Genomic DNA, 1,153,433 nt, shown 5'->3' on the forward strand with positions numbered 1-1,153,433 from the left:
CACAAACGAATGGATTAGTGGAAAGGCTCAACAGAGTTATTGGATTGCATACGGTGGACCATTTCGCATAACAAAGTCATACCTGTTGCTGTAAGAACCACACCTCACTCGTCCACGGGTATGTCCCCTTTTGAATTGCTCAAAGGTAGGAAGGCCTGCTCAGAATTCAGACCAGCATGGATGTCAAAGTGGTTCAAACACAGGGTCACTACTCACAAGCTTAACACTATGGTCAGAAACAAAGTTGAGGACACACAATCCAAACAAAAAACATATTTTGACACTAGAAAAAATGTCTCTACTAGAAATCTTGCTGTAGGTGACTTAGTGATAATAAAGAAAACAAGTTTTGTAAGAAAAGGTGTGTCAAAGTTCAGCGAACCTGTACGCATTGACAAAAGTTGTGGCAGTGCTGTTCGTGGCAATCAATATAACTGGTGGAATATGATCAAAGTTGTTAAGGTCAATGACAAGATACTTTATAAACCTTCACAGAGTGCTGATGACGATACAATGCATTCCACTGGTGCAAGATGTAGTAAATAGGATGTTGATGATAGTCCTCTTGATCTCCCCAGGAGGAGTGGCAGGGATATCCGACTGCCTGCCAGGTTCAGGTACATTTTCACCCCTTCTTGCCCTCTTTCATTCTGTCTCTTTCTTTTCCTCTCCTCCTGCATTTTCTCCCAGGTTCTCTTACTAAGTAAAAGAGATATGTAGTATGCTGTCCACGCGCACTGCCCGTGTGTGGACATTCTATTATGTCATTGCTTGCGCTGCCTCTTGGCTCGCGCTTGCCTCTATGATGTGACCGTTGGTTCTGTCAGGAGAGGTTCGCGCTGCGCTGTCTGTGGGATCACAACTTGTATACTCAATAAAGTCTACTTACTTAAGCAACTGGATCCTGTCTTCACTACAAATACATTCTTGGTAAGGAGTAACTTCAAAAGTGAAATAATGAACGTAGTGGGAACTCAGTGTGGCCTGGGTCTTGCGTTAAGGAGGCTGCAGATGACCTCTATACCATCGTCCTGAGAGTTATTCAGGAAACATTTGTTCATGGATCTCGCAGCCATGCACAGGAGAATAATCTCCTGAGGGAAATCCCACTTTGTAGGTGATTCAAAGAATGAGCTGAGGTACCTTGTAACTTTTGAACCAGTTGACCAATCTGGGTCAAATGTGGCTTCCTCTTATATGTCCTACTAAACTATGATTACTGTAAGCTTTGGGCAGATTTCATGCTTTTTCAGGTTCTATTTTGTAATCATAACTTACTTTGTGTATTTGTATGGTAATGTATGATAGACTTTTCAAACATGCAATAAACTGTTCACAACATAAAAAAAAGAAAACTATTTTTGTTAATGTATATATTTTTTTTAAACGGCATCCACATTCTATATAACCATTCACACTAAGCCTGGCCTTGGGCCATGTCCTACAGGGCTTGACTGAAAGGCTTGGTCAGGCTCTTTGCCCCACCTCCTGTGCACATCCTCCTTTGGTCATGTGCCGCAGGGGCTGACAGCAGACTAGTCTTCAGGCAACTCCCTGTGCAAAACCTCCCTTAGGTGATAAAACGTGTGTCTCCAACCCCTGCAGTGCAGGCCAAGCTCAGCAGGGGTTGGCAGCAGGCTCTGGTATTCAGCATGGCCCTGGAAACAATCTCTAATGCCCCCAAAAGTTCCAAATTGTGGCCAACCTGCTGCACGTCTACCCCTGCTGTGATCAGCCTTTAGACGTGTGCAGCCAGGGTTGGCTGCAGGGTCTGACCTCCTGTGTACCGACCCACTATAACATGGCATTTGGTCATGCATACAGTGGGTTGGCTATAGGACCTGGCTTTCCCGCCACTCTCCTACACACACATCTAAGCGGCCCTGTACCAGCACCCATGCTCCAATCCAGCAGCACACAGCCTTTTGCGGTGCGCAACCGGCTCCGGGTGCAGTGCTAGGACTGAATGCAGGTCCTTCAGTAGCTTTCATGCAACTGAACAAGTTGCACATAGCCTTTGGTTACTCGGAGACTACTGGCACAGTGTTCCAGCCCCTGCTCCATAGTGCTTCTTGAGTATTGTATAGATGTAACAATTTCTTTTGTTTCACTCTTTTTCGGGGTTTTAAAAAAAAAATAGTATGAATGGAGGGTTCATTGTCGACATTGCTAAGTTAGCATGAGCTTCGCTGCCATGAGACTGCTTGTGCGCACGACACTACATGCGTTTATTTTGCAAGACTTTGTTTGTGCCCTTTTCACATGGGAGCTGTCTGCTTTTCGTGTTCTCTGCTGTACTCTGGGGTTTAGTCTGCACACGATGTACAAGGTCGATAAACAATGCATCTTGTTATTCTGGTCAGTCCCTCACACCTAGACATAACATGACACACAGCTGCACTACTGAAAGTTGTATGCTTTAATATTGCAGCGAAGCATGTTGTTCACACACTTGGAGAGAGACCTTTCCAGAGAGAAGTGCTGTGCTTGTCCTGAGATGTAAACCTTTCATCTAGGCCTTAAGGTGGGGTCTGCTGAGAAAGCTTAGAGGTCTTATTTTTTATAATAAACTATATCTTATCACGGGGAGGGTGGTTAGGCACTGCAGCCCTTTTCCACTGTCTTTATAAAATTATATCCCAGTGTGCATTCTATGGAATTGTGAAAATGCTGACGATATTGTGTTTATGCATTTTACTGCTAGTAATGGCACGTGTACTGTACCATAGAGCACGTTAGTTAAAATAAACATTTTAAACTACACCGTGACTCTGAATACTCTAATTGTGGATAAGTATGAGTGAGTGAGCGAAAGAGTTGTCTTGCTCCCGCGATTCCTGAGAGAGTCAGGAGTGTTATGTTCTGGGTTGTCTAATCATTGGTAGCTTCGCTGTTAGTCGGAGAATGAATGAGCCACTATTGCTAGTCAGTTTTGTGGATTTTGGGCACTGAGGTGATAGGTTGGTACACCACTATCCACCGAGGTCCTGGTTTCCTGCGGATAGTTCTGTATATGTGCAGAATCCCTGCAACATGGCGCCGCAAATGTTTGGTCAAGTTCTTATCTGCGAGACGCTTGAGTAGTGCCTGTGCTTGTCCACAATTCCCACTCTTCTGTTTCCGGAGACAGCTGTGACGGAGTACCTCCTATATTGATGTTTTTATAGGTTCTTTCAAGCTTTAAGTTTTAAAATAGGTTTTTATTTTTCTTTATTCTTAACCCGTTATTGCGCTGCCGGGCTCTAGGTTGTTAATCTGTGTTTTCCGTGATGGCAGTTAATATTCTGCCTCACAGTCGCACAGCTCTCATGGCCTATTTGACTCTACATGGAGTCCCTGATGCTGGTGTGGCGCTGATTTTTGTAGTAGAAGGGGATGCAGCTTACCGCTTCGAGGTGTTTTATTCTTTCTGGCGGTGGATGGAGCAGATGACTTGTTTCACGAATATACGCCTCCGGCCCTTCCTAATGCATATCAGCACTATCGGGCTCTGGAGATTCTGCTTACAGCTTGGCAACACCTGATTTGGTTAATGGCACCCTTTCTCACCCAATAACGCCGGTCCGTTTAGGACCTTTATTGATAGATGAGGCTACGTGGCCTGTTTTGGCTGGGTACACGCCTCACCCACGTCAGGTGACAACAGCGACACTTGCAGAACTCCGCGTGTTACATACTTCTTTGATACACTTGCATAGAGCTGTTATACAGTTCATGACGTGCAACTTCCAGGTGGGACCACCTAGCGTTGCTGCGCAACCTGCTGTACCTGGTGGGGTAAATATCAGTCCAGTTATGGTTAATTCAGTAATGGGCAAGCGCCCACAGAATAAGGATGAATTACCCTATTGGCTTGCTGAAAACTTTAGACATCTTGAGGCTGTCTTTCCAAATACCTCTCCTGTGGAGAAGCACAGGATATTGACTATTAGCTTGCCTAAAGACTTACTTCCCGAATTAGCTGATTGTAACACCTGGGGTAAGGTGTTCGCAGAGGTATACTCAAAGTGTTTCGGCACTCCCTACATAACCGTACTCGCCTCCGTGATTAAACGTGTTCAAGATGAACACGGTGCCGAAGTGGTGGTCCGGCTGGGGATAAGACTTGTGGGGGTGTTCGACGTGGTTGCTGATATGATCCTTGCCAATGTCAAGGGCGATGCAGTATGCTTTCAAGTGGCAAACCGCTTGGAGGCTGTCCCTGATGCAGACAAACCACGCAAATTACCAAAGATTATTACAAAGGCTGATAAAACCATATAAGCAATAGTTTGTGAGTCAAGCCTTTTACTCAAACACAAACTCAATCTCAATCACAACAAAAAGCTCAGTCTAATAAAGACGGGCGTCCAGTGTTTCCTAGAATGAACTGGAAAAATAAAAAACAGAGGCAGCAACAACAGAAGCAAGGTTCGCGTGCTGGTTCACTGACACCTGACTCTTCTGAGCGTACTTATGGTTTAAATCTTTTATTGACATTTCAAAAATTATACAAACAGGCTCCAACCCCGCTAGATAATAACACCTTGCTCAGTCTCTGAATGGTGGACTTTCCCCACACTTCTCTTCCGCAGCCAAAATCGCACGTGGACAAATCTGGAGATGCCATCGTGATCCCTGTTAGCAGTTGTGGAGCAAACTTTATAGCGAAGAAACTCCCTCCTCCCATACCCCAACCCTCTACCTCCCTCCCCTTCCACGTCCATCTGTCCCCCTTCCCCCATTGTCTCAGCCACTCTCAAGCCCTACCCCTCCGCCTGCTCCTCAGACAGCCGCAGCAGGCGCAAATAGCGAGGACAAGTGACCTCCCTGAACTCGGAGGACAACAATGCAAGAAAGGGCCTCCACAATTCCCCATATTTGGAATCCTCCCCGGCCAGCGTTAGGGTGAGTTTTTCCATACCTAGGACATGCCACAATCGGTATAGCCAGCCCGTAAACGTTGGGATGTTGGGAGTGCGCCAATTAGTAAGTATATTCTGTGCCGCTGAACCCAACGCTATGGCAATATGTCGTCCCCTACGTGATTTGAGCGGATATGTCAAAGGGTTTGGGAGGCCCAACAGGGTGTACGCCGGGAAGTGCGGGTTCGTAGTGTCAAAATGCTTGTCCACCTCGTCGAGCACCTGAGTCCAGTATGGCTGGACACTCTCACACTCCCAAAGCAGATGAGTCAAGGTTCCTATCTGCCCGCATCCCCTCCAGCAGTGTGCATCTCTCTGCCAATCTATCGCATTTAAGCGCTCCGGGGTGTAATACTAATAGGTCGCAATCTTTGTGAGGGTGTCCGTGAGGCCCATGTGATATGCTGAGTGCCTGGCCCTGTAAGCTATCCCCCCCCACTCCTCTTGGGTCAAAGTCCTACCGAGCTCCCTTTCCCAGCGTGTCCGTCCTGCGTTGTAGGTGTGCGCGAATCGCATTTGGAGCATTCTGTACAGATCAGAGATTAGCTGCTTATCAGACGATCGTGTTATTAGCCATCGCTCGTATTGGGAGAGCCGCCGGTCCGCAAATGGGCAGACCCGCCCATCGAGCGCCCAATGTCGAACCTGGAGATAGCGGATCCGAAATTGCTGGAACGGGTGCACCCCTTCCGCATCATACATATGATATAGGAAGCAGCAGCCTGCTGGCTTCCACCCGCTGAAGGCCGCCGAGTCCATTCCAGGAGTGAATTCCGGATTGTCAAACATGGGCGTGAGCGGGGAGGGAAAGGTGGTGACCTCATGAGGAACGTTAGTACGGTCCCAGATTTCTAAGGGAACGCGAGTGATGTGAGAGGCATAAAGATTGGGGGGCCTGTGTTGCTTTCGCAGGAAGGGGAGCTCTTGTAGGGGCCGGGCCGCTACAGCCTGGTCTTGAAACAGCCAATGTTTCTCCAACTCCCAATGGCTCCACTCCACCAGGTAGCGTAACTGTGCGGCCCAGAAATAGAGCTGAAGATCAGGGATCCCAAGGCCTCCGGCTTAAGGTGCAAGAGTGGACAATGACCTCTTCATGCACGGCTTCCGCCCGTTCCAAATGAACTGGGCCAACTCTGATTGAGTCTGCTGAAGCCACCCCACCGGCGGATATAGAGGAATAGTGCGGAAGAGGTAGAGGATCTGGGGTAGTATGGTCATCTTGACTGCCGCAACCCTGCCCAACCACGAGAGGGGATAATACTTCCATTGCCCTAACTCCCTGCGAATCTTCCGGCGCAATGCGGTATAGTTAAGGACCACCACTTGCGAGAGCGTAGGAGCCAGCTGAATCCCCAAATAGGGGACCGATTCCTCTGCCCATTGAAACGGGAGTGAACTCTGCAAATGTTCCCGAGTGGAAAGAGACAGAGAGAGGCCTAGGGCCACCGACTTGTCCGCGTTCACCTTGAACCCCGCCACTCGTGTAAAGGCCTCCAATTCTGCCATGCACACCGGCAGCGCCTCCCGCCGGTTCGATAGAGACAGTAGTACATCGTCCGCGTACAGGCTGACGGTGTGAACATACCCCCCGAACTTAATTCCGGAAATTCCCGGGTTTTGTCTGATCTTCTGGGCGAGGGGTTCCATATACGCAGCAAAAAGAGCAGCGGCGACAACGGGCACCCCTGCTTCATGCCCCTCGTTATAGGGAAGCTAGTGGACGTGTGGCCATTCACCCGAACCATTGCCGACGGGAATGTGTAGCAGTTAAAAATATGGGTGCGAAATTTCTCTCTCAGCCCCATCCGCAGCAATACCTGCTCCAAGTAGGGCCAATGAACGCGGTCAAACGCCTTTTCAGCGTCGATCGTGAGCAACATATATTCTCCCGCCGTGCGAGAGGCTTTCTCGACCAAGTGCAGGACACGTTTCGTATTGTCAGGGGCCTGACGTTCTGGGATAAACCCCGCCTGATCCGGGTCAATTAGGCATGGCATATAAGATGCCAATCGGCCGGCCAGGATACCCGAGTAAAGCTTAAGATCGACGTTCAGCAGCGAGATGGGGCGGTAGGCCCCGCAGCAAGTCCGATCTTTCCCCGGCTTGGGGATGACCACTATGTCGCCCCCGCGACCTAAAAAGAATTGAAGACCCGGGTGAGGAGGGGCGCCAGCAAGGTGCAAAACTTCTTATAAAAGATGCCGGTGAAGCCATCCGGCCCCGGAGCTTTCGCCGGTTTCAACCGGGAGATAGCAGCAATCACCTCCTCCGGTCGAATGTCCCCATCTAGCTGATCTGCCTGGACCTTGGTCAGGGTTGAGAGCGTGACCGTGTCCAGAAAGGCATCCCCCCCATCGGCGGTCAACCGAGAGCCAGAATACAAGTTAGCGTAGTATGCACGGAATGCTTCAGCTATGTCCCTATCTTCAGTAACTCTCCTACCGTCCTCCGGGCAGATCTCTTGGACCCCCTGGCGTTTCCGGACCTACCGAAGTTTGTGCGCGAGAAGGCGCCCGCACCTATCCCCTCCCGTGTAATAGGCATGTTTTAAGCGAAGGGCCGCGTATTCCGCTCTATCCTGATCAAGAGCAGCCAGCTGCTGTCGAGTGGCCCTCAGCTGCCGCCTCACCCTAGGGCCCCCCGTCCTCTGGTGCATCTGCTCCAACTCCCTAGTTTTTTTGTGTAAGCTCCTCACGCTTGCGTCGCCGCTCTAGATTGTCGGCCGCCGACATAGCAATGAACTCTTCCCTAAGGACCGCCTTCATCGCCGCCCACTGTGTCGCTAAAGTAGTGTCGGTGTTGGTGTTGTGCGCGAGAAAATCTGTGATCGATCTGCGAATCTGCCCCAGCACGTCCTCCTGATGTAACAGGGTGTCCCTAAGGCGCCATATCCTGTCCGGTCGCACCACCGGCGGCAGAGTCAAAATAGTAAACACCGGAGCGTGATCTGAAAGCGAAGCCACTCCTATCTCAACCGTCGATGTCGTTTCTCTGACCGCGGATGAAACCAGAAGGTAATCCAACCGCGCATATGTTTTATGTGCATGAGAGTAATAAGAAAACTCCTGACTCTGCGGGTCTGAGCGTACTTATGACATGTGTGAGCGAGCAAAAATTAAGACTCCTGATAGATTTCAAGTCCCTGATCAGCGTTCTTCTCGTTCTTCACAGGACACGTCTGGCTCTCGGTGGTGGGGATCGCCAGGATAGTGGCAAGAGTCAACCTGCGCCACAGGGACGTGAACAGCCTCAACAATTTGACGTCAAGGGAAAACAAGAGGATTTACCTAGTTTTCGACCCCCGTTTCAGAAGGAAAAAGTTGTCGCTTTAACAGCGATATATGCCTCAGACGGTGAGAACCCGACTGCTGGATAGGACTTGGGCGGTGACTCTGCTCGACAGCGCAGAGGAAGTTACCATAGTGCGGGAGTCACTGAATCCTTGTCGGGAGGCGACAGCAACTGAAAAGTTCATTATTTTAGAGACAGCAGACACCCGAGTTGCACCCCTGATAGACTGTATAACAGTTTTTCAAATTGAAGGTGACATTGAGTGTGTAATCACAGGGATTATTTAGGAAAATCTGACCTTCTTACGGCATTTTGTTGGTGGAGGTGGATTGGCCCCCACCATTTGTTCTGGCCGCATCAAGAGGGAAGGACGTGATACTTCTGACTTTTTCGCGTTACGCCTCCAAGGAGCATGCAGAGGACTTTGCAGCTGAATTGGCTTTGGCCCTTGCACCAGCGGTGTACCGTAATCAAGTGGGCTGGGATAAAGATTCTCCGCCACATGAGATTCCATTGCGGTCTATGCCAAAGCCTCAGCCCCAATATCCCATCTGGCGGGAAGCTAAAGGTCCAGTTTCTGATGATCTAACTGAGTTGGAGTATTAAGGTGTGATTGAGAGGTGTGTGTCACCAATGAATAATCCTCTTTCTACTGTATCCAAACCCGATGGGTCTTATCGCATAGTGTTAATTATCGGCATTTGAACTCTCATTGTCGTACTTTTGCGGTACAGAATACCCATAGCTCTGCACTTGTAGACAGTTTTGTTCGTAAGAAATATAAAACTACACTTGACATTTCCAATGGCTTCTATAGCCATAACTTGTCCCCTGAATGCAGTCAATGGACAGCATTTACGGGCGGTGTAAAACAGAAACATTTCAACGTTTACCTATGGGGTATAAGAATAGCTCCGCGCATGTTGTCTCTTTGTTAGACAGCCAGATGCATACTCATACGTTGACGATATTTATCTGACAGACAAACTATGGCTGCATCTATGCCGTTTCAACCGCTTCATACTTATGTTTGTGGAGTACTGTTACAAATTCAATTTTGCTAAATCACACATCGCTTGTTATGTGGTGCTCTTTTTGGGCTATGAGCTCAATAATGAAGGTAGGGGCTTGGCACCCCACTTTCCGGAGAAATGCACATGTTTGCAGTCCCCTTCTACACTGAAGCCTCTTTATGCCTTGATACAACCTACATTTTCAAAAGCCAGCTGGCTTCTGGAACATTCAGCTATACTGCAATCTTTGCAGTCTGATCTTCTTTGAATCGAAGCACTAGTTGACATGTGATAACCACAAAAACCTGATGATACGAATTGTCCCTGGTGCAGTGGGTTTCACTTATTTGACGTACAATGAAGGCAACACAGTACCTATTGCGTACAAATCGCATTTGTACACTTCAGCCGAAATGCGGTTTTCAACTGTTGACAAAGTTTCTAACAGCTGTGCGCGCACTGGCGCAGGTGAAACACATTTTGCTGGTTACTCCTTTCCCTGCTTTAGAAGCAGTAACTAAGGCGAGTGTGCCAAACTCTAAAGCATTATATCCCCGTTGGATACAATGGGCTACTTCTTTGACATTTCCTGATGTCACGTTTATCTTTGACACCTCTCTTCAGACACAGGAGTTCTTGCAGTATGAACACGTTCATCCCCCTCCTCTGTCTTTGCTTCCTTTAGAGGAGGACAAATGTATTATTTACACAGATGGTTCGGCGCAACCGGCCACCGGCTCTAAAAATGCTATTCAACGTCTTGTGCTATTGTGGCTGGTACAATAGTTAATGGACAATTCAAGTCTAATATAGTGCATACACAGGCGCTAGGAGACTGTACCGCCCAGTTGGCTGAGCTGCGCGCTCTGATTCTTGCTCTCGAGTTTGCAGATCCAAATGTGTCTTGTTTGTGATTCTTATTACTGTGTTCAGTCTTTCAATGACAACTTATTCTTTTGGTCTCAAAATGATTATTGAGATTCTAAAGGCAGCGCAATTAAGCATAAAATGCTTTGGGTTCGAGTGGCAGATCTTAAACAAGGTCTGCCCCTCACACATGTTTTTTTTTTGACAACCAATTTTATTGAGTTTTGTAGGTAAGAACAAACAGCACCATTCAGAGCCACATATGCATCATTAGAATAGGGAGAAAAACACATCTCAGTGACATCAAGGTTACAGAAGGAAATCTCTAAAAGCATATCCACGTGTGCCCGAAGAGAGGACCACACCAAATTTCTCAGGACATCCTCTGGCCACATATAGAGGCCGCTCCTGCGCAGCGCACCAATCCACCTCCCGGCGCCAGCACCCTAGAGTGAGAGGAGCAGTGTCCAACCAATGCGCAACAATGTCCCTCTTGGCGACCACCAGTGCTGTGTTAAGGAAAAGCTTCTCCGCCCTAGAGCCGTCTAATCCGTCAGTGACTCCCAACAGAACATGTATAGGATCGAGAGGCACCTCCCACCCCAGGACCCCCGTCAGGTCTTGGGTTAATAATTCCCAATAACTCTGGATCGCAGAGCACGACCAAACCATATGGTAGAAATCGGCGTGGGGGTGGGCACAACGGGGGCAGTGGGCATCAGGCCGAAGCCCAGCACGGTGAAGACGCAGAGGTGTGAGGTAGGCGGCATGTAGAAAATAAATTTGGACCAGGCGAAGCCTCGCCGATACCGCGATCATCCTAGGGGCCATCAGGGCGTCCCTCCAGTCTTCATCCTCCAGGACCCCAAGCCAGCCCTCCCACCTATCGCGGAGGAGGGAAAGGGAATTAGGAGTGTTGTTGGTAAGTGAACGGATGATCCAAGAGACTCCACCCTTCCCCAAGTCCCCAGTCAGTACCTGTGCCTCGGGCGGGCTATATTCAGGCAGGGGCGTGCCATCTGGAATGTGGGAAGAAAGGGCATGGCGCAGCTGCAAGTACCGAAAGAATTGAGAGGGATGGATCCCACTGCCGGAACCCCGGTAGGGAAGCGACTTCACGAAGTCTCGTGCCACACCACAGGGGAGTATAGTGGGTCAGCCTGCCTGTCCATCGAGTATGACGCAGTGAGGCATGCCAAGCCAGGAATACGCTGCGCGTGATCTCAGGAAGAGCACGGGGGATTGCGGTCACATAAAGCATCCCCTGGATAGAGGAGAAGCCCAAGAGATGAAGTTCCAAGCGATACGCCGGGTCAGACCAGCCGCCATTGAACCAATCATGAATCGTGAGGAGATGAGTCGCTAGGTAGTAGAGGTAGAGGTTCGTCATTCCGAGGCCCCCGTCAAACGGTGGGATTCGGCACTGGGCCAGGGCCAGCCTGGACCTCCGTCCTCCCCAAAGGAATTTGGTGGCCATACCGTCCACATCCCGGAACCAAGATCTGGCGAAGGGGAGGTGGGTGTTTTGGAGCATGTACAAAAAACGGGGCAGGATCATCATTTTGTACAGGGCAATCCTGCCCAGAGGTTTTAGAGGCAGTGTGCGCCATTTAAGAAGATCTGCGCAGACCTGCTTAACCAGCGGGGTGACATTGAGCTCCCATGCAAGGTCAGGGAGGAGGGAAACCCAAATCCCCAAGTATTTGAAAGACAACAGCCGAAGAGGGATCGACGACTGCCAATCAAAGCACTCCCGCGACACGTGTAAGGGGACAAGGACAGACTTGGCCGGATTGAGCCGCAAGCTCGTTCCAAAATAGCCAGTGCCCGAAGGCAATGAGGTCCCGACCGGGAGGGGTCCGCCAGGAACAGCAACACGTCATCCAAGTATAGCGCAATTTTGTCCTCCGCTAGACCGGGCCACCTCCAGCCAGTCAAGGAATGGTCGCTGCGGACATGACAAGCGAACGGCTCCATTGCCAGAGCAGAGAGGATCGGGGAGAGAGGGTATCCCTGCCTCGTGCCCCATCCAATGGGGAAAGGGCGGGATAAAGCGCCATTGACGAGGACCTGTGCCTGGGGATGGTGGTAGAGTAGTCTCACCAGGTTACGGAAGGGAGTACCAAAGCCCATCTGCTCCAACACCGCTTCCAAGTAGCTCCAGTCAACAGAGTCAAAAGCCTTCTCAAAATCAATAAGGAGAAGGGACAAATATGGAGGAAGCATGTGCCGATTCTCAAGGGCGCGATGAAGGCGGCAGAGACAGTGCCTGGTCCCTCGGCGAGGCATAAAACCGCATTGGTCGGAGTGGACAAGCTGGGTTAAATGCGGCCGTATGAGATTGGCCAATACGGAAGCGAAGATCTTACGTTCCATGTCCCTCACACATGTTAAACATATTCCTGGCCATCAGCGTGCGGGAGCACATGCTCTTGGTAATTCTTTGGCTGATGAAGCTGCCAAATCTGCAGTAGCCACTTGTTCCGTAGCAGCCGTTACAAGGTCCATGACTAAGATTGATAATGACATTTTGGCAGCTATAACTGCTACTACGAAGGGCACCAATTACCCACAGGGCTTCTTATCAGTTAAGTCCCGAACAAGGTCCTTTTGCAAGAATACCAGACGTTGGTGATCGGCTGATTCCCAACGCGGACCGCAGATACTCTTTGATCAAAGCCGCACACGAAGGCATAGCTTCGGCCCATGCCGGAGTGTCTGCGATTGTTTCTATTTTGCAGAAACATTACTGGTGGCGTGGTTTATATAAACAGACCCGTAATTATGTACTTTCTTGTGACATCTGTCATCAAATTAAGCCTTCTATGTTAATGTTAATTGTGATTTCTATAGCGCGTTATCACCCACTGGTCTCTAAGCGCTTTGAGAGAAAGCCCAACCTTGGCACCTCTGTGGAGTGTGCGCCCCGACCGGCCTAGATTGTGCCGCAGGCTTCGGTAAAGAGGAGAGTTTTTAATTTTTCCTAAATGAGAGGAGGGCGGGCTCCTTACGGAGCCCTGCCGGCAGCTCATTCCAGAGTTGAGGAGTTATTGTGGAGAAGGCTCTGCCCCCTTTGGAGGAGGATAAGAAACGGGGGCAGGCCAGCAAGCCAGCATCCGAGGACTGGAGGGACCGTCCTGGCGTATAATTTACCTGGCGTTCCTTAATATATGCTGGAGCCTGACCATGAATGGCCTCTATGGTAACACGTCCACCACTTTCATTTTTTTTTGAGCCGCGAATACGACGTTTGCTCGAGAACGGTGACAGAGTTTATAAAAGACAGGGGCCTATCATAGCCTCAACACTCCTACTTTACTTCAATTTGGGATATATCATATTCCCCAAAAACATATCATAATAATCCTCATAGAGGAGTCACCTATAGAATTGTTTTTGTCTTTGATAAATCCCATAGGAATGACTATGGGCTGATCCTAATCTATCGGTATCTAAGCAGACAATTGTGTGTTCTGCACGACTAGGTATATTACAATACCTTCAACAAATCTCTACATCTTTTATTCAAAGCCTTGAGGAAGTCACAGGACGTAACGAAACACGTGTCGGCTGTTTCTGTATCTGATCACTTGAAATTGATGTATATCATCCTGAAGGGAATATATTACCAATCTGTACATACACAGGGACCAATTTTTGAGTGTATCTGATTTGATGTAACAATTGTTATAGTGAAGCAAAATTTGTTTACTTGTTTCAAGAAATATAATAAATTGATGATAATTGTTTTTCAAGGATACTTCATCGTAATCCATCTCGGAGTTCTTACTTGTGATTGAATAGAATCTATCTATATTGATGTAACTGAATAGAAATTGTCCATATTGATGTAACTGAATAGAAATTGTCCATATTGATGCTAAACTTATCAAGGTTACATATTTGTATTTCTAAAAAAAAAAAAAAGGTTTTACGAGTGCCGGGATTCATTCAGTGGCAGTTTGGTACACTGGGACCATTCAGGTTCCAGTGTCTTTTTGCACCTATGGTAGTGGGGTGTTAACAATCCTGAGTGGCACCATAATTTACTTGAGTATCTCCAAACAAAATTTTTTACATCATAATGTGCTAGCCCTGTAAATATTTAAATAATTATTAGATGTGCGACCCGCATATACACCACTACCAATTTTGTTGTACGTCCACCACAAACACAGCTATGCATTTCTAATCAACCTTTTGGTTGATCACTGCGGTCCATTTTCTTCAGATACTGCATATAAATACATTTTGGTTGCAGTTGATTTGTGCACTAGATTCCTGTGGGTTTGGCCACAACGCATTGCTGACGCTCGAAATGTCATCAGGGATTTGCGTGTCTTTGTAGGGATCTTTGCCTGTGGCACCTTTCATTCAGACCAAGGTCCCGCGTTCGCCTCTAAGGCGTACCAGGACGCGATGAAGTCTTTGGGGGTGCTGGTGCAGTTTTCGTCTCCACACAGACCTGAGGGCAATTCAATTGTACAACGGATGAAACGTGACTTAAAGCAACCTTTGACGTAGATAATCATTCTACTATGTTACAGGACCTACAAGAGACCCATGACAGTCTTGCAACTGAACATTTGCCCTCTGCCACTGATACTGCACTGCTGATTATGGTGGCCGGCTGGCTTCCAAAAATTGGAGACCTGATCCGGGAGAAGCTGGAGAAAAAAAATGTGGTCCCTCTTATCGTGCACCGATTCCAGTCCTTGGCTTAAAGGGTACTCGTACAGTCATTTTACCATGCTACCTGGGCGGAAAGACAACAGATACCTCTGTAGACAATGTCAAGTTACAACATCTAGCTGATTCTGAATAGTGTGACGCCTGCTGTTTCGTGCCCCACAATTTCTAGGAATCCTGGGGTTGGTGCATCTTTTAACTCACCACACGACACTGCCATCGAGATGGACCCTATTGTTGACCATTTGCCTGTCCCTCCTGCTTCCTCCTGCAAAGAAGAAGTTGAATATGCATACCCCACAGTAGAGTCTTTGCATGGATTGCCCGAAAGTCCTTTACACCATGGCAGCTTTTCTTATGACTAGTCCTCCACCACCAAATTGACTATTTTTGTCTCCTGGTTTAAACAGACTTACTTAGTCCCTCCATGGACATAGATCTGGTTGGTACTCATCCTGATTCTTGTCTTCATGTCAAATGGTTTTGTAACTGTGTTTTTCCTACTCATCAATGGTCACTACTTACCCGAACGCTCTGCTGTGAACTTGGATGCTGGTATTTTGGCTCCCCACTCATCTTCCCAGGTCATGAAACGTGACCAGACTCTTGTTAACATTTCAGCATTTCCAGTTGCATATAGCATCGTTTAGGATTTTCAGGTCCATGGTCCGATGGAAATCATCAATGTGCCATACGTATTTCGTGTCTCCATGGGTGATGTGGTAACACAGGACATACGTTCAGATGACTGGGATGTGCATGCAATACAATCATTGTTTTGAAGTATTATGCTGCTTTTAATGCTGGAGATTAATATTTAAATAATGCCAATCATGCCGATTTGTTCTGTTATCAACATTATGGGCATCATTTCCTAATTAAGACTAATACGTTACAGCGTGTTTTTAATTACACACAGTGGGAACATTGCCCTACACCGTTAAAAGGAAGTTTGAAGACTCTTAGAATAAATTTACATACTTCACAGATTTTGATAGGTCAACACAAGTCCTAATATTTTAAATTAAATATTTCTTCAACTCCTAAAGTCATGTTGACCCATACAAAATTAATTTATTTAAAATCTTTCAGGTTGACCCATACAAAATTAATTTATTTAAAATCTTTTAGACATGATCTGTCAGTAAGGGGTTATGATCACTGGAAGGCCACCATTGGTTAGAAATCAATCTGGGGTTCTAAGAACTGGCAGGTGTGATGCACTGAAGCCTTACATCGTGCCTGCCTCATCCCAGCACAAATTTTGTTTTTAAATGATACGGTGTACCAAACAACTTGCTTTGGTTTGGCAACTGCAAAGAAGTTGAACTCCCCTGCCATTCCCTCTTTAGCTGAATATAATAATTGGCATACACGAATTATACCAATGAGGTCTTACAAGCTTTATTTCAAAATAACATGTTTAATGTCTCTGAAGCGAATCCTTTAGGTTGGCTGGTATAGCAGACAAATTCGAATGCCTGCCAACTCTGTTTTTATAACATTACTTCGGGTTATATGCAAGATAGATCCGACCCAAGATTTCCAGATACACATTCAGTAGCAACCTATTCGATTGGAAATTTATGTCAACAGTGGTTGCAGCTCTCTACACTATCGTCTGTTAAGCAACACTTATCGCTTCTGTCCAGTAACATCAATTTAGGAGAATTTGTTTTGGGACACAGGGTTCCTAGAACATAGAGATTAATTTACGCAGCTTACAATGAAATATGGAAATTTTCATTGATTGAAGCAGCATCCCGTCTGCAGGAAATTGACCAAGCAAACTTAGAGAAGTTTCTTGCTGTGATTAACAATAGTATTAAAACACTGTCTTCCCACATTTACACATTGGATATTATTAGTTCTTCTGTTATGGATATTGTACAAGAAGATGTGTTTTTGTTATATCATGGTCAAAACCAATTGCGTTCTGTGATGCAATTCGCATGGACTTTACAAACCCTAAAAATGGGAAAAGTACCATGCGATTATTTAAATGCGTCTGCTTTGTTTCTGCCATTTACAAACAGCAGTTTATGTCCCTGAAAGATGCAACCTACACGCTTCTACACATAGAAAAAGTAGACCCTTTGCCCTTCTCTGTGACAGAGACTGACTCTGCAGTTTGGCCAATTCATGGAGTTATATCTTTACCTTTCTCATTGTTTCAATTCAGCTCTTGCATGAAACATTACCTGCTATGCTGCCTTGAACCCCTGGGTAGCGCTTTTCTGCATGAATTGTGGTCTTTGCCTTTCACATACAGATGTTTACGGGAAGAGAAGGAGGTATACCTTACGGGGAGGGCTATGATTCTACAGTAGGTCATTCCCTTGTTTGTAAAAACAAAGTTGCACAGGGCTTGCAATGTGTCAGGTCCGAACCTTGCTTGTGTTTTAAAAGGTAATCCTCTGCTTACTAACGGTAATTATCTTATTTTAAATAACCAAGAATGCTGCGGTTTGCTGGCTGGAATACCGTACTTTGTAACGGTTTCACAGTGCGTGAATTGTTTTAAAAATTAGCTTTTTCTTCCCCAGCATGGGAAGCTTGATAGCTCAATTTGGCCTTCCATACCAACTTTGAAAACAGGTTGAGCAGACTAAAAGCGCTTTTATTCCAACAAGAAGTCCCCCTTACCTCAGCGCGAGAGACCTTCAATTTGCAGGTGGCTAGCACAGCAAGTGAAATTCAGACCCTTCTGAACACTAACCTCCCACTACATTTTGGGCAGCTTACACTCATGGCCTTGCACATTTTTTTAAAGCTGTCGGCTCTGGCCTTGTGACTTCTTTTCAGACAATATTTGGTGTAATACCTGCATTCATTCATTCATTCTATCTTTTCCAGCGCCTTTGGTGGATTCCCTTTATTACTGGCATTACCTGCTGGAATCCTGCCTCTACTGTGCCTGCTGCGAAATGGCTGTTCCTCTTGTAGTGCTGCACAGACTGGGCCGGCTGCAATTGCTCCGTGACCGTATGCAGGGATGCTTTGGTGCACTACCACTAGCAACACTCAGTGTGACTTATGGGTTGTCCTTCTGTTTTGCGTACTTCACTTGCATGCAACCAGTCTTTTCATGTTTATGATGTCCGTTTACATGGGTGTTGGATTTATGCCTCTCCAATACGTCATGTTCAGACCCGGATTTCGACCAGGTAATGGGTCCCTTAATGGCCCATGAGCAGGACTATTCTGGGATTGGCCTTATGGTGCGCGCGGCTGCACTTGGAGTCTCTTCCCTCAATGGGATATCTGTGAGGCTGCACAGAATCTCCTACTTCAAAGTTACATCGAATATCACACGAGTTATCCAGCGCTAATTTTGGAGGCACCCGACTGAGGCGCATACTTGTTCATCCAGCTTGCTAGATTGGATGGCATCCCTTTTTTCTAACAACGACAATGATGTCCTTTTGGAGGGTGTTGCATTCTTCTGCTCATACACTCTGATGGATTAACTTTGCTAATGAACCACAGGTATCTCGCAGGTTCTTAGATTTCGGATGTATTTCTTCGAATTTCTTTTCTCTAAATAGTTTTTTTTCCCCTTTTCTCTCTTCCTTCCGTTTTAACCAATAGAAGCGCTTTTAACTCTGCTCACACTTTTGAACTCTGTTTTCGTCCTATGTCTACATACTATGGACTTACCAGGGGGAGGGTGTAGTATGAATGGTGGGTTCATTGTCGACATTGCTAAGTTAACATGAGCTGCGCTGCCATGAGGCTGCTTTTGCTCACGACACTACATGCATTTATTTTACAAGACTTTGTTTGTACCCTTTTCACATGAGAGCTGTCTGCTTTTCACGTTCTCTGCTGTACTCTGAGGTTTAGTCTGCACATGATGTACAAGGTCGATAAACAATGCCCCTTGTTATTCTGTTCTGGTCAGTCCCTCGCACCTAGACATAACATGACACACAGCTGAACTACTGAAAGTTGTATGCTTTAATATTGCAGCGAAGCATATTGTTCACACACTTGGGGAGAGACCTTTCCAGAGAGAAGAGCTAAGCTTGTCCTGAGATGTAAACCTTTCATCTAGGCCTTGAGGTATGGGGTCGGCTGACAAAGCCTAGAGGTCTTCTTTTTTATAATAAACTAGATCTTATCACGGGAGGGTGGTTAGGCACTGCAGTCCTTTTCCACTGTCTTTATAAAATGATATCCCCGTTTGTATTCTATGGAATTGTGACAATGCTGACGATATTGTGTTTATGCATTTTGCTGCTAGTAATGGCAAGTGTACTGTACCATAGAGCAGGTTAGATAAAATGAACATTTTAAACTACACCTTGACTCTGAATACTCTTATTGTGGACAAGTATGAGTGAGTGAGCGAAAGAGTTGTCTTGCTCCCAAGATTCCTGAGAGAGTCAGGAGTGTTATGTTCTGGGTTGTCTAATCATTGGTAGCTTTGTTGTTAGTCGGAGAACGAATGAGACACTATTGCTAGTCGGTTTGGGGGATTTGGGGCACTGAGGTGATAGGTTGGTACACCACTATCCACCGAGGTCCTGGTTTCCTGCGCATAGTTCTGTATATGTGCAGAATCCATGCAACAACTGGCACAGTGTTCCAGCCCCTGCTCCATAGTGCTTCTTGAGTATTGCATAGTAACAATTTTTTATGTTTTACTCTTTTTCAGGGTTTTCAAAAAAATCTTAAGAATTAATATCTACCTGTGGATTTGTGGCTCCTGATTTGGATTTACAAAGTCAGCAAGAAAATGGTATATGTTTAACTTTTTTAATGTATTATTCTTAGAGTCAAGGGTCAAGATCTGGGAATAATCATAAAAACACTGACTGTTTAAACCTTTGAGGCCACCTATTTGCAATGCAAATAATCTCTCAAACTACTTAATGGATTTTTTAAAAATATGTCACATGAACTATTCTGAGTTAAGTTTATTTTTATGCCAAGTTTGGCGTAACCCCTTTCAGCAGTTGTTGCAGCAATAGTGCACAAGCTTTCTATGAGAGTAAAATTAGAAACACAAATTATGTTAAGCCTCCCTATAACTAACCTGCAGTCACATTTATACAAAACTGTACAAGCCGAAACTTAGCTGAAAACTGAAACATTCCCATAACTACAGATTTGCTATCACTGACTCTGAATTAGTCTTGTGATATTCTGATGGCTATTAAGGCCTCTGCAACTTCTTCATGTTCTCCTGTCGCACCACAGCTGCATCTTAAAGGTCCGTCAGTGGCACAGTCTTCAGCTAGGAGAAAACAATGAGTATGCATGTGAATGGGGCACCGTTTATATTCTTAAAGCTGCCAGATACTATGATGCTCTACAGTAATACAGTGTGCTACTAAGTATTTTGTGCACCAATATTTGGATAATTCAGATTCCCTAACTGGAGCTTGGGTATTTCAATTTGCCAGGAATCAAGGTCTATCAAAAGGTACATCAATAAAAGTTAATATCTTCTTCTTTGCTTCCTAGTTAGGGGTGGTGTGTCTGCGCCCACATAAAAATGAGAAATATGTCTTCCGTTTTGTTTGCGTCAATGTCTTTTTATTAGTATCCTATGTTAATGATAGAAGTTTTAGAAGGTGAAGAAACAAACACACATTGCCCTCACTACATTTTATTGCAAAATTTGCAAATAACCTTTTTTGCTATTCAGAATATTTTGTCCTGCAAAAATACAGACTTAACAATACGGACCATAAGCCCATACAGCTCACCCTGCCTCGTTTTCATGTTTCTGAAGTTTGAAGTGCACATTTGAAATAGTAAGAATAATGGCTAACAGGTTACTTGTTAGTGCTTTCTGTCATGGGGAGGTACAATGTTTCTCTTTTCAATCCTTAATGTGTAAAATAGATCATTTTGGTTTCATTTTCACTTAATATTGTTAAAAAACAATACCAAACTTAAGGTGTATTAAATTCCAATAGAATTTATTGTTTTTCCCAGCAGATGCTGCTACCTTTTCCCGAATTCATTATCTATCGTCCCATAAATACACAATACAGCTTGTATAAAAAAAATCATATTTGGCATGTTACCATACTTGCATTGTGTCATAAAACACTTCTTGAAGAACTGATTCCAGAATATTGTACAATGGCATCAGGCACTATATCTCCCCCACACTATGTTTAATGTGTTGCATACCCCGTAAATGATCACCATTCTTGTTAAAACATTTTATATTCTACCTTCATGATTAAAGTAAACATTAAAGCAACAAAAACACAATTGTAAAATAGTGTTGTTTGAAATTATACAAAACACTTCCCTGTTGTCAACCATGCTAAGTAGGAAGGAGGTGATGTGCTCTGAATAAAAAGTGACAACATACTAATAACCCGTTCCTTTGCTATGCACTGGCTATTTAAACTATTTTACTCTTTTATTCTGACAGAAGAGCAGCCAATTTGTTAACTTATTAAAGCTTCAGATCTTCACTCCCCAATGACTTGAAGCAACTGTCCAGATAGTCTTGTGTTACTTCTTCTATCACTGCAGGCTTCCATTTTGGGTTCTGGTCTTTGTCAATGAGCACTGTCAAAAGAAAGAGCAAATCTGTTTATGAGGCAACCTTTAGGATACATTAAAGTATCAAACCAGACACACACACGAAACTCACATACAAGACAACTTCAGGAGGAAGTTTGAGTGAGCCACTAACAGACCTGCACCTACACTACGCTACTGGATGGGAGCTGTACCTGATGGTATCCAAAGAAACGCTCAGAAGTCACTGTTTATTCTGCAGTGTGGAGCCTGGACAAGACCACCTACAGAATTCTGCTGTTACGCTACGGGAAAATGGAGACCATGTTCAACCAGCTCCTCCGTCAGCCTTATGAGCTTGAATTCACCCCAGTTCCTCTCAGCTCTCTCCTTTCCACTCAATGTCAATGCATTTATTTTAATGAAAGTATTTTATTGGTACAGTTGAAGTCCTTAGTGCATAGATCAATTATTAAAACACACTTAAACTGAATTCATTCTAACTAGTTAGGCAATATTTTATACATTGTACCCGCACTTGCTTCCTTGCACAGAATGCTAGATTTACAGTTTTTGGCAACTTTTTTTCTAGATTGCAATATTCTCAAAACAACAAGTTCTAGGCCATTGTTACGGTCTACTGCACCCCATCTTTGTAATTTGATATTGTTTCTTTTCCCCTTTCTAGCAATGCACAACACACAACAAATATGGCTTTTGTAAAGTAAATATGTTGTATAATTGAGTTCTTTCCCATAATGCCACCTGTCTTCACCATATAGTTCCATAGAGAATCTTAGGAAATGAGGGTACAACACCAGAAAATGTTTGAATCACCACGACACTGAGAACAAATGGCATACAGTGTAATTCTTTTCCATCCATCTTCTGAGAATCAAGTTAAGGATACAATTTTGCCTAGAAACAAGGACACTTTTTCCACTGCATAATTCAAATGTAGATTATTATACTAGCAATCAACAAACTGACCAGAACAACGATGGTCATGAAACCACCAATGTATAAGTGGAATGACGGAGCACTACAGCAATACACAAAAATGCAAAGGCAAATGAGAAAATGAATGTTCATTATCATTGGAATTTCACGCAGAGAATTTGAAAATTCATGGAAATACTACACATTCTAATAAGTAGCAGCGAACTGTGCATACCCCTTAAAAGTGTTTGGGGGAGTACAGGAACATGTGAAAATCAGAGGGCAAATTAGTCTCTGAGGAATACAAAGAAGATAAGTATACAAAATTTAAGAACTTCATCAATGAGTGAAATAGCACATCTTGAAAGGTCATCTGTGCTAACTCTCGATTCAAGACACATAGGTTCTAATGATAAGACTTTACTTACTAAAACCGACAACTGAAATATAGTCATGAGATGTGGCCTTTCCAAGAACAAAAAGGGTATGATGGATCTGGAAATGCAATCAATGTTGTCTTAATGTAAATTATAGTATTAAAACAAAGGAAGAAGGTGAATTTAGGGTGATTAAGAGTCTCTCTGAAAATTGCCAGTGAAAAATAATGAGAATAGCAACAAAATATAATTTGAGACTTTTTATAAAACTAGTTAACTGGTCCAACCATCATATTTTTGGTAACAATCGAAGGTGATTAAATGATGAAAATTAAACAATATTCTTTTTTTAAAGTCATTATAATATTAAATGATGCCTTTGAACACTTAAGATTTCTTTTCATCTGAAGGTAACTCAAAATCTATGCCTTTGCTTTAGAATTTGTAAAACAAATAGAAAACAAATATTTCTCAGAACAGAACCAGTCAGCATATTGACAGAAAACTGTATTTTGTCACGCGGGGTAAACTGGTGGAAACGTTCACCAAATGTTGCCCTGATATCTGCTGATCTGACCCAAATTAGCCAATCCAAATAATTTAGGAAGCAAAACGTGGTAGTATTGTGTTTTCAGGATGATGTCAGTAGTTAAAGTGGGCGATGTACTCTTCGTTAAACTGAAACCGAGAAGCACAAAAAAGTTCCTTATTTTGTGACATGATGAAAGAAGCTGACTTCACGGTTGATTGCCTTGAACAATATTGGAGATTTTAGCTTTTTCATGTATCTTTACTTAAACAACATTAGACAGATGGATGGGCGAACCCAAAGGGCCGCCGTGCACAGCAGGTTTAATTTATTATCTCAGAAGCCCTCCTGAGTGTTATGCAAATAAGGGAGAACGAGCGTCGGCAAAGAGTAATAACGAATATATTATCGTACATTAACACTTGTTTCCCTTTTGTTTCACTTCTGCTAGCACACTCTGGTTTTCCACAATATTAAGATATTGGCAAGAACAACTTTTTAGGAACTAATGATCGAATTAACAATCTTCTTCGGATCATTTGGCAAATGGCCTGGTCCTTCTGCAGGCCTTGTAATTTTCGAGCAGTGATTAATGCGCTGTTAATGACACATTATAATTACAGAAAATTATGTTTTCAGCCAGCAATGGTTTAATGTTTTCCTCTTCCTGATGAACTATGCTACACCATTATTACACTATTAATTATCATACTAAAAAATCAAAACCGTTTCTAATCTGCAGAGCATATTAGTATTTTCTGACCAACTTTACTAATCACAAGACACAGAATGAAACAGTAAAAACACAGAAGAATGATATAACCTAGAAGAGCAGCTCACAGTTGTGGCAATTCAATTTCATACACCTTTAAACCTTCCAAACGTATATTGCCTAGTGCAGGCCTACAATGGCAGCCATAATTCGTTTTAGCTACAGTGATGGAACTCTTCGTAGAGGAATGCTTTCAATAAACTAAAATAATCAATTTGAGTGATGAAGTAGTCATTCCAGAAGCAGACTCCAGACCAAATACCACAAACTTGAAGTTAATACCTACTTTGGAAGAGAAAAATTTGAACATTTCCAAATTCATACCTTGTGTAACCAATGATAGGTAAAATCATCCATCGAGACTCGAATCACATTTACTGAAACTAAAAATAGGATATTATTGCCTGTAGGTGAGGCAGTGAATGACGGTCATACACGAGAAGAATGGTGGTCATTTCCAAGTATCGAGTGCTCAACAGTTGTTTGTAGGCTTAGTTTGTAAAAACTAATAAATAAATAAATGCCAGAGCCCAAAGTTTTCTTAGCAGCTTGAGTGGATGTTGCTTGCTTCCCATCTATGAGGAGGCAACATAGAGAGGACTCCCTGAGAACTGGCGCCTCAAGGCTTCCCTCACCCTCGTTGCAGGTGCTGTTGGGAGTGCTACAGTGTATGAAGAAGACCACTGCTGGCACGAATAAAAAAAGGTAAGATTAGGAAGGCTTTTGGGAAATTGGACACAAGGGTAGATGGCCTGGAGGGCGAACTTAAATTGCAGCAGATGGGGTTCATGGGCCTTCTGAGTCAAGTGAGAGGAGCTAAGGAGGTGGGATGTTGCCATATGAAAGAAAACAGAATGCTGGCAAATGAAGTTAAACGCATTAAGAACCAAATGAACGTCCCAATTGAGGCTCAATGCATTCCTATCCAGAGCTGAGTGTGCAGACCTCTATAACTGGTAGGGGAGTGGGCTAGAAGAGCAGTGTGGCATGATGGAGGGAAGTTCCCATTGGATATAATAGCATATCTCTTTCTCAGGTCAAGGGCGGGATCTGTTCAGAGTTCACATGTTGATGACACTACTAATACAAATGGAAAATGAACTGGTCCAGAATTTCATCTTGCATATTATCAGGGCAAGAAGGAAATTTCTGTTCTGCAATTTGAAGATATTTACTTTCTCAGACGTTAGCAGTGTCACTGAGAAAAGAAAAAAAGAATAGGAGCGAACAAGGAGACCTTTTTGCGGATGTGGATGCTCAGACAGGAAATTTTTTTGTCATCTGCTAGGCTTCACCAGCTGAATTGGTACATCCTGGCATTTTAAGATCCCGCCCGGTGGTATACAATCCGAGAGATGCCTTGATGATTTAGCGAGGTCCAGAGGCGAAGGGTACTGATGAGGCCGAAAGGGACACTTCTTTTGGACACCTTGAACCACAGCTAGTACCTATGAGCCTGCAGGACAGGGATATGAAAATTGGCGTCCTGCAGGTCTAACACCACTATCCAATCTCTTGGATCCAGGAAGGACAGAACCTTGGCCAGTGTAAGCATCTTAAATGTGTCCTTCCGCAGGAAGACATTGAGGGGTTGAAGATCTAAAATAGGGCACAGGTCTCTGCCCATTTTTGGCACTAGGAAATAAGAGGAATAACATGCAGTTCTGGTCCCAAAGGGAGTGACCCTCTGTATGGTTCCCAACTGCAAAAGGGCCATACGTTCCTGCAGCAAAATGGACAAATGGTATGTATGCCAAAAGCCTCTGTGATGTGGATGTAAAAGGCGGTGGGGATGAAAAGGAATGGTAGGATATACCCTGTTTAATCATCTGCAGGAGACACCTGTTGGATGCTATGGCTTGCCACCAATTGAGAAGATGAATGATCCTGTATCCCAAAGGGGTGGTCATGTGTCGCTGAGGATAAGCTAAAGTGGCTTGGAGGCTGCTGCCAGAGAGGCTGGAGACTGGGAAGTTCACAGCCTTTGCTTGCATGGATAATGCCTGCTGGATCCAGACCCCAGAAAGGACTGGGGTGCTTGTTGTTGAAGTGGTGTGCCTTGATGCTGTCTGAAGCCGAACCCCCTGGCGATGGTTAGAAAGGGGCGCAATTGTTGGGGATAGCATATTGCAAGTGTGTAAAGACCAAGGGAATGTGCAGTAGCTCTATTCTCTTTCAATGCTTGATGGCGTAGTCTGTTTACTTGCCAAAGAGGTGAGAACTGTCGAAAGGCATATCCCTGAGAGATGCCTGAAAGTCACCCAAGAAGCCTATGGATCTCATCCATGTATGGCGCTGGAGCGCCACATTAGTACAGGATGCTCACCTAAGAAGTTTGTAGTGCCCAAGCCTAACCGGTGGCCACACTTTGCCAGATACTGGCAATCTTGAATGGTCTGCGCCAAATTAGCGTTAAATTCTTCCAGGAATGCAGGTAACTTCTGCGATTGAGTCACATAATACACGGGAGTACCTGCCTAGCAAACAACTGGAATTGATTGACTTCAGTGAGAAACTAGCAGAAGAAAACATCACCTTCTCAAATGGCTCAATTATTTTCGACTCCCTGTCTGGTGAGGTAGTAGAACAAGAAATGGCATCAACTCAGATTGTGCTACAAGGCTCTTATTAGTAGGGTGATGCGTTAGGAAGGCATGAGCTACCTGTCTGTTTAAAGATGGGCAAGAGCAGGGTTTAATCCAAAGGCTTCCTTGGAAGGTAGTAAGGGTTCTGATGAGGGTTGTCCAGGTTGCTACACCTCTATGACATTGTTTTAACCTCAATGGAAGGCACTTGTAGATATAAGACTTCAGCTGCACATCTAATTTCCATGGTAAATGAAGCAGAATCTTTCATAAAAGAGCTAGGTGGTGGGAACAGCACTGTGTCAGGGAAAGTGGCCAGTCCACTGGCTTGTTGTATGTACATATAAAAATGGTTATCATTTTGTGGGGTGAATTCAGCTCCATTATCACGATCATCACCATGTTATGTAATGTTATATTGATTTCTATAGCGCGCTAATCACCTAAGTGGGTACCCAGGCTCTAGGGCAGGTGTATAGGCCATCACCAAAAGCTGGTTGACTCTGGTCACAGTCTGATCCGTCTAGTTAGAGCACTGGAGGGTGGCTCCTAGGCAAAGACTTATTCCTCTAATGAATACTTCAAATCACAGATTTCTCACCCTGGAATAGATACCAAACAATACCTTCCCAAGGTAAAAGTTCTGTGGAGTGGGCTCAGACCAAACTGTATTGCAGAACCAAGCGGGTGAGGTATCCTTCCCATTGGACTTGGCAGTCAAAACAGTATTGCTCATTAAAGAATGCACTAATGTCCATGTTGTAGCCTTGCAGATATCAAGGAAGTCATCAAATTCTTTATTCGAAATTTAACAAAATATCATAAAAGTACAGAAATACATTTTAAAAAAAAAACATCATTCAATTCTTTTCAAATACAATGGCAACACAGAATTCATTTATCATCAATTCATTCAAAGTTGACCCCTAGTATTCCTAAGTCTTATTGCAACTTTAATGAAATTTATAGTGCAAGCCAGTGTTAGTGGGTTCTCAGACCTTTGTAAGTATAAAAGAGCAACCTTAGCATGTCTAAACTTCTTTTGTTTAAAAATCCTTAGTAAAAATCTGCGTCTGGGTACCGAGTAAAAAGGGCATAATAAAACAAAGTGAAGGGTATCCTGCGGAGACCTATTGTCGCAGCCGCAGGTACCCTTCTGTTCAACTGTAACAGTAAAACCAAGTGGATCAGCCAACAGGTGGCGTAAAAGGATTGAGCCTAAGTCGGGTGATTAAAAACCTATCCTGTGCGTTGTACATGAGGGCGAGATACAGTTCCATGCCTTCTACTGTCTTTACCATACTGTAGGCACGAACTGTGGGCTTGCTTTCTTCAAGAGCCGCTCTACGTGCAGTCTCTTTTGCATAAAAGATTCTTTTAATTCTAAATTTATCCTCGGGGATTATTGTTGTTGGATTATAAAAAAGGTCCCTACAACCCAATCCCTCCAGAGCAGTCCTTACATAATTCAGCCACGGAATGCACATTCCCTTATCTCTGTCCAAGCAGTCTCTAATTATTTGTCTGCTCCAACCTGTCTCTGTATTGGTCCAGATTCTTAGCCAGGCCGTAAGGGGTCTGATCTTAATCAGATCTTCCATGTATACCCTTCCCAGTTCGGCATGGCTAATATGGGCCGATGTACTTTGAGAAGTTTGGAGGATCTTTCTCAGAAATTTATTCTCCTCGATCTGTATTTGCTGGGTACCTACAAAACCCCAGACTTCTGCCCCATACATTACTTTGGGGCAACAGATTGAGCCATATAAGTGCATGACCTGTTCTGGAGACCACCTGCCCAAACTACGCCCATAACTCATTATGGCCCCTGTGGATGCCACTAGTTTTGAGCTCCGTTATTCAGTTAAAAGTTTAAAATTTAAAAGCCCATCAAAAAGTATACCCAGATAAGAAAAGGTCTTAACCTTTTCCATTTTATGTGTGCTTATGTTATATGAGAACGTTTTGCAAGGTTTAGACCCAGCCAGCAATACATAGGACTTAGTTAGGTTGGCAGATAGATCTAGACTGGCCATAAAACTAACAAACCCATCTAACAGACTCTGAAGACCTTTAGGTGTACGAGCTAAAAGTACCGCATCGTCAGCGTACAACAACACGGGAACCGGTCGGGAACCTACTCTAGGGGTGTCAACATTCAGTTTACACAAAGCCTGTACTAGCTCATTTATATACAGTGAGAACAGGAACGGGGCCAGAATGCATCCCTGTCTCACCCCACTTGTTCAAGGGAAGGGTGCCGTAGTATCGCCCTCCAAGTTAAAACGCACTTTAGCAGAGGTGTTCCAGTGGAGTGCTCTTAAAATGTCCACTAGGCCCTGATCTACCCCTAGTCTAGTCATCAGATCCCAGAGCTTTTCCCTATTAACATGGTCAAAAGCGGCTGAGAGATCCATGAACCCCAAATATACAGCCTGATCACTTGCAAGGGTGTATTTGGCCACTAATAAATAAAGGTTCAGGCATTGATCTGTAGTTGATTTTCCGCTCCTGAACACATATTGCAAGTCTGTAATTATTTGGTGTTCTGCGGCCCAATCTGATAGGCGATTTAAAACTACACGCCCCAAAACTTTAGCTGTCACATCAATTAGAGATATGGGTCGGTAACACTGCGGGTCATCCTTTTTCCCTTTTTTAAAAATTGGGACTATTATGGCCTCGGACCAGGATCGTGGCATGCCCGTTGCGATCGCTGTATTTATTACCCTTGTGAGGATTGGGGCCCAAAGATCAACCCTACTTAAATAGAGATCAGGAGGGATTCCGTCCGGGCCTGGGGCTTTATTTTGTGTCAGCCCTTTGATGCCCGCTACCATTTCCTCCAGTGTGAATTCAGTTTTGGACACCCATGGGCAAAGTCTCCCGTCACCCCTAGAGTTCTCAGTAGAATGATTATACAATAGTTCAAAATGTTTAGACCATTGTTCTGGGAGGATGGATGGGCCAATTACTGGGGCAGCAGTATCCTGAAAACAAGGTTTGTTAATTATTTTCCAGAATGCACTTGAATCTCTTCTATCTGCTGCGTCACGTAGGTCTTCCCATGCCTGGGATTGTAATGACAATTTCCTTTGTTTAGTTGCTTTTTTATATGCGATCCTGCACTGTGCAATACGCCTCTTGTCTCTTGGGACTATTTTTAGACATTCTTTTGAGTCTTTATGGGCCCGGGAACAATTTTTGTCAAACCATCTTGGGGAAGATTTCACTTCCGATTTCAAGGATGATTTTAGCAGACCGTCTATAAGATGTGCCACAGACTCAAACGCTTTAACCACAACAGGTCCTTTCAGTGAGGGATCTAAACACACCCCGATCATCTCTTTGCCTTTCTCCATTAGGGATCTGTAAAAGGCATCCCCATCCACTTTTGCCCATCTAAGGCGTCTCCCTTGGTCGGTTACCCTCACTGTACTAGTTGCCTTGACCCTTTTCTTTGCGTTACGGGAAGACCAGTTCTTAATCTTCAATACTAGTGGGTTATGGTCACTGAATATGCTCCATTCAATGCTTGCCTCATTTATCCAATCCCGGAATAGATGAGAGACAGCTATATAATCTATGATGGAGCAGTACCCTCTTCCCTTAAATGTTGGTGTGACCTCACAGCCCTCTTTAAGACCCACCAGGTCTAATGTGTGCCATAACGCGTGATTTTCCAGGACCCTCTCTAACTCCAACCCTTCCGGAGTGTGTTCAAAATGCGGCCATTTTGCCAATGTGCAACCGGACCAAACACCCTCCAACGGTCTTAAATTAGGGCACAAGTGACAGTTTAGGTCTCCTGCCAAGACCACACACGGTGCCATAACTGTCTTCCTTTGATTCAACTCTCGAGTCAGGCTAGTGTCCAGGTCATGTATTATACGCCCCTTCCCACACCCTGCTGTGGCATTGTATACATTAATCAGAATGACATTTAGCCTGCTTGCGTGAAACCCAATTGCTTGTATGTTAGCTGAGTTCCAATTTAAATCAGTCCACACTCCTTCTAGCTGCAGATCCACATAAATGATTAGCCCTCCCATTGCTCTTCCCGGGGCCAATTTATTTGCAGGAACAGAAAAACATTTATACCCTACTAATTGTCCACCACCCAAGTTTCCTGCAGACAAATTATATGAAATCTGGTAATATATTGCCTCCACTCCTGATTATGGAATTTGGAGGACAACCCAGCTATATTCCATGAGACCATTTCAATCCCCTCTTGCAATTGTCTCCCTTTTGGGCCAGAATTATTGGAGGTAGTGTGGTCAGATGCTCCAGTGCTTACATCTATGTTGGTCGCTAATGAGGTCTGGGCAGCTTGTGAGTGCTGTGTTTGTAAGGCCACATGATGTACTTCCTCAATAATCTCGACCTCCTGCGGGCATACTAAACTGCCCAACCTGTTTTCTGCTGTGCATTTGATTACAGTGGTTTTATCTGGGAGCCTCCCCCTAGATGGATAATGCGTGCAGATTTTACTCGTCTTGGGGTGACAGGGGCCCATAAAAGTGGGGATAATTTGGGCAATATTCAGTTCTACTGGGGTTTGCTCAATATAATCCTTCACCCCTCGCAGTCAGTCCAGCTCCTCCAGGGACATAAAAGGGATCAAATCTGTTCCTCAAGACTAATCTGCCTCTCCCCGGGGGGGCGTATGACTTTGTTCCATGGTAATCCTTGCTACCCCACGAGCGCTCATCTGTATCTTGAGGGGCCCAATTTCGAAACATAAAATAACCCCAAAGGTAAAGAACTAATGTTGCTACTTTGAACCGCTGGGCCCCAACTTAGTATATAATCAACTGTTCTATAGTCCCTAAAGTTTACCACCACACAATCACCTACTACATGCTTTTGCCTGTTCCCCAGCCACCTTACCCTTCTTACATGCAAAATTTCTCCCTGTGCGTCCCTCGGCAATGGCCTGTTCTTATTCAGCCAATGCATGACTTTGTTCTTAAGTTCGTCGTGTGATTCTGTATAACAGAGTTTTAACTCTGGGACCCCCGTAAGTATAATGACATATGGGGCCACCTCTGGGGGCAAATGTATACAAGGCCCGTTATTAGCGGGTTTAATAGAAGGTATTTCTGTGAGTTGGGGCAAGCCCGATGAATTATGCGGTGGCACCAAATTTGCAGGGACTATATTCAAGGAAGGGCCTGTGTATGTTCTATCTATATGTGAATGGGTCAGGATTGGCGATAGTGATGGTCTTGTGTTAGCATTAGAAGGCCCTGCAGCGGCATTATCTAATGGGGTGGTGGGCGTATTTTTGTTAGGCTGCTCTTCTTCCCTAATTGTAGTTATTTGTACAGTTAATGGGTTTGTACTCATTGGCTCTGTGACCGCATTATTGGTCAATGGTGGTAAAAGAGTGTTGCCTGTCCCTCCGCCCCTTAACTTCACTAGGGATACGATTTTATCCAACCTACTCAGAATTTGTTTTGTCTGAGCATTAATAAGTTGCCCGAAATGTGACTGTAGGTCACTAATAATATGGGACACCCACCCAGGGGGGGCCTGTTTATCCAAAGCTTGGTCGCTACTGTCTGCTACAGTTACAACATCTGGGTGGTTAGGGACCAAACAATTTCTAGCCTTTCTAAGTCCAGGTTGCCTCTTACTGTTCCCCTTTTTCTTAGGCGCTCGCGTCTTAACCCCTTTACCATTTTCATATATGCCCCTAGTGGGAGTTATCTGTACAGGGGTAGTAATTGTCAGCGGGCCTCCAGAGCCAATCCGTGGGTGGTCAAAGGCATATTAGTGTCAGGTGACGAGAATTGGCTCAGATGGGGCGTTAGTGAGAGCCGTCTTTCCGTGCGCTCAATTTCGTTGGACACTTCGCCAATAGCAACATTCTGTCAATAGCGGCCTGCTGCGCTGGTACTTGGGGGGGGGAGTTCATTTTACATTGTTCGTTTGTCTCAGGTTAGGATGGCCCTTGGTGCTCAGTTTAGCAGATCGGGTTTGGACTTTAGCAGCCATTCTGCTTGTACACTGTCACTGCGTAGCTTAACACTGGGTAAACCCTTACAGCGAACTTCCAGGGGACCCAATTGTCAAATGTTAGCAGCAAAGTGATAGGGTGCCACAATCGTCTCGTTATATAGACAACACAACAGTACCTTGGTGTTCTCTCTGCGACTTCAACTAGATGTTAAGGGGCTGGCCCAGCCCTGCCTCGTCCTGCCTCGGACGGCCACAGACGGCCCGCCCTTTGCCCGGGCTTAGCCCGGCGTTTTCCCGCGCGCGTCCCGTGTTGCGAGAGGCGCGAGGCGCTGAAGTACGGTGCCCGGTGTCAGTGGGCGGAACCTCCAATTCTCGCTCTGCCACTCAGGCTCCTGGGGCGTGTTGTCTAGATTCCCGTTACCCAGGTTTCTGCGCTCCATCAGCAGTAATGAAGCATCTGTCATGACTGTCAGCTCCGGGTGAAGGAAAAGTGGTTAGCCACCACTGCAGAACTGGAGCTATCTCTGATAAGACCTGGATGGTGTCAGAAAAGCAGCCTCAATGCTGGGCCCACTGGAATTTCATGTTCCAATGAAAAGCCCATGTGTGCCACTTGGCGTGGTTAACAAGGAGGGTGCATGAGTATAAGTGTCCAGGAAGCCTCGGAGCCATCCTCACTTGGCTCCCGGATCTAGCCTGAAACTTCAGGATCACTGCCTGTATGTCCGCTACTTGTTGTTGCAGATAAAAAGCCCCGAACTCTAGTGAGTACACCATTGCCCCAAGGAAGGGAAGTCTCTTTGAGGGAATCAAGTGGGACTTTGACTTGCTTATGGTGAAAACAACAATGATAAAAGTTTAGTCTTTAACTGGAGGTGGTCTACAACTGACTGCGGCAAATCTGCTGTCAGTCACCAGGTGTCGAGATATGGGAATAAAGGAACTTGGACCTCCGAAGATGGGCAGCGACCACAGACATCACTTTCATGAACACCTCATAGGCTGCTGTGTTTATATAAAGGAATAAAGCTTGATTTTGGATATCTACGGCTACGTTCATGAAATTGGGACTTTTATTGTGATATTTTTCTTAGAACTTTACCAGAGAATGCGGTATATTTATGGTGATAGTGTCTAATGCATGAAGGATAAAAGTAAAATTCATCAGGTGTCTTTGGTTTGGAATGGTATCTGGACTGCTTTGATAAGTCCGGAAGTTTGATACTTAAGGTGGATAAGTATCTGGGACCGAGGAAGCACCCAAAATCAAGTGGAAGTATATTGATATACGGTTAAAAAAAAAAAACAACCTAGGAAACATGATGTTGTGCAGATCTTTTTTAAGCATATCCACCTTAGCTTGTCCTTTAAGTGAACACCTGAGAGTTGCTGGTGAGGATGAAGGTGAGCACAGTAAAATAAAAATGCTCCTGGCCCACTCTGATAAACAGATAGCACCTGTGGGATTGTCGGACTGGTATATGAAAATACGTGTCCTGCAAGTCCAACAACACATTACAGTCTTATGGGTCCAGAGCAGATAGGATACTAGTCAATGTGAGCATTTTGAATTTGCCTTTCCGCAAGAAAGCGTTGCGGTCCAAGGTCGTCTTGAGGCCTCCATCCCCTTATGGGATTAGGAAATAACAAGCATAACAACCCCTGTCCTACTCGGAATTAACTACTTTCTATATAGAACTCTTGGAGAGTAATGGGTTTTCCTAATGTAGCATGATGGACAGATTCACTCTTAAATCTGTTCTAGTGTGAGAGGAATATTGGGCAGGGAGGAGAGAAATCCTAGGATGCTGCATGTTTGAACAATTTGCAATACCCATATGTCAGACATGATGGATAGCCATCCCGGGGAAAAGGTGCTGCATTCTTCCACCCACTGGTTGGGCATGTGTTGCTGGGGTTAATCTGAAGCAGTTTATTGGCCGTTAGGGCAAGGAAAGAGGTGTTGGAAGACTGTTGACCCTGCTGGACCACACATTGATCGCTGGATCCACTTTATGGCCCAAAAAGACTCCTGCATCACTGGCTTCATCACTCGCTGAGCAGGCAGCCTCTTCCTATAGGTCAGCTTTCTGGAATAACCCTTAAATTTCAGGAACTGGTGCGGGAATTCTTCGGCAGTGTCAACAGCCCTAAAGGACACGCTGTTACTCTGCCATCATTACAGCGTTCCAAAGCGGAGTACATCTTCTAATTTGCTCTCCACAGAGGTGATAAAAGGGCATGTCCATTATTGAGAAAATCTGGTGGACCTCCTCAGGGCATATCTATGAAGAACAAAACTGATACCAATCTACCTGCCAGTGCAATCTGTGGCATCCAAACTGGTATGGATAACACACTTGACTGCCTCCTGTCCGTCATGTATCCTCTGAACTAGAGAAGTCCTAAGAACCTCTTAAAATTGTCTACAAGTTCTTGGTGATCATGTCCCAAAAGGTATGTGTATCAGCCGAAAAAGACAGACTGTTTATAGGGATCACAATGCCAAGCTAGAGGAGGAAAACATATGTTTGCCAAAGGCATCAATCCTTTTGGATTCTCTGTCTGGAGGATTGGTCATAAACAAGGTAGGGTTCAACTTATTGTTAAAGGCCTGTACAATAAGGCTCTCTGGAGTGTAGTGCTTGGTGAGAAAACCCGGATCACCAGGCACTGATCTATGATGTCTGGCCACCTGACTGCTGACAGGCAGGCAAGAACATGGTTTCGACCAGGTAGTCAGAGTACCTGTGAGGGCATCCTAAAATGGGAGCCAGAGCTCAGATGTTGCCAGTCCAAGTGGCAGAATCTCCATCAAAACATTTGTTTTGGTCTCTGAAGAGGGCAGCTGTAATTGTAGTACCATAGCTGCCCTCTGAACCACCACTGCCAAAGAGGCACTTCTTTTTTCCATGTGGTGAGTTCAGCTCCATCTTTGAGCGGTATCAGGGCCACTGACATTTTGTAAATCAAGGTATAAGGCATCATCAGCATAATTAGGGAGGAGCAGGCCATCCTCCTCCCCATCATCATTATCAATATCCTAGGATGTAACCTGCTTTGGCACAGGGTCATAATCAGAGTCAAAAAGAGAATGGAGCTTCCGCTGTGTTGTAGTACAGGGATAGGATTAGAACCAGGGTGCATGACAACAGGTTGTGCTTTTGTAATCTCAAAGCACAACATCAGTCAAGCCTAAGCGCATGTCAATTTGGAGTATGACATGGGCATTGGCACAAGATCATTCACAAACACTGGTGCCGTCGGGATGGCGGAAAACAAAGTGGATCTTGGGTTGGGTGGAAAGCTGTACCAAACTTAGCAAAGGCCCATAAATCGGCGAAGGTCTGTGGAGGGACCATCTGCCAGTAACGTGGCTGCACGTCCCCGCTGTAACCCATAGGTAGTGCAGAGGGAACTGGAAGTGCACTGAAAAGTTGCAGCATGGCCTCTTTGGAGGCCACAAACTGTTGTGGGCTAATGAAAGCATGAGAAATTCAAGGAATGTCAGGACATAATGAGGAATTTGGTTCTGTGGCTGTAAACCTTGAAGGGGTGCGACTGACATCTTGACACCCTCATACCGTCTCTTTGGAGTCAGAGTGTCAGGCTAGGATTGAGTCCTTCAATTTTGTTTGCATGTATTTGGACATGGACTGGGACTTGGACTTACCAGAGAACTTCGAACAGGAAGTGAAGAGGTCATGGGAAGGCCCCCATGAACAAGACTGAGACCGGACTAGCGACTTGGAGCGAGATATACATGAAGGTTTCTTCTTGTGCTCGGTGATGTGCAACTTTTTCTCCTGGTCTCAGATCCCCTTTGGGAGCATTAGGTTGCATTCATTAAACAACTTCGAGTCGTGTCCTGATCCCAGACACCATCGACACATCTTGTGTGGGTCCATGACCAACATCTGCTTCTTGCAGTCATGGCCCTGCTTGAACCCTGCTGTTTTAGGGGGGACAGTGTCCCTAGCATACTGTGAAAGAGTACTGGAGTCACTGTAAAACTGATAAAATTGGGAGAGCTACGGATTTGCATCTGAAGGTGCAGAAAGAAAGGAACTGACAGCATACAGGGGTGGGACTTATATGCAGTTCTGCTCCGTCACTACTGTAATAGGTATTATAAGATTTTTAAAGAATACTCAGTTTATTATTGCTGACCTTTGAATTGTCATCCTGGTCTTTCATCAACTTATTTTAACTAAGATAAACTGTATAGAAGCCCAAAAGCAATACCTAACTGCACACAAAACAAGCAGCGCCACAGGTACTTAAAATGTTTTTCCAAAGACCAAATGAAACCACCTGAAACATGCTGAAAGACACCCAAAAATATCAAGAAAAACTGGCATAAAACCAAGGAAAATATTTTTAGCGAAGCATCAAAATTCAGTTTGTTTCAACAATGAATAAATGTGTACAGTGGCACAAAAAGAGCATGAGAGGCAAGAAACCACATTAAACAAAATATGGTCATAAGGTGCTGAAATGAGCCAATTATACTAAGAAAAACATCTCCTTCGATGGTAGTATGCTCCTTATGGTTGGCAGGAAAATAAAAATCGGGAGAATAGTCAAAGGAAAGTTTTAAGTATCTTACTCTGACGAATATGCCTCCTTTTCACGGATGCTGTGATACCGCATGCAATTACAAAGCAGCTGGTACAACAACCGCGTTGTAACAATGCATGCCATTACCCCGCAAGTCGGAACAATGACTTGCGGAGGGGGACGCTGAATGTTGGAATAGTATAATTTACTATTCCAACCCCAGTCTATGCGGACAGTAGGGAAGGTGTTGGATTTTAAATCCAACACCTTCTCCCCCCTCCGCAAGTCGTTGTTTCGGCTTGCGGGGTAATGGTATGCATTGTTGCAACGCAGTCGTTGTAACGACCACGTTGTAATTGCATGCGGGGTGATGGCTTCGTTGTGAGGGCTGTTTACTTATTCCGACATAGGGCAAAAATGAAATGATGTAACAGTACTCTATCAGCTGCAAAAGTCCAAACTGCTCCTGGGATCTGCCTTACTATAATGAAAAACTTCGTCAAGCTTTGACCATATGGAAGATCCGCTGGTGGTGACTATTCTCTTGTTATCTTTAGGAGTTTGGGGCATTGGACAAGATATTTTTTTAGCTCCCTGTTCGGAAAAACTTAGAATTTTGGTTCTGATAATCCAAACCTGAAAAATGCCAAGCATTATTGAAATATACTTAAACTTCCACACAAAGGAAGCTGAATTATGTCTTGTCCGAAGCCCCAAAATCCTTAAAATGACACTGGTAGAGAGCGACAGAGTAACAGGTAGAGGTAGGCAGAGAGAGGAAGGGTGTTTACTTTACTAGAGGGGGGCTTTGGAAAGTGGGGGCTCTGAGCTATTGCCCATACTGCCCATGCCTTAAAACATCTCTGCTCTGTCTTAGACTTTTGCGGCCTAGCAGAAAAGGCTGATAGAGTCCTCCATCACGAAGGAACCAGACATGCTAGCAGGATGTGTCAACTCTAATGTCGGCCACAGGATTGTAATGAACCTAAAATAATAATCTCATTGAGATGAAAAAATTGCAATGCCAACTTTAATAAAATCCATGATCCAAGAAAAACTGCCATCGTACAAACAAGAAATCTGGAACCACGAATTACGATGCAGCAGTAGACTGAAAATACATCAGCATTAAATTGTGGTGCTAAAAAAGCATATTCAAAAAAGAACCAAAGAAGAAAATACTTTGGTGAAGACCAAAAACATCATGGTCTAGGGGTCAATAGTTTTTGTTCATTCAAAAAGATAATCCTGCTTTGGAATTGTTTTTTTGATAAAACAAAAACAAGTTACAAGTTTGACAGATGGTACCATCAGTTTGACTGTTTCGTCCATCAGTCTTTTACTTTACTGACAGAAATGCTGTGACAGTGGTTCCTGTCAATGACTAGAGGTGTCCACTGGGCAGGCGGATACCTTTAAATACGGGGTATGGGTACTCGATGAGGGCGACAAAGTATTGATGCAGTACAATCCGTACTGTGAGCTAAAAATCAGGCCCTTAAAATCAAAGCATGACAGAAAAAGCTGGTTCGCTGTAATGTCAAATAGAAGATGCATTTTAAACATTTCCTTACCTGCTCTCACTCCTTCATAGAAATCATGGCCCCTCTGGAAAAAAAATATATGCATCAGCTGGCAACATAAAAGCTCTTGAGTTTGCATACAAATATTATGTGTCAAAATGTTTAGTAGTGTTGCAACATATAAGTTTTAAATCTTCAAAATTTAGACTAAATAAAACATGTTTAAATTATGCATCTAAGTCATCAGTTACAAAGATAAATCAGAGAGTAGTGTCCAGTTAAGAAAAACAAGCAAAAACACTGACCTTACCTGTACCAACCACAAAGTGACCCTGTTTAAAGTGTCCGGTTATATATAGAAAAGAGGCAACCATTTTCAAATTGTGACGTTTGACTCTGCATTTCATGAGTAAAACAATATTATAATATTGCATCAAATCATATAAAGACTAAAATAGAGGAACAAGTTACTTACCTCTGGTAACACTCTTTCTGGTAGATACTCTAGTGACCTGCAGATTCCTCACCTTTAGACTAGTCCAAGGTGCCATCCTGGAACTTGATATTTTAAAGCAACAGCTCCTGCACACGCCAGGAGAGACAGTCGCACTCTACGATGACCTTGTACGCCCAAGAAGTGACAGAGTCGGGTCGCATATACGTGCCGACGTCAGTTTTTGTATTTATGTTGTTCTTTTGCACCCTCACATGCAGGTCAAGTCAGAAAAAGTGCAGGTGATAGTGTGCCAAAAGTAACTTGAGACCTTTTTAGAATGGGCAGATGTCCATTACACAGAACTAAGAGGCGGGAAGATGGTGAGGAATCTGCAGTTAGATAAAGTATCCAACAGAAAGAAGGCTACCAAAGGTGAGTAATTTGATCTTCTGGTGGCTGGCTACTGCTAACTGCAAATTCCCCACCTTTAGATCCGATACCTCTATAGCACCTCCCTAAAAGTGGAGGGTCTGAGGACTAGACTCAAACCAAAAGATCCTGCAGAACTGTAGGGGGAAAAAATACCCCTCTCGGTGGACCTGAACATGGCTGTCAAGACAAGTGCTTGGTGAATGTATGTACTGACACCCATTTTACAGCTTAGCAAATTTCCAAGGCCGGAACTCTCCTTACTAATGTCGTCTTGGACACCTTAGCTGGGTTGAATGTCCCTTAAGCAGTTGAAATGCTCCTTCGTTGCTGGAGCAAAGCATATTTTTATACATAGGATGAGCTACCTAAACACCTGCACCTTCAAATAAAATCCATTGTGTGAGAGAAGGGAACTGGGAGGGGCGGGGTTTACGACACGGGAGAGTAAGGGGCAAGATGGCGGCTGCGTGAGTGGTGCGAAGGTCACTCCCCGATCACTCTGGATATCGAGCGGCATAACGAGCTGCTTGTGCCCCGCTGAGCCTCGGGAATTGTGGGGGATTGTAGCGTGAAACCCACCTCCGTTGTGAATGACTAGCCTTTCATGCTTAAGTAATTTTCGGCAACGCGCGGCGGTATTCCGTTTCCGCGTTGCATGCAGCCCAGCGTACCTGGGTGCTTGGCGGGCGTGGTTGGCTGACAAGCTGCTGGGGGAGAACGCGAGCCCGTGCAGGATGGCTCCACGGAGAGCCGCACCAAATGAGGGAGCCGCTGGCGTGAAAGGGGCTGTGGTGCCCAAGAAACTGCCTACTGTAAAGGAGCCTGATGCGGCTGTCACACCACCTCAGAACAACGCGGAGAAGGCTGTGAGCAGGAAAGGGACTCCTGATCTGGATCGACATTTGCCAGAGGGGGTTACACGGAACAAGACCCCCACTGTTCCTGGGATGTTTGCAGGCAAATCGGTAAGCGGGAAACAGAGCAAACAGCCAAATCCACTGTTGGAGAGAATTTCTAGCTCAGGCATTGGCTCCGGGATTGTATCTGTTCCTGCCACTGCTATTAATAAAAACTGCAACATTGTAGCTACTCCAGCGGAGTTGGTTACACAGGACCCCCTCATTGCCAGAGAGGCTGACAGTGTGCATGATATCCCAGTTTTTGCAGATATTCAAACATCGGGTTCAGACGCAGCACTTACAGCTGGGGGGGGGGAGCAGGTCTAATGATAACTCTCAGTGAGGGCGTCCGTGATCCCCAAGAGATAGGAGATATGGCGCCAGGCACTCCAGAGGGGGGATTTTTTTTCTCGCTGGCAGAAGAGTCAGATCTAAATAATACTACTGACCCCGACAACACGGATATAGACGCCTCAGGGGATAATAGCGGTAGCCCCCCCCACGACTACAGACACACCAAGGAGGGCCGCTAATCGCCCTAGAAAGAAAACCCTTGCGGGCTCTTGGCATGGAAGTTCTCACTCAGACTCCAATGACCATCTTCAATGGGACTATTCTACTACCAATCTGGAGGCGGAAGGGGGGCCAGGGTCAGGATTTCAGGAGGAAAACTCCAGTGTTGCAGATAAAAAAATGGAGCCTGTTCCCTCAATCAGTTTAATATACTCAACTTTTCAGGCAATGCAAATTAAGGCTCGGCAGGAGCATAAAAGGGCACAATTGGCGACTAGGAAAATTCAGGGCGCTATCCATAAGACAACTAAAGCTTGCTCCGAGGTGGTAGCAAGAACGACTGCCCTGGAAGAGAGTAGGGTTGGAGGCTGGTTTTGAAAGCACTGAGCAAAAAACATCTGATAACGATGCAAGAATGATGGGGGCGTGGCTAAGCGAGCCACGATGGCGGATCGGCTTTGCTGAGGCTCCGCGTCTGGGCGCCTCTCGGCAGCTATATGGAGTGTCCCACCGGGTGCTGATCGATGCGGGGGGCATCGGAGGGTGGCTGCATTACAGCGGGGAGACAGTGGACGCCTGGGCGCACCCCTAGCCCTCCGGATGGGAATCGGCCCGACTGCTGCAGCCGGCGCCGCATCTTAAGCCTAAGATGGCGGCGGAGCTCTTCCGTATGATGCGGGGGATGCCGTGAGGGGAGACGGGGAAGCTGACAACGCGTCTCGCCCTGATCGCGCCGGCACTCGGGGAGTGTGAGCAGGGAGCGGACTCCCGGATAGCGACGTGGAGAGCATCGGAGAGCGGAGGGGCTTTGCTGGCCCGAGCGCACCCGCCATCTTGAGTCCACTGAGCCCGCTGAGACCCGGAGTCGGACCCTTGGGCGGCCCCCGTGCACCTACGGTACTCCATGTGACTGGTGCTGGAGGGAGCTAAGGGGGTGCTGGGCTTTGTTGCGGACGGCAGGACCTGGAGGCATTCAACCGACCCGACCAGCGATTGCCTGACCCTAAAATGGCCGCCCACGGGACATCGCATCCCTCTCCATGCAGCCGGTGAGGCCTAGCTCCTTGTGCCTACCGAAGTGACGGCCTTCTGGGTGCAACCCGTGGGAGCTGCTGTGCCCTTGCCAGACCTGCTGACCGCCTACCCGCTACGAGTCGCTGAGGGACATTGATGGCCTCACCTCAACAGTAGACCCTGAGAAAGACTGGGGCTTGCACGGGGGCCACGAGGACGGTGCATACGCTCCCCCCCTTGACCTTGAGGCGGCCGCGGAGGATACCCCGTGGCGTCAGTCGCCACGAGGGGTGGATTGGTGCTGGGAGCGCCCTGAATGTGGCGCCTGGTGACTGGTGTGGACGATTCCTGTGCTTGGTCCACAGGGGGACCTTGGTGGGCCGGCTCGGACGGCGGCTTCCCTGGGCGGCTTCACCCGTGAGACAGCGCGGCCGCGCCTTCCGCCCTTCCGTGGATTCCTTGCCTCGCTGGGGCTCCTGCGACCCGGCGGACACTACCGACTCGTCCGGACCGCGTGGACTCACGATGGGGAAGTCAAAACCCGCGCAGCATCAAGTGATCCCGGAGACGGCCCCGGAGAACATGCCCCGGACCTCGACGTGGTCCCCCAACACGGTGGCCTCCACGGACTTATCGATCTCGGACAAGCTGGATAAGGTCCTCGCCGCCATTGAACTATCCCGTCTGTCTATGGAAGAACGCCTTGGTACCCTGGCGACGGATGTCAATCTCCTCCGCGATGACCACCGGAAATTGGCGGACCGGGTGCGTACGGAGGAGCGGACACTTGCGGAAATACAGCCCATACTAAAAGAGCAACAGCAGACGATCCAGGGGGTCCTTACTCGTCTAGCTGCGGTGGAAGAACACGCGCAGGATTTGGAGGGCCGCTCGAGACGCTGCAACATCCGGGTACTGGGGCTGCCGGAAGGAGTCGAAGGTGCCGACCCCATTGCATATATGGACACGTGGCTGAAGTCGTTTACCCCGCCTGCAGACCGCACACCATTCTTCTCCATAGAACGGGCTCACCGAGTGCCGGCCCGAAAGCCCCCGCCCGGCACGTCTCCTCGACCATTTCTCGCCAAGTTCCTGCACTTCCGGGATAGAGATGCAGTGCTTCGGGCGGCGCGACTGGCCGCACCGTTGCGAGTGGACAACAGCCACATCATGATCTTCCCAGACTATGCTTGAGCGGTGCAACAACAGAGATCTTCCTTCCTGGACGTAAAGCGGAGGCTGCGGGACAATAAGTTCCAATACGCGTTGCTCTTCCCGGCCCGCCTCAAGATTATCTATAAAGGATCCTCCCTCTTCTTCGCATCCGCGGAGGCCGCACAAGACTGGGCAGATCAACACTGCTCGCGGGCGTCCGATCCTCGTCCCCAGAGGAGCTCCCCTCTCAAAACTTTCCACGCCCAAAAGCGGCCCAAGAAGCTCCGTAACATCGAGTCCCGACCAACGCAGGGCGCCCACGACTCGCCGGATCTCGAACAGATTATGCGAGAAAGACGGGAGGCTCTACAAGCGGTGATCGACCTGTGCACCACACAACCTTCAGACTCTATAGATCGACCTCCGCACCTGTTCTCCTCCGAAGGCGAAAACGACAGCGACAGCACCGTCTCGGGGGGGGGGGACCAGACGGCACCCCCCCACGCCACTCCGCAGACTGCAGATGGACTATTGGATGGGCCGCCCTCTCCTCCTCTCTCCTGAGGCAACTCAGGCACACGGACTCTTGGTATCCTTAACTGTGATGCGCACCCAGCACCCATGATATGGCGCCCGCAGGGACAGTCACTCTGCTCCAGATCCTACTACATGCCCACTCAGCGTGCGGCCTCGCACTAGCACATCGTCACTCCCTATCATATAAAGCAGTTCTCCCCCCTTTAGTGTTACGGGAGGTAGTTTGGACACATCGTTACCCGCACGATGAGTCCTGAGTATTGGGACAGTTTCCCGCATCCCCACACGTTGTTCGCACCCCGGTTTGCATATGTCCCACTTCGCCATGGAGTTTCACACCACAGCACATCCGTTTTCCAGGCTTCCAGTCCGCCTGCCCCCTACTAACGCAGCACGTCCCTGAGGGCCCACTATTCGATTTCTCTAAGGGGCACCACACCCCGTCCCCACACAGAACCGACCATCTATGGCACAACTGACAACTAGCGCAGACATTAATATACTCACACTCAACACAAGTGGTCTACATACCCCACGTAAGCGCTACGCGATATACGCCTATGAGAAACGACAGAAGGCATCTATCCTCTGCTTACAAGAAACCCACCTTAATGCAACCGAAGTCGGCAAACTACGAGTAAAATGGCGCGGACTCATCTGCGCCACGACCTACTCCTCGTTTGCCAGAGGGGCACTGATATGGATTCGCCCGGGAACCCCTTTTCGGGAACTAAGACGGGTGGTGGACGACGAAGGCAGATACGTCCTACTAGAGGGTCTCTTAGACGGGAGGGCTGTCCTCTTAGGCAGTATATACGCCCCGAATGTCGACCAGGATAAATTCTGGGACCGACTCACAATCTCTTTGGCTCAATTCACACAGGTGCCCTGGCTATTAGGAGGGGCCTACAACTGTATCCTGGACCCGGTGCTGGACCGCTCACACCCTCCACTCCCACACTCTCCCACCTATAGACAAATAGAACGCTTTAAAGCATGGGCTGCACACTGGTCCCTCACGGACGCATGGAGGCTGCACCATCCCCAGACCCGCATTTACTCTTTCCACTCCATTCCTCATAATTTACGAGTTCGGCTTGACCGATTCTTATGCACTGCAGCGCTTCTCCCGCAAATATGTCACTCGGATTATCTGGGTAGAGTCGTTTCCGACCATGATGCGCACCTTCTCGGCCTCCAGTGGCGACCCCCGCGCCCCCCTGTTCCTACGTGGCGGCTGTCACGGGAGTGTCTCACGGACCAGACCTTTATACATGACCACCAACGTAGCATCCAAGACTACTTTACGCATAATGCGGGGACCGCGTCGTCAACCCTGGTCGAGTGGGATGGTTTCAAGGTAGTGGCCAGGGGAGAATGCATTCGGTACAGAACCGGGGTGCGACACACCCTGGAGCAAGCCCTAGAGAAGGCGGAGCAGCAATTGGCTACGGCCACTAAGGCCGCAGATCAATCAGTGGCGACAGTAGCTCAGGTCGCCCACGCCAAATCGGAGTACCAGGTGGCGTGCGTGGACTTGCGTCGTCACAATTTTCGGGCATTCGCAAACCGAATGCATCGGGACCGTGATAAGTCGGGCACACTCCTGGCATGGCTTGCTAAGCAAGATACCGAAATCCGGCCTATTACTGCAATCATAAATCCCCAGGGTACCCTGGTGCAATCTCAGGATGAGATCCTGCAGGCGTTCTATCACCATTACTCGGCAGTCTACACTGCTCCCACGTCTCTCGACCCCAGGGCCATCGACCACTTCCTCGACCCTCTTCCCCTTCCCCGAATTGCCGCTGTAGACCGGAAGGGGTTGGACGCAAAGATAAAAACAACTGAGATTACAAGTGCGGTACGAGAACTGGCCCGCGGCAAGGCCCCTGGCCTTGACGGGCTCCCACTTGAATATTACGCCACTTTTGCCCCACAGTTGACCTCTCGTCTATCAGCAGTATTGGACTCGGCGCTTAGACTCAACGAACTGCCCGGCTCTATGAGAGTGTCGGTGATCGTGACGTTTCCGAAACCCGACCGAGACCCTCAACTCCTCGCCTCCTACCGGCCCATCACGCTGCTCACAGCTGACTGTAAAATCCTGGGAAAAATTTTGGCGGACAGATACTCTCAAATCATATGCCCTTTCACATTGAGGATCAGATTGGGGATCGTTTTCCGCACGCGGCGTGTCTGATCTTGGACATTGAAAAGGCGTTCGACACCCTAACGTGGCAATTCCTCTTTGCAGTCCTGGGGAGGGCGGGTCTCGGCCCCACGCTCATAGCCTATACTCACCTACTCTACACCAATCTTACGTCCCGGATCCGCCTCGGTCGCTATATCTCCCCGGAATTTGCGATACACAGGGGTACGCGACAGGGGTGCCCCCTCTCGCCCCTCTTATTCGCACTCGCGGTAGAACCCTTGGCCATCCGGCTCCGTGGGGATGGGCGGGCCTGGGGTATCCCACTGGCGGACGTCACACACTGTATCTATGTATGCGGACGATCTTCTCATATATATACGGGATGTGATGGCGGATTTCACCACCGTTGAGACCGCCCTGGCGGAGTTTGCGGAGGCCTCGGGGCTGAGGGTGAACTGGGACAAATCGATGGTCTATCCCCTCCACCCGGACGCCCCCTCTCGGGAGGTCTGGATCGGTGACCGGAAACTGCACTGGGCAACGGAGGGTCCCCGATACCTCGGGATCCGATTATATCATTCCCCACTCGACATTTTTGAAGGGAACCATCGGAGAGCACTAGCAGGGATACGATCCTCCATTGGGTTCCGGCGGAGTTTACCGTTGGCCACGATTGGCCGGGTAGCCCTGGCAAAGATGATACTGGTCCCGCGGCTTTTGTACTACTTCACCAATCTCCCAGTGATTCCCCCCCGCTCCTTCTTCAAAGATTTAGATACGCTCCTCAGCTCTCTAATATGGGGGCAGGGACGACACAGAATCGCGCTAAGACTGCCCACGACGCAAGGGGGGCTTGGGGCGCCCTCATTCGAAGCCTACTTCCTGGCGTCGCAGCTCCAATGGCTCTCATATTGGACGGCGGAGCGATACCTGCTTGAGACATGCACTGTCACGGGATGTGTGCCCCTGCCCGAGTTGCGTCGCCTGCTTCTGCCGGGTTCTCGTCCCATGCGAACCTACCCCCTGCAGGTGGACATTGCCCGGAAATGTGTGCAACGTATCCACCGCATGGCACCGCGCTGCACTCCATACACGCCATTACTACCGCTGGTCGGCTGGCCCAGAAATGACGGATTTTTCACACCCGCCATGCTTCGGGAGTGGACGGCGAGGGACATTGTCGAAGCGGAAATGCTATTTGACGAGGGACAGCTCAGGCCATACCGACAGCTCATGGAGGAATACGAACTGCCCCCAGGCCAGTTCCTGCTTCACCGTCAACTCCTCAGCCACTTTCGACCATATTCTGACCTCACGCAAGGGGAGCCTCCCACACACCCAGTCCTTCACACACTCTTACAACTGGGACGGGGTCGACACCTTATTACATGGTTGAATAAATCAATTGGGGACCTAACACCCCCACTGCTGGTGCCTCTCCGAGCCCTATGGGAGGAGGAGACGGGACGACCATTTCACGACAGCGAATGGGACAGAGCGATAGAATTCCCCAAAAAAGTATCCAGGAATGCCCGCTTTAAAAATATACAATTCCACATTCTCCATAGGGCATATTTGACGCCAGCGCGCCTTCAACGTTTTTATCCCGACACTACATTTCTATGCCCTCGTTGTCAGGCGCAGGATGCTGCCTTCTTTCACATGTTCTGGACCTGTCCGGGTATTCAGCACTATTGGACTTCGATCCACTCAACACTCCGGGATCTCACTGGGCTGACCCATTTGACTACCTGGGAGGGATGCGCACTGGGTATCCTGGGGCGGAGAAAGCGACACAAGGTGTCGATGCGCTTCGTCTTCCTGGCCCACCTACTGGCCAAACGCTGTATAGCAATGCACTGGCGGTCCCCTACTGGTCCTCCACCTGCAGCTTGGGTGGGGGCTGTTCTTAAATGGGCTGCTGCGGAGGAAGACGCAATACGAGAGGAGGAGGCCAAAGGTACCCGTAAAACCCCTATCTCTTTAGAATGGGCGCTCCTACTACACCAATTCAGACAATTTCAGACCCCAACTGCACTGGTAGCCGACAGGAATACCCCCGATGCCGCACCGCCTTACGCGGTCCGGGTCTCCACGGCGGGGGATCCCTCCCAATGTCCCCCCGCACCACCTCCGGGCCAGCTGAGTTCCCCCCTCTGCTCACCTGATGCACCCCATGGCTCCTCATCCCGGACTGTGCACACGCCCACCCCCCCTAGATGGGAGGCAGCCGAATGGGCAATGGCAGATTTGGGACATAGCCTAGACCTCGTCACTCAGAACTCCATGGCATCCCCCAGTTTGGTTCTCCTCCCCAGTTTTTTATACAGGCAATGATCTGCTACCATACAAACCACTTCCACACGGAACTAAACATATACGTACTCTCTATATTGATGTTGGTCTATTTGTCCACTCTTGTACCGTACCCATTTTCACGGAAAATGATGTATGTATACTTATATTCTTAAATGCCAATAAAAAGTATTTTTAAAAAAAAACGATGCAAGAATGATGGATATTCTCTGGAAATTTACGGAATCCGAAAATAGGCAGCGAAGGAACAATCTACGCTTGTTGGGCATCGAAGAAACAGCAGAGGCGAGCGACGTGCATGGCTATGTGCTAAAGCTCTTTAAATCGGCTTTTCCAGAATTATCTCATTGGAACTGGGAAGCAGAGATTCAACGTGTACACAGATTCCCCCTAATGGTTAAAAGCAATCCTGGCCTCAACCCAAAGCCCCGAGCAATTTTAATATTCTTTAGTAACTTTTTATTGCGGCAAGCGATATTTGAAAAGGCTAGACCAGACGCCAAAAAATCTGCAGAGGGGCAGACTTTTTTCGTACGGCCTGACTTCTGCCACACTACTGTGGAAAGAAGGTGGCGTCTGCGGCAGCTGATCAGCCCGTTCCAAAAACTCGGATGTGAAGTTTATTTGATGAATCCTGCCCGGTTGAAAGTGATTTATCAGGGGCGGGTTAGGGTATTTACATCTGAGATCCAGGCTGAGAATTACCTAAAGGAGCTAACAAATGGCTGATTGAGTCTGAGACTTTTGGGACTTCCTTCTTTTCCCTTCTTTTTCAAGGGGGGTGCTAGATGTAACTAAGGCTCGGCTGTCGATGGGAAATGTGTAATTAGCGGTGTATGTTTTTTTTTGGGGCTATCGTGAATCTCGAGGTTCCAGGCGGGGCTTAGCTGCTCGTATATCACTGATTGGGGTTTGGACTGGTTTTTGTGTGGTAGGTTGGGGAGTGACATGGGGCGCACATCAATGCAGGAGGCATCACAAGGGTCTGAGGACCTTTTTTGTCCAAGTAAGGGGTGTGGGTGGGGATGGGGGGGGGGGGATGGGCGGAGGTGGATCCTACTAGGGACAGGTGGAACCTCTGGGGGTATAGGTATATATTTGATGGGGTTTGCTAATTTTATTTATGATGCTCAGAGTTATATTGTACTTGGTTCTGTTCACTATAGACAATGGGGTGTGTTAGGATAGCTTCTGTTAATATTTGTGGACTTAATGACCCAGCCAAACGACGTAGGATAAGGGAAGACATTCAAATCTTGAGGGCAGATATCATCTGCCTCCAAGAAACTCACGTAGAAGCCAGCAGGAATAAAATCATGGAGCTGGACGGGTTTCAACTGATTTTGTGGACCAAACAGGAGGTTAAGACAAAAGGCGTGACTATATTTGCACGTCGGGGTATGGCAAATTTTACCCGCTCCATCTCTGATAAATATGGGAGGTGGGCAATCACGCAATGTACTATTGACAGCAGTATGTTTACATTATGCTCTATTTACGGACCGGTACTAGACGACCCTGAAATGTATAATTAGCTGGGTTTTGAACTGGTGGGTTGGCCTTCCCTGATCATACTCTGTGGGGACTTTAATATCAATCTGTGTTGTGCGATATCCATTCATCCAGAAATAGTGTATCAAGGGCGGAAACCGAAAGTTTTTAGATCTCTTAGTCAACTGAAATAGCTGCATGGGTTGGCAGACATGTGGGCACAAGCCGAAGGGAATGATCCAGGGTTTACCTATTTTTCGGCGCCCAGAGGTCACACGCCAAGGTTGGATTCTTTTTTTTATTTCTTACTGTTTGGTGCAGGGCAGCAAAATTACAAAATTTCTCAGGGTAATGTCCAACCATAACCCTCTGGTATTGGAAGTGAACATTAAAAGGCAGAAACAAGCAACTAGTTGGACTTTCAACAGGGCATTATTAAGCGACAATTCCTATATAGAACATATGGATATGTGGATTATTAGGATTCTCAATGAAAACAGGGGAAGTACCGGCATTCAAAATGTTTGGGATACTCTGAAAGCTGGGATTAGGGGCGAGACCACACAGTTTGGATGGGAGTTGTAGAAAAAAGAGAGGAATAGGATCAAGGAACTGTATGATACACTAGCCAAAGCTGAGAATCACTTGGTGGAGGCTCTATCAGAGGGAGGGGATGCCGAATTGGCTCAAACTGGGATCTTAATTGCCAAATCCGCTACAACGGAGATTTCATTTGCCAAATCCGCGAGCAGATATCTGGCTTGGCGGTCTAAGCTCTATGAGAGCAATGAAAGGGTGTGCCATATGCTAGCGTTGCGGATTAGAGAAAAAGAAGCACAAAATCGGATCACATGCATTATAGATTCAGACATAGGTTTAGTAACTGACCCAGGGGAAATTATTTTGGTGTTTCAGAAATGTTATCAGAAGCTGTATTCTGAAGATATAAGTGATAATTAGAGGATACAAGGGGAAATTAAGAGATATCTTGAAGAGGGTCAGAGTAGATCCATTATCTCCTACAGACCGGGATACTCTGGATGCCCCGATCAGTCTGGGAGAAATAACCCAGGCACTAGAATCATTACCATCAGGTATAGCAGTTGGCCCTGATCCTCTTCCAGGCGAATTTTTTAAGATCTTTGGGACACAGTTGGCATCTATAATGCTGGAAATGTTTCGCATGGTTCAGAGTGGAGATACACCCCCAGCGTCATGGCGGAATGCTAGGATAGTCGTATTTTTAAATAAGAGAAAGTGGCATATCGGCCTATCACATTAATAAACAGTGATATTAAGATTTATTTTAAGATTTTTACAAATAGATTGGCCTTAGTCATAAAAAAGATGGTATCTCCACAACAGCACGGTTTTGTCCCTGGTCATGAAACTATAGATCACATACGACGAGTTATAACTTTGTTTGACTACACCAAGGTTACAGGAGACCCTATGGGCTTAATCCTTTTAGATGCTGAAAAGGCATTTGATAGGGTCTCCTGGCCTTTCTTATGGGCTTCCTTGAAGCATTATGGGATTGGGGATGGGTTTTTAAAAGCAATTCAAAGTATGTATAAAGATCCAGTTGCTAAAATTGCTCTGAAGGGGGCCCAGTCTGGTGAGATCAATATAATGTGTGGAACAAGACAAGGATGTCCGTGCTCCCCCTTATTATTTGCCATCTATATTGATTCTCTAATTAGGAAGATTCAGGAGAATCAATTAATACAACCTATCTGTGCTAGAGGGGGAGAGGTAAAAATTTTGGGTTATGCAGACGACCTAGTTATTACAACAGCTGCTCCCCATCAGGCGTTAGAAGAAATAACTATTTTAACATCACAATTTGGCAAGATATCGGGATATCATCTGAATGGTAGCAAGACTCAAATTGTTGTCAATGACAAGGTCACATTAGTTGATCATCGGATAGTCTCAAGTGCCAGATACCTTGGTATAGAAATAAGCTCCAAACCCGAAGATATTGTGGATATTAACCTTAAGCCATTACTCCAGAAAATTAACTCTGATCCCCGTAGAATGAATAATTTACACTTAACATTAGTCGGGAGAAATAACGTTTTAAAAATGATCTTTTCGCCCAAAATGTTATACTGCTTCAGAGCAATCCCGTTAGATATACATAAAATTTGGTTTACAAAGCTAGATCAGCTTGTTTCATGGTTCCTGTGGGCTGGGCAGCGCCATAGAAGGGCTCTTAGATATATGACTCTACCTAGAGACAGAGGCGGTTGGTCTGTCCCTAATTTTCAAATCTATTACTGGGTAACCATGCTGAAACAGATGGGGGAGTTGCTACATGGGGCGAATTTGGGATGCTCCGAGATCTCAATCTATCACCTAATTTATGGGGTAAAAGCAAGAGGACTTCTGTTGCGTCATATAGATTTTGCCTATTACAAGAGGGTTAAATTCAAGGTTCTATTAGGTGCCTATAGGGTCTGGACCACGATCAGGAAAAAGTTCGGGATTGGGCGGGTTCATCTATATTCTCCTTTATTTAATAATACCCTACTCCCGGCAATACTTCAAGATGTCTATTTTAGGAATTGGGTTGAGAAAGGTATTCTGTGCATAGGAGATCTTATACTGAATGCTGAAATGCTTACTTTTGAGGCTATCAAAGAAAAATTTGGGATTGAGAATAATTAAAAAAAATATATATATTTACAGATAAGGGATTTTCTCGCCAAAAGACTCAATCGAGACTGAATCCCTTTAGTTGATCTAATTATTGGCGGCCAATCCATAACATCTACTTTATATAAATTTATTAATGAGAAGCTGGGGGAATATTTGGCCAAGCACTTCGAGAGATGGCAAACTAGCCTACAGGCTGGGCAAGGTGAGTGTGAAGACTCCCTTCTGTTCAGCCAAACTACTTGTATCTCCGCCAATCTGTAGGTATAATGCTTTAAGACCTGGTGTAATTTATATATTACTCCGGCACGTATCCACCGATGGGGGGGACTTCGGGGATGCACTGCCCCCGATGCGGATTATTGGCTGCAGATAGCACTCATATGTTTGCCACCTGTTCCGGTCTTTCTCAATTGGTGGTTAAAATTGAACAGCGTTTGGAATCTATATTGGGCTATGTTGTATTACTGACCCCACAGGTTATTATGTTAGGGATTTCCAATCAAGAAATGGAGGAAGCAGATCGGAAAATGGTGTACATAGCAATGGCAGTTTTTTGCCTCTGTCTGGCCACGGTTTGGCTTGACCCAAACCCTCCCTCGATACATACTTGGTTCAGTAAACTATTATTTATATATAATTGGGAGATATCTGTATTTAGAAGAAGGGGGAGTAGGGCAAGAGCCAAAGGCGAAAAGATCTGGGACTCTTTAACTAAATGGTTGGACAAGGATTAATTGTCAATATGATTGGATGTACCCCTAGTCTGTTATGTCAGTGTTAGTCGCTGTTTTATACGTTTTTATTTTTCTCTTTCTTCTGTAGTGATCCAACGTTGGGTTAAATAACCAGGGGGAAAAATGTTGGCCTCAGATATGGGCTTGTCTGTTGTTTTTTATTGTGACTATATGTTACACTGATTTGTTGCTTTCTGTATCTGATGACCAATAAAAAAAAAAAAAAAAAAAAAAAAAAAAGGGGAGGGGCGGGGTTTGGGAAGGGGGTGGGGCCTTGAGACCATCACCTACCTAGCCTTAAACTTGCTTCGAAAGCCATATGGGAGAGGGTGCTGCTTTATGCAGGAGCCTCCCATGAGCTAAGCTAATCCCCTTACGCAAATAATAAATGAAGACTTCAAAGGCTGCCCTGATGTTCTGAAGAGGTTGTACAACCCTGATGGACATCAACTGTACGTAGCCTTGTACCTACTGTGAGTTGAAAACGCTCTTTGCAGGGGTTTCCAACCCACATTGTTTGCCACAGTGTGAAATCGACTCCTCTCTGGGTGACAGTGTAAAAGGAGCCGATATAATGTGACGCACGATGGCACTGTGTGAGTTGGCAGGTCTGTTTTCTTCTTTGGCACCAGAGAAGGGTCTAAATGTAGAAGCTTTAAGCTCTCTTGGTATCAAGCAGATAAAGTCAAACTGCCTCTTTCAAGGGCTGTAGTGGAGAGACGAATCCGCAACTCGCCGCCTGTCAGGAGCCGTAGAGTCCGCTGCCGGAGGCAGAGCGGTAACGCCAGCCTGCACCGAAGGAGACGCTAGATAGGGCTCCTCGAAGTCACACTGCGCCGGGGACTGGAGCGGGGCCAGAGTCGCAGTGGACAGGGGACGGCGTTGGAATGGCGCCGACTCAACCTCCGCCGAGGCAGCTGCCTGCGTGGAGGGACGAGAAGTACCAGGGGAGTGACATGAAGCCCTCCGCCAGCCTCGGCCCAGTATACCACAGAGGTGGTAAGGCAAGTAATGCGGCGCAACCAGGGCCGACCCAACCTCCGGCTCGTCCTCCGATGAGGCAGCCTCCTGCGTGGAGGGACGAGAAAGTCCCGGAGGAGGGCGAGGGGTTTGCGGCCAGCCTCGACCCAGAGCGGGACGAGGAGAGTCCACCAACCCCTGTGGTGCCGCCCGGTCCAGCAGCAGCCGGCACCGTAGCGGTGTCACCTCGGCCTTCGACACCTTGTCAAGGGACCGAGAGGGGCTCGGGGATGCGACCCGAGCCCCGGTGACCTCACGCGACACCACAGGGACTCCCGCGGGAGTTTGCGGCAAGGCAGAGACGCGTGGTGTGAAGGAGGGACCCCAGAGGAGCCGCACCCCAACAGCACCACATCCTCCAAGCCTGGATCCGACCCAGTCGGCGCCGGGGCGGGAGCCACCGGCGGCGCCACGGAAGACCCCGTGCAAGGCAAGGGAACCGCTGATACCCCAGGAGGGGAAGGAGGAGGAGGAGGAGACGCCAGCAAGGCCTGCAAAGCCGCCGCGTATGTCTCCATCTGGACTCTCGACGCTCCATCACCGGTAAACGGTGGGTAGGAGGACACGCGGGGCCACATCACCCGCGGAGAGTCCATGCCCCTGGCAGGCCGAAACCCGGCCCCCGGGGACAAACTGCGACACTTCCCCACCGGTGAGCGATGCTCTCGCGACATCAGGGAAGGGCGATGACCACGGCCGTATCTGAAGCCGTCTGCCGATGCTGATCGAGGGGAGGAGGTCAACCTGGAGAGACGTGCCATAGAAGTTTCATTCGGCGCTCCTGCCGCTACTTCGGCTTCAACTGTTGGCATGCCTCACAATCCGTGGTGCCGTGATCCTCCCCCAAACACCACATACAAATGCGATGAGGGTCCGTCGCCGACATAAGACGCCCACACGACGTGCAAGCTTTGAAACTCGAAGGCATTTGCACACTGTTCCACCAAGAGAAGGACAATGATGAAGAAAAAAGGGCCCGAAACAGGCCCGTAGCAAGACCGGATCCGCGTTGCACTTGAAAAAGGAAAAAACTGACGTAGGCGCGCCGGGGTGGGGCTTATGTGACCTCGCTGATGTCACATATGCGGACGACGCCTGGCGCGCAGGGATGCTGTGGCAAAAAGTTCACAGATCCAGTCTCACGCCTGGGGATAATTCTATGTGAAGGAATCTGCGGCTAGTAGTCTCTATCAGATATCCAAGATTGGACACAGGCCTTTGTCCTTCTTGGGCACCAGAAAGTAGGGGGAATAGCAACCACGACCTACTTCTGGGACAGGAACGCGCTCAACGGCACCCTTGGCCAGGAGGGCCGAAACTTCCTGTTGGAGAAGGGACAGATGATCCTCCGACATGCATTGGTACTGAGGTGGCATGGATGGAAGGGTATTCTCGAAGGGGAGGGAGTCTCCCCTTCTGACTATTTGCAAAACCCACCTGTCGGTCATGATGGTGCGCCAGTGGGGAGGTGATGGCTATCCTGCTGCCCACTGGCGGTTGGTGGCCCTGAAAGGTCAGACTAGGAGAGTTTGGAGGCTGCTGCAGAGGGGGCTGTGGTGGACTGGCTCGCCCGCTGGCCCCCAGAACCACGGCGCTAGTTCCCACGTCCCCGGCTGCGCAGAGGCTGAATGAACAGCGTGCGCCGTGGCGGGGCACCCCTTCCTTAGCCACGAAAGGGGCGAAAGGCAGACTGCGCAGGGCGGGTGGTGGAGAGGCCCAAGGACCTGGCCGTAGCCCGAGAGTCCTTAAAGCGCTCAAGCACGTTGTCTGCCTGGTCGCCGCAAAGGCGACTGCCAATCAAAAGGGCTGTCCATAAGAGTGGATTGGACATTACCTGAAAAACCAGTCCTCAACCAGGCGTAGCGTCGAAGGGTTACTGACGTGAAAATCGTCCTGCTAGTGATTCGGCGGTTTCCAGCACACAGCGGATGGTAAACTTCGCTGCGTCTCTCCCTTCGGCAACTGCCCGAGAGAGCAAGGCCTGGGCCTCCTCCGGGCACTGAGGCAGCACTTGCGCAGCCGTGTCCCACACGGAGTGGGTGTAATGGTCCAACAGACATGCGGTGTTTACTGACCGCAGTGCCAAGCTGGAGGAAGAAAACATCTTCTTCTCAAGAGGGTACAGCTTTTTGGATTCCCTATCAGGTGGAGCCATAGGGAATGCACCCTTGGAGGTGGAGGCTTGGACCACCAAGCTCTCAGGGATGGGGTGTTGGGAGAGGAAAGTGGGGTCGCCCAGGGCCGGGCGGCGGCGTCGGGCAGTCATCCTGTCCACAGGAGCCCCTGAGTTGGGCCTGGACCACGTGCCCAAAAGGATGTCCATCAGGGCTTCATTAAACGGCAGCAGGGGCTCCGAAGTGCTCGCTGCCGGTTGAAGCACCTCTGTCAGGAGGTTAGTCCTGACTGACACCGTAGGATGCTCGAGGATGAGCGCCTCGGCACCCTATGCAACACCACTGCGTATGATGCTTCCTCCTCCGCAGCCACGGTAGGAGCAGACAACATTCCATGGTCTGGTGAGGAGTCCAGATCACTGGCGTCCCCCAGTTCCTCTCTCCAGTCCGGTTAATATCCTAATGGGTCTGTCAAAGGGTCTCCAGACCCCTCCTAGTCCTCCTCACACTCCTCTGGCTGCCAATCTGGTTTAAAAAAACCAGGGTAGAACAGGGGCACAAAAGTACCCGTCGACGCCGGTCCGGCTCCATGTCGACCTCGAGGTGGAGGCCGGGGTCGACGTCGGCTGGGGACACAGCCGACACCGGCTGTGGACGAGGTGCTGGTGGAATCGGAGCTGGAGGAGGCATACAAAGGTCGAATGGCACTGATCCCCATCCAGCCCCGGTGCCGCAGGGTGCCCTGGGCAGGGGTCGCACCAAGACCCTGAAAGAGGGGGAAACCCGGAGTCAACCCTTCAGGCTCTGCACACATAGGGAGAGGCACCACCCGCATCCCTCGTGGTGTCGGCCGACGGACGGGGTGGGGGAGGAGTCGAAGAGCGACAATGCTTCTTCAACTTTTTCTTGTGCTGCGACATACCTGAACCCGAGTGGGAAGACTTGGACGAAGAATGATGATGGCTCAGCATCCGGTCCCTCAACCTCCTACGCAACCGGGACCTCGAACGGCGTGGAGCCGACTGCTGGGCCTCGAGCAGCTTTCGGGACCGCTTCCGCAAAGACTTTGGGTTCAGGGACCGGCAATCGGAGCACGACTTGGGATCGTGGTCGCCTTCCAGGCAGAAGAGGCACACGCGGTGCGGATCCGTCACCGACATCAATCGGCTACAGGAACCGCACGCCTTGAAGCCGGGCATCACTCATGCACCAGGAGTCGATTGACAATGTTGACAAAAGTCGAGAAAAAGTCAGTCAAAAAGTGACTGGGGATCCCGCTCTCTCCGGATCTGCGCTTGCTGGCGCGGAAAAAGAAAGAACTGACGTCAGCGCGGAAGGGCGGCGTCTAAGTAGCTACTGCGACATCATCCTGGCGACCACGACGCCAACGACAAACGTGGAGTCGACCGACGCCACCTTCTGGCGCGCATGGGTTCTTACACAAAAACCCCTGGACCTCATCGAAATGTTACATTTGAGAGATATTAGACTCAAATCCCCATAAACAGCCTAATGACACAATACTAACCATCTGCAGACTCATTACTTCTAACTAACACAACTGATTAATGTTCTGTTTGGCCCACAGATGGCACAACACAAGTTGCATACATCTCGTACACATATTCTTAGCAACCGTGTGGAAGTTATCACTTCAACTGCCTTTGGTTCTTCAGATTCCCTTCTGCTACTGTTGCCTTATCCGGATACTAATATCGCTACAAAGAATACCGTTAACTTGTGTAATTTGTCACTCTCCGTCAATACAACAATATCCAGTAAGTGCCTAGCTACAACTTTGGCGGTCTTGGAGCGGGCTCACCAGATTACTAAATTTTTAGTCTCTGGTGGGGGCGATCCCATGGCGGTGCCTATGAAAAAAGCACCGAAATGGGAGCATCAAGGGCAGTTTTCATCACGGCATGGACTGGTGCAGTCCATGCCATACAGGAGCTGGGGTGCATGCACACAGGGGGGCACAACCAGTGCCCCCCTGCATGAACCCCATTGCCCTGTAGGGCACCCTTTGTTTCCTCTCTACCACAGTTTTCATGGTAGGCTCACCGCCATGAAAATTGTGGTGGGGAGGAAACTCTTAATATGCTTGGCAGTGCCATGGCGGCAACGCCATGCATATTGAGGCTTCAAGCCTGCTGCAGCACCACCAGGGATGTCTGATCCCTGGTGGTTGCGGCTGTCCCATGGCAGTCCTACCGTCCAACTTGTAATAGAGTGGTTGAACGTCTGGTGAGGCTGTACCTGCACCCCCACCGTGGCTACGGCAGACCATCGGACCGCCATAGTCATAATTAGGCTCCAAGACTGAATGTAATCAACTTTAATATACCTAACATTCTGTCACTTTGTCATCCATTTCACATCTGTTGAATACTTTAATTTGAGCTGACACGTATTTCCTAGATATCACCAACTGGGAATTGTCTTATGATTTTCCTACGTTTTATTAGATTAATTCATCCCCATTTTATTCTATAGTGTTCAGTATAATTGAATAAAGAATTGTTAAATTAGAAAAAAGAACCACCATTAAACAAGGCCGGAGTGACCATTCTGGCAATTACATTGTAGGCTGCAGGCTAAGGTACTGCTTTCAGAGTGTCTGGGCTACTGTGACCCTACTATGCACCACTGCTCTGCCTAGTCTACAGAGGGGCACTACAGTAGGGGTGTTGGGAGCTGGGGTAACATTTTCTGCTAGAGCTGCTTTTGATGAACATTCCAGTCCTGTTATGAAATGCCATGTCTGCATTTCATAAGGGACCATCTGTGAGACGTTAAAACATGGATCACTTGTTTTAACGGTTACCTGCTTAATATCTTTGCTAGTGCCTTACAAACACTAGCACAACTAACTATCGGGTATGTGGCCAGACAACTGACATAAGAGCTCAAAGAAGTGAGCTTTCACGACGGAAGTGTAAGTGTAACATGGAGGTCAGAGATTTGAATCACAGCAGGCCGGAATCAAATTCTCATCCTTCTAAGGTAAATAAAATGAGAACCACCACGTTGGGTAAAGGTAAGCGCTGCTATTTACAGCTCCACAAACACACAGTCTAGCGACCAGCTAGTGGTGTAGCACGACATGCATCTGCTTTCACTTCTGTGTGACTGTACACCACGACTCAGTATAGTTACGGAGTAATAAGCTTCGAGCAAATGGTGAGAGGAGACAGATTAAGGCATGGTTAGCCTTGACAGTTTGTGAACGCTCATAAATCTGTGAATTTGTTGGCATTCACAGACTCCTCTCTGACCCTCTTACACTCCATAAATGGTTTGAGATTTGTTCCAGCAAAGGATCGTAGTAAATTGGCATCCAGGGTGGAAAAGTGAATGGAAGACACCCAAACTTTGTGGCGGCGGGGCGGGCGGATTTCTGCATGGTGGAAAAAAACTCTACTTGCCTTTCTGCAATAGTAGTAAAATAGCTTCTATTTTGGTTAAAAACCATAATAAACATACAACCAACAATCATACTACACAGCGTAATACAATAAATAACGCCTAAATACATTTGTAATTCATCATATATACCTTTAAGACAATATAAAAATAAAACTAGAACTAAAATTGATCATCTATCGATCAAAATTTCAAACCCTTTCCCTTGCATACTAGGTTTACAGCAAAAAGATATCCACTACGACTAAAAACTATACACTGAGACATATCTGTTTTTAAAATTCTTAATGCTTACAGATATTTTCTAGTTCCCAAATTACAACTGATAGGTTTAATGCATTTTTTTCCTCGAGGTTACATAGGTTGGACAGTAAAATAGCACATGAGAAATATTTTCAACAGCATTTGACGGGCAATAAACATCCCCTGCACAAAACCATTAATACGTATTTGATTTAATCTGAAGAATTTCGCAACGGAACTTCATGTACAATGATTTTGCTAATTGTTGTTGCACTTCATCCAAGTATGGTTCAAGGGCAGGAAGCGGTTTGACACATGAGAACTGTGTGTCAGCATTCCTACATTGGGGCTATGATGAACACTATTTAGTATGTACTCCCAATTTGAGTGTTTCAGTATATGCTTTGAGTGGATTGTTAGCAAATTGGGAGCATCCCAGAAAGAGCTTAACCTAGTTTATAAAACCAGGCATACACATGCCAAATCCAAGGAAGTGTTGTATGATGGTCAAGGCTTAGTATTTCAATTAAACCCTTTTATAACATATAAGTTCTTGCGTGACCCATAAACGTACTCAAAATAACAAGGATCTTAATACGGCTTGATGTTCTATTCTCCTAATATCAATGTCTTGGTACATTGGAATTATAGGTGTGCGTGATGGTAGGCAATATCATTAATATATAATGCAAAGAGGGTGGGTGCCAGTACACATCCCTGTCTTACTCCCTATTTTATCGAGATCGCTTCCGCAAATTCACTCATATGCCCCAATCTAAATCTTGCATAATTGTCTTGAAAAAAACTCTACTTGCCTGTCTGCAATAGGAAATTGTACTCTGCACACAACTCCGCAATTAGGGAAATAGTAACTTAGTAAAATGACAATCCTGCTAGAGGGCCGGATATCCAGCAATTGGTGCGGCTCTCTGGGCATGTTACTAGAAATGGATGTTCATATAGGAGAATGCTCAAAGTTCTAATCACTATTTGTACAAAATCTCACAGGACAGGCTCAAACTGTTTGAAATCACTATCAATTCCCCATAACCAAACAACTCAATTTTAAAGAGGCACCCTGTGCCTGAAGAGATTCAAGCACAGGGTGCCTCCTGTAGGACTTTTAATATGGTATGTCCTTGTAAGTCAGGACATCATCTCACAGCACACAATATTACTCATGTAGTGGATGACTGTAATGCAGACAATCCAGGCAGATCACTCTCTCCCTGTCCTCGATCAGACAATCTTTCTTGGAGCTAAAAGATCTACAAACTGGATGGTCCCATTGCTGTATACAGCACAGGATTGGACAGAAGAACAAGTTACTTACCTTCGGTAACGCTTTTTCTGGTGGATACAATATCTGCCTGTGGATTCCTCACCTTGTGAATATTCCCTACGCCAGCAACATTCAGAATTTTTTCGTAGCTCTCCACACCGACGAGGACGACGTCACAGAAGCACGGCTCCGCACGCGGCTCTGCTGACGTCACTGGATCCATAAGAGGACCTCGTCGGCGTGATGACGTCAGTTCCGCCCTTCTTCGAGGCACACGGACAGACCGACAACAACATATATACAGTATACACAGTACATAATATTCAAACCAACACACAGTGTGAAATCAATGCAGGAAAGCAAAAGAAATAACACACTTCCTTTGACAGTAACAGATACATTTGAAACATTATCACTACTGTAGGTATATAAGGGTGGACAACGGGGAGGCGGGTGGGTCAGTGAGGAATCCACAGGAAGATATTGTATCCACCAGAAAAAGCGTTACCAAAGGTAAGTAACTTGTTCTGCTGATGGATACATCTGCCAGTGGACTCCTCACCTTGTGAATAGATTCCCACAGCAGCCCCCACTCCCGGAGGAGGGTGTCCACCCTTCTATTTCAAGAAGTCCTGAAGGACGGAACGAGCAAAGTGCCCGTCCCTCCTCACCTCGGTATCTAAGCAGTAATGCTTCGCAAAAGTGTGGCGGGAGGCCCAAGTTGCCGCTCTACAAATGTCCTCCACAGGAACACCTCTAGATAAGGCAGATGTAGAAGACTCTGACCTGGTAGAATGAGCCCTTATACCCTCTGGAGGTTCCTTACCGGCCAAAGAGTAACAGATCTTGATGCACAAGATAATCCATCTGGAAAGGGTGCGCTTGTGCACTGCTCCTGCCTTTCCTGCAGCCAATGAAGCCCACGAAGAGCTGGTCATCCACTCGAAAGTCTTTAGTTCTATCGAGGTAAAAACTCACCGCCCTTTTAGGGTCCAAGCGGTGAAGCCGCTCCACCTCCTTGGAAGGGTGAGGGGGGAGGATAGAAATTAGGAAGGGTAATGGACTGCCCCAGATGGAAAGGAGTTACCACGTTAGGCAGAAATGCAGCCCTGGTCCTGAGTACCATTCTTTCAGCATGAATGGTCAAGAACGGGGGTTTCGAACTCAGAGCTTGAAGCTCACTTACCCTCCTTGCCGAGGTAATGGCAATGAGAAAAACTGTTTTAAAAGACAATAGCCTTAAGGGACACTTGTGCAAGGGTTCAAAGGGAGAGCCCATCAAGTAAGTTAAGACAAGATTTAAGTCCCATTGAGGTACAATAAATGGAGTGGGTGGAAATTTGTTGGTAATGCCCTTAATGAACCGTAACACAATAGGTGATTTAAAAAAAGGACGGCTGATCCGGCAAGCAAAGGAATGCCGACAAAGCCGATAAATAACCCTTCACAGTAGCTACAGCAAAGCCTTGCTGAGCTAGAGAGAGAGCGAACTCAAGGATGTTTGATAAACGAGCCCTCAAAGGGTCAATAGACTTCTCCCCACACCAAAGGACAAATTTGGACCACCTATAGGAATAGATCGACTTGGTGGTGTAACGCCTGGCAGACAAAATCATATCTACCACGTCAGGTGGGAGAGAAAAAGAATTTAGGTTGCCCCATTCAATCTCCAGGCATGAAGGTGTATGCTCTGGAGGTGGGGGTGTAGAAACTGCCCCTGCAACTGCGAGAGGAGGTCTGCCCTGAGAGGGAGACGGAGCGGAGGGCACGAGGAGAGGTGGAGAAGATCTGTATACCACACCCTTCTCTGCCAATCCGGGGCCATCAATATGACTTGGGCCCGGTCTTGGTGAATCTTCCTCAGAACCTGAGGAATCAAGGGTATGGGAGGAAACGTGTAAAGGAGATGTGAGTCCCATCTCAACTGAAACGCATCCCCCAAAGATCCCTGCATCAGATACTGGAGACTGCAGAATGACGGGCAGTGAGTGTTCTCGTGAGTGGCAAACAGGTCCACCCGAGGAGTTCCCCATGTCCGAAAGACGTGACGAACAATCTCCGGATGGAGCCTCCACTCGTGGTCGGCGGAGAACTGCCGACTGAGACTGTCCGCACGCACGTTCAGAACTCCGGCCAGATGATTTGCAATCAGACAAATCTGATGATCCTGAACCCAGGACCAGAGACGCAGAGCCTCTCTGCAGAGACAATGCGACCCCACCCCTCCCTGCTTGTTGACATACCACATCGCGGTAGTGTTGTCTGTCAGGACTTGAACCGACTGACCGTGATGGGAAGGGAGGAAGGCCTTGCGTGCCAAACGTATCGCCCGCAACTCCAAAAGTTTGATGTGAAGCAACCTTTCCTCTGGAGACCAAAGACCCTTGATCTCCAGATCCCCCAGATGTACACCCCACCCTAAAGTGGATGCATCCGTTATCACTGTGGTCACCGATGGAGGTAGATGGAAGGGCTTTCCCTGAGACAGATTGCCCTCCACGCTCCACCCAGACAGATCCGCTGCAGCTTCTCTGGAGATCCTCACACACTCCCTGAGATCTCCGTTGTGCTGATACCACTGCCTGCGGAGGCACCACTGGAGCACCCTCATGTGCCAGCATGCATGGTTGACCAACAGAATGCAGGAAGCAAACAGACCGAGCAGACGAAGGACCTTCAGGACTGGAACGGCCGCTCCATTGTAAAACAAGGGAATCATTTCCTGTATGTCGAGAATCCTTTGTGGAGGTGGGAATGCTCGACACACATTAGTGTCCAGTACCGCCCCTATGAACAGGTTGCGCTGAAAGGGCACCAGGTAAGATTTGGGCACGTTTATCAAGAAACCCAATTTGTACAACAGTTGAGTTGTAACCTGCAGATTACCTTCTCTGGCGACTCCGCTTTGATCAGCCAGTCATCCAGATAGGGGAAAACAGGAATCCCCGACCTTCTGAGATGGGCTGCCACCACTGCCATCACCTTGGGGAAGACTCTAGGTGCAGTAGTAAGACCAACCCGGAGAACCGCAAACTGATAATGTTGCGATCCTACCGTAAAACGGAGATGCTTCCTGTGCGACTCCAGGATCGGAATATGAAAGTACGCATCCTGCAAGTCTATCGACACCATCCAGTCCTCCTGTTGCAGCGCTTGAAGAACCTGCGCAAGGGTGAGCATCTTGAACTTCTCCTGCTTCAGAAAAAGGTTCAAGATCCTGAGATCCAGGATTGGACGTAGCCTGCCATCCTTCTTGGGTATCAGGAAATACCGGGAGTAGCATCCCTGACCCCTTTCCGCTCTGGAACCCCCTCTATCGCACCTTTTTTCAGTAATGTTAGGACTTCCTCCAGCAGGAGAAGAAAGTGGTCCTCCGAGCAAGCACCTTGGCAAGGAGGGTAATTGGGAGGAAATTCCCGAAAGGGAAGAGCATACCCATTTTCCACAAGATTTAGAACCTAAAGGTCTGTAGTGACCGATTCCCAATCTTGCAGAAAATGGGTAAGCCGACCCCCCACAGGACCAACATGATCCAGAATGGCGGATCGAGGGCTGTTTTGCAGTGGTCGGAAGGAGGGAGGAAGAGGAGGAGGGCTGACGACCTCGTGGACAACCTCTGTTCCTGCCCCTGTAGGTCTTATACAGGGTATTTTGCTGCTGCTGAGGTTGCCTGTAGGTCCGAAAGGACGACCTCACAAAACCTCTGTACTTTCTGAATGAGGAACCTCTAGACTGAGCCTGCAGGCCCAGAGACTTAGCCGTGGCTGTACTGTCCTCGAATCTCTCCAAGGCTGCATCTGCTTTCTTCCCGAACAGCCCACAACCATCAAATGGAAGATCTAGAAGTGTTGCCTGCACATCCGGAGAGAACTCCGACGACTTAAGCCAAGCACTTCTCCTTGTGGCAACCGAAGAGCCCATGATCCTGGCAACAGAGTCTGCAGTGTCCAAACCACTCTGTATAACCTGTTGTGCCGCTGCTCGAGTGTCTGCCTGTCCTCCACTGATAACTTAGGAGCCAACTGTTTTGCAGAATCCATCAGGGCGTGGATGTAACGGCCCAAAAGGCAGGTGGCATTTGTGGACTTCAAGGCCATACTTGCCGAGAACACCTTCTTGGCCAACTGGTCGAGCTTCTTAGAGTCTCTATCGCTAGGAACTTGAGGAAAAGCCCCTGAAGACTTTTTCGAACAGGCAAATTGAACCACCAGACTCTCAGGAGAAGGATGGGATGTTAGAAAGTCTGGAACTCCTGGAGCAGCCCTGTACCGCCTAGCAACAGATTTAGAAACTGCCGGAGCCGAAAAGGGCTTACGCCAAACCTCCATAACTGGCTCAGTGATGGCATCATTAAAAGGAAGCAAAGGTTCTACCACAGTGGAGGGGGAATGAAGAACCTCCGTCAAGATGTTAGACTTACATTCAGCCGTTGGGAGCTGCAAGTCTAAGAGCTCCGCCGCCTTCCTTATGAATGTGTGGTAAGGAACCACATCCTTAGAGGGAGCATCTGATGGAGGAGATAGCTCCCATCTGGGGACATATCACACTTGCCTCCTTTAATTCTTCAAAAAAGTCATCCGACTCCCTAAGTTCACCCTCTTCCATTTCTTCTGCCTGATATCTCTGCTCCTCCAAAATCCTCTGCACCTCCCGCCTGGACGTCATCCTGGGAACTGGCGTCGGCGGCGCCGCACACGACTCCGACGGCGCCGGAGCCGGCGTCGAACACGGATCCGGAGGCACAACCTGAGTCGAACGAGGTCGAGCTGGAGCCGGAGATGAAGGGATCGGCGTCGACATCTTCGGCGCCGGGAAATGCCAGGACGGCGCCGCTGGAAGGAAAGGTATAAAGGAAGCCTGAGCATAGGCCTGAGGAACCCCCAAGGCCATAGGACCCATGGGACCCAAATGTGCTCCAGAGGGGTACATTGCTCGTGAAAAGACTCCATACATGGCATTCAAGTAAAGCGATGGGTCTTGACCCAGACCAGGGAAAGGCGGGTAATGGCTCGATAAAGGCTCAGGCTGAGGCCTTACCGGACTCAGGCCAATCGGCGCCGATGGTGGAGCCAATGGAGTCGAAGACTCATCAGGTAACGGAGCCTCTTCCACCGGAGCATGTGTAGGCTTCGGAGATGGAGCAGGAGAACGTTCCGGAGAAGCTGCAGGCGAGGTCGGACAAACAGGAGAAGCCGGATTAGAGGCCGAAGGAGAAGGTGAAACAGACCTTACGACACCGAGGAACTGGCGAAGTCGATTTCGGAGCCGTCTCCTTATCTGAACGGCGTCAAGAGCCATGCCTCTTCTTATGCTTCTTTGATCTTGAAGCATGACCCGACGTCGACTTCGAACTCGACCTCAGTCTGGACCTGGACCTCGATCGCCTTCGATCTCTCTTCTCCTTCCTCATCTTCGCGATGAACAGCTTGGCCTCTCTCTCCTTTAAAGCCTTAGGGTTCATCTTGCGGCAGCTAGAGCACCCCTCGATGTCGTGATCCGACGATAGGCACCAGACACAATCTTCGTGCGGATCCGTGATAGACATATGTTTACCGCACTCTCTACAGGGCTTGAACCCGGACTTCTTCGACGACATCTTCAGGAAGAAACAAGAGAGGACCAGAAACAATCCAGAAAAACAAAGTAACCAAACAAGCTACGGAGAGTCCCAGAAATCCGTTAGCGTCGATGGCGCGGAAAAAAGGGAACTGACGTTATCACGCCGATGAGGTCCTCTTATGGATCCAGTGACGTCAGCAGAGCCGCGTGCGGAGCCGTGCTTCTGTGACGTCGTCCTCGCCGGCATGGAGAGCTACAAAAAAATTCCGAATGTTGCTGGCGCAGGGGATATTCACAAGGTGAGGAATCCACTGGCAGATGTATCCATCAGAACAACAAGCTTATGTAATCACCAGAAACTTAACATAGGACTTGAAAAATATAACGACACGCCAATCATAGTCTAAGCAAGCCTATTTCTGATGTAAATTAAAACTGACCACAAATTATAACTTAATCTAAGCAAGTGTACCTCTGACTTATCCTTCCTCCATCACTCCACTAGGAGCACCACTCTCGTAACCCATGTATGACACCAAAAGGCTTTCCACGTAGATGCACAGCATGCACAACACCTTTCCGATCAACTACTCTCCCGTGGTGTAGCATGCTACCTGTCAGCACCTTGGAGGGGTAGAAAGTGCTCTATAAATACAACTACAGTACAATACAGTTCAGTGAAACAAAATCAAAGACTGTCACCCTGGGGGACACTAGGGGATAAACAGTAGTCAATCTTATTTTTTTTTAAAAGCACCAAAAATGAGGGAAATTGCGAGGGGGATTACAGGAGAGCCCAGTCTTACAAAAATGGTGATGAGAAAAGGCATCCCAGCGACGTTGTTATTTTGCTAATCAATTTCAAAATCCTGATGATGGACACAGCCAGGATGAGAATGGAGTGAGATATGTTGCGCCTCAGCTACGGAACGCTGTGGACTTTTACGCCACCATAGTGCCTTGGGGCCTACCCAACAGTGTCCCCCTCTTTACAACAGCTACGCGAATTCATATTGTCAACCGGAGCTGTGAGTATTCGTGTGCGGACAGCTGCCTCAAGTCATGGAGAGGCTCCGCCAATTCGCCATCTTTGGCACTCAGCCTAACCACGAGCCCGCCCTAAACCTGATGCCCGGTCCGATACAGCACTGCTTTGAAGGACCCCATTTTTGCCTGGCCCTCCCCCCTGCTGTGACCCCTACCTGGTGGAAAGGGGACCGGAAAAGAAGATGCTCAATGGACCTATCCCCCACACAGTTAGTGACTGAGTTGGCCCCGGGGGGAAAGTGGGGGGCAGCGACAAGTCACAAGGGGGCACTGATGCACTGCAGCAGCTGCCTGTGGTGGACCTCAGCGGAGACCGCACCTGATCTGTGCACCGTCCTGCAGTGGTGAGACCTGGACTTTTGGGGGCCTCTTATCCCCTGCTGGATCTCCTGCCCAGGGGCTCATTTTGTGGTGCCGGTGCGATTGGGGACTGCTCTGCTCTCAGCTGTGATGGGAGCCCACCTGAGCGTGCATTGAATCCATTGTTGTTGGCCACAGCCTGGGAAATTGTGTAACTCTACCTTGGGTGCCCCGGGGCATGCCTCACAGGCCCTGATCTAGTCCTCTTGCACGGGTCCCTCTGCATCGGGGGGGGGTGAGTGAGAGCCTGCATAGACTTTGATGGGGCACCACCACAATGCAAAATGTGAACTGGGTAAGCCCTGAAGAGGGCCTGCCTGCAGCGGTGTAAGATTGAGGCCCTCCCTGGATTTCTTGGAGTACCAACTAGTGACTGCCTATCAGGTGAGCACTCGCTGGATGTCTTGGGATCTGTCAGCCTTACTGCACACTCTTGGCTCTCAGAAGTATGCCCCTGCCATGTTATTCATTGCTTCAGAGGCGTTTTTCTCCTGCCCTATGGTCACTTAGGATATAGGCACCTGCCTCCCACAACCGTGCAGAGTAAATCCCTCGGCCCCCCCCCTACTGAAATCTTAGTGCAATCCATACAGCGGGGAGCGAGGTGACCAATCGCATCACCTCACCACTGAACCATCACACCCATGAGCACACTCGGCTACCCTATGCCACGCCCCAGGCCTGCTAAGTCCACCTCCGGGACTTTGCTCCGGCACAAGGTCTCAGCAGTGGATATGGACACGGAGACGGCCCTATTTGCAACAGCTGGAGGATCGCTGCTGGTGCCCATCACACAAGATTATAAGGATCAATTCCTGAAAGACATTTGCTCCGAAATAGGATGTCTTAAAACTGACTTCCAAGTCCTGTCTCCAGGACTTACGCTGTGATATCTCTTAAATAGGGGGGCGAGTGGATGAACAGGAGCACATGGCAGAGTCCCAGGTGGAAGACCAGGAGATGCTATGGTGCAGGGTGGCAATGCTTGAGGAACGGCAGGTAGAACTGTAGGTGAAGCAGGCTTAGAAAATAGAAGCCGCTGAAACAATACCTGCATCTGGGATCTGGGAGGTATCCAGGGGCACAGAAGGCAACAGCATCATAGCCTTCACCACTGATCTCCTACAGACGATCGGGGTGATATGGAGGCCTCCCCGCTGACCCTGGGCAGAGCCCATTGGATGTCCCCAGCACTAGGATTTCCAAATGCCATCCCAGACATCCACACAAGGGTTCACTTCTTTACTGAAAGGGAAACCATCCTGCGTACATCCAAGTAGACTTGATCCTCCCTGGCCACACCATTCAACTCTTTCAGAATCTCTCCACAGTTACGCTGTGTAAGAGACGTGATTTCAAGCCGATCACAAATACATTAAGGGAACTACACATCCATTACCAATGGGGCCACCTTTTTGCTATTATGTTTCACTGAAGGGGAAGCAGCAATCCTTATGCTCTGTGACTGAAGCAGAGAAGTTGTTGGACATCCTAGATAACACATCTAGCAGAGACGCATACCCAGTTCGCAAGACGACCAGGGAGGGGTGGCGCCCAGTCTGGTGCACACTACGCACTAGGCTCCCAGACAAGCTCAAAAAGGAGAATGTGCTCCAAGAAGCCAAGCAAGTCATTATCGCCCACCTGCAACACATAGGGAAAGACTCATCCCCAGCAACATCTATGATTAGCTGACAACAACACTGCCTAGAATACGCAACCCCTTGGAGAGGGGGGCCCCCCTACTTTAATGATGCATCCTTGACAACCTTTGTGCTTTGAGCCCTGGTTGAGGCCAGACACAAGTATCTGGAGGAACATACTTGTTGGGCTCTCATATCCACCCCATTGCTACTTCCGTTAACTCACTCTCCATTGTTGGGATAACGATCATTCCTTGCAGTCCACCCACCTCGATTCGTAACCCAGGAAGGCGATATCTCCAGCGGGACCACTGGTCTCTGTAGGGCCCGGATGGCGTTGTCGGGTCCTGTTGGCTCTCTGTTGTTGGTATTTTTTATTTGTTTCAGATTTTTGCTGGTCAGTTGTCTTTGTTACTGTTCCGAGTTCCGCACTACCACATATAGGCTTGTACTGCATTGATCGTATGGCTATCCTGCGCCAACCACAGCAAACTTAATGTGAGACCACCGGCTTTCCGACTACTCAACACTCGGGATGTGGGAGCCCTTCATCTGGGCCGCTTTAACTGTGCCCTGCAAAGAACTATCTTGTGCGCACCCGCTTATGCAGCAGCTACTTACACTTATATTCGCCATGGACACTGCACAGCATACTAAATTACTCTCCCACAAGGTTCAGGCCTGAACTCACCTAACTAGCAAAAGCAAATTTGGTGATACCTTCATCAACAGGACCCAGATGCCATCTTCCTCCAGGAGACACCTCCTGAGGGAGGACAGCCACCTCATGTCCCACCTGAAATACCCCCATCGTTTTTGGGCCCACATTCCTGCAAAAATGCTGGGAGTACCCATTCTTTACATGGCAGGCTTCTGCTCCATGGTCCTGATGTCTATCTAGGACAGGGGCAGGATTTTATTTTTTTTATTGATTATCCTACAGGGCACCCACCCATTAACATTGCTGAACGTTTACGCCCTCAAGCAGGCGCAGGACCACTACATTCGAAGAACACTCCAGCAGCAGCTGACAAACAAGGTGGGCGACATTACAGTGGGAGGAGACTTCAACCTGATTTGGGACTCAGATCTAGACCGAAGCACGGCATCCTACCAGGGCATGGGAGCAATGTCTGATCAGCTTAAGCTTAAGACACATATGTGGGATTACTCATTCTACTCTCAGGTCCATGCCTCCTACTCAGCATTGACTATCTCTTCTTCACTTACTCCCTACTCCTCTGTGAACTCCTCCGTAGCCTTGAAACAGAGGCCATTTCAAACACTTCTGTGTCAGATGATGCACATGTGGTGTTGGTATGGGCAGTTAACACGGGCCTGCGCCGGGCTCCGCCGCGTTGGCGATTTCCACCACAACTACTTAGAGAGCGGGTAGACACAGGGCAGATCCAAGAGGGGATTGTGGATTATTTTTACCTCAACGCCCTCACGGACATATGACCTCACACACTTTGGGATGGGTGCAGGCTACGATGGACCTGACCATCGCTATTGCAAGAGCTTAAGAGTCCCAGTTGGTGGAGACAGACCTGGCAGCAGAGATTAAAGCCCTTGAGCGCCAGGACCAGACTGCCCCCACCAGGCTCAACAACAGATAGCTTGTGATTCTGTGGGGACAGTTGAGAGCTCATAGGGCCAATAAGGCTAAACGCTCCCTCCTGGCTTTGAAACATAAATACTATGAGGGGAGGTGGGTAAGGTTGGTACCTTCCTTGCCCATAAACTGTGCCAACACCAAGCAGAGGCCCATATTGCTAAAATGTAGATGGGTGATACAACCTGAACAACCGCCAAAAGGGCAAAACAACAGGCATTTCACAGCTACTACCAACTCCTCCACAAGCAAGAGATAGACCTTTGGCCTTGATAGACGCCTATGTAGTGTTCTTATATTAGCACATGCATTGGTTCTAGGTTGCTAAGGCATTGGATTTGGAACTTGGAATGTCTGGAACTTCAGCTGGGGTAGAATGTAAGCAATGTGCTATTGGCAGTTGCAGGAGTTGGTGTTGGATGGGGTTTATTATCTCTTGAACCTAATAAACCATTCCTGGTTTAAACAACTTGAGAAGATCTACTTTTTACATTTGGCGACGCTTGGAACTTCCCACGCTTCGGAGATCAACCTCAACACATCAATCGAAAGCGAGAAAAGCATCGGATCTTACTTGAGCTGCTTTTCTGTCTCCTGTGTTTAAAACGATGAATTCCTGAAGAGAAGCAGGTTCCTGGGGGTCTCTAGACGTTAAGTGAGTCTTTTGTTACATTTTATAAGTCTCCTGGTGCGAGGAAATTCGAAAGCTTTTCTCGTATAAATCCGAGTCCCTCGCGCTATCTTCTTGAGACTCAGAAGAATTCTGCTCTCGCGCGCTTGTGCTGACTCTGCCTTCCCCTGCAAACGGAGCGTCTACAACGCAACGACGTTACGTAAAGGGGCCATCTTGGATTTTCGAAGCATTGTCTGTAACCTTGGTTACACTCTGCGCTTAGAATTGCTATTCAGCGCGTTACTCATTACGGAGTCCTTGATGCTCTTGCATTCGTGTCTAAAGGTGTGCACACTTCACATTCAGCGCGTTATGGAATCGGTGATGCGCACACCTGCATAAATAAGCCTGTACAAGTTTATTAGAAAACACATCTTCAGCGCATTACTTCGGTGATGCGCACACCGTATTAAAAGCCACGCGTTGCCTTGGCCCATTACTCAACCGGTGATGCGCACACCTCTCTGAACATTTGTGACTGATTTTTTTTGTGCTTTATATCTTTTGGAAGTGCCAATTAAGCCTTTTGTAGTGAAGTTCTCACATTTGTCATAGTTTTTTTTTTTTTCCTACACAACTTTTTACTGGGCTTCTTGTCTGACAATGCAGAACGTACCTGCTCCAACGTTTTTTTTGTCTGCACCTGGTGACCCTGCGATACCCTGGTTGAAGTGGAAAAAAGTTTTTAGTCATTATGCGCGAGTGTGTGGAACCTCACTCAGCGCAGAGAGGAAAATCTCTCTGTTGATGCATTGTTTAGGTCCTGAGGGGCAAGAAGTCTTCGAGCATCTTCCCGATTTGTCAGACGGTGATGCATCAGGAGTCAATGAATTTGAAGTTGCTATAAAGAAACTTGATTTGCATTATTTACCAAAAGTGAGCATGGTTTTAGAAAGATACCACTTTGGAAGAAGAATGCAGAAATCTGAAGAGACGGTTGAACAATATATTACAGAACTACGCAAGTTAGCTTCTACGTGCAGCTTTGGAGCTTCACTTGAAGAACGTCTCAGGGACCAAATGATGCTAGGATGCAGTGTTGATAAAGCTAAAGACAATTTGTGGCAGAAGGATAATCCTTCTTTGCATGACGTCGTCACAATTGGTAAAACATACGAACACTCAAAAGTGTGTCTTGAAGCGATTCAAAAGGATAAGGACTCTTCTAGTAGCAAAGGGCAAAGTGCCGTTTTGAAAGTGGATAGTACTAAAGACAAGAACTTATATGAAACTTCAAAACCTATGGCTAAGTCAAATTTAAATTCATATAAGGCTGATAATCAATCTAATGTTTCAAAATATTCTCAAGTTAAATGTTTTAGATGTGGCAATGTAGGTCATGTTGCAAATTTTAAAGACTGTCCTGGATGGAAGTCTATCTGTAAAATGTTTGGTCGCAAAGGTCATTTTACAAAGTGCTGTAGGTCTACTAGAGACCAAAAGAAAATTAGAGAGGTTTATTTATTTGAGGATGAGGCTGATCAAAATGAGATATGCCAAATTAAAGGGTCTGGTGGACCCATAGATTCTGTTTTAATTAATGATGCACCTGTAAAAATGTTGTTTGATTCAGGGGCAAAGGTGACGTTGATTCCAAAGAATTTTTTTGATCAATTCTTAAAAGGCAAGGTTTCCTTGATGAGACCGGATATAAGACCAAAGGGGTACAGTGGAGAAACTATTGATCTTCTAGGATGGTTTTGGGGGACAATTGATTATAAAGGAAGAATTGTTCCTGCAAAAATTTATGTTTCAATGAAGGGTGACTCACTGTTGAGTTGGTTCCATCAACGTGACCTGTATGTTTTTTTGGATCCTAATCAAAATCCTCTGGTGTGTTTAAAAGACATGCTTACTGTCGGTCAGGTTACGGCGGGATGTAATAAATGGGTAAAAGAGTTTCCAGAAATTTTCGACAAGAGATTAGGGTGCCTTAAAAATTATATGCACCAAATAAAAATAAAAGCTGGCTCTGTACCTAAGGTGGCTAAAGTTCGCAATGTTCCACTAGGGGCAAAAGAGATTATGAAGGTCGAACTTGACAAATTAAAAAAGAATGGAATCATAGAAGAAGTAGAGGCCACTGAGTGGCTTTCTCCTATAGTTTTGGCTCAGAAGGCGAATGGAGAGGCCAGGCTCTGTGTTGACTTGAGAGAACTCAATAAGGCTGTGGTGGTGGATCATTACCCTTTGCCAAATATTAATGAGATGCTGTGTTCACTTGGTAAGGCGAAGCATTTCTCTTCTCTCGATCTTTCCTCTGCTTACCATCAGGTCAGATTACACCCCTCTTCTCAAGATGTAACTGCGTTTGTCACGCCTTTTGGCACATTTAAATTTTTGAGAATGCCTTTTGGCTTAATTTCCGCTGCTTCTGTCTTCCAAAGAGTGATGGAACGTGTCTTGCAGGGCGTTGTGGGCATCAAAATATATCAAGATGATGTTCTTGTATTTGGGGTCAGTTCTGAAGAGCATGATGCAAGAATGAGGATGGTTTTAACAAAGTTATGTGAGGCAGGACTAACCTTAAGAGCGGATAAATGCAAATTTGATGTGGGTGAAATCGAATATTTAAGTCACCTAGTCTCTAGTAATGGAATTAAGCCCAAACCATCTCTAGTTGATGCTATTTACAAGCTAAATTCTCCACAGAATAAAGATGAACTGGTAAAATTTCTAGGAATGGCGGAGTTTTACTATAAATTCGTCCCTAATTTTGCACTGGTCACCAGAAATTTACGCGAACTTTAAAAAAGGGTTGTGAATTTATATGGTCTACTGCGTGTGAAGAAAAGTTTAAGAACCTTAAGAATTGGAGGAGCCTAGCGCGCAACCAAGATGGCCGCGTAGGTGCGAGGCTCCCGAGGACCTCCGTGACCTCCTACATAAATCCTGAAAATATCCTGTCCTAGATGAGGGGACTGTGTTGGTGAGCCCGAGCTGAGGTGTCACCCGTTTTCCGCTTCCAAATTGGACCTCAGACACCGGCGGGAGCACCGATTGAGGTTTGCGGCCTTCTCCACGCCGGCCCCCCGGATTGGAGTTGCGGGGCGATCCGGAGACAAAGTGATCAACAGCGGCGGGCAGGGCTGGGCGACTCGCGTACCCCGCACTTTCACTTTCGCTTTTGCACCCTCCTTGCTGTGTAGGCGAGGTTGGGTTGCGGGGCGGTGTGCGGTGGTGTGGCCTCGTTGGGGTGCCCTGCTGGCCCGCCGGCTGTGATCCGTCCTGCGGACCTGTGGTTGCCCCCCCGCGGAGCCCGTGAACTGGTTTGTCGGCCTTTTCCGAGGTGATTGGCACGATTTGGGGACTGAAACCATGTCCACAAAGCAAGATGGCGACCGGGCAAAGGTGAAATCGACCCGCCGTGGCGCAGCCCATCAGTCCAACAGCATGGACCGCTACACCCTCCAGAAGGGATCTCCCGAGGTGCCGCGTAGGTCCCCTGAGGACCCGACTGATGCTCCTGCGCTGCCCGCGGATCTGACCCTGCGAGATGTCATGGGCGCTATCGCCGAGATGAAGGCCTCGGTGGACCAGCGCTTTGACACACTGGCGCAAAAGATTGACTCGGTCCACGTGGATGTTGGCCTGGTGAGGGCTGATTTATCCAAGACCAATGACCGGGTCGATTCTTTGGCCCACACCACCTCGGGCCTTACAGCGGACGTGGCGGCCCTCCAAAAGGAGGTGCGCCGGCTTGGCCAGGCGAGCGCCCTGATGGATCGTCGACTGGAGGATTCCGAGGGTCGGGCCCGGAGTAACAATGTCCGCATTGTCGGGGTGCCGGAGGGACGTGAGGAGGCGGCGGCGGACCTGTTTGTGGAGGACCTGATTCTCACCCATCTCCAGCCCCGGGGGCTGAGTAAATTCTTTGCGGTGGAACGTGCCCACAGGGTTCCCGGAGGAAGACCTAAGGCCGGAGCCCCTCCGAGGCCTCTCATTGCCCGGATTTTCAACTTTCGGGACAGAGACGCTATCCTTCAGACTTTTAGGCAACAAGGACCGGTCAGACTTGACAATATGGACGTAAACTTCTATCCTGATTTCACCCCAGCGGTCCAGAAGCAGAGACTGAGCTTTCTCGGAGTCAAACGTCGTCTACGGGACTTGATCCTCAAGTATGCGATGCTTTTTCCAGCTAAGTTGCGGGTGGAGGTGGATGGCCGCACGCACTTTTTTGGTCCCGAGGCGGCCGGGGACTGGTTAGACTCCTTGCCCGGGGATCGGGGCCGGGGGGGTGGGGGGGGGCGCGGTTGGAGGGGAGGGCTCGCCGGATCAGGACTGAGGGATTACTAGTAGGCCTCGCTCTGGACAACATTGTCGTCATTTTTGACTGTTCGTTAAGTCTCCCTCCTGTGGAGGTGGTACGGGGTCTCTTGGGGGCTCTCCCTCCTCTGGGGGACTAGTTAGTTTAATCATTCATGGGGCGACAGGCACACTGCACTTTGGGGGGGCTGTTTGGGCTCATGCAGGGGTGCAGGGAGGGGGGAGTTCTGTTGGGATGGGTGGGTTGGGGTGGGGAGTTGTTCGTTTTTACCGCAAGGCAAACCCTTTATTGTATTGGTGTTTTTAAGGTGCTCTCGGGGGGACGAATGATGGCTTCTGTATGTGATGGGGGGTAGGTACCTGACTTTATTGTCCTGGAACGTTAACGGACTGGGGGATAGGATTAAGCGAGGTGTGGTCCTGCAGTATTTGAAACGACTTTCGCCAGATGTGGTCTTTCTGCAGGAGACACACCTTATTGGTAATTCCTTTTGTGCCATGAATCGGCGTGGCTATCGCTTGGTGGCCCACTCGGGCTTCACGTCGGGCTCCCGGGGGGTGGGCATCATGGTGAAGAACTCGCTCCCGTTGGAAATAGACGAGGTGCGCCATGATGAGAGGGGACGCTACACTGTCTTAGTGGGGAGAATGGAGGGTAAAGTAGTTGTCTTTGTATCAGTGTACGTCCCACCGGGGTTACAGTCTACGACTTTTGCAGACTTAGGGCGCCTCCTCCTTGACCTTCCGGGGGGGCTTCTGGTGGTTGGGGGGGACTTCAATGCGGTGGTTTCTGGGACCGTGGATCGTCACCCCCCTAGGGACCTCCCCCGGGCGCAGGCGTGGCTGTCCGGCTTCTTAGATACACTGGGATTGGTGGACTGCTGGCGCTTAAAACATCCCACGCAGCTGCAGTACACTTTCCACTCGGGTGCCCATGGTAGCCTCTCACGGCTTGATTATGTCCTTGTCCCTGCGGCCTATGTTGGGAGGGTAGGAGAGGTGCGCCATTTGGCGCGGGGTATTTCAGATCACTCCCCGCTCCTGTTGCACGTTGATGTCTTCCCGAGGGGGGAGGGCAGGGTAGCTCCAATCAATGCCTGGTACCTGCGCGACCCCACTATTCGCGCTGATTTGATTAAATCCTTGCAGCGGTATTTCGATGAGAATGTGGGGTCCGTCCCTTCGGCTATCTCCCGGTGGGAAGCCTTCAAAACAGTTCTTATAGGGGAGGCCCTCTCCTTTATTTCCCATGCCCGGAGGCGCGAGCAGGAGGAGGTGACCCGGGTGGAGGCCGAAATCGCTGAATTGGAGGGTGATCTAGAGGGTGGGGTGACGGACGCTGCACTACATGTTCTACAACTTAAGCAGGCGGCTTACAGGGCCCTCGTCACGGAGGCGGCCAGGGGTCTCTATAGAGAGCAACAGGGGCGACTGTATGATGTGGGTGATAAGGCTGGTAAACTGCTTGCATGGTTGGATAAAAAGGAGAGAGCGAGTCGTGTGGTCCCGCTGATTGAGAGGATGGATGGTGTGCGTGTCACCGAGCCAGAAGACATTGTCTCTTGTTTCGCGGATTATTTCCGCGAGGTGTATTCCCCGGTTTCTCCTTGCTCGGAGGAGGATTCCCATGCCCTGCTTAGGGATATCGCGCTGCCTTCCCTTTCGGTGGAAGACAGGGTGTCGTTAGATGCCGCTCCTACCTCCGACGAAATTGCCCTCGCCATACGCTCGGTCGCATCCGGCAAGGCCATGGGCCCGAACGGCATCCCTATCGAGTTGTATAAGCTGCGACCGGATGTACTGGCACCCCACCTCCGTGCGATGTTCCTGGCGGCCCACTCGTTGGGCTCCCTCCCGCCGGACCAACGTCTGGCTACAATCGTGGTGATCCACAAGGAAGGGAGACCTCGAGACCGGGTTACATCCTACCGGCCTATCTCGCTCTTGAATGCGGAGCCCAAAATCCTCGCCAAGGTGCTAGCCAACCGGCTGGTCGGCGTGGTGGGCGATTTGGTCCACCAAGACCAGTCCGGCTTTATTCCCCATCGCAACACGGCCCTTAATTTGCGGCGCTTGCACGGGGTGCTCACGCGTGTCCCGTTTGTGCGGGAGCCGGCCATATTGGCGTCCTTAGACGCCACCATGGCGTTTGACACGCTCGAGTGGCCATACATCTGGGCTATGCTGGCGAAGTTTGGATTTGGCCCGGGGTTCATCAGCTGGGTCAAATTGTTGTATTCGGGCCCATTGGCGCAGGTGGTGGTGAATGGAAGAGTATCGGTCCCATTCGAGCTGGGACGGGGCACGCGACAGGGCTGTCCCTTGTCGCCGCTCCTGTTCGCGCTGGCCTTGGAACCCCTGGCGGAGTGGCTGCGGTGGCACCCTTCCATCCGTGGTCTCCGTTGGACCCCCGAGTATGAGGACCGCGTGTCCCTATACGCTGACGATATCCTTTTGTACCTAGCCTCCCCGCGTAAATCACTGATTGTCCTGGTTGATGTTTTGCGCTCATTCGGCCGCAACTCAGGCCTTGTCATCAACTGGGCTAAATCATGTGTGTATGTGCTTTCCGGGGAGGCTCCCGTCCTCCCGCGGGGCTGTCCGATCCAGATTGCCTCACAGGGGTTTCGGTACCTGGGGGTTTACATTACTCTGGACCCGGAGGCCCGCTACGAGCGGAATTTGCTTCCCCCCCTCCAGCGCTTGAAGGAGGACGTCGCGCGCTGGCGGCGCCTGCCGCTTTCGCCGCTCGGCCGGGCGGCATTGTTTAAGATGATGTCGTTGCCACGCTTCCTGTACGCTCTCCAGAATACTATGGATTTAGTCCCGGCGCGCTACTTCCGTGAGGTGGAGAGTCTACAGCGCCGCCTGTTCTGGGACGGGAGGCCGCGTATTGCCCTGGCGAAGTTGACGCTCCCATGGTACGACGGGGGGATTGCCCTCCCGGATATTAAACGGTATTACTGGGCCTCCCAGCTAGCTGCAATTAATCATGGCCTTTACGGGCCCGCCTTAAACCCGGCATTTGAAATGGACAAGATGCTCCTGCCTGGTGGCGACTATAATCGAGCGCTCTACTCTGGCGCGCCCGGACCCCGCCTGACGGGACCTACGCGTGTCATGGTACGAGTATGGCACGCGGCTAACGCAGCTATGGGGTGGAAGGACCGTTTGACCCGGGCATCACCGTTGTACGCGTCTGAGAGGTTGGGCTCCCTGTGGACCTCGAAGGGCTTCGAGAAGTGGGACACGATCGGCATCAGTAAAGTGGGGGACCTCTGGACGAGGGGGGGATTTAAAACATTCGAGACGCTGCAGACGGAGTTTCAGCTGCAGGGCAGTGAATACTTTCGGTACTTGCAGGTCCGTCACGCGCTGGGCTCAGTCTTCCCAGACGTCGCCTCCATCCCGGAGTCTTCCCCCCTGGAGGATAGAGTGCTGGATGGCCACGTTCCGGACAGCACGATCTCCCTTATTTACAAAAAATTGATTAATGATCGCTCGGGCTTGCTGACTGGCCTCCGCGAGGCTTGGGTTGCCGACGGGCTGGAGTTGGACGACGAAGACTGGATTTCCGCGGTGGCCTCTCCGAAGGAGGTGGCCATACCGGCTCGCCTTCGCTTCGTCCAGCTTAAGATACTCCATCGGGTTTACATGACGGGGCCAAGGCTTCTGCGTATGGGCTATGCTGAGGATGGGTTGTGTAAGCGTGGGTGTGGTGCTTTGGCGACTTTTTTGCATATTTTGTGGGAATGCCCGAAGGTGGAGCGATTCTGGCGTGGTGTGCATGAGGTCCTGCGAGTGGTTACGCGTGTCGCGCTGCTGCCTGAAGCGAGGAGATGCCTGCTGAATGTGTGGGAACCAACTGACTACTCGGTTCCGCAGACGCGATGGGTGACTCTGGGATATATGATAGCTAAGCGTGACATTGCTCAACTGTGGGGATCCCAGAGGCCCCCGGCGGTGTCGGCCTGGAAAGAACACATGGATTGGTGCATGTTCCGAGAAAAGGTGGTGTATGTGGCGAGGGGTAAGCCTGGGGCATGGGTGAAAGTATGGGGCCCCTGGAACGCCTACCGCGGGGGTATCTGCGCGCCACCACTGCTGCCTGCGGCCTCACCAGCCCCGTCCCCTTAGTTGACTCCTTTCCATAGCCCCGAGCACGGAGTTCCCCCAGTCCTCGATCTGTTCCCCTTCCCCTCTTTAGACTCCTGTGGATGGCTGGGGTCCCCCATTCGGGGAGCACGTGCTGTTACTTTCGATTGCGGGTTGCCTTGCGGGTGTGGTTTTGGTGTTGTTTGTATAAAATGAAACCGTATTGTGGGGTCAGAGTGATGTGGCCCACGACGCTGATACCTCCTGATTTTGCTTCTTTGCAACGCCAAGTGTTTTTGTACGTATGTCATATGCTCCTGTCATTCTAGCGGCCGGCCGGAAGGTTGTAGGCCCATACTTGTATATTCTTGAGATTGCAATAAACGGTTTCAAAAAAAAAAAAAAAAAAAAAAAAAAGAAAAAGAACCTTAAGAATTGCTTAATTCACGCACAAGACCTTAGTAGTTTTGATCCAAGAAAGGTTTCTTATGTAATGACTGATGCTAGCTCTAAAGGTTTAGGTGTAGTTCTATTTCAAAGGTCAGGGGGGGAAGACAAAGTGGTTTTGTTTATGTCCAGGCCTTTGCGAGGAGCAGAGTTGAACTACTCCGTTGTAGAAAGAGAGGCTCTGGCTATATATTGGTCTATTCGTAAATTACGAAAATTTCTTTGGGGCAACAGGTTTGAAGTCCTAACGGATCACAAACCGTTGAAGGAGGTTTTTACAAAAAAAGGCATTGATTTTGTGTCTCATCGAATACGCAAGTGGGTGGTTGCACTTCAAGAATTTAACTTTAGTGTCTCTTATCTCCCAGGTGTCTCTAATATACTTGCAGACTGTCTGTCAAGACTGGGCACAGTGCGTGAGGAACCACAAGAACATGATCAGTTTGGTGGGGAAGAATTTGAGGAGGAGGTTGATGTATGTCTGCTGAGTGATGGAATTGTATCTGAAGATGATTGGAAAAAGGCCCTAGTTGAGGATGAACTTCTGCAAAAAGTGATTAATATGGTTTCAAAGGGGTGGTGTGACCAGAAAGAGTGTTGTGAAGAACTCACTGGGTTTTGGCAAGTGAAAGATGATTTGTCTGTGGTAGAGGGTATTCTTCTAAGAGGCAGTAGATTGATTCCTCCTCGTCTCTTATGGGAGAAGTTGTTGAAAAGTGCACATGCCAGTCACATGGGAATAGTAAAAACTAAGGAAAGACTAAGAGAAGCTTATTGGTGGCCCGCCATGGATATGTGGATTGAGAGAGAAGTCAGGAATTGTTCAGAGTGTGCTTGCAGTGACAAGGTGTTGAAATGTAGAACGCAACCCATGGTGGTGAGGGAGCAATCAGATGGGCCTTGGATGGACATAGCTATTGATATTTTGGGCCCCATTAGATTAAAATCACGGGATGTATACGTTCTGGTTTGTTTAGATATGTACTCTCGCTGGCCTGAAATTAAGATTGTCAATTCTGTAGAATCTTCGGTGGCGATTGAATTTTTGGATGGATTATTTGAGAGGGAAGGATTTCCCAAGTCCATACTGTCTGATAACGGTGTACAATTCACCTCTGTGGTAGTCGAGGACTTTTTGGTTTCTAGAGGCATTAAACATAAGAAGGCGGCTCTTTATGATCCTGAGAGCAATGGGGTGGTAGAGAGATTTGTGAAGGTGTTAAAGGAGGCGGTACAACATGCGGTGGCAAGTGGAATGGACTGGGAGGTAGCTACGATGAAAAAGGTTAGGGAGTATAGATTTACTCCTCACTCCTCCACAGGAGTTTCACCATTTCGTTTGTTCAAAAGGAGAGTAGCTAACATGGAGGTGTGTCCTTCATGGGTGTCTTCTAAGAGTCTGTTAATTGATGAGAATGCTGGTAGTGTGGCAGGCTGGAAAGAAAGAGTGTGAGATTAAGGAAAAAAGGAAGAAATGGTATGATGAAAGGAGAGCTGTCAAGCACACAGTAGTTTCTGTAGGAGATTGGGTGAAAATAAAATCTCCCCGTTTAGGCAAGTCTAAATCAAAGTTTAGATCCCCATTCAGAGTGATTAAAGTTTTCAAGAATGCAGTGAAAATCAGTAATCATAAAGTTTGGAACTTGAACAGGGTTGCAAAGTGTCAACCCAGAGAGGTTTCAGAAGGTTCCGATGTGGGATCATCTCAAGGAACGGGTACACCTCAGAGATTTGTTAGACCTCGCAGGGTTGTTCGGCATCCTGCTAAGTTCAATGACTTTGTTTGAATGTGTTTTTGTTTTATGGTTTTTTTGTGTATAATTCTCTCTTTTATTGTATTGACATTGGTTATATGTTCTTTGTGTTTTGTTGAGAAGGGAGATGATGTAGTGTTCTTATATTAGCACTTGCATTGGTTCTAGGTTGCTAAGGCATTGGATTTGGAACTTGGAATGTCTGGAACTTCAGCTGGGGTAGAATGTAAGCAACGTGCTATTGGCAGTTGCAGGAGTTGGTGTTGGATGGGGTTTATTATCTCTTGAACCTAATAAACCATTCCTGGTTTAAACAACTTGAGAAGATCTACTTTTTACAGCCTACTTATGCAATTGTAACTGGGTTCCCCTTAACTCTTGGCATGCTAAACTTCTAGGTGTCCCCATCACACCTGCAGAGCTACACCGAGCTTCCAAACGTGAAGACACCAGGCCCGATGGTCTGCCCATCACAATTTACAGGGCATTCCTCCCCAGTCTCCAAGATCACCTACTGACACTGTTTAACTCCTTCACCCAGGATAGAGGTCTCACCCCTACCTTTGAAGCTGCAGAGATCACCCTCAAACCAAACCAGGAAAGGACCACACACTGTGTTAATCTTTTTGCCCTATAGCTCTTCTGAACAGAGACGCCAAGATCTTTATGAAGATCCTACCTAACAGGTTGGAGCAATATCTCCCCAGCCTTATAGACCCCAACCAGGTTTTATTCATTCGCAAGGTGTGATTAATATTTGCCGTACTGCGCACCTGGTAGAAAAATCTAGCTATTGCAATATCCGACACTGCTTTCTCCCGCTTAACGCAGAGAAGGCTTTCAACAGGGTGAGCTGGACCTTTCTCCGTGCGGTCCTCAATAAGATGGGTCTGGGCTCGGGTATGATCACCACGAACATGATATCCTATGTATGCCCGACTGCCTCAATTTGCATTAATGCACAACATACGAGCCCGGTCCATCTTACCAGGGGCACCCATCAGGGGTGTCCATTATCACCTTTGCTCTTTGCCTTGGCAGTCAAGCCCCTAGCCGTTACTATTCGACAGAGACGGCAGGCGTCGAGAGCATCACTTTTAGTGGTCAGTCCCACAAAATAAGTCTATTCATCGACAATCTACTATTTACTCTCACTCAACCGGCTACTAACCCCTGCGGCTGTACAGTGCCTCCCTGCCTTTGAAATGGTTACAGGCTTTAATGTTATTATGAGCAAATAGCATGCCCAGAACCTCACCATACCCAAGCAGGATCTCCCCGCCCTTAAACTACTAGCCCCATTTCAGTGGGCCCCCCACACATTCTGATACTGGGTCTTAACTTAACTTCCACTCTGACCTCTTGGATGCAAGCCAGCTGGCTAGAATATCTAAAATCCATTCAGGAAGGCTCATTGCATGTATAGTGGCTGGGCTGGCTCAGTGTTATCAAAATGAATGTTGGGCCCAGGATTCTCTATGTTTTTCTATCCTTAGCTACCACCATCCCTTCCGATGACATTTTGCACCCACTGCAAGACATACGCTCCTTTAACATGGGTGGTAAAAACCCCAGCCTATCTAATTCTTTGTTAATGCTGCCCAGTGTCAGGGGTGGCATGGCTTGTCCTAACCTCCTACCTCATCAGATACTTACATATCCGAATGGGTCATCCACAAAGGCGATAAACACTGGTTCCAAATGGACTAAGCAGTGGCTAGTTAACCCCATGTGGGACTTAGCCTAGCTCCCCAAACATGCCCGGTGTCGGAGTTCATATATCACTACCCCTACAAAGACGGTCCACGAAATCTGGTACAAACTGGCACTTAGGAGGGGTCACACCACCTTCTATTCCACCGACATGCCAATTACCCGTCACCCAGACTTCACCATGGCCTTTGACCCTCCCCCAACCCATACATTTCCCTGCTGAGAGGCCGTTGAGTGTAGAACCTGGCATGATCTCTTTGCAGGAGGCATTATCAAACCATTTGATCAATGCAAAGTGGACGTCAAAGTCCCAGAATTGACACAACTATACTGACAGTTAATTCACTAGGCGCTCCACCCCTTGAATGCACAGGGAGCCACACAGGCGTACACCTCCTTCGAGAAATTGTTTAGGTGACATGATGGCACAAGGGATGTGATATCTAGAACCTACCAAGTACTTCAACACTCTACGCCTTCCCACAACCACAAGTTCCAAACGCAATGGCAGAATAGCACTAAAGAGGGCATCTCACAAAAGCAATGTGAAACACTTTGGTGCGACATCACCAAAATCTTCACAAGAATACCCCAACGAGAGACAGCGTATAAGATCATGACACAGTGGGACTACACATCGACACACCTGCACACTATCTATCCAACTGCTTCCATTCTATGTTGGGGTTGCGAAACAGAACTGGGGGACATCTGCCACATTTGGTGGTCTTAATCCCTCATTAATACTTTTTAGAAGGAGATCCTGGGTCACATAAAAGACACTGTAGGATTTCCAATCCCGGCCTCCTACACCACGGTCATACTGGGTGTCCGGCTTCTTTAAATAGATGAATGAATGAAGGCTCGTTAGCCATATGTTAGGCATTGCAAAACAGCTTAAAGCTTTAGCCTGGAAGAAGACCACGGCACCATCCATTGCTCAATCGTTCAAGTGTCTTTGGCATGTTATGGTAACGGAACTTCTGTCCCACAAACTGGCCTAGACTAATGCCAAATTCGCCCGTATCTGGTCACCGCTTATAGATTATTTATCTCGCCTTGAGTATACCTGCTTTACACCACCTAAGATTAAAGCACTACAACTCTTTGACTAGCGGCCTCGCCAGACATTGTGGCAGTGGTTGTTGTGTTTGACCCTCGCCCAGCAACCCTCAACCCCCTCCTTCACTCCACTCACACTACCACAGAGGCCCACTAGTCTACCACTGAAGGCGCAGTTTGGGCTTGGCACCTTCTTGGGACGCACCTTTGACCTGCACTACTTATATTGTTTGGTTTCAATGTTTCTAGACGTATGACATATATATCTGCCTGCACGCCCCCTTACTTAGTAATCTGCACCTGTAACACCTTTAGCGCTCTTGTGATATTTGTGTATTACTGCTTCCAACTGTACTATTATATTGCATGTAAATGTGGTGTGGCCTCAGCATTGATTTTTTTTTTGCAAAAACATTTTTTATTGCATTACTCAAACACAATTGACATCCACAATGTTCATCTGGCCGGTGGCCGCCATCCGCTTATAAAATCACATCCAAATACAATCTGGGCCACTTCCACCTACCAATGCGCCGTCCCCAAACCCTCCCCTGAAATAATACAGCCCCCCCCACCCACATGTCAGTGTGCCGGGACGACTACTACCAGGATAACCTCTCTCAGAAGGAGCCGTATTAAGAGCCATGAGCCGCCCCCCCCCCACCACAGACAGGCCCCAGGCAAAGAGGAAAAGGAGAGCCCCCGGCCCCCATGAGCCAATCAGCTAGCCTCCCCCACCCCTAAGTACCTGCCTGTTGCTCCAGTGCCGCAGGGCCTCCCTCCCCCGCTGTTCCCCATCCCTGGAGATCAACCATTAGTGCTTCCCACGCCCGAGCCATGTCCAGAGCCTCGTCATCGTTTCTCCTAAGCGCAAGCTGCAGCCTGAACGTGCCCTCGCTACCCGCCCACTTGGTAAATGTCGCTCTCCACCTCGCGACGCTGGGACCCGTCCTCGACTTCCAGTGGAGCGTAATTTCTCGCTTGGCCACCACCAGCCCCAGGTCGCAAAACTTGCTAGTGATTTTCGTGCGCGGCGTGTGTGGAAACCAAAGCAGCAAACAGACTCCCATCTCCACCCGCAACTCCCGCCCTGTCACTTGGGCCAGGCATCCGACGACCTCCTCCCAGTAGCCACTTAAAACATCGCAGGACCAAAACATGTGTTTAAAGTCAGCCCCCTCCTCTCCACAACGAGGGCACTGCGGCATGGGGCCCCCAAAATACTGAAACAATTTAGCCGGCGTCAGGTATGCCCTATGCAGGGTGAAATACTGCACCAGCTGAAACCGGGCGTTACGCGTGCTCTTCCAGGCCCGTCTCTGAAGTGCAGGCCATGTCAGTTCCGGGATAGGTTTTCCGATATCGGCTTCCCACTTATCCTTCAGCGCAGTCAAAGGAGCTAGATGTTCCGTGGCCATTCTCTGATAGAGGCAAGTAATGGCCTTGAATGTGCCCGCCGCCATGACCACATACTGACAGCCGGCCGCCGTCCGCGGTTCCGAGAGCCCCACTCCCCAGTGCCTCCGCAGCGCCGCCACCAAGGCCGCGTGGAGGAGATAGTCGCCCCTCGGAATCCCGAAGGAGTCCTGCAGCTCCTGGAATGGCCGAAGCTCTCCATTTAGGTACAGGTCTCCCACCATCTGTATCCCTAGATCTTCCCAGCGGGCCAGCCCCGACCAGTCCCCGCCGTGGGGGAGGGCCGTGCACATACCCAAGGGGATCTCCGGAGCGTAAGGGCGAGCAGCGCCGGCCCTCCGCAGGCTCCGGTTCCAACACAGCCGGAGCTTTCGCTCTTCGAGCGTTAGTTGTGACAGCTCGAGTCGCTGTTGGAAAACGATAAAGGAAAGCACGTGTCGCGGGGTCATTCTACCCTGCGGACCCTCGGGGCCTCTAAATTCCCGTGCCACTGCCTGCGTGAGCCATTGTAGCTGGGCAGCCAAATAGTACCACTCGAAATCAGGTACCGCAAGCCCCCCCTCGGCTCTGGGCCGGCGCAGCGTGGTCAGCGCCACCCGCCGTCTGCCCGCCCCCCAGATAAAGCCCGTAACCATGGCCGTAAGTTTGCGGAAGAGTGACACCGGCACCCAGACAGGGAGTGTGCGGAAAAAATACAACAGGCGTGGGAGCGCCACCATCTTCAGCAGCGCCACCCGCCCGGCCACCGAGAGCGGGAGAGTGCTCCAGAATCCCATACTGCCCGCCAGGCCCGCGATCGCCCTCCCCACATTCCCCTCCAACAGGTCGCGCTGGGTGCGATAAATGCGCACTCCCAAATACGGCAGACAACTATCCGCACAGCGGATCGCCCCCAGGGAGGGGGGAATTCGCTCCCACTGAGTAATGGGGTAGACGCAAGTCTTGTCCCAATTGACCCTTAGGCCCGAGCGGCGCCCAAAATCCTCCAGTAGCACCCTAGCGCCTTGAAGGGCCCCCTCCGCGTCAGCCAGGAAAAGCAATAAATCGTCCGCGTAGAGGGAAATATAATGGGTCTCCCCCCGCAGGATCAGCCCAGCATACGCGCGTCCCATTCGGGCATGGGCCGCAAGCGGCTCGATTGCCAGGGCAAACAGCAGCGGCGATAGCGAGCAGCCCTGCCTCGTTCCCCGACGTACAGGATAGGGAGCCGAAATCGTGGTCCCCGTTCGCACCCTAGCCACCGAGTTGGTATTGAGCAACCTCGTCCAACGCACGAACCCATCCCCCAAGCCAAACTCCTGCAAGACCCTAAACAGATACGGCCACTCCACGCTGTCAAAGGCCTTCTCCATATCAACCGACAGGGTCAAGGCGGCTGGGTAATCCACGCTGTCCACCTCCATGACCTGCAACAGTCTCCGGATACACGTCGACGTGTTCCGTCGCGGAATGAACCCAGCTTGGTCCGGGTGAATCAGGGTGGGCATGTGGGCCAATAAGCGCTCGGACAGTATTTTGCTCAGAATCTTATAGTCCACCGTTAGCATGGAGAGCGGACGATAAGCTGTCCTGGCCCCCGGGTCCCCTCCTTTTTTCAGGAGCGGTATAATCAACGCTTCTCTGGCAGTGGCGGGCAATTGTCCCGCTGTCCAGGTCTCCCTATAGACTGACTGCAGCTGTGGGGCAAGCAGGTCCACATAGGCCACGTAAAACTCCACAGGAAGCCCATCTGTCCCCGGAGTCTTCTTATGCGCCATATGTTTGATCGCCGTCCGAATCTCACCAAGTGAGATATCACCCCCCAACGCCTCTCTGATGGCCTCAGCATTGATGACCATGTCTTGTATTGTTCCATGGAAAATCTTTAATAAACAGATTTCAAGTAAAAAATAATAATAATCCTGAAGTTGGTGGCATTGGTGGTTGTACACTGTACTTTAAATATCCAACCACAATTTCTTGCTACTGGTGTATAACTTGGGTGTCGCTTTAAATTCATAATCAATAAGAACTAGCAAGGGCATTGGTCTGCACAATTAGTAAGGCAGTAATGCCGTTTGTAACAAATATGCCATGAGTATTTACATTCCCCAATGATCTGCCTTACCATGCATGCCTGGCTCAGCCGGTATTCCATCCTAAGTACATCTTGCAGAGTCATGGATGCACCCTCTTGCAGCTGTCTCAATGTCATCTTCAGAGATGTTGGAGACATTTTCTGTAGGATCTGTAACACAAATGTTAGTCCTTTCATTACTTTTTCAATATAGTGTGACTTAGATACAATATGTAAACATTCAAAAAGTAATGTTTTGGGATTATTGGGATGGATGTTAGCTGGAGCGGCATCTGCTCCCAGGCAGTAGTGGTGGGTGGGAGGAATGGATGGGACGGTGTTTAAAAAAAATAAAAAATAAAAAATCACTTACCTGTTAGCCAGCTGGCTGGAAGGTTCGCCTCTCCTGTGTCCTCTCTTCCGTCCTCTCGTTCTGTAAAACGGAAGTACACAGGCTCCTAAACTCTCCTAGCCAATCATTACGCTGCTGTCACCAGCATGACAGCAGCGTCCTGATTGGTATGAGGGCCATGGTTCGCCGCTCAGACAGGGATTGGGAGCCTGTGCATGTTCTCCACCCGGGCCGTGCCATACAGCCGGGTGGAGAACATGCTAAGTGTGCATGAGTGTTTGGACGGCCCAAGACGGTGGCCATACCGTCATGCGCACTTAAGTACACTCGCTACTCCCCCCCCTGCTGGCTGTGATGATAGCCAAACCCCACCCCGCCCCAAAACTGGCTTCAGCAGGCAAAAAAATAAAATAATAACATTGTGGTATTATCATTTTCTTTTCTTTTTTTTGCACTGCTGAAAAGCAGTGGGGCGACGCTCTTCCGCCGTAGCGGAGGCGCCGCTCTCAGCTATCAAAGCATACAACGTCCTTCTCTAAATATCGTCATGGTGCACTGTTTTACGAATGCAACATTGAAAACATCAACATTCATCTTAAAATATTGTAAAACAGTCAATGCTCAAGAAACTCAACCTCCTATTATTGATATGAAGTCTTTCTGATTTTCAAGTTTTTTTAATAAGTCAACAGAGGAAATATGGGGTTTGCAAAAGGATGAGCAATTTGCAATGGTAAACGGTCCATTCATTTGGGGCCGTAAAACGACCTGCTTAATATTAGTTTGTTGCAATTCGTGACTCCCCTGTTATTGGCAGTGAATGCAAAGATGGAGCGACGCAAGGGATAGTAGACACCTGTTTCTACATTTACAGTCTCAAACAGGAAACATTTTTTTTAAAGCAAAACGTCTATTAAAGGTAAACATGCAGTTTTAAAAAAAAAAGAAATCCCGTTCGCAAGACATAGCAGGCAATAAGTCTCTCGAACACCCGACACGATTCCTATTTTCGAATCAGTAACAACACAAACTCTGGAGGTTGTAACGGAGCAACGGTTTGCGGCCTCGTTTACACACCTTTGCAACTCATAAATAGGAGGGGATGTCCCTTTAACGCTCTCCATATTTGTAAAAACGTTCGCCAAACACTTTTTGAACCAACGAGGAGCGGAAATAAACAGAAGTAAAGAGTAAGACAGAGAAACAGATAGAGGGAGAGGATGAGCAAGACCCCGATATAGAAAGAGAGACAGGACACAACAGAGAGGAAGAAAGAGACGGACAGGAGAGAGGAAGGCAGAGAAGGACAGAGTGAGAGGAAGAAGGTGTGAAAGAGAGTTAGAGAGGAGACAGTGTGAGGGAGTGAGAGGAGAGAGAGGGTCTGTAAATAAAGGGGCTGAGAAAGGAAGAACGAGGGAGAGAAGGTGCGAGAGGAGAGAAGGAGTGCCAGAGAAACAGAAAAAAAACAGGGAGAAAGAGGGAGCGGGAGCGATAAAGCGGCAGAGAGTGAGTGATGGCACTAAGCCATTGATAGTAATAAAGTGGCAGCTTGTGTTGCCTCTGTTTGCTCAGCTTTCGGATCGCCTGCCAGTTTGTTAAGCTTTGTCTATAATGAACACAAACTGGAAGCTGCCACAGGTTACCCTGGATCATACTCAAAAGCAGATCTGGTGAGAAGCCGCGTTGAGAATAGCAATATCTGCCTCTTGTACTTTACACAGCACACACGACAAACAGTTCTTTTATATAGCACAATATAAAGTGGGTCTCGACAGGGGTGCTGGATTTACATTACTGTTTGAGTAAGTCCTAAAGCAGTGACTTCGGGACATTACATTTTTCATACACAGAAAGAAAAACATTAACAAACCATTTCAAATGTTCTGCTAATTCTCATTTCGAAATTCATCCAAAATGCAAAATCTCTAAATTCAGGCATATCACAGTTGATACCCCGGTTTCTTACCAGTAATCTTCATTACTCCGAGTGTAGTCTTCCTCTCCACAGCAAAAACCTAGTGAGCTCAGGGGCGTCACACAGGCCCCCGCGGTGCGGGGAGCCCCCCAAGCTCCAGGGGGCCCCCTCAGCACAGCACTATGGTTGCAGAGCTCCTGATTGAGCCCGGAGGCCCCCTCAAGTTTCGTTACGCCACTGATTGAGCTTCAGCTCCCTCACATAACCCTCCAAACAAATTAGGGCTCTAGCCTCCCCAATCCCTCCCTAATATGGCTGAACTCCTTCACACCTAACCTATCAAAAGAGGAGGCACGACCCACCCCACTTCCTGTTCCTCTACCAAGCCTCAGTACCAAAAACATGAAGCTGATATCAAAACAGAGAAGGGAGGGATGAGAACCCAGAAACGATAATGCAAGGCACAAACACAGAATAAGCCAAATAGACAACAGAGGAAAATACAGCCTCACAACATGTTAGCGACAATCAATCAACAGTCAGTGCCAGCCTGCAGTACAGCAACAGCAACAGCAGCTGAACCTCCCAACACTACCTGATAATGGACCATGACACGTGAGGACAAGCCCATGTAGCAGCCTTACAAATGTCTTCGACTGAGACCCCCTTGAAAGAAGCCCAGGAGACAGAAATACTATGGGTAGACCACCCCTTCATCCTGGATTATACGTTCGACCTCTGAGAATATACACCAGAAGGATTGGCTGTTTAATTCACCTACTCAAAGTGGAAATAGACGGTTTATGACTGGACCTCACCGGGTCAAAAGTGAAAAACTATCACATGAGCAAAAATCCAGTGTTCTCTCTAGATACACCAATACCGCCCTTTGTACATTGAACAGATGGAGACCTGTGCCCACCCTAGACCAAGACATAGGAGAAAAAGTAGGCAGAACAACCTCCCTAGAACCATTAGACACAAAAGGGATTTTGGGCAAATCCTTCAGATCAGACCGCATGACAATATGGACAGGCAACACTCTCAAGAAAGAAGGAGACCATAAAAAGGACTCCAACTCCCCAAACCTCCCAGCCGACACAATGGCCACCAAAAAAAAATACAACCGTCATGGTTAAGAACTTGATGTCAACCTCATCCAAAGGCTTGAAAGGTGCAGCCTGCAGCGCCTACAACACCAAAGGGAGATCCCAGGCCGGGGCAGGACAAATCACCCATGGACGCTGAAGAAAGAAACTACGCACCAACCAGGAAATTAAAGGATCTAACTCATCCAAAATGGGACTCTGGAAAGCCCATAATGCTGCCTACTGCGCCTGAAGAGTAGAGGGAGTCAGGCCCAACGAAAAACCATCAGCCAAAAAATCCAGGATCCTGAATGGATACATCGAGTCCAGCCTAAGAGAGACACCATCTGAAAAACAACCCTCAAATGACTTGAATAAGACCTTAGAGATGCCGGACGGCTGGAGCTCTGAATCAAGTCATAGAATTTATACAGCGCACTACATACCCAGAGGGTTTCAAGGCGCTTAGGAAGGGGAGGAGGATTACTTGTCAAATATCAACGTTTTAAGTTGCTTTCTGAATGCTAGGTGGTTCTGGGTAAGGCGAAGGTAAGCGGGGAGTGAGTTCCATGTTCTAGCAGCTAGGTAAGAAAAGGATCTGCCTCCCATGGTGGTCTTGTTGATGCGAGGTACAGTGGCGAGGGCTTGGCTGGAGGAACGTAGTTGGCGGGAGGGGGTGTAGAAGGACAGTCGTGAGTTGAGGCATTCTGGTCCGATGTCGTAGAGTGATTTGTGTGCGTGGGTAAGCAGTCGGAAAGTGATCCTCTTATTGACGGGTAGCCAGTGGAGGTCTTTAAGGTGACCAGAGATGTGTTCGTTGCGTGGGATGTCTAATATGAGCCTGGCTGAGGCGTTTTGGATTCGTTGGAGTTTCTTCTGGAGTTTTGCGGTAGCACCTGCGTAGAGGGTGTTTCCGTAGTCCAGTCGGCTCGTGACCAGAGCATGGGTGACTGTTTTCCTTGTTTCGGAGGGGATCCAGCGAAATGTTTTTCTGAGCATGCGAAGAATGTTGAAGCAGGAAGAGGATACGGCGCTGACTTGTCTGTTCATTGAGAGTGAAGAATCCAGGATGACGCCTAGGTTCCGAGCGTGGTCTGTCGGGATGGGTGCTTTTCCGAGGGCTTCCGGCCACCAGGAGTCGTCCCATGCAGAGGGGGATGTACCTAAGATGAGGACTTCTGTTTTGTCTGAGTTCAGTTTCAGACGGCTTTGTTTCATCCATTCGGCAACTTCTTTCATTCCTTCGTGTAGGTTGGTTTTGGCGGTGCTGGGGTCATTGGTGAGAGAAAGGATCAGTTGAGTGTCATCCGCGTAAGAGATGATGTTGAGGTTGTGTTGGCGTGCGATGGCCGCGAGGGGGCTCATGTATACGTTGAAGAGGGTGGGACTGAGTGAGGATCCTTGTGGTACGCCGCAGATGACTTCAGAGGCCTCGGACTTGAATGGTGGAAGGCGGACTCTCTGGGTTCTTCCGGTGAGGAACGAGGTGATCCATTCAAGTGCTTTTCCTTGGATTCCGATGTTATTGAGGCGTTGTAAAAGGGTGCTGTGGCAGACTGTGTCGAATGCTGCAGAGAGGTCAAGGAGGATGAGGGCGACTGTGTCCCCATTGTCCAGTAGAGTTCGAATGTCGTCTGTTGCTGCGATGAGGGCGGTCTCAGTGCTGTGTTTTGCTCGGAAGCCAGATTGTGAGGGGTCGAGGGATTTGTTGGCTTCGAGGAAGGCGGCGAGCTGGTTGTTGACAGCTTTCTCGATGACTTTGGCCGGGAATGGAAGAAGCGAGATGGGGCGGTAATTTTTGAGTTCGGTGGGGTCCGCTGTGGGTTTTTTCAGAAGGGCGGTGAGTTCAGCGTGTTTCCAGTCTTCCGGGAAGGTGGCGGAGTTTAAGGAGCAGTTGATGACGTCTCGGAGGTGCGGTGCTATGACGGAGTCTGCTTTGTTGAAGATGTGGTGAGGACATGGGTCTGTGGGGGATCCTGAGTGGATGGAGTTCATCAGGCGGATGGTGTCCTCAGTGGAGATTGGGTTCCAGTCGTTAAGGGTGTTCACGGGGGGAAGATGATCAGCAAATGGTAGGGTGGGTTGGTTTCCGGGTTGGTTGTCAAAGCTGTTGTGGATGTCAGCAATCTTGTTGTGGAAAAATGAGGCTAGGGAGTCGCAGAGGGTTTGAGAGGGGGTGATGTCGTTGGAGTTGGCCGAGGGATTGGAAAATTCCTTGACGATGTTGAAAAGTTCCTTGCTGTTGTGGGCGTTGTTGTCAAGTCGATCCTTGAATGCTGTTTTCTTGGCTTTTCGGATTAGTTGGTGGTGAGTGCGGGTGGCGTTTTTGAAGGCGTCCAGGCAAACCACCTCTGCTGAGCAGCCCCTACACAACAGAGTCATCCTCTCAATAGCCAGGCTTGAAGATAGAGCTGCTGCAGAACAGCTGCTGGTAGAGGGGAAACCCTCAGAGGATACGGATGGTCTGGAATCCCCCCCCCCCCCCCCCCCAACACTCCACAAGCTCCCTCAGCAGAGGGTACGATGGGCGCTGGACCAAGCCATGTACCACCAACAAAACAAAAGCAGTCGCCAAGCGTATTTTGTACAATACCCTGGGAAGCAATGGAAACGATGGAAATGCAAAAAGCAGGTCCACCGATCAGCTGAATGACATTGCAGCCATCTGCCATGGCTCTGGACAAGGAGTAATCATGCAGAAGCAGGGCAGGAGAGCATTGTCCTTGGCTGTAAAAAAGGCCACTTATGGACACCCGCACCTCTTCTGCAACATTTGGAACACACCAACGACAAAGATAGAAATCATGGGGTAAAGACCCTGCTCAGGGGGTCTGCTGCACAATACTCACTCCCCGGGAGGTACACAGCCTGTAGAAACAACACATTGCATTCCGCCCAGGTCAGAATCTCCTGAGCCAGGAGCCACAAGGACTGAACCGTGCAACCCCTCTGGTGCAATCACCAGGGACGTTGCAGGGTTGTCCTTGTTCAGTCCATCACCGCCTGATTGTCAGTCCGGACCAGAACATGATGCCCCCTGAGGGCAGGCCGAAATTCCTAACGAGCCAGCTAAGCAGCCTTCAGCACCCTGAAGTTGGAAGAACAACCAGCCAGCAGGCATTCCAATTTCCCCTTAACAGACCAGGAATACAAAGTGGCACCCCAGCTTGCTAACAACTCTAGACACCACCCGGGTGGAGGACACCTGAAAGGGAAGATACCTCACAAGATGGACTTCGTCCAGCCAACAACCCAGGGCTAACCGGATCTGAGGGGACACCACCATCAGAAGACTGTAATAGGTTGAACAAGGGGACCAATGAGACAGAAGACAGACCACAAACGGGTACATGTGCAACCGAGCCCATGGTAACACAATGAATGCTGCTGATATCAAGCTCTGCAACCTCAACCACCAAGGTCCTGGGGCTGAATTTAGCTTGAGCAGGCAGCAAAGGTCCTTCATTAAGGATGCTCTTCTGTCTGCCGACAGAAACACCTGCCCCCTGACCATGTCCAGGTGACCCCTAATGAACCCTAGGTCCTGGGTAGGAACCAGATGCGATCTTCTTGTGGTTGATCAGAAAGTCGTGGACCTCCAGAATCTTGCAGACCCTCAGGATGTGAAGAGTCCCCTTGGAAAAAGAAAAGGCAGATATCAACCAGACATCAAGGTACGGTAGCACCTGAATCCCCTCTCTATGGATTAGCCCAACCAAGAGAGCCAACGCGTAAAAAACAGCGGGGTTGAGGACAATCCAAAAGGCAGTACCTGGAACTGAAAATGCTGGGGACCTACACAGAACCAGAGGAACCGCTAGGATGCTGGATGAATTGGCATATGCAGAGAGGCATCGAGCAGATCCAATGATGACACCACTTCTCCCTGAACCAGCAAAGGACAGATTTCCTGCAAAGACAACAATTTAAACAGAACAAGAGGGATAAAAGAGTACACCCACTATAAATCCAAAACACAGAACAGAAACCTCAGGTGCCTTCCTTATCAGGAAGATGATTGAGTAGACACTTTGACCCCTCTGACAAGCAGGAACCAGACGTATGGCACAGTTTGCGAGAAGACCCAAAATACCTGCCAAAAGAGTCTCCCTCTTTGCTGCAGCTGAGGGCAAAGGAGTGTAGACAAGATAACTCGGGGCGAAGAATCAATGCTAACCATATATCCCATCTGGATAATCCTCAATACCCACTGGCCGGAGATTGACCCCTCCAAGTCACCATGAACTTCGACAATCGACACCCCATGGGAAGCTGACTGTTGGGGCCATCTGGATAGTCAGGTCTTAGCCGAGCGTATGGAACCAACATCAGACTGCTGAGGCCGGGATTTGGGAGAGAAAGGGATACCCCGGCCGCATCCCCTCCCACGAAAGGGAAGGTTACCCCTATGAGTAGAAGACTGACTGAGGCTCTCCTGTAGCCAAGAAATCTACCCCTTGAAGATCAAGTGGGAGTCAACAGTTTCCTATCCTCCACGGACAACTTCACAATCTCCTCCAATAATGCACCAACCAGCTTTACCCCGAGAAAGGAATCTTCATCAGAAGGGCAATCTGAGCCACCTCAGCCTTCCAAAGGTACAACCAAACCTGGCGCCTGCCTGAATTGCTGCATCTACGGAAGCAGCTGCGGCCCCTAAGGTATCAAAGGAAATGTACAACAACATCCTGGTCTGTTGCTCCAGGACAACCAGGGTATGCATGATGTCTGCCCCCTGCTCCATAAGTTTAACTAGAAACTGATAGTCCTTCAAGAGGGACTGGATAGTGTAGGAGAGATAAGCTGAGGCCCTAATAGAAAAGTCGGCCGCGGGTTAAGATCTCTTGACTGTCGACTTCACCCTTATGTCATCCGGGTCCAAAGGGGAGGCATCCTCTGAAAGATAGCCTCCTGAAAAAGACAACACAGCCATCATGGAGTCTACCTTCACCGCCACTGGAAAATACCTCGCAAAGTCCTGAATGGCATACCGCTTAGACAAGTACCATGGACTAGAAGGCTTGTTTATGTCCTGCCATTCATTATCCATCACCTTCCAGATGGAGGTGTGAGGGATGCCGAGGGAGGGACTTAGGCTCACGCCTTTAGTATTGCATTAAGAAATACCCAGATTCCTCAGCCACCTGGGGTACAGAGAAGGATAGATTATCCTTGATATGCTGCAGAACCTCTTTAAGTTGCTGCCCCTGCATCTATCGGCCCCTGAGAACATCCTCCTCTCCTTCAGCCTCTGTACTAGTGGAAGGCTTAATACGCTGCTTCTTAGGAGATGAAGGGCCCTCACACTGCTTAAATGCAACAGCCCCTTCAGCCTAGAACATGTGCTGGATTGGCTTGCAAAGAAGGGGTCTCTGCCGGAAGCTGCACACTGGTGCCTGCCCCTAACTGAGGCTCATTTGCATCCTCGCAAAACAGCTACCACAGCCCGAAACACAAAAAAACAGAGCTGTTCACACCCGCCGGCCGGCACGGAAACCAGTATTGACAATGCCCCCCTCCACATGGACTGCCCGTGCCAAAAAGGAAAGCAGCGCGTTGGCCCACGGTAGATGGGGCGATAACACTGAGGCCCAGTGTAACCGTGTCCTGACACGAGAACCTGCTAGAACAGAGCGTACATGAGCCTGCTGAAGCAGGGCTTCGCACACACCATAAGAACTCGCTATCCCCGGGTCTCTCAATATGCAGGGATCCAAACAAATAAAAATAAAAAAATAGATATATATCCCAAAAAGAGCCCCCACAGCAGGACTTCATACCGGGACCATGGGCCTGCTACAACATGACCTCGCCCCACTTACCTGCGACTTGCTTGAACAGTCTGCAAAGCAGAACCAAAAAAAACAGGAAGTGGGGTCGGTCGTGCCTCCTCTTATGGTAGATCAAGGGTGAAGGAGGTCGGCCTTTGTTAGGGAGGGATGGGGGAGGCTAGCACGCTAAATTGCTTGGAGGATTCTGTGGGGGAGCTGAAGCTCACTACTTATTACTGTGGCGAGGAAGACTTAGGAGGAGTTAATGTACAGAATGCAACTTAATGCAGTCATTAAATTCAGCAAACAGGCCTTCGATGGTTTGTATGCAGCCTTCAAAGCACCCTTTAGGGATTCCCAAGTTGGTGGTGTTTTGTTAATTGATACTGCAGTTTGCTGGGCAAGCGCCCCACCTTTTAGCTCGTATATGGGTTTTTGATGTGTATCTCAGTCTCAGCTCGCTTTACTGTACCATTGCGTGCTCATGATAAGGTATTTCCACGCCATCGTTCTCAACTCATTCTTAAAAATGCTTTCTTATTCACAATATCCTTTTTTTCCCAAATGACATTTTTTGCCACCAAAATATCCTAAGCCTTTAAGCATATCAAGTTAAACTGACTGAATCTAATGCTGCCTTTCGAGGAGATTAAACCCTCTGTCACCCACTTCCTCGACCTCTATCTGCTGACTGACTACATTTTGTGCTACTATCTACTTTAAATTTAATATGCAAGGCACTCGAGATCATTCTAGTAGAGATTTCCACCATGCAGCCTTCAATAATTATACTGGCATCTCTGAAAACAGGGATAATGTACATTTCCATAACAGTGCTGAGCTGAAAAGAAGAAACAATCGTGCCTGCTAATACGTATCGGACCGCTATTTGTCTCCACTTTTTTTATTATTATTATCTTTATTATTTTAGTAGAGACATAGCAAAGCATGAGGAATACAATACATAATCGATTTGGTACAACAATTTATAAAAGGAAATCGTTTTTAATGAGGTACCTGAAAACCCACCACCACGGCTGCTGCCGAATAATTCTCTGACACGTTTTAAAAGCTTTCGAATAACCTGCTTCAGATCCGGTTCATGAGGTAGTGTGCGTGTGCAAGCGTTAATGCCATCTGACAGCCCGCCTCTCCTGGGGCCATGCTGGCGCAGTCTGGGTTCTAATTAATGTGGCCGAGTATTGCTGTAGGTTTAACTGTATCCCAGATGCTGTGATTGTCTGTCAATTACAGTAGCATCCCTTCTTCCAAAGAAACTGTGCTCAGAAAGGCCCCCTAATCTCCAAAATACAAGCGGCACGGCCTGAGCTGGGTGTATTAAAAGATTACCTGGATTCTAGAGGGTGCCCTGGTACTAGGCCAGCAGGGGGCACATGGCTATCGGCACCTCAAGAACAACAATAAATCTCTGTGCTGCCTATTACATGGGGCTGGTTGTATTTGCATCAGAGCTTTGATGTAATGGTCTGGCACGCTGCAGAAGCAATAGCAAAATGCACTAATCTTTTTAAAAGAGGGTAAATCCGCTACAGAATACTGCAAGCAGAATTCCCGTTCGCTGCAAACATATTTCTAAATTTATCCCGTCTGTCTGCCCACGCAAACACACGGTGCTTTCGATAGCATTCCTAAAATAGAAATAGAAATTCTCAGTTCATAAAAAGCAGTCAGTCTGTGCCGATTCTAGCACTGTTCACTAGGATACATTTATATTTCGTTATGAGCCTTAAAGAAGTGGACTGGCTTCAAGTATTTCAGTGTGGGGACCCTCCGTCTCGTTGTGGCATGTGTTTGCATTGAAAATACTAATAAACAAAAACATTTATTACAGTTTCTGACCCAGAAATCGTGCTTTCTTTTCATTGCTTCAACTCAAATAACTCCAGTGTTCTGTCATTTTCAAACATAATAAATGAAAGAATTCAATGGCAGAATAGAACCAGTGATAATACATCAAAAAAGCCACTCTTTATGGTGACTGAGCTCGAAAGGAAAGGATAGCGCTGCTGGCTAACCTGGTTACTCCTGTGAATTAGCAACCATGTGCGATGTACGAGTGGTCCAGGACAGAGGGGTTTCCATAAGAAGGCTAGAACAAGGGTGAGAGGTCATCTGTGTCGGTGAAGCTGCTTAGTGCCTTCCCACCCTACCAGAAGAAGGCCTCTTCCATCCTACGTCTACAGCTCAAGTCCTTTAAGGAAGCCCAGTCTCAAAGTCAGCCTGCTTGTATTACAAAGGCAACGGTTGGAAAACCACCATCTTGCTCTTATCTTTCACTGGAAGGGGAAACCGTAATCCTTATGCTTTGTGGCTGAAGCGAAGAAGTTGTTGGACATCCCTGACAACACATCTAGCAGAGACGCATCCCCAGTCCGCACGACGACCGGGCAGGGGTGGCGCCCAGTCTGGTGCAGAGTACGCACTAAGCGCCCAGACAAGGTCAAAAAGGAGAATGCGCTTCAAGAAGCCAAGCAAGACATTATCGCCCACCTGCAAAACATAGGAAAAGACCCATCCCCAGCTACATCCACGATTGGCTGACAGCGACACTGACTAGACTATGCACCACCTTGGAGAGGGGGGCCTTCCTACTTTCATGATGGATCCTTGACAACCTTTGGGCTTTGAGGCAGGATACACGTATCTGGAGGAACATACTTGTTGTGCTCTCATGTCCACCCCATGGCTACTTCCAGTAACTCACTCTCCATTGTTGGGAAATCGATCATTCCCAGCGGCCTGCCCACCTCGATTCGTAGCCCAGGAGGGTGACATCTCAAGCGGAACCTGTGTGCTCTTGCGTCGGTCTCTGCAGGGCCCGTATGGTGTTGTTGGGTCCTGTTGCCTCTCTGTTGTTTGTATTTTTTTATTTGTTTCAGATTTTTCCTGGTAAGGTGACTTGTGGGGGTGATTACTCCTTTCTTACTGGTCGGAGTTCCACACCACCACATATAGGCTTGCACTGCATTGATCGTATGGCTACCCTGCTCCCACCCCGGCAATTAATGCGAGCCCCCCCCCCCCCCCCGCATTATGACTATTCAACACCCGGGACGTGGGTGCCCTTCATCTGGGCCGCGTTAACTGTGCACTGCCAAGGACTTTCTTGGGTGCACCTGCTTATGAAGCAGTTACTTACACTTGTACACTGCACAGCATATTAAATTACTCTCCCTCAACGTCCAGGCCTGAACTTGCCTAACAAGCGCAAGCAAGTTTGGTGATACCTTCATCAGCAGGACCCAGATGCCATCTTCCTGGGCTCACTGTACCACTGGATTCAAGCTATCCTGGCTGATGAGGGGTGAAACCCCGAAACCAGTCCTAGGATGCCTGCTTCCAGTCCACGGAGGACCTGGCTTGGTAGTTCGGGCTGGTCTGTTCCCATGTGGCACAGGGTCGAGACTGATTTGTATATGGCCAGGTCTAAACTGGGGTGGCATAGTAAGCAAATGAATGATGGATTTAACCCAGATCTCTTGACTGGTGCTGAATGTTTTGATTTGTTCTGCATTCTGTCCATCAAATGTGTGTCTTTTGCTTTCTCGCCCTAAGTGCGGCTGGCATGCCCAGACGTGGGTCCCGGGCTTACTGTGCCACTGGATTCAAGCTATCCTGGCTGATGAGGGGTGATACCCCAAAACTAGTCCTAGGATGCTTGTTTCTGGTCCTGGGAGGACCTGGCTTGGCAGTTCGGGCTGGACTGTTCCCATGTGGCACAGGGTAAAGACTGATTTGCATATGGCCAGGTCTAAACTGGGGCGGCATGGTGAGCAAAAGAATGATGGATTTAACCCAGATCTCTTGACTGGGGGTGAATGTTTTGATTTTCTCTGCATTCCGTCCATCAATTGTGTGTCTTTGATCTTCCTCCAGGAGACACACCTCCTAAGGGAGGACAACCATAGCATGTCCCACCTGAAATACACCCATCGTTTTTGGGCCCACATCACTGCAAAAATGCTGGGAGTAGCCAATCTGTATAAGGCAGGCTTCTGCGCCACGATCCTGACGTCTTAAATTGAGCATCTTACTAGGCACACACCCAATAACACTGCTTAATGTTTACGCCCTCAACTAGGCGCAGGACCTCTACATTCGAGGAACACTCCAGGATCAGATGACAAAGAAGGTGCAAACATTATAGTGGGAGGAGACTTCAACCTGATTTGGGACTCAGATCTAGACCGAAGCACGTCCTCCAATCAGGGCACAGGAGCAATATCTGATCAGCTTAAGCTTAAAATACCCAGATATGTGGGATTACTCATTCTACTTTCAGGTCCAGGTTGGTGGAGACCGACCTGGCAGCAGAGATTAAAGCACTTGAGTGCCTGGACCAGACTCAACAAGAGACAGCTTGCAATTCTGTGGGGACAGATGAGAGCCCATAGGGCCAATAAGGCTGAAGGCTCCCTCCTGGCTTTATGGTTTAATTCTTTTTATTAAACAATGCAAAAGGCCAGCTTGCATTAAACGGGCTACACAGAGCCCACAGTAGAGATTAATAAGTGCATTGTTACAAAAATCAACAAAGAACTAGTACAATCCCTCCCACCACCCCAAGAAAAGAGAGAAGAAAAAGGAGGAAAACGCATAGAGAACCACCCCCCACCCTCCCTCGGTACCTTCCTTCTGTGCGACGTCGCACCAAGTGGAGTGTCTTCATGAGGCTAGGCAAGTCTAAGTGGAGGAGTCTGGTGCAGTCAGGCGCAAGAGGCGCAAGTATCTCGGACAAGACAGTTGCCGGAATTTGGGTGTAAGCAGAGCAAGGAACGGCTGCCAGAGATCGCTAAAGGAGGAGCCTTTCCCAGCTAAGGTAAGTGAGATTTTTTCCAAGCCCAATACGTGCCACAATCGCCGGTGCCACCCATTATGTGCAGGAATGCAAGGTGTCCTCCAATGAACCGGTATGTTCTGAATGGCCGTGCCCAGTGCTGTGGCTATCTGTTTCCCTCGCCTAGATTTTAGAGGATAGTTAAGAGGATTAGGGACCCCTAAGAGGACATATGCGGGGAATCTAGGAAGTTCGGTGTCAAGGTATTTGTCGACCAATATTTGCGTCCAGTAAGGTGAACCAGTGTACCCCTCTTCCCGCATCCTCTCCAGCAGTCAGGGCTCAGGTTCGCGTCCGCTTGGTGTAGTCTCTCAGGGGTGCAGTACCAATAATAAACAAGTTTAGTGAATATTTCAGTGAGGCCTACATGTGTTGCTGTGTGGTGTGCTCTATAACATGCACCTTCCCATTCCTCCATTCCTCAGGACTGAGACTAAGTTCAAGATCCCTCTCCAAATGCGCTCGACCTGCATGTTAAGTGTGGGTATATCGGGACAAGAGCATCTTATACAGATCAGAGATCAGCTTCTTGTCTGAAGTTCGTGTAATGAGCCACCGTTCATAGGGAGTGAGAAGCCAAGACGCCTGAGTGCGATTGCCAGGGTGCATAGCCCCATGTCACACTTGTAAATATTGCAAACATTCGAATTGCTGGGAGGCCGTAAGCAGCTCTGAGCTGCGAGAAGGGGATAATGTCACCTTTAGTAAATAAGAGGCCTAAGGCTCGGCATCCGGCCTCTCTCCACAGTGAAAAGGACTGGGGACCTATCCCGGGGCTAAAATCTGGGTTATCAAACAGTGATGTAAGTGGAGAGGAGAAGGTCGGTAGGTCGTGGCGTATGTTGGTCCGATCCCAGACTGTGAGGGTTGTGCGTGTCACCTGTGAAGCGTATAAGTTGGGGGGACGGTGGAGCTTCGGGATGAAGAGAATTTTCATGAGGGATGTGCCCGCGACCGCACGATCTTGAAAGAGCCAGTGCTTCTCGGATTCAGCCCGGCTCCATTCGACCAGGTGTCGAAGCTGTACAGTGTTATAGTAGAGCATGAGGTCAGGGACCCCAAGACCTCCTTCGCGAGGAGGGAGAAAGCTAACATTTTCATTCTTGGTTTGTGCCCTTGCCAAATAAAGTGAGAGAGTTCCGATTGCACCCTCTATAGCAAACGAGCTGGGGGCGGTAAGGGGAGCGTCTGAAAGAGGTACAGGATTTTGGGGGAGAATCGTCATCTTAATAGCTGCGACATGTCCCAGTCATGAAATCTGATAGTGTTTCCATCTCCGCAACTCGGTGCGTATGTGAGAATGGAGGCGAGAATAGTTAGCCATCTTCATGGCCTGTAGGGTCGGGGCCAAATGGACACCCAAGTAAGGGACGACCATTGCTGGGGGCTTGAAGAGTTGCCTGCGCCTGGGGTGACAGAGAAGGTTCAATGCGGTAGATTTCGTCAAGTTCACCTTAAACCCAGAGGCTTTCGTGAAGGTGTCCAGGTACTCCAGAAATGTCCCTAAGGCGACACCGGGGTTTGCTAAGGTGACCAGTACATCATCCGCGTAGAGACTTATAACGTGGGTGTCCCCTCCGAAGCAGATGCCAGTGATCTGAGGATGGTTCCTAACTCGCTGCGCCATGGGCTCCATGTAGAGGGCAAAGAGCAAGGGCTACAAAAGGCACCCTTGCATCATGCCCCAACTGATGGGAAATGGGGTGGATAGGTGCCCATGGATCTGGACGGTAGCTGTGGGAGACCGGTAGCAGTTAAAAATGTGCGTCCGCATCTTCTCCCCCAAGCCAACACGAGCCAGCGCCTGTTCGAGATCGAGCCAGTGGACGAGTCAGACACCTCATAGAGAAAGCCTCCTGCATCCCCGGGGACTATATGCTCCTCACCATAGATGCAGAGAAGGCCTTCGAATGCAGTGGGGGCTAGAAGAAACCAGGGAGGCAAGGGCCGCTGTCCATCATCTGTGTGTCACCACTCCCACAGCTATGCGGGGGGAGATCTAGGTTATGGCAAAACAGGGCCGCCCGGTCACCACCAGGTGTGGCGTTTCACCGGCAAGATGAGTCTCGTCCCCACCCCGGGGGCCGCAGAGGGATGCCGTCTGTGTCAGGTGATCTGCCATGCCACAGGGCCCACCAGCGGGGGGACCGGACCAACAAGGCCCCCCACAGCAAACCCAGCACAGTCCACCCCTGCAGGCCCCAGGAGGACCCACAACCAGAGGCCTAACACCTGGATATGTCCACCACCCGGCTCCGTACGATCCGGGTGTCACCAGCAGGTCCCAGACAGTCAGAGGAACAGAGCGGGGGGACGCAGGCGGCGGTCCGGGCCACCCGCACAGCCCCACAGTTCGCTTCACAAGGTCGAGGGCTGGGGAGTCGTCCGACGGCCCGTGCAGCTCCCCGCTGGTCACAGAGTACTTGGGCGAGCCCGCTGTGGGTACCGCAGCTTGCCAAGAAGGCTGCGCCGCGCCCCAAGATGGCGCCCGGTGATCAGCCGCTGGTCGCCACCCCAGCGCCATCCGCAAGGCAGATGCGGTGGAAAGATGCTCTGGGGACCAGACGTTTATGCAGAAGGAGGTCTCCTGGTGTAGGCGCTAAGCAGAGCCGGTGGCCCAGGGTCCAATGTCCAGGTAGGCCCACCACGTGGCACTAGGTGGTCTGAGCGCGTTCAGCAGGCCCCGGGAGGTCAAGCCGCAGCAGCGCCCAGGGCCGGCAGCGTGACCCACCACTGCCGCTTCAGGGAACCGCTCATGGGACTGGAGGCCGAAGCGCCCCCTGACTGTCCGTTCGGACTCCCGCCGACTCTGGGCGCCTGTGCATGGCCGGCGTGTGCTCCGTTTCACTCCGTGGAGGCCACCCGGCTGCACAAGCCGGTGCCTGGGGTTCCACTGCAGGCTTCTGCCGAATCCACTCACCGATCAGAGGTGGCGGGGAATGCCTCCGAGGGCAGCCGGCGTCCCAAACAGGGCCACGTCTCTCCATCTCCTATGGCTCAGAGCCCCAGCCCCGGGGTTACAGTCGTACAGTCCGTCGCTGCAAACCGCCCCTCTGGCGCCCGGATCTAGCTTGGGCCGGGAGCCACGAACGCGATCTGCAAAACCGGGAAAGTGCCATCAGTGGGTCGCTGACCGTGCTCGGGTGTTATAGGGAACAATTCAGGCGTTTCCCATGCAATTTTGGGCCAAAGGCAAGTGCGATTTGTTGCCGGGTGGAGGAGAGATGGCAGAGCACGTCTTAGCTCTCCACCATCTTGGCCACGCCCCCCTCCCTCCTGGCTGTAAGACATAAATAATATGAAGGGGGTACAAGGTTGGCACCATGCTTGTCCGTAAACTGTGCCAACACCAAGCTAAAGCCCATATTGCTAACATTCAGACAGGTGATACAATTTGGGCAACCACCATAATGGCAACAGGTATTTCACAGCTACTACCAAACCCTCTACAAGCAAGACGATATACCTCCGGCCTTAATGGATGCCTACTTACGCAGCTGTGACTGGGCTCTCCTTAACACTTGGCACGCTGAACTTCTAGGTGCCTCCATCACACCCACAGACCTATACCGTGCCCCGACTGACTCCACATCACCTTTTACAGAGCATTACTCCCCAGTCTCTAAGATCGTCTACTGACACTATTTAACTCCTTCACCCAGGAAACAGGTCTCACCCCTACCATCATACCAAACCATTTAAGGACCACACACTCTGTTCCTCTTATCGCCCTATAGCTCTTCTGAACATGGACACCAAGATCTTTACGAAGATCTTGCCAAACCGGTTGGAGCAATACCTCCGCGGCCTAATAGACCTCGACCAGATTGGATTAATTCGCAAAAGGCATGTTGCGGTTAATATTTATCGGACTGCACACATGGCTTAACTTGGTGATTGTAGCCAGCCTGCGCTACATTGCGGTGGGCCTGAACTTATGACTTCGACCCTGTCCAGAGCGAGCAGATATCCCTAGTTGGCGCTTTGTGTTTCTTGGCGCTATTTTCACTAAAATCTTTATAAATTCAGAACTCTTATTTTTCTAACTTGATGTGTGATCCTTGTGTGGAGGGTTTGACTGTATTACTGTTTGAAGTGTTGCATAAATTCTTTTGCACAAGTTGGGATTGGCTTTTGCCTCACCCTGGCCAGGATTGTGGTTGCTGCTTGACCAGGGCTAACACCTAAGTCAACCAACAACCCAATTTCCCTCAATTGTGGTTCCTTCTTGAGTAGGGTTTCACCCCCCTCAACCAGTAACCCAATTTCTAACAGTTTTTCTAGATGGATGTTTAAGGCTTATATGTGTGCTAAGGATAAACAAGAGGCTCATCTGAAAGACAAGGTAGATATGGTTTCTGTTCAGGGAACTTACTTTATATATCTCAACTCTTCTGCTCACACTCATGTTCAGTGACTTGTATGCTGAGCATTCACACACATACTACTCAGTGGTCTTACAGAAAGGCTGCTTACCAATCTGCTTCTCATGCTCACAGTCCCTTTCGCTGCAGGACTGAGAATCACTGGTCATGACATTTCAGTCCTGCAAGATGGCATTTGCCATTTTTTGAGTTTCTTTGTCATAAGTACACATTCCCATTATGTTTACAGGCCCATTCTGGAACCTAGCTTGTGTAAAGGTATATCTAAGACTATTCTTTTTGACACAGACATTCTAAATTCCATTTGCAATCATCACTTCCATGCTGCTCTAATCCTTTGTGACTCCAATTTTCTCAACTTCAGCAGTTGATATTAATGCATGCTAAGTTTCCTTCAGCTCCAATTCATGCCTTAATCAATGTCATCAGCCTTAAATATAGGTATTTTTCCCGACAAGTTCCTCCTATGCAATTTCAGTCAGCCTCCAATGGGCCTAAAGAGTTTGATATTGAAATTGGTTCGGCCAACATGATTTGTACCCAGATGATGTTTATCCCTTCATTACTTGCTCCTTAAAGGTGCTGTGAAACTTTTAAAATGTTTGCCTGCCTTAAGGTAAACGTAATCTGCCATGTTTTCTTGCTCATGCTAATATTGCTCATGGTGTGTACCGGTCTTAGGCGTTGAGGTGCACTGCGTTGGCACTCAAGTCATTAAGTTGTGAATTAGATTGCTATGGCGAAAATACTTTATATTTTGTGCAACTCCTGATACCCATTTTCCCAGTTCTCATGCACTCAGCTAGGCACCTGCTTGTATTCGTTATTAAAAGTCTGCCATGTGATCAATACTAGAAACCCCTGTGTAGTAGAGTATAAATGAACCTTGCCTGTACTTGGAGAGCTTGCTTCCACCAATGATTTCAAAGGATTCCCTGGTCAAATGAGCATGTGATTCAAAGATCATCCCATCTTCCTTCATCATTAAACCCTTTCAGACTCAGTCAAAGAAAGCTTTGCTTCTTATTTTAGTTGTGATATTTGGAACTACTTTTCCCACGGCCCTACTGGAAACTTGTGTTGCCGTTATGACTGATAGTGTGGCTTACAGAATCGATGACACTCTCTTCATAAAGGTGAATAATTTATAACTGCTACCAAACATTCATAAAAAGGAGAGGAAGGGCACAATTTGATACCTCAGTAAACCAATAGATAGTGAAGAGGGAGGGAGAAAGCAACTATGCCAATTCCAAGCACCTAGTTCTCTCAGAGCCAAAGATCCTGGTACAATATAGTATTCCCTGTCAGAGGGCGAGATGAGTAACCCCTGAACTAGGGACGGGGAAGGAGAAGATGGTAGTCCATCATCAAAGTCAACGAGTCAAGGAAAATACTTGTTATGATGGTGCCAATGATAAGCAGTGCATGACAAACTTCCTGAACAGGATGAGGAATGCAATTCCATATCAATGTCAAGTCAGTCGTAGTTCCGAAAAATGGATTGGGAGAGATTATGCAAACATTTGATTGAATAAAAGTTTTAGTAAAGTAGGAAAATCCAGCAAAAAGAGCTGGTAATTTACAAGCACTACGGAAATAAATAAGAGTTTTTAAGAGGGGAAATAATGACCGCGCTTTCAGTTCCCATTTAAATAATAATAGGAGAGAAAGAAGAGCTGGTAATGTGAATTCTTTGTGAGGTGTTGATGACACTCCCTGGAATTTAGAAAGACGTGGATGAGACACTTGGAATTTCCTGCAGTAATTGGATCAAGGAAAAAATGATGGCTGGAATAGAAAAGAGAATGGGGGGTTGGCAAGTAAGGCTGCAGGTCAGAACACACCATAGTGTGGCAGAAAGTTGTTGGATATTTCCTTTCTCAGTAAGGCTTGGTGGTGTATGTCATTGGAGGCCAGCGGGGGACGCTCTTGGCTTCACTACTTGTCATCGCTTCTTGAGCTCGGGTAGGCAGGCTGGATAGCAGAAGTGGCAGGCAGCATTTCTTTCCAAGACAGCACATAGGTGTCCACCCTCTTATGCCCACCTGAGGTATCTCAAAGGGATGCATACTGATGTTTCTTGATAGAAACAGCATAGGGGATATATATCCTTCCCCCAGGGTGGAGGCTTTATCATTAGCGGTAAAATTCACTAACAGCTTTTGAGCATTTATACAACATTCTCGTTTAGTTACAAATCCCTCTTGGGTATCTAATGTTTCCAGTGTTCTCTAAAGGCCAGCATATCTCTTGCAGCCTCCCCTATGACTTTGCAATAGCCCCTGTTGTGGGATTCATTTTGCCCTCTTGGTGGTTGGTCTGTACTTCCCTAAGTCAGCTACAGACATGATGCCATATTTATCAATTTGATACACTGATCTTGGCACATTGTTGTATTCTCCTACTGATGTTTATTGCTTTCTTAAACAGTTTCCATAAGGCATTGATATTCCACTGTTTTCCTTTCCGGTGCCCCTTCCTATATTTATCCATTTATTTTACGGCTTACATAGAGCAACATAAACAGAGAATCACTTTTAAGGCTGGTGAGGAGATATAGAGGCTTGCTAGGGGCTTCGCTGAGCACATCAAATCCATTGACTTAACATGGTGCGCCTGATCTTAAACTTTGAGCTGGGTGGCATTGTCAGCCTGCACACTGTCTTATGAATGAAACCATTGTAAATGATCTAGGAGTTGGTGGGAGACTATTTCACACAGTTGGGCTGGAGGAAATTGTGTACTGTCATGAAAACCTTTTGAGGTTATAAACCATGTTGCATAAGAATCATTTCATAATAGGGTGGCTGCTTATAAAAATCAACATTTATGTTGTGTTGGATGTAACCAATTTTTCCGTACCATCCTCATTACTCAAGCCCACTTTATGTTGTAATGGGTTCTATAGTCAAAGCACTTTATCTTTTATACCAAAGTTTTTATACCTTGGACATTACTGTACAAATGAAGCTCCCAACCAAATCAAGTAATTACAAAACAAGGCCTCTGTAAAGGATAGTGGCCTTTGACGTGTGAGCTGAAGACTCACAAGATAAACATTTACATAAATCACTAAGTACATTTGGGCTAGATCCTTCCAGCAATATGCGCATTCTTGTCACCGGCTTCAGTTCCACAGGCAGGCCTGAAATGCAAATAATAATTGTTCTAGAGCTAACTTACAATTTGTTGAGCTTAGATGTGTATTACAGTTCTCTTTTCTTTACCATACATCTTGCATGATAATGGCACTGGGTCAGGGTGGCTATTTTTCCCCTGCTTCCCTTGAAAGAAGTTAATCTTTTTAGTCTATCATCTTAGAGAATGGCTTTCTCACTGGCAAATATTGATTAGGGGCTCTTCAGCCATGCCTCTATGGTTGGTCTGTGCCTCACTCGCAAAGTTTTCATCAGTGGAAAAGTTATGTTTACCGGCTTGAACTGGTTCGTTTTATTGATTTCATTTGACAAAATGTATGGGGACAATTACAGCAACTGTTTGTGTAACTGGTGGTTTTCTAATGCTATATCACTCAGTCAAACTCTTGATCAGCTATCGTACCATACATCAACAATACCCCTTTGACAATATCATGTGCTGTGTACTTGACTATTTGTGGGCTTTCATTGTTTCCACTTTGCTAGAAATTGTGTTTCTGGTTGGCAGAGGTATGCACCCTGTCCAAGCAGGAACCACAATCCTAGTCAGGGTAAGTCAGATACACACCCTAAATTAACGTGTGCTCATCCTCTGGTAGGTTGGCACAGAGCAGTTAGGCTTAACTTAAAAGGCAATGTGTAAAGTATTTGTGCAACACTTCAAATAGTAAAACAGTAGAAACATCACACAAAAAGATATACACCTGGTTAGAACAATAGAGCTTAATTTAATAAACAAATCAACACCAAAAAAATTAGAAAAATACAATAAGTCGAACTGGCGTTATGAATTTTTAAAGAATAAACTGAAATGTAGTGCCCAAAAGCATAAAGCGCCAAATGGGGATGTCCGGCCACACTAGACTGGCTCAAATCCAGAAGTCCAAGCTGACAAATGAAATCCGGTTCGGATACAGTCACAGATAAGTTGAGCTGAAGTTTTACCTTCTCAAGAAGTGTACCAAGACTCCCGTTCATGGAAAAGAAGTTCACCGGGAGCAAGGAGAACATCGCTGGCAGTGGTCCGCATGACGTGCAGAGCCTCTGGGTGCTGCAGATGGATGGGCTGGAGCCTCACGAGCGGCGATGCTTGGTGTGTGAAGAGGTGAACTTGCCCCCACTCACACTGATCGTTTGTGCGAGGGGAGTGGTTCCGGAGTGAACAGGCCTATTCGCGAAGAGCCCAAAAGCTTGATTTCAGGAGCCAAAAACACTTCCAAGGTCCCAGCGCGTCAGAGGCGCCTCTTAGGGTTCAGGATCTAGGTGAAGATGGGTCCAGCTATGGGGATCCTGTTATATCCCTGAGGATCAGATCAGGAAGCCAGCAGACTAGTTCTTTGAGTCACTCTGCAGCCCTTTCTGGTGCAAGTATCAGCTCCTCCCTCCCATTCTGCCCAGGATGGCCCATCAGGATGTGGATCACTCATCAGAGACACCTAAGCTCTGTTTGTGTGGCTGTCTGGAGGGAATAGTCAAAGACAGGCAGGAGGCACCAAATGTCTCAAGTAAGAAACTGCCAACTCTAAAAGTGTCATTTTCAGAATTACACTTTAAAATCTAAGTTCACCATAAGTTAGGATTTTAAATTGTAATTTCAGAGTCAACAAACTTGGGCGTCCCATTTCTTCCCAATTGGAAATTGCACTTATAAGATGCTTCAAGGTAATCCCAAGGTTAACCTATGGGAGATGTAGGCCTTGCAGTAGTGAAAAACGAATTCACTACCAGGACATGTAAAACTTAAAAGGACATGTCGAACTTTTTAAATACACTGCACCCTACCCTTGGGCTGTCCAGGGCTTACATTAGTGGTGACTTGTATGAATTAAAAAGGAGCGTTTGGGTCTCGCAAGAGGGTTAACTTACCAGGTTGACATGGCTGTTTAAAATTGCACACACTGGCTTTTCAGTGGCAGGCCGAGGACATGTTTAAAGAGCTACGTAAGTGGGTGGCACAATCAGTTCTGCAGGCCTACTAGAAAATTCTAATTTACAGGCCCTGGACAGGTGTAATGAACTTGACTAGGAACTTGTAAGTAAATTAAATGTGCCAATTGTGGATGAGCCAATATTACCATGTATAAAGTAGAGAGTACATGCACCTTGGCACTGGTTAGTAGTGGTAAGGAGCCCAGAGTCCTAACGCCAGCAAAAACGAAGTCAGCAAAACAGGAAGTGAGAAGGCAAAAAAGTCAGGGGAAACCACACCAAGGATGTCAGGTCTAACACACTTTTTTTTAGATCAGGTCTACTAAAATGGTTTGTCCTCATTTCGCACCTCATTGTATAGTGCTAGGCATACTACATTCTGTTTCTATCACTCTCCCAATGCAGACATACAAAAACATACTTACCTTCCATATTTACTGTATGCCAACCTCACAGTCCTCGCTCTCTCTGCAACAGTACCACTCTATAGGCAACAATGGTTTAAGGTTTTGGGTCACCAATAACACTTGTTCACTTTAGTAATGTGCAACTATGACTCTGCATCACGTGCATAAAGATTGCTATTTTACTTATTTCCTATAGCTCAAGCATGCCTAAGTGATTAAAGAATTGGTAGCACCAGTCAAAGGGACACATACCCTTTTATGGGCTGCACAACAGCCAAGGGCTCTGAGGATTCAGATCCTCCCTAGACCTCATGTGTTTCTTCTCCCTGTGCAAAGAGGAAGAGGAATGCTTACTTTTGGCGCAGCCTATGGAGCTTCTCAGAACAGCTTTTGATCTGTGTTCCCTTGATTTAGTGAGTCCTTGACTGCAGCTTTGTTACTTGCCAGATACGAGCCCCCCCTCCCCCCCCAGCATCATATGGTAGAATCTTCATCTGTCCTTGCCTGTATTACCTACTGCCAGGGCATCCATGCATGGCTCTCTACATGCTTGCTCACTTCTATGCAATCTACTGTGCTTTGTGTGCTCTCTCCTATGCATATACTTGGTGGACCTAATTGAAGTTTTTGGAAGTCTGGCACGGGCACTTCAGATGAAGGCACCTGTCTTGAACATCGCCATTTTTGTGGCATTCATGTTTTTTAAACTGCACAATGAAACTTCCCATTAATCGCTGTTGCAGCTCTCTTAGATATTGCCTGTTTTTCGTGGATCTACCGACCTCAGGTGTTAGCACTCGAGTCTCCTATGCTGCAGCCACATAGGTACCTTCCTGTGCATACGCTGTCTAAAGTATACTGCATAGCTCTGTTCCAGCAGCTTCCCAGACAGTGGTGCTGGAACAATTTTCAGAGTACGGGTGCTGTCTCCAATGGTACGTCAAAGAAGTCAAAGGGATAGTAAAAAAGACATGCCTCACTCAAAAAGTGTAGCAAAAAAAGCCATGATGATTCGCACAGGAGTGGTCAGGGTGTAGAATGTGCCCAGTGGTGCATTTCGGACAACACTGTTCCAAATGTAATACCAAAGCATGGTGTGGTAGCGCATTGTCATTTAAAGACAGCTAATTTTCCATTGAAATGCCCACTAAATGTGCACATACATAAAGTTCTTCTGATATCATTCTAAAGCAAATAACTATCAAGGTGGCGGAGTACAGCATACTATACGATTATAAAGCGCACAAATGATATGCCTGGAAATTGGTTTTCCACAAATATTTATCATTAGCGCATACCATGTGCCTTTATTCGTTTTGATCCTGCTAACATCTGTATTTCCATCACACTTCAGTATTAGAAGTGTGTCTCATTTGTGCTTTCTATGCTCATGATATATTTTGTATTATTTGTTTAGCTCAATTCCAGGTATTTAAATTTTGTTGTGTACTGTTTTTCCTTTCACACTCCCTATGACGCAGCAAGATTGTCGCATAATTCACAAACCCTCTCGCTTTGCAGTCAAAGAAGAGTAAACACTAAACTCCCTTTTAAAAGATTAAGCAGCAATTTGTCAGGAGACTTTGCCTGATATTTGACACATTGCACACAGGAGAAGATAAAAGAACATTCCAAGGCATCCTTGTCCCCCATTCACTTTCTGAACCTCAGCCTGGTTGCTTCGGGGTGCTGCATCACCACCACTTCCAACGCCTATGCCTACAAAGGTAAGAATACAAAATTGCATAGTGAACCCCCAAGACTAACTTACAATGCATTTCATGCGGCTCTCTGTAAGGTAGAGGAGCTCAGGTCATCCACAGGCCCTAACAAGACTGGCGCACACAAAGTGTTCACAGAGAGATAGTGCAGGAAAGAGTGATTCAAGAAGAGTGGGATGCAATCAGCTGCTCGCACAAATAACACCTCAGATGAGAGGGGCTGCATACTTTGGTCAAACCACCACTCTGGTGTGATATTAATTATTGAGATAAAATGCATTTTTCAGCTCCTGGCTCTTAACCACTGGACCAATTACAGGCAAAGGAAATGAGACAAAGAGGCTTTTCATGTTCACTGTAACTGCATGTTCCCTCAACCATGCTGTCTTACCTAGGTAATTGCATTGTGCGAATCAGATGTTTATTGCTTCCTGGGAAACATTCTTTTTTAAAGGAGATTAAAAGGGCAGCGAAACCTAGTTCTAAAACAAATAAATGGAAACCTGTTTTACCTGTTAGGAGCATTACCTAGATAAATACACAAGTGGCGGTTTCTCTTTAAAACACAGATGCAGAAGCCATCAAAGCATCTACAGGAAATCAAGGGGGTCATAAAAAGAGTAGCTCTTGTTTGCTATTAAGTAGATGATGAACAGATTATTTTCAGCGAACTGCAAACAGTCAATGCAAGTTGATTTAAGGGAATCTGCAGCATACTTAAGGCATTAGCAGCAAAAAGGCATCATTAAATAGAATAGAGAACATAAAAATAAAGGGCGTACATGGATAGCAGCCACGCAGGAGGGAGTAAACACATAGGCAGTTGACATAACACAGTCCTTGTTGTATGTTAACATGCTTACTGTTTGCGCACTGAATGCACTGGCGTGCTGGACGGAAGAGTAAGTCTTGAAATCAACCTGCTGATTTCTAGCAAGAGCCGTTCAAATTGTGCATCTAATAGAATATGTGCTCGGTTGTCATGTTTTCTGAGGCTCATGTTATCAGACTAATTGATTAGAGGTGAGTGAGGAAATATGATTGGTGCATATCTAACCTTTTCTCTCATGTGAATATTACTTGCAGGTTTTTTTTTGTTGCAATATTTTTATTAACATTTTTGCAACAAACTCACATCACATCTCGTTACACTTATTTGATCGACAGTAGTAGTGCTGTCCAGTCGTAGGACGTACATCCTGTACTCAGAGGGGGTATCTGTCGTTACAGTCTACATATCTTCCCTATACGGTGACGCCGGGGGCAACTGGGGAGAATAAAACTGGGGATGCATTGTGGGGGGGAGCCAGGGTGTGTGCAACGGGCAGGGCGTCCGGGTCAGTTCAGCTATAGTGTGTAGATGTCAGGGCACTGTTTTTTAGGCAAACATTTGGACAATGGATCCAGTGGCAGTATGCCGTGTAGTGCACTGTGCGGTTTTGTTTGCCTCACGTGTTGTTCGAGGAGGTGGGGGCGGTGTTACGTGTACTTTCGTTCGGGGTACATGCCTCCAAGTCTGTAGTGGTATGTTGAGATGTGCTTGAGTCAGTACGCGTTTGTAAATGCTGGAACTTATGTGATAATAGGGCCCATTCCATAGATATGGGATGCTTTCGCAGTCCTTTAGCCTTCTCCCCCTGAAGTGTTTCTTCTTCTGCTGCCGCCCACTTTTTCACCGCTCCCACCCATGCCTCTACTGGTGGGCCCAATGGGGCCCACCAGTTCATGGCGATCCTTCTTTTAGCTAGTAGCGTTGCTAGTGATGCAAAGCGGACGGGCACTTTGTGTGTTTTTGGTCTTCAGAATATTCCAAGAGCAACTGCCTTCCAGGTGTGAATATCCGTAAGACCTGTGAGTTCTTTAAGTGTCTCAAGGACTATAGACCAGAACTGTCGTAGGGTGTGGCAGCTCCAGAACATGTGGTGAAAGTGCGTGACTGGTGAGTGACATCTGGGGCAGAGAAATCGAGTGTCCGGGTAGAACCGCTGTAGGCGTGCTGGTGTTACATACACTCTATGTAGGACATAAAACTGTATGTTATTAAAACGTGCGTTCCTAGATACTTTTTTGGGAAACTCTAGGGCCTTCTCCCACTCCCTGTCGTGCAGCTGACGTTCAAGTTCGTCCTCCCATGTGGCTCGGATAACAAGCAGTGGTTTATTTGTAAGCTCGCTTATGGATTTATATAGCCATGTAACTAGGTGCCGACCTGTACCCATATGTAGGATGGTGTGAATGACCAGGTGTGTCTTTGGCTCGCCTGTAGAAAGGTCAGAGTGTGGCCGAAAATGTTCTAGGAGCTGTTGGTGGGTTAAAAACTGTCCCGAGGGTAGATCGTAATCCTCCATGAGCTGGTCGTAAGGTCTGAGCTGCCCTTCTGCGAACAGCGCTTCCGCCTCTGTTATATCGCGGTCCGTCCACACACGGAGCATGGCTGTCATAAAGTATGTCTCCTGCTTGGGCCAGCCGACTAGTGGTAGCCGAGGGGAGTAATGTGGGGTCTCCGCCGACATGCGGTGGATTCTTTGCATACATCGACGGGCCACCGACACCTGTAACGGATACGTCCGTCGAGGTTTAGTACCTGGGAGCAGTAGGGGACGGAGTTCCAGGGTAGGGACCGGGCCCTGGGACGTATGAGTTTCTCCTGTATTCCTACCTGCTGTCCAGTACGAGAGCCATTGTAACTGCGCCGCCAGAAAGTACGATTCGAAGGAGGAAGCGCCTAGGCCCCCTTGTGTGGTGAGCAATTGCAGTTTAGTGAGGGCTATCCGATGTCTGTGTGCTCCCCAGATGAGTGAGCAGAGAAGCGAGTCTAGGTCTCGAAAAAAGGCCCTATGTGGGAATACCGGTAGTTTTGTGAAGTGGTACAGCAGACAGGGGACAATGATCATCTTAGCTATGGCCACACGGCCTATCGGGGCCAGAGGGAGGTTCTTCCAAAATCCCACCGCCGATCTAATGCCGGCCAGCACTTTGCGATGGTTGCCCTCATATATGTCAGTGGGTGAGTAGTATAGGCGGACACCGAGATATCGGGGGGCGTGTGTGCTCCAAGATAGGCTCTGCGTACCAATTCATACCTCTGCGGCTAAAGGTTTGGGTGCAACGGGTATAGTGTAGATTTGTCCCAGTTTACTTTAAGACCAGACGCCTCCGCGAACTCCGTAAGGGTTGTCCAGATGGGTGTGAGGACTGTGCTGATATCTCGGATATATAGTAGGAGGTCGTCAGCGTACATGGAGACGCTATGGACAGTGTCCGCTATGGGGATGCCCCATTCGGTTCCCTCCTGGCGTAATCGGACTGCCAGCGGTTCTACTGCTAGGGCGAAGATCAGGGGCGATAGTGGGCACCCTTGTCTTGTCCCCCTCTCCACCTTGAATGATGATGAAATGTATCGGCCCAGTCGAATACGGGATGTGAGCGCATTGTGTAGAGAAGCCGTGTGTACGCGAGGAGGGTTGGGCCTATCCCTGCTCGTTGCAACACAGTGAAAAGGTATGGCCAAGTGAGAGTGTCAAAGGCCTTTTCGAGGTCTAAGATTAAGCAGGCCGCATTAGGGTGTGTGTTTTCCACTTGATCCTGAATATGGAACAAGCAACGTATGTTTTGAGACATATTTCTGCCGGGTACAAACCCGCACTGATCCGGATGGACTAGGGGTCGCAAAATTTGTTCGTACCTATCCGCCAGAATTTCCCCAGTATTTTGCAGTCGGCCGGGAGGAGCGTGATAGGACGATACGAAGACAACTGTTGTGGGTCTCTGTGTGGTTTAAGGAACATTACTATGACCGAGTCTTGGAGGGAGCTGGGCAGTTCTCCCCTCTCCAGTGCGTCCGCAAACATCTCTACGAGGTGAGGGACTAGCAGGGGGGAGAAGGTGCTGTAATACTCGAGAGGTAGACTGTCCAGGCCCGGTGCCTTATTTCACGCTAGCGCACCGATCGCATGGGTGACGTCAGTCGGTGTTATTTTGGCGTCTAGGGTGTTTTTCTACGATTCTGTGATGTGTGGGATAGATAGGGGGTTCAAAAAGTGACCGATTGCCTCCTGTCTGAGCTGTGATGGGGTGCGGTAAATTATAGTGTAATACTGCTGGAATGCAGTTAGGATGTCCCTTTGGGATCGTATTAGGTTACCGGAAGGGTCTATTATCTCGGTGATGGGTTTTGTGTCTGTGTCCTGTTTTGCTAGCCAAGCTAGGAGTGTGCCCGTTTTATCTCTTTCTTTATGCATTCGAGAGGCGTAGGCTCTAAAGTTGTATTTGCACAGGTCTGCTATGGCAGCAGCGTACTGTGGATTGGCTGCCGCTACTTGTGCTGCTGTTGCAGCATTGGCATCTTCATGTCGTGTGAGGGTGGCCAACTTCAGTTCTGTGGTGTTGAGTGTGCGTTCTAGTGTGCACTTCACCCCTATTATTTGTTTAATGCATGCTCCCCGAGCCACTATCTTGAATGCGTCCCATTCAACCAGTTTGGAGGAGGCCGACCCAGAGTTGTTGGTAAAGTAGTCCTGTATGTCTTGTTCGTGATCGTGTTTGAACACTTGGTCCATCCAATAGTCGCGTGGGAGGTGCCACGTGGGCACCTGAGGGTGAGGGGGCCTCCATTGAATACGCAGGATGTGTGCATCGTGATCCGAAATCATGCGGCCTAAGTAATCCGTGTGCTGTACTTTAGGAATCAGTGATGGGGAACATAAAAATCTATCTAATCGGATCCGTAGGTTATGCATAATAGAATGGAATGAGTAGAGACATGACAGAGGGTGGTGTGCTCTCCAAGCGCCTATTAGCGCACAGTGTGCAACCCAACTTTGAAAGAGCTCCGTCTGCTTTGGTGCGGGGGAATGTGGTGGTGGTGGGTGGGATCTGTCTAGTGCAATGTTGAGCGTGCAGTTGTAGTGGCCCTCTAGTATCCATGGGATAGATGCGAATTGAGCTAGAACCCCAATAAGGGATTCCCAGAACTTGTCCTGGTCGATATTCTGGGCATATATGCTACCCAATAGAATGGATTGCCCGTCTAAGAGCCCCTCCAACAGTGCATATCTACCCTCTTTGTCTACCACTCTCCGGAGCTCTTGCAAAGGGGTGCCCAGGCGGATCCAGACTAGCACGCCTCGTGCATATGCAGAGTATGATGTGGCACATATGGTGCCATGCCATCTGGCCCGTAGTTTGTTAATTTCTGGTGCTGTGAAGTGAGTCTCTTGGAGAAATGCGATTTGTGAGCGTTGGTTTTTAATGTAGGAGTATGTTGCGTACAGTTTGCGTGGCGTATGCAGGCCCCTTGTGTTTAAGGTTATTACACTAACGTTTGCACTCTGCATTTGGGTATATGGTGAGCATTACCTGCGCCCTTAGGTGCGATGAAGGATGATTGTGCTATGAGTTCTGGCGGTGTCCTGGCTTTGCGCTCATCAAACATGGAGGCTAGGGGGGCGTGGCCAAGATGGCGGGGTGAGCGGACGCTTCCTCCCGTAGCTCCTCCGGCCCGGCCAAGCTAGAGCCCTTTCCTTATGCTTTTCTCCCCCCGCTGAGGCTCAGCGCGGTAGAGGAGCGTGGCGGAGCATCAGGGGTGCACATTGGTGCTGTTTTGGTTCGGATCGCCTCGGGGGAACCCCCCCAAAAAGTTCGATCGAGACCAAGGAACGACGACGGCGAGCCCCGAGGGGCGGAGCGCATTGGAGAGCTGTCCGGGCGCCTCGGCTGGGCCTGGTGCTGAAAGTTGCGATCTGGAGGGGATCTGGCCCGCCGTTCGACGGTGACTGAAGGAGCCTTGCGGGAAGGGACCCGACGGTGTGGAAGGCTTGGGACGGGTGCCCCGGCACTCAGACTGGTGACGGCGACACCTCGCACTGCGGAGGCCCTAACCCCTAGCCGAGGTACAGCGGACTCCCTGATGGGGTTGGACCATCTGGGCCCCTGTGCGTGACAGACGGGGGCCGGTGGTGGAACTTATTTTACTGTGGGGTGCCTCGGGGGCCCCGGTGGTGTCGTTGGGCCTGGTCGTTTTGGCCTGCTCCGCCCGGCCGCCATTTTGTCCCCGAAGGAGCAGTGGTGGCAGCCTTCGCCGGAGTCCTAGCTGCTGGATGCAAGTGACCCCCGCTGCTGCTGGGCTGATTACCGGAGGGATGTGCTGATGAGACCCCTCTGCTGCGGCCCCCTTGGTTGTCTCACACAAGCTCTTGCGGCGGACGGTGACCGGACTGGGCCGCCATTTTGTCACCTGTGACGCAGCGACTTCACTCGTGGGGGATACCCAGGTCGAGTGCTAGCCGGCGGCTGAGCATCCCTGGAGCGCCTGGATCGGTGCCCGACTGCGGAGCTAGCGATGTCTGGAAGAGGAGGCCCGAAGAAAGGGGACCGTACCCTGCCGGACATGCTTGGCAGGGCCCAGCACTTGCGGGACAGGACGCAGCCCTCGCCGGGGCCCTCCCGGGCTCCGGCGGATGTGACTGGAGGGGAGCCACCCGTCACGAGGGCCTTTATGGAGGAACTGTTCAGCTCCCTCAGGGAGGACTTCCAGACACTGAAGCGGGAGGTGGCCAGCGAGGTCCGAGAAGTGCGCAGGGAGGTGGAGGGCCTTGGCGAGCGTGTGGAAGCGGTGGAGACGGAGGGCCAACAGCGAGCGGAGGAGATAGTCCACCTCCAGCAGGACGTTCTTCGCCTCCGGGAACAGTGTGTGGAGCTCCAGGCCCACTCCGAGGACCTTGAGAACAGATCTCGGAGGAACAACATCCGAGTGCGTGGCGTGCCGACTGCGGACGAGGGGTCCGATCTGGGGAGCTACCTGCGGGCCCTGTTCCGAGAGATCCTGGGGGAAGCTGCGGACTTTCCCATCAGCATTGACAGGGCGCATAGGGTTGGCCGGCAGCGCCAGTCATCGGCACCTCCACCGGACATTCTGGCCTTCCTGCCCGACTTTCCACTAAAGGAACGCATCATGGCTGAAGCCCGCAGGAAACAGCCCCTGACTTTCCGGGATCGGCCGGTGGCGCTTTACCAGGACCTCTCCGCCATCACTCTGCAGAAACGCAGGTCCTTTAGGATTGCCACTGACTTTTTGCGCGAGCATGAGACGCCGTACTCTTGGGGTCCCCCCTTCCGCCTGATTTTTCGGTGGAACGGAGTGTTACACCAGCTACGCTCCTTGCAAGACATTTGTGGTGTCCTGGGGCTCACGGCGGCGGAGGAGGAGGGAGCTACGCCGTCGTGGAGGTCCTCGGAGAGACGGAACCGGCGGAGGTCAACGAGGCGGCGCTCAGCGACCAGTGTGGGGCGCCCGGACTCCCCTACCATCAGAGCGGACATGGCCGACGCCCTGAGGGCGGCGGCCGGGGACTCGACCGGCTCCTCTAGCGTGGCCTTGACGGCCTAACACACACTCCGGGGGGAGATGTCTTTAGCTTCTTTACATGCTTGGTACGGGGCGGGGGGGTTGGGGGGGAGCGGTTGGAGGTGAGTGGCTGGACGTCCACTTCGCTTTTTTCTACGGACTTGCCCGTTTTGGGGCTTGACTGAGACTATGGGGTGTTTGAGTTTGTGGGTGGCTAGTTGCCAGGGTTGTGTTTTGGGTGGGGGAGGGGGTTGTTTTGGGGTTGGGAAGGTCCCGTCCGATGTTGTCTATGCCCCCTTTGTTTTGGCTTGTCCTGCGCTGCGGCCCCGCGCGCCCCACCCGCTGATTCCCTGCCCATTGCATGGCGCTCCCGACCCCCGCGAGGAATGCCGGGCCTAAAGGTAGTGACCCTTAATGTTCAGGGTCTGAACAACCCGGTGAAGCGCAGAGCGATCCTGTCGTTGCTGGAGGGGACGCAGGCGGACATTTGCCTTTTGCAGGAGACACACTTATTGCCCCGAGATTGCCATAGGATGCGCTCTGCTAAGTTCCCTACCCAGTTCTTTTCCTCGGCAGCGAACAAGACGGCGGGGGTAGCCATTCTCCTAGCGAGCTCCTTTCGGGGGGAGGTGTTGCATAAGTGTGCTGAACAGAAGGGGAGGCTCCTTGCGTATCGCATGCGCCTGGGAGGCATAGCATTTACGGTCGGCTCCGTTTATAGCCCAAACGATCACCAAGAGCGCTTCCTCGATTCCGCGCTGGTGGATGTCACTGCTTCCCCCGACCGCCACATTATCTTGGGGGGAGATCTCAACATTGTCTTTGACTCTGTGATGGACAGATCGGCGCAGCGCTTCCCGCAGACGGGGGAACTGTCCCGGGCTGGGAGGGCCCGGATTGCGGAAATGGATCTGCACGACCTCTGGCGCTCCATGCACTCCACGGATAGGGACTACTCTTACTTCTCGCATGCACACCGAACCTACTCACGGCTGGACTACCTCCTGGTGAGTGGACCGATGCGTGCCGCTGCCACGGCGGCGGACATCGGGGTCCTGACCCTGTCTGACCACTCCCCAGTCACCGGCGTTTTCCAGTGGCCGGCGGCCTCCCCCTCTCGGGGGGTGTGGCGCCTCCGGGATACACTTCTACACAAAAAGTCGGTGGTGCAACGCATCGGGGAGGTCATACAGGACTATCTCACCCACAATAGCAACACTGACACCTCGCAGGCGACACAGTGGGCGGCATTGAAGGCCGTCCTCCGGGGGGAATTCATCTATCTCTGCAGCTGAGAATAAGGAGCGGCAATTGAAGAGGGATGAGCTGACAGCTCAAGTCCGGGAGCTTGAGCAGGTCCACCGCCGTACGGGGGCGCCGAGGGTGTGGAGGCAGTTGAAGGCAGCGAGGAAGCTCCTGTCGGCTCTGGATCTTGACAGGGCGGAGTACGCCGCCCTACGCTTGAAACATGCCTACTACACTGGGGGGGACAGATGTGGCAAGCTCCTAGCACACCGGCTCCGGGTCGCGCAACAGCGCAGCGTTGTGAAAGAATTGGTGGGCGCGGACGGGGGGGGTTGTCTCCGGGGACGCGGAGGTAGCGGAGTCTTTCCGCGGCTTCTATGAGGCGCTGTATGCTGAGGAGCCCTCCTCGCCACGGGATGCCGACGGCTATTTGGAGTCGGTGACCCTCCCGGTACTGGATCCGGCTCAGGCTGACCACCTGGAGCGGGACATCCATGTTGAGGAAGTGATTTCAGCTATCGCGCGGCTGAAACATGGCAAGGCCCCGGGCCCGGACGGGTACACGTCGCTATTTTACAAGACTTTTTGCACGGCCGTGGCCCCTGTCCTTACTCGGCTATTTAACTCTTTCTCCGAACCGGGAGCCATCCCTCCGGATCTCCTGAGGGCGACGGTCGCGGTAATCCCGAAACCTGGGAAGGACCGGGCCCTCTGCGGCTCGTACCGACCCATCTCGCTTTTAAATGTCGACCTCAAGTTGTACACGGGGATTCTCGCGTCCAGGCTGAGTCCACACCTCCCCGACCTGGTGGAGGCGGACCAGGCTGGTTTTGTGCCCGGCAGACAGACGGTTGACAACACCAAGAGGGTGACGCATGTTCTGGAGAAGGCCTCAAGGATCTCGGGGGAGCGGATGTTGCGGTCCGTTGATGCGGAGAAGGCCTTCGACAGAGTTCACTGGCCGTATCTTGAGCTGGTCCTCAAGAAACTGGGAATCGGCGATAAGTTCCGCACCATGGTCTTTAACTGCTATAAGCATCCTTCAGCGTCGGTGCGGGTCAACGGGTGTAGCTCCGGTGGCTTTGCCATCGAGCGCGGCACGCGGCAGGGCTGCCCTCTTTCGCCGCTCTTGTTTGCCCTCTACATGGAGCCGTTTGCTCAGAGGATTCGTAATAATTCGGATGCTGCCGGGGTCCGGATGGGCCAGTACGTCCACACCGTCAGTCTCTACGCGGACGATGTCCTGCTGACTTTGGACAACCCTAGGAGGTCGCTGCCTGCTTGCCTCCGAGAGCTGGACGCCTTTGCGGGGGTGGCCGGCTTCAAAATGAATATGGGCAAGTCGATGGCATTAGACGTGTCCCTGGCTGCGGAAACCAGGAGGGATCTTCAGCGGCTCTTCCCCATGCAGTGGTCCTCGTCCACGGTGCCGTATCTGGGGATTCTGCTGGCGCCTACATTACCGGAGATGGTTACGGCCAATTATGCCTCCCTCAGCAGGAAGATCAAGGACGAGCTTGGCCGCTGGAACAAAGGCCTGCTGTCCTGGCTGGGGCGAATCGCGGCGGTCAAGATGACGGTGTTGCCCCAGATACTATATCTTTTCCGGTCCCTTCCGCTCCAACCCCCGGTGGGCTGGATACGACAAATGCAGGCTGACATCTCCCGCTTTGTCTGGCAGGGCCGCAGGCCACGCATGAAGAGGGTCCTCTCCACGCTTGCTCCGGAAGCGGGGGGTCTCGGCATTCCGGACCTCCGTAAGTACTTTCAGGCGGCACAGCTCCGCTATCTGGTGGAGTGGAGCAGGTGGGAGTCCGACAAACATTGGCTCTTCCAAGACCAGGCAGTGGCGGGCCGCACCTTACAAGAGGTTCCATTCCTGCGCCGCGCGCATCGCCCCCCTAATCTTTACGCTTCCTTTGTTACGCGGGTCCCCCTGCGTGTGTGGGACGCGGTCTGTGAGGCCCGGGGCCTTACCACCTTCCCTTCGCCGCTCACGCCCATTGCGGGCAACCCGGACTTCTCCCCAGGGATGGAGCCGGGGGTTTTCTCCCACTGGGTGCAGGCGGGCTGCAGGGCACTCTTCCAGATCTATGGCTCGGAAGGAGTGGTTCCTTTTCAGCAACTCCGCCAGGAGTTCGGCCTGACGGAGCTGGACAGATTGCGCTACATGCAAGTTCGGCATTGGGCCCTCCAGCCCCAGGTGCGTGGCACCGCCGCCCGTCCAATTACACCGTATGAGAGGTGGTTGGCTACTCGGACCTCCGACGCTAAACTGATCACCGATCTGTACAAATACCTACAACCCCCGCCGTTTCACTATTACAACCCGGGGAGGGAGCGTTGGCACAGGGAATTGGGTAGGACACTCAGCCACAAGGAATGGGACAAAATTGCGTATCGGGCGCGGCACTCTGCATATCACACGGGCCTTACGGAGACCTTTACTAAGGTGTCCACATACTGGTACTACACCCCGGAGAGACTGTATGAAATGCATAAACACACTGACAGGGGGTGCTGGCGGAGCTGCGGGCAGGAAGGTACCCTTACACACATTCTTTGGGATTGCCCAGTGCTGACCGCCTACTGGAAGGAAGTCTTGGACGAGGTGGATAAGCACTTTGGGATAGAGCTGCCGCGACTCCCGGCGTATGTCCTGTTGGGCCTCCCCAATGACCTAATGTACCCACTGAAGTCCCGTAGGGGTAGGCAGATCGCAATCGCGCTGGGGTCTGCGGTTCAGAACATTCTAATCCACTGGCGCACAACCACCGTCCCCTCCATCACCGGTTGGTTGCATAGGCTCTGGCATGTGCTGGGGATGGAGAAGCTGTCGCTTACGGTGGCGGGGGAGATAGACCAATTTGAAGAGCTATGGCAACCCTTTCTAGCGCTGCTGTCCACTGAATTCCGGGAGCTCACCTGCCCGAGGTATCTTAGACTTCTCAGGCTGACGCCGCCGGTGACCCCGGCGGACTAGCTTATATGTGAGACGGGGACCCCCCGGGGAGGGGGGGGGGGTGCGGGGCTTCCTGGTTAGGATTACTCTGATGCGGGACCATAGGACGGGGGGGGGGGGGGGAGTGTTGTTGTTTCGTTACTGGGAGGATGGGGGATGGGAGGGGGGGGATTGTGTTCTATTGAGGTGTTGATGGGGGGGGGTTTTATTGCTTAGATTTGGGGTGTCGGATACGCGTGCGGGGATTTCACAGCTTGTATTTCTAGCTTTCATTTACTGTGTTTTTCCCCCTGACCTACCGCGCTACCTATTGCCAACCCTCTGGAGTTGCACCCTTTTTCTTTGACTGTATTCCATGTATCCTGCCCTCCTATCCCCCTCCCCCATGGTTTGTTGTGTCTCAATAAAAACGTTTTAAACTTAAACATGGAGGCTAGTGACAACCACCCAAGTGTGACGGATACCCTGTCGCTGACATTCCCCGGGGGGTAAAGAGTTGGAGTTAACCGGGTCGGTAGAACCAGAAACGAGGGTGGGAAACTTTCCTAATACCCGGGACCTATCTGCGGGCCGATACGTCCAAAATGACTCTCATAGAACTAGAGAGTGAAATGAAATGAAATGGCGATTTGTAAAGCGCGAAACAATGACCCGAGGGTGTCAAGGCGCTTACTCATTTAGGCTAGGAATACAAAGCTCTCAATGATTATACAGCCAGGTCTTTGATGCTTTCCTGAACACCAACAGTTTGTTCTCATGTTTTAAATAAGACGGGAGTGAATTCCACAGCCTAGCAGCACCCACCAGAAAACTTCTCCCTCCCCAAGAGCTCGTGCTGGGATATAGCGTATCAGATTCTGTTTTAGGAAACCTGGTCCTATATCATGGATGGATTTAAAAACAATACAGAGGGCCTTAAACTCTATACGTCTTTTTATTGGCAACCAGTGAAGGTCCTTCAATGCCGAAGAGACTGATTTATACCTCGGGATGCTCAATAGAAGCCTGGCCGCGGCATTTTGAACAACCTGAAGTTTGGCCAAACATTTTATACGAAGATTAATAAAGAGCCCATTGCAATAATCGGCTCTCGAAAGAACAAGTGCTGAGACCACCAACTTACGAAGCTCAGCTGGAATAAAAGGGAGAACTTTTCGCAGGATTTGTAATGTATGAAAAGAAGAAGTAACCTGATTAACATGATACTAAAAGGACAATTTGGTGTCAAAAATGACTCCCAAATTCTTAACCTTGGTCACTGGTTTAGGAAGTGGATCCAACTCTAGGGGCCAGAGATCTGGTGACCAAAAATTAGCATGAGCCCCAAACAGTAGAACCTCCGTCTTACTAGAGTTCAACTTTAGAGAGTTAACTCAGAGGTATTATTGCTATAACCGCTCACCGCACAAATGCCTGACTCAGTGTCGGCAGTCTTAGTTTTAGCTGAGTCCGCTGACAATGTCGTTAGTTCATGCGTTGTTGCTTCAGCAAGGCTATCATAGACGTCCTTAACTTTCTCTTGAAAGTGAATTGCCACTCTATCGCAGAATAGCTGGGTTTTTGGAGACTCAGTGGCCACAACACATTTGGCTAATCTTTTAACTGTTGAGAAAAGCTCTTTAGACACATTTTTAGCTGTCAGTATTGCCGTAGTATAAAAACTCGTTTTTTCTTTACTAATAAGAGCTTTATACTCCAGTAGCGCTGCTTTATAGTCAGCTTTATTTTCCATACTGAAAGATAATCTCCACCTCCTTTCCAAGCGACGACATTTTTGTTTTTGGATCCTGAGCTGCTCAGTGCACCATGGTTCAGAGGGCCTGGACCTATGGCTCGAGATACACTTAGCCGGCAGGCTTTGATCAATTTACTTCCTTAACCCTTCCTCAAATGCAGCTACGGCTTTATTAGGGTCGTCTAGAGGTGGTTGTGTAGTGAAGATCGTTATCTACCTATGTACAATGCTAAGTTAGCATAACCGCGTTAAATGTTAGAAAGCCATCTTGCCGCTTTTGCTGCTTTTGCACATGACACTGTAGTCACATATTATTAAATTGAGAAATGCTTATTCGACTTTGCTTCACATGAGAACTGTCTTTTGTTAACATCCTAAACAGTGAATAGCGACCTTGGTTTGTACACAGTGTAACAGAAACAGTCTGGGTCGCTAGACGGTGCATGTTGTTGAGTTCAGGTTGATCGGCCCACTAGTTTAGCCTTAACACGCACGCAGCTGCAAATACCTGAAAGTCGAATGCTTTTAATATTGCAGTGTTACATGTTTTCATTACATTCGGAAGAAGAGCGTTCCTAGGAGCAGAGCATAGCTGATCCTGTGATGTGAACTCTCTGAGCTGATCTATACGGTATGGGGTTCCCCATTCAAGCCTAGAGACCTTTTACTAGTCTAATAATACTATTAGTGTGTTAGAGAAAGGAAGGTGGCCTAGAGCCACTGTCATTATAGTATGATTACTCCTTTCATTTTCTATGGTATTGTAACTATGCTGATGGTTTTGATTTTAATCGTTTGTCTGCTAATGTTAGCCAAACTGCTGCATCTTAGGACACGAGGTTTATAAAATAAACTCTTTAAACTTTTCCCGTGTCTCTGTTTATTCTGTTGTGGACTGGTATGAGAATAATTACGAAAAGGTGTTTCTGATTCCCACCATTCCTGAGAAATATACTAAGTCGCTTGTTCTGGGTTGTCTATACATTGGGACCGCCGAGCTAAACCTCGGATAACGAATGGGACACTGATGCTGGCCGGATAGGGGGTTCTGGGTTCTGAGGTGAGTTTTTGGTACACCGCAATTCACTGAGGGCCTAGGTTCCTGCGCATAGTTCTGCGCATAAGCAGAATCCCTGCAACATGGCGCACCTAACGTTTGGTCTATTGATTTGAGACGCCTTAGTAGTGCTTGTATTAGTCCACAACACCCTCGCTCTGGTGTCCGGATAACGGGAGTGACGGTTTAACCTACCTGTGTTTCGACTAAATAGGTTCCTTCAAGCTTGATCATTAAAAAGGTTATTTAATCTGAACCCTAGTGCTACTAATATTCTGTAGATTTACTGTTAGTGTCCTAATGCCGGTTGATATTCCGGCTCATAGCCGGGCACCCCTGAAATGTCATCTGGTGCAGTGTGGGGTGCCAGACGATGGTATGGCTGTGATTTTTGTAGTAAGTGCCGATGCGTTGTTTCCGTTTGAGTTGTTCTACTCTTGGGTTACTTTGCCGGAGGTTAGTGATGAGGATGATACGTTCCACACCTATACTGCCACGGCGCTACCAGCCAACTATACGCCATATAGGACTCAAGAAATTCCTATTTCTGCCTGGCAGCATAACATTTGGTTTAATGGCGCCCTTCCCCATGCGGTTATACCGGCGAGAATGGGCCCTTTGTCAATCGCAGGGGCCACATGGCCGGTGTTAGCCGGATATACGCCTCATCCCCGCTACCTACAGGTGACGGTGGCTGAGTTGTGTGTACTGCACACTGCCCTTATTACAGTACATAGGGCTTTGGTGCAGTACGTGTCACGCAACGTGCAGGTGGTCGCTACTGCTGTTGCGGGACAATCGACGGACCACCACGCGGTGGTTATTAGTCCTGTTATGGTCAATTCGGTAGTGGGCAAGCGACCCCAAAATAGGGATAATTTCCCTTATTGGCTTGCTGAGAAATTTGATCAAATAGAAGCGGTTTATCCGCATACATCTCCTGTGGAGAAACACAGGATCTTTACCATCGCTTTGCCTAAAGACTCAGTCCCAGATATGGCAGATTGCGAAAACTGGGGTAAGGTCTTTGCAGCGACATACTCGAAGTGCTTTGGCACTCCGTCTCTGTCGGTACTGCCCTCCGTGATTAAACGTGTTCAAGAGAATCATGGTGCGGAAGCTGCTATTGAATTGGGAATGCGGCTTGTCGGTGTGTTCGATGTGGTTGCTACCATGATCATGGGCAACCTCAAAGGAGATGCTATGCAATTCCAAGTGCTTAATAAATTAGAGACAGTGAACGAAGATGACAAGCCGAGGGAATTCGCGAAAATTATCGCGAACGCCTATAGACAAGTTGGTCATAGCGCCTTAGGTGTTAAACCAACTGTGAAGAATCCTGATTTGATACAGCTGACGAAGGCAAACTCGTCTGGTAAGGACGAACGCCCTAATTGTCCAAAACAAAGTTGGAGGGCGAAAAAACAGGAGAAGCAGCAACAGAAACAGGGGTCGCGTCCTGCCTCTCCAGTTCAGTCAAGTAGTGAGCGCACTTATGATCTGCGTGATCGTGCTACTATTAAGTCACCTGACCGATTTCAGGTTTCTGACCAACGTTCTCCTCGTTCTTCACAGGAAACATCGGCTTCACAGTCCGGTGGCGGAGGCAAAAGTCGGGGTGCACCACAACCACGTGAGCAATCCCGACAGACTGACGGCAAAGGCAAGCAAGAAGACTCTGCACGTCAACGACCCCCGTTTCAAAAGAAGAAAGTTGCTGCACTGACAGCGAGGTACGCCTCAGATGGTACGGACGCAGCTTCAGAACCTGACATGGGCGCTAACGCTGCTAGACAGCGCGGCGGAAGTTACAGTAGTGCGACAAGCACTGCGTCCATATCTGGTGGCGACAGCAACTGATATATTTGTGAATATTGAAACAGCTGACACTCGGGTGTCTCCCCCTGATGGACTGTATAATATAGTCATTCACATTGAAGGTGACATACAACGTACAATTCAAGGTTTTTTTTGGGGATAATCTGACCACTACCTATGATATTCTGTTGGCGGAGGCAGATTGGCCCCCGGCTTTCGTTTTAGCTGCTCCTAGAGGGGAGGAAGTAATCCTCCCGTCCTTTGCGCACACAGTGCCTAAGGTCCTAGCTGATAAGTATGCCAGGGAATGGGCTCAGGTGCAAGCGCCTGCGTTATATCGAACTCAAGTTGGCTGGGATAAATTGTCCCCCGGCCATGAGATTCCGTTGCGGACTACGCCCCAACCACAACCCCAATACCCCATGCGTCGTGAAGCTAGATCTCACGTCGCATCGATCCTTGAACAATTGGAATACCAGGGTGTAATCGAAGCATGTGTGTCACCTATGAATAATCCCTTATTTACTGTGACGAAGCCTGACGGGTCGTACCGCCTAGTTTTGGATTACCGGCACCTTAACTCACACTGCCGGACCTGTGCAGTACAGAATACCCACAGTTCGGCTCTCGTCGATAGTCTCGTGAGAAAAAGGTTTAAAACCACACTTCAAACAAACAAAAGGGACACTGTTCCAAAAGGCTGGCTATCGGACGTCGACCAATAGTCCTAGCCACACATAAGCAAAAGTAAAAAGAAAGGCCTAGGTATAAAGAGGACCCCCTAAAAAAGAGAAAGAACGAGTCTTATCTCCTGTTGCCCTCACACACCCCGGAGGGTGTCATGCTTCATCATCGGGCGTTGGCTCCTCGTCGGGCCCGGCGGTGCAATGCCCAACGGGTCCCCCGAAGGGTCACTTTGGCGGAGCTCTTTTAAAGTCAATGCCGGATGGTGCCTGAGGGTATGTGGGGTGTGGGTCCAGAGAAAGAGGGCTACAAGGTGCGTGCAAATTACAATAAAATTAAAAAGGGGTTGCTAAGGTCAAAAAATGAACAACGGGAATTGTTCCCATAAAAACACATTAGAACCCCAGGGGTAAACAGTTACCCTTACAAGCATCACTATGCATGTAATGGATCGACATGTTTCGCGCCACTGGAGCCACAAGGGTCATAGGCGCTTCTTCAGGATCAAAAGTAAACAACAGTGAAGTGCACGTGAAGTGAATGATAAAAAGCATATACCCTCGTAATCAGTCAGGGTGAGCCAATAACCTGTTTCCCATACAGGGTGGCGTAAAATTGCTTTTCCTCCTGATGGATACCTAGGGTAGAAATAGAAAACATAAGCAGTATGTGTATCAGTACAACTTGATTTCACAAAATGTGCCACAATCGTGTGCGCAACCTGCCACCATGAAAGACACACAAGCCAGAACTTCGGGGCGTCCCAAAAGTTACCCATGTACCATATATCCCCTGCCGGGATTTGACCACTCTAAAGAAAGGCAACCTCTCAAATGTGTGCATGCCCAGCAGTATTCCGTCCTACATTGTAGCCGGTCTGGCGGACACCCTAAATGTCAGATGGAGGACCAGGATGTCAAAAATTATAAACAGTGCCCTTGACCACAATGTGGTTATGCATAGGAACCGTCATATATGGCTACCTGTTTCTGTGTAGCAAGCATTATGTCACAGGACTTGCAAAAAAAGGGGAAGCAATTACAATTAAAAATCCTTACCCAGCGTAGTCAGGAGAGTCCCTTCTAAAGCCAGAAAACGGTGGACCCCCGCACCCGTACGGACTGTAATAGAGAAAAGTATTTAAAAACTAGAGCAATATTGAAAGGGAGCATAAGCACCAAAGCCCAACCATTACAAGGGCTGTGCACGAACCGAGTTCTAATCGCTCGGAATGCCCCTTCCTCAAACGCCCTTTACTTACAATAGTGTCCGGGTGCGGGCTGCAGAGTACCTGCCCCGTCCATACGTCTCCCCCCATGAGTTACCAGGGGGCTATGCTCGGATTAAATAGTCCAGAGAGGGAAGCCCGGGCGGCGTCTACATCCGGGACGTGGGTCCCTCGGCATGACAACGCGCTTGCGCAGGTGCAGGGTACCGCCGCGCATGCGTAACCGGGGAGAGCTACTCACCCGCGCATGCGTGTCGAATTGGGTATGAGAAAAAAAGGTGTAAATGCAGCTGAGCGCAAATCGTACCCATATTTTATAATGAAGTGTTGCCAGCCCAGACAGTCCTGATGAATAGATCTTGATATCTATCCCATCGAGTGAAAGACCTGTGGAGGTTCTGGGGAGTCATACCCCAAACCCGTCAGCATGCCATAATATAGACTAGAAGTGTAGGGTCCCTGCCCTGTCATCACAAAGGGGTCACCAAGAATTATTATTATTAGCCCGGTAAAATAGGGTGGTACGGGCTTGTGTGTGAAACAGAAAATGAAAGGAGAAAAAGAAGGGATAGAAAAGATATGGGTCCCTCGGCTGGAAAGCCGTGCTACTGCTAAATCAAAAAGAGAGGGGGGGACCGAGGAGCGAGTTACGGTCCAGTGTCCATGCTCCTCTTTCGTAGTATTCAAACAAACAAAAGGGACACTGTTCCAAAAGGCTGGCTATCGGACGTCGACCAATAGTCCTAGCCACACATAAGCAAAAGTAAAAAGAAAGGCCTAGGTATAAAGAGGACCCCCTAAAAAAGAGAAAGAACGAGTCTTATCTCCTGTTGCCCTCACACACCCCGGAGGGTGTCATGCTTCATCATCGGGCGTTGGCTCCTCGTCGGGCCCGGCGGTGCAATGCCCAACGGGTCCCCCGAAGGGTCACTTTGGCGGAGCTCTTTTAAAGTCAATGCCGGATGGTGCCTGAGGGTATGTGGGGTGTGGGTCCAGAGAAAGAGGGCTACAAGGTGCGTGCAAATTACAATAAAATTAAAAGGTGTGTGTGAGGGCAACAGGAGATAAGACTCGTTCTTTCTCTTTTTTAGGGGGTCCTCTTTATACCTAGGCCTTTCTTTTTACTTTTGCTTATGTGTGGCTAGGACTATTGGTCGACGTCCGATAGCCAGCCTTTTGGAACAGTGTCCCTTTTGTTTGTTTGAATACTACGAAAGAGGAGCATGGACACTGGACCGTAACTCGCTCCTCGGTCCCCCCCTCTCTTTTTGATTCAGCAGTAGCACGGCTTTCCAGCCGAGGGACCCATATCTTTTCTATCCCTTCTTTTTCTCCTTTCATTTTCTGTTTCACACACAAGCCCGTACCACCCTATTTTACCGGGCTAATAATAATAATTCTTGGTGACCCCTTTGTGATGCCGATGACAGGGCAGGGACCCTACACTTCTAGTCTATATTATGGCATGCTGACGGGTTTGGGGTATGACTCCCCAGAACCTCCACAGGTCTTTCACTCGATGGGATAGATATCAAGATCTATTCATCAGGACTGTCTGGGCTGGCAACACTTCATTATAAAATATGGGTACGATTTGCGCTCAGCTGCATTTACACCTTTTTTTCTCATACCCAATTCGACACGCATGCGCGGGTGAGTAGCTCTCCCCGGTTACGCATGCGCGGCGGTACCCTGCACCTGCGCAAGCGCGTTGTCATGCCGAGGGACCCACGTCCCGGATCTTGACGCCGCCCGGGCTTCCCTCTCTGGACTATTTAATCCGAGCATAGCCCCCTGGTAACTCATGGGGGGAGACGTATGGACGGGGCAGGTACTCTGCAGCCCGCACCCGGACACTATTGTAAGTAAAGGGCGTTTGAGGAAGGGGCATTCCGAGCGATTAGAACTCGGTTCGTGCACAGCCCTTGTAATGGTTGGGCTTTGGTGCTTATGCTCCCTTTCAATATTGCTCTAGTTTTTAAATACTTTTCTCTATTACAGTCCGTACGGGTGCGGGGGTCCACCGTTTTCTGGCTTTAGAAGGGACTCTCCTGACTACGCTGGGTAAGGATTTTTAATTGTAATTGCTTCCCCTTTTTTTGCAAGTCCTGTGACATAATGCTTGCTACACAGAAACAGGTAGCCATATATGACGGTTCCTATGCATAACCACATTGTGGTCAAGGGCACTGTTTATAATTTTTGACATCCTCGTCCTCCATCTGACATTTAGGGTGTCCGCCAGACCGGCTACAATGTAGGACGGAATACTGCTGGGCATGCACACATTTGAGAGGTTGCCTTTCTTTAGAGTGGTCAAATCCCGGCAGGGGATATATGGTACATGGGTAACTTTTGGGACGCCCCGAAGTTCTGGCTTGTGTGTCTTTCATGGTGGCAGGTTGCGCACACGATTGTGGCACATTTTGTGAAATCAAGTTGTACTGATACACATACTGCTTATGTTTTCTATTTCTACCCTAGGTATCCATCAGGAGGAAAAGCAATTTTACGCCACCCTGTATGGGAAACAGGTTATTGGCTCACCCTGACTGATTACGAGGGTATATGCTTTTTATCATTCACTTCACGTGCACTTCACTGTTGTTTACTTTTGATCCTGAAGAAGCGCCTATGACCCTTGTGGCTCCAGTGGCGCGAAACATGTCGATCCATTACATGCATAGTGATGCTTGTAAGGGTAACTGTTTACCCCTGGGGTTCTAATGTGTTTTTATGGGAACAATTCCCGTTGTTCATTTTTTGACCTTAGCAACCCCTTTTTAATTTTATTGTAATTTGCACGCACCTTGTAGCCCTCTTTCTCTGGACCCACACCCCACATACCCTCAGGCACCATCCGGCATTGACTTTAAAAGAGCTCCGCCAAAGTGACCCTTCGGGGGACCCGTTGGGCATTGCACCGCCGGGCCCGACGAGGAGCCAACGCCCGATGATGAAGCATGACACCCTCCGGGGTGTGTGAGGGCAACAGGAGATAAGACTCGTTCTTTCTCTTTTTTAGGGGGTCCTCTTTATACCTAGGCCTTTCTTTTTACTTTTGCTTATGTGTGGCTAGGACTATTGGTCGACGTCCGATAGCCAGCCTTTTGGAACAGTGTCCCTTTTGTTTGTTTGAATACTACGAAAGAGGAGCATGGACACTGGACCGTAACTCGCTCCTCGGTCCCCCCCTCTCTTTTTGATTTAGCAGTAGCACGGCTTTCCAGCCGAGGGACCCATATCTTTTCTATCCCTTCTTTTTCTCCTTTCATTTTCTGTTTCACACACAAGCCCGTACCACCCTATTTTACCGGGCTAATAATAATAATTCTTGGTGACCCCTTTGTGATGCCGATGACAGGGCAGGGACCCTACACTTCTAGTCTATATTATGGCATGCTGACGGGTTTGGGGTATGACTCCCCAGAACCTCCACAGGTCTTTCACTCGATGGGATAGATATCAAGATCTATTCATCAGGACTGTCTGGGCTGGCAACACTTCATTATAAAATATGGGTACGATTTGCGCTCAGCTGCATTTACACTTTTTTTCTCATACCCAATTCGACACGCATGCGCGGGTGAGTAGCTCTCCCCGGTTACGCATGCGCGGCGGTACCCTGCACCTGCGCAAGCGCGTTGTCATGCCGAGGGACCCACGTCCCGGATGTAGACGCCGCCCGGGCTTCCCTCTCTGGACTATTTAATCCGAGCATAGCCCCCTGGTAACTCATGGGGGGAGACGTATGGACGGGGCAGGTACTCTGCAGCCCGCACCCGGACACTATTGTAAGTAAAGGGCGTTTGAGGAAGGGGCATTCCGAGCGATTAGAACTCGGTTCGTGCACAGCCCTTGTAATGGTTGGGCTTTGGTGCTTATGCTCCCTTTCAATATTGCTCTAGTTTTTAAATACTTTTCTCTATTACAGTCCGTACGGGTGCGGGGGTCCACCGTTTTCTGGCTTTAGAAGGGACTCTCCTGACTACGCTGGGTAAGGATTTTTAATTGTAATTGCTTCCCCTTTTTTTGCAAGTCCTGTGACATTATGCTTGCTACACACAAACATGTAGCCATATATGACGGTTCCTATGCATAACCACATTGTGGTCAAGGGCACTGTTTATAATTTTTGACATCCTGGTCCTCCATCTGACATTTAGGGTGTCCGCCAGACCGGCTACAATGTAGGACGGAATACTGCTGGGCATGCACACATTTGAGAGGTTGCCTTTCTTTAGAGTGGTCAAATCCCGGCAGGGGATATATGGTACATGGGTAACTTTTGGGACGCCCCGAAGTTCTGGCTTGTGTGTCTTTCATGGTGGCAGGTTGCGCACACGATTGTGGCACATTTTGTGAAATCAAGTTGTACTGATACACATACTGCTTATGTTTTCTATTTCTACCCTAGGTATCCATCAGGAGGAAAAGCAATTTTACGCCACCCTGTATGGGAAACAGGTTATTGGCTCACCCTGACTGATTACGAGGGTATATGCTTTTTATCATTCACTTCACGTGCACTTCACTGTTGTTTACTTTTGATCCTGAAGAAGCGCCTATGACCCTTGTGGCTCCAGTGGCGCGAAACATGTCGATCCATTACATGCATAGTGATGCTTGTAAGGGTAACTGTTTACCCCTGGGGTTCTAATGTGTTTTTATGGGAACAATTCCCGTTGTTCATTTTTTGACCTTAGCAACCCCTTTTTAATTTTATTGTAATTTGCACGCACCTTGTAGCCCTCTTTCTCTGGACCCACACCCCACATACCCTCAGGCACCATCCGGCATTGACTTTAAAAGAGCTCCGCCAAAGTGACCCTTCGGGGGACCCGTTGGGCATTGCACCGCCGGGCCCGACGAGGAGCCAACGCCCGATGATGAAGCATGACACCCTCCGGGGTGTGTGAGGGCAACAGGAGATAAGACTCGTTCTTTCTCTTTTTTAGGGGGTCCTCTTTATACCTAGGCCTTTCTTTTTACTTTTGCTTATGTGTGGCTAGGACTATTGGTCGACGTCCGATAGCCAGCCTTTTGGAACAGTGTCCCTTTTGTTTGTTTGAATACTACGAAAGAGGAGCATGGACACTGGACCGTAACTCGCTCCTCGGTCCCCCCCTCTCTTTTTGATTTAGCAGTAGCACGGCTTTCCAGCCAAGGGACCCATATCTTTTCTATCCCTTCTTTTTCTCCTTTCATTTTCTGTTTCACACACAAGCCCGTACCACCCTATTTTACCGGGCTAATAATAATAATTCTTGGTGACCCCTTTGTGATGCCGATGACAGGGCAGGGACCCTACACTTCTAGTCTATATTATGGCATGCTGACGGGTTTGGGGTATGACTCCCCAGAACCTCCACAGGTCTTTCACTCGATGGGATAGATATCAAGATCTATTCATCAGGACTGTCTGGGCTGGCAACACTTCATTATAAAATATGGGTACGATTTGCGCTCAGCTGCATTTACACCTTTTTTTCTCATACCCAATTCGACACGCATGCGCGGGTGAGTAGCTCTCCCCGGTTACGCATGCGCGGCGGTACCCTGCACCTGCGCAAGCGCGTTGTCATGCTGAGGGACCCACGTCCCGGATGTAGACGCCGCCCGGGCTTCCCTCTCTGGACTATTTAATCCGAGCATAGCCCCCTGGTAACTCATGGGGGGAGACGTATGGACGGGGCAGGTACTCTGCAGCCCGCACCCGGACACTATTGTAAGTAAAGGGCGTTTGAGGAAGGGGCATTCCGAGCGATTAGAACTCGGTTCGTGCACAGCCCTTGTAATGGTTGGGCTTTGGTGCTTATGCTCCCTTTCAATATTGCTCTAGTTTTTAAATACTTTTCTCTATTACAGTCCGTACGGGTGCGGGGGTCCACCGTTTTCTGGCTTTAGAAGGGACTCTCCTGACTACGCTGGGTAAGGATTTTTAATTGTAATTGCTTCCCCTTTTTTTGCAAGTCCTGTGACATAATGCTTGCTACACAGAAACAGGTAGCCATATATGACGGTTCCTATGCATAACCACATTGTGGTCAAGGGCACTGTTTATAATTTTTGACATCCTGGTCCTCCATCTGACATTTAGGGTGTCCGCCAGACCGGCTACAATGTAGGACGGAATACTGCTGGGCATGCACACATTTGAGAGGTTGCCTTTCTTTAGAGTGGTCAAATCCCGGCAGGGGATATATGGTACATGGGTAACTTTTGGGACGCCCCGAAGTTCTGGCTTGTGTGTCTTTCATGGTGGCAGGTTGCGCACACGATTGTGGCACATTTTGTGAAATCAAGTTGTACTGATACACATACTGCTTATGTTTTCTATTTCTACCCTAGGTATCCATCAGGAGGAAAAGCAATTTTACGCCACCCTGTATGGGAAACAGGTTATTGGCTCACCCTGACTGATTACGAGGGTATATGCTTTTTATCATTCACTTCACGTGCACTTCACTGTTGTTTACTTTTGATCCTGAAGAAGCGCCTATGACCCTTGTGGCTCCAGTGGCGCGAAACATGTCGATCCATTACATGCATAGTGATGCTTGTAAGGGTAACTGTTTACCCCTGGGGTTCTAATGTGTTTTTATGGGAACAATTCCCGTTGTTCATTTTTTGACCTTAGCAACCCCTTTTTAATTTTATTGTAATTTGCACGCACCTTGTAGCCCTCTTTCTCTGGACCCACACCCCACATACCCTCAGGCACCATCCGGCATTGACTTTAAAAGAGCTCCGCCAAAGTGACCCTTCGGGGGACCCGTTGGGCATTGCACCGCCGGGCCCGACGAGGAGCCAACGCCCGATGATGAAGCATGACACCCTCCGGGGTGTGTGAGGGCAACAGGAGATAAGACTCGTTCTTTCTCTTTTTTAGGGGGTCCTCTTTATACCTAGGCCTTTCTTTTTACTTTTGCTTATGTGTGGCTAGGACTATTGGTCGACGTCCGATAGCCAGCCTTTTGGAACAGTGTCCCTTTTGTTTGTTTGAATACTACGAAAGAGGAGCATGGACACTGGACCGTAACTCGCTCCTCGGTCCCCCCCTCTCTTTTTGATTTAGCAGTAGCACGGCTTTCCAGCCGAGGGACCCATATCTTTTCTATCCCTTCTTTTTCTCCTTTCATTTTCTGTTTCACACACAAGCCCGTACCACCCTATTTTACCGGGCTAATAATAATAATTCTTGGTGACCCCTTTGTGATGCCGATGACAGGGCAGGGACCCTACACTTCTAGTCTATATTATGGCATGCTGACGGGTTTGGGGTATGACTCCCCAGAACCTCCACAGGTCTTTCACTCGATGGGATAGATATCAAGATCTATTCATCAGGACTGTCTGGGCTGGCAACACTTCATTATAAAATATGGGTACGATTTGCGCTCAGCTGCATTTACACCTTTTTTTCTCATACCCAATTCGACACGCATGCGCGGGTGAGTAGCTCTCCCCGGTTACGCATGCGCGGCGGTACCCTGCACCTGCGCAAGCGCGTTGTCATGCCGAGGGACCCACGTCCCGGATGTAGACGCCGCCCGGGCTTCCCTCTCTGGACTATTTAATCCGAGCATAGCCCCCTGGTAACTCATGGGGGGAGACGTATGGACGGGGCAGGTACTCTGCAGCCCGCACCCGGACACTATTGTAAGTAAAGGGCGTTTGAGGAAGGGGCATTCCGAGCGATTAGAACTCGGTTCGTGCACAGCCCTTGTAATGGTTGGGCTTTGGTGCTTATGCTCCCTTTCAATATTGCTCTAGTTTTTAAATACTTTTCTCTATTACAGTCCGTACGGGTGCGGGGGTCCACCGTTTTCTGGCTTTAGAAGGGACTCTCCTGACTACGCTGGGTAAGGATTTTTAATTGTAATTGCTTCCCCTTTTTTTGCAAGTCCTGTGACATAATGCTTGCTACACAGAAACAGGTAGCCATATATGACGGTTCCTATGCATAACCACATTGTGGTCAAGGGCACTGTTTATAATTTTTGACATCCTGGTCCTCCATCTGACATTTAGGGTGTCCGCCAGACCGGCTACAATGTAGGACGGAATACTGCTGGGCATGCACACATTTGAGAGGTTGCCTTTCTTTAGAGTGGTCAAATCCCGGCAGGGGATATATGGTACATGGGTAACTTTTGGGACGCCCCGAAGTTCTGGCTTGTGTGTCTTTCATGGTGGCAGGTTGCGCACACGATTGTGGCACATTTTGTGAAATCAAGTTGTACTGATACACATACTGCTTATGTTTTCTATTTCTACCCTAGGTATCCATCAGGAGGAAAAGCAATTTTACGCCACCCTGTATGGGAAACAGGTTATTGGCTCACCCTGACTGATTACGAGGGTATATGCTTTTTATCATTCACTTCACGTGCACTTCACTGTTGTTTACTTTTGATCCTGAAGAAGCGCCTATGACCCTTGTGGCTCCAGTGGCGCGAAACATGTCGATCCATTACATGCATAGTGATGCTTGTAAGGGTAACTGTTTACCCCTGGGGTTCTAATGTGTTTTTATGGGAACAATTCCCGTTGTTCATTTTTTGACCTTAGCAACCCCTTTTTAATTTTATTGTAATTTGCACGCACCTTGTAGCCCTCTTTCTCTGGACCCACACCCCACATACCCTCAGGCACCATCCGGCATTGACTTTAAAAGAGCTCCGCCAAAGTGACCCTTCGGGGGACCCGTTGGGCATTGCACCGCCGGGCCCGACGAGGAGCCAACGCCCGATGATGAAGCATGACACCCTCCGGGGTGTGTGAGGGCAACAGGAGATAAGACTCGTTCTTTCTCTTTTTTAGGGGGTCCTCTTTATACCTAGGCCTTTCTTTTTACTTTTGCTTATGTGTGGCTAGGACTATTGGTCGACGTCCGATAGCCAGCCTTTTGGAACAGTGTCCCTTTTGTTTGTTTGAATACTACGAAAGAGGAGCATGGACACTGGACCGTAACTCGCTCCTCGGTCCCCCCCTCTCTTTTTGATTTAAAACCACACTTGACATTTCCAATGGCTTTTACAGCCATAACCTGTCCTCTCTTAGTAGTGAGTGGACGGCGTTCACCTCTGGTGGCAAACAAAAACAATTCAAAAGATTACCGATGGGCTATAAGAACAGCCCGGGAGTCTTTGCCGCTCGCGTGGTCTCCCTCTTAGAGGGTTTAGACCCAGATGCGTACTCGTACGTGGATGACATTTATCTCACGGATGTCGAGTTAGACCCGCATCTTCGATGCGTTGATCGCATTATTGTTTTGTTTGCAGACTTCGGTTACAAATTCAATTTTGTGAAGTCGCACATAGCAGAATATACAGTGTTGTTCTTGGGGTACGAACTCAACAATGAAAGGTCGAGGATTGGCTCCACACTTTCTAGAGAAGTGCGCATGCCTCCGTGCTCCTACTTCACTGAAGAAATTACAATCCCTGCTGGGTTTTCTGAATTTCGGTCGAACTTACATCCCGGATTATGCCCAGCGTATCAGGCCGCTTTACGCCTTGGTACAACCTACTTTTTCCAAATCTTGTTGGCTGCCTGAGCCTTCAGCTATATTGCAGTTATTGCAAGCTGATCTTCTTGCTTCTAAGTACTTACTGACACGTGATAACCATACTAACCTGGTCATAAGAATAGTGCCCGGCGCAGTTGGTTTCACATACTTAACGTTCAATGAGGGCGACACCGTCCCCATTGCTTACAAATCTCACTTGTACACTTCAGCTGAACTGCGTTTTTCCACTGTCAAGAAGGTTCTGACAGCAGTGCAGATGGGGATTCTGAAAGAACGAGAGCTGTCGCAAGTGAAACGCATGTTGGTGGTAACACCCTATCCTGCCCTAGAGGCAGTAACAAAAGCGAGTGTACCGAATTCTAAAGCTTTACATCCAAGGTGGATACAATGGGCCACTTACTTGACCTCGCCGGATGTCACTTATATCTTTGACGCGGCACTTCAGACTCAGGAGTTTTTGCAGTATGAATTTGTTCGTCCGGCTCCTCTGTCCTTGCGCCCGCTCGAGGATTACCATTGTGTCATATACACTGACGGGTCTGCGCAACCCGCAACTGGATCTAAGCACGCCTATTCAGCGGATTGCGCAATTGTAGTCGGTACTTTCGTAAATGGTGAATTCCAGTCCGATGTCGTGCATACGCAGTCGTTGGGTGATTGTACCGCTCAGTTGGCGGAGCTTCGTGCTCTGGTGCTTGCACTGGAGTTTGCTGATCCCCCGAGTCACTACACTTATAGTGAGTGACTCCTTTTATTGTGTTCAATCTTACAACGACAATCTACTTTTTTGGTCTCAGAATGACTACAGTGATTCCAAAGGTAGCACTATTAAGCATAAACTGCTTTGGGTTCGAGTGGCAGATCTTAAAGACCGCCTGCCTCTCGCGAATGTAATTCACACTCTTGGTCACCAACGCGTTGGTGTCCATGCTGTCGGCAACAGCTTAGCTGACGAGGCAGCAAAAACAGCAGTGGCAACATACTTAGTAGCAGCAGTTACAAGATCCAAAAGTAAGATCGATGATGACATCTTGGCAGCTATTGCTGCTACAGAACAGGGCACGAAGCCTCCGAAAGGTTTCCCTGCTCGTTACCATTATCGCTTAAGTCCTGATAAAGTCCCATTAGTGAGGATTAATGACGTTGATGACAGATTGATTCCCAACGCGGACTGCAGACCTTCTTTGATATTGGCAGCCCACGAGGGCATGGCGTCCGAGCATGCCGGCGTTGCGGCTACTGTATCTTTGCTACAACAACGTTACTGGTGGTGTGGTTTAGATAAACAGGCCAGGGCTTATGTTCTTGGTTGCGACATCTGGCAGCAGATTAAACCTTCAACTGCAGCGTGCCCACCACAAACTCAGTTGTACATATCTAATAAACCATTGGGTTGTGTTTATTTAGATCACTGCGGTCCTTTTACCTCTGATACTGCGTACAAATACATCTTGGTTGCAGTTGATTCGTGCACACGTTTTCTGTGGGTATGGCCACAAAGGAGTGCTGATTCTCGCACTGTCATAAAAGATTTGCGTGTCTTTGTTGGGAGTTTTGCATGTGGTACCTTTCATTCTGATCAGGGCCCGGCGTTCGCCTCTAAGGCGTATAAAGAGGCCATGAGAAATTTGGGGGTCCAAGTCAAATTTTCGTCTCCATACCGGCCTGAGGGCAATAGTGTAGTGGAGCGAATGAACCGTGACTTAAAGCAATCTTTGACAGCCCGAGTTGTGGGTACTGGCCGGAACTGGCTGGCCCACTTATATGACATGCAACGTGCACTTAATAATCTCCCTAGAAGGTCTCTGGGTGGGCAGGCCCCACACATGATGCTCTTTGGTGTTCGAATGTTTGTTCCGGACCTTGATGGTCTAGACATGGCGGCGTCAGCCGCACCCTTTGACGTAGATGAACACTGTGCTGTATTGCAGACTCTACAAGAAGCCAGAAACAGTCTAGCGAAGGAACACGTACCCTCCTCATCTGAAGCTGAAGTTCAGATTCCGGTAGTCGGCTGGCTACCTCGAGTTGGTTGATCTGGTCCGTGAGAAGGTGGAGAACAAGGAGGCGTTCGGCCCCTCTTATCGTGCACCGGTTCCAGTGCTTGGAGTGCAGGGTACAAGGACTGTCATTTTACCTCCACTTCCTGGTCGAAAGGATAACAGGTACATTTCAATTGACAATGTCAAACTACAACGAGTGGCCTATTCTTCTTAGTATGACTCCGGCGGTTTCCTGACCTTCGATGCTGAGAAATTCTGTTGTGGCCCGAGCTTCTGACACAGTACCTGATGTTGCCATCGAGATGCATGCCGTTACTGGTCCCTTGTTGCCACAAACACCTAGTTGTGTGCTTGAAGAAGTTGAGTATGCTTATCCTGCGGATGTTACCTTGCCTGTTTTACAAACCACCACAGTTGCCCTCTCACAAGACTCTTTTGATTCTCGTTCAGTGACTTCCATTGCCCTGTCCAAGGTCTCAATTTTTGACGCTTGGTTCAAAAGACATTTTTTAATACCCCCTTGGACTTACATTTGGCTGGTGCTCATATGTGTTTTTTTGTTTATGTCCATTGGCTTTGTGGTAGTGTTTTTTAGACTTATCAATGGACACTACCTGAATGAACGTTCAACGGTTCGACTAATTGATGGAACTTTGGCCCCCCACTCCTCATCACACATTATGAAGAGGGACCAGACTTTTGTGAACATTACTGCCTGGCCTGTACGTGATGGGGTCGCTTGGGATGCCATTAAAACTCAAATTCATGGCCCCACGGAAGTGATTAATGTGCCAAATGTATTTCGTGTTTCTATGGGTGATGTCGTTAAGCAGAACATTCACTCAGATGATTGGGATGTTCAAGTCATAGAAGCACTGTTTTCAGATTTGAAATATTATGCTGCATTTGAAGCTGAGGATTTGTATTTAGATACTACTAATTATGATGAACAGTTTTGTTATCAACATTATGGCACGCATTTCCTACACAAAGCAAATACGTTTAGAAATTTTGTAAATTTTACACAATGGGAACACTGCCCCGCCCCTAGGATGGGCAGCTCTGCCAAGTTAGTGGAAAAATTCACTTATTTTTCTGATTTTAGTGTAGTCCATCCGGCCTCCTTTTATTTTAAGGTGGCGCATGAGGCTGCCTCTAAAGTTAGACTGACACACATCAAATTGTTGTATTCCAAGTCCTTTATGGACGAGTTGGCAATAGGCGGGTATGATATGTGGAAGGCTACAGTCGACCTTAAATCGGTTTGGGGCTCCAAACGATGGCAAGTACAGGGAACAGAAGCTTTGCATCATGCCTGTCTTATCCCAAATCATATGTTATTTTTAAATTCCTCAATTTTTCAGACAACCTGTTTTGGATTGGCTACGTCTAAAAAACTTAAATTCTCCCTCCATGCCGGGTCTGGGTGCTTATCCCAATTGGGGTAATCATAAGGATCTATCCCTTGATATGTTGCAGACACAGGTTTCCAACACGTCCTTCAATATTTCTGAATTGAATCCGGTGTGGCAAACGAGTTCGGACTCCTGTCAACATAGGTTTCTGGATTTAAAGCAGGGGTATACACAGGTTCGTGTGGACCCCCGTTTTCAATCTTCTCACACTGTAACTACCTACTCAGTGGGAAAGTTATGCCAGTCTTGGCTGCAACATTCCACTTTAGCATCTGTTAAACTCCATTTAGCACGATTAAATGACAAAATAGATTTAAATGATTTTGTTAAGGGTCCTGCTGTAGGCAGGCCCAAACGGTGGGTGTATGCTGTTTATAACGAAGTCTAGAAGGTATCACAAATTGAGGCTGCATCCAGATTACGTGCTATTGATCAAGCCAATATGGAAAAAGTGTTGGCTGTGATAGATAATAGCATTAACACCCTGTCTTCCAGAATTTATACCTTAGATAATATTGTTTCATCTGTGGTAGACATTGTGCAGGATGATTTGTCTGTTTTGTATCATGGTCAAAATCAATTGCGTTCTATTATGCAGTTTGCATGGACGTTGCAAACGTTAAAGGCACGGAAAGTCCCTTGGGATTACATGAATACTTCATCTTTATTCCTTCCCTTTAATTTGACTGCGAAACAGCAATTCATGTCCATGAAGGATGCTACATATTCATTGCTACACATTGAAAAATTAGAACCTTTGCCTTTGTCTGTTGCCGAATTGAATTCTGCCGTGTGGCTAGTACATGGGTTGATCACGTTACCGTTTCCCCTGTTTAAGTTTAGTTCGTGCATGAAACATTATGCTCTGGGCAGATACGAACAATTGGGTACTGCCTTCCTGCATGAAGTCTGGTCGCTCCCTTTCACATACAGATGTGTGAGGGACGGCAAGGAGGTTTACTTGAAAGGTGAAGAGTGCACTTCCACTCCGGATCACACTGTTGTGTGTAGGCACATCCAATTGCATGGTGCATGTAATGTGCACGCCCCTAATTTAGCTTGCGTCCTGAAAGGGATTCCTGTGCCAGTTATTACTCCATCCTTTACGCTGCTTGCTAACGGTAGTTATTTGCTGTTGAATAATGAAGCTTGCTGTGGGATGTTAGTGGGAATTCCCTGCATTGTGACTGTATCACAGAGGGTAGTTTGCTGTAATAACGTCCTTTTCCCACCCCCGCATGGCCGGCTGGATGTATCCATCTGGCCTTCAATTCCAACCTTGAAAGCAGAGTTCAACAAGATGAGCAGAATAAGGGCTCTATTGTCTCAAAAAGAAGTTGCGTTGACTTCGTCCCGGGAAACATTTGTCCTTCACGTAGCAAACACGCGCACTGAGGTGCAAGCTCTTTTAAATACTGATTTGCCGCTTCATTTTGGGACCTTGATACAGACTATCTTTAATGCCTCATCCACAAGTGGCATAGCTCATTTTTTTAAACTTGTGGGCTCCGGCCTCGTGACCTCTTTTCAAACTATTTTTGGAGTGATCCCGGCCTTTTTTCATTCTATTTTTTCCAGTGTCTTCAAAGGTCTCCCTTTACTTCTCGCCCTCGTAGCTGGAATACTGTTGTTGCTCTGTGCCTTGCGCTATGGATGCACATCTTGCGTCGCACGACAACATGTCCCGGCTGCTCCATCTTCGTAACCAGATGCTTGAATTCTATGGCGCTTTACCACTGGCGACTCTGAGCGTAGCCTATGGATTGTCCTTCCGGTTTGCCTACTTTACTTGTGTGCAGCCAGTCTTTCATTGCCTAGATTGTCCGTTCCAATGGGCTCTGGATTTGTGTCTGTCAAACTCGGTGTCTCCTGATCCGGATTATGATTGGCTTATGAGCCCCTTAGTGGCTCACGAGTTGGACTGTTCTGGTGTCGGGATTATGGCCTGTGCTGCAGCGCATGGAGTTCTTGGAAATTGGGACATCGGAACGGCGGCGATTGACTTCTTAGCGAACAGTTATCTTGAGGTACACGCCAGTTGTCCTCGCCAGGTGCTGGAGGCACCAGTGTTTGAGGAGCATGTATGTTCCTTCCCTGTCCTGAACTGGATGGCAGATAATTTTGCGGAACGTTCCAATGATTTCCTCTTGGAAGCTGTTGCAACTTATTGTGCCTATACATTGATGGATTGACTTTTGTACTTTCTTTTCGTCCTATGTCCGTCAATTATGTTTTTTTTGTCCTCTACATGGTTTTTTTACTCCGTTTTAACTTTTTCCTTTGTTTTTTTTTTTTTCTTCGACCTTTTTCACTTCCCTTATATGGACTTATAGTTCATGCCCTTGGTTCCGTTCTATCAAACTTGAACTCTGCGTTCTTGCACGTGCGCCCCTACTGGTTAGTGGTCCAATCATGGGGGGGTGTAGTGAAGATCGTTTTCTACCTATGTACAACGCTAAGTTAGCATAACCGCGTTAAATGTTAGAAAGCCATCTTGCCGCTTTTGCACACGACACTGTAGTCACATGTTATTAAATTGAGAAATGCTTACTCGACTTTGCTTCACATGAGAACCGTCTGTTGTTAACATCCTAAACAGTGAATAGCGACCTTGGTCTGTACACAGTGTAACAGAAACAGTCTGGGTCGCTAGACGGTGCATGTTGTTGAGTTCAGGTTGATCGGCCCACTAGTTTAGGCATAACACGCACGCAGCTGCAAATACCTGAAAGTCGAATGCTTTTAATATTGCAGTGTTACATGTTTTCATTACATTCGGAAGAAGAACGTTCCTAGGAGCAGAGCATAGCTGATCCTGTGATGTGAACTCTCTGAGCTGATCTATACGGTATGGGGTTCCCCATTCAAGCCTAGAGACCTTTTACTAGTCTAATAATACTATTAGTGTGTTAGAGAAAGGAAGGTGGCCTAGAGCCACTGTCATTTTAGTATGATTACTCCTTTCATTTTCTATGGTATTGTAACTATGCTGATGGTTTTGATTTTAATCGTTTGACTGCTAATGTTAGCCAAACTGCTGCATCTTAGGACACGAGGTTTATAAAAAAAACTCTTTAAACTTTTCCCGTGTTTCTGTTTATTCTGTTGTGGACTGGTATGAGAATAATTACGAAAAGGTGTTTCTGATTCCCACTATTCCTGAGAAATATACTAAGTCGCTTGTTCTGGGTTGTCTATACATTGGGACCACCGAGCTAAACCTCGGATAACGAATGGGACACTGATGCTGGCCAGATAGGGGGTTCTGGGTTCTGAGGTGAGTTTTTGGTACACCACAATTCACTGAGTGCCTGGGTTCCTGCGCATAGTTCTGCGCATAAGCAGAATCCCTGCAACAGTTAGATATTTTTAGCTAAAACATTTTGAAACATATCCACATTTAGTTTATTCCAAGGACGGACCAATCTCCGCTGTCTGTTTATTCTATTCTTTGAATAAGACTTTTGAACTGGGAAGGAGAACATGTCAGCTTTATGGTCTGACCAGACAATTGGTAAAGGTGGAAAACACTCCAAAAAATCGTTATTTGAAAAAATACCACCCAGCAGATGCCCTGCCAAATGTGTGTCCCCGGATACCCGCTGGGTGAGCCCCATACTGTTAGCAATGTCTAAGAACTTTACCGCATCGCAGTCTAGGGGGTCCTCCATGACGAACAATCGATACATGGGGGTGGCAGTGCGTGCCTGCGAGGCGGGGTCCCGGTAGGGCCTTTGTAGGATCAATGTTCATCATCCGGTCGGTAAATCATCATTGGCGTCGCGATGCATGTCGTGGGTGTGTACCATCGGGGCGCGGGAGCTTATGTCTGCCGATCTTACCGGATACTTCTGATCGCCAGCTTGCGTGTCATTAGTGCAGATTGTCAGCAGTTTGTGGGGTGACCCGGGACAAGGTGACGGAGTCGGTTTTAGATTGAGTCTCGTCACTATCATCTTCTCCTTCCGATGAGAAAAGGTGGGAGGCACAGTCTATGTCTTCCCCCTGCGAGGTAGTCCCCAGATCTGTCACCGCCTGCAAGGCCTTGCGTCGCTCCTGTATGATTTGCTCCAGGTCCGGGGATTCCAGGACGCGATGTTCTGTTAACTCTCTCCTGCCCTGCAGTCTCTGTGTCTGTGATTATTGCCGGTTGCGCCATCTGGTGCATGGTGCTTTTTTTGTCCACTTCCGAGTGGTTTCTGCTGCGGAGCTCTGTGCGCAGTGGTAGTCTGCCCAGTCACACGCTTCTTCGGCATTGGAGAAGAAGTGGGTGGTGTCAGCATGGATGACTTTTAGGAGGGCCGGGAATAGTAATGAGTATTGTATGTTGTTGGCGCGCAGTCGGCGTTTCACCAAAACATCTGGTTTTGGGAAGGCGCTACGCACAGTCACAGGCCCTCCTGTGAATAATCCGCAGCCATTTAAAAGTACCACCTGACTTATTCTACCAATCTAGGGAGGGGGAATGAATTGCTACAATGTATTTGTCAAAAGACCAGCTGTGGGGCAGTCCTTGCTACGTTTGTCATCTATGATTGTCTAATTATTTGTTGTGTTTAATTCAGGGTAAACACAGAGCCTGCAGACAATCATTAATATGTTTTTTAGCCAGTGACTGATGCCGTCTACCTGTATTTTTCGGGTTCACTGTGCAGCTCCCACATGAGAGGGATATTTCGGAAACAAACTGGGCCTAAGGATTTTCTCTTCCACATAGGATGTCAAAGAAAAAATAGGTACTGAGTGACTACGTGTTGTCTCGGCGCGTGGCAAACACCGAAGCCAGGCAGTTCGATTGTGTACATTGAGGTGAGTGGAGCTACTGCTAAAAGTCCTAGAATAATCTGGGCAAAAGAATAACTAATCGCAGTACAATCCGTAGAAGCAATATGGCTAAGTTAAGAGTACAATGGTTGTTGAGCCTGACCAATATTTAGTCAACATTTGTTCACCTATAACATTTGCGTGCGTGTCCGTGTGTTTTGTCTAGGAAAAGTTCACTCTTTTTATTCTTTGCACACACACACATACATAAAAGCGTCCCTCAAAGCCACACACTCTGTGTGTATCATTCTGGTGCAACGTGCAAAGGCAGCTTGCCTGTGGCACAAAGACTGTTTGAAAAACGCAAAATTGGGGGACTAAAGCAGCTTCCAGGTGCGTTACTACATTAGTCAGAACTGGAAATACGTTTCGAAAACGCATCATAAGTATTTCTGTAACATAAGTCACTTGCTGGACGTAACTTAGCGAAGTAACAATTACTTGCAAAGGGGCATTTGTCAGCTGCAACCTAAAGTTTTTTTTCCTTACACTTTTATATAGCACAAACTCAACTGTTTTACATGAGCACCAGTTAAATTGCACAAAAAACACATTCACTTTTTAGGAAGACTAGGAGATTAGTGATTTACCACAAGAATCACAGGATGTTGAATCAACGCCGAGACTTGAACCCCTTCTCCAGGTCCAAAGTCAGCAGCTCTGGTTGTTACGCCACATCCGCTGTGGTTTGTGTACATAATTGAGCATTAGGCAACGGCATGCATGGAGAGAAAGCGCGATACCTGCTGTCTGCAGTTTGCGTGGGGATTCGGAGGGATTAAGATCAAGGGTGGCAGTGGGGAGACGGGGTGCACTCTGCAACCTGTGGGGCATGTGGGGATGAGAGAAGGGCAGTGGGGGATCTGGCTCGCTGTCGGGTGTAGGGAGAGACATGGTGATGGGAGATTCATTCAGACCGAGGAGTGTGGTGGGGGATAGAGGTGCCCCTGACCCCAGAGTGGTGTGTAGGGATGGGAAGGGGAATCCTGCTCGGTGCGGAGGTGACATGGCAGATGCCGGATGGGAGAACCGTTTTAGTAGGAAAATGGATTGGGTATACAGAGTGATGGTGGTAGCTTTGGGATGTTTGAGGATACTATGGTAATGTGGGTCCACCCGTGCTCTCGGGGTGAGTGCGCCCTTCCTCCTTTTGCCATGCATTCTTTGATTGGCATGGCAGTCTCGTCCCCAAAGCCCTGTCAGTATTATCTGCGTCCAAAGAAAACAGAAATTGTGGGGAAAGCGGGGGCCGGGGGAGCAACGGGGGATGGTGGGTGCGGGGGGAGGAGGTCAAGCCTCAATGAAAAACAAAGAGCGGGGGCGGTGGGCGACACCGAGGGTCTGTGGTGGTAGGGGTGATGACGGTGGGGGAACGACAGACATGCATCGACTATTTCCCTCCCAGATGCTCTCTGCGATGTTATCACTTGCTGTATGTGTGTGTGTGTCGGGGGGAGGGAGACAGCAGAAGCAGCGGCGGGCACACCCTTTGTTTAAAGGAAACGCTGCATTGAGTTAAAGGACAGCAGCAAAGTCTGGAGCAAAGACATTTTTTTAAAAAGTCAGCACAATGAGCTCCGTAGTGCAGCCACCAACCTTAAAGCTCCGCTGCTCGCCTCTCAAGTTTCAGCGGAGCCAGAATTTGTGCTGGAGGATGGTGGGAGGGCGGAAGCAACGACTGGCGCAAGGCAACCATTTAAACGAGAATTAATTGAAATAAAAATGAAACTGGAAGCGTGCATGATGCGCTGAAAATTAAAGGGACACAAACCATGATCAAGGCAGAAAGCATCAATAAAAAAATCACTGAAAGCGGCGCCGTAAACAAACAAGCGCAGCCAAAGCGGACGGCGCTGAAAACGGTGCCGTAAGCGCGGCCAAAGCGGACAATGAAAAGAAAATGTAAATGTAAATGTATATGTACTTATATAGCGCCGAATCACCCCTGGGGGTATCCCAGCGCTGTACTCATACCGCTGAAGGAACCCTTCCTGGCTTTCCGTGTGAAGTGTCCACTCCTGGGCACCCCCATGGTGAAGCCAGGCATCCCAGCGCTGTTGGGGCCGTTGTGGAGATTAAGCAAGCTATTGCCCAGAGTTGCAGCGTGGGACCCATGATTAGAATAGGCACTGAGGCGAGAATATCCGGTCCGAGGAATTTATAGCCCGAGACCCTGCCGCGGCGAACCTTGGTCCCAGACCAGTGCTCTGCATCGAGATCTGCCGCTCTAACCATTGAGCCACACTTCTCCACAGAGTGCTCACATGCTTTTAAAGGAAAGTGTGTAAAGCTGCCAGTAAAAGATCCAGTCCGGGTGGGCAGGGCCGAAAGAGGACAGGGTGGCAACCAGGAGGGACTAAAAAGCCTCCGGTGCAATCATCACACTACGTTCAGCATAATCCATGAAGTCAAATGACGCGCACCAATGAAAATCGCAGGCGGAGCAGAGACACGACTTCTGAATCCGTATTGATTCCAAGAAACCCTCGCAGACCGAGCAATGCATGCGGGCTGCAACGCCAGGCGAGACCTAAAAATGGGTTCACAACGGTTTCCCTAAAATAGGTTTTTTAGGCAGTTCAAGTCAATCAATCAACCAATCACTTGTAAAGCGCGCTACTCACCGGTGAGGGTCTCAAGGCGCTGAGGGCCGGGGGGAGCAGCTACTGATAGAACAGCCAGGTCTTGAGAAGTCTCCTGAAGGTCAGCAGGTCCTGGGTCTGTCGTAGGTGGGTGGGGAGGGTGTACCATGTCTTGGCGGCGAGGTGGGAGAATGATCTGCTGCCGGCGGTTGCTCTGCGGATGCGTGGGACGGTGGCAAGGGCGAGGTCAGCGGAGCGGAGCTGGCGGTTCGGGGTGTAGAAGTCAAGTCGGTCGTTGAGGTATGCTGGTCCAGTGTTGTGGAGTGCCTTGTGGGTGTGGGTGAGGAGCTTGAAGGCGATCCTCTTGTTGACAGGGAGCCAGTGCAGGTCCCTCAAGTGGGCGGTGATGTGGCTGTGGCGGGGGATGTCGAGGATGAGGCGTGCGGAGGCATTCTTTATGCGTTGGAGTCTCTTCTGGAGTTTGGCCGTGGTTCCCGCGTAGAGGGCGTTGCTGTAGTCCATCTTGCTGGTGACGAGGGCCTGGGTGACCGTTCTTCTGGTTCCGGTGGGGATCCATCTGTAGATCTTGCGAAGCATGCGGACTGTGTTAAAGCAGGAGGAAGAGACGGTGTTGACTTGTTGGGTCATTGACAGAGAGGAGTCCAGGATGAACCCAAGGTTGTGTGCGTGGTCGGTGGGTGTCGGCGCTGTTCCCAGCGAGGCCGGCCACCAGGAGTCGCCCCAGGCGGAGGGGGTGGAGCCCAGGATGAGGACCTCTGTTTTGTCCGAGTTCAGTTTCAGGTGGCTGCTTTTCATCCACTCAGCGACGGCCTTCATCCCTTTGTGGAAGTTGGTTTTCGTGATGGCGGGGTCTTTGGTGTGGGAGAGGATCAGCTGAAACTATGTTGAGGTTGTGCTATCGGACGATGTTGGCAAGCGGTGTCATGTAGACGTTGAAGAGGGTCGGGCTGAGGGATGATCCTTGGGGTACGCCGCAGGTGATCTTGGTGGCTTTGGATCGGAATGGAGGGAGGCGGACTCTCTGGGTTCTGTCGGTGAGGAAGGAAGTGATCCAGTCCAGGGCTTTGTCGCGGATCTCTGCGTTGTAGAGGCGTGTGCGAAGGGTGTGGTGGCAGACAGTGTTGAAGGAGGCTGAGAGGTCCAGGAGGATGAGGGCTGCGGTTTCGCCGTTGTCCAGTAGGGCCCTGTCGTCGGTGGCGGTGATGAGGGCAGTTTCGGTGCTGTGGTTGCTGCGGAATCCAGATTGGGATGAGTCCAAGGTGTTGTTTTCTTCGAGGAATTTGGTCAGTTGTCTGTTGACTATCTTCTCGTTTACTTTCGCCGGGAACGGGAGCAGTGAGATGGGTCGGAAGTTCTTTAGGTCCTTTGGGTCTGCCTTGGGTTTCTTGAGCAGTGCATTGATCTCTGCGTGTTTCCAGCTTTCTGGGAAGGTGGCGGTCTCGAATAAGCTGTTGAAGATCTTACGGAGTTGGGGTGCGATGATGGAGCTCACTTTGTTGAAGATGTGGTGGGGGCAGGGGTCTGATGGTGAGCCGGAGTGGATGGTGTTCATGGTCTTGATGGTGTCTTCGTCGTTTCTGTTGTTCCAGGAGGTCAGGCAGCCGATGTGACTGGGGGGCGGTGGGTCTGGGGTGTCGGTGGCTGTTGGAGAGGTCTGGGAGTCGAAGCTGTCGTGGATGTCTGTGATCTAGCGGTGGAAGATGGTTGCCAGAGAGTCGCAGAGGTCTTGTGACGGCGGAATCTCGTTGGAGCTGGAGCTAGGGTTGGCGAGTTCCTTTACGATGTTGAACAGCTCTTTGCTGTTGTGAGCGTTGTTATCGATGCATTCCTTGAAGGAGGTTCTTTTAGAGGTTCGGATGACTTGGTGGTGTCTGCGGCTGGCGTTCTTGAGGGCTGCCTGGTTGTCCGGTGTTTGCTCATGGCGCCATTTCTTCTGTAGTCTTCTGCAGGTCTGCTTGGATATCTGGAGGTTTGGCTGTAAACCAGATGGCTCTTCTGCCGGTGCATCTGTTTGAGGGGTTCTTGATCGGGGCGAGAGTGTTGACGCAATCGTTGATCCATTGCCTCAGGTTGCGGGCGGCTGTGTCGGTGTTGTGTGGTCGGCTGGTGGGTTTCAGGCGAGGGTGGTGGTTAGTTGGTCTCCAGTGACCTTGTTCCAGCTGCAGTGGGGAATTCTTTGCTGGTGGTTGTGTGCAGTGGTTTTCATGAAGGAGAAGTGGACGCAGTGGTGGTCGGTCCAGTGGAGTTCGGTGGTGTGGCTGACGGAGACGTGGCTGCTGGCAGAGAAAATGGGGTCGAGCATGTGTCCGGCGGAGTGGGTGGGTGTTGTGACGAACTGTTTAAGGCCGAGGTTGGCGAGGTTGTCCAGTAGTGTGGTGGAGTTGCTGTCGCTGGTGTTCTCGAGGTGGAAGTTGAGGTCTCCGAGGAGGATGTAATCTGTGGAGGCTAGGGCGTGCGAGCTGACAGCGTCTCTGTGATGGAGTCCATGAACTGTGCCCAGGGTTCGGAGGGTCTGTACACGAGGGTTCCTCTGAGGGTGGTGTTGGGATCGATGTGGATCTGGAAGTGCAGGTGTTCGGCGGTGCCTAAGGTGACCTCCGTGTTGGTTGAGATTCTGAGGGTATTTCTGTGGACGATGGAGATTCCTCCTCCCGGTCTGTTGGTGCGGTCCCTGTGGGTGATCTTGTAACCATCCGGGATGGTTATGTCAATGTCGGGCGCCGATGAGGTGTTCATCCAAGTCTCCGTCAGGAACGCGACGTCCGGGGAGGATGAGTCGAGCAGGTCCCAGAGTTCGATGGCGTGCCTATGGACGGAGCGGGTGTTAAGCAGTATGCATCTGAGGTGGCTGTTGCCTACCTTGGTGGTGGGGGGCAGGATGTGCTGTTGTACGCATGTGAAGCTGCAGTTTCGGCAGGAGAATGGTCCGTCGGTGTGCTTCGAGGTGGCCTGGAAGCAGGCGGTCGATCGGCCGGCGTTTCGCCGTTGAGTGCGAGGTGGTGGTCGGTGTCGTACCGGCATCTGGTGTTGTGGTGCTCGCGGGGGCCAGGGGGTCCAGTCGCCATATAAGTAGGGCAGGGGGGAGGGGCTTGTGGCTGGGAGGCGGAAGCGGGCTGGAAGTGGCGGGAAAAATTTACGCAAGAAGAGCGTTAAGGGCAGCACAGAATGGAATGGAGTGGGAGGGTTAGAAGTAGAAATATAATGTGGGGATGAAGAAATAAATGGAAGGAATAGGCGAGAAAGAGGAAAAAAACAAATAACCATGCCAGGCCAAGAATGGGACCCAGCAGGGAGAAGGCTCGAACCCTGCATTGTCTGGATCAAAGACGAGCGCTGTCAGGCGGAGCTGCGGGAGGAGAGCTGATATCTGACCGAGGGTCAGGGGTCTAGCTCGCGCTCCCAGCAGCGGTCGCCATATAAGTAGGGGAGGGGCTTGCGGCTGGGAGGCGGGAGCGGTGGGAAAAATGAACGCAAGAAGAGCGTTAAGGGCAGCACAGAATGGAATGGAGTGGGAAGGTTAGAAGTAGAAATATAATGTGGGGATGAAGAAATAAATGGAAGGAACAGGCGAGAAAGATGGAAAAAAAAAACAATAACCAAGCCAGGCCAAGAATGGGAACCAGCAGGGAGAAGGCTCGAACACTGCCTTGTCTGGATCAAAGTAGTCTGGGTATAGAATGTGTCATACCCTTCTAAAAACAATTAAAGATGTATATTCAATCTATATTCACTCATTTCCATCTACTTTCACTTTTCGCATCCTGCTCCTTGTAGATTTTCCGTTTTCTATTGTGACTGACGAAAATGAGACAGTAAAACATCTCTTATTGTCAGTTAGTAGATAGCAGGGCGATGCTTATTGTCAGGCTACCTTCTCAGCAGCCTCCCTCTTCGCTCTTCTGATCCTGTGTCAATGCACCCTTCACCTTTCCCTAAATACCACCGAGTCCTCTCAGAGTTCTTTTCCTGGTACACCCTGATTTCTAACTCTCTGTTCATCTTTCTTCTCCTTTGTTTCCTTCTCTATATTTTCTTTTCTTGCTTTTTTCCTCTTCTGTTTTTCACTATATTTCTTTCTTCATTCTTCTTTCCCCTACCCTTTGTTTCATTTTTTTACTTTTACCAATTTCCCCTCCCAATTGTTTTCTTTGTTCTACCTTCCTTACTTTTTTCCTCATTCTTTTTTCTTTGTTTGCATTCTTCCCGCGTTATTTTTTGCCTTTCCTCTGCCATTCCTTTTTTTGTCTTTTTAGTGTCCTTCCTTCCTCCACCCTTTATTTTATCTTCCTCTTTTCTTTCTACTTTCCCATTTCCTCTCTTTCCAGTTTCTTGCTTTCTTTCTCCCTTTTCTTTTTACGAGCGAATTTTGATGTTTTCCCTCCCTCTCTCTAGTTCTTCATACTATTCTTTAATTTCTCCTTTATTGCTTAAGTGCCCCCTTTTACTCTTCCTTTCTTTTCCCCTCTTTCGTCCTTGCTGTTTCTTCTTTTCTTTCTGGCTCCCCCACTTTTCATCATTTCTCTAGTGGCTCCAGTGACAGCTTTCTCGCTCTCACACACTTTACCTTATTGGTTATTAGCTTCCGCAGTAAACAAAAGATGAACGATTCAACGTTTTTTATCACCACCACCAAGTCCTAGTATGTATGAGGTGGAGAATTCCGTCACTGGGTTGATCGAGATGGCAGATAGCCTGGCCCCTAATGCATTAGAGTTGAGTTCATAGCACCCGAAACGGCAGATAATTCATGCCTTCCAGAAATACCACATGCTCAAGGAGTCCGGCCGATGGCGATGCACGAAAAAACACAAATAAAACGCCAAAGAGTTGTCTTACTAGGAATAACTTTGGTTCACAAAGAATTATATCACTCTCGAGGGTATGTGATCATTCAAAAATTAGGGTTACAGTATTAAATCAAAAGTTCAGTCCAGTAGTCCATGTTTAAGGAGACAAAACGATGTACAGAGTTAAACCTCCACACATATGGCCCCATCACGCGACAAGTGAAGTGAGCTGAGGTGCAATAGAGGTTGAGGTTTAGGGAATACACGAACTAGAACCGTAACTGTTTTCTCGGAGTGAATGTCGCCTGCTGGAGTTGGTCGCAGAGCTATCAAACTCTTGACGTGCTTGGATTGACTAGTTGGTCAGCACACCTATTCCTGATTCCCTGGTAGACTGCAAAAGCTCCAGGCAGAAAAGGCTTAGTGGTCACCAGGGAAGGTGTCTGGGGATGAAGAAAGCTTTGTGGTGTCTCCAGTGCAGGTGGTGCTTGCAAAGCTTTTCTTTACACTTTACATTCTGCAGATGTGCTTTATTCAGGATATGTTTAAGGGTATTGACAATGAAGACACCACTACCAGATCGATAACTTGTAGCCCTGGTTGTTCCCTCTGGTATGACACCAACCCACACGGGTGGTAAGTTGATTCACCATAAGGGAGCAGGCGCACATCCGATGCATAGTTGTGCTCACAGGTCGCCATCATTCATGTCCATGTCACATCGCAGTATTGTTTTTTTCTTTTTTTATGCTCTTTCGGGAGATATACGCTCTGGGAGAGGGCGGAAAGTGGAGATTACAGGTGCGTACAGACCATACGGGACCTCTGTTTTACTCTGACCCTGTATTTTGAAGGTCTATAACGAGATGTATATTGATTTCTCTACCGTCTTCTATGTTTTTTCCCGATGAGTAAAAGCAATAAAACAGTGTTGTCAAACAAATGTCACAACGCATCATATTTCTAGTGTCTTCACCTCGTTTTCAATGTCCAGGAGACCGCGAGCGGTAGCACATGCATGCAGAGCCTAATTAGACTTACATTATTTAAACAGAACAGCCTCCCCATAGCCTCTCTTTTTCACATCTTCAGAATTCTGACGTGCAGTGGCGATTGGTGATTTTTCAAAGTGGTTGGGAGGAACTACCGGCTAGGAGTTCACCCCATTTTGTTTTCGAAATTTCGCTCACTCATTCTAACTCCCTCTCACTTGTACTGTCTTCCCCTCATTTACTCTAGCTCACATTCTCTCACCTATTAATACTCTCATCATAACTCCCACTCACTGTTACTCACAAACAAATGCATTCTCACTTACTAACACACTTACATACACTCACTGACTCTGGGCCATGGTGCAACTGCACCAATGATTGCTACATCACTCCCACTCCCACTCCCTCTCCCTCTCCCTCTCAACCTCCAATCAATTACTCGACCTAACGCACTCCTTCTTCACTCACTCCCTCGTACTCACTTTCACTTATTCATACATACTCTCAAACTCAGATTCTCAATCACTTCCGATCTCATTGACACTCTCAAACACACACTTTCACTGAGTCTCAGTCACTCATAAACACTTACACACATTCATAGAGAAATGCAATTGTTTTTACTTCCCTTCTCACTCAGCTGGCAACACGGAGGATCCATGGTAGCAGCGGAGCAGGAATCTGGTGCTGGGCAATGAAACCAGGAGGCCAAGATTCCCAACGGAGCCGCCTGGATTAGCAAGGGCAGGATTGAAAAGAGGACGACCCGCCTCAATCCCTCTCCCAGCTTCTTGAAAGGACCAGAAGCACAACTCTACAGGAAGCTGGGATGGCGCTGGGGATCCTGCCCTGCTGCTCTGTGTGGCTTTTCATTGGCTTCAGTGATGCACTGACATGTGTGTCCTGGCAGACACATTTTAGCACATATACTGTGCAGTCCGAGGCATGGGCGCTATGTCTACTAAATAAAATGGTTTGTGCTTATGTGAGGGGATCGTAGTTGAACTACGCCCCTCAGACATGCTCAGTCCTGACATTCAGCTACTGAGTGATTTATTTTGAAACAACACTCTGCAGCTGGATCATGTCTCGCCACCTCCTCCTCCATCAGGAACCTGGAGACGAGGCAGAGAGGGCTGACCTGCGCATTGGCTGTGTTCATGGATACATGAAACTCGCAGGGCGGGCGGGTAACAGGGGGCTCTTAGGAAGACTGTTAACAGAGGGTTAATGGGGTGGGCAACAGGGTAAATTGGATGGATAAATAAAGTGATATGAAGTGGCATTGCACTTTCTTTTCTTTTTTTTTTACCCTCTGTCAGTTGCGAGGGGGGAGACTAAACAGATGGGAGGATGGGACTGGGAGAAGAAACAGGGACGGGGGCGTGGCGTAACAGGGGCGCAAGAAACAGGATGGTGACGGTAGGATGTTAGAAGAAGTGAGCAGGTGGGGGGAAATGTAACGGGGACAGGGTGAGGAGAAGTTAAACAAGCATTGGCATAGCCAATAGGTCTCGCTTTTGGGACCTTATAAGTGTTTAGCCATGCAACAGTTGAAGTTGTTGCACCAAGGATATTGTGCTGCATAACTAAATACTTATAAGGTTCCAAAACCGAGACCTATTGGCTATGCCAATGCTTATTTGTACTGTTGTTGGGCCACAATCCTGACTACATGGTGTCAATGTGCTAGTGGTTGTTGAGGTGGTTGTTGAGGCGTCAGTTGACTAGTTTCTGTGAGACCTTTGCCGGGTATGGTAGGAGGGAGATGGATCTGTAATTGAGCAGGGGCATGACAGGGGCATGTTTCCAAGTGTCCAGGAGTGTGGGTGAGTCAATGGAGGCATTGAGGATGAGTGTTAATGTTTCACTGATCGCGAGGAGTCCTTTGGAGAAGGTGTGGTGGGGGCAAGGGTGAGATGGAGCCCTGGAGTGGATGGTCTTCATGTTTGCAGTGATCTTAACAGTGGTGACGTCAGACCACAAGTTCATGGTTAATTCTTCAGCCGTGATGGCAAGTTGAGTTGTGACTGTGAAGGGTCTAGTTGAGGGTCAAAAATGCTGTATATGGAGGTAATTTGTTACAGAAGAATTCCAAGAGCTTGTTGAAAATGTCTATTGAGGGAGCGGTGTTGCTAGAGGCAGTAGGAGGCACCATGAAATCTTTGATGATGGTGAAGATTCCTTTACTGCTACTAGTTTTGGAGCAATCTGCAAGATGTGTGTGCTTGGTGTTCAGAATCTGCTAGTGGTAGCATCTTAGGGCTGATTTGAAGATGCCTTTATCTGTGGTGTCTTGTCTTGTTCTCCATTTGCACTTCAGTTGCTTGCAGTGGAGTTTTGTCGGCCTGAGTTCCTCTGTGTACCAACTGGCATGTGGTCGGTATCTTGCCATTAGGTTGCGCTTGAGGGGAACCAGGATGTCAGCGCATGCTGTGATCCAGCTGTTGCGGTTCTTGATGGTTTTCATCAAGTTGCTGGTGTTCTCTGGCTGGTGAGAAGAGAGAGTGGAAGCACACTCCTCTGCTGTGATGTTTTACCAGCTGCGTCTATTGGTTTCAGTAGTGGTAGGGCTGTGGTGGTGTGTGACGGGTATGCTGGAACTGTTGAGTTCATGGTCTGTCCAGGTCATTGATGCTGATTTGTCAACTGTGATGTTGCTGCTTTAAGAGAAAAGTGGGTCCAATAGGTGTCCAGGGTTGTAGGTGGGTTTGTTAACGTGCTAGGAGAGGCTAAGGGTTGTAACATTTTCTAGAAGGGCTGTAGATTTTGGATTGGTTCGATCTTCTAGGTGATAGCTAAGGTCTCTGAGGTGGATGAAGGGGCTGGCGATGATGAGGGGTGCGGTTTGGGCTGTAGATTTTGGATTGGTTCGATCTTCTAGGTGATAGCTAAGGTCTCTGAGGTGGATGAAGGGGCTGGCGATGATGAGGGGTGCGGTGAAAACAATGATGTGACTGGCAAAATTGGCGCAGAGATCTGGTGATCTGTACATAAGGATTTTGCCCATGGTTGAGTTGGCTGTGATGCATGCTTTGAACATGAGGTGTTCCATGTAGCTGGTTCAACTAACGGTATATTTGAATACGATGGCGACTCCACCTCTGGGCTAGTGCTGACGTTCTTGCCTGAAAATCTTGTAACCAGCAAGACTGGTTGTAACTGTAATTGTATTTATAAAGTGCTTAATACTCCTGATGAGGCGAGTATTGTATTAGTATAGGGAGGTATGAGTTAATTTGAGCAGAGGACATATGAGGATAGAAGAGGGATGAAAACCAGAAGTGTTAATTGGGAGTTCATAGTAGTAAGCTGAGGTCTGAGATGAGTAAAGGAGAGATAGAGGAGGGAAGAGCCTGTAGAAAGGGATTAGAGAGGAAGAAAAGCAGAGTAGAAATTATAAGGTTTGGAATGAGACAAAGGAGAGATAACATGAGGGAGAATTTAGTAGGGTTGCTTGGGAGATCATAATAGTAAACTAATGTTTGGGGTGAGCCAGGCGGTGTAGAGGAAGGAGGAGTCTAGAAAGGGTTATGGTGGAGATCATAGTAGTAGAAAGGGTTTGGGATGAGAGAGAGTGAAGAAAGAGGATAAATTGATAGAGGTGTAGGGTGATAGTATGACAGAGTAAAGCTTTTGAGAACATTTATTTTCTTGTACAATAGGACTAAAATGATAAATATATAGATACATTAATACATAGTAAGGGAATATATGTGTAAGGAATATAATATATTGAGATTTGTGTGTTTTTTGTAGTGTGGTGAGAGGAGATATTGATGTAGTGGCTTTCTGTGAAAGCTTTGTATAAGCAGTTCTGCTGGTGAATGGTATTTGAATAGTACAGGTGGTGATGTGTTTGAAGAAGAGTATGTGATGTGTAAGAGGGAATGGACAAGAGTTATGAGTGTTTGTGTTAGATTTGATCACTGAAATAGGTAAAGTGTATGGTGGCGTGGCGTGTAAGGATTGTATGAATGTGTGTAATTGTGTGTAATTGGTAAAAAGAGGAGGCGGTGGTGGTGGGTGGTGTGATGGAAGGCTGAGTATAGGTTTTGTCATGATAAAAGGGGATCTGTTAGGAGCAAATAGAAAATAGAGCAGGTGTTTTGTTTGAACAGGGAGTGTGTTCCCTTGTCCCCGCCTCTGAGTCCAAACAGGCAACTTCTCTTGTCCTCGCTGCCCTTAGCCTCGATGCCCGGGCTGAGACACCCTAAGTCCTATGCTTAAAATGGCCCTATTGACCAATGGAACCCTAGCCCTACCCGAACCAATCAAAACCCTAACCCTAAACCCTAGAGCCAATGGGAGACCTGGCCCTCTAAAGCAATCACAGCTCTAGCCCTAACAGCCAATCAAAGACAAAGCCCTAATTCCTAAGTCCAATAAAAAACCCTAACCCTAGTAGCCAATCAGAACCCTAGCCCAAACAGCCAATGGAGCAACCCTTCTGACAACAAGAACCACAAACAACAGCACTCAGCACTTGTAGACCACACAGCATCAATCTTTTCATTGACAATTACAAAATTACACCACATTCTTGCCATCTGAGCACACTGATAAGCACGAAATACATCAGAACAGAAGTTGAATAGTAGTTAAGTAATTGCACTACTAAGGAATTTGGGAACTGCCCTGCTACTTGCCCAAACGCGTGAAGCAGATTTGTATCTGTAGCGATGTCCAGTGCAGAGGTTGAGTTGAGAGCACAGAGGAGCAAGGCAGGTAGCAGTGGGTAGGAGAAAAACAGAGTTCCTGGCAATGGGCATGGTCCCGGTGCAGATGGGCTTGCCTTCGGTGCACGTTACAGCTGCCATTAGGTAGGTCCTAGTGGGGGGAGGAGTGCAAGGTGCCATGGAAAGGGAAACCAGTGATGTCACTTCCTGTGCAGATGGATAATAGGAGATCCAGTCTCCTCATCCTGTGCTTATGTGTGACTGGAAATAAAGTCTGCTTGCTTGGCTTCTTCTTTTAAAGAACGTTTTGGCAGGAAACCAATATTGTCAGTTCTTGTGTAGATGGATGATAGAACATCCAGTGATGCATTTCCTTTGTTTATTGGTGATGGAAAATGAAGTCCTATTGTTTGGCTTCTTCTTTTAAAGACGGATTTGGCAGGAAAACAGTGATGACACTTCCTGTGCAGAAGGATGATAATGAAAGATTCAGTGATCCAGATGATGGAGATCCAGTGGACACTTCCTGTGCTAATGGGTGATCAGAAATCAATGCCACCACAGACTGGTACACCTCCACCCTCACTCCCCTGCCATACACCCCAACTGCCTGTCCCACACGGGCCCCTTTACTAACACTTTCCACATGCTCAGAATGGGAAACAACCTTTACAACGCAGTCATTACATCGCACTACATATACAACGCAGTCATTACATCGCAACATCCTTTACAACGCATGTCACTACAACGCATGTCATTACAACGCATGTCACTATAACGCAGTCATTACATCGCATACCATTACAACCATAGTACCCCTACACTATCCAACACTTACCCTACTGTTGCACCCACTGGAGTTAGAATAGTAATTTTTACCCTTACACTATCCAACACTTACCTTAAATGCAATGTAATGGTATGTGTTGTAATGGTATGCGTTGTAATGGTATAATGCGATGTAATGGAATGCGTTGTAAATGTAGTTTTAAAAAATGCGTTGTAATGGCATGCAATGTAAAATGATGCATTGTAAACCATGTTGCGATGTAAAAACTGCGTTGTAAAGGCATGCGTTGTAAATGTATGCATTGTAACGTCATACATTCGCTCAGAATAGGCCAAAAATGTCAAAAACTTGGTTTTATCCATGGAATCGAGGAACCCACATGAAATGGACTCAGTATCCCTGCATGCATGTGGTTATTCCCCATTCCAGGGAGAACACTCATAATTATCCTATTTTCGAGCAGGGATACTGAGCGAAATCAGGAATTTCCCCTTCCAGTATCTTCAAGCCAAAATCTGCCATTCCTCATGAGGACCCAGTTAAGAAACAATACTGCAAGTACCACAATGGATTCGATACAACCACAGATTGAGAAGCCTTGCACGCTGTGTCACCATTGTAACAAACAGACCATGTACTACACCTCCTGGTCTACACTAAAATCCTCTCTACTGTTTGATCTTTATGATTTTCATGTGACTGGCATTTGCAGTTTTCACAACTGTGTCACTTGCTCCTTCCCCACAATCTATCTCCTGTCAGTAATATTCAATTTTACACCCTATGTTCTTCCTTCGCTAGGGTATTTCTCTGTACCTCCTCCTTATTCCTCACCTGTTGGAATATACTCACAGACCTTATCTAGCCCTCTATCTTCCTGAAAGTGTTCGTACATCTTATTTCTCACACTGCCTCATTCATCACCACAAACATATGTTCAGATTCCTCTGTGACATCCATTCAACCCCCATTGAATTTGAATGATCACCAAGGTAAGCAATCTGCTATGTTTCTTACCATCAGCAGAAATTCAGCATCAAAGGTATGTTTCTCCATCTGGACTGCCAATCAACAGATTATCTAAGAAACCTGTCTATGTCTCTTTTTCATGTATAGCAATTGTAAAATGTAGGGGCCCAATATATCTGTGAACCATTTCCACCACAGAAACGACCTGAACTTCCATTTAGCCCAGTATGAAACCAACACCCCCTTTCTGTATCAGTGAGAACCCCAATATTGTTGCCTTTGTGTAATAATAAAGGATGTCTCGTAGACAGGTGGCTTAGAACAAGTTGTAGGTTTATTTGACAAGTAACAAAGTCCATATAAAGTTCATAAGTAAGGCCTCAGATCTCCAGTAGAGCCCCACCAGGAGCAGCCTCCCTGCTGCTCAGCCCCATCTCTTCCAACTGCCTCTCCTCCAGTCCCACACACTCAACATTCTAAGTGACATCACTCATTGCTGAGCAGCAAGGGACAGACTAGTAATAAGGAAGATGCACACAACACAACAGGTTATAACACATCTCCCTTCCTTACGAAAACTAAGCATAAAGATACAAATGCATGAAATCAAGAGATCACCAAAATACTAAACAGAAAAATCATTATGCAAGTAAATGTATATCAAATCATCAATAATGAACCCCATCCCCCTCCCTAGGGAAACTAATTAGATGGGAAAACACCACCAACAAATGAACAGCAAAGGGGTAAACACACCACCCCATAGGGGAAAACACCTCCCTTAGAATCCAAAACAGCGTAATAGGGGAATCACACCTCCCTATAGGGGCCTCCCTGCTGCTCAGCCCCATCTCTTCCAACTGCCGCTCCTCCAGTCCCACACACTCAACATTCTAAGTGACATCACTCATGGCTGAGCAGCAAGGGACAGAATAGTAATAAGGAAGATGCACACAACACAACAGGTTATAACACTTTGCTTATCTGGAACCAAATACAAGGGTGAATTTATGCTTCCCTCAGCTGCAGCAAAAGCGCCCCCACGCCATAGTAATTGGCATCAGTTGTGATAAAAATCTGTAGCCTTTTATCAAACTGACTCAGAGAGGTGGTTTATTGCAAACATTATTCTTGACTTCCCTGCCTTTTTTCACCCACTCCTGATCCTATTCATACCATTCCATTGGGTGTAAAACTCTATCATGCTCATATGGAACATGTCATCCAGGCACCTGTGCCAATCTTTGGTATCCTTTCCAAACCTCAGTATGTCCTATTGAAAATATTCTACCTCATTTGTGCCACCAAACATTGGCATTATGCTGAGTAATACCAACTACGGCCAGGTCCTGTGGCCAAATCCAGCTGCGCAACGCTAACTGCTAGACCCTGCACCCCTCCCGCTGCGCACAAAGGCCATGCACAGTGGTAGTTAGGTACCTGTGGCAGATTGTCTGCAGGGCCTGGCCATCAGCCAGCAGCCTGCAGTGGTGAAATACAGAGTCCTGGGGTCTCCAACCAGTAGCTTGTGAGCTACTGTAGCTCTCCAGCTACCTCTGAGTAGCTCACCTGTGTGCAGCCCAGCTTCTTAAATTAGAAAGCTTTTGCTTGGTTGAGTTATTATACATATAAAAAAATTGAAACCGTACTATATGCCAGGCCCCATTGCCAACCCCCCCTTCCCCCCCGTGCACAGCCAAAGGCCGCGCCCTGCGGAGATAGGAATACGTTCAAAGAAGTTGGATGTAGCATATCATCAAAAAATTCATGATAAAAAACACAAAGTTAGATCGAAGTTATAGATAGGAATGGTGAATATACCTTAATGTACGTTTATAGAAATCATTAAATAATACCAGACTTGTTCCACTGAAACTGCTAATTATATGAAATGTTTCAGTTTTAATCCCACTATAACAGTGCATTAGCTGTTTTTTAAAATTAAGAGAGTGTGTGTGAGTGTGTGGAGAGACAGTGTTAGAGAAAGAGTTAGAGAGAGAGAGAGAGAGAGAGAGAGAGAGAGAGAGAGAGAGAGAGAGAGAGAGAGAGAGAGAGAGAGAGAGAGAGAGAGAGAGAGAGAGAGAGAGAGAGAGAGAGAGAGAGAGAGAGAGAGAGAGAGAGAGAGAGAGAGAATGCACTAAGTGAATTTTCAGCTAGTTAATGGCCCCAACATACCTCTGCTTCCAGGCCCCTGAACACAAATTGAGACATGAGATTCGCAAGACTGAAGAGGACACCTCTGAACTCTCAAAGCCTGGTTCCAGTGACAAGCATTTGTGTGAATAGCATGAATTATTTATTGACGGCCATTTATTTCCGCGCTTATATACCTCGCTGTGAAAGGTTACGGCTGTGCGCCAGGTTGGAACTTCCCAGTGGCACCAGCAGCAACTCCTGAAATGAATTACCCATGAGGGGGGAGGGTCAGGAAGCCAGTGACTGCGGCCAGCTCATCAGATTACTATAGACAAGTGTACCTTGGGCTTTTATCACGGAAGATCAAAGTGGTGGTGTTCAAGACACAAAGATATGGCTACCGGACTAAGTGATGCAAAGTACAATCTATTTATTTTATATATCGAGGTAAAATGTGTTTTGCAAAGAAAACCGAAAGAAGAAATAGTCCATTCGGAGCTGTCGCGGAGAAATAAGCTTTGATGGGAGCAGAGCAAGAAAATTGGAGGGAATGGAAGCCGAGATTTCAGTTCTACCTCTTGGCTATGGCAACAGATAACAAGCAAAAGCGCGCGCGCGCGCCTCGCGTGGCAGCAGGGGGAGAGAGGAGGGGGCCTGCGCGAATCCCTTGCGGGAACGAGCGGCAAGGCGCGATAATTGATACCATATGGTGCTGCCGCTCTCTCCCGCAAGGGAATCGCCACACGTGCACGCGTTGCAGTATAAGGCAATGGAACGCATGCACGTTTTTGGGCGAAAAAGGGAACCGATGGCTAAAGGTCTCCTCCCGCACTGCGTAGGCGAGACCTAAAAAGTGCTATGACATGGCCAGCATGGACTACATAATAGCATTTTTTTTTGTGTAAGAAATAGAAACTGACCCAATTCACCAGCAGCAGATAGCTAGCAGAGTGACGCTAATCAAACCTAATTAATCTGTGCTTTGTCCGTGCGTCTAGTAAGAAAAGAAAGTGATGCATGGCAAGTGCTGCCCAATTAGTATGCAGCAAAATAGAGTGACAATGATGGCAAATATTGGCAAGTAATGGGCGGGTTCCAAGCCCACACCTGAACACAAGAGTCTTGCAAGCGAAAGCGCATGTGCTAGCGCATGCTCACACGAGCCCAACCTAAAAATGCACAGAGGCTTCACAGGAGGCATCAGGGTTGCGTCCTATAGCCTCTGATAAGAAGCAGCTGCTGCTAATGTTGATTTTGTATACTATGTTTTGCATATAAGAGGCTTAGATTTATATGACATTAAGAAGCTATTTTTGTATATGTACAATTTGTATAATTCTTACTGCAGAAGTGTGTTAACATATATAAAGTATTTTTCATAAATTTTTTATGTAGGATGTATAAAACATTAGACTGGGTTTTAAAAAATATGAATTGCCTAATTAAAAATAACAATAGTGTTTTTAACTAATTATTCTAGTCTAATGTGGTATATGTAATTTGCCCATGATTATCTTAGGTGTGGCAAGATATATTGTGTGAATTAAGGATAATTAGCATACATAAAGCACTATGAGAAGTGCCAGCATACATTCAGAGTGATGTATGTCAGGACTTTTCTCTTTCCTATGTCGGTCGGAGATAAAAGAATGAAGAGGCTGTTGTGTGAATCAACGCATGTGCACCTTATGCCAATACTCACACTCAGCTGCCTAAAAGCCATACTTGCACCTTTATTTTCACAAACTATGTTGTTCTGATACAAAGGGTGCTTGTAACCCCTTTCCCTCACTACACAGCAAAACGTAATCCAACTACATCCATTATACGCCATCTCAGGAAAGGTCAATAAATAGGACACATGTACAAACCTTGCAGCCACCACTTGTTGTTTATAGTTTACAGTTGTTAGGTCCATGTTGGTTGTTGATAAGGGCCCAACCCCCATATTGTAGAGAAACTTTTAGAAAGTTGACATTTTCCTGCCTTAGACATTTAGTGCCTGTAGCCTTCCACTGGGTCACATGATTGGGTGCAGCTGACAGTTGGGCTTTGTGTATTTCTCCTAGACAACCACACAAAACAGGGAGCTTAGGTGTGCCTAGATTGGCCATCACTAGCAGGATGGGAGGGCAGAGCCCTACTTACACTTGAATAGGCTGTGTCCTGCCTCCACACAAAGGGCAGCATACCCCTGTAGTTAGTCTGGAGCCAGGACAGAGAAGGCAGGATGTCTGGGGACTTCAAAGGGAAACCTCTAGAAGCTTCCCTCACTTCAAAGGTAAAACGGGACAGGACCTGCATCTGTTTAACGCAGGACCCCAAAATGACTTCAAGGGCTAGTTGGCTGGCCTCCTGACTAGAGCCACAGGGACCGAAGGCACCAACAACCTTGAAACCAGCACCTGAAATCTACCATCTGTGAGTCCTACCCAGCCAAATAGTGCCACCTCAGTCCTGTACCCTTGAAAGTGGGCCCAAAGGTGCACTGCTAGCCCATCTGAGGAGCCAGGAGAACTAATGCATTGCCTTTGATGCAAGGGTTCTCCCGATGCAAAGGAAACCACATCTATCTTGTAGCCGGCATCAGAACCACCACCTATGCGGAGCTTTCCCGACACAGACTCTCGCTTTGCAAATCCTTTCGTCGACTGCAGCCTCAACAACAATGCAGGTTCTTGCATCAAAGCCTCACAGCTCTTTGGAATTAATTTATTGCCTTGACTGCACGATGCTGCCTAGACCCTGGAATTTGTATTGCAAGCCCTCATCAATGGAATCCTTGACAATGACGCAGGACCTTACATTGTAGCGCCTCAGAACAGACCAATCGCCTTGGCAATGCAACATATCCTCAGCGCAGGACCTCACAATGCTCCGCAAACAGGATTAAAGTACTCTTGTTCAGTGGAAATACTCTGACCCTCTAGAGGTGCTTAGGGGGTCCCAGAAGGACTCCCTGGGGCCCCCCTTTTTTACAAAAAAGAAAAAAAAGCGGCGAAATGCGCGCACGGTGCGCGCATCCTATTGCGTTGGATGCACGGATCCTCTCGCGGTGGGTTCGCGGATCCAGGGGAAAAAAAATGAAATTGTTGGGAGATAAAGATTAAGCTTAAGTGTTTTGTTCTTGAGTGGCTCTAAAAAGAGCCGTTGTGTTCATTGAGAGTTTTTGGTACTTATAAGTACCTATACAGAGTCTAAAGTTGTTGAGGAAGACTCTGTTTCCTTCATCAGTAAAGTGTACTCCATCTCTCCTATACATCTCTTGCATATGAAAGCGCAGATTGTTATTGTAAATGGACCCCATTCTGTAGTCTCGGAGAAAAGCAGAAACAGATTTATTCACATGTTTCCTAGCTTTCTCAATCTGTGGACAAAAATGATCGGACCAGTTCCATTTCTGCCTTTGGCATATGTTAGAATACACAAAGGCAGTTTTAGGGAAAAGTGAAATCAGTTGTGCAAAGGTGTCCTTCATAAGCATTTCCAGACCTACCCCAGTCAAAGTGCCTAGGTCATTGCCACCACAGTGCACTATTATGAGGTCAGGGTGTTGGATTTGCATGAAGGATTTCACCAATGGCATCAATTGGTGCCACTTTAACCCTCTCTGTCCAACCCATTTAATGTCTACATTTGGCAAACCAAGGTCTTTGTGAATGCCTTTGTTTTCTGCATACCTTTGGCTCCAGAAAATGTAGCTGTGTCCCACAATCCACACTGTAAGCATCTTGTAAGGCGGTCTGGATGCACACAGATGGTCTCTGTAAATGAAATGGCAGTTTGGAAAGTAAGATGTTTCTAAAATGGTGGCTAAGATGCAATTTTGAAAAAAGACAAGAAATCATTGGTTGTTTGACAACCTTCTACACTGAAAGGTAGGGTGCATATTTCTGTTTTTTAGACGCTTGATACTTATTGGTTAACATAAACAGATTGTAAGGAACATTATATATGATAAGCTGATATGTTGAGAAGTCAAGCACACTTGGTGTTTTGATTAGCAACATTGTGTGTGCTGAACTTGTGACCTGTGTGCTCAGTACAGTGTTCCATGACCTGTTTCTATGGTAACGGGCAGAAGGCAGATTGGGGGAAGGGTTGGAGTTTATGTCATTTGGAAAGGGTTGAAATGTTTAACCAATAGAAATGTGTGTTTGCTTTTGAATTTATGTGGGAAGGAATGTGATTTGATGTTTACATGTATATGTGTGGAAAATGAGAGGGAAACTTTGCCATTCTTTGGTTTTGCTGACAGCTGCACAGTGCAGAGATTCTGTATAAGAAAATCTGGTGTGTGAGAGGAGCCAAGATGGCGGACGGACAGGACGTCTGAGCTCCCGGCTCCGCAGCCCGTCTGCTGTTTGCATGATATCCTGATCTTTAATCCTGCCTACGGCGCGAGCAATTGTCACCACGGATGCGCTGATACTTTCCGCATTCCTCCGATGTTCCCGCCGGCTTTTTTGGTCGAGGATTCATAGAGTTTGCCGACTTTGGACTTTGCCCACGTAATCTGGCCCGACCACCGCCACCGGACACCGCTTATCACGTACGGTGAGACGACCTGGGGCTGGACCGGCGACTGGGGAAATGTGACAGGACGTGGAGGGGGCGGCCCGGCGGAGCCTTCTTCGCGACGGAGAGAATTCCGGTACGATTGGGTCCTGGCTGGTGTATTTTCCTTTGTCCTCCCGCCAGCGGTCAGAGCGGTGTCCGTTCGAAGGCGCCCACCACCCGCATTGCAACACAGCCTAGGGCTCTCCCATCGTGGGAGCCCCGTCTAGCGAGCAGTAACCCCTCTTGCCGTAACTACTGTCCCTCCATCCCGTGGTGTCGCCCTCACCCCTCCGAGGTGGGCTAACGGCAAAACTGGTACCGGTGCCGGTCTACCTCGCCGGCTGGGCGGAAGCCGCCATATCCCTGACGCAAGCTTCCCTGCCTACTGTCGAGCTGGAGGGTGTCCCGGTGGCGCCTCTACATACTGTCGGCATGCTGAAGCAGGGGGCAGACCTAACCTATGGTGATATCCTTCTAGCCCTGGGGGACCTGCGGGCGACATGGTGCCAACGCACTCGAGAACTGGAGCGGAAGTTCGATACCGCTATGCCACCCAGGGAGCTACAGCGGTTGTCTGACCCCCCAAGGCCTCTCATTCCCTTCGAGGCGGATACAAATTGGCGACAGGGGGATACTGTGGAACGTCCTCTCCCTGGTAACGGTGTCGAGGGTTCTTTTAAGGACAAAGTTGCAGATACAAAGCTCCCTTCCACTTTCCAAGCCGAGACTCTGCCTCTGCAAGTGTTGCCATGTCTGCCTCAACATCGCCGGAGTGTGAGCCGTTCTGTGGGGAAAACTGTGTTTGTCACTATCGAGGTGGTGATGGTCTCTGACTGGGAACTCTCGCTTCTTCCCCCTCTGCGTCATCGTGGCCGGGAGCGGCCATCTTGCTCCTTTGTTCTGCCTGAGGTACACTCCCAGCGGCGGCCATGTTTGGTGGGGTCTCCGCGTTCAGGCCAAGGTTGAAGTTGCCACCCTTGATGATCCTCCCTGACCGCCTGGCATGACCCGGACTAGAATATCTGTTTATGTATCGGTTGTGCCGCATGTGTGTAATTTGCTACTGTTTCTTGCGGGGGTGGATCTGTGGGGCCGCTTAGGATCGGGCCGGGTCTGGGCGACTCCCTTTAGTTCACTGTACGTATTGGCGGGCGGGGACTAGGACGGGACTGCTAATTGTTTGCTTTACTCGCACATTTGGAATGGAGTCTCCCCACCTGCCGTCTTGCTTGCTATTTCAGTAGTGCTGACGATATACAGGGTGGGGGACGCTTAAGGGGCTGTGGTGACCGGGAGTATGTGAAAATTCCTCCTCCTGCTTTCTCTGGGAGTCGGAGGCTGGGAGGTTCTTTCCCACTCTCCAGACTCTCTTTCCTACTTGGGGTTCATCTGGGGCGACAGGCATGCCTATTGGGGGGGGGTGGGCCGTGGCCTTCCGCTGGTATGCAGGGTGGGGGGACGGGATGTGTTCTATGTCTTCTTCGTCTCTATGGCCCTCTTTCTCTTCTGGTCTCTCTGCCTCTTTGGTTTCTTTCTCTTTCATGTTTCTTTGTTTCTTCGGAGTCGGGGCTCAGTGTTAGTAGGGAGTTTCTTGAGTTCTATCATTCTGTGATATAGTGTATGCTCTTCGTTCCTGGATGGTGGCCACCTGCTTTCTTACCAATGCCTTCCTATATAACGCCTCCTTCTGGGTGCTCCTTGAACAGTGATGTCTCTCCTGGTCAGTGATTAGCTTCGACTCCTTTCGATGTTCACTACATCGTACTTGACTACACCATAAAATTAAACCTTTTCTTATCCTGACATTATTGTTCTATGTTTACGAATGTCATTGCAGCCGGCCCCGAGGGGTTGTAGGCAGACGCTGTGTATTTTGCATCTACCGAAATAAAGGTTTTTAAAAAAAAAAAAAAAAAAAAAAAAAAAAAAAAAAAAAGGAAATCTGGTGTGTGACTGATATCTGGTGTGTGACTGATATACTTCTTAATCTACAAAACATCTTGAAAGGTGAGTTATTTAATTGTGAGGGGATGTATGTAGACTATTTTTATTTTAATCAGACTAATGTATTTTTTCTGCTAAAGTGTAGGGAGTATTTTTGTTTCTCTACAATCTTATTGACAGTGTGTGTGCATGTAGAAACCATTTTGTGATAAGGATTTGTGTTTTTTCATGTGTTTGTAGACAAATAACTATGCAGTTCTTATATTTTGGTAGATTTAGAAACCACTTATTGTTTATGAATTTGTGAAATGAGTTATGTTTCTGCAGTAAAATGTAGTACTCCTTGAAGATGAAGAAATGTGTTTTGGTATAGTGTATGGGATAGTGTTGTTTGTCTAGAATCACACAGAGAGCCTGTGTGCATTTGGGAACCACTGTGGAGAAGCGTTTGGTAACATTGTGCATTTGCTGACAGATAACGGTTTTGAAACCTGTCATGTTGTCAAGTTTTAGTAGCATTAGAAGACAGTTATGGCTTATGCTTTCATTAAATGAGTTAGGTATTGACAGTAAAGTGTAGTCGTGAAATATGTAGATTGTGTGCAGTACCCTTACCACTTCCAGTGTAGTGAATGAGTTTTGGTAAACTCCTAGGAATACCGGTGCTTGTCTAGAATCACACTGAGTCTGTGTACATTTGGGAACCACTGTCAAAGAAGCGTTTGGTAACATCATGTATTTGCTGACAGATAACAGTTTTAAAACCTGTCATGTTGTCAAGTTTTAGGAGCATTAGAATCCAGTCTTTGCTTATGCGTTGATTAAATGAGTCATGCTTTGACACTGATGTGGTGTACTTAAATATGTAGATTGTGTGCAGTACCATTAACTCTTCCAGAGTAGTGAATGAGTTTTGGTAAACTCCTAGGATAGTGTTGCTTGTCTAAAATCACACTGTGAGTCTGTGTGCATTTGGGTAAGGATTGTGAGAGAAGCATTTGGTAACATCGTTTATTTACTGACAGATAACTGTTTTAAAACCTGTCATGTTGTCAAGTTTTAGTAGCATTAGAAGCCAGTCTTTGCTTATGTGTTGATTAAATGAGTCAGGCATTGACTCTAAAGTGTAGTCGTGAAATATGTAGATTGTGTGCAGTTCCTTTACCAGTTCCAGTGTAGTGAATGAGTTTTGGTAAACTCCTAGGGATAGTGGTGCTTGTCTAGAATCACACTGTGAGTCTGTGTGCATTTGGGAACCACTGTCAGAGAAGCGTTTGGTAACATCGTGCTTTTGCTGACAGAAAACTGTTTTGAAATCTGTCATGTTGTGAAGTTTTAGTAGCATTAGAAGCCAGTCTTTGCTTATATGTTGATTAAATGAGTCATGCCTTGACACTGATGTGCTGTACTTAAATATGTAGATTGTGTGCAGTCCCCTTACCCCTTCCACAGTAGTGAATGAGTTTTGGTAAAGTCCTAGGATAGTGTTGATTGTCTAAAATCACACTGTGAGTCTGTTTGCATTTGGGTAAGGATTGTGAGAGAAGCATTTGGTAACATCGTTTATTTACTGACAGATAACTGTTTTAAAACTTGTCATGTTGTCAAGTTTTAGTAGCATTAGAAGCTAGTCTTTGCTTATGTGTTGATTAAATGAGTCAGGCATTGCCACTAAAGTGCAGTCGTGAAATATGTAGATTGTGTGCAGTTCCCTTACCTCTTCCACTGTAGTGAATGAGTTTTGGTAAACTCCTAGGGATAGTGGTGCTGGTCTAGAATCACACTGTGAGTCTGTGTGCATTTGGGAACCACTGTCAGAGAAGCGTTTGGTAACATCATGTATTTGCTGACAGATAACTGTTTTAAAACCGGTCATGTTGTCAAGTTTTAGTAGCATTAGAATCCAGTCTTTGCTTATGCGTTGATTAAATGAGTCATGCTTTGACACTGATGTGGTGTACTTAAATATGTAGATTGTGTGCAGTACCATTAACTTTTCCACAGTAGTGAATGAGTTTTGGTAAACTCCTAGGATAGTGTTGCTTGTCTAAAATCACACTGTGAGTCTGTGTGCATTTGGGTAAGGATTGTGAGAGAAGCATTTGGTAACATCGTTTATTTACTGACAGATAACTGTTTTAAAACCTGTCATGTTGTCAAGTTTTAGTAGCATTAGAAGCCAGTCTTTGCTTATGTGTTGATTAAATGAGTCAGGCATTGACTCTAAAGTGTAGTCGTGAAATATGTAGATTGTGTGCAGTTCCTTTACCAGTTCCAGTGTAGTGAATGAGTTTTGGTAAACTCCTAGGGATAGTGGTGCTTGTCTAGAATCACACTGTGAGTCTGTGTGCATTTGGGAACCACTGTCAGAGAAGCGTTTGGTAACATCGTGCTTTTGCTGACAGAAAACTGTTTTGAAATCTGTCATGTTGTGAAGTTTTAGTAGCATTAGAAGCCAGTCTTTGCTTATATGTTGATTAAATGAGTCATGCTTTGACACTGATGTGGTGTACTTAAATATGTAGATTGTGTGCAGTCCCCTTACCCCTTCCACAGTAGTGAATGAGTTTGGTAAAGTCCTAGGATAGTGTTGATTGCCTAAAATCACACTGAGTCTGTGTGCATTTGGGTAAGGATTGTGAGAGAAGCATTTGGTAACAACATTTATTTACTGACAGATAACGGTTTTAAAACTTGTCATGTTGTCAAGTTTTAGTAGCATTAGAAGCTAGTCTTTGCTTATGTGTTGATTAAATGAGTCAGGCATTGCCACTAAAGTGCAGTCGTGAAATATGTAGATTGTGTGCAGTTCACTTACCTCTTCCACTGTAGTGAATGAGTTTTGGTAAACTCCTAGGGATAGTGGTGCTTGTCTAGAATCACACTGTGAGTCTGTGTGCATTTGGGAACCACTGTCAGAGAAACGTTTGGTAACATCGTGCATTTGCTGATAGATAACTGTTTTGAAACCTGTCATGTTGTCAAGTTTTAGTAGCATTAGAAGCCAGTCTTTGCTTATGTGTTGATTAAATGAGTCAGGCATTGACACTAAAGTACAGTACCATGTAGTATTGTCTTTACACACCAGAACTGAAAATTTAATATTTTTACCCAGGCACTGTCCTAGAAGTAGTCTGATGATTTAGTCAGTTTCTAAGTACTTATGTTGTGAACCATTCATTACCAAATAGACTGCTTCAAATGTCCATGCAGTATGCATGCAGTTCTCTAACCACCTACACAGTGGTTTTTCACACCTTCAATTCTCTAGACAGTTTCCATACACTTCCAGGAAACACCCTATCACTCTCTTCGTAGTCTTCTAGTGACCCATTCAGCACCATGTAGTAATTCATTCACTGTGCTAAAACCCAAACATTTATAAATTCACCAAGACACTCTCTTTCCAGTACTCTAATGATTCAGTTACTGTCTAAGTATTCATGCACTGAGCCAGGCCTTAGCACATGGACTGCTTCAAACCCCTATGCACTATGCATGCAGTCTTTTAACCACCTAGAGATTTGTCTTTTATACTTTCAATTCCCTAGTCAATATCCATATAGTCCAGCAAACATCTTGTCACTCCCTTTGCAGTCTTTTAGTGACCTTTTTAGTACCAAGTAATAATTCATGCCCTGTGCGAAAAGTCTACCAGTTATAAATTCATCCAGGCAGTCTCCTTGCTGTAGTCTAATCATTCAGTCAGTACCCAAGTACTCATGCAGTGAGCCAGGCCTTAGCACATGGACTGCTTTAAATGCCTATCCAGTATGCATTCAGTTCTCTAATGAGCTACACAGTTGTCTTTCGCAGCTTCAATTCCCCAGTTAGTATTCATTCACTTTTAGCAAACACCCTGTTACTCACCCAGTGTGTCTCTTTTTAGTACTGTAATCATTCAGTTAGTTAGCATGAAGTCTTTTAGTGAGGTAGGCTTTAGGGCATGAACTGCTTCAAAGTAGTATGCATTATGTATGTAGTGTTTTAATCATCGTCACACTTGTGGTTCAGGGCTATAGTTCTTTAGTCTGTTTTTCTATAAAATGTGTTTGTACAGTAATGGAATATTGTAAATTTGAAAGTTATTAATATACATTTATTTGTGACTCTTTTTTGCAGATACTGTTTTTCAACGTTAAAATCGAGAAAGTATGCCAGAAAAATAAAGAAAAAGAAAAGAACAGAGACAGGAGGATTATTTGAAGAAACATCAACCACAAGTATTGAATGAAAAAGATAATGTGGCTAAAAGGAAAAAATCTTCTGGTAAGATCACAAAGCAATTTATTAAAAATGTTTGTAGGAGCAAACAGAATGTAGAGAATGCTGCAACTTCAAATAATTTTTTAAGTAAGAAAAAAAATCAAAATAAGAAGAAAAGTAAAAAAGCAAATGTTCAGTCAAAGGAGATAAAGTATGGTAAAAGAAGACAAAATCAGTATAAGGAATTACGCAAAAAATATATTTTACAAGAGAGTAGTGCATAATTTGCTGAAAGATGTAAAGAAATATAAAAAGAGAGCTTTATTTTATAAAAAGAAGAAGCATATTGAAAGCATTGTGGAAAAGGCTTTTGAAGTAAAAAGGAAACTGTTTATTTTAGTGTTAAACAGAATTCGATCACTAGATAAATCAATATATATAATGAAGGCCAAAAGTAGAAGGAAAAGAGTTATTAATAAAAAAAAATGTTGTGATGTTTTTTTGGGAGAATGGAAACACAGTTCTAGTTCAGAGCCTTTTTTTAATGAAGAGAGTTATTCACTAAGTGAAAAATTATTGTATGCAGTTGACACCAGTGGTAGAGGTTATGAGGTTAGTGATGGTTGTCCAATGGAGAAAGAGAAAATGGTTGAAAGAAATGCAGAAGAAGTGATAGCTGATGAAGTTTTAGGGAGACGTGCTAAAAACCCTGTGTACACTTGGGATTGCAGTAGTGTTTGTAGTGTACGACAGGAATCTATTGAAAAATTATGTAGTTTTTTACGAGTCTATACTAAAAAAAAGTTTAAAACAAAAGATTAAGCTGTTGCAAGGACTATACCCTTGCAGAGTGAGAAAACATACTGGTTTGCAAGGTCATTCTCTGGCTTGTCTTTCTAGGAAAGTTTGTGAAAGTGTTTTTCACCATTTCAGAATGCTGGCAGTACATCATACTCAAATGCGGAAGTTAGTGAGAAGGTTGTATTATGCAAAAAGTCCAGCACTAAAGTTAAGTGAGTTGAACAGTGCTCTTTTGCGATGGTCAGTTTCAGATGTGAAGCAGGTCTGTGAGGATATTGAGTTTTGTTACTTTTGGCCTCAGCAAGAGAGTGAAGAAACTGACACATTAGTAGAACAAAATGTTGAAGAAAATGTAGAACCTGTAATTACAGAAAAATTTGAGGATGAAATGACAAAGTTTAAGGTAATTTCAGGTGAAAGACCAAATGTTTCTTGTATTTGTTGTCGGCGAAGTCACTATAAAAATCAGACTAGGGGTGTCAATCTGTATTTAAAAAGTGAAATAGAAGATAATGATAAGTGGATGGAATTTGCAACTTATTTGTTGGTAGAGGATTGTTTTGATTTGGGATGTGAGCAGCGTATTTGCAAATATTGTTATAATAATTTAGATTAGAATAAAATGCCTGCTAGAGCTGTTCATAATAATTTAGAGTTGGTTGGTATTCCTCCAGAGCTGATAGATTTAAATACGTATGAGTCTATTCTGATACAGTGTGTTCACCCATTTCAGGCTATTGTTCGTATGGAGCCCAAAACAAGAAAATTACCTACATCAGAGTTGCAAAGAGGATTGAAAGGAAGAGTTGTGTATTTACCATTAGATTTAAGGAAAAATGTTGAAACTATTGGTGTAGATCATGCAGAAAATGAGCCACTAGTCATTCTAGTTAATGGTGTTCCTACTAAGAATAAGAAAATCTGGCAAGAGTTAGTGGATGTTAGAAAAGTGCAAAAGGCATCATTGTATCTGATAAAAAATAATGAGTACTATAGAATTGTGTTTGTTGGAGAAGAAGAAATAGATTTAGCAGAAGATAGTGAAACATTAAGTGGACAAATTGAAAAAGTGGACATGTCCAGATGTGAAGAGATCTATGAACATTACAGTGTACATCCACTTCATTCCAAAGAGGTGATGGGGAATACAATTGAGTTGTTTCAAATGAAAAAAGCAACAGGAAGTCCCATGAGTGTATGGGAAGAGAGTTTGGAAGCTCGTTGTTTCCCGCAGTTGTTTCCAACAGGAAAAGGTGGACGATATGATGAACGTCCTGTGCAGATTCCTGCATCTGAATATCTGACAACAAGATTATATGCAGAAGATCCAAGATTTCGACAATGTATCCCTTTTATATGTTTCATCTTCTGTTTGAAAGTGACTTGTCTGGACTTTCATATGCAGTAAATCACATTTTAAAAACTGGAATGCATCTGCAAAATGTAACTGCAAAGGATTTTATGGATAAAGTGCATCAGAGAGATGATCATTTAGAATCTCAGTTGATTAATCTGATGGCATGTCAGCGTGGGACTAATGAATATTGGTACCGTCGACATGGAGAACTGAAATGCATGCTACGGAACTTGGGAACTCCTACATGGTTTGTTACACTAAGCTGTGCTGAGTATGCTTGGGATGATTTACTTGGATTTCTTCGAGAGGCAAATTCAAATATAAATAATATTGAATACAAGACACCTGGAGAATTGTGCTCTTTGGATCCTGTCAATGTATGCAGATATTTCAATCATAGATTTGAAGCTATGATGTCTTTCATCTGCAATAAAAAGAATCCTCCTCTTGGAGAAGTTGTGGATTTCTTTTGGAGAAAGGAGTATCAAGCAAGAGGTGCTCCTCACATACATATGTTTTTATGGGTGAAGGATGCCCCCAAATTTGGAACAGATTCAGATGAAAGTGTTTTGTCTTTCATTGAAGATTATGCTACATGTGCTGTACCAAATAGCAGAAAAGACAAAAACTTAAAAGAACAAGTCTTACGATTTCAAAGCCATAGGTGTGGAAAATACTGTCGATGAAAGTACAAGTCAAAGGATAAGTTCTATACCAAATGTCGTTTTGGATTTCCTGTCCTGTATTAGCCAAAGGAAGAGTCAACAGTTTCATGTCAGCTGTACGACATACCATCACAAGAAAGTCTCCGAAAAACACCTACAACTTAAGAAGAAGCGAAGAATCAAAATACATAAATGACTACAACCCAGTTATTTTATCCATGTGGAACGCTAACATGGATATTCAGTATGTTGCGGACAATTCTATTGCTGTTGCTCGATATGTAACGTCTTACATTACTAAATCAGAAAAGACTGAATTGAAAGAAATGTGGGAAGAGATTTCTCATGAGAAGAGTCTAAGTAAGAAATTATACAGTTTCAGTTTGAAAATGTTATCGCATCGTGAAATTGGAGCATATGAATGTTCAGATCGGTTATCATCTGCAAGTCTATATTCCAAAAGTAGAAGAATCATTTGGGTGAGTCTAGGTCTTGCAGGAATGCGAAATCGGGTACTGAAATCTGTTCAAGAAATTGAATATTTAGCAGAAAATGACCCTGAAAGTACAGATATTTTGAAAACCAATATGTTGGACACATACTATCCAAAGAGAAGTCATCATCTTGAGAACATGTGTCTCTATGAAGTGTTGCAAAACTACACTTTTAAACGGAATATTACAGAGAACATCAACGATGGAAAATATGGAGTGATTGGTTCTGAAGGATGTCTGGTTAAACAAAGGAAAGGAAATGTAATTAATCACAGAAAACTGAGTTGCGACACTGCTGACAAAAGGGAATTTTACTATTTAGCCCTTTTACAAATGTTCAAACCATGGCGTTCTGAACTGGAATTACTTGGAGATTTTCCCAGCTATGAAGATTCATTTAATGCTTGTAAAGATAGCATACAATGCAGTGCTTTCGCAAATTATGTGAAAATGTGGAATGATGAAATTGATCAAGAAGCTACAATTGCAGCTGAGATTGCTAGAGACAGTTCTCAAGACAGTCAAAGTTCTGCTGCACTGAGTCAAGATCCACTTGGACAACCAATTGTTGAAAATGAAGCAGTGATTGCCATGAATGAGGTGGAAACAGCAATGTATCAAGCGCAAGAAGATGCAATACAGTTAGGAAACTTGGAAGAGCAACTAAATGTTGAACAGAAACAAATATATCAGCAAGTGAAAGAGCAGATTGACCCTGGATTACTTCATGAAAAGAAAGACTGCTCATGTAAATCATTTCAACCTATCTGAATGTATGTGAGTGGTCAAGCTGGAACAGGAAAGAGTTTCTTAATTAAAGTAATTACAAGTTATCTGCAAAAAACAACTGAGTCGCATTTGTCTTGTGTTGTCACTGCTCCAACTGGGTTGGCAGCAAATAACGTTAAAGGAATTACTTTACATCGTTTACTAATGCTGCCAGTAGAGAATGAGAACAAATTGGAATACCACAAGCTATCTGGAGAAGCTTGTTGTGAAGTTTCAAGAGTGCTGAAGAAAATGAAACTTCTCATTATTGATGAGGTGAGCATGGTTTCAAACTTGATGCTTGCCTTTGTGCATTTAAGAATGCAGCAAATTCTTAAAACAGAGTAGGACGTGTTATTTGGAGGAAAACACGTCATAGTTTTTGGAGATCTACTGCAACTGACACTGGTAAAAGGACAACCGGTATTTAAAACACTTGCCCATGAAGATACTAGAAAGTCTCTTGGCAGTGTTGGTAATGTGAACATTTGGAGTAATTTTGAATACAAAGAACTGACAAAAAATATGCGACAGGCAAATGATGCTGAATATGGAAGTATTCTTCAAGATATAAGAATTGGAATTCTTTCAAAAAAAGGGAACGAAGCTTTGGAGAGTTGATTACTTTGCAATGTCTTTCCAAATGAAAATGCAGTTGCTGCAAAAGTGTACGTGGAAATTGCTAAAAATAAGTCAGTGATTTGCCTAATGCCAACACTGCGTGAGTGTTCAATATTCAACGAAGAATTATTAAAATTGGAAAATGAAGAAATTGTCAAAATGGAAGCTATCGATAAAATACTACATGAAGGAATCACTATTATTTTAATGGGTAAGTTGAGATCAAAACTAGATTGTTTAGAAAAAAAAATATCTAAAACTGCTGGTTTGGAAAAGATACTGTATGTGTGTGTAAACTGTCGGGTAATTTTAAGGCGTAATTTGGATGTAGAGAAAGGTTTAGTTAATGGTGCAATGGGCAAAGTGGTGGATTTTGTGAATTATCAGAAAAAGAAGGAATTGAATTTTTAAAAATTAAATTTGATCAGATTGATGAAGTTAAAGAAATTGGTCGTTGTTCAGTTCGTTTTTTGCTTGTTAAAGATTTATATGTCCGTAGGAAACAATTTCCATTTTCTCTGGCATATGCAGTGACTATTCATAAATCTCAAGGATTAAGTGTAAACAGTGCATTGGTGAACATTGGATCTACTGTATTTAAAGACGGTATGGCATATGTTGCTTTGTCGCGAGTCAGAACATTATCTGGTTTGTTTTTGCTTGATTTTGATGAGACAAAGGTTACTGCAGATGCAAACTGTGTAAAAGAGTATAATAGGTTAAGAAGGGTGTATGCTCCAAATTTAGGTCAATATCCTGTATTTGAAAAGCGTGTGGTTGGTCAAAAAAGAAGGTTAGAGAATATCTGTTCTTAAGGTATCAAGAAAAGAACAAGATAATGTTGTGATTGCAGGTAAAAAGAAATTGGACACTGTTGAAGAGATTGTTGGTTATCAGTTTGAAAATAGTTCTGGTGTCAACTGCTATGCTAATGTAGTGGTCAATGTTGTTTTTTATCTTGAAGATTTGCAAGAGCAAATTAGGGAGAATCGACAAAAAAGATTTTGTTCTCTGTTGCACTCTGTTTATGAAAAATTGACAACAGATAGAAGTAAAATACAATCTGTTTCACATGTTCGTAGTCTTTTGGATGTGTGTTCTGGTTCTACACAATTTACACAAAATATCCAACAAGATGCTCAGGAATTGTTTATGTATATGCTTACCATTTTTGAACATGAAGGTGTAGAAATAGAAAATATTTTTGGCTTTTCTTACAAATGGGAACATCATTGTGAAAATTGCACGTATACATGTAGCACCAATGTAGACACTGAGAGATTTCTGTATTTAACATTACCAGACTGTAAATCAGTGGCTTTCAATAAATTAGTGAAAGGTGCAATTCAAAACATGGAGTGTAGCCAATGTAAATCAGAAATGTTATCCACATTATTGTTAACAAAATATGGAAAATACATAATTTTAATGATGCAACGTTGTACAGCTGATGGAAGAAAATTGGATACTTTAATAAAACAATTTGTAGCAGCACAAGTATCAATATCAGGAAGGACGTTTGTAGCAATTGCAATAATTTTCCATGATGGTCCTTCCACCACATCTAGACATTACACTGCCTATCTAAAATGTGACAAAGGCTGGACACTTTGTAATGATGCCCAGTTGGTTTTCTAACAACGTTTGCCTAGGGAATTACAAAATTCCTACCTAATATTTTTGAAGCCAAAGTTTTAGGAAGCTAATTCACTCTCTGAGGAATTTATTATTATAATTTAATAGAACTACCATTGGACAGTTTACATAAAGAAGAAGTGCAAAAATACCATTTGGCCTCAAGGAAAGGTATATTTTTGAATTATGGACTTTTTGGTGGTCATTTATTCGGTGATTATTTTAATGTGGCAACATTTACAGTTTTTATAAGTTAAAGTTATAAAATGTTGTAATCTGTAAGCATTTCATATATGTATGATTTGTATTTTCTGGTATTTTACTGAGAATAGTATGTTGTTTTTTTTTAACAATCTTTCTGATTGTTTTTTTTTTGCCCGCTGTTAAGTGATGAGTACCATTGAAATCACTATTTCGAGTGAAATTCAATGTATTCTGAGAACAGCAAAAAAGGCAAAAAAATTACTTTGTGGAAATTATGTTGTGTTGTAAAAAATGTATTATTATATGTTATAATTTTTATTTTATTTTCTTTCACAGATCCAAATTTTAAAATGAGCAATTTTTAAGAATTAATATTTTAATGAAAAATAGGCAAAAATGAATAACATTTTTTATTCCTATTACTGTGAAGGTAAGTTTAACTAAGTCTCAATATGCAGAATGAAGAGGCCTGCAAGAATCTACAAAGTTGAAACACGTTTCTTAAAACACTTTGTTTATGTAGTTTTGAAATCTGACCATAATCAGATATCAAGTGACCTGCAAAAATGGAGATTTGATGGGTTCATAATATTTCATCTTTTTAGCTGTTGAAGGACCGCAATCATTTCAATCATTCTTCTTTGAACATCTTTGCAGTCAAAATTCTGTGCTTACCTTCTATCATTCGCAAGGAAATTTAAAAATGGAAATATGTCACTTTTTGTAACATAGTTATTGTGTAAGATACTCTTTCATATTTTCAAAGGGAGGAAAAGGCACTCTGTGCACTTTTTATACTCCATGAAAATATAACCTCATCATGCAGACCACTTTCGGTTGAAAGGGTGTTCTAGAAGTGTTGTTGTGCATGATTGCACTTAATACTCATAGAACAGGACACATGTCTAGATTTATTAGAAATTGTAAATCTCGATATGTGTGTGAATGGTGCACCACTCTACAATTGGTGTAGGAAAGGACAACAAAGAGAGTTGTTTTAATTTCTCCACATTTTTATATCTTCAGTGCATGCTGAAATGTTCAACATACATTGAAGGAGAAAAATGCATTTTCTCATTGTTTTTGTACAGGAAGGTGTGTCTTCCTGTAGAAAAACAAACAGCACATGACACAGATATCCTTGCTCTATTGTGCAAGGGTGCCTGTGTCACCACATGGCTGCAGTTTAAGCAGCCGTGCAGAGAGAAGCATAGATTTGCAACATATTTATGTACATATGTTGCATCCCTGTGCTTCGGAAGTACTACAGCACACTACAATTAAAGGGGTTACTGTGTGATGCTGCAGCACTTCCTTATAGTTCTGCACTTATACATTCACCATACGCTACTAATGCATTCATTCAATTACGTACTACACATAAATTCATCTAAACTTTCACACACTAACAAAGAAATTTAGCTCTTTTTTTAAACCAGGAGAGTTAGTTCTTACAAGAACTTTTTTTTTTCTTATTTCTTCTTTTATGTTTTTTTGGGGGTTTTCTGAACAATTTTGTGATATTTTTGGTTTTCTGAAGAAAAAAACGAGAAAAAAAAACCAGGAGAAACCAAACAATGAACTTCAGGGAACAGTAAAAAAAAACAAAAAAAAAACTAGCAAATATGACTTTCCTGCCGGCGGCAGATGAGGTCGATTGACTGCTCGCCATAGCACAAAGTCTTATTGCACTTAGTGCAGAGCACTTTTAAAAATTGAAATTGAGGACGGATGTCCAAGGTTTGGTCTGAGGGATGCACTCTTGACGTGCTCGGCTGCGATGAGGTGGATGGCGCAGGAGCAGGAGTGTCTCTCATCCGTCGGCACTCTTCACGTGCAAGATTGCTTGGATGAAGGCTCCTCATGTGCTTCATCATACTTGCCGTGCCGCAAGAGTATTTCTTGGTGGGATCCCCTCTCGATAAGACTCTTTTGCAAATCTTACATGTGACCAAGGTGGCATTGGTCTTATTCTGTCCTTCGGGAAAAGTAAAAAATTTCCACACCACTGAAGCAAAACGTTTTTTGTGTGGTTCCTCCGGCAAAAATTCATCCTCAGAGGTTTGAGGTGATGCAGGTGATGCCTGCTGCCCTGAAGCCATTTTTGGTTGCAAAAAGTTAGAACTAAGTGTATACTTAGTCTAAAAAAATCTTCTTCTCTCCAAAGAGATGGTTCTCCAAAGAAGCTCAAAGAAGAATGATTGAAATGGGTGGGGTCTTTCAGTAGTTAGAACAGGAAGTGTAATGAACCAATCAAATCTCTTTTTTTGCAGGTCACATGGGATCCGCGCACCGTGTGCTTACGCAGCACGCACCCAGCGCGCATCCGCGAAATTGAATGAAAAAAAATTATAGGATTAGATGTAAAAATATATTACTTTTAAGACTAGTTTAGAGTTTGTTTTCAATTAATATTCACATGAAATACATAAATATATTTTTTTAAATGTTAAATACTTCGCGGGATCCGCGCACCTACCGCGTCACGGACGCATATGACGCATCGCAGAAGCCTGTAGACGTCGCATTACGTACATCGAACGTATCGCGTATAGGCTGGGAGTCGCGTACCGGTCACATAGCGATCGCGCACTAAACACGAACCCAACGCATACCATGCGCGGATGCTATCGCGTACGGATCGTGAACGGTGCGCTTAGGGTGCGCGGATTCAAAAACATTGAAAAAATATATATCTAAAATAAAGTTTTGCACTTATAGTCAAAAAAATATTTTGAAAAATATAAAAAATATGTTTGAAAAACCCATTAAGTTCAAATAACATTTTTTAATTTTTAAATGAATTAATTGAAAAAATAAGTTTAAAAAATGGTGATAAAAAAGTATTTTAAAAAAAAAATAATTAATGAAATTGACACACAATTTGAAAAATATAGAAATCCAATCAAAATCATTAAACATGATATCTTTAGAGATAAGTTATAGATAGGAATTAGCATTTAAAAAACCTTTGAAATTCACTGAAAACACCATAGGTTTCATGCACGTTATAGTTAGGAATTGGCATTTAAAAAACCTTTGAAATTCACTGAAAAAACCAAAGGTATCAGGGGCGTTATAGTTAGCTGGACATTTCCCTCGTACAAAACCCTAGAAATTCCCCTGTTATAGTTAGTTCAGCTAACTATAACTCGCGCCCCCGCAATGCACTGCTGATGACGTCACATATTACATCACTCCTGACATGGTCAGTGACATCACTGATGACATCTCAAATGACATCACTGATGACATCACTGATGACATCACTGATGACGTCATCTATGTGATAAATTAGTACACCTTTTCACACCCCAATATAACTTTTGATGCACCAACTCAAAATTTCAGAGGGCCATTTTGAAGACCATAGATACTCCAATACCAATAACTACATACCCACTCATTGACTCTTAGATCTACATGCATCTCCACTCACTCACCTGTACAGTCACTCATACTTACAGTCACTCTGTGCATTTATACACCTATATAGACACTCACACACCGCCAATAATCCATTGAGGTACTGACACATCTAGTCAGTCATGCAAATAATTAATCACAGTAAAATGTACTCACCTATACAGTTAAAAACACTCAAGCTCACTTACTCATAAAAATACTAACAAATTCTGTGTCTTCCTGCAGAAAAACAAACAGCACGTGACACAGATATCCTTGCACTATGCGCATACAGCCACTCCCAAAATCACACACTCTCACATATAGATAGTTATATACTCTTACACACATATACACTGCGTTTCACATATGTAGTTGCTGACACATGTACAACTGAGATATACATTCAATCACTAACACACCCATACATACACTCACCCAACCATACAGTCCATCACAGATGCACTCTTAAAACCATGCACCCACTGAATCACCCACACCCTACCCACACAAACACTCAGGCACCCATACAGATACTCAGACAACCAATCAATAACCCATATAGACATTCATATAGCTATTCACAAAACCATGCAGCCACTTATACACCAACACACAGACACATACAGACATTCACACAGTTTAGTCACTACTCTGCAGTTAGATACATTTAATGACTCACTTATAGAGTCAGTTACACACCTAGAAAATCATCCATTCACACACATGTACACCCAATTATTTTTCAACAGGCCTTTCCCTATATATATTAAACATATTAAAACTGTTCAGAAACACATACTCAATGGATGATGTTATCAGTGATGCCATCAGTGATGTCATCAGTGATGTCATCAGTGATGTCACTGACCATGTCATGAGTGATGTAATATGTGACGTCATCAGCAGTGCATTGCGGGGGGCGCGAGTTATAGTTAGCTGAACTAACTATAACAGGGGAATTTCTAGGGTTTTGTACGAGGGAAATGTCCAGCTAACTATAACGCCCCTGAAACCTATGGTTTTTTCAGTGAATAAATATATATATATATATTCACTTAAAAAACCATAGGTTTCACACATGTTATAATTAGCTGGACATTTCACTCGTAAAAAAACAATGAAATTCCCCCGTTATAGTTACTGCAGGCAACTATAACTCACGCGACCGCAATCCTCTGCTGATGACGTCAGATATTACATCACTGATGACATATGTGTCTTTATGAAAAATAAATATTTGTAATATATGTATAGCTAAAGATTAATGGAAGAAGACATGGGTAAATAAGTGTCTAAATACAGTGATGTAATATCCGACGTCATCAGCAGAGGATTGCGGTCGCGTGAGTTATAGTCGCCTGCCCTAACTATAACGGGGGAATTTCATTGTTTTTTTACGAGTGAAATGTCCAGCTAACTATAACATGTGAGAAACCTATGGTTTTTTAAGTGAATTTGCAAGGTTTTTTAAATGCTAATTCGTAACTATAACGTGTGTGATTTTCTGAGGGCTTGTTTGCCCATTAAGGGCATAATTTTTCAAGGAAAAACATGGATTTACATTGGATTTGTTGCGATACATGTCAATGAATTATACCATGGGTAATGGCCCAAAACGAAATATTTGAACCATTTGGGGTGGTCCCATATGGAAAATGTTTGAAGCATGAGGCAATGGCTGATTAATAATGTTATTTTACTGAGCCTGTGTTTTCAAATGTTTATGTAAATTGATTTTTTACACAGCAATTTTGCCAGGTTAAGATGGCCGCCATGAAAATACTCATGAGCGAGCTTTCCTCATGTCCTTTGTTTGTTTTTGTTAATGATTTTAACTGATGAATGAAATAATTTGTTATTTAAAGGTAATCAACAATGTGTCAACTAACACTGATGAAGGCCAGGTGGCCAGAACGCGTGTGTTAGCTTTGTTCTGGCGTGTGTTAGCGTCTTGATTCCTGGAGTGTAAAATTGCCAGCGCACCGGAGCAGGCCTAACCGGCGGGTAGGCTCTGAAAAGGCCCTCCATGAATTCCTTCACCAACCTGCAGAACCATAGGGACGACTGGCTCGAACGTCTCCTATACCTTGAAATTGCGTCCAAATGTACTTTCACCGAAGAATGAGCAAGGCCAGCCTTTGCTAGCGACGAGATAAGGCAAAACCTCCTCCGGAGATAAAAAGAGCAGATGACATGAGTGAATGGTACACCAGAAGCAGAATATTTTCCATTTGGCTGAGTAACACTTGACTGTGGAGGGAGCACGGGCCTTGTTAACAATGGAACAGCACTCCTCAGAAATATCTATGTCCCCAAACTGTGGTGAGGAGCCAGACCGACAAGTGAAGAGATTGAATTTGCGTATGAATCACTTGGCCTTGGTCCATAGAAATGATACGTTCTGAAGGATGAAGACGTACTGGAGAGGCATCTGATAGGATGAAACAGCTCTGTGACCCAGTATTGCCTTGCCCACGCCGGGGCAATGAGAATGATGATAAAGCAAGGCTCTCGTTTAATTTTTTGTAGGACCATGGGTATCAGTGTGAACGCATAGGCAAATGTTTCTTCCCAGGAGAAATGGAAGGCATGGGAATCTGCTGGCATGGAACTCGCATTTTCTGTTGAGTAATATAGCGAACAGATCCAGGGTTGGCGATCCCCAACACTGAAAAATTATTTTGAGTTGAACAGTGTCCAATTCCCATTCGTGACGCTGCTTGGAATCTCTGCTGAGTGAATCGGCCCTTCGTTGAGCACCACTGGAACGTGTTGGACTTGTAATGAGATATTGTGGTGAATCAACCAATTCCAAATTCGTTGCACCAGACTTGAGAGAGCCGGAGATCTCATCCCTCCTTGTTTCTGCAGGTAAAACACTGTGGTAGTGTTGAACGTGCGGACAAGGATTGAATAACCTTTTATTCTTGGAAGGCAGGAACGTAGCCCTAGAAACACTGCTTTCAGATTCAACAGGTTGATGTGGCATACAGATTTCTGGTCCGACCACTTCCCCTGAACCTGATGCGCCTGGAGGTGAGCTCTCTATCCCTCCAATGAGGCATCCATCAAAGCCTCTGGTGGAAGAAAGGACAGGCCTAGTGAAAGATTGGTTTTGACGTTCCATCAAGACATCGCCCTGATCATCGGAGGCATGCCTGATATAATGTCCTCGAAGGAGCCTCGAGCTTGTACCCATTGGGCGTCTAGCTGTTCCTGAAGAGGCCTCAGCCGCAACCCACAGTGAGGAATCAGCAGAATGCAAGATGACATCATCCTCAACATTGATTTGCAAATCCTCACAGAAATGAACTTTTTTTAATAAAGGGACTCAGCCAACTGTAGAAGACGAGAAATTCTTTCCTCTGTGGGAAAAGCCATTTAGAGGTCGGTGTCTAATCTCGCTCCCAGAAACACCAGAGACCAGGGAAGAATTGAAGACTTCTCTTAATTGAGATTGAGACCCAGAGAGCGAAAAAGGAGAAGACAGGCATTTGTGGACTTTCTTGCATCGTGAAAAGTCAGAGCCTTGATCACCAATCGTCCAGGTAGGGAAAAACCTGGTGACCGGAACGCCGGAGAAAGGCTACTACTAGTGCCAATAATTTGGTGAATACACTGGGCGCAGACTTTAGCCCAAAGGGCAGCACCCTGTCACTTGGAAACCTGAGAAAACGACGGTGCTTTGGATGAATAGGAATGTGAAAATATACATCCAGAAGATCCAGGGAGGTCATGTAATCCCCTGAATCCCAGAGAAAGAGAATCTCCCGGAGCGACAGCATCTAAAATGGTTGGCTTTTGATGAACTTGTTCAACAACCTGAGGTCCATGACTTGCCTCCATTTTCCAGTTCAATTCAATTCAATTCAATTCATAAAGCTTTATTCGGAGCTTGACTAAAGTCCATAAAAGCAGATCATACATAAAAAACATCAATAATACACATAGACTGATAGCAAGAATAATTCATAAAAGCTTCATCTATGGGGTTAAAACAGAGTAGTGATAAAAACAGCAGTAACGATATTAAAATATAATGATACTAGGCCTAGCCTTGATAGCTTTTAAAAGGAATGTGGCAGTAAAAAAGCAAACATCGGGAGGGGGGTTAAATATCAGTTTCATAACATCCTTAACTGTTCTAACACCGAGTTTCTTGTACAATGGTTTTAAAAAAGCAATACGGTAATTACCATATAATGGGCAGAACAAAAGAAAGTGCATTGTGCTTTGAGCTGTAGTGCCGTCACAAGGGCAAGGACCAATTGGGTATTTTTTGATATTGGGAAACGCCACCAAATGGTGAACAATTCCAAAGCGCAGTCTAGTTAAAACGAACCTGTGAGAGGGTCTAGTAACAAAGCTCAAATATGGTTGGTAGCCTGACAACTCACAGCAGCTGTCATAGAGCTTACAGGTGGATAAATTGCTACTGGCCTTCAAATGTTGCTCATACTTTAGCGACAACCAAACAGACTTCAGTTCGCTTTTGGACAAACTGTTGGCAGCATAGCGGTCCTCGTATAGATTAAGACCATATATGTCCTTAAAACTGCGCATAACAAAATTTACCCAGGGGATCTTTGAATAATTATCTAGAGACAGACAGTCCTTAATAATAGCTCTGTTCATGGAAGTCTCCTCCTTAGCCCAGATAGCACGCCACAGCATTAGAGGTCTATGGGCAATGGAATCCAAGAGATGGGGTATTCCAAGTTCCCTATGCACCAAATGCGTGGATGCTGAAGTAGGCAAACAAAGTAACCTTTTTAAAAACAGGTTTTCCTCCACTTGAAGACTCCCAGCCGAAACATGCCCCCAGACACCTGCTCCATAAAGGGCAATTGAGAGGCACCTCATCTGGTAAATTTTCAGCATGTCCCCAATCCGTTTATCCCCGATCTTAGAGGCGAACGTAAAAACCCCGTGAGCACATTTCGCCATTCTTGCTCTAACGTGGGTGACTTCGCTGGACCAGCAACCTGTCTTGGAAAAGGTGATACCCAGATAGTTAAAAGTATCGACCGTCTGTACCCTCTGTCCTTCCATAAAGAAGGGATGAGGTTTTTTACGGCCCTTACCGCATTCCATGACAAATGTCTTAGTTTTGTTAATGACCAGCTTCCTTTCCCCAATAAACCAGGAAAACCGGTCCATGAGGCGTTGGAGGCCGACAGGGGTCCTAGAAAGAAGTACTGCGTCGTCCGCATATAGTAGGACTGGGATGTGGGAGTCAAGTATGATTGGGGCATCAGCCCCTACAGACCTTAAAACAGAGTCAACCTCGTTAATAAAAAGTGTGAAAAGCAGGGGAGCTAGCACACACCCCTGCCTGATGCTACGCTTAACATGAAACTTTGGTGTACACTCCCCACCCGGGCCATATCGAACACTAGAACTAAGATTAGCATATAGTCTGGCCAAGAAGTAGACAACACCCTCCGGAGCCCCCATTCCAAGTAGTGTCTCCCAAAGAATCTGATGGTTGACCATATCGAAGGCACTACTGAGGTCGGCGAAACAGAGGAAGAGGGAACCTTTCTTGGCCAGAGTATATTTCCCAATAAGTAGTTCTAGGTTGAGACACTGTTCTACTGTGCCTCTGCCCTTCCTGAATCCATATTGGGAATTAGCCAGGATGTTATTATTTTCTGCCCATTCTTCTAATCTAACAAGGAGCACCCGGCTCATAATTTTCATGGAGGAATCTAGAAGGGAGATAGGCCGATAGTTCTTAGCATCACCCTTCTCCCCCTTCTTATAGATGGGGATAATAATAGATTCCTCCCATGTGGGCGGTGCACCATGTCTTACAGCAGCATTAAATACTTTTGTCAATAGCGGGCCCCAGATCTCCGGTTCTTTTTTATAAATATCCACCGGCACCCCATCTGGTCCCTGAGCCTTCCCACCTTTGCTTGCAATAATACATTTCTTAACCTCGGTAGGTGAGATATCTAGGGGAATGATTGGCCAGACCCCACCTCCAGTGTCCATATGTTTATCTGAATCAAAAATCAAAGAAAAGTGGGAGACCCAGCTTCCCACGCTAACGTTGGCCGACAGAACAGGCGTAACCTCGTCCCTTAAAAATGGGCTGTTGACAGTAGCCCAAAATAGAGAGGAATCAGAGGTTTCGGTGGCCCGGTCTAGCTTATCCCAGGCCTCACGCTTAAGTTCTGCCTTTCTTTCTAATACTGCTGCCTTGTAGATAGCCCTGAGATGCCTGATAAGGTTAGTGTCCCTCTGTTTAACTGCCAAAGCCACTTTGAGGCTCTTAAGGGCAGCAGTGCTGGCATGATCAAACCACCCCCTTTGCCGGTTTGAATCGCCCTCGAAATGTTTGGTGAATACTGCTTCTATAGAGTGATTAATATCGACAAATTTGTTCAAAATTACAGCTGTCGGTTCTTCACTCACTAAGATAGTTTCAATTTCTTTAGAGCAGTTAACAATAATGGAATTAGACAAAAGGTCTGCCTTCTCCCCCTTCCACCTAATTCTAATTCCATTGGATCTATGTGGTTCAATGTTATCCACAGTACTTGGTTTGGGACCTAAATTAGTCTTCCAAAAAACCGTCTCCATGATCAGGCAGTTGTGGTCACTAATTAAATTATCTACTACCAAGGGGGCTGAACACCATGGATTAAGGCTGGAGGAGGTACAAATAAAATCAATAACAGAGTTAGCGTTTCTGCCCTTAAAGGTGGGGAGAATTTCACCAAGAGCACCCCTCGCATTCCCCATGATCTCCATATCATATGTCGTCAAGATTTTATTTAATGAATCCCCGTATGGGTTATGGGGAAAATGGGCGACTCCCTCACCTCGGGAGCTTAAGAAACCACAAACCCTATGGGCAGAAGACATACAAACAGAGGTATTAAAATCCCCCAACCAGATAAAATCAAAAGCAATGTCATTTCCTGTTACAATTTTAACCAAAGCTTCCTCCAAGGCAAAAGCTATCCGTTGCCTAGAATTGTCAAAAACATTGTTATAAAAATTGATTAAAAGGATATTCCTATCCTGCTCCTTACAAAGCCATAGGATCTGGGAATGGGCCCCCACCAGGACATGTTTCTTTACAGTGAGCGGAGCATCAACAGAAATCAGTGTCAGGAGGCCACCCTTGGCTCTTCCTGAGTTCGAAGCCACAGCTGGTATTTGATATGAAACAAACCCGTTATAATTAATGGGGACCAGACTCCAGGTTTCCTGAAAACATAAAATATTAAAGAGATTGATAAAATCGAACCAACCTAAACATTCATCCTTGTGGGAAAGTCCCGCAACGTTCCAACATGCTATAAAACACGAACCAGGGTTAGCTGGGCAGGTGGAAGAATTCAATGTAAACCTATCCCCTCTCGCATTAACCGGACTATCATGGTCACAAGCCACAATAGAGTCTGGTTGGCTTACACCAATATTATTAGTAATGTTTGTTAATATCCTGGGGGCCATACTAAAACTCACTTTACTCAAGTCCAAGTCCTCCGACCTAACATCATCTGTAGCAGGCTCCAGTCAATCATTGTTATCAAGCCCACTTAAAGGTTGGAATCTATTCAACGTAGAGATAGTGGGAGTAGCACACAAATCCTGTACTCTAGGCCTGTACCAGTGGCGCTCATCAGCAGATTGGATAACAGGTTGGGTAGCAAAGTCTCTATAGAAATACCCAAGCGGCCGCAAAGATATACCATGGTCACTCGCAGGGAGAGAAGCGGCTTTAATTAAAACTGTAGAGGTAAGTTTGGGGTTGCGGAAATTGATGACTATACAGTCACCTTCGCAGGTCTTACGGGATTTACCAACCCAATTAGTTCTCCTGGTACTTAATATATCCCTAGATAGGGCTACAGGGAAATCACACTGGAGCCAGTCCACAGTCTTGTTCTTTAATGACGAGTGGGATTCTCCGCTTGCAGGATTGCTATCAAACCTCTTAACAGGGGGGACATTCATCAGGACTGCTACAAAAGGGACGCACGTAGGTGGCAGGTCCGGTTGAGGGTTTCTGGAGCTAAGGGTATTTACATTATGGCCCAACGATTCCCCCGGTGCTAAACCGGAGGATGGTTTAGAGGTGTCTTGCCGCTGGTATGATACATTAGGAACTGCAAGGGACTTTCCAAGGGCACACCCAGGTCTGCAATCAGGACTTCTGTTCTCGGCCGTCGTTGGGGCTGTATTAGATGTAATTAAAGATGTCTCCTCGAGCACCTGGATACCAGCGATAGTGTTTGTGGCTGGTCTAACCTTAAGAAAAGAATCCAAGATGCCTCCCAATCTGACTACTTCGTCAGTAAGAGTGGTAAGTTTGGTCAATAGGGGTTTAACCAATGTGTCAAACTTGGCATCAATAACCTGAATTATAAAATCCAGCTGATCTTTATCAAGGATGACCTTTGCTCCTTCCATTGACACAGATTGAACTGGGAGATTTTTCTGCGAGGGGGGATCGTTTTTGTTAACATGGCGATTCCCTCCTCGCTTAGGCTGAATGGGTTTGCTAGTGTTCCTACAGGTGCGTGTTAATTTTTGGCGTCTGGATACAGACTGGCTGGGGATAGGTACATCAGGTATGATAGCTTGGCCTGGTTCGGGGTCAACTGTGGACTCAGGGGTATCACTTTCCAAGCTTATGGAGTCGGTTACAGCTCCCTCAGTTATACTTTCAGTGGGTAATAAGGAAGTATTAAGATCCTGATCAGGAGAGGGCTCAGAGGCCAAGCAGTTAGGCAGGGGGGACAACGAACTCTGTGACCCTGGACGGCCTAGAGATTTCCTACGTTCTTGATTAATTTTATCGACCATCTTAACCAGGTAATTGTCCATGGTTGTGGTCGGGGCTGCTGTCTTGGCTTTAGGCATAATAGGCAGAACAGGAACCCACACCCCCCTACAATTTCTCCTTGTGAGGACCAAAAAACAATATACCAATATTTCCCAGGGGGATTAACACATACGGCCTCCAATCACCTTGGAACATTAGACGATATACAACAATAGCTAGTCAATCTACCCACAAAGATAAATAAGTATTGGTGAATTGAATAACACGGTTTTCAATAGCCCGGTCTGCTGCTCCCACCTGCCCCCTCCTGTCCCGGACTGTCTCAGACTGTCCGCCCTTTGTCCGGGCTTCGTCCTGGGCGTCCCGCGTCGCGTCCCGCTCTGCAGGAACTGATATAATTTGGCCGGAACAAAAGCCAATAGGAGATTAGGGCGGGCCGCTAAACAGTTAGTGGGCGGGATGGCGGGAGGGCGGGCCGCTACACAGCTGCGGAGCTCACCGGCTCAAGGGCTCCTGGGACCTGCAGTCCCGTCCGGCGGCTCCTCTCCGTGCACAGCAACCCTGCAACCCAGCAAGTCGTCAGCACAACCCCTCCTGAGACACCAAGCTCAAGTGGTAAGAGCCTCCACCAGCGATGCGATGCGGGACCCGCGCCAGCGGGTTCCGCGAGGTTTTTTAAACAGTTAGTGGGCGGGATGGCGGGCCGCTACACAGCTGCGGAGCTCACCGGCTCCTGGGACCTGCAGTCCCGTCCGGCGGCTCCTCTCCGTGCACAGCAACCCTGCAACCCAGCAAGTCGTCAACACAACCCCTCCTGAGACACCAAAGCTCAAGTGGTAAGAGCCTCCACCAGCGATGCGATGCGGGACCCGTTCTTTTATTTATGATAAAAAAGTGGGAGTAGAATCCTAAATTGCGCTGACTGCGTGGCACTATCTCGATCGCCTGCTTGTCGAGAAGGGGAGTTATCCTCGAGGGAGCTAGAATAAACTGAATTAAGCACCAGATGGCGGTGAGTAGTCTTTCTCAGGTCTAACATCCATCTGTCAGAGGAAATGGAGTTCCATTGCAGAAAGAATTTGGAACAGTCTTGACCCGAATGAAGTGTGACTGGGGTGGCGGGTGCCTGATGAGTCTTTTGAGGACGGAAACCTTGCTGGTAATAAGGTTGAAAACGCTGTTGAGGCTGGGTTGGAGCTGTAAATTGACCTCTTCTTGCCCGAAAGGAAGAGAACCTTCTCTGTTGTAATCTAGCGAAGGATTTTGCCATATCCGTGTCCGATTGATAGCCTGAAGTGCTTCATCAACATGCTTGCTGAACAGATTCTCTCAGTCAGACAGCATGTCCAACACCTTTGCTTGGACTTCTGGGCGAAATGTTGTAGCTTTCAGCCAACCCTGCCTGCGCAACACTGCAGCAACCGCCATCTGCCCAAAGGCGGTGGAAGCAATGTCCATAGCCACATCAATGGCTTACGATGAAGCTCTCTCCCCCTCTAAAAGGATCTCCTTTGCCTCCTTTTTCATATCTTCCGGCAGTAATTCCATAAAAGGCGCAAACACATCTGCCTAACTTACCTTCCAAGGATGGCCATTGCATTGGAGGCTCTGATGGCTGTAGCAGCCAGCGCGGAAAATCTCTTCCCAATATTTTCCAACCTACGCCCTTCTTTGTCTGGCGGGTTGTACATGGAGACGCAGGGTTTTTAGATTTTCTATGAGCAGCCTGCATTATTACCAAATCAGGCTTCGGATGGCCTATGAGACATGCTGGAGAGTCTTCTGGTGCCCGGTACTTCTTATCCAGCTTTCGAATGACTGCTGGTACAGACGCTGCATTCTTTATTAACTTGATACCTTCCTGACACAAGAAGTCGATAATAGGGATTGCCCTAACAGGTTGTGGCAGCCTTAAAATCGTACAAGAAGCATTACGCTTGCTTGACTGGCATAGGAAGGTAGAAGCATTTTGATGATCTCTCAAGCAGATCGTGGAAGCCGCCGATATCTTCAGGGGGAAGAGTCAGCCACTGGCAGCATGGGAGAAAGCGGTGTATGCGCTACATAATCCATCCACTTCTCATGGACATCAGTGTTCACTTGTATCTTTCCCTCTTCCAGTTGATGGTCTCCACTGTACGATGCCCTAGTGGAGATCTGCAGAGGAGGTAGGGACTTCTGTTTCAGTGGTGCCAGTGGGGTTTCCTGAACTGGAGTCATGGCAGGCTCCTCCTGCTGAAAAACTGTTTTTGGACCACATTGGCTTTAAGGGAATCACTTATAATTAGGCTGTCCGGTTTTAGGTTTAAACCTATAATAACTGATAAAACCCCATTGAAAGAGAAATAGCCCTCACCAGTGAAAACATATAAACACTGAAAAAACACCTGCACAACCACAAACTGAATGCCAATCAAAGAAAGCAAAAAGAGAGTGAAAGAGTCATTTTTCTTTCTTCCTGAAGGGACCAATACAATGTAACATCATTATACAATCTACCAGTGAGAAAGACTGGGCTAACATTATTCTGCTTGAGTTTTTTTGTTTAGGGATGCCACTAAAATATTGTTTCCTCTGCCTTTTTTCAATTTTGTGGTCTTTGGTCTAAAGATGCATGGTTTATAAGCATGTTTTAGGTCTTGTTTAATTATTTTATAAACTGTAGAAAATCAAGAAATATCAAAATCATATTTGATATTTTGGCTGCATTTGATTCTTTACTGATAGGTAAAATGGCTGGTTTCAGTCAGTATTGATAGTAGGTGAATTTCCAACACCTCAGGCTTTAAACATTCAGTGCAAGGTATAGTGACAAGTATATGTGAAATGAGCGCTATCACCAAGCATCTGGGATAGTGGTGAAAACATGACACCAGACTTTTGGAAAACATGGAACGAAGTGTCACTTGGAATGCTCTACAAAAAAGGTTCTTTCCTAGTTCAACAAAGATTGGAGTTATATTATTTGTATTTGCAGCAATTCAGCTATGTATATGAAAAAGTTGTGTGATAACCTGTCAAAATTGATACCTGCGGTACCTGCGGTACAAAAGGGGGTGGTGATGGATGGAGCATCAGAACCAATCAAACACTCACACCCAGTCAACAGATCTAGGTTTGATCCATCACCGTTCTTTAGCCCACTCTGCCACCCCAGTTCAGACATGGCCATATGCAAATCAGTCTGACCCTGTGTCTCATGGGAACAGTCAAGCCTGGCTGAAGACGGCTGAAATGCCAGAAACCGGTCCTAGGAAGCTTGTTTCCGGTCCAGGAAAGGCATGGCTTGGCAGTTCGGGCTGGACTGTTCCCATGAGGCACAGGGTCAGACTGATTTGCATATGGCCATGTCTGAACTGGGGTGGCAGAGTGGGCTAAAGAACGGTGATGGATCAAACCCAGATCTGTTGACTGGGTGTGAGTGTTTGATTGGTTCTGATGCTCCGTCCATCACCACCCCCTTTTGTACCAAAATTGATACCTGAGCTGAAGTGCTTCCCTCTAAGAGATCCTTGCCACTTGTTAAATGGTTTGCTGAAAGCGTCTTTACAATCTTCAGAGTTAATGAGAAATGGTATTGAATTTCTAGTCCATTCTGGTGCAGTTTTTTTATGCGCAGGAACTAAATGCAAATATTTCTAATTTCGTGCATTGTGTGGCATCAAAGAAAGAGTCATACTAACTATTTCCCTTAGCTGATGGTTCTCACTCCAAGGGGCTATGAATGCTATATTATCCATGTGGCAACCATTTACAGACTTTTTGCTCAGTGATGATGCCAAAGGCAAGAAATGTGAGGTTCTTTGGTCACATATTGATAGTGATGTGAAAAAAGAACACTCTACTGCATTCTTAGATTTTTACAGGAAAACATAACTGCTGTAGTGGACATAAAAAAACTAGAACCTGAAAACACCCTTGCTGGCCAAGTGTTCAGTATAATTGGTGTAGATGTTTAAACATCTCCATGAGAGTAGGCTGCGCGACAGCTTTAGTGACTTTGGCACTGCAAAATGTTCCATGTTAGAGTGCTTGTCACTTGGTAAGCAAAGCAATGTTGAAGAGAAATTCAGGAACTTTTATTTTACAATGTATGAGAAATTGCTTGCAATGATGCATAGAAATGTTCCTTCCCCAACCATGGCATTTGAAGTCAATGAAACTTCACTGTGGTATGTGATGTTTCAGAAACTGCCGTGAGAACCACAATCTTGAAGTGGACCAGTATTGGCATGGAAAGCTATGTCAGTGACCAGAGTTAACACTTTGTGTACTGGCTGTTTTGGCGTTGCCCATCTCAAGTGCCAATGTTGAGAGGGCCTTTTCACAGAAGCTTACATGGGAAGGAAAGAGCGTGCGCACATGATTAAGGACTCACTGAAGAAGTATTGTATGGTGTACTACAATAAGTTTAATTAGCAAAAATCAATTTTGACCTCACACACACTACACGTACACTGTCTATATACCATGCGCTATCAGCGCAGAAAGCACGCAATAATAAAAGCAAAACGTTCCATAAACACCGGAAAACACTGTTTCTGTAGTGTTTAATGGTTCGAAAATGTATAACCACTGATAGCCACTGTTTTTTTAAGGTATTGAAATCACTTGAAAACACTGAAAAAACCCCACCAGAATTGACCAAAAATAGAAACTGAAAACAGGAAAGCCTACTTATAATAGGCATCTAGCATCAAAAGTAAGTCTGTGACCATTGACATTGGCACATTAATGGAGGGTTCTTGACGGTCTTCCTCCTCCTGCTCAGAATATGGGTAGTGCTCCTGGAAGGTATCCAGGCGTTGTGCACCTGAGCGTCTATCCGAAAAGGAACAGTCGCCTTCAAGTAAGCCGAAGGGTTATCTGGTTGATCTTCATCAGATTCCTGGCACTTTACTCTCAGTTGAGAGGGGCTGTTGGCAGGGCCAAACGGACCTTCATCATACAATTTCTGAAATTGAAATGAGAAGGAGGCAGAGGAGATATATGCAATAAAGATTTTGAGACTGGCATGTTCATTTTCCTCGCAAATGGGATCGTCACCTGAGACTGTGCCGACGGTGTGGAACTATCCGTCAACGGGGCGGAGAAGCTTGTCGACGGCGCAGCACACAATTGGACCATCGACGGTGAAACTCTCGTCGATGACAAACTCCTCACCAAAGCCGGCGACATCACTACTCCGTCTTCGTTGACGAGACAGCTGTCGTAGTCTTCACCGTTGATGTCGTCGATGTCGATGAAGGAAACCGTCAATAGAGGCTTCCTTTCGACAGTCGTAGGTGGAGAATGCCTCGTCGACATGACCGACGAGGGGTGGATTTTTTGTGAGGGAGTAAGTGGCGCAGAAGGAGGAGCAGAACCAGTTTTTTTTTAGGTCTGAGAAGAGCCAAGTTGCTCTTTTTTTACCTCTCTTTTCCACTGAAGACTCCTTACTCAGAGATCTTCGTTTTTTTGGATCTCTCTAAACAAGAAGAAGGATCTTCTTCCTTCCTTTTATTTGAGGAGGAATGAGGCGTCTCTTCACTCCGAGTCAGAATCCCTCATAGATATTTTTTTCTGAAGCCATATAAGAAGCCTTCCCTCACGATCTTTGACGGTTTTTGATGAAAAAGTCCAGCAGTGCTTACAGTCTTTAGATTGTGCTGTGGATAAAGGCAATATAAGCACTCCTTATGAGGGTCCTCTGATAAAAGCCTGGACTTTCCACACGTCTTGCAGGGCCTGACCAGCCCTTTTTTTTAGACTCTGACATCCTGTAGAAAATACAGAAATAAGTAGTAAACTCACTTTCTAGCAGCACCTCAGTTGAAGAGAAGATTGAGGAAAGAGAACTGCCAGTTGAAAGTTGAAGAGTTCAAAGAAGAAACACCGCAACTGAGCAGAGCTCAGGGAGACTCCCTAACACACGACGTGTGGTAAGAAATCTAAGGTATGGTGGCTCTGCAGAGGGAACGATACTCAAGGGTTTGCGATGTGATTGGCTGGTGTTTGGATGTTCTTTAATAAGGTTAGCTGGTTACTAAATACTGTTGATTCTCAAGGAAGATTGGCCTTTTAGCTTTATACTGCTATTTTACTGTTACTGTGGGACTCCCACCATGATGATGGGAAAGATTCAAGCGTGTGAATCTATAAAAGATACAATACTGCAGAATTGTCATGTAAATATATTAGTATATGCTGATGATGTGTTGCTGTTGGATATTTATAACTGACAAAAAATCCCTAGTGCTGGCAAATCCTGTAGAAAATGTAGGTGGTAAATAGCAGGAGGGTGTATTAAAAGGATAATTAAAATCTGATTATTTGGAGAATCACCCTTTCCAATGGTATCTTTCCCTAGTGGATTTCTTCTCAGGGATCACAGCAGAAGGATGACACATGGACAGGGATCCACCCACTGGACAACCTGGTATTTTTCTTTTTTACAGAGAGAGTGCCCCCCATGGGACAGGGCATATTTTAGTTTCCCCCACCACCTAGGACCACATTAGGCTTTCTGCCCTGCAGACTGGGTAGACTTGGAGTTTACTCCAATATGCAGGGCATATAGGAAGATTCATCCCCAATCTACCCACCCAGGATGGCAGAAAGCACACTAACCTAAACATTTAAAGAAGGAATGGTGAAGGGGGTCCAGCTTGTCCTGGAATCAGGCCTCACCCTACTACCTCTGGGTCCTTTACATTCTTTCAGTATCCCTCTTCACATGGTTATGTTATTCAGCCTTACCTATTCCATGCACCCACACATGTGGTGTACTGTTTTTATCAGGAGAACTGTGGAAATGCAGTACAGTAAGATATTTCTTATATTATGCTTTGCATTGCTCTAAATGTTTGGCTTCCAACTGAAAGCAAGGTGCACAAAATGCAAAGTTGGGAAAAGCTCCCTCAAAACAACCGGGCCTTATGGGTAAATTAGAATTCAGAGTGGTACTAATAATCCCTATACATTTTGTTTTTATATTTTGTTTTTATTTTTCAATTAAATGTTAAATTGGGAGGGTATTACGTTTGGCAGTACAAAGTAAGCAAACAATGGTTACACATTTGTCACTGTAAGTCAGACAAGGGCAAATAAAACAAGGGTGCCCTGAATCACTAAAGCAAATGGTCTTGGTGCATTATCCTTTACAGATATCTTTGAACATATCAACCATGCAACATCTTGTAAAAGGATGAAAAGTGCATTAATCAACAACAAACTTGAGTGCAACTCAAATAACCCTTTATCCATAAACCCAGATTCTAATGTAACAAGCATTTTCAATGCAATAGGTCTCGCATATACGCGAGTCTGAGCAATTGACATTGCAAATAACAATGCCTTTTATTTTTGTTTTCGTGTTTAAAACATAAATAAAAGGCATTGTCAATTACAATGCCAATAGCTTAAACTCGTGTAAATGTGAGACCTATTGCACTGCAAATGCTTGTTTAAGACTTGTGCCCTGAGCATATTTATAACTACTGTGTGATTCTGCTGCACAAAATAAATATGAGATGAAGTCATGTTGTGTTGCGTGCAGTTATGCGACAAATGGGATGTTGTGGTTAGTATAGTGCTGATATGGCCAGTCCCCCCTTTCGCTTAGCAGTAATTGGTGGCGCTGCACAAAATAATCAGTCCACACAATGTTTGTTGGAAAACAGTTTGCTACAGGTTTATTTCATACAAGAAGTATGCCAACATTCGATCAATCGGTAGAACCGGGTTGTCCTCAAGGGAAGCACCACGTCAGACTTTCAGCGCGACCAATAAATATGTAAATAGCCTTCACTCTGTATCAGTTGTTTAGGGCTGTACCTCATGAATATTCACTGTGGAAATCCTGCACGTGAGACCGCGTTCACCCTCAAGGGCCGTGAGTGAGTGCCGTGCACTCGACCTTGCTAAATGGCCCTCTCCAACCCCCGTCTGCGGGGCAAGGCAAGTATCCTTCCATTTTTCTTTAAAAAAAAATTGCGCTCCCAAAAATGCCCCTAAGAATTTTGCACCCCGGGCAACCACCCGTGTGCCCCCTGCCCACGCTACGCCACTGCGTAGTCGTGATGAATGTCACCATAGGTTTTCACAATATATAATTGATGAATGTTCTATAGGGCATTCTTATGAGATAACTGCCTGCCAACTAATGTATGCCTCCTGAATGAAGGGCATGTACCTCAGAAAACATTTATCTGTATGAGAACACCCTCAGAGGTATCATAAGACTTTCGAAAACTCTTTTTGAGGCTGTAGTTTCGGAACAGTGAATATGAACTCTGTGTCGTTGCCTAATGGAGTTGGTGAGCACTGCCTGAATACAGACGTCATGGTGTGACATCATACTGAACGCCTTGAGGTGAGAACATTGGTGGGATGAGCTTTGCCACTGCAGCCACTCACATTTCCACTAGCTGTTGCAGCATTGTTACCTCCCATATGTCAGAATAATCTAAAGTTCGCTTTTCCTATCAGTTCATGACCCTTTCTCGCTGAGCTTATTGGCAGGCACAACTTTTACATATATACTGGTTTCCGGGTGTTTTTATTCCGACCGAAACACACTCTTACAGTTGTATTAATGGGGCTGCCCAATGCAATCTGCAGCTGCGGGTACCGCATTAAGTATATTGGCACTACCACAAGTGGCCACATGAGGGCAACAGAATGTAACACTTAGCCTAAAAAAAAATCCTGTTGATGAAAGAAAGGCACATCTTAAGGTTAAAATATATTTCTGCTTAGGGTTCCGAAAGATCTCAACAGAACTACTGTGACTGGGCACATTCTATGAGACGAACCAGAGCCTCGAGAATACCGTCATTAGATAGGTTTGTGAAGGACGGGCTGTGGGTCTTGAACGAGTACATGACTCCTCGTGCCTTCACAATGCATGCCTGGGATACGTATGGCTGTGCTTGCCCACTTCTGAGTTCTGTAACAGAGACCTTCTTCCACAAAGAGAAACCTTTAAGCTGTGAGACAATCATGCACGATCCGCAGATAACAAGACAAGCCCGGCGGAGCGTGGCGCGCGCGCTTGGCGGGGGAGCGCATTCCATGCGGGGGAGCGGACCCTTTGAAGTGCTCCTAAAAAGCAGATTGCATGGCGGCACGATGCGCGTGATTGTGCGCGTGCTAGCCATGCAATCCGCTTTTTGGGAGCACTTTTTTACCCCCTTACAATAGTCTCGCTTTGTGATCGCTTACGCGATAGCAAGGCGAGACCTAAAAATGCATATCCTGCATGTCTATATTTTATTCATTAGATTTTTCCATATGAATTGATGCAGGTCGCTACACAATGCAAAAATATTATAAGCTATGGCTAAATTGATGAGTCTGTGGTTCATGGGCTTTTGGACATTCTACACAAACTATATAGCTCTGCAACCAGAACAGCTTGATGGACATTACAGTTTAATACTTTCATAGACTGGCCTGCAGTGCAAAAACGTACAAATTAAAACTCAGTCATCTATTTCTCCTTTTAGATCGAAGCCAGCGCAGCTGTCTGGATGCAAATTCATGCAGAAAGCTTATGCATTCCGCTTAGGAACTGTATTCCGCCCATTGCTTACCACTGGCTTTTGGTTTTGCAGCTCTCATTTGCTTGCTTTCTTTTTGGCTGGCTTATTTGTTTAAGGTTGTCTAGCAAGTCTTTACCCTCCTGCCTCCCCGCCCCCCTGGATCATAGCCTGTTTACCATCTCTCTGACATTCTTCTGGTCTTCTTCCACGAGTGCTTGCTTTCCAGGAACTCTTTTTTTCTTTTTCATGAGTCACTCCATGAGAGTGCATGTGTTTTGAGAGGTCTCCTTTGTATGCTAGTTCAGGAAGCAGTAAACATGCTGCATTATTTTGCTTCCTATCTTTCGGCATGCCCAATTCTACTTATTTCTGGCATAATCAGCTCTTAAATGCCTGTGCCGACCAATGTTCTTTCTATGAGCTTGTTTATTTTGGTCCGTGCTCTTTGGCAATATATTATCTTAAATGATACTCTTCCCCAATATCGAACCTATGCTCTAGTTGCTGGAGGTGAGTGTGAGTTGTTGAAGCACCCCCAAAATAACCATGTTCAGAAGTCGAGTGAGCAATAAAGAAGCCTTCAAATGTAATCTTGTGACATTTGCTTGGTGTTAAAAAAAACAGGTCAAATGTCAGGCTATTTCTTCTGACAAATTTCTGTTTATTCTTTCTAAAGGGAGCTTGGTGTTTACTTTATGTAACAATCTGGCTGGGTACTGAAAGTAGAGGCTGTAGAATGTTATTTTCTTCTAGCACACACCAAAATTTAAATGCGGATAAATGAACTGTACAAATGTTTCAGAATCTATCAACAGTCACGAATGAACAAATAAAGCATGTTTTTATCATTCTGAAGTGTGGCAGAATAGGATCAAAACAAATCAATACAGTTGGTGATGTCGATTGTCACACGTTATCATTTGTGCGCTGTATAATTTTATCAGTAAAACTGTATTTCTCTGCAAATTTAGTGCGAACGTCAATGGAAAATTTGCTGTCTGTAAAAGGCAGCGCGTTACCACACCATGCATTAGTGATCTATTTGGGACATCGTGCTCCAAAAAATTTACTGCCAGCTACATACTACATCCCTACACTGAATACATTTGCTACACTTGTTTTGTTGTGTGGCACATGGATTGTTCACCGTTCCTGTGACTTCAGTAATATGACATTAATTTTCTTTTTCTAAACTCTTTTTATTAAGGTTTTTCCACTTTCTATTCATCAGGACAGAGTCATCATAACATTTACATTGTGTTTGTTAATTTTTAGCACAGACTAGTTATAGGTCAAGCACTCTGTAGAACTTGGGATAGTGTCAGATCGGGGGTAGGAACTGTGGGACACTCCAGCGCATTGGCAGGAGGAGGGTGTGCTAGCTCCGTGTAGGATGCTTTAGGAGAATGCAGCTCCGACTTATTGCCACTAGGTGTACATACCTCTTGAACAGTAAATGAGGGGTGGGGATAAAATTACCCAACAGCACGACCGTGGATGGCCAAGGTTTTGGGGAGTGAGTGGCAGCAGATGAAGGGGTGGCAGGAAGCCATTGGGCTGAAGGGGGTGGCGGTTGGTGTTGGGCAGCATGTGGACAGGGTCCTTGGTATCCACCCAACGGGGAGGTGGGGTTCGTGTCAGTGTGGTGTGTTAAACGTCCGGGCTGTGGCCAAGCATCCCGGGGGGGGGGGGGGGGGGGTAGACGGGGCATTAGCCTCCTGTATCTCTTCGCAGAACTGTGTGAGCATTGTGTCCTACGCTGCTGCAATGGGCCGCTTACGGAGGCGATGTGCCTCTTCGTGATTGGAGATTCGTGCTCTCGGCCTACAGAGGAGAGCTGTTTCTCATCGTATCAGGGACAGTGGTTGCGGAGCCCTCCAATGCAGGGTGAGGATGTGCTTAACAAGCAGTAGGGCCAGACTTGCAAAGCTGGTCTTAACTATGTACTTCTTCTCTCGCTTATAGATCCATAGAGTATTGACTCCCACATATTTAGGTGTAGGAGTCATGTGACAGATGCTAGGGTTTCGTAGACTACTTGCCAGAACGGAGCTAGGGTGGGGCACGTCCACAGCATGCGTTAGAGGTCTGCGGCATCAGAATGACAACTTGGACATGTGGTTGGCCATGGGGAATATACAGTTTAGCTTGGTTGGCGTCGGATAGGCCCGGTGTAACACTGTATATGGGATGCTCTTAAATCGTGCATTTTGAGAGATGACCTGGGGCGATTCGAGCACCAGCACCAATTTTTGTCTCAGGGTTGACAGAGAAACCCCTGTATGTTGTCGGATAGCTTTGTACAACCATGTGATCAGGTGTCGCCCTGTGTCCATGGTGTATATATAGAGTGTGTATGACTGCATGTGTGGGGGGCTTCTCGACCGCCGTGTGCCATAGCCGACGGTGCACTGCCAGCAGTTGGCCATAAAGAAAAATTGGCTGGGAGGATGTTATGGCCTTGACATAATTGGCTGAATGTCATCAGGCGCTGGTCTTGGAATAGGTCTCCTATTATTTTAATTGATCTATCATGCCAAGTGTGCAGGTCTTCCAAGGTGAGGGCACCTGGAAACCAAGGTAGCCCTTGGAGGGGGATCATTCTCGGGGGCATATGACAAGATATGTCCTGTCAGTTGGAATACTTGGGTCAGGCATTTGGGGGCTACCCAGACATGCGATGACCAGGAATGGTGTAGTTTGACAGACCGCAGTCGGAGCTGACGGAGGACAGTAGCCGACAAAGGTCCTTCGTCTATGGTGGTTACATATAAATTTCCTCCTGCCAGCCAGTGTGACACCCATTGGAGGTGTACTGCCAAATATTATGATTCGAAAGATGTGGCACCTAACCAGCCCTGTCCCACCGGTAACTGGAGTTTAGTGAGAGCTACCTGGTGAGGTTTATCGTCCCATAAAACCTCCCCTAGCATGGTGTCGAGCTCACGGAAGAATGACCAAGGCGGGTACACCGGGATGTTTACCAAATAATATAGGAGGCAGGAGAGGTAAACCATTTTAGAACAGCGATTATTTCAGTAAGGGAAGGGACACTTGCTTCCAGAACGGAGTCTGAGGATTTAAGGGATGTGAGCGTCTGTTTCAGGTTCCACTCGAAGGGGTCAGCCTGTGAGTAGTAGAGCTGGACTCCTAGGTATCGGGTTGTTTCCCCCCACCCAGTTTAGAGTGGTACGACCTAACTTTATTTCTAGGTGCGTCTCATCTGGACAGAGAGGAAAGATAAGATATAAGACTTTGTCCAATTGACTTGCGGGCCTGCCGCTCTCCCAAATTCTAGTAGTGTGGTGGGCACCCTTTCAGCGCTAACGTGGATGTTGGGAAGGTATATCAGCACATCATCGGCATATAATGATACCCAACGGGATCCCTCAGTGCTCATCCTCTACCCTGAGAGGGATCGCAAGGGGCTCCATGATGATGGCAAAGAGGACTGCGTAGATGGAACAGCCCTGGTGAGTGCCATGGTCGATTTGGAAGGGAGTGGAAATTAAGCGACTATCTTGCACCCGGGACCCTGGATCAGTGTAAAGCATCTTCATGTATGCTAGCAGTCGCTCGCCAATGCCTATTTTAGTAACAATATGGAAGAGGTAATCTCAAGACAGCATATCGAATGCCTTCTCCAAGTCAAGGGTCAAGGCCACAGCATGTAAAAACCGCAACAACGCCTGATCCATCACATGGAAGAAATGTCTGAGATTATTGGAAATGTTGCGACCAGGGACAAATCGATTTTGATCCGGGTGCACGATGTTGGGCAGTACCTCGATGCATTTATCTGTGAGTATGTTCCCTAAAATCTTATAATCAGCACCCCAAAAATGGCTATTGGGCGGTAGGATGATAGATGTGTGGGATCCTTTCTGGGCTTCAGCAGGGAGGATATGAGGGATTCCCAGAGCAAGGGGGACAATGTTACCGTACCAAGTGACTCATACATGTAGCCACGGTTTGGGGCCAAGTGGGCTGAAAATCGGTACTGGTACTGTAAGGGGATACCATTTATGCCTGCTGACTTGTTGCAAATTGTGTGTCCAGTTCTTCGTTCTTTGAGTGCTGAGATGTTGGGAAAGCTCACTATGAACCAGCTTGTCGCTGTAGGGTGTACTGCTGGTGGTGCCCAGTATAGTTTGGAGTAAAACTTATAGAAAGCTTGATGAAAACTGTGGTGGGTTCGCAGGGGAGGAACGTGGTCTGGAACAATCTTGTGATTGATGGTGAGGTGACCTCCTGATGTGCTAGTCATGCCAGCAGGTGGCCTAGTTTATCACCTGTTGAGTGCACCCAAGCTGGGTATGTCATGAAGTTGTAGAGTGGTGGGTTTTGCCCTCTCTGATGGCCGCCCGCGGTATCACAGCCCAGGTATCTGCATAGTGTGGGGCCCGGTGTTCTAGTTCTGCTACAGCTGCCTCTGTCTGAATCAGGTCTTTCTTGGGTTCCCGGCGAACCCTAAATACATTCTGTCCCATTCCACAACTTGTGTAGTGGCTGTGGTGTGGTTGTTGGTGAAGTAGTGACTTATGTGTGTGAGTTGGAAGTCTCTAAAACCGGGGTCACCAAGTATTTCCCAAGGGAGCCGTCAGGTGGGGTCTGGGATAGGTGGTGTGCTCCAGTCCATGTCTATGAAGTGTGCTGCATGATCGGAGATGATGCAACCTAAAGAGTCTGAGTGTTTAGGCTGCGGGATGACAAAGGCAGAACAGAGGAAAAGGTCAATGCCCACTTATAAATAATGGGGGGCAGAGTAGTGTGAATATTGTTTAGGGGTGGGTTCTCCAGGTGTCTAGCAGTGACCAGTGTCTAGTCCAGCGAGCAAACTGCATGGAGGTGAGTAGGTGCTTGAGGGGGAGGTGGATGGGACCTTTTGAGATAGACATCTAGAACACTATTGTAGTCCCCACCTTGTATCCATGGGATGTTTGCGCTAGGAACATTGGCAGAGAGGCTCAGAAGCTGGACTGGTCTGTGTTAGGCACATAGATGCACCCCAGCAACATGTTGGTACCATTAAGGCCCCTGTCCAAGAAGATGCATTGGCCCTCACAATCTATGACAGTGGTTATGAGCTGAAAGGGTGTGTCAGGTGGTAACCAAATTAGGGCCTCCTGGGCATAGGCAGAGTATGTGGTGCCATAAATGGTGCCTCACCAGTACTTGCCAAGCCGATTAAGTTCTTCGCTATTAAGATGCGTTCCCTGAAGGAAACGCACGTGGGCGTGCGGCCGCTTAAGGTAGAAATATATAGAGTAGTGGTGGCGTGCTGTGTCTGAGGGCTGTGTGCCATAAGGGGATGGTGAGTTGCTATAGGTACGGTTGTCGGTGCCCTCCTGAGAAGACTGCTCCCCATCCTCAGTCTGCTCTGGATAGCTGGTGTATGGTCGTGGTCACTCGCGCTGTGCAGCTCTTCACTGTTTGATTCAGATGGCCTTGTCTACTCTCAGCTCCGGGAACAATGCTGGGTCAGCAAAGAAAGGTGTGTGGCCCCAGCAGTTAAGCAATGTCCAGAAGGGGTTTGGTGGCCCTGCGGCTCACCGTCTCCATTTTGCAATGGAGCCCCCCCACTCACCTGGTGCAGTTTGGGGCTGCTTCAAGTTGATGGTGTCGTTCCAGACCCCTGAGCCAGAGATTTTGGTGCCTGCAATCAATGAGGAGTGAGGGCAGGGGAGGAGCGTCTGGTCCTTTTCTGGGGTCACAAGGCTCAGCTGTCCTTCAGGTCGTCCCCTCCACTGGGGAGGACCTTGCAGGACCGAGACTGCGTGCCCCTCGTAACTGGGCACAGGCGAGAGGCCGGTTGATGGAGTGGGGGCCCCAGAGATCAGGAGAGTCTGCCCACAGAGTCTCCTCAGTGCCAGACTGATGACTGCGTGGGCCCTTTGCGCACTCCTCTGGGACGTGTCAGGTGCCACCACTCCGTGCTCCTCACCGTGCAAAGGGTGGCGGAGGTAGGCGAATGGGGGAAGCATCTGGAGGGAAGCCTTGTGTCTCAGCTGGGGGACCTTGAGGGTATTCATAGTGCTGTCTCCGCTCAAGCCATTCTCTCCGATGTCCCCCATCAGTGCAGGCTACAAAGGCACCTCACCAGGCTTTACAGTGCTGCTCCCTGGACCTGACTTGACCACCCCCGCTCACTGTGGGCCCTAGGCTTCATACCGAGGGAGATGCAGTCAGGCCTCGTGCTTCGGGTATTGCGGAAGGCTGCAGGAGATGACTTTGCTCAGCCCAGTACGCGGAGACGATGTGGGTCTTGGGTGCACCAGTGCGGCTTCACACCACGCCCAAACAACCTATGTAATTCAAGATGTCTTTCTCTGGTCCTACGTGCCCCAGTTCTGGTGGACGATTACTATTCTTTGGTGCTGCTCGACATAGAGCAGGCATTTGATTCTATAGCTTGGGATTTCCTATGGCGTGTGCTCCGGAAGTTGAGATTCGGGGAATCCTTCATCCATTGGTTGGGTTAAGATGTACAATGGCCCACTGGCAGGGGTGAGCATTAGCAGAATGGTGTTGCACCGCTTTCCCCTCTTCAGGGGAACCAGGCAGGGTTGCCCTTTTTCACCACTGCTTTTCGCATTGGCGATAGAGCCATTGGCATGTACATTGTGCTTACTTCTGCAAGGATGGGGCATCACCATAGGGACGGCCACTTATGTGGTCTTCTTGTATGTAGATGATGCACTGATATATCTGCATCAACCGGAATACTCTGCTCCTATTATGTTGGCTGCCCTTTTGGAGCATGGGGAAATCTCTCGGCTCCACATGAACCGGGTCAAGTCTAAGCTGTTTCTCTTGGGAATAATGGGGGAGGGGATTTCCTCTACAGGGCCTCCCTTGGGAGACCTCTAGCATTTGGTATCTAGGGATTAGGATAGCGAGAGAGGGTAGGACATTCGAGACACTGAATATTCGTAGAGTAATGGAGATTCTTAAACCCTCAGTGAGATTCTGGAACACTCTCTGGCTGTCTTATGAGCCAACTAGCAATGGTAAAAATGATTATCTTACCCCGCTGCCTATACATTTTCTAGGGAGCTATGTACGATATACCTAGAGAGTCAAACTGGATTGGTTAATTGTGGAGCTGCCCAAATGAACCTGGTAGCAGGATTTGTTTTGCTTGGAGATTTTTTATTTGGCTGCTCACCTGCAGCATGCAGTGCAGTGGTTTGATGAAGGGGACAATTGGGAGAAGAGGTTGTTGGATGCTACGTTTTGAGGGGTTCCCTTACCAGAGTTCCATATGTTGGGTGCCAGACTCATCATGGTTGCCCCAACCTTTTTACCTCTACCTCCAGTATTTTTGATGCTGTGCTGGATTTCTTTTTTGCTGGTTTAAATGCTTTGGGCAGTTTGCCACTACTGATCAGTGTCAAAGCATAAGTGTTCCCTGTGTAAATGGTCATTACAATTGGTTCTCCCAGATTGGCATATTTGATTTACTGGTAAGGCCCTAGTAAAGTGCACAGAGTGTGCTAGGGCCTGTAAATCAAATGCTACTAGTGGGCATGCAGCACTGATTGTGCCACCACTTGAGTAGCACTGTAAATGTATCTCAGACCTGTAACTGCAGTGTCTGTGCGCAGTTTTGAACTGCCATGTCGACCTGGCAAGTGCACCCACTTGCCAGGCCCTAACCTTTCCTTTTCTCACATGTAAGGCACTCCTCTGGTAGGCCCACGGTACCCCCATGGGCAGGGTGCAGTGTATGTGAATGGTAGAACATGCACTGGTGTGTGTGACACGTCCTGAAAATGAAATACTGCCAATTTTGTTTTTCACTATTGTAAGGCTATCTGTCCCATAGGATAGCATGGGAGATACTTTGTAACATTTTACAAGTTGAACTTCTCATTGGGATAAGATAGAGGAATAAAGTTCAGGCTCTCTGAACTCAGAATCTAATAACCCATCTTTTAGCAAAGATGGTTTTTAAATTGTTTTTTGAAAATGCCTTTTTTATAAAGCAGGCATTTTCTGTTTAACCATTCTGTGTGCCTCTGCCTGGTTGTATATTGACTGTCTGGTTTTGGAGTGACAGGGGCTGGTGATGTGCATTCACTGTAGACAGCCACTGAGGGGAGGGGGGGGGGGGGGGAGTTGAGGTGTGCCTGGCATTGCCTGGATGACTCCGAGCTGAGCTGAATAAACCTTGGCTGCATTTAGAGTAGTGGGAGGAGTTTTCCTTGCACTGGAATAGGGCCTGTATCCCTTGCTCCGAGCTGTCTCCACCCCCTGTGGTAATACAGCACCAGTTAGGGCAGAACTGGTTTGAACTGGGCTCAGAGACCCGTGCACAAAGAAGAAAAAAGACAAAATGGGGTGTAAGTAGTAGACCTTAAACCCCGGAACTTTAGATCACTTCTGGTCTCAAGAGAAACCTTTGCCAAGGAGAAGAGCTGGACAGTTGTGAGGAGGAGTACTGCCCCCTTGATATGTGCTGTGTGGGGTTGGCCTGCAATTGCTGCTTCTGCCAGGAAAGGACAAAGACTGGAACTTTGCTGAGAAACCTGCTTGAAGTAGAAACTCCAAGGGCTTGTGTTTGTGCTGGCCTCCTATTCTGAAGTCTCAGTGACACAAAGACTTCACCCCCAGCTCCCCTGAACTCTACTGCTGAGAGTTCGGACCTGCCAGGAGGTTCCTGTTCCAGTTCTGGGCCTCTGGAGATTGTTCCTGCTGTTGGGAGAAACCTAAGAGAAGCAAGAAAAACCCTCTCCGATGCCATCAGCGATGTCACTGTGACGCCGCTTGTGAAGTGTCCGACGCACCGCCCGGCCTGCACCGCAGCTCCGACGCCCTTTGACGCCTGCCGATGCCTGCAATTATTGCCATTTCCGATGTCAGTGCTTGCACCTCCGTCACCGCCAGCATCTGCATCCTTTTATCGCGGCACACATAACCACTGAGGGTGACTCCACGAACTCGCCGACTTCCCATCGCCTCACCGGAACGGACGCAACCGACTTCCCCTGTTGTGGTTTGGACACATCGCCTCCACGAAGACAAGACGCATCGCCTCCCCCGTGGAAGCCAGAGAGCCGGCTTTGGCCCCGGCAACACACCTCACCTCCACGATGCAGTGCATTATAGATTGCGCTTTCCAAGGTACTGTTTGTTTGGGGGTCCATGTGACTCCGTGCCCGACGCTGCGCACCTTGCGGTCGGCGCTGTACTTTGGATTTATGTCATGACGACGTAATAGCCCCCGGTGGAGCTATCTACAAGCTTTAGTTTTGAAATAACGGTTTTGAAGTGATATTTTATTACATATATGCTGGATTTTTGTCATTTTGGTCCTATTGAGTTTAGATAAAGATACTTTATTTTTCTATATTGGTGTAGCGTCCATTTGTGGAGTTATCATTGTGTTACTGTGTGTTTTAGTACAAATACTTTACACATTGCCTTTGGGATAAGCCTGTCTGCTCGTGCCAAGCTACCAAGGAGGTGGGCAGGGGTTATCTAGAGTGTGTATCCCTCTTACTTGACTAGAAGCAAGGGTCCCTGCTTGGACAAAGGTACCTACTGCTGCCAACTAGAGACCCCCAGTTCTAACATTGGTGGTCATCGGTGAGGATTGAACTTGTATTTGTACTTGTCCCACAGTGATTGGTGTACATCACTAGTTTAGTGCAGACCACTATGCAACCACATACTGTTGAATACCTACAAAATAGATCAGCTCAAACAATTTTGTAAAAACTTTGGATACCCCTTTACAAGCATCTCTAGGAAAGAGGAGCTACAGAAGGCTTTGAGTTACTTGTGGGAGGCCAGAGAAGCTGGGGAGGCAGATGATGCAGATGTAGATGGGGGTGTGCCAGAGGGCAGCTTCAGATCCCAGAATTATTGCTGCCAGCCTCTTTGGGTGGCAGCAATAATTCTTCCAGGAATTTGGCTCCAGAGGAAATGGAGAAATGGCAAAGGGCCAGAGCTCATGAGTTGGAGGTCATGAGGCTCCAGGCAAAGGTAGAGGAAAGCAAGAACGCTCATGCCTTGGAAGTAAAGAAATTGCTTTTGGCACATGAATTGAGAATGAGCGAACTGGACACCACGGCAAAACAGGTGGAGTCCAGTACAAATGGTGGCAGCATACAGCCAGTGCAAGGGGGGGGAAGATATACATTCCCAAATACCTAGTGCAGAATTTCCAAAAGGGGGAGGATATTTATGCTTGATTTGCATCTCATGAGGCAGCACTGAGTATGAATAAGGTCCCTGAAGGTTATTGGGCGGTGGGCCTGTAAAAACACTTTGAGGCCAATGAGAGGTACACCCTGACACCTTTGGAGGAGGCAGGGGCTCTGACCTACCCCAATATGAAGGAGGCTTTATGCCTCAGGTATGGGCTCACATCGGAGCAGTAGCGGGAATAGTTTAGGTCTTTTAAAAAGCTTGGCTCAAGTACATGGGTGGAATGTGGGAATCTTTATTGCGGAGCACTGGATGGTTGGATAAAGAGCAGCAAGGCAACTGATTACCAGGAGTTGTACAACTTTATTGGTTGGGAGCACTTGAGTAGTTTTTGTTTTTCAGAGCTGCACCAGCATCTGATGGACAGTAAGCTGACTGACCCCAGGAAGCTTGCTCAGGAGGCGGACCACTGGACGAGCACCAGGGTCCACAAGGGGTATGTGGGAAACCCAGCCAAAGGTGGCGGGGTCCTCAGCAGAAGACTGGGGGGGGGGGGGGGGGGGGGGACAAAGGTAACCAAAAGGAGTTCTTTAAAGGGCCACACAATAGTTCCCAGGATAAAGATTCCCAACCTTCCAGTGGTAAGAAGCCATGGCCCCCTAGAGGTAGGCCAGACACCCGGAGTCCCCGCAAGTGTTATGCATGTGGACAGGAGAGTCACAGGCAGAATGATCCCAAGTGCCCCAAGGCACCACCAGCACCCACTGGTACACCATCACCGGGGTTAGTGTAGTGTAGTGCTGGGGGAGGAGTTGGTTCCTAGAGAGGGTGGGAAGCCAGCTGTGATGACCCTTATCTTATTAGAAGATAGAGAGATGGTCCAGGAAGCCTGCCTGTCGGATAACACTAAAAAGTACCTGCAGTGGGTGACCATCAATGGGAGGAGGGTAGAAGCTCTGAGAGACACAGGAGCCAGTGTGACGTCTGTGAGGTTTCAGTGGGTGTCTGAGGAGAAGGTCATCCCCAATGTACTTCACCCTGTAGTTGCTGCAGACTAGTGAGTGCCTGTGTAAGGTGGCGCAGGTTCCCTTTGAGCAGGGGGGGTGGGTCTCGGGTCTTATAAAGGTTGTGTGAGTCCATCCATGACGGTTGACTGTCTGCTCGGCAATGACCTGGAGAATTCCTCTTAGAAGAAGGTTAAGAACGCCAAGCTCTTTTGGAGATGCTGGGTCTGCCTGAGTGGGTATGTGTGAACACTCGGTCAATGGCAGCCAGTAGGGGTAATCAAGAGGACCTGGAGCCTGAAACAGTGGCCCAGGTGCCTGCCAGAAAGAGGAGGGGTAGGAGGCATGGGAAACCCACCCCAGAAATTCCCACGGTCCAAGAGGAGGCAGACCTTGAGGGGGATGCCACGGAACCAGCAGAGGAGCAAGTGGCCGAGCTGGGATACCTGCCTGCGCTGACCCATGTGCAACAGGTAGGGGGTCCCACCAGGGAGGAATTCTGCAAGGCGCAGATGGAGTGTCCTACTCTTGAGGGTTTACGGAAGCAGGCTACAAACCAGGCAGACATTGGAATTATTGGGAGAATGCTCTCCTATACAGTGAGCTTAAGGTTGCTGATCCTGGGTCAGCCTGTGCGCTGGTGGTGCCCCTGTGCTTTAGGACCTTCCTACTGGGTCTAGCTCATGATGTGCCTTTGTCAGGACATTTGGGGTGCGACAAGACATTTCGCAGGCTTGTCACCCACTTCTTTTGGCCCCAAATGCAGAAGAGCCCTGACACACATTGTAGGACTTTCCAGACTTGCCAGGCAAGCGGCAAGAGTGGAGGGAAGTGTAAGGATCCTCTTCAAACCTTTCCTGTGGTGAGCACCCCTTTTGAGCAGGTGGACATTGATATTATGGGGCCACTGGAACTCAAGACAACCTTAGGAAACAAGTATATCTTGGTCTTGGTGGACCATGCCACCCGATACCCAGAAGCTGTCCCTCTCAGGACAATCGCAGCACTTGTGGTGAGCTGTGCATTGATGGGGGATCTTTTCCCATGTGGGGTTCCACAGAGAGGTGGTTTCTGACCGTGGTACAAACCTCATATCTAGGTATATGATGTAATTGTGGGAGGAGTGCGTTGTAATGTACAAATTCACCACTCCTTACCATCCCCAAGGAAATGAATTGGCTGAGAGATTCAACCGAACCCTGAAAAGCATGATAACGGGTCTTAAGGAACCCATGAGACATAAATGGGACGTCTTCTTACCATGCCTGTTCTATGCCTACAGGGAGGTACCACAGAAATCCTTAGGGTTCTGTCACTTTGAATTACTGTATGGGCACCCTGTAAGAGGGCCTCTCAGTCTGGTGAAGAAGGGCTGGGAGAAAACTCCTGGTAACACACTCCCAAGATGTGTTCAGCTATATGCTGGCCTTCAGGAACCAGACTCAGCGCTTCAGGAAACTCGCTCAGGCGAACCTGGAAGCCAGCAAGGAGGAGATAAAATGATGGTACAAATAGAATTCCACTCTGGTTGAGGTTCAGCCTGACCAAAAGGTATGGGAGATGTCACCAGTGGAGCCTTGAGCACTCCAAGACAAGTGGACTGGGCCATTTGAGGTGGTAGAGAGCAAGAGTGAAGTAACCTACTTGATGAACTTGCAGTCTCCTAGGAACCCTTTGAGGGTCCTGCACGTGAACCGCCTCAAACCGCACTTTGAGGGGACTGAAGTCACAATGTTCCTGGCTACAGATGATGAAATGGAAGAGGAGAGTGAGCCTCTTCCTCAACTCCTGTCTGCTAAGGAACATGATAGGTCAGTGGATGGTGTGAACCTCTCTCCCACCCTGACCTCAGAGCAGCATAGGGACTGTCGCCAGGTGCTGGGACAGTTTGCCTCCCTGTTCTCCCGGACTCTAGGAATCACCATTTGGTGTTTCCATGATGTGGACACTGGGGACAGTTTACATGTAAAACACAAAATGTACAGAGTAACTGACGGAGTAAGGGCCAGCTTTAAGGAAGATGTTTCCAAGATGTTGGCGTTAGGGGTGATAGAGCCCTCCAGAAGACCCTGGGCTAGGCCAGTGGTCTTGGATCCGAAACCTGCTGCACCCGGTGCCACTCCTGAACTCTGGTTCTGTGTGGACTACTGTAGGCTCAATGCAGTCACCAGGACTGATTCGCATCCCCTCCCCAGAGCTGATGACCTCATTGATCGGTTGGGAGCTGTCCGGTACCTCAGTATGTTTGATCTAATGTCTGGGTACTGGCAAATTGGGGCAAGAGATAGGTCTGCGTTTTCAACTACCAGTTCTGTGTCATGCCCTTTGGGTTTAAGAACGCCTCTGCCACATTCCAGAGACTGGTCAACCAGGTACTGTACGGGCTGGAGGATTTCAGCGCCGCCTACCTGGATGACATTGCTGTGTTCAGCTCCAGCTGGGAGGAACACTTGCAACACCTCTGTGAAATGTTGAAGGCTCTGAAGAAGGCAGGCCTCATTATCAAGGCAAGTAAGTGCCAGATAACGCAGGGATCTGCGGTGTACTCAGGGCACAAAGCGGCCAGGTGGCACCCCTACAGCCTAAGACCAACACCATTCTGCCTTGGGAACCCCCCAAGACCCAGACAGAGGTGAGAGCCTTTTTTGGTCTCACCGGGTACTACAGATGGTTTGTTAAGGGGTATGGCACCACTGTTGCTCCCTTGACAGAGCTGACTTCAAGGAAGCAGCCAAGAAAAGCGATCTGAACTGATGCATGTCAGATTGCTTTTGATGCCCTGAAATCTTCCATGTGCACGGCGCCCATGCTCAAGGCACCCAATTTCTAACAAGAATTTGTTGTGCAGACAGATGCTCCAGAGCATGGTGTGTGAGCAGTACTCTCACAGATGAATGACAATGACTTGGACCAACCCGTAGCTTTCATCAGTAGGAGGCTACTTCCCAGGGAACAGAGGTGGAGTGCAATTGAAAGAGAAGCTTTTGCTGTAGTCTGGGTGCTGAAGAAGCTAAGACCCTACTTGTTTGGGACTCACTTCCGGGTTCAGACAAACCACAGGCCCCTCAGATGGTTGATGCAAATGAGGGGTGAGAACCCAAAACTTTTGAGGTGGTCCATCTCCCTTCAGGGGATGGACTTTGTGGTACAGAACACTACAATACTGATTGTGTGTCCAGATTCCTCCGCCTTAGTGATGAGAACTCCCAGGAGGGTGGGTAATTCTACCCACTGTTCACCTGGAGGGAACACGTGTTAGTCTTGACATCTTTGGTGTGATTTCCCCTAACGTTTTGTCTCTACCTCCTGTATTTTTGATGCTGTGCTGGATTTCATTTTTTCTTTGGGCACTTTTCCACTGCTGATCAGTTTCAAAGTGGAAGTGCTCCCTAAGCAAATTTTCCTTACAATTGGTTCTCCCTGATTGGCACGTTTGATTTACATGCAGCACTGATTGTGCCACCCATATGAGTAGCCCTGTAAATGTACCTCAGACCTGCCACTGCAGTGTCTGTGCACAGTTTTGAACTGCCCTGTCGACTTGGCAAGTGCATCCACTTGCCAGGACATAACCTTCCCTTTTCTTACATGTAAGGCACCCCACTGGTAAGCCCACGGTACCCCCATGGCAGGATGCAGTGTATGTGAAAGGTAGCACATGTACTGGTGTGTGACGTCCTGATAGTAAAATACTGCCAATTTAGTTTTTCACTATTGTAAGGCTATCTGTCCCATAGGTTATCATGGGAGTACTTTGTAACATCTTACAAGTATAACTTCCAATTGGGAAAAGGTAGAGGCATAAAGTTTAGGCTCTCTGAACTCAGAATTTAATAAAACATCTTTTAATACAGATTTTTTTAAATTGTGTGCTTGAAAATGCCACTTTTTGAAAGTAAAATACCAACAAATTAGCCAATACTGAAATTTCTTTTAATAGTCACTCGTACAGGCACAAGAAGTCCACTCAATGTGACCCAACTATATTTTTTTAGCTTTTTATTCCATTTTTTGAAAAATGTTTGCATCTCTCATTAGTTGAAATGCTAATATACTACTTCCACACATTACAAAAAAACACCACAAAAATGCCAAATACATTCAATGAATTGGAATCTGCACAACATATTATTTTTAACAACATAAACCAAGACAAATCCTTCACATGACTCAGACAAGACATATAACATATAACAGACAGAGAATTTGCTCAAAATGGGTTTAACTGGATTTAATCCTTTCTTAAAACTCAAAGTAGAGCAAAAACAAACAGTGTGTATTTTTCAAGATAACAATTTATGCACTGTCAAGGCAAAATAATACGCATGATTTACAAATTTGGTGGAACAGGCAGGAATAAAATTCTTTGCATCACACATGTTTGAGGAAACAGAGGTCGATGTGTTTCGAACCCCACGTTTATTAGTTTGGGGTTCTCTTCAGGACCAAATACTAAAAAAGAAAAAAGAAGAGTGTTTTCACTCTTATTGCCCTGTCTAACTTAATACTGTCAAAACAGCAATACGTGGCCCCTATTGGAAGCCATTTTCAAAGAGGCTATCAGCTTATCTATTTAGCGAGATCAGCCGATTTCGCGTAGTTATCAATCTGATAGTCTCTTCGCAATTCTATTTTGGAAGAAGAGAAAAGAAAAACAGTCTAAAATTTCAGTCTTGTAAATCATCTGGACCCTTGGACCCTACATGGTGGTTCACTTACTTAAGGTCTTGAGGTAGTTATGTCCGTGTTGGGGGTCTGTGATGTTAAAGTTGCCATCTCTGAGGGAGAGGAAAACGTGCGTTTAAAAATTAGCGTGCGTTGATATTTAAAGTTGGTATTCTCTTTTCATGTGTTCTCAGCCCAACTTCATGTACCTTGTGAAATCTTAAGTACCAATAGACGCTATCTTCGTTTTTTTCAAATACAAGGATCTGCATCGAGAAACGATACGTAGTGTAAGCTGTCTGAGTTGCCTGCTGTGTCTCATGAGCTATAAACGGAGTGAACGATTAGATGCAATTATTTTAAGAGTATAGATAGAATGCAGTCTTAACCGTAAATCTATTTTGCAGTGGTATGCCATGAGCCTCATGACCAATAATGAAAACATCTTTGAAATGACTAACAAGTACTAACATGTAAGTTTGCCCGGTCGCTCAGCAGCAATAATGACAGTATGCTAACATTAGGCTGACATTAAAAATTGTGTTTTCTTCTGTTTTTTCTGGTGCGAGTTCCTAGCTTTTAGGAGTTTCTTTCAGGCACCGCAGCGTCCATTATTTCATTCTCCGGAGTCCATCGCGGTCGCAGCAATAGCGGATCTAATCTCTTCCGGTGTTGTGTTTTAACTTCTGGGTGATGGAAAGAAGAATGTCACGTGACATGTCCTAAACTCTGTATTGGCAAAACCAGTCATGAGGTTCGTCATCGGCTCTCTCAACACAAATTGAGAATTAGAAAAATGTACAGTCAGCCCCGTTGTCATCATTGGAAGAATAACAACCATCTAGAAAAGGATCTTATATGGACCGTCATATCAAAGGTGGAGCAAGACCCTCGAGGAGGGGATATCGACTGAAAACTGATCCAAAGAGAAGCTTTGCTTATAGTTAAATTCAACACACTTGAGTTGATGGTCTCAATGAACTTTCGGAAATTTACAACTTGTAAAGATGAACCAAAAAAGCTCTCTTGTAAATGAGCTTTAGTTCTTACCCCTTATTAATATCTCAGTGCTTACTTGAGTATATATGTCTAACAAGTAAAAGATTCACCTTAAAAGTTTGCCTACAAACAACTTCAAACATTGTAGTTTTCTCCAACTTATTCATTCAACTAGCCCAGAGACAAATCATGAAGTTTAATGAATGAAATCACCGAGTCTTGTATTAAAAAGACCACAGCTCCCACAATTCAATCTGGGACACGACCACGTGACATGTTATGTTATGTTATGTTAGAGGATTTCTAGAGCGCATGGCTGCCCATAAGCGTCCCAGCGCTGAACAAAAGTACAGGCGGAATCAAGAGGGGAAGCTTACGGGAACAGCCAGGTCTTCAGAAATTTTCGGAATGTTAGAAGATTAGGTTGTGCACGGAGATCAGGGGGGAGGGAGTTCCACTGTTTGGAGGCGTTGTAAGAGAAGCGACGACCTCCCGATCGTGCTCTCTTGATCTTAGGTGGCAGAGTTAGGTGGGCGTTAGAAGATCGGAGGGATCTGGAGGTGATGTAAGGAGTCACCAGATCTTTGAGGATAGGGGGGGCTTTCCCGTTGAGAATTTTGTGTGTTAGACAGAGCGCCTTAAACTGCACTCTTTCCAAAACGGGCAGCCAGTGTAGCGCTCTAATGGCCGGCTTGGCCGAGCAACGACTCTTGGTGTTAGTAAGAATCCGAGCGGCCGTATTCTGCACTACCTGGAGTATAGTTGTTACTTTCCGCGGTGCGCCAAGGTACAGTGCGTTTCCGTAATCCAACCTTGACAGAATGAGGCCTTGGATCAGGAGTTTCCTCGATTGGAAAGGGAGCAATGGTAGAATCTTCCGGGCGGAGCGCAAAAGACCATCGCAAACTCCGGCAGTTTTCCTTGCTTGGGTATGCATGGTGAGATTTTGGTCCAGCCATAGTCCGAGGCTTTTAATCTCAGATTTGGGGGTTGGAGGCCTGCCCATGCATGGGGGCCAGAGGAAGTCCGGACGAAAGTGGGACTGATTCCCCATCACCAGAATCTCAGTCTTGTCACTATTAAGTTTCAAGTGAGATCTGTCCATCCAGCTGGCTATGTCTCTCAGGCAGGAATAAAGGTCGATGGTAGGATTTTCATGCTGACTAAGAGAGACAACCAGCTGGGTGTCATCCGCATACGTCAGAAGTTTGATACCATATGGTGTGACAATCTTTTCCAGAGGGGACATATAAACGTTGAAGAGCGTGGGGCTCAAGGACGAGCCCTGAGGCACTCCACAACGTATAGGGGTCTCTTTGGAGATGTAACTACCCTCTATCACTTGGAATGAGCGGCAATAAAGAAAGGTTTCAACCAGGACAGGGCGACACCTGTGATCCCAAGATCTCTAAGCCGCTGGGCCAGGATCTGGTGGTTGACCGTGTCGAAGACCGTGCTTAGGTCCAGGAGGATCACTGCCACTGATCCTCCTGCATCCATGATCTTCCTGGCCTCTTCGACCACTGTCACCATCGCTGTTTCAGTACCCTGGCCAGGGCGAAAGCCTGTCTGTGAAGGTTTGAGTAGTTCGTTCGATTCCAGGTAATTAGACAGCTGGGCATTGATGAATTTTTCTGTCATCTTGCTGATACACGGAAGGAGAGAAATAGGCTTAAAATTGGATAGATTGAGGGGGTCTAGATTGGTTTTTTTTAAGTAGGGCCCTAACCTTCACCTTCTTCCAGCTAGGGGGCACTATCCCATCTGCTAGAGAGGCATTAATTAAGTTTACCATTGGCGCCAGAATGGTGGATGCTACCTGCTTTAATATTTTGACTGGGGCAGGGTCAGACGGTGAACCACTTTTAAGTGATTGAAGGATGGGGGATAAGGTGTCCTTACTGATGGGCGTGAATGTGTCAAGTCCCGTCTTCAGGTTCTGGACTTGCATTAGAGGCATAGATGAGGGGTCCGTAGGGGTGAGCGGGGGAAGTTGTTTCAGAATATTTTGAATCTTTTGATCGAAATAAGTGGCCAGCTCATTACAATGGTTGTCTGAGAGGTCAGTCGAGCATATGGGCTCTGGAGTTTTTAAAAGTTGTTTTACAATTCGGAAAGTCTCCCTCGACGAGCAAGCTGCAGCACTAATTCCCTCCTGGAAAAAGGCTATTTGGGTATTTTTCAGGGCTTTTTTGTAATTAAGAATGGCCAGTCTTAATCCCTCTTGCTTTTAGGGTCGAAATCTTTCCGCCACACTCTTTCCGCCCTTTTACAGCGCTTTTTCAGAAGGCGAGTCTCCTGGGTAAACCATGGAGAGGAAATTTTTTTGCGGGATTTAAGGTATGTTTTTTTTAGGAGAATCGTGTTAAGAGTTTTCGATCCAGGAAGAAAACTCCGCATCCGCTATTACGGGGTCAGTTTCATGGTTTGGCTTGGAAAGTTCCAAGACCTGCTTCCATTTTTTCTGTGTCTAGTTTGGCCCAGGGACGAGCCGGTCTGCCGGGAGGTTAGTTAGGAGGAGAGATGGTCGGAATCTCCCACCTAAAGGGGATAAGCAGGTGATCCGACCAGGGCAGAGGGATCGGGACATTTATTTTAAGATCAGCAATGTTACATAAAATAGGATCAAGTAAATGTCCAAAAGTATGCGTAGGTTGGTCGTTCTGTAGGTGGAGGTGCTGAGTAGCCAGGTCTAAAAGCAATTCTGAGGCTGTGTTGTCATTGCTATTATCGAAATGAATATTAAGATCTCCTAAAATTAGAAAATTGGGTAAGGTGCTGGTCATAGCCGTAGAGAATTCCAAGAGGTAGCTACAGAATTGTCCCAGGGCCCCTGGTGGACGGTAGATGAGGACTCCGGAAAGGGAGTTACATGGGGACAATTGAATGCTAAAGTGTACATTTTCACAGTCCAATAGGGGGCTGTCATGAAATCTACATGAAAATTGATCCTTGTGAATAATCGCTATCCCTCCTCCCCTTCCCTTCACTCGGTCCAAGTGTTGCACAAGATAGCCCTGAGGAAGCGCCTGTACAACATCAGAGTCTGAGTCTGGAGCGAGCCATGTTTCAGTAAGAAACAGAATCTCCAATTGCTCCTCTTCTAGTAGCATATGGCTTTCTTGAGCGTGTTTGGGCAGGGATCTGCAATTTAACAAGGCCATATTAATGACTATCAGGGGGGCCTGACTTGTCATTGCTGGATTAAGTTTAAATGGGCAATGAGGACAATGGACACAAGAGCTCTCACCTTTAAAGATATAAGTACAAGAAGGCTGGAGGGGCTGGTTTAGTTGAAACAGGGAGTCTCTGGAGTATGATAGCCTTGATTGAGTAGAAAACTCCAGGGTGTCTGGCCCTAGGCTCGTCCTGGCGCGGACGGGCGCAGACGGGCTTGCCTTAGGCACGCCTTCGGCGCGCTGACGGCGCGCCCGCTGCGCTCGTCCGCTGCGCTTCTGCCAAATACACATATTTTATAGTGGGGGAAGGGGCTAGGGGGCGTGTGGCCTCGAAGGGACGTGGCCTCGGTGCACGCCGGCAATGGCGTCCGCAAATGTTTGTTTTGTCAAAGTCCGCGACAGCGTTAAGATCCGCTGCGCGGGTTGACAAGATATGAGTTACTGCCCCAGGAATTAGCCGAAGTGAGGTAAGTTAAGAACACAATTTACACAAAGTGACACTCAAATTTTTTAAAAAAAAGTAACGCTCCCGGCTTCCGCCTCAGGAGTACAGTTCTGGACAGGCGCTAGTTCTCAGCGCCTTTTAAGCTTGGGCGGGGGGCGTGGCCTCGAAGTTAAAACACAACACCGGAAGAGATTAGATCAGCTATTGCTGCGACCGCGATGGACTCCGGTGAATGAAATAATGGACGCTGCGGTGCCTGGAAGAAACTCCTAAAAGGTAGGAACTCGCACCGGAGAAACAGAAGGAAACACAATTATTAATGTCAGCCTAATGTTAGCATACTGTCATTATTGCTGCTGAGCGACCGGGCAAACTTACATGTTAGTACTTGTTAGTCATTTCAAAGATGTTTTCATTATTGGTCATGAGGCTCATGGTATACCACTGCAAAATAGATTGACGGTTAAGACTGCATTCTATCTATACTCTTAAAATAATTGCATCTAATCGTTAACTCCACTTATAGCTCATGAGACACAGCAGGCAATTCAGACAGCTTACACTACGTATCGTTTCTCAATGCAGATACTTGTATTTGAAAAAAAGAGAAGATAGCGTCCATTGGTACTTAGGATTTCACAAGGTATGTACAGTTGGGCAGAGAACACATGAAAAGAGAATACCAATTTCTACTAATTTTTAAACGCACGTTTTCCTCTCCCTCACAGTGTCATGCCCCACGGTCCGCAACTCCTGACGCGGGGGTATTTAAGGCATCTCGAGGCAAGGAAACGCACTTAGCGTTCTTGTCTCGAGATTCCTTTCCGTCCAGACGCTTAGCTGCCTGACTTCCGGTTTCGTCATTTCCTGTTTCCGGCTTCACTCGGGTGAATGAAGCCGGGTTGTTGTACACGCTGCGTGCTTCTACTTCTCGTGGCGTTTTATCCCTGCTCGCTACTTGACCAACTCGAGCACGTTGGACTTTCCCTGTTTTCCTTTGTGCCCACGTGAGTAGTCTTGTCCATGTAGGTAACGGAAGTGTCCTCGTTGTTCTTGCACGGACCATTGACTATGCTGCTTTGAAAGGACTTTGTCATCCCTTTCTGCCGGGTGGTTCCCGGTGCTTTCCCTTTAGCCAGGGCTGCCCGTCACCGCTTGCGCTAGCATTTATTTCTTTATTCTGCCCCTTCATATTTTTTCCCTTCGTGTTAACCCTACCTATAATAAGCACTCCATTGGCTGATCCCATTCCTTCTACCTGCCAAATATGTGGTTCCTAATCCAAGTACCCTGATTGTATTCCTTCGCGAGCACGTTCCAGTGAGGTGTGTTCAATCCTCTCCTTTTCCAGCAAGTATCCAGTTTCTTCCTGGGGGAATTGCGTGAATCACTGGGTTGTGGAGCTCCTCGTCAGAAACACGGTAAAAGCGCACTGCGCTACATTGTCCATCAATTATTGTTTGCGATACCAGTGGGTATTTCTGTTTGTTTGACATGTACTTTTATCTCTTTCCTTAGAGTACCTTCCCCATTGATCACCAGGCAAATAGAGTCCAGGGAGTCGGTAGTTCCTACACACCATTATAGAGGGTATGAAGACAGCGGATATAGAGTAGACCTGGGGTTGACTCTTACTTCATGCTAACAGTGTGCTCTCCTTCTTATAGTTTCGTGCAGTGAATCCTTGACGCCTTCTCAGTACAAGAGTAGAAGCAAGTCACAGGGGTATGTGAGGTCAAGGGTAAAGTGATACAAAGGGAGTTGGTTGTATGTAGCTTTGTTTACACCATATTTGTTTTCCAGGGTATATGCCAGGAGTCAATCGTCTTGTCTACGGAACCAGAAAGCCAGTGACCCTTTGAAGTGCGAACCCTCCTTCCCTTGTTTTGTTTCCCTGTTTTTCCTGGCTAGTCTTCCGAGTCTCTAGAGTCTGATAGAGTCGGAAGACAGTTGGGGAAGGCTGCGGAATTCTCTTCAGGTCTCTGACGCTCCTGCGGAACAGTTGACAACCATTACACACAGATGACAACTTAAACATCACAGACCCCCAGCATGGACATAATTACCTCTAGACATTAAGTAAGTGAACCACCACGTAGGGTCAAAGTGTTATTATCCAGATGATTTACAAGACTGAAGGTTTAGCCTGTTTTTCTTTTCTCTTCTTCCAAAATAGAATTGCAAAGAGACTATCGTACTGATTCCTACGCGAGATCGGCTGATCTCCCTAAATAGATAACCGGATAGCCTCTTTGAAACTGGCTGCCAACAGTATTAAGTTAAACAGGGCAATAAGAGTAAAAACACTCTTCTTTTTTCTTTTTTTAGTGTTTGGTCTTGAAGAACACCCCAAACTAATAAACGTGGGATCCGAAACGTGTCAACCTCTGTTTCCTCAAACATGTGTGATACAATGAATTTTATTGCTGCCTGTTCCACCAAATTTGTAAATCTAGCATATTATTTTGCATTGACAGTGCAGAAATTGTTATCTTGAAAAATACACACCGTTTGTTAGGTCTCGCCTAGCATTGCAGCGCGAATGCGCTGCCATCGCTTTGCGAGGCATGCAGTATACACTACAGTATGGAAGCTTCGTGGAAGCTCCACCCACTCTCTGGCCCATCTTCTTCATTGGCTTAGGTTATAAATGCTGCCTTCTGATTTGTTTTAAGCTTGTTAGTCCCTCCCCATGACAGCCATGTCAATCATTTGTATTCTTCCATGGCTACGGACCCCTTCACTGCACAGACTACTTTCTCCCCCCCACCCTACCGCAGTCGTGACTCCTTGGAGCCACACCCCCCTTACCCGCACTCCTGGTCATACTCCTGCCTTCTCGCACCGGCCCGCACTCCGAGTCCTATTGCAATTGTCAATGACGTTTCACGAACCATCAGTATTCTAGTACTGAACTGTCTTATACTCGGCGCAGGTGAAGCGCGTCAGCAAAGGAAAGTCGGAACGGTACATGAAGCGTAGGTTTTCAATTTAAAAAAAAAAATATCTGGTGGACAGCAATGGTTATTTCTGGAAAGCGCGCACAGTGGAACGTTTTCAGGAACCACCAGCGTTCTAGTAATAAAGTGTTTTTGACATTGGGCGCAGGGGATGCGTGTCAGCAAAGGAAAGGCGGAACCATGCGTGAATCGCTGGTTTTCGCCCGGAGCTTCTAGTGTGTAACACTGACTCGTGGAGCACATTGGGCGCCAGCTTCCGGTTTGCTTGACGACTCACCGGCTCCTCATTTTACTTATATCTTGCGGCTAGGGCAGCCCTTACACCGACTCTCTTCAGATACACGCTTGTCTTTCTGACCGCAGCTGCCATGGCGATCCTGGAGAAGATCTCGGAGATTGAGAAAGAGATAGCACAGACGCAGAGGAACAAGGGTAAGGGGACATGGACTCGGGAGAAAGGAGTGTGGATGGTGGTTTACACGTAAAAAGGGAGCATAGAGTGTTTAGTGCAAAAGACGAGGTGTAAAGGTTACTCCTGGCCAGCCATCGCAACGTGCAGCTGTAGCTCTTTCAACAGCCAATGAAAATGCTGGTAAACAGAGAGCCGCACTGTGGTTGGACGCACCTCGCACCACTAAATTCTGGAATGCCTAGCATATGACCCCGAAAACATCAACACATTTTAGGAAATATGCCTGATTTTCTCGCAGCGCTGCACTAGCGTTTGTTGTGACTTTGAAGCCTGCCTCTACTGTGTTACATTCCGATGCATTGCTATGAGCATTTAGACAAGCCATGCTGAAACAGTGAGCAGTGCCCGGAGCTCCCTGAGCAGGAGCACCTGAGGCGGTTGAAATTGTTCCTTTTAACCGAATTCCGTGCTATAGGGGGGCGGTCTATACATCTCCATATACTGCTGCAGTGCTTTCCCTGAAAGCACCCATCTTGCCCGCACTTCTGTTAATGACTTTACAAAGCAGAAATGGTCGGGCAGCTGTTTGGAGGAAGGCAAACTTACCAACCGAGAGCTCGTTCACAGACTGGAACGTGTTGCTCACAAAACCATGTCTAACTTCATGCAGCGAGAAGAAAGCAATTCAAAATAAAAGCGAAGATTTCGCTAACAAACCCTGCTGAAAACACCCGTTTATTATGTAAATCTACCCGCCCTCTGCAAACCCTAAGTAAGGTAACGGCTATAAATACCACAGTAACGCCAATAAAATCATTTAATCAAGTTTTGCCTTTGCATAAAATGTTCACACTTAGCAGCGCCAATGTGTTATGTCCTAATATCCGTGTGTTCTTTCACCTTCCTTTCTGACTTAACGAACTTGACACAGCGACAGCTGGAAATGTATCACTTTATTCTCAATGTACACAGAGTTAGAATAGACATCCAGAACCACTAATAAACTATGCAGCTATAGTATTGTTCATGCCGCGGTATGTACTGTAATCCCATCGATTCGAACTGTTGGTAGTGTTGTTTATTAACTTCGAACGAGGCAACTTTTGAACATTATGTTTTCTGTAGTATTTTATATTAACAGTATGGCTTATATGATCCTAGTGACAGAAATATTTCAAACGTATCCAGTTTCCTTCCAGTGTGTGTGCGTTAAGGTAATGAGATGTTGCCAAAACCTTAGCTCGCAAAAGTTGTGTCAAAATAATGATAATGCGTCCGTGCCAGGAAAAGCAGCGGGCACGGTTTTACTTGGGGTGGACGGGCCGCATGGAAATTAGTCAGTGCCATTTATGGGCTATTTGTGTGTATGGCTCACAATTGGAGGCTCCAGACTGTCCTGCATTGTGCAGTTCGTGACACCCTAAATCAGAGATATGTATCACACTCACAAAAGTTGAGGGCTGCAAGCACTATGCCGCTGGCGCCTCCTCTGCACAGGAAAACCTATAGCACTTAAATACTAACAGATGTGAGAGAACCGCATAAACACCTATTAATTTTAGTATTATTATTATAGGAATACATTATTGTTGACATTATTTTTATGATTTCATGGGAGCAGGTCTTCATTTTGAAGTGTAGATCTGCACATGGTATGACGTAGCACTTTTGCGCCTTTGGTGGTCCATGACAGAGTAGCTCGCACTGGTGCTCGTAGGAGTAGCTGATAAGATTGTGGAATATATTGATTAGCGCTCTGAGCTTAGTATGAACCTGCTGCATTTCTGTACTTTGCTGCGAATTGAGAGCGAGTATGTTCAAACACTGCCTGGCCTCAATTGGCAGGACAGATGTCACAGCAATCTTTAACTGGGCAAACAGCAATGAAAGGTTGCCCACATATTTTATTTAAGTCGTGTTGTTTTATGTAGGTTCATCCATGTATCATTCATCAAGAGGTGTTCATTTAGTGAGCCATCTGTTATTGTAAGGCATGTTTTGCACTATTTTTGCCCTTAGCTAAGAACTCACAGAGGCTTCACACAGCAGGTTCAGAGCAGGGGAATGCATGCCCTGCATTGCCTCCCGCATACACGCCAACAGACCCAATTTTTAAAGCAAAAAACTTAGTTTTGGCAGTCTACCGCAGGAAGAAAAAAAACAGGCATAGGGCACGGTGGAAATACTTGTCCCGCTTCAAAGACCAAAATGCTACTCAGAGTCAAGGTGCTGTTCATGATCAGTGGCCTCAACCTAAAGAGGGTGCCACAGGCTGCATCCACCGGATACTTCACTCACACACCAAAGAATATTGTAAAACAAACACACTACGAGTACTAACAATGAGAAGAGCCAGCTGGCGAGGACACTAGTCCGGAAGCTTAACTTTCAGCTTCCAGCAATGGTTGTTAGTTGCATATGATAAATAAGCACCATATATGGCTTTGTTGTATATAACAATGAAAATGCTTTAGTTCTGACATGATGATACTCTGAAAGAACTAAAACAAGTCTCTTTGAAGCTGTATCAAGGGCAGTAAAGGGTGTTATTGCTAGAACGGTAGGTGTTTCAGCACCCAGGCTAATGTGCTGCATAGCTAATTACATATAAGGTCCCAAAGCGAGACAGATTGCATTGCAAATGCTTGTTTTTGATCTACTGTGAGGATTAAGAAATGTTTAAATCAAGTTTAACCCATTTTGAGCAAATTCTCTGACTATTATAGGTCTTGTCTGAGTCATGTGTAGGATTTGTCTTGGTTTATATTGTTTAAAATAATTTGTTGTGCAGATTCCAATTCATTGAATGTATTTGGCATTTTTGTGGTGTTTTTGTAATGTGTGGAAGTAGTATAATTGCATTTTAACTAATAAGAGATGCAAACATTTTTCAAAAAATTTAATAAGAAGCATTTGTAAAATAAATATAGCAGGGTGACACTGAGTGGGCTACTTGTGCCCGTATGAGTGTCTATTAAAAGAGATATCAGTATTGGCAAGTTTGTTGGGATTTTGATTATTAGGCTCAGCCTTACTGATAAGAGCCAAACCCTTCATTGTTAGCTACTTTTTGAAAGAATGGATTTTCTTGTTTAACCATTCTGTGTGCCTCTGCCTGGCTGTGGATTGACTGTCTGGTTTTGGAGTGACAGGGGCTGGCTATGTGCATTCACTGTAGACGGCCACTGCGGTGTGCCTGGCCCTGCTTGGATGACTCAGAGCTGAGCTGAATAGACCTTGGCAGCATTTAGAGTAGAGGGAGGAGTTTTCCTTGCACCTGAATAGGGCTGGTCTCTCTTGCACAATGCTGTCTCCAACCCCGGCGGTCATACTGCACCAGTGAGGACAGAACTAGTTTGGGCTCAGAGACCCTTGCACAAAGAAGAACAAATACAAAATGGGGTATAAGTAGTGGAACTTAAACCCCTGCACTTTAGATCACTTCTGGACTCCTTTGCCAAAGAGAAGAGCTGGAGAGGTCAGAGGAGGAGCACTGCCCTTTTGCTGAATGCTGTGTGGGGTTGGCCTGTAGTTGCTGCTTTTGCCATGGAAAGGACAAAGACAGGAACTTTGCAGAGAATCCTGCTTGAAGAAGAATCTCCAAGGGCATGTGTGTGCTGGCCTCCTGTTCTGAAGTCTCAGGGATACAAAGACTTCACCCCAGCTCCCCTGAACTCTACTGCTTAGAGTTCTGACCTGCTAGGAGGTGCCTGTTCCCGTTTTGGGCCTCTGGAGATTGTTCCTGCTGTTGGGAGCTGGAAGAAATCTACGAGAAGCAAGAAAACCCATCTCTGATGTCGTCAGCGATGCTGCTGTGATGCCACGACCTGCACCGAGGCCAAAGGCACCACTCCTGAAGTGCACGATGCACCATCCAGCCTGCACCACAGCTCTGATGCCCTTTGACGCCTGCCTACGTCTGCAGTCTTCGGCATTCCCGAAGGCAGCACCTGAATTCTGTTATCGTGGTGCCAATGACTGCAGAGGGTGACTCCACAAATTCGCTTACTTCGCATCGTCTCACCGGAACCAACGCCTCACCGCCGACGCAACCGTCTTCTCCGGGCCTGGACTCAACACGCCGCCTCCTCGTGGACACCACGCCTCGCCACCCCCGTGGTAGCAAGGGAGCAGGCCTCAACCTCGGCACTGATGCCTCACCTCCACGATGCTGTGCATCCTCATAGACTTTGTATTCCAAGGTACTGTTTGTTTGGGGGTCCTTATGACTCCATGTTGTACCCTGCGCACCTCGCTGTCGTCGCCATACTTTGGATTTCTTTCTTTCACAACGTTGTAATAGCCCCAGGTGGAGCTATTTGTTTTTTTACAAGCTTTATTTTTGAAATAACTGTTTTAAAGTGCCATTTCACTGCATGTATGCTGTATTTCTGCTGTTTTGTTCTTATTGAGTTCAGATGAATATACTTTATTTTTCTAAACTGGTGTGGTGTCCATTTGTGGTGTTATCACTGTGTTTTAGTGTGTTTTGAGTACAAATACTTTACACATTGCCTTTGGGATAAGCCGGTCTGCTCATGCTACCAAGGGGGTGAGTTGGGGTTATCTACAGTATGTATCCCCCTTATCCTGACTAAAAACAACTTGGACAAAGGTACCTACCTCTGCCAACTAAAGACCCCCAGTTCTAACACTAGGGTTCCGGACTTAGTCCCATTTGTGGTCGGACAGGTGTGTCATATCTCAGAGAGGGTAGTCCGTCGGGTGCTGTGGCGCGCTCCTTATGCAGCGGACCTGTGCCCTAGGACATTGCGCCCTTTTGCACAGATCTCATGGAAGATGTCTGTGGACCTGTGGCATGCTGGGTTTTGTGCCACACTGTCTATTTCAATTATAAATGTATTACCCTGACCGATGCTGTGGATCCTTTCAAATTAGGACTGAGACAATTCTTCCAGTTTGCTAAAATAGTGGCCACGGCAGGAAGAATAAGGCCAACTTTTCCGGATGCCCCCCCCAGGAGTCCGAGACTTTGGTGACCTTGGTTACTAAGGCTGGGGGCCTAAAACTGTTTTCCCATGTTTACAGGGCACTGTAGGGAGACGTCCCATTGTGCACCCTGGCAGTTCAGGGTAGGTGGCAGGAAACACTGAGTGACCCACTTACGGACAATGAATGGTTGGGCATACACCAACGCAAGATTTTAAATTAATACAATATAATGTAGTTCACCCTGTGTACCTCTCTCCAAACACGTTGCATGCTGTTTACCCTGGGAGAGCGTCCTCTCGCCCATGCTGTCATGTAGCAGGGGCTGACTTTCTACGCATGTTATGGGGATGTACCGTTCTAGATACCTAATGCAGGTCGTGGTAGATAGACTGAGTTCTGAGTGGAGCATCAGGATGGACGGTCACAAGAGATGTTAAACAATGCTTGCTTAGTATGGTTCGGGTACAAAAGCAAAAACCCTCAGGAGAAAATGTATCATGCTGGGGCTGTTGCTTGCTAAACAGAGGGTGGTGATTCTTTGAATCTCCACAGGCCCACTGTTGGTGGCAGACTGGATGAGAGACATAGCAGAATGGATGGTGGTGGAAGAAAGTCACAAGAGGAAATCTCGTAGAGATAATAAGTTGGCGGATGATCTACAGTCATGGGCGGCGATGCTCACGGAGTTACTCGAGCCGCCTGAAGCCAGACCGCCCTGAGGACTACTTGGCGCTATGCTAGAAAGGCACAGCCATCACCCATGAAATGACATGTTGGGATGGGAATGCATGGAGAAGGGGGAGAGAATGGAGATCAGGGAGTGTATCCTGGGCAGCAAGTGATAGTGACAGGGACTGCTTGACCCTTCGGTCTCGCTGGCTCCCCTTTTTGTTGTCAGTCTTGGTGGATATCATGTGTATTGTCTCATGCGATTTTTAAGGTAGAGCATATTGGCGGGGCAGGTTCACATACATTGTAGAATTATGTTACTGTGATCCTGAGTATGACAAATGGCAATAAACATTTATACCAAAAAAACAAAAAAAAAGCCTAGTGCTTAACTCTGCGGGTGGAGACAAGTAGCATACAATGTTATCGTAAGTTTACACTCTGAGTTTGTGAATATAGGAAGTACTAAACTTGCTCCAAAGTTTAAACTTACTTAAAAGTGTAAGTTACCTTTGTGAATTAGGCCCTGGGTCTAAATTATGAGGCAAGAAAAGTGACTTTTTGGCACTAGGGGTTGTGTTATATAAAGTGCCTCAGGATGCAACGGGCTTGTGCACCTGCTTTCTGTGCCACTGGGGCACTATGGTATTACAGAAGTGGCTGCAGATGCTTGTGTTTCTCCATTCTGTAATACAGACAGCACTAGTGCACATGTCAAGCCAATGTCATGCTAAAGTGGTGTCTCCTCATCCACATGGGGGCATAGCCCCTTGCAAATGAGAGAAACAATTTGTCTCGGTAACCACGCCATATTATGAACATGGGTGCAGTGGCAAAGAAGCCATCGTGAAGCACACTGACAATGCACCACAAAACAGTGGTGTACAGTCAGTGCACACCCGGGGAGTCCCTGTGGAGGGGCTAAGAGGGCATTCCATGAGCCCCACCACACATTCCCCTCCAGAGGCAAAAAGGCCACGATGAAGCGCACTAACAATGCACCATAAAACAATGGTGCAGTCAGTGCACATCCGAGGGAACCACTCTGGAGGGGGGTAAAAGGGCATTCCATGGACCCCAACATAACATTTCCCTCTATGCGAGTGCACCGCAGATGTCTGATGGAGGAACTCTGCCCCACCCTGGAAGGCGCTGGTCAGATGTCACTTGCATTGCGAAAAGCAGGTTGGCTGCTTCAATCAGTCGATCTATCTTTCACTGATGCCCTGCCCCAGGACAGCTGTGAGTTTGTGGCTGCCCTGTGAGGAGTGCATTATTAATAATAGGGCACACTGCCCGTTTATGCTGGTACACTTCATTAATGCTGCCCCGAGGCACAAACAGGGACAAAGCACTCTTACTGTAATACAGCCTCAAGTGTTCCACAGAATTAGAAATCACTGTAGGAAGCTGGCTTTCTATTTAGTGTACCAAACCGAGGTACACTATGTATAAAGTCCAGGCGAGCCTTATTGGTTTACAGGGGCTTGCTTTAACAATCCCAAAGTGCTCCAATAGGGGTAGTGTGGTCGAGCAGTTTAGGCTTATCAGAGGAAGTGTTGAGCATTTGTTAAACACACAGAGTCAATAAATGAGACACACACAATAAGAAATCCGAGACCAATTTAGAAAAATTACACAAGATTTTATATAATATTTAGACACCAGATCTTAGGGGTCAGGTAAGTACTTTAGTTTGTTATCATTTTTACACAGTAAAACAGTTGAATAGCAAAACTGTCAGATTTGAGGCATAAACCTCGAACACGGTAATGTTATCCTATAGAAGGAAAAGACATGTACCCTTTAGGACTTAAGGTGCTTGGGAGCCTAGGTCCAAAGTACCACCAACTGTTTGGGCTTACCTGCCCAGGAGTGTCTGGGTACAGAGGTGCCGGTCACGATGGTAGCCTCGAGAGCAGTCAGCTGTCAAAGTTTAAAGGTTCTTGTCATAACAACAGAGTCTGCAAAGGGGGACTTGGGGACAAGTCCAGGTGAACCCAAAGGGGGGCTCAGCTCCTGGGGACTTCTAGGCAAAGGGGACACAGACAGAAGCTGTGTACTCAGGCTGTGGGGCAAGGGTGTAGAGGTGCTGGCTGTTAGGCCAATTTAGCATTAGAGGCTCTCCCTGTTCTTGGTATAACTGCAAAAGATGGAAAAAGAAACACAGCAAGGCCACTTTTGATTTGGAGTTTGCCTCACTCGATGTCCCTCAATGTGCAGGAAAGTCTTTGAGGCATTGGTGTCAGAACTGCACACAAACAAGCCTTGGCGGGCACAACTGCCTCGGTAGTCAGGGTACTGGTGCAGGGGGACTCCTCGAGGGTCTAGTGTCTCAAAACTCTCCAGAGAGATGGAGCTGTCCTCGGGGACCTCCTCCGGTCGTGATGCTCCTCCGGTGAAACCGATGGCCAACAGCTCAAGTTGCAGGACAGATGCTTTTGGTGCCTGCAGATGCAGGGGCATGGCTCCCCCACCCCAAAGGAGATGATGCTTGATTGTTAAAGTTTCAGGATGGTCCGCCACAGCTTTGGGTGTTGCGCAGCATTTTGAGGAGGTGGGTCGATGCAACAGTTGAGGTTCCAGCAGCAAGGCAGGGGTTAGCACCAAGTGGTGGTCAAGTCCTCAGTTCTCGCTGTGACTGCGCATCTTTGCCCTTGCTTCGGTTTCCAGTAGTCGAATCTGAGTTCCTGGTGTCGGGAACCCCTAAATACTAAATTTAGGGGCGTTAAGGAGAGTATAGGGTAGTCACCAATTGACTCCTTATCTCTGGGTGACTACACCCCCTATATGGCCACTTTCTGGGGAGAGTGGGCATAAACCTGACCCAGAGTGGCTGGTTTCATCAAATCCAAGATGGTGAAACCCTTCTTTCGTTGTTCGCTTAAGGTAGCCCACCTTAGGGGTGTGACTAGCCTGTGAGTGAACACACCTTCTGACTATCTAATTTTCCTGTTCACTTGCAATGTCGTGGCAATGGAACCAGAATTGACAGGGGCATATCTGCTCAAGCAGGTATGCCCTCACATATAATATAAATGCAGCCTGCCTTAGGGCTCTTAAGGCCTGCTGTAGGGGTGACTTGCATATAGTCCGTGCAGTGTAGCTATTGCACACAGGGAGCGTGAAATGTCGTGTTTTCAGAAGGGATTGGGCCCTTTCATGCCACCTGCTGTGGCAGCCTGCATGTAGTTTTTGTGTGGGTCTCTTAGGGTGGCATAATACATGCTGCAGCCCTTAGGAACCATCTTCAGTGCCCATGCCCTAAGTATCAGGGGTACTATTTACTAGGGACTTACTGGGGTGCTAAAAGTCCTTGCCTATTGGGTTACAATTGAACATATGTTTTGTTTTAGCCAAAGAACACACGCACTAGAGCCTGGTTAGCAGGCTTCAGTGCACGGAGACAATTAACCAGCATGTAGTTCTAATGGTGGCGACAAGTGGGGGAAACCTGCAAAGAAGTCCAACTTCCTACAGTCACGAAGAGTCCAAGTAGGTGGCTTTAGGATTACTATAATATTTAATACAATATTTAATTAGATTTGTGGGGCGCTTGTTTGTTATCTTCCTAAATCTACAAGTTAAGAGAGCTTTGACAAAGAATAGATTAAGCAAGAATCTGCAGGCTAAGAGTTTTCAACAATATACAGATGTATGATGGACATAGATTGTGAAAAGGAACTTTGAATGTAGTGAGAGAAAGGAAAGCGTTTTGATTTGCTGGGAAAAATCTGAGAATGTTCAAGGATCTCTATCTAGGCGGTCACTGTCAAAGGGGGATACAAATAAACATGGTGGCTGACATCCCTATTCCTACAGGCTGGCTATCATGTTCGGTAAACCAAGACATGGGTGGTAGGACCTTAGATACAAATGTTATGGGCACGGGGCACAATAAAGGTCAACTGAGCTAAAGCCCAACATGTGAAAATTGATTGCACGAGACTTCATTTCGGCCCTAAAACAGTGACATTCATCGGTCCACAAAAATAGAGTGGCTACATATAGTGTGAGAGATCTTTGTCATGGGCGCATTGAGCTACATGTAAGTGATAACTTTGCCACGTTCTTACCCCATTAGTAGCTTTTCCTGTAAAAATCTTCCCCAATAGATTAATGATCTTTAAAGAAATCTTCCGGTTCACATTTACTGGTAAATCATCTTGGGAAACTAGGCAGAGTAGAACCTATTTTATGTTGACTGATCTAATAAGACCAGGTAGAAATATGATGTTCCACGTTTTCCATAAGTAAATTATTCCCTTTTCTGCTATGTGTTATGCCTTCCCCTGTATGCTGTGTCCACAGAAGTCAGCATAAATAAATCTGACGATCAGTATAAATCTAGAAATACATAATTATGAAATATAAACATATTTAAAAATCCATATTTTCCCCCCAAATAAAGAGTACTATAATTTCGCAAGTCAAACTTCCTGTTCGCTGTTTATTGCTTCTTAATTATGTATTATTCAAATATTAGTGTTTAACTCATAATGATATCTAATTAAACAGAGCTACAGAAACATAATTTACATTAGGGTATGCTAGTTGCTCGCTGCTGACATCTGTGTTTAATATGCAAGTTGTGGCTTTGACCTCTTTCTGTTAGACAATTACCTCCTTGGCTCCATCTGGAGAACACTAATGTTTATGAGAGAGCCTTGTGAAGAGTGACGTAGGTTCTTTTTGAGGGGCAGACGAGCCGAATATGAAACCAGCAACCATACTTGGCTGATCTTATTATCCGCGAGTACTCTGTCAAAATGTTTGGAAAGAGGCAAGTCAATTATCTGAAGCCGATGTTACATGATCTGTCGGCCACTAATTCCATGTAGCACGAATGAGGTTAAAGGAGCTTTGGCATATCCTACCCAATACACACCTAGAACGTCAACCTTCTTTTTTAATGCCAAAGCTATTGAAAGACATCAGCACATAAGGAACTCACTCAGTCTCCTACCCGCACTGACAGTTCCCCCAATACTACAGCACAAGGGAAGAAGTAAAACAAATCAACAACGGGGCGCTGCTCAGCCTCTATGGCTTTACCAGGCATTATCACATATTTTTAAATGAACCTGATTTGTTTTTAGTTCTGATATGCAATACATTATTGATCACTAGACCTTATATGATTGAGAACGTATATTCTCTTTGCTCTTGAATATAATCTAGCCATTACTGGTGTTCATCTCAATTGTCTGTGCAATTGCAGCTTGTATCCTTGCTTTTCCCTTGTTTTCGGGCTGACTTTTATCAGCTGTATTTATTGTATTACGTGACCGTGAAAAAACAAGATTCCAAATTAGAGCTCATGAGGATAAATAGCTGAATAAAGTTACTGATCTCTAAGATACTAGTCCAGCAGATGCATGTAGTCCATTCCAATGCTGAAGGGTCACCTGGGCTTCTGATGCCATATACTGCTGACATTTCAGTTTGATACAACAAACCTTTGGATCTAATGGTCAACTTCCTTAATCTTGCAATGGTTTACAACATGTACTTTCTAGTTTCAGTCGGTGTGCCTTGTCACTAATGTCAGTCAGCATTTCATTCCATTATTAGTGGGATGTCTCCTGGTGTATAAAACAGTCTTCTCCAAAAGGTATCTTAAAGGATCTCCAACTTTGCTTGCACCCGGATGGTCTTAATTTTCACTCCCACATTATTAGGCATCTCTGTCCAGTACATTCACCTCGCAGGGAAGTCACTTTTTCACTTGTGCTATTGTGCTCTAAAGTAACTATAACTCGTACCCATGCCACACACGGTTTGATTCAACACCCATTACATGTTCTATGACATTACTGATAACATCACTGCAACATCTGAAATTACATTATTGATGACAACACTGTGCATGGTGGGGGCGCAAGTTATAGTGACTATAAAGTACAATTAGAAATCAATAATATTTATAGGATTTGGGTACCCCATTGGCACGTACTAGGATCATCTAGGCATTTTTAAGTCTCTAACTAGTATCAAATCATGTTTATACATTGTTGTTTGGATACACAAAATTTAGACAAAGTAACCTAATATGGAAAGGTCTCGACTAAAGCAAATAGGTAGTATTTCATTTTCCATCTGCTTATTCCTATTTATTATTTTTTTCCCATTCATCCTTCATTTTTTCACGTTTCAACTTCGTGTCCATATTCATCATTCTTTCTTGTCATATAGCATTAACCAATATATATATTCTGTGTGACGTTCTTAGTTTATGTTGTCAACCATTCTGTATGCAGTTTGAAGTAAACGTTTTCATTTGAGTTGTATCTATGTTTAGTAATATTATACTGTTCTGTATGAATTTTGCTTAGCTGTTGTAAATATCTGTCTTCACATTGTACTGTTATGTTGTAAATAATAGACCTTAGTTACCAGGTGTTTTGTGAATGGACTATACTAGATAGACAAAAAAATGTATGAAATTATAATCTTGCATGTTCTTTATTAATATTTACATTTTCCTGTTGTTTTTCGCTCTCTTTGTGAAATCACAATTTTTGTCCTTTAGCACTACATTGCAATAGACGGTGTCCTGATGAAGGCATCTTTGCCGAAATGCGCGTAGTCTCCATCCACCGCTTTGCTTTCATCAATAACTACATTGATTCTAGTATTTTCTTTTGATATGTGTACTATATCATAATTTCAATTATTTGTTATTATTGTCATAATTTTGGAATTAATTATTATTCTTGTACATAGACACTTTATCATTGTTTATATTTTACATTAACAATAAATAAATGATTTTAAATATTCAAATATGTTTTTGCTGTATTCATAATTTAATTTGAAAGCATTCACTTTATGCAGATATATACCTGGTAATTAGTGGCATTTTTTTTTCAAGGTTGCTATTGCCTTTCCTAATTTTGTTAGCCAGAGGAGATAACTTCCAATTGTCCCTTCAGAGAGGAGATGTAAGGCACAAAATTTGACTTCTATGACATGACCAGAAGTGGATTGCCAAAAGTGCTATTGATGAAGGTAGCATTATGAGGCACTGAGAAAGTCACTGGAGCTTCAGAAAAGGAATTGTTAAAGATATAGAGCAAGAGTTTAAAATTTCCACAACACCCTAGGCTCACCACTTCATAAGGCTCACGAACATAAATGAAACAATTTTCTTTCTATATCTCTTTTTCATGTGCTGCAGCATGTGAAATGAACTGCTAAATTTATCTTACTGGCACTGGAATAGAACCTCTGATCTATAGCGTACTTGCAGATTGGTGCAGCAGAGAATTTACTAACTGAGCTAGCTCATTGGATTTCAACATGTATTCAGCTTTTTTAGTAACTTTGATCTGTTTGGGCTGAAAACTTTAGTTTTGTTAAAATCTGCAAATAATGCATCAGAAGCTGTATTATGTGGTAACAGAGACATAGCCATAATTATGCGGGAAAAGCGGTAGCCTTAAAATCACATAATTCAGTAGCTCCGTCTAAAGTTAAGGGTTACATATACTGCTTGGCTGCTTGACCATTCCTAGTCGCCCTTTCTTCTCCCATTACTTCCAGGAATATCAGATAGCACCCCAACACAAATTTACTGAAAGACAAAATGCTAGCAACCGGGACAGTTGACCACCCTGCTAACCCTCAAAAACCTTAGAACAAATTGGCGGAGTTAGACAGTGGCTGTGTGTCTGAAAGCGCAAAGAACTAGAATTACCCACGTTGGGAAACCCCACTTACTTACAAAATCTTTCATTTCTGATTTCTACCCTATACCTGAAGCGTGTGCGAAGTAAGGGTGGACTCCTTTACCTGTTTGGTGGTTATTGCTCAGTGTACCTTAGCATTGTGTGTCAAAACATGTTCATTGCACAAAAAAGAAAAGACAGGCTTTGTTAGTCATTATTTGCAGTAGTAGATTCATGGACGGAAAACAAATATAAGAGTAAGCGTGACTTTGACGGACGCCATTTCCATAACCCAACCACAACGAGCATACGTCTTTGCAGAGCGCACGTGCCACCCATCCTTTCTACAACGACATTGTAATATCACTATGGTAGGGCGCATGTGCAACATCAGAAGCACTGTCCATTAAAAAAAACAGCTTTCAATTCGCGAGCGGCATATTCGCAACTTCGTAAAGGCTGAACAGTGAATTCTTCACTGTGCGAGGAGTAATGGTGCGTTCGGACATGGCGGTGCAAGCTTTCCTATGAAAACAAGACAAAGTGCTAAATAAATCTAAATAACTCCTGATCAAAATACCGTCAGTCAAACTAAAGCTGGTAACATTGACGAGCAGCAGGAAGCAAAGTCGCCTCTGTTGTTCTGCTTGCCTGAGGCATGGGGGGAATGGGGAATTTACAACTTGGACTGAATGAGGATGGGCTAAAGTCTACACGGACAAAGGGTGAATAATAATGAGAAAGGATAGGCAGCCATCAGCTGAGCCTCAGCACTGCTCGAGGACAGCTAAAGAAATAGTCCGTACAAGTGTTATCATTACATGCAGCTTAAGAGCCCATGTAAAAGGGGCAGTCCGTATGGGAGGTTACAAAATTTCAAAAGGAGGCACAAGTAAGCTGTTTCACCAATTTAAAGCCCAAGTACTGTAAGAGTAGCCAATAGAAAAGATGGGAGGGGCTTCAAGCCCATATCATGAACACAGCATGTCTCGAAGAGACAGCGCAAGCGCTGCCTAGGTGAGACCTAAAAATGTGGAGCTAAAAAGAAAAAATCTCAAGTTGTAGAGAGAGAGGTTGAGCAAGAAGTGGATAGCAGCAGGGTGAAAGGGAAGGACTTTGGTGATGTGGGGGCCTGTGCTAGGCTGGGGAGGCTCTGGAGCAGAAGGTCCGGGCTCCCTTCCACTGATAGGAACACCCAGGGTGGCAGGCAGCAACCCAGTGTGGGGGCCATCCACTGCAGTGCTCAACAAGGCATGGGCCTCTTTGTGTAGATAATGCAGCTGAGAAGCATAGCCCAGAGATCCCACTACAAGAAAGAGGTAAGTGAAGATAGAAAGACCATAGTGGGATGGAGGTGGAAGTAACGAACAACAACGATGTCCACAATACTGAGACCACATCATATCAATGCAGACAGTGGGGCAGTAGGAGTAGTGAAATCCCTTCAAGGTTCACTAATGCAAAATATGAATGAATAAACCATGGAAAAGCGGGTAAGAGAATTAAATGAGAAAGCAGTTTTCAGAGTAAAACAATTCTTAGTAGTCTAAAGACAAAGCAGCCATAGGTGGTTTGGAGACACCCATTGAAGAGTCTAGAAGTGAGCTATATAAAACTGCATTCATAACCACAGACCTCTCGCCAAAGTGAGAGACATTTGCATTGCAATGTGAAATCGCTCTAGGCGAATGCAAGAGTCATGGTGGAATATGGCTGCGAAGGGAAAATGTTATTAAAACCATAAGGATCTAGAAGTGATATCACTCGAATGTGGAGGAATCACTACAAGTCCTGGAAAAATAAGAAAGTACAATAGGCCCCATTTCTATCTTTTGTTGCATGCAGACAGAGGCAAGAGAGCTGTGCAAAAGAGCTCAACAGGGATGGTCTTGAAAACTGCGAACCATCTAACTAAAGAGGATTAAATGCCTGCTTGTTGGAAAGGGGATCAGATCTAAAAAACATAATAACTGATGCCCTGACTAGACTGGGTGTACAGGTTGGTAAAGCTATCTCTGAGATTAAAACTGATACACAACACTTGGGCAAGAGACTTGAGAAAGCCTAACCAGAGCTTCGAATAGGAGCAAACATTAGTCCATTGGCCACTACTAATATATGCCATCTTGACACACAAAGATCCTGATTGCAAAATGTGAGGATGTCTAAAACAGGTCTTGGTGAAACAACATAAGGATCGGAAACATGGAAGAAGGAACAGAGATAAACAACTGCATGGTGCAATTGTTTAAGGGTGTTATCAAGGAAGGCCTGAACTTTCAAGTTGGGCTTGAGCATGCATATGAAGTGAGTATGAAAAAGATGACTAACGAGGAGTTCCTGAGAGACACTGTAGTGACCTTGAGATCTCCCGGTTTCAAGACCTCTCAATGGTGAGACTGCAGAGGAGCTGAGACTACAAGGAAGTGACAAAAAGAGCTCAACAAATAACAAATAAGCTATAGATGGCTAAACCAGAAGGACTTCAATTCAACTGGAAGGGCGTAGTGGAAACCATCAGGTCACCAAATAAAGGGGAACAACTTTCTGGGAATCCAGCACCATGGCTCAGGAGGCTCAGAGTTCGATGAATAATACACAGCAGTACAAGATCACAGGAACTCAATGAGAACTTTGTCTATCTCATGCAGCCAAAACGGCAAATCAATGAAGGTGAAGGTCAGAGGGCTTATCAGGTTGAAAAACCTAAGGCAGGACACAGAATAGTTACTAGACATTCACATATTACCTTAGAATTGCAAGGTAAATATTATCAACAGATGACAAAAACTAAGAACAGGACAGACGAGGAGCACACTGAGAGAATTATAGAACATATTAGTTCAATACAGAACGTATGTATTTAGTCAACAGAAGTAGGTGCCAGAAATGTTATTGAGTCTCATGGGGACCTTTCACTAAGTTTACCAAGAACAGAGACTGGTGAACAGAACAATCCAAATTGAATGTTTTTTCGTAGTTCGTATAAGGTAGTTCTAAAATAAGATAAACAGGCTTACTAAATTGTTACACATGGAAGTGGAAAGCAACAAACAAGCACATACGCAGCATACAAAATGTAAACTGATTTCTTTGAATGTACAGGGATTAAACTCTTCCCAACAAAGCTGTGTTCTAGAGGTATATTAGGCAGCAAAATCCTGATCTAATTTTTATGCAGGAGCACTACTTGTTAAAGTGCGACCAATTCAAAAGAATTAATGGGGCTACCCAGTCCAGTTAAGGGCCTTACGGAAAAAAAGGCAGTGTAATTGATCAGACTTTGTAAAGGAAATCTGGACTTCACAACATTGGAAATTCATCATTCTCTAGAGCAGGGGTCTTCAAACATGGGGGTGGGTGCTCCTAGGGGAGCCTCTAGTGATCCCAGGGGGGCGCCAGGCTCTGGCCAAAAGAAGCATTATGCTGATAACAGTGCTTTGTTTTCAGAGTAAAGAAATGAGCGGCAGTAAGCTGCTCTGTAATGGGCCTTCACTAGCATCTTTTGTCATTTATATCCTGACAGGGAGAAGGTGTCAAAAGAGAAGGGACTCAAAATATTCTTCAACCCCCCTCCTTTCTAATAATCACACTGTGGATACTTTTACACATTAGCAAGGCCTGCCTGACCAGATCAGTATGTTTGGCAATCATGTATTTGATTGCATTTTTAAAATGGTAACATAACTTAACTGCAATGTTTGAATAAGTCTAGACATATTTAAACATTGCCAGTTTAATAGAATAATTGTGAAATATATAAGGGGGGGGGGGTTTGTTTTTCATTAGTGGGGGTGGGTGTGGCACTGAAAATTTTGAAGACCTTTGCTCTAGAGGGAAGGTATGTAAGGTTCCTGGTAGGAATTAGAGGTATACACTACTCTTTAATAATACATTAATTTGCCTGAATAAATACCAAGAAATATTTCTGGAGAAGATACTGACGGAATTGAACATGTCACATTGGGGAGAGACCTAAATGTTGTCTCGGATCACGCTCTAGACAGAACTGCCCAATACTCACAATATGCTATGTTCACAAGATTAAAATTTCAATTCAAATTACAGGTTTATACAATGCATGAAGATACCTACACCTGAGGGAAAGAGATTATTCCTTTTCCTCCCAAGTCCACAATTCTTACTTGAGAATTCACCACATTTTTATATCCGCAATCCTGTTACATAAACTCTAAATTGCAAGAGTGATGATGAGCACAATATTTGACTAGGTGTGCTTGGGAGGAAGGGCGATAAGTAAGACAGACAGGAAATACCAGCCATCCATATTAAGAGACCCGGTGAATACAGAACAGATAATACAGGGGATGAGGGATTATTTCTTAGATAATGACCCACAAGGCATCTCTTAGACAACTAGAGGAATGTGTTTAAAGACACGGCCAAAGGCATAGGATATATTTACTCCAATGCAGTGAAAATAAACATTTAAATGTGGCCCAATAACACAGGTGATTTAGAGCTATTGTACTAATAAAGGACACGTTGACACATGTATTATTACAGAGCAAAACAGTGTTGAAATGGGTGAATAAGATGTCAATGAATACCATGATATGTGCAACAGCAATGCCAACAAATGCAAAGTCAACATATGCCATAACTTATGCCAGCATAACAATGTCAAGACCCATAAATACAATGTCAATGTATGACATATCTATGCACGCACAACAGTGTCGATACCGGTAGTAACAATGTCAATTTATGCCATAATTAATGCATGCATAACAATGGCGTTACCAGTAGAAACAATCTCAATGTACGCCATGATCTAGGCACGCATGACTATGTCAATATCAGTAAAGACAATGTTGATGGTAGCTAAGACAACTGTACGCACAATGTTGAGAATGTCTGTAAAACTTATATGAATGACCGCCCCAACCCACGCCTATCAAGTGACGGGTCACAGGTGGGGTCTCACCCAAAGACAAACGCGCACCCAGGAAAAACCCTGATCGATCCCACAAAAAGATAGTTGCACCACAAACTGGTCCGAAGAAATTGGCCCCAATAAATTAAGTTTATACAAGGGTGCTGTATTCCCCAAAAATACCATAAAGCTTGATGCCACACGTAGATGGAAACACTCAAACAATCATGACACAACATGCATACCACACGTAGTGTTCACACACTTCCCACTTCAGACATCTGGACACACACACTGGCCCACACTAGCTCTACCCGAGGTCGAGAGTGATCTTTGTCCTTATCAGATGCTTAAACTTGTTAATTTATTACTAAGATGATTTTTACAAGAATGCAGAATTAGTTTATTGTACCTCACGAGATGTATACATCGCTGTCCGAAACTTTGTACGAGAGACTTTCTTCAGACACACTCTGTCGAGACTCTCCTGCCCGCTATGTTTACATAAACCACCTTGTTCCTGTTTTGCCAAACGCTTCGTGTCTTTTCATTTCTTTAAGGCAAATTCATATCATAGCAACAAGACAAATTACATTTTTTTACCACAGTACATGAAACGTGAAATGAGAAAAACTTTTAAAAGCCTCACAGACTGCAGTTAACAATTAACTTGCACAAGGCCAGCTCTAGCACTTATGGTGCCTGCTACGACAATCTTTTTTGGTGCCCTGCCCTCCCCCCATGACCTCCTTCTTGAATTCCCTAATTTTCACCACAGTAAAATGCCCCTTATCTTTGCATAGCCCCACTCCCCCATACATTTAAATTTTATGGCGCTGGTAAAGGCTGGCTTTACTAATCCACTCTGCTATCCTCATAAAATACAGATCTGTTTCTGCATCAGGCATATTAACCCTCTGCTCCAGGTTTAACGTATAAAACAGTTGTTCTGCGACAGGGATGCCTGCTCTCGCCAGTGCTCTTTGCGTTGGCCTTTTGAACTGCTGGGTGCGAGCGGATCCGATAGTGAGAGGCATCGATGTGGGGGTGGGGGTGGGGGACTGGTGAGTTAGAGCACATCTCCCTTCATGCGGACAATATCCTGTCGTATGCCCACAGACCCAGACAGACCTTCCATAGACTTATCCATATTATACAATCGTTTGGGCAATACTCTGGATGTCGTATAAACTGGGATAAGTCCTTGGTATTCACTTTGGCAGGGGAGCCTCCGGCTCTGACGTTGGCGTGCAAGGAGCTGGTCCATAAAGATCTATTTAAATACTTGGGCATCTGGATTACCAAAACGAAAGGAGTTTATGCAGTTGAACGTACACTCACAGCTAGAACGGTTGAAAGGGGATGTTGTTCATTGGCAGCGGCTGCCGGTCTCCCCTATGGGCCGAGCAGTTTTATTAAAGATGATGGGCCTATTGCGTCTACTGTATGCCATACAAAACACTCCATTCCAGAAGTTTTCTTTCGTGCGGTTGAGTCTGAACAGCGAACACTAATATGGGGGGGAGGCTGCCCTATTATCGCTTTGAAGAAATTGCAGAAGGGGGTCTACGAAGGAGTACTGGACATAAGAAAGTCCTACTGGGCAGCCCAGCTGGTTAATGTTAATGGGTGGGTTTTCTCACCAATTGAGGAACCGGCCTACCGGGTTGACTCGCATGCTATGAACAGGGGTAGCTTTCTTTCGGTCCTATACAGGGGGAGAGGGGTGATTTCGTCCCTCCCGACTCACACACAGACCGTGGTCATGGCCTGGCGGAAGGCGACAAAAATGATTGGATGGGAGGCCCGATTCACTGAGCAAATCCCCCTCTAGGAGGGAGATTTTCTGAGTGAGGTCAGGTGCCTGAAAGAGCTCCCCGGTTGGTGCAGCATTGACATTGACCTCCTGGGAGATAGTTGAAAAAAAGGGAAAATGGTTTCGTTTGATAGTCTCCAAGTAGAATTCCAAATGAAAATGACTGAGCACTTTCGGTACTTACAGTTGAGGCATGCACTTCACTGTCACCTAAAAGAAGGAGTCTCGCTACCGGAGTACACACCACTTGAAGACAGACTCCTCCTTGACCCAATGATTGATAAAGCAATATCCCTGACGTACAAAAAACGTATAAATAATACCACTGACTGTTTGGGACCCCTGCGGGCGGCCTGGGAATCGGATGTGGGTCTCCTGGAGGATGAGGATTGGGGGGGGGGGAGGGGGGGAGTCCCTACAGAGCCCTAGAGAGATAGCGGTGAGAGCGAGATTTAGGCTGATCCAGCTACGTATTCTACATAGATCCTATGCCTCGCGATCGGTACAATACCACATGGGCATTGTATGTCTGCACAGTGTGTACGGGGCTGTGGGAAGACAGGAACGTTCTTTCATTTATTGTGGGACTGTCCCAAGATTCAGACCTTCTGGAGGGAGGTGGCTCGTGTAATGACAGCGGTAGTGGGTGAGCAGGTCCCAGTCGAGGCGAGATGGCATATCCTGGGGGTGACAGGAGAGATAGTATGGTCTAAATGGGCCGCAACCTGGTTTGCCTCGCGGGAGCGGTGGCAAAGCGAAACATCACCCGAGCATGGGGTGCCAGCGTAGCCCCAACATTGCAGTCCTGGGAAAACGATTTAGACTGGTGCCAGAGGGCTGAACAGACAGTATACCAGAGCAGGGGATGCCCACATGAGTGGGAGAAGATATGGGGGCCTGGATGAACTACAGAACTGATCAGTCCCCAATATCATAAGAAACTCTCGACATTTTAAGGTACACGTTGTATGGCTGTACTCCCCGTTTACCTAGTTGGGGGGGTTGGGACACTGGGAGGTCTGGATTGCTCTGTTCTCCCTGTATTTGTGTATGCCGGCCTCCATACTATGTATACTGTACTGACTACTGAAGCAGATTTTTTTTGTGTTTCTTCTTTTTTGGTTAATAAAAATATATATTTTTTTAATTAATGGAAAACATTTGTTCTGGTGTTCATTATGGACTGTGTACCATTATGTATAGGAAATAGTTTTGATCTGCAGAATTACAAAAAAATACTTTTTCATATACGGAAGGTTTATTCATAGTAAACACATTTTTAGAGAGACAGTAAAGAGAGTGAATCATGGTCCAAATGCCATTTCTTCATGTTTACTAGTCTGATTACTATTGTGCTAAATAATAAAGGACATTGAACAAACCAATACAGCAATGATCGTTGATTTTGTTTCTTTTACAGATGACACAGGTTGGTATTGTTGTTTGAAATTTGTTTTAAATTAACATGAATTGTGTGCAATGTACAGCTGATTTTACATCTGTGCATACACACTGAGAATATAAAAATTGACCAAGTAGCGGTTCCTCCTGACATTGTTCGATTTAACACATAATATATGGTTTTAACAAAAAAAACTATAAAACAATAATTATTAAATATGTTTCTTCAAGGAGCGGTGATGGAAAAATTTGAGCCGGTGTCCCTATGGTGATTGGAGATCTGTAGGTTTTAACCATTTCCAAAGGTCATAGCAAACCGCTATGTTACCAGATTCCTTAACACAACACCCAGGTATCTAAATCAGCTCACCTCAAGATGCTGCAATGCAAAAGATGAACCATCCTGCTTCAGGTTGTCAAAAATCTCCTCAATTGTATTGGCTGAAAAAAGGCTGCAGAAAAAAAACAAAGATGTGTATAAAAGAGAAGCTTTACAATCAACTCTGTTTGTGTAAGGACAAATTCATTGAAAATTGAAACATTTTACAAGATGCTATGTTAGTCCAAAGCTGTAAAACGCTACTTTGATATTGAAAATGAAATGAAAATGTCATGCTTAATGGAACTATTCTATTTCATCTCCAGAGAAGAAAACTGTAAACTCAACCACCGGCAAATCATAGGATGAATGTTCAGACACAGCAGCGGGCCCCTTGGAGCATGACTGCGTTGTCTGCGGCCATTGTAGACAGTATTTGGTATTAAGTGCTAGGTGGTCGCCCAGTGTGCCAGCTTAAACTGGGCACCAAATTTGAGAAAAAAAATACAAAGATTTAAAATGAAAGAGAAATCGAGTGCCTCTCACTGCAAGTTGAAGCCTAGGGCGTCAGTTACTGGCAGCTTATCTAGGATCACCCTTGAGCGTCCTATTTCCAAACAAATAATTAAGCCTAAAAGGCAATCATTTAGAAGTAGTGGTACGGTACTTAGCAGAATATGATTCGCACCGACAAAATTACCAGGAGACCAGAGTCTCACAGCCATTCAGAAGACTTTAAGCTGTTCATTGAAGCAACTGAAAGATTCCACTAGTTTAGAGTAATTCAGGCGATTTGAACAATTGGCTGAGTTACTTGCTTTCTGACCAGAGTCAGAACCCGAGTTTTCATCCATGTTTTCGGAGTTGTACTTGTATATCGTATTTATATAGCGCTTACTACCCCTGCAGCTGAGAGTTTATTAGTTAGTAGATTAGTAATAAGTGCTTTTATTCCTTCTTATTCTTTTCTGTTTTCTTCTATATATTCTGCTCTTCTTTTTTTCTTCTTTTTCTCTGCTAAAACTTTGTGTCTCACAACCTCCCTGGAGCTCATATTGTAAATATATGTAGAGTAAAACATAAATCTGCTGACTTGTACTATCCAAATCACGTTTGAATCACATCCTAGTCGCACTAATATAATTTCAATCGACTCATTTTTTGGAACCAGCACCTATTACTAAGCATTGGAGCTAGATTTGTAATAAATTTATAAAAAGTGAAATAAGTAAAATAAAAGTTGCACTGTATGCTATTTCTTCAGCAACAACTCTGAGTGCCAAAGTAAGAGCATTACACAGAATTCTAGGTCAGGATCGGAGGCTCAGATTATGCTTTACTCTTCCTTATGTTATTGCTCAGCAGCCTTAGGAGAACAAGTAACAACAAAAGACTACAAATCCCACGAGTCTTTGTAATGTTCACAAAACAACCACAGAGACAGTCCCATGTAAACAACATCAAAGGACAGCACTTCCTCTTTCTTCGCTGCTCAGCACCCAGATAAGAGCCTTTCTTTGATCTTGTTTATTCCTTTGGGGATCTGTAATACTTAAATTGTGTTTTTTGCTTGTTGTGTATTCCTGCTTTTGCCACACGGCGAGCGCCTTGTCAAATCAAAGTCAAAGATAGCTTTATTCGATTTCAATATATTAATCATAAAAGCACAAAAGAATTAAAAACATACAATAGAAAACAATTTCTAGAAATCGAAATACATTAAGATCTTTGTACATCATAGTCGGACTGTATGATTCAAAACAAAATTAAGAATTAAGCCATAGAAGATCTACAGCTAATTGCAAATTTTAAAAATTTGGATACAGCGTTTATAGTCATTTCATCTTCTAATAAAAGTAGCTTAAAGAAAGCAGGTCTACACTGGCTCAGGCCCCAGATCTTTAAAAGGGGTGTCAAGTGTCTCTTCCTCCCCCATGCAAAAAATTTGCAAAACAATACACAATGTATTGATGATTGAGTTGAGAGATCGTCACAGGGACATTTAATAAAATTTAACGACCAATCATTAATATCTGGGAAGGTTAGCAGCCTAAAAAAATGCGAGGTTCCTTGTGCTAACCGCTGTAGTCCAAGTACCTCTTTTATTAAAAACAATCCCTAAATATGAAAAAGTACTAGTTAATCCTATCTAATAGAAATCTTATTTTGTGATGAGCAGCACATGGTAAAAGTTTTCCCAATATAAATTTTTAGGCCCCTGGATCCCATAAATACTGAGAAACTAGTTATCGCCTTTTGGAGGCCTACTTGGGTTCTTGCCATAATAACTGCATCATCTGCGTACAGTAAAATGGACACCGCCGTGCCGTCAATTTGGGGATAATCTACTTCTAATTTTATTAGGAAATCTGCCACACCATTTATATATAGATTAAAAAGAAAAGGTGCCAGAATACAACCCTGTCGAACACCTTTTTTTATTGGAAATTTGTTTGTACATTCGCCTTTCTTTCCAAAACGAACCTTCGCCCCTGCCCCTCTATATAACTCTTTAATAAAATTAAGAATATTTAGGTCGATACCAAGCCCTATTAAAGTATCCCACAAGACCTCATGACTTAAACAATCAAAAGCCGAACTAAGATCTACAAATGTCATGAATAAATTACCCTTTTTTGCCACCGTATATTTACCGGTTATTATAGCCAGGTTAAGTCCTTGTTCAACAGTACCCAAACCTGACTTAAAACCGTACTGGAACTTAGATAGAACACCAGTGTCCTTAGCCCATGTTTGTAGTCTATTTAAAATAATACGGCCTGCGACTTTCATCAAGGAATCCAGTAACGAAATGGGCCTATAACATTTAGGGTCATTTCGATTTCCCTTTTTAAAAATAGGCACTACTATTGCTTCCTGCCACGTGGATGGAAATCCTTTGTTATTACAACTATTTAACACGTTTGTCAGGAGCGGGGCCCATAAGGAAATATTATCCTTATATATATCTATAGGAATCCCATCGGGTCCTGGGGCTTTATTATTTGAGCTTTCTTGTATGGCTAATTCCACCTCTGAAACGGAGAACAAAATCCCCAAGGGAAACAATACAGAAGGGATAGACGCACTCATAATTGACTGATTATGGCAAATTCTGTCTGAGCTAACCAAATCATCTTTCTTGTATAGCTCGGTAAAATAATTGACCCAAACTGGTTCTTCTATAGCAAGCTCTATCAGGTCAGTTTTCCTTTCAACGAAAAAGGGGGCATTTACTGCTCTCCAAAAGGCAGTGTTATCTCTCAAAGAGCATGCCTTTAATAAAGCAGCCCAACTCTAGTTTCCGTTTGTGTAGAGTGAATTTATAAGCTGCTCTAGCAGATCTAATCTCTTTCTGGTTGTTAGGTAATTTTTTTACGATCAGCTTTAAATTAGTGTGCGCTTTACTACACTCTGAATTAAACCAACCCTCTACCTGATATCTCTCCCCTTCCCGTAGAGTTCCTTTCAATTTATTGCCAATTTGTGTTGTAATCTTCTGAAAAGCACTAATGACCACGATTGGATCAGGGGTTTCCTCTAGGCAAGTCATAAAGTTGCTATATTGGTCCGCTAATAGGCTCTGCAAAAAATTTGTGGAGTCAACCTTACTCCATTTTATAGCGTAACCATTAATTTTCGACAGCGAGATGGCATGGCGATATACATTTTCTGCTACATTAGAGACTATTTTACTACTCACCCCAATATCAAAAGTTGAGCTGATCGGGAAATGATCACTCAATGCGATATCCTCTGTTTTAAATGCCAGAACATTATGATAATGGCTAGTGGTAATCAATGTATAGTCTATAACAGACCGCAGACCACGTCCATTAAAGGTGGGTTGGAAATCGACCTGGGGGCTACATAATTCATTGACATAACCCAAATTCCAGTCATTAATTAAACTGTTAAGCGAATTGCCCAGCGTAGAATGCTCAAAATGAGTACAGGAATCACCCATGAGGTTAACCATTCCACAAATACCCAAGTTACTGTGGGGGCAAATATGGCAATTAAAATCGCTTGTCAGTATAATACACCTATCAATGTCCTCGGGCCCTATCCCATATCGTAAAGAGTTATTTATTTAAATCTTCCAGAACTCTTTTTTGATCTTCCTTTGGTAGGTTGTTATACAAATTTACTAGGGTAATGTGTTGATTACCTCCTAATTTGAGAGACAGTACCTGATAAAATTCATGCCCCCCAGTAGTCTGGTGCTTAATGGTCAAATTGATAGTATTAGAAATATATGTGCAGAGCCCACCAGAGCACCTACCCCTCCTTGTCTGCAATGCAGTAGAAAAATACGTACGATACCCTGCAAGGTGTATTTCAACCTGTTCCCAGCACTCCTGGAAGCAAATAACGTCGTACTTGTCAATAAAAGTACGAAAGATGGGGTCCTTTATCTTGTTCGACAGGCCCGCTATATTCCAAGATAAGAGCGCCAGCTTCCCCCTTTGAGCATCTACTGGAGTCCCGAATCTAAGGAGATGCCAGTACAAATTCCTGTTTCAATTAATATGGGATTTTCTCCATAAACCCCCACTGCAATAGTTTGAGATAGTTATTTTTTTTTTTTTTTTTTTAAACCGTTTATTACAAAGTTCAAAGAATATACAAAGATGGGCCTACAACCTTCAGGCCGGACGCTAGCGAACAAGAGGAGCATATGATACACACAGTAGAACGCAGGCTGCGGCAAAGGGAAACGTACAGGAGTTAGCAGCGTTGATGGCCACACCATCCGGACCCCACATAACGGTTTCTTTTTAACATAAATAACAACAAAAAATCAAACCACAAGGCAACCCACAATCGAAAACAGCAGCACGTGCTCCCCTAGAAGGGGGACCCTACCAATCCATAGAAGTATCAAGGGGGGGAGAAGGTCAGGACAGGGACTGGGTGGACTCAGTGCCCGGTACCGGAGAGCTAAACCGGCTACGGGGACGGGGCAGGCGATGGATCGGGCAATAACGGCGGGGCACAGATTCCCCCGCGGTAGGCGTTCCAGGGGCCCCATACTTTCACCCATGTCCCAGGCTTACCTCTCGCTACATACACCACCTTTTCCCGAAACATGCACCAGTCCATATTTTCCTTCCAGGCCGAAACAGTCGGGGACCTCTGGGAACCCCACAGTTGAGCAATATCGCGCTTGGCCACCATATATCCCAGAGTCACCCACCAAGTCTGTGGCGCCGAGTAGTCGGTTGGTTCCCACACGTTCAACAGGCATCTCCTCGCTTCGGGCAGTAGCGACACACGCGTAACCACCCGCAGGACCTCATGCACACCACGCCAGAATCGCTCCACCTCTGGGCATTCCCACAAAATATGAAGAAAGGTCCCCAAAGAACCACACCCACGCTTACACAACCCGTCCACAGCATAGCCCATACGCAATAGCCTTGGCCCCGTTATGTAGACCCTGTGGAGTATCTTGAGCTGGACGAAGCGAAGGCGAGCCGGTATGGCCACCTCTTTCGGGGAGGCCACCGCAGAGACCCAGTCCTCGTCGTCTAGCTCCAATCCATCGGCAACCCAAGCCTCACGAAGAGTAGTCAGCAATCCCGAGCGGTCATTAATCAGTTTTTTATAGATTAATGAGATCGTGCTTTCCGGTACATGTCCATCCAGCACTCTATCCTCCAGAGGCGAGTACTCCGGGATGGAGGCGACGTCCGGGAAGGCGGAGCATAGTGCATGACGGATCTGCATATACCGAAAGTACTCCCTGTCCTGCAACTGGAATTCCGTCTGCAGCATCTCGAACGTTTTGAATCCCCCCCTCGTCCAGAGATCTCCCACCCTGCTGATGCCTATCATGTCCCACTTCTCGAAGCCCTTCGAGGTCCACAGGGAGCCCAACTGCTCAGATGCGTATAGTGGTGACGCCCGGGTCAAACGATCCTTCCACCCCATCGCTACATTAGCCGTGTGCCACACTCGTACCATGACACGCGTGGGGCCCGTCAGACGTGCGTCGAGCGAGCTGGAGTAGAGCGCTCGATTATAGTCACCACCCGGCAATAGCGTCCTATCCATTTCAAAGGCCGGGTTTAGGGCGGGCCCGTATAGGCCGTGATTAATCGCAGCCAGCTGGGAGGCCCAATAATACCGTTTAATATCCGGGAGGGCAATCCCCCGTCATACCACGGGAGCGTCAGCTTCGCCAGGGCGATACGCGGTCTCCCGTCCCAGAACAGGCGGCGTTGCAAACTCTCCACCTCGCGGAAGTAGCGCGCCGGGACGAGGTCCATTGTATTCTGCAGAGCGTACAGGAAACGCGGCAGCGACATCATCTTAAACAATGCCGCCCGGCCGAGCGGCGAGAGCGGCAAACGCCGCCAACGCGCGACATCCTCCTTCAGGCGCTGGAGGGGGGGAAATTCCGATCATACCGGGCCTCCGCGTCCAGGGTAATGAAGACACCCAGGTACCTAAATCCCTGCGGGGCGATCTGGATAGGACAGCCCCGCGGAAGGATAGGAGCCTCCCCAGAGAGAACATACACGCACGATTTAGCCCAGTTGATGACAAGGCCGGAGTTACGACCAAATGAATGCAATACATCAACCAGTACTATCAGTGATTTACGTGGGGAAGCCAGGTACAGGAGAACATCGTCAGCGTATAGAGATACGCGGTCCTCATACTCGGGGGTCCAGCGGAGACCACGAATAGAAGGTTCCCACCGCAGCCACTCCGCCAGGGGCTCCAAGGCAAGCGCAAAAAGGAGCGGCGATAACGGGCAGCCCTGCCGCGTGCCCCTGCCCAACTCAAAGGGAGCCGACACTCTACCGTTCACAACCACCTGCGCCAGTGGGCCAGAGTACAACAATTTAACCCAGCTGATAAACCCTGGGCCAAACCCAAATTTCGCGAGCGTCGCCCAAATATATGGCCATTCAAGTGTGTCAAACGCCATAGTGGCGCCAAGATGGCCGGCTCCCGTATGAACGGGACACGTGCGAGCACCCCATGTAAACGGCGCAGGTGAAGCGCTGTGTTGCGATGGGGAATAAAGCCGGACTGGTCCTGGTGGACCAAGTCACACACTACGCCGACCAGCCGATTGGCCAACACCTTGGCGAGAATTTTGGGCTCCGCATTCAATAACGAAATGGGTCGATAGGATGTGACCTGGACCCGGTCCCGTGGCCACGATGGTAGCCAGACGCTGGTCTAGCGGGAGGGAACCCACCGAGTGGGCCGCAAGGAACATAGCACGGAGATGCGGCGCCAGCGTACGCGGTCGCAGTTTATACAACTCGACGGGAAGACCATTAGGACCCATGGCCTTGCCGGAAGCCACCGAGCGTATGGCGAGGGCAATTTCTTCGGAGGTTGGAGCGGCGTCCAACGACACTCTGTCCTCCTCCGAAAGGGAAGGCAGCGCGATATCTCTGAGCAGGGCATGGGAATCCTCTTCAGAGCGGGAAGACACCGGGGAATACACCCCACGGAAATAGTCCGCGAAGCAGGAGACAATTTCCTCCGGTTCAGTAACACACACACCATTCGTTTTCTCAATCAACGGGACAACTCGACTCGCTCTCTCTTTTTTGTCCAGCCACGCAAGCAATTTACCAGCCTTATCACCCACATCATACAGTCTCCCCTGTTGCTCTCTACTGAGGCCCCTGGCCGCCTCCGTGACGAGGGCCTTATAGGCCGCTTGCTTGAGTTGGAGAACATGTAATTTGTCATCCGTCACCCCACATTCTAGATCACCCTCCAACTCGGTTATCTCAGCTTCAGCACGGGTCACCTCCTCCCGCTCGCGCCTCCGGGAGTGGGAAATAAGGGACAGGGCCTCTCCTCGGAGTACTGTCTTGAACGCCTCCCACAATGAGACCGCCGATGACACAGACCCCACATTCTCGTCAAAATAGCGCTTAAGGGATTTAATCAGCTCTGCGCGAATGGTAGGGTCACGCAGGTAACAGGGATGGATCGGGACCACCCTACCCTCTCCCCTCGGCAAAATATCAAAGTGCAACAAGAGCAGGGAGTGGTCCGAAATACCCCGTGCCAAATGGCGCACCTCTCCCACCCTCCCCACATAAGCCGCTGGGACCAGGACATAATCTAGCCGTGAGAGACTACCATGAGCCCCTGAATGGAAGGTGTACTGTAGCTGCGTGGGATTTTTTAAATGCCAACAATCCACCAGCCCCAGGGTATCCAAGAGGCCAGATAACCACGCTTGGGCCCGGGGGAGATCCCTAGGGGGGTGACGATCCACAGTTCCGGAAACCACAGCATTAAAATCCCCCCCCACCACTAGAATCCCCTCCGGAAGGCCAAGGAGGAGGCGCCCCAGGTCCGCAAAGGTGGTCGTCTGCAGCCCCGGCGGGACATATACTGACACAAAAACGACCACTCTGCCCTCCATTCTGCCCACCAAAACCGTGTAACGTCCCCTATCGTCATGGCGCACCTCATCTATCTCCAACGGGAGCGAGTTTTTAACCATAATGCCCACACCCCTTGAACCAGACGTGAAGCCCGAATGGGCCACAAGGCGGTAGCCCCGTCGATTCATAGCGCAAAAAGAGTTACCAATGAGGTGCGTCTCCTGCAGAAAAACTATATCGGGCGAAATTCGCTTCAAGAACTGCAGGACCACACCTCGTTTTATCCTGTCCCCCAGTCCATTAACATTCCAGGACAACAAACTCAGTCCCCTACCCCCCATCGTAAACAGAAGTCATCACTCGTCCCCCAGAGAGCACTGTAGAGATAACACAATGATACGTTTGCCTTGTGGTGTAAACGAACAACACCCCACCCCAACCCACCCTCTCCAACAAAACTCCCCCCTCCCTGCACCCCTGCATGAGCCCGGACAGCCCCCCCAACTTGCAGTGTGCCTGTCGCCCCTATAGAATGAAACTAGCTAGACCCCCTAGAGGAGGAAAGAGTGCCCCTTCTAGACCCCACACAACCTCCATGGGAGGGGAATGTACAAAGACAAACGCTTGATCGAAAGTAGCATCGTATTCGTCCAGAGTGAGGCCCAATATTGACCCCTCAGTCCCGATCCAGTGGGCCGTCTCCTCCCGCCGCCCCCCCCCGCCATCTCGATCACGATCCCCAGACAGAGTGTCCAGCCAGTCCCCGGCCGCTTCGGGACGATCAAAAAAGTGCGTGCGACCATCCACCTCCACTCGCAGCTTGGCCGGGAAGAGCATGGCGTATTTTAAGTTCAGGTCCCGAAGTCGGCGTTTGACGCCCAGGAAGCTCAGTCTCTGCTTCTGGATCGCTTGGGTGAAATCAGGGTAAAAGTTCACCTCCATATTTTCCAGCTTAACCGGCCCATGTAGTCTGGAGGCTTGCAGGATCGCGTCTCTGTCCCGAAAGTTAAAAATCCGGGCAATGAGAGGTCGCGGAGGGGCTCCGACCTTCGGCCTTCCCCCGGGAACTCTGTGGGCCCTCTCCACGGCAAAAAATTTACTCAGTCCCCGAGGCTGGAGATGGGTAGCGATCAGGTCCTCCACAAATAGATCCGCCGCCGCTTCCTCCCGTCCCTCGGGTACTCCGATGATGCGGATGTTATTCCTCCGGGCCCGACTCTCGGAATCCTCAAGGCGCCGATCCATAAGTGCACTCGCCTGACTAAGCCGGCGCACCTCCATTTGTAGTGCCGCCACCTCAGTCGTAAGGCCCGATGCGGTTTGGGCCAAAGAATCAACTCGGTCGTTGGTCTTGGAAAGATCGGCCCTCACCAGGCCAACATCCACAAGGACCGCGTCGATCTTCTGTGCCAGGGTGTCGAACCGCTGGCCCACCGAGGCCTTCATCTCGGAAATGGCGCCCATGACGTCGTGGAGAGTCAGATCCGTGGGCAAGTCCGGGGCATCAGAAGGGCCCTCAGGGGGGCTTGTGCGGTCCGCCGGGAGATCCCCTCTGGAGGGTATAGCGGTCCATGCTGTTGGCCTGATGGACGGTGCCACGCCGGGTCGACTTGGTCTTTGACCGATCTCCATCTTGTTTCGTGGCCATCGCCGCTGGTCCCACAATCGCACCAGCAACGCCGTAGAGGGCAGGCAATCAGGGCCACGAGCTCCGGGGGGGCCACCCCAGATCGGCGGGGTGGGTCACAGCCGGCAGGCAGGCAGGGTCCCCCAGCGAGGCCACACCAACACAAAAAGCTCCGCGATCTCACTTGCAGAGACGGTGCGAAAGCGAAAGCGAGTGCGGGGTACGCGACTCGCCAGGCCCGGCCCGCCGTTGTTGTTCACTTTGCCACTGGGTCACCCCCCAACGCAAATCCGGGGTCCGGCGAGAAGAAGGCCGCAAACTTCAATCGGCGCTCACTCCGGCACCCGAGGTCCGATTTGAGAACGGAAAACGGGTACCACCTCAGCTCAGGCTCACAAACACAGTCCCCTCAACCGAGACAGGATGAATTCAGGATAGACGTAGGAGGTTGCGGAGGTCCTCGGGAGCCTCGCACCTACGCGGCCATCTTGGTTGCGCGCTAGGCTCCTCCCTAGTTTGAGATAGTTGGCGAGCTGGTTCACTTTTGTTTTCAACACCAGTATTTATAGACACTGTAGGCTCTTGACTATCTGACCCCTTTGCCGGTATGCACAAAATGGAGGGTATCACTACTACATCATTATCCCGGCCCTCATATATAACCCTTGAGGTGCCGTACGCCAAATCATTCATTCTTCCATATGGCTTACTAGGGGTCCCACGACAATCATACTTAGCCCCACTGATCAGAGGGAGTCAATCGACCATCTCCAAGCAACTATACCTGTTGACAGTCGGTATTCCTCTCCAATTATCCCTAGGTATTACTTCCCTGGTCATTTGCCTTCCCTGTTCTCTCCAATCTACTCCTCTCTCTTGGGGAACTACTCTACCCCTACTCAAGTCATAAACTGGACCAAAAAGGCTCCTGGGAGGATAGAAGAAGGAGAGTCGCTTGGTTTCAATACCTTCATTTGTGCCCAGCGAATCCCATGAACAAATATGGTCGACCGTACACGGGTCCTCAAAATTGACCAGAACGCAGTCCCCCTGAATGGTTTTCCTTCCATACCCCACCCAGGGCACCCTGCGCACCATTAGAATCTTGCTCGTCCTATGGGGAGGTAGTGGTCGATTTATGTTGAGCCAATACTGTACCTTGTTTTTTAGTGACCAGCTAGGCTCCTCGATGCCATTGTTCAACTCTGGAACCCCAGTCAAAACCACCAAGAAAGGGGTTACTTCTGGGGGCAAGTTGATGGCTAATTTCCCCAGTGGAGGTCCCCAATTACGATCCCCAGTGAGGTCCAGGTCAGTATCCTTAAATATATTAACCTCCTGTCTAACGTTCACAATAGGGGTATTAGGATTATCTACTGTCTTTTCCTCTAAAACTATGGGGTCCATTATTTTTACATTATCAGCTGGGACAGGTGATTTTTTTTCTAATAAGCCTACTAATTTATTGTTTTTATAACTTAACTTCTTACTGCCGGCCTTTATAGCCCCTGGATTAATCGAAGTCTTAGAGATGGCAGTCAGCTCAATTAGCTGCTTTTCTATACACTTTAATCTGTTTTCTAGCGGGGAGAGGTATATTTTAAAGAGCTCCCTCATTTTTTCAAAGAGTTTATTGTCAGCCTCAACGTCCTTACTACTTTCAATCATGCTTAGTGAAACCTCTACACTCCCTGAGTCCAAGATCACATCATTCACTTCTAAGCGCCTAGAAGCACGACCATTCTTTGTTTGCTGTACTAATCCCTCCTCGTTACTTATGGATAGCTCACATATACCCTTATCCACAGACACAATGGTTTTCTGAGTTTTCTTTGCTTTCTTTTCTTTTCTTTAATTTTTTTGATGTTTTAGGCATAGCACCCTCTCTCGTTCCCCTCGTCTGCCTAATAGTTGAATCCTCTAACAAGGTATTTGATTCTAAAACCGAGGATCTCTCTAATTGTGAAACTGATATAGAATCTGATGCTGATAAGTCTACCATATTTGGTAAGCTATACGCATCTGCATGAACTAATATAGGGGTTACTACATTATTAGGCTGGTCTGGGGTTTTGGCTGTTGCAAAAAAGCCCAAAGAAGAACGTTTAGCCAATGCTAAATCTTGGGACACTCTCCGTTCCATAATCGCAATCCCTTGGTCGATAACAGAATTTGCCCGTACAATAAAATTATCTAGTGGGCCTATTATACTGGCTGCTTCCATAGTCGTTTTACTCCTGCTGCCTCGTGTGGTCGCCATGAATTAAAATAGCAAAGAAATGGTCAAACGCTAATAAAGTACAACGGAATGAAATATACAATATCCTACAATCGCAAAATTAAGGGGGAAGCGCCCGGCCCGGTCTTACTCGGTCTTTAACGGGCTTAAACGGGCCCGCCCTTGGCCCGGGCTTCGCCCGGCACTCGCCCGCGCGCGTCCCGCGTGGCGTCGAGGGTCTACACAAATATAGGTGGGGCAGGCCACAAAAAGGGGAGTGTCCGGGAAGAGGCCGCAGCTGAAGGTGGATAGCCGCTGCTGGTCCTCGCAGTCCCTCAATCCCAGGTACAAAGACTCACAGCTTCACTGGTAGAGTTCACGGCTACGAGCGGCTCCCGCGTAGCGGGGGCCGCGAGTTGTTTTTAAAGAGGCCGGGCAAAAGGGGAGTGTCCGGGAAGAGGCCGCAGCTGAAGGTGGGATAGCCGCTGCTGGTCCTCGCAGTCCCTCAATTCCCAGGTACAAAGACTCACAGCTTCACTGGTAGAGTTCACAGCTACGAGTGGCTCCCGCGTAGCGGGGGCCGCGAGTCGTTTTTAAAGAGGCAGGCCAAAAGGGGAGTGTCCGGGAAGAGGCCGCAGCTGAAGGTGGGATAGCCGCTGTTGGTCTTCGCAGTCCCTCAATCCCAGGTACAAAGACTCACAGCTTCACTGGTAGAGTTCACGGCTACGAGCGGCTCCCGCGTAGCGGGGGCCGCGAGTCGTTTTTAAAGAGGCCGGGCAAAAGGGGAGTGTCCGGGAAGAGGCCGCAGCTGAAGGTGGGCTAGCCGCTGCTGGTCCTCGCAGTCCCTCAATTCCCAGGTACAAAGACTCACAGCTTCACTGGTAGAGTTCACGGCTACGAGCGGCTCCCGCGTAGCGGGGGCCGCGAGTCATTTTTAAAGAAGCAGGCCAAAAGGGGAGTGTCCGGGAAGAGGCCGCAGCTGAAGGTGGGATAGCCGCTTCTGGTCCTCGCAGTCCCTCAATCCCAGGTACAAAGACTCACAGCTTCACTGGTAGAGTTCACAGCTACGAGCGGCTCCCGCGTAGCGGGGGGCGCGAGTCGTTTTTAAAGAGGCAGGCCAAAAGGGGAGTGTCCGGGAAGAGGCCGCAGCTGAAGGTGGGATAGCCGCTGCTGGTCCTCGCAGTCCCTCAATCCCAGGTACAAAGACTCACAGCTTCACTGGTAGAGTTCACGGCTACGAGCGGCTCCCGCGTAGCGGGGGCCGCAAGTCGTTTTTAAAGAGGCAGGCCAAAAGGGGAGTGTCCGGGAAGAGGCCGCAGCTGAAGGTGGGATAGCCGCTGCTGGTCCTCGCAGTCCCTCAATCCCAGGTACAAAGACTCACAGCTTCACTGGTAGAGTTCACGGCTACGAGCGCCTTGTCAACTGCTGCCGTCTGTCTCTGGAAGACTCCCAATGGCGGCTCGTGATGGCGCTGACGGGCGAGTCGGCCATTTCTTTGCATTGAGGGCTTCGATCATGTTCGGGTTTCTGTACAGATGCTTTGCGTCTCTCTTCTTTAGTGGATCGCTTTGATCGCACTTGGGTGTGACGGCGGCGCCGGTCTTGGGGCAGGGCTTCCCCAGCGGTCATCTCCCTTCTGGACGCGTCTCGGTGCACTGGCGACCTCGATAGAGGGCGCAGGGTGTGTGAGCTAATAGGTGGATGATGGAGGGGGACATTCCAGCCGCATTCTTGGTGTACCTCGGCTCCCTTCCGGATGAGTGTGTGACAGTTTCCTGACTGAGGAGAACTGTCAGATCCTCGCGTGCCTGATGGGAGACGGAGGTTTCCATTTCTCGCCTTGCATCCTTGATTTTAGTGGCTCCAGTACAGCGGTTCTCCTGCGGAGCGATAATTCACCATTTTAATTTTGGTATTCACAGACAATCCTTGGCTCATCCAATTACCTCCATAGAGCTGTATTGTTGATCTGTCTGAGATGCTTTGGGGGCGCGGCACCTGTGCTATCAAGTTGGGTAAGAGTTAATCTTGACCCTCTTTACTATGGTGTGTGAATTTAATTCATGGGAACCCGCGGAGGAGGAGCACTCTCTTCACCCCAATCGCATCCACTCTCTTCTGGTGGATGCGATTGGTGCATCTCTGGAGAGGGCAGTATCCTCGGCCCTAGAACCCTTGAGTCGCCACATTATTGAGCTCACGGTTCAACACAGGGTGGTCCCCTCTACTGAGGGAGACTGAAGGGAACCCATGGCTGGCGTGAAAGGGCCCTACAAGGGCAAAGGCAAGGCCAAGGCTCCGGAAAAGACTCTGAGGGTTGTTGCCTCTCCAGATGCCTTTGAGAGCCTGCGTCAGGCCTTTCTTATGAGACGTCTGGATTCTAACGAGGTGCTGGAGAATTCCCAGCCAGAGAGGACCCCCAATGGCGATTCCTGCCCTCAGAGAGGGGCAGATGACGGTACCGGGGAGGACACGGATGTCCTAGACGGGGACTTAGACAAAGAGCCTGGTACGAGCCGACCCTGGCAACCGGAAGGCGGCGCCAAAAAACCCCGGCTAGATGTACCTCAAACCCAGAGCTTGGCAGATATCTCGGGTATTCTGAACCCAGAGGACATATATCATCCCCGCTCTGCAGACTGGATACCGGTGCCCCTTGTGGCGTCATATGTGGCTAGCCGAATTCAGAAGCCGATGGACCAGGAGTTCCATGGCCGCCTGAGGGCAGAGTATCCCTGGCCATCCCTGACAAATAAAGTGGCTTGCAACCAAGAAATTGATGCCAGAATGGCCACCTTTATCAGCAAGTTTATCAAAGATCCTAAGAAGGGTATCAACCGTTCTTGGCGGTCCTGCCAAGATAAGGTCTTGGACATGCTGGGGCCACTTACTAAGATATTAGACATGGCAGAGGACGCCAAAGAGAAAGGCCATTTGATAAATCCCACGATCCTCTAAGGATGGGCACAGAGGGCCCTATGTTTCCTTGGCAATGCAAATTGTGCATTATCTACTGAACGTAGACGCTTGCTATAGATTAAGATTGAACCCAGACTTGGCGAGATGGCCCCTACAGAGGCCGGGCCCGTGGCAAAGGGAGGTCTCTTTGGAGATCCATTTATTAAAGAATTGTCTCGCTTTGTGAATACCTTCCCCTCCCTGGACAAGGAACAGCAATCAATAAAGAAAGTGTTAAGCCAGCACATTTTTGTGGGGGCCGGAAGAGGTAGGGGGCGCTCCTCCAGCTGTCCTTCCAACGTCAACCCCCACAAGTCCCAGACCAGGAGATCCATGCAGTGGCAGGACCAACAAAAGTTCGGAGGGTTTTACCCATAGAGAGGTCGGGGCAGAGGACGCAGGGGAAGAGGCAACCCCCGAGAAGCCAACAATGCACCTAGTGGACCCACCGGTAAGGACTACCCCTTTTTTCCTACCAGAGGTGGGGGGAGGATTGTAGTGGTTCTGACACAACTGGGCAGCAATGTGTCGGATGTCAGTGGCTCAAGAAATGCAACATAGCCACTAACCTCTGAAGATCGTCAGCGGGAACAATGGTCCGTAGAATGGCCTCTCTATTCCCCTAAGCGTAGTGACGAATAGCGCAATTCTAATGCGGCTCTGCAACACTACACCCTGGGGAAAGGGGGAGTGGAGAAAATAATAAATGCTGCTGCCCCACGATGTCCTACTTCTCCTGTTCACCCTCTAGCGTGTTGTGAGACATGTAGAGATCTGGCAAGCAGGACTGTATGCACACAGGAGAGAGTAATCAAGGGGTTAGGGAGAGACAGTGCAGTAGCATTTCCGATATACAACTGATACCCAAACACCTGTTATTAGACTTACTGAGGATATCAAGGCAGGGTCTGTAATGAGGATCTGAGGGCCAGTGCAACCTAAAAGACTAGTTCGGGTGGTTGCTACTCCTCAGCCTGGAATCAAAAGTACGGTGTTATGGCAGCAGAGATAAACCAACACAAGTACTAGCAGACAAATGACCCACAAGGAAAATCTGTACGTGAGAGCCCTCTTCGTAACAGGAAAGTCAGTGATTCCACCTAAATACCTGAAATGACCAATAGTCCTCAGTTATTGGAAAATCCGGAGCTCAGCTGATTCCACCAGGGAGTATTCCACAGAGCTACAGCAGTCCTGCGGGGAGCACCATCCGCTCTGCCTAACTCCGGAACGCCCTGCTTCCTGGGTCCGCAGTAAATGAAGTTCTCTGGAACTCTTCTCGGGTAAGTGCCCTCACATGGAATAGGAGCGAGAGGTAACTCTGACATGGAAACAGACCCACGCAACCTTGAGGATGAGGCGGGGCAAGGAGAACCAGATCCCAGGTCCCCTACGCGGAGCGCCAAAGGTGAGGGCGGCGTGGGGAAGCAGGAAACGTACCATAGAAGATAATACCGCTACGTTGCAGTCTGTAAGAAACAGCGGTTTCGTAACTGCAGCTTCTTCATTCTTCAAACAAAACGGGAGCAGCATAGAGATTCAAATCGGGCTTGAAGGCGATTGCAAAGCCCCGCGCCGTAACAGAGGCGGGGCTTTGTAGCCTCTGTACACGCCGTGAGGCGTGGATCCGTTTCCGGTTTTCCGGCCGTGGGGCGGCTGGGAGATGTAGTACCCAGCGCCTCGAGGGCATTTAGACGGATTCATGCTGCCTTGTTCACTGTCCCGTGGCTCTTGTATGGTAATCCTAACACGGGAATGCGTACATCACTTTCCGTGCCTTGTGACCTTGCTAGCGATCGCTACAGAACCCCCTCTTAATAGCCGCCTTCTCGGCAGTTGACCAGGTTTCCCGGGATTCTCTTCATGAAACTTGTTCAACAGGAGAGGGCAATGCAGGTTATCTGCCGGTTCCCAGGTTCGATCCTCTACTCCATAACCTTTCCAATCCACGAGGTACTGCAACCTACCCCTAACCACTCGAGAGTCTAGAAGTTTGTTAACCTCGTATTCTTCCTCCCCGTCTATCTCGATAGGACGGGGCTTGGAGGGTAATCTTGTAGATACTGGACAAGGTAGGAGTAGGGACACGTGAAAGACAGGGTGGATATGCCAGAAACTAGGTAGTGATAAACGCATAGCTACAGGATTGATGACTTTCTCAATGGTGTACGGTCCAATGTATTTGGGAGCCAACTTGCCCACCCCTCTAAGAAGTAGGTTTTTTTGTGGACATCCATACCTTATCCCCTACTTGATATGCTGGTTCTGGCGCCCTCTTTGTGTCTGCGTGTCTTTTTTGGTCGGTTTGTGCCAGGGCCAATTGGTGTTTAGCATCGAGGAGCACCGCTCTTAAGTGTGCATGGTGCTCCTGTATACTGGGGTGATTGGACACTACTGGCCAGTCGAAGGGGAGCATGTTTGGATGAGAACCGTACATACAATAAAAAGGGGAACAACCCAAGGTGGAGTGGTCAGCATTGTTGTATGCGAATTCTGCCATCCAAATCAAAGGAAACCAATCGGAAGTGTTGTGGATTGTGAAGCATCTGAGGTATTGTTCTAAAGTTTGGTTAAGACGCTCTGTCTTTCCGTCAGTCTGAGGGTGATAATGGAAGACAAACGGGCTTCTATATTGAGCGTGGAACACATGGCCTTCCAAAAACGTGAAGTGAACTGTGTTCCTCTGTCTGTTATAAGGGCCCTGGGGATTCCGTGAATTCTGATTACATGTTGCAAGAATAGAATGGTGAGTTCTGGCGAAGTGGGGAGATGTTTGAGCGGAATGAAATGTCCCATTTTTGTTAAATGGTCAACTATCACTAAAATGGTGGTCTAACCCTTGCATGGTGGCATTTCAACAATAAAATCCATAGATACCGTGTGCCCCGGAAAAGGAGGGATAGGAATAGGTTGTAGTAAGCCAGCTGGTTTGGTGTGTCTGGCCTTTCCTTGGGCACAAATAGCACAGTTCCTGATATAGTCTTGGGTGTCGTTCCGCAGGGTGGGCCACCAGAAGGATCTCTCCATAGAGGCGATGGTCTTCTTTTCTCCCAAGTGTCCCCCTAGTGGAGAGTCATGGGCCCAGGCCAAGACTTGTAGTTGTAGAGCTGTGACAGGCACGTATAAGGCGTGATCCTGGTACAGTAATTCTCCTGTCGAGCTCCGGTGTTCTGGGTTTATTTGAATCCAAGAGGGAATGTCCATAGTTTTGCAAGCAGTCTTTACGTCCTCGAGGAAGTCTTGTGAGAGGATGGTTGCGAGAGCTTGTGCTTGGAAGGCGGAGACAGGAATTTTGGTAGGTGGTTCCTCATTCCTCCTCTGGGGGATTTACGGACTCATTTCTCCGAGATAAGGCGTCGGCGTTACCATTTTGTGGTCCTGGTCTGTACTTGATGATAAAGTCGTAATCGGAGAAAAATAAAGACCAACGTAACTGACGAGGAGTTAAGGCCCTAGCGGTTTTGAGGAAGAAAAGATTTCTATGATCGGTGTAGATTTCTACAGTGTGATGCGCTCCTAGGAGATAATGACGCCATTCCTCACACGCACGTTTAATAGCCAACAATTCTTTATCTGTGATGGAATAGTTCACCTCACAGGGGGTGAGCTTTTTTGAAAAGAATGCAACTGGGTGCAGTTGGCCCGTGTTGGGGTGTCGTTGGGATAGAACCCCTCCCAGGGCATACTGCGAGGCATCTGTTTCTACCACGAACGGTAAGCACGGGTCTGGGTGGCGTAAGATGGGAGCCTGAGTGAAGAGTTCTTTCAGGGTTTCAAACGCGTGGTCGGCTTCGTTGGACCCTACAAACGGGTATTTTTCCTCAACAAACAGGAAATAGGGTGTATGATCTTTGAAAAGTCCTTGATAAAACGCCTGTAATAGTTGGCGAACCCTATAAAACTCTGTACTGATTTTACGTTAAGCGGAGCTTTCCATTGCGTGATAGCTGTCACCTTGGTCATGTCCATTTGGAAGCCTTCGGCAGTGATGACATAGCCCAAAAAGGCCACTTTTTCAACGTGAAACAGGCATTTCTCCAACTTGGCAAACAAGGAGTGTGTTCGTAACCGGTTCAGCACCGTCTTCACGTGTAGGATGTAATCCTGCAGGTCAGCAGAGTAAATAAGAATATAGTCGATATAGACAATACATATGGTGTCAAGTAGTCCTCTTAATACATCATCCATAAAATATTGGAATGCCGCAGGGGCGTTACATAAACCAAAAGGCATCACCTGGTATTCATATAACCCAAATTTTGTCCGGAACGCCGTTTTCCACTCGTCGCCCTCTTTGGCCCTTACTAGGTGGTAGGCGCCTCGGAGGTCCAACTTAGTAAAGATTCGGGCTCCTTTCAACTGGTCTAACAACACTGGTATTAAAGGCTACGGGTATCGATTTTTGACAGTTACCTTATTTATGGCTCTGTAGTCTATGCATGTTCTGAGCTCTGCACAGTCCTTCTTAGAAATAAAAAAAAAGAGGAGATGAGGCTGGGGAGGTAGAGTGTCGAATGAAACCGGAGGCAAGGTTCTCTTCGAGATAAGTCTTGAGATACTGTGTTTCGGGTTCCGTGAGGGCATACACCCGACTGCAAGGGATGTCGGCTCCTGGGATGAGATCAATTCGGCAATCGTAGGGTCGATGAGGTGGCAACCGGGTGGCCTTTTGTTTGTCGAAGATCTCCTGATAGTCTTTATACTCCTCGGGTAAGGATGTCGAGCAACAGAACTTCTTTTCTTCACATCCTGTGGCCAGTAGCTCAGCTTGGGAGTTGATGACATATTCCTGCACAGGGGGCCTTCTGTAACAATGTTCTTGACAAAAAGGGGAATTCAATGATACGGTGCGATCCGTCCATCGGATGACAGGGTCATGCAAGGTTAACCATGGCATTCCGGGAATTAAGCGGAAATGCGGGGCGTCTATCATGTCAAATTGGATAATTTCGTAATGATCTGCACCCACTCGTATTTCCAACGGCGTGGTGTGAAAACGAACAGGACCAGAAGTCAGCGCCTTGCGGTCCACTGCTTTCACAATTTCAGGGGTATCTTTCCGTTCACAAGTTACTCCTATGTTCTGTGCATATTGTTGATCGATGAAGTTCCCGGTGGCTCCAGAGTCGATTAAAGCAGAGACACAGAGGGACTTGGTGGTGGACACCCATAAGGTCACATTCACATTTATGTGAGCCACAGAGGGCTGAATGGTGTTGGCCAGCAGAGAAGGGATCTGGTGTGATCCATAACCCAAGGTGGAGATCCCGCCCATACTTGGGTGTTTTAGTTTTCCGTCCGCGAAATGGCGGGTGTCTGTGGTTTGGCCGCTGGTCCTCGCTCTGGTCCTCTTGTTCTGGCTCGGCAGTCCCTGATGAAATGTCCGCTTTTGCCGCAATAAAGACAGAGCTTTTGCTGGCGCCGTTTCTCCCTTTCTTCTAAGGTAAGGGGTCCTCTAATTCCACCGATCTGCATAGGCTCTACTCCGTTCGAATTCTTTACAGGTTCGTCCGGGGATGTACGGGACCGGGGGACAACGAAACGGGATTCCCCACGGCATCTATCTCCCTTTCTCTCTTGCATCCGATGGTCAAGTTGTACCGCTAGTTCTATCAATTCTTCACAAGTATTCGGCAGTCGTACCACTTGAGAGAGGACGTCTTTCAACTCACTGCATAGCCCTTGATAAAACAGAGTCGTCCGTTTTTCTTGTGGCCAATCAGTTTCTACAACGAGACGATTGAAGGTAGTAACGTACGTGAGCAGGTCTTGGGACCCTTGCCGAAGGGTAATTAGTTCTTTATCCAACGCCATCATATGCGTCTTCCGGTCAAAGAGCTTGCGCATTTTGATGGAGAAGTCTGAAAAGTGTGTAGAATGGGATCGTTCCGCTCCATTAAAGGAATGGTCCAGCTTGCAGCATTTCCCCCCATGTATGACATCATGAACGACGTCTTTGCTGCGTCGTCTTGAAAAATGACAGGCTTACACAAAAAATGGAGTCTGCTTTGATTGAGGAATATCTCGAACTTCTTTGGGTCCCCATAAAAACGTTCAGGAGGCGCTAAAGGGACGCCAGGGTTCTGTACAATGTGGACAGTGGGGGAGGTGCCTTGGGAAGGTGGTAGGGTTGCGGTGTCGGATAAGAAACTCATACCCTGTGACCCCGACAGATGGGGAAGGAGAGGGAAGAGTCCCTTCTTTGATATACGAGCTTTTTCCAAACGCATAAGATTTCCCTGCTCTGGAGATGCCTGCTACCTCTCGTCGCAGGGAGCCTACCTCACTTTTTTAACTCTTGGGTTTCTGCTCTAGAAGTGTGTAGTTCCTGTTAAAGAGCGGTAAGGCTCTCCAACAGTGAGGCGAGAACCACGTTAGTATCCATTGCTCAGGCTGACAACTTTCGTGGGCTTTGCAATCTGTCGGATGTCAGTGGCTCAAGAAATGCAACATAGCCACTAACCTCTGAAGATCGTCAGCGGGAACAATGGTCCGTAGAATGGCCTCTCTATTCCCCTAAGCGTAGTGACGAATAGCGCAATTCTAATGCGGCTCTGCGACACTACACCCTGGGGAAAGGGGAAGTGGAGAAAATAATAAATGCTGCTGCCCCACGATGTCCTACTTCTCCTGTTCACCCTCTAGCGTGTTGTGAGACGTGTAGAGATCTGGCGAGCAGGACTGTATGCACACAGGAGAGAGTAATCAAGGGGTTAGGGAGAGACAGTGCAGTAGCATTTACGATATACAACTGATACCCATACACCTGTTATCAGACTTACTGAGGATATCAAGGCAGGGTCTGTAATGAGGATCTGAGGGCCAGTGCAACCTAAAAGACTAGTTCGGGCGGTTGCTACTCCTCAGCCTGGAATCAAAAGTACGGTGTTATGGCAGCAGAGATAAACCAACACAAGTACTAGCAGACAAATGACCCACAAGGAAAATCTGTACGTGAGAGCCCTCTTCGTAACAGGAAAGTCAGTGATTCCACCTAAATACCTGAAATGACCAATAGTCCTCAGTTATTGGAAAATCCGGAGCTCAGCTGATTCCACCAGGGAGTATTCCACGGAGCTACAGCAGTCCTGCGGGGAGCACCATCCGCTCTGCCTAACTCCGGAACGCCCTGCTTCCTGGGTCCGCAGTAAATGAAGTTCTCTGGAACTCTTCTCGGGTAAGTGCCCTCACATGGAATAGGAGCGAGAAGTAACTCTGACAAGGAAACAGACCCACGCAACCTTGAGGATGAGGCGGGGCAAGGAGAACCAGATCCCAGGTCCCCTACGCGGAGCGCCAAAGGTGAGGGCGGCGTGGGGAAGCAGGAAACGTACCATAGAAGATAATACCGCTACGTGGCAGTCTGTAAGAAACAGCGGTTTCGTAACTGCAGCTTCTTCAGTCTTCAAACAAAACGGGAGCAGCGTAGAGATTCAAATCGGGCTTGAAGGTGATTGCAAAGCCCCGCGCCGTAACAGAGGCGGGGCTTTGTAGCCTCTGTACACGCCGTGAGGCGTGGATCCGTTTCCGGTTTTCCGGCCGTGGGGCGGCTGGGAGATGTAGTACCCAGCGCCTCGAGGGCATTTAGACGGATTCATGCTGCCTTGTTCACTGTCCCGTGGCTCTTGTATGGTAATCCTAACACAGGAATGCGTATACCGCTTTCCGTCCCTTGTGACCTTGCTAGCGATCGCTACACAATGACAGGGCATGCTTGGGTTTTACAAATGGTGATGGGCTTCCATATAGAGTTCCATGAGACTCCTCACCAACCTTCTCGCCCCAGACCTCTAGTTTTCTCCCACGAGAGTGCGAAGGCGGTAGGCCGAGAGATACAAGACCTCCTGCGAAAAGGGGCCATCGTGAGCACAACCTTACATCCCAAAGTTTCCTGAGCAATATCTTCCTTGTCGAGAAGCAGGACAAGGGGTTCAGGCTAGTGATCAACCTCAGAGACTTCAACCAGTGGGTGGTGTATTGCCACTTCAAAATGGAAGGCATTCATCTTCTCAGACATGTGCTACTGCCAAATGATTGGTTGGTTCAGCTTGACCTGAAAGACGCCTACCTTACGGTCCCAATATTTCTGCCCCACAGACGGTTTCGCCAGTTTCCATGGGACGAGCTCATATACGAGTTCACTTGTCTGCCGCTCGGACTGTCATCGGCTCCTTGGAATGGCTTCGGGCTTGAGGAGTATGCCTCATAGAGTACCTAGATGCACCTTGATTTCTCCACACCGACTGACTCAGAATCGTCTTCAGAATCTGGGTTTCACCCTGAATGACCAGAAATCAGTTTATGTGCCGGCACAACAAATGACCTTCTTGGGCTTCGCGATCGACATGGTACAGAAGTGCCTCGGATTGCCCCAACAGAAGATGCGTTTGATTCGCAGGAAACGGAGGCGTACCCTGGTGAGAGAGAAGTTCTCGCTACGCCACTTAGCTCAGATTGTCGGTCTGTTGTCATCTTTGATACAGGCAATCTATCCAGGGCCGTTGCATTATCGGGCCCTACAGCGTCTAAAGACGCAGCACTTGCATCGTGGCCTCCCGTACACACAGGAGATATCCCGGTTTCAGGAAGTACGTACGGAGCTCCACTGGTCGCTCGAGCATATGTAGTCCTGGAATGGAAGGGCCATTTTTGGGTAAGCCCCAGATCTGGTGATCGAATCAGATGCCAGTCGACTGGGTTGGGGCGCCCCCTGTGGAGATCTTACTACAGGCAGGCATTGGTTCGAGCACGAGCAATCGCTACACACATGCTTAGAGCTTCTGGCCAGATCCTTCGCAATTCAAAGTCTGGCGGCCAACAAGGTCTCCTGCACCATCCTATTGAAGATGGACAATATCTTGGCAGTGAGATATATCAACCGGTTAGAGGGCATGCGGTCCAAACTCCTGGCAGATTTGGCCAAAGACTTCTCGAACTAAAACTTTGTGCCTACCTCCTCCCCTTTTTCTGACCTAATTTTTGTTGGCTTTAGGACTCTGGGTACTTTACCACTGCTAACCAGTGCTAAATTGCATGTGCATTCTCTCCCTAAAACATGATAATATTGGCTTAACCACAATTGGCCAAATTAATTTACTTATAAGTCCCTAGTAAAGTGCACTACATGTGTCCAGTGTCTCTAAATTGAATGCTACTAGTGGGCTTGCAGCACTGATTGAGCCAACCACTTAAATAGCATTTTGAACATGCCTCAGGCCTGCCACTGCAGGACCTGTGTAAGCAGTTTACACTGCCATGTCGACTTGCCATTTAAAATCCCTTGTCAGCCTTAAGCTACCCTTTTATTACACATAAGACATCCCTAAGGTAGGCCCTAGGTAGCCCATAGGGCAGGGTGCTGTGTAAGTAAAAGGCAAGACATATACTTTCAAGTTTTACATGTCCTGGTAGTGAAAAACTCCCTAACTTGTTTTCCACTACTGTGAGGCCTACACCTCCCATAGGTTAACATTGGGGATTCCTTGTTACATCTAATAAGTGTAACTCCTAATTGGAAAGAGGTAGAGCTGTTATGTTAAGTAAATATGGAATGGTAATGATAAATTCTCTTTAATAGTAACATCTAATTTATCATTACAGTTTTAAAAATGCCACTTCCAGAAAGTTGGTATTTTCTGCTCTTAGCCTTGTAAGCTCGCTACCTGTCTCCAATACACGTCTGGGTTGGGTGACACCTGGGCCCTGCGCATTTCCTCTAGACAGCAACACACAAAGGGAGCTTAGGTGAGACTGATGGGCTAGCCACATCCCGATGGGCCATCCTGGGCAGGATGAGAGGGAGGAGCTAGGCACAGCCTCACGCTTACACCTGAATGGGCTGTGTCCTGACCCCATACAAAGGACTGATTAATCCCCTGTAGTGAGCCAGGACAGGAAAGGGAGTACCTCTGTGCACTTCAAAGCCCATCTTCAAAGTCTCTCCCCACTTCAAAGGAACAACTGGGAATAAGTACTGGACCTCTGACACCACCGACTCAGTACAATTCTGGACCTGTGGATACTCTGCCAGGAAGGAGGACTGTTGTGCTGCTGAAGGACAGCAGCTCTGCTGGACTGCTGCTCTGGAAGAACTGCTTTTCTGCTCTGCTGACTTGCCTGCTGCCTTCCTTGCCTGGGTGAGAAGGAATGGACCTACGCTACTAGAACCCAAGGTTGCTCAAAGATTTTGTCTGCCTGCCTCCTGTTGGAAGTCTCAGGGACATCAAAGATGTAGCCTTACGGCTAGAGCGGTTGACCTCAAAGCTAGGGAACCGTGTTCGAGTCTCTGCAACGACGCTCAACATCCTGTGATTCTGGGCAAATCACTTAATCTTCCGTGCTTAACAAAAATGAATGAGTCCTTGCGTAACGAAACTGGTGCTCATGTAAAGCGGTCTGATACCCATTATCTTCGGGTCTAGTTTGCGCTATATAAAACTCTACAAAAAAATAAAAAAGACTTCAATCCACTCATCAACAGCACCTGGGCTCTTCTCTCTGAGTGTCTTGCACCGCTAAGTGGTGTCAATCCAGGCCTGGGCCCTTGGAATTGGGTATAAAGTGCTGCAACTGCTAAAAACCATGCATCACCATTGTTGGGCGACCCTGAACCATCACATCTCCCGTAACGTCGACGCATCAGCGCTGCAGCCAGGATCAAGGACATCACTGGCTGCGTGGCTCAACAACAAAATATAGCCTACATCAGAGGGGTTAGATGACGACGCATTTCAGACTTGCGCAACTCAGAAATTATGCATCTCCGACACCCTAAGGATCAACGCCGCAGCATCGCCCCTGACTGCTCCTCGCATCTCGCCCTTGACACAAACCCGAACCAAGGTACTTTTTTCAGTGGGCCAGGGCTCGTCCCTGTATCCGACTCGCACTCCATCGCGGTCAGCCTTAACTTTTGGATTTGCCCATGTCTAGAGCACGCAGATAGCCCCGGATGGAGCTTTATGCTTTTAAACACTATATTTCAATATATTCTTTAAAAATGCATAACTCCGGTTCTACTTACTAGATTTTTAGCATTTTGGTCTTGTCTTGTTCAATAAATTGGGCTCTATTGTTCTATCCAGGTGTGGTATTTTTTGTGAGGTGTATTCACTGTTATACTGTTTGAAGTGTTGCACAAATACTTTACACATTGCCTCTCAAGTTAAGCCTGACTGCTCTGTACCAAGTTACCAGAGGGTAAGCACAGGTTAATTTAGGGTGAGTATCTGACTTTCCCTGATTAGGATTGTGGTTCCTGCTTGGACAAGGTGCACACCTCTGCCAACTAGAAACCCAATTTCTAACCAGGAGCTAATGAAATCATAATTTAGAGGGTCAGTCAGTACTACTTAACAACCAATTAACTATGTAGGCGAGACTGAGTAGCCAGAAATAAAAATAAAATACGATAACAGATAAAAAATTATAACAATTATCATTTTAAAAAACTGTAAATGCCTCCAGGCATTCCCTCTCTGTTAATAAAATGACAATTCGGAATCTAGGACTAGAGCAGGGTGAGGGAGAGCCACAGAGTGATGTGAAATAAAACTGAATACAGTTATGTATGAAAATCAACAAAATGAAGAAATACATAAAGCAGCACGTACTAACTGCCAAGTAAATGAGACACAAACCTCCAAGACTATGTCACATAATCCTGTCGCCACTCAGACGAAATTGCCAGTATTATGTGGCATAGTTAATGATTGCGATATGTTATGACAGCTCCAACATGTTTGAGCTTGGAGATTGATCGAAAATAGCAATATTTCTGCCTAACGATCCAAAATTCGGAACCATTTATTGGTCAAATGAAATGAGAATGAGCCCATTTTTATTTTTCTCTTTATACCTTTGTGTCACAGGGCTTCCTGCAAGGCTTGCAGCTGAGCAGAATCCACAAAGACGGGGATTCCTTCAGAGGCTCTGAGAGGGTATCATTGAATCGCACATTCACCTCAAAAGGACGATTCCAGCAGCTCTCCAGGAGCTTCGACTTCAGTTCAGAATATATCAAAGGGCTGAGGCAGGCAGTCTAAAAAAAGCCTCTGTCTTGATATGTGGTGATCAGAGGGGGGAAAGTGTTTCAAAAAAGTATCCTCATCAGTGTTGGCTATATAAAAAGAAGCACTGGCAAACTACTGGAATGATTACTTTTCTATCTTTATCGCAAGCATATCCAGAACAAAAAAAAAAAAACACAAGAAAATGTGCTTCTGTTTAAATAGAGCGCTTGCAAGAAAAATGTATAATTAAAATAAAATACCATTGGATACAATTTAACTAAAAGTCTATAGATGGTTCGTAGCAGGTAGGTGTACCAATAAAAGGTATAGAAACCCCTTTTAAGTTTTAATACCCTTCACAGCAAAGTAAGATTCTTATTAATTCAAAGAAAAAGCACCATTAACTTTAAATGATTGTAACTTAAGAATATAAGAATATAGTTTCAACACAGAAGGATGTCTAGAAAATAAAAAGGGTAAAGAATTGAATTAAAAAAACATTGGCAAAGTAAAGTATTGTTCCAACAGACCTTGCACTGAAGTGCACTTCTGTTTAGGTTGATGTGCATGTGATTAGGTGCAATGCTGCATCTGGCAGAGCAAGAGCCCCAGTGGCTGAAGTGGGTTCATGCACTGCCCCACGTTGTATGCTGTGGTGGGCGGAAGCAAAATGTGAATGACCGGTGAACTGACCAATGAATCAAAAATGCAGATTCAAAGCCTCACTACTTACATATGTAGGCACTTTATTAGGTATGGCCTCTGGACGGCTTGGGCTTTCATGCCAGCCCAAGTTTTTAAAGAAAAATACAATTTTGATTTGGTCTTTCACTTTGTTTACAGAGAGTAACTAAATTACTAAACATTCACCTTGTTCTGTGAGGCTCTTGGAGCAGTCTAACCTGTTTTTTTTGCCGAAGAGCAGCATCATGGTGCTTGTAAATTAAATTCATGTTTATGTAGATATAGACACTAACATGTGAAATACATTTCCAAGTTTTTTTAAATAACTTACACTTAAAGGCTGCCCTAATTTTCCACGCTGTCTTCTTTGACGTTAACTGCTTATGCGTGATTGCAGTGGGACATACTGTAATATATAATATATAGGAGAATTAACCCCCTGCCGTACATTATAAGGATTCTACACGTCACTGAGGAGTTCCATGGCCACATAGAGGAACGAGGCCAAAGGCAGAGGGTACTTTATTCCTTATAACACATGGTCACACCATCACCATTCACATAAACCACTTTTACCCTTGGTGTGGTGCTCTTTCTCATGAAAGAGATAGGATGTTTGCAAAGAAGAAGTACACAATTAGAATCACTAGTGAAAACACCAAAAAGCAGTTAGATATATTTTTGGTGAAAAGATATTAAAATAAGTTTAATTCAAGTCAGACATAAACAAACGCTGTAGCTCAGAATGTGCAGAAACATGCTAATAGTCTATCCTATAATTTCCTATAATTAGTAAAGAGTCGACAAAATAAACATGTTGCCATAAATATTTCCTTTCTGCTTATCACTGTTTATCTAGATAAACAGAGCAGAAGAAGAAGAAAACAGCAAGTTTCCTTTTCATTTTTCTGAAGTGCAGCTTTAATTATGTAACATGCCCTGCCTTACCGCTTTCTTGCTGACTCTGGTAGTAGGCATTTTGATGTCTTAATTCAACTGTAATTAGTGATTACAGTTGAGCAGCTACATAATTTCCTTATTCCAGGTAACTAGGGACATCAGAAGCTGCATGTAATGTGGAAATTAGAGACCGGTTTTTATACAGGGATCGGGGGCTCCAATGTATAATGTATGGGACAACATCCACCCTGCCCTACATTTTAGGGACACTTCAAGTTACAGAGGAGTTTCATGACCATTTAAAACAATAAGGCCAAAAGCTAAATTCCTTTACAAGGTCATGAATCTATGAGGTGAATTGCAACAGCCTTATGAGGTATAGGAGAGGGGATTTTATTTCCCAGAATAGATGGTCACACCATTGCCCTCCCCTCAAACCACTGAAATCCTTTGTGTCTTGTGCTTTCAAGTTCATTAGAGAAAAGAAGAATACAAGCAGAATCAGTAGTGCGAAATTAAACACAGCTAAAAGCTGTTGGCAATTTTTGCAAAAACAGTTATTAGAATCATTTAGTGTAAATCCAATTTTAAACAATGCTGCATCCCAGAATGTATGGAAACATGCAGAGATTATATGTTTCATGTACCGACTTAGAGCATGGAAAAAATAAAAACGTTCCTATAAATATCTTTTTTGCTGCTCACTTCATGTTTTTGGAGATCCTGTTTCTCAGGCCAGATGTCTGATCAGAGTCTGCTTTCGATGGTGTTGTGCCCCGGAGGCTTAAGAGCTCTGCGATTAAGTATTCCCAGTGTGTTATTCGGTCAGTTGTGCCTGTTGCTTTTGACTGAAAAATATCAGTTGCTGTTTTTGACAGAGATTCCGCAGTTGTTGCTACACATTTGATCCTCCTTAAATTTAAGGTAAAAGTAGGCACCAAATCTAATTCTTGTTGGATGGCGGATTTTGCGGAGGCTGACAGAATTTCCTGTGGTCGATTGTCGCTGCCCCCCTTGTCCCCCATTCTGAACCCAATAAGGAAGGTAAACAGAGAGACTTGCAAACGTGTTGTCTAATATTGAACATGATGAATTGGTGTAGTGTGAGGGAACCAGGGGAAGAGTCCTCAGGGAATCTCCTGTTGAGAGCTCTGAGGTTTAGATTTTCTAGATCTTCCAAGAGACGGTTTTTCTTGCAGTTCTTGCTTACGATTGCAACATCCCACCACAATGCGCCCCGTCAGAGTGAAGAGAGGATGGCGGTCTCTTCATTCCCCCGATGTGCCAAAGAGATGTTGATTTAGGTCCCCGGTTACAATGAAATATGGGGTGTCCATCTCAGATATGAAGCTGGATACTTTGGCAACTAAGTTTTCTGAGTCTTTGGTTTTCAGTTTTGGGTTGACGTAAGTGTTGACTAGGACCACCTTGTCTTGCCCTCCATAGAGAGAGAAGGCGATCTTCACTGTGGAGGTGGCCGGTGCAGGGGAGCCGACGAGAGCCGCTGAGGTGACTCTTGTTGTGGAGACGTAGGTAGTCAGCCCTCCCGAGTGGTGTCCAAATTTGTTGCTCATTGTGGCAGGTGTGGAAAAACACATATAGCCCTGGATGTGATGCGGTAGTGTGAGCCATCCTGCATCATAATGATGTCGAAAAGCTTGAGGTATTGCAAAATGTCCTGATCCTTGGTTTTTGTCGACAGACCGTTTATGTTCCACAAGCAGAGAGGAAGTAAGTTGGCGTCTGCACCATCTATAAGACTATTTTGTGTTGGTTGTCATTGCCTTCCTGCGGAGATGGTTATTGTCTGAGTGATTGACCTGAAGGCAGGCGATCTGCTCCGCATGGCAGGTGCTGCCCAAGAGCTATTTTGTCTGTCCGTCCTCAAATTGGCCCCCCACTGGGGTGATTGACCTAGCACCCCTCTAAGCACTGAATTTGGGACCCCCTGAGGTTTTATGGATGCTGACCTCCAAATGGGGGCCAGGAAAGGTGGTGGATGCGCTGAAGTTAGATACGGTGCAATGTCTATCCCCCAAGATTTGAGGATGCCCTGTTCAGCTATAACTTTCTGAGTGACTGTTGCTGATTTTCATGTGGCTTTAGTGGCCTCTGGCATTGAGGGGTCTGCGGGGCGCATAAATACTATCGAAAATAGGTCAGTTGAGTTCAGATCAGTCAGAGTTGGAATTGTTTGCAGCAGCCTTAGAATATTCCCCCTGTTCAAAGTGTCCTGATGTTCTCTTGATGTAAACATGGGATAAAGGAGAGTGGCATGGGTTGCGTCGAACAAGTTACTTATCTTCGGTAACGATATATCTGTAAGAAACATTAGTTAGTTAGATTCCTTACCTTAGAATATCCCCAGGCGTCAGGCAGGATCCGGAAATATTTTCGTCAGCAATACTCCTGCGCGTCGCTAGGCGTCGGCTCTGCGTCCATCGTCGGCGTCGTGATCGCCGGGATGACGTCGGAGTTCTTAGACGCCGCCCTCGCGCGCTGACGTCAGGTCTTGTACATAGCTTTCCGCGCCAGGAACGCAGAGCCATGCAAGAAACAGACACTGGTGCCAAGAATCTAGGGCCCTGAAAGGGATGACCTTAACCCTAGATATCAGTTCGCAGAATGGGGAGGATGGGTGGGGCGGTAAGGAATCTAACTAACTAATCGTTACCAAAGGTAAGTAACTTGTTCATCTGAAAGAAACACGTTAGTTAGATTCCTTACCTTAGAATAGATTCCCCAGCAATACCAACCCCGGCGGTGGGTCTGCGAACCAAGATCACACCAGGAAGTCCTGGAGAACGGAATGGCCAAAGAAGCCGTCTCTCTCCGGACTTGGCTGTCCAGGCAATAATGCTTGGCAAACGTGTGCAGCGAGGCCCACGTTGCTGCCTGACAAATGTCCTGCAGAGGGACTCCCCCTCCCAGGGCAGTAGTAGCCACTGTGGCCCGAGTGGAATGGGCCTGCAGCCCCACAGGAGGTTCCTTCTTAGCCAAGGAATAACAGGCCTTGATGCACAAAACTTGTGCACTGCCCACCCCTTCTTAGCGCCCGCGTAGCCAACAAAGAGTTGGTCGTCCACCCGGAACGGTTTTGTGTGGTCCAGATAGAAGGATAGCGCTCGTTTTGGGTCCAGACGGTGGAGCCTCTCTTCCTCTTTCGAGGGATGCGGAGGCGGAAAGAATGTGGGCAATATAAAAGACTGGCCAATGTGAAAGGCAGTAACCACCTTAGGGAGAAAGGAAGGACGAGTCCTGAGAACAACCTTGTCCGGATGGACAGAGAGGAAAGGAGGCTTAGAAGAAAGAGCCTGGAGCTCACTCACCCGTCTGGCAGAGGTGATGGCAACCAGGAAAGCAGTCTTAAGAGTCAGAAGACGAAGAGGACAATTATGAAGTGGCTCAAAAGGAACGCACATCAGATAGGTCAACACCAGGTTCAAGTCCCACTGAGGCATCACGAAAGGGACAGGAGGAAACATATGAGTAATGCCTTTAAAGAATCGAGCAACAACAGGGACTTGAAAAGAGAAGGCTGATCAGGAAGCCGTAAGAAAGCAGAAACAGCTGAAAGATATCCCTTGAGGGTGCCCAGAGCAGGGCTTCTTAAAGAGGGGCGGAAAGGGGATCCACAGCCCTTGCTGTGCACCATGCCACAAATTTATTCCACCTGCAGGCGTATACCGTTTTAGTGGAGGGACGGCTGGCTGCCAGAATGACACCACAGACTTCAGGAGCAAGTCAAATGGCATCAACTGTCGCCGCTCAATCTCCACGCATGGAGGTGGAGGCTGGACAGGTTCGGGTGGAGGACCGTCCCTGCTACGACAGAAGGTCCACCTGAAGAGGCAGTGGAATCGGGGGATCGATGGATAGACCGAGTAGCTCGGTGTACCAGTATCTTCGTGCCCAATCCGGAGCCACAAGGATGACTTGGGCCCGGTCGCGCCTGATCTTCTTCAGCACTCTGGGCAGAAGTGGTATAGGCGGAAAGGCGTACAACAGACCGCAACTCCACTCGTGACGAAAAGTGTCTCCGGGCGAGTGCCGCCTTGAAAATTCCAATGCACAGAACTGATGACATTGCGCATTCTCTTCGGTGGCGAATAGATCTAACTGAGGCTCTCCCCACTGGCGAAACAGGCCTTGTGCCACGTCCGAGTTCAGACGCCATTCGTGATCCATCATGCACCGGCGGATGAGTTCGTCCGCTCTGGTGTTCAGAGAGCCCGCCAGGTGTTGAACCGCCAGGGTGATGCCCTGACGTTCCAGCCATGTCCAGAGGCGCAGAGCCTCCTGACAAAGGGTCCACGACCCCACCCCGCCCTGTTTGTTGCAATACCACATGGCGCTGCACTACACTTCCCCGAACAGAGGGAAGGAATGCCTTTAGTGCAAGCCGGATCGCCCGCAGCTCTAATAGGTTGATATGGAGCCGGGACTCCGCCGGAGACCAGAGGCCTCTGATCTCCGCCTCTCCCATGTGGCCCCCCCATCCCAGGAGGGACGCATCCGTCACCACTACGTGCTCCGGGTGGGGTAGGGAGAGGGATCTGCCACTGACCCAATCGCGGTCCATGTGCCACCACTGCAACTGTCTTGCAGAGCCCTCCGAGATCAGGACGTGGTCAGACAAGTTGCCCCGATGTTGAGCCCACTGGAACTTCAGGTCCCACTGCAGAGCCCGCATCCGCCATCTGGCGTGATGTACCAGCAGGATGCAGGAGGCAATCAGACCCAGCAGCCGCAGCACCAACCTGACCGAAACTCGGGACAAAGGCTGAAAGATCGGAATCGGAGCCTGAATATCCCGAACCCGCTGTTCCGGAGGATACACCCGAAACTGCGCAGAGTCCAGAACAGCTCAGATGAAATGGAGCTTCTGGGAGGGACTCAGATGCGACTTCGGCACGTTGATGGAGAACCCCAGCAAATGCAGGAGGTCGGCCGTAGTCTGGAGGTGGGAGACGACTGCTTGGGGCGAGCCCGCCTTCAACAACCAGTCGTCGAGATAGGGGAAGACTGGAACCCCTAATCTGCGCAGATGAGCTGCGACCACCGCAATCACTTTCGTGAACACCCGAGGGGCACTGGTGAGGCCGAAGGGGAGCAAGGTAAACTGAAAGTGCTCGTGGCCTACCGTGAACCGCAGGTAACGCCCGTGGGCCAGCAGGACGGGGATGTGGAAATATGCGTCCTGCAAGTCCAACGCTACTATCCAGTCTCCAGGGTCTAGGGCAGTCAGAAACTGAGCTAAGGTGAGCATCTTGAACTTCTCCTTCCGGAGGAAGGCGTTGACGCTCCTGAGGTCCAAGATAGGGCATAGGCCCCCTGTGTCCTTCATGGGAACCAGAAAGTAGTGGGAATAACAACCCCAACCTACTTCTGTGCCAGGAACGCACTCGATGGCCCCCTTGGCCAAGAGGGCCATAACTTCCACATGCAGAAGTTGCAAGTGATCCCCCGACATGCGGTGGGACTGCGGTGGCATGGCTGGAGGGGTCGCCTCGAAGGGGAGGGAGTAGCCCCTTCGGACGATTTGCAGCACCCACCTGTCCAATGTGATGGTACGCCAGTGGAGGAGGTGATGGCGAACTCTGCCTCCCACTAGCGTGAAATGGGCCTGAATGCTCGGACTAGGAAGGCTTTGAGGCAGATGCTGCTGGGGCAGATGTGGGCTGACCGGCTCTCTGTCCCCCTGCTCCGCCTCGGCGGAATCCACGTCCGCGACCGTGTTGAGTCTGGTTCTGCGGCCTGTGGCTAGACGGACGTGATGGGGCGCCCCTTCCTTGGCCACGAAAGGGGCGAAAAGCGGAAGTTTGCGGGCGCGGGCCGAGAGGCCCAAGGACTTGGCCGTAACCCTGGAGTCCTTAAAGCACTCCAGCGCACTATCCGCTTTGTCGCCAAAAAGGCGACAGCCATCGAAGGGCATGTCCATGAGGGTGCTCTGGACATCCCCGGAGAAATTCGTGGACCTCAGTCAGGCGTGGCGACGAATCGCCACCGTGGTCGCAATTGCCCTACCTAGCGAATCCGTTGTGTCAAGCCCAAATCGTATCGAGTACCGTGCTGCATCCCGCCCCTCAGCAAGAGCCTGGGCGAGCCATGTCTGGGTCTCCTCCGGACACTGGGGCAGCATGTCTGCCACCGTATTTCACAAGGAGTGGGTGTAACGGTCCAAATGGCCCGCGGTGTTGATAGACCACAACCCCAAACTAAGGGAGGAAAACAGTTTCTTCCCAAACTGTTCCAACCTTTTGGATTCCAGATCCGGAGGAGCAGACGGGAAGGCGGTCTGGGAGGTAGAGGCCTGGATAACCAGGCTCTCAGGGGTGGGGTGCACCAACAGAAAGCTGGGGTCGCCCGGTGCGGGGCGGTGGTGCCGGGCCACGTTCCAGTCCACAGGAGGGACTGTGGAGGGCTTGGACCAGGTGCCCATCAGAACGTCAGTCAGTGCTTCATTGAACTGCAGCAGAGACTTCGAGGAGCTTACTGGCGGTTGAAGCATTTCAGTGAGGAGGTTAGTCCTCATGGCCACTGCAGGGAGCTCCAGATGAAGGGCTTTGGCAGCCCAGCGCAGCGCCACAGAATAGGTAGCACCCTCCTCCATAGCCACGGAGGGAGGAGAGATGAAGCCAGTGTCGAGACCACTGGCATCCCCCAGCTCTTCTGCCCAGTCCTGATCAAACTGCCACTGTTGTGCCAGAGGGTCCTCAGACCCCTCCCAGTCGTCCCAGTCATCCGACTCCTGGTAGACAGGCTGCAAGGTCAGAGCCGGGCGGCGGATGAATTGCTCATCCATCGGCGCCGGACCCGGACCGGGACTGAACCGGAGGACGACGTCGTCCGAAGACGGCGCTGGGGGCAGCACCGAAGGGGTCGGCGCCGGGGGCAGCACCGAAGGGGTCGGCGCCGGCAGAGGGGTCGTTAGGTCAACCGGCGTCGACCGGGATCCAGGCCTGGATCCCACGGGGGCCTGCGGCGTCGGGGCCGAAGTCAACAACGGCGCCGGGACCGGAGCCGCCGGCTTGCTAGGCCTCCCAGTCGGACCTGCGGGGCCCGAAGGCGCGCCAGCAGGCCTCGACGGCGAAGCGAGACTCCTCATGGCCACGAGGAAGTCTCGGATCTCCGCCGGAGTCGCATTAGGCCCAGGGACCGGAGGGTATGGGGCCGGATGTGACTCCTGCGGCTCCGACGGAGCCGCGCGGCTGGTGCCACCCGAACCCTCAGCCGAGTCGCGCGACCGGCGAGGGGAGTCAGAAGAGCGATGTCACCTCTTCGACTTCTTACTGTGTCTCGACTTACCGGAATGCGAGGACTTCGATTCAGACGAGCAGTGATGGCTGCGACTGCCGGATCTCGAGCAGCTTGCGGGACCGCCTAGCCTTCGAGGTCAAGGCCCGGCAGTCAAGGCACGACTCGGCATCATGGTCGGCCCCAAGGCAGTAGAGACACCGACGGTGGTGCTCCGTGACCGACATCAGGCGATGACATGCGTCGGACGGCTTGAAACCGGGAATCCCTACCGGCACCAGGAGTCGAGGTCGACTCGAAAGAGGAACCAAAAAAATTCAAAAAGTTTAGTCAAAAAGTGACTAAAGGGTATGCTCTTACCGGATCTGCGCTTACTGGCGCGGAAAAAAGAACTGACGTCAGCGCTAGAGGGCGGCGTCTAAGTACTCCGACAACGTCATCCCGGCGATCACGACACCGACGACGGACGCGGAGCCGCAGACGACGCCTAGCAACGCGCAAGGGTATTGCTGACGAAAATCTTTCCGGATCCAGCCTGACGCCTGGGGATATTCTAAGGTAAGGTATCTAACTAACGTGTTTCTTTCAGATATGCGTGTCTCCCTGCAGCGATATTAGAGGTCATTGGCAGGCGCTGGGGTGCCACGTTGGCAAATGCCTTTGCCTGGGTTTCCCTGCTCCTGCTCAGCAAACTTGCAGTTATGTTCCTTGGCTGTATCTCAAGTGTTGTTGGCCTGGAGCTTGCCTCTGTAGGGGACTGCTTAGGGAGGTGCAGTGTGTACTGTTCAGAATGAACTGCGTGGTGCTCTCTCTGAACTACATGGTGCCTTCCAGACCTTGGGTCGGTCGGTAAGGACAGGTTTTCCGGGTTGTGCACTGCCGTCCAGGACTCTCCAATATTGCAATTGGGGACTTCAGTGCCGGTCTCCTTACTTGTATCCTTTTGTAACTTAGAACTCTTTGTGGCTGCCACAAGTGACACTGATTTAAACCCCTTCATTGCTGTAGGCTGTCGCGATTGCTCTGAAGTTGAGAAGAGGGGCAGAGGCCCTCCGTTTGGGTCTGATAGTTCAAGCCTCAGCTTGATGCTGCTCTGGAGAGCCTTTTTAAATTGAGGTGAAGCTATATACCCATTTCCATTGTCTCTTTTATTTGACATGTGCTCCTGTTTCGGGTTTTGCGAGAAAAAGGGGCCTCCTTGGTCCGATTGATTATTTGGCAGGGGGTCTCTGGTATGAATATATTGACTGAACCAGGTTTAGACAGGAGTTGTGTGCGTTGGTGGGAGAAAATTGGGTAGAAGATGGTGGGGTTCTCATCGATATTCTGATTACGCCCTTTCCTTCTCCGTTGGCGTTGTTGTTTGGCATTTAGATTCAAGGCATACATTCCTTCTTGGGGCTCTGTCGTCAAGTATTTATGAGTCCCTGGCAGCCCGGCAGATTCCTTGGTAACCACTCCAGTCTGCTGATTTTGGTGATGCAGTGTGCCACTGTTCAGGGTTTCCTGGTGCCCCTCGAGTGGTCCTGGTGCCATGGAGCTGCCGCTTAGCAGCTTGTTTTCGGATCCGATTGTTGCAGGACTCATCTCCCTTAGTAGATTATTTAGCATAGAGGGCAGAGTAGATAGTTTGTCAACTATGTAGCTGCATCAGCAATTGAGTTGGACCTCAGATTGAGCCCTCGTACTTAAGCTGTTAAGGGCCCCCAGTTTCTCATCGATGCCTGCGGTGAACAGAGCCAACGTGTTTAAGAGTGAGAGTTGGATATACATCTTTTCAGACTGATATTGGAGCACCTCAACTGCCAGTTGTATTGTATATAAGAGGAGGCCCAGGTGCCGCTGACTTGCTCTTTAGGGGGCGTCCCCCTCTTGAGTTTGTCTTTGGACTCCTCCCGGCCCTTTGGCTGGGGCTTTGGGAGCGCAGTTGAGGAACCTTGTCTGGGGAGGCGCTCTGTTGCGAGTCAGGTGAGTAAGCAGCGAGCATTTCCTCCCATTCTTGTGTGTTCAAATAGGATAATGCTGCCTTCCCCCCATCTTGACAGATCGGCTCAGCGGACCCCCCTGGTTCTTCAGAAGGTCTAGGCGGGGGGAGTGATATCCAGAGTTGTGAAGGTGGAGGCTGTGGGGTTGATACATTTGTGGCTGCAAGCCGCTGCGATGCTGCAGGCGCGGCATTCCTGCATGTCGATAGTTGACTGAGGCTGCTTTCAAGGCCTTGTTCTGCCTGCTGGACCCTCTCAGAGCGTGTTGGACATATGGCATTGTTCTCCTTTTGCGTCAGGGAAAGACAGACCTCTAAGGCGCATTCTAGAGTACATATTGAAGCGGATTCTGATTGGTTAGACTGCATGGACCTTTTGTGGCAGTGTTCCTCTTGTGTGAGACCCGAATGGCTAGCTGCCTTTGAGAGTGAGAGCTTGTGAAATAGTGGTGCCGGCTCTGTGGCCTGTGGTAAAGCCTGTTCCAGTACTGATTCTGATTTTAATTTTGATTACGGTTCTGAGCAGTTGGTTGCCCGGCGTTTGCTTTGGCCTTGATGTGCTAGTGCTTGTGAGTTAATCGAGCTCCGGGTTCCTTGAAGCTGTGCGAGGCTGGAAGGGAGCTGATTTTTTTCCGCTGTGCTAAGTGTGACCTTTGGGAGCCCTAGCTGGCTATGGCAGGTAGAGCAAGGGGTGCTGTGGTTGCAGCAGATCTCTAGTGCCCTTGGGCCCACTGGCGATGTGAATATTATTGTGGCTGAATTATTACCTAGTGGCGGACTTGATAGCTCCCCAGAGCTAGCGCAAACCTTCTCTTGAGCCTGTAGAGTTGATGGAGTCAGCTTATCTTGTAGGGAAAGCAAAGGGGACTGCAGACCTTTGAGGGTAGCATTGCTCGAGTAGATTGAAGAACATGCGTCAGTGTAGAAGCTGAATTTTGTATAGATTTTCTGTTGGGTTAAGTCAGTTGAAACTCTTAGCAGGGCCTGTCTTTTGATGCAGGGTCTGTTGTGATTAATGCAGAGCCGGCGCTGGGCTGAGCAGGGGGGCATGATTTTAGTTTTTTCCCTTTCTTCGCCGCATGCCTCTGGGAAGTGGTCACTCTGGCTTTCCCCGACCTCATATATACCCGCACATGGGCTGCTGGTCGGGCTGGAGAAAAAGGGGAAGATAGCTGCAGGCTCCGGACTTGGGCTCCGGGCTGAAGAGTTGTTGGTCTGATATTAAAAGTGTAAGTTATGTAGACCGAGGTCCAGGGGTCCGTTTGCCTTCTGTTTCGCAGTCAAGCACCACTACCACTGAGCAAAGGGTCTGGTTCAGGGTTGAAGGAAAGCAGTAGAAGGAAGAGCAAAAGACCAACCCCCGGGGGGGGGGAGGGACGGGAGGCTGGAAGTCTGGAAGTCTGTGCCATCAGCAAGGAAGCTGTCTGCCAGCTCCAGCCAGCCACAGCAGGTGTCAGATATTCATTTGGCTGCCTGAAGAGCTCTTACAGTTCCACAGTGTCCCGTAGTGGCAGCGGATTTAAAATTTCCAGCTGTAGCTGGCGTGTCCAGGTTAGGCTTTTGGGGTTTGCCTGAAGTTTTGATTTTCCCTGACGTTTTGCCAGGAGGGCAGGAGGGGGAAGTGGTTTGCGTTTGCGAGTTAAGGGTTTAGGGAGATGCGAGGGTGATATTGCGGGTTAAGGGTTTAGGAAGATGAGAGGGAGATGGCTGGGCCGTTTCTGCGGGGGACCCGAGCTCACACTCTACGGCAGCGAGTACGCCGCTGCCCTCGCTGCCCTACCTGACCCCCGTTGAGCGCCTTCCTCCTCAACCGCTCCTCCTCCCTGCTCCTCCTCCGCTCTGCTGTCCCGCACCGCTGCTCTGCTCTGCCCTGTTTCCTGCTTCCGCTACCTGAACTGCTTACTGCTTACTTATACTTATTCTTCCACTTCCTGAACTGCTTACTTATACTTATGCTTCCCTTTCCTTCTATCTGTCAGCTCTAGCAGTAGGCACTGTGATATCAGAAGTCAACTGTAAAAACTTATTACAGCTGAGCAGCTAGCTAATTTAATAAATATAGGCAAGTAGATGAGTCACAACTCAATAATAAGGAAATTAAAGGTGGGTTTTTATAAATGAATTTCAGTCTCCATGTATTTATAACACGAATAATATTTTTTTTCCATTTAAAAAAGATTTCTTCTGTGATCTTTGCTTTGTTATGTTCCCTTCAAGCATTTTTCCATTTCTTGTAACCTTACTGTAGTCCATGGTAAGTACCCGGACAACAGTAAACTAGTTTTTTTAATAAAAAGTATTACCTGCCGGATGTGCATTTTATTTTATGCTTAATATGTTTTCTTTATCTAAATGTTAAAGACAGTGTTGTAGGAGATTATCAGCACCACCAGCACTGCTCCATTATCTCTACTAGTCCACTTTTAACGCTACTACATACCCATCACTATAATCAGCATCTAGTCTTCTGCTACTTTCATCACCATAACCACTCCTACTTCTCTACATCATGTCCACCATTACCAGTAATACAAACTTCACTTCTGCATTGACGACCATCACCCCTATATTTGCTAATAACGATGCCATGTTATCAATCAACACTTTCCCCACCACAACTACTCAGACTATCACCACCGCCATTGTTACCACTACTATCAAAATGAACAGAAATGTCATAACCACTACCCCCATCACCACCACTACCATCAATATCATTAATCTATGCCACTGTTAATATACCACATCACAAATATTTAATACTACCATCATATCCACACCACTATCAACAATACAACCATAACTTCTAATACCAGCATCATTATCACTATTATCGTCCCCACTATTACACCTATCACCACCACCGCCACTGCAACATCACCAACACTAATACCCCCATCAATACTACAATCACTACCTCCTCCACTACTACCATCACCACAACTGCTGCTACTATTACTACCAAATCACCACAATTTCTACTGCCATAACTAAAAGCAATAAAATCTCTAGTACCACAATCCCAACAACCAGTATTACTACTAACAGCCACAATTACCACCAACATCAAACTCTTCTTATGTGTCTGCAAGAGTAGTGGGTCTTTGAGGGTGTTGTATAAGAGAAACAATGATGTGGCGTGTTTATGTTTGCGGCAGGCTGGAATCGATTTTAGTTATTGAAAAGGACAATACTTGTTGTCTTTGCCTATGCTTGCTTATGAATATTTTTTGATTACAGGAAATAGATCAAGTTGTGTCTGGGCCAGATCAAATCAGCAAGTCCATCTATGAAAATCTCTGGCTCGTTCGAGTTCACATACGACGTGCGCTCCTAAAACACCTTGGACTAATGTACATGTTTTTACGTTTCAGGTGCTGCAGTAATGTGCTACCAACAACCTGGAGTGGATTAAATCCTTCCTGGCAAACAGAACCTTTCAGATCGCATCAGCACAGGCCGAGTCAGACACCTTACCTGCAGATCATGGAGTGCCGCAGGGGTCCATCTTGAGCCCTCTGTTTTTTAATATCTATCTCAAACCACTGGTAGAACTTGTTGAAAAGCTAGGGCTAACGCTCATGAACTACGCCGATGACACCCAAATCATTTTTTCCCTGTCGAATTCTTGTCCCCACTCCCCGTCGTTACTCAAGGAAGGATTACTAAAAATATTGAACTGGATGACAGCAAACCAGTTAAAACTGAACGGCGACAAGACGGAAATTCTGATCTTGGGAAAAGACAAAGATCTCTGGAACCCCGCGCATTGGCCAGAACAGATGGGCATCCTTCCTACCCCGGTGTCCCATGCTCGAAATCTGGGCTTTGTATTAGACAACGCCTTATCCATGGACAAGCAGGCCAGTAAAGTTACTGGATTGTGTCTCACCATAGCTAGATGGTTGAGGAAAATCTTGTGGATGTTGCCTATGTCAACACAGAAGACCGTAGTCAATGCCCTTATCACATCAAGGCTTGACTACGGCAACATCCTATATTTAGGCGCTAATAAATCTGTCATTGGACGACTACAAGTTGCGCAAAACGCTGCGGTCAGACTCCTGTGTAAGATTCCTAGGAACGCTGGAGTCTCGAACCACCGCCGGGACCTTCATTGGCTCAGGATAGAGAACAGAGTTCGTTTCAAGGCCTTGAACTACATGTTCAAAATAAAAACAGGAGGAGCCCCAAAATACCTCCAATCCCTTGCTTGCCTCTACACGCCAAAGAGAAACCTCCGGTCCCAGACAGCAGCATGCTTCTGTATACCAAGGTTTAAACGTGCAAGATCAGGGGGCAGATCTTTTGCCTACCTTGGACCCTCCCTGTGGAACACGCTTCCACCAGGCATTCGGAAGGAAGATAACTATTATAGTTTTAGAAAGCTTGTAAAGACCTGGCTGTACGAACAATAAACACCTAAAATCTCCCTCTGTTTCTGTCTCTCTTTCTAGCTGTGTCTAGGCGCCGGGAAACCCTTCTTGGGTAGCTGTTGCGCCCTATAAATTGACAAAATAAATAATAAATAAATAAACAACCTGACATACACAATGCTCCTTGCATACATCAGTACCTGCCTATTATTAAGGAGAGGCCATGTTGATCTGCAGTGTCATTTACATTCCTGTATGTTGCACCAAGTCAACAGTTCAAGCAACACCAGCTTTAGCACTGGTGGCCCCGGTGCAACAATCATTTTTGGCACCCTCATACCCCATGACCACCTCCTCGGATTCTCTCACTACCACCGGGCAAAGGTGCCCCTCATCTCTCCAATCATAAGTCATTGATAAACAAAGCTCCCCCCGCCCCCTTGAGGTCAGCGGATTCCCTATAGTTCAGCGCCAAGTGCGGTTGCACCGGTCGCACTAACTTAAAGCCGGCCCTAGCGGCAAGACTGGAACACTGCCCTGGCACTCAGGTATCATTCCGAATGCTTCCTTCACAGGTCACTCTATAAACCTGCACTCCTCCCACCATGCATATAGGACAGGCTTGCTGCAAACTATACATCGACTGTGCAGCGCTTCCAGCCACACCAATGGTAGCAATGCCTCAAAAATGCTAATTCCAATGCAAAGCAATACAAGACCAGTTAATCACGATGCTTCCAAAATATTGTGATCTGCTTATGACATTAAAAGCTGCTCACGCCTGAAAATGAAATACTTTTTATTCTGCAAAAAGTAATCCAGGGGAGCCAGGAACTAAGATAAGATGACTTAGAATTGGTAAACAGAGAACAGCACATTGCAAAAAAAAATAATTGTTAATGAGCAATTCAACAAGCATGTAAAATCTAGAAGACTTATTAATACTCCTTGATTAGAGAAAAGTGCAATGCACATTGGTTGGCTTTAAGTTACATTATGACTGAAGATGGAATCGAGGATCAGAATTATAAATTCAAACAGTGAAAAATACCTGTTAATCTTGTCTAAGTGTTCAGAAAGAATAAACTGCTTTTCTTCACCAGATTTGGACTGTTTAAAAGAGAAAATTAAACTTATCAGTTTCTAACAGAAATCTGTGCTTAAAAGAAGCAATGATTTAGGAACAACATAGTTATGCAGAACATGCTAAATTATACAATTGTATGCATGACTGAGCTCTCAAATGCAAATTATCAACCATATGGTACTTTTAACTGTATTTGTAATATGCACAGACGGTTAAGACCCATACAAGCAATATAGACTCATTCAAATGGCAATGATGCACTGATCATAGGATTCAAAGTTGTAGTATTTATATATTTATTTGTTTGAAAACTCATTTCATACAGTACAGAAGGGTAGCCTTTTTGACCACTTTACAGCACTTATTGGCAACGGTCAATGTAGAATTTGTCTTTTGCTCTGAACATCATTTTCTTACAAACAGAAGAACATTTACAAATATACACACTTTCTCCAGTGAGCTCCAAAAGAAATAAAAACAAAATCAAGAAGTACCACAATGGATTATCTGTTGACTTGACGGGAGGTCTTATTGTTTAACTACACCCCAAAGAGCTGAACATAAGGTGTTACATGGTGGCTGCAAAACCTCAGTTGTGACAAGCGTCTGGCTTTCACATCCTGAATAAAATATGTTAAAAAAACCTGCTGCTGTGAAAAAACAAAGCAAAAACCCATTGCGTTCTACATACAGTGCATCTAGGAGACAAAGCATGTAATGAGTGACGATTCAGAGTACTTTTGAGATATAAACTGATCCTATAAATTTAAACCTACAAAAAATGGACAGTGAACCATACCCAAATTGCAGCACCCGTACCGTCAATCACCCATATAGTGTAAGCAATGGACAAATGTGCCCCCTGTCCAGGAGCACCTCCCCGCCAAAGGGGATACAAAATAAAAACCAATGGATTGGTTCTGCACCACAATCTGTCAATATAAAAGTCTGAAATCGTTCATTTTCAACAATAAAGGAAAAATCACTGCTAATGCAAGATCGCCGTGTTTTATTCTTCTTATTTTTTTCCATATTAATTCAAAAATCATCAGCCGACGCGTTTTGTCCTCTTGACTTAGGACTTCTTCAGGGCTGAAAGTTACAAACATATATATGTACAAAACATTCACTAACAACACTACACAGTCCAAACTATGACCATATTACATATCACAACAACATTATACATAAAAAGAAACATATATATAACATCATACTGAACAGTACAATACAGAAAGGACATAGTTGTGCACCATACCCAAAGGTTAGCACCTGCCAATCCGGTATTCACATAAGACAATAGAGACAAAAGCACAAAGTTTAAAATAACGTACGTGTCCATCTAATGAGCTAAAGAGAGGAAGAAAAAGAACAAAAGTGAAGAGATTCGAGAAAGTAGAGAAAAGAAAAGTAAAGCAGGAATTACACTTAGATGAAACCTCCAAACACTGCAAGGTATACATATAGAAACTATAGAACTTTCGTGTCTTTTGTGCAGAGACCAAAGATGCTAAGATCCTGATCACCTTTGTTCCCCAAGGTCACCCTCAGAAAACAGAAAAGAAAGAAGAAGGGCACCATAAAATCATGTGCAAAACCCAATATAAAATCATGGATGACAACATTCAAAGATGGAAGACCATCCACAGACTAATCGAATCTGTAGTTGTCCAATTGCAACTTATGCTGCTTCATACGGAAGGGAATTACAACCAAGTAGTTTCTGAAGACACAAACACAGGGGAAATAGTTTGAATTAAAATAATCACTCATAATCTCTCACCACTATTGTTAACCTTATGTTTACAACTGGACTCTTTCCCAGTCAATGGAAACTGGCATCGGTCCTGCCACTTCTAAAAAAGCCTAAGCTCCCAGTTACGGATCCCAGTAGCTTTCGGCCAATCTCCAGACTGCCATTACCAGCTAAGGTGGTGGAGAAAATCATGAATAAGCAGCTTAGCCTATTCTTGAATGAGAACCAAGTACTTGACCCGACCCAGTTTGGTTTCAGACCTGGTCATAGTACGGAATCGGCTCTTATAAAGGCTACGGAAGAAATCAGGGTTGCTGTGGATCAGGGAGGGAGGGCGGCACTAATCCTGTTAGACCTGTCCGCAGCATTTGATACGGTTCACCATTCCATACTGTTGAACCGTTTAAACACCTGTGGCATTCAGGGGAAGGCCTGGGAACTCCTAAGGTCATTCCTCGAGGACAGGAAACAGATTGTTGCCCTCGGAGATTTTCAGTCCAACCCCTTTTCATTGCCTTGTGGGGTCCCGCAAGGGTCCTCACTTAGTCCGACTCTTTTTAATATTTATGTTAGTGCACTGGCCCCAATTATAGACACCTTTGGTTTCGGCCTCACATCATATGCCGACGACACTCAAATTGTGGTATCTCTGACACCGGAGTGCGAGGCTGATGTGGAAGGTCGTTTTCAAGAGTGTATGCTAGCAGTAGACAACTGGATGGCAAACAATTGTCTCAAACTAAACTCAGAGAAAACTGAAGTCATATTGTTTGGGAACAACACCAGCTTTTGGACTCCTTCCTGGTGGCCAGACCAAATGGGGAAAGCCCCGGTGCCAACTAGAAAGGTTAAGAACCTGGGGATCATACTAGATGATAAATTGACCTTAGGACCGCAAGTAAATGCACTAGCCTCTAAAATCAGCTATACCATTAAAATGCTGAGAAAAGTCCTGCCCTTATTGCCTAAGGACAGTAGACAAATTGTAGTTGGTGCCACGGTAATGTCTAGATTGGATTACTGTAATGGACTCTACCTGAATATGCAACTAAAAGGATTAAAAAAACTGCAGATACTGCAAAATGCAGCAGTTAGATTACTTATGGACTCTTCTATTCCCTGTTCCGTATCCAAAGAGAGGAAAGCTTTACACTGGCTTCCAGTTAAAAGCCGTGTACAATTTAAAGTACTATGCCTGGCCTTTAAGGCCTTACATGGCATAGGTCCAGAGTTTCTTCAGCAAAGACTGCGCTGGTACGTTCCAGGCAGACACTTGCGCTCTGAAGAGGCCAACCTGGTTTGGGTGCCTCGTATAAAGAAAGCCCGTTGGGGAGGCAAAAGTTTTATCTATGGCACAGCGAAAGCTTGGAATGAATTACCTCGCCATTTGAGATCTTTCACCGAGCTTTTACCCTTTCGTAAGGAATTAAAAACGTGGCTCTTTTCCAAAGAGTAGTCTGCCTCCTTTTATTGTTTCCTGCCAGTCTTAGAGAATCAAGAAGCGCCAGGACACCTCCGGGTATTTGTTGCGCTCTATAAATGACATTAACATTAACATTAACATAAGCACTGAGTAGGCCAAAAAAGATTAAACTTGGGGCTTTCCTTATGTGATTATTCACCTTACCTGTTTACACTGTAAACAAATAATATAGAAGAGAGCCAAACAAAATGATGCACCTGTCCAATATCCAAACAAGTGCATGTTGTGATGTCCGAAGGCAAGTGGCATGCTAACCATAACATTAGGATAGAGCAAAGTAAGTAGATTCCATTAGGAATATATAGCAGAAAAATGAATATCCATATCAACCTGCAAGTAAAACAATGCAACGATTACATTTTGCCTGATTTATCAATGGTCTGCTGTTATGTTATGTTAAAAACATTTATTAAGTGCACGTACACCAAACGGTTTCATGGCACTAGAGAGACGGCGAGGCAGCGGCAGGGAGATAGCTTAGTCATCATATGCCTGGGAGAACAACCAGGTCTTAAGCTGTTTTCTGAACTGTGCAAGAGAGGTCAAAGACCTAATCTCCACCGGGAGGGAGTTCCAGAATTGTGGGGCCAGAACTGCAAACCTTAGGTCACCGTGCTTCTTACGTTTAGTGGGGGTTGCCAATAGGTTCAGGTGGGAGGACTGAAGGTCTCGAGATGGAGTGTAGCATTTAAGTCTAGCTGAAATAAAAGCTGGACTATTGCCATGAAGAGATTTAAAAATGGTGCATCCCAGCTTAAAAGCACAGCGCTTGATCACTGGAGGCCAGTGGAGCCTTTTCATAAGTGTTCTAACGTGATGCCACTTTGGTTGATGAAAAAACACCCTAGTAGCTTGGTTCTGAACCAGTTGAAGGCGTCTCAGTTGGTACGCAGGGATGCCAACATACAATGAGTTGGCATAGTCCAGTCGGGAGATTACCAAGGCTAAAATGACAAGGATCATGGCTTCCCTACTCAAGAATCTACTAATCTTCTTTATTCTCCGCAGTTGGAAGAAACCGGCAGTGACAACTGAGCTGATCTGGGCTTTCATGGACTGATCATTACTGAATATTATACCCAGGTATTTGGTGGAAACAGCTGGCACGGGGGATTGCCCAGTAGGGGGGGCCATGGATTGGCTGATCCACCCGTGAGAATCAGCTCAGTTTTGTCAGGGTTCAACTTCAATTGGTTATTATTCATCCAGTCACTTATAAAAATCATAGTGGTTTGAAACTTAGACACTGATGAAGCTGATGAATTAATGTCAAACACCAGTTGAAGGTCGTCGGCATAGTTAAAAATTCCAACCTTTCTTTCTCTCAGAAAACAGATTAGCGGTTGCTAAGAAAAGAGGAGAGCCACTTTAACGCCAGACCCTGGATTCCGGCATTACTGACACAGTCAATCAAGATGTCATGATCGACCATGTCAAATGCTGCTGACGGATCTAGGAGAACCAGGGCCTGGTTGATGTCCTTATCAGCCCCCCCCGTCTAAGTACGTCCATGATAGTAAGAATAACAGACTCCGTGGAATGTGCGGGTCTAAAACCGGCCTGATGGGAGTCCAAAACCTGGGAGTGTTCAACGAAAGAACTGAGGCAATTTGCTACATGAGCCTCTAAAATTTTACCCAGGTAGGGCAGCAGAGAAATGGGTCGGTAATTGCTAAGGACCGACGGGTCTGCACCCGGTTTCTTCAGGATTGGAATCATTTCTGCCCTTTTAAATGAGTCAGGGACAATACCAAGCCTAAGCGAGTTGTTGAGAAATGATAGGGGAGGGTCTGGGCAAGTAGTGAAGGCTTCTCGGAGTATGTGAGGGGGACAGCAGTCAGTGGGGGAACCAGAGCTAACCTTCTTTAGTAGATCCAGAAAGGTCTCCTCAGGGATCGGAGGGATTTGATCGAGGCAGTGTGGATTCTTACCAATATTCGAATCCTGTATGGGAAAAGCAAATGGAGGGATACTAGCCTTAATGGCGACAATTTTCTCAATGAAATATGAATTGAGAGAATCACAAAGACTGTGATGGAGCAGGTTTCATCATAACTCTATCTGGTTTAGAAAGTTCGTCGACTATAGAGAAGATCTCTTTAGACTTATTTGATGAGTTGATAATTTTTTGAGAGAAGTAGTTAGCCTTAGTTTGAATAATCAAGTTTTTATTTTCAACAAGGTCAGGGACCTTTTTATCTGGGAGATAATGGCGTCGCCATCGGTGTTCTGCTGGTCTTAATGCAAGTTTCTTTGTTTTTAAATCATCAGAGAACCACCGTTGGGCGTCGTGGGGTCTCATAATCTTTGTTTTTTTAAGCGGGGCGACACAGTCGCTGGCCGAATCAAGCCATGTCTTAATACTCTCTGCCTGAGACTGAAATGCTTCCAGTGTGGACGGGGACGTGCTAGTTAAAAGTGAACGGAAATGGTCGATGTCCACACGTCTCCAATTTCTAGTCATTTGATTCTATATTGGTTGGGATTTCAAGAAAGGAGCACATGAGAGAGTGAATCTAATCAGATGGTGATCCGACCAGACACACAGAGCTATCAGGGGAGTGGAAAATCTTCAAGTTTGATGTCCAAAACTGATCTAAAATGTGCCCTTTTATGTGGGTAGCTTCACACACGTGCTGGGCACAGTTCAACCCAGAAAGAAGGTCAACAAATTCCCTCGAACTAGTGCTCTCCCGTTCATCATTAGGCCAGTAGTTGAAATCACCAATTATAAGAATTCTTGTATTATTGATGACAAGGTGGGATATCATCTCACCCAGGGCCTGGGGAAATGTAGGCATATTACAGGGAGGTCTATAGAATGAACGACAACTGAGGATATTCAAATTTTAAGACTAGGTTATCAACTGAGGGCAAACCAGTGACCCCTAGGGAAGTAAACTGATCGCCATGCGATCTGGGTGCGTCTTGTCCTGGTTTTTAACCATGTAACTTAATAGTCATATATAAATATCACATTCTACATGATTGGAAGATATTTGTAAATTATCGACATGCTGTTTGGTTGCTTGCGCTATTTTACATGGGGCGCACGCATAATTTATGGTTATTTGGTCTGCTTTTTGACACACAATGAAAATTAATACTTCTATTATCCAGACCATATTGGGAGCTTTTGTCTCATCAAGCTACTTTATTTTTTGGCCATTTTAAGATGGCGTTTTATTTATATGCATACTTGGGCCGGTCACGGGGTCTCGTTAGGCAAACTCGCCACGTGATCAGGACGTGACCTGACCGGGAGGATATAGGAAGAACCATAACATGGGTTCGACTTCGCTGGATATTTAATGAGACTGTGTTCGTTTTGGATACACGTGAGTAGTATATTTAATATTATTGGGCGCTTATTTATTTATTTTCATGACAACATGGATGAGTCAGAGAATAGGCTATCTTGAATATAAATGACAATGGTGCTTTTGGGAGTAGAGTTTGAACTGGATTTTAACTTTATGTGTTATTTTTACAAACACTTTGTCTCTTTGTGAGTACCCTACGGGGTCTCTGGGGTCGATGTTTAATACGAGTATCTACAAGGCTCGGGCCAGCAAGGGGTCATAAATAATGAGATATAACTATTAAGGATATTGACTAACAGGATGACAATGTTACGGACTATATATGTAGGAGCTTACACAGATTTTCGACAGGCAGAGGTACTTTATAGGCCAGGGAGAAACGTATGGAATGGGATACAAATCCCCACGGGACACACGGATGTGTTGACCCTTTGAGGGTATATTTCTTGGATTGTAAGACGGAGCCCATTAGTTGGGAGGCATTTTCACTGTTTTGGACGGGATTATCTAATGGAGCAGACCATCGATAAATCAGGCAAAATGTAATCGTAACATTGTTTTACTTGCAGGTTGATATGGATATTATCCATTTTTCTGCTATATATTGCTAATGAAATCTACTTGCTTTGCGCGATCCTAATGTTATGGTTAGCGTGCCACTTGCCTTGGGACATCACAACATGCACTTGTTTGGATATTAGACGGCTGCATAATTTAGTTTGGCTCTCTTCTGGATTACTTGTTTACAGTGTAAACAGGTAAGATGAATACTTACATAAGGAACGCTCCAAGTTTAATCTTTTTGGCCTACTCAGTGCTTATGAGGGATTATTTTAATTCAAACTATTTCCCCTGTGTTTGTGTCTTCAGAAACTACTTGGTTGTAATTTCCTTCCGTATGAAGCAGCATTAGTTGCAACTGGACAACTACAGATTCGATTAGTCTGTGGCTGGTCTTCCATCTTTGTATGTTGTCATCCATTATTTTATATTGGGCTTTGCACATGATATTATGGTGACCTCCCTATCTTTCTATTCGGTTTTCTGAAGGTGATGTCGGGAAAAAAGGTGACTAGGATCTTAGCATCTTTGGTCTCTGCACAACACGAAAGTTCTATAGTTTCTATATGTATACCTTGCGGTGTTTGGAGGTTTCATCTAAGTGTAATCCCCGCTTTCCTTTTCTTTCTCGAATCTCTTCACTTTTGTTCTTTTTCTTCCTCTCTTTAGCTCATTAGATGGACACATGTACGTTATTTTAAACTTTGTGCTGTTGTCTCCATTGTCTCATGTGAATAAGGGATTAGCAGGTGCCACCCTTTGGGTATGGTGCACGACTACGTCCTTTCTGTATTGTACTGTTCAGAATGATGTTATATATACGTTTCTTTTTATGTATAATGTTATTGTGATATGTAATATGGTCATAGTCTGGACTGTGCAGTGTTGTTTGTGAATGTTTTGTACATATATATGTTTTTAACTTTCAGCCCTGAAGAAGTCCTAAGTCAAGAGGACGAAACGCGTCGGCTGATGATTTTTGAATAAATATGGAATAAATATGAAGAATAAAACACAACGACCTTGTATTAGCAGTGACTTTCCCTTTATTGTTGATAATGATGAACAATTACGGACTTTTGTATTGACAGATTGTGGTGCAGAACCAATCCAGTGGTTTTTGATCCTATAAATTGTATATGTTTGTGTATCGATGAGAGATATGTTTAAGGACTGTACCATTTGGGTTCTTGTCCTTCGAGGGCGGTAAATACCTTTGCCAAGTGAGACTATGCCTGAGGTTAGTCTTGTAAAGAAGTACTGTTTGACGTGCTGCAAACTTCTATGCAGTGTGGCACTGTTTCTATTGGATTGCAGTTGAAACAATGTGATTGAGTGAATGGATGGAGTGGTTCCATCTGTGCTAGTTCCAGTGGAAGGTATGGTATAACCCGAGGCACTCGGATTATATTTAGTGCTGTTGGAGAGAATTACAATCCTTCTGAATGGTGCTTGATGCAATGTTGGCCGCATTCAAGTACGATTGTTGTTCCTTTATTTGTTTTACAATGTTCAGATGCGTTGGTGAAGTGGGTGTTAAGATGCTGAACTTGTGAATCTGAATGCGTGGTTATGTGCGGAGTGCTGCATTTCTTGTCATTTTTGTTCAGGTGCACAGACAATTATTTGAAACTGTAGGACAACATGGTGCTAGCTGTATGGCAATTGGTGCTGTTAGTTGCATGAGTGTTGGTGATGAAGTGGTCTGCAATGGTGCTAAGATGTGGGACTGGTCAATTCACATACGTTGCAAGAATTTATAGGAGTTAGTCACACGTTTAAATTAATTAAGGTTTAAGATTTTGCCTCCACTTTGAGCATTATTTTTGCCCTGCTGCGTTCTGGCACAGTGTTCTCCACCAAAAGCCTGCTGGGAGTTTTTCAATTTTTTTTTGGGTGATTGCTGTATCTACTAGTGCTCTAGAATCTATTAGACGACTGGTAAACTCAAAATTCACCATCATACCAATCACAGTTGGCCAGTGCTGCTCCACCAAGCAATGAAGAGATAAACCAATCATGACATTGAGTTATCAACGGCGAACAGCCAACTGGTAAAAAAAAAGACCGCTCTCCAACCATAGATCATGCTACTCACTTGGTGCTACCCAAGCCTGCCTCGTCAGAGACTTCGCTGCCCCTATCCAAGTTGTTGAGTAATGTGAGGGCCAGCTACAGGACTCTGTGTTACTGTGACTTTCAAGGTCAGGATCACACCTGCAACCTGCCTCTGGCGTCATGAACCAGAGCTGGAGCCCTGCTGACAAAGTTCTGCTATGTGTGGGCTTTCTTGAGGAAAGAGCTGCACAAGGCAAGAGGCTCATCTGCTCAGCAACCCAGTGGTGACGCAAACGTCAGAACACTAACACACGCAGACCTGCAGAGGAGCCCAAGGATGGCAACGAGTGCTTGGTGAGCCACCTCCCCTGCTGTGTGCACATATACACCCATCTCCTGACCTATCCAGTTTAGCATGCTGAGGACGTATATCAGAGATGAAGGAGTATGGACAGAAAAACACTGATTTTCTCTTGAGTAACACCCTATTCGATTGCACAATGTCTTGAAGGATGATGGGAAACAAGTCCAAATCCACTTGACTTCAATAACAAGAATGGAACATACACCGAGCTGGGGACATGGCAGTTCGGCAAGGCGTGAGCTTCAACTGACACACTGCACAACTAATAACATTTGAATCCCCCTAGAACATTGCAAGAGGAATGTAAATTATGCAACAAATATCTCAAGATACTACAAAGGCGTTTACTTTTCTTAAGCATACAAAAAGTAATTTTAGTTGCACAACCATAAGAAAAACACCACAGCCCTGCACAAACACACTAGATGAAACTAGACACCAAACAAACGTAGAGGAACATTACTTAAAAACTGTTTTTCTTCTTTTCAATAGCTGAAATGGGGCCACTCCGTTTACTGTGTACAGAGATGTAGGATGAAACCAAAGCATTGTCCACCACAATTTCAGTTACTGGCCATAGCCCACTTGCCATACGCAATGAGAACAAGGTTCATACGTTTAACCAATCCATTAGTCTAAGGGTGACGCAAAACTTCAAATATTTTTATCCCACTTTTTTTTCTTAAAGAAAACTCAATATTTCCTCACTAACTAATTGGATATCCTTATCAAACAAGAACTTTGATGTGAAACCCTCTCGTAAAAAAACATTGTTTAAGAGTTGAATTTTATTCTTACTATTAGGTTCAGCAAAAAAATCTCATCTCTGGTCAGTTCGAGTAATAGTCGACTATCATTACAACAATTGCTGATGCAGATCCAGGAAATTGCGAGGTCCAAGTAAATTGATACCTACCACGTTCCACGGTCGGCAACTCAATATGTTATATAGTCGGAATGTGTGTCACAAGTCCTTTTTCACATCTCAAACACACATAACCATTCTTGACTTCTTCCTCACGGTCCATCTCTGGCCACCAAAACTCATCCAAAGTCTGTCTTTAGTGAGCGTGGAATGCAAATGCCCTTAGTGTCTACTACAAATAAAATCTCAACACTTCCAGGGGAGCCAGTCTCTCCCCTCATCAGTATTCCATCTGAACGTATGTACACAAGAGGTTTACAATGGGTAACCATAGTAATCCTTCTTCCCCATAAATATGGTATCAATTCTTTTTCAATAACTCAATACAATTCTTCTAGTTTCCTCAACTCCCTTAACACATAGCCCACGAAAAATTCACTTTTACAGTGTTTTTGAGTCAGCTACACACAGAGTAAGTACTACATTCCTAGCCTGGGTTGTATGGCTTGAAAGCTCTGGCAATAATCAATGCATTTTTAACAAATCAAAACCCTCTTGGCACTCTTGCTTCCAACAGAATACAACGCTTGTCCTAAGCATCTTCTAAGTAATGCATGTGTAAAGTATAGTCAGGAAAAAACTGCAAGTAAATCTCACAAAGTGACAAACAAAATTGAATGATTTTGTCACTGGGAGAGAAAGTCTTTTGAATTGACTCCACCAACAACGCTAGAAAAAACTGCCATCAGTTTTGAAACCCTGTGCCCCAAATATTTAACTTCTTACTTTAAGAATTCATGTTTTTTAACACAAGCTCTCTAGCATGAAAAGCACTCAGAATTGGGCTAGGATCTCACCATATCCCTTACGTGTAGATGCAAACGACAAAACGTCGCAGTGGTTGACTATGCCTTCATCAAAGACCATTGCACATGATCCAGGATTCTCAGGAATATAGAATACGCTAAACGTAGTGCAAACAACACACATTTATACGTACCAAATGGGTAGACAAAAGCAATATAATGTCTAGATGCGTAATAAAGTTTAATGTGGTGGTATGCAGATCTGAGATCCAATTTAGAGAACCATCCTCTTGTAAGAGATAATTAGTCTAATGGGCAAGATGAAGTAGAACCATCTCGCCTTATCCACCCTAACTATGATCTCATCGATTTTGGAATGGGGATGAGAATCCACCCACGACTGCATGTTCACAATGCATAGACTACACATATGCAAAGCTTACCATTCTGTTTGTGCACCCCAAATGAAGGCAAAAGCCATAACGAAGATTAACATATGCTGTCCTAAATGGGAATTTTATTTCTTACTCCCCGAATTATGACACACTCTTCTTTATTTCATTGCCACAATAATCAGAATAACATACATAATCCTTTTGCCTGGACAAGTCAGTCAGCACAGATGAAAACATGCATAAGGCCTCTAAACTCCCAGACACTATCTTTAACATGAAGTGAGGTCCTCTGTGTTAGACTTGACATCCTTGGTGTGGTCTTCCCCCAAACCTTTTGCCTTCACCCTTCCAGTTTTCTGAATTTGACTCTGCGCACTTCAACCCTGCAAATCAGTGGTAAAGTGATTGTTCTCTTTCCCTAATACATGGCAAAATTGGCCCACATCTGATTGGTGCATTTAATTTACTTGTAAGTCCCTACCTAGTATATGGTACAACGTGTACCCAGGGCCTGTAAATTCAATTACTAGTGGACATGCAGTACCCATTGTTCCACCCACTAAAGTAGCATTTTAAAACATGTCTCAGGCCAGCCATTGCCGCCTGTAGTACAATTTTAACAGCCATTTTGACCTAGCAAAATAAACCTTTTGCCAGGTCTAAACCTTCCTTTTTAATACATATAGGTCACCACTAGAGTAGGCCCATAAGGTCCATAGTGAAGGGTACGGAGTATTGAAAAGTAGCATATGTATTTTTAAATATTACATGTCCTAGTAGTGAAAAACTTCAATTAGCTTTTTACTACTGTAAGGCCTATCCCTTCCATTGAATAACATTGGGCTACCTTATCACATTTAATAAGTGCTAACCTTTGACTGGTAACAGTTAAAGGTTGCCAAGTTTGGACTCAAATGGACTGTAATTTAAAATCCATGAAGTTCACTCTGATCATTCTCACTTTAGGAAGAACACGTCGATACATTCTTCCTCGGATATCTTCCACATAAAAATGCAGACGCTCCATAATAATCCAACTTCGAAAATATGCACTAATACTGCATGAATAGGAGGTCTATAAATTCAAATATACAAACTACATTTCTATGCATTCCAAAGCTATGACAGTGACCGTGTGGCTCTCCTACCCAAGCCATAATAGGCCCTGAAGACCCCATCTTCCAGGGCCTTTTTTTTTTATAGAAATAAGGCCGCATAGGAACCCGTCCCAAACCTCTAAAAGGCCTTGAGGACCCCATCTCCCAGGTTCCCAAACTAAGTTAAAGGGGAAGGGGGCTGCGCTGGCATTTTTCCTGCCCAGAGGAAGAAGCACTTTATGCTGCTCCTTCCAGGCAGAAGCAATCTCTTGATCTGTGCGAAGAGAAACAGATTAAGAGTCTGCTCCCAGCTGGCGGGAGCTTTTTTAAAGCTCCTGCCTAATGGGATCCAATTTTGTGTTTGCTACCGTGTTGCGTGAGAGTCAAAAGTGCTCCCAACATGCGGGAGCAAACACAAGTTTCTCTACCCATGCCAATGTAGGCAGGATAGCTGCTGTGTCCCAGGAGTTGGCTCCACGGTACACAGCAAGTGAGTCTGCCCTAGGCAATGGTGCCCTCAGGGCAATTAAAGGCTCAGGCAAGGGGAGGCTCCTGTCTCCCTTTTGGCATATTACAGCCCGAGGGTGGGCTCCTCGGGCCCTATAATAGCCTCAGGAAGGGGGCCCGCGACCCCCCCACCCCATATTTATTAGATCGGACCCTGGTGATGGGGTCCCTGGGGCCGAAAGCAGCCTTGAGAGGGGGGTCTATGTGCCCCACCATAAAAAATACTTTGGGCACTAGGTATGGGGTCCTCAGGGTCTAAAATGGCCTGGGGAGGGGATGGCATCCACTCACTTCACCTTATGTATATGCGGCCTTCGTGGTTGGCCCCCTGGGGCTTATGGCTCAGGGAGGAGGGGCTGCCTCTGCGCTCAAATAAACAATGTTGGCTAGGAGTCCCACGGGATTGTGGCAAAATTTGCTGATTTATTTTGCATTTTGGCCCAAGGGAGGTCCCTTTAAGTCCAACCCACGTGGCCTAGGAGGGCAGGGTATCCCTACCCTGCCCTCTTATATTAATTTGTTTTCAACTTCAGGACAGGGGACCAAGTCTCCATGTCCTGTAATGGCTGCCAGCAACAGTTTTCTGATGTTGCTGGCAGCCAATCAGAGCACTCGCTCCCACGGGAGCAAATTGACCCAAGGGTCAATCAGAATGCTCCATTTTTAAACTGACGCTCCCGCAAGAGTCTCTCAAGCCACTTGGGGACCCAACTGTCCAGATATACAAATTTGTTTGACCCTTAATTTAAAGAAATCCTACTGAACGGATTTACATCAAATCACGAAAAGCATAGCCTGGGGACCAAAACCTAGTTGCTTGTCAAATGTCGTGCAATTCCATTCAGCAATTTTTGCTGTAGCTCTTAAAGAAGTCTCTCGAAAATGCATGGGGATCTGCGCTTGGCCGATGAGGACCATCACCCATAAAGACATGGAAGTGCAGCTCTGTTTTTGTCGAAGGGGTGACCGTGCCGATTGTATGTATATACTAGTAGGGGTTGTACCTCCTGAAATGTATACTGTTGATGTTTTTATGTCCAACCGGAAGCATATGGTGGTAAGACTGAATGGTCAACTTGGTACAAATTACTGTAACTACTGTCATTTTTGGTCAATTGAGCAAACAGTTAATAAAAAGATGTTAAAAAAAAGCAAATCCATGGGGATTTTGCGTTTTGGGACCCCGCCCGTTTTTCATGGCCCTGCTTGAATGATCACCCCGAAACGTTCCATGCATAAACTAGTCAAAAAGTAGCACCTTTTTGGAAAGTTTTGTGGAGGCCAAAGTTATTAATAACACAAAAAAACACTTTCCTATGTAACAGCTGACCTAATTATAACTACCCAGTGGCGACTGCCACTGGGATGCATATATATATACATACACACACATATATATATATATATATATATATATATATATCTATATATACATATACACACGCACACACACACACATTGTGTATATATATATCAAAACCCAAGTTGGATCCTTTTTCGACGTTGGCGCTCGTAATCTAGCCCGGTGCGTATCTCTTCGGCAGGATCCAGCCGATATTTATGTATCAAATTTAGTCTCTCAATTTCTCAAACTAAGAAGGAGCGCACTCACTCGTAGATTGCATTTCATGAAAAACGGCTTTATTTTCCTTGCCAAACCCAACGCGTTTCACCTCTTTTAAAGGCTTGATCACGGGATGAGATCATATGACAAGTACGTTTCTTTTATATTAGGCACGCATTCACTTCCTGGTATATTTTTATCAAGTGCATTGTGGTTAGTGAAGTATTTTAAAGTGATATATGTTTTGTGCCTCATGTCAAGTGAACTTAAAACTTTTTACACGCATGCAGCTCTATGACATTAATATTTCTAGCACTTTGGTGTGCTTTTTCCTTTTTTTGTCATACATTATTAATCGCCTTTTGGTTACATAATCCTTTTTTCGCTTTACAATGTAGTTGCTTCTACTTTTATCCTTTATGAGTTCGGAAATCTTTCATTTTGTTTTGAATGTTTTCTCTCTCTTTTCTGCTCTCTGGTGAGCATTCCATTCCGAACTACATGTGGTGGAAAAAGGGATGATTTTTCTTTGTTTATAAATGAACATAAAGTTCCTCATTCTGATTCAAACCTCTTGGATCCAGGGTTCTAAAGGTGAGAATATGTTTACATTCATTTTGTTGGAGGATTTTCAATCGATCTTCCCCTCTTTCTGATGTTGGTATCTGTTCCAAAGCCCAATATCTTAGGGTTTCCCAATTGCCGTTGTGAAACTTTTCCATATGTTTCGCAACTGCATTTGTTCGATCTTTATGGGTCGTTGCTCGGACATGTTCTAGGATGCGTTTTTTGACTTCAAAGATTGTGCTTCCTATGTATCTGTATCCTGGATCCAAGAGGTTTGAATCAGAATGAGGAACTTTATGTTCATTTATACACAAAGGAAAATCATCCCTTTTTCCACCACATGTAGTTCGGAATGGAATGCTCACCAGAGAGCAGAAAAGAGTGAGAAAACATTGAAAACAAAATGAAAGATTTCCGAACTCATAAAGGATAAAAGTAGAAGCAACTACATTGTAAAACGAAAAAAGGATTATGTAACCTAAAGGCGATTAATAATGTATGACAAAAAAAGGAAAAAGCACACCAAAGTGCTAGAAATATTAATGTCATAGAGCTGCATGAGTGTAAACAGTTTTAAATTCACTTGACATGAGGCACAAAACATTTATCACTTTAAAATACTTCACTAACTACAATGCACTTGATAACAATATACCAGGAAGTGAATACGTGCTAAATATAAAAGAAACGTACTTATCATGTGATCTCATCCCGTGATCAAGCATTTGGAAGAGGTGAAACGCGTTGGGTTTGGCAAGGATTATAAAGCCGTTTTTCATTAAAGGAAATCTACGAGTGAGTGCGCTCCTTCTTAGTTTGAGAGATTGAGAGACTAAATTTGATACATATATATTTATATATCAAATCCACCTTCCGTAGTACCAGCCGGTACCACTAAAGACACGGACACGTATTTGCCGGTGCAAAGTAGTGCTCAGTTTATTTTCAAACCAACATTGTTCGGTTCAGTCCAGACGCGTTTCGACCGTCACAGCGGTCTTGATCACATGATATATATATATATATATATATTCACTGAAAAAACCATAGGTTACACACAAGTTATAGTTAGCTGTACATTTCACTCGTAAAAAACCAATGAAATTCCCCCGTTATAGTTAGTGCAGGCAACTATAACTCACGCGACCGCAATCCTCTGCTGATGCTAATACTGTATTTAGACACTTATTTGCCCATGTCTTCTTCCATTAAATTTTAGCTATACATATATTACAAATATTTTTTTTTCATAAAGACACATATGTCATCAGCAGAGGATTGCGGTCGCGTGAGTTATAGTTGCCTGCACTAACTATAACGGGGGAATTTCATTGGTTTTTTACGAGTGAAATGTACAGCTAACTATAACTTGTGTGTAACCTATGGTTTTTTCAGTGAATTTGCAAGGTTTTTTAAATGCTAATTCCTAACTATAACGTGTGTGAAACCTATGGTTTTTTCAGTGAATTTGTACGGTTTTTTAAATGCTAAGTTACTTTACGCCATTTGTGGCGTGCGCGCCCAGTTAGCGCACCGTGCGCGCACAGTGAGCACGCGGTGCGCTTCGCGCACCGCGCGCCCACTTTACGCAGTTAGTGCCGTGCACGCACGGTGGTCACGCGGTGCGCTGCGCGCACCGCGTGCCCACGTTATGCGGGATGGGCCATGTACGCACGATGCGCTTCGCGCACCGTGCGCACATGGGGGACATATTATGCGCTTCGTTGTGAAAAGGTATTCATTTGTATTTTTCAGTATTTTTATAAGCCATGCACATATGGTGCCCTTAGGGCACCATTTGCACACGGGGTGGGGAGAGTGTGGATAATTTTTTTTTTTTAAATAATTTTAACCGTACGTGTACGGTAAGCGTAATCGGCGATTTTTCGAAAAAAAATAAAATTGTTTTTTTGGCCTTGGGGGTTGTTTGGGGACACCTATATCGATGCTGGGTGGTTAAGAACTGAATATACTGCCCCTTTAGATGGTTTTTGTCTTTGTTTTTGCTGCCCCCCTCAGAGTGCGAGAGAGAAAATGGCGGCCGCCGCTTCCTGGTTTCGACCGATTCGAATGTTTACTTAGATCGAACAGCCAATCAGAATCGCGCTCGCGCACGTCACCGTACGCGTACGGTAAGCGCACCGTAAGCGCACCGTAAGCTGGCTCAGATATATATATTGATTTAAAGGCTATTTTCTCAGAATCTACTGAACAGATTTACACCAAACCTACAAAAGGCACTTCCTTGACCTGTAGACTACCTCTCTTCCAAATTTCAAGGAACTCTGTTCAGCCGTTCGGGCTGTAGCTGTGTCTAAAGGTCCTATGGAAAAATGCATGGGAAAAACGCGTTTTGGGACCCCCCTTTTATCTCAGCCCCCGCTTGACGAATCCCCCCGAGACTTTCAGGGTAGGAGCGGAGCGTAGCGCCCCACCTATTTTGAGAATTTCGCGAGGATTCGTCGACCGGCGCCAAAGTTATTCAAAATAGAATGTTGCGGTTTGCCTATGGAAACTGGGTCCTAACTATAACTACCTACTGGCGACCGCCAGTAGGTAATATATATATATATATATATATATATATATATATATATATATATATATAAACAAATGAGGAAAGCAAAGTAAATAAGTTTTTTTGAATTTCACCATAAATCACTTTTCTCCTACTTTCAAACCTTCTAACTTGCCATGAATCTGGGAGAGAAGCCCGATACCTTTCAGACCCCATCTTGGCACTAAGTAGTAGGCCAAGATGCTGGGCGCTCACTGTTCTGTGGGCACCACAGACAGACCACCCTTGGGGCGTGAGGGTGTAAATCCTGAGACTTGCACACTAGTTTTAGGAAGGCAGGGCATGGACATTTGAAATAGAGAAGGCAAAGCATGCCTATTAGAGTGCATTGATACAATTCTATAAATAATTCACAGTTAAATAAAAGAAATGCTTGCTTGATGACATAAGTACTGTTTAGATTCATCTGTGGCAGCGTATTTGACTCCTGCACGGGCCACGGCTGGTACGCAGTAAAGTCAGGGAGGGCCGCAGCACCGACTTATCAGCCGACAGTGAGGAGAAAGGACTTTGGGAGCTGGTCCTCGAGGGAGAAGAGAGACATGACCGACAAGTGACCTGCCACCGCGCCGCTAGCCGTGTAATGTGGTGCTCCTGCAACGCCAATAACTGAAACTAAAGACATGAGCTGCATTGTTCAGAGTCAGGATGCATGCCCGGATACCACATGCAAATAGAATGAGGGGTGGGGTCGACATCATAGTCAACAGGACCTCGAACATATCCGGAAAAAGCACGCTGTTTCACTGACAACATCGAGATAGGGCAAAATATAGCCAGAGGTACCGTTTGACATATCCACACAGAAAGGAAGAAACTGACATCAGCGCATCAGGGGACGGCTTATAAGGACTCTGCCGAAGTCACATCTGGTGGACGGATGTTGTTACAGAGTCAGTCGACGCCCTCTGTCAACACGCAGAGGTACTGCATTAGAAAAGTTTCTAGATCTAGTCTGGCGCCTGGTGATAATCCTAAAGTAAGGAATCTGTGGCTAGACAGCTCCATAAGATTAGCCTTCTGGTGTCCCTGGTGTGGACCGGCAGATGGAGCATGGTGAAATTAGAGGTGCTCAAGCTGGATGTGGAACTGAGAGGTCTGGGTCTTCCGATATTTAGATTCTATTATTTTGCATGACTACTACATTAGGCGGCGCAGTGTTGTGCAGAGGGTCCAACTGATGAAAAGAACTTGCTGGTGGAGCAGGCAGGCGGTAAGGATCTGCCAGGGTGTCTGATGATGGGTTTGGGGGCTGAATTCCATTTATAGTCCATCAGGTTGCCGAGGTTCGGGGGCAGGCGGTCACTTTCATGCTTGAGCAGGGCTCCATACACTAGGCTGTGGCCCCTGGTTGGTTACCTAGTTTTCGTCAGATACAGGAGGTGATGGATCATAGTGGTGGGCCGGTGGGAGAGCCCTATAGTGGGAAACCTGTATCGGAATTGTTACTTCTCACGCTGCAAGAGGCACAGGATTGTTTTAAATGACCGCCCAGTCAATTTCTGCAGTATGCTAAGATCTCTCGCACGGCCCACGAGATATGGACTGCTTTCCTGGCAGAGCCGGAGGAGTCACAGACAATGTAGCTGCTGCTAGACCCAGGCACCACCAGGGAGATGATCTCACGCATATGCAAACACTTGAAGACTGACCGTAGGGTGGACGTGACGAGGATTTGGGACAAATGGTTAGCGGATCTACCACTGCCCCTGACGCATGGTAAGTGGCGACGGGCGTTTGCGCAGGTCCGCAAGGTTGTTGGCAACCCCCGCTTTAAACGTACGCAATTCCATCATTTATACCGCACCTATCTGACACGTCAATAACTGCATAGATTTAATGCAGCGCACCCCCCTCCCCAGCGTGTCCTCGGTCCGGTCTGCAACTGGCAACATTCCTTCATATGACCTGGGATTGTGCAGGGTTGAAGGGTGTTTGGGCAGGGATATTGCGAGTGCTGCGAGATTGAGCCCACGGTCAAACACTGCCTTCTGGGCACATTGCCGGGCCCCAAATTCTGGTGCACGAGTGCAGCATAAGCTCGCCCTGCTGGGTCTGGTGCTGGCCAAGCACCGCATTACAATGCACTGGACACATCCTCCCTTCCCCCAAACAAGTGAGATGGAGGGTGGAGTTGAGTGAGTAGGGTGTGGCAGAGGAGCAGCAGCTAAAAATTGGTCTGCACTGGTGAGAACGTGGAGAGGGACCTAGGGATCTGGAGTGATATGCTGGAAGAACTGATGGCTGAGGATACGCCGCGGCTACACCTTCTGGGAATTCACAGGCTGTGGGGTCGGCTCCTGAATAATACGCAGAGGAGTCCGAGTGTGTGGAGTGGGGTTTGGACGGAGTGGGGTTTGGACGGATGGGGGGGGGGGGAGAGAGTGAGCGTATTGCTAAGTATGTTTCTAAGCAAAGCCTGCTCAGGATTGGGCTAATCACTGCGTCTGCAGTGGAGGTTGTGTTTCAGTTGGGGTATAGCTGTTTTTTGACGAGTTGGGCTCTGAAGCATCTTGGCCTTCTGGTCCTCCCTCCTGGGGGACCACCCCTTGTGGAGTGTGGCCCGGCACCCATAGGAACCTCACATGGGTCCCTAGTCCTGCACTCCCTCTCGCTTCCCGCTCGACAGACATAGAAGGATGAACTTTCACTGGTTGGCTGCTGCCACTACTGTTAGTATTTGCATGATTGTTGGGGGTCATTATTCTGGCAATGTACTGTATTCTCACTCTATTCTGCACCAGCGCTGTGCTAGCTTTCACTTAATTGCACATGATTGTGATTCCTCGAAACTGCCAGAGGCTGTGCACCGTAGCCATCTACATCGGTCCACTCTAATGTATGTTTATGATCTACGGCTGGCTGTTTAGGGTTAAGAGGTCCCTACCTTTGTGCTGTTCCTGTGCGTACGACTCTGTGATATTCTCTGCAGTGCAAATACTATAAACACAAGATTAAAAGCTCTAAAAAACTATGAACATATATTTTAATAATAACAGGAAATAAAGGGCTCACTCAACATTAGAGCCATGTGGACCTAACTAAGGAAATTAAACCAAGACTAATTGCTCAATGAACATACAATGAAACCGTGAAAGCATCCATCCACTATGATATCTCAGATGTAGAGTCATGTTATTAACACATCGCAGTTAGACGCGCATCGGCTTGGAAACTGGGTCGGCTTTAGAAACGATACTAGACCATTCAAGGTCAACAAGTGAATTCTGGTGATTTCCCATGGGGTGCTATACAGTGAAGAAGCTTTTTAAATTGTCTACTGCATTCTAAATGGATAGTTTGAGCTTCCATTTTAATACACTAAATAAAATAAAAATATAAGAATGTCCACATATTAAAACGGGTAGCTACTATTTGGGGGCTAAATCCTTCAGAACGCTTTTGTGATTTATATAATTTTACTCTCACCATGCATCTCCATGAATATTTGATTTAAATTTGAGTAAAAGTACATTTGGTTATGTGATATGGTTGTGTCCATATGATATGGTTGTGTCCTTCTTCCGCACGTATTCATTCATCTGCTAATGGCAGGGACAATATTCTTCAAAAATGTTGATGTCCCAAAACAAGCTGAAAGAGAGAACCTCTACTTCATTTTGCTAAGGATGCATTTTGAATGGCCCTGACTGATTTTTTGTGCAAGTTAAGAAATGTGTTTCAAGGATATTGCATAGGCAGATATTTGACCCTTAAAACAAACTTAACTAAGTTGACAGCCCAAGATCTAAAATTCAAGAAAGGAGGTTATGAAGTACAGCTGACTTCAGGCCTGAGGTACTAATATATTTTGTGTTTGTGAAGCATGTGGTGAGCAAATCATTCCTTTGTGACCGCAAAATCCAAAACAGCAATGCATCAAAGACAGGGCAAGTTTCAGATGTCTTTATGAATAGCAACGTACACTTTGAAACCGATTATAAATCTTTAGAAAAAGGGGGCGTGGAATGGGCTTGGCCTAACATTGTCCATGAAATGCAACAATGTTTTACGATCACAGCTAACCATTGATTGGACACCAACAATCGAAGAAGGGTGGTACCTATTCCCAGAGTGGTAGCTGTCCGTGAGGGGGAGATTTACGACGAAGGGCTTTGTACATCAGGCCCTTATTCATTTTACTAATTTAGTAACTCATTTTAGGTTCCAAATTCTCATAGAAGAGTGCTTCACTATAAAGAGCTGGTTCCCCCAAAACTACAATCATTGCTCCTTTGTCTCTATCAGTGCCATTGTCAAGCACTTAGTGCTGTCGCCAGTAACTCGGGCTCAAATACTGGATAAAGCCGAAAAGAAGCAATGCTGACTGGCTATGTGGTCGATCATGATAATCGCAGATGAATGAGCCAACACTGATCACACAACCTTTGGCAGGGGAAGTGGGAGCCATGATGAATAATGCTATCTTGACATTTACAGGCTTCTATTTTCCAGCTACAAGTAACAATTTACTTCGCAACTACACCAACAAGGATTCATTTCTTTTGGAAGTCATTTAAAAAATAAATAATAATAGTAACAGCTCAATCATGTATTTCATTATCCTTAATTTAAATAGTATGTGTGTGCTTTTAGAACTATAGGATGCAATTTAATTCACAGTGACAATCATGGATCTTAAGGCCTGTCTGCTGACCGCTGGACAAAGGCTAGCACTCCTTGGGAACATGTTAGCCAGACATTTTAAGGCATGTGAGTAATGTGTAGAAAACAAGCATCAACAAAGCCAAAAGCTGGGCGGAGCTTGGCTCGCGACGAACATGGCCGCCTGAGCCCGGAGCTCCTCCGCACCGGCCTACTATCCTGCATTTATCCGACACCCCCTCAGGCATAAATCATCTTTGGACGGCTGCTGTTGGGTCCGGGGGCCTCGGCGTCCCAGATCTGGTCTTTCAACTCTCGGTGGCCCCCCCGTTCCAGAGCTGTGAGGCGGGGGCTCTGGCGCGCTGCTGGGCCTCGCATCCCCGGGGCCTGGTAGACAGGAGGCGTGGCTGCGTCGCCTTGCGTGCGGCCGGGCTCTGTTGGGACGGGCCGGTCCCCGGAGCGACCTGCGGCAGGATTCGAGGGCCCTCGGCTGACTCGCGCCGGGGCGAAGGCGGGGTGCTGGTCTGGCCGCGGCGGGGTCGGGGCGGCCCCGCGGAACGATCGTGTGAGCTGAGCCACCTGCAGCGCCTCCTGGAGTGGGAGCCCTTGTCCCGTCCATCTCCGTGCCTAGAGGGGCCTGGGCAGCGGCCCGCGCCTCGAGGCGCCCAGCATTGAAGAGGAGCAGAGGTGGACTCGCCGGCTACAGGGAGGTTAGTGGAGATCGGACTTTGATTTGACCTTTGCGGTGCTGGCGGCGCCCTGCCGCTGTGGGTTACGGCCTCCCTGCGGCCTTCTGAGGGAACTGTGAGCACCTGACCCGGGTGGAGCCCCTACGGAGACTGCCGGCCAGCACGTGTAGTCCTGGGATACAGTGCATCGCCCTGGTGCCTGCTTCCTATACTCTGACCCTTGCTGTGGGGACCGTCGCTTTGCCGGTGGCTGGCCGGCACTGAGGCGCCTCGGACATCGGCGGCCGCGCCGTGGGGGCGACCTGGAGATATCTCGGCCCACTGCGGCTCTCGTGGTCTGGCGGCGTCGTCCTCGGGCCTGCCCGGCACGTGGGTCGGACGCTCCTGCGGTAGCCCTGTGCCTGCATCGGCCGGGAGTGGTCGCGGAGACGGCCTGGCACCATGGGAGGGAAGGGCCACCGCAGTGGGGCACAGGCGAAGCTTGAAAAGTACGCGTTCTGTCAGGATCAGAGACGGTCCCCCCCGGATGGGCCTGCGGAGTACACGCTGGCGGACGTCATGGCCACGCTGACACAGATGCAGGCCTCGATCGGCACTATCTCCACAGATGTCGCGCTCCTCCGGGCGGATGTCGCCAAAATTAACTCCAGACTGACTGAGGTCGAGGCCACCACGGAGACCCTCACGCGGGGCACGGCAGACCACCACAAACGCATACAAGCCCTCGAACTGGTGCAAAAGCAGCTGCTGGCCAAGTTGGACGACCAGGAAGGCCGGTCCCGACGCAACAACGTGCGGGTCGTGGGTGTGCCTGAGAGTGAACGCGGCCCGGCCTTAGACCTTTTTGTTGAAAAACTGAACAGCTGCAGCCCCGCGGGCTCTCCAAGTTCTTCTCGGTCGAGAGGGCGCACCGGGTGCCGGGTGGGAGGCCTAGGCCTGGGGCCCCCCCGCGCCCGATCCTGGCCCGCATTTTCAACTTCCGCGACCGTGATGCGATCCTCCAGGCGGCGCGTGCCGCCCCCCCGCTGCGGGTGGACAACGCTAAGGTCACCCTCTATCCGGACTACACCGCTACAGTAGTGCGGCAACGTAAGGACTTCATGGCAGTTAAGGCAGACCTCCGCTCTCGAGAGCTAAAGTATTCAATGTTGTACCCAGCAAAGCTGCGAGTGGAGGCGGAGGGGCGCACATGGTTCTTCACATCGCCGGCGGAGGCCTCGGAATGGCTCGAGGGGTGGCGTCCGGCAAGAGTGAGGGGCAGGGGAGAGCGCGCCCTGGGCGGCCTTCCCGACTCTCACCAAACCCTGAACGTTGAGGACTCAGGCGCAGGTGACGAAGTGCCTTGAGGCGTGGTGCTGTGATGTGACCGGACTATTGGACGCTTGGCGACCTGGGGCCTTGCTGTGGCTGTCGGCCCTTGGGGCCTTGAACCTACAGGGGGCTGACGACCCCGGGCCCTTTTTCCTTTTCTCTCAACTGACAGTCTGCTGCTTGAGGGGACAAGCTCACGGTGTGGGGACTGGCGGCTGTGTGCTGAGCGGCTTTCCCCCGTACGCACGTACCAAGTTTATGGGAACTAAGCACTCTGCTGAGTTGGGGTGGCGGGTAGTTGTGAATCCGCTGGGCAGGGAGGCAGGGAGGGGGGTGGGGGGGATGGGGAATTCGCTTAAATGTTGATTTGTGTTTTGTTTTAGGTTCACCAACCACTCAAGGGTGCATGCGGCTGATTGGGCAGGTACAGGTACACAGGGGTGGCACACGGCAGGACGCGACTCACACACCCTCCCCTGGAGATGGCGTCACATAGCCTGACCCGGGCGACCACTGACTCACTGCCAGGTGCCCCTGCTCAGCAGCGTTCTCCTTCTTTTGCGGTCCTCTCCTGGAACGTTAATGGACTGGGAGACAAGATTAAGAGGGGGCTAGTGCTTCAATATCTCAAGCGCAGGGGGCCCGCGGTGGCGCTCTTGCAAGAAACACACCTAGTGGGTACGTCCACCAAAGCCCTGGATAGGTGGGGGTTTAAGATGGCGACACATTCAGAGTTTACGACAGGGTCCCGAGGGGTGGGCATACTGGTGAACAAGCGTGTCCCCCTGATTCTTCTTGATTCCCGTAGAGACGACTATGGCCGCTTCGCGGCACTCACCTGTCAATGGGAGGGGAGGGTTTATAATCTGGTTACTGTCTACATCCCCCCGACACTACACCAAGCCTCCCTCAGGGCACTGGGCGAATTCCTTTTGGCGCTCCCGCCGGGGGAGCTCATCATGGGCGGGGACTTCAATGCAGCCATGGACCCTGCACTGGACAGGTCTTCACACAGGGCTCTCGGGGCCGAAGCCTCCACGCTCGCAGACTTTGCTACCGCGCTTGGCTTAGTGGACGCGTGGAGGGCATACTGGCCTGATGAGAGACAATACACCTTCCTCTCCGGGGTACACCACACCCTCTCCCGTATCGATTACATCTTCACCTCACCGGCCGGGTACAAAGGGGTGACTGAGGTGTCGAACCTCCCTAGGGGCATCTCGGATCACTCGCCGGTGGTCATCACGTTTGCGTCCGGTGACCCAGGTAGGCGCACAGTGTTCCCGATCCGCCCCGGATATCTTAAACTCCCTAAAATCGCTAAGACCCTCAAAAAGGCGACCAAGAACTATTTCACAGAGAATGCTGAGTCTGTCGGGAGCGCAGCAACCCTCTGGGAGGCCTTTAAAACCGTCCTCCGTGGCCAGGCCATCTCCATCATTACGGACCACACTAAGACCCAGCGGCTCGCTGTACTGGAGCTGGAGCGGGCGATAGTGGAGGCGGAAGCATCCCATACACTGCACGGGGACGGAGAGTCGGCGCATACCCTCCATATGGCGCAGCAAGAATATAGGTCCCATCTTTGGGAGGGGGCCCGAGCTCGGCAAGTAGCCACCCAGCACACCATCTACGAACTCGGTGATAAGGCTGGCAAACTCCTGGCGTGGTTGGAGAAGGGGGACCGAGCGTCGCAGGTGGGTGGCGCGGATTCGCCTGGGCGAAGGGGACTTTACCTCGGAGCCCCAGCGCATAGCCGGGGCCTTCGCGGCCCATTATCAACGCATCTATACCCCTGAGGCCTCTGCTACCGTGGCAGACAATGAGCTCTTCCTTAGGGACATCGCAATGCCTCGGCTGACCGCTTCGGGGGCTGAGGCCTTGGAGGCGGATCTGACGGCGGAGGAGATCACGCTGGCGATTTTGGCCCTCCGCAGTGGTAAGGCAATGGGGCCCAACGGAATCCCAATCGAATACTACAAGCAAAATTCCGCTCTTGTGGTCCCTCACCTATTAGCCATGTATAGGGACGGTCTATCGACGGGGATTCTCCCCCGTGATCAGAGGATGGCTACAATAGTGGTGATCCCGAAACCCAACAAGCCGTCCCACGAGTGCTCCTCTTATCGCCCGATCCCGCTGCTTAATGCCGAGGCGAAGATTCTGGCCAAGGTGCTTGCAACACGGCTGCAGCCTTACCTTTCGACCCTAATACACCCGGACCAGTCGGGATTTATGCCCCACCGGAACACCGCTTTGAATCTGCGGCGTCTCCATGGCATCATTGCTTGCCGCTCCTCGATCGAGGAAGATGCGGCCATACTGTCGTTAGATGCGCGGATGGCGTTTGACAGAGTGGAGTGGCCTTTCCTCTTCGCCGTCCTCCGCCATATGGGGCTTGGCCCCAGGATTTGCGCATGGATCCAGCTGCTTTACACTCAGCCACTTGCACAGGTGGTGGTAAATGGCCGCGTCTCTGACGCCTTTCCGCTGGGTCGAGGGACTAGGCAGGGTTGCCCCCTCTCCCCGCTCCTATTTGCTATGGCTCTTGAGCCATTGGCGGCGTGGGTGCGACAGGATCCGATGATCCGTGGCCTTAGGTGGACGTTGGACTGGGAGGATCGCATATCCCTTTATGCGGACGATGTGCTCCTCTATCTCGCCTCGCCGGCGCGCTCTATCGCCTGTCTCCTCAACATATGTGAATCATACGGCAGTAGGTCCGGATACGAAATAAACTGGGAGAAATCCATTTTATATATGCTCTGAGGCTCCCCACCGCGGCTTCCGCGAGGCTGTAACATTCTAGTAGCTCACGAGGGGTTCAAATATCTTGGCGTGTACGTCACGGCCGATCGAGACAAATTTGTCGCGGAAAATCTAATGAGGCCCCTCCAACGGCTTCGCACCGACGTCAAACACTGGCGCGCATTGCCACTGACATTGCTTGGACGGGCTTCGCTCTTTAAGATGCTCGCCCTCCCGAGATTCCTATATGCGTTGCAAAATACCCCCTTCCCGATTGCACCCTCTTACTTCACGGCAGTCAACGCCGAGATCACTCGTCTTCTTTGGGAGGACAAGTCGCCTCGTATTGCCCTCCACAAGCTTACCAGTGGCTGGTATGATGGAGGTATAGCCCTCCCAGACATTAAGACCTATTACTGGGCGTCGCACCTCATGGTTATTAACCAGTGGCTCCATGTGCCGGGGGATGACCCCGCATACCGTATGGATCGACAACTACTCGGCCCCGGAGGGGTGATGGGAGCCCTTTACAACCCAAAAAGGGGTCGTGTTCCGGCGGGGCCCGCAGCCCATACCCTCCAGATATGGCACACGGCGCAACGGGCTGGGCTGGGAAGATTACCCAGGCAACGCCGCTTTGGGACACTAGGCAGCTCGGAGTACTTCGCACTACCAAGGGGTTCCACCAGTGGGATCTTATTGGTATCTCCAGGGTGGGAGACCTCTGGCGCACGGGAGAGGTGATCACTTTTGCCCAACTGCAGGCGGATTACGACTTGGCGGACACCGAACGCTTCCGATATGTACAAGTTCATCACGCTCTTCAGGCGGCGATTCCACGTGGGACTCGGCTCCCTGAGTCATCGCCCTTGGAGGACCGGCTCCTCATGGAGCATCTGCTCCAGAGAGCGACGTCCCTAACGTACCGGAAGATAATAAATAACCGCCCCGACCCTTTTTCCGCCCTCAAGGGGAAGTGGGAGGCAGAACTTGGAGAATTTGATGAGACGGACTGGAATTCCGCGCTCTCATCCCCCAGGGAGGTGGGCATATCTTCCAAGCTCAGACTGGTCCAACTTAAAATTTTGCACCGCACATACTACACCCGTACCCTCCTATTCAGACTCCACCGGGTAGAGTCCCCGCTGTGTCTCAGGAACTGTGGCCACGAGGGGACCTTCTTGCATACCCTCTGGGAGTGCCCTGTCGTTGCGACTTATTGGAAAGGGGTGTTGCGTATTCTCTCCCAGGTAACCAAAATTCCCACGCTGCCGGAACCTCGGCTGTGTCTCCTTAATGTCTGGGAACAGACGGACCACAAGAGGGTGACCCAGCTTTGGGTGACTTTGGGGCTCATGCTTGCGAAACGTAATATAGCCCAGAAGTGGGGATTGGGGCAGGGGCCTACCCTGACGCATTGGATCCGAGATATGGACCTTGTAATGGTGACCGAAAAAACTGTGTATGTTCATAGAGGGTGCCCCAAGAAATGGTCCCAGGTCTGGGGTGGATGGAATGTTTACAGGGGAAATATCTGTGAGCCCCCACCGGATGCAGCGGACTCGGATCTCAGTGACCAGGACTAATGGCTCCACCGCTGGAGATGGGCCGGGAAGGAAACGATGGGGTGATGTCATTGGGCGGTTTATTCCTCTCTGTGACACCTGTATTGTCATTGCTCCGGTACCTCGTAACCGTTGTATGCCATGCCTTGCACTAAACGAGTGGTGTTTGTTTTATGTGTTGTTGATAAACCCAATAAAAATATTTCAAAAAAAAAAACAAAGCCAAAAGCTCTGGCTTTGATACAAGTCATGCAAACAACACTCGTGATTGTTTAGGTTTGCATGCGTTAACACGTTAAAGCCAACCCTAGTAGGTGTAATTGGATGTAAGCATAGAAAGTATTGGAGACCAAGTATAGTTGTGTCCTTTACCATGGATCAGGCACATCAACACAAGTGGCAGGCTAGGAAACAGACACCTGTGGAGGCCACAAAATGCAAATCTGTGACGGGAAGTAATTCTGCTGTTAGGAGACTAAAGACAGAGGTACAAGTTTGATTGCCACAGGTCAGGATATTTACATAGGAGCTGTTGGGGACTCACATGGCACAAGACATAAAAACTCATTACAGGTGAGCTATTATGGCTTGAGAACAAAGGCAGAGCTGAAGACCAAGTAGAGTTTACCATCACGCAATAAAGATCAGCAACATCTACACAAAGTGTAGCTCTACCCGGCTGCTCACCATTCATGTCCCTATTGGTCTGCTCACTGGAAACAACATCACATTTCTCTAAATGAAATAAATGGATTGTACGGCATATGCTGAAATTATAAATAGATATTTTTATAAGCCATAATGACCCGGGCATTCCACACTTGATTGTAGGCACTCAGTGGGCACATTAATGTTATTGAGCCTATGATCCTACACTTTTAAAGCTTAATTTTTTTCCCCTGAAGAGCCTAATAACCAGTAAAATATTTCTGCTGCCCAGGAGATGAGGTGTGCAGTTCGATAGTTATCTTCACACAGCTGTTGGGGGTCCTATCTGCAGCTGCCAGTACAGCAAGGTTGGCGCCGTCACCCATTCGGTGGCTATCATTGGAGGCTGATGATCATAACTCAATATCAGTCAAGCAAAAGGATTCCATCGGGCTATCCTCCGGTGATTACCTTTGTATTAATATCTCTGATTCTAAGCGCATCGCCAGCAAGCTTCACATATTCTACCACCCCCCAGGCGATAACTTGACTTGTGTCGACGAAATAATGGAGATTATGGAATCCAATGCCAACTCACAAGTCCCTCATATTTTCCTTGGTTACTTTAACCTCCATTGGAACAACAAAAACGATAATATTGTAGGCTGTCTTAAAGAGTTTCTGTCCGAACAGGAGCTATCTCAATTCTGCGACAGTCCAACTCATAACAAGGGAGAGACATTGGACCTCATCATTGCAAAAACAAACATCGTCCTACTAGAATCCATCACCCCATGCGATTGGTCTGATCATTATTGCATCCTCTTCTGCATAAATATCGAAGTCACTCAAAAAAGGGGCCAACCCTCAAAAACAAGACAATGGAAAAGGAACTTACAAAATTTCAACTCCGTCCCCTTTGTAAACCGTTGCAACTCCGCCCTGTACCTCATGACGGACATGACTGATGTACATGACCTCACAACCTTCTACAATTCCACTTTACTTGAAATCCTGGACTCTACAGCGCCGCTCCAAGAAAAAAATGTCTCCTCCAAAATTTCCAAACCCTGGTTCAATGAGGCCCTGAACTCAGAGCGTAGGCATCTAAGAGCTGCAGAGCGCCTATGGAAATCTGCTCCTACCACTGATAACCTTGAGCATCTTAGAAGGTTAATGAATTCATACAATAAGAAGATTCTTAAGGAAAAGGCAGACTTTTTCAGAACCCAGCTGAACCAAGCCAAAGAAACTCTTTGAAATCGTCAAGAAACAATCATGCAATTCGACTAACTCTAGGGAACTAAACGACCTGGCCACACCTACCAGTGATGAGCTGGCCAATTTCTTCCACGAAAAGACTAAGACCATCGAGCTAGACATCCAATCCAAGATGGCGCTCCAGCAATCTATGGTCCAAGATTCTAAATGTGGCGCTCTACTCAAAGTTCACTTAAATAACCCAGGGGAAGCAACTAAAAACAATGCCTCATGGCACACCTTCTTGCCAATCTCTCAACAATTAATTGACAACACTCTTCAAGCAATGAACCCCTCCAATCATTTCTCTGACACCTTGCCTCCTGCCCTGTTCAAAGTCTTAAAAACATCTATCCTACCGCTATGGGCAAAAATTGTAAATGCCTCCCTGAGTCAAGGTGTCATTTCGGACTGCCTTAAAATAGGACAGGTCACACCTCTACTAAAGAAAGCTGATGCCACTCCATCTGATCTCAACAACTATCGTCCTATATCCAACATCCTCACTTTGGCGAAACTATTGGAGAAATGTGTACAAATTCAATTATGCAAACATATTGAGATTTACAACCTCTCAGATTGTCACCAATCCGGCTTCCGCCAAGGTCACAGCACTGAATCTGCACTCACACACATTATGGACGACATACTAAAAATGCTTGACCGCAATGAGTCATGCCTATTGACACTCCTTGACCTGTCCTCCGCCTTCGATACGGTCAAGCACAACAACCTCCTGTCCCTATTGGAACGAAGGATGGGCCTCTCTGGCACAGTGTTGCAATGGTTCTCTTCCTTCTTGAATAACAGATATCAAAGAATCAAGATGAAGAATTCACTCTCGCAACCCTATGTGGTCACCCTGGGTGTCCCTCAGGGATCAGCCCAATCACCCATTCTTTTCAACCTCCTAATGGAGCCTCTGGCAAACACACTGAAATCTGCGAACATTCTATATCACCTGTACACGGATGACACCCAGCTGTATCTAAAAATCTCCACCCCAGAAGACTTCATTGCCCTCAACACTATTCTACTAAACACTCAAAGCTGGCTCACTAACAACTACCTCATGCTGAATACCAAAAAAAAGGAATTCATCCTCATCTCGCCACCGAGCCACACACCGAATTTAGACCTAAGGCTAAAACACCTAACCTCCTTTGAATGTGTTCCCCACATCATTTAATCAGCAAAATCCCTAGGAATCACCATAGACAAACATCTTAATATGCATTCGCACATCTCTAATGCCACCAAGGGAGCTACTCACAAGCTGAGTATATTAAGGAAACTCAAACCCTTCCGCTCTCAGGCTGATCTAAAAACGGCAGTACAAGCCCTAGTGCTGCCAAGATTAGACTACGGAAGCACCACGCTCTGCGGTCTCCCAAAATACAAACTGGCGCCGCTGAGGGCATCACTGAATGCTGCTGCTAGACTGGTATCAGGAACCAAAAGAAACAGTCACATCTCCCCGACCTTGAAAGCCCTGAACTGGTTGCCTTACGAGGCAAGAATTCACCTAAAAGTGGCCTGCATGACACACAAAGCAATTCATAACAATACACCCACTTACTCGGGCGTGGCTTGGACGGCAGTGGAGATGGCCGCCTGATTTAGTCGCTCCGTCGGACCGGAGGAAAACGCTGTCCTTCCCGAGCCCTGTGACCGACTAGGCGAGCACCGGGTGGCGCAGGTATCGCCTTGCAAGGTGTCTGGAGTTTGGGGAGCCCCTTGTATTTGACGGCGGAGGCTGGAAAGTCGACTTTGGTGAGGGATCCGCTTCACGACGCGCTACGAAGGGAACAAAATGGTGCCTACCTGAATGTCTCGTTTGGACGGTCCTGTGCGGCGGACACGACGTCTCACGACAGGTACATGGATATCTGCGGTGCATGGCTGCTCATTCGCGCTGATGTCGCGTTGAGGCCAGGGTGCTTTCAGAGTCTTGGGTAACCTTGGTGAGCTGTCTGTTGGGGTACCGGCATGCCTGACTTCAAGATGGCGGCAAGGCTGCACTAAACGTCTATTAAAACTCAGTCCTTCAACTATCGCTTGCTCTCGAGAAACCAGCGTGAGTCCAGCGCATGCCATGGGTCTGCTTGTGTCTCGATTGATGTCCTCTTACGGCGCCGTTTCAACAGCTGAATACCATTTCATTTAAACATGGCTCGTGCCCTAACAACTGGTAGCAGCCTTGACACTCCTGCTTTTCCTGTCTTTGTGCTCTGATGCTCTAGTGTGTGCTCTTCTGTTGAGAATTGCGGAGGGTGGGAGTTGCACACCAAGCTCTGCCACACCAAGCGCTGTGCTCTATTGGTGCGAATTGTAGAGGAAGGGAGCTGTACACCAAGCTGGAGACAGGATTGCTCCTTTTTCCGGATGCATCTGTGCAGGCCGCTATCTTACCTGACACCACTGGCTACCTACTTGGCACGATATCCTTTATCTGCGACATATTGCGACACTGCTACCTTACCTTCTGCCGGCTATTCCTACCATACCTGGGCAAATTAACGGCAATCAGCATGTGTTATGGCTACCTGGCCCAATGGAGCTTCATAAGTACCCACATTATGACCATGCATCGTCACTGTGAGCCGCTACTATCTTTATAGGGGTCCTTTTTGTGACTTTCTTTTCTTCCAGCAAGGCGCTCTCGAGAGCCCCTAGTCATTTTCATTAACCAAGCAGACAACCACCTAATTATCCAATTATATACCGCAACCCACTATCTTTAAAATGGCTGACGGCGATTTTAAGTTGATGCACAAAAGAAATAAAGGGGAACCTTCACAGTCAGATTCGCCCATCAAAGTGAAACCAGATATCAATAGTACATTGGACCTAATTCTTAAAAAACTGGCTGATGTCCATGAGTTGGCCAAATCAACCAAACAAACAAACTACAGATTCTATACAGTTGGAGATAACGGCCATTAGAGCAGATATGAACACTGTGAATAACAGACTCTCTGTAGCTGAACAGAGGATTAGTGATGTTGAGGACATCGTTGCCAAGTCATGTTCTGAGGCAAAATCCTTGCAGAATGTGTCGTCTATGCTCATGAGACAGACAGCTGAGTTGGAAGACCGTAATCGGAGAGGAAACATTCGAATCCTTGGTGTTCCGGAGGGGTCGGAGGAGGCTCTAGGCTCTTGCTTAGCCTTTCTTGAGGACTGGATCCCGAAATTTACTGGCATATCGTTTGACCACCCCTTTGAATTGGACAGAGCACACAGAATCCCTTCATTCAAATCCTCTTCACGGCAGGGGGTCCGTCCAATCATCTGTAAGCCTCTGCGATTTCGACAGGTTGAAGCAATACTTAGCTATGCCCGGAAAAACCATCAACTCATCTGGAAGGGTCACAAAATTATTTTTACCCAAGATTTTTCGAAACCTACTGTTGATATGCGTTGGGGTTTCCTAAATCTAAGGGACAAGTTGAAGAGCAAAGGTATTCTGTTGTCTTTTGTCGGCCCCACTAGGTTTAAGATCACTGATGGGAGCAGACACCTCGTCACAGGTCTCTGCCAGTAAGAGAAAGTCCTCACCAGGTCCGGCGTAATGCGGGCACTGATTCCATCGTATCTCTTAACATTGTTCCTTCCGGAAGACCCGGGGTATTGCATCTATTCATACGTAATTTGAGATTATGTACACATCCTTTATGGGTTGAGATGGTATTTTGGTGGGATGGTATTTGTTTCTATTTAGGCTTGCATTTTAGCCGAAGGTTGACTGATAGTTAGATATTGGGAAGGTCTGTATATGTTCTGATTATGATGTTTCCTCCGGAGTGCGGGTGGACACTTCTGTCGTCGCACCTCCCACATGCTAAGTATTCCGGTTGGGGTGGGGAGGGAGGAGAAGTGGGGTGACTGGGTTGAGAGCGCCCACGATTTCAATAACGTTTTCACTGATTTTATTGTTGATTCCTCGGCTGCTCTTCATATACTTTTCTTTCTTTTCTTTCTTCTTTTTCTCCTTCTCCTTCACTCTTCTCCTTTCTTGGTTTCTTCTGCTCGTTAGACATGTCTGGTGCCCTGTATCCCATATACAATGTTCAGGATTTGAATGTCTGGCTTTCAAGTTGATTATGCTGTTGCAGATATGTGATTTTGATGGCTGCTATATGAGCCCTGCTATATGGTACTCAAACTATTCGCTTTTGTTCCTATGTCAAGACCCATACTTATTGATTTCACCATTTGCAACCGACCCTGATGGCCACTAACAAACAATGTGCCCTATCGAGTTATTTGAAGATAGTGTCTCTAAATGTTAAAGGTCTTAATCACCCTGTGAAAAGGCGTAAGGTCTTAGAGTATTTGGCCAAGACAAAAAGTGACATTGTGTTGTTACAAGAGACAAAGCTTTCTGAGGATGACATTAACCTCATTAAATGTAACTGGATTTCGCAAATGGCATGCTCTCCAGCTGATAAGAAGAAACGAGGTGTCATTACCTTGATTTTGAGATCTGCTAACATAACGCTAGAATCCTCTGCGCACGACAATGAAGGTCGTCTTTTGATCACTCACTTGAGGAGAGGAGAGGATTTATTACATGTGGTCAATATTTATGGGCCTAACACGGACGACCCCTCCTTTTGGTCCAGCGTTTCAGACAGGTTAGACAGTATACCCCAAGAAGATCTTATAGTATTGGCAGGAGACGTCAATCTGCCCCTGGATCTGATAATTGACAGGCAGTCCAACTGCCAGTATCATCCCACGAGCTCACATGCAATACTCACAACTATTTGCTCTAAACTTAATCTCAAAGATCCCTGGAGACTCCAGCACCGAGACACAAGGGACTACACTTTCTATTCGGCCCCTCACAACTCGTACACTAGGATTGACTATATCCTTGTCTCTGGGGCATACACCTGCCTCATAGAGGATACTGATATAGCCCCAAGGTTGATTTCTGATCATTCTTGCATTTCTCTTAAATTAACGGGTAGTCACAAGGCACAAACCCCAAAAAGATGGAGGTTTAACAATGATGTTTTGTCGGACCCTGCAGACAGGGAGAAGATTGCGGAGGCCATTACAGACTATCTTAGTCATAACAAGGTGACTGATACTAATATAAATATTCACTGGGATGCACTGAAGGCCACTATACGGGGGCTAGTCATTGCAATAAAAACAAAAATAAATAAACGCCTGAATCAAGGACTACTCCTGCTAGAACGAGAAATTAGAGATTTAGAAACTGCCCACATTGCTTCCTTTAATGATGCTACTCTATTGTTGACTTTGACACAGAAGAAATATGAGTACAATAAGATACTAAGTGAACGCGCGGGGGTGTGGATTAATAAATTTAAAGCTCTGAATTTATGTGAAGCCAATAAGGCTGGGAAACTTTTAGCTTCATATCTTAAACATAGACAAAACCAACATGTTATCTCTTCAATCAAAGACGCTAATAACCAAACGCATACGACACATAATGGCATTCTCAGTACTTTTAAACAATTTTATCAAGACCTGTATTCTAATAATCAGACTTTTGACAGTGAGAGATGCACTGCTTTCCTCCGTGATCTCAATCTGCCACAACTCTCAGAAGCGGATTTGGCCATGTTAGGTATGGAAATCAATAGCTCGGAGATAGAAAAGACGGTCAGATCCTTGAAAGAGAATAAAGCGCCAGGACCAGATGGCTTCACGGCGTCCTTCTATAAATCCTTTTTAGCCCAATTAGGCCCTACTATGAAACAGGTTTTTAACCATAGTGCCACCACAGGACACACGCCTGACTCTATGTCCGAAGCTAACATTGTCGTTATCCCCAAGGATGGGAAAGACCCCGTATATCCAAAAAACTATTGACCTATTTCGCTTATAAATGTTGATTGTAAAATATATGCCAAAATTCTTGCGGTTAGGTTAAATTCGGTCCTTCATAAATTGATAAGCAATTCCCAGGTGGGGTTTCTCCGGAATCGTTTATCCAATGATAACACACGTCTGTTATGCCATGTATTGGAAAATGCTGCAACTAAAAGTGAGCCCTCTGTTGCCATCACGTTAGACGGCGAGAAGGCCTTCGATAGAGTCTCTTGGGCGTTCTTGGAACGTTGCTTGCATTTCTCTAATTTAGGTGATGAGTTTATTAAAATGGTTATGTCACTATACCTAAAACCGACTGGCCGTATAGCTGTTAACGGGTCACTTTTGGAGGCCTTCCCTCTTTATCAGGGTACCAGACAGGGATGCCCTTTATCTCCATCACTTTTTCTCTTGGCATTGGAGCCTCTTCTTCAGGCCATCAAACTCAATACAGATATTACAGGAGTCGACATCAACGGCGTACGAGTCAAATTGGCCGCCTATGCGGATGATATTTTGATAGTCACTGAGCGCCCGGATTCCTCAATTACAGCCCTGATGGACACGATTGTATTATATTCTATACACTCCGGGTATAAACTCAATAGAGACAAATCGGAAGCTAAACCATTAAATGTGTTTTGCACTAGCGATATGTTGGGGGACTCTGGGTTAACATGGCAAGCGGGTTACATTAAATATTTGGGGATTGAATTTGGAAACAACATTATGGACACCCTGTATCAAAATGAGAAGGTGCTTCTAGAGAAAATTAAGAAACTTTTGGATGCATGGTCCCCAAAATTCATCACGTGGTGGGGAAGAATTGAGACTGTCAAGATGATGGTTACCCCTTTAGTTAATTACCTCATATGCATGCTTCCACTTATGTTAACTGACTCTTTTCATCATAAATTAGATACCCTTTTAACATCATTCCTTTGGCGCGGGAAAAAAGCCAGAATTAGCATTCGTAAATTGAGGCTCGATAAGACGCTGGGAGGCGTTAACCTGGCTGACTTTCGTCTCTACCAATACGCCTTTCTGGCGAAACAAGGCCTACTTTGGGTTTCTCCTCCTGGTAATTATATACCAGTGTGGTTGGAAGTGGAAAGGGCCCTCCTCAATAACATACACCATCTGTCGATTCTCACTGCCAATCGTCTTGTCGCCTTCCACTCCAAGTCCATCTTTAAGAACACTAAATTAGCTCTCTTGAAAATGGATAGGACCATGGAATTCAGGATGATGGGCTCCAACATGGAATCGCTTTGGCTAAACTCCAAATTCCTCTATAATGGTAAACCACTATTCTTTGACTCCTGGTGCAAAAAAGGTATTTTTTTTCTCCATCAACTGGAAAATACTGCATTCCCATTGACCTTCAGGGAAATTCAAACTAGATACCAATTAGCGGATATTGAATTTTATAATTTCCTGAAGGTAAGGGCTGCCATTGCGAAATCCAGACTGTCCCGTAGTTCCCCATTGTTGCCCGCACTTGTAAACTTAATAGGCTTGGCCACCAGGTCTCCCAGATCTACAAACTGTTGCGCCCAAAATCCTCAAAGATTAATCCTAAGGTAGTCGATTATTGGAACTTGCTCTCGCCTACTCAGTTAACCGAAGATTTGTGGCCCTCATTATGGGGTTCAGTTTCACGCAATAAGATTTCCCCAGTTCTTTCTCAAACTAAATTCTGGTTATTACACAAGGCTTTTTGGACACCGGCTAGGCTGTTTTCCATGGGGATCCGGGAGGATGACATTTGCTGGAATTGTAACCAGGGCAGAGGAGATTTGGCTCACCTTATTATACACTGTGCTGTAGTGAAACCCTTCTGGGATAGGGTCCATTCATTTTTGAATAAATTATTTAATTGTGTACTTCCCAGGAATTTCCCGACCGTGGTAACTGCTTTTTTACAGGAGGATTTGCAATCGGAGGATGACCGAGCTCTTCTTGATCTATTGTTGATTTCTGCAGTCAAAATGATACTCACCAATTGGAAGGATACTAGCAAGACCTCTTACAATGGCTGGATGAACTGGGTCATACACCTCAGGGGGGCAGACAACATTGTCTTGCAACAATCGCCTTGGAAATCCCCAACGAGGAGTATGTGGTCTACCCTGGACGAATACTTTGCTTCTCATAAACCGCCATGAACTCTTTATTTGGAACGATAATTCCTATGTGGGCTTTACATTTATGGAAATTGTGCTTGCTGGATATTTACTGTATTATGCAATGCTAAGTAAGGGGCTTGGGGCACTGGACTGTCTCTTCTCTCTTTTCTCTTCCCTTTCTGGTTCTCCTTTCCTCTTTCCTTTACTCATTCTATCTTTCTTTTCTTGAGCTGTTGACTAAGAGGTCATTTCATTGTCAAGATGAACATCTATTGCCAGTAATTGCTTTATGATCAGCTGAAATACCATGTCAAGTATACTGTTGTACTCGACCTTGTAACCAGCTCTTGTTATGATTCTACAGAAAATTATTAAAGATAATTTGAAATAAAAAAAAAATACACCCACTTACTTGGCTCTAAAGCTGGAAAGATCTGGTGGTTGTAGACTACGAAGTGCAGTACTTTCCTGCTGAAACCTCAATCCTTCCATAAGAAGAGAACTGGCTGCAGAGCTTTCTCAGGGATTGCTCCAAAGATTTGTAACTCCTTACCTCCAGTAGTGTGTGGAATCTCTTCCTTTACCGCATTCAAAAAAGAAGTAAAAATACTACTAATGAACAAATTCTCGTCCTAAGTCTTAATTCTAGGCTGTCACTGAGTCATCTATAAGACTCACTTATCATTGCCTACCTCTAGTGGAATGAAAGAGACTATTGTATGTAAGATTAATACCACAGCCCTTAGTGCTTAATAACTGTACGTAATGTAAAGATTAACTGGTTTTTATCTGTTTGCTAGCACAATCCCCTAATGTTCAATAACTGTATATTGCACAACGTCCTGCAGATTCCCGGTCCTCCATGTTTGTGATCCATATACTTTATATCTCTGCTGTATAAATTGACACATTTGAATGTGTGTATATCTTCTCATCCATCTATGTTCTTGACTGTACACTGTAAAGCGCTCTGATACCCTTGTGGGTCACGTTTGCGCTATATAAAACTCTATAAATAAAATAAATAAATAAATAACATCAGCACTGCTGATTGGTCTCTGCAGGGAGGCGCTGTCACCCATTCGGTGGATCCCGTTGGAGGCTGAGGATCAGCACTGCTGATTGGTCTCTGAAGGGATTCAGTGCGGCACTTACCTGCTCTTGGTAGTCCTGCAGCTGGCTCTATTGCCAGCAGTGGTTAGTGTGTGGGGCTTATAGAGATAATGGGGTTACTCCTCTTTCTAGATGAGGTGAATCTCTTACCACCAGAAATGTTATTTTAAAAACAAATTGAAAATATGGTGCGTTTTACTACATACTTTTCATTATAGAACCGTGTCCACTGTTTGAATAGATGGATGAGAAATGGAGACAAAGCCATAGAGCTCAATGAATAACTAGTTGGATGGTGAGATGTGAGTGGATGAATTAATTGAAGAATGTATGGAAAGACTTATCTTTGTGGAGCGAATGGTCTCAGTGCATTGACCAAAAAGAGGGGGTGCGCTGTATTTCATTTTAGCTTCTACAATAAATCATCAGAGTCCCAAAACACTACCATCACCACCAATCCTTGCAACAAAGGCACATCTGGATGTATTTAACAAGGTGCATTTAGCACCTCAAAGAAATAAACACAACTCACTCAGCTTTGATCGAAGACGGGAGAGGGAAAGAGATGACCAAGTAGCGGCTGAATTGCATTATGAGAAACCCGGAAACCTTACATCAATCCTGACTTCCACCTGACCACATTGTGTGATCCTAGGTATTACTTTTTTTCACAGTGCCTTCTTTACATTCATCATCATCATCACATGGGAGCACCTTGAAATACAACAGACCAGGGTGTGCGCTACTCAAAAGCAAAATACACTCCACACTTTTTTGGAGGAGGGGATAGCGTGGACTTTACTTCTGGTTCACTAATGGCATTGTCACCAGGGCAGTGGTGGGGGGGATTCAATGTTTCTACGTTCATGATTTCGGTCATTTCTAATAACTGTCACTCAAGGCAATGGTATAATTTAATGTACTAAACTGAAATGCGTTGCAACAATCACATTATAAAGAAATACACGGTTTCGAATTTTGAAGTCCTTATTATGCATGTACTGGATTACCTGAGCCAAGCAACAGCAGACTCCTCATCCCTATACCCCCACCACCACCGATGCAGGAGACAGGAACCACCCGAATGAAAACACAAATGGGTTTGAAGCGAGTGTAGCCTGACACGTTTTAAAATTGTTTGTTTGCGTTGATTCATTTGTTAAGCGCCGAAGGTCTGCGGGAACAAACTTGTCCTGTCACCCCAAGAGGAAAGCGCCCGGTAGCGCCAATCTGGGCCTGAATATTATTACTATGAGTGTCTTGTGTAGGATAGCTTTAACTACATTGTGTATAAAAGACTGCACATGTCTCTGATTGTAATGTAGGGCATAAAAGGTTCACAGGTAATAGAGTCTGGCAATACCTGAAGCCTGCCTTTTGAATTGTGTGAGAGTAGCTGCTAATTAAGCAAAAACTAAAGTAGAGCGGTATGTGCCGGTTAAGTAGTACATTATCTTGTTTGACTTGTAACAGCTCCCAATTGTCACTTGAAAGAATACATTACACTAAACCTGGGCAGGTACTCACTACGCCAGAACACACATTACCTTGGTATGATAGGAGTCAAGGACGGTGGCCACATCTTCCTTCGAAGGCGATTTCAACATTATTAAATCTTTTTCTAGGGCAGGCAGCTTTGGGAAACAAAAAAGTGTTACATTACACAGTGCAGGTGGCATTACGTTATTGCAAAAACGTTTCATAGTTAACAATAGCTGCATATTTTGTTCTGGCATCCAGCCAACGTGTCTCCCAGTCGAAGAACACACAGGATTGCTTACTTTTCATTAGAGATGGAAAGAAATCTCAGCAGCCTTGCATACCAGGATGATCCTACGTGAGTAAACTGGCTTCCTTCCTTAGCGAGAACTGCTGTAGAACTACAAGCCAGGCCCCTCAGCCTTTCTTAGCCATGTCCAGAGTAGACTGGTAGGATAGAGAGGGAGGGTCTGGGTGTGATGATAGACTAAAGGTTCCAGTATTTATTGTGCACTCCCAGACCAGACTCGTAAACTCAACTGAGGACAATTAAAACCTGAAGTCAGTCACTGACGTTCCATGCCACATGTACATTCAGGGAAGAAGCAGGTGTACGACAGTAGGCCCTGTCAGAGGGAAAGGACTAAGAGGACAAACACTGAGCAGGTTTGAGTGTAGATGTTGGGTGAAACGGCGCTCCAAGGCCATATGTGATAACTAAACCAGCTCACAGCGCAAAGTTCTAAATGTTTGCAACTAGCTAATAGCCAACCCACTGCCTCTAGGGATGCACAAGTTTCATGGAGCAAAGAGATAGTTAGGAGCATAACTAAATATCTATCCTCTTCAAGAAGAGTATGGCCTACCATCTATAGCTGATGCACTGGCCAGGCTTCCTGGTGCTATGCAACAGAGTCAAGGTTAAGGCTCAGCTTCTAAAGACAAGAGGAAACAGCAAAGCGATGCAGCAGCACTGCGTGAAAAAGAAGCAACAGAAAAGTACCAGGTTTACAAGTGCACGAGCCTGTGGGAAAACAAACTAGTGGGTATTTTCTCCGCCACTGTCCAAGAATCTCAGAAACTACGATAAATATTTTTCATGAAGAGGTGAAGTCAAAAAAATGTCTTATCAGGCTCCATCCCAATCTCAAAACTAGCGCCACAATAACATTATTGTGCATCGATTTGTGTCTAAACTGGAAAGTGAAAATGTAGATGCAGTCTAGTTGTGTCCCCTCCTGTTACTTGTTATGCAAATTAAGGCATGGTCAATTTTATTTTTCATTTCAAACAATATTGCTATGATATATCATAGCGTACTGCCAAGTAAATACAATATTACAATCTCTGGATCAGTGATCATTCCAGTTACGAGCTTATTTTAAAGAAGTCAATGACTGTACAAACTGCAACATGGAATGTATTCTGGTTATTCGCTTCAGCGATGCTTGTCCGACCTACAGAAGCTTTCATAGCGACTTCTCATCACCATTGTTATTTGGCAGATCACACACAATGAGAATTTTTAAGCATGCATTTTATATGAATGGTAATATTGAACAATCGTTGGCAAAGTTAATCCTACTTTGAACTACACTGCGGATGCTTTTAAAATGCACTGGCATTGGTGAAGCCAACAGAGACAAATGTATGTTGTATCTGTAACTTTAAACAAAAAAAAACACAACATACTCAAACGCTGCAAAAGTCTTAGAACTGTGTGGAAGAAAGGAGCTTAAACTATGGGAACATGTTTTTTATACTTTCAAAGTAGCCTTCACGTTGGAAGCATAGATAATAATGTTTTTATACTTTTATGATGCATACTAAGATGCGTCACGCATTGTGACGGTGCAAAGCGGTGGCCATCTTGAAAGTATAGCAACCACTATTTTAAGTGCTTTCAAAATAACCGCCATGCTGCATAACACAACATGGCAATGCTATGTGGCAGTCGTCTTGAAACTATAAAACCATTGTTTTCCATACTTTTAAGATGGCTGTCAGGATCCACTGTCCCGTTACATCATACAACACAACAGCACTTTTGAAAGTACAGAAAATAATATTTTCCATACTTTCGAGCCAAGAGAAGAATGCTTTTAATATGATTAAGGTAGCCAGTGTCCTCTACTGGCTTTGCCAATGCTGGTTCATTATAAAAGTGCCTGGTTTTGGCAAAGTTAATACAGCAACCATGGGGGATGAGATGGGTGGCGTGGGAAGGAGAGAAGATGGAAAAAGATGGCATCGAAGCTCACAGGAAAGTGCTGCGTAACAACAGCCAGGGCATCGGCAAGCATGCAAGCCCAAGCTGGGTGACCAGAGAGGAGTGATGGAAGGGATGATGCATGGTAGGGCACAGGGGCGTGGGGGAGTTGGGGATTCAAGTCAATATCAAGGGCATCACCAAGCATGCCACCCTGAGCCTGGGGCGTTGTGGAGGAGTACTGAGAGGGACTGTGAGAGGGAAGCGCGTACTCTGGGAGATACAGAAAGCTGGGGGAAAGAGCACACACACCGAAACAGAGGAAGGAGCAAGACATTCCCTTTCAAAGAGTGCTAAATAACAAATGAAAAGTCACGGTTAAAAAAGAAATGCACCAAGGATTGGAATAAACACAAGACTGGGGAGGAAAGGGATACAATAAAGAGCATGAAGTGAGACTGACAAGCAAGCCATCCAGTAAATGGCAAGGGGCTGAACCAACACTAATTCCATGAAGTATTGTATACAGTGCTGTCTGTCGTGAGACAGTAAAAAGGCAGGGCACGAGTCGGGGGTACACACGGGTGGAAGGCCTCCACCCACTTTTTAGGTCTTGTGCCTGCGTTGCAGTGCGTAGCACTGCTCGCGCAGCGAGAGACCTTTTGTACGGGGTCTGAAAACGTACCTAGGAATTGCACACGCTCGTGCGTGTGCTTTACCTTTTGGCTTCCGCGATTGGGCTTTGCGTGCGTGTTTTTTTTAAAGAGAGCATGCAATAGGCCATAGGCGGGCGCATTGCTCCGCCCATGGCCTATTGGTGTCTATTACGCGCACCGCAGGCCATGTAGTTTCAATTATCGTGCCCAGGCACGGGCGCGATAATTGAAACCACATGTTTCGCTGTGGCGCGCACCACTCGTTCAGTTATCTGCAACGCGTAAATATCAGCATCGGTCAGAAGATGTGGGTTAACTATGTTGCTTGTAAAATGTACTTTAAAATGTGTTGTCTTTGATTTTCTGTAAAAGATGTAATCTCAAATGTTCAGTTATATATACAAGGCCCTGATATATTTCCCCTAAAAGTGTAACTCTCTATGACAAAGGAGAAGTAAATAAATTAGATGACCATGCGGCACTGAGTACACATTGAATACATCACGCTTGCCGCTCCAGCACATCCGTTGGGCGCAGTGTGTATCTTAAAGAGTGCATATTCCTTGGCCTGATGCAGGTGCATTATGTGAATATAATAAACGTGCCTATCTCAGCTCGCTTTAGCGCTAGAAGCGTGTTTATAAAGTAGGACATGAGAACACTGCGGCTCCTGTCTGCCAAAGTATTGGCTGTTTCACCTGTCCTGCTGTAGCGTCCCCTTACAGGTGCTTCATGTTAGATGTAACTACCATTTGTACAGCGCATTTCCTGGTAGAGCTATTGCCGTGTGCACACACTGGTATTTTATACATTAATCTCCCGTTTGCTGGTTGATATCTGCAATTTGTACGTGCAGGTATCAATGTTAAGAACGTATCTCTATCACTGAGCTACTCATTTATATATTGATAAATATGAATGTGTCTCACTTGGCGGGTGGGTGCGGACTCCCTGCGGGCGCTGCCTTGTGCATTCTGCCCGGGTCCTGTCCTGCTCCTGGCGCATGTCCCTTCCCTCGACCAGGCAGAGGTCAGTCCGTGCTAGCGCAGCTCATCTCCCAGAGCTACCGACCACAATAAATTAGTGCATCATGGGAAAAGCGGCCTATGCCAGTTCTGACCTATCCCCGCCGCGAGCACGTTACGCTCGCCCCGCTGTCCTCATGCACACCTGGCGCTAGCACGGGACGCTCCCTAGGGTACCCCTTGAGATACGGCGGCCAGTCATTATTAAGGTTTTTTGGGGGGGGGGGGGGATAGGTTGATGCCGAAACGGTTGACGTTTCTTCACAGACAATGCCCATGCGCGGCTGTGGGTTGGCATGACAACGAGGTCAGACAGGAGACGCCGTGCCTCAGAACTTACAGTGCCTCCCGCTTCATAGCTCGCAATTCTAGAAGCGCCCGACGGCGCTTTCTGCTGCCCAGCCTCTGGCCCAATCAGTTTTATTTGGGGAATACACCAAACAGCCAAACAAAAAGCCACCTCTCAAATGAAATAGGTATATTTTTGTGTCATTTCCTTCACTGTCCATTTTAAAATCGTTTGTTGACATAGCTTTTCAGTAATAAGAAACTTGGGCCCTGATGTACTATTAGTATTTGCGGTCGAAAAGCCCGAAGTGCGCAATATTGCAGGATTCGTGCTAGCGCTTTTCTTTTTACAAAATCGAGGACCACAAAGTGCTTCTCTTGTTGGATCGGGAGTGGCGTTAACCCCCTTTGTATTTTAGGGCCAGATGTACAACGTTTAGACGTGCCTATTTCCTATTGCGACTCTCTCCGAATTGCAATTCAGTATTCATAATGAAGAAACTCTTGAGTTTTATTAGCGATTTCCAGTGTGCTGCAAATAGACCTACCTAATGTATATTGATGAGGTAGGTTGCAATTTGGGACCCATTAGGAATTGCTGCAATCACAGGGATGGTGGCCTACTGAGGTCAGCAGACCACCATGTCTGTGATTGCTTTTCAATAAAGCAATCTTTGTGTTTTTTAAATTCAGCCCGTTTTCCCTAAAGGAAAACCAATTAATTTAAAAAGAAAAAATGAAACGTTGCAAATTCATTCTTCAGGAGTAGGCAGTGGTCCGTGGGACCACTACCCACTCTTAAAATTTATTTTTTGTAACATTCTTAAAGGGAAAGGGATCCCCATGGGACCAGTCGTGGCTATTGAAATTTCAAAGTAGGGGGGTGTGAAAATTGGTCCTGACATTCAGCAAGCAAAGTTTGGAAGCCTGACAAACATAAGGCTGCTGGGCGGGGATAAAGGGGTAAGCATTTCCCAAATTAAACTGAGTCCTTAAATCCCTCAATGTTTATTACACTGTTTATTTCGCTAATTACTCATATTATGATTAAAAAAAAACAATCCATGAAAGCCCACGCACAAAGCAAACACTAACCTGTTAAAAATGTAATCATTGAAGAAATGTATCACCAGTAAATAAATCTAAACATCAGTCATGAAGCGCTTTATGGAAATTGTGAACCCCGACATCCACATGTAAAATGAAACATTATTTAAGCTTACTTTTTCTGCAGCTTGACACTATGATGAGAGAGTTCACAAATATGAACATGGGCTTTGTCCTAAGAAATCAATACCATAGCAGCAAGAGCGAAGGGAAAGAAAGAGTAAATCAGTGCAAAATACGATGCTTTCCAGTAATTAGTAGGCAGACAACTCACTACTAACTAAATAAACAAGCATTTGCAATGCAATAGGTCTCGCATTTGTGAGAGATTGGGCTATTGGCATTGTAAATGACAATGCCTTTTATTTATGTGTTATGAAAACCTGCAAGCAGTGCATAAACACGTGCTTTGTACTTATAGTCGTTGCTTATGAGAAGCAAGGCTGGCAGTGACTGTCTTTTACTGCCAGCCTTGCTTCTCATAAGCATGGACTAAGTACAAAGCGCATGTTTATGCACAGCTTGCAGGTTTTCAAAACATAAATAAAAGGCATTGTCATTTACAATGCCAACATCTCAAACTCTCACAAATGCGAGACCTATTGCATTGCAAATGTTTGTTTGACAGGGTGGACGCCCTCCACTCTGCCAGGAAGTCGGGCCCCACTGATAAAGATGCTGAATTCGTCCCCATGTAATTTCCAAACACCGGGACACTTTCAGCAGCGCCTGCACGTTGTTATCTGCTTTCGATGGGCAACAACATGCAGGCGGGGGCGGGGCTCTCTTATTTCTAACTCCTGCTGGCTCTTAACAAAGGCCGAGTCTGAGGGGTCATCAGGTCTCCTTTTGTTAAGTCTCCTGGCTGGCAGCAGTCAGGAGCCTCACACCTAGAAGCAAATGCAGCAGAGGGGAAACAAAGGATCACACCTTTTTAAGCACTTCACGCATACTTTAAAGAGGCAGCATTTCACTTTGTTCAGTCCCTGTTTATGATATATGCATGCACTGCAAGAACGTCAGATGTGTTGGTCTTTCCCAGTATTTGCACAAAATAATTAGCATTTATATAGTGCTTACTACCCCTGAGGAGGCGTTGTAATAATTTAAATATCACTATCTTTTCTTTTAAAACACTATGGTTAGAGGAAGCTTTACGCTGACAAAAGGCAACATTGTTTTATGTGTAGGTACAAAAGTGTGAATCTTCTGCCTAAATCAGGAGAGTTTGCAAGTATACTCGAAATGTGCTCAAATGTACTCATGATAGACCTGCTAAACATGCATGTCTGTGAGGGCTTAAGATCTGATGTCACTTTTTGTGATGCCACTTCCTGTGATGTCACGCGTGTCATGCGCCGTAATGTCACGCGCTGCGATACCACTTCCTTACTGATTAACTAGGTTTGTCCCCCCACTTCTTTTTTTAGGACTTGTGCCCTGTAAAAAGGAAATATAATTGTAATATATTTAGATGGGGCACGCCTATGGGGCATAAGGTAAACTGCCGTTCAGCAGCGCCAGCCCATTGTGCCCTTGGCATGTGATATATCCCACTGAACAAGATTACAGAAGTGAATAAGACAGAGACAGACATGCTCTGAATGACAACTTCAGACGTGTGCAGGAATGATAGATAGTCCCGTGTCATTGTAACCCCCCTTTTATATCTTGAACCAGAAGGTGGCAGCTGTAGGCCCCTTGAGCTTAAAAGGAAAATGCTGGGGTTGTGTTTAGACTGCTCTGGGATGCACTGGTGGGAAGTTGGAGAGCCCCCCCTCTTCCATGTGTGGCACTGAAGGTGGTTCGATCAGGGCTTTTCCTGAGGAAAAAAAGCGGGTAACAGTATTTCAGGAGCAGTCCCTGCATGGGCACGAGGCCAAACCACCATCCTGGCCTCTCGGCAAAAAAAGTGTGACTTGTGCCTCACCCTCACAAAGAGGAGTGCGGGGCCCTTGCAAAGACAGATATCCTGTGTTGCGGACACATCTGAGCAAGAAACGGTCCAATATAATTAAATGTAAACCAAAGAAGTCTAAACACAAAGGAACCTTGAACCATGGCGTGGGAAACAAAGTTGCGAGGGGTAAATGTTGTGATCCTGGAACTGGTATGAAAAGAATCTTGTCCTCTACCCATATACGCGTCACGAAGAGCCGGAAGTCTAATAATTATGAGTGGTGATATAAACAGAATTGTACTTCGGATCCAGTCGCGCTTACCTTAAATATGATTCATTAGGGCAGTGTCAACGGCGCTTGAATTCCTGGCCCCGATTGTGTTAATAATGTCACCACTCATAATTATTAGACTAATTTATCCACTACCTCCGCCCCTTTTGTAGTGTCCGCTTCAACATGACCCGTGTGGCCTTCGACAACTCCGGATATACACTTCCAGACGCTTATTAATGTATAACCCAAGTCCTTACCCCCACGGCGGTTTCAACCACGTTGATTCACTGCCCTCTTACTTAGTGAACTTGCGCTTTAATACCTACGCGTTTCCTCACTATTATCCTCACCACGATCCCCGTCGGCTGCGGTGCCAACACTGTTCTGAAGCCTCTGCACCACTACCAATCGGTACGGCCTAATTCCAATTTCAGCGCGGCTGTACAACCCTTATTCAGCACAAGTCACGATGCTGCTGTACTTTCCCAAATCAGCATGGCATATTCGTGCATGGTCTGTTCACTTCGCAGCAATTACTAGGCACTATAAATTCACTGCCCTAAATCGCAATACTTGATTACCCCCAACACGGCAATTGTTCTAGTCCTTATCTACATATATGCTCCTTGTGTGTATTTTCTTGTATTTTGTAATTTTTATTCTGCCATCAGTACGGTTACTGGGAAGCTCTTTTAACAAGTTATGTTATTTTTCCTCCCCCTTTTTTTTCCATCATGTATGTGTTTAACCCCTTCGACGCGCATGGCGGAGCGGTTCCGTCATGCACGTCGGTTGCGCTGTGCGCATGACGGAACCGCTCCGTCATGGCCCCGCCCGCGCACAGAACCTTAAGCGTGGCACGGAAATCCGCGCCGCGCTGAAGGGGTTAATCAGTTGTCTAATTGTTCAGGCAAACAGTATTACTGTCCTGATGATGATCCCAATGATTCTTTAATAGGGATCGAAACGTCGTCGACATTTTAAAACACCGTGCACACAAACAATCCTGTTATTATGTGTAATGGTTGTTGCTACTTATCATGCTTGACTTATCTTTTACATTGGAGTACAAGCAACTCTTTCTGTTTCGCCTGTTTGCTTTGTTTTTTGTAAATTGTTAATTGTCACCTTCTGTGTATCTATGTGATTTTTGGATACAGGACTGTATCCCACGGTTCATTAATTTTGTCCTTTGACAATATTTAATAATTCTTATTAAAATTGTACTATCCGGCTGGATAGCAAATGTATAGAATTGATTTCGTTCTATATTCATTTCTTGTTTCTTGAATTATCTCCAACAAGGACCACTGTCTTTCTTAAAAAAAGGGCTGAGTTTAATGACTGCGTGGTTGCGGTTAACCCCTGCCCCAGTTTCCTGATGCCCAGAGTAGTGGCATGTCGACTGTCTGCTCTTTAAATGGCTGGGGATTTACCAGTCCCCATCAGCTGAGTGTGCCAGAACCCCTGGCCGCTTTAACCCCAGTTGTATTTTAAGGCGGTACTGCTAGCACTGAACTATCCAGGGAAGCCAACTTCATGCGCTCAGTGTGACTGTAATATGTCAGCCAGCTCCTAGAAGTGTACACTCAGGATGTAAATGTGCCTTCATGCAGCATTCTAATGTGAGGTAACCAAGCAAACACAAAGCTTCTGTCACCCTCCGCATAACAATAACACAGTAGAGTGAACTAGTGCCTGTGTATTACTAAATACCAGGTCATTAAGTAAGCACAATTTGGAGTTTGCGGACTTTATGGAGAACCACTCTCCTGACAAAACCTCGGAACACGACGCAACGGTGGCAATTCCACAAAGCTACACATTTCACGGACTAGATAGAGGGGTAAGAAAGGTGGAGTGATTACTCAATTTCATCAAAATGTATTATTATTATAGCCACTTATCTTGTGATTTTATGAAAAAAACATCTGAAACAATATACATATGTTCAGGGGGAAATAAAATATTTTTTTTGCTTTTGTTAATTCTTTCTGTATCCACTACCATTTTGATATTAATATGCCGCACTAGGCATGTACACAATCCCCTAGAGATTACACATAGGATTGAAACCTCCCCTCTTATCATATTTATTGTATTTATTAATGTTGTATTTATTATTAAACTGCGATTGTTTTTCTTATCAATGCTATGTGTAGCTTGGTCGTTATGTTTAGATATATATATACAGATTGCCAATTGGTGTTTTTTACATGTTGATTGTAATATTATACAGGAATTTGGGCAAAGCTTCTTTTACACCAATATCTCTAGACTAGGGTGAAGCTTTAATGTTCTCTTTCAAGTTTGATAATAGAACAGCGTTTAACGGGCTCTTAATTCATAATCCCCCCTGGTCCCAGGAATATTTTTGTGACGAGGTTACAGATCATCCTAAAATCGTGTATGGAATTTCAGAACTTTACAGTACTTGGGAATTTACATTTCAATTTGGAACAGGCTGTTAATAGGGAAACCGAGTTGCTGATTGCTGTAGTAGTTTCGGTCTTAAACAAATTGTCAAGTTACTTACTCACACTGCTAATCACACCTTGGATGGCATTTTTACTGACAACTTAGGGCTCAAATTCGATAAGGTGCTACCGGTGATTTGGACAGACCACAAAGTGGTGATGTTTAACCTAAATAGCACAGTTAAAAGATCCCAACATAGCAGTGTACGTGTTCCACGGACAGTACAACCTTGGCGGAAAATTGAAGCAACTCAGCTAGCTGCCGCCCTTAATAACACAAGTCCAAGTTTGATTGCGGATGTGGATTCAGCCACTTCTAATTTTACCGGTTGGGTTGACTCTGCACTCAAACAACTATTCCCAGTGAAAACTGTTTTAGGAAATGTCCCTCAGCGTTGTGGTATACCCCTGAGTTGAGGAAGCTCAAACAAAAATATAGAGCAGCCGACCGAACTTGGAGGAAAGATTATGACCTTGAAGAGAAAAACAGATATATCATCTTATGCAAAGATTACAGAGAATTTACCACAAAAGTAAAAACCCAATACTTCTCCGATAAAATTAGGGCAGCAAAAAACTATTCTTTGGAGCTGTTCAACACAGTGACCAAACTTTCCAACAGTGATCATGGAAACACTTTTATCCTCGATCAACACATTGGTAACGACCTGGCTGTCTTTTTTCAAGATAAAGTTAACTGTGTTTTAAAAACATTTGCAGCCTCAGTGTGTTCCAGCGTAAGACAGACCCTTCCAATCGCATCCTGGCCAGTATCACCTGAATCAAGGGTTGATAAGACCCTTTTAGATGACTTGAATAGCTTTCCACCCTTACGAGGGGAGAAAGTGACAAGACTAATGGAGGCCACTAAATCAGGTTCGCCTTCAGATCCATGTTTGCCTTTTGTTCCACAGCTTGCTCCTGAAGCAATAGCAATTCATCTGACAAACCTACTAAACACAATTTTAGAGGAAGGTTACTACCCAGCGGCATGGAAGAAGATATCAGTCCTACCTATTCTGAAGAAATCATCATTAGACCCCACGACGACTAAAAACTACCGCCCAATATCTTGCCTACCGTTATCCTGCAAAAATCCTTGAAAAGAACTTGAACGAGGAGCTCACCTTTATCTTGATGGCACTAAACTCCTGATGAACCTATTGCAACATGGATTTAGGCCAAAACATAAATCCAATGCAGAATATGCCCTGGCGATGGCCTCTGGTATGCAAGCTGATGAGGGAGGTAAGGACGGCCTTGATTCTCTTAGACCTCTCAGCCGCGTCTGATACAGTGAACCATGAGGTCCTTATCAACAGGCTTGAGGGGTCACGGCTAGGAGGTTCCACCTTAGCATTGCTGAGATCGTTCTTAGCAGAGAGAGAACAAACTGTTGAACTGGGCGGCTTTAAATCTGTGGCCTTCTCATTGCGCTGTGAGGTGCCTCTGGGTTTTTTTATGCACTACACTCTCCAACATTTATATATCTCCTCCTGGTGCAACTGATACAATCCTTTGGCCTGACTGCCATCTCCTATGGCAATGATACTCAGATCATTGTATAAGTTCGAATGATGGTGCCACTGCAGCCAGCAATTTCAATAATTGTGTGTCTCAGGTCTCAACCTGGATGCAAAACAATTGCCTAAAGCTGAATGCAGAAAAAAAAGGAGGTCATCCTCTTTAGTAAGAACCTACCGTCGTGGGATAATTCTTGGTGGCCAGTAAATCTTGGCCCACTACCTTCCACAACTCAGAAGGCAAAAAATGTAGGTGTCCTCTTTGAAGACCAATTACATTTTTCAAATTAGATTAACTGTATTACGTCCGCCTGCTACTACCTAATTAGGATTTTAAAGAAGATTTTCAGATTTAACCCTAGGGAACTGTAAAAAACAGTGGTGGTAGCACTGATCTTCTCATGGATAGATTATTGTAATGCCCTTTATTTAGCGATAAATAAAGCGCTCGAGCTGAAACTTCAATCTCTGCAGAACGAGAGAGCACGGCTACTTTTCGTAAATTCAGCTCCGTATCTAAAAAGATGCAGGATCTGCACTGGCTGGTGGTGGTGGACAGACTGAAATTCAAGACACACTGCCTGGCCCATAAAGCCTTACATGGCTCGGGCGCTTTATACCTTCAAAATCTGTTTACCTGGTACTCCCCTCGGAGAACCCTAAGATCTACCACAGCTAAACTGGTGACCATTCCAAAAATATAAAAGATTACCTGGGGTGGCAGAAGATTCTCCTACTTAGCGGACAGACTTTGGAATTCTCTGCCTCTGTCTTTAAGATCCCAAGCTATCCATTCTCTCTTCAGAAAATCATTAAAGACTGGGCTTTTTTTGCCACCTCTTCTAATTAATCTTTGTTGGGTAACTGTTTTTCAAGGGCTCCGCTAGCGCCAAGATATCTCAGTGATTATGCGCTTTATAAAATACTTACTTACTCAAGGGCGCTGGAATGTCTGTGTGCTTACTAATAAATATCACCTTGTACGTGTGCCCATCTTAATGGAGTCCTCTGGCTATCTTTTGCCATTTGCATAGGCTAAGTATGTCTTATGAGCCTCTGCAGCTTTCTCTGACAGTTCAGGGTGTACTCCTAATAACCTTTTTACACTTACATGAAAGGTAACGGTGACTAATAATTGCAATCCTCATTATGGACCAGATCCACACGTGGAGGCAGGCAAGTAACAATCAATCCCGTCACCCTTTTACATTACCCCCTTACCCTTCTACACACAATGAACCAACGGATGTAACTTGTAATTGATGTACCTTCTGTAACAAGGTGTAACTTGTAACCTATGTAACTCTCCTCATGTAAAGCGCTCTGATAGCTCCGGGTCTAGCCAGCGCTACATAAAACTCAAGTATATAAATAAATAAATCAGGATTCTTATTAAGTGCGACTACTCACCCATGAGGGTCTCAAGAGTGGGTGGGGGTGTGGAATGTGGTTCAGTCAAAGAACCAGTTCTTGAGGTCTTTCCAAAATTGCAGCGGCGATGGTGATTGTCTGAGGTGCAGAGGCAGGGAGAGCTAATGTAGCAGGCAGAGAGGGTTGAAGCTGGAGGACAAAACAGCTTGGATTTGGTGGATAACTGAGAGTGAGGAGTCCAGAAAGATGCCATGGTTTTGTGCGTGGTCCAAGGGGGTTTCGAGCACTTCAGGCCACCAGGATTGGTGGAGCCCAGTGTGAGGAAGTTGGTCTTGTCTGAGTTGAAGCTTGAGGCAGCTGTCCTTCATCCAGGTGTCGACTGACTTCATCCTGTTGTGGAAGCTGCTCTTTGGCAGCTGTGGGTTCGTCTGTGAAGGAGAGAATTAGCTGGTTGTCGCCGGCTTAGGAGACGATGCTGAGTCTGTAGCTTCTGATAATGGCAGCAAGCGGGGCCATGTAGATGTTGAAGAGGGTGGGGCTCAGGGAGGATCCCTGAGGCACTCCACAGCGGATCTTAGTGGGTTCGGAGTTGAGCGGTGGAAGTCTGATTCTCTGTGTTTGGGTGAAGAGGTCGGAGCATATCTTTTCTAGGGCTTTGTCGCGGGTGCTCGCGTCATGGAGTCTAGTGCAGAAGGTATGTTGGGAGACGGTGTCAAAGGCGGCTGAGAGGTCCAGGAGGATGAGGGCAGCGGATTCGAGCGGTCTCGGTGCTGTGGTTGCTTCTGAAACCCGATTGGGAGAGGTGCAGGATGTGGTTTGTTTCGGTGAACTCGGAGAGTTGGGAGTTGATGGCTTTCCCGATGACTTGTTGGGAAGGGGAGAAGAGAGATGGGTCTTTAGTTCTTGAGGTCCGTCGGGTCGGCAGAGGGTTTCTTCAGCAGGATCTCTGTGTGCTTCCAGTCTTCCAGGAAGGTGGCGGGCTCGATGGAGCAGTTGATGGTGTGGCACAGTTCGGATGCGATTGCGGTGCGGGCTCTTTTGAAGATGTGGTGTGGTCAGGGATCCAAGGGGGCTCCGGAGTGGTTGCTCTTCATGATCCTGAGGGTGTAGTCAGAGGTGAGGCTGGTCCAATTGGGTAAGGTCTGCTGGGGTCTGGAGCCATTAGATGCGGTGGTTGTGGGTGGAGTGGGTGGGTCTCCTTGAGCTTGCAAGGTTATCACAGAGGACTTGAGAGGGGGGAATGTCTGCTTTCTTAGTGCTGGTTTGGGTGAATTCTTTGACCACGGCGCAGAGTTCTTTGCTGTTGTGGGCGTTGGCATTGATGTGTTCCTGGATCGCTGCTTTCTCTGTTGTTCTGATGAGGCGGTGGTGTACGTGGACGGCGGTTTTCAAGGCTAAATGGTCTGCCATGTTCTTGCTGTTGTTTTTCTCAAGCTGTCTGCAAGTGCGCCTGGACTCTTGAAGGGCGGGGGAGAGCCAGCTGGTTTTCTTATAGGGCTGCTTGCCTGAGGGTTATCTGAGGGGAGCCAGTGTGTTGGTGCAGTCAGAGATCCAGCCGTGGAGGTTACATGCTGAGGTGTTGGGGTCAATGGGTGTCAGTGGTGGGGGTTTGCTGAGGGAGGTGGTGAGCTGGTCTTTAGTGACCTTGTTCCAGCATCTGCGAGGATCGCGGTGGGTGTCATGGTGTGTGGTGGGTTTGGTGGAGGAGAAGTGGACGCAGTGGTGGTCGGTCCAGTGTGGCTCGGAAGTGTGGCTGATTGAGATGTCGTTGCTTGCGGAGAAGATGGGGTCTAGCGTGTGTCCTGCTGAGTGGGTTGGTGTTGTGACTAGTTGTTTGAGTCCGATGGTGGCGAGTTTCTCCAGAAGGGATGTGGTGTTGTGGTCGTCGAGGTTGTCCAGGTGGAAATTGATGTTGCCGAGGAGGATGTAGTCGGTTGAGGCAAGAGGGTAGTCAACGAAGAAGTCCGCTATGGCTTTGATGAAGGGAGGGCGAGGTCAAGGAGGTCTGTAGAGGAGGGTGCCATGCAGGGTGGCGTTCAGGTTGGCCTGGATCTGGAAGTGTAGGTGCTCCATGTTGGGCGAGTGGTTTTCGGAGCTGGTTGTAAGGCGGAGGGTGTTTTTGTGTACGATGGCGATGCCTCCTCCCGGTCGTTTGACGCGGACATTGATGATTTTGCAGTCGTCGGGGATGGCGGTTGCTATGTCTGGGGCTGAGGTGGGGTTCATCCAGGTTTCCATAAAGAAGGCGACATCAGAGGATATGGAGTTGAGCTGGTCCCAGATCTCCACTGCGTGTCAGTTGAGGGAGCGAGTAATGAGTAGGATGCATCTGAGGTGGTCGGGTCTGGTTCTTGATGGTCGTGAGATTGGTGGGTCTGGTGTGTAGAGACAGGCAAAAATGCAGTTGCAACAGGCGAACCAGCCTTAGGTGTTCTTCGGCGATGCAAAGTGGCAGGCGATGGAATGTCCCGTGTTAAGGGCGTGAAGGGTGCTAGAGTCATAGCAGTGGATGGTCCGAGGCCCAGTATTCGGGGCGCTGGGCACGGTCCAGGCACAGACAGAGACAGAAGGCGTTGCCTTTGGAGCAGCGTGCCCACAGCAGGACTGCACAGTGACCGCCATTAGGTAGTGTTGGGGAGGGCTGGACAGCTGGGAGGCAGGAAAACAGCACTGGAGGGGGCGGGGCCACAGAGGACGAGCAGAGGCAAGGGCACAGAGGAGGAAAAAAGGTGCAAAAGGAGGATAAATAAGAGACGGGAAGAAAAGCAATAAAAGAATAGAAAAGCAATAAATAGATTAAAAAGGAAAGTGAAAAAGAGCAGAGGAGCAAAAAGGCAGAAATCAGAAAAACAGGGCAGAAGCAGAGCAGAGATGCTCCCTACTGGATCACCAGAGATCAGAACCTCGAACTCTGGACCTGGAAGGGTCCCAGGGCAACAGCTACCAAGTGAAGCTGAGCGGCGAAGGAAGCAATTTACTGAGAAGGTCAGTAAGATCACTTCTTTACTGTGCAGTGGCCACCAATAAGTAGTGTTTTGTAGGGCTGGACAGCTTGGAGGTGAGAAGCCGGAAAATGGCGCTGGAGGTGGCTGTGAGGGACGAGCAGCGGCTAGGGAACGGAAAAGGAAAATAAAAGGCACAAAAAGAGGACAAATAAGAGAAGTGAAAAAGTGCAATATTAGATTAGAAAAGCAATAAATTGATAAAAAAAGGAAGAGAAAAAGAGCAGAGGAGCAAAAAGACAGAAAGCAGAAAAACAAAGGGTATAGAGCAGCAGCAGAGCAGAAATGCTCCCCACTGAACCACCAGGGATCAGGGCCTCGAACTCCGGTTCTGGAAGGGTCCGGGGGCAACAGCTACCAGGCGGAGCTGTGCGGCAAGGGAAGCAATTTACTATAAAGTAACCATTGTTACTATTCATAGGTGTAAGCAATAACGTTTAGTAAGTGCTTTTGATACATAATGGGCAGGTAGGCAGACATCCCTGAAAATGCAAAAAGCTGAAGAATTAAAGCCTTTGGCACAATGTCAGTACAAGTGGAAATTTGAGTAAAAATGTCTGTGGTGTGAGGGCTTTACTACCTAGATTAATGTGAAAGGCATCAATGTACAAAAATACCTTTTCAGATTCCACAAAGTGAGTTGCAACTCCTGCTTTTTGCACATCTCTTCCCTTCAATCGAAAGCCAGTAAGTGCAAGATAACAGCCAATGTGTCCTGAAAGTCTCGGTAAGAAGTATCCACCGCCCACATCAGGAAATAAACCTGTATTTAAATACAATCATGAGATTACAGTTAAGTATTAACTATCAATGAGGGACTAGATTAGTATAGTAAGAGCATAGAGAATGGTATATTCAAGTGAACAATAATATAAAAAATGTTTGACAGACATTAATGTAGGCAAAAGGTTACACACATGAATGAAGAAGCAATCCACTTTTCAGCACTTCTCCAATTTGCAACTGAAATTAAATCTAGTAGGCTGAACGCAAAAAACAATTTTACATCGAACGAGCTACAAAGTCAACCATTCCATTCACAGACACTCTGCCCATCTGGAACACACACTGCAAAAATACTTTAGTCAAGATCATCACCAAATTCATAAACGGTCATTGAAAGACTGGAGTCACTTTTGGGCATTGCTGCATTTAAGGGATGGATAATCTTCTTGGGGGGTCCTTAAAATTATGGCTGTAGGTTACTAATGGTAATGCTTTCACTCATCAGCTAATGAAGCACATTTTATGTCAGAACACAATCGCCATATACTAAATTGCTTCCTAGACGTGCTTTCCTAGTTTACATCACATGCAGTACACTGGAATTCAATACATTGTAGCAGTTACTAGGAAATCATTACATTGCAGGCAAATGTTGCTACATTTATATCGGGGGCATTACATCATACGGGACATAAAAACGTGGCGCCACTGTAACTCTATATCAAAAAACTGTTTCTGATGCACGAATTTCTGGAGGAAAAGATACAAACTGCATTAGGTTCATTTACGACACTCTAGTAGATAATATACCTGTTAACAAATCAAAAGAAACAGAGAGAAAAAGAGGACAAGAGACATTTAGTAAAACATTTAGAAAAACATAGAATACCAAGGACAGAGAGAATAATATGACAATCATTCCATCTTGAGGTGAATGGCAAGTTCCTCATCCTGATTCAGACCCCATGTAATCCTAGTCTCACACGCTTCGTTTACAAAAAGCCCAGAGTGGGCCAAGTCCCAGGGGCACTGCCAATTTATTAGCGGGGGCCCCGGCATACCCGGGGACCGCCACGTCCCCGGGGCTGTGAAAAAAAATGCGTTGGGGGTCCCAATCCCCCCCATGCTGCCCTGAGGACCACCACCTTGATGGCCCTGGGGACCGCCACCCCCCAGAGACGGCTCCTGCAGTGTCCCGGGGTGCCCACCCCGGGACACTGCTGTTTGCTATGGCAGGGCAGGAGCCGTGCGGCTCCCGCCCTGTCATAGCAAACTCAGGTTTGGATTTTGGAAGCAAGAGCAGGTTTCCTGCTCTTGTTTCCAAAATCCAAAGAAGATTGCTTTTCCACAAGGGGAGCTGCATGTCAGCAGCTCCCCATGTGGAATAGCAATGCCGGCTCCCGCAGGAGGCGTGGAGCCAGCGGGAATGTGGAGGCATTGGGGCTCCCCCCCTCTGTCCCCAACGGAGTGGTCAGGCCCCGGGGGATGGGGTCCCCGGGGCCAAAAATGGCCTCGGGAGAGGGGCCACGAGGCCCCCTTCCCGTATATTTAATAACAATTAACAAAATAGGGATCAGGCCCTGGCCCCAAGGCCCAAAAAATAGGAAAAGAAGGGAGGCCACACAGCCCCCCTTCAAACATTTTTTTAAAAACAGCATCACGTCAGATGCCCCGCCCCCTCAGTGCATTACTCTGCAAACGCGTCCTGTGGCGCTTTGTAAGTTGAGGAATTAATTCCCCTCGAATCCTGGGGGTCACTGGGGGCCAACTAGCCCACCAGGTACCTCCAGTATGCGCTACAGGGCTGCGTTGCAGAGAGGTGGCACGAGGCCACGCCCCTTTTTACACCTCTCTGCAACACAGCTCTGTGGCGCTTACTGGAGGTACCTGGTGGGCTAGTTGGACCCCAGGGACCCTCAGGGTTCAAGGGGACTTAATCCCCCAACTTAAAACGCGCCCCGTGGCGAAGGGAGGGGATGGGGCCTGATGTGACATGTGTGCAAACACGTCCTGTGGTGTGTTTTAAGTTGGGGGTTTAAGAGAGGTGTAAAAAGGGGCGTGGACTCAGACCACCTCTCTGCAACGTAGTCCTGTGGCGCTTACTGGAGGTTCCAGGTGGGCTAGTTGGCCCCCAGGGACCCTCAGGACTCACGGGGACTTAATACCCCAACTTAAAACGCGCCAAAGTGCGCGTTTGCACACTTGTAACATCAGGCCCCGCCCCCTCACTGTACCACTGTGCAAACGCGGCCCGTGGCGCATTTTAAGTTGACTAAGTCCCCCTTCAATCCTGAGGGTCCCTGGGGGCCAACTAGCCCAACAGGTACCTCCAGTAAGTGCCACAGGGCTGCGTTGCAGAGAGGTGGTCCGAGGCCATGCACCTTTTTACACCTTTCTGCAACGCAGCTCTGTGGCACTTACTGGAGATACCTGGTGGGCTAGTTGGACCCCAGGGACCCTCAGGATTCAAGAGGACTTAGTCCCCCAACTTAAAACACACCACGGGGCGTGTTTGCACAGTGGTAATGGCAGGGGGCGGGGTCTGATGTGACGTGTACCACAGCGAGCCTGCAGTGCGCTTTTTACCTACTATGGATAATTGATTTAATTTCAGTTTATGTGTGCCTATATATTTACGGACTTTGACTAAAACACCCACTGGGGTTTTACGGGACTGAAAGCATGGCTCAGATAATGTGGACTACAATAACCATGAAGCCACTGTGACGCCCATTGAGGCGGGGATTGTGTATGCAATAAATCAACGTCCCAAAGTATTTTCTGTCTTGTCTGTACACATTTAAATGGAGTATTTTTGCCAGTGATCAAGGGTACTGGGATACCTGAAACACGTTTGGCTTTAACTTGAAAGCGTGGGAGGAACGCTGTGCCTGCTGCCACCTGAGGCATATGTGCTCTCACCCCTTTTTTTAGGTCTCGCCTGAGCCAGCGCTTTAGCGCTGCTCTGGCGAGAGCTTTAGTAAACGGGGGGATTTGGAAGTGCAAACTAGTGCTTTTCAGGCCTCCAAATACAGTGCATATGCGCCGGGCGCGCGCACCATTTGGCAGCCTGCGTGATCATTTCGCGGCCGCTTTGATGTTCTCAGCGAGCCGAGCCGCGCGGCCACTGAGAACATCAAAGCGGCCGCGAAAGCGCACACCATTTGCCAGCCTTCGTGCCTCTCTCCCATTAGAGGGCGCGAGGTGCCCTACCCCCTCCCTTATCCCACTTCCTGCTTGTTTAGCCTGGCTGCCCTCTCGTAATACAGAGATCACACAAGTCTCCGAGGTCTCCACTGCATCCCATTAAAAGGCACTCACTGATCGCGCCTTCACCTGTTAGTGAGGTTTCACTGTATATTTTAGTATGGTTCAGATGTTAAGTTTCTTAATGAGCACTTATATATTTACAGTAAACATACATTTCTAATGTGTTGCTTCTTTAGTAAACATTTAGATTTGAATTAATGCCTCATTTGCATATCTTTACTGACCCGGATCCTTTCTCGGGTGTCAGATGGGACCTGAGTAAAATACCGCAGTGGGTAGATCTCTTGGTTAGATTATGATTTGAACCAGGCGTGCAGCTCAACCTTCTCTTTTGGAGGCCACTAAATCAGTTTCCGTTCACCCCGATAGGGAAATTAACAATGTCTGTTTAAGAGAAGCCAAGAGGCAGTTTTGGTTCTGATCCGTATTCTTCAAGTTTGATGTATTTGCATCTCATTAGCGAGGCTGGCCATAGGTATGCATATTAAGGAGCCGTATTTCTTAGTTTCTTTGCTTGTCGCCATCAGAAAGAAGTACTTGTCAGAAACCACCGTTTAATATGAGTATTTTTGTTTATACATTTTTTTATTTACTTTCAAACAGGACTAGAGTACTTGTACGTAAGTGCAAGAATAGTGCAGAGTGCGCGCACCATCAGTCGTTGCTATATTACAGAAAATCTACCACGGCCTCCGTTGCTGAAACAAGTGATACTTTGTCTGCCTAGCAGAGCGCCCTGCTTCTTGCCTGCCATGTTAAATGCCTCTGTGTTTTAGGGTGCGTCTACTCTCCAGGCCTTAATGACGCTAACGTAGGTGGCTGTAGGTCAAGACTGCACCCACACTTGTGGGATCTCCCAATGACTACCTTAAACGTTACATGCTTGGGATCCCTGGCACGGAGCCAGGCTGCATGAAGGCCTGGCTCTGCTCCAGAGACTCCATACCCTCCCACCAGAGCAGTCTTTACCTTCCAGACCACCTCCTAAGCTTCCTAAAGCCCTCGTGGGGGGTAGTAAAATGGACCCCCAACTCCATGGGTGGTCTACATGCTCCATCCTTCTCAAGGGCTGCGTTGCCCTGTGTGTGTTTCCTAGAAGGGGGACATGAAAACTGATGATTGGATATTAAACAGCGGAATAACAATGGTGAAAGCGAGGACTATGTTTTTCAAAAACAAATTTGACATCTATTCTCCATCCAATAGGAAAAACAAGCATTTGTAATGCAATAGGTCTCGTACTTAGCGGAGTTTTAGCTATTGGCATTGTAAATAACAATGCCTTTTATTTATGTTTTAAAAAAATAAATAAAATAAAAGGCATTATTATTTGAAATGTCAATAGCTCAAACTCGCGTAAATGCGAGACCTATTGCATTGCAAATGCTTGGTTAGATGTTTCTCCCCGCTTGTAAGTTTCTCGTCCCGCTCTCTCTCATTTACTTCATTTGTGTGTTTATTTTTTCTCACCAGAGCTCCCTCTAGTCTACTCTACGCTATAATCTCTCTAGGTTTATTTTATGCTTTTCTTACTGGGGAACGGGGTTTGCGTACCGGCGTCGGTTCCACAGCCTATGATTCTGGCAAAATCACATAATATAATTGCGTGTAAAAAATAAAAATCTGAACTTCTGTACCCTTCTTTCTATTCTACCACTAACTTTAGCCTCCGTTCTCCCTTCTTCCACTTCAGGCTCCATCTACCATCTCTAGGTGTGTTTAGTCAGGTCTTTCTCACTCTTTCTATTCAGAAGGGTCTCCCTCCTTCTGCAGGGAGAGTTAATTGACCCCCGCCCACCTCCTGTGCATCCCACAGCAGTGTTCCCGCCAACCTCCTTCCACGTCGTCGAGGGGGAGTGGGGGTGATAGGGACCTGTAATTACGACCTCATTATAGGGTGCGTGCATGCGGCAGACCAGCAGGGCTTCCCTCTCAGCCCCCCCTTCTTTCTCCCCTCCCCCACCTCATTATTTCCTCTCTTCTGCCTCTCGAGTTACTCCTCCCAGTTCTCTTCTCGCGGTCGATCCTCTGTTCCTACCTACCCCCAGTGGCTCAACAAGGGAGCAGTGGGCCATAATGAAAGCAAGTAAAAAGAACCCCACGCCCCTCTGTTGGTGAATCAAATAGTGGCATATGTCGGTGCAGTGCACCTGGTATCACTGCACCTTCTGCACTATTCATATCTAAGCCGCTGCACCTCTCTATGTCTGCTGGGGACTGCATGAATGTTTGTATGCTTGTGTATGACTGATGTCATTTGAGATGTCATCAGTGATGTCATGAGTGATGTCACTGACCATGTCATGAGTGATGTAATATGTGACGTCATCAGCAGTGCATTGCGGGCACGCGAGTTATAGTTAGCTGAACTAACTATAACGGGGGAATTTCAATGGTTTTGTACGAGTGAAAAGTCCAGTTAACTATAACACCCCTGAAACCTATGGTTTTTTCAGTGAATTTCTGAGGTTTTTTAAATGTTAATTCATAACTATAACGTGCCTGAAACCTATGTTTTTTTCTGTGAATTTCAAAGGTTTTTTAAATGCTAATTTCTAACTATGCCTACAGAGATAGGACATGTGAAGAAAGAAGAAAGAATGCACAGAAAGAAAAAAAGAAGTGCAGAAAGAAGCAACAGAAGTCCTCAAAGACGAAGAAAAGTGCAGGAAGAAGGATAACGTGCAGGAAGAAGGATAACGTGCAGAAAGAACAAAAAAGAGCAGAAAGAAGCCTTGTTGCAAAATCATCCTGTACCCTCAACTTTTTCAGACTGATACTGGTGGTAACTGAGTCTGACTAACCAGTCCTAGAGCCAGTGCTATGTTAAAAGACACTTAGAATACAGTGAAAACACCTACATACACTAGGGAACATTATGCGTTGGGGTCCCCCTGTGATTAGCATGACCTCCTCTGTAAGCCCCTAGTATATAATAAGGCAGGGGGATTAAAACTACCTCTTAAAACAGGCCACAGGGCGTTTTTGCACACGTTAACTCAGGCCCCGTCCCCTCCCTTCACCACTGTGTAAACACGCCCTGTGTCCGTTTTTAGTTGGGAGATTAAGTTCATTTGAATCCTGAGGGTCCCTAGGGTCCAACTAGCCCACTAGGTACCTCCAGTAAGTGCCACAGAGCTGTGTTGCAGAGAGGTGTAAAAAGGGGCTTGGCCTCAGAACACCTGTCTGCAGCGCAGCTCCCTGGCGCATACTGGAGATGCCTGTTGGGCTAGTTGGCCCTCAGGGACCCTCAGTATTGAAGAGGAATTAATCCCCCAACTTACAACTCGCCAGGGGGCGCGTTTGCAGAGTGCTGCAAGGAGGGGGCATGGCCTCCGGCACGATGCCAGTCTTTTATTTATTTTAATTTTTTAAGAAGGGGGGGGCTGTCTGGTTCCCCTTCTTATTCTAATTTATTGGCCCTGATGACCCCATCCCCCAGGGCCTGTCTCCTAATTATATTTTTTTGACCCCAATCCCCAGGGCCGGCCACTGTTTTTTATTATTTTTTAAAAATATATATTTATAGACACACCTAGGACCTGCTGGACAAACCGTACGTACCTATCACCATGACGATTTGCGTGATATTCATTAAAAGGCGACTATGCATACAATGAATCCACATGGAATGTATTTACACCACTAGTGAAGCTCTGACATGTCTGATGCCCTACCGTGCCTAATCCCGGTAGACACCCTTGTCGTTTATTTATACAAACATGGGTAGCTATTGACGGGCACATTTAATACACATGCACAACAAGCCATTCAAAGGGGATTCGACAAAAATTCGACTAGTAACAATAAAGTTCCTAATACCCGCCTTCTCTGAACAGTTAGCTTGCTGCCCCATCCCCCTCCTCCCTATCCTCTGTTGTGTGAATCCATGGACTAGCCTCCTCCCTCCTGCCATGCATGGTCTGATGTGCTGCCACTGCCCTCAATTTAGTATGATGTACCAGTCCACTCCTCCTGCCCTCCATTGCCCAATTCTATGCCCCATCATTGACCTCCTGCTAAAACTCTGTGCTTAGCTTGCTGCCCCTATTCTCCTTCCCCCTGCCCTCCGATGTCTTTGTGCATGCCCCTGCTCCATCCTTTTTGCCCACCATGTTCCATGGACCTGCCACTCCTATCTACTATGAGTGTTCTGTTGAGCTGCCCCTCCCCTCCCACCTGCTTAGCATTGTCAGATGACTGTAACCTGTCCCTGCCACCTCCACCCTGCCTGTCCACATGCCATGCCCCTATCCTCTTCCTCCTGTCCTACATAGTCCATTGTACTGCCACACCCTTCTGCCCTCCCTGGTCTGTTGTGATGCAACTGCTCCTCCTGCCTGCCCCGTGCGGTCTGTTGTGAGGCCCCTTCCCCTGAACTTTCTTGTCTGTGCACAGGTCCTGACCCTCCCTTCTATCCTCCATCGTCCTTTGTGCATGCCCTTGCACCCTCCTTCTTGCCCATCATAGCCATTGTGCTGCCACTAACCCTCCCACTTGCCATGCATGGTCTTCTGTGCTGCCATGGCCCCTCCCACCTTCCCTGTGTGGTCAGTTAGCTGCCCCTGACCCCCTCCCACCTTCCCTCCATAGTCTGTGTGTATGCCATCACAGTCTCACTGTTGCTCTTCATGGTGTGTCTTGCTTCTAGTGCCCATCCTGCCTGACCTCCATGGCTATCTTGCTGCTCCTGCCCCCTTGCCCCCAGCCCTCTGTTTACATGTGCAGACCCCTACTCCCTCCCTCCTGGCTTGTCTGTTCCATTGTAATGCCCCTGATCCGTCCCTCCTGCCCTTTATGGTCTGTTATGCTGCAGCTTTCTCTCCTGTCTGTCCATTATGGTCAGCTAGCTACAATTGCCTCTTGCCCCTCAGTTCTCTGTTGTCCATGTGCATGGTCCTGTCCCCTCCCTCTTGCTTTCTATGGATTGTTGTGCTGCACTCCCGTCCCGCATGCCCTGTGTGGTATATTGTGCTGCTGCAAACCCTGATGCCTGCCCTGCAGGGTCAGTTTGGTGCACCTCTCCATGTCCTTCCTGTCCTCTGTTATCCAAGTCCATGTCCCTACCCCATTTCCTTCCATGATCCAATGTACCATATTTGCGAACAATTTGAACTTGGTAAGAGGGAGATTTTGAAAAAAAACTGGGGTATTGATTTTCCCCTTTGAGTTACATTGAAAAAGAGGAGATTGTAGACAGGAGACAGATCAAATAAAGCCCATTTGAGCTTAAAAACATTGGACGTTTCCTGGCTGAATCGGGTCTGTTGGTATGTATGGTTGTACTACCATTGCCTCTTCCTTCTGCCCACAATGGTCAATTACACTGCCACAGCCTCTCTTGCAAGTCCTGTATTGTTTTATTTGTTGCCCCTGCCCCCCTTTCCACTGCCCTCCATAGTCTGTTGTGCTTCCACCGCCCTTCCTGCCTGCTCAGTGTAGTTAAATTGTTGCCTTTGCACCCTCCTACCTGCCTTCAATTTTCAGAGTCCGTGCCCCTGGCCTCTGCCTCTCAACAGTCTCCTAATGAACAACTAGATTACTAACATTCTATATTTATTACAAAAGTGTGGAACGCCTGACGTCATCTTGATGTAATCAAAACTGTAATACCTAGAGCATTTCCTTTAGAAATTACATATATGAGAGGGTCTTATTGGCATCAAAATTATGGTTAGTGCTCTAAAAGACTAAAATAAGGACATATTTTCTGAGTTTTCAAATAGCGACAAAGCACTTTTAAATTATTTGTTATCTTTATGTTTTTTTATCCAGTTGACCACTTGATTAAATGTTGCACTTAGGGGAGAGGATGTGGTGTTACTTCCAGAACTGCTGACTTTGCAACTGGGGAACCAGGTTGCAGTTTCTGCTTCAGCCGACATTCTGTGATTCTGGTCAAATCACTTGGTATCCCCATGTCTACAACCAAAATGAAGTTGTTCTTGTGTGATGTAACCAATGCTCATGTAAAGCACTCCAATACCTGACAGGTCTGCACTATATAACACTGCAAAAACACAAAATAATAAGTGTTTTGCACACTTCTGTCATTGGTCTATATTTGGGCTACATCTGGGTGATTTTGGGCTACATTTGGGCTCTTTGGTCTCCGGTGGCCATCTTGGGAGATTTATTTGTTATGAAGTTTCCTAATTTCCTCATGTACTGCAGTCTCCTCAGTAGGAAATGCTTTCAGTTTTTTACTTTGACTCCATCATGAAGGTATTCAGATATGTCACACATTTGCCATAAATTCTGAATGTTAGCACTCTAGTTGATCATTAGATCACTGTAGTAAAACTACTGTTCACCATTGAAGTCTGCTCCTGGTATTAAAAGTGCATGTTTCAGTCTGCATGTCAGAATTTTTTAATGAAATAGAAGAGGATTTGAGAAGTCACTCAAAATGTGCCCTCATTTTCTTTCTTCAGCATTAATCATAATTTCTATGGCAAAATGAACCCCCTCATTGTGATCCTTTTTAAATTAAATGTTTTAAGTGTTACCAGTTTATTCCAATCAAGATGGCTTCAGGTGTGCCATACTTTTGTCATAATGAAGACAGTAAGCGCTCTAGTTGTTTTTAAGAACACTCTGGGACATTCTGTCATTGGGCTATACTTGGGCTACATCTGGGTGATATTTGGGCTACATTTGAGCTCTTTTGTCTCTGGTGGCCATCTTGGGAGACTTATTTGTTATGAAATTTCCTCATTTACTGCAGTCTCCTCAGTAGGAAATACTTTCAGTTTTTTACTTTGATTCCATCAAGAAGGCATTCAGATGTGTCACACATTTGCCATAAATTCAGAATGTTAGCACTCTTTTTGCTCATTAGATCACTGTAGTAAAGCTACTGCTCACCAGGGAAAACTGCTGCTGGTATTGAAAGTGCATGTTTCAGTCTGCATGTCAGAATCTTTTAATGAAATAGAAGAGGATTTGAGAAGTCACTCAAAATGTGCCCTAATTTTTCTTTCTGCAGCACTAATCATACTTTTTATGGAAAAATGAACCCCCTCATTTTGTTCCTTTTTAAATTAAATGTTTTAAGAGTTACCACTTTAATCCAAGCAAGATGGCTTCAGGTGTGCCATACGTTTATCATAAGTAGGACTGTTAGCGCTCTAGTAGTTCTTTGGAACACTCTGGGAAGCTGCAGTAGAACACAAAGGAATCAACTGACAGTCTCTGCCCTTGTTGGATGTACATGTTTTACTGAGAATGTCAGACTTCATTCTCACATGACTGAGAAAGATAATGTGAATTTACAGAAAATAAGCTCACAGTTTAGCTTATAGATCACCTTCCAAACCTCTGTGGGAAAAGCATGAGAAAATATTTTTCTCTCAATCATATCCCAGCAGAAGGCTTTTTCACATGGTGAAATCACCTTAGAACATACCACAATTCCTAAAATTAGTATGGTACCATCAACAAATGATTTATAATGTAACTAAAGTCTTAAAACCTTCTATTAACTGCAATGCTTTTTAATGAGGTGCTATCATGTATATTGATCCCGAGATGGCTGCCAACACTTCTTGGATGAAGTGCTGACAGCCAATCAGATCTCGGGATGAGATGTGTGGTTAGGCTCCGCCCACATATATATATGATTTTACTTTTGATTTTCTCAGGAACTACTGAACAGATTGACGCCAGACCTGCAAAAGGCACTTCCCTGACCTGAGGACTACCTCTTTGCCAAATTTCAAGTAATTCTGTTCAGCCGTTCGGGCTGTACCTTGGACTAAAGGTCCCTATGGAAAATTGCATGGGGAAAACGTGTTTTGGGACCCCCCTTTTTTCTCAGCCTCCGCTTGACGAATCCCCCTGAGACTTTCAGGGTAGGAGCGGAGCGGAGCGCCCCACCTATTTTGAAAATTTCGCGAGGATTCGTCAACCGGCGCCAAAGTTATTCCAAATAGAATGTTGCGGATTTCCTATGGAAACACGGTCCTAACTATAACTATCTACTGGCGACCGCCAGTAGATAATATATATATATATATATATATATATATATATATATATATATATATATATATATATAGAGAGAGAGAGAGAGAGCGAGAGAGAGAGACGATATTTCTATTTTAAATAGTTTGCACGCACATATAAAAAATATTTTAAAAACTGAGAACTCTGGGTACTTTCCTGGTTTAGGTGGAGAGCAGCTCCTGTTTAGAGCACCATACAACACCAGCAACACTCTGAATCTACTCAACTCAAATGTCTATTTTTCTAGCAAAGTCTTTAAGCATAGGATTAGCACAATGCATCTATGCCGAGCTGTAAAATAACAAAAGCCTTTTACCACTCCAGGCCCAGTATTACAGCTTTGTACTGGTAAAATACCATCCAAGCCAACCTGGAATAAATAAAGACAGCCCTTGACACAGGCTTCACTATCATTATAGCTCTTCAAAGAGGTTTAACTTTGTCCGGACACAAGGGAGCACCCATTAAAAGTCAAAACAATACAGTTTCAGGCTTAGAGTGCCCCATAAATTATGCAAATAAACAGAGAACTCTAGGTAGTTCCAAGTTTAGGTGGACAGCAGCTCCTGCATAGAGCATCTTACAACTCCAACAACACTCTACTCACCTCAAATGTCTGTTTTTCTAGCAAAGTTCTCAAGCATAGGTTAGTTCAGTGCCATCCACACCGAGCTAGAAAGGGACAAAGTATTTTGCCCTTTCTACATAAAAGTCTTCAAGCACAGGATTAGCACAGTGTTATTCACGCCGAGCTGCAAAATGCCATCATCCTTTTCCCATTCCGGGCACAGTATTACAGCTTGGATTGGTAAAATACCATCCAAGCCAAAGGGAATGAATAATGTCAACCCTGGACAGGTGTTTCACTATCATTATAGCTCTTCAGAGAGGTCTAGCTTTGTACAGACTGTGTACAAACACAAGGGAGCACCCACTATAAGTCAAAACAATACCCTTACCCAACAAAGTAACAACTTTCAAAAACCAGACTAAGAACGAAACTCCTGAGTAATGGAAAATGTATTTTCGTTTCATCACAAGGGATTAAAAGGTTCACTTAAAGTGATAAATGAATAAATAGCTGCCGTCATGTAACGTTGGTGGTAGAAAAATAAATCAGGCATGCACTTAAAATTTAAAGCTTTTAAATGTAATCCTCCTTAATATTTTAATGGCTCACTTTGCTGGAACTGTTCTGAGGTGAACAGCGTGTCTCCTCACAGACTTGCGCCCTTTTCCAGCACATCTTTCAAAGGAGATGCTGATGACTTCTCTGCCTCATGATCAGCAGAAGACACACACACTTCCATTTCACTAGCTCTACCTTATCTTTTTATTAAGAATCACTTAAAGGCTTGTAACACTTAGCAAATGGAAGCCAAATACAAAGGCTTCCTTTCAATTTCTTTATTTACCGATAGTAACCCAAAGTAACAATTACATTTCCAGTAAATCAGTCTAAATCTGCTTACTTTGGTACAGTATTTACAGCATACATGTTGAAAAACCACCAGTTTCAAAGCACAGCGCATGGTAACATCTGGAATTCAACAGCCTCATTACGAGTAGCCTAAAAATTCAGATTGGGCCGGTAACAGGAGTTACAGACATCATTGGAATTACAAATTTTGCTGGAACACCATCACTTTGCAGAATTTCAACGGGAAATGTCACCTCCTACAAGCAGGCAAATTCTCCAGGTAGAATAGCCAGGAGTGAACATTGAAAAATCGACACAAAAGATACATTATGCGTGTTATTCCCTAAACAAGCATTGCCAAAGTCAATTTGTCTGGCATTGTCCGCCAACCTTTCGGCAATACTTGTTTTGTTATGGTTTTTGCAAAGCATTATTGTTAGGGAAGCTGACATGTCACCACCAAATCTAAAAAAATTGAAAAAACTCAAAGCCTAAAATGCAATAATGTTTTTTTGATCTAAAAAAAGTACAAATTACCGCAGTAATCCCTGACACTGAAGGGAACTACTTTGGGTGTGGAAGTGCTAATTTTGAAAGGGCAGCATACCGTAATTCTTAGTGGATTGGGCTGACGCATTGCCACTTGATGCATGCTGGAGTGGGTGGAAGAAAAATGCGAATGACATAATCACAGACTAATGGATAAGGTCTGGCTTAAAAACAACACTTGTAACTTTGTTGTATATATTTATATTTTATAGGTCATTAGGGGATGGTATTGGCTGGCAGACTTTTGTCTTTGAGAAAGAAGGCAAGAAAGAAAAAAGTCAAGTAAAGAAAAAAGAAAAAGAAAATGTGAGTAAGAACGGAAGAAACGAACGAAGACAAGAAAGGAAGAAAGAATTTAAAAAAGGAAGGAAGGCAAAAAGGAAGGATGAGAGGAAAGAAATAAAGGAAGGTAGACAAACAAGGAAGACAGAAAGAAGGAAAGAAAGAAAGGAAGCATAAAGGAAGGAAAAGAAGGAAGAAAGAAAGAAGGATATAAAGCAACAAACAAGAAGCAGTAAAGAAAGCAGGAAAAAAGAAGAAAATAAGAAAAAAGAAAGAAAAATTAAGAAAGAAAGGAAGAAGTAAAGAAGGCAAAAAGAAAAAAGAAGGAAAGAAGTCAAAAAGAAAGAAAGAAGATGCAAAAGAAGAAAGGAAAAATGGAAGATGGCAAAAAGAGCGAAAGAAGTCAAAAATGTAATAAAGAAAAAATGCACAAAGATGAAAAGAGAAGGAAACACAGCATAAAAGGAAAAACAGCAAAAGAAAAAAGAAAAAGGCAAAAACAGAGAGACGGCAAAAACAAAGAAAGAATGAAGGAAAGAAAGAAAGAACGAACGAACGAAAGAAAAAGGGAAGAAGGGAAACTAAACAACATAGTAAAATAGAAAGAACACAAGTAAAAAGGAAACAGCAAAAAAGATGGAGAAGGATAAAAGAAGGATTGACAGAAAGAAGGCAAAAAGAAAAAGGGTGGAAAGAAATAAAAGGAAAGAATGCAAAAAAGATAGAAAGAAGGAAAGAAAGAAGAACGAGGCAAAGAAGAAAAAAGAAGGAAGACAGAAATAAACAAGGAAACAAGGGAGGAAAGAAATAAGGAAAATGCAATAAAGAAGGAAAGAAGGCAACAGATAAGGAAAGAAAGCTAAAAAGAGAGAAAGGATGAAAGAAGGCAGAAAAAAGAGAAGGTAAGTAGAGAAAAAGAAAGATGACAATAAAGAAAGAAGGCAAAAACAAAAGAAGAAAAGAAGGCAAAACAGTAAGAATGGTGAGAATAAATGAAGGAAAGAAAAAAAAAGAAAGAAAGAAGGCAATAAGGAAAGAAGACCAAAGGAAAGAAGACCAAAGGAAAAAAGACCAAAGGAAAGAAGGGGAGAACGGAAAAGAAAGAAAGAATGTAAGAAGGGAAATTAAAAGGAAAGAAGGCAAAAATGGAAAGAAAGAAGAAAAGCAGGGCTAAAAAGGGAAAAAGGCAGAAAAGAAAGAAATGAAGTAAAAAGAAAAGACAAAAAAGAAAAGATAAGAAAGCAAAAAAGAAAAAAGGGAAGAAAGAAGATAAGATGGAACAAAGGGAAGGAAGAAGATGAAAAAAGCAAGGAATGAGGGTTCATAGTATTCAGTATGGGATACTCTAACCCAAATTACACTCCACCTACATTTAAATAAAAGTGTTACAAGTGTTCTGCAAATTACACACGAGGAAGCTTGATTTTCTTCCAGGTCAAAACCTATTAAAGAAACATTAGTGAAACTGAGCCCACGAACACAATATAATATGCTGTAAAATAGCAGCAATGTAGGAAACAACGGTCCTTGAAGGGGGAAGTGTGACCTCCACTTCCACGGACACCTAGTGAATAACCATCAATAGATTGGTTTTACTAGAAATAATATATTTTATTTGATTACTCAACATTTGGAATCTTATGAAGACGAAATCATTTAACTCTGTTAACATATATTCAAAATTAGAGCGGTGTTTCAAACTACGCAACGGTGCAGTAAAAGTAAAGTGAGTAAGAAGTGCGCTAGTGTTATACAATCTATACATAAATAGTAACTGTGGAGGATGCACAGTTGTTTGATCGAAACTCTAACACAGTAGCGGCCGGTATCTGGGCAAAGTGACTGGGGAGGGGAGAACCGGGGACTGACAAAAGAAAAAAGAAAAACAATTATTTCCCTGCATCCACGTTCCAATCTGGCTCCGACTTGGTTCAGAGCACTGCAGGCACAGGCTCCCAGAAACCCCTGCGGCCAATCCTGACGTTGCATGAAAGCAGCGTCAGGATTGGCCTGAGTGCCGTGAATTTGCGCTCCCAAGTAGACTGAGAGCTTGTGCCTGCTCTCTCCAACCCAGCAACACAACTGGGGTTGGAGAGAGCTTCAGTGCGCATGAGGGTTTGGCCGTCTGGAGAGGGCCGGCCAAACTGCCATGCGCACTGATTACAGTGCAAAACACTCCTCAACCAGCCTCTCATATCTGGCCCAGCCCCAAAGCCTTGGCTCCAACAGCCAAAATAAAACCATAATAAACAAGCATTTATTATGGTTTTATTTTAGATTTTTGTGACTGCTGGCAGGGAGAGCAACCCTCCTCCACCATAGCAGAGGAATCGCTGCTGCTCTAACATAGAATTGCAGGATCCTGGATTTAATAAACAGTACAGTACACTACTACAGCGTCACCGTTTCTATCCCTTGAGGTTATTTGTACAGGGTCATCATCAGGATGAGGAATGGGAAATACCCATTAGGTAGTACTCATGCAGCAAATGACAAATAGTACATTCAGGAATGGATCCACAATTCATTGGTCCTGAAATCCATAAGAACAAAATAAAGTCTCCAATGGTTATTGGAGGATTCTGTGGTAGAGGGGTCCAACCAAGGCCCATGGACTGCAACATGTTTGTCAGTCTCGTTATTACACTTCCTGAGGGTATGCATTAAAAACATCTATCATAATCTCCCGTGGGCTGAGGTGTGCCTGGAGATTTCCGTCTGTGTGCTCCAGGGATGATAACCCATGCGAAGTGAACACAGTGTTAGCTCGAAATTAATTTGATCACCTGCATCAATCGTATTGTAATGCTTTCTGTATGAATAGGAATTGCAAGATTACTAATGACAGCTGAGCACTGGCATACCCGTCTGATCTGCTTGGATGTCAAACAGCAGGAGTCAGATAAATAAACTAAGGCCATTTCCAGAGGAATTTACAACAACATTGGCAGGAGAAAGGTATGGATAAAGCTTTAATGTGCCCTGTGGTCACATGAAAAGCTGGGAGAAAGCATCCTGCTACCATAAAGACAACACTAAAGAAATAAAGTAAAAATGAAAACACAGGCCCTGAAGGGGTCTATGTTGTGGATGTGCTCATTGTGAAAGAGCAAAATTCAGTCACTCAAAATGAAATGAACCAGTGGCTTAAGTGAGCAGACTCATTGTTCCATGCTGAATACTGTATTCTGTCTGTTTGAAGTGAAGGTATGTGAAGGCAGAAACATCCTCTGTGGTAAAGTGGACGTACCTTGAGAGAGTACCAGCCTTTGTGGTTGAGTTACTTATCAGGAGTACTATCCTGCTTAGTGGAGATGAAGAGGTCTGTAGTGAGGACCATCTTTGATGGTTGAGGTGGTGTCCGTAGTGAGGACCATCTTTGATGGTTGAGGTGGTGTCCGTAATGAGGACCATCTTTGATGGTTGAGGTGGTGTCCGTAATGAGGACCATCTTTGATGGTGTAGGCGGTGTCCTTGGTGAGTGCCATCCTGCTTTTTTTGTGGTGAACGGGTTTGTAGTGAGTGACAAAGGAATGTTTGAGGCGTCCTTACTGAGTACCATCTTGCATGGTTGAGGGGGGTGTCTTTAGTGAGTACCATCCAGCCTGATTGACGTGAAGACATTTCTATTGAGTACCATCCTGCGTTGTGGAGATGGTTTTGGTAAGTACCATTCTGCGTTGTGGAGATGTTCTTGGTGAGTACCATCCTGCATTGTGAAGGTGTTCTTGATGAGTATCATCCTGCATTGTGAAGGTGAAGATGCATGTATGTAGAGAGTACCATATTGCATGTCAGAGTGGTCCTGCCCGGAGTACCATCATTTGTGGTTGAGGGAGGTGTCTTTAGTGAGTACTATCTGGCCTGATTGACGTGAAGATGTTTGTATTGATTACCATCCTGCGTTGTGGAGATTTTCTTGCTGAGTACCATCCTGCACCGTGGAGGTGTACTTGGGGAGTAGCATCCTGCGTTGTTGAGGTGAAGATGTATGTATGTAGGGAGTACCATCTTGCATGTCTGAGAGTAGTCCTGCTTCGAGTACCATCCTTTGTTGTTGAGGTAGAGGTCACCATTTCAGACCACTGCTGTGCTGGTCCCGGAAGTGGCAGTGGCCAGAATGTTGCAGACAGAAATGATTTAACACCGAAATGTTTTGGCAGCAGATCAAACACTTTTTTAATTTCATACTCCTGCCCATCTACACCCAAAACAACTTCAAACAGAAAGCGGTTTTAATTCATAGCCCTGAAGATTGTCAATGAAAATTAGATCAGTACTGAAAACCATCTGTTTCAAAGCTTTCAAAAATCACAATCTTCTATTACTTCAGTGTGTGGTGTGCAGTATAGGTGCCTGAGGAACTGCCCAGATGTGGGGTAAACTCTGGACACCTGAGGAACAGCTTAGATGAGGAGTGCAGTATAGGCACCTGAGGAACAGCTCAGATGTGGTGTACAGTGTGAACACCTGAGGTACAGCTCAGATGTGGGGTGTACTGTGGACACCTTAGGAGCAGTTCAGATGTGGGCTGCAGTGTGGACACCTAAAGAGCAGCTCAGATGTGGGGTGTAGTGTGAATATCTGCGGAACAGCTCAGATGTGGGTGCAGTGTGGACATCTGGGGAACAGCTCAGATGTGGGGTGCAGTATGGACACCTGAGACCCAGCTCAGATGTGGCGTACAGTATAGACACCTGAGGAACAGCTCAGATGTGGGGTGCACTGTGAACTCCTGAGGAACAGCTTGGATGTGGGGTGCGGTATTGAGGTCTGAGGAACAGCTCAGATGTGGGGTGCAGTGTGGACACCTGAGGAACAGCTCAGATGTGGCGTGCAATATAAACACCTGAGGAACAGCTGAGATGTGGTGTGCAGTATAGACACCTGAGGAACAGCTCAGATGTGGGGTGCTGTATGGGCACCTTCAGAACATCCCAGATGTTGGGTGCAGTGTGGACACCTGAGGAACAGCTCAGATTTGGGGTGTACTGTGGACACCGGAGGAGTAGTTCAGGTGTGGGGTGCACTGTGGACACCCGAGGAACAGCCCAGATGTGGGGTGCACTGTGGACACCTGCGGAACAGCCCAGATCTGGGGTGCACTGTGGACACCGGAGGAACAGCTCAGGTGTGGGGTGCACTGTGGACAGATGTGGGGTGTGGTATAGAGGCCTGAGGAACAGCTCAGAGGTGGGGTGCAGTGTGGACACCTGAGGAACAGCTCAGATGTGGCGTGCAATATAGACACCTGAGGAACAGCTCAGATGTGGGGTGCAGTATAGACACCTGAGGAACAGCTCAGATGTGGGGTGCAGTATAGACACCTGAGGAACAGCTCAGATGTGGCATGCAATATAGAAACCTGAGGAACAGCCCAGATGTGAGGTGCAGTGTGAACATCTGAGGAACAGCTCAGATGTGGGGTGTAGTGTGAACACCTGAGGAACAGCTCAGATGTGTGGTGGGAACACCTGAGGAACAGCTCAGATATGGGGTGCTCTGTGGACACCTGAGAAACAGCCCAGATGTGGGATGCACTGGGAACACCTGAGGAACAGCTCAGATGTGGGGTGCAATGTGGACACCTGAGGTACAGCCCAGATGTTGGGTGCAGTGACGACACCTGAGGAACAGCCCAGCTGTGGGGTGCACTGTGGACACCTGAGGAACAGCTCAGATGTGGTGTGCACTGTGGACACCTGAGGAACAGCTCAGATGTGGGGTGCACTGTGGACACCTGAGGAACAGCTCAGATGTGGGGTGCAGTATAGATGCCTGAGGAACAACTCTGATGTGAGGTGCACTGCGGTCACTTGAGGCAACAGCTCCAATGTGGGGTGCAGTAAGGACACCTGAGGACCAGCTCTGATGTGGGCTGCAGTGTGGACACCTGAGGAACAGCACAGATGTGAGGTGCAGTGTGAATACCTGAGGAACAGCTCAGATATGCTCTTCTATCCCGCAACCCAACCTTCTCTATCCAAATAACTGAATAACATATCCACCACTCAAATTACTTCATATTTCACTATACTAGTTTTCAACACTAATCCTTTATGGGTTCCGGAGTAGAGTTCTACCCGCCAGAAAAGTGCTTCAACACCCATCAGGGGTAACAGGGGTCACATGACTGCGAACCTTTCTTTTCCTTTTATCCCTCCGCTATCCTTCTCACTCCAAATAACTGACTAGCGGAGCAGTCTGCCTACCTGAGGGGAGAAATCTAGCTGGCCAAAGACGATCTCCTATTGCTGCCACAGCTCCTCGCCTTCATCCGCTGTGTGTCTCCCCCGCCGCCGCCACTGCCCACCGCGGACGAGAGCAGGGGAGACTACAGCCCCCAGGATCCTTTGCGCCCGCTGGCGCCGACAACGCGCCCGGAGGCGCTCAAAAACTTGTTGCTCCCTCGGGGGAGCGGGTCACTTTCCATCGGAGCAGTCTGCCTACCTGAGGGGAGAAATCTAGCTGGCCAAAGACGATCTCCTATTGCTGCCACAGCTCCTCGCCTTCATCCGCTGTGTGTCTCCCCCACCGCCGCCACTGCCCACCGCGGACGAGAGCAGGTGAGACTACAGCCCCCAGGATCCTTTGCGCCCGCTGGCGCCGACAACGCGCCCGGAGGCACTCAAAAACTCGTTGCTCCCTCGGGGGAGCGGGTCACTTTCCTGCGGAGCAGTCTGCCTACCTGAGGGGAGAAATCTAGCTGGCCAAAGACGATCTCCTATTGCTGCCAAAGCTCCTCGCCTTCATCCGCTGTGTGTCTCCCCCGCCGCCGCCACTGCCCACCGCGGACGAGAGCAGGGGAGACTACAGCCCCCAGGATCCTTTGCACCCGCTGGCGCCGACAACGCGCCCGGAGGAGCTCAAAAACTCGTTGCTCCCTCGGGGGAGCGGGTCACTTTCCTGCGGAGCAGTCTGCCTACCTGAGGGGAGAAATCTAGCTGGCCAAAGACGATCTCCTATTGCTGCCACAGCTCCTCGCCTTCATCCGCTGTGTGTCTCCCCCGCCGCCGCCACTGCCCACCGCGGATGAGAGCAGGGGAGACTACAGCCCCCAGGATCCTTTGCGCCCGCTGGCACCGACAACGCGCCCGGAGGTGCTCAAAAACTCGTTGCTCCCCCCGCGTCGCGGGACGCGCCCGGGCGGCGCCGGGCTAAGCCCGGGCAAAGGGCAGGCCGTCCGGGGCCGCGGGAGGCCGGGCTGGGCCGAAATTCTTGGTCCCCGATACACGTTTGTCAGTTCCAGCTTCGTATATTCAAGAGGACCGTAGAGACAAGTTGAGGGAGGGGGCTTGAGGGTTAGCCACCGTTGGCACTTCGTGCCCCAGACACAGGTATTCAAACTTCTAGTAGGGGGTTTGTCAAGGGGCATTGTTTTTTGTGCTTTAGACTGCTAACGTGGGCTGATAGAGTTGGTTAGTACTCACTATAACTTCTCTCTGGGACAGGGACTCCATTTCCCAGGAGCCCCTGTGCTGTTATTATCTGCACCTGGGCGCTCTTCCTGCTTGCCCCGCTTCCCGAGCACCTCTCCCCCCATATCAGGTCCAGCAGTTACACGTTGAGTACACGGGAGCAGCCCGGGACAAGCCTGTGGCCGTCCGTGATTGAACGAGGTTGGGCTGGTCTACAATTATTGGGTTTCCGTCCTATCTTATTGTGATTCCTATCGCAGAGGGCATCCACCCATTTAATACAGATTGTGGTTTGTTCTAGGTATTGTTTCCCTCAATATACCTTAATATGACTTTAAGGTCCGGTAAAGATCGCACAGTTCAACTGCAAACTTCTAAGGGGATAGTTTCTGGACCGCTTGATGCTTTCATAACTCGAGCAACTGGGATTTTAGAAAAAGAAATAGCAATGGCCGAGAAAAGGCTTTCCCTAGATTTAGTTAGTGGTAAGCGTTCCTCCTTAGGTGCCCTTGCTACAATTTCTAGCCCTGTGGCTCATGTCTTGTCTAATCGCTTACACTCAGTAACGACGGAGGCATTAATGCATGTTGAGGGAGAAGGGGTGGGTTCTCTACATTCTATGGACAATATTGATTCGAGCTCGGATGATACCCAGAATAGCGGGGTCAAAGATAGGGGCTCAGATAGTGTGGACACAGTTAATAATTCGGAGTCGAATCTACCGGAAGTGATTGATCCTTTGAGACAAACAGCTCGTAAAAGGAAAAAGATTCAGAGCCATCAATGGGGGAGAGTTCAGAAGCTGCTTAAATCAAATGTTTCTAATAGTACCTGTGCAGCTGGTTCACAGCTGCCCACTGCTACGCAACTCCCCCCGGTACTTCCCAACGTATTATGCCCCCTCTAACCCCCCTTGGTTCATCAGATCCATGCCCTACCTGTCTCAATAGCAATGAAATCCTATTGGTAAAAATGGAGGCCATGTTTAAAACTCTCTTGCTCCCCGTCTTGGAGCAAACCAGGTTGATGACCATTAAAATTGATGCTTTGGAGTCTGTAGCGAACATGAACATGCGCTTACTTCAGAAGTTATCCGTCCCCTCCATAGTAGCGGGGGCTTCCACTTCTCAGGCAAATACAATTAAGTGTATAAACAATGATAGCTCTGGTAAAGTAACGGGGGTTGTAGCAACCAAGTCTTCGGCACTGGGGGGTTCCGGGGATAAAGCTAGAGCTGTAGGTGTAGGCACCTTGGCGCAGGAATCCAGTAAGGCCACCTCCATGTTAATTGCGCAACGAGCACAAGCAGGCTGGTCGGACGACAGGGCAAACGTCGCCCCTAGCACCTCATCCCAGCCTTCGATAGGAAAGCCAGCCATTACTCGTAATCCCATTACCCATACTGGGGGAAACATTGCTAAGAATGCTTACCTTCGTACTGATTTACCCCCAGAAGCAAATCAATATACCATTGTGTTAACTGGGGCAGCACCTGTAAAGGAGGGTGTCAAAGAGACAGACAGGGACTTACGCAATAAAGTAGTATTCTGGCTTAACAAAAATCGCCCCCTCCCGCCATCAACTTCAACTGAAATTCTATTAGTGAGGAGAGTAGATTGGGTGGGTTATGGGACCAAAGATTTAGAGGGTGATTGCATTTTGGTATCGTTTAAGGACCCTTGGGTGGTAGAGTCCATTCGAAGGGAAGCAAGGTTTGCAAGATTGGGGGATGTACAAACTTTGGGCCTTGCCTACTTCTATCCCGAAAGACATTTTAAATTCCCACCAGGTCCCCCACCTATGAGATTACTAGATAGGAGGCGTCCAACTGTTAGAACACCTTACCGCCCCCAACACCCTCTACTTTTCAATCGCTATGGCCCCCTTTCCGATCTAGAGGCCATCGATTGACTACATCCACCAATTAGGGTGAACAGCACTGCTGAGTGTTGTAGGAATGTAGTAACTAGGCCTGAAAGGGTGGAATCTTTTCCTGGGATTGTTGAAGAGGGGGGTTTAATGTTAAACTTTACAGGGGGGACGGTTGAAGCGTCCGTTGAGGATATTTTAGAGGAAATTGTGGGGGTGGATAGTGTACGTATGATCCCCAGTTTCGAGACAAGGGCAGAACTTGTGAAGGTAGTGGAGAACCCAGCTACTACTGTGCCAATGGTTCAATTCTCCAAAAGTAACGCAACAACTCCACACGATATACTAAAGGTAGCCTCCTGGAATGTGGCTGGGATCAAGGGTCGGCTACACTCGGAGGAGTGGTTGGAATTCATAGATACTTTCGATATCATATTACTCCAGGAAACTTGGGCAACGGTCCCAATCCATAGGGTTGGGTTTATTAATTTTTTCAAACCTGCAATCAGTGGTAGCAAAGGGCGCGCTTCAGGGGGGCTACTGATCTGGGTGAAGCAGGCCTTGGGATTTCACCTGTCTGAAATACTTCTAGAACATCAAGACCTCTTGGGTATTAAATTGAGCAAAGCTGCCCATCGGGACCTGATTATAATTAACATCTATGCACGAGGCCTACCTGGAGGCCGCTGCCCTGGTATTGTTGATGTAGTGGACAGGTATCTCGATGGGCTGGGTAGCAAACATTTTTTTGTTTTAGCGGGTGATCTGAACTGCACCTTTGAGCCGCTTCAGGCAGTTGGGGACAGTTGGGGGTCTGCAGAGGATGCAGTCTGGAACATTCCGGACTTATCAATTGATAAAATTGCTAAAGGGACTGAGGCTGCTTTGAACTGGATGGCCTTATGTTTGAATAGGGGCTTAAGGGCAGTTAATGGTCGCTCCATATCAGATCAATGCGCCTGCGATACTTATGATAATGGTTTAAGGAAAAGCCGCATAGATTATATTTTGCTAAAGTTGGAATTCTGGCAATACATGATAGACATGAAAGTGGTATCCCGCCCAGAAAGCGACCACAATCCGTTGTCGCTTAGACTAAGGTTTCCGGGTACAAATAGATTGAGGAATCCAGATACTCTGGGACAGGAGATGTCACCTTGACCAATGACCGAAGAAGGCTGAAATGGTCTAGGTTAGTGGGCGACGTCTCTCTCCTTGAAAATATTAAAAATTTGGTCACCAATACGGTGAATGAACACATGCCCATTGTGTTTGAGGGGGTCGGCCTTGATCATGTTATCAAGTCTCACGAATGTTGTTTTGAGCAGCTTAAATCTCTTTTATCCATTCCATGTTTAGAAGGCCCGTTAAAAAAACTTGGTTCCCGTCAGAAGTGGTACAATGGGAAATGCAGGGAGGCCTATAGCCAACTAGTTAAAGCGGTCAAGTCTCGGGTTATGAGCTATGTCAAGCTAGCAAGGGTACAGTATAAAAAAAAACAGTGGGATGCTAAAAGAGAGTGGGAAGATAGGCACTGGTCCGACCTTCTGGATGCATCTACATCCAATAACCAGACTAAAATCTTGGAGCTTGTAAAGTGGGGCAGAGACCCAGATTCGCAAACGCCTATAAATCAGGTCTCCCCCGAAACCTGGGTGGATTTTTATGCTGCCCAATTTAGGTCTGAGATCTCGGAATCCTCCACCATGTTAAGTAATATGTATACACTGTCTGATCAAGGTGGGGTCCTGATCTTCACAGAACATGAAACTGAACTAGCCTTGGGTCTGACTCAGCGGGGGAAAGCACCGGGGATGGACCTAATCCCTGCTGACCTGTTTAAAGCCAACCATGAACTTTGGGTACCATATATTACCAGATTAGCCAACGCAATTGCTAAAGGAGCTAGAATCCCCAAGTCATGGAAGGGGGCTGAGATCCTTCCAATTCACAAAAAAGGAGATCGGTCTAATCCGGGCAATTATCGCCCGATTAGCCTTATTGATTCTCTTCAAAAGGTCATTGCACGAATGGTCTTAGGTAGAGTTCAGGGTTGGATGGTTTCTGAGGGCATCTTGTCTCCCATGCAAGCAGGCTTCAGATCTGGTACCAGCACCATCGACCAGGTGTTTAGATTTTGTCTAATTTACTGGAAGGTGGTGCTGTTGGGCGGGGGAAAAATCTTCGCCGCGTTTATCGTTCTGAAAGCGGCTTTTGACATGGTGCCGAGGGCTAAACTGTGGCGTGTCTTGAGAGACTTGGGCTTGCCCATGGAACTACTGGATTTAATTGTTAAACTGCATGAGGATAACTTTGCAAGGGTTCGGTGGGGAGGTCAGGGACAAGTGACGAACAGCTTCCCGGTAACACGCGGGGTTCGTCAGGGGTGTGTCTTGGCGCCCACACTCTTCCTGTTATTTATTGACCAGGTAGCAAATTTTTTTAAGGCTTTCCCCACTGATGCTCCATCCCTGGCCGGGAAGAAGTTCCCCATGCTTATCTTCGCTGATGACACCCTGCTCCTCTCTAAGACCAGAAGCGGTTTACAGCGGGCTCTGAACCGCTTTGAGGAGTTCTGTGTCATCAACAATCTGAAGGTAAACGTGGGCAAAACTAAGTTTATGGTTTTTACTAAGAATCTCTCGGTGCGGAGTTCGGTAAGCATGGGTGGGGCTAATTTGGAACAAGTAGATCAAATGACCTACCTAGGGGTGACCCTAGACTTTCGCTTGCGATGGAAGGAGCAGGTGGTCGAACAGCAGCTAAAATTGGCCCGCTTAACTGGCTGTCTCCTTAGGGAACAAAAGAGATCCATCACCAAACGTGTGCACCCAGCGCTAAAAATTTATGACACAAAGATTAACGCTGCTATTTTATATGGTGCGGATCTCTGGGCGTATATGGATCTTTCTAGTCTGTTTAAAGCACAGTGTAAGTTCTTGCGGAGTTTAGTGGGGCTACCGCAATCCACTCCATCTATACCCCTTTGTTTGGACTTAGGATGTAACCCAATAAATGAGATGGCAAGGTTCAGATTGGTAGCCCTTTGGAGACGGATTTGGACTTCTCCCGACCTTGCCCTATTTGCTAACGAACTTGCTGAAGTTAGGTCCATAGAGGGATCCGGGAGAATTCCATGGCTACGCACGGTAAAAACCATTTTGGTTGAAATGGGAATGGAACAGCTGTGGGTGTCTCCAGGAACCAATGTGTTTCCCACCAAACAAGAATTTAAAGCATTGTATTGGGCCTCAGTTCGACAAACCCTAGTGTCTGCTTCTAGCTCTACCAGTCTAACAGGAAGGTTCCTGGCTAATAAGTTGGATCTTTCCCGCGAGAATTACTGGGATATTATTACCAGGCCTCTCGACAAGAAACTCTATCATCAGTTTCGGGTGGGATCTCTGCCTTTGAATTAATTCACTAAAAATTGGGCTTCTGGAGTTACCGAATTTTGTCAATGGTGTCCTGGCCATAAGGAGACTGAGGGTCACCTTTTATTTGCCTGTCCCATGTATCAAGACCCTCGTAGAAAATGGATAAAACCTCTGTTCCAACGCCTTACCTGCAGTAGGTCTGCGGAGGCCATCCGGGTATTAAAGACCAATACCTCAGAGTTGTTTGTGGTGAGCACAGCGAAATTTCTTGGCTGGGTTTGGATTATCAGAGCTAAAAAACAGGTAGAAAGGATTGCTCATCTGAATTGTATCTAAAATATTTTATCTAATGATGGATATTGTATAGTGTTTTAAGACGGTTTTATTTATTGTTTTTATACTTTTAAAAAAAATATTTAGACGGGTTGTCTAAATATAAATAGGATGCTTAACAAGGGTTTTTAATGTACTGTTTTTTTTATTGTGTGTAAAAAAATATTTGTAAATTGAAAAGTATATGGTGATTGTAAAGTATGGTCCAAACTGTATGCACTGATTTTGCTGTCTTTTATGATTTTATTATCGAAACAAAGACCTTAAAACCTGAACCTGAAAACCTGACTAATATCCACCACTCAAATTACTTTCATATTTCACCATACTAATTTGGCACTAATCCTTTATGGGTTTCCAGACTAGCGTGCTTCAACACCCCATCAGGGGGTAACAAGCGATATATAAATACAAACCTTTTTATTTTTCCTCTTTTATCCTTCTGCTATCCTTCCGAATCCAAATAACTGACTTACCTATCCACCAGATAAAATTTACTTGCATGTTTCACTATACTAATTCAACACTAATCCGCTATAGGTCCCGGAGTAGCGTGCTACTCGCCGAAAAAGCGCTTCAACGCCTCGTCAGGGGTAGTAAGCGCTATATAAATGCAATTACAATTACAACAGACCAATGGATGAAGAAATCTGACTGGAAGCCTCATTAAGTAAGTAGATTGTACATATTATTTTAGTACACAGCACCGAGACTGCCTTGATAGCCGCAACCGAAAACATCAGATCCATCTTTGACTGTGGCGAGTCAGCAGCCCTGATCCTCCTAGACCTCAGCGGCTTTTGACACCATACCCCATCACATCATCATCGCCAGACTTCACCAAATCGGCATCAGAGTGAACACCCTCAAGTGGATCTCCTGTTTCCTCACAGGATGCACACAGAAAATCTGCCTACCACCATTCACCTCTGTACCCAAAAGCATTCTCTGTGGACTTCCCAGGGATGGTCCCTCAGCCCCACGACTACATAACCTCATTGTCAGACATCGTACGTAACCAAGGAATCAACATCATGTCATACATGGATGACACCCAACTCATCCTCTCCCTCATGGAAGACACCGCCGCAACTTCCATTAACATCATGACCAACATCGCCAACTGGATGCAATCCAACTGCTTGAAACTGAACACAGATAAGACGGAAGTTCTCATCTTTGGAAAGAACACCTTATCATGGGACGACACATGGTGACCCACTGCACGTGAACCCTAACCTACTCTCAACCACGCCCGCAACCTCGGCATCATCCTGGACAGTGATCTCTTAATGAAGTATCAAGTCAATGCAGCTGCCTCCTCCTGCTTCCGCACCCACTGCATTCAGCACAAGATCTTCAGGTGGATTCCCGTCAGCACCAAGAAAACAGTGACTCAAGCCCGCGTCAGCAGTCAGCTGGACTACGGAAATGCACTCTACGCTGGATCCACCACCCACCTCCTTAAACAACTACAGACCAGGGGAGCGTGGCCGAGCCGAGCTGCAAGATGGCCGCCGTGTAACGGGGCTCTGCCGGCCGAACAACTAATCCGTCAGCCCATCCGATTGCTGCCTTACTTAGTGTGCAGGGAAGATACGGCGGGAGGTGCCTGGACACAGAGGATCCGAATGCTGCGGTTGCGGCCGGAATCTGTGGCGGGGATCCGGCGCTGCGGACAATTGCCGAGCCTGCTGTCAGCTGAAGCCGTGCTGGACGGAGTCTGCCTCTACGCGAGTCCCCGGTCGCGGGCCGAGCACCGGCCTGCACGGTGGGGGCGCTGCTGGCCCCGATGGTGCAGGAGCTGCCCTGCGTTCGATACCAGCGCGGCTGAGGTGAGACCCCGGGAGAGCGGTGGACTTGGTCGGAGGCGGGGATCGCGGGCGGAACACGCCGGACTGCCTGGCGGGTTGCTGCGGCCTCGCCGAGGGAGACTCGATCTGCGCTACTGCCTACGCTGCCGCTCCTGGGGGCGAGGGACGAGGGCTGTGACGCCCGGAGTGGACGGCCCGCACTCTTCCTGCCTGTAAGTGACACCTGGCTGTCCGATCTCGTGGCCTTGCACCATCGGTAGCGAGGGGGTCTGCCAGCCGTGGAGCCGACGGGGTGACGACAGACGCTGCCCGTGGGACCGCCTGGGGTGCCTGCCGAGTGGCTGCCCGGCCGCAGTGTGCCTACCAGCGGCGCAAACATCGACGCCGGCCCATGGTCGGGGGGCGCTGACAGCCTGCTGGGCCGTGCCGGATTTGTGGGACTCAACTCGGAGCAGGAGCGGCACTGGGGGAGTGGATCGAGGGCCTACACGGCCTGAGTGCTTGGACAGGGCCTGGGCCTGCGGTGCTCCCTTTGGGCATCCGCCCCCTCGATTGGTGCCCGTGTGCAGGGGCCCCTCGGAGGCGCCATGGGTAAATCAGAGGCCAAACAGCGGAAGCTCCATTTCGAGAGGCAGGGCGCCCGAAACACCGAGACGGAACCGGCGTCGCAGACGGTGGTCCCTGAAACTCAGATGGACCCGGCGCCGGACGAAGATGTCAAAAGCATGTTTCGCGACCTTAAGGGCTGCCTGAAGGAGATTGATGGGACTCCATGGCCCAGCAGCTTGACGGAATATCACATAAAGTCGACCAGCATGAGGAGTGAATTGCGGCGGAAGCGTGGATTGCCGAATGTGAAGAGAGCCACGGGGATACCCAGGAGAAATTACTTCGCATGGACAGGGTCCTGGAAGTGATACGGGGGCGCAACGAGGATTTAGAAGCTACCTCCCGCAGAAATAACGCAAGAATTATTGGTATCGCGGAAAATACGAACATCTAAATTATCGAGACAGAGAGACGATATTGCGGCTGGCACGTGAAAAAGGTGGGCTCACTTTCCAAAATATGGCCGTTTCCTTGTTCCCGGATTTTACACAGGCGGTGCAGGCGGCGAGGCGGGAATTCCTACCGGCTAAGAAGATCTTCCAGAAGGTGGGGACTAAGTATGCCATGCTGTACCCGGCCAAGTTGCGGATCCACCATAAAGGGAAACCGATGATCTTCACAGAGGTAACGGAAGCGCTCAAATATGCGAGGCAGGCGGAACGGTCGAAACGAGACCGGCGAGGTGAGCAAGAGACTTCCCCGGAGGCCCAACTAAGTGACGTTGAGTAGCATAGCACAATATTATGGGTACTTCCCAACTCTGTGACATAATGGAACGCCTGCCACCGTGCCTGATAAGTATACGACTTGTGGCCGCCTGTGATTGACCTCTGGCCTGCAGAGGACAGTGGTTGCAGCGGTGAGCTGCGATGCAAAGTTGGACTCGGCTCGGAGAACATTGCTGGTAATTGGCGTGGAACTGTGCGGGGAGTGGTGCAGGGCATCCCCAGCTGTGAGTAGATGGACTGCGTTAGTAGAAGGCAGAACTGTTCGGCCACCCTGTCGCTTTCAGACGGGGGAGTTAGCGGGTGACCCCACGCCCTTCCAGGGATGATTCCCGAGATACTATTGCAGGAAAGTTATTGCGGGGTGGGATTGTGGGGGGGGAAGTGTGTCTCAACCTGATTGGGGGGTTGGAGTGGGAGGGGGGGGTTATGGTTGTCGTTGGTTGGTTTTATTACACTGCACTATTTTGCTACACACCTGAATGGCGATGCGGCCCTGCCACGGGCGGACTGTCTGTTGTTATTGATTGGGGGACGTGCTGCGCGGGTGGACTCCCCGTGGTTCTTGGGTGGGAGACCGCCGGTGGCCACGCTGCTGCATAGGACACACACATATATACATCCCTGACCGCGCTGCGCTGTCTTACATGGAATATTCGTGGTCTTAATGATCACCGTAAGATACGCCTGACCCATGCACATTTGACACGGCACCAGATTGACATATGTTTCCTACAGGAAACGCATCTGACGCAGAGCGCCGGGGAAAGGCTTAGACATGCCCGCTGGGGAGAAATACACTCCTCCGGCTGCTCCAGTTACTCCCGTGGAGTGGCTATTTTAATCCGCAAGGGCCTGCCCTGGACAACATTTTAAGTACAGGCCGACCCTGAGGGGCACTACATAATACTGTCGGGGAAATTATTCCACATGCCGATCACACTAGTCAACACGTATGGCCCCAACTCGGATGACCCTGGTTTTTTCCGACATGTCTGGCACCTGGCACAGTCCCTGGGTGGGGGGGCATGCATGTGGGGAGGTGATTTTAATGCGGTGCTTTCGCTGGAGCTTGACAGGGAGGGGACTGCTCGCACCCACCACCCGCAAGCGGCTGGTCTTATCCGTGGCCTCATGGCGGACTATTATTTGCTGGACTCGTGGCGTATATTGCATCCCGCGGTAAGAGAAGGCACCTGTTTTACCCCACACAGAGGAGCCTGGTCCCGCTTGGACTTCTGGCTCTTAACCTCACAGGTGCATGCTTGGGTGTCTGAAGTCACCCACAGGGCGCGCACCCTCTCTGACCACTCCCCGGTGGAGCTGGTTCTGAACGTCCCAAAACCATACATTACGCCCTTCACCTGGCGACTGCCGGCGCAGGCTCTGTCGGACCAGGTGTTCCGGGAAGACATACGCCAACACATCATCGACTATTTTGAGCTCAACACAGGTTCAGTTGCATCGCTGAGCACCCTGTGGGACGCGTTCAAGGTGGTGATCAGAGGTCACTGCATTGCGGGTCAGGCCAAAGTACTGAAGGCCATCAGGGGTACGCTCAGTACGTTAGAGGACCGCTTACATGCCCTGGAGGTGCGATACTGCTCGGACCCCTCGACAAACGCTTTGGCGGAGACACGCACCACACTCACTGAATATCAGACGGAGGCGGATAGGGAGCTAAAATTTTTGACTAAACATGCGGTTGCCCGCAGATACGGGGAGGGGGACCGCCCGGGCAGGACTCTCGCCCTCCTGCTGCGATCACAAAGACCATCCCCCTTCATCTCCTCGGTGGTAACACCGGGAGGTGATAGCGTATACTCTCCTCCGGAAATCCTGGATACATTTCGTACTTTTTACAGGGAACTATATAGTACCCGGGTAGCGCCCCCGCGGGCGGAGTTGTCTGATTATCTGGACACGATACAACTCATATGGTTCAATGCGCACCAAAAGGGATACTTTGACCGCCCCTTCGAGGCAGCGGATGTTAGGGAGGCGATAGGGTCCCTGGCGGCCGGTAAAGCACCGGGGCCGTATGGCATCCCGGTACAGTTTTACAAGGAGTACGTGGATCTCCTGGCCCCCCCGACTGTTGGCAGTATATGCGGAATCAGTTGAGGCTGGTATACTTCCAGAATTGATGAGAGAGGCAGTCATTATTACCCTTTTAAAACCTGACAAAGATGCCCAGCACTGCGACTCCTATCGGCCATTATCATTAATCAATACGGACGCGAAGATCTTCGCAAAGATGCTCGCAACGCGATTGCAGCCGGTGCTGCCACTCATGATACGCCCGGATCAGTCGGGCTTTGTACCGGGCCGCTCAACGTCCCACAACCTTCGCACCCTCTTTGGGGTACTGCACTATTTGGCCCCACACGTTAAGGCCGCGGCGGTGCTGCTGGACGCCACCAAGGCGTTCGACTCCCTGGAATGGGGGTTCTTGTTTCCCTTGCTGCAGCGTATGAGAGTGAGTGAGGCCTTTATCGGATACATCAGGCTGCTTTATACTAACATCACTGCCAGGGTGAGAGTGAACGGGCTTATCTCTGCGCCTTTTGCCATTGGAAGAGGTACGAGGCAGGTTTGCCCCCTATCATCCCAACTATTCGCAATCGCTACGGAACCTCTGGCCGCCCGCATCCGCCAACATCATGCAGCCAGAGGCATCGGTTTCTCGTCGAGGGCACTGACCGTATCTCTGTATGCGGATGATATTACATTATATGTGTTGGATCCGCAGGTAAATCTTTCCCCTCTGACAAATGAGCTAATGGAATATGGTCGGCTATTGGGAGTGACCATAAACTGGGAAAAGTCGGTCATTCTGCCTCTGACATCCGGGATGCCCCGCTTTACTCCGGACTGCCCGCTGAAGTGGGCAACAGGACCGGTGCGCTACCTGGGGATCTGGATCAGCACGGACATGCAGCAGATATGGGCCGAAAATTATGGCAAGGTGCTGGGTTGGGTAGAGGAGCGGGTCAGCCGCTGGAAGCATTTGCCCCTTTCGCTGGCGGGCAGAATTGCTGTGGCCAAAATGGTGATCCTGCCCAAACTCCTATATCTATTTGTCAATATCCCGCTGCCCCTACCTGCCCGCTTTTTGCGGCAAGTACGCTCGCAGATGGTAGAACTAGCCTGGGGGGGGAAAACAGCCGAGGGTGGAGTGGGAGACCCTCACTCTCCCACAGCGACAGGGAGGCCTGGCGGCGCCGGATTTCTCCCTATATGCCTACTGCGCGCAGGCACAGTTCCTGCACTATTGGGCGCACCCTACACCATTTCAGCCGCATGTGGCGATAGAGACGGACAGAGTGGCCCCGCTGCCGCTCTCTGTGGCGCTGTACGCGCCACACAAGCGGAGATGCACTGAAATCGACCCGGTGCATGCGCTCAGGTGGGCCTGGGATGGACTGAGACGGAGGGCCGGGCCGGGCCTTCTCTACACCCGGTCGGTGCCTCTACGCGGGAACCCAATGTGGCCACCGCTGCAAAATATGCAGACAGGGGAGCGGTCGGCAGAGCTAGGTCTTCACGTCGGGGGGGATTTGTTCCCTGGAGACACCTGCCTCACGCCAGAGCAGATGTGTGGCGCGGAAGCTCCGACAATGCTTGATACGCTTCTTTACGGCCAGCTCCGCCACACTTGCCACAAGCTGTTTCCTACATTTCCGGCGCCGCCGCCAGATCTACTTGCCCTAGAGAATGTGCTAACGGTGGAGTCGGGGCGCAAACTCGTATCCCGATTGTATGGGCGTATGCAGGATAGCCACCCCGTGGTGCTTCCGGTGGCGCGTGACAGCTGGGCTGCGGAATTGGGTGCAGACATTTCCGATGCGCACTGGGGTCTGTGTTGTAAGCTTCTTGAGAACTTATCCCCCAATTACAGGCTCCGCCTGATCCATTTCAAATACATACATATGACGTATCGCACCCCTAGCCGGCTACACCGTATGGGCCTGAGAGAAACAGATAATTGTTGGCGCTGCCATGCGCGCGGAGCTACTTTCTTGCATATGGCGTGGGACTGTCCCGAATTGGCGACCTTCTGGACCAAGGCGCTGGAGATAATAGGTGCAATCACCGGCCTACTGATTCCATGCACGCCACAGGCTGCACTATTGGGAATTTTACACATGGTTGAGCCCAAACACCGTAAGTTGCCAGCGATGCTACTATTGCTGGCCAAACGACAAGTTGCAATGCATTGGGGTGTAGCTCAGCCGCCAAGCCTTAGGGAGTGGGTTAAAAGCGCTGTTTATTGCCAGACACAGCTCGCCTTATACTGGGAGCTCTTGCCGTTGAGATCACGACCGAAAGACATATGGGAGCCCTTCACGCACTGGTTGGCGCAAACTACGCTTCAAGCTCTGTAACTCGGGGCTCATCATTAGGGCTGGCTGGAGACGGATGTACTTGAGGCTGACTGTGGGGCACGCTTGCAGGGAACGGCGAGGTGGATCATGTGCGGGAGGGGGGGGAATGTGGGCGGATAAGACATATGCGGGTGGCTCCGCAAAACTGAGATGGTCTCTATCACTCCTATCATAGGCGAGGTGCGGGTGGGGGGTTGTGTCGTCGTAATTTGTCATATGTACACAGCAGTGTGTAGTTTTTGTGTTAATTTTGTTGTCGAAAAAGCCAATAAAAATAATTTTTTTTTAAAAACAACTACAGACCATACAGAACACCGTAGCCAGACTCATCCTCGACCTCCCCAAATGAAGCAGCATCCCCCCACCTCAGAAACCTCCATTCGCTCCCCGTCTCAAAGAAATGCCAGTTCAATCTGTTGACTCTCTCCTACAATACCCTCCACAACGCCGGACCCTCCTACATCAACCACTGCCTGACCTTCCACAAACCGACCAGACAATTCCAATCCGCATCACTTATGCATGTCACCCACTTTTTTTGCAAAAACAATTTTTATTGCATATTTTCAGTTACAATTACCTTTCATTAATCACCCTCATGCTGATGGACATATCCGATGCACGTCACCCACACCCAGCAGAGTAGCAGTGGCGGTCGTTTCTTCTCCTACCTCGTCGGCAAGTTCTGGCATGACCTCACACTCCACAGCTGAACCTCCTTCTTCACTCGCCGACTTCAGGAAGAGGCTCAAGACCTGGCTTTTCGACTGAGGCTCACCGTACCCCAGCACCTGGATGATAAGCTGCACTATACAACTACCAATTGATTAATTGATTGATTAAATCAAAAGCTCTTGGCTAACGCCACACCTAAAAAAACTAAATTCCCATTATTTACCTCCCACCAGAGTTACCAGGATTCCCAGTAATGCTAATTTAGGGGTGGGGAAATAACAGGAATTATTACAGACCACACATAATAAGGGAAGCAGAGGAGATAGGGCCCATGGACATTTGTTTCAACTTGAACTACTATTGAAATCACTAAACTATCCAGTTGGATATTAGCATAACTTGCGCTCTTTAACTGGGTGTACATATAAAAAAGTAAGGGCACCACTTCGAGATACACAACCCAAGTTGTTGATTGGCTAGTAGATGTAGGATGAGGTAGAATATATCAAGTACGTTGTTCTTTGGACACTGATAAGGAAACAAAAGCAATACCATTGAGCTCAGTAACAATAAACCTAAGTTGTCAATAAATATCGCAAAGAGACCTTCTTGAAGGTGAGCATTTGCTCCACAAATACAGAGGTTACGTTTATGTTACACTCAAGTTTATTATCTAAAATGTGGACCACAAATATTCCCATTTCAAAATAGCACGTATAATCACTTAAATGTTGGTGGTAGTCAAAAAGATAAATTTGCGTGTTTCAGCACTTAGAGGTATTGCTTCAAATCATGCTGAGCAATATCATTAGAGCCAAAAGAATGACAGCTTTTACCATGCTATGCTACCAAACATACAAAATGATGCCAGGAAGGCCTTTCTTGCTCTTCCACAAACATGAGCAGCAGAATGAAAGTGGAGAAAGAGCAGAAACCTGGAAAGGACATTGTGGCGGCTCCCAGCCTTGAGCCCCCAGGTACGGCCTAACTCCCTGGGTGACCAGTAGGAAGATGCCTGCCTGCACCAAGAATCCACCTGGCAGTACGGAGCAACTTTAACTTAGCTTAACTTGTGTTTGACTTGGTGTAGCACTCCTGACTTGAGGGGAAATTAAAGGTTTTGTCTACAAAGAGAGCGAACCCTGTGGACATCCTATCGGCTAGTTACTGCAGTAGTCAAACCTGGTCATAACCCGGATATTGATCAATAATGTCGACGATAGACTGTGGATGTATTATTCTGAGTGAACAGCCAGAATCATGGTTACAGTTGCACTGGAAGTGATGAAAAACTCGTTGGCACGCATGGTTACATTGAATGCCTGCCTCCAAGGCGAAGCAGAGCCTTACTGGTCTATATGGAAAACAGTGCCACCCAGTGAGGTCCTGAGAGCAGAAGGTTTTTACTCCTACCCGCAGATGGCATGTTTTTCCACGACAAAATCCATCTGATCCAACAATCGTTTGCCCCTACGGGCACACATAAAGCGGATACGTCATTGGGTGTCCTGACACCGGGGTCGAGCTATGCACTTTCCCTATTTCCTCCCATCTCCCTAGAAAAATCTTTGGACATTATGACCACGCTGAAGTCGGGCTCTCCGCCCGACCCTTACCCAGCAAGTATTGCGGAACCTCTAAACCCGGCAGTCAATTCAGTTCTTAACTCATCTCTTGGACATGGAATAGTACCCAGTTGTTGGAAAAGGGCCAAAATTATCCCTCTGTTGAAAAAAACCCACAGCAGATCCTGCGATCGCATCCAACTACAGGCCCATTTCCTTGTTGCCTTTCTATTCAAAGGTCTTGGAGAAGTACGTCAACTCCGCGCTAACAGACTTCTTAGAAGGTAACCATGTGCTTCATGACAGCCAGTCGGGCTTCAGAGCCACTCTTAGTACAGAAACAGCCCTATTGGAGGTCTCTGAAACTATTAAAGCTCAAATGGACAAAGGGGGTAGCGCTGTCTTTATATTGCTGGATCTTTTCGCGGGCTTTGACACCGTGCTCCATGACCGGCTTCTGCATAGGTTGGCAGAGTGTGGTGTTGGGGGCATGGTGTACAATTGGTTTGCTTCCTTCTTTTCGGAGCGGCAACAGGAAATCTGGTCTAAGCCATTTTCAGCTACTATTACCCCAATGCAAGTAGGGGTCCGCAGGGCTCCGCCTTGAGCCCCACCCTTTTTAATATATATATGGCCCCTCTTGCTCATTTGGCAGAGCGGCATGGAGCAAAGATTATTTCCTATGCCAACGATACACAACTCCTTTTCACTTGCGATAAAGGAGCGAGTTTTCGCGGTTGGGAGATAAAGGAATGTTTAACTGAGGTCTTTGCTTGGCTATGACGGAACCAGCTCAAATGTAATTCAGAAAAATCCGAAATATTTTTTTTTCGGCTGCTCCCCTAATGTGGACTGGAATGCATGGCGGCCCAGCGATATGTCCCCTCCTTCGGCCCCAGTCAGTATGGTTAAAAATCTAGGAGTCAAGCTGGATTCGAGTCTTGCGATGAAGGCCCAAATTCGAGCGGTCGTCGGCACCTGCTTTGGCTTGATAAGAATGGTAAAGAATTTTCTTCCTCTTCTCCTGATGGAATCCCGTAAAATCGTTGTGCAAGCCTTACTCACATCTAGGCTGGACTACGTGAACATCTTGCATCTGGGGCTGCCTGAGTATTTGCTCAATCGGCTGCAGGTTGTGCAGAACGCTGCGGCCAGAGCTATTCTTATGGTAAACACCAGAACACGTATGTCAACTCACCTGAAGGCTCTACAGTGGCTTCCGGTGAGAAAGAGGGTTCAGTTTAAGGCCTTAGTGCTTGCTTATAGGGCCTTCCATGATACGGGTGCAGTATACCTGAGGAACAGGATCCATTGTAACCAGCCTCAACGGGTCCTTAGATCCTCTAAGCAATCACTCATGGTGATTCCTAAGATCACAAAATCTCGGACTGGTGGAAGGTCATTCCAGGTTCAAGCGGCTCGTTTGTGGAATAAATTACCTCTATATCTGAGGCAGGCTCAGGACCTGCTGTTTTTCAGCCAACAACTTTAAAAGTGGCTGTTCCAACAATAACCACGGGTGGGGTGATTCTACATGAGGTTTCTGTCTCGAGATCAGCGCCGGGACACTCCTTGTGAGTATCCGTGCGCTTTATAAATATTCAATTTCATTTCAACAGGTACCTTGTGTGTTGGTCATTGCCCACAGACTGACTTACCATCTCAACAACATTTTAAAGGCAAATGCCCTATGCTGAAGGCAGAGAGATGATGTTGTCGCTCTTCCCCAGATTTGTATCCAGTTTGACTCTGTCAATGAAAGAGCAGGATCTTCTGAACACTTCTCAGTGTATGCACATTTTATTATGGGGATGGCTTTATCAAGGGCTTGAAAAAGGTGGGAGAGCGCCTTGTTGGTATCTTTGTCTGCAAATATGTCCTCCACACCTTTCTCTCTCTAGCCCCCAGATCGCTCATCCTGGGCTGCTTGTCCCAATATAGGAGCAGTGTGACGAGATAAAGATCTTTGGGTCTCAACAAGTCATTTGCACATTGGTCTGATCTTAGGGGTGCCATTTATAGAAAGTTGGCCAAGACAGAATGTTTCACTTCCCTCCCAAGATAAATACCCCCATCCATCATAACCGGTTAGAATTCAGGGTTCCCTAACACTGGAGTCGTTGGGGAAGGTTAGGAGGCTACTTGTTGAGTCTGAGCAGCCCTGTTTCAGTTCTGTAGAGTCACTTCCATGGCCCATGCCAAAGCTCCCATGGTGCAGTGTGCTCGTGGGTACAGCTACGAAAGTTGATGGGAGAGGGAGCCGGGACTGTTCCTGCTCCATAAGGCATAAGGGTTTGTCAGTATCTGGAAAACAACATGTTAGGGCTGGCATGTTCAAGGAAGCCAATATGTACCTTTCTAGATCATAGACTGCCATTCCTCCCTCTGTAGGGCTCCCAACCATGAGAGCTTGTGAAATGTGGGATGCTGTGTTGAAATGAAAAGCCCAAATCTTGAAATGCGGGGTGCTGTGTTGAAATGAAAAGCCCAAATCTGTTTGTAAGTTTTTTTCCGGGACTTTGGAGAATCTTCACTGGAAGGCACTGGAAAAGACAGAGCAGGTGTGGAAGAAAATTCATTCTAATGCGGTTGATACTACCCATCCATAAAATCTCCAGCCTGCACCATCTATGAGGTCTTTAGAAAGAGTATCAATATGGGGCGGCACATTGCTCTGCTATATTTTGCAGGTATTGGAAGTGATAATCACCTCTAGATAACCAATACCAGTTGAGGCAGTTTGAAGGCCATACCCGGAGGCGATTGTTTCAGTATCTTCTCGACTCTCTCCAACCCCCTCCATTGCCTTGGATTTATAATGATTGACCTTAAAACCTGCCATCCGCTGGAACTGGTCTTGCTCTTCCATCACTGCTGAAAGTGAAGTGGAAGGATTGGTCAAAAATCATAGAATGTCATTTCGAAGAGTGCTACCTTAGCCTTCCCATCTTTTGTCTCCAAGCCTGGACGTGCTGGAGCAATGGCACAAGCATCAAAGTGGATATGGTGGGTGAGAGGAGACCTTGATGATGGGCCCCCCAGGCCAAGCCTATAGGATCACAGAGATGTGATTGTATTCAAATTATAGTAGATGGCTTCAAGTAATTTGCTAGGATAAAGAACTTCCTCTGGGGGCCCGAGGGTGGTTCTCAGGGGAGTAACACAGGCCCCTGCAGCTCCTGCGGTGCTGGGGTGCCCCCGAGCTACAGGGGGCCCCTCAGCACAAAACTCAGGCCCAACAAGTCCAGATTAAATCTGAAGTGGGGGCCCCTTCGTGTATGTGGCAGGGGGGCCCCCTGAACTTTCGTTACGCCACTGGTGGTTCTGTTTAGTGTTTTTGAAGTAACCTTGTTGGTAGCCAAAAAAGAATACAACATTTTGGCCAGGTAAAGCGAAAGAAACCCCAGGAGGCCTTACAAAAAGAGAGAGGGAATCTGTCAGGGCTCAGAGCTTTATTGTTAGGAAGTGTCTTTATGGCTGTATGTTTGCCAAATATCGACAAACTTTAAATCTTCAAGGCCCTGCATTATGGATGGCAAGGGTGGAATGAGTGCCATGATGTACCTGAACTATCGGTACTGGGATTGAGGGCCACGCTGAAATCTCCCCCACTATCATATTGGTAGTAGAATAATGAGCCATATAAGCAAACAGCCAATAGTAGAACTGTTCTTTTCGGTCGTCTGGGCCATTACTGACACTATAGTCACTGTTCTGCCCACTATTATCCCATTAAGCACTGTCACTCTCCCCTAGAGTTACCTTGGAGCGGCAATGCTGACCACGCCTCTAGTTTTGGTTGTTGCATCTGAATTGAATTGTTGTGGGTAATACTTAGACTCACACTGTCTGGCATCATCTGCAAGAAGGTGCATTGTAGGAAGCTGGCTCTGTATATAATATTTCAAAGTAAGGTATTGTGTGCACAGAGTCCAGTGGATCTCCAAAAGCTTACAGATGTAAAATCATATATTACCTTATTCTCTACTTATGGTAGAGTGGGTGAGCAGTAAGGCTTTATTAGGGGGCAATATTAAACATTTATGGTACACATTCAGGCAAGAAATTATGTCACACACTCAAAGACTGAACTCAGACCAATTGTTGCATCAAAATTATTTATTTGTGGTATCTTTATTTATAGAACCAAGCAGGACTAGGCACAGGTAAATATGGTTGTACTTTTCAAGACAGATTGTTAAAAAGCAAGCTGGATGAATATTGACTTTTCTTACAGGTTTGGAAAAATGTACAAATACAGTTGTACTTTTGGATTACTTTTGATTACTGTTCAGGATTACTACTCAGTGTGATAATCCTAGATATCACACTGGGACATTTCCTAGATGAAAGGTAAGTAAGTCAGTATTTTTAAGCACACAGTTTCTTAGGTTTTCATACAATTTTCAACTCCACACTTAGATCTTTTTCCACAGAAAAACAGTCAGTGCATTTCTATGGGAGAAAATCAGGTTATCGGTTCAAAGGTGAGTAATCTGTCATGGGAGTTGGGCTTCTGGGGTTAGAACCAGAGTTCCCCCAGGGTCAAGGATGCAATCAAAAAACTTCCTCAGCGACACAAGGACAGCTGGGTGCAGAGTGCGGAGGCCCAATGTTATCTAATGGGGGGTAGGGGGCCCCCAGTTGGTGGCTGCTCACGGGCACGCCACTTGGATGTGGGAGCAAATCTCCTAGGGTTTAGCTCATGGTAAAGGGGGGTCCAAGATAGCACACAAGGTGCACCCACAGTGGCACAGGGGCGGCCAGATGCAGGGTGCTGCATCGACGTCCGGAGCCCAGTTGGTTTCAATAGGGAAGCTTCGGTCAGAACAAACACAGCAGGTTAGGGCACAAAGATCTTCTGGAGGCAAACACCGGTTGGAGAGGTAAGTTGGGATGTCAACAAATACCGAGACACCATTGGTTGGGCCACCCAAGGCCGTGGGGCGTCGGGTGAAAGGGTGTCTTTTGGCGTTGGGTTTTCCTTACTGGCTCTGGTTGCGCTCAGGGGGATCATCCAGATAGGAGCTGCAGGCGTCGTTGGGAGACTTGAGGCAGGTCAGTGATCACCGGATCCCAGGTCAGGATTGCCGGGGAGACCTCGTCATGGTGTTGGGCCACTAGGGCCGTGGGCGTCGGGTGCAAAGTAGTGCAGACTCACGAATTTGGCCAGAGCCAGAGTCTGTTGGTGAGCAAATCCGGTGCTCTACGGAGACAAAGTTATTTTAGGGAAGGCAGGGCAGGTCCTCCGGGTTCGGGGGGCTGCTGGCTACAGGACACACCGGGATTCCACTGGAGCAGGTCGAGGTCAGGACAGGTCGGCAGGGCTGGGGCCAAGTCAGTTGGTGTCCTCCTCTTCTTCCTTCAGCACGGCTCTTCGGTCCTTCTTCTTGTCAGAGGAGGCAAGGTTCGAGGTTGCCCCTAAAAACTAAATTTAGGGGCATTTCAGGTAGGTACAGGTTGGGAACAATGGGTCCCTTTCTTGGAGTGGGTACACCACCTGTTATGCCACCCTCCAGTGGGAGGTGGGCATAAGCCTCACTCTGGTTGGCTGGATCCCCCCATCTCCAAGATGGTGGGGACTGAGAGTTGTACTTCGCCCCGCCTCCCCCACCTGAGGGGTGAATGTGGCAAAGGTGAGCACACCTCTCCTCCTATCTTGGTTTTCCCACAGATTCTCCCGCCAAAAGTGGGGGTCAGAACTGGCGGGGGCCAGGTGCTGGTAGCAGCAAATGGCTGGGTCAGCTCACAAAGGTGGCAAGCCTTTGGAGCTTCCCCTTCGCGGACCCTGCCCATCCTGGAGGCTTGACACCTCTGGCGGGAGGCTCCAGGGGTCCAGAAACATGTCCGGTGATGGCAGCTGGCAAGCAGCTAGTCAGCCAGGACACTAGAGTTTTCGGGAGACCTCTCCAAGATGCCCTCTGAGTGCATTTGGCATTAAATCCCACACTGGCATCAGTGTGGGATCAATGTGCTGAGAGTTTGATAGCAAACTTCCCAGATTTTACTACAGCCATTATGCTGCTGTGGATCCCGTAATGACAAACTCCCAAACCATATAGATTCTTTATGGCTTTACTGCACTTACAATGCCCGAGAATGGTCTTAGACATGGTAGGGGTACAGGGCTCATGCACATGCCCCCTCACCAATGGTATAGAGCACCCAGCTAGAGGGGTAGCTAACCTATGTCATGGCAGTGGATTGTAGGCCTGGCACACAGAGATGTGTGCCATGTCTACTCTTCACTATGCTCTGTACCAAAACATGCACCCTGCGATGGCAGGGTGTGTATGTTGAGGTACAGGGCCTCTTAGGGTGGCACAATATGTGCTGCAGTTCTTAGAGGCCTTCCCTGGTCACAGTGCCCTTGCAACCCATGGTACCTTTTACAAGAAACTTACATGTGGCCAGACAGTTGCCAATTGGGGTTGCAACAGTACAGTTTCAGGGAAAGATCATAGATCCTGTGTACCTGGTTGGCAGAAACCCAGGGGGCACTTAGTCAAATAGCATCAACATCAAGCAAAAAGTGGGGGGCAACTATGCCCCAGGAGGGGGGATTTTGGCAGACGACGATGAGGGAAAATCAATTAAATATTTCATTTTCCCTCATCGTCGTTTGTCGAATCCACACCCAACCCGGCCCCACTGCCCTGCCCTCTTACCTGCACGGGCCGTGGCTGTCTTTAATAATGCGTGTAGTTGGAAATGACTTGGGTTGTAGTTTCTGGACACATAGGAGTTCTCATATGGTCTGCCCTCTTTGATGTCTTACCTGGGCTGGCACCATGGAAGTTTGTCTCCTTCCTTGTGCTAGGGAATATGGAATATGGGGCGGGGTGCCTGTAGCTGTCCTGCAACAGTGTCTCCTTGATGGGCCTCCAATTCAGAACGGAGTCTGGTTTTGCGACTCACTTTCCTTCGATGCGCTGTGCAGTGGCTGCTACCCTTGCGGGCCGCTAGCAGTCTGCGAGATAGGGAGGCTTCCTCCTCTCTGGTCTGAAAAGTTTACCTGCTTGTCTAAGCCAGGGCTGCTCCACTCTTTCAGCTCATCCCCAACAATCTACAGGGGCCCCCAAACCAGACACCGGCCTCTCACCTCCTGCCGGGCTGTACCTTCCACTATAATCGAACGCATTCAGAAGTTTCTTTTCCAGAGGCTCCAACTCCTCTTTCTTGTGGCATACAGAGCTGACGATCCACGGCCCCTGGCCACCTAGGGCAGGAATGCAGCAGCTGAGTCTTCTCCTTGCTGTCCCAGTCACCTGTTACTTGGCAGCAGCCAACTTAACTGGGCCTTTGGCAAGCAGGGGGCGTACATTTTGTTGAGACAGTCTCGCTTATCTGTACTGCTGGTGCTGCCATATGGCAGGTTCCTTTGGGTGAGGGTCACCTCCCCCATCTCTGCCTTCCTTTTAGGGGCGTTTGGGTAGCATTTATTTATTTTATTTTTTATTTATTTAAACTTCTAGAGCGCGCAGCTACCCACAGTGGGTTTCCCGGCGCTTAGGGACAGACTGAAGAAGAAAAAGAATGTCAAGCTGATTTTACTAGGCTACAAATTACTGCTGGAAGAGCCAAGTTTTAAGTCCCTTACGGAAACGAAAGAGATTGGTTTCTGTCTTTAGGGTCACAGGAAGAGCATTCCAAAATCTAGGACCTAAATAGGCAAAGGAACGGCCCCCCATCTTTGCTAGCCTAAATCTGGGAACAGAAAAATCACCGTGAACTGATGATCTTAGAGTTCGACTGGGTTTATAGGCCTGAATGTATTTTGGGGCTGAGCCGTGTTTGATTTTAAAAATGTGACACAGGGCTTTGAATTTAATTCTGTTTGGAATTTTAAGCCAATGAAGGTCACGAAGTGCTGTGGAAGCAGAAGTTCTCCTAGGAACATTGCAGAGCAGACGGGCAGCAGCGTTCTGCACAACCTGAAGTTTTTTTTATGGTTGTTAGGTCGGCTCCAAGATATAGGACGTTGCCATAGTCCAGGCGGGAAACAACCAACGCCTGGACTACCGTTCTTTGTGTGGAGAGGGGCAACATCCACAAAATCTTCTGAAGCCATCTCAAGGTGACAAAACAGATAGAGGCCACCTTTACAGCCTGCTGTCTCATTGTAAGTTTCTCAACAATGATAAACCCGAGATTGCGAACTGCAGTTACAGGTTGCGGGGTAGGTCCCATATCATTGGGCCAATGGTGGGGGCCCCAGAGATCCTTGTTCTTGCCTAGTATCACTACCTCGGTTTTATCACCGTTAAGCTTTAAAAAGTTACTCTTCATCCATTTGGAAACACAAATCAGACCTTCTTTCAGAGCAGAGGTGTTATTGCACTCTTTATTAGAGAGAGAAAAAATGATCTGTGAGTCGTCGGCGTAGGAATACAGTGTGAGACCAGCTTCCTCCACAATAGTAGCTAGGAGTCTTACATAAATGTTGAATAATGAGGGGCTGAGTATCGACCCCTGGGGAACACCATACGCCGAGGGATAAGTTGTAGAAGAAGCAGAAGGAGAAAACACCTGAAAAGTGCGATCTTTTAAAAAAGAGGCTATCCAGGCTAGAGCCGCACCCTCTACTCCCATGGACCGGAGAGTCGCGAGGAGGATGGAATGAGACACAGTGTCGAACGCCGCACTAAGATCGAGAAGGATCAAGGCTGATGTTTCTCCGCGATCGACACTGTGACGCAGACTCTCGGTGACTCCTAGGAGTGTGGTTTCAGTTGAATGATGCGCTCTAAAGCCTGATTGGGACGGATGTAAAAAGCCCGAGCTCTCCACAAGATGTGTCAATTGTGTATTTATGTGCCTTTCCAGGATCTTTGATAGAATGGGGAGCAATGAAATTGGTCTGAAGTTAGACAGGTTGGTGATGTCCGCTCCAGCCTTTTTTAATAAAGGAATTATCATTGCATGCTTCCACTCCTGTGGAACATATTACTCAAGTAATGAAGAGTTGAGGAGTTGCATTAGCACTTGACGTGGGCTGAGTTCAAGTAGTTTTAAAATCTTGGCGGGGACCGGATCCCGTGGGGAGCCAGATTTAATGCTATTTAGGCAATGGGAAAAAGAGGCATCATCAAAGGGTAACCAGTTTGCAAGTTTCGTCCTTGTGAGGAGTGAAATATCTGGAGTCAGAATAGGGTCTGGCAGAGGCATATCATTAGATGAAGAAGTACTTAATGAGTCATAGATGCGCTCTACTTTAGATATGAAAACATTCGCAACAGAGTTGCATTGAGTCTCTTCCAGTACGGGAGGGGCTGGTACCGTATCTGCTCCAGTTAATTTCTTCACAACCGAAAAAAGAGTACGAGGACAATTTTGGGCATTGGTTACTGTGTTCGAAACATAGGCAGCTCTGGCCATTTTACAATGATGATGGTAGTCCCTAAGGGCTTCCTTGTAGGCTATTTTACGGGAGGCAGAGTAAGAACGTCTCCATTTTCTCTCAAAAATCTTACAGCTAGATTTCATGCGTTTTAAATCTTCAGAAAACCAAGGCGCAGGAGGTCGATGATATGAGGAGTTTTTGAGTGTTAAGGGAAGAAGTTCATCGATGGCAGAATTCAGCCATTTGAATACTTCAGAGTTTAATACAGATGTGGATGTGTTGGTATTAGGAAGAGTATTCGATAAACGTGCGTTAAGATCAATAGTATTAAGTTTGTGCCAACGACGTATAAACACATCCTTTCTGCTGCTGTTTTTATTTTGATTTCCTGTCTGAGATAAGGCAAGGTGTACAGCATAATGGTCCGACCATTCCAATGGACGGGCAGGAAAAGAACATTCAAAAGGAAGATTTGAAAGGACAGGGTCCAATAAATGCCCAGCAGAATGTATAGACCCAGAATTGCATAATAAGATATTTAAGGCTTCCAATTCAGATAAAAACAATTTGCTGACATTACATTGACCATCTTCCAGATGGAGGTTCAGGTCGCCAAGAATGGAAAAGTTGGCCGCTTTCAGGGAAAGAGGAGCAATAATGTCTGCAAAGGAAGTTATCCAGGTGTTAGCGTTACCGGGGGGACGATAAATCAGGAGACCAGACAAAGTGAACTGGGGGCTAGTAGCGAGCTTAAAAAGTCCGGCTTCGCATCCAAGCATGGGGAAAGCATCAAGAGTGCATGTGTAGTTTGACTTAAAAATAATCGCATTGGACACGGGTGCTGGCTTAGGAGGGCCCTCCAGCACTCAGAGCTCAGCGAACACACGAGCGCATGGGCGCTCGCCATGGCAGCAGACCTTATATTTACATTTTTGATTCAAAGTAAAAAATGCATCAAAAATGAGAATGAGGGGCGTGGCTTGATGCGCCAAGCTCGCAGTCACACTCTAAGAGGGCTCCGGACTCTTCTGCTATCCGATGCCATCCTGACTCCTCCAGCGAGTATTATCCAGTGGGGGGGGCCCTCTACCCTTGGGGCTCCCGCACCTCCTCCAGTCCTGATACCGTAACAAGCATGGGCTGGGATCGAGGAGGCAGTGACCTGTGGAGCGGCCTCAGCCGCAGCAAAATGGCAGAAGTGTAGCCTGTGAGGCTTATCAGGTGTGCTCCGCGGAGCACGGCGGACATCTGTGGAGTGCTTCGGGGACTCAGACACCTGCCTTGCTCCTGTGGCGGGCCACCCCACTGACACCATGAGACTACCGGCGCCGTGACAGCCAAGATGGCGGTCGACAAGTGAGAGAAGCCATTGCATCCTGCGGCGGCGCCCAAGGTGAGGAGGGGGCGCTTACAGAGAGCGGTGGCGGAGGCAGGCTCCAGCTGGCTGGGTGCTGATGACCGGGAGATGCTGCGGGACACACCGGTTCTCAGTGGGGTGCCCTTGGGGTTCCTGCCACCTGGCTGGCCCCTGCAGGAGACGAGTCCGACCCTGCTGGTGTTGAGCCCTGCTGGTACCACTGCAGCTACAGCTGTGACCGGTGGAGGAGAGAAGCCAGCACAAGGTGAGGGGGGGCACTTATGAGATACAGCGAAGCCGCCACAATGCCCCCAGTGACGGCGGCGACCCGCCCTGCCACCTGGGTGCTGCCCGCCCCACGAGTCTGTAGAGGCATTCGGCCTGAGATCGGCAGGACGCCTCGGGAGGGCCGCTGACGGGGGGAACCTCGAGGCTTGAGTAAGTGGGGCACCCAGGGAGGCAGGGGGCCTGCTGTGGACCGTCCACCAGCAGATCCTGCCTTCTCTGCCCTGGCAACTGCTACCAAGCCCGTGATATGCAGGACTACTCTCTACGCCTGCCTGCTGGTGTCAAGTGGGACTCTAGACTCCGACAGGCACGGGAGCTTCCTGCCCCTGATGGGCGGGCTGCCGGCATTGAGTGGATCTGGAGGTCCTAGACAGGCCATGCGGGACCTGCTGGGCTGTGGGGAGTCACTGAGGCATCCTAACTGCGGGCTGCAACTCACTAAGGACCACGGAGCCTGACTGAAGAGGGCACCTGTGAAGGCTGCGGGTCTGCGGTGGGTCCTCGGTCGGCGGTACCTACCACCGCTGACCACGGTGAGTTCTGCTCAGCCCTCGATCGGTGGGACCTCCCGTCTGTCCACAGGAGAGGGCCTCCCCCCTCCAATATGTCGATATTGAGGCTGGGACCGCCGCGAGAGCGAAACATACTGGGGGCCCAGTCCGTAGGTCCCGAGCTAGGACAGAATTAACTCAAGCTAACTCATGGATGCTACCACACAGCGGGAGCAGATCCCTCCGGTCTCAACAAGAGTATTACGGAGACAGCACTGAGAATCTGGAGTCCTGAGAAGATTCGGAGAGACCCCCTGACCCCTGGCCAGTGCTCCTTGGTGCACAAATACCCACATACTCCGGAGAGGCGCTGGGGCGGACTGCCCCTGCCTCCGACTGGGGCTTGTTTCTTCTGAGTTCTCCTACACGCCGGGCGCAGGGACGCTGTGGCTCCTTAACCAGCGACCTGATTAAGGAGCCACAGCGATCTTGACATTTCAGGAGGGGCCACCCCGGCTCTCGGACACAGTCTGTCCGAGCCCTACTCGGCTTAAGTCTCCTGCAGAGATCCCTTGGGTGCTACAAGACCGGTCTGCGCAGCACAGCCACCTATCTCACTAAAGCCACCCAACAACCCGGGAGCTTGGCAAAGACGTGCATGGCGGGTTCGAGCCAATGCCCCTGGGAATCCGGGCAGTCATGGGGAAGGATAGAGGGGCAAAACCACAGTCGACCCAGACCTGCATGGAGCAGTATGCGGTCAGTGGTTCCAGCCATGGCGGGACTGCGCCTCCCGCGACCGGCCACCCCGAGGGTGACCTAGCCACCATCCCGCAGGCCATTAAGAAATGTCAGGAATCCATGGAAACCAAGATCGGGGAGGTGCCTGTGGACAAGGCCCTCATCTGCCAGGACCTTCGCAATGCAACTGCTTGTATCACAGAATCGGAGTCTTGCCTTTTGGAGGTGGAAGATGATATCTCAGCCCTAAAGACGCAGGTCAACAACTTCTATACCACATGACCGATCTCCCCAAACGGGCTGAGGATGCAGAAAACTGATCATGTCGGAACAATCTCCGCCTGGTGGGCATGCCTGAGGGGATGGAACCGGCACAAATGACCACCTTTCTTGAAGACTGGATCAAATCCTAGATGCCCCCGAGTGCCCTGTCGCAATGGTTTGCCGTGGAGCGGGCCCACTGTGCACTCACGCCCCGCCCTCCGGCGGAAGCCCCACACTGACCAATAATCGGGATGATCCTAAATGTCAGGGACCGCAATGCCATCCTGCAAGAAGCCCACTCCCGACTAGAGTTGTTTCACAAAGAGGCCAAAATTCTGATCTTTCCCGACTATACAAAAGAAGTGTAGGCTCAAAGAAGATCATATATCCATGTAAAACAGACACTGTGGGCCCTCAATCTGCCCTATTGCCTCCTTTTTCCAGCCCGTCTCAGGGTGATCTTTCACAACAAATCTTACTTCTTCGACATGCCGGAGGCGGCATGGACCTGAATAACTGAGGAGTGCCCAATCCGCCCACTGAAGGGCGGCCCCGGTCTGACCCCCAGAAGGTGCTGCACATGGGTGCGGCTGTGAGCTCCCGGGGTGGTGCACTGGGTCCCGAAGAGGGCGCAACGTCCGCCTCACCATCTGGCTCCCCCGAGAGAAGAACGGGTCGCCGAGGTCTCAGGAGCCGCCAAGACTCCAGGAGAGCTCTGACAGATCAGACCCGACACCCGGGGAGAGCTCCAATGACTCTCTAAAGCCAAGCTCTGATGACACCGACCTTTCAAGCAGCCCCCACATCTGATTCCGAACGCCACTATCACTAACAGCTTGAACTGGAGGAACGCTGATCCTTAAATGCAGAGGGGCCCAACATGTTACCCTTATACTATGATCCAATAATTCGTTTCTATTCACCCTAAGGCGTTGTTTACCAGGCGACAGATGCTTTAATTGTGGATGTATAGGGAGGGGGGTTGGTTAGGAGGTTGGGGAGGGGCTGTTATCTCTGCTCTTTCTAGTGTTTCTCTGTTTCTTTGCAACACTGTGTGCAAAGTCCATGATGCGTCCCCGGGTGGTCCAAGTAGTGAACCTGAAAGCAACCTGCTGCTCCTGGGGCCTTATCATTTAGTGCACCTGAGCTTGTCAGACCTATTGCCCCCCACATCGTCACTATCACAATGTCATGGCCCTATAGCAGGAGTGAACTCCTTAGAGTTCTTTCATGGTACATCAATGGACTCTTGAATAAAAAATTCAAAAATGCGACTTTAAAACAAGCGCGGAGAGTCACCCCAGACGTCCTTCTACTGCAAGAGACACACCTGTTGGGGCACCCGATGCCCCTTTTTAGCACGGCAGACTTTTGACAGAGTATAGCACTCGGGGTTCTCAAGAAGGGTTCGAGGAACAGCGATCCTTCTGCGGCGCTCCCTCCTCTTCACACCGACCCACACATTTAGCGACCCCCCAGGGTCGATTTGTCACCCTTAGAGGCACCCTTGGAAACACCACTATCAGTTTGATGTCGGTATATACTCCCTCAGCGAACTTGGAGTCCACTTTCCAGGCTACGGTGGAGACCATATCCTCCCTCCCCCAGGGTCTGACAGTGATTGGGGGCGATTTCAACACTGTTCCATGACCAGCCAAAGATGCCACAGGCAAACCATCCTCCCATAGAAGACTAGGTGCTAAGCAGCTTGGGGATTGGGCCTCCAAGTTGGGCCTCAGCGACATCTGGCGCACCTGGCACCATAGAACACTACAATATACACACACATCTGCTGCACACCATACTCACTCGCAGACTGACCTCATCTTCATGCCTGACCCTGACCGTAGGACAGTTGCGGAGGTCCAAATCCTGGCACGAGGCATGCCAGACCACACTCTGCTCCTTCTACAGATATGGGGCTCCACGGGAGCTCTGAGTCCTATATGGAGGTTAAATGCCCGGTTCCTCCAGGAACAAGAATACAAACGGGGGATCGAGGGAGAACTAAAACCCTATTTCCACACTAACGAGGGCACTGTCAAGGGGGGCGTGGCCGAGCCAGCTAAGATGGCGGACTCCTCTTCCTGAGGCTCCCGCTCGGCAGCCCGTGCACGAGTCAATACTCCCTGCCCCGAGCTCTCACCAGCCCTGGGAATAGCTGTGCCGAGTCCAGATACAGAGGTGGCAAATCCGATCGGCTCGAAATCCCCGAGATCGAAGCCGCTGGAGCACCGGAGGCCCCATGCGGGAGTTCGCCCGCCTACAGCGGACAAGATGGCGGCCATGTGAATCGCATCGGGAGCGCTGCGGAGAGACAGGGGAGTGCGCAGAGGCTCCGGACTGCAGTCGACCCCGCCGGAGAACGAAACCGCCAACACCGGAGTCCCATAGTCGTGGGAGCAGCAATGGCGCCCTGAAGGAAGTCCGGAAGGACCGAGAGTCGTTGCATGCAAGGGGGCAGGGGATCGGCGCCCCCCCCCTCACGAGTGAGCGGAGACCCGGGGCACTCAACTGGTCCCCGATGAGGGCGCAGACAGTTCGGAGGATCGGCGAGTCAACAGGTAAGCCCTAACCCAGGTGGCTGAATTGTGGAGGCAGCGAGGGACCCTCGAAGTGTGTGGTGTCTGGGAGGAGATAGGACGTGGGCCACTAAGCGGCAGTCAGGTGGGAGGCTCGAAGCCCTTGGGGATGGACCGGATCTGGGCCCCTGACAGCACTTGAGGCGGACGCCAACGGGAACCTTGCAGGGTACGGGCAGCGCTCTGGACCAGAGTCCTAGCGGTGGAACAGAGTGAGCCCCGAGCCGCGTATAGCCGCCCGAGTTGAACGGAAGCAGGAACAGCAGGAGAGCGTGTTGCACGGAGAGGTTGGGATCCGATCACCCATACCCCACCATGGTTTGAGGGCAGCCAGGCCCAGGAGGACGCAGGAAGCGTGAGGCCCCCACAACCGACTGTGCAAGCACGGACAGGCCGCGAGGGACTCGATCGGTGCAGGGGGCCCCGGAGCTGCCCTCCATGCCCCCGGAGAGACACTCAATTCACGGTGCCGGCCGACCCAGTCTCCCTAGTGCCAGCAATCGCGGGAGACTCACCCCCACACAGAGGACTGGATTACCCCTGATGTAGTCGGCGGAAGTGGACTCCGCCTGACTGTGGAAGTTCCAATTGGGGCCTGATATCGCCCTTCGGGGTCGGGGCGCCGGCGGGACAGTGGTCTGGGGGGGCGCTCGTAGCGCGCTCGCCCCCGAGGAAGTGAGGCCCGACCAGCGGGAGGACATCCCACAGAGGGCCCCACGGGGTGAGGAAGAGGAACATCAGCCAAGGCGGAGGGGAGAGCCACTGAACGTGACAAACTATTGGAGCGGGGAGGGCGCTCCCCCCGCCATGGGTCGCCAGCGTGCGGCGGGGGCGCCGCAGGCCCCGAACCAACAGAAGACGAACCCCTCGACATCTGCGGGATCCCAACTCGGAGCCGGGCCCACCAATGAAGACCCCATGTCTAGGAAACTGGACCAGGTCCTAGCGGCCATTGAACACTCTAGAGTGGCGCTAGAGGGAAAGTTTGGCGAACTGGCGTCAGACCTTGGCCTCCTTCGCGACGACCACAGAAAATTGGCGGACAAAGTCGCGCAAAGCGAACAAATTATCCAGGCTCTGGAGCCGCAGGTACAACAGCACCACAACACACTGAAAGACCTTCAATCACGGATAAAGGCGCTGGAAACCAAGACGGACGATTTAGAAGGACGCTCTAGAAGGAGCAACATCCGCATCCGCATCATGAATCTGCCGGAAGGAATAGAAGGGCCTAACCCGATCAAATACATTACCGACTGGATAGCAACATTCACGCCAGCACAAGATCTCACCGCTTACTTCTCGGTGGAGAGGGCCCACAGGGTACCAGCACGCAGACCACAGCCTGGCATGCCTCCTCGCCCATTCTTGATGAAGCTCCTCCATTATCAAGATAGAGACACTATCCAACGGGCAGCCAGACAACGGGGGCGACTGCAGATAGAGGACAAACAGATTATGCTGTTACCGGACTACTCCCGTGCAGTCCAACAGCAGCGGGCCACCTTCCTAGCAGTGAAACGCTCCATGCGCATGAAGAACATACAATACGCCCTCCTCTTTCCGGCCCGCCTCAAAATCATACACTTTTTCACGGACCCGAGGGAAGCGGAAACATGGGTGGAACAATACGCACGGCGTCACAGAGACAGCTCCAGCCAGCAACCGAACAAACCGCCCGGACGCCCGGGCCGCCGACCCCGAAGGGTCTCCCTCACACAACTCAGTGTGCGAACAGGCGCTACCACTGCCAGCTCACCGGACCTAGCGCAGATCATCGCGTAGCGTAGGAAAGCACTACAGGCGGTGGACACACAGAGTCCCCAAGAGAGAGGGTCGGACATAGAGAGAGGTCCACACCTATTCAGTTCGGACGACGAGAGAAGCGCTACACCCGGATCTCGGGAGGGTTCGGTGACACCCCCTGTGGTGACCCCCCCAGACTGCAGACACACTCATATGATAAGTCGTCAACAGCCCAGATAATCGAGGGAGCTGATATGACCTGCCCCAAGGACAAGCACGCGCAGAGCAGAAAATGGGCCCGACGAAGCGAGATTGCGTCCATCTGGACGGGACGCAGCCATAGCAGCAGGAAACAACATTCCCACCGGTCTCGGATGACTGAAAGCAGCTATGACATGGGCAGGACCTTTATAGACATCAACAATATACGGGCAGCCGCTAGAGCTAGAGCTGGGAACTACCAAAGTCACCACCCCCTCAGTTACGAACTAAAGTTTCAGCATGAAATTCAGTTTGGGCGCACCGCCTCGTGCGATACGCCCCATGTATTGGGACTGTTCCCCTTTGTTGCAGTTTACCCCCCTCCCCTATTTGTTAAATCCTCACGTATCCCTGAACGGTCAAGGCAGTGATCATAGACGGCATAGTGCACAGGTGGACGGTAGGTGGCGGGTGACGGGGCGGACACAGCGGACGTGGGGTCTCCAATACAGCAGGAACACATACACCCAACCTCTCACAACATGTCCACCAGAACTCCTAACACAGACATAAAATTCCTCACATTGAACGTCAGGGGAATGCATACGGCCCGCAAGAGGTACTCTATTTATGCCTATATTAGGAGACAGCAGGCCCAAGTCGCTATCTTGCAAGAGACACACCTGACGGCGGGGGAGGTGGACCGGTTACAGAAAAAATGGTGAGGCATAATATGTGCCACGACGTACTCCGCATTTGCTAGGGGCACGCTAGTGTAGATCAGACCAGGGGTACCATTCAAAGAGCAAATCAGACTCATTGACAAAGAAGGTCGATTCGCAATGCTGATAGGGCTACTGGAGGGCCAACAACTACTGATAGAAAGTATATACGCCCCTAACACGGAACAGGAGCGATACTGGAGCAGACTCACAAACACACTGGCACACTACACGTCAGTCCCATGGCTACTGGGAGGGGATTATAACTGCACCCTAGACCCGCACCTCGACAGATCCCGCAGATACACTCACCGGCATACAAACAAGCTGCATGCCTCCGTAGCTGGGCAGATAGATGGGGGTTGACAGATATCTGGAGGACTCGCCACCCCACCACAAAGCTTTATTCCTTTCATTCAATCCCGCACGATTTAAGGGTCAGACTAGACAGGTTCCTGTGCTCAGCGTCGCTTTTACCCAAAGCACAAGACTCCGACTACCTAGGTAGAATAGTGTCGGATCATGATGCACACACTGTGGTCCTCAGATGGCGACAGCCTCACCCCCCAATCCCAACGTGGAGGTTGCCCCGAGAGTGCCTCACAGACCCGGTATTCTGCCAAACCCACGAGGAATACATGCAGGAGCACTTTCGACGGAATGACAGCACGGCTTCCTCTAGATCTATAGAGTGGGACGCATTTAAGGTGAGCGCCAGGGGACACTGCATCCAACAAGTGGTGGGGGTTAGGAGAGTGCTGGACAGGGCCCTGCAAAAGGCAGAGACTAAGCTAGAGGAGATATCGAAGAGTGTAGACCAGGGGACGGCCACACCGGCGCAACTGTCGGCGGCAAAATCCTCCCATGCAGAAACGTTGCTAGACCTACGCAAATACAATTTTCGGGCATATGCGGCAAAGACACACCGGGAGGGGAATAGAGCGGGATCACTCCTGGCATGGTTATTCAAACAAGACACAACACCACACCTCATTACAGAACTCACGGCCTCAGACGGACAACTCAAACACTCTCAAGCTGACATCCTGCACATCTTTCACGGTTACTACGCGGCATTATACCGGTCCCCGCGTGCCAGGCCACTGAGAGATTTAGTTTCCTAGGCCGGTCGTCCATGTCCAAGATCCCCCCCGCAGACAAGAAGACATTAGACAAGAAGATCAAACCCGCTGACGTGAAGCAAGCGATCAGGTCTCTGGCACGCAAGAAGGCACCAGGTACGGACGGATTCCCACTCGAGTACTATAGCACGTTCGCGGCACAATTGGCGCCGCGACTGGCCTCCATATACGAGGAGGCGTTAGCCCACAAAATACTCCCGGAATCGATGCGGACATCGATCTTAGTGACCTTCTTGAAGCCACACAGAGACCCCACGCTCCCGGCTTCCTATCGACTGATTACGCTCCTGAAAGCTGACTGCAAGATCCTAGGGAAAATCTTAGCGGAACGATACAGTCAAATACTTCCAGCATTAGTGCATCCCGACCAAAGTGGGTTCATTCCCCGGCGTAACACCTCGCATAATCTGGGTCGCTTTTTTCATATCCAAGATCAAACAAAAGAGCGATATCCCCGAGCGGCAGGTCTGATTTTGGACCTGGAAAAGGCGTTCGACACCTTGTTGTGGCCCTACCTATTCGCGGTCTTGCAGTGCGTAAATGTCGGTCCCACACTCCTGGCCTACACCCAGCTCCTATACAGAGATCTCACCTCCAGGATGCGAATCGGCAAACTCATATCGGCTCCATTCTCGGTGACCCGAGGGACCAGATAAGGGTGCCCCCTCTCCCCTCTCCTTTTCGCTTTGGCGATGGAACCCTTTGCCATAAGACTGCGACGGGAGGGGGAGGCATGGGGGATTCCCATAGCGGACGTAACCCATTGCGTGTCGCTATACGCAGACGATCTTCTGATATATGTCCGTGACATATCGGCCGACCTTACATCAATATGGACAGTGTTGCGGGAGTTCGGAGAGACCTCGGGACTCAAAGTGAACTGGGAGAAATCGACGATTTTCCCTCTGGGTGCCCAAACAGGGCCCCTGGCGATAACGCTGGGTGCTCAGACGCTGTCGTGGGACGAGACGGCCCCCAGATACTTAGGGGTGCGTCTGTACCACTCCCCCAAAGACCTCTTCGAGGGTAATCACTGAAGGGCGCTGACAAGTCTGCGATCGGCGGTGGGATTCTGGAAGACGCTGCCATTGGCGCCCATTGGTCGTGTCGCCATAGCAAAAATGATTATGGTGCCGAGAATGCTCTATTACTTCGCGAACCTTCCTATAATCCCACCGCGCTCCTTCTTCCGGGAGTTAGACACGCTATTAACAACCCTGATCTGGGGAGGCGGCCGCCATAGAGTGGCGTTACGCACGCTATACCTACCCACGACAGGCGGAGGCCTGGGAGCACCGTCCTTCGAATCATATTTCCTCGCGGCACAGCTCCAATGGTTGTCCCACTGGACGGCGGAGAGGCACATGGAAGAGACAGTCACCGAGAGAGGCAGAATGCCCCTTCCCGCGATCCGACGAATGCTTTTGCCAGGTACTAAACCGGCACGCACACACCCGTTACAGGTTGTCATAGCCCGCAGATGCATGATGCGGATACACCGCATGTCCAAGGGCCAACCACTATATTCCCCCTTACTTCCCCTGGTGGGATTCCCCCAGCAAAGCAGGTACTATACCGCGAGAGCCCTCCGAGTGTGGACCGACCATGACATCACAGAGATGGAGGCGTTATTCCAGGAGGGACAATTGAGGACATACGCCCAACTGGTCGAATGGTATGACCTCCCTCAGGGACAGTTCCTACGACACAGACAAATTTTGGAAAGTGGTAGCCAATTCTGGAAACTACTGGATGGGGAACCCCCGACACATCCAGTGTTACACACGGTGTTACGAATGGGGGCAGGTAGGCACCTAATTACGTTGCATTATAAAGCGATCCGGGAATTGACGGACGTCTCCCTGGACAGGCTCCGGGGTGCATGGGAGGATGATGCGGGCCGAGCGTTCCATGACACAGAGTGGCGCAAAGCTCTGGCATTTCCAAAAAAGGTATCCAGGAACGCGCGATTCAAAAATATTCAATTCAACATCCTGCACCGGGCGTATCTTACTCCGGACAAGCTCCGCCGGTTCTACCCAGATACGCAATTCCGATGCCCCCGCTGTCAACTGTTGGAAGCCGACTTCAAACATATGTTCTGGACCTGTCCATCCATCCAAAGATATTGGGATAGGGTGCACCAAACAATTCAATCGACAACCAATCTCCCTAATGCCTCTACATGGGAGGAGTGCGCTTTGGGGATATCCCCAAAAAAGAAAACTGCAAAAGTACAATGGAAGTTCACATCATTGACCATTCTCCACGCGAAGAGGAACATTGCTATGCACTGGAGGGCTCCAGAGGAGCCCTCGGAGTCAGCCTGGACAGGAGCACTACTCAAATGGGGTGCGGCGGAGGAAGAGATACTGCGAGAGGAAGAGGTGAGGGGCACCCGTAAACATCCAATATCCATGAAATGGGCACAACTCCTAATACACTTCAAACAGAAGAGCGCAGAGGGAGACGCACAGGACACGACACGGCCCACTCCTCGTGCTTCTCCTGCTCCCCCCGCCACCCAGGACCCATAGAAAGCGCTGGTGGTTCCATAGACAAGTAGGGCACTTAGTCAGGAGAGGCGAGTGCAGGCCCCAGCCCTTACAGCGCGCCCGCCTATAGACCCACTCCCTCCCTAGCTCACCTCAGAACTCGTCCAACACACGTGCACTCAATCTACGCACAGTTCACCACGGTAGCTTCTCCTTGCCCGCCCTACACCTTCTCCCCCCTCATGTTCCTCTCATTAATTTCCCTTTTCCCCGTTTCTGTTTCACCCCCCTCTTTACGGTCTTTCCCTTTCCACCCCGCAGTTCGTAGTTGATTCCATCGGCAGTTCTAACACCGATGCACTAGTTACACGAAACAGACGACTATATTGGTTAAGAGGGAAGAGCTGCATGGACAGTATAGGGGAGACCGAGTTTCCCTGGATAACATGGGACAAGTCGGCACAGCTACGACGACGACGTACATAACGGTCTATCGGAACGCATTTGTAGGAGACATATGTTATTAGTTATACCAGGAGGTTCCGACGACTAAGTGATTAATGCAACCACCCAATGCAAGCAGCAATAATGAATCACAATGATGCGCAAAAACGATTAACCTGTACAACAGTTGAAATTCAATGTGGAAAGTTGTATGCAAAACCCGAATAAAAAAATTTAAACAAAAAAAAAACGAGGGCACTGTCAAACTTTATAGTATGCTGTGGGAGGTGGATAAAGCCACTATCGGTGGGTATGTCAAGGGGCTCCTCAAACAAAAGCAGCAGGCCCAGGACCACCATCTCTCCCAGCTTGAGGCCAGGGCCCTCCGCCTGGAGATGGCTGCGAATACAGTGAACAGCGAAGAGGAGCGGCGGCAGCTCCAACTAATATGCGAAGAGATCAAGACCATGTCTCTTGAATCTGCTACATTGATGTGGAGATCCTCAGTGGCTCGGGTTAATGGCTGGGGAGATAAGAATGTGAAGTTGCTTCATTGGCTCGCTATCCCCTAGCCAACCGGAAAGTGCCGAAAATTCAAGACTCGCAAGGACAAGTCTTCCACACCCCCATCAAAATCACACAGACCTTTGCGAACTATTATGTGGCGCTTTACTCAGCAGATCACTCATACACATCAGTCACCAGCTTCCTCTTCCCACAGGGTGTCCCCCTCCTGCAGCCCCGGAGATGGGCATCAGGGCCATGGACGAGACCATAACGGCTGAGGAAATCGGTGAAGCAATCTCATCACTTTCTACTCACAAGACCCTCGGCCCGGATGGTTTCCCCGCGGAACACTATGCAGCATTTTGGGAAATCTTGATCCCGCAACTCAACACCTTGTTCGAGGAAGTTCTAGAAAGTGGTGCCTTTCCCCCCCCCCGACACAGCCACGGTCGTGGTCATACCCAAAGCGGACCCTCCCTCAGCCTCATGTTCTAACTCCCACTCCATCTCACTGATTAATACTGAGTGATCCACACTCTCATACACCCAGAGCAATGTGGCTTCATGCTGCACCGTAGCACAAGGCACTGTTTGAGGCGTCTTCACGTGTCCCTAGCTCACCGGCACCTCCTCTTCCCATACTTAGCTCTGGTACTACTCGACTTCGAGAAGGCCTTCGATACGGTTGACTGGCACTACTTAGGGAGCATTCTAGAGAGAGCGGGCTTTGGCCCCCATTATCGGAAACTGGTGAAAGTTCTTTACTCTCATCCATCAGTCAGGGTCCTCATAAATGGGGCACTATCGGAAGCCTTCCCTGTCAGAAGTGGAACCCGACAGGGGTGTCCGCTCTCCCCTCTCCTATTCACCTTAGAACGGATCACCCTCTATGCGGACAATGTCCTGCTCTTTCTGACTGACCCGGCCTAATCTGGGCCAAGATGCCTCCATATCCTCCAGCATCGTGCCTGCGCCTTTACCCCGGCTAAATCAACTTTGGTGTCCCTTCACGCTTCAAGAGAACGTGTGGACTGGCAAACAACAATTCCCCTGCGACGCCTTTTGTTCAAATATCTCTGTATTTGGGTGGTGCTTTTCCCGGAGCTGATCTGGTCCCTCAATGTCAACCCGTTGCTCAAATGCACAAAAGACGACCTTAGTCGTTGGCAATCCCCTCCCCTTAATCCCCTCTGTAGGATTGTTTTTTTCAAAATAATGGTTCTGCCAAGTCTCTTGTATGTAAGACACAATCTTCCGCTCCACCTCCCCCGCAGTTGGTTCCGTGGGCTGGATGGGGTGACCACGACCTTCCTCTGGGGTGGCTCGAGACTACGGCTGGCCCTTGAGGGCTGCCAACAGGCCCCATACGATGGGGGAATGGGGATGACGAACCCCTTCCTGTACTATCTCGCCACCCTTCTCCTGGTGATCCACGATTGGGTCAATGGCGGATGGTCAGATCCAGCTACCGACTGGCGCTAGAAAACCTTGGGTTCTCCTGGATCCAGGCCATGCTCTATGGGGCTCCAATTTCTCACACTCTACCGGCAGTTACTCGCACGGCGATCCTCACGTGGCGTTCTGTGCTGCGATACACCCACTTGGACGCTAAAATTACACCACAGACACCCATCTTGCACGGTGCGTGGCTGCGGAGAGTTGGGACACGGACGGGCTTCCAGAGGTGGGACTTCAAAGGCATCACTCACTTGGGAGATGTGTGGAGGGTTGAGCATTTGTCCTCTTTCCGGGAGCTGCAACAAGCATACTCCATACACCCTAGTCAATTCTACAAATACATCCAATTTTGACATGACCCCTCCCTCCATGTCCCAGACCGCACAGCAATCCCAGAATTTAGTCAACTGGAAGCTAAGCTCCTCATGGGCAACCTGGGGAAGGGGGGAATATCCCAAATCTATCGATCTCTAATAAACAACACCCCATCCACATTAGACTCTCTTAGGACCCGTTGGGAGCAATGGGTGGCCCTCTGGAGGAGGAAGATTGGGGGGATGATGGCCCCCAGGGTGCTAACTAGATCGGCCCAAATTCGATCGATCCAAATTTACTATCTTCATTGCGCATATCTTACCCCTGTACGGCTGCACAAAGCGGGCTTTTTTCCTACCCCCATATGCCCACATTGCTAGGCAAAACCAGCTGACTTTTACCACATGGTCTGGTCCTGCGTCATCATCTCCAAATACTGGGCATCGGTTGTGACAGAACTGAGCGACATACTGAGCTGGGTTGTCCCCCTTAGTCCTCTTGCCCTTCTACTGGGGGTGATGAAGGGGATGGATGGTTCTCGATTGTTCCTGTGGTTAGCCATCTTGGTGGCCAAAAGGGACATTGCAGAGGCCTGGAAGGAATCGGCATCTCCATCTATCACAAAGTGGCGTAAAGCAGTGGACTTGTGCGCCATCCAAGAAAAAACTGTATATGAGGCAAGAGGCTGCTTGGCCAAACACAAACGCATATGGGGCAAGTGGTTGGGCTTGATAGGCTGAGGTTTCATAGATGACGGTGGGAAGGCTTTGAGGAGCAACATTGTGCTTGCCTACTGCATGGCCCCAAGGGGAAAAATTCTGAGAATGTATTCAACTGTCTTATATGTCACAGTGGTGCAATGTTTACTTTGTTGCTCATAAAACCAATACAATTGTTTATTTAAAAAAAAAAATGGGAATGAAGAGTATGCACAAAATATTCCTCAATGCATGATCATGTGATCACATTCTCTGCAGTACTGCTATAGTGTCCATGATTTAATAAGCCACTTAAATGGCAATGAAGATAGAATTTTCAGCGGTAACCATGAAGTGGGAACTGAATACTCATAATAGGGCAAAGAAGAGAGCTGAATGACTGGGGATCATAGATACATCATACATGGGCATAATAATAATGCAAATCTGGATGACATGAGTTTTGTCCAGCTGTTGCAGAAAACTTAAAACGCGTGCTCTGCGTAATCATGATAAAATATTAACCTAATTGACCAGTCATTATTGCACTAATTGTGGATCATCGTAAAGGTATCACTGCATTGCTGTAAGGCCAGCCGAAAGATTGCAAAACAGTCACTGAAAATAAATACTTTTTATCAGCTGGTAATACTGAAATGGAATTATAACCTCACATAGGTACGTATTTAACAAGCCTGATTTTTTTTTTACTTGGACTGTGTGCTTCATTAAATAAGATTGAAAGAATCAGTGTTTTAAGTACAAATCATAAACATCTATAATAAAGTATTTCTCTTCCAGAACAATTAAAAAGTATTTGTAATGTACTGTTGTTCGAATATTTGATTGTTATTTTGTTATTTTAATTTTATTAATCTCTTTCCCCATTGATATCATGGCGCTGTGGTGGAATTACTAGGCAGGGTTTATGCCGTTAAGAGGAAGGGTATGCCTGCATAAAGAGCAACGTTTTGAGTTCTTTCCTAAAGCTGATGTACTTAGTGTAAGAACGCAAGGTTCAGGAAGAGAGTTCCAGAGGGTGGGGACAGAAAAGAGAATCCACAGGCTCCCATTTTAGTCTAGGGATGCCCAGGAGAGAACAGGCAGAAGAATTAAGCTCTCAGACAAAACAGTACATCTTTCATATTTCTCCTAAAAAACAGATCGCCCCTCTCCTAGCATTGCTTTAAAGGTAAGACAACAGAATATTTAAAATAAGTCAGTCCAGTAGGCGCATACACCACATGCATATATTATAAAGTAGTGAATTCAGTTAGACCTCAAAACCATCTTGTTAAAAAGGGAAGCCGTATCAATGCTAATTCTGTGTTTAAATTTCACACTTGAGACTACGTCCATCAATATGTGGATTGTCTATTTCTGAATGACTCTGTTCTTGAAGAGCCTGCTAGAAGAAAATCTTTTGCCAAATAATTCAAGGTTCTGCCGCTTGTTTGAAGTATTACATTCATTCTCAATGGTTCACTGTTGTTTATGTAGCTACTTTGTTCTGACACCTCCGGATGACATTCGGTCAGAAGGGCTGAATCAATATTTATGTTGTGAGTTCGTACTAACGTGATAGGATTATGTGACATTTAAAATTGTGAACATTTGATCTATTGGAGCAATGCCACCATGCTCACTTTGCAGTTCTTAGTAATTTCAATGCAAGAAAACTGTATTTAAAACCTTAAATTTGGGGGTGAGCCTGAACTCTTTAGAGAGGTTTCCTGAGAATCGATGATTACTGTCCATTGTCTTACAGATTTTTTATGCACATTTGAGACTTGGCATTTTCCTGATTCTATCTCATTACTATATTATTCTTTATTTGATTGTCTTCATGGCAAATGATTTCTCTTTAATTCAATGAATTTACAGCTGCATTTGAATGTACTTTTTCTGTATTGTACTTTTGAATCTGTAATAAACCTTCATGTTTTTTTCTAAGTTCTAACCTCGATCTCCCTTTTTGAGTCAGTCCTTTTTTCCCGTATTTTGAAATTGTGATTTGAAGATTATCTCCAGGGACGCATTGCCTTTTAGACTTTGAGGTCAACACTGTCCCAATCCACTCAATGTTTGGGAGCGCTTCTGTAAAACAGATTTCCTACAGCCTTGCGCGCCCACAATGCATTTATTTTTAGGTGAGGCACCCAAGAAGCAGGTATTTTTTCTCCAGTTACCCAAGAGCAAAAGGTAAATGAATCACGTTTTCTAACCAACATATTGTCCCTCAAGACCATTCAATAGTGGCAAAAAATTATTTTAAAACAAATTTTATTGATATTTCCACTAAACAGGTGGCATGGTCAGTCATACATTTGAGATAAAAACAAAAGACAGTGTTACAGAGTGGGATATTCAACCGTGTAATACATTAAATATTTTCGTCACCATTAGCGCAATGTCTTAATCGTGCATTTGCCGGGGATTATACAGTGCGTAATTCAGCTTTATAGTAGAAAACTAACATGGCTTACCATGGCAGTTAGCCAACATATCCCCTCCAACTCCCTGCCCCCCTCCATAGTTTCTCTGGAGGACCAAGTATTTATTTGTGTATATATATGTGGCCTCTTCTATGGTTGTGTGCTCTATAACTGTAAAGGTGACAGCCGTGGGCTGAACCTACCCTTCACCGTGTTTCCACATTGATTTAACTATACTGTGGACCATTGTGAGTTCGGGGTAGTGATTCTAAGATCTAAGACCAATCCTTTTAGGGCTTCCAGCATGATGTCCCATTCCATGGCGATCGGGTTTTTCCACAGGCCCCTGGTTTCCTGCCTTCGTATCGCGGCGCTTTCAGCACCGCCCCATCTGAGCATTTCGCTATGCCAACTATGTCCGGTGGGTGGTTTCATTGATTTCCATCGCATTGTGATGGCTCTCTTTGCTAGTATTAGAGCAAGGTCCGTAAATCCAATTTGTACCTTGTGTTTAGTCGACGCTTATGTAGTCCCAGTATACATTCCTCTATGGTGTTTCCCACATTTATTTGTGTGGCTGTCAGTAAATGAATCCTAATGGAGTTCCAGAACCCTCGTAGGTGGCGGCATGCCCATATCATATGCACCAATCCGGCTTCCTCCAGATGACATCTAGGACAGTGATGTTTTGCGTATGGGAACATTTGTTTTAGTTGTTTTGGTGTGAAGTAAGCTCTATGGAGTAGCATATTTTGTAGAAACTTAAACTTTGCGTTTCTGGACACTTGTTTAGGGTATTCTAATATTCCAGCCCAGTCTTTGTCCGTTAGTTCCAGTTCTGTATCCTCCACCCATGTAGCTCATGAGTGTAGTGAGCTCTATACCTGCGTGTGCCCGTAATCCCACATAGAGCCACCTGATGAGATGTCTTCCCTTACCTATGTAATATAGGGCCTTCACTAACTCATGGGTTGAGGGTTCCTGTCTTTGGGGGGCCCAGTGGTTTTTGATGTATTGCAGTAATGCAGCATGTAGTAAGTACAGATGGTCTGGCGCCCCAGTTTCTCGCACAAAGTTTTCGTGGTCCATTAGTATCCAGTTATTGAATAAGTCACTCACTGTACTAACTCCCTCCTCAAGCCAAGCTTCTATCTTGCGCTTTGTGATCCTGCCGCTAGCTAAGGGGATACCCACCAGTGGAATATTCCCGGCATACGGGGGGAGGTGAGTAGTGTAATGTAGCACCGCTTTCCAGCATTGTAGTGCTGTATGTAATAAGGAAGGTAGATCTGGTGGGGCTCTGCATCCTGGCAATATTAGTGCGTGTAGGGTACCCTGATCTATATCCCGTGCCGTAAAACCTATTTCGTGTAGATTGTGGCCAGCTGTCCAATAAGATAGCCATTGCAATTGGCACGCGATTTAATAATGGCAACACGATCTACATCTGTAAAGCGCATTATGACTGATGTGGCACAGAGGTAAGGTGCACAAGAACCACAATTCGCAATCAGAATGGAGTATGTGCCCTAAGAAACACTGATCTATTCAGGGTTGGACTGGCATAGAACATTGGCTCAGGCACCAAAATAAAAGTGGTCTATATTAGCAAATCAGGTAGCTAAAAAAGTGGCCCACATTTGCAGATTAGGGCAGGCCACCAGACCATAAAATAGAACCACAAACCTCTCCTGCACATTCTGAAAAATCCCATGCCCAAGATGCCACTGATAAGAGTGTAGGGGGAGATCCAATGTATCTCAATACTACATTTACCCAGTAAAAGAGCCATTCCCACATACCTGTACTGGGTCCAGTGTTTTTAAGAATTAGTAATAACCCCTTAAGAAAAGCGCCATAACGACTTTTCCAGTCTTATTGACGTCACTTGTCATACTGTCTGTATCACCTCTCAGCAGTAATTTGTAAGATTCCTGCAAGCCCATGTGAAATGTATGAACTTTGCTTCCTATTTCAATACCAGATCTAGGTCTGGCAAAATATCTAGTAGAACAGATTCTATTTAATCATGACAGGGAGTAGTAGCTGTGTTGCAAAAAGTGGAAAAGACTCAAGCTGCACCTGGCATTACTAGAAATATCTTGGACAACAGAAAAGGCTTTTTCCCATTTGCTATCAGAGATGGGTTCTGGGAAGTCCTTGTACCATTTGCTTAGAGCAAACAGAGTGGACTGCTTTCTGTCAGTTCTCATTGCCTGTTACAAGCAGGACACAAGGGTTTCTTCTAATATGACCTTTAGTGTGGTTGAATTTCTGGGTGTGTCAGGGAAGTCCGTCCATACCTCACGCATTGCATTTCTGATGTTGCCATATCTCAGTAATTAAATTCTGTCTAGGTCAAACCTCTCGTATACCATCTCATATGTGAGGAGTGAGTCAAAAGGGTGTAAATCTCCCAAAGTTTGACATCTCCCACCTCTTCATCGGGCCAATAACATCACATGCTCTATGTTAGACAATGTTCAGCCATCATAACCGTAACATTCAGGCAAATGGTGGGAGTGTCAGTATTTTTTTTATAGCAGTATCCCATGTCACCATGCACACTATAGGTGGGGCGGCGGTAGGTAAAGCCCTGCCCATCATAAAAAATGCTGGTAGGGGTGTGGTATCTGTATTATCGTACATTATTTGCTATGCTGTAGCTGGGCTGCAATATAAAAGATCTCCAGGCCAGGGAGGTCGAGGCTTCCTGCCATCATATCTCTTTTGAGGGTCTCAAGATTCCCTCTGCTTCTCTTACGTGCCCAAACGAATGACATCAAGAGGCTGTCCCCGAGTCAAAAATTAGACTTTGGGAATATGTATGTATTTTTTATTTTTTTATTTTTTATTAAACAGCGACATTTGTTACATTGTACTTGAGGAAAAAAAATAATTAATTGCACTATGCCCAAGAGCCATCAAATCATTTAAGACAGTTACAAAACAATCCTTCACTGAAAAGAAAAACTATAGTTATTTTCATTCATAATCATCACATTAAAAAAGAATTACAAAACTACAAATTTATTATAGATCTGAGAATCACCTAACAGCCATATCCTCTTTCCATCTGTAAATAGGTGCCCAAATTCACCTACCTAGCATTCTCCCTTTTTTACCCTTTCTCTCATAAATCCCCTTTTCCAAGTTATAGGAAGCTAGGAGCCTAGCAAGCCATTGCTGGAACGTTGGTGCTGCTTGATCTAAACAGATCTGCAATGCAATAGATCTCGCATTTGCGAGAGTTTAACCTATTGGCATTGTAAATGACAATGCCTTTTATTTACGTTTTAAAAACCAACACATAAATAAAAGGCATTGCCATTTACAATGCCAATGGCTCAAACTCTAACAACTGCGAGACCTATTGCATTGCAAATGCTTGTTGTTTTTTGCAGTACATCCGGTTGTTGTGCAGTGCACCATGAGCTAGGCTTCGGTTTAATGGGCAGTACTCACAAACTATCACCATCGCTAGAGGCACCCGTCAGGGCTGTCCCCCATCCCTACTACAGAAAACGAGCCCCTATAACGCTCGCTGTGTAAGATATTGCAGCTGTGTTGAGCTACTGCAGTGCACCTTGCTATAATTGTATGTTTTGTGGCCTGTATATTCCTAGTTACATGAGCAATATTTTTAAATGTTCTGTGTCTAAAGAAACAAGCAAATAAATGTGACAGTTTGGAAGTTATGGCTACAAATAGAATGTAGTACAGACTGAACCTCCAACGCCCGCTTTTATGTGTGAATTTCTGGAAAGGGAACATCTTTTACTTATATCGATTCCAAGAAAAAGATCATATAATGCATAGCACAATGGTCACAGCAGCGAGAAAGTCCCACCTCTCAAATATGCTGTTCAGTTAATCATGTACTGTATATCACATAACTGTTGCGCCTTGGGTACACTTCTGGGTGCTATGAAACACAAATGTGGTGGTTTATGCATCATAGTACGTGATTTGTGGAGGAGAAGGTATCTGGCAGTCTGCCATGGCTCAGTTGGACATGAGAAAACTGAATCCTTAAGAGGAAGGCCTCCATGATAGAAAGGATGAGGGTCAAATGTGCAACTAGCTCACACAGAAACGATGTTCAGCTGGGCGCCGACCATTAGTTAGGTGATAAACCAATATAGCGTGCAGGTTTAAGGTGGTGAACGGTTCCTAGCCAATAAATGTCATTTGAGTTATTAACTCAGCAGTGCTCTCGCCTGGGAGAGAGACTTCCAGGGCCCAGCACCCTGGAACCGAAGGCCCTAAAATAACTTTCATTGGCAGGCAGTCTGTGCCCCCCCCCCCCCCCTTTGTCGGAATGCAGTCTGTGGCCAGATTCTACAGGCACCACATGCGCACGCGCACTGTGCTCATCAGTCGCAGACCCCCTGTGCTCTGGAAGGACAACTCTTGACAAAATTAAACACACACTGATCTTTGACTGTTCAATCATTATTACAGTAAAATACTGAGCTTTCTCAGATTTCATTTTGTTCCTCATGGTTGTTTTTAGGTCTCGCTGAGCCCCAGCGCTTGCGCTGGCTCGGAGAGACATTTTGTATCTGGGAATTTTCAAGTGCTGCCTGTGGCCTAAAGCTTGAGTGCACGCGAGCGTGCACGCGCGCAGCCGCCAATCACTGATGCGCGCGCATCACTCGCATGCCGTCCCGTCTTAGCGATCGCTTTGATCGCGATCGCTATTACTTTCGCTTTCACGGCCGCGCGGCCGTTACTTTCACGGCCGCGCGGCCAATGCTTGTTTTTCTTGAGCCTCGTGGCGCAAACATCCCATCATGCCCTATACCTCACCCTCAGGCCCTTTCGCCCCCTCCTTACCACAGTCTTGCCCTGCGGTAGACTATTGGTGTCAAAACCTGCAGCTTCCACGTTTGCGATATCATCACAGGCAGGTCCTACAGTTCCATCAACACACACGGCTCCCTCTATCATAGGGTTTGGCGAATCCATGTCTTGTTTGTCCCTATCCCTCGGCCACAGAACTGGAGGATGTGCACCAGCTTCTGCTAGTGGAGCAGCTCTGCCCTCAGGGGTTCACATCTTTCTGCAGCTTGCTCAACAGCAATGTTTCATATAACAAGCATACTTCGTTAAGATGTAGTTCTGGGACTGGAGAGCTGTGTTAAATCTTACTGATATTAACAATTCGCCTCCTTTGTCACTGTAAACCCCACCATCTGCCTTTCAAGGACAATCACGTGTTATATTTGGCATATGGTAGCGCAGCATGGTGCACTGAGGCTAGGAGGTGCTTTGGCAAGGACGTCAGTCAAAGTGACCCCTTGTTGTCAGGCTGAACACAAACGTATAATTCTATTGTGTCACTCTGCATGGCTTTGATAAGATCGACCACAACATTTTTCTTGCTCATTTGGAGTTAACATATAGGCTCAGAGTTGCTGTTTTTTCCAGTAGTTTACATTCTTATTAGACAACTGCAGCCATCAGTTAGAACTTGATTTATTCGCATCGAAAATCACGATGCCCTCTCCCAAGGCTATTTCCTCTCCCTTGCTCGCTCTAAAACAGAATCCCCCGCCTCACTGGGATTCTCAACAGCATAATTCAAATAAAAGTCACTAAGGACCAATAAATCGTTCGAAATAACTCAATGGGCTCCAAAAAGTGCAAAAATGAATAACAAACAATTGGCTATGTCTTAGTGGTCCAAAAAGTCTCAAACTAAAGTTCAAAAATAAATAATGAACAAGAGGGTTATGCCTTAATGATACTAAAACCAATATTTTCCTCAATGGTCAAATTAATGGGAAACTGTAACCTTTAGCTGCACCCAACCCATTGCCCTTACCCCAACTGCACGCCACACACTGCTGCGCTCCTCACACTGCTGCACGCCTCACACTGCTGCACACCGCACACTGCTGCATGCCTCACACTGCTGCATGCCGCACACTGCTGCAAGCCGCACACTGCTACACGCCACACACTGCTGCACGCCACACACTGCGGCACGCCACACACTGCTGAACGCCACACACTGCTGCACGCCGCACACTGCTGCACGCCCCACACTTCTGCATGCCGCACACTACCGCATGACGCACACTGCTGCACGCCTCACACTGCTACACGAAACACTGCTGCACGCCTCACACTGCTGCACACCACACACTGCTGCACGCCACACACTGCTGCACACCACACACTGCTGCACGCCTCACACTGCTGCACGCCGCACACTGCTGCACACCGCACACTGCCGCACGCCACACACTGCTGCACGCCACACAATGCTGCACGCCACACAATGCTGCACGCCACACACTGCTGCACACCACACACTGCTGCACGCCACACACTGCTGCACGCAGCACACTACTGCACGCCGCACACTGCTGCACGCTGCACACTGCTACACGAAACACTGCTGCACGCCACACAATGCTGCACACCACACACTGCTGCACGCCACACACTGCTGCACGCCACACACTGCTGCACGCCGCACACTGCTACACGCCACACACTGCTACACGCCACACACTGCTGCACACCACACACTGCTGCATGCCACACACTGCTGCATGCCGCTGCACGCCACACACTGCTGCACGGCACACACTGCTGCACGCCGCACACTGCTGCACGCCACACACTGCTGCACATCGCACACTGCTGCACGCCGCTGCATGCCACACAGTGCTGCATTCCTCACACTGCTACACGAAACACTGCTGCACGCCACACACTGCTGCACGCCGCACACTGCTGCACGCCACACACTGCTGCACGCCACACACTGCTGCACGCCGCACACTGCTGCACGCCGCACACTGCTGCACGCCTCACACTGCTGCACGCCGCACACTGCTGCACGCCGCACACTGCTGCACGCCTCACACTGCTGCACGCCGCACACTGCTGCACGCCGCACACTGCTGCACGCCGCACACTGCTGCACGCCGCACACTGCTGCACGCCGCACACTGCTGCACTCCACACACTGCTTTTATGCGAGTTTATGCTACTGACATTGTAAATGACAATGCCTTTTATTTGTTTTAAAACCAAAACATAAATAAAAGGCATTGTAATTTTACAATGCCAATAGCTCAAACTCTTATAAATGCGAGACCTATTGCATTGCAAATGCTTGTTTGATTTTGCATTGAAAGCCGTATTCTTTGGGCTTCCTCGAAACGCCACTGTTTTGAACAAATATGCATTGTGCTAATTACAGATTCTGGCTTACCATTCAGCGCGTTTAATTTATAGCACCCGTAATGAGATAAACAGGTGCTATTTTCTCTCTTTCAGCAAAGCGGTAGAAGAGGTAAGGAAAAAAGTCAGGTAACCAGAGGTGAAGCTGTGCACTACACGCATACAGTGATCGTGTAATACCGTAACTTTGAACCATCCCTTTAAGTTACGACTGAGCTCGTGGACCCATCGACCAGTAAAACCTATCTTTCCGGAACTATAATGTACACAGACGCCACTAACATTTAGGATTCTGCATTTTCAAACCAGTAAACACCAATAGTTGCTATCCCGGAAAACTACAAATAATGGGTGTGTTCAAGACCCTAGGCTCTTTTAAGCACATAGGATTATGCTGTTTTAAAAGGATAAATATCCGAATATTCACATTAACAGGGGACACGCTTGTTATCTACTTCTTCGAATTAACAGCTTGAATGATACTTAACCCTCAAACAACCACTGGCAGTTGGTAACTTGAAAACAAGCTCGCGAGTGGTGCGCGCGCGCCACAGCGAGACATGTGGTTTCAATTATCGCGCCCCCGTCTGGGCACGATAATTGAAACCACATGGGGCGGTGCGGACCACTCCATAATATGGATTATATCAGCAAGCAAATGACATCAAGAGGCTGTCCCTGAGTTAAAAATTAGATTTAGGGAATATGTATGTATTTTTAATGAGAAATTGCTTCAGGGTATGCAGGTTCCAAGATAAGAGAAGGCTGGAAAAAAGAAGAAGTTGGATCTGTGGGATATCACGACACAGATTATGTTGTAGAGATGGTAAACAGACAATAATTTGATCTTACTGCAAAGAAGTGCTATTAATTCCAGATGAACTGTATATAATTATAGAAAAAAAGAATAGGTCTCAGTACATTTGATGTCGTTTCCAGAGCTCAAGAAAAATCACAGCAAATCTCCTTTGCCCAGTATTGGATTTCATATCTTGGATGCGATGAGGAGATGAGTTTGACCGGATAGGAGGGCCGTGTACTGGCACTACATTTTAAAGCATTAGTTGAAACAGGCAGGACAGATAATTCACAAATGAAATAGGGAGCACTAGTTTAAAGATAAAAAATGTATTCAGATATCTTTGACAGTGTTAAGTTTTTTAGCAGATCATGATGGGAGCTTGCCATGCAGGACAGTGCTGTAATCTAGGCAGAAATAAGCAATAGATTTCATGAGGGACACTTAGGGGGTCATTATGATGGGGGGCGGACTGCCACTGACAGGCCGTCAGAGGCAGTCTGCCCAACATCCTGGGCATCGGTCTTACCGCTAGTTTACAATAGAGCATACAAGCATAGAGGTCGGGATAGGACCGTCACCTCCGACAGGATTCAAGAGCCAGTCGGGCAGCGGTCGGACTCCTATCCCTACAATGGAGGCGGTGCAAGTGCAGGCACTGCCGTAGGGATTAGGATGTCCCTTTCCGACTGCCTTTTCATGGCGGTCCCACTGAGAAGAAAAGGCAGATGGAAAGGGACTTCGGGGCCTCAAGCAGGGCCCCCTTCCCTCACAGCGTACTGTTCAGTGGCTCTGGGGGCACATGCAGTGCCCCCTCAAACATCCATGTACCTGGCAAATGGTGCTTGGAAGTGCACAAGGTACCTTTTCCTAGCCACAGTAGAAATAGGCACTTTAAGACCACCTGCACTGCAGTCTTATCCTAATAGAGAAAGTGGGACCACCGACTTATTGTCGGACGGTCACCTGCCCGATATGTTGCCGGTCAGCGGTCCGACCAACCACCATCGTAATATGGCCCATAAGTTTGGCTGGAAGAAAAGGGGTGAAGAGTGTATGGATACGGCACTATGGTTTCTGACATACTTAAACAGGAATGGGGATTCACCCAAAGAAGCTAAGGGGCTAACCAGGTGAATGAGACTAGAAAAGAAGAGGGACAGTCAGCCTCATGAATTTCAATCCTCTCTCTGCTTTAGTCAAATCACCCATGCTTTATCTAGGTTTATATGGTTTGGACGATGAAGAAGATGGAGTTATTAAATTCTTTCTCCAACTTCGTGGCAAGCTTTATGCTGTTAGTATGTTAAAGATGGCGGAGTTGAAACACCTGATGAGTTGAAACACAGAATGCGGACGGTTCAATTTTGAGAAGGGGTATGGATAGTAAGAATCCAAATCTCTACACAATGTTTCCAGCAGCAACTCTCAGCTTCTTCAGGAATAAAGTGAATTGTTTCAAAAGCAGACAAAGAATCAGAAAGAAGTAGGCCTGCAGGTCGGTCTTTATCAACCAATATCAGGTGGCATCTCGGGAAGTCGGAATCACTGTGATCAAGGAGGTTTTGGGTCTCAAAAATGAAAAGTCATTGCTAAACACCATGCTAGTGAAGAGAATTTGCAGTTTATCTTCCAGGTCTGTGATAGAGAGTCAAAAGATCAAGACATTTTAGATTGGACAGCTTTTTGTTAAGCTTGAAGAACTCAGCAGTCTTACTGATGGCAGTCTCAATCAGGCTTGAGACACAGGCTTTATTGGCTTCAAGGATTGCACATGTAACAAGGTGGGAAAAGTTAATATGTGGGTGAAAACAGCCAATTCAGGACTCATAAAGAGGGGGAGGGGGGGCTAATCAGGGATGTGAAATTCCCACTGAAGGTCATGTGCACAAGGAACAAAGGTCTAGGTATCTGGCTGTGTAAAGGTTTTCCATCACTTGTGCTACAGTTGATCACTTTTTGAGCAGCAATTTCAGTGATTTTACATTTATTTGAATTTTTGGCATTCATTTGTTGATATAAATGAAGTGGAGTTCCTTACATGCTTTTTATAATTGCTTTTTGAGGGTCGTGGCTGGATATATATATTTTTTTTCCACCAACTTCCTCAACAAGGAAAACACTGCACTCCAAGGAAGTCATAAGTTTTCAGGATTTATTTTTCGTGCATCTAATCACCATTAACCACCACCAACACGTTTCAACCACAATCGGTCTTGCTCATGGTATGCGAGTCCGTTTTTGAGTCATTATTTATAGTTCTACCCATGTTAACCAATTAGGAGGAATTAAGGGAGATGTAGTCTTCTATTCTTTCTACCGTTCTTCGGCATTCAAATTCATTCAGTTGTCTGAGGATGCGATTCAGTTCTTTCCAAAGGGGCATTTTATATATATATACTTTGAGATACGCTGTACAGTTATTATTCAGATGCACTTTTCCTTTCAATTAATTTTGAAATACATATTTCCTTTGTTTACACTCAGTGTGTTACTCTTAATTGATTATTGCATATCTCATACTCGATAATGAGATGCGCTCAGTGCGCTTTGCCATATATATTTATATTTGCTTAGTGCATGTAAGAGTAAATCTGTGCACCGTGTTTCATTTTCCCTCTTTCATTGAATCAGATAATTGTACAGTCATCCATAGTCAATCTCCTATTCATGTTCACCCTTCTTATCATATCCTCTATCTGTAGCTAATGTAGCACAACAGGATCACAAGTGACTGTGCAGTTCCTCATCACAATTAAGGCAAAACGGGGCCTTTGTCTTAAACCTTATAATCATTCTTGACTCCAGTCTTCGCAGTTTCATTGTTCTGTTTCCTCCTCGTTCACTTTTTGCCACAGTTGTCAAGCCAAAGTATCTGATATTTTGTCTCTTGATATCTTTATGAGTTTTTAGATGTTTCACAATTGCATAGTTGGTGTCTCCATTCTGAACAGCTCGTAGGTGTTCCAAGATTCTCTTTTTCAGCGGGCAGATGGTGCTGCCTATGTACCATAATCCACATTCACAAACAATGACGTATACTACGTATGTAGTGTCACACGTCTTTGGCCTTAATGGTGATGAGGAACTGCACAGTCACTTGTGATCCTGTTGTGCTACATTAACTACAGATAGAGGATATGATAAGAAGGGTGAACATGAATAGGAGATTGACTATGGATGACTGTACAATTATCTGATTCAATGAAAGAGGGAAAATGAAACACGGTGCACAGATTTACTCTTACATGCACTAAGCAAATATAAATATATATGGCAAAGCGCACTGAGCGCATCTCATTATCGAGTATGAGATATGCAATAATCAATTAAGAGTAACACACACTGAGTGTAAACAAAGGAAATATGTATTTAAAAATTAATTGCAAGGAAAAGTGCATCTGAATAATAACTGTACAGCGTAACTCAAAGTATATATATAAAATGCCCCTTTGGAAAGAACTGAATCGCATCCTCAGACAACTTGATGAATTTTAATGCCGAAGAACGGTAGAAAGAATAGAAGACTACATCTCCCATAATTCCTCCTAATCGGTTAACATGGGTAGAACTATAAATAATGACACAAAAAACGGACTCACATACCGTGAGCAAGACCGATTGTGGTTGAAATGCGTTGGTGGTGGTTAATGGTGATTAGATGCACGAAAAATAAATCCTGAAAACTTATGACTTCCTTGGAGTGCAGTGTTTTCCTGGTTGAGGAAGTTGGTGGAAAATTAATAACGAGGACAGGCCCGTTCGACACTGGCACCCGCTATGAAAGAGAGCGCTCCCCTTTGGGCTATTTGATGATATATCTATATATATATATTTATATATATAAAGCTTTCAGTGCAATACTGGTTTTATGGGTTATCCAAGGATTTAGAAAACGGTTGCAAAATGAGTCCCTAGTGAACCAGTGTTTTGTGTTACTGATTTCCAGAATACAAGCCTCAGTAACAGGAACCATAGCTGTTCACCAAACTTACCTAATTGAATGTGGCTACAAATATAACACTTACAGGCAAAGACTCCTTACTATCATAGGAGTATTAATGTGTTCGAAAAGTAGAAAATACCTGAAATAATGCATTCATCTATTACTACTAGATAGTGAAGTAACTTTTCATCATAATTACTCAGACAGTCAGATTTTTTAATTTACATATTGAGTCATCTTTATCCACGTGTTTTTGTGAACTAAAACACTCCTTTGCCCAGTTCTGGGATGTGCTTTGCGCTACCAATACCCTTAAGATAAGAACAGATAGATGGTAATGGAAGCAATAAATGGTGACAATTGATACAAACATTTCAGTCAAAATAGATATACTCGAATATACAATTCTTTATAATACGAGTGGAGTACCTCCATTATGCCTTCCATAGTCTCAACTGTGCCCCCCTTTACCATCTTCCAAAATTTCTATTCACTGGGAGGTTTGTCTACCCCGCAGTCTTTGAGCTAAGCATCTGCCAGTTGTCTCCCCATATTCATATATTTCTGCCTTATGTATTTTGAACTGAACAGCAATTTTTTGGCTCCATACCCCATTGATTCTAGCCTGGCAACAGGCCGTCTTGGCTTGTACTTCTTTACTATCCACATTCGCTCTAACTGCTTGTATAAATTCACATTCAGCCTTCTTTAGTTCCTCACATAAACCCAGCATTTTTTCTTTCTGTTTTTTCTGCTTAGCCCAACCATAGCTAAATGTTTCACCCCTTAGCCCCGCTTTCAAAGAATCCCAAATCATCGGTTGAGTAGCCGATCCTCTATTGCTCTCTAGAAACAATGTAGCCCAGGTTCGGATATGATGAATATATTCCTCATCGCTTAAAACATTTTTATTTAATGTGAAGGATCGCTGCTCCCTTGAAAGGGTAAAGCTAGCAAGATCCATAACCACAGGTCCATGATCCGATGAAATGCGGGGTCACACCTGTATCTTTGCGCCCACAGTCAACAAACGAGGTAAAAAAATATAATCCAACCGAACAAACTTATTGTGTGGGGACGAAAAAAATGTATACCCAGGATCACCATCTCCATGATTCACTGCCGTCAACCTATCGACTAATCCATGGTTCTGTAACAACTGTTGCAAAGCCCTAAATACTTTAGGCTTACGCCCTTTATAATTAACAAAATATGGATCCCATGTCTGTGCTTCCCCGTGTATATTAAAGTCCCCAACTAGTCTCAATGGGGTCCCCCAAAGTGCCAGCTCAACATTTAAAAACTCCAAAGTCTCAGCCTCGTCCAAGTTTTAGCCATATACTGTGCAGAGCACAGTCTTAGTACCCCCTAAAGTACACTCAGTGATGGCCCACCTCCCAAGATTATCCACCCTCTCTTTACCCGTACCGATTATGCCATGACGCACCATAATCGCCCCCACCTATTCATAGTAGATTGTCTGGAAGTTGATAGCAATTTAAATCCCAGCTCAAATAGTATCCTACGGTTATCCCAGGGGACATGCGTCTCTTGCAGACAGAGAATATTAGGGTTAATTAACCACAGCTCAGCAGTAACACACTTCCTCTTGAGGTCATTGTTCAGCCCACAAACATTAAATGAACATATGCGCAGCCTCCTGTCTGCTATTACTATGTAAATACCTCATGGCCATCAATATACCCGAAAAATAAGGTCTACAATTCCTACAACACATGCTATGAACTGAGTTTTTGCCCTTTGACACCTTCCCACCCAACCCTTTACTCCCCAAGTGACCCTCTACACCCCCCCGCCACCATCCCACAAAGCCCCCCTGCCCACCCTGACCGTGACCCTACCACATCAATAAGGCTTTAGGGCCAATTGCACTTGTGATGCTTGGTGAATAGCCCACTTGGTACTCGCCTGTCCCGCATCATTTTATATATACGGCTAAGGAAAAAACAAAAAGCAAACAAACAGAAGATAGCAGAAAATAATCAAAAAAGTAATCATATCGTTGCATACAAAATCCATTGCCTATATAATTATCCTCAACCCAAAGATTGAAGATATTCTTTGGCTACAGCATCAGAAGTGAAAAAACGTATCTGCCCCTTGTTTACAATCTTTAAAGTAGCTGGTTGTAATAGAAACGCCTGTACGCCTTTTGCTTGGAAAGGAGTGATCAGCTGCCGCATCTGCCATCTCTTCTCCACTGTAGAGTGACAGTAGTCAGGTCTCACAAAGAATTGCATCCCTCTGTCAGTTCTCTTCTTATTTGGTCTAGCCAAATCGTACAGTGCCTGCCTAGCCAGAAAGTTATTGAGGGAAATCAAAATGGCCCTCTGCTGTTGCACCACTTGCCCACTCCTTGCAGGCCGTTGTGGAAACGGAAATCTGTGCGCCCGTTGTATCTCCTGCGACCAGTTCCATTCTCTCAACTCAGGGAGTGCTTCCTCAAACAGCTCAGCTACAAATTTTCGGGCATCTTGCCCCTCGAGTCCATCTGGCACCCCTAAGATACGCAGATTGTTACGACGCAGGCGATTTTCTAAATCAACCAGCTTGTCATGCATATCATCTTTATTGGCTTTTATGTCTGCAACAGTGTCCTTTTGAGCCACCATCTGATCTTCTAGCAACAAAATGCGAGTCTCTGCTTCCACCATCCTGTCAGTAAAATGGTTGCATGTTTTTGCCAACCGTCTAACTGTATTTTGCAGCATTCTGCATGCAGTATGTGTTTTTAAATTTTCTGCCCGCGTTTCCAACCTATGCTCTGAGATTGATCTATAAATCGCTTCCAGCGATGCATGACCTTGTATCTCCTCTACCGGGCCCCCACTAGCTTGGTCAGATAAGTCCAAACCTTCGAGCAGCTGCTCCCCGCTGGAGAGCTCCCAGTCGGGGATTTCTGTCATCGCCAATCCGGCCATTCCATCCTTAGTTTTCTTCCGTACAGTTTGTGCTTCTATAGATGTACCCCCCAAAGAAGGATTTTTAGTGTGGTTTCCTTCCATAGTTATAGGGGTAATATCGCCAAGCCCCCTCCTCGTGTAATTAGAAATTTGCTTCCACATCAGACTCTTCCGAGTGCTCTGAGAGCGAATAAAACTCACTATCCTTACTGCTAGTAGCAGGTTCATTCCTATCATCACTAATAATACCGATATCATCCATTAATGCCCGTTCATTAACAGTGTCCGTAATGACCTGGGGTGGTGCAGCATGTTCCAAAGGTAAAAGGCTCTCCTCAAGAGATAAACCAGACGGTTGCCCCCCCCTTGTTGGGCGTCAAGAATATCGGATTTTGAAGAAGCAATCAAAGAAGTCACAGCTTTTTTGCCAGCAGCCACTTGAAAAATCTGCGATATCTTAGGTGTCCCTTGTACAAAACCCATGCCCTGTGAAATGCTATCCTGACGCTCAACGCCAAGCATTTCTTTGGAGCTTTTTGCTGCAAGTGCTGCACGTGTTCCTACCGCAGCCTCCCCAGTGGCTCTTGTTTTCCCACCTCGAGCAACGTTAGGTGCCATATCAAACCTCCAATGGTGTCCCAAAGCACCCAAAAACAAAGAATTTCAGACTCCCCAACTGTTATTTTTTTTTTTTAAACTACAGTCAATCTCAACAGCTAGTTGTGATGATAAATTTGAAGTCTTCTAGTACATACACTCACCAAAACCTCATAGCCGCTCTTGCGTAATGTGCCGACTCGCAGTCAAGACCAGCGGTATTATTGCGGGAGGCTTATCCAATCACAGCCTGTACAGAGAATTCGCCAGAAAGTGCAGCCTCTCCAAAGCCGGCAAGATCCACGGATAATCGACTTTGTTTGTGTAATCGCAATCAAACACACAGCAATTACTTTTTTTTTTTTTTTTTTTTAAACAGGCTTGTTGCAGAAGATTTATCTAGAATTAGTTAAGTAACAAAAAGTTCGGCCAAAAAGTTCTGCCAATCGTTTTCCCGTAGTCTGCCTGCTCGCAGCCAAGACCGGTTACATTGTTTGCGGGAGATTTGTCTAAAGTAACTTTGTATCAGAGACTTTACCCAAATGTTCTCTCTCTCCAAACCAGCAGTGATTGCATATCCCGCTGCTTTCACGGATTTCCAAACCCAGCCGTGAGTCCGGCCGCGGGACGCAGGTTCCACAGAGTCGACCTGGCTGCCGTTAACAACCCAGCTCAGGTGAGGCTGCAGTCCAGTACCACTCCTCCTCAGCCTTTACCGTGTTTGTTTGTATTGACGAGCGTGCGCCTGTTCCTTTTACATAGACAACTTCCCGGAAAGCTGCGAGCAGCGAAAATAGCCACAAGGAAGAATCCCAACGCACTCCAACTGGAACCGCTGTTGTCATCGATGTCGCCGTGCGTCCGACTGCGTAAAACAAACGGTAAAGACGAGCTAACCAGGAGCTCCTCACACGCACGTCTGTTGTGCGGACGCCATCTTGCCTCTTATATATTATATACTCAAGATCTTGTGGCGCAGGGTACTATAGAGCGATATCTCCGCAATTTTGATTTAACTGAGATAGGGTTAGTTGAACGGGAAGAGCTAGACGCTCCTATTACCATGCTAGAACTTCAGACAGCATTAGATGGACTAGCGCTAGGGAAAGCGGCAGGGCCGGACAAACTCTCCTTGGAGGTCTACCGGATAATTTTTTCAATTATCAAGGACTGGCCACGTTTTTAGAAGCTCAGTGTGGGAAACCCCTACCATCTTGGGATGATGTCAATATAGTAATTTTTAAGAAGAAGGACAAGCCTCCTAGGCTCCCAGGGTCGTATAGACCGATATCATTAATAAATGCTGATAGCAAGGTGTATTCAAAAATCCTTGCAACTCGGTTAGCACAAGTTACATCACCGTTGGTATCTCAGCATCAGCATGGCTTCTTGCCCAGTAGGAGCACGGTAAATCATATACACAGGGTAATCACGCTGATAGACTACGCTACTACATGTCACAAGCATATAGGTATAATTATTTTAGATGCCGAAAAAGCATTTGACCGTGTACCGCGGTCGTTTTTGTGGGCTACAATGCGAAAGATATGGTTTGGTCCCCAATTTTTGTTAGCACTACAGACTATGTACAAACGTCCGCGGGCAAAAATTTGTACAATGGGGAAAGAGTCATCTTTTGTATATATAACTAGGGGCACCCGGCGGGGATGCCCCTGTTCGCCTTACTTTTTGCTATTTACATTAACCCATTGTTGCAAATATTGGAGACCACCAACGGTATACAGTCTATGGTAGTGGGGCAATATCAAGTGCGTGTTCTTGCTTACGCTGATGATATAGCGGTAGTAACATCTGACCCAGAGCAAGCACTAAGGGAGATTGAGAATCAGACTCAGCAGTATGGGGAAGTTGCCGGTTATAAGTTAAATGTCTCTAAAACCCAGGTTGTTTGTACTGAGGGACTTTGTCCTGGCGATGTCCGCGTCACACCTGAAGCAAGATATTTGGGCATAAAGATCAGGATGTCACTCCAAGAGATAGTCAAAGTGAACTGGACAGACATACTTGCTTCTGCGAAAAGCCAATTGGAAAAGGTAGAGTGTCTCCACTTATCAATGGTAGAGCGATGCAATGTTTTAAAAATGTGTATACTCCCCCGGGTAATGTACTATTTCAGGACGGTACTGCTAGAGCTGACACGAGCACAATTAATGCAGCTTCAGTCTATTGCAGATAGGTTTAATGGGGATGGAAGAAAAATCGGCGTTCTTTAAAATATATGACGCTTCCATTGACACGTGGTGGATGGGGGGTGCCGAACTTTGTTTTTTATTATCTAGTTTGCTTGCAGAATATGCAGTATCTGGTTGTTGGGGCTGAAGCAAGGCCATTCGAAGCTCTTAACATATATCAGATATTAGGGACTCAGGTGAGCGAGGCCCTGCTTAAGTTCTACGAACCAAGCTATTTCAAAAGAACTCGATTTAAAATTGTCTCTGCTGCATATAAGGCGTGGAAGCTGATACGCAAAATTGTATCTATAAATCGGATAGGCTACTATACGCCTTTTAATTCCACGGAAATATTTCCTTTGGTGTTTTGGGACACAAAGATGGCTACTTGGAAGGGCAAGGGGATACGACGTCTAGGGGATATTTACAGGGCTGGGATAATTATTCCTTTTTCAGATTTAGTGGAACGATATAAAATATCTAAGTATGATTTTTTCAAATATTTGTAAATTTGTGACTTTATTAATAAACATTGCAAATATATGTCTATAACAACCAATGATTTATTAGAGGCATTGTTTAAAAAAGCCAAGATTGGGGCACTGTATGACATATTACTGGCGACTCAGCGGGATGATATTGAGATGCATGAGGCAAAGTGGAGGGATAGATTTGGCAATACTGGCTCATATGTGCAATCATCAATCGATATGGCAAGTAAGGTTATATTGATGGCAAATCTACGCACCCAACACTATAAAACTCGGTTTAATTTATACCATACTCCGGTCAAGATGATGAAGTGGGGTGGGGTGCACGACGGGAAATGTTTTTGATGTCAGGCGGAGAAAGCTGATATTGTACATATATTCTTTGATTGTACAGTTTTAAAACAATTCTTAGCTGGCATCTCAGAATTTTTATCGCAAACCACGGGGGTCGACGTTCGTATCTCTAGAGAGATTATATTAGTAGGTGTGGGTGAGGATATTGAACCCACGCAGATTTGCTATCCTTTTCGATATTTTATATTTATAGCTATGGCTGTTGCTCGATTATGTGTCGCTTCTATGTGGCTGCAATCAGAGGCGCCATCATATGAAATGTGGCGTGCTAAGTTTTATAATGTGCTTAATCTTGAATTTAGCCTCTACCGTATAAAATCTTTGAGGAAGAAACAACTAGGGATCAAAATTTGGCAGCCTATGCTACAATATATGGAGATGTCGACTTGAAATGTAGCTGATTTTTAATTATCACTGTTTTTTCTCTCATTTTGTTTTAATATGATCTATGCTTTGGTGTTATTACATGCAATTGTGTAATATTCCTACATCTATGATTTAATTGACTGATTTATAAATGTTATTTGCTATGGAATGAACAATAAAGAAATTGAGAAAAATAAATAAATATATATACTCGAAAATGCTTTATTAATACAAAATGATGTATACTTTACACATGAAAAAGAGAACTTACCTATTGCTGTCTCTGGCATTGCAAAAAGTGTCTTCTCTGTTGCGACTCTAAAATCCCCATGAACTGACAAACCAACTCCCTAAAAAAAATAATTGGAAATTAATAAAAATTATAACAAAATATGCCAAGTGATGTAAGGCAATGATCACACAGAAATAATTTGCATAAATCGTCTTTGCATCAATTCAGGTAGAAAAAATGTCCTTTCACTAAGTGATACCTGAAGTCTGTAAATACTCCTATTTTCAGAAAAACCCTAATATGTAATGATTAGTCTGGCCAATATTGACAAAAGTCACATTTAAGAGTAGAATGTGGTTTCTTAATTGTCTTCATACAACAGTCATTTTTTACAGTAACACAATTCGAAAAGAAAAGACCATCCTCGAAATTGTGTGGAATATTTCTGAGAACAGCGGTTTATCCAGTTTTTTCTTACATAAGGTCTTGCTTGGCCTTATGTCGATCACTTTCACTACAAGCTTTTGTTTGAGCAGAATGTTGTGCTTCCACTGAAAAAGGGTGCTTGTATTGTATGTCGTGCCTGGTTGGAAGGTTTCTACTCAGTACAGTAGGTCAGAGTTGATTATTGTGGCATGCCAACGGTCTAGGGTGTAGGGTGTAGGCCAGCTAGATCACTGGGAAAGCTAATATAAGATGTCCTGGGCTGTATCTGTTCACCAGAAAATGGGCCTGACCTTTTTATTATGAAAAGCAAATGTTAAAGCCAGTAGGCCATAAAGGCGATCATCATCAAGAATGTACACAAGTGTTTTGTTGCATGGAATTTCATACATTACTAAATTAGCCAAAGGATTTGGGGTTGCTTTACTCTTTAATAAACCTTAGGGGAAGAAAATTTACACTGCAACAATACTTGGAAGATTTACGTAGGAGGGATTGTAGATTGTTTTACCAACTGTGATATTGTAGATATTTGTAGTACTGAGGTGTGTGTGTACTAAGTTACTTTTTAGATCTTGACCGATAGCTTTATCTTTTTGCCAGGCACTTTTAATCAAAAGAATTCATAAAAATACAAAGATACAAATCCAACCATAGAGGGGCAGTGGATCAGCCCACTTCAGCAATTGTCTCCATTGTCCTGTGAGTGATGACATTTTTTGCATGAAAAAAAAATGCAAGTACGCCTGAAAATGACTTTGGAGCCAGGGTTGGTGGACTAGTTTCCAATATTCTCCTTTTTGTTGTTTTATTTCATTTGTTTAATTCTCCTGTTTATTTTTTTTTCTCTTCATTTTAAGCACGTCCAAAAGCTCCCCTACAAAGCTACTGGGCTGTACCTCTTGACTCATTTCATCTGGAGTGGGCCACATGCCTTGAGCCCACTGCGTCTAAACCAGGCAAACATCTTGGAAAGGCACTGTCCTTAATGTATCATTGTCGCACTGTTTCAAGGTGGCCACCACATTTAAAAGCAACAATTCAACAATCTCGGAGTGGTACAACAGGAATACACTATGCACAGTACACATCCAAATTAGCTGCCTGTTGAAAACTTTTATATGCAATATTAAAGCCTTATAGCCCACCTTAGCCTTTAAATGCCATCTCCAGCATTAAACAAGGGAGTGGGACTTTGATGCCAGTATAGCCCAACTACAGAGTGCTATAAGGCTACTAGAACATTCTGCCACTAGAGAGCAGAATGTTCTAACAAATAAAAACAAATGCCTCACAGAGCCCGAGGGGAATGAAATCCCATTGGACTCCCTAAGGCCTTTGTTCACAGCAAAAGCTGTGAAAGATTGTGGAATGTTGAAGCTCCTGAGTTCTACCGGTTATTAGAAGCCCAGAGCTCCCAACATTCCAATGTTCTAATGCTGCTTAGAGCTCCAACTCACTTTGGCGTGCTGCTTCATCACTTTCTTCACACCAAGGCAGGGGTGAGACATGGTTCTTAATGGAGACGTGGAGCACAGAAGAATCTATCATTCGTGAGAAGAATCTGAGTCGCACATAGACAAATGCATTTGTGTATGTGCAGTTGAAAGGAGGAGTCCGACAGATAGAGAAATTCCATTGGGTATCGGATTTTATACAACAATGGTTCCATGACCCATGTCAGCCAAGGTGTCAGGTACCCCACAAGACTTACCTCTGCTTGTGAAGCAATTCCGCAGAGACGACAAGAGCACCCGCCCCTGTACCCACCTGACCCTCGTGGAATATGGACCCAACAGGGATGAGATGGATGCAGGGATAGGGGCCAAAGGAACGTAGAGACTTGTGGAGTGGATGGACCTTGCAGGATACCACGGGGACAACTGGAAAACAGAAAAAGGACCGGATTGGTATAGAACCCCACTACCGTCTTTACATGACCCTTAAAAACACACACAAAAGCTCTCCTGCCGGGAACTCACCAGTGCTGCGGTAGACCACATCGCTTAGACATCAGTGCAGCTGCCAAGAAGGATAATCCATGATAGGCGCTCCTGCACGGTGCACCCCAAGAACCACCAAAGAAAAGCGCTCCTGCGCAACGTGTCACAAACCTATCTCTTAGACACCCAATAGTAGGGACGATCCTGAAAGTAAACGAAAGCTATGGCTCCAGCTCTGTGGAGCTAACTCTAGCGCTCCTGCGCGATGGGGAAACAAGCGACTGCACACCAAAACCAAAATAAGGCACCCTTGTGCATGAAAAACCCTTCACCCCTTCCAGTACGCTGGCAAGGTAAGGGTCGTAGTAGGCAGATCATGAACTGTCACGGATGGCGCTCCTGCGCGGTGAGCCCTACGTAGAACCACAAGCGCTCCTGCGCGGACACCAAGGAAAAAGCAAAGTAAAGGCGCTCCTGCGCGGTCACCTAGTCAAACAAATAATAGTGCTCCTGCGCGGAGAGGAAACAAACAATGTCGGACTTCAGAAGAGTCTGGCTCAGGAAACTGCCTCCGCGTCTTCAGGGGAATCCGGAAGGATTCGAAGCACAGAGCCGGCAGAAAACGCGATGTTTAAGCGTTTCCCCCGGAAGTGCTTCTGAGACCTGTCGTCCGCTGCGAAGGACTAGACCGGGGCTCTGCCTTCACCCGGAAGGGAGTATTCCGGCTTCCTTGTGTGTGTTTTTGCAGGAGAGCGGGGAGCGGCAAGCGCCGCGAAACCCGACAGTACCCCCACCCAAAACAGGCCCTCCCCCAACACCCCTGAAACTCAGAAAGGGGAGGCAGGGCGAGGGCTCAGAGGGTGACTCAGATGAATAGCACGGACCAGAACGGGAGCATGGCGCACATGGGAAAAGGGCTCCCAAGACCGCTCGTCCGGACCGTACCCCTTCCAGTCCACCAGGTAGAAAAGCTTACCCCTGACACGACGAGACCCCAGGATGGCCCTGACCTCATACTCAACATAGTCCTCCACCACCACCGGAGAAGGAGGAGAGGGAACAGCGCTACCAGAACGGACCGCCTGCAGAAGGGAGACATGGAAGACAGGGTGGATCCGCATGTGCGGAGGAAGCGAGAGTCTCATTTCCACAGGGTTGACCACCTTCTCGATTACAAAGGGACCCACAAAACGAGGCAACAATTTCTTGGGACCATGCACGTTGAGGTGCTGAATGGAAAGCCACACTTTGTCACCCAAGCGGTATTCGGGCTCTTTCTGTCTATGGGCGTCAGCATGCGCCTTGTAGGTGTCCTTAGCTTTGGCCAATTCGAAACGTGCCTGCTGCCAGAGCCAGCACAGGGACTCATGATAGGAACGGACCGTTGGCAATTGGCTGTCCCGGGGCGCCTCCCAGGCAGAGGTGCGAGGGTGACGGCCATGGAGACAAAAGAAGGGGGACATCCCAATGGCCGAATGCACACTGTTGTTGTACGCGTATTCCGCCAACCATATCACTTCAGACCATTCCCTCTCAACCATCAGCAGCAAACAACGGAGATACTTTTCCATGGTGTGGTTCGTTCTCTCGGCCTGACCGTCGGTCTGGGGGTGGTATGCTGAGGATAAGCGCACGTCCATCTCGAGGATCCTGCATACTTCCTTCCAGAAACGGGACACGAACTGCGATCCCCGGTCCGTTATGACCACCGATGGAATGCCATGGAGACGAACCACTTCGTGCACGAAGACCAAGGCCAGATCCGCAGCCGTGGGCAATTTCAACAAGGGTACGAAGTGGGCCATCTTGGAGAGGTGGTCAACTATGGTGAGGACCGTGGTGTGTCCGGTCTTGGTAGGTGGAAGGTCAACCACAAAATCCATAGAGATGGTGTGCCAGGGATAAGGTGGCACAGGGATGGGACGCAGCAGACCAACCGAAGGCTCAGAGCTGTTCTTACCCAACAGACAAATGGCACAGTTCGTCACGTGAGTTCTCGTGTCGGACACCAGCGTTGGCCACCAATACTGTCTTTGCACGAGCTCGAGCGTCTTGTGATAGCAAGGGTGGCCGGAGAGGACATGATCGTGGCACATGCGGACCGCCTTTTGTTGACTGGGCACCCCAGGTAGGTACAACCGTTCACCTTTAAACAGCAACCCGTACAAATAAGTCACACCTTCTTGTTCTTCTGCCAGGACTACCGGATCGGACTGCTTTGTATCTTGTTTCACCAGAGTCAGGAAGTCGGAGGATGATATAAAGCCCTGGAAGTGTTTTTCCGAAATTATGGGAACCGGCTCAGCGTTTTTGGCATCTTCATCGGATTCGTCTAGCCGTGAAAGGGCATCCGCTTTGGCGTTGTCTTTCCCGGGTCGGAACGTGATCCCAAAGTTATATTCGTTGAAGAATAGGGTCCATCGCAGCTGTCTGGCTTTGAGGGCACGTGCTGAACGTAGGAACTGGAGGTTCCGGTGGTCTGTGTAAATGGTCACCGTGTGTTTTGCGTCTTTTAAGAAGTGGCGCCATTCCTCGAATGGTGTTTTGATTGCTAGGAGCTCTCGGTCGGACACAGTGTAGTTGCGTTTCGCTGGTTGGAGCTTCTTGGAGTAGAAAGCCACCGGATGCAGTTGTCCTGTGCTGGTGCTTTGTTGGGATAACACGCCCCCTATGGCGTCCTTAGAGGAGTCTGCTTCCACTATGAAGGGCTGCTCGGTATCTGGATGCACCAAAACGGAAGCTATGGTAAAGCGCCTTTTTAGTTCCTGGAAGGCGCTGTCTGCTTTCTGATCCCAACCGAAACGCACCCCTTTGCGCAGCAGGCGTGTGATAGGAGCTACCATCTCGGAGAAACCTGTGATGAATCTACGGTAGTAGTTGGCAAAACCGAGGAACCGTTGGACTCCTTTTATGGAGTCTGGAGGAGGCCAAGACAAGATGGCTTCTACCTTCTTGTTGTCCATTTGGATGCCTGCCGGAGTGATGATGTGCCCCAGGAACTCGATTTTGGAAAAGGGGGTGGTGATGGACAGAGTTTCTGAATGATGCAGAATACTCTTACCAAGTCAAGAGATCATGGTTTTAATCCATCACCGTTTTTTAGCTCACTGCACCATCCCAGCTCAGAACCTGGCTACATGCAAATTAGTCTGTTCCTGTCCCAGTGCATGATGGGAACAGGGCAAACCAAACTACCAAGCCAATTCTTATACTGGGAAGGAAACAAGCTTCCGGGGACCGGTTTCTGGCATCACAGCCTTCGTCGGCCCGGCTTGCTTGAATCCTGATGGTGCAATGAGCAAGGGACTCACATCTGAGTATACCCTCCCACACTGAGTGTGGATAAAATCGATTTTGGAAAAGGGGGTGGTGATGGACAGAGTTTCTGAATGATGCAGAATACTCTTACCAAGTCAAGAGATCATGGTTTTAATCCATCACCGTTTTTTAGCTCACTGCACCATCCCAGCTCAGAACCTGGCTACATGCAAATTAGTCTGTTCCTGTCCCAGTGCATCATGGGAACAGGGCAAACCAAACTACCAAGCCAATTCTTATACTGGGAAGGAAACAAGCTTCCGGGGACCGGTTTCTGGCATCACAGCCTTCGTCGGCCCGGCTTGCTTGAATCCTGATGGTGCAATGTGCCCCAGGAACTCAACAGAGGTGACGTGGAAAACGCTTTTCTCCAGTTTGACGTACAAACGATGTTTCCCTAGTTGTTGGAGGACGGAACGCACGTGCTGCACGTGTTCGGTGATGGTCCGAGAGTAAATCAGGATATCGTCTATATAGACAATACAGAAGACGTCTATACAGTCCCTCAACACTTCGTCGATGAAGTACTGGAACGCTGCGGGGGCGTTGCAGAGTCCGAAAGGCATGACCTGGTATTCGAAGAGACCAAACTTCGTCCGGAAGGCAGTCTTCCATTCATCACCCTTCCGGACTCTGACTAGATGGTAAGCACCCCGCAGGTCGAGCTTATTGTACACTGAGGCATTTTTTACCTGATCCAGAAGGTTGGAGATCAACGGTAGTGGGTACCGGTTTTTTACGGTGATGGCGTTCATCGCCCGAAAGTCAATACAGGTCCTCAGATCGCCTTCCTTCTTCGACACGAAGAAAAGAGGAGAGGAAACCGGAGACCTGGAATGGCGAATAAAACCGTTGTCCAGATACTCGTCCAGATAAGATCGAAGGTGGATGTTCTCTTTCTCTGTGAGAGAATAAATCCTGCTGCATGGCAACGTGGAGCCGGGGATCAGATCTATTCGGCAGTCAAACGACCGGTGTGGTGGCAAGGTATTGGCTCCCTTCTTGTCGAACACTACCGCCAGGTCCTGATATTCCTCCGGTACAGCTGCTTGGGAAACCACCCCCATGCCATCCACTGGCAGCGAACACGCCTGTACGGAGCGAACCCCTAGGAGGTCGTCCTTCGTATAACAGGTTCCACAGCAGTGTTCCGAATCCAGGTGTAGGATTCGGGTCACCCAATCGATGCGGGGATTATGCTTCATCAACCACGGCAACCCCAATATAACCTTGAATTGAGGGGCGTCAATGACATCAAAGCAGATAGCCTCGGCGTGGTGGTTAACAAAGGACATGGTCATGTTCTCAATTTGATGCCTGATAGGGCCTGAAGTCAAGTCCGTCCCATCCACCGCCTTGACCGTCTCAGGTTGTGCTTTAGGCACGGTGTTCATGCCCAAGGCACGCGAAAAACCGGTGTCGATGAAACTGCCTGTCGCACCGGAATCCAACATGGCGGTCACCAACCAGGTTCTGCCCGCATGGTTCTGTAAGGAGACTTCCACACCTATGTGATGACTGCCGTCGAATACTGCAGGGATCGCTGAGGAGTGATACGAAGAATCCAGAGGACGGATCCCCTTGTCTACTGGGTTGTATCGTTTCCCGTTTTGTCGCCTTTGGTGATGGGCAACGCAAACGGTCTTCTACCCCTAGGTTTAGGGGGCTTCACCGGACATTCCCTGACGAAGTGTCCGCTTTTCCCACAATACAGACATTGGTTCTGCTTCCTCCTTTTCTCTCTCTCTTGACTGGTCAAGGGCCCCCTTATGCCCCCGATCTGCATGGGTTCAGGAGCCTCGCCCTGGGGAGTGGATTCGTCTTTGGCCTTTGACGCCTTTGTCCACAAAGGAGAAGAAACGGTTGTCACCGCTATTCCCTTTTTCGGTTCTTCTTTCCTGTAGTCGGAAGTTCATTTTCACCACCAAGTCGATGAAAGGTCCTATTTCGTCAGGCGGGTTAGGCAACTGCGAGATGAGATCCTTCAGGTCATCACGCAATCCCTGATAGAATACTGACACCTTCTTGTCCTCGGGCCAATGGGCCTCTATAACGAGCCTGCTGAACAGGGTGATGTAGTGAAGCAGGTCTTGGCTGCCTTGTTTGAGGTTGAGCAACTCGTTGTCTGCGGCCTGCACAAAGGTGTGACGAGCGAATATACGCCGCATGGCCTCCTTGAATGTCGGCAAATGGTGGAGCATGGGGTCGTCATTCTCTACCAAGGCGATGGACCACTGAGCGGCGTCCCCGCCCATGTACGATAGAATGTATGCTACCTTGGATGCATCATCGGGAAAAGCTGCATTTCTGGCCATAAAATGCAGGTGGCATTGATGGATGAATATGCCGTACTTGGTGCTGTCACCATAGAAGCGTTCGGGTGGTGCCAACTGAACAGGATGGGGTGTGACCACTTGTATGGCGGTATTCGGATTGGTGGCAGCAGAGGACCCCCCAAAGGTAAACGTAGGCTGCCTCAATAGACCTTCTTGTATGACTCTGGGGCTAGGGGTGGTTCCCCAAGGACTGGTAACCCCGGATGCCGTTTGGCCCTGTAGGGCAGTTATATCATGGCGTAAACTGAGGTTCTCGGCTTGCATGGCAGCCAACATTACTGCTATGTCCTGTAATGTAACCTTCGGGTCGCCCATGTCGTCTGGGTGGAATAGTTATCGTGGGCTTCGAATTCTGTCAGGTACCCCACAAGACTTACCTCTGCTTGTGAAGCAATTCCGCAGAGACAAGAGCACCCGCCCCTGTACCCACCTGACCCTCGTGGAATATGGACCTAACAGGGATGAGATGGACGCAGGGATAGGGGCCAAAGGAACTTAGAGACTTGTGGAGTGGATGGACCTTGCAGGATACCACGGGGACAACTGGAAAACAGAAAAAGGACCGGATTGGTATAGAACCCCACTACCGTCTTTACATGACCCTTAAAAACACACACAAAAGCTCTCCTGCCGGGAACTCACCAGTGCTGCGGTAGACCACATCGCTTAGACATCAGTGCAGCTGCCAAGAAGAATAATCCATGTGAGGCGCTCCTGCGCGGTGCACCCCAAGAAGAACCAAAGAAATGCGCTCCTGCGCAACGTGTCACAAACCTATCTCTTAGGCACCCAATAGAAGGGACGTTCCTGAAAGTAAACGAAAGCTATGGCTCCAGCTCTGTGGAGCTAACTCTAGCGCTCCTGCGCGATGGGGAAACAAGCGACTGCACACCAAAACCAAAATAAGGCACCCTTGTGCATGAAAAACCCTTCACCCTTTCCAGTACGCTGGCAAGGTAAGGGTCGTAGTAGGCAGATCATGAACTGTCACGGATGGCGCTCCTGCGCGGTGAACCCTACGTAGAACCACAAGCGCTCCTGCGCGGACACCAAGGAAAAAGCAAAGTAAAGGCGCTCCTGCGCGGACACCAAGGAAAAAGCAAAGTAAAGGCGCTCCTGCGCGGACACCAAGGAAAAAGCAAAGTAAAGGCGCTCCTGCGCGGTCACCTAGTCAAACAAATAATAGCGCTCCTGCGCGGAGAGGAAACAAACAATGTCGGAATTCAGAAGAGTCTGGCTCAGGAAACTGCCCCCGGGTTTCCAATGGGAATCCGGAAGGATTCGAAGCACAGAGCCGGCGGGAAACGCGATGTTTAAGCGTTTACCCCGGAAGTGCTTCTGAGACCTGTCGTCCGCTGCGAAGGACTAGACCGGGGCTCTGCCTTCACCCGGAAGTGAGTATTCCGGCTTCCTTGTGTGTGTTTTTGCGGGAGAGCGGGGAGCGGCAAGCGCCGCGAAACCCGACACAAGGCCTTTGTCTTAGCTCTGGAAGCAAGCTCATACTTCATCAAGGGGGCTATTCAGCTATCAGGAGACAGCTGAAGCTCATGCAATTGGGCTTCCAAGGGACTCAGGCATGGAAAATTTAACTTTTAAAATTTACCTTTTCCAGAATATTTATTACAAATCCAACGTCACAAATAAATTGAGCTTGTAATAAATGTTTCAAAAATCCTAAAATTGACCTTTGTAGCTATCATCTGTCATCCAGAGGCCAGACCACTGCAGCCCTACACAGGTGAGGGGGACAGGTAGAAACAGGACAGGTGCACATCCGAAGGGCAGTGATGATAGGCTACCCTGCCGTGCAAGTTGGACTTGCATATCTCACTAATTATGTTGAATGCACCACAGTCAAAAGGGTGTCACAGCATAGCACATCTTCAAGCCTTTTAGTTTCCCAAGTAATGCAACTTCAACAACACACCCAGATCAGGATTTACTCATGCATGACCCTACAATAAATACATACAGTATCCCTTTCCTCTCACTAGTCCACCCTTGCCCCTCCAAAAGGCCCCAGCCTTTAGTGTGCCCCATGTAACCTGAGCTCTTGGCTAAAAATAGGAAACCAACCCTTAAAGAAAATTAGTGGAGAAGATTGTTGGGGGATCACAAGACTCTTCTGGCAGAGGGAACATTTCTGACTGAGGAGAGGAGTGAATTGTGCTGCTGCACCAAATACCAGGCGGGACAACAGCAGATCCAACCACATTCCTGCAAGTTAACGAGTAAGGGGATGGGGAGGAACCAGATATAAAAACTCCTTCGAAAGATGAACACTTTAATGTACTACACATTCTCACAATCAGTCTTCACCTTGTGTACCCAACATCTGCACAATGTACCACAATGAGGCTCTCATTAAATTCGTAACAGCACTCGCCACTAAATATCATCATGCACCATCACTCCAGACTCATATTCAAATGGTTGCAGCATGTTAGACAAAAATCTCACACCACATGTGCGTAACACAGCCCCAGTGCTTTATACTTTGCAAAAGCATTGCCAAACCAACAGCACGGTCATTTGCCACAGTCATATACACTGTGGAACGCACTACCTCTTCATGTGCACAACTGTACATCATAATTACTAACTAGGATTTTGAAACAGAGGTAGAGAACAACATACTCCCGCCAAGTAATGGACAGGTGACCACTCAGTGCAGGACCACCTTCCAGTACACAATATTATACAAAGATCTTCCGAGATCCAATGCAATTTACAGTCCCACCAATCTAACCAACTTCAACTTAAGTTTTTTAAAGCACAAGGCCCTGATGGGATTACTGCACTCTTTTACAATGATTTTCTCCTCAGCTCCTTCCTACATTTATTGCTCTATTTAACGAACTTAACACAACTAAAGAAGCATACCTAAGCATGACTGAAGCCTCTATGGCACTGCAATCTAAACCAGGAAAGAACCCAACCCTCTGCCTGCACTATAGGGTTTATTTCCTTGCTTAATTTAAGCTCTTGCCAAAGTAATAGATAATCAATTAGATAGACTATTACCTGGCCTAATTCACTCCAACTAGGGAGGCTTTATGCTTATCTGAGCTACTAGTGAGGAGATTACATAGGCTCTACATCTCATCAACATTGCCAGAAAGGTAAAGCGTTCCTACGAGCCCTCGCGACCGTCAGTTGACGATCAGTTGTTTTTCCAAAGTCACGATAATTGCTTTTCCTACATTTCTGAATTTAAAAAAAAAAAGGGGGGGAGTTAATCTTAAACGAGAGACATTTCTACGGGCATTTGAACAGCCTGACACTGCTCCGTCTTCTCTCTCTCTGGCTTCCTGCTTAACTATCTTGTTTAGTGGCAAAACCTTTAACGGACAAAATGTCTCACTCCGATTCAGACGAGGCTACAGCCCCTACCCCCAACATTGATAAAGAAACATTTAGAAAAATGTTACAGAGAGAAATGAGGTCATGTATGCAGGAGACCTTATGCCAAGTCATTCCTCCCAAGAGACCACTCCCTACTCACGAAGACTAAGTTCACGAGATTGTCATCAATGACACCACTGAACTAAGGGGTAAAAGAATTTTAAAAAGTAAAAACATTGAACAAAATACCTCTATGAGCACTGAAGGAGGACCTAGCACCTCTTCGAATTTGGGAGGTCTTAGCACCTCAACACTTAATGGAGGTCTCTGCACCTCGAACTCCCTGGGTGTCCTTAGCGGCACAACTTATGTAGGTGCCCATTGCGGCACAAATTATCCGGGTGTCCCTAGCAGCACAAAATCGAATAGTGCTCAAAATAACATGGGAGATAACATTTTCAATGACAAAGATTCATCAGACGCCCCTGACGAGTACGTCCTAGACTTAGATGAAGAGGATGATAATTTCTACAATACTGAGGAAGAACTTCCCACATCCTCTAAAGATAACATTCGCGACCCCCTGGGGGAAGAAATATTCTCCCCACTAAACCTAAAACACCCTATATCCTCAGAGTGGTGGCCCCAAGACCATGTTGCCAAATGTATAAACAAATGGCTTCGGAACCTCCTAGAGAGGGAAACAAGGAATATTCTCAGAGCAGAATGCTCGAGACCTTCCATCGAGGATAAACTTGCCAAACTCCCAACCTGGACCCAGAGCTCATAAAATTTCTTTTTAAACTCAGTCGAGACCCAAGAAAAGAAATGGAGAAATCCCTAAAAGGATGCCAGGACCGTCTTCTCGACGTCCTAGGTCCCCTTGCAAGAATATTAGACTCAGCCGAGGAGAGCTACATCTGTGGTACACCCCTTAATAACGAATGAATCAGAGGCTGGAGCCAGACAGCCTTAATTTTCTTAGGTAACGCCGATGCTAGCCTTAATGCCGAAAGGCGCAGAATAATACTCCCTAAACTTAATCTCAAACTTAGTGATGTGGCCGACAAAGAACCTTCAAACAACCCAAAAGGGCTTCTCTTTAGAGAAGACCTTATTAAATCACTCCGCAAATATGTATCTACTTTTATGGCCTTAGACCAGGCTCAGCAAAATATGAAAAATGTCTTTAACAGCAACCTTTTTGGATGGGTCGGAAGAAGGGGCCTTTCTTCCGGCCGCTTTAATCAGAGGCCATATTCAAGATCCTCCCGTGGCTTTGGACTCGGATACCAACAGTAAAATGCTCCCGCCTTTTACCCCCAGAGAGGTAGAGGTGCTCGATCAAGAGGATTTAGATCTCGTGGCTCCATCAACTCCAACCCACCAAGTGAGTATTCTTCCCCTTCCCCCTTCAACTTCTTTTCCCCTAAAGGTGAGAGGCAGACTCAAACATTTTTTCCAAAATTGGAGCTTAATAACTCAGGATCCTTGGGTCCTATACACTGTAAGGGGGTTTTATGATAGATTTCACGCAAATACCTACACAATCCTCCTTCCCGAGAGTCATGCCCCTCTCCCTAGACCAACAACAAATTGTAAAAGAAGAGATCTCCTCCATGCTCCAGAAAGGCACAATAACAGAGGTCCCCTTGGAAGCACTAAGATCTATAAGCACACTATTTATTGTAAAGAAAAAGGACAAAGGTTGGAGACCCATGATAAACTTAAGGGAACTCAACAAATATCTAGTCTACAGACATTTCAAGATGGAGGGCATCCACCTCCTGAGGGATCTTCTCTTGAAAGGAGACTGGTTGGTCAAATTGGACCTAAAAGACGCCTATTTCACCATCCCTATGGCAGAAATCGGATGTATGTCATTACATCGCATACCAATACCACGCGTGCCATTACAATGCGGGTATTACTACGCGATGTCAATGACATCGCATGCCATTACATCGCATACTTTTACCACGAGTATGCCTTTACCACGCATGCCATTACAATGCAAAGGCATGCGTGGTAAAGCTATACTCGTGGTAAAAGTATGCAAGGTATGTGACAACCCTAAACCACACACTACTCCCACTCCTACACTACCCCTAACCCTAAAACACTACTACACTACCCACACTACTCCCACCCTTACACTACCCTAAACACTAAAACAATACTACACTACAACACTACCCACACTACTCCCACCCCTACACTACCCTAAAACACTACAACACTACCCACACTTCTCTCACCCCCTACACTACCCTAAAACACTACTACATTGCCCAGACTACTCCCACCCCTACACTACCCTAAACCCTAAAAAACTACTACACTAGCCAACCTACAACCACCACTACACTACCCTAAACCCTAAAATACTACTACACTACAACACTACCCCCACCCCTACATTACCCTAAAACATTACTACACTACCCACACTACTCCCACCCCTACACTACCCTAAACCCTAAAACACTACTACACTAGCCAATCTACAACCACCCCTACACTACCCTAAAACACTACACTACCCTCACCCCTACACTACACAACCCTACCCTAAACCACTACCCCCACCCCTAGCACAATCAGCCTTACCTCTTTCCTCGTAGTTCCAGCATCGCCGTCTCTGCTCCCGGTTCCTGCTCCCTGCGTCAGAGGTCCACGTCGTTGTGAGGAAACAGCCTCAGTTTCCTCACAACGACGTGGATAGCCATTACATCGCATGCGTTGTAAAAGCGCATGCGATGTAATGGTATGCGTGGTTTTTACCACGCGTTGTAACATCGCATGCGATGTAATTGCAACACGTGCTAAAAAACGCGTTGAAATGGCTGTTCCCCGCAGAAATCCATCAACCTTTCCTCCAATTTATGTGGGAAAATAACTTATACCAATTCCAAGCACTCCCATTCGTACTATCTTCTGCCCCTTGGTGCTTTACCAAGGTCATGAGAGCGATTGCCTCATTCCTAAGAGAAAGAGGTATCCGCTTGATCATATACCTAGACTACATCCTTATAATGTCGCAAGACCTTCAACAAATAGCCCAAGACCTGAAAACTGTAGTAGATCTCTTAGAGAGTCTAGGATTCATTATAAACAAAGAAAAATCAATCCTGGCTCCCTCCAGATCTCTGGAGTTCCTTGGCTTCACCGTTGATACCTCCAAATGCCTTCTTCTTCTCCCTTCCATGAAAATAGCCAAAATCAAGAAAGAGATCAGACATGTCTTGAAACAACAAGACCTTCCCCTGAGCGAACTAGCCAGAATAATCAGCCTCCTCTCCTCCTCCATTCAGGCGATTTTTCCGGGCCATCTAAATTATCGAGCCCTGCAAAGGATAAGAGGAAGAGCCATAAGATCTGGTCTCTGGTACGAAGATCGGATTACCCTGGACCAGCAAGCCCAATCGGAACTAACCTGGTGGCTAGACAACCCAGAAGCAGAATTTGACTTAGAGTCAGATGCATCCCTCCACGGATGGGGCGCATGCCTTGCCAATCAGAACATGGGTGGAATATGGTCGCAAGAGGAATCTTCCCACCACATAAATTATTTGGAGTTAACAGCTGGGCTTTATGCCCTCATGAGCTTCAAACACACTCTCCAAGGCAGGTCAGTCATCCTAAAGATGGACAACATGTCCGCGGTTGCCTACATCAATCGCCTGGGAGGTACCAAGTCTGCGGACCTCTCCAATCTAGCCAAGAGACTCTGGATGTTCTGTCTAGAACACAAAATTTCCCTCAAAGCAGAATATCTTCCCGGGAAGAGAAACACCTCTGCGGATTGGAACTCCAGATTCCTACTAGATCACAGCGATTGGAAACTCAATGTTTCAGTTTTCAGGACCCTGAACAAGATCTGAGGTCCATTAGAGTTAGACCTTTTTGCGAGCAGACTAACGTTTCAACTGGAAAAATATTTCAGCTGGATGCCCGATCCCGGTGCTTTAGCTGTGAACGCATTTCTCCAATCCTGGACAGGAACCAAAGCATATGCCTTCCCTCCCTTTGCCATGATTCAAAGAGTCTTCCAGAAAGTGAGACAAGACCAGTGCTCCCTTGCCCTAATAACTCCCTTCTGGCCATCTCAAGCGTGGTTCCCCACGGTTCTGGAACTTGCATACAAACCCCCCTTCTTAATCCCCTTTCAGGAGTATCTTCTAACAAACGTAGATGGAGGATTTTACCCCCTAATTCAGACAGGGAATTTTAACCTTCTTGTTTGGAGAGGGTCAGGAGATCCAATGAAATCTCAGGCCTTTCGTCTTCAGCTGCAAATCTCCTCCGAGAATCTTGGGCCCCAGGCACTCACTACAGATATAAAAACATTTGGAAATGCTGGGTTCGTTGGTGCCTTGAAAGGAACTTGGATTCCCTACAGGCATCTATTGTTGACGTAGTAAACTTCCTGGTTGAACAATTTGAGAAGGGACTAAGCTATAGAACTATCAATTGCTATAGATCGGCCATCTCTGCTGGCCATATCGTTGTCAATGGGAAAGCGGTAGGTAAAAACGTCATTGTGTGCAGAGTAATGAAGAGCATTCGCTTAAGAAGGTCTCCTAAACCCAAATATGAGAGCCTCTGGGACGTCAAGTTAATCCTAGACCTTTTCAATAACTGGCCAGATAACTCCCTATTAAATAGAAAATACCTCTCTATCAAACTTGCAACTCTATTATGTCTTATCTCCAGTCGAAGAGTCTCTGATGTCAAAGCTCTAGAGATCTCTAATAGATCTTATAACATCTTTGGCGTCAAATTTGAGATTTATAGAAGAACCAAAACTATGTCAGATTCAGTCTTCTATCCACGCTTTGACCCTTGCTAAAAAAAAATTGTGTAGTTGATTGCATGAGAGAGTATGATCGAAGAATGTCTACTCTTCGCCCACAAGGTGTAAAACAATTACTCATCATTTTTGTCAAACCCCATAAAGCTATAACCTCATAATCCATTGCTAGATGGATTAAAACTGTCATCAATTTAGCAGGCATTGACTTAACAAAATTTCAAGCTCAGGCCAGTAAATCTCTGTGGTGTGGAGGTAAGTTGGATGACATCCTCAAAGCGGCCGATTGGTCGAACGCTAGCACTTTTGCACGGCACTACTGCAAACCTATCCAACATATGTCTAATGTAGTCTTACAAAGCTACCAATATGCATAATGTAGCCTCCGTTCTTGTAATGAAATTGCGATTCTCCTATTACCATGACCAGAGAATCTGGATTTCATTAAAGACACGGAGGCTCACATTATCCCACCCATCCCACCCCTTGGATGATAATTTTAACAATGTATTTTCGTGCTCTTAATTACAATGTTTTATTGCTTAATTTGTTAACCTTAATATTTTTAGAGTAATTTCTTTAATCTCTTAATTATCTCTTTATTTGTTATATTTTATACTTCTTTTCTGAAGACATTTACTTCTCTCTCTCTTTTCAGGTAACCCGTCTTCTTAAATGCATGATGTCTTGGATTCGCCTTCGTTTGGCTACTTCCTTCGTCACACCTCTCTGAGGATCTATTAGAAGTTTTTAAGTCTTCAAGTTTGAATTCTAAAAAGTTTATTATATCTCCTGGACTTGCTTATTTTCTCCTCTACATTTAAAAAGAGGCAGATTGTTGTCAGCTCATGGCATTTATGTACTTGGTATATTCTATTCTGGAACCTTTGGTATTGTGATGTATGCGGCTGCTTGGAGACTGCATTAAAAGATTATGCATAATGTCAGCCTCCGTGTCTTTAATGAAATCCAGATTCTCTAATGAATAGGAGAATCGCAATTACATGGGCCCTACATCTCATCAACATTGCCACAAAGGTAAAGCGTTCCTATTGTCATTCGCTGCTGAAAAAAAGTTTGCCAGGGTGGACTGGGACATGTGTTTTTTTGATACCCTGGAGAAATGCGGCCTAGGCAATAGGATTACCTCCCTCTGTTGTAATCCCAGGGCGAGAATCAAAGTTAATGACCAATTATTGTTCCCAGTGTTTACCCACAGAGGTACCCTCCAGAGATGTCCTTTATCCCCGATTCTTTTCAACCTCTTCTGAGAACCTCTCCTGCAGAAAATCAGGGACCAGCCCTTTCACAGCATCTCCATTTGTCGGGATAATTTTATAGCATCGGCTTTTGCAGACCATTTACTCCTTACCCTCACGGAACGTAGACAATCACTTCAACCTTTAGTCCCTCTTGAGGAATTTCAGACAGCCACAGGCTTACAAATCAACATGACCAAATCCAAGCAAAGTAACCCCTTGGCAGAAACACAAAACAGTAAAATATGGTTTCGCTGGACCATGAATTACATTAACCTCTTCAGTGCCCATGACGAGATAGTCTCGTCATGGAGCACGGTTGCGCTGTGCCCATGACGAGACTATCTCGTCATGAACCCCACCCACTAGTGCAACGCCCGGCACAGGAGGGGAAAGGGAGTGGCACTGAAGGGGTTAAATATCTGTGAATCCAACTGATGCCTAACCTTTTATTATGTACCAGAACAAACTTTTAACTCCTCCTACATGAGGTCAGTACACTCTGGCAGCATGCAGTAGCCCCTCCCTTTCTTGGGTGGTGCACAAAATGTGGTTGTTGGTTGAGGGGCAATACCCCACTCGGGCAACAACCACAAAAAACACAAAATTAACCTGCACTTAACACTCTAGTTGCTGCGCACAATAGCAGCCAGGCTTAACTTACAGGCAATGTGTAAAGTATTTATTCAGCATACAAACAGTAATGAAGTGAAAACATCACACAAGAAAAATCCCAAACCAATTAAAAAATGGAGTACATTTTAATAAATAAAATGACTACAGAATGAAAAAAATCCAGATTTAAACGGTTTTAGTGAAAATAGAGCCTAAAAGCACAAAGTGCCACTTGCGGTGATCTGGTCTCGTTAACCCTGGGGAAAGTCACAAGTTCAGGACAACAGTGATGAAGCATGGGTAGGATACAGTGACCAGGTTTGTCCCACTGAACAGTTACCTTCTGAGTATGGTGCAAAGAGTTTGGTTCATGGTGGAGAAGGCCATGAGGAGAAGGGAGAGCACCGAGGGCTCTCGTCGCTGTAGTGCAAAGAGTTGGTCAGGGTTTACGGATGGTCGTTGCTGTAGCTTCACATTGGCAGTCACTGCAGGCTGACACTGTTTTACCACTAAGTACAGTTCTTGCATCGCTGGTCATCGCTGGCAGTCACTGTTGACACGAAGAGCAGGTCTCACTGGAGCTTTTTGTTGGTGGTCCGTCATGGGTGGCAGAATGGGCTCACTCATGGTCAAGAGGAGCCCAAACTTTAGGCTTTTCAAATTCAATTAAGAAGAAGTGCACTATGATGCCAGTCAAGGGACCAGGGCCTGGTGAGGCATCTCTGGGGATCAGGGGCTCTCGCCATCAGACGCCAGCTGGGTTCAGGCAGGTTCATTTGCAGCAGGTGAGTTACAGAGAGGCCACAGAAGCTTGTTGTGTCCCTTTAGCTCATAAAGGAGGTCCGTCAACAGACCCTTGGAGTCACTCTGGGTAGCCTGAGTTGAAGGTAAGCAGCTACAGTCTTACTTCTCAGACAGCAAGGCATCCCTCAAGCAGCAGGGCAGTCCTTCTTCTGTAACTTCTACAGGTCCAAGAGTGTTCTGAAGAGAGGTTATTTATATGCAGTGCCAATCTTGATGTGTGGGCAGACACCCTATCCTACACCCATATCTGGTTCTGGAAAGTTCTTCCCTTCTCCTGTCAAGGTTCCAAACTGTCCAGGGATGACAGACGTCAGGCAGGCCTGGTGTCAAAATCCTTGGTGTGGGATAAAGTCCTTTGAAGTGCAAGTGGTGTTGAGTGCAGCTCCTCCCAGTCATTCTGCCAGGATGGCCAAGCTCCCTTTAAGTCACTGTATGGGAGGAATACACATACCCCAACAGCAGAGCCACTGAAAGTCATGTGACACAGGACACTGGAAGAAGGCACAAATGGTTGGGAAAAAAAAATGCCAACGTTCTAAAAGTAAGGTAATAGGCCAACAAGGAAATCATTTGGAGTATATTTTCTTACTAAAATGAAAAATCGTGACAAACAAGAGTTAATCGCAGGTTGCAGGTCTTTGATAAGTAACCAAATGAATCAATCAGAAAAAGAACAGGTGTACACAACTGTAGATTTCTCACAGATATCAATATAGTTTACATTAAAAATCATGTAGAGCAAGGGGTGCATAACAAGCAAAACAAAATCCTTTATACATTGTTCATGTTCAAATAAAGTAAACAAGAGCCACGGATAAATACATGTATGCAAAATCCGCTCTTCACATCGTTGGAATCGACCCATGTATGTATCAATTCATTTAGTGATTCGGATCCAAAAATAATAAGAAAGAAGAGGAATCAGTGTCGACGTTTCCAAATCCTTTGTCCACATTATGCAAGACCATACTCAGGAAGGTGATAGTTAAAGGAGTTGAAAGTTAACCCCAACAGACAAACAAATACAGTTTGTAAAACATTTATGAACCTTACTTTAGTATTATGAATTGATGAGCTATGCTCAGTGAATGAACTGCAAATTAATCAGGCAATGTGGCCTGTAAATAGATGCATTTGTGGCAAGGCCAGTGAATAGTTTTTAGGCGATTCATTAAGGCAGCTCTTATGAATCAATCAACAGGGAGCAACCGGCATATCAGCATAACTTTCGGCAGTCAGTGGGATTCATACGGCTACTCATCAAAAACATGCATTGAATGATTTACTGTGCTTGTCACCTTTTTTTAGGACAACCAATTGTTCCTTCTAATAAGAAAATATACATCAAATGGTTCTTTAGCTGGCCTAATACTTTACCTTAGTTGATACTCATGCCCGCAAGAGGTTATTAAGTTGCTCAATTGTTTTGTGGACATTTCTAAAAGTGTCATTTTCAGAATTGTGACTTAAAATCCAAATTTACAGGCTCCGGGTACATGTAGCACCATATAGTAGGGAAGTACAAGTAAATTAAATGTGCCAATTAGGTATATGCCAATTGTACCATGTTTTTTCGAGACCGAGCCCAAGCACATTACTACTGGTTAGCAGGGCAAATGTGCACAGTATCCTAATGCTCAAAAGAAAACGGGTTCAGGAGTTCAGAAAAGGCAAAAGGTTTAAAGTGTCTCTGAAGAGAGGGCCAGGTCCAACAGGTGGGACGTCTCTCTGCACTCAAAATTACTCTACTTCCACATATCCTATACATTTTCCAAGCCCTCCCTATTCCCTATCAGCAGAGGAGAAATTTTGCCTCTTCAGGTAGCCTGCAAAAATTATATTTAGGAAGGGAAAATGGATAAGACTCGTAGTTAAGTCCTGCATGAAGCACTCCATGGAATATGGGTTGAGGGGTCCACATCTCCTGTACAATTACCAAGCCTCCCAAATGTGTTATATGATTGAATGGTTGAGAGCGAAATCACACAATGGTGCATCAGTGACCATAATCTTGTTACTAGGTCGAGCTGTGATGTCCCTAGAAGCAAAAGAGGACGTCCACTATATGTCTCTCCAGACACTAGACCAACACTAGCCATCTGAGATTAAACTGCGAGTCAAGGATATCACACCTCCTCTCCTTCCTTTCTTACACTCATCACTGATAATTCAGACTTCATGGCAGGTTTTTTGACCAGGACTTGAAGTCCTTCGAAGAGATCAAACATGAATACAGAATCCCTGAGAGCTTCCATTGCCTGCCGATTCATTAGTGGGTCACACAGAACAGCACTGCCACCGCCCACAAACCCACTCCACGCCCTACGCGAAGGAACTGGAGCAAGGTCACAGAGGAGCACCTCAACTCCACCCTCATCCACAACCCCTTCACCCCCCACCTCGAACAACGCCAAATCTGCAGCCACGGAACTACACCGCTGGATCACCAACTGTGCAGACAAGCTCACACCCCTCCGCACCATCAACAAACAATGCCCCCTGAAGGCCACCTGATTCACCACTGACCTCCAAAAAGACAGACGCTCCTGCAGACGTCTCAAAAAACGATGGAGAAACAGCAAATCCACGGAAGACCTGACCACCTACAAGAAGGCCATGACAGAATACCACCAACTCATTAGATCCACCAAGAAGACCTTCATCCGAAACAAAATCCTCACTAACTCCAGCAACTCAAAGGAACTCTTCAACATCATCCAACAATTCACCACACCACCCAGCGAAGCCACGGATGTCACTCCCTCCCAGGACCTTGGCAACAAGCTAGGTCCTACTTCCACCAGAAAATCAAGGCCCTCTACGACAACTTCAGCAAACAAGCTCCGGAAACTGCCCCTTCCTCCAGCAACGACAGTCAGCCCACCATCACTGTTTGGACCCCGGTCACCATCGAAGATACTACCACGACCATAAAGAGCACTCACACAGGAGCCCCATGGACCCCTGCAACCGCACATCTTCCGCAGAGCCGCCGCTGCCACTGCACCCGAGCTACGACGCACCATTTCCTCCTTCAAATCCGGCACTTTCCCCCGACGATTGGAAATGTGCAGAAGTTAAGCCCCCCCTCAAGAAACCCTCTGCAGACCCTACGGACCTGAAGAACTACTGATTTATCTCTCTTCTTCCCTTCGCAGCCAAAGACACAGAGAAGATCATCAATTCCCAGCTGACAAACTTAATCGAAGAGAACGCCATCCTCGACTCCTCCCAATCCGGATTCAGCAGTGACCCCAGCACCGAGAGCGCCCTCCTCGTCACCACAGATGACATCTCCATGCACCTCGACCAAGGCCACACTGCGGCCCTCATCCTACTGGACCTCTCCGCAGCCTTCGACAACGTCTCCCACCGCACTCTCACAGCCAGACTCCACAACGCCGGCATGCAGGAAACCGCCCTCGACTGGCTCCGCTCCATCCTCGCCGGAAGAACCCAAAGGATCAGTCTCCCGCACTTCCTCTCTGAACCCACAGAGATCAACTGCAGAGTACCCCAAGGACCATCGCTCAGTCCCAAGCTATTCAACATGGCCCCCCTCACCACCATCGTCAGCATGGACTAAGCATAGCATCCTATGCCGATGAAACCCAGCTCATCCTCTCCCTCACGAAGGGCCCTGAAACCACCAGACTCAGTTTCCAAGAAGGAATGAAAGACGTTGCAGCTAGGATGACCAGCAGCTGTCTGTAACTCAACTCGGAGAAGAAAGAAGTCCTCGTCCTTGGACCCACCCCCTCAGCTTGGGACAACTCCTGGTGGCTCACCGCCCTCTGCAACCCCCCCACTCCCACAGACCATGCCCATAACCTCGGCATCATACTCGACTCCTCCCTCACCATGACCCGACAGATCAACGCCGTCACCTCCACCCGCTTCAACACCCTCCGCAACACCTTCAAGTAGATCCCTCCCGAAGCCAGAAAAACCATCACCCACGCACTCATAACAAGCAGACTGGACTATGGAAACGCCCTCTACGTTGGAATCAACAAATCCCAGCTACTCAAACTCCAGACCATCCAGAACACCGCAGCCAGACTTGTCCTTGGCATCCCACGACATGAGCACATCACCCAACACCTACCAGACCTCCACTGGCTCCCCGTCGAGAAGAGAGTAACCTTGAAGCTACTTACCCACGCCTACAAATCTCTCCACAACACCGGACCCAAATACCTCAACGAAAGAGTCTCCTTCCACGTACCAATTAGGAACCTCTGCTTCGTCGACCTCGCCCTAGCAGAAACCCAGCGCATCCGCAGAACCAGAGAGGGTGCCTTCTTCTGCATCGCTGCCAAAGCCTGGAACGAACTCCCAATCAACATCAGACGCTACCCTACTCTACAAACCTTCAGGAAGAGCCTCAAGACCTTTTCGGCTGAATCTGAGCTGCACCACCCCGCCACAACCCCCAGCACCTTCAGACCCTCATGGGTGAGTAGCGTGCTTTAAACTCCTTGATTGATTGATTGATCAGAGCGAGTGCCACTAGAGTGCTCGCACCCTTTTAAGAGATCCTCCAGCGCTTCACATCACCCAAACACCTGGTCTCCCAAATATACAGCATACGTAACACCCCAAAAACCACACATACATACACTTTTCAACTACAGTGAGAAATGCCTCTCAATAGAACACTTAACACTAAACAATGGCATGGGATGTTCCTTCATACCAATAATTTTGCTTTCACTGCCCGGAGCAGAGAAATCCTGTATAAAATACTATTTTATTGCCAACTTACCTTGGACCGCCTACACACCATCAATCCTGCCTATTATGACACTTGCTGGTGCAGTTGTGGAGAAACCGGTTCCATAATGCACATTCTGTGGTCTTGCTCACACCTGTGTAATTTCTGGGATAAAGTCTTCTCTACAATTTCATAGATCCAAGGTCAGGGTTTGAACAAGCTTCCTGAGCTGGTGTTGCTTGGCAGAGCATCAGAGGGTTTCTATCCCCCCTCTACTCGGTTGCAGGTAAATTGATCTCCCACCTTCTCCTGGCGGCTAAACATACCATCCTTTCCCACTGCGTAAATCTATTAAATCACCATATGAACTCTGGTTGCATAAACTTTTGGCACTTATTAGGGCATGAGTAAATGGCATACAATGTTGTTGACAGATCGCAACTCTTGATAAAACTGTGGAACGCAGTACTTTCATACATGAACAAGGATCATAGAAGCAGGACATGGCCACACAAGCATTGGGAGTGATCAACTCTGTGATTCGTCGCTCTGCTTCTTCTGTAGTGTTGGACACTTGATGAATAATGCATTTTATTTGCCTATATGAGTGGTCTGGGTATGTGGGGTGGGGTTTAGGGTGCTGGAGGGGAGGACGGGAGTTGAGTGTTGGTGGATGTATCCGCCGGAGGTTGTTTTGACTGATTTTCGAGTGTTACAAAAAGCACTCCATAAAAACCAGTAAACAGTAAACAAACCACTTCTAAAATAAACAGTGAATACACTCTCTAGTAATCCTACACAACTCATCAACAAACATCAGACACAGGTGCCTGGTCATTCCAGTTCTACAAGAAAGGACACCAGTTAAAGAATGATCTAACATGTCTTCCCAATTCCTAGGTTGCATCACTGAGAACTGGTACTATCCCTGCTACTCTTCCTATTTAATTGCTATGAGTGTGGATTATATGTAAAATTAACCTTCACACATGTTCAATTTCCCATGTGCTTGTGTTAAATATGTAATATCTCTCATTTCAGATGATTTTTGAAACACTGTTGCCATTTGTGGGCATTAACATTTTAATATGCCTCTCTTTAACACAAATATAATGCAGTAGAGCACTATGGAAAATTGGGTTATTGGTTGAGTGGGGTGGAAACTCCACTAATGCAACAACCACAATACTCACCAGGGTAAGCAACAAAAGCCACGGTATTAAGCTGTGCTTAACCATCTGGTAGCTTGGCACCAAAGCAGTCAGGCTTAACTTAGAGAAAATGTGTAAAGTATTTATACAGCACACAAACAGTTATCAAAGGAAAACATACCATAAGAAAAAGGACAAAACAATTTAGGAAAATATAGTCAACTTTAACTAATAAAATACCAGAGTGACAAAAATCCAATCAGTACAACCGGAGTTATTGGATTTTAAAGTTTTAAAAATGGCAAAAAAGGTGAAAAGCGGCAACTTTGGTCGCAATGGACCAGGACAAAGTCATAAGTTCAGGCCAATCATGTTGGAGCGCAGGCCGGGTACAGGACCAAGTTTGGCCTGCTGGGAGTTGTAACTTATGTCCTTGGTGCGACGCCTGTGAAGCACTGATTTGCGAAACATTGTGTCACTTTCAATTAAGTTTGAAGCTGTGCAGCAGGGCTTAGCGTTACTCGGCGTGCTGTGAAGCCTGGTGGGACTTTGAGTCGCTTGGCATTGGTTCCCATGAAGCTTTCAGTTGTGCGGCAAAGCATCGGCTAGCATAAATTCTGATGAAGCTTGCAGGTCTGCGTCGTGGCTTTGTGCTGCTCTGTGTCGCTATGGCGTCATTTCCTCAGCTGTCCGGAGAAGCTTTGTGGGGCTCTGCGTTGCTTAGCGCCAGATTTAATGGAACCTTCAGTTAGGCAAGGAGGAATTTTCTCTAATGTCAGCCAAGGGTCCAGGATATAGGGAGGCACCAAAGAGACTCTCTGCTGGAGAGGCTAGAAGCAGTCTCAGATGGGTCCAGTTCAGGCTGGCCAGCTGGGTAGTTGCAAGGAGGCCTCTAAAGCGTGTTGTGTCCCTGTGGCTCACACAGCAGGTCAGCCAACGGACCCTGGGAGTCACTCTGGGTAGCCTGAGATGAAGACAAGCAGGTCCAGTCTTCATTCTCAGAGAGCAGGGCATTCCTCTTGCAACAGGCAGTCCTCCTCCTGTAATTTTCAGAGGTCCAGGAGTTTTCTGAAGAATGACCTTCGGTTCAATATTTATCCCTGGTGCCAGACTTTGTATGTTGGTGGGCAATCTGTTCACCCCCAAATCGGGTTCTGTAAGTTCTTTGCCCTGTCAAGGTTCTACACTGTCTGGGGTGGCAAAAGGTTGGTGTCAGGTTCCTTTATGTGTGCTGGAGCACAGCCCTTCAACATGTAAGTGGGGCTGGGTACAGCTTTGGCCCCAGCTACCCTGCCCACACCTAGTCAGTCCCTTTGGGTCACTGCCAAGGAGAAGTACACAAACCCCAACAGCAGAGCCATTCTCAGTCATGAAACCCAGAACAACGACAAAAGGCACAAATGGTTATGACAATTTAGGGCAACTTTATACACTGGCATTTTCAGAATTGTGACTTAAAATCTGACGTTACCATTAGAGAGGATTTTAATTTACAATTCATTTGAGTCTAAACGGCACATCTCTATCCGCTCCCAATCCAAATTTATCACTTATAGATAGGCATTACATTAGTAAAAAAATGACTTTAGATGTTTCTCACTACCAGGACAGGTAAAACTTAAACCTGCATGTCCTACTTTTTAAATACTATGTACCCTGCCCAATGAACCTTCAGGGGATATCTTATGGGTAACGTTTAAGTATTAAAAAGGAAAGTTTAGCCCTGGCAAAGGTTTACTTTACCATGTCAAAATTGCAGTTTCAAATCTGCACTACAGGCTACAATGGGAGGCCTGAGACACGTTGTAGTTTGTGGCACAATAAGTGCAGCTGCCCGCTAGTAGCATTTAATTTAAAGGCCCTACATACACTCGGGAGTTATAAGTAAATTAAATGTACTAGTCAGGTAACCCAATTGTCAAATATTTTGGTTAGAGACCACAAGCACTTTAGCAATGGTTAGCAGCGGTAAAAGTGCACAGAGTCCAAACGTCAACAAAAACAAATTCAGCAAAACAGGAGGGGTAAAGGCAAAAGGGTTGGGGGAACCCTGCAGAGAGGGACAAGTCCAACAAGCACCTTCTTATTAACATGTTCCGATGTGGCCAAAACAAGTTGACAGAGAGAATGTACATAGAGAGGCCAAACAGTGATGGGTTGGATTAATTTCAGCCACTGGCATTCACCGTGGGCCACATTCCATACTATTGTTTTTAACTCATCTGTCCTTTTACAGACCGGGACAAGCCATACACAAATCAAATAAACAAATCAAAGTAGACTTGTTCTCCAAAAAGACATCCTGCTGAATTCCTTAAAGCATTCCATTCATCACCTCCTAAGCTTTTAATGTAATGAGGCAAGCAGCAAGGTCCCCGATGATCTTTCCAGTGTATAAACAGAAATAAAGAATTGGTATGAAAAAAAGACAACAGAGCACAGAGACAAACTCATTTCCTTGTCTTTAAAAAAGTCAGGCAAGGGTAGATTATCTTTGGATGAAAATTCCATTGCAAGGTAATCAGATTTATGCCCAGAAAAAAAAGAAAAAAAAATGAGACAGAAAATACATTTGTGGTATAGCCATCGCTCAGTCTTCAGAAATGCATCAGTAACTATGTCTGCCACCAGATCATTGTTACCGTGTTAGGACATCATCGAGATGGTATAAGGATAAATGCACGTACAAGGACCCAAAAGTTGATTCTGTTTAATCAATAATGGTATGGATATACCCCATTACACTTCATAGGGGTGCTAACCAAACTAATACTATGCCATATCTATCCAAGTGTATCTTACTAGAGAGACAAACACGTATGCAGAGCTCAGTGATTGGCAGTCAATTGTGTCTCACAGGAGCCTGTGTAGATAGTTGTCCCCAACCCATATGTAGTTACCTATGTTTATATACAGAAGTGAGGGACCGCTCGAACAATGCAGACAGGTTCATTTGTTTTACAAAGTGTGCTCCTCAGTTCACACCGGTTCAATTTAGATGGAAAGAATGTTAATATCCTGAGCAATAAATGTCCACAATATTGAGAACAGTCCACAGTTGTAGTTGTCACAGAATTATTCTTCCGTTCTTTATTTTCATTTAGTACAGTTCAATGCAGATCTGGATTCTAGGAAACACGTGTTTCGTCTATTTGGAGTAAACCATAGACTTCTCTTCAGGGCAAAATCGGATAAGCTTAGTCATGTACGTAATGTACAAAATTCAGATACAAAATCCATATGAATTAATCCAATTGTGGTTGGAAAACACAGCTAATACCAATTGTATCATGCGCAAGTAGACTTCGTCAAGTACGTAGAATAAAAGACGGAGGTACAAAATCCCTAAGGCGTTCATCCAATATATGGAAGTGCGCAACAAGAAACGCAATAACATATCAAAATTGACTTGAGAGTTCCACCAGCAAGATGCTGGACTTTCAATTGTGTACCACAGGTCACCAAGCAGTATCTGATGTAGATTATTTTCGTTGTGGCGAGTACTCCATGATGAAAGTAATCTACATCTACATCAGATACTGTTTGGTGTCCTGTGGTACATAATTGAAAGTCCAGCATCTTGCTGGTGGAACTTTCAAGTCAATTTTGATATATAATTGCATTTCTTGTCGCACACTTCCATATATCATTGGATGAACCCATAGGGGTTTTGCACCTCCGTCTTTTATTCTAAGTACTTGACGAAGTCTACTCGCGCTTGATACAATTGCATATTAGCTGTGTTTTCCACACACAATTGGATTAATTCATATGGATTTTGTATTGTCATTTTGAACATTGCATACCTGACAAAGCTTTTCCGATTTTACCCTGAAGAAGTCTATGGTTTACTCCAAATAGACGAAACACGTGTTGGCTAGAATGCACATCTGTATTGAACTGTACTAAATGAAAATAAAGAATGGAAGAAGAATTCTGTGACAGCCACAACTATGGACTGTTCTCAATATTGTGGACATTTATTGCTCAGGATATTAACATTAACATGGGCTGCTGTCCACACGTCTAGTAACAGCGGGTGGCTGTGACTTGTATCCTTTGAGCATTCTAACTTGTTAGCTGTGACTTCGCATAACTCAGCGCAATTCAAACCCTACCACTCTCCTCTCATATTGTCAATTCAGATGGAATGTAGGATGACACTGGAATCCAGCACATATAATAATTTTAGATTCATTCCTGTGCCATCGGATACACCAAGACTACCGATTAAAGCACGTCGGCCCAGTGACCAATGGTCATCCAAAAATGAGCAAATATTTCACTCTTACAGTAGACAACTGCAGTGTGCTCAGTACTGCAAGAAGGGCAGGGATGTGGAATTCCTATATCCCGATGCCCAGGGCATATTGTTTGGGGTCAAGGGCAACAAATTTTCATGGGTATTTGGTCCTTGGGACAAGTAGGCCCAACCCCCTACAGCACAAACTCCTTTGGCTGTCAGTTTACAGTACCACATAATGGATCAGGGAAGGGCACTGTCTGCAGTTAAGGTAATATTTCTGTCAATAAACTATTGCTGTTCAAACTTGGATTCATGGTTTATTAATTGAAACCCTTTATTATTAGGGTGGGCGCTCTAAATAAATGTTGTAAACTCTGACTGCACTACTGTCAGTGGTCCCAGTATAAAAATGTGTACACAGGTTTTCAAAGTTTAGCAATATGAGGCGATGTATAATGCTCTCAGTATGCTCTCTGATCTGATGCACATATTTTCAGAAGCTTCAAAGCAAGATTGATGATTCTTTGCTTTTAAAAGAAAATGTTCATACAAAAAGGAAAGCAGGAAAAAAAAATGTTTTGCTAAACTACTGCAAAGTTTTGGGTACCATTTCTCTGCAGCATCATTTAGTAACATGTGGATGCATGCTAGTATTTCCCAAAAATATTCATAATGGAAAATCGGTGTAACCAGTTTCAATAAGATTATGGGAAACAAACAAAAACAAGCATTGGCAAAGCCAGTAGGTCTGAAATTAGTGGCCAGCTTTTTAGTTAAGTCAATCTGTGATTTGTTTTGGCATGGTTTTTGTAAAACCTTATTTGTGTAGGAGCTGCCGGGACCTCACCATTATAACAAACATTAGCAAAAGCAAAAATTATTTTTGGTCTCAAAAAGCACACACTGCCACAGTAGTTACTGTCACTGAACAAAACTACTTTGTGTGCGGAAATGCTCCTAGTTAAAGAGCAGAATGCTGTCACTCACAGTGAAGCCAGCCGATACAGAAAGAGAGAGACAGAATTTTAATAAACACAAAAGGTCATGGTCAACGCCCGACCAAATTAGAGGCCCAATTGATAAAGAAATTCTCAAAAGTGCACCCATGGTAGATGTCCTTCTATTAAGTGCAGCTATATGGCTTTTGTGAATTCCTACGAATTTACAGAAGTAGGACAAGAAATAGTACTCCTAGAAAATATCTGTGTACTGCATTTTAGCATGAGCAAATATGCATGTGTAGATTTGCTCATGCAAAAATGTGAGTGTTTGCAAGTACACTTTCCCTCCAACCACTTTTTCCCAACTCCAGAAGAAGATTTACTTTACATCTGCAAATGTCAGGAGTAAATTTCCAACATTTCTCAGTAGGGGAAAAGATTAGAGAAGAGTTGTTGAAAATCCTTAAAACATGCAGTTAGTAGTTTTGCACAGACTCAAAGGGGCATTCTAACCCTGAAGCTATTGCTTACCACTACATTCAGCCCCAGTATGTAGATCTACGGAAACGTGGCAAAATAGGGGGATTGCAAGTATTCAAACACTACTATGGTATGAGCCCTGCCCTAATCAAAGAGGCTATGTCAGAGCTCTTATATAATGAAATTGATGCCATAATTTGTCGCTGCACTACATGGCACCAAAGGGACAAGTGGATTTTGTTACAGGACAAGCAGATTTATGAAGCAACCTGCCCCATGGACAAGTAGATATTTTATTAAATTCCACACCCCTGAAGGGGCATAGAATAAAACCAATAACAAGAAAAGCTTTGTATTTGTCATGTTTCCAGACCATCGACCATGTGCAGTCAGCCTAACAACTGAGAATCTAAACACCACGCAGATGTTCGGCTATGAGTACATTTTTAAATCTCACTGATGGCAAAGATCGGTCATCATTGCAAATGCGATGGTAAATCCGACTGGAGCCAACCTCAACTCAAGGGAACACTTGCAGAGAGCATTTACAAATCAAGAAGAGGAAATCAGCACAGAAAGATCAGTTGCGAATACACTATTCTGGATCTGACCATCTAATGACACATCCCAAAGCGTTTAACCAAAAGAGCCGAAGAGCAATGTATCGATGCCGTGGGTGATGCCCTACTACAAGACACAATTTCAGCTTCAGAATTTAAGTGGGCTGCAATATTCATGGATGATCTTTTATCGGAGAGTTCACAAAGCTGAGACTTTGCCCCACTGATGTTTCCTAGCAATAGAGGAACCAAATAAAATCCAAAAGTATTCCTGGACCTCACGGCTCCAGCAATTCATTGTAGATGGAAGAGGGGAGCTGAATTCGGAGGTATTGCCAAACACTGCCACTGAAGAAAATCACCAGGATGACAGCCAAAAACTCGCAGATTCTGGATTTCTGGAAAGCAGTTAGGAATTAACCGTGGAGCATGGCAGTATAGTGCCAAATCCTAAACGTCAGCCTAACACCTTGCGTATGATTGACAAGAAAAAGAAATTAAAGAGAACGAAATTCAACCAATGGAAAGCATAACGTTGTTTATCTCATATGTTGATCCCAAAACACCCTGTTCCCCAACCTCAAGAAAGGTAGCTTGAGTAAGCGTGCTTTAGTGCAGGGGCGAAACGCGGACCCTGCAGTCCCGTCGGCGCAGGGGGCTCCCAAACCCTCCAGGAGGAGGGGGAGCATTCAACCCAATGACAATAAAAACCTGTAAGTTCTGGGGGACTCAGGAGCCCCTCCTCACATTCGGCAGAGAGGCCCAATCATTTTACGTTATAATACAGTGCTTTAGTGATTAAAAATATTTCCCTATCTGCTGCCACACATTTCTGAACTGTTACCAGAAGAGCCAGCAGCTAAATCGACCGCCGATGTGGAGTTCAGAAACATCTACACGGAATTTATGGAGTAATGGAATTTGCTTTTCAGTTATGATGGGGTAATACAAATGTTTAAAAAAAGTGAGTGTCATATGATATTTAAATTTAATACATTGCTTTTAAATTAAATGCTTGGTTGATTGGTAGAAACCTTTATACTGATTAGGAAAGAACCGCATGCGGTTTTCTGGTTCTACACAAAAGCTTCCATCAGATTGCAAGCAAACATATGTTCAATGTTGTTTAGGCAGGCATCTATTTCGGAATTGTTGCTATGGTAAATAGTTCTGAAATGATGGATTTTTCATAAGCTGTAAATGAGAATTCATGTACTGACACACTTACACGTTTATGTTTTTTGAGAATATACATATGCTCGTGTCCTTGATTTCCTTTGATAGAACGTGTACACACAGGGACACCCATTCACATGTCCGACACGTACCGCTTGCCTTCCCTCTCCTTTCTAGCCAAGGTGTCGGCTCTCCAGCATCTCATAGCTTTCCCTTTACACTGACCTTTGTGTGCTATTCTTCCATGACCCCCAATCATGTGCCTGATCCTCATTTCAAACCCTCCCACCCCTCCAGTATTCTTTGCAGGTGCACCTGCCTACATTTTCAGGGTGAACTCCCTCCCCCTCTTGGCTAACGGAGCCGACCCAGTGTCACGCAGGGCACCTATCTCACTCCTTACTTCTACCTTCAGCCTATGTTGTCTTCCTCATTTTCCCACCAATCTAATCCCACCCTCAAAGATTGTCATTGCTTCTTTCTGCGGAAATCACAAGCTTACATTTCACTCCTCCCTCATACTTTCACTCTTGTCCTTCACCTCTGTATTTTCTTTGCCTTCTCGCCACCTGCACGCGAGCCTCCAGCTGTTTCCAGCTTTCTTCCAGCTCCCTTCTTATGTACCCCGGTCCTCACCATTATCAGACACCAACAGCAGCTCAAGTTCAAGTGCTGCACTTCGGTCATGAACTAAAGAATTTGAGCCTGGCTACGATAACTAACATCTGAAGCAATTGATGATATGCAAGTCAAGCGGGTTTTCCATATTCCAGCTCATCTGGGGTACTTCTAGGGTAATTCTTCCTTCCATCTCTTTTTTCCTCGGAGCTGACAGTCTGGACAGAGTACTAGGCCCAAAAGATCTTCCCGGACGGTAAAATCAAGAAATCAAAGGTAGGTACAATCAAATTTGTTGATGGGTCATTTTCCATATCAAACACAACGAGTGGAGCTATAGCAGTAGGATAACTAGGAGTCGTTTCATAGTTTTACCAGATGGCTGATGGTCGCACTTGTCTAGATGACACCTTAACTGCAAAGCTGTACTCTGAGTGGCCTACATAATTGACAGACATTTTTTGGTAAGCCAAGGTAAATGGGAGAAAGTTTACTCGCTAGAGAGCACTACAGCCTGAAATACAGGCACTGTGTGTGGTGGCTCAAGGAAGCAAACATTTTGGGAAGGTAGTACGGGTAGAAGTGCTCCGGTCTTGCCACATACTTCATCAGGGACTTAAAAGTCACACTTTCATTAAATAAGATTCAAAATGTATTCTTAAGTTATGAACTCTCTGAATTGCAACAATATAGGTCATAGGAAGATAACTGAAAAACTAGAATCAGACCAAAAGAGAGTTTCCTCCGTTGTTTTAGAATCAATTGATTCAAACCGTACAATTCAGCAGTATATATATGGATGTCGTCAGCATATAACTGACACTGAAATTCAGTCACAATTACAAGTGGAAACAGCTAGGTTTTAGAACAACGTTAAGGAAAAAGGGCAGAACCCTGTAGCACTCTGCAGGTGATGGTTACATATTGGGACAAAAAGGGGTCAAGTTTAACAATCGGGCAGTTCAGCTAATGAACAGCAAATAGCAACCAGGGGCCCTATAATAGATAAGGCGCACTTTCCCCATTTGCGCCACCTTTAAGCAGATGTGCTGAGTGTAAACAGATAAAGTGTGCCCTCAGGGCAACCATGAACTCACACTGACTCCAGGGCAACGCATTCAAGGGAAGTAAAGAGCAGCTGTTTAAAAGCTGCTCCGTGTTTCTCTGTGCAGGCCGCAACCCGCCTGCACTTTAAAAACGGATTGGAGATCCCTTTGCAAGAGGGTGCAGTGAGTGACTGAAACCGTCTGCAAGGGAATGTCTGGGGGTTCCATGGGACCCTCTTTCATCCATCCAGAGGGCTGCCTTTAGAAAGAGTACTAACAATATGCCACCTTTATGTGGCGCACTATAAATGTGCCTCCTAAGGGCATGTTTACCTCTGCGCCCATGCGGGTAAGAGGGCGCTGAGGCAAAAAAGATTACCTCATTTGCATGGAGCCACACCCCCATGCAAACGATGGAAGGCCCTCTAATGATATTGCTGGCGTTACATGTGTGTCAGCGCTACCTGGATTGCAGAAGGGCCAGCACCAGCGTTTGCGACCCCTTCGGTAATACCAAAGTGCCCAAAGGGCACACAAAGTGCGCGCAGATGTCTATTGCAGCCCCGGGACACTTCTGTAACACGGCCCTAAGAAGACTCATCACTGTTTTCTGTCATCAACATCACCAAGATATACACTGTTATTAATTTAAATCAAACTATTGACCTGTAGAGGAATCAAGTGTTTCACAAACAGACATTATACTGCATACAAAAATGTATTCATGGATGTTGAAAAATGAAAATAGAAATACAGACATGATACAGTCAGACTTCACTCATATAATGCACCCAAGGAACATGAATAACAGGATGGATCCATGTTGTTACATAAGGACACATACAAGATGCCCAACGGACATTCACAAGTATGTGTAATACTTTCTTGCATATACTATACAAACTTGATCATATAATATACAAGAGCTGCACTATAAACCATTGACCGTTGGTAACCCACACCCGTTCTACAACTATAAATATAGAAAGAGGGTAGCTAATGTATTGATTTGGAAGAGTAATTCGCATCTCAAATGTTGAAGAGAACTATTATAGCCATGTTAACTTACTAATCATTCGACTACGGTCAACCTATTACCCGCCAAATAGTGCAGCTTCGTCTTGTGCACCCTACACTCATTTCATGTTGGGAATCATCAATCGTTAAGAAACATCTCTAATCTTTAATCTTGTCCACGGATAACCTATCTTAAAAACTATCGTCATTTTCTAATTGCTGAAAGGGACCCCCACAAGGAATCAATGAGTGATAATCAGTTATAACATAAATTATAATTGGTCTTATAATTCACTGCTGATTTACCCTTGTTAGTGATGGGTGATTCATTTCTCCCGCGTGCCAGACCACAAGCTTCAGACAGCCTCAAAACCCAGGACCCACAGCACTTGGCCCAGGGGTGCAGTGTGCTCTTTTCTTCTCTATCCATTCACTTCTCACCCCAGTCACTCTCTAGCTGAGCCATGCCCACACCTTCACCGACATTACAACTAACACCCATATTTGTCTTTCCTAATACATAGTACTCACCCATTTCTGTTCATGAAGGATAAGTTCTTACAACCATCTCACCCATAAACCTTCCACTACATAACCACTTTGACCAGAGCACATCCGACCTGGCTCCTCCCTCCACTAAAGAGGAATGTCACCCATGGTTCTATTCTGCTCACCTTGTTAATTTATTGCATACAAACATTTTGTCCTTTTATCCTTTTCTTCCTCCCCCTAAACCAGTCCCAGTACAATTGCTCTCACACCTCTTCTTCAATGAGTTGAGAGACCAAAATCCCTATTTTTACATTTCTGGAACCCCTCCAGTTTCTTACCTCTCCTGGATTTCCCATTAAGGGGTCCCGATAAATACAAGGGCAAGAAACTAACAGAAATGACACATTTTGGGGCAATAACATGCAGAATTTAGAAAATGTAGTTCATTGCAAGGACTCTAGTGGCAGTGTAAGCATTCTCCCATCATAGACAATAGCATTAAGTGAGAGAGGAATACTGCACTGGGCTGAGCCAAAACGTGAGTGACAAATTCTTAGGCCAATGACTGAAACTGGCTCATAGAAGAAAGCCAATGGAAAAAACATACGGATCCTGAGCCCACTCTATGCATATTGTAAGCAATACGTCTATTTCACAGCTGTGATGTAAAAATCCTAAACCATAAATGGGCACATCAGAGCAATTCATAAAGTGGGGGGTGAGAGCCTACAAAGTTAAAGCATTCCTTGGTTTAAACTACTATAAACTATTGTATTTAGCTGAAGCTAAAAAAGCTCATAAAAATGTGCAGTGTTCAGAATAGGGTGTGCAGCTGTAATACCAGCTGAAGCTACAAGGCACACTCATGATGGAATAACACGAAATGGCTCGGGAATGTAATGCTCGTCGCTGATGTCAACTATTTTCATCAGGTTTCAACGTATTACACTTGTGAAAACTCTTTCAACTGGAGAGAATTAACTTGGGGGAGTAGAAAGAAAGAGCAACAGAACACAGTTGTTTACAAAGTTCATGACACATGGATGCCACCTATCACTTATGACTCAATTCTCTATCCACCAATCACCCTTGCAGCCATGCATGCTTTTCATGCCCTTTTTCTGACAGCATGCCATTGCAAACACGTGTCACATGCGACGAGAGTGCAAAAAAGGCAGTAGTAATGACACTCATGCATTACAACACATCTTACATAATCCTTTGTGAACTTCTAAATTGTGCCCGATACCTAACAATCTGTGCTGCTGTACAGTTTGAGGGAAATTGGACATGTGGCAAGTACGATATGATATAAACGTATTTCCAAGAATCATTACTTATAGAAGTACAATAAACATTAAAAAAAGAAAATCCCAAACATAACATTTCTAAATGTAAATCTACTTCAATTCGTCTAGACCTAAAAATAATCTAAAATCTCATCTTATATCAATCAAAATATTCGACATTTTTCGTCACATTTCCAAACAGTATGAAAAGTAATTGTAAAATTTCGACCTCATATCAATTATCTAACAGGCAACAAGTAAACGTTGCATAATTATCTAGTAATAGAATTTCAAAACTATATTACAACACCCTTCTTTGTATGTTCTGAGTATACGTTGCAGTTGCAATTGCAATATCAAATGACTTAATTACGAATTAAGTGGCCTATGCCTCATTGTGTATTCTTACTGCATATATCAGAAATATGGGATGTAACATCCTTTCACACAAAAACAAAGAGCAATCTAAAAAAAATATGAATTACAGAATATTTATTATTCAGATTGCAAAAACAGTGCAGATTGCTTTCCAAGGTTCTTTTTCTACAACCTAAAATTCTCTAGCTCGGATCAATTCCCATCGAACGATGGAGAACTATATTCCTTAATCGCTTATCCGGGACCTGGGGCACATATGGAAAAGTCTCATCCACTCCCAAATATTCGATTACATGGGCAACGGAGTGTTCTGATGCAAGATATGCTCTATCTTTAACTTTCGAACAATCCCTTACCCCTTCATGAAGGACTCTCTTCAACATACTCCGTGACAAAGACTCCTCTGCCTCAAAGATGTTACATTCTAAGCGTATGCCTTTACCTGCTGCTGAGAAGTCATTTGAAGATGACCTTATGTCCTGCAGCATAAAACAAGAAAGTTTATCTTTCTCATTACATCACTTAATGCTTTAGAGAAACCTTAAGACATGTGACTTAGTGAGCAGAGTTCAAGAATCTAGGGCTCAAGCCTTATAGCCTGTAGCATGAAAATCATGTGTGGGCTTAGGAGAGTCTTTAGGCATAGACTTTCCTGTAAATCCCAATTAACATACCGATCCAAAGCTACAACCTTGCTCCATAGAGTGCCTGTGGGATGATCTTCCCTGTTGCTGCCTTCATAGGGTATCAATAGAAAGACCCCCAAAACGGTAAATCAAACCTTTTCAAGGCATTTACAGTCCTTAACAATAGTTTGAGATAAGGAAGAAAACTGTGAGGAAAACGTAGATGATACAACAGGTTTACAATTTGCAGGGAAATTAGGCATGGATGTTCCTGAAGGTCTGTTTTATAGGTAGTCCAGTTCAGGGGTAGGGTCTAAAACATATATAAAGCTGAACAGCATCAACCTAGCCACAAAAGCAGTGGGCTGCTATGTACCTGTACATTTTAAATGCAGGGACACTGTCCGCTGGTGTGTAAATACACCTCACGAGCGAGGAAAGAGGTGGAAGACCAATCAAGGTCAGCAACCTGAGCAGAAACGACACAATCTTAAATATCTATATTGTACATACTACTGACTAGGCCCATGGAATCCAAAATGTTTGAGCAGGTTTTAGTTCCCCAAGTCCTTCTTCAGCTCATGAAGGCTCGCTCCCAAAGGGAGGGTTAAAGGTCAGGTGCTTGGTAGGGTACTCCCCAAGCACAGATGAATGACTCAACCCACCCCAGGTTACCCTTCGATCCTCAGCCCTCCATGAGAGCCCAGTATATTTCTTAGGTCTGAGAGACCCTTGATTGTTTGAGGAGTTTACATGAGGAGGCAATGTGGTGAAAGGAGAGTCACCCTCAGGGCCGGACTGGGAACCCAAAGCGGTCCTGGCAATTTCCTCAAACCAGCCCCTGCCTGGCCCGGGAGGCTGGAAACGCTTGCTTGCTGCTTTTGTTAATGGGGCAGATATTGCAGCACCGATGCAAACAAAACTTGCTGTAAAACCAGCCCCCACCCTTCCAGCCTCCTGGGAAACGCCCAATGCACAGTACGGCCAGCCCAGCCCTGGGCACCCTACTGCCACTGTTTTGGCTAGGGCCGTAGCCTTGCGTACATTTGGTAGGTTGAATTTTGTATGAACAACAAAGTTCGGAAAATGCAAGTCTTGGAGGTAGAACCTGCACCCTGCTAGATGTTGACAGCGCAAGATGACTGGGTCCAGTATGAGAGTCAGTCATTTGGGCGACCAGACTCACCCCCACAATCTACAGAGAAGGATGGAAACCTGTCAATGGTTACAAATATTGAATACAAAGTTATTAGGTACTTGATTTTAAGGTGCTGCATTAGGTAAAAGGCAAAAAATAGTGCGCACGGGACGTTTAACATCTTTCCACTGGTCATGTTTTATTTTGGGAAGACCGAGTCACCGAAGTTTAAAATAGATCAGAGCACGGGAGCGCGGGGGCGGCTATATCTATAAATAGGTCGCATTTAGGAGAGAAATAAACAATGGAGCAGACGTCCGGCACCATTAGCTCGCCAGAGTTTGATTTGACATGCTATAGTTTGACTTTCTCAGACTTAAAGAGATGTAGAGAACCGCAGTTAAAAAAATTAAACATAAAAATAAAACAGAAAGCTGGTGTCATCGAGCAGCGGCAAAAGCTGCAGTTGAAGAGCAGCTGGTGGGAAAATCCTGGTAAGTAACAAGAGCTTGAGATTTATTACCACTCTATTCAAAGACATCAAATATATGTGCTACACACAGCGAGGTAAAGAGATCGAAATGTCGGCGGAAGAGCCGGAGCACTGGGATCAGAAAGGAAGCACGCGGCAGAGGAAGCGCGCGCATGCCACTGTGATAGTCAAAAATAGCACGCGGTGGCGAAACGGCATCAGACACGTCAGAGAGATACCAGCAACCGCGGCATTGATAGCTGAACTCAACCGTCTGCGCCGCTGCGGCTGGGCCAGCGAGAAGGCAGCACCGCAGTTACACCATCCAGACCTGGATAGCACAGCCCTGTTTTGTTTGTGCAACAGGAAGTTTTAGGACACACATAAATGAGGGCCTTAAACCCTTGGGCACTCATTAGGTTCGGCCACATATTCAACAAGCATTGGAAACGCAATAGGTCTCGGATTTTTCAGAGTTAGAGCTATTGGCATTCTAAATGAAAATGTATTTTTCCTACCAAAGGGGGAGGGTGTGATGGGCTCTAGGCCAGATACCTCGTGGCTAGCGCGCGGCAGCACTCATTAAGGTACACGGACACACGGTGCAGTTCCAGCGTGGTCCAGACTGCCGTTAGCGGGCCACGCTCCTTTATTTATACTGAGCGCCTGACGTCATGCGTCAGCGCTCGCACCTCACCTCCGACGCGGGTAGACTATACCGCTACCCCACGTCGGAGGATACAACATTCCTTCTAACCTTTATCAAAACAAACAATAAACATTTGACCCTGTGGGTCTGTTACCAGTCACTGAAATTCCAGTCCTAGGTCCGTCACACTAGGAAGTCAGCCAGCTGGGAGGATGGCGCCGGATTTCTTCTCAGGCTGTATCCGGACTGCTGTCCCCGCACTGATGGTGTTGTCGGGACCACTCCTTGCGAGGCTGCGCTCCCTGGGGACCTCACCTGAGGGCTGGGCGACCTCCCGCCTGGTGTTCCTGGCGGCGACGTTGCACTCTGGTCTGGTTGAGTCTCGTATTCGGTGAGGGTGGACCCCTGATCCCCTTCTGGGCCTTCCTCCGCTGGCGGCTGACTCGGCCGGTCGCCCTGGCGTTCCGACAGACGCGGGTCTGGGGTCCCGGGGTGTACTCTTTTGAAGAACGATATGTTCCGGGTGACCTCCTCTGTCCCCCTCCTCGCGGTTACCAGAGTTCCAGTTCGGCGGACTACTGTCCAAGGTTTGTGTTCAAAGGGAAGCCGGAATTTGCTCCCGGGATACCTGTCCTTGAGATAGACTCTGTCCCTTACTTGAATGGTTGACGTCCGGGCTCCCCGGTCGGCACTGGCCTGTTCATTGGAGTGGGTCCTGTTGGCTAGGACCTTCCCAGCGTCAATCTGAGGCGGAATCCAGCTTGGGTGATGCGGGATGGTGTCTCGCACTACTCGGCCCATGCTCGCCGGTCCAGGGGCTGCCTCTGTCGTGAGATGAGGCGTCAGCCGATATTCTCTCAGGAAGCTGTAGATGGCCCTCTCGAGCGGCGACCCATCGGCGTGCGCAATGCGTACCACTTTGTTGAGGGTCCGCATGAACCTCTCCGCTTCCCCATTGGCTTGAGGCCAGCGCGGGGTCACTTTCCGGTGGTGGATTCCCCACTCCTTAAGATAGTCCGCAAATTGTTGCCCTTGGAAGGGTGGGCCGTTGTCTGTCTTCTCGAACTTTGTGATGACCTCCACGGCGGTCTGGCTTCCCACCACCTCGACCTCCGGGTACTTTGTGTAGTCGTTGATGATCACCAGGGCATAGCGTCCATCTGGGAGGTGCCCAAAATCTGCGCTCACTCTCTCCCATGGTCGTTGCGGGTTTTCCTCGGTGATGACGGGGTGGGGGTGATCCGGCTGACCCGACGCCTGGCACCAGGAGCATGTTCGGACCGTTCGCTCCACCATAGGGTCCATCCCCGGGAACCATACCTTGGCTCTCAGCCGACTCTTTGTTTTCACAATGCCTTGATGGCCCCGGTGTGCCAGGGCCACCGCTTGCTGGGTTAGACAGGATGGGATCACCAGTCGCGGGCCCCGAAGAAGGCACCCGCTGGTGTCAACCGAGAGTTCATCCTTGACCCGCATGAGCGACTCCAGGATGGCCTTGGCTTGCAGCATTCGTCTGGCCATGGAGGACTCGATGAGGCGCCAGTCATTTGACTGGACGGCCGTCAGGGCCAGTTGCAGACATTCGTCCCTCTGGGTGGCTGCTACGATCGTTTCGAGGCTCATGGGCAATGGCCGGGACCTCTCGGATACCATCCGGACATATTCTTCCATGTCTTCCGCGTCCTCTTCTTCCACTTTAGTGGCTACTCTGGGATGTCTCGAGAGATAGTCCGCGGGATTCGAGGAGCCTGGCTTGTACTCCACTCGGTAGTCGTACTCTTGTAGCTGAAGGATCCACTTTTCGATCCACGGCGGGGGTTTGGATGCCGATCCCTGAAACAGGGGAATGAGGGGTTTGTGGTCTGTGGACACGGTGAATGGATTACCGTACACATAGACGTGAAAATGTCGACAGGCCCAATGGATGGCAATCGCTTCTCGCTCGATCTGCGAGTACCTCTGTTCTGTGTCCGTCAAAGAGCGGCTCGCATAGGCTATCGGGGCCCACTCACCATTCTCCTGCAGCTGCGCGAGCACTGCCCCTAGCCCATATGGGCTGGCATCCACTGCAACATTGGTGGACCGGGCCGGATTAAAGTATGACAGGGTGGTGTCAGCCGACAATGCCGCCTTGGTGTCCTTAAAGGCTTGTTCCTGTTCTGGTCCCCATTGCCACGGGGTGGTGGATTTTGTCAGTTCCCTGAGAGGCTTCGTGAGGTTTGACAAGTCCGGGACGAACCGCCCGCAGAAGTTCACCATCCCCAAGAAACTCCTTATTTCCGAGATGTTGGACGGTGCTGGAGCGTCCTGCACATCTTAGACCTTGTCCGGGACGACTCCTTGGTCGGAGAATGTGTACCCAAAGAAACTGATCTTCTTCTGTAGGAATTGGCACTTCTCCCTGTGTAGGGTCAGTCCGGATTCTTTGATCCTCTGGAGGACCCCTCGCAGTCTCCGATGGTGATCTATCGACGAGGCGTACACAAGGAGATCATCGCTCACGTTCAGGACCCCTGGTAGCCCGCTGAGGACCTCTCGGATAGCGTTTTGGAACACCTCTGCGGCGCTTGAGATTCCGAAATTGAGGCGTCGGTACCGCCTGAGGCCGACGTGTGTTGAGAAGGTGGTGACGTAGCGAGAGTCCGGGTGCAGCGGCAGTTGGCGATATCCGGACCGAAGATACATCTTCGAAAACCATCTGGCACCGTTCAGTTCTCCCAGGATGTCGTCAATGGTGGGGGTTAGGTGACGCTCCCTCTTCACCGCGGCGTTGGGGAGTCGCATGTCCACACAGATGCGGACCTGCCCTGGCTGCTTCGGTTTTCTCGCCACTACGATCGGGGACACCCACGGGGTGGGTCCACTGACCTTCTCGATAATCCCTTGCCTCTCCAGTGCCTCTAGCTCGTCCTCCACCTTCTTGCGCAAATGGAATGCAATGCGCCTGTGCCTCAGCGCCACCGGTTGGACCGACTGGTCGATGTGGAGGGATACTTCTTTACCTTTGAGGCATCCGATGCCCTTGAAGACGTCTTCAAACTCCTCCAGGATGGCCTCTAACTCTTGCTCTTGCACCGCCAGGGCGAACAATGTCAGTCTCAGCTCTTCCACTGACTGCCCACTGATCAGCATCCAGTTTCCCTTAGGGGTCACGTACACTGTGGTGGGGATCTTGATGTCATTGTGGCTCATCTCCGTCTTGAAACACCCCAAAAGCGGGATTGGCGTCTTCTGCCCATACGCGAATACTCTGATTCTGGCTTCGCTCAGTGGGGGGCTGGGATTCAGTTGCTCATACACATTGGCCGCCATGAGCTCGATCGACGCCCCCGTGTATATGGTGGCTCTCACGTCCTGGTTGTGGATCTTGACTTTGCACCTTGGGAGTCGTCGTCTCTTCCGTCGTGGCTGGTCTACTGCGAACACGTAGTGGACCGGGTATTCCCCTGCGTCATCATCCATGTCCTCTCCGTCTCACTCTTCCGCCACCGTCTGGGCTGCCTCCTTCCGTGACTTTGTGGACCGGCAGACTGCCGCAAAATAGTTCATCCACCCGCATGCACTGCATCTTTTCCCTCTTGCCGGGCAGTCTTGCAGGCGATGGGGCGTGCCTCCGCAGTATCCGCATCCCTTTCTCCTGTCTTGCGGCTTTCTCCCTGCGTTTTGGCGCGACTTGGGCCTTACCGCGTTGGTCGTGTCCACCGCGTTGACCTGCTCCGTCTTGACAGGGCGGTGGAGCGCCGCCTCCATGTGCGACGCCCTGGCTTGCGACAGTTCTTTTGACAGGCCCAGAGTGAGGATGTCCGCCAGGGATTTGCCGTCCTCCTGAAGAATGTTGACTGAGTTTGGACGAGTAGCACCCCTGTATAATCTGACCTCGGATCTCCTCCTGTTCGTCTCGAAAGCCGCACGTGCTGGCCAGTTCCTTCAGGCGCCCATGGAATGCGTCCAGCGATTCTTCTGCTTCCTGCATGGCCTGGCGAAATATGAACCGTTCGTAGTCCCTGTTCGCCATCGGCTCGAAGTGCGCCATTCAGGGCATTGAGAAGCGTGACGTAGGTCTTAGGTGTAGCCTCCACCAACGTCTTGTAAATGCGATGGATGTCTTTGCCTCCCAGGTGGAGGAGTAGGGCCCTGCGCCGCTCTCGGGCTATGCCCGCCCCTTCGAAGTAGATCTGGAGGCGATCGGTCCAGTCTCTCCATCGTGGGGCAAGGGAGAAGGAAGCTCCGTCGACCACAAACGGCTCAATGGCGGGAATCGACGCCATCTTGGCGCAGTCGCAAAGACACTCCGCAGCACGTGCGCTGCTTACCTTCCTGGGACAGTGGCAGCCGCCTGGCTGAGGTCAGTTTGGACACACTCAGGGCTTCTCCAGTGGCCTGGCCGTGTTAGGCCGCGCAGTGGGGACCTCCGCTCACCAGGGTGCCGGGCGCATACCTCCGCAGGCTCCGCCAGCCACGTGTGACGCACACACCCATCAGCAGGCACACCCCCGAGGAACGAGGCTGAGCATGGGGTCTCCCAACCTGCCTAGGGCACATAGCAGATGAGCTGCACCAAGGCGAGACAGCAAGGAGCCAGGGTTGAGGGCACAGTAACAGTGCACGAAGAGATGGCTGTCAGCACCACAGCATGGGGTCGTTTCTGCCCCTCGTCGCCAGTGTGATGGCCTCTAGGCCAGATACCTCGTGGCTAGCGCGCGGCAGCGCTCATTAAGGTACACGGACACACGGTGCAGTTCCAGCGTGGTCCCGACTGCCGTTAGTGGGCCACGCCCCTTTATTTATACTGAACACCTGACGTCATGCGTCAGCGCTCGCACCTCACCTCCGACGCGGGTAGACTATACCGCTACCCCACGTCGGAGGATACTACAGAGGGGAAGGAGGGCCAGCGAGAAGGCAGCATTGCAGTTACACCATCCAGGCCAGCAGAGCACAGCCCTGTTTTGTTTGTGCAACAGGAAGTTTTAGGACACACATAAATGAGGGCTTTAAACCGTTGGGCACACATTAGGTTCGGCCACATATTCAACAAGCATTGGAAACGCAATAGGTCTCGGATTTTTCAGAGTTAGAGCTATTGGCATTCTAAATGGAAATGTATTTTTCCTACCAAAGGAGGAGGGGAAGGAGCAGCAGAGAGACACTGAGGTAAGGGACTTATACCTGTAACGCAAGAGAGATGAGGAGAGAAGATAGAGAGGAGTAGGGAGAAAGAGAGGAGTAGAGAGAAAGAGAGGAGTAGGGAGAAAGACAGGAGTAGGGAGAAAGACAGGAGTAGGGAGAAAGACAGGAGTAGGGAGAAAGACAGGAGTAGGGAGAAAGAGAGGGGTAGGAGTAGGGAGAAAGAGAGGAGTAGGGAGAAAGAGAGGAGTAGGGAGAAAGAGAGGGGTAGGGAGAAAGACAGGGGTAGGGAGAAAGAGAGGGGTAGGGAGAAAGAGAGGGGTAGGGAGAAAGAGGGGTAGGGAGAAAGAGGGGTAGGGAGAAAGACAGAGTTAGGGAGGAAGTCAGGGGTAGGGAGGAGGTCAGGGGTAGGGAGGAAGTCAGGGGTAGGGAGAAAGACAGGGGTAGGGAGAAAGACAGGGGTAGGGAGAAAGACAGGGGTAGGGAGAAAGACAGGGGTAGGGAGAAAGACAGGGGTTTGGAGAAAGACAGGGGTTGGGATAAACACAGGGTAGGGAGAAAGACAGAGGTAGGGAGAAAGACAGAGGTAGGGAGAAAGCAATGGGAATCTCTTTCTAAAAAGAACTGCTGACTGTGGAACATGAGACATGCTGTGAGAATGAGCTTGAGGGTGGGGATCAAGGGACAGGTACGAGGAGCACGAGACTGGGAGGAAAACGGAGATCATTAGAGTGAGAGAATGGGCTAAAGAGACCCACATACAGTGTAATGAGTGTCCAAGACATAATGGTAGGTCTGACCACACACCGGCTGAGGCTTCCTCACCCAATCCAGCCGGTTGTGGGGGTGGGGATGGGCGTGAGAGGGGAAAAAAATAAGAGTGTAGCACTGTGGGGCCGAGACAAGTGCAGTTGATCTAAAACAGAGAGCAGCACCAAGGCGGAGGCAGGCAATTTATTTTATAGGTGCAGTCACATACATGGAATGGTACACGGATCCAACAGACAGAATAATCATGTTAAGACAGACACTATTTCTAAGTTTCTTTGGAATAATAAAAAATCGAGAGTTGCGCTAGTTGCCCTTCGTAGACCGAAGTCCAATGGCGGAGTCAACTTTCCGGTTTTCCGTCTTTATCATAAATCTTTTTCTCTTCGTCAAGCTTCTAATTGGCTTGTTCTTGCACCTTCCCCTCTTGCTCCTCTTTGGCTCTCTATTGAACGCTCACTCCTCTCCCCCTTCTCCCTATCTGAGATTGTACGTTTCACTGCTAAGAATTTAACCACTCCCCTACCCCTGTTCAAGTACACTTCTTCTCTTTTACATGCTCTGGTCCGTCCTGACCCGGTCTCTCGTGAATCCTTTTTGGCCTCCCCTATCTGGTGCAATTCGCTTATTCTCCTCAATAATCGTCCTATTTGTTGGACTGTGTGGAGATCAAAGGGTCTGATGTGGGTTAACCAACTTTTCGATGGTTTTCTCCCATGTTCTTTTCCTCAATTCCGACTTCTGTTTCGCTGTCCCCAGTCTTTTTTCCACCGATTCACTGTCCTCATGGCCATCATACTGGATGTCTACTATTCTCTTCCCTTATCATCCTCTTCTGTTTCCCATTCCCCGCTTCTTCAGATCCTGTCTGCTCTCCCTTAGGCCTCTCTTATTTATAAATTCTTCTCCTCCCCCAATCCGACCCGCCCGAAATCTAAATTGGAACTTGCTTGGGAGCTTGATTTGGGCTGTGACTGGTCTATAGCTGTTTGGGACAAAGTCTGGGCCAGGTCCTTAAAAATCTCCCGTTCCGCCTCACTAACTCAATCTATGTTCTTTCTATATCATAGACTTTATCTCTCTCCAGTTTCTATTTCTCGTTTCTCTCCTGATAAGGACTCTACCTGTTGGACCTGCTCTGCCCCTAATGCTGGTCTTTTTCATTTACTTTTTCTGTGCCCTTCTGTTCTCGCACTTTGGGATCAGGTGTGGTCTCATATCTCTCGTCTATTTTCTATCTCTATTCCATACTCTATCCCTCTTCTTTTTCTAGGTAGTATCTCTGACACTCTTGATATTCCCTCTCGCTCCTCTGGTCTATTAGATCTTATGTTGGCTCTGGCTTTCCAACATATTTCTTCTAATTGGAAGGACCTCTCTAAGCTCTCTATACAATGTTGGTGGAATTCTCTCTGTCACTATCACAGGCTTGATGTTCGTTTCGCTGCTGCTTCCACTCCTACCCTCAATAGAGATTTATTCTGGTTGCCCCTCACAGCATATCTTGACCGCATGGCTCTGAAATCGAAATCTATCTCTCCTTTATCCTCTGAGAATTTCAAACCCCCATGAGTGACTTTAGCTTTGTCCCTCTTCTTCCCTTCTTCTTCTCCACTCCTCTCAGATCTCTTGCATTTGCATTTTTCTTTCCTACCTTTCAACTATTCCCTACCCTTGGCTTATTTGCTCTTTCTATTCTACCTACTTTTTCTCTCTGATCTTATCATCTATTCTCCTCCTAACGCCTTATATTTACCTTTCTCTTTCTCCTATCCCTTCCTTCCTTTCTTCTCCCTTTTTCTCCTCTTTCCCCCTTTTCCTCCTGGTTGCCTTTAAAATTTTACAAAATGCTTTTTAAATTTTTCCTCAGGTTTCTTATGTTTAACGCATGATGACCCTCTATTATTTTTCTCTTTTTGATTCTGTATGACAATGTTCTATATATGACCTGTATTTTGTTGTTCACTATGCTTTTTCTTCAATAAAGCATTTCAAACAAAAAAAAAAAAGACAGACACTAGGTCAAGAAAAATAAGAGATAGATGGATAGATAGAGGGACGAGAACACAGCACCCCCTAGCCCTAAAAAAAATGCCCCTTCTCTTGTTACAGCCTCCTCTCCTGCAACCCACTGCCGTGTTTGTACAGCACAGCACTGGTGCTCTTTCAAATCAGTACAGGGAAGAACCAGAGAAACAGAGGGGCACGTTGAAAACGCACAGCGACAGGGGTCTGATCCTCTTATAACCACAATGTACCAACCTCAACGTGCAAAGGAGATCTTAAGTAATGTGATGTATGTAAGCACCTGTCTCCTAGGAAGCAGAAGATAAACCAAGAGTTAACTTTTAATGTAACATCCATTTCTCCGGAGGAAGCAGAAGCCTGAATTAATGGACCCTTGGCAGAGCCACGCGAACACAGTATTAAGCTTTAAAACATTGCAATTGCATCCACCACCTCCCTGCCACCTGCAAAACAGCAGAGCTCATGAGTGAGGTATCCACGTGATCCGCAGCCTGCAGGAAGGGGCAGCACCAGCGAACGCAAACAGACCAGTGTGTTGCAGTAATCACCAAGAACCTGTCTATGTTGGTGACGACTATGGTGAATGGGAGCACCCAATGCCTGCTGCTGCTACTGCCGCCCGCTCCTCCTTCCAGGATAGATGCAATCCCCGCTGCCACCCAGCCTCTGCTCAGTATGCCATGCAGAGGAATGCCTTTTGAAGCCGTGCATAAATAAAGTGGCGTTCCCTCCCGAAGCAGGGCCATGCTGAAGCCATGGCCGCCATGCCGTGCGTAAATAATAGACAAGCATTGGCATAACCCATAGGTCTCACCTTTGGGACCTTATAAGTGTTTAGCCATGCAACAGTTGATGTTGTTGCACCAAGGATATTGTGCTGGATACCTAAACACTTATAAGGTCCCAAAGGCGAGACCTATTGGCTATGCCAATGCTTATTTAGAATACCGCTGCTGATGTTTTCTTTGCTTTAAACTTAAGACATACAACCCTCACAGATTATGGATACTTTTCCAGGGAGCGTTTCACCATCTCTTGCTGTGTCCTTCATAGCACAGTACTACAATTGTATTATTATTCTTACTGCCTTCCTACTCTTTGCGGCAAAAGATAACGTGATTAAGACATAATGAAAACCCCACAGCAGGCGCTAAGAGCACAAAACTGCAAACTAAAATGCAGTGGCAAAATGCTACAACACATGGCATGAGCCCTATACCCATAGTACCTACCTTACTCTCCAGACAGGGGCTGGGAGATGGACAAGAGCAACTGGGACATCTAGTTGCATTGGGGGCAGAGGCAGATTCAGCTTCTTCATCTAGCTTATCCCTTGCCAGACACCCTCTCAAATCTGCCACTGATACAGCTAATGTATTAGGATATGGAGTGGGCAATTCCGTGCCTCTTCCTCCTGTTCTTTAGACTTTGTCCCCAAACAATAAAGGGGTCAGCTCTCAGGATCTGGCAATGGTGCCAAGACCACCATCCTTTATTTCTTCGTTACTTAACCAACCCAAACAAAGCTCCATTAAAGCCTTGCTCGAACAGGCACCAATGCACCAGACTGCCTCAAAGAACCAAACCTTTGCCACCCTTCTTTTGTCTGAGATTCCTATCGAAGGAGGCCCTGAACCTTTATTCAGAGATGCTCTAGTCGATCAGTTAGCAGCTGCACCAACCCAACCAACAAGAAAATGTCCATTTCAACCTGCATTGACTTTGAACTTTAAATGTTTGCTTCAAAGATTATTCCGCCACATTCAACAAGGTAAACATAAATTTACTATGGGCCAAACTTCTGGCTTTCGACATGTACAGTGCACTGCTACATTTGATCATGTTGCTTCACCCTAACACCTGGCTGCAAGTCAAATTATCAGAAAAATTAGCTATATCTCTCAGAATAAAAACTGAAAATGGATTTAAGTAAAATTGCATCCTGGCCCCTTTACTTTTTTCTCTGTACATCTCAGACATAGGCTCTTACAACCACAAACATGATTCCTACCTCCAAGACTGGAAGATTGCTTGATTAGTTACTTAGCATATGCCGATGACCTTGACTTGTGCTCTCTAACTCCAACAGGCCTACTGATACAGCTTTCCGCACTGCACAAATTCAACCAGTCAAATGGTCTATCTGTCAACATTACAAAGACCAAAATTATTATCTTCAGAAAGCGGACAAGGAAGTTTCACTGGACATTTAGCCAGCAACTTGTCGTAACAGCAGATAACTGTGATTACCTGGGCTTTACGCAGGATTCTAACCTGTCCTTGTGGCAATATTTGGCTAAATGAAAGTCCACATCCTTTATGGTAAGCAAATCCTTGAAAACGTTGCTCAATTATACGGGCACAGTGCATTCAGCCCAACAAACAAAGCTTTAAACGCCAAATGTATTCCAGTTGTGTCCTCTGCTGCGCTAGACCTTAAGGCAAAGCAAGTCGACAAATTAGAAACCATCTGCATACAAGATGTTCATTCATTATTTAATCTATGATCTTTGACTCCTCACGCTATGATGCATCTTAAATTGAACCTCCCTTCCATTCAACATGTCCACTTGTCTCAAAATATTTATTATTTCTGCGAATGTGCTAACTCAAGCGATGACTCTATGAGGGGTATTAATTGTCAAGAACTGGCAAGTGTGCCTCCGCCTGCTACTTTTATTTAGTGTAGGCCCTAGGGCCATTGCTGACTTGTTAAACGAACATAACCTTCCACTGATTGAGCACCTGTGAGCATATTGAAACGAAATGAAAAAAACACCATTAGAAAGGGACTGCAGGAGTCACTAAATAAATGTCTGGATTAAGGCATCAAGATGTAAACACATATTCTAGAATCATAGCTCTCATCTAGGCAGCATGGCAATATGACAAAAACTTTTAAGGTTTCGCTTCTCTATATTCCCCTGCAGAAGTTTGTGGTCTCTTGGATTATCAGCCATCCTCGGCCTTCTAGCAGGCTGTGTAATAATTTTGATGAAACTCTTCAGCACATTTCGTTTCTCTATCCTGGTTTGAACGATATTCAAAACAAATACTTACTTACATCAGCTTCAAGTTTTTTTTTGTTACGAACAATAAAAGAAGGCCCTGTTTTATGCAACAATCGAATGGCCCTATTGGGAAACTGATAAAAACTGCAGAGGCCTCATGTAAATGGCTATAAGAGGCACTGAATTCGAATTTTAACTATTCTACTTTTAGAAGTATATTTTTAGGTCTCGCCTGACCCAGCGCATGCGCTGGTCTGGCGAGACTTATTGAGAGGGCTCCAAAAAGTGCTACCAGGCCAGCCTAGAGCTACAGTGCATGTGGGCGGGCGCGCGCTGCGCTTGACCGCATTACTTTCACTTTCACGGCTGCTTTGATGTTTGAACGCGATCGCGATCACTTTGGCGGTCGCACGGCCGCTTGTTTTTGTTTCCTTTACAATCTCGTTTTCCAAGGTGCCTTTGATGTTTAGGTGTGTGTAATAATATTTTCACTAAGAAAGCCTGTTTAAATACATATAGTAACAAAAGATGCAATCCCTCTGCTGAGACACAATGGTACAGTACTAGTATCACATAACTCCACAATCAATCCAATTACACTCAAATAATCATGATATGTTACTCACATTTATTATGCAGAAAAAAAATTAATTTTTTCTAAACAATTTATATACATGTATTTCATAAAAACAAATCATACATTTGCATGAATATTTAAAAACACAGAATTTCACACCATATATTACTTGACAGATATTAATTCAAAAACATATAACAACCTGTTATGAGCCCGCATAACAGAAAACAATGTGAGACAGTATGCTTTGTCATTTGTTACACATCCTATTGGGTAATGAGTCAATGTCCGTAGTTTGTGATATGTTACACAATTATATCTACTCCTGAAACCACGGTTCTCCCAAGATTGTGTAGTTGAGAAGCGTCGACGCGTTTCGATGGTAAATCTTATTAATCCATCTTTATCAAGACAGGTTTATAGGCTTTAAGTCCTCGTTATTAAATCCGGGACTTGACTTTTTCAAGGACGGCTATCCTAATATATATTAAAAGCGGCGTGATGGGGATTCATAATAACTCTCCCTCAATGGACGTCACCTGTTCCAAAAAACGTGTGCAGATAATAGCGCCACGTAGCAACTCGAAATAACGTGACGGGGATCCGTAATAACTCTCCCTTAATATGCGTCACCTCTATGTTCGATGTTAGCGGCTTCGAGTGCGGAAATGCTCCTGATTGCGAGAGCAATCAGGAGCATTTCCGCACTCGATGACGTCCATTGAGGGAGAGTTATTATGAATCCCCGTCACGCCGCTTTTAATATATATTAGGATATCCGTCCTTGAAACAGTCAAGTCCCGGATTTAATAACGAGGACTTAAAGCCTATAAACCTGTCTTGATAAAGATGGATTAATAAGATTTACCATCGAAACGCGTCGACGCTTCTCAACTACACAATCTTGGGAGAACCGTGGTTTCAGGAGTAGATATAATTGTGTAACATATCACAAACTACGGACATTGACTCATTACCCAATAGGATGTGTAACAAATGACAAAGCATACTGTCTCACATTGTTTTCTGTTATGCGGGCTCATAACAGGTTGTTATATGTTTTTGAATTAATATCTGTCAAGTAATATATGGTGTGAAATTCTGTGTTTTTAAATATTCATGCAAATGTATGATTTGTTTTTATGAAATACATGTATATAAATTGTTTAGAAAAAATTAATTTTTTTTCTGCATAATAAATGTGAGTAACATATCATGATTATTTGAGTGTAATTGGATTGATTGTGGTGTTATGTGATACTAGTACTGTACCATTGTGTCTCAGCAGAGGGATTGCATCTTTTGTTGTGATATTAGTACCCCATTCCCTTGGAAGATACAAGGGGTCGCTCTCGCTCATATACCTAATAAATACATATAGTTCCATGTTTTCCAAGGGAACCAACACCTTTACAAATCGTTCCAGTAAAAGATTATGAATGTATTCTTTCAAATCAAGGCATACTACGGCTTCTGAAGTGCAAACTTAAAAGGGGCAGCAGAAATTGCAGCAACACAGATAGTGCAAGTGAGCTACCGTGTTTGCGAGTGAACAAGTCGTCTTCCGTAGACCATCGCGAGCATGGATTCTTTACACCATTGTAAGTGACGGAGCCTGCCCTCGCGAACCTGTGTACCTGCTCGGTGACCCTTAGCGTGCAGAGGTCATGGGACTGACGCTCACCATTGACAATCGGCCTGGGCAGGGCACCACGCCAGATCTGTTCCTACCTGTCAATCACCCTGATCTTTCGCGACAAGGGCGGAGAGCAAAGGACGGCTGCCGGCCATTGTGCTCAAAGCAAGAGGGAGAACCAATCGACTTACTGGGAGCTTAGGTGATTGTCCATTGCTGGCTCTAGTGGGACAAAGCCCAGGCGGGGGCTCTGTGGTGCAACTTATGACCTCTAACTTTCAGCTTTATCGGTCCTTAACCCCCTTGACAAAGAGATCAGCAAGTATGGCGTCCTTTGGACAGGAGGTAGAACTGAAGTTAATGGGACAAAAGCAACCACTTGAACGAAAATGTCTAATCCGGCGGCTCAGGCAACTACTACGACTATGTACTTCGATGTTACAGCTGTTTTTATATAGTTCCAAAGTAGCACTTTTTGAGCGGGAGAAGATACTGCAAACGGTCAAAGCTGCAGTCTTTGGCGTTTGGAAACCAGGTTTGAGTCTCGGCATCTGCTCAACAACCTGGATTCTGGTCGAATCACCACATCTCACCTTGCCTAAAACATTAAAAATAAATAATTAATGTGTCCTTGTATAATGTAACTGGTGCTCGTGTAAAGCGCCCCAGTAACATTCAGGTGCAGTTTGCATGTGAAAAACGGTTTTCATTTTTTTTATTTCTTTGATTAAAACGATGGTTGGTATAGCAGGGTGGTTCTACAGTGTACACGAGCTAGTGAAAAGAACGTCCCTTCAAATACATGAAGCAATTACACTTTAAAGTGCTTTCACAGTTGACTGTCTTTTTCGCGGTAATATCATGAATTGGTAATTGCATTACCGAAATGGATAATCCTAACGTAAGTGGAAATTTTCAGTTAAATGGAGTCAAACATACAAATGAAGAGCTTTGTGCATTTAAAGCTGCAATGTTAGCACCCATTTTTTCCCCTCGTGCTGACAAACACTGCTTTCCCTAGGTTATAGTTCAAATTAAAAAAGCGAAGGGCATAGTTCTTCTGCCTCACACAACACACACCGTTGCACATGCTAATCTCTCTTGAAGGTTTGCTTTGCACGCTTTTATTCACTCAGAGCTCAAAGTGACTGGCCAGTGAATCGTATCCCTCCGCTAGGGGCTGTTTACGGTATCTCAGAAAGTCCAGCAGTCATGCTGCTGCCACAATGCACGCTCATCCACTGGAAATTAAATGAGCCAGCTGATTCTGGCGGACAGCATTTTAACCTACTTTGAACCCGTGAAGGGCATAATTCAAAGCCTCTTCATTTATTATTATTTTGGGAAAAAATAAATGGCCGCTTTGCGCTGGCTGGAAGCTTGCTCATTGTCAATTGTGTGTCACTGACACGTTCCTCTAAAAATTGCCTAAAGTTATTCGGGGACAGATGGGTTTTAAGTGACTAAGAACGCAAATTGCAGCATGAATGAAATCCCAAAGTACTGTAACTGCGAAGATTTGAAACGTTTTAGAAGACCCTAGTCTGTGTAGATATGGCTATATCATTCAAAAGGCAAAATAGAAAAGGAAACATTTGTAAAAATCTTAATTACCTCAATTGTTCATTTCGTGAAAGGCCTTTCTGTGCTGAAATATTTTTCAATTGTCTAGTGTTCTTTCATGCAGATGTTAGTTCTGAAATATAATTTATTAATGAAACGAGATAGCTAGAGTATGTTTTGTTTGTTCATAAATGTAATGTAAGTGAAAGCATTTTCTTCCACCTCAACTGCTCTCTTGAAAGTTTTGGGGTGAGAAAAAGGGGGGCCAAAACCCGTTTTCCCCTTGAATTTTTCCAGAGGAAAATTAGACGCACTTACAGGCAAAACAGCAGACCGGAATTACACCACATTCGTCAGAAAGCTAGATCGTGTCGACAAAAATAGCTTTTTGTGATTTGGTGTAAATTTGATAAGTATTTTTGGAGAAATTAAGGCTCAAAAACTTTGTATAGTTCACGCCACATAGGATCCACACGAACAACCACGCATTGTGATTGGCTGGCCTCAGTTTGAAGGAAAAGTTGCAGCCACCATCTTAAGCCTCGGGGACTCAGACCCGAATCCTAAACAGTAAAACAAAATATGATATAAAGGGGAAGTATAGGGGTAGCCTGACCCCGGGGCATTGAGTGAGGGGGTCTTAGAGAAACACACTCTGGAGTCACATTTAAAAACAAGCATTGGCATAGCCAATAGGTCTCGCTTTTGGTACCTTATAAGTATTTAGTTATGCAGCACAATATCCTTGGTGCAACAACATGAAATGTTGCATGGTTAAACACTTATAAGGTACCAAAGGCGAGACCTATTGGCTATGCCAATGCTTGTTATCTATGGCGTTTGTTTACTTTTTAATCATATTTATCAGAGGTCGTTCAGACTGTACCAGACAGATTACTCTTCATCCTGCAATTAATTATTCTTGTATTCACTTTTATTGTAATGAATTGAAGTGTACACAATAAAAAAGTGCCTACCTACTTGACATATACACAATGCGTTTGTCCCTCATTTTGAATTGACTACATTATTATACTGCAATGCCTCCCTGCACACATCCAATGAAACAAGCAGGGTACAAATCGGGGGGGTACAAGCGGGTAGATGGCATCCACCAACTATTTTCACAGGATTGATGCCGTACGTCTCTCCCTGCCAGGTAGTTGGGCCCCACTGAAATATGCCGAACTTCACCCCCTGTAATTATCAGAAACCAGGATATCTTCAGCACTGCCTGCACGTTGTCTGTTTTCAATCTGAGCAACATGGTGCAGGCAGCAAGGGGGTTTTCCTATTTCAGGCTTCAGCTGGGCCTACCGCAAAGGCTGAATTTAAGGGGCCATCAGGACTCCTTTTGTTCGAGTATCCTGGCTGGGAGCTATCTGGAGCATCACACCTAGATGCAAATACATTGGAGGGGGAAACAAAGGCACACAGTTTAGCACTCCTCAGGTAATTAAGAGAGACACGTTTCCCTGTATGCAAGGGATATGCATGCACTATAAGAATGTCAGATGTGCTGGTCTGTTCCAGTATTTACACAAATAATTTAAATACCACTATTTTATTTCTTTTATAGTGCTACTCAGCCAAATGCAGGGTGCCATAGTACTTTATGTAATATACAGATGATAAATTGGCACTAAATCTTGCAAGTATGCAAATCAATGTACAAGATGTGTTACATAAGACAGTGAGGGTTACAAGGTGTAGGAATCACATCCTTCATCGCTCACCTCCAGTAACCACCTCATTATTATTATTATTCCCTGAGATTTACTGGGCACAAAAAGATATCTACAGCAGGTGCCTTAACCCCATAAGTTATTTTAAAATGCAGACTTAGTAACTGATCAAGCAGGACAGATCTACTGCCATGTTTCTCCTTGTTGCCAATTTCTTTGTGGCAGAGTTAAAGAAAAGAAAATGCTTTCGGTGAGGTCCTGATTTTGCATCGGGGTTGCGCCACTTATTTGACACAACCCCATACATACTAACCCTTCTGATTCCGGTGAGACTACCGATTTCAAGGCTAGCCTCCCGCCTCCCAATTCCTGCATGCAGAAACCCGATTCAGCATTTTGTAAAACTGATTGATCCCTGTCATGCACACTCCAATCTCCCCCTCCAAGCACTACTGCTGACATCAAAGGTTAAAGCTTTGTTCTTAATTCTTGAAGGGGGAATATAAGCATGTGAAAGGCTTCGACATGTTATTTTTAGCAATTTTACATAGTACAAACAAAAACAAAGTTTAGAACTCTTATTAAACTGCCAAAAATGAAACGCGGAATGTCACTAATACCAATACCAATAGACCCGATTTAGCTTTAATAGAAGTCAGTGGGGAAAATACATTCTCCCAAATATTTTTTTTAAATCTTCCACATGCCTGCTCTGAAATGTTGGCATGTACACAATTTTGAAATCTCATTTGTTAAATCTGTTAACTCACTTAAATATACTCACGACAGCTCCGCTATAAACGTTTATAATGACCACTGCAAACATTGAAAACGTCAGACAAAGACCAGCCGAAAATTTAGCAATCCCGAAAATTAGATCCGGAGTCCTTTTAAATTTTAACTCACGATTACGCAAGCCAAGCTGGTCAGGTGAACGCTGAGCGGCAGCCCAGCCCTTTCCTTGCGGAGTAGTTGGTTCAAAATGTGAGTGGGAGCCCAGCTACCAAGAGCTTGGGCGGCACATATGCACCATATTGTAGTATCTGCGTCAGCGATCAGAGGACGGCATGACGAAGTGGGCCTGTACTGCAGCACACGTTTCACCAACTGACCAGAGGTACTCGAGATGAAATGACGCTTTCGTAAATCAGTTGCTATCCAATGAGGTATAGGTCCAACAGACGCTGCTGTAGAGCGCAGTCTGACAGGACGTTGCCACACAGGTGTTCACCCATCCCATTGGTCGCTGGTATTCGCCAGATGCTTTGGGGACGGGGGATACGACCAACTTCGCGAAAGCAAACACACCAGAATGACATTTACGAACGTCTGCAAAGGTGGAAACGGGAACGTACAGGAGATACGTTCTGTGACGAGCCCATAATAGACAAAATTAGCAAGCGTTTCCAGCCAATCCCAAGATACGAAACAGTCTCTGAGTCGAGGGAGTCATAAACACCGAGAGCGGTATTAACCAATCCCAAAACGAGAGTTTAGCAACCAATCCAACAAGATCATTACAGTTTCCCACATCGCCTAGAATATATTTTTTTTTCTGGAGTGGCTGCAAGTATTTTACAGTGCCCATGCTTTTGCCCCTGCTCAACACAGAATTAAACAGTGGAAGCAGTGTGTGTTTTGTTACAAACGTGCGCGCCTCACGCTTAAAGTAAAAAAAAAAAAAAGTTTCATGAGGAAAGGAGAAGGCAGCAGGGGGAGGGTAGAGGAGGGGGCTTGCGCCTATTTCCCTTGCGGGAGCGAGCAGGAACCATCTGTTAATCTGCTAGCTCCCGCAAGGGAATCGTCAAACGTGCATGCGATGCCATAGAAAGCAATGCAACGTGTGCACGTTTTTGGGCCAAAAAACTAACCGATTACAAGAGGTTTCCCCTATGCAGCGCATGCGCACTGCGTAGGCGAGACCTAAAAAACGGTGTGGCCTCCTGACGAGGGCCCATGCTCAAAGCTGAAGCATGGCGTCCGTAAACATGCAGGCTGCAAATAAGGCTACTTTTGTAGTTGTTCATTGATCTGCAGTTGGTATGTTTGATTTCGCAGTGTAAAAATCCAAATGTGGATGCCGCTCCTGAAGCACTCAAACATGTTCCATATAAAAGTTCAAGCGTGGCATCCATGAAGCAGGCGCCGCACTGAGCCATGAGAACGCTTGCAGGGGGAGGAAAGTGAGAGTCTGTAAAACATACAGCACGGTACGACGTTCATGAAGCAGGCACCGGGCTGATCCATGAAAACACGTGTACTCTGCAACAAAGCACACAAAAAGAGCACGCGAACCCACAAGGAAAAACACTCCCGAGAAAGGATACCCGTAGTAGGCTAATACTCCAGGTGAGGGAATAAACAGGAAAAGTTGGGACATTAATGGTTGGGTATTAAACAAAACCATACAGAAACAAGCTTTTCCAAATGACACACACGTTAACCAATGGGCTGCGAGGGGCGGAATGAAAGCCCAGATACTGAACACTGCAAAAAGAACAACTGATGGATGGAATGCTGAAGAATATCAAACATTTACCCCCAGTACAGAGATCTGGGCCTAACTCCATTGTTTTTTGCTCATCGTCCCACAGCATGTCTTTCAGACAGTGCATGCGCAGTGCCTAACCTCGACCTAAAAAGGGCTGGTGCCAGCATTTTCCAAACCCATCGGAATTAGGCGATCCGCTGAAACATCGCGGACCGGTTTCTTTTAATTCAGAGATTTCAGATGCTGAAAACAGCTTAAATCTCAGTGTCGTATTTTCCCTGCCTGCTGAGTTACCTACACCCAGTGGTGGCCGGTAAGTACAACTAAGAGGTGGCGGGACGGCCCACACACACACCTGCACACTCACACCAATGCATTTATACATGCAGATGCACACATTCACAACACTCACTCACAAACACATGCATATTCATACATACATGCACGCACCAAACAGTTAATAAAAACACAACACTTGCCTGCTGCAGCTCTCAGGGAGGGAAGCCTCGGGTGTTCCATTAGAGTTGGAACTGCTGCCTCTAAGGTCAGCCAATGAGGGCAGGCATTAGTCCCTACCTCATCACAGCGTAGGATAGGATCAGAGGGACTGCTGACCCACCCACTCTGTGACCAGGTGCCAGTGATAGACATTCAATCGTAGGCACTTCACTGCTTATAATTAAAGCGCCCAGATACAAGGCTATCACTTTGTCGCAATGGGGAGGGCCTGTAGGACCTTGTTTGAGCTGGGGAGGTCACGCCTACAGGAGCTGTGGCATCCTCAGCTCAGCAAAGTTCCGCTGAGGCAGCCGGGAGCCTGCGCATTTAGCGCATGTCTAGCTCCTGGCTGTCGGACCTGACAATAAAGAGTGTCTGTCAGGCTGACCTTTGCTCAGGCTGACAGACACTCTTAATGCCAAAAAGGTGCAGGCGTGGCCCCTCCACCCTTAAGGATGGGTCGCTGCTGCCTATAACTGACGTACTGGTAATTCTAGGGGTGAGGAAATATCAGTCCATTTACTGGGCCACACCTAATGACACCCATACAAATCTGATAGAGTAATTTCCGGGGAGGGATACAAATTTGCTAGGCTATGAGTTGTTCAGTATTCCCAAACCAGGCTTGGCACGTGCAGGAAACACCAAGTCCTGGTTTTATCAGGTATGAACATAAACTCACTAAGACCAGAGGCAAGGAGAAAAGCCTCCGCTTAGCCCCCACCTGACCTACACACTCCCAAACTCAGAGGATCATGCAAATTGCAGGCCTGCCCCTGCCTTGCCCTCCTACATTCTCTGAACTCTGCTACACTGTGGTCCCACTAATAACATAAGCACATGCTCTGAGCAGCTAGTTTGTCCTTGAATGAGGGACAACCATCGGAAATAGTCTCCACATGGTTATTTCCCATTCCAGGGATGAGCACTAATAATGGTGGTATATTGATGAGGAAGATAGCGGCAGGCGCACAAAGCATCAATGTCTATGGAAGCTGTGCACCGGGACGTAGGTGTGATTTGAGATGGACTGCGATGGAGCCCTTATCAAATACAACTGGAATGGTCTAGAAGTCAAACAGTTCGAAAAGGTTTCTAGATCCAATGCAGAAATTGACTTTGTGACTTTTTGAATAGAAAACTCCACCCTCAACGGGCCGCCATTGAAATTGTAGCAGCCGACATGAATCAAAGGTCGGATACATGAAGCAGGTTGGACTCGCTTGAGTTCTGGAGCTTTGGAGACGTTGTAGGAGAGTAGGATCTGCACTTATGTTGCCCCCACTTTTTTTCTGATGTTAACACTGGTTTCTGGCTATAGTCTGGCTGGGTTCCTGCTAATCAGGGCCCCAGTCTCTCTGTTGTCTCTAAACAACTTGGAGTGCATATTAGATGCACTAGTGATTGGATACTGTGGTACCTTATGAGCCCCTAGTATATGGTACCTTAGGTACCAAGGGCATGAGTACTTCACAGGCCTACCAGGGGCTGAAGCATGTATTATGCCACCCCTGGGAAGCAGACTAAATCTGACACCACAGGCCTGCTACTGCAGCCTGGGTGAGGTAGTGTTAGCACTCCTCACTGAGGTATAGGTTCCTATATCTCACCATACACACACATATAAACCTATCAGTCACCCCTAAGGCAGGCCCTATCAATCCTGAGGGCAGGGTGCTTGGTTTACAATGTGAGGGGGTGCCTCTGCCTGAGCAGGGCCCCTCTGCAGCTGGCAGGGTCTATTCCCTGAGCTGTTTGTGGATGCGGTTAAACCATATACGCTTAAGTGCATTATAAAGGCTAACTTTGGAATGACTGCATCAAAACATGTCATGTTTGGTGTCAAACAACTTGGAATCATACTCCCACATCAGTCCATGATGTGGGAGTATGATCCCACCCTTCTAGAGGGAACGACATGTACCTACTGTGGTAACACGGTAGAAATCTGAAAGAGCCCTGGCATCACAAAATGGATGCCACCAGCACAGACACTGGGCTGCCCTCCTGCTGCTGACTGAAACTCGCAGTGGAGGAGGCCCAACAATAGGCATCCTGTCACAGGGAGGTGTCACCACCTTCCAGACAGGATTTGGTGTATTGGGGCTGGGTGGGTGCCCTCCTTGAGTGCTTTGAAGTCCTGCACTGGGGGAGCAGTAGGCTCCTCTGTGCATATGCCAGCTCAAACCGGTTCAGGGGCTAGCTGTCCCTGCTCTGGCACGCAACTGGACAAAGGGAAGTGGGTGTAACCACCCACTCCCCTGACCCTCCCAGAGGAGTGGTCATAGAGCTAGTCCCTCCCTGTCTTTTAGTATAAGATAGGGAACCCTTGCCATTGCAAGTTAGATATCCCTAGATGACGCTTTACAAGAAGAATCCTGGCCCTTCGACGTTCCATTACCTTTGGAAGACAGAAGAATCTCCCTTGGAGTCAAGGAGTGACTCACCTGCTTGGTAGGCACCAAAAATTTGAATCAACGGTCGCAAACTTTCCTACTCTCACCGGAGTCCGAAGTCCCTGCAGCCCCGGAAGTGGATTTCCTGACTTCTCGACGGCCATTGTGAGTCCCCAGCAGAGCTGAGGCGAGTGGACCCCACGAGTGACGAGGAACAGCAATACCTGGGTACCGTGCACTTTTGTCAAGTGCAACTCCTTCATGACGTTCTACGAACTTGTGCTTTGGATCATTTGTGGCCCAAGCCTCCAGCAGGTTGTGCACTGAAAATCAGAGGCCTACCCCGTCCCGAGTGACCGTGGGCTCCTGTAAAGCATTGCCTCACGAGGCGTCTTCGCCATCCCTTGCCCGTTGGCTTGTGGGTCCCCTGAAAACTTTCTTATCGAACCAAAGGGATCCCCTGGTTGCTCCAGACCTGCCCTCACTCACCCTCGCTGGGTGAGTCCCTCAGACCTTGCTGGTCTGCACCATCGACTTTATTCACTTTTCACAAGACTTGCTGTTGCCAAGGCTTGTTGGCTCCAATTCGGTTGCCGACACCGCAGTCAGCTGCAGACGTCGTGGGACACTCCGAATCCAGCTGCTGGTCATCGTCGATCTCTCCTGGACCTCGTGAGCGAAGAGTCAAAACACCCTTGATCACCTGAAATCACCCAACTTCCGTGGGCATCCATCTTCCTGGCCCCGGGTCACTGGCAAGTGACTGTGAACACTGTCCCTTCTGCTTTCAGGTCATCTTCATCCTGAATCCAGCCTTGGATTCCACCGGACACTTCTTCAGTCTTCGCAAGCAGCAAATCTTCTTTGGCTTCCATAGAAAACAGCGAAGCGACCCGACACCAAAAGACACCTAAGCACCCGGCTTCCCTGGGTGAGGTAACTCGTGGACTCCGGTGCCCTAGTGTTTGTTGGCCCTCAAATTACTTACCTTGTAAGTGGCTTGCTTGTAGACTTCCTCTAAGTACCCTAAAACTTTAAAAATCCAACCTCGACTTGCTCCATTGAAATCAATGGGGAACCCGCGGCTGTGTTCTCACACTGCACGCGTCTCCCGTGGGTCTTTTACTTACCTGCTTCTGCTGCATTAGTGAAGCCCCATCGATTCTACAGGCCCTAGGCCTTGTCCCCTTGCAAGTCGACTTTCCTAAACCTCTTTTTTAGTATATGGTCTGGTACGCCCCTAGGGCCCCAGCCATATTTGTGCTTAACTTATTGTGAAACGTTGATATTTGAATGTGTTCCTGACTTCTAATCTCATAAAGAGATTAGTTGAGTGTGTCTAGAAATAAATACATATATATTTGATATATATACCTGTGTGATGTCTTTTCATTTGGTAATTCAAGAGATTATAAGGTAAAAAAAGCTGCTTTACATTCCTCTGAGACTTAGCCTGAAGGCAGCTCTCCACAGCTACCACTAGGATAGCTTTCTTTAAAAGGTTGTCTTAAACCTATCTACCATAAGAGTCGAATTGGACTGGTGCAAGGTGGACACTATAATTAGTGACCAGCATATGCCAGGCCAACTTCTCACAGACGTCTTGCTGAAAATGTTATAAGTTCCAATTCAGAATGAGATTTAGTTGTTTTTTTCAGAGGTGAACAAGTGGGATGAAGATGAAATTCAATACGATGCTGTGGAACTGCTGGTCATATAACTTTCCTGCATGTTCCCTTGAAGCTCTGGAGGAAAAGTTTTGAAAGCTCCCAACCTTTCTTCGGGTGATCAAACACTCACTGTTGTACACATCAAAGGCCACTAGGATCTCAGGGGAGCGTACTGTGAGACTTAGGGTGTCAGGTTGTGGCCAACAGCAAAGTCCAGTCCAAGTCCACTTGCCAGTGGTCAACTGAGGATTTCCAGGAAAAGGATTCTTGTAACTTATTATGTCTTGGTAGCCAGACAGGAGGTCAGCCATCTAACTCTTGGAGTCCACGTCTTTCTTCTTTGTACAAGACGGAGCAGGTCCAGTCCTTCAGGGTTCCTCTCAGATCACAAACAGCATGTCTAGTACTCTTCTGAATTTCCACAGGTCCAATAAGTATTCTGAGGAGGTGGCTAGGGGTGCTACTTGTTTGCCTAACACCAGTTTGTGGGTGAGGTGACTCCTGGTCACTGTCAGGGGCAACACTATCCATTCTTTCAGCAATTCCTGTTTGCCCTACAATCTCACAGGGCCACTCACTCTCAAAATTCAATATGGAGAAACTCTTTCTTCCTTTTGCAGAGCCTGTGTGCCCACCCAGAGGTGCATCCAGGGTATAGAACAGTTCACTACTCTGTCAATAAATCAATCAATCAATCAATCAGGGGTTTATAGAGTGTGCTACTCACCCGTGAGGGTCTATAGGTGCTGCGGGGAGGGTGGTGGGGGGTGCAGCTACCGATCAGTTGAAGAGCCAGGTCTTGAGGTCCTTCCTTAACGTGTGCAGGGTCGGGGAGCGTCTTATGTTCACAGGCAAGCTCGTTCCAGGTCTTGGCTGCGATGTAGGAGAAGGCTCTCACGCCTGTTCTGTTTCTGCAGATGCGGGGGACCGCTGCCGGGGCGAGGTCGGCGGAGCAGAGATTCCTCTTGGGTACGTGAAAGGATACTCTCTTGTTGAGGTATTTGGGTCCATGTTGTTGAGGGATTTGTAGGCGTGGGTGAGGAGTTTGAAGGTGATCCTCTTCTGGACGGGGAGCCAGTGGAGGTCCCGTAGGTGTTGGATCATGTGTTCGTGACGCGGTGTCCAGAGGATGAGTCTGGCTGCGGCGTTCTGGATAGTTTGTAGTTTGTGTAGAAGGGTTCTTTTGATTCCGGCGTATAGGGCGTTGCCGTAGTCCAGTCTGGTGGTTATGAGCGCGTGGGTGACGGTCCTTCTGCGGTTGGGGGGGGATCCATTTGAAGGTCTTGCTGAGGATGCGCAGGCAGTTGAAACTGGTGGAGGCGACGGCGTTGATCTGGCGGTTTATGGAGAGGGAGGAGTCGAGGATGATGTCGAGGTTTCGTGCGTGGTCTGTAGGGGTGGGTGGGTTCCCGAGGGCGGAGGGCCACCAGGTGGAGGTGCAGGGTCCGAGGATGAGGACCTCGGTCTTCTCTGACTTGAGCTTCAAACAGCTGTCTTTTATCCGGTCCGCCACGTACTTCATTCCTTCCTGGAAGCAGAATCTGGTGTCTTCGGGATTTTCTGTGAGTGAGAGGATGAGCTGGGAGTCGTCGGTGTAGGATACAATGCTGAGCCCATGCTGTCTGACGATGGCGGCGAGGGGGTCCATGTAGATGTTGAAGTGCGTGGGGCTGAGCGATGATCCTTGGGGTACTCCACAGTTGATATCGGTGGGAAGGGAGGGAGTCTGATCCTCTGGGTTCGGCCGGAGAGAAAGGATTGGATCCAGTCGAGGGCGGCTCCTTGTATCCCAGCATCGTGAAGTCTGGCTGCGAGCGTGTGATGTGAAACAGTGTTGAAGGCTGCGGAGAGGTCTAGAAGGATGAGGGCCGCAGTGTGTCCCTGGTCGAGTAGCATGAGGATGCCATTAGTGGCGGCGAGGAGGGCGGTCTCGGTGCTGTGGTTGCTGTGGAATCCATACTGGGAGGCATCCAGGATGGAGTTCTCTTCGATTAATGCTGTCAGTTGGGCGTTTAAGAGTCTCTCGGTGACTTTGGCCGGCGAAAGGGAGGAGAGAGAAGGGCCAGTAGTTTTTCCAGTCGTCAGGGAAGATGCCGGACATGAAGGAGGCATTGATGGTCCGTCCTAGTTCGGGTGCGATGGCGGCGGCCCTGTGGAAAATGTGCGGTGAGCAGGGGTCCGTTGGGGCTCCTGAGTGGGTTTTCCTCATGGTCGCGGTGATGTGTTCTACGCTGGTGGGATTCCAGGTCATGATGGTTGGTTTAACGGTGTAGGGGTGGTGTTCGGCGTCAGTTCGCTGAAGTTGTTGTAGAGGACCTTGATCTTCAGATGGATATAGGAGCTAAGCTTGTCGCAGAGTTCCTGGGAAGGTGTGATGTCCGTGGCTTCGCTGGGGGGTTTTGCGAACTGCTGTATGATGTTGAACAGTTCCTTGGCGTTTGTCGCGTTGGTCTGGACTTTGTCTCTTGTGAAGGTCCATATGGTGTCTCTTATGCGCTGGTGGTAGTCCTTCAGGGCGTTCCTGTGGTTGTTCCGTGCTTCCGTGGTTTTCAGGTTTCGCCAGGTTTTCTCTAGGTGTCTGCAGGAGCGTCTGGCTTTTTGTAGTTCTGTGGTGAACCAGGCGGCCTTCAGAGTGCGTTGTTTGGCAGGGTGGCAGAGGGGTGCTAGCTTGCCGGTGCAGCAGGAGATCCAGTGGTGAAATTCCGTGGCTGCGGAGTTGGTGTCGGTCTTGGCGCGGGGGGGGTCTTGGAGGAGGGTGGTGTTCCTCTGTGACCTTACTCCAGTTCCTTCGTGGCAAAAGCAGGGCGGGCTTGGGTGCAGTGGTGGTGTTGAAGGTGAAGTGGGCGCAGTGGTGGTCTTTTCAGAGGGGCTGGGTGGTGTGGCTGAAGCGGATGTTGGTACACTCAAAATCAGTTCTGGGGGGACCTTTCCTCCAACTGGGTTTGTGCCAACCTGACTATGGGGTCAAAGGCTGGAGCCTTTCCTGATGTCACATGATATGTACTTATGACAGTGTAGGCCCTTTTGAAGTTAATCAAGTTCCAGGGCCCACCCCAACTGCTCATGTGCCAGGGGATGAAAAAAAACCTCTTCACTTCCAGGCCATTGTTCCTGCTTTGGGAGTAGCTGACACTCCTTTTTCACACCTTATTGAGGTTTCTTACAGTCTTTACATTCTAAGTTGTTGAAAATGTTGAGCTTGAAAACATTTAGAGCAGTAAACCTAATGCAGTCTATTATTTCAATTATGTTCAACATGAAAGAGCTTAGTTTAAGAAACAGCAGCATTTTTCATAAAGTCTGTCCAGAAATTTAGAGTTCAGAGCTTAATCAGCACGAAATGACACCACTTCTCGATTCCAAGTGTAATAATGGAAGAGAAAATCTTTCTACCTTTCTCCCAAACTAAGATTAGAATAGAATGCTTAACCATGACACACAGTACTGTTTTGGCCTATTTAGACTATGAAGCGATCCACATGATCCACTGCCTTTTCCCTATTGCTTCGAAGACTTTAGGATGGCTCCTAACTCAGTGGATCACAACTTCATACGGTCTAAGCAGTATACGAGAGTACATCCTGGTATGCCAAGTTTTAATGGGCAATTATATTTGGACACCCAGGGCCTGAGTTATGAAAGCAAATTTAAAGTATGACTCTTAAGTCTTTTCTTAAGCTACTCCTCTTGGGAATATTCACAAACCTTCCCATCTGAAACGCAATTTATGACTCTTCTAATGAACAGCCCTAAGTGTGTGGAAATATACATCAATATATTCACACGTGTGTGCATTTTCTTAACAGTTGTAAAATAATACACAAGTCCAGTTTTATAAAAGGAATACACTTTAAAATGATTTTTCTTAATTTTGCTCTTACTTAAATATTTTTCCCTTACATGCTCATTCTTTGTCTGCACTCCAATATGATCATTTTGAGAGGTTAGTGCTCTTTCTTACAGTTTCTGCAGCAGTTATGAATGGATATTCCAGCTGTAATTTAAATGTGCAATAGCGGGAAGTGCACGTAATATTTTTTTGACTAGCAAACAAGTTACACCTGAATGGGCATGAACCAAATTTATTTGAGACTTTCCTAACCACTGCCAGGACAAACCTATGTGGACTTACGGGGAACTTAAAAATATGCGCGAGTAGGTTACCTATTTACTGGTCTAAGTCATCAGTCAGAAAATGTTGTTTATAAATCAGACCCTAAATTACAGTGTTAATGTCAGATGCTGCGAAAATATTCATAAATGTTGATAGATATGACAGGCTCGAACAAGGGATTTTACTTGCCGATTATAATTTAACCTTCATGTTGCTGTTGCTTTTACATTATTATGCCCACAAGTGGACTGCTTGCTCACATATACTCTAACATTGTCACTGAGCTTCCTGTACAGAAAAAGACTTGCAGACCACTATTATTATCTTTCTGCAATATTCGGCAACAATACACCTTCTAGTAAAAACTACTCAATTTGGCTACAGTGTAGATAGTAGAAGAAAAACTGACTGACAGGTTAGAGCTGTGACGCTGATCTAGTGCAATTCCATCTTTTCCTAGGACTTGTTTTGAAAAGGGTAAAATAACCTTATAAGTTCATACCAAACATAAGAAAAATATACAACATTGTTGTATTTTACAAGACCAGATAATATACAACATTGTTGTATTTTACAAGACCAGATAACACAATTTAAATGGTCTTGACTTATTCTTTATTTTTCTTGTTTCATGTGAAGCATCAACCACAGCCAACACATTTCGTCCCGCAAACACAGGGACTTCTTCAGTACAAAGTAGGTATGGCACCCATGCCTGAACAAACAAAAAGGAACCTCATCTGGTCCCAATTCAAGCTGCACAACCGCGTTCATGAATGAATCCAATGAATCAAATTCACATTTTTATCTTCTTTTTATCAATGTTTAACCCCTTTGCCACGGGGGTAATTCCCCCGCAGCGCGGGGGGGGGGTCAGCGGCACTGTGCTCGTGACGAGCCCAGCTAGTTATGAGGTACATTGCAGCTGTGCTCATGACGAGCTGAGCTCGTCACGACTCCGCCCACTGATTGATTCTCCCGCGCAGGCGGGGAATCAATTGCGCGTGGGCGGAGCGCGACCGTTATGGCGAGCCGTTATGACGAGCCCAGCTCGTCACGAGCTGGGCTATTTATATTTGAAAACACGCTGTTTGAAAGAAAAGTTTGAAATTAAAACTTTTAACGTAAGCACAATTTACCGTTGGTTCGTTGACCATCTAGGCTATTACTGGAATAAAACACTTATGCCCTTTCCTGCTGCAGTAATGTTAAGATAGGATAATGGCCAACGTTTTAATGATGGACAAGTCATAATGCCGAAAAGGAGTTTTGAAAACATGTTTTCCAAAACTGTGGAATTTTTTTTTATAGTTACTTGCTTTCTTATACAAGATAGATTTGAAATATTGCAAATCTATCTTGTATAAGAAAGCAAGTTTTGTCATTTGAAATTAACTAAATGTGGCATTGTCAAACGTTTTATTTTCAAACTAAGTCAGTCTTTCGAAAACGTGTAGACATTCTGAAACTAGACGTTTATTGTTATTAATTTTCATCTCCATGTATTTCAAACTAAATGTTTCTAACTATCAACCTAAATCCAGTACCGCTATTCAGAACAGGAACACATTCAAAGCCATTAGATTTATTAAGCCTAATCCTATTGGAAGCATGTGTGCATCTGAAAACTGTGCCTATTGGTATAAACTAAATATAACTTCCATTGTTTGGTTTTTTAGGTTACATTTAGTGTTGAACTAAGCAAGAAAGACTAGCCATTTAGGCATTGCTTGGCATATACTAAAGCTTTAGTTATCTTTGCTGCAGAAGACTTCTTTCCTGCTAGAGAATCATAAGCTTGAACTGCAGGAAAAACGTCTCTGGCTTGAGTCATTCATTGAGTCATAAAGCTCCACAGGTTGAAGTACTTCACTTAGAGTGAACAGGGCACCGGCTGCTTTTTGGCAGATATTTCACACCCACCAAAATCTAAATCCAGTTCCTGTCTTTGTTTGAGGTTTAAAAACCTATATTGAACCATTTTATTTTTCCTTTCATTCATTGTTCTTTCAGAGGGCAGCCTCAACTAAAGCATACTAGTATTGGTGCAAAGTATGCCATATAAATTTAGAGTTGTTATTATACTCCGTAGTTTGACGGTTTGTAATCTATCATGTAAGCTAACAGTAACATAGGTGCTACAACAACGTCAAAAATCCAGAAAGTAAACCTAGGTTTCCACAACACAGTCACAAAGAAGACATTCTATTCATAGCAACCACAGAAGCAGACTGCAGAGCCCTACACAAACATTTTGGCTATAGCTTATCGTGGCAAATCAAGCCTGGACAAGTTTCACAAACAATTCATACAATAATTTAGTATCATAAAAATAGCGTAACTCCCACCAATATGTGAATGTTCTAGACCTTTATAGGTTTCATGGGATATTTAAAAAAATATAATAAGGATATATGTTATACTACGAATTAACTGACATTTTCTTCTAGACTCGCAAACGTATCTGCACTGTAATTATGAAAAGTCAATTTTCAGATGAGATTCTCATATCTGGGTTTGACTCAGGGAATTCCTGTGGCAATCTGTAATGGAAAAGTAAAATGGCTGACTTTACAAATCACTTGAGGTGTCAGTCAATCTCTTATTATCTTTTTCACATCTCACAGCAACAATTTATTGAATTGAACCATCATGTTTAAACTGGGTAAAGATTGTTTCAAACAAGCATGCTTAATGAAAAAAGTGGAGAAAACCTTTAAGGAGGCTGTGGAATCCGGTTGTGTTCCTATTCTCTGCTTGAGTGACCTGGTGCATGGAGTGTATAGCTTGGCATATTCCCACTCCCCTTATGCCACCAGTGACAGGTTGTCCTGGCAGTGTAGTAAAAACGCTCAAGAAATCTGCTGTCTGCATATCTTTCCTCCGTCACCTGAGTAACTTGCTATAAGGCAACACGTTTGGGGATGCGCTGGCTCGCTCTTTTGCTTCAACCTGTATGACTTTTTTTTGGTTGTGAAACTCTATTGTACATAGTCATAAGAAGGGATTGCGTTTTAGGTTGGGTGTCCAGTGTTACGTGTAGCTGATCTTAAGATAGGATTTGTGTATACATTATTATGGAAAAGGTGGGTGTGTCCCTATGCTCTGCATGAGTCAACGGATGCATGGAGCATATGCTGTACAAGCATGGCTTCCCTCAACAGGAAGCACCAAATGACATGTCACGGTTAAGTCAGTATGTTAGATTTGTATTATCATTTCAAATGCCTATCTTCTCAAGAGACAACAACATTCGATGAACCTTCCATTCTTTATTCAGGCTTCGAACTTCTGTACTGTTGGAATCGGTCCTGCTTTAGGAAATGCTTCCAAATGAGAAATGTTAAGCTGATCTCATCCAATCCATGTTCCTGCCAAAAACGGCAAAGAAAATAAATATCAAGTTTTCTGTCTTTTCTTGGGAACCAAATGCAGCCAAGGAAAGAAAATGTGCACGCCAGTGATCATAGTGAAGAGGTCCAGCTGGTCACAGGGAAGGGAAATAATGTTGTATCGCCACCAAGCAAACTTTTGGAACATAATAGGACTAAACATTGTATTTAACAGCACAGTTTTTCTGATGTTTCGATTACAAAGCTAGCTATTCCCCAGCTATTCCTGAACATAAAATATTAAACTAGTCCAATAATTTATGATTTTTTCTTGATACCCAGGAGCAATACTTCCCATTACAAGAAATCCTGCAAGTGCCTACATCAAAAAAAGTGCTGTGCCCAGTACAAAAGAATGATGTTACATCTGTGCTAAGAGTTGACCAGAGATTGTAAGCAGATAGTTTGCGCTTCATGACGTCAGGCAGCATGTTGCTGGAAGCCACACTCAACCTATGATTGAGGTCCACACCCACTAGACCGCTCTGGAATTTTGGCACTTGTAGCCTCTCAAAGGAGATTTCTGTGAGCTGTGCCAGGACAGAAGGTGGAGACTGCGGAGTTCAGAGCTAGGTAAAGGATGTCAATCTTCCTGTGTACAAAACTGGCGCCATGAGTTTAGGGAAAGGAACTTCTACTGTATCTACTTCTGGATATTCTTGCTCGTCCTTTCCTTTTCCCTGATGTCCCTGATGTCATTGATGGTACCCTCTTAAGGAGAGACTGGACATCTTTCATGTGCAATATGGCACAGTGGAAAACGGAAGGAGCGAGATGGCCCAAGGGAAATAAAGCTCCCAGGGCCAATCAGAATGTTCTATTTTTAAACCCAACCGTCTAGATATACAATTATTTTTTAACCTTAATTTCTCTAAAACTAGCAAAAGAATTTACACCAAGTCACAAAAAGCACAATTTGTAGACCACAATGTAGCTTCCTGCCAAATTTCGTATAAATCTGTTGAAGTTTCATGGGGATTTTGCGTTTTGGAATCCCCCTTTTTTCTCGGTCCCTGCTTGACGGATCACACCAAAACTTTCCAGGAAGGAGCTGAGGTGCATGAACTTTTATTTAGAAAGCTTTGTGAAAATTTGTCAAACGGGGCCAAAGTTATGAGCAAACAAAAAATGCTCTCTCAATGGAAAAACAGACCTAACTATAACTACCGATGTATATCATCTATACAGTGTGATGTCCACACTTCATTACTTTCCGGTTTGTATAATTTGGTTTTAATCCGACCCTACAAGCACTACATAATTCCTTATTTGAGATACTGCTACTACAAAAACGTTTTCTGCTGCTTCTTAATCCTCACTAAGGAGACTTGTTCACACTTTTTAACTATCGAAAAATACACTTATGATAATTTGTAGACAGTGCATCATTTTTGGGTTAAGTGTAATTAACCAAAAAAGGAAATTCATGCAACCCAAAAGTAGAATATTGGGCCCCTAGGTATCTGTAATAGTATCATGCTGCCATCTATCTTTAAAGGTTTTGTAGCAACAACAGTTTTTGAGATTTTGTGACTGTAAAATGTGAACTGGGAGACATAATGATAATAAATATTACTGTTTGCTCAAATACCTGGGGGTCTGGGTTGCCCTACTTCCAGAACTCGAATGGGCCCTGAATATTACGCTCCTGGTCGCCAGGGTTTAGGCGGACCCCAGGAGATGGCAATTCCTTCCTCTTAACCCCCTCGGCAGAGGCGCCCTTTTTAAAATGATGGTCCTTCTCGTTTTTGATATATTCTACAAAATATTACCTTTCCCCTCCCTGGGAGCTGGTTCCGTGAACTTGACAGTATCCTTATCCGGTTTTTATGGAGGGGTGGGAGGCCACGTCTGTCCCTGGCACACTGCCGCATACCTCCTTATGACGGGGGCATGGGTGTCACCAACCTCCACCTTTATTATCTGGCCACAAGACTCATCGTGGTTCATGACTGGTTCGCGGGCGGCTGGTCCGACCTGGCGTACCAAGTGGAACTTAGATCGATGGATTCTCCGCAGCTCCAGGCCTACTTATATGGGGCCCCCATTCCGCAGGTCCTCCCCCCATCACTAGGTCGGTCATTTTGGCTTTGCGCACAGCTCTGCGCCACACGGGATGGGACAGAAAACTTACCAGACAGACGCCCCTGTGGTGTGGTACTTGGCTGCGAGAGGCCTCGTCTCTCAAGGACTTTCGTCGGAGGGACCACATTGGGAACTCGCTTCTGGGGGACGTTTGGGTTGGGGACCACATCAGAACCTTTGCGGACTTGCAACAGCACTTTTACCTTCACTCCTCCCAATTTTATAAATACTTACAACTTAGGCATGCCCTAGGGGTGCACATTCCGTCTCCCACCTCCCTCCCTGAGTTTAGTACCCTCGAGGCCCAAGTGATGATGGGGAACCTGGGTAGAGGGGGAGGGGGGGGGGTCACGGATTATCGCTCCCTAGTGAACAATGGCCCCGCAACCCTAGATTCATTGCGTGCCCGCTGGGAGGGTTGGGTGGGCCCCCTGGACGATGCGGACTGGAGGGATGCTCTCATGGCCCCCAAGACCTTGACGACCTCCTCCAAGTTGCGTCTAGTCCAACTCTACTACCTACACACGGCATACCTCACCCCGTGCGTTTACACAGCGCCCTTCTGCGGCCCTCCCCGACCTGCACGCGATGTAATCACGCCCCTGCGGACTTCTACCATAAGACATGGCAATGCCCTGTCTTTGCACCATTCTGGGCGGGAGTGGAACTGGAACTCATACAGACCCTGGGGTGGACGGTTCCCCATGATTCCATACGCTTGCTTCTGGGTGTGTTTGACGGCCTGGATGGCTCTCGAGCTGATAAGCGCTCCCTGCGAACAGCGGTGGCAGTGGCGAAGCGAGATATAGCAGCTACTGGTCTCAGGCCAAGTCCCCTACTATACGGAAGTGGAGACGGGGGGTGGACTGGTGCGGAACTCAAGAGGAACCCTCTTTGAAGCCCAGGGTTGCCCTGAACTCCTTGAAAAGATTTGGGGTAAATGGTTCAACCTATTGTCCTAAGGGTTCTGTGTGTTCTTAAGATTAATGATAACCTCATGCAGGATGTTCCCCCAGAGAGCGATTTCCAAGTCTCTGTCGTCTCCCCTACGATTGTGCGCTATTTAGATATTGTGTCTGATTTAGCTGCAAATGTGAATTGTGTTTTTTTTTTTTTTAAATCAATAAACTTGATTATCAAAAAAAAATATTACTGTTTGTACCAGAGGCCAACCCCATCCCCAGATTACAATTTCTGGACTCCTCAATGAGATCCATAGTTTTTGTTCATGAGCTCTGAAATGTAAATTCCAAAAGGACACTCCTCCCCAGAATCCTGCTAACAGTAACTACAAACAGGGACTGCCTTTTGAAAATAAGACTTTGCCTGGTAGCTTGTTTTCTTTCTTTTAATATTTGTATTTTAATTTTGATAAGCTAAACAAAGCTTTTACATTAAAAAGATACATAATATATATGAAAAATCTGCAGTTAAAACGAAAATTATATTAAATAAGTAAACCTTGTTTTCAATACAATACTCATTTATTTTCATGTCACATGAAATGAAGTGAAATGAAAAGGCATTTGTAGAGCGCACGCATGCTCAAGGGAGTGTCCCGGCGCTAGAGTAAGGTCACCTGCAGGGTAAAAGATAAACGTTCTAAGCCACTTACTGGAAAAGCCAGGTTTTTAGCTTCTTCTTGAAAACCAGATGCTCCGAGATAGCGCACAGTTCCAGAGGGTGTTCGTTACAGGCCCGTGATACCAGATAAGAAAAGGATCTTCCTCTAATTCTGGCCCAGCAAGTTTTAGGGATGGGTTGACTGTAAAACCCTGGGAGGGACGTAGGCACAAATCCGCCTCCTCAGGTACATTGCTTCTTTCTCATGAGCCAGGACCAGTGTCTTGAAGAGAATCCTCTTTTTAATGGGTAGCCAGTGGTGTGCTTTAAAATGCGGGGTCATATGTGTTCTAGGAGCAAGATTGAGGACTATTCTCTTATCTAGCCGCTGCATTCTGGACCACTGGCAGACGACTCAGAAGATAGTCAGGAAGACCCTGATAGAGTACATTTCCATAGTCGAGCTTGGAATTAATCGGGCCTGGATCATTGTTTTCCTAGTTTCCACAGATAGGAGAGGTAAAAAGTTTTTCAAAGTGTGTAGCAACCAGCACTAGCTGGCTGGCATGGCCCGCGGGTGGGGGGGGGCAGTCGCAGGTTTCGCAAGAGGAGGTGCAGGGGGAAAAAAATTGCGGGTGGTGTTGTGTGGGGGCAAAATGAAAAAAAACTCAAATCTAAACTTAACTTGAGGCTGGGTTCTGCGTCTTCTCTGCTCCTGCTCTACTGCCTCTGACAGGAACAGGAAGCAGGCAGCCAGGCCCCCTTCCCTGAGCCAATCACAAGACTTCAATGCAGTGTTGTGATTTGTCTGAGTGCCGTGACACAGTGCTCAGCCATGGGGCGGACGGGTGGGCATGTTCTCCATGCAGGCTGTAATGCAGCTCGCATCGATAACAGGGAAGTGCGCATGACTGGTTTGGGCAGCCCGAGAGGGTCGACCAAACAGTCACTGCGCACTTTGAAGTGGGCAAACCACTCTTCCCCTGCCTTGGGAATTTCCAGTGGGATGGAGGTGGCACTTCTGATTATGCGAATAGGGCATGAAATTAGCAGCTTCTAAAAGGGGTGTTTGGCAGTACCTCTACATAATGCAGACACGTTTTCACAGCACACTGTGGCTTTACTAGGAGATAGCCAGAGTGATAAGAAAGGGTGAAATATGGTCAAACCCACTTGTTCCTGATACTAGTCTAGCTTGCTGCAAGAAGAGCAGCTTTTACTAGAGGAAGGTGGCTTTTCAGTAGGTGAGCAGTGCATTTCCCTTGTCTATCCTTGACAGTAGAAGCAATTGCACTGCAGTTTTTAGGTCCTCATCAAGAGCATATGTGTTGATTCCTATTAATACTCTTAATTGAAACTAGGTATTGTTCACTAGTGTACTGATGAGGGTTTGTAGGCTTAGGTTCATTTTGAACTTCAAAGCCAAATGGTTTGCACTGTTGATTATGCATGATCTGCATTTCAGATTATTTAATTCATTTATACATATTTGGCTCGTTGTTAGACCGGTCATCTTTGGAAAGGTCTTCCCGCAAACTTTTTGTCTTCAAACCCCCCTCCTGGTTTCTGAATTTTGATTTTGTTGGCATTAGGACTCTGTGCACTTTACCACTGCTAAGCAGTGCTTAAGTGCTTGTCCTCTCTTCTTAATACATTGTACAACTGGCTTACATGTGATTAGCGTCTTACACTTATGTGTAAGTTCCTAGTATACGGTACCACATGTACTTAGGTTCTGTAAATTAAATGCTATAAGTGGGTTGCAACACTCAGTGTGCCATCCATTTAAGGAGCACTTTAACGCATATCCCATGCTTGCAACTGCAGCCTGAAGTGCAGTTTTAAAACATTCATTGTAGCCTGTCAAAATAAAACTTTTACCAGTCCTAAACCTTCCTTTTTAAAACATATAAGTCACTTCTAAGGTAGTCCCTAACCAGCCCATAGGGTAGGATGTGTTGTTTATAAAAAGTTTGACATGTATTACGTTTTACATGCCCTGGTAGTGAAAACCTCCCAAAATATTTTTTTCACTACTGTAAGATCTATCTCTCACATTGGGTTACCTTATTACGTTTAATATGTGCTAATTTTTTATTGGGAACAGATTGGAAAGTCCAGTTTGGGCTAAAATGAATTGCAATTTAAATTCCTCTTTAATGGTAAAGTCAGATTTGAAATCACAATTCTGAAAATGCCACTTTTGAAAAGTTACTTAAAAAGGGTACTACAATTGGCATGCCCAGCTGCTGCACTGCTGCAGAGAGAGAAAATGTTCCAAGTATGTATATGTATGTGTCTTGTAAACCAAGTAAACCATATCTTCAATGTAAACCAAGTAATCCATGGGAAAACCAATCGGTGTGTCAATCAAATTGTTCAGATTTTTGTATATAAATATATATAGAATCAATCCGGAGACAGCTAGATTAAACTGAATGCTTTATTCACGCATTTTCAGATGCCTTCTGTTGCCCATCCAGGCTTTTACATAAGCATGTGCTGTTAATCATAGTTCACAACAGGACTCTCAATGTAACCCAATGCATTTTGAACCTATCTGGTTCCTCGTCAGGGGTCGCTGTAAAAAATTAGAAAAATAAGCTTAACCAACCACTCTAGGGCGCAACCTACTTAGTGCCTAAAGAAACCAATGTCATCCCTTAAACTGTCAACAAATCACCTCCCTGACCCCCCTCGTAAATCAAACAAATGAACAGCATAAACGAACACCCATGTCTCACATGTTAAACCTATTTTTACCTACAGAAACTAATGCCTCTACAGTTACCCAAATGCCAAAACCCCTCGTGAAAGCTCAAAAACGTAAACTAAAATGAAACCCTTTCCCATCAAAGAAACAAAAAAGAACTATTTTAACTTGTGAAAGGGAAGATCGGCATTATGACCTCTTCGTGCCTCCCTTCGTTTTCCAAAAAATCATCAAAAAGCTCCTTCCCTCCCGAGTTACTTTTAAATCGCTTGCACAGGTGCACTGAATTAAACCATATGACGCACAACCTCAAATCAAATGCTTACGCTATGTGAAACAATCACTACTACAAATCCCATAATGTATTATCCCCAAACACAATAGACCCAAAATGGATTCACCCTGTAACATAAAAAACTTAGTTTATTCAGTTCAGAACATTGAAATAAAACGTGAAAGAAAAATAACGTGATGAGTGGGACATTACAATGCTTGTGATATTATAAAAACCATCATTATGCCTATAAAAATCCATGAAGTAATTGAGTCCATGAAAAACGCCCGTCGAATAATCGGATCCACCATCCTTCAAACCAAGGGGATGTGCTGTTCGTGAAGTCCATACAACATTGCGTAGATGTTCCACTGTCTCCAGAGTGATGCTCTCTATTATTCTAATGTTACTTTAATTCCATCCTTGAAACCAATGGGGTGAAAACACACGTGGGACGAATAATAAATTATACACTTACTTTTGAAATGTTGGCATTTTCTTGTCCTAACTACTTGGTGCCAGTTGGCTGTATCATGCGTCACATGACTGTGAATAGCTTGGCAGTTGGCCTTTGTGTACTGCTTCCAGACAGTGAGACAAAGGGGGAGCCAGTGTTGGCAGGATGAGCAATCCTGCTAAGAGGAGTGGGGCAGAGTTGTTCCCTGCCCCAATCACATTTCAAAGGGTTGCTTCAAGCACACACACAAAGAAACCTGACATCAGTCTTTTGTCACCCCAGACTACTTGGATCTTTGGCATGAGAAGGGAAGAACTTTCCAGAACCAGATGTGCGGGTAGCCATGATGTCAGCCCCACTTCAAAGGCTTGCACCAGGTATAAATATTAGACCTCCTGAAGCTTCATAAGGACTGCCCTGTACTCCAGAGGACTATCCTGCTGCTAGATGCCTACTTTCTTCTTTAGAGGACTGCCCTGCTGCTATCAGAGGATAGCCCTCCCTGCTTGAGACCCGCCTTGCTACTAAAGGAGAAAGGAAAAAACACACATTTGATGGACGGAATGCATAACAAATCAAAACATTCACCCCCAGTCAAGAGATCTGGGTTAAATCCATCATTCTTTTGCTCACCATGCCACCCCAGTTTAGACCTGGCCATATGCAAATCAGTCTTGACCCTGTGCCTCATGGGAACGGTCCAGCCCGAACTGCCAAGCCAGGTCCTCCCTGGACCGGAAACAAGCATCCTAGGACCGGTTTCGGGGACCATCTCCTTGAACTCAGGACTACCATAGTGACTTCAAGGACTAAGCGGGTGGCCTTCTTTGTGAGCTACAGGGACATACCAAGCTTCAGAGAACTTGAGCCCTACGCCTGGCCTCTGCTGCAGTAAGTCCTAACCCCTAAAGTGGTGCCCCCAGATTCTGGACCCTGGGAAGTGGAGTTATAGGTGCTGCTCTGGCCTACCCCTAAAAGTTGGGACTTACAAATGTTTTTGCCAAAATGTGCATGAAGAGCCGACAGAAGACCGGAACCTACTTGTTATCCAATTTGCACAAGGTGCATCACCAGTCGGCCTGACTTTGCGGTAGATCCCACTACGTTTTTCCCTGCAGTGGCAAATACTGTTCAGCTGGACCTCTGAGTGATGGTATCCAGCCTTATGAAGCCCCCTTCGGCAATAGCTTGCAGCTTCGTCCTGCTGAAGGCTTTCGACTTCCAAAGAGTTGTCTAAATCCAAAGGTAAAAATCATTACCAGGCTCGACAATGACAGGTTCCCCATCAATGAGGACGACCTCCTCAGCCTGGAAACCCAGCTTCTTCCACTCAGAGTTTTTTTCAGCCATCATTGACAGCTTCCCTGAGACCCAGTGCATAGCTGCCCGGCAGTGAGGACTCCTCCTCTGACACAGCCTGTTGCCTTTCCCCTCTGAACTTTACTTTCTCTTGGATTTTTCTTTGCAATGTCTTCTGAGTCCGAAGATAGGCCAAGACCAGGCCAAATCCATGTCATGTATCCAAACCGCGCTCAATCGCCTTTGACTTTGCTACGGTCTCATGCAACCAGAACAATGTGGTTGGCGCTTTGATCTTTTCAGAGCTAGATTTTACTAAAAACAATTCATAACTCCAGTTCTACTGACTGAATTACATTATTTGAGGTGTTATTTTATTAATTCAAATGTACACTGTTTTACTAAATTAGTTTTCGGTTTTTACTTGTGTTGTGTCATCACTTAGTTACTGTTTGTGTGCTGCATAAATACTTTACACATTGCCTCTACGTTAAGTCTGCCTGCTTTGTGCCAAGCTTCCAGAGAGTTAGTACACTAGAGTCTACTTTTGAAGACCTTTTCGGACATAGCCGGGTGCCGTCTGTATAGAAGTGGAATTAAATGTTCCGTTGTCTCAGGAGGAAGCTCAGAGGTATCATATAAAGGTGAAAAAGTGTAGGGTAGAGAATGGGGCCTTGTGGAACCTCCTGGTTGAAGTGTAAGAGTTTGGAAAGGAAGACTGATACATGTCAACAAATAAAACTGTTTTCCAAGTATGACTGGAACCCGTTGATAACTGAGGCTTTGACACCTATTCTTGCTACAACAATTTTTAGGGGAGTGGGATGGTTGACCATGTCATAATCCGTTGACAGGTTGAAGAGAAAGAACAGGAGTGAATTTCTTTTATCCAGAATTTGTAGGACGTCGTTCTTGATTTTGAACAGTGCTGCATTTTGTCTTAAACCCGATTGGGAATTGTTGTACATGTTGTTCGCTCAAACTAATTCCGTTTGTTGTGTTGCAACACAGAATGCCATAAAGTTTGGGAAAACGTTTGACACACGGAAAAAGTCCTAATGGTCTGTTCCTTTAATTTTTTTAACTAAGGTGTTGACCTGACCAAAGTCTAACTCCTCTGGTAGGCATTTGTTAATTTGGTCCGGAGTGGCAATATCACTCCGTTGATCATTTTCAGAAGTATGGCTTGGATTGGGGTGCTTAAGTGCAAATAGGGATTTAATTCAATTATGGTTTTAAAAATGTCAGAGTGTGTAACCAATCTGAACTCGTGCATTGCACTAATATTTAGGTGTTTTGTGGCATGCCAACCTTGAAGGAGGTCTGGCTACAGAGGTTTACCCCTCCCTACTCCTATGCAGCCTAACATTTATAGGCTTAGCCACAATACCATGTGTGTCTACCATGCTTTCTATGCAAGCCAGCACTTTGACTACTAGGGATACGACTAGTACTACTGATTGCTAAGGGTTAACAGTGAGTCCTGGTGAAAGATGTGGGCCCATAGAGGCTGATAATCATACAGCTCGACACATGGGGAGGAGCAGGTTTCTTGGGTAAAAAAAATTAAGCAGCACCCACTTTCTCCTGCTTTTAACCATATCACAGGCACCAACAATTAAGGGATACCGGGGTAGCCTCAAATATTTTTTAAGCATCTTTAGATCCACTTATAACCAAGAATTATCAAAGTACTCTGTCCACTGACTATGGGCCCATCCTGGTATTCATTATACCAGGATGAGACTTGATGATGAGGCTCTCTACTAAGAGTGGGAGAGAGACCTTTTACATATTAAGTGACTTCCTGATAGTAGTAGGTTGTAATTTCTCACACCATTTCTATAGTGCATATATTTGGGATACCTTAGTGTTTTATGATTGAGTTGGAAAGCTTTACCTACAGACCATTACCTCTCCTCTCCCATTCGGAGAAGTGTGTGTGTGTAAATCAGTACTATGTCCATCCCAATGTGAATTCAGATTGGGCCATTAAACCATATTGGTGATTATAAAACTCCTCAATAACATCCACCCGATCTACAAGGATGGGAGACGTGCCTTCTGGTCTTGTTAGACTTAGCTGCTGCATTCAACACTGTTCACAATGACAAGCTCCTGAAAATACTAGAATGCTGAATAGACACTGAACACAACTGGTTCAGATCCTTTCTCCTTAGTCAATTACAACTTAGTTAGATTTGGAAACTACACATCATAACCAGAACAGGTCCCACAGGGCTCAAATTCATCACCTGTACTATTCAATCCGTATTAACGACCCTTTGGTTTGCTACTGTAAACCAAACAGGATTTCAACAGCATGCACAAGATAAGCAATTCTACCTTAAACTTTCCAAGATGAAATACATTACCCTACAAAATGTTGCAGTAACTTACATCATTGAATGTCATCCAATTGTCTGCAATGAAATCCTCCAAAAATGAAATGCATACAAATCTCTGTTCAAATGTAGCAAAAAAGTAGACTCTAACCTATTAGCAGATTTTACCAACATTTTCAGCAACTTTGAAATCGTTGGGACTCCTGAATGACTCTTCATCTGCGATCCCTCACATCAATAACCTGCCACAGTTGTCAAATTTCTAAAAACAACAATTAAAATGAATATAGTATCTATACACCAAAGAGCAACTGAAGATAGTCACTCATGCACTAGTCATCTTTAGGATTGATACCAGCAATGTCATTTTGGCCGGTCTTCCAACGAACGTATTGATACCGATAAAAGTGATACTACATTACACTGTGCGGTTGATTACAGATAAAAAGAAATTCAACCACATTGCCACAATTTTGAGGCTTCTACATTTGCTTCTATTAGAGGTCTGGATAACATTTTAAATCAGCTGCCTCTTATGTAGAATGCTTCACCCAGGTAATCCAAGATACCTATCAGATCTAATAACCTCCCAGGAGGCACAAGAGATTCCAGGAGCAAATCCACTCTACACTACAATCCCTAAACTAACCATTCTGTGGAGCAGCTGTAACCATCTGGAACTCCGTACCGACCTGGATAAGAATTTCACCAGGTATGATTTGATTAAAATAAAAATATAAAGGTCTGGATACGTAGATTTACAAAATAGATCTAGGAGAAGAAAATGGTTTACTTGTGGGTGGGAGTCAACCAGCAAAAGATTCCGATCAAAGACAGACCTCCACCGTCAACGGTCATGTCGCTTTCCCTAAAACTGCCCTCCCCCAACCTATGCTGCTGTGGTGTCAGTGAGGATTCCTTTCCCTGTATTCCCTCTACAGGATTTTTCCCTGTGCATTTCTTTAAGCTGTTTTTTTGTCCCTTTCCATGCATTGTCCTAGATAGCCTACCCTTCTTTTCATATTCTGCACACTAATATTCTCATATGTTGTCTGTTCTATGTAAAACACTCTAATTGAGCCTGGTGTAGCATCACAGAAAAATAGATATTAATAAATGCATCCCAAGCAAGATAGTCTGTCTGTGGTGGTGATCACAGTGACATACTTCTGAAAATCAAAAATTCGGAGGCACAGAAGTGCATCAACTAGGGAAAGAACACCCTGGAAACTGTCTGACATGCTCATCCATAGGATACAGTGAGTCAAGGATAAATGTTCTTGCACTTTGTAGAGTGTAAATATTTCATCAGAGCAAACATGATATCCAGATACGAAATGTTTCTGCAGACTGGAGGTGTACGGCCTAAGGAGGAAGGTAGAGAGACTGAGTTCCTGGTTGATCGAGAGAGTCAAAGAGAATGCTGTGGACCAAGGATGAATCATGCCTGTACTGTATGAAAAACTGTGTATGGCTTCTACAAACAGACAGTCACTTAGTTTTGCCACAGCTTACAATCAGCATCTAATAAGCAGCTTCAGCCTTCTTTAAGTGGTTATGACCCAAATGAACTCTCCAACTGTCTTATGCTTGGCCAAATGCAGGAGGATCCACCATAATAAATGGAAATAAACAGAGAAGCTTTATAAATGGAAAGCAGTTTTGGATGCGACCACATTATTTCATGCAGTCACTGCATGGAGTGTTATACAAGCCTAAGCACTGTAAAATTTTATGGATCACAGAAGCTTGCACAACTTTTAAAAACCTCAAATGCAAATGAGCTACTTCCCCTGCCTTCACCGGCACTTACATGATTTTTGGAATTACAGCACAGTCAGAAAACAGCCTGCTGTAGGAATAGGTTTAGGCACTGTGTGCAGGAACAATGGGAATTTTAAATAAAACAAACATAAGAAGATGATAGACGGAGCGCTGAAACTTTTCAGACACTCAGCCCCAGTTACTATTAGATCTGGGTTGAATCCATCATCCTTCTTTAGCTCACTTCACCACCCCAGTTCAGACCCAGCCATATGCAAGGGACCCACGTCTGGGCATACCCTGCCAACTTAGGGCGAACAAAGCAAACACAAGGAGATGATGGACGGAGCGCTGAAACCTTTCAGACGCTCACCCCCAGTCACTATTAGATCTGGGTTGAAATCATCATCGTTCCTTAGCGATGATGGATTCAACCCAGATCTAATAGTGACTAGGGGTGAGTGCCTGAAAAATGTCAGCGCTCCGTCCATCATCTCCTTGTGTTTGCATTGTGTGCCCTAAGTTGGCAGGGTGTGCCCAGATGTGGTTCCTGTGCTCATATTGCAACTGGATTCAAGATAGCCAGGCTGATGAGGGGTGCTACACCGAACCCATTCCCAGGATGCTTGTTTCCGGTCCAGGAAAGGCCTGGATTGGCAGTTCGGGCTGGACTGCTGCCATGAGGAACAGGGTAATTACTGATTTGCATATGGCTGGGTCTGAACTGGGGTGGCGAAGTAAGCTAAAGAACGATGATGGATTCAACCCAGACTGAATAGTGACTGGGGGTGTGTGCCTGTTTAGTTCAGCGTTCCATCAATCATCTCCTTGTGTTTGCATTGTTCACCTTAAGTTGGCAGGGTATGCCTGACATGGGGCCCTTGCTCACGTTGCCACTGGATTCAAGCTAGCCTGGCTGATGAGGGGTGTTACCCCGAAACTGGTCTCAGAATGCTTGTTTCAGGTCCAGGAAAGGCCTGGCTAGGCAGTTCGGGCTGACTGTTCCCATGAGGAACAGGGTCAAGACTGATTTGCATATGGCTGGTTCTGAACTAGGGTTGCGAAGTGAGCTAAAGGATGATAATGGATTCAACTCATATCTAATAGTGACTAGGGATGAGTGCCTGAAAAGTTTCAGCGCTTCGTGCATCATCTCCTTGTGTTTGCATAATTTCAATAAAACCAATAAATAAATGCAGAATCACAAAGTGTTTTTCAGAAGTTTGCTACCAAATGCCGGCATTGCCGAATACCCAAGTGGCATAGTTTTGATTCCACCTCGTGCATATTATTCCACCACCCTACACTAACTCTCTGTTAATCTCAACCTTGCAGGTTCGGCCTAGTCCTTGCTGTATCACTTTGTCACTGTTTCCCTTTCTTTCACACATGTCTTTCTTTGTCTTGCTGTGGATCAAAAGGTTGATAATGCAAAACAGGTCTTGGTCCCCACAACTGTGACAGTGCCCAGCATCTGCAACCAACTGGACAAATTAGGCACTTTGCAGGGGCATTACTGGGTCTCCTCATGGTAAAGTAGGGTGCGCAGGTTCTAGTGGGGTATCTCACACCCGGGTAAGGGAGGCTGAGGGAGGCCTCACTTGCTTATGTTCCAAGTGAGAGGGGACAGGGTCTGGCAGTTCGTGCTGGACGGTTCCTATTAGAGCAGGACCAAGGCTGATTTGCATTTGGCTGGTCTCTATCTAGAGTGACATAGTGGACTGAAAACAATGGACTGGAAGAAAGGCTCAAGTGACTGCCTGTGGCTGCAGCTTTTACCATCATTTTACCAATCACCTTTTTACGCCTCCCCCTCTGGAGGGGGGCACTACACCTATCACCCTTTCATTCTACTAGTGTGCCAACAGGAGTCTCTACTTCGGGTAGCAAAACAGGCACAATGGCCTATTTTACCACCTGTGTAGGCAGTTAGGGACTCACCAACTAAAGCCCTCTCTACCTTCCACTGCCAAATGAATCTGAATATTCATGGCCCAGAGTCTGTTACATTATCAAGAATGAAGGAGTGACAGAGGTCGAAGAGTCTAAGTAAACACCCGGGTGTGGTTACCTCATAAAAACAAGCATTAAAAATGCAATAGGTCTCGCCTTTGATTAAGTTAAAGCCATTTGCTTTGCTAATGGTAATGTACAGCAATTAGCAAAGCAAATGGCTTTGACTTAATTAAAGGTGAGAACTATTGCATTTTCAATGCTTGTTCTAGTTGTCTCAGATTATGAACATACATACATGTGTGTGTTATGGCCAAAGTTAATTGAAAACAACGCACCTTCCAAAATTAAGCAAGCTGGCAGGAATGCTGCTGACATGCATCTCTGTAATGGTCGGGCCAACGTAAACCGGTATATATTCCTATTCTTAATCAATAAAGCAAAAACCATGCATAAAAAGAGACAAAAAATCACTGATAAATGGAGGCTGGTGCGGAGAGGCTCTGTCACGGGGAGCTAAAGGGAGAACATCAGGGTCATTCCTAAAAGGGGTCGAAGGAAATACTTTTGTGAAGGAATTCAAGTGATGTTTGACACTGATGTTTACTTAAGCATGGGGTTAGGTCCAGTACACCCTGGTGTTTTAACATCGCCCCCGGTATCACATCAGGTGACTATTATGCAGCTGGCTGCGCGCGCTTTGGCATAGTTGATTAGGGCTGTATTCAGCACCCACTTGAACCTATTTGGTGGGCTCTGGATATTTCATACCAGTGCACGGGGGCAAACTGACTGCAAGCATACCTCCCTGAGAGTTATCCTGCATCTGGAAGCGCTCACAATAATTTGCAAAGAAATTGTGCTTCAGCACCTTTAGTTGGAGCAGAAACCCATGCCTCCAGTCATTCATGTTGAACCCTCTGGAGAGAGCGAGCCTTCTATTCTTAGTCTGCCTGCCCAGCTCCGGGAGTGTTAAAAGACACAAATAACATAAAGCGGAGTTATCATATACATCAAAGGAGCTAGAATGCATTCGCCCAGATTTCCAATGGGTGTGAGCTGGTGTGACGATAATCGGTGCTATGTGATGGAAAGCAGCGAAAACAGTGTCAATCTACTTACAATATATTTGTGAGAAAAAATCCAATTAGCAAAACAAGCGAAAGCACGCCAGCGAAAACAGTGTCAATCTACTTAAAATATAATTGTGACAAAAAAAAACAATTGCAAAACAAGCGAAAGCGCGCCATGCGCACGTTGTGCAGAGATATCACTTGTAATTCCACGCCGCGCGTGCACATCTTCTGTCCGTCCACATGCACGCTTTGGAATCCGTATTGGTTCCAAAAGGCCCTCGCATGGCGAGTGCAGCGCATGCGCGCTGCTACGCCAGGCGAGACCTAACATGGGTCACTGCTGCAAACATTTCTCTTTTTTGCTTCACCTAGGCGGCCTGCCAGTCTGCCACCGACCATAGGTTGAAAGAAGAATGAATATCCGCGTTCGCTACGACAAACAGCAGACTGTATCAAGAGGTTACAAGACAGTTTTGTTGTCTGCAGTTATCGATATTTGATTAAGGAGGTGGTGTGAGCGAGATGTTAAAGGCCTGTGTTGGCGCAGCACCAGCATGCTGCGTTACCTTGGGCAACACATGTACATCTCCCACTGGCTGCAATAAATCAAGAGAAATTAATTAGCTCGTAGCTAATGGCCAAGCAAGCATTAGGAGCAAATCAAATAACGTTAGACTGCATAAGTAAAGACTAAACACAGACGTATTTAATCAGGAACAAACAGTGCAGACTTCGAAAACCAGACACCATTAAACCGTATTATTTTCAGGCCTCGTCTAATGTTCTGGGATAGTACAGCTGTCTCTCCCTGTTGCTCTGTTCTCCATGAACGTGTTTAAAACCCTTTATGCCGCACATTCATATCCGGCTGTAAGGCTATATTTTCTTTACTTCGATGGCATAGGGGCTTTTCGAGTTTCCAGCTGCACAGTCTACTTTCTAACGCTTACCTGCATAATGTCTTTATGAATGTAGAATAAGAAAGGGGACATTGACATCGAGTATCAACTGTATTATGAAATGTTTTGCATCCAAGTTTCAGTTCGAGTATCTGTATGGGACCTTATTTATTAATCCATGAAAACTGCTAACTAATGAGCTTTGAACAGCTCATCAGTACTGGTTTAAATATTTCACTTCCGGGTAAACCACTCTCGGTGAGGATGTCTCTTGACTCCGCGCTGCCGATCGGATTCGAATTATAGAAACGAAAGGACAGCAAGGAAATGGGTTTGTAAACTGCAATTATACTTCCCCAGGTCCGTAGGGAGGATCACCAAGTCATCCGCGTGCATGACTACATTGCAATGAATGACCATGATTGACCCTGCCGCATTATGAGGCCAGAGGTGAAAGGCCAAGCTGAATGAAGTCCGTCACAGAGCTGCAAAAAATAAGTAACATACGGAGAAATGCGACAAACAAGGAAGTGGAATCATCTGAGCACATCATCATCATCTTCTAGGACAACACAGCTGATTAAATCTCAAAATCAGCTTGCACAAACGTTCCACGCTTGAATCAAATAGATGTATTGCATATTTCAGAAAGATACCTATCGATCCTGGTTCAAGCCCTGGTACCGAGCATTCAGCGGTACTGCTCCCTCACCCACCTGACTTCTCATGTGACCAAAACCAGGAACCACAGTCAGATTCCAACCTACCCATGCCTAATGCGCTGGGAATGGTTATTTTCAGATGGGAACCATCGATCTACACCTTAAGCTGCCAATTAACTACTGAACATTCAGCAACAGGTACTTTTCATCCGTTTTTCAATCTCACCATATCTTTGTCAGCCACTGAACCGACTGTGAACATTCAGAATGCCAGCTTCTGCAGACGAGTCCTTTCTTTCTTCATCCTATGGATCTGTTTAAGGAGGGCATGGCTGCGGCTCCACAATTAAACAGAAGTGTTGACCCAACAGCTGGCGGAGAGGCCACACCTCTCACATCAACTCTTTAAAACTCACAGCACACCCTGCACTCCAGGGAAACAGCAGGTACCCGGTGCATCACCAACACAGGTCAGCTCTGTCCCACCTGATGATGGGCTCACGCTCTCAAGCGCAAGCGCAGTACCCTTAACTCTGCTGCCGAAATCAGTCTGCCATCCTCACAACATCAGACTAGTCAGTGACTCCTGGCGTACTCATGCTTTGATTTTTGATAGAGTAGTAGCAAATCCTGCATTCAATGGGAAAAGTATCAACACAATACTGCAGGAACCCCTCTAGCACCGGCAGGGCCGGCGCTAGGCATGGGCAGCTGCCCAGGGCACCGCGCCTGCTCGCACCTTTAAAAACTCCAGAGTTTCGAGGCCTAGGGGGGCCCCTAAGAGTTTACAATTTTTCTTTGATCAAACTCCCCTGCAGGGCCGTCTCGGTGGGCCTAATGGTTGCGTCTGCATGTTGATGACAGCAATTAGACAGTTCATTGAAGTGCCCTTGTGTGTGAAGTGGCCTTGCTCGTGTATCAATGAAAAGCAGAACATCCTGCTGGGCGCAGAGCAAAGAATAGAATGGAGATGGCGGCGCGGAGGAGGGAGCAGATATTGTGTGAGTAAGTGAGACAAGAGGTGCACACTGAGGAGCAGAATCAGCATGTACATGTGGATGGAGCAGGGTTTAAAGTGTGCTGGGTCACTCAAATCTTAGACCGGGTAGTAAATTAAAATGGTCATTGAAAAGGGGCCCTATATGCATGTCCTTAAGTTCGCCTGCAAAAACATTGATCCAGTGTCTGCACAAAGAATGAAAGTTCTGAAAAGCGGGTGATGAGACGGGCCATTCTCCATTTTTGCCCTCACCCCCAGAGTAAAAAAACAAATTTTAACTCAGCAGCAGTGCCACCCTTTGCAGCCTTTAATGTATCTTCCATGAGACTCAATATAGTTCTTTCACAGTCTCATCATGTCAGAACTGGAGCATTTTCAATATTATATACAAGGAAGCCGTACACGTTGCCTATTCATCTTATGCAACTAATAACCACTGGCAAAGCCAATAGTCCTGGCTTGTTGTAGGTTTAATTTTACTTGTTGTAATATTTATCTGGAGGCAATGACAGAGGCAGCAAAACACCAGTCTGGTGGCGCACTATGCTAAACACAGATTTATATAGCTGACATGTTTTTAAGCCACACCCTTAATTACATCAGCCATGCCCCTTTGAAAGACCCCCCCACCCAGTTTTTTCATCACACTTCCTGTTCCTGTTTAATTTCACATGCTTTACTTAATCTTGCATTCCCCAAGAGTGCTAGCTATTTCCAGCATGTGTGTTTCTGTATTTCATTTCACAGCATATTACTCTTGGATGATATACCCTTTGTACTGAGTTGCCTTCAGGTGTTCATAACAGGCTACAGTAAAGCACTTTAGAGTTGAGGATGCAGGCAGTACAACTTTCACACTGTGCCTGTCTGTGGGTCAAAAAGGTGTTCAGATTACATGACCATTCAAAATATGGCCTCTCTGTAGAGCACAAAGAGCCATGGTCCTGCATTCCAGTTCTGATTCAATGCAAACATGTGTGAATGAGCTACTTATTGGTCAAAACAACAAGGTGAAAGGAAAATAATTTATTGTTGTTACTCATTTAGCTTAAACAGCTAACAACCATTGACAAAACCCAGTCGCGGCCGGCATGACTCGCGGGTGTGGGTGGGGTGGGGGGGCTCGCAGGAAGCTGGTTTAATATTAATTATTAAAAAAACAACTTTCCTTAGCCGGCCCGATCCGATCCCACGTCGTCTCTGCTTAGGGGCCTCACATGTTCCTATTCTGCCTGGGGCCCCACATATCCTAGGACCGGCCCTGAACACCGGGGCACTGGTGATATACACAGACTGGCACAAGAACCACCACAGCTTTCCCATCCTGCATGACCTCGATTCATGACCTCGATTAACGGTTGCTGCGCAACTCAACAACTCAAGCAGGTAGCCTTTGCCCATCCCCAGCTTTAGACATGCAGCCATTCTAGTGATATGGATCAGCAACACCAAGCAACCATTGTCACTGCGGAGTGACCCATCACAGGTCCGTATTTATGCCAATCTAGGACCAGGAGGACTGATTCAGCATAGATTTTCAGAATATCTACATGAAATACATTGACATGCAAGTGATCCGAATGCAGCTCCTTTATGTCAGTGGCTATCCTGAAAATCTGGCATTAATCACACCCTCTTGGACCAAGGCTGGGCATCCTCTGCCTTGGCACCTTCCTGCTAACTGCTGGAGCATCTACATTGTTTCAAAGCTTTGTCAAGCAATGGACTCAGGAACATCAAAGATTTCCACCCTGTTTAGGTGGTAGCTGCTTTTGTGGAGGGACTCCTAGACCAAAAGAATATTAGCTTCATTGGGTGTAAAGGGAAATCCTAGCGCCACCCACAAGAATACACAATTTATAATGACAAACACATATGTAAACTGCGGTGCTTTTCAACTTGAGGTTTAACACCCAAAACCCCCAAATACAATCTTAGATTGATTCCAATATTTACATATGTTGAAGCACACGCAAATTTATTTAATTGCAGTATAATAGTAATATCAATGACAAATAATTTGTGTGGGCTTCTCTTCTTCTTTAATTTAATCTTCAAATTTCTCAATTTTCATAATGGTCTTCCACTCCCCAACGCGTTTCGTCGCTAAAGGGATTAACCCATACAACTTCCTCAGGGCTGGAAGTAACAGAATAATACAATTGGAGTACAAAATCAACTAATTCATTTAAGCAAGCCCAAATATCACTCCATGTGCAGAAGAAATTACTCATGCTCAATAACACAAATCAATCCGTGTTCTGTGTTCCACATAACTACACATTCCCAAGCCAAGTTTCACATACAAATATCACCATAATTCAGATGAATACCTGATGATCCAAAAGATGAATAGAGTGTTTAATTCCTATTCACCCTACAATAACTTCCGTCACCGATAGTGAGACGCATGCTCCTGAAGTTAGACCCTAAATAGTGTATTTGTACCTTATTTCTTGTATTCGATTACCTGAAATAATACAAAGTGTGGTACATTATTAATATCTGCGGAGCACATGAGGCATAGGCTGATCACATTGACAAAATTACATTCAATGTCACTTATGTGCCTTGCCTCCTACTACGATATCCTCCGTAACTCGTTGAAGGAATCCCAAATTATCCAACATTTAAATTGATAATGCTTAACCTATAAAAATAAATGCACAAACTTGTTTTAAACCTACTCAAATATATCACCCCTCGTGGCTCTTAGTACTCATCATTTCAATACTATTCTCAAATCAAACTGGTCTTACCTTCGTTAGTCCTTATATATAGCCCCAGTATAGGGTTTCAACATTGTTCGGTACTTTTAGCGGTCGTATACACTCTCCTTGTCCTCGTTACATAAATCGTCTAAATCCGACTACTTTATAAGAGAACCCAAATAAACTTCCACAGAAGTTCCCTGAAGTACGGGGATCTATAGATAAAACAACAAACGAATCACCATTAACCAGAACCCATATCATTACAATCTGCCCTGCGTATAACTTCAAAAGCTTCTCTCCCGCTCACCTTCAAAACGCTCTCGCCCCCGGATACAGGTACGCGTAGGCGGTATCCATTCTTCCGTCTACTCTTATCAAACCATAAAAACCAACGAGGTGACTGACACCAAATTCACAAAACAGGCGCCATCTTAGGTTGGTATCAGAACATATTCCCACAGAAGATCCTCGCTTTCGATCTTCTTAACGGGCGCCATCTTAAGCTAGTATTGAAACATATCTTATTATTGCCCAGAATCTAATATGGATCACTCTTCCTTACGCACTTTCCTCATAAATTAATGTGTGCATCATTGTAATATTTAAATAAATCAAACTCAATGTCGTTTCAATGAATTCTCTTCCACCATAGTTCATCAAGCATGCGCCTGATATGACAAACTATCCATAAATCCAAAATATTATGAGTTAGAAATTACATTGAAGGGGTTAACCTAAACTCTATTAACATCATTTTAGACAGCGTTCCATGTTGTATCCCAATATCTAAATACATACTAGTGATAAACTTAGAAAGACAACCTTAGTATCTACTCTCCTAAGAAATACTGCAGCTCCCGGTCATAATTCAGACCCTCTTCCACGGCCCTCAAGCGCATGATCCACCTAGCCTCATGCCTCCGCAGTTTGAGCTCTCTGTTCCCACCACGTGAATCTAATTTACCATGTTCTATACCAAAAAATGAAAAGATTTGTGTGTACTTTGTGCTATACAATTATAGACATGCTCTGCAATGGGATACCTCATATCATTATTCTTAATTGCTCTCCAATGTTCGCTGATGCAATCCTTAAGAGCCCTTATTGTGCTACCCACATATATCTTCTCACATTTGCATACGATCATATATACAACGTACTTCGTATTACAATTGATATTTGTCACAATATTAAATGTTCGGTCTTAAATTGCTTCGCTTTATCCTTTGCATATTTACACATGCCACAATGGCCACATTTAAAAAATCCCTTACTAAACCGCATCAACTATTGTTCCTGTTAAACATCTACTGGGTAGCTTGGACTCAAAATCATGCCTAATGTCCTACCCCTTCGGAAAGTAATCTGGGGTTTATCAGCAAGAAATTCCCGCAGTGTCTTGTCCGCCTTCAGAATGTGCCAATGTTTAAAGATACTCTTATATAAGATTTTACTGATGGGTGTATATTCAGTAATCATCCTGATGGGCGGTGGGCTTGATGTTTTTGTTTTACTAGGCTTTAAGGTGGATGAACGCTTAATTTTAAAAGCCCTCTGTTTGGCTACAAGAACATCCTGTTTTACATAACCCCTTTGGGTAAACCTTCTCTCCATGTCTTCAACACATTTCCTACAATGACTCATCACTGCAATTGCGACATGCCCTTATCATTTCTCCATAAGGGATTGCCTTAATCTGATGTCGAGGGTGCGCAATGTGTGCATGCAAAATGGCATTACAAGACGTAGGTTTCCGGTACATATTACTACAAATCTTATCATTTTCTATATACAATTCTACATCCAAAAATACCACTTTCGTAGAACTAACACATGATGTGAATCTTATATTCATGTCATTACTGTTAAGATAGCAAATAAATTATTGTAACTTGACTTCTGTTCCCGTCCAAATCATCAAACAATCATCTATGTACCGTCCCCAAAAAAGGATATCATCATTCCAAAATTTGCCTGATGGGCCCCATATCACCATTTCTTCCAGCCAGCCCATAAATAGATTTGCATACGCTGGTGAAAATCTAGAACCCATTGCAACTCCCTGGGTTTGCCTGAACCATTCTTCCTTGAAAAGAAAGTAATTATTACACTATATCAATTCTGTCATAGCCAATAACAATTGAGTGTGTTCCCATTGACTCGCTGGCCTTTTGGAAAGAAAATATTCAACCGCTCTAATTCCCAATTAATTTCGTATACTGGTGTAAAGTGATATCACATCAAGTGTTACTAACGTCATACCTGATTCCCATGTAATATCTCCGAGTATATTCAGAATGTGCTTCGTATCCTTAATATACGATGGTAAATTCACTACTATTGGCTGTAAGAATAAATCTACATACTGAGATAGTCGCTCTGTAGGTCCCCCGATCCCTGCCACAATTGGCCTCCCTGGTGGAAAAGGGAGTTCCTTATGAATTTTTGGCAACGTATATAGGCAGGGATATCATGGGAGGTTCACTTTTAGATATAAGAATTCATCTTCATCTATAAGACAATTGTCACGCCATTTCTGTAAAAACCCATTGATCCTTGATACAAGAGAGAACATGGGGTTATAAGTAATTCTTTCATAACATTCCACATTACTCAATTGAGAATATATCTCACGATCATAATCAGTCTTATTCATCACTACAATATTACCCCCTTTATCAGCTTTTCTGATAATCAGATTGGGGTCATCAACTAGCTGCAGTATTTCTTAGGAGAGTAGATACTAAGGTTGTCTTTCTAAGTTTATCACTAGTATGTATTTAGATATTGGGATACAACATGGAATGCTGTCTAAAATGATGTTAATAGAGTTTCGGTTAACCCCTTCAACGTAATTTTTAACTCATAATATTTTGGATTTATGGATAGTTTGTCATATCAGGTGCATGCTTGATGAACTATGGTGGAAGAGAATCCATTGAAACGACATTGAATTTGATTTATTTAAATATGACAATGATGCACACATTAATTTATGAGGAAAGTGCGTAAGGAAGAGTGATCCATATTAGATTCTGGGCAATAATAAGATATGTTTCAATACTAGCTTAAGATGGCGCCCGTTAAGAAGATCGAAAGCGAGGATCTTATGTGGGAATATGTTCTGATACCAACCTAAGATGGCGCCTGTTTTGTGAATTTGGTGTCAGTCACCTCGTTGGTTTTTATGGTTTGATAAGAGTAGACGGAAGAATGGATGCCGCCTACGCGTACCTGTATCCGGGGGCGAGAGCGTTTTGAAGGTGAGCGGGAGAGAAGCTTTTGAAGTTATACGCAGGGCAGATTGTAGTGATATGGGTTCTGGTTAATGGTGATTCGTTTGTTGTTTTATCTATAGATCCCCGTACTTCAGGGAACTTCTGTGGAAGTTTATTTGGGTTCGCTTATAAAGTAGTCGGATTTAGACGATTTATGTAACGAGGACAAGGAGAGTGTATACGACCGCTAAAAGTACCGAACAATGTTGAAACCCTATACTGGGGCAATATATAAGGACTAACGAAGGTAAGACCAGTTTGATTTGAGAATAGTATCGAAATGATGAGTACTAAGAACCACGCCGGGTAATTTATTTGAGTAGGTTTAAAACAAGTTTGTGCATTTATTTTTATAGGTTAAGCATTATCAATTTAAATGTTGGATAATTTGGGATTCCTTCAACGAGTTACGGAGGATATTGTAGTAGGAGGCAAGGCACGTAAGTGACATTGAATGTAATTTTGTCAATGTGATCAGCCTATGCCTCATGTGCTCCGAAGATATTAATAATGTACCATACTTTGTATTATTTCAGGCAATCGAATACAAGAAATAACGTACAAATACACTATTTAGGGTCTAACTTCAGGAGCATGCGTCTCACTATCGGTGACGGAAGTTATTGTAGGGTGAATAGGAATTAAACACTCTATTCATACCTTACATAAGTCTATCTCACTGCATTTACCCCTCTCCACAGCTAATATTATATTACATGATTTCAGAAATGTTCCCACTCTTTCTAAACCACAATCTCGTTTCCTACATACCGCGCTTGCAACTGCTAAAATCTGTATATTAAGACAATGGAAATCTTCCACTCCACCATCTCAAGAGTCCTGGTTATCTGCTATGATTCAAAATGCTTCGCTTGAAAGGATTATATATAATATTCAAGATCAACTAGAGTTATTTTCACAGATATGGAATCCTTTTTTACTTTCTTAACATGTTTGGATTGGTTATCATTTAGTTTTTAAAACTTGATTGTGTATGTTTTTTCACTCTTTCCTTTATATATTGTTATATATATTTATTGTCCTAGATAGCATAATATTAAATATTGTTTTATATATGAATTTACTTTTTAATCTCTATCATATGATCCTTACCCTTATTACTTGTATTTGAGTTTTCTTGTTTTTGTTTAATGATTCTGAAATGCTAATAAAAAATTTCAACACAAATAAACACTCTATTCATCTTTTGGAACATGAGGTATTCATCTGAATTATGGTGATATTTGTATGTGAAACTTGGCTTGGGAATGTGTAGTTATGTGGAACACAGAACACGGATTGATTTGTGTTGTTGAGCATGAGTAATTTCTTCTGCACATGGAGTGATATTTGGGCTTGCTTAAATGAATTAGTTGATTTTGTACTCCAATTGTATTATTCTGTTACTTCCAGCCCTGAGGAAGTCGTATTGGTTAATCCCTTTAGCGACGAAACGCGTTGGGGAGTGGAAGACCATTATGAAAATTGAGAAATTTGAAGATTAAATTAAAGAAGAAGAGAAGCCCACACAAATTTTTTGTCATTGATATTACTATTATACTGCAATTATATAAGTTTGCGTGTGCTTCAACATATGTAAATCCTAGACCAAAAGAGTTGCTACTGACCACTGACTTTCAACAATTCTTTCCAAACGTGTCGCCCATTCCTGCCACCATAGCTTGCACCCATCAGTGGGTGCTCTGAGGGCACCAAGATCTCCGTCAGGCAGTCAGGGTTCACTAAATATGGAATGTGTTCCCCTGCGAAGACTGTGGCGGTCTGACCTGGTGGGTGGCATACCAGTGGCTGACCACCAAACTCAAAACCGGCAATCATTTTAGATTGAATGGCTAGTCATCAGTAGATGGGCAGATTTACTTAGATAAAACTGAAGAGCTATAATATTCTAAGATTTCCAACTTAACATTTGTTTAAAACATAACATGGTTCTAAAATTATTTAAGGCACGATTTTACTCAGCTTTTGCAACAAGGAAAAGCAACACCACATAGTTATTACTCTCTGCATACACTAAAGAAGTAATAAAAACAAAATCGATCATTTTAGCTTGTCACCGCACAGCAGGCGGCCTCGGCTCCACGGAGGATAGAAAATAAACAGGCAATCCTCCTTCCAGCTAAGAATAGCACCGTGAGGACACGTTCTGTATTAACCGCTCCTATTACGGCTCTGTTAATGTTCAAACCAAATTTAGTCCGCAGTTGTTTTTTCCTTGTAATATTTCAATCTGAGACTTGCTTTTAAATCTGAACTTCAATGAGACGCTTTCTTGACTAAAATCATATTTTGATCTACAGTTTACGTTTCATAGCGTATACCAGTGTTTCCCAAACTGTGGTCCGGGGACCCCCAGGGGTCCCTGACACTTTCCCAGGGGGTCCGCAGGCAGCAGTTTAAAAAGCACTGCACTTGTATAATTAGCAGTTTTCCAGCCACAATAAAAGTGTCAAGATAACACCAGTGATTAATGTACCTGCTGGAGAGAGATGAGAGTTTTGTCCTGTGGCAGCTTTGAGTTATCTAATGTAGCACAGAGGGTTAATATGCCTATTGCAAAGAACGTGTACTGTGCATTTTAAATAACAGTATTTTATGTCCATAGGCGAGTGGGTTACTGCTTTTGTCACAAAGATTATTTTGTTACTGTGCAGTACATAAGTGACAACCGTAATCTAGCACAGTGACCTATAAATTGTCATCAAAGAGCTGCTTGCAACCTGCATGGTACAAGTTTGTAACTTATGTTTTTTCCCTGTCTTTCATTATCCGGATGCTGCTAAAAAGGTTTATTAGGGTGGAAATACATTTTTATTGTTAAAGTCAATGCTAACCACTGTCTTATGTTTGTTTGTGCTTCTCCAGACCAAGCAGTCTTTAAAAATGACTACCAGTATAAATGACATGTGAATCCTACACCTTGTAGTCCCCTTTGCCTTATGTAACATTTTCTATACACTGATTTACACTTATGATTAATTGTCTCTATATGTGTGTGATGTAAAGTGATAAACGTGTTGTAGACTGCACCATTGTTTCCTAAATTTCTTTGGGGGGAGAGCCTCCCAAAGCCCCCTTTGTAGTGGTCAGGCACACTCAATGCACTTGGTGTGCACCGTATGGGGACTGGTCTGAAAACATTTGCCAGGGCTGCTTTGGGATCCCAGTCTGGCCCTGGCAGGAGTAGGAGCCTCGTACTGCGAAATAAAACCAACCATTTAAAAGTTAGTCACAGAGATGCAACACCAACCTTCGCATTAAAATTTTAGTTTTTTTCAAATTCTTTCAATATAAAATACTAAGGGGGATATTTACAAAAGAAGTGGTGGAGCGTGTCCTTAGCCTCTGTGGCTTAACGACACGCGCCGCCACTTCAGAAACGCAGGGCTGCACCATATTTACAAGAATATGGTGCAGCCCTACATTTTGCCCTGTGCTGGTGCTACACTTAGCAGTGTAGCGCCAACGCAGGCACCCTTGCAACACAGTGCAAGGGTGTCTGTGTGCAGGGAAAGATTGTTTATGTAAAGGAAGGTCCCCCCTTCCTGCACATAAACAATCTTGAAATGGGGTTTTGTCACTTGTGTGTGTGCTGCTTAATACAGCACACATGGAAGTTACAAAATGCCATTTTTTTTAATGATTGTTTATGTGCAGGAAGGGTCACCTTCCTGAACATAAATAATGCAAGGCGTTTTGCTTTTTCCATGTGTGCTGCACAAGGCAGCACACATGGAAAAAGCAAAAATGAGGAAAAAAAAACATTCCTCCTCGTTTAGCCAAGTTAAGACCTGGTTTTCCCAGGTGTTAATTTTGGCGCTGCCTTCTATTTACGCTGCCCCTGTGAATAGGGGGCAGCATCAAAATCAATGGGTTTTGCGGTGGAATGCCCACTGCAAAACCCACTACCCACCCCTTTCACGCTAAGCATTGCGCGAAAGGGGGCCCTATTTACAAGGCAGCGTTAAGCCATATTAAGTGGCTTACCGCTGCCTTGTAAATAAGGCGAAGCCCCTATCACCACGCGAACGTTTCAAAAAGTGATGTTCCCATGCTGGTAGGGGTTTGTAAATATGCGCCTAAAATCCTTAGTATTTCGAGTACTTGTTTTGTGTGCACACGTGTTTATTTTTTTCGAATTACTGTTTTAACGTTTGAAATTGAAATCATACAAATTGCTTGGGGGTCCCAGCGTTCCAGTGGTGACTCAGTGGGGTCCTCAGGAGTCAAAAGTTTGGGAACCACTGGCGTATACAATCTACACGGTAAAGGAAAACAACATTATTGTGCTTATCTTTACAAAGTTGACAACATGTTTGAGTACGAAAAGCAAGCTATTGGGTGAATTGCAAGCAGAGCCACAGGAATTAAGCGACCCTGCGCCGTGGCATTGTCCACATCATTTTGGACTTGGCAGCACTGGCAACTAATTAAGTTGTAAAGCAGTTTTCAGATTCAACAAAAACATATTTGAGCTCGATCAGATGTAAGTAATAAATAAAGCACAGCACACGTGATGCAGTGGCAGACACCTTGCAAAACGTAATGGTCACCTTTTAAGTGTTGATGGCTGTTTTCAGTATAAACAGCAATGCAAATTACTCTCCAGGGAATGCTAAAGGCCCCAGTGTGCGGCCAGGGAAACGACTTTTGTCTGCAGCATGAAAAATACCGTACAAATAACGAGCCAATATTTCCAAGGAATGTGCTGCATTTTTTTTTTAAAACATAATTAGATTGATTTTTACAGTAATACAAGTGGTATATCCGACGGTTTTTCATCAGAAAAACTGCGTCTTCGCATGAACAAAAGAAATCAAAAGGAATTCCCACTCCCCCACCATCCCCCCAGGGCTCAAACCAGCATTTTCATACATGTCTTGTGTTCATCCCTCATGGTGAAACTGTGGTACATATCGTCACATATAAAGTCAATGACATGAGCAATAACACGGAGAGATATCCTGTCCCATACCCTATTCCGCCTTCACCGCCTGACAAAACTTGTATCCTCGGGCTATACACTCCATTTCTATGTTGGTAATTCTGTTGCCACAAATTCCTCCATCATTGCATTCCAGTCTATTGAGGTAGGCATCTTTCACATCCCTTTCTGTTCCTCTCTTTGAAGTTTGGCTCCCTCCGCCCTTCCCCATCGAACCATCTCATTGTACCAATCTAATAATTGGAGCGGTCTGGTATCTTTCCACCTCATGGTTATGTTTCTTTTTGCCAATATCAGTACAAGGTTCGCAAACTTGCGGGCAGGGCTACCCCTCTTCCCCCTGGGACCTATGCCTAATAAGCAACATTCCAATGACCAAATGTTTCTCATCGGCGCTACACTACTTATCAGTTCCTGCACTGATGGTCCATAGTGAATGAGTCTCGGGCAGTCCCACAACATGTGCAGTAAACCGGCATTTGGGGAGTGGCAGCGGGGGCAATCACCCAATCCCTCTGGGAACATTAGGCTGAGCTTGCAGGGGGGTCAAGTATGCGCGATGCACAATCACCAGCTGTATAAACTTAAACTTCGGGTTCCTAGAGACCTTCCGTGGGTGTTCCAACAGCATCCCCCATTCCTTATCCGTGAGTGTGTGGCCAACATCCGTGTCCCACTTACCTCGGGTCAATTGTAGTGACGGTAACGTATGTGTGCGGATACCCCTATACAGCCACTTCGTCAGGTGACTGCCGGCTCCCATCAAGTACTGCATGTGTGTTAGTGCATGCGTCAGCGGCTCTTCCCCTCCCGGGGTCCAAACCGTTTTGATATAGTGAGAAATGTGTGCATGCAGCAGAAACAAACTATTTGTTACTCCCATACAAATGTATCGTGATTCATCAATGTGCCATGGGTGAAAAGAGCGCCTATCGTGGACACACCCGTCTCCACCTATGCCTCTATATGTCGAAGAGTCACCCTCCCTGATAGTGGAAGGCCCATTAGGGGTATGTTTGGGGCGGGCATATGGTGTTATTTTAGTATAAAGCGTGGCCTTTTTCCAATAAAGCAGAGCCCTCCGCAAAAGTGGTGACGCCGTCAATGGAATTTTGCTGCAGTGCATGTAGTTCCCCACGTTCCCACGCCTGGGGAGTCATGGATATTTCTCTTAAATTGCGGCCCCGCTATCCAGTACACCAACCATAGCAGCTGGCCTGCATAACAATAAGCTCTCATGTCAGGGACTCCCATACCCCCTTGCTTTGTGTCTAACTGTAATTTAGAAAGCCCTATCCGTCTACGTCCCGAACCCCATATCAGTTCAACGAGCAGGGTGTCTAGTATTTTAAGTGTCTGAAGCGGAATCATAATGGGTATATTAACAAAATAATACAACAGTCTTCGTAGCATCACCATTTTAGCTATAGCTACACGTCCAGCTACCCATAGCGGTAAGGAAGTCCAGAACCGAATTTGCTTTCTGAGCGATGTTATAGAGCAAGTCAAATTGCCATCCAATATATCCTCTACATCCGGTATATTTGGATACCCAGATATTTAAAAGTAACCGTCTCGGTTTGGAACGTCCAACAACCAAATTGAATTGGTTCTGTCCTGGTCACGTCATTTAAAAAAAAGACTTATGACTTGTTCTCATTTATTGTGAGTCCTGAAAGTTTCTGAAACGCCGAAAAAAGCGCAGGAATAGGGTCATAGACCTCGTCCAGATTGTTAATAATTAAAATGATATCGTCTGCATATGCCAAAACCACATGCACCTCTCCATTTATGTGTATCCCCCTGTAACCCGCCATGGTATGGAGCTTGTGCAATAGAGGTTCCAGTGCTAAAATGAACAACAAGAGCGAGAGCGGGCAACCCTGTCTAGTACCCCTTGCTACTTGGTATTTTTGGGAGATGTGGATCCCCGTGCGAGCTCGCACCGTTGGGTTCGTATATAACAGTCGCACCCAGTCCGTGAATTCCGGCGGAATCCCAAATCTAGGCAGCTTGTCCAGCATATATTCCCTTTCTAGGGAGTCAAATGCTTGCTGTAAATCCAAGGAAATACAGCCTCACAGAGCAACATCTGTAGGCACCTGGGACATTATCTGGTGGAGCCCCTGAATATTAAGCAATGTACTCCTGTTCAGTACAAATCCAAACTGATCAGTATGTATCAGTCTGGGGGAATATTGCAATAGTCTAGTTGCCAACAGTTTACTCAAAATCTTGCAATCCGTGTTAAGGAGTGAGAGGGGTCTATAACTTGCCACGTCCCTGCTGTCCCTCCCCGGTTTCGGAAGGCAGACCACTGTCGCCTGTAAAGTAGTGAGGGGAAGGGAGACATCTTCTAGCGCCGCCCGATACAATGCCTGTAGTCGAGGAGCCAACAACTCAGAATAAGCTGCACAGAATTCAATGGGCAATCCGTCATTACCCGGCGATTTGTTACGGAGAAGGGCTTTAATCGCTACTTTGATTTCCAAGTTTGTGACTGGTCGTTTTAATTCTGCTACGTGTTCATAACCTAACTTTGGGAGCTACAGTACATCAAAGAACACCTCATATTCCCCCTCTCCAGCCTCATCCGGAGTTGCATACAGCTGCTCATAATACCGTTTAAAAGCAGCATTAATTTTCAACTGGGTGCGCACCACATCCCCCTTCAGAATAACTATTTCGAGTACGGGAGATACTGGTGGTGCATCCTCAATTATCCTAGCAAGCAAGGGGCCTGCCCTATCTGCATTCACATGCTTTTTCTGGGTGTACAATCGATAATCTAAATACGGAGCTCCTCCAAAAGCTCAGCATGTGTTACATGCAATTCCTGCAACTCTGTTTTGCTCCTGTCATTCGTTACCGCTTCCTATTCCAGTGTGCCCAGCCTATTTTCGTACTGATCGCCACCCCCGTATTACAGTTTTGAATGCGCCCCATTCAATCTGTAGTGTGCTAGCTGTATCAGTGTTCTCAGTAAAGTAGTGGGTTTTGGCCGTAGAGAGAGCATTGTGGAATACTGAGTCCTCCAGTAATGTGGGATGTAATCTCCATGTTGGGATGGGCGTCAAGACCTTCCCCCAAGTTAATGTGGCCTCAATCGGATTATGATCCGAATATGTTTTGCCCAAATGTGTGGTGTCCAAAACTGCGCCCAGTAACCTCAGCAAGCAGAATATCCTGTCAATTCGAGTATGGAGGCCGTGCAGCGCTGAAAAGAATGAGTATTCTCTGTCCACTGGGTGTTCCTCCCTCCATAAGTCCCCTACTCCCCACCCCCCAGCCCATGCCTGGAGCGCGTCTGCCGGCTTCCTGCATCCTGCGCCCTGCAAAGGAGAGTGTGATCTATCCAATTCTATATCCAACACTGCATTAAAATCCCCGCCCAAGACCCACGGATATCCTTCCCAGCCCACCAATGCTGTACTAAGGGTCACCAGAAATTTGTCCTGTTCCGTGTTCGGGGCATAAATACTCCCTACCACTATGTGTTCCCCGTCTAACAAACCATGCAACAGCAAATACCTCCCGTTGGAGTTGGCCCTTTGTTCCAGGAGCGTGAAGGGGATGCCATTTCTGAACCATACCGCCGCCTCCGAGCAAATGCAGAGTAAGAAGTAGAAAATAATTGGCCCCTCCATTTCTTCAGAAGCTTATCTGCTTCCGCTTGTATTAGATGGGTTTCCTGTAGAAAGGCTATATGCGCCTTCCTCCGTTTAATTGTGTCAGAATTCTATGCCTTTTGTGTATCGATCCCATACCTCTCACGTTCCAAGACGAGTATTTATATCTATTAGGTTGCGGCATCCGGCTGTCTAACGCACACATTGCTCATGATATAGTTCTTAGTACACAGTACACCCTGTATAACACATGTATTCGAGCCAACAATCCACAAGAAACTTCCCAATACTAGGTTCCCCCGTATAACATAAGAGGACCAAACCATCAAAAGGAACTCAACAAGAACTATGTAGTTTCCATAACTAAGTGCAGTTGCCTTAGGGGTAGTGGCTACCACCCGCCTCTTAGCACATTGCATACAATACTCAATGTTCAGTTACATTAGGGCCCCAACCAACACCCTGTTATGGAACCAGTATTATAGACATCGCAACCAACCATCATGGCAACATTACATAGGTAACCACACAATCGGCATATTCAGCATAAGTTGTATATATATATATATATTGCGGGAGTGATTGGTCAGTTTTAAAAGGAGGTTGGAAGGTAGAAACTTCGATGTTACAGGCATTTGATAAAGGTAATCTACCGAAACGCATCATACCTCTGCCACATTAAAGATCCTTCCTGGTATCCCCGCTGTGTCGCCTTGATTGCTTCATCAGAAGAGATCGTGATTTAGCAGTCCATTTCGGCAGAAGGAGAAGAGCAACTCCATAACCCCAGGTAATCATTGGCAGTCTGCGGGGTGACCAAGGGGAACAGTGCCATACTAGTCTCAGAGTCAGACTGGGCATTCGCATCTTAAGAGGAGTCCACTGTTTCCGCCACCGATTGTGCGTCGTGGGCTGCTAATGCGACTGCCGTCAGTATCGCTTCCTTTTGGCTGCCCAATATCTGCTCTTGTGATGGGTGTCCTCCGCTTCCGATACCTGTCTGTCGTCTCTTGTCAGGTCTGTCTCGTTGCACCCGCTGCAACTTCGGTTGTTGCCGTCGGCTGGACTGTGAAGAGTGCTGTGAACCCAGGTGGAGACAAAGTGATCTGCTTCTTCTGGTTTGTCAAAGAAGAGGGCCTTTTGATCATAGAGAACCTTGAGGCGAGCTGGGAACAATAGATGACCAATATGCGCACATTGTTGCGCCTCGACCGTCCCTCCGCGTCGTCCACCCTATCCTGGAGACCTTTCACTTGGCGCTGCAATTGTTCTATTTCAGAGGTGTGTGTCGTTTGTTGGGGTATGAGGTCATCTAGTGCTAGCCTGTTAGATTTTGATTTTGTCCGCCAGTTTCGTGTGATCTACATTCAAGAGATTAAAACTGGTCGTCAGCGTGCCAATTTGCGTTTCAATAACAGCTCAGGAGTCTCTTATTTCTCTCAATATTAAATCCAGCTTGTCCTCAGTTCCATTGGGCTCTGTGGGCGGAACCACATCCAGGTCCGGACTGTGCGTCTGCGTGTCTGGCATTGTTCTTGGTGGGTCATCGGGGGGCAGGGGCTCCGGTTGTTTGGCCTTGGTACGCCCCAAATTATCAATGGGTTAGGGCGGCGTACGTCTCGACTCCTACACTGCCTGTGAGACGCAACCCGATAGCCCACAGTAGTTACACAGTATTACACCGCGTGGCGCAAAGTTTCCCGGTACCTGGGGCACCTTGCCATCTTCTCACCAAAGCACGATGGGTGGGTTGGGGATCAGTCTCAGAAAGCAATAGCCAGGTATATGTCCATACAAGCCTGTGAGCGCCGAACCTTTCGTACTGCCAATTTGGGCTCCCAGCAGTCACTGTCATGCGTCTACTCATCCGAGTATGGCTGAGACAGACTTAGTGTCCATCAGTCCATCGCAGGCCTCATCAGTAATCTTCCAACTGCATCGCTCCCATGTTACTCTAGGCCACTCGCACTACCCAGGCCACTCCATGCATCTCATTTGCAGAGTCTTCGCCAGTCACTGCATAACAGTTTACTCACTCAGACGTGCCTCAGTCCTCGGTGCACTCAGCAACTCCGGATCGATCCGGTTCCCCTCAACCGCCGACCAGGAAATGTTGTCTCCTATATTGCCGCAATGTGAGGAACGGGTTCAAGGACAATGTTTTTTTGGGCCCCATACACTTCACTCACACCAGCGCTGCCGAGTGTAATCCGGCCGCCGACCTCTGTCCGCCATGTTGGGCCCTGCCGGTGCAGTCTCTACGCAGTAGCCAGCAGGGCCATTGACTGCAGCCTCTAGCCCCCCGTGATAATTCTGTAAGGAGAGGGGGAAAGTCGCGCCCGCTGCAGGCGTCCAATTCCGCTGCTACTGTGTCGTGGGGCCGTTATTCCCACCTGCGCCACTCCGCAGCTTCCGAGGCAGTGTGGGTGTGGCCTCAGTCGTCTTCCGATTGCTACGGGCGAAACCAGGCTTTAAAACAGCTCGGTAGCAGAGTCGCCGTGGTCCAGAGGCTCTCCGATGTTCAGAGCGCCGTTATTCGTGCTCCGGTGGGCAATGTCAACAGGATAAATGCCACGGTGTCAGGGTTGGCTACGGAGCTCTACTAGTTTGTGTCCACCATGCTTGGCGGTTGTCCAGGAATGTGCTGCATAATGCCGCATTATCGTGCCTAACACCATAATTTAGCAAACGCATCTGCACAATCTAAAGCTAATCTTATGAATCACTGCTAGCATGGCTCCCGAGGTCTTGCTATACCACAAGAACCTTACGGTATGGGGAATTGCAAAAAATATGGATGGCTTGAGCACATCCAACAATCCCTAAAAATATCTCCATACTTTGCAGATTATGAAGTAAGTGGTGAATGGTCAAACATTAGAGAGGAGTGTTAGACATTTGTTTCACACACACTGTCAATAAACTATGCCCACGCTCAAAAAGGAGATCGACATTAATTTAGAAAATAACACATATTTTTACTTTTTCATAATAAAATTTTTACAGTTTTAGCACATTTAACCAACAGTGCGTTTTACGCATAATGCTTTCCTGTGGGAGAAGGAACATTTACTGCATACATATACTTTCAATGTTGTTCTGTGTGACCCCTTTCGGTTATAAGGTAGTAGGGGGACAAGGACCAAAGTTCCAACATTAGATCGGTTGTATCTGCCCTGGTGAGTCTGGGTGCAGAGGTGCTGGACGGATTGGTAGCCTTCTACGCTATGCGATGGAAGGGTGCCACCTAGAAATAGGCTGCAAGGGGGAACTTGGGGAGAAGTCCGGGAGCGCCCAATGCGGGTCTTGAATTGTGAGGGTCCTGGGGAGTATGGGAGAGCAGTTCTTTTTTAGTCCTGGGTGACTTTGGTGTTGAGTATTTTTGGTCAGCTGGCTCTCATGCATTAAGGCGCTTACTGGTGTCAGTCAGGACTAGCAAAGGGGAGAAATACAGGACTTCTGGGCAACGCTAAGTGCTGGTCTCTGTGGTGCTGATGTCCCTCGGTGGCTTGTCGTTGGTGATTCGTTGGGAGTCCAGACTGGACTTTCAACAAGAGTTGGTCAAAGCAAGGGTCCGGTACCCGGGTATTTGTGCAGGAGGGCTTGTGGAGGTCCTGGCATCTTAAATTAGGCTTGGCAGGAAGATGGAACTGACCTCCTTGAATGGGCTGACCATCTTCTGCTTCTTTAAACCAGACATCACCATGGTCGGTGCCTGCAGACTGCAGGGATGTAACTCCTCTACTCCAAGAGAGATGCTGGCTGCTAGTCAAAGTGCAACCAACTCTCCATTGACAGAGCTGCAGGATGAGTCAGGGCTTTGTAATTGTTGAGTCTCTGTGCAGCAGGTAGGGGTTGGTGCCAAAAATCCACTGCAGTCTTCAATTCTTACAGGGTCAGCTCTTTAGTGTCCTCTTCTTCTTTTCAGTCAGTGGAACTTGAAGTTCTGGATTCAGGGAGCCCCCTAAATACTAGCCAAGCGGCTACATACACTAGGGGTCCCTACTACTCCCTATTTGACCACTTCCTGTGGGAAGTGGGCATAACCCTGTCCCTGTTTCCCAAATGCTGCCATCACCAATTTAAACACAAGATTAAGGTAGGCTTAGACAACTGAATAACACCAGTCACCTAAAATTACACACTCTGCTCAAGAAAATATTCAAATATTTGTTTAAGGGAATATAATCTTAGATGAAAAATGTATTTTGATAACCATCTCAGCTAAAAATGCTAATCAGAAAAGAAAAAGGTGAAAATGCATTACTTTCACTCAACGGTTAAGTTGTTTTTGTCCCCCAAAATAGACATTTTGGCTCTTCGTGAAATAAGTAGCACAAATTAACCAAATCTCAACGAACACCTACACAAAAGTTTGATAAAATGTGTTCAATTTTTTTACTCAAAGAATTCATAATATTGATTCATAAATAATACATGCTAATGCCTGATTGTGTGCTATATACCTATACATGAACGACTCTTATTGTAATATCAATTTAGGCTCTACAAAAGAAATTGCCAAGAGGGACTGTTCCCCTCCCCTGCTAGCCTTCGAACCGCTTATGGTAGAACAATCTGAAATCTCCTGAGGACAATTGGCCCAATCACTCAGTCCAGGAATTAGGCTTCACCCCCTCCATGGACACAACTCAGAGATTTTACAAACCTACATCTAAAAAGAATCATGGTTAGTTTATCGGAAAACAAGGCAATAAAAAAATTATCACCATCTAAAACTGGATCTTCGTTATTCAGCAGAGTTGCTGCAACATGATTTTATTCAATACGTTCAACATTTGTTGAATCACTTCATCTTCTTACTGTTATAGGAGAATAGTCCCATTTCATTTAAAACAATGTTCACTCATGGGTAGAAGGTTGATCATGTTCCCCGAATGCACTACACTGTTTCGCAACAGAACTAAAATCCCTGGAGGTGTTTCAGGAGCACCCAACTGTGATCAACTAAAATCAGCATGAATCAAAATGGGATATCTAAGACTACCAGGAACCACATAATAAAGAAATCCTCACTGACAGTGAGCAATGCATTTCTTTTTACTCTGTAGTATCCAATAAAAAAAAAAGAAAGACAATTACTCACATAATCTGAAATTCAAACGTGCCTTCAAAACTGCTGACTTCTCATCAGACAGTTTCAGGTGATTATATAGTGATTATATGTTTGAATCGATCTTAAGCATTTAGGTTGTTGATACAAGACGCTGTTTTTGGCCAATGATAAGATTCAGAGAACAACATTTGTCAAACTACCTTGGGTCAAAGAGATTAACTAACAAGGTCCATTTGTCAATGATCTTAGAATGAATATAATCTTTCAGTTCAGATAAAGGACCTACACAAAAGTCCTAACACAGACTCATCGAAGGTGTGCATTGGGAGAAGGAGTCCTTATCTAGGTATGGAATTTCAAAGAGCTCTTGTATTTACATTATCCAATACAATACCTTAGGTTCTTTTCCTATTTTGAAGACTACTAACTAGCCGCTACTTCCTTGACGGGCCACCAAAGATGAATGAAGATGGTATTTACTGTGGTGTTCCCAAGGAACAGTGAAGGTGCGTCTCTGCCTTGCTCAACTTTTCCAAGATCACCTAGAGAAATTACCTAAGGGTGTGGGATAATACTGTTGAAATGTATAGAATGAACAAGGAACTGGATGATGGTTGTGGTCGAAATTTACCTTTGTGTGTCTTGGCAGAAGAACCGCAGGTATGCAGGACTATACTGATGTTAGAGCCTCTGGTACAACCAAGCATAGGTAGTGAGAACATTGGGTCCTGCAGTTACAGGGAAAAGCCCTATTTTGTGTTCAAGAGATCCTCCATGAATAGTAGATATCAGGCGGATGGAGAGACAGTTTGAATTGGTTAACAGAGTTGGTCATTGAGCGCAGAGTACCTAGGGCTAAGTGTAAACTGTGTAGCAACTGAGAGTTCACTGCTAATGTAATAATCTCAAGGCACTTAAAAAACTGACAGACTGTGCTGAATATTGATAAGCGTATCAAAGCAGCATGTACAGTCAAGAAACTGTATACTGGTTTTGCAGGAAGATCTCTACAGCATGAACAAGCAAATTGTGGAGATCAGTGTCAAGTTTAGAATTCAGCAAGAGCCTTCCAGACAACTCCTGAGGGGGTGCTGGGTGTACCGGGCTGATGTGATACCACATCAGTGCCATTTGTCTCTGGGATTACGGTAGAAGACCTTTATGAACTTCCTGAAGGTCATTTCAGTGGGGCAGTCTTTAATCTGCAATGATATAATGTGGTAGTATTAATTGCCAGCCCCTGTGATTAGCAGGATTGTGTTAATATTGGGTTTATAGTTTAATAGCTGTGGAAAGTATAAAGCCTGTAGTGGTGTAAGAACAAGAGAATGTACAATACCTACATTGAAAGATACAGGTTGATCAATGCACAATAACCTAAAATGTTAACTAATTCTCACATGGGGACACCAATGTCTTGCAAGGTCAGACAGCAATTGTATAAATTCCTGTGCCAGTCAACCATTTTATGCTTTCTGACACAAGGGGGCTTGAACATTTGCTGTGTGTTGGCCCAAAGGACAGAACATACATATTAAATGTGTACCTAACCTTGAAACTGCCTACATCATAGACCTATAAACTAAAATAAATCTCAGTGGAAAAGCTAACTGATTCTTGGTATCTCCCACATCTAGCTCCGGACTGTTTGTTTCATCTAAAACTGGGAAACTAAAAAACATAGTTTTAACTTTATAGCTGATTTCAGAATTTTGGGATTTCACTGGTATGACGTGATGTTACAGAATTAGTATCTCTCTCAAATTATAGAACCAATCAATGACATACAGAGAGATTATGGCTGGGACCAAAGGGATGGCAAGCGGAAAGAGAATTGATTACCTGTATAAACAATAATTTCAAGTCTAGGTTTGCTTCCGTTTTACTCTGGTGACGTTTCACTAATAACAAGGTATGTTCTTTCATACAATATTACATTTTCAATGTGTTCACTACTGCTATGAATTCTCCTTCTATTATGTAGAACTCCATGGGATTCCTGACATTATATTAAGTGGTGTAAATTGTGTTGATCAACATAAAACTATAAACTCACATATAATCACAAACTCATTCTAAATTAAATTAGTATAAAAATAAAATTTCCAGAATGATCAAAATGCAAAAAAGACAGAGCACAAAATTACAATTACTTTCAACTCTGAAACAACAGAGGATACCAATAAGAATGTGTACATTGGATACCAGCAACCTTAGGAATCTCAAAGTAATGTGCTGCTTTTTCTGATACAAACTTTCGTCTCCCTCCTCCCTCCCTAGCCATAGATGAACTTTAAACCTTTCTACTACTGCCAATGTTCTGGCTGGTGTTAGGTGGGATTCGCAGAAGTAAGCGTCTGTACCCATTTACATTTCATAACTTTTGGAGCCACTTATAGATATATTTACTAAATATTAGTGAGCAGTGGTCTTACCTTTTATTTAGTTCATACACAGTGTGTCTGAGAGACATAAGTGAACAACATGTCAGTAAGAATGATGACTTAAAGTACTTTCACTTTAGTGCATTTATGCATATATTCCACTTTTTATTGCTATGGCTGAAATGTTTTCCTTTCTCCATTGCTACTGAATTTCCACTGGCTACATTGTATTCCGTGCGAGAAACCAGCATGATAATAGAAAAAACAAAGTTTGCTTTGAAAGACCACCAAATGAAAGCAATCCGCTAAACAGAGTTCATCAGGAGTGTGCACCAAATTGAACAGCAGAAACCAAGAAGAACGACGTTAGGCTACAATACTACAGAACCATAGCAGGAACTTTGAGCAATAGGTGACTAACAGTGGATGACAGGATAAAAAAGTAACTCTCACAATTTAGCTATGTATTATTAGGCTGCCCGTATATTATTACAAAGAATAGGTGTTGGGATATGGTCCTCTATGAAGGGTCACCCCAAACTTTTTGCCTTTCTGCTAACCAGTGCTAAACTGCTAAAGTGCATGTGCTCTCTTCTCTTAACATGGTATAATTGGTTTGCTACTATTTGGCATATTTAATTTACTTGTAAAGCAGTATACTATATACCCAGGACCAGTCAATTAAATGCTACTAATGGGCCTGCAGCACTGATTGTGCCACCCACACAAGTAGCCCTTTAATCCAGTCTCACGTCTGCCCCTGCAGGGCATATTTGCCGTTTACTGCCACTTCGACGTGCCATTTAAAACTACTTGCCAAGCTTGAACCTCCCTTTTTATTACACAAAGTCACCCCTAAGGTAGGCCCTGATTAGCCTTAAGGGCAGAGTGCTGTGTAAATGAAAGGTAGGACATGTACTGTGCTTTTCTGCATGTCCTGGTAGTATTTGGAATTACTAATTTAGAAATGCCGCTTATGGAAAGTGGACATTTCTCTGTGCTTATAACTCTGTGTGCTTTTCAGCCTGTATCCAATACATGCCTGGGTTGGGTGACAGCTATATTTTGTGTATTCCCTCTAGCCAGACACAACACAGGAAGTATAGGTGTGTCTGAGCACCCATCTGTATACATCTGCATTCTGATGATCTTGTCTGGGCTGCATGGAAGGGAGGGTCTAACATTTCACTTGTATAGGCAGTGTCCTCTCCCCACACAAAGGACTGATTACTCCCAACAGATAGCCTGGCAAACAGACTTGTAAGTAAATCTCTGCCAGAAGAACTGCTGTGCTGCTTAACGCACTCAACTGGACTGCTAAAATAGGCTGATCTGGAAGGCCTTTTTTTCAGTTTGTTGCCCTGCTGTCTGCTGCTCCTTGACTCTGCTCAAGGAGAGCTGGACTATGCCTTCACTTCAAGTGATCTCCAAGGGTGTGTTGGCTTGCCTTTTGTTGTTTGAGACTCAGGGGTATCAAAGTCTCTGCCCCTGCTCCTGTGCCTGGTTCAATGGAAGTGGCCCAGATACTTGCAACACAGATTTCGATGCATCTCCTGTCTGCGTGTAGCAGAACCCGGCGCATCGACTTGGTTGCGGAAGTAAAATCAACGCATCGCCTTGGAACCAGTGCTTTGTCACCAGAGAACAATGAATCAGACAGTGTATTGCCGCTGCTGCAGCTTGGAGAGAGCAACACTTCCCCTCGACTGCGTGGCAGAACCTGGCGCATCACTCAATGCCTTTAAACTATGGCACCCCTCTTCGGAACTTACGCATCACCTTCACTGCGGGCAGAAAATCGATGCATCCCGCACCTGCGTGCCTCGACATCGACGCATCTCACTGTTGCGACCAGGAAAGGTACTTTGTGCTCCAGGGCCTGGGTGGGTCCTGTAGCCAGCTGGCGCACAATCGTGGTCTGCCCAAACTTTTACTTTGCCCTTGTCCAACATGACCTAAAGTAACCTTTTTTTCAGTAATTGCTTCTAAGAGCTTTACTGCATTTATTCCTTTAAAAATTATACATTGGACGTTTGTTGTTTTGATCTTGTTTTGTTCAGAATATAATAGTCTATTTTTATAAACCTGCGTGGAGTCTTTTTGTGGTGTATTCATTGTGTTACTTTGGTTATTAGTGTTGCACATTGCCTCTTTAGATCATCCTGACTGCTCTGTGCCAAGCTATCAGAGGGTGAGCACAGTTTATCTTTTAGTGTGCATCTAGCTTACCCTAACTAGGGTGGTGGTTCCTGCCTGGCCTAGGTGCATACATCAGCCAACCAGGAATCCCATTTCTAACAATGGGTAAACGTGCTTGAGATCTGCAAATCCAGCAACTTCAGCAGAGTTTAGAAAGTTGTAAGTAAACATGATGTAATCAACTGTTACAATGTAATATTGTACTGATGGTACTTTGGTAACACCATATACAAGTATATACATCCTGAAATTACAGATATACCCCCATTATTTTCTCACAACAGAATGGTGGCTATCTTATATTTAATAGTTGTTAAAGTAATAACTGAGAGGAGTACCAAAGGCAGCCCTGGCAACTGCCCAGTTCAAAGCAAGACTTGGGTTAAAAGTGGTCAAGCCTTAGGTATTTCTAGATCAACACAGGGTCATTTCCATATAATTGTGTGAAATTCTAGCACACATTTTTGTAAAGCAGGAGGCTTAGCACTGAAATATTTAGTAATCTGTTTGGTTTGTCTGGCTATACCAAGCTGATAAGTTAATAAACGTTATCATTTTTTGGAACTTTCATGTAGGCTGATGAATGATGATTATATAGTAAATAAGCGGTCTGTGATTATGTATATTAATGTTTCTAATGGTTATACTACATTATATTATTTCATCCTATAATATGTCTATAGTTTTTCTCGACCACATACAAACAAAAAGAAAATTAGTAAAAGAAAATATAAGATAATATTCTTCTATGAAAGGAAGAGCAATGGGACTAAAAAGCAAATCAAACTGAAAGAGACATGTATCTTGTCAGTAAGGGGACCAAGTAAGTGATAGGAAAATTCCTTAAATGGACTGTTACATCCACATGCTTGCCCAGTAAAGAGAATAAAGGGAATGGATCACAACTGTTGGTCATAGTAAGGAATATCAGAAAAACCCAGTATAAGCAATATATGTTATACCTATTACTCTTAGAACACCTAAATAAATAAACCTATTAACTTAGAAGAACAACTACAAGAAAACACAAATGAAAGATCATAGAAAATATACAATAAAACAATGATAATTCAGGGACGACTGCCTAGTCTTACAAATTAAAAATAAATAAATCTTTATTGGCATTTCTTCCAAGAGAGAAGAAAACAGGCCAGGGTCAGAGGTTTAGGGGATATCTCCAAACATGTTGACCGAATATTAGGGACTGTATACACATAATAGTTATATATTTTCCCTACTATTTAACCCCCTTTTTTATCCATACCAACTAGGAGCGAGAATAAAATATTAGCTCACTAACTAGGTATTTTTAACGTCACTTTCACCACTCCACGAACACTGTACTACACATTTCTTCACAAAAAAGTAATCCTACGTAGTTCCGCAAGTCGCAGCACACCCCAAACAGCAGCTGTTTGAGATGGCCCCAATGATGAAGCATGTCACCTAGGGGCAACCCTAGGTGAGTGAGGGGACTCAAGAAAAGAATTTTCTTTTTTGGACAGGGGCTTGTTTTTTCGCGCATTCAGCGAAATCCCCATTCCCTTGGTTAGGTTTTTTTGTATCTGACATTTACAGATTTTTTTAACTTCATGTACATTGGAGGGTGAACCTAACCAGTACCTCTATCTCCCCCCTTTTATGATTGTGATGTCATCTTGTCACGAAAGCCCTCCGACACCTCATTGCAAAGGTCAGTAGTCACGATGGTGGAGCTCCCCTCGTAATCCGTCCCAACAGTCCGGCCACAAGCGCACCTCTGCTCTGGGGTTCGGCAAATCCCCCAAGCTCCTGCACATCTCTACCCACTAGCCATCTTGCCAGCCACAGCAGGTGGGCTGACAGGAAATACAATTCCATGTTGGGAACACCCAGCCCTCGCTTCTAGTTGGCAAAAGCAATGTGGCGAGCGACACTAAATTCCATCCTCCGTCCCAGATTAGTTCCCGGATCACAGCATCAAGGGCCTGAAACCAACCCCAGGGCATTCAAATCTGGAGATTAGTGAAGTAATACAAAATTCGTGGGAGGACAACCATCTCAGTGAAAGCAACTCTCGCCATAAAGAGACTGTTAGAACATCACATTTCCTCTGAGGAGCCCCCGGAGCTTAGCCCCCAGATTGGCCTCTCTCGTGTCCTCCTCGCTTTGAAACACATGCACCCTAAAATATATCAGCTGGGTTGGTGCCACTGAATGTGCCAATACGTTACAGAACGGGGTGCATCTATTCAACACGGAAACAAGGGGATGGCAAATGTTTTCTTCTAGCTGGTTGTGAGACCCAATGCTTTACCCAGGTTCTCCAAAGCAGACATGCACCACTGCATATTCACGTCAGGGTGTCTCAGGTAAATCCGCATGTTGTCGGCCTACAAGGACACTGTATGCATTTCATTGTGCAATGGGATCCCCAAGGTATGCCCTCAGTCCTCATTATAGTAGCAAAACGGTACACCTCCAATGCAAAAAGCATCGGGGGGAAAGGTGGGCATCCCGGTCACGTACCCGTAAACATACCATAGGAGATGCCACCTCCCACCCCCACTCAAGCCCATGCATCTGCATACAGAAGAGCCACCCACCTGCACCATCGTGGACACAGATAGATTCTCCTCATCACCTCCTGTAATTAAGAACAGCCCAGTGTATTGAAAGCCTCGCGTAGGTCAGCCGCCAGGGCCTTCTGGGCACATTCCTCCGGCGTCTCTTTCAGGAGACGAAACAATCTATGGAAACTGTACGAGGTATTGCGCTGCAGAATGAAACCATTCTGGTCGCTATGGACGAGAGTGGCCAGCAACCACCTCACCAGTATATTACTTAATATCTTGATATCGATGATAGTATCAATAACGGTCTATACACCCCTCCCTCCACAAAATCCCCTCCTAAGCTTAGGCACCAAGACAATCAGAGCCTTCGGAGATGTAGCCGGCAGGTGTCCCTCCTCCAGCGCATGTGCATAGAGCGCAGTAAGTCGGGCCAGGTGGGCACAATATAAATCCTGTTGGTAGGAGGTGAAGCCGTCTAGGATCTCGTCTTGGGAGTTCTCGAGATGACACTAACTATGTCTGATGTGGGTGATAACGTGGCTATGCTGATCCTTTTGGATCAGCCAGGCCCTCGTTCAGCATGCAGCTTTCCCACGTAATCCCTCCAATTCAGGCAGTGCAGCTGCTCGGTAACCACAGCGATCTGCGACGTGCCACTGGATTAGTATGAAGGGAGCATTCAATGTCCGCCAGTTAATTTTCAAGTACTGTCAGTCAATTAGACAGTGACCTACGCAGTCCACATGTCTGTCAGAATCCTCTAAATGCCACCTAGAATGCTTCAAATTTGACGGTCACAGTTCCCGCCATTCCCGCATTGCCCGCAAAGTAGTTACTAATAAGGGTCACATGGGGCACTCTGAAGGTGAGCTTCAACAGGGATGAGGCAGGCAGTCTCCTGGTAGGTATCGCCGAGATGTGCCTCACTCACACTAGGCCAAGAAGCACAGAGTTGTGGTCAGAGTGTGTGCGTGCAAGGTGCTCCACCTTGGTGATAACCCTATGTACGGACGGGCTGCACAATCATCCTCCTAGGCAGACATGGAGGTCATAGACCAGTGAGTAGGCTGTGTATTCCTGCAAGTGTGTGTGCCGCGGGCACCATTCAACCAATTATCCCCAATGGGAGCACCAACCCTGGAATTCAGTGGCTGTACTAATGGACAGAGAATCTAGAAGAGGTGAAGTGGAACGACGGTCTAGAACCAGGTCTGCTATAGTGTTATAGTCTCGCCCCTTTAATAACGGTATTTCTGGCGTCAGTTCCAACAGCGGGGCCAGGGGGTCGTAAAACTGTGTTTGGTTGGCATTCGGGGTATATATGCTGCCCAACACCAACTCAACGCCATTAAGCCATCCGCTAATGAACAAATACCTCTCCTTCCAACATCATGGTCAGATCAACAAGAATCCACCCTGAGAATAAGATGAAAAGGTTGTGGGGTACACCCAACCCCTTCATCTCCGCTGCAGCGCGTCGGCCTTCCCACTCGTCAGGTGCGTCTCCTATAGGAGGACAACATCCACCTTCTTGCACCGTACGCAAGAGGGGATTTTGTGCCGCTTCACAGCCGAGCCCATACCCGTCACATTCCAGCTGACAGTAAAAGGTGCACTTTGTGCCATAGGGATGCATTGGACCTCACCCAGCACATTCCCAAGTCGCCCTGTAAACACAGAAATGCCACCCAACAAAGGACAAGTCCAATGCTTCGAAGATTGTCCCCTACCACCTGAGTCAAACAGTCTCAACAGCCACTCCCCAGGACATTGTGGCAACGGCCACCTGTCCAAGAACCAATCTACTAACTAAAAACAATTGTCAGGCACGTAAGCATGCACAGTGAACTCCCACATTTGGGAGGAGTTAGGGAGTGTGGACATGTAGCTCAGCTGCACCATCAGTTCCCGCCCCGCCACCCCTCCGCAAGACACAATACAAATACTTATGGAGTATGCTAGATGCAGCAGAAGGTAGTCCATAAATACTCTGGAGTGCCCATCACTGTCCTTCAATGTTTAGTCCCAGCGTACTCAAGCCAAGGGCATCTCTCAATGAGTCAATATGCCTAACTTTTTCCCCCCCCACGGGTCCACATCAGACCATATTTCCCTAAAGGTCATCTTCAAAACGCGCAGTGATCATCGGTGGGGTTGGGCCAGCTTCTTGCTCTCCTTCTGAACTCGTACCATTTGTGCTCAACTCGGAGGAACCCACGTCGGTGTCCGAAAGCCTCAAGGCAGCAAAGGCATTGGCATTCTCGAGTGCCTCTAGGCGTCCTGCATCACCTGAGCTTCTGAAGGTCCACTTACTCGCAGGTGACTACGACACCCGTGCCTCTTCCTAGGGGACCGTGGGGTTCTAATCCAGGAAGCACCATCTGTGCCCGCCCTATATAATTGAAGCCACTGCCAAGCAGCCACAGGGGTGTCACAGGAGGAGGTCTTATAATCCACCATATGTTTCAACCGGGCCGGGAACAGTAGCATATTGAAAAAACGTTCACCTCCAGGAGTGCTCTTTTTACTTCAGTGATAGAGGCCCTGTGCCGTTGCACCTCCATGGTATAATGTGGGGAAATAGTCACAGGTACATTGTCCACATGAAACCTGCCTACCTCATAGGATCGTTGCAGGATATGGTCCTGGTCTCTATAATGCATCAGAAGAGCCACCACCGGGTGTGGTGGACACTCAGGAGGCGGAGGTTGGGCTGAAATTCGTTGCACTCTTTCCCAGATTAATCAATAAGGGAATTGTAAGCGCGCTACTCACCCATGAGGGTCTCAAGGCGCTGAGGGGGGGGTCCGCAGATCTCTTTAGCCGAAGAGCCAGGTCTTTGAGGGTCTTCCTGAAGGTGTTCAGGGAGGGGGCGTGTCTGAGGTCTGCCGGTAGCTCTTTCCAGGTCTTGGCTGCAATGTGAGAGAAGAATCTTCCGCCTGCTCTGGCTCTGTGGATGCGTGGCGTTTTGGCCAGTGCGAGGTTGGAAGATCGGAGGTTACTTTTGGGTACGTGGAAGTTGATTCTGTAGTTGAGGTATTTGGGTCCATTGTTGTGTAGGCATTTGTAGGCGGGAGTGAGGATTTTGAAAGTGACTCTTTTCTCCACGAGGAGCCAGTGGAGACTTCGTAGGTGTTCACGGATGTGTTCGTGTCGGGGAATAATCGAGGACGAGTCTGGCGGCGGTGTTCTGTATTGTCTGGTGTTTGCGGAGTAGGGACTTGTTGATGCCGGCGTAAAGTGTGTGACAGATGAAGTCGTGAGACAACCTTTCCGGAGCCACTATCAACACAATTTAGGTTTCCAAATAGGGAATCATGTCCTGGTCCAACTATCCTCACATTATTCCGTCGACTGCAACCTTTGGTGTCCTCCGTTCGTCTCTCAAGAGTGTCGACCTGCCTACTGAGGTCACGCACTGGCGTCTACAGGGCACACAGGCAGGGAGAAGTGCCACTATGATCGCCTCAGGATCTGTCACCCTTCCACTCAGCTGGCAGTGATCATCGCATAGTATCCCCTGGTCCACCACAAGCGACTCAATCTTTTGCTCCAAGGAGTCTCTGGATTTACAGTTGGTCTCCAGAATTTGTGCCACCGCAATGTCTGCCCACCTCCAAGTGGCATGTTCCCCAGCTCTTTTCACCACCCCTTCTGATGGGCCATCCTGCAGGGTGTGGACTCCAGACCAGATCTGGAGCCTACCGTGGACTCTTGATCATTCTAGTGCACCCCATCTCAAACAAGACCACAGTCAGGCTTAAGTCCCCCCACCAGCGGTAAGTGGAATATCTCACTCAAGCAGCCACAAACGTAGGGGGCACTGTCTTCCAATCCAGGTGGCCCCAGGTGCAAAGTGCGGGAAATCGCAGTCGCTCTTATGCAGCCATTGTCCAGGTAAGAGCACAGCACAGGTCCAGGCATAGGGGTGGCAGCCCCATATCAGCAGGACCCCTCTCTAGGCCATAACCTTCAGAGTCACAGGGGCAAGGACAGTCAGCTGCCCAAGAACCCAGGCCTCAAGTCAGCCCCTCGCGACGCCCCAGGAGTTCAGGGCCACTCTGGAGAGCTCCGCTCATTTGGCCTTCAGGTCCAGCACATCTACAGAGGGCATCCCCCACTCAAAGACCATGACCCAAGTCCCACAGTTGCCTCCCGGCTAAAGTCCACCCTCCTTCCGGGCCACCATCAAAAACACTTCTTCTGCCGCCTCCTCTGTTGATATGCCCCACTTGACGTGATCTGGGGACACACCGCGGGGTAACAACTGCAGCCTGCCGTGAGCCTCTTCCATCTTCTCCCTACGCAATACCAGCTAAGGTCTACCACACCACGGCACCCGCTGATAATGACGTGAAATTACGGGACCACCACAGGGCTGTAAGCACTGCCGCCTGCTCTCCAGTTGCTCACAGTGTTGGCAATAAGTCTCACAGCAAAGTGCGGGATTCACTGACCGGAGTCTTCCACACCTACGAGGGGGCCCCGCCGCTTGCAGGAAGGCCTGGGGCCACCACACCTTTCCGTCCCCCTACAGTCTCTCCATTGCTCGCTGGGCAGGAAACATCGTAGTGGCCGGCAGGGAGCACCGGTAAGGTGCGGCCATCTTGTGCACCAGTCAGCCACGCCCCCAACCAGTCTTTTGAAAGTTAACATTGAACTTGCTCTACTACCAACTAAAAATATATTGTAAAATGATAACAAGCCGAACAAGATATTAGCATATATATTAACATCAATGTCAAAGAGAAATACTACCCCTTAAACCAGGATGACAGGTGGCATATCTACAGATCTAGATAAAGTTTCCAGTGATTTTGTTGATAAGCCACTCAGAAGATAACATGATACTGTGCAGAATCTTCCCTCTGGCAGCCACCAAAGAGATTTTGTTGACAGAGGTGACAGTGCAGCCTTAGACCTGCTGGACTTATCAGCCGCAATTGACACAGTTGACAATTCCTCCCAAGTCAAGTATCAAAAGGCTAGGTATAAAAGGGACAGCTCTCAAATGGATCAGGTCTTTTCTTTCCAACAGAGAGCAAGTAGTGGCTTTGGAGGGTTATACATCTACCCCTTTAAGGTTCCCTGTGGGGTTCCTCAGGGATCCTCATTAAGCCAACTCATTTTAATGTCATCATTACTCCTCTAATTCAGCATATTCAATCCTATGGTTTCTTGGTGTGATTTTACGCCAACGACACCCAATTTGTGGTATCTGTCTCCTCAAAACCAGAAAGAGTGGCCTTGCAGTTCAACACATCGCTGAGCAGTATTGCTCACTGGACGTAGTTATACTGTTTAGAGCTCAAGTTAGAGAAATTGGAGGTGTTGTTATTTGGAAATAACCCCGCCTTCTGGAACAACACCTGGTGGCCACCAAATCTTGGACCCACTTCTAGCTCAGGTGCAGAAGACAAGAAATGTGGGGGTCATTTTTTACAACATATAAGCCTTGATTACGCTTGCAAAACAGGTTACATCTACCTTTTTCCCCCACTATTGCTAAGAAAATCCGTTATCTAGTTCTAGTCATTTCTATAATAGATCATCGTACTGCTCTATATGTAGGATCTCAAATAGGTCTTCTTAAACTACAGGCACTTCAAAATGCAGCAGGCAGAATGCTATTGAATCTTCCAAAGTTCTGCTTGGTCTCCAATACCGTCAGGGAACTTCACAGGCTGGGCACGAATACAGTTCAAGGCCCTTTGCTAGGTCCATAAGGGACCACACCAGGATGGTCCGTCTTTTTTGCAGGACATCTTTAAATGGTACTCTCCCTCTCATATCTTACAGTCTTGCAAAGCTAAAAAAAGGAATTGAATAAGAATAAAGAAATCTTATTGGGGAGGAAGACGTTTTTCCTAATCTGCCTCTAAATGGTGGAATTCTTTACCAACTCATCTACCAAAAGAATCTTCTGAAATTCAGAAAAGATTTTAAAACTTGTCTTTTTAACTCTGTAGCTTTATCTTATTCCTGCTTTTTATGGTTCGTCTTAATTTTACACTCTAGGTCCAGTTTCATCTTTCACGGTTTCATTTTCGGGTTCAAATGACACCAGCACCAAGACACTATATGGCATTAGCACGCTTTACAAACCCATTAACATGAGATTGATTAGTTTAGAATTGACCACACGAGATCCGAGAAGTTGAAGGAAGAAAAAAGTCTAAAGCAACCATTGTTTACTTCAAAATATTGGATAAATGCTTCACAGACTCTTTGGCCAAAGTCTTTAAATGTTAATAGCTATAGGTAAAGTCACAGAGCCTACCAAGGAAGTTTCCTATTGAAACGATAGAAAGTTTAATCATGTTATTGAATGCAATTGATTAAAATATACATATAGAGTATCACGAACAGGACTACTCTATTTTAAGAAAAATAATCCACTCAATTGATGGAGTTTAGGCTTCATCTGAAATAAACTTGGCTTTGATAACATCTGCAAAGTGATCATTTTCATTTAAAAAATCTGAAATAATTGCTCGGGTGCAGCAACAACTTTATGAGGACACAAAAGCTTCACCTCATGGGTTGTTTGGAATGTAGACACAGGGAATTCAGAAGCCAGGTGCAAGATTATTCTGTACATTAACAGTGGAACTAGCCCAGCAATATACCAGTAAGAAATTCTAATAAGCATGTTTGCCCAAAGAGTGTGCACTGCACTGTGTGTGTGCAAACTTCATTGCCCTTACTGCACAATATAAAAAAACTGCCTGTCTCTAACTCACAGCTTCTACATTGTTCTACGTGTGTAATGCATCAGGCTTGATCCGATTCACACTTTGATGCTGTTCTACTCCTAACAAGTGCAGGGAGGAGGCACAACTTCAATATGTGCATGGAGGAGAAAAGCATAACCTACTTCTTCTGCGGGTCATCTAATTTGGTGACTGATGAAGATGGCCTCCTTTATCCTTTGTCTCTGCTTGGTATTTGGTAGTAGACATCCTGGAAAACTGGTGAAAGACACCCCGGACATTTGGTGGGTGACATATTCAACACACGATGACCATCCCTGGCCGTCTTGCCATATGGATAGCACCGCCAGAAGATGATTGTCATATCATGGGCATACAGAGGTGTAATGCAGGCAGATGCCCAGGCCCAAACTCTAAGGATGGCATCAATTCAGCCCCAGGCCAATGAATATATGTTCGGTATGGAAGACTCAGGCTCCCCTATTCACATTTTGGAGGGGGCCCCATAATTTTGTGTTATACCACTGTGGACATTCCCGCTGCGTGGTGGCTATAATTCCATTTCCTGCCTTCTTCATATACAAAGAGCAGAGGAAAACTCCGCAAGTAATTTTGTGGACTTTACCAAATTACGCCTGTCAGATTACAACATTTGACAAATTATGCGACCTGAAAAAAGATTTGTAATAATTAAATTGCAACAGGACTCCAGAAGTGAATGAGTTACTGCTGCTTAGGTGTATCAGACTTTCACCCAGAGCAATAACTCTGCAAGGAACTTCACCACCCACAATTGAGTGTCTCTAGCCCCAGAATGTTCAGGTCTGCAAACACTGGAGGACCTCTAAAGCAGCAAAGGGGGGACCAGACCATGCGCCCCTCCACCATACTAAAGATTGCCTTAAACCACAGCCCACCTAGCCCCTGAAGCCCTCCTCATGACACTTTTCACTTGCTCAGCACAAGGGAATAGGTCATAGGTTTTTCTCCCTGGAACTGGGGAAAACCACAAGAAAAAGGACCAGGGTCGGTGAAGTTATTACCAGTTTGGGGAATAAAACTCTTATTCGTCTGTTTTTGGCTCGGGAAGACCAACAGAATAGGGGATTCCAGCCCTCCGGTATCCCTGCATCAAAAACTGGCAACCCTGTAATCTGGACCACAGTGAGAGTTTCTTGCGCAGTCTCAGAACTTTCCCCTGTGCAATTTAACAGTTTTTAATGACGAGCAACAAGAAGGCCAAATGCTTAACTCAACCAAAGGTATGATAGAGATTTCAACTGCATGCTTGGAGTTTGTAGTAAACAAACTTGCTGTAACGCCCTGAACGTCTCAGGATCGTTTAACAGACACGACAATGAGGACGCAACCACTTGTGAAGGGTTAGTTCTTTTAATGAAGGCAAATAAAATACAAAGAACAAACAAAAGTTATAGTCACTGGAATCCTCCAGGCTAAGTACGTTACCAGCCCACAGCACGGATGGTCCTAACCGTCCTCTGCATATACGCCGATCCCGGCGTATGCCAACAGAGGGCAGAAATGAAATGGCCGACAATGCCAATCGGTAGGCTGTGAGGGGCACGAAGAGTGTTGGGGAGAATCGAGGAGTCAGGGAAACACCCAGCCGGGGTCTCTACCTGAAGGGAGCAGCCGCTCAACCTCTTCCTCAGACTGCACCGGGACGCGGAGTCGCCTCCTGGTGATGCGTCACCGATACCCCAATCACAAGCAAGAAGACTGAACCGAGAGCAGCCGCTCGATCGATCGATCCTGTGGACTTCCGAGTCTGTAACGCGGCAAACACCTCCTGGTGTGCGTTACAGCTGGCAGTCCCTGTGTCTCTGGTCGGGCTGGGAGTTACGACTCCAACCAGCAAAAGCGCCACTGCGCTTGGACTCAGCCGAGTCAAAAAGCGAAGCTCAATGGTTGACCGGTAGAGCTTCCGGGTCCTTCACAGGTGACGATGGGGCAAGACACGGCCCAGGGAGTAACGACTCGACCTACCTCCGTTCTTGCCTTACTGGAGCACCACTCCGGAACACTGCTCTTCACGAAGCAGGTACGTCGGTGTAAACACAATATCCGACAGCCTTGTACCTCCCGGTTCCTCCCTTTATAGGGCGTGTTTTCCTTGAGTTATTTAACAGCTCTCCTGTTTACATAAGGGCGTGTTTCCCTTGAGTTATGTAACAGCTCTCCTGTTTACATAAGGGCGTGTTTCCCTTGAGTTATGTAACAGCTCTCCTGTTTACATAAGGGCGTGTTTCCCTTGAGTTATGTAACAGCTCTCCTGTTTACATAAGGGCGTGTTTCCCTTGAGTTATGTAACAGCTCTCCTGTTTACATAACCTCTCAACCGCTAAGCATCCTGGGAGATGTAGTCCGTTTTCGCTGGTTACCGTTTTCCTCCCCTCGTATGACAGGAATTCTTGACACTTGCCAGCTTTTATTTTATGGCGCTTGGTATCAGATGTACGAAGCACTGGTTGCACAATACTGGTCGCAAATTGTGACAAGTATTTTTGCAAACCGACCAATGTTCTAATAGGTTAGTTCAGAAAATACCGATTCCTAATGGGTTGTAAATCAACCAACCTCCTGAATATTAATGAGGTAGGTTACAATTTGAGACCCACTAAGAATCACAACCATTACAGGGATGGTGGCATGATGAGGTCAGCAGACCAACATATCTGTGATTGCTTTTAACCGCTTCAGTGCTCATGACGAGCCCAGCTCGTCATGAGGCACAGTGGAGCTGTGCTCATGACGAGCAGGGCTCGTCATAACTGTCGCGGCCCGCCCACACGCGGTTGATTCCCCGCCTGTGCGGGAGAATCAATCAGTGGGCGGGGTCGTGACGAGCTCAGCTCGTCATGAGCACAGCTCCACTGTGCCTCATGACGAGCTGGGCTCGTCACGAGCACAGTGCCACCGCCACCATCCCCCTCCCCCCCCGCACCGCAGGGGAATTACCCCCGCGTGGAAGGGGTTAAACAAATAATCTTTTGTGTTTGTTTATTGCAATCCTTTTGGAAAATAACATGTGTTAAAAAAAAAAGATACATTTAAGTAACTTGTTTTAAGAGTAGGCAGTGGTCCACAGAGCCACTACCTAATCTTAAAAAATTATTTTCATCATTCTCAAAGAGGAAGGGGTCCCTTGGAGACCCCTTCCCGTTTGGGAATGGGTTTCCAAAACACGTTTGTAGTTGGTAAAATATTAGTGCTTTGGGACCAGATTGAGGTTGCAAAACGTTAACGCACACCATTCCGATTTGATATTAGAAAGGAACGCCCCTTTTAAATACCAAAGCATTATTGGGTCGCAAACCCAAAATCTGATTCAGTTAAGTTGTACTAAATACCCATTTGTGGTTTGTACATTGGAAAAGGCATTTTTCTTACATAGGAAAGGGCATTTCTCTTACATAGCAAAAGACATTTTTGCAATCTTAAATAAATTAAGCTGTTTGTGATCAGAAAAAAACCGTAGTACATCTGTGCCCGTGAGTTCCTGGAGTGCACATGCCAGAAACAAGGATCAGATTGCAGGGATGTTACGAAAGCTTCAAATGGCAATACTGTTTCTTAAAGTCTAACTAAAGACAAATGTACATACATAATCGTGCAAAAGAAAGACTGCAGTCTTGGCCGCATACCTGGAAGTACTTATTTTTCAAGTTGCATGCCATTGAATCTCCAAATGCAGAAATGCATGGAAGCCCATCACAACTGGTCTTTTTAAGAGGGTTAGATAGTCTGGAGTACCAAGAGTGAACACATGTTCCCACACTTCATGATCTGACTCCTTCTCAGCACCACGACTATTTGCAAGCTGTTCTGTTTGCTTCAGCCACCCCATGTTACAACTACCTGTAGAATTCGGCTGTCCGACAGATTTTATTTACAAGGCACGGTCTCCTGGCAGGACCTGCAATTTTACAGCGTATTTTAGCAGGCATTTCTTTTCTATCTAACAACATTTTCTCTGTGACAATATTTTAGACGTGTGTGCTATTTCATATTAGACCCAAATGTAGGTATTTTATTTTCTCAATTTATTATTGTATAGATTAATACTTGTACACAGAGTATAATAAAATACGAGTGTCCACGTCAAATTCACATTGGGGGAAATAAAATAAAAAAACATTCAATCAACGTAAAAGAAGAAAATATAGACCAGTATTTTCCTTCTGTTCTGAGGCTAAGTGATTGTTGGTATCTGCACATTAGCCCATAGGAGTAAGTATATTTTGCTGGGCTTATCTAAATTCGACTCATTTTCGAAGTTAAAAAATATTTACAACCTCCTGGGTCCACAGGTTTGTCTGTGAGCAATATTTACTCTCTCAATCAATATGACTGGAAAAAACTAATTTATTGCAGGTTACCTTATTTAGACTTGTCACAATCAGTATGGTGTCATAGCTTAGCTAGAATCTTGCAGCTAGTGAAGCTTTATATGATCCTTTCACCCGTTATGGTCTAAGTACTAGGCATGTCGCAGAAATGTGCACATGAGCCACTTCTGTAAGGGAATAAGGGGTGGCACTGCCTCCACCAACACCTCCCAACAATAAAAGAAAAAAACTCTTAAGAACGGGGCGGGGGGGGGGGTAATTTGACATGGAGAAAAAACAGGCATGGGAGGTGGGAGATAGGTTACATGCACACAGTAGAGAGGGGAACACCTGTCCACACTTTAAAAAAAGAAAAGGGCGAGAAAAGGGTAAAAGAGTAAAGGTGAAAAGCAAACTGGTGAATGACTTTTGTGGTGAAAAATTCATGGAAACTGGTTAGATGAAAATGGTTCCTTAGAAGCAGTTTCCGCAAGTTTATTTTTCATTGGTTACACATACAAAACTACCTTATACCTTTTTACTCCATTTACACATGATGGTTTTACTGATACACCAACTAACAGCGCCCAGAGGGGTTTGCACTACATAAATAGCAATGTTTACATGCATTCATTCCTAATTTTCAGTCCCATCCTGATCTTTATTACTAAAAACCTCGGCAAACACTGGCTGAATCATGGGCGAGGTGCTAGTAAGATGTCAGCCATTTCACCATAAAAATCTGTTAAGAAGCCCTGGTGACCTATCACTTTAAAAATGAACCACAGAAGAGTGGTGGCAAAAAACAGAGAGAAGGAAAATACAGGGAAATAAGTGGAATGATGGTATGGGGTACATGAGGGAGAAAGGTGAGATGATGAAGGAAAGGAAGACAAGGAGGATGCAGAGATCTTTTTCACCCGAGGTCACCGAGGAGCTTCATTGTTTCAGTACTCTCAAAAGATGTTCAGAAAGCTACAATTTATAGGGTAAGTGTTTAAACCAGGGAGGCGTAGATTTTTGTAGGTGTAGATCTATGGTTGATCCGAAATTTAGTGACTTTCAGTTTGTTAAATTAGAGGAGCTGAGCCATACAGTATCACATTTACATGTGTAACATACCCACACCCATCTTGAATGGAGATAAAAATCTCCTGCTTTTGTACCAAGCACTGCTGTAGATGCCAAAGCAATCAGTAGATCTAGAAGGACTTCTTCTCTACTCATTTTATACGGCAGTATTACAGCAACCCCTAAAGATATTCAAGCAGGACAGATAGCGCGTGCACAGCATTCCAAAATAGTATCATCTGATAACATCCGTATACCATAGGTAATAATGTGTCTTGGGATTTGTGACAGTGCTATACCTGAGTCTACAGGCTAGAGTATGTACATTTTATAAGGAATCCACACAGTGAGACATATTAGCACAAGCCAGACTTTTGATTTGAAGGTGAAAGCATAAACCAATCAAGATCACAATTCTAGTTAATGGTAGTGCTGGAATTGTTCAGGTATTTGTACAAGCACACTCGTACACACAAATGTCATGGCGTATCCAGTCTGACAAGCTAACAGTCCATCCACTCTATTTAGAGCTGGGAGGACTGTCATGTTTCAGACGGCGGGTGCTCCAGCTAGCTCCGTTGGCCGTCACTCTATAGTAATGGCCAGAGATGCAGCTATGGGTGTAAGTGCATCAGACCACCATCTTTTTTACAACTAGCGGGCTGAAGTATTTCTTTCTTTTCAGCAACACCCAAAAAAGCATGGCAGTCCTGAGCAGATAAAAATTAAAAATGACTCCCACGCCATGGGAGAAAACTCCCAGGGTTTCAGGGTCAGTAGTATTTGTTTCTTTGGGGGGTTTGTTTTTGAAAAACAAAAACGGTTGATGAGCAGTTGCTTCAATGGAGGCTGCTCTGCAAATGTTTTGCGCCTTCAGATGAGCCACTATATTAGGTCAGAGCTATAGGTAGCGGCTCCTCTGAAGGCATAGAAATCCCCACAGAGCCAGCTGAGATCTCCGAATATGGTGGGAGTTAGTCCAGCTAGAGGAGCTGAGGTAATGATTATGATGGTTACCCACCAAATTCAAAATCAAGCCTTGCTGCCATTGCTTCGGGATAGCATAAGCTTATTCTAATATAAGGAATGTTTCGGCTTCAGAAAGAAATTTATAAAAGACTAAATTAGACATTTTGTACTTATCTTGAAGTAGTGCAAACAAGTATGGTTGTCTGTCGATATATGGGTGGCAGTTGTTACTATACTGGTATTTCTTCGGGCAGTCCACATTTTGATCAATCTTAAACATCTTCCTATTTCATACTGTAAATGCAAAAAAATTAATTTTTTCGAAGTTTTATTTTGAGCTTTCCGATTATAATATTTACTGCCATGACTGTGTCATAAATTGTTTGTGATTATACTTTCAGTTGTTTCCTCCAATGTACCATCAAAGAAACTAACAGAGCTGGGTCTATTAATGTTCAATGTCAAGTTATTAGGGGGAGATTATGAGTGATTAGGGTCAGGTGTCGCACCCTAATTCATTACTTGCCAAAAGGCAGTTTGGTGTTCAACAAGGTTGGCTATTCTAACTTTAGTCAGTCTTAATTCAGATAGGGCAATGTTTGGATTTTTCTTTCTCCAAATAAAGCCATTAATTAGACGGGCAACAATTGTGAGGAAAGCCTACGCAGCAACATAGCTAATGTATAATTCACGATGGAAGTGACACTCTTTTTTGTTGCCCACCATTCTGTAGAATGAGATACCTTTTTCAAAGGGTTCTATCTGCATACATATATATGGATTGAGGCATATTATCGAAAAAGGCCTGTAGTAAGTATGTTGATATACCTTTTGTTGCCATTTTAAATATGGTTTATCTAGCAGTGACTTTGTACAGTGAATATTGAGAGACATTAGTTCTGACACAATATCCAGATTAGTGTTGAACAGTGAAGAATGAGGATTCAAAATTGAGGCACCATGCTGGTACCAGTGAGGATAACATTGCCTCAGTGCTAAATGGAAACACAGGTTCTTGATCGATGGCGGCTGCTGTACGAGGCAAACAGGTTCTCCCTGCACCACAGAATCACTTAAGTACCTTATATAAGAATCATGGATTGAGTGGGGAGGGGTACCTCGGGGGCCCACAAAACAGTATTGGAGAGAAACAGATTAGCCCCTTTCCTTACCTCCACCCCCTCAGGCCAACCCTCTTCAAGGGGCAAGACGAGGCCCAGCATCAAATATTCCTTGTTAGGAACCTTGGCATTGTTAGACCAAGGAAAATGCACAATTTTACCAAAAACTGTGGGAATGCTGGATCCAGTGCAGACCCAGAATGAACAACACAAGATAAGCTAAACAAAATACTAGAGGCCATTATTAAGATAGGGACAGCGTTAGAGGGCAACATGGTTGCAGTAGCCATAAATCTTGTACTCCCACGTGATGACTAAGGTAAGCTGACAGAAAGGGTTCAACAAAGAAAAAACCATGATCCCAAAACTACAACCCAAGCTTCTTACCTTCAGAAACCTATGCAAGAGTTAATAAACAGAATCAGCTTCCTGTGAAGGATAGATGAAGACATGGACAGCAGACCTTGATGAAACAATTTGCGCATCATAGGAATGCCCAATGTGGCCGAGAGTCACAATCCATGCAGCTCATTAAAACATGGCTGGCCCAGACAGTGGCTCCTCTGGAACTATCTACCTATTTCACAGTTAAAAGAGGACACAGGTTCCAGAGAGACCCCCACCACAGGGATTTTCACTGAGGTCAACTGTTGCCAAATTTTTTAAATTTCGGAATAAAGAAGCAATATTACAAGTGTCCAGAAAAGAGATCCATTTTGCACTTGTGGGTGGGACTGTTATGATCTTCCCCGATTACACTCTGGCAGTTCAGCATTGCAGAGCATGTTTAGGAGAAAACTGAGAGACATGAGCTTAAAGTATACTCTGCTCTTTCTTGCGCAGCTGACGATCATGGCAAACCAACAAGCACATTTTTTACAAAGCTGTGGGACTGTGCCAAACAACATGTGGCACTGGAGAGGATTGAAGCTGCGTTCTTCAGCAGTCTTCAACTCCTCTCCCATCGAAAACACAGATGAAGAGGAGCCCGTCAGGTAGACAATGGCTGTGGGGGTATTACCGACCCCATCTCAAGTACAACACAAACAACAAGCTGGCCTTACTGTTGCAGAAACTTGCCACCAGAAAAGTGCAGATTTCACATACCCACTAATCTGGAAAATAAGTGAAATTTGGAAGTGACAGTGGGGCATCGGGGGGCCCCCAGGTCACCTCTCAGATGTCCGAGGGTTTTATCGAAAAGCCTGAAATCTTCAGTTTACCCGGTGCACTTCACTGGCTGAGTTCCAGCACAGTGACATGGATGAAAAGATGGTACAAAGGTGAACTCCTGTGGCACTCCTCTCAATGGACTGAATACTGTAATGAGACATGAGTTCACTGTAGGAATTTCGCATCACCAGGCACAGATATATGTCTTAAATTAGGATATAGAGAGGTTAGATAGAGTATAAATAACAACTAGGAATTGGTTGATATAGCACAGTATTGGCATCTGGGCACACATGGTTATAAGGGTTAGGCGAGCTATAGTGCGGGAAGGTTTACAGTGGACTGGTCTACACAAATTGATCTGCGTATGTGCCAGCCACGCTTATACACACACTCATGGTCCACATCAGTGATGCATAAGGTACAGGCAGTTTTTTGGGTTTATGCCCTAGAGGAGGGTGTAAGGAGTGAGAAATCAGAATGGAGTCCAGTGCAGTAGCACTCATGGGGTGATAGGTAGGGGGTGGGGAGAGGTGGGTCCAGTTGAGACTAGTGGAGAACGCACCTTCTGTACTGAATGGCAGTGAATATGTATACATTTGTAACATGGAATGTATGGGGGATGCCAGAGAGCCAAACGCAAAGTCTACTCCTTTCTGAGCTGCCGAGGGACATGTGGCAGGAATGGTGAAAGAAAAAGTAAGTGTGTCATGGTGTGAAGACAAAATGGCCATCCCAACGTTCCAGGAGCGACATTCTACGCACGCCCATTAGGCCAAGCAACCACATCAGCTGAGGCAAATTGACACCAAACAAAGTCGATCGATATCTAAATGTTCATTAAACTGTTCTTTTGTATCAATAGCTAGTGAAAGTGAAGCAGGTGATGGTGCCATGTCGATATTTACCTCAAAGATGCCTGTGCATGTTGGACTGGCCGCCCATGAGGAAAAACACCGGTCCAAGATAAATTGACACGACAAAACACCAAAGTCATTTAAACATTGTCCGAAGATCACACCAAAAGTCAATGGCTGTTCATTATTGATAGTGGTGTGTCAATAAATATTATATACACACGGAGGAGACAGGGAGCTGATAAAGGTCTAGTATCCACGCTCCTAAAACGTAATCATTAAATCTAGAAAGTCCTGTTCCTATTGAAAAGATGGAGGAAAGCTATGTTGGAAGTGGAAAATACTAGGGAATTCTTGTGATTATTCCTTGGTGCCCTCACATATACAAATGGATGTCCTGCTTCATCATCAGGTCGTCGTTTCAAAGCCCTACGGGCCCCGCAAGAGGGCTCTTTATCAGAGATCTTTTTAGTATTTAGCCGTAATGATGAGGGTGTGTGTGAGGATGCTGAATATGTAGGGCAGAGTGAATGCAAATAAAGTGCCAAATAATTTAAAACTGTCTAAGAGATACCCAATTAATTTTAATAAGATGGTTCCCTTGGCAGAGGGCTCAATGGACCAAGAGAGCCTTAATGTATATGTGCGGTCCATTTGGTTGTGTGAGGGCACCAAAGAATAATCACAAGGATTCCCTAGGATTATCCACTTCCAATCTACATTTCCTACTTCTTTTCAATAGGAACAGTACCTTCTAGATATATCAATAAATATAATGCCAGAGGACAAATCTAATAAACTGTCTCCATTGCCCTGACTTACGTTATTGAAAACTAAAGAATATACGCAGGCTGCATCGACGCCCCTAAAGGGTCAAGGTTCATTTGGAGCAACGATGAATCTCAAGAACACAAAATTAGAAGCACCTATTCATGTACTTCAAAGTACGGTGTCAAGTGCCTGTTTACTCTGCTTAAGCACAGTTGCTGCTATGGGACTGATATCCATGAACTATAAATATATGAATGCTCATCACAAAATACTAAGTCAATTCCTTCTTTGTTCATAAATTGGGAAAATTCAAGACTATAAAAGTTCAAATGCACATTAATGAGGACATCTGTCCTATTGCTCAAAGACATAGACAAATTGCTTTTTACTTACAGGAAGCTGTTGAAAAAGAACTTGAATATTTACTCAACTACAATATCATTGAGTGTTCCACTGGTCCAACTCAATGGGTTTCTCCCATGGTGGTAGTACCCAAAAAAAGAACAATGTAAGAGCTGTACGCATCTGCATCAAACGAACAAAGCAAGTGAAAAAGAATGACATCCATGTCCACACATCGCCAACATAACAAAATTGAATGGTGCAAAAGTATTCTCTTGCCTGGATCTGAATAAAGGATATCATCAGTTGGAACTTGAGGGAAATTGCAGGTACATTACAACCTTTTCTACACATGCTGGTCTGTTCCGTTACAAGAGACTATGTTTAGGTATGTCATCAGCTGCAGAGCTATTCCAAGATGTAATTTGACGTACGATACCACCTGTGAGAATGCTTTCAATTACAGTGATGACGTATTCTCAGAGCCACACATAAGGAGCATGACTAAGCTTTCCCAGAAGTGTGTCAGCTGCTCGCTGATGCCGGTTTAACTTTGAAAGCCGAGAAATGTGAGTTTCATAGGACGAAGTTAAAATTATTCTGCCATATCTTTTCTGATGGGGGCATGACACCCGATACAGCTAAAGTGTAAGCACTGTCAACTACCAGTCTTCTAAAAGATGTTTCCATGTTACATTTGTTTCATGGCATGGCCAGCTATTGCTCTAGATACATGCAAGACTTTGCAACTGTCAGTGCGCCATCAAGAGACTTAACAAAAAAATATGTATTTTCGTTGATCACATGAATGCGAACAAAGCTTCCAGAAAATCAACAAGCTGTTGAGAAAGCTACTGAAATGGCTTATTTTGATCCACAGCTTCATACTGAAGTTGTTGTTGACGCTAGCCCAGTCAGGTTGGGCAGCATCCTTGCACAGCACAGAGGACACCCAAATGTTCGAAGGCTTATTGTGGTGTATGCCAGCCGTAATGTGTCCCAAACTGAACGTGCTTTTCAAAACCTGAGAAAGAAAGCTTAGCAGTGGTGTGGGCTTGTGAACATTTCCATGTACTCTTGTATGGAAGCACGTCATGCTTGTGATCAATCATCAAGCATTATGGACTATCTTTGGGAACCCAAAAGAAAAATGGTCTCCTCACATGGAATGTTGGGGTCTGTAATTACAAAAGTACAACTATATCATTACGCATCCTCAAGTGAAAGATCTGAACCCTGCTGACTTCTTCTTACAAGTCCCTCTACAATGTCCTGGCACATCTTCTAAGATGGTTTATGCTTGCATATATTTAATAATGAAATCAAGCACCCAGCTGCCATTTCGTTGGAACAAATGGTCAGTGACAAGTCAAGATAGTGACATGCTGAAAATGAAAGACATTATTTCACATCACTTTTGGTACCAGCACCCTCGACCTCTCCCCCACTGACAGTGAATATCAAAAGTTTAAGAATGTCAAAGATCCCCACTAACCATTCCCCCGGGCTTCGGGGGTGCCGCCGAGCTCTTTGCCAGGGCCGGTTTTCGGCCGATTTTGTTGCGGGCCGATTTTGCAGTTCTGCTGCAGGGTCGTCCCTGTAACAGAAGCGGCCCCAGGTGCCCAAAACCGGCCCCCACCCATGCGGCGCACCCGGGGATTGCCCGGTGCCCGCTACGGCCAGTCCGGCCCTGCTTATTACTTTGATGAGGATTCAACCTGGAAGAGAACTCCGTTTTCCACAATACATGCAAGTTCTGAGGTTAACTTCACACCAGGCTGCTGCACTTGACTAGCCCGACTTGTCTGGACGTACATTCCCAACACTTATGGAATGACGAGCCACCAGTGGTACTGGCAAAAATGCAGTTCCTCAGGGTATTTAACAGTCTCACTTTGAGACAATAGCTAAGGGGATGGTGGACCTTGCCATTTCCCGCACTATGTATATATTCCCAATGTCTCCTTCTTGCCCACCTCGGCCTACCATTACCTTCCCCCCTTTTGCCCCGCCTGTTTTCCCCCTCATATTTTATCCCCACAGGCAGATCAGTTTAGAGGATTGTATGTGTTAAAATGTTTCAATAAACAGACTTGAACCTTAAAAAAAAAAAAAAAAAAAAAAAAAAAGAATGTCAAAGATGAACTGTCCGGTACTCAGGAAGGTATTATTCTAAGAGGTTTAAGAATTGTCATTCCAGAGAGTATGCGACAACAGTCAATTAAAGTGGTCCTGAAGGACATTGTAGAATTGTTGCCATCAAACAAGCTCTCCGAGACATAGTCTGTTTTCCCCATATTGACAAGAGAGTTGAGAGAGAATTAAAGGCCTGTCATCTATGAAACTGCTAGTCATGGAAAACTACTCAACACCCGTTAAACATGTCAGAATTGTCAATGCATGCATGGGAAAGAATTGCAGCGGATGTCTTTTGTCCTCCTAACAACGGACATCACCCGATGGTGATCGTTGATGAATATTCCCATTTTCCATTGATCAAAAAGCTCTCATATATCCCTCCAGAACGTGTCATTGAGAGATTAGACAGCATCTTTGCAACCTTGGGTGTTCCTACGATCTTAAAGTCTGACAATGGCCCACCTTTCAACAGTCGATAATTTAGGGACTTTCTCAGTCATCCTAATGTGAAGCATCCAAAGAGCACCCCTCTGTGGCACAGGCCAATGGCATTGTCTAATGTTTCATGAGTAATCTGCCTTAAAGCTGTCAAATTTCACTCTGTGAGCTTAACACTTGACCCCTCACTCGACCACACGTGAGAGCCCTGCAACCTTCTTTTTTTTTAAACGTATTTTTATTGATGACAAAAGAAAGCATCAAAGTGTCTCTGTGTTATGTTAGAGCCTTTAGAACAGTGACAAATCAGATAGACATCTCATTTCTGGCATTTTCACAATACGTACATATATCACTATTCAATTGCATTAACTAATTGGTCCCCGGGCACTTGGTGTGTTTTAATTAATGGTGAAGTACATATGTTCCCTCTATGCAAATTCCATCAACTCCACACCTTCTCTCACTTCCTAGGGCAGCTCCGGCTCTCCTATATCGTTTTTTCAGCCAGCATACACCAATGCATATCGTTCTGCCATGTCTGAATCATAGGCGCCTCGGGGATCCCCCATGCCCGGGCGATGTTATGCTTGGCTACTGACAGTCCAAGTATTACCCATATTTTTTCTTTACTGTTTAAATCTGTGCACCCCCCCCCAAAAAAAAATTCAAGAGGCACCGCTTGGCTTGATGCAACCTTGATGTCCAGGAGAGGCATGACGACCAAGTTGCCTCAATGGACAAACAGAAGAGCAAATGCCGAGGAACAAACATACATAAAAGACTCGGATCGTAAGAGGAAAATTAAAGCCTATGCGGACAAGCATCATAATGCAAAAGATGTCACGTTTACTAGAGGAAATCGAGTGCTTGTTCATCAGCATAGAAAATGAAAGCCTGATGCTCCTTTCGATGCTGAACCATTTCATGTTGTGACCAGCAAAGGACACATGGTGACTGCCCAACATTTTGGGAAGTCCATTACGCAAGAGTCTTCGCATTTCCGACATGTGGCTTATCGCTCGTCAGGCACTGATATCAGTGTAGAGACTGGGTCTGAAAGGATAAGTGGAGAACCTCTGACTGCTGCTATTTTTCCATTACCAACGGCAGTCATGGACATTTCTACTGCCTGTTCCCAACTTCTAAAGACATGGTCGGATATGTAATCCAAGTGCCGTGAAGACTCATTGAAGAGCTCCAATTGTATATATTTGTAAAAAAAAAAATTTTTATTTAACAGAGGTCGAGATGCATTGTGTTGTGAGTATGTAATAACGGAATGTTTGTGGCTCCGGATGGACTGCATAAAACTGTGAAATGAGCATTAGTGTATAATGAAGTAAATGCTGGTTTGGAATGTTGAGTTTGCGGTTATACACAGCGAATAAAGACGTGTTATACTAAGTTCCATGTGTGACGTAGTCATTGGCGAGTACTCGGGCTGAGGGACACTACACTCACTACAACAAAGAAATGTATCAGTGAACAGCGGTATAAAATATCACAGTGTTCATTAACCAGCCTGAAGTGATCTCACCAATGCCCCGATATTTTGAGATCTCTGCGGGGGCAGTCTTGGACAGATAAATAGGTTCCTTCAGCTTTGCGCACCAGTTCATGGCAGCCTGTCATTCTGATATACTAGGTGGCCATGGTGATTTAGAATGCCGATCGATGTCTCTCCTGGCAAAACAAGTGTGCATTTAGCAAGTAAAAGTTGGCCAAACACCTCCTTATTTTAGGAGATTCAGGGAAAAGAATTTGTCCACATGGAAAATGTACCCATGTGTAGAAAAGTATGCAGAAAATATGTGCATATACACATTTTTCTGAACCTGCAGAATGCCTGAGGGGACAATCTGCAGAACCCCAGCCAATTTTTGTAAATTTCTGCCACTACGTTGCATAGCTTTTCTCCAGTTTCTGAGAGGTGGGACCTCATTTTTTAAACAAAACGAAAGCAGTATATCAGGCGTTAAAAGAACATAGATGCAGTGCCCAAGACACCTTCAATTCAGTAATACTGAGGGCACGCAATATCAATGTAGCTTTACAAAGAAAGATTAATACTGCTTCTTAACCCTTCGAACACTGTTACTGCTGCCAAAAAAGACCTGAACAAACCATCGATTAGAAAATTGCTCCTTGAATGTTCATATAAGGTAACATTTCGAAACTCCTGAGTCCTGGATGCAGTACTTTAGCAGCTGGTTAAAAGCTCCTTTGTTAATAAATGAACAATGACGTTTTGTACCTTTGCCACTGCAAAAGGAAGTCCTGCATTTAATGACACTAATAAAATAGTGCCCTTCTGCACGGAGCATACTACAAACTGAATTGGCTCTTGGCACGTACTGCAGGGTTGCGATTACCGATATTGACAGTGGGGTTCCCACTCTAAAGACATTTGGAGCAAGAAAGGCAGGGACAGGATTCAAATCTATGAGCTTGACGCTACATACACCAATCTCTATGGAGCTGCATTAACCTCTGAACTACATTGCAGGTTTAACAGTCTCAAAAACTAATTACAGGTGGAAATGCAAATTATGAAATAGTCCTCCAGGTCTATGTTCCCTTTGCAACACTTAAAAATTGGTTTTCATGGCAACTTTCAATGCTTAAATCAGATGATCACATTTTCAATGATGCAGACAAGAGGTCAGGCTGACCACGTGACTGTGCTCTCCTTCATCCACTATGTTGGGATTGTTGTACTGACAAACTTCCCCCCCCCCCACCTGGATATATATTCCAGACCTTGACACCCCCCAAAAAGAGGTTTAATACAAACAAGTATCAGAATTATAGAGGAGAGGAAAGAATTTTAAGGGATACCAGAGGGGTACCAATAATTAACCAAAAGCTAGGAAACTAATTTCAGCCCTAAAGAGTATCCAGGTATTCCTTAGCCTTTATCTCAGAGGTGAAAAATTTGGTCTGGTTACCATTAATTACTTTCAAACAGGCCGGGTTATTCAGAAATGCCTGAAGCTTTTTGTCTTGAGATGGTCTAATAAGTTGGCGGAGACGCCACCTCCGCTCAACCGTTACGTGACAGAAATCTGGGCGTACAAAATAAGTTATGTCGCCATTAGTTTTTTTTGCCTCGGGTCTAGCTTTCTCCCAAATCGCCTGTCTTAACAGAAAATTACCAAAGTATACCAATACTGCCCTTGGATATGCTCCAGGTTTAGGCATACTTCTCATAGTAAGGGGTACCCGATGGGCACGTTGTACCTCAATATCCCACTTCCAGGCTGACAATTCTGGGAGGGAATCGTGAAACAATTTAGCCATGAAAGAACGGATGTCCCCCCCTTCAACTCCTTCCGGAATTCCCAGGACTCGTAGGTTACTTCGCCGTTGGCGATTTTCCATGTCCTCGAGTTTCCACATCATATCTGAGAGTTCTTTATCGTACGCCTCAGACTTCTCGTGATTTAGCGCAGTTTCCGTTTCATTAACCAGCAATCTTGACTCCATCTCAGTCATGCGATCATTGAAGGAGCCAATTTTCTTTGCTAGCTTACAGACCACGCCCTGCACCTTACGTGCTCTGCTTGGGCCCTACGACCATCATGAGAGGTCTCTTCCCTATGCGCAGCTATAGCTAACAAAATCGTTTCTAATGTTGGTGCAGTTGTGTCCAGAGTGGTACCTTGCTCCTGATGTTGATTGGGGTCAGACATAGGTCCCTGCGATTGTATCGAAGTTGTCCCTGGGGGGGGGGGTAGGTCACTAATAGGGGTATAATCCCAAGCCAAGTCTATCGATTCGTGGTGGCTTTTCCTGTGTTTAAGTCCCAGTTTCTGAGCAGTTCGAACCTTATTAATATTAAATTCTTCATCACTGGACTCAGATAGATTAGAGGCAGTATCGGTTGACCATCCCAACTCATCAGAGAAAGAGTAAAAATCGCTAGGCTCCTTATCCTTATCCTTGTCCTTGTCTCTGTCTTTATCTGTGTCTGTATCAGCTTCGCTCGGATTTTCAGACCCGAGCTGCACAGATTGTAGATCTCTCGGTAAGGATGATAGAGCCTGGCTCGATTGCCGGCCTCCTAGGCTATTTGTTTGAGTGGGGAGGGGTGTTAGATCGACATTGCTCCCGGGCTCAGAGGTTAATGCTGAATGAGGACTACTGTCAGTTTTCCTATTCACTATAGTCTTAGCAGGAGCTTGTGTCTCGTCATTGACCCCCCCACCCCCCCGCAGGACCCCTGGGATCTTCCCCTCCTCTCACCGTCTGTATATGTGTGGGGCACCGTCTAACTTCAGCAGAAGAAATTCCTTTAGCAGTGTTGTCAGTCTCAGTTTCCGTCGCTGCAACGCTTACTGTGTAGCCTCCAGCGCGTCCAGAGTATGAGGCTTGCACTGCTCACCTCGACCCGGAAGAGGACGAGCCGGGGTTCCGCGTAGGAGCTCAATCACAGAGGAGGCAGTCTGTCCGCTCTTCCGGGCGGTGCCGCTTGCACTCAAAGCCTTAGGTGGAATCCTCTCTGACGCTCCCGTGACTGATGCCTCTACTGTATCTCGAGTGGCCAGCCTGGTCGCTCTCGCCTCTTTTTGCTTCATGGTTACAGCAGCTGTATTCTTTGAGGCATTCTTCGGAGCCATCCCGCTACGCTGCCGCTGCTGAGCTCCCGCGTCGCTCCGGTAAGATTGGTAATAGATCTTATAATTCTGACTAATGCTGCATAGATATCGGACTATAGATAGGCCAATTGCTGAAGCCAATATCGAGACCCGGCTCGTACTCGATATTCCGTTCCTGACAGCTGATTCCTCATGTAACATTCTTCACGTCCTTAGAGTAATCGCAGCCTAGACTTGAATTCTTCACATAGCAGCCTGTGAAAGCTTTGCTACGAGCACCGGCCGGAGCTTACTGCACTGCGGTCTCAAACGGCTGCCATCTTACCAAAGTGTGTTAAAGTTTGTTAAAGATATTCCACTAAGGAGGTGTTTAGATTTATTAGTGAGCACTGGCCCTTTACTGCACGTCCATCATCACAGACTCTTACGGAGTCTATTTGCCCTAATGACGGGGAAGTGGGGGGGCTGGGTGGGGGTAGGGAGGGTAAGGGGTTGGGACTCAGGGGATGGGATTAGGGGGTGAAAAAATATTTTTTTAAAAAATGCAACCGCAGTTACAGAAATAAAAATGGAAGCAGAGATGGAAATGGATCTTATGAGATTATTATTGGTAAATCTGGTCATACGGTAAGATCTGGTTTGTTAATAGATATAATGGAGTATGGCTAGCTTAAAATTATGCTCGTGGAACATCGTGGGCCTCAACAACAAAGGGAAAAGGGATCGAATGTGGGGAGTGATCTCCCAAAATACGTTCGATATAATATGCCTTCAAGAGACACATATCCCTTGGGCAGAAAGAAATATATTGAGGGTCCCGGGGTTTGACTTAATGGCATGCACAACCTATACTACTAGAACAAGAGGAGTAGCTATTTTGGCAAAATCTTTTTTAGGACCACCTATACGCAAGACAGTTGACCCTATGGGTAGGTGGGCGATTGTTGAGCTCAAAATAGGTATCACTATATGTTCTATTTATGCACCTAACCAGGATGATCCATCTTTTTTTTCAATCTAGAGTTGGAATTAGCATCCTGGCCCTCCACATTAATTTTTTGTGGAGATTTTAACATCTCTCTGACTCACGGAGGCCTGATCTGTAACCATGAGCAATTTAAATACGTTGGATGTAAACCGAAGGTATATAGAGCCATACTACAATTAAAGGAAAGTCTAGGCCTAGCTGATGTGTGGGACATGAAACAACATCAAGATCCGGGATATACATATTTCTCAGATCCGCATAATAAATATGTCCGCATTGACTATATCTGGATGACAAGTAGACGACTATAATACTCAAAGACCCCGGTCAAGCTGGTCCTTCGATGGAAAATTATTGGTTAATAATGATTATATAGAATATATCAAGATATGGGCACAGGGATTTATAGATGCTAATCAGTATAGCGCCCCACGAGAGGTGGTTTGGGATTGTTTTAAAGCTTCAATTCGAGGGGAAACAATAAGCTATGTCGCCAGAAAGAGGAAGGAGCTTGCTAGAGCAAATGAGTTATCTCTCCTAGAACTAGCTGGGAAAGAGGAGAAACATACTGCTATAATAATGCAAGGTGGTGATGGAGGGCCGATTCTAAATGAAATGATGATTCTTAAAATGGAAATTAATAGCAGGCTGACCAAGAGAGCGGCAGAGATCTACCAATCCCATCGCAACGAGATATATCAGGCGGGTGAGATGGTTGGCAAGCAATTAGCTCTCCGCACTCGACAAAAACAATCCCTTAACCTAATTGCTAGTATTAAGGCAGACGGTCAAGAGCACACAACACCCGAGGCCATTCTAGAAGCTTTTAAAAAATACTATCAGAAGCTCTACCAAAGTGAGGATATGCAGGACCCCCTAACAATCAAGGATGAACTTGCTAGGTGGGCAACTGAGCAGGAGGGTAACCTAGGATTAGAGGATGATACCAGGCAAGATCTAGAAAGAGATATAACCCTGCTAGAGGTACAAACGGCCCTTTCAGAGCTTGCTCCAGGTAAGGCCGCAGGCCCAGATAAAATACCACTGGAGTTATATAAAATTCTTGGTATTATTATAACACCGCTCCTTCTAGATTTATTTATAAGTATCCAGGTCCGCGCTACCCCTCCTAGTTCTTGGAGGGAAACGAATATAGTTGTCTTTCCAAAAAAAGATAAACCGCCCAATCTAGCTACATCGTACCGCCCAATCTCTCTCATAAATACTGACCCGAAGCTCTATTCTAAGATCCTAGCTAATCGTTTCAGGGGGGTCGTCGAGCGTCTGGTCTCCCCGTGGCAGCATGGCTTCATTCCGGGCAGGGGCACTACGGATCATATCCGCCGTGCTATTGCTCTGTTTGAGGCCGTGGTTGTCTCGGGCGGCCGGATGTCGATGATCCTTCTGGATGCAGAGAAAGCTTTCGATAGGGTGTCATGGGCATTCCTATGGGCGGTACTCGAGCAAAACAAAATCGGTCCTTGTCTCATGAAATCCATCAAGGCTATGTATTTTACACCAATGGCGAGGGTTTTGGCAATGGGTCTTGAGTCAGGGTATTTTGACATATCTCGAGGGACTCGCCAGGGTTGCCCATGTTCTCCGATTCTCTTTGCCCTCTATATAAACCCCCTAATCCTGAAACTGTTAAAAACAGAGTCTATTAAACCTGTTACAATAGGCCCATTTGATACCAAAATCCTCGCTTATGCCGATGACGTGGCTATAATAACATCTCACCCTGCCGAGGCCTTATCGACAATTGAACAGATTACTCATGTCTTCGGCCGCTTCACTGGATACTCTCTAAATAGAGATAAAACAATGGTTATATGCACTCACAATACCCAATTTGCTGACTCAAGAAGAGTTGATAGTGCAATATACTTAGGAGTTCGGATATCCCCAAAAATAGAGGAAATAATTAATATAAACTATGATCCTCTTCTCCAAAAGATTAAGAACGACTTAAAAAGGATAGATGGTCTACATCTCTCAATTATTGGAAGAGGGAATTTCCTCAAAATGAATATACTACCCAGGCTCCTATATTTATTTCGCGCAATTCCGTTACTAGTGGACGATAAAATCATTAAGGCCCTGGAATCCCAGATGGTTAGATTTATCTGGGGGTATGGGAAAATAAGGAGATCAATCCGTTTTCTCTCTTTACCAACTCTGTTCCGAATTTGGGATTTTACTTGTGGGCCACCATGATCCAACAGATGACCACGCTATTCTTCGTTAAAATACCTGAAGAAGAAATAGGGGATAAATGTATACTGTCAATTTACGAGCTCCTCATAGGAGATAAGGCTAACGGTCTCCTAGTAAAACAGTTGGAACCCTCCTACTACAAGAAAACCAAGTTTAAGATCATAACTAGTGCCTGGGGTATTTGGAGGAAAATAATGCGTCACCTTAATATACCTAAATATAATAAGTATATTTCTCTGTGGCACTCTACAGCTTTACCAACACATATATATGATAGTATGGCTAGAAGATGGGAATACCTGGGAGTTCTAACGATAGGGGACTTTTTGCTACCGTGTAACGCTAATAGATTTCAAGCCCTGCAAGGCAAATTCTTTATTCCGGATAATAATATATTTAAATTTATTCAGATTAATACAATCTTAAAATTAAAGAGTGCCGATCTCTCTTTGAGTAATATTCCTAGATTTGAATGTATGGCCAAATCTACAACCAGGATTGGCGCTCTTTATGGAATTCTAATTGAAAACCAGCAGGATGATCTGGAAAACACGGAAAAGAGATGGTCAAGCAAATTAAACAACCCCAACGTGGACATCGATATGTCCCTATACCTTTCAATGAAAGTATTTGTCTCGTCCAACTTGAAAGCTCAGTTATATAAGACCATATACGATCTCTATTTTACACCATCTAAGCTTTACTCCTGGGGGAAAAAGGGCGAATTCAGAATGCCCGAGATGTGGAAAAAGTGGGGCACATTTACTCCACATGCTCTATGAGTGTAGTAAACTTGCTCCTCTAAGAGACTTGATAGCTGGGTTTTGGCGGGATGTGTTTGGGCACCTAATACCTGAATCCCCCACTTTATATATGCTGGGCTATGACAACACACTCGGTCATACAAAGAGAGAAGGAATTTGTCTTTTCCTGGGGACAGCGGTCTATAGGATAATTTTAACAGCCCGCTGGAAGGACACAGATCCCCCCCAACGTCCAGGTCTGGCTAGCTAGGCTGTTGGCTATGTATAACCAGGAGAAGGCTATTTTTGCATGTAAAGGTAAAAAGGCGAGAGCCTTAGGCAATATGATTTGGAAACCGATTGAAACTTGGAGGAATAATAATAGAAATGTATGATTGCAATATGCCTAGTTATAGTTTCAGTGGTCCCTCGGATTGTTTGTTTGTTTTCAACTGTAGTTATTGTACATCTAACCTGCTATATATGACCAATGTCTAACTCAAATCTCCACTTCTGCAATTAATCTCAATCTTTTGTATACGGATTGTAATTTTTGTAACGGCTGCAATAAAAAAAAAAAATAAAAATAAAAAAAAGGGATTGTTGTACTGATGGACTGCGCCTTTCGCTTCTTAAATGGCCTGCACCATGTTGCCTAAAACGGTCCGAGTGGTGGTGGAAGCCACTTCCAAATCACTGTGGAGCCCAATAAGATACTGGCAAGTGATTAAGTATTAATTATGGTATGTACTGGCATGCACATGAATCATGGCTAGAAGAGGTTGGCCCATGCCACAAGAAACTATATGAAAGAAAGTGATACTGAGTAACGAGAGATAGGAAGACCACATATAAATTATAGACTTCGAGGGGATTGATCACTTGAGGCAGTGATCACCTGCCAATTATTGATGTTTTCCTGCTTTCTGAGAACCTTCCTACACCAGTGTGGATATGGGTGTAGAGTAGACTAAAAGTTGGACATTGTTGAATTCCTAAACCTTGTATTGCTCCAGTAGAGAACGCTGACAGTAATACTGCATTTCATTCTGACCAAAACCAGACCATCCCTCTCCTCTAGCATTACTTCCTAGGCACACAGGATAGGTTAATGTTGTCTGATAATGGCGTTTACGGACATTTCATTTTCGATGTGGCATCCACTTAGCTGTTTCTATTTGTGAGTGCAGTGGTTGTGGGTTAAATGCGGCCATCTGCCGTCTCTGGTGAGTGGCCTGCCATGCCCTAGATTTCTGATTCTACCAAGGGACGGACCCTCAAAAAGACACCATTGTTTTTTCTAAAAATCAAGGCGCTTTAGAGAGGCCGTGATCAGCCGTGGCACCAACTGCAGAACTTTGAAAGCCAACAAATGCTGTAAAATGAATAAACTAAAAGCAGCGCCTGACCGCTTAGTGTCAGCGCAATAAGCATTTGGGCTCTCTGTATCAAGTGATTTTTCGTTTTTTACTGTCATTTCTGTACAGGTCCTATCGTTTTAGATGTGACCAGATTGTCGGATTTACTGCAATGATTATTTGTTTCACTTGTGTTGCATGACTCAGTTACCGATCCTTACAACTCACAACGTTCCTTTTTCCATCGCTCTCTGCATTTTATGCTGCCTTAAAAACGAAAACACAGCGTCCACAGAATATAAAAGAGAGTGTAAGATTAAGGAACTTGGGTAAATGTTTACATTTTTTTTTTAAACTCGTTCCCTAGTGTGATAAAAATGAATGTGTGTTTACATTCTCACACTCTGAGCAGCCTCCTTTGTTGCAGTAATTGGCGGACTGCTCAGTTTCTCTTCCCTATTGGCACACGGTGGAGGGCGTGGGAGAAGAACTGGGAACAGGACAAACCAAACTAGGAAAGGAACATAGTGCCAATATCGGCCACACTCACCAGCCCTCCCGCAGCAACAGACAGGTAGTATAAAAAAAGCAGAGAAGACAACTTTTTGGTGGAGAAAATTGCTGCAGGTTTATTAGCATACCAAATATGCCAACATGGTGGGTTATCTTACAGGCGATCCAAAGGCAAGCCGCCCCTCGTGGCCTACCACCTGATGGGCCAACTTGCATCGTGGTCTTAGCCAATCGGTGCTTAGCGGTTGTGGTGAGGATATAGGCCCTCCCACTTCCGGTGAACCATTGGTCCACCATATAACTCACCCTCTCCCCACGAGGGGCGGAGCGTTCAAGCGACCCCCGGTTGTGCAGGTTTCCAACCGCCCGTAGGACAGATGGGGCGCCATCGCACCCCAGGGTCCACCGCACAGACTTCCTGGGGATATTCAGCCTCAGCTCCCTTTGTGCTCCTGAAGAGGGTACCCCTGAGTACCTTTCCGCCTCTGGATCGCCTTGTAACTCCACCACAGCCCTGGGTGTGGCGACCGTCGCAGCCAGGGCCCCCCACCAAGGCCGGCGCTCCTACTTACATCCCGCTATTTCCAGGGCCTCCCCTAGGTCCAGGAGGAACAAGTCCATGCCTATTCTGGAGAGCTGTATCCCATCGTCCTCAAAGCACCCTGTGAATTTGGCGTGTAGAAACCCTTGTCTAATGAAACCAAATCCCCTCTGCTCAGTGAATTAACGCATAGCGCAGATGCACCTCTTGTGCGCAGGCTCCATCGCCTCCCCCAACCGAGCTCCATGCCATGGGAGCCGGGGGTGAATTCAGACCACTAAAATTCACCTGTCCCCAACTGGTTGCTAATTTGCACCTTGTGGCCTTATTCTAGGGTGCATTACTTCGCCACATTGACCAGACAATTTCATAGTTCTTTTCGATTGGTCCCTGGCGAACATAGTAATGGTGTCACAACAGGTTTGAGGGAATAAATGTATGGTGTCCGTTATTAGACACTGCCCCCTTTAGTGAAGTGACAACTTACGCAGCCTACCCTGCTTGCTGAAACTTCGACAGGTCACAGAATATGTGACATAAGCACGGGTGTCCTTGTGTACCTGCAGTGTAAGAGGGGGAACAACATGAACGAATACTTGCCCCTTCTTGAGCAGTGGGAACGCCAAAACAATCCTTCTTCGATCATTGTAGCCAAATATGCTCTGACTCCATGTTCCCTCAGCTTATTGCACTGCAACCCCCTAGTTAGCTGGCAGCTTCTGCAAATGCCTGGCTCCCTGGCTACTGGGCTTAGCCTGGATGGTCTCGAGGATCCATCTCTTGGTGCATGCTTGCAACCCTTAGTTTGACAAGCCCACTGCCTAGCCGCAAGCTTATCTAAGCCCCTGCGGAACTCGCCTGCCTGTGCGAGTAGACCAAGATTCATCGCTCCCCACTCCCTCACCATCTTTCTTGCTTCCCAACGTTGGCATTATGCCGTCTATGGTGTTTTGCTTCCCTTTGCTCCAGGGGAGAGCAGTCCCATCTGGAGGTGTGTGTACTGAAGGAGATGTGTCCCGGAAGTACCATTGATATGACTTCAAGTGTCACTACTTCGTAGTACGTGGTGTGTTTAATAAAATTAATACCAGGTCCAACCTATCACTCTGGCATTCCTCGCTTACTTAGGCATGTTGGATTGACGGGATTCAATGAAACATGTAAGCTATCTCCCTAGGCATACCCTCCCTTTAACACAGGTTTTTTCTCTTTGGTATGTCACTCATTGTCTCCATCATGCACTTAAGGTCAGTTTGAGTTCTGCTTAGGCAACATCCCTTCTAACACACCGTGTTGAGTAACTACTCCTGTTTATCTCTTGTACAAGTCGTCCCTGTTTGCCTGGCCCTCGTTGGACCCAAGGAAGCTTTTAACAAACCCGTATACAAATGTATATAAATGTTGCGCAAATAGGGGAACTATTACTTCCTCACTATGTACTTCCCGGCATGTGAATACTGCAAAAGGTATCCCTACTTTAGTACCTGAATAACCACTAAATAAATACTGTCTAGGTAAAAGCTTACCAGTGCACCTAGCCAAGGGCCCTCCACAGCGTGTCAACCCTTGTTATTTTCGACTGTGGATTTTGCCCGCCCACATCCTGACCCGTCCAGTAAAACCAGCCAAACCAATCGCCTACCTGGCCATTAACGTGCCAACATGTGTCCAATTAAATTAAACAAGTTAGAGGCTTTATTGTATCAGCCAGACCCGAAGTGGAGCCAGAGCTGACTGGTCTTAGTGGGGTCAGACTGAAGGAGGTATGTGTGGCTAATGCAGGTCCAAAATCTGTGCAAATTGATAATGCATCACCATAGTACCAATTGGCCTGAGTAAAAGAAACTGGCGATGCTGTGATACAACGTATGTAAATGTCTCAGCGTGGGCCAGAATGTAGGAGGTATATGTGTGGCTTGTGAAGGCCCAACTAATCTGCAGGGCTACCCAGCTTGCTCAGGCAATGTGCTTAATATTGCCTGGTATTTTGCCGCTAGGTCATTGTCTCCCTATATTTACTACAAAAGGAGCACTACCCTACAACAAGCCCATCTGTTGGCTTAGTCAATGCTTCTTAGTCGCACAAGATGAATAAGCCTCAATTATAGCTTTCTTGCATAGCCAACCGAGAGCTAGCCGCCCCCATCCATGGCTGCCAAGGTTTCAACTGCTATATGTGACATTCCCATCATTCCAGTGCACTAAGAGTGACATTTAAAAGACTATGAATGACACTTTCTTGCTAGCAATCAAACCATGGAGATGAGGGAGACATACCAATATCAGTAATTACGCCTATTTGACCAACAAGAAACTCTAAGACGACAAAGGTTTAAGGCTGCTTTCGAGAGATATTTCCGAGCTTGGAGTGTGCATGTGTGAGACAGTAACATATATATGATACTTTGGGAGTCAAAGTGCCTGGAATGGTATGAGACTGAAGTAGCTCAGATTGAGCAGAGTATCATAAATATACACAGTAAGTCTGACAGCCTGGCACCGCAAGTACTGGAGAGGGGCGCCTGCAAACTACAAGCCTTGCGTGATGTACACACCTTGCGCTAAGGGGGAAACCGGCTCCTGCCGGTTTCGCCTCATACTGAGCACGCCACTCAATGACCCATGGTGCCATCATCAAGATGCACCCCAAAGGCCCCCTAAACAGCAGCTGCACCCAGAGAGAGCACTGCCCTCCCCTACCCGGGGACGGGAGGCCTGAAACTGCCCCTCTCGAGCACAGGCCACCAATGAGGCGAACAGCCCTAATATGGCTTTGGTGTAGTAGTATACTGAAAATGTAACGATTCTGGACAGGTGGCACATGTGCTTGCAGAGAACACAGTCCCTTATCAAATTGGCACCAACCAAGTACAAGTCTCTTATTATTCTTCTCAACCTGTGAGAGCAAAACTAACACCAATGGTCGCACTACCGCCCCACAGTGCTCCGATTACCGAGCCCAGTATGCCTCCCTGCAAAGCTTCACCATGCGCCGCTTGGGCCATGTGTTCCACCCTTACAACATCACTAAAAGGTGTTTGTTTTTTTTGTTATTTTTTTATATCAAAACAGAACCACCTATTATTTTCATTACTATTAGTGAGCTACTGCTGTGTTACCATATTGCAAACACGTCACCATCCCCGAATATTGTATGGAAACACATTTAGAAATTGGAAGAGTATGCCCGTGCACTGTCAGTACTTTTCCCAAGGTGGGCAAGAAAGAGCTGGACTGTATCAAATTCAAAGTTAATCCAAACAGGGGCCCCCAAATAAGTTTCTACCAAGGGCAACTGCTAATACTACCACATGTGCTGTTGTGCACATGTATGCACTCCTGGCCTGGTTTGGAAATTATATGAATTGTGCCCACTGTGGTGCCACCGCACCCTTTCGCTGAGTGACAACTTACGCAGTTCACCCTGCAACTGACCCTGTTGCTTATTACAGCGCCTTGATGCCCTTGCCTGTCAGTCACAGACCTGCCAACATAATGCCCCACAGCATGTTGGAGAATAGAGTCCCACGTACCAGTTTGCGATTCCATCATACCTTTACTGAGGCTTCAGTTCGTGTAAAGTGTGCGTCACTGTCCTGGCAAGGCATACCCAGTAACCCGTCCTAATCTGTAAATGTGGTAATTATGGGCATTTGCATCATCTGCTGTATTTCATTTCTGTAGTGTTGTGGACCTCAGTATTAGTGAACATCCTACCAGTGAACTAAGAGACCTTCTAATTGTATCTGTATCCTACATGAGGTCTAGAACGACATTGCAGTCTGCTAAATCGACTCGCATGAGAGCACTCCCACATGTGAAGAACACAAGGAAGCGAGTTGAAATACAAATGTGCCTGTGATCACCCAGTTGGGTTAAGTGGGAAGCCTGCACTGACCTCCAGTTTTATGTCTGTGCAGGCCCCGCCCCAGACAGCCAAACCCCATCACGTCCTCCAAGGGACCAGCGTGCCCAACCACCGATACCATTCCCATTGGGCACCTTCTGTCCCCCCTTTCTAGTTTAGCCAATATACTTCTCACAGTACAATACACAGATTGCTCAATGCACTCTGCCCCCTACTGAAAATAATTGGAAATAAATGAGACATGTGACTGCTGCCCATGATGGCGCTGTTTGTATAATGAGGGGGGGGGGTGAGCTTGAAAAAAATGAGTCGTCGCACTTACCCACGGGTGCTGTCAATGGCACTTGACGAGTGCCCCGGCACTTCTGTTAAATAAAATGAATGCCTTACATTACTGAATTATTTTTTATTTATTTATATTTATTTATTTTTAACTTAAGATGCCCCAGTCCTGCTGGTCCTATTACCAGTAAACGTGCCTTGCTTTGCAGGCCGAGACATCTTGTGTGTGCTTGCACACTGTGACCACACATGAGAAATGCACTCGGCGTCCACTTCTTGTGTGCTTGCAGCCATAAAAGCTCGTGTAAACCTGCCCCCGGTGACATCCCCTGAGTTCCTGCACCCGGGTCCCCCTGTGCTTGAGAGAGCTATTCTGTGCCTAGGTGATGTGCCTCCTGACTGGTATTTTGCTGTTTCTGTCATTGCATGCGGATATATTATCCAGCCAGACCATCATACCCGACATGTCAGGGTAGTTGGCTTTGTCAATGGTTGTTAGTTGTATACCATAAATAAGCAGCAACTGAGCTTGTGACTAATATTGCAAACTTTTCACTTGAGCGCGCTGACAGACAATATTGCTTATGATGCAGCAAGAACATCATATCTGCCGTGAACATTGTTTTTACCCGTTTACATTGTAAGCTGCAATGCTGCATTTGCCTTTGGCTACTGGGGGGAAGCACCGACTTCCCGATTCAAATTATTGGCTGCTATTGCAGCTGAACATTCGTATAATCGCTTCTTACCGCTCTCATGATTTAGTAACTACTGTTAACTGTGTCAGTCATCGTCAGTCATTCAACTGTGGATGGTAGGGAATGGGATCAAACATTGAAGATAGCTGCCAAATTAATGGATTGCAATAAGTGACATCTCCATAATTTTAGTGTAACAAGTGTTAATTCACCGATTTTAGAGACAGTTTTTCGTGAGCATAATGATGTAAAGAAGGCGATGAAAGCATGTAGCGACCAGACGATGCCCCAATAGGGAACAAAACCCTTGAAGCGATCGTACCACAGCTGAAAAGCACAATAAACGGGAGGGCCCTTAGTGCAGCAGTTTTTTGGTGGGGGGGGGGGGAGGAGGGGAACCGACCCGAGCTGCTCCCCCCCCCCCGCACAGAAGCAGCCTGTGGTGGGTGTAGGATTTTATGTTGGGATTAAAATCCCCGGTGTAAGCAACGGCCTTCACTTTACTGACTGTGGAATGGGAACCGGTGCATGAAAGGACTGTCCTTTAAACTTACACTTTATACTCCAACTTTCGAAGCTGTTAACTAACTGGAAATGAAGGTTTTCACAACTGACACTAGAGCTAATGTAGCTCCTCCCTAAATTGAGCCAGATTGAAGCAACACCATCACCTCGGTCTTGGGCAAACACTCCCTACGCATTAGCAATGCTTGTCTCTTTTTCCGATTGAAAGCCCATATTGTGTTATCAGCCGATCTGCCTCTGCGCAAATATTGGCAACCCCGGGCAATCCCATACAGTTTCAAACACAGGGAGATTGTTTGATTTGCCCAGAATCACAGGCTGCTAGCGGACGCCGAGACTCGAACTTAGATCCATGGTTCCAATGTCGGCTGCAATCACCATTACGCCAGATCCTCGCCCTAAGACTGCCAACATATAACAATATTGTAACCGCTGAGAGAATTTCCTCGAACCGCTCTGCTTGTGTGGATTCTGCTCGCTTCTCTGTCTGGGCTTGCATGAAAACATCCTGCTTGTATTCCCGGTCCGACAAGGTGAGGGGGAAGGGCGCTGCGCCCGCTGTCTCCTTCCTCCGCATGGCTTGGACAACTCTGCCCCCAATGTCTGTCCACGTTCCCCGTGGTACAGCTGAAGGGAAACAACCCGCTCAAGAAACGAGCAGAGATGGGGGGGGCGCAGGCAGAAAACCCCTGGAAACGCCACCATGCGGGCAGAGGCCCGTACTTGCACCCTGCTGGCTACTCCGCAGGCGCGCGTGCCAGCGGCCGTGTCACCGTTCGCCACCTTCGGGCACACATGCTATTAACATCCCAGTGCTGGGCCGGCGCCCGGACGTCGCAAGCTCAGCCCCTAATGGGGGAGCCTGACCCACCCCCTGTGCCAGCCTAGTGGCAAGGGGAGAGCGGGAGGAGCCACATCAACACTGGCCCCCCTGCGGCCTGTACCGCCGGAGAAGCAGGCCGACCACGTGCCCCCCCAGGGTGGGGATCAGACGGATTTGGCACACGACGACCCTCCACCCCCGACTGGCCCCCGCACACGTTGTACGAGGACTGCCGGCCAGCTATTGATTTTCGGCAAGCATCCTACCCCCGGGTTGGGTGCGGGGTAGCACGCACAAGTGGACTGCAGGGGGGGGGGAACGGCCTGCCGGGCGAAGGACCCCGATCGATCCTTCCCGACCACCGAGCATGCCGTCATATTGAGGGGGGGGGGGGCATTGTGAACTGGGCGGCTCTGCCATGCCAAATTCCTGCGACCCAGGTGCCACACACACAAATACCCCTACGCCGTGGCATGGGGTGCGCAGCTGCCGGGTAGAATGTCTCCCAACTGCCATGACATTCTCACCCGCAATCGATGAACAAATAGATGCGCGCTGCCCATGCGACGGACCCAAAGTCGCTTGTGCAGCAAAACCCGTTGTCTCCCCAAATTAAGGCCCGGGCAGTCGTGTTTAAGTGAAACCCCTAGGCACGGTGCCACTACCTTGCGGACCAAGCCTAAAGTCGCGTGCTCCAGAATGCCCCCCGCCTCCACACAAACAGAGAGGAGGAGCACCCCAGCCCCCAGACCCGACAACTACTGAGCGGGAAACGGGGACCAAAGAAAGTTGTGTCCCCTAAACCCCGTAGCTCCCTCGGGGCAGCCTGACCAAATACCGTGCGAGCTCAATGGGTGCTGCTGCTGCCCCCGCCCACCCAGGCGGCCTCCAGGCCTGGCCGGGCCGCCCTACCCCTGATGCACCCAGATGGATGCTCGGGCAGGGGGGGGGCAAGATATGCAGTCACCGCGCTAATCTGCAGCAGCTCCCATGGACACAATCGGCGTCAGGGCGAGGGGACAAAAGGCCGCCAGGGGGGCGGGGAAGGAATTTATACCTCTCCCAGAACCCCACCCCGGCCGGAAGTGACAAGCGGGACCCCAAAGGGATCTCTGGACACTAGGCTGCCCAGTGTGCCATCTTGTGGCACTAAAGGGGTCGCCCTCTTATGAGGGTCCCCTGCGGTGACTTTGTCGGTCAGCCCGCAATCACTGAGCAGATAGCTGTTCAGAATACTTGGAGAACGTGGCAAAGCACAAATGTATGGATTGAATGCAGGAGGAAGTGTGACAGTGAAGACCCTTTAATCACTCAAGCGAGTTAAACAATATGTGTCCGCCTTTACTGCTGCACGGTGTTCAACTCGGTGTCTCTTATTCCTTTATCTTTTTATGACCTTTATTTGCATTTTATTCTATTTTTCCAGATTCGTTTGTTCATTCAGTTTACAGAGACCTCAACGTGCTTCATCTGGGTTTACATTTTTACTGAGACGCATGTGCCTCTATGCCCTTCTCCCCATACCACCTTATGCTTTCTGTCTTGCATTCTACCGACTTCATTCGTTATTTCCTTTCTTCTTTCTTTCCTGCCTTGTTTCTTGTATTCTTTCATTTTTGCCTTCTTCTTACGTTCTTGTTTTCTTCGTTTTTCTTTTTTGCCTTCTTTCTTTCTTTATTTTCTTCGCTGCCCTTTTTCCTGCTTTTTTTCTGTCTCTCTTTCTTGCCTTCTTTTTTGCATTCTTAATTTTTTTCTATTTCTTTGTTTCTTTGTTTCTTACTTTCTTCCTTTTTCAAAAGCAATAGGCTGGCAGATTATACAGGACAAATTTGCTTCAAAGGTCTGTGTTAGCCAAGACCTTTTGATTTTACTAGAATTATGTGCAAAACATACTTACTTATAAGGGGGGGTTTAGACAGATTTCATCCATTAGTTTGATTAGCATTATTCATATCTTTCTTATGCCCACTTCAGCATGCATCAACGGGCAAATGCATCAGCCCACTTCAGCTACTGGCTGACTTCACTGTTACTAATGGCATGCTGCCCTTTCACAAAAGAGCACATCCACGCACCAAGTAGTTCCGATCAGTGCCAGGGAGTTCAATGGTAATGTCTGCTTTGAGACCAGAAAATATTAATCGCCTTTAGCCAATGTTTTTTTTTTTAGATTGACGAAGGCCTTTCAGCTTCTTGATCAATAATGTTTTACAAAAATCATAACAAACCAAAATATGAGCTGCCCAAAGGATGGAGGCCAATGGGAGACTTATTGCTTTGCCAATTCTTTTTTTTATTGTTGTACCATCATTCACATTTTTCCAATCTTTTTTTGTAAACATTTCTTTAATGAAATTGTGATACAACCATCTGAAAATAATAGCTATACGATTTATATAATACCTATAAGTACGCTTCTCTAAAAGATATTCAAGAGCACATAAGATCCCAAAAGGAACAAAAAGACCACTAGAGAAACAAGCATTTGCAATGCAATAGGTCTCGCATTTACGCAAGTTTGAGCTATTAACATTGCAAATAACAATGCCTTTTATTTTTGTTTTTAAAACATAAATAAAAGGCGGAGTCATTTACAATGCCAATAGCTTAAACTTGCGTAATTGCGAGACCTATTGCATTGCAAATGCTTGTTGCTCCTAGCTTCCTCTAGACACTTGTCACAGTTCATTAGCCTCAATCTGTGTTCACACGTTATTGTTGCGCCGTGTGCCAGTACAGATAGAACACTTTCAGAAAATATGCCCTCAATGCTGGGGTCAGACAAAGACGAGCCCAGCGGTAACCGGCTTCAAGACCTCGCTAAATTAAAGAATCCAAGCTACAACGCGCAGCACTAGTTTACTAATTACATTTGTAATGTTTGCGGAAATACTTCCCTGCAGTACATTTTGGGCGTCTTGAATTGTAAAATGTCACTGTTTGCCCTGTCCAGTAAATAAATGCATTGTAAAGAAAGTCAACCGTGAAGACGTGCAGACGATGGCTCTATCGTGTTGGCCATTGTCACTCATATCAGGTCAGAGGCGAAATGCATGCTGACTGGTGATACTCTTTTCAAGAGTTACCTATCGTCCTGACCTACCTTCAAGCTGGCGCAGGGCCTATGCTATGAATGCAGCCCAGAGCGTGTGCCTTTTGATTAATTGGACTCATGAAATTTGCAATACACGTTATCATCAGGCTCCTCTCTTTAGAAGGGACACTTTTAAGTGCATTGTTGAACTGCTTTCTCTCCCCCTGTAGTGCTGCGTTCTCATTTCTAGAATCATCGCCTGACCCAAGGCTTCAGTGCCCTTAGTGTCTGCTGGCAGGATGCTTGGCGCGGTATGGGTGGGAGGATGAGTGAATGAGAGAGTCTCTAGAAGGATGGATGGATGGATGGATGCATGAACAGATGAATGCAGTGGCTGATGAAAACCTGGATGAATTTATGGGGGGGTTTGATGTATGGGCTGAGTGCCCTTATGTCAGATGGACTCGCTCGGTATGTAAGATTCATCCCCGCTTTTACTCCTCACTACTTTGAAATGTCTCCAGCCGCCACTGATGCTTTCTGCAGCCGACAATGCATTAAAGCGCTTTCTGGTGAGGAGCATGCGTTTCCGGAAACCAAGTTTAGTGGTTATTGGTATATTGATTGTTAGGTTCGGTCTTGTTCATTCAGATAAATCGTTCCATGCATCGACTTAGTTTCTTTGTTTTAGGTGAAAATTCATTAATATGTGTTGTATGACGTCGTTAGTAGCGGCTTTTTGGCATCATGCAGTTGATTGTTGGGATGAATCGAGGGACTAGAACATGGATACTAACAAGTACAGCCCAGGGGCCGCATGTGGCTCCCCCTTACCTTTACATATGGCCCCCTGGTCTCAGTTCCTCACGCGGGAAAACGCGCAGGCTGCAAATGAGTTAGGAACGGGGCATTTCTTACAATATGCTAAGATTTCACAAGTGGCCAGAGAGGTTTGGCTAACGTTCCCAGAGGAGTCCCTGGTAACGAGCACCCTACAAGTAATGCTGAACGTGGCACAATGACGCCACATGATAACACGCCTAAATAAAGCAATTATGGAGGACTTGCAAAGAAATCCGCTTTTATTGCAGAGGAAATGGGAGGAAGCGACGGGAGGACAAATAATAGAAGAAACAACGGGAGAAGATATACGAAGGGGTAAAACACCCCGTTAGTTTGTGTAAGAGGTCTGGGTGGGAGAGTAAGGGAGTGTAGCGTGACAGGAAGCAAAGGCAACAAGCAGGAAGGGGGTGGCAAATGGTGTGCACTTTTCACGGCCGCTTTGATGTCCTCAGTGGCCGCGCGGCTCACTGAGGACATCAAAGCGGCCGTGAAAGTGATCAGGCAGTGCTTTTCAGGCTGCCAAATGGTGCGCGCGCCCGGCGCACATGCACTGTATTTGGAGGCCTGAAAAGCACTCGTTTGCACTTCCAGATCCCCCTTTAACAAAAGCTCTCGCGAGTGCAGCGCTAAAGCGCTGTCTCAGGCGAGATCTAAAAAGAAAAACAAAGTTACAGAAGAGCCATCTCACACACCCAGCACAGTTTGAAAAATGCCTGAGGAGACCTCCCAGCACAGAGCATAAACCCCACCAGGACAAAATACTATTATTCCTGTCCAACTGCCACTTCACTCCCTCCCTACCAATCAAAACAAAAACAACAGTACTAAAGTAGAACAAGACAAACAGACCACATCACATACCCAAAACACTCCATCCCACACTCCAGTCACAAAAGCAAGTTACAGTTCATTCGAACGAATAAAAGAAGAAATCCAACGCAAGAGGAAAGGCAGTAAAAGCTCACATTGGCCCAAAAACGGGCCCCATACCTCACTGTAGACATGGATTTGATCTTGAACCTTATAGATAAGGCACTCATAAGTTTCCAAATGGTAAAGGTCAGCAAGCCATTCTTGATGTGTGGGCACCTAGGATAAATGCCAAAGCCGTAATATACAGGTCTTAGTCATCGTAAGGGCCATCAACAGCCATCTACACCAATGGGAAATCATATAATTGAAGACAACAAATTCATGTAACAAGGCCAGTTAGTCAGACTCCTCAAAAGAAATATAACCAGTTGAGTTTAGCATCTTCCATACAGAGCGCCACTAGCTATCTAGTGTAGGGTACGACCATAATATATGGTACAAATCACTAGCAACATCCAGACACCGCCAGCATACAGAACTAGGAGCCGAACGTACCCTGTACAACTTGAATGGAGACCAATACCAGTTATGTAGAATTTTGAAATAACCCTACTTTAAGTACACTTCCCTAAGTAAGCGTTCGTGAAACTATAAGATTTCCTTACAGTCAGCCTCTAAGTATGCTACCCCCAACCGCTCCTAACAATAGGATATAGTCACTAAACAAGTATTGTAGGAGTAAAGATGATCAATGAGCATTTGGTACATATTGGACACCGCTCCTCTGGAAAAGCTCTATAACCTGAGTTAGACTAGATTCGGCAAAGTCAAACGATGTATCGGATCTCACTAACGCTTACCACTCGACCAATGCCGCACTAGCCAATACCACCATAGCTGCAACTGGGGCAGTGAGAATTCCAATTTTAATATCTCAAAGGAGCAAAAGTAATCCCCATCAAGAAGGTCTCCAATTATTTTAATTCCCCGATCTTCCCACAGAGCTCATTTAATCGGCTGTTGATCCACAGTGATTTCCTCATTGCACCAAAGTGGAACGTCTTTATGAACATTTTTATCAACTCGCAAGAGTTGTGTGGATCAGCGGCAGGTACCAACAGGTAGACCAACTGCGAAAAATGTGGTGCCAGATAGTAGTCATATGTCGCAAAGTTGAAGAGCTCCTGAACTGGTATCCGCATGCAACTTTGAAGATTTAAGGCATGGTTTCCGCCCACCATCTTAATCATGTGTACTCTACTCCTAAAGACACCTGGAAGGCCGATCATCTAAAAGTCCTGTTCCATTCTAGTCAACAAAGGCTATATAATGTCAGTCACCGTGTTGTCCAATAGTTTATCAATAAACCCAAATACTTCAAATCCTGACCTTTCACGGGAAGTCAAAAGCATTCCGTGGAGTCTGCCATTGCCTACATGGGATCGTTAACGCCTGGAACTTAGGCCAATTTATCTTATACTCGGAGAAGACTGAAAAAGTCTCAATTAGGGACATGAGTAGAGGACCAGAGGTGCCTATCGCACTTAAAGTCAATAATATATCATCGGAGTAAAGCAAGATTATGCAAGCACCCACAGGTGTACCACTCCCCGTATTAAAAGGGACTGGCGGATAGCTGCCACCAAAGGCTCAAGAGCTAAAGGAAGAACAAGTGTGACAGCGTGTGACCCTGCCACGTACCTCGAGTGATATGGAGGAACTTCCATAAATGACCTCCACAGTTAATCTGTGTTGAGGGGTTTGTATAAAGCTGCCGGAAGTTAGACAAGAACCCAGAATCTATCCCTGCCTGTGAAGGTGCAGAAAAGAAACCCCCACATTCATCCCAGTCAAATGCCTTCTCAGCATTCAAAGAGAGCAGCAACTTATCATCAGAATCATTTCGTACTTGCCATAAAAAAATTGATACTATACCCATATGAGTATGGGAAGGACGCCCTGGCACAAAACCTACCCAAGAGTTTTGTGTCAAGCTGTGGAGGACTTTCTTAAAGTGGGTTGCCAGAACCTTTTCAAGAATCTGCATGTCGCCATTAATGAGTGATACAGGACAATAGCTCGCACAATTAGTAGGATCCTTATCAGGTTTCAAGATAAGGCTGATAAGAGCATATTAATCTCCAGCCATATCACCCTCTAGCTCCTTAAAAAGTCTATAAAGTAGCGGGACCATCAACTCTCTGTTAATTTTATAACAGTATATCGGGAAGCCATCATCTCGTGAGGCTTTGTTGTTAGGCATGCTCTTAATAGCCTCCAAAATCTCCTCCTCTATAATCTCCCACTCAAGGAGCTTCCTATTATCCTCAGATGAGGAAGGGAGGCAAATACCCTCCAGGAAATTCAGTTCAGAGGCAGTATCAACAGGAGCCTCCATGCTATAAAGCGCAAAGAAGAAACGGGCAAATGTTTCTGTAATCTTCACCGGGTGTGCGTGCAATCTCTGAGTCTCGCAACAAATCGCTGAAATTGCAGAATTGGCATCCTGTTGGCAGAATTACACTGCAAGAAGCATGCCTGCCTGCCTGCCTACCTGGCTTATAGTGACGCCAGTTGAGGAGAAGAAGGGCGTATTTTGCTTGCGTTGTAAAATGGGCTTTGTAATTAGATTTAGTTAGCGCCAACCAGCGTAAGGAATCTGGTGTGGGCTTCCATACATAGGATTAGGTGAGATCATGTACCACCCTTGCCAATCGAGATAGCATATCTCGAGCCTCTCGCTTACAGATCACTGAATCGTGCATAAGCACACCTCTCAAGGTGGCCTTCCTGACTGCCCACAACATCCGCGTAGAAGTCGCTGAGGATTCATTATCTAATAGGTATAGACGAAGATGGTCCTTAAGTTTCTGTTTACTCCCCGGAGTATGATAATATGAGAGCTTCAGCCACCAGCACTTAGAAGCGGGGGACACATGTCCCAGATCCAGCTCCAAAACCGTCAGGGCATGGTCAGAGATTCCCCCAGGTTCTATAGTTGTCACAGAGGAAGGCCAACGAGGCTTAGGAGATTAGAAAAAAGTCTATCCAGGAACAAGTCCCATGAACACTGGAGATGAATGTATGCTCCCCATCTGTAGGGCGTGTCAGGCGCAACAAATCTCTCATGCCATGATTCTACAGTACACCCTGTAGGATCGCTCTGTCTTTGGCATTAGCTGTATCCTGCAGGCCAGAACGATCAAACGATCAAAATTGGGTCAAACACTACATTCCAGTTCCCTCCTTTTATCGTCCATACTGTTTTGTGGACTTGTAATATAATTTTTGCATTCCTTTTGTGCAAAATGTCTATTTGATACGTCCACAGGCAAACTACATTACCTTTGGTGATAAAATAAAATTGAAAAAAATATGAAATGTTTTAAAATCGGCATTTCTCAATAGGATGTCTTCCATTAATTATTTCTATTCGTCACCAATTTAACTTAAACAACCTCCCTAATTTAGATCAGAAACCGCAAATATGTATATAGTGGCTCTATCAAGTACAAACCCATTTCAGATAAGATGAGCACAGAAGAATTAAATCATAAAACTGTAGCAATGCATTTATAAGTCTGATTTCACAGCAAAGCTGTTTGCGAACACTATTGTTAACAACATGCATAAAGGGGGCTTTGGGTCACCCCCCTTTAATGACTGGCTTACTTGGGTTGATCCATTACAGCTATTGACTTCAGACTGTATCAATCACTCCTAGGATCCGTCCAAAAGAAAATACATCTCCCAATTCATGCAACTGACTGACTGGTGCATCATCATAACTCCTGCACAGTAGTCACGTTGTAATAAATGAGGGACTATTTTACTTCTGAAAAGTACACTTAATGATCATACTTTTTTTAAACATTCAATTATTTTTCTCACCAAGTCTTATTGGTTCACTTTACAGCCAAACAAATTAGCTGCTAGAGATCCCACAGAGTTGTTCTTCTAACAGCTTTGATTAGAGGAACAATGCTCTGGTGTCCATACCAATCACATTCATCCGTGGCCCCGCTGTTAAGATTCAGTACATATGGCAGCGTTCCTGCTCTTGCCACTGGGCCCCTGCACAAATGCAAATTAAGCACACAGCAGCTTTGCAAGGCCAGAAGGTCTGTTTTATAACTAAAGAAAATGCAAGCCAAAAATATTGGCTTTGCCCGTGCTTGTTTCTTTCTGTTTACATGCACCCTGTTCATTTAAAAAATGCAAAATGTTCGAGGCAATATTAACCACATTTATTTTATTTTTAGAGTTTTCTATAGCGCGGACCAGACCCGGGGAAGGGTATCAGAGCGCTTTACAATGTAAACATCATACAAAATGAAAACAATTTGAAATAGAAGAATAGCATACATAAAATCAAATTTTGAACAAACGGGTGGGGAACAGCGAGGGAGTCTATTGGAGGACAACAGGTGTATATCTGGAGAGGTCCGAGAGATATTTTACGGGAGGAATTTACACATAAGGAAAGATTTTGCTTCTTTTTTTAACAGAGGAGTAGAGGGGATTTTTCTGATGTAGGGAGGAAGCGAGTTCCATATTCTTGGTGCTGCTCCGGAAAATGCTCTGTCTGAAGTTTTTTTCTTTCTAAAGTGTGAGGGTTTCAGGAGTAAATTATCAGCACTCCTTGAATGTCTGATTCCTGCGGATAAGGTCAGTTTTTGGGATAGGTACTGGGGCGTATTGTGGTGAAGCGCTTTGTGGGTGATGCATGCCATTTTTAGGTGGATTCGGGCTTCGAACGGAAGCCAGTGAAGCGCTTTCAGGTGTGGCGATGTGGTCAAATTTCCTGGATCCTGTTAGCAGTCTTGCTGCGGCGTTGAGACAGGCTTTTAATGGGGCGGTTGAGATTTTGGGCAGACCCGCGAGGGTGGTGCAACCGTACTCCAGCCTTGAGATGACTAGGGATTGAATTGCGGTTTTGAGGTCCTGGTTATCGATGAAAGGTTTCATTTTCCTTAGATAGCTGAGGTGAAAACGTGCATTTTTAGCAAGCAAGTTGATGTGTGTTTGCATGTTAAGGTTCCTGTCTAGAGTGATTCCAAGTGATTTGGTGGAGTCCACTAGAGTTGGCGTGCAGTTTAGTGCAGTGATCAAGTTGAGCCATTCCTTTGTCTCCTGTGAGTTATTAGGGGGGGGGGGGAGATTAGCAGAAATTCAGTTTTTTGTGAGTTTAGCTTGAGAAAGTTGGTTGTTAGCCAGTGGACGGTCTTCTCAAGTGCTATGTTCATCGATGTTATATCTTCAATGGAGGAGATCTTGATGTACAGCTGAGTGTCATCCGCGTACATGTGGTAGGCTAGGTTTGCCTGCTGTAGAAGTTCGGTTAGCGGTTCGACATATAGGTTGAATAGGGTGGGGGATAGAGTAGAGCCTTGTGGAACACCCAGGGGGTTTGGTGATGGGCGGGAAAGATTTTTGTTCACCATGAAAGATTGTGTTCTGTTTTCCAGAAAGGATTTAAACCATTGAAGGACTGAACCAGATAAACCCATCCTATTTTCCAGTCTTTTTAGAATTTTTTCGTGATTGACCGTGTCGAAGGCTGAGGAGAGGTCGAGCAGGACTAGTAGACAAGTTTCGTTGCGGTCAAGGGCAAGGAGAGCGTCGTCCACTATATGTAGAATAGCTGTTTCTGTGCTGTGACCGGGCCTGAAACCCGATTGGTGGGTGTTCAAAAGGTTGAAGTCCATGATGTGTTGGTTCAGTTGTTGTTGAACGCATTTTTCCAGGACCTTGGCTAGCATAGGAATGTTAGTTATAGGTCGGAAGTTGTTGGGGTCGCATGAGTTCGCAGTCGGTTTCTTTAGTATAGGGGTTACCTGGCCTGTTTTTAGGCAGTCCGGTATGTGCCCTTGCGCTAACGAGGCGTTGATGATTTTGGTCCAGAGAGGGGAGATGGCTCGGTAGATGTGTGGAAGGCAATTTGAAGGGGCTGGGTCATTGAAGTGGTTGTTGAATTTGGTGGATACTAATGTTTTAGTGATGTCAATTGGGTCGTAGAGTTTGAAGGTGGACCAGTGCGAGTTATTTTTAGGGAAAGGTAACTCGGATTGATCAGGGTGCTTTGGGGTGGTTGCATTCGCTGCGGCCATGTTAAGCTCAAGTTGGAGGGAGTTTGTTTTTGTTGTGAAAAAGGATGAGAATTCTTCACTGCTGATTTGTGATTTTGCGGTCAAGAGAGGATTTAGCCAGTTTGTTAGATTGTTGTTTTAGAATATCGAAGAGTTTCTTTGGTCTGTTCTTGGCATTGTCTAGTTCTGATCTAAAGAAGTCTTTTTTGGATTGAAGAATACTTTTGTTGTAGGAGTTTCTAGCTTGCCGAAGTAGTTTGAGATGGAGAGGGGAGGGGACACCTTTCCTATACACACTGTTATGGGAAATATGTTACTTGAAAAGCGAAAACAGCGCATGAACACTTCAGCAGTCACCACAATGTTAGTAGGTGGTGTAAAGGGGTTAGAGTATGAGACTGCAACAGAGCATTTGTAGGCCTTCTCCCTCCCTGGTTTTTCTACCTTTGTGTACAGGAATCCACTACAGTATATTTTTTTGTACAGTTTGTGATGCCTGTCTTCCCAAGAGATACCTCAAACTGCTGATCTGGCGGGACATAGGGACATCGCTGGCATTTACTCTGATTGGGGAAATCCTTAATTGGCATGCCCAGTGCAGTTTCTATTAAGCCCCCTTCCCAACATGTAGCAGAATGTACAAATTTTCGGGATGCATCAGCTGCCCAGAATAGCTGTGCCTACTGGATTCTCCTATAAATTAAGTCCAGCGACTTGTGGCTAAAGTGGCCTCTACAAGGTTAGCGTTCTAATTCACGCAAATGTTCAAACACATTATGTGCATACTTGCACGTTTTTTCCAACAATGATTGCGAACAACTGAAGTTGTCTATCGTTGAGGTTTCTCTCACACGATCACAACCATCATTTAGCGTAAAGTGGGGATGTCTGCAGCCTAAAGAGGTACTTCACACCCCCACCCCTTCCTCCTAGGTTTCCTTTGTCTCAAGGCCACTTGAACGAAATATACAAGAATTTCCACCACAGTGAGACCTTGAACACTCTACCTGCCTGATGTCAGGTAGAAAGCACATCGCACATGCATTCAAGTGTACTGGCAAGAGATGCACTCCCAGAAACCCCTCTGAGGAGGCAAACATGGTTTCAAACAGGTTGGATATTATTACAAACTTGGGAGATGCACAGGCTCTCCTTGGCATGGGACTGCTGTCAAACTACTGAAGACCGGAAATAGGATCCACTTCCACCAAGCACGTGAGCCCTTCTGTGCTACTTCTCCAATTTGGAGCTGACTGCAGTCCACTTCCTCTAGAGTAAGATGCCCCACCAGTCAGCTCACGCAGTCCACAGCCCTGAAATCAGCACTCAGAAACCCTCTAATCTTTCACCAGTGACTTGAAGAGGGTTGCTTCAAGAAGCGATATTTACAAGTGCAGGTGAATTGAGTGGTGACTACCTAGTATGCACAATGCTTCCCAACACCACCTTTTATTGCAGAAGTTGCAAACCTTAATTAACCTACTCACTCACAAAAATAATAAAAACACACAAAAAAAGAAAGAAATAGAAATGAGTGGCTGCGGCTCATTTATTATTCCCTGCTCCAGAAAGGAGTATCCCATAGTGCCCTTTGTGTGGATTAATTTAAATATATTTTGATTCATTGTGGTGACCCAATCTGGACAGGGGCACCACAAGCATATTCTTTTGGGTGTTGTGGGGGCTGCAGAGAGTACAGCAACCCCCAGAAATACTTTTAAAACGTTAACCCACATGTTTTCTGGGATCTGTACAACATAACCCAGGAAAACGTGTTGCTATTTATAAGCATTCCCAGAGCAAGAGCTTATGCACTTGGAATGCAGGGGCCCTTGTGTTTGATCTTATGGGTGAAATATGTGGTTTGGAGAGTGGGAAGGAAAGACTCTAGCACTTGTTTAAGGTTGCTTTGACTATACATGCTTTAATTAAATGTGTATTGACAAACAGTGCAATGACTCCTTTACAAAACCAGTAGGTCTGCTTTTCATAAATTGACAGTGACTTACATTACAAAAAAGCCCTAGAAATGTACTGAAAATGCCAAAGGTTAAAGTGACAGCTATAGTCTGATTCAGAGTTAAGTGGTGAAAATGGCTGTTAAAATATACCGTTTTCAACAAAAAACCCTGAAATGTAATAGTTATTGTTATCTCAATAACTATAACTGGTGGCCTACAGTAACTATAACTTAAGCCCTCACAATGCACTACTAATTACCTTACATATTACATCACTTATGACATGATCGATGACATCATTTATAAACATCAGTGCAACATCTGAAATTACATCATTGATGACAACACTCTGCATGGTGAGGGCGACATTTACTCCCAACTATAATGTCCCTTTAACCTTTGTTTTTCAGTGAAAACACACACACACACACACACACATACATATATTTATATATACATACACACACACACACACACATATATATCCAAATTAATTGGCTGAAAACAAACAAAACATTTTTTGGGGGGGTCTCGGAATCACACTTTGCCATATAGTTCCTGGCACTGCTGAGGGTACTACTCTGTGTGTGGATGTCCCTATGTAAAAGAGCAGAATGCCATAATCCACTATAAAGTTAGTCAATGACTGAAGTGGACTGCCTCACTGCCCCTGTGCGGTTTGATTTAGTGGACGGAAAAAAATGTTTGAGACAAAAGCAGAATAATTAATAAAGAGGAACTGAAAGCCCCTATAAGTAAATTATATAGAGAATTTTAGTAAAATGAGAAAGGCATTGGCTAAAGCCAGACTAAATAAAGTGTAATAACAGTCAGTATTCATAGTAACCCCTTAATCCCCTTCGCTGTGCTTTTTTGTTCTCGCAGTGACATGCCTAAAGAGCAACACAAAGCGTAATAATTCCATAATAACTAACGATAACATCAAAAATAACTCCCTTCCCCCACCTAGCGGTTACACTTTAGAATGCTTTGCAAATTAGTGACAGTCGATCATGCTTGGCAATAGGTTGAACGAGCAAGGTTTTAACTTTTAAGGGTACTGGATTACTGTTTTAGCACTGACAGGCCATACATGTATACTCTATGCAACGCCCACTTGGAAAGCGTCGCCAGAGAACAGCATCTCATTCTGCCTTTAGACTACTGCAAATGCTACCAGGCACCGAAGTGGAAACGCTCTAGAGAGCTCGTGCATATATGTTTCAATGTCGTTTGATATAACGTGTTATGTTTCAGTGCCGTTTGTTATATAACATGATGTGTTTCAGTGCCGTTTGTTATAGCGTGATGTGTTTCAGTGCCGTTTGTTATAACGAGATGTGTTTCAGTGCCGTTTGTTATAGCGTGATGTGGGTCAGTGTCGTTTGTTATAGCGTGACGTGTTTCAGTGTCTTTTGATAACGTGATGTGTTTCAGTGTCGTTTGTTATAACTTGATGCCCTTCTAAGAACTGAAGACGAGTGCGGACTTTTGTCCCCCATACACTGTCTAACTCTAAACCATATCTCTTCCCAGCGCGGTGACAATCTGCCTCCCTTGACGTCTCCAGTTGGACACAGTGCACTCAGCCCGTTCATTATCCTTTTAATTTAGACTCTGACTGCCCATGCGTACAAGAAGCACCCCGTATTTAGAACCTCACATGTCATGCAGGCGCCACTGCATGCTATTTATGAAACCAACCAGACTCATTCTGCAGCGCAAACCCACAAACTACTTCCGCGAGCACATATCTATCTGTTCATAATACTGTGCACAGCATCAGCTTCAATCACTCGTAAAGGAGCTCTATCTAATAACATGTTTGATGAAAATAATACACCTCAACATTCACGTGCGATGCAGGGTTTCTCCACATGTCGGAGGCTTTTATGTTGGCACATGCGGGCCGCGGAAAGTTAAAGAAAGTGTGAGGTCAGGTGTCCGCTCTCACAGAAGTAACGGCAGGGGAAGGGTCGGGTGAATGCTCCGTCTGCACTGCACACCCAGACACCCAAACTAATCTTCTCCCAGCAACCATCCTCTCGTTAGTTTTGGTTTTCCCTGTACAACAAACAGCTCTCCATGAATGCATAGCACGTGTTGGCATGACTGGAACCGACACCATAATTGTAGGTTTAGATTAATCTTTAGAGAAATGCGCAGCAGAAAGGATGGAAACGGGCCATGCCCTTTAGCGTGGGCGTACTGGGCCCAGGGCGCCAGTCTTCAGAAGCGCCAGCGGAGCTCTCTGCAGTTAAGTCCTACAGACCTTATGCTGGACTTCAATGGGTCAGCCTTATCTGCTTTTATTCATTTTTCCTTGCCGCATGCGCCGTTTTGCACCTGATCAACCCCTTCTTTTCCTTTCCATTTAATTTTCACCCCCTGCCGACACACAACGCCGCCAGTCGCACCAACAACAACTCGGCGGTAGGTAATCTAGCTATCATGTGAGCGAATCATTATTTGGTGGAAGTGCCGATAGGTTTGTGTTATGAGGCAAGTTACTGTTTTGATGTGGGAATGTCCTGTAGAAACAAAATGGGCCCGGGCTATCTTAATTTATTTAACAGCTGCAGAGATGGCGCCACATTTCTTTCTGCACACGGCGCTATTTACCTGAGCAAAGGCCGGCTCTGGTTGGAAATGAATTTGAATAAATTGGTATGAATTGGGCCCCAGGAATGGCGAATACACACTCACTGACCAGGGAATTCAGCTGGACTGCCTGGTGTGGTAACGGAGCCATTCGGCCCGTTCGGATACGCATCTCACGCATCCACGCACCCTGAGGGCGGGCACGCCCGAAGGTATAAATAAAACGGGCGCAAGACCGCTCGTGGTCTTTGGCCCACACTAGTACACCCATACAGTGTCTGTTTGTTTCCTGTGCCTACAGTATCCCCAGGCCTAGCGACGCTCCACATTGGCGACGAGGCGGAGTACACCCGCGCATCGCCCCTCCCGTGTACCTGCCCTGAGGAGGTCCCGCTCGTCGGCGCTTCCCTGAAGTCCGCGGAGGCGGGACAGACCGCGTTTCTACACGCGCGCCTTCGCGCAGCCAGGCAGGGCTGTGGTGACGCTCTGGAGCCCTGGAGAGGGATTCGTTGGCCCGCCCACTGCCGGTAAGCTCGCCCCGGAGGGGGGGAATCGACCCTCGCGAGCCCGTGCTGAGTCTGGTTGGGGTGGGAGTGCCCCATGGTCGTCTGCCTAGCCAGGCCCCCCTGCCTCATTGAAGTGTGCGCGAGGGAAGGGAGCAGCAGGGGCGTCCTCAGCAGTGCCTGCCTGGGAGGCTCAGCCCACAGGCAAAATCGAAGGGAGCAGCCAGTGGTCTCGCCTGCACGCAGCGCCAGCCAGGCAGCTGCAGTCATCTTAGGCAAAGGAGGAAGGAGACAGTGGTCTCGCCCGGGTAGCAGACCTGCAGCCACGACCCTAGAAGAGCGTGTTTGAAGGAGAGGCGTAGCAGGCATGACCACCCCCGGCACCAGTGGAGGAGGCACCCAGCAACCGCCACCGCAGCGGGCCGCGCAGCCAGCGCCCGCCACGCCTGGGCATGGCGCAGTAGCCCCGCTACCTCCGTTTAGTGAGCTTTCGGACCCCTCCACGGCGGCAGTGCGATGGCGCTCATGGATCGGACGGTTGGAGCATTACTTTGTTGGGGTGCGAGAAACGGATGAAACAGTCAAGAGATCTCTCCTCATGTGCTACGGAGGCGAAGAGCTGTACGACCTCTTCGAGACCCTACCAGACAGAGGGAACGCCAACGACTATGCGGGTGCTATAAGGGCCCTAAATCGTCACTTTGACCCACAGACTAACCCCGACTTCGAGTGGTTTAAGCTCCGCCAGGCGCGACAAGAAGAAACGGAAACCATCGACAACTTCTATGCCCGCCTCCGCAAACTCTCGCTATCGTGCACGCTACCGGACCAGAGAGCAGAGATTCGGGCGCAGCTCATCCAGGGATGCCGGTCGGTCCCACTGCGGCGCCTCATCCTACGGCAGCCGGGCATCACCCTTGACGAGATCTTGATTCTAGGCCGGTCCCACGAGCTATCCAATGCACGCGCGGACGCGATGGAAGCGGCCCTCAACCGGCCGGCAGCGGCCCTGAAAGTGCCTGCGGTCAAAGAGGAGAGGGTGGATGTACTCCAGAGGCGACCGGCCCATCAGCGTGGAGCCACGAGGGCTCACCAGAGGAACGCCTGTGGTAACTGCGGCCTAGACCACCCACCAGGGGGAAGGTGCATCGCGAGAGGACAGACGTGTTTGAAGTGTGGACGGGTGAACCATTTCGCAAAGGTCCGTAGAGGCGGAAGAGGGCGAAGCAATGCCGGGGGCACGCGAGGTGCCGCGGCGAGTGTGCGTCAACTGACGTTGGAGGAGTCCCCCGCCCAGGGCGACAACACCCAGCTGGAGTTTGAGGGCGAGACGGGAGACGACGAGGTGTTCTTCGTCTCGTTTGTTGGCAGAGAAGGCACGAGGCGCAGGCCGCCGCCCATGTGCGACATCACGGTGGCCGGGTCTCCGGTGAGCGCTCTCATCGACACTGGGGCGTCAGTGAACGTGATGGATAGCTGCCAGTACGAGAGACTGTCGCCGCGACCGCCCCTGCGACCCTCTAAGGCCCAAATATTCACATATGACAGCGACAAGCCACTGTCCCTGCGAGGAGTGATCGAAGTTGAAGTCGTTAGCGACGGGAGGAAACTGGCCACGACGTTCCACGTGGCGGAAGGAAAACGGGGCACCCTGCTTAGCTGCCACACCGCCGAAGACCTGGCGCTGGTGTTCTTCGCGAACCAGGTGCACGACCTGCACGCCAGGGAGATGTTAAAAGACTTCCCCATGCTATTCCGTGGTCTTGAAAGCCTGCGCGGGAAACAGTTCAAACTGCACGTGGACCCCACGGTCCGGCCCATGGCGCTCCGGCATCGGAGGATACCATTCCTCCTGCGACCACGAGTGGAGGAGGAGTTGAAGAAGTTGGAGGACCTGGGGGTGATCGAAAAGGTGTCGGGCCCACCCCGTGGGTGTCCCCCCTCGTTGTGGCACCCAAACCCAAGCAGCCAGGCGCCATCCGCTTGTGTGTCGACATGCGCCTCCCGAACAAGGCAGTGAAGCGCGAAAGACACCTCACGCCCACCATGGACGACATTGTGGCTGACCTCAACGGCGCCCAGTGGTTCACAAAACTGGATCTCAATGCAGGATACCATCAGCTAGAGCTCCACCCGGACAGCCGCAACATCACCACGTTCTCCACCCACGTTGGCTTACGGCGGTACAAGAGGCTGAGTTTCGGGATCTCGTCAGCCGCGGAGGTGTTCCAGAATGCCATACGTGAAACCCTCTCTGGACTCCAAGGAGTCATAAACCTGAGCGACAATATACTTGTGTTCTCGAAGACATTGGAAGAGCATCACAGGCATCTTCGAGACACACTACAGCAGCTGGCGGACAATGGCCTTACCCTGCACGAGGCCAAGTGCTCCTTCTACCAGGAGTCGGTCGAGTTTTTTGGCTACGTCTTCTCGAGGGAAGGGTTGCGAGTCGATCCGAAGAAAGCGGAAGCAATCCGAGCAGCCCCGAGGCCCACATCTGCCACCGACGTCAGGAGTTTTCTAGGGATGGCAACCTATTGTGGGCGGTTTATCCCCAATCTCGCGTCCTTGTCAGAGCCACTCCGCCTCCTCACGAAAAGCGGCCAGCCCTGGACCTGGGCAGCGAAGGAGGATCTAGCGTTCCAGGTGGTCAAGGACGCACTCATCGACGACAAGGTCATGTCGTATTTCAGACCACATCGACAAACAGAGGTGGTAGTGGATGCCAGCCCTGTCGGGCTGGGTGCAGTCCTGATGCAGGAGACGGAGGCGCGAGAGTGGGTCCCCACCGCATATGCCAGCAGGGCCCTGACTGCCACCGAAATGCGGTATGCGCAAATAGAGCGAGAGGCGCTGGCCATCAAGTGGGCCTGCCAGCATTTTCACCTCTACCTGTATGGCCATGACTTCCGGGTGGTCACCGACCACAAGCCCCTTGTCCCGCTCTTCGCTGGCACCGCACGACTGGGCCAGTCACGGATCGAGAGATGGGCAGTCCAGCTGCAAGCCTACCGGTTCGAGGTAGTCTTCCGCCCTGGGGCCAACAATCCTGCTGACTTCCTGTCAAGACACCCGGGCCCATCCCGGTCGGGTCCAGATCCTTCGGATGTGAGCTGCACGGAAGAGTTCGTCCGGATGGTGTCACAAGCAGCGTGCCCGGTGGCACTCACGCTGGAGGACATTGGCACAGCCACGGAGATGGACGAATGCCTCATCAAGGTGAAGCAAACGCTGATAAACCGGAACTGGCGGAACTTCCTGGACGGGGTGCAAGCCCTCACCGAAGAAGAACGGACATTTCGGCAACAGGTGTGGAAAGCGCAGAGTGAGCTCAGCGAGGGGCGACATGGAGTGGTCATGAGAGGCGCCTCGCTCGTGATCCCGAGGAGTCTCCAAGGAGAGGTGGTTCGCTTGGCTCACCAAGGGCATCAAGGCGTCTCCAAGACCAAGGCCAGGTTACGGAGCAAGGTGTGGTTTCCTAGGATGGATGCCATGGTAGAGGAAGTCGTCCGCAACTGCCACTCGTGTAACATCACGGGGCGAGCCGGCACCGCATCTGGTGATCACGGAAGACCTGTGTCTAGAACCCTGGTCCAAGCTGTGCGTGGATTTCGGATCTTTCCCAGATGGGCGACACACATTGGTGGTAATGGACTCGCACTCCAAGTTCCCGGTGGTGGAGGTGGTACCCTCCACAGCGTTCAGCCAGGTGAAAGCAGCGTTGGACCGCACGTTCGCCATGATGGGTCTGCCCGAGGAAGTCCGGTCTGACAATGGGCCGCCCTTTCAGGGCAGAGAGTTCCAAGAATACCTGGCAGCCCGAGGAGTCCGGCACCGGAAGATCACCCCGCAGTGGCCCCAGGCCAACGGAGAGGTGGAACGGTTCATGCGCACGATGAACCGGGCGCTGAAGATCGGAGTGGACCAAGGGGAAGATGCGGAGCAATGCCTTTCACAGTTCCTCAGCGCGTACCGCCGGACACCTCACTGTACCACTCGGTGCGCACCTGCTCACCTCCTATTCCGGAAGGCCCCCAGAGACAGCATCCCGGCGAGTCAGTCGTGGCAGCCTCGGCCGCTGGACCAAGGTGCGGCTCAGGCCAGGAGGCGGACCTCCAATGAGAACGCCAGTCGGGCTCGGAGGGCCCAGGCGAGGAGTCTCCAGGTGGGAGACAAGGTCATCATGAAGGACCGCTATCCAAACTGGAAGTATCGCACCCCGTTTGAATCGGAAGTGTGGGAGGTAGTCAAGGTGCAGGGCACCATGGTGTCGGTCCAGAGAGGAACACGAGTAGTGACCAGAAACACATCCTGGTTCAAGCAAGTCACCACGGCCCCGCGAGAGACTGACCCACCGGAGGAGGAACTGGATGCAGGAGAAGGGTGTAGCTCGTCCGGAGGGCAAGGGAGCCCACAGCGGGGTGCGCCCCCACAGTCAGGCGCTGAAGTGCGAGAGGCCGGGACGAACGGGTCCCCCGAAAGTGCAGGGGCACCCAGTGAAAGAGGAACCTGCGGGACCGGACGAGGGGAAGTCCCCCGGAGCCAGAAGTATGGCCTCCGGCCGAATCCGGCCCCTAATCAGAGACTGAGGGACTTTGCATGGTGTGCGCAAGAGAGCTGAACAGTTCCATAGCGGATGATCTCTCTATCTGAAAGATTGGAGGGATGTGGTAACGGAGACATCCGGCCCGTTCGGATACGCATCTCACGCATCCACGCACCCGGAGGGCGGGCACGCCCGAAGGTATAAATAAACGGGCGCAAGACCGCTCGTGGTCTTTGGCCCACACTAGTACACCTGCATACAGTGTCTGTTTGTTTCCTGTGCCTACAGTATCCCCAGGCCTAGCGACGCTCCACACCTGGGTCCATGGAGGGGCATATCGGAGCTGGGAATGTTCTATAAATGAACACGGCCGGGGCTGTGGCTGAAACGCGTCATGGCATTTATTGTGCGAATAAGTAATTTTTGAAAAGAAGCTGGTATCTCCGCCTGGGCCTGTAAGGATTTGTTTGTGAGAGACGGGAAGAGAGTGAGTGAGTGTGTATGTATGTATGTATGTATAGTTTGTTCATATGGAAGTTGGGGAATCCCTCTTCCCTGGGGCATTTTTAATTTTAACCTGGGCTAGCTAACATGCCCAGGGCCATGCTGGATATTCCCGCCGTTCCCTTGAAAGAGGTCTGGAATTCTCCTTACCTTGGGAGCCTGAATCAAACTGTAGATGATTCTGGGCCCAATTCACACAGATTTTGTTTTAACTTACACCGGTCTTTCTCCTGGCTTACTCTAAATTTCCAGGAACAAGGCAGGGGTATCCATGGCATTTCAAGATTAAGACATTAATACTACAAAAGTAAGTCAGGCTTGCTCATAGCAAACTCTTTATAATTAGACCCCAAGTGTTATTAAACAATAGAAGTGTTCGTGCCCATTTCCATCCATTCGTTCTGTTGTGGTCATTGGTGGCTATATCTGGCCTCTCCCTTACTAAATGATGTTGTATCCCGAGGAAATTATTGACACTGGCTGGTCCTCCCTCCCGCCCCCCAACTTGGAAAACCAGATATGCGCACTTCCTGTGACTCTGGCTCTGCCCAAAGGCCAAATCATTTGTCATAGCCGTGTTTCTCTTTAACTCGCTGCTGTACTCCGCACCCAGTGCTTTCCCCTCCGGTGCGGGCATCTGAGCTCCCCTCTAAATAGGAGAATCTAATTTCCCCTCCTGTCGGACGCATATCTAGATGTCAATTACATGCAGCCTCCCCAATCTCATTAGCTTCTCATCGAACGGCCTCTCCAGAAACGAGCTGCAAACAATGTTATTTCCGCCTCAAGCCCCCGCGTCCCATTTCCAAAGACTAAAAGCCTATTTACAACCAACGAGATCATTTCCCACAATTTCCAACTACTGATTGTAAGCACTCCTATTAGCACAGGCACAAGCATGCTTTCATCAATGGAGGGAAACCCTTGTGCCTGTCAAAAAGGCCAAGTTTCGCGTAATGTCTAGATAGAGCAAAACACTGCACTTCAGGGACTTCGCTGAGGTATTTTTCTTTAAGTGGTCACTATTTCATCTTCAACTGATTGAAATCTTTGTAGACCCAAGAAGCTTTTTTTTCTCCTAAACATTCACGACCGGTGAAAAGAGGTAACCTCAGCGGCTCTCGCACCCATAAATCCACACACCTCCGCATAATGTGTATTTCCTTTGAACAATGCCTATGACCAGAGGCGCAACTAGAACCAAATTTCGGGGGGGGGCTGAGCAAAAATTTCGGGGGGGGGGGCTGAACTTTAAGCAATAGGCAGAGTGGAGCTGCAGGGGCTCTTAGAAGGGGTGAAACAACAGCGAGGCCTCATTAACATGCAAATGGTCTTTTAAAGACCTGTGAAGTGCTCGGGTGCGGCTGCTTTTTTGCCCGGGAAGGTGTCTCATCCCGGGCTGCCACACACGACGGGGGGGGGGGGGGGGGGGGGCTGAAGCCCTTTGAGTCCAATGGGTGTTGCGCGCCTGCCTATGACACAGATGAAAAGTAAACCGATGTAATGAGTGGAGGGGAGAGAGGCACTGGTACAGGCAGAGCATTAGCACCCACATCAAGTCTGCTACAGAACACTACATCTAGAACAGATTGCAACGCATTGATTTTATAAGTGAAGCAGCCATTAGACACCCTGTAGGTAACGGAACCTCTGCCGTGGGATTGCCGCTGGAGTCCCTATCACGGGACACATGAACGGTGGAGCTCGGTTAGTTCTGCTTTGCCAGCTCCTGCAGAAGCATCCTCAAACTCTGCCAGGGGACTTGGCTCAGTTACAAGTCAATGTGTCAGTGCAGCGGTTGAGGGGCACCCGAGGGTCGCCGGTGTGAACCCAAGCAAGCGCTAGATAAGCACGTCCATTTGATTCATCATGCCCATCAATGATCGGCTTGTGCTTGTAGCCTGACTTTAAAATGGCAGCCAGTTTAGTTCTTCATATATCATGAGGAACACAAATAAACATCTGTTATTCAGCACCAAGATACCCATGGGTGAACGTGCGCTATGCTATGTTACAATCTGAAGCTGTGAAATCTCTCTCTCCCTTTCTGCATGAGTGGCATTTCATCCAAACGTAGGCTTTGATTCACCGAATATGAATACAAATCCTATATCTATGCCTTTTCATATATTCCCATAATCCAAAAGAGTAAGGCATGGAAATCCAGCAAATAGTAGGTTTCAGTACTCATATTCTTGAGCCATTATATGAACTCCATACAAATGACTGGAATATGAAAGGCAGATATGTGAAAATACGGTTTCCATGAATCTCTGAATGGCCTAATGTATAGGGGTTTCTGAGTGTTCATCAACTCCAGAAAGAGCTACTGCTAGGAATGTCTCCTTTCTGCTGAGAATTGGAGGTTTACTGAAATAATTTACGGAACTAGTTGGGTGATTACAGGAGTAAATATTACCTGAAGACAAAACTGTTACCTAATTTTGACTGTGTGATTCAGGGTCATGAATATTTCATCTGAATATTTTTGTTTTGTACATCTAAGCTCAACTTCAGTGCACACAAATCTTTGTGATTAGCAATTTGGGTTGATTCCACCGATTGTTCTGAATGGCGCAAATTTAGATTCCATCAATGTGTATTGTAGTAGAACCTTCCTTTTTATTAAGAATGTTGCAAGCCCTCCTGGTGCAAGTTGCCAGTCACCCGAAGGTGAACCGTGCACCAAAATCCCAGCTGATGAAAGGTGACATATTTAGTTAACCCACCCCTTTTCATAGCTAACAATGCACAGAGATGCAAAAAAAAAAAAAAAAACAGTAGCACCCGATTAATTGCTTCAAAGGAGTGCACACTGGCAGGTGTCGATCAATTGGGGATAAAATAAGGAAGGACATTAATTCAGACATCTGAGATGGCTTTGGGCAAAAAGGGAAGCGATTATAGGAACTCTACATAGGTCAGAGCGTAAAACCAGAAAAAAATAGCTTGACGGCTGTACGGAAGCTCATTAGGGGAATTAACAGAAGTCACCAAAATAACATCCTTACCAACGTTGTGTAATGAGCTTGCTTAGATAATGTAATTTACATTGGATTGCTCAAGGTTATTTATGTGGAAAGAAATACTTGGCAAAATATGCACTTGGTACAAACAAATTACTGTCATGTAGCATTTCTAAGGAACTCCATAAAGTTTTCAGGAAAACCAACATGCTCGTATTGGAATATCGCTGAAAGCAAAACCTGAAGTTCAGAATTATTCAAGGTTAGGAACAGATTCTTACTTTCTTAGCAAGTAATAATTCTTTCTGAGCTTTAGTGCTCAGGCAATATTCGAGCATCTTGGATAGTTAACATGTCGCGGTCAAGCGGATGCTATGATACGATAAAAAGCTACATGCTTCCGCAGCAGTCCGTTAGTTGTTTACACCATTTAAACTGTCCCCTATTGCTCACTGGGAGAGAGGGTTAGAGCCCCCTAACTTCATGCACAAACTCCAAATTCTGCCAGATGCTTGTCCACCTGGTAGCCTAAAACAGATACTATGCCACCGCAGGTCCAGTGCTGAGAGTAAGAGCCATCTGAGCATTAGTTCCTGACTCATAGGGGGGGGTGAGGGGGGCAGGGTTTGTCTCCTGTACACTACTGCATTTGCCCCGGGTAGCATCTGAAATATTGTCCTTCTAAAAGAGGTTCTTCCTTTCACCCATCATTCACAATCTATGGGGTTTAGAACTATCTGTAAGAATTGTATTATTAACTGAAAAGGATGTGAATCCACAACTTTCTCTTCAGTGGGAACCAAGTACCCCTATTTGGCTCCTTCAGGGTAGGGAAGGAGAGCAAGTCTCAAACCTACTCGTGGAAAGTGGTGTAGGCTGGTACCCCTGACTCGTTGGTAAATAAGAACACTACTCAATATATCATTGTCCAGTCAGTGCCTTGTGCTTTTTCTTATGAAAGGGAATAGCACTTTATTACACACACATTACTAAACAGTACACATTAATTCCAAATGTATACAATCATGTAGCTGCAAATGCCTTGGGTGACACGTTCAGGACAGTTCACACCCCAAACAAGCCCTGAACCTATAATCACAATACCTTCACCTATACTAGATACAATATGACAATATGTAATGGGGTGTCATTATCAATAAAGAATGCCTACTTGCTTTGTCAGGGTGTCACCACAGGCCTTCTAAGTCGACAAAATAGAGAAAAATAAAAGTCTTGGTACAGAGTATGCACCAGCCTTCCAGGGACTAACAGCCCCTGCAGACTGATACTCTCCTAAGTACCTAGGATGGTGCCTGGCATGAAAACATAAATATTAACCATCTCTCAGTATATGTATTCACACATTAGATCCTCTACACATTTCCACAAGCCCTCTCTCTCTCTGGACCAGAGATGAATGGTTTGTTCTTGAACGTACACTCCCTGCAGAATGGTAGAAGGCCTGAATTTGCTAAACTGTTGCAAAATGAGCGACCTGATCATAATCTTTACTAAATTTACCTGCACTGAACTTGTAATATAACTGTAAAAACCGTCTCCCGATTGCAGTATTTTTGTTACTCTATGGATCTCCGAATTATGCGTAGCTTCCATTTGCTGCACTGACGCGCGCTCATTGGCCTAGTCCACACATATAGTTGAAAAGTATTCTGGCGGAAGCTAAGTGTTTCTCCGAGATGCATCTGGAATACACTGTGCATGGCCTTTAAATAGACTCAAGAGGCAAACATTAAATTACCTGGAAAGGGAGAGATTTGATTCGTTTTGTATAAATATCAACTGTAACCCGGCCAATTGTCAAACAATTTATTCAACAAGATTTGACCTTATCAAGAGCGCTCCTAACATTTATTGAATTCTGAAATGCGCATGTTTTAGCTCTTTAGAAAAACATTTTAATACCATAACCCCATGTTTAATTCTAATGAGCAATATTGAAAACGATTTGGAATGATGCACTATTGCACACATCTGTTTTGTATTAAATTAGAATGCAAACTAATTAAGCGCAGCTTTCAAAACGAGAATTTGGCTTACTGGAGTGGAAAATCTTTTCACTTCATTGTGTATTTAGTATTGCAACAATTATTTATTTTTTTTTTTATTATTTCATATGGCTCGGAAAAGTTACAGATCATAATGTACAATGCACAAGAAGGTTTGTGCAGCTTGGCTGAAGTAACTTGAAATGTGCCCTTGTATACACGGCACGCTGTTAATTAAACATGCGAAAGCTTCACTTTAAAATGATTATCGTAAAGCGATTATTCGTCAACCCTCTACCTGTAATCACCTAGCATTCTCGGCTGACTCAGCAGTTCAGGAGCCGATCTGCCTGCTTTAGGTATGATCAGCCAGTCTTAAGACTACATCTAGTAAGCATCAACAGGTGGCCTGCTGGCATACAGAGCAAGAAGAATGTAAACAACAAATCTAAGATGGCCGCCTAACTGTCTGTGACAGTGACAGTGTTCAGCAAAACAAATGAGGAGCAAGAGTATACCGTCAGAAAAGGAAACGCGACTCAAAGGTATCGCGTTTAGAAATTAAGTTTAGCTTTGGCGTTTGTAAGTGTGTTTTCAGCACACTTAATCACCGGGCACAAATCTGATCTTAGGGTTTCAACAATGTAGCTCATCTGCGGTTTACTTCTCAAATCTGCTTAGGGAATGATCTGTGGACATCTGCAAAGCAATACCCAGACTGCACTGGGCAGTGATCCGGCGTTGTTAGAAATCTTTGCGCGTGGACTGCCTGCGTGAAGTGCATGACAATGCAGGAATACTGATTGCGTTTCAGGTGGCCTTGCAGTGCCATCAGCAGGGAAAATAAAATGGCAGTTACACATTTCGCTTTCCCTGAGCAGCATATGCATATAAATAATTCGCTTAATATGCAGTGGGTGGCAGTTGCAACCCTTGAACGATGCAGCAAGGGGACAGATCGAAAGCAGGTACTTACTTTTCACATTATTGTTGTGCTGCAGCAACACATTCCGACAGGTGGCTCTTAATGAGGAAAATGACTACATTTCACGGGGAATGGAGTATAACTGGCGCTTAACAACTATGAACTGTTCTATTCTCAAGTCTCAATCGGACTCTAGCAATGCATTTCAAGATGAGAAATTACGCTTCAAACTAATTATGATTCTAATGCAGTATTACCAAATGTAAAGGCACTTAATTCAACAACCTTTGCGGGTGAAAGGCAAGTCTTTTTTGCCAAGATACGAATTCCAGGCCTGTAAAGCATTGCATCCCTCAGAGGTGGCTGTTTAGCACAACGAACCAACCTGCAGACGGCATACACTTCCACCCAGTTCTCCACTTCAACACCTAGCTTGGTCTTCATGAACCGGGAAGCAGCTTGATGTGGCAGTAGCGCATTGAGCACAGATGAGGCTAAAAGAGGTCAAGGTTGGAAAGGAATCCTTCCTCCCTTCAGTGAGGACTTTTCTGTAGGTTCTGGGCCAGCCAAGAGTTAATGGACAATACTGTTGTATACCAAAGTTGCTCCATGGCCTTGACTACTATTGCAAAACAAGGCGGAGTGGGCACTGGAAAATATATCCTGTTTGACACAAATTATTACATGCACAGGAAGCGGCCTCGAGTAGTTATCGATAGCTGACAATTCAAGCATTCCACCCCTCTCTTTTTGTAAATTTTAATATGTCGCCCTAAGGGGGACGGGTAAGAGACATTTGTTACGAGCACACTGTGTCACTGGAACCAAGCAATACCTGGCTGATGAGCCCTAACTAGGGTGAAACCGGTCCTGGGTTGTTTGTGTTGTGGTTCAAGGAGGACCTAGCTAGGCAAGTCGGACTGGACTGTTCCCACTGGAGCAGGGTCAAGAATGATTTGCATATGGCTAGGTACAAACGGAGGTGGTATGGTGTGCAAAATAACAACGGACTGGGATACAGCCCTGATTGCATACTAGTGGCTGAAATTAATTCAAGTATTCCATCCATCACTTTTTAGTATTCTTGAAGAAGACTAAATTTAAATCATGGTTGCGATGGGGTGATTTTCAGTCACTGCTTCACATTCACCCTGGAAAAAATAAAGACCAGTAAGGAGCAAATTCTCCCAGTCCATTGCCTTGTACAACCCTTTGTATCTTCCCATGTCGTAGCACACCTTCTATTCTCTTTTGCCTACCTGAAAATAATAAGGTTGAGTCAGTCGTGCGTCCTTGTAGTCTACCGACCTCTTGTCTACTGCAAGTCTGCGTATAAAGGAGATTTGCCCAAACCACCTCTTTTCAGGCTACTCCCATTCACCCACCTTGGTCTTGGTGCTAAACGGCTGTCCCTTTTTACGAGGAGAGTGAAGACTATTGGTTGAAATAGGGGATGGCACACCCTTTGGTTAGCGTCTTACTGGGTGGCGATCAAGGAGACATGATGATGATTCATGGTAGAACAAATCATCTGGTTGGTGGAACCCAGTGTTCTTGGCTCGAGAGTCCATAGCTCCTACACTGACAGCCTGTCCCATCAAAGGGGTAATTTTCTCTCTCATAATGGTTTTAACTTTTGTGGAATAGGAGGGATGGTAACCGTTGTGTTACCAGCCAATTCTCAAACCTTCAAAGAGCACACCACTTTCCCACCCACAAGAGGTCAGCTTCTCTGTGTGTCTCCTTAATGTTGAGGGTTAGGAACCCATAGTTAACGGCAGTGTAAGTACAGAACAGGGTACTCCTGCCCTGCTTGTTGTGATGCATTAAAGGTGTCACTCTCCACCCCCCACAAGGCTTCTTCCCAAATGATTAAAGAAAATGGTCAGATTATGTTCATCCTTAAAAAGCACATCTAGACTGAAACACCCTTGTTAACTACAGACCAGTCTCAAACCTTCTGTGGCCTGGGAAACTGTATTGCATGTGGAAACAACTAAACCAATTGGTAAATGACAAGCAACTCCTGACCTCCTACCAGTCCAAGGTACAGATCAAGGTTCAGCATAGATAAGGCAACCATGAAGGTACTTGATGATATCTACCATACGAGGGTGACTTCAAGAGCTCTTCGACTTTGCCTTGCCTCACAGGAACCGATGCCCTACCGCCAACGCCACTGACTTCCCCTGTCCTGGATTCAACAACTCATCTCACGGACTCAACGCCTCACCTCCCCTGTGGCAACCAGGGAACTGGCCTCAACCTCAGCACTGATGCCTCACCTTCACGACGCAGTGCATCATTCATATACTTTGTTTTCTAAGGGACTGCTGTTTCCAGGTCCATGTGACTCCATGCCCAATGCCACGCACCTCGCGGTCAGCGCCGTACTTTGGATTTATGTCTTTCACTACATCGTAATATCCCCAGGTGGAGATATTTTGTTTCTTCAAGTTATATTTTTTAAATAACTGTTCTAAAGTGATATTTTGATTCATGTATGTTGGACTTTTAAAGTTTTGGTCGAGTTTGGTTTAGATAAAGATACTTTATTTTTCTAAGCTGGTGTGGTGTCCAATTGTGGTGTTTTCACTGTGTTACTGTGTGTTTTGAGTACAAATACTTTACACATTGCCTTTGGGATAAGCCGGTCTAATTGTGTCAAACTACCAAGGGGGTGAGCAGGGGTTATCTAAAGTATGTATTACCCCTTAACCGGACTAGGAGCAAGGGTCCCTACTTGGACAGAGGAATATGCCTCCCAAAAATTGGATTTCTGGTTGGCTAGGGCTTACGCCTAAGCCAAGCAGAAACCACCACTCTAGTCACCACTCAAGTTAGGGCAAGGGAGTTACACGCTGAAGATAACTCCTGCTCACCCCCTTGGTAGCTTGGCACGAGCAGTCAGGCTTATACCAGAGGCAATGTGTAAAGCGTTTGCACAACACACACACACACACACACAGCAGCAACATACTAGGCACAACACAAAAGAAACTCCACACAAGGTTATATAAGAAAAATAGCCTTTGTATTATCCAAAACACATTAGAATCATAATCGCGTATATACACTGTGCCAACTGGCACTAGGCAATATTCACAAGGGATTATATACACATGACAGGGCCAATCGGGCCACTGTCAGAACCCTTAGTAAGCACAAGTAGTAATTGTAAAACACAACCAGTAACTAGAGTGATAGGCTCTCACCACAGATCCCCAACATACACAACACCATAGAGACCCAGAATAATTGAACTGTCGGCCAATCCCAGAAATATGGTTAAAAAGTTCCCTCCTGGTCACAATGACTGCGACAGAACAAATCCACCCCCTGCCCATTTTTACCATTGTGGTGCAAGAGAGATAGACCCTGTGGAGTATTTTGAGCTGAACCAAGCAGAAATGTGTCCTAATAGCGACTTCTCCGGGTGATGCCAGGGCTTCTGGCCAATTGCCCTCCTGCAAGTCTCCTGTATCCCTTTCCAAGTGTTCCCATAGGTGTGAGATAGTATCAAGGCAACTGTTAATAAGTTTCTGATTTGTTAGTGAGATCGCCCAGCGGGTGATGTGTTCTTCTGAGAGCCTATTTTCTAGTGGTGACGATTCAGGGAAGAACTCCCCCCGTGCCAACGCCGCCTGTAAGGCTTGTCGAATCTGCAAATAACAGAAGGTCTCAGATAGAGCTAGGTTGCTAGGTCGCCCACTTTTGAGAGCCCAATCAGGTCCCATTTATCAAAGTCCAGTCCCTCCTCCATTGTATCCAGAAGTTCAGAGTCCCACAAGGGAGTTGCCCGAGTAATCTTATTTCCCCACCCCAATTTGCTGAATTTTGAGTGCCAGAATCAGTGCTGTCGGTCCCTCCAGGCGAAGACGGCATGAATTGGTGTAAATCGCTCACAACTACCCCCCATTCCCCTGGCTGGAGAACCAAATGTTCCATCCGGTACACTGGCTCGGATACGGGTTGGTGAACCCATGGATTGATAGTCGCTGATTGTGCTGCTCTGTAGTAAGTGTGGATGTCAGGCAAGGCTATCCTCCCCCATCATACCAACCACGCGTCAGTTTTCCTAGAGAGATTCGTGGGACAGCATCAACACTGTTGATTATCATAGTCTGGCAAACTTACTGCAGAATGGGCATTCATTATCAGGTTCTGAGCTGGTTGACTTCTTATCTCTTCCATCATCACCATTTTATGAAAATAAGATACAACATCTCCTCTATGACTAACATGAGCAGTGGAGTTCTTCCTCCACTACAACCAACATGAATCGGTGGAGTTCTTCCTCCACGACATCTAACATGAATCGTGAAGCTCCGTAATGATCAACACTGGCATCATTATTTTCAACATCTATATGGAACCTGTCTTTCAGGGAAGGCATAAACCAGCATGCTGATGACAGGCACCTCTACTTGAAAACATCATGTATGAACAATAGTCGCACACAGAAGTTTTGCCTTTATACAGCACTGGACGTCATGCAAGTTCCAACTACTAAAACCAAACAATTCGGAGTTCAGACTCACCGTCGCAAAGAATAAAAACAAACTCGACAACAGCCTTAAGAATGAACACTACTTCAACAACTTTCCTTCATCCCTCTCACTTTGGGGTTTATTATTGGCAACAACCTGACTCCAACAGGATATTTTGCCAAGCAAAATCTAGAGAACAGAGGGTGCTTAGTTATCCAACTAAAGTGCAAAAGGGGCAAACAGCATAGGAAACCAATAGTAATTGACAGTACTTACCACAGACTTAACCCGGTAATTGTGAACTGGTCAAGGAACAAGAGAAAGACCTCGAAGGTACAATATCACAGACCTAAGTTTTCAGTGATGGGTCAAATAACCTCTTTAATCTAGCAACAAGTGGGCAGACAAAACAAAGTTAGCCCATTTTCAGTCACAGCGAACCATTTATACGCCATGGATAGCCATGGTTTGTCCATGAATCTATACACAGGGACATTTAGATGCATTAATAGTATTTTTCCTAACTGTCTGCTTTGATCAATCTTATTTTCAAAACAAGAACATTTGGATGAATGTTGCACAATTTCCTTCGGACTTAAATATAATCTCCTTTGTGATGTTGTTTATCAAGGACATATTTTCTGTTAATAGCCTTATCACATACTTTTTCTCACCTTGCACATGTCACTTCTCTTTCTTTGGCCTGAACTCCAATTCTTCCCCTATAAATTTATCTCAGATTATTTCAAACTTCTCTACTGTTTTTAGGCCTCGCGCCTAGCGCTGCAGTGCGCAGAACTGCTCCCGCAGGGAGAGACCTCTTGTAGGGGGTATGAAAACGGCCCTAGGAATCGCACACGCTCGTGCGTGTGCTTTTCCTTTTGGGCCTCGCTATTGGCTTTTGCGTGCGTCTTTTTATCCAAGACAGCACACAATTGGCCAAAGGCGGGCGCATTGTTCCGCCCATGGCCTATTGGTGTCTGTTACGCGCCCCGCCGCCATGTGGTTTCAATTATCGTGCCCTGACACGGGCACGATATTTGAAAACACATGGCAGCGGTGTGACGCACACGCGCGCACCACTCGCGGGCTTGTTTTATGACTGACTGAGGAGAGAGGCCTTATAATGACTGACGGAGAACCGTGGATCCGTCCCTCTCTGTTGGAAGAAGACGAGATGGGTAAACAAAGGTGCCTGCCGGAGCCAGAAGGTGAGGGGGCTGGGGGTCCCGGGCGGATGAGGAACGTCATCTGTACCCCTTTTAATATGCAGACGGGTGAGGCGGGCCGGGACCATATATCATCACACAATGAAGGGGCCATAATGGAGGGTCTTGGGGCAGCAGATGGGGCTCCGGGGCCCCACACACAGTGATGTCTGCATGGATCACCTCTTACAGGTGTGGGTCTTACATATGAATCTGTTAAAATCACTCGCGGGGGCTTTGCTTCCATGACCCCCTCCTCCTTTAAGGATGCTCCACTGCGGCATGAACGGGGTTAATGCACCCGTGGCGGTCTGCGCACACCCTCTCTATGTGTGTAGGACGGTGTCCACTGCACACGCGAACGAGGATACCACAGACCAGTGGTGTCCAAGAGCACACAACACAAATCCCTCCCTGTCAGCTGTTCCTGCGCCCCAGCCCGCGGATGTGAGTGGACTGGAAAATACACAAACACCGCCTACAGCAGGTGGGAGCGTGGAACCCAGGCCTGAAATGTGTCACGTATCACTATTGTCTATTGTGGTTACTTTTGCAATCTTCCTACCTGAGTACGGATTTTTACACCCTGGAGGTATGGTCGTGCTGTGTGGCGATGTCTGTTTATAGAGGCTGTACGAGGCTGGAGGCCCCTTATTAGCGCCTAGAGGCTGTACGAGTATGGAGGCCCCTTCCAGGCGCCTAGAGGCTGTTCATGAATGCTGGTTATTGTCAGCGTCACCAATAAACAACCCCTCCTTCGGAGTCCAGGAGGCCATCGGACAGTGTGATGCTGCTGCCGTCCTCAGCTACACACATGTTGAGGTGCTTGCTTGATCCCGCCTCATTGGCTGGACCACACACACCCTTGTCTGCTTTTCCTGCTGTTACTCGCTATTCGAAATAAACATAACAGGCTTTGTCTCCACCCAGAGAGGTAGTTTTCTCTCAACTCGTGGTATTGCCTGGTGTCTCATGCCGCCTCTTTTAGACAGCTTTTATAGCAACCTATGGGGACTATTTCACGTGTTAAATTTCAATGAATCATCACAGGTTACGTTCTTCATCTCATACATGTATTTATAAAGAAAGCGCTCGTTTTTGTTTTCTTTTAACTGTTGTAGTTTTTTTCTAATGATTTACTCAAAATGCAAGCACGTCCTATTGGCTTTGCTAGCGCTTGTTTGAAAGGTATTCCTACGCGGTTGGCTGTGCGCCCATTGTCAGCTCCCGTTTCCCTCTGGTGTCTGGAGACAAGACGGCTCAGCGACTGGTGCCTGGGTGCAGCTGCTGGTATTTCCTGTGGGGCGGCGCGTAGCTCCAAAAAATAACCCAGATCAGCGTAAAGAGCAGGAAGCGAGGTACCTACATAGAACAATATGGCTTGTGGTCAGGTTCAGATAGAGTTATAAAAATTAGGATGTGATTGGGGGCTGGCTTTTTAAAACGTAGTGCAATGGGATTTTACTTAGCCTAGAATGACACGGTTTGTTTGGGTTAAGTAGTGCCGAGATTAGAACGCAGCTCGTCACTTGAATGTAAATATACAACTTGTCCGTGTGACGGTCATTACGAATTTCCGAGCAAGCAGGGGTTAGACGGTTTAAATAACCAATACAGAAAGGTTATATACACCCGATATGCAACAGACACGTATTTGATCAAAAGGAACATTGACGACTTTTAAAAATTGGAATTTGCAATAACCCATGTTCACAAAAATAAACACCTAGTTAAAACCATTCTGGAATAAATTACTATACAATCATCGTTACATTTGTATGGCGGTACTGTAGGTTGAGTACTAGCTGACCCCATGTCACAATGATCCTGACCAGGGCTGTTAAAAACAACAATGCATTCTGGTACATGTGGTTTAGATTTCATCAAGGAGCACAATAGACTCAACTACCAGATTACAAACGCTTGAAGAAGGAAAAGCCAGGCCCGGAGCATCGTGTCCTTGTGGTAGTCACTAAGAAGTCTGAGGCCAAAGTCCAGATTTCGCCATTCGTATGTTTCGTGACCAAGCGTAATTATTTGACCTCTTCAATTCACTTGGGTGAACTGTAAACATATCTACTAACTATACTGAAAGCTGGTAGCATGCTTGAGTCGTACCACGCGCGCAGTTACCCGATTGTCTTGTTTTGCGAAGTCACTTATTGAATAAGCAATTAACTCAGCATACGTGTTGCATGCCTCAGCTGCCTGGATTCCTCCTCTCTAGTCACACTGAACATGAATTACAAACTGTGTAACAGTAACAAGCATTTGCAATGCAATAGGTCTCGCATTTGCGCAAGTTTGAGCTATTGGCATTGTAAATAACAATGCCTATTTTTTTATGTTTTGGTTTTTAAAACATAAATAAAAGGCATTGCCATTTACAATGCCAATAGCTTAAACTCGCAGAAATGCGAGACCTGTTCCATTGCAAATGCTTGTTTTACTTACCTACTGCTTTTCTTTAAAAAAAAAAAAAATACAACAATTATTATAGTTCTTGCTTTTAGCTGTGGAGAATATGTTTTGTAGAACTGTGGTTCGGGAGAGACAGCCTTCTGGCCCGCGGTTCTTTTATCAGCTCAGCGACGGTTTGTTTTCGAATTCTCGTCTTGGTTCAGCACCTTTATGGATCTCTTAGTCCATCGTTTAATCAAGGGGCTATAACTCCCTGTGCATATTGACACTTCTGTTTGTTCTTATGTTGGGCGGATGGCTAACTGAGTTAAACCTTTGCTGCTTGTAAATGCAGTGTACTGGCAGTCATGTGTTCAAATCGCAGCAAGACCAGTTTTGACTACTTTCCTTCCAAGGTGAGTAAATTAAGTATCATAAATTGTGTAATAGCACTATTTATTGCTTACATCGCTTGGAATGTGGTAGTTCGGGATTTAGCACATACTAAAAAAGAAGTTAGCAGTATTATTGTGCTGTATTCGGATTTCATTTGAACAACAGAGGTCTATGCTACAGGCCTCGAATAGTGTGCAGTAGGTTATTGCCTCCCTTTGAGTTAGCCTTGTTCATACCCACCTTCACTTCCTATCCACCCATGAATTTGCAAAGATATTTCTTGTTTTGCTCCTATACCAGTACGTTCTGTTCTTAGCTAATGTTGATATGATTTAATGTTGCAAAATTCTAATTATGGCAAAGTGTCTATTGCTACAAGAATAGAGCCTTTTCTTCGCTCTTATAGTTTTTAATAAAACAATCATGAAATATCAAACCAATGTATTAAATGATTCATTTGGCATCTCATACAATTACAAAGTATTTGTTCTTGTTTATTTTCAGCTAAAGAGGGTACTTAACATTTAAATTTTGTGTTGAAAGCTTCAGGCCTTCACTTAACAGTTAGTTTGCTACGGTGCTGTCATGATATGCCTGAGGTAACCTAATGGAATACCTAGAATTCCTGCGAAGATTTTGTAGACAGCATTTGTTATTGATAGGAATTACCATTGTTTGGAACAAAGTGTTGTTTATAATTTTTCGCAATAAGACTGATCATTGCTTCTAGGAATGATCCTTCACCTTTTCCAATTTCAGAAAAGGGGTCCAACAGGTAAAAGAGTTTGGAGGTAGTGTAAGCAGAGAATGCCATAGAACATTCAAAGGGTTAGGTGCTTCGGCCTTTTCCTGTCTTGAGGTGCCCCACCTCCGACTCTCCACATCCAGCACAAGTGACCCCCCCACTCCAACACAGAACACCTCCACTTCCAGATCCAGAGCAGCCCCAGGACCACACTATGCACCACACTATGCGGCACCCTCATCTACAGACCGCCAGGACCTCACAGCCAGCCCGCAATTACCATCGCCAAGCTCGCCACACCCCACGCCATCCCCTCCATGGACTACATTCTACCCGGGACCTGAACTTCCACCTCGACAACAGCAACGACCCCGACTCCACCAGTCTCCTCGACAACCTCGCCAACCTAGGACTGAAGCAACTCTTCAACATGCCCACCCACAGAGCTTGTCACACCCTCGACCCCATCTTCGCGGGAGGATCAAACATCAGTTTCAGCCACACCACCCAGCCCATCTGGACGGACCACCACTGCGTCCATTTCACCTTCAACACCACCACTGCACCCAAGCTCGCCCCACGCCCGCCATGACGGAACTGGAGCAAGGTCACAGAGGAACAACTCAACACCACCCTCTGGAACCCCCTCCCCCCCCCCCCCCAGTGCCACGACCGACACCAACTCCGCAGCCAGGGAATTTTACCGCTGGGTCTCCTGCTGTGCCGACAAGCTGGCACCCCTCCGACACCCCGCAAAACAACGCCCTCTGAAGGACGCCTGGTTCACCACAGAACTTCAAGAAGCCAGACGCTCCTGCAGACGCCTAGAGAAAACCTGGCAAAACCAGAAAACAACAGAAGCACGGAACAACCACAAAAGCACCCTAAAGGAATACCACCAGAGCATAAGAGACACCAAACGGACCTTCATAAGAGACAAAGTCCAGACCAACGTGACCAACGTCAAGGAACTGTTCAACGTCATACAGCAGTTCGCGAAAACCACCTGCGAAGCCACGGACGTCATACCCTCCCAGGAACTCTGCGACAAGCTCAGCTCCTACTTACACCTGAAGATCAAGGTCCTCTACGACAACTTCAGTGAACCAGCACCGGACAACACCCCCCTACCTACTGCAGCTGATAAACCAACCATAACGTCCTGGGATCCTGCAACCGTTGAACTCATCACCGCGACCATGAAGAAAACTCACTCAGGAGCCCCAACGGACCCCTGCCCACCACACATCTTCCACAGGGCCGCAGCTGCCATCGCACCCGAACTAGGACGGATGATCAACACCTCCCTCAGATCCAGCATCTGCCCAGATGACTGGAAATGGGCGGAGGTGAAACCCCTCCTCAAGAAACCAACGGCCGACCCAACGGACCTGAAAAACTACCGGCCCATCTCTCTCTTCCCCTTCGCAGCCAAAGTCACCGAGAGACTCGTGAACGCCCAGCTGACCGCCTTTATCGAAATGAACTCCATCCTAGACACCTCCCAGTCTGGTTTCCGCAGCAACCACAGCATCGAGACCGCCCTCCTCGCCGCCACTGACGACATCCGCATGCTACAAGACCAGGGACACACCGCGGCCCTCCTCCTTCTAGACCTCTCCGCACCCTTCGACACCATCTCACATCGCACGCTCGCAGCCAGATTCCCCGACGAGGGGATACAAGGAGCCGCCCTTGACTGGATCCAATCCCTCCTCTTCGGCAGAACCCAGAGGATCAGACTCCCTCCCTTCCTCTCCGAACCCACTGGCATCAACTGCGGAATACCCCAAGGATCAACGCTCACCAACATCTACATGCCCCCCCTCGCCGCCATTGGCAGACAGCATGGGCTCAGCATCGTATCCTACGCCGATGACACCCAGCTCATCCTCTCACTCACGAAGAATCCCGAAGACACCAAACTCTGCTTCCAGGAAGGAATGAAGAACGTGGCAGCTTGGATGAAAGACAGCTGCTTGAATCTCAACTCAGAGAAGACCGAGGTCCTCATCCTCGGACCCTGCATCTCCGCCTGGGACAACACCTGGTGGCCCTCTGCCCTCGGGAACCCTCCCATCCTGACAGACCACGCTCGGAACCTCAGCATCATCCTGGACTTCTCCCTCTCTATGAACTGCCAGATCAACGCCGTCGCCTCCACCAGTTTCAACTGCCTTCGCATCCTCCGTAAGACCTTCAAATGGATCCCCCCGATCGTCACCCACGCACTCATAACCAGCAGACTGGACTACGGCAACGCCCTCTACGCCGGAATCAACAGAACTCTTCTACACAAACTCCAAACCATCCAGAACGCCGCAGCCAGACTCGTCCTCAGGACACCGCGTCACGAGCACATGACCCAACACCTACGAGGCCTCCACTGGCTCCCCGTCGAGAAGAGGGTCACATTCAAACTACTCACCGACGCCTACAAGTCCCTCAACAACATCAGACCCAAATACCTCAACGAGAGAGTATCTTTCCACGTACCCAAGAGGAACCTCCGCTCCGCTGACCTCGCACTGGCAGAGGTCCCCCGCATCCGCAGAAACATAACTGGTGGGAGAGCCTTCTCCTGCATAGCAGCCAAGACCTGGAACGAGCTCCCTGTGGACATCAGAAGCTCCCCGACCCTGCACACGTTCAGGAAGGATCTCAAGACCTGGCTCTTCGACTGATCTGGAGCCGCTCTCTCCCCACCCCCCAGCGCCTTGAGACCCTCACGGGTGAGCAGCGCACTTTACAAACCCCCGATTGATCATGGCAATATTCATTTTAATCTCATCTTATGTCAGTCTGAATAAAGGAAAACTAAGGTAAATACAAAAGTGGCCATTGTGGTGGTTAGGGTCATTAGGGACGGGTCTGCTATTAGAAGGAAAAAGTGCATTGACAAATTCTATCTTGGTCTTTATTTGCCACATGTAATCTTATAAAACTGCTGTATTTAATAGTTGGCAAGAATTTCCAGCCATAGTGTTGTCCCTAAAGTATTTTGGTTGAGTATGCATTAGGGAGATATCCACTTGAATAATTGCATTCTTGCCGAATTCACATTTTAAGGAGACTATTTATGTGAGGGTAAGCTGGACAGAATGTAACGAAAAATTAAAGCCTGAGATGACAGTAGGAGGAAAGTCTTAAGGATAGCTTTAACTCTCCCAAGCCTTGAAGAAGCTAAAGAGCTAGGATGGGGATCTAGAATGCACTTGTTTGTCATAATAAGGATTGTTAGAGATGGGCTTTCTAGTTGGAAAAGGGTTGTACCCAAGGGACCCTCACTTGAGTCAGGTTAAGTAAGATACACGCTAAGAATAACTTGTGCTCACCCGCTTGGTAGCTTGGCAAGAGCAGTCAGGCTTATCCCAAGAGGCAATGTGTAAAGTATTTGCGCACATACAAAGTGAAAACACCACAAAAGTACTCCACATCAGTTTAGAAAAGTAGCCAATATTTATCTGAGTAAGTAAAACGAGACCAAAACGACAAAAATAATCCAACATGCACAAATCAGAATACGAGTTTTACAAGATTAGATCAAGTTTGACTTATAAAAATTCAATAGCTCCAACAGAGCTATCTGGTCGTTCTTGACGTTGATTACTACACAAAGTCAGTCCGACCTCGGGGAACGAGGACTGGTGTCGGGGGTCACACAGACCCCAGTACAGTAACTTTGTAGGTGCCGGATATCAAACACAGTGCAAGATGTAAGGAAGATGAGGCATCAGGGAGGCAAGTGCTGTGTCCGTTCCTTACTGCTATGCAGGTCGTTGGCACTCGAGGACTGTGCGTTGCATGAAGGAGGGGAGGCATCACTGAAGCAATGAGGCATTGGTTCCTGGCGGCGGTGCAGAGCCGGGGAGTCACTGGCACCTGGGGATTTTGCGGGCACATGGGAGTTGATGTGGCGGTTGCCGTGATAACCCTCAGTTCCTTACTGCTGTGCGGGTCAATAATGAAGCCGGAGGTCAAGCAGTGAGGCTTTGGGTGTACGGCACTGCTCTGCATCAGTGCATCATGGACATCGGTTGTGCGGTGCTCGAGACTCCCTCAGTGGTGGTTCTTCAGAGGTGCTACAGTGTCGTCAGAGCCTGCGCTGTAAGTCCCGTTCATTGCGTTGTGCGGGGACCACAGCTTCGGTGCAGGCAGCGGAATGACATCAAAGTTAATGACGTGTGCGGTTCCGAAGTCACTCGACGTCTTATCCACTTGTAGCACAGGCATTCACTTCCAGGGGCCCAGGAACTGGATTTGGCACCACTTGGCAAGTAGGATTCCGAGCAGAGGAGCTCAGGTGCTACGGGTGAGGTCTTTGATGGCCCTCAGACTTCCAACAGGAGGAAAGATAAACTCAAGCCCTTGAAGAAGCTTAACAAGCAGGATGTAGAGAGCAGAGTCCAATCCTCTCACTCCCAGGACAGAAGCAGCAGGCAGCAGGCCAACACAGCAGAGCAAGCAGCAAAGTGGTAATACCTCCTGGCAGCACAACAGCTCCTCTTCCTGACAGAATGTCCTCAATCTAGAAGTGTTTCGAGTATATGGTGTCAGAAGTCCAGTACTTCTACCCATTTTGGCCTTTGAAGTAGGGACACATCAAAGAAAGGTCTTTGTAGTGCACAAGACCCTGCTCTTCTTTACCCTGGCTCCAGACACACTACATGTGGTGGTGGCTTCTTTGTGTGAGGATAGGCAAAGCCCTATTCAGGTGCAAGTGTCAGCAAAACCCACCACTCTAACTCAGGAATGCTCATCAGCCTGGTGATGGGCCATCGCGAAATGCAGGGCACACCTCAGCTCTCGGTGTGTGACTGTCTAGAGTGAATTCACAAAGCCCAACTGTCATCCAACCCATAGGAGTACTCTAGGGACAGGCAAAGGCATCTAATGGTTAAGTAAGAAAATGCCAACTTTCCAAAAGTAAAAAGAACTGTTGATGGGGTGGCATGGTGAGCAAAAAAATGATGGATTTAACCCAGATCTCTTGACTGGGGGTGAATGTTTTGATTTATTCTGCATTCCGTCCATCAATTGTGTGTCTTTTGCTTTCTTGCCGTAAGTGCGACAGGTATGCTCAGACGTGAGTCCTGGACTCACCGTGCCACTGGAATCAAGCTATCCTGGCTGAAGAGGGGTGAAACACCGAAACCGGTCCTAGGATGCTTGTTTCCGGTCCAGGGAGGACCTGGCTTGGCAGTTCGGGCTGGACTGTTCCCATGAGGCACAAGGCAGACTGATTTGCATATGGCCAGGTCTAAACTGGGGTGGCATGGTGAGCAAAAGAATGATGGAGTTAACCCAGATCTCTTGACTGGGGGTGAATGTTTTGATTTAATCTGCATTCTGTCCATCAATAGTGTGTCTTTAACTTTCCAAAAGTGGCATTTTCAGACCTGCAATTTAAAAACAACTTTACTAAAAGATGAGCTTTTAAATTGTGAGTCCAGAAACACCAAACTCCAATTTTCTATCTGCTTCCAATTGGCAGATACGCTTGTAAGATGTTACAAGGCAGCTCCAATGATAACCTATAGGAGAGATAGGTCTTGCCGTTGTGAAAACAAATTTAGCAATTGTTCACTACCAGGACATGTAAAACCCACGTGTAGATGTCCTACCTTTTAAATACACTGCACCCTGTCCATGGGGCTACCAAGGGTCTATCTTAGGGATGCCTTACATGTAATAAAGGAAAGGTTTGGGCCTGGTAAATAGGTGGACTTGCCAGGTCGACAGGGCAGCCTTAAACTGCATACACAGACCCTGCGGTGGCAGGCCTGAGACATGTTTGAAGGGTTACTCAAGTGGGTGGCACAATTCGTGCTGTGGCTCACTAGTAGCATTTGAGTTACAGGCCCTGGGCACACATAGTGCACTGTACTAGGGACTTACTAGTAAATCAAATACTGCAATCACGGAGAAACCAAATTCCATTACGTTTTAGTCACAGAACACATGCACTTTAGCACTGGTCAGCAGTGGTAAAGTGCTCAGAGTTCTAAAACCAGCAAAAACAGAGTTTCAGCACACAGTCAAAAACAGGAGGTCAGAAGCAAAAAGACAGTGGCCAAGCCAAAAGATGCCAGGTCTAACATGGATGTTCAGTATTGGCATTTAGAGACTGACCTGAAGAGTTCCTGCAAAACGCAGATGAGCTATAAGCAGAATATTAGTTTTCTTAATTTCTGAATAGGCGCTTTTAAAATCGCTATGCGTTTTATATGCTTGAGAAGAACAGTGATGGAGGGAACACTTCAAATAATCTCAGCAAATGGTAATTACCCTGGCTTGCATTCCAAACCACTATTTTTGCTCAGTGTGCCACTACAGACTGGGACCAACCATGTGTAAATCAGTCTTCACCCAGACTCAATGGGAAAGCTGAGGATAAACTACCAGGCCACATCTGTTCTGTATGGGAAAACAAACCACCCCTGGTGATCTGCTGGAGTATTGGGAGGATTTCCATGCAGAGCCACCAGTGATGGTGGGTAAAATTAAGAGTCGGAGTGATGCTGTGTGCTGGGCACAGTATGCCTCATATCACTGGCACAAACCCAGCTGAAGGAGAAGAATGTAATTTTTTTTAAAGTGCCGGAGGCTCTGATGCATTCAAGTTGATGCATGCATTATGATTAAGCAGTTATAAATGGTTCCACGTTCAGTACAGTATGCATGTGCTTGAAGGGTTCAAATGTACGGTTCCCCTCTGGTGCTGTTCTTTTTAGGTCTCGCCTGAGCCAGCGCTTTAGCGCTGCTCTGGCGAGAGCTATAGAAAACGGGTATTTGGAAGTGCAAACGAGTGCTTTTCAGGCCCCCAACTACAGTGCATGTGCGCCGGGCGCGAGCACCATTTGGCAGCCTGCGTGTACAATTCGCGGGCGCTTTGATGTTCTCAGTGAGCCGCGCGGCCACTGAGAACATCAAAGCGCCCCCAACTACAGTGCATGTGCGCCGAGCGCGCGCACCATTTGCCAGCCTGCGTGTACATTTCGCGGGCGCTTTGATGTTCTCAGTGAGCCGCGCGGCCACTGAGAACATCAAAGCGCCCGCGAAAGTGCACACCATTTGCCAGCCTGTGCCTCTCTCCCCTTAGACGGCGCGACCTACCCCCTCCCTTATCCCACTTTTTGTCTTCAATTAAAGACCAGATAAAACATGGCAGGAACGTACGAGATATCGTTCGGCAGAGAAGCACGGAGGTATTTACAAGTGGGGGTTGAGCAACTATCGTTTGAGTAAGACTTGAGCAGGTCTCAAAATTGAGCTCGTTTTGTGGAGAACAAGAGTCCGTCCGATTTACAAGAATGTCACTACTGCTAAACTAACATTATGTCACTTTACCTGCAGTGTGTTTTACAAGGCCACCTCTCCTTCTGTGCAAGTTAATGGAGTCAGACAAACCTACTAATTAGCGTATGTACAATATCTTCTTAAAACGCTTATACCGTGTCTCTTTTTATAAAGTATGATAAAACAAGTATGCCGCATCTGTCTGTTAAGGTACTCAGTGAATATGCTTCAATAGCCCGTTTGGGATGTATGGTTGTGTGATTCATCTACTCTAAGAAAGGCCTCAATTTTAAGAAACGTTCACAAAGATGGGGCGTTCATTTCAGCAGCGATATTACTTATTCCTAAATTTCACACTTCAGTCTGTGCGTTTTATGATGATACACATCAATCACAGACTAACTGGCACTTATTATCAAAGCCACTGGAATTTACGCTGCAGTTTAGGACCAAATTATAAGGCAGGGTGAATAAATTATCCAGTAACAGGCAAATTATGCGGCATAATGCAGCAGAGTCTACACTACTTTGTAATTTTAAGCCACATTGATATTGTCGGGTAAAGAGGTTTCACGTCATTATTACCACTTTTACGCCTGGCTGCAGGAGTCGGCCACCAGAATATGACTTGTGAATCTTTGAAAGGTGTCTGCCACCGTGCAGTCCCACGTGAGGTGTTATTTTAAGAAACCTGCGAATCGTTTTAGCTAGGAACAGAAATGTTTAAATCTGCTAATTATGTAGCAGATGGTGTTTTGTGTGGCAAGTGCAGCAAATTCATAATTATGCGTGAAATTTCAGAGCCGCAGAATTGCATAATTCCAGTAATCCTGCTTCTCCTAGTCCATTTCCGGTTATGTCCACAAGTAATGCACCTACAACCTCTGCTTACTTCCTTTCACAGTTCCCTTGGATTTATTTCACTTAGAGTTACTGTTTTCCTTCATGAATCAGGTGGAAAGTGTTGGAAACTGATGGCATGTATCAAGCATCTGTCTGTTAAGATACTCAGTGAATATGCTTCAATAGCCCGTTTGGGATGTATGGTTGTGTGATTCATCTACTCTAAGAAAGGCCTCAGTTTTAAGAAACGTTCACAAAGATGAACTGCATCGACCTTTTTTCCCAAAGCCAGCTACTTTAGGCAACCAATGTGAATGTGTGTATATGTTTCAATGTGTTTATATGTGTTTTAACGTGTGTGTGTTACAAATAACTATTATTTATCACCACTCAGGCACAAGTGAGGTGCACCCGAACAACTAGAAAAATATATCACGGCTGATGTGCCAAAGAATGTAGTTCCACGTTATGGTGATGTGTTTAAAAAGTCAAACAACATTAATACAAATAATGGTGTTTTTTATTATATGCTTCTTTATTCTTACAGATACCCATTGGGTTTTTGAGACTACAAGGGGCCATTACCCCTCTTTTCTGACATGCCACATTTTGCATGTTAGTTTTTGAGAAAATAGGCATACAATATATATAAACAAGCATTTGCAATGCAATAGGTCTCGCATTTGCGAGAGTTTGAGCTATTAGCATTGCAAATGACAGTGCCTTTTATTTATGTTTTAAAAAAACCAAACTTAAATAAAAAGCACTGTCATTTACAATGCCAATAGCTCAAACTCGTATAAATGCGAGACCTATTGCATTGCAAATGCTTGTTAACTTTTTCAAGTCATCCTGATTTTGATGTCCAGGGTTCAGACCCTCTCTACTTTGACTTGTCTACTGGATTATCCTCAATTAGTACAGTGTTTGACTTGTGTAAGCAGTGCCTGCCTTCACTTGTGCGTCTTCATTCTTACCACGGTGTAGTGTATTTGCGGAATACTGACTGTTAGACCTGGCACCCTTGGAGTGGTATTCCCCCTAACGTTTTGCCTTCAAAACTCCTGTTTTGCAGACTCCATTTTTGCTGGCTTTAGGACTCTGCACACTCTACCACTGCTAAGCAGTGCTAAAGTGCTTGTGCTCTCTTCTTAAAACCTGATAGAATTGGCTTATACCCAACTGGCATATTTAGTTTTATTTTTAAGTACCAAGTATAGTGGCACTGCCTGTGCCAAGGGCCTGCAAATTAAATTCTACTAGGGGGCCTGCAGCACTGATTGTACCACCCACTTAAGTAGCCCTTAAACATATCTTAGGCTTGCCATTGCAGTCTGTATGTGCAGTTTTAAACTGCCATGTCAGCCTGGCAAAATAAACCTTTTGCTGTGCCCAAAACTTCCTTTTAAGACATTTAAGTTTCCCTTAAGTTAAGCCCTGGACAGCCCAAGGGGCAGTGTATTTAAAAAGTAGGACATGTACTTCTGAGTTTTACAAGCCCTAGTAGTGAAAACCCTGAAATTCGTTTTTCACTACTGCAAGGGCTATCTTTTCCATAGGATAACATTGGAGTTACCTCATTTCATTTAATAAGTTGTAACTTCCAAATGGAAACAGGTCCCCAGTTCATGTTCGGTGTCTTTGGACTTGTAATATAAAATCCTCTCATGGTGATAGCAGATTTTTAATTAAAATTTTGAAAAGGCCACTTTTAGAAAGTTGGTATTTTTCTACCTGTCTCTGGGTCACATGACTGGATGTAGCGGACAGTTGGGCTTTTGTCTATTTCTTTTAGACAGCCACACAAAATAGAGAGCGTGTAAATAGAGCGTGTAAATAGAGTGTGCCTGGATGGGCCATCGCTGGCAGAATGGGAGGGCGGCGCTGGGCACAGCCCTACTTACACTTGAATAGGCTGTGTTCTGCCTCCATACAAAGGGCGTATTGCGGTTAGCCGTAGTTACTTCAGCATAACATATGATACATTTCTGAAGGCCAGAACATTTCTTAAGCAAATGGGGGAAGGAACAAGAACACAGAAAAAGGGGTTTTCATTAATTTATGTATCAGAATTGATAGCATTCGTTTTGCGAACCAAATTACATACAACAAAAATACATTGCAGAATTTTTGCACTTCAAAATTCCTACAGTGATACACAATGGTGAAATAGTAGTGCTCAGTGGTGATATAGATACACAGTGCAGTGAGGTGGTAGTGGGGGGATGCGGTTTGTTTTTTGAGGGCCAAATTCAAGAAGCAGTGACAAGTACGTTAAACAAATTATATAGTTGATAGCGACTTTGTCCTGCAATCTGTGCCAAAATAGATCGTCGACGTTTCAACCCTATGGGCGCTTGGTGGAGTGTCACAAGCGGGTCTTCATCAGGACTGTGGAGGAGGAGAGGCCGCCTATGGGAAGGAGTATTATAATAATGAGTGTTCAAGTTCCCATTGTTCGAAAGTAATTAAATCAAGGAATTGTATTAAAGACTCACCCTAGAATTTCAAGGGCGGTCAAGGCAATTGATTGAAGGGGTTGGTTTATTCTAGCAACATGTCTGTGAAAAATAAGGTATTTGTAGCTGAAAAAATCCAGCTGAAAGAGACTGTAGGAAATCAATTGAACTTCTGCAAAGCAGATAAATGTATTCAGGGAAAAGCAGTTTTATAAAAATACACTTCATGAATTCTGGATGTGGGTGCTGATCATACAATCTTGCCTAAATTTAGAGGCTTGGACAGGTATTCAGTCTCCATGAAAAAAGTGTGTTTTATGTAATGGAAACACAGTGATTCATGCAGGAGTAACAAGGATATCATGAAAGATATCATGAAAGAGCACAATAAATGATAGAGACAACAGATCTAAAGCACTCCGAAAAAATTATTATTTAATGACTATTAATACCATTGTTTTTCAGCCTCTTTGAAGCTGAAAAAATCCAGCTGAAATCATACCCAGCGCTAGTGAAATCCTTTGGCTGCTTTCTTTGAACACTCGTGTCAATCATCATCAAGCTCACGGTGGGAGCCCAACCCAGCTTGCCTGCGTAGGCCCCTCCTCTATGAATCAATCAATTGTTTCCATGCAAGGTAGTATCACCATGAATATTCTTTTTCCCTTACCCAATACATTCGCCAAAGCGATTCGGGTTTAACTATCCAAATCAGCATCTTTCCCTCCACTTCATCTGCGCACATTTACCTGGCAGAATTTAATTGGTTGATTGTTTTAGCTACAGTTCAGCTGTAGCCCTTTGACTCGGCAGTGAAGCCTTGTGATGCTGTCCTTGAACACACCTGTCAATCATCATCAAGCTCCCAGCTGGAGCTTTGGCCTAGAGTACTTAAGAGCTCATTTCTCACTTGCTCTGCAACCAGAAAGCAGTGTTTCGTGAGGACTCCGTTTTACCAGAATACAATCATTTTTTGGTGAGTTTTACCATTGTCCCCTGATTATACCACTCTCAAATCAACATTCGGTTTCTTAGGGATTAATTTTCCCCTTTATCTTGTTTTCCTTTAGATCTTCTGTGCAATTCATATCACAGTTGGTAAGATTTTAGAATTATTCCAAGCTATTGTGTTTTACTCACATCTGAGTTATCACTTACAAATACCTTATTTTTCACAGACATGTTGCTAGAATAAACCAACCCCTTCAATCAATTGCCTTGACCGCCCTTGAAATTCTAGGGTGAGTCTTTAATACAATTCCTTGATTTAATTTCTTTCGAACAATGGGAACTTGAACACTCTTTATTATAATACTCCTTCCCATAGGCGGCCTCTCCTCCTCCACAGTCCTGATGAAGACCCGCTTGTGACACTCCACCAAGCGCCCATAGGGTTGAAACGTCGACGATCTATTTTGGCACAGATTGCAGGACATAGTCGCTATCAACTGTATAATTTGTTTAACGTACTTGTCACTGCTTCTTGAATTTGGCCCTCCAAAAACAAACCGCATCCCCCCACTACCACCTCACTGCACTGTGTATCTATATCACCACTGAGCACTACTATCTCACCATTGTGTATCGCTGTATGAATTTTGAAGTGCAAAAAGTCTGCAATGTATTTTTGTGGTATGTAATTTGGTTCACATAACAAATGCTATCAATTCTGATACATAAATTAATGAAAAACCCCTTTTCTGTGTTCTTGTTCCTTCCCCCATTTGCTTAAGAAATGTTCTGGCTTTCAGAAATGTATCATATGTTATGCTGAAGTAACTATGGCTAACCGCAATACGCATTGTTTCTACCCAAGGGAACCATTGTTCTTTATATATCAAATACCCAGGTTCCTAGGGACACAGGGTCACCCCATTTTGTTAATATATCCATACAAAGGGCTGCAAACTCCTTGTAGTTAGCCTAGAGCCAGGGGAGGCAGAAAACCTGTGCACTTTAAAGGGAAACCTCTAGAAACATCTCTCACTTCAAAAAAGGAACCTGGTATAAACATTGGATCTCAGACACAAACTCTTCAGTACGCTTCTGGACCTCAGGAAAAGTGCCAGGAAAAAGGAATGCTTTGCTGCTGAAAGGACTGCCATTCTGCTGGACTGCTGCCCTGCCGGACTACTGCCCTGCTGCCCTTTTGCCTGAGTTAGAGGGACTGGACCTGTATCTGAACCCAGGACTCCCAGAGTGACTCCAAGTGCTAGTCTCCTGGCCTCCTGTTCAGATCCACAGGGAGATAGGCTCCCGCCCACTACAGCTGGAGTAAGCCCCTGACCCCCAAGTGGTGCACCTCAGGTCCTGAACCCTTGGTGTGGCCTCAGTGGAACTCAATTGAAGGTTTTGGCCACTTTGCGACCGTGAACGGGCCGGCTGTCGCACAAGCCTGGTCAGTCGCGCTGCCCACCAGCACAAAGTTTCGGCAACCCGACCCTTCGCAGTACAGCATCAACCGCTCGCAGGGAGTACCATCGCAAAGTTGAGTCCCAACTGCCCGTGATGACAACAAGATCTTCGCGCTTCAGTGACGACTATAAGCGACGCCCAACCTGCTCTTCCTGTGGCAACGACGAAAATTTGAGTCGCTTCCCTCCACCGCGAACCTGACTCTTTTGGCTGGACTGAGAAGCTAACTTTTCAGCAAGACTAACCTGGTACCTGTATCTGACCCACGCTCCATCACGGTCAGCCTCAACTTGTGTCTTTCTCACAGTCTTGTGGCACTTTGGGCTTTTGGACACTAATTTCACTTAGATATTTAAAGTTGCATATCTCTGGTTCTACTGATTGGATTTTTGTCGATTTGATCTTGTTTTTTTCTCCATTTTGCTCTAGGTGTCTAAATTGGCATGCCATTTTTATAATATTTTGTTTTGTGTGCAATCCTGGGCTAATTTGATGGCAGAGGCTGAGAGCTCTCAGCAGCCAGCTCACTGCGGCGGTATAGATCCATCACGCCGTGCGACCGGACCCCACTGAGCAGCTGTCTGACTCGAGTGTGAAGCCAATCCGAGTTGCTGTGAACCCTTAGTCAGAGAGTCAGTGCAGTAATAAAGCAGTTGCTTGCCGCTTCCATGGCACCGCGGTATTCATCCCGCCGCTGCTGTCACTCATGATTTGCCAAACCACGCGGCGGTCGCCATTCCTCAGCAGCTGAGCCCCCTGTGTGAGAACACGGTGTGTGCCACCTGCACCAGAAGAATCTTGCGGCAGTGCTGCTAGTTACCGCGCCAGAGTCTAAGTCGCTGTGGGCTAGCCGCACAACGGTTCTGCCTGTTGCCACAGGGCTAGCTCACCTGAGAGCTTCAACTAAAGAAGTGTCTGAGATAGAGCCTCACTGAGCCGGTATATTAATCAAGTAAACACATTTTGTGCTATCACCCAGCAAATATAATAAAAAATCAATGTAGCGGTTTGTATTTGAATTTCACAGAACGCTCGTTTCCTGGCTGCATATCTTTCTGGTGCTTTGCAGCAGTTAACTTCTTAGAGTTTCTCGTTGATCAAATGAGTATAATTTCTGATATTTATATGTTACCCTCGTCTTCAAAGCTTCACTCATAGTCGCTGAAATGTCACTCATAATTACGCTAAAAGTATAAAAATACAACACGTAGCAATCTAAAACCTTGGCAGCTATGGTTAAGAACAGGTTAATTTGGGTTTTGCTTGTGCCTCGCCCTGACAAGGATTGTGGTTGCTGTTTCAGTAGGGTTTCAGCCCCCTCAACCTGTAAGCCAATTTCTCACACTGATGTTGCCTGTCTTGCTCTTCACTTCGGAATAATGTTGGCTCCTGCTTTGATGATGATGCCTTTTTTGGGGGGGGGGGGAGACGGGGTGACTGCAGTCCTGGAACTGTGGTGTTGCCCTTTTAATAAAGTCTTGTGCAACTCTCAGGAGTGTGTTTTTAGTTGTAGGGCTCCTCGGTTATCTAGTACTATTGTCAGTGTATGAATTTGCCATTGTGTAAGTCTGATTTTTGCAAGATGTTGCCAACTCTGCTCATTGCGAGTCTTTACTTCTTCGGTTCGCATGCTATTTAGAGCCTGTGCAAAGATTATGCCTATCCTGTCCAGAGTCTGATTCCTGTGTCTTGGTGTGACATCACAATATGTATTATAAGGCATGTTCTTCAAAAACACTTTGCAATATGTGGATGGGTGAAGGGTTAAGGTGCTATCGATTGTATTGATCTTCATTCTCGAATTACGTCATATGTAGCACTGAATACGACGTTTACATTTAATGAGCCATGATTCCACTGTTCATAATAATACTAATAAATGAGTTTCTAAAGCGCGTGGCTATACTAACTAGTATGTCCCTGCGCTGACAGTCAGCACCTTCCAGTTAGTGCACAGGCTAAATTTAATACTAAATTTAATACTGCCTGCAAGGCCAGGTCTCATGTTAATGCATCTTACCTCGGAAAAGAGGGTGTTAATGTGAAGCCATGGTAAGGGATGGACTGGGATCTAAATGAAACCCTGGATAATGTGTAGAGACAAGCCCCCCAGCGTTTCGAGATACTATCCCCAGGAGGATTGTCCAGGGCGAAGGGGGCAAATTGTATACTCATCTTCAAGAAAATGGTGTCTGTGCTCTTCCATCAGGGTTATTTGAGAGGCAGCCATGCTGATGATGGCTCCATCCATCCAACACTAAAACTCGCATACTAGGGGGTGACCCTATGTCACATTTCGCCAGCTCATCCCTAGCCACAGGGTGTGCTCTCACAGGATAATCTACAGTGATCGGATACACTAGAAGCCCGAGACTTGTGGTGAATGGGGTGAAAAAAAATACAGGTAAGCTGGATCTATCTACACAAACCCTCATGGACTAGGCAAGAGAACGCTTGGAGTGAAAAAGTCACATTTACTACCAAAGTTGATCAAATCCAGGCACAACTTGACGCTAACCCGTCTGTTCGGCCTCGTGGATTGCTTTAGGTGCCCAAGGAGTAGTACATTTACCACCAGCCATCCATGAAAGGTCATATCCGTGGAAACCAGAATTAATCATTACATTTTAGGAAATATTTTTAATTTACTCTCACTGTGGAGTATTCTTGAAAAATGACATGGAATTATTTCTACAGCATGGTAAAAAGCTGTGCTACAGTAAAGAGCTGTTAACTATACTAAAAGAAAGCAATGGATTAGAACTGAATATTTTTACATTTATGTAATCCTGCAGAATAGAGACGCGTTGCACAGTTGATAAAAATAGAGAGGTGTCAAGGTCAGGGCAGAGCTTTGAAGGAACTCATTGCCATCGCGTTATCTGTAACTGCTGATAAAGGATGAAAACAGAAAAACACAATTGTATCTGGTTTCAGGAACAAGGCTGCCTGTACTGCGCTAAGAATATTGCTGCCGAAGAGCTTCCAACACGCATGTGGGACTGAAGCCGGCGCATTTACTGTTGCTATGAGACCTACGGCTACAAGACTGAGGTACAGGGGCAAATCACTCAATGTCTTTGGCAGCTCTCGTGGTCCAAAGACCTCGTCTGCGCTGATGCACTTCCATACTGCAGATATTTCCAAAAGGAAGGGAAGCTGATAACGTGCTGTAAAAAAAAAACCATTTACATATGGTACTGTGTACGAAAACAGAAAACGTTGACCAGCAGGTATGTCATCCATAGAGGCCTCGAGAATAGCGATGCTCAAGCTCCACCCACCCACAGGCTCGAGGGTAAACGGAACTGCACCTTGCGTCGTTTGCCTTGGGGGCCCCGCACTTCGGTCTTACAGAAAGAGCCGCGAGGCATCACCCGACAGCAACCAACCGACAGGTACCATTCATTAATGCTACCCAGTGTTCAGAAGGTGGGTGAAGTGGGTAAACAACTCAGGTAAAGATAAACTTCTTTATTCAGTAAAGATGTACTGGCACCCTCAGCTTGCTGGGTATCTCTCTCTGGTGAAGGCAGCCTGTCAACATTCCAAAGCTGCCTTCACAGCAACGTTCCAAGACATACCATTACAGAGGCATGGGGGAGGGGGGGACGGAACATACCAAGTGGCAACTTACAACACATCTTCCCCCTATAATAACTGCCATGAGGACAAAACGTAACTGGAAAGATCCTACAGGTGGCAGGGGTGGCCCAGCACATGCCAGGCAAGGCCCCTACATTTATACCATTCTATAATCCTTGTGCCAACTAGGGGGGTTGGTTTGTCTGCGCCCCCTTCCCTCTTGGGTCACCCTTACTCGGGTTCTGAGGTCCTGATTACCCCTATGCTCCTCTACATCTGTCTCTCTCGAACTTGGGGCCACCCGATCCATGCTCCACTTCCTCCCATCTTCCAAGATGACCACATTTCTCTTCACCTCCCTTATTCTTTCTGGGGCGTAGTACTTGTCCCCCTTGCCCCCCAAACTCACTGGTTTACGAATACAAACATTTTCCCCTTTGCTAAAGGACCTCTCCTTCGCACCCCATTTGTTGTCATATCTCTCTTTGTACCTTCTTTGCCTAGCCTCAACTTTCCCTCGGAACTCTTCTGGATTGACCCTCACCGGATCCTTCGGTTTCATCCAATTTGGAGATAACTTAGAACCCGCCTTTCTACCTCTCAACAGTTCAAAGGGGGTGTGCCCCGTGGAAAGGCTGGGTGTTGTGTGGTAGGACCAGAGCATGTCTCTCAGTGCCACTTCTATGTTCCCCCCGGACTTGTCCACCAGTTGGATACACTCCTTCAACATCCGGTTAGCTCTCTCCACCTTTCCGTTGGCTCTAGGGCAGTACAATGGGGTGCGTATGTGTTTTATGGACATGTCTCTTAGGAACTCTCTCATTTCCTCCGACACCAGTTGTACGCCATTGTCCGTAATCAACGTGGATGGTATGCCCTCCTTTGAGAATACCTCACTCAGGAATTCTACTATGGTTTTGGTGTTGATGTTATACACAAATTTGTGGGTGACCCAATTAGAGTAATAGTCGATGAGTACTAGAATGTACCATTGCTGTGGCCCTTTTGCCTTGATAGGGCCTGTGATGTCGAATCCTAGTTTATCCCATGGAGACTTGGGAATCTCCACAGGACTGAGCGGGGGTCGCCTTGTACATTTGGATTTATCGCTTACCCCACACGCGTAACACTCCTTTACCTTCTCTTCCATGCTTGAATCCATGGCTGGGAACCAATATTCTGCTCTCATCCTTGCCTTGCATAGACTCCTACCCAGGTGTCCCTCGTGGGTTAGGTCTATGATCTGCTTCCTTAACCCCTCCGGGGGGACTATCCTACCCGCCTTGAGGAGATACTCTCCGGCAATGGACAGCTCATTGCGTACATTCCAAAACGGTTGTATGTGCTCGGGTAGATTTCCACATCTGTTTGGCCATCCTTTTACCACCCATTTTTTTACCTCCCGGAGTGTATTGTCCTGTTCCATTTGTTGGTCCCATTGTTCCTTCACTATTGCCGGGAGTTTAATTTCCAGGACACTCCCCTGGCCGCTGACTCCTTCTTCCCGACTCTCTACAGGGGCTCTGGATAAAAAGTCTGCCACTTTATTCTGTTGTCCTGGTAAATACTTTGTTCTGAAATTGTAGCCCTGCAATCCTAACACCCACTTGGCGATGCGGGGAGTCATGTTTTCTAAGGCTTTGTTACCAAACAAGTTGACCAACGGTTTATGGTCTGTGCATACTTCGAATGGCAAGCCCCAAACGTAGAAGCTGAAATGTTTTATCGCCCAGAACACCGCCAAAGCCTCTTTCTCAATGGTGGAATAGTTTGTTTCGGCTCCGGACAAGGACCTTGATGCGAAGGCTACTACTTTCACAGTATCGTCCATCCTCTGCGACAACATGGCCCCCACTCCTTTGCCGCTTGCATCCGTTGTGATTATCGTGTCCTTGTTTATATCAAAATTGCCTATAAAGGGTGCAGACACTATGGACTCTTTTATGTTCTCAAAGGCCTGTTCTTGGTCCTTCTCCCACTGAAATGGCGTGTTTTTCTTCAAGATCTCCCTGAGGGGATGTGCTAACATAGCAAAGTTCCTGATGAATCTGGCCATGTATTCAGCTAGGCCCAAGAACGATAGTACTTCTTCCTTACACGATGGAGTGGGAGCCCGTCTTACTGCCTCTACCAGATCAATTTTGGGCTTTATCCCCTCCTCCGAGATGGTGTGCCCTAAGTAGTCCACTGAGGTGACTCCCACCCTGCATTTGCTCTCTTTCGTGGTGAAGCCTACTTCCTTTAGCTTTGTGAGTACTTTTTTTGCATTCTCGTTGTGCTCTATGTCGCTCGACCCATAGATCAATATGTCGTCCTGGAAACACATGGACTTAGGGCAATGTCTCAATACATGTTGCATTGCTCTCTGAAACGCTGATGCCGCCAGCCCAAACGGCATCCTCAAGAATTTATAATTGCCGAAAGGGGTGGTGAAGGCGGTCAATGGCTGAGACTCTGGATGCAGCATGATCTGGTGGTAGGCTGATGATAGATCGAGCACGCTAAACAACTTTGCCCCCTGCAAGGTGCTCAACATTTCGTGTATCCTTGGTAGCGGATGCCTGTCCACCACTATGTTGGCATTCAACGCCCTCAAGTCCACACATAGTCTGATGCTCTTGCCTCCATCCTTACTCGTTATAACAATGGGCGCCAACCAAGCGGAGCACTCTATCTCTTGTATGACCCCTTGTTCCACCAATTTCTCTAGTTCCATTTTTAAAGGTTCCCTCATCAATAGAGGAATTGAGCGAGTTTTGTGCACCACAGGTGTTGCTCCTTCCCTGAGCTCAATTTTGTGCATGTAATTTTTGAGTACTCCCAGATTCTCATTGAACACTTCTGGAAACTCTTTCACCAGATCTGAGCCTGCTCCTGGAGGATCTATGAGAAGTACCTGCTCCTGATTGTTAGGATCCAGCCTTATCCCCAACTCCTTCTGGTGTTTCCACCCTAAAAGATTAGTGCCCTCCCTGGTTACATATACCTTCCCCACTGTGTGTCTGTCTTTGAAGGCAATCCTCATTCTCACCATCCCTTCAAATGGGATGGGCATTCTATTATAACCTGTAGGCGCTATATCAGCAGACTCTAGCCTGATGTTATGCTTAGCAAATTTCTCATTAAACACCTTCTTGTCTACCAGGGTAAACGGGGAGCACGAGTCAGCATACACTTTGAACATCTCTCCATCCAGGCTTATCTCACATGTGGGGTACTGTGTTTTATCCTCCGTACACTCATCCTCTACTTGGCAGATAAAACTTTTCTCCTCCCCCACTTCTTCATCTTTGTGTTCTACCATGTGCACCTTCACACTACCTACATTGCACGCTTTAGCAAAGTGACCCTTTCTGTTGCATCTCCTACATACTACATTCCTTGCAGGACACCGCCAATTATTGGCCAGATGATTATGGTTCCCGCATCTAAAACATTTAAAACCATCCGTCTTATTACTCCCACTCTCTTTTTTCTTGTCCTCCACTTTGCATACTGTTTCCTCTTTACTAGTCTCTTTATTCGTGACTTTCTCTTTACTTTCTTCGGACACCTTCATCTCTCTCATACATAGCGCTGTGTGTTCCAGCCCTTTAGCTATGCTTATCGCTTCCTCCAGATCAGGATTCCTAGTGAGCAATTCCTCCTGTACCTTCTCCTCATTAGTGCATCTCACTAACTGGTCCCTGATTAGGGAATCTGTAAGTGCCCCAAACTCGCAAGTTGCAGCCATGCCTCTCAACACTGCTATGTACGAGGATACTTTCTCCTCCTTCCTTTGTGCTCTTTTGAAAAATTTGTGCCTTTCTAGAACCACATTGATTTTTACTTTAAAGTGTGCTTCTAATTTCCGTAAAGTGTAATCATATACATCAACCCCATCTTCTTCTTCTGGAATCTCATCATCCACTAATCTTCCCGTTATATCCTCGAAGATTTTCCTACCATGTGTTCCTAAATTATGTAAGAGAATGTGTTGCTTCCTTAAGTTTGAAAAGTTCCCACCCCCGATGGCTATCAGGTAGGACTTAAAAATACCTTCCCATCTTTTCCAGGGGATTTCTGGTTCCCCTATCTCGTTCAGAAATGGTGGGGGTTGGCTCATTCCTGCCCCTGCCATATTTCTAAGGATGTGCACTTATCCCAGAGTTTTTATCCAAAAAGCCTGAGCCCCCCACTACAGGTGCAGAGTGCTATGCCAAGAATTATGTGAAAATACGTCAAATGGTGCTCCTTACTGTGGCAGGGTAAAGCTTGTGACCACCTACTTCTCTGTCATGTGCACTCACTACCGCAAAAATTTTCTACCCATGGCCCTAGTACACACAGTTCAATACCATTTGCAGTTTTCCCTGCAGCACCACACTGCCTCTGTCCAGTCCCCTTTCTATTTTCTTCAAGAGGATTTCCCAGAGCCCCCTCTGCGTAGCCTAGGCGCTCTGAGCTGAGAACTTCCTGTCGCCGTGAGGAGAACACTTCTCAGAGAGGACCGTTGCTTTAAACTATTCCCGTTGCTCTGAGGGAGGAGATGTTAAGAGGAAACGGCTGTCAATACCTCCAATAGGCAGTCTGGGAGGCGGCCACCGTAAATACTCTGGGAGAAGTTTTTTCGAGGGATTCCTGACAGGAACTCACCGTCTCCGACGCTCCGCTGCGATGCCAGCGATGTTAACCGCTTCAGCTTAAACTCAACTCCCGGTGCTGCGCTCGACAAAGCCTGTGGAAGACGGGTCCTCCTCACCAGTCCGATGCAAATGCGCATGCCACCTTCAAAGCAGTAAGGGAGACGCGTTGCCAACCCCGCCTCCTCACCGCTGACGAACACCTGAGGCTCCGCTCACAGATAAATGGCACCGAGCGTGTTATCTCCCCGTCTCCTTGTCCAGCTATTCCAGGATTACACTCTTCCTGGAAACAAACGGACGCTTCTCGTTGGATCCCCTGAGCTTCGCCGCCGCCGCCTGGTTTCAAAAGTCTCCGTCAGATACGCTGCTTACGCTGCACACTTCGGCACCAAGTGTGTTATTTCACCATCACCTTGGCCAGCTGTTCCAGGATTCCTCTCCTCCTGGAATCGAATAGACGCCTCTCACTGGATCCCCAGAGCTTCACCACAGCCGCCAGGTTACTCAAATCTCCGTCAGGTCAGCTGCTTACACTGCGCACTGCGGCTACCTCAGATTACACACCGCTTCTATTGTTGATCCAAATGGTGGCAGCAATTAAGTGAAAACAGCAACACCTCTCACAGCAATAGCGTCGCCTCGAAGTCCCAGCAAGCAGCAATAATTACAGGGAAGGGTGCTTCGCTGTCCCTGCCACAGTCGCGAGAATGAAGTGGGTAAACAACTCAGGTAAAGATAAACTTCTTTATTCAGTAAAGATGTACTGGCACCCTCAGCTTGCTGGGTATCTCTCTCTGGTGAAGGCAGCCTGTCAACATTCCAAAGCTGCCTTCACAGCAACGTTCCAAGACATACCATTACAGAGGCATGGAGGAGGGGGGGACGGAACATACCAAGTGGCAACTTACAACAGGGGGCTTTCCCCATTTGTAGAATATGATCCCTCTGAGCCACTCATAGTACGGCCCGGCAAGCCTTCCCTGGCGGCCCGCGGACCTTGCAGACATCGTACCTGTGCAAGCACTGACGGTTGCAGCAGCGCGGACCGGGCGGGCGATTCTTTTAAAAGCCAAGTCACTTGTTGAATGAGGGGAGATGCAGGGGCGCTAAGAAGAGATGAAATACAACAAAGCCTCATTAACAAGTGACTTGGCCTTTAAAAGACCTGTGAAGTACTTGGGTGCGGCGGCGGTTTGGGTTCCAGGGAAGCTGACTCAGCGCAGGGTGAGGTGACGGACAGGGGGCGGGGGGGGGGGGCAGGTGTACAACTGAAAGGGCACACAGTCCTAAATTCAGGAACTCTTGAAAACTGTTGACTTCGTTTCCAAAAGTCAGGATCAGAAAATTGGTAATCGAAGCGCTGAATGTTTTCAAAAGGGCCTCAAAATTTACCTCCCACCAAAAGACCACCACATCTTTAACAGTCTTAAGGAAGGCACTACTCTTGGGGGCTAGAGAGACATGTAGAAGGAAATATTGATTGATTGATTGAATACTTTATTCGATAGCAATGTATCATAAAAGTAAATACAATACAACAACATAGAACCATAAAGTTAATGAAAGGACATATAGGAATATACATAGTTTTCTTAAAAAAGCTAAAAATACATAGGAAATGAATGAAAACATAAAAGGCTCAGATAAAAACAGATATCCTAAGGCACAGCAAGGGGGGACTCAACAAATGTAGAGAGGGTATTTCATTTAGTGGAAAAATTACATAGAATTACAACCCAGAGCTACTTGGTTCGACAAGCTTAGTTCGTATTTGCCATGCTTTCCCAAGATATTTAGCCACCCCACAAATTACCAATAAGGATGTGGTATCCGTTGTTAGGATACGGAGGGCCACAGACGACTGGCTAGTTCCCAGACCTCTACAAACTGGACTCAGCCAACGTTTTCTGGGCGTCCTATATGCTTTGCAGGCGAACAGGAAGTGGCCCAATGATTCAGTAGGATTAGAACATCCCGGGCAAGTTGTGTGGAGGGTTTTATGGTTTTTCCAGTATATTGTGAAAGCGTTTAGAGGTAAATTACCTAACCTCATTTTAAAAAACAAAACTCTATCCCTTGGTGAGGAGATAAAGTCAAAAAATGGTTCCCACTTTGGTTTTGGCTTACAGATCAGAAATGTATCAGTTAGGGAGCCCAGCTTGGGGTTTTTCAAGACCGCTGCATCTATATTTGCCCAGTATAGTTTCTTGATGATGTCTTTTTGCGGAGGCTTTTGCAAGAGCCATTCTTCTTTTAGCCCCAAGCTGAGTACCAGGTCCCTTAGATTTTTCAACCATGATATTACACCAAAACCATTTAACGCAATGAGTTCGTCAAGGACCGCGGCATAATTACTAAGTTCCGGGGTCCTTCTAAGACGAACCCAAAATAATAGAGGGCGAAGCCCAAGGATATCTTTAATAGAATGGCGTCCCAAATCATAAAATAAGGGTTTAAGAGGAGTGGAAAGTGGAAGGCCCACAAGCTCTCTCAAAAATTTGTGTTCTGCTGTGACTAAGCTAATAACTCTTTCGAACCCCCATAATTCAGAGCCGTAAGAAGCGGCAGACAATGCCTTACCCTCATATACTACTAGCGCCGGGCTGATAGGTTTAGTAGAGGATAAACGGTGGTCTTTAGAAATTGCTCCTGTTACTCTTTTAAAATTTAAATACATCTTAGTGATGTGAGAGTCCCATTTCATTTTGGAGTTAATCCTGACCCCTAGGTAGTCAAATGCATCTACCTCCTCGAGCGAGGTGCCATTTAATGCGATATTGATTTTCTTATGTTTCTTATTTCCAGTTAGTACCATCAATTTGGTCTTAGTGGTATTAACAGTAAGACCACGATTATCGCAAAAGGCACCAAACCTATCAAGCAGTTTCTGGAGGCCCATAGGAGTTTGACATGAGGAGCGTGTCGTCTGCAAAGAGGAGGGTAGGTGTTTTTTCCCCCGCCAGGGATGGTGCGTCCGCTGAGACCTCTCTCAGATGGTCTGCCACCCCATTAATAAAGAGGGAGAACAGAGTCGGAGCCATCACACATCCCTGGCGGACCCCCCTCTGGACAGGAATTCGATCAGTCAATTGCCCTTTGGATCCCCATCTAATTCTTGCGTATGTACCATCATGCAAACTTTTAATAAACTCCAAAAGATATCGTGGTAGCCCCATTTCATGTAAGACCTGCCACAGTTTAACCCGAGGAACGAGGTCGAATGCGGTTTTGAGGTCAATGAAGGCCAAGTATAAAGATCCCCCACCAATCAGAACGGTCTTCCAATAAGTGGCTACGAATCTGAACACTTGGTCCATGGTACCTACTTTCTTCCTAAAACCAGCTTGTAAGTGAGTTAGGATGTTACCCTCTTCCAGCCAAGTGCCCAAGCGTGAGTTAAGGACCCTGCCCACCACCTTTTGGATGACATCAATTAGACTTATTGGTCTATAGTTGGCAGGGTCCTCTCTCGCCCCCTTCTTATAGATAGTGACCACCTCAGCACCCTTCCAAGAGTCTGGGACTGTGTGGCCACATAACAAGAGGTTCATCATGTTAAAAATAAGATTTGCCCATACTAAGGGATTATGAAGGATCAGATCTCCTGGGAGGCCATCCGGGCCTGCTGCCTTCCCAGGTGCTATGCTTTTAATGGCGGTCTGAACCTCCGTAAGGGTAAAGAAATCTGTTGGGTCGGGGTGCGACGCAATATAGTTGTGGTCAGAGTTGGCAATCACAGGGCGGTCGAGCTCTACCTCGTTACAATATAGTTTGGAGAAGTGTGCAGACCACTGCTGCTTGTTTATATGGTTGGGAAGTGGGTCAAAGTCTCTTCTGGTTAGTTGTGTTATTAAGGTCCAGAAGGTACTAGAATCTTTTAAAAAGGCTGCGTTCTTTAGCGCTTGCCAATGATCCTCCTCCCAGATCCGTTTAGCCTCTACTATAGATTTTTTTGTAGGCTTGTCTAGCCAACCTAGCTGCTACAAAGTCTCTTTTACAGAGAGCAAAAGAGATCGCCTTTCTTCGGGTTCTGCATTCGGTAGTATACCATGGATTGCCTCTCTTGGGTGGAAACTTTATGCCAGCCTTTGATTTTATTGTGAAATGGGAACCTATTTATTTTATTTATTTATTTATTTATTTAAACTTATAACGCGCAACAGCTACCCACAGTGGGTTTCCCGGCGCGAAGGGATAGACTCAAGAAGAAAGAGCAGACCTCTAAAAGCAGCACCATGAGACAACTAAATCAACATGCAAATCAATGAAAGAGTAATGCTTTCAGTTTTTTCCTGAAGATGAGAAAATTTGTCTCTGTTTTCAAGGTGGAGGGTAATGCATTCCAGTGTTTAGGGGCAAGATGAGAGAAGGCCCGTCCTCCCATTCTTGCAAGTTTAAAACGAGGAATAACAAAATCACAGTTAGCAGAGGACCTGAGTGTACGGTATGGCTTGTAAGGTTGAACAAGATTTTGCAAATACTTCGGGGCCGAACCCTGCTTAATTTTAAAAAGATAACAAATGGCTTTAAAGTTGATACGATTGGAGATCTTGAGCCAATGTAGATCACGTAAAGCTTGGAAAGCTGATTGTCTTCTAGGGATATTACAAAGAAGACGGGCTGCAGAATTCTGGACAACCTGAAGTTTATTTACAGTGGCCGCATCCGCACCAAGATAGAGGACATTTCCGTAGTCCAGGCGGGAGGTTACTAACGCCTGGACAACGGTTCTCCTGGTAGAAAGAGGCAGCATCCATAAGATTTTCTGGAGCCATCGTAGAGTAGTAAAACAAATGGCAGCCACCTGTGTGGTTTGCTGTCTCATGGAGAGTTTATCGTCGATGAGAAAGCCGAGGTTGCGGGCCACTGAGGATGGCTGGGGAAGGGGTCCCATCTCGCTAGGCCAATGTTGCGGGCCCCATAGATCTTTCTGTTTGCCTTTGCATCCACTCAGCTATACGTGACAGCCCGATTTTCAAGACCGATGGATCATTGCTTTCGCAGCTAGAAAGGGAAAAGACAATTTGATTGTCATCGGCATATGAAAAGATGGTCAGCCCAGCATCTTCTGCAATAGAAGCCAGGGGTCTAACGTAGATATTGAACAACAGAGGGCTGAGTATGGACCCCTGAGGAACGCCATATGCCGATGTACAAGTGGAAGAAGTGGCTTTCGTGGAAAAGACCTGGAAAGTGCGCTCACTTAAAAAGGAGGCAATCCAGGCCAAAGCCGGACCGTCCAGACCCAGGGAACGATGAGAGTTCAAAAGAATGGAATGGGACACGGTATCGAACGCCGCACTCAAATCCAAAAGGATAAGCGCAGATGTTTCACCGCGATCGATACCGTGTCTTAGACTCTCCGTTACCCCTAGAAGGGCGGTCTCAGTGGAATAATGAGCACGAAAACCAGACTGGGATGGATGTAAAAATCCCGATGATTCACTAGATGGTATAGTTGGGAGTTAACATGTCTTTCCAGCACTTTAGAAAGTACGGGTAGCAATGATATTGGCCTGAAATTAGCAAGATTGGACACGTCGGCTCCAGCTTTTTTCAAGAGGGGGACAACCATTGCGTGCTTCCAAACCCGTAACACGGTAACAGGGTAACATAAAGGTTTTATAAATATTGTTGAAGTCTGCACAGTGTGTCTCTACCTTCGTGATATTAAGGAGAGCAAATTCGGCAGCCTTGGTTGTCACTTGGCTGTTTATGGAATCTAAGATATCCACGTGACATGATACTTTGTACCATTTCAACTTTCTATTGCAGTTTGTGGGAATTACTGCTTTTGAGGATAAGTTCGAATTTAAAACCTCTGGTCTTGTGTGCCATTTTAAAATTACACAAAGGGGATTATGGTCACTATCAAACGTCTGAACTACCTTCATATCAACCACATTGACCCAGGATTTCACGTCAACAATGAAATAGTCAATGCGCGACGGCCCATTTAATCTACTAAATGTCATAGACCCATGGGGATCAGAGGGGGTTCTACCATTTAGTGCTCGGAGGTTGTATTCCAGGGTAAGACCAGTAATCTGTAGAGCTCTTGTTGTCCATCTTTTGATGGGACTCAAATTTAAGGGCGGAATACAGTTTTTGGTATCATCCTCATTAGGGCCCAGAAGGTCTGTATCTCTTAGTGGTTCGTATGTACAGTTCAGATCGCCGCCCAGAATTATATTAGAGAGAGGAGGAATACCTGACAGGGCGTCCTCCAAAGTAGAGATAGTGACAGAATTTTTGTTAGAGTGGCCTCCCCTCGCATATATATTAAAAAGATCAACTCTAGAGCCATTCCAAGGCCGTTTAAAAGATAAGTGGAGGATGTCTGCTGATTATGGACTTTGATGTCCAGGTTAAGTGTGATCTTGATCCAGATATGTAGGCCTCCCGAAGGGCGGCCCACACCCTGGTGCACTGCCAGTATGTAAAAAGTTGAATAGCCGGACATATAAAGAGGGTCCAAGCTCCAGGTCTCCTGGAACAAACAAATGTCATATTGATTGATAAAGTCAATCCAGACCGTATTAGCCAAATGTTTCTTAAGGCCTGCAATATTCCATGAAAGTATTTGGATAGTACCAGAGTTGCCCCCTCCACTAATTAGTCCAGCGTTAGGCAGAATTAAAGCACAATGATCCCTGGCTGGTTGTACATCTGATAAGCCACAGGAGGAGTGCTGGTGGTGTACTTCTGGGGTGAGTCAATCCACATCCTCTAATCCTCTAAGTGAGGAGAAACGATTAAAAGTAGGTAAATTAAACGCAGGAGGGCCTGTCTTTAACCAAGAAGGAGCATTGGAGTGTGTTGGGTTCCTAATTAAACTTTGTGGATAAAAATAAGTTAAATCGAAGGTACTAATGGCGCTCTGGTATTGGTGTTGGAAGTAATTGACTATATGTTTGGTTGCTCTGTGGTCTCTAAAGTTGACAACAATTACGTCGCCTTCGATGTCCTTAGGCCGTGGACCCACCCAACCAAGCCTGCGAACATTCAGTAGTTCGCCATTTATGCTGTAAGGTAAAGGTCTATTCTTACCCAACCAATGTAGGACCTTGTTTTTAAGGTCAGAGTAACCCTCTTTCCTTCCTGCCTCTAGTACGGGGACACCTGTCATCAGAACTACATAGGGAGCTGCTTCAGGTGGTAGATGTATATGATCATGACTCGGACCATGTGTTTTGTTCAGAGGGGTGCCAGAGGATAGATTGTTTACGGGCGGGTGGAAGCTATTGGAAGGGGGGGGGAACACCAATTAACTTACGGTTAGGTATAGGGTTAATTATCTTAGGTAAAGTTGGTAGGATTTTAACTTGGGAATACTCTGCACAACTATGCCTATCATCCAACGCTGGGAGTGAGTTAGAAGGAGAAGTACCATTTAATGGTACCAAAACCTGAGGCAGTGTGTCTTTTAGTTGGACAACATTTTTCAAAACCAACTGCTCAATTACCCCAAGTTGATTCGACACCCCCTTCATCCTTTCTATTAGAGGAAGAAGAAGTGATTTTACTAATGTCTCAAGTCGCTACAAAATATCATCATGTGGGAAGACAAAATTAGGAGGGTCCGAGGCAGTTGTTTGGTCGGCAACTGGCGGAGAGCAGGTTGCAGTGTTCTCTGCCGAATTATAATTAGCAATGCCCGAACAGTTCGTTTTAGGGTGTTTTTTCCCTCCTTTCTTCCTTTTCTTTGAAGGGGGCGGGCCTGTAGTGTGGCTTTTCCTTCCCATCCTTTGCGAGCTATCATCAATAGTAATGGGAGGGGATCCAGCAACTTGTAGAATCGATGACGTGGAGCCCACGGAATGATTTTCGACAGGGTTAGAAGCAGGCAGTGTTAGTTGTGTGAAAGAGTGTGACACTGTCTTATTTACAAGAGCTAGCGGAGACAAAGGGCAGGCAATCTGGCTGGAAGTAGGTATAGGCAGCGCCGGTGAGACGGCTAGCTGAATGGGGCCGAGTGAAGATCTTTTAGATTGTAAATGCTCGGCCGATAAGCGCCGTTCAACTAAAGCGATCTCCTTTTCCAGAACCGAAGCAGCTCTTGTGATAAAACTGTCCAGGGTGCCTCTGACTGATCCTCCCAGCGTAGCTGGTTTGCGGAAGGGGGTTGATTTTGGCATAATTAGCTGATTAAATGGCTACGCCCATCAGAAAGAGTCCGCAGAATCACACACCACTGAGGTAGAATACACACCAATACTTAATACAAAGAGCGAATATTAGGCAGGGTATAACACTGCAGCAAATTTAAAAACACACAGTACCTTAGATTTCAGTCAAAGACGTTGGAGACTGGGCCCAGCCCTGCCTCGGTCAGCCACGGACGGCCACAGACGGCCCGCCCTTTGCCCGGGCTTCGCCCGGGCTTCGCCCGGCGCCGATCCGCGCGCGGTCCCGCGATGCGGTGGCACTGATTGAATTTAAGCGCCTCCAGGCGCGAGGTAACAACCGGCGGCTTCCGGGTCCGCCGCTAAGATTGCTGGGAGGCAGGGCTTAATGCGGGCTGCCGCGACAAGATGTTGAACAGGCTGCCAAGCACCACACCAAACGCCAGAAAGAAGATGCACACCGCAGGTAACTGGGAGCCCAACACTTAGGGGTATGCAACAGGTCGCCCGCTCTGTCAGCGGCACTGATTGAATTTAAGCGCCTCCAGGCGCGAGGTAACAACCGGCGGCTTCCGGGTCCGCCGCTAAGGTTGCTGGGAGAAGTAGTCCTTCGCCGCTCCGCTCGGCGGGCTTAATGCGGGCTGCCGCGACAAGATGTTGAACAGGCTGCCAAGCACCACACCAAACGCCAGAAAGAAGATGCACACCGCAGGTAACTGGGAGCCCAACACTTAGGGGTATGCAACAGGTCGCAATTATTAGGAGCAAAATGTCCTGTGAGCTAAACAGACAACCTAAGAGAAAGGTGAAAAAGAATACCTCCGTTTCCGAGACCAAGAATCCTAACGAGACATTTAAGAAAAAAAGAATAATCAGAAGATATTTGACCAGAGCTTATCGGGTCTCTGAGACAGAAGTTAGGGAGGCGAATGCTGTTCACTCTGACCCTATGCCTCTGGCCTACGCTTGGGTCATTTTGAATATGTTGGGCAGGCTACGAAAGTGACAACGTGTACATCTTTTTCAGTCTCTGTTCGACACTACACTGCGGTTTCTGGTTACTGTGGGACTCCCAACTCGATGACGGGGCTTGAGAAGAACAACCCTGTTGAAGCCCTAGGGAACACACTAACACTTTGAGCACTTAAAGTCCCAGTTGTCAGGAAGAAGCTGGACAAAAGAACGGGGAGCCCCTTACCTTTCTAGTTTCCCAAAGTAATTGGTTCAATGAGACTGGAGGCTTGCTCCGGCCATAAGTCCAGTAATAGGGCACTGTTTTTTAACGATGGCCCTGCCAAGCTACTTTGTGGAATTCTTAAGACTGTGTGGTCCTTCAGGGAGGGAGACCGAGAGGGAGGGAGGGAGACAGAGAGAGAGGGGGGGAGACAGAGAGAGAGGGAGGGAGACAGAGAGAGGGAGACAGACAGACAAGAGGGAGGGAGACAGACAGACAAGAGGGAGGGAGACAAGAGGGAGACAGAGAGGGAGGGAGACAGAGAGGGAGGGAGACACAGAGGGAGGGAGACACAGAGGGAGGGAGACACAGAGGGAGGGAGACACAGGGGGAGAGGGAGGAAGACAAGAGGGAGGGAGAGGGAGGGAGGTACTGAGACAGAGAGAGGGAGGGAGACAGAGTGAGTGAGACAGAGGGAGACAGAGACTGAGGGAGGGAGAGAGAAAGGGAGACAGAGGGAGAGAGAGCGAGAGAGAAATAGATAGAGAGAGGGAGACAGAGAGAGGGAGAGTGATAGATGGAGAGTGATAGAGGGAGGGAGAGAGACAGAGCTAGATAGATAGATAGATAGATAGATAGATATGTGTGAATGCCGGGTCTGGTGGCTCAGTGGACGAAGGAGTCTGCTGCAGGGGCCTGTGTTCAACCTCATGGTCACAGTTTTTTTTTTTTGCTCTAGCCTCGCCCCCTCCCCCACTGACCCCGCCCCCACCTGTGCGGCCCTCGGCCACAAACCACACTGTAAATTTGGCCCCCGAGAGAAAGTTTGTGAGTACCCCTGCCCGGGCTCGGAGTGAGTCTGAGCCAACCCGTACTGCAAATCAAACCCGACACTGGGGAAAACGTCAAACCAGTTCGAAGGTGCAGGAGGCCACAACCAGTGGCGGTAACACACTCGGCCCTGAAAGCAGCCTCGGGCCTACAGACCACCGGGAAATGCCCGAGTGGAAGAAAGGCTCATGAGAATAGGGAATCCGTGCTATTAGTCAGTGCTTAATTTGTGAAATATTAAGTGCCTGGGCTCTGACCAGGAGGCCACTGCAGCTTGCACCACCGATCACTCTTGTCATCGCTGCCAAAACAACCACTAACCATCTCTCTCACATGTAAATGCGACAGTTCAGATTATTCCAGGTCCCCAAAGCTAAAGGAATGGCTGGCAAGGCAGGTATTAGCATTTTTAGGTCTCGTTGAGCTAGCGCATGCGCTGCTCTGTGAGAAATTTTGTAAACGGGCTTTTAAAAGTGCTACCAGAGGCTTTTCCTGGCCTCAAGCTTGCGTGCACGTGCGCGTACACGCTCGCAGCTGCCATGTGGGTTTCTGTCAAGGCTCATTAAGCCTTGCGTGCCTCTCTCCGCGCTTCAATTCCCTCCCCCTCCCCAGATCGCGTCACTCTGCTTTCATGGCCGCGCGGCCGCCTGACTTCTACGGCCGCGCGGCTAATGCTTGTTATTTTTTTTGTTTATATCCAAATATACACATTTCATGCAAATCACACATTTTTGGCAAAAAAAGCAGTTGGAATCCGTATTCATGTATGCGTCCAAGAACACACATACCTGGATTCCCAACACACCAGTTCAAAGGCGAACTCACAGAACCAATTATAGAAACGGGTGGCTGCTGGGATGCATTTTATACGCTTTGGCATATCTTCCTTTAAAAAGCACAGAAGTTGTCGGCAAACTGAGAGTGCGTATTATCTATCGCTCTGTAGTTTCACTGCAAGTATTCATTTGGTGATCAATTTCGCCGCCTAGTACTACGAACCGTACAGCTATGTTGTTTGAGCGGTCTGTGGTAATAGTCTTTCTGATAGAAGTGGTGCGCGCATGCCCACTGCTGTTCTTTCAGTCCGTTAATGATGAGTCCATTCTGTAGGGGAACCCCGTGGAGGTTAATTTTCCCAGCAGGCGCCCTTTGTGGTCATGGGTTTCTAAAACAGTCTAAATCGAGCATGCTATGGATGCATCTGAAAAGCCTTCACGACCTGAGGACTTGTAAGAGAAAATAATTAAAACAGATTACGCTTTTCACACTGTGAAATATTATGTGGCGTATAACCAAATAGACAGTTAACATTTTATCATGTATCTTAGTAACCTTATTTTAGTGTCACACAGCAAATCACTGCATTTACTATTTGAATCCAAATGAAACAAGCATTGAAAAGATTGTTTTATTGTGTGTGCCGATTTACAAGTAAAATCTGTAGCACAATGAGCATTTCAACAACAGGTAGTCGGTCTGTTTTTTAGCATTGTAGAGGCTATACAGTGAGATGAACGGATTAAACGCCTTACAAAGATGAACACAACATTGAAAGTAATACAATTTGTACAGTATGGCACTGTGGTAATGCAGCAAATTATTAAACGTCTTTTACTACTAAAATTAGCAGGAGATTAATATAAAGCGTCCTCACAGTGTGGTCTCTCTCCCTCTCTCACCTCACACGTAGTCATTCCTCCATCACTCCGCACACTCAGTCCCTCCCCTCTGTCACCGCGCACCCTCACAGTCCCTCCCCTCCATCATCTTTCACCCTCACCCACTCCATCACTTCCACCCCTCTGTCACTGCTCACCCTGACAGTCCCACCTCTCGCACCCTCACAGCCCCACCCCATGCATTAAACTACTGCTTTCACTCTGCGGTGTCTCTTCCCATCCTCCTCTCACGCTCTCTTCCTCTCAGCCCCCCCACAGTGTCACCCCTGCATCACCAGGAACCGTCTGCCCACCGACACTCCCTCCCTGCATTCCATCAGCCTCACCGTGTGCAGCCTCTCCGCCCCTTTGACCTCACATCTCCCACTCCTCCGTCACTCACCCTCTGCCTCACCCCACCAGCTGTCTCACCCCACCCTGTCATACCGTCATACCTCCCAGCCTCGCATCGCGCCCTCTCACCTCACACTCCGTCTTATCCCACCTGTTACGCGCCTGCATGCTTTCCCCACCACTCTCCCCTCATAGTCTCACTTCCTTACCATCGTATCTCTCACCCCTGCATCACCTAGCCCCCTGCTTCACCCTACCCTTATTTCACCACCCTCGCAGTGTCACTCTGCATCATCCCTGCCCATCCTATCTCCCCCTTTCTTCATCCCTCCCTGTGTCTCGCCCCACCCTCACACCCTGAATCACCCCGCAGACTTCCAGCGCCTTACCCATTCATGCTGAAAGCTGGCAGTGTTTGCTGCATCTCGTGATTAACCCGTTCGAGTCCTCGTACTGCCTGTCGGTGCTGCTGGGAGCCATGCCTGGCCTCCTCTGGAGCAGATTCCTCACTCTGCCTTAAACATCTGCCCCTGTACTCAGCACCACAGCCCTGCACCTACACACGGGGGGCAGGGGCACCCCGACCCCAGAGGAGCCCGCTTTTGAGACCTTATAAGTATTTAGTTAAGCAGCACAATAACCTTTGTGCACCAACATTAACTGTTGCATGGTTAAACACTTATAAGGTCCCAAAGGCGAGACCTATTGGCTATGCCAATGCTTGTTAATCGATACTGTAGTCCTAAACAACCGCTGTTCTGCTCATCTCGAAATTAGATGAGCAGCGCCACCATGTGGTAGACTGTTCTAAGTATGGGGTTGACAATTAGGCAGCGGTGCAAGCACCGGAAACGACTTAAGTGCTGGTGTGCATAGGTCCTCCAGGTCTTGCTAGCTTTCTCTTCCTCTTTCTGCTTTTTCTGTGTCAAAGAGAGGTGTGGCGCAGCGGCCAGGGCGGCGACTCCAAGCACAGGGATCACTTTTTAATCGCCGACGGCAGCTCAGCTCATCACAGGGGCGCAACTAGACCTACATTTCGGGCGGTGGGGGAGCTAACACTTCAAATGCTGGAGGCAGGCCAAATTCAGAGTCAGATTAAAAATTGCTTGTGAGTCATCCTGGCATTGTAGTGGTAAAATGCATAGGGGTTCCTTTTTGCCGATACATCACAGCTCAATTCAAAGCACACTGTGCTATAACATTTATGTACTCATAATAGTATTTAACAACTTTTGCAGGAAGTTTAGGACTTTCCTTCAAGGAAATCTAGTAGAACAAATAGTAAATGTTGTATTTTAGCACACATTTAATGAGTTTACCTACTCTCATATGACATTTATAGTTATAAATATAGTTTTGCCAACAATTAGTGACATATGATGCACTGTAAAACACCTGAGGTCAATTGCATTGGCCTCAACCCATTAGCCCTTCAAAATAATTTTAGAAGATATTTGGGTTCCTCCATCTTCACACCTCCCAGGGTGTTTCAGAAAATTGCGGCAAATAGTGCAGTTTAAGCACATTTTTATAGTTATTGTTCTACTGAATAAAATGAATGATTGAAAATAATATGTAAAGTGCACTTTAACCCTAAACGCGCAGCTTTGTGCTAAGCAGTAACTGAAGGAGAGGTGGAGACTGCACTAATGTGGAAAAGGCAATTTTTCTTTTTTTTTCGAAGGACAGAAGACTGGAGTCCCTGGAGCTTAGGAGCCGGAGCCAGAGCCAGAGAATTCCAGTGCTTTGATGCAGAAAGGAGAAGCATTAGCGTCCAATAGGTACATGCTTAATATTAGGAAGATTCAGGCAGTGGACTACTGCAAAGGATAGGATTTTGGAAAGAATATTTGGAGTGATTCAATGACGACTAAGCAGAGAACCTGTTTTATGGAGAGCGCCAAGATCTAGGCACAAGACTTAACAGTTACATCGTTTTGCTTTCAAAAGGCAATAGACAGTCGAACAGTGAGTGAGAAGATGAGGCATGCAGGAGGGTTTGGAATGATTTGAAAGCAGGAAGCCCAAGATAGACTTCCATTATCCTAGTAGTTAGAAGATAACTGAATTTACAGCAGTCCTATGATTACAAGAAGGGATGATTTTGCATAGCATGAAGGTGTTATTGATGCAAGTAGAAAATGTGCCTGATCTGTTGAAAGAATGAGAAAAAAGAGTTGAAAATTAATCCCGGATTTTTAGCTGAGTCAATCCCGAGTGGGCGATGGGTCCAGCTCCACCACCCCCAAAGTGAAGACCATATCTATTCAGTGGAAGTTCCCTAAAGTTGAGGCCCTCTGTGTTGTCATTATTGAGTTTTAATTTGACTTGATCCAGGAGGCAACTGCGAAATAGCAAGATCATAATTTCTCTTAGGTAGACCCCAGATCATCTGCATAAGACATCACATAGAAACCAAAGGGTTGTATAAAAAAAACATAAGATAAAGAGTAAACAATGTAGGGCTCAGAGAAAAGCCCTGTGGGATTCTGCAAGTGAGAGGTCTCAAACAGGACTAAAATAGGGGGATGTGGACTGTTTATGCCCTCTCAGATAGAAAAAAGGTTAGCCGCTCCAGGGCAGTACCTTCAATGCTACATTGCTCTCAATAATCAATATTTTAATCAACATTTGTATAAAGTTTTAAAACAATCATGTTATTACAGTGCATATGTATATCATCTTAAAGCACATACATTGTTATTTTGAAATGTACTCTTTGTGTGACATAGCCTATCCTTTCATTAGTGCACACAATAGATGTATACCTCAGTAAACAATGCAAACAAACTGTGTTGGGGGTCAGCTTTAACCTGTTTTTAGTGGGTGATCACAACTATGCAATACCATAGGATACTGATTTGGACCCTGAGTAAACTGGGCCTCTCACTGGTGGGGAGTGTATTAAACTCAACTTTGTGTCTGCTCTTCCGCTGAGAAGCGTGTGTCAATCCCTTGATTATCTTCTGCCTCTTATACAGGCTATATTTAATTGTTAATCACACACCAGTACAGCGTTTTATGCAGTTGGGAGGACCTGTCATTCAGGGTGGCCTATAATCAGAAAGCCTTTCAGTTTCCAACATAATTTTTCCCACCATCTGTTCCATGTATGTGTACAACTGAGTTTCTCACTGTTGTACATTCCACCTCCACCTATTTCTTTGTCCAACTCAAACTGTTGTTTTTGTTAGGTGCTATTTTTGCTCTTCATGACATAGCTACGCAACATGTTGCTACCACTATGGTCAAATCTGCACACCTGCTCATTCTTCCTCCTTTTGGCTCTAGGCATCAAGACCATCATGCTCACCGTCTGAGAACAGTCTATTCTTCCACCCACTACTTTTGCTATTGTTTGAGTCATATGTCTCCATTAGTCTAACAGATTTGAGCACTCCTAAAGATATATGCTCAAATCTGTCTTTAAACCATCACCTCTGTAAGGTTAATCTTTAATCTCCATATCTTTCTGAGCTTCCTTGGGGTGAGATAGGTTTGATGAAGAAAATTAAATTGGATTAATTTGAACAGGGCAGTGATACCACTACTGGTAAGTGTAAAACATCTAGTAGGGCTGCTATCGAATAGACCATTCTCTTAGGGTTCAAGGAAGTTTAACTGCCCAAAATGAAGCCATTTTCATCTTGAGCTGAGACAGAGAGCAAGGGCAACAATCTATTTGCAAGCACTTTCCCCAGGATTTTTAGTGTATATTCATCACAGAGAGTGGTCGCCTCAAAGTCCCATCAAAACTATCACAGCCAGACTGCAGAATCACTACTAGAATCTCTCATTTGCGGAAGCATGAGTAAAGTTTGAGCATGGTTATAGAGATTCAAGAGCTGAGGAGCCAGAAGTCTTTTATATGTCGAGTAAAACTTGTTTGGAAGGCCATCTGACCCTGGGTTCTGGCCCTTAGTTATCACTTCCATGGCTTGAGTCATTTCAACCAGGGCAGGTGGTGACTACAGAGCAAGTCTTTGATCTTCTGATAAAATGGGAAGATCCTGGTGTCCATAGAACTTCAGTAAATATGCTCTATATCTCACATGGTAGCGCAACCAAGGAGGTGTAGTAATAAAAAATTATTTTTATGTTGATCTGTACATAGTACACATCCCGGGTTATCTCTTCACAGCATCGCCACTGTAATTTGGAGTACCTTCGAGGTCAGTAAGCTTGCTAACAACCTGCCTGATACATCAACCTCTCAGAGTTGCTTGGCTGTGAATTGCTTGAAAGCAATAGGGTTTAATCTATGTTTGATTGTCTCGTACCTTTCCCTACATGCTAGTAATCTATCATTGCTCTTAATATCAACCCCTGAATCCCTCAAAGGAGTACGCATTGCAGTCCCTCTCTTGCATACTTCCCTCTCTAGCAGCACTCAAGCCTCAATTACTATCCTGATGCACACTACCCAAATCATAAGCTTTAACACTTGTAATTTAGTCAGCACGCTCCCTAATGTATCTCCACATTCCCTACACTAGTCCACATTGGCGTCCCTCACAGCCCCCAAAAAAGCTGCATCTCCCAGCGCTGCCACCTAAAGTTTCCATGGGGGAATACTAACAGGCAATATACCCCAGCCCAGGTTAACTAAGAGCAGCCAATGGACCTTGTTACTTTGCACACGCACTGAGCTTCAGCCACAAGTCCCATATTCAGAAAAGTTACTGGGTCATCTGTGTTGCCACTAATGACCAATGTGCCGTCTCCTAAGCCACTTGTGACAACCAAGCCCAACGATTCATGGAGTGCCTCTACTGCTGCAGCAGCCCGCTCACCTTGTGTAGAGTTGCGGATGGTCTGTCAAACTTTTGTGTTTTTCTCCTTTGTTGCGGTCTGGGGTGCCAAATAAATTGGGCTCCCAAAGTTTGTCAGAGCTTCGGCCCATTTCCATACTGCTGATGTATCAGTGACAATGGGAGATTTCCCATTGTTCAAGACTTTCAGGTCCGCTTGGAATGAAAACATGTAATTGAGGTGCAATTCAGGGAGTTGTTTCTTAACGTCTGGATATGCTCTCCTCTGCTGTTGCACCATTGGAGTGTAATCTGGAAACATCAGTACTTGTACATCATCAATTGTGTATGGGCCATCCCGGCCAGACTGGAGATTTTGTGGTGCACTGACTCAAAGAACCTGGCTATCTATAATGCCTAAACTGTGTGACCCTGAGCAATTGATTTCCTTCACTGTGACTCCTTTTCCATGATCATTATATTTTAGGGCACCTTGAAATATTTATTCAAGATGCACACTGTGCAGAAACCTCTCTTGTATTGTTTAATGTACCATAATGTTGCTCTATCTATAGCAATAAAGGCCTCATATATGAGGCTTGCTTGTCTACCACAACCTGTCAACAGGAACAGGCTTTTGTCACAGCATGAGCATGGTATGTTTCATAGCACGACTATGATTATAGTTAACCCTTCAGCCTGTGAAATATGCAGCGCATCACGCCGACAGTCTCACTCATAGCGCATTGCATGGCCTCTTCAACGAGCAGAACCTGAAGAAAATGGCCCTGCCTGCCCCACTTTTTGGCAGTGCTGGGGTCACCTCGCCTAGCACACTGCAGGATCATGCCGCTTTGGCTGTAGAACAACAGTTTACAGATTATAGACCTGGCTGGCCCTTTGAATGGCAGTATTGATAGTATGGTCCTGTGCCTGTTCAACTGAGAAGAATTTTGTCAGGCAATAGTTTGCAAGTGTTGTACTTAGTAACCCTTCCAAAAAACATTCAGTGCTGAAGCTCTTAGTTCAGTCAATGAGGCCTCCCATCTGAATGTTGGTCCTCATAGGTTTTCCTTCTGCATCTTCAGCCCAGTATTCAAGGAATGAGATTCTGTCCTGCATGTTCTCAAAGTGTTTCCTCAGCACTCAGATCTCGTTGTCAGTTTTGCTTCGGCTTCTGATACTAAAACTGCCAGTTTCATCTGATCCAAGTTAACCCTATATCAAGCACTGAAGTGTCAATCTTTGCTACCAGAGCTGCATGAGTATGCTTTATAGTGAGCAATATAGGTTGAATATGTCAGCAATTATCACACTTCACCCCTTACCTCCATGCTGTAATCTTCAGCTGTCAGCTGACCCCTGTCGCTTACCTTCTCTCGCATGTTCTGGCAATCTTTTGTGCATGTCTTCCCTTCCTCTTTCTTTCTGAGTATTACTTTTTTTTCACTGATTATTTCCTTGGTACACTCACCTTTCCCCCTGCTCCCTCCCTCACTCACTCCTATTGCCTGTTACTTTCGCTCAGTGGCTCTGCCCCACTATCATCCATTTTTCCCTCCATGCTGTAACTTCCCATAAGATTGCCGCCTGGCCAGTCTGTTACCTAAATAGCGGATATTTTTAACTAACGAGCAGTAACAAAAGAAAACCTTGGAAATCAACAAAAGCTCATACTTATTCTTGTTTGAAATGCAAGATCCAAACAGTTAATACAGGTTAATACTGGACTTATGCAACTGTATGGCTGTGGTGTTTTTCACATAGTTGTATATTTGCCACATAAACTATCATCTGCCTCATAATCTGCAGATTTTAAGAAAAAGAAAAAGGTTTTTAGCTTAAACGGTTCAAAAGTTACTAAAAACACAGCGACGTGTTGCCACCCAGTGGAAGGACCTTTGCAAATGGTGACTGGTCACCTTTCTGCTGTTTATTTCTGTATTGGGTTTTAAACTGGTAGTAACGACATGCAACAAATGCTTAGACAAGTGTAAAAATGACAAATTAATATAGATATGCAATCACAAAATGTGCAGCATGATGCCACATGACTTACTCAACCTTGCTGCATATTTTGTCTCTCCCCAGCTGCAGAATTCCAGTGGCCCTGCATATATCACATCAAAATTATTTTCAAGCAACATTCATAATGGCTTAATTATTATTAATACCAAAGAGGATGATGGACGGAGTAATTGAGCAAATCAAACACTCACTCCCAGTCAACTGATCTGAGTTTAATCCATCATCATTCTTTAGCTCACTCCACCACCCCAGCTCAGACATGGCCATATGCAAATCAGTCTGACCCTGTGCCTCATGGGAACAGTCCAGCCCGAACTGCCAAGCCATGTCTTCCCTGGACCAGAAACAAGCATCCTGGGACCGGTTCCGGGTTCATAACCCTCATCAGCCAGGCTATCTTGAATCCAGTGGCAAAGTGAGCAAGGGATCCACGTCTGGGCATACCCTGCCAACTTAAGGCGAACAAAGCGATACCAAAGAGGATGATGGATGGAGTGTTTGAGCAAATCAAACACTCACCCCCAGTCAACTGATCTGCATTTGTCACCCCGAGTGGGACGGGTATGCTCAGACGCGAGTCCCGTGCTCTTCATGCCACTGGAATCAAGCTATCCTGGCTGAAGAGGGGTGAAACCACGAAACCGGTCCTAGGATGCTTGTTTCCAGTCCAGGGAGGACCTGGCTTGGCAGTTCGGGCTGGACTGTTTCCATGAGGCACAGGGTCAAGACTGACTTGCATATGGCTGGGTTCAAACTGGAATGGCATGGTGAGCAAAAAAACGATGGATTTACACCCAGATCTCTGTACTGGGGTGAATGTATGACATTGTTCTGCATTCTGTCCATCAACTGTTGTTTTTGCATTCATTATTATTAAAGCTAACAGAGTCTTACTCTTCACTGTTCAACCTTTGGCTCTAAACATTTCTGATGATCTGACTTGATAAATTTGAAACTCCATTGTTCAATGCAATAGTTGCTGGCTTCACATTCACTCTGCTCCAGATGACTCTTACTTTTGTCTATAATTCCGAGTGTGCATTTGGAACTCTTCAGGACTACTATATTTTCTGTAACACTCGCTGTACTTCGTTCATTTTAGCCCCCACTGTCATTTTAGTTTGGTGACATTATAAAATATAATGAAATTGTCTGAGCAAAATAGTTAACAGAGTTGTGATAAAAAAGTTTTTAGGAAGGTTAACAGCATGTTTTTCCATAAGTTGCTAATCACTTACCAGCCTCGTCCCCATTCGTATGTGAAAATGTGGGAACCCTATGTACATCTAACATATGTCCAGTTTAAATTCACCTCTCCCCTACATTCTCGGCAAAAGCCTGTTGTGATGTGGGTGTATTCCTTTTTGTTTGCAGGATACTATGTTTATTCATGGATGGGGAGGGCTGGCTTCACTTTACACCTTAAACCCTTTAACTTTGACAGTATCACCATTGTTGTCATGCAGATACAGCCATTAAGCAATGAAAGGGCCATGCAGGAGAGTCTGCTAAAAGAAAGAAAGAGGTAAATAGGATAAACACAGTGGAAAACTGTGAATGGCAGGGCTTTGGGCAGGACCGTGTAATACCTTCGATGAACCTTGGTTACTGCCTGGCAGCCTCAGCCCAGCCCACAGCACCTGACGAGGGGGCTGAAGCCCTTTCAGGCCAATGGTTGTTGCATGCCTGGATCAGCATCATGTTACTCTAGGCATAGCTCACTAAATCTCTCGACGTCCCCCTGCGCCTTGGTACACGTTGCGCTTAACAAATAGGGGATTTAGGGGCACGTGCATCAACATAAGGAATTGCGATTCCTTAATAGCGCAAGAATACAATTCAGCCACACCACAGAACTCACCTGGACCAATCACGCCATTGTACACTTCACCATCTTCAACGCCCATCACACCGTGTCCCACCACAGTTGTAGCAAGGTCACCTAAGCTCAATGGACACAAGCCCAACCCCCCCCCCCCAGCATGAAGTCCAGCAGACCCCAACTAGGCCGTTGTGAACTTCTCTGGCTGGATCTCTGACTGCTCCAACATAGTCGTCCCTCTAAAACCTGCAAAAGCCAACTAAACCTCAAAACAAGCCAGCTGGTACACCCCCAGAGCTCATGACCACCAAGCACAACTACTACCAACTGGAGAAGCAACGGCGCACCACAAAGAACCCCGCCGACAGAGCCACCCACAAAACAGCCCTCCACATCGATCACCGGCACATTAAGGAAGCTAAGTAATCAGTCATCACTGCCCGGATCAACACCGCAGCCAACCACACTAAGGAACTCTTCAAAATAATCAATGAGTTTGCCAACCTATCAGCCACAGAGAAAACCGTCCTCCCCTCCCAAGAACTCTGTGCATCCTTTCAGACTACTTCCACAGCAAGATTGCCACTATCTACAATACCTTTGACACCCAACACGCCACCCTCAACCTCAACAACCTCTGCTCACCAGCGAACACCAGCCAAACTATCACCAACCGGTCTTCGCTCACCACCAAGACCATCATAGCCATCATGTCCTCTATCCACTCTGGGGCGCCCACCGATCCCTGCCACCACCACCTCTTCAACCTTGGAACCAACCCAATCAGCGTGGAACTCACCATTATCCTCAACACCTTCATAAATATAGCCAACGTCCCGGAAAGATGGAAACACCCAGAAGTTACACCCCTCCTAAAGAAACCCTCTGCCGACCCCAGCGATATTAAAAAGTATCACCCATTCTGCCCGTTTTTCTACCCAGCTAAAGTGCTTGAGAAAGCCATCAACCAACAACTGACCAGATTCTTGGAATAAAACCACCTTCTGGATGCCTCACAATCAGGATTCTGTGCCAACCACAGCACTGAGACCGCACTGACTGCTGCCACAGACGACATCAGAACTCTTCTGAACTCTTCTGAACTGTGGAGAAACTGTGGCCCTGATTATACTGGACCTCAACACGTCATTCGACACAGTCTCCCACAACACCCTTATAAACAGGCTCAACAACATCGGAATATAGCAAGACGCCCATTATTGGGTCACCTCCTTCCTAACAGGATGCATACAGAGTGTCCGGTTACCTCCCTTCACCTCTGTACCCAAGGATATTATATGCGGCGTACTTAAAGGATCATCACTAAGCCCCATGACACCTACATGACCCCCCCTCGCAGATGTCGTCAGATCCCAGATCCCATGTCGGCGGCATAGCTTTGAGATGGGTCAGGTCGTTCTTAAATAACCGTCTTCAAACCATTTGGTCCCCCCCTTTTTCTGCCTCCATTCCTCCCATGAATGTTGGGGTCCCACAGGGCTCTATTTTGAGCCCAACCTTATTCAATCTATATATGGCCCCTATCGTCCTTTTTGCTGAACAACATGGGGCTAAGATTGTATCGTATGCGAACGATACACAGTTGTTGTTCACTTGTGAGAATGGTGCTGTGTTTGACGGTCATGCAATAAACTCCTGTCTCTCAGAGTTTTTTCCATGGCTGAAAGATAATCAATTGAAATGTAATCCTGAAAACTCTGAAATTATCTTTTTTGGCCCTGGCCCATGTGAGGCATGGCACAACTGGTGGCCGCGAGATATGTCCTTCCCCCCAGCTCGTCTGTGACCATGGTTAAGAATCTCGGAGTCAGATTGGACGCCACGCTTTCTATGAAGTCTCAGATCCAATCTGTAGCCGGAACTTGTTTCGGGGTTCTAAGAATGTTGAGGAACTTTCTTCCCCTGCTTTCTGTCCCTCACAGAAAAATCATTGTCCAAGCTTTGGTGATTGAGATTGGACGATGTCAACTCTTTGTATTTGGGACTACCTCGCTACTTACTGGCTCGTTTATAGGTGATCCAGAATACGGCTGCTAGGGCCATTTTTTGGCAGGTCCATACTTCCCCTCTCCTGTCCTCTTTGCATTGGCTCCCTGTTCAGAAAAGAATCCATTTGAAAGCTATGATTTTGGTCTTCAAGGCATTTCATCAGATTGGAGCCCCTTACCTTAGTCAAAGATTTCCCCATTACACTCCCCAACGGCCTCTGAGGTCTTCGGCTCAGCGTCTGATTCCTGTTCCTAAAGTTTCGCTCTCCCGGGTTGGAGGACGATCTTTTCAAGTGGTCGAGTCCCACCTATGGAACAGCCTTCCTTTGTCCCTTAGACAGGTTCAAGACCTGCTCATCTTCAGGAAAAAGCTAAAAACAACTTTAATCTGTCTTTTGCTGTTTCTGCCTTGGGAGTCTTTTCTGTGGCGGTTATGTGGTTTTTTGCTCCGCACCGGGACACTCCAGGGAGTAGCCGCGCGCTTTATAAATACCAAATTAACAAATGGCCTCAACATAATATCCTACGCACACGACACTCAACTTAACCCCATGCTCACCAAGGACCCCACTAACATCAACACCATGACGAATGTAGCTAGCTGGATGAGAGACCACTGCCTCAGACTGACCAACAAGACAGATGTACTGGTCTTCAGGAACAACACCTCCTTCTGGGACCACAGTTGGTGGCCAGCTGAACTTGGACCTACTCCAACACCAATAGACTATGCACGCAGCCTAGAGATCATCCTCGACACCCAACTGAACATGAGACTACAAGTCAACGCAGTCGCCTCCTCCTGCTTCCACACTCTTTGTATAATCTGCAGAATCTTTAGATGGATCACTATCGACACCAGAAAGACCGTCACTCAGGCCCGCATCCCCAGCTCTCCCAACTACGGCAATGCTCTCTATGCCAGCATATCCACCCAGCTCCCCAGAAGACGCCAGACCATACAGAAAGCAGGAGCCAGACTCATCCTGGACCTTCCCAAACGGTCACACATCACTCCCGAACTCAGAAACCTCCACTGGCTCTCCATCCAGAAGAGATGCCAGTTCAAGATCCTCATGCACGCCAACAAAGCCTTCCATGATGAGGACAATCCTACATCAACCACCAACTGAAATTCCATCAATCCTCTGGACACCTGAGCTCCTCCTCACTCCACTCGCTCACAACTCCCGCAACCGTCGCAGCCGTATCGGGGGTTGCTCCTTCTCCTCCGTCGCTGCCCTCCACCTCTGAACAGCCCATGAACAGTGCCCTCCCTGGCAGATTTCAGGAAGAGACTCAAGACATGACTTTTCGACAGAGACATGGCATCCCCTTCACCTAGACACCGCTAGGGGTAACAGTGCTGCACTATACAAATACTGACTGATTGATTGAATGGAGATGTTGTTCCAGATTCTGGGTGTGTAGATGAAGAAAGCCTACCCTTCTGTTCTTTGGTTTTCACTTGTATGCATTTCTTGGACTTCAGTGTGGTGAAGAAGTCTCGTTTTTCAGCAAAGTATAGAAGGGTGCTATTCTTGAAGGCTTTGCAGATGACACAGCTGGCCATGAAGATAAAGTATGCCTGCATAGGAGTCAGTGACGTTCCTTCAGCACAGTCATACTAAGACCTAGCTAAGAGGTAGTTAAAAAAGGATAATATGGCTTTAAGGATTGCCATGAGGAAAAAAATAAATGGTATTCCATCCACAGGTAAGCACTTAGCCTTCTAGACTGCTTACAGGGGCTAAAATGCAATGGACCTCTATAACCCGAGATTCCAGCAGAGAGTGAATTAGCACCACAAAATGGCTACTGCACTAACATGCTGATATGTGGCTGAGTGGAGGTGTGTGAAAGCCTGGAGAATGCATATGGATACGATTGAGAAGGGTTTGCTTTTCACTGCTCCATCAATGGGTGATGAGTTGTGCCTTTGGTGACTAGATGCGAGATTGGACAGATTGCCTGTCAATCTCTAGCAAAGTGTTTAATCGATGCCCTTTCCCCGACATTTTATCCAGCCAGGCACAGTTTAATTTCATCTATTTTTCTCAGATCTGGGTAGACCCTTCCCAAGAGATGGATACAGAGAAGATAGGAAGATGGAGCTACTCCTTAAAAGCCACTGTAATAATAAGACTGTCCTAATGATCAATAGTGTTGGGACTTGGTAATTTGTAACGTTTTTAGGGAGAGAGGTATTGGTGATTTCTTTACCTGGTCTTGAACACGTTAGGCCGTTACCACCGGGTATCCAGCTACCGTTCAGTATTGTGATTATTTTGCCCTAGGAACTGGAACTGTGGGTACTTTTTAGTCTCCCTTGGTGGGAAGGGGTAAAAGGTTGGTGTAGGTCTTTCTGCAATGCTTCTTGTGAAGCATGCCCTGGCGCTCCCTCAAATTATTCTGAACTCTCTGAACAAGCCACATAGATCCCTATAAACATGCAGGTGCTGTGCTGGTGTTTGGGAGGTCACCTTTCATTTGGCAGCAGAGGTAATTCACCCCAGGCCAGGGAATCCACAGTAAGAGGATATGCGTTAGAAGTAGTGTGCGTAGCAGATGCAGAAGGCTTTTTCAGTTCGTACAAATAAACTGTGCGAAGAAGCTGAGGAAGGCGAGTATTCCCTACTTTTAACACGTTTAGGTACATAAAAGTTGTTTGCAATGGTATTTGTGACATAAGTCAAGAGCTTTTTACCATCACATTTTTTGCCATCTATACGTATTTTTTTATCCTCCTCTCACTAGTGTTTTTTAATGCACTCGCTAATCAATGACTTAGCAAACACATGCTCGTTGAAGCTGATAAAGAATAGAACGTACTGATTTCAGATGATTTAAATATAATAGCAGTCGAAATGTCTTTAATCAGAAACGTTGTAGTCCCATTATTACACTGAAATTCTATCCTTTACAACTTTTGGGTTAACATTTTTTTCTTTGAACACATTTTTATTCGACATTTACCTAATTCTTTCCCAATAATATTCTGGGGCTAGATAAACTAGATTCTAGCACCTGTAGGAGAATATTCATGGCACAATGTGTGCCAGAAATACTAGCCATAGAATTCTTCGCCCCTTCAGAATGAAAGACTAAATATCTGGCAGATATATAAGCAACTACAGACATCGAAACAATAAACAATTTAAAAGCGATTCGCCAGCACCTACAGCCCGAGGGCCTCCAACACCTCAAAAACAAGAGACGTGTGAAAGAGCTTATGCGGATCATCATGGTTCAAAGTAACTGTCGTTACAACAGAGTCCCCTCCAGAAAGGGGCAGCAGTGCTTCTAAAGCGAGTGGCTGACCCTTTCCGCGGACAGACCACCCTCTCACGTGTGCATGCAACCGTATTTGAAAGTACGGTCTTTTGTTTATTGAATTCCACTAACGACTGCTGTTTCCTAATCACCTCTGGTGAATACCGGCTGTTGACAGATGGATGTCTGGTTATGCTTCCGTGTTTAGAGAGCTGGATTACAACTAATTAGGACACAGCCTATCTGTCAATTTCCTGGACATGAGCAATGAAGACATTCGCATACGCATGCGGCTACTAAGGAATATCAAATCGTTAAATAAAAGGCATTGACCTGGGAGGGCCAGAGAGAAAGTTGCCACACATCTGGATTAAGAAACTGATTCGAATTAATGCAAGTACTGAACATTTAAGTTTTTTTCCTGCAAAGCTAGACATAATATAGTTGACGCGTTCGTTAGTTTTTTCCGAGTCCTTTGAGACGGGGACATCACCAGATCAAACGTGAATCTGCAGCGCAGTAGAACGTAACTACTGGAACGTTACTACATTTTGATAGGTCTTCTTTGATCATCGTTCAGAATGGGATGCGAGAGAAGTGATTAAAGGTTTCGCATGCGCACATCACAATGCACGCGCTGCAGCCGGTGGGAGGGAGCCCTAACCTCATTTCCAGGATAACTGGCAGGCGATGCGGGAAGAACGCCCGTCACTGTCTCCTCAACCCGTAATCACTCCTCTAGGGTAACTATTACCCTCTGAGTACATGTTTTAATTAAACAGCACTGGTGATCGTTATCACGTGTGTCACCCTGCTTTAGGACCAGTGTTATTTTCTACTCACTAGCCACTATGTCCCTCCATCATTTCCATACTGAAGAGACCCCGTAATCACGTTGATGGTCGACTCGAAACGCCGCCCACACGTATAATAACAAACACACTACATTGCTCTATCAGTTGATTTTGCATTGTTGTTTGTTATGAACACACAAAGAGTTTTGTCTCACGGTCACTTTCTTTTGATACTTTCGGATACGTTTTTCTTATTTCACTGGCACACATTGCACTGATGTTAACTCAGTGCTGGACAATGATCATCGTATGACAATAGTTTGGCTAAATATTATTTTGCTTGAAATTTGAAGTCGTATGGCCGTACTGAGTTTTATGTAATTCGTAGAAAACAGTAGTGTTTGCCCACTCAATCTCAAGGCATTAAAGTGGAGTCTCTGGACGTTGAGGTGCATAACCTGCCAGTACCACTTGCATAGGAGGTCCTCTCTCGGAGGTAACTGGGGTAGGGAACACAGGGAGAGTTGCAAGAGATCTGCATACTACACCCTTTCTGGCCAGTCTGGGGTGAGCAGAATGATTGGGTGTTGGTACCATAGACTTCACACTCAAGGAATTAAGGGTGTGGGTGGAAACGTGTACTGAATCAGAACATTTCACATCAACTGAAACGCATCCCCTAAGGCGGTCTGTGGCGGAAACTAGAGCGCACAGAACTGTGGGACGTGCAAATTCTCACAGGTGATAAATCGGTCCACCTGAGGTGTGCCCCCCAGGGTAAAGAGATCTAAGACTACCTCACGATGGAGACACCACTCATGAATGTCAAGACGACACAGACTCTGGCAGTCAGCTCTCATATTCAGGCAGCCTCTCAAATGGTTGATAACCAGTCAGATCCCATAATACTCAAGCCCAGAGCCTCGGAGCTTCCAGATAGAGAAGATGTAACCCCATACCTCCGCACCTGTTCACATACCACGTCACAGTCATGTTCTCTGACAAGATCTGGACAGATTGACTGTGAAGGGAAAGCTGGAAAGCTTTCAGGGCCCACAACCTGAGCACGCTGATGGGCAAACCTTGCTCTTCAACAGACGAGAGGTATTTGCATTCCAGCTCCTCTAGGATTGCTCACAGGATGGAGTGACCAGAGATAGAATCACCCCAGGATAGCCGTCACATGCCAGCATGCATGTGTGACCAGTAGCATGCAGGAAGTCAGCAGATCTACCAGGCGAAGAACTCTCAGGACTTGAACCCTTCCAAAACATTGGAAGCATATACCAAATGTCCTGAATCCTGTGGGGAGAAGGAAACACCCCTAAAAATATTTGGCCCAGTCTTGCCCCCTATGTGCAGAAGTAGCTAAGAGAGCTCAAGGCACGACTTGGGCAGGCTGGTGGAAAAACCGGAGATGATAAGCAGGGATGATGTGACTTTCAAAGGGTCCAAGATCAGCTGTGGCAAATCAGCCTTGAGCAGCCAATCATCCATGTATGGGAACCTTGAGATCCCGAGCTGTACAGATGGCTATAACCAATGGCATAGTCTTGGTGAAGACATGGGGTGCCAATGTCAGTCCAAAGTGAGAACCGCAAAGTGGTAGTAGGTAGATCCTACCACAGACCACAGGTACCTCTCCTGTGCGACTGCAGGATCGAAATGTGAAAATATGAGTCCTACAAGTCAATGGGGCACCATCCAGTCGTCTGCTTACAGCGCTAGAAGTATTGTGGAAATATGGATTTTTCTGGTCAGTTATGTCCCCTATCTTGGACCCCAACGGTTCCATGTGCATGTCACAAGTACATGTATGTTCCCTCCAGTTCCAGTTATGAAGACGCAAATACATGTGCGTCCACCGTCAACATGTCCTTTGTCAGATCCGCCATGAATAGGCCGGATATTCCCTTCCTAAGTACGAAAGGCCACCGGTTTTATATGGTTCACTTATGCCATTTTACAGTCCAGGCAAGTAGGCCCTGATTCTGTCATCAAACTCTTCTTGCCTTCTGCCTCTGAAAGCTCCAGTCTGAGCCTGCATCTGTGACCATGAACTTTGTCTCATTCTCTGCGCGGCTCACGAAGCCTGACATCAGCCTATTCTCTGCCAAGAACTGTATTTCACCTTCGAATTATCTGCTTCCCCCTCAGCCGATGCATTCCTGCCTAGTAGCTTAAGTAAACATTCTTCCAGTTACCGAGCAAAAGGCCGACTTCTCTGTCCTCATGCAAGTAATTCATAGCCCTGTTACCATGGAATATTCCTACCCCCTTGCATTCAGTGTAGACACTTAGACGCTTGTACACGCACGCACAGTCAGTATAGAATAGATTCTGTCCGAGAGTCCTTCTTTTATGGATAACATAGTTCTTTAAACATAGGATGTTAGATATGATTTGGGATTAGGTTGACTTGACCCCCCAGACTTCTCGTCTCCACATATAGAGCTAAATGTCAAGTCCCCGTCACCCCCCTAGTTACACGTCAATTACACGTCATACTGCTGCGCGCGCATCTATGCCAAGTATTATCTTATAGATCCACCTATGTATTACATCACAACCAATCATGTTCCTTTTTACTCATTATTACACCCATTTTCGGTTACGCAGACCAAACGTCAATTTCCTTATCAATTGTTACGCCTACTGTATTCACTTCATTATAATGTATGTACTATAAAAGTTACTTCTTGTCAATAAAGTGTGTGTTTTCACTTCCTGAACCTTCGTGGTGACGGAACATTGGGAGCAACCGATTAAAATCGAATTAATGGAATAAAGCCCATTTCGAACCTCTAATACCACGGATTCTGCCTCTCATTTTATTGAGCTATTTTACTATGTTCCTGTATCAAATTCAGTCCCGGTAAAGGAGAAATATTTACCACATGATGGCGCCCGAACAGGGACACTTTCTCATCTCACGCGCCGGCGGTGCGTTGCAGGCCCGGTCTCCTGCCACAGCTGGACGGACAATAACGCGTACCAGCAGGATTTCCTGTATCTCCCTCCGGTCAAGCGGGGGCGACTGAGACTGCGATCAACACCCAGACGAGGCGGTGAGAAGTGCGAAGTATCCCGACCAGAGCCTAGCTGAGAGAGCAAGATCCGAGGTATACAGAGACCCACCAGTCCGAAGTCAAGCCCAGTGTCCGACGAGTCGAGTCGAGTCGAGTCCGGTCCGGTTCAAGTTCAAGTTACTGAGGCCTTCCGTTTCCGAAGCTACCCGGTGAGTACCATTGCTGGGGAGGCATTTCTGACGTGCACATAGGTTGTGCCGGTCAAGACGGGTTTAGGTACACAAATCCGGTCTGCACTGTTTTAGCAGTGTATCTGTACTGTTTAGCAGTATATCAAGTATTCCGAAGTATTCCGAAGAGTCTAGTTATTGTCTAGTTATTGTCGAGAATTAAGCTTGGTGATTAGTTATGCAGACGATCATCATTGTTGTTTCAGTTAAAGGTTTAATGTTAAATGTTTAAAGTGTTTAAGTATGTTCTGTATATCGTGGTATGAATGACTGTTCATTATCGTGTTTATTGTATTAAGTCTGTTCAAATTCAAGTATCAGGTCAAAAATCAAGTATAAGGTCAGCTCTCAATATGCCGCTCTTTTCGAAATTAAGACAGATCACTACCAGAAAAGGGGTTCTCGAAGAAGCCGTCCCTATTCCTCCTAGGGACACTCCAGGGCACTTTATGTATCACAAACATGGCTTAGACGCTATATTATTTCTTGATTTATGGGTAGACTATACCAAGGGATTACCAGAAAGTCAGAGGTGGCCCACAGCGGGGACCTGGGATGCAGAGTGCATCATGAAAGTCGAGGAAGAGTTATGGAAAAGGAAAGTCAGACAGTCACAGAAAGACGCCGTTGAATTATGGCGTAAAGAATCACATAGACGAACAGAAAAAGCACGTAGACAGGAAGAGAAGAGTAAAGAGAATTCCAATAAAGTTCGAGAGAATCTATTAATTGAGGAAGGTATCCGAGTGAAATCAGAACAAGTAGACAGACAAAGAAATGCCCTTATGAATGGTATGTATCCCCTTCTGGCCGAAGGATTACCTAAGGCTACTCCAGAAACACCAAAAGACTTGCCAACCCCATTGTTCCCAATAAAGGTACATCCTAAGGGGCATCCTAGAACCGCAGAAGATGTTTTTCTTTCCTCATATTTAGATGACGCAGCTCCCGAGTATGCTAATTCCGCCCCACATAGACCGCATACCAGGGAGGTTCAACGCCAAGATCCAGTGCCCGTATCCCTACAGCAACAAATCGAGTCACAAGTTCCGGCAAGCACATCTGTTTCTGTATCCGCTCCTACAGCTACTTCTATGGCTGTGCCCACACCTGTAGTTGCTGTGTCACGTTCGACGAATCCTTTTACACCCGACGCCCCAGATGGGGCCGCGGGAGGAGCTACCAATATCTTTTCTACGCCACCCAGAATAAATAAACTTACTTTTCAAGAGTCAGCGCATTCACGTACACCCAAACTCCTTAGTGCCCGTGCGCTTAAGGAACTTCTTATAGATTGTAGATATGACCCGGTGCCTGGAAAAGAGGACGAAATGACCCTAGCATCATTGCGTATCAGACGAGCCGCAGTGTATTTAGCGAAGTTACCAGGAATGACTGCGCATCTAGATAATAAATATCATTTTGTCCAAACGGGGCGAGATCCAGAATGTATTTACAGAGCTATGGAATACCAGAAAGTAGAGATACAGGGGGAACTGTTACGTTTCCTCATAAACTGTGTGATCAGAAATCAAGACCGACCGGGGGTAGACCCGGAAGCAATGAAAATTCTTACAAGATGGAGCCAGAATATATCGGAAGGGAGACATGATAAACAAAATTGTATAATAGCCATGTGCCGAAAGATCCGTAAAGAAATAGAACGCCTACACGAAGAGCGATTAGAGGTAGACGAGTTCGAACAAAACGAGGAAGAAGGGTCAGGACTGCCCACAGGACAGTCGGACACCATAGCCTATGTAGGTAAAGGAAGATCTTGTAATAGGAATCAGACTAGATATCATACTGACTCAATACATCCGATATGTCCAGATAATAACAGGAATTTTCAAATACCTATAATTAATATAAGGTCTAACGAGCATTCGTTCCAAACCGCCGACAAACTACTCCGAGAACGAAGGGGTTATCATTTCCTCGATTCTATGGATGAACAAGATTTAGCCAGGGCAGCTGTCCATTGGGTGGACAGTCCCGGAAAATATAGTGATGATACAGTAGTACGCACATTTTTGAATCTTACCCCAGATGAACAAAGGTTAGCTGGGATTTATATGATTCAACAACTCATTATACTATATCGGAGTCAGCATTCGGACCCTGGTCCCTTGCCTGACATACTGACTGAATTACTTATGAATAAATGGAGAGGACCAGGTACTGAATTAATTAAAGAAATTCTAGAATCAAGAAAGCAGTATATTCTTTTTGTATGTTCAGAACATGTTCCATTGTCCGTCAAGGAAAGAACTACGTATCACATAGATAGACAGAATCCCTTACGAGAAGTGCACCCAATAAAGGGTGAGGACAATCAGTTTAAACGCGTATTTGTATATACGCCCATATCGAAAATAGAATTGTTAGAAATGAAGAAAGTGGTACCCAGTCATGACAAAGACCCAGCGGGTTTTCACCGAGAAATTAAAGACATGTTACTCATGGGAGAGTATACCTACCCCGACATTATGACAATATTAAAGGTGTTGATGCCTGCTGGCATTTATGAGAAACTCAAGGAAAAAGAGTGGGAGGTAGGTGACCAAAAGATAGAATGGTCAGCATTAGAAGCAGAAGAAAGGGCCCGAGGTCCAGGTTCGGGGCTTGGGGACAAAACTAAAGCACTACCAGGTCTACTAGTACAGGTACTGCCACGTTTATTAACTACGAAAAAGGAAGATTGGGGTACAATTTCAGCCTGTAAGCAGAAGCAAGATGAAGACACTAGTGATTACTATGCCCGATTTGAAAAATGTTTTGGTATAAATAGTGGCATAAAAGCAAGTAGCGAATCATACCCACATCTGTTTGTAACAAAATTAGTAGAAAATGCTCTGCCCCCAGTAAAGAATAGAGTATTAAAATTCGAGAGTACCTGGCAAGGTAACACTCCATCACAAATGTTACAAATGTTACAGTACCATCACAATAGAATTAGAGAGGAACAAGAACATGAACACAGACGCATGAAAGACACGAAAATGAAAATGCTAGTTTCCCAGACAGTTCCAGCTGAAGGGCATAAAAGGGGTATGACACATTCCGATTCAGCAGGACCTGTAAAAGGGACATGCAATTATTGTAAAAAGCCAGGCCATTACGTACACGATTGTCCAGTTTTAAAACATAATATCGCCATAGGTGAAACACAAGAAAGATCACGGCCACTTAGACAAGATCAGAATGAACAAGGAGCTACGCAGCATGCCCAGGCCATGCCAGCCGCACAACAGCCAATACAGTTTGTGCCAGCTGCACCACCGTTGCCTGCTGCTGCCACACAGACAACAACACGACAAATGTATCAGACCGCACAGTATGAATATCCCGAGTATCAGCGTTACGCATGAACAAGCCTAGAGAGGGAAGTTGACTTACCCCTTATTGAAATCCCAGTAGACCAAGAAGGACCTTATGTACATAGTGAATTATTAGGCCAAGATAGAAAATTTCTACTCGATACAGGGGCAAGTCGAACGACCATAAAACGTAGTGAAGTTCCAGGGGCACCCCTCTCAGGCTCACAGAATATTTCCCTTGGTTTTTCAGGAAAACCTATTGTTAATGAAGTGTCACAACCTCTGCCACTTACGATAGGACCTTTGACCCGAACCACAGATTTATTGCTTACTAAATCATGTCCAGAAAATCTATTAGGAATAAAAACGTTAAAAGCTCTAGGAGCCATAATATGTTGTTCTCCGGAAGGAGTAAGATTGTTTTTACGTGATTTTAAAGGTCACTATGTGTCTAGAGACATGGATCCCCGATTACAGATTTTACCTACACGTCTATGGGCACAAGGCCCTACTGATGTTGGATGCATGAATATTACACCATATCAAGTCACATTAAAGGCAGGAGTGGTGCTACCACGAATGCGACAATACAAGTTACCACCAGATGCTGTAGTGGCTTTACTACAAATCATTGACGAGCTCATTGCCCAAGGAGTAGTTGTGGAAACAGACTCCAATATATGTAATTCACCGATAATACCGATTCTTAAACGAACAGATCCGAAGGCCCCGCCAGTATATCGATTGGTTATTGATCTGCGCGAGTTAAACAAATGCATTGTGCCACAATTCCCTGTGGTCCCAGATATCTCGTCATTACTGACAGCTATTGATTCCGAAGCGACATTCTTCACTGTAATCGATCTCAAAAATGCCTTTTTCAGCGTCCCAATAGATCCGGAAAGCCAATATTTGTTCGGATTTAGTTTAAATGGGCGTAGCTTTAAATTCACCCGCGCACCTCAAGGATTTACAGAAAGCCCCAGCATCTATAGCCAAGCACTGAAACGAGAACTTGACAGTATCCACATGCCAGTTAACACTGCTCTGCTTCAATACGTCGATGATCTGCTGATCACCGCCCGAAGCGAACCTGAATGTGAAAAAGCATCACTGACAGTTTTACGATTTCTAGCCGAAAAAGGGCACAAGGTGTCCCCTTCTAAGCTGCAATTCTGTGTCCAGCGAGTTATTTATCTTGGACACTCGCTGTCCAAGGAGGGAAGGCAGCTTACACCAGACCGCATTCAGTTGATAGCTAACATGCCAATACCCAAGACACAAAAGGAGGTGCGGGCTTTCATAGGCCTCACTTCATACTGTAGACAGTGGATCCCGCAATATGCATTTCTAGCAAAACCACTCATTCAGTTGACAACCCAGGAGGCAGCCACATCGACTGTTCTCCCTTGGACTCAAGAACATACACAAGCTTTTGAAAGCTTAAAGAAAACTTTATGTCAAGCACCTGTTTTAGCAACACCATGTTACAGAAAACAGTTTACACTCTTTGTTACAGAACGCGAAGGTACTGCTTTGTCAGTACTCACACAGGATCAAGCAGGAGCACACAAACCATGTGCTTATTTTTCTAGTACATTAGATCCCGTAGCTCAGGCTTTGCCTGCATGTCTGAAATCAGTGGCAGCGACAGCTTTAGCAATCAGACAAAGCGATGCCATAGTGTTAGGACATCCATTGACAGTTCAAGTACCACACGCAGTAGAGGTTCTTGTAAATAGAACACAAACACAACACTTGACCATAGCACGACTTACAGGGTATGAACTTACATTGTTTCAGCCACATATAGAAATCAGACGCTGTAACACATTGAATCCTGCCACACTTTTACCAGTAGTCGGAACAGACCCACTAGCCCATGACTGTATTGAAGTTATTACAATAACAACAAAACCCAGACAAGACTTAACCGATGTCCCATTGTCAGACCCAGACCTGACCTTGTATGTAGATGGTTCATGCATGAGAACAAGTACAGGAGAGTTAGTAGCCGCCTACGCAGTCACAACAGATACTGAAGTCATTGAAACTAATCGTATAAATACTTTGTCAGCTCAAGCCGCAGAACTTATCGCTCTGACACAAGCCTGTATTCAAGCCATAAATAAAAAAGTCAACATATACACTGACTCGCGTTATGCATTCGGAGTTGTACATGACTTCGGCGTGCTGTGGCGAGAGAGAGGTTATTTAACTTCCCACGGTGCCCACATTCAGCACGGACCCATCATTCATGCATTATTAGATGCAATACATCTACCCACTGAAATATCAATTATGAAATGTAAGGCCCATACAAAGGTTACTGATATCATTTCCCAAGGCAATGATCTAGCCGACAGAACAGCTAAACTGACTGCTCAAACTCAAACCCCCGATATGACAAAGACAATAGTCCCGACACCAACACATTGTATGACAGTTAAAGATCCTACTCTTGACGTAATTGACATACAGACACATGCTACACCAGACGAAATAAAGAAATGGACTGAATTAGGAGGGATCCAAACGGACCAAGGATGGATGATGAAGGAAAGGTCTGTATGGTTCCTTCCTGATTCAATGGTCCAAGTCATAATTAACACTATACATAGTCCAGCACATTTAGGAGAAAAAGCTATGCTAGACAGCATTCAACACATTTGGTTCAATAAAAATTTACGAGCAGCAGCAAAACAAAAGGTCCGTACCTGTATGATCTGTTGTCAGTTCAACCCAGGAAAAAGTGTTCCCGTAGAACAGGGTGGATTTCATACCCCTAATCATCCTTTTGAAGTACTCCAGATGGATTATATCCAGATGGAACGATGTCGAGGATTCAAATATGTTCTCGTAGTTGTTTGTGCTCTGTCCCGTTGGACGGAGGCATACCCGGTTTCAGATTACACTGCCCCGACTACTGCCAAACAGTTGGTTCGAGAATTCTTCCCACGATACGGTTTACCACGTGCTGTTTACTCAGATAACGGCCAGCCGTTCTCATCCGAATTAATGAAACACGTTTCACTTCTGTTAGGTTATCAGTGGAAATTCCACTGTGTCCGACACCCCGAGGCAGCAGGTCTCGTAGAAAGACATAACCAGATACTGAAAATTAGAATGTCCAAAATATGCAGAGAGAAAGGTGTCGACTGGGTAGTAGCGTTACCAGTTGCACTCTTTTACATGAGAATGGTAGCACACTCTCGAACAGGGCTATCCCCGTATGAGGTGATCTTCGGTAGACCACCGAATATGTGGGGGACGCCTATACCACGCAAAATAACTGATATTGACTGTAATATGCTGACAGATTACTTGGCTTCCTTGATGTCTGCACTACAATCTTCTCGTTCACAGGTAGCTGCAGCTTTTCCCGACAACACTGAGGTGAAACCCCATGACGTTGTTCCGGGTAATCTCGTCTTTGTGAGGAATTTCGACCGAAAGACTCAGCTGGAGCCCAGGTGGAAAGCACCCAAGTTGGTCCTGTTGACCACAAGAACAGCCGTGAAGATCGAGGGCCGCAAGGGCTGGATTCATTCAAGCCACATCAAGAAATTTCATGGACTATCCTCGGATATAGACATTGTGCCCTGCACTCCCTCACAGACTGATACAAAACTCCCTTTTGTTGAACCTAACAAATCTGAAAATTACAAACTAAAGCTTAGGCCCAACCAGTCGAGCAATTTGATTGTTTAAGTCCTCTCCAAGGTGAAGCGGTTGAATTGTCTCTGACATGTATCCCTTGGACCTGAGTAGAGAAAATACCCGAAAAATGTTGAAACGACAGGCGTATTGTAAATCACTGCGTAGCCACTGCATAGTGACATTATTAATTTTGTTTTTATTGAGTCTTTTAATAATCATTACAAGTATGTTGTTGCACATATATTACCCTATTTCTAGACATGTTTATAATGTTGCTGCTGAACATTCTTTTAGTGATTTACCTCCGCATGAATTGTCTTATAGACTTGCGCTGCGCAATAACACTTTCATTAGTATGTTACATCATTCCCATCAGACTAGTAATGCCACCACTTGTTGGGTGTGTGGCCGACTCCCTCCCTATCAGAATTATGAAGGAGTCCTGCCTTTCTTTCCACATCCATTCACACATAATGGCTCCTGTGGAGCATGGTTCAGCTTAATCAATTCCATAGACTCAGACACAGCAGTTTACCAAGATCATTGGATATGGGGAAACCTGAACCTAGTTTTACTCAAAGTCTGCTACCCTGACAAGGAGGGTCGCCCCAAAAGAACAGGAACTGATCTAGAAAATGAAGTGTATGGATTAGGTAATTTTACACCTAATCTCATGATTCTAAATGTCGTATCCGAAGTTGAGCTAGTCTTACCCACCATGTCAGTATTCCCAGCAAAAGGTGAATTGTGTGTAAGAAAGGTTGGTTCCATACATATGGGCCATAGTCAATGCACTACTACAGTAGAATTCAGTGATCAAGGCAAATCTTCATTCAGAGCTTATCGCCACTCCTACTTTATATGTGGTCAGACTGCATATATGCGTCTACCTCTAGATTGGGATGGTACCTGCTACGTAGCATTCCTTTTGCCACCTGTTTTCCTAGCTCCTCCTGATTATTATAGAAATATTCATTTAGTACACAATAGAGAGCGGAGAGATCTCCCAATTGTCGATTATACTGAGACGGCATGGGACAAGTATGTAGATTTCAATAAAGGCATCTTTCCCTATATAGGTACAGTTACCAATAGTAAGCTGATACGTAGATTAACTAGAACCCTTGAAGCAGTAGTAAATGAAACTATTTCCGCCTTAGGCAATTTAACAGAAGAGCAGTCTGCTATGCGGATTGTTGTGCTTCAAAATCGTCTTGTCCTTGACGTCATCCTGGCTGATAGGGGCGGAGCTTGTAGGGTCATCGGATCAAGCTGCTGCGTATTCATACCAGAAAATTCGCCATCTGTATATAAAGCCATCACTCGCCTTCATAAGATTGTAAGCCAGATACACCAGAACCCAGGCACTTGGACTTGGTCCAGTTGGTTTTGGAATGCGGTATCGGCCTGGGGATGGAGAGTTTTATCCTTCCTAGGTATTGGCCTTCTCATACTATTCAGTTGCTGTCTATGTCTACAATGTGGACCAGCGATTTGTGGTCTGTGTGCCACATCGTGCATTCCACATCAAGATTTTCATTCAAGATCCCGGAAGAAGAAAGAAGAACAAATGATGCTATATGAACAGATCAATGGATTGATGAAGATTGATATCTCTTGAAGGGCAAGTAGGGGACAAGGAGGGAATGTGGAAATATGGATTTTTCTGGTCAGTTATGTCCCCTATCTTGGACCCCAACGGTTCCATGTGCATGTCACAAGTACATGTATGTTCCCTCCAGTTCCAGTTATGAAGACGCAAATACATGTGCGTCCACCGTCAACATGTCCTTTGTCAGATCCGCCATGAATAGGCCGGATATTCCCTTCCTAAGTACGAAAGGCCACCGGTTTTATATGGTTCACTTATGCCATTTTACAGTCCAGGCAAGTAGGCCCTGATTCTGTCATCAAACTCTTCTTGCCTTCTGCCTCTGAAAGCTCCAGTCTGAGCCTGCATCTGTGACCATGAACTTTGTCTCATTCTCTGCGCGGCTCACGAAGCCTGACATCAGCCTATTCTCTGCCAAGAACTGTATTTCACCTTCGAATTATCTGCTTCCCCCTCAGCCGATGCATTCCTGCCTAGTAGCTTAAGTAAACATTCTTCCAGTTACCGAGCAAAAGGCCGACTTCTCTGTCCTCATGCAAGTAATTCATAGCCCTGTTACCATGGAATATTCCTACCCCCTTGCATTCAGTGTAGACACTTAGACGCTTGTACACGCACGCACAGTCAGTATAGAATAGATTCTGTCCGAGAGTCCTTCTTTTATGGATAACATAGTTCTTTAAACATAGGATGTTAGATATGATTTGGGATTAGGTTGACTTGACCCCCCAGACTTCTCGTCTCCACATATAGAGCTAAATGTCAAGTCCCCGTCACCCCCCTAGTTACACGTCAATTACACGTCATACTGCTGCGCGCGCATCTATGCCAAGTATTATCTTATAGATCCACCTATGTATTACATCACAACCAATCATGTTCCTTTTTACTCATTATTACACCCATTTTCGGTTACGCAGACCAAACGTCAATTTCCTTATCAATTGTTACGCCTACTGTATTCACTTCATTATAATGTATGTACTATAAAAGTTACTTCTTGTCAATAAAGTGTGTGTTTTCACTTCCTGAACCTTCGTGGTGACGGAACATTGGGAGCAACCGATTATAATCGAATTAATGGAATAAAGCCCATTTCGAACCTCTAATACCACGGATTCTGCCTCTCATTTTATTGAGCTATTTTACTATGTTCCTGTATCAAATTCAGTCCCGGTAAAGGAGAAATATTTACCACAGTATCTGAGCCAAGAACTGCATGTTGAACTTCTTCCACTGTTAAAAGTTTAAGACCCTGAGGTCCAGGATCGGATCCAAACTGCTGTCATTCTTAGGACCAGGAAATACTCAGCATAACACCCCTGCACAATTTCGTGCTCTGGGACCAACCCCACTGCTCCATTCTGTAGGACGGCCACCACCTCATGCTGGAGAATTCAGATGTGATCATCGTCGAGGAGGGACTGAGAGGGGGGGCCTGCTGGATAGGAAGAACATAACCCCTTTAAAAAATCTGTAGTACTCACTGAACCATAGTAACTGCCTTCTAAGCCTGTAGAAGGGATGATACTGTTCCTCTAACAAGCCAAGCATGGTCCTGTAAGGAAAACCTAATGCAGCTCCCCAGGTAGTGTAAGGGATGATCAGGAAGAGGAGGAGTCCTGCTGGGCCTGTCTGCCTTTTGCTTTATGTCGGCCTCTGCACTGCCTGGGGAACTGGTTAGGCTGATGGAGCGGTTGGAATGGTTGGCACTGGCAAAGGGGAGCCCTTCGGAAGAGCCACAACATTTCCTATAAAGTCAGTTGAAGTCGTGGACTGGGGATGCTATCACAGGGATCGGGCAGTCGCCCTACCTACCTTTTCAGAATCAGCTTTGTCCCAGAACAGGAAAGAGCTGTTGAAGGACATGTCCAAGGGCTTGTATTTCAGTCACTTGAAAAGCCAATGGACCTTAGCCATGCATGCCTCCTAAGGGTCACTGGAGCTCCATGGCCCTGGGCTTCGAATCTACTTAGTCCAGTACTTCCCCAAAAATCTGCTTAAAGGCATCATGGCATTGACACATCCATGAAATTCTTTCAAGTGGTAAGGCAGTCTTGGCATCGCCATGTTTGCCATTTCCCACACTGCAGTGTTGCAGCTCAGCAGAAGGCACATCGCATTTATGGAATGCAGGGCTAGATCCCAGCTGAAAAATCCTTTGACCCTATGCCTCCAGTTTTTGGACTTCAAGTCTGGAGGCGCAGTGAGAACAGCTCTTTGATTTTGCTTGAAGCTGGAGGAATCTCGCACTACTAAGCTTTCAGACAAAGGGTGCCTAGACAAAAAAATTAGGATCTCCTGGAGTTGACAAAGATCCTCAGGCAATCAGTCAATTCATGGCTGGGGCAGGTGTTTGCTTATTTCAAGCTGCCTTTATTGGCTCAAGAAAGGCATCAATAAATGGCAGTGGAGGTTCAGATGCCCTCGAAGTGGGCTGTAATATTTTAGTCAGGATGTTCAATTTCACCTCTACTGTGGGGAGTGGCAATTGGAGTCTCAGGACCGCATACAAGGAGGCTAACTCTCAGAAGTGCCAAGGCTAATGTCATTTCAGAGTCTGCAATGTATGTGGTTGTAGGGGGCAGTAAATTGGCCACCTCACTGCTGTTATCATCAGACAGAATAATTTCTGACATGTGGATGTGGTTAGAATTTGTCCTAAGTATGCCGTGCATTATTTGACAGTACTGCTGTTTTGGTGTAAGTCCAAGTTGTGTTTTATCCCTGTACCTGACCTCCTCAGTGAGGCTCTGTGCTTTGATTCCAGACTGCGGTAGAAGGGCCTCTGCTTTGAGAGCTTGCTCTTAAGGAGAGGCTGGCGCTGGTGATGGCTCTGGAGTCGAAATCAATGGCGCTGGTGGGAGGACCTCCGAAAGGTCCTTTGACATCGATGCAGCTCCAGCTGTGATTGGTGGTGTCCCTTGAAGAAGACCACCGGGTTCGAATGGCGCAGAGGGCAAACCCAACCTACATTATTCCCACTGGAGCACCAAATGGAACCGGGAGGCCTGCAGGTGAACCAGAGGGAACCACTGCATTCCTAATGAGCACCATCATGGTTAGCATGAACTGGGCCAGTTCAGCACGGAAATCTCTGAGTAGGCTGGGGGCGGTCTTGGGAACTTCTTCAATGACAGCACCAGCAGATGAGTTGGTGTGGGAGCCAGGACAGCAGCTAATGAGGGGAGCAGCACTGCCAGTTAAGGGTCCTTAGGTGGAGTAATGTATGCTAGCTCTGGTACCGAGGATGACTCCACCGGAGGTTAGGAATGTTGAGGTGACCTACCTTACAAAGAAATGGGACGACCAGTGTTTTCTTCTTCATGTGATTTCTTTTCGTCTCCTCAAAAGACAGAGAAGAGTGAAACTTCAAGCCTGACCTCGACCGGGATCTGCCCCAACACTCTTCACATGCGCAAGCACCATAAACCGTTTCGCCTCCCGCTCTTTTATTGCCTCACTGTGCATGAGGCACATTTCTCACACAAACTGGAGTCGTGCTTCTGCTTTAAGCACCACATACAGATAATGTGGGGGTCGAAGGTAGAAATCTGCCCAAGGCAGGAAAGGCAGGGCTTAAATCCAGGTTTCTTAGGGGAGGATATCCCTAAATCAATACTAACAAGAATGAAATGTTGCATAAATTGGTGAAAAATATCACAAAGAGCAACTTTGGATCCACAATGAAAGGCACAGAAAAAAGGGAACTGACTTTAGGGTTCTGGGGTGGCAGTATGTGGTTCCAGGAATGTCACATCTGCACAATGGATGTAGTAGGGGGGTCCGAGATAGAAATCTGTGCATGGAGGGAAAGGCAGGGCTAAAACCCAGGTTTGTTATTGGACGTTATCCCTACAGCACTGCATACAAGAATGAAAAGTTACAGAAATTTGTGAAAAATATCAGAAAGAGCAACTCCGCATCCACAATGAGTGACGAGGTGAATAGGTAACTGATTTCAGGATTTCGAGATATCTACACACTTACAGACATCAGGATGGAGCCAGTCCCACCTACCGGCGTAGGGTAGCTATTGGAAAGTTTCTGGATTCAGTCTGGTGCCTAGGGATACCAAATGGTGGAGTTACTTTAGGGGGAAGTATTCATGTTTCTTTAAGTATTATTGAGCTCGTTTCCACATTATTTGCATGATCACAATGCCATATTTTTGGGATTACATAAGTGTTGGAAATGTCTGAAGGGTCACCCCCTAATATTTTGCCTTCAGCCTCCACTTTTTGCTGAATTTGTTTTTGTTGGCTTCAGGACTCTGTACACTTTACCACTGCTAACCAGTGCTAAAGCGCTTGTGCTCTCTCCTTAAAACGTTGTAGAATTGGCTTATCCCCAATTGGCCTACTAAATTTACTTGTAAGTCCCTGGTACAGTGCACTACATGTGCCCAGGGCCCATAAGTTAAAAGCTACTAAGTGGTCTGCAGCACTGATTGTGCCAACAACTTAAGTAACCCTGTAAACATGTCTCAGGCCTGCCATTGCAGAGCTTGGGTGTGCAGTTGTAAACTGCCATATCGGCCTGGCAAGTTAAACCTCATGCCAGCCCCAAACATTACTTTTAATACATATAAGTTACCCATAGGTCAGGCCCTGGACAGCCCAGAGGGCACGGTGCAATATATTTATAAAGCCGGACATGTAGTTTTTAGTTTTATATGTCGTAGTAGTGAAAAAATCCTTAAATTCGTTTTTAACTACTGTGAAGGCCTATATCTCCCATAGGAAAACACTGAGATTACCTTATTATAAATAAGCGCAATTTCCAAATGGGAAGATATACCTGGATCAAGTTTGGTGTCTCTGGAATCCCAATTTAAAAAAATAACTTATGGTGAAGTCGGATATTAAATTACAATTCGAAAAATGCCACTTTAAGAAAGTGGGCATTTTCTTGCTTGAGCCATTTGGTGCCTGTAGCCTGTCTCTGATCAAATGTCTGGATGGAGTTTGCATTTGGGCGTTGTGTATTCCACTTAGGAAACCACACACAGTGGGAGCTCAGGTGTGACTTGATAGACCATCCGGACAGGATTGGAGGGAGAAGCTGGGCACAGCCTCACTGATACCCTAATAGGCTGTGTCCTGTCCACACACAAAGGGCTGCATACTGCCCTTTAGTGAATCTGGTGCCAGGGCAGGAAGGGAGGGCATCTGTGCACTTCAAAGGTACATCTGGGTATAAGTAATGGGCCTCAGATACCACCACTGCAGTACACATCTGGCTATGTGGATTCTTCGGCAGAAAGAAGGACTGCTGCGCTTTCTGAAAGGACTGCCACTCTGCTGGACTGCTACTCCTGTTATCTGATCTGCTGCCCTCTTGTCTGGGTAAGAAAGACTGAACCTGCATCTCTTGAACCTCAGAGTGACTCCAAGGACTAGTTGGCTGGCCTTCTGATCTGAAGCCTCAGGGACATAACAGGCTTCCAACAACCTTGCACCTGGACTCTGCAATCTATAAGTCTACCCTGCCAAGTGGTGCCACACAGTTCTGGACCCTTGGAAGTGGACCTAATGTGCTTTGCCAGCAGGTATGACGCATCTTCTCTGCTGAGCTGCACATCCTCAAGCTGATCTGACGCATCTCCTCAGCTAAGTAGTATAGCCTCAAACAGAACTGACGCATTGCTGCTGCTGTGTGGATTGGGCCCTACGTAGAAGGTCCGCATCAACCTCACATCTTAGGATCCCACGTTTCGCCGGTGGTGCATCTCCAACTCAGGTCCTCGCATCTCTCGTTGACAGCAGCACGGAGCCGAAGCAGGCCACCGCATCACAGCCTCACAGCTCCTCGGAACCAAAACCATTGCCTCAGCAGACATCACATCCTCGATGCCCGTTCTTCACATCACATGCCCCGTCAATGGGATCCACGACGACGACGCACAAGACTTTGCATCCCCGCCTTGCTGGATCTCAGAACCAAGACATCCTTTCAACTGCGCGACGCTCCTTACCTCGGATACACGCAACACTCCGCAACCAGGATTTAAGTACTACGTTCAGTGCACCTAACCTGATCCCTGTGGCCAGCCACAACTTGTGGCTTTGTCCAGGTCTGGCGCGACCAGATATCCTTTGTAGGCGCTTTGTGCTTTTTGGCACCATTTTACCGTAAATCTTTAAAATTTAATATCTCTGGTTTCCCTGATTGGAGTTTTAGTCGTGTTGGTCTTGTTTTATTTAGTAAAATACATAATTTTCTAAACCTGGTGTGTGATCTTTGTGTGTGGTGTTTTCAATGTTTTACTGTTTCATGTGTTGCACAAATGCTTTACATATTGTCTTCAAGTTAAGCCTGACTGCTCTGTGCTTAGCTACCATAGGGTGGGCACAGGTTAATTTGGGGTTTGCTTGTGACTTACCCTGACTAGGATTGTGGTTACTGCTTGAGCAGGGCTCACACCCCAGTCAACCAGGAACCCAATTTCTAACAATTAGATTAAAGCTGTTTCTAAACAAAACCTAAACATTTGTTTGAAGGCCTGTTGACTGCTCGAGACGTTTAGCTTCAAAAAGTGAAAAAAGGCTGCTGCTTTACATTGAAGGAGCACACAGCTTTAAAAAGGTTTAGAAGTTCAAGAGAACTCATGGTTTCCCAACTAGATTCCTGTGGGTATTCCGAAGCCCCTGGTGAGGCTTGCTAATATCCATAGAGATATTCCTACGACAAATGACCATTCCAGGGGAATGATTTTTTTTTCTTGGTCACGGACACAGTCTTAGTGAATATCTAAGTATTTTACTAAAAGAAAACAAATTATACACAAAACAAAAATGAAGGATACAATATTCACATTCAGAATATTATACTGGTGATAGTAAGCAGCAGATTTGGCAGATGCAACGCGTTAAACAATAGAGAGATCAAAAAATATATTTTAGTTTCCTTGATGGGGAAGCAGGGGCGGCTGGTGGATTTTGAAACTGGTAGGGCGAAAAATTTGTACCCTTGTACAATGCGTGAGCGAGTGCGCCTGAACTGAAAAAGGAGGGTGCGGGGGGGGTTTCCCCCCGCAAGAAAATTTTGCAAAAATGTATTCAGATGGTGGGTTTTACACCACATATTTACTGTAAATTTTTGCAAAAACGGGATCCAAATATAGCATTTTAAAGCACAAGTGTGAAGAAAACATTACAAACATATCAAAAATGTGCCCAATCCTCTAACTGGTCTGCTTGCAAAACGACCCCCAAGCCAAGCACACACAGCCAATGGGAAGAGGCCCTCTAAGTGTTTTCTACCTGTAACACATCTCTTCCTCTTTACTGTATTGGTTAATGAAGTCATCAAGGCTCACACCATTGGTAAGACCGTACATTGCAATACTTTGAAAATTAGATGGCGAAAGAGATCCATCCCAGGAATGCAGTTCATCCTTGATTTTTTTAAGATTAGCCAGACAAACAAATTATATTTCAGCAAACTGTGTTTATTTTGCAAAATATAGCATTTATATACTATAAATGTACACTGACAGAAAGTCCACATAACAGAAATTGAGGTGCAAAACATACAAACCTGACGACAAGATTTTGGGTGGAAAGCAAAGATATACTGAAAAAGACAGATATGGTTTATAAAATGTTTCAAAATTTACAATAGAGAAAAAGGAGTTAACACAATAAGTGTAATTTTTAAATTGAAACATAAATAATAAAACATAAATGTAGAGCATTACAAGAAAAAAAATTGAAATCAGTGAAGAAAGTAATTTGCATTTAGGGCCTCATTTATGAGGTTTTGCTGTAGGGCAGAAAAGTAGGCCTTCCTGCTGCCCTGCCCGACAGCAAAAGAAAAGGGCATAAATGTACCGTATCTATCAGCAGATACGGCGCATTCCTGTCCTTTCCCCATGCACCGGCACACAATAAGCTGCTGTGCACCAATGCAGGCACTGCTGCACCATGGGGCACTGGTGCCTGCATTGCGGGCAATTACAAGAGGCGTTTTCCTCTTTCCCTGTGTGCTGCAGAAGGTAATATGCATAGAAAAAAGAAAAATTAGGCGAAATAAAGAGATTTCTCCGCGTTGTACCTCTGTAAGTTTTTGGTGCTGCTTCAGATTACCGATTTCTCGTAAATCTGGGGCAGTGTCAAAAAGCCATGGATGTTGCTGGGAACGCCCCCAGCAACACGCATTGCACGCAGAAAACTGCGTTAAAGGGGAACATATTTACGAGGCAGCATTAAGCCAAAAAAAGTGGCTTAGCGCTGCCTCGTAAATAAAAATCTTGCACCACGGAACATCACAAAAAGAGACATTGCGGCAGCGCAAGGGGCCTCATAAATGAGGCCCGTAATGTACAAAAGAAAAGTGAAGTATAAAATGCCCCCAGGCAGTAAAGTAATACATTATCGGATTCGGCTCCGAGTCCCAGCACAGGGACTGTCACCCCTGCTCTTATCACACAGGTGGGGCTTGCTTCTGCCCCTGTTCAAGCTATCCCAGTCCAAGCCTCACTGGATCTTTGGGGGTCGCCTTCAATGGTCGCCCCTTAGTCCGTGCTCTCACCCCACTGCAGAGGCAGTTCTTGGGGTTGCCGGAACTCTATTGCCCTGCGCCTCTGTCCCCTCCCCCATGCGGGGCAATTTTACCGGCCTTGTGGTACCTGCTGTAGAGAATCAGGCTGGGCTCTTCTGCAGCTCCCTCATGCAGAGACGAGACAAGCATGCATGTCAAATCACCACAATGTCAGGGGGAGCGGAAGCGCCATCACATGCCCTTTGACCTTCAATTTTACTCACATACACATGCTTACATATACACACATTATTCACTATTAGTGTAATAAACAGTTTGAGAGAAAACAAAGAGAGTGGAGCCCCATCCAATATCCATAAGGACGAGCTGACACTGTGTTCCTGGCACTGATTTTGCCACCTCTGAGGTCCAGGGTCGCAAAGACAGTGCCAGGGGTCATAAGGGGCAATTCAGGGGTTGCAGCTGCAACCCCTGAAGATACCTTAATGAGGTCCATACAGAAAGATTGCACGCCTGCTGATGATAAACTAAATACAGTGTATTTACATACAATCACGCACATTAACGCATGCACTGGGCAACCAGTTAAGATTTCTCAAAGCGTGGAGCCACAATACGAGCAATTCAGTCTAATGCGACAAGCAGGGGGCTGTAGTGCTGCAGGAAGTTGGGCAACACCATGCTGTGCGCTGTGCAGGAGGGAAATCTGGTACACCCCCACCCACATGCAGTAGTCGTGTCTGGAGTATGTGCCAAGTGAGATAGTAAATAGCCGAGGGAGCCGGGCGTGGCCAGAGTTGAAACCACCACCTTCGCACCTGTGTGCGTAGTCTTTATTGCAAGGCCAGGGTCTGGCTGCCACTACACTACTGGGAGCACTCTAAAAAGGGGTGTGATTTCTCACACCAAGATCTTGTGAGAGTTTGGGAGGCGGCCATCTTGTAGTCAGGTCATCAAGCCCAATTAGCCCCCGTTCAATCATTATTCTATATCTCATATGTATAGTTTAAGAGTGCTTGGTGTGGAGAAGCACAAACTCAGAGTCGAAAAAGAAACAGCATAGTTGGGAGTTTTCTTTAAAAATAAGAATCGATTTCTAGCCAAATTAACCCTTGTTGCAACATTAATCAATGTTCTAATAATGTATACTTTGCAGTGTGTATGCAGTTCTAGGATGAAAGTTAATAGCTCACTATTCTATATTTGGACTTTAAGTTATAAATAAATTGCAAGTAACAAAAGGATTTCTCTTTTGAAAGCAGTAACCTGCTGATCTGTTTACATCATACGCTCTCTGTAATCTACTTGGTACACGTTCTTTGCAGCAGGCATATTAACCCTCTGCACTAACTTCACCTAAGTCAAAACCTCAACTTTACAAAACACTGACCTCTCTCCAGGACGATAATTAATCACAGGAGTTTTCTTGTCATTTATGTGAGGCCTGGTAATTGCCGGGGGAAAGAAACGCTGCAGCTGGTGCTTCAAAAGCATAATACACTTTCAAACACTGCGCCCCCAGGAAGCCAGCACCCGGTGCGGTGGCACCGGTCGCACCACCCTTAAGCCGGCCCTGCTGGGACGTGTTTAACATTAATGCCAGTAACATTCACACCTGACACTTTTCTAAATAGAGCGAGATTTCCGAACTTGTCACGTGTCTCGTGCCATCTATTCGTGACCTGCACCCTGGACACGAGTGCCTTTTACAATCCACCCAAGCTCGGGTGCAATGCACGCATCGAACAGGTTCCTATAGCGCTGCAGCCTGAAGAAGGCCTCGGAGGGTCCCTGTCTTGGGGTCTGAGAGCCAGTGCAGCTCAGTGGGTTGTGCCCTGTCCCCGGAAAGTGTCACTCACCATCTCTCAGCACTCACATGCCCTGTATTACTGGTGCTTGATTTGCACTTCAGTCATTCCATCAGTGAAACGCCAGATAAAGGTTGTTACGGCTTGACACTGCATAATTTAAGCTGTCTGCTGTTTGTTCAGCACTCCGAGGCAAAGGGGATATGTGTTTGATTAGTCAAGACTGCAGAAAGATGCTCTTGCAAAAATAATTAGTAATTGCTCATTTACAGTCATGCAGCGGTAGGAGATGCCTTCCAGACACTCGTTCAGATTCTGCTAGCTGTTAACTACTAGTTCTCAGAATATGCACTATGCTATAGAGCTAAAACCGTGCCATATTTTTCCTAAAAAAAAAAAGAAAGCAACACTGCAAATCTCTATTTTAAAGCTCCCTTTTGACTATGAAGAGCATTAAAAACATATGCTGCTCTGCAACGAATTCAGGTGCATGCAGAACACAGGGTACAGTGACTTCCAAAATGTCAAGAACGTGAACAGGTTTCAGTCGTGTGTCACATTAATAATATATTAAAATATTGGTAAGCCAAAACAAACTCGGTTAAAAAAAAAAAAATCCTCCTCCTTCTCCTCCAATGCTGCTGTTGTTTGGAGAAATGCAGGCGTCATCCGTCATTCTTTTGTGCCCACGAAAATACGCTTTCCATTTGTATTTTGGCAAGTACTTTTTTTGTCAAACTTGCATATTTTATATGAAGCAATTCCAAATATTGAAATATCAGGACGAACCACAGGGTCCGGAATCTCATCTGCGGCAGCCCAGGGGGTGGTTTGCGCGTCATTTGGGTGTTGTGTGAGAACAGTGCTGCAGCCTCGACATATAAGCTTGCGCAGGGTTGTTGTCTGCAGTCCACGAGAAACACACACCCCACCAGTGTATCTTCTATTGGTTGTGACTGGCGATGTGAGTGACTGTAACTTGCCTCGCTCTCGCCTGCTGCTCTCTGCCGGTTTCACCGACCTTACTGCCCATTTATCTGCTCCCTTCCCTTCTGTGTCTCTCACCGAGTCTGACTCCTGGCCTGTCTTTGAATTCACTGCTCGTGTTTCAATGCCGCGGCCTCTGTCTAATCTATTATCTTGCCTATTTTACCCTCGCTGATAAAAACCCTAAACAGTGCCCCTAATATAGGTTATTGTGGGTGGTGGCGGCCGGCATTTACTTACCAGTGTGTACTGAGGTGATGATGCAGATGACCGGCGCCGCGCCACCTCGATGTTGTTCAGTCCAGGCCTGGTGGTTGTGTCTCACTCTCAGAGTCAGTCCAAAAGCCGGGGCTCCGTGACCAAGAGGACTCACTGCACCAGTTCACTCTTCACAGCGTGGCAATAGCTATGAGAGCACGCACGCACAAGCCACGATGACGAAGCAAGCCAAAAACCAGAAAATACTGGATTTTTTGGCTTTGGACTCCTCCCCCAGACCCCAGCAAACCAATCACTTGAAAGCAACAACAACTGTTGCTGGGTCTGGTGGAAGAGGCAAAGGCCACTGCCACACCCCCACAAACTCTAAGCTTGCCAGGCAGCCCCGCCCCCAGCCATTGGAATGAATGAAGGGTCTCCAACTCCTCCCTGGGCCAAGGGGAAAACGCCCAAAATCGAAATGCTATTCTGCAAATGAGAAACAGGCTGCACCCACCAGTGTGTCATCACTGCCCTGCTTTCTGGCTCCAGGTCGAAGAAATCTTAACCCAGCCAAAAGCATGTGCAGAGCAAAGGCCATACCCCCCACGCACCCTAAAGAAACCCCCAAATTTACACAGGTTTGTTCACTGAGCACTAGCAGTCAGCACAATTTATTCCTAGCTGCTCAGTGTTTTTCATCAGGCATTTTTTTTGTCCCCCAGGGTGGGAGGGCGACGCCCATCTCGCCCCTATGCACCAGCCTCCCCTGTGGGGAAGGTGTGCTTTGAATAGTCAAGAGTTAGAAAAGAAGCACTAAAAAGGGCTCAGAGGAGAGAAGGAAGACATTAAAGTAGAGAGGGAGCTTACATACAAACAAGACAGCAGAAAATCATTAGTTTATAATGAACATACATATGGGTGCATCTACGGATAACTGATGCCCTTTAAGTTTGATATTGAAAGACATAAACATGAGTCTAGCTTACACACTTTGTTATTTTATTCCATATTAATATCCGTGTGAATCCTGAAAAGGTGGAGTTCAAGGTGGATATTTTCACATATCCGACAGAAACGAGGCAAACTATGAGCGGGAACTGCAAATATTTCTATAGCTGTCAGAGGTTTTGGCTTGAAACTATAGATAACAGAGAATGTTCAATTTTAAGGTTTTAAATATAAGACATGCTCACCTAAAAATACATCTTGGTTTAAGGGGAACACAATTTAGCTGTGTGAGTACAGGGAATAGCTGTTAATATGTCCTGGTACTAAAGATCAATCTGGCTGCAGTATGTAGGACAGCTTTTTAATGAGTGCTGCAAGAAGCAGGCAACCTGTTAAGATATTCCATAGTCTACGCAGAACCAACTACAGAGCAGAAAGGGCTAGTAGATGGTGCCAGCAGACGCTTGCAACAGGACTGTAGTTAACAGATTGTAAATAACAGTGTCAGACCTTGCATCCATAGTGTGGTTTTCCAGTCTTTTTGCCTCTGCCTATTGCTTTTTTGCCATGTGCTGGATTTCGTTTTTGCTGGTCTAGATGCTTTGGGCACTTTGCCACTGCTGATCAGTGCTAAAGTGCAAGTGCTCCCTCTATAAATTGTTAATATGGATTGGTTTTTCCATGATTGGCTTGTTTGACTTACTACTAAGTCCCTAGTACAGTGCACTGTATGTGCCCAGGGCCTGCAAGTCGGATTGTGCCACCCACACAAGCAGCATTTCTAAGGGGTCTCAGACCTGCCACTACAGTGTCTGCGCTCAGTTTAGACTGCCATGTCGACCTGACAAGTGCGCCCACTTTCCAGGCCCTATCCTTCCCTTTAATTTCATGTGAGTCACCCCTAAGGTAGGCCCAAGTTACCCCTTTAGGCAGGGTGCAGTGTATGTGAAAGGTAGGATATGTACTGATGTGTGTGACATGTCCTGGTAGTGAAATACAGTGTATTTAGTTTTTCACTAGTGAAAGGCTATCCGTCCCATAGGATAGAATGGGAGTTTATTTATAACATCTTATACGCAGAACTTCCCATTGGGACAAGATAGAAAGATGGAGTTTAGTAGGCCTGAACTCAGAATATAAAAATGCATCTTTTAGTAAAGATTATTTTTTGATTGTGTGTTTGAAAATACCACTTTTAGAAAGTGGGTATTTTCTTGCTTAGCCGTTCTGTGTGCCTCTGCTGGTTTGTGGATGTACTGTCTGGCTTTGGAGTGACAGGGGCTGGGAATGTGCATTCACTGTAGACAGCCACGGGGGGGGGGGAAGGTGAGGTGTGTCCTGCCTTTTCTGGATGAGTCAGAGCTGGGCTGAATAGGCCTAGGCTGCATTAGGAGTAGTGGAAGGAGATTTCCTTGCACCTGAATGGGCCTGATCTGCCTTACACAATGCTGTCTCCACCCACTGCCGGGACACTGGACCAGAGAGGACAGAACTGGTTTGGACACAGGAACTATCTGCCACTAGAGAACAAAGGAATATGCTGTATAAATATTGGGGCCCAGACCCCAGAACTTTAGAATACTTCTGGGCTCAAGAGGAACCTCTGCCAACGAGAAGGGCTGGGAAAGCTGAAGGAGAAGTACTGCCCCTTTACTGTGTTCTGTCTGGGTGGCTGTAGTGGCTGTTTCTGCAAAGGAGAGGACAAAGACGTTGCTGTGTGCTGTGTATCCTGCTTGCACAAGATCTCCAAGGGCTTGAAGTAGAGGTTGCCTCCTGTTCTGAAGTCTCAGGGACACAAAGGCTTCACCACCAGCTCCCCTGAACTTCCTTGCTGCAAGTTCTGACCTGCCAAGAGGTGCCTGTTCAGGGCCTCTGGAGGTTGTCCCTGCTGCTGGGAGCTGGGGAAAGAGAAGCAACTAAAGAAGCATGATGCATCTGCACCAGTTTCTGACGCAACACCGCCGTGCCACTAAAGAAACGGACGCAGCGCCTACCCGTGGCTGGAGAAATCGCTGACCGCTGAATCTCATACACTGATCTCCGAAGTCCGAGATCACCGCACTGATTCAGACGCAGGCCCTGCTGTGTGAAAGCAAGAACCAATGCATCATTGGGATCGCGGCTGGTGAGATCAACTCAGCGCTGTTGCCGAAACATCGAGAACCGACGTATCCTTGAATCCCCATGCATCGCACCAGGGTACCAAGTCTACAACAACGCCGGGGCTGCAGCAAAAAATCGACACATCACCTCCCCGCACAGTAAGAAACTGATGCATCACCTCCTCTTCAGTAAGGAACCGACACATCAACTCCCCTGCGTGGCAGTAAGGAACCGACGCATCACCTCCCCTGGCGCAAGGAACAGACGCATCACCTTCCCTGTGTACAAAGAACCGACATCACCTTCCCCGCAGCGGTTTTTGTTTATAATTCGGATGCCTTCAAGGTACTTTGTGTTGAAAGTGTCGCATCTATAGTTTGCTATTAACAGAACTGTTTTTACCTTCTAAAAGTCATATTTTGATTATTGTATGTTGGATTTTTGGCATTTTGGTCTTGTTTGGTTTCGATAAAGAGTACTTATTTTTCTAAACTGGTACGATGTCCATTTTTAGTGTTTTCACTGTATTACTATATGCGTGCACAAATGCTTTACACACTGCCTCTGAGATAAGCCTTTTTGCTCGTGCCAAGCTACCAACGGGGTGAGCAGGGGTTATTTTAGAAGTGTATCCCTCTTACCCTGACTCGGAAGAAGGGTCCCTACTTGGACAAAGGTGCAAACCATTTCTAACAAACAGTGTTGGTGAACAGGATGTACATAACAGTGTTGCCAAATAAACATGTCAGGAGTTGTAATTATAAAAGTTACACTCATGGATTGGCTTTTTGGCTAAGAACATGTGTAGTGTCTCAGTGAATGCATGCCCTGGGCTGCACTAAGGATCACTGGAAAACAGTTTTGCAACAGTCTACTGCACAGAGCCTCTCTGCAACATACGCCTTGGATCTCATAGGGTAGGGAGATGCACAAAGCCATCAAGGAAGCAATGACACTTTATTCTTAGAGCTTTTACAAAATGAGAAGTTTTAAATACCTAGTGTATTATTTCAATACATTAGCACGTTTTTCACATAAGGACTGTGAACAGCTTCCAGAGTTCTGCTGTAATATTAGGTTTATGTAACTAAGAAATACTCTTACTATCAATAAAACAGGATTAGAGAGTACCACATTCTTGTCTTGTAGTACACAGTATTCGGAGTAGTAAACCTGGCTTGGTTAACAACCAGTACTGTTTTCAAAGCACTTTTTATACTACTCCTAATCTAGGGATCCTATCATTTCTGTTCCGGCTCGCACATTAGCCTTCGTCAAATCCCCAGTCTTTGGAAACCCCGACAGGAGCTCCCCTTTTGAACATCTTTGTTCCCAACTTTCCCCATCATCATTATACGGTCACAGTGAGTGACGAACATCATTACTTTTTTCAGTCAAATCATAGCTATAGTTAATAATGCGGGTCACCACTCATCAGTCACCAACTAATTAAATTAAATTAAATTAATGTACCTGTAGAAACTGAACTCAGCTGAAGTTTCAAACGCCTGCCGCATAACTCAGAGCATTTAGGATTAGCAACCAAACACCTGTTGTGTGCTGTACGAAAAGGCCAGGGGGGAGAGAGAGAGAGACAGCCTCCTCCCACCCTAGCGCTGCCTCACGTCACGTGCACATTGTAGCAAAGTTCAGAGGCCCCTAGTAATACAGCCGAGTTGCGTTTGAAAGCCAATCCTGACGCTGCTCCTGCTGTTGCTGCAGCGCCAGGATTGGCTGGGGCAGGGAGCCTCGCCGCTCAATACGGAGACAAGGGGCTGCGGCTTTAAGTCACTCCTGGCTCAGTAATGTGCACCATTGGTGACACTGTGAGAGAAGCATAGCGTGCATGTCGTGCTGGCCTAAGACAGGCAGCCGTCCAACCCGACATGCACACTTAGGTGCGCTGGCTTCTGTAAGGGGTATGTCTGACTGGCAAATGAAAACATTGTTTAAGTTTTAAGCCTCACCCCCTCATAACCACACTGGCTGGACCTGCCTTAGGAGCGCTTGATCACTTCAGTTACAGTTACGTGCTGCGCCTGCAACCAGCCCACGGCTGAAGCAGTCAAGCACTTAAAATATTTGCAATGATGACTGCTTTTAATAGTACATTTAATTGGGGGACAGGGGGCCAAATATGAGTGGGGCAACGCCCCAATGTCCTAACGGAGGCACCGCCCCTGCTTCTGGGGCATACCAAATTAGAAGTCTTTGATTTTGCTACATCTCCAGCCAATTGGAGATAAAAGTAACAAGGGTGTCATGTTTCAGCTGCATGCACTTTGTTACAATCAGGTGTCTACCTGTGCAGCTCAGATTAATTTATGGCCACTTACATAGGTCAATAAGTGGTCAAAGGAAGGTGTCAAATATTCACAACTAATATGCTGAATTCTAGTATATAGAACTAATATCCATAGAGTCAACTTAGCTTAAAATAGCCCTGAACAACATTTGTCCTGCAGACGTTTTAAAGGCATTTTATTAAGAGTCAGAAGATCTGGCACAGGACTGCCTGCCTGTGACAAGTGGGTATTAGTCCCCTGATATTACCTTCACCTATTGGACTGTACACACCTCCAACACTCTCTAGCTGCCTTGTCGTTCAGATGACCTGTTGGGGCGATGTTGGAAATAGTAGTTGAAAGAGCCTGTCATAGTTATTAAGAAGTAGGCTCAATGTTTTGGAAAAAAGGAAGCCCATTACCATGTTACATTTTCTGTACAAAGCCATCTCACAGATTTTATCTGCCACAAAGCACTCCGTCAGAAGAGGGATGATTTCAAAATGTTGGCAAAGCTGGAATTGGGACCCTTTAGGGACAGTCAGTATTTGATGGCAAAGTAGGGGCTCTATTTAGAAACCTATTCTAAGTCCACTATTAAAAATAAAGCATAACTAGTCGGGAAGCCTAAAGTCCAACTAGAGTTTAAGGCAAAATAGCCAGCAGTGCAGCAAAAGATAAGATGATTATTATTTCAAATGGCCACTTATGGCAGAAGAATGACCAGTTGGAACAAGAGCTAATATTCCAAGAAAATTATATATATCTATGAGCATTTTCTCAACACAAACGTCAGTGAGGCGTAATCATGTGACAGAAATGTGTTACTCTATGCGAAAACATATCTTATGAAGTGCTGGACATCCTTGAGGAGAACATTTCATTCATCCATATAATATCTATACTAATTATTTTCCTGAAATCTCTATCCACTTGCCTGGTTTGAAAATGAGGTTCTGCTGCTAGGGAATGTGAACAGGTATAACCCTCTGCCATATTGTTTCCAGGCCTACCAGAGCTGTGAAAATTAGCAAGCATACCCAGCATCACAGGAAGCTTCAAGCTACTATAAAACTACATCTACATCTGATTAAATAATTGCCTCCATCCTCTTCCAACGATGAAGTTGAGAATACTTACTCTGCGTATGAGTCCCACAGTGAAGTGCCAAGCAGTCCTCAACAATATTTAACTGATGATGCCCTAACACCTTTAATGACCATGGGTGCAAGCGGTTATTTTGGGGACCGTCCGAGCTTCTCTTATGACTCTTCCTCCTCGTCTTCCACCTTGGCTATTCCATCGACAAAAACAAGTATTTTCATCTCTTGGTTCATAAAAGACTTACCTGGTCCCACCCTGGACCTACATCTGGTTGGTACTTAACCTGATTTTCCTCTTCATGTCGATTGGATTTGTGACAGTATTTTCCTTGCTCATCAATGGTCATTGTTAGAAATGGGGTCTCTAGTTGGCAGAGGTAGGTACCTTTGTCCACATAGGGACCCTAGCTTCTAGTCAGGGTAAGGTGGATACACATCTAAAATAAACCCTGCACACCCCCTTGGTAGCTTGGCACGAGTAGACAGGCTTATCTCAGAGGCAGTGTGTAAAGCATTTGTGAACACATACAGTAACACAGTGAAAACACTACAAATGGACACCTCACCAGTTTAGAAAAATAAGTAATCTTCAACTAAACACAAAACAAGGCCAAACGACAAAAATCCACAATACAGTATCAAAAATATCCTTGGAAATAGGTTAGTCACCCAAATAAAGGTCTAGCAACAAATAACTCCACCTGGAGTTATTACGACGTCGTGACAGATGAAAATCCCAAAGAACGGCGTCGGCCGCGAGGTGCGCGGCGTCAGGCCCTGAGTCAAGCTGACCCACAAAGAACAGTACCTTGGAATTGATGAAAACAAAGACGGTGCACGGCGTCGGGGAGGTGATGCTTCGTTGGCGCTTGCAGCGTCGGTTCCTTACGACCCCAGGGGAGGTGATGCCTTTGTTCCCTACTGCAGCGGGAGGTGAGATTTCACAGATGGCGGCGATGCGCAAGTTCCTTATGACGGTGTGATGTCGATGGATTCGGGAGTCACCCACGTCGAGGATCGGCTTCGTGTTGATGAAGTACTGGCGTCGATGAAGTAGGGGCTGCGGTGCGAGTCGGGACGGTGCATCGTGGACGTCACGAGAAGTGTCCTCGGCTCTGGTGCAGCCAGCGGCCTCCATGACGGCTTCGGAGCCAATGCGGCACAGCGTCAGCAGGCATCAAGCCTACGGTGCAAGTCGGGGCGGTGCGTCGTGCTCTTCACGAGAGGTATCCACAGCTTCTTGTGTTCTTGAGACTTCAGAACAGGAGGCAAGCTCAGTTTCAAGACCTTGGAGATCTTTTCTTCAAGCAGGTGACAAAGCAAACAGCAAAGTCCTTTTTCTCCTTTCCTTGGCAACAAGCAGCCACTGCAGGCCAACCCCAGACAGCAAACAGCACAGTGACAGTATTCCTCCTCAGCTTATACAGCTCTTCTCCTTGGCAAAGGTTCCTCTTGATTTCCCATATGTGATCTAAACGTCTGGGGTCTAGGTCCCTCTTTTATACACAAAAATCCTTTGTTCTCTAAAGGCAGAGAGTGCAAGTGCACAACAACTTCCATTGTCAGTGTCAGAGACTCCAGACATACCACAGGGGGGCGGAGAGGTCATTGTGGAAGGCAGGCACAGCCCTATTCAGGTGAAGGTGCTACTCCTCCCATCACTCCAAATGCAGACCAGGCCAATTCAGTCCAGCCCAGACTCATTAGACTTCTGGAGCCGCTGCCCCTCTCCAGCCCCTGTCATCCAAAAGCCGTACATGCAATACACAAACCTAGCAGAGGCAGACTGGATGGTTAGGCAAGAAAATACCTACTTTCTAAAAGTGGTATTTTCAAACACAGAATGTAAAACTCACCCTTACTAAAAGATGCACTTCAGCATTCTGAGTTCAGCCACACTAAACTTTATTTTTCGATCTTGTTCCTAGGGTCAGTTATGTTCATAAGAAGTTATAAACAAACTCCCTATTCTGTCCTATGGGATCAGGTAGCCGTGCAATAGTGAAAAACTAAATTGGCAGTATTTCACTATCAGGACATGCCTCACACATCAGGGCTTATCCTATCTTTCACATACTATGCACCCTGCCCACAGGGGTACCTTAGGCCTACCTTAGGGGTGACTAATATATAGAAAAGGGAAGGTTTACGGACTGGCAAGTGTGTGCACTTGCTAAGTCGACATGGCAGTCCCCGACTGCACACAGGCTCTGCAATGGCAGGCCGGAGTCACATTTTACAAGCTTCTTCTGTGGGTGGCACAATCAGTGCTGCAAGCCCACCAGTAGCATTTGATTTACAGGCCCTCGGCACACATAGTGCACTGTACTAAGGTCTGACAAGTAAATCAAATAGCCAATCATGTAAACACTAATTAATAACACAATTTACAAAAGAGAGCGTATGCACTTTAGCACTGATCAGCAGTGGTAAAGTGCCCAGAGTCATAAAACCACCAACAACAGGTCAGAAAAACATACAGGAGAAAGGCAAAAAGCTCTGGGATGACCCTGCAAAAGAAAAGTACAATAGCCATTATTTGCCAGAACGCTCTGCTGTGAAGTTGGTCAATGGAATTCTGGCCCCTCATACATCATCACATATCATGAAACGTGATCAGACTTTTGTGAACATTTCGGCTTTCCCGGTTGCAGATGGAATCGTCTGGGATAAAGTAGCATTCAAAATTCACCGCCCGACGGAAGTCCTCAAGATACCATATGTGTTTTGCGTTTTATTAGGAGATGTGGTAACACAGGACATACAATCTGATGATTGGGATGTACAAGCAGTACATTAATTGTTTTCGGATTTAAAGTATTAAGCTGCTTTTGATGCTGAAGATTTATATTTACATTCTGCCAATTATGCTGATTTATTCTGTTATCAACACGATGGGCATCATTTGTTACACAAAACAAACACGTTAAGAACTGTTTTTAATTACACGCAATGTGAACATTGTCCAACTCCCATACAGGGGAGTTCTAAACCCTTTGAGATAAAGTTCACCTACTTCAGATTAAAACACGTCAAATCCAGAATCGTATTTCTTTAAATTGCAATTGTCATCTCAGCCCAAATTTATTCCAACCCACATTAACTTAATCTATTCCAATTGCTTAAGAACTGAATTGGCCACACAGGGTTATGATCTCTGGAGAGATACCATTGATTTGAAATCAATTTGGGGCACTAAGGCTTGGCAGGTTCAGGGAACTGAAGCTTTGCATCGTGCCTGCTTAATCCTGACTCAAATATTATTTTTAAATGATACAGTGCACCAAACTACTTGTTTTGGCCTGGCAACTGCCAAAAATTTAAATATCCCTCCATTCCATCTTTAGAGGAATATGACAATTGGCGTACACAAACTAAATATTCGATCGAGATGTTACAAGCTTTTTTTCGAAATGACACTTTAAATGTCTCTGATGTTGACCCGTCTGGATGGCTGTTGTGGCAAACAACTTCAAATGAATGTCTAATGTGTTTTTATAATGTAACGCCTGGTCTCACACAGACTAGACCAAGTCAACGTTTTCCACATTCACATTCAGTGACCACTTATTCGGTGGGTACATTGTGCCGACAATGGTTGGCACACTCCACTTTTGTCGTGAGTAAAATAACACCTGTAGCTCTTGTCGAGTGAAATCAATTTGGCTGATTTTATCTTAGGTTCTAGGATTCCTAGAACTAAGAGGTTTATCTATGCAGTTTATAATGAAGTTTGGAAACTTTCGCAGATTGAGGCAGCTCTTCGTCTGTGGCAAATTGACCAAGCTAATTGAGAAAAAGTCCTTGCAGTGGTCGACATTAGTATTAATACACCTTGTTCATGCATTTATACCTTGAATAATATTGTTTCATCTGTTATTGATATTGTTCAGAATAATGTATCTATGTTATATCGGCGTCCAAATAAATTACGATCAGTGATGCAGTTTGCATGGACGTTACAGACTCTCAAATGGGTAAAGTCCCTGGGGATTATTTGAATGCTTCTGCTTTGTTTTTACCATTTAGTCTAACTGATAAACAGAGAGTTATGTCCATCAAAGAGGTTACATACACGCTATTACACATTGAACGATTAGAACTCTTGCCTTTCTCTGTTGGCTGTATAGTTAATTCATGGGGTTATCTCTCTTCCATTTTCGCTGTTTCAATTTAAATCCTGCATGAAACATTTCCCAACTGGCCACATTGAACCCCTGGGTAGTGCGTTTCTCCATGAATTATGGACCCTACCTTTCAATTATAGATGTCAACGGGAGGTTAAGGAAGTTTTCCTAACAGGGGAGGACTGCGATTCCACAGTAGGGCATTCCCTAGTTTGTAAACACGTTAAGTTGCACAGTACTTGTAATGTATCCGCGCCTACTCTTGCTTGTTTTCGTTAAAGGAACTCCCGTCCCAGCAATAATTCCTGCTTTTACATTGCTTACTAACGGCAGTTATCTTATTTTGAATCACTACGACTGCTGTGCTTTACTTCCAGGAATCCCGTATATGGTAACAGTTTCACATCGTGTTACTTGTTGTAGCAATGTGCTTTTTCCGTCCGCATGGGAAAGTAGATAGATCCATTTGGCCTTCCATTCCGACTTTGAAAACAGATTTCACGAAATTAAACGGACTCAAAACGCTATTGTTTAAACAAGAAGTAGCTCTCACTTCGGCTCGAGAGACCTTCGAATTGCAGGTGGCTAGAACATTTAGCGAGATTCAGTCCCTTCTGAACACGAGCCTCCCACTTCACTTTGGGGAACTTAAACATCAAATATTTAATGCGTCTGATACCAAAAGCCTTGCTCATTTTTTAAAAACTTGTGGGATCCGGCCTTGTGACTTCTTTTCAAATGATATTTGGAGTAATACCGGCCTTTATTCATTCTATTTTTTCTAGCATCTTCTGAGGGTTCCCATTATTACTGGCACTAGCTAGTGGAATCCTGATTCTCCTGCTCCACAATGGCTGCTCATCTTGTGGTAATGCACAGACCAGGCCAATTGCAACTGTACCGTGACCGAATGCAACTGCTTTTTGGATGCTTGTCATTAGCAATGGTTAGTGTGAGTTATGGACTAACTTTTTGCTTTGTCTATTTCACTTGCGTGCAACCTGTGTTCTACTGTCAGCGGTGTCCCTTTTATTGGGCCTTGTATTTATGCCTTTCCAATATGTCATTTTCAGACCCGGATTATGACCAGTTAATGGGTCCCTTAGTGGCCCATGACCAGGCCTGTTCTGGGAATGGCCATATGGCGCGTGAAGCTGCACTTGGAGTTTTGGCTGAATGGGATATCTTTGCGGCTGCGCAGAACCTCTTGCAATGGAGTTTCATCGATTATCACGCAGTTGCACGGAAATGCTCTTGGAGGCATCAGATTACGAGGAGCACGTCTGTTCCTTTGGCCTACTTGATTGGATGGCATCCCTTTTTTCTACTAACGATAGGGATGAACTTTTGGAACAAATTGCATTCTTAAATTCACGTACTTTGATGGCTTTTCACCTCCTTCCTTATCACGTTTTCCGTGAAATGGCAACATTTTAAACATAATTCTTTTTTTACTTCAAATTTCTTTTTTTTCTTTTTCTTCAAACGCTTCTGTACTCTGCTTACCTTTGAACTCTGTTTTGGTCTTAGGTCTATACACTATGACCTTACCAAGGGGAGGGTGTTATATGGCCATTAGGGTCATTGTCGACATTGCTAAGTTAGCCTGAGCTCGGCTGCCATGATGCTGCTTTTGCGCACGTTACTACATAACTTTATTTTGCAAGACTCTGTTTGTGCCTTTCACATGAGAACCGTCTGCTTTCTGCTTTCTCTGCCTGTTCCTGGAGCTTAGTCTGAACACGATGTGCACGGTCGATAAACAATGCCCCTTGTTATTTTGTTCTGGTCAGTCCATAGCACCTAGACAAAACATGCTAACACAGCTGCGCTGCTGGAAACTCGTGCTTTGATATTACGGGGATGCATGTTGTTCTAGAGACACACTTAAAGAGGTACCTTTCCAGGGAGAAGAGCTATGCTGTTCCTATGATGTAAAACTTCCATCTAGGCACTAAGGTATGGGGTCTGCTGACAAAGCCCAGAGATCTTCTTTTATACAATAAACAATACCTTACCAAGGGGAGGGTGGTTAGGCCTTATAGTCCTTTTTCCACTGTCTGTATAGGATGACATCCCCCTTTATATTCCATGGAATTGTAACAATGCTAACTTTTTTAGGTTTATGCATTTCGCTGCTGGTAGTGGCTCGTATACTGCACTATAGAGCACGTTAGTTAAAATAAACATTTTGAACTATACAGTGACTAACAATTCTTATTGTGGAAAAGTACGAGTGAGTGAACAAAAGGGCATGTCTTGCTACCGCAACTCCTGAGAGAGTTGGGAGTGTTGTGTTCTGGGTTGTCTAATCATTTGTAACTTTGTGATTACGTGGGAGAATGAATGAGACACTATAGCTAGTCGGTTTTGGGATTTTGGGTACTAAGGTGGTAGGAAGGTTCAGCCCCTATACACTAAGGCCCTGTTTTCCTGCTCATTGTTCTGTGTATGTGCAGAATCCCCGCAACATCATATTTCACTATACTAATTTTGAACACTACCCTTCTCTATCCAAATAACTGAATAACATATCCACCACTCAAAATACTTTTATATTTCACTATACTAATTTTCAACACTAATCCTTGATGGGTTTCGGAGTAGCGTGCTACTTGCCAAAAAAGCGCATCAACACCCCATCAGGACTATCAAGCAGTATATAAATGCAAACCTTTTTTTACCTCTTCTATCCCTCTGCTATCCTTCTCACTCCAAGTAACGGACTAATATCCATCACTCAAATTACTTTCATATTTCACTATACTAATTCACCACTAATACTTTATGGGTTTCCAGAGTAGCGTGGTACTCGCCCAAAAAAAAAAAAAGGGCTTCAACACCCCATCAGGGGTAACAAGCGGTATATAAACAAAAAAGCTTTTTTCCCTCTTCTATCCTTCCGCAATCATTCTGAATCGAAATAATTGACTAACCTATCCAGCACTTAAATCACTTTTATATTTCACTATACTATTTCAACACTAATCCTTTAGGGGTTTGGACTAGCGTACTACTCGACGAAAAAGCGCTTTGATGCCTGGTCAGGGGTAGTAAGCGCTATATAACTGCAATTACAATACAATATAATGAAAGACACTGACCATTGGTGTGCCACAACTAGGGCCCTGCAAGGGAATCGCTATCCCTAGAAGTTAGTTCGCAGAGCGGGGAGGATGGGTGGGGCAGTAAGGAATCTATAACTAATAAATGTCTCTTACAGATACATCATTACCGAAGGGAAGTAACTTGTTCATATGAAAGAGACCATTAGTTATAGATTCCTTACCTTAGGCTAGATACCCCATGTAAGAAACTGGCTCTATATATACTGCACCAAAGTGAGGTACAGTGTGTATAGAGTCCAAGGGTCTCCAGAGGTTTGGCAGAGGTTAAAGTTAGATAGAACCTTACTCTCTAAAGTGGTAGCTTGGTCGAGTAGTAAGGCAGTATCAGAGGACAGTGTTAAGCATTTGATGTACACACTCAGTCAGCAAATTAATTCACACACTCAAGCACTGAACTCTAGGCCAATTGTTTTTGTATACAAAATATACCGTTGTTTATTTTTAGAACCAAGCAAGCCTAGAACAGGTAAGCATTAAAATACTTTGCAGTAGTAGATTACTTGTATGAACACAGTTCAATATTGCAGTATAACTTGTACTGATTTTGACTACAGTTTAAGTAAGCAGTTTGCAACACTTAGCAGGTATAGTACATTCGAATGAATGGGCTCTTTAAGTAAAATGCAATTAATTACTTTTCAGATTACTTTTGCTAACACAGGGCTGGATCCTAGATTCAGCACTGGGACATTTCCTGAAAACAGTTGAGTAAATTTGTTTTAGTTAGAGGTATGATTTTTAAAGAATATTATTGTATTTCAAAAGTTAACACTTTTTCACATAGAATCACCAATGTTATCCTATGGGAGGAAATTCACTTAGCAGGTAAGTTACTTTAACAATACTTTTCTTACTCAGTGCTGGATACCTAGATTCAGCACTGGGACATCTCCTGAAAACAGTTGAGAAAATGCATTTTGGTCAATCGTGTGATTTTTAAGGAATATTCTCTGTTTTCAAAAGTTGACACAAACTTTTTGGGAGAAAAAGTGTCAATGTTATTCTATGAGGAAAAAGAGGTTATCGGTTTCCAGGTAGGTAATCGATCTTTTGAGTTAGGATTCTGGGGTAAGACTCAGGGGTTTCCCAGGGTCAGTGATGCACTGTTGTTGCACCCCTAGTGGCACTAGGGCGGCCGGGTGCAGAGTGTTGAGGCCCAATGTTATCCTATGGATGGAGGATAGGGGAACTCCGGTTGGTGGCTGCTGGCAAGCAGGCCACGGGGTTGTGGGAGCAAAGCTCCTAGGGTTAAGCTCAGATCAAGTTGGGGACCAAGTTAGCACCAAAGGGGCACCCTCAGCGGCACAAGGGCGGCCGGGTGCTGTTTTGAGGTTGGGTGCCCTGTTGATTTCAATGGAGATTCTCTGGGAGAAAGAAACACTGCAGGCTCAGGGACGAAGATCTTCCAGGAGTGACCACCAGTTCGGGGGCAAGTTGGGATGTTGAGGGTTGGTTAGGCACCGCTGGGTTGGGCATACAAGGTCGTCGGGTGCAGGGGTGCCTTGGGACTTCGGATTTTCTTACCCGCTCTGGTCGCGGTAGGGGGGGGGGGTCCTTCTGGATTGAGGCTGCAGTCGCCGTCAGGAGGCTTGAGGCAGGACAGGGGTCGCCGGATCTCGGGTCAGGATCGCCGGGGGGACCTCCTCGTGGTATTTGTCCACTCAAGCTCGGGCCGGATTCGGCGGGTGCAGAGTGTGCGGGATTCGCGGTTCCTGGCTGGCACCAGAAGCTGCAGTTCAAACACGTGCGGTGTTCACGGGAGAAACAGCTTTGAAAGTGAAGGCAGGCTGGTCCTCCGGGGTTTATGAGATTGCTGTACGCTTGACACGCTGGGGTTTTGCAGGAGCTAGTTCGAGGGGAGACAGGCCGGTGGGGCTGGGGCCAAGTCAGTGGGCGTCGTCCTCTTGTTAGCTCTGCACGGCTTCTCGTCCTTCTTCTCTTCTTTTTCTAATGGTTGCTGGATCTGAGGAAGGAAGGTTCAGGCTGCCCCTAAATACTAAATTTAGGGGCGTTACAGGTAGGTAAAGGGCAGGGACCATTGGGTCCTTTCCCTGGGGTGGGTACACCCCCTATTTTGCCACTCTCCAGTGGGAGGGGGGCAGGAGCCTGTCCCTGGTTGGCTGAGTCCCCCCATCCTCAAGATTCGGGTTGTGCTTCACCTCGCCTCCCCACCTGAGGGGCGGGGTTGGCAGAGGTGGGCACACCTCTTTTCCTCACTTGTTGTTCCCACCGGTTCTCCCACCCAAAGTGGGGGGTAGAACTAGTGGGGACCAGTTGCTGAAAGCAGCAATTGGTCTAGAGAGGCTCACAAAGGCGGCATGTCTTTGAAGCTTCTCCTTCGTGAACCCTGCCCATCCTGGGGGAGGAGGCTTGGCACCTCGTCCCAGGATGTGCATTGTTTCAGGCCCCCGAGAGCAGCAAGCTCTCGACCCAGGGGTCCAGAAACATGTTTGGTGGTGGCAGCCTAAGCAGCCACTCAGTCAGGTCACTAGGAGTTGGTCGAATTGCAGGGGGCATCTCTAAGATGCCTTCGATTGTGCATTTTACATTAAATCCCACACTGGCATCAGTGTGGGTTTAATGTGCTGAGAAGTTTGACACCAAACTTCCCAGTCTTCAGTGTAGCCATTATTGTGCTTTGGAGTTTGTAATGACAAACTCCCAGCACCATATACTCTTAATGGCAGCACTGCACTTACAGTGCCCATGAATGGACTTGGGCACGGAAGGGGTACAGGGCTCATGCACCTGTACCCTCACCACGGGCATAGAGCATCCAGCTAGAGGGGTGACTGATGTATGCCAGAGCAGTGGTTTGTGGGCATGGCACACAGGGATGTGTGCCATGTCGACTCTTCACTTTGTTATGCACCAAGACACCCAGCCTGCAAAGGCAGTGTATGAGTGTCAGGGTACAGGGCCTCTAAGGGTGGCACAATAAGTGCTGCAGCCCTTAGAGGTCTTCCCTGGTCACAGTGCCCTGGGTACCTGTGGCCAGAGATACCAATTGGGTTAGTTTTGGGGAAAGAACACAGGCCCTGGGAACCTGATTGGCAGGGACCCAGGCCACACCAAGAAAAAGTGCATCAGTAGTCTGGCAAAAAGTGGGGGGGGTTAATGCAACAGAAACCCACTTTCCTACACCCCAGCAATACCAACCCCGGACGAGGGCCTGCGAACCAAGTTCACACCAAAAAGTCCTGGAGGACAGAACGGGCAAAGTAGCCGTCCCTCCAGACTTGCCTATCCAGGCAGTAATGTCTGGTAAACGTGTGCATAGATGCCCACTTGGCCACCTGGCAGGTGTCGATAAGTGGGACTCCACGTGACTAAGCATTAGATGCTGCAGTAGCTCTAGTGGAATGCGCCTGCAGCCCCACTGGAGGTTCCATTTTCGCTAAAGCGTAACAAATCTTTATACAAAAGCCAACCCATCTAGAGATGGTACGCTTTTAGACAGCCCGACCTTTCATGGCACCCAAATAGTCAACGAACCGTTGATTGTCCACCCGGAAATCTTTAGAGCGGTCAAGGTAGAAGGACAATGCATGTTTTGGGTCCAGACGGTGGAGTCTCTCCTCCTCCATGGAAAGTTGCGGAGGCAGGAAAAAGGTGGGAAGAATGATAGTCTGTCCGATGTGAAAAGGAGTGTCAACTTTAGGTAGGAACGGGGGTCTCGTTCGAAGCACCACTTTGTCCAGATGCACAGAGAAGAAAAGGGGCTTAGAAGAAAGAGCTTGAAGCTCACTAACTCTACGAGCAGAGGTGATGGCAACAAGAAAAGCAGTCTTCAGCGTGAGAAGCCTAAGAGGACAGTTGTGAAGAGGCTCAAAGGGAGCGCACATAAGGTAAGTCAAAACAAGGTTCAAGTCCCACTGAGTCATTATGAAAGGAGATGGAGGAAAGACATGAATAATGCTTTTGAAGAACCTACTTACAATTGGGAACTTGAACAAAGAGGGCTGATCTGGTAGCCGAAGAAAAGCAGAAATGACAGCCAGATAGCCTTTGCGAGTGCTCAGAGCCGAGCCCAGCTGGGCCAAAGAGAGAAGGAACAAAAGAACCTCAGATAGAGGGGCGGAAAGGGATCCACCGTCTTTGCTGTGCACCATTCCACAAACTTGTTCCATCGACAGACATACTGTCTTAGTGGAAGGACGCCTGGCTGCCAAGATGACATTACAAACTTCGGGTGGAAGTTCAAAAGCTGTTAACTGTCACCGTTCAATCTCCACACAAGGAGATGGAGGCTGGACAGGTTAGGGTGGAGAACCGTCCCCTGCTGCTACAACAGAAGATCCTCCCGATGGGGCAATCTGATCAGGGGATCGATAGCCAAGCTCAGGAGCGGACAGGTTAGGGTGGAGAACCGTTCCCTGCTGCTACAACAGAAGATCCTCCCGATGGAGCAATCTGATCAGGGGATCAATAGCCAAGCTCAGGAGCTCGGGGTACCAAACTCTTCATGCCCAGTCCGGTGCCACAAGAATGACTTGAGCCTGGTCGCGCTTTTCTTCAACACTCGGGGCAGAAGTGGTAGGTGGAAAGGCATACAGGAGGCCGTAATTCCACTCACGACGGAAAGCATCGCTGAACGAGTGCCAACGAGCAAAAGTGCTGACATTGTGCGTTCTCTTTGGTGGAAAACAGATCTAACCAAGGCTCTCCCCAATGCTGAAAGAGGCCTTGGACCACCTCCGAGTGAAGACGCCATTCGTGATCCACCAAGCACCGACGGCTGAGTTTGTCCTCCCTGGCATTCAGGGAACCTGCCAGGTGTTGAACCACCAGGGTTATGCCCTGACGTTCCAGCCATGTCCAAAGGCGAACAGCCTTTGGACATAGGGTCCACGATTCCACCACCCCCTGTTTGTTGCAGTACCACATGACGGTGGTGTTGTCCGTGAACACCTGCACTGCCTTCCCCTTGAGGGAGGGAAGAAATGCCTTCAGAGCCAGGCGAATCGCCGAAGCCCCAACAGGTTGATATGGAGCCCGGACTCCGCTGGAGACCAGACTCCTATGATTTCCGTCTCTCCCAGGTGGCCCCCCTATCCCAGAAGCAATGTATCGGTCACCAGCATGAGATCTGGTTGGGGAATGGAGAGGCATCTGCCTCTGACCCAATCCTGATTTATTAACCACCACTTCAGTTGTAGGGCAGTTCCCACCGAGATCTGGAAGTAGTGGGAAAGATTCCCCTGATGCTGCACCCATTGGAACTTCAAGTCCCACTGCAGAGCTCGCATATGCCATCTGGCATGAACCACCAGCAGGATGCAGGAGGCCATGAGGCTCAGCAGCCTCAGGGTCATCCTCACAGAAATCTGGGATAGAAGCTGAAACAACGGTATCATAGCCCGAATATCCCAGGCTCGCTGTTCGGGACGATAGACCTGAAACCGCACTCTGTCTGGAACAGCCCCGATGAAAAGGAGCGACTGAAAGGGAGTCAAGTGTGACTTCGGCACATTGATAGTGAACCCCAGCAAATGCAGGAGGTCCGCCATAGTCTGGAGGTGGGAGACGGCAGCCACGGGGAGCCTGCCTTCAACAGCCAGTCAGCGAGATAGGGGAAGACTGGAACCTCTGATCTGCGCAGGTAAGCTGCGACCACCACCATCACTTTTGTGAGCACCCGAGATGCACTAATAAGGCCAAAGGGGAGCACGGTGAACGGAAAATGCTCATGGCCTACTGTGAACCACAGGTAGCGCCTGTGGGCTGGCAGGATAGGGATGGGAAAATAGGCGTCCTGCAAGTCCAACGCTACCATCCAGTCTCCTGGGTCGAGGGCAGACAGGACCTGAGCCAATGTGATCATTTTGAACTTCTACTTCTGGAGGAAGCGTTTGAGATCCCCGAGGTCTAGGAAAGGACACAGGCCCTTGTCCTACTTGGGCACCAGAAAGTAGCGGGAATGGCAACCACGACCTACTGATGGCGCAAGGACCCTTTCAATAGCTTCCTTGGCCAAGACAGCTGAAACTTCCTGGCGGAGAAACGCCAAATGATCCTCCAACATGCAGTCGAGAGACGGTGGCATGGAGGGAGGGGTAATTTCAAAAGGGAGGGAGTAGCCCCTTCGGACGATCGGCAAAACCTACCTGTATGACGTGATGATTGCCAGTGGAGGAGGTGATGGCGAATCCTGCCACCTACTGGCCACTGATGGGCCTGAAAGGTCAGACTAGGAGGGTTTGGAAGCTGCTGCAGGGAGGGAAAGAGTGGAATGGCTCGATCACTGGTTCCCAGACCCGCATCGCTGGGTCCCACATCCGGGGACACGCAGAGGCTGGGCAGCTTGGGCGGACCGGTGGCTAGACTGGGCCAGACGTGGTGGGTGCCCCTTCCGTAGCCACGAAAGAGGCAAAAGGCAAACTGTGGTGGACAGGAGGATGCTGCGAGGTCTAAGGATCTGGCCGTAGCTCAAGAATCCTTAAGCGCTCCAGCGCCGAGTCTGCCTTGTCACCAAAAAGGTGACGGCCATTGAAGGGCATGTCCAGCAAGGTCACTCGAACATCCCCTGGAAAAACAGACGTCCTCAACCAGGCATAGCGCTGAAGGGCTACGACCTAGCAGTCGTTCTGCCTAGTGAGTCGGTGGTATCCAGCCCACATCTGATCATGAATTTGACTGCGTCTCTCCTATCTGCCACTGCCTGGGAGAGAATGGCCCGGGTCTCCTCCGGGGACTTAGGCAGCACTTGTGCAACCGTATCCCAGACTGTATGGGTGAATCGGCTCAATAGGCACGGACCGCAGTGCCAAGCTGGAGGAAGAGAACGTTCTCTTCCCAAGATGATCCAGCTTCTTCGATTCCCTGTCTGGGGGAGCAGAAGGCAATGCGCCCTTGGAAGAAGAAGGACCCTTGAGGGAAGGGTGTTGGGTGAGGTAAATGGGAATGCCCGGGGCGGGTGGTGGCGGCCAGCAATCATCCTTTCCACAAGAGCCCCTGTGCTGGGCTTGGACCAAGTGCCCAGAAGGACGTCTGTGAGGGCTTCACTGAAGGGCAAGAGGGGTTCAGAATAAGTTGCCGCAGGTTAAAGCACCTCCGTCAGGAGATTAGTCCCGACTGCCACTGTAGGGAGCTCCAGGCCCAAGGCCTCGGCTGCCCTACGCACCACCACAGCATAGGACGCTCCCTCCTCCGTAGCCACGGTAGGGGGAGAAAGCATGCCAAGGTCTTGAGAAGTGTCCAGACCACTGGCATCACCCAGTTCCTCTCTCCAGTCGGGTTCTTCCAGCTGGTCTGCCAAAGGGTCCAGTGACCCCTCCCAGTCCTCATCACTATCTTCAGGGCGATCGGGCACACCTGGGATGTACAAGGGAACAAAAGTACCCTCCGGCGTCCGATTCAACGCCGACCGACATCGGTCCGGCTCCGGGTCCATCTCGGGGATGAGGATGGGGATGGCCGGGATCAACGCCTGGGGAAGGTCGAGTAAGGTCGCCGGCCTGGATCCACGGTGACCCTCCAGCGCTGGGACCTGTGCTGCCGGCATAGAAGGCCCATGGCCCCCGACCGACTTAGCGGGGCCTGAAGGCACACCAACAGAGTCAGGCTGCCCAAAGATTCAATGGAGGGCTTCGTAGAATCTACAAAGCTTGGCAGGGGACGCTCCAGCTCCCGAAATGGGAGGAGGCGCGGAGTCGTCCCTGAGTCAGCTACCGGAGACGGAGCCTTAGAGCGACAACGCTCCTGGTCCTGCATTGAGTCTGCCGACCGAGGGCGAAGAGGGACAATGCTTCTTCACGTTCTTCCTGTGCTTCGACCTACCCGATGAGTGCGAAGACTTGGACGAGGTGTGATGGCTCCGTGACCAGTCTCGAGACCTTCACCTGGAGTGAGACCGGGAGTGGCGCAGAGCAGACTGCCGGGACTCCAGAAGCTTTCGGGAAAGCTCCCACAAAGACTTTGGATTCATGGCCCGACAGAGCACGACTTCAGGTCGTGGTCGTGCTCCAGGCACCAGAGACACACGAGGTGCGGGTCCATTACGGACATCAGTTTGTGACAGACCTCGCAGGGCTTGAAGCTGGTCCAACGATGGGCGCCAAGAGTCGAAGACTCGAAAAAGAAGTCGACAAAAGTCGAAAAAGGTTTAGTCAAAAAGTGACTAAGGGCAAGCTCTCTCCGGATCTGTGCTAGGCTGGTGTGGAAAAAGAAAGAACTGTCGTCAGCGGGTAGGGGTGTCATCTAAGTAGACACCACAACATCATCCCGGCGACCACAACGGACACGGAGCCGACCGACGCCACCTACCAACGCATCGGGGCACTGCTCAGGAAAACATTCTCCGGATCGGACACCTGCAGTTAATTGCATGGTAAGGAATCTATAACTAATGGTCTCTTTCAGATACTCAAACCATTTACATTTCAAGGACGCAGCTAAAAATCAGTCATGGGGAATTAAAGTCAGGGATTTGGCACTACATGGGTTTTCCATATAACACTATTAAATCATGTAGATTGAAAGGGCTTATTCTGTAGTGCACAGAAGTTAGATGTCTGGTCGTTAATGTCTTGAGTATGAAACAAACAATAACTCAGAACATAAATTAACACATTTAACTGCACAACCCCTAATAATCCTCCTCCCCACCCTTTCCAACCTCAGATTTATCTGTCGTCCAACAGAACCCTTTCAAACAAACCATGTGTACAACTCGCACAGGGCATTGGTATATGGACCCCCTCCTGTTTTACGATTCAAAAGATGAAGTGCATAATCACTCTATGCTTCGAGGGGAAAAGTGGTATGTATTGCAAGTTCACAGCTGAGTTTTTGCTTGACTGCTACTAATTTTTTCCTCTGCTTTTTTTTTCTTCTTTTTAACTGCCTGGTGTTTTCCAGGATATCCTGATGCAGGTTGATTAGTAGCACAGTGCCATTTTTCCTTACACCCGCTGTTCCTGTTCCTCCCCAGCCCCCCCAATCTAGATGCCTTTTTAGTTCGAGCCTAGGCAGCGCGCATCTGCTGTCTGCAAGACCTGCAGTATTCTGTATACAGAGTACAATCCCGCCTGTTGCTTGCCATTGGTTCCCTCCGGCGTTGATCTGTTTTCCTGGCTCTTTATTGGCTTTGGCTCCGGAACGTCACTTCAGTTTCTATGGGCAGCAGCACCAACCAACTACAGTTTAGTTACACTGAAGGGCTGCATCTGTTTAGTTTAGGGACTACTTTGTTTATTTTTTCGCCTTGGCGCCCGCTTTACGGGCCACCAGGCACATACGTTTAATATGCACGGACGCCGCGCTTCATGTTGTAGCACGCCGCCCACTTTCATAATTAGGTTTTGTATTACCCTGGCGGCTGCTTCACGGGCCGCCATGCCCATAAATATATTATGCACGGGCGCCATGCTTAATGTTGTAACACAACGCCCGCTTTGATCGTTACATTTGTGTTAGCATGGAAGCCGCTTTACGGGTTGCCATGCTCTTAAGGTTTATGTATGTGCACAGGTGCCGCGCTTTCATATTTTTCATGCATTTGTAAACAAAAGCATGTCTAACACTTGCACCCACCAGTCCCCTTGTTCCTTTAGGCATGCACTTGTTTGAAAATGCACGCGATTTCTAAGGGAACAGGCCGGCTGGTGGGTGCAAGTGTTAGGCATGCTTTGTTAGACTTGCACCCACCAGCCTGCTCATTCCCTTAAACATCGCTTGAATTTTCAAACAAAAGAATGCCTAACACTTGTACCCACCAGCAGTGCCAGCCATTTTGTTTTGCACTGCTCGTTTTCTCTGTGCAGCCACTAGATAGGTATTTTTCATCCTGCATTCAGGGTCAGGCTGGGACAGAAAATAGGCCCAAGCACCAAAATAGAGAAGTGACCCCATATGGCTGATCAGATTCCTAAAAAAAAAAAAGTGTCCCACATTTTCAAATCGGGCAGTTTTCAACTTCTAAAAACACGCTGTGTGGGTGTTTTGCGATGCACCTTTCATTAAAGTAAAGAAAGGATATTCTTAATTGTTTCTTTCAATTTTCTAAGAACAAAGCAATGTATGTAAAGTGCTTCTTCTTCTTTACTGTCATTGCAGGCAAAAACCAGACTGAAAAAGTTGATTTAGGTCCCGTAATTTCAGTCCCTGATAAGTGTCTAGTCACTTAGTGCCCCGTCTTGGGTCGCCTCAAGGGTGGAAAAACCAGAGGATGTGCTGTCACATATTAAACCTCTCTCCTTGTGTTTTTGACATTTTCGAGAATCTGAACTGAAATGCTATGCTAAATTATAATGTTTAATTAATGTTGCAAGAAAAAAAATTTACGGAAATGAGAACTTGTAATGTTTAATTCATATTTGAAGCAAATGACTTTCCCGATGTGCCTTTTTTACAGTTACATGTGGCGGTTTGCCGAGGCTGGAAGACAGCTTAGCCACCCACCTGAGAAGGCTTGCTTCAACATTTAAAACACGTAAGAGGATCGAAGGCCTGAGGATGCTCTTTCAGTTATTGGGCTGCATCTAAACTCATTTTAAAAACTCAGCTTCATTATGGACAGCGCGCCTTTAAATGGAGGTCTCTGCCTTTCCAGTCAAACCTGTGCACATCACTTAGCTAATTCTGTGGCACATCTTCCACTCTATGGATTGAGTGTGAAATCATGCAAATATTAGCAACAAATCACAGATGAAAAGGTTTGCCGCTGGCACGCTTGCTTGCGAGACCTCTCGAGAAATTTCTCAGGAACTGTTTGCATTATAGATCTTTGCCAAGATTGAACGAAGTGCATAAGATAGCAAATGCCTTGGGGCTCACTTAACCCTTCCAGCCACAGTGTAATACTTGCAAACAAGCCAAGAGCAACTGGGCAAGAATATTTAGTTTCCAAAGGAAATCCTTTGTGGGCATGGCTCCAAGCGATTTCGGAAATGGAATTGGGATATATGCCCCTCTCTGGCTTATTAAAGCCTTGATATCTGTGATATTCTTGCAGCAGAAATTTTAGCATGTTTTCCAGTAACACTATGGAACAAAATGCACCATAAGGAAAATGTATTTAAACCTACTGTGCTCTAAAAAGGCCACTTTCTTTCTCTGCATAGCTTTTATTTGTTTACAAATTTAGAATCAGAACAAGAAAATTCATATTAAATATACACAAAATTAATACATTCTTTATTGCGTTCCATATTTGGAATCAGTCTTTTTATATGGTCATAATACCTTGTTTTTATATGGTGTGTTTGTCACAGGTATATTGCTCTCTCGTAATATAAACAAGAGGTGTTACTACAAATGGTAAAGGAACTCTTTTTTATTAGGTCAAGCCTGGGCAGCGCATGCGCTGCTCTGCGAGGCAAGCTGTATTCGAGTATGGAAGTCCCGCCACACTCCCCACATAGTGGTCATTGGCTTGTGTCATTGTCCTTCGTGAATGCTGGCTTCTGATTCGTTAATAGGCTTGTTAGTCCCACCTTAGTACCGCCATATCTTCATTTGTAACCTCCCATGAGGACTGGCCCTTTTACTTCTGTTGTTACACAGTATGTCTTATTTAGTCTGTAAGCACGGTTTTCTTTAATGAGTTTCTCCTACTGTGGGCATGACATGCTTTCCTGCAACATTCAGCGCGCCATAAGTGATTTCACTTTCCAAGCAGTCTGGGACAATGACGGCTGCTTCTTTGAAATAAAACAGGTCTCACATTTACAAGAGTTTGAGCTCTTTGCATTGTAAATAACAATGCCTTATATCTATGTGTTAATTATCAAAACAGATAAATAAAAGGCATTGTCATTTACAATGCCTATAACAAACTCTTGCAAATATGAGTCCTATTATATTGCATATGCTTGTTTTTTTCTACTTTCAGCAAGGATGTGGAATTCCTATACATATTGTTTGGAGTCAAGGGCAACACGTTTTCATGAGTATTTTGTCCTTTGTACAAGTAGACCCAACCCCCTAAAGAACAAACCCTTTGGCTGCCAGTTTACAGTACCACATTAAAGATCAGAGAAAGGCATTGCCTGCAGTTAAGGTAATATTTGTGTCCATGTGTTAATGCAGTTCAAACTTGTATTTATGGTTCATTAATGTAAAGCCTTTATTATTAGGGTGAGCGCTCTAAGTAAATGTTGTAAGCTCAGACTGCACTAGTGACAGTGGTTAGAGTATAAAAATGTTTACACACGTTTTCAATATTTAGAAATACGAGGCTATGTATACTGCTCCAAGAATGCTCTCTGATTAGATGCAAATATTTGCAGAAGCTTGAAAGCAAGATGGATGATCCTTGGTTTTCAAAATAAAATGTTAACAAAAAAATGCAAAAACATTTAGCTAAACTACTGTAAAAGTTTAAGTACCATTTCTGTGCAGCAGCATTTAGTAAAAAGTGTTGATGTACGGTAGTATTTCCTAAAAATATTCATAATGGAAAATCATTGTGATCAGTTTTAATAAGATTATGGGAAACAAAAATAAACAAGCATTGGTGAAGCCAGAAGGTCTGAAATTGTTGGTCAGCCTTTTAGTTTTGTCAATGCATGACTTGTTTTGGCTTGGTTTTTGTAAAACCTTATTGGTATGGGAGCTGCTGGGCCCTCACCATTATAATAAACATACGCAAAAGCAAAAATTGTTTGGGTCTCAAAATACACACATTGCACAGTAGTTCCTGGTACTGAACAAAACGAATGTGTCGATATGCTCCTTGTGAAAGAACAGAATACTGTCACTCACAGTGAAGCTAGCCGATAGACAGAGAGAGACAAAATTTTAATAAATACAAAAGGTCATGGTTAACGCCAGACCTAATTAGGGGCAAAATTATCAAATAAAGTCTCTAAAGTGCACCCATGTCCTTGTATTAGGTGCAGATAGACGAAGTTTGTTGAATTCACACGTCTTTACTGAAGTAGGCCAAGAAATAGTACTCCTAGAAAATATTTGTGAACTGCATTTCAGCATGAGCAAAAATGCAGGTGTAGATTTGCTCACGCGAAAATCTGAGTGTCTGCAAGTTCACTTTCCCTCCAACCACTTTTTTCTCAACCCTGGAATAAGTTTTATGTCTGCTATTGTCAGGAGTAAATTTCCAACCTTTCTCAGTGTGGGAAAAGATTAGAGAAGAGTTGGTGAAAACCCACAAAAAACATGCAAGTTAGTAGGTTTGAACAGACTCAAAAGGGCATTCCAACCCTGGAACTGTTGCGCGCCATTACCTTCAGTTCCAGTTTGTAGATCTGCGTAAACGTGGCAACATAAGAGAATTGCTAGTATTCAAACCCTACTATGGAAGGAGCCCTTGCATAATCAGAGAGGCTATTTCAGAGCTCTTATATAATGAGATTGCTGCCACAATTTGTCGCCGCATTACATGCCACAAAAGGGACAAGTGGATTTTGTTACAGGACTAGTTGATTTATGACACAACCTGCCCCATGGACGAGTTGATATTTTATTAAATTCCACACCCCTGTTTCAGCCAGCACCGCTGTACAACATGGGTGAAACATTGAAACATTGCCAATAGCTCTCGCAGATGAGACCTATAGGCTTTGCCAGTGCTCATTTCTATTGGTTTCAATGGAGTTCATTCTACTTGTTTTAAAACAATTGAACTATTGTCTGTTTTTTATAATTTTTCCAACTTTGTAACATTTTTCTCCTTTAATTAAGCTTGATTAGGATGTTCAGCCTTCCGCTGCTGTCAATGACTTTGAACACAAATTAGGCCTTTAGTATATACAGCCCTAAGGCAGCACAGTGGTTTAAATTATTTAACGTCGTTGTTGTATGGTTGGTGTTTTGCACAGAGCATCTCACACATTTGATCTGCTGCTGAGGCCCAGCAACCAATGCTGAGGCAAATTTACCAGGAGTGAAACCTGACTGCTTAAAGTAACAACCCCAAATTACATTTCCCACAAACACAGGACTTTAGAACAACCAAAAAAGATACAACAAAAAAAGTCCTTTATGCATAGGGCAGATTCTCTGCAAATGCTTCCCACTTCCCACTTTATCTTTCTTCACTGCTCAATATCCCCCTTCATAGTGTTTGGCCATTGGTTATACATTACACTATGCGTTATCCTTACGATTGACTGATGCTCGCGTTTCCCTTTCGCTTACATTTGTGTAATTGTAGTTGATAACTAGGTCCTTATCTTGTTTGTAGTACTATGTTCTGCTCCGTTAGATTAGATTTGAGTGAGACATACAATTTCTTCCCTCAGCGAGTCCATCCTTGGTATGTGACTTGGCCAGAGCATAGACTTGATGTCACAGGCAAACAGAGTAGTTGTGGTGACTCCTGCACCACAGCACTTGTTAGGCAGGGCTGGATGCTTGCATCCGTACTGCGAGCCTACTCAGAGGGCAGGCGGTGCGTGGGCACGAAGTGTGTTGCAAGCTGCATGTCCAGCAGTCTTGCTCTATTCCCATTCATTAATGTGATGACAGCTGGACTGTCTGGGTGCCCAAGCTGCATGAAAAGCTTGCTCTTTAGATCCCACATCTTTTTTACCTACTAACCCCATCGAGTCCCACCTTAAGCCCACAGCAAAACACAGAGGGGCCTGTGTAATCGGAGGTGCTTAATACAATTGGCCACACTGTGGAAACAGCCCCTTTAGACACACGAGGGGCGATTATGTAATGAGAAAGAGACTATTTATATGGCTTCTAAATTAAAGTATATTACCACTATTGCAGAGCAATAAATTAAAGGTCTTTGAGAAGAGGAGAAGCAAAGTTGACTTTTCCTCAAAAAACTTTATCTGGGGCATTAGGCACCTTGGTCAGTATGGCAGTGAAGGAAGGAAACTTCTTTATTTAGTAGCTCACTATCCCAAGCCCCTTTCTAGGATGGAAGAATAGTTTCAGGTCCCTAGGCCCACTGATTCCTGCAGATGCTGTGAGCTTTTAATTCCCACCAAAGGCCATGCGAAAACAAGACCTCTCCTCCTCCCCACCTCTACCCCAAGGGCAAGCAAATGCTTTTGAAAAGTAGAAGGAGGTATTTATATCAAGTTCAAAAGCTCAACACACAACACCTTCCTATTGTGAGATCATTATAATAGGTGGATCAGAAGACCCTGTTAACTGGTAATGGCCCTTTTTACAGGGGAGAATTTTTCACAAGACAGGGGATAGATGAAAAAGGTAGCTTGGATGAGAGGAGCGGTGGTTCTGACTTTGGCGGGCCAATCGAGTATGGATTGAAAATCAGGATGGAATGTTCAAAACTGAAGATCCGCTCTCTGGCATGCTGGACCCAGAAGATATTCATCACCCCAGGTACTGAAGTGGGCCCTGCTGACAAGGGAGCCCCATAAGTGCCTCAGGGCGGAATTACCCCTCCTTGGAAGGCAAAGCAGTTCTTATGTCAGAGATTGATAAGAATAAGTCCACCTTCCTAGTCAAGTTTTTCTGACACTGGAAAATGCATATAGGTAAGTCCTGGAGGTTGTGCCAGGACAAGGTATCATATGTACCCGATACTCTGACTACAATTCCAGACAAGGCAGAAGAAGTCAAGGATTGTGGCAGCTTTATTTTACTCAAAATCTTACTGTTGTGTGAGCAGAGCACCATTATTTTCCTAGGAAAAAAGAGAATACTCCTTATAACAACTGATCTTAATTGAGGTGTATTGCGACATTAAAACCAGGCCATAAAGGAGCTATGTACGTTTTTGTCTACCTTTAGCTCACTGGGTAGCATGCAAGCTTCAATTTAAAAACTATGTCTCTGTTCCTCCAGCACTCATATATATTATCGGTTATGGAACATCCATTCGGTCCTGAATTTATACCTTTCTTGTCCTCTGAGGGAGTTTCTTTCTCGGAAGGAACTTTCTACTGAATTGGCTATATTGCCATAGCTTGTTTCATCCATTCTTGTATTCTGCCATTCCTTAAAGGCCCCAGTTGTTCACAAATCAGGGTATTAGGCCATATGAGGATATGACAACTAAACATCAACCGTCTGGAGAGCAACACTACTAAATTTCCATTAGAAAGCCAATTGGGGTGGTAACCTCTCCTTCCATAGAATGTTTAGCATGTTAGCTGATGAAGTAGGTGGCATCGATGTCAAGGCCTTTCTTTTGGGGGAGCAGTTGAAGGCATTATAAAAGAAGCAGGCTGGTCATCTGACTCTACATTCAAAACAGACTATATTAAGCTGGTGCAGGGAGTGACTTCTTGGTGGTAAGCAAACTCTGACCTTTCAGAAACCTTGCCTCTGATCCGGACACAGAATGTAAAATTTCATAGCTACAGAGAAAGAAAATGTCGATTCTATTAAGGAGCCAGAGGCAAGGATTATCCTGCCCTGGCATTATATTTGATGTTCTCTTTTTCCCAGCCTCTAGGATTACCACTTCTTCAGGAATAAGTAAATTATTCTTTTTGTTGAGATCATTAAATAATATAAGTAGTTTCGGATGTTGTCTTTTTTCCAGTAGGGTTTATCTTATGCATATCCCAGGAAATAGCCCATACCCATAAATCTAATGCCAGCCAGTATAGTTGAAGTAAGTGAATATTTCCTCGTTTCCCGAATTAGAAGAAGACTGTGGCATGACCGATGCCTTCCATGAACCAGTCTACTTTGAGGAAGACCTTTAAGGTAAGGAAGAATACTATGAACTCAAAGAAGGTTAGGTAAGTGGATGTTTCCTATTTTGACCTATGATTTCAGGTCACCACAGCTTTTCTCCAATAGTCTTCAGCAAAGCCTGTTGGGACCAAAACTTGATGTTGAGGAGATGGAGGGAAGACCTCACCATAGGTAAGGTAAATGGAGTACCACACCAGACGAAGTCCCTTTATAGTTCCTCAGTTTCTGTAACATTTTAACTTCAGCACTGTTATGGAGACCAAGTCTGAGGTAAGTACTGTTTTTCTAAATGTGGTGGTTGTCTCCTAAGTTCTTAAAGAAACGTTTAGGCCCTTGAAGGTATTATTACAATCCATCTTTTGTGCTGCCTTGTTAAATGGTTAGTTATTTTGACCCATTGAGACTGTGAGGGTATGAAGCCCTAGACAAGAGCCATGTTTCATATTGAAATTTACTGGAAGAACAACCAATGTCACACACTGTAGCACATACAGATTTCCTGTTTGCTGTAACCCCCAGAATCAGTCTGCTTTCCCATTTGTACGACACAAGCTGACTAAAAAGAGAACTTCACGCTCAATTACACCAAGGCATATAATTGTCACAGAGCACCAGAGAATTTATTTTCAGCAAACTGCTGCTGTAAAACCTGACAGTAGTCACTGTAACAGTACAGCATGTGTTAGTCTAAAATTAGCCATGGACAACTGAGGATACATAACCCACAATTACTCTTGAGCAGTCAACTGAAGGCAATGTGGTACTTAAATCCTACGCAGGTTACCAGACAGATGCAGTGGTTACACATTTTAAGAGGCTTGGGGACACCCCACGCCTAAAAGGATCTATCTTAAAACGCGACGTGGACCGCTGCTGGAAACACAAATCGCACAAAGACAAAGACATTTAATGAATTTAAAACAAAAATTCAGTTCTGCAAGGGAACTAGAGGGACCCCTAAAAGGGATAACCATTAGGCAATATCTCCACATGGCGAAGTTAAAAACGGCCTGAACCCCTGGACCAGGGTTCTCCAAAGTCGGTCCTGAAGGGCCGGATCCATGCCAGATTTGTACGAGAACTACATTTATCTAAATGTGGATCTGATAAAAAATCTGGCATGAATCCGGCCCTCCAGGACTGACATTGGAAAACCCTGCTCTAGATTATAATCTAAAAGCCTGCTAGTTACAACATAGTCTGAGATGAATAGTGCAGCAGTTACACTCACTTAAAATTGGGATTTCCTTAGCTCTGTGAACAAAGGCGAACCGAAAAATTACAAGCAGTGGTAAAGCCAATAGGTCTGACGTTGGCTACCATTCCTTTGGCTTTGTTAGTGCTTTGTTTTGTCATGGCTGTGTAAAACTTTGTTTTCGAGGAACTGCCAGGCCCTCACCAATATAAAAAAAGTAAATAAAAGTGGGCTAAAAGCATAAATATTTTTTGGGCCTCACAAACTGCACGTTGTCATAGCAGTCCCTGGTATTGAAAACAGGTACTTTGTGTAGAAATGTCCTTTCTGAAAGAGCAAAATGCTATCACTCACAGCGAAGCTGGCTAATGGCTGAAGTAGGCTGGCCCATTGGCCCAAGCAGGGCCGGACTGGGAACGCAAACCGGCCCTGGCAATTGAGTCGGACCGGCCGCCGGAGGGAGGTGGAGGAAGGGGGCACGTGAAAAACACTGCAGCTGCTTTTGGTACAGGGGGCTGATACTGCAGCACTGCTGCAAAACCGGCCCCCTCTACCAAAAACGGCCCCCACATTTCCAAAACCAGCCCCCACCCTACCGGCCCACTGGGAAAACACCCAGTGCCCGCAACGGCCAGTTCGCCCCTGGGCCCAAGCTGTAGTGGGGAGAAGATAAATGTGAATGACTCAACAGCAGACCGATTAATGAAGAGGGCTGGCTGAGAGCCCCTCTAAGCAAATACATTAGATATATAATTTTTGTCAAATCAAACGTCTTGGCTACGCCAGACCTAAAACGTGAAGAGCGCCTCTACTCACAGAAAGTTGAGGTCACTGGATGCGAAATATACAGCAGGCTAGGAAAAAAAGGCCGCAGCCCAGCTTTTCCAAGCTATGCGAGGGAGGACTTCGTTCCAACAATATCCCAAAAATTGTAATGTTATCTTTTAAAATATGCGTGCAATTTACCCTACAGCCAGATAAACACAAAACCCTTTAGACAACTCATTAGGCCTTTTTTTCTTTTTCATATTAAATCAGCCAAAATGTATATCATGCAAGGAGCACAAACTGAGCTGTCACGCCTAACCTCAAACTCGAAAGTAAAGATAGAGCTCATTTTTAGGTCTCGCCTGGCGTAAGGCTGCGCAGACATGCGCAGTCTCGCTAGCGAGATTTAATGTTTTAGGGTAAATTTCTCTAGTGGGCTTTAAGCCCCGCCCCCCGTTTCCATTGGCTGGCGTCACCGTTTATGCTAAACGGTGGCCAGCCATTGGAAAAGAGCGTCTAGTGACGTACACTTTTCTCTTTTAGAGCCGTCCCAGTTGGACTGGCTGCCCCGACTTACTGCTGGCGTAAAAGTTTGTTTTATCTTTATGGGGCCAAACACATGGCCCCATAAAGATAAGAAACCAGTCATGCGAGACAGTCCAACTGGGACGGCTCACGAGCCAGTCCAACTGGGACGGCTCTAAAAGACTGAAGGCGTCCTCCCCCGACTCACGTGCCGACAATCCGGCTGCCATATTTAATTAAAATAGTCCAACCTCAGGGTCGCGATTCGACACCGTAAATTGCAACAACTGTCTGTTTCTCCAATCCAGGCCGCGTCTTCAGGGCCCGTAACACTAGGCTGTACTCTGTCTTTCATGGTCGGCGGCCATGTTAGGTGGACTCACCCTATCCACATCTCAGGCTGCATGATAGCGGTAGCTCGGCGGGCCCTGCCCCACGGCGCGTGACGTCACGCGCAGCCGCCGCTGGTTTCGGGTGCCATCGAGGACGACTCTTCAGGCCCCGTCCGGGGTTCGCGCTGTTGAAGCGGAGGCTGAGGCCGCGCGCACCGTCACCGGTGCTGACACCGGGACTCCATGAGGCGGCCACAGGAGGCCTTGGTGACCGAAGCCCAGTGAGACTGCGGGACTAGATGTGCCCCGGGGGCCGGGCACCGGTGGCGAGGACTCGCCACGGAGTGGGGAGAGCAGAGAGCCGGGGCCAGAGGCAGCAGCGGGAGGAGGATCACGACTGGGGCGGAGAGGCTGACTGGGTGTGCGGGCAAGGAGATAAAGGGCTGGGGTGAGGAGGGCCGAGGAGATCAGGAGGGGAGCAGGACAGAGAAACTAAGTGTTGGGGGTAGGAGGATAAGGAGGGTTGAGGAGATGGGGAGGGGAGCAGTGCAGAGAGACCTGTAGAGCAGGGGCGGTAGGAGAGGGAGGGCTGATGAGATCGGGCGGTAGGGTCCTGGGGAGGGCTTCCAACCATGCTAGGCTCTGCAGGTCACTAATTCGACGTTGATGGCTCCGACAGAAGTGATTGGAGACCCCGAGTTGTCGAGAAGGGGGGCAGGGGCTGAGATACCGAGATGGCTCTACAGGACGGCAAAGGTAAAGAGGATGGCAGAGATACTGAGCGGGCACTCCAGAAGAGCAGAGATGAAGAGGCCGAGGTGGCACAGAGGAGGGCTGAGATAACAAGAGGGTAGAGGAGAAGAGACTGAGCGGGCACTCCAGGAGAGCAGAGGTGAAGTGGGCACAGAGGAGTGCAGAGATACCGAGGGCTTTGCAGTAAGGCAGAGCTGAAGAAGAGGCTGAGGGTGCTCCATTGAGAGGTGGGCAGAGATGCAGAGAGGAGGGCAGAGGTGAGGAGACAGAGGGGTCACAAGTGAGAGGAGTACGAAGAAACTGAGGGGGGGCACCAGTGAGAGGAGGGCAAGAAACTGAGCGCACTGCAGGGGCAGATGTGAAGAGACTGCAGGTGAACAGAGGAGGGTAGAGATACTGAGAGGGCACTGCAGGAGAGCAGAGGTGAGGAATAGACTGAGGGCACCCGTGAGAGGAAGACAGCGATACTGAGAGGGCAGATTTGAAGAGGAGACTGATGGGGCACCAGTGAGAGGAGGGCAGCTATACCGAGGGCATTGCAGTGTGCTGAGGTGAAGCCAAGGCCGAGGGGCCACCAGTAAGAGGGCAGAGATACCAAGAGGGCCCAACAGGAGGGCAGAGGTGAGGAAGACACTGATGGCATGAGTGCACTAGTAAGAGGAGGACATATACTGAGAGGGCACTGCAGAGGCGAAAGGACTGAGGGTGCCACAGTGAGAGGAGGGCAGAGACAACTATCTGGCACTGCAGGGGCATAGGTGAAGAGTCTGCAGGGGCACAGAGGAGGGCAGAGACACTGATCTGGCACTGCAGGAGAGCAGAGTTGAAGAGACAGGTGGCACCGAGGAGGGCAGAGATACTAAGAGGGCCCTGCAGGAGGGCAGAGGTGAAGAGACTGAGGTGGCACTCTGGAACAAGCATTGAAAATGCAATAGGCCTCGCCTTTTATTAAGTGAAAGCCATTTGCTTTGCTATATAATACCATTAGCAAAGCAAATGGCTTTAACTTAATAAAAGGCGAGGCCTATTGCATTTCCAATGCTTGTTATGGGTCTGCGAGCCACGAGCTGCAAACTACACTGCACAAAAAGCGATGAAGCCGAAAATCGTATCCCCAGCTTGAAATGTGTCTAGAAAGTGTGCTGAAAACATTATGCGCAGCGTGCTCCTGGAATGCTTAGGTTGTGTCAAGAATTCCTGTCATACGAGGGGAGGAAAACGGTAACCAGCGAAAACGGACTACATCTCCCAGGATGCTTAGCGGTTGAGAGGTTATGTAAACAGGAGAGCTGTTACATAACTCAAGGAAAACACGCCCTTATGTAAACAGGAGAGCTGTTACATAACTCAAGGGAAACACGCCCTTATGTAAACAGGAGAGCTGTTACATAACTCAAGGAAAACACGCCCTTATGTAAACAGGAGAGCTGTTACATAACTCAAGGGAAACACGCCCTTATGTAAACAGGAGAGCTGTTACATAACTCAAGGAAACACGCCCTTATGTAAACAGGAGAGCTGTTACATAACTCAAGGAAAACACGCCCTATAAAGGGAGGAACCGGGAGGTACAACGCTGTCGGATATTGTGTTCACACCGACGTACCTGCTTCGTGAAGAGCAGTGTTCCGGAGTGGTGCTCCAGTAAGGCAAGAACGGAGGTAGGTCGAGTCGTTACTCCCTGGGCCGTGTCTTGCCCCATCGTCACCTGTGAAGGACCCGGAAGCTCTACCGGTCAACCATTGAGCTTCGCTTTTTGACTCGGCTGAGTCCAAGCGCAGTGGCGCTTTTGCTGGTTGGAGTCGTAACTCCTAGCCCGACCAGAGACACAGGGACTGCCAGCTGTAACGCACACCAGGAGGTGTTTGCCGCGTTACAGACTCGGAAGTCCACAGGATCGATCGAGCGGCTGCTCTCGGTTCAGTCTTCTTGCTTGTGATTGGGGTATCGGTGACGCATCACCAGGAGGTGACTCCGCGTCCCGGTGCAGTCTGAGGAAGAGGTTGAGCGGCTGCTCCCTTCAGGTAGAGACCCCGGCTGGGTGTTTCCCTGACTCCTCGATTCTCCCCAACACTCTTCGTGCCCCTCACAGCCTACCGATTGGCATTGTCGGCCATTTCATTTCTGCCCTCTGTTGGCATACGCCGGGACCGGCGTATATGCAGAGGACGGTTAGGACCATCCGTGCTGTGGGCTGGTAACGTACTTAGCCTGGAGGATTCCAGTGACTATAACTTTTGTTTATTCTTTGTATTATATTTGCCTTCATTAAAACAACTAACCCTTCACTAGTGGTTGCGTCCTCATTGTCGTGTCTGTTAAACGATCCTGAGACGTTCAGGGCGTTACAGGTTGTGGTCATGCCCGACTCACGAGGGTACTCCCAAGTAGAAATGCATTCTTCAGACGCTTGTCTTTATTTCCCTTCCTTCTCTGTTCTGACTCATCTTTTAGCAGATGTTTATTTTCCTAGACGTGGATCTGTTTTGTTCCGGCAAATGTTATCCTTCGTAGATCTCATGGCAGATGGCGCAGCCAAGAGAATGAAACGGCTGCAGGCACCAAAGCAGATGTAATAGTCTAATGCACCACTATCTTCTGCACAGATTACCAGGTCATTCCCCGAGCATTAACTCCTTTTATCTGGGAGTATTTGCCGAAGACGCTGCCCGTAAAAAGACTTAAATATATTCACAAAAATCACACTTTTTCACCGAACATCAGGCTGCGCTGTTCTTAGTGGAGCAGGATAAATGTACTTGCATATGGCTGGTCTCTGCTTTGCGGGACATTGTGGGTGAAAATCGATAGTCTGGAGTATGGTCTCAAAGATCTCTAGTGACTGAATTTACTTCAAGCTTTCCTTCCATCATTTTGCTGTTTGTTGATGTAAGTAGACACTGTGGCTGTGTCGAGTATTCCCAGATGTTGGTCCCCTGCTTACTGTGCCACAGGATTCAAACTATGCATCAGTGACGAGGCTGACATAGGCCAAAACTGGTCTAGGGTTGCTATTTCTCTTTTTTTGGAGGGGACCTGGTCTGGGTGGTATTTGTGAACTGTTCCGATTGGAGTAGAACCAAGACGGATTTGTGCATGGCTACTAATGGTCTATAATGGCATAGAGGCGAACCCGAGTGATCACCAGTGGCTGAGATTATTTCAACCATATCTTCCATCACTTTGTTGTACCTTTCGACATAATGCAATCTGTAGATAGAATCAGCTGGTCTGTATAAAGCTGATTGACTTTTATAGGTCGAGCCTAAACAGCGCTTGCCCTGTAGGCGATCTGTTGTCTGCACTTGGTGGGGTCTGACGCTTCCCACACTTTGGATTGTCCTTTAAAAATCGTAGCCTGCACATGGCTATTGGCGGGTGCATGTCCTACCTTTTCTGGCAAGTTCACTTCCATGGAGTATTGCTGCGGGAGCGAGCAGGGACGCACACGCTGCGTGTGTACCTATAACTTCTTATTTTCTACTGCTGCCCTTGCCTGCAGTAGAATCTAGCTCGGGTCTTTCGTGCCCCTGCTTATCGCTACCACATCTCTCTTTCTCTTTTAACATTTATATTTTATTTTGTATGCACGCTCCCGCATGTTTGTCCATGCTATGACTTTTGATTTCATGGCTGTCAGCCCGAAGGCTGCTGGGAAGGTGCCTAATGACCTGGTCAGGAGAAGAAGTGGGTTTGGCTGGATTTTAGTGGGGCTGTGAGACGAAACATCGATCTGGCCCAGTATGCAATGCTTACGGTGGAGAGCACTGCTTTCAATAGTAAAACTATAGGACACAATAAATCAGAACCCCATCCTGTGGTGAGCACACCTGGCCCAACAGAGGACACCACACACAAACATGAAATACACTATTAAGAAGCCACGTGCCCCAATCCATAGTCCTCGACGACCTGCAGGGAGTATAATGAGACCAATTTCCCATGGGGTATGGAGAAAAAAGGATTTTATAAAATTAGTTTAATCAGTCTTAATTACACCTACCTCGAACCCAATTGTTCAAATACCAATGCTTCGAAAATGTTCATTTGCATTGAAATGGACATTGGTTTGAATCATTTGTTTCAAATCTACTTTCAATAAGAAAAGACAATCCCAGTCACACCCGTTGTTTCACACCCAATTCTCCTTTTAGTTTGTCGTCCATTTCCCCATTCCTATTTTACTTCTTTTCTCTTCTAATAGTGATTCCATCCATTGGCTCTACACTCACTTTTGGTATTTTCTATACGCTTCTCTTTTACTTATTGTCCCGTCTCCCTAGATTTTCACACAAATGTCCATTTCTCATCGTGTCTCATTAATCATTCTTTAAAGAACATTTTATGTGAACCACCTGTAATTCAAACCAGTCTCGGTCTGCAGAGAAAATGCATTGGCTCTTCACTCCTGTTGTACCTACGTAACTTTAGTCTCTCCCAGCTTGGTGATGGAGCTGGGACAGCAAGTACCTCTTTTATGTTATGGGTCGGGGTACATTTACTTGCACGTCCCAGTAAGCACAGCCTTGTGCTGGTGGAATGTTAGAAGGATGGAAAACTCTCTAGTAACTCCAAATTGAGGAGCACAATGAGCGGAAAACAGAGCAGACCAGTTAAGAGAGAAAAGGGCAGGATGGTGTAGCGGTCAGCATAGTGTAGTGAGTGTTGCACGCCACCTTTAGCTAAAGTGATGGCTTGTGGTGACTTAAGTGGACAAAAGGCCAGTGCGTGAATGACAATGTAGATATTTGAAAGGTTTATCCATGCCAGAAACAAGCAGAACACTGACATTTCAACCAATATATCAAATGGCTGAACTAAAGCATCAAACCAGGAAAAGGCACAGAATGAAGCCAAGGGCTATGTGCCTACCAAAACTGTCCTTTTTAAGTCGAGCCTAGAGCTCGACTTTTAGTAAGGGGGATTTCAAAGTGCTACCCTGGCGCTTGCATGCAAGTGCGCGTGAACGCGCGCAGCCGCCATCTGCCTTCCTTATCTCATTGTTTTACAGTTAGGAGCCGCGATGGCTCATTGAGTGCTTTCGCACACAACTCCCTCCGCCTCTCTCTCCCGCTGCCCATCTAGCCAATGCTTGTTTAAGTTGAGGGAATGTCACGTGACATCATGAGTCATCCTGTTTATAAATTACCTTTACTCACAAGCTTTGCCCGTTTTATAGTTAAGACGGAAGCACAAGGGGAGAGACTGGAAATATTTACATGAAGCAAAGTTGTGAAATGTCACCAACATGTACCAAAAAGGCTTCACTCTGCACCCTTAAACAGAAACGTGAACCGCTCATGTATAAATAACTAAACTTCACGGACTGGCCGTATGTGCACAAATATCCGTTATTCACACATGTTTTGTATTTTTTGAAATGTGTTACTACTTACCTGATGGAGAACAACTGTGAGTGCATTTCTAGACAGCAGTCATTTAATTGCTCTCAAAGTATGAAGGACTGAATAGTTGCTCATCTTTTACAACCTTATTGTGAGTGCCCGCCTATGTCGTATAATGAGGACTCCTTTCCAGTGTAATGTAATTTTATTGACATCGAAATAAATAAAAGCATCAAAAGACATATATGCGTGCATTTTACCACGCAAATTTACTGCGACGTTACTTTAATAATATTTATCACAATTCGTCATGCTGCAAACTAAACACAGACGTGTTAATGAGAACACAAAGGACTAAATTATTCCATAGTCAACCCGGTAAATCTGAGCACATTAAATAGGATCTGCAAACACCAAAGGTCACTGGTGCACTGGGTCATGACAACAGATCCAGGATCGCCTATTGTATGTGGAGTGGTGCTGCGATTTAGACAAAGGTTTCTCCATGAGCAAAATATAAAATATGCGATGTGCATATGCAAACTGAGATGCTTTTGTGTATGACTGTGGTTGACCGGCACCACGCCTATTTTTTATTCATAAAATACATGTCCTACAGCCTGGACTGTTTTTATGAGGTTCTTTCCTCAATATTTTTAACCTTTTGGAGAGAAACCTTTTGAAGATCTTCTTACAAACCCTGATACAGGAGCCACAAGCGCAGCTATGAATACGATTGCTGAAATTAATTCTGAGATGGTATAACCGCAAATAGAGCAGTTATTAATTTAAACAGTATTAAATGTTTGGAGCCCTCATAAAAATAGAGCACTGGTTTAAAGGCAAGCATATTATTGCAGTTTGCTTTTGAACGAACTGGAGTGCAAATACTGAACCTATGCCATCTTGGCTTCTGTCGCTTCACTGTGAGACATCTGGTTTTGACTATTTCGCCTGCGTCACATGTTTCCGTTTATGCTTCGTAGCAAACAGGAGTTGTGTGCCCCACTGACTCCCACGGTGTACTGTAACTCCCACTACAACAAGAAAAAAACAAGTATTGGCATAGCCAATAGGTCTCGCCTCTGGGACCTTATAAGTGTTTAGCCATGCAACAGTTGATGTTGTTGCACCAAGGATATTGTGCGGCATAACTAAATACTTATAAGCTCCCAAAAGCGAGACCTATTGGCTATGCCAATGCTTGTTGTGTTTGGCTGTTTAGGTCAAGCCTGGGTAGCACATGAGCTTCTCTCCGAATCATGCTGTATTCAGGTAAGGACATGAATCTCAGCCCACTCTCCGCCCATATTTTTAATTGGCTTGTGTCATTGTCCACTGTAAACTGTAGCTGATCACTGGTCAATAGGCTTAGAAGTCCCCCCTTGGCTCATTTTGTAAACTCCCATGAGGTCACCCCCTGTTAAGTGTGTTGTTACTCAGTAGGCTTTAATTCCAGCCTCCAAGCACAATTTCTCAAATAGCTTTGTCCTGCCTGCTGTTGCAGGCAGGACACGCTCTCTCCTAACGCTTCAAAAAAAAAATCTTTATAGCAAGAGTAGTGAACGCATTTGCAGTGCAATAGGTCTTGCATTTGCGAGTTTTTATTTATCTGTTTTAAAAACAACACATAAATAAAAGGCATTGTCATTTACAATGTCAATAGCTCAAACTCTCGTAAACGCAAGACCTATTGCATTGCAAATGCTTGTTTTATATTGTAGACTAAAGAAAAGAAAAAACAGGGGTCAGAAGTACAAAGCTATTTAGGGGCTGCAAAGCCTGCCATTTACAAAATCACAGGGTTTGTGACCAGTAGGGTACCCAAACAGAAAATAGGTTTAGAAATGCTTTTCGAATCGCAATTTGAAAAGGGTGCACTTAGGGCACCGCTTCCAAATTGTGATTGAGAACGCTATGTATCATTGGTTTGCAACTGCAATTTTGACAGCAAATTATTGATACGTTAGCAAGTCCTCAAAGGGGGTGGTAACCCAGTCACAAAGCGAAAGGGGTCCATTATTAGGACTTCAACCTACAGGCACAAATCTCTCATCCTGGATGGTGATATGTGACGGAAATCTATCAAAAGAAAATGTTATTACAAGGATACATTAGAGATGAAACCAGCTTAAGAGGCAGAATTGCTTGGAAATCTAATTTGTCTTAAGACAGCTGGGTTAGAGGTTTCAAATTGCGCATGTCTGGCTGGCCATCTCAAGATGGCTGGCCAAAGGGACATGCGCACTTTGAAAATTGCATATACTGCCCACCCTCCTTCCTGCTGCTGTCATTCAGCAGGGGCCCACCCCAGTCCTGATGGATGAAAAATAAAATGGCAATGAATTACCATTTTATTTTCCATTTCGGGGCTTTGGGGGGGGGGGGATTTTTAAGTGGGGCGACACTCCTCCACTCAAACAGAAGAGCCGCTCCTTCTCTCGCAACCTAAGTTTTATAAACGAGCGTCCGTCAACTGAGCAAGTATTGGCTTGTTCGTATTTTGACTCTGCCAATGCTTGTTTAATTGTAATTCAACAAGCAATGGCAAAACGAAAGTAGGATGCACCTGCGTCAGATGGCGAGTGGTGGTGAGGGAGAGCTGGGGAGGAAACAGGGACTCATCCTGTACCGATGGGTCAGGACGCTGGTGGGTGTGGGTGAGGCAAAGAGAGTGGGAAGAACTGCAGCACAGTGGAGAGGTTATCACAAGGAATTAATTAAACTCCTATGTAAGCTTCCAAAAATGTCATTGCTCTGTTTGGACTATGCTATTTCACTGCCAGGAGCTGCTGTACGGTGGCTTGCTGGCTGGTAGGTGGCTGCCGTATGGTCACTATCTGGTGCTTTGACTACCACGGTCTGCAGTTCTATGATGTGGCTGGGGACATCTGCTGCAGATGCCTGGCCTCTTGGTGGCAAGGCGTGCCCTTTGTAGTCTTTCTTGCAGTTCTTTCCCGATTGCTATATTTTGCAATAGGGGCATGGACATTTCTTCCACTATTACAAGCCGGGCAGCAAGGGCGGGTAACGCAGCCCCTCTGCCGTATGTGGCTTCCCTGTCAATGCGGTGTAGCAGGGTGCTTGAGCGGTGCGGTGTAGGTCTTTTGCCAGTGCAGCCAGGCACTGCAAGAGCCATGCTGCTTCAGGGCTGCGTGGTGGGCATGCCCACGAAAGGAGGTAGGTTTGCTGTGGAGTAGGTGCTGAGCAACAGAGGGAGCAGAGGGTTGAGAAGTGCTCTCCTTGTTGCCAATGTAGAGATGAGAACGCACAGAGACAGAACACACACAACAACTTGCTGCAAGATTATGCCTGATCCCGTCTAGATGAGAAGGCCATTTATTATATCGGAGAGGTGATCACATCGGACCAAACCATGGTTGTGACTCCGTCAGGGAACAAACTAAAAAGACCTCCTTCCACTTGTAAAGCCCCCCCCCCAATCAGTGGAATGTCCAGTGCCATTCACCAAACACTATAGGCTTCATCGCCCAGTATTAGCCAGCCGTCTGACAGCCCTGGACGCGCACATGGAAAGAAGTAAGTGGGTACTTACTAGGCTTATTATTAGTACCAGTGGATGCGTCTGTAACGCTTACTTTAATGTGTGTGCCTGATTCTCTGATGAGAAAAGCCTGCCACCGAGTAGTTCTCTCACACTGCAAATGCAATTCTATAAGTCATGTTTTCAAGACAAACCTGGTTTTCTGTATATTAAGCAATCCGTGGACTTATGGCAAATTAATTGTCGTGAGCAGTGCAGGTGGTTTTAAATGTTATTGTTGATTTATTGCAGAGAGGCGGTAGGGACTCTGTATTAGTAGTTAGTATTCCCAGAGATGAGAATTCATTGGATTGTTGCTCCCAAATAACTTTCCACCCGTTTCCAAATCATCACAAAAGTTCCAGACCTATAGCATTTTGTGATGCTGGAAAAATTTTGCACATGATTAAAGGGGGGGTTCTAAAACAGATATTCCACCCAATACATTTTTCCATAGACTTTTGTATTCGACATAGCACAGAAATGGCTGAATGAACTTTGATTACATTTGCCATGAATATGCATTAGAGTGTCTAGAAAATCCTTTTTGCTATTGCAAGTGATATTATGAAGTGGTTATGAAGCTATAAGGGTCAAAATCCTAGTGATATCTGTTTCACATGTAGCTCAGAACTACTAAAAGTAGCAAGGAAGCCCAAAAACTAAACTTTACTGCATATGCAAATTTTCACATTTACTACATCAACAACTGAAAGACCCACTTGTGGTCCAATGCTGATGGAAACCAATAAACAAATACATAACTAATTGAATACATTTTAATCTACATAGGTTTTCTTTGCATGTTCTCTGGCTCACAAAATACAACTGTGCCCAACAAGCCAAACAAAAACCATCTTCCTTAAGCAACCCTGTACATCAAAATGGAAAAGTGACCTAGCAGTGAGCTACACAAACTACTATATGGAGGACATGATTATTGACAACTTGGAAAAAATGAATAATCATTTTTTTTTATAACAACATATGTAAAATTTCACACTTACTACATGAACAGCTAAAAGACATTTATGGTCACATTATTATGGAAACCAATAATCAAATACAGTACAAATACATTTGATCACCACTCTGTAGTTATAGTTAGGATTCCCAGAGATAGGAATTCCTCTGGTTTTTGCTCACCAATAACTTTCCACCAGTTTCACAAATCACCACAAAACTTTCCAGACCTATAGGTTGTTCTGCAGTTTGTGATGATAACATTTTTTGTGGTGAATCATTAAGGAGACGCAAAGATTAAAGGGGGGATACCAAAACGTCTTTTCCCACCAATGCATTTTCCATAGACTATTGTATTCGACGTAGCGTGAAAATGGCTGAACGGATTTACATACAATTAGGCATAATGGTGCGCAGATGATTCCACTGGAGTAATACAGGTAAGTATTTGTTAAGATGTAAGGCATTTAAACTTCGTGAGATCTTTGACCACGATACTTATGCTGAATTTCACAAAATTGTGCAAAACCGCCGCAGTTTATGGAGATGACAAGTCATTATCGGACTGGATAATGACTGCCTTTACAAAAGTTTAAGGCTGCTATGTTGTTTTAAAAGCACTTTGCCAGTGTTCTGGCTTAGGGCCTTCGGTATAGCTAAGTATTATGTTTAAAATGTTTTCCCTACCTACAAACACTTTGCAAAAGTGGTTTTAGGTAGGGAAAATAATTATATGTTTCTATATATTATGAAAAAGTTTAGAGATTACCGCGGTACTACCTTGCAAGTACGGCAGTACTTAAAAAATATGAATAAAGATCTTAAAAAATTGAAAAAACAATGTAATGCACTAAATTTCACAAATATAGTATAGCACATTGTATTCACAATTTTTAACATATTTAATTCTGCTAAGAAAAAGGGTATGGAGTACCATGGAAATACCCAAAAAAATGTACGCAAAAACATGCAAGCTAAAAAGAAAAATTAAATAAAGAAAACATTTCCTAAAATGTAGGTACTAACAATGTACTCTGTAAACATATTTTAAAATATGTGAAAAAATAAATAAATACATTAACCTACTTATTACCACTTTATTAAAGTGCTAATAGGTAGAGATCTACAATCCATCAATCAATCAGCATTTGTAGAGCGCAGCACTGTCAACCCTGGGGGTATCTGGGCGCTGGGGTGCAAGGTCTCCGTCTAAAAGACAGGTCCGAAAATCAAGTGAGCAGGAAAGGCAAAACAGAGGGCAGAAAAACAAGCAGAAAAGGCAACACAGAGGGCAGTAAAAAAAACAGAAAGAGCCTAAACAGAGTAGAAAACAAGCAGAAAAGCAGAACAGAGCAAGAAACGAACAGAGGAGGCACAAACAGAGGGCAGCAGGTAGACATGCAGCAGTGGGTAGCGGACTGCGGGCAAGCTGGACAGGAGAGCTGCTGCAGGGGGAACTGGCACGAGGACCTGCTTAATGGGGTCCTGCTACGGCCCCCATTAAGTAGGCCCTGGGGGGAGGGAGGACGCTGTGTGACAAGAGGAGTGAATTGGCAGTAAGAGGAAAGAAATAAGCAGAAGAAGGCAAAGCAGAGGGCAGAAAAGGCAAAACAGAGGGCAGAAAAATTAGCAGAAAAGAGAAAAACAGAGGGCAGAAAACGAGCAGAAAAGGCAAAACAGCACAAGAAACGAGAGGACGCACAAACAGAGGGCAGGTGGAAGACAGGCACTAGAAGGTAGAAGAGTGGAAGAGGTGTGGCGCAGCGGCCAGGGTGCCTGACTCTAGACTTCGGGGTTCACGGTTCGATCACCGGCAGCAGGTTAGCCCAGCTTCATGTGACTCTTGGCAATAGCTCGCTTAATCTTCCCAACGGCCCCCAGCGCCGGGACACCTCTCCGGAGGTAGCTGTGTGCTTTACAAATGCCGGTATTTCAAGGTAGCGGACTGAGAGCAAGCCGGAAAGGAGAACTGTCCCTAACACAGAACACAGCTAAAGAGTAGTAAAAACAATATGGCTGCCGTTTCATTTTCTAAAAACAGCTATTACTCAATTATATACTGGCTTGTCACAGTGCTGTGGAGTGCTATGTCACACATTAGAGTGGCAAATTCTCGTAGAGTGTAGTGTCGTACAGAGGAGTGTCATTATTTGTGAGAACACAGTGCATGGTAGAATAGCGAGTTATAGTTAGTGTTGTCTGGTTAGCAAGCTAAAAAGAGTGGGTATGGAGGAGCACTGCTTACAATAATTTGAAGGTGTTGGATAAATTGTAAATTAAACGAACTATAACTTTAGAATTTCTAAAGTTTGTGTAGTATAAATTTGGTTTGTATGGGGGAATTGTTTTTTCTAACTACAACTAAGCTTTAACCTTTGTTTTTTTCAGTGAATTTAAAAATCATTACAGTATAAATTAGGGCATGAGAAAAACGCATTTGCAAGTTTAAAGCTTTTGCCACACAAAGAGCATTGTTCACGACCACAAACATTAATCACATGGAACATGTACTAAAACAACAATTTTCAGGTCAATTCAAATTATACTTATATTGCAATAATTCGGTTGCAACACATTCAAACGTTTATCTGACATAATCTAAATCTAAGCAGACAGATCACAAAACATTTTTGACTGGCTCTATTACATATCCTTGATGATAACTAAGGCAATGCTTGGTGCAAACACCCTTTACCCCTGTATTATTAAAGCAGATTTGAGGAGGCGGTAATGTGTAACAAGAATATTTGTACATAATGTGTTATATTTTGTTAATGTTGGTGGTGTTTTGTGCACTTATGTTTTGGGTTGTAGTACTGCAGTTCATTTTTTAGTTGTGGCGTGTTCGTTGTGAATGTTTTGTAATGTTAAGACCGGTTAAGTTTAGGTTAAAAAAAAATGTTTTTTGTTATATTACTATATTGGGCATATTAATTACTTTAGAAATGTCAAAAATTGCGCTACGTTTCTAGCAAAATCACCACAAACCTTTGAAGTTTTTCTGGCAAACAACCACTTATCACTATCCAAGGCTTTAAAATAGCGCTGCTCCTACAATTCAACAAAAAAAAAATACAAAATGGTGGCGGTGACCCTAGGCTAGCACTTTCAGTACTCACTTTGAGGGATATGACCTCATGACCCATACATACATCTTATTGCACTTGAATTTGACAACATAAATCCCGTAGTAAAACAAGATTATCAAAGACGGTGTTAGCAAAAGATGGAAAGCTTTCCATACAGAAAATATAATACCTGCTAATCATTTAAATCTATATCCTAATTCACATAATATATACTCTCTCAAGGGCCATATCCAGAATGTTAAGATCTCACAACTTGTTTGACTAAAGTCATAAAATTCTAAAGCTGTGGATAGGTTTACGAAAAGTCTTATACTCATTTAAATCATTTAGATATTTTATTTTAATATCTGACACAACTGGTCTCCTAAAATCAACATTTGGCCGGATTATGTAATTGAACAAATTTTAAAAAAAGGACAAAGGGGTTTACTTTCACACAAGGTGTGCTAGTGAGTCAACATTTACACCAGCTGTACGTCTGATTGCAGTTGTTAACTTATTTACTGTTCATGTGAATGAGGAATGAAGGCTGTTAAAGAGCATGAAGTGGAAACAGGGTAATAACTCGCTGTTCTAGTGTAACACATCAACAACGTCATGAGTGGTCTTTAAAATGATTGTCAGGCCATTTGTTTCCAAATAAAATGCTGCATTGATATTATAAAATATATTGGCAGAAAAATATCATTATGATAGCTGAATGAATGAATTAATACATTTCTTGATTAGCACCCTTTCAGCATTTTGTTCAATCTATTTTCATAGAACTTAAATATAGTTCAGTAAAATTACATTAAAAACTTCAAACACAGCTCACTGCATTTGAGTAAAAGAACCTTTGTTTTTAAAACTGTTTGGGGGCGTCACAAACAGAAAGAAACTACAATGAAATGAGGTCTTTCCCAAACTTATTCACTACCTGCATTATCCTTTAACAATCTGCAAGAGATTCTACGCCCCAAATATACCAATTTTATGAGTATTTTTGGAAAAGAGAATAACAGAATTTTTAAGAAAATAAATTGGAAAAATAATTAGTAAATCATTGGGATGTATCCAAAAGACCGGGTGATTGAGATAGCTTATTGTGTCATTGCACCAACTAAAGAAATCAGTACATAAACTGACCGTTATAGATTAAAGCGTAAGTCAGTGCAGCTGCCTTTTAGCCACATGAGTTACACAAATGAAGTTTACTGAGTTGTGCGATAGAAATGCCTCTTGATGGAGCAGGGGTTTTGCGAAATAAAAACCTGTTCGGATCAAACTTCTCATTGTGTGGATTATTAACAAATTGGTGTGAAAATTAACAGTATAAAACAAAAAATGGGGAGATAAAATTGCGCAAATGCGTGCTGGAAAGAAATCAGTATTTCTAGTACCTTTTCTAGTAGGTCGCAAATGCAAAATGATTAATGCAGAAATAAAATAATGATAGAAGCCACAAGTTCAAAAGACACATGATATTTTCCTTTTCACTAACTGTTTAAAAATGTACATAACGTGAAGAGAAATGCAAAGCATTTAAAGCTTTGTATTGACAATGATAATCACGTTTATTTGTTTTTCCTAGAGCACATTTTACTGTTCTGCAGAGAAGACCTCAAGAGTCTTTTAGTTTAATTTGCTTTCTAAAACGTATGTTACAAATGTCCTTCGTGAGTTCCTGATGATGGCATAGGCCGTGTGGAGGAAGTAATGAATGTTATTAATGGAATTTCCTGCCAACCGGAGTATGTGCAAAAACAACAATTGATGGACAGAATGCAGAACAATGTCATACATTCACCCCAGTACAGAGATCTGGGCCTAAATCCATCGTTTTTTTGCTCACCATGCCATTCCAGTTGAACCCATCCATATGCAAATCAGTCTTGACCCTGTGCCTCATGGGAACAGTTCAGCCCAAACTGCCAAGCCAGGTCCTCCCTGGACTGGAAACAAGCATCCTAGGACCGGTTTCGGGGTTTCACCCCTCTTCAGCCAGGATAGCTTGATTCCAGTGGCATGGAGAGCACGGGACTCACGTCTGAGCATACCCATCCCACTCGGGGTGACAAATGCAAAAACAACAGTTGATGGACAGAATGCAGAACAATGTCATACCGGAGTATGTGGAAAATTATGCTGCGAGTTTGATACATTAGCGAGTTGGAGAAATGTGCAAGCCACGGAAGAGATTATCGGAGATTCCTCTGCTGAAAGACAATGACGAAGTTCTCTGAAGACAAAGGAATTATTGAAAGTTAGGTACACTGGAAATGGAGTTACCAGACAACCCCTGGCCTAGTTCAATGGGATTCAAAGATTTTTGGGGGTTTTGATACATGGGGGGTTGCATCTTTAGTGAATTAGGGTATAATTGCTAGTGTTAGAATTTTTAGTTGGGCAGGCTTGGGAGAAAGATTTTGACTTTGCGAGAGGAGAGAGCCGTGTTACTGTTTCCTTACCTAATTGGCTGGCTGTTGTTCTGCTGATACTGACTCTTTGACTTTGCTCCTCATACCTTGTTGAGGGTGCCCCAGCTTTCTCTTCCGGCCAGAGGGTAACTTTCCAGACTATTAGCATTTCGTACTATAATTATTTCTAGGTTTGTATGATATTCTGAATTTTCAATAATTTTATTTGCAAATGTTCTTTACTCTTGTCTCTTCGCCTATCCACTCTCTCATGACACGGTTTTGGGATGTTATTATGAATTACTATAATTATGTTTTTCTTGTGTGGTGATCTAGGACTCGTGCTGTACTGTACTTGTTGAGCATTCACATTTATTTAGATAAACGCATTATGATAAATAATCAGAGCCTGTCTTTATTAATGTCATTTTGGTTATATTGAGTGGATTATTTCTTTGTTTAGGTCCTCATAGTTAGGATTCTGTCAATCTTTTGCCAATCCCTGACATCTATCAAAGGTCCATCGAATAGAGAGGACTACATGACTAAAATGAAATTTCGTAACTTGTTTTAAACTCATGCAGCGTGAAAGGTACTTCAAGGTGTTAAAATTGGGTCCTGATGGTAAAATTTGGAAAGCTCCTTTCCGCTGCATCACTCTTGTTTGGGCCAAGAGAGGTCAGTGTGTAATTGTTGATAGTATCATTATCATTATTGCCATCATTATTAAAATATGCGCCCACAATACAATGCCAGAGTGATTGCCTGTAGTCTGCTCAGCGCATCTCAGTTCATGTAGCTGAGACGTGCTGCATTGACCACTGCCTAGAGGATACCCATCAACAAACATATTGGATCAAATTAAGCTCAACTGACTGCCAACAAATGGCTGAAGTGACTGAAAATCCGAAAAAAACATTGGCTCTGAAAAGGTTCATAAGCTACAAGCCAGAGCAAAACATGTGTCAGCTGATCAGGAATATAGTACAAATACTAATATAAAACATTAAAAACTTGCTGCTTTGAATTTAAGAATATGGCGCTCATTTTAGAATTAAAGTATTTTAATCTGTAATATCGACATAAAACTTTACTATAGAAAAAGACTTGAAAACAATACATACTTCAAAGAAATGTATCATGAAAAGTATCATTGCATTAGAAGATGTATTCGACTTACCCCTCCCATCGTGATCCCATCAATAAGAGCCACGTATGGTTTTCGGCAAGTACCTGTCACAAAAGTAACATCCTTAAGTCATATGTTTTTTACTTATTTTATTTAGCAATTTGAACAAAGCCATTAACCGCTAATTATAACAGAGGAGCAATTCTTTCACTTTGTTTCCTCCATGAATCTCCCAATTTTATAATTTCATCAAGCTTCTTTTACCTCAGTAACAGAGCTAGTCTCGCACAACTCTTCTCCCTACTCTGCACTTGACTTTCGCTGTATGATATTTCGCTAAATGTTATTTATAGAAGGAACTACCTTTCTCGCCCCTAAAAGCTTGACCTAAACTCACATGTTTTACATCTCTTGTACCTCAATATGACTTTCTTGTGTTGACTTGTGTGAGATCTCTAGGGTCAGAGATCTGTAAGAAAAATGCAGCACAATACTTACTTATCTTTCTAATCCAAAGCCAGAAGTTGGATCCTGGTTACCGTTTTGAAAGTCACAGCATGAGGTGTGACAATGGGGTTTGGAGGTGCCCTGAAGCCTAATTTGAATGAATGAATGTGCGACTGACCAGACACATTAAATTAATTTGGACTTTTGATCCAATTGGGAGGTCTCACCCTCGAAAAGTTTGTTGTAAAGATGTTGAGCACATAAAAAGTTTGATAGTGACAGCCAAGTACATATGAGAGAGACCTATTACTTTTTGCAAACGAGATAAGGTATACTCCCTGGACCACCAGTGTCACAGTCAGCCCACAACAGGCATGTCAGAAGTCATCAAGATCCACTGATTCTTATGTATAGAGCAAGTGGGCAACACATTGTTGCTCTCTAGTGAAAGATCAGCTTCACATTTCATTGAAAGGGATAAGCTTCAAACTTTGGTCAAAAGGTCATTAAGGCTAATAAGCGAGCAGCCTTGAATACTAATGTAGGTAAAAAACAGTCAGGGGGTGCAGTGAGAGGATAAGTAAGTAGCTTAAGGTTTGTTTCAGGAAGATCAGAAGCACTTATAAGTGGATACATCAAGAAAAGTTGTTTGGAAGTCCAACGTGAGTCAGATGTAGTTAAAAGTGTACAAGGATATGAAGGATGTACCCTTGCCTTTTCTCATTTTGCAAGAATAAGGCTCAAAAGAGTTTTAAGGACTAGGAGCGAAAATAAGTGCTAGGGAGGCAAAGTAGGTGAAGAAAAAGGGGTTTTAAAATGATCAAGAGTAAAGATTTTGCAGGATATGTGTGTCCAAGGTTAGGGGTCAAATGAATGCATCGTAGCAATTTTTTTAGACTATTAAAGGCTACAGGTCACAATATTTAATCACAATAAAATAGTAAATAAGGTACAGTACTGCCAGCCTAATATGAAGGTTTCTATTAAGTGATAAAAATATTTAGTATTAAGGGCAGAAAAATGCAATTTATATTAGTGGACATGTCATCGGTCGAACAGGTGACTGCACAAAGGAATTTCATCTTAGGTCAGAGCCCATAGCAGTACAGAGCTGGGAGGTATCTGGATTAAAGAAGCCGAAGTTGCCAAACTCACAGGGCCGAGCTCACCTACGGGGAGTGACCCAGAGGGTACTTGAATCATCCTGAATAAATTCAGCAGAAACAGCCGTAAGGTCTTGGACCATGCATGGCCGCCAACGGAGCTTTATCTTCTTAATTGTCAGGATTTTCTTCAATGGTGAGACCCCCAAACAGTTATGTTATGTTATGAGCATTTGTGGGCGCACTATCAACCAGGAGGGTATCCTGGTGCTGAGCAGGTGTGAGTCTAGCCGCACCTAGGGCCTAATGGGACTACTCAAAAAGCCAGATCTTCAGCTTCTTGCGGAATTCAAGAAGTGAAGAGGAGAATTAGATGTACTGGCAGGTCATTCCACGGTTTGAGAGTGATGTAGAAGAAGGCTCGATCATGGGATCTGGTATTCTGTATGCGTGGGATTTGTTCAAGTTTGAGTCAAGACGAGCGGAGGTGTCTGGGAGGTTTGTGAAAGCAGATGTGATAGCTGAGGTATGCTGGGCCAGTGCTACATCATGCCTTGAAAGTGTGGGTGATTATTTTGAATTGTGCTAATTTGTTAATGGAAAGCCAGTGGAGCCAGAGTTGTTTTATGGCATGGACAAAATGGAGCCCCCTGGTAAACTGATCTTATGCAGTTTATCTTGCACCATCTCACTTTTATTGAACTCTCTATCAGAACCTCTCTCCCTCTCTTTTACTTTCTCCCTTTCTTTTCATCTCTCTCTCTCTTCTCTCCCTCTCCAATGACATTGCATGTATTTTTGTCCCCAGGGCAATTCAATATTGTTTGGTCTCACGGAGGATTGAATGATTAGAAAATAGATAATAAAATTCAAAGTTGTCCCAAATAGGGGGCCTCAAAATATTTCTGGCTCAGGGCCCTAAAAATCCTTATGATGACACTGAATGGAACTGAGGTGTGGTGCTATCGGAGTGTGGCATGGGAGGTTGGAAGCGATTCTAGCTGCTGAGTTCTGAATGGTCTGCAGCTCTCTAGTGACTTTTTTGTTCATACCGCCATAGGTATTCCCATAGTCCAGTCCAGCTTGCTTGTGACGAGACTAGACGGTAGTACGAGCAGGACCTTTACCTCAAGGAATAAGAGGATTTCTCATGCCCTATTGCATTGAAGGGGAAGACCAGGGTATTCCGGAGGACCATGACAAAAATAGCTTTGCTTGGTGCTCACTCATGGCTTTTGGGTGCATATGTGAAAATGAGCCAAAGGCCATGAAGTCATGTTCAACCGTAAACATCACATGATTAGGCCATGCGGATCCAATTAGTAACGTTTCTTACAGCATCTCAGCAGTGTTTAAATCCTGAAATCTTCAGACTTATTAGCTGTCAAAAATGCTGAGGAATTTCATCAATGAAGCATCGAGAGAGCTCCAGACCAGCGTCAATGAGGCGTGGAAAAACTGGAACTAGCACAAGCACACAACTTGGTGCCTAATGTACTCTGGTGTCATCACATTCAGTGGGAGGAATCCTGGCTGAAGTTCTTTAGCCCTACCTGGAGATGCTCAGGAGCTATTTTGGGGAAAACCCCCTTTTGTACCGCTTTGTTCGCCATAAGTTGGCAGGGTATGCTCAGACGGGAGACCCTTGCTCACTTTGACACTGGATTCAAGCAAGCCTGGCTGAAGATGGCAGAAATGCCAGAAACCAGTCCTAGGAAGCTTGTTTCCGGTCCAGGGAAGGCATGGCTTGGCAGTTCGGGCTGGACTGTTCCCATGAGGCACAGGGTCAGACTGATTTGCATATGGCCATGTCTGAACTGGGGTGGCAGAGTGGGCTAAAGAACGGTGATGGATCAAACCCAGATCTGTTGACTAGGTGCGAGTGTTTGATTGGTTCTGATGCTCTGTCCATCACCACCCCCTTTTGTACCGCTTTGTTCGCCATAAGTTGGCAGGGTATGCTCCGACGTGAGTCCCTTGCTCACTTTGCCACTTGATTCAAGCAAGCCTGGCTGAAGACGGCTGAAATGCCAGAAACCGGTCCTAGGAAGCCTGTTTCCGGTCCAGGGAAGGCATGACTTGGCAGTTCGGGCTGGACTGTTCCCATGAGGCACAGGGTCAGACTGATTTGCATATGGCCATGTCTGAACTGGGGTGGCAGAGTGGGCTAAAGAACGGTGATGGACCAAACCCAGATCTGTTGACTGCGTGTGAGTGTTTGATTGGTTCTGATGCTCTGTCCATCACCACCCCCTTTTGTACCGCTTTAGACGGTAGTACGAGCAGGACCTTTACCTCAAGTAATAAGAGGATTTCTCATGCCCTATTGCAGTGAAGGGGAAGACCAGGGTATTCCGGAGGACCATGACAAAAATAGCTTTGCTTGGTGCTCACTCATGGCTTTTGGGTGCATATGTGAAAATGAGCCAAAGGCCATGAAGTCATGTTCAACCGTAAACTTCACATGATTAGGCCATGCGGATCCAACTAGTAACGTTTCTTACAGCATCTCAGCAGTGTTTAAATCCTGAAATCTTCAGACTTATTAGCTGTCAAAAATGCGGAGGAATTTCGTCAATGAAGCATCGAGAGAGCTCCAGACCAGCGTCAATGAGGCGTGGAAAAACTGGAACTAGCACAAGCACACAACTTGGTGCCTAATGTACTCTGGTGTCATCACATTCAGTGAGAGGAATCCTGGCTGCAGTTCTTTAGCCCTACCTGGAGATGCTAAGGAGCTATTTTGGGGAAATGTTTCCAGACCAGTCTGACACCAGTAGATTTACTAATAAGGTTAGTAATCTGTAGGAAGATGTAACCATGCGTAACTTAGAAACATGCTGTGATTCCAACCTTTCCTTCAATGGTCAAATAGACATCATGGTTAATTCAAAGCACTATCAACTGCCAATACTGGACAACTACCTACCATTTCTGTCTTTTCACCTCAAAGACTCATTGATCAGGGCTTCCATTCTCCATGGCTTAGTTGCAACTCACTTGATCTTGGTTTGCCTAGTACTTTGATCAGCAAGCACCCCCATTCAGAAAGAACAGCAAGGCTTGTTTTCAAACTGAAACCTCAAACACATCAGCAGAGTACTGAAAGAGTTACAGCGATTGTCTTTAGTGGGCCGTACAAACTATAAATCCTTAGGATTTACCCAGAGAGCGCTTCATGGCAATGTTAGAGTGTTCAAATCCAGAGACAAGGTGGCTGAAGATTTTCCTTCTTGGCCACAAGACTGGAAACTTATTTATTAGAGCCATGACTATGACATATTTAGAAAACAACTCAAGACTGATCTGTTGAATAGATGCTTCTCCTATAACCCCTTTTTATTGTGTTGCCTTCTCTCCACTCTGCCATACTTACCCCACCCTTTTTTGCACTTTTAATCAGCTATTATTTGTGAGCGAGTTACAACACACAAATAATACACATTCAAAAAAGATGCCTATCCTACTACTAGACTTCATAGCATAAATACATACCAATGGCGTTGTTAAGGATATATTCCTCTCTGAAAAAGTCTTGTGCTAATCTGGCCCCGGCCTTTCCTGCATCTGTCACAGCTAAAGATAAAGAGAAATGCAATCAATAACAAAATAACAATATATTTCCAACAAATACAAAAATTACTGATTAAATAAAAACAAAGGCTTTACAGACTGAATGCTAAGCATTTATCATCAATGCAAAATATTTCTTATTCATGTTCACTTTATGAAAACACTTTACATCGACTGCTCATTCACATTCGTTGTTTCCTTGCACTGCTCAGGTAATTTCCAGCTAAATTCTAGTAGTTCGCTTAGGTTCCCGCCTCCCATGAAATGTATTGCTGCTTTTCATTCTTATATATGGTCAGTTGTGAGTATGGATTTGAAGAACCACTTATGCTCGTTGCATGTCTAGTGTCACATTAACTATATGGTGTCAATTAAGTTTCTCAATGCTGTTATTTGTACCTCCTGGCTATATTCTGTGTTAGCAACTTAGCAATTCAGCATGTACAACTGTCGCTCTCTACCCCCGGGAAAAACTTCCAGTGTCTTAAGTTCCACACTTGTTTGAGTAAAAACGCTTATCAATCTGGTATCTCTACCGACTTGGGTCGGTGTAAAGAGCGGTGGTGGGGAGCATGGGAAGGAGAGAAGTTGAAGGGATCATAGGCGCAGGGGCCCAAGGTTCTCCTATCTCAAACTCTTCTTCGCTCTAATGCAGTGTTTTCAGTTTTTGTCCGTTGTATCTGCACTTCCTAATCAGTAGGTTGTGTAAAATCCAGTAGTGGAGCATCACAGGCTTGTGTTCTTCAGCATTCATTGTCCTGCATCTGGGGCATTCACCAGTTGGACGACTGTATATCTTACACAGTGTGTGAGAGGTGAGAACATGTTGAACTGCATCAACTGTAATCTGGCATTCCTGGACATCTGAGGTGCACAAGACAATATTAATGTCACGTTATCATCACTATACAGTTATGGTATATAACAGTCTAAAATAGCAACTTGAAGTACTTACAAGGCACTAAGCGAAAAAGTTCGAATAAAATACAAAAAGCTGCTTTTTCAAGACTATAATGTTTATCGATGTTGATTAAAAAATACATTTCAGTAGGAATGCCAACAAACATTTGCAAATCCAAAAGCACTGGCTTTTAATCTGCTAACAAACGCAAACACAGGCATAGACAAATGTGCACAGATTATATGTGCTGTGTCTCGATGCAACATGCATCCTTTTGTGCCTCTGGTGCCTGTGCCATACTTTCTTTTTATCTCCAAGCTTAAGGGATACTATTCTTTTAGAGATGGGCTACTGGGAGGGTGTTAACTTGTGTCGGATCCCTTCTGGGCACCACCAAAGTCCCAAATGAATCCGCCTGGTTCTCACTTTCGGGCCACCTTACTCCTAGGAGGAAAGTGTTAGGGGCAGGCAGGACAGTCCAGCTCCTTTTATCCTCCCTCCCACAATCTCTCACACTTCACCAACAAAAGAAATGATCCAGGAGGTGGGGATGTGAGAGGTAGGGACTAGGATAGTTCTCTCCATTTGAAGCATTGTAAGAGGAGAGAGCTGCGTGTCTCTGTCCGAGTAAGATGTCTAATGATGTTTGGATTTTTCATTCCCCTCACAATGCTACTCTTACGCTCCATAAGAAGCCTTGTGAGGAAAAATAAAACAAATGCAAACTAAGCCTCACTGTGAGAAAGTGGCTCTGTATATACTGTTCCCAAATAGGTACAGTATGTACAGAGTCCAGAGTCCCCAGAGGTTTGGCAGAGGTTAAAGTTAGATATAACCTTACTCTCTAAAGTGGTAGCTTGGTCGAGCAGTAAGGCTGTATCAGAGGACAGTGTGAAGCATTTGTTGTACACACTCAGTCAGCAAATGGTCTCACACCCTCAATAACTGAACTCTAGGCCAATGGTTTATATAAAAATATATGGTTATTTTATTTTAGAACCAACAATAGGTATCAAAATATACTTTCTCAGAATGAGATACTTTAGTTAAATACTTTGCAATAGGCAATTGACTTTTGCAGATAATAGTTACTGTTTGATGCAATAGGCAACACAATTTCAAACACAATAATACATTGAGCTCAATGGGAATTTTAAGTTATGTGCAATTGATTACTTTTAGGATTACTTTTCTAACTCCATGACTGGATCCTAGATTCAGTCCTGGGACAGTTCTTGGAAACAAGTGAGTAAATTCGTTGTAGGTACTGTAGTGATTTTTAAACAATATTTTGCTATTTTAAAAGTTGACACAAAAACTTTTTCTAATCAAATTACCAATGTTATCCTAAGGAAGGAAATTCACTTAGCAGGTAAGTGGGGTTATGGTTACTTTTTCTAGGTCAGTGTTGGATCCTAGATCAGCACTAGTGTACCACCTGTAAGCAGTTGAGAAACTGCGTTTAAGTTATACAGGCGATTTTTAAGGAATATTCATAAGTCTGCAAAATCGACACTTTTAAGAAGAAATGTCATAGAAAAACAGTCAATGGTTCCCTATGGAAAGAAATTCAAGTTACGGGTAAAGTATGTTCTCGTTACTTTTGTAAACCGGGGCTGGGCTCTTAGGCTCAGTACTGGGACCTCTATCTAAAACAGGTAAGTAACTACGTTTTCACAGTTGGTACAATTTTTTAAGAATATTTGTGTTTGCAAAAATCGACACTTAGAAGAAATTTCACAGAAAAACAGTCAATGATTTCCTATGGGAGAAAATTGGGTTAGTGGTAAGTACGGTTCAGGGTCAGTGCTGGGCACCAAGATCCAGCACTGGGATCTCTCCTAGTAGCAGGTGAGTATTTCCGTTTTCATTACTCGGTTGATTTTAGGAGAATATATTAAGTTTTAGAAACTCTACATTTAGAAGAAATTTCAGAAGAAACCAATCAATGTTACCCTATGGAAGAAAAGTGAGTTATCGGCTTTTGGGTAAGTACTCGACTGGCAGACTTAAGGTTCTGGGCACAGACTCCGGGGTCTCCTAGGGTCAGGTAGGTACAGTTGTTACACCCTCAGCAGCACTGGGGCGGCCGCGTGCAGAGTGAGTTAGGCCCAATGTTATCCTAAGGGAGGCAGGGGGGCCTTGGTTGGTGGCTGCTGACTAGCAGGCCACGCGGCTGTGGGAGCTGGGCTCCTGGTCACTTGCTCAGGGCAAATGGATAAGTAGGTAGGAATAGAAGTTGCACTGCCTGGGCCACTCGGGCGGCTGGGTGCAGGGTGCTTTTGAGCCTTCGGGCGCTCAAGGGATTTCAATTAGAAAGCTCAAGGACGAACAAAGGCTGCAAGCTCGGGCCAAAGATTCTTCAGGTGCCACCACCACTTCGAGAGGTAAGTTGGGTAGTTGGAGGATAGGTAGGTACCCAGGAGTCAGGCACAGGGGGCCGCAGGGCGCCGTGTGCAGGGGTGCCTTTTGATGTCGGGAAATATTACCCTCTGTTGATCGCAGTTGGGGGGGTCCCTGGTTCTGAGGCTGCAGGCGTCGTCAGGCGCGTCGAGGTGGGTCCTTGGGTGCCGGATTCGGGATCAAAGTCGCCGGGGGCACGTCCTCGGGTCTTTGTCCAATCCGGCACAAGCCAGGCTTGGCGGGTGCAGAGTGTGCAGGGTTCACGGTTCCAGGCTGATGCCAGGGGTTAGAAACTTGCTTTGAGCAGAGCCACTGCTCGTGGGAGTCCCAGGTACTCGAAGTCACAAGGTAGCCAGGTCCTCCGGGGTTTGTGAGGTTGCTGGCCACAGGAGGTGCCGGGATTTAGCAGGAGCAGGTTCGAGGGTCGACAGGCCGGTAGGGCTGGGGCAAAAGCAGTTGGTGTCTTTCTCTTCTTAGCAGCTGCACGGCAGGTCTTCTTTCTTCTTGTTCTTCTTTGCTAGTTTAGAATCTGGAATCTGAGGAAGGTTCAGAGTGTCCCTAAATACTAGGTTTAGGGGCGTTACAGGTAGGTAAAGGGCAGGGACCAATGGGTCCCTGCCCTGGGGTGGGTACACCCCCTATCCTGCCACTCTCCTGTGGAAGGGGGGCAGTAGCCTAGTCCTGATTGGGCAGGGCTTCCCATCGTCAAGATGGCGAGAGCCCGGAGATGTGCTTCACCTCGCCTCTCCCACCTGAGGGGAGGGGTTGGCAGAGGCTGGCACATCCCCTGTCCTTACTTGGGGTTTCCGGTCAGTCTTCCCACCAGAGTGGGGGTCAGAACCGGTGGGGGCCAGTTGCTGAGTACAGCAAGTGGCCTGGAGAAGCTCACAAAGGCGACATGCCTTTGAAGCTTCCCCCTGCCCATGCTGGGGGAGGAGACCTAGCACCTCGCCCAGGATGTGCATTGTTGCAGGCCCAGGAGAGCGGGGGCTCTCCACCCAGGGGTCCAGCAACATGTCTGCTGTGTGGCAGCCTAGGCAGCCTCTCAGACAAGACGTGGATTGTAGGTTAGGTTTCAGGGGGCATCTCTAAGATGCCCTCTGTAGTGCTTGGTACATTAAATCCCACACTGGCATCAGTGCGGGTTTAATGTGCTGAGAAGTTTGATACCAAACTTCTCAGTCTTCAGTGTTGCCATTATGGCGCTGTAGAGTTCGTGTTTGACGAGCTCCCAGCACCATATGCTCTTAAATGGCAGCACTGCTCTTACAGTGCCCAGGAATGGACCTGGGTACGGTAGGGGCACAGGGCTCATGCTCCTGTGCCCACACCGCTGGCATAGGGCACCCAGCTAGAGGGGTGGCTGATGTATGCCAGGGCAGTGTAGGTTGTGGGCATGGCACACAGGGTTGTGTGCCTGTCGACTTTGTTTTTGTCTTGTACCCAGACACTCAGCCTGCAAGGGCAGTGTGTTTGTGTTAGGGTACAGGGCCTCTAAGGGTGCACAATAAGTGCTACAGCCCTTAGAGACCTTCCCTGGTCACAAGGCCCTGGGTACCTAGGGTACCATTTACGAGTGGCTGACATGTGGCCAGGGTTTGCCAATTTGGGTTTTAGGAAAGAAACATAGGCCCTGGGCACCTGATTGGCAGGAGCCCAGGGCACACTCAGTCAAAGTACATTCAGCAATTCAGCAAAACGTGGGGACATACCATGCAAGAAAGATGGCACTTTCTCACACTCACTCCTTGCTGTGGTACAGACAGAGCATTCCTTCCTTACAGATGCGTCTTTCTTAATCAAAGTATTGTGAGAGTAAGGAAGCTTTTTGTATGTACCCTAGAAGCCAGTCGCTGTTTGGATTGTTTCTTAAGCTATGAAGCAAACAATATTGCCTATTTCTGTGCTTTTTACCTCCTTGCAATATCTGTGGGAGACAGGTGTGAAATCCATGGAAGATCCAAGAATACTGTGCACTTCTGAAAAATAAACTCACTTCTGAATTCAGCAAGAGGTCATTTGTATTAATTGCTCAAGGATTTCCCAAAAAAACGAATCATGGAAATAAAAAATACTGAACATAATTGGGGACAAAAGAGAAATAGGTGGCAAGGTTGTCATCTGTAACGTTTTGCAGAAAATGCTGATTCATAAAACTGATATCCCATTATGTCTAATGGACTCGTCCAGCTACAGACATGTATGTTGGCAATTTGTTACAAAAACAATACGCAGAGCTAACAATTGAGCTATGCTTTACAATGTTTTCTCTATGTGATAATGAACAAGCAGATGCTAGCGCTTGAAAAGTTTTTCACAAAGCTACAGTCCTGCAAGGTGTTACTAGATATCTCTTGAAAGCCAGATGCAGCTCCTTGAAATGTCACTCACAAGGCAGCAGTACCATAAGCTATGACAAGTTGTCCATCTCGAGTCGACTGAAACCCCTTGATAAGTTTTTCACAAAGCTGAAGTACAGAAAGACATTGACAGACGTCTCTCTTAAGATGCATCTGCATTAAAAATTATTTCACATAACTTCAGTACTGCAAGGCGTTCCTATACGGCCCTTACGTCTCATAAACAGGTTGTAGCTGTACCGCACTACAGTAACTTAAGTCCTCCACTGCCCCCTTCATCTCAGCACACAAGAGAATTATAAAGAGTGCAGACGCCCATGAATGTCTCCTTTTGTTGAAAATGGGAGGCGCTTCGCCCGGATTGTGCTGCTGGACTACGCTGTGGGACTCGAAGTCCCAGGATCCCTTCTGGCCTCCTGATTTCCCTCACCTGTGTCGGGGGCTTCATTTGGACCTCGCCCGGATTGTGCTGCTGGACTACGCTGTGGGACTCGAAGTCCCAGGATCCCTTCTGGCCTCCTGATTTCCCTCACCTGTGTCGGGGGCTTCATTTGGACTTCGCCGCTCCCGCAGCGTGGGACCCGCGCGGGCGGGCGCGCTCCGGGCGAGGCCCGGGCCAAGGGCGGGCTCGTCTAAGCTCGTCAGAGGTCGAATGAGGTTGGGCTGGGTCACCCCTCTAACGTTGGTATGGTGACGTGGTAGTGTCCCTACTAATTTACAGTTATTATCTGTATGTTGTTTTATTACTGTATTTTTGTTTTCCCTTATAATTTTTATTGTATCTTGTTGTTGTAGTGACCAGTCTTGCAATGAACAGGAAGGACACCAAAAAGGTCGCATCGTCTTCTAGGGGAGGGATGGTGGGCACTCTTGATCAATTCATAACAAGGGCAACTTCTGTGCTGGATAAAGAGATTGCCCACACGGAGCGCCGGCTATCTCTGGACCCCGTGTTAAATAAGAGATCTTCTTTGGGCCTACTATCCGTCTCTCGCTCCCCTGTTCATATGCCCCCTCATCCTTTGCAGACGGAGGGCATCGAAACCTCGGGCATCCAATCCCATAGCTTTAGTGAGGCAGACGAGATTTCCTCCAGTTCCCCCCCCCTCTGTGCAGGTAGCGGCACACAGAAAAGAAAAGAGCCTCTGCTAGAGCTGCTGCCGTCACTAAGAACAAGTCCTACGATGTTCCGTTCGATACCACAGTTAAAAGGAAGAGGGGTGGTGGCCCACAAAAACTCCCGGTAGCTAAAGTTCCAAGGCCTAACACTCAAGCAAACGTTGTGACATCAAATCTGGCCAATGGGCAGGCTTTTCCCTCTATTATAACTTCTGATCTGAACTCCCCAGCCAATGGAGATTTCAGTCCACATGGTGGAGAGGATATGTGGCGTAGACTAGAGAATCTCATGTCTACTTTACTAACCCCCCATCACCTACAGACTGAATAAAATAGAGGAAAATCTAATCCAGCTCTCCAAGTTAGTTAGTTCTGGATTTAAGGAGGCCAACGGGTCTTTCCACAGCCCCCCACTCATCCTGGTACTGATATATATGATAGAATCCCTCCACCCCAGACCATAATAGATCCCTTAAGATTATCTGCTAGGGATCCTAGTACGAGTGGGGAGGGCACTGCTAAACCCCCAGAATCAACTAATAGGCCTCCTTCATCTCCTATGAATTTGGTCGATCAGGGTAATACGTCAGGTGAATTTGCACAAACATCTCTGTGCCCCCCTGCGGAGCCCGATTCGATTGCAGCTAACAAGACTTACATCAAACCACATGACAGCAGAAGTGGCTCTAATAGTAACTCTCTACCTAGGGATCATACGGAAGGTGTTAGGGGTATGCAAGGTTCTCGGATGGATAATAGATCGCCGCCGGCTGCTGCCCCTCTAGTGGTCGTTCTGAGCAATGTGCCTCAGATCCAGAATAGTTTCTCTGAATCCACTGGTCAACTTCTTTCCAAAACTAGACACTGGCTCAATTCTAAATTGAGGGGTGCTGGACTATGGGACGAAGATATCCTTAACCAAATGATTATGGCTAGACGCATCTCGTGGGTAGGCCCCCTAAGGAAGGAATGTAAGGGCGACTGCGTGATAGTCAATTTTGACAACACTCAGTCTCCCAGAGCAATATTGGATTTTTTGAGTGGTCCACTAAGGCCAAATGGCGATTCAATAGCAGTCCTGCCACTCTGGTTTTTTTACGGGCAGGGTCCTCAGCCATTTCATCCTTGGAAATTCACTACGGGGTACGGACCATCGAGTGCTAATTCGAGACCAGCCCCTAGATTACATGAGACTTCTACTCATAATCGGTTTGCACCTCTATCTGACCTAGATGCCTGCGATTGACTACCGTATCGCACCCTCGAGGGGCATTGTAAGGGCCATACCTCTCATTTCTCCTCCCTAGTAGCTCCCGACTTTGATCAGGGCTCTAATTCACCAAGAGTATGGTTGACTTCCACTGCTATTGAATTACAGGGTTCAAATGAGAATCTACCCTGTGTGAATTTTAATTTGCTGTCCTGGAATATTGCCGGATTGCCCTCCAAACTTCCATCCACCGATTGGCCAAACTTGGTGGACTGTTACGATTTCATTGTGCTTCAAGAGACTTGGTCGAGGACTATTATTCATCGCCCGGCCTTTTTAGCTTTTGGGAAAGTAGCTACCTCTAAAGGGAAAGGCCGACCTAGTGGGGGACTACAAATTTGGGTCAGGCAACACTCATCTCTTCACATTAGGGAAATACCCTTGGACGATGGGGACATCATGGCTTTAAAAGTAACGAGGGACGGTGAGATGGTTTTTATTTTAATCAACATCTATTCACGAGGGCTAGTGGGGGGCAGATCATCTCCTACTATTCAGCATTTGGATTCCTTCCTTGATGAGTTGTTAGGTCCCAAACCATTGGTGATTATGGGCGACTTTAACTGCACTCGAGCCCTTAGGGTTCGAAGATGGTAATCTTAGTGCAGAAGAGGACTCAAATTGGGGTGTTCCATCTTTGTCCTTGGCTCCCATTAAGAAGTGGACCGAGGCGGCCCTCCAACTTAAAAGTTTCTCCTTGGGGCGGGGCTTGAGAGCTGCAAACGGGAGAACACCATCAGATGGTAATGGTAGCAATACCTTCTCTAATGGGAGGAGTGCCAACAGGATTGACTATATTTTTGTTAGCTTGGATCTATGGTCTACCCTGCTGGATATGGCTGTGATTAACAGACCGGAGAGTGACCATGATCCTCTTTCAATGAGGATAGCAATCAAGTCACTAGTAAACACTAGTCCCCCTCAGGATATAATGGAAGGTGATATTGTGCTAACAAACGACTTACGTCGATTGAAGTGGGCCCTAATATCGGATAATGAAAGTACCCAAGGTTCACTTAGAAACATCCTTAATGAAACCCTTGTGACCCTCTCAGCCTTTAATCCCTTAGAAGAACCCCCCCAGTGTCTAATGGGTGTACATGAGGCCCTTTTTGTTCAACTGAAATTATTACTTACCTCTAAAAGGAAGGAAAGCGGACCAACTCTATCCCATTCAGCTAAATGGTATGACCAAGATTGCTCAGTATCCTTTAAAACACTATCCCTAACGATCAAATCAAATGATATTCACGCGATTAGAACAGCTAGGGCTACGTATAAAAAGGTGCTCTTTAAGGCTAAGCAGAACTTTGATAAGAATAGATGGGAGGAGTTAACCAAAGCTTCCCATGAGAAGAATTGGTTGAAATTTTGGCATATAATAAAATGGGGTAGTGGGGTACTTGAGTCTATCCCCCACAACAATGTCCCCCCCCCCCGACCAATGGGTTTCCTATTATCAAGCCCAGTTTACGTGCTTCTTAACCTCAGTGTCTGGCTACAATGATATAGCAACTCCGGAGGTCTTAACTTTTGGTCTGAGATTGAGGCAGCCATAGAAGCAGCACCGGCAGGTCGAGCTCCCGGTCCGGATTGTATTCCTACGGATCTTTTTAAATCGGAGAAGAAAAACTGGGCCAATTATATTTTTATTCTGATAAATGCTTTGGCAAGGGGTGCACCGTTGCCCGTTTCCTGGCAAGGTGCGGAAATTATCCCAATTTTTAAAAAGGGTGATCGTTCTTGTCCCTCTAATTATAGACCTACAAGTCTAATTGACTCTTACAAAAAATTGTGGCAAGGACGATACTATTTAGAGTCAATGAGTGGATTGATGAGTCCCAGGCAATATCAATCTATCAAGCCGGTTGTCGGTCTTATGTTAGCACAATTGATCAGGTATTTAGGTTTACAATGATTTATTGGAGAACGGTTATTCTATCGGGGGGGACTTTATTTGCGGCTTTTGTAGACTTAAAATCTGCCTTTGATTTAGTTCCCCGTAGCAAGCTGTGGGACTCTCTCAAGGAGGCAGGCATGCCCTTGGCGCTCCTTTCCCTCATTGTCAAACTTCACACCTCTAACTTTGCACAAGTTAGATGGGGACAGCAGGATGAGTTAACTGACAAATTCCCTGTAAACAGGGGCGTAAGGCAGGGGTGCGTTTTAGCACCCACCCTGTTCTCCTTGTTTATAAATAGGGTTATTTCCTATTTTACAGATTACCCAACCGATGCTCCTTCCTTAGATGGCTCCAAGGTCCCACTTCTTATGTTTGCAGACGACACGCTTATATTGTCTAAAACACAATCGGGTCTGCAGCGGGCCTTAGACAGATTCACGATCTTTTGTAATAATCATGATCTGGTTATTAATGTTAACAAGACCAAGTTCATGGTGTTCCATAGAAATAAGAAAATCAAGAGCAAAGTGTCAATGAATGAAATACCCCTTGAACAAACTGACACATTTACATACTTGGGGATCACCATGGGCAGTAGGTTGTCTTGGAAACCTCAAATAGAACTTCTTGTACTTAAACATAATCAACTAGCAGGAGCATTATTGAAAGAACATAGGGCTTCGTACACTAAACCGGTGGGGCCTGCCATCGCCCTGTATAAAGGGAAAATAAGAACTTCCTTTATGTACGGGGCGGAGATGTGGGGTTTTGACAACTTATCCCCCCTAGTTATAGCCCAAAACAAGTTTCTGCGATCATTGACCGCCCTCCCCCAGTCAACACCCATTCAGCCTTTACTGTTAGACTTGGGTTGTAGGGCGTTTGATGACGATGCCGGTTTTAGACCTCTCTCGACCTGGAGAAAGCTGTGGACTACACCCGAGCTACTATCTTATGCTAACGCTATATGGTACATTAAGGTTCTTGATAAGCACAGAAGAATAGTCTGGCTCCAACATATTAAAAATGGTCTGTGTGACATGGGGTTGGGTCAGTTGTGGATAGATCCCAGGGGTAATCAATTTCCCAACAAATTTGATTATAAAGCCCCATATTGGGCATCTAGGTTTAGGAAATCTTGGTCTGTGACAAACAGTAGTTCACTCTCTGGCCTTTTTTTGGAGCACAAGTGTTTAAGTAGCTTTGAACCCTATTGGAATTTTATTTCCAAACCAGAGGATCGTAAATTATACCATCAATTTAGAGTGGGGACCCTTCCTCTCAATTCTTATAGGCACAAATGGAAGGGTGATCATGACAGGTTTTGTTCCATTTGCACAACACAAGAAGAGTCCATCACCCATGTTCTGTTTGTGTGCCCTGCCTTTGCTTATCCTAGACACACATGGCTCAAGCCGATATGTTCTAACCTAGGTACTAGATCGCATGTAACAGCTTTGCGCATCTAGAGAACTAATACACAAGAGGACAGAGTCATCGCAATGGCCAAATTTCTTAGCTGGTCATGGGCCATACATAGGTATATCGAGAAGAGGAATATTCCTTAAGAACTTTCTACCTCTGATACTTAATTATTAATTGGCCCTGTTTTGTGCTTTTTTTAACTTCTCTTTATCTCAACTATACTATGGAAAAATGGAAAAGTGGTTATGCTGGTTAATTTTGTTTTAGTTGTGCTCTTTTGGGCTGGACCCAGTTAGAGCTATTTATCATTTTCAAGGATTTTAGACTTTGTATCCTTCTTTATTATTAATTGTACTTTTTATCTTGTATTTTCATTTTGCTGTAGTATATCTTTTATGATGTAATATTCGAATAAAGATTTTTTGATGATGGTTGATGATAATGCACTGGAAAACAAAATGTAACCATGCTTCTGTTTCCAGCAATGCAAAAACACAGGGCTAACTGACTATTCCTACAGGAACCTGGATATATGACATCAATATAATACAGTGGTTCCCAGGGATTCATTAGGTTAATATGCAGCAGATTTATTAAATCACATGCATAATATTTGGATATCAAAAGCTGAATGATCACAAAAAGTATTCAATACTTATATGTAAAATATTCTTAACAAGACCACGGATGCATGATATAAATCATTTGTATTCAAATGTATGTACACATTAAGGTAGAGGTTCTATGTCACTTCTGACACCGGCATCCCAGCAAAACTGCAAACCTTACATAGACAATTTATGACCAACAGTGAGTCTAACAATCCACAACAGACTTGGTGGGAAGTATCTGCTGAGTCTTATAGCAGATGCCTATGGGAAAAAGTATAAACTCCCACTTTACGGTTGAATTGCTGAGGCTAGTAAACTGGAATATACAAGACTGGGGGAAAAGTTGGAAGACAAAGATTGGGTGACATACATGAAACAACAAAACATTTGTTCCCTTTAGGAGACATGGGCCTTGGACAACATTGATTAGTAGGGCTACATCTTTCAACACGCCTGCCCTGAGATAGCCCAAAGTTAGACCTAAGGGTGGCCTCCCTCTTTGGGTTAGAATTGCTACAAAAACAATCCAGATATAACTTGCACCACTATAAATGACAGCATTACACATCTAAAGATGAAGGAAAACTAAGGGATGTTGGAACTCTTTAACGAGCATCTTCCACTATGTGGTGAGAAAGAAATCCTATGAATTAATGCTTAAAAACTAGACACAGGAAAGAGATAAAGCCATGATTACAAAAGAAATTGCCGAATGTCAGCTAATTCTGATAGTCATCCTGTTTTGCAAAGATCTAAATAAAAAGCTCCATCCGATATTATCAGAATGAACAGTTGTTGAGGAGGACTGTATTAAGATGCGAAGTTTCGTGTACAAATAAGTTTACCCCGTAACAGCAGGACATCACAGCAACGGTCTCTCCATCTCCACCACCGACTTACTGCCACTTACATTCTTACCTCATTCTACAATCCTTCTCCTCCCACATTCCAATAGGGAGCTCCCATTCCACATAATAACCACAACATTACATCCCAACACATCTTCCTTCTTTAGAACACCAATGCTTAGTTGAAGTTTAACATAGATGGGACTTGAAATACATTAATCAATTATACAATCTGTATTTACAATGAATGTGAAATAATTCTTACCTTTTCTAAAATACATAGCTCATCTACATCTGGGCAATATGAATAATTGCAACACATACAATGCATTTCTACATCAAGATGCAATCACAGAATATGTTAGGTAGTCTAGTTATCCTTAATGAGGGTTTCCACCTTTCATTTTCTTCCCTCACTTCACTTGTGCCATCTATCCCTTCTTTTCTCCTTTCATCCCTCTAAAAATGAGTTACCGCTATTTTATCTTTGTTCCGCCATTTGCCATCCTCCAACTTCACTGCACTTTTCCTTTCAACACTTTTTTGGGCTCAGAAAATGTGGGTTCATCCTTTTGTATGACTCTTGCGCATTTAACTCTCACATAATCTCCTACAATCACCTTTAGCTCCTTTTTACCCTGCCCTCATGCTTGTGTTGCACTTGAACATACTTGTTTTGCGCTTGCACTCTTTTCTTCCCCATATCCTAATTTTTTTTAATCAAGATATGGCAAATTCCCTCATCCATTCCATTTTGGAAGCTGGCACACGTCCTCTCAGTAATACGAAGGGTGAAACATCTGTGTCAACATTAGCAGTGGTACGAACCGCCCACAATAATTTCCTCAATTCCAATTTTCGATTCAACGAAGTCTTGGTATGTCTCATACCCAAGATCTTAAAAACATTCTCACATTTTTCAGATGTAAATTGGCCCCCATTATTCATTAGGACTTCATCAGGAATCTCTTCCTTGGCAAAGACAGACTCCGAAATATTATTATACACACAGTATTCGGAACCCTTACGAACCTAAGGTCAACAACTTTAATAGTCAATGATAACTATGCCACATTCACAAGTTCCTCCTGATAACACCATTGGGCCTATAATGTCAATGGCTAATTTGCTCCACACCTTCCTCGACTGCCTCCACAGGACTTGGCACTGCCACTTGCGACTTATCACTGATGACACAACTCGTACAATCCCTTACATAATGCTCCACACTCGTATCTAATCCTGGCCACCAAAAATTCTCCCCAGTTCTTCTCTTCATTGCTCGCATGCCTATGTGACCTTCATGAGCTGACATAAGCACCTTATTTCTCATACCCTCCGGGACTACCAGCAGATTTGAAAGGAATAAAAGACCATTAACAGTCGATAACTCCTCAAAAACATGTTTGTACTTCGTCCCAGAATCATTTTTGGGGTGCACCTTGGCCATCCTTGACTAATCCCACTCATTACTTCCTTAATTTCTTGATCCAAGGCACAAGTATCCATCCACTCTTACTTAGCTATGGCACCTTCCGAATGATTTTCAACCATGCACACACATTCAGAGACATCTTCCTTTAACTCATCACCTTCCACATCACGCTTGCTACCTGGCAACGAGATAAACAATCAGCTAGCAAATGTTTTTTTTCCTGGTACATACTCAACCTTAAAGATGTGCTCTTGGAGCCTGTATTACCACTTGGCAAGTCTCGTGTGGCTTGCTATTTCCCCTTGGTAGTAAATAACTGCACCGAGAGTTTGTGATCCACACGTACAATAAAACGTGAGCCCCACAAATATGGTTTAAAGTTGACTATGCCCCACCAACATGCTGTAAAGCCTCCTGTTCTACCACAGAGTGGGTTGCTTCAGCTCCTCTCAAACTCCTAGATCCAAAAGCAACCAATGTATCCTTTCTATCCCTGTGTTCAATGGGCACAGCTCCTAACCCTCTATGGCTGGCATCAGTCATGATTATAGATTGATCCCCAGAGTCAAAAGGCTTTAACTGAATGATATGTGCAATTTCCTCCTTAATTTGATTGAACTCCTGCTCACTTTCACTACTCCATATGAACTTAAAATTCTTTTTCAAATGACCCCTCATGCTGTTCATCTTCTCTGCACATCTGGCCACAAATCGAGTGTAAAATTAAATTAAATCTCTGAACAATTTTAATTGATACTTATTCTCAGGTGGACAAAAATCTTCAATCGCCTTCACTAAACTAGTTCTTGGTTTAATTCCTTTGGCCGATAATTTGTATCCTAAATACTCTACAGTGGAGGTGTTATGTTTACACTTCTCAGGACTAAGTGTTACTCACCTGTTCCTTAATTTAGACAGTTCTTGATGAAGCCTTTCATCATGTTGCGTTTGATTCTCCCCATCAATCATTACATCACCCTGGAAAGTTTCCACATCAATCATGCAATTGAACAAACTTTCCAACGTTCTTTAAAAGACAGCAGATGCTGAAGCATACGTTAGAACTGATATAAACCATCTGGAGTGATGAACGCTGTACATTTTGGACTCCTGACGTAAATTAATCTTGTGGTATGCAGATGTCATATAAATCAAACAAAACACTTTACCACCTTTAAGTGTGGACAGCATCTCGTAATATTTGCCATCTCGTAACTATCGACCCAGATTTGATTGTTTAAATTGTGCCGATCTACACACATCCAAATAGAACCATTAGCCTTATAAGCCAAAACAACAGGCACAACCCAATCAGAAAATTCAATGGGTTCTATTCCATCATTCTTGCATAAATTTCTAGCTCCTTCTTCAATTCCGCTCACAAGGCTAATGGCACTTTACTTACCTTATGCACAACAGGTTGGACTCATTCATTAACACCTATTTTGTGCATGAACCTTTTAAAAAAGCCTAACTCTTCTTGGAATACCTCAGTGTAAGACTCCTACAATGTATTTTTCTCAATTGCTAATACTTGCACATAGTCTTTCTTAAGTATTAATTGGTCATTATTATTGGGATCCTACAAAATGCCCAAATTTCCTTGGTCTTACCATTCCAAGAGGCACGCATCATCCTTTGCTACATAGACAATCCCCTGTGACTTGTTGTTTCTAAAACTTAGTGTTGCTTAAAACTCTCCCAACACTTCAATGGGTTTACCCCATAACCAACTGGATGAATGGCAGAACTTAGTTGAATTCCTTGTCCTCTGAATGTTTCATTCCATTTCCTTTCACTCAGTAATGTGAACGGAGACCCCAAGTCTGCCATATCCTTGACCTCTACACCATTTATGGATAACATGCAAAAAGGTATTTTTGCTCCTTGTATTATCACTCCCCTTACATCCTCCTTATACTGGTTGAAACTCGCATCAGTAATGGCGAATACTTCACCTTCTTCGCTAGAAGACGTATCACCCTCATTTAGTTTGTTTGGTTCAGTTTCATGCATTTTCCTTGAAGATGCCGTGCCTGTCGACATACACACCCTTGCAAAATGCCCTTTTTTCATGCATTTTAGGCATGATCTATGTATGGTTGGACACAATCTTGCATTACCAAGGTAAGAAGTACTTCCACACCTGCAACTTTCTAATCGCTTAAAGGTAGGTTGCTTGTCTATCTTTTTACTTTTGTTTGACTTATCCAGTTCATCTTTCTTTTTGCCTTTTTTATATTTACTTTTAACAGATGAAACACCTTGCAATTGCGACTGTATTTTAACATTAGACAGTGACATCTGATCCATATAAGACATTGTATTTTCAATCCTGGTCGCAATTTCTATCGCTTTCTGTAATGTTAAATGAGAAGTGGATAATAAGGCTTCTTGAACCTTTCTGTTATTAGTTTTTTCCACTAACTCATCTCTAATCTTTTCCTCTTCAAAAGCTTTGTACTCACAAGACACAACTAGGATCCTTTAGGCATCTACATAACTTGATGCAGGTTCACCCGCCACTTGTACTCTTTAGTAAAACTTATGTCTTTACAATTATGACATTCTTGCATGCCTTGAATCTCTAATTGAGAGACTTGATGGCAGATGCATTTTTATCCTCTGCCCTATTTCTTTCACCAGACACCACAAGTACCACTTCCTTGGGAATATTCTTTAGAATTTTGCGACCCTCAGTAGTCAAATAATGTTTCAAAATAGCACATTTCTTTTTATGTGAATGACTGCCCCAAGAGCATCTAAGTATGCTTTAAACCCTTTTTTCCACTGTTCCTAATCAGCCTCAGGTGATTATGGATTGGTTAAAAATAGAGGAGGCGGTGCTCTTGACTGTTGCATTGTGGTTGATGCAGATCTCTGCAACACTGGAGAAAATGCACCAATTGACAAAAGGTATAATTGGCACTATACAAAATGTCTAGCAACAGGTGTGCATATCACCAATAGAATAATGGACTATGGAAATAATGCCGCATGAGGTGTGCATATCAATAGTGGAAACACACGGATTGCCATTGGCAAGTGCACTATAAAAGGTATGTGTACCACCATTAGGAACCATCAATATTACATTGGTCTGTGACTTTTATTGGTAGTAATGGTGTGTGCGTCACCGCTTGATGCCCACAGTTCTTAATGATTGATGCGCTCTTGATAACTTTAGATTCACTGCAGAAATAATGCAGAATAAGGTGTGCGTATCACCATTAGAAAAGCACCAATCATGTCTCACTGCATGATGTTGGGGTGTACCCATCACCTCGTGATGCCCACTGAGCCCACTGTAAAATGGCAGCCAAACGATGTACGATTGCACATGTTCAGCGCGATCCAAAATGGCCAGTCAAGGCTTGTGTTAGTTCACACAGCAGCTATAGCTTGCGCTTCGGTTCCTTCTGGGCGAGTTAATTTTAAAACAGTACCTCACTCCGTGATAACACAGGCCTCGATCAATCGATCAACTGCTCCTTCATTTACGCTGCACCTGGACTGCTCAGCATGCCGGCAGTCTTGGCTGACGAGATGATATGGATAATTTAGCTTACTCATCAAATACGGTTCCAGGATCCCACGTGGGATGTTCTGCTGTTAACTAGCCAAGTCGTCGCCAATAATAAGATGCAGGCTTTCAAATAAGTAGAAATAAGTTTATTCTGTAACAGCAGTGCACCACAGCAACTGTCTCTCCGCTTCCACCAAACAGCTGTCATCCCACATTTACCGTCATTCTAGAATCCTTCTCCTCTCACATTCCTATAGCGAGCTTCCATACCACATAATAACAATAACAATACATCCCAACAGACTGCACCTGGGTTTCTCACCACCAGTCCATACAAGCAACAAGCCAACCCTTGAATGGCCCGACACCCTAGAATGGCAGTTCAATCTCCAATAATCCACTAAATCCTACTTTCAGATCAGGAAAGCGCAAAGGTATCAACGATTACGCAATAATGAACGTAGAGGTTTGGTATCAGATTTCTGACATGAAGGCAGTGGAGAGACTAGAAACTGATCATGATCCTTTTACGTCTCTGGTTTATTTAAAAAAGCATCGACAATCAATGCGACAACCAAGTCAGAATCCATATCTATGCAAGGTGGCCTTAATTGCAAATAGGTAAAACATACACAGAAAAAACCCTCAATGGAAACCAATGGACTTTTCCTCAAACCCCACATGGAATACCCTTTATACTTCTTTGAAAAATGTAAATTGCAAAACTGCTACCACAATGTTCTAGAAGTTACGTGAAACCACAAGCTTAGTGCTGAATAAATGCAAGGAGTTACGAATTCATAGTATCTACCTCTTATCTTGAGTTACAATATGGAATGTCTTATGCCAGTAACTACACTCAAAAATAGGCACACTAGCAGGAAAGGTGAAACACATTTGCTAGAAGCTAGAAAGGCCTATAAAAAACTAATTAAAAACAAAGAAAAGGAACCCAACTCCATAAGGCATGGCAAGCATTGCAGGCAGTAAATGACCAAACAATAAAAATGCCAAGAATTATAAGAAGGGGAGGTAAAGAACCTGGAAGCAATTACAAGCCCTGGAAGATGGATCCAGGACTTTGACGCGTTGTATCAAAAGGCCCCAGAATAAATTTCAACAGATAAGGATCTACCAAAAAATTGGAGGTAAATAAAGAGAACCACCTCAGTCCGATGTCTCCAATTCTGGATGCGGACGAATTCACCCAGAAAGAGGTATCCAGCGCCATACAAGGCCGAAAACTAGGTAACGCTGCGAGTCCGGACAGAAAACCCATTGATGTGTTCAAGAACAACCAGGACATGTGGCTTAATCCACTAACAGCAGTCTGGCTTCAACTCAATCTGGGCACAGGAAGCATTACTAGACTTGTGGAAGTCCTCTATCATAGTGCCTATCCATAAGAAAGTGCCACAAGACGGCCCTGCAATCTATTGCCCCATCTTGCTTATGGATTGTGTAAGGCAAACATTCAGGAAATTGCTATTGTACGGGCTGGAGACTTGGATGGATGGCAACAACATTATACCACATCTTCAGGCAGGCTTCCACAAAGGGCAAAGCACCATAAACCAAGTGATGAGGTTGTATTTGATATGCCTAAAGTTCATGGTCCTGAAAAATTCTGCACTTTAAATTGTTTTCATCAACCTAAAGATAATATTTAATAGCGTCGATAGGCTAGTGCTCTGGAGTATCCGGGAGGAACAACGTTTACCTAGTAAGATACTGAGAATATAGATGGATCTACACTATGGTAATAAAAAGTGGGTAAATATAGAAACAAGGGCAAATGCACTGAAGATTTTGGTCTAATCATCGGAGTGAGACCGGGCGGCACATTAGCCCCTGCGCTTTTTAACATCTATGTAAATGGAATAGGTGTATTTCTCAATAACCTTAACTTTGAGATACCCAAGCTAGAGGACAACTCTTGTTAGTCGCAGATGATGCGGTGATGCTTGCATGCACAGAACATTCGATGCATCTTCTTCAAAATGGCTTTGAGCTTTTCTGAGGTAACACGAAGCTTACCATTAACACTGAAAAAAACAAATTAACGAGTAATAAACCAAAAAGAAAGCTCACATTTACCTTCAAGATCAATGATAGAACACTCGGAGTGTAAACTTATGATTACTTTGGCAAATTACATGGGGGACACATGAGGGACAAGTATAAAGCCCTACATGCATGCTGGTTGTCATGGAGACCAAGTTGGCAAAATCTATATGTGATATGACCATGACCAGGACAGCCTTTGTCAATGCTCCATTTTGGAAAGCCCTACAGGATCTTCCCAGAAGCCAAAAATATAAAGCCTTGCCATGGTGCAGGCACGTAGAAAATACTCTCATGATAATAGGGTTTAAAGATTTATGGAGGGGTGTGGCCTGCAGGGGCAGCATGATGGACACGCTTTAGTGGCACTCCTTTACAAATCACCTTAATCCGTTAAATTTATATGCTGCTGTACGGAGTTAACTGCAGGACACCCCGGCAGTGACCTCTACACACCCCTGGGGGTCTGTCCTGCTGCGGCGGAAGCTACAGCCACAGAACACCATGGAAGGGAGCCGGTGAGTCGCAGGGGGTGCCAATGGTGAGGACTGCGGAGACACGCTACAACACAGAAATTGGTGTTGGATGTGCGCCAGCCAAGACCCTGGCCTGGGAGAGTGACAGAATTTCAGCAGGGAGCGGACGAAAGGGGCCTCACAAAAAGCGACAGCAGGCGGGCAACCAGGGGGTAGAAGACTGCGACTAACCTTGCCGGGACCGCAAAGTCTCACTGTGAGCATGCGACTCAGGAGATGCGAGACCTCCGGCACGCCGGGGGATGAATAACGGCAGCCTAATCTGGACATTGCAGCCTGGGAGCCTGTGAGCAGAGGCCACATAGTTCGATGGAGGAGGGGCACCGCCAGTCATAATCGGCCACCAGCAACAGAATGTGCCAGACAGTTTTAAGTGTGCCTGTAAACTGAGGCCCTGCACATAACAAAGTGCCCCTACCAGGCACACACCGAATTTACAGCACACAGCTGGCACCTGCAAGACACCAGGGATTACGCTCTCTGCCACATCTGTGAAACGGAGCTGGCAGCCCATGGTGCCAAGGTGTAACAAAGCCACCTGACAGCTAAAGGTCAGTGCCACACAGACTCTGCAATACATCGTCAAGGTCTATTGCTAGGCACGCATCGCTGGGGATGTGGTTGGTTTCGCCCATCTGCTCAGAGGTGCCACATATGCAGAAGCCACAAAAATGTCTTTGCGGCCACTAGAGTGAGGTAACAGCACCAGACTGTGGGCAGGCTGGGGCGCGGTCTCTCCCTCACAGCACTATCGCCCTCAGAGTTGCACCATCAGATACGCTAGGTGTCCTCACAACCCACACTAGCCCTCTCCTATGTTGCACCTGGTGGGCCAGCGGGACGGTGGACAACCGCCAGAATTGCTAGACAATAAGACTACAAAGATTGGCTGCACAAGGGACACCGGTCCCCGTGCTTCCTCGCAAACCTCAAGCACAGCAGACGCGGAACAAATATCACGTGTGGACGAGCCGCAACCCCTCGGAGGACAGACTGGATGCAATCTGAACGCCATTGAGAGATCCCGAGTATCACTGGAATAAAAAATAGCTAAGGTAGCACCAGATCTGGCGCTATTGCACGCAGACCACAGGAAGCTGAAAGACCGAGTGACTTCTGCAGAGCACACCCTGACAGAACTCAAGCAACCACAGACTTCATTGAAAAACGCAGTAACAACAGTTGATGGACAAAATGGAGCACAATGTCATACATTAACCCCAGTACAGAGATCTGGGCCTAAGTCCATCGTTTTTTTGCTCACCATGCCATTCCAGTTTGAACACAGCCATATGCACATCAGTCTTGAACCTGTGCCTCATGGGAACATTCCAGCCCGAACTGCCAATCCAGGTCCTCCCTGGACTAGAAACAGGTTTCGGGGATTCGCCCCTCTTCAGCCAGGATAGCTTGATTCCAGTGGACAGAATGCAGAACAAGGTCATACATTCACCCCAGTACAGAGATCTGTCTTTGTTTGCCCTAAGTTGGCAGGGTATGCCCAGACGTGGGTCCCTTGCTCACTTTGCCACTGGATTCAAGCTAGCCTGGCTGAAGAGGGCTGTTGGCCCGAAACCGGTCCCAGGATGCTGGTTTCCGGTCCAGGGAAGACATGGCTTGGCAGTTCGGGCTGGACTGTTCCCATGAGGCACAGGGCCAAGACAGATTTGCATATAGCGGTGTCTGAACTGGGGTGGCAAAGTGAGCTAAAGAATGATGATGGATTCAACCCAGATCTGTGACTGGGGGTGAGTGTTTGAAAAGTTTCAGCACTCCGTCCATCCTCTCCTTGTGTTTTCTTCATTGAAAAACAGCAAAACGCGCATGAGGCCAGAATACGTTACATAGAGGACAGGGTGGAGGATGCAGAGAGGTGCTCCAGGCGGAATAGTATCTGCTTGATTGGACTACCGGAAGGGGTGGAGGGCGAACATGCGGTTGCATTTGTGGAACAATGGGTTAAAGATCTGCTACCCACTTCCTCCATGTCCACACCTCTAGAAGACCGGCGCCCGCAATGGGGGCCCGCCCACTCATATTAAAGGTGCTTCACTATAGGGGCAGGGATGCAATACTGTGAGAAACAAGGAAACTCCCAGATATCAAAATAGAGAACGCAAGGGTTATGTTTTTCCCAGATTATTCAGTGAGAGTGCAACGTCAAAGGGTGCTCCTTTTTACAAGTAAAACAGAAACTCCGGCAGGTAGACATTCAATACTGGCTGCTGTACCAAGCAAGGCTTCATGTGGTGGCAGATGGTAAAGCAAGATTTTTCGACAAACCACAAGACACATGGGACTGGCTGGAAACCACAGGTCAGCTTTCGGTAATTCGTCCATCTGGATTCCCCAGAACTCAGCGCGTTGTAACGACTGGGCCCAGGTCTCATAGCAGATATAACCAGACACGCCCACCCAGTCTGGTAGCGATGCCAGACTTGGAACAAATCATACAGGAGTGGCAGAAAGCTGTACGCAAAGCGCAACATATAGCTGTTATCCTAGAGGATACTGCCAAAGATGCAACACCAATCCCTTCATCTAGAAAAAAGTATTCATCAGTGGCCGGCCCCTCAGACATTTCTTCACTAAATGTGCCGGATGTAACCCCATAGACTTCAGATGGTATTATTTGACATCAATCTGACAATTCATACATGCAAACTTTTCGATGATCCATAATCCCATGCATACTACTGTACTAAATATTCTATACTAGCGGCTTTTGAGGAGTGTAAGACCCAGATTATTTAAAGATACTGCTCAGTTTACTTGAGATCTCATTCTTACACCAAGTGTGCAAGCAATGCACCATACATCGAAGTTAGGGGATTATAACACGGTAAACTCTGCAAGGTCCTGGGCCTCCTTTCTCCCTTTCTCACACAGGGGATTAACTAATAGTGCAGGAAGTTTTCTTTTCTGCTTAGGTTTGGGCAGCTCCTTCTGTTCATGGAGACCGCCCTTTTGTTATTCCTACATTGCCATGTTGGCCTTTTTGTTTTAAACCAAGTTACATGGGCATCTGGGGGTACGGGGTTGCCTAGGGACACCCGGGGTCACCTACATACACGTATGTTGGCATACCTTGACCCGGAAACGCTCCCAACCTTCCCTACGTTATTGCTATGACAGACCAAAAGATCCTCACTAGGAATGTGGGATGCCTCCACACACCTTCCCGCCATTATGCAGTGTATTCCTGCCTTAAGAGACATAATGTACTTATAGCCTTCTTACAGGAAACGGACTGAGACCGCTAGATCGCAGCGGAAATGGATGGGCTGAATGTTTGCCACAGACTTCTCCTCGTATGCTGCTGATTTGGATTCGTCCAGGCACCCCTTTCTTGGAGGAAGAAGTTGTATTGGATATAGAAGGCAGATATGTGTTTATAAAGGCTAGGATAGATGGACGTTACCTCCTACTGGCCAATATCTAGCTCCAAACACAGAACAGGGTTCTTTCCTGAGATCACGCTCACAGGCACTAGCTAAATGGTACGACATGCCGTGGCTGATGGGGAGAGATTTCAACAGTGTCCTCGATAGAGACTTAGATAGATCCTTCCCTCTCTTGCGATGCACCACTGCATTCACTAACACAACCAAGCTGAGAGATTGGATGTACAGGTGGGACCTGGCAGACATAGGGAGACACGCAATACCGCGCTGCGGGTATACTCCTTCTGCTCTTCGCCACACACACTATGGGCCTCATGTAGGTAAATATAATTTACTGATTCTTAAATACCAAACTTTACCGAATCGGTATTTATGAATCGGTAAGTTATATGTAGGTATTAATTCGGTAAAAATTACCGAATCGGTAACATTCGGTATTCAAGAATCGGAATTTTCCGATTCGGTAAATACCGAGGTGGTATTTACCGAATCGGTAAATTCCGTAGTGGACTTTACCGAATCGGTAAAATCCGAAGTGGTATTTAATCGGTAAATTCCGAAGTGGACTTTACCGAATCGGTAAAATCCGAAGTGGTATTTACCGAATCGGTAAATACCGATTCGGTATTTACCGAATCGGAAAAACGAAAACACATGACTGGATGAAACAGCCAATCCTGTGCAACCACACCCCACCCAACCAGGAAGTGGCCACACCCAGGCAGGTGCACACAATCAACAGACCCTGGAGAGGCTGGGAGTGCAGAGGAGAGGCAGGGAGCCAGTGCCTGATTGTGCAGCTCAGAATCACTATGTCCAGCCAGAGGACACAGAGAGATGGAGGGGAAAGGAGGAGGAAGCAGAAGTTCAGCCCCAGGGAACTCCAGGTGCTGGTGGAGGAGGTGGTGAAGCAGCACCAGAAGCTGTTTGGGAGGCAGTCCCTGCAAGTGCCAGAGTCAGAGAAGCGCAATATCTGGCTGGGAATCCAGGAGCAGGTCAATGCTGTTGGAGTGACCCCCAGGGACATAGAGGTACTGAAAAAGCGCTGGTACGACCTGAGGATCGTCACAAAGAGGAAGATGGGGGAAATACAGAAGGAGGCCAGCCGGACAGGAGGTGGAATTAACAGGGCACCTGCCCTCACCGAACTGGAGGAGCTGGTGGAGTCGACAATAGAGCCCGAGAGTGTCGTGGGGCTTGGGGATGCCGACAGCTCTGCCAGAGCCGCCACCCAACAAGGTAAGACGAATGCACAGCAATGTAGCCCCCCCACCCCTATCCCACATCCCCCATTGTGAAATGAGTATCCCACTCCGGTCCATGTGTTAGTGCAGACAGGCAATGCATTATGGGAGATGTAGTCAGGGAAACCCCAACCATGAACTGAATAGCACAGAACAACAATGCATGGTACACACATTATCATAAACAACGGGAGAGGAAGGGATCAACACGGCTAGTCCCCTCAGTAGAATATCAATAAACAATAAAGCCAGTGTACAAAAATATGAAGTAGGGGGCACTCTAATCAATGTGATACATCAATCGATCGAGCAACGAGCCTCAGATTCCCTGTGCACCGTTATGTTCATAGGGAGTAAGCTTGGTCAGTTTGGAACAATACCCAGTGGGTATGAAAAAAGCCCTCACTCACCAACCTGGTTGGTGACATGCTTCATCATTGGGCTTCCACTGGGACGACCGAATGTCATCCCAGTGTGCTGCGACGCCAGGTTACTGCGGAGCTGGGTTGGTTGTGTGGGGAAAGTGAATTTAAAATAACCAATCAAGTCAAAAAAAGGAACTTTATTAATTTTGCTTAATTGGAAAGAGGTAAAAAGGAGTGAGGGTCAAAAAAATAATAGACCTGGTTCACTCCGTGGCGGCCAACATGTTTCTGCCTAATGGAGTGTTAATCGGGCATTCGTCAGGGCCAGAGGGGGATGTGCGTAGCCCCGGTGGTGTGCACTCGCTAAGGTCCACCCAACCGAGGGCTAATGTGTGAAAAAATCAAAAAACACTGAGTAGTGTGAACTCCGCCAAGTACATTAATTATGGGGAGAGGAACGAGTTTACTCTGAAGATATAAAGAGACAAACAAACAGAAAGACAAAACATAAAAGAGGTATCAATGTTTGTCACACAAAACGTGCTCTACAGATCAGCAAAATAGAAACTGATGTGCTCGAAGGACAAGTGAGTGCCTTTAGGTCTACCACAGGTGCGAAAATTTGTGAGAAGCTGTGCACCTAGGTATAATAATATATCGGTGTAAGGACAACGTAACGCTGTCCTCTCACTGGTGACTAGTAGTCAATTCTCGGATCGCAGGTGAAATGTAGCCGTGACATTCAATGCGGAGAAATCGCGCTAGGGATTAGAGTAACTGCACGCGATGCTCAGTGTGCAGAAAAAGGGACGGATCTTACAGAGAGGCCTGTCCGTTAGAAGCCTCAAGGATCCCGGTAGGGGGGTGGGAGCAAAATGGCACACCCTGCATCAAGAGAAGAAGGAAGAAAAACGGAGTTCGTATGAATATCACGAACGGGTGAAAAAGCGAAGGCTCGCTTACCTTGTTTGGTTGAGGAGCGGAGTGGGATTACTTACGCCCTTGCTGCTCTCAACCCGCGTTGTGCCTAAACAGCCTCTTGCTGCCGGGTCCGGATTGTAATGCACCCGGGCCGGAGGTCTACATAAAAAGACCCCACGGCGTATCCCTGGTAAGGCGCTAACACAGAGCTTCTCCCTGATTGGGTGGAAAGCTCTAACTCGCACGCTGATTGGCCCAGTGGGAGCCAATCATTGCGGCGATAAGGAAAAACAGAGAAGTTCGTTGCGCTGGGTGACGATAGCAACGAAGGAGAGGAAAGAAAGTTTATAGAACTTTATTGGCACATAACAGAGGGAGTATGAACGAACCAAGCACAATGACCCGCGCGTGTGCAACAGAGCCTTGTAAAAGAAACAGGGGTATTGCTGAATGGGGCTATGTTGCGAGTTCGCGCACGGGGTCAGAGGGACCTGGTTGCAAGGTGCATGAACAGTCAAAGGTTAGTCATGTTCAGCAAGAGAGCGAACGATGTTCCTGAAGTACAGAATGGTATTCTTTAAAACAGTGAGGATGACATCAACCAAATGACCAATTGGTGTCAAAAGATGGTGTCAGGGGATTAATCAGTGAATGATGATATTCAGATAGGTTGGGAGCAATTAAAGGATATTAACCCAAGGGACATTATCATTCAGCCCATGGAGGTTAGTCCCCAAACGGTACACCCACCTCTGTTCCCTTTCAAAAAGCACCTTAGGGATATTGTTACCACTTGAAATCTCTTCTATCACTGTCCATCTTAGATCGTTGGTAGTGTGGTTGGTAGAGAGAAAGTGTTCGCTCATTCTGGTTGTAGAGCGTTTGCACCTGATGTTACTTCGGTGTTCGCATATCCGGAGTCTCACCTTCCGTGTCGTCATCCCTACGTATCGTAGACCGCAGGGGCAGGTAATGAGGTAGACCACATTCGTAGTGTTACAGTTCGTGTGACCTCGTTGGGTCCAGGTCTTGTTGGGTTCAAGGTCGAGGGTTTTGCTATGTGTGGTCAGATGACATACACTGCAGTCAGAACAGGGAAAATGCCCAGTGATCTTAGGGAGGCCCCAAGCTTCCGTTATAGATCTCTGTGGGGTCTCTCGTGGCATGAGTGGTCGTGTGTGTACCAGATTGTTGCGGAGGCTTTGTGCGCGTTTGAATGAAAAGAGGGGTTTCTCCCAGTTGCGGTTGGCGCTATTGATTATACCCCAATGTTTATTGATAGTCTTTTTGAGTTGGTTAGAAAGGGTACAGTAGGTGGTGACACAGGTAAGTGGGATGGACGCAGTATCCTTTGGGTAGTCCGTTAGGAGTACATCCCTTGGTTGATTCCTCGCACGTTTGTAACTTCTGGAGAGAAGGGGTGAAGGGTACCCTCTCATGCTCAGTTTAGTTGTAAGATCCTGAGATTGGCTCTTGAAATCGCTCAAGGTGGTGCAATTCCGTCGTAGGCGGAGGTATTGTCCGTAGGGTAGATTCTCCCTCAGGGGACGTGGGTGAAAACTGGTGAATTCGAGGAGATTGTTTCTTGAAGTGGGCTTATAATAGGTCCTAGTATGAAAGGACCCTCGTACTTTAGTTATCACCACGTCCAGAAAAACCACCTCAGTGTTGTTAAATGTATGTGTGAACCTCAGGTGCGGGTTCAGAGTATTGATCCATTGGAGGAAGGACTGGAGGGTGTTGTTACTACCTTGCCAGATCAGGAGCACATCATCTAAATATCGCTTCCATAAAGCTATGGAAGAGCGATAGGGGTTTGAAGTGGGGAGGATGAACTTCTGTTCAAAAGCATAGACGTACAGTCCAGCTACACTTGGAGCAAAGGTACTCCCCATGGAAGTACCTGAGGTTTGGAGAAATAATTGACCCTGAAACTCAAAGAAGTTTCTCTTCAGAGCCAAAGTGGCACATTGTATCACGAACTCTTTCGTTGTTTTGTATTCCCAGGGAACCGAGTCAAGTGATTCTTCCAGGACCCTGATGGTTTCGTCCTGGGGGATGCTTGTATATAAGCTCTCTATGTCCAATGTTGCCAATATTGTGTTTTCTGAGCATGTGGTGTTGCTAAGTAGTTTCAAAAGGTCCTTTGTATCCTTTAGATAGGTGGTCGATTTTTGGACCAAAGGTTTTAGAAAGTGGTCACAAAACCGAGAAAGGGGTTCCAAGAGAGAGTCAATCCCCGAAACAATGGGGCGTCCAGGTGGTGGGACTCTCTCTTTATGGATCTTGGGGAGTGTATAGAAATAGGGGATCTTCCCCGGTCCTTCAGTGAGAAACCGTGCTTCAGCTCTGGTAATGACACCCTGTGTTTGTGCCTCTTCGACCACACTTAGGATCTCGCTTTTGAGCCCCTCAGATGGATCATTGGGGAGGGGTGTATAGTTATGGCGGTCGTTCAATAGGCGGAGGCATTCCTGGTCGTAGTCGGTAGTATTGAGTAGCACGACAGCGCCACCCTTATCAGCGGGTTTGATAGTTAGGGTGGTATCCGCACGGAGAGAGGTGATCGCTCTGTACTCCTCTGCTCTCAGATTCTTAAAGGTGGTGGGGATGGTTGTGTTCTCAATTTCGGTGAAGACTGCTCGTTCGAAGGTCGTGATTTCCACAGGAATGGTGTGTGGAGGGGGATTAAAGGTCGACGGTGGTCGGAGGGGGGTATCCCCTGCGTCCAAGTCAACACCATCATTAACTCGACTTTCAAAGAAAGCTTTTAATTTAAGCTTCCTAAAGAATGCTGCCAATTCACAATGAAGGCGAAATTTATCAGGGCGGGCTGATGGAACAAAGCCCAATCCCTTTTCCAAAACCGATCTCTCATGGTCTGTCAGTGTCTTGTTTGACAGATTAACGATCAGGCTGTCGAAGTGCTCGGTCCCGAGGTCAGCAGTTCCTGAGCTTGTTTGCTCCGGGTGTGGTTGCCCACTGGATCGTCTTGTGCCCAGTGTACTCTTTGGTTGTTCCCTCTCCGCCGGCCTTTTCCCCTTTGGCCCCTCTCTAAAAAATGGGGCTGTGGAAAGGGGTTAGGGGGGTACATTGGGGAGGTATACCCTGGATTCCAACCCATCTGTGGGCCAAATGGGTAATGGAATTGTATAGGGTGTGAGCCCATAGCGCCTTGTTGTGGGGGGAAGGTTGCCCAAGGCGCTTGATTAGGGAAGGGACGTGACCTTCCTCTTTGTCTGCCCCTTCTAGATGGTCTGGAGCTGCCACTGCTTGAGCCGCTACTGTTAGAGGAGTCATCATCTGTCCCGTAGGAGTTAGTTTCAGTTCTACGAGTGGACACAAAGGCCGGGTCAGCATAGGGGTATACTTTGTTGAATTCAAATTTTTTAAGGTCTTTCTGAAATTGATTGACCTTACTCTGTGTGAGGTTATCTTTGTACTCATTGATGTCTTTGTTTAGTTCCTCAAGTCGTTTTTTAAAACCAGTGAGTGTGGCTTTGAATTGTGTTTCAGTTTGAGTAATCTCAATCATAATCGCCTCAGATAGTCGGACGGCTGTTTTAATGATTAAGACTAACCAGTCTCGAGTACAGTGCCATGCTATCATAGCCCAGTCTTTTCTGAAAGTGGCATCCTCCAGAAAGATACGTGGGGCGTTGGTCACTAATAAGCCCCTTGGGGCCGTGTTGGTCCGTAAGTACTCCGTAAGGATAGTGCCATGAAGAATTGTGCGGATTCGATTTTTCTTCAACTCAGAGAGTTGTTCCCATTCGCTAGCATATGTCACTGTTTGTGATATGGATGGGTCCGCAAAAAGTGAGGGGCGTGCTAGAATAGCATCCACCTCAGAGTCAGAGAAAGTAAGACCAAGAGAGGCCATACCGTCTGGGTTTAGGAGGGATGATGCAATCCCGGGAGGATCAGGAAAAAACCCCGCCTCAAATACGGGGGGAAAGGAAAAGAAACAACAAAGTCTCTCACAGCTGTGCGCTGCTGAACTATCATAAACAACGGGAGAGGAAGGGATCAACACGGCTAGTCCCCTCAGTAGAATATCAATAAACAATAAAGCCAGTGTACAAAAATATGAAGTAGGGGGCACTCTAATCAATGTGATACATCAATCGATCGAGCAACGAGCCTCAGATTCCCTGTGCACCGTTATGTTCATAGGGAGTAAGCTTGGTCAGTTTGGAACAATACCCAGTGGGTATGAAAAAAGCCCTCACTCACCAACCTGGTTGGTGACATGCTTCATCATTGGGCTTCCACTGGGACGACCGAATGTCATCCCAGTGTGCTGCGACGCCAGGTTACTGCAGAGCTGGGTTGGTTGTGTGGGGAAAGTGAATTTAAAATAACCAATCAAGTCAAAAAAAGGAACTTTATTAATTTTGCTTAATTGGAAAGAGGTAAAAAGGAGTGAGGGTCAAAAAAATAATAGACCTGGTTCACTCCGTGGCGGCCAACATGTTTCTGCCTAATGGAGTGTTAATCGGGCATTCGTCAGGGCCAGAGGGGGATGTGCGTAGCCCCGGTGGTGTGCACTCGCTAAGGTCCACCCAACCGAGGGCTAATGTGTGAAAAAATCAAAAAACACTGAGTAGTGTGAACTCCGCCAAGTACATTAATTATGGGGAGAGGAACGAGTTTACTCTGAAGATATAAAGAGACAAACAAACAGAAAGACAAAACATAAAAGAGGTATCAATGTTTGTCACACAAAACGTGCTCTACAGATCAGCAAAATAGAAACTGATGTGCTCGAAGGACAAGTGAGTGCCTTTAGGTCTACCACAGGTGCGAAAATTTTTGAAAGGGAACAGAGGTGGGTGTACCGTTTGGGGACTAACCTCCATGGGCTGAATGATAATGTCCCTTGGGTTAATATCCTTTAATTGCTCCCAACCTATCTGAATATCATCATTCACTGATTAATCCCCTGACACCATCTTTTGACACCAATTGGTCATTTGGTTGATGTCATCCTCACTGTTTTAAAGAATACCATTCTGTACGTCAGGAACATCGTTCGCTCTCTTGCTGAACATGACTAACCTTTGACTGTTCATGCACCTTGCAACCAGGTCCCTCTGACCCCGTGCGCGAACTCGCAACATAGCCCCATTCAGCAATACCCCTGTTTCTTTTACAAGGCTCTGTTGCACACGCGCGGGTCATTGTGCTTGGTTCGTTCATACTCCCTCTGTTATGTGCCAATAAAGTTCTATAAACTTTCTTTCCTCTCCTTCGTTGCTATCGTCACCCAGCGCAACGAACTTCTCTGTTTCTCCTTATCGCCGCAATGATTGGCTCCCACTGGGCCAATCAGCGTGCGAGTTAGAGCTTTCCACCCAATCAGGGAGAAGCTCTGTGTTAGCGCCTTACCAGGGATACGCCGTGGGGTCTTTTTATGTAGACCTCCGGCCCGGGTGCATTACAATCCGGACCCGGCAGCAAGAGGCTGTTTAGGCACAACGCGGGTTGAGAGCAGCAAGGGCGTAAGTAATCCCACTCCGCTCCTCAACCAAACAAGGTAAGCGAGCCTTCGCTTTTTCACCCGTTCGTGATATTCATACAAACTCCGTTTTTCTTCCTTCTTCTCTTGATGCAGGGTGTGCCATTTTGCTTCCACCCCCCTACCGGGATCCTTGAGGCTTCTAACGGACAGGCCTCTCTGTAAGATCCGTCCCTTTTTCTGCACACTGAGCATCGCGTGCAGTTACTCTAATCCCTAGCGCGATTTCTCCGCATTGAATGTCACGGCTACATTTCACCTGCGATCCGAGAATTGACTACTAGTCACCAGTGAGAGGACAGCGTTACGTTGTCCTTACACCGATATATTATTATACCTAGGTGCACAGCTTCTCACAAATTTTCGCACCTGTGGTAGACGTAAAGGCACTCACTTGTCCTTCGAGCACATCAGTTTCTATTTTGCTGATCTGTAGAGCACGTTTTGTGTGACAAACATTGATACCTCTTTTATGTTTTGTCTTTCTGTTTGTTTGTCTCTTTATATCTTCAGAGTAAACTCGTTCCTCTCCCCATAATTAATGTACTTGGCGGAGTTCACACTACTCAGTGTTTTTTGATTTTTTCACACATTAGCCCTCGGTTGGGTGGACCGTAGCGAGTGCACACCACCGGGGCTACGCACATCCCCCTCTGGCCCTGACGAATGCCCGATTAACACTCCATTAGGCAGAAACATGTTGGCCGCCACGGAGTGAACCAGGTCTATTATTTTTTTGACCCTCACTCCTTTTTACCTCTTTCCAATTAAGCAAAATTAATAAAGTTCCTTTTTTTGACTTGATTGGTTATTTTAAATTCACTTTCCCCACACAACCAACCCAGCTCCGCAGTAACCTGGCGTCGCAGCACACTGGGATGACATTCGGTCGTCCCAGTGGAAGCCCAATGATGAAGCATGTCACCAACCAGGTTGGTGAGTGAGGGCTTTTTTCATACCCACTGGGTATTGTTCCAAACTGACCAAGCTTACTCCCTATGAACATAACGGTGCACAGGGAATCTGAGGCTCGTTGCTCGATCGATTGATGTATCACATTGATTAGAGTGCCCCCTACTTCATATTTTTGTACACTGGCTTTATTGTTTATTGGTACACACATTAGCCAAAAGCAGGCAGAGGACAATGTGAGAGTGTTAAATAAATTTATTGTGATGCTAGCAATGCAGGGCTTCAGGTACACTGAGCTGATGTTGCATTTCTGTCCACAGATGTAACATCGCGCAGGACTGCACAAGCTACAGGAGAGAGGGCACACCGGCAAGACAGGTCAGCTCTGGCCAGCACAAGTTCTGCCCAGGGAGCATTGCCACAGCCAGCATCTCCACTACCACAGCCAGCATCACAACCACCACAGCCCGCATCACCACTACCACAGCCAGCATCACCTCAACCACAGCCAGCGTCACCTCTACCACAGCCAGCATCGCCACTCATGTTTGAGTCACCGGCCACATCACCGCCTGCAGTTGTGAGGTCGAGGAGGCGTGCTGCTGCCAGGTTGCGAGCGTTAGACACCTCATCTGACGACAGCAGGGGCCCGGAGCCAAACACTATGCCCCAGGATGGGAGCCATGCCACTGTGCCCTCCACCTCACAGGGAGAACACACGGGTGCAAGACGGCGCCGCAGGTCGCGGGTGCAGAGTCCACCAGCAGACGTCGACAGCCATGGGGTCTTCGCGGGGCTCGAGGGCAACATGCTGAAGCAACAGCGCCTGCAAACGAAGGCAGTCATGTCAGTGCAGCGACATATGCGGGGACTGAAAAGCACTTTTGTCAACATGGACAGGAACATCAGCGCCATGGCGGTGGGGATGGGTGACATGGCAGCGGGCATTCAGGACATGTCCCAGTCCATCAAGCTGTTGTGCAGCAAATATGATGCTGACAGAGCTGCACGGTGCCGGGAACGGCAGAGGAGGGACAGTCACACCAGGGCACTCAACCGGCTGGCAACTGCCACGTCACTACTCTGCCGGCGCTCTGTGGCTATGCAGGAGGGCCTGACACACTGCACCAGCGACGTCTCTCGGGGGATGGTGCTGGTCACAAGTGCACTTGAGGTGCTATTGACTAGTCAGGCGGCCACAACTGGTGGAGGGGATGCTGCTGAAAGCATCGACACCAGCAGCAGGAGCAGCATAACACCCCCGGTCCCAGATACCCGCAGGAGCAGCAGGCGGCTTGGGGCTGGCACTAGTGAGGAGGGTCAATCCGTGCCATCCCACTCTGTGGCGCGTGGCCGCAAGCATTAATGCATCACCGCATAGCCAAAGACTATTGGGTGACGTAACCCTGGACTTACTACTTGTAAATACGCATTGTTGCCAGAATGGCATATTCTTGGTGTTGTGGCGTAGTGCCGCATTAAAACTACGTCATGACATACAACAACTGGCTGTGTCCCCTTACTTACTCAGAAATAGTTGCATGTGATCTCTGCCCGTCTCTCTCTCCCATCTGTTGCTGTTGGCAATCCAGCAGCGTTGGCCTCTGGCTGACCTGAATCATCCTCATTGTCCTCAAACTCTGTTAGTTCCACCTCTGTACCTCTCTTCGTGGCAAGGTTGTGCAGCATTGCACAAGTGGCAATGATCTTGCAACAGATGATGGGTGTGTACTGGCGTGCGCCTCCGCTCTTGTGGAGGCAGCGGAACCTGCTTTTCAATAGTCCAAACGTGCGCTCCACCACGTTGCGTGTAGATTTGTGTGCCACGTTATATCGTCTCTCACTCTGGGTTGCTGGGTGTAGGTAGGGAGTGAGGATGAATGACCGCACGGCATATGCACTGTCGCCTAGGTGAGTAAAAGGGAACCATCAGTCACATGCCTCAATACACTATGATTTCCAAGTTTCATAGGGCGTCACTGTTACTTACCTAGCAGGTATCCCTCTCCAAATTCTCCGGCAAGCAGTCGTGTGTAGATCCCACTGTTCTGGAAGATGTAGGAGTCGTGGGTGCTCCCAGGAAACTTCGCAACAATATCAGTGATGATGTTCCCTGCATCGCAGATTACCTGCACATTGATGGAGTGGGTGGACTTTGTTCCTGTAGATGTGCTCAGTGGCAGCTGGTGGGCAGATTGGGATGTGTGTGCCATCAATACAGCCAATGACATGGGGGAACTGTGCCATGTGATAAAAGTCAGTTTTAGTTTTCTGCAGTTCAGCCTGTGTGTTTGGGAAGCTGATGTAGTGGTGCATTCTCTGCGTCATGGCATCCAGGAACTTCCTGAAGAAACGGGACAGGCAACTCTGGGATACACCGCCCACCGCAGCTATCACCCCCTGGTAACTGCCAGATGCGAGTAGATGTAGGCTGCAGAGCACCTGCACATGTGGTGGTATGGCATGCGCCCTTGTTGTTGGCTGGTCCAGGAGTGGGTGCAGGTCCCTGATCAGGTCCATGATGGTTTGTGGGTGTAGCCTGTACCTTTCATGTATCTCTGCGTCAGTCTGTTGAAAGAGTGTGATGCGCTGTCTGTAGATGCGTTCCTCCCGTCTCCAAATCCTCAGACCTGCTGCCTGTAGACGTAGGCGCCTTGCAATGACATACAGAGCAGCCATGTTGGCCACGCTGTTGCATTTTGGGATTGCTTATATGCACTGTTGAAGCTTACCACCTGCTTTCAAACTGTGTTAATTACCGACTCTTAATTACCGAATTTCATGGATTTCTTAATTACCGATTTTACCTACATGTCTTTTTCAGTTTTACCACTTCATATTTACCACTTCATATTTACCGATTCGGTAAATATGTATTCGGTAAATATGAATCGGTATTTTAGAAATCGGTAAATATGAATCGGTATTTACCGCTTCATATTTACCGAAAACTGGTTTTTGGCCTCCTACATCTCACTTGACTAAATACCGGTCGGTAACGGGATATTTACCGAATTTCGGCCGTTACCAACCGGTATTTAGCTACCTACATATGGCCCTATATGTCCACTCAGACTGATTCTTGAGTACGCCCTCCCTACTCCCCTATGTAGTGGCCACAGAATACCTAGGACGCACACATTTAGACCACAACTTACAGTTTGTCACGCTCGCCCCCCTCCCCACATTGAGGTTACTGCCGGCAATGCTGGAAGATTCTGCATTCCGTGAATCACTCGGCAATGCAATCAGGGAGTATTTGCCCAGCCTCAGTGGAATGGGATGCTCTAAAAGTCACGCTGCATGGGAAATGCCTGGGGATGGGGAGCGGAATGGGGTGAGAAATAAGAGTCAGAATTGCTAGAAGTAGAAAAAGCCCTGCTAGCACAAGAAACACGAGACGTGACAACACATCCATGCTCAACTACATTACTAGAGTCGCGCAATAAACATTTGTCACTATTGAAAAGTCCAAGATGCCTGAATTACACGGCACACTCGGCAAAAACTCATGAGAAGGCAGACCGCCCTGGGCATCTCCTCGCCTAGCTGATCAAACCGAATCAGCTGTGAGGCCCTATCATAGCGCTTAGTTCCCTTCACGGAGGGATGAAATACCCGCAATATGAAATACATAATGAGCTGGCCATACACTTTAAGAAGCTGTACCAGTCAACCCTAGAGGCACCTGAGCCAGACATACATTCCTTCCTAGAAAGCCTTGACTTCCCCAATCTTACACCAGAACAGCACACGGAATTAGAAGCCTCATTCACACCAGAAGAAAAACGCGGCGCAATGCACGAACTAGCCTCTGGGAAACTTACAGGCCCAGATGGCTTTCCACCGGAGTGCTACAAAATATATGGCAAGCTCTTAGCACCACAATTACATCGAGTGTACACAGAGCTATCATAATTTGCGAATCTTCCAATCTCCCTCACTGAGGCCACGCTGATCTCCCTCCCGAAACCCGCCGGAGTTCCCACACATACAGGGGCTTACATCCGTTGGTGCTACTGAAAATAGATTATATAATATTGGCAGCGGTTCTAGCAGAATGGTTCGCACCACTCACACCACACCTCATACACGTGGACCAGAAGGGGCTCGTCCCTGCGTGCAGCCCCTCTCTCAATATACACAGGCTATTTCGGGTAATAAGATACGCGCAACGTGAATGGCCAGAAGCGGGTTGTCTGGTGTTAGACTGGAAAAAAGCCTTCGCCGCTATCGAGTGGCCATATATGTTCGCTGTCCTTCAGAGATATGGATTTGGACCATATTTTCTAAGACTGGTTAAACTGTTATATGGAGTGGCAATGGTGCAGGTTCGTACCATCACTTTGTTTTCACGGCCCATAAAGATAGGCAGATACACAGGACAGGGATGCACCCTCTCGCCACTAACCTTCTCCCTGGCTATTGAACCATTAGCACTGGCTATGCGGTCATCTGCTGGACACTGGGGCCTCTAAATGGGCCTGGAGATGCGTGCCATATAGCTATATGCCAATTACATATTGTTATATATCATAGATATCCAGGTAGTGACTTCAGTAATACCTGACACGCTTAGCCTCTGTGCGAGACTGTCTCGGCTATGAGTTAACTGGGGGAAATCATGCTTATTCCCCTTTGTCCCCTGCATGACAGACCCCTCACTGTTGATGGCACTCTTGTGACATGGTAGCCAGACATGTTCCGCTACTTGGGGATACGGATATACCACACGGACCAGGAAATACTAGATGGCAACCTCACCAGAGCGGTCACAGCTCTGACATCACAAATAGAGTTCTGGAAAACCCTAAATCTCTCAGTGGTGGTGGGGGGAGGGGTGTGTAGCACTTATTAAAATGGTGGTGCTTCTGCGTCTTTTGTATTACATTACTAACCTCCTGCTTTATCTAACAGCATCCTTTTTTTGTTCTTCGGAGGGCACACTCCGAGACTTTATCTGGAATAAAACACGCTGTAGAGTAGCACTCGCAAAACTATACCCACACCAGACTCAGAGGTGTTTGGTCTTACCAAACATGGAACACTACTACCTGGTATCCCAGCTGCAATGGGTGGCCAGCTGGATGGCAGAATTACACCTGGCAGACATGGCAGGGAATCGACCCCCATATACCACAGACATGCTCCTGTACATGCAAATCATGCCATATGCCCCAACCCTTCCAATCCCAGGTATGCCAAAGGGAGGCGGCAGGGTTAGGACAGCTGAACTCATAGCCTTGCATGGGGCACGCATTCACAAGATATGAGATCTTTATAACAATGGCACGCTAAGGACATATGAGAATTTGATATGTGAGGAGGGAGTCCCACCTGGACTCTTTCTAAGTCATGCCTCTTGGGTGGGCACACTGCAGCGGCATTGGGGTGACATTGTGCAAGAACCACAAGCACACTTAGTGATGCAATGGATAAACATGATGGGCACAGGACGGCATCTCACCAAATGGTTTGCGGAGGCACTTTGTGTGCACTCTGCAACAGATTTGGCACCCTTGCGGAGTCGATGTGAGGCAGACCTGGCTGGTCCATGCGCACCCAAGGAATGGAATATGATGTTGGAAAGCCCCCATATTGATCCCCAGAAATGCCAGGTTCCGCTTGATCCAGTTCTATATAGTACACCGAGCATACCTTTCCCCAGACAAAATCAATCGATATTTCCACGGGCAAGACACATTCTGCCCGCGTTGTAAACCAACCGACGCCGACCTTCTGCACATGCTATGGACATGCCTAAATTACGTACTTACTGGGAGGTAATACCATACAACTCTCGGGTTTTGAAAGCATGCCAGTGTTCGTTAAAATTACTAACATTAAAATCACAGAGAATTTTACAAACATGTATAGTTTCATTTGGGGAGGGAAGGGCATATTCACTCAGATGAATATAAAACAGATCTTGCAGGTTAATTTTTACTAACATGAGCAGGAAATTCTCACAGTCTGGTGTGAACTCACTTATGGTGTGCAACACTATACTTAAAGCCTTCTTAGTTGTTATAACTGTACTCCATTAATTTCAGTCTTGAAAAAGCCCCCACTGACGAGCCACCTCTGGGGCGAAACACATGTTGACTGCATAATTAATATATTATCAACTACTCTGTTCAATTGCCAAGGCAAATTATAGCAATGCTTAATTGGTTAATATAAGACGAATCACAGCCACAACTACCTTGTTACTAGGGAGAAGTACAACCAAATATGACTATATAAGAAGTTTACTTTCAAGGAAAATTATGGGAGACTTCCAGGAAAATGTATGATATCAACTATGTATCACTTCAAATAAAAAAATAAGAAATACACATTTGAATAAACAAAAAACTACATTCTTCATGAATTATTGGAAACCGCTGCAGTGAAAACTCAATTACCTCTCTCCTTCAGACACATTGCATTGCTGCGAGTGATCAAATAAAATAAAAATGTAATACTAGGATACTTCAATTGAAGATTCTGTCCATTGGGACAACACAGACGAGTACTACGAATGTGGAAACAGACACCCATTATACAATGCAAAGTATGCATCAACAACTGTGAGTAATGTACCACTGCATGTCAAGTAACAATCTTCATGTTTGGCAGTGAGGATTCACAAAGGGCTTTATTACTGAATTCAAAAGCTTAATTCAGACCTGACCTGACTGCTTGTAAATGATTGATCGATCCATCTAAACCCTCTTAATGTCAAATGCCACCTCTTGAATCTTAAGGACCTCAGTGGCTTGCCACTCAATGTCAACTCCAGTATGGTGATGTTTAAATGCTCTGTCAAAAGTGAAAATCGGTACAGCACTCCGGACCCTCCTTCTGTGTGGGCATATACGCCGTTTTGTTTGCCCAATATAGAGAAGTGGCCAGGGGCATATGATACAGTAAATTATATTTGTTGAATTGCAATTTGAAAATGAGGTCCAAGTGAATTGGAAGTCCTTATCCTTAGGAACCTCTGTGGTATGTGCAAACTGGCAACATTGACAATAACTTCATCTGTAATAGCTCATTGTGGTCAGTAAACCCCACAATATCGTGATAAAGCCTACATATTTTGTTTCTTGCACGCCCTTACTACATGGTCCCTAATGTTTCTACTGCATTTAAATGCAAATATTGGAGGATGCAGGGATGCATTCTCTAATACGTGACAATTTCTGAAGATTATTTTTCTCAATTTATTGCTGGCAGGAGTAAATGTCCTATCTTAGCAATATTAGTCTCATAAGGACAATACCAAGCCTTTTTTCTATATCTTCACACTGAAGATCATGAGTATACTGTATACATTTTTTCTTTAGCTTATTGGATTCGGAAAATAAATAAATCGCAAAAATTAACAATACAGTAAATTGCCTCTTAAGGAATGTGGGTGATGACTATTTAAAAAAAAATAAAAGCCCCTCTGTTAGACCTGTCAGCCTTAGAATGGTCTTCCCCCAAACATTTTGCCTGCTTTCCTCCTCTTTTTGCTGATTCCCTTTGTTGGCCTTAGGACTCGGAGCACTTTACCACTGCTGACAAGTGCTAAAGTGCATGTACTTCTCCCCTAAACACAGTAACATTAGTGATTACACAACTGGCGTATTTAGTTTACTTGAAAGTCTGGTAATGTGGTATCCCATATATACAGGGACTGAACAATTAAATGCTACTAGTGGGCCTGCAGCACGGGTTATGCCACCCACACAAGTAGCCCTAAAACATGTCTCAGGACTGCCACCGCAGAGCCTGTGTGCAGTTTTACTGCCACTTCGAGTAGGAAAATTGTTGAACCTTCATAGATTTCTTGTTTTGCCTGCCTTTGTGAGTATGAACACAAGGTATGCTGGTTTACTGGTGTGCAGAACTTTGTGGGTGAGGCAGGCAGTCTTGAAGCAACAGCGTGGTACAATTGGTAGCCACTTTTGACTATTCATTGAGGGGGGAAATGTGGTCGTGTCTCTTTGCACCTGTGACCATCCTTGCCACTGTGGTTCTCAGAGAGGCTAAATGAGATTTCGGGATGCCTCTGAGTTTGGCGTTTCCGTAGTACAGTCTGGATAGGAACAGTGCGTGCATGACGGTTTTTAGGTCATTTGGTGGTAGGAAGGGCTTAATTTTGTTAAAGAGTTTGAGGTTGTAAAAGGTGCTCTTTGCTGAGGTCTCTTTATGCGAGTGCTCATGTTCAGACTTGAGTCCGGGGTGATCCCTAGAGATTTAGCAGAGTCCACCAGCCATATGCAATTCAGGGCCTCTAGGTTATTTAGCCATTGTTGTATCTGGGGCGACTAGCTGGTTGGACAGGAGGAGGATTTCTGACTTTTCTTGGTTGAGTTTAAGGTGGTTGTTTGTCAGCCAGTTTTAGACTTGTGTGAGTGGCATTCAGCCAGCTTATGTCATCCGAAGAGGATATTTCCAGGTAGTTTTGGGTGTTGTCCACATACAGGTGGTAGGCAATGTCTGTTTGATTAGGTATTACAGTGAGGGGTTCCATGTAGATATTGAAGTGTGTAGGAGAGAGTACTGAGGCTTGGGGGACGCCTCTGGTGATGACATAAGTAGCAGAAGTTTAGTTTTTTAAATTATTATTAGAGATCGGTTATGTAGAAATGACGAGAACCATTGCAGAACCATGCCATCTGCTCCGATTAGTTGTTGTAGTGAGTTCAAAAGTAGTTTGAGGTAGACCATGTCGAAGGCCGCTGATAGGTCAAAGACGATGAGCAGGCAACATTTAACTGCATCCAGAGAATTATGTATATCATCTGTAATATTTAGCATAGCTGTTTCTGTGCTGCATCTCTTCCTGAAACCCAATTGGTGTGAATCGAGTAGGTTGTTGGTGTCAATGTGTTAGTTGAGTTGGGAGAGAACACACTTCTCAAGAGTTATTGCCAGGAAGGAGAGGTTGGAAATGGGCCTGAAATTGTTGAGGTCATCCGGGTCTGCTCCTAGTTTTTTAAATTTTAAGTAGGGTGTGACTTGACCCTGTTTGAGTCAGGCATAGTCCTGTTGATCAGAGAGCTGTTTATTATCTTGGTCCAGAGAGGGGTTATGGTGTGGTTGAGACTTTTAGCATATTTGCAAGTGGAAGTTTGCATGTGGCAGCCTAGGGAGGGTTTGATTATCGTGATTTTACCGTTGAAGAATTTGGCAAAGTTGTCGAAGTGTTCTTTGGAGACAAGAGGGGCTACTTTGGTCCATTTGGAGGTTTGCTGTTTGATGATGTTGAAAAGTTCTTTGGGACTTGTTTTGCTTTATCTAGCATACTTCGGAAGAAGGTGGCTTTCTCTTTCAGTATGAGATTTTTGGATTCCCTGCATTCCCTTCTGAGCCTGTAGAGGTGGATTAGGGACAGGATGGCTCTCAAGAGTCTTTCTGCAGATCTTAGTTGTCTTTCTTTTAAGTTGGGGTCTTTGTTGAACCATAATCTTGAAGGTGTGTCTCTGACCCTTTTACGTTTCAGGGGGGCTACTTGGTCTAGGACAGCTTTCATTGTCGAACTGTAGTGGGCTGTAAGCTCGTCGGTGGTCAGTGGGTTAGGGGGGAGAAGAGACTTCAATCTTTCTTCCAGGTCAGATAGGGGTATCTGATTGATGTTTCTCGACCATGGGAGATCATTCCGAGATCGGTTTGAAAGTGATCCCATTTGGTTCAGGTAGAACAGGATGATGATGATCTGCCCAGTCAACAGACAGGATGTTGTCAATGCTTATCGCTTTATTTTGGGCTATGTCGGCGTCTAAGGTTGAGCCTCTGTTTTGGGTTTGTCCTTTGCAGCGTTGGGTAAGACCTCTGCCAAGTAAGAGTTCATTTAAAGATTGGATTAGTGTGCCCTTGTCATTCCAATGGAGGATGAAGTCTCCTAGAATTATGTTGTTGACGTTGGAGAAAAAGCAATGCATTATCAGATCTGACAGGTGTTCACCGAAGGTGAGCGTGTTTCCTTGTGGGTGGTAGAGGAGGTGACATTTTGTCACTTTATTGCCTCTAGGCATTATGGTGGTGCTGAGATAATCAAATGTGGGTAAGGAGAAGGTGTCTGTTTCTGTCATAGTAATGTTATTGTAGTGAATGATTGCTTTGCCACTGCCGTGTCAGACCTCCCTGTTCTTCTTAATGATGGAAAAATCTGGGGGGCCTCGAAGGTGAAGATAGGATAAGAGGATTCATTTAGCCAAGTTTCTGTGATGAGTAAAAGTCAATATCATAGTTCACGATTGATTCAGCCAGCTCTGTTGCATGCTTGGTTGCCAATCGACAGTTTATGAGCATGCAGTTCTTACTGCTGCTGCCTCTGTGCTTCTAGGGGGGGGGGGCCGTGTGGGGGGGGGGTGGGACGCCATAGGTATTTTGAAGTATGGGGCTGGTGGCCTGGCAGACCGAGGAGGGTTAAGGTCTCTGCTAAATCCAGTGATCACCTGTATCTTGGTTTGGTGGGGTAGGGATGTTTAGGGATGTCATAGGGTTGTATGTTTTTCTCTAGATTTGTCACCTCCCTTATGGACATTGTGCAGCTTGTTCTTTGTTGTTGAGGGGAGATGTGTGTCAGCTGTTTGTAGTAGGGGGTTTTACCCAGTCAATCCAATAAACCCAAGAGAATTGGTATAAGTTATAATCTGTAGTTTATTCCACAAGAAATACCCACGACTGATCACAGCAAAATCCAAGAGACATCTGAAGGCTACTGTTAACATTCTGGAACATAGTAATGTCAATGAGATTGAAATACAACAATGACTCTTTAAAGACACATTACCGTAATAAAGATAATACATTATATACTACCTTACTACACATCCTTCCTTTTTTACGGAAGAAGAAAAACTAAGCCTATATTACTATAACTAATCTAATGAATAATGAATAAACATTACTAATGACAAAATTAAAAGAAAAGAAAGAAAAAGAAAAGAAAAAAAAACAATAATGATATGCGAAAGTAATACAAACATTAATTCATGACATAGTCACGAAAACGTATAGGTAAACTTCTGAGCCTTCCTTCTCCATTCACTCTACCTCTACAATCACCTTCCCCTTTATCATATCACAAAGGGTTTGAAATAGGGTGAGAAGTAACAAACCTGGAATCCCCTTCACCAGATGACAAAGGAGAACGAGAAGCATAGGAATCAGAATGAGGAAGATGAGATTCGATATCTGATGCAATGACATTATCACGAACACCAAACCAATCTGAATCAGAATTGCCATTCACAATAGTGTTACGTTTATTTTCAAGAATAATGTTGGCCTGTGTATTAGTTATTTTAACAAGCACATTTTTGTTCCACCATCCTCTGTCATGTAGAAGCACGGCCATGCGTGACACCCTTAAAACTTGAACAGGAGCAGAACATTTTGATTGACCTTTTGGCACTTTAATAGGTTTTTTGATAATGACCCAATCTTCAGGATGTAAGGGTTTATCAGATACATGCATTCGTTTGTCATAATTATGTCTGTAAATTTCTGGTTTTCTTTTAACATGATCCTTGACTTTATTCAAATCCACCGGAGCTTGTATGGATTTCTCAAGTAGCCAAGCAGGATTAAGTTTAGAAGAAGGCATAGGACCCCTTAACAAAATAAAAGGCGAAACTCCGGTTGTACTATGAGGTGTGATATTGTAATTCCAAACTTTCTGGAATAAGAAAGAAGGAATGTTTAAACCATTTGCAACTGCGGATTGCACAGCTTCCTTAAGTAAACGATTTGCACGCTCAACAAGACCATTGGAGGATGGACTGTACAATGGAACTAATACATGTTTGACATCTAATCCACTCAAAAACGAATCAATATCATGAGCTGTAAAATGTGAACCATTATCCGTTACGATCTCCTCAGGTGTACCTTCAGTATAAAATAGACGTTGCAAAAATAAAACAGAGTTAGCATCAGCATTTTTAACAAATGAAAAATAAATCCATTTTGAAAAATAGTCAACAGCAACAATCAAGTATTTCTTATCTGTACTCAAAGCAGAGAATGGTCCTGAAAAATGTAAGCCAATTTTCTTCCAGGCTCCGCTAGGCCACTGAACAGTACAAAGAGGAGAGTTGGAAGCTTTCCAATGCTTATCAGAGCAAAGACATTGGGGACACTTGTCAACATGTGTTCTAACTTGATTGTAAATCCCCAGCATCCAATAGGTTTGTTTGGTTTTATTGATAGTAGTGGTGGTACCAGAATGCCATTCTTGAGCTAATGTAATAATGGTGTCCCTAATACCTCTTGGTGGAACAAATTTGTCCTGACGAAGCAAAATATCATTAGCAAACGAGAACTCAGCAACAATTTGAGAGAAAGTTTTTTCTTCCATAGATAGATAAATTCCTATCAGTAGGCCAACCATTAATTAAATATTTTTTAACATTCTGTAAACAGTCATCCTCTGAAAAACTGTGAATCAAATCATCCTGAGTGATTTATAATTTTGTATAACATCTTCAATAGAATACACACACTCAAAATCATCCTCCGATTTGAAAGATTCTTGCATATGTGAAAGTGGAATCCGTGAAGGACAGTCGGCACGTACATTTTTGCCACCAGGGATAAATTTGCTGTTGAAATTAAATTCCTGAAGTCTTGCTAAAAGTCTAATTAAACGTGAAGATGCTCTATTAGAGCAGCTATCGCCAAGCATGTAAATTAATGGTTTATGATCAGTGTACAGCCAAAAGTTTGTCCCCAAATGTAAGTTTTAAATTTGTCCACGGACCAAGTACAAGCTAAAGCCTCACGCTCAATTGTGCTATAATTGAGTTCAGCTGAAGTTAAAGTGCGAGAGGCAAATGCAATAGTACCTTCTTGTCCATTTACAATCTGACTCATAACGGCACCAAGACCTTTTGCACTTGCATCTACAGTAATAAAGCTCTGAACCCCATAAGTAAAAGGTTTGATGGCAGGAGCATTAACAATTAAATCCTTTACCGAAATGAAAGTATTTTGTGTTTCCATTGACCATTCAAATTTAGCATGTTTTTTTTAATACGTTTCTAAGGGGTTGTACAACTAGAGTATACCCTTGAACGAAGCGAGCATAATACTCGCTCAACCCAAGAAATGCTCTTAAGGAATCTTTGTCAGTAGGAGAAGGAGCGCATTTAATAGCATCAAGTAGAGCAGTTTTAGGTTTAATATCTGATCCTGATAGATTATGGCCTAAATAATCCACATTTTGAGAAAGAAATTAACATTTTTTTATGTTGACTGTCATGCCATGTGTTTGTAAAATATTCAAAACTTTTCTTAACAAAATAAGTTGTTCTATATTCTCTGAATGAACAAGAATATCATCTTGAAAGGCCTGAATGCTGGGACAGTCATTAAACATTTTGTCCATTAGTCTTTGAAATTTACTAGCAGCAGATGCTAATCCAAAAGGGAGTCTTTTATACATGTAAACTCCAAATGGAGTAACGAATGTAGGGAGTGGTTGAGATTCGATTGATAAAGGAATCTGATGATATGCCGAACGCAGATCAATTGTGGAAAATAATTTACTACTCCCTAACTTCGCTAACATATCATGAATTTTAGGAAGTGGATGGGCATCAGCAATAATGTTAAGATTAAGAACTCTTAAATCTGCGCATAGGCGAATATCACCAGAATGTTTTCAAGCTACTACGGCAGCCGAAACCCATTCGGAAGACTCAACAGGACATATTATACCTTGAGAACACAATGTGTCAAGATGTTTTTTAAGATAATCTCTAACTGAAAGAGGTACAGGACGTACTTTTTGGACAACAGGAGTTACTTTATCTTTAAACTTAATTGTGTGTTCAAAATTTTTAACCACGCCCACATCATTACTGAACACACTTTTGTACTCATTAAACAACATGTTTAGAGTAGAATCTTGTGTCATGCTGTCAGAAATAGTTAGAACAGGAAAATCTCCTAAAACAACCGGTTCTGGATGCCCTGGTTTGAGTAGTATGCCTAAACTAGCTTGGTCACGCCACCCTAAAATGTCTCTGCCATTAACAGCTACATAAATTTTAGTGTGAATAATTCTGTTCTTGAAATCAATAATATCGTTAAAATATCCAAGCATAATGATATCGTAACCACCAAATGCTTTAGGATTAACATCTGTTGACAATAACTTCGTGTTAGGCCATAAATTGTGAAATGTTTTCTCATCCAAGATGGTAATTGGCGAACCCGAATCCGCCATAACGTCAATAGCAACAGGACCAATTAGTACTCTACAATTAGGTCCTTTAACAGTGTTACCATCCAGAGAATTGATTTCAATAGATAAAGCGGCTACATTGAGAGCTTCGCAAATTTCATCTTCAGTATAAACAAAATTAACCTTACTTTTATCTTTAGGTACCTTGCAAACCGTGAAAAAATGACCAATCTTTTTACAATTGTTACACCTTTTTCCTTGAGCCGGGCAGTTAGGATTATTATCCACATGAAATTTTGAACCATATTCACATTTGGAAGCAAGTACTCGTAGTGTGGCTAGGTAATCCTCAATTGATTCTTCTGGCAATTGTTTGCGTTTCACAAAAACATGACGCTCAACCATTATAGATGGTTCATCCTTAAATTGTTTCCCAAGACGAGCCAAAGCCTCAGTAAAAACATTCCATGAATCATCCTAAAATGAACTTTATACAACTGGTAAACTGTCAAGTTGTTGTCCCGCATCTCCAAGGTGATTAAATAAAATTGCTCTTTTTCTAGAAGGAGAATAATCCAGAGCATCTATGGCTTCCAAATAGTTCGTGAAAACTCTTAACCACTTATGCCAGGGTGTAGGAGGCTGGCCTGGAACTTTAAAAAAACATGGTGGAGTTAAAATACTGTTGTTCGAATTATCCATATTAAAATAAAGCAATTTACTAAAAAAAAGAAATTTTCTTTTTTTAAATATATATTACTTATTAAAGTTTCAAAAATATTAAGAAAACAATGTTTCTTTTATTTCAACCGATATGTCCATAAACCGGTTACACAGCTCAATGTAAAATAATATTAGTAGTGTTTCCCCATAGCACATGAATTCTGTTTCTGTTTCATCATTGTCCGTAAATGCTATTAAAGTCAATGAGTATCTTCCCAAAGCTCAAAAATGGCCGCTGAAACGTGCTGACATCATCAATTATAATGAAATATCTCAAACGTTTGATGTCATCCGTACGAGTTCAGCGAGCGTGGAGTAGAGCATGAACGCGCAGCTCAGCGAGCGCTGGAATGAATGCGCGTTTCAAATGAAAGCAGCGCACAACAAGATGAAACGGTAGGAAGTTTTTGTTTGGTTTTCAGATAGCAACACAAACGGGTAATGATGCGCAAGGGAATAACACACAGTACTCACAAATCTTCTTCAAATATCGATAAAGATTTCACCAATTCAGTTCCAAATATGCTGATAACGATCTTCAGACGGTCGGTGGGTACTAATATGATCCAAAGAAAACAATGTAGATTTGAAAGGTCCAAAATCCAAACGTCGCCAAAATATGTAGTAGGTGGTTTTACCAAGTCAATCCAATAAATCCAAGAGAATTGGTATACATTATAATCTGTAGTTTATTCCACAAGAAATACCCACAAGAGACATAGTGATGTCAATGAGATTGAAATACAACAATGACTCTTTAAAGACATATTACCGTAATAAAGATAATACATTATATACTACCTTACTACACAGTTCAGCTGGGTTTGAGATAAACCTAGGGGTTGGCTGGTGATGTTAGTGGAGGGTAGGTGTGATTGTCAATCGTATGTAGGGTGGGTTTTAAGGATCTTATGGGTGTGGATGATACCCCACGTTACTTTACTGAGTTGATTTTCCAAGTGAGTTAAACTATCTGTTATGTCGATCGTGGATATATGGTTCAATGGAGATAGTAACTGGAGTTGTCTTTTCATGCGATTTAGGCATTTCGTTATGTCTCTCAAGGGCATAAAGTTCAGTAGCGAGAGTGTGGAGGAGTTGAGGGACGAGTTGTCGTGTGTTTGGGTTTCTGGGCTCGGGGGTAGTAGGTTATTGGGGATGTCAGTTGAGTTGTCACATGTTTCTTCCTCTGTGGGGATGGTATAGGGCGTAAATTATGAGGTCATCATTGTGCGTTCTCAGCTATTGTAAGGGTGAAAGCTAATGGTAGGATGGGGTTTCCAGTGCCTCGGTCTTTAACCTGCAGGGCATGGGAGATTGTGGTTGGGGTGTTTTGGGGATAGGTCGGGGAAGGGTTGTTGGGGTATTGTTGGGGAGGGCCTGTGATCGGCACTAGTGTTGAGCGTAGGTCTAGCTGTTGTGTGGGGGCAGTCAGAGCATTCCATGGAAAGTGAGCGTGGGGTTTGAATGGGGTCCTTGGAGATAAGGGTTTCATCAGGAGCAGAAGCGTGGGACGTGGGGGCAGAGTGTGTGGTGGAAGTAGATATGGAGAATGTGCTTCTGATGTGTTACTCCCTGCGTTGAGACCAAGGGTAGAGGTGGGTCGTGGCAGGATTGTTGTGCAAATGAGAGATGGAGTTGTGTGATGTTGGGAATAGAGATTCAAATGAGCTCAGGTTGGAGTCATTGGCTTGAATAATGATATTTCAGTTCCTTAATATAGTAACTGTAGCGTTGCCTTTAAAATTAAGTGAGTGAGAGATCGACTGTTTGTGGCCATAAGTGATGTTGGAGGTATTCGTTATACATAGATCATTTGTTAGGTTAGTTCTCCATTTCACCGGGCAGGGCGGATAGAAAAAGAGATTGGTTGTCTCTTGACCTTTGGATGTATTGTAGTAAAAGTCCACTACGAGTGTTTCAGGGTGTTGCTTAAGCAGTTTATGTTTGAAGTTTTTGGTGGCATTAGCTGAGAGGTTGGGGGGTAGGTGATAGAGAAAGTTCTGGTCGTGGGGTTTCAGGTGTATACTGATGGGGGGTTCTGTGGTCATCTGCATTTTATGATACGAGTTGCTTGACATGTTCTATGGGTCCATTCACTTCTTAGGTTAGACCTTGGGCTGACTTTAATAAAGTGAGGTTCTAAATCATCTAACCCTCGTCTGAGGTTGACAGGTAGTGACTGTATATAAATCAGTCCAAGATGGCCGCCATCATGGGAGCTCTGGGAGACTCCTAGCAACCTCCCAAAGAATAGAAGGTTCTGATCCAACTATAATATGGAGCACTTGTGGAGAGGTAGAGAAGGTCGTAGTAATGAACCGTAGACCTGTGTAAGGGTTCAAGCAGATGACTGGCAGATCAATCCAAGATGGCCACTGATCTGTTAAATAGCTTGTCCCTTTTTTTTTTGCTATTATAGCATAGGTGCAACCAAGATAGAAGTTCCTTGAATGGGGTCCTCAAAATGGGGTCTCAGAGGGCCTACAGCGAAGCATAGGGTGGGGATTCGAGGGTGAGTCTTATCTCCCCGGATATCATTACTGATGGAACGCGTGTGGCGGGCATTCATCTGGAAATTAATCAGAGTTGTATCTGGTGTAAGACAACAAACTGTCAACGAACCCCAAATTGCCCTGATCAAGCAAAATTCTGGCAGATCGCGCTTCGTCTGCTTTTCCTTCACCTTGTTCTGCTGGCTAGAGACAACACATGCAAAATATACCCCAGGCACACCAATTTCTCTGGTTCATTTGAGAAGTGAACTGGAGCGGTTTCGCTTGCAGGTGGATTGACAAAAAGAGCAAATTATGCCCATTTCACAAGAATTTTCTATCTACTCTTGGTGGCTGCGGGACTTTACACCACATCTCACGGGTGTCCAACATAGGTCCTCAAGTGCCAGATCAATGACAAATTTTCATAACAAACCAATTTTTTTTTAACAATGAATCTAAATGAATTGTTTCACAGTCAGTGGTTATTCATCTGGCCCTCCTGGACCAATGTTAAATACTCCTGCTGATGTGTGGCATATCCTTTTTATGTGTTTTTATAATGAGGAATATATACCACGCCTTGCGGTACATTAACACAGTCACTGCTCGTGCATTTAAGTGGGTGTGGAAGCATAAGGTCTAGGAACCAGGCCAGGTTATTTAATACCAATTCAAATCAATTGAAGTAAGCAACCAAAATATGTGGTTAATTGTGAAGTTTCTTTAGGTTTATGTTAACAGGTCACAAAGGGAAAATTCCATTTCCTGGAGCTCTTTGATAAAGGTCCAGCTAAAATGTGGTTATTTGGAAAAAAATAACCTTGCCGGTTCCCTCTTGAAGATAGGAGAGGGAATCAGAACAGAAGTATTGTTTACTGGTGATTGGGGCGGTGTTACGGGCATGGAAGGGTGCTGAAACAGAGTTCATTCAGACTTCAGGCATCAAGACATGAAAAGGTACACAGTGAGGTTTATAGGACTTGCATTGATAAACTACCACAACTACAATACTAATCAGCTAGTTTTAATTTAAGTAGGGATTAGACTAGTTAATTAGGGATGTTATTTGAAATATTATTGGGGCTTATCTAACCTTTTTTTGTACATATTATTTGCAGAGCTGCTTTTAATCTTGACATATATTCTTACTCACAGTATTAGTAAAGGATTAGTGCATAATAAATAATCATATATCATACCAATGCTTGTGATTGTGTGTGTGTCTGGGACTGATTTCAGGGATCGGGGAGTAGCTCTATAGCATCACTAGCAGTTCAGAAGCTCTCCAACGGGTTCGGACTCCTGACACTTCCACCCTTAGGAACATCAGGCGGGCAACTAGAGCCAAATTTCGGGGGGCGTGGGGGGGGGGGGCTGAAAAAGATTTGGGGGGGGGGGGGTGAGGGGGGGGGGGGGTAAGTCTTCCAGCCATAGGCAGAGTGGCTGTAAAAAGGGGTGAAAACACAACAAAAGCCTCATTAACGAGTAAAGACCTGTGAAGTACTCGGGTCCGGCTGCAATTAGACGGACGCCAGCCCGCGAGGCTGTCTCAGCCGGGCTGACACACATGGGGGGGGGGGGGGGTTTGAAGCCCGGTGAGCCCAGCGAGTGTTGCGCGCCTGAGGGACATCATTCAGCAGGGACGGCCGAGAGTTAGCCATCTGTTTTCCTTTTCCTGAAAATGTTGCAGTAAATCTAACAGGTGTACCCCATTCATTTTGGGGTAATCGAACATCGCCATTTGTTATTAGTGAAAAGCATAGACAAAGTTTACCCTCTAAAGGATTTCATGACCAGCAGTCTCCGAAACACATCAAATACTGAAATTCAATTCTGGGTTAACATGTTACCGTCCAGGCCACATAACGGTAATGCCTGTGTAATCTCAATAGGTGTTCAGTAACATTCAAAAACCACTCCTGCTTTGAAGAACCCAGGATTGCAAGAGGGATCAAAGCACCATAATCTCCTGGGATATCGGAAATCAAAGTGATGAAAATAGCACTGCTGAGTTTTGCCAACTGCATTTTCTTGCCCTTTATGCATAATTCATAATACAAATGCAGAAAAACTAGCTTCTGTTTTGCTGTTTTGCTTTTCATCAGAGCACATGCTTTCTCAAATGTGGCGAGAGCAAGAAAAGATAGCAGTGAGAGGCAGCACAACACAGTGATCACAACTGGAAGATGACAGACCGAAAGACCCACAGGCTGAAATCAGCAAAATGCAATGCATGCCAACTTTAGCTGAACACATTTATTACTTTATTTCAATCCAATAAACACTGAAGAACGTTCAGATTTTGCATGAACATTCTTGGAATCATTAATAGTTTTATATACTTTCTACTGTGATTAACCTTTTTAGGTACCGTCTTGATTCTCAAATATTCATTAACTAAAATTGCAAAACTAGAAGAAATGTAAAATACGAAAGATGTAAATAAGAAATCGAAAATCCAGCCCCATTATGCCATGGGTACGGGGCACAGTGCTGAATGATACAGTATTCGAGCTCTCAGTTTTTAGGCCGAACCTACCAGACAGCACAAGTTATATACTTAAGCGAGAGGATTCTCCTTTGGGAGTGGCAGTGTGCTCTATAAGTATACTATTCATTCATCGATTCATATGATTGCAAAAGACCTACAGTCAGCTTACCAAGATCTTATAGTGGTTCTAAAGCCTGCCCACTGTTTACCATTGTTTGGTCGTTTTGTCACTCATTTTCTTCCTTCTTATTCAATGGCTTGTCTTGTCCACCTTGAATTTGCCCCTCCACTTCTCTACTTGAGTCCTTCCATTGCTCGTTTTCATGGAGCTACTTTTTCTTTTTGCTTAAGCAAACTACTAGACCGCATGCATTTTCCAGCAGTCTCTGTCTTGTGCTGCTGCCCACCCCAATTTTTTTCAACTAGCAATTTGTAGCCAAGTGTCATCTGCCGTCGTGAATTGGAAAGTAAAATTAAAAACAATAATAATTAAAGCATGTGGAATGATGCAAATGCCTTCACATTTTTGTTGTTTTTTTTATTTTTTATTTTGACGATGCTGCACAGGGGCTCAACTCTGTACAGCACCACCGAAAGCAATTGGCAAAACCAACAGGTGCCCAAAGGTAAGACCTATTGGTTTTGTCAATGCTTGTTGGTTGTCTAATCTGCATTAAAAAAACATGCTCATTGTTAAAACTGACAGCCTTGGTGTGGTCTTCCCTCAAACGTTTTGCCTTCTCCCCTCCTGCTTGCCGAAATTAGTTTTTGTTGTCTGTAGGGCTCTCTGCATTTTAAAAGTGATGTGCTCACTCCTTTAAACATGGTCAAATTGGCTTACACACACAAAAACCTTTAATTTACCTAGAAGTCCCTAATAAAGTGGTACCACATGTACCCAGGGCCTTTAAATTATGTGCTACGAGTTGGTCTGTATATTGTGCCACCCACTTAAGTAGCCCTTAAAAACATGTCTCCGGCCTGCCACTGCAGCCCGTGTGCAGTTTTAAACTGCCAATTCGAATGGCAAAATAAACATTTTGCCAGGCTCAAATCTCACTTTTTAATACACATAAGTTACTTCTAAAATATGCCCTAAACACCTCATCGGGCAGGCTGCATTATATATATAGGGTAGGCCATGTGTTTTTAAATTTCACTTATCCTGGTGGTCTAAAACTCCTAAATTCATTTTTCACTACTGTGAGTCCTACCACTCACATTGGATTACATCTACTAAGTGCTAACTTTTGATTTGAACAGGTAGAAATGTCATGTTTGGTCTTAAAAGAATGGTAATTTAAAATCCTCTTTAGTGTCAAAGTCAGATTCTAAGTCACAATTCTGAAATTACCACTTCTAGATAGAGTTTTCTTGCCCTAACCATTTGGTGCCTGCAGCCTAGGTCACATGACTGGGTGTAGTTGGCAGTTGGCCTTTGTGTATTCCTCCCATACAGTGATACAAAGGGAGACTAGGAGCTGCCTCCAGCACACTCACAAAGAACTTGACACCAGCCTATTGTCACCCAGATCCCTGGAGCCTGGGCAGGGTAAGGAAGGACATTTCCTGAAACCAGACGAGGAGGGACGTCTAGAAGTTTCTTGCACTTCAAAGGCTGACACCAGGTATAAATATTGGACCCTCAGATCTACTCTTGTCTAGACACCTGGACCTGTAGACGTCAGGACTGCCTTGTACGTCAGACGATTGCCCTGCTGCTTGAGGCCTGCCTTACTGCTTGAAGGAGCGAGCACCATGTCCTTGGAGCCAGGACTGCCAGAGTGACCACACGTGGTCAGTTGACTGACATCCTAGTCTGAGCTACAGGGACACAACAAGCGCAAGAGGCCTACCTGCAACTTCCCAGCTGACCTGCCGCACTAGACCTGCCTGAACCTACAACTGGACCAGCCTGAGCCCTGCTGGCCCATGCTGGAGTGAATTCCTAATCCCCAAGAGGTGCATCTCCCGCTCCTGGACCCTTCACTGGCATCGGAAAGAACTCTTTCTGGCCCAAATAAAGGTTTAATAAAATTCGGTGTGAAGCGACACAAATCCCCACTGCATAGATGAACACTTCAATCAAATTAACGCCATGAGACCCAAATTCCTGTCACACAGCCTCATCGGAACCGACATTAGACTACGTGAAGAGTTGCAAAGCAATGCCGTACAGACCTCGCAGCACGGATGTGAGGTTCAACTCTCAGTGGGCCAAATTTGGTCCTGTGCCTGGCCTGCGGTCCTTCGCGGTCAACCTGAATTTGTGACTATGTGTCCAGCACGACCAGATACACTCAGTTGGCGCTACTTTTATCTAAACAATTAAAATTAATTATCTCCAGTGCTGCTGACTGGATTTTTGTAATTTTGGTCTAAGATTATTTATTAAAACACAATCTATCTTTCTAAATTGGTTTGGGATTTTTCTTGTGTTGCATTTTAACTTTATTACTGTTTGTGTGCTGCATTGATATTTAACACATTGTCTTTAAGTTAAGCCTGATTGCTTTTGTGCCAAGGTACCGGAGGGTTAAGAACAGGTTAATTTAGTGACTTTTGTGGTTCACCCCAACAAGGATCGTGGTGGTGTTTGAGAAAGGTTTACCCCCCCCCCAATCACTTACCCAATTTCTCATACTCATAAATTCAGTTATGAGTACAGGAATTTCAGATTGTGCTGGTTCCAGACTTCATCACCGAATTCGACCCCTGCAGATGAGGCTGGGGCACCCGCTGTGGGGATTTCTCCACTGGAGGAGTTTGGTCATTAGATGAGCAGAACCTCCACATCAACTGCCTGGAGTTCCTGGCAGGTTCCTTTGCGGTTCGTTGTTGGACCAGGGACATAGTGCGGTCATGAGGCCTCCTAAAGATGGACAACATCTCCGCGGTCCGGTACGCAACCATTGGTGGGGTCCTCGCTCACAGGCCTTAACGAACCGGGCAAAAGATTTTTGGGGTTTCTGCTTGGCTCATCACATCTCGGTAACGAAGGAGTACCTTCCGGGCCAGGACAATCCTATTGCGGAATGGCACTCGAGAAACCTCCACGATTCCAGTCTGTGGAAACTGGACCCTCAGGTCTTTCGGCAGGTGGAGAACCTGTGTGGGCCTTTCTCGGTGGACCTCTTCGTGTCACGTCTAGACCACCAAGTTCCGAGATTTTTCATTTGGAGACCGTATCCCATGGCTTTGGCCACAGACGCATTTCTCCAGGATTGGAGTCAAGAGAAGGGTTACGCATTTCCCCCGTTCTCGATGATTACAAGAGCGGTGGCCCAGATTCGCCATCAGGGGGCAGAGGCGGTAATGGTGACCACGTGTTGGAGATTACAAGTTTAGTTTCCAGTTCTTCTGGAACTTTCTTGGAATTCTCCAATTCTACTCCTCCTGTTTCCTCACCTTCTTCTGAACCCGGACAGAGTTCCGCATCATCTGGTCACCCAGGGGTTTCTTCATCTCATGGTGTGGTGGCTTTCAGGCAACGGTGGTCGCTCCTGGGCCTTTAGAGACAGGATGACGTTCTGTCAAAAGCATGGGCAGATAGCACCACAAAACGTTATTGGTCTGCCCGGACAAGATGGTTTGTTGGTGTCTTCGGAGGGATTTGGATCCCGTGGTCACAGTTGTCATAACAATTCTGAACTTTCTGGCGGATTTGGCGACAGAAAGCCTGGCGTATCGCTCAATCAGTGCAATAAGGTTGGCAGTTTTGGCGGGTCATAGACCAATAGATGGGGCTCCAGTGGGGGAACACCCGTTCGTCTGCAAGCTTCTGCGTGGTATCTGCCTTTCCTTGCCCCCGGAACCACACTACTCAGTCCTATGGGACGTCAATTTGTTCTTGAACCTTTTTCTGTCTTGGCAACCAAATAAGTACCTTTCTTTAAAGGAAGTCTCATCCAAGCTCGCAATGCTTTTATGCTTAATCTCCTGCAGGAGAGTTTCTGATGTCTGGGTGTTGGATATTTCAGCTAGAGCTTTTTCCCCGGACGTGGTAGTGTTCACGGTGGGGCGATTCACTAAGTCTCTTACCCGAAAGGTCTTGTATCTGACTTTTCCGGATGTCCCAAAATTATGTGTCGTGAGCTGCCTCACGGCATATGAAGAAATAATTCAGGAATTTAGCCTTCTGGGCAAGCGTCAACTTCTTATCGCCCTGAGAAAACCGCACAATGCTGTCTCTTACCCCACTATAGCCAGGTGGGTGTGTTGGGTCATGCAGGAAGCGGACATTGACACAAAACAATTTGGGGACCACTCAGGGAGGGGTGCAATGGCTTCCAAGGCTTTTTTTCTGGGGGGCCCGTCTAGAGGACTTGATGTTTGGAGCGGATTGGTCCTCAGACTCGACCTTTAAAAGATTTTACTTCAAACCTGTAATAGAGGTGGCTCAGTTGGTGGTAAGTAAGCTTTAAACTAGCATAATCCTAGCCTCCGGTCCTGACATAGAATGAAAATTAGTGTGACTCAGCCATGTTGGTTATGGACACTATGGAAGGACAATAGTGTTGGAGACCTCCCTTGGTGTTATGGGAGTTGACGTTTTTTATTCATGCTTTACTTGTGATGCATTAAAGATTTTATGAATATGCCTTTCTGGCTGCTACGAAATTTATATGTTAATAAAGCGGAGAAAGACTAAGCATAATTCTCGCCTCCGTGTCCTTAAAAGAATTGAAACTTACCTTTACGGTGCTAGGCAAATTTTAATTCACCAAAGTAGCCGCATGACTACTAGCATGGAGGGAAGATTTCAGACACACCCTGTACACACCCTTTGGTTACCTCTCACCTGCTTGACAACTCACAAACACATCCAGCAGTAGTGCTGCAGCTTCTATATTTTCAGTAAGATTTAAAAATGGAACAGCTGCCTCCTCTCATATTCAACCTCAGCATCCCTGACAAAGAGCTTGAAGTCATTCCACCACTCTACAGTCTTTATAGTACGCGCGCGGAAGACTACCAGAGACGGCATTCCCGCCGTGATCCTGATCTTATGCCTGAAAAGGCTGGTATACTTGTATTTTACAAGTAACCTGTGAAAAGAATGATGAGATAATGAAGATAATATGACCTGTTTGAGATGTTTAATATCGAAAGAAATTTGAAAGCACATCCCCAGCCTTGAGAAAGCCCCGGCCTCAACTGAGCCTAGGGGGCGAAACACGTGTTGGCTGTCCATGTTCATTTGATTTCTCATGTTCATTCAAATCACGAATAAAAAGAATTCTCTGTTTCTACCAAAAGCCTGAATATGGTTCATTATAAGAGAGAGGGGATTTGACTCACTACTATAAAGACTTATGAATTTTTAAGGCCATAGAGGTCCAGTGCCTTGAGTCTATTCCCTCGAGAATCTATTTCATTTGAATTGAGCAATACTCTCCAGGACCTGGGATCCTAGGGCCTCAGAACTTTAATTCCACCACTCTACAGCCTAGCCCTATCTTACATTACAAACACCCCAAAACACTGCCCCCCTGCCCATTTCACTCGACTACAATCTTCTTCCCACTTGACAGTAAATACACTACTTACTCACTGTAAGGTTGTTTTTTTCCTGTTTCTGATCCTCTCCTCCTGAGTTTCAGCAAAAGATGGGGTGACTAATGTAGGATTGCTTCTCAGCCTGAACCAGTGTATGCCTGAAGTGTAGGACTATGTTCCTCATGATGTACTCAAAGCCCTATATGGCTACCAGAGTTTCCCTAGGCACAGCTCTTGGGGAAGTCTCGTGCGACCTAGTGTAGTGAAAGAGCCACTCTTGTCGTTTGGCACCCTATGATGACCTTCAACTACCATCATTTTACCTGACTTTAGTGTGTTATTTTACCCTAGCCTTAATGTAGGACGGTCCTGCATATACCTGCTTCTCTTCTTTCTTGTAATCTTGCTGTCTTTCAGTGGGAGCTGTCACGGAGTAGAATAGTCTTGTCAAGAATAGAAGGTGTTGGATGTGCATTTGAAAGCGTGAGAGGGAGAGAGAGGTGTGGAATGTACTCTTTGGTTTCAAAGTGCAGTGTTGTGGGCCGCGATGCACACATGTGCTCGGTGTTGTACATTGGTGAGAATTATGAGTTCTTACTATTGGCTTTGACATGGCCTCATGTCATGTTGTTTTCTGACTTTGACTATTGGCTTTGACATGGCTTCATGTCATCTTGTTTTCTGACTTTGACTATTGGCTTTGAGATGGAATCTTGTTTTCTGACTTTACCTTGCTTCAAGCTTTTCTGTGTGCATAACAGTGCCTGCAAGTTGTTTGGGTTATGAGAATTACAAGTGCTTTGACATGGCCTCATGTCATCTTGTTTTCTGACTTTGACTATTGGCTTTGACATGGCCTCATGTCTGACTTTGTCTTGCTTCTGCGTGCATAGAATTATACGTTTTTACTATTGGCTTTGACATGGCCTCATGTCATCGTGTTTTCTGGTTTTACCTTGCTGCTCGCACATAGCTACAAAGTGGGGAGGGCAGGTTTCTGCTCTTTACTTGTTTTTCGCTCTTCACTGACCAGAGTGAACTGGATATTATCTGTAGAATGTGTAACTGTGCCTCAAAGTCAAAATACGGGAGCTTGACCAGCCTCCATTTTGGCCTTGACGCAGACTGGTACAGCCAGCTTGGTTCTTTCTCATGAGAAAGGGGGGGGGGGGGTTTCTAGAAGCTTCCCCTCACATTGAGTAATGGTATTAAAGCTGGGAGCCTTCGGGGGCCAGGTGGAAGTTCACCACAGAATAGACGTATTGCTGTGGAGGTGACGGAACTTGAGTCCTGATTGAAACTCCTTCCTGGGCTTTTGACGGGCCTCCCAAGCATGAGTTGGCAAGGATGATGCAAATTCAATAGGGGAGGTGTTCCTAACCATTTTGTATATATTTTCTACTCTTTGCTATTTGTACATACTGCATTTTAATCGAATTGTTTATTGTAGTAAATTGGCACTTGGGAATCTGCATTTATTGATATATTTGGCCTACCTTTTTAAACATTGCATTAATAGACTTGTGTGAGTTATTTTAAAAAGCACCTGAATTTGTCTTTTTGCCTCCAGAGCGGGAGTGCTGTGCAAACGTGTATTATTTAAAGGTGCAGTGGTAAATTTGCCTCCCAGGTGGGAGTGCAGGGTTTGGGTGTGTCCTTTTAGTGAAAAGCACATTCATTACACCTGGCTCAGTGCTGGTATGAACATAAAAGAATGCCTTAATCCAAGAGAGACCCCACGTTGGACTTTTCAGCCTTAATGTGGTCTTCCCCTCAGATGTTTTGCCTGCTTACCTCCACTTTTAGCAGATTATTTTGCTGGCCTAGGATTCTGAGCACTTTACCACTGCTGACCAGTGCTAAAGTGCACGAGCTTATCCCCTTAATATGCTAACATTGATGTATACACAATTGGCATATTTAATCTACTTTCAAGTCCATTGCAAAGTAGTATAACATATACTCAGGGCCTATAAATTAAATGCTACCAGTGGGCATGCAGCACTGGTGTGCGGCCTGCACAAGTAGCCTTTCAAACCTGTCTCAGGCCTGCTACTGCAGGCCCTGTGTGTGCAGTTTACGGACACTTCGAATCAGCATTTAAAACCATTTGCCAAGCCTTAGACTCCCCTTTTATTACACATAAGTCACGCCCAAGGTAGCCTCCAGGTAGCCTATTGGGCAGGATTGTGTTTTTATTTTTTATTTTACAGAGTTTTATATAGCGCAAAGTTGACCCGAATCAGATATCAGAGCGCTTTACATAGCACCAGTTGCATTACATGAGGACACATTCATTGTTTTTGTAGGCACGGGAAGATTAAGTGATTTGCCCAGAATCACAGGATGTTCAGCGTCATTGCCGAGAGGCGAACCCAGTTCGCCAGATTCAAGTTTGACCGCCCTAGCTGTTAGGCCAACTCCTCTCCCCATATTGTGTTTAGGTAAAAGGTAGGATATGTACTTTTAAGTTGTTCATGTCCTAGTAGAGAAAAACACCCACATTCGTTTTTCACTACTGTGAGGCCTACTCCTCTCATAGGTTAACATTGGGAATTCCCTAATACAATTTTAAGCTGTAATTCCCAATTAGAAAGGAGTAGCTGACTCATGTTTCATATCTTTGGTATGGTAATGATACATCCTCTTTACTGGTAAAGTTGGATTTAACATTACTATTTTAGAGAAGCCACTTTTAGAAAGTGGACATTTCTCTGCTTTACACCTCTGTTTGCCTGCAGCTAGTCTCCAATACAGGTTTGGAGGGGGTGACAGCTTCACTTTGTGAATTTCCTCTAGACAGCCACAAACACAAGAAGGTTAGGTGTGTCTGAGCATCAATCTGCATTCTGATGGCTCTTACTGGGCAGGAAGGGAGGTAGGGGCCTACTTGTACACCTGAATAGTCAGTGCCCTGACCACACACAAAGGGCTGATTACCCCCTACTGATAGCCTGGAGCCAGGGCTGGGAAGAAAGGACCTTTGTGCACTTCAAAGACCCTTCTTTGAAGTCACCACCACTTCAAATGCACAACTGGGTATAAGCACTGGGTCAGACATTTCTGGTCCTACAACTGGACTCTCTCAGAAGGACTGACACTCTGCTGGACTGATGAACTGAAAGACTTGCTTTTCTTCTGTGCTGCCCTGCTGCCCTCTGACCCTGCTGAGGAGAGCTGAACTCTGCCTTGCAACTGAAGTGATCTCCAAGGGCTTGTTTCCTTGCCTCCTGTTGCTTGAGACTCAGGGCTATTAAAGTCTCTACCCCATCTCATGTGCCTGGGTAACTGGAAGTGAACCCAGATACCTGCACTAGAGAAATTGAAGCATCTCCAGACAATGTGGAGCAGAACCAGCACATCTGCCCTGCTGCAGGAGTAGAATTTGCTCATCACACTTGGAACCGGCACATCACACGCAGAAACGCCGCTTCTGAACAGACGCATCGCCCCCACCATGTGGAGAAGACCGACAACGCCCCGCCAGCGTGGGTTACCCAGGGGCATCATCTTTGGAACCGCTGCACTCTGAACTGGCACTTTGCTCAACAGACCCGATGCATCGCCATAACTGAATGAAGAAAATCGATGCATCACCTTGAATGCTGGCCCCACATAGATGACTCGCTCGACTGCTTCCCGCACCTTGCTATTGCGACCAGCACCAAGGTACTCTGTTCACCGTGCTAGCATGGGTCTTGTCCCAGCCATGCACTTCATCACGGTCAGTCTGAACTATAGACTTTGCCCCTGTCTATAGGCGCTTATTGCTTCTAAGCACTAGAAAAACAAATTGCTTACCTTTGGTAACATTTATCCGTAAGAGACATAGTTTTAGATTCCTTACCTTTAAAATTACCCCAGGCTTCAGACTGGATCCAGGGAATTGTTTTGTAGCAGCTCCCCTGCGCGTCGGTAGGTGGCGTTGGTCTACTCCGCATCCTTTGTCGGCGTCGTGGTTGCCAGAATGACATTGCGGTATCTACTTAGACGCCGCCCCTGCGCGCTGACTTCAGTTCTTTCTCTTTCCACGCCAGCAAGTGCAGATCCGGAGAGAGCGTGAACCTTAGTCATTTTTTGACTACTCTTTTTTTACTTTTGTCGACATCTTTTTTGAGTCTTCGACTCCTGGTGCATGAGGGATGTACCATTGATGGACCATCTTCAAGCCTTGTGACTCCTGTCACAAGCTGATGTCAGATGTCCGATCAGCACCTCGTGTGCCTTTGGTGCCTGGAGCGCGACCATTACCCGAAGTCGTGCTCCGAATGGCGGGCCATAAAACCGAAGTCTTTGCGGGAGCGGTCCCGAAAGCTCTTGGGAGCCCGGCAGTCTGCTCAGCGTCGTTTGAGGTCCCAATCGAGAGGAAGGTCTCTGGACCAGTCGCAGAGCCACCACCACTCAACTTCGAAGTCTTCACTGACCGGGTAATTCAAAGCACAAGAAGAAGGCGAATAAGCAACGCAAGGTAAACTGGAGCCATCCTGAATCCATTCATAGAGGGGCAAGTAGAAGCTTGTCCCAGAGCCAGCTTGGCGTGGATAGGTAGGGGACTGCAAACCACCATGGACACACACATGGCCTTTTCCAGGTGCAGGAAGGTTCTGCAATGTTGGATTTCACTGCAAATGGTGCACTGCTAAACTGTATGGTAGTTTGCAGTAAGGCAAACAGGATGTGCTGAAAAAGGGGGCGGTAAGCCCTCAGGAACTTTTCACAAATCGGTCAGGGAGTGTCTAGAGTAATCCCCACCCACTGACCAATTTACTGTATAGAAGTAGAACTTCACCCTCAGCTCCTCAGAACACATCTGGACCTGTGGATTGACAGAAGACTATTGGACCAGCTGTCTGTTACTTGTGGGAAGACCTGCAGGACTGAAACTTATATAGTTTGTACACAGGCTACAGAGACACCAAAAGCTAGAGGAATTTTACTAGAGTGACCAACTGACCAGTGGCAAGAGGATTCTGACTAGACTGTACTGTAGGCCTCTGTTGGAGTGGTTTTTGGGCTGCAAGTGCTATCCTTTAGGTCCAGTGAGCCTCAAAAGTGACCCAACAGGAAATGTCCCAAAAAGAAGAAAAGTTGTTGAAAAAATCTATGCACTTCGGAGGTATGGCAGTAATCACCCAAGGCTATCTACCTCAGGTGCAAACTCAGCTGGGAAGAAAAATAGTATGGGTCTGCTCAGAGTATTTTGGTACCCAAAAGAAGACTACAGCGGACCCTCGTGGCCAAGGTATTCTGCTTCGGTCCACCCTGCACACCTACGGCATCCAGGCTTTTTCCGATGGAGGTTTTAATGCTCCAAAAAAGATACTAAGTCCCAGAGAAGAAACTTTGACCAGGTGAAGGCGTGAAAAGTATCTAGCTGGCAAAAGGACTTCAGCTGGTGCAAAATATGAGTTTTCCCAGTCTGAGTTTCTGCAACAAAACTAACTTTTTCAGTTGGACCTCAGCCAATGGCTGTATGACTTTGTGAAGTCTTCGCCAGATACAGACTTCAACCTTGTCACACTGGAGGATTTCTACTGCCATAACAAAACAATAAATCAGAAGGTAAACTTTCTGACTGCTTCAAAGTACTAGGCTTAGCCAGCCTCGGGTTCTTCGTGGCCGGCCTCAACTTCCATCTAGCACCCGCAAATGCTATGCTGATTCTTGGTGCTTTTTAACATAATTTTTTTTTTTTTTTTAAATCTTATTCCCGTTTCCCTTATTGGGTTTTAATCATGTTTGTGTCAATTTTCTACATTTAATTATTCTTGATTTTTAGAAACTGGTTGTGGGATTTCTATTGTGTTTTGACATTATTTGTTTTCACATAGCTAAATACTAAGCACATTTCCATAAGTCAAGCCTCTCTGCTCTGTGGCATAGCTGCCAAGGTTTGAGTTCAGATTTATTTATTGAGACTCTGTGTGTCAAGGATTTATTACTTGGGAACAACTCGCAGGCTTCCTAATTAATAACCCATTTTTTTACAACTTGACAAAAGCATGTTAGTTCAATCTTGGCTTCTTTTTACTTAACTTGTTATATTACCAGAGCCATGCTACACCCTTACAGTTTTTTGAAGGTTTGGGGAAAGGTTAAAAGAGCTCCCCACATCAGCTCTTTTTTCTTTTCAGTCATCCCCTCAGAGCTCTTGCCTTATTACCTACACTGCTCACCCTGAGCAAATAACACAGTCAACATTTCAAATCTGCTACCGAAGACCCGAAGCTCAAGTGTGTACCTCAGTTGTGTTCACCTTCCTGCCTCCTGTAAATGTAGGTGCGGTACAGTGTCCAGGTAGTGTATTCTATGCTAGTGGTTCTTGCATGTGTAAGACAAGTCTGATAGTTAATACTAGAAACCAACACTTCATCCCTCCATTGAATTACAAAGGGTACTCTCAAATACCTTTTCACCTACAAAGCAAAGCCACTTTATTCAATTTGTTAAGGTCCCAGAAATGAAAAAAAAATGTTATTACAATAGAGTACCAATGTCTTCATTTGATAAAATCTTAAAAGGGTGAGTTCATTCATTAATTTCAACTTTATTTTGGTTCATTAGAACTATAAAAGTACACAGTACAGATTTATAAAACATATAAGAACATGATAATCTTTAGATTAAAAATCTAGACAGCACAATTAATATGGTCTTAGCGTAAATACTAAATGCATCTCAGAGCTGTAATATCATTTATTTTTAGGCATTGCCCATACACAGCAGTTTAAATTATAAAAACATAAATAGGCCAAATTCTAGACATCAGGACAAGGAGTAGAATCCATACTAATTTCATTTAAAAACTTAAGTCCTACCTTTATCCTTATTTACCATCCAGGATAAAGATACAGAAAAACCCAGTAAACAGTAACCTGTCCCAAATCCGAGCGCAATATCCTATAGGCCTCTTTAGGGAGTCGCACCGCAAGGTGATTGCACAAGGGTTTAAGCCAAGTCTGCCGTGGCTTTGGTACCCAGGGCAAATAAATAGAACATGCTCAATATCCTCCCTTACACATTCAAAAAACTGACATGCTACAGTAATGGGTGAATGCGATTTCCGTTTGCTTGTAAACGTATTTAGTAAAAGTGTGCCCAGCCTGAACTTAACAAAAACTATACAGACTAAAGGTGGTTGAATATCATCTAGGTAGGGTTCTTTCGCCTTCAATGGTTTACAAGTTAAAAAATCCTACACCATACCCTTGGACTTGGTCTTACTGTGATAATCAATAATATTCCTCTACCTAAAAGCCGTTTTGACTATGCACTTTGCATCCGTCCCCATTGTGGTGGGATTATTCCAATAATCTCCCAGGCCAAGATCTGCAAGATGATACTTTACAAACTTGAACCAGGGAAATGAGTGAACTTTACTCAGAGCTAGTACTTCTTCCCTGCCAATCTATAATGTGAGAGCTCTTTGGTAGGCAGGAGCCTAACCCAATATAAAAGCGGTCTCAACATCGCCAGGTCAACCACTCTTCTTAGACCAAGGTCAAAAGATAGAGGTAACAGAGGAGTACTCTGGGGCAAGGAAAAAAGAGATCTTATGAAATTATTTTTCTTTGGGACCAGGCTACTAACATTGGAAGCCCCCCATACTTCGGCCCCGTATAAAGCTGCAGCCTGGGCCTTTGCCCTATACACCTCTACTGCATGAGCGATAGATTTGGGAGTTGTTGCCCTTAACTTCTTGATGAATGCACTAACACCAATTCGCTTTTTTCGATGTGTAAATTCCAGGTTCTATGTTAATCAATTCTGATCCCAAGGTAGTCAAATCAATCAACCAATTGCAGTGGCACACATTTCATAGAAAAGTATGCTCTACAAGCTCTATACCTGTTAAAGATCATAATCTTGGTTTTACTAGTGTTGATGTCAAGACCATGGACATCACAGAATTCAGAAAACGCATTTAATACATTTTGAAAACCCAGCGGTGTCCATGACAACAAAAGAGCATTATCTGCAAAAAGCAGAGCTGGTATCCTGGATCAAGCTAACCTTGGGCAATCATGGACACACTCACTCAACATTTCAACAATACTATTTATATATCAAGAGAAGAGTGCAGGTGCAAGGACACACCCTTGCAGTACTCCTCTTTGCACTGGTATGCGCTTGTCAGATTTCCTAACATTACACTCTGACTTGGGCAGTAGAAGTGTTTTGAAATCTTATGAGTACATCCAACAGGGCATGGTCAATGCCCATTTTGGCCAGGGTGGACCACAGGAGCTGCCTCTTAAAATCCTCTGCAAAGTGCCAGAGGTCAAGATCTAGAAGAACAATCAATATTGCTCGTTTTGGTTCCCCTGGCAAATGTAGGGCCACACTTTCTGTCCAATGGAAACCCTCCATTACATGCAAGAGTACTGTAGTTCAATTTAAAGGTCAGTAGTTGTATATCTGCTGTTGAGGAGGTCATCAAGGGTTCTCTATCCAGCACTGCGATTCTTCTAACCTCACCCTGAAGTTATAGACAGATGCTAAACCCTGAAGTGGTTCATAGGTAGTATTACAATCACTCGCTTTTATAAGATGGTATTTTTATGTTCTGTTAACCAGATGATGGGCAAGCTGCACAATTGTCGGGGATACTTCGTTACGCTGTATGGCGCAATTGTAGACATTCTAGACATTTACCCAAGAGTCCTTCCTATCCCTCAATGATAGACCCAGAATATCATTACAGACAGCCTTCTGCCTTTTGATCACTAGATCAAGAGTATTCTTTACCCAAATCAATAGTCCCCCAGATGCGTGTTCCTCCTTTGGTGGATATTGTCTTAATTCTATATTTTGAGAATACCAACCTGAAATGTTTATTCAGAGCTCAAGTTTCTTGTAACATAATAACATCATACTTATCTATGAATGACCCACAGTCTGGGTCTATAACTTCCCCTTTAATCGTACCACATTCCACGACAGTAGGTGAATGGTAGTGTCAGATTCATTTACCACAGTTTCCAAAACATTATTATTATTTAATATATGACGTTGATGTTCAAGCCTACTAGTGTCAGGGCAGGCCTAATCTGAGTTATAACAGGAGCACAGTAAACTGTCTGAGGCTTTTTAAATCAGAGAGAATTTTTGTAGGTTCAGGTACAACTAACCTTAAAGGTGCCTCATCGATCATCCTTTCCTATCTGTACCCATCTTTCATCCTAGTGTTTGTGACTTCCACAATACCTCCCAGGGCTCAGTCTTTACTATCAAGACTGGAAAGAAGCTGAAATCTATTTTGAACAAGCTAAAGATGGTTCCCTGAGCAATAACAAGATGTAGAGGTCTCTATATTATACAATAAAATTTCCAATCATAAGTCCATGAAAAATTGATAACATCCAGAGTAAGTCCACAATCTTTATTTTCAGATTCCGTAGTTTCTATGGAAGACTTGTTTACACACAAATTCCGTTCTCAGATAGTACAGCCAACACGTGTTTCATCTATGGTAAAATTTCCAAAAGACTTTGTCAGGACTTGAGCAGCATATACAATATAAACACTCCTTTATTCATCAATGTCACCATAAAATCATAGTCCAAGTATGGTGCTTCTCATTTTCATGATACAAGTTCGGTATTAGCAGTCTTTCAAACGACCAGTTTGTAACAAACTTCTTCTTGTTTAATATCTCCTCCAATATCGAAGCGAAGCCTTCCAGCGCGTACTGCCGAGAAGTATATATGGCGTGTTGCAACACGCCATATATACTTCTCGGCAGACTTACACTGGATGTTATTAATCTTTCATGGACTTACGATTGGAAATGTTATTGTATAATATAGAGACATATACATCTTGTCATTGCTCAGGGAACCATCTTTTTCTTAACTTTCAGCAATTGCTTGCAATTGTAAACTAACAGCGTGGGGTGGTGGCTGTTTTGAGTTTCCCTTTGATGCAACTTTTGTGAATTTGGTCTTAGATACTTAAACCATCAGACTTTGCGCAGCAGAGACCTCACTACCCACTAGTAGGGATATCTATTTTGAACGGGCGAAATAAACCAATTCGTATCATCAACTTGACCACAATCACTTCTGCCCCCTATATTATTTCTCAAACTTAAGAGGAGCAGCTGAGGATAGAAAAAGCCTAGTGGAACAATCCTCACACCAGTAATAACTCTGTCTCTATTCGGCCTAATGCCACGGTAGATCAATCTCTCTGCCAACCTTGGATATTTACAAATAATTACAACACAATCTGCACTCTTAGCTGTTTGGACGATCCACCCAACCCTTCTCACAAAAAGGATGTCCTTATATTCATGTGGCATAAAATCTGTGTCGAGAGATAGCCAATAGGAGACTTTATTTTTTAGTTCAAATGTAGTTTCATATTTTTCAGTATTCAAGCGAGGAACATCGGTCAATATGGCCACAAATGGGCAACAGTCTGGGGGCAATTCTAAATTATACTTAGAGCGCCGGAATTCACTTGACTGCATGTTTCCCCTTGAAGAGTCCGGCCGATGAGTTACGTCAGGCTGGTCTTTGATCCATGCTCTAGGGGAGCATTGTACAGGTACGTCCTCAGAGAAGGGCTGCGCTTGTATCTCCTTTGCCATACCATACCAAAATTCGAGGACATAACTTGGGGCCTTGGAACCATCTGTCAGAACACTATTTCAAAGTCGATGATCACTCATCTTGGCACAAATATCAGAAGGTTTTGCCACAGCAATTTTCAGTTTGCCAAGCCTATCCAAGATTGGGAGGAGGCCTGCCGACGGAGCCTGCTGGATCTTGTCAAAACAAAATTCCAGCCTGGAACGGAAGTGATATTAGCACTACCAGAGTCCACTCCTGCGCCGGACTGCTCGACGACACAGCGCCCCAGATTAACAGAAGCTGGCACCTTTGTGGCCCTACTATTTTTAGAAGCTTTGTTTATAGCTGGTTGCTTGTATTTTTGGTCTTCTTGGTAGGGGGACTACTATCACGGGGGACTGGAGAGTCAGGAATAGTCAGGGTATCATGGCAAGAGGATACAGATTCCACACTAGTTGCGTACACTGGACTGCTACTGTTCCATCTCTTCCACCAGCTATTCACTCAGAGATACTGATCAAGTCAAGCCGATTCTGGGCAAGATCACTCAAGTCCACAGAAAGCCTTAGTTTAACCAGTGAAATGTATTTTTCCAAAACACCCACAGCTTGTATCAGAAAGGAATATAGAGTGGAGTTGCGTGTTTTTCCTGGGGCTTCTCTCTAATCCCTTTGCAGTTTCCGCTTCCCCATTGTGCACTTTCACTAATACTGGCCTCAGAAGAATTAAGTTAGTCACCCTCCAGTGTCCTAATTTGGTAATCTGAAGCCGAAGGGTGCCCAGCCCACGCTCCTCCTGGCTAGGGCATGCTAAAATTGACCGGTCATGGCCCGGGTGCACGCCCGGGTACGATCCGTGCTGCGGTTCACAACAAGGTGCTTTATAGCGCGAGAGACACAGGAGTCCCTCCTCACCTGCAACTCCTTGTGATTAAAATATGGCATGTCTGTGATAATATTTCACTTTCTATTCTTTTTTTCATTTTGTCTAAGTATTATGACGTATTATAGTCACTTATGATTGGGCTATCAACTCAACCCTTTACCTACCCTTCAAATGTATGCGCAGGGAGAAAATCCAACAGCAGAGCAATAGAGCGCTGTACAGCAGATGAAAACAAATGAATGTGAATCAACATTGTTTAGAAAGAAGCTGGTGTTATGTAGGCCTCTACTGCTTTGGATGATCACGCTCTGTGCGATGTGCCTTCAGTTTCTTCCTCAACTGCAGGCGGAAAGCACTAAGCTTGTGATCTGGGCACAGCAGCCCACACTTCACCCTATCCACTACTAACTACACAATACAGGAATATGTTGGCTAATAGCTGAATCAGGGAAAGAGGAATGGCATGACAAAGAAACAGACAATGGATATCACCACTCTGATACTTGACCCTGCTGGGCGCTGACAAGATGACATACTTTAATGTTTTACTTAAACAGAAGGAGGAAGTGAGAGGAGATGAACACTCGCTAATTTTTTCGCACTACCTATGTTCTAAAGATATAGTGAGAGTAAAATAACGAGATATTCTATTTAGGTGGTGTGTGTGTGAGAATTCCTCTGAGAAGATAAGATTTTTTTTTAAAAAGCTCTCACCCACAATTAGTGGCATCCTTCATCGTCGGCCTACGTTCATCTCAACAAATGTCAAGTTGTAATGGGTTCTACCAATATTATTTGAGAGCTCTCGATATTCTATGTGGGGATCAGAATCAATTATATTCAAGAGGGTAAGTAATATTGTCTGGAATTAAGCAATTCTGTATTTTACTTATAGTTAATCTGTCAAGACTAAAAATAAGTGCAGATGGTGAGAGGAAACTTTTATCGTTCAACTGGAAGGACTGACTATAAGATTAACCATATCTAAAATACTGAATCTCTTAATTTGAGAAAATATTACTTACTATCTTGGATATAATTGACTCTTATACCCTTCCATCGTGTAGTGCATTCTTCAAACACATGAAGCCTTTCCCCAAGTGCAGCTCATGGTTAGTGAAATTGCTCTCCGACCCTCACAGCTCCACCATTAAGTGAGGACTACCCTGAGCCCCTGCACTCTCGAGTGTTGGTGTCTGAGGCCCTCCTACACCCGCAGGTTATACCTGTGCCTCATCCCTGGTGGTCCAGTGGACCTCTGTCTCCTTCTCTCGCTCCGCTTTTTCTCTCCTCCGTTTTACTAGTTTTTCCACCCTCATTTTTATCTCTCCCTTTTACTCTCCTTCTATCTCTTTCCTCCACTTTTCTTGCACCTTTCTGTTTTATTCCACTTTTATTCCACTCTTTCCCACTTTTTTCGCCTGCTTTTGCCTGTTGCTGCTGCCCCTCAGATCCTCCCCCCAGCATGAGCAGCACGACTGGCCCTCCCGCCTCCCGTCTCCCAGCTGTCCAGCCCCCCAACCCCTACTTAATGGCAAGCCATCTGCGCCCGTCCGTTACCAGCGCCAGGAACCCTGGACCTCCACATCGTCAACGCTACGACCCAGCGGCACTCGACGCACTCAACCCAGGCCACAACGACAACTGCAAGATAGCATCACCAGCCCATAACCACGGACCCTTCAGCTATCACCGCTGCTGGCACACCTACAGCACCGCCAGGAACACGGACCCAGCACAACCCGCCCGCATGAACACAGCCGAACCGAAGACCCAGAAATGCATCATCCTCAACATCAGATCACTCCACAAACACGCCGCCGAAATCTGGGACCTCCTTCACTGTACCACCCTGGATGTAGCATTCTTCACTAAAACCGGGACCACCACCACCTCTGGACCGGACATCGCCATTGCCATTTCCCAAGGATACAAGATCTCCAGGAAGGACCGCCCCACCAGCCCGGGAGGAGGAATCACCATCGTCTACAAATCCACCCTCTGCCTGAGTACACTCCGCGACGAGCCCACAGACCTGATCGAACACCATCATTTCAAGATACTGGCCAGCCCTACAACCACCCTTCGGGGAACCCTCATCTACCGACCCCCGGGAGCCCACGGACCATTCGCCAACTCCATCACAGACATCATCTCCAGGCATGCCATCACATCCACCAACTGCACCCTGCTGAGAGACATCAACTTCCACCTCAACAACCAACTAGACCCCAACACCGCATCCCTCCTGGACAACCTCTACTACATTGGACTTCGCCAGACCGTGACCAAACCCACGCACTCAGCGGGACACACCGTCGACCCCCTCTTCACAACAGGAAACTCCATCAGTTTCAGCCACACCACCGAACTCCCGTGGACAGACCATCAATGCATCCACTTCTCCTTCAGAACACCCACCATCCACAGACACCATCACCTGCTCCCACGGAGAAACTGGACCAAAATCACCAACGACCAATTCACCTCTACACTCAGCAACTCCATCCCGACCACCGTGGAAGACGGCGACCCCAACACTGCAGCCCGAACTCTGCACAGATGGATCACCGAGAGCGTCAAAACCATAGCCCCCCTCAAGAAGAACAACAACACACACGCCAAGAAGGGCAGATGGTTTACCCCCGAACTTCGAGAGTCCAGGCGCACCTGCCGCTGCCTCGAGAAGACCTGGAGGAACTCCAATTCCACGGAAGCCCACAACAACTTCAAAGCCGCCACCAACGCCCACCACCAGCTCATCAGAAACATGAGGAAAACTGCAATTGAAGGCAGAATCTCCACACATGCACACAACAGCAAAGAACTCTTCAACATCATCAAGGAGTTCGCGCAACCCACCAGCGAATTGACCGACATTCCTCCCTCACAAGACCTCTGCAACAAACTCAGCACCTTCTTCCACCACAACATCAAGAACGTGTACGATAACTTCGATGAAGACAACCAACACACTGACAACTTTGACTAAGCCAACCAACATACTAAACCCCCCACCAGCCACCCACGACACCCAGAAACGACTGACAGTTGGACAGCCCTCACCACCGAAGACACACTGAAGACGATGAAGTCAATCTACTCTGGGCCCCCACGGACCTCTGCCCCCACCACATCTTCAATAGAGCCGCCGACACCATCGCACCCATGCTTTGCCACACCATCAACCGCTCCCTGGCGAACACCTCCTTCTGTGACGACTGGAAACACACCGAGATCAACCCATCTCCCTGCTCCCATTCCCAGCTAAAGTCAACGAGAAAGCCATCAACAGCCAACTCGCCACCTTCATCGAAGAGCACAACTTCAAAAACCCATCCTTAACTGGCTTCAGAAAAAAACACAGCACAGAAGCCGCCCTCCTCGCCGCAACCGACGACATCTGCTCCCTACTAGACAAAGGGGAAACAGTAGCCCTCATCCTCCTCGACCTCTCAGCGGCTTTCAACAGGGTATACCACTGCACCCTAATGCACAGACTCCAAGACGCAGGGATCCGGGACAAGGCCCTCGACTGATCTACTCTTTCCTCCCCGGCAGAACACTGCGCTTCAGACTCCGCCCTTCCTATCGGACCCTACACCAAACACCTGCGGAGTCCTCCAGCGGTCCTCCCTCAGCCCAACACTCTTCAATGTCTACATGATTCCGCTCGCCCCCATCGGCAGAACGTACGGACTCAACATAGTTTAATACGCCGACGACACCCAACTCATCCTCTCCCTATCCAACAAAGACAACTTTTATGAAGGCATGGAAGCTGTCGCCAAATGGATGAAAAGCCGCTGCCTACAACTCAACACCGACAAAACAGAAGTACTCACCATGGGCCCACACCCTGACGCCTGGAACGACACCTGGTGGCCCCCTGCCCTCGGAAGCCCACCAACCCCCACGGACCACGCACACAACCTTGGAATCATCCTAAACTCCGAGCTCAAAATGGACTGCCAGATCAACTCCGTCGCATCCTCCTGCTTCCACACCCTTCGCCTCCTACGTAAGACCTTCAAATGGATCCCCCTCGAACACAGAAAAACCGTCACCCACACCCTCGTCGCCAGCAGACACGACTTCGGCAACGCACTCTACGCCGGAATAAACAAAAACCTCACCGGCAAGCTAAAAAACATCCAGAACGCCACCGCAAGACTGATCCTCAACCTACCAAGACACTGCCACATCTCCCAGCACCTGCGCACACTCCACTGGCTCCTTTTCGAGGCTAGAATCACCTTCAAGAGCCTCACCCACGCACACAAAGCCCTTCACAACACCGGACCAGCATACCTCAACAGCCGACTCAACTTCCACGCACCCCAAAGAATCCTACGATCAGACCAGCTTTCCTACACCGTGGTTCCCCACACCAGAAAGACCAGATTGGGAGGCCGCTCCTTCTCCGTCCTCACGGCCAGAGCCTGGAACTCCCTACCGCTACACCTCAGACAGACCACATCACTCCCCAACTTCACGAGAAACCTCAAAACTTGGCTCTTCGACAGACCCCCTCTTTGATGAACTGGAAAATGCACCTCCCCAGCGCCTAACGGGTGAGTAGTCGCTCTCTACAAACACGTGATTGATTGATTGATTGATTGATTGATTGAGCTGAAGCGTTGTGACCATAGCCAGCGTTGCTTGGCTATGGTGATGGCGGGTTTTGAGTATTTGGTCCCACCAAGCATTATAAGGAGAGTCATTAATCCTGACAGTCACAAGTAATTCTGACGTTGACTGGGATATTGTTCGAGATGTGTATGTGGTTAATGCCAGACTTCTATCTTTTCTTTCTGACATTTATTTGTGTCCTCTCAACCGAGGTCCTTGATCCTCCTGAGCTGCCGTCCACCCCCACAGTGTTTATTTTCTCCGCATGTGTGCAGCCGTGTTCTCTCTGATGGCCTAGGAAGTGCTACAGCTGGTCTTTAAGATGATGCGCACCTGGAAGGAAGGTCAGTGCAGCTCTTCCTAAGTTGGAGAGATGTGATCACACTTTTTCAACCCCCTTGATTAGATAAGTCACAGTGTGTAGGATGAACTTTAGGGAGATGTCAATGTAAGACCCTTTAGCAGAGTGTTACCTCCATCTAGGAGGGAGAGGACCAAGGCATGCGCTGTTGCTCTGAAGTCAGCTTCAGATAGGAAAGGTTTCACTTTCTTCAGGAAGCAGTGGCTACTCAAGCACGGTCTTGGAATTACTGACAAGTGTTCTTTGAAGTAGAGGTCTGAGTCCAGGGTGAGTCCAAGTGATTTGCATTGGTTGTCAGCTGGGAGATGAACATCCCCTTTTTGTCTTTACATCACCCATACATACACAGAACTTCCTTTTTGATATCAAAGATGATCACATCAATGGAGCTTCACTTGTTCTACTGCAGTCACAGTTCTCCTTTAACTTAGCTTGTTTGATGTTCTTAACTATGCATTGAATGAGTTTGTAGTAAGTAATTAGCTGGTATGTATTGCTGGATGTGGAGTTAATATTAGAGGTCATCTGCACTTTTGCAGTCACCTACCAACCCACTACTTTCTATTTGCTCTGTTAACCTTAGCTGCATCCTCAAATTGTACTTCTTCCTCTTGTTTTCATTTCTCTTTTCTGAGAAGCCTTCCCTGACACATTGCTAACTCAGAAAGCTCATTTTTAGAATGGCTGAAGCAGTATTTCCCTTCAGTGGGTATTTGCACAACAGCCTTCTGGGGCGCAACACAATCTGCTTTCTCCAAGTTCCTTAATAACTGTACATGGGGCTTATTACATCAGTTCTTGACTTTAGATCATACATGTAATACTTTCTTAACTTTGCATCCAGGCGGTTCTTGCTTTTGGAAATTCTTCATGATCTTTAGGAATATGTACAATTTCTAATCCAATAAGCCAGAACCTTGTTTATTTATCCTAAAACCCCTGACTCTTTAGTATGTTCAAATTCTCCTATAGCTTCCATAGCTAATTGTCAGAACAATTTGGATTTGATTGCTCGATTTAACACCTTTGGATCCTTTTCATATCAATGGGGAAAAGGAAAGCAGAACAATAAGTTGAGTTTCACTTAGGCTGAATACCCATTATGTTTAAAATGAGAATATGTCTCAGTACATGCTCACTGTGACTGAGCAATATGTTCAACAGTATCCAGATGTAGCAACCCGCTGAATCTCAAACATCTATATAGCCAGCACCTACCTACATGCTGCATCTAGTTCGAACCATGAATGAACACAAGAAATAGGTTTGTGCAGCAGCCAGATTGTGCCAATCTCAAGCATTTAGCTACAGATTAAGTAATGTGGATCGCAATTATAATCACAGACAGCTCCTGCCATCTGAGCAGGTGTGTGGCTATAAAGCATGTCGCATAGCGTAACAACATGCAGACAAAGCCTATGACAGTCAGAGCCCACGCACAGCACTCGCTACGCAGAGAAATCACTACACCTTCCTCTCGTCTTGATTGGTGTGAAGGCAAGAGCAGGTCTATAGACAAGTGGCATGAGACCAAGCATGTAATGTACTATTGTATGAGACGTCTACCTCTGAGCTTGTGTAGTTATGTATGTATTTATGATAAATGGCCCTTTGCTAATTGAACAAGGTTTCCCTAACCCAGCCAGCCAGGCTGGATAAGACAATGAAGAGGGGACTCTGTACGAGCAATTAAATGCCTGATGGTAAACCTTAAGGGTCTCATTAACAAAGTGTTTGTATGTTTCAACAAGAGAAGACTTGTCTACCAAAGCTCTACAACCCAAACCTGATTTACAAAGACCTCAGGCATACAGCATTCATAATTCCGGTTTTATTAACTTTATTGATGTGTGCTTCTGTCGACTAACCCTACGACTACAGACTGTTTGTATTGAGCAAAATCTACACTACACAAATTGTAAAATGCAAAACTCTTAATTATTTCCCTCGACACAGCAATCATGTTTTCATGTTAAGATTTCTCACACTGCTCCACCTCTTTTAAAAATTAGTGTGATATGTATTCGTTTACATGCATCCATGCACTTTTTAGCTCAATTTAAATTACACAGGTAGCAGCGATATATTTTATTAGAATTTAAAAATACATGTTTAGGGTGTCAATTACCTACCCATAAAATATAAGTGGTGATATTTGAAAATGATTTCCCATTAAAAGTGTTTTATTCAGCCTGAAATCGGTAACACATAATTTACTTCCTTCTCAGTTAGGTGTAAGTGTGGGAAGGCATTGACAGTGTTTGTGAATATCCACAAAGTTGTCACGTGATAGGTAACTGCCAAATATTCAAGGACAACTCCCCTGGCACTCTTCTTGAAAAACCCATAAAGTACGGTTTATAGCTGTGGAGTTTTTGCACAGCTATAAGAAATTTAGCAATTGTAACTGGAATCTTAATTTCGAAATAGATACATGATCAGCACCCATGGGAGCACCAAGGCCAAACTACTAATTGGCAATCAAGTAGCGATTAATGGTACAGTAGTTTAGCCGATTCAAGTTCCAATTGTGTAGTTCCAAGAACAGCATAACCTAGCAGTAGATGTGCCTACAATGTTATTGAAGAAGTTACTTATCTTCAGTAGCACTCATTCTATTAGAAACTCTATCTAATCGCAGATTCTATCTCACCTTTTGATTATTCCCCCAAGGCATTCGACTGGATCCGGAAAATCTACAGCAGTAACCCCCTGTGAAACAGTAGATGGCGCCGATTGCACCAGGTCAATGTCTTTCAGCAAGGGACGCTTCAATGTGCACTTAATATCATTTGCTCTATGACTCGTTCGCGTCCACAGATGCAGAGCCAAAAACAGATCAATTGTGACTTTAACTTAGAATTTTACTGGAGGAATGAGCCCAGTTCATAGAACTGCGGGAGGGTCAGTGAAGAATCTGCGGTTACACAGTCTCTACCAGAAAGAGTGTTATTGAAGGTAAGTAACTTGTTCTTCTAATAGAGACTGGAGATTCCTCACCTATTGAATTGATACCAGGAGGGGAGTATGTGAACTAGCTCAAACCAAACTGTCCAGGTGGGCGAAATGCCCACTGCCCTCTGAAACCCCCGCACACTCACAGACCACACCCGGAACCTCTGAGCGTACTCAACTCCTCCCTCTCCATAACGCGACAGGTCAACGCCGTCGCCTCCACCTGCTTCAACACCCTCTGCATCCTTCGCAAGACCTTCAAATGGATCCCCCCTGAATCAAGAAGGACCGTCACCCACACACTCATAACCAGCCGACTGGACTACGGAAATGCCCTATACGCTGGAATCAGTCTCAGCTCCGCAGACTCCAAACCATACAGAAAACCTCAGCCAGACTTGTCCTCGGCATCCCTCAACAAGAACACATCACCCAACACCTACGATACCTCCACTGGCTCCCCGTCGAAAAGAGAGTAACCTTCAACATACTCGCCCATGCCTACAAGTGCCTCTACAACACCGGACCCCAATACCTCAAAAAGAGAATCACCCTCCACGTCCCCAAGAGAAACCTCCGATCCGCAGAACTCACCCTCGCCGAAACCCCACGCATCCACAGAGCCAGAACAGGTGGCCAAGACCTGGAACGAGCTCCAGATCAACATCAGATGCGCCCCCTCTCGAAACATCTTCAGGAAGACCCTCAAGACCTTGCTCTTCGACTGAACGGAGCTGCTGACCCATCTACCTCCCTCACGGGTGAGTAGCGCGCTTTACAATTCCCTGATTGATTGATCTGCGAACTTGGCTGTTCAGACAGTAGTGCCTCATGAACGTATGAAGTGATGCCCATGCAGTAACCTGACAAATGTCTAGAACAGACACTCTGAGCGTCAATGCAGTGGTAGCAGTCTTGGCTCTGGTAGAATGAGCCCACAAACCAATATAGGGCTGCTTTTGGGCAAGTGCATAGCAGTTCTTAATACAGAGTACGATCCAGGGCGAGATGGTCCTTTTCTGCACAGCCTTGCCTTTCTTTGCTCCTGTGAATCCAATGAAGAATTGATTTGCCCAGTGTTCTCTTGTACAGTCAATGTCAAACCTGAGAGCCCTTTTCAGATCCATCTGGTGAAGACTCTCCTTCTCAAAGTAGTGAGGCAGAGCAAAATATGCTGGAAGACTAATGCTTTGACTGCCAAGAAATGGGGTCACTACCTTCGGAAAGAAGGAGGCTTGATTCATCAGAACCAGCTTGTCTGGGTAGAAAGTGATGTACGCAGGGTTAACAAACAGGGAAACACGAGTTTATGGGGACAAGAAAATTTGTCGAGGAGTCAGAAAGAACAACTGTGTACAGGATCAAAGCGTGCACACAAGAGGAATGTGAGGACCAAATTTAAATCCCATTGGGGCATAACAAATGGAGAAGGGAGAAACATATATTATAACCCCTTAAGAAAACGCATCACAACTGGCGACTAAACCAAAAAGGGCTAGTCTGGCAACCATAAAAAGGACAAAAGAGCTGATGGGTACTCTTAAACGGTGCCCAAAGCAAGGCTTTGCTTGAATAGGGACAATACAAACAGCAAAACTTCGGACAGATAGGCATGGAGTGGGTCGATCTGTTTTAAAGTGCACCAGGCCATAAACCTACTTCAATGGCAGGCGTATTCAGATTTGGATGAGGGACACCTGGCTGACAAGGTGACATCAACCACTTTGGGAGGAAGTTTGAAGGCACTCAACTGTCACTGCTCAATCTCAAAGTGTGGAAGTGAAGGAGGTGCAGGTTTGGGTGCAGGACCCTGACCTGCTGATGCAGCAGAAGTCCCCACCCAAAAACGCAGCCTGACCGGAGAACAGATGATCATGCCCAGGAGTACAGGTTAGCATACACTCCATGCCCAATCTGCAGCAACTAAGATGACTTGGGCCCAGTCGGTCCTAATCATCTTCAGAACTTGGGACAGGAGATGTATTGGGTGGGAAGGTTACAGGAGTTTCAGGTTCCACTTTACATAGAATGCATATACGAGCGAGATGGCTTGAAAACACCAAAGTGCAAAAGTGCCGGTATTGCGCATTCTCCACAGTAGTAAAAAGATCACGCCAGGGCTCTCCCCATTCACAGAAAATACCCTGTGTCACCTCCGGAAATAATTGCCATTCATGATCCATAAGGCATTGATGACTTAGGTCGTCCACTCTGGCATTCAGGAAACCCGCCAGGTAGTGCGTCAACAGAAAGATTCCTTGGCACTCTAGCCACGTCCAGAGACTCAACACCTCCTCGCACAGGGTCCACAACCACACCCTGTTGTGCTGGTTGCATACCACATGGCAGTGGTGTTGTCCTTGAGCACATGCACCAGCTTCCCTTTGATGAAGGGCAGAAAAATCTTCAGCACAAAGTGGATGGCTCTCAGCTCCAGAAGGTTGACATGGGGCTACGGCTCATATGGAGACCAGAACCCTCTAATCTCCACCTCTCCCAAATGGACTTCTCAACTTAGAAGTGATGCATCGGGCACGTCTGTGAGCTCTGGGTGGGTAAGGAAAGGGGTCTGCCACTGACCCAATAGCGATCCCCCAGCCACCACTGTAGAACTTTTACAGTCTCCTCCGAAATCTGGATCAGATGTGAAAGATCTCCCCAGGCATTTGGCCCACTGGGACTTCTGATCCCACTATAGAGGCGCATATGCCATTGGGCATGCTTGGCCAGCAGGATGCAGGAGGGCATCAGTCCCAGTAGCCCCACAGTCATCCTCACTGATATCAGGTTGGAGGTTGAAACATCAGGATCATACTTCAAATGTCCTGGACTCTCTGCTCCATGAAATAGGTGCAAACTGCACTGCCTCCAAAATAGCTCTGATGAAGGGGGGAACATCTGAGAAGGAGTCAGATGTGACTTTGGTACGTTGATCGTGAACCCCAATGATGCTAGAAGGTTTGCCATCATCTGCCTGGGGCGAGCATGCCTTCAACAACTAGTCATCGAGGTAGTGGGAGGTGTTCTGGGGTGTTGGAAGGTACGTTGGGTTTTCAAGGAATGATAGGGAGTAACCCAGAGACACAATTTGCCGGACTCACTTGTTCGAAACGATCACCTGCCACATTAGAAGAAAATGCCTCCAGCAGGGTGGCTATGTGTTGTCAAGGGCATGCTAAAGAGGTTTGGGGGTTGCAGCAGCTGGAGGAGCGGGGGACTAGGCTGCACATTGCTATTGTTGTCCACATATTCAGTGGGTGCCTCAGCCACAAAAAGATTGACGTTATTGTTGCACTGGCTGTATTTGCTGGTGATTCTGAAAGCCCCTACTATTGCCACAGAGGAGGGGAAACTGATGGTTGCAGCTGTTGTGGAGGAGTGATAAGACCTAGGGAGGATGCAGAGGCTATGTTATCTTTAAAGCGCTCCAGGGCAAAATCAACTTTGTTCCCAAAAAGACGGGAACTGTCAAAGGGCATGTCATTAAGACTCATCTGAATATCTCCTGAAAACCCAGTGGGATGTACCCATGCATGCCTGTGAAGGGCCACACTGGTGCTTATAGCTCTGCTGAGCAAATCTGTAGTTCAGTCCAGAGCATATAGTACATTTGGTTGCATCACAACCATCCTGCATGGTCTCAGACAGGATAGTACGGGCCGCCTCTGTTAACATGGGGAGTACCTGAGCCACGAAATCCCACAAGGAGTGAGAAATGCAGCCTAGAAAGCAGCTGGTATCGACAAAGCAGAGGGCTCAGCTCGCAAAAGGGGGATACCTGCTTCTTAAAGGTCTCTGTTCTTTTGAATTCCCTGTCAGGGGGAATAGTCATGAAAGAATTTAGCTGAACTTTGCGGGTCAAAGCCTGTACCATGAGGCTCTCTGAGGTATGGTGTTGGATAAGGAAGTGTGGATCCCCTGGAGCTGGGCTATGGTGCCTGGCAACCTACCGATTAACAGGGGGGCTTGAAAAGGGTTTGGCCTAGGTCCCCAAAAGTGTGTGCCTAAGTGCTCATTAAAAGGCTGGTTTTGGCCGGGTTGAAGCACCTCAGTCAAAACATAGATCTTGACTACTTGGGGAAGAAGCTAAAGATCTAGAACTTCCTCTGCCCTCTGCACAACTGTGGTGAAGAAGTCTGATCGGGGAAGACACGAGTCCAGTAGCAGGGGTTGGGAGGTTTATCCAGACCATTGGCATCCTGGAGGTCCTCTTACCAACTATCCACCAGATAAGGCTGGGCAAAGTTCTCCCTAGCATCAGAGCTACCATTGCCAGAGTCTGTACAAAATAATTAGTTTAGGACATGAGCCCTTCCAGGGGGCAAGGGCATTCTGTCCGAATCAGAAGGGAGGCTAAGCGGCTGTGGTGCTGTTAAGACATAGGTAGGGACTGCGCCATCTCGGCTTCGAACAGCACCATGGGTTGGCCATAACTGTCCAGAGTCGATGGCACCTGCATCAGTGGGTTGTGTTTCGCATGGGTTGTGGTGCCTGACAGGGAACCAATCCCCTAGGTCAGCCTATAACAAACCCAGCGGGCTCAGCTGGTGCCGAGTGCGAAGTCGCCTGGAAAAATTGATGTGGGAGACCTTGTGGATCCTTGGGGCCAGCAGGCATGCCTGAGGGAGCCGGCAACGTGCAAAAAAGCCACAGCATGGCTTCAAGGAAGTCCTCAATTTGCTACTGCATCATCGATGGCCCAGAAATTCAAATTATCACAGGAACAAGTGGGGGGATTAGCTCAGAGGTGGAACTAATTCATTTGCAAGACCTGGAAGCATTAAAACGTCCTTGTGTCTTTTCATGGGAATGGCAGTGGCAGGACAAGGCACAAGTCCTCCTTCCCTATCTTGTATTTTTTCTTGGACTTGCCCAACGGTTTGGACCTTGATGACCATTCGCCACTAACAACTTTGCTTACCGATCACTAACAGGCTTGAAGTACATCAAGGTGCAGTCACTGCAGGCCTCGGATTTGTGGTCCAACCGCAGGCATACCACATCTGAGTCAGTCACGGATATTTGTTTGCAACATTCCCTTCACGGTTTCAAACCGACAAAGTCCCTTACACATTATATAACAGTTTTTGAAAAAAGACAAAACACAGCCTCAAAGAAACGAAGAGTAGCTCCAGATCCGCATCTGTTGGTACGGAAAAAGGGAACTGATGTCAGCACGCATAGGTGGTGCCTTAATTGGTAGGTGCACTTCGCGTCTGATGCAAAAAGAGGTTGATGTGGAGCCACTGGTGGCACTAGCTGGCACGAAGGGGTACTGCTGAAGATTTATGAATCCAGTCTGATGCCTGGGGGAATATTCAAAAGGTGAGAAATCTTTAGTCAGAAGTATCTATCAGAACATATACACTGAGGAGTTGATCTACAATTTGTGTAATTTCCGACTTGCATGTAGATACTATATACAAATGGAGAAATAATACATTTGAGTAGGTTTGCTCTAGTGTACATCAAAAAAGTAAAGTTATTATGACATAATTCTTTTTTAACTGCACACAAAATATTCCCTTCACACCTAGCACTTGTACTTCTAATGTTGAAAATATATTTTGAAATATTTGAAAAAGTCCCAAAGCCTGTCAGTAAATGGTTTGCCCTATACCACACAGTTTCTTTTTTCACTCAGTCCCAGCGAGAGTAAAATAATGTTTTAGGTATAAGAAGCTTCAACTTTGCAGTGGGACACCTTTAAATTGTTACTAGGCACTCTACTAGCACTGAAGTCGTATGCGGCTCTTTGAAGCAGAGTAAAAAACACATGGTAGAAATTTGCTGGGATCCAGGTCATCCGTTTAAACAGCATTAGATTTGTGATTATTGAACCTTCCTTAAAAGCAGACTGAACATTCATAGACAGCTGCTTGGAATAAATACTGATGGAGAAAGGACTCATATAAAAAAAATTACTTGCTTGAATGTGATCCTCTCAAACTTGTAACACTGTATTAATTATGTTTTGTGTAAACTAACGTACACCACAATCCATATTCTAGTTAGAATGACGCTTGCATATGTGTTTTACTAACAGGCATCTCGAGTGAAACTTAAAATGGCTGCTAACGCGGGAAACTATACTGTGCATGCGTCAACTACATCTACGTAGTATGACTATCTTTTGCTTGGAGGGAAATCTTTTCAGCTGCGCAATCGCATCTAAAATGGCCGCTTGAGAGCTCACATGCTAAGCATCTGCCTTGCTGAAACTAAAACATGCAATTTACTAAATGCTAATGCGGGGAGAGCTATTATAAGTAATTAAGATTAGAATAGAGATAAGTGGTAAACCGTGAAATCATTTTACTTTGATTTTAATATGTTTCTTTTTGACCTCTCTATTAGTTTGTATTTGGGCCTCCGTGCGATGCTAAAGCCAATACTTCACGTGACTTGTCACGCAGACGCAAAAACAAAAAGCCAGAAGCCATGATGCTGTCATTGAAACCCGTCCAAATCCAACTTGTAACATGTCCTGGAAACCCGATGGACATCCGCAGTGCTGAATGGAAGTGCACGCTAAATGTATACATTGCGGTTGATAAAAATGTGAATACGGGTGGGAAATAAAGCTTGGAAAATAAATTGATGGGCAGGAATATTAAACAAAGAACTAAAGAAAATTATTAAACTCAGCATGGTGTGATGATCATCCCCTTGCCTGTCCAATCAGAATTAGGAGTTTCATAAAGTCGAAACATTAAGGGGTGGTAAATGCCATTAGAAAAGTATAATTGAGGTATAGTTTAGTTAGTTAGTTAGGCTCGTGATGCTGAGAGACCAGGATGCTGTCCAAGAGTTGAAAGAATGCTGAAGAAAATCGAATTGCAGAACTTATAACCTGAACCTGATTGAATTAGAAGATCGCAGAAGAATAGAGGAGGGAAAATAGGTAAAGAATTAGAAGAAAATTGCGGAAGAATCAAGTAGGAAGATAGTGTCAGAGAGGGGTGTGATGCAGGCATCGGATCGAGAAGAGGTCATCTATCCTGTCCTGAATCTTGTCCTGAGCTTTTGTCGCCTGATCTATCCCAGGAGGACCCTCCCAGCTCCTTGGCCAAGGGGTTGGTTTCCACACCATCCTAGGTAATTTTACTCCACTGTATTATGTCACTGTACTTCTCTCTCTGTCTTCTTCTTTCTTGAGCACTGTCATTGAATGTCTCGTTATTACAGATAACTGACTAATTGGTTCAAGTGTTTTTTATTCCTTGGAGAAACTGAGTTCTTACTGTATTAATTTTTTGCTCTCATGAAAATAATTAGATAAACATTTAAAACTTCCCCCAAGTCTGATTATTTTAAACCAGAAAGAAAGATCTATGTTATTTCATCATCAACTAGTTCCAACTAAAAAGTCAGTTGACCAGAGGAAAGAACTTTTTGATCAGTGAGAGATTAGTTTAAATCTGACAGGTAACTAATCTTATAAAAAGCAATTATATAACTGACCCCAGGGGTATATACTAGCCTATGTGAATGTGTGTGTGTGTTTATGGTCCCAGGTGAATATATGGTAGTTGAGTACCTGAGATTGGTAACCTGCTGGATCAACACCACATATTTGTGATCTGAAGGAACAAGATAGTTTGATAGATTAAGATGTTTTCCAGTGAAATGACAGTACCCTTGTTTTGTATAATTTGTAATTCTCACCTAGTCTTGATGATGGTTCTGATAAACAACTGAATGGACCAAAACTTTGACAGACTGCATCATTGCAGGGCCTTGACCCCTTCTGTGCTCATGATGGCCTGGAGCCGTCATCATGCATAGTGGGCGTGTGCTCATGACGGCTCCAGGCCGTCATGGCACCCGCCCACAGGCGAAGCGCTGGCGCTCCCCCATAAATGGCCCACTGGATCACCAGCAGAAATTTTGGGGAGTGGCCCCTTGGGCAAGAGTCACTCCCCTTTGGGGGCATTGTTTGTGGCGGTCTTCCCCTATGGGGGGGGGGGGCAGATATCCCAATTTGTTTGATATAGTGCCCACTAGACCACCACGGATTTATTTGAGGAGATTGACCCCTTGGGAAAGGGTCGCTCTGCTTTGGGGGCAATGCTTGTGGCTGTGTCTGGTGGGCAGATCTCGCCATGTTTTTTAAAAAATTGGGCCTACTAGACCACCAGGGATTTGTTTGTGGGGAATGGCCCCTTGGGCAAGGGGTGCTCCCCTTTATGGGAGGATGGTTGTGGCCATTTCTGCCCTCTTTTTGTGGCGGAATAGCAGTATGTTTTTAGGCCCATCTGCCCCCAAAGGGGGCAGAAGCCACTAGACACCAAGGGTTTTTTAATTTTTGTGTTGGGGAGCGGCCTCAAGGGCAAGGGTTGCTCGCCTTTTACGGGGGTGAATATTTTATTTATACTCTTATCCCCACCTACCCCTTAGCTTGGCTGGTGGATTGTGTGTGGACTGGTGCATTATTTGCATATGTGATTGTAATGTTTTTTTCTACTTTTTATTCTAGTGTAAAGCTTTTGATTCCTGTTTGCGGTTTCGACAGTGGTTGTTCTGCAGTTTTGCGTAGTTGCGTTTTTTTGGTACGAATTTTGTTTTTGCTGTATTTACTCCAAATGAGTATTATTGTCATGTATGAATGAATTTTTTTTGGAAGTGGTGTCATAATGACAGCATATTTAGTTAGTGTTTTGAGCATGAAATTCTTTGCGATGTGTTTTGCATTGTCTTATGTGTAATTTTCCTTTCTCTTTCTTTTTTAGTGGGCTATTGTTGATCCATACTGTGTCTGTGCAGAGTAGGTGGTGGTGAGTTTAGCTGCTTCTGGCAAGTGAGTGGTATCGTTTTGGAGTATATAGGTATTTCTGATAAAGGTGCATTTTGTTTATTACTTATTTTACAAAGTGTTTGTTGCCGTTGACTTGTTTGACAAGTTACCTTTATTAGTAAGCATTATGGCTAGCCGTAAAATGACTGCTCAGCAGGTGGTTGGTATCCTTCTTGAATCTTCCTCTGAGCAGGATTATGAGACTGACAGTGTGTCTGAGGGAGAGGAGGGCGGGGAAGATTCAGGCAGTGAGTTTTCTCTCCACATGGAATCATCGGATGATGAAGGTACTCTCACAGTGCAGATGAAGCTACTCTTGGTGTGGATGAAGCTACTCTCAGTGCGGATGAAGTGCCTGTTCTAGAGGAGGATACTGCTGTGCCGATGGTGCAAGAGGCATCTGGATTGCAGCCTGAGGCTGCTAGGCTTCCTACTGGAAGTGCTGGACTCTGGGTTGATCCAAACACTGTGCAGTCGGTGTAGCCTGCCTTAGTGGTGATGCAGGGTGTAGAGTGGATTGTGAAAATGTTTTGCCTATACAGTTTTTTCAGTTGTTTATGGATGATGTATTTTTGGGTGAGATTGTTGAGCAGACTAATTTGCATGCTGAACAGTTTTTGAGGGACAACAGTGACAAACTTAGGCCCCACTCTAGAGCTATCCGGTGGACTCCCACAAATCTGGAAGAGATGAAGAAGTTTTTGGGTTTGACTTTATTGATGGGTTTGATAAGAAAGCCGTCCATGGCTTCATATTGGTCTACCAATCCCTTGATGGCAACGGCCATATTTCTTGCAGTTATGACTCGTGATCGGTATTTACTTTTGCTACAGATGCGGCATTTTGTTGATAAATCTTTGGCGTTGCCACGAGATCACCCTGACTGTGACCGTCTTTTTAAGATTCGACCTGTTCTTGATCACTTTGTAGATCGATTTTCAGAGATCTATACTCCAGAGAAAGAAATATCTATTGATGAGTCTTTGGTCTTGTTCAGGGGCAGTTTGGTTTTTAGGCAGTACATCCCTAGCAAGAGGGCACGCTATGGAATTAAGCTGTATATGTTGTCTGAGAGTAGGACAGGATATGTTTTTAATTTCCGTGTGTACACTGGTAGGGATTCCACTATTGACCCCACTGGTTGTCCGTCCACTTTTGGAGTTTCAGAGAAAATTGTGTGGGATCTTGCTAGAGGACTGTTTAACAGAGGCCACCATTTGTACCTTGATAACTTCTACACTGCTGTGCAGTTGTTTAAGGAATTGTTCCAAGTGGACACTTTTGCTTGTGGCACAATCCGCTCTAACCGTAAAGGTTATCTAAAAGAGCTTGTTTGCTAAAAACTTCACAGGGGACAGTGCAGTTCCTTGCGTAGTGATGAACTACTAGCTGTGAAATTTGTTGACAGGAGGGATGTGTACATGCTGACTACCATCCATGATGAGAGTACTTCCCCTGTGGCTGTTTGGGGTCAGACTGCTGAAGTGCGCAAACCTGTGTGCATTTTAGACTACAATAAGCACATGGATGGTGTTGACAGAGTAGATCAGAGGTTGGAACCTTACACTGCTATTCGTAAGGCTTACGTTTGGTATAAGAAGTTGGCCATCCATCTCTTCAATTTAGCAACTTTCAATGCTTTTGTTGTGTTCAAAGAGTGCTCTCCTGCATCAAAGTTGACTTTTGTTCAGTTTCAGCAGTCTGTGATAGGCAGCCTTGTTGTTGTGGAACAGGCAAGTGTTCCTAGAGTTGGAATGGTGGAGGATGTGGCTCGATTGAAAGATCGCCACTTTACTGATTACATTTCTCCCACACCCACGAAAGACTTTCCCACTAGGAGATGTAGAGTCTGTTGGCGAAGAGGTACGCGGAAGGGGACTCATATTTACTGCCCAGAGTGTCCTTCTAACCCTGGGCTGTGTGTGCCTGCTTGTTTTAGAGCGTACCACACGCAAAATAGTTTTTGGGAGCATCCATGAGTGGTAAAGTGAACTGCCTGGTCTGTATTGTTTAAAAAAAATTATCCTGTTTCAAGGTTGGCAATAGTGCAATGTATTTAGTTTCAGATTTTGTGTTAGTAGATTTGGATCTATTTGCAATTTGTTTGTGCTTTCTTTTTTGTATAAAAAAATCCAAAATGTGATGGCGGTGTGTGTAGGCTGGCGCTTGGCTGGCGGTGTGCATGGACTGGCGCTTGGCTGGTGGTGTGCGTGGACTGGCGCTTGGCTGGCGGTGTGTGTGGACTGGTGCTTGGCTGGCGGTGAGCGTGGACTGGCGCTTGGCTGGCGGTGAGCGTGGACTGGCGCTTGGCTGGCGGTGTGCATGGACTGGGGCTTGGCTGGCGATGTGCGTGGACTGGCGCTTGGCTGGCGGTGTGCGTGGAGTGACTTGCTGCTGGTCACTACACACACTGTTAGCTGAGCGCCACTCCACGCAATCCATCAGCTCGTGTGGTTGCTTTGTCAGGAATGTGGGCGTGTGAAAGTGATGGGCCCATGAATGGCGCGGTCTGCTGGTGTGAGAGTTGTAATGTGATGGGCCCGCGGCTGGCACTGTGAATGGTTTTGTATGCGTCACACGTATGAAAGGTGCATGAATGGCCTGTAAAGAGGTCGGTGCCTTGTCGTGGCTTTACAGCTCATGAGCTGTGAGTCAATGGTTCAGTTTCTCGTCCTTTCAATTATTAACAGTGCATTTCATTTTTGTGAAATCACTTGCTAATACAACTGTATACACTGAACCATCACTCACCCTCGTGCCAAATCCAACCAGTATGTGTGTGTGCTTGAGGATTAGATGGCTGTGCATTAATATTTGTCTTTTTTGTCTTTCTGAAGCAGGGAGTACCGTGTCCCTTTTTGTGAATGTTGCAGTGTGTTGGTTTCATGCCTGGTAGTGTGAATGGTCTTGTGTGCATCACGTATGAAAGGTGTGTGAATGGTCTGTAAAGTGGTTGGTGCCTTACCGTGGCTTTACAACTCACGAGCTGCGAGTCACTGGTTCAGTTTTTTGTCCGTTTAATTATTGACAGTGCATTTCATTTTTGTGAAATCTCTTGTTAATAAAATTTTATATACTGAACCATCACTCGTCCTCGTGCCAAATCCAACCAGTATGTGTGTGTGCTTGAGGAATAGATGGCTGTGCAGGAATCTTTGTCTTTTTAGTCTCTCTACCAAGGTGTACATTCCATCTAAGAATAACCTACCAACTGTAGATATTGTCGTAAACCCATGGGAGTACATGGTGATGTCTTTCTTGTGAATCCCAACAAGTTACTTTATCCACAATGTCCTGCAAACTTCAAAATGTCTGTCACATTTTCCTTGCAATATTGTGCCAAACTTTTCGCGCTGCAGAAATAAACTAATTATCTCAAAACGAACTGGTTTTGCAAGGGGGGTCACTTGGGTTTTTGGCCCCGTGCTCGGCAGCCATCTAAGGAACCCTTCCAAATCCGCACCTTTCTGAAAACTAGACACCCGGGAGATTCCATGGAGGTATGGCTTGCGTGGATCCCCCAACGTTTCCTTAACCATAATCCCATGCTAACCTCCAATTTAGATGAAAAAAATCACTTTTTTCACACATTTTTGTGCGGGAAAGTTGTGGCATCACCGGGCTGACACAAATTTCCTACCACCCAGCATTCCCCCGGGTCTCCAGATGAAAACGGTGCCTCACTCGTGTGAGAGGCCCAAGTACCCGCGACAGGCAAGGGCCCAAAACATATTGAGGCAACATCATTTTGATGTCGCCTCACTACATTTTGTGGATCCACTCAGATTCCAGAACTTTGCACCACAGAAATGTGGGGAAAATGTGCTTTTTTTGCCAATTTTTAGGTTTGCAAGGGATTCTGGGTAACAGAACCTGGTGGGAGGCAGTCAAGTCACCCTATCCTGGATTCCCCTGGGTGTCTAGTTTTCAAAAATGTATAGCTTTGCTAGGTTTCCCTAGGTGCCGGCAGAGCTATGGTTCAAAAACTACAGCTAGGAACTTTGCCAAAAAAGGGTCATTTTTCACTGAGAAATTGAGGTGTGTCCACGTTGCGTTTTACGCCATTTCCTGTTGCGGGAACTAGGCCGACCCACACAAGTGAGGTGCCATTTTTCTCGGAAGACTTTGGGGAATGCGGGTGGGTGGAAATTTGAGGATCCACACAGATTCCAGAACTTTCGACCATAGAAATGTGGGGAAAATGTGTTTGTTTTTACAAAATGTTAGGTTTGCAAGGGATTCTAGGTAACATAACCTGGTGAGAGGCAGTCAAGTCACCCCATCCTGGTTTCCCCTGGGTGTCTAGTTTCCAAAAATGTATAGGTTTGCTAGGTGTCCCTAGGTGCCGGAAGAGTTAGGGTTCAAAAACTACAGCTAGGCACTTTGCAAAAAAAGGGTCATTTTTCATTGTGAAAATGTGGTGTGATCACGTTGGGTTTTGAGCCATTTCCTGTCGTGGACACTATGCCTACCCACACAAGTGAGGTACTGTTTTTATCGGGAGACTTAGGGTAATTCAGATTTGTAAAGCAACTGTTATTACCTATTGACTTTCGATACATTTCTGCCTTCCAAATGAAAGACATTGTGTAAAAAAGAAGTCATTTAAAAAAATTACCAATAATTCTCATGCTGGGGAGGAGCCAAGATGGCGATCGGGACGGCAGCGTAGGCTCCCGGCTCTGTGAACCTCCACATCCCGCACAGATATCCTGCATGATATCCTTAGCCTGCGCTATATGCCCGTGTTGGTGGCTGAGAGCGGCAACCGATCGTGTGATTTTGAAGTTTCTGGCGGCGGTACCGCCGGAGAAATCTCCATTTGAAGTTTGCGGCCTGTGCAACCCTGGAACCGGGACCTCGGGTGGACAACGTGGCCGGGCGGCAGTTCAACAACAGCGGCCATTGGTGACTGGGTGGAGTCGGAGTACCGGAGCGGTGCGAATATTGGCCTGAATTTCGCTGTGGTCATTCCTACCACTGAGCGTAGCGGAACGAGTCCATGCCCGGGGTGGCAATTCCAGGATTCTCCGGTAATTGCCTGAGCCTTCGCCGGTGAGCTGCCCGGACGCTGCCCGTAACGCGTCCCGATTTCCGCGGACTGCTCCCGGATTTTCGCGGGCGCTGGTCCGTGGTGGGGATGACTGTCACCTGTGGTCACACACTGGATATATATTTTTGTCTGCCCCCGGAACCCTGTTTCCAGTGACATGGAACTCGATGCGCCTGTGCCTGAGTCCTGGTCCCAATCTGGGATGAACCTACCCGGCGGCCATCTTGCGAGGATGGAGTCTATCATCCTGTACACTGGGTCTCAGCAAGATTGGGAGCGTAGCGGTGCGGGCGCCGGGAGCTGGGCTGGGGTACGGTGACCTTCTCGAAGCTCTCGGTGCCCTTCATTCCACCCTGGTTCACGGCGCCTCGGTATTGGGGAGAAAGCTTGATAGTGTTGCTTTAGCGTCGGAACAGGTGCGATCTGCCTGTCCCCAGGCACACAGGGACTTGTCACACTTTACACAGGAGGACAGTGTCGTGGCCGCCCCTGTGAATAGGGGAAAGCTGGAAACTTCGGACAATGTGCCAACGTGTGATTGGCTGGCTGTGGGTCCGGTCTGTTCCGGAGGTTTTGGATTTGAGCGGGGGGTGGTGGCTTTGTCCCACGCGCAACCTCCGGCGACCCAGGCAATATTCCAGCAACAGTCGCCTGCTCTGGCTGATTCCGCCTTCCTGGACCTTGTGTGCATTACAGATCCTGGGGCAGTACTGGGAAAGATGGTCCTCCATAATGTTGACTGTGTTGGTGTTCAGAGACGTCCACCCTACATGTGTGTGTCGCTTCCTGGTCTTTTTTGGACGCTCCTCATCCTTGTAACATTGGACATGGCACTGGGTCGATGGGTATGCATGGGTGGATTCGCAAAGAGTGGCCAAGGATAAGGCTGATCCTTCAGAGGTTGTCATCTAACAGGCGGGCGGGCACAGGGGTTGCGTGCTCTCACGACATAACTAATATTGTAATAGGTGCATAATGCTCCCCATTTTTTTTCTTTGACATGGTCGATTTTGTGTTTGTTTACTGTTTGCTTTGGGGAGGAACATATTGTGCGGGAGGGAGAAGCCGGGGGCATGTTTTGAAGGCCCTCCTCCAGTTTATTAATACTCTCTTTACTCCCCCGTCTGGTGGGGTTTCCTTTCTTACTCCATTTTCTCTGTTTCTTCTATATTTCGGGTCTGGTTCCGGGGCGACAGCCACACTGCTGGGGGGGGGGGGCCGTACTCATCTGCACAGGTGCAGGGTGGGGGGTTGGGGGAGGGGATTCTTTAGTTTTTTCCTTTGTTTCTATGGCCTCCTTTTTCTTCTCTTATTCTTCTTTGTCTTCTTTTCTGGGGTCAGCACGGTAGGTCTCCTTTGCTGCCAATCACTGTTTTTTATGTGTGCCTCAATTTCCGTGGTGATTTCTGGGTCTTAGGGCAGGGGACTGCAGGCGCAAATGGCCGTGATATTCCTCCACATCCTGAACCTCCTGTTTTAGCGCCATTGCCTGGATAGATTGCGGTTTATTGTTGGCGTTTACTATTCTGCCTGCCATTTTTTGCTGCTGGGAAATTGTTTGGCACCTGATCCTTCTATCCCTTATTATAAAATGAAAACCTTTTGTATCCTGGTCCCTATTTGGGCTGTTCAGTGGCCAAGAGTATGCTAGCATGGAGAATCTGCTCCCCGAGGTGCTGCCTGTGATTAAAATTTGCTTCTGTTACTCTGACTGCTTAGCGGCCGGCCCCGGGGGTTGTAGGCCCATACTTGTCTTTTGTTGAAATGTCAATAAAGGGTTTTACCAAAAAAAAAAAACAAAAAAAAAAATTCTCATGCTAGTATGAGTATTCCCAATTTTGGAAATGTGCAAATATCTACTGTTTCTAAACTCTATATTTTGTTCCCATTTCAGAAATACATAGGTGTCTTTCATACCGATTCTTCCATGTATACATTTTCCCACAATAATTGCTATATACCCGGTACATAATAAAAAGCCATTGCAAATTGCTGCTCAGTTTTTTACTCTGGGTTCGTCGGGTTCTTGGTGAACCTACAAGTCCTATATATCCCCACAACCAGTAAGGTCCAGCGGATGTAACTGTATATTGCTTTCAAAGAGCTGTCATAATTAGAAGAAGTTACAGGTGAAAACGTTGACACAATAGGCTGTTATTTTCAACTAATTTTCCAATTATTCCTATATTTAACTGTTATTTTCTATAAAGAAACCTTGATGGATCTACACAAATGACCCCTTGCTGAATTCATAATTTTGTCTACTTTTCTAAAATGTATAGCTTTCCAGGATCCATTATTGGTTTCATACCCATTTCTACCATTAACTGGAAGGAAGTTGAAAGCACAAAAAATAGCCAGAATAGGCTATGTCCCAGAAAAATGCCAAAACTGTGTAAAAAATGTTGGTTTTCTGACAAAAGTCTGTAATTTCCTAAAAGTTGGGAAAATTGTGATTTGAACCCCAAAAACCCTTTTTTGATACCATTTGCAGGGAAAAACCCAGACGCTTTCATTTGCAGCCCTTTCCCCCCCCCCAAAACATTTTTTTGCTGTATTTTGGCTAATTTCTGGGAACCCTCCAGGGGAATTCACAAACCCTGGGTACCTTTACAATCCCCATGATGTTGGAAGAAAAGGACGCAAATTTGGCGTGGATACCTTATGTAGTCAAAAGGTTACAGGGGCCTTAGCGTGCACTACCCGAAATAGCCAAAAAAAGGCTTAGCACAGGGGGTGAAAAGGTCTAGCAGCGAAGGGGTTAAGGAGCACGATAGATAACCTTTTGGCCCGTCTCATGCAGTTGGAGGATGGTGCTTTTTTATATTTTGCCCAATGTTGTTTCTCTCCTTTTTAATATGTGGAAAATATTTATGAACTGTTTGTCTATACAAAAAAATTCCGTTTAGAAGGGTTGATGGACAGGGTTCAAGATAGGGGTTTGTTCTATTTAATCTTCTATAACTTGTCTTTGTATACAAGGTTTAGTGGGTGGGTTCTAGTCAGGGGTAGGCTGGCTTGAATTATAATGAATTATATAATAAATTGAAAAATGGTTTGATTTTTTATATACTCTGAAAACCTCTTTTCTCTTTTTTCTGTCATTATCAGGATCGTTTAAGCTATTCTTGTGATGTATCAATGTACAATTTCAATTTAGAGTGCCCAATTGAGGGTTTGTTGTGTTTGACTGGTTATCCCAGCCCCTAGTTGTCAATTAAAAAAGGGTACCCCTTTTTTTTGGTGAAAAAATAATAAGCATAGGTTTGTAAAAAAGCAGCGTCTTGATGCTTTAATTGTATGTACCCTTTGACCATCTGAATACACAAGAAAGTATCGCACAACAGAAAGCCTTATATTTTCCCCCTTTCCTGCAGAAATCTCACTGGTCTCCTGCTTGGTTTTTGATTTTGGATCTATGTGACCAATCAACTCATGTATGTTTGAAAGATTTCCTAAAACAATTCCTTCAGGAGTGTTTGTGTTGTTTGCATTATGTACCGATCACCTGAGGGAATACTGGGTTGCCCCTATTGCGTGTTACAGTCACCCACTACCAGCGCCTACGGCAGGAGGTGGCTCCTGCAAGGTTGCGGGAAGGTTGAGAAGTTTCTGTTGCTCCCTTCTCTTCTGACTGCTGTAGGGGGCCACAGCGTGTGCCTTGGTCTGCGGGTGCTAGCACAGCTCCTCACTTACGGAGAGGGGCGCTGAGAGTAAAAGAGGGGTATATACCTGCAAAGCTTTGATCCCCAGCAGGCCAGCATGTTTTGATATGGAAGGGACCATGCCTGCGTCCTGCTTGCCATCCTTAAGGAAGCCCTACTGGACATAGCTAGAATCACGGAAGGCATACAATTTCTCAAGAGAATGGGTAGTATGCCTCCCTGGCTTGGGGGCCTGGAAGGCCTCAGTGTATTGTGCGGGAGCTGAGGGCATGCTTGCCTCTGCTTCCCCCGGCCCCCAACCATGAAGACATGTCTGTCTGCCTTGGTGTCCCAGCACCCTTTGATGTGTTGCACTGAGGTTGTGGGAATGCTGTAGCTCTGCTTCCCTTCACCATGTTGAATGCTTCCCAACCTGTGTGTGCCAGGCTCCACAGGGAATAAACAACTCTCACCCCTTTGGTAATTTCTCTAACTGGATGAGGGTGTGGCATGGTTGCACTCTGCTATCCACCACAGTGGAGCCATACCTGCTGCCCTTGGAGTATGAGCAAAGGGATGGGGCATGCTTGCACTCTGCTCCACACTTCATGGTGGGCTATGCTTGCATGGCTTCGTGTCCTGGCTGTCCTGCATTTTTTATGTGGGTGAGAGCATGCTTGCACCTTGCTCACCACCCCCTGAGGGACTACACCTGATGGGATTGAGATGCTGAGGAGGCCTACATGCTCGGACTAGAGTGCGGGAGGTGCTTGTGCTCTGCTCCCCATCACAGGGAATGCGGCATGTCTGTTATGCTTGGTGTCCCACAAGCTTCTATGTATTGTGCTGGGAGTAGAGGCCCCATGGCACTTTAAGAATTAGACCAGCAGTAAATGGACCGATGTTAAACCTTTACATTTAGCCATTCAGTGCAGCACTTTGGAAGGTGCAGTACAAGGGCCACAGGCAGGAGACAGCAAAGAGAAACTGCAACTTCGTAGAATGGAGTGCTGTCTGGTAACATGTGCTTCACATCCAAATGCATAAAACATCTAAGACGCGGATTATACTCCTATTATTGGTGCGCTGTGAAACCTCTAGGTGATGGGGTGAGTAAACACAGACAAGGCATCTTGGTTTGCTCACCCGAATATGAATGGGAAATGGCAAAGTGAGTGGTTTGGTTTATTTATTATTATGCATGATTAATTAAAACCTTTGCATATACAAGAATAAAATTCCACTCATTCCATGATAAAATCACTATGTACAATTAAAACTTATTTGTCACAATCAATAAGGTTTTTAACAATTTTGCAAAAGTTAGCTGTTGTTGTTATTATAACTGTAGCTGAAGGTGTTTTGATTTAAATTTCATATAGAACTTAGTCTTTCAGCGACTCAATCCGGGTTTTTTTTTTTTTAGTCTCTTTGGGGTAATGTCAAGGAATTTAATTAACCTACAGTTTAACTGTACCCGGTCGGGGTTAAAGCACAACATTAATGCTTGTCTACATGATCTGACACCATATTGTTTGAAGGCGGGTTTTAGTAGGGTACTCCGGATATCTTTTAACTTTTTGCAAATGCATATAATATGGATTGCATCTTCTGTACCGCTACTACATAGCCGGCATTGGTCGTTTTCATCCTTTCTCCCCCAGGGAGGCGAGAATTGGTTGAAGGGTCCTGCCCCCAGTCTTAGTCTGAGGAATGTTTCCTTAATAATAGTTTTTAAGCCCACTTTCAGGTAGGGCTGAGGTGTTAATTTATTATAAGTGTGTAAGACCATCCAGCCATGTGATCTATTCGCTAGAGTGTTTTTATCCTCTAGTGCGGATAGGGTACGAGTTACCTTTGTGACTGTTTTTTTAAAAATATGAATGGGAAATGACAAAGTGAGTGTTCCATCTTAAGTCTTTCTTTCGATTTTTTTTTTTTTAAACTACTATGACAATGGTCCCTTGCAAAAGAATACATTTTAATCTCATCTCCTGGCGAGACTTGCAGGCCTTAGAAACACGAATGAACAACCTGTAAGTTAAATTCCTATTGCAAATTGATCTTAAGCGACAGTATTTCGCAGACCACTAAAGCCTTCAACACTTAAGTTCAGCTACCCCTTGAGTCTCAATGCTGGTCACGGTCTACAGACCTGAAAATAAGATCTCAGTTTTTCCCCCAAGATGTTTCAGAAATAAGCTTCACATCTTGTAACAGATGGTCTTGCTACAATAAAAGTATTATTTCCGAGTGCATTTTATAAATACTCAAAAAACACAATCAAATGATAAACTAATGTGGAGACAAGATATATAAACATCAATAACGGCTTCTTTTTAAAATGTTGTGAATACAGTGTGAATCCCTACTTATATGTATTACTACATTGGTTGCTAGATAGAAAACACAGACACAATTATTATATATTGCCTGCGAATATGATACGTTATAACAAATGAATTAGTACTTGAATGTATTCTATTTCTTATTTTATTCTCTACCTGAGCTTTTCATCATGTTTGTAACATATTTTTCACCAATTGGTGATTTTTTGGTGATTTACGAGCAGCCGACACGTGTTTTGCCCCCTACTAGCCCATCGGCCTGGGGCTTTCTCATGGCTGCAAAGATAGGATTATCATCATCAGTCCTAAAGTTCACTTAAAATCAAGTATAGCCACCACCAGGTGCAGGGTGAAGGAAGACATTAAATCACATTAGAGGTGATGTTTCCATCATCATACTGCCAGGATGTCAATGGTAAGGATATATCAACAGTGATATCAAAGGATGAGGTGTATTCGTGAAAAAGCGATTGAATCGATCTGGTGCGTTCGCATGTTACTGAGACATGATTAGTAATTGATTTCTGGAAAGACAGATGTGAAAAAGGTGCCCCAGGTCAATGGGTCAATAAGGGGCAAAACATGTGCCGGCTGCTCTTAAATCACCCACAAATCACCAATTCATGAAAAATATGGTATGAACATGATGAAAAGCTCAGATGGAGCATAAAAGAAGATTTAAAACAAATGAATTAGTACTTGATTTTATTCTAACGCATCACATTCATAGGATGAATTCAGAAACTATCTGTAACTAAATATAAGGATACATCCAACCAATTTCCACAATTGTTCATAACGGAGGCATGAAAGGTCCAAACCTCGAGTTAGATTTGTACTGCTAAACAAACAAAAAAGAAGGGGCATTATTCTTCAGGGAGAGAGTACCTTGGACCTTATAACCTGAAGATTACTACATTATATACATATGTACATATTTTTTCTCTCTAAAAGAAATCGGAGGTTAAAGTGGAGTTATATGTGCAAAACATAGCAAGATTTTACCTTATGTTAAAAAAACCTTAGAAATTTACTGGAAAAGTACTACTGTTTAAAAAACAAAAAAAACACTTGACATTCGCCAGTTATACGGAACTGAAATAAGTTTAACTAGCACCACTGTTGTGCACAGCGATCACTGATGATATCTGAAATCTATGGTTGTGGAAGTTATACTATATAAGAAAGAATCTCTCTGCAAGTCTCTACACATTCTGAGCAACAACGTTTTTAAAATCTGACTTGTATTAAACTGATTCTGATATCTTCTTGCAACAAGTAACTAACTGCTTTTTTGCTGTGCCTAATGTTGCACCAGTTATTCTAATTTTACTCTTCACGTTTACAAACATCCGATCTCCTTCATGTGAAAGAGCACCACACTAAAGATTTAAGTGGTATGTGGGCAGGATAATGGTGTAACCATGTATTATAGGAAATAAAGTAACTCGGCCTTCAACCTGTTTCCTCTATATGGTCACAGAACTCCTCAGTTACTTGGAATATCCTTATAATCGAGGGTGGGATTACATATATGACATGGTATTCAAAAGTAAAGCAAGCCCCAGTGCCAGACAGGCTATTTTGCCATGTCAGAGGGATGGGAAGATATATGGCCGCAGAGGCTGTGTTGATTTGCTAATCTTGCTATTTCATTTTTATCACAGCGCTGAATTATCATATGTCGATGATACTGCGTGTAAACCTAGGTAGATGCTAGGGGGCGTCTTTATTGATGCAGATTTTCTCTTCTTTTCTGCAGGTCTTTCAGAAGGGTGTCGCCACCAGTAACCTCAGGGAAATGGGTAAAAAGGGGCTGTAGTTATTATGGCATTCAGTATACTGGTTTGTATAATCCCTTCACCAACACCCCGGGTATGACACACTATGTCCTAATGCGACAAGGCATCCTTCGTTTTCTGTTGGTCAAAGTCAGGGGATTTTTCCCTGCTTTCAGTCAAGGGGGGGGAGGGGGGGGGTGGGGGGGGGGGGGTTCCAGGTTCTCGCAAGTTTACACTGCATATCTAATGATAGGTATGTAATGGTCAAAAGAGCCCGGAGGTGTTTCTTACACACATCCCTTCACGCGTCCTAAAAAGGAAAATACCCGACTTCATATACTTTAAGAGAATGAAGAATGCCTGTTTTTGCAGTCTGCTTCTTCTTTCCCTTCCCAGAGTTGTCGGCGATTCCCGCTGTAGGAGGATCTGCTCCCGATGTATTGAATCGAACAAATAACTATTTTTATTCGGTTGATAGTACAACCATAAAAGTGTAACATACATGCACAGTATGAAATACAAACGAAATAGTGAGGCGCATCCACCGACTGACAGCTGGAAAAAGGTTAAAAACCATACAGTAAAATCCAAAACGCCATTTAAACAAGGTGCATTGTGCCTCGTGATCATACAGCAGCCTAGAGGAATCAATTAGCAGCAATAATCATTAAAAAGTGAAAAAAAACATACAATAAAAACCTGAGCCAATTTGAATGAAATGCATAGTGCTTCGTGAATGTGTAGCAGCATGAATAAATCGGCTTACAGCAGTACAAGTCTCTTCATCAGAGAGTCGCTGACAAAGTGATAAGCTGAGAAATAGTGTTCCTTATTCTCAGAAAAGGGACCACACTTTTAGTATATAATTCATATAACTTACAGAAGAAAAGCATATGAACCATTGATTGATTAGCGCCATTATTACACAGGCAAGGGCTTGTATCTAGATTTGACTGATACGCTATGGGAAAACACAGTAGGTATTGAACAGTATCAGCTCTGAATTGAAACAAAAGCGACCACTCCCAATTCCTTCTTGGTTTCCACAAATAGCTGTAAGAGTTCACCCCCATATTTATCATTAGATAATTAGCAATAGTTGTTTTTTTGGATTCCTCACTGACCCGCCTTTTGTGTAAGTAGGCTAGTAATGCTGCGGCCACCTGTTTTTTATCAATCACAGGACTTGAAGCTTGGTCAGAAAAGGCATGAGAGAGACCAGCCTCTTCGAATTTGTCTTTCACATACGCTAACCAAGGGATTGACAATCCTTTGTCACACGCCAAATGGTCATAACTTATTGCCCTTGTTAGAGATGCTTCTTCAGCTCACTGTGACAAATAAAATGTGAGGATGATGCTGGGGCAGCCAGAATTCTCCTACAGAAGATGTTTTCCTCCCTCTGTATGGGCGTGCAGTCAGCGATTCCCCAAACACTGGCCCCGTAAGAAGCCGCCGGGGCACATTGTTCCGGTGTAAATTTGTAGCACTGGGGCCGAAGACCAAACACTGGTAGGACGGGAAAGGCTAAGAAGTGATCCGTTTGACTTAGATAGCTTAGCCCTACAATGCAGGACTTTCGGTGCCCAGGAGCCCGTCACACTAAAGGCAACACCAAAATAGGAAAAGGATTTGGTGCTTAATAGGGTGTTTGAGCCGACTACAATCTTGGATATAAATGACTTTGCAAAATGTGTTGCTAGATACACTTTGGCCATACAATTCACAAAGGTATGAACTACCGAACGCAGAGCCTTAGAAGTGCAGGCCATCAGGATCGCTTCATCTGCGTACAAAAGGGCTAGGAGTGGAGAATCACTTATCATTGGTATGTCCAGGGTGCTAGCTGCCACATGGCTTTTAAGATTGTTTATGGATAAAATGAATAGTGAAGGGGCAAGTGCGCACCCTTGGCGCACTCCACGCTTAATTTGAAAAGCATCTGTCACTTCACCTCTCTGACGGTACCATACCCGTGCTGTGGTATTTGTGTGAAGTGAGGCCAGTATATTTATAAGCGTCATATCAAGTCCCATCTTGCTCAGGAGATGCAAGAGCCTGTTGCGAATTAAGCAGTCAAAACCCATGGCCAAGTCCATGAAACCTAAGTATAATGATGACTGCTTTGCCATTGTATACTTGCTAATCACCAGATTCAAATGAAGGAACTACATTGCCGATTCCAGCCCGAAAGCTATATTGGCTTGGGTGCAGAATATTATTATCCATCGTCCACGCTTGAAAGACCCATCCAAAAATGTGTGCCGTTATATCAATGAATGAGATAGGGCAATAGCAATAGGGCTTTGAGTGGCCACCTTTTTTGAAAATAGGAAAACTAGTAAACATCAACCAAGAACTTGGTCTAGTGGAGTGACCTAAGCTGTTGAAAATATTAGTTAGCAAAGGGGCCTCTATGTCTAAATTTGATTTTATTAAATCAATCATAACTCCCATCGGGGCCAGGAGATTTACCACCTGCACTCTGTTGAATAGCTAAAACAACTTCATGAGGGGAGAACCTTAAAATGTTAGAAGAAGAAGCAACCTGGCCACATGAGCAAATTCGGATCAGGATCTAAGTATATCTAAGTGAAATGTTCAACCCATACCTCACTCTATATATGGCACCAAATGGTAGAAGATGTCTGATCCAAGGAACGCATACTGGTCCCTGCTGGTTGTTAACTGCATTCCGCCTCTGTGTGGATACTGATTTATACTCCTTTCACAATGTGATCACCTCTTTGTGTTCTCTAGGGTTCTTAGCCAAAGCTCTATATAATAAACAGTTAGCTAGAGAGCATTTGTGGTCAAACCACCGTGGACACTGTGCCACGGGTCTATGGGGCTTACTAATGGATTTTCCCATCTCCTCACATAGGCCTACAAAAGCACTAACTACTGTTCCCTGTTCTTCGGACTCTTCTAGACACCCCATTATTAATTAAATGTTCTCAGATATTACCTTCTTTAGAAATTGCACAGAATCAGTCAATTTACAACACACTCATAAATTATCCGTAGATGGTCGTATCTCACTAAGACCAGTTGCTAGTTTAGGGATCTTTCTAGCGGGGATGTCGAGTGATGTTACAACAGGATTATGCAAAACCAAAGGGGATGATGGACGGAGTGTTGAACTTTGCAAGCACTCACCCGCAGTCAACTGATCTGGGTTTAATCCATCATCATTCTTTAGCTCACTCCACCACCCCAGTTCAGACATGGCCATATGCAAATCAGTCTGACCCTGTGCCTCATGGGAACAGTCCAGCCCGAACTGCCAAGCCATGTCTTCCCTGGACCGGAAACAAGCATCCTGGGACCGGTTTCTGGCTAATCAGCCGTTATCAGCCAGGCTAGCTTGAATCCAGTGGCAAAGTGAGCAAGGGACCCATGTCTGGGCATACCCAGCCAACTTAGGGCGAACAAAGCACAACCAAAGGGGATGATGGACGGAGTGTTGAACATTTCAAGCACTCACACCCAGTCAACTGATCTGGGTTTAATCCATCCTCATTCTTTAGCTCACTCCGCCACCCCAGTTCAGACATGGCCATATGCAAATCAGTTTTACCCCTACGCCTCATGGGAACAGTCCAGCCCAAACTGCCAAGTCATGTCTTCCCTGGACCAGAAACAAGCATCCTGGGACCAGTTTCTGGCTAATCAGCCGTCATCAGCCAGGCTAGCTTGAATCCAGTGGCAAACTGAGCAAGGGACCCCACGTCTGGGCATACCCTGCCAACTTAGGGCGAACAAAGCAAAACCAAAGGGGATGATGGACGGAGTGTTGAACATTGCAAGCACTCACCCCCAGTCAGCTGATCTGGGTTTAATCTATCAGCATTCTTTAGCTCACTCCGCCTCCCCAGTTCAGACATGGCCATATGCAAATCAGTCTGACCCTGTGATCACTGAATTGAGTGGCCACAATAGTACTATGCACCAAACGATTTGTCAAATATATAGTAGATTACAGAAGAACAATTTGTTCGTCTAGAGAAAGGCACTCCAGAATTGCCTATACCAGCTATCTCCATTACATTGAACAGCCTCCAACTCCTTACCCCTAGTATCCCCGCCATTATCATCAATTATAGTATTTTTATTTTTGGGCAGAGCTTTCTTAGTTGTTTCAGGCTTCTCAGTGTTATCGTCTTTCTCATTCTTTTCTGCCTTCCCCCATGCATGTCAAACCGCTTTCCCCGATCCTCCACAGTCATTGTGGTTAGTTGGTTAATTACGATCGCTGTGGGCAGAGAAGATTGTGTATATTTACCTCTGGTTGTCTTCCTGCCCTGTCATCTTTACTTGATTTGTGTAGAGTCCTCGCTTGAAACATTGTTTCCTCCGTGAGCCGCTCTGCCACAGTAGCCAGAAAGTAGAAAACACACTCCCGGGCCAGCCGTGTTGCACAGAGGGTGACAAAGGTTTTCCCTTCTGACCCAACATTGCCCCGGGGATCGCCAAGAGTATTCTTGACAGCTGCTCATCGAGATCGAGCCGCAGGCCAGAAGACGTCAGTGATGCCGGATCAGGCAGCATAGGTGCAGGAGCTGGCGGCGGCGCAAGTTGGTTGCATTCCTCGTGTATACCACATTGATCGTATCTGCTCCCACTAAAGATTACAATACGAAGGTATTTCATCTGCCGATGCGCTGTACAAGGGCATTCTGCAGTTTTCTTGGTTATTTCGGGGGATGAGACCAGTGGAGTGCTGCGGGTGAGATGCTCACTCAGACGCCATCTTGCCTCATGACCATGTTATCTAAATGATTTCGAACAGATGTATGCAGAGTATGAATCATAGATTCCTAAAACAATATATCTGCTAGGACCGGTTAAACTAGTTTTCCAGGCGTACAAGACCTTCTGCTCCCTGTCGAGCTAGTCAAAAACAAACAGGTTTTTAACGCATCAGACCAAATCTAGAGGAGAAACTATAAACTGGAACATAAAGAAACATATTTGTAAAACTAAGGACATATAGAAAAATGATTATCGAGATGTGCATTAATTTCTTTAGAAATGTTATTCAAGAGACTTCCAATTTCTCCAAGGCGGTTTAAAAACAGTTAATCCTCTCACTAAACCGGACAACAAAGGAAAGCAATTTCCCTAATCTCAATACTTTTAGATCTAATTTTTTCCACTCTGAATATCAGCATGGCAGATAACTTCTCTGATCAAATGATAATACATTTTCAATTATTGACCTCATATCTTACAACATCCTCTTTACCAGTGATTAGGTCAGGGTCTCCATTGGAAGCTTGATCCGCAGGAGGTTTCCAGGTCTGGACTATTTAAGTCATATCCTAGCCCTTGTTTTAATGCCTCTATTGTCTCAATCTCAGTTCCATCTATTTACAAGCGGTCAATTGTTATTACTTTGCTGGGGAAAAAAACAACTATCCTCATTCACTGAGCAAATATCATCCTATCGCTGAACTGCCTGTAGCAAGAAATGTTTAGAGAAACATATCAATGGGCAAATTACTACTTTTGTGACAAGCAAAGCAGTTCTTGACCTGTCACAATTGGCTTTGGATCTATGCACAGCACAGAATCAGCTTCAGTTTTTGTGTTAATAATATCTGCAGGATGATAGAGGAGTGTGGCAGAGTAGCCTTAATTCTGTTAGATTTCTTAGCTGCCTTTGATACGATCTCTCATCATATCTTAAGTATAAGACTGTAAGAGAGCGAAACTTGAGAATCAGCATTCGACTGGATTCAATCATTTATTAAAAGGTAGAAATCAAGCAGTCAAATTATCATTCATTTAGTCAGATTTGACACCATTGAATTAAGGGATACTGAAGAGGTCCTCATTAAGCCCGAGTCGGTTTAAATTATATGTTTCTCCACTACACTGAGTTCTTGGATCTTTCAGGCTCACATGTATGACTTACACTAACAATACTCACCAAGTTGGTAATTAGACGGGATGACACTTAAGAAGAAACTAAATCTAAGTTTAAGAGCTCTGTTATTGGAGTGGCCTCTTGGATGAGAACATATTTGCTTAAGCTTAACACATCTTCGATGATATGACCTCAGAATGGGATATAACCTGGTGCCCTACATAACTGGCAACTACGCCTGTCCCAGTTAGTTCTGTAAAATATAATTGACAATTCTTTACTCCAGAGACCCCAGAATAATAAATTGGCATCTACCTCCTTTAAACACTTTATCCCAAAATAAAAATTGCAGTTTTTACCAATATGCTTCAGGAAAGAGATTATTCACGCCATCATACTTTCGTTGATGGATTACTACAACATTGTGGACCAAAGTGTTCCCCAACGGGAAAGTCACAAACTGCAGCTATTGCAAAACCTGGCAGCTTGTTCCCTGCAAGGACCAAATAGGAGGTAGTGTATGGCTCCAGTTCTAGCTGACCTCTATTGGTTTTGAGTCTGCAAAGGTATTGTTTTTAAAAGTCCCTGCAGGTTTCATCAGGCGTTCTACCAACAAGGGCCCAAGAAAAAGTTATTCTCTATCTTTCAACACAATCTCTTCGATTTGGAACAGTTGCTTTAGCTAAAGTCTCATGTTTTAAAAGATTGAGAACAGATGGTTAACTGTTTTTTGTAGTCCCTATCAAATAAAGGAACCTGCTGCCTTTAAAGATTACGAATCATTTAGCATTACCAAAAACTTTAAAAACGTTTCTTTTTAAACTGTAATTGAATATACTTGTTATATGGATCGACTGCATTCCTCATAACCGATACCCGGAAACCCTTAGGGTGACTATCATGAGCTACAAAAGTTATTACAGAACACAGCTTTCTTTGAATGAATGACTTAGCCATGACTTTGATCAACGTTTCTGATGTGTTTAGTTAAATATGTTTGTGTATTAGGAGAAATCAAGGCATTCAATAAATCTTACCTCTGATATCTCCACCAGCACAAAATGCTTTTCCACCATTCCCCTTTATAATTATAAGATATGTCTCAGAGTTTTCTTCCCATGCCTAGCAGAAAAAAAGATAGTTTGTATCATAGTGTGTGGGAATTGAAATCTGAAATCTTAAGAAACAACTTGCCTTTGAAAATATTTCATAAAATGGTCTGACCCAACAGGGAGAGTTATTTTGTTCGAAGGATTTATATCCATTGAGCCTTATTTTTCTTAGGATGAGCACCATAGTTCTTAACATTCAATTAAAACGAAAACATTAGACTGGGTCATAATTCAAATCAGCACTAGTTATAAAAATCTAAAAGGGTCTAAATCAGGGTTTCCCAAACTATGGGTCACGACCCTTAGGTGGGTCACATGATGATGTTTGATGAGGCATAAAAGTCCAAGCAGTAAATTAAGATGCCTTTAAATTATGCATTTATCTTGTCATATTTGCTGCGTTTCAAAGACAGAGGTCAAACGTCAGGCTATATCTCCTGATAAATTGCTGCCTAAGTGTTTTTTTAACATGGGGATTGGTGTTAAAAAATACTTCTTACTTTGCAGTCAGAGAAAGAACAGTAAAGTGAATTATGTGACAATCTTGCTGGGGTACAGGAACTGTGAAAAGAAAGGTTTTAGAGCATCTTTTTTTTATTTAACACAACAACAAAATGTAAAATACCTGTAAAGGAACTGTACACATTCAGCAGTTAGGAAAGCAAAAATGAAGCACATTTTTTTTGTAATTCTGAAGTGTGGTAGAACGAAGATTTTTACAGAATCAATACAAATCAAGATATTTTACTTGGTCATGCACAAATGAAGAATATTCACTGAAACCCGATTTCCCCACATTATCATTTGCCTGCAATATAAGTTTATGAGCAAAACCTAATGTCTGTGTAAATTTAATGGTCATTTCAATAGAAAATGTGCTGTCTGTAAGTGGCAATGGGCTACCACATGATGCTTTAGTTACACTCCCCAAAAATCACCTGCCTCCTGTCCATTAAAGCTAGGTGGGTCGTGAAAGTGTGTCGTTCTAAAAACTCGGTTGTGGTTATAAAATGTTTGGGAACTGGTCTAAATTAAATGTCTCTTACACAACTTAAAACATCAGGGCTTACACTGAAAGCAGAGATCTCACAAGAGACTGGTAGAAAAAGGTTAATCCAGAACTTTATTCGTCCAGATTCACCCATCTTATCTATCATGTAATGACCGCATGGTGGCTGTGCTGGACAATTCTTGCTTTGTTTCCTCGGGGGGGGAAGAGTGAACTGGACTCTTCGAAATCTGCTTGGTAAATGCTGTAGACCCTACTATTGCTTGCATTGCATTTTGTATTTTCTATTTCCTTCCTCAATAAAAACTGTTTATTAAAAAAAAAAAAGAAATGTATTCGTTTCTAAAGTGTCTGTACCAGATCTTTCAATCTACCTGATTGAACTCTAAGAGCAGATAATTTAAATCAAAATCTTCAGAACTGACACAAAAGGAGAGACAGGGATGGCTTGGGATGTGCACTTTGAACCAGGATACCCGGATACCCGGTCCTAGAAATAAGGAGGTATGGAGCTTAATTAGGAAAGAATATGGAATAAACCATTTACCTAAATAAAGATGTCACTTAGATGTGGTTTGCCGACCTTTAACAAATTTGTGAGCAATGAAGCCTGCGGGTGCAGTAAGCCAAGATTGTGGTAGCAAGGCTACGAGAGACTGAGCCATCTTGAGGGGGAGGGGTCCTTTGGCAAGAATGCTTGAAAAGATTTGGTGAGGCTCAGAGCTATACCTTGGAGGCTAGGCAAACTCTTGGGGTGTGCAGACTATGGGTAAGGGAGAGACCTGGGGTGCTTACTGCACCTACTGTCTTGGTCTTCTCAATAAACTCAGACCTCCAATCAATCAGTGGGTACTTCAATAGGTTTTCACTTAAGTCCCAAATGTGTGTAGTTCTAACTGAATACAACCAAACTCTGAGAGTCTGCTGCATTGTTGGACAAGGTAATAAGACTTACATTTGTCACTTGCAGCTCATCTCTAAGGACTTCACGAAGCATCAGATTGGAAAGTATTACAGAAGTATTACAGAAGTTCTATGCATTCCAGAGCAGTGTGAGGCACTGGACATCTTGATATGTCCAGTGAGGCGAACCATCCCTTTCGACCTTACAAGGCGAATATTTACCACCTATTCTCCCTGTGCTCCGTTCGTTAAGGCATAAATCTACTACACATATTCTACACTTTTTCCTTCAATTTTCAATCAATCAATCAATCAGGGGAATTGTAGAGAGCGCTACTCACCTGTGAGGGTCTCAAGGCGCTAGGGGGGGGGGGGGGGGGGGGGGAGCTGAGGCGGGGGACCAGCTCTGTATCAGTTTTAAAATGCCTAGAGGCGAATATGGATATTCCTCCTTTATTTAGCGTCCCTGAATCATTTCTGGCTCCAGGCAGTATACATACAATAGCCCCAAGCTGTAATGCCCGTTCAGAGCTTCCAACTCTCCTCTCACTCTGCCTGCCCCCAGCCTATCAGGTGCCCATCCCTCCACGGAGGCCTTGTAGAATAGCCTCAGAAAGTGGATATACTCTCCAGTAATATCATCATGGACATCATTTAGGGGTCGCAGCTGCGACTCCTGGCTTGCCCTTTGCTACCCCTAGCACTGCCAAATTCAGTGCCAGGAAGACAGGGGCAGCTGGGGCTCCATTCTCTTTATTTTCTGACAATTGTTTTTATTACACTAACAGTGTAATAAAAATTGAGTACAATAAGCTTTGATATGTCCTTCCATGGCAGCTGAGGTAACTAAAAAATGCTTTTAAATGTATGTTGTGTGCGTGCTTGCAGATGAGTGCGTTTATGTGAGAGAGTGTACATGTGCGAATCTGTGTGTATATGTAAGTATGTGTGTGAAAGTGGAGGCCAACGGGCGTGTGATGTAACTTTCGCTTCACCTGGCATTTCGATGAATTGACGTTCATGCATAACATGTCCACTTGGACTGAAGAACAAGTCTCAGGGAAGCAGGTCTGTTCCTACTCTCCTCTCTGTTCCTACCTCCTCACCAGCAGCCAGCTGCGAGCAGGAGACCACAGTGGTCGACACTTAAATGGATTACTCAGCAGCGTGGAACACATTGAGCCACTGGGAGGGGTCTGAATGACAGCCATCCGCCTTGAACGAGGTGAGCTGGGCAGTGGGGGCACTCAGACTTGCAGTACACCCACCTTGTCTTGTACAAGGTTGTGGTTTAATGCCACAATATTGAGGGGGTGGGTGATGGTCGGTTCTGCATAGGTAGCTGCAGTGAGCGCACATGGCTATACCCAATTAGTGCCAAGGATGGAGTCGGTCCAAAATCACAACATTCTATTCTGGTGAGGTCTGGGAGCGCCGCCTCCCTCACCCAGTCCTATGTATGATGAACCATCACGGTGCTGGTAAACATGGCAGAAGAGTGCTCCTCTGCCCTGAGCAGCAGGAATTAGCTTCACAATCAGCAGCCGTGTCACATGTTGTGACACATAGTTAATTTTATTTAGCAGTAATGTCTGATTGCCACTTTAACTTTTCCTAGCGATTGTTGCCTTAATTCTTCATAAATTGATATGTCTGGTTCCTCATGCTTGCTGTTATAATGTAATATTTGCTCCTTACAATTTTCACTATTTTAGAAATTGGCTGTGAGAATTGTAAAAAATGTTGGAGCTGATGAATACTTAACACATTTTCCTAAGTTAGGCCTATCCGATCTGTTCCATAGCAACCAAGGAGTTGAACCCAGATTTCAATTCAATTCAATTCAATAGTTCTTTATTCGATGGTTAAAAATCATCATAAAAGAATACACATGTATACAGTTAAAACAGTATTAAATCAATATACAGAACATTGAATTAATCTATGTACATACAAATAATTCATTGTTCACATATAATCCTCATGGATAGCTTCCTGAGACTAACAGTTTAGAAGATCTACAGTATTCATAATTAATACTGGCCTCTAGATACTCTGAGTCTGAGTGCAAATTTCAAGAAACTTATCACCGCACATAGTATTAACGGGTCACTAGCCCTTTGTAAAAAGGTCAATGCCTCCATGGCTCGAGTGAATCTTGCCTTTTTCAAAATGTCTTTTAAAAATCTGCGTCTTGGGATGGTATAAATGGGGCATAAAAGTACAAAATGAAGGGTGTCCTGCGGAGACTTATTGTCGCAGCCGCAGGCACCCTTCTGCTCAATTGATTTACTAAAACCTGCTGGTTCGGCTAATAAATAAGGTAAAAAATTAAGCCTAAAACGTGACATTAAAAACCTCTTGTGAGCATTATAGAGGACACAAAGGTACGGTTCCATCCCGACAGTAGTTTCAAGCCTACTATAGGTGCTCACAGTGGGTTTACTCCCTTCTAGTGTACTCCTGGCCGATACTCTTGATTCCAGGAAAATTCTCTTTAATTTAGGCTTGTGCTGAGCATTGATCAATAAGGGATTTAAGTACAGCTCTTGGTGACCCATATTTTCTAAGGTAGTCTTAACATAATTGATCCATGGAATTTTCAGATGTTTATCTCTGCCCAGGCAATCTTGTATGATCAGCCTGCTCAGTGCAGCATCAGGATTCGACCATATTTTAAGCCAGGCCAAAATTGGTCTAAGCTTAATCAGATCCTCTAAGTAGGGTCTTCCAAGTTCTTTATGGGCGATAATAGCTGGTGTGCAGTTGGGGACTTTCAATATTGAGCGAAATATTTTGTTTTCTTCCCTTTGCAAACCGTCCAAATTTATAAATCCCCATACTTCTGAGCCGTACATAGTTTTTGGGCAACACATTGAGCCGTACAGATTTAAATGATTGAAACCGTGTTTGGCCCTGACAACTTTATGACCTTATTCTTTGTGATGAAATCGCAACCATCCAAATCAAGAGCCCATTTTCTTTTAATAATGCAAATCCTTGGGGACTAAATTTAGCACAGGTTTACTATTTAGGATGTGAGGCCAAGAAAATAACAGCCTATGTTCTGCTCAGTGCATGCTCTGAATTTTCAGAAAATACAAAACCAATATAGACTGAGGTACTTACAGTTCCTAAGGAATTAGTGGTTAACACAACAAAATCATAGGTAATTCAAAAGTATGGAGTTAAAGTGAAATTCAAAGAAATATTACAACTTGAAATGAAGCAACTCTTTACCAGTTAGGGCAATAAAAGCATGACATCATCCATTGCCAGGCCACTGGGGCCAGTATTATTCTCAGGGAAACGTGCTCTGCAACAGCCTTATAGTCAACATGAGAGCAAACTCAATATATATTTGTGCATTGAGCATGCCCTATAGCATCAGCACCCAAGCACATTAGCTAGTATTTTAACTACTAAGACAGACTTCCTTGTAAAAAATCCTCTACACTGTTCAAATGTTTACATGGACAGCTGAACAAGATGAAAGCAAAGCCTGGGAAGAAACACTTCACGCCTTTACTTTGCGCCAGCTTTGCTTTTGCTCAGCAGTAATACAGCTAACTGCTTCTTAAACCAAGGTGATTTAAGGATGTACACTATTCACACAATGTATGTTATAGGTTCTGAGGGGTTAAAACAAAATTCAACACAGTTAAGCAGACAGCCTTAAGTGTATTGTTCATATTTTTTTAAGTTTATGTCATATGAATTGAATTTGCTAAAATATTCTTGAAGTGTGTATGCAACATTGTCAACCCCCATAAAATTGAACTTTAGGTCATATCTTGAAACGTCAGATAAACATATAACAAAACCAAATGGAGAGAAGAGAATTGCTAACCTTTAACTGTGGATAAATCTGCTGTATCATGGACAGGTTGAGTGCATTCAAGGCCTTTGGTCTGTTCAGAGTAATCACTCCTGCGCATCCCTTCTTCTCCAATAGCACCCCAGCTTCAGCACCGGTGTGTATCGACATACCCTGTGTACAAACCCAAATAGTCGTTATTTTTCAGGGTTAATAATTAGGCGCCTTTACTTTATATATAAGCTGCAATACTGGCACCCAAATTCCTTCTTGTAAGTAAGCAAAACATGTAGGTGGACCTCTTACAATCTCCACTGGTGCACCCCATGGAGTCTACGACCTTCGCCTAGGGCTCTGGGTGTCATTGTAGTGATTCCTTCAGCCTCCAAATGCTTTTAGATGAGTTCTACACTGTGGGTGGGTGCACAGTCAGATCAATGGGAAGATGGACCAACATAACCCTCACCCAAAACATGGAATTGAGCGTTGCTTCCAGTAGCCCATCCATTTCAGAAAATAGTCAAGTTTGCAATAAATCTGGTGTTGGTTTGGTAAGAATGTGCAGTCACTCTCGCCAGGATGCAAATGTTAGTCAGGGCCAAAATATGCTCTTCCCTGTTTTAGGAGTTGTGACATTCCTCCCCTAAGGCTATTGAGAGCAGGATCCCTAATTAAATGTTGGTCATAGTTACCTACCACAAAACACTCCAAATTCCGTTGAAATTAGCTATGCTGAGGATGAGTCGCAACATGAGTTCAGCCAGACTTCATTTGGCCCTTTTACTGAAAACATTGACATGTCTTTTCCTTACAGCGATTCCACAAACTCTGCCCTTTCTGTAGTATAATACATCATCAGGATGGGGCAGTAGTAAACTAGTGTGTGCTACAGATATCTACACTTTCTCCACTTCTCGTCAGCTACTACATGCAACCACTCGCTAACCTTCGGTGTGCACATGGCTTGCACTTGACTTAAGTACGCAGAAAGCTAACAGCTCCTTATCATTCTGAGTGAATACACTAAAGTTTTATCCATGCCATTGACAAACACCGATGATCAGGTGGTGTCCCCTTTGCCTTCCCTCGGAGATTTAGCAGTATGAACACAAGCATACGCGTAAACAATCCACATGGTGTAAATTTCTCTTTCTTCGACTCAAATAAAAACTAGAGGCACGGCCTTGCTTTAACTGCAAAAACTTCAATTTTGAGTACCTTAAAGCCACAGACACCAGTATTTGCTGCAAGATGCTAGGCTCCTTCTCAGCTCGGCTGACCCCCTGCCTAAAAACACTAAGGACTTTCATTGACACTGAGGGCCTTATTTATATTTTTGAGGATCCAGGACATGCACCAAAAAGTAGGGATGTCCCATACACCGTATTAAGAGTGCATTGATTTCAATGAACTCTAAATACTGTGAATGAAATAGCCATCACTTTTTGGCAAATGTCCCTCTCAGGCAGACTCCAAAAAAGACCCTAGTAATTTTCAGTTACCTTCCACTACTCACACGTAAATGGATCCATAAAATAGACTTTTCCTCTCAAAGGGAATCCCTAATATTTAATTGAGTAGCTCGCGATATTTTATCGTTGTTTTTGAATCATTGCTTAATTTTGCCTAAGCACAGGTGCCAAGGCCAATTTATTGTGATTTTGAATTTTGGGAGGTTAGAATCATATTAACGCGATTTAAACTGTACTATGCAATGTCTTCCATCCCCATCTCATTGAGCAGGGATGAGTGTTAGGCTCAGCAGAGCTACCCATCAGTGAGCCTAGGCTAGGCTACCATAACAAGCCTCGGATTACTCATCATTCGAGAAAAGAGTCTGGGCACTGACAGTAGGTTTCCTTGGCTACTCTCTTACACAAGCCAGTAACTATCTTCTCTTGTAGGATATGTATACAGTGCTTACCAGATGTTGAAGCACAATCTGCAGTCTGCCAAGTGACTTCAATCTGAAAAGAAAAAAATAAATAAACTGGCAACATATTCAGAAATGTTACAAAACGGGTGTTTTTAATGGTTCGTTACATATATGCTATTAAATGAGCTCTTGGCTCACATTGAAGACGAATATTTCTAAAAGCCTGAACATAAGAACAATCTTGATAAGACTGTGTAAGTTTCCTGCAAAAAGGTTATTGTTTTAATTCTGGCTAAGTAAACCACCGCGTCCCTTCTAGATCTCGATTACCAGCCAGATTGTGTTGTCGAAAATTGTTGCAGATGTGCTGGTGATAACTAACAGCTGTGGTGTTTTGCACAGTCATCTGCACAGCAAAAACAGACCATTCTATCACCAAACTAACAATTTCCACAAACTATCCTTGCAAAATCATCCCCCACTCGCATTAAACTAAATCATTTCTTCAATCTATTGAACTTCAACGAAAGAAATAATCAGTAAAATACAAGCAACTACAATAGGACTAGCACAGCCCATAGAGAAAGCACCCACGAAACAGCACTAGAGAACAAATTACCCTGACTTTCTCCCTCACAGGTATCCCCATAATCACCACAATTGAGGTATCTGTGTAGCACTCTCCATACCAACATTTTCAAAGAGTATATAACATTTTGGCCCATCCATGTTCTCTGCATTAAACCATGCTTTAAACAATGCCAGCTATCCTCAAGCAAATCACCATGCCACAGCTCAAGTAAGCTCCTCGAGTTTTCCACCGGTCTCAATGGCACATCTGGCATCCTTTAGAAAACCATTGTTGCCCAAGTCTAGTTAGTTCCCAAAACAATAATGGTCTACTTCATCAATTACATTAAGCCTTCACTACGAAATCGCATGCTCTCTGAATCTGGGACGAACCCTCAAAGCATCCCTGAAGGAGAGACATGACTGTGTGTACTTCTAGACCGTTCAGCAGCCTTCAGCGCAGTAGACAATGAGTTTGCGCTGCATCAATCCTTGCGGATAACATGAGCCTCAAATCCTAAGCCCCTAGTTTGGATACCACTTATACAGCACAATCTGACTGGTACCCTTTTTCTCAAACTCCCATCATGAACTGTACGATGTATCACAAAGACCTGTCCCCGGCGACGGCATAGTTCAACATACATCTCTGCCTCTTCTGAAAATCAAAGATCACAATGTGCTATTCAGGCTATTCCATGATGCCTACTTTGAAGATGCTCTAGTCTACTTATATATGCACAGCAAAAATAAGCATCAGGCACTTGAAACCTTTCTTAAACTCAATAAAAGTAGCCCGGAAAAGTTGTTTCTAAGCATCAAATGCACTGCAAACTTTGTGTCAGAGCTCATATTTGAACTATGTTCAGGATAGCACATTACTATATATTTTCTCTTCTCTACCACAACTTCCTTTTCGTTTCTCCTTTCACCTACCCCTTTGTCCTTGCCCCACACTTGCCAGCTCTGCAAACAAGCATTGAAAATGCAATAGTTGTCGCACTCGTTTAAGTTAAAGCAATTCTGTTTGTAATTAGGTGTTAAAGCTTTGCTTTTATTAGTGTATTTCAAACTTTCATGTACATAAGATGCATATATGTATGCATGTATTTATATAGATATGCAGATGTATATACATGTCTATATATATATATATATACACATATATATATATATATAAATCCATAAGAATTCCATCACACCACCCGGGAGACCTATAGTATCATCTATTGGTAGTGCTTTAGAAAATGTCTCCAAATATGTCGATCACTTTCTTCAAGAATATGTCATCTCACTCCCATCTTATGTAAAGGACACTACAGATTTTTTAACCAAACTTGATGGTGTCCGATGGGAAAGTGCTGATCTTATGATCACTTTAGATGTCAACTCTCTATATACGATCATTGACCATGGACAAGGAATTGGAGCATGTCATCATTTCTTGAAAAAGAGACCAATTTAATTTCTCGAACATACCAATATGCTTTTGGAGATGATGCATTTGTACCTTACTAATAACATTTTTATGTTTAATGGCACCATTTACAAGCAGGTCCTCGGTACCGCCATGGGGACTTGCTTTGCCCGAAATTTTGCAAATCTTTTCCTTGGTAAGTGGGAAGAAGATATAAGAAATGACAGCACTTTAATTTAATCATTTAGCAGAGTCAAATTTTGGCTACGCTATATTGATGATTTGTTCCTTATGTGGTCAGACACAGAGGAAGAAGCCAGTAGATTTGTAAAAAAAAAACCTCAATAACAACCATTACAATATTTCTCTTACCAGCAGCATGAGTAAAGATAAAATAGAATTTCTTGATCTACTAATAACACCTCAAGGTAGTGATTTACAGACAAGCCTATTCAGAAAAACAACAGCAGGCAACACCCTTCTCCACTCTCTCAGCAGTCACCCTGATACGCTCAAGTGGAGCATTCCATACGGTGAGCTGTTGAGAGCGAGGAGAAATTGCAGTACCACAGCTGCATTTGAACTCGGAAAAGACACCATGATCAAAAGATTTAAAGAGAGAGGTTACCCTTTATGGGTCCTCCAAAAAGCTTTAAATAGAGTGAACCAGATTGATCGTAAACAAACGTTGAGTGATAAAACAGAAACTAGTATCACCAACAAACAAGAGGAAAGTAGAGTCATCCCCACGTTCAATGGCAATTCGAAACAGATACATAAAATACTTGCTGATAAATGGGATATACTTACAAGTGACCCCATTATCGGCAAAACTTTTCACCACAGACCCAGAATCACATACAGAAAAGGTAGAAGTTTGAGAGAAATTCTTACTCAAAATGATATAACTCCCAAATATCCTAACACTGAACATAACCTTAAAGGTTTCTACCCATGCGGACACTGCAAGGCGTGCCGCAATAGTTACATGACCAAACACTTCAGTATCCCAGGGCAAACTTTACCTAAAAACATTTCTCAGTTCCTAACCTGCAGCACCCCGTATTGTGTGTATGTCTTGACTTGTCCATGCAAAATGTGGTATGTAGGCAGCACCACATTTACTGCCAAAAAAAAGAGTGCTTGAGCACATGCGTGTAATCAACAAAAAGGATACCCATTATCCCATTGCCAGACACATTGAAACTTTCCATCTGTTTAATAGCTCTCTTCTGGGTTATTTTGTAATTGAGCAAGTACACTCGGGCCCCAGAGGGGGTAATCGAGTATTACAACTTCGTAAGCGCAAATCAAAATGGATAATTGAGCTTGAAACCAAATATCCCAAGGGCTATAATCTTGACGAAGAATTGAGTATACACCTACGTAGCGAATAACTAAGTATTTTGTGTCCATACCTGTACCATGTTAATAATTTGATGTGTTTTTAAAGTAAGAGAACACACTGTGCTGTCATAAGTGAGTTCCATATCATTTTAATAATCACTTCTTTTTATCTTTTTTCACAGGAGGAAAGGAAGGGTCGCTCCGTTTGCGGACTGTCTCATCTGTTCCGGCCTCCCTACCCTTTTCTTCTTCGGTCTGTGGGTCCACTACAGCTAAGTTTTCTTTTCTTATTCTTTCATTATTCTTTTCCACTTTGGACACTTTTCTGTGATAACGGAGGTCTTAACAGCATCACAACGGACTGATAATGAATTCCACTATGGTGTAATATTAAGAAACAACAAAATGATCTTAAAAGAAGAAAAAATATGTATGATACATTAGCGTCATGTATGAAATAATAGCAAGAAAGCATTGTAATAAGTCTACTATCAGGGAACACATGTGTTTATTACTATGAATCTGACTGTTCTGATTCAATATGTTAATATTATTTGCGTAAAATCACAAAGTCAAGGTTGTAGCCACTATATAGGCTGATATATAGAAATGGTTTTGCGCTATCAATTAATGGCCGCCGCTATTGTTGTACCGAATTCAGTCCATTATTTACTGTTTATATTGTATTGAGGTCTTTATATCAGCACACCGAATGTTAAATGAATGCCACAATGGTGTAGATCAATATGAAATTACAACTACATGACCTCAAGAAGTAGAAAAAACGGGTATGTTTCATTAGCGCTATGACTGTTTAAACAACACGAAAACCCCACGAGTAGGGCATATTTATGTTTATCACTATGATTTTGATTATGCATCATTTTGGTTATATTTGTGGCATTCAAACCACTTATTTCAGGTTCAAGCCACTAGAAAGGCTGATATACATAAGGGTTATGTGCCATTAAGAAATGGCCGCCGTTGTTTCTTTACCAAGTGTAGTCCGTTATTGATGTTATTTTCTATGTAAGACCTCGTCACTCTAACATGCACTGTGTGAACAAGACAGCGAGTCTGTCGAAACGCGTAACAATTGCTGAATACATTTATTGGGTTTCATTTTGAGAGAGCGTCTTCCTTGAGGATCGATAAGTGTGGATATAAATGTATATATACACACACATATCTCTTCCAAAGATGCCCTGCAGTAGAGACGCACTCCTCCAGCCAGGTGAATTAACAAATCCATTTATTTAGAAACAGGCATTTTCACTCCGCTTACATACATCCTCCTGCCTGACGCGTTTCAGAGCAATCGTGCTCTTTCCTCAGAGGCAAGTTGGCTGCACAGAATGTCTTTGGCTCCCATAGTTCCCTGCGTTGCCACATTAATTAGGCCTCCGGTGTGCCTCACTTGGTAGTTTATTTCCTAATGCACGCTGGAACTTGTGGTCTGAATTCCGTTCATTAATGTCCTCTAGTGGATTTTGTGCAGTACAACTGAATAAAGGATCAATCACACCCTCCAGTGGGTTGCAGAGTGAAAATCCTGTTTTAATTTTCGAACCTGCTGCGCCGAATACTTCCCTAAATGATTCAGGAAAGACGGACCCTTTTACAATGTAGCAGGCGGTGCGTTCTCCCACGGCTGGACCTGCCGTGTAGTAAATCTTCCAAAGATGCCCTGCAGTAGAGACGCACTCCTCCAGCCAGGTGAATTAACAAATCCATTTATTTAGAAACAGGCATTTTCACTCCGCTTACATACATCCTCCTGCCTGACGCGTTTCAGAGCAATCGTGCTCTTTCCTCAGAGGCAAGTTGGCTGCACAGAATGTCTTTGGCTCCCATAGTTCCCTGCGTTGCCACATTAATTAGGCCTCCGGTGTGCCTCACTTGGTAGTTTTCATTTCCTAATGCACGCTGGAACTTGTGGTCTGAATTCCGTTCATTAATGTCCTCTAGTGGATTTTGTGCAGTACAACTGAATAAAGGATCAATCATATCCTCCAGTGGGTTGCAGAGTGAAAATCCTGTTTTAATTTTCGAACCTGCTGCGCCGAATACTGTAAAAGGGTCCGTCTTTCCTGAATCATTTAGGGAAGTATTCGGCGCAGCAGGTTCGAAAATTAAAACAGGATTTTCACTCTGCAACCCACTGGAGGGTATGATTGATCCTTTATTCAGTTGTACTGCACAAAATCCACTAGAGGACATTAATGAACGGAATTCAGACCACAAGTTCCAGCGTGCATTAGGAAATGAAAACTACCAAGTGAGGCACACCGGAGGCCTAATTAATGTGGCAATGCAGGGAACTATGGGAGCCAAAGACATTCTGTGCAGCCAACTTGCCTCTGAGGAAAGAGCACGATTGCTCTGAAACGCGTCAGGCAGGAGGATGTATGTAAGCGGAGTGAAAATGCCTGTTTCTAAATAAATGGATTTGTTAATTCACCTGGCTGGAGGAGTGCGTCTCTACTGCAGGGCATCTTTGGAAGATACACACACATATATATATATATATATTCACTGAAAAAAACATAGGTTTCACACAAGTTATAGTTACGAATTAGCATTTAAAAAACCTTGCAAATTCACTTAAACCATAGGTTTCACACATGTTATAGTTAGCTGGACATTTCACTCGTTAAAAACCAATGAAATTCCCCCGTTATAGTTAGTGCAGGCAACTATAACTCACGCGACCGCAATCCTCTGCTGATGACGTCAGATATTACATCACTGTATTTAGACACTTATTTACCCATGTCTTCTTCCATTAATCTTTAGCTATACATATATTACAAATATTTATTTTTCATAAAGACACATATGTCATCAGTGATGTAATATCTGACGTCATCAGCAGAGGATTGCGGTCGCGTGAGTTATAGTTGCCTGGGGTTGTGTTGGCAGATTGACTGAATGCAGTTCATTTTAGGAAACTTAGATGGTCGAGGGCTTTAGGAATGGCTTATACTGGACATATTGCCAGAGATTAGTTGACGGTAGATATCCTCACATCATAAGCCTTTCCTCTGAAAAATCTGTCTACCCTCTTAGAAGGCCAGGCCCTATGTTGTATTTGTGACTAATGAGTGGAGGGTGGCCTGGCTGTTTTTTCCTCTAAAGCTCCTTGTTGTGAAAAGAAATACTTTATCTCAGAATCCCCCAAAAAGAGGGCTAGACCACATGCTGTGTAGGAGGGTACCTTAGTCCCCGCAAATCCACCAGCAAGCATCAAAGCGAGTGGGATCAATGACATGAAGCCGGGCTGAAGGAAGGTGCCAGCAAAATATTAGTTTATACAGAATTTCTCTGCCTTGAGCAGGACGTGCAAAGTTATTGGTGTGTAAAACCTCCTCCCATAATTTAGAATCCTATGAGAGGTTGAGATCCTTTTCCCATTACGTTTGGAAGGACACTTTGCATGTGGGTGTTGGGGATTTGAGGTTGTTAAGATCTGGGAGACCAGACACTTGTTCAAAGTAAGGTGTTGGAAGAATTTTTCAAAGGGTTTTAGTGGTTCTGGCCTCTTTGTGAGGTAGTGCAACCCAATGCCCGATTTGGAAGTAGTGGAAGTGTTCAGACTCGGGGATCCTATAGTCGAGCTTGATATCCTCGAAGGACTTCAGAGCACCACCTGCGTAGAAATCTCAAAGCCAGAAACATTCCAGAGATCTTCAGACATTGAAGTCACAAGTAGACATGCCAGGTGTGAAGTTTTCTGAAGATGTGTCTAGGCAAGAGTTCTGGTCTTGTAAAGTAAGGAAAAATTTTCCAAATCCGTACTAATTTGATCCGATTGAGTGGGTGAATAATTTGTGCTTTATTCATAAGGGTGAACACAGAAGAAGAGGTGGCACAGCCAACACGTGTTTCGCCCCCTACAAGGCCATCAGGCCTGGGGCTTCCTCAGGGCGGATGGTCCATAATAGCTTTTCGTGGTGTATAAGGTAAAATACCTATGGATTCTATAGTCTCGGCTAATGCCTCGTAGGTGTATTCCTTCGGCTTCTCAATGGCGTGAAGCCGAACTGTGGTGTGAAGTTTGTATTATCTACAATGGGCATGAGTGGTGAGGAGAAAGTGAGGATTTTTTTGCACGCAGCAAAACCCCACACAGCAAGCATTGCCTGAGTAATGGGGGAGATGTACAATAACCGATCTTGCATACTTTTGGAGACCCATGTTACTTCACCGAAAGGTCAAGAAGCCAGACTTCGGTCAATATAACACCACTGCTTATCTGTTTCTCCTTGCAACTGTTCACTCAAGTAGCCTAATTGTGAGGTTGGATAGCAGAGAGTGAGATTTGAAACCGCACAGCCTACCCTCCTTGGTAGGCTGCATGCTTAACTTTGCAGCAAGTCCTGATCGGCCACCCGTCCATATGTAATTCATAGAAATCGAAAGTAGCCAGGAGATGTCTTCTCTTCTAAGAGGAAGGGGCATGGCTTGGAATAAATACGGAATATGAGGTAGCCAGGCATTTTGAGTGCAGCTATGCGGCCTACCCAGGAAAGGGAAGGATTCCTCAGTGTCGCAAATGGCGATCTGGCCTCATATATGAGAAGGTCAAAGTTAGTTTTTGTGCAGGTTTGAAGGTTGGGCGTCAATTGGATATCCAAATACCGAGTCGAGTCGGTGGACCAGCAAAATGGATTAACAGAGTTTAACATGTCGGCTAATAGACGCCCTCGCATTAGGACTAGACCTTCTGATTCAGTCACATTTACCTGGAGGCGTGCCCAGAGTTCCCAGCTGCTCAGCGTCCCACAAAGGAGTGGCTCGCATGAGCCTCTGGTCCCAACCCAGACTTTTGTTCACTGCCCTCCAGACTTGTACCGAGTGTCTGGTAGGCCAAATGAGTGGAATCTTTTTAGCATTGGAGTAGATGGCCCTGTTGAAATTGCCTCCCGGAAGTAGCAATTTGTCCATCCTATACCCTGGGTCATCCCAGCACCTATATGTGCAGTGATCGATTGCGGCCAGATAAGCAGCCCAATAATGTTTTGATGTCCAGGAGAGCTATCCCACCGTCATACCATGACAGTACGTGCTTTTGTAAGGCTATGCGTGGTATGCCCTCCCATAGCAGCTCTCTCTGGAGGCTTTCAATTTCTTTAAAATATCGCGCTGGGACTGGGTCAGGGTGGTTCTGCAGGGCATACAGGAAATGGGGCAAAGCCATCATTTTAAAGAGTGCTGCTCATCCCAGCAGAGATAGCGGGAGCGTCCTCCAATGTGCGACATCTCGTTTCAATCCCTGGATGGGGGGGGGGGGGGGGGGGGGAAGCAGATTACGCTTGTGCCAGGGGTAGTCCATTTCTTAAGAAGAATATGAATTTTGAGGGTGGCAAAGTAGTCCCGCGTTTTGGTGGAAAGGTTGTTTGTGTCAGACTAAATCCTAATAGACGCAATAGTGGTATGTGTTGGGATGTAAAGACAACGCATTCATAGTATGGCAATGCAAAGTCTGATAAAATAAAGTTTGCTGAATTGTATATATTGTACTTTAAATAAAATGCTGCATGTAAATAAAATGCTAGCCAAATAAGAGGCTAACTTCAACCTGCACATAACATGCTGGCCAAATAAGAAGCTAACTTCAGCCTGGCCCTCATCTGTTTTTTGTTAAAATTGATTGTGTGTGCTGTTATCAGAATGAGGATTTGTTGGGTTGGGAGAGATGTATAATATGCAACCTGTGTGGTGGGGAGAATATGAAGCGCGACGGAATACGCAATGTGAAGTATGGTAATGCATGTTCATGTGAATGTGGAATGTATGAGGTGGTTTGAAGATGGAAGTTGACTTAAGGCTGCGAGTTCTGTCTCCTTTTTGCGGCCTATACACTTTGCACTTATGAACCTTGAACCTTAAAATTACATTGTGTCTGGGCTGCTTTATTACAATTATTTTTGACTGATTTAAACTCTAAATGAGATTGTTTGAAAATCGAAATTTATTGTTTTCTATTGTCCTTCTAGCTTTAATTACCAGTTTTTATAACCTTTTGCTTAAAAAATCTTATCCAATTTAAATAATTTTAGCGCAAGAAGCAATGTTTAAACAATTATTGATGAGGGGCCGGCATTTATTTGGGCACTCAAGGGGACTGCCTAGTACATGATCAAATGGGGCCTGTTGCGTTTTAACCTTGTGTTTGTTGTCTGCACCCATTCAAGAAGGGAGGGCAAAACACAATTGGTATGACATGTCAACAGTATCACAAATAGCGCTTTCCACACCATTAAAACATAGTGTTGCATCTCCGAATACCTTGGATACCAACAAAAACTACAAGCTATGCTCGTAACCTTCAAGCATTGCCAGTGCAACAGCCTATACCTTAGAGCACCAAGATTCATCATATGCAAGATACAATTATTTAAAATGTGGCCGCAAGACTGATTCTCCGTCCTCACCTAGGAGATCCATAACTCCAGCCTTGCCATCACTTCACTGGCTATATAGCTATATAGAAGAGGAATGTGCCTCACAAGGTAAAGACCACTATACCTTTAAGTTAAATTAAAGCAATACAAAAAAAAACAGGGCACTGCTCTCCGGGCTTGCAACACAGATCATCATATCCTCTTAAAATAAGAAATCGGAAGGAGGCATTGCATTCTCAGTACGAGCCGCCAAGCTTCGGAACTCACTATTAGCCAAGGTTTGAAGCATTCAGGAGTGCATACAGTTGATAAAATTACATCATCCCATAACCCTAGGCTACAACATTGAAAGATAATCACACCTTCAAGTAAAATCAACACTATGAAATATATGTGGAACAGGCCAATCAATACATATATATGCAGGTAAGTTAAGAAGGGCTAGCCTATGGGTAGCCTGGGTATTATATAGTAATGTCAATTCATATATAACCCTTCTGACTCACACTAATACTAAAAGCGTAACACTCAGAGTTCGGCAAGCAATTGTAGCTTAATGCTCCTACACTCACATAAGAAATATCTGCTACGGGTCTTGTCCATATCAAAGCACTGTATCAACGCATAAATCAGCCATCACCAACTGAATAGGGATGGAATAACTGAGGAGATCTGCTGGCCAATCAGAGGACTATAATCTAGTCCTCCCCTGCAGGTTCTAACGAGCTACATACTATGACGGCTTCTTTACATTTCACAATAACATTTAGACATGGGATGATCAGGGTTTAATTGGGATCAAAATCAGGCCGAGGCACCCTAAAAATAAGTGGCCCACGTTTGCGGATTGTGCCTTTTCACAAAACTGCTCCAGTGTTTTAAGTATTATGAAAAGAAGGGGGGGATTCTCTAAAATAGACATTTTTTTTTTTACTTCAGTAAGATTAAAAAAAGCAAATGTTGCCAGGATTCTTTGGGAACTGATTAGTTCACAATGGTGAACCACACCTGAATTTAAGTTAGGCCATTTCTGCTCAGGCCCCCTGCCCTGGTCAATTTACATACATTAATGGGCCGGCCCAAAGACAGACTGGGAATGACACCTCCACCCCATAGGTGAAAGGGTAAATAGAGGCACATCTGCCTCAGGAAAGGCCGATGGCGGCATCTGAACTGCACAGGCACAGCTCAAATCGGCCACCACACTGGCCAAAAAATCAGCCCACAGCTGCAAAACAGATACCGGCCCATCGCCCACTGTCAGACTGCCGACCTTACCAATTCGACCCTGGGGATGATAGTTACCAAACTCAATACCAGCACATATCCCCACTACTTCTAGGGTGATCAACCGTCCGTAAATTTCACGGGCCGTCCGTAATTTGGACCTCGGGTCCGTTGTGCGTGAGGATCCGTTTTATGGATGCCTTTCGGCCTTGCAGGGAGCAGAGCTGTTCTCCTGCGAGAGGCCTCGGCTCCCTGATGGGGCCACCTCACACTCAACCTCGGAGCACAAGAGCAGCCCCACCCCGCCCATTGTCATTCTGTATGCTGGCTGATTTACACATACAGAATGACAATGGGCCAGTCTGAGCTGTTAATCAATCAATCAATCATAGGCATTTATAGAGCGCTCTACTCACCCGGAGGGTCTCAAGGCGCTGGAGGGGGGGCGGGGGGGGGTGCTGCTACTGCCCAAACAGCCAGGTCTTGAGCTTCTTCCTGAAGGCGAGGTGGTCCTGGGTCAGGCGCAGGTCGGTCGGGAGGGAGTTCCAGGTCTTGGCGGCCTGGTAGGAGAAGGATCTTCCTCCTGTTGTCGTTCTTCGGATGCGGGGGACGGCGGCGAGGGCGTGGCTGGCTGATCGGAGGTGTCGTTTGGGAGCGTAGAAGTTGATGCGGTTGTTGAGGTAGCTCGGGCCTTGGTAGTGAAGAGCTTTGTGTGCGTGGGTGAGGAGACGGAAGGTGATTCTCTTGTTGACCGGGAGCCAGTGCAGGTCTCTTAGGTGTCCGGAGATGTGGCTGTGTCGTGGGATGTCGAGGATGAGTCTGGCTGAGGCGTTCTGGATCCGTTGGAGTCTCTTCTGGAGCTTGGCGGTGGTTCCGGTGTAGAGGGCGTTGCCGTAGTCCAGTCGGCTGGTGACGAGTGCCTGGGTGACATTCTTCCTGGTCTCGGTGGGGATCCACCGGAAGATCTTCCGTAGCATGCGCAGGGTGTTGAAGCATGACGAGGAGACGGCGTTGACTTGCTTGGTCATGGAGAGGGAGGAGTCCAGGATGAAGCCCAGGTTGCGTGCGTGCTGTTACAGCATATGGTGGGCCTCCTCCTGCCATGGTCTAGGGCAGGACATTCTGTTAGGGTTAGATGGAAGAAATGTACAAAAAAATGTTCAAAGTTAAAAAAAGAGGTTATAGTTCTCAGACAATCATCATTTCAGAGCTGAAGTATTTTTAATATTGTATACTACGAAGCCAAAGTTGTTGCTTTTTTATTTATTTTATGCAACTAACATCCATTGACAAAGCCAATAGTCATGGCTTGTTTTAGGCTTAGTGTTACTGGATGCAATGATAGAAACAGCAAAATACCAGTCGGGCGGCACATTATGCTTAGGGCACTCTTTTAGCCAAGGTGTTTTAAGCCACACCCTTAATTACAACAGACACGTCCCTTGGAGAGACCCTCAAGTTTTTTCATCCCACTAAAAGCCCTGGAAACAACACCATGTCACAGTCCCCTCAAGTCCTAGCACAGTGCATCATGCCTGATTAATGGCTTCCAAGTTTTAAGATTGCCTATGCGCAGGGGCATAGTGAACCCTACCCCCGCCCCACCCCGGCCCTTGCTTTAGGGACTACAGCGAGGGTAACATTCTTTATAGGCCTCTTCTGTCTGCAAATCAGTAGAAAAAGGCTCAGCTTATAATTAATGGAAAAGGTGGGTTAGTGAATAAGTGAAGCAATGGGTAAATGACTGGGTGGATTAGTGAAAGGATGAGTGAAAGGGTGGATGGATAATGAGAGAAAGGATGAATGGATGCGTGAGTGGAAGGATGGATGAGGGTAAATAGATGGATGGATGGGTTGAAGAGTAGATGGATAGGTAAAAGGGTGGATGGATCAGTAAAAGAATGGATGGATGTGTGAAAGGGTGGATGATGGGCGAGTGAATGGGTTAATAGGTGAGAGAAATGATGGATGGATTGATGAATTGATAAGTGAAAGGGTGAATGAATGGATGGATGAGTGAAAGGGTTGATGTTAGGATGGATGAGTGAGTGAAAGGGAGGTTAGATGGAAACAAGTATGGATAGATGAGTGAAAGGGTGGATGGATGAGGGAAAGGATGATGAGTGAATGGATGGATGAGTGAAAGGATGGATGAGTGAAAGGATGGATGAGTGATAGGGTCAATAGATGGATTCATGAATGGACGGGTAAATGGATAAGTGGGTGGATGAGTGAAGGGTGTATAGAAGGGTGGATGGCTAAATGAAAGGGGAAAGGAGAGCGAAAGGGAGAATGGACGAATGAGCAAAAGCATGGATGAATGATTGGCAGAATGAATGCGCAAATGGGTGCATGGATGAGTGAAAAGAAGAATGTGAAGATGGATGAGTGAAAGAATGCATACATGAGTGAAAGGGAGTATGGCGAGCTGGAAAGATGGATGGATGGATGAGTAAAAGGTTGAATGGGTGGACGAATGAGTAAGTGAAAGGATGGCTGAATGGGTGAAAGGGTTGGAGAGATGTGTGAATAGATAGATAGGTGGCAGAGTGGATGGATGAGTGAGTGAAAGGGAGGGTAGATGGACAAAAGGATGGATGAGGGAAAGGATTGATGGATGAGAGAAACGATGGTTGGATGAGAGAAAGGATGGATGAGTGAAAGGATGGAGGAGTGAAAGGATGGATGAGTGATAGAGTCAATGGTTGGATTCATGAGTGATGAGTAAATAGCTGAGCGGGTGGAAAACCATAAAGGGAGCTGCAGAGCTGCTCAAAGATGCCAGCTTATTGAAACCACAAACTTCACATCTAGCTCTCACAACCCATCATCCACCACATTCCTAAGCTTTGCATCCCATAACCACACCTCGGTGGTCATCACGTACGCCATTAAGTAACTTCCACACTGAAACAAAAGAAAGACCGCACCCTTCCAAACACACGGCCTATACAACGTAACTTGCGGCCCATGTAGGCAAGTGTTTAAGTGCCCATCTAGGGCTATTGAGCGCTATGTATGTAATTGCAGCAACAAAACAGCTCTTCATCCATAAAATAGCTCTTGAATCTGTGGAGCGCGCCCCTCTTAAGAGGGGGAGATGGCACTGAAAGTGTGTTTGTCGTATAAATTCCTGTCAACACCACCGCTCATAGACGCAAGTGTCTGGGCAATAGAACCCAATTCGCCTGAATTGCTGCCCTCACGTGTTTCATCACTGCCACTGGCTGCTAATTGTAGAATATTGTGCTGATTTTATGGAGATGTTCAGTCCGCGTCACACGGTGCCTTCTTCCATGCATTCACTGGGCAAGCATGGCGAGTGAGATACCCCGTTACTGCCGGTCATCCCTGTCACGTGGCTGCGCACCTTCAGTTAGTGTAATGCTATCAAAATCTTATACTCTCAATGCCGAACGCGGAAATACACGTCCCAGAATGCCCCTTGCGGAAGGTTTATAAGACATGGTAGGTAATATAGATTGAAAACTCTGAAAGCCCTCTTGGGCGTTTTGTAGAATAGTATCACCTACTGATTTAGCGCTTTGGCCCAGTGCGCTAAAACTTGCCTAATCTTCAAAGTTCCTTGAGGGCGAACTCAAAACCTTCCATGTACATTATTAACACTAGATAGGGCTGCATCCCATACCTGTGCCGTGTGTAAGTGCTGTAAATGAGTGTCATCTAGAGACCACCATTCCTAAACGTTTGGGTCACTAAACATTTTACTTAATATTTGGTCACACGGACACGATAATCATTTGACACGTACGCCACAGGGGTGACGGGGTGCTTCCACAAAGTTTGGGGACGGAGGGGTCTTGAAAACATTGTTAAAGGTGGAGCAACATAACAAGTAGGAAGATATTTTCTTTGAAACACCATTCGATAATAATATTTGTAACAATATCACGTTGTTTAAAAGTCACAGACAATAAAACAACACCAGGGGGCAGCAGAGTACAGTTAACTGTATAATACTGAATCCAGAAGAATAGTCTGAACGGCATCATTAGTTAAAAAAAAACATGCATTTGCAGTGCAATAGGTCTCGCAATCACGGGAGTTTGAGCTATTGGCATTGTAAATGAGAATGCCTATTATTTATGTTTTGGGTTTTAAAACATAAATAAAAGGCATTGTCATTTACAATGCTAATAGGTTAAACTCTTGCGAATGTGAGACCTATTGCATTGCAATAAAGGGCCTTCTCGGCCACTTGTTAGATTGTAAATATCAGAGGAAGAGAACGGCCTGCTATGTCTTCAAAGTAGTGATAAATAGTGCAGTGAAGAAGATGTTTAAGTGTTGTAAATTACACAGACACAAAGTGTGAAGTGAGAGTTACATATGATCCGAGCTATAAACACTAACAAAGCGATCCAACACCTTTCGCTTTATGATTACACTGTCACAGCTCAGCAGGAAGAGCGGGAGGGGGGCGGCTATTACCTGCTGTCTCCGTGGTTTGAGTGTGCAGTGTGGCATTGCGTAATGTCATTGCCATCTTTGGCCTAATAAAAAACGCTCCAGCTGTAGTACAGCCCTGGCTTCACCTCCTGGTGCAGGGCGGGCTGTGCATCATGGCAGGCATGGAGGGAGGAATGATCTCGGCTGCAGCTCCAGCCTCTTACAGTGCCCCTGCTATTACCAGTGAGCGAGAGGCCCTGAGGTGGTGGTATTGGTGGTATTAGTGGTGGTAGTGGTTTGGTGGCGGTGGTATTGGTGGTGGTGGTGGTATTGGTGGTGCTGGTACTGCTATTAGTGGTGGTATTGTTCTTGGTGGTGGCGGTACTGGCATTGCTGGTGGTGGTATTGGTGGTGGTGATGGTATTGATTTTGTTATTGGTGGTGGTATTGATACTGGTGGTGGTATTGGTGGTGGGGGTATTGGTGGTAGTATTGGTGGGGGTGTTGATATTGGCGGTTGTGGCATTGGTGGTGGTGGTAGTATTGATGGTGGTATTTGTGGTGGTGGTATTGGTGGTGGGATTGATGGTAATGGTGGTAGTAGTATTGGTGGTGGTTGTAGTGGTATTGGGGTGGTGGTATTAGTGGTGTTGGTGATATTCGTATTGGTGGTGGTATTAGTGGTAGTGGTGGTATTAGTGGTGGTATTGGTGGTGGTATTGGTGGTTGTATTGATGGTGGTATTGATGGTAGTGGTGGTATTGGTGATGGTGGTATTGGTGGTGTTGATGGTGTTGGTGGAGGTGGTGGCTTTAGTACAGATGACATGTAACACAGATGTGCTGTTGTCAGCTTCAGACCATTAGCACAGGATTATGTGCTAGCTGGAATACACATGACTTAATTTGATAATCATTTCTAAATCCATTTTACTTGGGTTCTTGAAACAGACACAAGATAATGCCAGGTTAAAGTGATTGAAAGCAGGCGCCAGTGTGAGGGGGGGCCGTGCTGCTTTAAAAAAAACACAAGGGGTTTCAGCTGAAGCAGCGCATGTCCGGCCTGCAGTAGGAGAAACTCAATAAAGTAAATAGTGCTTACAGACTAAATAACAGGTCCGTGTAACAACTGAAGTAAAAGGGCCAGTCACCATGGGAGGGTACAAATAAAGACCAGGCCATACTAAGGAGGGACTAACAAACCTATTAACGAATCCGAAGGCAGCATTTACGAAAGCCAATGACAAGCCAATGAAAAATATGGGAGGAGAGTGGTTGCGGCTTTTCTACCACACTCTACTACAGCAGTCTCGCAAAGCGAGCAGCGAATGCGCGCTGCAGCTAGGCTCGACCTAAAATGTAGTTTTAGTGTTTATTTTCGCAATTCCTACAGGGAATTCTTCTCAGATTGTGAAAATGTCAGAGTCCAATTAGCAGGGACAGATATTCGTACCAGAGGGTGGGGTGAAAGACCGAATGCTCGGAAAACACTATACCGTTTGTGATTAATATCAATACATACAAAATCTGCTTCCACTTTAGTCTGTCATTCTCTAGATTTGTTCTTTTACTTCAATGCGATATTTAAAAATCGACAGTTTGTTTTAGGTTTATTATGTGTACTTATGTTTGGTGTCTTGTTTACTGACGAGAGACGGAATCTCATTTCACGCGGTATACTTCACATGGGTCCCGGCTGTATTTAAACTAAAGAACATTAACCTTATTATTGTTAATACAAAGTTCTGCTTATTTACTTAACATGTTTACATTAACATTGCAGATTATCATTTCCAAGGGTACCTCACATCCTGCAGAGACGGCTTAGGATAAGCAAGGTGACTTCTGGCAGAGATGTGGAATTCCTATAGTCAGACGCCTGGGACATATTGTTTGGGGTCAAAGTCAACAGGTTTTCAGGTGTATTTTGTCCTTGGGACACGTAGGCCAAACCCCCAACAACACAAACCCTTTAGCTGCCAGTTTACAGTACCATATTATGGATCAGGGAAGGGCATTGTCTACAGTTAAGGTAATATGTGCCCATGTGTTCATGCTGTTCAAACTTGTAATTATGGTTCATTAATGCAAAGCCTTTAATATTATGGTGTGCACTAAAAGTACAAGTTGTAAGCTCGGCCTGCACTACTGACGGTGGTTCCAGTATAAATGTGAACACACGTTTTCAAAATTTAGTAATATGAGGCTATATATAATGCTCACAGAATGCTCTCTGATTATATGCAAATATTTGCAGAAGCTTGAAAGCAAGAGTGATGATTCTTTGCTTTCAAAATAAAATGTTCACAAAAAAATGCAAGTAGGAAAAAAAACATTAAGCTAAACTGTAAGATTTTAGGTACCATATCTTTGCAGCATCATTTAGTAACATGTTGATGTATGCTTGTATTTCCCAAGAATATTCCTAATGGAAAATCAGTGTAACCAGTTTAAATAAGATTGTGGGAAACAAAAATAAACAAGCATTGGCAAAGCCAGTAGGTCTGAAATTGGTGGTCAGCCTTTTGGTTTTGTTTAGGCATGGTTTTTGTAAAACCTTATCGGTGGGGGAGCTGCTGGTCCCTCACCATTCTAACAAGCATTAGCAAAAGCAAAAATAGTTTTTGGTCTCAAAAACCACACATTGCCACAGCACTTCTAGGTACTGAACAAAACTACTTTGTGTGCCAATATGCTCCTTGTAAAAGAGCAGAATACTGTCACTCACAGTGAATCCAGCTGGTAGACTGAGAGAAAGAGAGACAGAATTTTATTAAAGACAAAAGATCATGGTTAATGCCAGGCCTAATTAGAGGCCCAATTATTAAAGAACATCTCAAAAGTGCATCCATGGTATATATCCTTGCATTAAGTGCATATATACAGTTTCCGTGAATTCACAATAATTTACAGAAGTAGGCCTAGAAATAGTACTCCTAGAAAATATTTGTGAACTGGATTTTAGTATGAGCAAATGTGCATGTGTAGATTTGCTCATGTTAAAATCTGAATGTTTCAAGTTCACTTTTCCTCCAACCACTTTTTGCCCAACCCTGGAAAAAGTTTTATGTCTGCCACTGTCAGGTGTAAATGTCCAACCTTTTTCAGTATGGCAATAGATTAGAAAAGAGTTGGTGAAAACCCTTAAAACATGCAAGTTAGTAGGTTTGCACAAGCTCAAAAGGGCATTCAAACCCTTGAACTATTGCTTACCACTACCTTCAGCCCCAGTATGTAGACCTGCAAAAACGTAGCAACATAAGGGAATAGCTAGTGTTCAAATCCTACTGTGGTATGAGCCCTGGCATAATTAGAGAGGCTATATCAGAACTCTTTTGTAATGAGATTGCTGCCGTAATTTGATGCCGCATTATATGGCACAAAAGGGGCACAAAAGGGACAAGTGGATTTTGTTACAGGACAAGTAGATTTATGAAGTGACCTGCCCCATGGACAAGTCAATATTTTATTATATTCCACACCCCTGTTCTGGTGACATTTTTCATGAGTATTTAGCATCCAGTCTTGTGCATAGGATAGCCATCTTTCCAAAAGAAAAATATTGGCCATTTGTGGTAGTTTTAAGAGCGTGCAAAGGCCTGGACATGAAACTAAATAGGACGATAAATAAAATCGAATGTATTCATTTATAACATGACTTTTCAAGCTGTAATTACTTTATTTATTAGTCCGGGATCGTTAATGCCGCTCTACAACACATTGAAAATTGGTTTCTATTTATATTTGCCGTTTGAAGTATTTACAGATAAGGGCTAAAAAACAGCCTCAGATGATTTTGCTTATTTTTGTACCGGCCTGGACATTAAAATACCTGTGGTACTGGTAGAAAAACGGTCAGGTTGTAACCTTACTTGTGCAAGATGAATATCCCTATCCGGTATGCCTAAATCCTGATACACAGCTACCAATAGTACCACGGGTGCCGTGGCACAAGCAGAGACGTTTTAAGGCATGGGCAAAGTGGCCTCTGGCCCAGGGCCCCAGCCTTTCAGGGGGCACCTTGCTAGAGCCAGCTCTCTTCTGCAGAGTCTTGCCCTAATGACCTTGAATAATTCTTAAACAGATTATTTTAAATACTGTTTATCTTTAATTTATTTTAATGTGGGTGATGGGTGAGTCTATTACAGACATTTTGTGGAGAACTATTGTATTTGTTTCATGCAACATCCATAACATTTTATTTCATTTTTTAAATCAAAACAGGACGTCACATCTGAGAAATGGGAAGGTGTCACATAGATTATTTTCAGTAAAATTAGTGAGCCTCTGCTGTGTTACAATATTGAAAACACACCTCACTACCCCTGAATATCATATGTGAACATATTTAGGATTTGTTTCTAAATATGGACAGTGCACTGTCAGTGACCTGGGCAAAGACGGCGTGAAAGAGCTGAAACTAGATCAGAAATTCAAAGCTGTTCCAAAATGGGGCCCCAAAAATACGTTTGGCCCAGGACCCCAAAATCAAGGGCCCCAGGGTGTTGGCGACCCACTGTATCTAAAGTATTGCTGTCTTATCCTGTCCAATCACATTTCGCTTGCACTCCATCAGGGCCCATTGCATCCTCCCCCCCCCCCACATGGACCATACAAAGCTGAGGCTACTCCACCAGCCGTCAATTCATTTATGAACTATCTCCTGCTCTATGCAACCCATGGACCCCACTACTGCTGCAGACCACCCTCCCGTCCCCCAAATTCTGAGTATCCATGCTCAACCCTCTTTTGCCTCCTTGCTCTTGAACCCCTCCACTGGTCTTGTATCCCACAACCCACATGACAGCACTCCTTTTTACCTTTCTAGGATGAAACGTTATTCACCAAGCTAAGCTAACATACAGCACACACATGGAGTAGGCAGCAGTTAGCAAACTTCATTATGTGTTGGGAAATATCCAATGACTATTGCCCCCCCCACCATGTACTATCTCATCTCTGTTACTGAAGTTTGCGAACACATTTTCAATGTATGAAAGCCAGAATGATTGGTAGTGCCAATGCTCTTTACATGTGGCATATTGGCAAGCATGTAATGTGTAGGTGTGGTGTTTACATGGATCCTTAGGCACTACGTAGCTAAATCCATAACAGATGCTTGCTTTGTAAACAATGCAACGTGGTGCCTTTTGTTCGAAGCAGAAGACTGAAACTCCACACCTACACATTGCATGCATTCTTGTATGAGCTCCTTTCCTCGTTGCTGGAATGGAGTAGAAACCACATGATTCCTGTACCGCAGTGACTAGCGCATAAATGGATTAATGGGCAGGCCTCAGCAAATAGTTCTGAAAGGGCGCTAGACTGTGTCTGCAGACAGAAAGAGAGTAGGTGTGTGTGTCAGTGTTATAGCAAAAGACAGGGGGGATGGCCATATCTTCCCTGTCAAATGAGGTCTGGACGATAAATGCCTCATTTCACAGACAAAAGGAAATTCTGTTTGCCTGAATTATGCCCTGGATGGAAGAAGGTGTGGATGTCAACCCAAACATAAATATATGGTCACCCACTCCCTCCAGATTTGGCACCTCATCAGGGGGGAGACAAAGAAAGACTCAGCATGTCAGCATACGCCATACTTGGGTCATATGTGTTTTGTGGGAATAGCAAGTACGTATCTGTATGTGTAATATAAAATTACCTAGCTAACGTAAAGGAACTTTTTCAATTCTATTTAGGATGTGGAGGAAAGGATTTTCCGCTTTCTTTGAAGTTATTTATGCATCTGATCTGCACCTAAGAAAATATTATATTTTACTACAGTTCCTAGACTGCACATCACAAAAACAAGTTTACTTTACAGAATAGCATCATTACTTGGAAGTACATTTATAAACATTTCAACCCATAAAATATATCCCTCTGAGAAAATACCTAAATGCATATTTAGCCTTAAGCTCGCTGGGTTCAGTCGTCAAACAGATTTATCGGTGAAGTGGGATAATCCTAGCCTCCCTACCATTAAGAGAATTAAAAACTTTTCTTTACGTTCCATAGGCAATTTTATATTCTATGACAAGACCAAAGGTGAGGATTATGCTAGTTTAAAGCCTATATACTGTTCAAGGGGAACACTCCTTCCACTGGCTTGAAATAGAATGGTCTGATATTACAGTCAGATGACCAGTCGTCATGATATCCTCCAATTGAGGATCCGGCGAAAACGCCTTGGATGCTATAGCACCCCTAGCACCAAATATTGATGTGTCTAATCCGCCTCCTGCATTACCAATTTGGCTGTGGCTGGGGAGGACGCAGCTTTGTAAGGCCATTTGCAGTTGATTAACTCCTGGAGGTCATCTGTCATATCTTTGTAAACCTTAATGCATTTTATCATACAGAGTTTGAAAGATTCCTTAAATTCTGGGTATTAATTCACTCTGGTATTCGACTTTGCCATTCTGGAAAATGAGAATGTGACTCCATGAAGAGTGAACATTCTCCCTGAACGGTCTAAGGCTTTAATGTATTTTTCATGAAATCAAACAAGCTACCCGATAACTCCTTTCTGAACAGATACTTGGTATGTTGCCAAGAGAAAATACTTGGATGACATCTACAGATGAGAGTACTTCTGCATCAGGGGTACAGATAGCTGCACCTCTTTGAGTAACCTGCACACTAAGGGATGTTCTCCATCAGTCACATCCTTTATGCACATGTGGCCTTCTGAAATGGACGACCGAAAGGTATTTACTGACTTGTAAGAGTAGCCTTTTGTGATAATTAATTATAGGAAATTTCAAATATGGACAAGGTCTTACCCAATGGGAAACAAACCCTGTTCCACACACCAAATATTCATTGTCCCAAAGCTGATTTGTATTCCTTGACCGTGCTGTTTGACCGGGCTTTCTTGATGAGGTCTTGAGCGGGTTCAGAAAGCCCGGTATCGTCCAACGTTCCCAGTAATCCTCCATGCCAAAAACTGAAAAATTGCCTTCCAGGGCTAGTCAATGATACCCCCTTTCGGATTCATCATAATGTTCTGAAGGTGGCGAAGATAGATCTGTAAGTCCTATATGAACTGGGAACGATACTTGCAACTTCCAGATTGGCATGATCAGAATGAAGTCTCGTTGCTTAGGCTGCTACCTGCACAATCATAGCAAATGCGGGTAAGGCATAGTTTTACAGTGACCACTTGAAAATTCTCCTTGCAATGGCAAGCCTATTTTTAGCAGGGTCATGCCTTTTTGGGTTATCCTAGTCCTCGGAGTCAAGTGGACAATTGGGCAGATCAAGCAGCACCCGATTAATGAATAGGAAAATCAAATCGCAAGATAGTCTGCCTTTCCTTCGAAAAAGATGGACTGGCTTATAGGTCGCCATTCAACTTGCACTCTGAACGAAGACAAGGAAGCCCGGTGATTCAGAAGAACAACTGCGTGTCTAAACATTTTATTTTACTTGGGAGCGAAGTCCAGGTGATCCTTGTAGCCTTGGCGATCCCTTCGCTGATTTAGAGGGGCGTTTCTCACCCTTCCTCAATTGTTCACTTCAGCTTCCCTCACCCATATGTAGTGTGCCAAGATTTGTTTTGTGCCTGTATGAGCCCCAAGAAACTTCAGAGTGGAGCTTCTCTTAACAACTTTAATGTCCTGGAAGCCTCTCGTCTGCGTGAGAGGGTTATGTAATCAGACATCTGTCTGGACCGTCATCACTGCCAGAGGAAAAAGTGGTAATAAAAAAAACAAATACTGGCTAAGTGCTGAAATCTAAACTTCTTTTCAGATAAAGTGATGTTGTGGTAAATGGTTGTACCAGCAACTTCGATCACAGCTGTTTGCTGCTTCTTAGTACTGTATATCATGTTCGCACTCACATGTGCCTTGTCTAGTTGTTGTCAACTGATAAGTCGAACTTCAATGTCAGCCATGCCAATAACAAGAACTCTATGGAGCAATGGTGTTATGAGAGGCGAAGCAGGGCACACATGGATCAAGTTACTCCTTTGCTCATTCCCTTCATGTGCCTCTCTTTGGTCATGCATACTGTCCTGGATAGCCTGTCGACTTGACCAGCAAACTTTAGGTTCAATCAAGTGACTTTTAAAGCGCAACTACTCACCCATAAGGGTTTCAAGGCCCTGTAGGCTGGGAGAACTGCTGATCTTTGCAGGCACTGTGGTTCAGTCGAAGAGCCAGGTCTTGAGGTCCTTCCTGAATTTGGGCAGTGATGTTGATTGCCTTAGGCAGAGAGGCAGGGTGCTCCAGGTCTTTGCAGCGAGGTAGGAGAAGGATCTTCCACCAGCCGTGGTCTTGCAAATACGCGAGATGAGCGGGGCCATGTATATGTTGAAGAGAGTAGGGCTCAAGGAGGAGCCCTGAGGCACTCTGTAGCTGATCTGTGTAGGTTCAGAGTGGAATGTTGTTGGCCTGACTCTCTGTGTTCGACCAGTGAGGAAGGAGCGGATCTAATCCAGGGCTTTTTGCGAAAATGCTGGTGTTGTGGCGCCATGTGCGAAGGGTGTGGTGGGAGACGGTGTTGAAGGCGGCCAAGAGGTCCAGGAGGAGGGCTGCAGTTTAGCCTCGGTCGAGGAAGGTGCAGACATCGTCTGTGGGGGTCTCAGTACTGTGATTGCTTCGGAAGCCGGATTGGAAGAGGTCCAGGATGTGGTTGGCTTCGATGAACTCAAAAAGTTGGGCACTGATGGCCTTCTCAATGACCTCGGCTGAAAATGGGAGCAAAGATATGTGTCTGAAGTTCTTGAGGTCCTTCGGGTCAGCAGAGGGTTTCTTTGGAAAATGGTTGATCTCTGCGTGTTTCCAAGGCTTCCAGGAATGTGGCGGAGTTGGTGGAGCAGTTAATGGTGCAGCAGAGCAAGGGGGCGATGGAGGTGCCGCCTCTGTTGAAGATGTGGTGCGGGCAGGGGTCCGAGGGTGATCTGGAGTGGATGCTCTTCATGATCTTGATGGTGACGTCAGAGGTGAGAGGAGTCCGACTGAGCAGGGTCTGCTGGGGTACAGTGTCGTTGGGTTCGGTGGTTGCAAATGGGTTGGGAGGGTCTTGGGTATCAAGGTCACTGAAGCGGCCGTAGGTCTCCTTAATCTTGTGGTGGAAGAAGGCGCTGAGGTTGTTGCAGAAGTCTTGAGAGGGTGGGATGTCTGCGGTCCCTGTGCTGGGCTTGGTGAATTCTTTGACCACGGCGAAAAGTTATTTGCTACTGTGTGCGTTGGTGTTTATCCTTTCTTGTAGGGCCACTTTCTTTGTTCATCTAATGAGGTGGTGATGTGTGTGGTCAATGTTTTCTTTATTGTGGTTTTCATAGAGAATCACGTCCCTTATTTATAAAACTCGGAAGTAGAAGCTGATAAGCCCATGGCATGAGTGACACCCCGTGCCAGGCATTCCTTTTTAACCTACAGCACTTGCATGCTGAGATTTTTAAGCGCATACTTGCAGTGTTATAAGCAGAACTATAAGCCCCGGAATGTAGATATTATATGCAGCAATGTGCTGTAGTCTAAAATAGCCATGAATGACAAGAGGAGTCACATGATATGAGGCGACTTATCAGCTATATGATCCCATGGCACAGCCTCGCTTTGTTCGCATGTCAAGACTCCACAGTTCAGTAAATTACAGACACATATTACATTCTGCCGAAGCAATGTAGGTCTGTGAGATCGCCATAGGGTGCATTGCTATATCCATTGTCTCCCTTCCAATTTCTCTCCACTGTACAAACCTAAGCTTTCGTAGGCCAAATGATATAAGGGCTAAAAAGTCTGTGCCATTGCCCCAAGCAGACCGATTGATCTCAGAGCATCCACCTGAGAGAAGTTTTTTAAAATGTCTTTTAGGGTAGGTTTGCTGCAAATACTTCTGTAGTAGCTTTTTAAGACACAGGTGAAATTGTACTAAATGCAAATGCAGAAAAAGTATAACAAAACATATAGCTACATTTGGCCCCTTTCTTCTCATTTTATTTATACAGATTTGCTCTTCAATGGACTATCTTCCTCCAAACCACTGAGCATAAATGAATTGTCACAGAAGGTCTTATTTAGAGTTTAGCGGGTGAGATACTCCATCACAAACGTGACAAATATCGTGTCCGCCTCATTACAAGTGCCACAGCAAATAATGCACTAGTAACAAGGCAGACAGGATTTCCTTTACACTGTGAAGGAGTAACCCGTCCACCAAACTCAAAAACAGGCCCGAGTTCTTCAGGAAACTCTTTCCCTCCACTAAGACTGCATGACTTGTGACTGTATATTCTGTATGGAGCATTGTGCCTGTAATATTAGTCACTGTGAGTTTTGGAGGAAGCACCATACAGCTTCTGCCTCCATATGACTGCTCATGATGTGCAGCAAATTGGCAGTACTGCAGTCATCTATCAGGGACATCTCCAATAGGCAAACTTCGATCAGAGGCGGTCTCATGTCAACAGTACAGTTTGCAGGCTGCCAGGAGTGGTCATTCATATGCCAGGGTCAACAGAAACTGAATGATTGGAATAGTTGGGCGCGTCTAGTCATATATCAACATCACATCCGTAAACATGGGCGAGTTGTGGCAGGAGGACTCATTTGTCAGTGTTACATCTCAAGAGGAACTAGCACGTTCATAGATCTGATTGTGTCTCAGCACTACTGTAATGTAAATGAAGTTGACAGAAACAGCAGGGGTATATGTAAAGTGCACATTTACCCCAAGGGCTTCCAATACACTAATGACAGACATTAGATACTTACTGCTACCCAATTCAGTTAGCTGCCTTGAAAAGGATGAGGGAACCCATTGAAATACACGCAAGAACTTTGATAAGTTAAAAATGTGTGCTTATATATTGTACATCTACTTTAAGTAAAGAAGGCTAGATGACAACCTGTGGGTTTAATAGCTTTATTAAGTTACTCGACCTGTAGGGCTAGTGGCAATTAGTTGATTTTTCAAGCTGCTGCTTCCAGGTCCAGTTTCGAACTGTTGTATCTCGGAAGCCGATGATCCAGCCAGGAGGCACATGTGGCATGGGCCCAGACTATCATGAGAGTCTGAAATACTCCAGTGTGTATCTTCCAAGTACTGGCATCCTGAAAGAGATGCGACTGCTAATCCGCAGTCGTGTTCTGATGTCCAGGCATCTGCTGTCAGTGCGATCTGGTTGTTTAGAGAGAAGTGGCAAAAGTCCTTGACCATTTCAATAAGGAGGCAGGGACGCATCCGCCCAATTGATTTATATAAAGCTGAAATGTTGTCCATCTTGAGGAGGACATAACATTTTGCTTTTTCTTTCGTCCTACATTCAACGGCAAAGGATCCCACCAGAAGTTCCAGGTAGTTTATATGTAAACCTAGTTCCTCTTCTGACCATTTTCTGCCTGTAGACAAGTCTCCTCATCAGGTCCCCAGCATGACTTGCTGGCATCCAATTCTATGGCCAGATCTGGTGTTGTAACAATGATCCCCCTGCCATTCCATGCTTGCATGTGTTGAAGCAACCAGTGGATTTCTTCTCAGGCATCGTCTGTTAGCTCCAATTGGGAACAGCTTAATCCTCTTCTGAGGTGTGCAGCTTTCACTCATTGCATTGCCTGCTAGTGTAGCAATCCTGGGAATATGGCCTGAATTTATGAGTTCAAGAGTCCCACCAAGTAAGTCAACTTGTGCAGGGTTACACTGGAAACCCGGTCGAAACGCGTCATGTTGCTGTTTTAGGAATAAAGAAGCACTTAAGAAATACATTGCTGCGTGGTGGTTCATTCCTGTGCATTTGCTGGAGACTTACGTCTTGCAGTCATATATATATCTCAAAGAGTAACAAATAATCCAACATCGTCCATCTGAGTCAGTGATAGATCAAATGCTGAATTGGGCCAGGCTACCGTATCCCAGAATAGATGAATCCCTCCATTCTGAAATGCTGGAAGACCACCCATTCTTTGAATTCATTGAAATTCATGGATAGTCTAGAAAAAGGGCAAAGGTTTCTGACTAAGAAAATGTTGCTAAGCAGATAGTGGTGAAAATTTTATGGACAGTAACAGACCGTAAAAGTGCCATTATCGTGACCTGTCTAAGTTTTGCCTCTGATAATGTCATTTCTTATTGTAATGTATGATGCATGATAATCTGAAATCACTTTCCGTACATGCTGTATGTTGAGCCAAGTTTTAGTAAAAAGTATTTTTTAAAAATTTGAATATGCTAATGAAACCACAGAGATGTGTTACAGTTGGAACAGCTCCATTCAACTTTACTGCCACTACCACTTGATCTAAAACTCTGGAGTTTTCTTTTGAAAAGATGAAGGACTTTGGCCACTGACACTGCTTTGGCTAGCAGCAGAAGTCCAATTGAGAACGTGTGATGGCTTGGAGTTCTCGAGCATCGTTGGTAAACTTCTGCCACTTGTGGAAACAGGGCTAACCTCCCCCCAGTGCCCTTACTGAGGAAGAACAGATGAGACTTACTAGAGTATCCACTGCCTGCAGCGCTGCAGCCTGTAATGGAATCGCATATCCTCCGTTTGATACTCGGGACAGGAAGAACCCTCCGAATTGGGTATAGTCCTACCATTTTCTATGGTAGTGTGGTAGGCCTCTTAGTAGGCCTTGGGATAGGAAACAGCCAGCAGACCACCCTCGTCCTAACCAACCCCTTCCAAAAACCTTTACGCAGAAGATTTTCTTTTGTTGAGGCTAGCGCCTTTTTTTAGAGAATTGAATGCGGTTACATACTTGCCAAGCATCTTCAGAAATGGGTCACTGAACAGGTGCCCTTCTGCTTAGGGCCGCCTCAGATGCAGCAAAGACACCCAACTTGGATTGACTTTGATCATCAAGGACTTGCATTTCTCTGTGTAAATGGCATAGATGGCATTGCTCAATAGAATGCCTGCACATTGTGTCCAACCTGACAGGATCTCTGGCGAGATATGCGAACCTGATTCTCTTGCCTCATAAGTCATGTCTAAGATCTTGGTAAGGGGACCTGTCCCATCTAGAATTATATCCAGACAGGCCAACCAGGATCCGTTAATAGCCTTCTTAGGGTCTTTTACAAATTTTGCTAGGAACATAGCCTTTTTTATTTTTTATGTCAGGATTTGCAGCCACTTTTCCCTCTAGAGCCCGAGGGGGCCATATGGCTTTTGATGTAGGCCTGATTTCTTCATCTAAGAGTTTCCTGAGATAGTGTTGAAAACTAAAACAGCGATATGATTAAGCATTCACTGAAGACATGAATTCTCTACAGTCAAAACGTGTTTCTTGTCTTATGTGGACTAATGTCCGGACTCCATTTTGTATTGTCATGTCTCCACGTGCTTTGCACGAGAAGAGTCCTACCTCTTTGCTAGTTGCTTTTGTAATCTGCCTAGTAACAGTCTATAAATAGCTCCTTTGTCCGTCTGGCGCATGCCCAGACTTGACCACATCTGTTATCAGTTAGTCCTTTTTTGACCATGTTTTCGCGGGCTCAGGAAATTGTTAACTCCGCCCATATATTGATCCTGTATCGAAAATGTCCATAAATGGTAATGAATTTTGCTCTATGTTGTATCCACCCACTTATGAGCCCCTCTGTTGTGTATAAAAGGGGACCGTGTACGCAAGTTCTTTGTGCTACTCTATGCAATACTGAAGAGTGTTGTGTAGGTTGTAGGACCACCCTTAAGGGTTAATAAACTCTGTCTTTGTATTTGCAGTTTCCGTGTCAACTTCCTTCTAGTTTTCGTACACAGGAGGGCGAACCCTTGTATTTGCGGGCCTAGCTGGGGCCTGTACTCATCAATTGGCGCCCGTCACGTGGGGCTCATCGGCGACTCGGATGCTCGAATGACCGGTCGTGACGAAGGTGAGGAATTTGGCCGGGGATGTGATCACTGCCAGCGGCGTCTTTTAGTCCTGGCATCCCGAGGTTTTTCTTCCTTCCCTTCCGAGCTGACCATCTGGGTGGCGCCGGTCCTCGACTGAGACCTCTTCTGTCGGTTTGCCGCGTGATAGCCGCTTGGGCGGATTTTGGAACTTGGCAGTTGGAATCTGGACGCTCTTGATTGGTAAGAACCGTTGTACGGTACTTGCTCCGAGTTTTGAAGCCTGGGTTGGCTATTTGAGTATGATTTGTGATGACCGGTCATATTTGTATTGATTACTGTGGGAATATATGCGTTGCAACACATATAGGCAGGTAATGTGGAGATATTTCTCCGGAGTTGTTTAAATTTGAACGGCGCAACGTTTAAGTGCCATTTTTGATAATACTGCATATTTTGCATTATTTTTGAGCATGCCTGCTTTTAGCGCACTTCGTAAGTGGTGCTGCTGCTTTGGAAACCGGTTAAATCTTGAGGAACCTGCTCCAGCCCCCCCAGAGGGGACTCCTAATAGGGATATGTATGTGAAGCATGGTCTTTCCTCTATAATGTACAGCACAGTGTGGAGGAAATACACCAAAAAGGATCCTGAGTTACGATGGCCTTTGTATGGATCGTTTGATATGCGTAAGATTGAGTATGTGGAACAGTGTATGTGTAAACGGCGTGCTAGGCAAGACATGTTTGAATGTGTACGGTTATGGGTGAAGGAAGTGCGTGAGCAGGAGAAACGTGAGAAAGCGCTGATTGATAAAGAGCAACGGAAAAATGATCATGTGAGAGCGCAGGAAGCGAAGCGTCGGGAGGAAAGAGAACTGGCGGAGAGACAAGAGAAAGAGCGTAGGTTGCAAGTATCGGGTCAATATGCTGTCCGCCAGCCATTTTATCCTGTCCTTACTAATCTTGAAGATGATTTTTATTTATTAGATCGCTCTCCGCCCCCTTATGTTGGCGCGTCTGCCCCGAGGTCACAGGATTCTGGATCGGTTTCGGGTAAGGTAGACACGCGGTCCATGTTATCAACTGATCATATGGGTGAGCTTCGGAAAATTTCTTTTCGTGCGCTTAAGGACAAGCTATCTCTTACTGAATTATTGGCATCTTTGGAAAGTTGGCAGGATAGGGAAAAGTTATATTTTGCTGAAACTTTTTCTGATGAAGTGGTTACTGCCTTTCGGAAATATTCTGATGTTCTTGAGCCTGATGATATAGTATTAGATTCTAAAGCATTACGTAACGGTGTCTTTTCTCCCTCTAAGGTACCCGATGCGGTTCGACGGCTGTTTGCATTGCGGGACGCGACGTTTGAACTCAAAGAGAAAGCGCGCTAAAAGACAGGGGAGGAGGAGCAATCGAATCCACATGTCGGCGGGAAACAGTCGGCTATCCTTCAGTCAGATAAGATTGAACTTGTGCATGCTAAACCGATGCGAGAGGCGGCACCTATGTATGTTCCTCCTAAAGGAGCGGGAACTAGTTCAGACACGTCTTCCCCCGATGCTAGGGGATATTTCGTGTATAATTGGGTTTATACTCCCTGGCATAGGACTGATGTTATGGCATTGAAGAATGCATTGCCTGACCCCCGCAAGAATCCAGCGGCCTTTTATGAAGAGGTCGAAGGGGCCTTGAATTCTTGTACTATGACTTTAGCAGATATAGATTTGTTCTTTGGGCTCATTTTACCACCGGATATGTGGCGATCTGTGCGGAAGGTGGATGATCAAGCCGTTTTTAAGGCCAAATGGTCTGAGATTGAGGATGAGGATAGGGAGAGAAAGCCCGCGCAAAAACCGCCCCAGCTTATTTTAGATCTTCCTGCTGCTATCTTAACTAAGTTGAAAACGATCATTCCCCCTAAAAAGATTGACTGGAATATGTTAGCCTCGTGTAAACAGAAGGTTGATGAATCAGTTTCAGACTTCTTTACGCACTTTGAGGAAACATTTCATGATTTCAGTGGTCAGTCACTTACGGATGTTACGGGTCGACATCTTTTTGTTGATAAATATGTGGCGAATTTATTACCGGGAATACCAGCTCGATTAAAAGCGAGTGAAAGTTCTTGGTCCACCTCGTCTCCGGCATCCCTCCTGACTATGGCTCAGTATTATGAGCATCAGGAACAAGAAGCGAAGGGGCATGAGGAGAAGAAATCGAAAGATTTGAAAACTAAGGTGATGTTAGCACAAGTGTATGGTCCGCCTCGTCGGGGTGTTGAGAGAGGTAGAGGAGGATTTTATGGTTCCCCTTCGGGTCGGTCTGATGTTAATAGAAATCAATGTGCGTATTGCAAACAGTTGGGTCATTGGGCCAGGGATTGTCCGGTATTAAATGCATCTCGTCAGGGACGTGGTCAGGGACCGCCGAGAGGTAGAGGGCGCTTTTCGAATTTCAGAGGGAATTCCAATGATCGTGCTCGATTTGATCCTAACGTGCAGCAACAAGATAGACCTAATGTATTTGATCGGCAAAAATCAGTATCAAATGTCTGGGAATGACCGCCCTGGGTACCATGATTCGCAGCATGCATAGGATTGCGTTGGGTGGGGGTTGGAATCAGTTAAAGTGCCAGTTGATCAGAGGGGTCCTTATGTTACAGCAAATGTTCTGGGTTCTACTGATCGGTTCCTAGTGGATACAGGAGCTACTCGCAGTGCGCTGTCCAAACAATTGGTTCCGAGGGCTCCCCCATCTGGCTTAATGGTTACATCGGTAGGATTTGATGGTACACTCTCTCGAAGCCCTCTATCCCAACCCCTTGCATTTCATGTTGACAAACTTTCTGCACCCTGTCCGTTTTTGCTTGCTCCGAACACGCCTGACAACATTATGGGTCTTGATATGCTTAAGCATTTCAGAGCTACGATCCGCTGCTCCCCTACTGGAGTACGTGTGATATTAAATGACAATCACCCCATGGCAGAACGGATGTGTGTGGTTGCAGAGGATACTGTATTAGCTTCCCTCCCTCGTACTTTGTGGGCCACTTCGGATACTGATGTGGGACAGATGGTGATTCCGCCTGTACACATTAGTGTCAAGGAGGGTGCTGTGTTGCCACGCCTCCCTCAATATCGTATTTCCCAGGAGGGGGAGGAGGCACTCATACAGATTGTGCAGGATTTGATCAAGGTAGGAGCAGTGGAGGAAGTTCCATACAATGTCTGCAACAGTCCTATTTTACCCATTTTGAAGAAAGATACTGATACTAGGGTTTATCGTTTTATTATTGACTTAAGGGAGGTGAATAAGATAGTGATACCTCAGTATCCAGTGGTTTCTGATATTACGACGTTGCTTACTCTGGTCTCGCCAACGGCGACCACATTCTCGGTTATCGATTTGAAAAATGCTTTCTTTTCAATTCCTATTAATCCTGATAGCCAGTACCTTTTCGGCTTCACTTTGAATAATCGGTCTTATAGATTTTGTAGAGTCCCTCAGGGTTATACAGAGAGTCCTAGCATTTACAGTCAAGCATTGAAAAGACAATTGGATTCCTTTGTTCTGCCTGATGGTGTAGCCCTTATACAATATGTCGACGACATCTTGTTGGCGGCCGACACTCCTGAGCTATGTGAGAAATGCACGTTATCTTTGCTTTCCTTTTTGGCATCTCACAATCACAAAGTGTCGAAGAAGAAATTGCAATTTTGTAGACTAAAGGTGACTTACTTGGGTCACCTTTTGTCTAAGGAGGGGCGTGCACTCACACCAGATCGTATTCAAGCAATTTTGGACACGCCAGTACCTTCCACACAGAAGGACGTGCGTGCATTTTTGGGTCTTGCTTCTTTTTGTAGGCAATGGATATTGGGGTTTTCATATATAGTTAAACCATTGTTAGCACTTTTGACAAAAGATACCCCAATTCCTCTTCCCTGGTCAAATGAGTGTGAAATTGCCTTTCAGCAATTGCGACAAGCCCTTTGTTCAGCACCAGTGTTAGGTACCCCTGATTATACGAAGCCCTTTACATTGTATGTGCATGAGAGAGATGGATGTGCATTATCAGTTTTAGTGCAGATGCACGGCGACAAGCAGCGCCCTTGTGCATATTTTGCGGCCGTACTTGATCCTGTTGCCCGAGCATTGCCTGGTTGTTTTCGCTCGGTTGCGGCGACAGCTGTGTCAATACGCCAAAGCGAGGGAATTGTGTTATCTCATAAGCTGTTGGTATTAGTTCCCCATGCTGTAGATGCCCTGCTTAATCAGACAAAGACACAGCATTTGACCAGTGCTCGTTTAACGGGATATGAATTGACGCTTTTGGCTCCTCATATTACGTTGAAGAGGTGTGCAACGTTAAATCCAGCCACATTGTTGCCATTCCCGGAAACTCAGTCTGAAGCACAAAAAGCACATGACTGTATTCACGTGACTGAGGAACAGACAAAGGGTCGTATTGATCTCCAGGATACGCCCTTTACAGATGTAGATGGAGAACTATGGGTGGACGGATCATGCCTGAAGCTACCAGATGGTACGACTTTAGCAGCGTATGCAATTACCACATTACAAACAATCGTGGAGACAGCACGCATACCGCAGAAATCAGCTCAAGCAGCGGAACTGATAGCATTAACACGAGCATGTGAGCCCAGTACAGGATTGTGTGTGAATGTTTATACAGATAGCCGCTATGCCTTCGGAGTAGCGCACGATTTTGGCCTACTCTGGAAGGAGAGAGGGTTTCTAACGTCACATGGAGCACAGATAATGTATGGAGAGTTAGTTCACAACCTTTTGACTGCATTAACATATCCAAAGAAGATTGCTATAGTTAAATGCAGTGCCCACAAAAAGGTGGTTGATAAAGTTGGGGAAGGGAATGCTTTGGCAGACCGGGTGGCGCGAGAGACTGCGGTGCAGCCTGACTCTACTGCAATATATGTTGTGAAGTCACAGGCAGAAAGATGGCATGACGCTAGGAGAGAAGTGCTAGAGATACAGAGGACCGTTTCCGATAAGGAACGGGAGCAATGGTCCAATGATGGAGAATTGGATGATGAAGGGTGTTGGAGAATTAAGCAGATGGATAAATGGAAGTTACCCACAGCTTTCGTACAACCTATGGTTCAGATGGCACATGGACTAGCACATGTCGGAGCTTCCGCAATTGTAAAATTACTCACACGAGTTTGGGAGCATCCGGAGATTGCTAGCACGGCAAAGAGGGTAGTGCAGACTTGCATGATTTGCCTGAAGTATAACCCAGGCAAGGGTACACGAACTCCAGCAGGAGGATTTGCAACACCTACTGCACCCTTTGAGGTTTTGCAGATGGATTACATTCAGCTTGAGCGCTGTAACAATCTGAAGTATGTTCTAGTAGTGGTTTGTGCCTTCAGTAAACGGGTTGAGGCATACCCTACGAAAGACAATACGGCAATGACTACAGCCAAGATGCTATTGAAGGAGTTCTTCCCTCGATATGGTGTTTGTAGATTGTTGTGGAGTGAAAACGGACCTCATTTTATAGCAGACGTTATCAAGTATGTCCTGAAAGGACTGGGAATCACTCAGAAATTTCATGCAGTGTTTCACCCTCAGTCTGCGGGATTGGTTGAGAAATATAACGGTACTTTGAAGCTTAAGATCGCTAAGATCCAAGCTTCAACTTCTTTGACTTGGCCAGACGCTTTGCCGCTGGCATTATTGTCAATTAGATCGATACCGCATTCTCGGACTGGTCTCACGCCATATGAGATCGTGTTCGGACGCCCAATGAATATTTGGGGTCCACCGAAACCGAAGTCAGTGTATGATGTACCTTGTGTAATGATGAATGATTATCTGGTACAGTTAACTGATAATTTGGTTTCCATTCATCAACAGGTTCGAGAAGCGCTCCCTGATCGGTCCACAGGTGAAGGACATAATCTCCGGCCTGGAGACTATGTTATGCTCAAGGTGTTTGAAAGGACGAACAGTCTGGAGCCGAGATGGGTTGGTCCTGAGCAAGTCTTGCTCGCAACGAGGACAGCTGTGCGAGTCTCCAATCGGAAGAATTGGATCCACTCCCTGCACAGTCGTAAAGTGCCACCTGGATTAGTGGAGGCTGCTGTATTGACCGACCATCGAGAAATCCTGACTGCAGAGAAAGGCCGTGCTGTGGAACCGAACAACACTGAGGAGCTCTTCCCGGACCAAGCGATTCCTGGAGTAAGGAGATATCATCTCAGACCGAGGAAGTGATTTTTTCCCCAGTACCAGGACACGTTGTCAGAACGGCCCTTAGGTTAGTGAAACGGAGAGCCAATGAGGCAAGGGGGGGGGGGGGAATCAGCCCTGCATTAGTGTAGTGACACCCGTCTTGGCCCGCTGGTGAAGAAATCAACGGCTGCCTAAGGGGAAGAGTTCTGACAACCTTTTAGTTTCAGGAAGATATCATTCAACACCGCCACCTTCCCTGAGAGCTGGAAACACGCCGAACTCAGCGCCTTACTCAAGAAACCAACAGCGGACCCCACCGAACTCAAGAACTACCGCCCCATCTCGCTCCTCCCGTTTCCAGCCAAAGTCATCGAGAAGACCGTCAACAAGCAGATGGCCGCCTTCCTCGAGACGAACGGATCCCTCGACCCCTCACAGTCCGGCTTCCGAGCCAATCACAGCACCGAGACCGCCCTCATCGCCGCCACCGATGACATCCGAGCCCTGATGGACAATGGAGAAACAGCGGCCCTCATCCTCCTAGACCTCTCCGCGGCATTCGACACGGTCTGCCACCGCACCCTAGTACAGCGCCTCAGTAACATCGGAATCCAGGACAAGGCGCTGGAATGGATCATCTCCTTCCTCGACAGAAGGACACAGAGAGTCCGCCTACCACCATACAAATCAGAAGCCTCCGAAGTCATCTGCGGCGTCCCTCAAGGATCATCTCTGAGCCCCACCCTCTTCAACGTCTACATGAGCCCCCTCGGGGCCATCGTACGCAAACACGACCTCAGCATTATCTCCTACGCCGACGACACCCAGCTGATCCTCTCCCTGACCAACGACCCCGCCTCCGCCAGAGCCAACCTGCACGAAGGGATGAAAGAGGTAGCCGAGTGGATGACGACCAGCCGCCTGAAACTGAACTCAGACAAGACTGAGGTCCTCATCCTGGGCTCTTCCCCCTCCGCCTGGGACGACTCCTGGTGGCCTCCAGCCCTGGGCACCGCACCCAAACCAACAGACCATGCACGCAACCTGGGCTTCATCCTGGACTCCTCCCTCTCCATGACCAGGCAAGTCAACAACGTCTCCTCGGCGTGCTTCAACATCCTACGCATGCTACGGAAGATCTTCCGGTGGATCCCCACCGAGACCAGGAAGACCGTCACCCAGGCCCTCGTCACCAGCCGACTGGACTACGGCAACGCCCTCTACGCCGGTACCACCGCCAAGCTCCAGAAGAGACTCCAGCGGATCCAGAACGCCTCGGCCAGACTCATCCTCGACATCCCACGAACCAGCCACATCACCGGACACCTGAGAGACCTTCACTGGCTCCCCGTCAACAAAAGAATCACCTTCCGCCTCCTCACCCACGCACACAAAGCCCTACACGACCAAGGCCCGAGCTACCTCAACAGCCGGATCAACTTCTACGCTCCCAAACGCCACCTCCGATCAGCCAACCACGCCCTCGCCGCCGTCCCCCGCATCCGAAGAGCGACTACAGGAGGAAGGTCCTTCTCCTACCTGGCCGCCAAGACCTGGAACTCCCTCCCGACCGACCTGCGCCTGACCCAAGACCACCTCTCCTTCAGGAAGAAGCTGAAGACCTGGCTGTTCGAGCAGTAGCGGCACCCCCCCCCCCAGCGCCTTGAGACCCTACGGGTATGTAGCGCGCTCTATAAGTGTCACTGATTGATTGATTGATTGATTGATTGACTTTTATTACAAAATGGAGAAGAAGATTTTTTGTGCGACAAGTTTTATTATCATTGTAGCTATTGTTGGTATAACCACGTGGTTTGTTGAAGATGTGACTCCTGCCCGTGAATTGCTTGTTTTGACTACTCCAGTGCCTGAGGAGCACTACTTTTACACCCTTCCGTATCAAGAATTGAAGCATCGTCAGTCTTATTTGAATAATACTTTTATCCAGATGTTGCATCATACCCATGTTGCTACAAATGCTACGAACTGTTGGATATGTGGTATGATGCCAGCTCATCAGAAGAAAGGAGGAACGCCGTTCATACCTCTTCCTTTCTCTCATAATGGCTCTTGTAGAGCATGGTACACTTTGCTTTTTGCCACACGGAAACCTACAGTGGGACGACTACTTTTTAGACTTAATAAGGAATGTCATCAAGATAAAGAAGGCTATCCACAAGCTAATGGGACAATATGGGAGTGGGAAGAATATCGACCAGATAACGAATCAACCCCCTACATCTTCACGAACACCAGAGACATTGTCGGAAATGAGAAATTTGTAATTCAAGTGGCGCAAGCTCAAGCGGACCTGTGTGTCCAGAGTGTCGGTCATATTCCTGTTGGTGTTAGTGATTGTATTATTGTTTTGAATATAGATGGATTAAATAATAGTACTTTCTTAGCTTCTCATAATACTTACTTCGTATGTGGGAATAAAGGTTATTACCGCTTACCCGCCGGCTGGTCCGGAGTATGTTATGTAGCGTCCCTATTACCCCCTGTATTCTTAGCACCTGCATCCTATCATAAAGACTTGAAATTATTGAACAATGTAACTGTAAATAGGTATAAACGTACTTTATCTATTGATGATGTTGATCAAACCGACACTAGCTTACAGCAGTATGTTGATTTTAACTTAGGATTGTTTTTCTTTGTTGGAGCTGCCCTAAATAGTAGGAAGGTTCGACGATTAACAAGAGTTGTAGAGGCTGTAACGAATCAAGCTGCTGCTGCTCTTGGGAATCTTACGGAAGAATTGCAAATCACTAGAATTGTTGCGTTACAGAATCGTATGGTATTAGATGTTATGTTAGCAGACAGAGGTGGAGCATGTAGAATTATCGGAAGTAGTTGTTGTGTATTTATTCCTGACCACACGCCATCAGTCTATAACGCTATTAATAAATTGCATAAAATCGCAGCTGAGATTCATACAGAAAATGGCACTTGGACCTTTTCTGGATGGTTTTGGGCATTGATCACTACATGGGGATGGAAAGTCTTAACTGGTCTCTGTATTATTGTAGCAGTTCTGTTTTCCTGCTGCATCTGTGTTCAGTGTGGTCCCTTAGTCTGTTCTTTATGTGTGTCATTTTGTATTCCTGATAAGAAAGCTATTGCCAATGTCACCTATCAGAAAAATTTAAACAAGGAGGTGGAAGAGATGATGAAAATTGACATATATGATGATTATCCTAATAAGCCCAATGTCTTCAGTAAATGCTGAAAGGGTCGTCTGTTGAAAACTAAAACAGCGATATGATTAAGCATTCACTGAAGACATGAATTCTCTACAGTCAAAACGTGTTTCTTGTCTTATGTTGACTAATGTCCGGACTCCATTTTGTATTGTCATGTCTCCACGTGCTTTGCACGAGAAGAGTCCTACCTTTTCGCTAGTTGCTTTTGTAATCTGCCTAGTAACAGTCTATAACTAGCTCCTTTGTCCGTCTGGCGCATGCCCAGACTTGACCACATCTGTTATCAGTTAGTCCTTGTTTGACCATGTTTTCGCGGGCTCAGGAAATTGTTAACTCCGCCCATATATTGATCCTGTATCGAAAATGTCCATAAATGGTAATGAATTTTGCTCTATGTTGTATCCACCCACTTATGAGCCCCTCTGTTGTGTATAAAAGGAGACCGTGTACGCAAGTTCTTTGTGCTACTCTATGCAATACTGAAGAGTGTTGTGTAGGTTGTAGGACCACCCTTAAGGTTTAATAAACTCTGTCTTTGTATTTGCAGTTTCCGTGCCAACTTCCTTCTAGTTTTCGTACACAGGAGGGCGAACCCTTGTATTTGCGGGCCTAGCTGGGGCCTGTACTCATCAATAGGTGTGCCACATATTGCGCAATATTGTCCTCTGGAGTCCAAGCTGAGGATCTGTGGTGATAAATATTCTCGGAATCCAACATATCTATTGGTGCTTTGGAGAGTTGGTCCTGGTCTTAACTTTTCTGTCCTTTAGGATCAGAGGATGGGTGCTATGGTTCGCCAGTGTCAGCATCATCATCATAGTCCCTGGGTGACTGCAATCCCCATTCATCGGCATCTTGAGGGAGGAAGGTGTCAGGGTCGCTGGAAGTACAAGTAGAGGGTTCGAATACTGAATGGTTTCCTTTCTTGTGTGCTCTTGGACTAGGCTTAGAACGCATTTTTACGACCATCAATGGCGTTGTCACTATGGAGGTCCTCCTATTTATATTTCTCCTTGACGGGAATCTGGCTCTCTGGGCCTCAGGGTTAATCGATTCCGAGGGTTGGCCCTTGATCTTCCTTCCGGGGGAAGGGTCCTCGTAGGGCCTCTGCATAAGATACACGTTTCTTTCCGAAGGGGCCAATGGCACTGGTCACCGCCCTTTGAATCGGTCACACACCTCCTCAGTAATGCGGTCATCCCAAGGAATGAAATCCCCGACTTCCTTCTCATAACTATGGTCTGCCTGTTGCATGATGGTGGAGTGGGGGTGTCGTGTAGAAAACTCAAGCAGTCATTACCACAAGGGCCAAGGAGGGTAGGTGCTTATTAGCACAAGGGACCTTGGCAATACCCTTTAATCTCCTGATCAGTGCTTCAAAGGTTGTCAACTAAGGTAAGGAGGAGGGGCGTAATCACCAATGGCCTAAGTACTGTAAATAGCCTATGTATTTTCCCCAAGTGTAGCTCCTTAATTACCCCTAATTTATCCCAGCCTGGGGTGTTCAGCTCAGGCAGATATTTTTTTAGGGCAGAAACAGAACCACCAGCACTGCAAAACTAACTTGATGCATGTGTCTAATCACAATCATAGGCCTGCAAAGGGTTCCTAGAAAGCTGTTGTCATGTGTGCACTAGAAATCAAAGCAGCACATCCGATGACAGTACTCTATGGTGATTCCCCTCGCAATCTCACACTCGTCTGACCTGTCACTTTAAGAGGAAAAGGTGCATGTGTGAGCAATCAAGGCCCAATAATCCAATCATTAGAAATAAATATAGACCTTGTTAACATTAGTGTACAAGGAGAGGACAACTTATCTGTTGAGGGAGCAGCATGGAAATACAATAGGAAGCTAGATAGGAAGGAATACATACATGAATATAGACTGGTATTTTTTTATGGACTACGCTTTCCCCCATGCCTCCAAGGAAATGTAGTGTGGTGGTGTTGTTGTTTTGATGAGGGATGCTGTGTTAATTAAAATTATTAACCCCTTCGCTGCTAGGCCTTTTCCCCCCTGTGCTAAGCTTTTTTTTGGCTATTTGTCGCCTCAATAGGGTTTGGGCCCTTGCCTTGGTCGAGTAGCATGCATATGTCGTCGGTGGTGGCGAGGAGGGTGGTCTCGGTGCTGTGGTTGCTGTGGAATCCGGACTGGGAGGAGTCGAGTAAGGTGTTCTCTTCGATGAAGGTGGTCAGTTGTGTGTTGACGAATTTCTCAGTGACTTTGGCTACGAAGGGAAGGAGAGAGATGGGGCTGTAGTTTTCAGGCCGGTCAGGTCCACTGAGGTTTTTTTGAGGAGGGGCTTGACCTCAGCCTGCTTTCAGTCGTCAGGGAAGATGCTGGATTCGAGGCAGGTGTGAATGGTGCGGCGTAGTTCCGGCGCGATGGCGGCTGCGGCGGCTCTGTGGAAGATGTGAGGTGGACAGGGGTCCATGGGGGCTCCAGAGTGGGTGCTTTTCATGGTCGCGGTTGTGTCTTCAGTGGTGACCACTGTCCAGGTGGTGACGGTGGGCTAGCTGTTGTTGCTGAGGGTGAGGCGGGGAAGAGGGTGGGTTCTGTGTGCTGAAGTTGTCGTAGAGGGCCTTGATCTTTAGGTGGGAGAAGGAGCCGAGTTTGTTGCTGAGGTCCTGGGACGGTGTGATGTCCGTGGCTTCACTGGGGGTTTGGTGAACTGCTGGATGATGTTTAAGAGTTCCTTTGAGTTGCTGGCGTTGGTGCGGGTTTTGTTCCTAAAGAAAGTCCTCTTGGTGGTTCTTATGAGTTGGTGGTATTCTTTCATGGCATACTTGTAGGCGGACTGGTTTTCGGTTGTTTTGCTGTTTCCCTATCGTTTCTCGAGCCGTCTGCTAGCGTCTCTAGCTTCTTGGAGGTCGGTGGTGGACTAGGTGGCCTTCAGAGGGCGTTGTCTGTTGGGCGGCAGAGGGGAGTGAGCTTGTCTGTGCAGCTGGAGATACAACGGTTTAGTTCCGTGGCTGCAGGGTTGGCTTCTGTCGTGACGGAGGGGGGGTCGTGGGCGAGGGTGGAGTTGAGGTCTTCGTCTGTGACTTTGCTCCAGTTCTTTCATGGCATGCGCAGGGCGGGCTTGTGTGCAGTGGTGGTGCTGAAGGAGAATTGTATGCAGTGGTGGTCAGTCCAGAGGGACTGTGAGGTGTGGCTGAAAAGGATGTTAGTTCCTCTTAAGAAGAGGGGGTCGAGGAAGTGTCCGGCCTTGTGGGTGGGGGGTGGTGACAAGCTGCTTCAGTCAGAGGTTGGCGAGATTGTCCAGGAGGACAGTGGAGTCCGGGTTTCTGCGGTTGTTGAGGTGAAAGTTCAGGTCTCCGATGAATATGTAGTTTGTAGAGGCAATGGCGTGGGGTGCGATGAGGTCAGCAATGGGGGTGGTGAAAGCAGCGCGGGCCCGGGGGGGTCTGTAGGCGAGGGTGCCGCGAAGCGTGGTTCTGGGGCTAGTCTGGATCTGGAAGTGGGGGTGTTCAGCGTAGGGGAGGGGGGGTGCCGCTCGTGGTGGAGCTCGTGTGCGATGGAGAGTCCACCTCCTGGGCGATAGGGGGGGGGGGGGGGACGGTCTTTCCTCTGGATCTTGTAGCCGTCGGGGATGGTGGTGGCTATGTCTGGGGCAGAGGAGGCGTTGTTCCAGGTTTCCGTGAGGAAGGCGACGTCTGGCGAGTGGGTGCCGAGGAGGTCCCAGATCTTTACAGCGTGTCTGTGCAGGGAGCGCTCTTTGAGGAGGTTGCAGTTTAGGGCTCCAGAGGTGTTGGTGTTAGTCGTGGAGGTGGCGTCCGTGGGGGTATGGTCGGAGGCGAAGGTCTGGCAGCAGGAGAACTGGCCATGGGTGGTGTTCGGAGTGGCCCGTTGGTACTTGTGGTTCCTTCCTGGGTTGAGTGTGAGGAGGGCAGCTGGGTTTTAGAGGCGTGTGGTTGAAGATCCTGGGGTTCTGACGGTGGTCGCCGACAGACGCAGATAGGCTTGCCTTTGGCGCGCCTTCAGCGTGCCAGCGGCATGTCTGCTGCGTGGCCGTGCAGCGGCCACCATTAATAGAAAAAGGGGCGGAAGGAGCAGCTGGGAAACGGTGGGGGGAGGGGCCGCAGCAGCGGGAAGCGAGCAGGAAAGGGCGAAAAAAGGGGGCTGAACAACAACAGTTACAAGGCACAACAATAAGGGCAATAAGGGGCACAGGAAAAGAAAAACAAGCACAAGACAGGCACTAAAATGAATAAAGGAAAAGCAAAGAAAACGGGCAGAACACAGGCACGACGCGGAGCTCGAACCCCTACCTGCACCGGGCACTACACAAGCAGCAGCGCAGCAGTGGAGCTGCAGAGGGAGAGGGCAGGTCTCTGGCCAGGAGGTCAGAGGTCTTGCACGCGCTCCCACGCATCGGAAGCCATTAATAGGGAAGAGGGGAGGGAGGAGCAGCTGGGAGGCGGAAAAGGTGCAGGAACGGGTGAAAAAAGGGGGCTAAACAACAACAGTTACAAGGCACAACAAAAAGGGCAATAAGGGACACAGGAAAAGAAAAACAGGTACCAGACATGCACTAAAATGAATAAAGGAAAAGCAAAGAAAATGGGCAGAACACAGCAGGCACGACGCGGAGGCTCGAACCACTACCTGCACTGGGCACTACACAAGCAGCGGCTGCGGCGGAGCTGCAGTGGGAGAGGACAGGTCTCTGGCCAGGAGGTCAGAGGTCCTGCTCCAAAAAAGGAGATAATTAATATACAAAAAGAATTCTGGACATTGTCGTGGGTGAGCCATTCTGTGATTTAGATTTACATGACTGAAGCTTATACCCAGTATGTTTCAATAGAATCTCTACAATAAACTCATAAGCCCACTGAGCCATCTACCACAAAATATATCTGCGCCCAGCATTCCACACAGAATGCTCTGCAGCAGGGACATTCAAGCTACTTTATTATGATTAAAGTCTGTCATTAGGAAGGAAATTGTGAAAGCTCAGCCTGCATGGCTCCCAGATGCTGGTACTTAATCTAATGTCAAAACTCATCGGTGCTCTCAGCAAGAGAGAGGCTACGAAGCAGCAAAGTTACCAGGAACTGTGTTATGGACAAACAGATCAGCCTCCTGTCAAAAGAAGTCTGAGGGGTGCTCCTGTAACTGTAAAACACAGGAGCACATAAATTTCAGGTTGACACCACAGCATGCACCAGTCGCAACACATAGTAGCAGTAACAAAGTGTTGGCCTGCTCCATCACTGTGGCCTCCATTGGCAGGCATAGGGAGTGAGGAGAGAGATGGGGAGTAGGGCTCCTACACACTCAGTGTGCACCATGGGGATAGTCCCCACTTCAAATCTCAAAAGGTCATCAATGACTAACAAGGGGTAGTGAGAGGAGTAATGAGGGCTACAGTGTATCCTCCCTAATCATCTGTATAATGGCAATAAAGTATTGAAGGCCCTGAACAAATATGGGGCATTGTCCTATCTGCCTCAACTTTTATGGCTGGAAACAATAACAGTACATATTTGAAAAATACAATAAAAAAGGATGCTGGAACCTCACCCACACAAGGAGGCATGCTTTATCTTATGGTCCACTTCTCACCAAAACCAATTTCCAAGGTGATCTCAACAGGAGCTTTTTGTTTGTACTATTACTGTGAGCTGCCTAACCGCACGGTCCAGCACTTCCTAAGTATCAGGATGGAAATAACTATCTACCCAATGTTGTTAATAATCAAGTGCCAGTGCCAAAGATTAAAACTGTGTTGTGGCAGGTACATTATTGTTTTCTTATCAACTCTATAATGCAAAGTTTTTAAAAAACACAACACAATGTTTAGGAGCCTCAGCATCTTACTTTTCTAGTTTACATGTTGCTTCTAATGCAATAAACGATATAGGGCTAAATCAGAAACTCATATCTACATGCTAACATCACTTGGAACTCTACACACAAATGTCAGAACCCAACCAACTCTTTCTAAGTCGAGAAACATCTAAAAACTAATTTATTCAGCCTGAATTAATTTTCTTTGCCCCATGAACCCGTGGTGCAGAGCAGATTATCAATGAACCACAACCTATCAATTACCTACTCTATGCATAAAGCAACCCCCTGCTGGCCCTTTAATATCTTCTTCCTCCACTTCCTCCCATATTTCTCCAACACCTCCCCTCACTTCCCACCTGTTTATTTCTGCACTGTAATTCTAATCTGGTTTATCCCTGCTTTTGCAAAGTGCCTAACTTCCCACAAGAGCTAGTGCACTTTATAAATAAACTAAAAGAAATGTATATTTTAAAGAATTAGTAACAGTGATTCAGGCAGACAGCTGTGAAGTAAAATGAGACTAACATAGGGCTGTATAACTCAGCACTGCACCATTTTTACATCTCATGTGACAGCGCATATGCTTGCTTGAGAGAGATATTGTTTACTAGAAGAGGCTTGGAGCCCGCTCCCTGCTTACCATTCATTGGTTTCATTGTCACTCTTGTTTGCTGCCTCCTAATTGCCCAACACATACCAGCTTCAAGTCCTCTTCTTTCGTCTGGAGCATAGACCAAGTACTGATTGCTTCATTTTAATTAGTTTCCTTCCTCTGCACACCCTGTGATTGAGATACTATTTTTCATTCTTTTTCTCCTCCAATCCTTATTGGTTCTTCTCCACCTATCCTAATTGGTTCTTCCCCTCGCATCCTCCGTTGTCTGTGTTGTTTCTTACCCTCCCACCACCACCTCGGTCGTATTGCTTCTATACTCTATCCACATCCTTGTCCGTGTTGCTTCTTCCCTCCCACCCACCTGTTGTGCGAGTTACTTCTTACCTTCCGCCCGACATTTCAGTTTCTGTGTCCACCCCACCCACCATAATTAAAAAAAGAAGAACTAAAGTGGTCAGCGTTGGCTGCGTCATAGTGCCTTTTTGGCTATTTTGTTATAGCTTCCTATTGTCTATTCACTCCCACCCTTCCTACTGTTGCCCGTGTTGCCTATCAGTCGTGAGGGGGGGGAAAAAAGGCAATGACAGGGCTAACGTTTTTTAATAACATTTTTCACATGCTTTAAGTCTTCCTCTGTGTTGGGGTTTAATTTGGGTTCTGTTATCATACTGCTGCTTTACAGCTTCCCTCTGATGTAACTCCGTTTCCAGGTCACTAATTAGAGTGAAAGGAATGCATGGGCTTGTTCTTTGAGGAGGAGGAGTGACAGTATGGAAACAGTTTGTTAAATAAACTGCACTGAACAAACAATTTCTGCAGTTGTCATTTCGTCCCTTCTTTCTAATTGTAACGGCCTGGAATACCAACTTATAATTCTATGCAGTTGAACACAATTAAGGGCAAAACACATTAGTGCTGGGCTGCGAGCGATAATTTTACCATATTTAGATATTTATGACAATATATAAGGAATATTATTAGCAATAATAATATTCCCTTTAATCCCCACTCGTTGGCCACGTTGCTTTTTCCATCCCACTTCCCTGCCCTTCCTTTGTCTGTGTTGCCATTCTCTCCCACCCAGCACCCTGCCGCTGTCTGTGTTGCACCACCTCCACCTGCTATAAAATAAAAAGTGCTATGACGTGGCCAGGCCGTGTCATAGCGCTTTTTTTTAGCTTCCTGTTGCCCGTTCCCTTACACCCGTAGTCCTTGTTGCCCACTGGCCATAAGAAACAAAAGCACTATGACGCGCCCAGAGCTGACCGCATCATAACGCTTTTTTCCTAACTTTCAGCCATGCTGCTTTACGACCTGGCTAAAAGACATTGGCATAGACAAGACCTATAGGCTTTGCTAATACTTGTACTCGGTCAACTGCTGGTAATGAATTGACCCAGAAAGTTAAACGCATGTGGTGAGCAAATGTCTCATACAGGCACAATAAGAACAGCAGTGTCGTAAATATTGCAGACACAAACTGTGGTTATGTTGCTCTGCGTTAGGAAAGAAGGAGTGGGATGGAGATGTGTGTTACGGCAGAATAAGAGCACTAGTTCATGTTGCAGTGTCTTCTGTGCTGAATGAGATAGTCTCTTTATCTTATAGTCAGGCACACTGGAATTATACGATTCTGTGGCTGTGACTTTTTCACATGATTAAAAATTTGACGCATTTGGTATATAAATCGGATGCATATTCTACAGATTTTTACAAACAAAAAAATTTTTATACCTCAAATGGATCAAAAGTCATTAAAATCGTGGCAATATGTGTGTGCGCACATTGGAAGACCCTGTGCAAAGGTTAACTGGTCATCTTTCAGTTGCTTATTTATGTTTCTGGCTGTTAAACTGGTACTAATGAGGTGAAATCTTTGCCCAAAAAGTGTTACCATGAGTAACAAGCATTTGCAATGCAATAGGTCTCGCATTTTCGAGAATTTAAGCTATTGGCTTTGGAAATGAAAATGCCTTTTATTTATCTGTTTTGATAATTAACATGTAAATAAAAAGGCATTGGGCCAGATGTATCAACATTGCATTATGCGATTCCAAAATAGCCAATTTTACTGATTCGCTATAATGGAATTGCAAAATGCAATGTCTGTAGGTTTCGCTAAAGAATTTGCAATTCCTACATATTCCTTAATAGCTAATCGAGACTCGCTATTAAGGAATCCCTTCCCACTCATTCCTATGGGGCTAGTGGCCCACAGGAATGCAAGGGAAGACATTTGCAATTTGCGATTACCAAATTGGTAAACGCAAATTGCGAATGCAATTTCAAGTGTGATAGGGGGTCAAAAGGCCACCCTGCTACACCCACAAAAAAGGTAAGTGTGCACATGTGGCGCACATACATGGCCTAAGGGCATGTGTGTGTGCCACATGGCACTTAGAAAAATGCAAAAACTTGCATTTTTGTACGGATTTGCAAATTACCACCAACTTGAAGGTAATTTGCGATTCCTCAAAACAGGGTCACAATTTTTAACTGCTTCCTGCATTGCATTTAGGGAATCGCAAATTGTGATTCCCTAAATACATTTGCAAAATAGGTAATTGCATACATTGTTATTCCCTATTTTGTGATTACCTTCTGGGATGATACATCCCAAAAGGCTTTTTAGGTTGAGCCTAGAACAGCGCATACTCTGTTGCTCGACTTTTAGTAAGGGGATTTTCAAAGTGCTGCCAGCCGCTGGCCTCAAGCTTGCGTGAATGTGCGCGTGAACGCGCGCAGCCGCCATCTGTCTTTTCTCCGTCACGGGTAATGCTTTGCGTTTTTTTTTTACTTCACACATCCTTACTAAAGAACTAACTTGCATTCCCTTGCTATTCGATCGCTTTACCTTTTCAGGCCAGCAGAGAGCGCTATCGGCCCGCGCTCCTCAAGAATGCAAGCATGCCTAATGTTTAGGAACATCATGTTGTGAATGTTTTAATTTCAACTTCGCTTTCCCGTGGCCACTGTACAAGAAAAATATGTTTCTCGGACATATTACGACTAGGGCGTATTTCCCCCCCTCTTTTACACGTTTAGAGTGAAGAGATATGTATGGCAAAAAAGACTACAGTATAGAATACCTATCACAGAGTTTCTTCAGCAAAGCAATACATTAATCTGCAGTCAGGCTGTACGTCTGTGTTTTACTCTACAATATGCGGCTCGAATGCAGAGGAGTGGGCCCAGCTCTGTTAATATTTTATTTACAACCGGCCAGAATCCTCAAGGATCTCTCTGACAAGCGGTGTTACAGAGTGTTGTATTTGTGGGCTTTGGTGTGTTTTCCCCAGACGTGCACTTCCCAGCTCTACGCCTGTGTCCAGAGGGTTATACAACTCTGTTTTACACGCCAGATGCATCCTAAGGGAGGCAGGGGTAGCATGAGCTTCTTCTGTGAATGCAGTCACGGTCAAACCCTGACATCGGACATGCAAGCAAAACATGTGGGCTTCGTATCACCAAGTGAATATAAAAAAATCAACAAAGCCACAGGGGTCTTCCTCATATTACGGGCTACTGCTGTAGCAATACAGTGACTCACATCACATTGCACACACTGTTTTACATTAAAATCTGAGCAGTGCTAGTGCGGCTGCAGCAGCCCCTAGAACTTGTTTATTTCTACTATCATGTTTTTCATGACGTCAGGTCGTTTTTCAGCGATCGGGCTGCAGCTACAATACTGTGTTCTTTCTGCCGCACACGTCTGTACTCTTGTAATTAGAGGTCAGTTTTTCCATTTTTGTTTCAATTGACATAATATAAGACGCAGAACTGATATATTTGTCAGTGTTCACTATCGTTTATCTTCCCAACTCAACCCCAGGCCCATTTTGTTCGTCGAAGGCCAGGCTTTTGTTTATAGGTTCCTGGGATGCTGGCGAGATTTAATGCCATGCCTGGTCAGCCTTAGTGGTTTTTGATCTGTCGGGTGGTTTCTCATCTGGCATTTTCTGTGCTGTTCCTCTCGTAAACAAGTGCTGTATCTGTGACTTTCGGTGAATAAATATTAAATACAGATATTTCACAACAATCTCTGTTTATGTGATTCTTTTCGCCAGCTTTGCTGTCCTAGGCAAGATTTATGATCAGTTGATCAGATATATAATGAATAAATTGGTTGTTCAGAAACATAATAATACATTTTTAGGTAGCTGCCCGTTACCATAATTGCCTTATAACGGTTAAGATAAGCTCTTTAAGAGAGCTTATAAATTTCACTTCAAAGGACATTTCACTGCAACGGAGTTTAACCTTTGCCTTGGGAAACAATATGTAGCCAAGAACTGCTTGTATATTGTTTTAGTGTGGAATAAATGAGCTGTTTACAGTTAAAATAGGACCTTGTTCAGAAACTGATACAGAAAGATAATTAATGCATTTGTAAGTACATTTCCTGTGTATTTAGTAACCAACAACACTCAGATGAGAAAAGTAATACAAAAATCACATCCATTACTATAAGCCCTTGCCTCTCGCTCAGAGTTGGAACACTACAGCGAGTCTTTAACGTCTGATGTAAATCTTTACAGCGGACTGTAATATTTTTTTCCAATAAAAACAGGCAGGACAAACAACATTTTTTTTCTAATTTTGAACGAGTAAAAGCGGTTCTCAAAAGAAACGTTTTTCAGTTTTTTTGTTGAAGATTTTACCGTTTTTTTTGTCAAACATATCTAAAAGAAAACTAATTCCAATTTGGATACATTCTTTTTTCTGCAATTTTGGCTGATGAGAACTTGATTTTTTTATAGCTTGATTACTGGGCTCACCTAGACTAATAACTTTATGGTTGAGTAAAAAGTGAAGGCACAGTGGCAAAACTGGGATCTAAGTATTCTTCTCACTCTGGAGAACAGATTACGGTACAATGGCTTGAGGAAGTATTGCTTCCTACTAGGGTGCAGATGACATGGAGGCCCTCTTATCCTCGTACCGGCATCTTTTGGCAGCATTAAACTCTGAGTGCCATGCTTTCTGATGCCTATGCATCCCTAAGGTGCTGGAGCAGGATTTCCTGTACTGCGGCTGAAGGTTTTCTTGCATAAGGCGCAGTCTTTGCCAGCACCTTGTTATCTCAATCTCCGACACAGAATGACTGCCACACAATGGACTTCTATGGCCCCCTTGTTTCCTCCTGTGTCTCCTCATGCTATTGCTTCTCACTCCCTGAGTCAGTTAGTTTTTTTAGGCTTTGCCCACAAAACCAAACAAGCATTGGCATAGCCAATAGGTCTCGCCTTTGGGACCTTATAAGGGCTTAGCCATGCAACAGTTGATGTTGTTGCACCAAGGATATTGTGTTGCATAACTAAATACTTTTAAGGTCCCAAAAGCGAGACCTATTGGCTATGCCAATGCTTCTTACCGTTTGCAAACGGGACGATTCTGCGAATTGGCCCGTTTGCGAAGGTAAAAAGCTTGATACATCTGCCCCATTGTCATTTACAATGCCAATAGTTCAAACTCTTGTAAATGCGAGAACTATTTCATTTCAAAGAAGCGCCCACCATTGTCCCAGGCTGCTTAGAAAGTGAAAGTGCACATGGCGTGCTGAATGTTGAAGGAAAGCTTCCTCCTACTTAAGGCACGATAACTCATTAAAGAAAATAGTGCTTACAGACTAAATAAGACATACAGTGTAACAAAAGAAGTAAAAGGGCCAGTACTCATGGGAGGTTGCAAATGAAGACAAGGTGGTACTAACAAGGGACTAACCAGCCTATTAATGAATCAGAAGCCATCATTTACAAAGGACAATGACACAAGCCAACTAAAAATATGGGTGGAGAGTAGGCGGAGCTTCAAGTCCATACGATAATACAGCATGCCTCGCAGAGCAGCGCATGTACTGCCAGGCTTGAATTTAAAAAAAGATTATTACTCTGATCTCTTATCCAAATTTAGCCTGCGCATCTCGAATACATATTGATTCCATCTTTAATGTCCTGAAGTGCTACATGATGCTATAACTATTCTTCTCTTGTATTTGGTCTCCTAACCAGCTAATGGCAGATAGTGGCAGCATTTTTCTTCACATCTGCAGTATTGCAGCCATATTGGCTTCTTGGTCTCCTGCTGGAGGGAGGCAAGCTTGTTTGCAACAAATCTAGGCGTCCTTGCCGGGACCTCTTCGGGACAAACAAAAATGGTGCAAGATAAGCAGAGAGGGCTGAGATACACAGACTAGATCGGTGTGGAAAAATACGGGGGACAGAATTATACACCATTACAGTCACAGCACAGCTGGTGAAACCTCAAAGTATAACAACTATAAGGTCCAGGGCCATCGCTGAATGGATGAGCGTATAAGAATACCGGACACCAAACAAAACAAAGCATGTTACAGCAAAGCAGTCAAGTCGCAGGCACCAGTCATCTACCCCAAAAGAAAGACAAACGAACAACAGAGGTATGCAAGCCTGCTGTGACCATGAGCTACGACTTAAGACGCAAGTACATAAGCACTGTCCTAGTACCACGGAAAGAAAGCCTGCTACAGGGAAGCCATTCTCTACCAGACATCTGCTATTTTCCAAAGAAATATCTTTTTTTCAAACCAATTTTTAATATTTTCGATAGTAAAACAGTAGCACATAATATAGCAAGGTTACGTAATTACCAGATTCTCAGGCTGCCCACTAGCAAATTATTCATGTCCGAGAACAATAAAGAAGTCAATGATGGTGTGAAAAATTGGCCTGGTATATGCTGTCCACTAATTAAAGTGGGCACCTTGCACCAGTCCAAACGACCCTTATGATGTATGAGGTCAAAGATAACCTTTAGAAAGCTATCCTAGTGGTAGCCATCAAGAGGCTTAATCTTAAAGGAATGTAAAGCAGCTTGTTTTACCAGAATATTACCTCCTGTATTGACTAAATGAAAGGAGAACCACACAATAGTTATATAAAAATATGTATTTATTAATATAACAATCTCTAGTATCCGCTACACGAGGATAGACCACAAAGCACACAATACGAGATCAATAGAACAGTTGTAAGTAGCACAATACACAGTGGGCTCCAGGAGGGAGACCAAACCATACAATAAAATAGTGGTATAACAACCATGACTAGGGTCAAGACAAGGTCTGGAGCACGTAGAATCGTTGGGACCCCAAGGAACCACCCAAGGTGAGTAGATAGGGACCCCACGGAGGACGGGTGCAGTGTGCTAACACGACCGCGGGCTCTGTACAATTCTATGGGGAAGTCGCGGTTGCAATTTTACAGTTTAAGGACCCTTCTAGGAGGACTTTGAGGAAACCCTTTGGACTTTAAGAGGTTGGAGAGCCACCCCACCCGTGGATACCTAAGTACCAGAGTTAGCTATCCCAGAAACCGCCGTCGTTCTCAATTAGGGGCTGCGAAGAAGTACTGCTGCTTTGAAGGTGAAAAAGGGTCTGGTGGAATCCAAGCCTAGATTCTGGAAGGAGGGAACCTGAAAGCAGAGGGGACAGAGTATGGGTCACTTCAGAGTGACCAGGGGCTCGGGAGACGAATGCCCATTGATGTCGGGTGCTTCAGGTGCGAAGAAGTGATGCTTGACTCTGCAGCCACGAGGACCAGGGGCCAGATGCGAGCTGTCCCACGAAGGATGTCGAGTGCTGAGGGGTCGGTGTCCGGCTGGAGCACCAACAAGCCTTGGCAAAAGCAACCCACGCAGGAAGGTCAAGCAGGTTACAGTGTGGACCAGCAAGGTCCAGGGAACCCACAAAGCAATGGGGAGTCACGGCACGTCTGGAGCAACCAGGAAAAGCCCAACAGAAATCAAGATGACCCTCAGGAGGACCTACAGACCGAATGACCAGGAGTCGCGAGGGGACCTTGAGCAAGATTGCAAAGTACCAGCCCACGGAGCACTTGGTGCGGGGAGGTCGGAGTTCTTTGATGCAAATACTGCTCAGGGTCAGGACTACACGAAGTCCAATGCACAAGCTCGGGAATCGCCAACAAGCATATGCACTTGCAAATAGACACGGTGCACAGGGGTTCGGGTTATGTAGTCCTCACGAGGAATACTGGCCTCAAACTTGCTAAGAGGGCAGATCGACCTCAGGGACATTCGTAATCCACCTTCAGTGTTGCTGAAATCTTCGGACTCTACAGGAGCAGCAGACCAGTCAGTTGCGTTGAGGTGCCTGCAAATGCAGGGGAGTGACTCCTTCATCCTAAGGGAGATTTTTCAGTTATCCTTAGTGCACCACAGGTCCTACACTACGCCTGTATGGAGCAAGGGCACAGACTAAGATTTGGACTGAGAGGGAGACGAAGTCGGGCCCAGTCGAAGTCCAGCAAAGTCCAGAGTGTCCAGACGATCAAAGGTCAGTGGTTTCTCCTTGTAGTATCTTGTCCACGTAAAATCTAAAGTCTTACAGTCAGGTAAGCCCTTTTGTACCCACTGGAGGGAATTGGACAGATTCGGGGGACCCTCCTAGGGGAGGGGCAGGTCAGAGTGGTGGTTACACCCAGGTCCTTTGTCCAGTTTCACGCCAGAGCAGGAGCCAACGGCTCCCAGAACAGGTAGGAGGTGGACTATGGATAGGGACACCAAATGTGCCCCAGGTGCAGACCTTCAGGCACTCTCAGAGTACACCCACCCAGCCCCAGTACACTAAATCCTGTCTGGGAGGTGGGCAAACCTCCCTGTGACAGGATGCTTATTGTGCTGCCATCCTCTGTTGGAGCTTGGCTCAGCAGCAGGAGGGCAGAAATGTGTCTTTGGTCGGCAACATCCATTTTGTGCTGACCAGGTCGAGAAGGCTTGCACCGGATAGACCAGTGACCCTACGAAGCTCGCTTCAGAAGGGTGGAATCATAACTCCCATCCCGGTTACCGGTGTGGAGGTATGATCCCAAGGTGTTTGATACCAAACACAACATGTTTCAATGCAGCCGTTTGAGATAGCATTTACCGCGAAGGTATAATGCACCTCTACCTGTTTGTCCGGCTGAGTCACAGCAAACTGGGAGAATGGTCACCGAAGGCTGCAGAGAGGCTCTGCTCACACAGCGGCACCCTCTCACTAAAAACCCAGCACCCTGCCTTCAGGATTGATAAGTACAAACAACAGTGATTCTCAAATAGTTGCGATAGTGATTAGATAAATATAGTTCTGAATCGATACTATATTCTGGAAGTCCAGCCGGACAACCGATTTAATTATTCCAATTTTTTGATTTTCATACATATAACAAATTACATGTGGGACACAGACCTGTGTCCAAATAGAACAATGACATTAACAAAACAAAACAGGGCATTTCAGGCAAGACAAAATTTGAAGCTTTTTCAATTATCCAGTGTTATAAGCTTTTTACAAAACAGCTATTGCACTTTTTCAACACAATGGAGTAACGTGCATGCTGTTTTAGAGGGGGTCGACGACGTTTCGATCCTTTTAGAGGAATACCAGGATCATCATCAGGACTTTGATGTGTACAAGCCTGATAGTGAACGAAATTGCCTGTTCTCGTAAGTGAGCAAAAAGCCGTTCAGTGACGGGAGCAACTATGGTGAGAGCTCAACGGTGAGAGCTGGAGGGCAATGGCGCGGAAGTGCCGGAGCCACGGGAACAATTATTCACCGATTAAAGGCAGAGAAAGTAATTCCACAATTAAGCGAAGTCCAAACAATGCTATGGATAATGGAGGCGACGTGACGATGCACGGAATTCTGCCAGGTACTGCGGCTTACAGTGAACCGAGTGACCAGGATTGATAAGGCCTGCTCTGGGGGTGACTTATAAGTTTTAAGTGTAGTGACCTATAGATATAGTAATCCTATATCTAAAGTAAGTGGTGCAAGCACCAGCTTACACAGGTTGCAGTAGCAGAGCAGTAGTTCTATTTTGCATGGCCTCTCATGGGTGGCATAATACATGCTTCAGTTCATGGGAGGCCTCTGAGGTACCTATGCCCTGGGTACATGGGTACCATATACTAGGGACTTATAAGGGTACCCCAGTATCCAATCTGGAGTGTACCAAAGTACATGCATAACAATTTAAAGGAGAAAGCAGATAGACTGGGGTCATGATTAGCAGGATCCCAGTCAGGCTAGTCAAAAACAGTGCAACATCAAACAACAAGCATTGGCATAGCTAATAGGTCTTGCCTTTGGGACCTGCGGCATACCTAAATAAGTATAAGGTCCCAAAGGGGAGACCTTTTGGCTATGCCAATGCTTGTTCACATTAGGAGTGAGTACATGGTCTGTGCTGCTTCTTATGACCCAATGGTGGTTTTACCGTTTGAGGCAACCGTTGAACTAAAAATTGAAAAGGCAGATGATTCATGCACTCCTTGCACTATGCAACAAACACAGTGCACATTGTAATCATCATGTACTCCATCCTGTCTACCAGCTGCTGCCAGGACTCTCACCACTACTGCACACAAACCAAGAAGACACTGAAGCAAGACTTAAAACAACAGGCCCAGCTGCTAGGTCTTCTCACAAAACAGGAACCATGAAAATAAGCTAAAAGACTTTACTTGACAAAGTTTGAATTCGTTTTCCTGTTAATATTATCAATAAAATTGTAATAAAGCTCCCTAAATGGCCAGCATGGCAAGACTCCATTGTATATTATTGTCATGTGTGCTGTGGGTGGGGCAGAGCAGGCTAAAGAAGACGAAGCCACACTTGGAAGACCCGTGCACTTTTATTCTTGAGTCCATTGCTCCAGAAAGACAGAGTTGCAGTCCTATGTGTACTAAATACGAACAGGACCACTGGAAGTATGGGACAGGGAAGGGCCAAGTTGTGCTGTAGGGATACCTAACTTATGTGGCAAGAAAAGCCAAATTATGCAATGTCGTGAGGCACATTTTGTTATATTATTCCTTCATTATTTTTCAATGTTATAACACTGGCCATAGGTTTCACCTCATTAGTATCAGTTTATCATCCAAATATGTTATCAAACATAAAGATCCACCTCTAAAGAAAAGGGGAAAGAATATATAAACCTGGGTATAAGTCACTAAGGTGGTTATGTGTGCGTGTCCCACTATGGTTGGACACACACTGTGTTTGTTTAAATACCCCTCACACACCAAGAATGCCCATGGTGTCCTGCTTCATCATAGGGGTCTTCCCGCCCCGCTGCGGGACGGGGCGTGCTACGACCTGCGACTACGTGGGAACACTGATAATAAAGTGCTATGTGAAGGGAGGGTCTGAAGTGAATGTGAGTGAGTGGATTAAAAAGGACCTGGCCTCTAAAGACAAATAAAAATTTGATAGGTCAAGCGAGGCTGGTACTGTTAAAAGAAAGTGGTGCGGAGATGCCCTACGTTAATGCGAGGTTACTCCTAATTTGTCAACATGTTTCGATGCGACAAGGCATCTTCATCAGGACAAGACAAAGATCCCTCCTATATGAATACCGTATGCTTATTCAAATGACTATGAAAATAAGTGTAAATGCAACTAATGATACATTGATATACGATACCTAATGGTATGCTTGTATGTCTGAAAAAAACAGAAAAAAGAGAAATGGACGCTTAGTGTCCCAGGAAACATAATACGTGGTACCTGCAAACATAAGTGGTGCGCCACTAAGTGACAAAAAGTGAAATCTAACCGTAGATCTAACTTTGTAGGAAAAAGAACAATACAAGACAATACAGACGAAAAACAAAAAACTGTAACGCCCTGAACGTCTCAGGATCGTTTAACAGACGATAATGAGAACGCAACCACTTGTGAAGGTTTAGTTATTTTAATGAAGGCAAAAATAATACAAGGAATAAACAAAGGTTATAGTCACTGGAATCCTCCAGGCTAAGTACGTTACCAGCCCACAGCACGGATGGTCCTAACCGTCCTCTGCATATACGCCGATCCCGGCGTATGCCAACAGAGGGCAGAAATGAAATGGCCGACAATGCCAATCGGTAGGCTGTGAGGGGCACGAAGAGTGTTGGGCAGAATCGAGGAGTCAGGGAAACACCCAGCCGGGGTCTCTACCTGAAGGGAGCAGCCGCTCAACCTCTTCCTCAGACTGCACCGGGACGCGGAGGCACCTCCTGGTGATGCGTCACCGATACCCCAATCACAAGCAAAGAAGACTGAACCGAGAGCAGCCGCTCGATCGATCCCGTGGACTTCCAAGTCTGTAACGCGGCAAACACCTCCTGGTGTGCGTTACAGCTGGCAGTCCCTGTATCTCTGGTCGGGCTGGGAGTTACGACTCCAACCAGCAAAAGCGCCACTGCGCTTGGACTCAGCCGAGTCAAAAAGCGAAGCTCAATGGTTATCCGGTAGAGCTTCCGGGTCCTTCACAGGTGACGATGGGGCAAGACACGGCCCAGGGAGTAACGACTCGACCTACCTCCGTTCTTGCCTTACTGGAGCACCACTCCGGAACACTGCTCTTCACTAAGCAGGTACGTCGGTGTAAACACAATATCCGACAGCGTTGTACCTCCCGGTTGCTCCCTTTATAGGGCGTGTTTTCCTTGAGTTATGTAACAGCTCTCCTGTTTACATAAGGGCGTGTTTTCCTTGAGTTATGTAACAGCTCTCCTGTTTACATAAGGGTGTGTTTTCCTTGAGTTATGTAACAGCTCTCCTGTTTACATAAGGGCGTGTTTTCATTGAGTTATGTAACAGCTCTCCTGTTTACATAAGGGCGTGTTTTCCTTGAGTTATGTAACAGCTCTCCTGTTTACATAACCTCTCAACCGCTAAGCATCCTGGGAGATGTAGTCCGTTTTCGCTGGTTACCGTTTTCCTCCCCTCGCATGACAGGAATTCTTGACAGTACATCCTGTGAGAAAGTGGCTCTGTATATACTGTTCCCTAATAGGTACAGGGTGTACAGAGTCCACAGTCCCCCAGAGGCTGATAGAGGTCAAAGTTAGGTATGACCTTACTCTCAAAAGTGGTAGCTTGGTCGAGCAGTAAGGCAGTACCAGAGGACAGTGTAAAGCATTTATTGTACACACTCAGTCAGCAAATGGTTTCACACACTCAATAACTGAACTCTAGGCCAATGATTTGTATATATAAAATATATGCTTGTTTTATTTTTAGAACCACAAAGGGGGTAAAAATATACTTTCTCAGAATGAGAGGTTGAATATAAATACTTTTGTTTCAAGCAATAAATTTGTGTAAACAGTCACAGTTGGTTGCAATAAACAATCCTATTTCCTAAACATAACAATGCATTGAGCTCAATGGTAAATTTAGGTTATTTGTAATAAATTACTTTTCAGATTACTTTTGGAATTCCAGGTCTGGATCCTAGAACCAGCCTGGGGTCAGTATTCAGAATCAAGTGATGAAAGTCGACTTAATAACTGTAATGATTTTTAAATAATATTTAGCTATTTCAAAAGTTAGCACTTAGAAAATATTTCACAGAAAACATTCAATGGATCTCTATGGCAAGAAATTCAAATTGCAGGTAGAGTACTTAATCGTTACTTTAGTAATCCAGGACTGGGTGCCTAGACCCAGGACTGGGGTCCTTATCAAAAGCAGGTAAGTAATTTCGTTTGCAGAATTGGTACGATTTTAAAAGAATATTTCAAATTTGCAAAAGTAGACACTTAGAAGAAATTTCACAGAAAAGCAGACAATGGTTTCCTATGGGAGAAAAATGAGTTAGAAGTAAGTATAGTTGTGAACACTTTTCGGAGTCAGGGCTGGGCACCAAGATCCAGCACTGGGAGCTCACCTAGGAGCAGGTGAGTAAATTCGTTTTTGTCACTTGGCTGATTTTTGGTGAATTTTTGCAGTTTTGAAAAGTTCACACTTAGAAGATTTTTGAAGAAAAAGCCAGTCAATGTTACCCTATGAGGAAAATGAAGTTAGCGGTTTAAGGGTAAGTACACGACTGGTAGTGTTGAAATTCCGGGCATGGACTCAGGGGTCCCCCAGTGTCAGGTAAGCACAGTTGATTCACCCTCAGCGGTTTCAGGACGGCCGGGTGCAGAGAGAGTTGGGCCCAATGTTATCCTATGAGGGATAGGGGGGCCTTGGTTGGTGGCTGCTGTCTGGCAAGCCACGCGGCTGTGGGAGCTGGGCTCCTGGTCACTTACTCAGGGCAAGTGGGGAAGTAGGTTAGAGTAGAGAGGGCACTGCCAGGGCCACTCGGGCGGCTGGGTGCAGGGTGCTTTTGAGCCTTAGGGCGCTCAATGGAAATCAATGGGAATATTCCGGTTTGGAAAGAGGCTGCAGGCTCGGGGACGAGGATGTTTCAGGTGCCACCACCACTTCGAGAGGTAAGTTGGGTAGTTGTAGGTTAGGTGGGTACCCCGGGATTGGGCACAGGGGGTCGCAGGGCGCCGGGTGCAGGGGTGCCTTTTGACGTCGGGAATCTTACCCTCTGGTTGATCGCGGCTGGGGTGGCACTTGGTTCTGAGGCTGCAGGCTTCTTCCGGGATGTCGAGGGGGGTCCTTGGGTGCCGGACTCTGGGTCACAGTCGCCGTGGGGTCGTCCTCTGGGTCTTTGTCCACTCCGGCACTGGCCAGGCTTGGCTGGTGCAGAGTGTGTTGGGTCCGCGGTCCCGGGCTGGTGCCAGGGATAGCAAGTAGGTTTCTTGAGTAGAGCCTCTACTCGTGGGAGTCCCAGGGGCTTAGAGCTAAAGGGTAGCCAGGTCCTCCGGGGTTGGTGAGGTTGCTGGCCACGTGGGATGCCGCGCTGGTGCAGGTTCGAGAGTCGACAGGCCGGTAGGGCTGGGGCCAAAGCAGTTGGTGTCTTCTTCTCTTTTTAGCAGCTGCAGGGCAGGTCTTTGTTCTTCTTGCTCTTCTTGTCGTTTTTCTTTCTGGAATCTGCGGAAGGAAGGTTCAGGGGGCCCCTAAATACTAGATTTAGGGGCGTTACAGGTAGGTGAAGGCCAGGGACCAATGGGTCCTTGTCCTGGGGTGGGTACACCCCCTATCCTGCCTCTCTCCTGTGGGAGGGGGGCAGTAGCCTAATCCTGATAGGGTAGGGCCTCCCATCTTCAAGATGGCGAGAGCCCGGAGATGTGCTTCACCTCGCCTCCCCCACCTGAGGGGTGGGGTGGGCAGGCTGGCACATCCCCTGTCCTTGTATGGGGTTTCCGGCCAAGCTTCCCGCCAGAGTGGGGGGTTGCAGTGGCCTGGGGAAACTCCAACTGGCGGCATGCCTTTGAAGCTTCCCTTTGCTCATCCTGGGGGAGGAGATTTCTCACCTCACCCAGGATGTGCATTGTTGCAGGCCCGGGAGAGCAGGGGCTCTCCCACCCAGGGATCCAGCAACGTGTCTGCTGTGTGGCAGCCTGGGCAGCCTCAGAGCAGACGTGGATTGCAAGTTAGCTGTAAGGGGGCATCTTCTAAGATGCCCTCTGGGGTGCTTAGTACATTAAATCCTACACTGGCATCAGTGTGGGTTCAATGTGCTGAGAAGTTTGATACCAAACTTCCCAGGCTTCAGTGTTGCCAATATGGTGCTGTGGAGCTCGTGTTTGACAAGCTCTCAGCACCATGTATTCTTAAGTGACAGCACTGCACTTACAGTGCCCAGGAATGGACCCGGGTACTGTAGGGGCACAGGGCTCCTGCTCCTGTGCCCACACCATAGGCGTAATGCACCCAGCTAGAGGGGTGGCTGACATATGCCTTGGCAGTGTAGGTGATGGGCATGGTACACAGTGATGTGTGCCATGTCGACTCTTTGTTTTGTCCTGCACCCAGACACTCAGCCTGCAAGGGCAGTGTGTGTGTGTAAGGGTACAGGGCCTCTGAGGGTGGCACAATGAGTGCTGCAGCCCTTAGAGGCCTTCCCTGGTCACAAGGCCCTGGGTACCTAGGGTACCATTTACTAGGGGCTGACATGTGGCTAGGGTTTGCCAATTTGGAGTTTGTGTGGTTTAAGGAAGGAACATAGGCCCTGGGCACCTGATTGGCAGGAACCCAGGGTACACTCAATCGAAGTACATTCAGCAATTTAGCAAAAAGTGGGGGCATACCATGCAAGAAAGATGGCACTTTCTCACACAACCCCCCCCCCAAACGAAAGGTGATGAGACTAACCTTGTCCTATGGAGTCTTCATTGTCTAAGTGGAAGAACCTGGAAAGTCCATCTGCATTGGCATGGGCAGTCCCTGGTCTGTGTTCCACTTCAAAGTCCATTCCCTGTAGGGAGATGGACCACCTCAGTAGTTTTGGATTTTCCCCTTTCATCTGCATTAGCCATCTGAGAGGTCTGTGGTCAGTTTGAACTAGGAAGTGAGTGCCAAACAAGTATGGCCTCAGCTTCTTCAGGGACCAAACCACAGCAAAGGCCTCCCTTTCAATGGCACTCCAACGCTGCTCTCTAGGGAGTAGTCTTCTGCTTATAAAAGCAACAGGTTGGTCTTGGCCTTCATCATTGGTCTGGGATAGGACCGCTCCTATCCCTAGCTCAGAGGCATCAGTCTGCACTATGAACTGCTTGGCATAATCTGGAGCTTTTAGAATTGGTGCTGAGCACATTGCTTCTTTTAGGGTGTCAAAAGCCTTTTGACAACTAACTGTCCAGTTAACTTTCTTGGGCATTTTCTTGGAGGTGAGTTCTGTGAGGGGGGTCACAATGGACCCATACCCCTTCACAAACCTCCTGTAGTACCCAGTCAAGCCAAGGAATGCCCTGACTTGGGTCTGGGTTGTTGGAGCTATCCAGTCCATGATGGCCTGGATTTTAGGTTGTAAGGGCTGTACCTGGCCTCCACCTACAAGGTGGCCCAAGTACACCACAGTGCCCTGCCCTATCTGGCATTTGGATGCCTTGATAGTGAGACCTGCACTCTGCAGAGCCTCTAAAACCTTCCCAAGGTGGATCAGGTGATCCTGCCAGGTGGAGCTAAAGACAGCAATATCATCAAGATAAGCTGCACTAAAGGACTCCAACCCAGCCAGGACATGGTTCACCAACCTCTGGAAGGTGGCAGGGGCATTCTTTAACCCAAAGGGCATCACAGTAAACTGATAATGCCCATCAGGGGTGGAGAATGCTGTCTTTTCTTTTGCTCCTGGGGCCATGCTAATCTGCCAGTACCCTGCAGTTAAGTCAAAGGTACTGAGAAATTTGGCAGCCCCCAATTTGTCTATCAGTTCATCTGCTCTTGGGATAGGGTGAGCATCTGTCTTGGTGACAGAGTTGAGCCCTCTATAGTCCACACAGAACCTCATCTCTCTCTTCTCACCCTGTTGATGAGGTTTGGGGACCAGAACCACTGGGCTAGCCCAGGGGCTCTCTGAAGGCTCAATGACCCCTAACTCCAGCATCTTGCTGACCTCAGCTTTGATGCTTTCCTTGACTTGATCTGACTGTCGATAGATTTTGTTCTTGACAGGTGCACTGTCACCAGTGTCCACATCATGGGTACACCAGCTTGTCAGACCAGGGGTCAGGGAAAAGAGGCTAGCATATTGTTGCAAGACTTGCTTGCAGTCAGTCTGCTGTTGGGCAGAGAGGGTGTCTGAGAAAATCACACCATCTACTGACCCATCTTTTGGGCTGTAGGATAGGAGGTCAGGGAGTGGCTCACTCTCTGCTTCCTGTTCTTCATCAGTCACCATCAGCATGGGGATGTCAGCCCTATCATTGTAGAGTTTAAGGCGGTTCACATGGATGACCCTTTTGGGTGTCCTGCTAGTGCCCAGGTCAACTAGATAGGTGACCTCACTCTTTCTCTCTAGGATAGGGTAAGGGCCACTCCATTTGTCTTGGAGAGCCCTTGGTGCCACTGGCTCCAAAACCCACACCTGTTGCCCTGGTTGAAACTCAACCAGTGCAGCTTTTTGGTCATACCAGTGCTTCTGGAGCTCCTGGCTGGCCTCAAGGTTCTTGGATGCCTTTTCCATATACTCAGCCATTCTGGACCTTAGGCCAAGCACATAGTCCACTATGTCTTGTTTGGGTTCCTGAAGAGGCCTCTCCCAGCCCTCTTTTACAAGACATAGTGGTCCCCTCACAGGATGACCAAACAGAAGTTCAAAGGGTGAGAAACCTACTCCCTTCTGTGGCACTTCCCTGTAAGCGAAAAGCAAGCATGGTAACAGGACATCCCACCTCCTTTTGAGTTTCTCAGGGAGTCCCATGATCATACCTTTCAATGTCTTGTTGAACCTCTCAACAAGGCCATTGGTTTGTGGGTGGTAGGGTGTAGTAAACTTGTACTGCACTCCACACTCTTTCCACATGTGTGTTAGGTAAGCAGACATGAAGTTGGAACCTCTGTCTGAAACCACCTCCTTAGGAAAACCCACCCTGGTGAAGACACCCAGGAGGGCCTTGGCTACTGCAGGAGCTGTAGTAGTCCTAAGTGGAATTGCTTCAGGGTACCTAGTAGCATGATCCACTACTACTAGAATGAATTTGTTCCCTGAGGCTGTGGGAGGTTCAAGTGGACCCACAATGTCCACACCTACCCTTTCAAAGGGGACCCCCACCACTGGTAGTGGAATGAGGGGGGCCTTTGGGTGGCCACCTGTCTTGCCACTGGCCTGACAGGTAACACAGGAGCTGACAAACTCCTTCACCTTTTGGTGCATCTGGGGCCAGTAAAAGTGACTCACTAACCTTTCCCAAGTTTTGGATTGCCCCAGATGTCCAGCTAGGGGGATGTCATGAGCCAAAGTTAGGAGGAACTCCCTGTACTTCTGTGGCACTACCACCCTCCTGGTGGCTCCAGGAGTGGGGTCTCTTGCCTCAGCATACAGTAATCCCTCTTCCCAATAAGCTCTGTGGGTACCACTGACATCTCCCCTGGCTTCTGAAGCAGCTTGTTGTCTCAGGCTTTCAAGAGTGGGACAGTCTCGCTGGCCCTGGCACAGCTCTTCCCTAGAGGGTCCCCCTGGGCCCAAGAGTTCAACCTGGTAAGGGTCAAGCTCCATGGACTCAGTTCCCTCAGGGGTATCTACATCCTCTCCAGGGGGAGAGGGGTTCTGAGTGTTTGGCTGTACAGAAGCTGGTCCCCCAGTCTCCTTGCCCTTCCTCTTGGTTGGTTGGGCCATTATTCCAGGCTCCAAACCTACTTTTTCACCCTTCCTCTTGCTCTGTGCTCTGGTTTGCACACACACCAATTCAGGGATGCCCAGCATGGCTGCATGGGCCTTTAACTCAACTTCAGCCCAGGCTGAGGTTTCCAGATCATTTCCAAGCAGGCATGCAGCTGGCAACTTTGGAGAGACCACTACCTGTTTCAGGCCAGTAACCCCCCCCCCCAGCCTAATGTTACCATGGCCATGGGATGACTAGTGGTGACACTGTCAGCGTTGGTGACTGGGTAAGACTTCCCAATCAAGTATTGCTCAGGGGAAACCAGTGTGTCTTTCACCATAGTGACACTGGCACCTGTATCCCTCAGAGCTTCTACCCTAGTTCCATTTACCCAGGGGTACTGTAAGTATTTCTTTAAGTTGGGGGGCCACACAGCCACAGTGGCAAACTCCACTTCTCCCAAGGAGACTAAACTTGCTTCAGTGTGTTCCCAGATTTGCTCAGGGTACACCTCTGATCCCATTTGTATACTTGCTGCCCCAGGAGTGGCTGTACTGGGTGCCTTAGGGGCTTTGTTTTGGGGGCAAGATACAGTTAGGTGTCCCTGCTTCTTACAGGTATTACACCAGGCCTTTAAGGGATCAAAGTTCTTCCCCCTATATGGTTGGGGCACATAGGGAGTAGTTTGGGTCCCACCCACCTGAACAGGTTTTTGGGGCCCTTTGGAAGACTCAGACTTTTTATCTTGGGGATTCTCACCACCTTTCCCCTGGGGAGGTTTTGTGACCACCTTCTTTTGGTCACCCCCAGTGGTTGTCTTGGTCACCCTAGTCTTGACCCAGTGGTCTGCCTTCTTTCCCAATTCTTGGGGAGAAATTAGACCTAGGTCTACCAAATGCTGATGCAACTTTTCATTTGTGCAGTTACTCAAAATATGTTCCTTCATGAATAAATTGTACAATCCAGTAAAATCCTGCACACCATGTCCAGCTAACCAACCATCCAGTGTCTTCACTGAGAAATCTACAAAATCAATCCAGGACTGGGTCTGGGTTTTGTGAGCCCCCCTGAATCTAATTCTATACTCCTCAGTGGTGAATCCAAATCCCTCAATCAGAGCTTTCTTCATGAGGTCATAGGATCCTGCTTCTGGCCCAGAGAGAGTCAGAAGCCTGTCCCTGCAGTTACCAGAGAACAGTTCCCACAGGAGTGCCCCCCAGAGAGGTTTCTTTACTTTCCTGATATCACAAGCCCTCTCAAAGGCTGTGAACCATTTGGTGATATCATCACCTTCCTCAAATTTAGGGACAATCCCTTTGGGGATTTTAAGGTCAGAAGTTTCCTCCCTATCCTTGTTTTTATTATTGCTGCCACCATTGATGGGTGCTAAACCCATCTCTCTCCTTTCCTTTTCTAGAGCCAGGAGCCTGGACTCTAGATCTATTCTTTTGGCCAGCCTCACAAGGCTGTCCTCTTCACTGGGGGGTCCCCCAGTGTTGTCTCTGGGACCAGAGCCACCTGTGTGGTCTCTAGGTGCCCAGATGCTATGTCTTGAGTTGGAGGGTATGGGTGCCATCTCCTCCCTAGGGAATAGTATGGGGAGGTTGCTGTCCTCCTCCCCTGATTCCCTTTCCCCATCTGACTGGTCATCACCATGTTCAGATGGGTGGTCTTTAGCATACTCAGCCAGGAGCTCCTGGAGCCCTTGTTTGGTTGGATGCTGACCCATTTGTAAATTTTTGAGTTTACATAAGGACCTCAATTCCTTGAAAGACAAGTGTAAGTAAGGTGTGAGGTCGAGCTCCTCCACCAGGTCCATGTTATTATTATCACTAATAGCTGGGTTTGTTTGAGACATTCTAACCTGACAGTTCTAACCCTCTACCCTGACTATAGTGACTTTTATTTTTCTAAAATTCTAATGGGACTTAAGCAAGGCCCTAGCAAGACTTTTAGTAATTTTGGAAAAACCAATCAGAATTCTAAAGGCAATTTTTAAGAGTTCTGTCGTGTGATCAGATGGTAACCAAGTAGTCCAACAAATGCAAGTTTGTATCCCACCGCTGATCCACCAATGTGAGAAAGTGGCTCTGTATATACTGTTCCCTAATAGGTACAGGGTGTACAGAGTCCACAGTCCCCCAGAGGCTGATAGAGGTCAAAGTTAGGTATGACCTTACTCTCAAAAGTGGTAGCTTGGTCGAGCAGTAAGGCAGTACCAGAGGACAGTGTAAAGCATTTATTGTACACACTCAGTCAGCAAATGGTTTCACACACTCAATAACTGAACTCTAGGCCAATGATTTGTATATATAAAATATATGCTTGTTTTATTTTTAGAACCACAAAGGGGGTAAAAATATACTTTCTCAGAATGAGAGGTTGAATATAAATACTTTTGTTTCAAGCAATAAATTTGTGTAAACAGTCACAGTTGGTTGCAATAAACAATCCTATTTCCTAAACATAACAATGCATTGAGCTCAATGGTAAATTTAGGTTATTTGTAATAAATTACTTTTCAGATTACTTTTGGAATTCCAGGTCTGGATCCTAGAACCAGCCTGGGGTCAGTATTCAGAATCAAGTGATGAAAGTCGACTTAATAACTGTAATGATTTTTAAATAATATTTAGCTATTTCAAAAGTTAGCACTTAGAAAATATTTCACAGAAAACATTCAATGGATCTCTATGGCAAGAAATTCAAATTGCAGGTAGAGTACTTAATCGTTACTTTAGTAATCCAGGACTGGGTGCCTAGACCCAGGACTGGGGTCCTTATCAAAAGCAGGTAAGTAATTTCGTTTGCAGAATTGGTACGATTTTAAAAGAATATTTCAAATTTGCAAAAGTAGACACTTAGAAGAAATTTCACAGAAAAGCAGACAATGGTTTCCTATGGGAGAAAAATGAGTTAGAAGTAAGTATAGTTGTGAACACTTTTCGGAGTCAGGGCTGGGCACCAAGATCCAGCACTGGGAGCTCACCTAGGAGCAGGTGAGTAAATTCGTTTTTGTCACTTGGCTGATTTTTGGTGAATTTTTGCAGTTTTGAAAAGTTCACACTTAGAAGATTTTTGAAGAAAAAGCCAGTCAATGTTACCCTATGAGGAAAATGAAGTTAGCGGTTTAAGGGTAAGTACTCGACTGGTAGTGTTGAAATTCCGGGCATGGACTCAGGGGTCCCCCAGTGTCAGGTAAGCACAGTTGATTCACCCTCAGCGGTTTCAGGACGGCCGGGTGCAGAGAGAGTTGGGCCCAATGTTATCCTATGAGGGATAGGGGGGCCTTGGTTGGTGGCTGCTGTCTGGCAAGCCACGCGGCTGTGGGAGCTGGGCTCCTGGTCACTTACTCAGGGCAAGTGGGGAAGTAGGTTAGAGTAGAGAGGGCACTGCCAGGGCCACTCGGGCGGCTGGGTGCAGGGTGCTTTTGAGCCTTAGGGCGCTCAATGGAAATCAATGGGAATATTCCGGTTTGGAAAGAGGCTGCAGGCTCGGGGACGAGGATGTTTCAGGTGCCACCACCACTTCGAGAGGTAAGTTGGGTAGTTGTAGGTTAGGTGGGTACCCCGGGATTGGGCACAGGGGGTCGCAGGGCGCCGGGTGCAGGGGTGCCTTTTGACGTCGGGAATCTTACCCTCTGGTTGATCGCGGCTGGGGTGGCACTTGGTTCTGAGGCTGCAGGCTTCTTCCGGGATGTCGAGGGGGGTCCTTGGGTGCCGGACTCTGGGTCACAGTCGCCGTGGGGTCGTCCTCTGGGTCTTTGTCCACTCCGGCACTGGCCAGGCTTGGCTGGTGCAGAGTGTGTTGGGTCCGCGGTCCCGGGCTGGTGCCAGGGATAGCAAGTAGGTTTCTTGAGTAGAGCCTCTACTCGTGGGAGTCCCAGGAGCTTAGAGCTAAAGGGTAGCCAGGTCCTCCGGGGTTGGTGAGGTTGCTGGCCACGTGGGATGCCGCGCTGGTGCAGGTTCGAGAGTCGACAGGCCGGTAGGGCTGGGGCCAAAGCAGTTGGTGTCTTCTTCTCTTTTTAGCAGCTGCAGGGCAGGTCTTTGTTCTTCTTGCTCTTCTTGTCGTTTTTCTTTCTGGAATCTGCGGAAGGAAGGTTCAGGGGGCCCCTAAATACTAGATTTAGGGGCGTTACAGGTAGGTGAAGGCCAGGGACCAATGGGTCCTTGTCCTGGGGTGGGTACACCCCCTATCCTGCCTCTCTCCTGTGGGAGGGGGGCAGTAGCCTAATCCTGATAGGGTAGGGCCTCCCATCTTCAAGATGGCGAGAGCCCGGAGATGTGCTTCACCTCGCCTCCCCCACCTGAGGGGTGGGGTGGGCAGGCTGGCACATCCCCTGTCCTTGTATGGGGTTTCCGGCCAAGCTTCCCGCCAGAGTGGGGGGTTGCAGTGGCCTGGGGAAACTCCAACTGGCGGCATGCCTTTGAAGCTTCCCTTTGCTCATCCTGGGGGAGGAGATTTCTCACCTCACCCAGGATGTGCATTGTTGCAGGCCCGGGAGAGCAGGGGCTCTCCCACCCAGGGATCCAGCAACGTGTCTGCTGTGTGGCAGCCTGGGCAGCCTCAGAGCAGACGTGGATTGCAAGTTAGCTGTAAGGGGGCATCTTCTAAGATGCCCTCTGGGGTGCTTAGTACATTAAATCCTACACTGGCATCAGTGTGGGTTCAATGTGCTGAGAAGTTTGATACCAAACTTCCCAGGCTTCAGTGTTGCCAATATGGTGCTGTGGAGCTCGTGTTTGACAAGCTCTCAGCACCATGTATTCTTAAGTGACAGCACTGCACTTACAGTGCCCAGGAATGGACCCGGGTACTGTAGGGGCACAGGGCTCCTGCTCCTGTGCCCACACCATAGGCGTAATGCACCCAGCTAGAGGGGTGGCTGACATATGCCTTGGCAGTGTAGGTGATGGGCATGGTACACAGTGATGTGTGCCATGTCGACTCTTTGTTTTGTCCTGCACCCAGACACTCAGCCTGCAAGGGCAGTGTGTGTGTGTAAGGGTACAGGGCCTCTGAGGGTGGCACAATGAGTGCTGCAGCCCTTAGAGGCCTTCCCTGGTCACAAGGCCCTGGGTACCTAGGGTACCATTTACTAGGGGCTGACATGTGGCTAGGGTTTGCCAATTTGGAGTTTGTGTGGTTTAAGGAAGGAACATAGGCCCTGGGCACCTGATTGGCAGGAACCCAGGGTACACTCAATCGAAGTACATTCAGCAATTTAGCAAAAAGTGGGGGCATACCATGCAAGAAAGATGGCACTTTCTCACACATCCTCCCTCTCAGCGGCTCCCCACGGGTCCAGCGCTGGCAGGAAAACACCGATGGAACAAGGAGACCAAGCGCGGAGCATGAACCCCTTCAGCCGGTTCCCATGACTGCTCCTCCGGGCCATAGCCTTTCCACGCAACCAGGTACCACAGCTTCCCCCTGCGCCATTTGGACGCCCGTATGCCCGACACTTCATACTCCACCTCCGACTCCACGCATACCGGCCTAGGTGTCCCGGACGGCTTGGAGGGTGCTGGTTTGAGCAATGATACATGAAAGACAGGGTGTATCCGCAATGACTGGGGCAAGCACACCTTCACGTTCACGGGACCCATACACTTGGTAATTCGATAGGGGCCCATGTACTTGGGATGGAACACACTGTTCTTTCGAAACCTCATGTTTCTTGTGGATATCCAGACGTAGTCTCCAGTGCGGTACAGTGGCCCGGGCCTTCTCTTCCTGTCTGCCGCAGCCGTGTATCTTCTCTTGGCCTCTATTAGGACAGCCCTTGAGCGCATCAACGTGTCTTTTATGTGTGCCACCCTGTCCGCTGTGGCGGGAATCCTGTCCTCTCTGAACGGATGTAGAAATGGCAAGAACCTGGGATGTTGGCCATAGTTGCTATAGAACGGAGATGACTGTGTGGAGCTGTGAGTGGCGTTGTTATAGGCTATCTCTGCAACCCATAGCAAGTCGACCCATTCTTCCCTGCCCTGGTCCACAAAACATCGCAGATACTGTTTGAGCGTTTGGTTCAGGCGCTCGGTTTGGCCGTCCGTTTGAGGGTGGTAGCTGGTGGACAGGGCGGTCTTAACATGCAGCGCAGTGCACCAAGTCTTCGAGAATTGCGCAGTAAACTGCGACCCCCGGTCCGACACGCTCACCCCAGGTAATCCATGCAGTCGTACCACATTCTTTAGGAGTAGTGACGCCAATTCCCCGGCCGTAGGGACTCTCTTGCAGGGGATGAAGTGCCCCATTTTCGTCAAGTAATCCACCACCACCAGTATTGCTGTCATCCCCTGGTCTACCGGTAGGCCCACCACGAAGTCCAGTGATATGCTATCCCATGGTCTATCCGGGGTCGGAAGTGGATGTAAGAGCCCTTGGGTTCGGCCATGGTCGGCCTTCATGGTAGCACACGTAGGACACTCCTGTCCCCACCTCCTGACGTCCACTCTCATGGTTGGCCACCAGAAATGCCGTCCCATGCTAGCCACCGTTTTTTCAAAGCCCAAATGACCTGCGCATGGAGAGTCATGGCACCAGATGAACGCTTGTTTCCTTAGCCTAGGCGTGGGTATCAATAGGCACCTGCCCTTCAGGGGTATCCCGTCCTTCAGCTGCCATTCTCTGTGACTGAGGAGCCACCTCCGCCATGCGAATGACCTGATCCCTCTCTTTATTCCCCTCAGGAAAGTATCCGGTTGGATAACCCCCAATACCATCCTCGGGGAAATGATGGAATGCTCGGTCGCAGGCAATGGTTCCTTAACTGCAGATTGACGGGACAGGGCGTCCGCCTTCCGGTTTTCCGTCCCCGGCCGATATGTGATGCGGAAGTTGAACCCCGCAAAGAAGATCATCCACCGCAGCTGTCTGGGAGAAAGGTGTCTTGTGGCCGTCATGAACTGTAGGTTCCGATGGTCCGTGTATACCGATACCACATGTCTTGCCCCCATCAACCAATGCCTCCATTCGGTGAAGGCGTCCTTGATTGCGAGAAGCTCCTTCTCCGCAATATGGTAGTTGCGTTCGGCGTCGTTGAGTTTGCGGGACATGTACGCAACGGGATGAAGCACCCCTGTGTCGTGGTTGCGTTGGGACAAGATAGCCCCCAGCGCCACATCCGATGCGTCCGCTTCCACCACGTAGGGGAGATCCGGATCGGGGTGAGCCAACACCGGCGCCTTACCAAAAGCGCTTTTCAGGGCCTCAAAGGCTGTGTTCGCTTCAGGGGACCAGACAAACTCCTTGGACTTCCTCAGTAGCTGTGTGATTGGGGCCACCAATCCTGAAAATCCATCTATAAACCGCCTGTAAAAGTTGGCGAAGCCAATGAAACTTTGGACGTCCTTCACGCTTTGGGGCACCGGCCATTCTTTCACCGCCTTGATCTTTCGTTCTGCCATCTCCTGTCCCTCTGGACTCAGCATCACTCTGAGGAATTCCACGGATGTGACGTGGAAGTCACACTTGCTGAGTTTACAAAACAGCATGTTTTCCCTCAGCTTTTGGAGCACAGCTTTGACGTGGTGTACGTGCTCCTCCTCACTGGACGAATAGATGAGGATGTCGTCGATGTATACGACCACGTAGATATCCAACTCCTCTCTGAATACCTCATTCAAAAAGTACTGAAAGGCTGCCGGGGCGTTGCACAGACCGAACGGCATGACGAGGTACTCAAAAAGGCCGAACCTGGTCTTAAAGGCGGTCTTCCACTCGTCTCCGTCCCTCATGCGCACCAGATGGTATGCCCCTTTCAAATCCAACTTGGTGTAGATACGAGCTTTCTTGACCTGTTCCAGAAGTACACTGATGAGAGGCAAGGGGTACCGATTCTTTACGGTTATCGCATTCAATGCCCTAAAGTCCACACAGGCTCTCAGCTCCCCATTAGCCTTCGGGATGAAGAAGAGTGGCGAGGCGGCCGGAGACTTGGACGGGCGGATGAATCCTAGCTTGAGGAGTTTATCCAGGTACCCCCGGAGATGCACGTTTTCAGGCTCCGTCAGGGCATACAGCCTGCCGCTGGGAACGCTGGCCCCTGGCACCAGGTCGATCTGGCAGTCAAACTGTCTATGTGGTGGTAGCACTTCCGCCTTCACCTCATCAAATACATCCTCAAAACTGTGATAAGCCTGGGGGAGAGCCACATCTTTTTCTGCCGCTGTAGCCACCGTCTGACTCCCGCTCTCATCTGCGTCAAGGGATTCCGTTCTTATTCCACAATGCAGGATGCAATACGGTGACGTCAGTTCGATGCGATGTGTTGGCCAATCCACAGAGGGGTTGTGTTTCTGTAGCCACGGCAATCCCAATATGACGCCATATTGGGGCGCTCGGATGATGTTAAAATCGATTTGTTCCAAATGGTTCCTCCCACATCTCATCGGAAGGACCCCCGTGTGCTGCCCGATGGGCCCCGTCACCAATCGCCTTCCGTCTACAGCATAGACGTCTTCGGGTACAGCTTTGGGAAGAAGCACTAGCCCTAGCCTGCATGCCTCGTTGTGGTCCATAAACATGCCAGTGGCCCCTGAATCCACCATGGCCACAACGGGTATCCACTGGTCATGCACTCCCACGTGCACCGTGAGAAACAGGTGTCGTTGTCCCTTAGTGACCGAGTTGGAAAGTGAAGGGATGGATGAGTGACTCCGAGATGCCCCTTCTTTGGTCTGGGAGTCCTCTAGTTTTCCGCCGGTACGTCCACCACGGCTGTTACCGACCGGTTGGCCCGATAACGTGACGTCTTCGGTTTGGCAGGGCATTCACGTACGTAGTGGCCTTTTTTGCCACAATATAGGCACAATCCTTGTTTACGGCGTGACTCTTTCTCCGTGGCTGTGAGGCTCGCTCGTATTGCGCCGATGTCCATGGGTTCTCCCTTGGATGCGGTGGCAGTTTCAGGACTTCCCACTGTCACATAGGATGGAAGGGATTTTCCTTTTCTCCCATGATCCCCCTTTCTTTCACTTAGCCTATGTTCCAGCCGTAATACCAGGTTGATAAGGCCCTCACATGTCTTGGGTTGTGGGTCAATATGAGCCACGGCGTCCTTGAGCTCATCGCACAGCCCGTGATGGAAGAGCGCCGTCTGTTTAGCAACAGGCCACTTGGTTTCCGCAACCAGCCTTCGGAACGCGTTGAGATACTGCACCAGGTCGTTGGATCCCTGTCTCAACTCAAGCATTTCACGGTCCGCCGTGTACGCGTCAGCCCTTCTGTCGAAGACCTTCAGGAATTCCTCGCGAAAAGCACCCCAATCACATAAGATGGGGTCGTCCCTGCTCACCAGAGGTACGGCCCATTGTGCCGCGTTTCCAGCCAAATAGGATATAAGGAAAGCCACACGAGCCTGACTAGTGGGGAACGCCCTTGGTTTGCACGATAAATGTAGCGCCACTTGTGTGAGGAATACCTGCACTGTGTTAGGATCCCCACTGTACCTCTCTGGTGTTGCCAAGGGGACGGCTACCGGCATTTCCACTACTACCGCAGGGGTCTGGTTCGTGAGGGAGGTGCTGGGCGTGAGCGGGTCCAATTGGATAGCATCCAGTCTGGCTTTTACATCGGCTGTTTCTTGCCTGGAGGCAGCCAATTCAATTTGCACGGTCGCTAAAGCAGCCAGCACATCATCAAGTGTTGCCATGTCTGTTATCGACCGGGAGACAGTTAGTGTTATTAAGGTCGGATATTTTGTAACGCCCTGAACATCTCAGGATCGTTTAACAGACACGATAATGAGAACGCAACCACTTGTGAAGGTTTAGTTATTTTAATGAAGGCAAAAATAATACAAGGAATAAACAAAGGTTATAGTCACTGGAATCCTCCAGGCTAAGTACGTTACCAGCCCACAGCACGGATGGTCCTAACCGTCCTCTGCATATACGCCGATCCCGGCGTATGCCAACAGAGGGCAGAAATGAAATGGCCGACAATGCCAATCGGTAGGCTGTGAGGGGCACGAAGAGTGTTGGGCAGAATCGAGGAGTCAGGGAAACACCCAGCCGGGGTCTCTACCTGAAGGGAGCAGCCGCTCAACCTCTTCCTCAGACTGCACCGGGACGCGGAGGCACCTCCTGGTGATGCGTCACCGATACCCCAATCACAAGCAAAGAAGACTGAACCGAGAGCAGCCGCTCGATCGATCCCGTGGACTTCCAAGTCTGTAACGCGGCAAACACCTCCTGGTGTGCGTTACAGCTGGCAGTCCCTGTATCTCTGGTCGGGCTGGGAGTTACGACTCCAACCAGCAAAAGCGCCACTGCGCTTTGACTCAGCCGAGTCAAAAAGCGAAGCTCAATGGTTATCCGGTAGAGCTTCCGGGTCCTTCACAGGTGACGATGGGGCAAGACACGGCCCAGGGAGTAACGACTCGACCTACCTCCGTTCTTGCCTTACTGGAGCACCACTCCGGAACACTGCTCTTCACTAAGCAGGTACGTCGGTGTAAACACAATATCCGACAGCGTTGTACCTCCCGGTTGCTCCCTTTATAGGGCGTGTTTTCCTTGAGTTATGTAACAGCTCTCCTGTTTACATAAGGGCGTGTTTTCCTTGAGTTATGTAACAGCTCTCCTGTTTACATAAGGGTGTGTTTTCCTTGAGTTATGTAACAGCTCTCCTGTTTACATAAGGGCGTGTTTTCATTGAGTTATGTAACAGCTCTCCTGTTTACATAAGGGTGTGTTTTCCTTGAGTTATGTAACAGCTCTCCTGTTTACATAACCTCTCAACCGCTAAGCATCCTGGGAGATGTAGTCCGTTTTCGCTGGTTACCGTTTTCCTCCCCTCGCATGACAGGAATTCTTGACAAAAACACACACTCTATGGAATGGTGATCAATTTTCTATTGAGCAAAGAAGAGACAACGTGGTATAAATCTAGTACATACTTATGTAATGCAAGGACAATGCCTCATGAACCTTTAGAACGGGTGGTTAGGTCAGGGTACCGTAATACTAATGGGGAAAAAAGAGAAAGAACAGAAAAATGGCTGTTACCTTCTACACGCTGATCGTGCTGAATGCGCAAAATCAGCTCCCCAGAGCGGCTGTGCCGTACTTACGTGCCCTTACAAAGACCTAGCTCGATGTGAGTCCATCCCGCGGTTCCGCCGTAATGCGGGACAGTGCCGAAGGCACACTATTTATGTAGATTGTTATGCACTCGTTAGGAAAAACATCGTATCACCTGGACGTAATTCTACTTCCGGGTGTACCGGGGGCTAAAAAGGCAGAACGTTGACTTCACTAGAACGCGGGTACAGCGGAAGTGTAGTCAATGAATGTGTCTGATGGTCAGTGTTTACACGTTGTATCATGAAGCTCCAAAAAATAGAATAAAAGAGGTGAACAAATTGCCACATACTCAAAACGATATCAACCAAGAATAGCGTTGAAAAATAAACGGTAGATAAAAATAAATGAAAAAGCGGGAAAACCGCTTATACAAGTGACGCATAGGTCTTACAGCGTCTCGACAGAAGTTGTTCAGAAAAAGATGCACTCGAGCTTGATAAGTCTACGTTGGTAATACATGGTTGAATTCTCATGGGAACTATGGCTATAAGTGCCTGTAGGTACTATTCATAATACAAGACTGGACTTGTTTTGAAAAAAGAAAGAAGAGGCAAATACGTGCACAACAAATGGAACGCCATGCGTCACACTTATGCTAAAAAAACAGGACTTAAAAAATAAAAATAAATATAAATAAAAATAAAATATAAAGAGGCAAATACGTGCATAAAAAAATGCAACATTAAGCATCACACGTTAATTATAGATTTAACTCTAAAAATCGAAATTACATAAAACAGACGGGCTTATGTCCAATGGCCAATGTTTTCAAAGATGAGAAACGATGATACTAAGTCAACTGTGACCAAGGTATCTCATTGTTGAGGCCCGTGAGATGTGTACTCAGACGGAACACCCAACGTTGTTCTTTCTCAAACAGACCAGACTCGGAGTTCAGTTGTTCAATGACCTTCCATTTAAGATCTTCTACATTGTGATTCATTGTTAGAAAGTGATTTGCCATCTTAGTCGTGCTTTTTTTGCAGCGGATATTGCTCTTATGTTCGCCAATCCGTATCTTCACCTGTCTCGTGGTCATTCCAACGTACTCCATAGTACAAGGGCAAGTAATGAGATAGACCACATTCTTGCTATTGCAGTTGGTGAATTTCCTTTGCTCCCAAGATGTGCCATTGGAAAAAGTGATGAGGGGACTTTTTTTAGTGAGTACGCACGTGCTGCACATACCACACGGATGATGCCCTTTGATAGGTGGTAATATGCTACTGGTAGTGTGTCTGACTGGTAGTGAGCGTGGTCTTGTGTGGACCACAATGTCTCTCAAATTCCTGCCTCTTTTATGGGAGAACATGGGTTTAGGTAAGTTCAAACCACCGCAATTTAGGATCTTCCAGTTCTTATTAAGGATTTTGGACACTAGGTTGGAATGGGTGTTGTAAGTTGTAACACAGATAGGTCTGCTCTCTTGTTCCTGTGGAGTATGCTCTTCTAAGAGGGAGTCTCTGTTGTTATTTCTAGCTCGTTTTAGTCCTCTTTTTACTATGGGTTCAGGATAGTTCAGTTCCAGCAGTTTTTTCTCCAGATCTTTGGCTTGAATTTTGAAATCAGTTAATTCAGAGCAATTCCTTCGTAAACGAAGGAACTGGCCATAGGGTAGATTATCCCAGAGGTGTCTGGGGTGGAAGCTATCGTATAGCAATAAACAGTTTTTTGCCGTAGGTTTGAAGTGCGTGCTAGTCTTCAATCTCCCTTCGTCTGAGTAGATGTTAAGATCGAGAAACACCAAGTTACTGTTAGATGATGTGTGAGTAAACTTGAGAAAGGTGTTCTGTTCGTTAAGCCAAGTCATAAACGTCGCAATTGATTCAGAATTCCCCTTTTCCTAACGAGTGCATAACAATCTACATAAATAGTGTGCCTTCGGCACTGTCCCGCATTACGGCGGAACCACGGGATGGACTCACATCGAGCTAGGTCTTTGTAAGGGCACGTAAGTACGGCACAGCCGCTCTGGGGAGCTGATTTTGCGCATTCAGCACGATCAGCGTGTAGAAAGTAACAGACATTTTTCTGTTCTTTCTCTTTTTTCCCCGTTAGTATTACGGTACCCTGACCTAACCACCCGTTCTAAAGGTTCATGAGGCATTGTCCTTGCATTACATAAGTATGTACTAGATTTATACCACGTTGTCTCTTCTTTGCTCAATAGAAAATTGATCACCATTCCATAGAGTGTGTGTTTTTTGTTTTTCGTCTGTATTGTCTTGTATTGTTCTTTTTCCTACAGGTCACCGCACCTCTTTCCTGCAAAGTTAGATCTATGGTTAGATTTCACTTTTTGTCACTTAGTGGCGCAACGCTTATGTTTGCAGGTACCACGTATTATGTTTCCTGGGAGACTAAGCGTCCATTTCTCTTTTTTCAGTTTTTTTCAGACATACAAGCATACCATTAGGTATCGTATATCAATGTATCATTAGTTGCATTTACACTTATTTTCATAGTCATTTGAATAAGCATACGGTATTCATATAGGAGGGATCTTTGTCTTGTCCTGATGAAAATGCCTTGTCGCATCGAAACATGTTGACAAATTAGGAGTAACCTCGCATTAACGTAGGGCATCTCCGCACCACTTTCTTTTAACAGTACCAGCCTCGCTTGACCTATTAAATTTTAATTTGTCTTTAGAGGCCAGGTCCTTTTTAATCCACTCACTCACATTCACTTCAGACCCTCCCTTCACATCACACATAGCACTTTATTATCAGTGCTCCCGCGTAGTCGCAGGTCGTAGCACGCCCCGTCCCGCAGCGGGGCGGGAAGACCCCTATGATGAAGCAGGGCACCATGGGCATTCTTGGTGTGTGAGGGGTATTTAAACAAACACAGTGTGTGTCCAACCATAGTGGGACACGCACACATCACCACCTTAGTGACTTATACCCAGGTTTATATATTCTTTCCCCTTTTCTTTAGAGGTGGATCTTTATGTTTGATAACTGATTCTGTATGGAGGACGTATCCACCTCCAATGCCCGTGTAGGGTTTTTCCTCTGCACTCCCTAATCTTGTTATTGATAGGTATCATCCAAATATACCAATAAACAACTGAAGGGGGAGAGTGAACCTTTCCGAAGGACCTTCCACTAAGCCGCAACATGTGTAACCTTGCTTTTATTAACTTTTGAGTAAGAAACTGTTTTTTGTTAACATATGCAAATTACTCAGCAGGAAATGGAATATGTAAAAAATACACAGCTATACGGAAAACGCAGCGGCCGCACAGTCGCACAATTCCAATGGCCTGGTGGTGGACGAGTCATGTTTTTCAGAATGACTGCCTTCCCCTGGTACGCTGGGCTGGTAGGGAATGCACGCCACACAGCGTCATTTGAACGGGCTCAGACTATTTTTTGCAATAAGATGATTTGCATAACATCCACGTGCTGCCGGACTGCAGCTTCAGAAAAAAACATTTTAAATGCAAAAAAGCAAAATGAAAGTAGAATCCAGGAAGTCCAACCAGTCTCCGTCAGATGCGTGTGGTGGATACACGCGCCCTTGAATCTGCAAGGGAACTTGGAGGACGGGTCGTTCCATCATCCTCGTGGACAGAAGGGGGCGGGCTAGATGTAGTATCCTACATTACAAAGGCTCTCCGCAGTGCAAGAATTGTGGTTTTAAAAATGATGCTCGTGTGTTGCAAGCAAGTTAAGTATTTTTCATCTTTCATTTACTCCTAATATTTTTCAGAAAGGTCTTCCGGAAGCAGGTTGACAGCCCTCTCCTCTACAAAGCTCCAAAATGCAAGTGAAGTGGGCACCTGCTTCTTACACATTGGATTAAACCAGACAAATTTGTGTGAATTCCAAATGCGTGTTCCACCACCCATTCACGCCTTCATATGGTTGCCCTCAGTGGGCACCAGAGGATCCTCTTCCTCCCGGCCGCACACATTTAAAAGCATGTGACCCATCTCTGCACTCCTGCCCCACCTCCTTGCAGTCTTTAGTCTCTCACAGTCGCACCCGTGCGTTCTCACGGACGCTTGCCAACATGCTGGGGAAGCGCGCGTCTCAAGGCAGAAGGAGGACGGTACATCGCTTCCGCTGCTGCAGACTGTTCTTACAGTAGGCAAAAGATTCGACGAAACAAGTAAAAGTAAAATCCACCACCGGAGAAATTTTGACCACATAACACATTCGCCCCGCATTTTTTCAATTTGTTCCACTTCGTGAAATTCCAACGATTTCCGAGGTCCGTATTGGCAGATCTGCAGTGAGAACAACCACATCAGTTTGCATAATTTAGTGTAAATGTTGGCAGGCTGATTTGCGGATGCGACAATAGTGAAAGAAGCGTTTTTGTTCTGTGAGAGAAAAAAAAACAAGCTCTCGCCATTGCCTTGTCCTCCCCGTGACCCCGTGCGCCTCTGAGCACCGTGTCTGCTTCACAGCTGTTGTGAAGCCTTTTCTTATCTGCTTGTTAAATAAACAAGAAGATAAGAAAAGTCTTCACCACAGCCCTGAATCAGGCGAGCCAATCCGGCAAAAAGCGAAAGGGAGGCAACAAAAACCCTCCTTTCCAATGGGAAGCCAGCGTTTACCATAAACGCTGACGCTACCCAATGGAAATGAGGGGCGGGGTTTGAGTCCCCTTCACAAAAGTAACTTGTTTACTATAGCTCTCTCAGGCGAGGAGCGCATGCGCTCCAACGTCAAGCGAGACCTAAAAATTGGGGGTAACCATAAGAAGCATATCCTACTTTCCTACAGACGGTATGCGATCATTGAATAAATACGAACAGTGCCAATACACTAACATAACAAAGACTTGAGCCAGAACAAAAAACCTGCCTCGCCTAAAAGCTTTAACGCTTTCCCAAAGGTGTTTTTGAAGCACAAATGAGCAGGGGTAAACATTATCCAACAGCATTCACCTAGACTTAAAGTGCAATGAAGGACAGACACACACACACACTTTTACAATCAACACCCTTTCCAAATAACTATGTATACACAAACGTTCATCCAAAATAATAACAGATTTCTTTTTTTTAAGTGCCTTATTAGCGAAAGCTGTTTACTTCCAACAAATTAGAATATTCATTTATATCGTGCGCAGTGTAACTCAATTAAACTACACTATACAGTAGGATCGCTGCAGGAACACAAAAATGTCACCCTGAACACACAGGAGGTATTTCAAATGTAGCTGTCTGTGGGTGTCCTTATTGCATAACGTAGTATTCAAGTAGTAGAGTTTAATTGTTCGAAACCACTGGGTTTTGAAAACATTATACAAAGACTGGACATTTTTCTGTAGTTGGGCTACTCTTCTCGTTTGCACCTACTAATCGCTCATTTGCAGAAGGAATTTGTAATGCTTTTTAATGGTTAGAGCATGTGATGGGGCATTTGGCTGGAAAGGGTTTAAGTGCTTCATTCTAGATCTAACTGCACGAAAACTTGAAGATGCATTGATATAGCGAAAAATGTGTGTGCAAATTCAGCATTATATTTAGCTACATAATAAGAAACGTTAGTGTGAAATCCTTCAATCAGGAAACAGGAGTCAGAAGAGTTGATATAGTGCAGGTTTATTCCTAGAGATCCCATCCATCTAAACTCCATCCAGCAACTCCAGTTTACATCTAAGCACCCAGCATCAGCCTAGAACTCAGTGACATCACAGATGACACTGTTAACATTCTACAGTGAACATGCAATGACTCAGTGAAGCAATTAAGTATGCCATGCTTATGACATACTACACACCTCCCTTCGTCACCTCAAATTTAATACAAAATAACTTACAATAAGATTGAATATACACCTCCTACTAAACAAGGCATAATCTCTAAACATAGTCCAATAAATAAGATGGCTTACACCTCCTACTAAACAAGGCATAATCTCTAAACATAGTCCAATAAATAAGATGGCTTCTTACAGACTCTAGTTGAAGCACGATTCCTAACCCAATCTGGTGAGCTAGGCTTGACATCATAATTGTTGTCCCCACGACATCCATCCACCCTTCCTTTTACCACTACAACCCTATTCAAGTTCCAAATTCTATGATCCTGTGTTTTTACTGCATTTTTAAACACTTTAATAACACTCATTGGTTTCATGAATTTAGAAATAGCATTCTGTTATGTTATCTTTGGTACTATCGTGTCATGCTGCCTCGTGCAGGTTCCACGTTCCATGTTCCATGGAACGTGGAGCAGGCAAAGAGCGGTTCAGACTGTTCCTGGACGTGAAGCTGACCGGTTATATTTCCAATTGCTACTTTCTACAATAAAGACCATTCTTCTCAACTATGATCTGGGAGCATTACTTAACAAAATTGGCGACGATCGGGATGTAAAAACGGAACCCACAGAGGATTTGCTCCAGTTCTTCATTAATGAGCGGAAATTTTATTGGTCTTCAGAAAATGCAGGAAATCACTTCAAATGGACAAATGTAAGCGCTGTATTTACTTCAAATACCATCAACGCGAGCATCGGACCACGGAAACGGTGAGCGCAAGTTTATTTTATTATCGAAAAACCAGCCTACCGTTATCTAGGCGTCTGTTGCCAGTTTGAACTGTGCCATCGCTTAGCAACGTGGAATCTTGCTCGCGGCCAGGGTATTATGCTCGCGCTGCTTCGCGCGAAACGTTCCTCTGTCTCTTAAGAACGTAGCGCGTCAGTGACTGCTTGCGCATACAGGAAATAGCGCGCCTTCACGTCATCGCGCAGCGGCCATTTTGAATAGGGGAGGTCGTGTCTTATAAAAAAAGAAAGAAGAAGATTTCTCTCGTCTGTGCTGCGATTAGCCTACAATTGAAGAGGCGTTTAATGGAACCGGTCAGTCAGCGCTAATAATCGCTATAGCACTATTTTTAATGTTGTTTTATGGACAATAAGAAGTTAAAAGAATTTAAAAAAAAAAAAAAAAAAAAATTTATTGTTGATATTTTACAGTTTTACAACGACAGTTCAACTATCATAATTCTATCACCATATACGAGTAAAAAATGGTCTGGATTTAAGTGGTGAAGTATGGACAGTGTATGTTTTTTTTTTCTCACTGAACAATTCCACTTTGCTTTGCATTTAAACTTGAGACTTCATTGGATTTGTTCTCGGTTTATTGTTTTTATTTGTTTCAAGTTCACTTTTCTAGTGTGTTTGCTTTCTATCTAACGCAACCCACATTTATTTTTGACTGAATACTCGTATTGCCACAATGAGCCAACAAACCTTTTCACTCAGTCATCCTCAAGCTTTTTGGTCTTCAGGTTCCGAACCATCTCTCAAATGGACAGAATGGAAAGAATATTTCCTGAATTACATCGAAACTGTAGACTCTGACGGAAAAATGGCTGCTCAACACAAAAAGCGGATCCTTTTACATTCTTTAGGTCCCCATGGTTTAAAAACGTATAACCAAATGAACAAAACCGTTGGCGATGGTGACAGTAATGTTTTCTTAGCTGCACTTGCCAACTTAGATAAGTATTTTGCACCAAAAGTATGTATTGGTATTACGCGTTATAAGTTTTTCCAGAGAAAACAACAAAAAAGTGAATCAGTGGATGATTATGTTGGTGAGTTAAAGAAACTAGCGGTTGATTGCGCCTTTGGAGCATTGTTGGAAGATTTAGTACGTGACCAAGTTGTTATGCATGCTTCCAACCCTGCTATTCAGGAGCGTCTCTGGATAAATGGTGATTCTTGTCTTAATGACATTCTAGCTATTGTCCGCAAAGCTGAGACTTCCAGCAGGTGTGCCAATGCCTTGAAAACAGATGAGGCGGTAAAAGAAACTGTTGCCAAAATTAAATCCAGTGTTAAAAAAAATGTTTTTGGTAAAACTAAAACAGAGGGAGGAAACAAGTATAAGTTTCATACCGGACCTCCCAAATGTTACAGATGTGGTAGTTTAGAACATTTAGCGTTTGCGAAATCCTGTCCTGCCAGGAAAGCTAGATGTAGTGCATGTGGATTGTATGGGCACTATACAAAATCCTGCAGGAGAAAAACGAATGCTGTCAAATGCATTCAGGAGGAACAAAATTCAGATAGTGATGCTAGCAGCAATGATGATTCCATTTCTGAATGTTCAGGTGCCGTTAAAAAGAAATTAATGTTAAACATAAGAGATGGATGCCTCATAATTGAAAACAAACCCGAGTGTTGGATTCACATTGGTCGGGTGCGTGTTAAAGTATATGCTGATTCTGGCTCACCGTATTCTATAGTAAATGAAGAGGTGTGGCAGAAACAGTTCATAAGCAAGGTGGGTTCAAAATTATTTGCTTCTGACATAGACCCTGAAGGATATGGGGGAGAAAAGATTGACATTCTGGGCTATCGTTGGTTTAAATTTGTATTCAAAAATCGCCAAGCTTATGGAAAGTTATACATTTCAAAAAAAGGCCCATCTGTTCTCGGATGGAAGGATCAAAAGAATTTACACATAATTTTAGATCCAAACTCTGACGAACAAGTTCTAGTTATGGATGAAGGCACTAAAACAGGTGAAAAACTGTTAAAAATGTTCCCGACAGTTTTCAAAAAAAATATTGGAAAACTTAAGGGGTTTGAACATAAAATTATATTAAAAGAAAATGCAATTCCTAAAATACACAAAGTCAGAAATGTTCCCATTTCTTTAAGAGATGAGGTAGCTAAGGAACTAGATAAACTAATGTCTGCTGACATTATCGAACCTGTGGAGAGTTCTGAATGGGTTTCCCCCTTAGTTGTCGTTAAACGTAGCAATGGAAAATTGAGATTATGTGTGGATCTACGCCATCTAAACGAGAACATAGTTATTGATCAATTTCCATTGCCAAAAATAAATGAAATGTTAGCCTTATTAGATGGTGCAAAAGTGTTCTTAACAGTGGATTTATCTGCTGCGTACCACCAGATTCCACTTCACAAAGATAGCAAAAAACTTACCACGTTTGTCACTCCACAAGGGTGTTTCCAGTTTAAAAGGATGCCTTTCGGGCTAGCGTCTGCTGCCGCTGTTTTTCAGCGTTTAATGCACCACTTATTTTCTACCATTAAAAACACAAAATTCTTTCAGGACGATATTTTAATATTCGGAAAAGATAAAGCTGACCACGATAAAACCCTACAAGAAGTGTTATCAATTTTGGATAATAAAGGTTTGACCGTAGAATACTCAAAATGCACTTTTGCTAGTGATAATGTTTCCTATTTAGGTCACATAATTGACAGCAAGGGTATTAGACCCAAACCTAATCTTGTGGATTCGATTAGATCAGCCCCAGCTCCAAATTGCAAGGATGATGTAAGATCTTTCATTGGTCTTGCTGAGTTTTGTTCTAAGTATATAAAAAACTTTTCTGCTAGAATTTACAATATCAGACAATTATTGAAGAACAAGAACAAATTTGAGTGGTCCCAGGAGTGTCAACAAGATTTTGAGGACATTAAAAATTGCATTACTAATGTTGCTTCGTTGAAAAGTTTCAACCCTTTGGCCAACAGTGTAATAACTACTGATGCTAGCATTAAAGGTTTAGGGGCCGTTCTTTCACAAACTGATGATGTGGGCAATGAACATATAATAGCATATGCCTCTAGATCTTTGTCACCTACTGAGGAGAAATACTCGGTTATTGAAAAAGAAACATTAGCGTGTGTGTGGGCTGTAGATCATTTCAGAGCTTTCGTGTGGGGAAAACATTTCACGTTACGCAGCGATCATAAACCTCTTCTTAAAGTACTTACTACAGAAGGTACCATAAATACGTCAGCTAGAGTTGCAAGGTTAGCAATCAGGCTACAGGATTATTGTTATACAATTGAACACATTCCTGGTAAGAAAAACTACATGGCTGATTTTTTATCTAGAATGCCCAAACAACTTGATGAGTGTGAAGATGAAACCTGGAACTCTTTTCAGATTGCATTTGTTCACGATTATGGCAATAATGGCATTTCTAAAACTAAATGGGATGAGGAATATGTGAAAGATGGTGAGTTGTGTGATGTTAAAACTCATCTTACTCAATCCTGGCTCAGGAAATTGGGTAAAAATCATCCTTTAAAACCCTATTGGGAAGTTAGATTTGAGTTGAGCATCCGGGGGGACAATATATGGAGAGGAGAAAGAGTTATTCCACCCAAAAGTTTACGTACGTCTATAATAGCCCTGTGTCATGAAGGTCACTTTGGCATTGTTCGTACCAAACAAACTGTCAAAGCTTCATTTTGGTGGCCTGACATCGACGCTGAAACTGAGCTATTTGTTCGCAAATGTGATATATGCAAAGTAGCTGATAAATCTCTAGTCATGTGTAATCCCCCTTTAGGTGTGATGTCAAGACCTAGCTCTCCTTGGGAACATACTGCCATAGACATTATGGGTCCTGTAGGCAATGAACAAAAATTTATTCTGGTATTAATGGATTTATTCTCTAGATGGCCCATAGTTAAAGTAGTTTCTAGAGCTGATACTGAGTCAGTCCTTAAATTTCTTGACAAATCTTTTCAATCTGAAGGTATTCCTTCTGTACTGCTTAGTGATAACGGTGTTCAATTTATGTCAAACAGAGCCAAAGAGTATTTTGATAAACTGTGCATTAAACACAAAACGACAGCACTTTACAACCCAAACAGTAATGGAATGGTTGAGCGTTTCAACAGAGTCATAAAAAACACAATTCAGATGGCTGCTAAGCATGGTGATTGGGAAACACAGGTTATGAAAATGGTTTGGGCTTATAGAGTATCAATTTGTGAAGCCACTGGATATCCACCCTTTGTTTTAATGCGAGGAAGGAATCCCACTACAAAATTTACACCTGGTTGGTTATTCAAACACAGCATAGTGCATTGGTCTGAAGAGGATGTCAGAGAGAAAGCTGTCTCTCTTCAAACTAAAAGGAAGGATTGGTATGATTCTAAACACAATACTAAACTACCTGATATAACAATTGGGCAGTGGGTGAGAGTTAGGAAACCTGGCAAGGTTGCAAAAGAGGTTAGCAAGTTTTTTGAACCTTTACAGGTAATTGAACTTTTGAATAATTCTGTCCGCTTGTCGGATGGTAAAGTGTGGAATCTCAAGAGAATTGCTAAATGTCCTGCACCTTCTACTTGCACAGGTAATGTGCCTCCACTATTTGATCTAGAAGATTGCACGGACAAGGTCTGTGTTTATGACAACGTAAATGGGATTCCTAATGTTCTTTCTGATGCTAATGACAATGTAAATGTGATTCCTAATGTTCTTTCTGATGCTAATGCGTTCACTTGTGAACAAAATGATGTTTCAAGCACCTCGTTACAGGCCTCTGGTCCTCTTAATGAGAATACTAATGATGTTACTGCTGCTTATGATCTCACACTTCACAAGCGGGAAAGAAGACCGCCGGTTTGGCTAAAGGATTATATTTCTGAAAATTTTCCTTTGTGATGTGTGTTACATTTCTTTACATCTGTTGTTTTAGTTTTTTTTTATGGTTCTGGTATGTTTGGTATTTTAGCATTGTACCTTTTGTTGCTGTTTGGCATTATCATTTTAAGTATTTTCTTGCTTTAATATAGTGCTTTGTGCTTTTCTTGGTTTATTGAGAAAAGGGGATGTGTTATGTTATCTTTGGTACTATCGTGTCATGCTGCCTCGTGCAGGTTCCACGTTCCATGTTCCATGGAACGTGGAGCAGGCAAAGAGCGGTTCAGACTGTTCCTGGACGTGAAGCTGACCGGTTATATTTCCAATTGCTACTTTCTACAATAAAGACCATTCTTCTCAACTATGATCTGGGAGCATTACTTAACACATTCCCCATCAATCCAGGACGTTTGTTAAACGAGAACTGGTCCCAGCTTTGCGAGGTGGTGAGCTGCCTTTACAAAATGGGCGGGTAGCGAGAGTACGCTTCGGTTGCAGTTAGCGCTGCAGAGCAACGATGACAAGGCGTTAGCCGTGGCACATGCATGGGAGGCACTAGTGGCTGACCTCCGGGGGTGGGGCACAGATGCGGAGGAGGGTGCTGAAGCGCTGGAGCCACAGGCAGCGGCGTAGCGGCGGCTGATGGATCACGCTTGAGGGTGGGGGGGCTTCCTTCTCCGCTCTGCTTGGCACCTGACCATGGGGGTGGGGAATGGCCCACGGCCGCGCCAACGGCTAACTACGCGATCGACTTATCCAGGTACCTGTGACTCTGGTACACTGACATGTGGGTGGGGGGAGGGACTGTCTGCATGGGGGAGTGTTGGGGACAGTGCGCTGATAGTTGAAAGTGGTCTCTACTGTATTATGTACTGGTGTTTATTACTGGAAGAAGACCGCGAATATGTTGATCACAACATTTGGCAACTGTACCGGTGTTATATAATAAAAATTGTTTTTGCAAAAAAATCAATCCAGGACGTTTGATCATGACCACATCACCCACCATAACTTTAGTTGTCCTCACACTTTTCCTTTTATCATAGTAATTCTTTCTCGAATTACATTTTTCTTCCTCCCTCTTCTGTATCATATCTTTATCACATTCCTTTTCCTTACCCTTCTCCAATTCATATTTGTTGACCCATGATGGTTCCACATTAGTGTTGGGAACTCTCCCACGAAACAACAAAAAGGGTGTTTTCCCAGTCGTTGAGTGAGGAGACAATCTATATTCCTCTATTTTTTTTAACACATCATCCTTCCAATTTGAGGACATAGATTTTGATAAAGCAATCGTCTCTTTGATTACCCTGTTAAATCTCTCCACCATCCCGTTTGCTTCGGGTTGATAGAGAGAGCACAACTTGTGAGTGATGCCCTTGGAAGCTAGAAAGTTTTGCATTTCAACCGACACAAATTGCACGCCATTGTCCGTCAGTATGGAATTGGGTATACCCTCTTTAGAGAACAGATTCCTCAAGCACCTAATAATGTGTATTGAATCTATGCTTGACAAAAAGAAGATCTCAGGCCACCGTGAAAACATATCAATGATCACCAACACAAATGACTGAGATCCATTAGAGTGAATGGGACCAAGAATATCCATTGCAACGTCCTGCCACGGACTCAACGGACGTCTCCTTACCACCATAGGCTGAACACGTGTGCATTTGGACTTCTCACTTAAAGAGCATGGTATGCAATCCCTAATTGCCCGTTCCACCTCTATGTCCATGCCCGGCCACCAATAAGACATTCTCAAGCGTTCTTATGCTTGGTTATGCCTGCATGAGAAGAGTGTACTAAATCTATGAGTTCTTTCCTGAGACTAGAAGGAGGTATCAGTCTCGTTCCCCGAAACAAAAGGTTGTTCTCAACCGACAATTCATTACGCACTGTCCAAAACTTCCTGGAGTCTGAAGAACCTTGTTTATTACTATTCCAACCCTTTTTAACCAAATCTATAACTTCATTCAGAACATCATCCATAGTCATTTCATTTCCCCATCTCTCTTCATTAAGGATATTCTGCTCAACTACACACACCAATTCTTTTGAATCTTCCCAATCATCCACCTCAGTCGAGTCCATTGGTGTGAGGCGTGACAGTACATCCGCAACATTATTTTCAACCCCTGGTATGTACTTTATGTCAAAATTATATTCCTGCAGGCCTATCACCCATCTAGTAATCCTACTAGATACCAAATCCAGGCCTTTTTTACTGAATATTTCTACTAGCGGCTTGTGATCTGTCCTCACCTCAAACTTGCTACCCCACAGAAATTTCTTCAACTTTCTTACCGCCCAGTACACTGCGGGAGATTCTCGCTCTACCACCGAATATCTCGTCTCAGGATCTTTAAGGCTGCGTGAAAAACACATAACCGTATAAATGCCACCCTCACCTTGTTGTTGCAAGACAGCACCTAGACCCTTTTCACTTGCATCTGTAATCAGCACTGGTTTAATCTTAGGATTGAAGCTAGCTAGAGAAGGAGCATCCTTAAGTTTACTCTTTATGTCATTGAATTCACGCTCAGTCTTCCGTCCACTGAAAATCTACTCCCTTCCTTAGTAACTGTCTCATCTTCAATGTACGATTAGCAAAGTTCTTCACACATTTTGAGTAGTACTCAACAACTCCTAAGAATTTCATAAGCTCACTCTTGTTAATGGGAGGACTCATATCTTGGATAGAATTGACCAAATCTTTCTTAGGCTTCACACCCTCACAAGTTATATTGTGACCTAAATAGTCTATGGAGTTGGACCTAAATTTACATTTTTCAGCTTTTATGGTTAAATTATGTTCAGATATCTTCTTTAAAACTGCCCTCAAGCGACAATCATGTTGATTATTATCTTGTCCAAACACTAAAATGTCATCTTGGTAGACATAAATACCAGGTAAGCCTTTAAGCATGTTCTCCATGACCCTCTGAAATACAGAGGAGGCCGATACTAACCCAAAGGGCATACGTATAAATCTGAAAGTTCCAAATGGCGTTATAAACGAAGTGTAATCCCTACACGACTCTTCCAACTCTATTTGGTGGTATGCTGAAGTCAGGTCAATGGTACTAAATACCTTAGCTCCACCCAATAGAGTCCATAACTCATTAATATTCGGTAAAGGGTATTTATCAATTATTACACACTTATTTAGTTGTCTCAAGTCGATGCAGAGTCTCAGATCCCCATTAGGTTTGCGAGCTGCTACAACCGGGGCCAACCACTCAGTCCCTTCAACCTCCTCAATTATACCTCCCTTTTTCAATTTTGCAATCTCTTCCTGCATGTCGTCCCTTACTGAAAGAGGTACATTCCTCACCTTGCAACATACGGGACTAGCATCTTTCTTAAGTAGAATTTTATGCTTGTACCCCTTGAGACAACCCAACTCTTTCCTGAACACACTTGGATAATCTCTTTTGAGACTATCGACAAAATTGTCATTTGCATTCCCCACCTCCTCAATGGAGTTCACATCACATTTTAACCGAATAGGAGGATCCGCATTGGGATCTAAGAAGACCCCAAGATCTCCTTGATGCATCCAACTAATAATGCTGTCACCTTTCTTTGACACGTACATTTTCCCTGAAATTAATCTCCCTTTGTATTCAATAAGCCCTACAAAATAACCATGCAATTTCATGGGCTGTCCGCCATAAGCTAACGGCTTTATATCCGGTTTCAAGAGATTAATCTTACTTTTTAAATTGTTCATGTAGAATTCACTTGCCACAATTGTGATTTTAGCCCCTGAATCAAATAAGATTCTGGTCTTTTTTCCTTCCACTATAATTTCGTCCATTGGTGAATTCCTCTTCCTTTCCCCAGTTACCACTTGCACAACGATCTGACCACATTCATATTCTTCACTATTAAATTCATCATAGCTATCATCAGATATGTGGATTTTTTTTACATTTGGTACATTCTTACTATTACACAGAGGCAAAATGGCCTTTCTTTTTACATTTAGGACACATAAAGCCAAGAGCTGGACACTTAGGATTATTTGCCAAATGACCTAATTTCCCACATCTAAAGCACTTGCTGTTGATCCACTTCTCATTTGTCCTTCCTTTTGACGATGAAGATTCCATATGAGTTTTATCCTTAACTTTACAGTCTATTTTATTCTTGCTCTTCACTTCTTGAACTTTACACTCATTTGGCGAATCTTTTTTCAAAACAGCGACACATTTAATGGAGTGTTCTATTCTTTTAGCAACAACTAAAACCTCATCCAAAGTGGGCTCATCGCGCAACCACAACTCCTCCCTACTTTCTCTATATTGCAGCCAAACATGAACTGGTCGCGAATACGTTCATCAGTAGTGCCGTCGAATTTACACGAAGATGTAAGTTTCCTCAAAATGGTTATATACCCTTCAACTGTCTCTTCATCAGCTTGCATCCTTTTTGCAAAAGTATATCTTTCCAGAATGGTACTTACTTTGGGTAGGTAATGTTTATCTAGTTTTTTAATGCAAATCTCATAATCATTGAGACCATTTGCTTCTTCACGTGATAGGTCAGGAAGATGATCGAAAACTTCTTGCCCCTCTGACCCCAAACAATGCAATAATAATGCAGACCTCCTCTCCGCACTAAGGGATGGACCACATACTCTTGCATAACGTTCAAAAACGACTTTCCATTTTTTCCATTTGATATTAGGATCGCCCGGCTCAGACAAAAAAAATGGAGCCGCAGTGACATTCTGCATGTTCAAAAATTATAGTCTTAAAATGTGAAGAGATTGAATGTTGAATCTGCACGTAGCAAAATGACAAATACAGAGCTAAGCATAAAATTGAACCAAACCAAAATGAAAGTAAGCACAAATCATAACATAGCTTAAATGCAATGCACATATAAAGTAATTACCTTGATGTGAGGGTTGTAATAATTAAGAGGTAATCATATGTGAAGTATTACATCAAGAAATATTTTAGTCCCAAATTTACCTCTTAAAGAATGAAGCGCAAGATGTAGAAAGCAAGTTGTGTTCACCAGAAATTTTAAAACTGAAAGCCGTGCGTATCGGCAAAAGTTTCACGGTTGCTAGGAAACGCACATAATCCTTCAAAATGGCCACCACGTTACAGTGACGTCACACGTTTACTACGTTAACACGCCAGTGCGTGTGACGAGATGAAATAGATGACGAGCCTTCGTTTTCTACGTTCACACGCCGGTGCGTGTGACGAGATGAAATAGATGACGAGCCTTCTTTGCCAGGTTCTCAAGTCGGAGGCTTCGCGCGACAGGTAAGAATTGTTGATTGTTAAAGTTATGATTACTTGAAGATGGCACAAAACAGAACGAGGAAGTCCGTTAGCACCGGACTTGTGATGGCTTAAAATTAGCACGTTGCGGAGGGAAAATCCGTTGACGATGTTTCCCTAATTTTCACCAACACCAAAATTCGCGTGTAATGTTAAAAGCCAAGTAATCCATTTTTTGAAGTCCATCTATTGACAAGCCAAGACACTCGTAAAGCCCAACGAGATAACGAATATTCTCCAACCAATTTTCCACAATTACACGGTAGATTATGTAATTTACAAAAGTCCTTGAATGTCACACGCACGTTGGGATGAATCCAATAAGTAATCCAAGGTTAACAGCCACTTAAAAAGTAACGCACATCTCAGGAGCCTTTATACCTCAAACAAAATAAACGAGGTCGTGTTGGGATCTCATCAGGTGTTTCCCTGCCGACTACGCCAGTGTGAAATCCTTCAATCAGGAAACAGGAGTCAGAAGAGTTGATATAGTGCAGGTTTATTCCTAGAGATCCCATCCATCTAAACTCCATCCAGCAACTCCAGTTTACATCTAAGCACCCAGCATCAGCCTAGAACTCAGTGACATCACAGATGACACTGTTAACATTCTACAGTGAACATGCAATGACTCAGTGAAGCAATTAAGTATGCCATGCTTATGACATACTACAGTTAGCACTGTTCCATACTTAAAAAAGCAACTGAAAAACTGCTAATGGTTCAGGCGACTCAGCCGAGCGCTACAGAAGTGCGCAGCCACCCGAATACACCACCGACGACTTAAGCTTCCCAAACAGTAGCTGCTGGTCAGACAACAGTGTTACCATGGGGACGGCACACGGGCACGCGAGGGACTCATTGAACGCATTTTCTGTCACCCTTTAAATGAGTGAGGTAATCTCATGGATCATGTTAGAATATTTTGTTATGAATAAGTGCACACATTTATTTACCCCTGACCGTTTCTGGGCGCTACAGGGAATGAAACAGAAACCGAGACCTTTGCAGAAGAAGTAAACAGAAACATGGTGACTGACGTGACCAAAGACTTCCAAAGAGTGGGAATGTAGACAGAACAAGACGAAGATAGCCAGAGCCGTTTCAAGTGACCCGTTAATGCGGCAATCAATGCCAGTTATAGCCTGGTGGGGCCCAGAGGTGCTTTTGCAATGTTTTGTCCCTGTTTCTGGAGGAAATTAAAGAAGGCAGACTTTTAACCGCAATAATTAATTGCTTGCATTCCAAGCCAGCCTGCGAGCTAACTTCGGGAAGCATACAAAACAAGCATTGGCATAGCCAACAGGTCTCGCCTTTGGGGCCTTATAAGTGTTTAGCCAGTGCTATTGACTTTGCCAATATCTTCAAGCTGTGCTGTAGAGAAGTGTGGCTGCTGTGCAGCATGATGAAAATTTATAATAAAAAAGTGTCAGAAGCATTTTTGTTACCTTATATATGACCCAGAAGGCATTATGTACAACTGAACGACCATATTTAAAAAAGTACTTACAATAAAAAAAAAGCCTCAGTTTTCTTTTGTTCTTGCAATGCTGGCAACTTGTTTCTGCCTATTCCAATGGTTGTTTGTTAAAACTATTTTTTTGAGGGGGCATAAACCAATCGGAGGGTGAAGGTTGGGAACTAGTACCTGTATTATAACACTAGCAGCCGCCAGGCGCTAGGGGAGAATCAACAGATGCCAGATTGCGAGAGCAGGCTGAGGTGGTGCTGAGCGATGCTGAAGTGGTGGTGGTGGTGGTGGTGACTGGTGTGGAGACGATGCTGAGGCGATGCTGAATGATACTCAGGTCTTGCTGAGTGATGATGATGATGTGTTGGTGTACTAGTGCAAAGGCGATGCTGAGTGATGCTGTGGTAGTGCAGAGTGATATTGTTGTGGCGCTGAGTGATGCTGTGGCCCTCAGTGATGCACTGAGTGATGCTGTGGCCCTGAGTGATGCTGTGGTGCCCCGAGTGGTGCTATGGTGGCCCCGAGTGGTGCTATGGTGGCCCCGAGTGGTGCTATGGTGGCCCCGAGTGGTGCTGTGGTGGCCCCGAGTGGTGCTGTGGTGGCCCCGAGTGGTGCTGTGGTGGCCCCGAGTGGTGCTGTGGTGGCCCCGAGCGGTGCTGTGGTGGCCCCGAGCGGTGCTGTGGTGGCCCCGAGCGGTGCTGTGGTGGCCCCGAGTGGTGCTGTGGTGGCCCCGAGTGGTGCTGTGGTGGCGCTGAGTGATGCGCGCTGCCTCAGGTGAGACCTAATAATGAATGTGTTCTTGTGCAACGTAACTGGTCCTCATGTAAAGCGCTCCGAAACCTTTGGGTCGAGTTTGCGCTATATAAAATCTGCAACAAAAAAAAAAAATTACCTCCCTGTGAAGAAAGCCTGTGAACAAAGGGGCATAGGTGTCATTCCCGGTCTCTTGCTGGCCTGGTTTATTAATGTAAGCCGATTGAGCAGGGGTAGGGGGCCTGAGCAGAAGTGGCCTCACTTATATTCGGGTGTGGTTCACCATTTTGAGCACAAAGAGTCCTAGCAACGGAGGAGCCTAGCGCGCAACCAAGATGGCCGCGTAGGTGCGAGGCTCCCGAGGACCTCTGTGACCTCCTACATAAATCCTGAAAATATCCTGCCCTAGATGAGGGGACTGTGTTGGTGAGCCCGAGCTGGTGTCACCCGTTTTCCGTTTCCAAATTGGACCTCGGACGCCGGCGGGAGCACCGATTGAGGTTTGCGGCCTTCTCCACGCCGGCCCCCCGGATTGGAGTTGCGGGGCGATCCGGAGACAAAGTGATCAACAGCGGCGGGCAGGGCTGGGCGACTCGCGTACCCCGCACTTTCACTTTCGTACCCTCCTTGCTGTGTAGGCGAGGTTGGGTTGCGGGGCGGTGTGCGGTGGTGTGGCCTCGTTGGGGTGCCCTGCTGGCCCGCCGGCTGTGATCCGTCCTGCGGACCTGTGGTTGCCCCCCCCCGGAGCCCGTGAACTGGTTTGTCGGCCTTTTCCGAGGTGATTGGCACGATTTGGGGACTGAAACCATGTCCACAAAGCAAGATGGCGACCGGGCAAAGGTGAAATCGACCCGCCGTGGCGCAGCCCATCAGTCCAACAGCATGGACCGCTACACCCTCCAGAAGGGATCTCCTGAGGTGCCGCGTGGGTCCCCTGAGGGCCCGACTGATGCTCCTGCGCTGCCCGCGGATCTGACCCTGCGAGATGTCATGGGCGCTATCGCCGAGATGAAGGCCTCGGTGGACCAGCGCTTTGACACACTGGCGCAAAAGATTGACTCGGTCCACGTGGATGTTGGCCTGGTGAGGGCTGATTTATCCAAGACCAATGACCGGGTCGATTCTTTGGCCCACACCACCTCGGGCCTTACAGCGGACGTGGCGGCCCTCCAAAAGGAGGTGCGCCGGCTTGGCCAGGCGAGCGCCCTGATGGATCGTCGACTGGAGGATTCCGAGGGTCGGGCCCGGAGGAACAATGTCCGCATTGTCGGGGTGCCGGAGGGACGTGAGGAGGCGGCGGCGGACCTGTTTGTGGAGGACCTGATTCTCACCCATCTCCAGCCCCGGGGGCTGAGTAAATTCTTTGCGGTGGAACGTGCCCACAGGGTTCCCGGAGGAAGACCTAAGGCCGGAGCCCCTCCGAGGCCTCTCATTGCCCGGATTTTCAACTTTCGGGACAGAGACGCTATCCTTCAGACTTCTAGGCAACAAGGACCGGTCAGACTTGACAATATGGACGTAAACTTCTATCCTGATTTCACCCCAGCGGTCCGGAAGCAGAGACTGAGCTTTCTCGGAGTCAAACGTCGTCTACGGGACTTGAACCTCAAGTATGCGATGCTTTTTCCAGCTAAGTTGCGGGTGGAGGTGGATGGCCGCACGCACTTTTTTGATCGTCCCGAGGCGGCCGGGGACTGGTTGGACTCCTTGCCCGGGGATCGGGGCCGGGGGGGTGGGGGGGGCGCGGTTGGAGGGGAGGGCTCGCCGGATCAGGACTGAGGGACTAATAGTAGGCCTCGCTCTGGACAACATTGTCGTCATTTTTGACTGTTCGTTAAGTCTCCCTCCTGTGGAGGTGGTACGGGGTCTCTTGGGGGCTCTCCCTCCTCCTCTGGGGGACTAGTTAGTTTAATCATTCATGGGGCGAAAGGCACACTGCACTTTGGGGGGGCTGTTTGGGCTCATGCAGGGGTGCAGGGAGGGGGGAGTTCTGTTGGGATGGGTGGGTTGGGGTGGGGTGTTGTTCGTTTTTACCGCAAGGCAAACCCTTTATTGTATTGGTGTTTTTAAGGTGCTCTCGGGGGGACGAATGATGGCTTCTGTATGTGATGGGGGGTAGGGACCTGACTTTATTGTCCTGGAACGTTAACGGACTGGGGGATAGGATTAAGCGAGGTGTGGTCCTGCAGTATTTGAAACGACTTTCGCCAGATGTGGTCTTTCTGCAGGAGACACACCTTATTGGTAATTCCTTTTGTGCCATGAATCGGCGTGGCTATCGCTTGGTGGCCCACTCGGGCTTCACGTCGGGCTCACGGGGGGTGGGCATCATGGTGAAGAACTCGCTCCCGTTGGAAATAGACGAGGTGCGCCATGATGAGAGGGGACGCTACACCGTCTTAGTGGGGAGAATGGAGGGTAAAGTAGTTGTCTTTGTATCAGTGTACGTCCCACCGGGGTTACAGTCTACGACTTTTGCAGACTTAGGGCGCCTCCTCCTTGACCTTCCGGGGGGGCTTCTGGTGGTTGGGGGGGGGACTTCAATGCGGTGGTTTCTGGGACCGTGGATCGTCACCCCCCTAGGGACCTCCCCCGGGCGCAGGCGTGGCTGTCCGGCTTCTTAGATACACTGGGATTGGTGGACTGCTGGCGCTTAAAACATCCCACACAGCTGCAGTACACTTTCCACTCGGGTGCCCATGGTAGCCTCTCACGGCTTGATTATGTCCTTGTCCCTGCGGCCTATGTTGGGAGGGTAGGAGAGGTGCGCCATTTGGCGCGGGGTATTTCAGATCACTCCCCGCTCCTGTTGCACGTTGATGTCTTCCCGAGGGGGGAGGGCAGGGTAGCTCCAATCAATGCCTGGTACCTGCGCGACCCCACAATTCGCGCTGATTTGATTAAATCCTTGCAGCGGTATTTCGATGAGAATGTGGGGTCCGTCCCTTCGGCAATCTCCCTGTGGGAAGCCTTCAAAACAGTTCTTAGAGGGGAGGCCCTCTCCTTTATTTCCCATGCCCGGAGGCGCGAGCAGGAGGAGGTGACCCGGGTGGAGGCCGAAATCGCTGAATTGGAGGGTGATCTAGAGGGTGGGGTGACGGATGCTGCACTACATGTCCTACAACTTAAGCAGGCGGCCTACAGGGCCCTCGTCACGGAGGCGGCCAGGGGCCTCTATAGAGAGCAACAGGGGCGACTGTATGATGTGGGTGATAAGGCTGGTAAACTGCTTGCATGGTTGGATAAAAAGGAGAGAGCGAGTCGTGTGGTCCCGCTGATTGAGAGGATGGATGGTGTGCGTGTCACCGAGCCAGAAGACATTGTCTCTTGTTTCGCGGATTATTTCCGCGAGGTGTATTCCCCGGTTTCTCCCTGCTCGGAGGAGGATTCCCATGCCCTGCTTAGGGATATCGCGCTGCCTTCCCTTTCGGTGGAGGACAGGGTGTCGTTAGATGCCGCTCCTACCTCCGACGAAATTGCCCTCGCCATACGCTCGGTCGCATCCGGCAAGGCCATGGGCCCGAACGGCATCCCTATCGAGTTGTATAAGCTGCGACCGGATGTACTGGCACCCCACCTCCGTGCGATGTTCCTGGCGGCCCACTCGCTGGGCTCCCTCCCGCCGGACCAACGTCTGGCTACAATCGTGGTGATCCACAAGGAAGGGAGACCTCGAGACCGGGTTACATCCTACCGGCCTATCTCGCTCTTGAATGCGGAGCCCAAAATCCTCGCCAAGGTGCTAGCCAACCGGCTGGTCGGCGTGGTGGGCGATTTGGTCCACCAAGACCAGTCCGGCTTTATTCCCCATCGCAACACGGCCCTTAATCTGCGGCGCTTGCACGGGGTGCTCGCGCGTGTCCAGTTTGTGCGGGAGTCGGCCATATTGGCGTCCTTAGACGCCACCATGGCGTTTGACACGCTCGAGTGGCCATACATCTGGGCTATGCTGGCGAAGTTTGGATTTGGCCCGGGGTTCATCAGCTGGGTCAAATTGTTGTATTCGGGCCCATTGGCGCAGGTGGTGGTGAATGGAAGAGTATCGGTCCCATTCGAGCTGGGACGGGGCACGCGACAGGGCTGTCCCTTGTCGCCGCTCCTGTTCGCGCTGGCCTTGGAACCCCTGGCGGAGTGGCTGCGGTGGCACCCTTCCATCCGTGGTCCCCGTTGGACCCCCGAGTATGAGGACCGCGTGTCCCTATACGCTGACGATATCCTTTTGTACCTAGCCTCCCCGCGTAAATCACTGATTGTCCTGGTTGATGTTTTGCGCTCATTCGGCCGCAACTCAGGCCTTGTCATCAACTGGGCTAAATCATGTGTGTATGTGCTTTCCGGGGAGGCTCCCGTCCTCCCGCGGGGCTGTCCGATCCAGATTGCCTCACAGGGGTTTCGGTACCTGGGGGTCTACATTACTCTGGACCCGGAGGCCCGCTACGAGCGGAATTTGCTTCCCCCCCTCCAGCGCTTGAAGGAGGACGTTGCGCGCTGGCGGCGCCTGCCGCTTTCGCCGCTCGGCCGGGCGGCATTGTTTGAGATGATGTCGTTGCCACGCTTCCTGTACGCTCTCCAGAATACTATGGATTTAGTCCCGGCGCGCTACTTCCGTGAGGTGGAGAGTCTACAGCGCCGCCTGTTCTGGGACGGGAGGCCGCGTATTGCCCTGGCTAAGTTGACGCTCCCATGGTACGACGGGGGGATTGCCCTCCCGGATATTAAACGGTATTACTGGGCCTCCCAGCTAGCTGCAATTAATCATGGCCTTTACGGGCCCGCCTTAAACCCGGCATTTGAAATGGACAAGATGCTCCTGCCTGGTGGCGACTATAATCGAGCGCTCTACTCTGGCGCGCCCGGACCCCGCCTGACGGGGCCTACGCGTGTCATGGTACGAGTATGGCACGCGGCTAACGCAGCTATGGGGTGGAAGGACCGTTTGACCCGGGCATCACCGTTGTACGCGTCTGAGAGATTGGGCTCCCTGTGGACCTCGAAGGGCTTCGAGAAGTGGGACACGATCGGCATCAGTAAAGTGGGGGACCTCTGGACGAGGGGGGGATTTAAAACATTCGAGACGCTGCAGACGGAGTTTCAGCTGCAGGGCAGTGAATACTTTCGGTACTTGCAGGTCCGTCACGCGCTGGGCTCAGTCTTCCCAGACGTCGCCTCCATCCCGGAGTCTTCCCCCCTGGAGGATAGAGTGCTGGATGGCCACGTTCCGGACAGCACGATCTCCCTTATTTACAAAAATTGATTAATGATCGCTCGGGCTTGCTGACTGGCCTCCGCGAGGCTTGGGTTGCCGACAGGCTGGAGTTGGACGACGAAGACTGGATTTCCGCGGTGGCCTCTCCGAAGGAGGTGGCCATACCGGCTCGCCTTCGCTTCGTCCAGCTTAAGATACTCCATCGGGTTTACATGACGGGGCCAAGGCTTCTGCGTATGGGCTATGCTGAGGATGGGTTGTGTAAGCGTGGGTGTGGTGCTTTGGCGACTTTTTTGCATATTTTGTGGGAATGCCCGAAGGTGGAGCGATTCTGGCGTGGTGTGCATGAGGTCCTGCGAGTGGTTACGCATGTCGCGCTGCTGCCTGAAGCGAGGAGATGCTTGCTGAATGTGTGGGAACCAACTGACTACTCGGTTCCGCAGACGCGATGGGTGACTCTGGGATATATGATAGCTAAGCGTGACATTGCTCAACTGTGGGGATCCCAGAGGCCCCCGGCGGTGTCGGCCTGGAAAGAACACATGGATTGGTGCATGTTCCGAGAAAAGGTGGTGTATGTGGCGAGGGGTAAGCCTGGGGCATGGGTGAAAGTATGGGGCCCCTGGAACGCCTACCGCGGGGGTATCTGCGCGCCACCACTGCTGCCTGCGGCCTCACCAGCCCCGTCCCCTTAGTTGATTCCTTTCCCTAGCCCCGAGCACGGAGTTCCCCCAGTCCTCGATCTGTTCCCCTTCCCCTCTTTAGACTCCTGTGGATGGCTGGGGTCCCCCATTCGGGGAGCACGTGCTGTTACTTTCGATTGCGGGTTGCCTTGCGGGTGTGGTTTTTGTGTTGTTTGTATAAAATGAAACCGTATTGTGGGGTCAGAGTGATGTGGCCCACGACGCTGATACCTACTGATTTTGCTTCTTTGCAACGCCAAGTGTTTTTGTACGTATGTCGTATGCTCCTGTCATTCTAGCGGCCGGCCGGAAGGTTGTAGGCCCATACTTGTATATTCTTGAGATTGCAATAAACGGTTTCAAAAAAAAAAAAAAAAAAAAAAAAAAGAAAAAGAGTCCTAGCAACATAAGCATTTTTTTTTAATCTCATGGAGGTTAAGAAAAAATGCCTCTGTTAGAGAATCCCCCCTCCTCCTTTTCATAATACTTAAACCACTGAAGCAGTATTCTGGGAAAAGGAGCAATCCGCAAATGTGGGCCACTTTTTTAGGGTGCCCAGGCATATTTTGCATCCCAATCCAACCCTAAGTACAGCCCATCCAAGTTTCCCAGGACCATGCGTCACTCTTTGAATTCTGGGACTTTTAGTCTTGTTTATTCCATTATAAAACCGGAAGTACAAGTCTCAGAATTCAAGGGGAAAAAAACATGGTCTGAAGCGGGACATTGGGCCAGGGGAATTTGGCAACTATGGGAGTACAGAGATGAAAGGTGTATAGGGAATGACGAGCTTTCTAAAGGTGTATAGAGGATGAACAAAGATATAAAGGGGAAAAGGTTATGTACACGCTTGTAAACGGGCGGCTATAGTTAGAAATGTGTACAGGGTATGTGGAGGCATAATGGCAATGAGGGGTGCAGGTAGGATAAGAGGGTGCAGAGTTGCTTGGACATATAATGGAGGCGCACTGAGCTATAAAGGTGTGAAACTAATGATGCAGGAGGTTTACGTGCCCCAAATAAAATGTATACGTTGCAAGGGCAGGTATTGAATTTTATTAAAGTGTGAAGACATATCAAGGGGTTGTAGGCGGTACTGGGGTCCCATACCTTTGTGTCTGGCCCACTGCTCGCATCGCCTCCTTTTCCTTAGGCAGCGGGTGCCAGGATATTAATAGTGCCCCCGCCGCATCAGAGCAAGGTGGATGCCAAGGGGAGAGGCCAAGGTTAAATGGGTGGGGAGGGTGCGAATCGCAGGTGGGGGTGAGGGTATCGTCCCAAAATAGCGGGTCCACAGCGTGGGTATACAAGACCCGGCCCGGGGGGCGGGGGCACTCACCTTAGTCTTTGGGTCACCCATCGCTCCATAGCCTCCACAGCACCCCCGGAACTCACTGACCGTAAGTACCCATGGACTTGGAAACAGGGGGACATCAAGAACCTGGTGTGGAAGGATGTGGGGCACCACGAGGTGCCACACACGAGGGCATTTCGGAGGGAAAGTGGGAAAATGGAGGGTGAAAGGAAAGGGGGAGTTGGAAGCAGAGATGAAGCGGAAGAGTGACGTAGCACCGGTGCCACGGGCCCTAGTTTAAGAAAGGAAAATAGTTGACTGCAATTTCAGTAGGAAAATACAACAATAATTGGAGGTGAGTGATGCCCGTGGGTCTCTGGGACCCGGTGCCACTGCACCTGCTGCTTCAGGGACAAATGGGCCCCAGGAGAGAAAGCGGAGGGAGCTTTGAAAAGGGGGCAGAAAGGGAAGAGATGGACATTGAAACGGAAAGACAAGGAAACGACTGAGGAAAGTAACTAAACAAGGGAAGTAAAGCAAGGAGAAAGTCAATGCGATATAGAAAGAGAAACGACAGGAATACAACAGATAAAATGAGGAAAGAGGAAAGGCTGCAAAGGAATAAGTGAAAGAAAAGGAAGATGAACGAGAAAATGAAAAAAACACAACCACGAGAAGCAATAGAACAAATGTGTGAGACAAATGAAACCTCGCGCTGCAGTGGGAGAGAGAGGCGGAGGGGTGCACCCGCGAGAGGTGCACGCGCGCTGGAGAGAGCAGTCTGCTCTTTTTCAAAGCACATGCTCGTGGCGCGCCGCTGCGCACTCCCGCAAGCTGTATGCCGCCACAAGCATGAGTATGTGCTTCGAAAAAGAGCTGTACTGCGGCTAAAGGTCCTCCTATGCAGCGCATGCGCGCTGCGTAGGCGAGACCTAAAAATGCTAGCCACCTGGAAGGAACTAAGAGGGTAAATGCTGAAATAAAATGTAAGCAGCTACGTCTGAGCACCCACAGTGAAACAGAAGGTTGAAAACATAATAAAATAGTCCCCCTCACCCCCCCAAGAGCAGAACAACTGAACAAAGCGCAATGATATTGTACTAAGGTCCTGCTGCTTGGTGGAAAAAGGAGGGACAAAGAGGTAGGACTGGCCACTAGTAAGCAAGGATTTTTAAAGGACATTGAAACAAACAAATGAGAAGCAAGGAAGGGCATTTAGCCCACAGAGATATATGTATACTACAGTATACAAGACGTCATATGCTTACGCTCAAACTAAAAAGTACAAAAATTACTAAGCGATACTATCAAGGAATATGCCACATTATGCAGCCTAATTTGGCTTTTCTCGCCCCACTCATGCTTTAGTGCTCCCCTACTGCAAAATTCCAATGGAACTGGTTATAGACAGTGTGCTGCATACAGGGTGAGGGAGGCTGATCACAGTAGGCAACTCTTATGTGCATAGCTGTCAATCAAGCCCTTTTCAACCAGCCCAACTTTTTAGACAACAGAGGATCGAAATGTACAGGGAAACTCATTTATCAGCTCGTACCAAAATAGAAAGTGTTATTTTTAAGTGCCAAACATGATGTGCCAGTGTGGGAAAAAGCGAGTAACAGCTGGAAGTTTCAGACATAGGTTCGGTCTTTATTTAGGCGTGAGGCTGTCTGCTTATCGGATCGAAACTGCCCCTTTACACGAAGTCCTTCGTAGATGAGCCATTTACAGCAGCATATGCCTCTCAGTGACCCAGAATAAAGAATACATGCCAACCCTCCTGATTCAGACGGGAAACTAACCTTTTCTAGGCTAGTCTCCCCGCTCCCGATTCCTGCATGCAAAAACGTGATCCCTCTGCGGGCTTCAGCCGACAGGTACTGGTCTTTTCTGATTCGGCTGGTGCACAACATATTTGTCACGCTCTCTCTTCCTGCCATAGCGCCTTCTCTGTGCTCCCGACAGGTAGAGGAACAAGCATTAAAAATGCAATAGGTCTCGCCTTTTATTAAGTTAAAGCCATTTGCTTAGCTATACAATACCATTAGCAAAGCAAATGGCTTTAACTTAATCAAAGGCGAGACCTATTGCATTTTCAATACTTGTTTTTTTCTTAGGCACGCGGAGATTAAATGATTTGCCCAGAATCACAGGATGTTGAGCGTCGTAGCAGAGACTCGAACCCGGTTCCCCAGCTTCAAAGTCGACCGCTCTAGCCGCGAGGCTACATCCTCTCCTGAAGCACTCCACCCGTGTTTTTTTGTTCTCAATGTTCTTTTTTGCATATTTATATAGCGTGAACTCGACCCGAAGGTATTGGAGCGCTTTACATAAGCACCGTATTTACACTACACATTCAGGCACGGGGAGATTAAGTGATTTGCCCAGAATCACAGGATGTGGACGCCACCTCGAGGCTCGAACCCTGGTTTCCTGCACCAAAGTCGGCAGTTTAAGCGGGCCACATCCTCTCCCTTTCGCTCTCCCTTCTGCCCCCTCCGTGCCACAGACGCTCCTGGCACATCCTGTACTCACCCCTCCCCCTGTTTGTATTCACAGTGGTCGGATCCCGTTCTGTGCGAGGCAGGTGGTCTGCTGTACACACAGCGTGGTCTGGACACGTGTGCGGCATACACCTGGCCAGGGCTGTCACATGCATGCAGGGCCATGGGGGCTGCCCCCACAGCCCCTCCTTTCTGGAACCTCCATAGTGAGTGAAAAGCCTTGTGATGAGCAGGGGGTCTCCCAGGCCTTATCATGCCATCTGTGGCAACTTCCGTGGACCATAGGGGCGGAGCTATGGAAAGGGGAACACATGACCGAGCCACCCCTCCCCCACCTCATGAAGTGGTATGTCCTGGGTTACTGTAAGGGCAGGGGGCACCTGTCACTCCCGGCATCTCTAGGAATGAAGTTACTGTAAACTCTGCACGCCAGGTAGCTCCTACTTACGCCTGCATGCAGCCTCAGTGAGCTTTGGCGGACACTGGGTAGGGCGCCTCCTCAGTCCCACCCCTAAAGTTGTGTAGTGACCACTCACTGTAAACACTGTCTCTCGAGGAACTCCCTCTCCCACTTGTGTGTGCTGTGCCATGGAGAGCGTTGGCAGCCAAGCCGTTCCCCGTCACCCCCTGCATCAGTGTAACCTCTTACTATAAACTCTGGCTGCCATGGTGCAAATTTGTAGTGCAAAGCTGCACAGCAGCCAAAGTTTCTGCACCGCATTATTCTAGAGGGGGAGAGCAGGGTAGAGTTGTATCTTCTAAGATCTCTCTCCCACCGCTGGTGCACAACCAGGGTGCCTAACGCCAAGCACGTACCTTTGCACCACAGTGCACCATAGTGCAATGGTGTGAGGCGCGTACGGGCCACTACACACAATAATAAGCCTAGAAAAACTTTAAAGCTTTTCACACATTGGATGTATTGTACAGTGCCGCACACATGCAGAAATTAAAAGGTTTCACCAATTTAACACCAACAACGGTGTGTAGTGAATCTTCTATTATGATGCTGGCATTTGTGTAGCGCACAGTCTCGCATTAGTGTGCATCACAGCGCTCTCTGCTCTCTGGGATGCCTTTCCACAGAGTTCCAAGGTTCCCACCATGGACTGGAGTCTAGGAGGTCCAGGGATGATATGTCGCATGTATTGTGCCCTAACCCCTCGCTAGATTGGGTGCCAAAGTTTGATGTAATTAATGTATTTACCTAGCTGCATGAGCACTATAAAAGATGTGTGGCCAAGACGGAAGGGCGGGAACGTGTCAGTAAAGAGCTAGAAATCTAGTACAATTGCTCAGAATTTTCCAGAAATTTCTAAAACTGCCATAACCCCTCTAAACAAACAGAAGGTTCCCTAACCTGGCAATGATATGAAAAAATTTAAATCCTTACCCTTCCATTAGTGTTGCGAAGTGACTTAGGACACCTTGGGCGCTATATGAAACTGCCAAATAAATAGATACGGCTTCCATTGAGTAATTTCCATAATCTTTTTATATATGGACAGGACAAAAGGCCGCTAAATGGATTAGGTTTGGTAACGTTTAATAGTAAACTGTATTTTGATAGAGCTGACTAGTGTCGATGTTAGCCAGTCTTCTAAACAGCAGGTATGGTTTTTACCTAACTGCACTCATTTTATCAGTTTCTGGTGGCTAAAATTTTGAGTGGACGTGCCAGGATAAATAACTGTTATCTTTGGGTTACACACTTCTGCAGGTGAAACTTAAACTTTCGTAGCGACAACAAAATTAACTTCCCTTTTGCGCTCAAACAGCAAAAATATGCATTGCCACAGTCACTGTAGTCTTGTCAGCCTGAGGGGGATGAACTGCCGACCCTGTTCTGAGCCTCCATGGGCTACCCAATGATCACTGCAGTTGGCGCTCAACCCGCTGAGTTGTCTAGCAGCCTATAAAACCGGGTTCTAAGCCGTGTCAGATCTTCAGAAGTCCCGCAGATGTACACAAAACACCCCTTGATTAGGTACCTATGTTTCGAGTAGACAGACATTCCCCACACAACAACCTCCAATATGCACTCAGACCAAAGATGCCCAGAGCACACAACGTCACGAAGCACGTAGCCCCAGGGATAGAGAGAGCACACAGCCCCCAGGATGTACAGAGCACACAGCTGGGGTCAGGCTTACCATGGTGCCATGAGTCCACGCAGCGAGTGACCTGGCACAGGCCGTGTTACAGAGTCCCATTCCCATGCACTGAATGGGGAGCCATGTGCCATGCCCGTCAGCCACACGCCAGCCAATCACCGCTCGGGCTTTGTGTGTACAGAGAGACAAAGTGATGCTCGCCTTTTCTCCGTAAGTTACCTTTTTGTCGAGCGTGGAATCGAGTGTTCAGGGCAACATTCACTGGGTCACATTACCAGTTTACAAAATATAATAAGAGGCAGACACAGGAGCGAGGGAGGGGTCGAGACGTTGACAGGAAATCAACCTGAAGGGTGATTGACAACCAGAGGTCACCCACCCAAAACGAGGAAAGGTAGAATCAGGGTCCCAGCCAGCGTTTTCATTTCTAAGGAGAAATACGCATTTTGGCTGTTGGTCCTTGCACCTGTCTTCATCTACAGACTGGGCAGCAGTGTTCCATTCAAACCGCAAACTTCCTTTGAACACACCAGAAGCCGCTTATCAACTAACACCCAGTAAACATACAAAGAGAAGCCATCTTTTGCAGTCTTTGATTCAAGTGGAAGAGAGTAATAACAAGCATCCATCTCTAGTCTTTATGGGGCCATATGTTTGAAACACATTGCCCCATAAAGATAAGAAACCTTTTACCACACACGTAAGTCAAGTGAGCCAGTCCAACTGGGACGGCTCTAAGTGTACGTCACTGGAAGCTCTTTTCCAATGGCTGGCCACCGTTTAGCATAAACGGCGACGCCAGCCAATGGAAAAGAGGGGCGGGGCTTAAACCCTGCTAGTGAAAGCTACCCAAAAACATAAAATCTCGCCAGCGAGACTGCGCATGTCTGCGCAGCCTACGCTAGCCGAGACCTAAAAAACATTTGTTTGCATTTCAGTTATTCCATACTGCATGCAGAAACCCAATTCCTATGCCGGCTTCAGCTGACAGGGACTACTAGTCTTGGGTGACTCAGAGTATGCACTGCTAGTAACCTGCTCCTACAGGCCAGAGCACACAATTTTATAGCACACTCTCTCTGCCTGCCATAGAGCTTTCTCTGTGATCCTGACATGCAAGAAAAAAAACATTGTTTGCAGCATCTCTAATATCCGTTCCTGCAGCAGCACGCATGCAAATCACACACATGCCAATAACCCGATTTAGGCCTCCATAAAAGTCAATGGTGGGGAATACATTCTCCTAATTATTTTTTTGAAATCTCCTACTTTTCTTATCTAAAAGGTTGGCATGTATGGATCAAGCAGTACCGCATATTGCAGAACGAAGGTGGCGACTGGAACTACACACGTGCCTACGAACACGCTGAGGGGACAAGAAAGCTGATAAGCATAGACTGCAGCAGGGGGCGCTTGTAAACCTACCTGAACTTTGACGCAAGGAGCGCGGCGGTCATTATGACTCGGGTGCCTTGGGAAGTGAGTTTAAATGAATTCCCTGACTCCACGAAGCCAGCCACAGTTTGCGTCTTGTCAAAGATTCGAGAGAAGTTAGAAAGGAGCCCGAGTCTCTTTTGGTGCGTAGCGGCCATATTTGAATGATGGTTAACATATACCTTTGAGAGAAGAGATGCGAACAAACTGATTATTTTAGTTGCTTGACAACAGACGATCAAGTAAAATTGCTATCGTATATGTCAGTGTTTTGAAAAGGCAATATTTAAGACCTTACATTCTGCAAAAAGGTCATAGCACTATAGTTATTTATTAGTTAGTTATTCATCGCTACATTTTTCAGTGAATTTCGTTCAGATAAAACTACCGAGAAGATCGACTACCATGGTCCTAGCTGTAACATAAGTCGTTTTAGTTTAGAAACTAAGACTGCACCGTATCTATTTACTGAGCCAGCTGGCACTACTTGAATGTAATATCCCAAATGGAGATCGACAAGGGACAAAAGGGCAAAGCTGCCAAAACTTGTAAGCGGTAGCGCCATCTTTACAAGGGGAATTGGATAACACAATTTTCCTAGTTTTCATTGATGATGGGACTCGAGACAAGCCTCGATGATTATTGTTTATTTCTACAACAGCGTAATACAGCAAAACTGCATTCGAGATCACGGATGAGTGGATTGACAGGTGGTTCAATCGATGAGTGGAATGTATGGAAGGGTGAATGGAATGATTGAATGCATTTATGAGAACATTCCTGAATGTACTAATTAAAATACATACATAGATGATTTTAATGATGGTGGTGTGAAATGAATGTGATTTGTTGCCAGGTGTGTGGATTAATGATTGAATAATTTTAGAAAATACTGGTTGGTCAAGGCCTGAATTCATTAATATAATATACATTTTTTTTAGTAGCTCAGCGTTTAGGCCCATTCAGTTTTCAGCGATTGGTGAAAGAATGGGCGAATGTGTGAATGAAAGTATGAATGAAATGATGCATGATTTTAAGTATATGTGAGGAAAACACAAACATCATGTGTGCTCTATCAAGTCCATCATTTTGCACCTGTTATGCACTGTGGGCAATACCTACCTATACCCATATCATATCAGTGTTCCTCAATTGGAACAGACCAGCTGAAACTGCTACGACAGATTTTGCTGGACAGAAACACAAGCAACCGCAGACTGGTTTCAATATACTTAAGTCTTGCGATTGAGGTATAGCTTAAGTCCTGTGGTACAGGAGGCACGTGTCCCTCTGGTTCCTGCATAGCTGCCCAGTTTACCAGGTCCATGCGTGATGTACTGCTCCAGTCCCGGTTTTTCCCTTTGAATTCTGGGACTTGTACTCCTGTTTTATAATTGAACAAATAATACAGCAAGTCCCAGAATTCAATGAAAAACATGGCACGCAAATCACACATGGACCTGGAAAATTTGGCAGAGCTGTTCCTGGCAGGAACCAAAATACTGAAGGCCCAGTCAGTGCTGCAAATTCCTATTCAGTGAAGGTCCAGTCAGGGCTGCAACTACAATTTGCAGAAGGCCCAGTCAGGGCTATATATGCTGAACAGTCGGCCAGGACAAGGACTATAATTGTTGATTGTGGAGGACCCCCACTAGGGCTGCACTTAACAATGGTCCTGTTGAGATCTCACCCCTTCAGAGCTATTGATTGCCCAATCCAAAGTCTGAGCTGTGCCATTCAGGCTGCTGCAGCCGGATGCTCAATCTCATCCTCAACGGACCCAGCACACCGACTGCAAGAGGAAGGCTGTGCAGACATGCTGAATGCACCCGCACACAGTTGCAAGGAATTCCTACAATCACACACTTGTACTACAAACTAAACACTTCAATAACCAAATACAAGTCAGTGATTCTGGTTCCCACTTTCCCACTACATGTTTCCCTTCTTGTGCGTTCTTGCTTATCCAGTTTTTTCCCCACCAGGTCCCAGAACCTTATCTCTATGGGTGAAGCTCTGATTTTCAGCACTTGGTTAACTGCTTTCAACTGTCTCTTTCTCTGCACCCGTGCTCTTCCCCCTGAGATACCTCCTATATCATCCCTCTGATCTCAGTATTCAGGGTTTTGCATCTGTCTTTCTGTTGAAACAGCATGAACCTTGCTGCTCTACGTAAAGGACTATTCCTAGTCTCTGTGTGATTGTTCCATCTGTTCCTTGATTTCCCAGATCCTGTATTGATGCTATAATTCTTCTGTCGCTTTTGCTGTTCCCTTATGCTGTTGAACCCTTGTCATTTACTCATGATTTCCTTGTTCTATTTTGCATTTTACCTGCCTTGCTCTGCATATATTTCCTTCCTAATTTCCTATGTATATCTTTGTCAAACCCCCTTTCAGAGGGCCATGGGCCTGACCTACAATGGATCCTGAGCAACTGGGCCAAGTACCCCTTCTGCACTCACAGTGGTAGCTGTGGTTGAGCCGGTAAGGCTCCCCCAGTAGAATGTAGATACAGGTCAGGGTACATGACTCATAACTTAAATTACAAACAGTGCAAGCAATAATTAATGTCCAGTCCAATACTCGCTTTTATAGAAAAAAGAAGTATTTTTATTTCTAACTCTACACATGCAAAGATATACAAAATTCAAAAGCAATAACACAATCCCTCACTGTCACTTGCAACGGACGTGGCAGCACCTGACGGCGCAGTCTCTTCATCGAGCAGGTCTGCTGGTCCGTTCCAATGTTCGGAGCTGCTCCTGCTCGGCGGCCATAAAGCTAAGTTGCTCTTTCCCCTTGCACGGTGGAGTGCTGGTGTGATTCTCCGGCTCCGACCAGAACTCCAACAAGAGTTAGTGCTTGACAGTAATAGGCTCTTCTATACGACGAGTATATTAAACCTCATCTAGGGAAGCTCCTTCCCTTTGGTTTATACTGTTCCTCATTACTTATTTATGTTCACAGGAACTGCTGCCCCATGATAAACTATCAGATTTCTCTAGACTGTTTGATTCATAATCATATATTGGGTGTGGGTATGTTGTTTCATCTTAGAATCTCTTAGTCTTTCTGAAATGTTATTATTTTAATCTAGACGAAGAATTCTATTACCTTTATAATCCCTTTGTGGGTTTCCTCAAACTTTTTTTTTAATGTTGTGATATTGACTTGTGTCTTCAGTGCATTTTAATTCATTTTTGTTTTGATCAAAAGGGAATCTGAAAGTCTCCTGGCTGTCTTGATGAGAAGAACCAGCAAGTCCCCAATGCATTTTGAAGCTATGAGGGACCAATCTTTTCAAAACTGCTGGTGCTCAAGAAAGATCCTGGGTTCAATATTAATGAAAAAGCTTCGGGTGCAGCATTACCCCTCAGGTATTCTCTCATGTTTGCCCCATGTAAGACAGTTTTGACCTGGCTTTTTTGAGTAAACAGAGTGCTTCCCAGTCCCCTATTTGTGATAATGATTGAATAAATGAAGTGTCCCCAATTAAGGGGGATGCTGCTAAAATTGATGAGACAGTTTTGTCATCAAACTAAAGGCCTTCCAGCATGTCATAAAGGATATTTGTCCAAGGTACTTATTTTCAAGAAAATAGAATATTGATTACTCTTATAACATACCACTTCTGAACCATGAATAGTCGCTTATTTAAGCCAGGTCTCTCTCATTTAAGCCTGATGAATACCAACTATGGACTACTGATATTTTTAAACATCTAAGTATGTGACTACAGAGGGTGAGTACCACATTATAACCATGACAACATGTTATCCTTTAACTTGGGCAAGCTGAATGACAGAGTGTTTGTATGCACTTCCCCACATGTGCCATGTTGATTTGCAGTGTTTGCATGTTTATCACAATGGAAATACTACCTTCTTGTAATTTTCTCCACTCCAAAGGTGCATGTACAAATAAGATATTTTTATTGATTTCCTGTATATTCCTTTAGGTTTCATCAATCGCGATCTTTTGATGCAGTGAAATATGAAAGTATTTCCCTAGTAGGGGACCATATACATGAGTACATATAGAAGGTAGGTAGGTGTTGGAATGGAAAAGACCCTCGCATGGTAATAGACATGTACAACTGCCCGAGTGCCCCAGCAGTGGTGATATCTGGATCCTTGGTAACAATTTGTTGGTCATGGGTGTTCCCAGATCCTGGGTGTACACCATGACTTAGGCCTGTCTCATGGATTGCGGTCTTGCTAAGACCAGGAGAAGCACCAAAAGCACCACTCTTAGGTGATCTAAGGCTACTTGCTTCACCTTGAGTTAAGTAGCATAAACGTGATGGTGGCAGAATACCGTGTTGTTTGTAATAGTGATCAGTAGACTGTACAGGCCTTTTTACCCATTCCACCGGACTGGTGCCTTCTGGCGCACTCGTGTAAAGTTCAGCTGGTGTGTGCTTACCCCACCCTTGGACTGTATTGGGTTGTATGCAGTCATTTTATTATTGCATCATTTCAATTTTATATTAATTTCGACTGTGTCCCCAATGCATTTCTTTCGGAATTTTAAAACGCCTATTCGTGCAACGAAAACAGCTATTGTTTATGCTATTTACAACGTAATTATGTTATATCAAAAGCATGGTCATAACTGTTTCCCAACCTATCATGAAACAACTTCTATCATTATTTTGGAAAATGGATTGCGCATACATACCTGAAATGAGCCCGCCAAATAAAGGGAAAGTCAAAGATACAAGTATGCACAATGAACAGTAATTGCGGTAGGCCCTAAAACTAGTGTTCAAGTCAGGTGAAAACAAATTAGAAAATGGGGAAGGGTAGGACCACAAAAGGCTTTATCTGTTATTCCTATAGACAATAAGTAGCTAGCCACACTGAACCGGAAATAGGAGCCAACCAAACCCTCGCAGATGAAAGATGAACACCTGCCCAAACCGAATGTCTTAATTTCAGATAACAGGTAAGGAACAAGGACACAGAGAGACAGATTCATAAAGGTGAACTTACACTTTTGTGTAAGTTTATGATTGTTTGCTATTTACAAGGGGATTTACGAGTAGTATCTTTACAAGTGTGGAGTCTACGCACATAAAAAGATAGATCTTTTTATCTGTGGAGACTCCGCACTCGTAAAGATACTACTCGTAAATCCCTTTGTGAATAGCAAATAATTGTATACGTACACAAAAGTGTATGTTCACCATTGTGAATCAGGACCAGAGTGATCCAATGATCAAGGCAAAGAACTTGAGTTATTATTTCTGTTACTTGAGACTGTGCACATCTTTATGACACTTAGTTGCACTTGGCCATGATTAATGGAGATTTCAGTGCAGTACTTAAATATGAATCCATCACTTAAAGGTCTACTTAAGATACAGTAAAATCAATATAACCAGCCACAAGAATAGCAAATAAACTGATAAAATGGCATAAGGACTTGTTTGAAAAAGTATGGAAACGGAGCGGGACCAACGGGGTTGTTGACACATGTCCATAGAATACAAAAAGGGTGGGGTCCATGTGCATCCCCAGGGGAGGAGGACATTTTCCTCTAATAGTGATAGGCAAATCTGTGAAGAAGAGGACCCACATCAAACTATTCCATCAGTAGCAGCAACACGGTGGCGGGACCATGTAGTTCACATTTTTTACAGATGCATGAGTGACTTTACTGAGGTCACAAAATGATGAATACATGAACTGTGTACATATATATGTACATAAATATATGGGCACTACCAGTGTGTAAGTATTTTGAATTCATAGTCACAGTAAACATAAAAACATTTACATCACACCTCCTAGTAATTGCCACACAGAAAATGTATGTTGCTATATGTAACAAACAGCATTGAACAACATCTGGTACATCCAAAATAGTGTGCATGGTAACAACCTGTAGCAAATAGTCCTCCATTTCCAACAAAATGAACATGGTGTGCTAAAGTAGATAGTGTGCTATGACTTGTGTGTGTGTCTCCTACATCTAGCCATTGTATGGCCTCATACTTGTGGACAATAGCAGAGTCAACTCATAGTATGTGCTTGGGAACACAGTCCCAAACCTACAGTCTACATATGCTACTTCAAAATCTGCATCCACATATGAAATCCATTAGGAGATCTCATATCACCACATACAAATGCTACAAACTATACTTTGCAAGTGCAACAGTGTCTAACTAGTGAGCATGTGGTCAAACTTGTCAATGGGACAAGCAGTGATGTAGCCTACTATGTTGGTGTGTTGCAATCAGATACCAACAATAGCTTCACTCCTATCAGTATAGTCAGTCTTAGTGCAAATGTAAAGACCAAACACCCAGATTTAGAATATGTAACATCTGACAATCAGAAATCACATAAAGCAAGATCAATCCAGCCAAGGTGCCATGCACTTATGCATCCCAAGATAGTGTTCGAATCTGGCTAGAAAATCACAGGTGAACTTCATGTCTGAATGCATAGCCATCACCAAACTTCAAGTAACCACACAACGTAGAAACTTATTGTGATAGGTGCCAATGGCAAACATATTTATGATTGTACTACACCTGACTAGTTGTGGCTAGACAAGCTGGCCTCATGATCCATAAATATAGGCTACGCTTGGTGTTAAAGACTATGTGCAATCGCAATGTGCATGGGCAACACATATCCTTCCAGACACAAGGCCACACAGCCGATGTTTGGGTATCACAACATGATATGATGGGTTCTCTCAAAACTTCCCTGCACATAAACCATTCATGGAATAATTCTACATGGTCACTGCGAGCAACAGCATGCAGGACACATGGAAACAGACAAGCCAAGGTTACATCAATTGATAGATCCTTTTTCTGGCTCTACTCGGGATTTCTGTCAAGTTTTGGACTGTGCCAGGTCCATGTGAGTCTCATCACCTGGCTTAGTGTCAAATTACATGAGTACTGCATGTGAACACCCACTGCTACGCACAAGCAACACCACCTTGACACTGTCATGACCTGCAAATCTCATTCCACATATATGAACACTGCAGGCATCTCCGCTGCCATTCCCCTGGCAAGGCATTATTTATATACATTACAGATATTGTGTTGATTATGTTATTGTTATTGATGACTCATAGGAAGTTCCACCATGATTGCTGTGATTTCTGACTCACAGGAGGTTCAACATTAGGTAAGACTGCTCTCTAAATATGACCGTGCCCTATCTTTCTTGCTTGTTGTTCTCCAACGTCAGCAGGACCAGTCGAAGCCATGGAGAACTCACAACTCCTGAGAGAAGCACAAGACCGAGTGAGCAGGGTTCCGTCACCTCCTTCGAGGAATCACGGAACAAGAACAGCAAGTGATCAGGAAGCTGCAGCATCAGAAGCAGTAGAGAACTTCAATGCGGCTCCAAGATTTTACCAAGAATGCCACTTCAGTCGGAGCAACCAGTTGACCCTCTGCAGTTGGTGGCAGTTCAAACAGCGACAACCCACGCTGGCACAACAAACAAAAGGCATGTGTGGGTCAGTTTGGAATGCGGGTGAGCTCCGCTTTTGCACAAATCTTGTTGGCAAAAGAGCAGGTGGGATCCGCTAAAGACTTGCTTAGATAATTTGGATTAGTGCGAGGTGAGGCAACCTCGCTTTAATCAAAGATTGAACAATCATGTTAACTGTGCAAATACAGTAATAAGCAGTGAGTAAACACCACTATTAGCATACAGGAATAAAGAATATTACTTGTCAGATCACCTGCCTTTTGTTGCTAAACAGGAAAAGGGAGAGTAAAAGACATTTCCTGTGCCCTTTCAGCGATTAAGAATATAGGGGAGAATGCTTCCCATTAAAGGTTCCTAGAACAGGTTCAGCTGAACTAATTTTCTTTTCAGGTAAGGTGGTATTGATCACAAGTCTGGATACTAGCAAAGTACGTATATGGTAACAGCAGGGACTTATACAGTGCCTTTGTTGTGTCTTTCAGATCTTCCTCCCAGCTGTCCCCTTCCTTTCTTTCCCTCGCTTGATTCTTCCAACTGTCTGTGCTTTAACAGCAAGCAGCAGTTGGGAAGATCGGGAGGTGGACCCACATGAGCATCGCTTTGATCCTGAGGTGTTTGTCTGGCTGACAGCTACGGAGTGTAGTTTTGGTGTGATTTACGCAGCCTTACTGTCAGCAATATGTAGGAGGTCACGCCAAGGCATGCATGGTGATCTTAGCGTAGCACCATCAATGAGTGAGAATTATGTGGCCCAGTAATGATGAAACTTTACTTTCCTGTGGGTTTAACTATTGAATATGATTGGCCTATACTCAAGCAATCATATGGCACCATCCATACATCCCCTTTCAGGTGGATGCACCCAATCACCGCACTCACCTGCAAAGGCAACTGTAACCCTCCCAAGTTTCCCGACAGCCTGCTGCCTGCACTATGGTACAGGGCGCAGATCGGCAGAAGGCTCAGCTGTCTTTCATGTGGGTGCACTGACCCCATGGCAGTGTAAGTTTGTGGCATCCCTGGGGAAAGCTAAAGCAATGTAATTGGGTGCTAATACTAATTTAGCACATGGGGCACGTCTTGTAAGGTGTGCCCTTGCGCTACCAGAGGGATTGGGCCCTATGCGTAGCATGACCCCCTAAATGTATGAACTCACACATATGTACACTCTTAACACACACATTAAACACATGCAAAGACAGTAAGCAGGTCACCTCGACTATTCACACCCAACACAGCAATCCCTGAATGATGACTCTGACACATCTCAGATTAGTGAATTGGATTCGTCACAGGAGAGTGTCTCTGGAGAAGAGTCTCCGGTAGCGCAGAAGCAGTACCACAGCCAGTCTAAGTCCAAGACTTCTAGGCGTCGGGCTGGGACTAAAGGCCAATCCTCTGACTCAACTAGCAGATGGCTTGAATGGGACTACTCCGCTTCAACTCTGACAGCTTGCTCGGGTAGCGGGCTCAGGGGTGACAATGGTACGAGCAGAACCAACAATCCAGGTAGTGCGCCTCCGCCACCAACTTTGGAGTTACTTTATACAACTTTAAAACAGATGCAAGGTGAGGCCCAGCAGAAGAGCAAGAGATCACAACTCGCTACCAAGAAGCTTCAAGGGGCAATTCGTAAGACGAATAAGCTAAGTTCTGATAAGTCCGAACGGATAACCCATGTAGAAGCACAAACTGTTGCCGTGGAGGAGGAGGTTGAGAAACTGCATATATTTAAAGCTGCTCAGGAAAAATATTCATGGGATGTGGACTGGAAACTTGAGGATTTTGAGAATCAGCAGCGCCGAAATAATGTCAGGCTACTTGGCCTTGAGGAAAAAGCGGAGGGGGAGAACATTTTGGCGTTTGTTGTGAAGCTACTGAAGGCGGCTTTTCCAGACCTGGCCCACTGGAACTGGGAGATGGAAGTGCAGAGGACACACCGCTTCCCAATGTTTAGGAAAACCCAGCCCAAGTCAGGGAGACCGTCCCAGAGCGATTCTTATTTTCATCGGTAATTTTTTGCTGAGACAGGCAATTCTCGACCGAGCCAGACCGGACTCCAAAAGAACAGTCTCGGCCGGATTTTTGCCATACTACGGTCGAGCGGAGATGAAGGTTACGTCAGCTGATCACCCCATTTCAAGGGGCAGGCTGCGATGCCTTTCTGCTGTTTCCGGCATGGCTCAAGGTTATCCATAAGGGCCCGGGTTAGAATCTTTTTCTCGGAGATAAAAGCCCAAGAGTTTCTTACCGATTTAACAGAATCACGAGGGGCGAGGGCGCTGGCCAACGTAGCTGAAAGGGATAAGGGTGATTCAGGGAAGGACTGATGTGTTTTTTTTTAAATGCTGATAAAATATGATAATTTTTCTTGTTAAAATGAAGGGGCTTGGGCTGGGGGTGATGTACATTACTATCTGTTAGTTTTGAGAATGGATATTTTCTTTTGAAGTATTTGAAGTGGCTGTTCTTGGGGTTACTTGGGGGGGAGGGCACTGTCTTTGTAGGAGTTTTCTCGGCCATATCTAGGTCATGGTTGACCTAATTGCCTGTAAGGGAGGTAAGGGGGGTGGGGGCTCAGAGGTTTGGGGTCCTTGTCGTTTGGGGTGGTGGGGGCTCAGCACAGGTTAGGTGTTTCAATTTGTGAGGCAAGTAAAGGGGCAGCAGAACTGGATTCAAGATGACCTGGTTAGGTTATTTCAGGAGGTTCGAATAATGAGCATGAATGGCAAGGTAGGGTTTGATAGACTAGCAGCAAAATGGGTTTATTGTAAGAAACTAAGAACTTTTAAGACATGAATCTGCAGGTTTTGACAGTGAATATCTGTGGGCTTAACGACCAGAATAAGAGGAATAAGGCAACAATTTGGTTGAAATCCTTACTTGTAGACTTATTATGTATTCAAGAAACACATATAGAGGGCTCACAAAATGGAACAGCTTGGTTTTAAATTGTTGGTACATACCACACAGGGCTCCCGAACTCTGGGGGTGGCAATTCTATGCGGGGATTTTAATATTAATGGTTTGGGGGTACATTGGTGTACCCAAGGAAGTAATTATTTGGGAAAAAAGAAAAAAGTTAGTTTTGCCTAATCTAGTTCACAATAATGGTCTGACTGACGCATGGGTTTATTTGAAACCTTCGGATCCAGGTAGCACCTTTTTCTCTGCTCCGCATAAAGTTGTTTCCCGCCTGGATTATTTTTTGGTGTCCAATCAATTTATTACTAATTTAGGTATCGAGAAGCACCCGCGTATGATCTCAGATCACAACCCATTAGTTTTGATGGTTAATTTTACGTTGATGGAAAAAAAGAATGTTGGTTGGACCTTTGAACGAAGGTTATTATATGATCCTGACTATATTGTTTATATGAAGGGATGGGCCAAAGAATTCTGGGATTTTAATCGGGGGGGCACTAGGGTCGGAATTGTTTGGGATGCCTTTAAGGCAGCGGTGAGAAGGGAGACTATAAGTTTCAGTTTGCGTCGTCAAAAGATGGAGCAACTTAGGGAACTGGAGATAAGGGAGGAATTAAATAATCTTGAGGAAATATTAGCTAATGCCATCAGCACTGGAGAAGTGTTAGATAGAATACTTTTACAGCTGGCTATCAAAAAGGCAGAGGCAGGCGACCATCTGGCTAAAAAAGCAGCGGAGATTTATCTGTCTAAAAAGCAGCACTGCTATGAATTCAATGAGCGTATGGGACACACTCTTGCTGTCAGAGTTAGGCAAAAAGTCTCAGCTGGGGAGATTTCTGAAATTTATGATGCTAGTAGGAAGGTTATCACAGACGCAGCAGGTATTCGGGAGACTTTTAGGCTTTTTTATCAGCAGCTATACACTGGCGGACCAGCCGCTACACCTGGGGGTATCCGCGAATATTTAGATAAACTATCTACCCAGAAGGTTGATCCTATAGACAGGGAGGAACTCGAGAGGGTGTTTTCCGAAGAAGAAATAATGGGTGCTTTACAAGATTTGCCTTCCGGTAAAGACTCAATCAGACAGGATCTTATAGAGGTTATGTTGTCAGCTCAAAGGGGTGGTCCTGCCCCTGATTCATGGGTGGGGGCAGATGTTGTTTTTAAAAAAAAGATAAACCAGCTAAAGAACCCGGTTCATACCGCCCAATCACCCTAATGAACAGTGATGTTGAAAAAAATTCTAAAATGTTGGCTACGAGATTAAATGGTATCTTAAAAAAAACTATTCACCCATGCCAACATGGGTTTATCATGGGCCGCGGAACAACACAATATATACGGCGGGTGATCACCCTTTTTGATGCGATGGAGATCTCAGGAGACCCTACAGCCGTGTTGTTATTAGATGCTGAAAAGGTATTTGATAGGGTCTTCTGGGATTTTCTCTGGGAAGCAATGGGGTGGTTTGGGCTAGGGGAGGGATTTATCAAATCTGTCCAAGTGCTATATGTGGCCCCCACAGCTCGCTTGAAGATTAATGGCAACTATACTTCTCCTTTTAATATACAGAGGGGGACCCGGCAGGGCTGCCCCTCCTCGCCGCTGTTGTTTGCCATCTATATGGACCCCCTGATATGATTATTTGAGGCTAACAACGGAATTCGTCCAGTTGTGTGTAAGGTCGTCGAATCCAAAGTCCTTGCCTAATACCGACGATGTGGCTATTATCACCACAGATCCACAATTGGCATTGGAAACGGTTGAGTCAATTTCACATGAGTTTGGTATTTTCACTGGGTATGCACTGAATAAATCCAAGAATCAAGTTATAAAGAATCGATCTATTAACTTTGACGATCCCCGCGTCACTGATTCAGCAGTTTATTTGGGTATACGAGTTACCTCAGACCTAGGGAAACTGGTGGCTGAAAATATGGAACCAGTAATTAGGAAGGCGAGGGCGGATCTTGATAGATTGAATAACCTCCATCTCTCTCTTGTGGGACGATGTAATGTCATCAAGATATGATGTTTTTACCAAAAATATTGTATTTGTTTAGGGCAATCCCTTTGGAATTAAAAAAATCTTGGTTTATTATTTTAGAAGGCTTAATCAATCGACTTATTTGGGCACACTGGAAAACCAGGTGGGCTCTTCGATTTATGTCTTTATCACGGGGAAAGGGTGGTTTTTCGGTTCCTGATTTTCATAACTATTATTGGGCGGCAGCCTTGCAATATATGGGGATATTGGTAGGGTCGTGTCCTGGGGATAGGGAAGGGGAAGTCGATCTCCCGGATGTATATAAATTATTATTGGGCGAAAATGCGGAGAATTGCTTGCTTAAATTCACAGAGCCTAGCTATTACAAGCGGACAAAATGTAAGACGCTGATAGCTGCTTTTAAGATCTGGGGGGCGCTAAAGAAGAAGATTGGATTAGGGAGACTTAATTATTATACAGTTTTATTTAAAAACCCCATGCTTCCGGAGATATTTTTGGATGAGATCATGACTGGATGGGCTATTAAGGGTGTTCGTCAGGCTGGGGATGTAATTGAAAAGCAAGGGTTCCGTCAATTTAAAGATATACAGAAGGATTTTGGGCTGGAAAGAGGCAATGTTTTTAAATATCTACAGCTTCGTAGCTTCTTCTGTAAAAAAATTGGGGGGGGGTTTGTGGGTTTGCTAGTAATATAATAATTGACATCATGCAAGGCAGGACCAAGGGGGCGATTAAGCTGATCTATGCAGAACTGATAAATTTGAAACAAGTTGATTTAACTAAACACGAGGCTAAATGGGCTAAGCGTGTGGGGGCTGCCCCCGGCACACTTTTGGAATCCTTAGAGATGGGTCAGTCAGTTCTATCTTTGGCTGAGCTTCAGGCACAACATTTTAAAACTGTTTTTTCTTTATATTACACGCCGGCCAGAATAGCACAGTGGGGTGGTTCAACAGGCACTACATGCCCTCGGTGTGGGGGACTGGAAGCAGATCTGGTGCATATGTTTGCTTCCTGCCCTTGTTTGCAGGGACTGCTGAACTTAATTATGGAATATCTAGATCATGTACTTGGGGTAAAAATAACATTAACCCCGGAATTAATTCTGCTAGGAATAAGTAGCACAAACCAAAACGAGATTGCCTACCAATTTCTTTTTATCGCTATGGCTGTCCTAAGGATTAATATCGCTTCTGCCTGGTTAGACCCCCTCCCCCCCACTTTTCAGCAATGGCTGGCTCGCCTACTTTCCATATACACGATGGAGAGAGCAATCTATGAAAGAAAGGGAAAGAAAGCGCAATTGCTGGGCAGACATATCTGGGCACCCTTAATAAAATGGAAGGAATCTGTATAATTTAAGTTAATTGGTGTGGAACTCTATTTGATGTTGGTATCAATTGGTAAACGTGGTTTCGACAAATGGGTCACCGGAGCTTCACTGTATCTTGCTGCTAATCTTATTCAAGTTTTTCTTTTTCTATTCTCTCATGTTGACTATATATTTGTTTGTCTTCGGGCCTCTGCTCTCTGCCTCAAGCATCACAATTTTGTGTTTTTTGTCTGTTCTTTGTTGATACTATTTATCTGTGCTGATACACCTGATGAAAAAATGGGGACAAATTTCAATAAAGATATTTAAAAAAAAAAAATGGAATGCAGCACACATACTATACTGAATGGCACATAGTGATGTGCTGATGATCCGTGGCATACCTCTCCTGAGCAGTCATGCATTAATGTTGCCTTACACAGTTTAGCTAACCTGTGAATATGGCAAAACACATTTCACTGGTCTTGAACAGCAATTCCAATGTAAAAGGTGTAGCTCCTTGATGTCCCCTATGGGCATGCTATGATTTGCACTGGTTTGCCTACTCCATGGCTCTGAATGCATAGTATGTCCAGCATGCTGGCTTTTCATGGCCTCATGGAGTTGATTTTGAGGCCAGAGACACTGGATCTGTTCTTACATACGAGACTCCTGTTGTGCATGCGTAACAGAGGCCTAATGTATGTCACAGGGGATCGCACTCTCATGGTACTGTATCCAAGGGTATGCCAGCCTGAATCTGCTGCATCTCAACATATTTCATATGTTGGTGTTCAATTGTCCAATATCATCTTTGGGGGTGCATGGGACATGTCTGAATAATACATGGTACTCTGCAACACTGACAGGTACCGGACTCACTTAACTTAAGGAACAAGGATGCAGAATGTGTGATGTATGTTGTGTACTCATTTCCTTGTTAAAAATTAAGAGGGTATGGGTATTGCAATGAGTATGGTATGTGAGTTATGTAGGTGCAGAAACTCATTAAAGTCAGCTACCATAGTGAAATATAGTTGCTATGAGGTCTAAGAACTGGTTCCGCAAATTGACCAACAGGTGCATGTTTCATCTCATCATATGTGTGTACACTTCAGCCTGCCTTATCAATGTGTATCATTCAGGCATGTCAACTGTGCCATTAAATGAATTACAACCTGAAGGGTTACATAGCCAATTGCTGTGCATATAACTGTGTTTCTGCTGCATACAACATATGTGTTCTAAGTTAACTGATTTGTTTGAAATGTTATGTCTTGTAGGTGACCTGCGACATACACATTTGGGGAGGTGGAGGATTTCAAGGACCCTAATGTTACCAGTGAGTGCCTTCTTCAATGCTAATTGTGCAGTGCAAGTATTGAGTGTGATGATACGATGCTGTGTGAATTGCCAGAATCAATGTGCATTCCTTATCACAAAGAAACATATGTAATATGAATAATAGGGTAGAAACTTGGATGTTAATTGTAACATGTGCATCAGCCTCTAACTAATGTCAATGAGAATACATTGCCAGTCTGGGATTGACCACTTGATAGAACATGAACAAAATGGAAGTGCTGATCTTTGGCAACTTCACCTCTTAGAACAACTACTTGTGACCCTCGAAGCTAGGACCCTCACCCAAACCCACCGACCATGCTAGAATCCTCAGCATAATCCTGGACAACAAACTAAGCATGGAATCCCAGCTCAACACAGTCTCCTCTGCTTGCTCCCTCACACTTAGCATGCTTCGGAACATCTTCAAATGGCTTCCCATTAACACCAGACGTACTGTCACTCGGAACTTAGTCAGCAGCTGACTGGACTATGGCAACACACTGTACGCAGGAATTACCACATACCTCCTGAAGAGGCTCCAAACCATACCGAACTCCGCAGCAAGACTGATCCTAGACCTCCTCAAAAGTCACATCACCCCTCACTTCAGAAAACTCTACTGGCTCCCCATACAGAAAAGATGCCAATTCAAGTTGATTATCCACACATACAAAGCGCCGAACAACCAAGGACCAGGATACATCAACCACTGCCTGAACTTCCACCAGCCCTCCAGACTCCTGTGTCCCGCTGCCCTCTCCCTCCCTCCCCCCCCCGCGCATTTGCCGAAGGAACTGTGGAGGATATTCTTTCTCTACCTTACGGTGCAACTTGGAACGACCTCGCTCTGCGCCTCTGCACCTCCACCTCTCTTCTAGAATTCCAGAAGGCACTCCAGATGAGGCTGTTCAACTGATTCTACCTGACAAAGCACAACCCTCAGCACCATGATACCCTCCTGGGTAATTAGCCTCGCTTTACATCTACTGATTGATTTATTGAAAGGACCGACTGTGTAGTGGGGTGCTACGAGGCAGCAGGGGTCTTGGTGGTGTACATGGCTGAAACAAAGGAGTTCCTCGGGGGAGCATCTGTGGGTGCCCTGAGGATTAGGGTTCCTGGTGCTGTGCGCGGTCCAGTCACAGACTGGCACAGACGGGTTTGCCATTGGCGCACCTTCGATGCGCCAGCAGTGCACTGGCTGCGGCCTGCATTAAGTAGGTCCTGAGGTAGGCAGGGCTAGGTAGGTGGGAACCGGGCAACGGCGGTGCAGGCAGCAAGCAACAAGCAAGCAACAGCTGGAACCGGGCAGAACTAGACTAAGCCAGCACAGAAACTAGTCCAGGCAGAGGAACAAGCAAGGTGTGGCTCTCTGGGTTCCCAGGTGCCTACTGAGTGCAGTGGCGCTTTGGCCTGCATTAAGTAGGTCCTGAGGTGCGCGGGGCTAGGAAACTGCAGGAATGTGGAGGGCGGGAACCGGGCAACTGCGGTGCAGGCAACAAGCAACAAGCAGGTAACAGCTGGAACCAGGCAGATCTAGACTAAGCTAGCCCAAGAACTAGTCCAGACAGAGCAACAGGCAAGCTGTAGCTCATTAGGTGCCCAGGTGCCTACTGAATAACACTTATACAATCTCTCTCTAGCTCAATCTGAAGAGTGAATTGGAAAATCCCCCACAAGACTGGAGAAGACAGGCTTGAGCCCCTGAATGCTTTCTTTCATCATACTAACTTTGTGACAAGATTGGAGATCCATTCCTGCTTTTCTTAACCCATTACATTGACTAGAGGAAAGAGGCGGGGCTACTCACAATCACCAGCACAATTGAACCATGTGTCCAAAAAGTTATGTTTAACCAAAATATTAATAGATTACACACATCCTTCAACTGGATCAAAGTACTGTTAATTGCAGATAATGTTCAGTGCTGCCTGACTGATCCGGAGGTGTCAGTTCTGGCATTGCTAGGGAAACTACAGCGCTTCCAAAACGTCTCAGCATTCAAGATTAACTGTCAGAAGTGTAGCGGCAGGAGAACAGACACAAAACAAGAAGAGAGTAAATGAACACATAGGAGACATGGCTTTTAATTGGGCCACTGTGATAAAAGAATACAGCAGGGTAAATTGTGGAAAAAGGAACCTTATGCATTTATGTATTCAGGCTGTGTGCTCTCCCTCCCCCTCTTTTTTACATTTCCCAAAGAACGTAGGGTTGATGAACCCTGGGTGTGTACCTGTGTACTTGGAGTATTATGGAACCTGATTTACTGAAAGAGGCTTTCCAAGCACCCAGAAAGTAATAGATTGCTCCATGCCAGTGAGTGCAAATTAGCACAAAATGCATGTCCATGGAGATTCAGCATTTTCTGGATACATGTTTTGAATGTGGCTTCTCACCAATAAGCCACACCCAATCCCTGCACTCCCACCTGGGAAGCAAATATACCACTGCACCTTTGAATAGTATACACTTTTGAGTATGTCTTACCAGCCTTGACACAGCAAGACTTCAACACAAAACAAACAGCACCTTTTGAAAAGGGGTATTATTTAACAAAATGCAAAGACTCTATCACTTTTAGAATAAGGCTTGGGGTTTATTACATAATACTCTCTAAACAAAAGCTATCTCAGATACCAAATGCATAAGATTCAAATATATGTAGCAAACTTATAATCTAAAGGCATGAATCAATAACTGAGCAAACTATAATACTTATTAATAAACAAGCAATAACTGATATAAGATAAGATACACTGGACGTCCTGTAAGAGATCTGAAAGACATATATATATATACACAGTAGAGGATTACTCTGGATGTGCACCTCCCACACCACAAAGAAAACACCTCAAATGATCAATGCCACTGGCCACACATCACAATGGCAATAACCTCAAAACCTAATATATCACCTAGCATCTTAACCCACTTCCAGCCGGGGGAGCCTTCACACAGCCGGGGATCAGAGCTTCAGAAACCAGGGTCACTCCGAGATAGACACATCTGCCCTCACTCGGATTCTAAACTCCCAGTTTCTCAGCCTGCAACCCTCAGCTTTAACCACACTAAAAGATTTGTGAAAGACCTCCTCCCACCGCCAGAGGAATTTTACCAGAAGTGGCCAAGTTCCAAGCAAGCATCCTCATTGCAGTAAGGAGCTCTCAAGTCTCTTCCTCCATTCACACTTCTTCCAGCCTCTGTCTTGACGGAGCTCTCACAAGGCCTTCCACAGTACACTAAACAAAAACAATCGCTCAGGAAAACAGCAAGACTTTGAGCTCTTTAAAGATTTGGCAGGGAGCGGAGAGAACGCACCAGATGACAACCTTCTCACCCCCAACACCAGTAAAAGGTAACCCTGAATTTAAAGACACGTAAAGGATAAAGCAATTCATAGATGAGCGGACGAGACCACACCAGCTTTTTGCACTGTACAACAATAGCATTCTCAAAAGCAAAGCAGAGTGTTCCTCAGAATTAGGATGGGAACAAGAGACTCATATAGACTTACACAGGTTTTACCATGGGCAAGACAAGATAATGTGAAAAGGAGCAAGTATGGATAGCACACAGATGGATCCTCTTTTCTGAGGGAAATGGAACAGACATGATCTCCCATCGGCCTAAAGTCACTGACAAAGGAGTAACCCTTCTATTCACATACATATGTTCAGAACTGTTCTGGACAATTAGAAACTGATATACCCAGAACTTCTGGGGTATCTGCATGGCAGAGATCAGCAAAAGGCTCCCTAAAAAGAGTTTGTGCAAGGTGATGCTGGATGGCATTTGAAGCAGTGAGGCTGAGGGTGGAGTTCAGAAGCTCGAATGCACCCAGGGGAGGATGAGATGACACTGGCTCCCACGAACATACCTGGTGCTCATGCAATCTGACTAACTTTTTCTGGAAAGAGTCTCTGTCCCATACAAATTATGTCACCCATATTGAGTTACTGCTCGACTCATTAGTTGTGGTGCGGGGGGATATAATTGAGGAGGAGGTATTTATACCCACTCTCATCACTAACAAGTAAACTGTTCTCCCAACTAGTACTCACTAGCAGCCAGATTAACAATTGCCCAAAAGTGGAAGCCTGCCGATCCTTTAAGTGTAGGCTTGTGGTAGTCTAAAGTTTGACAGCAATTTATATTGGAAACAATGACAGTGGCCTTTGGAAACAGACTGTCACGAATATGTAATGGGAAAAATGTCAGCGGCAATTTCACGCTTTGACAAGAAATGGACTCCCTTTCTCACAGGTATTAAGACAGAACTCAGTCAAACATGCCCATCCTCGTTCAAAGATGGTGCTTGCCACGATATGGGCCCTTAGCCATAGCTGGTTCTTTGGAGGGTTGAGAGAGCGGGTCTGGTTCTTGATCCATCTTTAATGTAATTCTTTTCTTGACATAAGGCTATAAAGTACTGTTGAGACAACTTGGGGACTATGGGGAGCAGCACAGACCACTGACACGGCAATAGTGTGAAAAAGGCCGCTTTTATTGAAACAGATGCACATCACAATTAAAAGGCTCTTGGCCTGATGCCTTACAAAACTACAACCTCACTATACAAACTTTTACCTAAGTTACACTACCCCCACCCCTAAGGTTCCCCCACACAACATTTTAAACCTGCAATTCAGTACCCCCTACTGTGTGCTTTTAACTTTTGACCTTTGAACTTTGACCTTTGACCTTCCCCCTTCCTTCCACGATGACCTTTTACCTTTGAACTTTAACCTTTGAACGTTACTCTTTGACCTTTCAACCTTAACCTTTACAACTATTTACCTGTAACTAACCTAACTTCCTAGAGCACCTTAAAGATCCAACCTTGTGAACTTGTCTCCCTGTTCCCTTTCAGCCTGGATTACCTCTGTCAATAACGAATAAACTTGGCTAAAGCATGCCAACTTGACTGCCAACCGCCACCCAGAAAAAGAGGGGGGGGGGGACTACCTCTTTTTCTGCCCCCCCAAAAAGCCTCCGCAAGGAAAACCGGCACCTGACACCATCCGGCCCATCCAAAAAAGGAAACCACGACAACCCCCTAAAAAATGCCTCCAAGTCCGCCGCATGAACCTTGTGAAAAGACTTCCTAACACCATAGACCCTTCCCAGGCCTTCCTATTGCCTCCATGTGTACATCCCCTAATCCACACCCCGCATGGCCAGAACTCAACCCACCTAGCACCGCTTGACCATTGTCGTAACTCACCTGTGTTTAAATCCTACCCTCTATACCCCGCCACCCATAACCTATCTTAAAAAAGGGGTAGTGGCTACCTCTCCCCCATGCCCCACTCTCCTATACAATCCCATGTGCAACCAATAAGGAGCGTATCCCAAGAGACACAGAGTCTGCACCTCTTTTCTTGCTGGTCTTCCCATATTACCAAAGAATCCTCCAGTATCAAAACAGACACACCGGAGACCTCCAACTAGAGCTGAACCTGAAAAACAACAAAAACATTTCAGAAAATGAAATATCTTAGCAACACTTCCACCCGACCTGTATACATTGGAAACAGCATTACATGTCCTTCTCCCCAAGCACTCCTGTCCGCCCTGCTCCGACCCCAAGGCAAGCCTACCAAGACCTTGTGTGTCCGCAGCTCCCCAGCAGGACAGAGAACAGTGGAAAAGTCGCCCCTTTGCCCACTGTTGTGACACCATAAGCCGCTGCCCGGTGCCACATTTCACCCAGGGAAGTGCAACACGTCCCAGGGGCAACATAAAAACTAGATACCTACGCCCTACATCTGCCAAGACATCTCCGGTCTGTCGTAGACTTGCAAAATCCATTAAATATGCTGTCCTCGGGCTGCTTTCCCTGAACTCACGTCCTTTTAACCAGAACAATTCAAATCCTAAAAATAACCCAAGTGAACGGGACAAGAACAACCACTATGGTGTTCACCAGAGCCACACATGCGCAAACTTAGAGAATAACCTCCGCGCATATGCCCCAGTCTCCGGCGTCAAAGCAGGGATCCCACTCTTAAAATCCCCTGCCCCAACCCCCAAAAACCTGTACCCCACTTGTCCGCCAACGGGAAGCGTCGCTGCCCAAAAACTTCCCTCGGCTGCGGACCTTTCTGCTGTCTCACGCACTAACGACTATCCCTGTTCGAACGGTTGCCAAAGAAACTGTACCCATCCTCAATCCTCACTCTGGTCTTTCAGCTCCCTTGCTCCTTGCTAAGCCGGACAGCACTGCAAGCCTTGTAACCGAGTACCTCTTACAGGAACTCACCCAACTGTGAGCTGGAGAAAGGATTTGCGATATCCTAGCCCTCCCCCGACTTATGACACGCTGTTACCATGCCCTCGAATGTCGACCTGCGCATACTAACCCAGCAACAAAGTCAGCCCGGCATAGTGACCCACTGATCACCTTTTTTGTAACGGGCCCCTAAGCCAGGCCCTAGCTGTCCCAAACACTGTCCCGCACCTTCTGGCGGCCCATGGAAATGGGCTTGGTAGATCTTGCTAAGTATGCCCCCTTGGTCACGGTATCAATTACAAAGCCCATGAGTGGCAGCACCGTACTGGGTCCAGCTGCTCTCCTTGTTGCCAAAAGTGCTCTGAGTGTGCCCCTGGGCTCCCAGCACTGTCCAGCCTCCTCTGGCAGTCCGTGGAACCGGGCGTATCCTCTCTAATCCCTACCCTTACACAGTACCTCCATGGTCACAGACTCGATATCATACCCCAGGAATGACTGCAGTGCTGATCAGGCTGCCTTCCATGCTGTCAACTATTCCCCAGGTTCACCCATGCCTCCCATAACTGTCAAGCCTCCTCCGGCACCGCGTAACAGGCGTGTCGGCTCCAATCACCCTCAACCAGCCGTGCTTCCGTGGCCACAGTCTCAGTGCCGTTCTGGGCCACTTGACTTATATGTTGCCAAGGGTACCCCAAATATCAAGACAAACTCCTCCAGCATGTGCTATTGCCGTTCTACCAATGGTACCCCAAAGGTCCACCCTGACCTCCCGAGCATGCCCAGAATCCTCTAGCCGCCCTTGGAACTAGTGCTAAAGCCGTTCTCGGCCATGTATCTACAAAGTTGCCAATGGTGCCGCAAAGGTCAACTCTGAGCTCCTCAAGCATGTGCCAGGGCCGTTCTGGACCACGTATCTTTTTGGTTGCCAATGGTACCCCAAAGGTCAACTCTGAGCTCCTCAAGCATGTGACAGTGCCTCTTTGGGCAACATATCGTTTAGGTTGCCAGTGGTACCCCAAAGGTCAACTCTGAGCTCCTCAAGCAGGTGCCAGTGCCGTACTGGGCTACTTGTCTTTTATGTTGCCAATGGTACCTAAAGCCTCAAGGAGCTAAACGTGTTTGCTCTATCACCATTAATAGACCGGCCGCTGTCTGCTTGGGTGCCCCATGCACACCAAATCACCTATGATCCCCATTTGTGTTTGCTTTATTACCACCATAACCAGGCCTCCGTGGTCATAGGATGCATCTCAATGTCCTAAGATAACAGTCCCAAAACGTGTCCAGCCATCTGCTCATGTGCTCCCATGTACCCCAACTCACCCCTAATCCTCCGTTGTGTCGGCTGTATCCCTATGGGAAACAGGCCTCACTGGGCACTGAGTCCCTTGTAATGGCTTTAACGCCAAAGGAAACCCCCAAGACCCACCTGAACGCCCCAAAAATATCCAGCCATCCCACTGAAACCGGCCACCCCACAATGAAAACTTTTCCCAAGTGGCATGTTACCTCAAAATTGCCCTGTTCACCATGACATTACACTTTGAAAAATTGAGCAACACAGGCCTCTTCCTCCAGTGCAACACTTCCCAGCGAGCTACCCTCTGCTAATAACCTTGGATGGAAAACCACTGCTGACTCTTCCATTCTTGAGAATCCCCCGACCATGCATGAACCATTTCCTATGGCCCCCTGTTCATTGACGTCATTTGTTTTTTTAATTGATACTATACCTCCACAATCCAAAGTATTAAAAGGTCCGAGTTACTAGGTGTATTAGAATTTGCTCCCCATACGCCTGCATGTGTTGCTGCGTCCCTGCAGACTTCCGCCATAATAATTGGTAATAGAAAGTGTACCCCCGGGGCCTGTAAGCCTGCATGCCTACCTACAAAAACCCCTGGTGCACCTTCCGGTATGAAGGCTTCCACCAGCACCAACAGTATCAGCTTTCTCTTTAATTGTCAGCTTACGCCGTATACTCACAAGGGCGAGCCATTCCCGTAGTGTAACCCTATGGTCTCCAGCTCAGCATTCTCCCCCCCTCAGTACCTCCTGCGAAATATCTTCCACTAAACACTCCCTCATAGGTCGGGTCGTGATATTCCATGTGTCCGCCCCCATGCGCGGCAGCATTTTCCACTTACCCTCGTGCTTAACTGCACCTGCTCATAATACTTTGACCGCACCGACAGGAACCAAACTCTTATCCTTTGAACCTGTGACCCAAAACGGCACACCACTTACCCTTTGCGCCATAGCTCCCTCCAAAAGCGCTCCACCGTTATCCGTATACCCCCATGCCTACATTGAAAACCATACCATAAACTTCCAGCCACACCATACCCGAAAAGCTGCTTTACGAGTTGATTTCCGCCAGGGTGAGTACTGTCCCCCTTGGCCTGGTGCGCTGCCGTAGTCGTACGTGGCCTACATGGGGCAGTGATCTTGTGGTCCATAACCTACCAGCCATAGCATACACTAAAAACTGCTTTCCTAGTCGATTTCCGCCAGGGGGAGTACTGTCCCCCTTGGCCTGGTGCACTGCCGAAGCCGTGTGGGGCAGTGATCTTGTGGTCCCCCGACGCTCTCCAGCCTGGCCGTACTGGGCCCAGCCTTCTCTTCACCTCGGGGTAATGGAGGCGTACAGTAGCCCTCCTGTGTCGGGAAAGCTGCAGGAGTGATCCCGCCGCAAATATATAGTCCGGTGTGCTGGTCCCTGCCTGTATCCCAATCTGCTATCCCAATGTACCCCGGCCTACTCCTACCTAACTAACCCTCCAAAAGGGGCATCCAGGTAAGTGCCCCGGGAGTGGGTAAGGAAAAGCCACTCCGCTCTGAGGAAAAGAGAAGGAGCTGACCCCCTTACATGATATGCTGTAATGCCCAGAGTAATGAGATATGCGTGAAATGCCGACATATAACTGTGGCCGCAGCACTGCCAACCAGGAAATTAAAGAAAAAGGGACAGAGCATCTTCAGCCTCCCACCCCGAAAAGCCCCAACCTGTGCTTGCTGTAGCTCACCGAGATTCGATCCCAAAAGGAAGAGTGGGGGCAGAATCAAGCACGAAACGCCCGTTAGGCTTAAAGGGGTCCAGCCCCCCTTCTTTGAGGGTGTCAGCCCGGGCAGAGGCAGCTGTCCGGGCCCACGCACAGCCGCACGCAAATAAATGCACTGGTCCTAAAAGGACCATCTACTTGTAATGAAGCAATGTTGCTTTTCACCCCTTCTAAAAAAAATCTGCCTCAAAACTCTGTAAAATGATGGAAGAATAAACTCCCCCCCGCAAATTATTATTATTATTTTTTTGTAGCCCCTGGTCAATAATTTTTGAGTCCAGATGTGCCTCTGGGAGCCAGACACAGGCTGCTCCCCTTCCACCCCGCACGGGAAATTCTCTCTCCTCCCCCCTATACCCGAGGCCTCAAACGCATTCATACGCTACTAAAAAGGGGCGTGCGGGCAACAGGGGGGCTTGTGGGGCACCCTGCACCAAAATACCCCCATCAGGTTCGCTCTCAGAAGACGAGAGCAACCTGATTTTCACCTGGGTCAAGTACCGACGAGGGCACATGCAAGCCGCCGCAGCGACGAGGCTCGCCTCCCCGTGGAGTTCTCCTGTGTCAGACGCAAGCCACCGCAGTGACTAGGCTCACAAGCACAGCCAACGTGAGGGTGCCGGGACATGAAAGGTAAAGCCAAAAATCCCTCCCTAACTAAGGAGCATATTATCAAGGACAGCGTTAAAATTATCGCTGCTTTAGCGGCAGGAAACTGCCGCCAAAAGCGGCGTTAATGGGCTTGATAATATGCCGCAGAGAATTGAACGTGGGCTTCTATTGGAATTCCGTGCGGCATATTATCAAGCCTATTATCGCCGCTTTAGCGGCAGTTTCCTGCCGCTAAAATGGCGATAATTTTAACGCCGTCCTTGATAATATGTCCCTAAATGAGTTAATACTAAATTAAATTAAATTAAGATAAAATTTGAAAAAACTCTGTTCTGCCTACGGCCAGCCACCGTGAATGGTGTCTGGTAGAACAAAATGGCGACATAAATATCCCTTGGGCTATAAAATAGCCCAACCAGCCCAATAAGCCCAAAAGGGGCGGAGCAGACGCCTGAGCCGCTCCCATTCCCCAAACATCCCGGGGGGCAGACCTCCCAACGCTCGGCTGCCCCCAAGACCTCCTTCTCGAAAGTAGCAGTGCTGAATGTGCCATCACCAATTGCTATCAAAACACTCTTTATTCTGATGTTTAGATGCTTGATAAATCATGTTATCTCACATTTTTTTCATAAATGTACTCTGGAATGCTTTGCTCCTGGTAAAACTCTAAATAAAGTTCCTTAAAAAAGAAGAGTAAATCTTCACTTAACTTCTTTTTTTTTTTTTGATAAACAAATTTTTATTGAGTTTTGCAGCATGAGAGACAACATCAAGAATGATATACAGCAGTGCATTAAACATGGCATCAATAGGTTCAATCCGGGATGTATCAGCAAGCAATTGTAAAGACCCCCTCTTCCTCCCCCATCCCCGCCCCCTGCGCCCCCACCCTTCAAAACAGGCCCCCCAGCCATTTCCCCCATATCTTGCGGAATTTTTTGGGGCAGCCCCGTGCAGCGTATAACACCCGCTCCTGGGCCGCACACCAATCCACCCCTCTACTCCAGGTAGCCCTTCTGGGCGGGTCTGGCTGTGACCACACGGCCGCGATATCCCTCTTAGCCACCATAAGGGCAGTAGTGAGGAAATATTTCTCGTTGCGGGACCCATCCATCCCGTCCGTGATGCCCAGCAAGGCCATTTTAGGCTCATGGGGAACCTCCCAACCCAGGACCTCCGCTAGATCGTCTTCAATCGCTGCCCAATAGGCCTCCAGGCGGGAACAAGACCACACCATGTGGAAGAAGTCCGCAGGAGCTACCCCACAGCGAGCGCAGGAGGCATCCACGCGGAGGCCCGCGCGATACAGGCGGTCCGGGGTCAGATAAGCAGTGTGGAGGTAATAGATTTGGATGAGCCGCAGCCTAGCGGAGGAGGTGAGCGATCGAGGGGCCATAAGGGCGTCCCTCCAGTCCGCGTCATCCAGGGGTCCCACCCAGGCCTCCCAGCGCTGTTTTAGCCCGCTCCAGTCCACTGGGGTATTGTTAATCAGGGATTTATAAATGCGGGATATACCCCCCTTCCCCAGATACCCTAACATCACTTGAGCCTCCGGTGGACTATGGGAGGGCAATCTGGACTCTAGAGGGACGTGGGCCCTGACCGCATGGCGCAATTGAAGGTAACGGTAAAATTGAGACGGCTGTAGCGAGAAGCGGGCCTGGAGCTCTTGGAAGGAACACATGTGGCTTCCACGCCATATATCGCCCAAACAGGAGATACCGAGAAGATCCCACTGCCGAAAGCCCGCTAGGCCCACCACCTCCCGCAGCCATGTCCCTTGCCAAAGCGGAGTGAGTTGCGTGAACGTCCCCGACCATCTGGTGTGTCGCAAGGCTGCGCGCCACGCGAGAAAGGGGGCCCGAACAACGCCGGGAAGCGACAGGGGGATCGCTGTGCCATAGAGCATATTTTGGATAAGGGAGAACCCGAGGCATTGCACCTCGAGTCGATACGCCGGGTCGCCCCAACCACCCGAGAACCAGTCATGGATCACCAATAGCTGGGTGGCCAGATAATAGAGATATAGGTTAGTCATGCTCATGCCGCCGTCATAGGAGGGAACCCTGCATCGATCTAAGGCCAGCCGAGGCCTACCACCGCCCCAGAGAAATTTGGTCACCATCTTATCCAGGTCCCGGAACCACGGGCGCGGAAAGGGGTACGGAGTGTTTTGCAGCATGTACAAAAACTTGGGGAGGATCATCATCTTATATAGGGCGACTCTCCCTAGCGGATTCAACGGGAGGGACTGCCACCGGAGCATATCTGATCTGGTCTTGTTGACTACAGGTGCCACGTTGAGGGCCCAGCAGAGTTCCGGAAGGAGGGTGACCCAGATCCCCAGGTACTTAAAGGAGAGTCGCCGGAGGGGAATATCCGACTGCCAGTCGAAACATTCCCGTGACGGGTGTAACGGGACTAGAACGGACTTTTTAGGGTTCAGATGAAGACCCGACGCCTGGCCAAACCGACGGAGAATCCGGCGGACCTGAGGTCCCGAGGTCGCTGGATCAGAAAGATAGAGGAGGACATCGTCTGCGTAGAGGGCAATCTTATCAGGAGCCACACCTGGCCAGTCCCATCCGCGAAGAACGGGGTCGGAACGAATCAACACCGCCAGGGGTTCCATGGCCAGAGCGAAAAGGAGGGGCGAGAGCGGACATCCCTGGCGTGTCCCCCGACCTATGGGAAACGGGCGAGATAGAGCCCCATTGACTAACACACGGGCCCGCGGGCTGGCGTACAGGACCGCTACCATGGCACGGAACCGGGGACCGAAACCCATACGCTCTAGAACGTCACCTAAGTACGCCCATCCCACTGAGTCGAAGGCCTTTTCAAAGTCGACCAACAGGAGGGCCAGATAGGGGGAAAGGCGGTCGCGGTGCGCCATCGCGACGTGCAAGCGCCGCAGGCAGTGTCTAGTCCCCCGATCCGGCATAAATCCACATTGATCCGGGTGGACCAGGGAGGCAAGAGACGGGCGCAACCTCTGCGCTAGGACCATGGCATAGATTTTGAGTTCGGTGTTGATAAGGGATATAGGCCGGTAGTCGGAGCAGGACCGCGAGGGGGGCTGAGTCTTGGGGAGGACAACTATGGTGGCTATGTCCGTCTCGGGCCGGAACGAGCCCGTCTCCACCACCTCCGCGAAAAGGTCCCGAAGCCTCGGGGCCAGAGTCTCACGATAGTGAGCGTAGTATTCCTGGGGGAACCCGTCGGGTCCTGGGGTCTTCCCAGGCGCCAGGCGGCCGATCGCCTCTTCAATCTCCTGCAGCGCGATAGGCGACTCGAGGGTCTCAGAAACCTCAGGCCGCAGCCGCCCAAGCGTCGCCCCGGTCGTCCCCAGCAACTCCCCTAGGGAGAGCGTGGACGTCCGGAGACTGTACAGCCGGAGATAATAGTCAGCGAACCCCTGGGCCATCGCCACCGAGGCTGTGTGGAGGCCACCCGCAGAGTCCGCGATGGCCGGAATGATCCTACCCGCCCGGGGGTAAGTAGCCAGCCGGTGGAGCAGAGTGCCATTTTTGTCTCCCCAGCCGTATACCCGGGCCACCGAGGAGCGCCACAGAATCTTTGCCGCCTCCAGGGAATGTAAGCGAATCTCTTCCCATAGGAAGGCCAGGCGACGAGAGCGCGTGTCGTCATTCAAGTCCCCCAGGTTGCACTCCAGCTCCAAGGCTTGAGCCTCGCAATCCGCGAGTTTCTGGGATTGAGCCCGTCGTTGCCGCTGCAGATGCCCCTTAGCGGCACCCCGAACAGTCGCCTTGCCGGCCTCCCACAGGACGGCAGGGGAGGGGACAGAGCCCTCATTGTGAGAGTAGTAATCGGCTATCTCGCCCCCGACCACCTTCCGAAAAGCCTTGTCGTGAAGGAACCAGGCGTTCAAACGCCACAGCGGACGGGCAGAGAGGGGGGGGGGGGACCGAGAGCAAGGAGCACTGGCGAGTGGTCCGAAAGGCCCCTTGGAAGAATGCGCACATCCTGCACCCCTGCGCAGTCGGTAGATGGTACGAAGATGAGGTCGATCCGGGCATGGGAGTGATGGGCCGCCGATGTGTGGGTGTATTGGCGAGCCTGCGGGTGCCAGATCCTCCAAACATCGCAGAGGCCCTGAGATTCAGCCCTGGACGAGAGCTGTTTTGCGCGGGCAGCGCGGGCCAAGGATACCGGACCCGTCGAGTCCAGGTGAGGCGAGTAGACAGCGTTGAAGTCCCCGCCGAGAATGAGGGAACCCGCCGGGAGCGTCGGGAGGAGATCCGCTGTGCGGGAGAGGGCCGACGGCAGGAGGGATGGAGCCGCGTAGAGGGACATCAGGGTAAGGGGTCGCCCCTCCAGAGTGCCACATACTACCACCACCATGCCCTGGGGGTCCAACTGCACCTGGGACAGGACAAAGGGGAAGGACTTGCGAAGCAAAATGGCCACCCCTCGGGATCCCCGTGCAAAACCTGAATGCCATACCCTGTCATAACCATAGCGGCCAAGAAAGGGACAGTTATTGCCCAACAGGTGAGTCTCCTGGAGGAGGAGCACATCGATCTCTGTACGTTGCGCATATTTGAGGACCGCCATGCGTTTGAAACGGTCCAGAAGACCATTGACGTTCCAGGATAATACGCGCATGGCGGCCCTAGGGACAGGTGGGTCAGCCATAATCCAGGACAGAAGACGGGGCCAGTGGAGGCGCGGCTGAATGCGCCCCTAGAGAGGAAGGACAGCGGGACATCGGGCAGGAGAGCCGGTCAAAAAGTACATGATACCATGGCACACCAAAGAAGAGGGAGTCATCCCCCACCAACAAAATCTCCCCAACGGGGAAGAAACAACCCCACACCAACCCCAAACCCCCACCCCCCACCCTATACTTCGAAAACAGAAGCATCTGTCGCCTGAACCAAATGGAAGAAACACCAAGCTAAAACGCTCGGGCTTGAGCGCTGGTGGACCCCTGATACAATTGCAGTCAAGCCTGATTTACCTGCCCTGGCCAAGAGCAACACTGTCAGCGGAGCATTCTACCCCCCGCCCGGGCACCCCCCACCCCCCCCCCCCGAAGAAACAAAGAGAGTCAAATGTTAGGGCTGCGAGAGAGGTCTGAAGTGTCCACCAATTCGGCCGGCTGGGTTGCAGGGCCCGTGAGCCGGGGTGACACGGCCCGCCGCCCGTCAGCCACGGGACTGGCGTGTGTGGCCGAGGAGGCAGATGAGGTTCTCGATCCCCGGCGTGGCCGTCCCCCAGAGCGCGTAGTGATCGCCTCCCCCGTTGTGCGCTCCCGAGGTAATGTGCGATGCCGCCGACGGGTCTTCGATGTCCGGGGCCTCCCTCGCCCCCCCGCATATCCGTAGGCGATCCGCGCCCAGAGCGCTGCAGGGGGTGCTCCTCTGTCAACCAGGTCCAGGCCGCCCGTGGTGTATCGAAGAAAAGTGTCTTATGCTGGAAGACAACCCGGAGGCGGGCCGGGAACTGGAGCTGGTACTGGAGTCCCAGGGAGCGCAGCTTTTGTTTCACGTCAGTGTAGGAGCGACGCAGCTCTTGGACCTCGCGGGTGTAGTCCGGGAATATCATGATTTTGTGGTTTTGGTAGTGGAGGGCGTCCGTGCGCCGGGCTTCGCGGAGAATGGCATCTCGGTCACGGAAATTTAAGAGCTTGAGGATGAACGGCCGGGGGGGCGCACCGGGGGGCCTGGGGGCCAGGGAGCGATGGGCTCTCTCCACCACGAACGAAGCCGATAGGCTGTCCGCAGGCATCCAGGACCGGAACCAGCGCTCCATGAAGTCGTCCGCCCGGCCCGATTCGACTCCCTCCGGGAATCCCACTAAGCGCAGGTTGCTGCGCCGAGCGCGGTTCTCTGCATCCTCGACCCGGCGGTGTAGCTCCTTAGAGTGGGTGGTCAGCTCCCGAACCTGGTCTTGTAGATGGCGGATGTCATCCTCAGCCGTGGATATCCGGGACTCGGCTTCCGAAATGCGGGCGGTGGCATTCCTCAGATCCTGCCGGAGAAGAGCGACGTCCACTTTGACCTCTCCCACCATGCCCTCGAGAGAGGCGCGGGATGAGTTGATGGCCTGCAGGATGGCAGCCAGGTCTGTAGCGGGGGCCGGGACCTGCTCGCCCGTGAGGCCGGGCCCCTTGTCGGAGGTCGTGAATCTGTCCATCCTGGTTTGGGTGGCCCCGGACGCCGGCTTGGTGGCCCTGTCCTTACCCATTTCTGGGGCGGCCGTCAGCGAAGGAGGGCAACGGGCTGGCGATACACCTGCGGGATGGCAACGGGTGCTCGGGTTGCCGTGGGGCCAGTAGGAGGTATGGCCGGGAGGTCCCGCGGCTGGAAACGGCTGGGTACCACCAGCCTCAACGGTCAAGCCCCGATGGGCATCTCAGCGGGACAGCCCGTCCAGCCCCTGGTCGCAGGTGCACCCGCAGGCTCCACCCAACAAAGCGAGGCCCAGCAACGTAGTTCACAGTTCCAGGCCACCGGACCGTCACTCGGGAGCCCCTCAGCCGGTAGTCGCCAAGGCCGCAACCCCCGTCTCAGCCCACCTCTCCAAGGGGATGCCTCGCCAGTTCCGTCTCCCCAGGGGGGGGGGCACAGTGCCACTTGTCGGGGTCCTCGGCCGGGGGCCCAAGCGATGGAAGGGGGGGGGGACAGCACACACACCCCCCCGGCCGCCGATTTGCAGCCCGAGTCAAGGAAGGCCCCCCCGCACCCGGAGTCCGCAACCAGTCTCGGGCCGATGGAGCCGGGTCCGCGCTGCAGCCAGGAGGAGAAGGGAGGGAGAAGGGGGGGGGGCTGGGGGCCCGGGTCCCCCGGCCGCCGACGCACGGCCCGATTGTGGGGGGGGGGTCTCCCCTCCGCACCCAACCCCACAGCTGCCCCGGTGAAGCGGTCGCAGCCAGCCGCACTCACCGCCTGATCCGCCACTCTATGCCGCTTGGGGGGGTCCGTCCCAGCACTCCCGGGGCTCCGGACAGCATCAGCGGAGCAGGGCAGTGCCCGGCCAGCACCAACGGCACCCGCGGCAGCCTCGCGGCCGCCACGTCCTCAACTCCAGCAGGGTCAGGCCTGCGCCCCTCGTGGGCGCCGCGGGCTAAATTTTCAGCTCGCCCGAGCCGCGGCTCCACAGCCGCCACCTTCCGTCGTCGGTCTGGTTCCGCGACGTCTAGGCAGGCTCCCGATGTCCGCAGCGCCCCAGGATTAGGTTCGGGGCAGCAGGGCAGCTTCACAGGCCCCCGCCAGGGCAGTCCAGGAGAGGAATCAGCAGGATTTGCGGGGACCGATGCCGGGAGCCTCAGTGAAAGGCTTCCATGACGGTCAGGCGCCACCTAGCGCTCCCCCACTTAACTTCTTACTGTGACAATCTAGTGGTAGTCGATATTCTGCATTCAATATTGCTGCAGATAAATATTGTGTTACTCGATACTAAACACACACAACTGTTGTGCTCTTAATTGACTGAACCCCATTAGTCTGATAATCCTTTTAGCCAAACAGGCCAGCAGTGAAGAACTCAAGTAGGCTACATGTTCCCAGATCAAAAGCCGAACAGCTATTGCAATAGTCTTGGGAAACTGTCAAATTCTTTGCCTGCAAGTCTTGGAAAGTGTTTCAGGGGGGAAACAACCTCTTCCTCTCACTGTCATGCCTTTGACACTTTTTCAGTGATGATTGATGATGCCCTATTAGGTTCCTTCTGGCCCTTCTTTTGGTGTTGCCTAAGAAAGCGCACGTGTGCTGTCACTTGTGAGAGTTAGTGTATAAAACAAGGGGCTTGCCATCTGTTGGCTTTATTGTCACTCAATTTGATGTCTCCTAATTGGCCAGTGTGTGCCGACTTCACATCCTTTTCATTTGTGTGGAGCATGGACAAAGTACTGATTGCTTCAATCAATCAATCAATCAGGTGTTTGTTGAGCGCAACTACTCACCCGTAAGTGTCTCAAGGCACTTCGGGGGGTTCCAGTCCATCAAGGAGGGGGTCTGTCGAAGAGAGCCAGGTTTTGAGGTTTCTCGCGAAGATGGGGAGCGATGTTGTCTGTCTGAGGTGGAATGGAAGGGCGTTCCAGGCTCTGGCCGCGAGGAAGGAGAAACAGCTGCCTCCCGATTTGGTCTTTCTGGTGCGGGGGACCACGGTGTAAGAGAGCTGGGCTGATCGTAGGGTCCTTTGGGGTGCGTGGAATTTGAGTCGGCTGTTTAGGTATGCTGGTCCGGTGTCGTGGAGGGCCTTGTGTGCATGGGTTAGAATCTTGAAGGTGATTCTAGTCTCGATGGGGAGCCAGTGGAGTGTGCGCAGGTGCTGGGAGATGTGGCAGTGTCTTGGCAGGTTGAGGACCAGTCTTGCGGCGGCGTTCTGGATGTTTTGTAGCTTGCGGGTGAGGTTGTTGTTTATTCCGGTGTAGAGAGCGTTGCCATAGTCGAGTCTGCTGGTGACGAGGGCGTGAGTAACGGTCTTTCTGTGCTCGAGGGGGATCCATTTGAAGGTCTTACCTTGGATGCAGAGTGTGTGGAAGCAGGAGGATGATACAAAGTTGATCTTTGACTTGATTAGTGTATTTCTGCTGTTTGCACTGTGATTGGGGTACTATTTTGCTTTCTTCTTCCACTGTCCTCCTTGTCCAGATTGCTTTTTCCCTCCCATCCCCTCTTGTATGTGTTGCTTTTTCGTATTCCATCCCTGAACCTCCCATTGTCTGTGTTGCTTTTTCCTTGTTTCCCCCTCCTCCATCTGTGTGTTGCCCCTCCACGCCCGCCATAAGAAAAAAAATGCACCAGTGGCGTCACTAGGGTTGGTGTCACCCGGTGCAGGTAACTCATGGTGTCACCCCCTCACGACTTACCGACAATACCACCACCAATACCACCAATACTACCACCACCAATACCACCACCACCAATACCATCACCACCAATACCACCACCACCACCAATACCATCAACACCACCACCACGAATACCAATGCCACCACCACCACCAATACCACCACGAATACCACCAACACCACCAATACCACCATCACCACTAATATCACCAACACCACCACCAAAAACACCAATGCCACCACCACCAATACCACCACCAATACCAATACCACCAGCACCAATACCACCACCACCATGAATAACAATACCACTACCACTACCAATACCGCCACCACCAATAAAAATACCACCGCCAATACCACCACCACCAATACCACCAATGCCACCACTATTAACACCACCAATACTATGACCACCACCATCAATACCACCACCACCAATACCACCACCACCAATATCAACATTTGTTTGCGCTTTAGTATAAAGTGAGGCAGAGAGTTTTAATGGAGAGAGGGTTGCATTTTCAGACATGTTCCAACATCTTGGCTGTTGTATTTGGTTGATAGGTTGTCTGTTTATAATCCTATATGGAAAGTGTTATGTGTCTTGTGGATTTATCAGAGGAGTGCTCCAATCATGTAACAGCAAGCTTGCATGGCATGTGGCGCAAAAGTGTAAGACTGATGGAGTCAGACTTGTGGATATGTACCATCATCCACTAACCTGAGCTGTTTGTTATCATCTATGTGGAAAGAGCAAGGCCTCCTTCTCAATTCACACTTGTCATAAATGTACTTTTCCTTGCCAGGACTAGAGACAGCTGGATTACAGCATTATATTTTATGAGTATTGCCATAGTTTTAGGTGGATGAAGGTAGGGCCAATGATGCAAAGGGTCCAGTGAATGGTGCAGAGAGCTTGGAAAGATCCTAATGTGGGCATAAGCAGCCAGTGGAGAGCCTGCAGAAATTATCCGGGTCGAAATTTAGGAGTATAAGTAGGAGTTGAAAGGCAGCTTCATTTTGGATTTACCACACAGTGTGTACACAAATTTCATTCTGTGGTTAATTGTTAATCTATGAAATAGTTCTCAACTGTGAGGGATGGGGTACAGTTTCTTTTATAAGCTGAAACTGGCCTATTGCGGTTATTGATGTAGCTAAGGTGGTGAGATCAAAGTTTATCTCGCGGTGACCACACAAGGTTTATTTGCTATTACAATGAAGTGGCCTCGCATGGTGTGAATCCAGTCCACTCTGCGCATGAGCAGAGATCAGCTGAGGCAAGTTCGCCACTTTTATGTTCAAAAGGAAAGATCATCTAGTTTGAGGACAGTTTAGTTTGTTGAACCAGATGTTTGAGCGCACTAGCGCAGAAACACATGGAATCGCCCCCCACCCACCGCCCTGCACTGAATAGGAAATAGGCCACTCACCTGCTGAGTTGGTGGTGGCACGTGTTTCCATGCTTTTACTCCATCTGCCCTAACTTCGCACTTGTGCACTTCGTAGCTATTGGATGCATTTCTTTAGTATAAACCCCATTCCAAGATTGTTAGCCATTTATGTGTCAGGCATTTAGGAAAAAAAGCATTGGCAAAGTCAATATCGAGGCCTTTTCGAGCAGAAATATATTGGGGTTTGACAGTGCTACTTTCATGCTTGTACAACAGCTTTTATTTTATACTTGTATTTAGCATATATATTCTCGTTTCCCACCAATCTCTTCTTATTAACTCTTCTATTAGGTGCCTGCGTGTTCCAACTACTTTTCACGCTCAGTTCAGTATGCGGAACAGAATCCCAGATTTTTCACACCTAGTTCGTCCATCTTCCCTTACTCAGTTTCTCCCCTCAAGATTTAGTTCAACCGCCAGATCCTCTTTTGCTTCTTCTGGCTTGCCTTTAAATGTAAATATGGTCATTTTAATACAAGATCCCATTTCTTTTCTAGTGGTCGGTCCCTAGCCATATTCTCAGGTCAGCAATGCATTCCAATTTTTGCTGATCCCCGCTGATACTCCATGCACCCAATAACGTTTTCACTGTTTCTCACTACTCGCTCCAAATAACTTGGCCCCTTAATTCTTCCTTTCTGTTGCGCTTCTAGCCTTCAGTCTTCACAAAATCATTTCCATTGTGTTTTTCTTTTTGTTGCTAATCGCTACCTTCACTTTAATATTTGTGCCGTTTATGTGTTTTTCAGCTGTATAGGAGTCTAATGAAATGTAACTGCTTGGGGCCTCAGCCCCGAGCCTCGTTGCGATCCGTCCGTCTTGCACCAACAGGCAGGAAATGGTAACGCGCCCCCTGGATTCCTCTGCGCAGTGCCACAGGTGAGGAGACCGGGCGGGCTCACTTTGGCCGTGAGGGAGGAGGGGGGGAGGGAGAGATGGAAAAGTAACAGAACTGGAGACTCTGGAGAAAGGAATGCTGCCGTGGGGCCACCGGGTGTGTTTCAAACTGAAGTATATCCTTATCACAATATGACGTTGAAGAAGAAAGGTATTTATAATATTTGCAATAAAATGTCTTTTCTCTTAACCGCTGTTCAAGCCTGTAAGAATCTGGTCACAGTATAATCCTACCCTAGCGAGAGCTTTGAAGCTGCCTTGGTGGCATCCAGCGAGCTATAAGTTCCCAGAAAACAAACCATAACCCAGAACACATGGTGCGCCTCTGCAGATCAACCACCCGCAGAAGCAGAGCTCAGCGTCTGCACAAGTAACACCCCTCACCCAGATATGTGGTACAGTATCACACACTGGCAGACAGGGGTCTGGGGGGGCGGGGGACTACCTCTCGGTCAGCCGGCCCGCGGCCGTTAGCCTTGCTTGGAATTTATTTTCAATTTGGAAATGGAATAAAAATTAAATTATAGTGGCGCTGTGGCAGTGTGGCGACCACCTGAGACCTCCGAGTCCTCACCTCCGGCTCCTAGTCGTCCCTCGTGAGTCACGCGCACTTGGGGCCATTCACAACATCGCCGACTGCACCCGGGCCCCTCTAGTGACGACGTGACATCAGGCGCGCAGACGCGGCGGAGGAGGAGACAGTGCGCGCTGCGCACAGGCGGCACCTCCTCCTGCTGAAGCTGAATAGAAGGTAAACCGTTTAGGTTAGGTTGCGCGCGTCGCGTCCACGGTCCTCATTGCGTTTCGGTTTCGGAATCTGTTTGTTTACTTTCAATAAAATTTTGCACGGACGGTGCAGTGCACCACAGACACACCGACCGGACCGGCCCTTTGGTGTCACCCCCGTGAGGGTGTCACCCGGTGCGGTCCGCACCCCCCTAGTGACGCCACTGAAATGCACTATTAGCCATGTCCTAGTGTTTTTTTTTACAGTCCTGTTTCTTGTACCACCTCACCTGCCCTACTGTTGTCCATGCTGCCCGTTATCTTAACACCCCTCCCCCACTATCGTGTTGCCCGTTTTCTCTGATCCTGCCTCCTGTCTGTGTTGCCCACCCCAACCTGTTATAAGAAAAAAAAGCGGTATGAAGTCATAGCGCTTTTTCTCATTTTTAGGTCGAGCCTAGGCAGCGCATGCGCTGTCTGCAAGACCTGTAGTAGTCCGTAAAAGGACTTTGCTTGCGGGTGTTCCCGCCTGATGCTCCCTCATTGGTTTAATGTGGTGTCACTCTTCTTAGCTGCTTTCTAAATCGTTGATGCAGCGAAATGTCACTTCTGTTTTTTCAGGAAGCAGCACAACCCAACTACAGTTTTCATCCACTTCGGTGGTTTCATGGGTTGTTCAGGAGAACTCTTTTCACATTATTGCAGCCCAGCATGCTGACCTGCTTCGTCTAATATGGAGGTCACGCATTAATGTTGTTATGCGCGGCTATCTAATTATCTTGTTTTGAGCGAGGTCGCGAGATCCCTTTGCAGTACTGAGCCGGTCCAATCGCGCCACAGCTGTGGAGCCGCTTTTCTTTCCACCCGTACCTATTTAGCTTGCTTTAGTTTAAGGCCGTGGGATCCCTCTTTTGCACCGAGCCGTTCCAGATCCTGTTTCCGGTGCGCCACGACTTTCAGATTTCACTGATTCTCTCTTACACATGTTGACGGAAAGATGAAAGGTGGAGCCTTCCCAGAGAATATAAACGTGTTTCTTTAATATAACACACTCCGCTCCACTATTGTTTCTCCGAGAACTTCTTCTTACAGTCTGCATTACTGCTATTATTACTCAAATTGATGTCACTCATTTTATCGGACTTATGAGGCAGAGTAACCTCTGACAGACAATAACATATTTATGGAACTCGCTGGCGCACCAGCGTGTCTCTTAGAAAGGCAATGTAGTAATTCATAGACAAAATGTCTTTACTCTGCACAAAAATTAGCCACAAAAGATCGACAAATAAAAACATCCCAAAAATCAGGTATAACATTAGAATTTGTTAGTGTAGTAATGCTGTACATTGTCAATCAATCAATCAATCAATCAATCAATCAATTATTTGTAGAGTGCACTACATACCTGCGAGGGTCTCAAGGTGCTGGGGGAGGGGGCGCTACTGGTCAAACAGCCAGGTCTTGAGTAGTCTCCTGAAGGTCAGCTGGTCTTGGGTCTGTTGTAGGCTCAGTGGGAGGGTGTTCCAGGTCTTGGCGGCGAGGTGGGAGAAGGATCTCCCGCCGGTGGTTGTTCTTCGGATGCGAGGGACGGTGGCGAGTGCGAGGTCGGCGGAGCGGAGCTGACGGTTGGGGATGTAGAAGGAAAGTCGTCTGTTGAGGTAGGCTGGGCCGGTCTTGTGGAGTGCCTTGTGTGCGTGGATGAGGAGCTTGAAGGATATCCTCTTGTTGACGGGGAGCCAGTGCAGGTTTCTTAGGTGGAGGGTGATGTGGCTATGGTGTGGTATGTCGAGGATCAGTCATGCAGAGGCATTTTGGATGCGTTGCAGTCGTTTGATGAGCTTGGTCAGGGCTCCCACGTAGAGGGCGTTTCCGTAGTCGAGTCTGCTGTTGACGAGGGCCTGAGTGACTGTTCTTATTGTGTCTGTCGGGATCCACCTGTAGATCTTGCGGAGCATGCGGAGGGTGTTGAAGCAGGAGGAGGAGATGGCGTTGATTTGCTTGGTCATGGAGAGCGTTGAGTCGAGGATGATTCCCAGGTTGCGTGCGTGGTCGGTGGGTGTCGGGGCTGCCTCCAGTGCCGTCGGCCACCAGGAGTTATCCCAGGCTGAAGGGTTGGAGCCGAGGATGAGGACCTCCGTCTTGTCCGTGTTCAGCTTCAGTCGGCTGATCTTCATCCAGTCGGCGACGGCCTTTATTCCTTCGTGGAGGTTGGATTTGGCAGTGATGGGGTCCTTGGTGAGGGAGAGGATCAGTTGAGTGTCGTCGGTGTAGGAGATTATGTTGAGGTCGTGCTGTCGGGCGACATGTGCGAGCGGGGCCATGTAGATGTTGAACAGTGTTGGGCTGAGGGAAGATCCCTGGGGTATGCTGCAGATGATCTTTGAGGCTTCGGATCGGAATGGGGGGAGGCGGACACTCTGGGTTCTGCCGGAGAGGAAGGAGGTGGTCCATTCCAGAGCCTTGTCTCGGATCCCTACGGTGTGGAGGCGTGCGCGTAGTGTACAGTGGCAGATGGTGTCGAAGGTGGCGGAGAGGTCCAGGAGGATGAGGGCCGCGGTCTCACCGTTGTTCAGCAGGGTCCTGATGTTGTCGGTGGCGGCAATGAGGGCAGTCTTGGTGCTGTGGTTGCTGCGGAACCCTGACTGGGAAGGGTCCTGGATTCTGTTTTCTTCAAGGTATCGGGTTATCTGTCTGTTGACAATCTTCTCGATGACCTTGTCCGGGAACGGAAGCAGAGAGATGGGCCGGAAGTTCTTCAGGTCTCTTGGGTCTTCTTTGGGTTTTTTGAGTAGGGCGTTGATCTCGGCTTGTTTCCAGCTCTGTGGGTAGGTCGCGGTCTCAAGGGAGAGATTGATTGATCGTGGGGACAATTGTTATTTAATTCGATGTCGCTCATAATGATGAACAGCGAGATAGCCCTGTCAGAGAACAGACAGCGTGTTTTTTTTTGTACTTCATCACAATGTTTATTGGCACCTTACTGTGTTTAGAAATATTGCTGTATTTTGCATGTGTTATGTATTATTTATCTCGACGGCAATAGTGTATGTAGGATAACCACTGAATGGGCCCTGCTAGGATTTCAAGATATAATTTGAAGGTTGCACGTACGCATCTGTAGAAGGGCAGTTAAGCACTGATTTTTTAACCTACTAGAAACAAATGGGAAATCGTATTCTTCGTTTTCTCCATGTTTTGGTCTACTCACTGCATCTGTGAGGGTCTTGCTCGCTCCCCCACTAACCCTCACTAGTCGACCCCATTTATTAGAACCCCCCATAACAGGAGGTGACAGGTCGGAGTCTCGTGTTGCAAGATGGACAGCAACTTAATATCACGACAAGCGCACTTAAAAAACAAAGCTCCACTTTGGTAGGTATAGCTAGTTTAACGCCTTCTCCTAATTACTCTTTAATTGGAAAAGGCGATGCCTGTCTGCCCCGGAGTGCCAGTGCGGGATTAGAATGGCGGGAAGAGGTGGGCTTGGCAGCATCTGATCAAACTTTTCCGGGTGAAAGTTGGACATCGTCGGGGAAGCAGAGCTCCCTGAGCCCCAATTGTAGTGACTCCATCAGATGTCACCTCAAGTGTCGAAGGCTTCCTGCCTCCCTCCTTGAACAAGGCAGTCACTGACAACAGGAGGAAGGGGGGAAGTTAAATAGTAGGGCATCGAAGGGCCTCTGACTGCCCATCCATTATAAGCCAACCCAGTGGCTCACTCAGAAGATTGCATGCCGCTGAGAACATACGGTGTCCCGGAGGTGATAAATTCAAATTCCAGCACGGTGCGGTAGAAAGCAACTTTTAAACAATATAAGTTATCATTATTACAAGGTGCAGAAGAGCAATTCCTTTCTTTGTCAATCACAAATATTCCTTACGTCTACTCTGTAAAGTCCCCAGTGATGGCATTCTACCAGCCAGGACATTAACTTATAGGGCCATGCTACAGGTGGCAATCCCTAGCCTCGTCAGGGGTTTAGCTCTTTGGCCCGCACACCTGATCAAAATAAAATGCCTCCAGTTTTCGCCAATGTTACTGGCTCTGTAAGCTTTCAAATCTTTAATTTACCAAACGTTTCTCTAAAATTGTGTCAGAAAGAGGCTAAACAAATGGTGTTTCATGAAATGCCCCTCCCCTCGCTCCTCCACAGGGGCTGCGCTCTGTGATAAAACCCCAGGCTGTGCGGGGTGAATTCCTGCGTGAGGGGTGTGGGGTATAAAATGTCACCTCAGAGGGTTCACCTGCGCATTAGTGAGGCAGCCACCTGGAGGAGCGGAGGTACCCAGCTAGGGTGACCAACTGCCATGGGTGCAAATTCTGGACGGTAAGTGTAAAAATTCAGGACAAAGGGTCAAAATTCAGGACAAAAAGTCAGGACATAAGGTAAAAATTCAGGACAAAACTTCGGGACAAAAGGTTCGTTTTACAGACATATCAGAGGAAGTTGCGCAATAGTATAAAAGTAAGTAAATAGACAACCACTTAAGTACAAGTCAAAATAAGTTTATATTAAGTTGAGACAATTGTGCACTTCTGTGCAGGTGAAGGGTTTGTCAAATCATTTGATCAGCGCTGCCCCAGCCTCCCTGGCAAGCCAGAGTCTCCTTGTGTGAAACACTGAGCGTTAAACGGATTGCTCCAAGGCAATCTTCACAGCATGTGCATAATAAGCGTAATCATGACACTCACAGGAAGAAGGCCAGGGCAGACCAATGGGGGCAAAAGGACAGCTAAACAGAGAGCAGGGTGTAACAGCTCAAACTGGCCCATTGTCATTCTGTATGTGGCAATCAGCCGCAGACAGAATGACAATGGGCCGGTGGGGCTGCTCGTGTACTCGAGGAGGAGTGCGAGGCGGCCCCATCAGGGGGCTGAGGCTTCTCGCAGGGAGCAGTGCTGCTCCCTGCAATGGCCATAATTACGGACAAAAGGAGTCCGTAAAAGGGACCCTCATGGACAACGGACGTGAGGATCAAATTACAGACGGTCCGGGAAATTTACGGATGGTAGGTCACCCTATACCCAGCGCCCTGCACAAGGGAGGAAGCAAACAGCGCCCCCTACAGGAGAGGGAGAGGCCCCCGGACCTTGCACAGCTGATGAAGGAGCATCTTCAACAGGGAGGTAAAACAGCGCCACTCGCAAGGAGGAAAGACAAATCCAGATCAGTTACAGGGAGGGAATAACCACAACTTTCGTAAAAGGAGAAAAAACTACACCCTCCACAGAGGAGACTAGGGCAGTTTCTACCATTAGGCAAGACTAGGCGGCTGCCTAGGGCGTCAAAAGGGCTAGGGCGGCAAAAGGGGGAAAACATTTTTAATTTGTGCTTGTATATAATGCCCAGTGGAACAGTCTGCATTCATTTCACAGAAGTAGCAGGTGAAGTTCTTTACGTATGTTATCCTTCTTTTCATTTTTATAATTTCAGTATTGTAAAGAAACCATAGGGAACCCATTTCATAACCTTTAAAAGCAGTATAAATAAGGTCACCATTCTCGTGCAGACACATGGAAAAGAGTACACATGTAAGTGAACGTAAAAAAAGTAAGAAAAGCTACAAATATATTGTATTTTAAAAAACATCACTCAGTTTGCAAGGAACAATTTGCAGTGCTCCAAGTGACAAATGGGAAAGTAAAATAGAAAGAAAATCATGGAGAAGTGGAGATAAAGGGGGTAGTCAGAGATTTCAAAGCAGAAAGGAGCACAACATACAGCGCAATAAGCTCTTTCTTAAAGTGTCAAACTGAATTTCTTCCCAGAATCCATGTTGTAGATCACTGCTACTTATTGGGAGGCTCAATCTCTATGAGCAGTAAGGAATCAGGGCCTAGAGTCACAAAAAGTCATTCAGAGATGGGCTGCATCATAAAAAGTTGTACTGCACTATGCAACTTTTTTGCCTCATGGTCAGGCAGCAGCACCTGTATGTGAGTGCAAGCGCACCTGCTTGTACATGCTGCACAGCGCACCCTAGCATAGTGGTGTGTGGAGCGAGCCGGTGGTACCAGTGTGTGGGTCCCCAGGGCCGTCAATCTTGTAGCGTGGGAAAGCGCTACCAATGACGGGCCCGGGCATCATTTTTGTCCAGTTCCCGAGCGATGCTTTATGCAGCAGCCAGTGACGGTGACTACGTGTCGCACCACCCTCTCTCTTGGCATGCAGGGGACGGACTGTTTGTGTCAGCTACTCTGATGCCTAGGAAATAAAATAACCATGTCAGGTAATTTCATTTGTTTTTAAGCAGTGCAAACAGGTGGCTAATAGCACTCCACACATAAAAAAATATATATGGTGCCAAGAGGCTTATTTTTTCCATCACATCAAACTGAAATTCGTTTTTTGTTTTTTCACCCCAAAATTGAGGTTCTGGTCTTATTATGAACTGGAAATAGTGAAAAAAAGACGGATAGCCATAATTTATTTTCTAACCTGCAATAAAAATAAGTTCACATTGTGCTCTGCCTCCTGAGCTTTAGCTTTTGGGGTTGTTTGTCACGATTTATGTAGCGAGACATATCAGCGGCGGCTAGATATGAAGCGTGTGATGCTTGTCCTGCGTGAATAAAATCATATAGCGAGACTCTCCAATCCACCTGGTTCTAGAATAGACTGTGCAAATATTTCAATTTGTGACCAGCTAACACTGCAGACCTCTGCAGCAAGCGGTTAACCTACTCAGCTGTTTTGCCATGTGCTCTTTGATTGTTGGTGTTATTTATACTCAGGGCCACTTAAAATTAAGCCTTAGGGGGAACCAAATTATGCGTAGAGTTGGCTAAATTATGCGTCAAAAAAATGCAAATTATGGGGCATAACAAGGCACATTTTGTGATCTAATGCATTCATTCTTCTAGCCTGGATGACAGGTGGAGAGAGTGATGGTAGTAAAGGAGAGGAGGCGGCATTTTTCAATTCTCGCCTAGGGCGGCAAAACACCTACAAACGGCCCTGGAGGAGACAAAACGACACAGTTCACAAGGAGACAATACTACACCTCCACAGAGAGAAACTTATACCGTCCAGTAAGAGAGAAAACTACACCGTCCACAGACAAAACTACACCCTCCACACAGAAACCGACACCCTGCCCAGAGGAGAGAAGACTACACCATCTACAAATGGAAACACACGAGCAAGGTAGGTAGGCAGTCTACACATCTACACTTCGTGGGGTGACTCATCCCACTTTTTTTTACTCCTTTCTTCTCCTCTCCTAGTGTTTCTCCCCTTCACACCCTTTCTTTACCCCTCCCTCTTTTGTATAAATGTGCTAATTGATGATGTTGCTTACACATTCCTTTCAATTTGTGTGACTCAGCACTCCTTGCGCGCACAGATGAGATAGCTCAGCGGGTTAAGGACCCGTTGCATAAATCGGGATGAGATAACTGAGCGGGATAAGCACTCGCCCCATAAATAGGGGTGAGATAGCTCAGCGGGCTGCATAAATACGGATGCCGGAGCGCAGGTTTCCCTGACGATAACGCCGTCTACAAGTGTCTCTGTTATATGTTCATCTTTATTTCTTTCTCCTGGGTCTGTAGAGGGGTTAGTGAGGGCCAAAGTGTGGAGGGATGGGCCCTGAGTTTGCCTTTCCTCGGCGCCCCACTGGTATTCGTGCCCTGGGCGCGGGCCCATCTAGCATATACAACGGCCGGCTCTGGGTGGGACCTCTCTCTCTAGGTCCAGCCGCTTGTGTCTCTTCCAGTCCCTTGTCTGCCTCTGGGATTATGCCATTCTTGAATACCAAAGCTCATGCCTCCAGCCCCCAAGGCAGCGACCTGCATGCCCAGCCTCCAGGATATGCCTCCTACTACTGGTCACAACCTCACCCTTAGCTGCAGGTACGTAACTACAAGTGGTGTGAGGACCCCACTTTTTCACCCAATAATGGTTGCGGTCTACTGCACCACCGAGGGTGGGGGTCCACTCCTCTACCTCGCATCAGGGCCCCTAATGCACTTGCGAGATCACTGTATCTTCCCAGTCCGGACCACCCCAGTTCTTCATCCCTTACCTCCCCGGGGAGCCCCTAGACTGGGCTTCTGGTGGATGTTCAGCACTGAGGCTAGTCACATCTCTCACCTTTCCCCAGGACCTTCTTGTGTGTGTAGTGCCAGCGGGGGCTTCTCGTGGCCCCGTCTCTGTCTCTTCCTCACGGGCCGGGCGTGATGTCTCAGAAGCAGTCAATGGAGAGTGCCTTGTGTGGTCTGTGCCTGACCCTCGACTGTCTCTTCCTCATCTGCCAGGTGTGATGTCTTAGAAGCAGTCAATGGAGAGTGCCTTGTGAGGTGTGTGCCTGACCCTCGACTGTCTCTTCCTCTTTGTACTTATAGTCCTTGCTTACGAGAAGCAAGGCTGGCAGTAAAAGAGGCACAGTTACTGCCAGACTTGCTTCTCATAAGCAATGACTATAAGTACAAAATGTGTGTTTATGCAGCGCTTGCAGGTTTTCAAAACACATAAAGGCATTGTCATTTGAAATGCCAATTGCTCAAACTGTTGTAAATGCGAAATCTATTGCATTGCAAATGCTTGTTAGTCATGCAACGCTGTAGCCACCCTGCTCTACAACATGGCTAAAAGACATTGGAAAAGCCAATCTCACTCCCATATCCAAGACATATTTGCTTTGCCAATGCTTGTGTTTTACAGTACTTGAGGAAGCGTTAAAATAATTTATTGTTAGAGCATCACACTTTTTACATTGTTTGCAAAATGTGGCAAAATCCAGGCCGTAAACAGCAAGCTCATGGTTCGAAGTCGTTCAATACGGCGTCCAGGATGATTGTGGGCTGCCCGATGTCCACGCAGGGGACCCTCATAAGAGGGCGGCCCCTTTAGTGCCACAAGATGGCACACGGACAGCCCAGCATTGCGAGACCCCTTCGGGGTTCCGCTTGGTACTTCCGGCCCAGGTAGGGGAAGAGGAGAGGTATAAGTTCCTCCCACCGCCCACCTGGCGGCCTCTTTCTCCTCACCCTGATGCCGTTGGGATGAGCCCCGCGGGAGCTGCCAGCATTACTTGCACGGTGAGTGCATTTGTCCAGTCCCCCCCACCCCCTCCCATCTAGCACCTGGTCTCCCCAACAGGGTTGAATCCGGTGGAAGTGCGGCCCGGTCAGGCGAGCCGCCTTAGGGGGGGCAGGTCTGGTCTGGCAGCTCCCTGGGATGGGTACGGGGTATCCACCGGCCCCTTGCTCGGCCTCACATTGGTGGGGGGTCGGTATTGTTTTGCCCCTTTGCCCGTTCCGGGCTGTGTTTTAACGTACCCAGCTGGCACGACAGTCTGGATCCAGTGGGCATCCTACGATTTTATGGGCCCGGGGAGCAGCGGATCAGCATGGCCCTCCTTCCTGGGCGCCAGTGGGTGGCCTTGTCCCGCACGGGCAGTGTGTGATCCAGTGGCTTGGGGGGGCTGATTGCTATGTTGAGAGCCTGGGGTCTTCCTGCAGTTGGGGGGCAGCGGATGCCACGTGGCCCTCCTCCCAGGGCCGCCTGGCGGGGGGGGGGTGGGACGGGCAGCTCCCGTTCCCTTGAGGCATCTCCGCCGGTCTGCCCCTGGCCCGGTGTGGGCTCCATGGAGGCCGGGTCGGGAGAATGGGGGTGCCGGCTGTGCCAGACACCGAGCTCCCCCACTTTCGGGCACCCGTCCCGGGGAGGTGGATTTTGAGCCGCTCCCCCTCCGTGCAATGTGGGGCCGGGGGCGGATAGGGCCTACGGGGCCTATGAGTGCGGTTGGTCCCTCGACTCTGCAGCCAGCTCTTAAGGGGTAGATCAGGGTTCGCCCCTGACAGTAATTACTCGGCTGTATCCATCGCCACTCCACGGCCGAGTATGGGTAGCATGGCTGTGTGTTTATGGATTGTATTGTCGTGGACATTACAGCGATCACGATTGCTCAGGTGCGGTTGGGCGTGAGGCTAGAGCGGACAACTATAGCGCTGTGAAAGCGGGTCCGAGCCTGATGCCTGCCCGACATCCGGGATTAAAAAAAAAAAGAAAATGTACACGCCATGATGATGTTGGCGATATCTAAAACTGAAAATCGAGTCACTCACTTTAAATTACCCAGAAGCAGTGACGGGTGCCATCTACGGAGCTTTAGGCCCGGGGCCGGATCAAGCACGTGGCGATTCCCCCCACCCCCCGCGCCGTAATTATGTGCAATGCAACATGCATTCAAGCCCTCTGCCCCCTGTGCGGTAGCCCTCTGTGCAGTAACTTTGGCGCTTCTGCCGCACTTTGACTGGGCTTGGGATGAGGGGTGCATGTATGCAAGATGAAAACTAACAGGGGTGGAAGCCTGAGGGTCACCCGCATCGCACTTGGTGCCATGCGAATTCCGCGCCATTTTCGCCCTCTCCACCGGCACCTGGTGGGAAGCTACCTGATTTCTCGCACACTAATTCATCTTAATTATAACCTCTAAAAGCGGCATGCAATCTATGAACGCGAGCGCTTCATAGCTCAACTGGGATAGAAGCAAGGCTCTATCAAGAGCTCGTGTAGCGTTTCACAAGGTAGCAGATATCCTACACTTCCCCTGCCTCCTCCAGGATACCGTGTGCAACGGTTTGGGAGGTGAAGTCGGAAAACTTGTCCAGCGTGGGGGTGTATCTGCGAAATGCCAGTGCCTGCATTGCTGGATTCTTAGCACATAAAATATTTCACCATTGTGAGAAGATTGTTGCTCAAATTATGGGGTTGGTAAAACTCCAAAGCTCCTCATACACGGGGATGTTCATGCATATGGCCGTAGGGAAGGAAGACACGAAGGACAGTTTGTAATAATAGGAATATGGAGACAGATGACTCTTCAGCATAACAGCTGGAACACTGTTAGTTATCGGGCTAGGTGAGTTTCTTACGGTCGACTGTCCGTTAATTGGTTTAACACTGTGATGTAAATGATGACAATTACATGCAGTCATCTACGGAGTTTAGATTGATATACAATTGGAAATTGATTACTGCAGGGAGAGGGACACAAACATGTTTCTCCCCGGCCACAGAAGGGATAATGATACACGCGTCACATACTTGAACAAGCATTAAGTTACAGCGTCCTTTGTTTAAAACGCTGTTAGTTACCCTCTTGGTTCAGTCCCCTCGAGGAACGGGTTGTGGGTACGTGATTGAAACATCAATGTTCCCACGTTGAAATGCACAAACGGAAAGGTTCTTAACTGGAAATTAAACAAGTGCACTTTCCTGTGCCTGCAGCATGTGGTCGGAGTCTTGGCTCGACTCTCAAACCATTGATCTTTGGCATATCCCTATCTCCCCCGGGTCTACAATACTTGACTGTGTCCTTATGGAAGGTAACGGGTCCTCACGTGGAGCGCTCCATTGCCTACTGGGCGGGTTCCCGCTATAGGAAGCGGCTACAACTAGTGCAAAGGATATCAGGCAGAACTCGGTTAAATGAGAATGTAGCAATGTAATAACCTCGGGTTTGACACATAGGTTGGAGTATTCCCGAACACCTTAAGGCGCCTGGCCAACATGTTCCTAATTTCAGTATATTAGAACGGTTCTACGACCATCAATCAATCAATCAATCACATAATTTGTCGAGCGCACTTCATACCCGGTAGGGTTTCAAGGCGCTGGGTGGGGGGAAGGGGGGGAGGTGCTGTTACAGGTCGAAGAGCCAGGTCTTGAGTTGTCTCCTGAAAGTCAGCAGGTCTTCGGTTTGTCGCAGGTCGAGGGGGAGGCTGTTCCAGGTCTTGGCGGCGTGATGGGAGAAGGACGTGCCTCCGGAAGTGGTTCTCCGGATGCGTGGGACCGTGGCCAGTGCGTGGTCAGCGGAGCGGAGATTCCTGTTGGGTACGTAGAAGAAGAGTCGACTGTTGAGATAGGCTGGGCCGGTTTTGTGGAGTGCCTTGTGTGCGTGGATCAGGAGCTTGAAGGAGATTCATTTGTCGACGGGGACCAAGTGCAGGTTCCTCAGGTGGGGGGTGATGTGGTCGTGGCGCGGGACGTCGAGGATCAGGCGTGCGGAGGCATTCTGGATTCTCTGTAATCTGCTGATGAGCTTGGACGGGGCTCCAGCGTAGAGGGCGTTTCCGTAGTCGAGTCGGCTACTGACTAGGGCCTGGGTGACTGTTTTCCTCGTGTTGGTCGGAATCCATTTGTAGATCTTGCGGAGCATGCGGAGGGTGTTGAAACAGGTGGAGGAGACTGCGTTGACTTGTTTGGTCATGGAGAGTTTCGAGTCGAGGATGACTCCCAGGTTGCGTGCGTGGTCGGTGGGGGCCGGGGGGAACCCCAGTGAAGTGGGCCACCAAGAGTCGTCCCATGCGGAGGGGTTGGATCCGAGGACGAGGATTTCCGTCTTGTCTGTGTTCAGTTTGAGGCGGCTGTCCTCCATCCAGTCGGCGACGGCCTTCATTCCCTGGTGGAGGTTGGATTTGGCGGTGAGGGGGTCCTTTGTGAGGGAGAGGATCAGCTGAGTGTCGTTGGCGTAGGAGATTATGTTGAGGTCATGCTGTCGGACGATGCGTGCTAGTGGTGCCATGTAGACGTTGAACAGTGTCGGGCTGAGGGAGGATCCTTGAGGGAGGCCACAGATGATCTTGGAGGCCTCGGATCGGGACGGGGGGAGGCGGACTCTCTGCGTTCTGCCGGAGAGAAAGGAGGTGTTCCAGTCCAGGGCCTTGTTACGGATCCCTGCGTCGTGGAGGCGCGTGCGTAGTGTGAGGTGGCAGACGGTGTCGAAAGCGGCAGAGAGGTCCAGGAGGACGAGGGCCACCATCTCGCCGTTGTCCAGCAGTATCCTGATGTCGTCTGTGGCGGCGATGAGGGCGGTCTCGGTGCTGTGGTTGCTGCGGAATCCTGATTGGGACGGGTCTAGGATGTTGTTGTCTTCGAGGTGCCGGGTGAGCTGGGTGTTTACTCTCTTCTCGATGACTTTAGCTGGGAACGGAAGCAAGGAGATGGGCCTGAAGTTCTTGAGGTCGCTAGGGGCTGCCTTGGGTTTCTTCAGTAGGGCGTTGATCTCTGCATGCTTCCAGATCTCAGGGAAGGTGGCGGTTTTGAAGGACATGTTGATGATTTTGTGCAGGTGGGGAGCGGTGGACTTGCTGGCTTTGTTGAAGATGTGGTGCGGGAGAGGGTCGTATGGGGATCCGGAGTGGATTGTTCCCATGGTCTTGATTGTGTCCTCGATGCTCACGTTGGCCCAGGTTGTCAGGGTGTCGTGGGCGGTGGGGTTAGGTGGGTTCGGTGCAGTGTGGTCGGCGGGGGTCGTCCGGGGTCTGAAGCTGTCATGGATGTCGGTGATTTTCCGGTGAAAGAAGGTGGCGAGGGAGTCGCACAGGGCTTGCGATGGTGGGATGCCGTTGGCGTTGGAGCTGGGGTTGGAGAGTTCCTTCATGATGGTGAAGAGCTCTTTGCTGTTGTGTGCGTTGTTGTCAAGGCGGTCTGTGAAGGAGGTTCTTTTGGCGGTGCTGATGAGGTGGTGGTGGTTGCGGATGGCGTCTTTGTGGGCAGTGCGGCTGTCTGGCGTCTTGTCGTTGGGTGACACTTCACCATCACTATTGAGCATGCAGGTGGTTAGCAGTCTGGCCGTTCCTGCTTTGTTCGTTAAAATGGCCTGTCCACGACTGTATGTGCTGTCTGTCAGTGGTAAGTAATATGCAGTCAGAACTTGGCTGACCCTGAATATGCAATCTTTTAATACACCTCAGATGGGAAAAGAGCTTGATGGGTTGGAAATATCATTCAATCACCGTGACTGTATTGAGTTGTTTACCTAACAATAGTAGAATGGAAGACAACTGTTCGTATAAATGGAACCCTGTTGGCCGCCAGTGGTCACCTGCAGGTTAGCAGCATATCATATACGTTTATGAAACGGGAGGTGGTACATGAACAATGATATCAAGTGAATTTTAGGCAGGGGAATCTTTAAAAAAATGAACGTAGGGTAAGCAGAATGGGGTATTCTTGAACAGGACTATGCGTCTCAAACGTCGTACCTTTCAGGGGCCATGGCCTTTTCCATCCCCTCTTGGTCCCTGACTAGGGGAGTGGTGGAGTGATTTGCGATTAAGTGGATCATGTGCTCCATATACAGGCTTGGGGCTACATTTTGACACTGTAGTAGCACAATCAGGATACTAGGAGCATTACAATAGGGTGGAGAGAATTCAGGTGTTACGAGGCAACAGCACCCTACCATGCACTGGTACTAATATAACCCATGTTCAATAATAGGAGAGTAAGTTGAACTATCAGTTTCACCACATGGGTCAACAACCTTACATTGTGTAACAGTTATCTGATGCACAACCCCTGTCACCAGAGGGACCCCGGATAGGGAACATATTAGTTTCATAATTTTTAGTTTGCTTAAAATTTCAACTGGGGGAGGACAAGCGGGCCTTAGGTGGCGTAAATTCAAGCCATGTCTACATGTCTATTGGCTGGCGCAGCACTTGGTCATCAGTCTGTACCTTGTACTGGGTATCATCCAGGTTAGGGGGCACATTAGGGCTTAGCCACCCCAAAATGATATGCACAAACTAGCACACAGTGCATTAAGGTTTGGTAGTACACAGAACTAGGGTTGTCTCACTGGGCACACTCACTGCCTGTGCATTGTGCTTTGGCCGGTTTGTTTCATCTTTTCATAGGGAAGAGATATGTGGGGTACCTAATTCTTCACAGCATAGCATATAGAGGTGGACGCAAACTGGGTTGTTACCCATTAAATGTTTTATAACAAATGCTTGGGCATCTGCAGCAGTGAGGGATGCTTCCTGATTGCCTAGGACTGGAGGGTTAGTAGCACTCCCCTCCGCCAGGCCCACGGGGCTTTCAGCCGAAGGGTCACAGGCTCGAGCAGGTCAAAAGGGGATTTCTGCGCAGTGCTTGTAGAATGTCACGTACCATTAGGGGCATGTCATTACTAAATGTGTTCCAAAGTTTTGGGGTCAAACTGGGTTGGATCAGAAAGTTAAAGTTAAAGCACAAATTGACTGCAATGTGTTAAAGAACATTTGGCATCCCCAATATGCAAGAAAAGGCAGCTATTGTTACATATGGTTCCCCTCCTGCTCCCACTGTCTTGTTTGCTGCCTGGAATACTAGAAGAAGTTTGGGAGGGCAAGACTTCACCTAGGGTGGTGACCGGCTTAATTTGATTGACAAATCCAAAATGTTTCACGTTTACTAACGGGTGAAATTCTCAGCTGCCTGTGCAGAGTGTTTTCATATGCACAGTATTATTAAGTTAAATAATCGCTGTGTTGACTGGTGCAACCAGCGGACGTTTACGCACCAAGGCATTTTTGCAGTGGTGAATGTTGCTATGATGTAAGGATATAAAGGTTAAATTGGACTACCAGGTCCCGCTGGGGGTCTGCCAATTGGCCAGTTACGGGTTAAATGTGAATTCAAAGGGCATAGGGCGGGGCACGGCAACAAAAAATAAAAAATAAAATAAAATAACCTGGGCCGATTCAGCTGTTGGGTCTGGTGGTGGTTTGACTTTATGGTCTTAGGATCTAACCCCCGTTGTGTTCAAGCAACCCTGCTTCCTTCTGTGATTGGTAAATTGAATAGCAGTAAGCATGGTAAGAAATATCTCTGATTCAGCTGCAACATGCCTACAGGAACACTTGCACTTCAGAAATACACAAGGGTCCTGCTCCAACAAGCACTATACACAGATAACTGGGAAAGGAAGTAAGACGGGCCTGATAACTTACTTCTACCTGCATTGCACCTGTCGGGGGTGATTTTCAAAGGTTTTGCACTCCAGTCAGGCAACGTTGACACCCATCCACACCAAGCCGATTGTTTAAGGTCATCCGGGGCCGCATATACACAGCCCAGTAACAGGCCCCTGTGGTTGTCAGTGTCGGGAATTACTAAATTCAACTGAACAGGAGGCGTGACCGTGGTTCACACTAGCAGAAGTTTGGGAGTGCAAGACTCCACCTAAGGGGGTGGCAGGCTGAATTTGAGGGACTAGTCCAAAATGTTTCACAGCAACTGCACGTGGGAGAGTGTCAATTACCTGTGCATAGTTCAGTCAGATACTCAGTATCATATTAAGTTAAATAATCAGCGGTAGTTGCAAGCAGCTGCGCACAAGGCCAGCAGCACGCAGCCTGGGAAGCCTGGGGGCGAATACCACTGGTTAAACTGTAAAGACAAAATTACTGTACGAAAGGAGGGATGCATGGCTAGTACAGTAAGACGCCCTTGCTTAAAGTCGCATACTCCATGGTGGGGCAGTAACCAACCGGCACTGGGATCCGTAGATGCTAATAGGTACTGGTACTAATATAACCCATGTTCAATAATAGGAGAGTAAGTTGAACTATCAGTTTCACCACATGGGTCAACAACCTTACATTGTGTAACATTTATCTGATGCACAACCCCTGTCACCAGAGGGACTCCGGATAGGGAACATATTAGTTTCATAACTTTTAGTTTGCTTAAAATTTCAACTGGGGGAGGACAAGCGGGGCCCATCCGGACCCCATGCTTGGGAATAGCAGCAGTTATCTCTTGGCAAACTTTGAGCCGGAGCTGGACAGCTTCTAGCAAGTCGGAAGGTCACAGATCTTGGGCCTTTTCACATTTCTTTTCCTCCTAAACAGTTAAACATGCATGGGCAGGGCCATGGAATAGATGGACAGAGGACAGTAGTGCCTGAAACTACAACCTCAGTCGCCTGTCCCCTAACTGAATTGCATCGTGATGTACAAGGATGACTATCACATTCATTCACCTTCAGATCTTTTGTTGATACACAATTGGGAATTGAATAATGCAGAGGGTGGGACACAAACAGATATTTCACCCTGCCACAAAAAGTCACAGTGATGTACAAGTTCATATTCGACCCAGGCTTTATTTTACAGCCTTTTGTCTTATACCACACTGGAAAAAGTTGCCCATGAGCATTAATAAAGTGGTGCAATGACCTACTACTGCCAAACCCAAAGCCTAAACAAAGTAAGGAACTTGATAGCAGATAGGGACGCCAGCATGGCGACACAGCATCCGTCAGTGCGGATGACGGATGGGTTTGTAGGATAAGGACTTGGTGATCCACCCTCGTCTTGGCAGGCGAGGTGGCACACCGAACTGCCTTGTAGGGCATGAGTTAGCGTAAATTCACGCCATGTCTACATGTCTATTGGCTGGTGCAGCACTTGGTCATCAGTCTGTACCTTGAACTGGGGATCATCCAGGTTAGGGGGCACATTAGGGCTTAGCCACCCCAAAATGATATGCACAAACTAGCACACAGTGCATTAAGGTTTGGTAGTACACAGAACTAGGGTTGTCTCACTGGGCACACTCCCCGCCTGTGCATTGTGCTTTGGCCGGTTTGTTTCATCTTTTCATAGGGAAGAGATATGTGGGGTACCTAATTCTTCACAGCATAGCACATTAAGGTGGACGCAAACCGGGTTGTTACCCATTAAATGTTTTATAACAAATGCTTGGGCACCTGCAGCAGTGAGGGATGCTTCCTGATTGCCTAGGACTGGAGGGTAAGTAGCACTCCCCTCCACCAGGCCCACGGGGCTTTCAGCCGAAGGGTCACAGGCTCGAGCAGGTCAAATGGGGATTTCTGCGCAGTACTTGTAGAATGTCACGTACCATTAGGGGCATGTCATTACTAAATGTGTTCCAAAGTTTTGGGGTCAAACTGGGTTAGATCAGAAAGTTAAAGTAAAGCACAAATTAACTGCAATGTGTTAAAGAACATTTGGCATCCCCAATATGCAAGAAAAGGCAGCTATTGTTACATATGGTTCCCCTCCTGTTCCCACTGTCTTGTTTGCTCCCTGGAATACTAGAAGAAGTTTGGGAGGGCAAGACTTCACCTAGGGTGGTGACCGGCTTAATTTGATTGACAAATCCAAAATGTTTCACGTTTACTAACGGGTGAAATTCTCAGCTGCCTGTGCAGAGTGTTTTCACATGCACAGTATTATTAAGTTAAATAATCGCTGTGTTGACTGGTGTGACCAGCGGACGTTTACGCACCAAGGCATTTTTGCAGTGGTGAATGTTGCTATGATGTAAGGATATAACGGTTAAATTGGACTTCCAGGTCCCGCTGGGGGTCTGCCAATTGGCCAGTTACGGGTTAAATGTGAATTCTAAAGGGCAAAGGGTGGGGCACGGCAACACAAAATAAAAAATAAAATAAAATAACCTGGGCCGATTCAGCTGTTGGGTCTGGTGGTGGTTTGACTTTATGGTCTTATGATCTAACCCCCGTTGTGTTCAAGCAACCCGGCTTCCTTCTGTGATTGGTAAATTGAATAGCAGTAAGCATGGTAAGAAATATCTCTGATTCAGCGGCAACATGCCCAACAGGAACACTTGCACTTCAGAAATACACAAGGGTCCTGCTCCAACAAGCACTATACACAGATAACTGGGAAAGGAAGTAAGACGGGCCTGATAACTTACTTCTACATGCATTGCACCTGTCAGGGGTGATTTTCAAAGGTTTTGCACTCCAGTCAGGCAACGTTGACACCCATCCACACCAAGCCGATTGTTTAAGGTCATCCGGGGCCGCATATACACAGCCCAGTAACAGGCCCCTGTGGTTGTCAGTGTCGGGAAATACTAAATTCAACTGAACAGGAGGCGTGACCGTGGTTCACACTAGCAGAAGTTTGGGAGTGCAAGACTCCACCCAAGGGGGTGGCAGGCTGAATTTGAGGGACTAGTCCAAAATGTTTCACAGCAACTGCACGTGGGAGAGTGTCAATTACCTGTGCATAGTTCACTCAGATACTCAGTATCATATTAAGTTAAATAATCAGCGGTAGTTACAAGCAGCTGCGCACATGGCCAGCAGCACGCAGCCTGGGAAGCCTGGGGGCGAATACCACTGGTTAAACTGTAAAGACAAAATTACTGTACGAAAGGAGGGATGCATGGCTAGTACAGTAAGACGCCCTTGCTTAAAGTCGTATACTCCATGGCGGGGCAGTAACCAACCAGCACTGGGATCCGTAGATGCTAATAGGATCATTGGTAAGATACACATGACTCCCTGGTCACGGGGGGTAGGTAGGTCCCACCCTGAATTTTAATGCGACTAGAAGGCAAGCTGAATGTGGTTTTGAGGGCAATTATTACAGGCATAACAAAGTGTACTGGGTCTCTAGCTGGATTGAGCTCCAAGGGTCACAGGATCGAGCTTTAGAAGCAAACCTGGCAGGCAGAGGAAGTTGTCAATCCGAACAGGGTACGGGTGCGCAATACGAGCATTCCTGGTCACCATGGTTTAACAATCAAAAAGGTCCGGTGCAAATGTCTGGTCAACTGCAGCGGACTATGGGCCTGCTCTAGGGGCAGGTTTCGGGTTGCTTCAGTTAAGCACAGTATTCCTTGCCCCGATAGCCTCAGCAGATAGGCTGGTTGTGGAAGCGGTCATCTAACAAGGATACTGCTGTCCCATAATATAGCTATGCTAAGAGTAGAGCTCCCTCCTGGGAGGCCATCTAAGTCCTACCGATAAAGTGAGGCAGCTGTACCACCTAGGGAAGTATAAATAGCTCCATGCGGTTTCCCAGACGCAGTTTGCCGGGATGGGGTTCCCCGGAATGACATGGAGCAGCACCGAACAGATCAGGGCAAAGACTGGCGGGAGGGGAAGGTTTCCCTAACAGCGTGGTGATCCACTTAGGTGGCCCTACCTCACTGCCATGGGTAAGGGGGCATTGTTGCAAGCAATGAAGGCTGACCTAGGTCCTGGGATTACAAGATATTAAGTTGAGAGCTGTATTGAGCATCAAGGATCACAGCTGGTTAGCAGGTATGTGTGTATCTGTGATCGAGCTTTAATTAAGCAAGCCTGGTAGGTGGAGTACGTTGTCACTCCAATTGGTTGCTGTGACTGCCATAGTGTGCGCAATGCAAACAGCACAGTTCGCCATGGTTTAGTATCACAATGGTCTGGCACATGTCCTGTCAACGTCAACAAAGTAGAGGCACTCGGGTCCCAGGACAGGTAACGGGTAGCTTCAAGTAATGCATGAAATTCCCCGCCCGCATAGCCATAGTATTTGGCTGGGTGGATGCGCTCCTCTAAGCAAGTGTGCTCCTGTTCCATAAATGCGGAAAACGAGTGCTTGGGAACACTAAATGCACATGTAAGGAGGAATGCCGGCCTTGGTGGGGGGGCCCTGGCTGCGACGGTCGCCACACTCAGGGCTGTGGCGGAGTTACAGGGCGATCCAGAGGCAGAAAGGTACTCAGGGGTACCCTCTTCTTGAGCACAAAGGGTGCTGAGGCCGAATATCCCCAGGAAGTCTGTGCGGTGGACGCTGAGGTGCGACGGCGCCCCGTCTGTCCTATGGGTGGTTGGAAACCTGTACAACAGGGGGTCGCTTGAACGCTCCACCCCTCGTAGGGGGGTGGCGTGAGTAATGTGGTGGACCGACAGTTCACCGGAGGTGGGAGGGGCTATCCCCTCACCATAACCGCTAAGCACTGTTTGGCCAAGGACACAATGCAAGTTGGCCCATCAGGTGGTAGGCCGCGAGGGGCGGCTTGCCTTTGGATCACCTGTAAAATAACCCACCATGTTAGCATAGTTGGTATGCTAATAAACCTGCAGCAATTTTCTCCACGAAAAAGGTGTTGTGTCTGTTTAATTATTCGGTATGGTGCTGCATGAGGGGAGGTGAATGTTGCCGATATTGGCACTATCCATTCGGTGTTCCTTCGCAACAGCAGATGTAGAGAGCCACAGCCTATTCTGTGTTTGAGGGATCTGGGTTAACCGGTTATGAAACCTTGCCACCTAGAGAAAGCGTTATAGTATGATTAGATGAGATTCCATTTCCGGTTTCCTGTGAAGAGCCGAGAGAACTGTAAAGATGCCATCGTTATGCATCCTCCGTTTACAGCCCTGCGCCCTGGTGACTTCCCAGCACATCTCTGGTTCCACTCGCTTTCCATCGGGGATGAGCTTTGAAAACAAAAATGCCATCAAATTCCTAACATGGATGTTCACTTTAATGCAGCATTTAATCCGAGCGTTCAAAAGTTAATCTGTTGTGCAAAGAGCGGCTATTTTATGTGTGGGTGTGGGTGGAGGGGAAGCTCATATTCTGTCTACTGGCATTGTCATCCTGCAAGCGCCTAGTGCTCTTTGCTTTTCTGAGTGATTTGTTACCGCAGTGTGTTTTTGCTGTTTGTGAATTTGAGTTTATTGTGAATTTAAGATTATTCATCAACATTTTAAGTCTATAAATTGTTTTACAATATGTCAAGTATGTATACACCAGACCTTTTTAGGACATCTATCAGTCAACCTTAAATGCTACCATTAATCTGATGTCTTGTCTCTAATCTTGTTGCTTTACAGGATTGAAGTAGTTGCGATAGTCACAGCAGCGCTGGTATTGGCTGTTGGTATTACTTTGTGCATTGTTTTCATACGGTTTGGCTGCCACTGTGTAGCGTGGACTTGCTCGCTGTTCTAAGTGCAAGTGAAGTTTTTTGCAAAAAATACCAAGGTCTTCCTCCAGGTGCTTGGATACCACATATGTTGGTCACTCCCCTTCCACTCCCAATCCGCAATCTCCCGTTGTCTGTGTTGTCCTCAAGGGAGTCATTACAATGACTGCCCGAACCCTATCCATAAACCCAGCTAAGTGCTCCATATGTACACTGAACGTATTCATAGAGTGGTCGAGCATAAACCCTCCTTCTGTAAGAAGTGTGCATTTTATTTCTGTTTGCAGACAGAGCGCTAACTCGACCCGAAAGTATTGGAGCGCTTTACACGCGCCCGAGTCATATTACACAGGATCGAACAAAGTGGTTTGCCGAGAATCACAGGATATTAGGTAAGCCCCTGCCGCTACTCGAACCTAGTTCCAAAGTCGACAGCTCTGGCCATACCCCCATAAACAAGCCTGCAGCTTTACCGGACCGAAATGCAGTGCAAGGGCAAGTCCCTAACCTGACACAGATTTTTTTCTCCCGAGCCTCTGCTAATTGTCAGCGGTAGGTGGCTCCATGTCAGGCCAAACTGAAACTGTCAATCATGACAGCTTGCATCTGTCTCTACTAAAGAGCTCTTCTCACTTCCAGGCTTCAGCAGACCAGAGGACCACTAATACCACTGCCAAACCTAGAACAAGCATTTGCAATGCAATAGGTCTCGCAATTATAAGAGTTTGAGCTATTGGCATTGTAAAATTACAATTCCTTTTATTTATGTTTTGGTCTTAAAACAAACAAAAGGCATTGTCATTTACAATGTCAGTAGCATAAACTCGCATAAAAGCAGTGTGGGGAGTGCAGCAGTGTGCGGCGTGCAGCATTGTGCGGCGTGCAGCAGATGTGGGCAGTGTGCGGCGTGCAGCAGTGTGCGGCGGGCAGCAGTGTGCGGCGGGCAGCAGTGTGTGGCGTGCAGCGTCATGCAGCAGTGTGTGGCTTGCAGCAGTGTGTGGCGTGCTGCAGTGTGTGGCGTGCTGCAGTGTGTGGCGTGCAGCAGTGTGCGGCGTGCAGCAGTGTGCGGCGTGCAGCAGTGTGCGGCGTGCAGCAGTGTGCGGCGTGCAGCAGTGTGAGACGTGCAGCAGTGTGAGACGTGCAGCGGCATGCAGCAGTGTGTGGCGTGCAGCAGTGTGTGGCGTGCTGCAGTGTGTGGCCTGCAGCAGTGTTTCGTGTAGCAGTGTGCGGTGTGAAGCATTGTGCGGCATGCAGCAGTGTGCGGCGTGCAGCAGTGTGTGGCGTGCAGCAGTGTGTGGCGTGCAGCGGCGTGCAGAAGTGTGTGGCGTGCAGAAGTGTGTGGCGTGCATCAGTGTGTGGCGTGCAGCAGTGTGTGGCGTGCAGCAGTGTGTGGCGTGCAGCAGTGTGTGGCGTGCAGCGGCATGCAGCAGTGTGTGGCGTGCAGCAGTGTGTGGCATGCAGCAGTGTGTGGCGTGCATCAGTGTGTGGCATGTAGCAGTGTCACGGTTGCAGCAGTGTGCGGCGTGCAGCAGTATGTGGCATGCAGCAGTGTGTGGCGTGCAGCAGTGTGTGGCGTGCAGCAGTGTGTGGCGTGCAGCAGTGTGTGGTGGCATGCAGCAGTGTGTGGCGGCATGCAGCAGTGTGTGGCGGCATGCAGCAGTGTGTGGTGGCATGCAGCAGTGTGTGGCATGCAGCAGTGTGTGGCGGCATGCAGCAGTGTGTGGCATGCAGCAGTGTGTGGCGTGCAGCAGTGTGTGGCGTGCAGCAGTGTGTGGCGTGCAGCAGTGTGTGGCGTGTAGCAGTGTTACGCGTGCATCAGTGTGTGGCGTGCAGCAGTGTGTGGTGTGCAGCGGCATGCAGCAGTGTGTGGCGTGCATCAGTGTGTGGCATGTAGCAGTTTTGGCCTTTAAACAACATGTCCTCCCCATTTGTAGGGTTTCTGTGCTCTGTGTTAGGCAGGCTAACCATTCAAACCTGCTCTGTAAAGCTTCAACATGATAAAAGCCCCGGCACCTCTTTGGTTACAAATTAAGCACTAGGAAAGTGGCTGTAGCCAAGACACTATTGAATTTTAGTTTATATGCTCTGTGTTACGCAAACTAAATAAAGACATATACAGTGTAAAGCTGCTGCCTCATCAAAACACCGGCACTTCCTTTGTTACAAATTAAGCACTAGGAGGGTGGCTGTAGCTACGTGTTTGCAGCTACACACAAATAAAAATAATAACGTAGCTCCACTTTAGGTCATATTTATGTTTGTGTCTATAGAAATATCAACTAATTTGTCCACAATCACAGGCTATTAAGCATATTCAGACATTAAAACCTGGTTTCAAAACTCGTAGGTTAGCAGTAGTGGACTTTAAAGAACATCCCCTCCCCATTTTTCCGGTTTGTGTGCTCTGTGTAAGGCAGGCTAAACAAAACAACATGCTGTGTAAAGTTGCCACCTAATCAGAGCCCCGGCACCTCCTCTGTTACAAATTAAGCACTGGGAAAGTGGCTGTAGCCAAGCCACTATTAAATTACAGTTTATGTCCTCTGTGTTACGCACAATAAAAAAAAAGTATGGCGTGCAGCAGTGTGTGGCGTGCATCAGTGTGTGGCATGTAGCAGTGTCACGGTTGCAGCAGTGTGCGGTGTGCAGCAGTGTGTGGCGTGCAGCAGTGTGTGGCGTGCAGCAGTGTGTGGCGGCATGCAGCAGTGTGTGGCGTGCAGCAGTGTGTGGCGTGCAGCAGTGTGTGGCGTGCAGCAGTGTGTGGCGTGCAGCAGTGTGTGGCGTGCAGTAGTGTGTGGCGTGCAGCAGTGTGTGGCGTGCAGCAGTGTGTGGCGTGCAGCAGTGTGTGGCATGCAGCAGTGTGTGGCATGTAGCAGTGTCACGGTTGCAGCAGTGTGCGGTGTGCAGCAGTGTGTGGCGTGCAGCAGTGTGTGGCGTGCAGCAGTGTGTGGCGGCATGCAGCAGTGTGTGGCGTGCAGCAGTGTGTGGCGTGCAGCAGTGTGTGGCGTGCAGCAGTGTGTGGCGTGCAGTAGTGTGTGGCGTGCAGCAGTGTGTGTCGTGCAGCAGTGTTACGCGTGCAGCAGTGTGTGGCGTGCAGCAGTGTGTGGTGTGCAGCGGCATGCAACAGTGTGTGGCGTGCAGCAGTGTGTGGCGTGCATCAGTGTGTGGCATGTAGCAGTTTTGGCCTTTAAACAACATGTCCTCCCCATTTGTGCAGCAGTGTGTGGCGTGCAGCAGTGTGTGGCATGTAGCAGTGCCACGGTTGCAGCAGTGTGCGGTGTGCAGCAGTGTGTGGCGTGCAGCAGTGTGTGGCGTGCAGCAGTGTGTGGCGGCATGCAGCAGTGTGTGGCGTGCAGCATTGTGTGGCATGCAGCAGTGTGTGGCGTGCAGCAGGGTGTGGCGTGCAGCAGGGTGTGGCGTGCAGCAGTGTGTGGCATGCAGTAGTGTGTGGCGTGCAGCAGTGTGTGTCGTGCAGCAGTGTGTGGCGTGCAGCAGTGTGTGGTGTGCAGCGGCATGCAACAGTGTGTGGCGTGCAGCAGTGTGTGGCGTGCATCAGTGTGTGGCATGTAGCAGTTTTGGCCTTTAAACAACATGTCCTCCCCATTTGTAGGGTTTCTGTGCTCTGTGTTAGGCAGGCTAACCATTCAAACATGCTCTGTAAAGCTTCAACATGATAAAAGCCCCGGCACCTCTTTGGTTACAAATTAAGCACTAGGAAAGTGGCTGTAGCCAAGACACTATTGAATTTTAGTTTATATGCTCTGTGTTACGCAAACTAAATAAAGACATATACAGTGTAAAGCTGCTGCCTCATCAAAACACCGGCACTTCCTTTGTTACAAATTAAGCACTAGGAGGGTGGCTGTAGCTACGTGTTTGCAGCTACACACAAATAAAATAATAACGTAGCTCCACTTTAGGTCATATTTATGTTTGTGTCTATAGAAATATCAACTAATTTGTCCACAATCACAGGCTATTAAGCATATTCAGACATTAAAACCTGGTTTCAAAACTCGTAAGTTAGCAGTAGTGGCCTTTAAAGAACATCCCCTCCCCATTTTTCCGGTTTGTGTGCTCTGTGTTAGGCAGGCTAAACAAAACAACATGCTGTGTAAAGTTGCCACCTAATCAGAGCCCCGGCACCTCTTCTGTTACAAATTAAGCACTGGGAAAGTGGCTGTAGCCAAGCCACTATTAAATTTCAGTTGATGTCCTCTGTGTTACGCAAAATAAAAAAAAAGTATAAAGTGTAAAGCTTCTGCCTCATTAAAACACCAGCACTTATTTGTTACAAATTAAGCACTAGGTGGGCGGCTGTAGCTACCTGTTTACAGCTACACACAACAAGTAACATGATACCTACAACAAGTTAGGACTATTGGCTTTGTCAATCGTTGTTAGTTGCATAAGATAAATTAGCAGTAACGGTGGCTTGTATATAATATTGAAAAAGCATCCACTTGAAGCCCTAGTGACACCACGACAATGTTACTGCTCCTGAGTTACAAAAAGAGGCACAAGAATCCAGAGCAGACATGGCGAGTAAGTTGGCTGAAGAGGTGGGGGTGGCAAATGGTGTTCACGGGCGCTTTGATGTCCTCAGTGGCCGCGCGGCTCACTGAAAACATCAAAGCGCCCTCGAAATGTAAGTGATCGCAATCGCGATCACACTTCAAAGCGCGGCTGTGTGACAGGCGAAAGTGAAAGACGAGTGCTTTCAGGCTGCCAAATGGTGCGCGCGCCCGGCACACATGCACAGTAGTTGGCGGCCTGAAAGCACTCGTTTGCACTTCCAAAAGTGCTTACTATAAGTCTCGCCAGAGCAGCGCTAAAGCGCTGTCTCAGGCGAGACCTAAAAAGCATTTGCAGTGCAATAGGTCTCGCATTTACGAGAGTTTGAGCTATTGGCATTGTAAATGACAATGCATTTTATATGTGTGTTGTTTTTTAAACAGATAAATAATAGGCATTGTCATTTACAATGCCAATAGCTAAAACTCTCGCAAAGGGGAGACCTATAGCATTGCAAATGCGTTTGCGCTATAAAAATGTTAAAAAAAGCAATTGGAGATGCCTGCAACACAAAGCTAGTTGAGAAAATAGTGTTCGGAGGCTGTAATTAAAGCCTACAGAGTAACAACACACGTAACAGAGGGTTTGGCTTTGGGAGGTCACAAAATGAGACAAGGCAGTACTAAGGAGGGACTACTAATTGAGCAATGAACAGCCACAGTTTACAGTGGACGATGACACAAGCCAATGAAAAGTATGGGTGGAGAATGGGCGGAGATTCAAGATCCTACCTAAATACAGCATGCCTCACAGAGCAGATCATGTGCTGCCCAAGCTCCACCTAAAAATGTGTTCGAATCAGGTGAAATGCATTTGTGTGTCTGCATGCGTGTTCATAGCTGCCAAGTTTTCAGTTAGCTTATGCCTGACATTTCCATGCTGTCAGGGTGCTTATATGTGACATTTCAATCCCTGAAGTGTGACACACTGAGAGACACTTTATCACTTTCAGAACAAAGGGATTATCTCTTTGAGATGAGAAACCTTCCTGAAAGTAACCCTTTTATGCAATATATTGAACTAGGAACTGCCTTTAATCTATTTAGTGCAATATAATTCACTAGGACACACCTCAAAACAGATCACAATGCACAGTATGCATAGCTAAAGCCAGAATGACCAAAAGTATCAAACAAACAAGGTTGCCACTCGCCGTTTCTCTTCCCTGCCCAACTCAGCTCCTGCTTTTTCTCATTGAATGAATTAAAAGTATAGTAATAACTCTCATTTAAACTCGGATGGATAAAACACAGAGAAGGCCCTATCAGGATTCGAACCTGTGACCACCAGTTTGTGACCAACTGTCATAGCAGGCGTCAAACTAGGATGCCCGTAGTTTACTTCTAAAATAACCTCGGCCGCAGTTGGGGTATGGAAGTCCTCATTTGCTGTGACGCCTATGTTAACTTCAATTCAACAGGAAGAATGTAACCTGTAAGGTTAAAATGCACTTATTATGCACGTTAAAAATCTGGGGAAACCATTAAGGTTATTTTTGTAGCAAAGAGAGCAGGTGAGCATAGCTGGGGGTGGGAGGAGGTTAGTGTGACCACCCCATCCCCCAACAAATGGATGCTGGTGTGGGTAGTTGGTTCCAGGGATATCCACTCTGGCTAGCAGTGTCGGTGGTCGGGTTTTCACTGGGATTAGTAATCCTCATAGCACAGACACATGCTCCATGAAGCTTTGCAGAGCTTGTGTACTTTCACACTGTTCACTCTCACACAGACCAGGCCAGGAATAAACAAAGGACTGTACGGCCTTGAAGTGGTGCAGATAAGCCTTCTAAATGTGACACTAGTTTCATCCATTCTGCTCTCAAAATAAATTATAGTTTGCTTTTCTTGAGGTGCTCCAGACCCCACAGAAAATGTAAAAAAATATTTGATGTGATGGGAATGAGAAGAGTAGGGTAATTAACAGATTTAGGTAACGCAGTTAGACTTTGAATATATTTCTGTATATATATTCAATGAAAAAAACAAAGTTTAAAGCTTAGTTACAGTTAGGAAAACTTAATTTAACTATGCAAAGCAAGTTTAAACTACACAAACTTAAAACATTCTAAAATTAGTTATAACTTTAATTTATAATTTATCCACCACCTTTAAATTATTATAAGTAGGTGACCTCGTTGCACGCTCTTTTCAGCTCACTAATCAGACAACACTAACTGTAAATTGCCACTCTACTGTGCACAGTGTTGTGTCAAATAATGTAATTTGAGGAGTTATAAGTGTTGTTATGAATGCTATGATTTCACATGCTATAAGTGATGTAGTATGCAACAACAACGACAATTTAGTTTGTATACTCCACACGATCTATCACCCCCTCTTGATAATCTTCTCTTCGTAGAACAAATAATGGAGACCATATCCTCCAACTCTGACCAACACCTTACTCATATCTTCCCTGGTGATTTCAATTTACACTAGAATAACGCAAATTATACCTTATTATGCACTTTCAAGGCCTTCATCTCTGACCTAAACTTCACCCAGTCCTGCAATGAACCTACCCACATCAAGGGATCCACCCTCAACTTAATCATTGCTAAAGATAACGTTATTCGGTTGGATGCCTGATCATCATGTGAATGGTCGGATCATTACCTAATTTCATTTCTCGTCTTGGAAATGGTGGCGATTAGACAAGGACAACCTCGTAAGTCCAAACAATGGTCACGAGACTTGAGGAACATCAATATAAATAATCTAACCAGCATCAGTAATAACCTACTTCCTCTACCCCCTAAACTGACACATCTGGATGACCTCACCAAATGCTACATCCACTCCATGACTAATATATTCGACTCATTTGCTCTAAGGTAACTCAAACGGATTCCCAGTAAACCATCCAAACCCTGGTTCAACTGCTCCCTTAATAAGGAAAGACGCAAACTAAGGCTAGCGGAGAAGTCATGGAGAAACTCTCCCTCCATAACAAACCTCAAGCAGCTGAGGATGACAAGAAGTACCTATAACAAACATATCCGGGGTGCCAAAACTGCTCACTTTAGGTCACAGCTCGACCACACCAAAATCAGGCCAAAAAAACTGTTAATAATCATCAAACAGCAAGCTAACCACTCAACTAACTAACACTCTACACTCAATGACTTAACCCTTAGCAGTGAGGAGTTTTCTGCACACTTCATTGAAAAGACAAGAAACATCAACTGGAACTACTACACATCACACCAAAAATGCATTGTCTGTCCCAGTCCACTGCCTTTCCGCTACCCCTAATGAGTTTCCCTCTTTCTTGCTCTATGTATTACTCTCCAAAAATACAGGCATTGAAAAATGAACTTACCTTTGAATGTATTTCTCGGTCCTAAAATAAATCTTAAAAGAAGCTTATTTTTCTAAAATTGGTGTGGATCTCCTTTTTGAGTCATGTGTCATTTATTTATCACTGTGTGCTTAACAAATGTCTTACATTCCTGTGTGTTAGGCCAAAGGCTGCTCAACCACACTACCACAAATAGAGCCCTGAACTCTTCTGGGGGAATCTCTGGACTCTTTGCACAATATTACCACTTAGTGGTATATCATATAATGAGCCAGCTTCCTACAGATGGAGACGACACTACAATGTTAAAGAAAAAGATCTTTATAAAAAAGTCTCTAAAAAAATAACTAACCATGATTTTTAATGAAAAATCATCGTTTTCTTCCAATAAAATTGAAACCGCCAAAGACTCTATTAAGGAGCTTTTTAAAACAGTTTAATCACTCTCCAACATCTCTGAGAATAAACATACCAACTCCAATCAATCCTTTTGCAACACTCTGTCCACCTTCTTTCAATACAAAGTGGAAGCTGTTTACGCACCTTTTACAGTCAAACTTACACCAACCTCTTGTTCCTCTAGCGTGATATCCTACTTAACCAACTTAGAATCTCTGACCTCATTCTCACCACTCACAATGCATCAGGTACTCATATTGACCAAATCCAGGAAGTCTGTCCCCTAACAACTCCTGTCCTCCGAAAATCCTTCAACAAATTCCTGAAACAATCTCAGCCTATCTAACTCATATCTTTAATGATATGTTTAGCACAGGCTACTTCCGAAAAGTTTGGAAAACAGCATACATTTTACCCCTAATAAATAAAATGACTTTCCCGCTAACAGATCCGAGCAATTATCGTTCGATATCCCAATCGCCATTTCCAGCAAAAGTCATTGATAAGGCCATGAATCAACAGCTGACAGCTTTTATAGATGCAATCGCCTTCTAGATCCTACTCAATTTGGCTTTAGAAGCCAACACAATACAGAATCTGCATTAATTGTTGCATAAGAGAATATAAGAGCCTCCATTGATTGAGGAGAAAATGCCGCTCTAATCCTCTTAGACCTCTAAGCGGCATTTGACACAGTCACTCACAACATCTTGATTGACCGGCTCCACTCACTAGGACTCAGAGGAACAGCCGTCACCCTCCTAACATCATTCTTGTCAGAACGAGAACAAAGGGTAGCACTGGATGACTTTGTATCAAACTCCTTCACCCTCCCTTGCGGTGTAACACAGGCCTTCTCCCTGAGCCCTTCTCTTATTAACTTATATATCACACCATTGGCCAAGCTGATGAAAATGTCTGGGTTCTTAGTTATATCCTACACTGATGATACTCAAATTGTGGTCTCGGTTTCAGGCAACCCTGACAACACGGCCATCAAATTTTATGTCTGCATGAAAAATATAGGAGACTGGATGACTAACAACTGATTAGAATTTAACTCGGTGAAGACTGAAGTCCTCCTATTTTGAAACAATTCATCCTTTTGGTTCCTTGCTGGTGGCCCCAGGACATGGGTGCCTTTCTAACTCCAGTTAAAAAAGTAAAGAAGCTAGGTATTCTGTTCGACAATAGGCTGACATTTGACAGCCAGGTCAATAAGATTACCTCATCCGTTTTCTACATTTTAAAAATTATTTGGAAAATTCTTCTTTTTATTCCAACTAATCTTCAAAAGACAGTCAGCACAGCACTAATCCTATCTAGACTGGTTTATTGCAACACCCTGTACATTAATATGCAACAAAAACTATTGACCACATTTCAAACTGCAAAATCTGCAGCACGTCTTTTATTTGCACTACCAAAACACCAGTCAGCAAACTTTGCACTCGGAGAGTTACACTGGTTACAGATAAATACAAAAGAATAGCCTTCAAGGCTTTGTGTATTGCCGTTAAGGCACTTCATAACACAGGACCAGATTATCTAATACAAAGCTTTTCCTGGTATATCCCTGCTAGACCATTACATTCAGTGGCAGCAAAACACTTTATAGTTACCAAATTTAGGAAATCCCATTGGGGAGGCAAAAGCTTTGTTGTTTGCACAACTAAACTGTGGAACTCTCTCCCTCTCAAACTGAAAGAAACAACAAATCTTTTACAGTTCATGAAAGCACTTAAAACATGGCTTTTTAATTATTAAATGAATTGTAGTTAGTTATTTTCGGCTCTCTATTAAGCAAAATCCACCCTCGGATATTCAAGCGCTTTAACAGAATAATCACCATAACATAACATTTCAATGTTTTTAAATTTCTTTTATAAAAATGTGTTTCAAGTCCTAGAGCCTAGTGTCACAAGTGGAAAGTTGTTATGTGGAGTGTTGTACAGTACAGTGGGGGAAAGTGTTGTCAAGTCTTTTGTCATAGAGTGGAGTACTGTAGATTGGAATAGAGTAAAGTGTAGTAGATCATTGTACAGTGTAATAAAGTGTTATATAGTGTGGAGGTATAGTGTCTCATATAGTGGGGTCACGTATTGTACACTGGAGCAGTGAGATGTACAGTGGAATGGCGTGTCGAACAGTAAAGTAAGGTGTTGTTATATTCCATATAGGTACCCCAATATAGGCTCAGGTAACATTATCTATATTCTCCCCTACATTATACACATAACGGTTCATGGGGACTGACCTTTTACCTAGATACGACACTGCAAACAGAACGCGGGATTTCCCTAGTAGCAACCTCATACATTATGCATGAGGATTCTTGGAAACTCAGCAGGGTTCATCTCCTGCATAATAACTATGTATAAAGTTAATTCCAGACGTCATCCTAAGTCCGGCACTGACACAGCAAGGCAAAACCCCCGGGGAGACCTTTGGGTATAAACATCACATCTTGCTGAAACAAACAGAGGAGATCAGGACTTCCATGCCGACACACTGACGCGAGACGCTGAAGCACCCTGCATGCAGATAATCCAGCTCGCAGTGGTCTGACATCCCTTGCGGGTGTCCAACCCGAGAGCAGGACGGGGTCGCACAGTTTCTCACTTCAGGTAATGGGGGTTGACTTTATCCTAGAGGGATTCTTGGATTAACACCTACATACATGCTAGGTACACTTAGGTACATCAAGTTGGGGTAGCATCGTAGGCGTACACATTTTTACTATAATTTTATTGCATTCATGATTATAGCTACCATCCTTTTACATTCCTAGTGCTTCTAGTCATTTATATCTGCTACTCTCTAATGATCTTTACACCACATCTATTCTACACTAGAATAATGACCGGTCAATAAATACTTATTGAAAACTTCCCTACAGTTTATTCTGTGTACTTCTCTGAGATTGAGTAAGCACGAGTGACTGAGCGAAAAGTAGTACGCTGTTTCCATGGTCCTGAGGGATCAGGGTTGTCATGTTCGATAGTTGCCAGGAATTATTCTCTCCTTGGTAAGAGGAGTTTCTAGTGGCACTGTGAGCTAGCTGGTATAAAGGCCAACATATTCGGTATACGTTGTACAAACGCGCAGATCCTGTATAGGTTATATAGGAACTACACGAATTGGCGCCGCCAACATTGGTTGGGTACTTATTTAACAGTCAAATCTGAGTAGTTCAGTTGTGCTATTCTCAGAGTCATCTGGAGTCAGAAGTTACAGCACTCCGCCGCAGCTGAGTAGGCAAAATGGTATTGGCTGTTGGTTAATCAAGCTTGAAGGACACATTGTTCCTATTGTGCATAACATCTTATCTCAGTTCCCTTGCAAGGCTCTTCTTGCCAAAACAGTGACAGTACAGGAAGATCCTGTGGTCTAATTAAATCTCTCAGGAGAAGAAGATGTGGATGCAATGCGCATTCCAGAAAATGTTACAACGGCCATCACCCTAAAACTAGCAGAATATGGCATAACGTCTAGGGATGGGCCAGTAATATTCGTGATTGAGGCACACAAATCTTATAGGACAAAGGTATTCTATTCATGGATTAAATTCTCGCATGCAGATGCACATTCAAAAACATTTCATTTCTCAATCAATCAATCAATCAATCAATCAGGGAATTGTAAGCGCGGTTCTTACCCGTGAGGGTCTCAAGGCGCTGGGGGGGAGAGGGGTCCGCAGATCTGTTTAGCTGAAGAACCAGGTCTTGAGGGTCTTCCTGAAGGTGTTCAGGGAGGGGGCATGTCTGATGTCTGCCAGTAGCTCGTTACCGGTCTTGGCTGCAATGTGAGAGAAGGATCTTCCGGCTGCTCTGGCTCTGTGAATGTGCGGGGTTTCGGCCAGTGCGAGGTTGGAAGATCGGAGGTTTCTTTTGGGTACGTGGAAGTTGATTCTGTCGTTGAGGTATTTGGTTCCGTTGTTGTGTAGGCATTTGTAGGCATGAGTGAGGATTTTGAAAGTGACTCTTTTCTCCACGGGGAGCCAGTGGAGACTTCGTAGGTGTTGGTTGATGTGTTTGTGTCGGGGATGCCGAGGACGAATCTGGCGGCGGTGTTCTGTATTGTCTGGAGTGTGCGGAGTAGGGACTTGTTAATGCCATTAGTGCGTTTCCTTAGTCCAGTCTGCTGGTGATGAGTGCGTGGGTGACTGTCTTCCTTGACTCAGGGAGGATCCACTTGAAGGTCTTGCAGAGGATGTAGAGGGTGTTGGAGCAGCTGGAGGTGACGGCGTTGACCTGTCAGTTCATGATGAGTGATGAGTTTAGTACGATGCTGAGGCTCTTGGCGTGGTCTGAGGAGGTAGGTGGAATTCCGAGGGCGGTTGGCCACCAGGTGCTGTCCCATGCAGAAGGGGTGGTACCGAGGACGAGGACTTCTGTCTTCTCGGCGTTGAGCTTCAGGCAGCTGTTGGTCATCCAGACTGCAATGTCTTGCATTCCTTTCTGGAAGATGAGTTTGGCCATGGTGGGATCTTTGGTGAGGGAGAGGATGAGCTGGGTGTCGTCGGCATAGGATACGATGTTGAGGCTGTGTTTTCGGACGATGGCTGGTCGTGGGGCCATGTAGATGTTGAAGAGGGTGGGGCACAGGGATGAACCCTGTGGGACTCCGCAGATGATTTTTGTGGGGTCGGAGAGGAAGGGTGGGAGTCTGATCCATTGGCTTCTTCCGGTGAGGAATGATCGGATCCAGTCCAGGGCTGTTCCTTGTATGCCTGCGTCATGTAGTCTGGCGACTAGTGTGCAGTGGGAGACGGTGTCGAAGGCCGCTGATAGGTCGAGTAGGATGAGGGCTGCGGAGTGGCTTTGGTCCAGGAGGGTGTGGATGTCGTCTGTGACGGCGAGTAGGGCAGTCTGTGTGCTGTGGTAGCTTCGGAATCCGGATTGGGACGGGTCGAGGACGGCGTTCTCTTCAATGAATCATGTCAGTTTCTTGTTGACTTTTTCTCTACAACTTTGGCTGCGAAGGGGAGGAGTGAAATGGGTCAATAGTTCTTGAGGTTGGTGGGGTCAGCTGTGGGCTTCTTGAGCAGAGGTCTGACTTCTGCGTGCTTTCAGCCATCTGGGAAGGTGCCTGTTTTGAAGGTGGTGTTGATGGTGCGTTGTAGTTCAGGTGCAATGGCGGCCGCGGGTCTGTGGTAGGTGTGAGGGGGCAGGGGTTGGTGGGGGACCCCGAGTGGATGCTTTTTATGGTCGATGTGGTGTCTTTGGCCGTGATCGGTGTCTAGTTGGATATGGTGGGCTTGCTGGTGTTTCTGGGGGGCAGGGGGCCGTCTGTGGCGCCTGGTGGATGGTCGATGAAGTTGTCGTAGAGGTTTTTGATCTTGAGGTGGAAATAGGTTCCAAGCTTGTCGCAGAGGTCTTGGGATGGGGTGATGTCTGTGACTTCTCTGTGTGGGTTGGTGAATTCTTGAATGACACTGAAAAGTTCCTTGGAGTTGGTGGTGTTGGCCAGGATTTTGTTGTGGATGAAGTTCCTCTTGGTGGCTCTGATCTGGTTGTGGTAGTCCGTCATGGCGTCTTTGTAGGTGGTGTGGCTTTCGGTGTTTCTCCAGTTCTTCTCCAGGCGTCTGCAGGTGCGTCTGACTTCTTGAATAGCGGTGGTGAACCAGGTGGCTTTCCTGGGGCGATGTCTGTCGGGGTTGCGTACAGGGCGAGCTCATCTGCGCAGTTGGAGATCAGGATGTGGAGTTCTCTGGCTGCATCATTTGCATCAGGTGCCCTGGTGTGGTTGTCCCGGGTGAGGGTGGAGTTAAGTTGCGCGTCGGTAACCTTGCTTCAGTTCCTTCGTGGTGGGCGTGGGGCTGGTTTGGGTGCTTTAGGTTTGTTGATAGCGAAGTGTACGCAGTGGTGGTCGCTCCATAGCGGCTGCATTGTGTGGCTGAATTGGACGCTGTTTCCTGCCACGAAGATGGGGTTGAGGATGTGTCCTACTCTGTGGGTCAGTGTGTTGACAAGTTGTTTAAGTCCGATGCTGGCGATGTTGTTATGAAGGATAGTGGAGTTGGAGTCGCTGGGGTTGTCGAATTGGAAGATCAGGTCTCTAATGAGTATGTAGTTTGTTGAGGCGATGGCGTGGGGTGCGATGAAGTCGGTGATGGTGGTGGCGAAGGGTGTTCGGGGGCGGGGGGTCTGTAGATGAGGGTTTCCCGGAATGTGGCTTTGAGGGTGGTCTGGATCTGAAAGTGCAGGTGTTTGACAGAGGAGAAGGTTTCGTTGGAGTTGATGAGGTGGAGGGTGCTCTTGTGGGCGATGGCGAGGCCCCCTCCTGGGTGGTTGGGGCGGTCTTTCCTCTGGATCTTGTATCCATCTGGGATGGCGGTGCTGATGTTGGGGGCGGAGGATGCGTTGGTCCAGGTCTCTGTGAAGAAGGTGATGTCGGGCGAGAGAGAGTCGAGTAGGTTCCAGATTTCCATGGCGTGTTTGTGTACGGAGCGTACGTTGAGGAGGATGCATTTTAGGGTGTTGCCGGTGCTGGACTCGGCGGAGTTGGAGGCCGGGGCGGCGGTGAGGGTCTGGCGGCAGTGCAGGCAGGAGAACTGACTGTGGGTCGTGTTCAGCGAGGCCTGTTGGAATTCTCTAAGTCTTCCAGGGTTGAGTGTGAGGAGGGTGGTGGTGTCGTAGCGATGGGCAGTGGGATGTCCAGGGTTCCTGGCGCTGGCCTTTGGTGCGCCCGCTGCTTGCGTCTGCTGTGCGACCACACAGCGTCCGCCATTAAGTAGGGGAGGTGGGAGGGAGGAGAGGCTGGGACGGCGGGAGCGGGGAATTCCAGGGGGGAGGGGCCGCAGGGGCAGCTACGGCAAATGGAACAGTGGTGGAATTAGAGCAAGACACAGATGTGCACAATAACAGTGGCGCGAAAGGGAAAAGGTTGCAAGCAGTCTGGTCCCAGTTGGAGCGGGCAGCAGGCGCAGGAGCGGGCAGCAACCTCAAACCTCCCAAGGAGGAGGTTGGGGTCTGGAGGCAAGAGACGGCACAGCAGAGCTGCGGGGAGAGAGAGTGGACCTAGACCGAGGGTCGGAGGTCTACTTAGAAGATAACATACCGAACGAATATTGTCCATACGAGGACATTGAAATTCTGCTCACTTATCAGGAGCATTATTATTGGTTTAAAGGCACCCTCCCCCATACAAGAAATAGAGTAAGACTCGGCCCCCTCAGAAGAGACAGAGAAACATGGCCAGTACTGGTGACATATGCACCTCATCCTGACATTGAGATAATGCCAGGAGGAGACTTACTCACACATCATAAAGAACTAATAAAAATCTACAGGAACATGACACAGTTTGTGATGAGAACACTCACACTACAGCCAACACCGGCTATACCAACAGGACCAGTCCAGACTACTACACCACAAACATTACATGCAGTAATGGGTAAAATGCCCTTTTGGATAGCTCAAAAGATAACACAGTTAGAGGGAGTATTCCCAAACACGGGTCCACAAGCAAAGCATAGAATGCTTACAATTTTCTTGCCCATGGGAATAGCTCCCAAGGTAGAAGATTTACGGTCTTCGCTGCCGTATATACCAGACCACATGATATCCCTTCACTAGCAGTAGTACCAGACGTATTGCAACAGATACAGAATGAGTATGGCACAGACCCTGCTCTGAACTTAGAGATAAAGTTATTAAATAACTTCGCCCAATGATCAGTTATAATATTAGCAAACATTAAAGGGGAGGCAGCATCAGTGGCAATATGCCACCGTTTGAGAGATTTCACTCCTTTACAACAAGAGACAAAATTACCTAAAATAATAGAAACTGCTTATGTAGAATTAGGTAGAGACAGTTTGGGAGCTGCACCAGTAAAATCTTATCTAATGGGGGAGTCCTGAAAAGTATACCTTTAGGCAAGCACCTGCTTCTTCAAAGAAGAAATGGGACAATAACAAACAACAAAAGAATAAAACAAATAGATCTCAATCCAGAGGTGGGTCTCCTCAATGGGAGCCCTCCGAAAAAAGGTATAACTTTCAGAATAGAGACAACATTCGTAAACCTGACAGGTATCAGGATACAGATACACGTTCCTCTCGTTCCTTTCAGGGTTCATCAAGAAACTCCTAGAGAGAAGGACGATCTTAACATAGAAAAGAAGAGCATACAAAGTCCAGAGACACGCAACGCGCTCCAGACTATGCACCTAAAAAAGAAGAAAAACAAAAACCTAAACCTCAATTCAAAAAGAAGAAAGTAGCAGGTCTCAAAGTTAGACATGCCCAGAATTCTGAGGACTCCACTACTGAACGGGGAATGGACTCTGACGATGCCAGACAGTGCAGCAGAAGTAACAATAGTTCACCAGAATCTGATGGACTTTCTAGTGACAGCGGAGTTGAGTGAATATATCTCAAGGGAAACACCTGATACTAGGGTAAGTGTCCCACATAAGTTACATGAAATAACACTTCGGATGGAGGGGGACAAACCAAGATGGATTAAAGGTCTGTTTTGGGAAAACTTAACCTTTGGCTATGACATCATGCTAGCTGAAAAGGATTGGCCACCTGCCTTTGTTATGGATTGCCCAAACGGAGAAACAAATAATTATGCCAGCCTTCTCGGACCTCGTTCCCCAACACTTATAACATACATACATACTCACAGGAGTGGGCAGGGGGCCTTGCTCCAGCTTTATATCGTAACCATGTTGGATGGGACGAAAACTCAACCCACCATGTTATACCATTAAAATTCCACGGAGACAGTATCCAATTAAGCAGGAAGCTAAAAAACAGGTCAGGGAGATCTTAGATCAACTTGAATACCAGGGAGTGATAGAAACTTGCACCTCCTCAATAAATAATCCTTTGTTTCCCGTAATTAAACCAGACAATACATATCATCTAGTTTTGGATTACAGACATTTAAATTCATGCACAAAACTTTTACAGTACAAAACGCACATAGTGCCGCATTAATTAATAACATTATGCGCAAAAAATACAAAACAACACTAAATATCTCAAATTGATTTTTCTGCCAGAATATAGCATCTGAGAGCAGATATTTGACAGCATTCTCAGCACTAGGTTGTCAGTGACAATTTTGTCGACTAGCCCAGGGGTATAATAACAGTTCGGGGCTATTTTCCGCCAGAGTAACTGAATTACTTCAAAATCTGGACGAGGAGGTATTGTTCTATGTAGATGATATTTATCTGAAGGTTGAACACCATAATTTTGGGGTTCGCCTCAGGGGGTTACAAATTTAACTTTAAAAAATCCTATTTTTGGGATATGAGCTTTCAAGTGAAGGGAAAAGACTGGCAGACAACTTTTTAGAAAAATGTGTGCTGCTGCAACCTCCAAAAACAATTGAAGAATTTACAATCAATACTGGGATTCCTAAATTTCGGCTGAACATACCTTTTGAATTACGCAGAAAGGCTTTCACATTTTTACGACCTCATAAAACCTGATTTTTCAGTTAGACAATGGACACAGGAACACACAGACACAATTCGCTCCTTCCAGGCTGACATGATAGCATCAAGACACTTACAGACACGGGCAAATGTCCGCAACCTAGTGATCCGTATAGTTGCTGGTCATTCTGGGTACACATACCTCATATATAATGAAGGCGAAACAGTACCCATTGCTCATAAATCACTCTTGCACGTAAATGCTGAGAAGCGTTTCGCATCCACGGAAAAAATTCTGACAGCCGGACCGACTGCTGTAGTGATAGATGAGCACTGGCTCAGGGAAAACGAATAATAGTCGTGACCCCAGTACCAGCCCTGGAGGCTGCTACAAAGGCAAGCATTTCAAACGCTAAAGCTTTACATACGAGATGGATACAATGGACTAATTCTCTCACTGCATCAGATGTAGAATACAGATACAACCGTAGTCTGAAAACACAAGCATTTCTGCAATATGAACGGGAATATCCTCTACCAAATGAAATAATGTCTATAGATCAGTATGAATACATAATTTACACTGACGTATCTGCACAACCGGCCATAGAAATTAAACAGCAATACAGAGCTGCATGCGCAATTCTAAAAGGTCGTATGCAGGATGGTAAATTCCATCCGAGCAGTACAAAGACTCAGTCTCTAGGAGACTGCACGGCTCAGTTAGCAGAACTAAAAGCTCTTTTACTGGCACTGATAAATACGGATCCTGAATTCCCCACACTAATTGTGTGCGATTCCTTTTACTGTGTGCAGTCATACAATGAATATCTACATTATTGGGGACGAAATGGGTTTAAGGACTCCAAAGGTGGCACAATAAAGCACAAACTGCTATGGGAACAGGTAGCTGAGTTGAAAAACAAACTACCAAGAGCTAATGTGATACACAGGATAAGTCATCAACGTGACAGCGTTCACATTGAAGAGAATTCATTGGCTGATGAGGCCACAAAGGGGGCAGTACGAACTGCGTCCGTAGCTGCGATCACTTGTTCAAAAACGAGGATAGACGGGCAGATAATGGTAGCTGTCATTGCTTAGCGCAAGGACAATAAAGCACTTCTGAAAGGTTTTCCGCTCAAGTACTCCTACAAATTAGATGCAAACAACGTTCCATTTGCTCAGATTCCTGGAGTGGGGGATAGAGTGATACCAAACATGGATCGCAGATTGGGCTTGATATTAGCTTCACACGAGGGTTTAGAGTCTGCACACGCAGGAGTTATGGCAACTGTCTCCTTATTGAAACCGCTTTTTGGTGGCCGAAGCTAACTAAGCAGACTAAAGACTATGTTTTAAAATGCGGCATCTGTCAACAGATGACAGGCTCCACCATAACACGTCCAGCGTAGACACCATTGCTAAGATCAGACAGACCACTAGCGTGCGTCTATCTAGATCACTGCGGCCACTTACAATCTGACGGGGCTTACAAGTACATCTTGGTTGCAGTGGATTCATGTTCCAGATTTCTACGGGTATGGCCTCAGCCCTCGGCTGACACCAGAACTGTTATCAAAGATTTGCAAGTCTTTATAGGGACATAAGCAGTTGGCACATTACATTCTGACCGTGGCCCCGAGTTTAGCTCTAGGGCTTACAAGGAGGCCATGGGAGGTTTAGGTGTAGCATTGCGGTACTCCTCTCTGTACCATCCCAAGGGAAATTTGGTCACGGAGAGGAAAAAACGGGACTTAAAGCAATCATTAACAGCTAGAGTATTAGGCGCAGGTGGTAGTTGGGTCAATCATTTATAGGGGTTTCAGCGGCCATTAAACAACATGCCAAGAAGTTCTCTTGGGGGTGTCACTCCTTATCAAGTCCTATTTGGGACAAGAATGTGGGTACTTGATCTTGATTGTGAAGGCACAGTGGCGGATGGAAAACCTTTTGACATCAATAAACGTTTGTCTATCTTACAGGAACTGAACGAAGCCAGAGCCCTGCAAAGTAATGTGCCGGTGAAGAGGACCGCCACTGGGGAAGTGAAGTCAGTCACAGAAAAACCTGTCTGGATTTCTAAAGTTGGGGATCTGGTCAGAGAAAAAATAACAGACAAAAAAGAATTTGGGCCATCATACAGAAAGCCTGTACCTGTCCTGGCCGCCGAAGGAACAAGAACTGTACTTCTGCCGTCTCTTGCCAGAAAAAAGGAGAAAAGATTTGTCTCCATTGACCTGATCAAACCACACTATGTGGCCGATACTTAATAGTAGGCCTCATGGACTCCTGAGTAGCCGACGCCCTCCTCTCGCTAGAAATACAGGAAGTTCAGACGGAAAGACTAATCACCTTCGAAGAGCCACCCATACGGATTGATGGACTAAGCAACAATGCAATGGAACTCTTTCCCCTTGAACAAGGAATACAAAATCAAGAAGAAAGACAACTTTCAATTAGACCTAACACTGATGTATACGTAAATATGCCTCAGCAAGCACCATCTACGAGTTCGACAAAACCTGCTGAGCTATCAAAAATAGATCGAACTGCATCTGGCTATTTCATCGACTTTGATACATTTTCTTTGGATCCAAGTGAACCTGAAACAACGCCAGCCCCAATTTTTTCGTAAACAACAAATTAAAGACTTCTACATCTTTCTTAGAAAAAGTTACCTGGTGTTACCTTGGGTAGAACTTTGGATAAGCACCGAGATACTTTTCTTTCTCTTTTGGTTAGGCTTAGTGACTGTCTTTTGCTTACTTGTTAACAGACCTTACCGTCGCCAAAGTTCTGCAGCATCAAAAGTGAACTTACTCCTGAAACCACATGTTTCATCACATTGTGAACAGAGAGACTTGTCATCAGTGAACACTACAGCAGTTCTTATACCAGATGGTATAGTATGGGACAAGGTTGATTATGATATAGTCGTACCGACAGAACTTTTAAGAATACCACATTTGTTTATAATTTCTTTAAATGATGTAATTACCTCCAGTACATTTTCCGATGATTGTCATTCTGAAACTGTAAATAACATGTTGTCTCGTTTTTATATGTACATTGTGATGGTTTTTATTAACTAATAACAATAAACTTTCATTTCATTTAATGTGTCTGATTTAGAACAATCTGCCGCATTTTCTAGCGACGAAATGTTAGAAGACACATCATACTTTAACACAATGTATGGTTATCAACATTATGGTCATCATTTTTTACACAAATCTAGTAACACTAGAAATGTTTTCACTTACCAGCAATGAGAACATTGCCCAACACCTCCGAAAAGTGGTTAGAAAACCTTTGCACAAAATGTTGCATATTTTTCAGGGTTTAATATTTCAGACCCGACCGTACACTATTATAACTTTGCACCTACACCTGAACAAAAAAATGTGTTGACTAGCACCAAACAGATTTACACTACTTTATTACCCAACTGTCTAAACAAGGTTTCGACTTATGGAAAGACACTATAGACTTAAAATCTGTCTGGGGTTCTACAGACTGGCAAGTCCAGGGACATGAAGCCTTATTTAGAGCATGCCTCATACCTCAACAGATGATATTCCTAAATGAGACTGTGCAACAGTCTTCCTGTCTTGGATTAGTCAAGAACAAGGATTTAAACACACCTCGGTTTCCAACACCATCGCATACTGAGACTAACTTCACATCGAAAGAGGGGGTTACTTTAGATGACATTCTACAAAACAATAGGACAGACCCCAATTGGAACGGATGGTTGGTGTGGCCCACAGACACTAACAGGTGTCAGGAAAGATTCAGGGATGCAACCGAAGAGTGAAGTATCCATAGGCCAGACCCACGTTATGTAGAGAGAGAACATCCGGGGGGTTACATCATACAGTGTTGGGAAGTTATGCCTCGATTGGCTAAGAACCTCAACACTAACACTTATCCTTACTCACGGAAGATGTAGATCTCAGACATTTTTTATTAGATCCACAAAAGTCACGTAAAAAACATTTCTATTATGCTATCTATAATGAAATCATGAAAATCTCCCAACAATAAGCAGCGGAGAGGTTACTAGAAAATGATAGGATCAACTTAGAAAAAGCGTTAGCTGTAGTTGCCAATGGTACGACTACATTGACATCCCGGATTTATTCACTGGACAACATTGCATCTTCTGCAATAGATGTACTAGAACAAGATCTGTTCATACTACCACATGGACAGTCTCAGTTACGCTCTATTATGTTATTAAGCTGGACGCTGCAATCATTGCGTGCGGGTTATGTCCCTTGGCGTTTTATCAACAGTACGTCCTTGTTTTCTGCATACAATCTGACAGAAAAACAGATGAAAATGGCACAAAGAGGAGCAAAGTATACAGTGCTGCACATTGAAAAACTGGATAGGTTAGCGTTTACTGTGGCGGAATCACCTTCCACAGAGTGGCTGATCCGTGGCCATATTACATTACCGGTCACAACTTTCCAGTTTAAGTACTGTCTAGAACAACAACAGACAGGTAGATATGAGGCGATAGGCAGGGAATATATCAAGGAATCTTGGGAATTACCGTACAGATTTTGATGCAGGAGTGGAGATCGAGAAGTGTTTCGAAGCGGTACAAACTACAAGAGTGCTTTAAGTGGATCCCTCATATGCCAGGATATTATGTTACACGGCGCCTGCAATGGTTCGGTAGCAAACCTGTACTGCCATCTGAGGGATACCCCAGTGGCCGTGATTACTCTGTTATTCAAGCTTCTCTCAGGTTGCTGTGGCATGCTTCTGGGCATCGCATATCTAGTAACCGTGAGCTCCAGGGTTACTTGCTGTATGCAAGTATTGTTTCCACCAACACGTGCAGTCAGGGAGGCGCAGCTATGGCCTTTGCTAAATGTTTCTCTTATACGGTTTGATACTCTGAGCAGAATGAAAGCCATGCTTCTACAGAAATCCGTGCCCTTAACCTTCGCCCGGGAGACTTTTGATCTCCAGATCACAAGACCCTCGGCTAAGATACAGGCACTCATAAGTACAAACTGCCCCTTCCATTTAGCAGAAATGGTAAATCATCTTTAACATGCCTGATACGCCGGTGTTAGCGGGTTTGGGAAAGGAGCTCCACAGGTAGAGTATTTTAAACTGTTTTCCTTTATTTTGATATAGGCAGAGTGATCGTGCCAAAGTCTATGGGGAATAATACTTCTTATTCTCGCATATACAGCTTCCTTGCTCTATATTTCCCAGTCTGAAGGTCCTTTGCGCTTCCGACTAGTTCTTTGAGATTCCAGGTTCCCTCGAAAGAACAAAATAGACGTACCGCGTTGGTAAAAAGCTTTTATCTGATCTCACCGTCACCCAAGGAAAAGGAGTGAGGGGGCACCCGGTGAAAACAAAATATTCTGCATATTTAGGGAGGTGAATACAAAAGGGTGAGTTGCGGAATTAGGGACGTGCGGGGAAGTTTTGACAACATTCAGTACCCTTCTCCCGCCTCCCAGTCCACCTCGCTAACTTCGCACGCACCTGCGAGAGCCACTCTCCTCCGAGAACGTGGCTGGACACATTGTGGGGTCGTGGGTCTTCTGGCTTCTTTTGGGCTTCGGTCCGCTCGTCTCCAGCTGTTAGGAGGAATACTCTTTCGTCTTCCTTCACTGCTCCGGTCTCGAATCTCCAGACTCTGCTTCCCTCACTTCCGTCTTCCTCCTGGCGTCCTCCGGGAGTCTCCCTCTCCGCTATAGTTTCTCCCTGTTCATTGGGAGTGGGGTTGATGACGTGTCTCCTGGGGGCGGAGTCCTCCGAACGTTGTTCCCAGTTAAAGGGTTCCGACCTGACGATAGGCGTAAACACTTCCTCGTCTGGCTCCGATGACGTAAACCAATCCGAGGAGTCTCCTGGCTGGGAAAAGAGGAGAGGATCCTCACGGTCAGGTACACACCACCAGTCTTTTGTCGCTATAGTGGAAATCGGGTCCCTGTGACAGACGGGTATAGTCCACCTATTTAAGACCATAAGTGTGGAACTATTAAGCACATTTCAGACGGTTCTCAGAGTTATACCAAACTTTATACACTTCGTGTTCGGAAGCATTTTTGAAGCGTTTTCGCTGATCCCGTTCCTAATAACAGGTATCCTGATTATAATTTTTCTGCTAGGTAATGGACGCCCCAGTCACCAAGGAAATGGAGACAGCGCTCCTGGAGCGTAAATACTGTGATCGCATGGTACAGCATCTCGGCAAACCTCGCCTATGGGAACTAAGCGCCTCTTGGTTGCTGTAATTTAGACTAGTCTGGTTGGACTGTGTCCTACCTGTTCTGTGGAGAAGAATGCGTGTTGAATCTCTGTCCGACACTTCCATCCTGTGCCCATGCGGACTTTGATGCTCTACTGGACCCGATAACGGCCCATATTCTGCAGTGTCCCCAGAGTATCCCGATGTTGTTGGCAGCATTCTTAGAGCCACCACAGGAAGAATCGGCTCCTGTTGGAATGGATATCGGCTCCCCCACTGACACCCAGGCTCTGGATAGCACTAAGACTGCCCCAGCATCGGCTGCAGGCAGTGCAGAAGATCATCTGTGCTCAATCGACGTAATGTGCAAGGTGTTCCGGGGTTCGTCATCTGTGGAGGCAGGCAACAGTAATGTTGCGTCTACCAGACAGGACTAAACATTTGGCCCGTCATGTGCTGGGAAAAAATTTGGCTTTTAAACAAAACTACGATTGAAAATCCAAAACAAATTGACACTTTTTCCTGCATGGCTTTCCGCTGCTTGTAGTCGTTCGAACTATATATACGGACACATGAGAGCTATTGCTTGAGTGACAGTTTTTGTTTTTAGCACCATTTTTTGAAGTTTTAACACTTTTTTAGCATTTTTTAGCAATTGTTTCTAATGCAATTATTTGCGTTCCAGTGCCTAGACAGCCTAGTAGTACATTAGAATTTTATTATGTCGTCCAGTCGGATGAGGAGAGCATGTTATATTCCAGATAGTTACCCCAATATAGGTTCAGGTAGCATCACCTATATTCTCCCCTACATTACACACATATCGGTTCTTGGGGACTGACCTTTTACCTAGATATGACACTGCAAACAGAACGTGGGATTTCCCTAGTAGCAGCCTCATACATTCTGCATGAGGATTCTTGCAAACTCAGCCGGGTTCATCTCCTGCATAATAACTATGTATAAAGTGCATTCCTGACGTCATTCTAAGTCCGACACTAACACAGCAAGGCAAAACCCCCGGGGAGACCTTTGGGTATATAAACATCACATCTTGCTGAAACAAACAGAGGAGATCAGGACTTCCATGCCGACACACTGACGCGAGACGCTGAAGCACCCTGCATGCAGATACTCTGACATCCCTTGCGGGGTGGCCAATCCGAAACCAGGACGGATCCCACAGTTTCTCACTTCAGGTAACGGGGGTTGACTTTATCCTAGAGGGATTCTTGACTTAATACCTACATACATGCTAGGTACACTTAGGTAAATCTAGTTCGGGTAGCATTGTAGGAGTGCACAATTTTATGGTCATTTTATTGTCATGTATTTTAAATACTTGCCTGTATTCATGATTATATCAGGATGGTAGAAATATACCAACCTTTTACTTTCCTAGTGCTTCTAGTAATTTATATCTGCTACTGTTTAATGATCGTTACAGCACATCTATTCTACATCAGAATAACGACCGGTCAGTAAATACTTATTGAAACGTCCCTATTGTTTATTCTGTGTACTTCTCTGAGATTGAGTAAGCATGAGTGACTGAGCGAAAAGTAGTATGCTGTTTCCACGGTCCTGAGGGATCAGGGTTGTCATGTTCGATAGTTGCCAGGAACTATTCTGTTCTTGGTAAGAGGAGTTTCTACTGGCACTGTGAGCTAGCTGGTATAAAGGCCAACATACCCGGTGGGGGTGTCTGGAATCAGTCTGGACACCAGACTGGACATCAGTCTGTCTAAACGCACAGATCCTGTATAGGTTATATAGGAACTACATGACATTGTAGACTGTCATTGAGTGGAGTAGAGTGTTTTAGAGTAGGGTGAAGTAGAGTGTCATAGACTATCGTTAAGTGGAGTGTCGTAGAGTGGAGTGCTGTGTCATATTGCGGGGTGGCATATTGTAGAGAGATGTTGAGTTGCATGTTGTCAAGTGTCATACAGTGTATAGTACAATGGCATACTACTTCCAAAGGTTGTGGGTATGCTAAATGAACTGCAGATCTATTAACGCCAGTGTTCAGTTTGTCTCACCAGTATCCTTCAAGCCTCGCATTTGCCAGTAAAAGGAGCACGGATTGCTTCTAAATTGAAGAGAGGACTTATCAGGGTCCCACACTCTTGGAGGAGAAGAAAGCCCGCCAAAGTTTATGACAGAAGTTGTGTAACGGGGACACCATTAACATTGACTTGGTTGCTCCCGGGCTTACATTTCACCCAGTATACTGGACCAGTTACAACGTATTGCATTCGACTTGGAGTTTTTATTGATCAACTAAGAAGCTATTTCACTTAATAAATTAGAGAAACAGGATTTGAACTTAGCAACTTGGATTTGAGCCTTGAAAAAGCCCAGGAGGGCGAAAAGTGTGTCGGCTGCTGCTGTTCTCTATTTGTAATGAAATGGAATAAATTAATCCAAGTGACCTGATTCAACAACTGTTGAGAAATTCTTCCAAAGAAAACTAATTTTGACTGGTTGAACCACACATCACTGACTGTGGATGAGAGTTACGACCAATTGGTGTGCTTCAGTTGGATATAGTACAATGGCATAGAGTGGTTAACCATAGAGTGGATTACAGTACAGTGGCGTAGAGTGGGATAAAGGGTAGTAGAGTGAAGTATAATGGAGTGGAGTACATTGGAGTGGGGTTGTGTAGAGTGGAGTAAAGTGTCTGAGTGGAGGCACGTGTCATAGACTATAGAGGCATGGAGTGCAGTAGAGTGGAGTGGCATTGCAAACAGTCAATTAAATTGTCATAAATTGGAGTACCATGTTGTTCAGTAGAGTGTGGTGGGGAGTTGTACAGTATTGGAAAGTGATGTAGGCTACAATAGAGTAGAGTGACATACAGTCTAGTTGATTTTTGTAGAGTGGAGTGATGTACAGAACAGTACAGGCAGTGTTTTAGACTGTGGTATAGTGGATTGGCATACAGTGTTAAAGAGTTCAATGGCACTGAGTGGCATAAAGTGGAGCGGTATATAGTGGAGGAGTGGAGCAAAGTGGCTACTGCGTCACAGTAAACTGGAATAAAGTGGGGTGCAGTGGCATTCAAAGAGTGCATACAGTGTTGTATAATGGACTATAGTATCATAGAATAGAGTGGAGTAGAGTGTTCTACAGTGCCATACAGTATAGTACAATGCTGTACAGTGGAGTGAAGGAGTATAGACAGGAGTAACATGATGAAGAGTGGCATACAGTGGAGTAGAGTGTAGATGACAGTAGTGTGTGAAACAGTGGTGCTGTGTAGAGTGGATTGTTGTATAGTAGCATAAATTGAAGTAAAGTCTCGTACAGTGGAGTCGAGTGGAGTGGTATAGTGTAGAGTAAAGTACAATAGAGTGTATTGGTGTGTCATAGAGTAGAGTGACCTGGAGTGGAGTGTACTAGTATAGCGAGGTAGTAAACTATAATAAATAAGAGTGGGGTCTTTTACAGAAGAGTGGAGTGCTGGATAGAAAAGTGTTATATAGTGGAATAGAGTGTTGTACAATGGAGTATATGGGCACAGAGTGGAGTATAGAGTTGTACAGTGGGGTGTACGGGGACAGTGGGGAGTAGAATGTCAGAATGCCATGAAATGTGGTAGACTTTTATAGAGTGGAGTTATATAGAGTGGAGTAAAGTGTCATGCAATGGAGCAGCGTAGAGCGGAGTGGTGTAGACTGTAGTGGCATTAAGTGGATTACCATAATGTGGAGTAGCATACAGTGGAATACTGCACTGTGGAGTGTAGAAGAGTGCTGTGTTATACAGTGTTGGAAACTGTCGTAGAGTGGAGTAGTGTGTTGTAGAATAGAGTGTATAGGCGTGAGTTGAGTGCAAATGTGGACACCGAGGTGTACAGGGATAGGGTAGTCGAGTCTACTAGAGTGGCATAGAGTGTAGGAGAGTTTTGTGGAGTTATATAGAGTGAAGGTGAGTACACTGGAGTGGGATAGAGTGGAGTAGCGTAGAGTGGAGCAGCGTAGAGTGGAGTGGCAGAAAGTGGAATAGAGTAGAGTGGAGTAGCATAGGCTATAGTGGCGTTCAGTGTAATAGTTTATAGTATGGTAGCTGTAATAGCTTATAGTATAGTAGTGTACAGTGAGTGGCGTAAACTGTAATCACATATAGTTTAGTAGCATACAGTGGAATGGCACACACTGAAGTGGTGTAGACTTGAGTGGTGTATTGTGAGGTGGGGTAGACTGTAATAGCATACAGTGGAGTGGCGTACAGCGGAGAGGGATAGAGTGTAATACCATTCAGTAGAGGGGCAAAAATGTAAGTTGGGTACAGGGTAATAGCAAATAGTGGAGTGGTGTACAGTGGAGTGGTGTACAGTGGAGTGGGGTAGAGGGAAATAGCATATAGTAGAGTGGTGTAGAGTGGAGTGGCTTCCATTGTACTAGCATGGAATGGAGTGGCATAGAGTGGAGTGGTGTACACTGAAGTGGCGTACAGTGGAGTAGCGTATAGTGGAGAGACATACAGGAGAATACTGTAGAATGGAGTGGTGTACAGTAGAGTGGCATTGACTGGAATAGCGCATAATTGAGTAGCCTACAGTGCAGTGGCGTACAGTGAAGTGGTGTAGACTAGAGTGGTGTACACTGGAATGGGGTAGAGTGTAATAGCATACAGCGGAGTGGCGTCCAATGGAATAGTGTAGAATGGAGGAGGGTAGAGTGGAGTAGAGTGGAGTAGCATACACTGGAGTGGTGTAGGGTGGAGTAGCATACAGTGGAGTGGCGGTCAGTGTAATAGCTTATAGTATAATAGCTGTATTATCTTATAGTATAGTGGCGTACAGTGGAGTGGCGTAAAGTGTAATAGCGTATAGTGTAGTAGCATACAGTGGAATGGCATACAGTGAAGTGGTGTAGACTTGAGTGCTGTATTGTGAGGTGGGGTAGAGTGTCATAGCATACAGTGGAGTGGAGTACAGCGGAGTGGGGTAGAGTGGAATACCATACAGTAGAGGGGCAAAAATTGAAGCTGTGTGCAATATAATAGCGAAGGGTGGAGTGGCGTACAGTGGAGTGGTGTACAGTGGAGTGGGGTAGAGGAAAATAGCCTATGGTGAAGTGGTGTAGAGTGGAGTGGTATCCAATGGGCTAGCATAGAATGGAGTGGCGTAGAGTGAAGTGGTTTACACTGAATTGGCGTACAGTGGAGTAGCGTATAGCGGAGGGGCATACGGGGTAATACTATAGAATGGAGTGGTGTATAGTAGAGTGGCATTGACTGGAATAGCGCATAGTGGAGTAGCGTACAGTGCAGTGGCGTACAGTGAAGTGGTGTAGACTAGAGTGGTGTACACTGGAATAGGGTAGAGTATAATAGCATACAGGGGCGTGGCGTCCAATGAAATAGTGTAGAAAGGAGTAGGGTAGAGAGGAGTAGCATACACTGGAGTGGCATAAAGTGGAGTAGCATAGAGTGGAGTGGTATACAGTGTAACAGCATAGAGGGGTGATGTATACAGTGTAATGGCGTAGAGTGGAGCTTTGTACAGTGTATAGCATAGAGTGAAATGGCGTAGAGCATTCTTTTGTACAGTGGAGTGGCTGTAGAGTGTAATAGTGTATAGTGGAGTAGCGTACAGTGAAGTGGAGTATAATGGAGTGGTGTAGACTGGAGTGGTATACTGCGACATGGAGTAGAGTGTAACAGCAAACAGTGGAGTGGTGTACACTAGAGTGGGGTCCAATCGAAAAGTGAAGAAAGAAGTGGCATAGAGTGGCATAGAGTGGAGTAGCGTACTGTGGATTAGTATACAGTGGACTAGCATACAGTGAAGTGTTGTAGTGTGGAGTGGTATACAGTGGAATAGAGTAGATTGAAGTGGCTTACAGTATAATGGCGTACAGTGGAATAGCATATAGTGGAGTAGCATCTAGTGGAGTGGCATACAGTGGAGTGACGTTACTGGAGTGGCATAGAATTGAGGTGCGTACAGTGTAAGACAATTTAATGAAGTAGAGCTTAGTGGCGTTGCGTACAGTTTAATAGCGTAGAGTGGAGTCTCGTACATTGGAGAGGTGTAGAGTGGAGTGGCGTGAAGTGGAATAGTGTATAGTGGAGTGGCTTCAGATGGCATGGCATACGGATGTATGGGAAATTTAGCTGCAATGTAGCTTATGGTGTGCAGAGTAACGCGAAACAGTGAATTGTGCTGCCTTGTGTTTCTCCTGATTTACAATTCAATGCTTTTGCACGCATGGTGGTGTTGTGTTGCTCTGTAAATCTGACTTAACTGTTGCATTGTGCATGTGACACCATGTGTGACGCAAGGAGGCTCGGAGGAGTGCAAAATATTTAAAGTTTTAAGAGCCTCTCTCAATCTATAGTATGTGAATACCAACAATGGGGTACTGGGTTAACATGTCTGTATATCCGCCAGGGTGATAAATGTGCCTTCTGGGTATATATTGCCCAGTGTGACAATTCCTACAATTGCCAGAAGGGAGAGTGCTTTAGGTCCCCGTGCCACCGACATGGCGGGGTGTCGCGCCAATGGAGTGCCGGGGCATACAGTGGCTGCTTCCCCGCTTGCGCAGGTAACGTCCGCCATACCTGAACTGTGCAATCTAACGTGCTAAATATCTTTTAAAATAGGTTTACGGCTATGTAGTGCGGTAGCTGCACAACATTTTGGAAAATTCCGTGAAAGTACTGTGGTGACAGATATCACTAAATTTAAATGCCTTGTAACTTAAAAAATACTTACCCGACTTACCTGCAGTACCCAAAAAGCATCATCCCTGCACCATAATGTATAATGCTGGCAAATGTAATGTAAATCCATTCAGCTGTTTTCGCGCTACATGAGTTACAATAGTCTATGGAAAACGCATTGGTAGGAAAACGCATTTTGGGACCGCCTTTTATCTCAGCACCCCCTTAGTGATTCACCACAAAAATTTACATCATCTCAAAATTTAGAAAATGCTATAGGTCTGGAAATGTTGTTGTGATTCATCTAACGGGTGGTAACTTATTAGGGAGCTAATATCCGAGGAATTCCTATCTTTGGGAATACTAATAACTGCAGAGTGACAATCAGATTTAATATGATTTCTTTCTTTTTATCTATTGTAATTGTTTATTCGGTTTACATAATTCATGTGACCATAAATGTGTCTTTTAGTTGTTCATGCAGTAATTCTGAAACTTTACATATGCAGTCGAGTTTTTTTGGGGGGGTTTCCTTGCTACTTTTAGTAGGATTTTTCTAGATATGAAGCCCACAGTGAATTAAAGCCAATCGTTGTTATACAAATTAAGGATGTTATTTGTTTTTCTTAATGGCCAATTATCATGTGCTCTAGATAGTAGTTTGTGTAGCTCAATGCTAGGTCACTTTTCTATGTTATTGTGCAACAGTACATAAGGAAGAAGTTTTTTGTTTGGCTTGCTGGACACAGTTTTATTTTGTGAGTCAGAAAGTGTGCAATGGAAATTTATGTAGATTAAGATGTATTCTATTTGTTATATATTTTTTATAGGTTTCCATTAGCATGTGCTCATAAATAGGTCTTTCATGTATTCATGTAGTAAATCCTAAACTTTACAAATGCAGTCTAGTTTATTCTTTGGGGTTACTTGTTACTTTTATTAGGATTGTGCTACATATGAAGGCCAAAGTGAATAAAAGGCAATGATTGCAATGATTGCTAATCAATATAAAGATTATTTTTTTTTCCTCGAGGCCAATTATTATGTCCTCCAAATAGTAGTTTGATGGCTCACCGTTGGGGGAATTTTTCATTTTGTTACACAGGCGTGCATAACAAACATGTTTTTTGTTCAGCTTGTTTGGCCAGTTTTATTTTGTAAGCAAGAGAGCATGCAAAGAAATGTTATGTAGATAAAGGTGTATTTTATTTGTCATGTATTTGTTTATAGGTTCCCATTAGCATGCGATTATAAATGGAACTTTCAGTTGTTCATGTAGTAAATCTGAAACTTTACATATGCAGTCTAGTTTATTTTTTGGGCTTCCTTGCTACTTTTAGTAGCATTGTGCTACAAGATCACAAAGTTATTGGGCCTCATAACTTCATAATCACTTCCTAATGTCGCTTGCAATAGAAAAAGGATTCATCTACATACTCTAATGTACATTGCTGAGAAATTTTATTACAATCTGTTTTGCAATTATGTGGAATGCAAAAGTCTGTGTAAAATGCATTGGATTTCAAGTGTGTTTTGAGATCTCCTTCTTTTCTTTGCACTCCCTTGACCAAACGCCACAAAACTTTAACTTCTCCAACAATGGGTGCAACAGGTCTGCAAAGTTTCATGGAGAATCGTCAAATGAGTGCAAAGTTATTAAGGGACAAAAATAAAAAAAAATCCCTAACTTTGGTAACCCTAACTATAACTACAGAGTAACTACTGCCACTCTGAAATACATTTCCCCAAATGTAAGCCTGGAAATCAGGTTTGTCCGGCTGAAAAGGGAGGGAAAGCTGTAAAAACTGCTTCTATTTTCTTCATAAAAATCTAAATCTGCCAAATGTTGGAAGGTATCCTTTTCTTTTTTTTGGAGGACAAATCAGTGGAACGTGTAGTTGTTAGTTGCCCACAGACTTCTGTGTCCTTTTCCCAATGTCATCTTCCTATCATACACTTTCTCTTCCCGACCTGTCTTTTTATGGCCTGGCGTTAGCCAAGACCTTTTGATTTTACTAAAATATTTATAATATACGTACTTGTAGGGGCTTCTAGCCACCTTTCTTCAGCCATTGGTCTGTCGTTGTGTCATTCACATTTTGCTTCTGCCCACTACAGCATTTAGCATGGGCACTGATTACATTCAGTTTGAATGACTGCACTTTGCTCTCTCACAAGGAGCACATCAAGCGAGTTCTCTTCAGTACAAGCGTTTCTATTTTTACTTTGTTATGTCTTTAGTATTACATTTGTGTTAGAGCCCGATGCAATAGCAGGGCGCTTCTGATTTACAATCCATCTTTATCAAATCCCATCTCCCGCCAATACTGTTGTAAATTCCTTTTGGAGTATTTTGCTTTTCTGACTGGTGCTATTTCACAGCATACCAGATCAGATTGTGTCCATTTGAAACTACTGTTCTGTATTAAGCTACCTTCTTTTTGCTTTGTTTGATTCTTGTTCTTTATTTGTTTCTTGCTTTCTTACTTTCTTTTTCTTTCCTTCTTTCTTTTATCTTTTCCTTCTTTTGTTCTCATTCCTTCTCTCTTTTTCCTTCTCTTTCTTTTCTTCTCTTTCATTCTCTTAACTTTTTCTCCATCTTTCTTTTTCTCTTTCTTTCTTTCTGTCCTTCCCTTTTGCCTTCTTTCTTTCTCTCTTTTCCTCTCTTTCTTTTTCTCTCTCTCTTTCTTTCCTTCTCTATTTCCTTCTTTCATTCTCTCCTTCATTCCTTCTTTCTTTCCATCTCTTTCCTTCTATTTTTCATTCCTCCTCTCCTTCCTTCTTTCTTTCACGCTTCCTTACTTTTTTCTTTCCTTCATTCTTTCTTATGTGCTTGCTAACTTGCTTTCTTTCTTGTTTTCTCAAAGGCAACAGACTTTCAGCCAATTCCAGACTAATAGACTCTTTTAGGTCTGTATTAGCCAAGACCTTTTGATTTTACTACAATTATGTGTACAACTTAGTTACTTATAAAGATTTCAGCTAGATATCATCTATTAATCTGTAGTTGGTGTCATCCACGTTTTTCTTCCACCCATTCCAGCATGCATTAAGGGGCAATGTATCAGCCCACTTTAGCCATTGGCTGACTTCACTATGAGTTTCAGCATGCCACTCTTTCCCAGAGAACACATCCACACACAAAGTAGTTCACTTCAGTGCCAGGGAGCACTATGGGAATATGTGTTTTTTAAGCCCAAAAAAATGGGTTTGCCTGCAGAAAATGATTTTTTTAGATTGATGAGGGCCCAGCATATACCCCAAACAATACATTTTGGAAAAACCGTGACAAAACAAAGCAAGAATTGCCAGAAGGTTGATGCCCAATGCCATCCTTAGTGGTTTTGCTAATGCTTGTTTGTAGTCTGGTTTCAAACACACACTACATGTAGAATTCTGTCCTGTGTACTGCAACTAAAGTTTCAGATGCACCTACTGACACATAAAAATAGGCTTTCTATCTTGCTCTGCAGCTCTTTGAGTGGAGTTTACACTATTGTAAGTACCTCATGCAAAATACCAACAGCTTTGAAATCACACAAATGCAAACACACAGACACAGAAGGGCATTAGCCCTCAAAGCTGTCTCACTGTCATTGCAGTGGCAGTGATGGTTGTGGAATCTCTGCTCCACACCCCAAGAGAGAGGCATTCCACTAATCGCAGCCAAAGGAGTGTGTGACACGTACCAGGCTGGAAGTTGTTTCGTGGGTGAAGGGACTGAAATGAAAAAGTTTAACTTTTTACCTACTCTAAAGAAAAAATACCTTTACTTCAATTCATGTGACTGGACAAAAAAGTTTCTTAGCTTCAGGTGATGCCTAAGCTCTTGTGCGAATGCAGACACACGGAAGACATTTTGAGTTAATTTAAGAACACTGCGTTATGTTCCTTTGTCTAAGAAAATAAAAACATGCATTAGGTTTTGCCAATAGGTTTCATGACAGCTATTGTCTTTGCAAATATCTTTTAGCCATGTTGTACAGCAGAGTGGAGTAGGGTAGAGTAGATTGGAGTAGAATGGCATGGTGTAGATTGCTGTTGAGTGGAGTGGAGTAGAGTCGCTTGGAGTGTAGTGGAGTAGAGTGGCTTGGAGTGGCATAGGGTGGAGTGGAGTAGAGTGGAGCGGCATAGAGTACAGTGGCGTAGAGTGGCATCCAATGGAGTAGAATGCAGTGGCGGCTGGTGGATTTTGAAAGTGGTGAGGTGATAAAGTGTATTGCTGAATGGCGTAGAGTAGGGTGGGTAGGAGTAGAGTGCAGTGGCATAGAGTGGAGTGGCATAGAGTGGAGTGAGGTAGACTGGAGTATAGTGGAGTGACGCAGAGTGGTGCAGAGTGGAGTGGAACCGAATAGAGTGGAATGGTGTAGAGACATGTAGAGTAGAGTCGCTTAGAGTGGTGTAGAGTAGAGTGACGCAGAGTGAAGTGGTATAGAGCAGAGTAGCATTGTGTGGAGTGAGGTAGAGTGTCATAAAATGAGTGGCGTAGAGTGTGGTACAGTTGAGTGGAGAGGCATAGATTGGAGCGGCGAAGAGTGACATACTGTAAAGTAGAGTAGTGTAGAGTAGAGAGGACTGGTATAAAGTACAGTGGTGCAAAGTGGAGTGCTGTAGAGTGGAGTAGAATGCAGTGGCATGGAATGCAGCAGCATAGAGTGCCACGGCGAAGAGTGCAGTGGTGTAGAGTGGTTCATAAAAAGTAGAGTAGTGTAGAGTGCATTGACATAGAGTGTAGTGGCTCAAAGTGTAGTGGAATAGAGTGCAGTGGAGTCAAGTAGGTGGGGCCTAGAGTGCAATGGTGTAGAGTGGTGTAAAGTAGAGTGCCCTAAAGTGCAGTGCAGTGGCATAGAGTGTAGTGGCTTACAGAAGACCGGTGCAGAGCAGATTGGTGCAGAGTGCAGTGGCGTAGAGTGGAGTGGTGCAGCGTAGAGTGGAGTTGCATTGAGTGCAGTGGCATGGAGTAGAGTGGTGTGGAGTAGAGTTGCATAGAGTACAGCGGTGTAGAGCGTAATTACATAAAGTGGCGTGGTGTAGAGTGGTACATAGTTCAGTGGCTTAGAATGGAGTGGTGTAGAGAGCAGTGGCGTAGAGGGAAGTGGTGTAGAATGGAGTTGCATAGAGTGCAGTGGCACAGAGTGGAGTGGTGTGGAGTAGAGTTGCATAGAGTACAGCGGTGTAGAGCGTAATTACATAAAGTGGCGTGGTGTAGAGTGCAATGGCGTAGAGTGGAAAGGTTGCATAGAGTGCAGTGGCACAGAGTGGAGTGGTGTGGAGTAGAGTTGCATAGAGTACAGCGGTGTAGAGCGTAATTACATAAAGTGGCGTGGTGTAGAGTGCAATGGCGTAGAGTGGAAAGGTAGTAGCCTAGAGTGGCATACAGTGCAGTGGCATAGACTGGAGTGGTGTAGGGTAGAGTAAAGTGGCATAGAGTGCAGAGGTGTGGAGTACAGTTGTGTAGAGTAGAGTGGAGTAGAGTGCAGCTGAATAAAGTAGAGTAGAGTAGAGCAGTGTAGAGTGCAGTCATGCAGATTAGACTGGTGTAGAGTGCCATGGCCTAGAGGAATGCAGTCAAAGGCCTACGTCAGATCCTCAGTTCAAGTTTTATGGGGTTCTTAATCTTTAAGGAAAAGCCACTCTCATGGGTTTTGTCAATGTTTTACAGAGGCACTGTAGCACTGTTTTTTAGAGAAAATAGTAGAACACAGCAGTAAAATTTTATTTAGGGGACAAGAAATAATGTTGCAGCATTCTTTATTTGGAAAACACACAGAATCACAGTCACACTTTACAGTACAAGGATATGCATATTCTGTGCCACAACAACAGACCTATTCGCTGTCATAGATGAACGGATTTGCTTACATTGATGGGCTTTGGTGTGGAAGGGAATAGGAGGTAAGTGGGAGGGTCTAGAAACTACATGGATGTGTATATGGGAGATGGACTGAAAACTCAAGCACTCATAAGGAGTGCTCGAATCCAAAAAACAGTAGCTCAAAAAAAACTTGAGCAAGGGGAGGATACAAGTACTTGGTCCATGCTCCCGGGTGAGCGCCAAAAAGTAGATGACATGGCCCACGCATGCCATGTGAAAAGGTGGGAACCAAATCAGAGCGACGCTGAAGTTAACCAATGGTAAGCTATGGAAGGGCTGTAAGCCCACTGTAAGTAAACAAAAATCTCGCAGAGACAGCACATGTGGTGAAACCTAAAAAAAACACAAACCAGCAGAGTGAGACATTCTAAATATCTTGGTGGTTGACTGCAATGCAGATTGTGAGCACTCCTCTATGTTTTGTATGTGAGTTTTTGTGAAAAGCATACTTTGTTTTGCTAAAGACAGAGAGAAGCAATATCTACACATTGTATGAAATGATTAAATAAGGGAGTCCATCTTCATATCTTAAGACTTGAACACTTGGGCAGTTACCTCATGATATTTTTCTACAGACCTCTGAGTAGTACAGGTAATATGTTTGGATTTAAAACCAAAAAAAAATTGTAATTACAACCCAACAACTTAGTGGGCCCTGAGTCATAATAATTATTGCTTGGCGAAGCAGCATACATCTTTCAGTGCTTTTTACATCAAAAGGGTTGATTAATGGATCAGGTGTAAGTCCATAAGGGCAAGATCCCTAAACATGAAACATTTAACCCCAAAGAATTGACAATGGAAAATCCTCACAGGAAAATCCACATGAGACAAGATTCCAAATATAAACTATAAAAGTTTATTTAAAAGTTAGGAATCAATACAGAAGGCAAAAAGGCAATGGTTAGTCTATCAATCCAGAATATTCAAATTCAAATAAATGTAAGATATTATTGGCAGTGGAAACGGAATCCTAATCTAATGTATAACCAGCACTGGTTACAGTCTAGCACAAAGCATATTAGAGTAAAGGACTGTTGGATATTAGGTTACTGGTGAGGGGGTTGAAACCCTACTCATGCAGCATTGACAATTCCTGTCAGGGTGAAACGCAAGCAAACCCCAAATTAACCTGTGCTTAACCCTTTGATAGCTTAGCACAAAAGCAGCAAGGCATAACTTAAAGGCAATGTGTAAAGTATTTATGCAGTACTTCAAACAGTGATAAAGTGAAAACACAACACACACACAACACAAGAAAAATTCCACACCAACTTAGGAAAATAGAGTAAAATGTAATAAATTATTTGAGTCCAAAATGTCAAAAATCTAATCAGTAGAACCGGAGAAATGCAATTTCAAGTAAAAACAGCGCATAAAAGCTTAAAGCACATGTGTGGTTATCTAGTCGTGCCGGAACGGGACAAAGTCACAGGTCAATCACAATGGAGTCAAAGTTAGGTCCGCTGAACAAAAGTACCTTAAATCCTGGTTTGAGGAGCGTTGCGAGATCCTGCGCCGAGGATGTGTCACACAGCAGCAGTTCTGAGGAGCTGTGGTCCTGCATTGTCGTCGAGGATGTTATCGACGAGGGGCTTGCAATGGGAATTCCTACGACGAATATGCATCTCACACCAGTGGTTCAGAAGAGCTGCGGGGTTGCGATTCAGAGTCCTGCGTTGCAATTGAGGATACCGTTGATGAGGGGCTTGAGATGTGAAGGCCTGTATTGAGAATGCATCGTGCAGTGGCGAATCAGAGAAGACTGCGATGTTAGGTCCGCAGTCGGGGATGCATCGCTCTGTGGAAGTTCTGATGTGGCTGCAAGGAGATGTGGTGTGCTCCATCGGTTCTGCTTCACAGGACCACAGCTGGGCTTGCAAAGTACCTGTCAGACCACTTCCAAGGGACTAGGACTGGGGTGGCATCACATTGGGTTAGGACTCACAGCAGACAGAGTTCAGGTGCAGGGTTCAAGGCAGGTGGAGCCTTTTCTGTCCCTGGGGCTCTTAGTCAACCAGCCCATGGAGTCACTAGTGGTCCAGGGTTCAAGATGCAGAACCAGTCCTTCACTCAGGCAGCAGGGCTGCAGAGTAGAAGTCATTCTTGCAGAGCAGCACAGCAGTCATTCTGAGTCTAACAGAGGAGTACTGAAGTGTTAGTTCTGAGGGTCCAATATTTGTACCTGGTTCCCACTTTGAAGTAGGAGATGGTCCTGGAGGTTTTTGCCCCCTGGGGTGCTTGGAATTTCTTGCCACCCGGCCCTGGCTCCTGATTATCTGGGGTCATAATAGACTATTGTCAAACCCTTTCTGACTGTGCTAAGGCAGAGCCTTTGTGATGTGCAAGTGTGGTAGGTGACAGCTCCTCCCTCTCATCAAGTCAGAAATGGCCCATCCTGCCAACACCTATGCTCCTTGTCATTCCACAGGTCCAGGAAGTGAAATCAAGAGTCGGTCTCAGGGTCCTATTTTTATACCTGTGTCTTCTTTAAAGTAGGAGACGTTTCTGGAGCATTCTATTTGAAGTGCTTGAAATGTCCTGCCTCCCCATGCCCTGGCTCCAAGCTCACTGCATGAACAATGCAGTGGTGAGAAGTTTTTTTTGTAGAGGGAGGGCACAACTTATTTAGTTGCAAGTGAAACTGTGCCCAGCTTCGCCCACCCCTCCTGACAGTGATGGCCAATCCAGGCACAGCTAATCCCTTTATTGTGTGGCTGTCTGGGAGCAATATACATAGACCTGTCAGGCGCTGATCTAGGGCGCCTACCGGAAGTACAGTCAGAGGAGGACTACACCCCCAGAATTCCCGGCTGTACGGAGGCGTGGCCAAGATGGGTAAATACACGCGTTGCGAGCCAATCGAGGCGCGTAATACTGGATTGTGGTTTGGTGCTGGAGAAGACGCCCAGCAGGGAACGAGGAAGACGCGGGTGTTCGCGTCTGCTACATCGTTGGAAGCTGGTGTCAGGCCGTGGCAGAGTGCCGCCGTGAGGTACACGGCTCCGGGAAGTTGGTTCCGGCTTCAAGAACTCCACGCGGGACGCTGACGTAAGCGTCGCCGCGTTTCAAGACCTCAGAACTAGGAAGAGGTTTGGAGCGGTTTCGTCCCATCGGACGTTGAGGGTGACGCGTTGGGACTATCAGAAGGAAACAGGTATCTCCGGAACCCGGGAGGGGCGGCTCAGTTCGGTACTGTATATTATGCCAGAGAGGAGGAGTTATAGGGGATAAAGAGTACGAGACATTTGGTCATCCCTTTACCTTCGTTCTGGCGAGGAAACAGGGAGCGCTAGAACTCTACATGGAATTAATGCTGGAGTAGTGACTTTGGGATTAGGGCATTTGAGCATCAATCCGAGAAGCGCTCAGTAGTGCCACTTAAAACAGGGGAAGCAAACAGGGGAACGAAGGGGAGAAAGGTCTGACAGATCCTGCTGGTGTTGGAGGGGGCTTGTTCTCTCGAGTCTGAGTTAAGGCTAGATAAACTGCGGGTGCAGTGGTATGTCTGATGTGACACATTTGGTATGTACACTTAGTGAGACCTAAATGAGAGTAGTTTAACTTGTGGTTGTTTCCTATGTTCTTTTATGTTCTTTCATTGCAGGGCTCCCACTCCCCGCTGTCCCCCTCCTATTCCTTTTCCCTCGCCTGATTGCCCTGGTACTCTGTGTTTCTGTAAACCAGAGCGGGGGACGTCGGGAGGTGGAACCCTTGTGCTTCATTCGGATCTACAGGAGCCACAGCGGAACGTGCCAAGACCAGCTGCCAGCTATACCTAGTCATGTGACCCAGGAAACAGGCCACAGGCACCAAATGGCTAGATATTGCCAACTTTCTTAAAGTGGAATTTTCAGAATTGTGACTTAAAATCCACCTTTACCATTAAAGAGGGTTTTATATTACAATTCTTTAGACACCAAACTCGGCATTCCTACCTACTCCCAATTGCATCACTTATTGATTGTAATAAGTTAACCCAATGTTATTCTATGGGAGAGGAAGGCCTTGCAGTAGTGAAAAACACATTTACGAGTGTTTCACTACTAGGTCATGTAAAACTTGAAAGTACAACTTTTTAAATGCACTGCATTCTGCCCTATGGTTGTTTAGTGCAAAAACAACAAGGTGATGGATGGAATGGTTGAATTATTCCCAACCACTGGCAAAAATTCGGTCCGCATCCCAATTCATCTTTTTACGCCCCCATGCCACCTTAGTTTGGACCCAGCCCTATGCAAATCAGTTGTGACCCTGTACGTAATGGGTCGTATAAAGGAAACAAGGGACACCCTACTCACATGGAACCAGGGTACGTAATCTATAACCAGAAACAGAGGTTCCTGTGGAATAAATATAAGCAATAAACAATACTGATACGCACAATGGCAATCAAAAGGAGTAATGAGGATGTCCAAAGGAGAAGCAAGATCATATACAACGCAATTCTTATAAATTCAAAATGTTCATATTCATAAATCATCACAGTTATATCCAAAAAAAGGTGCATAGAGTCCCCAAGTGAACATGGAACCTACGGAACAGTGCGTGACATTTTGTGACATAGAGAAATGGTTTCCATTATAACAAAAGTCGACCATCAAATAAATACATAATAAGCACAGCCTTCTAATATGGTAATAGAGACTGGTAAATGGCTCGCTTTAAGTATTGTCGATAGCGTTTCGACCCCATTGCCAGTAGTGGGTCTCTTCAGGACCTAGCAATGCAGGGACATCTGTAGGAGGATGACAAAGTAGGGTAAATCAGGGTGGGGCCAAAGCCAGTTAAAGGCCTGCAATTATATGCTGATGTGCGATAAAACAAGTACCTGGAAAAGGAATGTGCTGTCCAAGTGACAGCGGTGCAACCCCAGGAAGTGAAGATATAGGAAGGGTACTCACGTGGGACCCAGCCGGGAGCTAACAAAAAATGACAAGGAGGTGGCAATGAGACCTCATATTAAACTATTACGTTGGACAGGTAATTATTAATGGTGAAAGACGACAGTAAAAATAAACTTACCCCAGAGAGGGGAAGGACAGTCTTGGTATAAGCTGTGTTCAGTGACCAGCGTTCATTTCCATAAAACCGACGATCCGTGTCGTGGATAATTAAGCAGAGGTCAGCACGACAATGTGTGTACATTTAGACATGATTCTACAAAAATGAAGAATAGCCGATGAAGCCAACAGTGTGGTAACAACGTAAATGAACTGAGGTGCTGGAAGTGCTCCTTAGCTCTTACCGTTTTAGCAGCAATGATGACTGCAGGATGTAATCACAGACGATGCAGCCGCTACTCGTTGGAACAGGAGAACCGCACACGTTCGTCTCCTCTTGAAGAAATGGCAGGGGGGCGGCACTCGCTGCGGTAGCTTTATAAGGATGTACTTTCCCGCCAAAAAAGGATCAAAAGACGGCAGACAGTGGTAGCGATCGGAGCCGGTCGCATCCTATCTACTGGTCTGTGATCGCAGGGTAGCCTTTGCCGATCACGGAGATGAAATTACATGCCATGACCATTTGAAATATTATACGGGCCTGGTAATGGCAGGGGAAATATTGTTAATTGAGGGAGGGGTAAAATACGGATAAAATAAAATTAAAAAGAAAGGAAAGTGAAGGGGATAAAAACGGAGGATGGTTTCCATCTCTATTGCCGGTCAAGAAGGATCATCAAGCCGGTATATGGTAATGACTAAACAGTATATGCACGGTCTCTCTGTTTAGGTCGGTAAGGCAAGTTACAATAGTAGAGTATGTTGTCATCAGAGGGGTGGTTCACCTGAAAGAGCGATAATAATTTAGGGGTTGCAAGGGTGAATATACTCATAGATGATGTAGGGAAAAAAGGAGGGGGGGAAGAATGTTTCATGGGTCCATTTGGTCTGACTAGTGTGGGGCCCCCATATGCGACCACAAGGATTAACCAGTAATCATGCGTTCATGGTAGGGTACTGTGGAATAACATTGTAAGATATCCAAATTATGCATCAGTGGTTATATGGCACGGTCACAGTACATGATATTTCAACGTAATAACAATATGTATAACAGAAGGATGGCCATGATTACCTATCATTTATAGCCATATACGTGACAATGCAAGCAGGTGAAATTGCTACAGAATGAGACATGTAACTGTATGCAGATACTTGTGAGTATTGTTCCAACAAGTGGAAGTGTGGTTCAATTCGAAAGAGTGGCCACAAAGCCATGCCATTCTTCCGCTGTATTCGGTCCATCAATAATAGAATTAGTCCTTTCTATCCACTGACATTCCAGTCGCTGCAGGATCTGTGATAGGTCCCCTCCTCTTTCTTGGATGGTTGCCTTATTAATGACCTGCCATTTTAGTTCATCCGCCGTGTGAGTCTTTTCCATATAATGAGTGTTAGATTTGGGGGTCTCTAGTTGGCAGAGGTAGGTACATTTGTCCAAATAGGGGCCCTTCCATCTAGTCAGGGTAAGGAGGCACACTCTTAAAATAACCCCTGATCACCCCCTTGGTAGCTTGGCACGAGCAGACAGGCTTTTCTCAGAGGCAGTGTGTAAAGCATTTGTGAACACATACAGTAACCCAGTGACAACACTACAGATGGGCACCACAAAAGTTTTATATCAAAAATAAGTATTCTTTATATAGACTTATCACAAGACCACAAACAACAAAAATCCACAATACTGTACTTAAAATGCTAGAATTAGCTTAGTTCTCTTCAGATGTTAAAATGCGACACTTTGAGTTCAATGTACCTTAAGATGCGAAACGCAATACAACAAAAGTGTTGCAGGGAAGGTGATGCGTCGGTTCCTTACACGCAAGAACGGTGATGCGTCGGGTCCCTACTGCTGTGTAGGAGATGCATCGGTTCTCCTCTGCGAGGGGAGGTGATGCATTGGTTTCTTACTGCGCTTCCGTGGCGATGCAGCACGCACCGCCGTGATGCGATGCAGATTCGGTGCAAAGAAACAAAGATGGCGTCTTTTCTTGATGCGACACAATGCGGACCGCGACAAGCCCTGCAACACGCTTCTCGGTGATGCGGCGGGGTCTGCTGCAACGTCGATCCTCTTCACCGATGGTGTGGGATGCTCCGGCAACGATGCAAGCTGCGACAGGCCCTGCAACACGCTTCCCGGTGATACGGCAGCGTCTGATGCGATGTCGATCCTCTTCTCCGGCGATGCGAGTTGCTTCGACAACGATGTGAGCCGCAACAGGCCTTGCGACACACTTCCCGGTGATGCGGCGGCGTCTGATGCGACGTCGATCCTCTTCTTCGGCGATGCGAGGCGCTTTCTCGTTGTGAAGCGACAGCGGCAGTGCGGCGACGCGCTTCTTGCTCGTGAGTCACGCTTCCAGCTCCTTGCGACACGTAGTCCCTCAGAAAGCCTCGCAAAATAGCAGGCACTTCCAAAGAACTCTCGGGGAGCTTGTGGGTGAAGTCTGTTGTCCCTGAGACTTCAGCATGAGGCAAGCTCTTTTTTCAAGCCCTTGGAGATCCTTCACAAGTTGATTAAAAGTATACACAAAGTTCCTTTCTCCTCTCTTTGGCAGTCAGGCAATCACTGCATGCCAATACCTCAAGCTTAGGGATAGTCTCTCCTCAGTCTCTCTGGTTTCACTCCTCAGCAAAGGTTTCTTCTTGTTTCCCAAAGTGATCTAAAGTTCTTGGGTTTGGGTCCCAATATTTATACCCAGTTTCTCTTTGTTCTCTGAAGGCAGAGAGGCCCTTGCCTAGTCCAAACCAGTTCTGGTCAGTCCTGGAGCACTTTGTTGACAAGACTCCTTCTTTCCTCTCAGAGTGCAGGGCAGAGACATCAGACGCACCACAGGAGGTGGAGCCAGCATTGTGGAGGGAAGGCACAGCCCTATTCAGGTCCCAGGTGCAACTCCTCCCACCCATCTAGATGCAGATCTCTCTATTCAGCCCTGTGCTGACTCACCCTGTCTCCTGAAATCCCCCAGCCCCTGTCACTCAAACTCCAGACAAGGAATACAGAACCTAGCAGAGGCAGGTTTGGATGGTTAGACAAGAAAAAACCTACTTTCTAAAAGTGGTATTTTCAAACACAGAATGTTAAAACCAACTTCACTAAAAGATGTATTTTATCATTCTGAGTTCAGGCATACTAAACTCGAATTTCTACCATGTTCCCTGAGTCAGTTAGGATTATAAGATGTAATAATCAAACTGCCCATTCTAGCCTATGGGGAACAAGTAGCCTTGCAATAGTGAAAAACTAAAATGGCTGTAATTCACTATTAGGACATGCCACACACACCAGGGCCTGTCCTACCTTATACTTACAATGCACCCTGCCCTTGGGCCTACCATAGGGGTGTCTGATATAAAGAAAAGGGAAGGTTTAGGGACTGGTAAGTGGGTATACTTGCCCAGTCAGCATGGCAGTACCAGACTGCACTCTCTAACAAAAAGGGGGGGACTCAAGGGCTTGGTACGGGGTCCAGCATACGTGCCCAAACAGTACTAAACAAGAAAGGTATGCTGTTCCTTAAGGCGGACAACGAGACAAAGAGTAAAAGGAGGGAAGGCCTCCTTGTCGGAACTAAAGTCCTCACACACCCAGCAAGCTAGGTGTCATGCTTCATCATATGGACTTGCTCCTCGTCAGGTCGGTGCTACAATACCCGACGGGCACCCTAAAAGGGGCTCTTTATCGGAGATCTTTTGTTCCTGCCGTATGATGCGTGGGTGTGAGGGCCATAAAAATCAGTGTAGATGTGGTGCAAGTGGGTGATGTTAAAAAATGTTGGATCGTCCACATAAACTCTTTACTAGGCTGGTAATCCACCTTCTTGAAAACAAAGTGAGTTGCTGCTCTCTGGCTCTATGGTCCAGTGGAGCTCAGCTCATCTCATGTGATATGGTCAGCTTGCTGGGTGTGTGAGGACTTTAGTTCCGACAAGGAGGCCTTCCCTCCTTTTACCCTTTGTCTCGTTGTCTGCCTTTTGGAACAGCATACCTTTCTTGTTTAGTACCAGACTGCACACTGGCTCTGCAATGGCAAGCCTTAGACACACTTTAACAGGCTGCTTCTGTGGGTGGCACAACCAGTGCTGCAAGCCCACTAGCAGCATTTGGATTACCAGCCCTGGGCACTCCTGGTGCACTGTACTAGGGTCTGACAGGCAAACCAAACCAGCCAATCATGGAATCACTAATCCATACATCAATTTACCATAGGGAGCACTTGCACTGTGGCATTGGATAGCAGAGGCACAGTGCCCAAAGCATCTAACACCAGCAAAAACACATGAGGCAACAGCAAAAAATGGAAGGGAGACCCACGCCAAGGTGCCAGGTCTATCAATGAGATACCAAGGAGGCACTTTGCACCGAGCATCTTATTCTGCTTCTATGTTTACCAATACGTTCTTTAATGGGTTGTGACATTTGCCCAATGTATGATAGATTGCATGGGCACCATATGCAGTATACAACATTTCTAGTGTTACAATTTGAAAAAAAGTTTAGGACTTGTCTTACATTGGAATGTTGAAAGGTATTTGTTTCTGATGTAAATGTACAAGCAACACAGTTACCACATTTATAATGACCTTTAATCTCAGGTAGGCCCCAGATTGATTCAAGTGTTCTTGTGTTTTGCCTTGTGTTGGATTCTGTGGAATAATGTACCAAGTGATCTTTTACATTTTTACCACGTTTATAAGCAAACATAGAGTCGCTATTCCAAGATTTATGTTTTTGATTAAATTCCAATTTTTTGTGATCAAGTATGCGAATCTTATTCTTTTGAATGCCAAATGTAGTTACACAGATGAGTCTGTTCAAAAGGGTTTTTTCTTTGATGGTCAGTAAATCCTCTCTGGGGCAGAACCAAACCAGTTTGAGGGAGTTTCTGACTACTCTTTTTTGATAGCCTCTAGTTAATAGTTTGACTTTTAGTATTTGGGCTTCTGTCATGTAGTCCTGCCTGTGTGAGCAATTTCTGCGAAGACGCAGATATTGGCCAAAGGGCAAACCATCTCTAAGGGTACGCAGATGGTGACTCTTGTATGCTTGAAGGGTGTTTCTCTGAGTGGGCTTCCTATGGAGGCTGGTGTATAATGAGCCATCTTCATGTTTGATGGCTAAATCAAGGAATGCTATTTCCGAATTGTGTATTGTGGATGTGAATGTTAGATGTTTCTGTATGTTGTTAAGGTATGTCACAAAGTCATGGAAATCACTTTCTGCCCCTGATCATATTAAAAAAATATCATCAATATACTGTTTCCAACATCTTATGTTAGAATGATAGTCATTTGATGTGGACAGGGCATATGTCCACATCAGTGTGGTCCATGTAAATATTCACTAGGTTTGGTGTGAAAACAGCCCTCATTGAAGTACCCGAGCATTGCTGATGGTAACTACCTTCAGATATGAAATAATTGGTTAACATCGTAACCGACCTTCCACCCTCCACTGAAGCAAGAATGTGCCCTGAGGGAAAACCTTATGCAACTATAGGGGAGCCAGGGGATGGCCCACTTCCTCCTGCGATTGATAACCTTATACCCATGCCGCAACATCAGATTGCCCACCCACACTCGGACTAGCATTCAGCTGGTCCTGGAGTGCGTGGTCTTGCCAGGCTTGGTCAGGAGGGAACTTTGGGAAATAGGCAGACATTGACGAAGGGGACCCTTAAAATTTTATCCTGGAATATAGCGGGTCTCGCATCCAACCTAGACATCCCGGATTGGTGCACATTCGTGGATTCACACGGGATCTGCTTATTCCAGGAAACATGGGCGGTAGATCCCACTCATAGAATGGGTTACGTAACCTTTGCGGAACCTGCAGTAAAAGGCCCGAGAGGTAGACCATCAGGGGGGCTGTGCATATGGGTGGGTGTCCATCTTGGATTCACGCTGAAAAGGCTAGAAACAAATAGTCCTGATCTAACGTGTATCCTGATGTCAAACAAGGAAACACCAAAATTGGCACTCATTAATATATACTCACGGCCAGTGCGATTGGGGGGAACTTCTAACACCCTAGACAAACTGACCACCCTATTGCATTCGGTTGGGGGTGACATTGCCTTGTTGATCGGAGGAGACTTCAACTGTCATTTCGAACCATTACAAGGGATCCCTCCGATCACAACTGAAGAAGACGAAACCTGGTCAGTTCCGCCCCCAACGCCTACCCTGTGGGAAATTGGACAGCTCTTGCCCTCCAGTTGACTTCCCTCACTTACACGTTTTCCATTAGAGCTTGTAATGGCCGATTTCAGAGTGACACTCCAGCTCAGCTAACTTATAGTGGCATGGGGCATGCATCTGTAATAGACTATTTTATGACCAGCTTGGTCCTGTGGCCTCAAATTATAGACTTTAGTGTCCCTTCTCGCATTGAAAGTGATCACAATCCCCTGATAATTGAAATGGACTTTTAACTGACCAGTGAGGATAGTGCAATGATGATTACCCCAAGTAGTGACTTGAGAATAATGCAAGGTGGGAGAAGAATCCGATGGGCAGCTGTGAAATTGTCCACTGAAAATATGGCGAAAATGTATGTAATCCCCCTGCTTGAAAGGCTAAACTCCAGCATTATTAATCCCTTGGATAATGATATGGGTGACCTAACAGGCATCCATAGGGAAATGGTTTTAACATTGAAGGACACCTTTTATAAGACAGGTCTCACCAAGCCTAAACTTTGTGATGATGGGAATCCATGGTTTAATAGGTGCTGTAGGGACGCGAAAGAGGCACGATTGCTGGCCCTAAGGCAAGGTAACAAACTTTGTGTTACAGAAGCCAGGCAGGTATACAAGAAGATGCTAAGTAATGCAAAATCAGAATGGGAAGCAGATCGTTGGTCTGCTATCACATCTGCACTTGCGGCAAAGGACCTAAGGTCATTTTGGAATCTTGTCCATACTGGAAAACCAGAGGGCAGGACTACAATTGACCCAAACATCTATGAAGAAGCATGGTCTTCTTATTTCAAAGACCTTTACCCTCTCCCCTCTACATTTATAAGTGAGCCCCCACCGAGCCTATTGGCCCTGAATCCTACGTGGTCAATACAACCTTTCACGATGGTTGAAGTTCAATCGGCCATTTCAAGTATCCAATCGAATAAAGCACCGGGATTGGAAAGGATCCCAGGTGATCTATATAGAGAAGAACCGACAGTTTGGGCCCCATACCTTTTAGTTCTATTTAATGAGATATTGCTCCAACCCTCTAATTATAGGCCTATTAGCCTTATCGATGTGACCCAAAAAATGTATGCCAGGCTCCTTCTACAATGTCTACAGGCCTGGACTAACGACAATAATACTTTGACTCCGCTCCAGGCGGGTTTTAGGGCTAAAACAGCAACAATTGACCAATTATTCCGGCTGCAGGTCCTTCACTGGAAGCATGTGGTCTTGGATGGGGGTAGGCTATATCTTACATTTGTGGACCTAAAGTCCGCATTTGACATGGTGGATCGGAACCAGTTATGGACCATTTTATTATCAATGGGGGTTCCGCCATATCTATGTCACCAATTTAAGATCTTACATGAAGGCATGTTTGCCAGAGTTCGTTTTGGCAAGCAAGGCCAGTTAACTGGACCATTTCCGATTGAGAAAGGCATTAGACAGGGTTGTGTGCTTGCCCCGTCCCTGTTTTCCCTCTTCCTCAACGGGCTCATAGAAGATCTTCTTGCCATAAACGACATTGACTCCCCAAAACTGGCCGCCCAAAGATTTCCCGCATTAATGTTTGCGGACGACACTCTGTTGCTTTCAAAGTCTCCAATGGGTATGCAGCGGGTGTTGAATCAATTTGTCAAATTCTGTAATAAAAGGAACCTGGTGGTCAACATCAATAAGACCAAGTACATGGTTTTTAATGCTAGTACCACCAACTGCCCCCATCCTATGATGGAAGGCAGACCCCTCGAAAGGGTCCCAATTTTTGATTACCTGGGTTTAACCTTGAACGATAAAATGAGTGGCCAAGGCCAATCTAAGATTAACTCAGGCAGCTGGGGGTATCTTAAAAGTGCAGAAGAATTGTACCCACAAAACACTAAGCGCCCCCTTGAAATTTTTAGAGTTCAAGCCAGGGCATCATCCCTTTATGGGGCGGAACTCTGGGGACATATATCAGCAAGTGACTTATCCATAACGGAAAACAATTTCTTAAGGCAACTACTGGATTTGGCAAGAAGTACTCCCTTGGGCCCGCTCAGATTGGACTTGAACATTCGCCCAATCACAGACGCTATTGCTGTTCGGCCCGTACTCTATTGGAGGCGGCTGTGGAGCACTCCTGAGCTGGTGAATTATAAGGAGGAACTTAAGGTGGTCATGGCTTTACCAGGATCTGGTAGGATCTCCTGGCTATCATTTGTAAGACGATCACTTACATCGATTGGGCTCGAGGATCTCTGGTTAAACCCTGAGGTCTCTTGCCCAGCCATTTAAAAAAAAAACATGACATGTGTTGTAAAAGATTTTAATTTAAGGAATCTCTTCCGCTCAGCAAAAATTTCAAGTTTAACTGACATCTTCCTGGATGTTAAATCTTTTTATAGTTTTGAGCCAGAGATTGATGCAATACAACCCACTTTAGCGAAGAAGCTCTACCTGCAATTCAGATATGGCACTTTGCCCCTTTATTCCAACATTGATAGGTGGACAGGGGGCCCCGCACGTCCTTGCCCAGGTTGCCGAACTGAGGAAGAAACTCCCGCACATGTTATCCTTTTCTGTCCAGCATATGTTAACATCAGGAGGAAATGGATAATTCAGTTGTGTAAAAATCTGGGTGTAAAGCAATATTTGGTTTTTTTTCAGGATCTTAAAAACTGACACCAATGCAGTGATTCTGTCTGCAGTAGCCAAATATTTGTTTTCAATGTGGTCAATTCGAAGGAACTTGACAATTAATATTGTTACACATCTGCACTAAGTCTAATGGACCAGGAGAGAACAGATAGTATTTTATCAGCATAATAACCATTGTTTTTATCAATTTTAGGGCTCTAGACACTATTTAAATTTTATAGTTTTAAAGGATATGTTCACCAACCTAGTTATACAATTGTGATATACGCATGAGTTGTATTGATTGATTAACATATTGTATAGAATTGTCTTTTATGTGCTTTTATGGTAAATCAAACCGCAATAAAGCTTAAAGAAGAAGAAGAAGAAATAATTATACTGTAGGGAAATGATAAAACTGGTGGGCACCTGCATTGGCTTCGATCTTGTCTCTAGTAGTTTTCCCTCAACCTTCTATCCCTTGAATTCTATGATGCCACCTGAGCTGCTTACTTTTGAAAAGATGATACTAAGTGGTTTAGACAACCTTAAGTCATGCAAATGCTTTATATCATATAATATCACTCTACAAGAGAGTAGAGCATTACAAAACCTAAAACACGATAAAGCAATAATCCTAAAACCAGCAGACAAGGGAGGCGGGATTGTGATTCAAAATCGCAAAGATTATGATATAGAAATCCACAAACAAATCAGAGAGGAAAGACACTATAAAACATTTCCGTCAAATCCACTACCAGATATAAGAAAAGAGATGTTGATGGTTACCATAGAGGCTAAGGAACAAGGCTTTATTAACAAAAATAATTTGAGTTCCTTAACACAGAAAATCCCCGCACTCCTGTCTTATATACTTTGCCGAAAAGTCACAAAAGCACTTCAAATCCCCCAGGACGACCGATCCTGTCTGGATGTGGATCTGGTCTTGAACCTATTGGCAGGTATATTGATTTTTTTATTAAATACTTTGTCCCAGTACAGGAAACATATGTTCGGGACAGTATGTTCATGATCAATTTAATTGACACTATGACTTTTAATATTGAGACAGAATGGCTTGCCACTCTAGATATTTCTTTGTTATACACAAATATACCACAAGAAGAAAGTATTCTAATCATTGAAAAACTACTAGAGACACGATCGAAGCCAATGTAGGTGCCCACTAGTTTCATAATTTCCCTACTCAGGATTGCCTTACAGTATAATTATTTCATATCTGAATGTGGTTACTATCAGCAGTGCTCAAGTACTTCAATGGGGGCTGTTTTCGCACCAAACCTAGCGAATATTTACATGGATCACATTGAACAGACATATGCCCTGTCCACATCAAATGATTATCTTTCCAACATAAGATGTTGGAAACGGTATATTGATGATATTATTTTAATATGGTCAGGAGCAGAAAGTGATTTCCATGACTTTGTGACATACCTTAACAACATACAGAAACATCTAACATTCACATCCACAATACACAAGTCGGAAATAGCATTCCTTGATTTAGCCATCAAACATGAAGATGACTCATTATACACCAGCCACCATAGGAAGCCCACTGAGAGAAAAACCCTTCTTGCATACAAGAGTCATCATCTGCGCACCCTCAGAGATGGTTTGCCCTTTGGCCAATATCTGCGTCTTCGCAGAAATTGCTCGCACAAGCACGACTACATGAGAGAAGTTCAAATACTAAAAGTCAAACTATTAGCTAGAGGTTATCCAAACAGAATAGTCAGACACTCCCTCAAATGGGCTTGGTTCTGCCCCAGAGAGGATTTACTGACCATCAAATAAGAACCCCCTGTGTAACTACATTTGGCATTCATACGAATAAGATTCGCAACTTGATCACAAAAAAATTAAATTTAATCAAAAACATAGATCCTGGAATAGAGACTCCTATGTTGGCTTATAAATGTGGTAAAAATGTAAAAGATCACTTGGTACATTCTTCCACAGAATCCAACACAAGGTAAAAGACACGAACACTTGAATCAATCTGGGGCCTACCTGAGATTAAAGGTCATTTTAAATGTGGTAACTGTGTTGCTTGTACATTTACATCAGATACAAGTACCTTTGTACATGCCAAGGTCTATAACATCTCGTTAGACACTGACACGTATCCTAGGAAGTGGAAAAGCACACGCATTAAACCATTGCTTAAAAAGGTGCTAGCGGATCCGACTGATCTACAAAACTACAGGCCAATCTCTCTTCTCTCCTGTTGCTCGAAGATAATGGAGTCACTGGTAAACCAGCATCTGTCTCACTATCTGGAACAAAATAACCTTCTGGATCCTTCCCAGTCCGGATTCCGTACCTCGCATAGCACTGAGGCCGCACTGTTGGAGGTCACGGATACTATAAGGATGACATTGGACAGGGGGACCCCAGTGATCCTAGTCCTTCTTGATCTGTCGGCAGCCTTTGACACCATCTCTCACAGGATCATGCTGGATAGACTGCGAGGAATTGGTGTCAGAGGCATGGCTCTTAAATGGATACAAAGCTATCTATCAGAGCGCACCCAAAGCATTCAGTTGGGTACCTTTGTGTCACAAACCTCACCGGTGGACAGGAGAGTTCCGCAGGGATCTATCCTGAGTCCCACCCTATCTAATGTGTATGTGGCCCCCTTGGCGGAAATTATCAGAAGCTGTGGGTTTGAAACCATCTTTTATGCCGACGACACGCAGCTGAATGTCCCCATTGAGGATGACATTGTATCCACTCAATCAAAATTTAAAAGCTGCATGTCTAGCATCGCAATGTGGATGAAGAAGAACTTCCTACAGCTCAACTCATCCAAAACAGAGATACCGCTGTTCGGGAAGGCCAAGGAAATCTGGTCTCCCGACTGGTGGCCTCTGGAGTTGGGAGAGGCTCCTTCCCCCAAAAATTGGGCTAAGAATCTTGGCATCAGGATTGATAAGTTATCAATGGAGGAGCAGGTGAAGACATTGTCAGGTACCTGCTTCAGAACTATGAGGATGCTAAGAAAAACCTTTCGCTGGATTCCACTCTCGGCAAGAACAACCCTTATCCAGTCACTCTTGGTTAGTCGACTGGATTATGGCAACTCGTTGCTTGTCGGAATAAGGGAAGACCTACTATCCAGACTACAGGTGGTGCAGAATACTGCAGCGCACCTCGCCCTTAACAAACCGGCCCGCACTCCCCTGTTGAGCTAACTTCATTGGCTTTCGATTAGGAAAGGAGCTATCTTTAAGCTGCTATGCGTGGTCTTCAAGTCTCTACAGGGGAATGGCCCAGCCTACCTCAATAAGAAGTCTACCTGTACAAACATACACGGCAACTAAGATCTAGCAAACGTAATTTCTTGTGTTCACACAGAATCAATAGAGTAAAAATGGGGGGTCGAGCCTTTTCTTATCTGGCCCCCAGTCACTGGAACACCCTACCAGAGAAGATCCAGTCCTGTACCGAGACATCCTGCTTTAAGAAACTCTTAAAGACGTGGCTGTTTTAGGAAACTCTGACCATGAGTACTCATTTCTCTAAGCGCCGAGAGATCCCTGCGGGGATGATTCGTTTGCGCTATATAAATGAGTAAAAGTAAAGTAAAAGCAATGTAAGACAAGTCCTAAACTTTTTTTCAAATTGTAACACTAGAACTGTTGTATACTGCATATGGTGTCCATGCAATCTACCATACATTGGGCAAACGTCACAACCCATTAAAGCACGCATTGGTCAACATAGAAGCAGAATAAGATGCTGGGTGCAAAGTGCCTCCTTGGGATCTCATTATATGGAAAAGACTCACACGGCAGATGAACTAAAATGGCAGGTCATTGATAAGGCAACCATCCAAGAAAGAGGAGGGGACCTATCACAGATCCTGCAGAGACTGGAATGTCAGTGGATAGAAAGGACTAATTCTATTATTGATGGACCGAATACAACGGAAGAATGGCATGGCTTTGTGGCCACTCTTTCGAACTAAACCACACTTCCACTTGTTGGACCAATGCTCACAAGTATCTGCATACAGTTACATGTCTCATTCTGTAACAATTTCACCTGCTTAGATTGTCACATATATGGCTATAAATGATTGGTAATTATGACCATCCTTCTGTTATACATATTGTTATTACGTTGAAATATCATGTACTGTGACCGTGCCATAAAACCATTGATGCATAATTTGGATATCTTACAATATTATTCCACAGTGCCTTACCATGAACGCATGATTACTGGTTAATCCTTGTGGTCGCATATTGGGGTCCCACACTAGTCAGACCAAATGGACATATGAAACATTCTCTTTTCCCCCCTTTTTTCCCTACATCATCTATGAGTATATTCACCCTGGCAACCCCTAAATTATTATCGCTCATTCAGGTGAACCACGCCTCTGATGACAACATACTCTACTTTTGTAACTTGCCTTACCGACCTGAAAAGAGAGACCGTGCATATACTGTTTAGTCATTACCATATACCAGCTTGATGATCCTTCTTGACCAGCAATAGAGATGGAAAACATCCTCCGTTTTTATCCCCTTCACTTCACTTTCCTTTCTTTTTAATTTAATTTTATACGTATTTTACTCCTCCCTCAATTAACTATATTTCCCCTGCCATTACCAGGCCCATATATTATTTCAAATGGTCATGGCATGTCATTTTATCTCCGTGATCGGCATAGGCTACTCTGCGATCACAGACCAGCAGATAGGATGTGACCGGCTCCAATGGCTACTACTTTCTGCCGTCTTTTGATCCTTTTTTGGCGGGAAAGTACATCCTTATAAAGCTACCACAGCGAGTGCCGCCCCCCCAGGCCATTCGACAAGAGGAGACGGACTTGTGCGGATCTCCTGTTCCAACGAGTAGCGGCTGCATCGTCTGTGATTACATCCTGCAGTCATCATTGCTGCTAAAACGGTAAGAGCTAAGTAGCACTTCCAGCCCCTCAGTTCATTTACGTTGTTACCACACTGTTGGCTTCATCGGCTATTCTTTATTTTTGTAGAATCATGTCTAAATGTACACACATTGTCGTGCTGACCTGTGCTTAATTATCCACTGTAGGAAGGTGGAATCTGACTAATGGTTGCCCCCAACTTTTTGCCTGGTATTTGAGTGGTTTTTGACTAGTCTGGCTGGGTTCCTGCTATCCAGGACCCCAGCCTATCTGCTTTTTTCCTAAAACTAACGTGAAGTACCCTAGGTACAAACTAATTGGATGCTGAGGATGCCCCGACAGTCCCTTGTAGATGGTACCCTAGGTACCCAGGGCATGGGTCCCTCAATAGGCCTACCAGGGCTGCAGCACTTATTGTGCCACCCTGGGACAGCCATACAAACTGACACCACCAGACCACTACTGTAGTCTGGGTAAGGTGGTGCTAGCACCCCTTACAGGGATATAGGTACCCTATATCCCACCCCATTACAACACATGTACTCTCATAGGTCACCCCTATAGCAGGCCTTGCTAATCCTACAGGGCAGGGTGCTGAGATATGTGTGAGGGGGGACCCCTACCTGAGTAGGGCCTCTCTGCAACCCTCATAAAATCATTGCTGGGTTGTTTGTAGTGTAGCCATACCATATACTCTTAACCGCATTATAAGTCTATCGCGATAGCGTGATAACTTGAGAATGGCTACACAGAACCATATCGTGTTTGGTGTCAAACATGTAGGAATCATTGCCCCAGTCCAGCCATGGGCATGAGGGTACGATTCCCCCCTGCTAGAGGGGCGATATGGGAAAAGCGGCAGAATTGAGACACCAATTTAAAAGTGCACATGTAGTACAAAATGGCTACTACCCGCCACCCACACGACTCTGGCTGGCTGTTGCTGGGGAAAACCCCAGCCTCGCCAGCTGGACAATAGGGCTCCTGTGGCAGGGAGGTGCTAGCATCTCCCCAGACAGGATAATGTGGATTGGAACAGGGTGGGTGCACCAAATGTCCTTTCAGAGTTGCACGTTGGCAGCTGCAGAGCCCTCATTCTGCATACACCGCTTGGAACCGGTTCAGGGGCATCCTGCCCCTCGCCCAGGCGGGATATACACAAAGGGGAGAGGGTGTAGCCACCCTTTCTCGCCTCACCACTCATTGGTGGACACTACTCTGGACACTCCCCTAATCTTGGGGATAAAGGTGAATAACGTGGCCCCAGAGCCTCAGATTAATTTTAAACTCTACAGTCTTGACCTTCGACTTGCTGCTGCCCAGCTGACGAAAGAAATCTCCCTTGGGATAAAGGAGTTATCCCCCTGCTTGGCAGGCACCTGAAACACTGCAAGTGACCCGGTTGGAACCTCGCTGCTCCTACGGACTTCGACAACTTCCAGCACCCTTGAGGTGGGTTTCCAGTGCATCCCAGAGGCCAGTGAGTGTGCTCAACGAGTTTGGGCACCGTGGACCGCGTGGGTGCCGAGATCCCCAATACCCCAGGACACCGGCCACCTCTTGCGTAGCACACGACACTGACCAGTGGGGAAGTTGTGCTTTGGCCCGTTTTCGAGCCAACCACTCTACAGCAATTGTGCCAAAGACTAGCACCCTAGCCCCCTCCGGTGGCTCGTGGGTGCCCTTTTACGCACTCCAAATTGCCGCCTCCCGTGGTCCTTTGTCTCTCGACTTGTGGGCCCTAGCGGAGGTCTATTCCAACAATCAAGAGTTCCCCTGGTTGCTCCAGGCCTGCTCTACAGTCTCTCCAAAGGAGACCTCTCCCAGACCTCGTGGGTCTGCACTGTTGTTTATTCTGCGTGGGTTGCGGTTGCCAAGGCTTAGTGGATCCAATCCGGACACTAACACCGCAGCGACCCTCATCCGACGTGTGACAGTCGCCCTCCGGAATCTGGCCTTCCTTGAAGCCTCCCGGAGCCCGTGGCTGCAGATCCAAGCTACACCACTTCGCACCTGAAGCACCCGACATCGAAGGGCTCTTTGCTTTGAGCCTCCTGGTCACTTTGCCGTGACCCAGACTCTGTCCCCTCTGCTTTCAGGTTCTACTCTACAATCTTCACATCTTTGATCTTCACGGCATCATCGACGCTTTTGGCTAGCAGCACTTTTGAACATTTTCCTATAGAAAATCAGCCCGCGACCCGACACCAGAATCGACCTATGTACCCGGCTTCCCTGGGGCAGGTAACAGTGGTATCTCGGTACTCTCGTGGTAGTGGGCTCCTCAAAAGCTTAAGTTTAAAGTTTTAACTTTGTACTCCTGCTAGAAGTGACTTTAATCTGTGTAATTTCAACCGCGACATTCTCCATAGACTATAATAGAGATCCCGATAGCAGCTATTTCCACTGCACGCGCCTCCCGTGGGTCCCCTTCCTCATAACCTGGGGTGGATTCTTAAGGGGCCAGCGATCCTAAATGCCCTAGGCATTGTCTGTAGAATTGTCGTGGTTCTTATACCACTTTTTTGATATATGGTTTGGTCCCCCCCTGGGGCCCAGTGATTCCTGTGCTATTTATTGTGTTTATAAATGCTTGTTTGAATTGTAACTTTGCCACTAGCCTCATAAAGAGACTGTGGGATTCTGTCTAGAATAAATACATATATTTTATATATATACCTGTGTGGGCTACTCTTTCATTTGGTTATTCAAGAGGTTATTATGGTAAAACAATAAGCTTAACGCTCCTTCAAGACTTAGCCTGAAGGCTGCTCTCCACAGCTACCACTAGGATAGCTTTCTTTAAAGGTTGTCTTAAACCTATCATCAATAAGAGTCAAATTAGTCTGGTGCAAGGTGTCCCTATAACTAGGAGACAGCATATGCCAGGCCAACTTCTCACATTGGTGTGCAGCGGTTGGATTCAAGCTTGCCATTGTTTTACCAGATAACAAATTGAATTTCTAAAGTGAAAGCCACTTGGTACCAAAGGTACATATAAATTCAAGCTTAGAATACAATAAGTTCTACTGAACTTAGGAGTTGTGTGTGGAGGGTTTAGCACACCTTGACTACAACTCAAGAAAGGGTTCAGTAGGCCACACCTAGAGTAGGTAGATACACCACTATCACTACACTAGAAATGTCTTTAGGTTAAGGTGCCCATAAGGCTCTGGAAGGACCCCAAAGGGTTCCAGTCGACAAATATGATCATCTTTCCTTTGCTGATCTTAGGGAGATGTGCACCTTTAGGAAACTTAAGACAAACAAAGGTGCCAATACTCAACGCCTCAGGGAGATCCTGCTCATAGCAGACTTTAAGCAGACTTTAGGGTCTGATGGGGTAGATAGGTTGGGTGGGCCCCCCTCAGAAGAGGACCCTCCTAGAGAGGACTCTGATGAGGACCAGGAAGAGGATGATGATCCTGCCCTGGAAGAACCAGACCACTCACAACATGGAGGTGATGGCCCAAAAGGCACTCTCTCCATCCCTAAAGGGAGAGTGGTGGATCCAAGTAGAAGGAACAGATCCCCCTCAGTGGGGTCCAACCATTCTAGGAGATCCAAAAGGACCTCTGCCTCTCCTCAGAGGAGAGAATCCTCCCAAGAGAGGAAATGCAGACTGATCCAGTATGAGCAGGCAAAACTACAGCTCAGGAGAGAACAGTTAGCATTAGACAGGGAGTCCCTGGAGCTTCAGAAAGCTTCAAGAAGATGGGGTCTAGAGACCCCTGGTGGCAGTGATGAAACCCCTAGAGTTAGAGAGAAAGTCCCTGACAATAGGAACCTCCACAAGATTGTGCCCCCCTATAAGACAGGGGATGATATCCACAAATGGATCTCTGCTCTTGAGAGGGCCTGTAAAGTACAAAGGGTCCCAGTAGAGCAGTGGGCAGCAATCCTGTGGCTCTCCTTTGTAGACAAAGGTAGAGACAAGCTCCTCTCTGTAAGAGAAGAGGATGCAGATGATTACTATATCTTGAGAGATGCTTTAATAGATGGGTTTGGCTTAACCACTGATCAATACAGACTTACGTTCAGAGACACTCAAAAAGCACAGGATCAAGATTGGGTAGACTTTGTTGATTGTGCTACCAAGGCATTGGAAGGTTGGTTAAATGGCAGTAAAGTTAATGATTACAAAGGATTGTACAATCTCATAATGAGGGAGCAGATTCTTAATAATTGTCATAACCAACTCTTACACCAGCACCTGGTGGACTCTGATCTGACCTCTCCCCAAGAATTGGGAAAGAAGGCAGACAAATGGGTCAGAACCAGGATCAGGCCCAAGAACCAAGGTGGTGACCAGAAGAAAGATTCTACCAAGCCCAAAGAGAAAGGTGGGGATAATAAAACAGAAAAGTCCCCTGAAGGGCCCCAAAAACCCAGTGCTGGGGGTGGATCCCAAAATACTTCCTCTTCTAACAAGAAACCATATTGCCATGTGTGTAAGCAACCTGGCCACTGGAAAACTAACTCCAGCTGTCCAAAGAATGGCAATAAAGAAAATGCTCCTCCCATTGCAGCTCCAACACCTCCTGTTACTACTAGTAGTAATCCCACAGGTGGTGGGAGTGCACCCAAAAATTTAGTTGGGCTTTCTTGGGGAACACAGGTGGACTCTGGCCTAACCAGGTCCCCTGCACAAGCAACTCTAGTCTGTGATGGTGGCATGGGGTTTGCCAAGTTTACCATGGATCCCAATATTTTGGGCAGGTACAGACAAGAGCCCATGATCAATGGTCAGAAGGCTGTGGCCTAAAGGAGTACCCTTCCTATATCTTCACTTCCTGGGGTTGCACTACTGTAACTTGGACAGCACATTCCTTTTCCAGGTACTTGTTTTATCGCCCATCAGGATATAATTGCAGGCCTTTAGCTAGCTTCGGCCCTACCCTGATTGACCCTACTTTGTCATCCTCCTACAAATGTCCCTGCATTGCAAGGTCCTGAAGAGACCCCCTACTGGCAACGGGGTCGAAACACCGTCGACAATACTTAAAGCAAACCATTTACCAACCTCTATTACCATATTAGAAGGCTGTGCTTATTATGTATTAATTTGATGGTCGACTTTTGTTATTAAGGAAACCATGTCTCTATGTCACAAAATGTCACACACTGTTTTATAGGTTCCATGTTCACTTGGGGACACTATGCACCTTTTTTTTAGATATAACTGTGATGATTTATGTATATAAACATTTTGAATTGATAAGAATCACGTTGTATATGGTCTTGCTTCTCCTTTGGACATCCTCATTACTCCATTTGATTGCTATTATGCAAATCAGTATTGTATTTTGCTTATATTTTTTCCATAGGAACCACTGTTCCTGTACCTCATGGGAACAGTCCAGCCCGAACTTCCAGCCCAGGTCGAGGAAGGATTGGGATGTTGCCCCAAGAGATTGCCAGTGGCTGAGATTAATTCAAGCATTCCATCGATCACCTTGTTGTTTTTGCATTTGACGCCCTCCATGCACTAAGTATGTTCAGGCATGGACCCTCAGCTCATTTTGTCACAGTGCCACTGGAACCAAGTTATACCCAGCTGAAGAGCCCTTAACAAATGCAAAACTGGTCCTGGGTTTCTTGTGTTATAGGGAGGATCTAGCCTGGCAGTTCAGGCTGGACTGTTCCCACGAGGAGCAGGGTCAATATGGCTGGGTCGAAACTGAGGTGGCATGGTGGGTGGAAAACGAGGGATTGGGATGCGGCCCAAGCGACTGCCAGTGGCTAAGATTAATTCAAGCATTTCATCCATCACTTTTTCTTCTTGCCTATGTGGTTTAGGGCTTCCCTAGGAGTGACTATATGTATTTAAAGGTAGGTTTAGGTCTGGTATAATGTTTATTTTGTGGGGTCGAAATGGCAGTTTAAAACCGCAGACACAGGCTGAAATGACAGGCCTGAGACTTGTTTAAAGGGCAACTTAAATAGGTGGCACAATGAGTGCTGCAAGCTCACGAGTAGCATTTAATGCAATTATAACAGGCGGTGGATACATATAATACCACTTTACTAGGGATTTACAGGTAAATTAAATGGGCCGATTGGGTGCAGGCCAATTTCACCATGTTTAAAGGAGAGTGCACAAGCACTTTAGCACTGGTTAGCAGTGGTAAAGTGTGCAGAGTCTTAAAGCCAACAAAAGGAGGTTCAGAAAACAGGAGGGTGAGGCAAAAAGTTTGCGGTTAACCCTATTTAAAGGGTCAAGTCCAACAAAGAGCACTTTAAGGGCAAATTAATGTAAAGACTATCATGAAATCTGCTCTCTAAAGGGGCTGATGACCTCGTTCATTTCCCAAATGGTGAGTTTTTATACACTTTTAGACAGGGGCACCATACAGTCAATGTGGTTCCAACTAGCTATCCAATAATAACATTGAAAACAAATGGTATACTGACTTTTACTCTACATCTATTGAATACTCCTGTATTATGTCCTACAATCGAGAACAAAAGCACATTCAACAATTTTAGAACAATGTAAGCAACAACTCCGTTCAGACAAAGGAAGTATACAGTTCAATTGCCTTCAATTATATACAGTTGCAAATCAGTCCTCATAATGAACAAATTAATTTATTTTAAAAATAGGTCAGTGCAAGCAAGACCGTATAGCACAATTTGCACAATTAATATAATAATGGTAACATTTAGTCTTAGACACAAGCAGAGAAAGAGAAAACATGCTTATGTTAAGCACTGTACATCACACACATTTTAAAAGTACAGTTTGAAAACAAGATTAGATCTAGGGCAGTCACGGCCGGCATGACTCGTGGGTGGGGGTGCGGCGGGGGACGCGCGGAGAGAGGGTAGCGCGGGGGGGGGTGTTAATTTTAAATATTAAGAAAAAAATAGTTAACTTACCTTTGCTGGCCCGGTCAGGTCCCACGTTGTCCCGAGCCATCTCTACACCTCACAGGAAGCAGGCAGCCTCTCTCCCCTCCCGTAAGCCAATCACAACGCTACAATGGCAGCGTTGTGATTGGCTGGGATGCTGACCACACAGGTGTCTATGGGGAGGCCATTTCCTCCATGTAGCCTGCATGCAGCCTACATGGAGAAAAGGGAGAGTGCATATGACTGGTTTCGTCAGCCTTGGGACCGACCAAACAGTCAGCGCCCTCAGAGTGGGCAAGCACTCCTCCCCTGCCCGAGAGCAGGACCGCCCACCCAACCGTCCCCAACCAAACCCTTCTGCTTTCTCGCAGTGTGAGAAGCAGGAACATAAAATGGTATTTATCATACCATTTTATGTTCCTGCTTCTCGCACTGCGAGAAAGCAGTGGGGCGACGCTCCTCCGCCCACATGGATGAGCTGACCCTGATCTAGGACCTACTTATTTGAACCTAATAAACTGCGTAATATTAAACACAGTAGAAACATTTCATGTGCGTCTCTTTAGTATTAATTGAAAGCGCAGAATTATGAATTATTGAATATGACTCCACATATCAAGAGCACTGGCTGCTGCGAATACCACACAGAGCTGCAGTGCCTCACGCATACTAAGGAGTTAGTGACACATGACATTAGCATTCTAGTGTGGTGATGTGGACACTAGCACTAAAATGCTTTAGTCTAATCAATGATGTGCCGTACTTGGCTGGGCAGAATGTTTGTGTGAGTGTATGCGAATATGAATTAATGTGAGTTTGTGTATAAATGTATTTTTGTGGCTGGCGGATGGTGGTTGATTGTGAGATGGCAGCAAGGGTTTGTTTGTGGGGCTCACTATTGCCTAATTTTGCCCATACACCAAATATTATGGTCAGTCTTGGCAACATTCTAGCTGTCCCTGGCATAGTAGTGGCTCATCGTTGACATAAATTTGCTTTCTTACCAGTGGCGGCTGGCAGGGAATGGGGGTGGCAGGGTGGAGGTGGGGGCAACAAAAATAAAATATAAAAAAATACCTACGTTTTACCGGCTGCCATCTCTCCTCAGCTTCGGTCCCTTATCACGGCAGCCTAATACTCGCTTTGGTACCAGAAGCACACAGGCTCCCTCTCCTAAGCCAATCACATCGCTGCAATGCAGCAAGGTATCTGAATCTTGATTTTGAGATACCAAAGTACCTTTGTTAATGCAATATTGTATGCTCCTTCAGGAAGAGTGTTAGGATGATCTTAAGGTTCTGATAGTCAAGCTTTCAATGTATATACCAGGTCACCTGCCATAAACAAGCGTTGGCAAAGCCAGTAAGGCTTGCCTTTTGGACCTATTGGCTTTGCCAATGCTGATTGCTGAGCAACATTTTAAAAAACGAACAAAATGGCATGATGATGTGGTCACTGGGTGCTTTATTTTGTAGGCATGCAAATGCACAATGATGTATGCACCATTGATGAATCAGTAAATAAAACAAAAATCAAACTTCACTAACAGAAAAGTGATTTTTGGATACCAAAGAGTTGGCAGCAATTTGCTGCTTGGGCCGTCAAAACAAATTTTGAACAAGCGTTTGCAATGCAATAGGTCTCGCATTTATGAGAGTTTAAGCAACTGGCAATGCAATAGCTTAAACTCTTGCAAATGCAAGACGTATTGCATTGCACATATGTTTGTTTACTAGCGCCCATGTGGCGCTTTCACATTCATAAAGGCTGCGCCCCTTCCTTTACACGTGACTTTTTCTAAAGAAAGGGGCGCGGACTCCATGAATGTGAAAGCGACGCACGGGCGTTAGTGACCAAACAATAAATAAATAAGCGCAGCCGCTATACTTAAAGCAGTACGAGCTGCTTAAATAAATAAATAAATACATGCATCTGCTATAGGTAAAGCGGACCGCCATTAGTAAATAAAATAAAAGCTAGCAGGGTGCTGTGAGGTAGTGGGTGGAATAGGAGCAAATCATTAAGCAAAATAGTGCTGAGAGCCAAGATAAAGCAGACCGTGTAACAAGACAAGTAAAAGGCCTTTTTAGTTATGGGAGGTAACAAATGTAGACAAGGCGATACCAAAGAGGGACTAACAAGTCTAATAACCACTCAGAAGCCAGCGTTTACGCAGGACAAAGACACAAGCCAATTAAAAAATGGTTGGAGAGTGGGCGGGCTTCAAGTCCATACTTCACTACTGCATGCCTCGCAGCAGCGCATGCGCTTCTAAGGCTTGATGTAAAAAAGGACGGTGGGGCTGGAGGTCAAGGGTTGCAGTAGAATGACATGACGGAGGGTACAACACAGAGCTCCAGGCCATGCAGAGAAGCGCACAAGAGAGGGAGCAGTGCCCATGGTGAGAGCAACATGCAGTGCTAGGTGAGTATTTGCCAGGGGGGAGAAGCACATGAGGGAGACAGCTGGAAACACATGCATTCACATGTAATGCTTAACCAAAAAGAAAAATAAGTCATTCCCTTAAAGGAAGCAATAGATTCAAAAGAATGGAAAAGTGGCTATGCTCCAGGCAGGGACAAACACAAGAAAAGGAAGGCAAGCCATCAAATAAGATGCAAGCAAATGAGAATAAAGTCCCACAAAAGTAAGCAATGGGCAGACTGTAAGTCCACTCTACGTTTTTGGCAGGCCCTCAAAATGTCTTTTGCAGACAGATAGGTTGCATTGTCAGATAGGCGAGACCATATTTTCAGACATACCTGTTAGTACACTTTGCTCACAAAATGCCACTTTCAAATAGTTGATAGTTTGTTGTGTATACTTCGTAGTAACTCCGCTATGAGAGTTTGTACTCTCACGGATAGATATTTTCCTGTTCTTGTATGTGTTTGCCAGTTGAGCAGGTTGCACAGATGGGACATTTTTAGTTTAGGGAATCACAAGCACCGTGGTCATGACTACTTGCAAAACAGTTTGTGAAACACCAGTCACTGTTTTATATGTGCCCTGGAGGGAGATACAGGACAGCACATGTGGTACAGAAAATAGTTCAACATGGCTGGCTCAAGGAACTATTTGATTTTCTACAAGAGGTCTGATATAATTGTACAACTTTACCTATACCTTTGCTTAATTATGTCCTCTGGTCTTTTCAAACACTTTGTATAGTTTTTCTCTATGCCGTCTTCTCCTGGGTCCATCTGTTGTAGAGAATAGAAGCAATCTGTGTGTGTGTTGCGTCTGTGTGTTGCGTTCTTCTAACCACCTTCATTGTTCTTCGCTGTGGCTTGTTAGCGGCAAGGGAGGCAAGAGGTTTTGTTGTGGATTTTTTGTGGGCCTCGTTATTGCCCATTGTTGGCTACTGTTTTTGGGTGGTACAAACACTTTGTGATAATTTCTTATGACCCAAGTATCAAAACACAGAGTGAAATCTGTAAATGTCCCTTAGAGTCGGTAGAACTTGTGTGGTTTCAGTGAAGTTGTGACCACTTTTTATATATTATTGGGGTTCTGACACAAGACAACGCGATGTTACTTTCAGGAAACAAATTGGTGTTTGGAGAAATCACATGCGTTGTACTGCACTGGACTCATGCTCCGGAATTTATTAATAGTTGTGGATCATCTCAGTCACTGCTTTAACTGTCTCCTACAGACCTACTTCACATAATCATGTTTTTCCTCACAGTTATCAGGAGTTGGCTCTCTGTCACGATTCACTTGCAAATTGTATCTGTTCTGACGACTTGTGGCATGTTGTGTAGCTAATTTGTCATAAAATATTGGATTTTAATTTTCAGAAACAACGATTTGTCAAAAGTTCAGTTACATTTAATTTAAAAATCCAAATTAGAAACCGCCTCCAGCTTTTCGTGTTCCTAAGTACAAAGGTTTCACGTTGTCATTAGTTACTAAACAAGTGCATGTTTAAATATAGCTGGATTAGTCATGGTCATAAACAGGTTTACATGTTAACAACAGCACACGTGATCTGTTTCCTCTATGTAGGCATATTAATGCGCAGATGCTCTGCCACACAACGAGCATTAAAGAACGAAAGTATTTTTAAAATCTCTCTTTTAATCCTAACATATCATTCTTTAAACTAGCATTGACAAAGTAAACATGCTTGACTTATGAATAATGCATGCGCGCACGCACAGGAAACAACATACACGCACATTGACATAGATGATACATACAAACATAGTGAGAGAGCTTTATTCCTACAGACATTCGTGCACAGTAAAACCAACATATCTAAGCCACCCATGTGCGTAGATCAACAGACAAACAGGCACCTATGCAACTGAACCTACAATCAGCTGACATACAGTCACTGATACACGTTTGACCGAGAGGTACGTGTATGTTATGTTGATTTCATATCTATTGCTTAATGATGGTGTAAGACCATTTCGAAGTGCCTAAAAGACCAGGAGAGTGGAAATGAGAGACCAGAAGAGATAGAAACGAAGAAGGAGCCTCGTGACTGTAATGTTTTCCCACAAATAGGGTGGGAGCCATCTCAGGCAGCTGACTGGCAAGGAGGAAACAGGAAATACAAACACTCTTCAGGATAGGGGTATGAGCAACAGAGGACAAGACATGTTAGGGACGTTATTCAGGATACTTGCTATTTCAATGTTTTATTGAACGTTTTCATGTTGTGCTTTAATAATCTTTTTAAGATCAGATAAGGATTTATTGAATTGATTTGAATTGACAAGAGATGTAAATTGAGAGTGAGAGCAAATGTGTGAGGAATTGGGGTTTGATGGAGGTTTGAATCAGTTTTCCAGTTTTCTGTAAAAGAAAGACAGAAACCCATATATTTTCCTGCCTGTATTTATTTGTAAGTAAATCTAAAAAACAGAAACTGAATTGTTTTTTGAGTTATTCTAAATGCTGTCAATTATGACAGCCAGGATCAACATGCAAGAAAGTTAAGAAGGAGAAAGTTTCCTAAAAAGGCTTATAAAACTGTGGATGTACACAAGCTTGATATAAAAATGTATATATTTTCAAATGATTATACTGATTTATCATCAATGGGTATTCATATCATTAAAGCCTATCAGGCATTCAAGTATGTGTGCACATTTATTGGGTAAGTAAATGTAGAAATATACTACTTTCATATTCATTTGTTTCACAAATGAATAATTAAATATAGATAAACACAGATGAAATTAGGCAAAACTAATTGCAGAAAAATGCAAGCACAAATGTCAACAAAATAAATGTGATAAAACCAGGAGTTATAATTATGAAAGGTAGATTGCTATAGAGAAACAAGGAAAGGCCAGGGAGAACCAGATACTCATTTTCTCAAACCAGCACTCAGGGACTTACATACATGCATACTTACAGTCACATACAACACATATACTCTCCGACAGTACACAAGCAGGCACATATAGAGTGATCAGAGGAGGAAACACCAGCAAGAAGGATAAACAAAGGTATAGCAATCGGATTCAGGTCCACTTAATCTTTTGATGTTTTACTGACAAAAGTGTAGTTGAAGTAGAGGGAAGATAGGCGTCAATACCTTATGCCTAATCAATACGTGACCTCTCCCCAGAGAAATCAGTTCTACTAGGCGAGGAAACACTGGCCTGCCCACTGACATTATTGGGAAAAAAATCAACTTCTGCCCTTGTCATGGTAGGAATTCGTAAAGGAAAATCTTGTGAAACATGTTAATTTGTGGCTTTCCCGATCACCCTAGCCCCGAAACACCTTCTTGCCAACTTTAAAGCAAGTTTACTCATAAGTGATATTACATCATGTTGGGGTATTATTAAGGCTCTGTAAATGGATTTATGAGTGTCAAAAAATTTTACTTTTTTTTTTTTCTGCTGTTGAGCCCCATTCTTCTTAAGTGGTCCTACCTAACTTTCAAGCCTAACATGGTTCAGTGATGCCATTTGCTTATTTATAGCAGCCGTGAAAAATGTATTGTTCTTAATAATGTATATATTGATTATAACATGTAATGTGTTAATGGTTTTTTATGTCATGCTCTTTTATGGATATTTCTATACCCGAATAAAGATTAATTGAATTAAAATTGAATTGAGTGTCAATTCACAATTTCTGAACTTCAAAAGTGAATTTGCACTCATAAATCTAGCCATTTACACATGTAAATTGTACTGACTTGTGGACATGACTTTGTGAATTGAGCCCTTTGAGTCCAGCTCTGAACTTTTCCTTTACACATCCTTGTTATCAAATACATTTTTAGCACAGCAAATGCAAACTACAACTCCTAAAATTCCATTATTTATTCAACAAAATTACAGCATCAAAAACATAATGCTCTGTATTTGTGAAGCAAGCTAGCTAAACATTAACTTATTTGCCTGCTTTAAAACAAATTAAATGTATTCTGGAACTTCACAGATAAAAGTCAATATAATCCAGAGTAATACATCTTTCTTTCTTACATGCCTATTCTCCATCTATACTTTAATAGACCATTGGCATTGGTAGAAACAAAGCGTGTTTGGGTAGAAAGCACAGTGAGGAAGTCATTTGGTGTGATAGCTACGGTATCAGAACAAGGCTGACTGATGGTAGGCCCTAGTTTTCAAAACAGGGTTCTCTTGTCTGAACTGTGATTAATGGCATGAAAATGCCGTCAGCGAGAAAAAATAATCAGATAAAGATAGCTAAGCCTGGGGAAAGAATTATCAAGAAGTTTAGTTTCAGCTGCTATTCGTATTGCCAATTGGGAAAAAAAAACTATAGTTTATGAAAGTGGGAACAAGTTAATACAATAATATAAACACTATATGTAAAGCACCGCAAAACAGCAAGTAAATGAATGTGTAGCATTTTCTTGATCTCTGTATCGCCATGCTTCTACGATACAAGTGGTCTAAAATCTCATCAGTGAAATAATCTACCACAATTGCCTCTCTAGGAATGCTTATAAAAGGCTCTTACCTCATACACAAAGACCTTTCTTGCTGACAAATATTACAGGTAATGCACAAATTAAAACAAACCTTATCTTGTACTCCCACAATATCATCCCTTAGGAAAATACCATTTGCAATGTCTTTTACATCACCAAAAAATACAAGATCCCTCACAGGGAAACCTTGATGCAGTTGGCTGACAGAAACAAAAATGCGATTTACAAGTTAGATTTTTTAAAATGGTAAATTTATGCTCCAATCTTCTGGCATCAATCTACATATCTTCTCACTCTTTCCTGACTTACAACACTCACTCATCCAGAACAAACCTCTCTACCACCCCCCTCCATTCCCCGATCCTCACAACTCATACCTTTCAACACCCTCAACCCCTATGTGCCATTTCCTCAAAATCTGCTCCAAAATCAACTTATTCCTTCTTTCTAACCAACCCTCCCTGGTCCCTTCTTCTGTACTAATTGGTGTCTTTCTCTCCAACTCTAACTCACAGGCAATGCAACGTCCTCTTTACTATCTATTAGGCCTCAAGCTTACCCCTTCAACTATCCTTATATACACCCCCAGGAACTGCCCTCTTTTCTTTCTCTACCACTCCATTCTTCTGAAGCCTACCCTGTTGATTGACCCACTCACTACACGTTCTCCCCTCCCACACTCCCAGACGCATGCCATACTTAGCCACTCTGGATAAACAAATCTTATTTTTAACCTGTGTCCCATCTCCTCTCCAACCACAGCCTCTCATCCACTATGGAGCTTATGAACAACAAAAAAATGACATCACCCAGGAAATGTCTAAATGGAACACCACTCTCTAATCCCTTTTCCCACCTCCCTCCCACCCCTTTATAGACCCCACCTAACCATTCCTCCAGCAACACATCCCCCAATCCTCCCCAGCCCTCTCTGCTTCTCCATCTCCTCCTTACTTATTACTCCCCACCTACCCTACTTTCAATTTTTGTTCACAATGGAATCTTTTCCCGGCTAATATGGATAAAGAAAAATAATTATAAACTGCAGTCAGCAGTCTAGTGTCCTTGTGACCTCTTAGCCAAGCCACCAATCAATAGCCCCCTCCAAGTATAACTATCTCTATAGAGCAGCAATTCTCCTTATCTTTGCGACCAACTTGAAAACATCTGAGGAAAGAAACAGTTTATAGAAATTCAAAAGCAATCAGGAAATAGAGAATCCAGTTTTGAGAATAACCAGCCAAGAAAAAAATACTGTCAACTTCCTCTCTGGTGTGGAATTGTAGTGCAATTACACTGGGGGAATAAAGAATTGTTTTAACAACAAGGAAGTGGCAGGAGGGATAATCTTGGCCTCCGTGTCTTTAATAGTATCCACATCTCCTGTCACCTTAATGGTGGAGATTTCTATTCTATTACAAACCACTAGGCTTGATTAAGACAAGTTTAAAGCTGTACAAAGGCACTGCAAGAAACATGAGAAACTGGTTAAAAATAAAACATTTTTAAAATAGGTTATCTTGACCAATCTGCTGCGTAAAGAATATACTCCGAGCCACGAGCTGAAATAAATGCTTTGAATGCCATAACACCCAGGGCGGAATCTCCACCAAAAAGGGAAACATTCATGCCCGCTTCAGACATGATCCATTCGGACCATCTAGCCAAAGTAGAGGGGGAAACTGATTTAAGCATTTTTTAGAATGAAATGAGCAATTGAAAGGTATGAGGAGAATGAGGAGCAGCAGTTTGGTTTTAAAAAAACATGAGCAAGAAACAACCCAACGTTTTTCTCACATGAAAAGCTGGTTAAAACATTTTAGATGAATTGGTCTCAGTTTATTCAGTTACATAGAATGTCACCCCCATGGAGGAAAACATCTGTTATCCACATCTAAGGCTGGCACATCAGAAACGTTTTTGAATGACAATAAATACAGAAGAATTGCTAACTAAGCTGATAATTGCTTTAGTGAAAGAAGCAAATTATTTGAGCAAGAGAGAAACAAATCTAATAATTCCTTACCGTCCCAAAAAGTCGAGTGCTTGGTTTTTGGTGGAATCTTAAGGTGGATTGATTTAAACGCCCCACAAACTAGGACATTTTTCCAACTGGTTCTCCTTTGACTAGGATATGACCCACAGACATGCCAATCTGTATGAATTTATTGCCCTATAAGCTTTACCTGTGACAAAAAGTTACACCAAAAAATGTACGATCTCTAACGGAGATGCAGATATGGAATCAACCTCCCGTTCCACACACCAGCTAACCCACGATGCCCATATATATTTATAATTGTTTAGAGTGGCAGGAGCCCAGGAATGATGGATAACTGACTGAGGTTCTGACAAAAGTCCTTGGGCATGCCAGGCTGACCTTGGAGAACAAGCTTGTGAGTATTCCCTTGAGAATCTGTGAGTGGAACGGGAAACACTGAAAATATTTTTGGAATACTTACAGAGAGTTGTAGAAGCTGAGGAAACCACATTTGTGACAGCCAATAAGGTGTTATTAGTACTAGTGAGGCCAACTCCTCCTGACATGTAACAGAGTTCTAAGTATCATTGCGAACGGGGGAAATGCATATGCTTGAATCATGTCCTGACTTTGCAGAAAAGCATCCACCGCTTCTGCCTCTAGATCTGGTCTCCAGATGAAGCAGCATGGTAGTTTGTGATTCACAGGAGATGCTAAGAGATCTAGATGAAGTGGACCCCAAAGGAGAATTTTCCGAAAAAGTTTAGGGTAAAGAGACCAGCCGCTGCTGTCTTGTAAAAACTTTGAATCCCAATTTGCTACTGAGTTGGAAAGTAAGTTCTGCAAGTCACTCTGCCTAAAGAAAAATCCTCCTGCTTAGGCAATAATGCTATAGTTCCTTGGCCAGTTATCCAAGACCTTTAGATCTGACTTCTCCCTATTTGTTTATATAATGGACAGCAGACGTCTATGCGGAGAAGAATATAACAATTTATGTGAGAGGAAAACAGACTTTTTACTGCAGGGGAACCTGCAAGCATTTCTAAACAATTTGTGTAAAACTGCGACTCTTCTTGGGACTACATTCTGGTGCCTGCACAAGAATGGATTCTCCATTCCTGGGAGTCAACACTTCATCAACTCTTGCCTTGTCTTCACCGAAATAGAAATTAATGCCCCGTGCACAGATGAAAAGCTTTCAGGCTTAATGCTCGATAAGGAAAAGGGTCAGGGAAGATTGCTTGAATGGATGCCTACTATTTTTATTAACTTTGAAGAGAGAGCTTATTTTATTTTAGGGTTGAGCGAATCTCCTTTTTTATCAATTTGATTTTCTTGCTTGGAAATAAAAGAGCTGACCTTTGAGTGTCTATTGTGAAGCCAAGAAACTGAATAATATGTGAAGGAGTCAACACAGATTTCTTCTGGTTTATCACAAAACTTAGCCCTTGAAGAAGAGAAAAGACCTAATTAATTAGTGTATGTAACAACTGTCCGGAAAAGGCCATAAACAAAATGCTGCCTAAATATATCACTGACTTGATTCTGTGTAACCTTAGCAGGGATACCACCATTTTGAGAATCCTGGAGAAGCGCCAAGTGGGAGACGAGAGACCAGAAGTAGTGATGTGAACTGGAATTTCTCTCCATTCCATATAAATTGAAGATAACGAGTGTGAGACAGATGAAATGTTACTAATAGGTATGCATCTTTCAAATCTTTTTTCACCAGTCCATCTCTTGGTTGTAGGGAAGTTTGTAAACAGTAAATGCTCTTTATTTTGAAATGCCTGTTAGGATAAAACTGTTTAGAAGCTTTTGGTTTATTACAGGATGATAACATACACCTGGTTGCCTGACTAAAAATAGGTTGCTAAAAAAACCTTGAGTGTGAAGGGAAGCTTTCTGAACTGCACCTTTGGACATTTAATCCTGGACTTCATTTGTAATCAACTCTTTTTCTAACGCAGTGAAAATCATTAGTTGGGGAGGAATGAATTGAATTGGATGAGAGTAAAACACCATCCTGGACCCCTGAATGGTTTTTCAAAATAATTTTTTTTTTTTTTTTTTTTTTTGAAAACCTTTATTGACAGTTCAATAAGAACAAGTATGGGCCTACAACCCCCCAGGGCCGGCCGCTAAGCAATCAGAGCAATAACGACAAGTATAAACACAGGCAGCACTTCGGGGAGCAAAATCGTACTGCTAATACTGTGAACAGCGTAAGTAGGGCACCAGGAGAAAGAGGTTTTCATTTTATGATGAAACAAGGCAGAAGGATCAGGTGACAAGCAATTTTAAAACAACGATCACGGATATGCAGAGTAATGAACGTTAGCGATTTACAGCAATCTATTCGGTCAATGGCGCAAACACAAGAACATCAGGATGAGGAAAAACATAGTGTACAGTTGCGCCCGCAGTCCCCCGCCAGAACTCCCCAAGAACACCCCGGAAGTTGTGAACACGTGGAACGGCAACGAGGCATAGCAAAAGGAGGTGTATCACACTGATCCCAGAAAAAGAAAAACAAAAAGAATCAGAGAAGAAAAAGGAGGCCATGGAAAAAAAGGATGAAAGAATACAGAATCCCCTCCCCCAACCCCCCACCCTGCACCTCTGCAGATGAGTACGGCCCCTCCCCCCAGCAGTGTGCCTGTCGCCCTGGAACCAGACCCGAAATGTAGGAGAATAGGGAAAAAGAAGTAGGAAAGGACCCCCACCAGACGGGGGGGTAGAGAAAGTATTTATAAACTGGAGGAGGGCCTTCATAACAGACCCCTGGCTTCTCCCTCCCGCACGGTAAGGTTCCCCTAAAGTGAACAAGGAACAGCACAAAAACAATCTTCTCAAACCACGATGGGGAGCATTATGCACCTATTGTGCCAGTAGCCATGTCAGGAGAGCACACCACCCGAAGCCCGCCCGTCCACTAGGCGACCACCCCCGAGGGGCCAGCCTCATCCCTGACCACTCTGTGGAATTCTGCCCATGCCAACCCCTCGACCCAGCACCATACCCAATGTTCCTAGGCAGAGGAATGTCCAACAACGACAGAGAAGCGACGCACACAGGTGGGGTGGAAGTCTCTGAGCATCAACACAGTCCGCCGCGTGAGGAAACAGGCTTCCCAGTGCTGCCCTAGGATCTGCACTGCACGCAAGGTTTCAGGAAGGCAGAAGCAGCCAAAGCAGACATTAGTTGCTGGAGTTGTCTCTGGGTCGCAGGAGGGCATGCACGGGATGAGGCCACCACATCCCATTCAGGTCCAACGCCTCCGGGACAGATCAGGCCCTCAGAAGGTCGAACACACTGTAGCATACTGGCCGGGGCGTCCAGTCGTGTACTAACCTCAGGGGTGGCCGCCACAGCGTCCTCCTGCGCGCAGTGTGGGTAGACTCTGTGTTCGTGCGGACAGGCGGGCCGCCACTGCCCCAACTCCGACGCCACACCATCGAGCTTACTCCCCAAGATCACGAAACCATGAACCAAGGAGGAGTGAAGAGTACCAAGAGCCTCGAGGAGGTCGCCGTACCCCAGCTCAGCTCTCTGTGATCTCGCCGCCACACTCCCAAAAATCGTACGCTCACAGGCCCGCTGCGGCCCAGCGGACAGGATGGTAGGCGTCATCGACCCAAGATGGCCGCCAAGTATGCCCGACCCCCACCGGGGCCGGGACCCCGGGACAAGCGTCGCGATGTCCACGTCGCAGGGTACCGGGTTCCGGGGGCAGGCAAAAAAACTATCCGTGGTCACGGGCAACAGTCGTCCCCACCACGGACCAGCTCCCGTAGAAATCCGGGGGCCCGCAATGATCGGGGCAGGATACGGACGGTGGCCGGGCCGCTCACCAGCAAGGCAGGGGCAGTCACCGGAGGATCGAAGATTTGCACCCCCGGTCATGCACTCGGTCCGCTACACTGGGCAGTAGAAGTGACCACGCCGAAATGTAGGCCGAGTTTGGCACCGCTCCGGTGGGCCGACTCCACCCAGTCACCACCGGCCGCTGTTGTCGCACTGCCACCCGGCCACGGCGTCCACTCGATGTCCCGGCTCCAGGGCCGCACAGGCCGCAAAGTTCAGATGCAGTTTTCTCCGGCGATAGCACGGCTAGAAACCTCGGAGTCACACAGTCGGGAGCCCCTCTCCTTCAGAAACACGACCACGTAGCACAGGTTAAGGATCTCAGGCAGGATATCCGTGCGGGATGCGGAGGTTCACGGAGCCGGGAGTCTACGCTGCCGTCCCGGTCGCCATCTTGGCTCCTAGGTTTTCAAAACTATTTAATCTGGCGTGAAATCTTTGAACTGACAAAATCTACCTGTATTGTTCCGTGCATGGCCTCCGCCTCCTTGGTATCTTCCTTGGTACCGATTCCCTCTTTGCAGGAAAAAGAGTGTATAAACAGAGTTGTTGCTGTTTCCTAGTGAATGACCGCCTCTGAGAGGATAAAAAAAGTTGTCTTGAAAGAGCTCTGAATAGTCATACCGGTAAAATAAGACCAGCTCTGACAAAACATGAGGTGCAAAAACTTTTTTCAAATTCTGTGGTGCCTTATTGAGCGATGTAAATGTTTGTACATTTACTGAAATATCCTTGACAAAATTATTCCCAAAAAGGTGACCTTCTTCTTCAGAGCCCAATTCTTTTTCCACCCTGTCAGCTAACTTGGGGGTCAGTTCTCATTAATATTGTTTTTCTTCTCTCAGAAGTGCTAGCCACATTTGCATTGCCTAAAAGGCAGGTCGTTGTTAGTTCCAACTTCTCAAAACAGGAAGATTCATGGGAGCCCCCCGAAACAGCTGCATTCTCCATCAGCTCGATAATTTGGCCCATACAGGCTCAGAACATCTAAAGGCTTTTGTTAGCATTGACATACGCTTTGTCAATATGCCTTTTTGTGTCTATACCTTTTGTCTGACAAAAAGGGAATCACAGCCGGATCTATATCTGGTGTAGCTTTAAGCTTATGTGGAAGTACAGGTCAGGGGCATTCTGCAAGGAGTTTATTACTATTACTTTTTCCCATTGTTTTCTTTCTCCAGTGGGCCAAGAATAGGAGACTGATGCTGGAGGAGTCCATTTAAGAGACTTCAGGTGTGTTATAACATTAATTAAAAAATGACCCTCTAAACTCTAAAGAGTCTAGAGGTTCTTCAGCAGAATAAGAATTAGATATAGATGTATCCTTGGGTGTTTCGGAGTCTTCAGGTTGCCACCATTTGAGTTTCCATGATGGAATATAATCAGAGGGGACAGACTTCCCAGCTTGAATGAGAAGAAATAGATCTCCCAGGAATTACATTTTCTTCAGTCACTTTTGAGGTATTTCATGCGCTTCCTGGCTCAAAGGAAGTGAGAGGAAGATGTGATCTGTGCATGAGATGCACCAGGATATCTTTTCCTTGAAGGTGTCTTATTTTGAATAAAGGGTTGAGAACGACGTCTCTCAGAGGTTTGCGTTTGTTCCGGTGGACACGAAGCTAAATAATTCATGAGCTTGTTGAAATAATCAGTAGAAGAATGACGGATTGCATTCTGCATGATTTTAACAGAAGCTGTAACAGCTGATTCGATGACCTCTCTGACTGCTGAATGTGCCTTTCTCAGCAGACCTCTTCAACAGGGGGAATCAGAGTCTTGATGCTACGGACTCATAGGAAGGTACTGCCATTTGAAAGAAAAAGACGACATGTCTTCTGTTGGCAATACAGTATAGAGTTTATAAAATGAGCGTGGAACTTCAATTTATAATGTGCTGATCAGTCTCTTTTATACCTTTGTAACTGCATATATGTAATACATTTGCAATATAGATCCAATGTTTGCTCAAGCACAGCATTATTTTAAAAAGGTTTACACTGTATGCAAAAACATCAAATCACGCATTTATGGTTTGCGGTTCATGTGCACAAGTTATTGTTTCATTTTCACACCGCCGCTGCACTACCGGTGTCCTTAATTTGTCTTGTGCTTTAAAGCCTTGCAATGCTCTCAGGGGATGTGGGGACGCGATGACCGATTCTGTCAAGTCCTCGACTGAAGAGCAGGGGCTATGTATCAGAGCTACATTTTACAGTCATCTTTGTATGCATAGCAGGGCCCGGCCTGCAGAGAACAGCTGAATGTTCCTGTCGTCTTTCCTTTGACAGCAGGCAGAAGGTGTGGAAAAGGATGGCTGATCCCGCTGTGTTTGCCTGACTTGCAGGTGTGTGGCACAGGGTCTGGCGTCACTGGGACCACGGGGTGCATCAAGACCAGATCACCGATGCCAGCTGGGCGTCTGGCTGCCAAAGCTGCACTTGCAGGTTTACTTGCATGTTTACAGGGTCTAAGACAAGGAAGTGCAACAAGCAGTTCCTGCATGTGGCTAAGCAAAGAAGCAGGAACTAACAGGACGCTCTATAACTCAGAGAGCACAGACACCGTTCAAATCTTCTACCTCTTCCACAGGTGAACACAGCGCCCCTCCGGGCTTTGTTGTCTGTGCATAACAAGGTTAGATGCTGCTTGCCAGTGGAACATGTGCCTTGTACCGCTTTGTGGATTCTACTGCTGAAGGCCAACGCCCCCACATCTTCGACAAGTTGGAACAGCTTCATTGGGAGTCCTTGCACGACACTGCCTGCCACCTATTCGATGTAATTTCATAGTGTTGTGGGCTGGATGCGACAAGCTTCTCCCGACCCTGGGCTTGGCTGACACCTCTTCGAAGCAACAGCGGTTCCACACAAACTAATGCTAATTGTGTAGGGCCGGTGTCTGCAAAGTCGCCCCAAGACCTGGAGGTGAAAGCCTTTTGGCAACAAGCATTTGCAATGCAATAGGTCTCGCATTTGCAAGAGTTTGAGCTATTGGCATTGCAAATGACAATGTCTTTTATTTATGTTTTGAAAACCTGCAAGCGGTGCGTAAACACACAATGTGTACTTATAGTCCTTGCTTACGAGAAGCAAGGCTGGCATTAAAAGAGGTGCAGCTCCAGCGAAATGTATGCAAATATCTCGATCGGACTATAGCTCCAGTCAGGGCATCTTATAGTAAAGGTTAATTGTATATCGAAAAAGGAGAGTACTTCCATCGTCACCGTCCATATCAATGTGTGTGACATAGTCCGATCGATAAATTTGCATATATTTGATCCATACTGTATGGGACCACATTCAGTTTTTACCTGAGGTGTGGTGAATATTATATACTTTCTCAATAACCGTTTTAGCCCTGAGGAAGTCGCTGGGCCACTTACCCAAGACGAAACACGTGTTGGCTATCGGCTACATCTGGCTATGACAATTACGCCAATGTGTTATTGTGAGCTAATCTCAAACGAAGTTTTGAGAGAAAAAGAAAAGAAAAGAAAGAAGAACATCATTTGATTATATATTGGACTGAGATTTTTTACTGGATTGGTTCTGATATTAGATGTTTGAATGCTCATTTGCTTTATGCTCGGGAACAATACTCTGTTTTAAGCTTCACTAGTAGTCTGTGTCTCAGAAATCACACTCTGACACTAAAGTCAAAAGTATTGCCGCACTGAAGTGCTATTTGGAAAGCAAGTTCCTCTGGTGCCAATTGGCCACAAATCAGTGTTACCCACACCTACAGGATTGGAGCGACCGGAGTCTGTGAGCGTGCCTCCTCCGTAGGCGCAGGAGCTGCAGCGGCTGTCGCCGAAAAGTTCTCTGCACGCAGTCCAGGTGGGCTGCGCTTTGCAGTCCTCGAGTTCCTCACACACAGTTGTGCATTTGGAGATTGTTTGTAACTCCAGAATAGAAATTCACTGGAGAAAACAAAGATAAAATTACGTTATAGTTGGGGATTGTAATAATAATTTACTTTACATTAAAACACATCTTAGAAATTCACAGAAGAAAAACAAGAGTTAAAAGGAACATTGGAGTTAGGTGAAAATGTCAGTTAAAACATAATGTATTAAACCAGTGGTTCTTAACCTTTTGACTTCTGTGGACCCCACTTAATCAATACTGGATCACGTGGTCCCCCACTATTTCATTATTGGAATCCGGGGACCGTCACTCAGTAATTACTGGAAGCCGGGAACTCAGCCTAAGCATTTTTGATCATTTGAGCTGCAAAACAAAACAGAACAAATACAAAAACAAGCATTCATCAAACAAATATACAAATGATGAAATATTTAATTTAATTCAAATATAAAAAAATAAATACATTTATTTAAATTGGAATGTTGGAGCTTTTCTGAATTCATCGTCCATACTATATTCTGTTTGATACACTTGCATACCTCACATGATCAATCTAACTTAGGATACTAACTCAATTTTCATCCTCCGATTTCAAATTCCTTCAAATTTATAAAATGTTTTAAAAAATGTAATTCTACATTTTGCTTCTTTTTTTAGATACACTTTATTAATCTGTTAATATTTTATTTTCTATTCAGTCGTGAACCCCCTTTGCAGAAACCCAGAGTCTTCCGACTACAGGTTAAGAATCACTGTTTAAAACTAACAAAACCACTGAAATTCAACCGTTAGAGCTATATCAAGTAACTATAACTTGTGCCCTAAAATAACTTTAGCTCGCACCCTCGCCATGCATTAGTTCTATCCTGACATATTACATCACTCATGACGTGTTCAATGACTACGTCGATAACATCCATAATGACATGTGAAATTAAATCATTGATAACAACACTGTGCATGGCATGTGTCACTTTCTGGTACATTCAGCAGCTGTCGTTGAGGGGGCATAAGTGGGGTCAACAAATAAAACTGAGGCTCCATTCACCCCCTCTGGAGAAACATCTGGTCTACCTACCATAAATAAACTCAAGGCAATTCCTCCACGAAAACAAATCTTGCTAGCACATGGATCTCAAAGTGAGTTATCCATGGTTGCCAGATTGTACATGTCTCTTTCGGCATCCCATATGTTAATAAATTAGTTTCTTGAGCAAGGTACATGTGTCCATCCTCCGCAGCCACTCTTAGAAGAGAGGGGCCATGGGAAACTTACAGCAAACCAAAAACAATAAGGCAATGTCCACCTATTGGAAGCCCCACCTCTACTATAATTCCCAGCAGTGCCAGTTTAGCAGGCATGTCTAACAGGAAGTGGAGATCTCTCTTAACATGCTCGATGTCGCAGACCAATATGCTTGAATCCCTTCACATCCCTATGTTACGTGGCGGAAGCCCCCTTTGGGGTTGAAACATCTAAAGCACTGTGGGGAGGGAATGTTACCTATCTTCCAGAGTTGCTTTGGTGTACAATATGTTCAGTGCATCTATTTGAAATGGACTAAGCCAAGATTTGAAGAGATCGCAAGGTCCACAGCTGCTATTTTTGCCTCAAGCCAAACACTCTTCTCAATAGCGCCAAACTCCCCTTCCCGGGCAGTTCTAACGTCGTGCATTTTATCATAAGGTATTATTTACTAGATCTTGGTAGACCTTCAATGTTTTATTTCCCCCAGTGGGCTGATGATTTATCTCGCTTCTAATCGGCTATATTCTGGGATGTCTCTCAACTCTTTCTGTGTTCCTGCTAGTGCAATTCAAAGGTATCTGGATAATTGGGACTTCTGCCAGTTGAAATCCTTTATTAGTTCATCAAAGAACTTTATGTTCCCACACATCCCCTACCCTGGATATGCCTATGATGTCCCATTGCCTGAATCGACTCAGTAGGTTCACCTGTGTCAACTACATACCACAGTGGAGTTTCTGGAGCTACTGGACACTTCCAGCCCATCATCTGGTCGGCCTTGTGCAAACAGTGATTCATATTATTGTGGGTTGACCTTAAGAGGCAACAGGTTCAACTCCCAGGCGTGTTGTGGATATCTGCTTACATGTATCACAAGGCACTTAAAACAATTGCTAACAACTCTATCGGTTTGCAAATGTATTGGCTGAATTTCCCCTGAAGTAGATTATTAGCTGAGTTATCTCAGTGGACCACAAGGCCAGAAATCACCCCAAACTTCTCAATGAGTTGCCAGTCCATTCACTTTGGATCTCGAATATAGGAACACAAAATCTGCGTTTTGGGAGGTGTGGTCATCTCTTCCATTGCCACAATCCAAGCCCTGTACCAGACACCAGACCATCTATTGTGATCCTTTTTTGTGAGTGGTTTGATTGCTAATAAATTCTTACTCACACACAATGGTTTCTGTAGAGGAGTTTGAAAAATGCTCAAATGTTTAGACCAAGGTTTGTCTACTTAAGGATGCCAGACAGTCCCAACTCAGGGAGTTAAATCCCTTCTCAAACTCAACTTATATAATTGTATTAGTTCCAGATAGCCTGTCTGCATTGGCAAGAACTAAGTACACTTGCTTAGGATGTGCCTAGTAGACTTCCATTTTGGTTGGGGTGTATTATGGTAGAGATTATCTTGACAGGGTGAGTAGCCAGGGCCTCAGTAAATATCTTAGCCTCATTGTTTATAAGAGAGATTGGATGGTAGGAACAACGGTGCTCAATGGATCGGTATGATTCGGGATAGCAGCAATGACAACCATAAAGAGGTCTTCCACAAGAGTCTGCTCACCTATCACCTCCCTCCACAGATGCTTCAATAATTTCGAGGACAAGACCTTGAAAAATTCATCTGTGAGTCCATTCGGGCCAAGTCTTTTGTCACTGTTTATGGTTGGCAGTTCCATCAAGACTTCCTCAAATTTCAGGGAGCAATCTTGTTCCCATCACATCACCTCTTTCTCCGAACTCTGTACATATCTGCAGCACCAGCTTGCAGGGATCATCCCTTGGGACCAGCAATCCAGCAGTTTCCCTGCCATAACACCACATCCGTAGACTATCCTCTGCAAAGCAAGCCAGATTGCTCATGCAGAATCAAATGTCAGTTGTCTCAAGTCCATATGGGTCCTCTATATTTGACTTAGGAGAGATTCTATCTAAATAGACATATACTCCCTCTCAAATCTCAGGAACTTGGCCCCAGTATCTACAATGATCTTTCCTCCATCTGAACACCACTGCTCTCCATCATATGAGCACCTTATGGAACTCCCATGTGTTCCTGCTTATGATAGGATGTTCCCATTTAAGTTGAAGTAATCAATCAATCAATCAGTGACACTTATAGAGCGCGCTACATACCCGTAGGGTCTCAAGGCGCTGGGGAGGGGTGGTGCCGCTACTGCTCGAACAGCCAGGTCTTCAGCTCCTTCCTGAAGGAGAGGTGGTCTTGGGTCAGGCGCAGGTCGGACGGGAGGGAGTTCCAGGTCTTGGCGGCCAGGTAGGAGAAGGATCTTCCTCCTGTAGTCGCTCTTCGGATGCGGGGGACAGCGGCGAGGGCGTGGTTAGCTGATCGGAGGTGGCGTTTGGGAGCGTAGAAGTTGACTCGGCTGTTGAGGTAGCTCGGGCCTTGGTCGTGTAGGGCTTTGTGTGCGTGGGTGAGGAGGCGGAATGTGATTCTCTTGTTGACGGGGAGCCAGTGAAGGCCTCTCAGATGTCCGGAGATGTGGCTGGATCGTGGGATGTCGAGGATGAGTCTGGCTGAGGCGTTTTGGATCCGCTGGAGTCTCTTCTGGAGCTTGGCGGTGGTCCCGGCGTAGAGGGCGTTGCCGTAGTCCAGTCGGCTGGTGACGAGGGCCTGGGTGACGGTCTTCCTGGTCTCTGTGGGGATCCACCAGAAGATCTTCCGTAGCATGCGTAGGATGTTGAAGCACGCCGAGGAGACGCTGTTGACTTGTCTGGTCATGGAGAGGGAGGAGTCCAGGATGAAGCCCAGGTTTCGTGCATGGTCAGTTGGTTTGGGTGCGGTGCCCAGGGCGGGGGGCCACCAGGAGTCGTCCCAGGCGGAGGGTGAAGGGCCCAGGATGAGGACTTCCGTCTTGTCCGAGTTCAGTTTCAGGCGGCTGGTCGTCATCCACTCGGCTACCTCTTTCATCCCTTCGTGCAGGTTGGCTCTGGCGGCGGCGGGGTCGTTGGTCAGGGAGAGGATCAGCTGTGTGTCGTCGGCGTAGGAGATGATGCTGAGGTGGTGTTTGCGTACGATGGCCGCGAGGGGGCTCATGTAGACGTTGAAGAGGGTGGGGCTCAGGGATGATCCTTGGGGGACGCCGCAGATGACTTCGGAGGCCTCTGACTTGTACGGTGGTAGGCGGACTCGCTGTGTTCTTCCGTTGAGGAAGGAGATGATCCATTCCAGCGCCTTGTCCTGGATTCCGATGTTGCTGAGGCGCCGTATTAGGGTGCGGTGGCAGACCGTGTCAAATGCCGCGGAGAGGTCTAGGAGGATGAGGGCCGCTGTTTCTCCGTTGTCCATCAGGGCTCGGATGTCATCTGTGGCGGCGATGAGGGCGGTCTCGGTGCTGTGTTTGGCTCGGAAGCCGGACTGTGAGGGGTCGAGGGATCCGTTCGTCTCGAGGAAGGCGGCCATCTGCTTGTTGACGGTCTTCTCGATGACTTTGGCTGGAAACGGGAGAAGCGAGATGGGGCGGTAGTTCTTGAGGTCGGTGGGGTCCGCTGTTGGTTTCTTGAGTAGAGCGCTGAGTTCGGCGTGTTTCCAGCTTTCAGGGAAGATGGCGGTGTCGAAGGATGTGTTGATGATGTCTCTCAGGTGGGGTGCGATGACAGCGTCGGCCTTGTTGAAGACGTGGTGAGGGCAGGGGTCGGTTGGTGATCCGGAGTGGATGGAGTTCATCGTGCGGATGGTGTCTTCTGTGCTGATCGGGGTCCAGGCGTGGAGGGTGGTGGTGGGGGGGGGTGGCTGGTCGGCCGTGGTGTGCGTTGGTTGGTTGTTGAAACTGCTGTGTATGTCCGTGATCTTGTTGTGGAAGTATGAGGCGAGGGAGTTGCAGAGGTCTTGTGATGGGGTGATGTCGTTGTTTCCTGCGTTGGGGTTGGAGAGCTCTTTCACGATGTTGAAGAGTTCCTTGCTGTTGTGTGCGTTGTTGTCCAGCCGGTCCTTGAATGCTGTTCTTTTGGCGGCGCGGATCAGCTGGTGGTGTTTCCGGGTGGCCAGTTTGTAGGAGGTCCTGTTGTCCGGTGTCGGGTCCCTTTTCCAGACTTTCTCGAGGGCTCGGCAGTTCTTCTTGGAGCTCTTGAGTTCGTCGGTGAACCATGGGGCCTTCTTGCTGCCGGGTCTGTTGGGCGGGGTCCTCAGCGGGGCGAGCTCGTCCGCGCAGTTGCTGATCCACTTCGTGATGTTATCGGCGGCCTGGCTGGGGTTCGCTGAGCTGGCCGGAGGGTGTTGGCTCAGGGAGGTTGCGAGCTGGTCTGCTGTGATCTTGTTCCAGCTTCTGCGGGCGGTGTGTTGCTGGTGTTGGTGGGTCGTCGTTCTCTTGAAGGTGAAGTGGACGCAGCTGTGGTCCGTCCAATGAAGCTCTGTGGCGTGGCTGAAGTCGATGTCTGTGCTGGATGAGAAGACGGCGTCGAGTGTGTGTCCGGCGAGGTGGGTGGGGGTGGACACCAGTTGCTTGAGTCCCAGGTTGGCGAGGTTGTCGAGCAGGGCGCTGGTGTTGTGGTCGTTGTTGTTCTCCAGATGGAAGTTGAGGTCTCCCAGGAGGATGTAGTCAGCGGAGGGGAGGGCATGCGGGCTGACGAAGTCGGCGATGTCCTCGCTGAATTGCGTGCGTGGTCCAGGGGGTCGGTAGATCAGGGTGCCTCTGAGGGTGGTCTTCGGGTCGGTGTGGATCTGGAAATGCAGGTGTTCGGCGGTGGTCAGGGTGTTGTCGGTGCTGGTCGTGAGACGGATGGTGTTCCTGTGGATGATGGCGATGCCTCCTCCCATCTGGTTGGCGTTTCGGTCCCTCCGGACGATCTTGTAGCCCTCTGGGATAGCGATGGCGATGTCGGGAGCTGAAGAGGCGTTCATCCAGGTCTCCGTGAGGAAGGCAACGTCAGGGGCTGTGGCGTCTAGGAGGTTCCAGAGTTCGATGGCGTGTCTGTGGACGGAGCGGGTGTTGAGCAGGATGCACTTGAGGTGGGTGCTGCTGGTGTTCGACTTGGCGGGTGCTGGTACGGGGCTGGTCCGGATGCTGGAGAACTTGCAGGCGTGGCAGCTGAAGGGTCCGTGGGTGCGTTTTGGAGTGGCTTGGTGGCAATCAGGGAGTCGGCCGGTGTTGAGTGCGGTGAGGGTGGCGGCGGAGTACGTCAGGCGGGTCGGTCGGGGTCCTCGTGGGCCAGGGGTCCTGGCGCTGGTCGCGATCCGGTCGCGGACGGGCGCAGACGGGCTTACCTTTGGCGCGCCTTCGGCGCACAATCGGCGCGCCCGCTGCGCGTGACCGCTGCGCGTTCGCACGGTCGCCATTTGAGGCGAAGTGCGCGGGTGGGCGGAGCAGCTGGGAGGCGGGAGCGGGGAGGGTACAGAATACAAGAAAGGGCGGGGAAAAGCGGCGTTTGGCGGGAAGGGAGGGCGGAGGGCGGCGGGCAACCAGGGAAGGAGGCAAAACACGGGGAAACGGAATACAGCGAAACAGGCACAAAGATTGGTCAAAACAAGGGAAAAAACGGGTTAAAGACAATCAGGCACAAATTCGCGTTAAACAAAGGTCAAAACAACCGCAGCGGCGGCAGTCCGGAACGAGGCAGCAGCGAGGCACAAGGAAGCAAGGGGCACACGCAGCAGCAGGTGGCCGTGCGGCGCGGGGGTGTCCCACAAGTGGGTCACACTCACCTGCGTCGCACGGTCGCCTTTTGAGGCCAAGTGCGCGGGTGGGCGGAGCAGCTGGGAGGCGGGAGCGGGGAGGGTACAGAATACAAGAAAGGGCGGGGAAAAGCGGCGTTTGGCGGGAAGGGAGGGCGGAGGGCGGCGGGCAACCAGGGAAGGAGGCAAAACACGGGGAAACGGAATACAGCGAAACAGGCACAAAGATTGGTCAAAACAAGGGAAAAAACGGGTTAAAGACAATCAGGCACAAATTCGCGTTAAACAAAGGTCAAAACAACCGCAGCGGCGGCAGTCCGGAACGAGGCAGCAGCGAGGCACAAGGAAGCAAGGGGCACACGCAGCAGCAGGTGGCCGTGCGGCGCGGGGGTGTCCCACAAGTGGGTCACACTCACCTGCGTCGCACGGTCGCCTTTTGAGGCCAAGTGCGCGGGTGGGCGGAGCAGCTGGGAGGCGGGAGCGGGGAGGGTACAGAATACAAGAAAGGGCGGGGAAAAGCGGCGTTTGGCGGGAAGGGAGGGCGGAGGGCGGCGGGCAACCAGGGAAGGAGGCAAAACACGGGGAAACGGAATACAGCGAAACAGGCACAAAGATTGGTCAAAACAAGGGAAAAAACGGGTTAAAGACAATCAGGCACAAATTCGCGTTAAACAAAGGTCAAAACAACCGCAGCGGCGGCAGTCCGGAACGAGGCAGCAGCGAGGCACAAGGAAGCAAGGGGCACACGCAGCAGCAGGCGGCCGTGCGGCGCGGGGGTGTCCCACAAGTGGGAAGATATACATCCTACGACACAGTCCTCCTTATTTCATCAATAAATATCTAAAAAACCTTTAAAAAAGTTAAAAATATTGAAGCAAAACATTTCATTGGGAGGAGTATATAAAGCCTTTAAAAAAGAATTCGCACCAAGTAAGACTTCATTTCTTCGCTGAGATGAAAGGAAAAATTACCATCCATTAACAACAAAGCATTAGGCCTCCATACTCCACTGGGTAGCATCCTGGCCCGCACCAGGCAGAGTTGCCCAAGAACGTGATCTGTTAAGTCCTTTGGCAGAATGCGGCCATCTGCCACCTAAGGCACATTTAATATAGGAATTTGGAAGAAGTCAATGCGAGAGAATGAGTGGTGGTCTGTTGAAAAGTAGTAGGACTTCTTGGCATTTAGGTGCCACCTCTGCCCAGTATAGACAAGACTGAAAGAGTTGACCCACAGTAGTAGGAGGAGACATACTGTGAATGTTATGACTTCATTCTGTGAAAGTCCCTATCTCTATTGATTATTAAATTAAGGTCACTGTAATGAATCTGCTTTTCACAAAAAGGACGCACCAAAACCCTGTGCTCCCCTAAAGAGAGGCAAATGTATCACTGCACCTTTAAATCACACACTTTGCACAACACCCCCACTTTGGAGGCAAAAGACAAATTCAGGTGCTTTGAAATAACACACACAGGTTTATTAATGAACAATAGGCCAAATATATCAGTAGATGCAGATTCATTAGTATCAAACACTTTTAAATGAACAAGTAAAATAAAATGCAGGGACTCTCTGTCTTTTAGAATAAGGCTTGAGGTTTATTACACAATGCTCTCTAAACAAAGGCTATCTCAGATGCCAAATGCACAAGATTCAAATATATGTAGAAAACTATAATCTAAATGCATGAATAATACTGATTAATGAACAAGCAGCAAATAACATGAGCTATACTGGACGTCCTGCAAGAGATCAGAAAGATATACATATATATACAGCAGAGGATTACTCTGGATGTGCACCTTCCACACCACGAAGAAAACACCTTAAATGATCAAAGCCACTGGCTAAACATCACAATGGCAATAACCAAAACTTAATACATCACCTGGTGCAAACACTGCATCTGCATCTTAGCCCACTTCTGACCGGGTTATTTCACAGCCGGGGTTCAGAGCTTAGCTACCAGGGTTCATACTCTGAGATATACACGTCTGCCCTTGCTTGGATTCCAAACTCCCAGTTTCTCAGTCTGCAACCCTCAGCTTTAAACACACTAGAAGATTTGCGAAAGAGACATTTTACCAGAACTGGCCAAGTTTCAAGCAAGCATCCCCATGGCAGTAAGGAGCTCTCACGTCTCTTCCTCCATTCTCACATCTTTCAGCCTCTATCTTGACGAAGCTCTCAGAAGGCCTTCCAGAGTACATTAAACAAAAACAATCGCTCAGGAAAACAGCAAGACCTTGAATGTGAATAACCCAAACAACTTGCAAGCACTGCTGTGCACGCAGAGAAACAAGGCAAAGTCAGACATGAGGCCCTGTCAAAGCCAATATCAATTCAATTTATTTTATTATGTTTTGGCACTCCAAAGAGGGCCACACAAACAAAATACACAAAATACATGTACATATTCCATCATAAGAAGAAAAAGGTAAACAGTTACAACACTCTCCATTAAAAAAGGACATCCTACGACACAGTCCTCCTTATTTCATCAATAAATATCTAAAAAACCTTTAAAAAAGTTAAAAATATTGAAGCAAAACATTTCATTGGGAGGAGTATATAAAGCCTTTAAAAAAGAATTCGCATCAAGAATTCCCAATTGTAAACAAATTGATCGTAGCCACTTTAAACGAAGTGAGCGCAATGCAGGACAAATAAACAGTACATGAGTACAATCCTGTGCGGACATATTACAAAAATTACATAGGGGTGAAGATCCATACCATTTAGCCAAGAGAGAATTAAGCGGCAATAGATCTTGCCTCAAAAGAAACCAGAATCTCCGAATGCCGTGTGATAAATTCCAAAATACATAAGGTTGAGCCAGCTTCCTAGAATATGTGTTAAACAGAAGGACGCTTCGCTTCTTGGCTGTCATGGATTCTTTATCCCTCATGAAGCAAAGAGTCCAGGAAGCCTGTTTCTAAAGAGATTTTAGTTGGGAAGGAGAAATAGTAAAAATAGAACTCTCATCTAATTCAAGGAGTGCCACAGCCTTTCTGAAATTCTTAACAATTTGAGAGTGCTCTTTAAAACTTCCCAATAATTCTCTCTTGAGAAGGAATCTCAGATTCCCCATTTCTCCTCTGGCGAGGCTGGCGACCCAACGTACTAATGCAGACAGGGCCTGTACCCAACTGCTACGCAGACCAAATTCAAGTCTAAGAGCAGCAGTAGAGCAGGCAGAATTCAGAGAGGTTAAAGACCTTAATAATTTTCCTTCAATCATATGAAGGAAGCCCCAGTGTTTTAAATCGACCAATTCTATTCCATATAGGAGGGTAGAAGGGATTTTTGCCTTATAAACCTCTAGTAAAAAAGCAAAGTGTCTTCTCCCTGTGGCGGAATAAAGAGCACTCAAGCTTTTGCCTTGAGACAGGGCTTTACGAGAGTTGTTATCAATGTGCTGCCTCTCGCTCAGGTTTGCAGAAACAATTCTTCCTAAAAAGGTATATGATTTAACCACTTCCAATTTCTGCCCACCTACTGACCAGCCATAATTCTCGGATTTAGATTTTTTCCTCCCCGTAATGCACATAACTTTACTTTTTGAGGCATTTATCCTCAAGAAGTGGGACTCAGCAAAATCATGTAAAGCCTGCAGACGGTTAGCTAAACCTTTAGGAGTTAGATCTAAGATTAAAATATCGTCAGCATATAAAAGGCAGGCTATAGGATAACCCCCCACTACCGGGGCTATGCCAACACAAGATGCAAGTGAAGTTGGAAGATCAGCAATATACAGGGAGAACAGCAGAGGAGCCAGAAGACAACCTTGTTTTAAACCATTAGTGGAGGGAATAGCCCGCGAGAGGCCCCTTTCTCCACCCTGTAACACTCGACACCAAGTGTCCGAATGTAGAGATCGTACTAGGTCTAATAGAAGAGAGGGCATACCTAATATAGCTAGCTTTCTCCACAGCAAAGGACGATCCACTTTATCAAATGCTGTGGAGAAATCAATAAAAGCCGCATAGACTCCTCCGCCCCGAACTCTTACATATTTATCCAGCATAATCTGCAGGGCTGTAAGGTTATCCAAAGTACTATGCCCTTTGCGGAAGCCCGTTTGTTCAAGAGGTAAAATCTGGTTCGCCTCGACCCAATCAGTAATTAGAGCTAGAAGGCATTTGGAAAAACCTTTTCCAATAGCATCATGAAGGGCTATCTGACGATAGTTAATTGGGTTATTCCTATCGCCCTTCTTGAACAGGGGAACCAAAATGCTCCCCTTTCAAGAGGATGGCACAATGCTACTGGAAAAGCAAGCTCTAAATAGAGGAAAAAGAATCTTACTCCATAAAACAGGGTCTAACTTTAGTATCGAAATAGGAAGTTCATCGGGCCCCATAGCTCCAGAGGAGCGCATATCCTTAATGGCCATTTCAATGGTTTTCTCTGAGGGGGCTTCAATAGGAACCTCAGCATCTCTAGGAGCTCCTAAGGAGCATTCACATTCAAATGCTACGCCATTCCCAGCATAAAGGTCGGAGATAAACGACGCCCATAACGATTCAGCAATAGGAATAGGATGAGGGCTAACTCTAACTCCACAACCCTCTCCAATGAGAGACCAAAATTTTCTAACATTACCATGAACAACCGCCTCCCGTAAACTTATCCAAAGAGAATCCTCTTTTTCCTTTTTAAGTTTCTTCTTAATGCGACTTCTCCTTCTTTTTAACAGATATCTTTTGTTTTTTAATTCAATAGATCTGCACAGAAATTGTTCCCGCACTAACCTATTTATTGCCTTGTTTAAAGGGATCAAAGAACTGGGAACGTAGCTCCTTTTTTCAGAAAAAGTGGATCTATTAGCAACACGAATAACCTCCTTCATGAAGTTCTCAAAATGAGTCAGTTCAGAACCCTGCCAATCATTCAATTCTAGGATAGTTTTTCCTAAAATACACTTCAGGCCCTTCCTGGCTTTAAAATTCCAAAAACATCTTCCAGTATTCTTATGAAAATTAACTATATCGCTATTAAGATACCATGAGTCTGAATTTGGAAAAAATAAAGACAAATTTATAGTAATCACCTTGTGATCACTAAATAATGTCGGTAAGACTACCAAATCTTTTACAGAAGAAAAGATATCATAGTCAATGATTACATAATCCAAGATTGACTGGCTGAAAGGGGATCTATGAGTATAATTAGCAGGAAAATCATCAGAGGGGAGCCTACCATTCACTATTATCCCCTCAGTTGCAGAAAGTTCTTCCAATAACAACTTCCCTCTTTTATTAGTTTTAATTTTATTAGGGAAGAGAATCTGAGGGATAAGGTAGGCTTCTTCTTTACATTTATTTCTAAATAACTCTAAACTAGAGTTAGAAACCTTACAATTAAAATCACCAACTATCTAGCTCTTTAAGCTGTTTAATATATGAAAAGACTTGCTTCAATAAAATATTAAAACATTCATCCGGGGGAATATATACATTTATTATCACTAATGAAGTATTGGTTACTTGTTAGCGAGCAGAGGGTCACTGCCTGAAAGAGGTTCTTTGGGTCAACATAATGTGTAAAATTCCATTTCAAACTATTTGACAAGAGGCACGCAAGACCACCTTTTGCATGCCCTTTCTTTGATGGTAATGCCCTTGCCTCGAGGACAAAATAATCTTTCCCTGCACATAAACTACTAGGACACCAGGTCTCTTGGAGGCAAATAATACTAGCTTTCATGGAGAATAAATATTGAAGTTTCTCGGGATTATTATGTATCCCGGCAGCATTCCAGGAGATAACTTTTAAACTGTTGCTAAAGATGTTGAAAGAGCTTAGGATTGTCTAAGGTTTTAGTAGACAAAACCCCAGGCAACCAATTCCACTGAAAATTATCTTTGTTTGGGGGAATATTCTGGGTAAACGAAACTGGCTTTACCTGCGTCACCCGGCGTGTATTTTTAGAAACAGAGATCTTTAATTCATCATATAGGGTAGAGAAAGTATCTTGATCATTGCCCTGCTGAGAGAGTCTATTAAGAGGGAAACAATTTTCCCAAAGGGGAGAACAGGTAAAACATCAATTCCCCTACACTGAAAACTCTCCGCCTGTTGCAAAATAAGATTTAGTATAAGTTTAGGGTAGAACTTTACCCTAACAAAGGGAGCGGATGCTGTTCCTAATATAGAAACTAAGTCGATATCATTAGATTGAATTAATTTTAGGCTCTCAATTTCCTTAAAATATTTGAGTAGCCATGCTCTATTTAGGTGTAAGTCCGAATCAAATAAGGGTAAAAAATCTACTGTAAATGTGTCAACAAAGACTTCAGGCATTTTTGAGGGCAAATGCTGGGGCCGTACCTCTCCAACATCCGAAGCAGGAAAAACGGGGGCAAAAGGATCAAGGGCTACAGACCGCAAGGGGACCAGCCCAGGCAATTGTACCTCGGGCAAAGGAGTTGCCCAACTCCCTACATCCGGTGGGGGACCAATCCCAGGGCAATCAGAAAAGGTTTCTGTGCCCGGGACTAAGGGCTTTAAGATATCAGAAGAATGGGAAACCACCTCCTTGCCCGCCGATTCTCCGGTCATTTGGACCTTAAAGTCCAAAACCTGAGAATCCTCAAAAATGATTTGTTTCTGCTTTTTCTTTCTGAATCTACGGATTGGTTTCCTCTTTTTTCCTAAATTCTTTCTTTGTTTTCTAATTCATCATCATCATCAAGTCTTTATTTCGGCCACTGTGGACCATAAAAGATGCAGTAAATACAATAACAATACACAATAAAATGTACACAATAAAAAAAGACATTTTGTAGATGAATTGTTATCTAACATGGAATGATAGACTCATAAAACCAATCTAAAAAATATTTACAATAAAAATTTACCTAGTCATGAGGCGATTACGAATAAACCAGGCTGTAGTTAAAAATTTGGCTACGGCACATACAATGGGGGCAGACAGATCAGATTTTAGGATCCTATATGCGGGACGGTGTTCCTTAAAGCCTAGATTCCTGAGGAGAGGAACAAGCCAATATTTGCGTGGCTTATTATATGCAGGACAAAAGAAAATCAGGTGCAAATCATCTTCTCGGGTGTGGGGGCAAACCTGGCAATTAGGTGTACTCTGGGTTTTGAGCCAGTGTTCTGTGTGAGCCCTCAACGGGAGTGTCCCATAGCGCCACTGCAAATAAAGTTTTCGTGTTAGTTGTGGGCCAACATCATCAAGGACCTGTTCCAGATAATAATGGTCCTTGAGAGCGATGAAATGTATGGACAACGAGTCTTGGCGAAGAGAATCAATTGCTGCCTGTAACTTGTACTCGCGGTATGCGTCCGCCAGTGACCTACGAGAGATCCTTGTGCAGGCGCTCCGCGGGTCAAGCCACAACTCTGGCTTCCCCATCAATTTAAAAGTGTCCTTGATGTATTTGAACCAGGGTATACGCAGCACCTTAGGAAAGCGCATGATTTCTTCTAGTTCTGCTCTATAACTAGAAAGCTCTAAGGAACTCCAGACTCTGCGCCAGTACATCAAAGGCCTAAGTCCCAATTCTTCGATGATTGGTCTTAGGCCAAGATCCAATCTCAACGGGAAGAGCGGGGTGTTTGATGGTAAGGCGGTCAGTTTTCTAATGAAGTTGTTCTCAGTTATCTGCAACTTCTGGCACGCAGCATAGCCCCATATCTCACCCCCGTAAATCACCGCCCCTCTAGCCTGAGTTTTGTAGATATGGAGAGGTGGGCCCAGTGGCTTATAGGTGGACCTAGATATCATCCTGGTTATACCACTAGTAAGTTGAGCAAGTTTTAGGTTTACTCTGGTGATATGCGTTTCCCAGGTCAACGATTGGTTCAGGGTGACACCTAGATATTCAAAGGTGGAGACCCGATCGAGACTTTCTTTACCAATTGTAGGGTTAGGGCGAGTTGAAGGGGGTGGGTTGAAGGTCATGAACTTAGTTTTAGTCGCATTCACCTCCAAGCCACGAAGCTCACAAAAGTTGATGAATCCGTCCAGGATTCTCTGGAGTCCCATTGGTGATTTTGAGAGCAGGAGGGTATCATCCGCGAACATAATTGCGGGTACCCTCCTGCCATTCAACACTGGGGCATCAATGTAGCTTAGCCCTGTCAGAAAGTCTATGACACCGTTCACGAAGAGGCAGAACAGGGTCGGTGCGAGCACACAGCCCTGTCTGACCCCGTGTTCACGGGGAAATCCTCTGTTAGAGTGCCTCCCTTTCCACACCTAACTTTAGCATAATTACCCTGATGGAGTCTCATCAGCATAATTAAAATGTCACCCGGAACATCTAGATCTTTGAGTACTGTCCACAATTTGGCACGTGGCACCAGATCAAATGCTGCCCGTAAGTCAACAAAGACCGTGTACAACGTTCCTCTGCCCACAGTCACAACTTTCCAATACAAATAATTAAATCGGAAAATCTGGTCTATTGTAGAGACGCCCTCTCTGAACCCAGCCTGGTATGGGCTCAATATGTCCCTCTCTGCAATCCAGGTTTGGAGACGGTTCAATAGCATTCTACCAAACAGCTTCTGTGGGACATCTATTAAGCTTATTGGTCTATAGTTGGAAGGGAGCAGAGGTGATCCCTTTTTAAATATTGGGACAATCTCTGCTCCCAGCCAAGTGTTCGGAACCGCCATGCCGCCCAAAATAGAATTAAATAAGCACAGCAAGTATGGCGCCCAAATGAGTGGTTCGTGGTTAAATAAGTCACCAGGCAGACCATCCAATCCAGGGGCCTTGCCTGATGCTAGCCCATCTATCGCCTCATGTATCTCCCTTAGTGTAAAGGAGTGGACTTTAGTTACCTCGATGTTAAGGTTGGACATCTCCATTGTATTTGATGTACTGTATAGGGATTTAAAATGATTCCGCCAAGCAGTAGCTGAAATATTTGGCTCAATTGCGTCTGGTAATGTGTCTGACCCTGTGTTAACAAGGCGCCAGAATAAGCGAGAATCTCCTTTTGCTAAACTAATTTTTAGTTTCTCCCACCTACTGTGCTCCCATTCCTTCTGTGCAAAGCCCGTCATGCGTTTGTATGCAGAACGCCTGGTCCTAATAGCCTCAGTCCCAAGGCCCTCCTTCAGTGCAGCCAGAAGGCTCGATTTAGCCTTTCGGCATGCGGAGTTGTACCAAGTGGGAACGGATAAGCGTTTGGTCGGTCCTTCCTGTGTTGTAAAAAGGATGTCTGATAATGCCAAGGTTAAGTCTGTGTGGAGTGTCCCCCACTCCGTCCAATTGTCAGGACAGTCATCTTTTTCAGAGAGTTCCAGGGCCTTGGTCAATACAGGAATTGCCCGGGCATAAAGATTGGGAAGGTTGACTGGGTTTGAAAGTAGTCTTTCCCATCTCACTCTCCGTCTATTATTGGTTAGTGTTAGACCCGTCCGAAGGGACGTGGTCTGCTCCCTTGTAGCCACATAGTCGTGAATAATATATTCTGCTTCAAGTGCGCGGTGATCACTATCCACACCTGGCAAAACCCTAAAATCTTTGATGGAAGACCAAGATGCTAGGGGAACAAGAATGTAGTCCAATTTAGATTCCCTCCCGCCCCTACTGTATGTGTGTTTTGGAGGGATGTCAGACTTTTTCCTACCGTTACAGGCCCGTAATCCAAATTTTAAAGTTAGTGTCGTGATTTGGACCGCAAGTGGTGTCCATGCTTTTGGTCTTGGCGCCTCAAGAGTGGGTATAGACCAGAGCGAATCCTCCTCGTCGGCCAAACCATCTGATAGGCCAAGGAGGGGCTCGTAGTGACAATTAAAGTCGCCACCGATTAGATAGGGCGTACCCACAGGGATTTCGCTTAGGACTGAAGCGAGTTCCTCTATGGTGCGGGATTCCTGCCCATTAGTTACTGGGCGGGAATAGACATTTATCAACATAAGACTTTTGGAGTTGGGCCAGTTTAGTACTACCACAAGAATATCCTCTGTGGAAAGCGGATGTAGGGCAGCACTACAGCCCAAGTCTGCCGCTATCCATGTTGCCAGTCCACCCGAGGGTCGTCCTTTTCCTCCCCATTTAGCTAACATGGTAAATGCTTCATATCCCAGGTATGTCACCTCGTCACAAGCCCAGGTTTCCTGGAACATGCAGATGTCCTTACTCCTAACGAAGGTGTTCCATTCTGGGCAATGCAGCTTGTTAGCAAGGCCCGCTACATTCCATGATAATATTTTTAAAAGCGGGGGGTTGGTATCACCAGTGGGTTCATCTGGATCTGTGGTGTTGCCCAGCTCAAGTATTGGAAGAGTATTCTTTACAGAGTCTGGAGCTATGGGGATCACCACCTCAACTGGGGTAATATCTAAATATGGAGGATTATGGTCTACCAGGGTCCTAGCCTCGACCTTCGAAGGGATACATTCCTTTGTTAGAGGAGGTGTGACACATTCCTCTTCACTACTTGTCCGGGTCAGTCAATCCACCCATTCTAAACTCCCAAATCTGTTCTGCGTGGGGAAGTAGTCAAAGTGTGGTGGGTCAGTCGTGTACGGGATACTCTTTTTCCCAAAGCTCCGCCTTCTACCTCTATTACATACAAGTTCCCAATCAGCCTCACCCTGCCCTTGTGCTAGAGGTGGGTAGAAGAAAGATAACGGTAGAGCTTGGATTGTGGTTCCCCTGTCACGATACGGCCAATTACATATATGGGAGACTGTTCTAGGATCCCTAAAATTGACCAAGACACAATTACTCCCTGTATTGATTTCTTTAGGCCACCCAACCATTGAACTCTTCTTACCATCAAAACCTGGCTACTTAATCCAGCAGGGAGTGGTCTGTTGATGGTAAGCCAGTTGATGACCTTATTTTTGAGCGATTCAACAGACTCTTGGGTTGGTTCTTTTAAGGCAGGGATACCTGCTAGAATTACAGTGTATGGACTAGCCCCGGGAGGTAGGTTAATGGTCATTAATTCCCCACTAGAACTTTTATTCCGGCCCTTGAAGCCGCCTACAGGCGAGTTTCTTTTTGGGGTTCTATTTTGTGCTAAATCAGTAACTGGTAATTTGGGTGGAAGCGGCAGGGTGTTGGGTTTAGGGGGAATGGTGGAAAGATTCAAATTAGAGGCTGAGGGGGGTAACTTGTTTGACGTGCCGCCCGACACAGTGACTGGAGGAATAGCGTCTTTTACGCGAACAGTTGCTAATTTGGTTAATTCGCTAGCAACGCGATTTAGGGAAGTTTCAATTTTCCCCAAACGTGCTACCAATGGGCTAAGAAGACGCCTCATCAAATTGTGAATGTCTAAAAGTGTAATATCCTCCTCCCCCAAGATTGGACCAGTGTTATCTACTTTATTCGATAGGAGATTAGGAGACATAGGCCCCTCAGTTTGTAGTATTGTTTGGGGTTTGTTAATGGACTCAGGTTTCTCGGTCTGTGGGGCGTTTGGTAGTTTAGCGTTTTTGCGTTTGTTCCCCCGAGACGCCTGGGGCTTCTTACTATACTTGGGAATGGCTCCTTCCCTCGTCCCTGCCCCTTTGTGATCAGGAAACGTAGCCCCTACAGTGTTTCCCTCCCTACGTAGTGCTAGGGTGTTCAGGCTGGTCTTAGAATGTAAAGGCTTAGATTGGGGAAGGGGGAGAGATAGAATACTAAGGTCAGCCTGTGATAAAATAGAACAATCAGAATTGGGAGTACCAAGTAGGAGGGGTGATGGCAATCTAGCCAAATCTGTTGTTTCCTCTAAACCCTTACTCCTGTCCATTTGTTGACTGACATCAAGTCTCTGGGTCGGGGATGTTGCGGCAGCTAGAGGACCCAACGAGGATCTCCTTACCCATTCGATTTCTTGGGAGATGCGTCGTTCTAGCGTGGTAATGTCCTCGATTAATAGTGTTCCAGCTTTGGCGAAGTACGCGTCCAAGGTGCATTGGGAATTCCCAGCAGCGCCCTGAGTCTTGCTTCGTGTCTCCCTCATGGCCATAGTAACAAAGCAGGCCACAAACAGACAACAGGGGGCACAAAAGGGCGTAATGTAAGAGTGACTGCCCGAGACCGATCTCGACCGTCCTCGAACGGCCTCAAACGGCCCGCTCTTTGCCCGGTCTTCGCCCCGGGCTACGTCCCGCGCGCGTACCGCTAGCGCGTAGGGACAGGGAAGATATTAGAAGATTAGAGTGCGTGGAGGAGGCGGGGCCAGGAAGAGGAATCAGGTGTGCAGGAGGAGTTGGCAGTATGCACCCTGGTCCTCGCAGTCCCGTGCGGTCAGCCTCCCCAGTAGGTCCCTCAGGTATCAGCAAAGCGTCCTCACCAGTCGGGCCAGAGCGACCCCAAAAGCGTCCCCACGCTTGTCAGCGGCAGAAGTGAGCAAGCAGCCCACGAGCGGCGCCCGCGAAGCGGGGGCCGTGAGAAGTTGAGTCGGTCCGCAGCGTCCTCGGGAAGTAAGTAGCAACGAACTCTGTGGTGTCCCAGCACTTTATGGGAAAGCGGGGAATCAATCAGTGGAGGCGGGGCCGGGAAGAGGAATCAGGTGTGCAGGAGGAGTTGGCAGTATGCACCCTGGTCCTCGCAGTCCCGTGCGGTCAGCCTCCCCAGTAGGTCCCTCAGGTATCAGCAAAGCGTCCTCACCAGTCGGGCCAGAGCGACCCCAAAAGCGTCCCCACGCTTGTCAGCGGCAGAAGTGAGCAAGCAGCCCACGAGCGGCGCCCGCGAAGCGGGGGCCGCGAGAAGTTGAGTCGGTCCGCAGCGTCCTCGGGAAGTAAGTAGCAACGAACTCTGTGGTGTCCCAGCACTTTATGGGAAAGCGGGGAATCAATCAGTGGAGGCGGGGCCGGGAAGAGGAATCAGGTGTGCAGGAGGAGTTGGCAGTATGCACCCTGGTCCTCGCAGTCCCGTGCGGTCAGCCTCCCCAGTAGGTCCCTCAGGTATCAGCAAAGCGTCCTCACCAGTCGGGCCAGAGCGACCCCAAAAGCGTCCCCACGCTTGTCAGCGGCAGAAGTGAGCAAGCAGCCCACGAGCGGCGCCCGCGAAGCAGGGGCCGCGAGAAGTTGAGTCGGTCCGCAGCGTCCTCGGGAAGTAAGTAGCCTTATATGTGATGTCTTTAGATATCTCCTGGTCAACAGAACTGCTCCAACTGCTGCTGCCAACACTGCAACCAAAGCTCCGGTGATGAGAGAAACTATTGAAGAGCTGTTACTCGCCTCTGCGTGGACCATCTAATTTTTCCCTTTTCAACCCCCCCTAATCCCTTTGATTCAGGTATAAAAATTGGAAATAGTTCTTTTTCAGCTTTTGGAGCAGCAATCTCAACGCTTTCTTCTTCAATTTCAAGGTCGCAGAGCTTTGCGCAATTAGATACGGGTAAAATGGGAGCTACAAGGGGCTTATTTTTAGGGGTATCCACGAGTTTATTTTGAATTGAGTTTTCATTTTCATTTAAGAGCACACTACCCAACTCATGCCCCTGAAGGCTTACTTTAGGAATTACATCAAGAACCTTTTCCGGAGCTTTTAACAATAAAGCTTTTAATATCTGGGTAACAGATTCCAGAATGCAATCGGAACTTCCCACAAATTTACTCAATAGCTGCAGGATGGATGCCAGCAAATGTTCCAATGCAATCAAGGATTCAGTAATCGTTTTTTCCACTTTATCATAACCGAGCAAACCCTTATGACCAGTATCAGATAAATTAAGCAGTGGACTCATGGAAAAATTAGACTGAGAAAAAATATCTGGCGATTTTAGGGAGGGGGTACTACTAAAAAGAAAAAGACCAGAAGAAGAAACACCAGTCGGGGGTTTAATCACTTCAGGTAAGTTCAAAGGACCGTCAGCTAAGTATCGACCACAAAGCTCAAGGTCAATACTTGACAACTGAGAATCACCCTTACTGTCCGTCATTAATTGTGAACCTCTAATGGGATCATTAAGAGGAAGCTCTGTAGAGATGACGGGCACATTGGTTTGCTGCTCAATCTTGGGTTAAAAAGAAACATCCCCATTATTTCCTGACCTATCAGGTGGCAATGGGAAGGGGTCTTCGGAAGGCGGGATATCTGATTGATCTTTTTTCCCCCTACTAGAAACCGTCTTCTCCCAAAATTGAGGCAACAGGGATTGACCCTTTAGTAGCGGGTTACTGGAAGATCTGTGTCACCCACGCTGTGCCCTCCCCGTGGGTAGAAGAAGGATACGTCTGGACAATGGATTCAGTTTGGGGTATTTATTAATCACAAAGTCTTGCTCTCTCTCTCCGGTCTGAGGATTCCCGGTCTTCTCTTCTCCTCTCCGAGGTCCCCCTCCAGCGGTAGGTCTCCGGGGTATATGCAAGGAAGGGAGAGCAATATATTAGTGACCTGCTCTTTCTTTGTGGGATTCTGAGGGGGGAAAGGGTGTGAGGAGTCACCGGGGTCTTCCACCAAAACACTCGTGCTATGCTGAGATTTGTGCGTGTATCGAGTCCTTCCCCTTTTCAGAAGGAACCAGGGCCCCTAGACGTCCCGTGACCTCCCCGACAGCTATCTCCCTCCCCGTGTAGGTAATAGACCCAGGACCCGGCCCCGTACCTTTCCCAGCCACCCTCCTCCAGGAGAGTGGCGGGGCGAGACGCCGTGTAGATGGCCTCCTGGCTCTGCAGCTCTTCCGTCCCGGCTGGTCCGGACCTCCGAGTCGCCTCTTCCGGACTGCTCCACCTCCTCCGTCGTACTCCTACTTCGCTCCGCTCCGCTACCGACCACCGCCTCTCGTTCTCCGCTCTTCTCCTCGCTCGCCTTCTCTGCTACTCCTGGCTCTCCTCCATGGGCTTTCGCGCTGGCTTCCTCGCGGGCTTCCGTCTTACGGGAGATGGGCGCTCCTGATTGGTTCCCTGCCGCTGACGTCACAGGGGGCGTTACCTCGTCCGCGATGAGCCAGCCGGCATTAAAGGGGCCGCCAGCACCCTGCAGGAGAGGTGGAAAGCTGTCATCAATGAGGGTTGCCTCGTACCCCTCCTCCTCTCCCGAGGCCTGGCGACACATCCCCAACCCCGGATTTTCCCGATCGGGGGAAATGGGGTATCGGGAGAGAAAGTCCGCATTCCCCTGGTCCAGCCCTTTCCGATGTTTCACCTCAAAGCGATAAGGCTGTAACGCCAAGAACCAGCGGAGTATGCGCTCGTTGTGGCCTTTATTACGCTGAAGCCAGGTCAAAGGGGCATGGTCCGTAAAGAGGATAAAGGATCTGCCTTCCAAGTAATAGCGCAATTTCTCCACCCCCCAACGTACGGCCAAACACTCTTTCTCCACCGTGGAGTAAGCCTGCTCTCGGGGAAAAAGCTTCCTACTGATGTATAAAACAGGACGCTCGCAACCCTCCGAATCCTCTTGGGAGAGCACTGCCCCTATCCCAACCCCAGATGCATCCGTCTGCAGGATAAAGGGTTTCTGAAAGTCAGGGGTCACTAACACTGGGGAGGAGGTGAGAGCATCTTTGAGAGCCTGGAAAGCAGTAGACTCCAGGGTCGTAGGCGCCCGTAGGCGGGGAGAGGTTTGGGTCTTGCGGAGGAGATCAGTGAGGGGACCAGCCAGATTGGCGAATTGGGGGATAAATCTCCTGTAGTATCCTACCAACCCCAAAAATGCCCTAAGATCCCTTTTGGTTCTGGGGTACAGCAAAGCCTGAACCGCCGCAACCTTGTCTGACTGAGGTTTAATGTTACCGTCCCCAAGCAGAAACCCCAGATATTTCACTTGTTGAAATGCCACCCGGGATTTCTTTGCGTTGATGTGGAAGCCTGCTTGTTTTATACTTTCCAGTATACTGCCCAGATGTTGGAGGTGCTCTGGCCACGTTTTGCTGAAGACAACTATGTCGTCCAGGTATGCAGAAGCATAAGGAAGATGTTGTTTTAGTAGGGTATCCATGGCCCGTTGAAAGGTGGCCGGAGCCCCATGTAGGCCAAAAGGGAGGACAGTAAAATGGAAGTGACCTGAGGGAGTCGAGAAGGCTGTTTTCTCCTGGTCCGCAGGAGCTAGGGGAATCTGCCAATACCCCTTGGTGAGGTCGATAGTGGTTATGTATTTGGCCTCACCAAGATGCTCAACTAGTTCGTCGACCCTAGGAAGTGGGTAAGCATCTTGCTTGGAGACCCTATTGACGGCTCGGAAGTCTATGCAAAACCGGATACTTCCGTCCGGTTTCGGTACCAAGACTACGGGGGAACACCAGTTGCTGTGAGAAGGCACGATCACCCCGGTTTTTAGCATCTGTTGTACTTCTGTCTGGAAGGCCGCCCGCCGTGCCTCAGGTATCCGATAGGGTTTTTGTTTGACGGTAACTCCTACGGGGGTGGGGATAGTGTGTTCAGCTAAGTGGGTTCTCCCCGGGAGATCGGAGAATACACTGGAAAACCGAAGGAGGAGAGAGTCCATAGCCTCCCTTTGATGAGGGGGCAAATCGGGATTGACAGGAAGGTCCTTGACGGTATGCGCCAGAGGTGCGGTAAAGGAGACAGTTAGGGGTGTACTCGGAGGCTTTCCTAACCATTTTTTTAGTATGTTTATGTGATACAATTGCGTCTTTGTGCGCGATACCTGTAGAACGTAAGAGGTCCTACCCACCTTCTTAGTGACCTGAAAGGGACCTTGCCACTCCTTCTTCATTTTCTGACCAGAAGTGGGTAACAACACCAGGACCCAGTCCCCTACATCGAGCGTCCTCCATTTTTTTCCTCTATCATAAAAGTGCTTTTGTTTAGTTTGGGCGATGGCTAGGTGTTCATGGGAAAGGGTCCTCAGTTTATGGAGTCGGGACTGCAACTGGCGGGTGTAATCAAGCAGAGCCTCTGCTTCTTGTTTCCCTTCTTGCTCCCAGCTGTCTTTTGTGATCTCCAGTAGAGTTCGGGGTTTCCGACCAAAGAGGAGCTCGAATGGGGAAGCCCCCAAGCTGGACTGGGTCTGGCTCCTTAGCACAAACAGGGCCAAAGGCAACAATTGGTCCCAGTTTCTTCCGTCCCCAGACAGAAGTTTTTTTAGGGTCAGTTTAAGGCTTCCATTATAGCGCTCAACTAACCCGTCTGTCTGGGGATGGTACACCGATGTTTTTATGTGTCGGATGTTGAGCTGGAGACAGACCTGTTTCATAAGTTTGGAGACAAACGGGGTGCCCTGATCGGTGACTATTTCCCTTGGGAAACCCATCCTTGAAAATACTTCCACCAGGCGTTGAGCTATAGCCGTGGACGTAGCTGCTCTAAGGGGGAAGGCCTCGGGATAGCGAGTCGCATAGTCCACCAAGACCAGGGCATACTGATGTCCTCTACTGGATTTGGGCAAGGGACCTATCAAGTCCATTCCTAGTCTGTCGAACGGTTTACCTATGATGGGGAGAGGCTGCAAGGGGACTGCAGGTGGTACATACGGATTGCGCCGTTGGCAGATGTGACATTCCTGACAATACCTTTGTATCTGAGCATATATCCCAGGCCAGAAGAAGTGTTGTAGAATGGCTTGTCCTGTTTTTTCTGCCCCAACATGCCCCGCCAAAAGGTGGGCATGGGCAAAAAAAAGTATTTGATCCCTAAAGTCTGAGGGAACTATTAACTGAAGAGGGGCATCTTCCTTAGCTAACCGGTAGAGGAGGCCATTACGTTCAACAAAAGTGGGATAGGCTCTAGTCGTTTGGTCCTGTTCAGCCCGGGCTTTGTTCCAGGCATTGACCAGACTGGCGTCGTTTAATTGGGCAGTACGGAAGTGAGTATCCTTAGCCCACGGTTCTGGGGTCAACACCGAGACCTGATGACAGGCCGGGGAACTGAGTACCTCCCGCATCATAGCGGAAAAACAGGGGTTATCGGTCCCAATGATGACAGGTTCAGGAAGGTGTGGAAGGACCCCCACTATTGCATCCAGGCTGGCCCCTGTGGGTGTTTGGAGCTGGATGATAGCCAGAGGGTAGTCCCTAACCTCCCCATGTACACACCTGATACCCACCCTCCTACCCGGTAGGACCCAGGAGTGGTGAATGAGCTCTTGCCTGGCCACTGAGTGTTTACAGCCTGAATCCAATAGGGCTCGTACCCCTTTTCCCTGTATCTTTACACTCACATAAAAGACGGGACCCGTTTCTTGAGCAAACAGGAGGGAGTGGGGCGAATAGCTCACATCCATGGGTTCCTCCTCTTTCTCCTTTTTCTTTCTGCAAAAGCGAGCTATGTATCCCCATTCCCCACAGTCATAACATTGGGGCCCCGAGAAAGGGATAGGGTCTGGCCGGGCTCCTCGGGACCGTACGGGCTCTGGGACTGGTTTAACCGGCTTCCGGTCGCCCCTTCCTTGGGACACATGCTTTACTGGCCGTTCTAGTTCTTTGGGGTTGGGTCGGCCTTGAGCTCTAGCATACGACGTGGCCATTTCTACGGCCTGTTCCAGGGATAACCCAGCGTGTTGTTTTAACCAGCGCTGACTCGAGTATGGGAGGGCTTCAAGGAACTGTTCAAGATAAATCTTCTTCATCACGTCCTCCATGCTGGCCTCTTGGGGTTTTAGCCACAGATCAGCCGCCTCCTTCAACTTAAAAAATAGAGTCTTGGGGATGTCCCCAGGAGCCCCGCGTTCCTGCCGGAACCGTAAGCGGTGAGTCTCTTCGTCTACTCCAAGCCGGTCCAGGATATATTGTTTCACAAGTGCATAGGTAGCGGTCCCATCTTTATTTACGGCCTGATAGGCCGCTTGTGCTTCTCCAACCAACAAAGGGGCAAGGTAAAAGGGCCACCTCTCTCCTGCCCAAGCACTAGCACGGGCGGCCCTTTCGAAATTCAGAAAGAAGGCCAACGGATCTTCTCCAGGGGTGAGCTTCTGAAGGGGGACCACCGTTCCCGGAGGCGCGGCCGCTCTGACCTGACCCAGGGAGGCCACGAGAAGATTTTGTCCTTCGGCCAGTTTTACCAAGTTATCGGCTTGTGTTTGGATGGCCGAAGTGAACACAGCCCGATCTGCGTCAGCCTGGGAGGAACTCCGCTCTATCGCCCACTCCATCTTCGTCTGACTTTCCTTCATTTGGTGTATGAAGGCGTCCATCCTGTATCGGGTGGTGGTTCACGATCCAACAGCTCCTATCTGGCTCGCCACTTGTCACCCACGCTGTGCCCTCCCCGTGGGTAGAAGAAGGATACGTCTGGACAATGGATTCAGTTTGGGGTATTTATTAATCACAAAGTCTTGCTCTCTCTCTCCGGTCTGAGGATTCCCGGTCTTCTCTTCTCCTCTCCGAGGTCCCCCTCCAGCGGTAGGTCTCCGGGGTATATGCAAGGAAGGGAGAGCAATATATTAGTGACCTGCTCTTTCTTTGTGGGATTCTGAGGGGGGAAAGGGTGTGAGGAGTCACCGGGGTCTTCCACCAAAACACTCGTGCTATGCTGAGATTTGTGCGTGTATCGAGTCCTTCCCCTTTTCAGAAGGAACCAGGGCCCCTAGACGTCCCGTGACCTCTCCGACAGCTATCTCCCTCCCCGTGTAGGTAATAGACCCAGGACCCGGCCCCGTACCTTTCCCAGCCACCCTCCTCCAGGAGAGTGGCGGGGCGAGACGCCGTGTAGATGGCCTCCTGGCTCTGTAGCTCTTCCGTCCCGGCTGGTCCGGACCTCCGAGTCGCCTCTTCCGGACTGCTCCACCTCCTCCGTCGTACTCCTACTTCGCTCCGCTCCGCTACCGACCACCGCCTCTCGTTCTCCGCTCTTCTCCTCGCTCGCCTTCTCTGCTACTCCTGGCTCTCCTCCATGGGCTTTCGCGCTGGCTTCCTCGCGGGCTTCCGTCTTACGGGAGATGGGCGCTCCTGATTGGTTCCCTGCCGCTGACGTCACAGGGGGCGTTACCTCGTCCGCGATGAGCCAGCCGGCGTTAAAGGGGCCGCCAGCACCCTGCAGGAGAGGTGGAAAGCTGTCATCAATGAGGGTTGCCTCGTACCCCTCCTCCTCTCCCGAGGCCTGGCGACAATCTGTTACTAGGGGAAGTGGGTTTTGACAACATACAAACCCTATCCCCTAAAACTCTCCCCGAACGTAGTTTTTTGGCCGACATCTTTATACAACAAAGTACTATAACCCCAAATGAATACAATAAATATATGTTAAATTAAAAGAAGATGAAATATTTGAAGGAAAGTAACGAAGAGTTCCTGTTTAACAGGAGAATGTGCACACCATAAATATATAATCCAAGTAATGAATAGATTTTAAAACAGCGGCGATAAATGAATGGGCCCGGTCCAGTCTCCTCGAGCCTCTGAGGGCCACAGAGGGCCCGCCCTTTGCCCGGGCTTAGCCCGGCGCCGTCCCGCGATGCGGGGGCTCTGTTCAAATTTATGCGCCTCCGTGCGCGTTGTTGGTGATGCAGGCGGCCTTCCGCCGCTAGGGCTCCTGGGGGCTGAAGTCCTGCACTCTGCGGCCGCTAGGGAGCACGACAGCGGCAGCGGCAGGAAAGATTGTAGACCAGCACCAGAACCGGTAATAAGAACAAACAGGGTTTTGTTTCGCTATACCCAGGGTTGTGGAGTCGCCCGCTCAGCCAGGGCTCTGTTCAAATTTATGCGCCTCCGTGCGCGTTGTTGGTGATGCAGGCGGCCTTCCGCCGCTAGGGCTCCTGGGGGCTGAAGTCCTGCACTCTGCGGCCGCTAGGGAGCACGACAGCGGCAGCGGCAGGAAAGATTGTAGACCAGCACCAGAACCGGTAATAAGAACAAACAGGGTTTTGTTTCGCTATACCCAGGGTTGTGGAGTCGCCCGCTCAGCCGGGGCTCTGTTCAAATTTATGCGCCTCCGTGCGCGTTGTTGGTGATGCAGGCGGCCTTCCGCCGCTAGGGCTCCTGGGGGCTGAAGTCCTGCACTCTGCGGCCGCTAGGGAGCACGACAGCGGCAGCGGCAGGAAAGATTGTAGACCAGCACCAGAACCGGTAATAAGAACAAACAGGGTTTTGTTTCGCTATACCCAGGGTTGTGGAGTCGCCCGCTCAGCCGGGGCTCTGTTCAAATTTATGCGCCTCCGTGCGCGTTGTTGGTGATGCAGGCGGCCTTCCGCCGCTAGGGCTCCTGGGGGCTGAAGTCCTGCACTCTGCGGCCGCTAGGGAGCACGACAGCGGCAGTGGCAGGAAAGATTGTAGACCAGCACCAGAACCGGTAATAAGAACAAACAGGGTTTTGTTTCGCTATACCCAGGGTTGTGGAGTCGCCCGCTCAGCCGGGGCTCTGTTCAAATTTATGCGCCTCCGTGCGCGTTGTTGGTGATGCAGGCGGCCTTCCGCCGCTAGGGCTCCTGGGGGCTGAAGTCCTGCACTCTGCGGCCGCTAGGGAGCACGACAGCGGCAGCGGCAGGAAAGATTGTAGACCAGCACCAGAACCGGTAATAAGAACAAACAGGGTTTTGTTTCGCTATGCCCAGGGTTGTGGAGTCGCCCGCTCAGCCGGGGCTCTGTTCAAATTTATGCGCCTCCGTGCGCGTTGTTGGTGATGCAGGCGGCCTTCCGCCGCTAGGGCTCCTGGGGGCTGAAGTCCTGCACTCTGCGGCCGCTAGGGAGCACGACAGCGGCAGCGGCAGGAAAGATTGTAGACCAGCACCAGAACCGGTAATAAGAACAAACAGGGTTTTGTTTCGCTATACCCAGGGTTGTGGAGTCGCCCGCTCAGCCGGGGCTCTGTTCAAATTTATGCGCCTCCGTGCGCGTTGTTGGTGATGCAGGCGGCCTTCCGCCGCTAGGGCTCCTGGGGGCTGAAGTCCTGCACTCTGCGGCCGCTAGGGAGCACGACAGCGGCAGCGGCAGGAAAGATTGTAGACCAGCACCAGAACCGGTAATAAGAACAAACAGGGTTTTGTTTCGCTATACCCAGGGTTGTGGAGTCGCCCGCTCAGCCGGGGCTCTGTTCAAATTTATGCGCCTCCGTGCGCGTTGTTGGTGATGCAGGCGGCCTTCCGCCGCTAGGGCTTCCGGGGGGCTGAAGTCCTGCACTCTGCGGCCGCTAGGGAGCACGACAGCGGCAGCGGCAGGAAAGATTGTAGACCAGCACCAGAACCGGTAATAAGAACAAACAGGGTTGTGTTTCGCTATAGCCAGGGTTGTGGAGTCGCCCGCTCAGCCGGGGCTCTGTTCAAATTTATGCGCCTCCGTGCGCGTTGTTGGTGATGCAGGCGGCCTTCCGCCGCTAGGGCTCCTGGGGGCTGAAGTCCTGCACTCTGCGGCCGCTAGGGAGCACGACAGCGGCAGGAAAGATTGTAGACCAGCACCAGAACCGGTAATAAGAACAAACAGGGTTTTGTTTCGCTATACCCAGGGTTGTGGAGTCGCCCGCTCAGCCGGGGCTCTGTTCAAATTTATGCGCCTCCGTGCGCGTTGTTGGTGATGCAGGCGGCCTTCAGCCGCTAGGGCTCCTGGAGGCTGAAGTCCTGCACTCTGCGGCCGCTAGGGAGCACGACAGCGGCAGCGGCAGGAAAGATTGTAGACCAGCACCAGAACCGGTAATAAGAACAAACAGGGTTTTGTTTCGCTATACCCAGGGTTGTGGAGTCGCCCGCTCAGCCGGGGCTCTGTTCAAATTTATGCGCCTCCGTGCGCGTTGTTGGTGATGCAGGCGGCCTTCCGCCGCTAGGGCTCCTGGGGGCTGAAGTCCTGCACTCTGCGGCCGCTAGGGAGCACGACAGCGGCAGCGGCAGGAAAGATTGTGGACCAGCACCAGAACCGGTAATAGGAACAAACAGGGTTTTGTTTCGCTATACCCAGGGTTGTGGAGCACCCTGGGTCAGAAGACAAGAATGACATGAGACCATGTCAAAGCCAATAGTAAGAACTCATAATTCACATAACCCAAACAACACCATACACATTTCTGCACAACTGCTTATAGCATCACATACTTTATCTCTCAATGTACAACACCGAGCACATGTGTGCACCACCGCTCATAACACTGCACTTCAAGACCAAAAAGTCCACTCCACACCTCTCTCTCCCTCTCACGCTTTCAAATGCACATCCCACACCTTCTATTCTTGGCAAGACTATTCTACTCCATGACAGCTCCCACTGAAAGACAGCAAGATTACAAGAAAGAAGAGAAGCAGGCATATGCAGGACCGTCTTATATATCCAGGCTAGGGAAAAACAATACACTAAAGTCAGTTAAAATGGTGGTAGTTGAAGGTCATCATAGGGTTCCAATCCACAAGAGTGGCTCTTTTACTACAGTGACACCATACTGCTATGACTACCATTGGGGCTTCTGTGATTAGTGAGCTAATCTATTCCAAACAAGGGTGTAATGCCAGAGGGGCATGTACCCAAACATGACCGCTCATGATTGGTCCACCAACCTTCCCAAGACTATCAGGAACTCAGATTCAGAGACAGTGAGTGGAAAAACTTGTGAAGCAAAAAGTGCCAATTAACTACCGGTAACTGTATCACTCAAAGTCCTTTTGCACTTTAATCCATTATATCATGAGGCACTCATGCCTCCCAGAGACCACGAATCTGCTCCTCTTTCCAAAATAAAAACTCTTGTCGCCCTTTCCTCATCCAGCATGTACACAATTAACAGCAATATCAGCTGCATGTCTCTGCTGTTGAAGCTCCCTGAACCTTTGCCAAAGAGGCTGACATTCCTTTGGTCAGTCTAGCCGGGACCCCACAAGAGGAAAAAACCCACATCTGTTCATAGGCTAAAGCAATCAAAGACTCGAACCATCTACTACAGATTTGAATTGAAAGCTTGGCTGCCTTCTCGGCCAGACCAAAATTAACAAACAGGAAAAATGACACCCTGAAAGCTGATACTTTTTCCTAATAACAAAGAAGTTCCCTTTTCACATCTAGTGAGTTCAAATGCATCTCCTCTGAATCCTTAGGAAAAGGAAAAAAGATTGTTAGAACTATCTCCTGATCTCTGTAAAATGGAGAATTAACCTTTGGTACAAATGAAGCCTTTAACCGTAGAATGATTGTCCTCAAATACTGTAAGGAATGGGTGTCCACAAGATAATGAACCCAAACCTCCTAGCCTCCTGACAGATGTAATTCCAACAAGAAAAAGGTTTTCAGTGTCAAAGGTTTAATGTCCACTGTCTTCACTGGCTCAAAGGATGGATTTTTGATAGTCTCCAAAACCGCCAGCAAATTCCAGGATGGTAGGCGAGTAACCCATGGACTAACCTATGGTATTAAACAGACTATCCCAAGAACCTCTGAATGCTTTGATGGCAGTTGTCTGGGTTTTGATAAATGAAACTTTCAGTCTAATGTAAAACCATCTTGAAGAAAAGACAAATTCTCTATCAGATCAGCCTCATGAGAAACTGCTTTTCTTGATTCACACCATTTACTAAAGGTGGACCAATGACTGATTTTAGAGAAGAAGATTGAACAGTTGAGGCTAAAATATTTCAGAGACCTGAGCTCTTCAGCCGTTCCCTTTCAACCTCCATTCCGTCAACCGGAGCCTTTGCAAGGACTCTTGATAAAGAGAAGGAAAGCGATTAGGAGATGGGAATATTGGTAGCGGAATCTCCTGAAAAACCGCCATTAATATCAGAAGAGCAGTTCTTTCCTGGAGCAATCACAATCACTGAAGCCCCCAGCACCTTCACTCTGATCAAAAGCCTGAGAGTCAGAGGAAAGGGTGGAAAAGCATTAAAGAGCCCCTGAGGTTATAGTCAGGAAATAACATCCACCCTTCCCCATGCCCTTTTTCTCTTCCTCCTGGAACAAAAAGGCTTCAAAATAGAGTTCTGGTGGAACAATTCAACACGTCTGAATACCCTGCAGAAAGCTGCAAGTGAAAGGAGAGAAGATCAGTGCCAATCCCAAGGTGGTAATTTTGCTAACATCTTGAGTTTGCGGGAGTGTAAATAGATACACAACCGACACACAGGTGCCCGGGGTCTGAATGAGTATGAAGAGATATCCTGACAGATATCCATTCTCAACAATGGTTGAGATGTGGTTATTACTTTACAGTATCTTGTGTTTTAGACCTTATATAATAGAGTATGTTCTACTTTCTCCAAATGATTTGTTACTAAATAATTTTTCTGTATGTAAATATTCACAAATTTTTATGATATATGGCTGTTTGATTTCATTACAAGATCAGAGGCTACCATTATGCATATTTCTTTTAATGCAGTCCAAGCAGCCGCATACATCATAAGGCAAGAGGTTCCAGAATAGAACATTAAGAACATATAAAAGGAATGAGCACATAACAATCAGCCTCTTTTAAATGCGGCTCAAAGCAGATAAGTGTATTATATTTTTACTATGTTTACTGCCTTTATATTAATGTCTAAACTTTTTACTCTTGATTTCCTAATTATGCCTTAACCTATTTATGCCTTACTCTTCCTAATTCCCTTGGGGCCTTCACCTCCCCCTTCCCACCCTCCTTGCCTAGCCCGGTCAACCCGATCTCCAGTTTACGGAGATTGGCCCCTGACCTCCTTTCCTCTCCCTGCTCTTTTCTACCACTTCAACTCGGCTTGATTTTTGCCTCACAATTGATTTGAGCTCACGCGGGATTTTGCCTTGATCGCTTGATTTTGGCACGTCTAAAACGCTGCCTGGCCCTAAATCCAGGCTCTCACCTCACGCGTCTCTGCCATCCGACCCCCTTTACTTTCCGAATTTCACCACGAAGTCAGGCGTCCCCCTATGATGTCTCCGTATTTTGGGAGAGTGTCTTTTTGAGGAGGGAACCTTGGCAGCGGGCTCGTAGTGTCTCTGCGTTGCCAAGGTACTTTCCACATTTCTCGCCAGTGCTGAGCTCGTTCCCTAGCAACGGGCTCAAGCTGATCGGGCGCTCGGGCACACCGACAGTTGCTCGGCCCCCCGATCAGCTGATAGTGTACCGGACGCCCGTTCCTGGCTGCAATCCATCCTTATTCATTATTTAAGCCCTTTTTAGGTCTCGGCTAGCGAAGGCTGCACTTGCGCAGTCTCGCTCGCGAGATTTAATGACTTGGAGAAGAGGGGCTTGAACCCGCCTCTCTTCTCTCCTCTTCTCCATTGGCTGGCCTCTTAAATGCTGGTCAGCCATTGGAGAAGAGGTTTGTCTCTCCAAACAAGCCCCGTCTTTTTGCGATTCGGGGGCGTGTTTTTTCCGATTCTTTCTCTTTTTTGAAGCCTGCTCCTTTTTCACTGGTGGGCGTGTTTTTTTTTAATTACTTTTTACAGGGACGTTCTCTGTTTATTTACGTCTCGGCTACCGAAGGCTGCGCTTGTTGTCCAGGAAGCGGCTGATTTTTAAAAGACACGAAGACCGAGGGAAACATGCAATCAGTGCCGAGTGCAGTATGTCCGAGAGTCATGACTGCACAACGAGCGCTCTTCATGTAGCAAAACTTATTTATTCTGTGAGGAGCCAAAGATTGAATGGGTGATGACTTTCCTGTCTCCATCTCCTGTTGCCGCCATCCATTTGCACATCGAGCTTCATCTGTGTGTGTACGTGTGTGTAATCACGTGCGCGCGTGCACACGCGTGTGCACCCACCGAGACTCGTGTGTTTGTGGTCCTTGTGAAGGCTTCTCTCCCCCTGCTGCTCATGTTGCCCCATCGCTGACCCCGCTGAAGGGACTTCCGTGCCGCTGAAGACATTTCTATGAAGACTAGGGAGTCTGTCCCCCGGGGGCATTGGCAGAATGATGTGTAGTTTACACACCTGTGCTTCTTCGGGCCACCACCGTTACAGGATGTAGCCCAAGTTATATAGGAGGCCATTTTGGGCTGCCACCCTCCATTTTGAGGTAGGTGTCAATGAAAGCTCTAGGAAGCCTGTCCCATCGCTTCCCTTACATCAGGTTTTCGGGTTAGAGAGAGGCAGACTGTTGTGGTAGTGTTGGCAGTGTCATGCGGGGCGGGTGTGCAGGGGCTGGACACTGTACGGTTGTGGCTTTGAGACAGGTGCAAGGTTGGCGGTTCCTCCGCAAGTCTACAGGGCTTTAGATGAGGGTATTGTTGCCGAAGGCAAACCAGGCTGAAAGGGACGGTGTGCACAAGCTCACAGCGGAACGAGGCACGAAGTTAAAAGTTACGTCATAGGAAGTTAAGGTTAGTAGACGTTAATAGATTCACTGTGAAACGGAAGGAGGGGAAGTTCAAAGTGTTGCAATCGCAAGAGTGCAGTAGGCGCTGACTTGGATGCTTTCTGGGTACCTTATGTGTGGAGCGGGTTTTAGGGGTGACGGCTAGAAATAATGGGTGACAACATGATGTTTTCGTTGTGTAAGGCAGTCTACTGGGAAGGTTTTGTGATGTGCACCTGTTTATACAAAGCACCCTTTTTGACCCCTCCTCGAGTGTCAGTGATCTGCGCTGCGCCCCCTTTTAACCCAGTACAGTGTCTTTGGGTTACTATTAAACTTGCCCCAAATCTCCCCTCCCCCCCCCGCCATGCTGGCCCGCGCCTCTCCCGGAGGGTGGTCGCCTCCTGCTCTAAAAAGACAGCTCTGGCACCTGCATCTTTTATTTATCCAAAGCAAACCTCGTACCTCAAACGGAATCTCCGATCGTATTGTTTCTTTATTATAAAACAGAGCTAACTGCATATCTTAACAATCTCCCTGTAATGTTTCTTATGGTCAACACGCCCCCTGTTTTTCGATGCAATATAGGTTGGCCGATGTTTGGGTCTCGGCTCGAAGGCAGCGCTTGCGCAGTCTCGCTCCTTCAACTATATTTTTGAAAATGCCAAAAGACAACAAATTCAATTTCTTACAAAACAGGGAATGAAAATAAGTGAAACTGTCATCATTATAAAACGTCTTTTCTTGTGGGGAAAGAAACCCTGATAACATCGATTCATTCGGGTGCAGGGTAGTTAGCGCCGACAGATTTTTTCCCAGCTTAAAATCTCCATTTTTAGGCACAGTTTTTATTTAATTTTATTAAGCAATCTATTCTGAGTGTTAAACTAATTTAATCAATACACGTGCTACCAAATTTTCGAAAATGAAAGTTAACGACTGGATATGCAGTTGTTGAAATACATAGCGCCATCTAGCAACCCTGAACATGCCATGTGCTAGTTCTAAATAAATGTAAGTAGAGATGCCAAGGATGTAATTGGCACACAGAGCACCCAACAGGGCAAGTATTGGATGGACACGGAGAATGAATATTTCATCATGTAGCAAAAATGATTTATTCGGTGAGGAGCCAAAGATTGAATGGGTGATGACTTTCCTGTCTCCATCTCCTGTTGCCGCCATCCATTTGCACATCGAGCTTCATCTGTGTGTGTGTGCGTGTGTGTGATCGCGTGCACACGCGTGTGCTCCCACTGACACTCGTGTGTTTATAGGCCAGGTACATCTATCTATACCCGTGTCCTTCATAGGGAGCTATGTTGGTGTCGTTTCTTTATGTAAAGCAATAATTTTCGATTTATCCGCATTGCTGGTGTCACAATGTCTACCAGGGCTCCTGTAGCAATACGAAAACATATTGCGTTGGTGCTTTGAACTTCACTCTGCAACTGCAGTAATAAAACCGGAGCAGTCCGCAATTAGCATTTCTAATTTTAAATTCAAATATGGTTAACTCTATTTACCAAACCATGTTAAGAGCAGCGTCTGGCCAGTTATTCTAATAAAAAACAGGATATATTTTGCTCTCAGATTTAGGATCTGGCTCCCTTCAAATTATACTTCAGTAAATATGTGTTACATTTTGAGGTTACTGTGTGGCTCTATGTGTGTGTGGGGGTGGCTCTGTGTGGGGGTGGCTCTGTGTGGGGGTGGCTCTGTGTGTGTGGGGGTGGCTCTGTGTGTGTGGAGGGGGTGGCTATGTGTGTGTGTGTGGGTGGCTCTGTGTGTTGGTGGCTCTGTGTGTGGGTGGCTCTGTGTGTGTGGGGGAGGGTCTGTGTGTGTGGGGGTGGCTCTGTGTGTGTGGCTCTGTGTGTGGGTGGCTTTTTTTGTAGGTGGCTCTATGCGTGGTGGGTCTGTCTGTGTGTGGATAACTCTGTGTGTCTGTAGGTGGCTCTGTGGGTGGCTCTATCTGTGTGTGGGTTGCTCTACGTGAGTGGCTCTGTGTGGGTGGCTCTGTGTGTGGGTGCAAATGCAATAGGTCTCGCATTTGAGAGTGATTAAGCTATTGACATTGTAAATAACAATGCCGTTTCTTTAAATGTTTTAAAAACAAAAACATAAACAAAAAGAATGTCATGAGCAATGCCAATAGCTCTAACTTTAATAATGCCGAGACCATTGCATTGTAAATGCTTGTTAGTGCTTTAATTTGTGTTACCCATAGCTTTACTTTGTGGCTTTCTTCCACCGACTTTCCCCAGTTTGGTGCAATTTATTTTCTCTCCCTTTTCATGACTACTTGCTTAAAATGTATTAATAATACATAAAAAAAAGAAGGGGCGCTATTTATCCTATCCTGTTAACTCTATAAACATAAAAAAAAGGGGAGATATACCTATTATTTTTTACTATCTAATCCTTTGACATCTATACTATGTCTGATATAGACTCAGATGAGGCTAGCGCCCCCATCCCTAGTATGAATAAGGAAGCATTCAAAAGCATGATCCATAATGAAATGAGATCTTGTATGTTGGAAACACTATCTAAAGTCATGGCAACAAAGAGATCACTCCCCACCGAGGAGGATGATATTATTGAGAACCAACATACCCTACCTACTGATGAGCTCATCGAAGTAAAGGGAAAAAGACTTAAAAAGATTAAGAATATTGATCATTCAATCCCCAAGAGTACTATGAGAGGTCCCAGCACCTCAACTATTATGGGAGGTCACCGCACCTCAAATACATTGGGTGTCCTTGGCGGCACAACTCATAATGGTGTCCTCAACGGCACAAAATATCTGGGTGTCCCTAGTGGCACAAAATATCGAAGTGCTCAACTTAATGATCTCCAGTTGGGAGACAATGATTTTCAAGACGATGATGCCTCTGATCTTCCTGACGAATATGTCTTGGATTTAGATGAGGATGACCAGGAGTTTTATTCTCAACCATTTGAGGACGATCTCTCTTCCTCGTCAAAAGACAATATTGTAGACCCCTTAGGCAAAGAAATGTTTTCTCCCCTTAATATAAAACATCCTAGAAGCTCAGAATGGTTTCTTCAAGAACACGTGGGCAAATTCATTAAGAAATGGCTAACGAACCCTTTGGAGAGAGATACTCGCAATTTACTAAGAGCGGAATGCTCCAGACTTTCTATAGAGGACAAAGCCTGCCAGACCCCAAATCATGACCCCGAACTAATCAAATATCTTTTTAAGCTCGGGAGAGATCCGAGAAAAGGAATGGAGAGATCCCTTAAAGGTTGTCAAGATCGGGTCCTTGATATCCTGGGTCCTCTGGCCAGGATCATCGATACAGCTGAAGAGAGCCACATCAACGGCACGCCCCTGGACACTGAAGTAATTAGAGGTTTGAGCCAGAGAGCCTTAGTTTTACTGGGCAACGCCAATGCCAGCCTCAACTCTGAGAGGAGAAGGGTGGTTCTCACCAAAATCAGTCCTAAATTGAGTGATCTGGCTGACAAGGAGCCCTCCCTCAACCCCAAGGGTTTACTTTTTGGGAAAGACTTGATTAAGACTCTAGGTAAATGTGTATCTATCTTTATGGCATTAGACAAGGCTTATCAAAATATGAAGAGAGTTTTTAACACCACTAACCTTTTTGGCAGGGCCGGAAGAAGGGGCCTCTCTTCCAGCCGCTTCAACCGCAGGCCCTACACTAGATCTAGAGGATACGGTGGAAGGGGTTTCCAACCCTCAAATACCCCTCAATTTTATCCGCAAAGAGGAAGAGGCTTTCGCTCCAGAAGCTACAGATCACGAGGAGCCTCCAGTGACAACAACCCACAAAGTGAGTAAAACAACTCTTTCCCCTTCCCCTTCTTTTTCCCCAAAGGTGGGAGGCAGACTAAAATTCTTTTATCACAATTGGAAACTAATTACTCAAGACCCATGGGTTCTGAATACGGTGAAAGGGTTTATAATAGACTTTATAGAAATTCCTACTCAAACTTCTTTTCCCAGAGATATCCCCCTCACTCTAGATCAGAAAAAAATAATAGAGGCGGAGATATCCTCCATGCTTCAGAAAGGTGCAATTATAGAAGTCCCTATGGACATGTTAAGATTTATAAGCACACTCTTCCTCGTCGAGAAAAAGGACAAGGGTTGGAGACCTGTCATAAACTTAAGGGAACTCAACAAATATCTTGTTTACAGGCACTTCAAGATGGAGGGAATCCCTCTTCTGAGAGACTTATTATTAGGAGACTGGCTAGCCAAATTAGACCTAAAAGACGCTTACTTTACCATCCCTATGGCCAAGGCTCATCAGCCTTTCCTTCAATTTATGTGGAAAAAACATCTCTTCCAGTTCCAAGCACTCCCTTTCAGCCTCTCCTCAGCCCCATGGTGTTTCACCAAAGTGATGAGATCAATCGCCTCTTCCTTAAGAGAAAAGGGTATTCGTCCAATCATATACCTAGACGATATCCTCATTTTGTCCCAGGACCATTCTCAAATCATTCAAGACCTGAAGACCGTAATAGATCTTCTAGAAAGCCTGGGGTTCATCATAAACAGAGGGAAGTCGAAACTATCTCCCTCCAGAACTCTGGAATTCTCGGGTTTAACCGTAGATACCATAAAATGCCTTCTTCTACTCCCATCAAAGAAAATATCCAAAATCAGGAAAGAGATAAGACACGTTCTGAAACAACAGAATTTATCCTTGAGGGAACTAGCCAGGCTACTGGGTCTCCTTTCCTCCTCTATCCAAGCTATCTTTCCGGGTCCCCTAAATTATCGAGCCCTTCAAAGCATAAAAGCAAGGGCTCTAAGATCGGGCCTCTCGTACGGGGATCGCATTTCCCTGGACCAGGAAGCAAGATTAGAACTGACCTGGTGGCTAGAGATGTCAGGCGCGGATCTAGGGCGCCTACCGAAGGTACAGCCAGAGGAGGACTACATCCCCCAGAATCCCCGGCTGTATGGAGGCGTGACCAGAAGTGGTAAATACGCGCGTTGCAAGCCAATCGAGGCGCGTAATACTGGAAGGTGGTTGGTGCTGGAGAAGACGCCCAGCAGAGAAGGAGGAAGACGCGTGTGTTCGCGTCTGTTATCGAGTTTCGGAGAGTACCGGGTAGTGGCGGAGTGCCGCCGCGAGGTACACGTATCAGGGAAGCCAGTTCCGGCTTCACGGAACCCCCACGCTGGACGCTGACGTAAGCGTCGCCGCGTCTCAAGACCTCAGGACTGAACGAGGTACTCGGATCAGGGAAGCCAGTTCCGGCTTCACGAAACCACACGCGGGACGCTGACGTAAGCGTCGCCGCGTTTCTAGACCCCAGGACTGAACTAGGTACGGAGCGGTTCTACTCCCCTCAGGAGCCGAGGACGACGCTGTGAGATTCCGGCAAAGGAAACAGGTATCGCGGGACCTAGGGAGGGGTCGGCTCTGTTCAGGACTGATTCTCGTTGCCAGAGAGGAGGAGGAAGGGAACCCGGCATACGAGACATTTGGTACTTCCTTTCATGCAGGCAAGGGCACAGCAAGCGCTAACTCTATACATGATGTCAATGCTGGATTAGTGACTTTGGGATTAGGGCTCTTGTACATAATTTCAGAAGCGCTTAGTAGCGCCACGGGGGGAACCGACAGGGGAACAAAGGGGAAGAAGGTCTGTTAGATCTTACGAGTGTTGGAGGGGGCTGGTCCTCTCGAGTCTGAAGGGAAGGCTTCGTCCCTAAGGGGACATGGTATGCATGAAGTGACACATTTGGCAGCTACACTTAGTGAGACCTAACTGAGAGTAGTTTACCTTGTGGTTATATCCTATGTTCTTTTCTGTTCTTTCTTTGCAGGACTCCCAATTCCCACGGTACCCCGTTTTAGTCCTTTCCCTCGCCTGATTGCCCTGGCACTCTGTGTCTCTATAACCAGAGCCAGGTACGTCGGGAGGTGGAACCCTTGTGCTTCATTCGGATCTACAGGAGCCACAGCAGAACGTGACAAGAGAATTTGGATGCTTGGAATGGCAAAGCAATTTTTGGTTCAGCACCAGAGTTTGTCTTAGAATCAGATGCGAGCCTTCATGGCTGGGGAGCCTGTCTCCTAGATCAGAACACAGGCGGTGTTTGGTCTCAAGAAGAATCTTCTCACCATATAAACTACTTAGAACTGACTACCGGTCTTTATGCGCTAATGAGTTTCAGGCATTCTCTTCAGGGCAGATTAGTCATTCTAAAGATGGACAACATGTTCGCGGTTGCCTGTATAAATCGTCTGGGAGGTACCAAGTCCGCAGACCTCTCGAATTTAGCCAAGAAACTTTGGATGTTCTGCCTAGAACACAAGATCTCCCTAAGGCCCGAATATCTTCCAGGGAAAACAAACATATGTGCGGATTGGAATTCGAGGTTCCTTTTAGACCACAGCGACTGGAAGCTCAACATCTCTGTTTTCAATTCTCTCAACAAAATATGGGGTCCTCTCGAAATAGATCTCTTTGTGAGCAGATTGACATTCCAATTGAAGACTTATTACAGCTGGATGCCCGATCCGGGTGCTCTAGCGGTTAACGCCTTTCTCCAATGCTGGAACGGGACCAACGTGTACGCCTTTCCCCCTTTTGCCATGATCCAGAGAGTCCTCCAGAAGGTGAGACATCAACGTTGTTCCATTGTCCTAGTGACTCCCTTTTGGCCATCCCAGGCTTGGTTTCCCACTACCCTGGAGCTGACTTACGACCTTCCCTTCCTAATTCTTTCCCCTATGGATCTTCTTATAGGCACAGACGGACAAAATCACCCCCTAGTTCAAACAGGGAATTTGAGCCTTCTTGCCTGGATAGTGTCAGGAGATCCAATGATCTCTGAGGACTTTCGTCAACAGCTTCAACTCTCCTCGGAGAGTCTTGGGCCCCTGGTACACACTACCGGTATAACAACACATGGAAATGTTGGTTACGTTGGTGCTTGGAAAGGAATCTGGATTCCGTGGAAGCACTTATCGTTGACATAGTTAACTTCCTTGTGGAACAATTCGAATGGGGTCTTAGTTATAGGTCTATCAATTGTTATAGGTCGGCTAATTCCGCAGGACATGCTCTTGTCAATGGTAAAACAGTAGGTAAAAATGCCATTATTTGTAGAGCCCTCAAAAGTATTAGACTCAAGGGACCTCCTAAACCTAGATATCAATCTCTCTGGGATGTTAAGTTAATTCTTTTTTTTTTTTTTTTTTTTTTTTAAAAACCTTTATTTGTGCATAGTAAAAGAACAAATACGGGCCTACAACCATCAGGCCGGCCACAATACGGTTGAGCACAGAGACAAACAGTACATCCCCTGTGCGTCAAGGTCAAGATTAGCAATGATTCAGGATTCATACACTGGAGGGATCCTTGACACCAGGGGAAGGAGAAGTGAAGGTTAATTTTAAGGTTTTCAAAAAAAAATTTTATCGAGAAAGAAATCAGTAAAGGATAGAAACAAGGAGATTCGAGTCCGCGAGTCGGCTTCATACACTGGAGAGCAGCAGCATCATTAAAACAGCCATAGAAAATCTCATACAGTAAGGCGATGCAGTTAGATAACAGGATCATCACAGTAGTAAATACGCACCCCCTAAAAGCCGCCCCCACTCAATCCACCCCACACCCGGACCCCGAATCGAAACAAGTATAGCGCAGAGACATGAAAGAAAGAGGCCCATAGAACTAAAAAGAAACAGTAAATTACCCCCCCACCCTACACCAATGCGGAGGCTATGGCCTGCCCCCCCCCCCAGCATAGTGCCTGTCGCCCAATGAACCCGAAATATAGACGAGAGAGAAAGTAGGAATAGAGTAAAGAAACTAAGAGAAGAAAGAAGAAAGGAGGCGGGGAGGAGCCCACGTATCCTCGGAGCGCCCGACACCACCGGCCAACCAAGCCTCCACACACTGAAACCCCACTACACCCAAAGGCGGTCGTGTGAAGATAGCATGTAACAACAAGGAAATGAAGGCAGACAGATCGCGACGAGTGCGCACAACATATGCAAACAATTCCAGTCCCAGTCCAGCCCGTCCGTGAAACTATGATGATAGAAAGTAATCTAGCCCTGGCCCGATCGCGGGCTTACGATTAGACCCGCCCCCTCGTGAATGCCCCGCATCCCGAACAGACAAAGACAATATGGCCGCTTGGAAGAAGATGGAGAAGTAGAGTCACAAAATGGCCGCCGATCATCTATTGAGGTCCCCTTGCACACCATATAAAATCCAGACCTGGCTTGTAAAGTACATGAGTTCCACATAAAAGGAGCCGTAGGCCACCGTGAACGGTTCCTCGAGGTCGTCAGGTGTAGTTCAGCTGGAAGGTCCTGCGGGCACGGTGAGGCAGGCAACAACAAAGCAGGCAGCAATGACCGGGGAAACAAAGTATCCGCCATTGAGCAGGAGAGCGATTGATCCTGAGCGCCGGGAAAGCCAAACGCAGACACCAGTGGAGCACCGCTACACCCAGTCGTTACTTCCCCGCAGGAGGACCACAGCACTGGCAGACTCACGTCTTCTTGATCACAAACGGGGCGCTCACGACCCGCAGCAGACAGTGTAGAGTCGAACCGCTCACTCAGCGTTTGCAAGCCGACACACAATTGCAGACGAAAATCCCGCAGGGCAGCCAGAACGGAGCCGTATGTCAGCGGAAGCTGCGCCCCCACAGCGGCAGCAATCCGGGACGGCACTGGGGAGCTGGAGTCTGGTAGAGGGAGGGCGAAGCGGGCAGCGGGCGAGCCCGGAGCATCACCCCCCTGCAGCGAGCAGGCAATCAGCGCCATGTTTTACCGCTGAACGGTACCGTGGCCAGGGGGGGGATCGTGACAAGGAGGCAATTCCCAACAGGTCTGCGCCGCAACAGGTGAAAGCCAACAGTCGCTTCCCCTCCCTCGGGCTCTCTTGCAGCCGACTAGACCATAGAAGAAGGGGGTCTGCAGCCTTCCACAGCGTGGTCCACAGAGCGGGGCAGGAGACCCGTCACGCCGGGGCTTACCCTCTAGCTCCAGCCCGTCAGGTGCAGGGTGCAGGAGGTGTCCGGGCGCCTCTCCCCCGGCTCCTCCGGCGACCGTCCGTGGCGTGAGGCGGGATCGGGACCTCGGGGCTCAGATTTGCACCAGCGGGTCCGGTGACTGCGATGCTTCCAGGGGGCCGGCCGAGGCCACAGTAGAGCAGGGGTCCAGTGCGGGGAACAAAGGCACCAAGAACTCCGGCATCCGGGCGGGCTAAGACTTCGGGAAAGCGGCGGCGCAGTCAGCGCGTCGTCGCACGCGTTGCACCTCGAAAATCGGCAAGGATAGGAATCAGGATGATAGTCCGAGGCCAAGTGCCGACGGAGCCGGGCGCTCAAGCGACTGCTCCGGTCGCCATCTTGGCTCCTCCCCCGTTAAGTTAATTCTTGATCTTTTCTCTAACTGGCCTGATAATATTCATTTGAATAGCAAAAATCTGTCCATCAAGCTTGCTACACTGCTTTGCCTAGTATCTTGTCGTAGGGTCTCTGATATTAAAGCTCTTGAAATCTCAAATAGATCCTACAACATGTTTGGAGTCAATTTCGATTTGTTTAGAAGAACCAAAACTATGTCTGATTCAGTCTTCTATCCACGTTTTGATCTATGCAAAAAGTTGTGTGTTGTAGACTGTATGAAAGAGTACGACTGCAGAATGAATGCTGTTTGTCCTATAGGTGTGAATCAGTTACTTATCTCCTTCGTTAAACCTCACAAAGCTATTACTTCTGCTTCTATTGCTGGATGGGTTAAAATTGTTATGAATTTAGCAGGTATTGATTTAAAAATCTTCAAAGCTCATTCGATCAGAGGTGCTATGGCCAGTAAACCCTTCTGGTCCGGTGGTAAGTTGGATGATATTCTTAAAGCTGCTGATTGTTCTAATGCTAGGACTTTCGCACAGCATTATTGTAAACCAATTGCTCATATGTCTGATGTAGTCTTACAAAGCTAACAACATGCATAATGGTAGCCTCCTGTCTTGTAATGAAATTGCGATTCTCCTACCATGACTAGAGAATCTGGATTTCATTAAAGACACGGAGGCTAACATTATCCCACCCACCCTTTCCCTTATAATTAAAGCCTACGGTATATATTTTTATTCTAACATATCTGATGTACTTTTGGTTATTGTATC

At 46.2% G+C, this 1,153,433-nt stretch overlaps 1 protein-coding gene and 1 long non-coding RNA gene across 2 annotated transcripts; one reads left to right on the forward strand and one right to left on the reverse strand.

Moving 5' to 3' along the window:
* Positions 1 to 20,680: 20,680 nt before the first annotated feature.
* HIBCH (3-hydroxyisobutyryl-CoA hydrolase) lies at positions 20,681 to 972,442 on the reverse strand. Its single transcript, XM_085648807.1, has 14 exons — positions 972,298 to 972,442; positions 865,108 to 865,150; positions 863,217 to 863,357; positions 857,380 to 857,464; positions 751,211 to 751,291; positions 746,217 to 746,269; positions 435,624 to 435,702; positions 352,842 to 352,987; positions 336,461 to 336,547; positions 295,030 to 295,088; positions 251,640 to 251,721; positions 88,700 to 88,819; positions 38,560 to 38,593; positions 20,681 to 21,304 (listed from the first exon to the last, which is right to left on the reverse strand). The coding sequence occupies exons 1-14, from the start codon at positions 972,327 to 972,329 to the stop codon at positions 21,189 to 21,191; spliced, it is 1,158 nt and encodes a 385-aa protein (XP_085504933.1). The 5' UTR covers positions 972,330 to 972,442; the 3' UTR covers positions 20,681 to 21,188.
* Positions 972,443 to 1,018,206: 45,764 nt separating this feature from the next.
* Positions 1,018,207 to 1,051,389, forward strand: LOC146858031 (uncharacterized). Its single transcript, XR_014979642.1, has 3 exons — positions 1,018,207 to 1,018,231; positions 1,020,907 to 1,021,031; positions 1,050,326 to 1,051,389. It is a non-coding gene; the product is annotated as an uncharacterized LOC146858031 (long non-coding RNA).
* The last annotated feature ends 102,044 nt before the right edge of the window (positions 1,051,390 to 1,153,433 follow it).

This window comes from Triturus cristatus, chromosome 3_2 (genome assembly GCF_964204655.1).
Source record: "Triturus cristatus chromosome 3_2, aTriCri1.1, whole genome shotgun sequence".
Classification (NCBI taxonomy): domain Eukaryota; kingdom Metazoa; phylum Chordata; class Amphibia; order Caudata; family Salamandridae; genus Triturus; species Triturus cristatus.

What these genes read in the sequence shown, in the direction of transcription:
- HIBCH (XM_085648807.1), bottom strand. Translation starts at nt 972,329, where the DNA reads ATGACCGCCGCGCTCCTTGCGTCAAAGTTCAG. An exon ending in CTCCTTGCGTCAAAGTTCAG is followed by an intron (nt 865,151 to 972,297) that starts GTAGGTTTACAA and finishes TTTTCTTTTCAG; the next exon opens with ATTGAAGTCACTTGGCAGAC. An exon ending in GGCTGAGCCAGGCATGCATG is followed by an intron (nt 38,594 to 88,699) that starts GTAAGGCAGATC and finishes TTTTTTTTCCAG; the next exon opens with AGGGGCCATGATTTCTATGA.